Here is a 1153433-nt window from a genome sequence, read left to right on the forward strand (position 1 = left end):
TCTGAACCATCAGGGCACATAGTCAATGCAATGAGAAGGCAAATAATGTTTTACACTATTATGAAAATATTTTTACCCCATAGACTCTCTGAAAGGATCTCAGGTTACTTTAGGTTTGTGGATCATATTTCAAGTTTAGAATGTACACCAACAAGTGATGTTTTTTTCCTAGATGAGTGTTTCATTCTGACATTGTTTAGAATTTCCAGTCCATGGTAATAAAGTACAAACCCACTTTTAGTTAGTTTTATTATTGCTTTTATATTCTTCACAGACAATACAATGTTCTCTTTCTACACCCAGGGCATACTTTCCTACGGCCCTGTCCTTAGTACACCAATGGATGTATATATATACATATTTTTTTAGAATTGAATTATTTATTAATGTGTTTATTACAAATACTTTCTCCCAGTCAGTGGTTTGTCTTAAGGGTGTCTTTTGATGAACACAAATCCTTTTTTTTTTAACTTTGATTTTAGAATTGCTTTATCTTTACAAAAAAGTTGCAAAGATAGTACAGAGAATTCCTGTCTATCACCCAGCTTCCCCTAAGGTTAATTAATACCTTATGTTACCATGTACATTTGTCCCAACTAGCAACCCGACATTGGTACATTGCAAAACTAAACTCCAGATTTTCTTTGAATTTCACCCATTTTTCTCACATATACTTAACATATAATATCTAACATTAATGTCCTTTTTCAGTTTTAGAAGTCAATTCGGATACCACACTGAATTTAGTTATTCTAAATACTGTCTTCTAGTATTTCATGTTCGGTGACAATTTCTTAGTCTTACAATGTTCTGGATGACTTTGACGGTTTTGAAGAGTACTATTCTGATATTTTGTAGAATGCCCCTCAATTTGGGATTGTCTGATGTTTTTGTCATGGTTAGATGGGAATTTCAGGTTTAGTGGGGAAGGCCAGTTTCTCATTAGCATACTAGAAGTACCTGACATCAACATGACTTATCACTGGTGATGTTAACCTTTATCACTGGGCAAGGCAGTGTTTGCCAGGTTAAAACTGGTCAACATAATGGTGTATTTATGCTTTTGTAGTACAGTCATTCTGGCTTTGTATATTTTATGTCAGATACATTCGGTATTAAGATTGATATCTTCTCAATTAATCGAAACTTTTGTTATCACACAGCAACTATTTCTAGCAATCTTTTAAAATTTAAAATATATGTGTTTGCTATTAAGGAAGTTACACTGGTTTTCATTAGGTTTATTTTTTAACCCCCTTGTACATATTTTCATTCTTTTCTTTTTTTAAAGTTTGTTTAAAAACTGAAGTATACTTGACATATATAGCATTATATTAATTCCATGTGTACAACATAATGATTTGCTATTTGTATATCTTGTGAAATGACTACCGCAATACGTCTAGATAACATTCATTATCACATGTAGTTGTAATTTTTTTTCTTGTGATGAGAATGTTTAAGATTTACTCTCAGCAACTTTCAAATATGCAATACAATAGTATTAAGTATAGTCACCATTCTGTCCCATAATTAGAATTTTGTGCCTTTGGACCTCTACACCCATTTCACCCTCCCCTAGTGCCCCTACTCTAGCAACCTTCAGGTTGTTCTCTGAATTCATGAGCTTGCTTTTTTTTTTTAATTTATTTTTTAAAATTTAAATTTCACATTTAATGAGATCATATGGTATTTGTCTTTCTCTGTCTCTATTTCACTTAGCAGAATGCTATCAAATTCCATCCATGTTAAAAAAAAAAAGTTCCATCCATGTTGTCACAGATGGCAAGATTTCATTCTTTTTTATGGCTGAATAACATTCACTTGAATATGTAATGATAAGTTCTTTATCCATTCATCCATTGATGGATACCTACATCATTTCCACATCTTGGCTATTGTAAATAATGCTACAATGAACATGGAGGATGCAATATCTTTTTGAGTTAATGTTTTCATTTTCTTCAGATAAATCCCCGGAACTGGGATTGCTAGTTCATATGGTAGGTCAATTTTTAATTTTTTGAGGAATTTCATACTGTTTTCCATAGTGGCTGCACTGCACCTACAGTGCACAAGTGTTCCCTTTTCTTTCTATCCTCACCAACATTTGTTATATCTTGTCTTTTGGATTCAGAAATACTTAATTTTTTGACATGAAGTCTAATTGACAATATTTTATAATATGTGCCTTTATAACTGTTCTGAGATTCCATTGCTGGCATAAATTCCACTTGGTCATAATATAGTTATTATCTTTTTTATATAAAGGAGAAAATTCATATTATCTCAATAGATACAGAAAAAAAATTGATAAAATTAAACAATTCTTTGTGAACTTTTAGTAATCTAGAAATAGGGGCAGCCCCGGTGGCTCAGTGGTGTCGCAGCGCCTTCAGCCCAGGGCGTGATCCTGGAGACCAGGAATCGAGTCCCACGTCGTGCTCCCTGCATGGAGCCTGCTTCTCCCTCTGCCTGTGTCTCTGCCTCTCTCTCTCTCATAAATAAATAAGTAAATAAATCTAAAAAATAGGTTAAAAAAGTAATCTAGAAATAGAAGGAAATTGAGGTTATACTGATCTTATAAAATGTATTAAATCTATTCTCTCCTCTTTTCTACTCTGTGGGAGAGGTTTTCTTTCTTTCATTTTTTAAAACTGGGTTTTCCTTCTTTCCTTAAGTGTTCAGAATATTAACTACTGAAACTATTTTGACTTAAAGCTTTCTTTGTGGGATAGTTTTTAATTAAGAATGCAATGTCACTGATACTTAATTTCATTCAGATTTTTAAATTTCTCCTTGTATTAGCTTTGGTGAGTTGTGTTTTTCAAAGCATTTGTCTATTTCAACCACATTTTTCACAGCTTTATTGAGATATAACGAATATGCCATAAACTCTCTCATTTACAATGTAAAATTAAATTTTTTTAGTATATTCTCAAAGTCATGCAACTATCACCACAACCTAATTTTAGGACACTTCCATCCTCCAAACGGAAACTTCATGCCTGTTTGTGATCACTCCCATTTCCAACCCCAGGCCTAGGCAACCACTAATTTACCTCTGTCTCCATTTCATATATATGGAATAATATATGACCTGGTATTTTATATTGACTTCTTTCATTTAGTATATATTTTTATAAAACTTAATTTTTTTTTTTATTTATTTATGATAGCCACAGAGAGAGAGAGAGAGAGAGAGGCAGAGACACAGGCAGAGGGAGAAGCAGGCTCCATGCACCGGGAGCCCGATGTGGGATTCGATCCCGGTCTCCAGAATCGCGCCCTGGGCCAAAGGCAGGCGCCAAACCGCTGCGCCACCCAGGGATCCCAAAACTTAATTTTTTAAGTTCATGTCTATAGTAGCATGTGTCAGTACTTTCTTTTTTCTTTTTAAAATAATTTTTATTGAAATGTATAACCTATGTACAGAAAATGCACATATTTTAACAATGTATAATTTTTATACACTTCATGAAACCACCAGACACGTCAAGAAATAGAACACTGCTGGACCATAGCAGCCTCTTCATGTTCCATTCTCAACTTTGCCCCTTCCTTATAAGAAACCAATATCCTTGGTAATACCATAGATTAGCCAGTTTTTGAACATAATAAAAATGGAATCATGTAGAATGTATTATTCTGTATCTGCTCTTAATCAACTATATGTGTTTTTTAAAACCTTTTTTTAAAGGATTTTATTCATTTATTTGAGAGAGAGAGAATGCACAGGGTAAGGGCAGAGGGACAAGCAGGTTCACTGCTGAAAGGGGCAAGAGGCAGGGCTCAATCCCAGGACCCTGAGATCATGATCTGAGCAGAAATCAAGAGTCAGCTGCTTAACCAACTGAGCCACCCAGGAACCCCTGTATTTTTAAAAACTTTTAAGAGCAGGTTCACCACACAGTTGAGAGGAATAGAGATTTCCCATGTATTTCCTGACCCTACACATAAATAACCTCCTTCATTAACAACGTCATTCATCAGAGTGGTGCACTTTTTTCCCCCAAGGATAAACCTACAATGACACATAATCAATCACCTAAAGTCCATGGTTTACCTTAGGGTTCATTTTTGGTGTAGTATATTCTACGGGTTTGAATAAATGTATAATGATATATCTCCATCATTATAATATCATCCATTGTATTTTCATTGGTGTAAAAATCTACTTGGGTTTTTTAAATTGCTAAATGTTATTATACTATATAGATATATACTACATTTTGTTTATCCATTCACCAGTTGATGGATATTTGGGTAGTTTCCACTTTTGGGCTACTATGAATAATGCCGCTAGGAACAAATTTAAGTATAAGTCTCTGTACAGATATTCATTTCTCTAGTGTTGATACCTAGGGATGGAATTGCTGAGTCACATGGAAACTCTGTGTTTAACAATTCTGAAAGACTTTTCAACAGTAGCTTGTATCATTTTATATTACCATATATATGAAGGTGGGAATATATGAGGGTTCTAGTTTTTCAACATTTTTGCCCAGACTTATTTTCTGTTTTTTCCCCCCCAATTATAGCCATCTTAGTGTTGTAAAGTATTATCTTGTGATTTGGATTTGAATTTCCCCAATGACCAATGATGTTGAGCATCTTTTTCAATTTATTAACTAATTTGCTTATCTTCTTTGGAGAAATGTTTGTTGAAATCTGTTGCCTGTTTTCTTTTTTTAAATTTTCCAAAGTGTATTTATTATATCCCTTTTGGCTACATGTGACAGAAACCACCTCCACCTATCATAGATGAAAGAACAGAATGTACTTTGAGGATGGTGTTGGGGAGAGATATTCATGATATGCAAGAGCAACACCGCAATGAAACACAGGAAAAACTGGACACAGACTCTGGAGACTGTAGGATACCCAGGCAATCCTCTATCCATTGTTTATCTCTCCTTCTCAGCTGCTTCATTCCCATCTCTTATAGGATCTGTCTTTCCATTCTCAGGCCACTTGGCAGGACACAGTTACTGCGAATTATTCTTAGGTTCCCCTCCTTTTATTTTAAAAGACCAATCAGATATCTCTTAGTCATATTCTAATTTCCTAGGGAAGAGATTCTGATTGTCCCAACTTGGTTCATTCAGCCAGCCACAGATGAAACAGCTGTGGCCAAGAGGGTAGTAACTCATGAAACCATGTAGATCCCAGGCAGATATTGGCAACTATGGCCCTCTAGCATCTGACTTTTTTGTGCACTTACTGAGCAAAGAATGGTTTTTGTATTTTTAAAAAGTTGGGGGTGTGTGGGAGGATACTAGCAAGGAAAAATATGAAACAAGGATGTATATGGTCAGAAAAGTATAAGTATTGGGGCACCTGGGTGGCTCAATTAAGCGCTCAACTCTTGGTTTTGGCTCAGGTTTGTTAGATTGAGCCCTGCATTGAGCTCCACACTAGACATAGAATATGTTTAAGATTCTCTCTCCTTCCCTCTCCTTCTGCCCCTCCCTCCACTCTCTCTCTCTGTCTCTCAAAATAAATAAATAAATAAATAAATTATCTGACCCATTGCAGAAAAAATTTGCTGATCCCAATGTAGGGGGAAGGGAACAGCTTCTCCAAAAAAGGGTGAGATAGACTGATCTGCCATTCTAAAAAAAAATCTGTAGGCTATTTATTCCATAGGGTGTGAACACATGATCCCGTGTTCAATCTGCTTGGGAAACCAGGTAGCAAATTTAAAAAGACTTATTGCAAGACTTCTCATAGTATTTGAAATGGTAGAAAACATTGTGAATCTTCAAAAATCTTTTTTTTTTTTTTTTAAAGTAGGCTCCACACCAGGAAGCCCAATGTAGGGCTTGAACTCACAAGCCTCAGATCAAGACCTGAGCTGAGATCAAGAGTCAGATGCTTAACCACTGAGCCATCCAGTGGTTTCAATAATCTTTAAGAGGAAGATATAATATGTTTTCTTCCCATATTTATTTGACTTTAGAACCTAATAGGACATATGAGGCTAGAGTTCAAAAGAAAGATCTGGACTGGAGATGCAAATGAAAAAGTACCATACAGATGATAGTTAAAATTGTTTGCCTTTTAAAATTAGGTTGTGTTCTTAGTATTGAGTTGTAAGATTTCTTTACATATTCTGGATACAAATTCTTCATCAGATATAGTTCTGCAAATATTTTCTCCCAGGCCGTGGGCTCTCTTACTTTCTTGATGGTATTGTTTAAAGTCCAAAGCCATATTTCTATAGTTTTCTATGAGTCTAGCTAATGCTGTTTTTAATTATTTACTGGATAATTCCATATAACTTTCAAACTTAAGGAGGCTTAGTTTCTTTACTGGCAAAACGTGGGCTGCCGCCTCCTATACCCTTGGTAAGGGCTCCTTCTCTGTTTTGTTTTGTGAACAGAACTTATAGGAACTAATTGTATAATTCCTATAGTTTTTTAAAAGATTATTTATTTATTTGTTCATGAGAGACACAGAGAGAGAGAGAGAGGCAGAGACACAGGCAGAGGGAGAAGCAGGCTCCATGCAGGGTGTCTGATACTGGGACTAGATCCCTGGTCTCCAGGATCACACCCTGGACTCCAAAACCACACCCTGGGCTGAAGGTAGCTGCTAAACCACTGAGCCACCGGGCTGCCCAATAATTCCTATATTTATCTGAAGTTGAGAACTACCGTGGTAGAGTCCCCGGCTGGACATCATTTCATTCATTCATTAATTCAGCAAATACTCATTGAAGGTTGGCTGTGTTCTAGACACACTGTTAGGTGCTGCGTATTTGATGGTCAATAAGACAAAAATAGTCTCTGCTTAAAATGTAGCTGGGAAAGACAGATGCTAAATAAAACATTATATGAATAATCATTTAACTGCAGCTGTGAACTAAGTATTTGGTAGATATGGAGATTCAGATTTCCTCAAGTTCACTGCGTCAAAAACTGAACTCTTAATCACTGTCTTCAAGTCATTTCGTCCTTGAATAGTTTCTTATCTGGTAACGTCCATTTTAGTCATCCAAGCCTTGATATTTACCTCTCTCCTTTATGATTTTCATTCAATCAGTGCCCCGTTTCTGCCTCCATCATGTCATGTAACTGATCCTTCCTCTCAGTCCCCCTTGCTGTTATCTATCTTAGGACAGGTCCTCACATCTCATGCTTAGAACATTGCAGTTATCTATACCTCGTTGGTATCCCTAATTCTAGATTGGTTCCCTTCCAATCCAGTCTCCATAATATCATTGGAATTATTATTCTAGAAGGCAGGTATTTAGTGGATCCTTAAAAGTTATAAGATAAAACCCAAAACTTACAAGACAAAATGCAAGCTTTTTACCTCCAGGATCTGCCAATGTGTGTAGCCTTATCTTCAACATGAAAACCACTCACCTCTTATGCCAACTGTTTTGGTTATGTTAGTTTGGTTATGTATTGCTACATAACAAGTTATCTCAAAACTTAGTGGCGTAAAACAACAACTGTTTATGATCTAGGAATCCCAGAATATCATTTCTACAGCATTTTATTGATTAGGCAATTAACTAAGGTCAATTCAGGGTAGAGGAACTGGATCCCACATCTCACTAAGTATGCAAAGAATTTGTGGATGTCTCTAATCTCCCATACCAAGAGTACCACATCTACTGAACGATAGGTCTATTTTTTTTCCTTTTTGTTTTTTTTTTCTTGCTGTATTTTTTCTAATACTGTTCAATTTGCACCTTCCCCGGTTTCTCACCCTAGCAGACTTATGCTCTTCAAGACTTAACTTCAGTGTCACAAAATCTTTCTTGAGTGACAGAGCAACAGCATGATGTTTTTTCAATGACTTAGCATTTACTGAGTACAAGGCAACATTCCCCCAAAGAATAAACCAAGCCCTAGACAATGGACTAGGAACCATCCAAGCACAGTTGATCCTTCTCCCCTTTCTGCCAAGACTATATATTGTATTTATGCCTACATCACAATTGTTTCACAGTTATACATATGATTGATCTGCTCCTAAAGTGAGCTCCTCAAATTCTTTGATTTCATCTAAATTCAGTTGCAGGTAACTGAAATCATTGGAAGAAAAAAGAAAAAGTATGCATGGGAAGAAGGCAATATTTATTATCTCAGAATTATGAAACTGACTTTTTAAAAGGGAGAGGTGGTGCTGGTATCTGGCATGACTGGATCTAGCAGTATCTGGCATAACTGGATCTAGGCAGAAAACAATATTAAGTGGTCTTCCTCTTACTGTCCTTACTCTCTTCCTGTCCTCCCTCCTCTCTCCTCTCCCTACTTCTCTCTCTTCTTCTCTTCCTTCACCCCTCACTCTGTTTCACTCAGTGTAGTGGCTTCCTTCACTCCTACTGCAGACACTATCCCTCCACATGATGAATTGTTTGGCCATGATGGTACTAGGTTTTCAGAATGGTGCCCCCAAAGGCAAATGGCAGTCTTTGCTATTAGTCCCAGATGAAAATTCCTGAAAGGAAAGATGCTAAGGCTCGGAGAATGGAGCACTGTGGTTGGCCAACCCTGTTGTGCTGGGGAACGGCTGGTCTATTATCAGAAAGATGGTGGAGAATTGGCCCAGGTCAAAAACCACTGGCTACATTGTATTTGCTTCTGCCCCGCCCCCCACCTCTGTGGAGTTATTGATACATAGCAGGAGCTTCCTAAATGTTTATTGAAAGGAATGAATGAATGAATGAGTGAATGAATGAATGAGTTGATGAATGAATGAATCCTTGACTTGAAATGTTTTCCTTTCTGCAGAGAAGTCATGATTCTATAAAATTCTCTCAGACATTTCTCACTAACTACAGAAGTAGTCAGGAATTTTGCTGTTTTACCACTTTATGGTCACTTTGTGAACCTACCTCACAGGTACCGACACTTGAAAGAACCTGACTAAAATATCAAATCCCTAGGCTTTATTTGGTTTCATCTTTACTCTAGGTTTTTTAGGTCAGTAAAGATTTAGTAAGTGTGGTATGTTTCTGTGAAAGTTCCTTCAGGTAATTAAAGAGCTTCCAGGTGAGTCAGTGTTGGGGCTCAAACGCAGCTTTGAGTGTTAGCAGTGTCTCGTTACCAGCAACATGAGCTCACCTGGAAAGCTGCGGCAGTTTCTAAGACCTCATTGCAGGCAGCAGTCAATCCAGAGCTTCTGCCAAAGGTTGGTGACTGAACAGCAAGCTTTTGAAAATTCTTCCTGAGATCTTTCATTCATACTCACTGTATTCAGAGAGATGAAGGAATGTGGAAGACTCTTCATGATTTCATTCTTACCAGAGGTTATTTCTTTGGCCGCTAGTATTATGCGCTGCTGAAGTGAGTACCTCTTTGGCCACTAGTAAGAAGAAATAACCAGAATCTATGGAGAAAGAGAAAAAAAGGCTAAATGATTTCTGCAGCTCTCAAACCTTCCCAGAATAAGTCTAAACCCATCTGCCAGGGCCTGGTTCATTCTCTTTTAGGACATGCTGCCTGTACTCAGGAAGTGCTAAGTCATAGGAAAAACAACATGTAATATCCTCGACATGTAATACTCAAAGAAACTGTGCCACTTGTATTGCCATTGGGTTCTCACCTCAAGAGCCCAGATTTCCTGATTCATCAAGACACTAGGATGGTAATAAACCAAGTTCTTGCATTTAGTGGCCTTTTTTTTTTTTTTTTTTTTCTGATGGAGGACACAATCTAAACTAGAAACAAATACATGGAAATAAATACACATGTGAGATTGTCTCAGTTTATGATAAATGCTACAAACATGATTTATAATGTGTTGAATAGAATAGGACTTAGGACAGACTTTAGGGATGAAAGTTCTCTGAAGAAGTAACTTTCTGAGCAGAGACCTGAATAAGAAGTCAATTGTATGATGATCCAGTGACGAAGAAAGAATAAATGCCAGAGAGAGTGAATTTGGTATGTTCAAGAGATATGAAGAAGGTCCTTAGGGCTGGAGTGTACTGAGCTAGGGGAAGAAAACAGGTATTGACCAGACCATGAGGGACCTTGAGGGCGAGGCAGGAACTTTGTCTTTTATTTTAATTGCAGTGGAGGATTTTAAACAGGCAAATTACATAATCAGACCGATATACTTTATCTTTTTTTTTTTTTTTTTAAGATTTTATCTATTTATCCATGAGAGACACACAGAGAGAGGCAGAGACACAGGCAGAGGGAGAAGCAGAACTTGATCTCAGGACCCTGGGATCATGACCTGAGCCAAAGGCAGACACTCAACCACTGAGCCACCCAGGTGCCCCTGATGTCCTTTATCTGTGTTGTCCAATATGGCAGCCACTAGCCTCGTGTGGCTATTCAAATTTAAATCAATTAAAATTAACTAAAATTTAGTTCCCAAGTTACACCAGACACATTTCAAATAGCTACATGTGATTAGTGGCAGCTGTATTGCAAGTGTAGGCCTCGAACATGTCCATCATTGCAAAAAGTTCTGTCAGACAGTGTTGTTCTAGAGAGCGTGGAAGCAGTGAGACCAGTTAGAGGTTACCGCTACTTCAAGTTAAAGACATTGATATCTTAGAGTAGAGGGCTGTAACCATAGAGATGGTGAGGGGTGGTTCTACTTGGGGTAGAGTTTGAAGGTAAGGTCCACAGGACTTCCTGATGAATTGTTTATGAGGGAATGAAGGGAAGAGATGAATTAGTTATATTGCAGGTCTACTTTGGCAGAGGTAGAAAAATTAGAAATATTTACATGCGGGGGGATCCCTGGGTGGCTCAGTGGTTTAGTACCTGCCTTCAGCCCAGGACATGATCCTGGAGTCCCGGGATTGAGTCCCACGTCGGGCTCCCTGCATGGAGCCTGCTTCTCCCTCTGCCTGTGTCTCTGCCTCTCTATCTCTCTCTGTGTTTCTCATGAATAAATAAATAAAAATTAAAAAAAAAGAAACATTTGCATGCGGAAGAAATAGACATCTGTTGGCCCAATGGAATAGAACTCATCCTTCACCCGGAAGAGAGCAAGAATCTTTGAAAATCATGTAGATCCATACATGATCAAAAATATGTTGGCAGGAATTGGAACTAATGGATTTTAGAACTTGTTATTGGCAGGTCAGTAGAGTCTATCACTAAAGTGGTAGAACTTATTCTCAGGGAATTTTGATCACTGTCGATGGTTACACTGCAAATCTCATTTCTGATTTCAAAGAGATCATCTTTTTCAAGTCTTCTTACAAAAAAAAACCAATTTCTTTGACATTTAAAAAAATTACGTTTCTCTAAAGTTCAAACTGATGCTGTAGGCACTAAAGGTCATGAACAAGAAATACTTGAGCACTGGGAGTCTGCTTATGCACTTTGATGGGAAATTAGTATTAAAAACTGTAGTAGCAGATATTTCTGCTCTGTGGTTCCTATTCCTATGCAGAAAAGGATTTATTTGTGGAGAACAGGCCTTCACTGGAGAAGGACTTACAAGGTCAAGTCTTAAATGCTTAGTTGACTCCTTAAGGACTCTGTGATATCAAACTATTTACTACCTCCGAGCCTTTATTTCCTCATCGATGAAATAAGATTAGAAATCTCTTCTGCCTTCTATAAATATTATGAGCTTTAAATTAGATGAAGATAGTGATAACACCACTTGACATGTATTAAGTACATATTATGTGCCAGGCACTGTATTAAGCAGGGTGTTGAAGCTATGACACTGTGCTAAACTTAGTAGCTTAAAACAACAACCATTTTATTTACTCATGATTCTGTGAGTCACCAATTTGGGCTGGACTCAGCTGAATGGTTTTTCTGCTTTTCTTGCCTGTGGTTATGCATGTGGTTGCGAATTATCTGGCAGCTCTGATAGCCTAACTTGTCCCCTCTCATAGGTCTGGCAGTTGGTGGTAGGGGTAGCTCTTAATTGGTTGGTGTAAGGGGCCTCCACTGGGACAGCTTGTCTCTCCTTCCCTGACCTCTTACACTCCAGTAGGCTAGGCCAGGCTTCTTTACATGGGGGTTCAGGGCAGAATTTCAAGAGGTAAGAGTAGAAGCTGCAAAGCTCATTGAATTCTAGGCTTAGAAATTCTGCATATCACTTCCATGACATTCTATTGATCAAAGCAAATTACAGGTACAACCCAGATCCAAGGGTAAGGTGATGAACTGTACACTTTTATGGCGGGAGAGGAAAAATCGCAGTGCAAATGGGCAGGCATACAAGGATAGGAGGAGTTTTATTAGTCATCTCTGTGAACCATCTACTGTGCCTGTCAGCATACAGCCTCACCAACGTGCACGACAATATTGTTTTCCTCATTGGACAGATGAGGAAATAGGCACAACGAGGTCAGATAACTTGCTCAAAGTCATATGGTCCGTAAGTGCCTAGGCTGGGATACAAACCCAGGCAGCCTGACTGCGGAGGCTGTGCTCTTTTTTTTTAAGTTCTTCAGATGGAAATCACATTATGACAGAGATTACTTGTGTTTTCCGATGTCCAGTTCTTTCCTGGTGGGGTACATGGTAGGCTACACTTCCCATCCCTTATAGTTTAAGCGGGGTCATGTGACTGGTTCTGGGCCAGTGGAAGCATTTACTAGCAGGTGTAAATTCTTCATTCTCCTTTATCCCTTACCTCTATGACCCTAGAGATCAAGGGTTGAAGTGGTGGAGCTGTAAGATAGACATGGATCCAATTGCCAAGTTATGATTCAGAAGGAAACTGCCAGATCTCCAGCAAGAAAGAAACTTGCACGTGTCAAGCCACTGAGATTTTGAGATGTATCGTTGTAGTGAAGCCAGTTCTCTCCTGATTAATGCAGCCCTCACTGTATGTTTCTACTTGCAAAGTGAAGCCAGGGTCTTATCAGAATTTTAATTCAATGGGAAAGAATAAAGAAAAATTTAAAGATCATTCCAAATTCTGCTACCCAGGGTCAACAATTCTCAATCTCCTGGTGGGTATCATGACGATAATTCTCTGTCTGTAAGAATATACACACAATTTTTAATAAAGATTTTATTTATTTATTCATGAGAGACAGAGAGAGAGAGGCAGAGGCACAGGCAGAGGGAGAGGCAGGCTCCCTGCAGGGAGCCCGGCGTGGGACTAGATCCCAGGACTCTGGGATCACAACCTAGTGGAAGGCAGGTGTCCCGAATATATACACAATTTATATAAATAATTTCTTTTGTCAGAAAACAATATAATTTCAAAATTGTCCTTGGTCGAGTAATAGAGGTCTATCTAGGAAGCTCTTTGAAATATATACCATACAACAGGAAGGTCTTTGTGAACACATAGTCTAAGGGTTAAGAGTGTGGGTTCTACATCGTGAGTGCTGGAGTCCAAATTCTCACCCCATCACTGATTTTGAGAAAGTCACTTAATCTTTCTGTGCCTCAATTTCTTCAACTGTTAAAGGGTGCAGGTAATAATACTTACTATACAGTGATTTATACATTCCACCTCAGTGTACAAAGAAAATGTAGCTTCTTTACTACCTGTAAGAGATCTTTCTCATAACCCACTGCTAGATAGCAGAGGGCTGCTTTTGGGGGTGAGAGAAACCATGTTACCTTCTCTGGGTTTTAAAAGATTTCCAAGGAAATGTTTAGCCAGTCAAAAATCTGTCTCCATAATGGAGCTATCGCCCCCTTCCCTTATCATATTTTCCCCAAAGATGGCATAAAGAAAAACTTTCTTCCTTCTGTGCTTCTCTTTTCCTCTCACAGCACTGCCTCACTTTCAACACTTCTGACAGAGCTCTGGGGGAGTTTCCCTTGACCAAGCAGTTCCCTGCAACACCACCTGGAGGTCCTGTAATTTAAACAGATTCAGACACTATCCACCTGGAGGTAGATCTTAAGGGCTCAACCCCACAACTGTCCCGACTCAATTTCACATGCTGCTTGCAAGCTCGGGTTGTCACCTATACTTCTGACCCATTAGCTATAAACCAGAAGTTCTTGCAGCCCCCTCCTTGGGTTCAATTAATTTGCTAGAGTGGCTCATAGAACTCAGGAAAACAGTTTACTTAGTGTTTCCCACTTTATTATAAAAGGGTATGATAAAGGGTGCAGATGGACATCCAGGTGAAGGAGATGTATGTGTAGGACAAAGTATGTGGGGAGGAGCATGGAGTCTCTGTCCCTCTCTGGACAGCCACTCTGCCAGTACCTCCATGTGCTTATCGACTTGGAAGCTCTCCAAAACCCATGCTTTGGGGATTTTTATGGAGATTTCCTCAGGTAGGTGTGATTGATCATAAACTCCATTTTCATTCCTTCTGTCCTCTCTGGGGAAAGGGAGTTGGGACTGAAAATTCTAAGCTTCTTATGGCTTGATCTTTCTGGTGACCAGCTACCCGTTCAAGAGCCCATAAAGAGTCACCTCATTAGAACAAAAGACATTGCTATCACCCAGAAAATTCCAAGGGATTTAGGAGCCCTGTGTTAGGTATAAGGTCAAAGACCAAACATTAGAGCAAAAGATACTCCTAGGAAATTACACTTAGGAGATTAAAAGGATTTTAGGAGCTCTGTGCCAGGAATTGAGGGCAGAGGCCAATATATATATTTTTTTCTATTATCTCATAGATGGTTTCTCTGTGTACAGAAAAAGCTTATGAGGTCTCCTGGTGACAGAGGAAGTTTTCACGTTATCTTTTTTCACTATAGTTGGGATGAGATGGGTGGTTTAGTCTGAACTGACATCCATTACGGAGAGACTAATTCCATTTGATCTTCTGGTGTATAGTGGTACCCACTGCTGTCTGTTGGTGACTTGACACTGCCTCCAATTATTGGAAGTCTGGAGGCCTTCTTGCAGGCCTCCTTTTACCAACTCCAGGCCTCTGTAAGTCTAGTGGTCCTCACAGCCTTTCCTCAGACTCTCACCAGGACACAGAGGATCTTTCTGGACTCTTTGCACACCATGCACAGACTGTAGGGGCAAAAAGCAAGGTCTTTTCTTCTACTTTTCCTCAGCTCATCCACCCTAACATCTTGCCAGAGGTTGGCAGGCTCCTTTGCATGGAGTTCTCATTCCAATATTCTAAATGGGGAGTAGGTAAAAAAACTCCTTTGATTTTGCTTCCCAGGCCAGTCAGTTCACATGTCAAATAGCTTACTTCCCCTCCCCACTCTTACCCACGATTTTTAGGTACTGATCAGGACAGCCTTTCTCCTTCAGCTTCTTGTCTACAGGGACTGCATGTATGCCACTAAACCTCTTTGCTCAACTTGAAGGACAGAGAGGCAAAATCTTTACATGATAAAGACATTTACATGGCTTTTTCTAAAAAATATTTTTTAAAGATTTTATTTATTTATTCATGAGAGACACATACAGAGAGAGGCAGAGACACAGGCAGAGGGAGAAGCAGGCCCCATGCAGGGAGCCTGACATGGGATTTGATCCTGGGTCTCCAGGATCACGCTCTGGGCTGAAGGCAGTGCTAAACCGCTGAGCCACCCGGGCTGCCCTGGCCTTTTTTTTTTTTTTTTTTTTTTAATTTTATTTATTTGTTCATGACCGAGAGGGAGAGGCAGAGACATAGGCAGAGGGAGAAGCAGGCGCCACATGAAGAGCCCAATGTGGTACTCAATCCTGAGACTCCAGGATCACGCCCTGAGCCAAAGGCAGACACTGAACTGCTGAGCCACCCAGGAGTCCCCTTTACATGGCTCTGGATATGCAGTCATAAGTCAGTTAGGAACTAGGGTTAACTATTAATAGAAATGCATTAATAATCTCAAATATTGTATCATGAGAGTATTATCATCACCACATCATCGTCATATAAGAGGTGCTTATTTCTCCTTCAGTGCCCTTGCACTCTTCTCATGGATTTACACTGCCCACCAAATTTTGGAATTTGTATAGTGGTTTTGCCTGTTAGGAGATCGGAAGGCAGTCCACCTGCTGTTTGCCTAGAATGCAGGAAATGAGCATCATACCATATGGGCTCTTTAACACCCACCCACATGGCCCAAGACACAAGCAGCAGTTCCTCTGGCAACTATAAGCCAGGCACCGCTGGGGTAACTGCTGTGCTTGGGCATCACATATTTTTAAAAAGTCTTCTTAATTACACTTTAATCCCACAGATATAAATTGATTTCTGGTCCTTTTCTTGTCCACAAGCCAACTCAGGTTCTATAATAGCCTACAAATGATCAAGAAATGTTTATGTCAGTTGCAGCTGCATAATCAACTCTCTTGACCAGCAGTGCCAACCTCATACAGAAGTCAACCTGTCTAGGTGAGGTCAGGAGCTGTCACTAGGACCTTTCCCACTAAGATCTACAGCCCCAAATATCATACTTTGGCATTTATTTCTTTGAATGAAGACATGGTTTTTGTACCTTTATACCAATGGATTTGCCAGACTATATAGAACCTGAGGCTTCAGGATAAATCTTACTTTTAACAAGCCCTCCAAGTAATTAATGGGATTAAATAGAACTGCAGTTCCTTCTTGGTGACTGTATATTATTTCAAACAAAAACTAAACCTGTTATTCATTTGTTTTCTCTTTAAGGTTAAATTATCCCACGTGATTCCAATTAAGGAGACCTCATGTGTATCTCTTTAAGCTGTAGCCAGAAAGATCCAACAAGAGTTTATGGCATCTTTGAGTTCTTTTCTATGACTTCATTTTATCTGAATTTTGCCAAAATAAAAAATTAGGACCTGTGCCTTGGGACAGAGTTACAGAACTACAACATGACTCTTGGTTTTCATTTAAGACAAGAAGACCATCTGGTCAACAATGTATGCCTGCCCTCACTCATTAATTAAGCACACAGGTGGGAGTGTGTGTGAGTCAAAGCCTGGAAGTTGCCCTCCTCCTCACCCTCTTAGCCTGGTGAGATGTATGCGGTTGGTGTGATCCCCATGGCTGGGCTTCCTGAACCTTTTCCAAGAGACTTGCAGGAATCAGCCTTCCGGTACAAGTTCCCAGATGGGGTTTATATAATTTCTTTTGAAATGGTGAGGACTGCCCTGAAAATTAGAGTTAGATTACTTCTAACCTCAGGAGAATTGATTCCACTCTGAGTTGGTAGTGAATGGATAGAGACTTTCAGTGGAGAGTGTGAATGGCAGCAGTCTACACAAGTGCCTCATGAATGCTGACTATCCTCTCCTACTCCTAAGTTTTTCTCTCTCAGTTTAAAGTCAAATACTCTTTCTCCCAAATGCTCTTTGTTCAGTGGGTTGTTTTGGTTAACGCGCTATGAGAGATTAACATGATGATAAAAAAAAAAGTCAAGCTAGTTCCATAACCATATATCATTTGGGGCTGCTAGGAGTGCCTATTGCCTGCAGTTTCTTTAAAGTAGGGTTTTCTAGTCTCACTGAGCTAAGTCTTGGGGTCATCAGAAAAGGGGACTGCATATGTGTGACCATGTACCGTGTATACATGTGGAATGGGGGCTTTGCAGCAGCTGTAGACTGGTAGAGGCTAGAGGAAGAAGGAAGGACTAGCATAGATCTTGGAAATGATAGATGCTGTAAAGTGCAAAAAGCCATCTCATTTAGGATCCTCCCACCACCTCAACTTTGTCATCCTCCATTTCAGTTCCTTATGTGATCTTTGGGGACTTAACCTAATTTTCTGTTACATAAATTATATTTATTCGTTTAATTAATTATCAGGATATATTTATTTGTCTGCCCTCTCTTGTTCCAGCTCTGAAAATGTATGTTCCCAATTCATCACTGAATTTCTAATGTTCAATAGGTACTCAGCAAAAATTTGTTGAATGAATGAAGGGTTGAATGCACCAAGCACCTTACATATATTACCTTCTATACTCTTGTAGAGTAATTGTAAAATAATTTGGGTCAGAAATTGTCTTTTTTAACTTGCTTTTTTTTTTTTTTTCTGTGACATATACTTAACAACAAAAGCCTATGGGTGAACTGTATAAATCCAAGAGTTTAGAGTATGGCATTTGGGATATAATCATTATATAACTAGCTATGTGCTTTTATGATGACTACATACATTTCTTTGATAAACAAGCAAGGAGTTGGAAACAGTCTGCCAAGTTTGCATGCAGTCTGTGTCAGGACTGCTAGTCTCTGGTGCCTGACCACAGCTGTTTAAATGTTCAGTCATTTTGGTCTTCATTGTTTCAAGTCTAGCCCAGAGCTGCTCCTCATTCTTGGCAGAATTCCAGAATTAAAGATGGTTCCAGAGTCTTTAGCAAGGGCTCCATAGCCCACCTCAGCCTGTCACAGCTTCCTTCCTAAGGAAGGCACCCCGGAGATTTGCAGCTTGGATACCTGTCTCCAAGAAAGACTCAGACCTTGGAACAGGGAAGGTAGATGCATTATGTGTCGGAAAAGCATGGAAGATTTTTGAATGGCATTGGTTCATAAATATTTACTTCTCTTCTTTGTGACTCTGTAAAACCTCTCAAATCTCTAGGTTTTGCCTTCTCTGACTCCTATCTTCTGTTCCTTCCAGGTTTGTCTTTCACAAGGTATACCCATTTTTTGGTGGAGTATAAAAAGACAGATTTGCATCTTTGTTTTAATGCTCTGTGAAACCAGAGTCCTTGCTGGTAGAAGAGCATGCCCATACAAGATTACATTCTTCTCTGTAAGCTGCAGTGTCTAAAATAGGGAAAAGAATTATAAATAGTATATGTTAATAATGCTAACTTTCAAAAGATTTAGAAATAGGAAAATTGCATACTTGCAAGCTTTCATTTGTGTCTCCTTTCTTAAGTCTTAATTATTCTTTCGGAAATTCAGGTTTCAATTTATATGATGTCCCCTAAGGTAACATGTAATGCATATTATACAAGAAAAAGAAAAATAAGAAGATAATACTGAAGATGGGATCTCTTGTATAATAAGTGAAACATTCATACACATACACCCACACTTGGCTAGTGGAGTGACTTGAAATAATTCTTTTGAAAATGGATTTTACATAATACAGAGCAAGAGCTATTCATAGATTTTTGACCAATAATCCTATTTTATTGGGAAAAAATTAAAGTGTCTAGTGACTAGATAATATGAATTATGAATATCATGTAAATTATATGTCTATTGGAAGAGATAGAATTATCACATCATATTTCTGTTTATAGTTACATTATATTACATATATAGCTATTAAATTATATTTATGAAGATCAGCCATGGAGAAAAGCATTTACTTTTTAATATAAGTGAAAAGGCAAACAGACTTTTACATTACTGGGATTTCACATGTGGAAACATGGAAATACAGCAGATGCAGCTTTTCTTCCTCAGCAGGGCTGTGGCCAGAGGAGCTGTGGTGCTGGTCTCTCTGAGCCATCCAGCTCCATCCTTGTCACTGCAGGGACACCCGCTCTTGCTGCTGCCATGACTGAGCCTCTCAAGATAAGACTTTCATCATGTAGAAGCTGACCAGAGATGAGAATAATTAGGGCATCCACAGTATGCTCCTCGGGTCATTCCCACTTTGTTAGTGACGTGTTCATCTCCTCAGATGGCCAGTTTGCCCTCTCAGACTCCTGTGATGGAACCCTTTGGTTTTGGGATCTCACAATTGGTATGTAGATTTGTAGGCCATACCAAAGATGTGTTGAGTGGGGACTTCTCCTCTGACAACCATACAAATTGTCTCTGGCTCCATCACCAAGTAGTAGAATGTACTGTCCAGCTTAAAAGCCATTCTGAGTGGGTGTCTTGTGTCTGCTTCTCATCCAGTAGCAGCAATCCCATCATTATCTCCTGTGGGTGGGACAAACTGGTCAAAGTATGGAACCAGCCAAACTGCAAGCAGAAGACCAATCACATTGGTCACACAGACTACCTGAACACTGTGACTGTCTGTTCAGATGGATCCCTCTGTGCTTCTGGAGGCAAGGATGGCCAGGCCATGCTGTGGGACCTCAACAAAGGCAAGTGGTTTTCTACTCCAGATGGTGGGGACATCATCAGTGCCCTGTACTTCAGTCCGGATACCGGCTCTATGCTGCCACAGGCCCCGGCACCAAGGTCTGGACTTAGAAGGCAAGACAACTGTAGATGAACTGAAGCAGGAAGTTATCAGTACCAGCAGCAGGGTGGAGCCATCCTGGTATACCCCCCCTGGCCCGGTCTGCTGATGGCCAGACTGTTTGCCCGCTACATGGACAACCTGGTATGCATGTGGCCGGTGACCATCAGCACCCACTAGAAATCTATGGTAGAGCTTTAGAAATAAAAAAAATTGGTTTTCTAACCTTTAAAATAAAAAAAGAAATACATTACATGCAAACTGGAAGGAAATACTTATTTTAGAAAAGTAGAATTAAATATAGTCTCTCTCCCTCTCTCTCTTTTTTAAGTTTTTTTCCTCTTGTAGTAAAATGTAAAAAAAAAAAATCTAAAAAGATCAGAGAAGGTCATGTAATTTCTGGAAAATGGCTACACAAACTACAATGAAATAAAATTAGCTAAAACCTGAAATGAAATAAATGCCCATTGGTTATGCATAGTATTCCACTGTTCAACTGCACTTATTCTATAGTGCAATTATTTGTACCCCAGCTTTGATGACTCTCACAGTGTATCTCCACTGTTTTCAAAAGCTGTTGAGAGAAAAAAAACAAAAAATAAAAAACTCCACAATAGCTATCAAGAGATATTTGGAATTCTAGTTAGTACTCTTCAAGGTGTATCCAACACCTTGAGGAAATGAGGAAAATGAGGGCCCAGATCACATTCTTTTTTTTTTTTTTAAGAATTTATTTATTTATTAGTGGGAGACAGAGAGAGAGGCAGAGACAAGGGCAGAGGACGAAACAGGCTCCATGCAGGGAGCCCCACGCGGGACTCGATCCCAGGACTCCAGGATCACACCCTGGGCTGAAGGCAGGTGCTAATCCACTGAGCCACCCAGGAATCCCCCTGGATCACATTCTTAGGAAGAGATGCTGCACCTCACAGTATAGCATTTGCCCCTTATAGGCCAGCTCCAGGGAGAGAAGGTGACCTGGGGCACTAGCCAGTATTGCTTCTGCTGCTGCCCTTAGGACACTAGGCCCTGAGGCAGAGAGGTCACTTCTCTGGGAAACCAGGCAAGCACCTGCTGAGTGGTTAGGCAGGAGACCAGCCAGGAAGTAAAATAGTGGGTCTGCAAATGAACCTGTTCTAGGGCTTCTGTTTATAAGGGACAAGAAACACGATTCAGAGTATATTAGGTACATGAAGACTATGTTGGCTTTTGTAACTAGGAAGTGCATCATTTCTAGGAGTTTGGTGACTTCAGCAGGATTTTTAACCCCTCTTTCTCTTTCTCTGTGTCTGTTTCCTTAATGTGTTTTTCAGATCAGCTTCTTTTTGGCTCAGTGTTGGCCTCTCTGACTTCAATTGGCCTTCCTCCAGGGGGTGGACTTTGCTGAGACTGTCTCAGGTCTATGTCATCCATTTTAGAGACCCTCAAAAATAAAAGCTTCAGGGGGCTCCTTTCCTGTTGTATGTACAAACAGTAGTTGGGTTTCCTGTATGTGGTGGCTGTGGCATATACTTACCAGGGCATGTCCCTTGCTCAGGATGCTGAGCCTATGGTGCTGACTACCTATTGTTGTAGGTGATGTCAGGGCAGTCTTTCTATCTCATTAAAAATACTGACTTAATCTTATTTATTTATTTATTTATTTATTTATTTATTTATTTATTTATTTAAATACTGACTTTAAAAAAAAACCTGCCATTGGAACACCTGGGTGGCTCAGTGGTTGAGCCTTTGGCTCAGGACATGAACCTAGTCTGGGGATGGAGTACCACATCAGGCTTCCTGTGAGGAGCCTGCTTCTCCCTCTGTCTACCTCTCTGACACTCTCTCTCTGTGTCTTTCATAAATAAATAAATAAACAAACAAATAATTCTTAAAAAAAAAAAAACCAACAAGCCCCCCCGACATTAAAAATCTCTCATATCATTAGTGAAAAATTGGCCCAGAAGTACTAGAGTACTGCAAAAACTCCCATTAAAAGTAGTTGTCTTTTTTAAAAAGAACTGTTTGCTAACCATGGCTCTCTATAAATATAGAATTTCAGGCAGTAAAACAAAGTTAAATGAATAAATTTACAATATGGGTGGGAAAACAAGCTATTCTTGTCTCAAATTTTCCCTCTTATTTTGAGCCCCCTTGATTTTTTTTAAAGATTTTATTTATTTATTCATGACAGACACACACACACACACAGAGAGGCAGAGACATAGGCAGAGGGAGAAGCAGGCTCCTCCATGCAGGGAGCCCGATGTGGAACTCGATCCCAGGACCCTGGGATCACACCCTGGGCTGAAGGTGGCGCTAAACTGCTGAGCCACTGGGGCTGCCCGAGCCCCCTTGATTTTATAAAATCTTCATTTTTTTCCCCCCTTTCATGCACCCATTGGTTCCCATGATAACAGCAGCTTCCTGGGTTGGGGCTGAGGCAGGGCAGTAATGTGTATCTGGGTGGTTTGTAAGTCAAGTGTTTCTAAGGTGGGAACTGTCTGTACTGCATTAGTCATTCGGATCTCAGTTTTTAAGTAGGTCCATTGTCTTTTCTCTAATGAGGAAGTACTTGTTCTCTTAACATTCTGGCAAGGTTGTTTGCTTATTTTCTTCCATGTCCAAGTCATACTGAGGAATATGTCTATCTTCTGATCCTCCATCAGTGTCAGTAGCAGAAGGAGACCTTGTGGATAGAAAGGAGGAACAGGTGGCAGTGACAAGAGCAGAAAAGAACCAGACAACAAGCCAAAGTCTGACAAGAATGTTAATAATTCTGAAGTGTTTCAATGATAGGGAGTACAGTCTCGTGACAATGAGCATTATCCACCCCTTGATCAGCTTCTGTAGGAAAAAATGATGAGTGGTAGTCCTCCATTCTAAAAGTTCTTCCCAGCAGACTGTTAGAGGGGTCTTGGCAGCCTCATTAGGTAGTATTCCTTGCGGTTAAGACATGGAGGATTTCTTTTTTAAAAGGCAGAAGTCCAAGTGTAGAGGTCACATTTTACTCATTTTTGTACCGCCTGCACCACTTCATTGCCCAATAAATATGGAGTAAATGATGTAGCCAACATTATCAGCTAAGAATAGTTTATATTCAGTATTTTTAACCTATTAATTCTAGCCATTCATTTAATCATTCATTCGGCACACATTCTTTAATGATAAAGATTATAAACATAGCTCTTATTGTGCATGTTTCCATAAGTTAGGCAATGAGCTAAGTGTTTTATGTCCATTATCTCAATCCTCACAACTCTATGAGATAGTTGCTATCAGTATGACCGTTTTATGGGTGAAGAAGCCTAAGCTTAAAGAGGTTAAATTAACTTCTCCATGCAAATGGCTAATAAATGGCAGAGGTAGTACTTGTCTCTAAGACACTCTAATGCTTTAAAGTCTGTACTTTAAACCTCAGTGCTATTGAGTATTAGGAGATAATCACTCATGGATCTTGCATTTTTTCTCATGTGTTAAAGAACCTGGGTTATTTGTTCTGTAAACTTCCCAGACTCTGGGTTTTTCTGATTGCATCCTTAGAGTATCATTTAATATTTTCACCTTTCCTCTGTATTTTCTGTGAACTGGTAGTCAGATATAGAGGCTTGATCAAATTTCAGCTCAACTTTTTTGGGTGAACCTACTAAATAAGTGGCGTTGTGTTCTTTCATATGCCAGAGACATGTAATATGATGTCTCTCTGTAATATTAGCCATTTTTAAAAAAGATTTTTTTAAAAAAAAGTTATTCATGAGAGAGACAGAGAGGGGCAGAGACATAGGCAGAGGAAGAAGCAGGTCCCCTGCGGGGAGCCTGATACAGGTATCCATCTGGGTCTCCATCCCGGGACCCTGGGATCACAGCCTGAGCCAAAGGCAGACACTCAACTACTGAGCCACCCAGGCACCCCAGCCTTTGTTATTGAATATCTGGTTCAACTAGTTTTTTGAGGTTGCAGAATAGTGATTTTCTAATATATATATATATGTTGTGTGTGTGTGCACCTAAGGACCTCTTTACTTAATAGCTAGAATACTTCTGTAAAGAGAAACTTTCCCTTATCCATTATTGGTTACATAACAGTGTACTTTGTTCAGGGGATGCTTGACTCTTTCCCGTTACTTATATATTTTCAAAATAATGAGCTAGTTCCCAAGCATCTTCCCTGGATATCAATTAATTATTTGTATTATGCTTATGAACTCACAGATTTAAATATATTTGGTGTATTTAAATATTTTTAATGTATTGCAGTTCTTGTTGATGATAAAACAATCTCGCGTTTTATACATCTGAGCCTCTGCAAGTTGGCTCCTGAGTCATTTGGCACAACCCAAAGTTAAGAAGTTGGTAACTTCTTTACTATCTCGTTGGACAAGTTGTCCCAGGTCATCTTTTACAATTTCCTGCCCAAACTTGGAAATATCATATGTCCAAAGAATCTTGGTTCTCCTCAGTGGAAAATGGTATCTGGAGATTGCCAGTTTTTTTGTTTTTGTTTTTGTCTTGTTTTGTTTTTTTTTTTTTTTTTAAGGATTTTATTTATTTATTCACGAGAGACACACAGAGAGAGGCAGAGACACGGCAGAGGGAGAAGCAGGCTCCATGCAGGGAACCCGATGTGGGACTCTATCCCGGGTCTCCAGGATCACTCCCTGAGCCAAAGGCAGATGCCCAACCAGTAAGCCACCCAGGTGTCCCTAAACTCCCAGTTTTTATATTAGCAACAAATTAAAGAAAAAAAAAACTGTCTCTGGCCTGGATTCAGCCTGTGGCTAGTCTGTTGATGACCTCTGGCCGGACAAAGGCAATAGTAGGGAGGATTAATGATGGATTAATGATTAGTACTATTAGTGATGGATGATAAATATATTTTTTCCAAGTTTTTTTATTGTGGTAAAATAGACATGATAAAATTTACCATCCTAACCATTTTAATTGTACAGATCAGTGGTATTAAACACATTCATAATGCTGTGCAACCATCACCACCATCTGTCTTTAATCTTGTATCCCTGAAACTGTATCCATTAAACAATAGCCCCCCTTTTCCCTGACAACCACCATTATACATCCTGTCTCTATGGTTTTGACTAACCTAAGTACCTCATATAAGTGGAATCGATCAGTATTTGTCTTTTTGGGATTGTTTTCTGTTACTTAGCATAATGTCCTCAAGGTTTACCTATGTTACATTTATCAGAAAATTCTTCATTTTTAAGGCTGAATAATATTCCATTGTATGAATTATATCACATTTTGTTTATCTGTTTGTACTTCAATGGACCCTTGGATTGTTTCCACGTTTCAGGGGTTGTGAATCACGCTGCTATGAACATGAGTTACCATATATTTTTGAGATCCTGCTTTCAATTCTTTATGGTGTATATCTACAGAGGATTTGTGTATATCTGGTGTACATCTATAGAGGATTTTCTGGGTCTATTGTTAATTTTTTGAGGCCCCTCTATTCTGTTTTCCATAGCATTTGTACCATTTCTTATTCCTATCAAAAATGCAGAATGGGGGACCCTTGGGTGGCTCAGCGGTTTAGCATCTGCCTTCAGCCCAGGGCCTGGTCCTGGAGTCCCAGGATCGAGTTCCGCATGGGGCTCCCTGCATGGAGCCTGCTTCTCCCTCTGCCTGTGCCTCTGCCTCTCTCTCTCTCTCTCTCTCTGTGTGTGTGTCTCTCATGAATGAATAAATAAAATCTTAAAACTAATTAATTAATTAATTAATTAATTAATTAATTAAAAAAAAAGAATGGTTTCAATTTCTCCACAGTCTTACCAACACTTATTATTTTCTGTTTTTTTTTTTTTCTTGATAGTATCCAAAATGTAGTAATTGGTGTGAGGTGGTATCTCATTAGAGTTTTTTTTATTTTAATTTTAATTCCAGTATACTTGACATACAATATTATATTAGTTTTGGGTGTACAATACAGTGATTCAACAATTCTATGCAGTTCTCTATAGTTGAGAGTCTTTTTTTAAAAAATGACTTTTTAAAAAGATTTTATTTAGAGAAAAAGAGAGCAAAGAAGGGGAGGGAAGGGGTAACGGGAGAGGGAGAGGAGGACTTCCCATTGATCAGGGAGCATCACATGGGGCTCAATCCCAGGACCCAGAGATCACAACTCGAGCCCAAGGCAGACATTTAACAGACTGAACCACCCAGTGCCCCTGAATTAGTGTTTTCATATCTTTGGGTAGATACTCAGTAATGGAATTACTGGATTATATGATAATACTATGTTTAATTTTTTGAGAAACCTCTATACTGTCTTCCACAGTGGCTACACCAGTTTACATTCCCACCAACAGTGTAAGAGGGTTCCTTTCTCTCCACATCCTTGTCAACACTTGTTTCTTGTGTTTTTTATTTTAACCATTCTGACAGGTGTGAGGCGATATCTCATTGTGGTTTTGATTTGATGTAGTCAAAATAGTTTATTTTTGCTTTTGCCTCAGGGGACCTATCTAGATAAAATTGCTACTGCTGATGTCAGAGAAATTACTGCTTGTGACCTCTTCTCTTCTATGATTTTTTATTTGTTTGTTTCAGATCTCACATTTAGCTTCCAACCCATTTGGAATTTATTTTTGTGTGTGGTGTAAGAAAGTGGTCCAATTTCATTCTTCTGCATGTTGCTGTCCAGTTTTCCCAGCACCATTTGTTGAAGAGACTGTCTTTTTCCCATTGGATATTCTTTCCTGTTTTGTCAGAGATTAATTGACCATATAATTGTGGATTTATTCAGCTCTATTGATCTGTCTACTTTTGTGGCAGTACTATATTGTTTTGATTACTACGGCTTTGTAATATAACCCAAAAGTCTGGAATTGTGATATCTCCACCTTTGCTTTTCTTTTTCAAGATTGCTTTAGTTATTTGGGGTCTTTTGTGGTTCCATACAAATGTTAGGATTGTTTGTTTTAGTTCTGTGAAAAATGCTGTTGGTATTTTGATAGGGATTGCATTAAATGTGTAGAGTGCAAGAGGCAAAGAAGGAGTGAATAAGGATCTTGGGCCTGCTGCCTTTCCCAACACCAGAACTTTCAGGGGCCAGAGCTAGAGGGAGCCGGGGAATGGCAGGACCTGAGGTGGTGTTACGGAATCTTCTATGGCGGTCACTACCTCTGTGGCAGCACACTCTATGAGTGGCCTATGAGTGGCCCTGAGCACACTCTATGAGGTGTGCTCAGGCTCCTCCATCCGTATTTCTAACCTGTGCCCTCCTCTACAGAGCACGTTCTTCAGTGTCCTGGCTGCCAGGGCCATGAGCGTCCGGGTAGTAGCCTGGCTGCTTCTCTGGGAGCTACCAGCCATCCTTTCACTGCCACCCCGCCAACCCCGGCACAAGAGCCACTTGTTCTGAAATTATTTTGAGGCAGGAAGTTTTAAAAGATGGTTCCCACAGAGACCTTTTAATAAAAGTGGAATTTGGAGAAAACATTGAGGATTTATGGAACAGCTGACTCTTAATTAAACAGTACATCCTGACAGGACTTTTTGTGAGTCCATAGGAGTTGGCTTCATTACAAGAGGGAAACATAACAGAGGCAGTGATGGTTTGAGAAAATTTCCATGTAGAAGTTCCCAATTATTTGTCCAAGGGATCTAAAGTTCTAATCTATGCCAGACAAGATTCACAGTGCATTGTTTCCAAGATTTTTTGCTTGTGCTCAACAGCTGTCGTCGGCTACATGGTAAGGATGGAAACCTTTATTGTGGTCAAGAACTCTGATTTACTGATGCATTGTGACCAAGAGTTTCAAATTCTGGAATGCTGGGCTCAATCAGAAGTGGCAATTCCTTGTGCTTTGAGGAATAAGAATATCTGCCAATGGAATAATATGAAATATAAATCAGTCTATGAGAATGTGACTCTACAGGTTCCAGTGAGATTGACTATAACATACCTCTTTAGTATGTTCCATGACTCTGCTCATTACCCTCCTGTGTTCTGCTTTGATCCCTGTAGCTGTTTTCAAATATTGCCATTTTCCCCTATAAGTCTTATAGAGTAAAAGCTTTCTATGAAACTAAGTAAGACTTATTTACTTCTCCTCATTTAAGTTAGGAAAACGAGCACTTTATGTATCAGAGACAAATTATTCTCATTTTGTGAATAAAAACATTTTAATTTCATTTAAAAATTGAGAAAATCATTATAAATAAAAAAAATAATTTGGTTGAAAAAATCTGTAGATTGCTTTGAATAGTATAGACATTTTAACAATAGTTTTTCTTTTAATCTATGGGCATGGAATGTCTTTCCGTTTCTTTGTGTAGTCTTCAATTTCTTTCATCAGTGTTTTATAGTTTTCAGAGTACAGGTCTTTTACCTTTTTAGTGAGGTTTATGTCTAGATATCTTATTTTTTTCTTGCAATATAAATGGGATTTTTTTTCTTAATTTCTCCTTCTGCTTCATTATTGTTGTATAGAAATGCAATAGATTTTCATTTTTATTTTTATTTTTTAAAGATTTTTATTTAGGGATCCCTGGGTGGCGCAGCGGTTTGGCGCCTGCCTTTGGCCCAGGGCGCGATCCTGGACGACCCGGGATCGAATCCCACGTCAGGCTCCCGGTGCATGGAGCCTGCTTCTCCCTCTGCCTGTGTCTCTGCCTCTCTCTCTCTGACTATCATGAATAAATAAATAAAATCTTTAAAAAAAAAATTTTTTTTATTTATTTATTCATGAGAGACAGAGACAGAGAGAGAGAGAGAGAGAGGCAGAGACACATGCAGGGAGCCAGACGTGGGACTCAATCCCGGGTCTCCAGGATCACACCCTGGGCCAAAGGCAGGTGCTAAACTGCTGAGCCACCCACGGATCCCCGCAATCGATTTTTATATGCTGATTTTGTTTCCTGTGACTTTAGTGAATTTGTTTATCAGTTCTAGTCGTGTTTTGGTGGTGTCTTTCAGGTTTTCTATAAATAGTTCCATGTCATCTGCAAAGAGTGAACGTTTTACTTATTTCTTACTGATTTGAATGTCTTTTATTTCTTTTTGTCATCTTATTGCTGTGGCTAAGACTTCCAGTACTATGCTGAGTAAAAGTGGTGAGAATGGACATCCTTGTCTTGTTCCTGACCATAGGGGAAAGGTTCTCAGTTTTTCCCCATTGAGGATGATGTTAGCTCTCAGTTTTTCGTTATTGGCCTTTATCATGTTGACGACATATGTTCCCTCTAACCCTACTTTCTCATGAGTGGATGTGTACTTTTTCAAATGCTTTTTCTGTCTATTGAAATAATATTCCTGTTACTTCTTACTCTGTTATCTTTCTAAAATCTTCTAATTAAGATATTTCGAACTTAGAAATGTGGGAAGGAAAGAACATCTGATAGAAGACTGTAACTTTTTAAAAGCTAACATAACCTGAAAACTTAGGATGTCTACTTAATACATTACATATATTATTTAATGTAATCCTCCCAATAGCACTGAAAGTGCTTTTTATAGATGAAGAGATTGAGCACAGAGGTGTGTGTGTGTGTGTGTGTGTGTGTGTGTGTGTGTGTGTGTGTGAGACTTCTGGGGAGGTCTTGTGCTTTCCTTTCTCTTCTTGCCCATACTACTTAGCATGTTGGTCTGACCGCTTTACAGAGTCAAAGAGTCAAAATAACAGCAACTCAGTCAGAATTAAAGTTTATTTCTCTCTCACAGTGATATGATGGTAGGTGGATGGTCTTGGATTTATTTTTTTAAAGATTTTATTTATTTATTAATGAGAAACAGAGAGAGAGAGAGAGAGAGAGAGAGAGAAACAGGCAGAGGGAGAAGGAGGCTCCATGCAGGAGCCCGACGTGGGACTCGATCCCAGGTCTCCAGGATCACACCCTGGGCTGAAGGCGGCGCTAAACCACTGAGCCACCTGGGCTGCCCGGTCTTGGATTTATAGGAAGTTTTAGTCCTTTTATTTCTTGAGGACATCCAGGGACCTGGGTTCCTTATGCTTTGATGTTTCACCATTCCCTGGGTTTTATCCTCATCCACATATTTGAAACTGGCTTACCAGTACTATGGAAGGGAAAAGGGAGGGGAGGCCAGACATCTCACTTTTAAGACATGGAGTTTTAAGAAGTTGCATGCATCACTCCTGCTTATGTCCTATTGGTCAGTACTTTGGTCAGTCGTATGGTCAAGCTTGGTGGAAGGGATGCTGTGGTATGTAATTTCTAGCTGGCAGGGCAATTATATTGCAAAAACATAGAAAGGATGAATGGATTTTGGGGAGATATTTAGCAATATATCTTCTCTCAGTTTATACCTCTCCCCTCTCAAAAACAATCCCCCTGTATTCTCTCGACTTAAGGGAGAAAAGTGAGCCTTTGTTGTACAAAAAGAGAGCCACATCCGGCTTTGCAGGGAGACAATGTTAACAATCATGGGTGGGTCTAATGGTGAACATCCTTGGAACAGTATGTAAGTCCTAGGAACACACCTGGAGGCAGGGGAGGTAAGTAGGCTAGAGAGGTGCTGACAACAACATTTGGCTGCTACGCAGGGAACTGCCAAGAGCAAGTTCTTTGTCTAAGCCCTGGTTTATCTAGCTCAAAGCCTAAAACCATTGTGCCAAAAACATTGTGTTTTCTCTCTAAGATTATAAACACTTCTAGTCAGAGCAAATGTCCTTATTATGCAGGGATGAGTTCATTTTTTACAAATGACATTTTGCTTTGGAAAGCAAGTTCTTCTTCGATGTTTGCCAAGGTAAATAGTTCATTTATTAGACATAAAGATCCAGTATATTTCATCCTTAGCTGAATTTAAGTGAGGTAAGCTGAAATTCCTTTGTTCTTGACAGGACATTGATGTGTATTTTCATCTCCTTTTTTGTGCTATTGATATTTTGAGTGTGTATGATCTTCAAACTTGTTTGCTCTTGCCAGTGAAGTTTGAAGCAATTATACACATTATTCTTCTATATTAATCTTTCACATACAGGGAGAACAGGAAATCTAGAGAACATTCTTATTTCTTGGGAGCTTTATTTCTAGGTTTCTTATTTTCTGTCTGGAAGAATGGTCTTTGATGTTGTCTAAGTCAAAAAGAACCAAAGTAGGAAGTTTTGTACAGGATTTAAGTGCTGCTGAAGCTGTGATATAGGCTTGCAAACAGGCATCGGGAAAGAAAACTGACTGATCTGGTTTTAACTCTGTATTGGCTGTTTTTTATTAATTGTGTGAATTTGGGTTAGTCACTTGACCTGTTTGAGGCTCGTGATCCTTGTCCAAAAAATAGGAAAAATTATCTGTATCCTGTCAGGTTGTTATTAGAGTTAAATCATGGTTACACTGCTTATTAACTGTGTGGCCTTAGTTAAAAGTTAAAGCTTCTCATGTCTCAATGTCCTCATCCATAAAATGGGTAATGATAGTACCTACTGTGTAAGAGTTTTTGAAAAGTGCTTGGAACAGCTCCTAGGACTCAGTAAGCCCTGTGTATATGTTAGCTGTTGGTGCTGTTCTATGAATATGCAATAGCTACCTGTGTGTACTGGGTTTGGTTGGGACTTTGACAAGACAGCAAAGGGAGCCGATCTCCAGCCTGGTTGTTCAGTGCAGGCTGGAATTCTTATGGGCTTCTATATTTGTGGGAAGCAGTGTGGAAGCTTCTCAGAGGCCAGAACTATCCTAACCTTTCAAGGTAACTGCTGATGATGCATCTGAGAGAGCACAGTGCCACAGAATTTTGCTGAAAAATGAAAAAAAAATTCAATTAAAATATATTCTTAGGGGCAAAATGCTGCAAATGTGTAAATAGGAATAATCCCAGAAATAGATTCTAGTGAAATCCATCCAATGATGTTTTACTTCTTTATAAACATTCTTTAATTATTTTGTTTATTATTATAGTTTTTCATTTTATTCCACATAGCCCTTTGCAATGTCAGCCCCGTCCTCTTCATTTGTGTGATTTCTTTTCCTTCATCTATGAAGAACCCTTTCTGGGGTGAGAGACTCAAAAACAACGCAGAGATGCAGCTCTGCATATTAACCGGAAATAGCAGATAAAATGTTTCACAGGTGATCCTTATCAGACTCTATCTCAGGGAGATTTCATTCAATAGGCTGCCCAGATACGTACAATTCTTCTACACTCTCCCCTCCCCCACTCCATTTTTCCCTATTTTTCAAATTCAACATCTTCAAAGGCATTTAGCTCAAGAAATCAGGGCAGCCTCCGGTTTTGGAAGGCATGCATTTTTAGCTCACAAAACTGTGTGCCATTTTTCTTTTAGCTTTCCTTAAGTTCTTTTCTTGATCCTGGAAGAAGGTGGAGATTTATAATCACATTTTATTGGTACTTTTCTCCATCATATGGATGATAAATTATTGAGAAGCCATTTGGTCTATAAAAATGAAATACAAGGCCATCCCCTTCCAGCACGTGGCCTGGACTGCTCCAGCTGCCATGAACTACTAGGAACCTGTGGTTGGAAAAACAAAGCGAATCCCATTTGCATTTTGGGTTTGGTCCTTTGTAGGGGGGATAGAGCAGTACAATAGCCTGACGGACTGTTGGCTCTCTGGAAGCTATTCATGGCCACAGAGTCAGCTCTATTATGTCTCAGAGGGTCTTTCTTCTGACTTAGGCATTCAGAGATTTTGTACCTGTATTTTAGCTAGTTCTTATTTTAGGCTCCACTCAGCAACAGTCACAGCTTCCAATAATTGACAAGGTTTAAAATTTTTCTCAGGCTTCAGGGGATGCCTGGGTGGCTCAATGGTTGAGGGTCTGCCTTTAGCTCAGGTCCTGATCCCAGGATCCTAGGATTGAGTCCTGCATCAGGTTCCCTACAGGGAGCCTGCTTCTACCTCTGCCTATGTCTCTGTGTCTCTCATGAATGATTGAATAAAATCTTTAAAAAAATTTTTTTTTTCTCAGACTTTACCACCATCAATCTTAATCATTGTGTGGGTTACATCTGCCTCTGAGAATCATGTGATGAGCTTCCCTCTCACCAACTGCACTTATACACAAATACTTCAGAGTGTTCACGCGTCCCCTGTCCACCCAACCCCTCAACTCTTCACAAGTCCACAAATCTAACATATTAGATGCTATTTTCCCTATGGCTTTTATTTTATTTTTATTTTTTTTATTTATTTATGATAGTCACAGAGAGAGAGAGAGAGAGGCAGAGACACAGGCAGAGGGAGAAGCAGGCTCCATGCACCAGGAGCCCGACGTGGGATTCGATCCCGGGTCTCCAGGATCGCGCCCTGGGCCAAAGGCAGGCGCCAAACCGCTGCGCCACCCAGGGATCCCCCTATGGCTTTTAAAAGCATTTGTTTGATGATAATTTATTTCTCTCTCTTTCAAAAACAGAAGATTTATTATTTCGGTGTGACCTTGTCTTTTATGTGATGGTCAAGTCAGCTGAGGTTTTTTAAAAATAAGATTTAATTGTAATTTTATTTTAGGATACCTGTCTTTTTGGAAACTTAGTATTTTAAAACTCAAATTTAGAATCAGACACATGGGTTTTGTATTCCAAAAGCTGTATGAATTTTTTAAAACTAAAATCCAGGGAATTCCAGGATTAGTCTCATTTTTCTCCAACTGAAATTTGAATGCACTTTCACAAATCTGCTTGTCATGTAATATAATGCCAATTTTTCTGTCCACCTAATTATCTTCTAGCAGTATATTAAAAGTTTTATAAGAACTGTAACTATTCAGATATTTTGGTGAATTGCTGCTAACTTGTTTGAACTGGAGGTATAAAGGATTCCTTACTACCCTTTATCTTCTACAGATGTCTGATGACATTGATAGGATTATCAGGATGGTTTCCAGAAGGTGTTTTGTCATTGGCAGGCACTTGTGACTGTCTAAATCTTGCTTCTTATTAGAAGCAAGGTGTTTCACTCTTCAAATTAATGTTTTACGTCTGAATATTGTCTACCTGGATGCCTTCAAACAATGGATCCTGTCACGAAAATTGGCATCTGCTTTACTATTGCCCTGTTGTTCTGTTACAGACCATCGCTTCCTTCTCTGTCCTTGCTGTGAAGAGTATTCTGGTTTATTGACCAAGCTGATGAAGCCTAATCCCTTAGCGCATGATCATTATAAATCTAATGATCAGCACTCTCTTGGCACAATCGGGGTCTCTAAATCAGTCACTGTAGTAACTGTGCTTTGTGTGCTAGCAAGTTGATGACATTCCAGTTTTTGGGAGCTAAGGACACCTGTCTTTTCTGTGCTTGAACCCATCTAGTGAGTAAATCCATGGCCTTAGATCCTGATCTTTGGGCCTACTAAGTGGATGTGAGTTTAAGTCTTAGCTGTGACACCAAATAATCCTGTACGGGGCTCATCATACCTCTTTTGCTGGGTTATTCTAAGATTAGAGATAATATCTGTAAAGCACATCATAGGTGCTTAATAAATGGTAGGTTCTCACTATGATTTCCTAGTCATCATCCCTACCTTTGAAATACTGAAGGGAATCAAAAGACTTTTGTTTGATTTGTACAAATGTAAACCAGCAGCATCTTTGATGCTGGGCTGGGAGAGCCCATCGTGGTAAGTGTGAGAGAAGGCAAGGGCCTCTGTCGATTGTGAATGCAGTTCTTGTTTTGGAACAGTGCCTCTTTGGAAACACACAGTACAGACTTTTAAGGGCCAGATCATCCAAGGTGAATGTTTCTGTTACTTAGAAAAATGCAGGTGAGGTAAGGAGATCATTAGCTGTGAGCAGAAGTTCTCACTGGTAGAAGAAAAATAAAAAAGCTCCAATCAAATTGTACCCATGAGTACAAATAAATTGCCTATGAAGGCTACAGTTAGGGAGTAAATGATTTCTTAATATGCAGTTTCACAGAAGAAATAAGAAAAATCAATTTTCAGTCTGAGTGGGGAAGAAACAGTGCTCTTCTGGGAATGGGGCTGTCATTGAGGCTTATGGGCAATTACTGGGTCTTTGAGACCCTCTCTGTTTCGGGAAGTGAGAGATAATCTCTCCTGACTTCCCACATGGAATGTTGGTGAGCAAAGACATGCCTCTAGGCCTCAGTGGACACACTATTCATATCATGAAAGGTGGACTCGGTATCAGGCTTGCAAAGGTTTGGGGTGACCCATTCTGAACTTTCACTGTGTCCTGTGTCTGGAAGGGAAAGGCTGGCCGTGGAATCCAAAGGGTTTAAGTAAGGCCCCAAACTCAGACTCTGCCCCACACTTAGATCGCCTGGTCTTTATTTCTTATAAAAGGACTCAGTAGCACTATTGCCAAAAATCCAGGTGACTTCTTGAGGAGCAGCCGTTTTATTCAGTGTTTGCTCAGCTGAATCCCCTTGGGAAAGAGAACATACAGGGGTTCAGATGAGGGTTGACTGTTCAGTTAACCTTGGCTGTGAACCCTGCCCCGCACTCAGCTGCGAGGATGGGATGAGGTGATTTCACACGGACAACCCAGCAGCTCATTTCTGAAGATCTGAAATGCTAAAGGTTCTCGAAGCTGTGGCAAACAGCTTCTTTCTTCTCACCCTGAGCTGCAGGGGTGCAGGGGCCTTTTTGTACTGCAGGGTCAGGGATGCTAATGTCAGGTAGCTAGTCAGTGAGTATCTGCCAGGATCAGCACAGAGGGCTGTGCAGGGTGAACAGGGCATAACTCCAGGGGGTGCTGTTCACACAGCTACAGTGTGTTTGCAGCCCCAGGGATACACACTGCATTTCTGCACCAAGTAGGCCTGATACCTGCTTTAAATGCCGAGTGGCAGGCGTTTGGGATTCTCTTTCTTACAATGATTGCATTTCAGATGTGGGCTGACGTTGGTAGAAAAGGCCAGTCTGATCCTTAACTTCTACAGAATAGCAGCCGTCTGGGGTCCTTGTTCTAAAAATCCTTGGTATCGTACCATATCTCTGTTTTTCACAGCTGGTTCCCAGGAACCTTGATCCATCAGCAACAGGATGGCCCAGGCTCAGGGCCAAGCTGCTGAGATCCTGCAAGCTTCCTCACATGTTCTTTTGTCTCAGTCCCCTGGAGGAGTTGGAAGTCCTAAGGCCCCTAAACTCCTGGTTGCCTGGAGGGGGTGAGGGGGTGAGGGGGGGTGGCAGGTGGAGATATGCGATCAGAGCTGGCAGCTGGCCAGGCTGCAAGAACTGGTTTACCTCTAACACCTCTCCGCCTGCTGTTTCAGACCGGGCTTTTAGGATAGAAGAGACCAAAAACCACTTTAAATGGCTAAATATAATAAATAAATAAAGAGGATCTACCGGCCCATTTTATTGAAAAGTGTATGAGTGTGGCTGGCTTCAGGTGCACGAGTGATGCCAGGACAACCTCGTCTCTTTCCCCGTCTCTCCTCCTCCACCTTCCTCTCCATCTCTCCGCCGCTTTCCTCTGGGCTGGCCTTGTTCCGAGGCTAGGCTTCTGCAGCTGGTGGCCTCCAGCGTCTCCAGGGCTGTTTCCTACAAGCTTAGTGATTCCAGAGGGAAAAAACCAAAAGCTCTAAAGAAACCAAAACAAAACCAAAAACAAAGCTCCACAATCTGCCCCTCCCCAACAACAAAACCCTGAAAGCCAGCTCACACTAAACCAAACCAAACTAAACCAACCCAAACCAAATATATGAAAAACAAACAGAGGATTGTGTGTTCATGGTCTGGTTCGGGTTATGGGCTCATCATTGAAGCCATTGTTGTGGCCAAGGGAATGGAATCCTCTGACCAAGCCTGGGTCTTGTGTCTATATGGTGGTCACATCCTCAACCAAGTCAAATCTGGGGGATGGAAGATTAGTTCCCTAAAGGGAAATCAAGATGCCGTCTCTAGAAGGAGGGGGAATGTATATCTGGGTGTAAAACAGGAGTTATCAGGTTACTTCTTGCCTCTCCCTTTCTGTGTCTACCATGTGGGGCCAGTGGTCCTCTTCATCGTGGCCTCTATTAACCTGCCCTCTTCTGAGATACATTTCTCTGTTTTAGGGTAACCATTCATTAAATTTGCTTCTATTATTTTTACCAAAACGTCTGAAAGCCTTACAAATGGCACACAGACATGTTTCTGCCTCTAAGTTAACTTGACTCTTCCATTAACATTTCACACTGGGGACATTCACGGCAATTTATTTTATTTATGATAGTCACACACACACACACACACACAGAGAGAGAGAGAGAGAGGCAGAGACACAGGGAGAAGCAGGCTCCATGCACTGGGAGCCCGACGTGGGATTCGATCCTGGGTCTCCAGGATCACGCCCTGGGCCAAAGGCAGGCGCTAAACCGCTGCACCACCCCGGGATCCCTTCACAGCAATTTAAAATGGTCTCCTTTGTTGACTTTCATGACACTGTGGTTTCCTTGTTGTGTTTCTACCTCCCTGATCCTACAGATCTCTTTCAGTGGCAAAGCATTTAACACTAGGTAACTCACAGATTTTTTTCTTAAAGATTTATTTATTTATTTATTGTGAATGAGAGGGAGAGAGAGAGAAGGGTTGAGAGAGAAAGAGAGAGAGCGAGAGAGAGATGTGTGAGCAGGGGAAGGGACAGAGGGAGAAAGAGAAAATCTCAAGCCAGAAGGAGAAAGAGAGAAAATCTCAAGCAGACTTCCTGCTGACACAGAGCCTGACCTGGGGCTCGATCTCATGGCCCTGAGGTAATGACCTGAGCTGAAACCAAGAATCAGATGCTTAACTGACCAGGCTACCCAGGTGCCCCAGCTCATAGATTTACTAAATCACTAAATTTTCTCCACCTTACTTCCTTGGTTGTCCTTAGAAAGAGTGTCTATCTCTGTGGCCACTTCACTTAGGGCCTCATCATCTGTCACCTGTGATGCAACCATCCCTTGTAGCCACTTTCTTCACTTGCAGTTTTATGCTTCTCAAATCTATCTACCCAACTGCTTCCAGATCCTCTCAGTTCCCTGTTTGGAATCATCAGCTGTTCCCCATTTGCCTAGAAGTGGTCATAATAGGGGTCCCACTCATTGTCCTAGACCCTCTCTCTAGTCCCGTTTCTTCCTTGCTTCTCTCTGGGTTTCCATTGCTCTGAACATCTTGTAGATCCCACCATACACTGCAAGTTTCAATCCTACAACCTTTGCCCAGGATGCTCACTTTCCCTTAGCTGTCCTCCCACTCATCTGCCTGGGAGTCTTCTTTTGGTCTTGCAAACCCTCTCTAGGGAACATGTTCTCTTGGAAACATTAACACCCTGGCACCCCACGCTGAACAAATTTCATTCTTTTCTGTATTAATTTGTACATTATTACATTCAATATTCTGTATTTTATTTTATTTTTTAAGATTTTATTTATTTATTCATGAGAGACACAGAGAGAGAGGCAGAGACACAGGTGGAGGGAGAAGGAGGGTCCATGCAGGGAGCCCAATGTGGGACCTGAACCCTGGGACCCCAGGATCACACCCTGAGCCAAAGGCGGATGCTCAACCGGTGAGCCACCCAGGTGTCCCAGTATTATGTATTTTAAATACTTATTTACACATATGCCCTTTTTTTAAAATTTATTTTTAAAATATTTTTATCTCTTTAAGAGAGAGACAGATAATGAGCAGGGAGAGAAGGAGAGGGAGAGGGACAAACAGACTCTCCACTTAGCACAGAGCCCAACGTGGGACTTGATCCCAGGACCCCAGGACCATGACCTGAGCCAAAATCATATGCTTAAACAACGAGCCACTCAGGCATCCCTCTTGTTTTTGTTTTTGTTTTTTTTTAAACAGACTTAATGTCTTTGGGTAGGACTTGCATAGGGTGTCTTCCCCACTCAATACTGACACAAAAACAGCTGCTTCATGCTTTGTCTGTTCGGGTCACTGAAGGCATTTGAGTTTCTATCCAAACCTTAAATAACCTATAAATATGTCAGCTTCTTGAGGGTAGAAACCTTGTGTCTTATTCACTAGGCTTATCATGAAGTAAGTGCTCAATGAATAAATAAATAAATGAGTGGATGGATGAATACGGCATCTCAACTTTCTTTTTTTTTTTTAAGATTTTATTTATTTATTCACAAGAGGCAGAGAGAGTGAGAGAGGCAGAGACACAGGCAGAGGGAGAAGCAGGCTCCATGCAGGGAGCCCAACATGGGACTCAATTCTGGGTCTCCAGGATCACGCTCTGGGCGGAAGGCAGCACTGAGCCATCGGGCTGCCCTGGGAATATCTTTTTATACCTTTTCAAAACTACAGGGAATGAAAGAAAATTCATTGAGGGAGGGAGAGAGAAAAACACAGCAAGAAGAATGTGAGGGAAAAATGTGACAGAAATAATAGGATACATTTTTTTTCTTACTTCTTCTAGCATCCCCCTGCCCCAATCTGCTAAGGGTTTTCTAGCATTGTTCCAGGGTTTCTAAATACCTTTCCTTTATTTTCATATATCCACGGAATCTGTACCTTTAACTGTTAGCCTCTTTAAGTCTTCTCTGAAGGTAGGAAGAGTATATAAACCATAAAGGCAAAATGACATTTTCTGTGGGAAAACTTTGTACTTTTGTGAGGGCTGCCCAACATTTAAGTCTCCTTCTGTTTGATGAGTCTGGTAGGAGGTAGGGGTTCCTATCTGCAACTGTGGAAGTTGAAAAGGCTGCATCCTCTTGGCCTCTGGCCACTAGGACACAGCCCAGCTTGGCCCATAAGACCATCCCACCCGGAATTTTGCGTCTAGAGTGAGTGTTGCAACAAAGTGAGCACAGTGGTGGCATTGAGTGTTGCTGGCATTTGCAAGGTCTCCGTAGCCAAGCTTCTCTTGTGACATAACTCTGGCTCCAATTCCAGCCTCCCAGTTTGTCTTGCTTTGTGCCTGTTTTTCAAAACTTTAACCTTTTCCATGATTCTGTGAGCTGCTTGACATTCTTTCAGTAAATTTTTTTTTTTTTTTTTTTTGGTCAAGTTAGTCAGGTGGATTCCTTTGTTTCCAACCAAGGACCCTGACTGATTATCAACATTGCAAAAGCACAGAGAAGAAATATGCAGTCTTATCTGTGGCACTTCTTACTCAAGTCCCCCTCACCTGCTGGTTTTATTCTTATCTTTCTTCTCCTCCTCCTCCTTCTGGAGCTCCATTCTGGAGCTAACCATGCGTCCTTTAAACTCCATTTCAGCTCAAGTTCATGGATTAATCATGCTGAATGCTTCAGATATCATATATCATATGTGAATCCTGGATCATCAGCTTTCTTCTAGATGGGATTGGCAAATGTGACAAATACTAGAAATCTCTTTACACGGAATACAAACACCCCTCATATATGATGCTCGGGGAATGCATTTCCATGACAACAGGATGTTTAGGACTTAAGACAAATAAAGGGATACAAATATACTTAAAGCCATTTTTCCCCCTACAGTACAGGCAATAGGCATACTTCTGATTTAATGCCGGCCCACGGAGCTCATTTTTGGAAGTCAAGACAACGTACTTAATAATAAGTTATCTTAAGCCTTATGTATTTTCTAAGACAAAAGCAAGTTTCTTTTTTCTTCCTTTTGGGGGAGGATGTAATGGTAGACATTTTTAGTTTCATTTGTCAAGAATGAAAAGACCTTTCTCTCTCTCTCTTTTAAAAACATTTTTAATTTATCTCAAACAATGTGAAATATATGTCTTTAGTACAAAGAGTTTTCAGAATAGTTCTAATAGGGCATATCTAAAGATAAAGAAGGTTTTTGACTTGCAATCCACTTGTTCCCAGCCTCTCACATATTCCTTCCATTTGTTACTATCCAGCCATGCTGCATTTCTGACTCAGCAAAAGGAACCTTTAAAATGATTCATTTGCTGTCTGCACGGTGTCCAAACTGACACCATCAGGGCCATGATCATTTAATTCCTGGTCAAATTCTGTCTGTGATTAAAATAATACCATTACTGGACAAGAACTTTTACACATGTTATCTTGAATCCCCAAATATCCTTGCAGGGTAGGGTTAGTATTCCGTGTACATATGGAAAGATAATATGCCCAGGATCACAGAGTCAGGAACCCAAATATGTCGTGCTGAGAAGCCTAGGACTATTCTATTTCTCCATATTGACTTTACTTGCTTGATGTATTCAGATTTTTAAAAATTGAGATATAGTTGACATATAACATAATAGCTTCAGATGTACAACAGATATTTGTATTTATTGCAAAATGATCACAGTAAGTCCAGTTAACCTCTACCACCACATTTCTTGCAATGAGAACTTCTAAGACCTACTCTCTTAGCAACTTCCAAATATACAATTCAGTATTATTAAGTATAGTTACCATGCTGTACTTTATAATTGGAATTATTTATTTTATAACTGGAAGTTGGAACATTTTGACCGTCTTCACCCATTTTGCCCATCCCCTACCTTTGGCAACCACCAATATGTTCTCTGTGAGTTTGGTTTTTGGTCACATTCCACATAGATCTCCAAGTGAGATCATATGGAAGTTGTCTCTGTCTGACTTATTTCATTTAGTGTAATGCCTTTAAGCATTACATTCATGGTGTTGCAAAAGGCAAGATTTCCCTTTATTTTTATGAAAAATATTCCATTTTATATGTATGCCACATTTTCTTTTTCCATTCTCCACCAATGGATACTTAGGTTAATGTCACATCTTGGCTATCGTGAATGCTGCTGTGATGAACATGGGAATGCACGTACCTTTTTGAGTTAGCATTTTCCTTTCCTTCAGATAAAAACCCAAGACTGTAATTGCTGGATCACATGGCAATTCTATCTCTAATTTTTTGAGGAACATCCATATCATTTTCTATAGTGGTTGCAACCAATTTACATTCCTACCAATAGTATACGAGGGTTCCCTTTTCTCTACATCTTGCTAACATTTGTTACTTCTTGTCTTTTCTATAATAGGCATCGCAAGAGATGTGAGGTGATACCGCATTGGCTTATATTTGCATTTCCCTTATGATGAGTGATGTTAAGCACCTTTTCACATACTTGTTTGCCCATCTTCTTTGGATAATTGTCTACTCAGATTCTTTTTTTTTTAAAGATTTTATTTATTCATGAGAGACACAGAGAGAGAGAGAGGCAGAGATACAGGTTCCCCATGCAGGGAGCCTGACGTGGGACTCGATCCTGGGTCTCCAGGATCACACCCCAGGCAGAAGGCGGCGTTAAACCGCTGGGCCACCAGGGCTGCCCTCTACTCAGATTCTTTGCCCATTTTTAAATTGTATTATTTGGGGAGGGTTTTTTTTTTTTCTTTTTTGCCTTTGAGTAGCATAAGTTCTTTATATATTTTGGAGATTAACTCCTTATCAGATATATGATTTACAAATATTTTCTTCCATTTGGTAGGTTGCTTTTTTTTAAGCTTATATTTATTTATTTTAAGAGAGAGAGTATACATAATCAGGAGGAGGGGCAGAGGCAGAAAGAGGGAGAGAGGGAGAGAGAGAATCTTAAGCAGGGTCCACACTCAGCACAGAGCCTGAGGCCCTGAGATCTTGACCTGAGCCAAAATCAAGAGTTGGGCGCTTAACTGACTAAGCCACTCAGGTGCTCTTGTAGATTGCTTTTCCATTTTGTTGATGGTTTCCTTCCCTGTGCGGGAGACTTTTATGGCAACAGGACAAGTTCCCTTTAACCAGTATTTTTATTTTCTCACTCTGTTGTTTTTAAACAGACTTATCCCCCCAAAATAAGGAAAAATTGCAGCACTTGGAAAGTTAGAGAAATCAGGAGAAAATAAGTCATTGGAGCCTAATGTTCCTTCCTGTTCCCATTGATGACATAATAGCAAAGAAATAAAAGCAACAAAGCACAGAAATTGAGTGCCTAGTCTTTTAGCCAAAATAATAGACACCTGTGAAAAGCAAATCATTTCTGATGAATCAGAGCCACCGTTCACTATTAATAGCAGAACCATTAAAACCCACCTTTGTTGTTGAGGTGCTTTGTGAAGGAGTGGTGTCTGAGGCAAGTGGTGCTTTCTGATGTCCCTGGAATGAAAGCTGCCACATTTGAAGGTGGTAAAATAGAAATAGGCGCAAGCAACAGGGAAAGCATTTGATAGCAATCCTGAATCCCATTGCCTGACTCACTTCCTATCCCCACTGCCTGGTTGCCAAACTCATCTTTGCCTCTGGATGACTGCTTTCAAAAGCTTCCCTGCGTCCTCATGAGAAACCCCTCGCCAGTCCCGACTGCGGCCCTGGCTGTGCTGCTGGCATCACCAATCTTGGATGCCGCACAGTCTTTCCTGTAGCTCAGTAGTTCCTCATTTGGACCACTGCCCAGCCTGTACACGGAACAGACAGCTCGCCCTTCCAATATCCTATTTGATTTTTTTCAGGGCATTCACTTTCATTTATGACTTGGTAAGCTTTGAATTTTAGTATTATTTTGGATGATGGAGAGGTCAATAAATCCAAGAATCAAAATCTTTTAATTTTAATCTGTTAGTGTAACTGTGGGCCTGAGTCATAAAAAAACAAAAAACAGGTTCTGGACACAAGTTTTTCATAACTTGACCTCTACTCCTCAGCCCAGAAACACATTTTATGCTTCTGTGAACAACATAAAAAAGTACTTCTCTTTTCTCGTGGAGCAGAGGAAGTGGATTTAGAGAAACAAGAATGAAATTAGAGACAACTGTGTCAAGAGGGGACCTTCCCCCCTTGGAGAGGGAGTTAGTGATTGAGCAGAGGGGCGGGGCAGCAGGTGGAGACAGAGGGGAGAGATTTCCTGGCAGGAGGCTCACTTTCTGTCTCTGGGTTGGGGATGGAGGCCTAACTGTCCAGGGGCAGGGTTGGGGAGAGAGGGGGCTGCTGGAGCCTTGGAGGGTGATGGGGGTGGGCCTGCAGAGTCCCAGAGTGGGTGTCCATCCCCTGGTCTCTGGAGCATAGGCATGGCACACTTACACCACGACTCACAAACCACAGAGGCCCGAGCAAAGCACTTTTCTCTCTTTATCCTCTCAGCATAATATACCCTCACAAATAATAAAAAGTTAGTAATGTTTATGGAGGGCTTTCCTCTCTGTCAGGTGTTTTTTGAAGTGCTTCACTTGGATGATCTCCTTTCCACTCTTTGTGGCTGATAAAACTATCAGCCCCATTTTCCAGATGAAGAAATATAAAGATTAAGTAACTTGCCCGAGGCCATATAACTAGTACAACATGATATCATTTATATGAAAGCATGCAAGCCCATGAATCCATTCTCCATATCCTAAAAATATCTAAAATTTGGGGCTCCTCTTGGGAACTAGTCTCTATTGGCTGAGTTGTCATTTACGCTGCCCAGCAGGCTTCACAGTGACTTTCAGAGCCTGTTGTGATCCACAGGGAGTCTGCGGGGCTCTCCTGGTGAGTAGCACCTTCTGCCCTCAACTCCTATTCTTTCTCCTGAAGTTCTGACCCACAGAAACTTTGCTCATGCTTCGGGGATATGCTTATCCTTCTAGCCTCTGTGTTCCTTTCTTGACATGTTGAAATTCTCATTTCTCAAGTCCCAGCTCCTTTGCTAAGCAGTCCTTCATTCAGCTGGTGTTATTTTTCTTTTTAATATTTTATTTATTTGACAGGGGGAGAGAGTACAAGCCAGGGGAGTGGGAGAGGGAGAAACAGACTCTCTGCTGATCAGGGAACCTGATGTGGGGCTCGAGCCCATGACCCTAAGATCATGACCTGTGCCAAAGACTGCTGCTCAACCAACTGAGCCACTCAGGTGCTCCCATTCAGCTGGTGTTTACTGAGCACCTGACACATTTAAGAGTCTCTGCCCAGCTTCTCAGTCCACTTTATCAAGGGTAATCCTGCAATCGTGGTTGTCAGGATAATGTAATGATACCATTAGCACTCATAACAATCATTATCAGAGCCAACGCACACAGCGTTTACTCTGTGTCAGGACCAGAAATATGCTTTATACACATTTACTTAGTTAATACATAGCACTCCCTACATTGTCTTCTGTTCTAGTTAAAAACATATCTTGCTTTTCTGAGAAGGTTAAAGCTTTTTGAGTCTGTGGATTTCAGTTTTTGTTCTTTATTTTTGATAAATAGCTATATTGAGCTTATATAAAGATATCTAGGACAGTGACTTGGACATAGCATGGGCTAGATAAATAGCATTTGAGTTGAATCCGATGGACACTTATACTCCTATAAATGCATATCCCACTTCCATCTTCTCGTTTAGATTTCCAGCTTCTCTTGGAAAAACCAGAAGAGCTGACAGTTCTGGGCCTGCATTCCTGTGTTGTAATATTTTGTTAGAACTCACTCTCAGGGTTTTAGCTGGGGCCTGTGCTCTTGGGTTTTCTATAGGCCCTATCACTTCTAATGGCTTGCATCAGACTGTGTAGCATCTGACTTTTTTAACCTTGTGAAGCCAAAAGAAAGTTTAGATTCCAGTTATAGGTCGGCCCCACCAGGAGAGGGAGAGTGTAGCCATTATACAATGTAGTCCCTCAGGCTGTCTGAGCAGTTCTTTTCTGTCATTGTCCTGCCAGCAAGACTTTTGTTTCATCCAGGAAGATGGCTCATTTGTCTAGTACCAGTTTAACAGGGGCTGTGCTGTGCTTGGGTAATTCAAAGAGTCATTTGAAGATCTGGTGCTGTGACACATACCAGATGTCTTTAACAACATCCCATCACGTGTCCGCAGCACATGATGGAAAAACACCATGCTGGTACCTGGCAGTCTGTAACAAAGGTCTCATAAAATGTTGTGGAAGGCGAGCGGAGTTATAAAACTCTTCTCGGCAAGTCTTCACTGGGTGTGGAAGCACAGCAACCCTCAAAGGCAAGCCAAAGTCTTTCTGATCTTTCACAACGAGTCACAGCAGGGGTTACTATGTTTCCTTGTCACATACAGGTATTTATGGAATGTGTCCTAAGCCACTCTTGTTTGTGCTTCCCTCTGTCACTCGTCAAATCCCTCGTTTACCTATTCAACAAACATTTGAGTGCAAGCTAGTGGGAGGCTCGCACTGGATGCTTTGGAGATGGCAATGGACAAGGACAAGGAACAAGTATACAAATGAAAGGGTGATTAGAGTGGCAATCCTATGGAGAGAATATATATGATGGTGTAAAGAGTAACAGGGCGTCAGAGCGGGGTGCCGGGAAGGCCTGAGAAGGGGACATTTGGGTATTGAAATGAGACGTTCCCTGGCACAGGACAAATGAGATGTGAAGGAGATGAGGAGGAACTTGGCACTTTTGAAGAACAGAAAAGCAAGCTGGTGTTGCCAGAGCTGTGCTACGCAGAGCATCAATCTGCAACAAGGAACTTACACCAGATTGTAAATCTGTGCACCACTTCCTTCTCAAAAAAGCCTCACTAGATGTTTTTTTTTTTTTTTTTTAAAGTCAACTGAAGTAAAGCTTAGTAACACAGTTGGTTTACATTCTGGATCTGGTTTCTTATCTCACTGGGCAGGCCACAGAGAATTCTCCGATGAAGACTGTACTTTCTCACTGGTCGGCAGGGTCCTGAGAGAAAAGGCTGAGATGGATGGGGTGTGGCTGTGGAGGGAGGCAGGAGCCATCTCAGGCCCAGGAAAGATCAAGTCTTCACTAATAAGTGATAAAAACGAAAGGTAAAATGCCAAGTCAGTCCTATAGACCCTTCATGAGAGTGTTAGCATTTGAACGGGTCCTTACAGCACACCTGAGCTGCAGGGAGGCGAGGTGTTAGGGAGTCCTTCAGACTGACTCAGGAATTAAACTATTTGCTATGTACAGAAACTCTATAGTATGTAATTAAAAATCACGCATCAGTAAATTTATATATGCGGTCCAGGTACGTGTGTGCTCTACAGATGCCGACAGCCAGTGGTAGAGGTTGAAGGCTGGGGGCTCACGGATATGTTTGGTTTGACCTACACAGTATTATTAGGAAAAAATAAAATTAATTGCCAACATTTAAAAAACTTAGAAGGGGAATATGCTTACCCAGTACCCAACACCCCTTAATGTCTTCTCCCTGCTTCGTGTATTAATCACAGGTTATGCTGTAGTAACAGATGACTGACAAATCTCAGCCGCTTACTAGAAAGGTTTATTCTTGCTCACACTGCATGTTCACTGTGGGGTGACCTTGTCTCTGCTTCGCATCACCTTCTCTCCAGCACCAGGGCAGGAAGTGGTCTCTTTGGGCAGCATCTCTGGTATTGGAGCAGGAGGAGGGAGCATGAAGAAAAATGCACTAGCTCTCAGAGCATCTGCTCTCCTTTCATTGGCCAAAGCAAGTTGCATGGCAGACAATAACTTATGTATAACAGTCTACTGCAACCTCTTGGCCTAATTTAGATGACCTGCCCAGTGCCAATAGATTTGAGAGTATGAGCACTTTGGCCTATGGAACTTGAGTATTCAAAGTTTTATCATAGCCAGAAGAAGGACAGTTATTCTAAAGCTTGCCATGGTTCAACTATCACCACTCCATCCATCCATCCGTCCGTCCATCCATCCATCATCTACCTTACAACCTACATGGCCTTGACCATTCAAGGTTAACGTTCAACAGGCTTTTTCTTAGATACCCTTTATTTATTTCTTCCTTTAGGGTTTATGCAGATAAGACACACTGACCATTCTACGGTGTTAGTGAGCGGAGCTGTGAGGTAGCTCTACCTCTGCTCTTTACTGTACCCAAGCACTGACTCCCAGCGGGTGAGGTGTGCACCCATACTGAGCCATCAGTACGTACTGCAGCAGAGCTGGAGTCTGGCGAGAGAGAGAATGAGCAAATAATTTGACATGCAAAACTGAGTATTCCATGCTTTCTGCATGCCCAGTTCTGCTCTTGGGACTGTAGAAAACACAGTCTTTGTTCTTGAAGAGCAAGACATTCAGAGAGACTGTCAAGGTTGGAGACTTGAATACTGAATCATGGGACCCCATGTAGTTTACCCAAGTTGGCATCAGCAGGGGAGGCTTTGTGAAGAGGTCTGAACTATGAAGAACTTCATATATGGAAGTTGAAAAACATTGGGCATGAATTTGAAGTTTCAACTGGTTTCACCTAAATCTAGAGTCTTAGGAAGTGAGATGGGCTTGTAGTCTCTTGTAGATCTGATCAAACAACTTAGAGATGTTTTTGAAGTTTTCTATTGAATTGCTACTTTAATCAGCCCTTGAGTCTCATTTGATTATGACTAGCAGGTATGATACGGCAGCACCATGGCCACGCTCAGCGGCCACAGGGCTGCTTCTCTTCCTCTGCGTGGCCTTCCCTTGTTCTCCAGCCCATGCTACTACAGCAACATGCACCTGTTTTGTTTCCACAAGCCATTATAGGGCTTTTTTTTCCTGAGGGGACCTATATTTAGATTTCATACAGAGGCTGTCTGTGTGCTCCTCACTTTGAAAGCAGGGACAGGGAAGACAGGGAACTGCTGTGTCCTGCACCCAGGAGAGCCCCTGTAAAGTGGCAGGCCCAGGACCTGTTGCCAAATGAGGGGGGGATGGGGGATGGGAAGAAGTTGGGGGGTGGGGGGAAGGTAAGGGAGCAAGAGGGTGGGTTTAGAGAACATGATCCATATTTCCCTTCTCAGTTCCTCACTCCCTTATTCCATTTTCCTACTAGATCTAGAGGATGAAAATGAGGTAGATGTTTGGTTTGCCAAAAAAAAAAAAAAAAAAAAAAGTTGGGGGGGGGGAGAATTTCAGCAGGATCACATCAATTTGCCTTCTCCAGTCAGACCAGAGACAATAGACAAGAATAAAGTAGTTTGGGTTTAGAGGCAGGAGGACATGGAAGGGCCATGGTGAGCGTGTGTAAAACACATGCTTGTCCAAAGGTAGCACATACAATTTTGCTCTAGGTGGTTAAGGAATTTCAGAAATAGCACTGTCACTTCTTCAGATTTTAAAGAGAACTCACAACCCATTTTTTCATTTAAAATCCCCTGATTTAAAAAAAAATATATTTATTTTGAGAGGGAGAGGGCAAGTGTATGAGCATGGGGGAGGGGCAGGGAGAGAATCCCAAGCAGACTTCAGCAGAGCATGGAGCCCGACATGGGGCTTGATCCCATGACCTAGAGATTACGACCTGAGCTGACATCAAGAGTCAGATGCTTACCCAATTGAGCCACCTAGGTGCCCCTGAACTTCCCTGATTTTTAAGAAATGTTGGTCATCTTTTTTTTTTTTTTCTTCTTAAACTTCATATGATCCAAACAAAATCTCTCTGCAGGATGGATATGGCTCCAGGATTTCTAGGGTATAATTTCTGGACCTTCTAGTCCTTTACCAACCCAGCAAATGCAACAACGGGGAGGTGGGAATCTTGAGGTAGCTAGACTTTTTCAAAACATCTATCATGTCTGAAAGAGAGGAGACCAAGCTGACTTTCACAGAGATGAAGGCTCATGATGGGTTGTCCGCACACTCTTGCCAGGTTTTTCCGTGGCCTGTTCATGATAAGGACACTTCTAGCTGCGGCCATGGGAAGAATGCATCGGTCAGCACTGTGACTAGTGTGCTATTTATGCATGAGGCAGTGGTATACTCAAATCTAATTACTTAAGACTTTGTGGCTGACAAGGGCTTTGTGCAACTGGAGAGAGCGGGTTAGTCCTTGGTGAATGAAATCATTAGAATCGAAAGCTGTACTTTCCTTTGATTTCCAACTTGGTTGAAACTGTATAGAAAAGAGTGTGAAGACAGTGCATGGAATAACAGTCCCTGTTTACTGTCCTGTGACCTCTATGTTTAATTGATTGATTCATCCGGGCACTCAACAAATATGTGCACCTCCTTATGAGGTGTCAAGCAGTATTCTAGGTGCTGTGGACACAGCAGAGAACAAAACAAGGCCCCTGCTTTCAGCAGGTGCACAGTCTAGCATGAGGACCTGGTGGTGTGCCTCACATGCAAGGACTCTTTTAAAAATCTGGTAAATCACTATTCTTTCCCAGCTCCCAGAGTTATGCTGCTGCTTGACTTAGGTGTCAGAAGAGAAGTGGCAATTAAGGACATCAGGGGAAAAGAGGCAGAGAGAGCACTTTTTTCCTGGGATATCCACAAGAAGTTCTGAGGGGGTCTTGGACGAAAAGTTCTGGCAGATTTTGCTTCCTGGGTGCCTCCTGTAGCCTCATGGTTCCCATTGCCTTTAGAATCCTCTGAGCATGTCCCTCACTATTTTGCTTTGGGGCTACTTTGGAACTGATGAGGACACCCTGGATGTCCTGTTGAAAACATAACCCTTGGGGTAATTATTCCTTAACTTAGGAAGCTCTGTGGGATACAGAATAAAATTTCTTCACCGGGGGTTCACATCATTGTAACTACTACTCACAGCTTTAAGTAACCGAGTGTAGCAGATAGAGTGGAAAATCTCACTTTGCCCTATTTTGAAGTGTCTGCATTTAATTCTACTAAAGAAGTAAAAACGATTGGACTGATTACTAAGGGTGCTCCTCTGAGTTTGTTCTGTCCTTTATTTGGTGTTGGTACACTGTTAGCCAAGTGACCACATCAGTAAATCGCACCATTTCTTCTTGTCTCCATTACTAAAAGAACTCTTGAGAAGTTTGGCTCCTAGTTCAATGTTAGAAATATTTGCTTATGGATTATTTGGTCATGACTTCGTGAAAGAGAAGCAGTGCCATACACACCTTTTATTATGTTAGGGCCGCCTTAACAAACTAAAACCAGTAAGACTTACCCAGATAGGAAGTTAGCTTTTGGATGCTGGTTTCTTCAGATACTCAAGGAATGAATTTTCATTCCTATGATTTCTATTTCTGGGCTTACCACATAGTCCTGCTGCACAGCCAAATATGACCTGATGCTCATAATAGTAAAGGAAACAAACAATTTTTTATTTGCCCTGGAGAAACACATGCTTATGTGTTCAGTGAAGTGGATCCCTCATAGAAATGGTGACATAACCCTGCATGGTATATTGCCATAATTTGGCAATACAATAGTGATGATACATTTCAATTTAACAAACTCAGGAATTGCTAAAAATATAAAATGAAAAACAGAGCAAACATCAGAAATCTATCAATTACAGTTTTTTTTTTAACAGCAATTTCAATCAAGGAAAAGCTTAAATACATTTTTATAAGCCAGCAGGCGAAAGACTATTAGGAATATATAATGTATGCCCTATTCAATCTATGCACACATATATAAATATGTACATACACACATATAAATGCAAGTAAAATGTTTTCCCATTTTGAATACTTCTGAGTAAATTTATGAATTTATTCTTGAACTGCAAATTTTTATCTATATAAGCGTAATATAACAATTATTTAATACCCAGGTAAATATAAGGAGTTTCTAATTCAGGATAAACACCTGTCAAGGACTGCAAGTGAGAAATCCTTAACTCTCAGACAGGAAGTTAGAATAGCTGAATTCTGACCCCAAATTTTACAAAGAGAAGCTTTTGGGGAACTTTTTAAAAAAATCTTTCAGGGGTCTGAGTTTGCTCATCAAGATGATTTTGGTGTAGGTATAGAGGCACTTTCCATTTGTTTGGGATCTCATGCAAATATAGTCTAGCCCCATTATTCCAGCAGAATAGTCTCTGTATATGTGTTCTGCACTGATACTGAATCCTTTCTGGGAACAACTCAGCTGATTCAGCGACCTTCTTTTTTTTTTTTAAAGTCAAGTCTACCCCCAATGGGGGCTCGAACTCACAATCCTGAGATCAATAGTCACATACTCCACTGACTGAACCAGCTCGGCGTCCCATTCATCTTTAATGAACTGGAATTATGGGACGCTGTCCAATGGCTCGAAGCATCCGTGTGATATTGATATGGGGCCAACTACTACCAAAGACAGCACCTACCTCATAAAGTGGTTATGAGGACTGAGTTGCTCCATGCAATGCACTTACACAGCCGGAACGTAGGGAGGGTTCCAATTTTTGCAGCAACAATTGCTAGTATCACCATTACTATGTGCCAGGCTCTGGGCTAGAATGAACATGAAAATAGCCACGGTCTCTGCCCCTGTTGAATTTATCATGTAGTTGCTGATGGCAAATTCTAGTGCCTACCAGGCTCATGAGGGCTCGCAGGTGGAAGAGGTATGGCTGGCTTCCATGGTGCCTGGACCCCACGCACCCTGTTGGAGGGCAGGGACCACGTGGCCCCAGCAGGTTGTTGCTGGCTGGAAATGGGGGCTACTGTTGCCAAATCTTGTTTTTAGGGGAAGTTGGAAATCTGGGTTATCAGGTGAAATCTCCAACTTATAAGCAGTGACAGTGAACACCAACTGCAAACGAATGAGAGCTGTAGGGGCAAAAGCACTTCAGGCTGGATGCTTGCTGGAAGTGGCTGTGTCCAACCTCTGGATGTGTGGTTGCAATAGCCTCAATTCCTCACTTTTCTTGGGGCAGCACTAACCACATGAGGGCAAAGATCCCTTGTCAGTTCATCTTTAATTCTTGGCTCCTCCATGAAATGCACAGAATTCCCGTAAGCTGGGAGTCTGCCGGGCAGAACTGAATATTGGGGATGCTAGTGACCCCAGAAGCAGAGGCTGGAACAGGACTGGGGAGGGAAAAGGGGAGGCCAGATGCCCAGGAGTCTGTCTATAGACAGGTACCCTTTGCCAGCGAACACAAGGACACTGTTGAGCACAGACAGGTGAAGAGTTTAACACAATTTATTTTATGCTTAAATAATCGACTAGGTCATCCAGTGTATGGGTTTTTCATACATATGTCATTAGAGCTATGTGTCAATGAATGCTGATTTTATGTGAATATAATCAACAAATTAAAGGATTTCACCAAAACCCAAATAAAAATGCCCTTTAAAACACAGCAGCCTTATTAACCTAATATGACACTGCTAGAATGGTTACAAATGATTGGCTTATTCAAAGGTGTCTACATCTTATAGCCAGTACACGATACAGTAATAATTGTACAGCGTGCTGCCATTCTACTAGCTAAGAATTTCGGTTCAGTCCATTTTAAATACCCCCGACTGGGGCCTCTTATGAGCACCATCCACCTCTAAAGCGGCAAGCATTACCCCCTTTTAAGCACTAACAGCACCCCCCACCCCCTAAAGCAACTACTGTATAGGTTATTTTTTTTTTTTCATTTTTAGGTCATTTCATTGAAAAATTGGCAATAGCAACAAATATTAGATGAAGGGCTTTGTGTTTACAGATAAAATCTTCTGTGTTGCAGTATACTGTAGTGTTTGCAAAATTGGAAAAGATTTAATCAAAATAAGGTGATACACATGCATCAAAATATTAGTATTCTGAAGAAAAAATTTTTCACAGAACTACAGAATTCCTCATTTTGGGAATTATTTAAATTTGCAGCAGATTTTAAAGATTTGTTTTCCTTTTTTTTTTTTTAAAATCAAGCTAGCAGTTTTGCATATACAAACATTATAATTGCTAATATACAAGAATCAGTGAAGATCCCCCCTCCCCAGAACCCCTCCCTCCTCTTCTAGGGTGAAGTCACTTGAGACCCCTTGTATGTTAAATGCATTTGCAATATTCTGTTTGTGTTCTAAGAGGCAGTGCCTTATCAACATTTATTCTATTTTTCTGTTAGAATTTATACAGTGTTATTATTTACAGCAAAACTATAGATGTTTTAAAAAAGAAACAAATAGTGTTTATACCCTGACAGTTTGGGTCCAAGAAAAATAAGGCGAGCTGTTGTGGAGTTAGTAATTTTAGTGTTTCTCTGTGATTTCATCATCCCATCTTCTGTCCCTTCTGGCGGCAGGAATTTCTTCCTTTTGTAAATGACACCAAATTACTTAAGATAAACTGTTAACAGCATGGCTTCTTGTATATACACTGCATTGCTAATTGCACACGCGCCAATCCTGGGAATGAAAGTGAATTTCCATGCTCTGTAAATTGGCTCATGCTAAATTAAAATGTGGGTAGTTTTCTTTTTTTTTTCTTTTTGCATAAAAAAAAATCATGCCATTAATGTGTGGAAGCAGCAAACGCACACACCCTTCTCCGTAAATTTTCACTTCCTGCTGACATATCTTCCATGAATTTCTCAATACTGGCAGTAAAAACACATGATCCTGTGGAAAGAGAGACAATAGGCAGTGAGTTTAGCTTTTCTATTTTTTGTTTTTTTTGTTTTTTAAAGAATTTGCTTAAGGCTTTCTTGCCATTCAACAGAAAAGCCTGAGAGAACAGGGCCTCTACTTTCTAGTGGGTCGTTTAACATGATACTTCTGTCCAATGCAGTCGGCTAGGACAAAGCCCCAAGGTGTACCCGAAAGCTCTTTGAGGGCAGTGACTTTTTCTAGGTGACCCTGTGATCTCCCCAGCACACTGCTCACTGTAATTGTGGTTTTCGAGATTGTGTTGGCAAAGACCTAGAAGGGTTCCATCTCTAACGATCAGGTCACTCAGGTACTTGGGAAAGTCACTTTCAGCCCTCTTGGGCGGGGGGTGGGTGGAGGGGTGGGCTGTATAGTCTTATCTATACAATGAGAAGGCTGACAGAGGTGCTCTCTGGGATTTCGATCAATAGCAAAATATGAGGGGCCTGGGGTTCTCGGGGGGCATAGAGAGCCAGGGATATGGAGTCAGGACAGAGCATTTCAGTAATGCCCCTATGTTTTATAATAAGTGCTCACTCCCCAAAGTGCAACTAATCTTTCAAAAAGGGAGAACAGCATCATTACTTCATTACTCTGAAACTCCTTTTCCATGCACAAATTAAAGTTAAAGGCTGTCTTCCACCACTGCAAAGAATATTTCCCTCCTCCTGCCCTACATCAGTCATCACAAGATTGATTCATTATGTTTGAGCTTCTTGTTTTTTTTTTTTTTTAGATTTTATGTATTTATTCATGAGAGACACACAGAGAGAGAAGCAGGCCCCATGCAGGGAGCCCTATGCGGGACTCAATCCCGGGACTCCAGGATCACGCCCTGGGCTGAAGGCAGGTGCTTAACCTCTGACCCACCCAGGCGTCCCATGTTTGAGCTTCTTTATGGAAGCTGAGAACATCTTGTCTTACTGGATAGCACTTGCATAAAGTATCAGTGTTTTATAACCAGTCAAAAGAGTCAATATCAATCGACAATTTTTGCTATGAACTCTTTTCTCACAAAACAAAGTTTTCCTACGTACAGTCCATCCTCCTCTTTCAGTGTGAAAAGGTGACACACTTGAATGCTAGCCTGAGAACAATTCTTAGCCCCTAAAGCAAACCTGAGTAAGGCAAGATGGATTTTAGGAACAACCGTGCTCACTGGGTGGTAAGCAGGCCCATCTCTACAGGTCAGGGGCACCTTCAGAAGTGTGCTTCTGGTGGGCCCGTGCGTCCTCAGTGACCTTGAGGTGGTTTACTTACCCAGACAAGTTTCTTTCTCCTTAAGATGGATCACCTAGGCTACTCTGGCTTATGTAAACATGTTAGTCCAGCACTTCCTCTTTTGGCTCTACTAGGTTCTTGCTTCCTTTCTCATATGAAAAGTGCTACTAACTCCCATGCTCCAGGTCACTAATGCCTGGAGCCAAGAACATCAGTGTGTCAATTCCTTCTGGGGTGATTTCAGTATTGGCCCCCTTCCCATGACTCTGCAGAGGCTATAGGGAAGGAAAGTGACTCATGGGTCATGTCCCAGAAAGTGGGCAAATCTGAGTAAGATCTGGATTTTCTCACCTCTGTTATTATCACTTACTCCTTATCTTCTGGGCACCAGGGTTCTTAGATAGCCCCATGATAACATTACCCTGATGTTCGCCCTCTGTCTTCCTAGGGAGGGTCCTCAGCAATTTTCCCTAGTTGAAACCACCCTTACTTTGTGCAGCTTATTGGTATATGATTTACATGCCATGCAATATATGTATTTTGAATATAGTTTGGTAATTGTTAGGAAATTTATATAGACATGCAATCATCACCGCAAGCCATTTGAACTTTTTTTTTGTTTTGCATCCTGTCTTCCAAAAACCAATCCAACTTTCCAGGTTCATCTTGCAAGAAGAAGCAAGTTTTCTTATCACCTTAGTGCAAGCAAATGTTATTTTTTATAGAAATACTGAGTATGTTTCTATAATTTTTAAAAATACTATTCATTATGCCAATTTATATTCAGGTAGGATTTGGGTGATAGTTAAAAAAAAAAAAAATTGGGAGTGAGTTTCCCTTGTAAATCTCTCTTGTTCTTGGTCATCCAATCAGACTGTGTTGGCCCTAACCACTCAGGGGCAGGAAGGTCATTCATTGGACAAAAGACTATACCAAGTAGGCCATTCTACAAAAAGCATCAGCGCCTTGGGCAAAGGGACTGTATGCCTATTGTAAGATATTGACATCTTACAAACCGTAATGAGAGCGCCATCTGATGGAAAAGCGTGAGGACAGGAGCCATCAAGATGGCATTTCAGAAAGAGAATCTGAGTCCTTTTAGGTAATACATCTGAGATAGAAGCCTCTGCGTTTAGAAATATATCTTTGGGTTTCATATGCTTTTCAAAGACAAAGGTAGTAGAAACCAACTCAGAAAAAACAAACATTCCTTTTAGTCATTTCACTAATTTTCTTTTTTTTAAGGAACGTTTTTCAGGTATTAGGAAAACAGCTATTCAGTAGATTTTCCTGGCAGTTTATATTTCATAGATGAATGTGTTTTTCCATATCCATTTTCAAGTCAGGGGTTTTCTTGAGTTTGGAACTATTGTTTCCTTTATAGGTCCACATACCAGTGGTTTTTAGTTCGTGTGCCCACCTTAAAAACCAAAAATCACCCATCTGTAGCTGGATACATGAAGCTCTCTGCAGTTCAGCCCAATTAGGCTTAATGCCTGTGACTCTTGAGTGAACAGCTTCGTTTCACAATTTCCAATGGTTCTCAAACTTGGATGCATATTAGAATTATCTGAGGAGGATTTAAAAAACCCCAGTATCTAGGCCACATACCATGCCAATTTATTTAGAATTTCTTAGGATGGAGCCAAACATCAAAAAACATTGAAAAAACTCTCTAGATTTGAATGTTCAACCAGGTTTAAGAGCAGTGATCTATTCTAAAACACTGCTTTTCAAAATTTAATGTCCTCATGTATCACCTCAGGGACCTTCAAATGTGGATTCCGATTCAGAAGGTCAGGGTAAAGCCAGAGTTGCTGATTGTCTAACAAGACTTCCAGGTGATGGCGATGCTCCACAGACCACACTAGAAGGAGCTAGACTGTGTGCCAGTCATCAACACATTGGTTTCCAACTTCCTTTTCTTTGCTGGTGATTTTGTATCCATCTATACATGTCTGCCAAATCTTCACCCATATCTCTCCCCTCTATCCTTCAAGTTTGTGTCAAATGTCATCTCCATGAAAATGTAGACTGTGCTCTCCCTAAGGAGATCTGCCTCAGCAGGTTAACTCTTACTCATCTTTAAAGACTTCGCTTTGTTCCAGTTTTAGGAAAGAAAGCCTTACCTGACGTGCCTTCCTTATAGCTAATGGAGAATGTAGATTTGTTACTCTATTCCTTTCTCTTCCTTCCCATCTCTCTTCCCTTCCCATTGTTTCTCTAGTTACGGAAGTCATGGGGCTAAGAATATTTTTTTCAGGAGGCCTGGGGGGCTCAGGGGTTGAGCATCTGCCTTGGGCTCAGGGCGTGATCCCACAGTCCCCGGATCGAGTCCCACATCCCACATCGGGCTCCCTGCATGGAGCCTGCTTCTCCCTCTGCCTATGTCTCTGTCTGCCCCTCTCTCTCTCTCTCTCTCTCTCTCTCATGAATAAATAAATAAAACCCTTAAATTTAAAAAAAACATTTTTTTTCTAAGCATTAATTCTGGTTATTTCATATAATAAACTACAGGGCAACTTAAAAATAATTCCCAGGTCATGTTGATTTGTTCAACCACTACCAATAAGTGGGACTTTTTTGAGTTTTGTTTTTTTCTAGTGACTTGTGATTTTAAAAATACTTGAGGTCATAGGGCCAGTTAAAAAAATGGGAAAAATATTGATTTAAATTTTGGTAGTAAAAAACATAGCTCTCATAAAATACAATAGTACAGCTATTATTATTATCTGCCAGGCACTGTAGCAAAGCGGCTTAGTTCATTTACCAATAATAACAATAACATTACTATTATATCTTCCATTTTTTATGGCTAAGGAAACAGAGTTTTGAGCTATAAAAGAAGCATGAGTTTGCACACTTAGTACATATTAGGGCCAGAAACAGAAGTCAAACTACTTGACTCTAGAACCCTTGCTCTTTACCTCAAAGCCAAGGCTTTTGGTTAATTGGGGATTTTTTTTCCAACGGTAAGAAAAATAAAACTAAACTACATAAAAACCTATTTACTTCGAAAAAATTTAAGGAAAATATTTAGGAGTGAAGTAATTCAGGCTGCATCTTGAACTTCTGGGAAGCAGGATCAGGAGACCCTGCTGGGTGAGATCCAGATGTATCCTTAACTATGACCACTGGGATTTTGCTGTCCACCTCTCTTCCTTCTTTAGTAAAGAGGAATGAGAATGCCTCTCTTACTCATTTCCCCTGGAATTCCTCTGCATGTATGCTGGTTTATACTTCAGAATATCCCTTGTTTCTCAGAGAATTTTGGTGAGGCGGCTGTTCCAACTCTCCCACTGTTCCATCCCGGCATCCTCACATCTTCGTCTACCTGCCACTGATCCAGGCTTTTCAAGGTGCTCTTCCCAGCTGTTTAGCACTACTAACAGCTGAACCTGCCCAGTGCTTACTATGGGTTTGCCTGCCGCTATTAAAAGTGATTTACTTGTACTAACTCAGTTAATTCTCCCAACAACTCTACAAGGTATGTTATTCTGGTCCCAGTTAATGTGAAGCAATTAAGGCCCAGAACCTGGCAAAGTTCACAGAGGTAGTAAGCTCCCTGGCAGTTCTGGCCATTCAGGCCACTTCACTTCTCCCCCACATACCAAAAATGACTGTGATCTCCAGCCCAGAGATCTCTCTCTCTAACCATCTACAAAAGTCCAGGGCCCTACGTGTTGACCATCTACGAAGCTTTGTCGTCACCTAGGCTACGTCAATCCCTAATTTTGTTTTTGTGGTCTTAGGGTCTATGATTTTGTTAAATGATCACCTATATACAAGCAACCCTGATGTCTTAAACTCTCCTCCTTCCCTCCCGACACAGAACTCCTCTGGTTCCTCAAATCTGTTCTCTCCTTTTCATTCTGTCCCACTTCAGGCCCTCACCAGTGTATCAGAACAGAGGTCCTTGTGTTCAAGTTTTGTCCACCCTCTAGTATTGCTAGGGTTACCGAAACCTTATCTAATCCTATTATTCTCCTACACGAAGCTTCCAGTGGTACCGCACCGTATCCAGGGTAAGGGCCGATCTCCCGTGCACAGCACACATGATCTTCCATACTGCCCCATCTCAAATGCTACTCTTTCTTCAAAAACTGGATCAAATATGCACTTCCAAGAAACTTTAAAAGATCTCTCCTGTTGGACGTATATATTATCTTCCACTGGATGCCCTGAGCATTCTGTTTGATTCTTTTATTACATTTATATATTTTGATTTGTGTGACTTATGATCACGTGTGCCCCTTGGACTAGACTGTAAAGTTCTCTCAGATAACAATGTCACACTTAAGGATAATGTCTTACAATGCTGTACCCTCCCTACCACTTAAGCAGTGTCACAGTGTGTGTCACAGACCTTTGCACACGGTAGCTAAGAAGTAAAGGAGGTTTAAATGCACATGGTCGCCTACTCATAAAAGCATGTTAGCTAATATACATTATAGGAAAGTTTCTCTTGTCCACGGCTATGAAACTGTAAGGACTGAGATATCTTGAGGTAAAACCAAACCAGTATTCTGGAGGGCTGAGGCTGAACATGTAGGCGATCTTAGATGAGAGGATATAGAATAGCTTGGAGATTTCTACAAAGGAAGAGGTCAGGGGCAACCTTTTAAGCTCTATTCCTCTTCAAAATCTTACTCTTTGGGACTCAATGCTGAGCTCCTTCTTTGTTCACATTAACTCCCTCCCTAGATGATCACATCTATTCTCTAGTATTCAACTCTTATCTCTTTAGTGAGAACTCTCACGTTTTTATAGGTGCAGCCCCAACCTTTCTGCAGAGCTCCAGATGTGTGTCTAACGCAGTACTTAAAGGTCTCAAAAGCACCCTCAAGCCCAAGTCCAAGCCTGAATGCTTGATGTTCTTTTTAAAACCCATTCTGTTTCTGTTTCTTTCTCTACTACCCAGCTGTGTAAGCCAGAAACCTAGGGGTCATTCTTTACTCAACCCTTCTTCTCATCCTTCCCTCAAGCTAATCCACCTGTTGACTTTCCTAAGACCACTGCCCAGGTACCGGCCTTGCCATCATTATGGCTTAGGCAGACTGCTCAGTAATCTAACCAGTCACCTTCGGTTTATGCGTTTCCCCTCCAACCCATTCTTTACATTGCCTATATGCTTATAAAAACAATCGGGTCAGGCTCTTGATGGAAATCCTTCAGGAGCTTCAAAATCTTTTAGAATGAAATTGAAAACCTGTTCTCTGGTCTGTGATGATGCATCCCTCACTTACATCATCATGTGCCCTTCCCCAGCCACCACCATCTCACCAGGAGATGGGACACCTCTCTTCTTTTGTTTCCTCGACTATGTTAGGTCTTTCCCCCCTCAAGGGCCCAGCCCATATTGTATGCTTTGCTTGGATCCTCTTCTCTTCCCCATTCTTTTCATGGATGGCACCATCTGGGAGGTTCTAGTTTAAATGTCATAACTTCTTTATTTCTTAAGATTTATTTTTAAGTAATCTCTATACCCAATGTGGAGCTCAAATTTACAACCCTGAGATCAAGAGTTACATGCTCCATGGGGACACCTGGGTGGCTCAGTGGTTGAGTGTCTGCCTTTGGCTCAGGTTGTGATCCCAGAGTCCTAGGATTAAGTCCCACTTCAGGCTCCCTGTGGGAGTCCGCTTCTCCCTCTGCCTATGTCTCTGCCTCTCTCTGTGTGTCTCTCATGAATAAATAAAATATTAAAAAAAGAATTACATGCTCCATAGACAGAGCCAGCCAGATACCCCTAAACATCATGACTTCTGAGTGACCTTCCCCAGCTCCCAGAATTCTAAATATGTTTCCATATTATTCTTTTATTGGATTTTGACTTTATATATTCAGCCCTCTAACATCGGTCCCATCTTGTTCCCCTTTGCTGGCTGAGACATTAGGAAGGGCAGGGCCCATGGAAGATTTTTTACCATTAGACATCTAGCCTTTCCATTTTCAGCCAGGTGGAAGCTCAAATATTGTTTATAAGGAATGAAAAAAATGTGTCAACTTTCTGGCTCAGAAAAAGTGTTGCCCCTGAGTGTTGTCACTCTCAGCTTCCATATGGCTGTGAGATCCTGAGCATTTCCCCCAAAAGAAGTTTGGGATACAGCTGTTTCACAGTCATTTACAGTTTATATCTGGGGCCTTCCCTTGATACAACCTCACTAGTCAGCCCTCTAATGGTATTTATGAAGTAAACATTTGGGGATTATGGCTAACTTAAAAATGAAGTTCTGCTTTATTTTAAAAAAGAACAAAAACCTGATTATTTTCACTGTGTAAAATATGAAGACATTTACTACAGGTTGTTACATACATCCATTTGATTCAAATTTGCTTTTAGGTCTCTCATCATCATCAAATACTATTTAACTATGGATGTGAATAATAGTAAGAACTCAGGTTCTGGATAAGTTCAAATTTCAATCTTTTGCTCATCAGCTATCTAGGACCTTGAGTAAATCATTTAATTTTTCTAAACATTAGTCTCCTTGCTAATGAGAAAGAGATAGTAGTATTTACCTTATAGCATTGTTTTGGGAATTATATGTGGTGACGTATGTAATGGTCTTATCTGGTACCTGGCATAAGTAATCATTTGCCAGAACATGGATATTATTATTCATAAGTAATTTTAGAAATACAGCTAAGTAATAGAAAGGTGGAGTATCAATAATCTTGAGTTCAAGTCCTAGTTCTAACAATCACAAGCTGTGTGACAGTAGAAATGTCATTGATCTCTCTGAGCCTTGACATATTCATCTGTAAAAGGTAGCAAACAAAATTGGCCTGATTTAGTGCTCACTCAGGCAGCACATATACAAAATTGAACTGACCTCTCTAGGGGCTTTTTTGAAGGATTAAATAAGACAGAAGTGTAAAAGCACTGTGTAAGTTATAAATCACTATATACTATGTACAAATCTTTATAGCTACTGTAAGCCACTGGCTTTTCCCTTACATTAAAAACAGGATGGCTGTGATGCGGTATTATAGAAAAGTGGGTACAAGGGTTCAGGTAGCTCAAAATACAACTGGTTCTAAAATGGAAAATAAAAATTTTGCTGTCACCATCTGAGACTCTGAAATTTGGCAGCATTCCACTTCTTTGTTGTTTTGTTATTTATTTGTTTATTTTAAAAAGGCAGTCAGCAGGGCTATAAAGACTCTCAATATATTTGCAAATTGATTTTTCCAGAGCACACATTCAGTGTCCTGGAATTCCAGGTGGTATTCTTGGACTCATTTTCTAAGTTCACTTATGGAAGGTAAATAACCACCCTGGAGAGTAACGTGAGGCCCACAGTCAGATCACTGTTCTTTCCATCTAACGTATTAAGTTTGCTTTCGGCTGGAGTTATTTTCACATTCATATGACTTCTACCTGAGTTTCCCTCTCCTTTGAGCAGTGGAGCAAGTGAGGCAAGGCTCTCACCACCTATTTACTGGGTGGGTTATTTGTAATTTGAAGGCTCTTGTACATTTAGTGACCATGTCCCATCTTATTCATTTACTCTGAAGGACCAAGCAGTATAGCACAGTTGTATTTTTGCGACATCAGTTACTCATAGATACTGTATATATGTGTTCTAGAAAAATGGCTCAGTTGGTATGGGTGACCTCCTTGTTTTTTTCCCCACCCAGAGTCTGAGTCTGAGTGAACTTTTAGGCACCTACTAAAGCTGACTGAACTCTCGTCTAGATTCATTTCACATTTCACTGACAACTGCTTAACAGACAAACTCAAGACTGCAAACTCATGCTTTGTGTTTTACTTATCTACTGTGTATACATGTGTGTCCTGCATCAGGATTGGCTGTAAGACATGCAAAGTGGGTTCATTTTAGATACTATGGCCCCTATATTATTGGTCATTTTCTCCTCTCTCATGTAAGTCATGTTGAGGTCTCCTGATTCAGCCCACCTCTTATCACCCTCATGGCCCAAGCCAGTGTCTACAAGAGTTTCGTATTGGGTTTTCTGTTCATCCACTATTGTCATCTCTAGTTCATTCTTTGCCACTACAGTGAGTGATGCAGAACGTACAATCATACCCCACCCCTGCCTAAGACACGGCACAGCTTTCCTTCTGTTTTTAGGGTACAGACCAGAATCTCTACAGAGAGGCTCATGAGGCCCCAAAACTCCCACGTTTCCTCCTGCAGACCCAAGGGCCAAACTCCCTGCTAGCTGCACTGACCTGTTCTCACAGCTCCTCCTTTCTTGCCCCCCTCCTGGCCTTTGTAGAGTGCTGATGTCTGTGCTTAGAAGGCCACCCCAGTCTCCGTCTAACTCCTTCCTTCACTCAGTCGTGTCCTGTGCAGTCTTTAAAACTGAGTTCAAACAACACTTTCTCCAGGAAACCCTCCCTGTCACCTCAGATCCGGCTCAGGTTTCTAGTCCACAAGGTTGAGAGTGTTGAGAATATCTCCAGTCCACAAGGATGGCAGGTTTGTATCCTATTTCTGCCACTTTTAATTCATGTGGCATTGGGCAATTTTGGGCCCCATTCCCTCCCCTCTTACATGGGGATGTAAAGGGCATCTATCCAAAGGGGTTGGCTGTGAGAATTAAATGAATAATGGAGTGGAACACTTGTGGTAAATATTATTTCCAGAATGTTCTGCAGTTCCTGGTAGTTGTCTCAGTGCCAGGAAATACTGATGTGATCAGTTAGGACTGGGTAACATGAAATCTCCACCACATAAGCTCAGTGAGGACAAGTACCATACTAATGTCCTTTATGAAGAGTTTCTCAGTTCCTATGCAGAAAGCCTCATGAAAGGAAGTGAACTAAATCTTGGAGTGAGTAAATACATGGTAAGTTTTTTTGAGAGGGAGAGATTAGGGATTTATCTGTGCTTGAGGTAAGGCACACACCCTGACTCTAATCCTAGACCTGAGGGGGAGAAAAAAAAAGATGTTATATATACAGAACAGAATATTACTCAGCCATAAAGGAGAACGAAATCTCGTCATCTGCAATGACATGGGTGGAGCTAAAGCATATTATGCGAAGCAAAATAAGTCAGAGGAAAGACAGATACTGTATGATTTGACTCATATGTGGAATCTAAGAAACAAAATAAATGAGCAAATGGAAAAAAAAAAAAGGAAGAGAGAGCAAACCAAGAAACAGACTCTAAACTATAGTGAGCAAACTGATGGTTACTAGAGAGGAAGTGGGTGAGGGATGGGGGAGCACACTTGACATGATGAACACCAAGTGTGGAACTTTTGAATCACTATATTGTACCCCTGAAACTAATATTACACTATATGCTAACTAACTGGAATTAAAATAAAAAAACTTAAACTCCTTTTTTTTTAATCTGGGTCTTAGGTACCTCATATAAAATTCAGGGCAACAAGACTAGATTTTTTGGTTCCTCACCTCCACACTCCACTACCAGGATTCTGGTAATGGGGAACAGAAGATCTATGCAAGTGAAAACTGGAATCTATTTGCACTTTGTCATTTGGACCAGTAGGGTTAAGACAATTGCTTGTATGCAGCCCTCAAGGAATCATGAGGCTTCACCTCACAGACTTAGGGAGTGCTTTTCAAATTTCTTTTCAAAGTTCCATCTGCCTTTTCACCCCAAGTGACCTTCCATAATTATAGCCATGCAGAAAATAATAGGACAATGTAAAATTTAGAAAAGAACATTAAGGAAAATCGTCTCATCTAGGAAGAAAAGTTCAGAAAGAATTACACAAAGCTCACCAAACATTTAACTTAAAGAATTAGTAGTCCCTTAACCTCCTATTCCATTTGCTTTGGTTTATATAAGATACGCCAAAAGGTACATAGGGGCCTCAGTCACTTAATTTAAACTTGGCAACCACTGTATTTCAACTGAAATTAAATGGTCAGACGCCGTTCTGCTAAAATGGTGAGAGGCTGGATCTACACACATCTCAAAGCACATCTGTAAGAATTATTTGTTGCCAGATAGTTTTCCTGTTAGGTTGTATAATGTGACCCCAGTACACACTGAGCCGCAGCTCTTAGAGGAGACTCAAATATCACTATTTACATTTGCTTCTGCAAACACCATTTACACTGAAATTCCTGACTAATTTGTGAGGAGAAAGTTTATGGACTGTGAACTGAGTTTCTGTGTGTGTATGGATGCGTATTCAAACATAAAAATGACTCCAGCAACTTCATACTGGGTATTCACTGGAATTGGGTGAAAAAGAGAGGAAGGGGGCAGGGAGTCAGGATCACTTATCCAGGGAAATGAGAAGTTTCCCAGGAAGTGCTGATAGGAGCACACCTCTCGCCTTGACTAACCGTTTACTGTTATGAATGGCTCTTCTTTTCCACATGCCGGATTTCCTTCTTCGTTGTCTTCACCTTATAACCTTCTCCCTGCTGTAAAAAGGAATGTACATGTTAAGATTTCATAGTCAAAGAGTTTTAGTTGTAGAGCGGTTCCCATTCTGGTCCCTTGAGGCTGGATTAGGGTAAGTGAAACACAGTTGAAAGCACTTTGTCACTTCACGTCCAAAAATACACACAAATCTATTTGGCTGAACCACACAGCCTAGCGTCATGGAGGCAAGCTAGAGAGCGCTGTCAGAATGAATACAGTAACATAACTATGCTTCACAAGACCTCAGTAGGTTAGTGAGAAATAAAAGGTTAGTGATAATAAAAATAATAAATAAATAGTAATAAATAAAAATTTTAAAAAGCTTAGTGGTCAATAAAAAGACAAAGAGTAGCCTGTTCATTTCCTGTTGTCAGCTAAAAAGAAATCATCACCAAAGCCCTCAAAGGCACCCAAACCCCAATTCTAAAAAAATGTTAGTAAATTCTTCTTAAGCCAACAGGATTTGAGGCTGTCTGTTGTGTCGAGACTAAAATTTCTTAGGAAAGCACTGATCGTGAACAGAACACCAGGGAAATGTTGTTGATCTGAGGGACCTTTTTTTTTTTTTTTTAATTTGTGTATTTACCAAGCCCTCCTCTTACGCCAGATCAAGCTGGCATCCACTTTCCATAAAACGAGACCTCTCTGCACTGAGCACCAGGGCAAGTTTTCTCTGAGAGCAAAGCTGCACAAATCTGCCACTTTTACCCGCTGTATAACAAAAACGCAGTAGCCTTTCCAATTTCCTGAGTTCATCTTGAGAATTTTTTTTCACTTTTTCTTATGTAAACACAGGCTATTGGAGTTTCTATTTTCAAAATGAAAGGGGTAAAGTTCTGAGAAAAGGAAAGAAATGACAACCAGAGGTGTTTTGTCTGGGAGATGGAGACTCATGTGCTGAGTTTACACTGTGCAGTGCTGAGTTGAGCTCCTTAACTGGCATGTTGGAAACGGGCTCTTATAAACCCAAAGAGGAGAATCCTCCTCAGGTTAGATGAGGGGATTCAGATTTCCCAGTAGAACATACTGAAAAGGGAGTTAATGTAGGATCTGGAACTGAGCTTTTTGCCATTCTAACAACATTTAAACCCTGTACATTTGCTGGAAGTAGGTGCCTTTCATCCTGGTCCCAGGCAGGTACCAAGCTGTAGGGAAAGCATAGGAAGAGGCAGAGGTGGTGGTGGGGGTGGGCACTGCTAAGAAGGCCAGTGATGATAGAGGGTTTTTATTTTATTTTTCCCTACATGCTCAAACCGCACATTCTTCCCTCCATAAATGAACTTATCTCTGTGAAAACTCTGAAGATAGTAGAAAAAAATATATATAATGTTACAGAGTGTTAAGAGGAAAAGTCTTTTTCTTTGACCCTGATCAAAGGCACAGGGTGTCAAAAGCAGCACACGCTTCAAGCTGCCACACTGCAGATGCCAGCCTGTTAGCAGCATGTTCTAGAAAGTTCACAAGCGTTTATCCTCTACTTTTTCTTTGGCAGTCCCTCTCCATTACCATGTCATCATGTTTTCTCTCTTGTGGGATAGCAATGCGTCTTATTACTTTCCGAGTGATCTGTAGGAAGCAATAGTGAAAAGTAGAGATTTTCCTGTTTTCTATTTTAAAAGGTGACACTACAGCAAACCATAGAAAATCTGAATTCCAAGGGAAGCATAAAATCCCAATTATGATTACTTTTCTGGTGATGAGGTTGCCTTCTTCATCAGTAAATTGCTCTTCTGTGACAGATTCACCAGGAATGCTTTTTGCTTCCTCTCCCTAAAGGATGTGGCATAGAGATTAGCAACATATTAGATGGACAGATTGCCACACCACTCCATACACCACACACATGCTCTGTGGATTTTTAGAAAAAGAAAGTATAAATTCTACTTGCTATTCCAGGTCAAGGGGAAAAAGCGGACTCCTCTGATGGTTACTTAGCAGCCAACAACATTCAAAGCACTAAACCTTAGGTATGTACAAGAATGATGGTTAGCAGCTAACTCCAAGAAGGAAGAATGATATAACACAGTTACACATTGATATATAAACCAAAAAATGTCATTCATTGAAAAAAAAAAAAAAAAAGCCAATGATTAGAGCTCTGATTAGATCACCTCATTTTGAGCAGTGTTTCTTGATTAGTCCTACGAAATCTCTCAAATAATTTTTGGGTTGCCTTGTGCTTAATCTAAATTAAGATGGTACCTTAGGGCATTATATTTATTGCCCTTGTCAGTTTTTTTCATTTAAAAATTCAATTACAAAGGATAACATAGACATTTTTTATAAGCAAAGTTCATGGTATACAGAAAATCTTACTTATTTTTCCTTAAAACAGAGCTTTTCATAGATCTTAAAATGAAATGATTCTAATGAAGCACATACTTTCTGGCTACTATCTTCCAGTGAAAGGGTCTTACGTGATGATAGATCATCTAATCTCCATGGCTACAGACAAAGGAAAGATCAGTATTAAAGGAATTTAAAGTGATGCTATCTTTCCCAAAGTGACTGTTAACTGATTTAGAAAGAGGAAGCTGTTAAAGATCTTCCTCTGGTGAGTTTTAAAAAATGGAATAAAGCCTTAACTCCCCTTGGTGGGCTCTTATTTTCCAGCTTGGTAGATTTGGATGGCTCCTTAGTATCTGCCTATTGGCTCCATGATTGTCTAAGAAAAACCACTCAGAGTGCAAAACTAGGACTAGGCAAAACTAGGCAAAACTAGGATTGTTTTTGCAATATAGTCCCTTCTTCTCTGATATTCCACTTTCATTTAGTGCCACGCACAGTTTGGGGAAACAGACCTACCGTAGAGACTTCATGACCCCCTAGCCAGACTTCTTATTGGAAAGGTGGCCTGGATATTGCTATGGAACAGTGGACTGCAGTTGTTATTCACCTGTGCTTGTTTTAGGAAAAATGGCAGATCACAAAGACAACAGCGACATTTCTGGGAGAGGCAGGATTCTAACTCCTTCAGTGTTGTTGGTCTGAAAAAGGTAGTAGTTCTGATAATTTTGTCAGTGCCAGCTCATGGTAAGAAAGTTCTAGGATTGCTTTATGTCACAGCTAGAAGAAAGGCAGTGCTGGTGTAAAATGATAAAGACTAAAACATTATCTTGTTTTGCTAACAAAATTGTTTTCATTCTTTTCTTTTTACAACGTGACTTTGTATTTTTATAGATTGTGGGCTCATAGGTTATGACTGGGTAAGACATGGACTCATTTTCCTCATTGTGGTATAGAAAGATAAGATGTTTCTTGCTGCTCATGTTTAGCTCCCTTTGGAACTTGCTTATGATCAATTGCCATAGTTAAAGAAGGGGATTGGAAAAATATCGCAGTCTCATGCTTAAATGCACTAAAATTTGCAACACGTTTTTATAGGATGTTATTTATATTTCCTGTGGTTAGGAAAAAAAGAACATAAGTTTCATTTCATTTTAAAAGTAAAGGCTCAGGGGTGCCTGCTGGCCCAGTCAGTTAAGCATCCAAGTCTTGATCTCTTGATCTCAGCTCTTAATCTCATGGTCATGAGTTCAAGCCCTGTGTTGAGCTCCACATTGATTGTGGAGCCCACGTAAAAAAAAAAAAAAAAAAAAAAAAAAAAAAAGGAAAGACATAAAGATATCAGAGAAGCCAATAAGAGGTCATGAAATATTTTTGAGCTAATACTGGGAAATGTCCAGCTCTTTGCATGTTAGATAATTTGAGGATTCCAGGAAAATACAGTAAAGTAGAATCCTATTGGATAAGTTATGAATGGACTCTTGTGGGAGCGATGCCTGTTAACTGTTTGGACAGTCGCTGAGAGGAATGTAAAATGAGGTATATTTATAAACATAATGAATAGTTAGAAGAATACTGATTTATATTGACAGCCTTAGGAAAAAAGCAAAGCTCTATCTATAAATAACAAGATATAAGTTGTTGAGATCTACCCTGGCATATGGGTATTTTCATGTTTCCTACTGAAAATTCATACTGTTTATGTATAGCTAAGGATACCTCTCTTAATCTTAAGTGTCCATTAAGTATAATCCATTTGTGCTTTAATAAGGCCAAAGTAAGTTGTGTGGTGATGTGGAAACTCACTCAACTGGGGGAGTGGATTAGTTAGGAGTTGTAGAGAAGAAAGACAGTAAGGAGTAGGGAAACATGTTTTTTAAAAAATCATCCATCTCTAATTCTATCAAATATATTAAGAGACCAAGTATTACCAAGGAGAGGTCTTTTTAGAGCCTTCCTTTAATGACAGAGAATAATCTCTAATTAGTTCCTAAAGTTCTAGAAAACAGTTTGTACTTCCAACTAAGCAAAACTTTCCCCCAGGTCTTGTTGATGGCATTATTTTTGGCAACACTTCCCCCTACTTTTTTCTTTCCTATTTCAAAGGAAAATTACAGCACATATGGTGTCGCAGTATCATCCCTGGTGGCCACCTTAATGCACAGAGGCTGTTTTTTCCCTTTGAACCTCTGCTGTAAGCATTGCATTTCGTAATTTTTATTCCTCTGTCCTTGAATAAAAGGAAGGAATAACAGTATGATGTACCAATTTGCTTTGACTTAAACTTTCTCCCCAAACGGAATGGATATCACATTTGGGACATATATAACTTAGCAAGTTACTAAGCAGTATGTGATAGCATAACCCATTTTTATATTCTGAGAAACCTATTTGCTGGGAATGTGTGTAAGCATGTACTTAACGTACATGTACATTTTATGTATTGGGAATGTGTATATACGTATACATAATGTATATGTACATTTTATATACATTTCAATATATTTACATAAAAATATTATGTACATAATTAATTTGAAACTCATGAGCTGTGGTTACCTCAGGGAAATGGAATGAGTAGATCAAACTTTAAATACTTTTCATTGCTTGATTTGGGGGAAAACATATGTAAACTCATAATTCCTAAGTCAGTAAAAAAGTTCAAAAGTAGAAATAAAAATACAGTTGAATTATAAATAAAAATTCAGTTATTTGGACCTTACCAAACTTTATAATAGCTTGCGGTGTGAGCGTAAGTTTTTACCTTTTAATCACTGACTTTGCTAAACAAATACTCTAAACAAGCTCGTAGGACTGGTTAATTTACTTAAGCTGCTTCTAAGCATTGAAATCACAGTAATATTATCAAATTATATAGAAATAAATGGATGTGCTTATAAAATCTAAAAATCCCCACACAAGTAGAAAGAAGAGTTTGTTCACTTGACTCATTCTTTAGGGACTTGAAAATAGTAAATGTAAAAAAAACAAAAATAAGAAAATTAACTTCATAAACAATGGATGAACTTGCATAGGAAATTGATGAGGAAAATCATAAAATACTTTCACTCCATCAGTTGTACAACACTGAATGGCGAATAAGACAGATTAGCCTAGACTTGCAGTTGAGAAGCCCTGAGTACACCTCTTATCGGCACGGACACTGTGCAACCAAGCTCCCTCTGCAAGGGACAGAACCACCCCAAAATAGCTTTCAGCTCTGAGATCCTAAGCTCTAGAGGGATTAGTATGGCAAACAGTGTAAATATCTGGTCCACCCAAGGCTGGACAGCTTCCATGAGGAAGGCCAAATTCTCAGCATTCCAGTCCCAGCAGATAATTTCCAGGAGAGACAGCTCATGGCTGCCCTGCTCCCTGCCACTGGAAATGTTGAATGGCCAAGTGCCTTATTTGGTCTAGGCAAAGTTATTCCTTTATAATTTGTTCTAGGAGAGAAAGAACTTAGCATTGAGGGAAAAGCAGGTAGAAGGCAGTGCACTGGACAGCTAGAGGTCAGGATCCTTTCTGAACAGAAAGAGAGTAACCAGAAAGATTCTTAAATATGTAATTTATAATGATTTTTATTATACTTATAGCTTTCAATTATAATTATAGCTACTTTTTCTAGCTTTCTTTGTTTGAGTGATTCTATTGTTTATACAATGCTCTCTCTACTTATAAAAACCATGCTCTGGGGCCAGCCTGGATGGCTCAGCGGTTTAGCGCCACCTTCAGCCCAGGGCGTGATCCTGGAGACACGGGATCGAGTCCCGTGTCGGCTTCCTGCGTGGAGCCTGCTTCTCCCTCTGCCTGTGTCTCTGCCTCTCTCTCTCTCTCTGTGTATCTCATGAATGAATAAATAAAATCTTTAAAATTTTTTCATATATTACACATAATTATATATTAAGTTCAAATATATAAATAACACATTCTGACAAAATTACTTAAAAGCTAACTTGCTAATGCATGTCTAGAATTCTAGAAAACCAAGAGAAATAACCCTCATTGATTTGATGGGGTTTGTGTTTTTATTCTTCAGAGTAAAACTTCTTTATCGACTTCCTCTCAATTTTTGGCAGGATTGTTTATTTTCTTCTGCCCTATATAGAGGAGAGTCAACTTATATAATGAGCAGCTTTTATAAGGAGTGAGGTGGATTTGGATGCAACATCAGTATGTCGTATGTTAAGCATAAAAAGCAAGTTACAAGACAATATGTCTGGTGTGCTTTTTCTGGATGTTTCACTTTAAAATATCATTTTGTGAAGACATTGATTCTGGAAAGGGCAAAGCCTGCCTGAGCAAGGAGTATATCTTTAACTCCTTCAGAAAACCTGTATTAAGTATTTCCTTCCCCTAATCCCAGGGAATGTGTGGGAAGTGACTGATTATGAGGATTTTATAAGCAGAAGGAATACTTGCAAATATGCTGGATACCAGTAAGTAATCTGGCTTGCCTATATGGAATTGTCAAAGAAGTGATTCTTTTTTTTTTTTTTTTGATAGCTGTCTATTGAGTTCAAGATTGATTTGGGGATAGTTTACGATTTAGACAAGGACTGGCTTTCTTCTCTAATGCTTCCAGAGTCTTGGAGAATCTATACTAGGGCAGATTTGGCAGATTTTCTTCTCTTCTTTCATCTGATCTATGTGAAAAGTACAAGCAGCAAGATTAAAAAGTTTTAGAGACCTAAGCCAACTTCTCTACTCTCCAGTGGGTCTCCTGACACATTGGAAAGGGATGATAAATTTGATAAATGGTTTTCAGTAGATATTTCCCTTTCTTTCTTTCTCTCCAGAGCTGTCAACCAAGGAGCCTCAAGTTATTTGGATCACATTCAAAGGACCGTGTGTTGAAAATGGCTTCCTAGTTTCTGCAGTCAATTATTGTAACATCAAGAAATCTCTCTCTAAAGACAGAGTAGAGCAATGAAGACAAGCAGCAGACTGTGGGAAGCGTTCTGCTGGACCTCACCAGACATAAAGTCAGTGCTTCAAAAGGCCTTTGTGGGGGAAATGAAGGTTTATTCATAGTGTTCAACTGTGCTGCAACAGGGGCGAATAATATTTTTCATTTCCAGTAAAAACTGCTTCCTATACTTAAAAAGCCTAATTTTCTGTATGCTAGTCAAGTAAAAAGCCTTTTTCAGAGGATTTTGCCTGATTTTGTTTATGTCACATACATCCATGCCAGGCTATAACTCCAAATTCTCAGCCACTGATTGGTAATAAAGAACTGGCTTTTACTCAAGATCTGTTCAGGCAGTAAGTATTTGAGATGGAGGAGTAAGGCTTTTCATTATTTCATTGTCCTTCTCCATTTGACCTTATACCTCACTGTGGCCTCTGAGGTTTCAACTGAACATTTCATTTGATAGGAACAATTCTCTCACCAAGATACAAATCTTAGTTCACACAGGATACTTCTTCAGAGAAAGCAGGATACAAATACCAAGAATTCTCAGACAAAATTACAGCTGCCACATGTCAAACACAGGCCTTGACAGACTACTCACTACATGCAACATGACCTTCTCCTCTTGTGGTTGCTCTTACAAGCTTTCAAATGTACTAAAACAACAACAACAAAAAAAAAACATAGAGCCGCCTAGCTGTCAAGCATGCTGAATTTTCAAGACCACAGGGAAGGACTTTCTGACACAGCAATGCCCCATCGCGATCCAGCGACAGGATACCTTTATAATCAAACGCCGGCGAATAACTCGGGTAGTGACTCTCCGTTCTTCCTCTGAGCTTGAATCACTCTCACTGTCTTTCAAGTCCTGATAAATGCATTTTTTAGTATAATTTTACCATCACATTTAAAATAAAAGACATTCTGAGAAGGGAAATCAAAAAAGAATTACTTTCACTTGCTGATTTTCCCTGCTAAGGAAAGTCATAATATGTATTTGTGAGAATCTTAAAAAAAAAAATTGAAGTGGAAGGAAATTCTGAGCAGGATTCTAAATGAAATTAGTCTGTATATGTATGTATATATGTGTGTGTATTAATACATGTACTTAATTACATTGATCTTTATATGCATATATGTGGTAAAGATCAATGTAATTAAATAATAAATCAAAGTAATTATAAGAGACATTTTGGTATCTGAAACTACTCGCTACTAGTTGTTTGAAGAAACACTTTAAATGAAGATATTCATTTAAAACTTGTTTTTAATCTCCATCCATGTGACCTGAATGCATAACCTTAGAGTTTAGGCCATGCCTCACTTGATCTACAGAAAGAGGCATAGTATTTCTGATTTTTAGGAAACTTTGGTCCAATTTGACAACTTTACCAAACCTACTTTGAACTTTAGAAAAAAGTAAAAAATTTACCTCAGTAGAGTTTGCTGCATATATTTACATCAGGAGATTTTTAGCAGCATAATTGGCACCTAACACACAATTGGTGCTCAGTAAGAGTTTATGCAAATTAATGAAGGAATAATGTAAGACATGTGAAAGCTTAGTCTTATTTTAAAGAACTGATATGAAATTAGGACAGAAAAAACATCTGACAGACAAGAATATGGTATAGACAAGAATACAGGAATCACACAAAATATTAATTTTTAGGCAATAAGGATGAGAAAAGGAGAAACTACCACATAGTTCAATATCTCCAGTTTTACTTAAGTGCCATGATGAAGACTACTTACTAAATGATTTTATCTCTCAATTTTAATGGGGGAATTCTGAAAATTATTCTGGTATTTTATTCTAAATTTGCTAGTTGCCCCAAATCTGATATATTCTAGAAACTACAGTTACTATTCATTGGCAAAATAAGTGGAAGTGTTGGTAAAAATAGGAGGGGAGATCAAATTGTTACAGGAGGTACAAGTGTTAGCTAAAGTGATTTTTGAAATGTCTGTTAAATAGATAATAATGTAGGACATTTTTCACCCAAGGTACACTGAACAAATACATTTAAATATTATAGTAATATCTACCTTAACTGTGTAAGAAGTTTTGTCTGAACAAAGTGCCCTGCTGAATAATATGGTGTCAAAAGGAAAGAGTTTTCAAGTGTCTTGTTCCTTGCAAAGATATTGGCTGCTAAGTTCCCTATTAATTTTAAAATGCTTTAGAAAAGGCTGTAATTCAGAAAACATACAATGATGCCAGTATTGTGAAAGGAGGCACTGAAGTAGCTCAAAAAGTCAGAAAAAGTAAGAGGAATTCATACTGTGAAAAAAAAAAAGAAATGCCAATCAGCATTCAGGGATCAATAGGTGAGGCAAAAGAGAAAATTCAATCTGAATTATTCATACACAGATTCATAAACTGGGGAAAGGTTTTCACTTGGGTAACATATGTTAATGCAAACACTATCAGACCAAGAAGTTAGTTATAATCCTATCAAGAATCATCTGAGATTAGTCCCTTATATAAAGAAGAAGTGGGCATTTGGCCAATGGTTTAGTTGCCACTTTCTGCCTCAAGTCTCTGCTAATCCGAAGGTGAAGGGTAGAGAGAAGGTGGTAGTAGAATCTCGATTAGGATTCCTGTTAGAGAATTTTCTAGAATTGACAAAGAGGGTAACGAGGAGACCAAAAGGGATTTTTTTTTTTTTTCAGTGCTTCTTGCCATGGGTCACTGCAAGGAAAGAGGTGGAAGATAGCAGAAGTTTACCTTGTAACAGCAGGCAGTCATCCTTGTAAGAGCCGTACCCGGACTTTTGACCTGATTTTTTAGGGAACAAAAAGGGGGCTGTTTTTTGAGCTCATACATCAGATGACCTAGTTGGTTGCTACTCCTGTCCTATGGTCTCGCTACAAAAGACACATCCTAAAGATTTTTGGATTTCTTGAGAGGTCAGGTTCATAGCTCTCAGGAACTTTAACTCCATTAAGAACTTTGATGCTCATGAAAACTTTAGGCAGTAGAGGAGGACCAGTAACCAATACCAAAAGCATAATCTCGTAAGGCATTTGAAAACATTTTCTAATAGTGATTATGTCCTAGTACTGATGAACTCAGCTGAGTCTCCATTCAGGGTTAAAACTTTCATTTCAAACCTTCTTTTGCCTTCTCCCTGGTTCCCCAGTGGCCAATGTGTCTGCACCTATATACACACACACACAAGTGCCTATTTATATTCAGATGGTCATTTAATTTCAGAACTTCTCTACGGATTTTTAAAAGGCTTTTACAGAATAAACTTTCATAGTTAAGCCATCACTATGTTACTGCTTCCTTCAGTATTTTGTGGACTCATTTTAAAAGGGAACATCGAAGGTCATATTGCTTAAATATACTAGGAATTAACCAGAAGAAATCGACATTCAAAACCCATTTGTTGGGGAGTGAAAGGAAGGCCTGAAAAATTTACTTCCTCTCACTTTCCCTCCTAACACACAGGAAAATGGTCAAAAGATAGCCTGTAGAAGGGAAAAGGAAAGGATATGATGAGTTGATAAGCTGATCATTAGGTCTTGAGTGACTGAGAGTTTACTATTAAAGTTTTTGTAAACCACAACTTAATCATGGACTCACTATTTTTCAAAAGACTTGTATTTTTTTCTATCCCAAGCACTGCAGTAGATCTGAAGCACACTGGATGTTTTAGGGAAAACTCTAAGTGCTACTATTCTAAAAATGTCCACATCTCAGAATCTATGCTTACTGCATGGTCCAGGAAAATACATAACTGAGAGAGCAAAAAGCAGTAAAAAGCTGCAGGAAATGGAACTTCTATTTTCTTGTATCCAATTATGAGTTATAATTTCAGTTCCAAATTTTTTAATAGCTAAAAGCAGTAAACCTCAAAGAAGGGGGAAAAGTCTATTAGATGGTACCACAAAAACATGTTTTAAGTACAAAGTCCAAGCAAATAATTCTATGATAGTAAAGTTTTAAAATGATTAAGAGCAAATATTCAGATAATTATTAACTTAGATATAAAAATTATTAAAATGATACCCCTCACTTCAAATTTCTAAATGTTGTCAACCAACAGTAATAACATACCCACCTCATTTCAGGCTTGGGCATTGGGTTTCTTTAAGTTTTAAAACACACTTTCAGGCAACAGATCTTATAGGGCAGAAATCTTAGATGGGTCACATGCTATAAACGCTTTAAATTATGCAGAAGACCTAGAAAAGGTCAGAATAATTATCCTATTTCCATAAGAAGGAAGACTGGGTTGGGAGTTAGAAAACCCAAATCCTAGACAAAATTAACACTGGATCTTAAGCATCTGGACAAGAACACCTCTTTGGTTCTTTTTTTTTCCCCTGAAAAATGGCTGAAGAGATGCTTATTCCTTTTTCCTACTCAGTGAATGAAAATATGATCAAATAGCATGTGTTTTACCTAATCCTTTCTTCACCCCCACTATTAGTGTTGGCACTGATAATCTGGAAACAGTAAAGAGCCTTGGGCCCAGTGTTAACAAGATTAATCAAAGGAAGTGAAGCATCAGTACTCTTGGTTGAAACGACAAGTGTATCAGGTAACTGGAGTGCATACCTTTTGCTCAGACCCACTGGACCCCTCTTCTTCATGAAGGTTAAGCTTTGGTTTGCCATCTGCAGGAGGAGTCCTACTCATCTTTTTCATACTGACAGGCACACAGGGTTTAGGCTCTTCTATTACGAACTTGCTGGTTTCTTCTAGAGCTTTCTGATAGACTGCTAATGATGATGCTGGTTCTTCCACACGACCAGATGCATGTATTTTTGGTTTCAGAGTTTCCTTAGCACTCTGTTTCCCTACATCATTTTGGGATTCTGGAAAGTAGGATTTTGTCTTTGTTTCTGGAGTGACTTCTGGATGGCTTCCGTTTGCTTCAAATTTTCCAGGTTCTCCTTTAAGATATGAGGTAATAGAATCTCGACACTGATCAGGGCTGCAAAAGATAAAATGTGGAAATTTACAGTGGTAATATATGGCTAAAAATGGGCTTCAGAAGCTCTAAATTTTTAACAACCATGTTTTGAATCAATTTTGAAGGCATGAAATAGAAAGGTATGAAAAATACGATGTGTGAGGGGCTATCATAGGTTTGGTTTTGGGGGTGAGGAGGTGCTACCCAAGGCTTCAGGCTTCCCTCACATTCCAATTCCCAAACTGCCTAGCTATGCTGTCCCTGTTTCTAATTTTGTTTTGTATATTTTATTTAATTTTGTTTAATTGCACTGCTATAGCAACTTGGATTCGAGATTTTAAAAAGTCATCCTGAGAGGTTCATGGACATACGCGGAGTTCTAGACCCACCAATCTAAAAAAAAGAGGGGGATGTTGCAAAAGGCTTTAACATTGCCAGTGAAAAAACTGCTGGCAGAGAAAAAAATGCATTCCTGTGATGAGAGCTCTGGCATCCCCCAAAACCCGACATTCCACTCTTTGGATGGGTTTCCAGTTGTGAATCCTGCCACCCTGATTTTGCAACCGAAACACCCTAAAGTTTCATCTTTCCCCACTGCTGACCCCTGCTGACTTCTGCTGAGTGGGTGTTAGTGCTCACCCATTGCGTCTATGTCCTGGGAGGACCATTTTCAAGTAACTGTTAACAATCTCTCTCTTCCAACACTTTCTTTTAAATTGATTTCTGATTTTTACTGGTATCAGTATAGACTTTTATTTTCTAGCTTGTGCATTGTTTTTAGTGTCTTTGCTTATTACCTGTAGAATTCCGAAGGCAATAACTGGCACAAGGTTCTATATGATATATGTGTTTATATGTATACATATATATATATCATGTATGTATGTCTGTGAGTATGTGTTTATTCTTATACATCAAATTCTGATTGTACATAAAAAGTCCCCATCAACAGCACACCCTATTCCATATGTGTCGGAACAAATGGCACACTGTGATGATGCCATGACCTAAATGTATCTATTTCCCACTATGCAACTATAGACTATGTGACTGTATTAGAACCCAAACATCAAAATTAGTACAATAGACAACAGAACAAAATAGAAAATATTTGTTGTTTTTGCAACAGCCTGTTTGACAGGCTGAACACAGAATTCTTTGGTCTTATCATTCTTCAAAAGGAATTTTGTAGAGTCCTTTTTGCAAAATGTTATAAATTCCCTCTTTGGGATTTTTTATTGAGCAAGCAGCTTATCTACAATATGAAAATATTAAATATGGTTATGGAAGAAACTTAAGTTGCATGCAAAAAAACCTGAGGTTATCACCAGTTGCCACAGAAATAAAATATATTTCAGTTTGATATATGCATTAATAAAAATAATGCCAGCTATTACTGAGAGACTATTTGTACCAGTCATTTGGTAGTCATTGTATAGGCTTTCTTTTTCAATCTGTAAACCTGTTTGAGGAAAGTAGTAGTACTCTGATTTTTAAAGCTGATTAGAGTGACATTTTTAGAGCTTAGAAATTCATCCAAAGTCACAGAGTGCAAAGCTAATACTGGTGGGATTTGAACTAATGTCTGAAGGATGCTAGGTTCTCACTTTCCTAGAGTAAGTCCAGCGTAAAAAAGAACCAGATTCATGATTATAGAATTATTTTGGTTTTCATCAAATTTCCATCATGGCAATATTATTTGTGGTGAGGAATTACATTATGCAACGTTGCACATTACATAAAGTGTTCATGTAGGAAGAAAGGATATACAATGTTAAGTATTTTCTTAGTATGGAAGGAGGTCTGATGACTCTGCTTCTCTGAATTTTCTACATAAAGACATTTAGAAAAACATCATGTAAAAGAAATCCACTGAAATTTTAGTGGTGGTTATTGCCAGATGATGGGGTTTTGACTTTTTAAATCTGTGTTTTAAAGTTTTTGCATAATAAGCATATTATGCTTGAAGTCAGAAAATAATAGAAATGCTCATATTTCTAAAAGGCGTGGAGTTTTATGTATTACATTATGTTGAAAGCACATTACTTACTGGCTTTGTGAAAAGAATAATACAAGTAATAAGCTAGAAAGAGCAGCCTTCCAAAGTAAACATATACATCTCTGGCCTGCACGTAAAACTGTTTGCATTTTACTTCAGGCTACCGGCAGTTGTTTTGTTTTGTTTTGTTTTGTTTTGAAGTAGGCCTCACACCCAATGTGGAGCCCAACACAGGGCTTGAACTCACAGTCATGATGTCAAGACTTGAGCTGAACTTAACTGACTGAACCACCCAGGTTCCCCTGCCTCTGCCCCCGCCCCCCCAGCCCGCTGTCAGTAGTTTTAAGAATTGGATTTGAGTTTCATGTAACCTTCTCTCCTCCAGATTAGCAGGCAATGTACCAACCTTTAAGGCAGGTATTATCCCCAAGCTGGAATGGTGATTTAGAAAAAGAGTAATTGCTAAAAAGCAGGTATTTAAAGCAAACATGTAACCTGTGTTTCACTTTTTTTTTTTTTTTCTGAAACGGAGCCATACCTGTCATCCAGCCGTTCTAGTAACCCACCAGTTATTCTTCGAGCCTGAGCAGGGGACTCTAGGTTTCCACTTGATGTCTCGTTCTGCCAACCTGAAAGTGAAGACATTTCCAGTTCTGCTTGCTGAACACGTTTAAGAATAGCCTGTACTTTTTCTTCTGTCATCTCCTCAGACTCTACTCCTTCTTCAAGCTGAATGTCCTCAAATAGAGATTTGAGTTTTTCTTCCGTCATCTCCTCATCAGGACCAGATTTTCCTTTCTCTTGCTGCTCAGAGCTTACTCCTACTTTCCTAGTCTGTTTCAATGGCTCTGCTGGTTTAACATCCTTTGGGACCCCAGCCATACTTCCGAGGTATTGAGGATACTCACTCAGACACACATTCTCCAACTGGCTCTCATCTACATCCACTGCGTCAGGCATTTCTGTTAAAGGCATTGAGTCTTCGAGTTTGCTGTCTTCTAAGGAAGTGTCTTCTGCAGTTACAACTGGAGGTCCATCTGCTGAATGCTCTACGTTCCCCTGGGAAGGCACTAGCCCATCACTCAGTCTACTGGGGGTTCTAAGGGGAGACTCTATGCTAGAGATATCGCTAAAATAATCATCTTGCTGGCAAGGGGTGGGTGGTGTGTAGTGCAACCCTGTGGGAGTTTCCAGTTCCACTTGAAGGGAAGGATAACCTATGGAAGACAGTACATTCGGACTGACTGGAATGAATTAGAGTACATAAAAAAAAAAAATAAACCACATGGAATGAATTAAATTATAGCAGGTATGAAAATGTATGATGAGTTACAGAATAATGTTCATATATTTATTGGTTTAGTTCAATTAAATGTAATACAGTGAAATAAAAGACTAGTGCAAACTATAATAAAACAGAATACTGATTAAGATATAAATGATTTCTATCAATTTTGATAATTTTAATACAGTAACTTAAATATACAGACGAATTCAATCCAATACAACGTTAGCTGTCGTTATACAAGATACACTTATTCCACAGCCAAATTTATTATCTTTCTACTTTTAGCATGCAAAATCTGTATTGTGGTGGACTGCATACAGCAAGCCACAAGAAACCAATTTTTATAATTAAGTCACTTATAACTTATTTGAAGAGCTTTCCAATTCTAATTGTTACTTTTTCTCACATGAAATTTACAGTGAAGAAAAATAAATTTAATCTTTGGAAGGAAATTATTATTAAATTTTAGAGCAGTAGCACTGGGGGAAAGAAATCTAAAAAAGATGTTAAAGATAGGATCTGAAAAGCAGGTAAAGTAGAAAAGACTCCAGGGAAAGTTTTCAGGTGTCATAACGTGACAGCGATGAGAGGGTTGTGGTGTATATGGAGGTCTTAGTGAACCTGGTGATAGGGGTCCACTCAGAACCACAAATCAAATAAGGAGAAAGAAGGAATGATACACAACAGAGACAGGAAGAAAGCCATTTGCAAAGAGCTCTCTGAATATTCACGACAATGCTGTGAAACACGGAGGTTTATTTACCAGCCTACTCAGAGGGGAAGGAGGGAACAATGCCCTGGGTTTAACCTTCTTGCTGTGTGGACCAAGGGAACATTTTTCTCCTTCAGCAGAGAGAGAAGCCAACAATGGTCTGGTCATGGTGAGGAAAGGAGGTTTCATAAAAGTTCAACGAAGAGGAGAGACAGGAAAAAAAGGCAGCCAAGCACATTTTCTGAATTATTGGTCTACAAAACTAAAGCCTAATTTTCCCATCAGTCCATGACAAAAACCAACTTAGCTTTCGTTGTAAATTAAAATTGCTATAGGTAAGTAGAGTCACCTATAAACCAGAATCTTGTTGAAAGGTTGACTGAGAATAGCTGAGGTTTATAATGTGCACAAGTGAAATTTACTTCATATACACATTCCTAAATTTCTCTATGAATTTTTAAGATAAGAAATGTAAAGTATTAAGATGTAGCCACGAAAAGTTCTTGTGAATTTATTTAATGATATTCTGATTTTAAAATGTGAAAAATAAATCAAGCTTTCAATTCTATTGACTATTTCCATTATTTTCTGGTTATCTTGCTCACTCCTTCCTTCCTTCTTCCCTTCCTTCCTTCTTTTGCTTGTTAGATATTTTCTTAATTTTTCCCCCAAAAAGATTCCATAAACTATAACTTGACAATAATTCAGAATTTAATATAACAGTGGTCTACCTTTAGTGCAAAAAGAGACTGGCTACCATCATATGGTCTCATATATAAGAGGAAGCCTTGAAGACAGCTTTTTCCCAAGGTTCTGTGGTATTTATAAGCTTAAAAGGAAACCCTTTTGAACATTATTGTCCGTCGTATTTATGTTATGTGGATAATAAGCTAAGCTTTAAATTTTCTGTCGACTTTAACTTTAGTAAGCAGATACTCTTTTAAGAATTTGACAACTTTGCTACACAACATATGTAGAACTAGAAGTTATTGATTTTTGTTAGCCCATCTTTGCCAGTTTAAAAATGAGAAAAAAGCACATTTTTCAAAACTTAGGATAGTAGAAAAATATCCCTAGCTCTTCTCTCTATCTCCATACCATCACTATTTTTTACTCGAAATTCTTTACAGGAATAAATTTCCATTTGTAAAAAAAGACAAGCACCTTGAAAAACATAGTAAGATATTTGTTATACTACTTTACTTAATGCTTTGATTTTTAAAAAGCCCCAATTTACACAATGAAGGGAAGATTATAATATCACTATATAAATTAAACTAATGCAAAAAAGGAATTACTAGGTTATTAGTCACACCTATGCTCACTGAATTAGAAATGACACTGACTTTTATATATGATATATCAGGCAGGGTTTTTCCAAACAATAAATGTAAGCAAATGAAGTTAAAATAATGCTAAATAAGTATAACACGTTTTTGAATGATGCATTAGATTTTTCTTAGTATGCGCTTAAATACTTGGCCCCCAAACAGGAATTGACCATTTTATTTGACAACTTGACCCAGAACCTTGATTATCTGGTAAAAAAATAGCTTATGATTTGGTCTTATGAATATATCAACGAAAAAGAGTTCACTAGTTGTTTAGGTTAATGTGAAAATGACAAAAACAATGCACTCTCTAGATAATAAATTTTCTTCTACTTGGTCGTGTCAAATATTTGAAATACCAACTCTTTCAGTTAATTTATGCTTTTATACCTCATTATTTGTATTTTATATAACAGACATTTATCAAATTTGTTCTATCAGAGTGTTTATTTGCAGACTCTAGTAGAGAAAATGCTGTGAAAATGAGAAATTAAGTCAAGCAAATCACAATTTAGTTGGTTTTAAATGACTGCCTCATCCTACACACTTTCAAATTTTATCAAATGATTAAATAAATATGAACACTAAATTCAATTACCATCAACAGGGTCATGGAAAACATTGTTCTCATCTGCAAAACTTCTGGTGCCTGAAATATTTCCATAATCAAATATTGGTCCTTCTAGCAGAGTCACTATATCTATTCGATTAATTTTTGTCAAGACCGAAGTTAAGGCATCAGCTGAAAAAGGAGAAAAGAGGGTTGAAAAACCCGATTAAATTATTTTCTTCCAAAAAAAAAAAAAAAAAATTATTTTCTTCCAGTCATCACAATATTCACACAAAAGCATGGCTTTCTTCACCTTCCTAGCACTTTTAGCTCCTCCTGCCTGCGGCTCAGCCAAGACACCATCCAGGGGTTTCAGAAAGCTCGCTGTTACAGGGAAGTCATGTTAGGGTCTTAAGTATCACTTTCTGAGGCTGTGTGTGATGACAGCAACACTGATTCCACTGTAAGATGCTGAGCAGATGGGCCTCAAAATAGCTAGACTCCTTTTAGTTACAAGGGGATCTATTAACATTTTAAACATGTTCCTCTCCTTTTAGACTGTCAAAATCGATCACCCTCATATCTGATGCTTAGCATTTTAATGACTCACTAAGGTCAGGCTGACCCAGGCAAACCCGCAATAACTCGCTCCGCATTGTCGTGGGTTGGCACTTGTCATAGTATAGCACCACACCCCTCCCCTAGCCCAACAGAGCTAAACAAAACAAACCCTAAAAATATTAGAGGATTCTCTGCAGCACAGATGAAGTGGAATAAAATGATTTCATCCTATCCTTTCTTTCCCTGTGCACCTAGCTCTGGCCACAGAGGTAGCCTCAGAGTGTTTCTGACTACCACCCCCCAGAATTAGATTTTCATTTTAGATGGTCACGGACAAAACACAAAAAATTCACTACTACTTGCTTTCTTAAGAATCTTCCTAGAGACAGATGTTTAGAATATTAGCGCTAAATTAAACAAGGGTAACTTCAAAAGCCTTGCTATTACTTTAATGAAACTCTGGTTTATCAACAGTAGGCTTATCTGAAATACTGAATCTATGCAGTTTTGAAAGTTAAAGTAATATAATGTCAGCATACTTGTAGCATTTTTTCCGTCTCTGGTAACCCATTTTTTTAATAACATGAAGCTTTGAGAAATTAAAGAATTTGGATTTTCCACACGTATTTGATTGATTTCATCCACTGAAAAATTCAGTTCCCTTGCCAGTTCTGTAGGAAAGAAAAAGAGTTACTAAGATTTCACATTCTACTTTTATCACATATATTTCATAAAAGTAGTGCTCAACTGTCACACACATACATTCAAAGGAATGTTATAGTAAAACCCAGTCCAGCCTTGAGCACTAATCTTTATATGCTTGATTTTACAGGGAGGTGGTGATCACACGCAGACTGTAACTTAACTCTCCTGAGATAAACGCTTGGTTACAATTAGATTCCCTCTTGAGAGATTCTTCTATAAAGATTCTTGATCTGTACAAAGAGGATGTTGCTGGATTCTTTTAATTCAGCCAAATCATTCTTTGCAGTTTGCACAGACCTCATATAAGATGGGCAGGGATACACACTCAAAAATATGGCACATGAGATGCTGGTAGTATGCCTTCAGGAATTCCACTTGGGAGGTTAAATGAAGAACACAGCCCAGATCGTTGTCTATGCTATGCTGCTACTTGTACAACAAGTAAAAAGGAGATGTGTGTCCCTTGTGTCCATGTAAATGTACCCAAATACTTGACCTTGTTCATCAGAGTGTCTTTGGGGAGATACGTATGAGCATCAGTGGCTGCCTTGGCAGAGGGAACCCAGGAGTCAAAGATGAGAAGGAGCCCGACTTTTCACTATTTCTTGTGTAGTTGAAAAACTTCCTCAGGTATGTATTACTTTAAGTGATTACAGGAATAAAAGGGAAAAAATTCTCCCATGGAAAAGGAGTTGGTCAAGATTCTACCCCGCTTAAATATTTCTAGGATTTAGCGAAATGCTATCGGAGGCTCAAAAAACTCCAGATGCCTTGATCAAGAGATTTCATGTCTAGAAATCTATCATGAAGATACATTGGGTTGGGCACAATGATTTACACACATGAATGTTTATCTCAGGCTGTACTACTAAAAAACTGAAAACAATCCAAGAGCTGAACAAAAGAAGAGTTAATTGAGTTAATGCAGTGGCTTGTGAACTGTTTTGATCATGGCCTACAGTTAGATATACATTGTATAGCGCGATGTTTATATAAATGAAACCAGATCTCCCAAGAAGCAAAACTCAGCATTAATACTCATATTACGCAGACATTTCCCCCCATTCTATTCTATTAAAAACAAAAACAAAGTATGTATTGACTTCATGACTCACGAGTGCATTATAACCCAAAGTTAGAAAAATACCATTATATAGTATGTGCGCTGGATGTTTTTTTCCATTAAAACCAAGATCACAGAATATGCAATTTTGTGGAAACTAGGTTATAACAAATAAAGCAAAAAATTACATTATGTATATAATGTTAAAGCTTTTTATACAAAAATCAAAATACATTAAGATGTTAACAGTGGTTCTTAGGGACAGAATGAAAATTTGCCCTACTAAATGATCATTTTAGGAGATCTTCACTGAGCATATAGTAATTCAAATTACAAAAGTTAAATTTCTTTTAGGTTCTTCATTCCTCTGTGCTTTAAGAGACAACACTCCTTACTATCCAACAAGCCCTTATGATCCAACTGTATCCTTTGTCTAGTGATCCAGTGAAGAGTAAAGACACACTGTCACTAAGAATTACAGTTTTATGGCTTTATGTCACATCTTCCCCCCAAATTTACTCTGACAGACTAAGGACTGGATTTGTCTAAGGCAAATAATCTAACAGTATGGGCATACAATACCTCAAATCAACATATGCTCCAGTATATTTTCAGATCACAATATCCAATGTTAAAATATAATTATTATTAATTTTATGTTAACAGATATTTATACATAACAAATTGTTATTAACTCTCAACAAGCTGCTAAGGATTACTCAAACCACCTGTCTATTCAGGGTGCCACCAGGCTCCTGGTCATTAGCAGTGTGCCTGAGAGCAGGGGCTTGGTGGAAGGAGGTAGGAAAGTTTAATAATTTGGGGGTTAGGGCAAGAACATAGGATATTTAAAGGAAGAAAATGTAGCTGACCTTGTTTGCCATTATCTGGTTTCATATTCTTCCTTTTAATAGCAGAGATAATCACTTCCCTGAGTATAGAATATTGCTGAGGGTATACAAGATGACTTAGATATGATAATGGTTAACATTTATATTTTAAGCTATTGTGGCTTTTTTTTTTGGTTGTGTGTTAAAAATACGCACTCAAACTATAAAACTTAAATTTCTCTGATTCATGTGGGGTAGGATTTTGGAGGCCCAGTTAACATCAGATCTACAAGTAGAACTTTCCAACGGATACAGAACCTTATCTTCATCTGTACTGAGGTGAAATCAAACTAAATATTCCTTTTCTACACACAGATCATAAACGGTTTCATTCCTCTCACTGAACACAATGACTTTTATAAACTGAATAGATTTATATACGTGCATCCTACTTAAAAAATTGTAATTCAAATGTTCAACTTCTCATTTTCTTGTTTATGTAATTATTGAAAATGATCCTTGCTTTCCTTTAGCAAAGTGATATAAGATCTGTTTTTCAATAAATCTCTGGACATAGAAGTGAGTCCACTTAAAGAAAAGTACCAGGTAAGTAAAGTACAGGTCATCTGTGTGTATCATAAAAACTATGAAGATGACTTAGGAATGATTAAAAGTTGTGAAACAGAGGCATGGCTTAATTGAACTGATGCCTAGGAGAGCTGCCTCAAGGGCATACACCATGTTTAAAATTCATAAAATTTTGGATTATTTAAAAGTCATAAGCCTTAACTATGTTTTCCTTTACCCCAGATAAATAAGTTTGTTACTAGGTAAAATGTTATCTATTATTACCAGAAATGGCAGTGTGAAGAAAGTGTCTATATTTAAGATTTAAATTTCTCTTGTTTAATGTATATGCCCTGACAAAGCTTTGAAAAAGGCAGTATGTGAGTAAGGTATTATCGATAATTATCTCTGGGTAGATAGAACTGTGGGGGTGATAAAAAGTGTTTTGTTTTGTTTTCCACTTGTTGCTTGTTTCTGTTTTTTTTTTTTTTTAAATATAATGAACCCCTTGTGAGTAAGAGAAAGAAATTAAGAAATTGTATTTGTTTCACTCAGGATTGTATACACTTACCTGTCCAACTAAGTCCCAGGTGATCGGCTACTATTGCCATCCTGATATCTGTCCGTTCACATGGACTCTGTGGACCTACGATTTACAATTTCTTAATTAAAATAATCATCAAAAAAGACACGATACTGGAAAATTGTTTTTTTTTTTTAGCAGTACTCAGATTTTACAGAGAGACTAATGCTAACACTGTACACTTAAATGTGTCCTAGTCACCTACATGAACACTTCTCTTTTCACACGGCTCACTTGATTGTCACCTGCGCCAGCCAAATGTGAGACTACATGGATGCTCGATGTGATGGAATCAAACATGCTGACGAGCTATAGCTACTGGACAACGGTTACAGAATCATTGTGTCGGTGAAAACACCAGGATGGGATTCCAACATCTGCGCTTCTACTTTGACAGAATCATTAGTACATCAAAAAAATAAAAATAAAACCACGAGCTGCTCATCTTGAAAGACACCAATATCTTCGGCATGCTTCCCTAGCTGCCTACCGTGTCGTTTGGTTAAAAGGGAGAAAGAAGAGTGTAGAGACAGCACACACGGATGACAATGACAGAATGAGAAACTACGGTTAGGTCACTGGACAGGCAATCACGACAGTTCATGCACTAGGGTCTACGCGCCGGAAGGTGTTTACGAACTACGCTCGTTCTCCAGGAGGTGAGCAAAGAGTGCTCGAGAGACCTGACTGCCTTCATCCTCACCAGTCCTCCTACTGCTCCTCCTCTCACTGCCGGCCTTTTCACTCTTTGATTTTAAAGGTGCTGCCTCTGTTTTCTTATCTCTAGCAGACTTCGTTGTAACTGAAGGCTGGCCACCCCGGGAAGTCTCGGACAACGACGTGTTTCTTGAGGTACTGTCTTCCTCATCGGACAACTCGGACTGCATTTTTCTGTCTTCTTCCGAGAGGCGGTCCACAAGCTTTAGGGTCTCACCACTAATTCCCTTAAAATATTCAATGGAATGTTTACATACTTCCTTAAGCTGACTCTTCCTAACTGTTACTGTGGCGGTGGTGGTGGTGCTAGTGGTGGTGGCGGTGGTGGCGGTGGTGGTGGTGGTGGTGGTGGTGGTGACACAGGTGGATCTTACCTTTACTGGCAATTTGGATGGAAGCTGTTTGGCCTTGCCTTTGTCTGGTTGCCCTGGCTTTTGTGTGGCACATGCCTTTCTAACTACGTTATCCCTGTGTGTGTCTTTTACTGGAATTCTGGACTTTACGTCTACACATGAAGAAGCAACAAGGGTTTTGGTTTTCTCAGATTGACTGACCTGCTTCGTTTTACTCACTTTCATGTTTGGCATATGACTTGGTGGGTAGATATCTTTTGGTGAGGTGGCCTTTATGGGAAGTTTGGATTTTCGCCTAATCCCTATCGATTCCTTGGTCTTTTGCTGTTCTCCAAGAACTTTCTGCTTATCTCTTACACAGTGTCCTTGCAGTACCCCTGTCTTTTTTCCTGACGAGATTTTCACTGGATTAGCTTTCTCTGTGGTACAAGTGGGTGCAGAATGTTCTGTCACAACTACATTACTTGTAATGTTATCTGTCTGTATGGTGGAAGAATCCAAATTGTTGTTGTTATTAAAGTTATCTTTCTGGAAATCATGTTTTTCTTGGGGCCTAGTGCCTGTGTGGCTATTGGCTGTATTTGAAATCATTGTTATGGTTTCATGCTCTAGCCCCTGACAACTGGTCATCACAGCTTCTATCTTATCTGTCACTTCTCCAGAGCCTTCTTTCTTCATGGTCATGGTGGATGCAGAAATTCCCATTTTTATAGGCGTGCGCAACTTGGGGTCAACTTTAGAGGCGCTAGTGGCTGCTGCCGATTTCTCCAGGGAGCCACTACTGGATGTGCCTTCCTGACACTCTCCGCTGGTCGGGATGCTGGGGTTAGGTTCGACTGGAGGTGCCTCTACATTTCTCTCTAGATTGGTTTCTACAGTGGTGTCCCCTGACTGTGGCTGTGGTGTGGCAGTGACCATACTTTTATCCCCTTCCCCCTGGTCCCCTGACTTCCCTTCAGAAGTATGCTCACCAATCTGGAAAAATTGGAGCCTCTCTTCAACAAAATCCCTCTTGCTCATGTCAATTGCACCACTGCGAGTCATCTCAAACATTTTCCCTTCATGAAATGGGAAGGGGTTAGGCTCACTAGTTGGGGTACTTTCATCAGTTGGCGTTCTGGCTGGCGTTGTATCAGGGGTTGTTGCTGGAGAGCGGTCTTCCACAGCCAGACCAAATGGCTTAGTTTCATCTTCCCGTGATTTACCATCAAAAACTTCATCATCCCCTCGGTTATTAGACCAAGGATCGAAATCTAGACCTTTGGTAGCTACGGTTTTGAAAGGAGTGGCAAATTCTTCATCTACTTTGTAACTGAAGTATGTATCTGGAAACACTGATCTGTCAGGATGTCTGCCTTCTAGTGTGAAAAACTGGGCCCCCGATTTCTGATCAGTCTTATCAGGAGTCTTTTCAGATGAGGAAATTTTAGAGGGTGGCTTGTCTTCGTCTGGTCCCATCCTTCCCTCCTCCTCGATAACTTCAAGTTTACTTTGGCTAAAGGAGCGATCGGCTGGCTTCAGGATGCCCTCCGTGTTCCAGACATCTTTCTTAATCTCCATGGTTTGACTTGGGAGCTTAGAATCACTCTCTGTCAAGCCATCATCCTCATCCTGCAGGTCGTAGCCATCCAGAGAGTCGATCTCTGTGGCATCCGTGTCATGAGAAAACTCGGCCGTGGTGGCGATGGAACACTCAGTGATGGACTGGTCATTGTTCCCATTCTGGGCAGTTTCGTTCTGAGGTGAATCGAGGCCAAGGCCAAATTCATTATCTTTTCCAGATTCGTTACTGTCCAAGTCTTTCTGGTTGGAAGGCTTGTCAGCAGGAGCTTTGGATTTTGTCATTTCCTTTTGCTCATCATCTACTTCCTTTAACTTGAAGGTATATTTTTTAACTGGGACAGGCTGATAGATCGATTCATCATCACTCGAATCACTGACGTCGGCCCCGGGAGGAACTGGGGAAGGCGGCTGCACTCTGATGACCGGTTCGGCCAGCTGGTACTTGTCATGCTCGTCTTGCAGACTGACTTCAATCATGTCAACCTCTCTTTCAGGGAGATAATGATGTTTCTTATCTGGCTCCATCTGGTCTGCATCCAGTGGTGGAGGAGGGGGAAATTCGATGTAGGCAACTCTATTACTTTTGGGTCTTTGGCTAGAGTCTTTGCTCACATCGGTAGGCGTTTCCCGCTCAACGGCTGCTTCCTCCACGGTAGTCTGCTTCAAGGAGGCTGACTTGGCCTGGTCCTCCTCCTCAGATTCCTCAGAAACCTCGGGAATTGGGCTGGGTTTGCCTGGTATAAAAGCTATGAGCGAGTCTGGTGTCTTAGACGTAAATTCGTAACTCACTTCCTCTGAACTGGGTGTTTCTGGGGTCAAGGGGCTTTTCCCAGAGCTGTCTAGAAAGGAAACTTGCTCTAGAGTGTCATCTTCTGGGCTACCTTGGGGAGAAGGCGGCTGCTTTTGCTGTCTAGTTGTATAAAAGGTGCCCCTGGTCTCTTGCACTGTCTTACACTCCTGACTTATGATCTTTTTTACACTTCCTTGTTGTATCTCCTTTTCATATTGCTTCCCCACCTGTACAAAGCTGACATACACGGGTAAAGTTTTTATGTCTTTCCCTCCCTCTGTCTGGGCTAGTGGAGCTACTCTTTCCAAGCCGTCAAGGGGACTGTGTTCGAACACATCACTAGAGGGGGATTCCTTTCCTGGGCTAAACTCTAAGGAATCAGGAGATTTGGTGGGAGAGGTTTCGGTGTCATCGAGAGGAGGGCATAAGCCTACGTAACTCTGACGTTTGGAAACTTTGCTGATTTCTGAATAAGTAACTTTTTCATCTTCTATAGAATTAAAGTGCTGCATCTCGACTGTCTCTTTACTCATACTCGGCTGGGGTAACTTTTGTGATAGTTCATGCGGGGGGAAGGTCGACTGTTCGCAGAGGCCGTCGGGAACGTCAGAAGGCAGCATTCTCCTTCCCTCCGCAGCTCTGACCGGGATGTGCGACACCGCAGAGCTCTCGCTTCTCCTGGGAGGTTGTTCAAGAGATCCACCCGGCCGTTCCCCTTCTTTCACGACATATTCCCTATATAAGACCTTTTTGGAGGGAGATTTTACAGTCATTTCCTTAATCTCTGAGAGAGAGCCATTTGTTAACAACTTGTGTTCTCTCTCAGTCACAGACATAAACTCATTCCTCTGATCAACAATCTTACTCTCAGGGTGACCAATGTGATTCTCTCTTACATCATGAACAAGTACATGTGAAAGTTTTTCTTTCTGCGACTTATTGTTAGTGGCTCCGGCACTTTCCCATGTTCTAAAGACCTTTTTGTCCCATGGTCCCTTAGTAGCTAACTCTGAGGTTACATGACACGCCAAGTCTTTAGCCTGTTGCTCAGAAAAATAGTCAGGCACTGCTTTACTTGACATTTCAGTCCTCTGTGCTTTCACATCCTCAGGACCAGAATCATTTACAAGAATCTCGTTGCTCTGGGCAGGCTCGTCCTTAGCCTTTAGCACCATCACATCGTTTTGCACAGATGCGCTTTCGTCTGAGAGGTCTACGGCCTTCTGCTGCTTTTCTCTAGCAAAAACCTGGTACACAGGCAGCTTGCTCTCCTGGATTTTCTTAATTGGGATTCTTGACTGGCCCTCCAGCTTTCTGTCTTCTTGAGACACGTCCTTACTTTTTGCCTGTGCGCCTTGTTCAAATTTTAATCTAATGGAACTGAGCTTAGATTGTTTGAGCTGAAACCCGGACTGGGGCCCTTCTGGTGCCTTGCTCTGCGAGATGCTTTCTCTGGCTTCTTCTGGGGACTTGCTGTCCTCGGGCTGAGGGGAGAGCATCTTCTTCTCGGGGCTGCTGGGCAGACTGGATGCTTTCTCATCGGCTTTGGGGAAGCCTTGTCCGTCATGGCCGTGTTGCCTCGCCTTAACCCACTCATCATTGGATGCCAACAGTTCTGTCAGCAGGACCTTCTCGGGGCTGCTAGTGGTAGAGCTCTGAGAAGAGTATTCTTTGCCATTTCGAGGGCGTGGCTTTTTCTCTGGGGACTGCAGTTCGTCATTTAGCTTTTCGGTTTTGTCACGAAAAAACTGTGACACTTGAGTCAGTTTCTCTTCAGCTTCCTTCACAGTCCTGTCCACCCTATCTTCATATATCAACTTCTCTCTACCTCTGTCTAATCTGTCCTCAGCAAAGCGCATCCACATGGCATGCTTTGGACTACTAACATCGCCAGAATAGTGCAACACTGTCACTTTATCAAAATGCTCATCTTTAGACACTTTACCTACACCATTTTCAGACACATCTTTATAGATTTTGGAGAGAATTTCTTTTTTGGGGGCAGTGACTACTTTTTCTCTGGGCCGCTTATCAGACCCCTGTAACTCTGAGCTAGGGGGTCCTGCATGGTCTGTAACTGATTCCTCGGTATCAGAGTGAGACACATCTAGCTTTTCTGACAGAAGCATTTTCTCAGCAAACCTGTAAGACTCCCCTCTTAGTTCTGACAACTCATCGTCATGGTATTCTATTGAGTGCTGACTTAAAAGCTTCAACGTTTTATAAGAGTCATCAGATATGAGTTGAGCAGAACTAGGGCGACTGTCTTCTTCTTGGGACACAGGAGTGTTTACTCTGGAAGACTCCAGGTAAGAAGGCAGTGACTCTTCAGCAGTAAGTTCCTCTTCTTCTTGCTGACCCTGTTCCTCTGGACAAGGAAAAGCATCGTGTTTTTCTGGCAGAAAATCTTTTAGGTTAATATCTCCCCGGGATAAGTCTTTCTGATATACATACATTTCCTTTTCTGGATGCTTTTTGGTTTCTCTAATAATGACTTCAGTGGGCTCAGCTTGGTTACCTTTTTCGATGTGGACTTCTATTACACGCTCCAGTTTGGGTTTCATTTGGTTGTCCTTCTCTGCATGTTGGGCTGCAGTTTCAGCAGCAGACTTGTGAACGTCTGGAGGCACTGCCGACTTATGCTCAAACAGCCCCGCCAGTTCTTTGGAAGGGTCCCGCCCGGACTGAAAGGCCTTCATGATGTCATGGACTGACATGGTTTCCTCGATTCTCTCAGAGGCGCCTTCGCTGCCCGGTGGAGAATGATAGACCATTCTGGTGGTTGTGGTGATGTGCGTCTCTTCTTTAACACGCATGCCTTTGCTCAAGACTCGGCTGTGGTCGTCGTCTTCACCATTGGCTTTCATCTGAAATGCTTTAACTTTATCCTTAATACTAGAGGCAGTGGGCTTGGGTTCCAATTCTGTAAAAGTAGGTGAAGGTTTGGGTGACACAGGCTCCTCCGGCTGGCCCGGGGGAGCGTCTCCAGCTGAGGGCTCATAGCTCCTGATAACATGCACCACTTCAGTTCTCGTTTCTGTGATGACGGGAGGGATGGGGACTTCGTGAAAGAGTGGCTTAGGACCAGTGCTTTCAGCGCTCTGTGGGGCTGAAGGTGTCTTCTCACTTCTTGTTTCAAAGCCACTGTCAGACAAGGGGCTTTTGTCTTGGTCATGTTGAGAAAAGTCATCCGGAGACTCCAAAATTGTGTCTGTTCCAAAAAAGGAATCAGCCATCTTACACAGCTCTTTCTCAGAGGTCGAAGGCCTCATGGAGGCTGGAGGCATTTTGAGTTTGTGTTCCTGCAAGGCGATCGCGGGCTTTAAAATCCTTTTCTGTCTCTCTTCACCATCTTTCTTTGCATCCTCAAACTTATACTTTAGATTTGTCAGTGAACTACTTCCAATATCGTTTGTTAAGTAATCAATGACTTTGGTCAAGTTATAATCCTTCTCGGAGGCGGCTTTTGCTTTCACTTGCACTCTCTCGGGCAGAGATGGAGAATGGCTCACGGTGGCTTGTTGTCTGGCTTCTCTTATTTCTTCTGAACTGAATTCTATCCAGTCGTCTTCGGGAGAGAGTCCTTTGTCACTCTTTGGTGATTTGAGTGGTCCTTTGTTATCTACACACACATCTTTCTTAAGGATTTCACTCACTTTCACTAAGTCTTCCTTTACTTTCTCAACAATTTTGAAAGGTTCTTCATCGTCTATCCTCCCCTCTTTTGGGAGTTCAGGCTGGAATGGCTTCTCCTCAGGCACGTCTGTTTGTAGTATTGCAGTCATCCGCATTAGGTCCTCCTTCATTTCAGCCACGTCTTTTAATATCTCCTGACTGGAAGATAAAGAAGATGGTGTAGACAGCTTAAGGGCAGAGGGTGCAAGGAACAAAGACGACTTAAGTGGAGATGAAGTTCGACTGACATGGGACTGAGGGCGTGTCTCCGTAGTCAATGTTTTAACGGGTGACAGCAAGGCTGCTGCTGATTTTGTAAGTGAACTAGAGTCTGGAAGTTTCTTTAATGCTGGTTCGGGCAAAACATTGACTACAGAGTATACTGGCACTGTTATTATCGATGACGTTACAGATGAGGTAGTTGCAGATATTGACGACCCAAGGGATGTATAGAGTGCACTTGCGGGAGGAGTTCTTAGGGACTGAAAAGCTGATGGTGTCGGAGAAACATATGACCTGAGTGGGGAAAATGGCATTGCTGTCGTGGTAGAAAGCACTTTCTCAACTGTGTCAGTGGCTGCGTTAACCACAGAGCTCACAGAGTTTGTAGCGGTAGAAATTTTTTCCTGTAACGTGGCAGTGGCTTTGCATCCGTTAATTAAAGTTGAAGATGACGGATATTTCAGGGGGGAAATTGATCCGTTGACTAATGCTACCTCTGCGTGTCCAGGTATCTGTTTCACTGGTGATGAGAGAGAAGAGGCCATGGTGACTTTCGCCGATGAAATGACATCAACTGCTGATTTGGCTGGAGACAGCACTGACTTTAGAGGTGAAGATATGAGCGGTGCTGCTGATGTAATAATCGACTTAAATGGCAAACTGGAGGAATACATATGAATGTTTGACTTGGGGGAGGCAGGGGGTGTCATAGTAATGGACGACCTCTCCAAAAGAGAACCTGCCGTAGTCACTGGAGAGGTGCGGGAGGAAAATGTAGAATTGGATGCCAGCCCTTTTAAAGGCGAGGCCTCTGGGACGGTGGGAGCTCTAACCAGGGTACCAGAGGAAACTTGGATATTGTATGGAGATTGTGACACCACTGTTTTTATCGGTGAAGAAATTGTCCGAAAGGATCTAATTGGAGATGCCACATCACTAATGGATTTAACTGAAGATGTAGTTGACGCGCCTAACGTGGATTTGATTGGAGAAGGAGTCGAAACAGACCATATGGACTTTAACGGAGAAGCTGATGGTGTATTAGAGGAAGAGCTTGATAAGGAAGTGAAGCCTGACTTGGCTGGCCCAGGCACTGTAATCGGAGCTGTTGTCCAGGACTGGTATGGTCTTGTAGAAAAGAATGGCTTGTATGAGTAAGTGGTGGGGAGGGATCTTGTTGCTCCTGCACTCCGTTCAACTGTTTCTTAAATTTGAAAATGAAATCAAACACAAAAATCAACAAAAATGGTTGAGAAACAGAGAGACCAGAGAAAAAAATTGGTCAGTAAACTTTGAAATATTACAAAAGCAAGTACAATTGTTTGCATGATTTAGAATGGAAGAGGCCAAAGGAACAATTAAGTAAAAGAGGAAAAAAAATCCACAGACATAACTAATCCAAAGTTAAAAATAAACAAACAAAAAACAGAGCAATGTGAAATGAAAGACAGAAAAAGCACATCGCAACCAAATAGGCCAACAATGAGAAACAGAAAACATGAGGAAAGAATTAATGATGAGAAAAATAACCACAATGGAAAACCGTTCCCTTACTTCCTATTGACTTTCTTATGTGCTGGTTTTGAAATATCAGCAGCCATTCTGCTTTGCCTGTATAGGTACAAGTTCATTTTGTGCAACCATATAACTTTCATTTTAGCAATTTCTAACGTTTCCTATCCTTGAGCCTTTCGGTGATACAGATTGCACCTACTTAGAACCATATCGATGTGTGTCACTATACATTAAATATCTAGAACTCTTTTTTTAGAAAACTACTCAAGCCTTTTTCATGCAGAATCCAAGATAACTTTTATATGACAGGCAACTGATGTGCAAACTGTGAAGCCACTGGATTTTAAATCTGTACCTTCCATGCACAATTCGGTTATGCTTCACACCCATAAAAAGCCAATAAGAGCAAGAAATTTTCTGAGTCAGAACTTTAAAAGAAAAAAACAAAGAAAAGGAATGTTTGCATTTATTTTTTCCATGCAGCATATTCCTTTTGGTGAGGAAAAAGAAAATGTAATATGAAATGATTTAAAAATGCATGTGTACATACACACAAAGGGGGAAAAAAGCAGAAAATATGGGTCATGGTTACCATAAGCAAGCAAAGCAACTGAAAACATCTTATCATGCGCAATATATCATGGCAAACAAGCCAATGAAGTAATACAATTTTTATGCTGTTTATGCACAATATATAAACTTTTAAAAATACTTTCACAAGAGCATTTAGAAAGAAGAGTACACTTTTTCCATGAGATGCAAAATCTTGGTACCTTTTGAGATTTTAGGAAAATATTTAATACTGCATATTAAAAACACATTCTGCAACTCAATATGTCCACATCTGGAGTCATCTTCATTATGGATAGAAGCACAAGGTTTATTTTGGATATGTTTTCACAATTATCATACTTTTAATTCTCAAAAGGTATCATGGGGAAATCTAAAAAAGCACAGTCATATTTTTAACACCCGTATTTAAGTATCTACAGTGGGATACAGTATATATCTGTATACGTTTTTATCCAGGGAAAGGTGCCAATTCTGGTGCCTCCTCAGAATGTTCATGGGACTCATAGATAGCCCAAACACTGGAGCAGCCATGAGGCAGATCTACCACTAGGAAAGATGGATTTAATACCAGCATTTATCTGGCAATCGGACAAGAAACACACAAATGAGGTAAGCACACTCGCCAGGGGAGACACACTTGGTCCTCTCTACTTTTCCAGCTCTACCAAACAAACCGAGTTGGTCACAGAGATTTGGAATGCCTGTCAAGGGCTAATGGTCTATGTCAAAGTTGAGTACAGTTTCGCTCCCAGAAAGCACTGGTGCAGAATAATAGTGACACGCGAAGAGGAAATGAGAATCTGCTTCATCTTTTATGCTCCTCTTCATGCTGTGCCCGGGCCATTGCTATAATCCAGTCCTTGGATTAGCAGCTACTCCCACAAGGGTGAAGATTTTCATTCCTAGTGTACATTTAAATTCAAACATTCAGAACATGTCCTCTTCTAAGCTTACATATTATTCTAAGGAAATATGGAAGAACTGAGGAAAAACTCACCCATTAGTTACCCCTCCTAGTCATAATTCTCAATATTACATTGCTTAACTCTTGGAAACACCACACTGCAAATGGAAGGTTTGGGGATTCCTTCAATTTAGTGACTTGGGCTCAGTCCAATGTCTCAAGAGAATTTATTTTTATAACTACCAGAAACTGGCAAAGAGTCTCTCCTTCACCACTGAAGGCTGGCTCTATCAAGCAAAGAAGTTCTTCTGAACCACATTGTATGGTTTTATACTTCTCATGAAGCAGCCAATTTACTGATCGGTTACACATGGTGTGCTTTAATGACACATACTTTGAGATGCCCTTTATAACAAAGAAAATTTCTGGGAGGTTCTGGATGTCAGGCTCTATACCAGACTCTTTCTTTATTTTGGGGGTGGGGGTGGGGAGGAGGTCTTATTTGAAAGGACAGGGTACTGAGGGAAAAGCTGCATTACTTGGAGTTCTAAGACCAATTCAGGTGCCACGGCCTTTCCTTAGTTTTCTTAACAGTCCCATCTTAGTCCTTTCCATTCCTCTATTTACCACCATTATGCTTCCTTTCATAAAATAGAGAAAAGTACCCTCTTCCTTCTATCAAAAGTCAAGGAGGATAAGCCACCTATTATACCATAACAGAAGCTAACTAAAAAATAACAATACTTTCACAAGTGGGAGAAATTTACTTGACTTAGCACAGACCTCATCTCATATAACCCTCAAATACTTTAGGGACCAGAATCATATGGGAGTTCACCTGCCAGGGGTACTTGGACCTAACAGAGCTGGCCACGGAGCCTGTCCAACTCTTAAGAATATTATTTAGGAGTCCCAACCTTGGGACACCTGATTGACTCAACAGTTGAGCATCTGCCTTTGGCCCAGGGCATGATCCTGGAGTCCTGGGATCGAGTCCCACATCAAGCTTCCTGCGTGGAGCCTGTTTCTCCCTCTGCCTATGTCTCTGCCTCTCTCTCTCTCTCTCTCTCTCTCTCTCTGTCTTTCATGAATAAATAAAATCTTAAAAAAAAAAAAAAAAAGGAGTCCCAATGACCTACCCCCTGAGAGTCTTAGCTCTGGGCCAAAATCAGTATTCCAAAGAAAACTTCTGCCCAGGAAATTTAGTTGTATTGAAAAACTACCTAGTTATATACATATACTGTCCCTGCTTTGTAACATAATAGGAGTTAATCTTAGCCCTTCTGGTTTTGGAAGGATTTAGACATTTATGCTAGAGGCAAAAACTGAGATCCAGAAGAACATTCATGACTATGGTAGCATTTCATTTCCCTCATGCTCTCCATTTTGTGTCTGAATATAAAAGCTTCCCTAGTAGTCAAGGAGCTAGACTCCAGAAGATTATGCTGAGACCATCTAAGCTAAGTAGTGGAGTCTTCCTGCTGCACATTTAATATGCTATCTCAGCCCACAGAAACAAGAATTCAGGAAAGGTGGCTCTTTCTGATTAGAGCCAAAGTTGTGGCTCTTACTGGTAAATTTCCAATCTTCCCTGAACGCAAGTTAACTGAGTAGAGGAAAACAGCTAGAAATTGTTTGCTAACTTAACAATAATTTTTGTAAAAAAATCCTCTTCCAATGGGCCAAACACAGTGCTGCTCTCAGCATTCTTAGCTCCTGTTGGTGGAGGGATTCTCTGGAGGGCTGAAGGAATGGGAAAGGATGATGTGGGGAGGGAGACAGATGAATGAACATGACTGAGTGGATTTATACCTTGATACTTGCAAGCCAGCTAACAATGAACCAAAACAATCACTGAGAGAAGGAAAGGACATAGCCAGTCTAGTGAAGACTAGCCTTGGAACTGGTGTTAAATATAGGGCCGGGGTGGGGGTGGGGGTGGGGGTGAGGGTGGGGAGAGAGGAAGGAGGAAATAAGGAATCAGTATAGAAGTGCTACCTCAAGATGGTAGGAAAATCTAATTCTTGCAAACTGGGAAGAAGAAGAATCAGGACTAAGATATAATGATCTGCCTATATTAAGAAAAAATGAGATGACAATCAAAGTTACTTTATCATTCTACCATCCTACATATATAAAAATAAATATTTTCTCTTTTGAGCATAGATTTAAAGCAACATTGGTATGTTATCTCCTAGCATAGTTAACAGTCACAGTGATAACAGGGTTTTTAAAGACAAGTAATGAGTAGATGTTTCTAATTTAAAAAAGAGGTAATTAAAAAAAACGGTTTTGAAGTTATGATCTAAGGGTGTTTGTACTTCATATCGTCAACTATGTACAAAGTATCATTTAGATTTCATTGCAGGCAATTTTTTTTTTTGCCATTGGGTTTTCAAATGACCCCCAAATTCAGTTTGTATAGAAAAAATGCCTCTTCTTATAAAAGTCCACATAGATTAGTAAATGTGTTAGAAAACTCACTCATTCCAGGCTCAGTCAAGTAGCTGTAGCGCTTACGTAAAGCTAAAGATGCAAAGCTCTGTCGTCTATCTGCTTTCTCGGCCTGAAAAGGAAAAGAAAAAAGAGACTATGTACAACTTTCTTGTGATATTTTCATGGTTTTGAAACATTTTGTAGGATGGCATGTGGATACTTCATTTATTTTTCTTCTGGTGGATTTTCCTCATGAAAATGTTAACTTCCTATTGTGAGTCTACAACCCCACCCCAACGTCTCAACCAAATCACCATCATTTAGCCAATGTAAGAGCACCAACACAGCAGACTACAGGGAACTACAAATACAAGACGAGCGATACAGAGACTACTGATGCTGAGCAATAAATCTCCCCAAATTCATTCGTATTGAAAGCACATATATCACAATGTACAGTCACTCTATGTGAGTACATTCAAGGAGAAAGGGCACAGGGTGTATCATTCCAATTACTGCTGTTGTTTCTATGTGTTAAAAGGAATAAAGTATAGGTGTAGTTAAAAAAAGGGTTAATGGTTTTATTAGAAATAAGGATTCTATTTATTCGTACTGAGGTGTGAGTTTTAAAAATCCAATTATCCTATAACTTGGAGAAATACTAGGAGATGCCTTTGTAAGGAAAAATTCATTCAAAGCCACACAGAACCACAATACCCTTAAAAATGGCCAAGATGATTTTCTTTACATAGAACACTAAATACCTAACAGTAGCCATGGAACACATATTTTTTAGACATAAAACAACCTGATTTATACAATAAAATTTCATGTTACTCATGATCTTGATTTAAATGTCACACAGAGTGGATACTAGGTGAAAGTATGAACAAATGTATATTTATACATGCCAAGCTACACACTTTAAAATGTCGAAAGAACATTAGTTCCTCTTTTTAAATCATTAGCTGGATTATATTACTGAATGCCCTGAAGTATTCTTATATATACATGGAGGAAGAGTAAACCATTCTTTAAGAAAAATGTATACCCTTTACCTCACTTAGGCTACGATCTGCAAATATATAATACGTTTCCCACATGTTAGCCCTCTGCAACTTCTTTTCTACAGATTTAATTTCTGTTCTACCTTTGATAGAGTAAAAGCAGAAGTGTTCATATTACCTCATCATCTTGATCTGACTCTGTCTCCTTTTGGTTCCAAGATGCATTGCAGAGACAAGGAATATTATAATGGACAGCAGGGAAAAGAATATCAGGATATGAAAAGGACTGAGTAGGGAGCACAAAATGCAAGCTGAATCAAGAAAGCAAAGCAAATCAAAAGAAGCCAACACAAAATATCAAGAACTGTACATCCATGGCAAATCAATGTGTGACGTTATTCGAAAGCATAAAAATCTATGAGCTACCAGCAGAAGCAGAAGCAATATACAGAGGACTCCATCATACAAACCATAAGAATGTGACACCACAGTAACAAGACTTAATCTACACAAAGAGACTAATAAAACTTGAGTATCAAGAACTTTAATCATGTTACAAAGCATTCCTTAATTGCATACCAAGGGCCCACTTCTTCAAGACCAGGGGAAGAAAGTTACAATAAAACAGTATTAAAAGATACCTTTTTATGCGCTGGCAGAGTGATATTTAAGTTGCAAACGGCTGTTTGAGGCAGTCCTTTTGTTGTCTTTGGTTCTTTCAGAAAAGACAGACGACCACAGGGCTCTTGGCTGGTGTCTCTAATCTAGAAGAATTTAGGTGGTTGACAGTTATAGAAACTTTTCTGAGGATTCCAGTCTGTACAAGAGTTAAACATGTTTATGTTACGGAGCCCTTCAAGAGGCAGGCAAAGTAAAGGGAAAAGATGACGGTAACTATTATAGATCAACCATGGTGGACACCTGTGAACTCAGTAGGATGTAGAGTGCCTGATTCCTAGATGAGACCCAACACTGCTATGTCTGCTTGCTTTACCCTGGCAATATGCTATAAAGTCTGGGTTATATGCATTTTCTTCCTGTCCAACAATTTCTTTTTCCTAAGGCCTTACTTTTAGCAATAATAGTAACAGCAAATAATAATAACACTAAACAGCCGTCCCATGCTCTTCTGTTCTCTGAGGAAGAAGCCGGTCTCTCCAGAATGCCCTTGGGCTCCATCAGAAATGAAGATGGAACTTAAATAGTGACTTTGGATTTCATCCATTATTTGATTACTGAGCATTAATCAGATATGATGCATTTTATCATTATTCTAGATTGTTTGGTCCTATGAACCTTTGCTTGAACATAAATGATCATTTAAATGTTTCAAAGGTAAAGACTCTTTTTTACTAATTATAAAGCTTTCCCAGCTCAAAAGTACACTCGGGGAGACGTAGAACAAAATCTGACCTTATTCCTCTGAATTCAAGCTTGGTGGGATATTTCAAACGCAATAAATCATTAGACTTTCCCTTTTATTCTCTAAGAGCATTTAAAAAAAAAATTCAGTGTCTCTGTTGATGATTTACCTTGATGGAAAATGGCAGTCTATTTTCTTTGAAAGCATAAAAGTTAAAAACAAGTTGCTGTCCTCCTTTGGTAAGTGGGGCCAGATTTCCATAACAATCAACATAAATAGGTTTTCCTTCCAGAACCTTTTAGAGTAAAAGAAATACATAATTTAATGTTAATTTAGGTTGAAAGAATTTTGAGATTTTTTTTTTTTTTTTTTTTTTTGTAAAGGGATAGAAGTTTATTAAGTAAAGATACAGAGAAAGCTCTCAGGAGTGAGAGGAGTCCCCACAGGTTGCCCAGAATTTTGAGATTTTTAAGTCACATAATATTAAAAGATTGACATATTTCTATGTCACATTTGTCTCCTTATTAGGAAATTCTATGGTGTTATTCGCCACAAAAATAATTCTGTTGGCTCATAATTCAACGACTGTGATTGGAAAACGAATCATGCACATGTACGAGACAGAATTATGCATCCAGTTCTATTATAGCAACTTCAGACATGTTTGAGAAAGTGCTGACATCACTTCATACAGACTTTGAAAGGGTTTTTTTTTTTTTTAAACTCAGATACTTTCACTGGGTTTGAAAAAGGAAAATCATGATAATGTGTTAAAGAGAGTGACCATAAAAATAAGACAACTCAAGTCACCACAGAGAATGCAGACCATGATGGAGATTCATTAGTACTATATTTTAATCAAGATAGCCTTGAAGACACATAAGATAATTTGAGAATAAATCTATATTAAAAATCTAAATCAAAACCTGAAATCAAGAATGTGCTCGATACTTCCAGTGAGTGCTATTACCACCTCAAAATAAAACCCCATATCTGGGGAATGTAATGGGACGGACTTGTCATCAACAAGGTACCTCAATATCTTTGCTTCTTGCAACTTCCTCAAAGTTCTCTTGCTGTTCTAAAGTTTTGTCCACTTTGTCATCTGTCATGCAGAAACAGCGCAGGGAGGATTCTACAGGATCATTCATTTTGGCAAAAACAACAAACTTGGCCATATATGGAACACATATTAATTCTCTGTACAGTTGTGTGGCTAACCCCACAGTTTCTAAAACTTGATGGCAGTCTGCAAGCCAAAATCTGAGAAAAACAAAAACAAAACAGAATTATGAAAGTGAGGTGATTTAAAAGCCAAATCTTAAAAAATCAGAGCATATAAGGGAACTACACCCAAACATTGCCTCTTTCATTTAAAGAAACAGCAAAGAAGTTTACAGAAGGCCTACGTTTATTATTTGTTATAATTTTGCTCAGGATATGCTAAGGATTTTTTTCTCTCTTCTCCTTCCCATAAGATTCTGTCCCCTTGCCCTTATACTTAGCCATGATTAGCTTTCCTTTCTAGTCCTGCTTAAGAGTTTAATCTCTCACTTTACATTGGACAGGAGCAAGCATTTTATGGAAGAAAAAAGGAGAGAAATGGGAATTCTATCAGTATTTTTTCTTTGAAAGCATAACAGTTAAAGACAAATGGCTGTCCTCCTTTAGTAAATGGGGCCAGATCTCCTTAACAATCAACATTAATAGGTTGCTAAGAACTAGAAGAAGCAGATCTAGCACCATATAGCCCCTTGCTCAAGAGAACTGGATGACTTGTGCCACTCCATTTTAAATTTCTGAGTTCAGCCCAACTGCGCCATAAAAAAAAAAAAAAAAATCATACTAGTATTGAGCACAAAAACTTTCACTTTCCAAAAGATAATAAAACTAATTCCTTAGGGCTTTTTGGAATCCTTTCTTTCCATACCTGGCTGAAACATTGGTTGTAAAAGAGACACAATCCTTGATGAATGTCAGGGGAGTAGTTCCAGTGATGTCTTCCCACTGAGCAGGCGAGGTGCCCCCTGAGAAAACAAGGGCAGATACGTTGACGTTATCATGAGAGATGCTCCTTGCAAAATCTTCATCATCAACTCGCTCTTCCTTTGCAGCTGGGAACTAGAAACTTGAGCATGTTCAATTAATGGCAGGCACTAAAGGTGGTTTTCCTCTCTCCTCTCCTTCTGTGCCTTTACTGCCTTACAGAGATCTCCTTGTAAGATATTATATTTTTTTAAAAATTACTTTTTGGTTTATCTGGCTACTAATGAATGGTTTAAATGTGGGGCAACCACAGGCTCTGAAGTGCATTTTGTGAGTACAATTTATAAGTGCAGAGATTTGTTGTTCAGAGACAATAAACTTCCTATGTTATACATATTTTTTTTAAAAGACAAGAACTATCAAGAAAGTTAAGAAGCAGCTGATTTTGTAATTTAATTTAATTAATTTTGTCATTTAATTTTCCAGGGTAAAAAAAGGAATCCTCCATTAAAACTACTCATAAAAACAAATAACCTATGTTAACCTAGGACTTTCTGTGAAAAATACTATTAGGTTGCAAATGAACTGCACTCTGGATTCCAGGTGCTTATCACAAAATGCATTCTCCTAACCCTGCAGATTTAACCTAGTGGATTATACTTAGGAACTGAGTCCCCACTCAGCCCTCTACTCTGTGGGGGCTCTGTTTTCTCCAAAGTCGTCCAATTTTCTGTAGTCTAAGGGTGTTGCTAGGTCCACCATCTCTGTCTAGGTCCCCGAGAAATTACCTAGATGCTCTAATAGATTCAATACTATCTCAATAATCTTAAAAGAGCATTATTATTAATACCACACTAATAGCAGGGAAAATGATAACAGTGAATTTTAAATGAGTCATGATCTCAGCATCTTAAAGAAAGGTGCAGGGATAATACAGATGAGCTGATGGACAAGGGACAAGTAAAATGCTTGTTTGTTTGATTTCTACTCTTATGAAGTTAGCATGGCTGTTTCAAAGGCTTCATATCTTCATACAGAATCACTGCAAGTGCTAGTAGCACCAATAGCAAGTACAGCAACGAGTTAACCACACCTGTAATGCTGCAGAGCAGGCGCAGATTGGGCGTGCTGTCCCCCTGGTACCCGTTGACTCCCCCTTCACCGGAGGGCGGGGGCACCGGAATGCTCATTGTGATAGGTTTATGGAACTTCCTTCTTCTCGGTTCCACAGTGACGATTGGGCTAAAGGTGGCTTTGTTTCCAAGGATCTTTTTCACAATTTCATCTGGAACAGGCTGAGCCTAAAGACAGGGAGAGGACCTTAGATGGACATTAACGTTTTTCTCTCATTGGGAAATGACTTTTTACGTGAGGCGGGAAAACCCCAAAACAGACACCCCCCCCCCCACCCCGCCAAAGTTTTTCTTCTTAATCCTTTTTCACTATTTCAGGAAAATGCAAAAAAGGAAACAAAACAACCTAACACTGTAGCAGAAACTAGTTGGTTTATTTCTTCAACAGAATATGGACGATGTGAGCCTCTGACAGGGAATCAGATCTCACAGTGGAGAAGTCTTTCAGTCTAATCCAAAGTAAAGGTCAGCAAATATTGAGTGTAGTATATTTATATATTTAAAGGTATTATTTATGTATTTGAGAGAGAGCCCACTCAAGCAGGGGGAGCTGTTGAGGGAGAGTGAGAGACAGGCTCCCTACTGAGCACGGTGCCCAAGGACGTGGAGCTGGATCCCAGCGCCCTGGGATCATGACCTGAGCTGAAGGCAGATGCTTAACTGACTGAGCCACCCAGAAGTCCCATGTCTAGTATATTTTAAACCTATGCAGAACATCCAGTAAATTGCATAGGCAATTTGTGCCCAGGTAAAAATCGAGGTTTTCAGAGTTAAGTAACAAGATTTCTATTCTAGACTACCAAACCTAAGGTCTTCTTTTTGGCTTCTTTGCTATTTGGCAAAATACTCAATATGGGAGGCAACTGAAGGGAATTTCATGTCGCTGAAATATAAGGCCATCTCCTTAGCTCAAGTGGTTACTGAAGGCCTTCCCAGCACTTAGAGCAGTTGACTCTAAAAAAACCTCATGAGAAGAACATGAAACTGCCATTAAATTATTAATTACTATATTAATTGACACAAATTAAATTACTGCCCTTATTATTTTCCTTTTTCAATAGGTCTAACTGAAACAAATAAATATAAGAAAGATGACTCTTGCCAAGATTTTCAGTTAGCCTTCCAAATAAAACAAATTCCAACTGGTTTGGATAAAACCTGGTATTTATGATCTACTTAAATCAAAATCTGAAAGCTTGCATGTTTCCCTATTACAGATTTTTATGAAATGGTACATTATAAACCAAGTCAAATATGGTTTGTTTCTTTAATGGTGTATTTGCTCTCTGCTGCTCTTGTCACTCCACATACCAAGACCAGTAACCTATGGTTAACAAAACCATCTTTCATCAGAAACCAAGAAATACTTTTAAAAGAAAAACCCTAAAATACATATCTTATTTAATAAGCCACCAAGTTCACTTTATACTTCATGCTTTTCATTTGAAATAGGTTGATGATTCCCTAAAATGGCCTAGTGCTTTGATTAGCATTGTCATTAGGATGAATTACATCGACTGTTTTCTAAGTGAAGCATCCTCACACACTCTGTACATGTACCAAAGAAACAACATTTTGCAAACATTACCTGGAGGCCAACTCGAATTCTTTTGGTTAAAGCACCCTCTGGGAAAGAAGCCTGGACGAGGGGTACAGTGGTGCTGCTCAGAATTCCACCTTCAGGACCAATCTGGTTGCTTTCCTGCTTAATCCTTGAAACCACTGCAAAATACTGGGGGAAGTCCTTTGTGATAATCCTGCAGATGCGCTTTTTCCCTAGCTCTTCTGGGCTGTCAAGTTCTGAAAAGACAAATGAATGAAAAAACCATAAGAATAAGCCTATTGACATAATACTTTAAGATAAACTGATGTGTAATTTTGATAGGTAAAATTACTTCTATCAGGTAGTCTAAAGAGAATTTCTATGATGGAGAGAAAGGGATAGTGACTTTAAAAATAATGTAAAGATATTATAAAGCTATTCATATACAAAGCATTTATAGAAAAATATTTCTACTGAAGAGGGACATTTTCAAAAACTAAAATTTTACCTCATATGCACAGAGCTCTACTCTTTAAGAAGAGATATTTCATTCTGTGTTTACAATAATCTGCCCTCAAACTGCCAAAGTAGGAATGAATCAGAAAAAAACAGGGCCTCACAGGAAAGTGTGTATGTCTCAAAGGCTCTAGAACTTTATTTGAAAAAACCTCTTTAATATATTTTTAAATATCCCAAACAATTAATATTGTCATCACCAATTTCTGTTACCCACCAATAGTTCTCATGCATCAAACTCAACCTGTCCACAACTGGACACATCTTCCCTTCTGTCCATTTCCAAACTTACTTCTCTCTCCTTGTCCTAACTCTGGTAAAAGGTTTATAGTTTGTCTAGTCCTCCTAATAGTTTGACTCATTTTCGTTGTTACTTCACCTCTAAAGGTCGAAGTCCAACTGATTCCACTGTGGCAATGGCTTGTCCTCCTGCCACCCCCTGTTCAAGCCCTCATTTGGCTTGCCTGGATCACTGAGTCACCTTCTACCCATCTCCCTGTCACTCGCCTCTTCCTTCTCCAACTCATCCCCTACAGTGCAGCCAGATGGGTCTTCTTTCAAAAGCCAGATTTTATGCATAATACTGGTAGGTTTAGCTGAAATAGATGATATTTGAAATCATATGAAGTAATAAATATTTGAGACGAGCCCAGCATATTTTGGAAAAATAGGTTTGTGAAAGAGAATGTATTTTATAAGATTTTAAAACTTATCTAGAAGTATCATAATAAAAGTTATATGGAGAGACATAAAATATAAGATATATATGTACATATACATATATAATTAGAAAAATAGGTCAGGGGGATAAGAACAGAGAACAAGAAATAGATTTAAATTTATATATGTATATACATATATATGCTATATATGTGACATCTACTTTTATATATTACATATAATGTATTTAAATGAAAGTCATATATTTAAACTTCAAATCAGTGGGGGAAAGAGGGCATATTTAGAATGGCATTGACATAACTGAAAATCTGTTTGGCAGAACAGAGCTAAATCACTACATTTTATTATATATAAATACAAATTACTGCTGGACAAGAGACTTAACTACTTAAAAAAATTAAAATGTTGCCATAAAACAATCAAGAGAATGGGGGCAGGGCAGCCCAGGTGGCTCAGTGGTTTAGCTCCGCCTTCAGCCCAGGGCCTGATCCTGGAGATCCGGAATCGAGTCCCTCTCTGTCTCTCTGTCTCTCATGAATAAATAAAATCATAAAAAAAAAAAAAAAAAAGAGAGAGAGAGAATGGGGGTGGAGGGGTTGGGGAGAGACAGTAGGTGAGAGATGCAAGGGAAGGAGGGAGCCAAGCTGGTAGTGATGGATTGATATAAAGCATATAAAGTGATCCTTTTTAGGAAAAAATGTAATCTGCATGTTTGTATACTTTTATAAGAGAAGTTTGTGGAAGAAACATCCTAGCCATTAACAACTGGTCACTTCAAAAAAAAAAAAAAAACACAACAACAACTGGTCACTTCGGAGATGGGGTTGGAGGTGAGAAGGTTAGAAGACAGTGGGCAGTAAGTACTACCTTTGGGTTTACATAGTTGGGGTGGTTTTGTTACAAATTAAAGGGAAAGTTCCCAGAATTCAGGGAGGGGTGTTGGTTTTGTTTTTGTTTTTACTCACATAGCCCTCTTTATACCTCTGATACATACATACAAGAACTTTATACCTTAAGTTCTCCTTTTTTTTTTTTTTTTTTTTGATGGGGAAATCAGGACAGTTTTATTTAGGATGGCAACATACAATACTCCACACTTAGGTGTGCGGGCGAGACAAGGACCGAGCCCAGGCCTTCTGCTTCTCCTCGGTATTCCTGGGGGCAAACTTCTCCTGCAGTTTCTGCCACATTCCTTTATTCATTTCCTTAAACTCTTCCAAAGTGTCTGTGGACAGGATCAGCTTGTACTCTTCCACAGACAGGCCACTGAAGCTCGTGTCTCTGGGGCGAGGGTACTTGTGTTTGTAATAGTTTGAATGGAGTCACATGTCCTCCTATTTTCATGTCCTCCTATTTTCCACCTATGAACATGCTGCCCCCTTCATCACAGGAATGAGATCATGGCTTATTCCGAATAGAAATTTATAGAACAGTAAGATGGATGGTTAGATAATTGGATCAATGACACCTTCTCATTTTCTAGATTAACCATCAAACTCTGAAGTGGGAACATGAAATTAATAGACAAATAGGAGAAACAAGGTTCCACTCAAGCCAAAATCGAACTGGAATTTGGTTCGTTTTGCTTCCTGACCATCTGCTTCTCCTCTGCTCTGTCTAAAACCAAATATTGAGTTTCTTTTTAATTTTTTTTATTTTTATTTATTTATGATAGTCACAGAGAGAGAGAGAGGCAGAGACATAGGCAGAGGGAGAAGCAGGCTCCATGCACTGGGAGCCCGATGTGGGACTCGATCCCGGGTCTCCAGGATCACGCCCTGGGCCAAAGGCAGGCGCCATACCGCTGCGCCACCTAGGGATCCCCAAATATTGAGTTTCTAATGAAAGAATATAAAAGAAAATAAAGGCAAATAACTTCTTTTTAAAAGGGTTAATAAAAAAAAGACAGGAAGGAGCCAAAGAGTTTGCTCAGGAAAATTTTCTGGGGGAAGTTTTCACCTATTCAGCAACTGATGAAATACAAGTTTTCCATACAGACCAGATATATTTCCCTTCCCATAGTTTGACTTATTTTAAAAAGTTTGAGTTCCCAGGGTTCATAATTCATGTTGCAACTGAGAGAATTCTGATCATTTGTTTCAGGTGCCATACAGCCCATCAGCTGTGGCAAAACATTTTTTTTTTTAACCTCAGCCTCAAACTTGTGATTATGTTCTCCTTTAGAAATAGCTTAGGATGCCACATAGTGCAAGCAATTTAAGAAGACTGCCATGAAATTACATCCTTCAGACAAGACAGATTTCCTGACTCTGCATGTAACAAGCTGTGTATCCTGTGAGTACAGAGTTTACTTAAGATTGGTCTGGACCTACCAGGGGCAGTGAGGCACCTTTTGGGGGACTTGGGGCAATACCCACTTCTTAGCTGTTTGTGTGTGTTGCAGATATGTGCATGTACATTTGTGAGGAGTTAAGAGGGAGACAGCCATATCACTCCTGGAAACTGTAATAGTGGTGGACTAGGAAGAGCGAGGCCACACCTCTGCTATATTGCCTTTGACAAACCATTAAAGCCACCCCAGATATAAAGAGAGCATGTCCATCTCAGATGCAGCAGATGAGTGGTAAATGGAGAAGCTCAGGGTTCTAACTCAACACTTGGCTTCTAACGTCTTTTTGGATTTGCCAGTGGTTCTGGGACACCATGTCATTCCCATTCTGTTTTAAAGCTTCTAGCAATTTCTCTGTCACCATTAAAACCTGCATAATATTTGGCCTTCAATGTTGTATTTTAACAGGTATGTTTTTAAAGATTTATTTATTTATTTGAGTGAGAGAGAGGGAGAAAGAGCACATAAGCAGGAGGAGGGATGGAGGGAGAGGGAGAGAATCTTAAGCAGACTCCCCGATAAGCACGGAGCCTGCCGAGGGGCTCCATGCAGGGCTCGATCCCACAAACAAGGTGATCACAATCTGAGCCAAAATCAAGAGTCAGACACTCAATTGACTGAGCCACCCAGGTGCCCTTTTTACCAGGTATTTTATTAACAGATATTTTAAAGATAATCCTCAACCCAAAGAAACAACTATTGTGTACATTTCAGACATTGCAACCCCCATGCACCATTCTTTAAACAGGATCATACACATATACACTTCTTGAATTACTCAGATTCCCAGGCCCCCTGCATGATGAAATGGGGAAGAGAGATCTTCCCTCAACCAGGTTATATTCTGTTTCTATGTGTACTTAAAATATTTCCAGATTTTTTTTTCTGAGAATAAAAGTCAATACAAATGTAAAAACTACAAAAAATACTTAAGTATTGGTTTATAAGAAGCAGCATAATTTAAGAGGTGTAGTTGAAAGCTAGGCTCTTACACATTGGGATGGCTGTATAAGTAAGATAGCAAATGGTGTAGATGGAAGGTAAACATAAGGAGGCAAGAGCATGAAGTGTAAGCCAGTCAGTAAAATTACTATGGAATTCTTATGACCTGAAAATCTATCACAAGATCTTACTGGTCATTATATAGGACAAAGGCTAAATAAATTATGATATATTCATACTATGGAATACTATGCAGTAAAAAGAATGGAATAGAAGTACAAATTTTAATATGTAACTCTCCAAGCTGTATGAAATGGAAACATTGCAAAAATGTGATGACAATCAATTAATCACATCTTTATATGCATATGTATAGATTCATATAATCTACATAAAATTTAGGGGAGGGGGAAAGAAGAGGAAAATTATAATATATATTATAATGACTGTGTGCTTGCATATTATTACATGGGTACTAATACTACTATTTAATAATATATACATAAAAATAGTAATATAGCAGGTTATTAATATTTTAATGTAGATTAAAGTCAAGCACTTTTTTAAAGATTTTATTTAATTATTCAAGAGAGACACAGAGAGAGGCAGAGACACAGGTAGAGGGAGAAGCAGGGTCCCCACAATGAGCCCGATGTGGGACTCGATCCCAGAATCACGCCCTGAGCCAAAGGCAGACGCTCAACTGCTGAGCCACCCAGGCATCCCAAGCATGTTTTTTCCCCCCTCTTTATTGCTTTAAAAATAGGAAACTGAAATACAGTAATGAAATGATCTGAGCCAACTGTTTGAAAACAGGTAACTGAAGCCCCAGCTGATTAGGGGAGTCTCTAGGGGAGAGGAAGGCTGTCCACACTTGGTACAGTGAGCCCTAACTTGTGGCCACATTGACCATTTTGAGTACCTTATCATAAGGCTTTTTATTCTACTTATAATTTGAATAAACTTTTAATGTGTATTAAAATTAGATTTTTCTTTTCATAAATTGTGAAGTAATCACAGTGAAATTACACTAAATTAAATGATGTTTGATATTGAGACCTGGCACACTGCAGGTATTCAACTAGTATCCACTGAACAAAAACATCATTGGGAAGTGAGACTCACACTTTTTGTACCAAATAACTATATAATTCTTTAAATCTTGCTTTAAAATATATGTAGTAGTAGAGACTGGTTATTGTTGTTCTTTTAATAGTATTTCCTAATTGTATGTAGAAAAGTGGCTCTTATCTTTCTTCTTTTCGATCCACAGTAAACCTTTTGATGTCCATGTGTTTGTAAGAGAAATTCCTGGGATGCCTGGGTGGCTCAGTGGCCTTTGGCTCAGGGTGTGGTCCCAGAATCCTGGAATCGAGTCCCATATCGAGGTCCCCTCAAAGAGCCTGCTTCTCCCTCTGCCTATGTCTTTACCCCTCTCTCTGTGTCTCTCATGAATAAATAAACAAAATCTTTTTAAAAAGAGAGAGAAATACTTAATGGATGTTTACGCAAAGAGAGTCAAAAACTTAAGAGAATATAAAACTCTTCTGAAATTTCTGTGTTGCAAACTATGAAGGCCTGCCAGAAAAGTCAGATTTCCAGGCAAATAGTGATAAAGTCTGTTAATGCAAAAATGAATAATGTCAATATTCTTTCCAGGACTGAATTTATTTGTCTTTAGATTTTAAAATGGTCTATTACTTAGGTCAGAGAAGTTGGAATATATTACCAAGAATCTTTGCTTTGTTCCCACCCTTTACACAGATAAACCCAACAAAATAATCTACAAATATGACGCCCGTGTCCTAGTCATACCACAGAGAACCCAGCTTGTGTGTGCCCCAAACTAGCTAGATCATAAGCACACCAGTAACATCTATTAAAGGCACAGATTCCTAGGCTTGCCTTGTGGAGATTCCGAGTTGGCAGGCCAGAGGTGGCACCTGAAAAGCTACTTTTCACACTCAATTCAGGCGACTTTATGACTTGATATATGTGGGAAGCAAAGTCTTAACAGACTCTCACCCAGTGTCTGTCCTTAAAAACTCAGAACCCACATTATTAAAACATGACAATCAGATCCTATGAAAAACATCTCAAGGATGGCTCAGTATGAGGAGAGAAGCTTACGAGGCAATAATATATATTAGTTTTAAATGGCTTTGCTTTTTAAAAGAATTTACTAAACCACTCTCTAGCTATAGAATTACAGGAGAAAATGACATAAAATAGAGAGCTGCTTACATTTAGGGGTGATTGATAATACTGTAGACCAATGAGAGGACCCTGAATCCCCCTCTTTCTCTGTGTTTAATGTTACTAATCAAGTTTTCACAAAAAAATAAGACTAAAGGGAAAAGAAAGGTATATCCTGAAACAGTTTTGGTGAGGAAGAATGTTAAAATTTATACTTCTTGAATGTCTACTTTGTGTCAGGTGAGCTACTGTAATTGGGAAATGAGACTCACACTTTTTGTACCAAATAACTACATAATTCTTTAAATCTTGCTTTATAATATATGTAGTAGTGGAGACTGGTTATTCTTGTTCTTTTAATAGTATTTCCTAATTGTATGTAGAAAAGTGGCTCTTATCTTTCTTCTTTTCAATCCACAGTAAACCTTATGATGTCCATGTGTTTATAAGAGAAATTCCTGGGATGCCTGGGTGGCCCACATAGCATTTGGTAAAGAGGGTGTCTAAAGTTCAGGGAAGTGACTTGGCCAAAGTGACTTGTCTGCTTTAGAGCTTATAACCTAGGTCTAGGGACAAAGGGGAGTGGGGACAGAAGGGGGCATCACACAGACACGAACTCCAACCACAATTTAGCACAGTGTCCTTGCAGGCTACCTGGCACAGGGGTGGTGACTGATAAGCGGATGAGTATTGGATACATATGTAGATACCCTGGTCCAGAAGGTGACATGGCTTCTTACTGGCCCACTCTATGAACAGAGAGCCCAGATTATAGTGGTACTTTCTGCTGCGCAAGAAATGGAAGCTAACATTCTACAGCTTTCTTACCTCACTGATTAATGATAAATTTCTTAAGCACCTTGTAACTCATTTGGTTTCTTTATTTGTAAAAAGTGGGACAGCTCTGTCTGTAACTGAGACTTTGCAACAGAGCAATGAGAATAAAAAACACGCTTTGCAAATATAAATGGCTATGGAGATCATAATACAGTGAAGCATAAATAACAAGATTGAAATCATGTTCCCACTAAATGAGTTAATCTCAAAGCTTTCAAATGATCATCCTTGATTAGTTTTGCCTCACTCTAACCTACACATGATTAAATGTCTCAGTAACTTGGTCAGGTGGGACCATGATTCTTTTTCCTATTGCAGATTTGTTTTCTGAAGGCTATAAGTGTGAAGGTCAGGTTTGAGCGTGAATAGTCTACAGAAAGAAGATAACCTCAAGTTTTCACAAAGGACGATTCCTATAACGACAGTTTAATTTCTAGTCAGGTGAATATTCTGCTCAGCTTGCCCCTCTAAAATGGAATATTTGATATGAAGGTAGGGGGGAGTGGAGTCCTAGAATGTTAGAATTCAAAAGGGCAAGCTAGTTAGTCTGGGTCTGTGGGAAGTCAGTGGAGTCAGGTGCCTTAGGTTCAAATCCAACTTTCAACCACGGAGCTTAGACTTTGGACAAGTTCCTGACCTCTGAACCTTATGTTCCCTGTCTATAAGATTAAGATAAGAAAAGCTTCGGGATCCCTGGGTGGCGCAGCGGTTTGGCGCCTGCCTTTGGCCCAGGGCGCGATCCTGGAGACCCGGGATCGAATCCCACATCGGGCTCCCGGTGCATGGAGCCTGCTTCTCCCTCTGCCTGTGTCTCTGCCTCTCTCTCTCTCTGTGTGTGTGTGACTATCATAAAAAAAAAAAAAAAAAAAAATTAAAAAAAAAAAAAAGATAAGAAAAGCTTCCTCAGGGGTGGATAAGTGATAGAAAACCATCTGCATAGTTCTTTTCATATAATAATTTAGGTTACATATTCTTTTCAAGGTCACACAGCATTGGAGGGAGGAAGAGAGAACCAGGAAATCAAACAGTGGCAGATCTAGGGTTGGATTTAAAAAAACAAAACAACCCCACATTACATTATCTCTGTATCTTTACAGTGTGTAAATCTTAATTGCTATTATTTTAATTTCACCCCATTTTTCTTTTTTCAAAAAATATTTATTTATTTATTTATTCATGTATACATAGCGAGAGAGAGAGAGAGAAAGAGAGAGAGAGAGAGAGAGAGGCAGAGACACAGGCAGAGGTAGAAGCAGGCTCCATGCAGGGAGCCCAATGTGGGACTCGATCCCAGGACTCCAGGATCTCGCCCTGGGCCAAAGGCAGGCGCTAAACCGCTGAGCCACCCAGGGATCCCCTCACCCCATTTTTCAAAGAAAGTTTTACCAATTACAGAAAATTAAATACAGGAATTTATAGCTAAATTGGGAGAAATGAAGGAAATAAAAGATATCTATATCATTCAACTCTAGCTATAGACTATATGGAACAATAAACCATGTGTAATATATTCACTCAAATATTTCAGAAAATTGTAGACATTCATCCTCTTGGAATTCAAGTTCAGCTTCATCTGAATATGCAACTTTTGTAACAAGCCTATCCAAGATGTTGTAGGGAAAAAAACAAATAAATGATACAACTTGACGCTTCTTCCTCAATGTAAAACATAATAGAAAACTTTTGAATTTTGTTCAATTTTTATTTTGAAATAATTCTGGATTCATGAGTTGCAGAGTGCAGAGAGGTCTCGTGCACATCTACAATTTTGGTAATTTTTAAAAACTATTTTATTTTATTTATTTATTTGAGAGGGAGAGAGAGAGCAGGGGGAGAGGTGGGGGAGGTAGAGAGAATCCCAAGCAGACTGAATGCAGCTGAGTGCAGAGCCCCACACAGGGCTCAATCCCAGGACCCTGAAATTACGACCTGAGCCAAAACCAAGGGTTGGTTACTCAACCAACTGAGCCATCCAGGTGCCCCTACAATTTTAGTAATTTAACTCGTAATCTTATTCATTTCTGGCTTCTGCTTTATGTCTGTTGGATGAGCATGATTTTTCATTTTTATGCAAGTTAAGGATCTTCTCTGTTATTCAGATTTGTATAATGCATTGAGTGCTAATGATGAAGGATGTCTAGAAACAATGATGTATCTACTTGTTTTCCCTTCCAGTTAAAAAAAAATCCATTTAAAATTAATTTTTAAATGGATTTCTAATCATTATTTGCTCTTTCTCTTGCCAGCCAGATCTCATCTCCTCATCTGGTTGTTGTTTTCTGGGGCACCTGGGTGGCTCAGTCAGTTAAGCATCTACCTTCAGCTCAGATCATGATCCTGGAGTCCTGGAATTGAGCCCCACATCAGGCTTCTTGTTCAGCGGGGAGCCTGCTTCTCCCTCTGCCCTTCCCCCTGCTCGTGCTCTCTCTTTTTCAAATAAGTAAATACATTTTTTTTTAAAGTGGGGACATATGCCTGGGTACAAAGCATTCATGTTTCCATTCATTCAGCGTTTTGAGATGACAGTACTGTGCCAAGTGCTGTTACATGCATTAGGCATATGGCTGTCAGTGAGTCGGAGCTGGGCCCTGTCCACAGGGACAGTACATCAAGGAAGACAGCGAAGTTCAGAGTTGCTTGTTACAGAAGAAGATAGGTCAGGTGCTGTGGACATATTTACCAGGTGGATCTCACTTAGTCTGGGGTTTAGGGAAGACTTTCTGGAAGAAAAGTTAGGGAGCGGATGTCTGGTCATGTCAGAACCATCATTCTAAGGTTTTTCTCGAGGACTGCATAAACCTTATATTCTTTGCATCTGTTTCTCTATGTATTTTTTTTTCAGGAAAATGTTCTTCCATATTTGCTTACTTTTCCACTTATGTAAATAAAAAAGCATAGTTTTCAGGCATTTAGCTCCATTATTTCACTTTCTTCAACGCTTTGTTTAAGTCATTAGTACTACACCCAGGCAAAAACAAATAATATAATCCTGTGCTCAAAATTAGGATCATATATAATGTTTTAAAGCTGAACACCGTAAATCAGTAACACAGCATGTCCAGCAGAGACAGAAAGGTACTGAACTCCAGGAGGCCTAGACTTCGTGTCTGGCACACTGTCCTCAGTTCACATCCACACTGAAGGTAATAAAGGCTTACACCCAAACTCCCAGACTTGCTTCCCTGTCCCCAGAGGGCTGAGTCCCATTGGGTCTGACATGTGGGTCAGGGTGTCTGACGTCATTGTTTTGGCCCACTAATGTTTCTTTTCTTTTTTTTTTTTTTAAGATTTTATTTATTTATTCATGAGTGACACAGAGAGAGGCAGAGACATAGGCAGTGGCAGGAGAAGCAGGATCCAAGGAGCCAAATGTGGCACTCAATCCAGATTCGGGATCACACCCTGAGCCAAAGGCAGATGCTCAACCACTGAGCCACCTAGGCGTCCCCCAACTAATGTTTCATAAAGACACGTAAATGCTGGCAAATCCATATACACAGACATCTATAAAACTCAGCATCATCAGTGTGCATTTGCTTTGGTCCCATTCTCATTTGCTGGCTAGTACGGTTTCCTTTCCTTTTGCAAATGTTGTGAGCGTATGCAACTGATTTAAAACGAGTTTTAGGGTCACAGACCAAAAGTCAGTATTTTGTTATGGTTTGCCTGACAGTATTTGGTATGCACCCCCCCCTTGCCCCTCACCATAACACAATCTTGATTTGGTTAACTTCAATTTTTACTTTTTCCTCCAGAATTTTTCAAATTTGTTAACAGATTTGTCCAACAGATGGTGCTGTGTACAACATAAAGCTACGCATTTCACTTCTCAGGGCTCAGCTGTGGCTGCAATCTAAACCTGACTCTTTAAGGTGACTCTTTGTCTCATGGCTGATAAAAACAAGTTCATCTGAAATGAACCAAAGTAGCAATTTATTTTTTATTTCTTTATGTTTAAAGATTTTATTTATTTATTCATGAGAGACATATAGAGAAAGAGAGGCAGAGACACAGGCGGAGGGAGAAGCAGGCTCCATGCAGGGAGCCCAACATGGGGCTCGATCCCGGGGCCTCCAGGATCAGGCCCTGGGCTGAAGGCGGCGCTAAACCGCTGAGCCACCAGGGCTGCCCCAAAGTAGCAATTTTTAACTGAAAAGTCTGTTTCTGTAGTTACTGTTGATATAGTTAGATAATAAATTACAGAAAATTTGTTTTTTATTGTATAACATTATAGGTATCAGTTTCTCTTTCCTGCTTCAATTTCCAAAAAAAAAAAAATAGCATAATTATTTCATCTAAGATGTATTATTTTAAACTTTCACTTAGTCTCATGGCAATGACACAGCAAAGAAACATTTTCCTGGCAGTGTAGCATTGTTTGGGGAGCTTCAGTGATACTTTGCTCCACTATAGTGATTGGGATTTTAAAATAATAGCATAATTCCCATATCCTCAAAGCATTCTTGTTATTACTTAGGTAGCAATGATTTTGATTGTAAAATCTAATAAATATGGCTACACAAGTCTACACACTGTCCAGAGAAGCACTGACTAAAAGAAATATAATGTAAGCCACATTTGTAATTTTAAATTTCCTTATAGCAACACTGGAAAGATAAAAGGGAACAGGTAAAATTAATTTTAATATTTTTTACTTAGCTGAGTGTATCTAAAATATTACCATTTCAACACGTAAATGATATAAAAATTATTAATGAGATATAGATTTGGAGGGAGGGGTTTGCTTCGTATATCTGGTGTTTTTTACACTCATAGCACATCTCAATGCATACTAGCCTCATTTCAAGTGTTCTGTAACCACATGTGGCTAGTGGCAACTGTAGTGAAAGTGCAAGACTAGAGCATTTCTCAAACTCTTCAATTTTAAGACCTCCAAGGAGGATTCTCAAGGATTCTTTTTTTTTTTTTTAAGATTTTATTTATTTATTCATGAAAAAGAGAGAGAGAGAGAGAGAAGCAGAGACACAGGTAGAGGGAAAAGCAGGCTCCATGCAGGGAGCCTGCCGTGGGACTCGATCCGGGGTCTCTAGGATCAGGCCCTGGGCTGAAGGCAGTGCTAAACCGCTGAGCCACTGGGGCTGCCCAGGAAGGATTCTTCTACTAGTAAATACTCCTAGTTCGAGCAAAACCATAAACTGCAAAACATCCCTTGGAGTCTGACTTTGGAAGCACAATTTTAAACATGCTTAATGGAACTCCATGAATTTAACTAAAGGTTTTTTTTTTTTAAGATTTTATTTATTTGACAGAGAAAGAGACAGCTCAAGCATGGGCAGGGGAGAGGAGCAGAGGGAGAGAGAGAAGCAGACTCCTTACTGAACAGGGAACCCGATGTGGGGCTTCATCCCAGGACCCTGAGACCATGACCCAACCCAGAGGCAGACGCTTAACCTACAGAACCACCCATGCACCCCTTAACTAAAGGTTTTAAACAAACTTATGAAGTGAATTCAACTTGTTGCACTTTAAAGATGACTTTTTTGGGGGGGAGTAGAATGAATATTTTGTGTTTTATGGTATCTTTTTCTTAGCAGAGAATTGACAAGTGCTATAACAAGATCCCTGTCTGCTGCCAAAGAGAAAGGTTGCTCCTGTCACATGACATCCTGGTGGTAACAGCAGGTTTTTCACACCCAGACCACCTGTCCTCTGTCATTCTAGCCTCTTACTTCAATAAAGCTTTGCTAACACACCTGCTTCATTAGCGTAACCATCTATGGATGCTTTTGTCTCCGCTCACTAGTGGTAGAAATAAATCTTAATACCACCATATTTTATTTTTCCTGAATACATATTATATCCTTTTGAGTCATATAAGAACTAAGATGGTACCTTTATGAGTAATGGAAAATTAAAATAGCAGTTAACATTTATGTAACATTTTTATTCCACACAAAACACTTTCATAGGCATCCTTCATTTGAGAACATAGAAAGGCCAAAGCGTATTATGGAAAAACAACTAAATCTGGAGTCAGAAGTCTAGAATTTAGAAGCCTAAATCTAGATCTTTTTACAATCTCCTGACTTGGTGGTGGTAATGGGGAGGTATCAACCATGACCAGGGCTTCAACTAGCCTTGTGTGATTTGGAAAAGGGTGCCAGTGGAGTGGACACCACTCTACAGGTAAATGATTTGAGAACATTAGATAGAATGCCCCTTTGTTCTGCAGCCAGTGTCAGAGCAGATGGCTTGGTAAGTGGAAGAGTCAAGATTTTAGCTCCGACCCGCTCTCCTGCACAACTGTATATGGCACCAGTGACAAATAGTAACGTTGATTGATTCTTTTTTTTAAAAGATTTTATTTATTTATTCATGAGTGACACAGAATGAGAGGCAGAGACACAGGCAGAGGGAGAGGCAGGCTCCATACAGGGAGCCCGACGTGGGACTTGGTCCCAGGACTCTGGGGTCACGCCCTGAGCTGAAGGCAGACGCTCAATTGCTGAGCCACCCAGTGTCCCTGATTGAGTCTCATGTTTCAGATGCTAAGAACTTTACACATATTAGCTTGTCAGTTTCCCCTTAGTTCTCTATGAGGTATCCTTACTTTATAGATTGAAACGAAAGTTTAAAGAGATTGAGTGCTTGGTTAGGGTTGCACAGCTAGTAAGTGGTGGGGCACGTTGGGAATTCCAGTCTATGCAGTGTCTACAGATCCTGATTCTAACCCCCAAGTTACACTGGGAAAATTATCCTCCTCCTTAAACTTGTCTTTTTATGAATTTATTTTATTAAAATAGTCTATTAAATTCTAACTACTAAACTGCATTTGGAAAGGCTTTACAAGTTTTGAAATACTACAGAACCATAATCTAATCTTTATGATTTTGTTGTTTAGTAAAAATCAGTTATCAAAATACTAGCTAGGGTGATTTTTAAATATTTGGGTTTTAAGATTTTTCAGAGAATAAAGTACAATAGCACTGGTTATACAAAGAGCATACACGTTAGTTACAAAGGATTCATTTATGGAAGAGGTTTAAAAAGGAGACATTTATGGGGCACCTGGGTGGTTCAGTGGGTTAAGCATCTGCCTTTGGCTTAGGTCATGATCCCTGGGTTCTGGGATCAAGCCTTGTGTCAGGCACCCTCCTTAGCGGGGAGTCTGCTTCTCCCTCTCCCTTTCCCCCTCCCACCACTCGTGCTCTCTCCCTCTCAAATAAATAAAATCTTTAAAAAAAATAAAAATGTAGCAAAGAAACTCTTTCTACTATTACCAAGATAGCATACAGAATCCAGGACAGAGGGCTACATCATCATTTCTTAAAACATCTGACAGATGTCCTGAGTATGGCAGCACTGGGGGCATCATTTGTGTAAGCAAGGACAGGACTAATTCCTATTGGAAACTGTTTTGTTTTGCTTTTAAAAAGAAACACAAGTCTGCATGAAATCATGGAAGTCCACTGTATAACAAACCTTAAAAATTAAAAAAAAAATTCCACCTGTGACTGTTGGGACATACTAAAATATATACTCAAAATCAAAGGAGAACATATTAGAGTACTCAATGTTTTTGCTAAACTACAAAATGTCTGATGAGGTAGCAAGTGGCCATATGTGGCTATCTGAAATTACTTAAACAAAATTAAAAATTACCTTCCCTCAGCTGCACTAGTCACATTTCAAGTACTCCAGAATCACAGGGGACTAGTTATTACTGTTGGACAGCATACACAGAGTATTCCCATTATTGTATAAAGTTCTGTTGGGCAGCACTATTTTAGAATGTTTGGTATTCTTGTTATTCTGGATTATTGTTACTTTCTCAGAGTTTTCCTCAAAGTAAATGCTCCTCTTTAATTTTTGTCTCCTGGAGATTAACATTAATGACGTTTGGAGTAAAGGAAATAGACTGATGAGAACTCTTCCTCCAGATAGCTACATAATTTTCTTAAATTTATTTACTTATTTATTGTTAAATATTTTATTTATTTATTCATGAGACAGACAGAGAGAGAGAGAGAGAGAGAGAGAGAGGCAGAGACACAGGCAGAGGGAGAAGGTGCAGGGAGCCCCATGTGGGACTCGATCCTGGGTCTCCAGGATCAGGCCCTGGGCTGAAGGCAGTGCTAAACTACTGAGCCACCCGGGCTGCCCATAGCTACATAATTTTAAAGAGGTTCCTCCTTCTGCCCCTCATCAGCAATGAGGGGGAGCCGAAATCAATGTTGCATCTGACACAGGAGTTCAAAGGTGATTAAGACATGTATTCTGGGGATGCTTGGATGGCTCGGCAGTTGAGTGTCTGCCTTTGGCTCAGGGCATGATCTCGGGGTTCTGGGATTGAGTCCCATATTGGGCTCCCTGCAGGGAGCTTGCTTCTCCCTTTGCCTATGTCTCTGCCTCTCTCTCTCTCTGTGTCTCATGAATAAATAAGCAAAAAATCTTATAAAAATAAATAAGACATGTACTCAGCCCTCAGGAGGTTACAGTACCAAGGTAGCTTGATTAAAAAGAAAAAAAAGAGGGTGCCTGTGTGTCTCAGTCACGTAAGCATCTGCCTTCAGCTTAGATCATGATCCCAGGGTTCTGGGATCGAGTCCCACATCGGGCTCCCTGCTTGGCAGGGAATTTGCTTCTCTTTCTCCCTATGCCCTTCCCCCTCTGCTCGTGATCTCTCTCTCTCTCTTGCTTTCTTTCTCTCAAATAATTAAATAAAATCTTTATTTTTTTTAGAGTCCTGGGACTCCAGGATCATGCCCTAAGCCAAAGGCAGATGCTCAATCACTGAGCCACCCAGATGCCCTAAATAAAATAAAAGACAAGAAAAAGAAAAAAAGAAAATCTGTGTGTAATAGAGGCTACATTTCAGTAACTAGTAATCTGCTATATTGGCATTTAAGAAACACTAGAAACATGGGGGCACCTGGGTGGCTCAGTTGATTGAGCAACTGACTCTTTTTTTTTTTTAAAGATTTATTTATTCATGAGAGACAGAGACAGAGACAGAGAAAGAAAGGCAGAGACACAGGCAGAGGGAGAAGCAGGACTCTCGCAGGAGTCTGATGCGGGAATCGATCCTGGATCCCGGGATCACGACCTGAACTGAAGGCAGCCACCCAACCGCTGAGCTACCCAGGTGTCCTGAGCAACCAACTCTTGATTTTAGCTCAGGTCATGATCTCAGGGCCATGGAATAGAGCCCCACATCAGGCTCTACACTCAGGGGGGCATCTGCTTGAGATTCTCTCTCTTCTTCTCCGACACTCTCCCTGCTCATTTTCTCTCTCTCTCTTTCTATCTCAAACAAACAAACAAATAAAATCTTAAAAAAAGAAACACTAGAAACATGAAAATATTTATATACTTTATTTTTCTTAAATCAAAATAACCTCTCTGGAAAACCCATTTCTCTTCTCTCCATTTTTAAATCCTGAAACACCTACAGTACTTTATTATTTTAAAAATGTAAAAAAAAAAAAAAATTAAAAAAAAATAAAAATGCTAATTCAATTCATTTTCTTAGGATGTATTCTTTTTAAAACTCTTTTTTAAAAGCTTCTATATATTTATTCATGAGAGACACACAGAGAGAGGCAGAGACATAGGCAGAGGGAGGAGAAGGCTCCTCACGTTGGAAGCCCGATGCAGGACTCGACCCCAGGACTCCAGGATCACGTCCTGAGCTGAAGGCAGACACTCAACCACTGAGCCACTCAGGTATCCCTCTTTTTAAAACTTTTAATTGTGTTTTCTTATCAATTTCCTTTTAAGAGTATGACTACTTTTCATGCTTTAAAATAAGGTAATAAAAATTAGAAATCTTAATTACTATTGCATGTTCTTATTAGAAATCATTTGAAATTATAGATATAAATATCAGTATCACATATGATACATTTAATGATACTCATTTAAGATGACTATTCTTCTGGACCTTAAAGAGTTTGTGGGAATTTACCTACCTCTAGAGGTTTGTAGGAATTTACCTTTTTAAATTAATTTTCTTGGGACGCCTGGGTGACTCAGTGTTTAATTAAGCATCTGCATTTGGCTAAGGGTGTGATCCCAGGGTCTTGGAATCGAGTCCCACATTGGGCTCCCTGCAGGGAGCCTGCTTCTCCTTCTGCCTATGTCTCTGTCTCTCTCTCTCTCTGTGTCTCTCATGAATAAGTAAATAAAATCTTTAAAAAAAATATTTTCTTCTCCATCAGACACACATTTCTAAAGTAAGTGGAATACAGTTAAGTCTTTGGAAGCAAGATACAACAAGATTTCAACCCTAGTGCTGCTACTTAGTTTCGGTAACCTTAGGTAAGTAAGTTGATTGGTCTGAACTTCAGTTCTCTAAAGTGTGATTAAAACTATCTACTTCGCAGGACTATATGTTTGTTTTAAATTTTCATACAGAAAGGAGTTTATCACTGCCTCATGAATGGTAGAAACTCAACAATTATTAGTCCTTCCACCCTGCTGTAAGAACATCTTTAAATTCTTGGTTGGCTGCTATTGTGTCTTATACAGAAACTTTGGCAGACAATTTTTTCTCTAGAATAAATAGTGACAACAGCTGATATTTATTGAGGGCTTACTGTGTGACAGAGGCTGTATTTCACAAGTGCTTCACAGAACTATTTTTCCCAATAACAACCCTATGAAGTAAGGAAGGTGATCTCCATTTTACAGAAGTAAGAATCTCACAGGGACCAAAGAACTTGCCCATGCTCATCCCTCAAACATCCAAGTCGGTCTAGCTCCTTTGTGCTCACTTTGAAACCAGGAGACTATGCTGGATGCATTCCAAAAGCCAGTGAATTAAATGCCAGGACAGTGAATTTTATGATATGTGAATTATATCTCTAATAAAGTTCTTTTTTAGAACAAGTGCTGGATTTGTAGTGATGAGGAAGTCAGTCTAAAGATTCATTCTGTGGTGAACTTGGTCTATGTTTTTTATCTTTTCGAAGGAAAACTCTGCACCAAGTACCTACTCTCAAAACAAGTCTATTCTCAAAGTCTAGTAAGAAACCCTGCTTCATTCTGAGGGTTAGTTGAGGGAAGAGTGTATGATAAGTGACATGCTCAGCCATGTGGCCTTAGTAGGTCACAGAATATGACACAGACTCCAGTAACTAGCCTGCAATTTATTCTTTTCCGTGATCATTGCCCAAGAGAAATTAAAAATTCATGAAGAATGTTGGAATAATCGAGGAGAAAACAGAGACACAGGAAAGGATCCAGAAAGAATTATTCCAAAAATAAAATGTGAACGTATTTCCTTAAAAATATTCTGCATGCTTTGCATACCTTCCATTATTATTCACCTCCTCCTTACACATCTTGCTCTTGGAAAACTCTATTGGGTTTGGGAAAGCTGAATACATTTGACTAAAGGCCGGAAGAATCATCATCGTAATATTTGTCCATTAGTATTGTGAGAAAAAAAGCTGTGGGATTAAAAGGAACTTCATGCCTGAGATTCAGAAAGCAGCAATAAATGCCAGGGAGCTGGACTCCCAGCTCAAGATACAAATAAGTAGTGTTCAAGCAACATTAACTTCACCACAGCCAGTCCTTTGATTCCTACCTGCAGACATTTATAGAGACAAGGAGTCATCATAATTACCTTCATCCATGCCATTAAGTAGTTCGGTTAAATCTTCATTTTTACTGTCAAACTGATGTTCCTTCCACGTCTCACCATTTTCACTTCGAAGAACAATGAGTTCTCTCTCTTTTCCTCGCATAGACCCAAAGTGAGGGATTTCCACTATGACAGGGCTGGAAAAAAAATCCACATTATTTTGCTATCAAATGAAATATATTTATAGTATCATACTTTCAAGACAGTTTCATTAACAGTATTCATTTGAAAATCAGAGGTGCCACTAAGGTTGGGAATGACTTCAAAGCTGCAGAATCATTTGCTAATTAAATAATATGTTAGAAGCCTGAAAACATGCCATCATTCATTCATTCACGAACAATTCATAAGGGCCTACCATATGTTAGGCATTTGATTTAGTAAAGGGAAAATATTCAGCATATCTAAACAGGATTTTTGAATCAAGGAATTGAAAGCTATTAAAATAGACCATAAGCAAGTTGGTCCATTTTTAAAAACATGATAGCTCTATTATATTATACAAAAAGCTAATGATTTAAAAGGACACAGTCAGTTCTTTGAAAAAGAAATTCTGTATATTTCCTACTTTGAAAGATCACAAGTGTTTGACCCCTAAGCAAGCAAATGATCGACCTAATTCACTCCCTCCAACAGTGACTTTCTATGACTTTGATGGCCTGTTTAGTTAAGGCGGTTTCACTCATTTCTAATTTGTGAAATGGTAGTGGGCAGCTTAATTTCCTAACTCTAGTATAACCTGCACAGGAATATTTAAACTTTCTGAAAAAGCACTTGTTGGTCTGAAATTGTAATATAGAGATATATTAATTTTTGACAGTGTCCTTTTGCAAAAGAATGTAAAAGGATGGCTGCAAATTGAGGATAGCCAATCGAGCACAGGAATAATTTTATTAACTTTTAAAATAGGATAAATGCTATAAAAAAGATGGATGGAAGTAAGCAGACCACAATCACACACAGTTTATGTAGTTGGATTGTGCAGCTTTATTTTATGACATTTAAGTAGACAGTATCATTATTCTCCTACAGAGGTTGTATGTAACCTCACCTCTTAACCTATATGTTTATGCACATGTGATAATAGAAGACAAAGCTTCAATAGGTAAGAGCATAAAAAGGGAGAGTCATTGTAACGATCCAATAATGTAAGTAGATATGAACGTATCATTTATTACAAAATCATTTACTTAAAATGGGATAATAGATGTGGGAATTTTCCTTTTGGCAAAATAATTATAATTAATTCAAATGAAGGCTTTTAAAATTTTTTATAATGTCTTTATTTTTTGATAGGTAGAAACAAAATCAACTATTCCTAAGAGGGTTAATAATTTTAAGAGTTATGATATTTACTATAGGTTTTAATCACATCTGATTTGACATTAAAAAATTTTTTTTTGAGAACAAGATACAATCTTTGCAGGTTAATGTATCAGATACTGTCTCTGTAAATATTTAAGGAATGTGGCTTTGTGTAGGACATTCAACAATACTGGAGAGAAGGTATGAACCAGGGCCTTTGACCAAGGTGAAAGCCAAGCATAACTTTTCATAACAGGTCTCTTCATGCAGACTGCCAAGGCAAATCCACCAATCAGACAGACGAGCAAACAAACAACAAATACCAACACATTTCAGCTTAAACGAAACAAAACAAGACACTTTAATTAATTTAGTAGAATATTCTCTCTGCTGCCTATTTGGCTTTCTTTAAGTATCTTCTATTCCCAGCATTTATCAAAAATCAGTTGACTTATTGAGGACTTTTCTTTCTCAAAGTCCATAAAGATTACTCAGTATGTGGAAGTACATACTTTTAAAAACCTGGAAGTCCAGACACGTAATATATATATATATATATATAAAATATATACACATATCTATATTCACACATGTACCTATTCATTTATAGCAAGTGTCACTTCAAAGCCTGCAAATACCTTCTCTTATACTGGGTTACAATGAGGTCGTCAGTCTGTCTTAACAACTATCAGAAGCAGTTGAAACATTTCAAATTAAAGGAAGGTTTACAAAAGCACAACGTCATGAAGCAGAATGCTTGCGGTGGATTCCACATGCTCGGGAAGCACGAGAGAGGGAGCAGGGCTACAGTAAGTCAAGCCACTATGGTTTCTGTTTCTTTCAGTGACACGTATCAACTGAAAGCATTAAAAACTGAAAAGATAAAAATAAAATTAAGACGAGAAGACCATGGGTGTGACAGAAAAAAAAAAAAACTGAAAATGGAAAGAGAGTTGTAGACATTCTGTATCTTGTCTATAAAGGTCCTACCCAATAAATTTTGTTCCTTGCGGCCCAAGCTGCAGGATTCGGCTAACCAAGCTCTCACCCTCATTTACAGGGGGAGGATTGGTAGGAAGGTGCAGTTTACTGAATAACATCCATGCAGCAGGAAGAGAAACGAGAAGGGGAAACTGTGAACAAACTGTCCGTCACGACAGAGCCAGCCTGATCAGCACCCAAGTGCCACCTCAGAAAACGAATTCATTTTTCCTTTTTGCAAAACACCGCATCACAATGGATTACCACCCTGAAAATCATCTTTAAAGAAGACGTGTACCCAGAGTAGCCATTGATTCAATGTTGGTGAGAGAGTTTCGGCATCTACGTTTTCCCCTAAGAAAGGTGCCTTGACTTCTCTGGGGGCTGCGGGGTTCCGTGCACTCACTGAGCAGAGAGCATGCTTCTCGGTTAGTAAAAGCTTTGACCAGCAAACTCAGTTAAGGAAGTATCAGCCTATTAGCTTTCCAGAGAGTCACACAGCTCTGTGACCTCTGACACTACTCGAAAGGTGTACTCGATCAAAATGGTCCAACTGAGTAGTTTTAGTGGTTAACTCCTTGAGTTAAAAGAGGGTGAAGAAAACCAAATATATCACACAAGGGCCAAGATAAAGATTGACAAAATCACTTACCCTAAAAATTGTGCCCCTGCAGGACCCATTTCTACCAGCCTACTGGCTAATCCCTCTCCTTCCACCATGGGGGGTGGGTTGGCCAGTTTATGTCTCTTTACCAGTCGGCAGGTGATTCGGGTGGGGGCCGTACACTTGCGTGGCGGGATGATGATTCTCATCCCGTGGTGACGGCTCCCTCTCATGGAGCCGCCTCTTGCATCCACCATGAAGCTAACCAGAAACCTGCAGGGAGAAGATCAGAACCCAAATCAAGGACAGAAAGAAACTGTCTTCACAGTAGGTCTTGAGAGTCAATGTTAAGGTTTAAAACCACAGACAATGTAGCTATCATTTCCTCTCTTTAAAAATAAACTGGAAGTGGATACAGTGGAGTCACATCAAACATGCCCTTCAGCCTGTGAACCAGGGAATAAGTGGGACATGACAAACTGCTTTTGGTGGGATGGGGCCCCGTAACAAGACACCAAACCCTTTGTCAGATGCTCAAATTGAGGAATGTTTCAAAGCTGGAATAAAAACTGGCTCTCACAGGACTGTCATGCACGTAAAACCCAAACCCAGACCATCTTATGTGGAGTCAGTGGATGACTTCAGCTATATTCAAGCATCATTTTTTTTTTCAAGCATCATTTTTAACTATAAGTGGTTTTAGCCATATGCTGACTATGGAATCTCTATCTCTGACAAGTCAGATGAAACTCCACAGTATGTCTTAACATGTACAACTCATAAAATAAAAATATGCTTAATCATACCAAACACTCTAATTTTTACTACCACAAAGCAGAATTTAAGGATAAAAGCAGATGGCTAGTTTTGCTAAGGCAATTTTGATGGAAAGGAATTTAATCTTTTCAGTATAAGTTTGGCTTTAAAACTGTTTAAAATAACTGACACTGGAGTATCTGTATAGCCATACAAAACGGAATATTTAGACTTTTAGAAAATGTCTCTAAATTATATACTCTAATTCCACCATTGGCCTTTCTATTAAAGCTAATGAAGAAAAATTATTTTTCTTCATGTAGATATGAAAATGTAAAGAAATGACTAGTATCTTATCTTTGTTATTGCAATTCCTGATTCCTATCACATGCTTATGGAGAGTCCTCCTCGAATCTTTGGTATTATAAAGCACTCTGGTGAACATAAGCTAGTAAGTCCGACATATGGAAGAGTGCAAGTCAAACAGGAGAACACACGTCCTTTTGCATCCCAATGTTCACATGTGAAAATGTGCTTATTACTGAAACAGCAGCAAATGTTGATAATTAGAAAATTATCTGAATATCTATAGTATTGGGCAGGGGTATAATCCTATCCATCAAAATCCTCTACTGAATATAGTTCATCTAAAAACAGTTCTAATATCCTGCAACAGATTTTAGGACCGTGCACGGAGGTCGTAGCTGGAGACCCTTTCCTCAAGAGTAATGCTTCTCGACCTCAGAAGAGTAACCTCTTCAACAAAGCAAACTGACCTGCCTCCCCATAGAGAAAGGCAATAGCACAGGGCTCGGTTTTTCAGCCAATCAGATGTTCAGAACCAACTCTGGTCATCAATGTGGTGTAATCAACTCCACACCCTTCTGGTTATTTTAGATTTAGCTATTTTCCTCTGGATTATGCATTTTTGTAATATTAGACATACTCTGAGAGGCTAGAACCAGTGTAGTAGTCAAAGTAAGAGGGGGAAGAGACTGATCTCATCAAAAACAAAACAAAACACACACCTCCCAAGTCAAAGACAAAGATACTTGTTCACTCGTGCAAGTGTTCACATGAATTGCTTCCAGTGCTAAATGATAACAAGGCTCACTTGAAACTGCTGTGGTGAGCCCACATTGTCTTAGACGTATTTAACAACTACCTTTACTCAGTAATGAAGGTAATAGGGCAACTTTTATAAAAGAAGCTAAAGACAAAACCTGATCCTTTCCAGCATTCAGTGGTGAAAATCAACTCATGATTGGATATAATAGCAACAGAATGGATTAAAATGATTCAAGATAAACTCTGAGGGGTGCCTGGCTGGCTCAGTTGGTGGAGCATCTGACGCTTGATCTCGGGCTCGTGAGTTCGAGCCCCACACTGGGTGTAGAGATCACTTAAATAAAATTTCAAAAACTAAAGATAAACTCTAGGTTTGAAAGTTTGGCTGTGTTAGTACAAATAAACACTGGAGTGTTTACAGTGGGAGGGCAATGTTTGTCCTAGCAACAAACAGCTGATCTCAACAATATAGATGGTAATTCAGATCAGGCCTGTCTTATTCACTGCTTGACCTGCAAAGCTGAGCATAGTTCCCAAACACAGTAAGTACATAATAAATGTTTACTGAGTGATCCACTGAACAAAAACTATTCTGTTAAGTGTGCTTCAGAATTGCACAGGTCAGAGAAGGTTACTAATACTAAAAACATATCTACATGAAAAAGATGTATATATATATATATGTGTGTGTGTGTGTATACACACATATATATAAAACACTTGTACTTGAGCAGTCTGAAGGCAGGTAGTATAAGAAGGTTATCTGTGTCAATATAAAAATATCCAAACTACAAAGAGTATCAGAACCAAATGGAAAAAATAGACCTTAGAATTCTGATTTTAACTATAAATTTGGAGAAGTTTTTCTCTGGGTTCCACATAGCACCCTCCAGTGCCTAGTTGGTACTCATTAGCAATCATTTATTGTTCTAAGGTTTTCAACTTCATAGAGCCAGTAGCCTGAGGAAAGGTGAGAATATAGGTTAAGCAGGACAAGGGTCCTATCATTAATAACATCATGAAATACAGTGATTTGTTTTCCAAACTCATTCCTTATATATTCTGTGCAAAATAAAATTTCATGCAATATAACTTATTAAAAACAAATCAAAAGTTGATGTTTAATCATATTTGTTGTACCTTATTAATATTTAAACTAAATCAGGAATTCTACGAATGATCCTAAAACTAACACATGAACGTTTCTAGTTTTAAGAACAGCGGGATGACGAATGCTGATACACTACAGACATTGACACATCTAACTGTGGGAAAACTTCACATAAATTAAAAATACAAAAAAGGGTGGTTCACATAAAGGACACAATTATCACCTTGAATCATACTGAGGAAGTGGAGAAGAATAGCTGCAAAATAATTTAGAAAGCAAATGGGAAAAATTAATGTAAGATAATTAGAAGCAAGCAACAGAAAATGTCAATGATAAGCAAAGGAAAAATAAAAACCATCAGGAAATGAAATCAAGGCATTTGGCATTTGTGGGACAACCTGGAAAAATATTCTCCTTTAGTGGCTACAGAAGCTACTCCATAGACCTGGTACTAGTGAATCATTTCCAAGTGTATACCAAGTTTATATTTTCCTTTTCAAATAAGCCCACACTAGCTGCCATTACTTTTGCTCTCCTGGACATGTCTATTGTTTCAATAAATTCAAGAGGAAGGAGAGGGAATTTGTGCATTCAAATATTTCATTTTCTCTGGTGTATGAGAAAGTTTACTTCTGATTTTATTATCCTATGCTCTCTCAACCTCTCATTTGAAGTTCAATCATTTGAAGCAAAGCAAAAGAGTTGACTAAATTAAACCCTGGTGCTTTTCTTTCCAATGTAGAGAATACAAGATGCTGGTTCTAGGTCTTTGTTACATGGTGACAATCCAACAAGCTTAATACAGAGAACTCTTGAATATGCTGTTTCCCAAGTAATCTACATTTTTCTTCTTAACTAATCTTTTCTCTCTTTTTTTTTTTTTTGCTTTTGCAATGTTAGATCCATAAACATCTAGTATCAATGGTATAAATATTTTAAGCAATTAAAACATTAATATTACTATAATTAAAGGTTTTTCTGATTGAGTTAAAGAAATGCAATGTTAATGAGTCAAAGGCCACCAGGTAGTTTATAAAGTCCTTTCATGGCAATTATTTCTTAAATGCTATTGCAACTCTTTGTGCTACAAGCCATAATTCTGTAAGAATACTTTAAATAACCTGCAGCCTTACTATGAGTCTGACTTTTCATCTATAAAATGGGGATAATGAGTAAAACCTAACTCAGAGTGTCATTTTAAGGTTCAAATAATTAAGATAATACATGTAAGACATTTAAGACAATGCCAGGCACATAAAAAGGTAAACATTAGTTATTACAATTTATTTTAATTAAAAGCAGCAGGAAATACTTCATATAATACATACAGCATTCATAAATGTTAATTATTGTTAATTTCTTTAATTGCAAACTAATCCCCTCTTGTCCTGGATCACAACTAATTTATGGCCTAAATGCCAGTTTCAGAGGTGAAAACACCTGGATGTTTTTATCATCTCAATTATTTCCATTCCATTTGTGTGGATTCAATTATCCCAAGTTTTAATTACCTACAGGTGAAGAATCCCACATCTAAATATACGCTGATTATCAATTCAGCAATTGCAGCAGGTCACCTCCCCCAGCCTACCCCAATTCTGTCACATGATGGGGTAGTAGAAAGGAGCCTGTCTGATGTGGTTTTTACCTCTGCACCTCTGGGTCCACCCATTGGTACACTCACTTTTTAAAAGTGAATTCCTTTCTTTCCTTTTTAAAATTAATTTATCTTCTAATTTAATAAATAATTATATAATAATAATTAAATAATTATAGAAAATAAATAAAATACTAATTTACTAAACTTAATCATAATTTTATTTCAGGAATGCAGAAGGTACCAAACTTGACCTGAAAACTTCGGGTTCAAAGCAAAGCACAAAGGCAGTCAGCAAGGTAAATGAACAGAAATACCTACATATTTTTTATTAGGAAAATGAGATATTCAGAAATAAAACATCATTTGAATAAGTAAAATTAAGGGACATGACTAGATTTATTTTTTTTAATTGAAAAGGAAAATTAAAGACCTGGAAGTAGTACCGAAACAGGCAAGACATTTTTTGCACCAATACTTTAATTCTTTTCCTTTCTAACACTGTGCAGTTTTCAACAAAAAACAGATATACAAATTTGCTCAGAAAAAAAATTTACTGATGACTTACAAATACACATCACATATACTCAGAAAGGAAGTCTTAGAAGACCAATATTTCATACATATGAAGCTTGTCAATATGAATTTATAATTACAAATAATAAACATAATGTTCATTTAATAGGATAAAGAAAAGTGACTTTTAGATTACTTACCCAGAATGAACTGGACTTGAGACAAGATTGACATTGTCCAAAGTATCTGCAGCCCAGCTATAATGTCTTAGAGAATCTGAATCAAATTCTCTTGTGAATGTTAGATGCTGCAAAATAAAATGATATATGGCATTAACAACCCACACAAGACACTGGCTTCTCTGTACCTACAAAATACACTTCTATGTCTCTAGAGGTCAAGATGGTCAAAATAAACAATTTGTACTTACTCTTTCATAGGTCTACATAGAAATTTCAAGAATAGCAATGAGAGTTTACTGATATATTATTTCAGTCTTTTAAGAAAACATCTTGAGTAACTGGCATGGTAAAAGGAATATCACAGTTTCAAATGGGAAGTAGACATAAATCACATCTGCTGATTACTAAAAGTGTGATCATTAGCTTCAAGAAAGGCATTTAGATGTAACCTGAAAGCGACTTTTCCATGAAACACGGTATACAACTGACACAAAACTATGATTATTTTGACTTGGGTTTTGACATTATTTCTTGAAGATGAACAATGTGAGTCTGTCAGTTCAAGGACGGTAACTGGTGGCATTAGTTGCTATCAATGCCAGTTGATAAAATTTTAGTTTTCAAGAAAAAATCAGAATTTTGTAAACTTTACATCTGTGATGAGCTTGGGGGAGATGTTAACTAATGTAATCCATTAGTTTTGGATAAGAAACGTATCAACAATATAAAGATTTGCATAAATTGGTAAAACAGTATTTTCCAAATCACCAATGAACTGCTAACCATGATTTCAACTACTTGAACATATAATTAACTCCAAATTAATCTTACAATTATAAAATTCCTTCCCATATCTGAAAAAAGAATCAATCTTGATAACTTTTGTTTCCAAGTGGAGCAGAGTAGCTAGTGGAAGGCTACCACTGGTGCCATACCATATAGTTATGGGCTCTGAGTGCAGCAGAGCACTGGGGAGACCCTGGAAGCTAGAGGAGCTGTACTCTTGGGGAGGGGAGGGTCTTGAAGAGTTGAGTGGACTTTTTGTTGCCATTTTTAACTTGGGTGCATTCGTGAATTATCAGTGTAGACAGAATTGGGGCTTTGTACATCCAGGGGGCACAACTGGGGAACAGAAAAACCAAGGCAATTTTAGTGGAGATTTGGGTGGCCTTCAGCATGCTACAGATTTCTGAGAAGAACATTTGCTGATTCTGGGGCTGTGTAGAACAGGAAGCTAGAAACCTAACCAGAAATTTGCTAAAAGGAATAGTGTTGCTTCTTGGCAGTTTCATGAGGAAAAGATTGAGTCTGGGACTTGTCAGGAGAGAGGATCACACAAGATTCTCACAGAAGGGTCCTCACAGAGGCCAGGGCAAACTAGAGGTAGTCTGAGTTTACCAGGGCTGCAAACAATTTTGCCTCATTTCAGCAAAACCTTGACTGGATTGAAATAATCTGCCACCACTCTATTTGCCTAGCAGAGGCAGGGTGCACCCTTTGTGCAGAATTACATCATCGTCGGGTGTGTCATGTCTACAAGTTTTTATATATCGTGTCCAGCATGCAGTGAGAAACTGCCAAGCATGGCCAGAGCACATGAACCAAAAACAAAATAAAACAGATACTGTAAACAGACCCCCAGGTCATCCTACAGTTTGAAGTAAGCAAATAAGAACTTCACAACAGCTATCTATGATTAGTATGTTAAAGAAAAGAGAGGGAAAAACAGGAAAGAAATTAAAAGACGGATAATTTAACAGAGCACTGGAATATATGCAAGAATCAAATGGGCATTTGTTCACTTCTAAATACGTCAGTTCTTGACAAGACACAATAGAAAACAGGGTTAGAAAATTGGAAGTGTAAATGGAAAAATGTACAAAGGAAAGGATTTAAAAAAAAGAATGGAAAATACAGAAAATTGTATGAGACCTGTGGAACACGGTGAGAGGTCTTCCCATGTGAAACTGGACTCTCAGAAGAGGACCGTAAGGCACTACATTGGAGGAGAAAACAACCTCCCTTTACTGGTCCCCAGACAGACAGGGACAGAGCCTCCAGGCAGAAAATGGGAAGGTTTTTTTTTTTTTCCTTAAGATTTTATTTGAGAGAGAACAAAAGAGGGAGAGAGAGAGAGTACAGAAAGAGAGGGAGAAGGAGGTTCCCTGCTGAGCAGGGACTCAATCCCAGGACACTGAGATCATGACCTGAGCCAAAGGCAGATGCTTAATCAACTGAGCCATCCAGGTGCCCCAGAAAAAGGGAACTCTTCTCTGGGATTTCCCAGTGACTTAGTATTCACTGGGAATTGGGATTTCCTAGTGAAATGTCCCCAGCTTCTTACTTGAGTAGAAATCATGGATGGCCAACTCTCCACCATGCAGCAAGAAAGCTTCCAACGAGCTTAGTGGTGCCCAAACAGTCACGAGTCACTGCACAGTTAAGAAGTATCTAACATGAGGAATAAAATAAATAAGCAAACAGTACAAAAGCAAATGGGAAGAAACAGAGGAATTTTAGGGAGAAGAAAGCTTAAAATTTTTCATTGAGGCAGCCCTGGTGGCGCTGTGGTTTAGCGGCGCCTGCAGCCCAGGGTGTGATCCTGGAGACCTGGGATTGAGTCCCACATCGGGCTCCCTGCATGGAGCCTGCTTCTCCCTTTGCCTATGTCTCTGCCTCTCTCGATCTCTCTCTCAATGAATAAATAAAATCTTAAAAAATTTTTTTTCATTGATATCCAGAGAGAGATGAGGTCTTTTGATGCTCATAAAGCAATAAAATACTTGAAATAAAACAAACAAAAAACCTAGAGAAAAAAAGAACTCATAGAAAGTAACAAATATAACAGCAATGAAATTGAAAAAATATCTAGAAGTTAGGGGGAGATTCTCAAATATAGAAAATAGGAGAACATACAAGAAAGCAGAGGATCACGTCAGAAATGTCAGAAATTTCAAATCCATTTCCTTCCTCAAAAAAAAAAAAAAAAAAAAAAAAGGTCCAGGAAGAGAAAATAGTGAAATAGAGGAGAAGAAATCAAAGAAACTTCCCAAGAGCAGAAGACCTAAGTTCAGAGTAAAAGGACTCACTTGGTGAGCAGCAATATAAATATAAAATCACTATAGCACATCATCATGAAATTTCAGAACTTGGAGACAAAGAAAGTGCCTAAAAATTTAGAGGAAAAATTATCACAGATGGCAGACTTCCATCAGACTTTTAACAGCAACACCTGAAGTTCAAGGCAATGGAGCGATTCCATTGTTCTGAGAGGAACAATGTTCTGAGAGGAAATGATTTTCAATCCAAAATTCTAAAACTAGCCAAAAAAAAAAAAAAGGTGTGAAAACAGAACAAATATATTTTCAGAAAAATAAGCCCTCCCTCCTTCAAATATATTTCTCATGAACTCTGTCAGGAAACTACTGGAAGATGTACTCATCAAAATGAAGGATTAAACCAAGAAGGGGAAGACACAGGAGCTGATCCTAAATTCTACATGGGCTAACCAGAGATTATGTGTTCATGTTAGTCTGGCTTTACTTACCAATTATATTGACTTTTGGAGACCCCAAACAACTAACCTTCAGAATAGGGCAAATATTAATATAAAATGGGTTCTGATGCTCACTTTAATTTTTCAGCAGACTATAATTTCTACATTTGGAGCCTTGAGGTTACTTTTTCACACCGGACCCTTTATTTAAAAAAAAAGTTTTAATAAATAAGTAATACCACTCCTTTTTGGTAATTACAGTAAATTATTTACCTTTGGTACTCTTAGAAACATGCACTGGCAACATTAATTATTGAAGCAATGAATTATACCATGCAAGGAGGTATCACCACCATCATGTACTATTTATGTATGTGGGAATGTGCCAGCTTCTAGATCCCAAGTCCCTGCCAGTCCTGCATGACTCTTTTACTCTCCAAAGTCTTTGCCACTCATTGAAACTTTGTCACCATACAAATGAACAAATGTACAATGAACAAATGTATTGGGTCAGAATGATGACCTCTATGTCCCAATATCTGCCCCAGTATTTTTTCCAGAGGAGTTTGTTTATGAGCAGACATACCAATTTTAATAAGCTAAACACAGACAAACAGCTTGCTCTTCCTACACTGCATCCATCTAAACACAAAACAAGGTAATTTAACTGAACCTATATTTTGTATAGAAAGAGACTAATTTGTAGCTTCGTTTCTGAGCTCCTGGTCTCCAAATTCTTATTTCTACAGGTTAGCATTTACTTAAAACTGAAATGTCAAATTTCACCTGTTAATTTATTTTAATAAACAATATGAATTCCAAAATGTTCTGACATGTTATTGTGAACGGCACCATGGTACCAACGAAAAGCTTTTCCTCTATTTGGTTAGTGAACAAATAGACATTTGAAATGATAAACAGGATATCACATTATGGAGATGGTTAAAAAAGATGAACTACATTGGCTCTGAAGCTTCCCACAGTAAGTAGGGTGTTCCCAGGACTTAATGGAAAAAGTTGGCAGACTTAGATTTAAAAATTGCCTTTGCGACTTGTTAATGGAGAACACTTCATCCCCACTCTAGAGTTTTCCATTTTGGAAAGGCAACTCAGTTGTGTAACCGTAGGCCTCTTCCTATCCTTTTATATTCACTTTGGCCCTGGAGATGTGGAGTGATTTATTTGGCTAGAAGATTGGGAAAGGTAGCTGGAAGGCTCTGTTTACTTCTCACGCCTGAGCTTGGTCCCAGACAGCGAACATGCATGTCCCTCTGGCTCCCCAAAGCCTACTTCCATGAGGGGTATGCCTGCCCCGGGGTTGGCAATGCAGGCCACCGGGGAGGGGATGTGCCTATTTCAGGGGTTCAGTTAACAGGCCTATTTGACTCAGACACTAAGCTAGCTCCCTACTTGGCCTCCATCAGGAATAAAGGAAATATTTTGCCTTTGACCTTTCCTTATCTTTCTTTACTGAAAGCCCTTTTGAAGATGCCCCAACATGGTTTCCTGGTTTCATGATCCTTAGTGCATTTCTTAGGTGTTCTCAGTCTTAGTTTCCTCATTTGCAAACTGAGGGTTGGTTGCTGTGGAAACTAAATAAAAATGTACATCAAAAATCTGGCACCAAGGCCAGTGTTGGCATGGAGTCATATTAATGTTTCTTTATATGTATAGTCATTTCTCCTTTTCAAAGGACTTTCATTCATATTAGTTCATTAGTTAAAATATGATAACTTTGGGAAAACAGAGCAAAAACAAAAATGTTCCAGTATCAGCACTGGTCCTTTACAGTTATGCCCACAGCATGCTTCTATCAAATCAACTGAGCCCATTTGATTAGAAGAATGCATCTTGTAAATGTGTAGGACTTACCTATTGACTCAAAAATGCTGAAATTTCTATGTTAACAATAGTAATGCCAAAACTCGTGTGCTTGACATTGAGCAGTGTTCTAGATTTTTAAATTCATTTATTCTATGAATCCTCAGAACCTAGTAGCACTGGGAGTCATATCATACCCATTTCACAGATGAGGAAACTGAAGTTCAGAGAGAAACTGCAAAAATTTGACAAACACAAAATCAACACCCTCCACCAGGCAGCTTTAGTAGGACACTGTGTTGAGGAAAAATTCACAATGATTTAATAAGACCTTTTACTCCCACATCAAAAATGACAATAAGCACACAAGAGTTTTCATCTTGGAAGTGATGTCAAGGACCCTATTAAAATCAAAATGCACATTATTCAATAGAGTCCAAAGCCTGACTAACGATGATATCACTGTCTCCATGAGCTTAATACTTTCCCAAAATAGTTTCTCACTAGCCCTATTCATCAGAGGAAAGAGAAGAGCAAGTACACACTGGCTTTACAAGAGGACACACCCAAATGCCCGGGTCTGGAAATAAACGTCTGGGCATGGAAGAAGAGAGGCAGGGGGCAAGAAAGTATATGCAAGGAAAATAAAGAACAACCTAATTAACTCCAATATTAGATAATGCTCCAGGCTGCCAACTGTCAAGCTCCAGTATTGGATGACACAAGGGAAAGTCCTTCTCTGTCAGCTCTGCTGCCCCTGGGAGCTAGCAGAAAGTAGTCCTGAAGATTTACTGATGGCCTGGACATGCTATTGTTAACAGCACCAGGTAGATGTCACAATATCGGGTCACATAAAAATCCAGTGCATCTAATCTGAAAAACTGTAAGTGCAGTTTAATTGAGAAACAGCTGGATAATGTCATGAGACTAGGAACCCATGAAAGGAGAGGCTTGCAAGGATAGCTTTACTGCATGGTCACAAACTGGACAGGACCAAGACAGGGGAACCCATGTGGGTGTCAGTTCCCTTAGACCAAGAAAACATGACGTGGGTTTGACTTTGGCTGTATCACTGCACTGTCCAGTGAGTGACAAGTCAGACACCTCACCGAACCTCCATTTCTGCATTAGGGTAACTGGTAGATAAGATTAACTGTCCCAATTCACTGTGAGCCTGGAATGACCCAAGCATTGTGAAAGTCATTTGAAAATTCTAAATTGCTGTAAACAGAAACACAAATTTTAATAACCCTAAACTTCCCAGAGTTTTTATAAGTGAAGATAAATAAGTTCTTAAACAGAGCATTACAGCCTTCTATGTAGCTTTTAGGAGAGCATATGTCTTATCAGACTACAGGAAGCAGCCTGCTGGATTAACAAACAATTGGGTATCTGGGCTGTGACAAATACTTGTGCGAATATCAACCTTTTCCATGGTGAGCATGCTTTGTCAGGTGTGTATTAGAGTGGCAGGCTAGTAGTCAGCAGCAGAATCGGGTAAGCAGACATTGGACCTAAATTCTAGTCTCAGCTCTATCACCTATTGTCACCTGATGTGAAGTGACACTGGGCAAGTGATATACTCCTCTCAGCCCCAGCTTCTTTGTCTGTAAGTGGTAATGATAGTACCTAGTCCATAAGGAACCTGAAAGCATGACATGAGATGATCCATTAATAAGATGTTGCGGCAGGTACTACAATAAGTATTGTTAAGTATTGAGATCTATAGCAGATACTGAGTGAAATGGCAAACTGCTACGGGACTGTTTGGACATCTAGTGTAACGAGCTGGAAATATTCTTTTAAGAAATGGATTCCATTAAAAAAAAGTCTAATACATAGTAACTGACAATAGAATGGTGGTAACCAGTGGCTGGGGGTAGGGGAAGAAGGGGCATATTGATCTAAAGGTACAAACTTGCAGTTATAAGATTAGTAAATTCTGGAAACCTAACGTACAGCATGGGGACTGTAGTTAATAATAATGTATTATATTCTTGAAATTAGCTGAGAGAGATCTCAACTGTTCTTACTATACACACAAAAATGATAAGTATAGGAGGTGATGGATATGTTAATGAGCTTGATTACAGAAAAATGTATACATATATCAAAACATCGCCTTGTACACCTTAAAAAATGGATTCCACAAGAGAAAGCCTGATTTAAGCAGAAAATAAAATATAAAGGCTTACTAAAGCAAGTCCTTTTTTCCCTAAAGTATTTCTTTTCTTGATGTCAACTATTAGCACCCCCAAGATTTATTTGAGACTAAAAAGCAAACCACGGAAGCTGACTTCTCTGGGATTTCAAATCTGATTGATTTCAAAATAATTTAGCTACCAATTTCCATTAAAAAAGGTGAATCAAGGGATCCCTGGGTGGCGCAGTTGTTTAGCGCCTGCCTTTGGCCCAGGGCACGATCTTGGAGACCCGGGATCGAATACCACGTCGGGCTCCTGGTGCATGGAGCCTGCTTCTCCCTCTGCCTATGTCTCTGCCTCTCTCTCTGTGACTATCATAAATAAATTAAAAAAAAAAAAAGGTGAATCAAGGTCAGCATGGAAGCTGTTAACATAACATCCAGCTCAAGTCATCTAAATTAACTGTTCTACCTTAAGAAAGTCACAACACCCACCTGTCTGCCTTGAAAAAAAAAAAAAAAAACATAATCTTGCTGACCAATCTGAGAGAGGTGTTGAATGGATCACCTGAGTAATGCTGGCAAAGCACTCTAGAGAGAAAAAGCAGCATATTAAATGTCACTAGTCAAAGGTGTTTATCTTCCAGGGGACTATCTCTAGCAAATCTTTAATCCCAGGCTGACTACCTTCTGCCACCATGCACATTTCTGAGAGCCCCTTAGAATTACCTTCAACACAAGAAACAGCAAGGCTAACCTGCTGATGTTGGGGGAGGGGAGGTGCAGGAGGAGAAGAGAGGGAGAGAAGTCTCAAATTTGAGTCTCATTAGACTGGCTTAGGTTTTACATTCTAACCTAAAGTGTTCACTGTCATCTAGGAAAAGGAATGCTCTGGATGGCCAGGTTTGGGGCCCATCCTTGGAGGGAGGAAGGGATTTCTGACCCTTCTAAATGACACTGAGAAATGGATGAGGGTGCAGGTTTGGCCATCAGATCCTGTCTGCTACCTGAGAAAGTGGAATGGGTGTACACAGGCAAAACCAACCCATGTTCCTAAGTGATTTCCGCTCTTCTCCTATTTTTGGATAACTACCAGAAGTCTTACTGAATTAAATGTTTCTGTTTGCTGCACAAACACATCCCTTGGTCTTAACAGATACTTCCAGGGTCATTCAAAGGAAGTGTAATTAATTGGTTAGCTTGCAAAACATTTTTAGACCCACTATCGTGCCTTCTACCTCATATTTATGCAAAGATCAAGTATTTCCATTCCTTTCATGATGCCTTACATGTGATACTTTTTAGCATAATCATTTTCTCCATAATTTTCATAACCTGTTGCTGAATATAAGTTGTCGGTTCCTTTTAAGTCTCATCAAATAGGATATTTATTATTAGAATCTAGCGTAAGCATAATAGAGAACACACTTAAATATAACATTTTATGCTAAAAAAATATAAAAATGATGGTACCAACATCCATAATAAAAATGCTAACAAGGGATGCCTGGGTGGCTCAGCAATTGAGCAACTGCCTTCAGCTCAGGGCGTGATCCCAGGGTCCTGGAATCAAGTCCTGCATTGGGCTCCCTGTGAGGAGCTTGCTTCTCCATCTGCCTGTGGCTCTGCCTCTCTCTCTCTGTGTCTCTCATGAGTAAATAAATAAAATCTTTTAAAAAAATAAAAAGATTTTTAAAATTTATTCATGGGAGACAGAGAGGCAGAGACACAGGCAGAGGGAGAAGCAGGCTCCATGCAGGGAGCCCAACATGGGACTCGATCCCAGGTCTCCAGGATCACACCCTGGGCTGAAGGTGGCGCCAAACCACTGAGCCACTTGGGCTGCCCCAATAAAATCTTTTTTTTTTTTTTAAATTTTTTTTACTTATTTATGATAGTCACAGAGAGAGAGAGAGGCAGAGACACAGGCAGAGGGAGAAGCAGGCTCCATGCACCAGGAGCCTGACGTGGGATTCGATCCCGGGTCTCCAGGATCGCGCCCTGGGCCAAAGGCAGGCGCCAAACCACTGCACCACCCAGGGATCCCCCCTTTTTTTTTTTTTTAATTAACTTTTATTGGTGTTCAATTTACCAACATACAGAAAAACACCCAGTGCTCATCCCGTCAAGTGTCCCCCTCAGTGCCCGTCACCCATTCCCCTCCAACACCCGCCCTCCTCCCCTTCCACCACCCCTAGTTCATTTCCCCGAGTTAGGAGTCTTTATGTTCTGTCTCCCTTCCTGATATTTCCCAACATTTCTTCTCCCTTCCTTTATATTCCCTTTCACTATTATTCATATTCCCCAAATGAATGAGAACATACACTGTTTGTCCTTCTCCGATTGACTTATTTCACTCAGCATAATACCCTCCAGTTCCATCCACGTTGAAGCAAATGGTGGGTATTTGTCGTTTCTAATTGCTGAGTAATATTCCATTGTATACATAGACCACATCTTCTTTATCCATTCATCTTTCGATGGACACCGAGGCTCCTTCCACAGTTTGGCTATTGTCCAATAAAATCTTTTTAAAAAATGCTAACAAGTATGTGAGATCTTGGAAGACAGAGCTCAAAGTCTGAGGGCTCTCTGATGGCTTCTTTCTCACACAGAGCAATGCAGATGTACAGCCTCTAAGGAAACAGCCTGGAGCCACATGGCCAGTGACTCTGCCATTTACCTGTGTCCTCTGAGGTGAGTTACTTAAGCTGACTGTGCCCCAGTTTCTTCATCTTTTTAATGGAGCCAAGAAACTATCTCAAAGGGTTTTTGTGAAATGTAAATCAGTTTGTACTGGTAAAACACTTAGGATAGTGTCTTGCACATAGTAGGAGCTCAAAATGTTTTCACCACTATCACCATAAGCATTATCACACCTCCTGACACTTACAGTGTCTACTGAATATTATTCCATTTATGTAATGAGGATTGGCTGGCGTGGATCATACACAGCAATTATACAAGCCATACCAGACAAGTGCTTTCAATAATTATGTCAGAAGAAATGAAAGAACCATTCTATTCTATTCATCCTAGACAACTTGGCTTCAGTTTGGAATCATCCCTTGTCTCTGTTACTTTCTATTTGGAAAAGAATGTTTTCAAGCACAGATGATGTTCTAAGACAATCTGACACCCATATATCTGAGCTTATGAAACAAAAACATTAGATGTTGAATGATCAATATACAAAAATTTCCCAGCCAGAGTTGCTTTAAATCAATGGTTCCTAGCCAGAGATGCATCCCAGAATCACCTGTGGAGCTTTAAAAAAACACATGTGCTCAGGAACCCAGCCAGGGAGATTCTGATTCTGCAGGCATCTTGGTTTTCAAACGACCACTGGTGATTCCAATGTGTGCCCCAATTAAGAATTTGAGGAATCTCTACACCCAAGGTGGGGCTCAAACTCATGGCCCAGAGATCAAGAGTCACATGCTCTTCCAACTGAGCCAGTCAGACACCCCTTCTCCCAATTAACAAGTCTGACTAGGAATCAGGGGTTTTCAATTCTGAGTGTATTAAAAAATCCTGTGCCTAGCCCTTCCTAGCCACTGAGCAATTGCACTTATTTGTTTGCTTTTAAGTTTTTATCCTAATTCCAGTTAATTAAAATACTGCCTTATGTTAGTTTCAGGTGTGATATAGCCATTCAGTACTACTATACGTCACCCAGTGCTCATCACCTGACAGCGCACTCCTTAACCCCTACCTAACCCATCACATACTTAGCCTTCCACCTCACCTCCCCTTTGATAACCATCAGTTCTCTATAATTAAGAGTCTGTGTCTTGGTTTGTGTCCATCTCTCTTTTCTCTTGTCTTGTTTTTTAAATTCTACATGTGAGTGAAATCATATGATGAGCAATCATGTTTTAAAAATTCTTTAAGATGATTCTCATGTGCAGTCAGAGCTGAGAGTCACTGCTTTAAATGATAACATGATAACATCCAACAATGGGAAGGCATGATATATCTACATACATATTTTCAGAGGTCTATCTACAGGTGACTTGATTACAAGGTAAAGGGAAGGTAAAAGAATAGGGAGTTCATGGATAACCCAATATCACAGTAAAAAAAGAGTCCACTCTTGATTTTCCAGTGTGTGTGTGGGAGGTGTCTGACTGATTATGATTACAGCTCAGCAGGGCATGAGGATGGGCTTATTTCTCCCAAATCCCTTCCCAGCTCTGGCCTCCAATCCTACTTTCACAGCATAGGGTCTTAGGAACATGGGAGTCGGGAGCAGCAGGCCTGTGCCAATTATCCTGAGTCTCAACTGTCCTTTAACTATGGTTAATGTGCAAACTGATTAATCAGCAGTATGATAATGAAGAGGCAACTATGCTTTGTATCGGTGTGGTCTACTCTTGTTGAAAACAAGCAGCACATGGAGAGTTATTAATTTTTATTCATTTTCCACCTTTATGTGTCAAAGCAACTTTAACTGGACAATGACAGGGCAGTTTTAAATCTGACAGTGAGTCATGTGTCATTGCCTTAAGAATTCTAAATATTTAAGGCTTCTTGCATGCTTTCAGACAATATAAATACTGTGGAGAAACTCTGTTTTGAAGTTTATAAATGCAGATTTAGAGGCATGATGGATATAAACTAATAATGTTTGCCACTTAATTCTAATATGAAGTCTGTGCTTTATGTTAAGCATACTTCCAAAATAAATGCTTCTCATCAGTCTTGCATAGTGTAACTAGACCCTTCCCTTGTGAGGCCTCTCTCTGGAGGAATCAGCCTCTTCCCTCTTCCGTAATAAATGAGATACTAGAGACTACATAAGTCAACATGCCTCTTTTGGAATTTGTTTTCCCCCTTCCTCCAAGTTTTTATTTTGAAGGAGTTCAAACAAATAAAGAAATTTAAAAAAAACTGTATAAGAAATACAGTGTACACTTCAACATTGACATTTTGCCATATTCACATTCGCACAAGCTCTCTCTCTCTCCATACACACATACTTCTTTTGGTTGAACCATTTGAAAATAAATAGCTGACTTAATGATTACTCCATTGCTGGAAACCACAGCTTGCACACCCCTGGAATGGAGATATTCACCCCTGGAATGGAGATATTCCCCCATATAGCTTCAATAATGTTGTCACTATTAACAGAACAATAATTCTCTAACAATATAGCCGGTTCATTTTCAAGTGTCCTCAATTGTCCCTAAAATGTCTTTATGTCATTCATACATTTTTTTCCAAATCTCTGGTGAATTTATCATGAAGTTGTATGTGTTCATTAAACATGCCAGTTCCACAAGGAACACCTGTCAGATCATGGGATCCTCTGCCGTCGTTGAAGAAAGCAACTTCCTACTTCCACAGTTATCAACTTGAGATTTATTTGTAAAGGTTTCAAGATGTCCTAAGCTCTTCTTTCCCCTGACTGCTCTACAGAGATGTTTGAGACAGCCACAGAGGTACTTTTCAAATTTAAGCAGCAATCAGGTTTACTTTAAAGTTCTCTTTCTTTCTTTTCATAAATCCTTTATTCTGATTAAAGCTGTCCCTTCCAGCCTACGTGAGTAAGTGGGTCTTGGCAGTAGCTAACAGGTAATGGTGTGAGAACCCTTGGAAGCCTGTCTGCAGCATTGGAGCATGGCAAACACTTATATTTAAGGTTGACATGCAGAAATTGAAATGTAGTTTAACTATGGCAGTGGGAGTGATGGTGATGGTGGCAGTGATGGTGAGGTCATGGTGCTGATGGTCCCAATATCAACCCTTGTCCCAAAGTAAATATATATTGAGAAACATAGGCCACAATTAGATTCAATCAAGTATTTGAGATTCCATTATAGAACTGGGCACGTGTTTTATGTATGACCAAAGTGTGACTGATACCCAAGGAATCTCCTATCACCTGAGATTTTGTAGGTTTTGTAGGGTTTCCTTAGGCCTGGAGAATAACAGGCATGTCTACACTTGTGTCACCAATATATCTACTAACATCTCATTTTAATTGGGAACATGAAGAGATCACGATTATCCAACCAGGATAATGACCACAGCCAACCGAGAGAGAGCTCCTCAGAAAATCTCAGCCAATACCTGGGCAATACCTTACACCCAAGAGCTTAGCTTCATTAGTTGAGACAAGTGCTTTCTCTAGTGCTAACACCCATTTAAACCATGACACGGTATCGCATCTATAATTATTCTACAAAGAGTGTTTATGTCTGGCCAAACACTGAATAGCCACTGTATTCACCTCTGTAAAATCTGCTTGATAAGAATGTTCTAGAGTGTTAAGTAGTAAAATATTTATTATTGGTTCTTGTGAAGTACAAGGTACATCTGTGTGTCTGGAAGTCAGCACACAGTCTGAACACAGGAGACTCCCAAAAATCTGAGTACCTGCTGCTTAGACCTCTAACTTAGTGATACTATTACGATCACTTATTCATCTTGAAAATACCTTCATTGTTCAGTGAATAAATAGGTCCACTATAATTTCACTATTTACATTGGTTAGATATGACAAGCCACCTTCAAAATTAGTTTTATGGCTAGTTTCATCCATCATTAGTGCACGAATGTGCAAATTTAAAACCAGGTATTGTATATATCTAGAATAATGAACCACCCTGAGCCCATATGTAGCAGAACTATGTTGCTAGAACTTCTTGCCTTAAACCAGTATCTACTCAACCACAATTACTGAAGAGAAGAAATTGCATGAACACTAGTAGAGATTCTGGTAGAAAACAAAATACTATCACATCTTGAGAAGGCCCATCACAAGCAGCTTTGATGCTAAGGGATCAAAAACCTGACCAATCTCATCTTTAACTACAACATGCTAAAAACAATTCTAGTAAATTCCAACATGCACTCACAGTTTATTTAGGAAAATCAAATACCTATGTGGATCATGCCAGCACTTTTAGCTACTGATTATTATTAATTCTTTATTTTTTATTAAAGATTTTATTTATTTATTCATGACAGACAGAGAGAGGCACAGGCAGAGGGAGAAGCAGGCTCCATGCAGGGAGCCTGATGTGGGACTTGATCCCGGGTCTCCAGGATCAGGCCCTGGGCCAAAGGTGGCATTAAACTGCTTGGCCACCCGGGCTGTCCCCATTTTTAAGTCTTTAAAAAAACATTGAAATAGATTTGACCTAGAAGGGAGAAAGGTAGCCATGTCTTTCCTAGGACTTTCTGAGTTCCTCTATGTGGGCTGTTAAGGATTCATCTGCAGAAGAGCAGCCTATTTCTGTATATGGCACAATTGTTTTTTTTTTCTTTTTTTTTCCCCCACAAATGATTTTTTCCTTTTTCCCTGGCAGTACAGGAAGTTTTACAAATGCTAAATCAAATATGTAGAAATACAGTTTTTTGTCATGGGACAAAAAGCTCAATTCAATCACAGCAGTGAAAGTTCAACAATCCAAGAATATTTGAAGGAGAATGCATACCTGTTCTTTGGATGGCACAAGGAGTTCTTCAATCATCATGCTGTCCCGCGCATAGGAACTTCTGTTCAAGGTGTACGACCTATCCGAACTGAAGGAGCGGAGGCTGTTGTATTTACAGTTAACCATTCAAGAGTGGTGGATGATGATGAGATGAATAAAATAAAATTAATGCATGCAACTTTGAAAACAGGCAAGATGGCTAAAAATATCAACAGAAGTTGTTCTTGAAAAGACATCGTCAAATATAAAATCCCATATATTTGAGGAAATCTCTTAAGCTTGGACAATTTCATGATCAGATTTTTGTTTCAAATCAGGTCACATGGTGTTAAATCTGTGAGAATATGAAATGCATGAAAACTTTGGATGTTTCACTATGACAGTTGAACCAACATGGCAATGGAGAAGAACCAGATGACTCTTGATAATTTGATAATTTGAGAGATTTTTCTACGGTAAGGCTTATGTTAGAGTCTCCTTTATTGCTGGTTCGTATCTGTTTACCTCTTACTACTGAATAGAATGATGTCTGCTGCAAATGGGACTGTTTGTAAGTCTTTGGAAACCACATATGGGTTTAAACTAGTGAGAGCTCTGGGTTATAGCTAATGGAAAACATCAAAAAGGTAGTATGACAAATATATCTTGTGTGATTTTTGCCATCTTTCTGGCCTTGAAAATTTCAAATTTTCAGGTATCTGAAGGTACTTTATCTTTGCTTGCTCTACTTCTTTTCTTCCTTGGGCCTTATATTGTTCTCCTCTCTGGTCCCTCTTAAATCCTCTACACAGTTCCTGAGGTTCCCAGAGTGCAAGACCCTTGATGCCCTGAGTGCCTCTCATACACTGACCTCTAAACTAAAAACTAAGAGGGGGTTGGGGGAGAGGGTGGCAGGTGGAAGAAGTTGGGCAAATATGGTCAAAAGGTATAAATTTCCAGTTATAAAATAAGTAAGTCCTGGAGATGCAGTATATTATCATGGGGACTTAGTCAATAATATTGTATTGTGTATTTAAAAGCTGCTAAGAGAGTAGATCTCAAAAATTCTCATCACAAGAAAAAAATATTTGTAACTGTGTGGAGATGGACGTTAACTTACTGTGGTGATCATTATTTTGTGTATGTGAAACTAACATGTTATATGTCAATTACATCTCAACTTAAAAACAATACAGTAAGGGATGCTGGGAAGCTGGCACATATGCACATAGGATAAGCAGGATGGTTAGGATTGCAGATAATCTGAGCCTTGGCATAACACCTTGTGATTAATCCTCCAGAAAGAGAGGACAAGCTCGTGACGTATTTCTCTCAGGTCACCTCTGTCTTGCCTCCCATCCTACCTATCATGACAGACTGGCATAAGGTAACTTAGCATTGTCTCTTGTTTTGAATGAGGTCTGACACTTCCTGCCCGCCCTTCTTACAATAGAGCTGCAGAACAAGAAACCTCTTAGCTGCAGTCCCAGCAATGCAGCACCCTACAACTGCCATGGTAGGTAGGTATACAGCCCCTTTTGTCTTGATGCCATCCTTACTTTGTGGAGGACAAAGATGGTGGGAAGTTGCCACCTCTCACTGCCCACGTAAGTAATAAACTGTCTGGATCTAAATGTGGCTACTTGAGTCTTTACTAAAAGGATCAATCAGATGTTGGCCTTGGCCTTGCCTTGTGTTTGTATGACAGGGAAAAGAGCAAAGAGGTATATAAGAAATGGTTCTCTGCTTTGATAAAAGGACTTCTTTTCCCCATTGCTCACTATGCTAAAGATAACCCAAGGGGGGTATTTTTATATCAAGATACAGAAGCCTCTGGATGACAGGAATCATTCTAAGGGTCTACACAAATGAATAGATATATTCTTCTAGGATTAGAGCCTTGCCCTCCACCAGGATCTTGAGGAAGATCTTCAACCTCAAAATAAACATCATTCTACAGAGTCATTATCTAGTGCATTCAACAAATAAACACTGACTCTTAGGAGCAAGGCACAATATTAGAGACTGGATATAGAAGCAAAGACAAAAACAGAAAGAACTAAGCCTTATTTCTGCACAGAGGGGATTACCTAGTTAGCCATGTGCCTGGCCACCTGCATGGGCAGCCTTCTGCACCCAGTCACATGACACACACTCTTCATTTTTTTTTTCCTGCTTCAGTTGCAAACATTTTTTTTCCCCTTGTTTCTCCTGTTTCTAGCCTCTTACCTGCTCTCATACAGTATAAACTTCCTAAAAGCAGATATTGTCTTTCTACTCTCTAACTAAACACTGTCCAATAGGACTTTCTGCAACGATGGTCATGTTTTAATCAGACTGTCCAATACAGTGGCCACAGGCCACATGTGGATGCTGAACACCTGAGGCATGGTTAGTGTGACTAAAGAGTTGAATTGAATTTTATTTAATTTTTTACTAATTGTAATTTAAATAGTCTTATATGGCTGAAGGCTACATCATGAGCATAACTTCTTAGGTACTCATAGCAAGGTTCTATTTGCCCCAGTGATGTGGGGTGGGAAGCACCAGAAGGTTCCATTCTCTGCATTGCACATTCATTTATGAAAATTCTGGCTCCCACTGCATATGTTGACATTGGTGACATGTAAGAATAGCTTTAGAGTATATGTGAACAATCACTTAAGTGTTTAAAAAATTGTTATATATTTTAACTTCAGTTTTTAAATATATCTAAAATTCATTAATATTTTAAAAATATCCTTTCTTTTAACTTTTGTATGACTGCCAAGTGAAGAACAGAGCCTAGAACCGGGTGCTGTCCATGGAAAAACCTAAAGAGGTCTTCATTTTACAGGATGTTTAACTTGCTCCTCTCTCTTCCCAACCAAGTTACATTAGACAGATGGAGCTCATTATGACCATCAAGCTTCACTCTGAATCCTTAATACATTGAAATCCTTTCAGCTACCAAAACTAGATATTATTGGCATGGGGGTCTGGAAGGCATGAAATTGTTTTGAACTAAGGTCAACTATATTATTTGTAGCCATCAGTATACCCTAAGTGTTAAATACAGGAAGTATTAGAAAAACACATGCCTCAAAAGTCTAAAATTATACCAATGTACCTAGCACAAGTCAAATAAAACAGCCACCAGCAAACAAACTGCTTTTCAAATCAAAATTTTTTCTTCAAACCCAGTTTGGAGAGTTCTGCAGTTACTTCATGCACTATACAAACTTTGTTAAAGGAAAGAGATTCTTTAAGTATTCAATTTTACATTAGTAACATTTCTTGTCAAACATTTAGTTACTTGCTAATTTTCTCAGAATTACAAAATTGATTTTCTAACTGAGCAGGAAAAAAAAAAGCACATTGCAGCACAGCACAGCACAGCACAATGCTGAAGAAAATAAAAATGAGAATATGAGTCAGGGAAGGGCAGAAAAACACTGTAAAAGGGACATATCTTCTTACCTGATCTTGGGACTAATTAAGGTATTTTTAGAAAAACACAGGAGAAGTAGAAAGCAAAAAATCAGACAGGGAAAAAAGAAAAAAATGTTATGGTGAATGAGTTACACACTTAATGTATTCCTTTTAAATGTTACACTCAGAATACTGCATTTGGTAATATTCCAACAATACTTTAAAAAATATATTGGCTTTACAGATTTTTTTTCAGATTTGCCTCTGAGCATAACATGAGTTGCCAATGTAAAAAAAAAATGAGTTACATATAATAGCAACAAATAATAACAGTGCAATCAAAACCAGAAGTGTGAAAGCCTTAGAACTGCCTTGAGAAAAGTTATGAGAGACAACATGCTGGTTTCATCTCTCACTAGATGTCAGCCTCTACAATTTTCTATATACAAATGATTGATTCACAAAATGTATCTTTTACATATGATTTGAGGAAGAGAATCAGTTATTGGATTGCAAAAGCTATTAAGCCTCTAAAGGAATTTTCTCCTGAGATTCTGCATCCTTTCCATTGTAACTTGTGGCTCTTGTGTGACTACCTGAAACATGTGGTGTTTTTAAAACGTTATGTCCCCCTTCTTATTAACGATACCTGCTACAATAAAATTTTAAGGATTTTTATAAATAAATTTAAAAGGCAAAAATTCTGTGGAGTTACATGAGGGTCCAAATTCCACCAATCAAAAGACTAACTGCAAGAAAAATCAATTCAGTATCTAAACTGGCCACCTCACCCTGAGAGTCGATTCCCAGGCTAACTTTGCGGGAAGTGCCATTAGACAATGAAACGTTTTACAACAGATCCTTAAACTATAGGAAAATGTCCCCAGGGCTCTGGCTTAGAAAAGTTTAATTATTAGCTTTAAAATAACTTGACTGTCAGCAAACATGCTGTTCAACCAACCAGGAGAAAAGAAGTCCCCAAATTCTGGACAAGGTCCTGTTTCACTTAAGCAGTGTCAGGTAAGTTGGAGCCAAGGTTTTTCCCAGGCAAAAATTTTACACTTTGGTTTTCAGGACTGAATTTGGGGCCATTCCTGTCTGTGACTTTGGGGAAGTCATGTAACACTCCTGACATGTCCCTTGTAAACAAAGTAATGGCATAGTTTTAGAGGAGACACCCAAATATTTGGTAGACAATTGTAATAAACTATATGCAATTTTTTTTTCAAGAATGCTCCCTTTTAAGTCTCAATCACGAATTACTATTTCAGTGACGAAGAGAGAATAGTGAACCATCAATACAACTGTATTGTCCTTATTGGAAAATTAGATTTCTCTTTCAACACGGCACACAATTTAATTTGGAAACGTGGAGGCCACCCGGGCTCTGAGCTCTTCCACTATCATGCGTGAAGCATGACGGCAGCGTGGGAACAAACACTCCACATGTTCAATCACGGACAATCGAGGACTGAAAAAGCCACGAAAGAAAACGGTGGAACACGTGCACCAGGGTTGAGAACATTCTACCAACTTCGCACCTTCATCCAAAGAGCACACTGGGGGATAATGTGAAAAATGAAAATGATTTTGGTTTATGACAGATCATGGTTGTATTCAATTATCTGCGAAGAAGAGCAGCAATAAAATACCTGGCGGACCGGGCCCCGAGACTGAAGCCCATGTAGCCCTCGGCGGGGAGAGAGTCATCGCCCAGCTCTTTCAGGTCCTGTGGCCCCAGATACTTGTCCGTGTCCCCTGTCATGGCATCTTCACCTGCCGAGGGACAAAGCAAGCCAGAATCAGAAGCTTCCCTTTGGAGAACGGTTCGTTGTAGAGAGAGCCACTCCTTTGGTCATCAGCAAATCACCCATTCCTCACATTCGCTTTCCCACGCCCGCTGGACAATACTCATTACTGCCGTTTACAAGGAAAAAGCAGACGTGAGGTTAGTTCAGGATCTCAAGAGTGAACGTCAGTAGCGAAAGAGCACCTGGGGTGAAGCACCAACTTTAAGACATTTCCCCCATCGGATTTCCCCCCTCAAACCTCGGCTGACTCGAAAGGTGGATCTTTTTTGTCCCTTTGCTTTCCTGGCCTCGCCACGCCGCCACGCCGAGGGCAGCTATTTGAATGGATGTGGATTGCAAAATAAGAGCCACCTCTCTATTACTATTCTGGAAATTGGATATGGGAAGGGAGTGGATTTTTTTTTTTTTTAAATGTTCTCACACGCAGGATTTCAGTTCAGGACATCTGTAAGAAACTAGCAAGTCATTTTAATCTGAGCTGTTTCTGCTTAACTGGAGAACTTTGAAACACATCAAAAAAATTTTTTTTTTAAGATTTTATTTATTTACTCATGAGAGACACACAGAGAGAGGCAGAGACATAGGCGGAGGGAGAAGCAGGCTCCCTGCGGGGAGCCCAGTGTGGGACTCGATCCCAGGACCCCGGGATCACGACCTGACCCGAAGGCAGACAATCAACCCGCTGAGCCACCCAGGTGGCCCTAGAAACACATCCATTTCGAACTGTTCCTGCACCCATCACAGGAGCAGCTGAGCCCAGCTGCCCCAGGGCTGGGACTCTTCTTGGAAAGGAGCTCTACTTCCTCAGAGACCGAGGGGAGCCACCAGCAGTTGGAAGGAGGACTACATAAACTGCTCTTGGCCCGTCAATACAAAGAGTTAATTCCGTAAAACTTTTACCGGCTACATGTGCATAGCATGACCTCACGGAAAAACCACATTCCAAGAGTGACAGAGCAGGTTTTTCAAATGCCTTTTGCCCTCTGGGACGTTTCCCATCCCTTTTCAAAATGTAGCACATTCTGTGGAAAAGTTCGTTCCGCAAACAGGCGAGCCTGTCTCCTTTTTATGACTCTCCTCCCCTTTCTGGACACCAGCTTGGCTGGCCGAGAGAGAGATTTCAAAAGCGTGTACGTTATGTTTTCTCAAAGGTAAGTGATTCATCTGTTCCAGCTATATTTTCCAATTCCTTCATTGAGTACCGTTTATAATTTCCATTCATTTAAACCCAGGAAACCACAAGAGCTTAGCTTTTAAACTACCAATCAAGTCTAAAAATACCCTGTCAACTACTGTTTTTGCAAATATAAAAAAATAAACAGATCTGCTTTCTACTACTCCCCAGCACCGAGAGATTATTTTAAGTAACTCTTCACAGCTGTGCTATTTGCACATTTCACTGCCTATGAAACAAAAACACACACACACCAAGTAGGACTTAAAGAAAGAGCTTACTCCGCGGTAAAGCCATTTCCACCAGGCGGGGCTGATCAAATGTTTTCCTGATGTTTCCAGGAATTCCTTAAGCCGTGATTTTAGAATGCACCTCGGAATCAGCCCAAACACACCGATTCCTGGGTTGTCTCCACCGTCTTCACCGCCGCCCGGCTCCGCTCAGCATCTCCGTCTCCTTGTGGGTCGTCGAAGAAGTACACATCTTTTTCTACTCATCGGAGTTCAAAGATTTTCGATACATCAAACCAGAAAAAAATAAAATAAAAAAGAGCAAAACCTGGCTACCCTTAATTGAGAAGACCCTCTTGGTCACTCTGCAGACATCCTTTTAAAGCTCCTCCTGATTGGACCAAGAACTCCGCTGGCAGGCCTCTAGCAGGACCGAACGGTGACATAAATGCGAGCCCTTGAGTTATTTGTATGTAAATATGAGGACTGCTCCAGTGTAGACTTTCGGTAATTTGATACCAATGCCCGGTGCCTAACCGGGTAACCGAGACAGCCTGAAATCTAGGGAGAGCCCGCGAGCGAGCGGGGTGCTGCGTCCCCTTAGGAGGTGACTCTTCCCAACAGGAGTGAGGACGCGGCCGACCAGGTGGAGGGAAAACAGAAGAAAACAAAGAAGTGGCCCCGGCGGGGAGTGGCAGGGAGCTGCAGGCAAACTTTCAACTTTGTTCTCGGCTGGGAACACCGGGAGCCGCGGTTATTTATGGTCCCTGTCAGGTGCAAGGAGGGAGGAGGGCCTGCCCGGAGCCGGAGCCGGAGCCGGAGCCCAGCCCGAGCCCAGCCGGAGCCGAGGGGCTGGGGCTGGGGCTGGGGCTGGGGCTGGGGCTGGCGCTGGGGCTGGCGCTGGGGGCGCGCCCGGAACCACGGACCCCCCGCCTGTACCAGGACTTGGAAGAAAGGAGCAGAGGTGAGACGAGCTGGAAGAAAGCGAGTGGATGTCTGCTTTACTTTTGGCGCAAATTCTTTCAACTCTTCAACACACTCAGACGCACTCCCTGGTCCTGCCTCCTTGCGAGTCCCCGGAGAGCGCGGGGCGAGCGCCAGGCCGAGGGGAGAGGTCTTGGCTGCAAAGGGCCTGAGGCCGCCCAGGGGAGGCGCTTCTGTCACTTTGCTGCTACACGGTTTCCCTCTCTCTGGGGCTCCTGGCCTCCCTTTCCAGCCACTCCACCCTGTTTACGTTGGCAGAGGGGAAAAAAGCGAGCAGGACTTCGGCATCCTCCATCTGGGTACGCCAGAGAGGCGATTTCTGTGGGTTTTTTTTTTTTTTTCCTTCTTCTCAGAATAGCTGGACATTTAGGCTAGAAACTAAGTATAGGGTTTTGAACGGTCTTCCTGAATTAAGTGGTTCCCGGCACTTTTCTGTGAGTGTATCTCTCCCGTGGATTGTTAACTGAAGTTACAGAAATTTGAATCTGTAGAATCGATGAAGTGGGGGAAGAGATTTGGTTTTCCTGGATCAATGCGTGTATCAATGAATGCACGACTCATCTGAGATTAAGAGGATAGGAGACCTGGGGCTTTAACTGGAGCAGCCTGACTGTAATTTACGTTGTAAATACGCAGGAACAGAAGGGAAGCCATTTATAAAGCCTGGTACATATTGAAAAATATTCCCAAGCAAAAGAATAATTTCCAACGTTGTAAAGAATGGAAGGGGAAGTCACGGTTAAAATGGATAAAATGACTAAACCTTGATCTGTTTTCCACATCTGCACTTAAAATCCAAACTGCTTAGCAAAACCTCATTCAATGAACGTCGCTCAGTGAAGCTTCCTAACAAGGACTGGGATGAAAAAGTTCCTTCCTCTTGACTTCTCAGCCGGCCTTTCTCTGGCCACTGCTGCACACCTGTTGCCCTTCTGTGATACAGAATTATTTCAGTCCCTAGAAATCCGGAACCACTTTAGACTTTGAACCATTATATAGGGTGCACTCTTGACGGAACCTTTATCCCTCTTCTTCACCTGAGTAATCTCTCCAATCTTCGACTTTCAAATTCCTCCCATCCTGTACTCTTCACCTAACATTAGTTGTTCTTCATGTGAGTTTCCCTTATCAAAGCACGTTGCCAGTGAAAACATCTGTTTAGTCTCTCCCACTGGACGGTAAGATCTGACCTAGATTAGGGACTGAATTTTTCGTGAGCTTGGCATATTGCAAGTGCCCTGTAAATATTTCTGGATTTCATCATTGCTTTTATGGCAAAAACAAACAAAACAAAACAAAACAACAATAAAAAAAAACAAAACAAAACCAGACTCTTAAATACAGAGAACAGACTGGAGGTTGCCAGAGGGGAGGTGAGTAGGGGGATGGGTGAGAAAAAAAGTCCAGAGGCAGGTGGTTGTGCTTTTCTCTCCAACTTAGTCTCTGGGATGTCAAGCTTGATGACTGGTATATAGTAAACTGATAATAAAGTTAGGTTTCTATTCTTCTTTGCTAATCCTTCTTAGACTTCTGAAATGGTCACTATGAAACCAAAAGATGCCCAGAGTTGAAATGGAGGCGAGAGCTGCCAATATATTTAGCCAAAGATTAATTAAAATAGCCTTGTGACATTTCTTACAAGGCATGGAAAGTGAAAGCCCAGGCAATGGTATTATTTTAAGGCAGTTTTGCATGGTTGGTGCTCTGGATTCAAATCCTGACTTTATCATCAACTAATTAGGTGACCTTTGGAACACTGTTTACTCTGAGTCACAGTTTCCACCTCTACAAAACTGGGATAATAACTCTGCCTCTGACCTCAGCCTTCTTGAGGGATTCAAAGAAATAATGTACAGAATAAGGGCTTAGTCAGCACTGTTAGTGTTATTCTATAGCACAGCTTTCTCTGGTGCCCAAGCATCTGAATGCATGAATTCATATAGTTCACATTTCAATTGCTACTATTGATACTGGTTAAGGCAAAATCCAACCACAGTGGCAAACATTTCTCTCTCCACTGCCTAATCCAAGGCCTGGGTCAGAAGTACTCAATAAATATTTGTTGATTGACTGATTGATTGAATGAATGAATAACAATAGACCACACTCACTGTCCTTTCAATAAACAAGATATTCTATAATTTTGTTTAGCACAACACACTATTATACCAAAAACTAGAAAGGAATGACATGAATCGTGTTGAGTGGCTTATTAACTGTCTCTAATTCATTCTATAACCCAAAAATAGTTTGTTAGTAATAGCTTCTGACCAACAGGCACAAATGTAGATAAGCCAACAAAGCTAACTCTATGATACAATATCAGATATACTTAGTTAAGATGCATATATCTTGCATATATATGCAAGAACCACACACTTTCACCTACTAAGAAGCACTTGTGTAGGTTTATGTTTCCTAGAAGTGTTTGGTGCAGTGGTATAATAGTTGTATTATGGATAAATTTGAGTATTTCGTGGTGAGAAGGGTGTGGTAGCTAGTATTTAAAGAAGCTTTCTTCTCCACCCGCACCCCGAACCATATCTCTTTACTTGAATCTAGGTTGGTTCAGTTTTTGAACAATAAAATGCAGGGGAGGCTATTTTGCCTGACTTTTCAGTTTTAGCTCAAAGAAACTTTGCAGTTTCTCCGTGGCTCTCTTTTGAACACTAGGTTGGGGGAAGTCGATCCCAATGTAAGAAATTTGACTCCCATGAGACCACCATGCTGTAAAGAAAGTCAAGGAAGCCATATGGAGAGGCAGCAAGGACAGAAAGAGAGGGAGAGATGCCCAGCTAGCCCTCAGCTGTTCCAGGGTCATCCTTGTGGGGCTGACAAATCTGTGACTGAAGATAGCACACTGAACGATCTGCCATATTATTACTCCCACCCCTGCTGCTACCTGACTGTAATCTCAGCAAAGAGCTCAAGAATCCAGCTGAACCCAGTTAACTCATACAACCATGGGAGATAATTATGACAATACATTAAACCACTGAGTTTAGAGATATGTCGTCACAGTGCAGTAAGTAATGGAAACACACAGGAATGAGAAATGACAAGGTCCAAAGGTAGGCCAAAGAGGTCACACGCTGATTGTTTAATGCATCCTTAGTGAATTAAGAGGTAGCTCTATAGCGTGCTACTTGATTAGCGCAGACCAAGTCCAGGAGGAATACCCGGGTTAATGCCACCTGAGGAAGCCTCATCTATTTAGTATTGACCTTATGCCTCTTAAAATTATGAGCACTGATGTCCTCATTATGAATCCATTTCTGATAAGAAAATACCAGAGGCTAGAAAATGTTCAAAGAAGAACACAAAGCACCCCAGTCTACCTCAATCCCACCATTCACCAAATAATAAAAGTTGTTCAGAGCCGTTTCGCTTCCATTTCCCAGCTATCCCCTCTTCCTAGTTGTCCTATCATGACTAGGTTAAGAAGAAAGAGGTTTCTTCTATCTTAATCAACGTCTCAAAGATCCACACTCTTTGATGCAAAATAGAATCAAGAACAAAGGAGAGAAAGAAAGAGAATATATGAAATGATTATCAAGCAACTAGCTGGTCACAGAGGTCCTCATTCCTTTGTATTTAATTATTTTTAGATTTTTAAGTAATCTTGACACTCAATGTGGGGCTTGAACTCAAAACCCTGAGATCAAGAATTGCCTGCTCTACTGACTGAGCCATCCAGGCGCCCCAGTCCTCCTTCCTTCTTAGATTCCATGTTGATGGTCCAGTGTCACCCTGTGGTGGGATATACCTAATCCACCTTCCCTGTGATCCTTCATTGTGCCTACTAATAAGGCTTTTTATGCTGAATAGAGGGAACACTTCTTGGTTAATACTGAAAAGTGTTTTCACATCCTACAAGTTCTTTTTTTCTTTTTTTTTTTTTCCATGTAATTTTTTTCCTAATGTTTTTCATCTTAAGATCATCACCCAGGGATACTTTTGTTGCTTTCCTAGGGGTTGAAAGTTGTTTTTCCACTGTCTGGAGACAAGAATCATAAAGAAAGGTCCTTAAGGTAACTATACCAAGTTATAATGTCTGCAACTTTACTCAGAAGTACGTCATTCCTCTGCTATGAAATCCAGAATCTTCTTCCCAAGGTATATACTTTGTAACATTATAGAATTGTAGTTAATAATACATAACACCATTGAATGAATTAATGTAGAAAATCTTCAAATTACGTGGTATTAAAAAAAGATAGATTAGAAAGAAAACAGAGGAACATAGCATCTATCCTCTAGTGATTCATTAGGAGTTGCTTTCTTAATAGAAATCAGCAAATAGTCTTGTAAACAAATGGTTAATGATCAAAACGTAGACTTCTATTTAGTGTGCTTGTTCTGAAAAAAGTGATTTTTTAAACACCCCATAGCAAATAGAAGAAATTAAAACTATTGGGAAAATAAATCCTTTAAGCATTTCTAGTCTACATTATAGAATAGTAGAGTGAGAGCACACCATTATAATCACCACTAGTATCTACTGAGGATTTACTATGTTCAAGGCACTGTATGGTGCTTTATAAGTATTATCTTGTGCGATTCCTGGAACAACCTTATGAAACAGAATTGTTGTCTCCATTTTAATATAAAGAAGACCCAGTTCACAGTGGTAAATAACCCATGATCACTTAGAAATCAGGGAAAACTGGATTTAAAATCCATTGGTTTGACTACAGAGCCCCACTTTTAACTACTGTGATAATCTATGTTATTGAACAAGTACTATAAGAAATTGGTAACCAAGAGTAAGCTCCACAAGGGCAGAGGTTTTTGCCTGTTTTGTTCCATATTCAGTGCCCAGAACAGTGCCTGGCACATAGTAGGTACTCAATAAATGTGTGCAATGAAAATTCAGTGATTGCCTTGGGAGGCAGCAACTATATTACTAAAGTGAGGAGGAGGAAGACTTACTTTTCACCGTAAACTCTTGTACCTTGGGAATTTTATACCATGTGCATCTATCACCTATTCAAAAAATGAATAAAATTAACAAAACAAAACGAAACAAAATACAGGGACTGCAGATAAGTCATACAGGCTGTGTTTCAAACACCAGTGCTGGTATTTTGACATACACAGGTAGATATTAAGATGTATATGTGTGCCAGCAGATATTTGGTAAATGTGGAGAGGAACTCAATTCTTTATGACATTTGACCTTACTATTTAAGAGAAGGCAAAGAAGGAATAAAATCACAAAGCAGGAAGAAGGGGATGCACATTATTAATATGGTGCTTCTAATAGCTTCCCATTGTTCTAATGTGGCAGTTCTCAACCCATAGGATGCATTAGAATCACCTGAAAACTTGTTTTTCTACAAATTTCCAAGTGACTCTGATGCTTCTTGTTCAAGAACCGCAAGGTGATATGCACTGGCTTAAAGGATCCTTACAAATAAATGACACTTATCTAATGGCAGGATTGATTCTAGACAAGTATCTATTTTCCTGGTGGGAATTACAAGAGTAATTCAATGAATTGACTGTGGTATTTCTAAATTTCCATGTATACATTCGCCATCATTGGAGAACCATGTTAAGCCATAGACACTGAGTCCACAAGTCTGAGGCAGGCCCTGAGATTCTGCACGTGTGACAAACTCCCAGGTGACTGCAAGCCACACTTTGAGCACTGAGGCAATAGAGCACCGGCCTAGGCTCTGTTATGAGTAAAGCCAACTATTGCCTTTGAGGCATTTTATCTCCAAGAAGGAAGTTAAGACCAGTCACAAATAATAATAGAAATAGCACACCACGACTCCTTCTGGTTAGGATTTACTTAGGTGAGACACTGTGGTAACTGAGCACTTTCTATGCATGTCTCATTCACTCTTCAATCCCATGAAGCAGGCACTCTCATGTCCCCTTTCTAGATGAAGACAGACTCAGAGAGGTTCAGTTATTTTTCGTTGCTCACATGTCTAGTCAGTGGCAGAGTCTGGGTTAGAAGCCACACAGGTGGCAGAGCCCAAGTTCTTCAGCAGCACATGTGTGTCAGAGGATGTGCAAGAGAAATGACAAGTGTCCAAGGGGATGCACAGGAAGAGAGCATCACCTTTGATTGAGGAGAAGGGGCAGATGTTGAATGGAGGTGTGTGAGTGAAGACAGGCAGAGAGGAGTGGAAGTGGGAAGTTGGCCATCCCCAGCCACAGGACATTACATGAGAGGGAAAGAATGGGAATGTCCTGAGAATAGTGAGCAGTCAGCTTTACTAAAATGATAGGCAATGGACCTGTGGGAAATGAGGGCCATGTTGGGCCATGTTTTTAGGGTCTCTGAAGTTGGATCATTTTGTTTGACCCATACATATGTATGCACAGGTATGTATGTATGCACGTGTATGCTTGCACGTGTGTGCGCACACACACACACACACACACACACAAACTGAAGACTTAAACCCTCAAAACTCTCCCTCCTCCTCTCATGTTCCCCCACCCTACTTCTAATCTACAGCAGGAAGCAGGATTCACTGATAGTTACCTCCGAACAAAAAAAAAAAGAAAGAAAGAAAGAAAGAAAGAAAGAAAGAAAGAAAGAAAGAAAGAAAGAAAGAAAGACTCCTGTTTATCGAGCATCTACTATATGCTGGTCACTGTTCAACAAACTTTGGTATGTTATAGCTTTTCATCTTCTCGGCAGCATCATGTGGTATAATTAACCCATTTAGAGATGAGACAAATAAGACTCAGCATATTTTATTTTTTTGAAGGTTCAAAGAAGGGACAAAAATACAGATAACTTTGAAGAGAAAACATTTCCATCAATTGAAAGCATTAGTCAAAAGATGTATATCTCCCCTAGTGTTTGGACAATACATTCTCAGCCTGGGGAATCCACATGATGTTATTTGCTCATGAGTCTTTTCCCTCCATCCGATATTTTATTCTCAGAAAAGCGAGGGAGCAGGAGCGATGGAAGAAGAGCATGGTAATATTAGGAGCCTGATGCTCTCAGACTTTTGTTCTAAGGGTCTGATTCTACCCCAGAGTTACACAATAAACAATGGGAGGTTACTTAGATGCCAGATCTGCACGTATTGCCGTTTGGAGCAAGCACTTGGATTAAGCAAGGTTTCCTGTGAATGTCGGAGAAACTGATAAAGGGGGAGGTGATGTGCAGCTGATGGAATTGCACCACCTGGTTCAAGAGTTCATGCGTGTAGCACAGGCGCTTCTGTGTCAGGCTGGAGGCCCAGTGAGGTGCTCACGGCTCCGCGGCCTCCTGCGGGGGGTGGAGGCTCAGGGCGAGGCTGCCCGTCCCAGGCCGGGTAAAGAATGAAGGGAGTTCCCTCAGCCACGCGGGGCCTTCACTTGAACCTTTGGTTTTCCAGCACCTCCTGGCAGTGGTGGTGGTTCTTTCAAAACAGTTTGCTAAGTATATTCTGGAATACAACATTTTCTTGCTTTCCTTCTCAAAACATGTGAGAACAATGGGGTAAGTTGAGAAAAACAGATGAGCAATGGGTGAGCTAAGTGGTCTTAAGAAGGCTAAGGAAGTACGTGTCATTAAGGGAGGCATGTACCTCTTGGGGGAGGCCATGTCCACACTCTGCCTCACCTTTCCTTTGTTCTAGGTGCTCCTAAGAGCAGCCGTCCTAGGTAGCCAGAAAGGAATCAGGCTTGACTGGCAAAGTTTGCATATCTCATAACCAACGCGAACAAGTTGCTGTTCTCCCACAGAACAAATGACTGTTTCTGCTCAGGCTAGGTTTTTTTTTTTTTTTTTTTTTTTTTTTTAAAGAGTAAACAAAGTCCATTTGATTCTTTACTCTCAAACATTTATTCTAGTCTTTGTGGCTAGATGTGCTTCTTTTTTAAAAACTGGATTGCAGTTTTTAAACTGCTCCTTAATCCGGGCTAGATATAGTTTCTAAATAAGCATGCATGACTCAGTCTTGGAACTCTTCCAGATGTAGCAATGAAAAATGTCCCCTGTGATCTCGGTTGGGTTAATAAACAAACTCATCCCAGAAAGGAAAACGATTTCAGTGTCCTTCCTGTGAAGAGGTAGAAAAAGACAATGTTGGGACAGATGCTATAACTTTTTCATAGTCTTATCATTCTTATCAATACACCTTAACCCTAATCCAGAAATTGCCCTCGGTCATCCCAGTAAGATTACACTGACTTGGTCACATGGACACCTGAGACTAGAGATGGAACGCAGGTAGAAAGAAGCACAAGGTTACCTACACTGTTCTCATTATCTAGAATCTATGCCACTGGTAAAGAAGACTAGATGATGAATAAATTACTAGCCATGGACTAGCCCTGTGAAATCAGGCATGAAAATGTTGGTTCTTAAAGAGAAACTGGGTAGCTTAATTCAAAGTGGTAGTGTCATGCCAATTAATTCTTTCTTCTGTTTATTCTTTGTTACCTATTTGTCTAGCTTCAACCCCAAATCCAGACCTCGTTAGCCTTGGCTCGTCCTTACTTAGGTACATAAAGAGTGCTCACTGTCCCTAGTGTACAGGAATATCAGGATCTCACAAGCTTTTGTGGGCAAGCATTTGGCCTCTTCCCAATATCATACCCCAGCTGCCTTTCATTGCACAGGGCAATGAACACATGCTCTTGGTTTATTTTGTATTTCCTACCTCTACCTATGTGATGTGTGCTTACAAGGTAAAGACAGGTGGGGCCTGCCAGCACTCAGCCTCTTTGCAGTTGTGGCCCAGGAGGTCAGACAGCCCCTTCCCACTGCAGCATCTTCCCTTGCTTCTCCGACCCCTCCCAGTCCTGGCTCTCGGCACTGCCAGGCCACCCCCTGCCCTATTCATTCCCAACTGCTGATGCTCTGCTTTCTTCTCTCTGTAGCAAGGATCCCCACATGAAGGGACAGGGTTGGGGGGGTCAGATGAGGACCCATTTCCACATGAAGCAGGTCAGACTTTCCAGGTAGACAGGCAGGAACTAAAATAATTGGGGGGTGAGGGGGAGAAACCATATTCAAAATTATAACTTGTTTTGGGCAAATGAAAAAAAAGCCACTTATTGTCCCTGATCAATAAGCATGCTTCATTCCCTGCCATCCCCTAAGACAATCCCTGTGTCCATTTATTCACCGGCCACTCCAGTTACTCATCCTGTCACAGCACACAGGATGGGGAAACATGCACACACCACATTGGGAACACTCTATTCCATGTCTCTATATCCACTGTGTCATGGATGTGGTGGCTTCCTCAGATCACCGGGGATCCACAGGTTGCCTGTGCTCAGCTGGTTAGACCCCATCAGGGAATCCCCCGTGGCTTCTGCTGGAACCCCCTCTTCTTCCTAGTTTTCCTCCTCTGTTGCTCACCACTCTCCCTCCATATCCTCTGACCCCCCTCCTCCTCTGTACATGTCAATGTGCCTGGAGTTTTCTAGAACTGTTTTTCGTCTTCCCTGTGTCCTTTTTTGGGTCCTCATTCAGGCCAGGGCTCAGTCTCCCCAGCCCCTGTGAGCTGAGTTCTTCTGTGGAGTACTCTGCTTTCCTGTCTTTCTTTCTTTTTGAAGTTTTATTTGTTTATGTAATCTCTATACCCCACCAGGGGTGGGGCTTGAACTTATGACTGTGAGATCAAGAGTCGCAGGCTTTTGCCGACTGAGTCAACCAGGGGACCCATCTCTGACACTTTCTGAATGTGGAACACTTCTTTCCTCTTTCCCCCAAATTTCTGCTTGTATGCATTCTATCTATTCCTTGAAATACTTCCTTTCTGAGGCCTTCATTAATCTCCCCTCCTTTTGAATTTCTTTGTCACTTTGATCTATTCTTCTCTATTGCATCTCGTTCAAGCAGAAAGTCAGAGCGAGAAAACTAAATTCAAATTCCAGTTTCCTTGACTATGAGAACCTGGATAAATATCTTAAACCCATTGAACCTCAGAACTAATAGCACTTTAAGTTAGGGCTCCAGATGAAGGGTAAATGTAGATTGGAGTAAAAACAGTGCCAATAAGTCTCTCAACTACTTGGAGAAAATTCAGCAAGATAGGGAACCTTGTAAATAACATTCACTGAGATCTCTGACAGGATCTCATCTAAAATTTGCAATAATCTATGAGTTGTGGGACTTTAAGTTACCAGGCACTATGGATGTCAGAGCAGAGGTTAAGGGCAGGGATTTGAGGATAATCCCTTGCACTGATTTGTGTAAGCTTGATCAAGGCCCTTAACCTTGTTGGAACCAATTATCCACATCTATAAAATGGGCTTACTGATGGCTCTAACTCAGGGGTCACTGTGAAGGTTACAATACATAATGCATGAGATGTATACAGATTCACGTCTGGCACATAGAAAGGGCTCAGTAAATGGTAAGTATCTCTTTTATGATGTTTTGAATGTTCATTTCTATGGAATCCTGTCAGGAGACAGACACAGTGAATGTATGGATTTAAGCCCGTGGGATACACTCATCCGTGGAAGAGGGCCTATCTGTATACATCCTAAGTGCCGTGACCGGAATAAAGGCAGGTCTGCTCTTAGGGAGCTGTCTACTTTAAAAGAAAATGAAAAAAATTAATCACAAATTGGCAAATTGCAGTCTGTGGGCTGAGTACACTTCCCATCTACTTTTTAATCAAGTTTTAATTGTCACACAGCTGTGCCCATTCATTGAGGTCTTATCTCGTGCTGCCGTTGTGCCATAAAGGCAGGGTTGAGTAGTTGGGCTGGAGACCACATGGCATGAAACTTTGAAAATATTTACCATTGGCCTGTAACAGAAAAAAATTTACTGCCCTCTGAAATTAATGACTAGTACCTCAAGATGAGTCTTAGGACGACATTAAAAAGTGTGATTAAGAGGACGGTGGAAAATAGGTAACTGGGGCCACATCACACAGAACCTACTGACCTTGGAAGGGCCCGAGTTTTATGTCAAGTGCGATGTAAAGCCTCAGGAGATTTTTATTTTAGTTTTGAATGTATACTATACATTATTTAGAGAGGGTGGCTGCTTTTATTATGAAATACAGCAACCATGCAGATGAGTACAGAAAATATAAAAGTACATTTTCACAGGCTGTTACAAAATAAATAGCATCCAGGTCAAGAGCTAGAACATCAGCACCTTAGAAGCCTCCCACATCCCATCCCAATCACAGCCTCTTTTAACCTCCCTCATGGTAATCACTTTGACATTACATTCTTCCCCTTCCCCCCCCCCCCTTTTTATAGCCTTATTATCTAATTTTACAATCCTAGTTTAGTGTTACCTGGGTTGGATGAGTTCTGTTGTCTCTGCATAATCTACAACCCAGAGCCTGCAGTCCTAGGTGTGTATCCTGTAGAAATACATGCATATGTGTATCTGGGGCAGATAGAAGCAGGCTTGTAGCAGCTTTGTTTGCAACAGCCCCAAATTGGAAACAAGCCACATTTCTATTTCCAACTGGCGTGGATAACATACTTCTGGAATAGGCATACAATGGAATATCACAGAGAAACAGAAATGAATGAACATGGCCACACCATGAAAGAATTTTAAAGACATAACTATAAGCTTGGGAGGGTTTTAACTGGATAATGGAATGATATCAGCCAATTTATTTTTTTAAAAGACCACTGAGGATGCTGTGTAGAAATCCATGCCTGTGGGGAGAGAAATGGAGCCATGTGTAGAGGCTCCAGCACTGGAGAAGCAGAGAAGAGGGACGTGAGATGGGTTCTGGAAGAAGTGCTAGGACTTGCTGAGGGACTGGGCATGAGTGTAAGAAAAGGGCAGGGCGATTACGCATAACTTCAGGCCTGGCTTGTATGATGGAGCCACTTATTAGGATGGAGGAGGCTGGAAGGAGACACTGTTGGGAGCAGGTGTCCAGGGCATGATGAATTAAGTGTCTGTGAGAATCTAGATGGAAACACCAGGTATGTGCTGGGTAGGTGGACAGTGTGGATCAAAATCACTTTATTCCAGAATCAAAGATGGAATACCAAAGATAGGATGGATTGTATTTTAGAATAAAGTCTCGGTTCACAGATTCTTTTAAATTTGTTAATTATTCTCAAGATGCAGATACACCTTAGGACAGTCATAAAGCTGTTTTTTGAGGCAATTCATAGTCTAGGACTGTCTCAGTGTGAAAGCTTTTATTGGAAGGAAGAGGGACATGGCAGGTAAATTTTCTCTATCCTGTCTGCCTGTTCTCAGAAACCTATAAAACTGTTTTTTCCTGGAGTCTCCCTCCACTTTAATGTAACCACCCAAACACATAGTGAAGATCTCCTATATATCAGGCACTGTGTTAGATTCTGGGTCTCTGCTTCTGGTATTTCATTTTGACGTTATCACTAGCAGAAGGATGCAATTAGGTAATGTCTATTTGAAAGGTCAATTGTAAGCAGAGAAATATTGGGCAAAAGGCTAGATTTTATGACTGAATGGGTATTTGTAAAATGATAACATTTCAGGTGAAGAACAATTTCTGCATAACAATCACCACTTCCTTGGACCACCTGGTGCAGGCTCAACTCTAAGGCTTCTTTACAGAGCTATAAAGCTAAAAAGTCAATAGCCTGATTTATTTATTAGCATGCCCAGGAGATTAGGATAGCAGGACAGTCCTAGGCATTTGTGAGAGGGGCTCCTAAAAGGACATCTTCCGGGTGGTTTTCTTGATATCCATCTTCATGTCTCCCAAAGTACCTTCTACTTTTTTGAGTTTTAGATTGTGCCATTCAAATTCTACTTATCCTCTCCTAATTGAGAAGACTCTGATATGCTTGCTAAACTACTTGCTTTGAATTCTTAAGATCTATTCTAAATTATGTTTATATTTATTTTGCTGGAATTTACATCTTGGTCTGCACATATTTTTTACCAATATGGTCAGAAGAAAGTATACTATTTCTATTATAGTCTTATCAAGGTCATTGACATAATTATTATTAGCTTGTGATAATTTCCAAGAGCACGATCTGCTCCTTTTCCTAAGCTTTTCCTTTTTTAAAGCTTAAAAAAACAATACATTCTTGGGTTCTGTATATAAGAAAATAGATCATATTAGAGTAGCAAAGAAAGAGAAGATCTAGATCCGGACCGTCCGTCCAATCTGCCTTCCTGTTCAGCTCTGCTACTAACCTGTCTGGGCAAGCTACTCAATGTTTATTTGGGCTTTGCTGCCTCATCAGTACAGTGGACAGCATGGGCTACATGATGTCAATTCAACTCACTGGGCACTGAATTATGGCAAAAGGTGACTGAGCACAACTTTCCTCACCCTTCATGTCACTCTAACATCTGATGAAATTTTAATGCCTTAATATATCTCAAACGTCTACGTATCTGATAATTATTTCTACCACATGTGTACTTAGCCTCTACTTTTTTTCGTTTTAATATTGTGTCTGCATTTGATCCTGAGTAAGATATGGTAGCCCTATCAAAATTGGGAGTAGCTGAGAATTAAATAATTCCCAGTCTCACCCAATTGTCTCCCAAACCTGTTCAGTGGAGTCCCATTTCATAGAGCTACCTTGGTTTTTACTTCCCATGGTGTAATTCCTTTTTTATAAGATTTTATCCATTTATGAGAGAGAGAGAGAGAGAGAGGCAGAGACATAGGCAGAGGGAGAAGCAGGCTCTATGCAGGGAGCCTGGTGTGGGACTTGATCCCAGGACTCCAGGATCACACCCTGAGCCTAAGGCAGATGCTCAACCAGTGAGCCACCCAGGTGTCCCACCATGGTGTAATTCCATTTCTCATTATGTACCATTTATAGTTCTTTAAATCTGTTACTATAACCCAATCTCCTAGAATTACACAAGCTAAAATAACATTTTATATGTTATTTAAAAATTTACAAAATATACTTTATAGGAATTTATAAAGTCAGCGTTGAACCAAAGCCAACTCTAAAATGTCTTGGGAGGGGGACCCAAAATAGAAGACAGATTGAAACTTATTCTCAATTTTCTTCTTTCTTCCTTCCCTACCTTCCTCTTCTCTCTCCCTCTTTCATTTTTTCTTTTCTTTCTTCTAAATTGCAAAACCTAAAAATACAACAAGCACTAGAACCAACATTAATTTTGTGTATATATATTAATTTTACATGTATGTGACATATTTCCTGGGAAAGAAGACAGTGGGGCATTAAGATATTTGTGGATCAGTCTGGCCCTCTAGGAGCTCTGCTTACCCCCTACCTAGGTAATGTGTGGGTTAGATAAAGCTGCTTTATCGCCTTTCCTTCTGTTGCTCTGCTTTGCTGATACTTCAGCCTTAGTTCTATTCTGTAACTTGGCTCCATTGTTCCCCTAGGTCATTAATTGATAACATTGTCTAGATTTATTTTCTTGATTTTTTACTGTGTGAAATTAATGCAAATACTCTTTTACCTATACTAATTTCTCATAGCAGATAGAAGAAAGGAAAAAGAGAAGGAGAAAGCAAAGAAGAAAACGGAAAATGAGAAAGACAAGAAAAACTACTCTCGGTACCATTCCCTTAACATTTACTCTATTTTTATAATATAGGATTAAAATTTTATTTTTCCATATTACGTACTCATTCTTCTTTTCTTTTTCGAGAAAAAACTGGCAATGTATGTTGTTTTTCATTTTTATTTGCTTTTAAAGGCTACTGACATCCTTGGTACCCTAGGATACTAGTGTGATGATCTTTTATGGGTTCTTTAGAGGAAGATATTCACAATATCCTTATGGCTACCTGGAAAGAAACATTTGTCCCAGTCTGTAAGGGCTTCCTAAGGCAAGCAGCTCTGGACCGAACTAAAGCAGCCAAGTGCTGGCAAGACCATAAGGCAAATGAGTCAGAAGTAAAAGCTATCATTAAAGTTGTAGGGGTCCCTTTAGAATGAAAATTCTAGGGGGGATTTGGAGTAATACAGAAATGCTAATTTATGCAGCACAGAATGATGTAAATTCATGACAGGGCAGAAGTGGCTTACTAGAACTCATGTAAGCAAAGTTTAGGACCATTAGCTGACAGTAATATTAATAGGAGTACAATTAAGTGGATATTATAACCTCAAAAATGTCTTAATCTCCCATAATAGATTTGTAATATTGTCCATGGACAAAGCAATGGCCCTGCATTACTCTGCTTTGATCAGACCACACCTGGAATGTTGTATTCAGTTCTGGTCACCTCAATCTGAGATAGACATTGACTCCCTGAAATGTGAATAGGAGGTTGGCCACAATGGTGAGGGGGCAGTGCAGGTGGTGGTACCTGGAGGAAAACAGACTAACAAGAAATAGAAAGAAGGACTGTCACACAGATGAGACAGATTTTGTTTTAAATAATGCCAAATACATCAGAGCCTGAATCAATGAGTAGTAGCTTGAATCAATGAGAAGGACACTTAGTAAAATAAAGAATTTTTAAAGTCAGGGTAGTTTAAAATGGAATAGGCAGGCTAGGAATTAGGGAATTTCTGTCATAAAGGCATTTGGGCAAATGACCTCCTCAGACAGGATTTTATAGAGGTGACTCCAGCATAGATGGTTGTTGTTCAGATCAAGTGACCTTTTAGGAACCCCTTCCAACACTAAATTCTCAACATTATGAAATCAAAAGCCACTTGATTCTCACAGCCCATGGACACACCCATAATGCAAGGGCCAAAGAGTTTAAAGAAAGATGAATAAAATGAGAATTAAAATTTGTTTCTTAATTTCAAATTCCCAAGCTGAGATAAATCCATAAGAAATCACTGTCATTTCCAGTAAAATGGCTGGATGAATTATCTTCAAATTAAAAGATTCACATTCAAACTTGGCCTCTTATCAATGCAACTATTTTTTCAGATAGTTTGTCAGAAACTAGCACATTTTGGGGTCTGTGTTTGTCATATTTCATAAAATTTCACTTGAAAATATACTTTTAACATATTTCTCACATACACACCTATGTGAGAACATAATTTTCCTTTTGTCTTCTACACATAAGAAATTGCTCTGAACACTTTACATACGAAGGCATTAAAATATAATATGACAGCAAGGCATATTATTCTTAAAGTCCTAAAGATGATACAAATATCCAATCCTGGATGGCACAGAAGTAAATATATAGTTGATGATTTAGACAAAAGGAAGGAGAAAGAGTAAAAGCCTTTCACATTTATGAAAACAACAATTACGAACAATGAGACAGTTTCTAAATGACCACTAAGGCATTGGCTGTTCTAGATATGCAGATGCAGTCCTCTGGCCACAGCACACTTATGGTAGGCAGTCACTGGATGCCAAAAGAGTTAAAGTACTTTTAGTTATGTAGGTTTCCCACTATTTAGATTTTCTATTGAATTTGTACAACTCAAAGGGGAGAATCAATAATTAAAATAGGGAAAATTACCTAAATTTAGAGAAAGACTAATAGCATTGAGTCTGATCTCTGAGAAAAATACATGAGAGATAGGAAATACAGGGAGTGAAAAGATAGACGTTTGGGAGAGTCAGATGGTGGAAGAAAAAAACCAAAAATATAATAGATATTCTATTACAAGTACACATTTCATTATTCCAGCACAACTCCAATATTCACTATCTTTATAATATTTAAAAATGCTAATTTTCCAATGAACCTTTTAAAGATATCATTCATTAGTATATCTACACATCATGAGCTGGGCAAATATATTGATTTTTTTTAAAGGCAGAAAAAAGTAGTTTCTTTTAAGCAAATGAAGTATCGCTATAAGCATTTGGTTTTTGATCCCTTTCATAAAATCAATATTGAAAATTTATGCTCTGAAAGCAATTTTGTTCAGGTTGAGTTTTCATTATGGGTCCAATAATGGACCAAACTTGAGTAAACCTAACAATGAGCATTTAGCTTCTTACCTATAAGATCTTTCTCTTATTTATTTAAAAAATATTTTAGCTGTAAACATTAATCAGGTTTCCTCTTCTAGATTTTCAAATGTAAACAATAAAAATCAATTTTCTGTTTAATAGAAACAGAGAAAAAGAAAGCAACCCACATCATTAGTGATACTCATATTTTCAAGTTGGAAAATGGATTCAAGGAGAGGAGCTTCAAAGAGGCCACTAATACCAAATATCCATCTTTTAGATGGTTACATAGGTTAATAATCGGAAGTTAGGTGAAGAGTTAGTAACTCAAGGAAGTGTTACATTTTGAGGATAAGAAATGGAAGATAAAGCTGTAGTTAAGTTCCATCACAGTAAAAAGTTACAAATACCTTCTTCAACATCTGAGATATAGTCACCATCACTGAGCATTTCAGGGGCGTTGGCTTTACGAACTGCATGATTTAAGTGAACAACGTAAGTTGTGTGGAAAATGTATAGTCTTTATGCGACAACAAAACACATTAAGACTTCAAAAAACATTTTTACAATAAACATTCTTTAGGAAACAGGTACACAGTCACTCTTAATTATGAACACAAAGGTGGTTTTCATACCTTCATCGTCAGACATATCAAGAACTTCATTCATCGTTTCTGGAACATTCATTTTGTGCTTCTCTATGATAGTCTAATAACAACAACAAAAAGAGCAGTCACCTTAGTGTAAGCAGACTGAACATTTTAATGAGACTATTCATTTCTTTCTAAATTAATCATTTGATATATTATGGGACTGATGTGCTGAGTATCTTGAGGCTCCTCCATATAAAATGACATCAAAATTGTCCCTTAGCATTAAGGGACTTCACCATATATACTGCTAAGAACAAATATAAGTTAAAAGAATTCTAGTGGCAAAGCAAATCAGCTTAAAAGATTTAAGTCCCTAATAAGACTTTTCAAAGGAAAAGACAAGAGAGATATTGCCTCTCCTAGTCTATTGTCATACTTTTTCATCGTCTGATGAACCTGCTACCTCATTCCACTAAAAGTCTTGGCTGAAGATCACCAAGCATTGTGTCTCTATTGCTTGCACAAGCTAGCCATGGATTTTGTCTTCCCCTTCTATGTATACATTTTAATTCCTAGGAGAAATATAAAATATTAAGATTGAATAAATCATATAATTTTTACAAATATGCCATGCAGAAAATATTTTAGAGATCATGCATTTGCAAGATCATTTTCACCTCCACACAATTTTAAAGAACTGTGTATTATAGAGCCAAGGATTTAGTGAATTTTTTATTTGCTCTGGGATGACTTTTTTACCTATATAGATTGTATCCATCCAAAGGACACTGAGAGCTTGTTAAAAATATTAATGACTTAATGTTTTAGACTTAAAACAAGTCCTCTTATTCTAAGCATATGAAAGGCTAATGCTACAAGGGAGGATAGATACTTAAGTAAGGCAACTAAAAAAAGCTAGGTTGTTGAAACTATGGTACATTTGCCATAATTAACGAACCAATACTCACATATTACTATTAAATAAGCCTGTATTCTATTCAGATTTCCTTAATTTTTACCAAATGTCCCTTTTCTGTTCCAGGAACCCATCCAGGACACCACAGTCTCTTTACCTGTCATGCCCCCGTAGGCTCCTATGGCTGTGACAGTTTCTTAGACTTTCCTTCCTTCTAATGACCTTCATGATTTAAAAGTGAACTGGTCAGGTATTTTGCAGAATGTCCCTCAGTGGGATTTGTCTCATGTGTTTCTCAGGATTAGGGTTGCAAGTTTTGGGGAGGAAGACCACAGAGGTCAAGTGCTGTTAGCATCATACAGTATTTTTTTAAGATTTTATTTATTTATTTATGCATGAGAGACACACACACACAGAGAGAGGCACAGACACAGGCAGAGAGAGAGAAGCAGGTGTCATGCAGGGAGCCTGACGGGGGACTCGATCCCAGGACTCCAGGATCACACCCTGGGCTGAAGGTGGCACTAAACTGCTGAGTCACCCAGGCTGCCCTCATCATACAGTATTAAGGGTACACACTATCAACATGATTTACTCGTGTTGATGTTGGCCTTATTCTCCTTGCCAAGCCAGTGTTTATCAGGTATCTCCATGGTACCTATGGCCCTTGTGCCCCTTTCCATACTTTATTCTTTGCAGGGAAGTCATACTCAACCCACACTTAAGCAGTAGGGAATTATGTTCTATACCTCCTTGAGGGTGAAGTGTTTTCATATATTGTTTGGGATTTTTTTTGCCTGGTTTGCCTCTTCTTTCCTATTTATTCAGTCATTTATCTATATTAGTATGGACTCATGGATATTTATTTTATGCGTTGCATTATACTCAATTCTTTCTATCATCTATCTATCTATCTATCTATCTATCTATCTATCTATCTATCTATCTAAAATTGTTCCACCTTTGGCCACTGGGAACTCTTTCAGTTGACTGTTGTGTCCCTTTAAACAGCTCCATAATTGCGTATATGCATGTTTATTTACTTACTTGGGGAGGGAGACACCTTCTTACTTTTTGGCACTTGATGATGCTCATCTCGTATATTTCCTTCCCTAGATCTAGATTCAGCTATTCTCGAAGTAGCCCTGATTCCCTCTCTTTTAGAAGACAGTACCTGAGAGATAGATGTCCTCTGTTCTTTGCCATTGAGGAAACGGAATATTTTACATGAGGCAATTCAAATGCCTGATTCTTTGTCTGAGTGTCAACTTCTAGCTCCTTGGTTCCCCACTTGGCCAGATTGGTAAGGTCATCAACTCAAGCATCTTTCTCAGAGTTGCCAGGTCATAGATTGTACTCATAGGGAAGATGAATCGTCTATTTAAAGTTGTTGAAAAACTGACATCTGCTGATGGAGTCAAAGGCTGCTGGGGTTCCAGCAGGTGGCCATGCAAAGACCTGCCTGTGGTGGAGGCTGCACCATATTTAGTGAGCTTAAGATCACCACCCTAAACTCTGTGGGTTCTCATCTGTCCCAGGTTACATTTCACTTACATTTCACTGCAAAAGCAGACCTGACACAATGGTGTCTCAGCTTGGAATACAGTCTCAAATACCACAATGCTGGACTAAGTCTTCGGGACTTCAATGGGCTCTTTCCTAACCTATGTGAGCTCTTCATTTGGTGGAAGTCTCATTTACTTCCTTAGGCAAACTAGATCTTTCCTGTTAGCATGGGTCCTGTCTTCTCTCTCTTGCAGGAATCACCTGCCAACTCAGCGGATGGCACTGAGGAATATGGCCTGACTCCCATACACTGTCTGTCTTTCACTTGAACCAGAGCCTTGAAACCATTCTCAGGCTGTAACTTTACTTTCTCTGTCTTTATTTTTCTCCTCAAGCTTTTTTTTAAGATTTAATTTTTAAGTAATCTCTACATCCCATGTGGATTCTGAATCCACAACCCTGAGATCAAGAGTCACATCCTCTACCTACTGAGCCAGCCAGGTCCCCTTCCTCAAGCACTTTTGATTTTTGATTTTCTTTTCTTTTCTTTTTTTTTTTGCACTTTTGATTTTCAAGAAATATTTTGAGCTTTCTCAATGGGTGAGCAAGTCATTTACATTCAATAAGAAAGATTTCGATTTTGAACGATTACATCGGTTTCAATTCTCTAACACTGAAAAAGAAGTTTTATATATTTATTGCAGTGATTTCAAATCTGCATTGTGACACTTGATCATTGTTTAATACCTTATCCTTCTCCCTCTTTTTTCCTAGAGAGAGCTAAATGGAATATCTATAACATTAAGGTTAATAAACACTATTTGTTTAAACTCTTTTCTCAAGAATTTAATAACAGATTTTAAAATCATGAAATACTCAGGAAGTATATAAAAGCATTATGTAGTAATTAACATGTCCTGGTTGATAACCATTGCTCTAGCTCATTAAAGCTACTGCTTTCTTTTTTTGCAAATTGAATAATTTCTCTCTTGTGATCAGCAGGCTCTTTTTTTTTTTTTTTTTTTTTTTTTTAGTTTTTAAAGCCTGTGCATTGCCAAATTATTCAACCAGCAGGTTGCTACAGAATTCCTCAACCCATTTTTTTTTTTTTGTATGAAGCACTGTGTATACAAACTGTTTGCAGATGCTAACCCTGCCTCCCTTCACATTGGAAGGTGGTAGATGAGAAAAGGAGGCAGAGCCGATAATTCCTAGTGTTCCAGAGTCCTAAATTTACATTGTACGGAGCCAATCTCAGGCATGTGTGTTGAGTCATGGAGTCAGGAATAACTCCAATAAGCCTCTGATATGGTGCAATATCTGCTCTCAAGTCCAAAGTTACCAAATCCTGATGCAGTTCAAAGGCTCCAGATGGTGCTAATAAGAAATGACTTATCCTAGAGGTTGCAGCTTGTAAAAGTGTATCTGACGCAACAAGGCCTTCTGCTGAAGATTTATTTATAATTTTAACAAAACATTTTTTGTTTTTCCTGTGAAAACTCCAATAGCCGAATGGAAGAGCAGTGAGAATGGTGGCAAAAGTCAATTTTGATCCTCTAATGTTTTATTTTTACAACAATGTAAAAAAAAATGCTTTTCACCATAACAACAACAATGTATCCATTGCCATTTGTGAGTTACAACATTTTAAAGAACCAACTTATCTTCAATTTCCTCACTCTGCCAAAGGAGGATGTGAAAATATTCCTGTCTTCATTTCATTAAAAATATTTTTATATCAGGGGGCCTGGCTGGCTCAGTTGGTTAAGCATCTGCCTTGGGCTCAGGTCATGATTCTGGGTACCCGGATTGAGCCCCACATAGGGGAGTCTGCTTCTCCCCCTTCCTCTGCCTCTCCCCTTACTTGTGCTTTCTCGCACTCTCTCTCTCTCTCTAATAAATAAAGCCTTTAAAAATGTTTTTATAGTAAAACAAATATATAAATTTAGCTTTATATGGGAGCAAAACACTCTATAGCTACTAATACAACTTTTCAAAAGATATTTTTAGCATTTAGTTTCTCAGTATCAGAAATGAGAGTTCTATGATGCTGGTTGCCAGCAATGAAGGGACAGCATTTGGAAGCATGGCACTTAGTCTATGAGTGGGGGGGAGTAGGTTCACTTCCCCAGAGCCCTGGAAAATCTACAGCCTGAGAGCTGGCTCTCAGGCTAATGGGGTCTGCATTCAATACTTACAGTCGTGGTCATGGTTTCCTCAGTCACTACCTTCAGGGTGTCGACCACAGAGATGTAGCCAAGCCTCCGGGCAATGGCTAGGGCAGTGTTCCCATTCTGGCAAGAGGGAAACGAGGACAAGGAATTAGTAATCACTCCCCGGGTCTCAGTGTCTGTGTGCTTCCACAAGTTTCGCCCTACTGAACAGAAGGCGAGTGGTTCACTGGTCCCACCCACTATCATACACCAAACATTTTTCATTAGAGACATACCTTGCTCAAAACCCACCTAACCTGTTCCCACTCACGCAGCAGAGAGTTGGCTGCTACACATGGAATCCAAGAGGCTTTTTAACATTCTAAGTAATCAAGGGAACAAACACGTTTTTCTTGTTATATATGGATTTCCTACTAGGTGGCAATGGATTTGTAGTTTTTAAGTGTGAAACACTAATCACATCTCTCTCTCTGGATGGCACACAGCATAGCTATCGTGCTTTGGCCTGAATTCTACTAAATGTGTGGCAACACTGGTGCACAACGAAAAATATAAGAAGATTCCAGCATCCAGGTCCATCCCCCCCTCTTCTCTTAGCCTCCTCCCTCCCTCCCTTCACTCTTACCACAGTGAGTTCATTGGGGGAAGCATTGTTCTGAAGCAAGACGTTTATTATATGCGTGTGTCCCTGTTGAGCTGCTTGATGTAACGGCGTATACCCATTCTGCAGAAGGAGAATGGAAGAAATGACTCTTACTTCCTTGGGCACAAAATCAGTGACTTTGGTGGTGGATATGAAGGAGAAAAGAGTTTACCTTTGTTCTGGCATTAACTTTTGCAGAATGCTGGAGCAGGAAATTAACAATCTTGATGTTTCCATAGTGGCAGCCTACATGTAAAGGTGTGTATCCCATCTGTAATGATATTTTTTCAGAAAAGAAACCTCATAAGTATACTTTCAGTAACAGCTATCCTAAATAGAAGCAAAAAGAATTATTTAACCTGACTTTTTGAGCTGGCATCATTCTCCCCCTCTTATGTATATATAAGATGCCCTTGATATTTCTCAGAGCTAGTGTTAGATATAAAAAATACCATGTCACATGTAAATAGTTATTGAACTCCCCAAAGTGCTTTCTTGCATCAGCTTATTTTATTCTCACACCAACTTTTCAAGAAAGGAAAGAAACATGGCACAGTCAATAGCCTGGACGGACTGATTCAGTGGCTTCCTGATAAGGGACAGAAAGAATGTCCTGGGGACAGATGTGCTCTAAAAGTATAAAATTGAGGTAGAAAACAACCACGAAGTGGCTAAACGATAATTCCAGGCAGTAAATGATTATCAGAATGCATGACAGAGACGGGAAGCCCAGAAACACTAAAGCAGTAGAGAGTGGTGGGAGTTCAGGAGGTCTGAGAAATGTGACCTTGATCCACGTATATACACTGTAGTTAGTCTCCTGCTTCCTCGCTAGAGTCCCATCATTTGACAAGAACTGATTTAGACAAAGCAGTAAGTTGTTTCCCAAATTAATATCCACTGACCCCTGAGGAACTGTAGGTTCTATCTGTCAAGAAAAATACCTTACATATATATAATTATATATGTGTGTGTATAATTATTTTTTAAAATAAGGATATCCCAGATACTTTTCCATATGGCCACATTGTAACAGACATTACCATGCAATTTCAACATCTGCAATTAATTCTGTTTACGAGGATACTGGCAGCACCAGGTTGGCAAAAGGGAGAGGACTGAGTTTTAAAAACATTCTCAGCGTGCCTGGTGGGGAGGGGTCCATGTTGTCAAGGGTCTGTATCTCATGTATTTTGCACTATTGTATCTTTATGGTGACTCTATACTATAGACAGAGTGTTTGTCCCCCCAAATTTACATGCTGAGCCCCAACCCTCAGTGTGATGACATTTGGAGATGGGGCCTTTGGGAGGTGATTAGGTCATTAAGTGGAACCCTCATGAATGGGATTCTTGCCCTTATAGGAAGAGACAGGAGTCTGCCTGCCTCTCCTCTCTGCCCTCTACTGTGTAAAGATATAACCAGAAGCTATGTGATAGCCATCTGCAAACCAGCACAAGATCCCTCACCAGACGAGGGATCCACTGGCACTTTAACCTTGGACTTCCCAACCTTTGGAACTGTAAGAAATGACAGTTTGTCCACTCCATGGTATTCTTGTGATAGCAGCCCAAACTAAGACATGCTAGCAAATAGGTACATCTGAATTTGAATGCCCAGACCACAGCTGAGTGTGGAAGGCGAAAATGTCTCACCAGGGAGGTGCTGCCCAAGAGCTTACTCTGGTCAGATTCCCTTCCACAAACTGAACTGTCAGCGTGCCCATGTGGCCCAGACTCCCACCGATAAAGTTCATCGTGACCATGTATATGAGTCTGATTTATAACGCTTGAAGCTGCTCCATGCATGACGAAGGAGATCCTGTTTTGGTAACCTGAACTGACTTGCCTACTTTGCAGGCTTCTTTCTTGATGCTGAGGAACTCAGGATACTGCATTAGGACTCAGAATGTTGCTCAGTGTGGGAGGCATGAAAATAGCTTTCGCCAATCAGTTCTTAGTACAATTAGCTTAACTGAAGTGACATTATTCCCAACTTTAGTGGTAGAGGTTTAATTTTTAGAGAGCTAAAAGCAATCAGAAAATAATTTAAAAATATAACTATTAAGAAGCTTTTCAGGTTTTTTTTGGTCAATGTGCCTAAGCAATGATGCAACAGATTCCAAAGACTGTTGTGCTAAGTCTACTAAGTAGATTTTCTAAAGAAATTGAATCATTCTAAGTATTTTAATACACAGTTTCTATTCATCCTCACAGTTTTCCATCTCACTCCTAGTAAAACCCTAAGTGATTATAATGGGCTATTAGGATCTGTCTGATATACCTTCACTATACACCCTGTGCACTAAATCTCTGAGCTCATTCCTACTAATCTCTTCCTTGTTTGTTGTACCAGGGACATTGATCTTCTTGCTGTTCCACAAGCATTAAAGTACTTTATTAAAGGGGCACTTAGGTGGCTCAATTGGATAAGCATCTGCCTTTAGCTCAGGTCATGATCTTGGGGTCCTGGGATCGAGCCCCACATCATGCTCCCTGCTCAGTGAGGAGTCTACTTCTCTCTCTCCCCTTGACCGTTCTCCCTACTCATGCTCCTTTTCTCAAATAAATAAATAAAATCTTTAAAAAATAAAGTATCTTATTAAAAAAAAAAACACGTGCATGGATGAGAAGATTTAGTTTGCTCTTAGAGAAATCAGATCGGGGCTCTTCCATTCATTGAGGGCCATAAAATTCTTATATTAAATGGTACCTTGCACAAATATGCTCAGAGAGATGTGATTTGAGAAATTCTTTCCAATTAGCAGCAATCAATTTTGGAAAGACAAACTATTCTTTCTGGAATAGCTAAGAAATAATCACAGTTCAGCTAACTTGGCAGTGTCTGCCTCTTTTTCCACTGTTGCATAGTTATACCATCAAGATGAGCAGAAGTTGTCTTCTCCTCTAGGCAATACTGAAAGGTTGTATTTGTGAAGGAAGAGCTAATAGGTGCTGACGGAGTATTCAGGCTGATGTTTCTGATCTCTGGAGCCATAGCACCATACCTTACTGGGTAGTAGTCAAGTGCCCCACACAGAACCCTTGGTCTTCTCCCTCAGCCAGCTTCCTCTAATCTCATTGAATGGTGCTTGTGATCACCCAGTCACAGGGGTCACATCCTGAGATTCTTCCTGAATTTCTCACTTTTCCTCATATCTTATTGTTCACACTCCTTTAAGTATTTCTCAAGTTTCTCTCTTGTTCATCAATTTCCCATCTGCTCCTAAGTGAAAGCCTTCTTTCTTCTCCATCCGGACCTTAGCTGTAGCCTTCAACTGCCCCTGCTCCAAACTCCTTTGACCAACTCGGTCTCTGCACTTTCTCCTAAGATCTGTCTGAGCTGGATGCCTGATCTTATCATTCTTCCGTTTAAAACCTTCGAAGGCTTTCCAATGCAAACAGGATAAAAAGCTAAACTTGCTTAGCCTGGTCCATAAAGGCCCTCTGAAATCTTAAATTTCTAGCAGCATATTGGGACATGCCCATCATTTTTCCCCTCTTGTTTCTATGATACTGAACCAGCTACAGCTCCCTTCTACACATTTCACCTTTGTAAAATAATTCAGTGAATGCCATTGATTCTAAAATTATATATTTATATGTGAGGTCAAAGTCAGGCTTTGTACTAATTAGCTATGTGACCTTGTACAAGTGACTACTTTCTGTTCTTCAGTTTCCTCATCTGTAATACAGGGACACCAATTTTACCCACCTTCTAGGGTAGTTGTAAGGATTAAACCAACTAATAAAGGTAAAGCACTTAATACCTGACACAGAGAAGATGGCTAATACATTTTGGTATTATTATACTATTCTATTATTTTTACCATCATATATCTTCTTTTCTAGATTATAACTACTATGAGGGCAAGGAATATATCACCCTGTTTAGAATGTGGCAACTAGTAGGAGCTCTAAGAATGAATATGAAATGAATATCAAATAAATTTTTTCATTATTTTATACACATTTAAAGAAATATAATTTAACTATTAAGTTGCTAATCAGTACTGTTGAGAATCAGTGTATTTTGGATGGTTTAAATAAAATACTTCAGGAGATTATCCTTTTAAAAAGGAAAAAGAATGACTTTATTTCAGCTAAACCACACTGAATATTAAACTGTGTGGCCAGCAGCACAATTTAGTCTGAACTGATTCAGTGAACTTCAAATACAGAGTTGGATGTGTAGAAGGTCAGCAAGCCAATAGGAAGGCTGCAAAAGCTGTTACCAGGATATTCTAGTCTTTTCCCCATAAGAGAAAAGAGCTCTCAATGTTTTCATGATTACTATTTTTAAATTCAAGCCAATGAATTAAATGGTACTACACTTTACACCTGCAGGCTGCTTAGGGCTGTCATCCTTACCTGTAAGAATTTGGCAATTCATAGAATATAATAAACTTTTTATTCACAAGTTTAGGAAGCAAGTCCTACAACCCATCTCTCTGCATTTCTGCTTTTTTCAGCTATGGGACAATCATAGCCTCAGCTTTTTTGGGTGCTATGATTTTGCTGAGAAGAAAAAGAAAGGGAAAGAATTTGTAAGAGGCAAAGGTGCTTTCTGAAGTGCATCACTTGTCAAAGGCAGGAAAGGAGACATGCTTCATAAATATTACACCAAGTACAAAACTGATTACTGACCATGATCTGAGTTGGGCTGGGTTAGGAAGAAACCCTGGTAGAGGCTGGAGACCCTTAAGCTCAGGGGCGCTTCTGTGTAAGAAGGCTCCTAGCACCATGCCCTGCCTCTCAACCTGCCTTGGACAATCAGTGCCACACTTCATGACTGAATTACGGTGTCTGCCTTGGATGCACAGGGGCAAAAACATATTGAGAAACTTGACCCTGTCCATGCCTCCTAGAATTTTTAATCTGTAAAGGAAGCAGCAACCAAAAAAAGTGTTTAAGTCTGTTTGTGTGTATAAATGAAACAACACAAGATGAATATATTTGCCATTAATAAAATAAAGACTACAAGCTAAATTCAGTCTGATTCTTTTTTTTTTTTTTTTTTTGAGAGAGAGAGAGCATGAGCATGATCGAGGGGCAGAGAAAGAGGAAGAGAGATAATCTTAAGCAGGCTCCAGCATGGAGCCTGACTTAGGACTCGATCCCATGACCCTGAGATCATGACCTGAGCTGAAATCAAGAGTCAGATGCTCAACCAACTGAGCCACCCAGGTACCCCTAATCTGCTTCTTTTATCAGAATTAAAAATGCTTTTATTTTCAAAATGGAAAGTAACAAGAAACCACTCAGCTGCTACCAGTGCCTTTACTGTTAAATAATTAGCTACTAGGAAAGCACTGAAGGCTAAGGATGATGAGATTTTTTATAATGGGAAGGAAATAGAGTGAAGGGATTGCTAGGTAAGCTGGCTACCGATGAGGCCATGGAGACTGCGCAGAAATTCCAGAAAGGGAATTGAGTGGGAATGTGCCTACTCTTCAGTTCCACCTAGGGCAGCCCTGGCCAGGGACAATGATACTTGCTTAACTAATTTGACACAGAGTTTAAAACACAGATAGGATCTTGCCTGGTCAGAGCTCTTTCAGGCAGCTCCTTTTTAATAGAACACAGACAGCATGGATGGAGCAGCTAACCATAGAGCCAGACAATGTCCAAAGCGTATAGTCTCCTTGGGGCTGTTCCTTCTGTGCGTATCTGGTAAATCCAGTCTGATTTTGATGTCTGCATACCTTTTTACTTGGCTACTTCCTGGTGATACTTCTATATATTTTAGTAACTTCAGTAGGTTATCAATGCACCTCAGAATCTCTATTATACATGAGATGTTTGTATTCACAATATTTAATAAGCATTCATTTTTGCATCAAAGTATGACACACAGAAAGAAACAAGAATTATATTTTAGAGTAGATAAAACAAGTTTGCTATGAAGAAGTAACAAAATTAAGTGCCGAAAGAAAATGTTTCGAGAAATGAGATTCATACAAAGTCCTATCTCTGATGAATACACAAAACAGCCGTTTTTCTTATCTGAGTTTGAAATTGCAGCATTATAGGATGTTAATCAGTATTTTTTTTTCTTTTTGAAGAGAACTATTTGTCTGAGAGAGCGAGAGCAAGAGAGAGAAAAAGATGCTAGCAACCACACATGCCATAAGGAATTTAACAAGGGAAAAATAATTGAATAAAACTTACTTTATCCTTTTTTATAGACTACATCTGAACAAAGTTAAAGGTCACAAATCACTGATAAATTTTTCTGTATGTGTTGTCAGTCACAAAAGCTAAGGAACACGATTTTACACTCTGCCCCTGCAAGACAGATCTGTCATAACGGGGATCAATAGCGTTACCACAGGTGGGTACTTGTAGGCAGCTGGGATAAAGTGCCTAGGCCACTAAGGATAAAAGCATCTGGGACACTACAACTGGAGACTTTGGTGTCCCTGGCACAGATATGTTTGAAATACTATGTATAAGAGAAATGATATAAAATTTGTTCGTCCTCTCCTATCAAATTGTTTTTGTTTCCATGCAGGAGTCACTAAATGACACTTTATATGGGCACACTGTTTCTGTATACCTTTGTCTGGGCATCCACATTTGCCCCTTGGTTTACGAGGACTTCGGCCACATTCACTCTGTCTTCTTGAGCAGCCAAATGGAGCGGGGTCAGGCCACTCTGCAAAAGATTCAAAGTACAGTCATCTTAGAGAAGGGAATGTAGCGCACATAGGCATGTTTGAGCAACAGTTATGAATTCTAGGACAGGAAGCCTAGAATTCTTGTTTAAAACTATAGGGAAAGTTTAAGTATTAGCACCATCACAACATTGCTATGTGTAGGCTTAATTAAAAATTTCAAACATATTCAGAAGTGGAGGGAATGGACTGAACCTTGTGTACTCATCACAAACTCAGCAATTAGGAAGGTTTTCCTTATTTGCTTCATCCAGCCCTACTTCCTGTTCATTCTTTTCTTTGTGGAAGTATTTTAAGGCAAATCCTAGACATTATATCATTTTATGTCACTTCTTTAAAGTCTCTAGTTTTAAAAAATGAACACTGAAATATGTAGTAGGAAAATGATATAATGTCTGGGATTTGCCTTAAAATATCTCCACAAAGAAAAAAATAACTAAATGAAGAAACAAACAAAAAGCAGTAACAGGCCTGTAAAAACAGAAAACCAACGGATGGCTGCTAGAAGGAAGGGGGACGGAGGGACAGGCAAGATGGGTGAAGGGGAGTGGGAGGTACAGGCTTCCAGTTGAGGAATGAACAAGTCACAGGAATAAATGGCCCAGCACAGGCAATAGAGTCAATGATATCATAATAGTCATGTGACAGGACAGAGATGGGAGCTACACTTGGGGTGAGCAGAGCATAATGTATAAACCTGTCACATCACTAAGTTGTACATGTGAAACTAATGTAACATTCTGTGTCAACTCAAAAAAATAAGTAAATAAATATTTACCAAAAAAAAAAAAAAAAACCCTAGAGACTTTTTTTTTTTTTTTTGTAAAACTTGAAGGAATTTCAATATGTTACCATTGGCACTGGCATTAGCAGAAATTAATAGAAAAAGTAGTTATGAATTAAATATGATGATAAATTAACATGTGATGATAATATTTTCTCCATCACATATTAATACCCAAGGCTGATCAATATATCTGCATGTTGCTTCTGGGGAAGAAAGATGGGCTGGGAAATTCAAAAGGAATCCAATCTCATGAGAATTTCCAGGTCATTTAGATGGTATTATGTATTTAATGAGACTGAATATTTGAAGCTGAGTCTACCCCAGAATACGCAGGCTACCTGCTTGTTTCAATGGTCAAGAAAAATCATCAAGACTGTACTCTGCTTTAAAACTCCTCTGTAGCTGTTAAAGTGTCTTTTCATGAACAATATTTGAGAGAAAGTAACTTGGTGTTAGTGCTTTCAGATTGTTCTCTTTCCCTTAATATGAGCACAGAAGTTAATCTCTGTGCTCTGGAAGTCTTTGGTCTCTTCCTCTAGCATCCATGCAATGAGAACCTCAGCTGTCCTATAGGTCAGAGGAGAGGAGCGAATCAGAAGCAGTAGTAGCAAGAGCACAGAGCCCTCTAGACGCTGAACATTATTTAATCAGAGGTTGCCATTCCCTCAAACAGATGATAGGACTCAGGAAGAGTCATTTGTTCTTGACTTTTAAATACTGTTTACAGGATTTTGGAGGAAGCCTACTCAAACTGAGGAAAGAGGAAACATGGCTAGGAGGGCGGATATATTCGGTTGAAATCCAAGAAAAATAAGCTAGGGTCCAAAGTGGCATCCTCCAAACGCTAACACAATCTGAGAACAAGGTCCCATGTTCTACTTTATTGATTTACTAAGTTTTTACCTTCCTTCCTGTTAGTTAACATACAGCACTCTATTAGTTTCAGGTGTACGTGATGGTGATTCAACATTTCCACACATCGCCTGGTCCTAATCATGACAAGTGCCCTCCTCAGTCCCCTGTCCCCCTACCCCCTCCATGTTCTACTTCAGAGGAAACAAATCTTTTTAGTCCTAATATTTTATAAAAATGTCATGGTCACCTATCCTAAGTTAAAGACTTTTCAAGACTTATGAAGATTTTTTTACTGAGCAGTTCTCAGCAAAGTTCGGGAAATGTCTTCTGGCAGGTACCTTACCCTCTTGCATTCCTCTGTCTCTGTTCACGCTGCCCCCATGGGATACCAACTCTACCGGTGACATGGAGTCACTTGCAGCTCCCCTGAGCTTCACTGGCCCTCTTGTCTCTCAGAGTGCTCACTGTTACATTTATGTGCACACCTTCCATGTGCTCACCTCTATTAAGAGCATCATGATCCTGCCTTGAAATTGTTTTCTGGTCTGTCTTCCTCAAACCACTGTGAGCTTGCTGAGGCAAATACTGTATCTTTATTCTTAATACAACCAGTGTCTAGCACCTAGCACTTAATCATCTACTGAATGATTAAATCAGGAGAAAAAGCAAACACCTCTAGGTAAAATAGGATAAAGAAAAACTTATGTTTATGTTCACAATTTTCATTAAAAATTTTTTTAAAATAGCGTGATGGTTAAAACAGCCCCCTTTGACTTCAGAAGACACCTGTTAATCCTTTATAACGTTTGAACCATGGCTCATTTTAAAAACGGCCTTAACTTGAAACAAGAGAACACCACCAGTTCAGAACATCAACAGGCCTGCTTAATATTCTATTAGCGGTACAGAGGAATGGAGCTACTCATGATCTGCAGAATCTGTGCAGGAAGGCGGGAACATTGAAAGCAAAAGGTGACTCAAATCAAATGCTAGCACTTCATAGTCATATGGGGGTTTAAGGTCTCATTTCCTTAAGTGACCAGGAACTGCTGGTGATGAGTAAAAAAAGGAAGAAGCAAAAGCAATGAAGTGTTTTAGTTCACCATCAGTTTTCACAAAAGCTAAATCTTTCTTTTTAATATTTATATTTTTAGCAAGGAAATAAAATCTAGTGTTAAGTGGGGAGTTGGGACAGGGAGGTGTTAGAAACTCGGGCCGTCCAAGTCAAACTGGCAGAGAAGTGTCTGGACTCCTCATGAACAATGAAGTTCTGCTCCTGTTCTGTTTCCACATCAGGGCTTATTTAATGCATTATACAGAACACAGGCACTGAGAAAGGAAGCAATGATTTACAAATGCTTTCATATTAGACCATTTCTAGGTGTTGTGAAATTCTTGCAACTTAATCAAGCATGCTGTGCTAACGGGAAGCCAGCTGATCTGCTTTTTAAAATTTCCCTGGAAGTATCTCTGCTCATGTCAAGTTTTTTCAGGAAGGTGGCTGACAACGTCCAGGTGCCCTTGGTTTACTGTGTCACATGTCCTTAGAATTCCCTTGCTCATGTCCAGTCTACCAAAGCAAACACTGAGGAATTCTGAAGTATTCTCAGTCTAAAAATTTCTATGACTTTAAGGTGAATGTAAGGCTGGATATACATAGCAACTAGTTGAATGGAGGATTTTATTTTTTTATTTTTGATTTTTTAAAAGAAATATTTATTCATGAGAGACACACAGCAAGAGGCAGAGACACAGGCAGAGGGAGAAGTAGGCTCCCCGCAGGGAGCCCGACGTGGGACTCCACCTCTGGACACGAGATGACACTCTGAGCCAAAGGCAGACAGACACCTCAACCACTGAGCCACCCAGGCGTCTCTTGACCAGAGGATTTTAAAGGAAAAAAAAAAAAAAAAAGGTCACATTGTACTTTGGTATCGAATCTACCGAAAACATTCACCTATTAACCATTGTTAAGGCCCCTATTGTGTCTGAGAGAATAGTGAGCTGTAGTATTCTGGGCTCTTAAAATAGACTCAGTGAATGCCAGAATGTACATCAATTTGAGAAGACCAGGTCTTCTACCTCATTAAGATAAGTTGAATTTTATAGCAAATTATCATAAGCCTGGTCTCTATATTATAGTCTTTGAACCCTCCAAACTCAAAAGCTCAAAAAAAAAAAAAAAAAAAAAAAAGAATCCTGATTATAATGGCTATTCAAAATTGCTCTGTGATTCCTATGAATGCAGAGACATGCATTCCTAAAAGGAATGTTTAAAAAGAAAGATATGAGAAAATCAAACTGTTACATGAGGAAAATATGAAAATATGAAAAATCTGCAGTTATCACAAAGGATTTTCAAAATACTAAAACTGAAAAGAAAGTTTCCCTGTTCTCTTACATATGATTTCCATCCACACGATTTATTAAATTACAATCTTGGGAATTCAGATTCGTGCAGAATAACTTTTTCCCTAAATTGTGAGAAGTTCAAAATTAAGACAACTATTCCTTTTCTACCTAAGAAGAAAGTATTGAATGTTATCTTAGTTCATCTTGATGACATCTCTGTGAAGTAAATATTTTGTCTTTGTTTACTAGCGGACAAAATTGAAGCTCAGTGAGGTCACATAACTTGTCCAATAAAGTTATACATCAAGTAAGAGTCAGGCTTAGGATTCATACCCAGGAGATCCAAAGCCTTGGTTATTCCAAAACATAGGCCACATACATGAAAAAAAATACATTACTTGTTATTTGTCATCATAAAACTATTGCTATCTTGAAATTCTACTCCTATAGCTGAGCTATGGCTGTGTTATCACCAACTGGTAAAGAAGAATCCAGGGAGTGTGGATTATCAGGAATTTGGGGGCACTCTTGCAGGCTTTTGTATTATCTGAAGGGAAGACTTAGAAACATCTGTGTTTTGAGTCAATCTCAAACTTAGGTATTAATAAACAGTTTGGCAAACAGTTCAGCAAACCCATATGCAATGAGAGGTAGTAACTTCATTAAGATGTCTCAGGCCAGTTGTGGGCTGGATTTTTACCTTGCTTCACAAAATTCTTTAAAAAGAGTGAGGATGCCAAGTATGAAGGCAGAGGAGTTTGAAAAATTTGGGGAACAGAGGCCTCAGAGTTCCTTGAAACTGCCAATTTACATACAAAGACTAACAACCTTTCCAACCTATTTGAATAAAATAGTTACTTTAGATTTATGTTAATAAAATGAAGTCTCTGAAGGCAGTACTATTTCCAGTATCTGTAACCTCGCACTTAAAACAGGGATGGGCAAGGAGGACGTGCCCCCAAAATGTTTGCGGACTAAATCAATGGGCTACAATTTACAACTTACTATTTGGTAGGTTCAGGTGAGGTAACAGGGTTGCTCTTTGAATTAACACAATTTCGTATTATTTTGAAAAACTTTGTGGACTTCATTTCTCCAGCTAGATGTCATTCAGTTGTAAGACTTTACAATGATTGATTTACCATTCTCTTACTGTTTAAACATGTTTTCTCAAAGTTTTTGCTATGATAAACAACATTTTGGCAAACATCTTTATGCAATGTTATATTTTACAAATTCGATTCGACCTGGATTTTTCATGCTTTTTAAGCAACCTTTGTGAGAGGGAAGCTTTTGCCGTACGTTTTGTAGAGAAAAAGAAACGTTACCTTATTGCTCAGGTTCACATTAGCGTTTCTGCCAAGGAGCAGTGACACCATGTCCACGTGTCCTTCCTGAGCTGCGAGATGGACGGAAGCAATTCCTTGCCGGGTAACCGCATTTGCATCAGCACCATATTCCAGCAGAGTCGTCGCTATGTCCATCTGGTTCTTTTTGGCAGCAATGTGCAGCGGAGTATAACCATTCTGTCAACACGAATCACTTGGTCACATGCCCAGGAACGAGATAAAAATGTGTGCAGCGCACTTTCAAATAGTATGCATCCCTTTCTAGTGATTTTCTTCGACGGTTTAAAAATTCCAAATCACATAAGCAAACTGATAAATCAGGCTATGTCATTACTGCATTGCTCTCATGGTTCCCACATTCCGAAGCTGGGGAAACAGACTATGGACAGATTAACGCATGAGAATTGGAGTACTGCTGGTTTTGAAAGGAATATGGAGTTCTTTCCTACAGGTAGTTATGTTAGTAGGTGCTCCATAACTACTTGCTTTATTTAAATTGGTAATGAGAGGAAGCCCAAGTAGGAAACACAAACAATATGGGTATGTCCAGAGCTATTATTCTACCTTTAAGGTACCTTTAATGGTTCTTTGTTGCTAACAAGTTGAAAAATTTAATGTTCGTGGTAGTCAAGATGCTATAGTCTATTCTCATAGCCCTTTTGTTCTATTGTCATTATTTCTTTTTAAGTAGGCTCCCCGTACAGGGCTTGAACTCACAACCCTGAGATCAAAGCCTGAGCTGAGATCGAGAGTTGGATGCTTAACTGACTGGACCACCCAGGTGTCCTCCTCTCACAGCCCCTTTGCCTCTTTTACAAAACCCTAGTATCTATGTTATGCTTCAGCCGAACTGGTTTCCCAAATAAGATACAGCTCATGTTTCTGTTTTGCCTCCCTCTATCAAGAATGTTTTTCCCCACCATGTCCTTGGGGTCAGCATCTTCCAGCTGAAGTTTCAGTTCAAGGGTCATATTCTCATGAAATATTTCACCTCCTCCTTCTCCTATACCTACCGAGACCTGACTGATTAATCAAAGTCCTGGGGATATTTAGTGGTGCTCTTTCCTTTCCACACTGATTTTCTCCTACTAAAATACAAATTAGTTGAGAGCAGGTATTGTGTCCTATCTGTCCTTGTATCTCTACTAGTGCCTCATGGTGACTGGAGAATCTTTGGAATTTGAGTCAGGCTTACTAGAACTTTCAGAACATTCTGGGATTGTCATCTTGGTTGACCCTTGGCGCTCAAGGTAGAGGTGACCCAAATTTCTCTGGTGAGTTGTTAATTTAGCTGTGCCTCAGGATCCTTCAGAGTCCTTTGCCCTGAGAAAGAAAGGTCTCTTGTGCTAGGTAGGGGACCTTGTCCTGTCTTACAGTCATTTAAAAGAAACACAAGACTATACTTTGACTTGGGCATGAATCTGACTATATAAAATATGCCAATGAAAAATTGGAATGATTTTTGATGGAAAAGAAGACGTAGAGAAAAAAATAGAATTCATGGATTTATATTTGGGAAAATGATCCAAATCTAGACAACTACCAGACACAATATTTCCAAGCAGTACAGATGGGTCAGAATCAACACAGAGAACAGTGGGGACTGTTGCACCACTGCTAGGCCAGCCTACTGCAATCAACCCTCATATTTTAAGTCATCGGCATGTCCTAGTAGGACAGTGTGTCTCACCTGACAGACACTCTTCCTATAATCAATTGTAGAGGATTTAAGCTGTTGGATATCACCCCACACAAGTGGAAATGCTGCTTCCAGACTCTTCTGAAACCACCCTCTGCCTAATGGGATGGACCAGGGTAGATTTTACATCTCTATTTTTAGTTTTGACCTATTGCCATCTGGAAACCCCAGCTGACCTGGGAAGCATTTGTCCCTCTGCAAAGACACACCCTAAAGAGACTGCCTTCAGGGCCAAATGTAGAGCTTTGGACTGAGCCCAACTCTACAGCAAGTGACAGGAGGAGGAGGTCTGTTTTGCTCCCATCCCCACCCTGCATAAAAGACAAAATTCACAAAACAGTGCTAAAATAGGACATCTGATTAGTCAATATGTCTAACACTGGCTAATCAGAGTGGTAACAGAATGATAGTCTGAGTTTAGCTTCTTACCATGCATCTTATTTCTTTTTGCTTTTGCTATAGACATAACCTTCACATTAGTCACCTTCCAACTACCGAAGGCAGGTCAATGTCCTCTCCGAGGTGACAATCCTCTTGATCACTTTTCATTCTACCCAAAAATCCTAGGCCCTAAAGAACACTAATCAGGAGAAGCTCTGGTATCTCTGTAAAGCATGCTGATTTCAGACAAGTTACTCATTATTACTGAGGGTTTTATTCTGAGCTCCTTACCTAAGCTATGAAGGAAAATATAAAGCAAGGGAAAAACAATTCATGGTATTATTTTAGAATGGGAAGCTCATCTCAGAAACACTTAAAACATATTTCAAATAGCAAACAAATAGTTCAACTTGAGACCTATAAGAAATTTTCTAAATTCCCTAAGTGCTTTTTAATTTCTGGAAAGTAAAAATGATTCTTACTGGTTACCCTCATTTATCAGAAGAGAAACAAAACAGTGAGAGATTCAGCTACAGAATCATCTTAAATACTTTTTTCCTCTTGATGTAGAAGCCATGTGTGCTTTTGCATTTCAAGAGGAAAACAAAAGGAAATGCAATTTTAAATGACTCAAAGTAATATATTTATATCATTCTTTATATTTTTCTAAGAAATTTCACAATCTCAGTATCAATAGATACATTGCATATTTTGTGGAAGAGATATCTGATAAGTAACAAGTTAAGGCTCATTATCCCTTCTATGAGTGCCCAGGTTATGCCTGAATTCATGCCAATCCTCCTTTTAGTGCTGGGCCCTGCCTCAGGAAATAGATCTGGCTAAAATGGATTACAGAAGCCCATCTACTTTTTCAGCACCTTCCCTCCTCCTCCCCCATTACAAAGTCACACCGTGTTTCTAAGACATGTATGAGTAAGAAGATATGTTCACAATTCTACAAAAGAGAAGAAAAGGCAAGAAAGCATCACATACCCTAAGAAAGGAGCACAAGAATAGAGGAAGAGTTCACTGAAGCCACTGCCATCATAGTCACATGCTCAAATCGTGCCTTACTGAGGCTCTGTCACTCATTTTCAGAAATGCCAAAGCTTCCCTGGGACCCAGGAGGCTATTTGCCTATGCTATATCCATTTTCCCTCCTTCCTTAATAAAAGAGCCTTGGCATTGGGCCCCACTGAAAACTACACTTCCTAGCTTCCCTTGCAGGAAGGAGTGGCCGTTGAGATGTAAGGAGAAATGGGTAGGTGGAGCTTCTGGAAATGCCCTATTGTCTGACTTTCTTTCCTGCTGGTTGCTTAAAAAGAGGGCCTGGCAGTCTGAGCAACAGCAATCTCTCAAAGGAAGGTTAAAAAAAAATACACATAGAACTTCCCTTAACACTCTGGAAACACTGACCTAACGCCAGCAACTGTCCACCTCCAGACTGTTTATAACATGAGAAAAATGGAGCCTCATCAGCTTAAACTGTAGCTAGGTGTTTTCTAGTAGATGAAGCCAATCTCTAATTGATGAAATGGCTTTGCTTAGGATCAAAGTCTAGAAGAAGCTCCTGATAAGGTTCACTGCCCCAGAAAGTGGGGATGATTGGACATGTGGCACAGATGGCATGACTGAGGCTCCTACTAAGCAAGGATGCTGCGGCAGCAAGAATTAACAGCAGCAAGAATTAACATTTCGTTAGAAAAGCCTGTGTCCGATTGGCTGTAAAAGCTATGCCTGAGACTAAAGGGCTGCTTCTCTACTCTTTGTTAAAGATGTCTTGCAGACATGGAAACATGAGGTCTTGTTTGACAAATATAAAGCAGGAATACATCAACTACTGGCCTATTTCAGTTATTCGTGGACTGAAAGACAGAATGGATGGATGGAAGGGTGGACTGCACTCATTTTGCTTCACTTACTACTTTATGACTCTTTCAATCCTAAACCGCTTGGCACTAGTTGTCTCAAAGTTATTACTCTCATGTAAGGAATGAAGAGTTTGCTTGTTATTTAGTGGTTGCCTACCAAGAACCTGGGTTTACTGTTAGTGGCCCAGGCTCAGAAGGATATTAAAATACACTGAAATGAAATAGACAATCATTAAATTTCACTGTAATTTTTTTCCATTTTTTAAATTGTGGTAAAATATACATTAGATAAAACTTACCACTGTCACCATTTTTAAGTGCATGGTCAATGGCATTAAGTACATTTCACATTGTTCTCCAGCCTTACCACCAACCAGCTTCAAACTGAAACCCTATCCATTAAACATGAAATCCCAATCCTCCTACCCTTGGGCCCCTGGCAACCAGCATTCTACTTTCTGTCTCTATATGACTGAAATACAATATTTGTCCTTTTGTGTAATTGGTTTAGTTACTCGGCATGGTGTCTTCAATGCTCATTCATGTGATAGCATGTGCCAGAATTTCCTTCCTTCTGCAGGCTGAATAATATGCCATTGTATGTATACACCACATTTTATTTATCCATTCATTCTTCAGAGGACACTTGGGTTGCTTCCACCTTTTGGCTCTTGGGAATAATGCTGCTATTCAAATTTTTGTTGTTGTTGTTGTTTAAATATAAAGCTTTACCAAAAGTCACGTATGGCTTTATAATAGAAAAAAATGTTCACCAGGACCAGAAACTATGAGGAGAGAGCCACATTTAAATGAAAAGCAAATTTAGGGGTATGATTCTGAATTACAGATTTCACTGGCATAATTCTGGAGAGGATGAGGCAGGAGATAATTAAGACATATAGGAAAAGAGGCTCTGAGGAGAAATACTTGTCAAAGATAACCTACTCTCTAAAAGAAGATTCCTAAAAACTTTCTCTCTTAAGGTCTCCAAATAATCTAGAACTGCCTGCTCAGATTTGATTACAACAGATTTAATGTAAACTCTAATGTTAAGTGCTATAGCTGCTTCCAAATGGGAGAGTAAAAAACCCCCAAAGATGTAGAAAGCTCAAAAGTGCTAAAAGTTCCTTCAACAACAACAGTATTCAGTAAAAGCACTGGACAGCATTAAGTTGTAGTTTGTATCATTCCAGTTTTCTTAGATCATAGCCACCTGCCCAACAACAGCAAGTGTACTAAAAGTAAGCTCGTCTTTATGGACTGCCTCACAAATCAGAATACCAGGATAATTAGGAAGCTGTATACTCTATGTATCTCTTTTCTCAGAAATAAATGTGGGTTGTCTACTGTTCAAAAATGCCCCAACAAGAGGAATAAAGATTCCCCTTAGGAATAATAAAATCATATAAATAAAACCTCCCAACCTATTTTATTGAGCAGAAATAAACGACTTGAAGGCAATGTTTTATGGCCAGGAAAATATAACACATGTTTTATAACTGTGACAAATCCGACTTCCTTACTACCTCAGGCTGTGCTTATGTTTTTAATCGGGCTGAATAGGACATCAACTTCTTTTCCTCCATGGGCCCCAGGAAGTCCTGGATTTTTAAGGAGAATCAACTGGCAAGTGAGGATTTATTGAGCATCTACTACACCACTTGACCGAATAGCTGAGGGCACAGATTCCCGAGGAGCTTAGATTTCTGTGACTGGTGGTGTAAGGTGCAACGTGAGCAGCCAAGTGGGTGCACACAGAGATCGGTGGACACTGCCTGTCAGCCTCCCCAGGCTGGCCAATCCCAGGTACCTTTGCGGCCGCGTGAGGTGAGGCTCCTTGGTCCAAAAGCAGGAGGGCCACTTTCTGATTATCGTAATGTGCAGCTACATGCAGTGGAGTTAGCCCGCTCTGAAAACACGTGCAGAAACAACAACCAGAGTCAAAAGTGTCTTAACACCAGAGGCCTAGATTTAGGAAATGGGATTAGTTTGGGTTCAACACAGAGTATAATCTATATTCCAGTTTCCACAATGCTTGGACCCCAGCATTCACTTCCTATCTCCCAAGTGATCTTCATCCTATGAGACTTAATTCTGGACTAGTGATAATTTAGATGGCTGCTGGTGAAGCAGCAAGTGCTTGTTTTGTTACCGTGGAAGTGGCCTCCTATAGGGTGGTCAGCTCCATACCTTCCCAGCAGCATCTGGAGAGGCACTTTTCTGTAGCAGGAGATTAGCTACTTCTAGCTTCCCGTATTTTGCTGCCACGTGAAGGGGAGTAAATCCTTTCTGAATAAAGAAACATAAAAATAATGAACAACAAATGATACAAAGGCATCACTTTCCTGAAACTGATGAATTATTCTAATGATGAAGAACAGTTAAGCCTGCATTTAAGGATAAACACTGGAAGAGAACAGCTCGAGTCTCCTTATCAACAAGGAGGAGCAGAATATTTACTCTCTCTCTGTTGACTGAGCCACAACATGCCACAAATTCTGGGGCTACTCAGGCCAGGATGAAGGTGGAGAGCTGAATCTGGGGTTTATCCTAGAGCTATTTTGGGATTTCACATTTTAGGAAGAATAGGCTACTAGGTCTCAGGCCCAATTTGGATTTGGAGAACTTGGGAAAATCCAGAAAAGTCTGGACCCTCCATAATCTTGTATCACCAGACTGGAGCCTTTCTCACCCTCTTCTCCAATTTTTGCGTATATATACATATCTTTATGCATGTTCCCATCCTCAGGGGTGGAAGTCAAAGAGTCTCTCATCTTAGCTACCACAGGTGAACTGAATAAACATGATCCTAGCCCAATAAATATGCAAGAGTTGGGCATTCAGAGTTGAGTAGCTGCTCTCGCGTGCTACCTACTCCCACAAGGGTCCGGGCATGCACTATATACTATTATGGAGGGTCCTAAGCATGAGTCAGCAGTGGAAGCGTCATCAGTACATTTGGCCTCATGAGACTAAAGCCAATTAGAGCCAATGGGCAGCTGGTATGGTGGAAGGGCTAGGACACTCAAAACCTCATCAGCTATTACTCTGTTTCACATATTAAATGAGAGACTGTGCATCTCAACTCTACTGAAGAGCCTAGAGAATTTCAGGGCAGTGGGTGGGAGTTGAGGCAGTCATGATCATTTATTCAGATAGTTTCCCAAGTATTTCCAACTATTGTAATTGCCTTGTGCATTGATCACACTTCTCTACACCCAAATAAGAGAGTGAAACACCCATTTCTACTTTCTAAGACATGTCATAGGACAATTCACCTTTCTATCACATTTGCTAGGTGTACATAGTAACACCAAAAGGTGAGCTCTAAATTTTGCAATCTGCACCTACAGAGCAACTGAGTGGTTGGTCATGGCTCTAAGGCATCAGAGTTGAGATTTTAAAGATTATACAAGACAACAGAAACATAGGAATAACAACAAACAAAAATAACCCAAGAAAAATTCACCTCCTGATTTGAAAGTAATTTGTATACTTGGACTCAGCAAGAGAGATCTATGGCTATGTTTTTAAACCACCATTTAAATCTATCATATAATGTGCAGGAAACATCTGACTCTAGATGTCAATGATGCTTCATTAGAAGATAATGGACTGAGAAACTCGAGACAAACACACATACCCCAAGTTATACTGTTCCCCACCCCCACCAAGGCTTTGTTGACCATGTTCATGACTACCCTGGGATCTCAAGTATCGATGGTGTTATATAGCTTTGTACCTATTGCTGTGCTGGGAGTTATAAGGAGGATGGAATTTAGGGAAACACAGAAGAATTCCAAGAATCACTTCCATACCTTTGTTGTTATAGATAGAGATGCGCCATGATCCAAAAGGAATGCAGCTACATCCTCATGTCCCTCTCGGGCCGAAAGGTGGAGTGGGGTGTACCCAGAAGTCGTGGCTGCATTTGGAGATGCTCCTTGCTGCAACAGCTGTTGTACTATATCTGCCTTCCCCAGTCGGGCAGAAATGTGGAGTGGGGTTTGGTCATCCTAAATGGCAAGGTAGAAATACAAGGCTGACTAGATGAGAAAATAATGGTGACAGTGTGAAATATTCAGCAAAATTGGCCTGGTATCAGAGGCTACATTCAACTCTTGGAGTCAAGCCATCTCATTTATCTTTAATGTTCAGAAATATGGAGATGGTGGATCAGAGCACTGTAAATACCTTTGAGTTACCTATTAGTATGAAAAGTATGGAAGGCAGCTCTGTCCATAAATTTTCCTCACTACCACCTGCCATACTTTACCAAAAATTTAATTTCTACTGGTTCCTTTATTGGGAGAAAGGGGATACATCCTAGTAAAACTCAAATAACTGGAAAAGGTATTATACCTCTACCAGGTATAGACTTGCATGAAGGCTCCCAGACAAGAGGACTGAAAGCTAGCCTACCCTCTGCTTGTAAAGCTGTACATCCTGGCATGGGCTGCATCTGCAGAAGGGCACCTTATCACAATTCACCCCCATCCATGAGGCACTAAATCTTGTATCCTGAGGGTCTTATCCCCAAGGGGGGAGAAGCATCTTTTCCTAGTTTTCCCAAAGATGCCCTTTGGTGGCCATCCAAAGGGAAATCCCACACTTGAGTGTGAAGAAATTCAGATAAGTACTTTATATAGAGAAGGTACAGAGAAGAGGCTGGAGTACAGAAGTCAGCTTTGAAAAGCTAAGTAGGATGAGGGTCAAGGCCAAAGTAAGAGGATCTATGTAGGAACTATAAGAGGAATTGGAGGAGCCCCAGGAAGAAGAATACCAGAAATATATAATTGCCACAGAAAGATCTCTAATTCTACTACTGTCACCACCACCACTAACCATTTGCTGAGCACCTACATGTCCTAGGCTTTGTGCTAAGTACTCCATCTACATTAATTCATTAATCAGCTCACCAGTCTTATCATTTGCAACTATCAGTATTCTCAGTTTTTGTATGAAGAAACTAGAAAAAGAAATGTGCCCATAGATATGTTAAATAATTTGCCCAATATTACACAGTAAATGGTGGACCAAGATTCAAACCCAGGCAGTCTGGCTGAGGAAGTCAGGTTCTTAATCATGATACTTACTGCTTCCTTGATGAAATAAGGACCATAAATTCTGTCCTCCATTTCAGCTTATGGGTGAAACCATTCCTTTGATACAATGCTTGATGTATAACTAACAACACTCAGAAAATGTGAGGTTTCCTGTAATCCATGGTTAAGTACAGCCTTTCTAATCCATTCTACTCTACTGATTAAGTAGATTGAACCAAGATCTTTAGATCAGAAATGAGAAAACTGCAATCCAGGGGCCAAATCCTGTTGCTGCTGGAGTTTGTAAATAAAGATTTATTGGAACACAGACGTGCCCACTTGCTTATGTAGTATTGTCTATGGCTGCTTTTGCTCCAGAACATCAGAGCTGAGCAGCTGTGACAGAGATGGTGTGTCTGGCAAAGCCTAAAAATATTTACTCTCAGGCTCTATTCAGAGAAAGTTTGCTGACCTTGGTGTCCAAAATTCTCTGTAAAATCCACCAACTGGCCCCACAGTACAGTGGACACTCCAAGTGTGTGTCTGCTGCTCAGAATGGTACAACCTTTGTGCTCATCCGCAGATTTTATGCTCACTATGATCTAGTTGTGTTTGTTTCCACATTAGTATGTTTGTACTAGTTACATTACTACTTTGTGCTATATTCACACTCATTACTTTAATTATACAATCACACAATATGTTAGCAGGTAAAATATGAGTATTAAAGGGAAGGCTTAATTTTCCCCTAAGAATACTAAGTTGAAAGCTTTGGAGAGCTTTGATAAAAGTTGATAAAAAAATAAAACAATTGTGCTCAAATTAGATCTGGGTGAGACAGCTAAATATGTTGGGGGAATATTATAAAAGTCCAGAAATGATTTGCATGCAAATTGTTTCATACATGTCTTGTTTTCTCTTTACCTGAAGCTAGAAATTGCAGTCCATGTAAATAGATGGCAAATAAATGTATATTTATATGTGAAGGTTAGATTACATGGTTAAGGCATTTACATATTTATTTACGATTCCTGACCTGAATTGCCATTTTGATAAGCAGACCACCAACTACCCGTCTCAATAGTGACAGATAAGTGGGTTTCTTCCAGAAGCTAAATACCAGGCAGAGGATGAAGCACTCCAACTCTAAGTGAAGGCAAATCCCTGAAACCATTCCAGTTCAACTCTCAGGGTTTATGGCTTCACAACTTGTGAAGAAAAAGGAGAGCTCCTTTTTCCTTTTATGGCTGTGACAAATGACACGTAAGTCAACCAAAAGAGTTGAATCATGCATCTGAATTATGCTATTTCTAGAAGCTTTGTGTCTAAGACCTTCTGTATGGAGTGTGAAGAACTCTGGACCAAGGCTAGGTTTGGTTCCAATTCTGTTAGGGGGCTAGCAACATGCCAAGGACACAGAGTTCTTCCTGGAACTAAGTTCTTGTTCCATTTAATTTTGTAAAATAATTGAATGGACAAATGTGTAGGTATTTTTTTTTTTTTTTTACAATATCACATGGATAGAGACTTTTGTCATTACTTTATAAAAGTATCCCTGGAAGAGAGCATGCATGTGTTTAAAGGTTCTAATAAAACCAAGCGTTTTTCCCTCAACAGCACATGCTTTCATGTGTTGCACATACCTTGGCTTTCGCTTCTACCTGAGCTCCGTCTTGTACCAGGTACCTCACGACTTCGGCTTGGCCAGATCGAGCTGCCATGTGCAGTGCTGTTTCTCCTCTCTGGGGAACAGGAGCCAAAGGTAATTAACGGCAGTTCTAAAGAAGGGTGGCATGTTTTATTTGCATAAAGCTTGTGATGGAGGGCTTTTTTTTTTTAAGTAAAAAATAGTCCTAAGCATTTCCTTGTTGAAAATGAGGAAAGATAGGAAATTCAAAACACAAGAAGCTCACATCCACCAGATTCATGATGGAAGAACTGGTTTAACACTGGGGAGTCCAGTCTCTGGCAACATCAGAAGTGTTGCTCCATGTGGCAGGGTTCCCAGGGCTTGAAAGGTGAATCCCCCGAGAGCCAAGCAGGAGAGGAAATGAGCGGAGAAGGGCAGCTGGGGAGTGCTCCACGAGAGAGCCCCACACCTTGCTCAAGGGAGGCCACAGCCACCTGACACTGAAGACTGCTTCGGTAGCTGGGCAGGATGCCAGCCAGGTCTTGGCACACCTTTGTAGTTTTCAAAAGCAGTGTCAGTTTGGATATTTGTGTATACTTCTTATACCTGGACCACACAATACAAATTGCAACGAGAACAAAATATAAAAACCCAAATCTGCAAGGGCAATGTAGATACCCCTGAGGTCCAGACTTGGCTGGTGGATGCTGGTTTGCACTCTCTGCTTTACTTCAGCAGACTAGTATCCTGGTCTTTGGACAATCTCCCATGGAGCCATTTCCTTTGTCACTGGACTCCTCCACCCTGACCATGCCTTCATTTTCACCAGAGAATTTAATTCAGATTTCCATTCATTGATTTAATAAAAAATGGAAACAACATAGAAAACATGGGGAGATGGAAACAAAAAGTCATAGAAATCAAATATATTCTCTCACACCAGTGATACCCACCTAAAAATTCCTTTAATGAATAAAACCTTGCTTTACAGGATATCTGCCTCCATGGAAGGATATACAAAGACACATTTCACATGTAACTTGTTAACTATGTTTACTGGAAAGGCATTGGGGTATAGTTTACCATATTATCCAGGGTTCTCTTTATGAAGGGAGATATTCTCTCTCTGGCATTAGTAACAGAAAAGGTTATGTGTCAGTTGAGAAGCTGGCCTGTTCCTCTCTTGTGGTTGTGTTGATTGGGGCTCCCAGAAGAAGAGAGCCTTACTGAGGCCCACTCACAGGGTGAATGTGCAGGACCTTATGGCTTGCTCTTTCTGTGCCAGGATATGGTTCATTTGATTTTTACTGCTTTGGTGGTCCTGAGTCCCAGGCCTACCTGCTTGTTTTTCTGCTTGTGATCTGTTATGCTAATATTACTACGATGTCAAACTTAAAGTCCTATAAAATAATGTCAAATGCCATGTGTAGATCTAGGGTGATAAGTCGCTTCTTCAATACTTACTCTGAAATGAGTCTCATGGTTCTGTAGAGCAATGATTAGAGTGGGAAAATAATACCATCCAATAATCTATGAATAGGGATTTGCTATGAACATGGTTAAGCATATTAAAGAGAAAAATTACTTTGAATTTACTTGAAGTTACAGTAATGATAGTTTTGAGCCTCAATGTGAAATATTTCTTAAATGCTTCTATTGTAAAAAAAAAAAAAAAGAAAGAAAAAAGAACAAGAAAGAAAAAAGAAAAAAAGAAAAAACTTCCCCTCCACAAAGGTGATTTTTTAAGAGCATAATACCCAAAAGTAACATATCTGTGAGGTCAATGCACACAACCCTAATTCCTAACAATTTGTGACCAGCTAGTGATTAAATGGATCTTGCCTTTGAAGTAAAGGAAACCACTGTTATTGTAAAATTTTATCCTTTTAAGCAGTCACAGTAAATAGTAATTAATTTAATTATAATAAAAAATAAGTAAATAAGAGTAATCTTCATCAGTGTCTTAAATTATTTCTTACTCATAATTGGACCTACTTTCTTAAAAGGGTACTTACCACATTGGTGGTGTTTGGTGAGGCTCCATGATGCATTAGTTGTGATACGATATTTACATGCCCCATGAAGGCAGCAACATGGATTGGGGTAAGGCCCGACTAGGAAGAAAAGAGCAACGTGTTAGATTGTGATTTTATCATAAAAAGGTTTTGTCCACCAGCCTCCCTGCCTGTGTTCCATCCATCCACCCACCCATCCATTTATCTACCCACCCACACACCTTAATAACATAACCAATGGAGTGATCAGATCAGAAGCTATCAGGCCATTGCCTACTATGGCCACAGATTCTATAAGATAAATGTATCAGTACATAATCATCATTTCCTTAAAGCAGGTTCAGTGATTATGTCATATCCACTAAGGAAGAAAGATTTCATATATTTTATAAAGATCAATGAGAAAAAATTAGAGAAAAATGACTTGAAGCTTTCTTCCCCTTTGCTACCAAAGCTTCTTTATCCATATAACTGTGTGTGTGTGTGTGTTTGGGAGGGGGGGTGCATGTGATTACATACACATGCACAAAAGTTGACTTTATTTCAGATCCTAATTTGGTCTTTAAAGATGATTCCCATGCACTAAGAATCAACTGATTACATTATACATGAAAGAGCATGGTACTTAACACAAGGCCAACCTTCTAATAAATGAGCAAATCAGCATTAATAGCTTTAATCATTTAATTTTTAACTTGATGAATATTATAAATTAAAGTGACATGATTATGGCAAATAATACTAGATCTTAAATGCTAAACTAGATTTTAAATGTTCTGTTTGTCTCAAATCCTACATACACACACACCCATATACTTGTGATTTTTATGTGAAATGATGCCATTTATAATTTTTTAGAATTTCATTCCACTTGCAGCATGAACATCATAATTTGGTAAAAATACTTAATATGGCTAGAAAAAGCCAATATGGGTGTGTGTGTGTGTTTAAGAGAGTGAGAAGGAGATACCAATCTCAACAGAAATTTGAGAAATGTCCAAAAAAAAAAAAAAATACGTGAAAGGAGTTCGGCCTAATAGAAGTGAGGTAAAAGGCAGAAAAGAAAGAATTCTGGTTGACCCGCTTTCAAATAGTGGGAATTGAGGAAAATTGGAGAAAAGAACTGTATTGTAATTTGGCACTTTTTTTCCCATCAGCAGGGGGAGTCATTAGAACGTGTGCAGGGCCAAGCCCTCGTCTTGATCCACGGGCCTCTGAAAGCTCTGAGGGAGCACAGGGCTGGCAGTAGGCTCTTCTCAGTGGCTGACATCTTGGGATATTTAGTCAAACATCAGTCAAAAAAAAAATTATTTCAGAGCCCATTCTGACCTTTAAAAACGGTTGCCATGCACCGAGAATAAGGTTTTAAAATAATAGGTCCCATAATAAAGCCGTAAGAGTGACTAAAGAGCAAATCAGTATGAATATTTTCAACCATTTAATATTTTTAAAACCGTATTACAAATCAAGGCAAATATTTCATTTGCAGATAAACTGGGGCACAACAATAGTCACTGGGCTAGATCTCACATTTTATATTTACTTCAAATGCTTTATTGATGCATTCAACAAGCCTTTACTGAATGGCCTACACTGTGTTGCTGGCATCTACAGACCAGTAAGACTCAGGCCTGCCCTAACAGGGCCTGTCCTTTCTGGGGGCAGGTGAGGCCTTATGACTCTCGGTCATAAGTAAACCAGCTGGATAAGTGGTTTGATGGAAATTGGCACAGAAAGAGGTACTCTGAGGAGGAGCTCCTAGACCAGGCCAGGTGGTAAAGGATTTCTGGGAGAAGATAGCCCCATATCCCATCCTGAAGGATGTGTAGGATTAGCTGAGCCAAGAGGGGGTGATGTATGGACAGTACAGAGATTGGGAGGTGAATGAAAGGATGTCCAGTCTAGGGAAGTGCTGTGCCTGGAATTTATGGAGAACAGAGTGCTGGGGTGGGGTAGAGTTAGAGAGTCTGGAGTGGCTGATGCCAAGCTTGGTTTGCTGTGTTGCAGGCCCAGCACTGATCCTGGAGGAACATTTCTCTGAGTTCCATGCCAGTTTGTACAAAAGAAGCCCAGAGCTACTCCTTTTTCAACTTTAGGAACTCTGTGTTTCATTAATTCTGAATTTTTAGAACGAGAAATGTTCAGTTTACAAACACCCAGGAGGTGGTGTTATACAGAGTTTCTCAACCTTGGCACATCTGACATTTTGAGCCAGATAATTCTTTGTTGTAGAGGGCTGGCCTATATGCTGTAAAATATTCAGTAGCATCTGACCTCTAGCCACTAGGTACCAGTAGTACTGTCCAGTTGTCACAACTAAAAATACCTCCAGACATTGTGAGATGTCCCCTGGGGGGCAAAATTGCCCCCACTTGAGAAGCACTGCATTATAGGATTTCATGTAAATGACACTTTCAGCTATGGCACCATTTGCCCCTGCGTATGGAGCGGGTGTTTTGGATGATGTGTTTGCACTCATCCCCCTCTACCACCTGTCTGTTCTCTGGACTTGCAGCCCATTGGGTGAGGGTTCAGTGGCACCCACACACATGGCAAAACTAGCTGCTCATTAAGGATGGCTCTGGGACTGTACCCTCATATGGCCTTAGGAACCCTTAAACTCCTACTCCCCTCACCTCGGTTACGGCTTGGATGGATGCACCGTGTTTCAGAAGGAGTTCCATTACTTTAATTCGATTCTTCTTGCAGGCAATATGAAGAGGGGTAAAGCCATTCTGGAGAGGACAAGGACACAGAAGTACGTGACTGCAAGCCACTGAAATCCAATTCCTCTGAGTGAGGGAAAATGTTTGCAACATGATGTTCTTTAAGGATTTGGACAATGAGAGGTTAAACAGAATGCAAATTGTTTTCTGGAAGCGTAGGTAGTCTCACTGCTCCTAGAAATCCACAGTACTCTGGTGATCATGAACAGGAAGTGAATTTTTGTCACAGCCTCCTGCTAGCATTTTTTTTTTTTAGATTATTTTATTTTGGAATTCACTCTTCCAGATAATCTGTCCCTCCCTCCTCCAATCTCATTTCAAATACAAACTAAAAACAACTGGGCCCAAACATTTGTCCTCAAGCCAAAACTTTGCCGATGCCATTCAGTATTCTCTGCTGCATTTTAGGGCACCTACGAGACCAGTTTCTAGAACGTTTTCATCCTTTACAGTTTTAAGTTTCAAATAACTGCTAACTCCAAGGAAGCAGGAAACAACCCAATGTTATCTGGATCATTTGCTTTAGTATTTAATCTAATAAAGGAATCTGCTTTTTAACAAATGACCTCCCAATGGTACTGCCTGTAATTGAGACCACGGAGCATTTTTCAGTGGCCACAAAGGACTCTAGAGTATAAAAGCTCGCATCAATGTCACTACAGGTGCTTCCATAGCCATCCCGAGACCATTCACCTGGCTATAGTCCATCTCAGGATGACTGGCTATAACCTTCACATGTTGTGAAATCTTTAGAGGCAGAGGAAAATGAGAGTGAATGTCCACACCCTGTCTTAAGGCTTTTTTTTTTCTTGCATGGAAAAATGAGTCATGATGGCTAATTTCTTTTCCTCCCTTCTCAGAATTCAAAGATATGTCTGATACACTGGGCAGGTCAACAGCTCTTGAAATGCTGCTGTGGTAAAAGCTTTTAGAGTGACAATGACAGGCTGGGGTCAGAGTGTTCCTCAGTCCTCATGTCTCCTGCCCACAGAGCTGCAGAGGAGCTGGGGATCCATTTAGACAGGGAGACAGCACCAGTTGGAAAGGAACAGTGACCCTTCCTAAATCGTTGGTCGGATGACAGCCTTTACCTCAAAATTCCTAGTAAACTCACATGTTTTCCCTAACATTCAGTGACTGATTTTTTCCTAAACACGAGTACCTATTCTGAACTAAATTTAAACAGCTTACCAAATTGGGGTAATTTATTTTTCCAAAGACAAAAACACCATCTTGCTAAGAAAATCAAGTTACAGTACAGCTAAGGGTTAAAATAACATTATTTTAGGAGTGAAGACAAAAATCAGACCCAAATTTTCATTTTTATCAGAAGGAAAAAGAGTTGAAAGGCCATATATTAACTTACATGGTACACATTATACAAAATTTCAGCTCACAATTTCCTAGACTGTTGATGTTTAAGAGAATGTTTTTTTAACTATTTTGCCTCATGTTTTTAGAGTTTAGAAGAAAATTTTAAGTCACATAATTATAACTTTACCCTCAGTAAGATAAGTGGGACCACCTGAGTCTTTTTTATACTTACACAGTCTTTGGGTCTTATTTCTGTAAGAGATTCACCAGTGTGACCATAAAGAGATTAACGAGTTAGCCACATCAGTCTTGTTCATGTCAGAAATAGGTTGTTTCTTTAAAGGATATTTGACAAATTTGATAAGAAGTATATTCTACTTAATTAGACCTTTTATTTTTATCTCCTCAAAGTAATCCCTTCACATGTGGAGGCAGCATGTTGTCAGCAAGACAACATGGGCTGGACCTGTTGGCTGAGCCACTCACCAGGGCTTTGGCATTGGGGTTAGCTTTCTTGTCCAGGAGAACCTTGGCAACTTTGTAATGGCCACAGTGGGCAGCCACGTGCAGGGCGGTTAGGTAGTCATTGGTGACATCATCCACGGGCACGTTATGCTGGAGGAGAAGCTGGACGCAGTTTAAATGATCCCCTTGTGTGGCCATGTGCAGTGGAGATAATCCATTCTGGAACACATAAGAAACTCAGAATTCATTCTTTTACTTTTTAAATGCAAATGTGCCAAATACAAAATATAGTACAAATATGAAAAGATGAAAACCTAGTTTTTCACACAAAAATGCCTTCTCTTTTCAAAAGGTTCTTTTTTAAAGTTTTATTACTTAAATTCCAATTAGTTAACCTACAGTGTAATACTTTTAATTTTAAGCAAACTCTATACTATACACAGGGCTTGAACTCACAGTCTCAAGATCAAAGTCACATGCTCCCTACTGAACCAGCCAGGCATCCTCTTTTTAAATGGTTTTCATGATTGTTTTGAACTGCAGCTACTTTTAAAACCAGTCCTCTCACTTCTTTTATCAGTTTCTGATAAACTGATAAACTGACTTCTTTTCTGATTTAAAATTAGTGTGAACTGAGGCACCTGGGTGGCTCAGTCAGTTGAGCATCCGACTCTTGATCTCAGTTCAGGTCTTGATCTTGGGGTTGTGAGTTCAAGCCCCACATTGGGCTCCACACTGGACATGGAATCTACTTTAAAAAAAGAAGTATAGGGATCCCTGGGTGGCGCAGCGGTTTGGCGCCTGCCTTTGGCCCAGGGCGTGATCCTGGAGACCCGGGATCGAATCCCACATCAGGCTCCCGGTGCATGGAGCCTGCTTCTCCCTCCGCCTGTGTCTCTGCCTCTCTCTCTCTCTGTGACTATCATAAATAAATAAAAATTAAAAAAAAATAAATAAAAAAAGAAGTATAAATTGCAATAGTGTCCATTATTTACCATATTCCCAGTGAACTGGAATTCCTTTTGTTTGCTTGTTTTTAATTAAAGATTTTTAAGCAATCTCCATACCCAGTGTGGGGCTTGAACCTACAACCACAAGGTCAAGAGTTGCAAGCTTCATCGACTGAGCAAGCCGGGCACCCCCAGAATTCTTGATATTAAAGAGTGAAAAGGATTAAAAAAAAAAAAGCAGAGGTAGTTTGGTATTCATTGCACTAGTTTTTATTTTGTCTTTATAACTTACTAACACTTAATACTGATACTATATTAATTTGCTTAATAAAGATCCGACTGAAACAACACATTTCATTTCATACCTATGTAGAAATGAAAATTTCCCCCTTCCATCAATCTGGTGCCCCCCAGTGTCTATAAGGAGGAAAGGCAAGGCACTAATTGCTTGCCTCAGTTTACATCAACTGGGTCTAGGCACACAGTTAATCATGTGTGGGAAAATAAGTCAAAAATTCTTTAAAGAGTTGCAAGAAGAAATGAATAGGCTCAAAGGCAAATGAAGCCTTAAATACAGGTTAGAGGGACAGTTAACATCCAGTACTTGTTCCCAGGGAAGGTAAAAATAAGATATTAAGACGTTAGTCTTTTCAAGCACACTTCCTTTAAATATGGAGGCAAAGTAGAGGAGCCTGGGAAATTTCTAGAGAATCTAATTATCAAGAGAGGCTCTATTAATCACTGTAATATAGTTTAACATATCTGGGGGTAGGTGGGAAGTGAGTGTAAATTCAGTTTCCAAAAAACTTGTTACCGGTGAGCTTTGAAAATAATGATGTATTAAACAGGCACTGATGACACAGGTATTTCTGAATCCTCTGAGTCAAGTTATTTCCCCTAATTTATCTATAAATGATATAAGATGGGAGATCAGGATAGGAAGAAGAAGTGCAAGCCTTCCTCTAGCCTCTTAATAGTACCATTCACTCACTGTGATATATTTCAACTATTTGTATTCCTTGAAAGCAAGAGGTTCATGGATTATAATTTCCCCAGATTGCCTGGCAGAGAGCCTTGGATTTATAGAGAAATAAATATTCATGTAAATGTAAAGACTTCATATATGGTCAATCAGAATATTTCTGCCTAAAAAATTCCACTTTAACATTTTGAATCAAAGTAGACACTAATGTGAAACAAAGGATGGGAACATTTCTCGTTTGAGATACTGCCACCCACAAGCATATGCACTCATGCACTCCTTTACTTCCTGCCAAGGCATTCCTTTGCTTTATATTTTGATACAGTCCTAGGGGCCAACAGTGAAGTAAACAAAGAAACAACATCTCAGAGAACAAATACTTCATGGAGAATAGCAATGGAAGGCAGTGCCGACCAAAGAAGGAAATTCTCTAATGACACACAAATAACAATATATGAGTAGGTAACTTACAGGTCGTTGGAGAAGGAGAAGAAAGGAAAAGAGCATCTGTCCTAGGGGCAAGGGTCTTATTACATACTGCACCCTCATAAAGCTGAAAATATAGATCCAACTTGGTGGGTTTTCTTAAAAAGATGAAAGCCTTGAGGAATTAGACAGATGGCCTTAAAGACAGAAACACATTCATTCACTTAATGTTCATTCAGGAAATGTTTTCTGGAGGTCTACTATGTGCCAGACATTAATTTAGATGCTTGGGGTACTGCACCGACGGAGGTAAAGCTCTTGCTTTCATTTTACAAAAGAGAGATAACAGACAAGAGGATAAGCTAACAAGAAGGCCTCTGTGAGAAGAAAACGTTTGAGTTGAGAAATGGGTGGAGATTGCAGAGATCTGGGCCAAGCTGAGGAACTCAATCAGATGAGGACAAACCTGGTGTATTCTAGGAAGCAGAAGCAGGCCAGCTGGCTGGAAGATGGTAGGGAGCAGAACAGGAGATAAGGTAGAGAGGTCGTCAGATGCTGGTAAGGGATTTATTAGTGCAGGAGGACACTTCTGGAGAAATATGGTGGGTATGACCTATGCATACCCATCCTTTTCTAAACTCTAAAGTAATTTAAAAGATAAATTTTGCAAGGGCATGCCCACCCACATCCACTCCCAAATCACACAGGAAAGGAAACAAAAACAGATGTGTGATGTCTATAAATTTTAGAATGTGAAAAGAAGGTTTAGAGTGTTAACACATCCAGCAGAAGAGAGAAGGCAGAGCGCTAAGTGTCTGTGGATGGGCATCATCAGTGGTGTACTGGTAAACGTTTAGCAACAACAGCTCTTTGAAAATGAAAAACCCCGATATGTAGCATTTGCCAATCCCCATGGTGTAAAGAACCCTGTGATGACTGATTTCAAGCCATCAACATGTCACTGAATATAAAATTGGAAAAAGATGTACATAATAGGCTCAATGATCTGGATCCAACATACCGCTAATGAAATAAAGACCAGTGATTTGTCTCTCAAATGTCCAAAAGGCAGGAACACAGGACACGTTGGAAGATAAAGATGAGGCTTAGAGTCAAAAGAAGGATTGGTTTACCTGTGTATGGAGCCGTCAGGTTTCCAGGTCTTTTGGACCCAGTAAAGCCAGACGATCTCCCTATGTCTCTTACAGGAAATCAAGAGTTTAGTGTCTGACGAAACTGAAGCAGAGAGATTCTGGATGCAGGAGCCTGGACAGAGCATTGGACAGTGGTGAGGCTCTGGACTAAGACCAGGTACTCACAGAAAAAAGGGAGGATGGTATGGTCATCAAGAGTTAGACTGCCTGGGTTCAAATCCTTGTTCTACCATGAGATAAGATATCTTGAGAAAGTCATTTTATCTCTTTGGATCTCAGTTGTCTCATCCATAAAAAGGGAATAAAAGTAACATTAGGACCTCATTGTGAGGATTAAATGGATTGAAATATGTAAAGTGTTAGAGCCTGCTATGTAGTAGATAGCATGTAAATATTCATTCTCACTATCATGATTGAAGTGTGCAGAGGACCGGGAGAATGACAGCCCCTTCTTTTTCTTACTCTGCATGTATTGACACAGCTGTACACTGCAAAAGATTGGAAGATTCATCTCTCAAAAAAATTGAACTTCCTAGAAAACAGGGCAGCTGATTGGGACCTGGGGGGCCACCACCACCTGATATACTGGAGTGGAGCCCTGCCTACACTCACATAGAGTTTCTATTCAATTGCTAGTGTCTGACACTGATGGTCAGGTACAGACATTTGTGGGAAACACCCAACATAAAGAGAGAGCCAAAGCCAACAAAGAGAAAAACAAAAAATGTGAGGAATTAGGGACAAAAGAGAGACAGAAAAAAAGTAAAGAAAAGTTATCTTGAGTGTTCTCAGAAAGGTAATAAACTATATTGCATCCATTAGACAAGAACTGGATGCTTAAGGAAAAGAAACTATCAGAGAGCAAGAAAATGTTCTTGCATGTTACAAACACAGAAGAAAAGACATCAAGGAAATCTCTTGGAAAGAAAGAAAAGACAGAGATGAGCAAAAGGGAGAAAAAACTGAGACAGCAATTTTATTTTTAGCTATGCCTTACTGTTCTGATAAAATGAAAATTAACTTTTAAGAGAGTAAAGGTTTCTAGGCAGGAGGTGACATGAGTTGGTTGACAGTTTATTTGGCCACTGTGACCGCATAGGGAGTGGGACCGGAAAGAGCAAGGTGGGACACAGGGAATAGGAAGCTATTGCAGGCTTTAGTCTGTGGTGAGGTGGCTTGAAAGCAGTAGAGGTGGAAAAAAAAAAAAAAGATACAGACTTCTTGAAAGGAAAAAAGCAGAAACAGAATGGCTTAGATGAGAAGTACTCAAAAGGCCAAGGTGTCATCACATACCATGAAACCTTGTGGCTGTTTAACCCTGTGGGTGATTCCTCCCTGCCTCACTAATATAAATCCTGCATTACAAGTAAGTGAGGGGATTATTCAGACCACTTCCACCCTGGTCCATCTTCACTGGGGTTGTTGAGGAAACACTGACCAGAGAGCAAACAGGAGTAATTATTTTTTGTTGTTTTGATGATGTTTAGAAATAAGGCTTTTTATAAAGCTTAGTGCAGCTTCCAAAAATCACTGATTAGATTAATGTAAGCAGTAGGGATTCAGGTAGTTTATGTGCCAAAATTTATTTACAAATATCCTCTCTTTTTAAATAGTGTCAAAAAGCTTTGCCATAAAAATCTAGAAGACATTTTGTAAAACATTAGTTTTTGGGCAATCATCATGCATTCCTTTTGCATAAGTCAATTTCCCCAAGGCCCAAGCAAGATGCAATCTTTGCAATGTTTCCAGCCTTTATCAGTTCAACGATATCCTCTTTAATAATCTGTAAGCCTCAAGAAAAGAACCAAGGGGATGGAGAAAGAGAGCCAGCACCCATGCATTAGAGACTATAGATCTGGTATTTTCTTTCTTCAACAAGCAGTCATTGCTGAGCTACGGAAATATCATAGAATGATATCAAGCAGTCAGTGTTCCTGAAACAAAGTAAAAACAAAGGCAACGCATACAAAAATGACTTTGTGGTGGAGTGGATTCTATCAAAAGGCTTCATAAACCCAAACAAATTGTGAAGTTCTCCAAAGATTCAAACTAGCTTACTCTTAATTGCTAAGTTGGAATGATATCATTTTTCTAGGATTCAAAAGGCAGTTAAATAAGTTAAATAAGCAGTAAAGGGATGTAAAGCTAAATAATGTCCAAAAATTTGGGAAGAAATTACCTTGGTTTTTGAAAGAATGGGGGCAGCTCGATCGAGCAGCATTTCCACCACCTGCTCATGGCCACTCCTCGCTCCACAGTGCAGGGGCGTTAGACCGTCCTGTTGAACAAAGGCAACATCTTCTGTTAGATCCGATGGGAAATTCTGTAAATGCAGTGTATTTCTTCAGGATTTGGTGTAGCATCCAACAGGCTGTGGACCTGTGACTTTCAAACACTTAGTCAAATATATCAAAATAATTTCCTATTTTTAACTAGAGAACTAAATTTTTTTGTAAGTTTAAGTAGTTATAAATGGTTAGTTTCCCACATATTAGAATACTCACTGTTAAAAATAGAATTGTTTCACTACTCTTTCCATATCCGATGGAATCGAAATGCCGTAAGTAATTTGGTATTTTCCATTTAAAAAAATAGAAAATAATTCCTTTTAAAATAGGAATTTGTAATAGGAACTTAACATTGGTCCTTTCCTTCTTGCATTTCTGTTTCCATTTCACTTCCCCTATAAGGGGAAGTAAAGAATCTCAAGCAGACTCGCAACATGGGTCTAGATATCATGACCCTGGGATCATGATCCTGAGAAGAAACCAAGAGTTAGATGCTTAAATGACTGAGCTACCCAGGTGCACCTATACTTGAATATTTTTAATTAATTACCATATCATATCTCTTTGCTATGAAAATATATGTTAAATTTTAAAAAGTTTAAAGATTTCCTGAGAACATAAGTCTTTAAAGCATCAAAAATAAATCTCTAAAACAGTTACTATAATTATTCAGATACAATTGGTCAAAATAGTGAAAACATATTACAAACTTTATGATTATTAAAAGCACCAACTTATTAAAAAGTTCCTCTCTTAAAGAGATGTATGTGTCATAAGTACTTCATGTATCTATTAATGAATATTAATTATTGCTGAATGATACAGGGTCAGCATCAACATTATCCCATTTTTAAAAAGTCAAATGCAGTTTTAAAATTTTTTTTCTGGGACACCAGTGGTTGAGTGTCTGCCGTTGGCTCGGGTTGTGATCCTGGGGTTCTGGAATCGAGTCCCACATCAGGCTCCGTTAGGGAACCTGCTTCTCCCTCTACCTCTGTCTCTGCCTCTCTCTCTCTGTGTCTCTCATGAATAAATAAAAATCTTTAAAAAAATAAAATAATTTTTTCTATATTTTACAAATAACAGTATAATTAACATTTAGTGTTTCCGGTGTACAATATAGTGATTTGACAATTCCATGCATTATTCTGTGCTCATCCTGATAATTGTATTATTAATCTCCACTATCTATTTCACCCTTTCCCTCTGCCCCCTTGCCAACCTCCCCTCTGGTAACTATCAGTTCGTTCTCTATAGTTCAGAGTCCGTCTTTTTGTTTATCTCTTTTTTCTTTTGTTCCTTTGTTTCATTTCTTAAATTCCAAAAATCAGGGGAATTAATGACTTATTTCACTTAGCATTTTACCCTCTAGATCCATCCATGTTGTTGCAAATAGCATTTTTTTATCACTGAATAATATTTTGTTGTATATATATACTATATATTTTTTAAAAAATATTTTATTATTCATTTGAGAAAGAGGCAGAGCATGAGCAGAAGGAGGGGTAGAAAGGGAGGGACAAGTAGACTCCCCACTGAACAGGGAACCCAATGCCGGGCTCAATCCCAGGACCCTGAGATCATGACTTGAGCAGATGTCAGATACTTAAACGACTGAGTCAGTCAGGAGCCCCTATACCACATCTTTATCCATTTATCTATCAATAGACACTTGGGCGGTTTCCATAATTTGGCTACTGTAAATAATGCTACAATAAGCATAGGGGTGCATATGTCTTTTCCAATTAGTGTTTTCATAATTTGGGGGTAAATATTCAGTAGTGGAATGAGTGGATCATATGGTGATTCTATTTTTTAATTTTTTGAGGAACCTCCATACTGTCTTCCACAGTGTCTGCACCAGTTTGCATTCCCACCAACAGTGCACAAGGGTTTCTCTCCCCCCACATCCTCACCACTTGCTGTTTCATGTGTTTTTAATTCTAGCCATTTGACAGGTATGAGGGGATATGTCATTGTAGTTTTGATTTGCATTTCCCTGATGATGAGTTATGTTGAGCATCTTTTCTTGTGTTTTTTGTCCATCTGGATGTCTTTGGAGAAATGTCTGTTCATGTCTTCTGCCCATTTTTACCCAGACCATTTGTTTTTTGGTGTTGAGATAAGTTCTTTATATATTTTAGATACTAACCCTTTACCAGATAAGTCATTTGCAAACATTTCCCATTCAGTAGGCTGACTTTTAGTTCTGTTGTTTACTTTTCTATGCAGAAACTTGTTATTTTGATGTAGTCCTAATAGTTTATTTTTGCTTTTATTTCCCTTGCCTCAGGTGATATATCTAGAAAAATGTTGCTAAGGCCAATGTCAGAGAAATTGCTGCCTGTGTTGCTCTCTCCCATGATTTTTATGGCTCAGGTTTCACATTTATGTCCTTAATTTTTTAGTTTATTTTCATATATGGTGTAGGAAAGTGGTCTGATTTCATTCTGTTGCATGTCACTGTCCCCACACCATTTGTTGAAGGGACTTTTTTCCCATTGTATATTCTTGTCTCCTTTGTCAAAGATTAATTGGCTATATATATAATCATGGGTTTATTTCTGGGCTCTCCATTCTGTTCTGTTGATATATGTGTCCATTTTGGTGCCAATACCATACTGTTTTGATTACTACAGCTTTGTAGGATATCTTGAAATCTGGGATTATGATACCGTCAGTTTTTTTTTTTTTTCTTTTCAAGATTGGTTTGGCTATTTGAGGACTTTTGTGGTTTCATATTGTTAGGATTGTTTATTCTAGTTCTGTGAAAAATACTGTTGGTATTTTATTAGGGATTGCATTAAATCTGTAGATTGCTTTATTTGTTCTTCCAATCTGTGAGCATGGAATATCTTTCCATTAGTTTGTGTTGTCTTCAATTTCTTTCATCAACGTTTTATAGTTTTTGGAGTATAGATCTTTCACCTTCTTGATTAAGTTTATTCCTGGGTATTTCATTACTTTTGGTATAAACACTATCCTAATATTTGCTTTTATAAATGATACTGCTGAGACATCTTGTCTGCATAAATAAGTAGATGGACTTTTGTTAAAGCAGTGTCACTAATTCTTTGAACTGAATTACATGCCGAAATCACCTAATAACCTTTCACCAAAGATTTTTTTCAATGATACATCATAAGACAACTCCATTAGGTCCTTCATTTCTGTTAGCAGCAGTGGGGTTTCTAACCATCCAATGAGCAGAAGAATTCGTTATTCAATCATTAGAGTCAGACCACTGTTAATATGACACTGGTATTCTGAACTGTCCTCCTTTCTCCACTGGGGAGAGTTAGGCGTTTCTTTAGTGCTAGTGAGGAAGGACTATTGTACTACAGGTTAGATGGGAAAGGAGAATTAGCAGGGAATTAAGGAATGTAAAGATATTCATGTAGAACTATCTAAGTGGCCCCAAACTCTATGGAGAAGCTTTTACATACCCCAGCTAATGTGTTCCCCAACTTGAAGATTCCTGTGGTTGACAACTGCTACTCTAAAGATAGTCACATTTTAAGATACATCAGAATGTAATTCACTGTATTCAAATCACGGTCTAGATTGTGTGAATGGATCTTGAAAATAACCCTACTTATCCTAATGTTTAATCGGTGAGGTACAATTCTATTCCTTGACTTTCAAATTGCAACAGCATTTTGCTAATAAAATAGGATAAAATAAAATCTGAGAACAGATTAAAAAAAACACCATGACATCCAAATGTCTTCCCAATAATGTAAAACCTGAAAATATCTGAAGGAGAAATAATAATTACATCTACCCTCCACCACACACACACACACACACACACACACACACACACACACACAAACATCCCACACAGACCCTGTCATATGGTGATTTTATTTTACGAAATGAAAGGTCAAATTTGTTTCATTTTCTCATAAGTAGACTCTCAGACACAAGAGGTAACAGAGTATGTGCAGACATGTTCAAACTATGGTCACACAGAAAAAAATAATTATTTTATCCTAATTCATTTATTCTTGAAAATTATCTTCCCCAAAGCAACTGCTACATACTGAGTGAAAAGTGTTTGACTAGCTAAGAGCAGAATCTGTCTTGACTCCTCAGTCCTTTGAAACACACTGTTCCTTACAGACGTACATTTCTGCCGATTTCATTTTTTTAAAAAAAGTTTTAATTATGGAAAATTTCAAACCTATTTCAGACTAAAGCAGACTGAATAGTGTAATGAGTCTCTTGATGTCTGGTGTTCAGCATCAACTGTCACCTCCTGATCAAGCTTGATTCATCCATATCCCTGACCTTTTCTCCTTTCTTATATTATTTTGAAGCCAATCTAAGCTATTATATCATTTTTATCCTCACAACTACCCTGACACAAAAGGTATAATCTTCATGTGATAAATGAAGACTCTAAGGCTTCAAACAGGTTAAACGCCTCGTCCAAGGCTGCACAGGCTGACTGCAGAACTTGGCCAGGAGGTGGGGACAGTCCGGGCATATCTTGGGAGGAGTTAGAATGACAAAGCCCCTCTGCTCAAACTTTCAGCCATCCTGAGCCTTCCTTTATCTACATTCTGCAGCTGCTGCCTCTGTCTGGTCTCTGGTGTTTGTTTATTAAAAACTCCCAGACTCTAGAGACTCAGCTGGGGAAGGTAATTTTTTCATCAGCTCAAGAGCTGAGAAGCACCATTGTTCACTATAGCCATTGTTCCTTTTATCACCTGGCTTCAATGATAAAGCCAGCTGGTTCCCCAGGGTAGGATCTTCAGTTCCTAGCGAATGGCAAAGAGCTACCTGAAGCCTGGCTCTTTCAACTGTACTTTTACTTGCAGTATTTTTAACATTGATGGCAAGTGGCTGACTCCTTTGGATCTTTGGCAGATTTTCTCTGAAACTTTTTGAAAGTGCGTGACTTCAAATAGCCAGCATCCCGGCAGGAGCGATGCCTCATCAGGAAGCTGTACAAGATGTCACGACTGCCTGGTCGTACAGGCAGTGCCGGCCTGGCTGAAGGAACATTCACAGGTCAGTGGAAAACTGGTGCCTAGAGTTAATGTAAGGTCTTTAATTAGCTTCTCGGCTTTTACAGTGACAAAGAAGACAGCTCACCAGCTGACCCACAGCAAGACTGAAAGGTCTCTGCCATGTACTCATTCACACTTAGTTCAGTTAAAAAAAAAAAAAAAGAAAAGAAGAAAATCAGCTGGCACTGACTTGACTTAATTAATATCTATATTTTGGGCACAAAATCAAATATTTACATTCTGAACTGATTTCTTTTGCTTTGAAATGGGTGAGGCTTATTAATCACGTTCCTGAAGCATATGAAGCCCTGTGCTCAAGGAGACTTTCAACAACTGTGGCTTGTTCCTTTGCCAGCCTCAGTTCCCCAGGTGAGCATGGGCAGCCTTCCCGGGTGCCCGCCCCAGCCCACAAACTCTCGGCAGCTCTCTGTTCTCTTGCTTCTCTGCACTGCCCGCACCAGGTACCCGCAAAGGGCTCCCTTTCCACTTTCTCCAAGACCCAGATTTGTACTGTTTTAAAGTAACTGTGATCTTAGAAGGCTTTTCCAAAACTGGACATATCCATTCTACTCGCAGGATGTCTGCCTTGTTTTCTATATTTCTCTAGGGGGAACCTCTAACTTTTTACCAACTATCTCAGTTAGTTGTGAGTAGTCATCATCCTTCCAACTAGTCTGATTCTGAGGACAAGGCTACTAGTTTAAGGGGTACCTGAATCTCAGAGAGGAGGTGACTCGGTCCTAGGTCCATGAAAGTTGCTTAATAAAAATGAGTTAAATGAAGGAATGAGTGAGCAAATGAATTGGTTGCAGTGCTGGTCTTTCAAAAACAAAAAAAGATTTTCTGGTTAGTTGGTCAAAAATTCCTTTCCTTGTCATCCTTTTTGTTTAAGACTAGACTCCTTTTGTACTTCAGATGTGCTATAGTTTGTCTTTCTTTCCAGAAAAATAAAATTCTCAATAGATAAGTGACTTAAGAAATGTGACTAAAGACTGTGGCTAGTCTTTTCAGCTCTCAGAACAAGAAAATATCAGAGGAATTGTTCTAAATAAGCTATTTTCTCTTATTTGGAATACGATAAGCTTAACAAAGAGCTCTCATGGCTACCGTACTTTAGCACAGAGCAGTAAACTGGTGTGCTCCTCTCCCTAAAACTACAGCAGTGCTTTTTTCCAATACAAAAATGAGGATTCTAACCTGCTCCCAACCCCTAGAAATTTACAGTTAATATACAGGATCACTTAGGATGGGTCCAGGACCAAAAAGCAGTTCTTCAACTGCATACCAGTGTCGACCTCCAGTTGGCAAATGCTTGACAAAGGCAATTCCCAGGGTGCCGGGGAGGCCGTCTCTTGAATGGTGGCATGTGCATTTGGACAGGAGAGAAGGAGAGAGGGATGCTGAGTTGCCATAGTAACATTATGGGGGGGAAGTGAAATTGCATGGGGTTAGTAGTTGGTTTTTTTTTTCCCCAATTCCCCTGATTTTTAAAGTGCTAACATAATGAACAAGTATTCCCTTGGGGAGAATTCTGAAGCAAAGCCAACTGGCTGGTCCAGATCTCATATTTCATCGCAGTGACAGTAATCTTATTACTGAGGTGGGAAACTGTACTTTACTGGCTGGACAAAATGCTCTGTTGCGTTAGCCTAAGAGCAAAACCTTGCAATTCGAAGGTCAAAAAGGCTTTCTTTCAGCTCCTGTTTTGCTGAAAAGCTTGGAACAGGACATTAAGGTATCACACCTAAGAATACTGCACCCAGATTACATTATTAACAAGCTGAAATTTGCTCAAAGCCAATACTGAAATGATACAAATTCATGGCTTGGGAAATACTTTCAAAAACAGACATTTATTTTGACTTATATTCTGTAGGCTTTCTTTCCTTCCCTCTAAGCAAAAATAAATAAGTAAAATCTCACTCTAGAGAAGGAAATCAAGCAGCTCTTTTCCTATATCATGGATATAAAACAGGATGTGATACTTAATTGAAAACTGAAAACAATGAAACAAAAAGCAGGTACTACTCAGGGAGGGGAAAGTTATAATACAGTAAAAGTAAAAGGGCAGCAATTACAGTCCAACAGTAAAGCTATTCTCATGTCTGTATTTTTTTTTTACCAGAAATTCTGACTGTATCCTCATTTTGCATGTGGCTGGCAGTTGTAGATTTGGCCTAGGAGGGAGTACATTTTTCGAAACCCCCCTGTTGTTATAGGCACATTATATTTGTGATCTTACTGAATCCTTAAAACTCATGAGAAAGGCATTGGAAGTTCCATTTATAGATGAGAAAGCTGCTCCAGAGGATGAATGTACCTACTCTAGGTCACATGCAACCAAACGGCTGGAATCAGTATCTATACTTAGGCTTTCCTCTACCTGTGGGATTGGATTCCTTCTACTATGAAACAATCTCCTTTTAAGATCTAGAATTCATTTCTACCATTTATGCATAGGAAAGAGAAATATCTCTTTCTAATTCCCTTCCTTCCTGTCCCTGTCATACATCCTGTATATTTAAAATTAAACGAAAACAGGGCAAAATCCTTCTGTTGTTCTCTCTGCTTAGAAAGCCACAGCCTTCTGAGCCTAGAACACACCCTCATACTATTTGTTGTGTTCTTTGGGTTTTTCTTGTCCCTCTTGTTTTGTCTTCTTGGGGTTGAGAATGATTTAGGATTCTAATCACTGAATCATCACATATATCCTTGGCTAGCTCCTCCTTTGGCTTTTTAACTACATCTTTTCTCTTTTTTTCTTCTCTTAGTGGTTGCCCTAGGCATTACAATATGTATCCTTAATTTAAGTCTAAATAGCATTGTGTTATTAATCATGTATCATATACTGATATTATATATGATATATAGTATTAATATTATATAACTTCACATATAAAATGAAATTCTGCAATATTACAATTCCATTTATGCTATTAGCTTTCCCTTTTGTGCTATAAATGTTGGATTTTTAAAAAAATGTTTTATTTATTTATTCACGAAAGACACAGAGAAGCAAAGACAAAATCAGAGGGAGCCAGAGGCTCCCTTGTGGGGAGCCCGATGCAGAACTTGATCCAGGACCCCGGGATCATGATCAGAGCTGAAGGCAGATGTTCAACCACTGAGCCACCCAGGTGCCCCTAAAAATCAGATATTACAAACCTCAGAATAGATTGATAGTTTTCTTTAATCAAATTTTAAAGAATTACTAAAAAGAAAAAAATGTTCTGTATATTGATCTGCTTATGTATTGTCTGTAACTTTTCTCTCCTTTTTTAGATCCACATTTCTATTTTTTACAAAATTTTTAAAAAAGATTTTATTTATTCATGAGAGACACAGAGAGAAGCAGAGGCATAGACAGAGGGAGAAACAGGCTCCTTGCAGGGAGCCTGATGTGGGACTTGATCCCGAGACGGGATCATACCTTGAGCCAAAGGCAGAAGCTCAACCACTGAGCCACCCAGGCATCCCTAGATCCCCATTTGCATATGGTATCACTTCCCTTCAGAATTAAGAACTTCCTTTAATATTTCTTTTAGTGTGAGTTTGAGGATAACATGTTATCTCAATTTTTGCTTATCTGAAACTGAATTTTGCTCTTATTATGAATTTATGTTCATTGGATATAAATTCTAGATTAACAGATATTTTTCATTTAGCACCTGAAAAATGTTCCATTGCCTTCTGGCCTCCAGTGTTTGTTTGTTTCTTCTTCCTCATCTTTTTTTTTTTTTTTTAAAGATTTTATTTATTTGAGAGAGAGAGAGAGAGAGCAAGAGACCAAGAGCAAGGAGAGGGGTTGAGGGAGAAGCACACTCCCTACTGAGCAGGGAGCCCAAAATGGGGCTCAATCCCAGGACCTGGGGATCATGACCTGAACAGCAGGCAGATGCTTAACCGATTGAGCCACCCAGGTGCCCCTGGCCTTCAGTGTTTCTGGATAAGAAGTTAAATCACAGTCTCATCATTGTTTTTCCATTTATAATGCATCTTCTTCTCTGTTTGCCTATACATTTTTTTCTCTATCTTTGACATTTAGCAGCTTCACTATCATGTGTTGACATGGTGTGAACTTGATTTTTAATCCTTTTTGTTTTCTGTCCTTCATTTTTGATGATTTTTATAACTTGTGCTCAAGTTCACCAATTCTTTCTCTTTTTGTATTCAATCTGTTCTTTATTCCATCCGGTGAATTTTTAAAAAAAAATTAGATATTATGTTTTTTAGTTCTAAGATTTCTATATTTTTAGAATATTTTTCCTGAAATTCATTTTTTCTTTTTTGCCTTACTCATTATATCTGTCTTTTCCTTCAGATATTGAACATATTTATCATAGTTATTTTAAATTCTATTAATTCCAACATCTGAGTCACCTATGGGTCTGTTTTTATTACCTAACATTTCCTTTGACTGCAAGTTGGATTTTTTTCTTCTCATGTATATTACTAATTTTAAGTTATATGTTAAATTTAAGTTAAGTATTGGATATTGTGAATAATATGCTATAAAGACTCTGATCTTATAGGGACTTGATTTTAGGGTTTCAATGGCAGTTCAGTTTTGGCCTTATTCCAAGAGTAATCCCTTTAGTCCTGGGACACAGTCATAACTTCTAAGATATAGTCCTTGTAGAGTTAATAAAGAGCCAAAGATGTTTACCAAGCTTCCCTGATATGGTGATTATCTTCCTTGCAGCAGGCACTGCTGAACTTTCCCCTTAGCTTTCAATTTTTTAACTGTTATTTCCCTCTGGTTTCCTTGATGTTTCAATCCCCCCAAAATATATAGTTCAGGGCTCAGCCAAGGACTGTGGGGAGTTTATATGTTTATTTCAGCACTCCCTTTGTGGTTCCCTCCTTTCAGTGATTCCTCCCTGAATATCCAGCCACTCTTACAGCCCTAAACTTGATCCTCTGACCTCAAGACAATAAAATTGCGACTTACTCCATGAATTGTATCACAGTACCTGGCATATAAACATAGATCTCATCTTGTATTGTTTAGTTCTTTCAAAAGTTGAATTCACTCCAATTTATGCCAAGTTTTGATTATTGAGCTACCTAGGCATCCCCCTTCAAAGTGATTTTCATGTTTTGAAAACTAAGGGCATTTCATGATTAGTTTTATTTTTTTAATATTAAGATTTAATATTTTTAGAGAAGCTTAAGGCTCATAGCAAAATTTGGGGAAAGGTGCCATTACCCTTCTTTGAATCCAAATAGATACTTTTAACTAGCTTTTAATATTTGTGACATAAAAATAAAAAAAATTAATCTATTTTTGAATGCCATAAATATTTTAAAATTTGTCTTGACTGATGTAGAAACACAGAGTATTTTGCATAATTTCAAATGCTTTTGTCAACATGTCTACGTTAGGACTCTAGGGAGGAAGTATTGTATTAGAATTTTCTCTTTTATAGAAACTATTTTATGACCATAAAATATTTAATATTTTCTTTAAGGATTTATTTTTAGGCAGAGCAAGACACTTCTGGAAATAAAATAGAAAGCAAACATCAGGGATGCTTGAGTGACTCAGTGGTTAGGCATCTGCCTTTGGCTTAGGGTATCATCCTGGAGTCCCGGGATCGAGTCCCACATCGGGCTCCCTGCATGGAGCCTGCTTCTCCCTCTGCCTATGTCTCTGCCTCTCTCTCTCTCTTTCTCTGTCTCTTATGAATAAATAAATAAAATCTATAACAACAACAAAAAAAGAAAGCAAAAGTCAATACCAATATTTCTTTCTTCTTTGTATTTAACCTGTGAAATAGAACCGGTTGCATTTCTGGGAAAGGACAGGCTAAAATTACAGGGCATCCAAGTGTCTCCTGACACCTTCCCAGAATAGTAAGAATTTAACAACTGACAGATTCAAGGTATTCTGAAACCTTTTATCTACTTGCACACAAATATCTCTTCATGGTCATAAATCAATTGGAAGCCATTAACTTCAGGGAACAAACTTATATTACCAAAGTATCAGTATAAAGTCAAGAAAATTAAGACCTTTTGGCAAATTAATACTAAGGAGAGTATCTTTTATTTCTATATATTCAGCAAAAGATGCCAGGATGTGTGCTAAGTGCTACAGTTACCAAGATGAATGTGTGCATCTGAGTGCCTACGTGGAGCCTTGGATGTGATGTGGTAGTAATGGGACTGTATGAGGATCCGGGCAGTGGCACCTGTCAGGAAAACAGGAAGCTGGGAGAGGCATGATTAGAGCAGCATTCTGGGAATCAGAGCACTACTATTACTGACTCTACCTGGAACTCCTCCATCTTTTATGAGGCACTAAATACAAGCACAGCTGCCTTTACTATTGGGTAGAGAAGGTTGGTGAAAAGAGAGAACTCAGAAGATGCTACAAAGCCTTAAAATGGTTCTGATTTGGGTCCATATTGAGCCTTGGATTTGGCTGTGAATTGATGCAAAGGAAAAGGAAAATGATGAGATACCATCCATTGCAAAGTATCTTCTTGCAAGAAGAATACATGCTAGCTTTACAGAAAGCTAGAGTTAAATGGAAAGACATACAAACCAGCAGGCTACCACAAGTAGCTATTCTTTGCAAAGCATTTTAGTTTATAAATAAAGCCATTAAAATCTGTTGTAAAAGAATGAACAAATTTCAAAAATTATTTTAAAATTAGGATCTGCATATAGACCAGCCTGGAAAAATTTGTCTTGATATATGTTTATAACTCAGCACATTTGCCACCATTATTACAGAGATACTTAACATACTTACTCTTGTCTATTTTGCAGGAGAATAAGATAACAAGCCAGTTGGCATTAGTGAGCATTGAGAGGCTGAGAAAATACAAAAAGCTTTCTTTAAATGAACTAAATAGAAAAAGGAACACAGGCTGTGTGGTTCATCAGATCCTTGCTAAAAGCTTTCAGGAACATTCATGTATAAGTTTCTTCCCCAGGATTCCCCAACTTTACTGAAATAAAATTGACATGCAACATTGTGTAGGTTTAGGTTATTCCCTCTCATGATCTGGTGTGTGTGTGTGTGTGTATGTGTGTGTGTATAGTGAAATATTTACCATGATAAGGTTACTTAACACATTCTTCACCTCACATCAATTCTGAATATACAATACAGGACTGTTAGCTATAGTCACTGAGATGAACCTTAGATACCTGAATAAATACACTTTATAACTGGCAGTCTGTACCTCTGACAAACATATCCCCATTTCCCCCACATCTCAGTGCCTGGTAGCCCCATTTCTATTGTTTCTATGGGTGAGATGTTTTTAGATTCCTCATATAAGTGATAACATGCGTATTTGTCTTTCTCCATCTGACTTATTTTACCTCTTATAACACAATCAGGATCCACTTATGTTGTTGCAAGTGGCAGGATTTCCTTTTATGTTTATGGCTAAATAATATTCCATACACTGGAAATGCAGTTTAAATGCTATATTAAAGCTTTATCAATTAATCAACAAAACTCTAATGACTTTTTTGGTATAAAACCATTGGGTGCTTTTTCTATAATATTTTTTCATTAAAAACTCCAATCTCTGTTCTCTAGGGGCCCCTGCTTTTTTGTCTAGTTTTTCCCCCCTCCTGACCCTTACAACTCTCCAGATTTGGGGGCAGGGTCATGAAGTCAATTTACTAAGTCCTAATAAGTTTCTCTTCTCCTTCTGGGACTCAGCGATGATAGGCTGCTTTGATGGAATGGTGCCTTTTTAGTCCTGCAAGTTTTCTTCATTCCTTTTCATTCTTTTGTCTTTTGCTTCTCTGACTGGATAATTCCAAAGGCTCTTGCTTCTGCTTGGTCTGGTCTGCTGCTAGAGCTCTCTACTGAGGTCTTTGTTCCCATCCCTGTCTTCTTTAGCTCCAAATATCTGCTTGGTTCTCTTTTTATATTTTCTTCTCTTTGCTGAACTTTTCATTTTGTTCTTGTATATTGTTTCCTAACTTCATTAAATTGTTTCACTATGTTTTCTCGTAGCCCTCTGAGCATCATTAGGACAATTATTTTGAATCCTCTGTCAGGCAATTCCTACATCTCCATTTCTTTGAGGTCAGTTACTGTAAGTTTACTGGGTTCCTCTGCCGGTGTCATGTTGCCCTGATTCTTCAGGATCCCTGTAGCCATGCATATAGATGTCTGCACATTTAAAGAAGCAATCACCTCTTCCAGACTTTATGAGTTGACTTCGATATGGAAATACCATGAGCTGTGTGTGGGGGTGTGCTAGAGTGTGCTGTCCTGCCAGGTCCAGTGGTATAGTGTACCAAATCAAGGGTGTGTGGTCATTCTGATTCCAGGGGTATATGATGTCTCATTGGCTCAGGCCACTGGGGTCCACAACATTGATAACTGTGTGGTTCTTGGTGAGCACCGTGGAGAGTCCACAGTGGCTATAGGGGTTGTTGGAGTCCTCAGCAGCACCCCCAGGGCCATTGGCTAGAGACTTAGGCAGGCAGTGGTGGTGGCTGGAGCTAGTGATGCACACACAGCCATAGGGGCCTTTTGCAGGTCTGTGTAGTGGTGGGGGCTGGTTTCAAGCATGCACATAGTAGTGGGGTCAGGGGCAGTTGTCAAGGCCTGGCCAATTGCAGGAGTACTGGCCGCTATGGGGACCACAGCTGTCTATGCATTGTACTGTGGCTACGAGGCCTCACCATGATGACACACTGCAGCAGAGGTTGGTGTGAGGAGTCAGGTGAGGGGCAAGCAGGTTCAGAGCTTGAAGGACCAGCCGCAGGTGAGCCGAGTATTGTAGGCCAGTGATAGGAGACAGGGCCAGCTCTGGCCCTCAGATAACTGGGGGCCCTGCTATTAGTGAGGGCTCCTGTGGCTGTGGGGTCTCCCTGGGGGTGTGTGCCTACCCTTGGAGGCTGGTAATGAGGGTCTGGTTGGGGCATATAGGTGCACAGCTAGAAGGTTATCTGCCCATGTGCCACAGTGGTGAAGGCCAGTGGCTGGAGCAGAGCCAAACCCAGACCCAGAGACCCCGGGGAAGGCCTGGATAGCTGGCATGCACTTCTGTGGCTGTGGGATCTGCACTAGGTGCATGGGCAGCAGTGAAGGCCAGTGATGAGGGTCGGGCCAGAGGTGTGCCAGTGCATGCTGGGAGGGGGTAGCCCCAAGTGTGAAAATGGCAATGGGAGTCAGCACAAGGGTCTTGTACTTGTGTAGCCACAGAGGCCTGGGCTGGCTGCTGCTGTGGATCCTTGGCTCTAGAAGCAGAGGGTAGAGGTAGGTGAGGGTGGGGTATGGGCAGGGAGCAGGGAAGGAAGGACTCAGGAGTCTGGGGTCTGGGAATGTGAATATCCGTGAGGCAAAACCCTGTGAAATCTGCAGGTGGCCCACAGTGGCTGTGCCGGCCGTGGCCATCGGTGGTAGTTACTTCTTGGTGGCAAGAAAGATGCTCCGGTCTTCCTGGAAGCAGGTCACTGGGAGCCACAGTCATTCCTGCTGCGTGGCTGATACTGGTAGCACCGACTTTCCTTTGTTCCTTCCTATCTCTATTCATCTCATCCTTGCCAGTCTCTGGGTGGTGTAAAACTGAAGTATGTCCTCTATGCGGTATCCTAAGGCTAGGGAGGCCAGCCACTCACCCTGTCCCTTCCCTGGTGAGGGACACTCTTTCAGGCTACAGAGTTGCCAGGCTGGCATCAGATGATGCAGGCAGAATGAAGCTGGCCTTCCTTTCCTTCACACACAACTACTCTCAGGTTTGGTTGTTGTTGTTTTTTTTTTTTTCCCCTCACTGAGTCACTGAAGATTCATAAGTGGACTCCTAAGCTCTCTGCTTTTCTTTGTGGATAGCTGCCTAACAGTTGATCTCTGTGGGGGGATGGAGGCTCAGGTCTCTTTCTTTACCCTCTTGGTAATGTCAACCTGACTTATATAACCACCTTGAGTTTTACAGTAACTAGTTTTTTTAAAGTTACAATATCCAGTGCTTCTTCTAAATGGGAAGGCCCAGTAAAATCATCTGCAACAATTCCCCATCCGTGCTGGTACACAAACTAAGACTCAGGAGGGTGAGTTGCCTAAGGTCACAATTTTATTTGCAAGTTGCTCTTAAGACTCAAGATCAGATCACTGAAGTAAAATAATATTCACTCTCATTTGCTTTTCCAGCTGGTAAGATCTTGCTCAGGTCCTGCTGACCTACTCGGATCATAATTCAAATTCACTTGCCTGTATAAAAGGCCTCTAAGAGTCTGCTTTGAACCTGAGTCCTTTATTAGGTCAGCCACACATGGGCAGGAGCAGAGCAAGCAAACCAGGTCCCTTGGAGTGCTGGCCCCTGATGGGAAATCCAGAGATGTTTTCCTGTCTCTACACATGGAGGATTAGATTCAACAGGGCAGACTTGATGCAATAAGGTGACCACAGCAGTAATCAGTACCTGCCAGGAGGTGAATGGGTAGATGACAATGTGTATTTCCCCATAAGCTACTGGACTGAGTAGTAAAACTTGTATTTATGAACAATTTTGTTTTCTGTTTTTAGGCTTGTCCCCAGGCGCTCTGACATTTCAGCTGCTCCCTCCCTCTCACCCACCCACCCGATCACTATTCGGTCATTTCAGCCAGAGAGAAGGGAAGCTTTGATGAGAAGGACACAACATAGTTTACATATTTGGGGTATGTACTGTACTTTCTCTGCTATAGTCTGCCAGGAATTCAGTCTGTGACCCACTAATATCCCACCCTCACCCCACTCCATACAGGGCACTAACGGAAGCAGGACAGGCTTCTCTGTTCTCTGTTTCTGTCTCCATCATGTTCACACGCCATTTACACGGCACAGGAGAAAAGAAAATCTCTGTGAAAATGGAATGGACGGGGGCAGTCTGGGTGGCTCAGCAGTTTAGCGACGCCCTCAGACCGGGGTGTGATCTTGGAGACCCAGGATCGAGTCCCATGTCGGGCTTCCTGCATGGAGCCTGCTTCTCCCTCTATGGAGCCTGCTTCTCCCTCTGCCTGTGTCTCTGCTTCTCTCTCTCTTTCTCTGTGTCTCTCATGAATGAATGAATGAATGAATGAATGAATAAATAAATAAAAATATTTTAAAAAATTGAATGGACAGTAAAAAGGAGTCTGCATCTTATTCAAAATTAGTTAGCCTTACAGAACAGGGAGGCAAAGTGGCCGAGAAACCAAGTTTCATCCTGCAGGACACAAAGTTGCAGACTACATTGTTTCGTATCTCTGATACTTTTATCCAGAAGAGGTTTTTTTTTTTTTTTAATTTTTTATTTAATTATTTGAGAGAGAGAGAGAGCGAGCAAGAGCATACAAGTTGGGGGAGGGGCAGAGGGAGAAGCAGACTCCCTGTTGAGCAGGGAGTCAGATGTGGGGCTTGACAAAGGCGCCCCTCCAGAAGAGTTTTTATGTTTTAATTCTGGTGCCACTATATGCCCCATAAACATGGACCTGAGTTCCCATAAACATGGACCTGAGTTCCTCATATACCCTTTCCTCCTCTCACTGTATCAAATACAGCAAGTAAGTGTTTTTGTTACTTGATGCAAGATGATCAAAAAGGAATTTTTGATTGATGATTTTATCGAGAGAGGGAGAAATAAGGTAGTTCCTAATCCACATACCCACTAAAACCCCAGCTGGATATCCAGGTATATCCCTTCCAGCTCCTCTTTCCTACTGGGCTCCAGTATTTCTCATTTTTCTTCATAAAAATTCTCCCTACCACAAATGATCCTTTTGCTCTACATGATAATCAAATGGCATAAGCATAGATTCTGCTTTATTCCTTACAATCTCTTTAAATAGCCTACATTAGTGGAAGACCTCTGCCATTTAAAGTGATAGCCCTACCATACTGGTTATGGCTTCATACTAAATAATGCAAAGCCAATTTGAAAAGAGCTGTATTCAATTTACTTGTCCAAGCAGACAGTCCCCTAGATGTCAAACTATGTCTTTCTTCCCTTCTTTTCTCTAGAAAGCTTATTTCTTTTAAGGTACAGACACAGATTTTAGATTTAGTAGTTATCAGGAAAAGGCAGCCTGGATCTCCTGCTAAGTGCCGACAGCTGGGCTGTCTTCAGGCCCAAGTATAGATGACAAACTGTCCATTGACTTCATGAAGGTAGGGATGGTGTCATGCCCTCTTGCTCCATCATCTCACTGTCTGCCCCACAATAGGCATACTCAATAATCATTTATTGATTGGGTCAATAAATGCAGTGAGCAATAAATGAAGTAGTAAACCAAGGAACTATAGGAATCAAATTCAGGTTACTAGGCCAGTTTTAGGAGTACGGAGATCAGGATTCCTGCAGAGGAATTCCTGCAGAGGAAGCACAGGACCGTGGGGACTACAATAATAAGACAGGGAAAATGACCCAAAACCCCGAGATAGGGGGTTGTGTATAGGGAGGTCACCTTTTCATTAGCCTCACTCTTGCTCACACCTTATAACAAACACATGAAATATTGAAAAAGATAATTCCTTGGTTAGAAGTTTAATGCTAATTGGACCTCTGAGTTATACCAGCAATGGCTGGGACTTCTGGCCGACTCTATGTCAACACAGTTCACAAACATTAGCTTGATTAAGGGGGCTGTTAATTTTATTTTTCAGATAGAGAAATTACATGCAGATGATTTGATAGCATATCGGAGTCAACTGGCTAAGGTCAGCATCTGGGATTCGAACTTGCTTCTTAGACTGCTCTTTCCTCTACCCACAATGCATCTCACTGAATCAAGCAACATGCTAAATGCCTTAGCCAAACAGATTTGGCTACACAATATAAAATTTACTTCCTCAACCATTTTTAAGTATACATTTCAGTAGCATTAACTGTATTCACATGGTTATGCAACATCTCTAGAAATTTTTCATCTTGTAAAATTGAAACTCTATACCTGTTAACCAACACTCTCCATTTCTCTGTTCCCAAAGCCCCCAGCAAGAACCATTCTACTTCTGTTACTGTGACTCTGACTACTCTAGATACCTCATAGGAGTGGAATCATTTAGTACTGTATTTTTTGACTGGCATTCACTCAGGATAACGTCCTTAAGATTCATTTATGCTGTAGAATTGACAGGATTTTCTTCCTTTTTAAGGCTGAATAATATTCCATTGTATGTATATGTTACATTTTCTTTATCCATCCATTGATGGACATTTGGGTTGCTTCCACCTCTTGGGTATTGCGAATAATCCTGCAATTGAACACGAGTGGGCAAATATTGCTTCAAGATACCGTTTTCAATACTTTTGGGCAAATATCCGGTAGTGGAACCGCTGGATGGTTTTATCTTTTGCTTTTTGAAGAACCTCCATATGGTTTTCCATAGTAATTGCACCATTTTACATTTCTACCAGCAGTGTGCAAAAGTAGATAGACTTGTTTTTAAATAGAATAACTGTCAGTTTTAATATCAAACTGACCAAACAGCCTAGCCTGTAGTGTCAAGCAGTGATTAAATTCTTAAAAATGTCACTCAACTAAAACTCTAAACCGTAGGCCTTAGTTTTTATGATTAAAGCCATACACCATTTAAACACGCATGACAGAATTATAAATATGGATCAGCATCCCATTTTAGGACAAATAAATTTAGCAGTCATTTTCACAGAGACGACGACAAATGAAATAAAAGCAAAGGCAGTGAGCGTTGAGCCAGCGTGAAGGTCTCGGGGGAAGAATTGTTACTTGCTGAAAATAAGTATAAGCATGTACACGGATTGCACTCTTACCCTCGTTTTGGCATCGATTTTAGCTCCTCGGTCAAGCAATAGTTTTACCATGTTGGCATTTCCTCTTTTTGATGCAACATGTAAAGGTGTGATGTCATTCTGTGGAGGAACAGGAAAAAGAAGAGTTTGGTATCTTCAGTTCAACCCAAACATCACTTCCTCAACTTCCCCCAACTTTTCTCCCTTTTAAAAAATTATCATTGTGTAGGGCAGCCCTGGTGGCGCAGCGGTTTAGTGCCGCCTGCAGCCCAGGGCATGATCCTGGAGACCCGGGATAGAGTCCCACGTCAGGCTCTCTGCATGGAGCCTGTTTCTCCCTCTGCCTGTGTCTCTGCCTCTCTCTCTCTCTCTGCATCTCTATGAATAAATAAATAAAATCTTTAAAAAAAAATTATCACTGTGAGCAGAATGCTTCCCAACGTTTCTGACAGTAACTTTACTCAGGGGATCCCCCCTAAAAAGGGATAAATTTTAAGGAACATACTCTGTGGGGTTGGGCCTAACTTTATTTCATTTGACTGAGGTGACTGATAGGTGAGATGGCATTTTTTCCCCCTCTAAAATCCTGCACCATTAAGTCAATGTATTGTCCCATAAACTCTGATGCACATCAGCTGGTGAGTGGTTGACTGAGTGGCTGATGACGGCTAGGACTCAGTGAGAGGAGTATCATGTTACGCAGAGCCATCTCTGGGTTCATTTGAGCACAAGATATACAGGGAAGACAACAGCAACTCATGGTGGGAAATTGGTCAGGAACAAAGTCACAGGACTTCCATGCATCTGGGGCTTTTAGAATGTGTTCACAGGCATTTATTAACAATGTTACAGTTCTCTGTGAAAACAGAGAACTGTTTTTTAAATTCCTGTTGAGGAATATACATATTGTTAGAACAATCTAAAATTCCAGTTGTGACCTTTCAATACCACAGGTCTTTCCTCCATGCATCTTATAGGTGCTAAGGTTGTTTCCAGACTGTCAGGGCAATGTGTGCATATAGTGAGAACATTATCTATTTTGGCTCCTCACTCCTATGTAGTGGCAATATGGACTTACAGTCCATTGTTCCCATAAGCCAATTATATGATGCATGACCTAGGCTCATACTGGGTTATGTTCTTGTCATTTGGTAGCAGCTACAATATCATGGCTCCCAGGGACTGACTCTGCTCAGGTGTTAGGCTCTGTGCTCAACTCTTTACTATCTCATTTAATTCTCACAATCCTCACAATGCCACAAACAATCTGACCTATAATATCCATTTTACTGATGCACAAAGAGCTGGCAAAACCAGGATTCAAATTAAAATAAAACTCAAACTTAGGTTTTGAGAGAAAGGCACGAGCTTCATGTACTCCTCACTCTGGTTCAATACTTATCAACCTTTTGGTGATATTATTTCTTCTATGCTCCCTGCTATTTTGCCTTTGTTTTTGTATGCAGAAGTTTAAGAGGAGGAAGAGAAAAACCCAGGCATCATAGTATTTCACCCACAAATACTGCAATTTACTTTAACAAATAAGGATTTTTTTAAACAAGTAATTACAATACCATTATCATATTTAACAAACTAAAAATAATTCCTTCATAACACCAAGACTTAGTGTTCAAATGCTCCCATTATGTCCAGTTAGCTCAGGAGTATTGTTCAAATTAGAAGAGCCACACGTGCATTAGTTGGAAATGTCTCTTAAGTCTCTGAATCTTCAAAGGTGCCTGGCTCTGTTTTATTTTTTCCCTATTTATTTATTTATTGAAAAAAGCTGAGTAGTGTGTAGACTATTCTCACTTTCAGATTTAGTTGCTTTCATCCTCATGGAGTGTTGTTGAACATGTTCTTTTGCCTTGTATTTTCTATAAACTTTCCCAAATATTATAAACTACAATGCTCCTAGCAGTACATTCTCCTAACTGAAAAACTCTTATCCTCTTTATTCTTAGGTGCCAAAGTATCAACTGATACATAAAATGAAGGATGAAGAAAGAGATCTCAAGAAACCAAATTTGCTTCAGGAATGCTGGTGGGGAGTACACAGGATGAGTATCATTGCTCTAGACCAGGGTAGACAAACTTTTTCTGCATAGGGCTAAATAGCAAATATTTTCAGTTTGCAATCCATACAAGGTCAATGGCAACTATTCAGTTCTGCCATTGTAGTGCTAAAACAGTCATATAAAATACGTAAAGAAATGGGAGTGTTTGCATTCCAAAATTTTATTTACAAAAACAGATGGTGGGCCAGATTTGACCTAGAAACAGTAGTTTGCTGACCCTGCTCTAGATCTACCAGCTATAGCTGAAGGTTTCAACTATGGGTAACAGTTCATGAAAGAGGGAATAGAGCTATATGCTGTGCATTACATATGCTGTGGTCTCCTTTAGTGTGGACTATTTTTGGCATGAATGAAAGCTGGCAAAAGAAAACAAAACTCCTGGTGACTCTAATTGTATAGTTTGTGCCCATTGTCCAAGTGCAAGTGTGAGTCACTCCAGTGACCAAGCAGAACACTGGATGAATACTAGACCTGAGATGGCAGGTAGAAGAGCAGGTTAGGTCTATAGGAAACATGGTCTAACAGGAAGCTTACTGAGCCCAGAGCAGGAGATGGCACAAAGGTCTCATCTCTTCCCAGCAGGAGTCAGGGCTTCCATGCGATTTCCCTTTAAAACTGTGCCCTTGCCTGGTTGAGAAGGACTTAATTAACCTCCATTACAAGTAGGCTAATTTTAGTGAGAGGAAGACTCTACTTCTAATTTTGCTCTCTTCCATATTCATGGACTCTTTCATACGGTGATGCATAGATGTCAAAAGGGTGCCTTGGAGTTCTAACCTGCACATTTTTCTACACCTCTCTGACCCTGGAGGAATACTTTATATTTCTGTAGCACTTAAAAAATGTTGTAAAGGGCTTACATTTACATAATTTCATTTTATCTTCACCACACTCTTTTGAAATAAATCATTCATTCTATTTGACAGATAAACTATGGAATGGAACTGGTCAGTAATTTGTATGTTAAAAGACAGCGAATTAGGGATCCCTGGGTGGCGCAGCGGTTTAGCGCCTGCCTTTGGCCCAGGGCGCGATCCTGGAGACCCGGGATCGAATCCCACGTCAGGCTCCCGGTGCATGGAGCCTGCTTCTCCCTCTGCCTGTGTCTCTGCCTCTCTCTCTCTCTCTGTGACTATCATAAATAAAAATAAATAAATAAATAAAAAAAATAAAAGACAGCGAATTAGAAGCAGAATCAGGATGAGAATTCGGTTTTCTAGACCCTCGGCAGTGGTATTTTTCAGTAACGGAAACAACTATTGCTATTCCTGTCAAATGGAGCTTGGGAATGAAATATATACCTCTGCATTCCTGAATCTGCTAGTGACTGCTTCTGTCAATTAGGAACAAATCAAAATGAAAGTGGTACCTCTAGACCACTCAATGTGGTTCATCAGTTAACCAATACAAATGTTTTATGTCCTTCTGTGCATAAGACCTGCTGTATTAAGTGACCAACAAAATTATGGAATCCCAACAGATCAAAAGAGCCCAGTGATATTAGAGATGAAAATGCATGTTTAAGAGAACCCTCTTTTGCTGCTCACAGAATGTATTCTAGGATGCGATTTGGCGGTATATATGAAAAGCCTGCAAAGCTAAAACCACAGACATAAGGCAGAGATTGACAGCCATAGTGACAGGGTGGGAATGATAAGAAAGAATGTAAACTCAGCTAACTCTTGGCTACACTGGCTTAATCTTCCACATTTATAGCCTGGTAGGCAAGGGATGTCCATTTTCAGACCTAGATACTATTTACCTGGAATCTCTCCAGTGGAACAGTGAGCTACAGGCATCAAAAGTCAGGGAATTTCACCAAAGATATGGGATTTCAGTCAAACAGAAACCCTTGGTAAGAAAAACCACAATCTAGGAAACAAAAACTTCCTTTGATGGGCTCATCACTAGACTTCACACAACTGAGAAAGGCATCAGTGAACTTAGAGATACATCAGTATAAGTGATACAAACGCAACGGGGGAAAAAGGAGTAGAAAAGAAAGAACAGAGTCTCATGGCTGGGGGACAGTACAAAGCAAATGACTAGGAGTTGCATAAGGAGAAGAGAGAAGATGGGGCAGGAGAAATACCTGGAGAGACAATGTTCAAGAATTATCTCAAGATAATGAAATGTACGAGACCATATATCCCGGAAGCTCGGAGAACACCAAGCAAGATAAACTATAAACAGACAGACACGTTAGTCCAATTGCTGAAAATGAAAGATAAAGAAAAAATCATAACAGTCACCAGAGGAGAGAAGGACAAATTTCATATAGAGAACAAGGACAATAATTACAGCCTCAGATATTATGCAATGCTGAAAACAAAGTGGCATCTTCTAATACTGAAAACTAAACACCTGTCACCTGAGACTTCTATACCCAGTAAAAGTATCTTTAAAAAATTGAGGAGAAATAAAGACTTTTTAAGATTAACAAAAGCTGAGAGACTCCATTACCATCAGACCCATAATATAAGAAAATATTAAAGGAGGTTCTTCAGGGAGTGGGAATATGATACCAGACAGAAGCTTAGACCCACATAGAAACACAGAAATGACAAAAATGAAGGCAAATGTAAAAGATAACTGATTGTCTAAAGCTGAAACAGTGAGAGTGAATTGAGGGCTTTACAACATATGCAAAAGTAAAATGCACACCACCCACACATAGATCGAAAAGTTAGAATGATCCTCATGTTAGGTTCTCACACAATGTGTAAAGTGACATAAATTTGAAGGTAGACTGTGATAAACAACATACAAACTAGGATATATTATTAAGTAAAAATATGCTCTTACATTTGTGCATAAGTATATGTATACATACGTTCTAAAAAAGCTATAGAGATATGGACTCTAATGCTAATAATCTCTCAGTACTGAGATTATAGATAATTTTTTGCTCCTTTATGCTTTCCTAAATAATTTCTGCTATGTGCATTTGCAAAACGTACAGTGAAAAATGGTTGCATTTCTTTTTTATCATTACCTAATTTGTAGCCCATCATTGCCATCTCTGTCTTGGCTCGTACTATTTGTGTTTCCCACTTTGATAGCCATGGAGAGGTTTTAGCTACCCGTCAATTTTCCTTATATTTGAACTTTGAGGGAACCTCTTAAGCCTGGAGGTATCCTGAAGGTACATATTTTTTATTAATGTTTCCCCATTGACATAGAAAATTAAGTACGGCTAGAGTTAAAGCTCTATATATTCCTTCCAAGAAGAAACCTGAATTAAAACTTGGATAAAAACAAATTCAACCTAGAGTTTTGAAGCTGACCTGAATTTAGTGCAAACAAGACTAAATACTACTCTAATTTTGTATAAAGTAGCTTATTAGTGGAATTTTTTTCTTGTACCAAAGATACAGCATTCAATATAATAGAATACATTAGCGTTTTGGAAAATTTTGTTCTGTAACTGATGAGGATGTCTGACTCAGTCTAATCACCTATTTTATAGATAAGGAGGAGGTCAGGGAGGTTAAGTGGTTGCTGGGACTCACAGAGCTAGAGGATCTGCCGTGACCCCTGGGATTCCTGATCCCCAGACACTGCCCTTTCTATCTCACTGAGCTCTTTGGGCTTATTTAAAATCACTATTTTCAGGGCACCTGAGTGGCTCAGTCAGTTAAACATCTGCCTTCGGTTCAGGTCATGATCTCAGGGGTCCTGGGATGGAGCTCCAGGGCCTTGGGCTCTGTGCTCAGCAGGGAGTCTGCCCCTCTACTCCTCCCCTCCCTCCTCTGTCCATGCTGTATCTCAAATAAATAAATAAATAAACTTTTTAAAAAAATCTTTATTTTCATCTCTAGCACAATAGCATCTTATTTCACTGAACTTTTCCATTAAACTATTCAATGTAATAATTATTCACTCTAAAAAAAAATGTGTAAGTCTGATTAGCCAGTGCCTTCCTTTCTCTGGCATTTACTTTCCCTCAAGGCCTTATGAAAGATGGTGCATAGAGACAAAAAACAATCCCATCACATATGTTTTATAAAGAAAAACAAAGGAAATTTGCTGTAAAATACTTAATGAAAACATGAACAGGATTTGGGTAAATATTCCAAATTTTGACTGAAGAAAATGATAGTACTCAGCAGGTTTAATTCTCTCAGATTTCTCAGCCAATAACCTAATGGATCGCTACTGTATCCCCTCCGTGTTCCCCTATGGTGTGACTGCTAGCCTTTTCTTTCCAGTCATTCATGTTCTTCTATGCTCCTTTTATCTTGATTTTTCAGTAAGACGTCTCACCTACAGCCTACTCTTTTTGAAGATAGCAACCACTAGTTAAGGAGTAGAAATCTCAATTCCGAAGAACAGGTTTTGCCTTCCACTTTTCAGGGAAAGGAAAGCAAAATCAGCCAGAATAGGTCAGTTGTCCCAGGACTCCTGCAAATTCCATGTAATCCACATCCTCACAGGTATTCCATATCATCTATCTCATTTAGCCCACACTCCAAGTCTAGAAACAGGTACTAATTTTTCCCTCTATTTTACCAATGAGGAAACTAGAACAACGACAAAAAATCAATATTTTGCCCAAAGTCACAAAGGTGCCATAATTTGTCTGCCCCAAAGTTTATGCTTTTTTCAGTAGCCTAGATCATGCTGTTCCTGAACTTCTAAATTTTTTTTTTAATTTATTTATGATAGTCACAGAGAGAGAGAGAGAGAGAGGCAGAGACACAGGCAGAGGAAGAAGCAGGCTCCATGCACCGGGAGCCCGACGTGGGATTCAATCCCGGGTCTCCAGGATCGCGCCCTGGGCCAAAGGCAGGCGCCAAACCGCTGCGCCACCCAGGGATCCCTGTTCCTGAACTTCTAAACAGCACAAATATACCACCAATCCTTACTATTAGAGCATTCCTGTGCAAGCAGATCCAGAGAACAGTGTGGTCATATTCTATAGCAATGAAGAGCTAATACTCTACAGCCAAGACCGTTCAGTTTCAAATCCCAGGTTGCCTCAAACTAGCTGCCTAACCTTAGATGAGTTTATTTACTTTCTCTGGACCACAGTTCTTATCTGTAAAATGAGGCAAATAATAGTATTCATGTTACAGACCTGTCATGAGGATTAAATGAGCCAATAAGGGTAGTCTTAAGAATGTTTCCTGGCATATAGTAAACACTATACAGTATTAACTATTACTATTCTTTTTATTATTTCTCATGTGGACATTTAAAAATGGATGATGTGACCACATCTCACAAAGACGTTATTATAAGAGAGTTTGGTTAGAAAAGACCCGAAGTAATGTGTTAACTCTAAGAAGGTACAAAGGGGGTAGTTCTTAGGATGGAAACAATGTTCTAGAAGTATCTACTCAGCACAGCTCAGCCCATGAATACCTCAGATGGAGTCTGGGGTAAGTTGTGGTGGAGAGACAAAGAAGAAGGGGCAGAGTGGTGGCTTGTAGAACATGATACACATGACAAAATGTAATATAAACATGGAAAGCCATACCTTTTTTTTTTTTTTTAATTGACTTCCAGGGATGTGGAAGAAACAACTACCTGTCTTGGGAAATGGTGGAATTGCTGGCTTATTTCTTTCGTCTCAGCTGTTTCTGAAAAAGCTGGGCCAATTCCCTTTGAAACTGTCACCAAAGCCAGATTTGTTCTGTAAATTCCTAAAGTGAAATCAGGGCCACTTCCTACCTTACTTGTGATAAATGGAAGACTTTTCATTCCATTTAAATATATAAAGGGCAGTTGACTTCTGATCCCCTGTACCCACCTCTTCCTCTGTCTCCCTTTCTTTAAAAACATCTAGGAGGTTATCACTAAGTAGAAGAGTAGATGTGATAGCAAGCAAATCTTTCAGGTAGTGAAAAATTAAACAATATCACGATTTCACTTTAGTTCCTTGATATGGTCCCAATTGAATACAAATTCTAAAGTAATTAAATGTTAAATTGAAAGGGAAATGGGTATCTTCTGGTAGTTCTTATACTTATTCCTACTATGGTTTTAAAAGTTTGTCAAAGTGGCAAAACAAGATATCTGAAAATGAAGTTTTCAATGTGTTAATGACTTGCATTTAAAACACACACTTTTCAAGATCTGTATGTGTTTTCTTTCTAGTCCCTTTTCACTATCCCTAGTATAAGAAGAAAAATGGTTAGTAAAATAAATTCAGAGTGGGCACTGTGAAGATATTTAAGCAAGGCCTACTGGCATCCTTGTCCACCTCATAGATATTTATCTTTTGAAAAGTCTTATAGCCTCTGAGAGGAGGACTGAAGGAGGTCAGAGTATGCCACCCCACAATATGCCACTTAGGCATACAGACTGTTTGGAGCTTTCTGTCTGAGAGCAAAGCACAGATTTCCCTTTGAGAAGGTATTTCCCTCTCTCAAGCCAAGAATAAGACACCTCTTAATCTCTCATTGGTGGAGAAAGCACAACTGGGATCCGCAGAACTGAACAACCCTTACCTTCCATTAGTTTCCCTACCCATACATTTACCTTTCCCAAACTGACCACGTCTAGACACCCAAATTCCCAGCATTTGACTTCACACCCTCGGCAAATACATTACCCTTTGTTAAAAAGGCTATATAAGCCCCTCGGCTCTAAGTAACTGCCTCCTTGGGCCCTCACTTCTTTCCTATGAATGTCTTTGTATGCATCATAAGCCTTTTTCCTGCTTATTCATCTTTTTTAAATTTGCAACACCCAGGAATTAAACCTAAGAGGTAGAGGAACAAGTTTTTTCTTCTACCACAAAGTCATATCTGCCAATCTCCAAACAATAAATATCTGGTAACTAATATTTTACAGTTATATAGATTTTGATACAACGTAGAGAAAACATGGAATTGAATTCCTGTTCACTTTCATTTCTTCAAGAGTATAAGAACGTGTTCTTTTTCTGCCAATTCTTATTGTTTTCCATTGCGAGTCTTCTCTGATTGTTTATTTTTATAACAGGCTTATTGAGATATAATTTACATATGATAAAATTGGCCATTCTAAAGTGTACGATTCAGTGGTTTTTAGTATATTCACAAAATTGTGCAACCATCATCAGTATCTATTTAGAGCAGCTCATCATCCCCCAAAGAAACCCCATCCCATTAAGCAGTTACTTCCCATTCTTCTGTCCATCTCTCAACCCCTGGCAATCACTAGTCTACTTTCTGTCTCTATACATTTGCCCATTCTAGATAGTTCATAGACACAGAACCATATGATATATGGCCTTTTGTGTCCGTCTTTTTTTTACTTAGCATAATGTTTTCAAGGTTCATCCCTGTTGAATTATGTACCAATCCCTCATCTCTTTTCTTGAGGATGCCTGATTTTTTAATATCTTAAGAAACCCATAAATATATGCAAACAAATAATGCTTTCGGTGATAAGGATTTGAGATTTCAAGGATATATCAGGAAAATTTCAAACAATGGAATATAAGATAATTCTCCAGCTTTCACAGTCTGACACATGGTAGGATTTTTCTAAAAAAAAAAAATCAAACTTAGATGGTCTATGATTAATAATAAAAATATAAAATAAGCTCAAACTTTCTTTATACTAGAGCAACCATTATTAAGATGACTGCCATTGTTAGTAAAAGTCCATTTTCTTCATGGAGCTTTAATGAAATGAAATAGGTCTTTTTGGGCAAAGTCTTTTCCTCTTCTCCAGTTTTACTAACTCCTGGCTTATTCTACAACAACTTTTCTCTCCCTATGCTTCCTGGATAAGGAGATTACGTCCCTGCAGAGCCTGACACTGAAAATACGGATGTCCCTGGCATTCCCACCTCACTCCTTTCCCGCAGAGACTAACCAGACCCCACTGGAGTAGACACCAGTGGTGTCGAGCTCCCCGAGAGCAGCAGCAGATGCTTGGGAGTTTGATGTCTGCTGTGAAACCAGGCTCCGACTATTTGGATCTGTTCTGCTCTAAAAACCTCAAGCATTTATTTATTTTAAGGATAAAATGAGGCTATTTATTGTTAATACTGTTAGTTTTCACTTGGATTTATAGCAGATCTCTCATCAACAATTTAGATAAGTCTCTACCAGGTCTCTCACTGGTTCCCTATCTCCTTTCCTTTAGCATTTTGATTATTCGTTCATCTTTTACTGGACACTTGGGTTGCTTCCACCATGTGGCTATTGAGAATAATGCCACTATGAACGTGGGTGTATCAATGTATCTTCAAGACCCTACTTTCAATTCTTTACTATATGTACCCAGGAGTGAAAAGTAGAATTGTAGCTGGATCAGTAGCTGGATCAGATGGTAACTCCATACTTAATACTTTGAGTAACCTCCAAACTCTCTTCCTTGGTGGCTATAACACTTTAACATTCATCCCACAAACAGAGCACAAGGGTTCCAGTTTTTCTAAATCCTCACCAATACTTGTTCTTTGTCTCTCTCTCTCTCTCTCTCTCTCTCCCTCTCTCTCTCTCTTTTTTTGATCATAGTCACCCTAATGGGTATTCAAGGTATACTTTAAAAAAAAGATTTATCCATTTATTTTTAGAGTGTGAGAGGGAGGAGGGGGGCAGAGGGAGAGAATCTCTAGCAGACTCCCCACTGAGCACAGAACCTGACTCAGAGCTTAATCCCACCACCCTGAGACCATGAGCTGAGTGGAAATTGAGAGTTGGTCACTCTGGTGACTAAGCCACCCAGGCGCCCCCAATATCTGCTTTTAAAATATATCTTTCAGGATCCATTTCAGGGTTTCCATTATTCCATATATGATGAGCAATTTTTGACCACTGAATGCCTTCTCATCCTATAAGAATTTGTAAGAAAAAAGAATTCTGTTAAAAAAATTGACACTTCTTGATTTAGATCAAGCAACTCTTTGTTTTGCAGAATATAATTAAAATGAACAAAAAAAGCTATGAATTATTAGGCTCTTGTTTTTGTTGGTTCTATAAGATCCATCTCATTTAATCACCATAACAATCCATAATATAGATGCTGTTAGCTCAAATTCACAGGTGAGCAAGGTGAAGCTAGAAGGGTAACGTGGCTAGAAAATGCCAAAGCCAGGATTAACCTCAATTGTCTGATTCTAAAAGCTGTGCTGGCCCTTTCCAGATAGTCTCTTCTTAACTTGGGCAAACATCAGCTCTAGCTCTGAATCCATATAGCATAGTCTGCATCCTGAAAATGCTACTGGCATACAGCTTTCAACCAAAAGGAAACAGCATATCTCAAAGCGAATAAAAATATGCAGAGTCTAAAAGAGTAGCTAGTCCAGTTCTGTCATTTTAAATGAGAAGAACTCAAAAAGGTGTTACTACTAGTGCTCATTCAAAAGTAGCCTACTCTGTATTATAGTAAGAAAGCCTCTCCTAGCTTGAAATATCTGAGTAGACAGACATACAGTAATTGAACTGAACAGGGCTTCAAAAATTCAATTACAAAGTAATCAACTGCTTTCTATACATTGAGGAAAGTTTTGTTGAAGTTTTCTAGTTCTTTAAAATGAATTAATCTAAGATATTAGATTTCCTATTATGTTTCTAATGAATGCTATCACTTTAATTTAAAAAAAGTCCACCCGGGGATCCCTGGGTGGCGCAGCGGTTTGGCACCTGCCTTTGGCCCAGGGCACGATCCTGGAGACCCGGGATTGAATCCCACATCGGGCTCCTGGTGCATGGAGCCTGCTTCTCCCTCTGCCTGTGTCTCTGCCTCTCTTTCTCTCTCTCTGTGACTATCATAAATAAATAAAAATTAAAAAAAATTTAAAAAATAAAAAAATAAAAAAGTCCACCCCTTTATCTAATGTTCCATCATCCAAAATCTTAAAAACAAAAATATTAAGGGGCTTTATGATGATATATTTTTCCACACTCCTCTATAATTTCCCATAAATCTGGAATGAAATTAATTTCTGCATTAAATAATTTTCTTTCCCATCCAAAAAGTTAAGCATGCTTATAGGCTTCTAAGATGGCAGTTAATTTGAAATTGCTAGTTTCTCAAGTATCCTGTCATCATTTGGTCTTTGTACAAATCAGATCCTTGCTTGGATAAAATAGATCATTGCTGAAGTTTCAAACATGTTAAGAAATGAAAATGAGGTCTTTGAAGTTTTATTTTATTTTTATTTTTTATTTTTTTTAGGTCTTTGAAGTTTTAAAGAAAAATGATTCAGAAGAAAAAGTAGTCTGGTGGAAATGGCTTTATCTGTGTCCAGTGCACTTGTCCTAAGGAGATGGTACCAGGGACCATGTAGACCTCAGCTACTCATAGGCCAATACCACACACACTCAGCTGCCATCTGGGCACAGCAGGTGGCTGGCTGATGGTCATGCATGAGGCATAATAAAATGGCGTAGAAGGTCTGGATCTAGATCCCTGTTATTCTACTTTACTCTCAGCAGGATCTGGGATAAGTGACTTCTTGGGATCTCAGTTCGCTCATCTGTAAAAATGTCCATTCTTGTGGTCTCAAATGATGCACTGTACATAAAACTATTTTGTAAACTGCACATATGATATAAATCAAGGATATAAATTCATTAAGGAGTTATAAAGATAATTGTTACAAGCCAATGAGGTTTTTAAAAAGATGTTATTTATTTATTTATTTATTTATTTATTATTTATTTATTTACTTACTTACTTACTTACTTATTTATTTATTAGAGACACACAGAGAGGCAGAGACATAGGCAGAGGGAGAAGCAGTATCCCTGCAGGGAGCCTGATGCAGGACTTGATCCCACATCATGACCTGAGCCGAAGGCAGACGCTCAACCACTGAGCCACCCAGGTGACCCTAAAAGCCAATGAGTTATTAAGACTTCTGTGACATGGGGCTCCCAGGTGGCACTGTTGGTTAAGTGTCTGACTCTTGATTTCAGCTCAGGTCATGAGACTGAGCCCTGCATTGGTCTCCATGCTGAGTGCAGAGTCTGCTTGAGTGTCTCCCTCTCCCTCTCCTCTGCCCCTCCTCACTTTCTCTCTCTTCAATAAATAATAAATAAATCTTTTTTTTTTAAAGACCTCTATGGCTCAACTTTAGAAATTCATATAAAGATTTTCATAGAATGGCCTGAGAGTATTTTCTAATTGTGTCTGATCAGAAGAATCACCCGAGGATCTTGTTAAAAATACAGATTGCAAAGTCCCTCCCCAAAGGTACTGAATCCGAATTAAGGGAATGGGGGTGCTGCTGGCCAGCTGGGGAAACTGGCTTCGAGGCTCTAACTTGGAGGTTATGAAAAAGTGGCTTTTCATTTTCAAACTCAGAGGAACTTGGTCCTTGTAGAGATAAGCCTGCCTTGTATTTCTTCTTACCAGAAAATGGATGTTATATCTTTTTGTCATAGAGCCATTAGGTTTCTAAATATAAGAGTTCCTTTCAAAACATGATCTTTAAGGATCCAAAAATGCAGAAGTGATAGAGATAAATAAAATGTGGGGGCAATGTGAATGCATTATATTTTAGCAAGAACTTGATCATTTATTAGTTTTCAGGTTTGCTAATCTTTCAGCTTAACTGTTCTTAAATGTATAATGGAATTTCCTAGCAATTTGTTTTTAAAAAATATTTTAAAATCCTCTTCAAAAAGGTATTTAATTCACTTTGCAACTCTGGCACAGGCATAAGGAACTGTCAGCTGGTGCAAGGAGGGTGCTGTTAGCTCTGGTTTTCCTGTGATGATCCTGCATTCAGCATGAAGCCCAGGACACGCTGCCTCCACTGTTAGAAGATTATGAACTACTCAGTCTGAGTGTAGTTTACTTTTTTGTATAATTTTACTTTATTTAGTTGACTGTTTCTTAGCCCAATCTCCCCCAGCGTAAAGCTGTGTGGTTTTGCACAAGTGATACAACTTCTCCCATCCTAGTGTAAAATGGGAATCCTACCCACACCTCACAGGATTCCCGAGAGGAGTAAATGAAATAATGGAGATGAAACTTATCATAGAACCTCATATCTGGGAATAAATGAAAGCTGTTACCTAAGTTAGTTTGAACTTTGTGTAAGTTTTGTTCACTTTATATTTGAAAGTCACAATAATAAGAGGTGAAGAGAACCTGAGGGTCTCCTGGCCCACCCACCCACAGGGGTACAATCCCTGGGGGAAACTCAATGCTCTTACTGAGCATGAACTTCAGGGCCCTTCCTCTCCATCCTGGGATATCCCACCTGTCCACCTTAGCTATGAAGAGATCTTTGATCCAGCATGTCTCAGAGGCCATTGCTGGCATCTTGAGTGGGATACAGTGATTTGCCTGGGTCTGTCCCACACATAGAAGGAGGGCTAGCCATCCTGGTCCTGTCCCATTACATGCCAGCCATGATGACAACCAAAACTGCCCCTGCAGATTTCCAAATCTCCTCTGAAGAATGAGGATCCTCCTTCTGCTAATAAGAAACTGTGGATGTAATAGGACTCCAGAGAAGTCACCTCTGAGGAGAGGAGCATATACCAGGGGTTGGACAAGCTTCTTCTTGAGCACAGTTCTTTTCCCTGTATGACCAGAGCCCACCACAGCTCACAGCCAAGTATCCTCATTTCCCCTTCATTATGCACGTCATAGTACCTCTTCACCACCACTGCCACCATCCTACTTCTCCATCTAAAGACATGCAATGACTGGTAGACACAGAGATCGGAAAGGTGCTTACCAGCGCTGGCTGGCAGGTTGGGGGTTGGGGAGATGTTGTTTAAGGGCACAAACTTGCAACCAGTTGATAAATGAGTTCTGGAGAGCTAATGCGCAGCCTGGTGAGTCTAGTCAACAATATTTGTCTGTTTCTGGTCTTATTTCACATTGGCAAGTGGGCTTCAGCCTCTGTTTCTTGGACTTGATTCTAATCCCTATGTTTCCAGCACAACTTACTCTTCAATTTCTTTCCCAACTATGCAAGCGCATGCCAATTTCCTACCTGAACTTGTCTTCTTGAACCTCCCGTACTGACTAGGGGGAGAGCCAGGAAATGACTGTTCATGTTTCTCAAGTTCACCCTTTGCAAACTTCTGGTTCTGCCCAGTCCTAATCTCTTCCTGCTAGGTGCCCGGGCACCTTTCCTGCACGTCCTTTAAGCCGCCAGAGGAAAAAGGGAAAGGTTCTGTCATGGGAAAACCTGCAGTCCTCAGGAGCAGACCAAGGTGTGCACCCCCGGAGGACAGTGCAGACAGAGCAGACAGACGCTGCTGGGAAGCTCAGCAGGGGGCAGAGTGGCCCTTTGCCGCTACTTGCACTCACTAGAGGAAATGGAAATGCTACAGCTGATGAATAATTCTCTTTCAAAGTGCAGATGAATAAAGTGAGCTCTGCCAACTTTCACCTTAATAGAACTTTATTTCCCGGAATTTCAAAATAGGATTGATTTGGGTCATTTAAAACTGTTCTCAGTGCGACAATTCTAGAGCAGCACTGCAGGGCACGTGTCCAACGAGGAAAAGCGAAACAAAGAGAAGCATGTACCTTCCAATTTCTGTGACTTAGGTAGAATTCTTATGGTCTCAAACAATGTCATAGTAATTGTTTCTCAAAGGCCAACCTTCTCATGCTGACCAGTAGCACTGCAAACCGTGGAAATCCCACATTCTGGGAAGCAACAGTTCTGACCACCTCTAGAAGTCCTCTCGGGAGCTGCCACAATGCCACTTGCTTGACTGACATAGGTCATGCTTTACGGGCAGATGTGTCTTACGGTGACGGGCCTCCTCCCGGATGAAAGCAGCAGTAACAACCTCTGTCACAAGCCTGGCTGGGGCCCGTGCCCATGTGCTGTGAGTCATGCGCTGTACTGAGCAACTTATGTGGACTATCTCATCAGTCGTGAAGACATTACGCGTTAGGTACTATTACTGGACCCATTTTATGGATGATAAAGCTGAGGCATAACTGACTTGCCCAAGAGCACACAAAGTAAGCCATGGTGCCAGTGTGGGGCTCTGGCAGTGTGACTGAGATGCTGTTTATCGAGACACTGTCTCTTACCCATAGTGAAAGGGGAAGGGAAGGTGAAGGTGGCCTCTGTCACTGTCAGACAAGGTGGTCAGGCAGAGGGGAAAGGCTTGATTGACTCTCTCTCTCATCTGGCTCTTAGAAAAACCATAGGCCCAGTGATGAGGACACTTGCCCTGGACCATATCAATAACTGATGATGCCGCAGAATGAGAGCCAGGGGTCTGGCACAAACCTGAAGACTCCTCCTCTATGCTGCTACAACTTAGAAATGTCACCTCTCCAGAAAAAAACAACACGGGTCCTATATGGCACAGTGAGACGTTAGTAAGTTCCAGCGTACTGATGATTTCAGATAAAAATGTTCCTTTAAGAAGTCCTATAGGAGGGGCGCCTGGCTGGCTCAGTCGGAAGAGCATGCAACTCTCAATCTTGGGGTTGCAAGTTCAAGCCCCATGCTGTGTGTAGAGATTACTTAAAAATAAAGTCTTAAAAATTTTAAAAAAATATTATATAGGAGACTCTCCTTTGATGTGGCATTCAGGAAGTGAAATGAAAAAGGCAGGAAGGAGATTGTATAGCATGCTAAGAGCAATTCTCTATAAAAGGTGTATCTCTCACCACTCTGCCCTTGGCTTACTGCTTTTGTTTGTCCTGATGTTACCATGGCAACAGTATTCTGGTTGATGCAGGAGCTGCATGGCTACTTTCCCACAGCTCCTTTGCTAATGCTCCCACATGTCTATTTTCATTCCAAAGGTGGTTTATGCAAACCCACTTTAAAAAAAGTCTTGGTCTTTAATGCTGCTGAGCCTGTACTTGGAAATAAATCTAATTTACTCTATCTTTGAAATATGTTATCAGTAGAAATGGAATGTGTTTGTGTGCGTGTGTTTGGTCTTTGTGAAGAAAGATATTTAATGCGAAAAAAATTAACAGGACTTTTATGGATAGTTTTTCTTTTCTTTCATTTATTTCTTAGTATTTTAAAAACAAATTGTATAATGCAGGAAAAATATATTAAAAAAATATATTTCCATTGGTACTTCCACTCAAACCAAAGTAGAGTCCCCAGAAGGGCTGTACCTTAAAAAACCATTGCAAAAGCCACACTCTTCCTGGCACGATGCTCACCCTTCTCTGTGTAGGAGGAGTACAAGTCTTTTCTTGTAGCATCTGATAGTGGCCTGGATTGGGACTTCATGGTCCAGTACCTGAGGCCCTGTTTAAAATACACTTAATTGAACAAAGCTTTGGTGGCAGCCTTGGGTGACTGGCCTTTCGTTCTAGGCTTGTCTTCCAAGGCTATTTACCCCACTGAATAACGAGTCTTCCGGATGCTCAAAAAAACCTGCCCCTCAGCATGTGACATTCAGTCTGTGGATTTGGTGCACTGGCTTAAAATCCCACTATTAGAATCCTATGGATTTCCATCATCCTTAGGGCACTGATGTCAGTTCGGGAAGCAGTTCCGTACCACCAGGTGAGGCTCTGTTTGAAATTCTGAGACCAGGGAGAGGACTATGGCTTAGGAGAGTGGGTTTAAATAGAGGCTGGCTGCCCAGGAGTGGTGGACATGGATGCCTCAAGTTATTTGTTCATTTACTCTCGAATTCAATAAATAGATACTAAACCCTTCGCAGTGCTAAATGTGGGCCTATTTCCAAAATGGGTACTAATACACGGGTCTGACTTTGAGGAATTGAAAGTCTTGCAAGTACAAGGATGTGGGAGTTGCATTTCATTACACATCATTCTTTGGCCTGCATAGGATTCCTGAGATAGGACATGCTGAATGCTTAGCAAGAAACTGAAACTTAGTAAATACTCAATAAATCATAACTAATTTAAAAATCATTATTACTATAAATTTCACCTACAGAAGGAAGAAAATGGACATCCACTGAGCCCCTGTTCTGCAACAAGAAGGGTCCCACATGTTTTCCAATTGTAGCCCTCTGGCTGAATGGAATGTAGTTGGATGCCAAAGCACCGTTTCATCAAAGGCAGATAAAGGGCTGTCAGGCAGGGAAAAAATAGAGAGAGAGAGAGAGAGGGAGGAAAAAAACCATCCTGCCTTCTTATAGTACAACAACAGAGGAATGGTTCTCTGAAATCAAATGCCTACCTCGCCTAAAAAAATCTACATGGCAAATATGTTGCTGAGTCTTCACTGGAAGACAGGGAAGATGAACTGCCTGTGAGAGTGATCATCACAGGGTTCAAAACCTGGTGAATACTGGGGATGAGGATGTTCGCCAGGTGAGAAGAATATGTTCCAGGTGAGGAGCTCAGCAGCGAGGGCAAATGAGGCATCTTAGCACAGAGTGTGCCAGACACGCAACACCATATACACGAAAGAACCTGCAATGTCTACTGTTGGAGATGAAACTGGAGTGTGATGAGTACACCTGGTGATGTGACAGGGGTAGCAGCTTATGTTAGGGGTCAGGGAAAGCATGTGTGAGGAACAGCATGCAAAAACCCTTCATATGGATTAAAAAACTGAGGCTTTCGGAAGTCAAGTAACTATGCAGTAAAATCTCTGACAATTGGAGACCTCTCTGGAGATTTATCTCATTTCTAATGCTTCTGAACTACACAGAGCATGCGTTGGGGAGAAAAGGCTACTTAAATGCTTCTAGTAATTTTTATTTCTCTTTTGCAAAAACATTTCAGTTTTATTTTTGGTGGTGGTGGTGGTTTCTAGTTACATAATAAGAAAGGCAAAATACTCCTTTGGAGCAAGAAAGGGCAAGTCCATCAGGAGTAAAATTGCTCTGCAAAACTATTTAAGGGATCATTTTCCTTGGAGGAGGGAGTTACATTTAGAGATAATTATTATGTTGATGGGAAGAAAGACCTGAGACTAATGGTATCTCAGCTTTCTTCTAAAGAACTTTCTGTGCTGATGGAAATGTTATGTATTTTGTGTTAAGATGTAGCCACTAGCTATAGGTAGCTCTTGAGCACCCGAAACATGGTTATTGAGAATGAGAAACAGAATTGAATTTAGTTGAATTTAATTTAATCTAAATTAAAGTTACTTCCAACTAGATGGTGGCTACTGATTAAGATGGCCAGGTGTAGAGAAAACACGGTTAACCCCCTCATTGGGCCCAGAGACTAAGTTAAGGTCTTAGAATCTGGCTAGGAGAGACATAATAAAAGGGGTTTTCACTGGTAGGAAGGAAGATAGACTCTGTTTCTGGGTGTTCAGGAGGATGGTACCCAGACTTACCTTGGGGAATGGGTCATAGTCTATGGACTTTAGGGGCAGTGTTGTCCAGAACCAGTCTCTCTGCTTTGCTTCTCTGATCTGAACCTCTTACATCAGTCTCTATGTTTTTAGGAAAGTCACATTTGGTATTATAGCCTAGAATTAGTCATGCTTTGGGGAATTAAGAGGAGACTGTGTTGTATGGTTTAGCATTTCGGGGCCTAAACAAATTACTAGAGTAAGGGCAGTAGTTTACTCAAGTCTGAATCTCCAGATTAGCCCATAATAGAAGCTCTTTAATGTTTGTGAGGCTTAATTTAATTGAGAAAGGAAATCTCCAGATAATGTTTATCCATGAGCATTGCTTTGTTCATGCACATTCTGAGTCATGTTGACCTCTTATGTGGGCAGATTCTAACTCTGACATGTTTGTTTTTTTCACCATCAGGTTTAGCGGTTCACCTATTTAAAATAAAGTGACCTTGGGGCACCTGGGTGGCTCAGTCAGTTAAGCATCTGCCTTTCAGCTCAGGTCATGATCTCCCGGTCCTTGGATTCAGCCCCAATTCGGGCTTCCTGCTAAGCAGGGAGTCAGCTTCTCCCTTCCTTTGTCCATCTCTATTGATCATTCTCTCTTTCTCTCTCAAATAAATAAATAATAATCTTAAAAAAAAAGTTACCTTTTGTATGACTTAACTGAGTTCGAATATGGCCCTGCACCTGCCAAAATCTTGTTCAAAACATCTGATAACCTTAAGAAATGCAGTCCAATGGACAAGTTAACCAGTCAGTGATCTGAGACACGCATGCCAAGTTCTATCACACACAATTAGAATCTCATTAAGCTAAGTACCTGGGCCACAGTCCCTCAGCCTCTCTGGGCCAGGTGCCTTCACAGCCAGATTTAGTGTCAAGAGGCAGGATGGGGCAGTTGGAATTGAGCCTTTTGAAATATAGTCATTAAAGGTATTGTCAACCATAAAACTCACTATTCTTTTTTTTAATGCCCTTTTTTTTTTAAAGGATCTTATTTATTTATTCATGAGAGACACATAGAGAGAGAGACAGAGGAAGAAGCAGGCTCCATGCAGGGAGCCTGACATGGGACTCAATCCTGGGTCTCCAGGATCACACCCTGGGCTGAAGGCGGTGATAAACCCCTGAGCCACCCGGGCTGCCCAAACTCACTGTTCTTAATAGAAGAATTCACACAATAAAAATCATATTAGAGTTCCTTCACATATACAAAATTTGTCTCTATAGAGAACTATAAGATTTCCTTTGACAAGAAAATGAAAACTAATAATCCATGCTTCCCCTTCCACTACATATATCAAAGCCTGTAAGGCCTAAATTTGCTGTCTAGTTGTATTCACTGGTTCATTCCAGCTGCTTGGTAACATTTGCTTTTTCTGTTTCATCCTTAGATATCTTAATTTGTATACATTTAATCTGCAAGCCACCTGAAATCCTTTTGGAAACAAATGCAGTACAACACTCAAACACAGAAATCCCTAATTCCTGTCAGAGATCAAAACCAAAAAGTACTAAATAGTAGGGCCAATATAAGGATGTTTTATTCAATTATCTTCTCCAAATGGGGAGTTGAATAATCATTTACAGGAGAAAAGCCAATGACACGAGAGAAGATTAAGTTGGGTGGTCCATTATATTTGATGAGAAAACTCTTAGCCAGCAAAGTATTAATCTATCTCAATCAATAAAGGAACTTTGCAGGCATCCACACAATAATTTGGCCTTTAGTTACTCCAGTGCAAAATGTTCCTTACAGGAATGATAATCAGTAGCAGCTCTGGTGTGTCTTAGTTACATTCTCTCCCCCAAGAGAGAGGAATGATTTGCTAAGAGAGCAGGGGTCAGGCATAAATTCTGAGGGTGTAGGTGCCATGTCAGCAGACTCAATTCACAGGATGAAGAATGCAAAGGCTGCAATGAAGCGTGCAACAGCCACACCACTAATTCCCTGCAGAGGACACATGAGTCTCACTCATGGATAATCCAAAAGGAAATATTAAAGATGTCACATGGGATATCTTACATATACACCACAAAATTATAATACAAAAATCAAAACTGACATCACAATAAAATAATCAAGGAAAGGTGTAGTACACAGGCAAGCATGCTATAAATCGGTTATCAGAATTGCCAAGACAGAGGTACACGCTCGCCATTGGCGAGGATCTGTTTTATTGATGCATATGTTAGCTACCCCTGCAGAGAAGCACAGAAAGCAATCTGTTTTGCTGTGTACTCCCTTTAGCCACACCACGTTTGATTCTCCATATCTGCTTTGGAAACGCACATCTACCGCGTGTGGGAAAGGATTCCAGAAGAGCTGTCCTTGTTCCTATCCCCCAGCTCTCCCTGCTAACAGGTAGCCATTGTCTAGGTCATGTCCTCAGCCCACAGGGAACTACGAGGCTCTGTCTGCCTTTCTCCTCACTCTGTCCCAGCCAGTGAGCAGAAATCACAGCCCCCAAAGACAAGGGCCACGGTTGCTTTTTCATTTACCTCTAACCATGTCATCAACAGCTCGTTCAGACCCGGTTCCTGAGACATATGATTTATGGTTATGATTTGCAGCTAGTTCTTAGCAAGCAGTGCTTAATGATCCTTTAATGTTCTGACCAGGTAAAAGCTGCTCCCATCTGTGTTCCGGGGCATCTTATTTTCAGCTGCTGTTTCTGCCACACCCCCAAGGGACCCGTGACACAGAAAGAGCCCACTGAAACCGGCTGGGAGAGGCCCCAGCACCAAAGTGCAGATATGCTGGGTTCCTGGGTAATAGAATTGCTAGAGATTCGGAAGCTAAAATGGATTTCTTTATGCTGTCTATGAAGACTAGTTCTTCTCAGACGTCCTAAAGCCAGTCATCACCAACCGCGGAGGGAAGCCTAGAGTATCGGGGTGTAAGTGACTGCACAGGCCTCCGACGAAGTACAATCGAATTAAACCACAGCCTTCAGCTCAGAGTGTAGGTAGGCTTCATTAATTAGGGATGACTGGAGAAAATGCTTTTGTAAATCAGTAAAAAGGCTGAATTTTAGCATGTTTTAAACAAAAGCACAGTGCGATTATTTTAAACCACAGGCAATGGTAACAACACAGGTCTGCAATCTCCACTGATCTTTAATCGATGAATTAGCATTTGTTTGTAATTAGCACATTCATTGTCTTAATGTAAACGGATGCTTTGGAATTGCTTGAAGGAGTCTGGAAATACTGTAATTTGTCCTCTTAAATCCTTACACATTGCCCCCATCTTCTTATTTTCAGCAGCATCAGGAAGTTTCTGAACAATGGCAGGAGGACAAACTTCAAACGACACCCTGACATAAATTTTCCAAATGTCCTAATTAGAAGATGTGACTTAATGAGGTTTTCATTATACTGTGAATTACAGAAATAAAACCAGAAGAATGCATCGTTGAGACAAGAACTTCAGTTTTAGCAGTGATATGCCCCTGTGAAAGACGGATGCTTAACTTCATCCTTCAAAATGTCAAATTGGGCTGCAGGTCAGCCATGTCACTGACTCCCCTGGACACACATCACGCAGTAAGAACACAGCTCTGCAGTGACATGAGCTGATGGGCACTCCTGAGTCACTGAAACCGATACAGGGTTTCTGCAACCGATGACAAGAGGGCAGGAAATAGCTTTAATATTAGTACAATAGGAGTTCTTATTAATTTTTATAGAACTAATGAGTTAGAAGAGAAAAGGGAGAAAGAACACCTAAGGTCACGTGAGGGAGACAGGACTGGAGCAGCTTGGAGCTTTGGGGCAGAAATCCTGCCCTTCCTAATCTGCTGGGCCTGGGATCCTGGACCAGCCACTTCTTATTGCCAAGCTTTGGTTTCCTCTTCTCTAAAACAGGGGTAAATAACACTTTTTTTGATATTCAAGTAAATGAGATAAATATGCTTAGCCTGGCATCTGCCATGCAGGAGTAGCTTCAAAGACGGTATTACTTCTACTGCTCTGGCAAATGCTGGTACTAGGATGTGGTCTCTCTCCAGTCTCCTCCTGCTCCATTCGAAATCCCAGTGCTGATGCCACTGTTGTCGATGATGTGTCATGCACTGTGCTCAGTGCTTTACATGCACTCTCTTAATTCCCAGTGACCCAGTGAGGGAGTGGTGATATTATTTTATCTTTATTATTTAATTTCATAATTCACACTGTTTCATCTTATCAATGAGGAAACAGATGGGCACCAAGAAAATGTAAGGCCAAAATTGGAACACAAGGAATCTGAATCCTGAGCCCACACTTTTGGGCTGCTCCCTATCCTGCTTCATTTCATTTCTTCTTCTGATGAGTTTTCTCATGATCAGGCCTAGCATCAGACAGGTGTTTACACTCAGAGTGGTCCTACTCTGGATGGCTGAGCTGCTACCCAGTGGTCCACAGGGTACAGAGAACATATCCAGGGTCCATAATCTTGTTACTTGTTAGGAAAGAACATAGAGGGTAGACAATGAAAGCAGAAGACGGTCTCTATTTTGGCAGTTGTGAGGTTTGCGTCTCATCCAGATGTTCCACCCTATTCCCATCTCTGAGGTCGAGTGCTAGCTGAAGCACTATTAGTGCCATTTGACCTATTTCTAACAGTCTCAGAAATTTCTACTTGGGGAAGGGTTTGTACTTCCCAGTCATGGTTCCTTGAGTCACATCTTCTACATACCACTTGTATATGTTCCCTCTGCCCCCACTGCTCCCCACCCTATGACTATGGCTTATTTTTCCTGTTAGGAAACAGGCACACCTGTATAAAAGCCAGAAAATGCAGTAGGAGACTTAGAAAAATCACAGCTTTCACTGACTAGTAGGTAGGACCCTCAGAGGTCAGCTGTCTCAACCCCTTCCTCATGCTGGGCAAGGAGAGAGAATTGTTTCACATGCTTTCAGGGCAGATCATACTGCCTTGCTCTTACCCTCGCAGTGAAGTCCACAGCAGCCGCTCGGTTTAACAGCAACGTGGCTACATTGATATTTCCATAGTGAGCAGCTATGTGGAGCGGAGTGAAGCCACTCTGCAAAGAAAACATAGCAGACATTCAATTGACTCCTGCCAGCCCCTCGTCTGACACGTTAATACCATAACCCTGCCCAAATAAAAGTGAGGAAGCAAAATATGCTGAGGTCCACATTCCATTCTGTACTAGGTTTCTTTCAATTAGTGCCAATTGTTCATAGGGTTTCAAATAAACGCCACACTCACAGGCAGAGGAATAGCCAGGAAGGAACCAAGGGTGCAGACTGAATAATTTTAGTAATCCAGTAGCAGAACTATACAGAAGCCAACATTTCAAAAACTCAAAATAGGGATGACAAAAAAAATCCAGAGCTTATAGAAAGTTTGATTAGTACCACTGTTTCATTATCGGTGATGGAATTGTCCATTAGGAACTCTTGGTCAAAATTCAATTTGCTTAATATATTCAATGTAGAGTAAATGCCAATTTTAATGATACAAGGAATTTTGGGGGAGATAACTATAATTGGTCTTGTATCCTGGGTGACTGCATTTTATAAAGAATGCACAGGCTAGTCTCTTTATTAGCAAATGCCTATTCCATAACACAGTTTTCTACCTTAGGCATACCACGGTCATTTTACTTCCTTGAAAAATGCTAAAACATGCAGCGATTCACTTAGTCCCCAAAGATTGAAACCTTATAGGAACTAGATGCATTTCTAAATTGTTAGCAAGCTTCTTAGCCATGCTAGCTATCTCACTGAGTCTTGTGGGAGGGGTGGGAATATTGGTACCATTCAGAGGTAATTTTGATTTTGCTGACACCACTGAGGGTAAGTGTCATGCAGAACTCCAAAGAATCAGTCCTGGATGAGTAGAATGACAGGGTTGTCTGCAGCTTTAGGTAGAGCTGATAAGCATCTAAAGCGCCCAAACTCTTCATCTCACACAACTCTATTGGCGATATCCTTCATTCTCAAGGATTCCTCATTCTTCCTGTCCAACACCAGGTTCAGCTGCAGAAAGCCCTGGTAATCAAACTACTATCTTCTCTGGCACATGCTACTTTTGGGGGCAGGGAGTAAAGCAGGTATCTAGCCTACAGAGGCGATGCAAAGAAGGAGGGAGAGAAATGAGACAGCAGCACTAGGTAATGGGAGAATGATGATGCAGGTATAGATTATATGCACATGTTTATATATATATGTATATATACCTCTGTTGTTCTATTCACCACCATCTAGGTTAACACATTTGGAAGCAAAGAGGAGGAAAAAATGAACGGTTAGTTTGCACTTGGTGACATGGAGGGCAGCAAGCTCATGGCAGCTAAGTGATGAGGATGGAAGCTAGGACAGGAGTACAATAGGCACAGAAAGAAAGCTAGACTGAATGAAGGGCTACACAATGGCCTTTCCAAATGCCACATTTCCTTCACAGAGACTTTCAAGGAACACACGTCAAGGCCAATGAGAATGTTCGGCTGGGACTCTGGCTGCCGGCATGCTCTCCACAACTGGTTGATACTCAGTGCATTGCCTCTCATCTTAGATACCAACCGAAGGTTTATTTGTGCACACTGTTGTTAGCGCTTCGTGATTTTCCACCCTGGTGTGTGAGCTGAAGTGTCAGAGACATTCCAAATGTCTGTGAAAAGGGAGGAAACTAGCAGGTGCCTGTCAATCGACCTTGGGGGTGGCCTCCCTGCTGGCCTGCACTCGGGGGCATCTGCAGTCACCTCCTAGCTTGAAATGCTCAGGGGGCTGTGCCTTCAGTTGGCTGGCTTGGACACGCATTTTTATTCCTCCCCAAAAGTGAGGGTTTGGCGTAGCCAGGAGGGAGGCCGGGCATTCTTACGGTGTGGGCGCCTAACAGGAGAGTGGCATGAGCAGCCCACCTCCTCGTGCCTCACCTTTGACTCTATGTCCGCATTGTTGTCATTCTGCAGCAGCAGGGCCGCGGCCTTCGTGTCGTCTTTCCGGGCAGCAATGTGAAGAGCTGGAAGACGCACTTTCCCTTTAGTGTCATTTTCTAGCAGGAGGGAAACTACTTGATCATGACCTTGTTGCAAAGCTACTGCCAATGGTGTGAAGCCATCCTGCAAATAAACAGATGAATCAAGACTGGCCCGAGTGGACGTGTTCTTTTTAATTAACAAATAAGCATGTGACCAAGTGACCAATTCTTGTTTAGGGTTGTTAAAGCTAGCATATGCAGGTACACAGGTATCCGAAAAGACACACACACACACACACATATATATATATATGTATATAAATACTTCTATTTATATTTATATATTTACCAAAGCAGAAAATAATAAAAAATTCGTAGTAAGTTTATGGTTTTTTTCTGTTAAAACGTGATATAGATTACTTGGGTAAATTCTGAAATTACATAAAAGTACTGCATAGAGAAGAAAAAGTTACCATAATTTCAATACCCAGAAAATAACTGTACTGAAAACAATAATATTTCAGGTTAAATCTAGGCAAATTTTTCAAAGGCTCTTAATAAAGTAAGCTATAAAAATTTCACCTGATGTTTTAAAACTTCCTCACTCTGCCTCGTTGCCTCGCACACACCTGGTGGCCAATCTGCACATGTTAACTAATGAACAGGGTGACTGTTGTTTTAAGAAAGGTCTTTGGCTTCTCTGACCAGTGAAGGGGGTAGACACGGGGATTGTGCAAACTATGACGAGAACAAATTGAAATACACACTCAGATCTGTATGTTTTGAGTCGTCCCATTGTACTGCCCTGGGACTTCACAAAGAGAAGACAGCTACGGATTTCACTGTGGTTAGGTAATTTGTGGAGGATCCAGTGTTGCTGACAGTAGAATAAACAGCACAGAGGAAAAAATCCTACGACTGGCTCAAATTTGAATTCTCCCATGCTTTTATTGTCATGTACTCAGAAGAACATTTATAAATTATTTTTATTAGAGAACTGGCAAGTAAGTTACTTATTTTCTTTGGGTCCTGATATTTGATACTGGTAGCCCCGGTGCCACATGTAGAGGACTACTCCAGTGGAAGGGTGTTGGTACAGGAGAAAGAGAAAAGCTAATTACTTTCTTACTAATGTCTTGTCCTTCTTCCTAAAAGACCACCTTCATCATTCTTTTCCTTGCTGGACAACCAGACGAGGGCTCCTATCACTTATTTGAGTGCATGCACATCAGTGTATTTACATTGAAGGATGTGCAAAATGTTGGCCCCAAACACTTACAGGACAGTATTGCCCAGGCTCTTATATAAATCTGTTCCTGCTGTGTCCTTACCAATTGCGGTGTGCAAACTACTTCTACCCTGGCTTCTATGCTTGTGCTACATCCCGCACCCTGAAAGGTCCTCCTTCTCACTGTACATATATAAATTCTGTCTACTTTTCATGCTTCGAGATCCGGCTGAATTTCCATCTGCCCCCTTTCAACTTTTCCAAGAAAACCCCAAAGAGGAAAAGGATGATCATTAATATAGCTAGAAGGACTTTCTCTGCAGCCTTAAGAAAGATGTAAGAAAGGCTGAATACAACCAAGACATGACCAAAAAGACATCATGGGTTTACACTTAAGGGGATAAAGTTTAGAAATGCAATTTAATGTTATAAGAAAGATGCTTTCCATAACTGTGCAAATATATGACCTCATTTTCATAAAGATAAATATGTGTGTTGTATACACATACCAAAAGGTCTTAATGAATAAAAAAAATGTTACCTCTAGGGAAAGTTACTAGTGGCTTTTCCTTCTTTTTGCTTTTTACCGTACTTTCTCATTGATGTAATCTATTACTTTTGCAAAAGAAAAGGAAAGGACATTTCTTAAAGGATAGAATGGTAGAAGGAAAATTGTGTATCAAAAGTGAATGTGGCAACTCACTTGTAAAACCTGGACAAAATCTAAGGGGTAAAAAGGATAGCCGGCTTCTGGTTCTGAATCAAAACTAAATGGCTGTATTTTCTGCTAATATGAAATTTTAAACCTGTAGGGCCTATACATAAAGGAAACTCCTTTGCACCAGAAAATAAACTGCAGCAGAGACCATCAGCACCCATAAGAATGTGCTTCCTGCAATAAGCCAATTAAAGACACTAAGATACCAGCTCTAAGGTGTCAATAGCTAAAATTAGCAACTCCAGATTTTGGTTCCAAACCTAGTTTAAATGGTTTGGTTCACTCTGTGCAGTTATTCTAAAACAACAACAACAACAAGAACAACAAAATACATGGGGCACCTGGGTGGCTCAAGTTGGTTAAGCAGCCAACTCTTGATTTTGGCTCAGGCATGATCTCAGGATTGTGAGATGGAGCCTCCCATCAGGCACTGTGCTCTGTGATGAGACTGCTTGAGATTCTCTCCCTCTCCCTCTGCCCCCATCCCCGCTTGTGTGCTCTCTTAAAAATACATATTTTTTTTTAAAGAAGAAAAATACAAGCCAAAAGGAAACATGATAGAAGCTCCATGAAAACCTTCTCTGCCTTGTGAAGTATCTGGCACATAATGGGTGCCTAATAATTACTTGTGGGGGTCAATGAACAAATATATTTACCTCATGATTCAGAATCTTAACTAGTAAAAAAAGGAATCTATCTATCTATCTATCTATCTATCTATCTATCTATCTATCTATCTATCATCTATCTAGAAAAAATTGGATATCCAGTACACTGTTAATACAGAAGAGGTTTTAAAAACCAGAATCATGCCAAACACTTAGCAGTAAGTTCAACTTACATTTGCTTCTAAAGTAGAGATACTTAGTGATCTATTCATCACAGTCTAAAAGAATACTACCTGTCCTTCATAGGCAAAGAAAGTACTATGAAATAACTTTCATTAGGATATTTATATTATTTAGTATTTCCATCCAAAAATGGGAATTGATTTGTCTCTTATCCAACAAGTAGGCATTGCTCTGTGCCTACCAAATGTATGGTCTTTTCTTAGCAGCCAGAAGTTATTTTTTTACCTACCTTTAAGAATATCATTATAAAAACAATACATTCCCATGATAAAAATCTTCAACAGTATGGAAGGGTATAAAGTGAAAAGTGAATCTGCCTCCCACGGCTCAGAATAAACCTCTGAGAATACTACGGACATTTTTTTCTATTGGTAAGTATAGGCTTGCCTCATTTTTGATAATGCTGAATAGCATTTTATTATGTATTATTGTGTATTATAATATTATTAAACAGGTTTCCTACTGGTACATATTTAGGTTCATTCCAGTTTTTAAAAAATGTTCATACTAATTCTGCTGATGAACTTCTCACATATTGTTTTTGTATTCCCCTCTAATACATCTATGATGTAAATTCCTAGAAGCAGAATTGTTAAGTAAAAAGTTATATGAATTCTAAATTAGACAGTTACTGCTAAATGTTCTGCAAAAAGGGTTGCAACCAATGATCAACTTTACCAACAGTGTAGGAAAGTTCCAATTTCTTCTACTCTTCAAATTATTTTCCTCATCCCCTTGGTGAAAGACTGGATCTCATTTTTGAACTGATTAATAAATTAATATTTCTTTGACTATGAGTGAGGATGTGATATTTTCATACATTTATGGTCATTTGTATTTCTTTTTGTGTGAACTGCCTCTTCATTTATTTAGTGGTTTCCCCAAAAGGCACGATCTCAAATCAGGGTGAGGTTATATGCAATTCCTCTATTGTGATCTTTCTTTGCCATTTGGAAAACATGTCAGAATATAAGAGAAGCAGTATTATGACAGGAATAATCCTGCATCTGTTTTCATTGTTTTGTTAAGAATAGAGAATATTTAAATGTTGATCTTTTAATATTAGCAATAGATTTCTAGTGGTATACTTCACAAAGAGCACAATCTTCCACTAAGTTTAGTTTAAAAAATAAACTGTATTGCTTAAAACAGCCCCAATGACTTAAGTAAGTTTTTATTTTAAAATAACTCCTCTGAGATTCAAGGATACAAAATTTTCTTCACTACCATGTTTACATAACACTTAAAAACATATAATAGCTTTGCTGAAAAGTGCATTAAATCTAGTTAACTTAAGAAATACATAAATTCAGTGATTATAATTATACTAACTTGTATTTAGAAAAAACAGATTTCAAACTTATCTTACTACAAACATATTTCAAAGAAGTGGTTGCTTTTGAGGCAAAATTATAAGAAACAGAAAAATGTTCTAAAACAAATATGTAGATATTAAACAAATAGTTCAATTATAAGGTAGAGCTAGGCATTTAAGAGCAGAAAGGGTATCTATGCAATGGAAGATTCTTTAAAGATTGATAACAGACTTTCTAGTGTATTTCATAAACATTGAAGAATCCTCACATTTGTACATGACTAACTAAAACTCTAGTGGGACAGATTCTCCATGTTACAAGTCCAGGCTTACAAAATGCCCTGTAAACATGTAAACTCACCCACAGAAAGAACCAACATATCTTACCTCTGTGGCTAGGCTCTGGCTTGCACCATTGTCAAGAAGAAACTTGACAACTTCCAGGTGGTTTTCCTGGGCTGCCATATACAATGGCGTGAAACCATTCTGCAAAAGAAGAAGTAAAATGTTTGTCTGTGGCTTTATTATAGGGCCATTGTAGTTTTCCACTTTACTGATATGATATGTTCCAGAAAATGTTCATGCATAATAATTTTAATAATGTTTTAATATAGATATTCATATTTATTAGAGAGCCTAAGCATGACAGATTAAGAATAGTGTAATTCAAAATTAGAGTTCATAATTTATAACTTGAGTGCAGTTCATAGTTAATAGTGTATAATTCACACCAACAGATACACTTTAGATAAATAAGTACATTTGTTTAATCATCAGCCTCTTATTGAGTGCCTACCATGAGTAAAGGATTTTCTTAGATGATATAAGGATATGAAGAAAAACACATTTGGTCATTTTCCCAATGAGTTTTTTTCCCACTCAAAGATTATCTCTTTTAAATAAAAGGTCCAATACTTTCACATAAAATTAAGCGTCTAAAATAGTTCCCAATTTGGAAGGATTTCTATTAATTTCAAATAGCTTCAAACTTGCCACAGGTGAGGCAACTTGAAACAAAGGAAAGAACACCAGTATGCAAAAGGATATATACTTCAATTTCAAAACAAAATTTAACTAGTAGTTTATTTTTTGTAAGTTTCCTGCCTTGCATTCCTTTTTGCAAAGACATGGATTTTCATGTTCAGAATACACACACGCACACACACATTCATACATGTACATATACATGTGCACACATCCTCTATGTGTGTATATTTATGTTTGTCTGAAATGTGGCCAACTGCCAAAGAACCTGGATTCAAGTACATGAATGTATACACTGCATCTTAAGCTTTTTATTAAAATATGTTGTATATGCATGGTTGCCCTCTAGAATGGTTGCCCTCTAGAATAATTTATTTCACATCTATGAAATATTTTCATATGCTGTCAGTGTAATATTTTAAAATCTTATTGCAAAATGTATGCATCAAAACAGATATTTTTCAAACTATAACAAATTTTCTTTGAATAAATTTTTCAGAATACAGTTCTATTTAACTGAATATTTAAAAATGTTTATTGTGTACATTATGCAATTGCAAAGAATAAAAGTAATATATTCTAAATAAAATGTACCAAATATGGGATCCCTGGGTGGCGCAGCAGTTTGGCGCCTGCCTTTGGCCCAGGGCGCGATCCTGGAGACCCGGGATCGAATCCCACATCAGGCTCCACGTGCATGGAGCCTGCTTCTCCCTCTGCCTGTATCTCTGCCTCTCTCTCTCTCTGTGTGACTATCATAAATAAATAAAAAAAAAATTTTAAAAAAATTAAAAAAAAAAAATAAAATGTACCAAATATTATTCAAACTTTTGTGATTCAAAAGGTTTAGGTCATCATTATAAATATCACTTACTATATGATTACCTTACTTATCTATAATTCAGCCTCTGGTGACATCACTTTTTTGGCTTTTAGCTGAGAATTTAAAAGTAAGTTAAAAAGATTCTTGTGCTGATAAAAGTGATGTCATGTAACAAACCTACCATAGTGTATATACTTTATTCATCAGAGAGTTCCTCTATTCTACTTACTCTATTTTACACATAGTTGTAACAAGCTAGGTTATCTAGTTGCCAAGCTCAAAATTAGAGACACAAATTTAGAGGCAGTAGAATATGACACAGCATTCGAGCTTCTTTTCTTTAAATTATCTAGCTACTAACATCATTGTTACTCCGTTCTATCATGAATGGTTTTATCAACATTAATTACGAAACATAGAAAACCTGCAACACAATGTGTGTGTACACATGTGTGTGTGCCCGTTCGTGTGTATGTGCCTGGTGTGTTTTATCTTTATCACTCTTCCCAGAGCTATGAGGGAAACTGAAAGGTAGTTTAGGATTACCTTTATGTTGCTATTTTTTTGTTATCCTATTTGACTAACATGAAAGAGCATTTTATCCTTGGTTGAGTTAAATATCCTTTAAAAACCAAAACAAAAGAAAAAAAAAACTACTGAAAATATTAAGAAAGAAGAGAAAGATAAAAACCAGGGTGGATTTTTGTGATAGCTCCGTGAACTACTGGGTATTTGTCTTTCTTCTTCAGCTGAAATTTCTAGATGGAAGGTTCAGATTTTAGGAGTAAAGTTCTTAAGAAAAATTTTGAAAAGAGATATTATTCTCTCAACTTCAGGGCAGAGTTTTGCTGTAGTTCAAGATTACATAAGGAGCACTGGTCTATCTACAAATACGTGGCTTCTGGCCCAATGTATGCAGGCTGTTCTTAAATTTATCTTCCAGATCCAAACATTTCATGACCCAGGAAGATAATCTAAAGCCATGTACTGATGTTTAAAGGATACTGTTCTTACAGACCTGGAGCTTCCAAATTATTCCACATGCCCTTTCCACAACAGTAAGGAGTAAACTGTGTGGAACTGCAATTACTCAAAAATAATATGTAGGTAAGGATCACAGCAAGACTGAGCCCTGTAATTAATTGTTTTCCACAATTACTACTACTACTACTACTACTACTACTACTACTACTTTTCTTTCTTCTTCCTCTTCCTTCTCCTCCTCCTCCTCTTCTCCTCCTCCTCCTCCTGCTGCTGCTGCTGCTGCTGCTGCTGCTGCTTCTTCTTCTTCTTCTTCTTCTTCTTCTTCTTCTTCTTCTTCTTCTTCTTCTTCTACTTGAGTGCTTTCCATTCTATTGCATTACTTGAATGCTGGTCTTTTTCAGAATGGTCACATTCTTTCAAATATTTTCATTTTTATAAGTTTTTATTAATATATAATTCACATATCATAAAACTCACCTATCTAAAGTATACAATTTAGTGGGTATTAGTATGTTCATAAACTTGGGCAACCATTCCCACTATCTAATTCCAGAACATTTCATCACTGCAAAAAGGAACTCTATACCATTGGTATTCACTCCCATTCATCCTTCCCCAGCCCCCTCTGGCAACCACTCATCTGCCTTCTCTCTATGGATTTGCCTGTTCTGAACATTTCATACAAATATATGGTGCGATATATTGATATATATTGAATGGTCTCATTTTACTTCTGCTGTTCATAGTGATAAAATGTTTTTGGTGTTTTCCTCCATAATGGAAATTTCCACTTTATTGGGAGTGTTTGAGTGCTTGTGTGACTTGTGTGTTTATTTTGTTTTGCTTTAGTTTTGGTCACCAAGCATCTGTTTCCCCTTCTGGCAATATCACTCCTATTTTCTTTGGGGGACCTACCTATTCCCTGAAATGTGGGTAGCACTTGTCTTGTCTGTCTTTGAGACAAATTAGCCTGCCCTTTTTCAACTACAGGCTAGGCATATGTGCAGAACATCTTCTGTTTGCTCTTCCAGGGCTACTCTCTATCTTTCTCAGTTCTGCTTTCTGCCAAATCCCTGCCTCTCCAACTTCAAATGATCTGGAGAGACCACACTGAAGGGCAACTTTACCACTTAGCTTCTAGTTACTCTTAGTCCGACTATCTAATTTCCAAAGCTTTCCAAAAAGCATCTTTCACTCCCTATTCTATGTGTTCTCCATGTAATTACAATAAATTTCCTTTTTCACTCAAGTTAGTTTCTATTGTTTTAATCCCAATAACACCAATTAATACAAATCTCACCTATCAAGAAACAATCAACAGGGGCATGAGAACACATGTACACTATTTAGTTATGTTTCTAGGGAGTAATTATAAGCATTCTTTGGAAAGACTGAATAAAAATATTACTATTACTCTCCGGTACAATGAAGCTTAAGGCACAAATAATTCAATGTGTTGTCACTGGACAACCTACAGCTGAAATGATTTTTTTGTAAAATAGTACCTGGATTAGAAGAATGGTCAGATTTCAGAAAGAATGTTATTTTTCTAAGGAAAAAAAAAAGTACACCACTGCTTTTTTTTTTTTTTTTAATTAATTTCCTAACTTAGGAAATTTCCAAAACAAAGAGCTGGCCAAAATGGAACATATGGGTGACCAATTTACATTTTTTCCCCTCTATCAACAATGGACTCAATTTTCAAAAGGCAGAACTGCTCAAGATTGAGAAAGTATGTTCTTTGATACCTGATTTTTTTTTTTTTCCATTATCTTCAACACTTTCTGCTCGGGACATTTATTGTGGTGCAAACGAAAGCATGAGAATATGCAGACCTACAGTTTTATAGATCAGACTGAAGCATGCTGTCCAATATCCACCAAAATAAAGTCCTTCTATTATTCCATTTAAGTAAGGGCTTACATTTCATCCATGAACTTTTCTTATCCATCCTATGTTCCTACAGTCAGCCTGTGTACATCATGAAATACTCCTCTGAATTATGAGGAGCAAGTAAGGGCAAGGTGGTAGATTTGGCAAGGGCACTGATTTATATCTGATACTGATTTTTGTGAACATTGGTTAGATTACAGGTGTGCTATAAGGTCAAGGTCAGGGAGACTCTATCATACCTATTTTCTGACTTCATCAAGACCTGACCTCCCCACCATAGAAAACATTTAAAAATACAGAAAGACCAAGGAGGCACGGGTTTAATCAAAGGATCTTTCTCTTTCTGAAAAGGATCCACAGAAACCCAGTATCAGAAGTTACCTGTTTCACCCCTGGGTGGAGATGGGTGGGGACTGGGCAGATGGGGGTCAAGAGTGGGAGGAAGACCTTCATTTTGTCTTTCCATGCATTTTTATGGTAGAACCATGTGAATGTATTCAGAACTTAAATAAATATGATATAAAAATTTAAGAAAACAACCCCCAAAGGTCTCCTATTTGTTAATACTGCTATGAAAATTTGTCCACTTAAAATAGTTTGATAGTTATGGTAAAATATTATCTAAAACATATTTTGCTATTTTATAAACACAGTTTGTACCTTATATGACAGAATAAAGACAGAGAAGTAGAAAAGACCGAGGTATGTTGTTCAATGTGGCACTTTGAGATTTACCAATTGCAAACACTAGTAATCCTTGTTGCTGTATTTAGTACAAAGTATGAAGGACTTAATCATGGCAGAGTTCTTTATAATCACAATTTAATTATCCAACCCAATTTCTTTCTCAGGGTAGGCCTAAATCATTTCTGGAATGTTAAGTAATATAAGAAAGAGTTAACTAACTTATTAAGACATAAGATCAAGGCAATGACAAAAATTAATTTAAAGTAATATCTAAAAATTCTTAGCTTACAGACCTTCAGTTTATAAGATCAGAACTTGATATTATCCAATTTAATTTTTATTTTCAATAGAAGGAGAGTTTTTTTGTATAAGGAAGGTAAAGGATTCTCTTCACACTATTTCTTGTTGGCTATTAAATATTACCTACTTGATAAAAATGTCATTTATTCAGGGATGCTGTCTTTCTTGAATATTTATATTCCTGTGATGTTTTATGTGCTGACAGCTAAATGGAATTTAATCTATTCCATGGCATTATTGCTTGTTGTTTTTTGTAAGAGTTCCCATTTGAAAACCTATTACTAGGAATTATCATGGAAACCCCATTCTGCTGCGTGGCCATCTTATTACTTTTTCTGTCCACAAAATGATGCAGTTCAGACGGCCCATGGGGGCAGGTGTCCAGATGAAGGGGGCATGCTCCACTGCGAACTATGGGGCAGAGCTTGCCAAATACAGCTGCAAGGGGCAGGGAATTCCACAGCCCATATTTTCCTCCATCACTTCCTCATCACCAGGGAATGTGTCTAAATTGAAATCAAATCTGGTCAGGATTTGATTTCAATTGCAGAATCTCTCTGACACTGTCAAAGAGGTTTAAAACTATGGCTGCTCTAAACATCAGTCAGGAATGTGTGAAATGTTTAAAAAAAATGAGGTTTTATTTCTTCTCCCTTGGGGAGATAAAGGAAATGAAAATAGGTTAAAGAGTTCTTCCACTCTCTCAGAGCTTACCACTAGTTATTTTCCAGTATAAAGTTATAGGGACATTTGAAAAAATGTTTTAAAAGCCTGATCCTTTGCTTATGGTCAGTTGGTCAGTATCCCTCTCAAGGTACTATACCTGTCAATATTCCATTTTGTAGCCTTTCCTTCTGGAAAAGCATTATTACTCTAAGTAAATCCTCATAGGGAATCAGCATAAGTGGCACAGACCATATATTAAAGGTCCAACCACAAGGAAGTAGAAAAGAATCAGACCAGATACACAAGAGATCAGACTTTTGGAAGTGCTGTGCATTTGCCTCTCCAGGACACTGATATTTAACAGCATCAGAGCCAAGCTGCTATGGCTGGAGTAGCCATGGAGGAATCATTGCAATTCTATGGACCCATAAAATATAGGAGACCCCTGTTATCCACAGATAATCAGTACTGAAGATGGCTGAGGATATCGGGTACACTTAAAATGGAAGCCAAAAAAAGCCATAGTAGGGCAGCCCGGGTGGCTCAGCGGTTTAGCGCCTCGTTCAGCCCAGGGCATGATCCTGAAGACCCGAGATTGAGTCCCATGTCAGGCTCCCTGCATGGAGCCTGCTTCTCCCTCTGCCTGTGTCTCTGCCTCTCTCTCTGTATTTCTCATGAAAAAAAAAAAAAAAAAGCCATAGTAAATAACAAAAAAAATTAGATTGAGACTCTATTCCAAAAGACAAAACTAGAAACTGTAAAACCAAGTTTATGAGTTAACAAAACATTGGTTATAACCGAAAATCATGTACGAGTTCTCACAATGAACAAAGACTAAACCAAATAGTATTTCTGTGGAAGAAAAACATAATTTTTCCAGAAAATTATATGATGGCTTGATGTCCTTCATTTTTTTTTCACAGCATAAGTAAGAAAATAGCCTTTTTGCAAATGTATTTGCAAACCAAAGACCTCACCTAATTTTTCTTGGTTATTTAATCATTTGATTTTCAAATCGTTCTCACTTGAAACACTTAATCAGAAAATCATCCTAATTCTTCACACATTGCTAGAAAACCACAACCCACAGCATACTTGTGCACCCAGGGTTCTCCACCCCCATCTCCCTAACTTCAAGTGATCCTGTGTCTTTTGCAAAACGTGCAGTTTTGCTCTGTAATCAATTTGTCCAGTACCTGCCCACCTGGGGTGCAGACTGACAAACAGGAACAGATGAAAGCATTCAGCTAGAAGGAATGTTTGAGCAAGGACCAGTTTAAAAATGGTCAGGTTATTAGTGGATACTTATGTGTTATGATGATGTTTTCTTTCCAATACAATCTCATTTCTGTGGGGACTGAAATAATAAAAGATTCAGATTATGAGGGCCTATTTTTAAACCTATTTTAAAGTAAATTCTTTTAGACTAAAAGTCTACCAAGCGATGATCTATTGGTGTTCTATTTATTTATTTATTTAAAGATTTTATTTATTTATTCATGAGAGAGAGAGAGAGAGAGAGAGAGAGAGAGAGAGAAGCAGGCTCCATACAGGGAGCCCGATGTGGGACTCGATCTCGGGACTCCAGGATCATGCCCTGGGTGGAAGGCAGGCGCTCAACCGCTGAGCCACCCAGGCATCCCTATTGGTGTTCTTTTTATAACTTCATGCAAGACTCAGAGCACACAGGAGGTCCTCCTGGATGAATAATTAGCATATATGCAAAACAAAGAATCTGGAAATTTTAGTTTGGGGAATTTTAAAGTTTATTCTATTTTTTTTCTTTTTCTTTTAATATGTTTCAGGGAACAACAATGAGACCTTAGTAATGGAACAGAAATTAAGCAGTGTTTTCCCTTTTTCAACCTGATAAAGCCCTGAAACATTATGAACTTTTAAGAGCATTTCCTCATTTATAGGCATTCTCATTTCCTTTATAAGTTAATAGGTACTGAGACTAGACCTGAGTTAGCATCATAAAAGAGTAAAAGACTTTGCATTACAGCTATTCCATAAACATTTGTGTCTAGAACTACCAGTGATCCAGTTTCATAGACAGGTGACTTTTAAAAAATCTCTCTCACATATAAAAGGACATATAAACCAAGTAAGGACTTGACCCAAAGAACATTTATAAATTATAACAACATTTATTTGCAACAGAATTGTAGGTTTACCTGAGATTGTGCATTGACATTGGCTCCATTTGTAACCAAGACCTTTACTACCTCTGCTTGCCCGGCCAAAGATGCTATATGCAAGGCTGTGTTTCCTTTCTGTAAAATGAAAAGATATGTCAACTCACCCCCTTTATTTCTTTTTCAACATTTTATAAAATATGGAATCCTTCTATGTTTATAAGTTTCCGAAAGAGAACATGGCTGACAAGTATCTCATGAGAAGCTTGCCTTGATTCTTATTGAGGGCTGAAACCTCATTGAATTTGTCAAGTGACATAAAAAGCATTAAATGTGGGATACTGACCTTCGTAGCTGCATCCACATTGGCTTCTCTCTGTAGTAGTTCAGAAACAACTTCCACATGGCCTTCTTTGGAAGCAAGATGAAGAGCGTTCAACCCGTTCTGATTAAGAGTGAAGAGAAAGCTTTACTCAGCAGGTGGAGAATAAAGCAGCTAACAGTCTACTCAGAACTATGAAGATCATATCCTACCAACAATCACTTGTATGTGTGCAGTGTAGAAACTTGAATTAGGAATAAAGGTACTTGAAAATTAGGTGGGTTGTTCTGGTATCATTATATTATTTACTAAATTCTAGGGATTATTAAAGGATGCCTACCTACATTTCTAAATGCTCCTTTAACAAAGCAGAGTCATTTGAAAATCTGAGCTGATGATACCAAAAAAAAAAAAAAAAAAAAAACCTCTAGCAAAAAAGAGAGTCTTAGTAATAACCAGTGAAAGATTCAAGGAGTTTATAGTCCCGATTTTTAAAATTTTAAGTAAAAATTTAAATGGCAACAATAACTACAACTAACCTGATTGCAAATATTGATGTCAACCCCATTTTTTATGTAGTCGAGAGCCTTTTCCAGGTGTCCAGCTCGAGCTGCTCTTAAGTAACTTGCATTGGCATCAGACTAAAATAAAAAAAAGAAAGATATTTTGATGAAAAATTAAAATTATATATGTTAGAACTATTCAGCTTATACTTCAAACTAGAAAGAAAGATATTTTAAATGGAACTATTATATTTCTAACATGAAAATACCATCAAAGGTCTTTGTAAAGTCATCAGGAAAAGGACAAATTCTTGAAAAGTGAGTTTGAAGTATACAAAGTTACCATGATGTCATAACTCATCCTTAACTGAAAGAGAAAATGTCCCCTATGATGTAGGTACCTTAAATCAACATACAATTCCCGGAGAATAAAGAGAAATCCCATAACTTCCTGGTGGTCTCATTATGAAAATCTCACTATTCTATTTGTCAGAAACTTAACATCTATTCCATAGTCAACTATTATAACCAGTTTTTCAACTCATAGCTTCACAAATATATGTAATGTTGTTATACTAGTTTAACAGAATTCGGAAGATGTTCTCTTGGATTTTTCTACAGCACATAGCCACCAGTTGGAACATAGAATGTATTTGAAAAGCATCTAGAAAGGTCTACACAGATTGTGAAGCATACTTTCCACAGGTTTTCGAGCAAGCTACAGCCACTACCTGAGAAAACTCTATTAGGAGCATCAGCAAGAGCAAATAAATGAACACATACAAATTTAAAAACAACAAAAACCAAATCTGTAATTCATTCACCAGGAGCTTACAACTCTGTCTTTCGGCTAAACTTTAGTATCTATGATGGTGGAGGTCAAACCATCAACTAAGGAAATCTTTAACAGAAAGAAGACAGTGAGAGAAAAGACTTCAAAGTTAGATGGGCACAATTTGTAAAGGAGTCCTGCTCCTTGGAGAACAACACAGAAGCAGGTTTTCCTGAAAGGGGAGCCAAAAACATTTCCTCCACTGGTTATCACTGCTATCATACCGGCTTAAATAAGAGAGGAAATTATCTTCTTTTACCCATTTGGTGAAAACCTTCAAAGCCCCTGTTCACAGGCTGGAAAGCCTTCCTAAACCTCCTGGGCAGCGATCAATTGCTCAGTGCTCCCAAAGCGTTAAATTCATCGAGCCCTCTTGGTATTTCTCACACAGCCTTGTGGGTTTGGCTATACCTGTCCTTCTTTCCCCCTAAACTGTAAGCCCCTTAAGAACAAGCAGAGGCAGATCAAGGGGCAGGCAGCTGGATAGTAGACAAGGTGCCAATCTTTGAGGAATGCTAATTCATCCCTGGAAATGTAATTGAGCTGAAGGAAATCCCATCTCTCAGAAGGATCTTTGGTTCCCGTGTGGGTCAATTTAGTTAAGATTTTACTTGCTCAGGTCCTCGAAGGAGAGACCACCGTTTCTATGATGTCAACCCTTCTCACCGATAGCAGTACACCTCTCAATGGAGGAGTATCCTTTTTTCTTTGAATCAGGCCTTTCTAATCTCAATACTACTGGCATTTTTTAAAAAGGACTTTATTTTATTTTAGGCAATCTCTACATCCAACATGGGGCTCAAACTCACAACCCAGAGATCAACAGTGACATGCTCCACCAACTGAGCCAGCCAGCCACCCCTACTAGCATTTTGATCCAGATAATTCTTTGATGGGGAGATGGTCCTGTTTGGGGTCGATGTTTGCTAGCATCCCTGGCCTTCACCAGCTATCCCCTATTTGTGACTACTAAAAATGTATCCTGAATTGCCAAATTTCCGTTGGCAGCAGAGGAGGGAGGGATTTCCCCTGCTGAGAACCACTGCTTTAAATAAAGAGCAAACCAATTTATTTACAGATTATAGGCGTCATTAGGCTTACATCTTTGGCCTGCCTGAGTTACCACACGCCTTGACCTACCACAAGTGGGCGACTATATGCATAACATTCTTTTTTTTTGTTTTGTTTCCCCTGCAATTAGAAGCATCCTGGCACAGAGCAGATGCCTATAGATGTTTTGTGAATGAATGAATCAATCAATAAGCAAATTGTATGGAAGTAACTGTATTAATTAAAATATTGCCTGCAACAATACAGGAAGTTTGCTTTGCAACAATAGCAGCTATTTAAATGGAGAACCTACTAGATAGAATACCAAGCCGACTGCCAGAGATGATAAAGGAAGCCATTGAGTTGGGTATCTGGGAACACATGCAGCTATGCTAAAATAAAATTGGGATTTGAGTCAAGCATGCAAATCATTTAATCAGAGCAGAAGGCTAAGTAAGAAGAGGACAAGAGATACAGCTTCAAATAAGACAAAGGACAAACCAAAGTTTCCAGGAATTTCAAGAAAAATAAAATACTATTTTAAGGAGGCTTGCTACTTTGAGATGGTTGGTTTGTTGTTTTGTTTTTGTTCTTGTTTTTGTTTTTTTTTCGGTCTGGTTTAAAGTTCAGTTACAAATTAGCTCTGCAAGGATGGCTCATTGTACTGTAGAACATCATCTTTTTGTGCCTGCTCGATGACTTATCAGTGAATTTGCCCAGAAGGGCTCTGATGCCGATCTGGGAACAAATGACATCAGTTTGCCGGGATATTTCAACTTCCAGAGATAACAACCGTGAGTAAAGCATCCCCCATTCTGACTCGCAGTGCATAAAAACAGCTGCTAAACAGCTCAAAAAGAGGTATCATGATTCAAGGAAAGCCTCGTCATTATTCTACATCTGAAAAGTCTGGCAATTCATACCATCGATTTTCCTCTCAGAATTTTTCCACCAGACTCTCTAAAGTAGAGCAAAACACAAACAATAAAACCCAAATTTTCTCATTCAGTGGTTCTTGACCTATTTGGAGTCAGATTATTTTGAGATTAACAAAAGTTATGAATAAGTTCTTTTCCTTCAACAATTGCACATGTATGAAATGCACAGGCCAAATCTGCATTTACACACATATATCTGCCACTAATTTCATGTGGTTCAGGACTGCCAAGCCTACTTTTGGATTCATGTTTAAGAACACCTACTCCAATGATAAAGGGTTTTCTGGCGGATACCTTCATAATATCTATTCTACCCCGTGACCTTGGCAGCAGATAATTCTGAGGTAGCTAATTTATCATCTGAGAACTTTAAGAACAGGAGAAAAAACAAAAATAATTTTCTTCACTTTCCTCAGCCCTCTGTTACATACAGACATCCTTAACGCACTAATACATAACAATCAGCCACTTTATACTCTAAGGAAAATGTATGGGGGGAAAAGAGGGAGGAAAATACAAAGTGAAAGCAAGGGGAAGAAAATGACATTTGCCTTGAAGAAGAATGACAATTTAGGAGGTGAAGTTATTCATGCCTACAGAAAAAGAATCTAAGAAGATCCTCCTTTTATTCTCAGCCACTTGCAAGAACACAGCTACCTCTTCCTTCCACAAATATTTGTTGGATACCAGTGGTGCGCTGGTTGTGCCGACACCTGGCTGCAGGGCAGTGAAAGAAACAGAACGGCACAAATGAAGACTTGCTTGCTCTCACCTCACTCTTAAACTTTCCAGAATCATGTTGCTTAAGTGACAGGGTAAATAATGGATTCTTCACTATTTTTTTTTTTCAAATTCTATCTGTAGTATGTATACAGTGCCATTTCTTTAATGCTAAAAAATATAAGATTTTGTATTTGGCTCAATATCAATGCATATATTGCAATTCTTAGCTGTCATTTCATTAGAAACATAGGAGTTACTCTTAACCAAGGCTACAGCCTGTTTTTTAATCTTAAACGTTCTATCAAAACAATGCCTCTTAAAGCCAGTTGTAGACACAGCACTATGCAAGGAAATCAGGTCTCACGAGAAGCTGAGCTCTGCCACATGGAAAGTCCTACAGAGGAGGTCACAGCCTAAGGAGTCTGTTGGCACAAAATGATTATAAGCAGATTGGTCTGCATTTTTTCCCCTAGATGATCAAAATCTGAAGGAAGAATCTAGAAAATAATAATAATATCTTTCATCACCCTTTCATGTCTTGTCTACTTAATCATTTTACTAGAAAGGAAAGAAATATGAACCATGTATGCTTTTCAAGGAAATAGCTTCAAGGATAGAGTCAAACATTATTAGGAATTCATATAATAACTCAGCATTTCCACTGACACTGGAATATTGATATTATTAATCAGAAAGCAGTGATTAAAATGAATAAGCATTTCCCAAGTGCCAATCTCAGTAATCAACTAATACTTCATACCTCTGACTATATACTAGACACTATTATAAGTGTCTTATAATAACTTCATTATATTCATTTAATGTAGTATTAATTCCATGTGTCCTCAGGTTAACTTAGTCCTTATAATATTTCCATGAAGAAGTATAGTGAGTTGAATAGTGTCTTCCTAAAATTCATGTCCACTTGGTACCTCAGAACATGACATTATTTGGACATAGGATCTTTGCAGATATAATTAGCTAAATGATTGGATTAAAATGGGCCCTAAATACAATGACTGGTGTCTTTGGAAAAAGAAAAGATACATAAATATCAAGTCATGATGTTGTACACCTCAAACTAATATAATGTTATATGACAACTATATCTCAAAAAAAAAAGAAGAAGTAGAGATTGGAGTTAAGTTGACACAAGATAATGCCATGAGCCACTGGAAGCTGGAAGACGCAAGGAAGAATAATCCACTACAGCCTTTATAGGGAGTATGTCTCTGTGGACACCTTGGTTTTGGGGTCTCCAAAACTATGATGAATAAGTTCCTATGGTTGTTAGTTACCAAGTCTGTGGTGGTTGGTTTTGGTGGCCCTAGGCGACTAACACAAGTAAGTACTATTATTAGCTCCATTTTATAGATGAGGAAAGTGACCTATAGAAAGGATGCATGACTTTCCCAAAGACACACAGCTTATGAATGGCAGAAATACAAACTCAGACAAATTGACTCCAGAGTCAGTTAATCAACTATTTTAAGAAAGTGCTTGGGGTGCCTAGATGGCTCAGTTGGTTGGATGTTTGACTCTTGATTTTGGCTCAGGTCACGATCTCAGGGTCATAAGACGGAGACCCACATTGTACTCTGCACTGAGTGTGGAGCCTGCTTAAGATTTTCTCTCCCTCTCTCTCTGTCCCCCCACCCCCCACTCAAGTGCATACCTGCATACTCTCTCTCTCTCAAAAAAGGAGGCTTAATAAATGGGGCAGCCTGGGGCAGCAGTTTAGTGCTGCTTTCAGCCCAGGGCATGATCTTGGAGACCCAGGATCGAGTCTCACGTCCGGCTCCCTGTATGGAGCCTGCTTCTTCCTCTGCCTGTGTCTCTGCCTTTTTCTCTCTCTCTCTCTTTCTCTGTGTCTCTCCTGAATAAATAAATAAAATATTAAAAAAAAAAATAAATGTCTGCCCCATAGTTTATGCTTGGCAATTCTTGGTTCATTCATTCATCTTCCATCCATCCATCAGTCCATCCAACCACTAAATTAACTATGTAAGTACTTTCAGGTATAACAAACGTTACTAAGAATATATAATGCATCTGTCACTGCAACTAGGTACTAATTTGAGACATGTGATCTTCTTATTTTGATTTAAAGGTCCCAAAACTTCCTAGCCACTCAGGTACACAACTTCTGTGTGAATCTTTTAATTGCGGTATAATTGACATATAATATTAGTTTCACATTGCATATTGTATATATTTGTGTATATTGTAAAGTGAATTACCACAATATTTGTCACCATACATAGCTACAAATTGCGTATGTGAGAGATCTGAATTTTTGGTTACTTGCTTCTTCTTTATTCTTTCCCTCAAACTCTCTTCCAGAAAATTATGTGTATGTTTCCTATCAAATATTCTGTCTCTAGGGGCCTTTTTAGTTTAGTTTTTGTTTTTTTTTAAGATTTTATTTATTTATTCATGAGAGACACAGAGAGAGAGAGAGAGAGAGAGAGAGGCAGAGACACAGGCGGAGGGAGAAGCAGGCTCCATGCAGGTAGCCCAGTGTGGGACTCGATCCCGGGTCTCCAGGATCACGCCCTGGACCAAAGGCAGGCGCTAAACCGCTGAGTCACCCGGGCTGCCCTGCCTTTTTAGTTTTTATCTTCCCTTCAAAAAGTACTTATCAGGGCACATAGCTTAGTTGGTTAAGCATCTGACTCTTGTTTTCAGTTTAGTTCATGATCTCAGGGTTGTGAGACAGACCTGAGCGGGGTCCATGCTCAGCAGGTAGTCTGCTTGAGATTTTCTCTCTCCCTCTGCCCCTCCCACTGCTCGCTCTATTTCTCTCTCTAAAAATAGATTTTTGTTTTAAAAGTGCTTATCATAATGTATCTCATACATACAAAAGAAAGCAGGAAACATATTTGAACAGTTTAAAGAAAAATCCTGAAAGAAATGCCGGCATGCCCAGTAAGCTCAAGAATGAAAGTTACAAGTAGCTCCATAGACTTCCAATGAGCCCTTCCTTGACCAGCTCTCCAAAAGCATCATCTGTTCTAGTTTATTATTCTTATATCTTTCTTCATAGTTTTAATATCAATATAAACCTCTCTAACCTAAGTATTACGTAGTTGACTGTCTTTGCACTTTCTATAAGAGAAATCATACATTATGGATCCTTCGGTCCACATGCTTCCTTTGTCTACTGTTGTATTTCTTAGATTCATCCAGGCTGACATGTGTAACTGTAGTCGATTTATCATGGTGGCTGCAGAAGATTTCATTATGTGATTGTAACACAATCTATTTATCCACTGTGGAGTTGATGAATGTTTGAGTTGTTTCCAGTTTGGGTCCACTATGAACAGTGCTGCCATGAACATTCTGGCACTAGTCCCGGTGCACACAGGCACCTAGTATCATAAATGCTGTGTCACTTGGTATGTGCTAATTCAACTTTACTAGTTAATGGTAAATTGTCTTTCAAAGTGATTATACCAATTTATACTTTCTGTGGTTTGTGATTATTGATCATGATTTCATATTCCTTAGAAATTAATCTTTGGGAATTCTTTTAGGCCTGGATTAATGGTGCCATATTCCAAAGAAGAATTTAAGATTGCTACTTCCAGTTGCCTAGAGGCAGTATCAACCCAAGATTATTTTTAAAATAAACGCTTGCCTTCAGGGTTTTTTTGTTTTTGTTTTAAAAGACTACACAGATAAATTTAGATCTCAAACTGGTATGGATATGAGGGATTCCTTGTGGTTACACATTCTCAGAGAAGATTTTTTTTTTCTTCCTTCCAGTTGGTGACAAATTGAGACAAGCAAGTTTTGCTACACTTTACATGTGATAGGTTTACTTCCTGTCAATCTTTATATTGGGAGCTGCACCCTTTGGGGCCCAGTTTATTAGAGGATCTCTTATTAGACTGTCTACTTTGGGGATGTTCTAGGCTTTGCCTCCAGTGCCCTGTTTCTGCAGACAAGTAAAACTGGTTTTTATTTTCATGTCATTTTTACCTCCATAGAACCCTTACTTTTGTGCCAGTTTACAGTACACTTCAAAGGACTTACTTTTCTTACCACCCTAACATCATAGCTTTGCTTGCAGCTGGATATATGCTTAATCCTCCCCCCGCCCACCCCCACCCCCCCGCCAATTCCTCCTGCTCTAATTGCCCAGTTCAGGTCCATAGCCATGTATTTAGGCCCAGATCATTCTAAAAAACCTCTAAGAGGTTGTAGTTAGTACAACTAGCCCTAGTTGAATATTCCAGTGTCACTGAATACTGCCTAGGAGCTTACCAAGGAACCACTGGGGGTTCTGAGAAAATCATGACAAACAGCTGCAATTTAGTGAACTCCTACTATGGGTCAGAGACTTCACTAAGCACCTTATGTATATTATTTTTATACACATAGTTAGTTTTTATTTCTTAAAAATTCAGTCAAGACAGGAATCTTCATTACAGATGCAAAAAACTGAGTTTCATAAAAGGTAAGTGACTTGTCCAAGGTCACAGAGCCAGTAAGTAAACAGCAAGGATGGAGAGTCATAGCTGCTTGATAAAAGCCCAGGCTTCTTCCTCTTATACTAGTGGTCCTGTGCAGCCCTGGTGGCCAAAAATACTGAGATCAAGAGTAGGCTGAGCAAGCAGATTTCCTTACGCCAATCTGCAGTTTCACCCCAAGGAGATACACTGTTATCTGCTTTATATGTTGATGTTTGATGGCATGCTTCATTTGTATAAATGTTTCTGCTTTTAAACCACAGTAGTTGATTGCTGTGGGATGGCCTCCAAGGCCTTAACTTTAAGACCTGACCCAAACAAACACTTCCAGCCTGAACTAAAAACATGAGTACTTATCTTGAAGACAAACTGGACAGCTTTTTATTCCTCAAACGCTTATTATTTCTAGACAGGACCCATAATTTCCTGGCACTGTGACATCATCCAGCACATCATTTTGCCAGTAATGCTGACAACCAGCCCTTGCTCCCTCTCCCCCAACAACAGATTCATCAACTAAACCCTAGGCACAGCTCAAATGTCACTTCACCTCTGCAATTTCCCTCCATAAACACTAGATATGACTCCCCACTCTTGACTCCTAGAGTACTTGGTCTATTCTGCTCAGGTGCCAGGTGTCCATCAAGATGAGATGTAATCTCTTTTAGGGCAATCCTTGTCTTGTTCATGGCTGAGTTCTATATAACAGAATCCCAGTAGTGCTGAATGAAGAAATGCTGGTCCCTTGGATGGTCTAATGCTCCAGAAGCAAAAACCCACACCAAATTAATTGGGAACCAAAAAGTCTGCTATTTCTTGCTGTCTCTCCATTTCACCAAAGAAAGGTTAAGAGTCTAGTGACAGACTAAGGGGTTCTTCGACACTTGAAGAGAAGATAAAGGGGATAGTTCCCAGTGGGTTTGAGATTACCTTGGTCTCTGATCTGTAGAGTAGATGACAGACTTCATGTATCTGTGAGAATGAATTTGCGGCAATCTATGGAAAATGCCCTACATATTGTAAGTGTCCATTTTTAGTTATGGTACCATGTTATTAGATATCTGAGCACTTAAATGCCTTCTGATTCATTAAAGTATAACAAACTGTAGGTCTCACATACATGAACTGACAGTTACTACTAAAACAAATACCTTATTCCACAGGTGATGCCAGCAGGTGCTTTGCCCAAGGTGAACTAGGGAACCAGGCCAGACAATTGCTACCTACATTTCAGGGAATAGGTAGGTCCCCTCAAGAAAATAAGAGTGATATTGCCAGAAGGGGAAACAGATGTTTGGTGACCCAAACTAAAGCAAAACAAAATAAACACACAAGCCACACATACCACCAATAAGATGGAAATTTCCATTATGGAGGAAAAAAACAAAAATACCAAAAACATTTTATCACTATGAACAACAAAAGTAAAATGAGACCATTCGGGATCCCTGGGTGGCTCAGCACTTAAGTGCCTGTCTTCGGCCCAGGGCCCAGGTCCTGGAGACCCGGGATCAAATCCCACGTCGGGCTCCCTGCATGGAGTCTGCTTCTCCCTCTGCCTGTCTCTCTCTCTCTCTCTCTCTCTCTCTCTTTCTCTCATGAATAAATAAATAAAATCTTTTTTAAAAAAATGAGGCCATTCAACATCATTCAATATATAACAATACATCATGCCATATATTGTGCAATTCCATGTCTATGCAGACATTTCAGAAAATAAATAAATCTGTTTGCTTAAACCATATTCTTAACTTCACTGTGGGTTTGTGCTGAAAGTGAAATCACAAGTCTGGGTCTTCAAGGAATAAACATTATATCTCTCCTAACTAGGAAAACAAATCTTCATAGTGGATGTTTCACTTATTCTATCACCAGAATTAAGGATTCATATTCAACACAGCCTTCAACATCTGGCAGTTAAGCAGTGAAATCGATTCGGCCTCCAACTTGAGCATACAGTTGTTGCTTTCAGTGATCTTACAATCTAGCCATGCACATTGGAGGTAGCATGTGGAATGAGAATTTATGGTAGCAGAACCTGCAAAAGATGATGGAGTCCATAGATCCTAGGGGAAAAAGCCATTTCTGCATACTGAATATGGCTAGGGAAACAGCTAAAAGGAGGAGAGGCAGGAATTCTAGAGGGGCCCCAGTCAGCAGTGAACAGAAGGAAGGAAAAGCAGAAATACAGAAATGGCAATGTTTCAGGAATGGCAAATAAACAATTTCTCCTTAAAAGAGGAGGCCCCTGAAGACAATGGTGAAGGAGAGGTTCAGAGAAGGTTTGAAATGCCATTTAAATCTGACTTAAGCTCATTATAAAGATATCAGGAGCCAGAGAAGGGCTTTGAGGAGTGGGAAGAAATCATTAGATTTATATTTTAGCCCAATTAATCGATAGCAGATTCATATTGGAGAAAATGGAGCTTTCAAAAAGAGCTGTAGACCAATGGTTGTCAATCTGTTATGCTTCACGGATCTCCAGGGGGACGACTTAAACAAATAATCAAACGAACAAATCAGCTGCTAGCCCCAGAGGTTCAACTGGTCTGAGATGGGACATTTTAATAAACACAGCTCACATGACTCTAATGTGCGACCAGACGTGAGTACCACTGAATTAGTTTACAATAAAAATATGGCTCTGTATGACAAATACTTATATTCACTTATATGTAGTACCTAAAAACCAAATGAACAAAAAACAAAAACCAGACTCTTAAATACAGAGAACAAATTGCTGGTTGCCAGAGGGGAGGTGGGTGTGGGTGATGGCTGAAACAGATAAAGGAGATAAAGAGGTATAGACTTCCAGTTAAGGAATAAATAAGTCACAGAGATGAAAAGGACAGCATAGGAAATATTGTCAATACTATTGTAATAATATTGTATAGTGACAGATGATGACTATACTTATCCTGGTGAGCATAGCATAATGGATAGAATTGCTGAATCAATATATTTGTATACCTGAAGCTAATACAACACTGTATGTTAACTACAATAAAAAAAAAGAAAAAAAATATGGGCCTATGTGATACAGATATTTGGGGGCAATAGCAGGTGGAATGGAAGAGAAAGGAATGATGAGAGGCATTCTGAAGATCTGCTGACAGATTTTTAATTTCACCCAAGAGAATGTTTAAGATCTACATGCCAGAGTTTTAAATTTTGGCTTTCATGTTAGTCTCTCCCTGCTTTTTCTTACTCTTTTATATCCCCCATTTAAAGCAAACCTTTATACCCAGAAACTAAAGATGTCAGAGTTAGTACTGGACAGTAATTTTTGGTGAATAAAGTAATACAGATTTATAAATTATTCTCAGTCAGGAAGGGGATTTACACAGTATGGGGGTGCTTATCAAAATCCCAAAGTGCTCCATGCAACTGCTCCTTAATTAGTGATTTAATGTCACTTGTAGTTTTGAAGAGAGTGGACATGGAGCCACAGGGCTGCTCAAGCATGTGAGGGGAGCCAGTAACAAAGGGGGGTGTTTATTTATTTATTTTTTACCCACTAGACTAGATTAGAATCGCAGTTCATACCCAGAGACATGGCTATTCAGATAGTGCCCACTCAAAGTTTCCAGATATTTTAGAGTAAGATATTATGTGTTGGTATTTTATAGATATCTTGCACAGTGATCTAATTTCTGACCAATTTCAAAAGAATGTGACCAATTGCGCAACCCACAACAACTGTGACATTCATGCAACAATCTGCCTCCTGTCAATAACAACTGCAAATCTTTAGGAGACTGGTTTTTTCCCCCACCCTGACCTCCACCAAGGGGTATTAGGTCTGTATCTTAGCAAGTAAGTCCTTTTTAGGTGTGTGTGGGGGGGGTAGGGTACAGAGATCTTAAAAGGGATTTGTGTGTGTGTGTGTGTGTGTGTGTGTGTTTATATGGCAAATGCTTGAAAAAATTTGAACCATTTTAGTTAGGGAAGATTTTAAGTTATTAAGATTTCATTCTTTTTTTATTTAATTGCTGCCTAGTTCCTGGAAATCAGCGTTTTTCATCTATAAATCAGCACTGGGAGGGGCAGAGAGGGGCTGGTGAGGGCTTAACCAGTAGGGAAAATGCTTTTAGAGGCTATCTATATGTGTAATCATCTCTAGCAAAACCACTCGAAGGAGAAGGGGCTGCCTCCACAGATTCCTTCCGATTGCTACAAGGCTGCCTTTGTTTGTAAGGACTCTGCTTGGAACTAACCTTAGTTCATCCCTGAAAATGAGGTCACTGTCCCCTAACACATGTTAGACATGGTTAGCATCTTTCCACTGGACCTTTGCCAGAAAGGCCCCTGCTGGTGCACATTTCAAATCTGTCAGGGCGTTTGTGCACAGTGGCCCCTCTAATGCTGAAAGGCAAAACAACATTTCCATCTTTATCTTCAAGTAGAGGGGACTGGGAACCAGTTAAAAAAATAAATACAGTGCTGGCAGGCTTTTGTTTTTATAAAAACAGTATTTTTAAGAGATTTACTTTGCCATGCTGACAAACCCCACTCTCATCGAGTCTGTCTACTATGATCTGGTTTACATCCAAAGGAAGACCCAGAATCCAGGCCCCTTGCAGTGTCTTTTCTCGCCCAGAATTCAGAGACCTAAAAATTCTCCTGGAAACTGATTAGAAATAAAAATAAATACTGAGGAGAAAGAGGTTTCCCACGGGGGGGAAAATATTGGGTGTTAGTGGTGGGTGGGAATTTCTAATACTCCTCAAAGTGAAATTGATTCTTTTCAGCTGCAAAACAGGATTTATTTGAATTTGTCTGAATTTTTGGGGGAACATAAATAAAGTAAGATTTTAAAGAGCAAATTTCACCTACCTCTCAAGGAACATAAGACCATTTGTATCAGGGGAGGAGAGTATTGTATGTCTTAATATTATGCGGTCAATATAATAATCTTAGGTTCTGATTTGCAGTAGCCTGGGACAGAATCTTGAACCACTTGACTTACAATTTTCAATTAAAAAAAAACTTCCCTTACACTATGGAATTTTAAAGTATCTTAGTGGGCTGTGGACATAGATTATGTCCTAAGACTATCGTACAGTAGGTACAATGCTATAAATGATATTTGGAATGGATAGATTAGAAAGGTTTAATTAAATGCCAGGTGAGTTCCCCCCTTCCCTAAAAGCTTCCGGATAATTGTGCAATGTGAAAGTACTCTTAGAGATAATGACAGGTAGCTTATTCCCAAATGAACAAAAATGGAGAAGTGTTAATAAAAGTTCCATTTTAGCCAGGGTAGCAAACACAAGACATAGAAAGAGGTGTAGCTCCTTATTCAAAATATTCCTGAAGTTTAAAATGAAAACAAAATGAACTCTTCACTTTATTCCATTCAAGAACATTTCAGTATGGGGTAAGTTTGTCTTTACTTGCAGAAGAATAAAGTTATACAGCAGGGACCTATTAACCTTAAAATTAATAAAACATTAATCTTTTGTTATTCTGAAATACAAAGACCCAAACAAATAAGTAGCCTGGAAGAAAGCCAGAGATGGAGAAATTATTTCTGAAATGTATGTTTTCCAGGTGGATTCATTACCAGACATGTTTGAAACCTCTGTCGTGTTTGGACATGTTTCTGGTTATCTCTTGGGATGAGGAAGCACAAGAGAAATGGTAATATGTTGCTTTGGAACAAACAAGCCTATCTACAGCTCTCTCAGTGCTCAGCAACTCAGAACATGTAACAGCTCTGGAGAATTTCCTTTTTTTTTTTTTTCCACCTTAATCCACGAGGATGGAATATTAGCATGAAGAAGATTTAACTTTTGATAATTTTAATCATTTTTATTTCAGAGAATTATTTTCCCTATTTAGGTAAAACAAGAATGTAACTGAAGTTTGCATAAAGTTAGTTAGCAGCTAGTGTTGGTTTGTAATGTGTAAATTTTGTGGATGCCAGGCTCTCCAAAACATATGACTGAGAGCCTTTTCCATTCATTAGGCAAGAGGAGAGTGCAGGACAAAAATACAGAGAGCCACTAGGGCCTTAAACTTTCTCATTATCAGTCAACCCTTCTCTTTTCTTGCTATGCTTCATCTAGCTCATCCGTCTCAATTATTTCCCACATGAACATGTTTTTTAAGAAATTCTCTTTTAAAAAAAAAAAGGAAATTCTCTTTTGCTCTCCCATGAGCGAGGCTGCCTATAAAATACTTGATGCGAAATCCGTACTCCATTGTTCACCCGAGGAGGTGGCTGTCTTCAGTGATCAGGCTCTCCCGCCCCTGGAAAGATCACTTGACATGTACCCCTTCATTTATAATTGTTAGAGCAGGAGAGTAATTTATGGAAGTGCCCTTGACTCACCTCAACAATACATACTAAATAATCTCAGGAGACATAGCCCTGACCTAGTCAACTGGTAAGTAAAGATTCAATATAGTAAAGATTAAATCTTAGTCTTAATATATAGCTTTGCTTTGTATTACCAAAGAAAAAATGTGCATTTTATTTTTTCTAACACATTTTGTTTTTTGAGGGAGGTTGAGGTTACCGCATCATCTCTATTGTATAAATAGAAAGCTAAAGCAAAGCCAGATATGATTTGCTTAACTAGTTAGGAAATTGCTGAAACTTGAAATCAGGATTCCTGGATTTTATGTTCTTCTCCCTATCTCATGGTACAAGAACAAGAATGAATTGATCAATAATTTTATGGTCTGAGCTAGGATAAGGACTTGGCTGCAGATTTTCCTGCCAGACTCCAATAAAGAATGGGGTCTCCAAGGTGTACTTGCTCACCCTTCCTTTCTTTGAACTGTCATCCGTGTTCTAACTCCTCACACAGTTATCCCAAGCATCCTGGGCACGGTGATGCCTCTAAACATTGTGACGCATGCCCCACAGATGAGGAGGGCTAAAGGAGCTAGCTCTGTCTGTCTATATACCAAATGAAGCTGTTCTGAGCCCCAGTGGGTAGTGCTATGCAGTTGAAATTTGGGAGTCTGGGTGCACCTGTGTTTATAAAACAAATAGCAGGCTGTTGTACAGCCTAGTTAAACCACAAGAAGCAACTGCGGAGTCCCTTAGAAATGTACCTTCTAATACGAAGATACTGCTACTTATCACTTAGGAAATACACAGCAGTTACTTCTGGAATCACACATGGCAGATTATATAAGACACATTAACTGTTTGGGATTTTTCCATTTATTTGGTATGTTATGAATCAGAACAGGGCTTCATGCCTAAGGATCCTTATTATGTAGGAGGTATTGGCGTGAGTCCTAAAATATTTAATCCAGCGAACTATTCACATCTTAAATATAGCAACTGAAAACAGTGATAAGCTAAAATTGGTCTAGGTATCAGGAGAAAAGAGAAAGTATTTACTTGAATAGATGAACATTTTCCCAACATTTTTTTTTCTTCTTTTTCTTTCTGAGATTAGAAAATAAATAGCTTGGTTTTTAGTGTAGATAGGCTTAATACTGTGAACATATGTAGTTTCTCCCAAGGCATAAATATACTTTATATGGTTGGGATCAGCCAGGCGATCACAATACATTGGACTTAGCTTCCTGGTCAGATAATTAAGAGGTCTGGGATTAAAAGCTCAGAGGAATTGAAGGGTGAGGCCCATGGAACCAGAGGGAGAGGAGGCATTAGCTAGTAAGATGAAGAGCTCTTGTATTTATCATCCTAAAATGTTGTGTGCCAGCTGGTGTAGCTGGAGCCTTGCTGGTATAAGAAACTATTTGTCTTTTTTTTGGGGGGGGGGGAGTTGTGGGCAACATGGTTTCATACTGATTCTTAGTAACATCAATATACCAAAATGCTATTGCTCTTTCAATTTTAATTTTTCATTGCTACTTAAGTCTATCATCAACAAAGAGATTTTAGAAATCCTTGGTAAAAATATAGCTAAATAAGTTCTTATTTGAATGAATAAAAAATATATTTTGAAATAAGTTCAGCTCACTAGTGAAGTCAGAGATAGATAGGTAGGTTTATAGATAGAATGATTTTGGAATATTAAATAATCTCCATGTGGTATCTACATTTTCCTGGACAACACCTGTAATTAGAAGGTTTAAAATTTTATGTTGAATGCAATAAAATGGAAGAGAAAAAAAAAAAAAAAGCAAGTAATGCCCAAAAGTGCAAGAGGTCTCTTAAAAAGTACAATGAAAACACGTGCTAAAGAAGGATGTTACTTAAAGTTTAACATATGAGTAGACTTGATCTCAAAGTTAGGGTACCCACTGGAATGTGCAATCATAAATAGTTACAGCATGGTGGCTGACTTTGAAATGTCTAGCTAGATTCTAATCAAACAGGTGAAACGTACTGCAAGGATCATGGGGATAAAGACTCATATCTAAGAAGCTGTCCTGCATGTACCAAGATGAAGGTGCTAACTCAGGGGTAAGATATCATATGTATTTTTTAAGTTTTTGGAGATAGAGCTAATCTATTATTTTCTATGAGCAAGTCAATATAGTTTGAAGATTTCAGAGTTCTGACTCCAAAGCCAAAATGTCTCCTGTCTCCATTCACAACAAGTTTCTACAATTTACAAACTGTTGTGTCCTTGGACAAGAGACTTAAACATACTGTAGCTCAGTTTACTCATCTGGAAAATGAAAATAGAAGTAAAATTTAGTGTGTATGGCTTTTTGTGTGTGTGTGTGTATGGCTTTTGATAAGACTAAGGGAGATAATATATGTGAAGCAGTTAGAAATGACCTGGCATACAGTTGGCCTTTAATTAATACTATTATTATCACCTTAAAAGTTTGAGTTAATTTTTTCAGCTTGCTTGGCTATGGCTACTACAGTAAGAGTCAAGAGCACATAACTGATCACACAGGGATTGAACATATGAATTTGACCTTATTTGACCAATGCTTTCAGCAACTAAGCTAGGCATACAAACTAGGCCAGAGAAGCTTCACACTGCATCTGTCTAGAATAATGGTTTACAAACTTGTTTTTCAGTACTCTTAAATATTATCAAGGATCCCCAAAGAGCTTTTGAATAAGAGGGTTATAACAATTGCTATTTATCACATAGGAACATAAAACTGAGAATTAAATAATAAATTTATTTTAAAATAATAATACATTATGTAACATAAAGCATTTATCTTATGGAAAATAATGATATTTTCCAAACCAAACAAAAAACGTGAAACAATTAGTATTGTTTTAGAGTTTTACAGTAATGCCTGAAAATAGAAGATATTTAGATTCTCATATTTTCTTCTGCATTCACTCTTTGGCCATATATTATTTTGGTTGAAACATGTGAAGGAAATCCAGTCTCAGAAAGATAACGTAGTTAGAAAAGGAAGGATCTCCTAGGTACTCTGAAAGAGTCTCAGGGATACCCAGGGGTTCTTAGACCACATTTTGAGAGTAGCTAGTCTATAGTAAAAGACTGACTTCTTAGTCTATTGTCAAAGACTGACTTCATGGTACTAAAACCTATTACCTCCTAACAGAATTAACTAGGCAATAGGATTGAGTAAGAAGACAAGGTGTTAATAAATTCAGTGCTGCCATTTTTGCAAAGTACAGACCAGGATTACTCTAATTGCTACCTATTTACTGCTTTTACTGCCAATAAAATGATGGATTCTCCTAACAGTTAAATATATATTTATTGTCTATTCACTACCTTGCTTAAGCCCTCCTTCTAGATAGGCTCTTTCCAAGTGTCCATGTCCGCATACTCCAAATAATCTGACACTGTTACACTTCTCCAGTGGATAATGCTGTCCTCAAAACATCAACTTAATGTTCTTGGAAATGACATGTGAGAAATAAACAACCCATCTCATTGGAAGTGGTGCCACCATATCAGAAAAGATAACATGAAAATTCTTTATAAATAATTTGTCATTATTTTGTAAACACAATTGTAGATATGAATCCTATATTCTGGGAAACTTCTAGCATGGAAATAATAGTCTAATTTTGGTTACTAAAATGAAAAGTTAGCTAGTACCTTTTCCTGTTTAAACTATTTAAATATTTGGAAATATTGTGCTTTATTATAAGACTAATCAGTGACCAGATGGCCAAACATTATTTTAAATCTAGTTTACTAAATATTTTTGACATCTTTTCAGCTATATAATAACATTTTACTTTCAATTTAATTCAAGTAGTCTGAGGATGAGATGCTGAAAATACTCTTTTGAGCAATTACTCTTGATGAGAGGCTACACTCTTCAGAGATAAGGATTTGTTTAAAAATTTTTAACAAATATTTATTGAATGCTCAATATGTGCCAGATTCCGAGGATCACAGATGAGTAAGACAGTTTGTGTTTAAAAAGCTATAGTATTCAAAGTATAATTTATCTTACTGACATAAGGGTTTTCAAAATACAACAGAATAACCACTGAATTATCAAAACATATAAATCAGTCATATAGCAGAGTGATACTGAATTAGAACACAATATAATCAAGAATCCAGGACTAAAATCTGACACATATCCAGATTTTACAAAGCAATTTTTAACATTATCGACTTCTACAATTTTAATGTACTTTTACATTAGTTGCATCATTCACTTGTCACTTGACCAAAGAAAAATGCATTCATTTCCCAACCTTATTATCTGGAAATGAGTATCTATCTTGAATGTCTACATAAATCTGTATTTCACATGAGAGCAAAAAAAAATCCTAAAATCAAATAACTTCTTTACAGATTTTTATGCTTAATAAGTTGTTAATTAGTAACTGTAGATATTTGCCTAATATGCTATGAAATTTGTGTTGGGTAGTCTAATATTTATCAGTAGTCTATGATTTAATTTTTTTCTATGATTTAATTTTTAATAGTAGCCTTTGCAATATATTTTGGGAACATAGTAAAAAATATAAGACATAGATATTTGCATTAGAATAGAGAATTGGCAAAAACACATTTTACTTTGTGACTAAAAATGCCTTAGTATTATAAAGAGAGTGACTGTTAGACAAGACACTTAGATTTTAAATTCTCTTTTGTCTTATAAATGTTGCTTAGGGTTGATTATCTCCCAAATTTATAACTGAGAGGAGGTAGTATCTTCACGCTGTAACAGAGAAGCACACTTACTTGGTAAGTAAATGCCATACTTACTACACAACTAAAAGTTTCCATTTTAAAACAAGAAACTACACAGATAGTCTCAGCAGCAAAAAGATAGGTTTTGCGACTCCTTTCTTCAGTCTGACTATATGAATTTTCCCACTTGCCCTAAGCTTCCTAAAGTGAAAATCATCAACTATAATATTGTAGATTCTCATAACAAATATGTACTTATTAATGAATTATTGAAAATCAGACATATAAAATAGAACCAATCTGAGTTGAAGATGGAGCAAGAAATGATACCAAGAACTTCTATTTGGTATGATAGAGTAACTTTAAAGGATTTAAAAAGAATTCATAGCTATAAAAGATCTTATTAACTGCTTATGAAATGCACACTAAAATTGTATTATATTTGTGCTTTGCTCAATATTGGAATCTAGCTTTTTTAAAAAAAAATCTTGATCATTGTTTAAAAGTTCAAGTTTAAGAGTTAATTTTTCATCCATCATTTATGGCAATACTAGTTCTTTCATAAAGACTTGATTAGCAACCCAGGAGAATTTCTAAAACTGGCAGAGGTATACACACACTCTACCTTTCTAGAAGGTCTGGGCTACAAATTTTCAAAATTACGAGTTTGTAAAATCACTGGAAGTTTCTCCCAAAACACAGACTAAACAATCTTATAGAAAATCTCTAAACAATACTACAGAAATTACAAGCCAAACAGAAGCAGCAGGAGGTATTAATAATCATTTGTGAAAATGTAATTATCTACTATACCCTCTTTGCAAGGATTTTATCCATAGTTCAGCTCATGCAGACAAACTGTTCAGTCTTCCATTCAAGTCAGAGATGAACCAGGAGATGAATAATTCTTATTCATTGTCCAACTAAACCCAGGACAGCAATAGTATATGCTACACTCTATTGTGATGGGACTTCTGTGTAATCTGTGTCGGGTCAGTACCCTTCCAGAGTCACTGCTTAGGGCAGGATAATTTCAAATTCAGTCTGTCATTTTATTACACATTTTTTAAACAGCATGCCCACCAAAACAGAAAATGCTGCACATATGGGCTGAGATCAAATGCTCTCACCATTTAGTTGATATATTCTGACACGAGGCAGAAACAAGATGGTCTGCTTTTATCTGAGCTTTCCTTTTGGATCTTGGATCTTTTTTTGTTGTCGTTTAAGTTAACTCATTAATTCATAAGAGGCCAAAGCTTTTCAAGTACATTCTTTAAGATTTGTTATATTTGCACTTAGTTTGAATCGTCTTAGCAATTAGTATTTTTCAAAGCCAAGTCGCCCTAAGTCATCAGCAAATGTCATTCTGATTATATGTAAAGTGCTCAGTTCCATAACTAATGGAACAGAATGGACATCTGAAATTCAACCTTCAATACATTTCATAATGTTTGATGGGTAAATTGATCATTTTTAGGGTGACATATATGATTTTTAAGACTCACCTGTTAGCATGCTTATATTACTCGTAAATTATCCTTAATGTCTGGAATTCGAGAATATTTACATTTTTATGATGAATCTCAAGTTTAATTTGAAAAGGCCTTTCTCTGAAGCACACAGAATGTTTGCAAAGTCTCACTGAGATTAAAATTTCATAAATGTCTACTGTAGAATACAGCAATATTCAGTAAAGTTAATGAAAGAATATTCTTCAAGAGTTTTCTGAATTGCCTTCTGTAGCAGTATAAAATGACAGATCTTTTCTCAAAACCATTAGAATGTCTTCCTACCTGATATTAGAACTAGCACCAATATCCTCATCTTTATGATGTCTTCTTCTAGGCATTATGACTAACGTATACAAAATGTTCACCTGGTACTCAGGACTTAATCTACTGCATTAATAGCAAAGTACATTTGTGAGTACATGTGTGTTCTCATTAGTAAATAAATTGGTGCTAACTGAAAAGACATAGGTAGAAAGAAGGGATCACATGAAATCTTAGCCTATGCCATAATCAAAATAGCATTTTATGATTCTCCTGGAATCAGATATTTAAAATTTTATACACATAAAGCAAGTATTTACCTCCTTTCTCCATATAGTATCCCTTAAAGGGACAGTGGCTTACTACGTTAAGTCTTTAACATTATTAAATGAGATGATATATTTATATCTATGTGCGATTCTGTTGAAACAAAAATAAAATTACATTCTCCAACTTCCAGATACATCCCATCCCCCATCTACCATTTATGTGAGTTTTGAAAACAAACTTTAACTCCACACTGTCTTCTCCCCACAACTATAAAATTCCATACTCCCCTTGTAATCAAACCAGACAAAGCTGAGTTTTAAAGTTCTCACATTTCTCTTGCAAAAAGTGTGAACATTTAATTAAACCTCACATTCTTGGGTCTACTAGGCCCTTTCTAGAGCCCAAACTGCCCTAAGTCTTTTTGCATTTCACTAAGCATCTTCTTCAGACACGCCTGAGCCCAGCACACTCCAAATTACATCAAAGGCAAAACATACCTAGCTTCCAGATGCGAGCAAAACAGAAAGAAAGGACAGTCCATTGTCCTACACATACTGGACTCGGGCAAGCCGCGGTGCACATAGGCTAGCTTCCTTCCCATCTGGCACCACGCATTTTGTAAAAGACCCCACTATTCAGGCCCGAGCCGCAGTCCTATAAGGAAAATGCATTTCATTCGGAAACTGTAAATGCTTACTTGTTCTGGGAAGCTCTCTCCCTCTTCCACTGCCATTCTCTGTGGCCAAGTATGAAACCTGATAACTCAATTAGTTAACACTTTGGACTGAGCATCGAGTCTAAAAATATCTGCCTTGGGAAACGTCAAGGTTTCCCCTGCCTCCTGGTAAGGAGGTAGGAGCCGGTCAGAAATCTTCTTAACTACTGAACCAGGGAGTGGGGAGGGACAGAGGAGAGCATCGAAGGTGCCGTGGTCCTTACAAATGCTAGAGTAGCTCCCACAATTCCCCACTGACTTACCATATTTGTGGCCTCCAGTCAAGCTCTGTGTATTTAGTCATGATATGTGGAATACCGAAAATAGCAGGGCAATCAGCTGGGAGTGTACCCTAGCTGCTGGGAATCACTCATGAAACCGGCTTTTGTCATTCTGCTTATCAGCACTTTCCTCTGTATGCGGACTACTCTCACATTCCTCCTAAAAACAATACCACCATTTTCTCCTCTGTCTCTGGAATCTAGTCTGGCCTGCCCTTTATGATTTTAATTTCTTTTGCTGCATTAGCTTTACTACTGAATATATGTATGCATGTACAAGCACGCGTGCGTGCACACACACACACACCCCCACCCAAAGTAAAAGCATACTATACTGCCAACGAGAGTTATCTTACAAACTGAATTTCATTTCATCCAAGTGCAAATGCAATGCATCTTTTAAAAAAATATAACACCATATAAAGCCCATGTGTTTGACCAGAAACACAAAGCAAAACAAAATGAAACAAAGCAAAACAAAATGAAACAAAGCAAAACAAAATGAAACAAAACCTCATTGAATGTTTTTAATATTTTTTTTTCAATCTAGGTATTTTCATTCCTACTAATTGAATTCAGATTTTCAGATTTGAGACAGGTAATATTCATGCAACTTTTCACTAGTCTTACATTACACTTGAGTTCAAGAATCAAAGCCCTAAAAAAACCCATCATCATATGTTTTATTTGGAATAGTTCTAATTAATAGCTTCCTCAAACTTGTAAGGGCTGAAGAAGAGTGTCTGTGGGGAACAGAATTCAACTTTTAGAAGGCCAATGTGGAAGTCTATTCATTCAAAATATATTTATAGAGAGCCTACTACATCATTCTAGGTGCTGGGTGAGGTGGGTAAAGAAAGACAATGAACAAAATACAGAAAATACCTGCCTTAGATGAAGCTTATATACCAGCAGAGCTGGATTAGACTATAAGCCATAAATATAATAAATTATTGAGTATGATCAACAGGAGAAGCACTGTGGGAAAAACAGAATAGGGGAGGGGGGATTGTAAGTATGTGTTTAATAAGTACAAAGGTCAACTTAATAATAATGGTAAAAGAATAATAATGTATACAGGGTAGGATTTTATATTAATATGTTGAATCACATGAAATTGTCATTCTTATTATTTTTTTAAAGATTTATTTAAGAGAGAGAGCAGGGGGAGGGGCAGAGGGAGAGGGAGAAAGAGAGAATCTCTAGCAGACTCCCCACTGAGTGCGGCTCCTGACATGAAGTTTGATCCCATGACCCTGAGATTATGACCTGAGCAGAAATCAAGAGTTGGATGCCCAACTGACTGAGCCACCCAGAAACCCTGAGACTGCTATTTTTATAGGTCAAAATCCATGTGTATTTCAGGAATTTCATATGGTTCAATCTAATAATAACATAATCATGGCCATCATTATTATTTAATAATTATTAAGTATTCCAAGTGCAAGGTACTACATTAATTTCTTACATATGTTCTTTTAGTCCTTATGCTATGAAGCAATTTTTCTTCATTTGTGAGGGAGAAACTAGAATTCAGAAAGGTCACTTGCCAAGGCCACCAGTGACTAAATAGTTAACATTCAAACCTAATTCCATATTATTCTAAAGGAAAGGTCACACTGGCAGCAAGTAACAAATACATGTTATCTTGGCTCTCACTGTGTTTTAAACAATATTTTTAGATGCTAACATTTCAAAATTGATTAATTTCACATCAAAATCTAGAGTTCTTGTTTTTAAAAAAAAAATAATGCAAGGATCTGGCAACTCTGGGCTCATGCTAGCACTGGGCCAAGTTTCAGGTGTTGAGAGATGGCTTTTCACCTCAGACCCCAGCGTTTCCTACTTTCTGACCTTGGTTTGCTTCCCTCTGTGGGTGCCAAGCTACCCAGAGATCTGAATTTGGATCTTTGCCCTAAAACCTGTGCTTCCGATCACAGCACTGGTGATTCCCAAGGGATTGTGACATCCTGGGGTCGGGGGGTGGAGGGCAACATGACACCCAAGGGAGGTTAATGGTCTGGGAAGGGATCATGGCTCTGAAATGCCTGGGGGAATTCATTCACTGCTCACTATACATCTCTTCCTCCCACCCATGATCATTCATGTATATAGTCAGCCACACACAGGGTGGGCACCTGACATGCTGGAAAATATGCACCTGTGAGAAAAACCAGGAAAACCATCACCTTCTCACTCTGTGCCTATTTCTGGATGGACACACAGTGATGTGGAGCAAAGGTCATCTCTGGAACGTAGCAAGGCTGATCTGCCTGTGACACACAAGATGGGTGCAGGACAGAGTTGGAAGAAGAAAGGTCTCACCTGCTGATGCTGATGGTGAGGTTGGCAAAAAGAAATCCTCACCATTCCCAAACCAAGCATTGTTCAGATGAGGGCAAACTCCATCAAATTCCAGGCCACATCCCCAAGCACAGCTCTTTCCTCTGGAGCTGCAGACATATTATGATAATACTTGTATTTCTTGTTCTCTTCCAGGCTGTCCTTTACATCTGCATTAACACATCTGATTCATCAGAATGCTGGGGGCCTACAAGTCCATGCTTGTGAGGCTGTCCCCTGGATGCTACAAGCAGCCCTAGTGTCTGCAATAGAAATCACAGAGCAAGGCATCTGGCTTCAGGCAAGGCATCCAAGGTCCCAGTCCCCCCAGACTTGTCCAGAAGGAACTCATGTTGGTGTTTAATCATGCCAACTGGCAAAGCACTATTCCTCACATGTAATTTAGACCTCTCCCACCAATTTCTTCATTTTCTATCTTCATTGAGAAGACAGCCTTCCAAAAATTCCAAACTGTTACTGAGGTATCCTCTCTCCTCTGATTTTGTCTTCCCTAGGATAAATAATCCCAACTGGTTGAACCTTTCTGTGGAGCTCTTCAGAGAAAAAGCGCTCTATAATTATACTAAGTAAGAAAAGTAAAAATTCTCATAATCGTGTCTTTCAAGCTACCCCCTGGCCAAGACGTTTTGTTTCCCAAACTACTGCTGCTCATTTCACAGATACTGCAGCTGCAAAAAGAGAAGCGAGGATGGAGCTCACATCCCCAAATGGTGAGTGCAGGCTGATATGGGAAGCTGGTAGAGCCTGAATTGGGATCTGGTGGGTCTGCTGAAAATACTAAATGCTCCACAGGGGGTTATGAGCCATATCTTTGACCACATCTTATAAGAACAATTGTGCCCTACCTTAAGGAAACTCAATATTTAAAAATATATTTTGACACAAAAGATAAACAGTAAATTGCAAAATCTCTGAGATCATTTAATCAAACCTCATCATTTTAAAGGTAGAGAAATGGAAGGCCAAGAGAAGTTCTGTGACGGCACGCTGTGAATCAAAGATGTTCCAGTGCCTAGAATTCACGATGGGATTCCTATAACAAGCATAAAGACTTAGGGTGTTTCCATGGGGATTCAATTCGCAAAATGAGATTTAACTTCTGATCTCCAGGTGCAGTTATACTGCTCTACAAAGGCAATGCATGGGAAGAATGATGATAGGAGCTTCACTTCTAGTATTTCCATTTAGGGGCTCAGAGCAGAGCCTGGTAATACTTTTCTGGATGGATCTTTAAAGTACAGAACAGCTGAAAAGTTATGGTCTTTTCCACTAATCCAGGCTCCCGACTAGGAATGGAGGGGTGAACCCTCCATGAAGCCACCCTGAGTCATGAGTCACCCGGCTGGGACTGCCTCTCAAAGTTCTCTCTGTGAGCAGAGGATGAAGTCTGGGTGAGCAGCATGGAGGAGGCTGCTCACTCTGGGTGAGATCCTCCACGCAGCTCTCTGAGTACACTGGTCCATGAATGCTCATTTGCTGCTTGCATCTTTGTGTCCCCAACCTTTAACCAAGAGCTCCACTCAGAATGTACATGACAGATGTTTCAGGAAAGTGGGGGAGAGGCAGAGAGGAATGGAGGAGAGATTGGTGGCATCTGCATATCCCGTGGATTTCAGAGATCATCTCTAGTGTCAGAACCATTTCGAGCAAGGGGAAGAAGGTTTTTGTGGCTGTGCTGGAAGTTCCTGGGACTCTGCGGCTTCACAGATCCTTTCAAGATACAGCAAATGTCTGGAGAGTGGCCTTTTCCCACATGTCCATCCTGAAAGTGGGCCTCCCACCTACCAGCTTCTTCATTGTGAAGCTGGGTTTGTCTTGAGGTAAGGGTTCCTCAAGCTGCAACCTGAAGACCCAGACTGGCCTGCTATTTGTTTTTGTATGACTTTTGAATTAAAACTGACTTTTAAATTTTGGTTGAAGTAAATTAAAAGGATAATAGTATTCCATGACATGTGGAGATCATAGGCAATTCAAATGTTACTGTTCACAAATAAAGTTTTATTAGGATATGTGGGAGACTGTATGGCCATAAAGCCTAAAATACTCACTATCTGTCCATTTTCAGAAAAAAAAAAAAAAAAACATTTTTTTGCTTACCCCTGAACTAGAGCCAGGGGTTTGGAAGTTATATCCTTATGATGCATTTTTCTTAAGTAGGCTCCATGCCCAATATGGGGCTTGAACTCACAACCTTGAGATCAAGAAAGAGTTGGATGTTCAACTGACTGAGCCACCAAGGTGCCCTCCTATGATGCAATTTTGAAAGTTAGGGGAGAATCCGAAGTACCAACCATGCTGTCTGATCTTTGAGACTGGAAAATAGCAGAAACTCCCTAAAACCCAGTAGGATGCATTCACCCATTAGCTTTATGTAACAAAAAAAAAGCAGTATCAAAAAAAAAAATAGCAATATCCTTTTGAGCAATAATTTAAAATATTAATATTATTCTCTATCCTCTATGTGTATCACAAAATATTAAGCACTGCAACCTAGGTCCTGTAATAATTTTCTCTGTTCAATACTGAACAAAAACATACAATGTTTTAGAAAAGAAAATAAACAGGATAACAGCATTTACATCATTGATATGACTCCTGCTAACTTGTAGTAACAAAGTACGCTCTCTCTTTTCCTTGTTTTCTCCTTCTTTCAAGCTGAGACCATGACATAGGCATTGTTCACAGGGAACACATGGAAAAAGTAACTCATTGAGCCTGTAAGAGGGCAAATGATCTAATCTACAAGGGAGCTTTTAAACAGCAAAGTAATCTGGATTGGCTGTATTCAACATTTTCCATATCTTCATCAGGGCACATTCTACCCTCCTTTATGGGCAGAGAAACAGACAAGATAAAGGACAAAAGAAAAGCTGAAAGTCCCAGATTAGACAGGAGACCCTTGACTTTGGAGGGAGCCTGGTTTTGGATGGCTCCTGTGGGGCCCTGGGGTCATGAACGCAACATGGGTGGAGAGGCGGCAGAGCAGTCAAAGAAGTGGTTCCACCTCCCTTTCTCTCCATGGGTTCCCAGGGCCTCAAACCTCCACCATCCAAAATCCAGGGGTATGTGATTTGGCCAGAGCACACAACAGCCACCTCGGGGTTACTTTTACTAAAATAGGGATTCTGTGGTGGGGATGATCAATTCAGCAACCCTTCAGGAGACTTGCTTTATCCCTAATAAAAAGGATACAAATTCCTACAAATTCTTCTTGTACTTGATGTCTGGGGGAACTTCTACCTCCCACTCAACTCACAGCTTCCTACCCTTATCCACCCATCCCTCACTGCTCAACCCTGCTCCTGCCCTCCCTCAAAACCTCGGGTTCCAGGAGAAATGATATGGATGGACTCAACATACCTTCCCCTCCTTCCTTTGGCAAATGATTCTATATGCAAATGAAGCCAGTAGAATAAAAAAGGGGTCCCCCAAGCAAAGATACATGAGAACAAATAATGTATGGTAACACATTGCCACCAGTCCTTCACGTACATGCCTTCCCAATGCCTGCATACTTCACAGTGAACAGATTCTAAGAAGTGCTGTTCATTAACAAAGGCACCCTAGTTTTATGAGTCCAAGTTGCATTAGGAAAGCCAGGTTATTTCTGGACTTCCAAGGCTGTGTTCAGTGTAGTCTGAAGAAACAGAACAGCAAGATATTTCTGCATTGTGTCATATGCTGTTTAATACATAAACATGAAGCTTGCAAAATTCAAAACTGATTATGAAATGATCACTTTTTTTCCTCCCTTTTTCTGAAAGGCTCCAGGGAGTGTAAATATCCTTAGTTAAATGAAATTGACTGTGTTTCTGCTGTCGTGCATAGTCAAGGCTTCAGATTTGGAAAACATAATGAACTCTGGGGGCTTTGACTAGCCTGAGAACAACACCTTTGAAGATGATGAACTTACAGCTGTGCATTCTCAATATTGACACACCACTCCAGTCGCACATCCATAAATTGTATCATCTATACACGTTTCCAAAAATGAGTTTGAAGGTCGGAATAACTTGCATAGGTAGTTTCCTTTGCCTTTTGAACACTAACACACTCTGTTTGATGCTTAAAAGGAAAGGGAAAACAGAAATAGACCAACTCTTTAAAATATTCTCTATTTGAACCATTAGCAAAGAAAGTAAGGAAGAGAGGAATTGGACTTAGGTCTGCAAAATCAATCACCTGACAGGCCAGCCCTTAGCTGTTGTTTAAATTGTGTTTTATCAGGCAGAAATCAGTGTGCCCAACTTCTTTAAAAATGTTTGAGTCTAGAGTCAAAATGCACGTGCGCACACATACAGATGCACACAATGATTTAAGTTTCTAGGAATCTTCCAGTGGTTATTCAACTCTAATTGCAATGCTCTCATTCTGGGTCTGATTTATGGATGCCAGATTAATATTCACAAGTGAAAGGAAGGAGCTAAGATGCTTTTTCCAGGAACGGCTTTTGCAATAAACCAGCACACATGCGCATGAGTGCACACACACACATATATTATAGGAGACATGTTAAATGTGGATAATCCTTTAAAGAAAATTGGGAGAAACACTAACTGTATTCCAGAAAATTGTTCCTTGGAAGAAATTATGCATGATTTGGATATATTGGGGAGAAGAGTAAATAATAGTTTAATGCATTCATCAATGAAAGTGCAGTAGACAGAGCGCTATTTAGTAAATCACTATGACAAGTTATTAAGAAGAAATCGTGCAGAGGACCAGAAAAGAAAGAGGGGAAACTGGATTAAAAAATCAGAGAGAGAGACAAACCATGTGAGAGTCTTAACTCTGGGAAACAAACTAAGGGTCTCTGAAGGTGAGGTGGGTGGATGGATGGGGTAACTGGATGATGGGCATTAAGGAGGCCACATGATGGGATAAGCACTGGGTATTACACAAAACTGACTAATTATTGAAAACTACATCTGAAACTAATGATGTACTATATGTTGGCTAATTTAATTTAAATTTTATTTTATTTTATTTTTTAATTTTTTTAATTTTTTATTTTTATTTATTTTTTTTTTTATTTATGATAGTCACAGAGAGAGAGAGAGAGGCAGAGACACAGGCGGAGGGAGAAGCAGGCTCCATGCACCGGGAGCCTGATGTGGGATTCGATCCCGGGTCTCCAGGATCGCGCCCTGGGCCAAAGGCAGGCGCCAAACCGCTGCGCCACCCAGGGATCCCCAAATTTTAAAACCCCCAAAACAAAAACAAACGAAAAGAAGCAACTGTAGACTCAGGCTCCCCAGTGCCTACCCCAGACAGACTTGGAGCCTCATTGCTTTCACGGAGTGGAGTCCCAGATCCCGACACAAGTAATACCCAATGTCTGAAACGTGTGTAAGTGATAGAATTATTGAAGCTAACTCCTTTCTGCTGAAAGTATTCTTCCCCTAGGAATCCAAAAAGGAGGTAGGGCTACATATCTTCTCACATCATTCTCTCTGCAGTATCGTTTTCTTCAACTCCAGACCTCAAAAGATCAAGTGGAGAGAGTTACATGATGGTCCACTGCTCTGTAGAGACGACTGGCATATGTCATGTGCTTTGTTCTGAGGGGTGAGAACACTTCATGACTCCAGCCCGCATTCCAACCACCTTTAATCTCTCAGGCAGCTGAGGTTGAAGGGGGCTGGGAAGCAACAGTTATCAGAGATGGGAATAAGCATGCCTCCTCTCATCAAAGTGCCAGACTTGGTGGAGAAAGGCCATCTTGTGGTGGTGGTGGTTTAATTACAAAGACTTGCGGAAACATCCCTGCTTCTTTATCTCCTAAGCCAGATGGAGGTCTGTTGGCTACTGGCTCAGAAGCAACATGCAGTCAAAACAGCACATGGGTGAACTGGGAAGAAAGGGAAGATCATTCGTCCTCACATGTGCACAGTTCAAGAAGCATCTGGACAAGAACGCACCCCTTCAAACCTCCTAGGCTATGAGACACGCCTCTTCTGAATATTCCTAAATCAAATCACATTAATTGTAACTCTAATTTGCCACATCATTTAACTAAAATATCAACTAAGCAACTGGGTGATCCAGAAGACAAAAAGGAGACCAGTCCAATTCCCTTTAAGTAAATGATACTCTAGTTGGGGGAAAAGAAAACTTATGTGTATAAAATAATTTTTAAAAATCTATACCTAAACAAATTCTCTCATATCACCTATTACCTCTCTCTGCTCCTCCCAGTTTATGCTCCAGCCATACAGGTATCCTTTATACTCCTCCCAATGCTAATTTTATTCCTGCCCAAGGGCCTTTCCACTTTGTTTCCTCTGTCTGAATGCTCCTTTCTGCCAGGCTTTCCATGGCTAGTTCCTTCTTGTCAATGAGGCCAAAAAATAAATAGCATCTGCTCAGATGGGGCCTTTTCTGGGCACTCAATCTAACATAGGTCCCAAATAACCCCAATGTCACCATTATTTTTGATGTCACACTATTTGACAAATTTCTGATTTGCTAGCTCCTGGTTTGTTTCTTCCTTCCCTCAACTCCCACATAATTTTACCTTGGTAAAAGCACCGCTGTGTCTTTCTTGTTTACTGATAGAATAAGACCAGGAATGCAGTAGATGCTCAATAAATATTTTCAAATGAACAAGAGTAAGCACATTGCAGAGTCTGTAGGCAGAAATGAAAAAGGGCAGGCTTAAACTGGCTTTTGAGGGTATTTAAAATTGCTAAAGGAAGATGAGCATATCCTGGGCTGAGGGAAATAGTCAAGTAAATAAAATTCTGGAAGCATCCTCCATGGGGACAGCCTCAGGGAAGCTGGAGAGGAAAGCTAACAATTACAGAGCTGTTATTCTAAGCCCAGTATTGGGTTAAGTGCCCTGCATTTCAGAGTTGGAAAGAATAAATCTCTTTAGCCATATAAAGAACCTTAAACGATGGTGCCTGGCACAGGGCTTGGCACAGAGAAAGCCCTCAAGAAAGGTTGTTGAATGTTGAGAGTGTCTACTCTCTATTAGTATATTTACTAATAGTCCAGAAAGGCAGGAGTGTTGGGTGCTCTGCTTCGGCACCGAATGGACCAACGTGGGAAAAGTGGGCAGGCACCATACCCTCCTGACCTTGTCAAATCTCAGCAATGCAGCTGTGGTCTCCATGTGGCAAACAAGGACTCTAAGGGCTGGAAGGGGTCTCAGACAAGGGGATCCAATTTTCTTGAGGAAACAAACTCCTACCAGAAAAATGACTTGTCCAAAGTCACAAAGCTTATTAGCGATTTCTACATCTTCCTTCATTAAAGCCCTCACGCGGGCTTAAAAACAATTTTTAAATATTCTGATTGCCAACATTCCTAAATAAAGAGATTTCACGCAGAAAGCCATATTTCTGCCTCTTCTTAAAAAAAAAAATCAGATGCTTTGGCAAAACTAGCCCCTCATTTCCATGTGGCAACAACTGGTTGCCACTGAGCCAAAGCTGTGACCTTTCACTGGATCCCTCCCTTTCAGTTTGCTCCAGTTCCTGAGCTTGGCCACATGAGACAGTCAACTTTGCAGCTTCACAATGGGGTGCCATCGACAAGGCCCCACTAAAAACATATGGGTCCTTCCCACAACAGACATGGTGGGGCTTTTGCAGGGAAGACCAGTCTTGTAGTGGTTAATCTCCAAAGACAGGTGGCCTATTCCCCAGTGCCCCTTTTGCTTAGCACAACATCTGAGACCTCTTGGGTTGAACTGACCAGAAGAGAAGGGAGTCTATCCACTGTGAACATAGCACTCACTCCCAAGGGCCGCAGGGACGACATGGGCTGTGGCTTTGTTGGGGTTAGCATTACTGTGAGAGAAATATTCTCAAGAGATTTTGCAGTCTCGAGGTTACAGGAAACGAGTGACTTTTAAGTAATATGTGAGTCATAGGAAAAGAAATAAGTATATTTTGCTATAACAACCATATGAATATAGTAATACTCTAAAAGGGAGTCAGAATTGAAAAAAATTGAGCCTCTCTTGACTCATGGGGTTCACATTTTATGCGCAGTTGGAAAAAGTGCTGACTTTCGTTTATCATTAGTTTCTTTACCACAGGAAAGGGTAAGCTGGGATATTTTGGTTCTCTCAGTCCATCCAATGCTTATCTCTTCGCCTGCCCTCTGGGGGCCATTCATTTCCTCTTAAACTTCTTTCACCATCAATCACTTCTTTTTCTTGAATCTCGGGCTGGTCTTTCTTTGACCTTGGCTCTTCCTCTGCAACTCAGCACCTCTATAAAATATCTCTTCCTCTACTTTCAAACCATGTTCATTAAACTCAGCTATCATAACATGTTCCATGTTTACAGAAATGTTTCTGCAAAAAGGAAGTCTCAAATAAACACAAGAATAAATAATTCAACAGATGACATTGAATAAAGTTTATAAATCACCTCTAATTGATCAGAGCATGCCAGATTCACAGTTTCTTGGAAATGTCTATCTTAAACATTTTGGCTAAAATAGCACTTCTAGCCCACCTCACCCATTACTCTAGTCTGTGATTTTTTTTCTTTTTTAATAAGTGATCTTTACACCCAAAGCAGGGCTCAAGAGTAGCATTCGCTACTGATTGAGCCAGCCAGGCACTCTCAGTTTCCTTTCCTTACTGGCTCTTATTTCTAAGTGAATTAATATGTATCTCAATCCATTTATCATTTATCTTCCTGCTAAAGTGCAAAATCCTCCAGGAGAAGGATCTGCCTGTTGGTTAATATAGCTCCCCTCATATTTAGAACAGTGCCTAATAGTCAGTAAATAATTTTTGAACTATTGCATAAATAATAATTACTTTTGTGGAGATTCCAGTAGGGGGATACTTTGAGAAAACCAAGTTAAAGAGTTAAAATTATCAAAATTTCCAGATTAGATAATTTTCCTCAGATTTTATCCAGTTAACGTGTTCAATATAGGCAGACATATTTAATGCTAGTGATTTAATTGAACACTTATGATATCCTCCAGGCAACGCACGAAGCATTGTGCATTCATTTTCCCAATTATTTTTCACAACATCATTGGAAGTCACTGTTGTTCTGTAAGTGAATGGTGCAAGGTGTCTTTATTACTGGGTTATTTTGGAGAGAGACAATCTGCAAAGCACGGCATCCAATAGGAGTTAACCAAATTAACCCTTAAAATAGCAATTTTTCAATTGTGTTATGTAAATAGAGCCAGGTCTGAACCAGACAAGTCTTGGAAATATGTGTCATATGAGTAATATGTGACTCACCCAAAAAGGAATAAGTATATTCCTGTGAAACAGTCACATGAATATAAAACTGTAAAAGCATAATCAGGACTGAAATGTTACTGGGTGAGTTACATTCTATGCAGGAAGTGTAGGCCTCCTTGACTGAAGGTACAGGCTGCATATGGATGGGGCAGGCCCACCCTGCTCAAACTGATAGGTGGCTCTTCTAGACCATCAGGGAGCCACAATATAGGTGTGTCTTCTAATATTTCAAGAAAGGATGTGAACCTGGATGTTTCTGAGTGTGATTCACTTTTTTTTTTTTTTTTTTTACATTGGCGGCTAATTTAAAAGTTGGAAATACATGATGAAGGACTGATCTGAAAAGAAAGCACTTGCATTCCAGATGAAGGCCATGTAAAAAAAGCTACATGATTTTACTTTAAAGGTAAAGCTCTTCTTCTAGCTTTGACTTCTGATACCACACAATTACAGAAATGTAGAGGAAATGATGATATGACTAACTTATTAAGGGTAACAAATTAATGCAGAATTTTCTAGTTTATAAAGCCCATTATCCATCCTATTCTTGCACGCTTGCATGGCCTAACACTGTATAAGCTGCTGGAGGTTGGGGGTGGGTGCAGAAGAATTTCAAACAGTCACAACCACTGAAGCCAGAGGAAAAGGGGAGAGAAGATATTGGTGCAAGAAAAAGTTAAGTAATTACTATGAGTTCTTTGTCTGAAAAACAGACAAAGAAAACAAATGAACTCCTACTATGTGACATTGGCTTTTTATATGCTTTTTATTTATTTTTTTTAAAGATTTTATTTATTTATTCATGAGAAACACAGAGAGGAGAGAGAAAGAGGCAGAGACACAGGCAGAGGGAGAAGCAGGCTCCATGCAGGGAGCCTGACATGCCACTCGATTCGGGGTCTCCAGGATCACACCCTGGGCTGAAGGCGGCGCTAAACCGCTGAGCCACGTGGGCTGCCCGACATTGGCTTTTTAAATATTTCCCAGGATATTAGCTTTTTATTTAAATCTGTCATGAAAGTGTTTGTATATCATGGTATTTTAAAATTTATTGTTTCACTAGGGTATGCAAATAAAATACACAAGATGATTGCTTGTTTGACCCAATAAATCTGAGGACCTTCCAAGAACCCAAAAATTCTGGCCCTGAACCCCAGCTGGAGTCCACTTAAGGTTGCAATAATTCTAATACATATCAATGAAAATGTAAAAACAGGTTCCAGAATCGCTGTGATTTTTGCCAACATCACTGTTAGAAATGAGTCATTTGTGAAAACACTAGTAATGAAAATGGACACAAAGGAAGTTGTCTAATCTCTCCACCTGTCACTGTGGAAAGAATGTTTGGTACAATTTAATTTGGAGATTTCGTTTCACTGGTTTAAATTTGTTCCATGGAATTTGGGAAAGTTCTAAAATAAAAATAATAGTGTTACCTCCCCCTAGCTTCCCTTCTAAGCTGAGCAATCCATAGCAGTTTTACTGAGCTAGGCGTGAGCTGGCTCCATTTACCAACCATTCTCTCCCTAACTAGCACATTAAGGATTATTTTAGGTGTTTCAGCAAGGTTTTACCAATGGATAATATGAGCAAGAAGGTGATAAATCAGAATATTCCAATGGTAATACTTCAGAAGTGCTGGAACTCTCCCCAGCCTTCACTCTACAGGCTGAAGGAGGCTGATTCTGGTGGAAATGTGAAGAAAAGCTTTTGATTTTCTAATTTACTCAATTCAGCACAGTAGACAGGATTTCCAGAGACTGAGGGTTCCCTTGGCATCAAAAGCTAGCCAAAATCAAGATCCCCAGCCACAGCCCCTGTGGAGCTCTAGGACTGGAGAATTCTCCTCACTTGGTGGGCTGCAAGACCACATGTCTGAGTATTTGGATTCTTCTAAGTTGCCATTAAGGCAGGTTCTGGGCAGCTGGGACTTTGCCCAGTGAAAACTGTTAACTGTGAGAAAGGAGGAACAGAACAAGAAAAGCTATGTAAATTTATGATTTCTTAACTAGATGTCTTCATTAAAAATGTTTTGGCAGCGAGTGTCATGGTTCAGTGAGCAGATTCAAAGGGACGACTACCTGGGTTTAAAATTTGCTCTGCTCCTTCCTACTTTTTAGTCTTGAGCAAGTTACTCAGCCTCTTATTTCCTAATATTTTTTAATCTTTAAAATGAGGATGATAATAGTTTTACTTCATAGGGTTTTTACAAGAAATAACTTGGTGTATGTAAATGCATATAACATATACAAAGAGGTTAGTTAATATATTTACAGTAGGTATTCAACAAATATTAGTTATAATTACCATTATTAATGTTTGCAAAAAGGAAGAGAGAATCCTTTTATAATTATCTGATCAAAAACAACAGAGCCCTGTCTCATTCACATTCATGTCATAATACAGCTTAGCTGTCCATCCATCCATCTCCGTGTACTATAGGGATTTTCACATGGCAGGGGCAAATCTCATCCACACATGACATGTCCATGTCCACCTTTACTGAACACCTAACATGTACCAAGTGTTTTACCTACTGAAAACAGTCCTATCTAGACAATCTTCTTTAACCAACCACATGCCCAGCACCCTCCATCCTCCTTAGCCTGCTTATTCTTTTTCCATAGCATCTGTCATCTTCTTCCATATTACATAACTTATTTTTATGTGTGTACTCAAAAGATCAGTCACTGAATAAGGTTTGACTTAATACTCACAGCATTCAAACAAAGTAGGTATTATTGTCCCTATCTGATAAATGAGTTAATTGAGGTTAAAAAGGTTGCCTCAAGGGGCCCCTGGTTGGCTCAGTCAGTGGAGCATGCAACTCATGATCTCAAGGTTATAAGTTTAAGCCCCATGTTAGATGTAGAGATTACTTAAAAATAAAATCTTAAAAAAAAAAAAAAGGTTTCTTGTTATAGTATCATCAGCTACATACTGTGCTATAGTTATGGCCCCAAACATCAACTCATAAAAGAATTCTGATATATTCATAAGGTCATAAAAACACACAAAATCTTTAAAGAAATATCATTTGCCATGTGAAGTTTACACAAATAATTTACCTTTATCTGGATTACCTGAACTTACTTCATGTTTTTTTAAATTTAGAGATCTTATTGGTTTTATTCAATGATTCATGCATCATCCAATCTAGTAGATAGAAAGAACTCAGAAGAGCTACATAAAGTAAAAGAGAGTTGTACAGGCAGAAGGGAACTGGAACAAGGAAGTCATACGAGGCAAAAAAAAAAAAAAAAATCAGATTGGTTATTGCAAGGTTACTTTCCCTGGAGGGAACAGCAGGGGTTTATCAGGCAGAGGACCTAACTAGTGCTGATCAAGAGTTTCCTGATTGGCTTAAGACTCCATTTCTGGGAGAGCTGAAACCATAAATAAGTCTTGGTGACATGGGGCTTAGGATAAGCGACTCCATTCTGGGCCTGTTGTTTTGCTGTTTTTGTTATTTTTGTCTTACTATTTTTTTTTAATTTAAATTCAACTAATTAACATATAGTATATTATTAGTTTCAGAGACTATTTTATATTTAAAATCCTATCTACAGAAATCCTATCTACAGAATATTCAATTTTATAAATATCTTTCTAAAGTAACTTCTTTATAGTTTACATTACATTATACCCATAGAAAAATTTAACAGCCTAAAATTTAAATTTCTAAGTTCCGACTCTCAAATCAATGACAAGAGATAATGGGATCAACTTTATCTCACAAGTTTAAGCCAACGCACTCCTGAGTTACTGTACATCCTTTACAACAACATGTGAATTGTCTCAAAGAGGAACTCTTTGGTAATATACCAGACCAGGGTTGTAGTGACTCTCTGAATGCTGAGAAACAGAATGGAAATTCTGTTTTTGCATATGGATATTGGAGAGGGCTTCATAACTCAAAAAACTAAGAACCGCCACTTCAGAATGTCAGGAAGAAGAAAAGGTTGTCCCCCTCCCTGTCCCTTACCCCTTCAAATTGCTGATACATAATATTTGGTTTAGAAAAATCACCAAATACTGTGATAACTTATGGAAGAAAACTATCCTCTGCCTAAAAACACTGACAATTATCCCACGTTCCCACGGCATTTAAGATCAGTGTGCTCCTAAGTAGGAAGCCATTTAATGCCACCAAGTTCTGAAGAACACTTGAGTAATTGGCAACACAACCTCGCAGAGCTTAAGTCCTTGGTCATCAAGGCTTGCACTCTAATTCATCCATACAGAAAGGCGGCAAGCTGGTATTCTTAATACAGATGACTACCAACTCCTTTGAAATACTACCAGACTTCATAGTACATTCCTGCTTTTGAAAAAAAAAAAAAAGCACTCTATGTAGGCTGTTACACATTTGCAGAGGGCTGTTTATAGTTTCCAAGGCTTTGTGACATTTATTATTTCATTTATCATCACTAGTCCATGAGATAGGAGGTCCTCTGTGCAGGTGCCACAATCTTTCTTTAATAAACAAGGAAACCAACCCTAAGAGAAATTAATAACCTTTCCTCCAAGTCAAGTGGCTGGACTGGATGTGAGTGGACTAGGCTAGGTCTTTTAATTTCTAACATCTAGTATTAACATAGTCTCCCATCATTACAGCAGAGACAAAACAATGCAACAAATGTCAGGTTGGGAAAAAACAACTGGATGGAGATGTAGAATTTATTATAATGAAATATGTCTTCTCCATTCTGTTCCTAGTATTTAGTATATTAATATATATTTTGCTTAAGCTTCCAGCTTGCTCTAACATGTATTCCTTTATTGATTCAACAAATATGTAACAATCATTTACGAGGTGTCAGGCATGGTGCTCAGTGCTGGGCTGCGCAGTGGGTGGAGTCTCGCTTCCAAAGAGCTTACTCAGGGGATATATTCCATCCACGGTTAAGTGGTAAGTCTTTGGAGATGTAGCTACTATAAAGAAACCTTTCTCTCCTTGACTACAAAAAGCTATGGTCTTCAGATTTCCTAGATTTACAGTATATTGAATAGCTCAAAAGTTCTACCTCTCTGCTGTCTATAAATCATTACTATGGTTTATGTCTATTCATTACTTATGGTGATTAGTCGTAATGTAAAGACTCCTCTATATTCTTTTCCTCCTTCACTCCAACTCCCTTTACTACTCTGGACCAGTGTTTCTCAAACTGGTGCTCTAGAGGAATTTCTAGAGAAAATCGACATCATTTTCCTTCAACATTTGATGCTACCTCTGCATATTGATTATGCCTACTGAAGGCTCTCTTTCTTTAAATGCCTTAAAGTGAGTTTCTCCCCAGTTTGGCCACTTTCTTTCCTGGGCTAGCAAAGGAGCCAGCCCCTGTGCCTACCTTGATGGCAGCGGCCCTACCACCAGCTACAATTTCCCTTCGGAGTGGCCTGTAATCATCTGTGTGATTTCATCGTGACTCTGCCCCTCATATCATCCACTCTGGACACCCTTAGGCAGAGAAACACAAGACTGGATGAAGAACAGAAGTACACACTGCAGCCCTCCTGCGCTTGTATTCAAAGCATCAACTTGTTGGGAGTCCACTGTGTACAGAAAGCACTGGAGAGCCTCAGTGATTTCAAAGATCTGAAGGGAAGAGACAGGATGTGGCAAAACCTACAGAAGTGACATTCCCTGTCTTGTGAGTGGAGAGGAAAGGCTTATCTGTTGCACACACTATGAACTGCCACAGAACGAGGTGTACTCCATCAGTGGGACACAATCCCTCCCCACCCCATTTGTAAGAGTGGTTTCATGTGGCTGTAATTCAGAATCTCTAGTGGGCATGTACAGAATGTCAAAAATCCTCCCAGCATGCTCTTCTGCGATGTCCCCAGCCTTCCTCTAATATACTACTGTAGAAAAATCTTCTGTGCTTCCTTCCTAAGATCTGAATAATACATACGCTTCTGCTAACAGAGGTATTATTTTGAACACTAAATGTGGAAGCATTTAAAAAATGGAGAAAGCATCATACAAATGTAATAATGATGCTATGAAAAGGCACAGTTTGGGATGCCTCGGTGGCTCAGTGGTTGAGCTTCTGCCTTCAGCTCAGGGTGTGATCTCAGAGTCTCGGGTTCGAGTCCCATATCAGCTCCTTGCATGGAGCCTGCTTCTCCTGTCTCTGCCTCTCTGTCTCTCATGAATAAATAAATAAAATCTTAAAAAAAAAAAAAAAGAAAAGGCACAGTTTATGTCTTGGAAGCTATAGTATAGTCTGGGACATTAAATAGGTGAGTATATAAGCCAACCAGAGCAGGCTATTTCACACTGACTAGGGTTTACTCCATGCCAGCCACTCCGCTCTGTGTTCTGCACATATTAGCCCACTTAATCCTCACAATGACCTCATTAGATAGGCACTGCTATTTTGCAAGTGCAGAAGGTGACATTAAAGAGGTCACGGGACGCTGCCTGTGGTTGTGCCACTGGGGAGCTGCAGAGCTGGCACTGAATTCAGCAGGCTGGATTCCGAGCCCGGGCCCTGACCTCTATTCCACCTTTCCTTCTCGGTTGCCCCTTGTTGATCACTAGCGTCAGGATGCCAGTTCATTTACTGACCCTGAGAGTAATTTTACTTATTCAAAGTGGTCCTGGCAATTGCAAATTTATTCTCAATATACCTACAAGAACAGGTGTGTTCCTGTAAAGCCGAATATGTACAACCATTGGGTTGACAGAGGTAGAAAGAGGAAGACTTATTAAAAAGGATTCATTAGAATTTCTCTCCATCTTTGTAATATAGCATCCTACTGTGGTAAGCTCCTGTAGTGTCAACCATGGGTATTTGAAATCCCCAGGGGGCTTTTTTCTAATTGCACAAATAGATATTTGTGATATTCAAATCACAAAAATTCTTGGTTTGGAAAACAACTGCAATCATCATCTTCAAGAATTCCATGTAGTGCCCTTGCACACCTTTACCCGTGAAGCCTTTTCTCATGAACGATTTTTTTTTTTTCCCATCTATGCGACTTGTTTGGCTAATATTTTTTGAAGGTTGACCATATTTTCAGACTCTCTTCTAAGCACTGAGGGTACAAGAGCAAACAAAACAAATGAACATTTCTTTCCTTGTAGAAGTACATCTAACTGTCTGAAGAAAAATAATTTTAAGATGTTGAATATTATACTATGCCAGAGAGTGCAATCCTATGAACAAAAGCCAAGTGGCTGAATTTTTTTTAATTTATTTATTCATGAGAGACACACACACACACAGAGGAAGAAACATAGGCAGAAGGAGAAGCAGGCTCCATGCAGAGAGCCGATGTGGGACTCGATCCTGGGACTCTGAGATCGCGCCCTGAGCCAAAGGCAGGACCTACACCGCTGAGCCACCCAGGAGTCCCCAAGTGGCTGAATTTTGATGGTAGATCTGCTGACTGATTGGGTATGTGGTGTAAGAAAAAGAAATGTGTCAAGGTTTTTGATCACCAGTAACAGTTGTATTACTTGTTTACAAAGGCAGGCAAGAGCAAGTAAAGATCTAAGATAGAGATCTTGAGCATGGTTTGGGACATGTTAGAGTTGAGATACCTATTTGGCATCTGCCTTAGTTTGGGTTTCCCCACAAGCAGACCCTGAGATAAGTATTTGAGTTCAAGTAGTTCATTTGAGAGACAATCCCAGAAAACACTTTAGGGGATTGGAGAAATGTGACAAGTGTAGGAAGGGCTCCATGGAGATTATACTACCAAGTCTGTTGGTGCCATGGGTAAATGGAGCTCAACCTCTGGGGAACCCTGGGAAACAGAACATAACTCTATTTAGGGGCACAGAGGTCCCCAAGATGAGGGAGCAAAGCATTTATCTATCAACTTCCATTAGTCACTGGTTGAAGGGCTCCAAGAGAGAGTTAACTGAGCTTGATACATGGGCCAAGTAGGCCACGGAAACTCTAGCTGATGAGAAAGTCTTCCGGCAAAGTCATAGATGTTTGTAATGTTAACTAACTTAAATTTAAATAAAATCTTGGATTAAAAAAAAAAAGAAGAAGAAGAAGAAGTCAGGCCAAAATGCACAGTTCTAAGCAAACAGAGAGGGAGTCAACAGCACTGTCTATCCCAACGTGCAAATGGAGATTTTGAGAAGGCTATTGGACATATATGTCTGCCTTTTCAGAGAGATGTCTGAACATAAATTTGGGAGTTATCAATATATTGATAGATTTTTTTAAGCCGTGAGACTGGATGGGATGATGAAGGAAGAAATGTAAATGGAAAAGCAATGTCATCTAAGGACTGAGCTTGGAGGTATGCCAACACTTACAAGTTAGAGAGAGGAGGAAGGATCAGCCAAGAGAATGAGAAAAGGTAGCCAGCTAGGTAGGATAAAAACCAGCAGAGAGGTTTCCTAGAAGTGAAGAAAGTGCCTCAAAGAGAAGGAAGTGATCAGATGTGTCAAATGCCAGGTCAAACAAGAGAACTGCGGACCAACTCTAGGATTTCACGATGGAAAAGGTGTGTGTGTCCTTGCATTAGCAGTGCTGCTCCAGTGGTAAGGCAGATGCCTGCCAGAAGAGGGCTCATGAGGGAGGGAAGGGAGGCTTTGGGAGCTCTTCAGGAGAGCTTAGCAGTGGGGGGGGGGGGCGGCAGAGAAATGAAGTAGAGGCTGGAAGACAACAGGAGAGAAAGAGTGTTTCTTTCTTTCCTTTCTTTCTTTCTTTCTTTTTTTTTTTTTTTTTGAGAGTGTTTCTTTATGAAAGAGAAATTACACATGGGAGCGCTAATGGGATGTATACCCACGAAGGAGAAGAAGACAAATAGAGAAGGGGGAAATGCTGGATTGAGGACCTATAGCTGGTAAGAGCAGAAGGATCTGGTGCACACATCAAGAGGATAGCCTTAAATAGGAATACGGACACTTCCGGCCAGGATGGAAGATAAAGCAGAAGCAGTAGGCAAGTAGATGTTGTGGAGGGACTCCTAACATGGTCATAAACTTACAGTGTTCACCTGGTTCTCCAGTTTAGAATTCTACTCCAGGTAAACTCTGGAGTCCTTGCTTGCCAGGAAGAAGTGTCTCCTTCCTGATGATAATGTTGCCCTAATTCTCTCATTCCATGTCTGTTTTCTAGTGGCAACTCTCCCTTATGGGGCTCTCATTAAGTCACTGAACTTTTGAGCTGGAAGAGTCCTAAGCAAAGGGTGACTTCCATCTCCTTCTCCTCACATAATCTACGCAAGCACTCTACAACGTTTACAATAAGTGGCCAGTCAGCTTCAGTTTGCAATCTTCTGGAATGTGGAACAAAAAGGCCCTTAGGTCTTCTAAAACTTTTTTCTTTTCTTTGCAGAGATCTCACTTTGTTGTCCCACCCATATAATCTTTTCCTATCCCCACAATGCCAGAATATTCTCCATGCTGCCAATCTATCAACTATGATTATCTGATCACCAAAAATGTAAGCTCAGTGAGAAGGAAGACTGTCTATTGTACCCACTGTTAGATCCATAGTTCTTAGAAGTGCACATGGTAGGAGCTTCATAAATATTTGGTGAAACCAAAATGAGAGGCTTCCCAGTCACCTCTTAATTGGGGTAGGTATTTCTGCTGTCCAATGAACACCTCATATGCATACCATAGGCTCCTTCCTGGCATCTTGATTCTTGGTTTAGCTTCCACCCATTGCTATTGCCCAGTGTGTCCTGCTTACCCAGGTAGAATGGTAAGCACTTGAACCAAGCTGAGACCAATTAGATGTTTTCTTCTAGATATATTAAAGACAGTGACAGAGAATCTTAAGTATTGTTCAGCTTTATCCATTCCAGCAAAAGCACCTGAAGAAGAGCATCTAATACAAAGGTTCCTACAGTCCTGATACCTGGGCCCTCCTTTCTGCCCATCACAGAGGCAAGGAACGCATGCCCGTATCTGGTTTTCCTCTCTGTGCTTGTAAGAGGAAATTATCTCCGTAGATTGTGGGTGGAAATTGCGTATCATTTTCTGGCTGGAGTACTTAATCATCAGTATAAGACCTTGCAGCTTTCTTTCCCTCCTGCCACAAACCATAATTGTTGGTAAGATGGTTTGAGATAACTGAGGGGCAGGTTTTCAGACTCCCCATCCCTGACATGTAGCACAGACGACAGACTTTGGATTTTCTGTGGTTTTCCAGTCTTCTCCTAGAAGAGAGCTCCAATATCTTCCAGTAAGTTATCTATTGCTTCAGAAACCCAAAGCTGGTGTCAGTTGGTTGCATTATAAAAGCTTCCATGTGTCATTTCCATTAAGATCAAGGGTAAAGTTCTGATTCTTGCCTTGAAAAATTTCTACCAGGAGCCTGTACTTTACCTACCTACTTTTATTTCCAGGTCTTTCTCTATCCTAATGTGGGAATCTACCTTTGCTTTTTCCCTCCTTGCCATGTCTGAGTATTTGGACTTAAGAAAGCATTTTTCCCCATCTAGTTTCTAATATCACACTCTTCCTTTCAGTCAGACAGAGCTCCTCAGAAGCTTTCCTACCACCACCACCTGTGATGTAAGGGTTGGTCAAATCATAGTACCACCTCCCCTCTCCCTGACCCTCCTGCCGATGCCATTCAGTGGTTGGTGAACCAGCCTTCTCACTGTTCTAAATTTACACACTAATATGTATTGTATCTAACCACTTAGAAAAACAAAAAACAGAACTTGCTGTCCTACCTAAGAGAAAATTATTTGCCTCCTCCCTAGAGCTCTTACGAGAGAGAACAATCCCCCTAAATATTTATTTGCTAAACCCATTGCATGCACTGCATATGAGTACCACAAGCGCCTATCCAAGAATGGACACAGAAGTGAGGGAGGGCATGACTTGACATCTCACATTCCATTAGCCCTGTAGTTAAGTCACTTGATGTGGCTACTCCTTTCTCCCTCCCAATCCATGAATATTTATATGAAAGGTACATGCTCAGAAAAAAAATATTCAGTCTCTGCCCTGGTTAAAGTTACTTTTTAATATGGAAGTGAAGACAATGAGACCATCCATATCTACCTGTTTATTCATGGATTGGGAGGGAGAAAGGAGTAGCCACATCAAGTGACTTAACTACAGGGCTAATGGAATGTGAGATGTCAAGTCATGCCCTCCCTCACTTCTGTGTCCATTCTTGGATAGGCGCTTGTGGTACTCATATGCAGTGCATGCAATGGGTTTAGCAAATAAATATTTAGGGGGATTGTTCTCTCTCGTAAGAGCTCTAGGGAGGAGGCAAATAATTTTCTCTTAGGTAGGACAGCAAGTTCTGTTTTTTGTTTTTCTAAGTGGTTAGATACAATACATATTAGTGTGTAAATTTAGAACAGTGAGAAGGTTGGTAAATACTGCCTAATACAAAATGTTTTTTTTTGTACTGACTCCCACATTCTACAGATCTTTCTTTTTCCATATAGTGAAGCAAAACAGTCCATGACTACAAAATCTTCTAGATCCAGAGTCCCTCATTGTCTCCTTTAAAGATCCAGAAAAGAACAGAGGTGAGGATACAGGAAAATGCCATGGGACTTCTTAGAAGCCAAAGAGAAGCTCAAAGGCTATGCTGCCTTAATTCAGGGGGTCTCCTGGCTCTTCCATGCATCCTTCCTCTTGTCTGATGTCTTTTTACATCTAAAGAGCATCACAAGATAAAGGCTAAAAGATATCCCTGGCTCTACTGCTCTCTATTCCAGCTGAGCATCAAAATCAACTGGTCAGATTTAAAAAAATACCAATTATCCAGGACCACCTCTTGGGTAGTCTGAGTCAGTGGGCCTAGTAAATGGTATTGTTAAAGCATCTTTCAGGGAACCTATGCCCTCAGTCAGGTTTGCAAACAACCAGAGTCTAATGATTTATTTTCAGAAAGGTGTGTTTGTACACTGCAGTGTGATGAATTTGGTTATATTTTAAACACATTTTAACCACAATTAAATGAGCTCTCTAGCAAATCCTCTATTTTTAAAAAATATTCTATTTATTTATTCATGAGACACACAGGGAGAGAGGCAGAGACACAGCAAAGGGAGAAGTAGACTCCCTGCAAGGAGCCCGATGTGGGACTTGATCCTGGATCCCAGGATCATGCCCTGAACCAAAGGCAGATGCTCAACTGCTGAGCCACTCAGGCGTCCTGAATTCTCTCTTTAAAAAGACTTCTTTCTAAAAGGTTGCAGTAAAGCGGAGTGGCTTCCAGTTATGGAATAAATAAGTCACAGGTATAGAAGCACAGCATAGGGAGTATAGTTGATGGTATTTTAACAGCATTGTATGGGGACATGGTGGCCACACTCATGATGAGCATAGGGTAATATACAGAGTTGTCAAATCACTATGTTGTACACCTGAAACTAATGTAACATTGCCTCAACTACACTTCAAGTGGAAATAAATAAAAGGTGTGCAGTCATCTTTAAATCTGTTTTATTTATTTGAATTTAGGCTTAATTCATTTAAAGTAGGTATTTCCAAGATAAGAAACTTGAGTCCATGCAGCTATGATACTTCTAAGAGACAGCAATTGATGAAACGGTGTAAGTGAATACAAGAAATAAAAGTCTCAGTGACATTTTTAATCCCATATACCTCTTCTATAGTTTTATGTAGGCTTATTAAATTAATCATAAGGTGGTATCAATTTTAGATCATGAGACAAAGATGGAGTTAAAAGAACTATTGCTAAATAAATAATATTAAATGTGAACAAAGATTTGCCAATAAATATTCATTGTGACATTATTCTCAGTAAGGAACAATTAGAAGCAATCTCTAACAATAGAGTAGGGATTAAATAAAAGAACTATATCCCTGTGATGGAATATGTTGCAGGTGTTAAATCAATTATTTCCAAAAATGAGAATAATTAGTTCGATAAGTTTTGTAACAGTTAAAATGTCAATAGAAGAAAATCTTATTGTAAAGTTAAACCAGCCTCATAAAAAAAAAAAAAAAAAAAAAAAAAGAGGTCAGCTACCCACCATGTAGGGTCATTTACCAGTCTTTGTCTGTGATCCAGAATCTGTTTTCTGCTTCCAATCTCTTCCACTGTAAACCTACATATGTCATTCCTTTTGATATACACATTAGCCTGTCTTTGAGTTAGCAAGGGCTAATAAATAAACCAGATTTATTTTTTCAGGAGATTTATTTTTTCAGGAGATTTTAAATAAACTGAAATATACTGTTTTAAATAAACTGAAATATACTTTTAAATAAACTGAAATATACTGTTTTATCATAACCAACAATCAAAACTCAAAAGTCACCTGATTTCATTCAGATATGAATGTTATTAAATGCACCTTCTGCAAAGAAACCATTTGAAAGACAGTAGATCAAAAAGAAAGAAATTGACTCATCTCCGCCTTCATCGCAGATAGGGTCACTACCTTCGTTCTTTGTAAACTACATATTCAGTCTCTTAATAACTCTTTGGAACAATTCACGGCATCAGGAAATGTATCCATGTAGGTAACTCAATTTCTTTTTGTTGTAGCCTAGGCTCATTTTCTATTGTGCTAAACTCAGCATAAAAAACGGACATCATCTAGTTACCATTCCTCTCATGATTAAAACTAATTAAGACACTCCTCCATCTCTGCCATCATAAGCACATGCAAATGGGCCTGTTTCCTTAATGCTCTGCTCCTAAATTGAAAAAAAAGTATAAAGAAGCAATTTGGGGCTTTATTCAGAATGACTAGGGATTTCCTGCTGTAGCCATATGCAACTTAATTATATGCAAAATGCTCTAATACAATGTGGAGAGAAAACATTGCAATGCTTTTCCTTTAGAAATGTACCTTAAATCAGATACATATTCTTTGACTTCAAGCACGAATTTCCCAAAGGCTGCCTCTGCAGATGTTGGCTCTGCCGCTCTGATACAGGCATCCAGGATATATAGTGTGTGTTCTTTTCTAACTTCTAGAATGATATTTACCCATTTCTGCCACCTTTGCAGTCACCTCCTAGTTGGCCCAGCTAAAGGGACACATGGAGGGGAAACAGAAGGGAAGGGCACAAGGCTGCTTAACGTGGCAACTGTCAGTATTGCCACATTTGCTTGGCAGCAGCTACTAAGAGGGGAAAAAAGGAACACAGGCAAACACCCAGGAAAGACCCAGCATGGATAGATAAATACGAGCCGTCTTTTCTAAATTCTGAACCATATTAAAGAGAGGCATCGTTCTGTTTTGATAATTGCCTTCTGCAACGAGGCATCTGAGGCTGCTGGCTGTTTGCTGCCTCTGGGGTGTCTGCAAATGCCGTTTAATTTCGACCCTTCCGAGAATCAGAGCTTTAAGATAGTATCAGAGGAATCACTGAACTGTGAAAAGTGATTACAACACAAAGAGAATGGAGCTGTTGGGAGAATAAAGAGAAATAAGAATAAACCGTACCATTCCAGTGTTATAACTCTGAGCAAATTTTAGGCCTATTTGGGCAGGGTCTATTTAAAGGATGTGCACACACATGTACCCCTTTGCAGGATTTGAAGCATAAAAAATCAGACCTAGAGATCTTTCTTAAAGGCCTTTTTAATCTTCTAATTCTGATAAAGAACTCTAAAATGGGTCATGTGGATATGCATCTGCAGTCCCCAAATCTCCATAGGGCATTTAAAGTAAATTTTCTTTTCTTTTGTACAGAAAAGGCCAAACAAGACACAGATGTTCGGCTATTCTGAATCTTGGATACTATTTAATTTCTAATTATATTACTCTTTTTCTTTATTTCCATCCGTTGTCCACTAATGATGTATAATACATATTGTTTAGCCGTGTTTTGTTTCATTTCCTTAGCTCAGTGCTCACTGGAATTTCAAAAGAGAGCAGGAATTAACATTAACCTATAAAAGGTTAAAAAACCAGGTGACAGCAATTAGGTTAATTTCTATTCGCATTCATAGCTCTTACACAATGTTTGCAGTCTTGGGAATGTTGGGTACCAATTACCTTGTACTTTGTCACCTAATAAAGATTTTACCAACACTCGACACAATTTACATGGCTTCACATATTTAGTTTGGCCACATTAATAATTTTTATAGATTGTTTAATTTTAAAGTGAAAAAGATTTTGCCTGATAAAAAAGATCCTCATAAAATAACATCCCAAAGTCATTAGAATTCTTCCCTCGCCTACTTCACATGATATGTACTTATGTAGTTCAAGTGTTCATTCTTAGTAATCCTGCGTCCCCTGGCTTCATGAGAGATATTCCAGCTAGAGGAGCAAAATGCAGTGGCCAGTTCAGAGCAGGTGGTGGGCTGGAAAGACGGATTCTTTCCTTGGGTAGTTCTCTAACATTCTGTACGTTGCTGGGCAGGGGCCTTCCTGGCACCAGGAGGTTCAAAGGCAAATCATGACCTCACATAACTTTGCCACAAGTTCTTAATGTTGGATGATGGATTTCAGAAGTCTTTGGTGATTTTTCTTATCCAATTTAATGAGGGAAAGTGAGAAATGCTTTATCTTAAAAATGCAAACAGGGCCAAGGACTGTGTCACCTTCTGGTGATAAAGACATGGACAATTTAGCATTTTATGAGTGTAGAAATAATCATCTAAACTCAAGGTTTTTTATTTTTTTAACTTGGACTCCATGAGCCAAGGTCAGGAGATTACTGAACCCCCCGCCCCCAAAGTTTGTGTCTATTAGGTATAGATATGGGGATGGAAGGCAAAGTCTATCACTTTCATCAGATTCTCAGAGATCTGAAATACTGGCCTTAAATTTCCACGATTAATGTCACTTTCAAGGAGACACTTAGATTTTTATTAAAGCTAAAGTTCTGGAGACTTTATGCCATTTTGAGGTGTGTGTTTGTGGGTTGTTAAAGAAAAAGAGCACATTTCATGGTATGAGATATTTCCCAAGTCGGCAGTAGAGGTCCCTGGACACCCGGGATCAGGCATGAGGTTGTGGGTATCAGAGGAAGTGAGAGCTACAAATACGAGTCTTAAAGACACACTTGTCTACTTTATATCCAAACTCTAAGCAGCTCAAAAAAATTTGTTTTCTCAAAGGAATAATGCTACTGTAGGATATAATACACACACATAGAAATGAACAACCAATTTCTGCACAGGGGTAATTTAAAAAAAATTTTTTTTTCACAGGGGGGTAATTTTTTGATAGGAGCTCCAAAAATACATTGTGATAGCTCAAAAAAAGGAGTTTTTGTTTTTTCTTTTTTATTATTATTTGTTTGTTTCACATTTTAAAAAGAGGTTTTGTTATCTCAAAGGCATCTAAATATATTTGTAAACATATATATATATACATACACACAAAAATTATACAATTACACACATTCACTCTATAGAACAAATCATTTCTGCATAGGGGAGGGTGTTTGTTTTTTTGTTTGTTTGTTTGTTTGTTTGTGGCAGTGCTTACCCTGAAACCTATTCTCTTCCAGGTTCTATCCTCTGCCAATGAGAAAAGTCAGACCTGGACCATTTCTCTTTGGCAGAGAGAATGAAGAAGGTCAGCTTATCTAAATTCTAGCCTTTAAAAACAGCTGGAGGATAGCAAATAAGGGCAGAATCAAAACGATATAACAGAGGCAATGAAGACAGCTCTCAGAAATTTGACTTTAAAGCAATTGTGGATGAAGTTATCAGAATTTTAATGAATCCACCAGTCTTGATTTCAATTTTAACAGGTATTGAAAGACATCATCCACATGATTGTTATCATTTATTTCTTGAAGCACTATTCTAAGTAATTTGTAAGTTTTCGTTCATTCAATCCTAATAAAAATCCTATGCAGTAGGTTCTATTATCCTTAATTTATAAGTGAGGCAAACAAAGCATAGAGAGGTTGAGACATTTACCCCAAGTTGCACAGCTACCTCTAGGTGGCACAGATGTAATGTAAACTCAGGCTTGGTCATGGTCACAGAGGCCAAGAAGACTAGAATTTTAAGGAGCAATAATCCTAAATGCCAAATGCAGCAGAAAAGCCCAGTCAGAAAAGGACCAGAAAATGTTTTTTGGATTTTGAAGTTTGATGATCACTGGTGCATTACTGAGAATATTTTCAATCCAGTTTAGGGAGGCCGGGAAACCTGGGGACAGAGACCAGGCAAAAGTCACATTCAACAGGTTGGGAAGCCAGGCTGTTTCTAGAGTGAGGTTGAAAACAAGTAAGGTTAAAAAGGGAGGGAGAAGCACTGGGCAGGGTGTCCTGGCGTGACCAAGTTTGAATTTAGATTGGGAGAGAACTGGCCATATTTGCAGGGGGATGTGAAAGAATTTAGGAGAAAATTTTAAAACGCAAGCATGAGAGGGAACCCTTGAAAAACAGGGATCTCACTTCCTCATAACGTATCCCTTGATTCAATGATTACGGTAACTAATAACTCACAATGGACAACAGGAAGTATAAGACCAATGTACTACCCCACCAGTGCATTTTCCTGAAGGAATGCATTTTACTTCTGCTAGGACACACACACACAGACATACAAGAATGCACAATGCCAAGATGGTGACAGTTATTTGTGGTTTGGTGAGACTTAGAGAAATTTTCATGTTCTATTCTTTAATTAATTAATTGATTTTGGGGTGGGTGCAGAGGAAGAGGGAGAGAGAATTTTCAGCAGACTCCCTGCTAAGTGAGAAGCCTGAGGCAGGTTTCAATCCCACACCCCGAGATCATGACCTGGGCTGATATCAAGAGTCAGGTGTTCAACTGACTGAGCCACCCAGGACTCCTTCCCATTTTTATGTTCTTGCTTATTTGCATTTTCTAAAATGAACTGCATTTTAAGGAAAAAAGTAATATCTGATTATTCAAAAAGAAATTTAAAAATGCATTTTGTTTGAGACAGTTGTAAAAGAATAACTTGCATATCTTTTGATACATGCTGATGCTTCAGACCCCACAGCTCTGGCCCAGCAGCAGCCCTGGGAATTGGCAGAGAGCACCTCCAAAGTGCAAATCGTGTATTCAGGGAGAAAAGTGCTCAGCACTGAGACAAGGAGAAGGAATCCTTCCTTGGCCCAGTTTGTTTATCCATCAGCTAGATGGCGAGAGCTCCTAAGGAAAGCCCTGATCCTGAAGACCACTGGTCCTTCCCTCTCGGTTTCCAGGAACACACTTCACAGGACTGAAGAAAGGGATTGTGCTCAGCGGCTCGACATCAAGAGCAAGACTCTAAAACCAAGGGAAGAGAAACAATTTATCTTGCCAAAGATGAAAACATCCAGCGGGGGCTCTCAGGGAAGATGGTCAGGTCGTGGTGGGGACACCAATAAATGGCTTTATTGTGTGAGTTGGACTTTGATGATGAAGCAATAAGACAACAATGAACTTTTAAGTCCTTAAGTCTGGCTGACCAAATGAAATATAACATTCTCACTCCCACCCCTTCCCCATGCTTTCTATATTCTCTCCCACTGCCCATGGTATTTCCTATCTTCCATCCAGTCTTTTCTTGGCTGCCCACATCTTGCTTCATCCTGTTTTCTGAGTGCTCTGTTCTTGTCTAACACTATAATCTGATTTCTCTTCATACACAACACTTTCTAATTTCCTTCAAACAGTGCATTTTCCCACCATTCCCTTTCCTTTTTCAAATCCAGATTCATACTTCCAATCACAGGATATTCTCTTACTGGCTCCCACTGAATATCTTCCCCATTAAGTTCCATGCTTCTCCTCTGACCCCACAATCTCTTAAGCTTTTTCCTAGTTTGGGTTCCTTGTCTGTTTTCCCTCCACTTAATAATGTCATATTTGGCAAGCATGCAACTCCCCCTAAGTCAGAAGTGCTTGCCTCAGTTCAACAGATAGCCACCGAGTATGAACATAACTTTGGAGATACAGTAGGTTCCATTCAAGACCACCACAATGAACGATTTCACAATAAAGTGAGTCAAATGAATTTTTGGTTTTCCAGTGCATGTAAAAGTTATGTTTACACTACCCTGTAGTCTATCAAGTGTGCAATATCATATCTTTAAAAACCAACATGTACTTCTTAATTAAAGAATTGCAAAAAAAAAAAAAAATGCCAACCATCAGCTGAACTTTCAGTGAGTCATAATCATTCTGCTGGTGGAGGGTCTTCCCCTGAATGGTGATGGCTGCTGTCTGATTGGGGTGTTGGTTGCTGAAGGTTGTGGTGGCTGTGGCAATTTCTTAAAATAAGACAACAGTGAAGTTCGTTGCATAAATGGACTCTTCCTTTCATGAATGATTTCTCTGTAGTAGTAATGCTGTTTGATAGCATTTTATCTAAAAAAGAACTTGAATTTCTTTCAGAATTAGAGTCCATTGTCTCAAATCCTGCTGCTGCCTTATCAACTAAGTTTATGTAATATTCTGTTGTTGTTTTTTTTAATATTTTACTGATTCATTCATGAGAGACACAGAGAGAGAGAGGCACGGACACAGGCAGAGGGAGAAGCAGGCTCAATCAAGGAGCCCATCATGGGACTCGATCCCGGGTCTCCAGGATCACGCCCCGGGTGGAAGGCAGGCACTAAACCGCTGAGCCACCCAGGGATCCCTTATGTGATATTCTGAATCCTGTGTTGTCATCTCAACAGTCTTCATAGCATCTTCATCTTCACAATAGATTCCATCTCAAGAAACCACTTTCTTTGTTCATCCATAAGCAGCAACTCCTCATCCTTTCAAGTTTTATCATGAAATTGCAGCAGTTCAGTCCCATCTCCAGGCCCCATTTCTTATTCTAGTCCTCTTACTATTTCTACCACATCTGCAGTTACTTTCTCCTCTGAAGCCTTGAACCCCTGAAAGTCATTCATGAGGATCAGCTATTGACTTCTTCCAAACTCCTATTAATGTTGATATTTTGACCTTTTCCAATGAATCACAAATATTCTTTTTTAAAAAAATGTTTTAAATAAACCTCACATGGGGCTCGAACTCATGACCCCGAGATCAAGAATAGCATGCTCTCCCAACTGAGTCAGCCAGGCACCCCTAAATCATGAATATTCTTAATCACATCTAGAATGGTGAATCCTTTCCAGCAGGTTGTCTGTTGACTTTGCCCAGATCCATCAGAGGAATCACTATTTAGGGCAGCTATTGCCTTATGAAATATATTTCTTTAAATATTAAGACTTGCAAGCCTAAATGACTCTTGGATCCAGGGCTGCAGAATGGATGTTGTATGAGCTGGCATGAAAACACTAATCTTGTACATTTCTTTTTTTTTTTTTTTTCTTTTTAATCTTGTACATTTCTATCAGAGCTCTTGGATGACCAGGTGCATTGTCAACGAGCAGTAATATTTTAAAAGAAATCTTTTTTTCTGAGCAGTAAGCCTCAACAGTGGGCTTAAAATACTCAGTAAACATGCTGTCAACAGATGTGCTGTCATCCAGGCTTTCTTGTTCCATTTATAAAGTATAGGCATAGACGACAGCATAATTCTTAAGAGACCTAGGGCCTTTGGAACAATCAGTGAGCACTGCCTCTGCCTTCAAGTCACCATCTTTGTTAGCCCCTAACAAGAGAATCAGCTGGGTCTTTGAAGCTTTGAGGCCAGGCATTGACTTTTCCTATCCAGCTATGAAAGTCCTAGCATCTTCCTCCAACAGAAAACTGTTTCATGTACATTGAAAATCTGTTGGTTAGTGAGTCACTTTCATTAATTATCTTAGCTAGATCTCTGAATAACCTGTTGCAGCTTCTACCTCAGCACTTGTGTTTTTGTGTTGTGGACACGGTTTCTTTCCTTAATTGTTACAAACCAACCTCTGCTAGGTTCAAACTTTTCTTCTGCAGCTTCTTTACCTTTCTCAGCCTTCAGAGGATTGAAGAGAGTCAGGGCTTTACTGTGGAGTAGACTCTGGCTTAAGGGAATGTTCAGCTCATTTGATTTTCTACCTGGACCATAGAAACTTTCTATGTAACAGCAAGAAGACTGTTTGCTGTCTTATAATTTGTATGTTGACTGGGGTAACACTTTTAATTTCTTTCATGATCTCTCTTCCTTTGCATTCACAGCTTGGCTAACTAGCATAAGAGACCTGACTTTTGGTACATCTCACTTTTCGACATGCCTTCCTCACTAAGGTCAATCATTTCTAGTGTTTCATTTAAAATGAGAGACATGATTCTTCCTTTCACTTGAACACTTTGATTAATCGTCCTAATCTCAGTATTGTTCTGTCACAAAGAATAGGGAGGCCTGAGGAGAGTGAGAGGGATGGGGGAATGGCTGGTCGGTGGGGCAGTCAGAACACACACAACATTTATCGATTAAGTTTGCCATCTTAAATATATGCTCTCAATGATGCCCCCCAAACAATCACAGTAGCAGCAACGATCACTGACCACAGATCACCATAACAAATAGAATAATGAGAAAGGCTGAAATACTACCAGAATTACCAAATTGTGAATAGAGCCATAAGTGAGCAAGTGCTGTTGAAGAAATGGTGCTAGTAGACTTGCTCGATGCAGGCTTACCACATACCTTCAGTTTGTAAAATGCAGTATCTGTGAAACGCAATAAAGCAAAGGACAATAAAACAAGGTGCACCTGTACCTAATATATGCCAGGCATATACGAAGGGATACCAAAAACGAATAACACATGGTCGTCTCTGTTTTTGCGAATTATGGACATACATTAACAAGTTATTCCCAAGCATCCTGGTAAAAGCTATTACAGACATGTATTCTTAAAGTGGTATAGTAGCTAAAAGCAGATTGCACATAACTGTCAATAAAGTAGCACTGAATTTAGCCCCTTACCTGCTTTTATATTGGACTTTCTGTCTGATATTTTGTCTAGCCCCATTTTTCAACCTCAGTCCTACAGTTCAAAAATGCTGTGAAATGGTAGGAGGTTACTGATGCTTGACCTCTTTTACCATCATACTGAGGTCTGTGCACCTGCTCACTAGTTTCTCCCTCCATCTCTGACTTTTCCCTGAATCTTGGGTTCCACTTCTCTGTGCACAGACTGACTAAGCACAATCAAACATAGTTAATTAGTATGCCGAAGGGGCACCAGGCTGTATGATAAACCTTCACTTGCCAGGGAGGCATACAGACAGTATACTCAGATTAGCTCAGTACTTAGCCAACATTAGACCAGTGGTTCTCAAATGTTTGTCTGCATCAGAATCTCCCAGAAAGTTTTTAGAAAACAAATTCCTGGGCACCTGTCTCAGGTTCTGATTTAGTAAGTTTGGATTAGGGATTAAGAATGTGCATTTCTGGGGCACTTGGGTGATACAGTCAGTTAAGCATCTGATTCTTGATTTCAACTCTGGTCATGATCTCAGGGTTGTGAGATAGAGCCCCATGTCAGGCTCCGTGCTGGGTGTGGGAGCCTGCTTAAGATTCTCTCTCACTCCCTCTCCCTATGCCCTTCCACTAAAAAGAACGTGCATTTCTAACAAGTTCCCAGGTAATGCCAATGCTGCTAGTCCAGGGAACACACTTAGAGAATTGATATTGAAAGAAAAATATGCATTAAACTCACCTCTCCAATTGAATAGCATGTTGAATCTTTTTGCTATTGTTGTCATGTAATGTCAATGGCATCAGGGCACATCTATGTACGCACATGTGGTACGCCACATGTGCCAAGCCATGGGAATACAATGGTGTTTTCCCAACTCTGGTGGGGTCCACTCCACACTGAGTTTCATGTTCTACTATAGTGAAGTTGTAAGGTAGAGGAGACTGGGCCCCAAAATTTCCCTATCCTTTGGTAAGATCTTTATGTTCTTTTGTAAATAAGTCCCTGATATAGTCTTGCTCTCTAATTCTTCCTAGAAATAATTTCCCCATACAGGATTAATGCAGAAAAATTCAAAGGTTTTGTTTGTTTGGTGTTTGTCTCCAAATAAGTGGTGGTTGTATTTAAGTTTGAAGCCACCGAATCTGGGAGATTTGAAGCTTCACAGATGTTTGGTGAATTTCCAAAGAGAAAATCAGTATATACTCCAAGAGCAGAGTGAAGCAGAATTGTTGCTTGTTTCTTTCTTTGTTAGTACAAAAATAGATTTTTGTTTATTTGCTAGAAAAAAATTTCTAGCATGATTAAAAGGTTCAGACATTAAGTGGTACATTTTGAAAGTGCGCATAGCTATATGGCTTCCATTAAAATCTGTGGGAGTGAAATCCTCCGCATTGCTATGAAAATGTAATCTACTTAGAGGCCAAGATTATTTCTAGGCTGCAGAATAAAATGAAAACCCATCAGGGAGCTAAAACACCAGTGAGCCTTCTCTGAATCCTACAGTCCCTTTTGGGGAAGGAGAGATAACCTTATGACCTCAACCTGCACAAGTGAATGGGAATTTCTTAGCAGCCACACGCTGGTTATAAATGTGTCACCATTTCACATCCATATACTTATTTGACCACAATCCTCTCACATGGTATCTGAGTCACTTCTCCCTGTCACTTTAAGCAAAGATGGACATTTCATCTGAGCAGACGGTATGGGTATGTGTTAATGAAAAAAAAAATTAAGCAGACCCAGGCTTACATTTCAGTTTTATTATTCAAGGTCCACAAGCTTTTCAGCGAGAAGCAGAACATTCTCTTCTATGAGATGCATACTACAATGTTTATTCTACACAGTTTTTGACAATATTAAATAAAATAATAAGACCAGAGAAGCTGTTCTGACTTGTCCGGACAACTTTCTCTTTCCGGGGTGGGTGGAGGTGTTTGGGAGCAGGTAATAGGGGCAGTAAAATAGAAGGGGTCTTAGTGGTGGTGTGAGCGCTAGCAATACTGGCTGGAATTTCACATGTTCTCGTTGGGGAGCTCAGTGCTAACAAACACGATGACTGTGCTTATTAGGAGGATTTGCTCCTTCCTCAAGAAAATGTACTAGTTACTGTACATATCTCTGATAATGATGAGGGAATGGACTTCCTCGGGAGTTGTGCGATGCATATATCATACGACGGTAAGCTGAGCCCCAGAAAGCATTTTGCACACTTATCTCATTTAATTCTCACCAAAAAAAGCACATGTAGAGGTACTGTTCCTACCCTTTTTCACAGGTCAGGGTGGTGGTAAAAATGAAAGCAGCACTGAGCCAGCAGTATCAACGAAGCATATAGTGCAGGCAAAGCCTGTGCTGCACACTTCATGTGCAATATTTCAACTTACTCTCACGACAACCCTATAGATCTTGTATTCTATTGTTATTTCCATCTTCCTGATAAGAAAACTGAGGTTTAGGAGATTACAAAACTGGCCCAAGACTTCAAAATGAGCAAAGTCGTAGACTGGGACTCAAATTCAGGATTATTTAGAACAGAAACTCGAAATCACTTTTCTATTCTATTCTGTCTCCCTCTTACCACTTCTAGCATCTGCTCAAGACCACTCAAAACCTCACTACTTTCTCAGTCATGAACTCTGTTCCTAAGGATTTTGGCCTTCCTTCTCTCTGCAGCCTTGACATGGGCTGCTCAGCTCTATACGTTTAGTATTTTTATTCTTAAGTGTCTGAGACATTCTGATTTCTTGAGAAAGTGTAAAAGACCAATGGAACCCAGTAGGGAGAGTTTTTGAAATGCAAATCTATTCATCTGGTGATTAATCACGTTCTGCTCTATGACAGCTCATATATCTTTTGGCTTACATTGGCTACCTCTTCTATTATTACCCCAATTTTTGCATTCATGGCTTGTCTCCTGATCAAGTGTTTCACACCAGGTTTTATGTTTCTTTATATTCTACCCATCTACCAGTGAGGATGCAACATTAATGCACTGGAGAATATCAAAGGTTCCAGTAAAATAACCTGAATATGATTATTATTTGTATTCAGAGAACTCCTCATCCCCAGCAGGACTGCATTCTGTTGCATGGCATGCCTCTGCTTTGCATTTTATGTACCTATGTGTATGGCTGATGTTCCCAATTAAAGAGCATGCATCTTAGGGTAAGGATAATGCCTTGCTCATCTTTGTGTTCTGCTCCTTGCTTGGCCCAGTACTTTAAACAAACTAGGCACTGAGTGACTGGTTTTTTGAATGAATGGTTACACAGAATACTCAATTTAGTCAAAGGAAACAGGAAGTGCTAATTTTAGGTTAAAAATATCTAGATGGGTTTTTAAGTATTTCATGACCGAGTTAATCCACAGGAGACAAAGGTCTCATTTGAGAATGTCAGGTTCTAGGGTAGCATGGTCAGTTTTACAAAACATAGTGTCTCAAAGGTGGTTCAGCTGGGACAACTTCCAGAAAGATAAATATAAACCTGTTTTCTTTTGAGTGAAAAATTGCACATTCATGAGAAGGGGGGAGGAATTGAATTTGTAGGAACAAAGAAAGGGGGCTTTCATTTATTCAAAATTAGTAAATATTTTTCTTAGACATCTACTCCATGTCCATTTACTGTGCTTGCCTAGAATCTGCAATGTGACAAGGTCTTTGTCCTGAAGAATGGTATAATTTATTCTTAAAGCATGAATCAGACTGAAATGAAATGTTCTGCTACATTGCCATATTCCAAAACACTCCTTTTCAAAATAAAGGACCTTTTTATTTAAGTAGATAAGAATTCAGATATTGAATCATGAAATCTTGAGTCAATTTGTCTTATTGTTAGGTGACTCTGCTTTTTAGCAAGAAGTATCTTCTGAGTAGGTTGCTTCAGGTCACTATCTCTAGGCTAAGTTGGGAAAAAAAAAAAGAAAGGAAACCAAGCATTTAGGAAGCATGCAAATCACAATCATCATATCTCATAAAAGAAAATCAGTGAACGAGCACTCTGGCAGGCAAAATGGTGCTGGCAGGACCTGACTATAGCATAGAGCATACGCACGTAGCTTGTAGAAACTAGTATGGCAGCTAAGGGGAAAAGAACATTCTTGGATCGAGCAAGTCAGGATGAGAATCTTGGTGAACAAGTATTCACTAAGTTTGAGAATCAAAGCAGACAAAATAGGGAATAGGCAAGATGCAGAATCTAGGCAGAAAGGAGGTCTTCTGGAGCAGGACACTTACAGACCCTACAGGGTAACAGTTTCCACAGTATGTTCTACATTAGGGTAATTTCTCGAGATGCTTTATGAAAAAGGAGTTCCATCTGAAAAATGCTTTTCACCAGAAATCAAGGGCTTTGAATAGTTCTGTGGTAGTATGTTTAACTTTACCTGAGTGCTTCCCAAACTTACTTTGCCACATTTTTTATTACCATCTACAGAAAACACTGGGAAATGTTGTCATGAGATGATGTAAGGCTGTGAATTAAACCTGGGTTAGCGATCAAGGACAGGACACACATGGGTGTGCAAGGCATTAAGTTAAAGACCAATCATGCTTCTTCATTATGCAATGAAAAATGTTTTTATATTACCATGTTATTAAAAACACTATTCTTAATTTTCAAAAGCAATGTATAAACAAATTAATAATGTAATAATAATGTAGCATGGTAAAATAGAAATGTGGACAATCTAAAACGACCTTAAAGAGGAAGAAAGAAGGAGGTGGGGAAGTATATCTCAATCTCCTTACTTTACATACTACTAAATTCAGTGAGTGAAGACATAAGAATTGAGATATGTCACTTAAAATTAGGAAGGTAATCTCTGGATGAACCAAATTAAAAAAGAAAAATTTTGGAGGAGGCAGGGGAAAGGGAAGGGAGTTTAAATCCTCATCTCTCAAAGAAGGTAGCCACAAATACTTCTTACAGCTGATACATAAAGAAGAATGTATTTTAGACTAGGAGAAGCACTACATATATATCTAAACAGGAAATGATCAAAAATGGTTCCTCTGAGAAGTGGGAGTGGAGGTAGATCTATGGTACTTTCCTCTAAAGTATGAAATTGGGTTTTAGGTATTATGCAGTCATAACTACAGACAGGAGCTAGCAGTAAGAATGTGGTCATGGGCTGTTTCTGTCTTGTAACAGTCATGGCTGTGAAACTTTGGCATAAACTTGGGCTTCATAATCACTGCGTGAGCTGGTGGAAGCAGACCACTGCACCCACCGGGGGGCCCTGGTACAGTCCGTCTGGTGTGGGGCCTGAGAATTGGCATTTCTCACAAGCCCCCATGTGCCGTTGATGCTGCTGGTCCAAGGGACTACACTGTGAGAACCACTGCAAGTGCCAGTTCTGAAACTTGGAGTGGTTGCTCCAAGCTAAAAGCAAAAAGGGGCTGAGGTGGAGGCAGATACCTAGTAACCACCTCATTCTAAACCAGCTCCATAAAGGCTGACACTGCCTGCCCTTGCCTGCCATTGCCACCTCAATTGCCGGCTTTCAACATCCCAAATCCAACAGATGGCATTTGTACAGACGGAAAGAAAGCATTCAAAGCAGTTGGTAAACTGACTTCAGGTCTCTAATATCACATCCACAGCTTTATATTCCACATGGAAGCCAAGACAAATATCACTCAGAAAGGTTTTCCTGTGGGTGTAGAAACAGAAGAATAAAACTGAAATATAGCTAATATAGCTATTAAGCCGGCTTGTCCTGGTGCCAAAGATGCTAATGTGCAACCCTCGGTTTGATGGGAGAAAAGAGGAATAGAGATAACAGCTCAACAGTTACAGTCTGAGAAACACTACAAAAACACACAGAAGACAGAGCAGAACATCTGTATCCCATAGTAATCTCAACGACACAGCCTATTACAACGAATATTCCTCTCAAAAATGTCATCACTCCCTCAGTCTCAAATTTATCTTTCACATTTGCTATTGGCACTCAACACAGAACTTAAAAACTCTTCAAAAAATTTTAGATAACAAATACATAGCTACGATATTTGACTGAGAATAAGATCTTACAAAGTCATACAACTCTGAGAACAGTGAAGACATGGATAATCAGTGGAAGGTAGTTCATTCCTTCTTATTCCACAGCCAAGAAGATCCACAGGTAACTGCAAAAATCTAATCTAAATTTATAAATTTAAATTAAATGTTGGGTTCTAAAAGATGAAAGACACTGAAATAAATAGGTTGAGTCTGTACACATAGAATAGAAAGTAGACATTAATTACTTTGGGACCTTTTTACTCTCAAAAGGCTAGAAGGACTTGGACATTTGTATCGGTGAGGCTTATACCCTGTTTATAGATGTCATTTAGTCTTACCCATTCCTCATTGCATAAAGCCCCAAATGCTGAATCAGCAGCCAGTATTGTGGAACAATCTCTATATGTGTGCCTATGCCTTAATCCAGCATTAAGTTACATTTTTTGTGCTATTTATTTCTATACAAGCAAAATGCTAACATTATAAACGTTTGAAAAATAGGTGAGAGGAGTGCATATCACTCCCAGCACAACCAATCGCTTTGATGTTGCTCATTCTAGTCTTTTACCATAAACACATATGTGTATTTTTTTCTATAGTTGGTATGCTATATCCAGATTTTGCTTTTAAATTATTTTTGTCAGTAACTTATCGTTATTTTGGTTACTTGCTATCAGTATTTTCTGATATAAAGTGTTACCTTGAGAACATTTATGCATGTAATTTTCTACTTCCTTTTTGATTTCTTTCCTTTGGTTAGATTCTTAGAGGTTAAAGATTATGTAAAGTTTTATGGGTTTTGACATGTTATACTAAATCCAAAATATCTGAATCATGTCCATTTAGGTGTATTACTTTTTTATCTGGATGAAATGTTAATCTTTTAGACAGTGAAGAACAGAGATAGTATGACAATACCAAAGCACCAATTCATCCATTCAACACATTTATTGAGAATCTATTCCTTTTCTAAACACTGCTCTAGACCCTCCTAGATCTTACACCCTCGGAGAACTTATTAAAAATCATGAATCTCATATTCTTGATGAAAATACCCTTTCATAATCTTTACATCTCACTCTTTTTCTGTAAAACACTGGAGGCCATATTCATAGAAAACTGTTTAACAAGTGTGGTCCCTTATTAACTAGCAAGTCCTTTCGGAGCATACACTAATCTGGAGAAGATGTCAGAAAGTCTAAAAAGTGGTTCAAAAGTGGGGTACCTGGGTGGCTCAGTGGTTGACCTCTGCCTTCAGCTCAGGTTGTGATCCTGGGGTCCTGGGTTCAAGTCCTGCATCAGGTTCCCTGTAAGGGGGAGCCTCTGCCTATGTCTCTGCCTCTCTCTCTGTGTTTCTCATTAATAAATAAATTCTTTTTAAAAAAGTGTTTCAAAAGCAATGAAACCACTCAAGTAAATTTAGAAGATTAATATATAATAGAGGTGGCATCTGAAGTCAGTGGATTATTTACAATGATTGTCTAGAGTACTTGGTTGTCCACTAAAAGAAAAAAGTGAAGCTAGGTTCCTTCCTCAGTCTTTATACCAAATAAAATTTAAACTTGCCAAAAATATATGTGTACAAAATAAACCTATGAAACCACTAGTTGAAAATATGGACAAATATTTTAATAGTTTTGAAGCAAGTAATTCTAAGTAGAGAACAAAATCAAAAAGTCATAGAGAACAGAGTTTATACATTTGTGTGTATAAAAATGTAACACTTCTATATGGCACACAAAAGAAGATTTAAAAAAAGGACAAACAGCAAGAAATATATGCAATTCATACAACAAAGGGCTGCCATCTGTATAGTACAATGAATTCTTACAAATACGAAAAGCCTCCCCTGAATGATAATAGACAAAGGACATAAAGACCAAATAAACATATGAAAAATTACTCAAACTTACACATCTTTCAATAAGTATAGACAAAATAATAAAATATTATATTGCCCACTAAATTGGTAGAGATTAAGAATATTGATAATAAATACCCAGTGTCAGGGAAGGCAAGGAGCAAGAGAGATCAGCAGACACTGTTAGAGAATGTGTAAGCAGACACATCTATTTAGAGAGCAATCCAGCAATTATTGTGGAGATTTTACATGCACATAACTACACTTGCTAAGTGGAAATACATATGCAAGGATAGATATATATTCTCTCTCTCTCACACACACACACATACACACTCACTCCTCTTTCTCACATACTCAGAGTAAGCTATGCCTCTTTGCCCTTGGCCCAGGGTAACAGACTTCGATTTGCTGATCATACAGACTTACTCTCCTGGAAAACACTGGTGGGTTGAATGACTTAGAGAGAATGGACATTCTTACCCTCACTGATCTCACCCTGTACTGAACCACTGTTACATCACATCACTGAGGCCCTGATATTCTTTTATTGTTTTCTAATGATTTCGTACAAAGAACCCTTTACATGACTTGAGACCGTCTATTATTCTTTTTTTTTGTTTCTGCCAGTACCTCATGCAGTGTTGTATGGACTAGACACAGGTTTTCGAATGAATTTGTATGCTAACTGGTGTTCAAAAGCCTCACAGGTTTAAAATATAGCCATTTACATAGTGTTCCATGATTATAAAATGTAGACAAAGACTGCACGTCCAATCTCCTTACCTTATCCCTTGTTGAGAAGGATTTATGTGGATTTTTTTTTAAGAGAGCAAGGGAACATTAGTTTGATTAACTCTCTGTCTGTTGAAAAGATTAATTTTAGTATTATGAATATAAGTATATAGAGACAGTAGGGTTTTCCAATTTTTGCTGTGAATCTGTCTTCCTGCTTGACCGTGAGCCCCTTGGGCTGCTATATCTTGTCTAATTCTCGAGCATGTGTCCAGAAACTTGGGTTAAATACCAAGACAGGTAGGTATATCTATGTAGTGTGGGACAAGTCACCTAATATCTCTGAACCTCTGTTGCCTAGTCTGTAAAACAGGGGCAGGAACATCCCACAGGATTAGTAGAAGGATGAAACAGAGTGACATCTGTCCAAGTGCTTGACAATAAATGGTGAATGAATAAACAGTCAAGTACCAGATAGGTGAGTTGATACCATTATAAATCAGTTCCTTCTGCTTGCTTCAATTAGATCAACTTGCAACGGTGAACAAAGGTATACCTTAATTCAGGGGCTGTCATACCCTACTGCGCATCAGAATTTCTTTATAAAAACACAGACTGCTGGGACTTATCCCCTGAACTTCTGATTTAGTGGATGTGGGATGCAGCCTGAGGATTTGTACTTTTCTCACCTTCCCAGATAATGCTGATCCTGCTGGCCTAGGTACCAAGCTTTGAGAATCACTGCCCTGCAACATTTAAAAATATGGGACTACTTTGAAACAGTTTCTTTTTAGCCTAAGTGAAAAATGGGCTCTACGGTTTGAGATGTGACCTTGAACCTCTAAGTTCTGCTCCGTCAGCCCTGTCACCACCACCATGCTTTACTTTGCTTGTTTCCCTTACACTGGAGGTGTTGGCCAAGAAATGGCTTTGTTTCCTACGCTGATTTAGGGTTCTATATTCTTTTTAGCATTATTAGCAACAGAGCAAGGATGAACTACAAATCCTGTAAAGGACGAAAGGGACTCCTGCATCTTACTTTCTGCTATTCCCTAAGCGAACTCCTGAGTATTAAGTCTTTGTCACCCCAGCCAGCCCAGTCCAAGTCTGGGTGGTATTGAAATCTGGATCTGTCACCATCTAGACCCTTCCCCCTGGCCTTCACTGCCCACCTGCTTGTGGTCACTAACCTTTGTCTTACATTGTCCCTAAAGATCTTCTTTCTGGCTTTCCTCTTGACTCAGGGCAACTGAAACCTGAAACCAGCCCCCAGGTGATGATAACTGCTGTGACAAGACTTCCCCATGGCCCAGACCACCCAGACTGTTGAAGCTAAACCTGACTCACACTTATGTAGATGGACCATGGAGTGACTCCTGGAATAACCTATCATTACCTTTACCTTATTATAATACTAAAATCTCCACCCAGGGAGGATCCTGAGCCTCATTTACATAGCATACAATATATATACAGGAGCATGCCAGACCTTATGGCTGCCTCTACATAGGATGACAAGGCTTCCCTATCTAAAGAGTCATCCTAACCCTAAAGAAAAGGAACCCATTTGCCGTCTCTCTAGGAGTCATGGCTTTGGAAGCCATTCCCTGTGATCTCCTTATTTGCTGCAAATAAATAGAAGTTTTCTTTCTGCAACAACCAACCTGGTGCAGTTTCTGACTCAGCAAGGAGTGAACTCACATCAGTTCGGTTACAGATCCTTGGGTTTTAATTATTCATGCACCTGCCTTATCTGTTGTACGAAAGAAAACCTCTGAAGAGCCAAAAATGTTTCAGGAAGTATTAGCATTCAACAATCTCCAGAAAAAGTAGGAGGTAGTGACTAAAGACACAGACTTAGTGGTAAAACAGAACTGGGTTTGAACTCTGCTCTGAAAGAGCTGGGTAACTCAGGACAAGTAATCTAACCACCTCAGGCTTCCTAGTTGTTAAAGAGAAGAGATACAGTAGCCATTTCAGAGGGCTAAAAAGTCTAAATGGGATATAAGAGAGGCATCTGGGTGGCTCAGTGGCTGAGCCTTTGGCTCAGGTCATGATTCCAGGGTCCTGGAATCCAGCCTGCTTCTCCCTCTGCGGATGTCTCTCGCTCTGCCCATGTCTCTTCCCTCTGTCTCTCTCATGAATAAATAGAATTTAAAAATAAATAAATAAGTGGGATATTAGATTTTAAGCATTTATAATAGTACCTGACATATATAAAGTCTCTGTATCTGATAAGTGCCAGTAGTAGTAGTAGTAGCAGTAGCAGTAGCAGCAGTAGTGTTTTTAGCACTCATGATATTATATTTCTACTTTATAGAAGGGACATCTCTAAAAGAAAATAAGCTGATTTCATAAGCCATACAAAAAATGAACTCAAAGTTTCAATAGATTGTATAGGCTTACAGTGCCTGGAACAGTCTAACATGCACGTGATTGGCTCTTAGTAACTATCTGGTGAGTGAAAAGGAAGACAGAAAAAGCAGAAAGATTTACTAAAAGACCCAAGACTCTACGTTCTAAAGACAGAAGGTATGCCAAAGCCATGTGCACATCTTCCATTTCAGTTTTCTGTTTTCCCAGCACAAACTAGTTTCTGAAGAAGGCTTGCTCAGGGCCAAGTGGTGACAATACAGGCTCGTGACAGAAACACAGGAAAGGACAAAACACCATCACAACTTAGTAGAGCAACAGTTGCTTTAATGAGAGGAATACGGAACATTTTTGGTGCAAACTGTTTGGTGTTACACTTGGCCTTTTATTTGCTACTTGAACTTCAACCCTACATTTAACTTGTGATCTCATGAATTCCACCAGAGAAATCAAAAAAAGATCTTTCTGCAAGATGGCTACGCAGTCTGAATGCTGGATTTCATCAGCTCCTGGCGGAAGAAGTACAAAGCCCTCATGTGTTGCAGCTTTGACAGGCAATTCAAAACTGAAGGAACTATATCCTTCAGCTTTCATAAAAACAGTGAGCAGAGACTAGTTAGGGAGAACTGTGTGATGCTGAGGAAGATAAATGCTGAACAAACATATCTGAGAAATATTCAGTGCATCTAAAATCCACCCCCCACACCATTTTTGACACACCAAAAGAACTCCAAAATACATGAAAAATCTTAATCCTTTCTCTTTGCTTACAACTAGTGCTTCACATAAAAAGGGACTCAGAATTACACAGGTTCTTTGGATAAAATTAACTCACTTTATCTGCTAAAAAACCATGTGAAAACTAATTCTTTCTAAATACAAAGGAAAAGAAAGTATAAAAACAATAGCAATCATTGGAATAGGAGCTAGAATGAGGGTAGAGAGAACCTCCCCTCTCTGTTCTCCCTTTGATTAGGTACAAATATTCATGTAAAATTAAGATGCTTCCAAGTAACAAGGGTCTCTGGACAAATCACATCGCCCCAGAGGTAAATGGAGACGTAGAAGGAACAGGTGATAAGACAAGAATATAGCAGGAGAAAAAAAACAAAGAGCCATTTTCAGTTAATAAACATTTTTCTGGAGACTAATGGAATAGGACACAAGGGTGCTGAGCCTACATGTCTAGTAACTAATGTATCTATTATTTACATTGTTTTCAAATCGATTGAAAATCACAGTGCTGGCCACATTTAGTCAGCACTCACTATGAGCAAGGCACTATCCTAGGGCACTATCTCCTAGGGAGAGCCAAAGAAGGAAAATGCCTTGTCTTTGACTTTATGGGGGATAAGACAATGTACACAAATATCCATAATACAATATGCATACTAGGGTACATAGTAAACATCCAGCAAATGTACACTAATTAATTATGGAGTGGAGATGGCAGCCAAAGGTTCTGGCTTTAAGAAGAGACTGAATAGTCATGAGGGAAGGCAACAAAGTCGGCAGGGAGAGGGAGCTGCCTAAAGGAACAGAAGATAAGAGAGCTATCAGAGCTTTAAGTGAACAGGTCAAAAAACTTTGTAGACTGTGAACAGCTCTTCGCTATACCATGAGCAAGGAATATGGCATCTTCTCACTCTTGGCATGTTAACAAATGAGGGGGGACAGGAAGATATTAAATCATTTGTAGAAGTTATTACACTTTTGTCTCTGAGTAGATGAAGTGGGCTCCTTGGGTTGCTCAGGCCAATCCTCTCAATCCTGCTTCTCTAGGAAAGAGACTAACACCAAGAGTCTCTTAAGCCCCAGCTCATATCTCTAAAGGATAAACAACTGTGGAAAGCTACAACCATAACTGGTACCAAGATAAAAGGGAGAGATGGTTGGAGGAAGAGGGAGAGGAGAAACTTCACAGTGGGAGCACAGTTTCCAGTGTGTGGTGAGGAAGAGAATCCTGGATAGAAGTGCTGGAAAAGCCGAGGTTGTTCCTTCAGGATCTTGAGGGTTGCAGCAGGCTCCTCACTCACCAGCTGGGGGGAGGATGAGAAGGCCACTACCCCACCTGTGATTCCATGGGCCCTTCCATTCTTCCCAGGCCATTCACCTGGCTGCCTTCCAGGGAGAATAATTTAGCTCTAATTACTTAAACTGCCTTATTGGTTTCACATAGAAAATCCCTTAAATCTACTTTCAAAAGCAGACAATGCCACTCGCAGGGCACAAACGCACTTCCTCAAATGCTTTTCTCTTAGAAACAATTAGAATTTAAACAATGAAAGAGGCCAGGCTTACTTCTCTCAATTCCACGTGGAAAACCTTCAATCCAAAGGCTTCTCCCACAGTCAACAGGGCCACAAACATTTAAATGTAAAAGGTTCATTTGAGGATTCAGACTCTGAAGGTTTTTCTTTGGGGACAATCAGAAAATAAAACAATGAGGGGGAAAGTCCTGGATACCCCCTCTCTCTACCCCATCCCCGAGTCTGCCAATAACCACTAAATGACTCCCCAGATGCATGCTAATGGCAGTCTCCCAGAACGTACATCTGCTGTGTTTGAGACTTGCTTTGACATACAACTGCCAAATATAGAATTATTCACTTCAGTGCTATCACAGACTGCTCCATCCAAGGGCAGGGGCATTTGGGAGGTTCCCTACTTGATGAGAGGAAAGTAAAGACCACTCATTTACATTTTTTAGACCATGTGCTCTTACTAACACATGCAATATCTACAGACCATGTTAATTTTTATTTTGAAATTAATTGCCTTGAGACTTTAAGGGAAAAACTGCATGGCAGGATAAGATAAAGAGAAAGCAACTACAATTCAGGCCGTAGAAAGATCTGGGTGAGCCACAGAGAACTTACAGGGGAACAGGCAGACAGAGATGGGCAGGGGACAGCTGCTCAGGCTGGCAGGGCCCCACAGAACATCTCAGCAAGCATCCCGAATGAAAAGGTACATCCCTATTACTTTAAAAATTGCTTTCTAACAAGGATTATAAAACAAAAAGCTCAGATGCCAATGCATTCAGGGCATCTAGAAATGCCTTTAAAATGAAAAAATCTACTACTATTTTATACTTAAAGTCTAGGTGCAACAGTGGCAACTTCTCCTGTTGAGTTGAATCATGAATTCAAGTACACAGCAAATGGAAAAAAAGAGTCCAAGCAATAAACTCCCACACCTGATAATAAAGCCCTCACTGAAGGTTTGCCTTTGTACTTCATTCACACACCTACACAAACACAGATGCTAGTGAACTGGCTGAAGGAAGAGCCCACATTTACACACATGCTGAGATTTAAGTTCATGGTAACTGCCAGACCTAGAGTCAAACGAGTGAGCAGCTGTGCAAATGTGGCACCAGAGCCCAGGACACTTCATTGCCAGCATTTGCGGGTAAGAATCATGGACTGAGAGCCTGGGTGAGAAACTTATTCCTACAAGGTTCTTATGGAATGACACCCCCATGCACACACACCTTTGAACTGCTCCTTCAAGTCTTTCAACACTGGTTTCTCCCCTCCTTCCTTCTCTTTCCAAAAGAAAGGAGGACACCCCCATGCACACCCCCATGCACACACACCTTTGAACTGCTCCTTCAAGTCTTTCAACACTGGTTTCTCCCCTCCTTCCTTCTCTTTCCAAAAGAAAGGAGGGTGGGATTGGCAGCAACACTGGTTTTCCAAACATTTGTTCTTTTTTTTTTTTTAAGATTTTATTTATTTATTCATGAGAGAAGAGAGGCAGAGAGAGAAGTAGGCTCCTTGAGAGGAGCCCAATGTGGGACTTGATCCTGGGACTCCAGGACCATGCCCTGAGCTAAAGGCAGAGTTCCACGTCTGAGCCACCCAGGCATCCCAAACATTTGCTCTTTTTTATCTTCTTGCAAATTGCACTCCTTCCCTTTGAAGTCCAGATCTTTGCCCCCTTCTTCTTAGTTTGGAATGACTCATATACCTCCTTCACCTCTTTAGAATTTCCATGTCTGTGTGGGTAGATTCCCCATACATACAAAATTAAATTTGATTTTCTCCTGTTAATCTGTCTCATGTCCGTTTGATTCTTAGTCCAGCCAGAAGGACCGTGAAAGGCAGAGGAAATTCTTCTTCCCTGGCAAAGCTTATGAACGGCTTACCTTTCCATTCCACGAATGTTTCTAAGACTCAGGGATCTTAAGTGCTGTGTTGTAAGTATGCACACACGGTGCAGCTGAACGAGGCTCATATTTAGCTTAAGTAAATCAAATGGGACTCTTGGTACAGGGAGGAAAGAAGAGGAAAAAAAGGATGAAGAGAGAAAAAGAAAATATGAATGAATAGCTGAAAATAGAAACTGAATCTTAGATCCTTAAATTCATTTAGTCCATGAGTTCCTCATAACTATTATCATATGCACTGTAGTAACCCAGGATCGTAGCATTGTCTGACTTAACCTCTATTTTCATTTATTTCAATATAAACTTCTCTGTAATGATTTCCTTGATTATCCTTGCCCAACACATCTCCTTGGATTCTCATACTACTTACTTTCTATAGGATTTCTTGCCACACAAGTTCCATTTTTATCATTGATTTTGTTGATTGATGAGCACAAACTGAGACTCCTCTTGTATGAAGGAGTTTTCTGGTTTGAAGATGCTCTGTGTCACTGAGACCTTTGGCCCATGGCCCCTATGAGCAAAGGAGGCAGAACTTGAGCATCCCTTGTTCTGCTTTGTATACATGCCCCTGCTTGATCTGGGGGAAAAGGAGGGTCAGGAACATCCCACAAACACTGACAGTAAAAAGGTCACAGGGGTAATTTTTAGAATGATGACCATTGCTAAAAAATAAACATTGCCTCAGAAACCTACTGTTTCACCCCATGAACCTTTGCACTTGTTCATTGTCTCAGGATTTTCCAGGGAGATCCCAGCCTGTTAATTTTTCCCAGTTGGAGTCAGCAGGCAGGCCCAGAGAGCCACGTGCATTGTTGTCATCATGGGCTTGGCCTGTGACCAGGCACCAAGTGGTTGTGCTTGGCTGGGGCATCTCCATGCCCACGTGCAATCCATGATGTCATGGACACTATTGTCTCTCGCGGAGTACTGTATCCTGTCGATCAGAATCCAATAAACAGTTGTGTTTTCATCTCCATCCCACCTTCTACAATCAGCTAGGCTTGACCACTGAATACTTTGTGAATTGTTCAACGATTGTGAAAATGGATCATCAGAATTTAAGCCATTCTTCTCCTCCCCCACAATGGATGACATATTCCTTAGAAGAGATGCAAGGAGATTTGAGAGACCCTTGAGGTGATGGTGAGTCAAACCTCAGATCACTAAGTGGTTCTCCCAGAGGTATAGTCATCTTCAGTGACAAGAGATGGAGCACATCTTTACTTACTTAAAAAAAACTATTCGCGCTAGTAAACTGCTGTCATTGCCACAAAAAAGTCAGATATTATCTTCAAACTCAGTGAAAGACTGAATTTGACATTGTTTGCTAAATCCTAAATGAAAAATAACTAGGACCAACATTATTTTTTAATAACATTTTCCAAATAAGCTGGAGTTAAGAACAGCTGTCAGGAAGTTCTTTGCCACCTTTTCTCCTGCAAACCCCAGAGATAAAGAACATATAACACAAAAATAGCTCCTTGCCCCAGTTCTTCTTGGCTCTTGCCCGGATACTGATTGAAAGAAGGGACGGTGATGCAAGTCGGGGGTTTAATGTCAATTCTTTGCTTTTTTCCTCTCTTAAAGGAGTTATCCTCTAAAATGTGGTTGTATAAAAATTGTAAACTTTTATTGTAAGACAAGTTTATCTTATGTTTATGGAGTTTTAAATAAAAAAATCTTTCCTTTAATATTAAGTTTTAGATATTAATGGTTTTGTGTTCTCTAAAGAGAGAATTCCGCATTTTATATTTCTGCTAGAGAAATAGCCCTGAATCAGATCATCTTCATAATTAATTTTAGAAGTGTAAGATCTTGTATTTTGTAGTTTAATCTAAGAACAGACTTCAAATTTATTTTTATCAAGACTGTTTAGAGAATATAACTCAGCTCCCTAAAAAATTGGGACATAGAAAAAAAAAAGTAAAAGAAAAAAATGCAACATTATTAATAATGGTGAATCCTGGGTGTTAAGACTTTTCATGATTGCTGTTTTTGTCTTTTTATAATCTGTTTTTTTTCCTAATTTCAAGAATTGTAATTTTCAAAATTTTGCAAATAGATTAAAAAAAAATAACAAACCACAACTACTCTTGTCAAAAAGCTTAACTGAAAATAAACCTTATCAAGAAGTCAACATCTTTGCTTCCCCCTCAAGGCATGAAAGGAGAGGAAATCAATGATTCTTTTTTTTTTTTTCCCTTTCCAAATTCAAGGTTGGCACCACTGTCTTGAATAGCATGTTTTCTCCAGCCTTTACTGGCATTACTAGTTCTTATGTGGATTACCATTGCCCGTGCTCTCAGGGAACAAGACTTTATTAAATGGGGCCTAGATACTGGCAAAGCATGCTCCTACGACTTCATCACATTTAGTCTCTGTGAGGAATCTGAGGTTGAAGATAGATCAGAAAACATTGCTCTAATTGAGAGAAAGGACAAGCTGGCCGGACAACTCCCTAAAGGCTCATCTTCCACGTGCTCACAAAAGACCAGAAAGCGGGGCAGCCCGGGTGGCTCAGTGGTTTAGTGCCACCTTCAGCCCAGGGCCTGATCCTGGAGACCTGGGGTCGAGTCCCACGTCAGGCTCCCTGCATGGAGCCTGCTTCTCCCTCTGCCTGTGTCTCTGCCTCTCTCTGTGTCTCTCATGAATAAATAAATAAAATCTTAAAAGAAAAAAAAAAGACCAGAAAGCACCCTTCACCTCCATAATAGTACAATATTTCTTTCTTCAACAGATTAGAGATTTTAAGGCCGTTTCCAACACCTCCTTCCGGCCCCTTTCTTCACATGGCTAAATTTAGTCAGTATCATCTTGCCCTCTGATAACTTTAAAGTTCTACATTTCAGACAGAAGTGGGAAAATGAGACCTAGAAAGTCTTCCTTCTTTTGTTTCTGCTTCCTATCTCCTCCCAGAAAGGACAAAGGAGGAGCAGAAAAGAGACATTTCAGAGTGCTCGTCCGGTACTGTAACATGGAGATCACACGTTTTAGGCATAGCCCTGCCTTCAAAGATCTTTCGGTCTAGTAACAGCAACACATACGTAAAAAAAATGTCCTAACAGAGAGTGAAATACATGCTGGGCTGCTGATGTGAGAGCACAGAGAAGCAGCCGTGCGGAGAACGCACTCTCCCAATAGAAATGGTCTCAGGGATGGTGAGCACAGTAGTCTCCTCAGAACTCTGGTTTATCCATCTTGTGTATGAAACATCTTCACGGACTCCCCTGGGAATTTAATGCCCTCCTCTGTTACAATTTTCATGGGATATTATTCTGAGTATTCTCTGAATCGTGGGAGTTGAGTATTTATGCTTTTCAGCATGTATTTATATACTAGATCCAGTCTACATATACAGTCAGTGGTTCTCCTGCTGCCATGAGAAAGATCAGATGCCCAGGGAGTTCCTTTGGCTGCACGTTCCCAGTAGACGTCTGCCGGCATCTACAGTTCCTCTCTCGGGTGCTCCCAGCTCAAGAAGCTGCCTAATAGAGTGGTGAAGCCCCTGTTCAACTCCTACACCCAGTGGCTGGAGGACAGAACATCCATGCAGTGGCCCCAGCCAAATACTCTGCACTCTAGTGGATTAACAACCTTCCTCTGAGAGAAATCCAGATGCAGTCCATGTCACCTTGGTCACTATCTGAAGTTCAAGTGTCCCCGACACTCCCTATACTTTCTGATTGCCTTATTATTCCAACAGAAATAGGCTGTCTCCCTTAGATCCTTGTGTAACCCTTTCATGTGAAGTCTGTTTTACTTCCACGCCTCATGCCATTCAGGGCCTGGCAACTGGAGGTGTCCTTCCTGTTCTCTTTTGCAGCTTTCAAATCATTTCTCCTACTTCCTTTTTCCAAAGCCCAGATCCTCTGAAGCACAGACTATCACTTATCAATCTTTCTTTTGTATTCATCCGTTTCTCCACTGAAATCCTTACACCCCCTTCATTGATAACAGCATCCTATGCCCCAACATCTTTCTATCACTGCTCCAAGCAGATTTCTTAGCAGTTTCAACATTCATGTAGCTATTTCCAAGACTTCGGCCTCTCAAGTCCTTGACCTCCTTCACACCAATCCATTTCAGCCACATACACACATGGCTATATGCTATCCCTTATGACCAATTGGCTGCATCACCTCCAAAATACACAGTGTAAGCCTCTCCCTCATTCACTCCCTCACTACCCATTCCTCCCATCTTGTCTTCAGTTTCCTCCCAATTAGCTTATATTTCATGTCCTGGCATTACAACCACTCCTTTTATATACTACGGCCTTGGCATTTCAAACACACCTTTCTGGAAAGCCCCCAAACATGTTTAAGCAAATCCAGTTGCACCTGGATATGATTAGTTAAAGAATTCTGGAGAAAACTACCTGACCCTGCAGACTAGACTCACTTGAAATCTGTTGTCCATCCTGAATGGACACTCCATGGTGCCAGGCAGTCTTATGAAACTTGGCAGGCAAATTCACTTTCCCATCTAAACAAAAAACTTGACTTTCAGTCTTTCCTCTTTCTTCTCCCAAACCTCCTTCCATCCTTCACTTTCAGCTGCCTCACCCTCTATGGAGAAGACAGATGCAAGGGTTTAAAACCATTCAATCCACTCAGAGATGACTGTCTCATGTCTCAGATCTGGAGCCCTGACTTTCACCATACTTGCACAGCTGACTGTCCTGTTGATGTAGCTACAGTTGGCTGTAGAGCAGGCATTTTAGGGTTCAGTTTAGCTCTATTTTCCACCACTTCTCTCTTGCTGATTTTACTCTTAGAATTTTGGTCACCTTGGGCAGCCTGGGTAGCTCAGCGGTTTAGCACCGCCTTTGGCCCAGAGCATGATCCTGGAGACCCGGGATCGAGTCCCGCGTCGGGTTCCCTGCATGGAGCCTGCTTCCGCCTCTGCCTGTGGCTCTGCCTTTCTCTCCTCTGTATATTCTCATGAATAAACCAATAGCATCTTTAAAAAAAAAGAATTTTGGTCAACTTTTGAAGCCCAGCTGAGACCCATTCCCAGGGGCTTTGCACCTGCTGTTCCTTCCGCTTGATAAACTCCTCTTAGAAAAAAAAAACAAAAACTTTCTCCTTTTAAGAATTCAGATTCCAGCTCAGATGTCCTCTCCCTGAGTGATCTTCTCCCATCACCCTATATAATGCAGCATCCCAGGTCACTATCTGCACATCTTGGCCACATTTACCTTCTTCATATCATTTATTTGGAAGTGAAATTGTCCTATTGGCCTATTTGTTTGTGTATTTATTATTTGACTCCCTTCACTAGGTGTAAAGCTCTATCCTCTGAGGGTCTCAGGCTGTCTCGTTCACTACTGTGTCCCTGATACTTAGAAAGGTGTCTTGCACAAGGGAACTGCTCAGGGAATATCTGATATTTGACTACTTACCAGATCTACCTAAATGGTAATGAGGATTAATATCAGTTCATAAAATGTTTTGACTATATGCCCTTTTATAAGTACCTGCTACCCTTTTTGCTTTGCAATTTAGTTGACAATCAGTGATACCCGTGGCCTCCACGGCACTCTTCTCTAGCTGGAACAGATGTACCACCTTGACTGGAAGTGCTGGTCACAATAGTTCCCTTTGAAAAATCTCTCTCTGCAAATATAACCAAGGCTCAGTGTGGTGAAGAGTTGATAGCACCTCTTCAAATCATACCTAAACTACTACTTTTTATTCATGTACTGTATCATAGATTGATCAGTTTGAGGCTCTTAACTCACATGTATTCTTAACCCCTGAGTTTGTTAGTGTGATTTATGCTTTCCTTAAACTGATCTTTTTAAGATACCTTTAAACACAAAGCATGTTTAAATCATATGCTGGTCTGAATCAGCCATTCCACCTCAAGTTTTAAAATTCCTGATGATAATGCCAAGAAACCTAATTTGACCAAATTTAGAAGGTTAAGCACAACTCTACCATTCATTTCTAAAATCTGTCTTTTATTCATATTAGTAAGATTCTATTACTATTGGTAAATGCTATTAGAGTAGTCATTCTGTCTTTCTGAGCTATAACAAAGAGACAATAAATTAGCTGAAAAAAGTCCAAACCACCTTGTTTTTTCAGAATTAAAAAACAGCTTTGATAGAGTTTTTCCCAGGTTTTTATCTCAGTGTGTCTGGCATTATGTGAGTACACATCCATGTGTGCTAGTGTGTGGCAGGACAGGAGACAAATGCATCTTTAGGCTTATTGTACTCACCTATTTTGACCAAGACCCTAAAGAATTAAACTAATTCTAATTTTACTAGATCTAATTTTACTAGAAATAATCATTCCAGGGAGCTGACTGAACATGAGCATTCAGCTAAAAGGTCAAGAAACCTGGAGTGTGATATTGGTTTCATCTTGTTTTAATAAAGTAGATGTGAAATGTGTCTTACCACATAAGGAGCAAATTAAGCACACTATCTAAAGTATTCTTTTCCTTTTCAGTGACAGGAGACCCAAGGAGATAGGCAACTGATTTACTGAAGCTAAGAGAAATCTTTTGAATGAAAAATCAATTTTAACTTTCTAATCTAATATTACAAAACCTTTATCTAAAAAGAGAAAGTTCGAATTATTTTTCTTAGTATCTACCTATAATCTATCCATAAAAGAAAAAGGAAGTTGACATTTACACAGAGAGATTCTTTCTAAGTGGTTCTTCTAGAAAGATGGATGAAAATATCATACCTGCTAGAAATATTAGTTAAAAAGAAAAGTCCAGGGGCAGACTGGGTGGCGCAGTGGTTTAGCTCCGTCTGCAGCCCAGGGTGTGATCCTGGAGACCAGGGATTGAGTCCCATGTCAGGCTCCCTGCATGGAGCCTGCTTCTCCCTCTACCCGTGTCTCTGCCTCTGTCTCTCATGAATAAATAAATAAAATCTTTAAAAAAATTAAAAAAGAAAAATAAAAGTCCAGGTAGGTCTATTTTATGAAGGTGATACAATTTAAATATCTTTAGTCTTTAGCCTGAAAACTCACATGAAGGCTTTTACAACAAGAAAATAAGTGATATTGAACATATTCTAAAACCAAAATGTTAGATCAATTCTGCTTTTTAAAATCTTTCTTCTGGGTCCATCTTTCTTTCTCAAGTATCTAAGGAAGTTATTCAATATTCTGCAAAACTGATGTGTGCCCATATCTTGTCTAGTACCTTTCACTTGAGGTGGAATTTTGTCACTAATAATTATACTACTTAGAAAAAGAAAACAGGACAGTAGAATAACGTAAATGAACCACTCTTGGAAATTTTCACCTATACTTGTGGTCTTTAGTAATAGCAATTTGAGATATTGGAACTTCAAAGAGTAATTTTTAAATCACTTCCTCAAAGTTTCTATGGTAAATGCCTTCCTTGTCAACTGGAGTGTTCAGATAATGGAATATGAATTTAATTTTTGATTTAACTCCAGACTTTGTGGCAAATGCTTTTTGTTTAGCCCTTGATGTTGAAAATACTTCATAAATATATTATCTCACTTATGTTTCACATTGTTCAGCCACTTGTTCAGTAAGAAAGGAACTAGCAGGAGTTCATAGTGATGGATAATATTCATTGTAGTAGAAAAAGGTATTAAAAAATGGAGGAGATATATTCTAAGACGTATTTTTGAAAACTATTATTTATAGTATGTTCCTGGTTATAGCTTATTTTGTCCTGATTTCCCACTGTTATGAACATAAAGAAAAAAGGTCCATTAATTTAGGTTTTACTGTTAGTTTAGTTCCACTAAGTGGAGTTTCTATCTATTCTTACATAAACCAAAAGTGTATTTTTATGAAAATTACATTTTCTTAATGTAAAACAAACATACACATTGTTTAATTTTATAAAAACTTAAAACTTAAGAAAAACTTAAGCACTGTCTACCATTTTGGTGAAAAAGACATTCATTCATACATTAAGCACACCTTTGTAAACTGAGAGGGGCTTATGCCTCATAACCACATAGCCTACTTCATCTACCAAGCAACGTTTCAATGCTATTCGGATATCCTATGTGATCATTTTTAATGCTTCCATAGTATTCCATTATCTATTTAACCCAACCCTAGCGATGAGTTGGAATGTTTCCAAATGTTACGGTAAAACACTGCTACAAACTCCCCTCCCCTCCAAAAAAAAATTGCACATATATATCTTTCACACTTGTTTAACCATTCTCTCAGGATAAATTCCAGAAAGTATAAACTATATTTTAAATTGTATGCCTACTCCAGCACAACCAAGAATATTTCCTATGAATAGATACTTTGTAGACTTTCTCAATTCAGAGAGCTATACTGACTGTTATGCTAAGATTTATAACATCAAGAGACCAAATGACTATAACTATTTAAAACTGTGTATAAAAATCCTAGGAAGGCGGGAAGTCTAGTGTCCCAAACTAGAATATTTCCATCGCGTATAAGCCAGCAGGACTTTGGCAAAAAGCTCCCCATAGTACCTTAATGAATACAAGTGGTCAGGGTTGTGGTTTCACATTTCATCAAGGGAATGCCCAGGGACAAGGATGGAATGTCAGGTGGAAGTGAGATTTCCTCATTCAGCACTCTGGGTTTACCTCCAGCAGCTGGCTTTAGGCAACATTCAGGGGATCCACACACCCCACACATTCATTCATTCTTTCAGCAAACCTCCCTGGACACCGTCTCTCAGGTACTATGTATGGTCATGTGGTCCTTGCCCAGGGAACACGCTTAGTCTAACTGATGACAACTTCAGGACCAGCTGGATTCACAGAGAAAAACTGCCTGAGCAATTCAGGACCGTCTTCACACAGGAGCATTAGATGGGGGCAGACTTGTTCTGTGGTCAGCCAGTGAATGACCCTAGCCCCTCCTACTGTTGTTACCTCTGGAGTAGAAGGGCTAGCTACTCCTTTTTCCAGCCTCTCTTGTAGCTGGAGGGAACCAGAAGAGGCCAGTGAGACAGAAGTCAGTGAGGGGCTCCTGGAAAGGCATCTTGTTTCTCTGATAAAGGCACTGCAGTAGCTGGCCCTACCCTTCACTTCTTTTTGTCTTAACTGAGTATCTGAGGCATGAAGCAGGAGCGAAGGTCAACATCCCTAACCCTCTGAACTATCATAGAACCAGCAGGTCTTTACCTTCACACAGCTCCTTTTGTGGGGAAAAGGAACCTCTCTCTGTGTTTCCACCACTCTTAGTAAGACATACTGCTATTAGCAGCTGAAGGCATTCCCAATCAATATACTATTCCACCAACTAAGATTGTATCTGTATAGAGGTAAGAAGAAGGGGCCAAGATGGGGCAAAACAGGGAGGTTTCAGAATAAGCACCTTCAACAGCTTTCTGATGCTCTCAAAACATGGCCCTTTCAAGCTCAGGAGGCATAACTAAGTTTAGATACAGGGTGACATTTCTCCAAAGCGTCAAAACCTGAAAATGTGCATTTATTAGAAAAATATGATGATGCTATCTGATAATGAATTTGAAACATGGTTTCTTTGAGATGCAATAACTTCAAAAGTACCAAAAAGCAAAACAAAGCCACCATGAATTACAGAACCTAAGAGTACATATAATGTACGAATCAAAAACAGGAATACAAAAGGCAGTACGATCAAGCAAAGGGTATGTATGCACATAATGTCCTTTCCGTATCCATTTTCTTCTGATAGAAACTTAAGGAACTTATATGAAAACATAGGCAAATTTTTAAAAAGGCTAACAAGCCAAAATATTACCAGCATAGTGGAGTTAAAAGGAAGAAAGTTGTTGTTATTGTTGTTGTGTGTGTGTGTGTGTGTGTGTGTGTGTGTGTTTAAGAGAAAACAACAGCATCTAAACAATCATGAATCTTGGCCAACTGAACAGTCTAAGAGATTATTCAAACTTGCTCAAGATCACAGACATTGTGTAAAGAGATGTCTATGAGAAGAAAGATCTAATGATAAAAAGGTGTATAATTAGTTAGAAAATTAAGACAAGGAATATGCAGAGTGTTGTCCTCAAACCCAATAGCCTACCAAATTGCTCCCTGAGGTCTGAGAAAATAAGCCAATCATTTTGAACATGGACAACTTACAAAATCATAAATAAATGGGGAGGAACTAGGACTCGCAGGTGGCTCAGTGGTTGAGCGTCTGCCTTTGGCTCAGGGCATGATCCCGGGGTCCTGGCATCAAATCCCACATAAGGTTCCCCGCAGGGAACCTGCCTCTCCCTCTGCCTATATGTCTCCGTCTCTCTCTGTGTCTCTCATGAATAAATAAAATCCTTAAAAAAATAAAAAATAAAAATAAATGGGGAGGAATCATGTGTTTTAAAGGAAAGGACAATAAACACAAGGAAATCTAAATAGGGAGACATTTTCTGTATCCCCAAAGGCTGAGGGACACTATCCTAAGTGGCGCTATTTTGTGGATCTCTTTTTCTGAAAGCAAAACCAAAAATTACTGCATATTTGAGTGTGAAATAAAAAATGTGTAATAAATTCCAAGATATGAAAGACATTCCCCCATCCTTCTCCCTCTCCTCAGGCCTCTCTATTTCCTGAGACAGACAATATTAAAACCAGGGCAGTGAATAACCCTACAATGGCCTCTAAGTGTTCAAGTGAAAGGAAGACTTCCATGTGGCAAACTTCAGTGTTGTCCTACATTAAGAAATTGCCATAGCTACCCCAACTGTTAGGAACCATCACCCAAATTACCCATCAACATCAAGACAAGACTCTCCGCAACAGAAAGACTATTGCTTACTGAAAGTTCAGATGATGGTTAAGCACTTTTTAGCAATAATGTATTTTTAATTAAGGTACGTACCTTTTTTTTTTTTTTTTAAAGACAATGCCATTGCATACCGAATAGACTACGGTATAGTGTAAACATAATAACTCTTGCATGCCCTGGGAAACCAAAAAAGTTCATTAAACTCTCTTTCTTGCAATATTTGTTTTACTGCAGTGGTTTGCAACTGAAACCACAATATCTCTGATGTATGCCTGTAATAAACTGCCATACACACACTTACTGAGACAGTATCACACATATTCAATCTTTGTAAGATATACTAAACCTCAGCTATCACTTTCCTGACAAGAGCAAATATACTTATTTTTTAGAACCAAAGTATTAAATCACTGTACTTGGAAATTCTTAATCAAAAAACAACTGTTACCTCAGTGCTCATGACCCTGCCAGGAGAGGAAACATTTTTAGTATCTCCTCTAGCTTCTGGGATACTATCTAGACAGGGCTAGACCTTTCCTCACTGCTTTCATTCTGGTTTTATGTCTGAAATTGTTCCGTGTCAGCAGTTGTTACTCTGGCCATAGTAGGTATTACTTTTTTTCAGTTTGATGCCAGAGAGAAAATGAATAGTTACTTCAACCATATTCTGAGTGTATACTTAAGAGATATTATCTTAACTTTCTAATATAAATTATATGAACACAACAAAATAGATGTCTTCATTCACTTGGCTTACACAAATTCTGGGAGCTGTTATCCACAGCAGCTTATGCTGCAGTCCAAACTTTGTCTTGTTTGTCCTATTTGAAATGTTAAAAATCAGTAATTCTCGGTTTCTAATTCTAGGTCATCAATTAGGGATTTGGTTACTTAAAAATAGATCTTAACTTTAACATTTTATGTTGGTACAAACTCAAACTCTACATGTTTATGGCATGTTACAGGAAAATTAGAACCACATGACTGGCCTTCCCAATTACTTCCAAATTGAAAGATATCCTATATTAAAAATAAAGGACAGCTACAGGATACATGTGAGTTAAATGAGCAGGCAATCCAGAAATGATAAATGCTAATTGTCACCAAACACATGAAAAAAAATGCTCACTTGCACTAATAATAAAATATTGCAAGTTGAAACAATATTGACATGAACATTGTTCAACTGTGAAATTGGTGAAGAAAAGAAAAAGTTAACATTTAATGCTGGAAAGGGTATAATGAGGTCAACACATTGGAGAGGTGTAAACTGGTTTGACTGGTATACAAAGCAACCTGATAGCATGCTTTATCATCAAGGCATGAAAATTTCTTGTATTCTCCAGTTTTTGTCTCATAGAGGACACACACACACACACACACACACACACACACACACGCACACATACACGATTTATATTTTAAATCTGGGGCCAAATCCTACTCCTCTGTTTCAAGGCTTGAACTGTTCTCTAGAGAAACAATGGAATGTAAGGAGACCAGTTAGCCCGACCCCAGACCGCCCACGTTCATATGAGGACATTCTATGCTCTAACATGTTTAGGAAGGAAGAAAGGAAGGAAGGGAAAGAGGGAGACTATCACCCAGGATTCAAAGTAACTTGGTAGCTACCTGACCTTGAACAAGTAATATAACTTCTTGAAAATGAGAGTATCCTTTCCACAGAATTACAAGGATCAAATGTGATAATGTACACGAACGTTCTTTGTAAGTAACAAATCAATACACATCTTTTGAGATTTCAAAATTTTTATTTTTTCCATTTTTCTCTTCAGTGTCCTTAGGTGTCCTTTCAAAGCACTGTAGTATCCTGTCACTTCCTCCAGTGGATACACCTGCTCTAACATCATTTTTACTCTTACTCAATTATACCACTGTATGGTCACTGTATTGTGCCCTTCGGGGTAAGGACACCCTACCCCTACCCTGGCCAATCTTGTTCTAAAAGAGTAACATTATTAAAATTTTCTGTTACGCTTAGGTTAATTGAGGCAGAAATGCCATAAAGATAAAGTCTTCAGAGAAAGACAAGAAAGCATTGGAGCCCCATATTCACAATGGACGTCTATTCCTCAGATGGATGGCACGTCCAGCCTTACATAACCGTTCCTACCGAAGAGAAGCTTGGTGAGACATCTGATAGAAACTTGCTCCTAAAAGAGTCTGCTTAAATATTTTATCAGACTGCCTTTATAAAAAATTGAAACAGAGTATTCTCCAAATGGGGCAACAGTTTGGTAAAAAGATTAGAATTTTCAATCACCCTTTAAACCATCTTTTTAGAACCCTATGCTTTCTATGCCTAAAATGCCAACCAAGCAAGTGTTTGGCTTTGAAACTAGGGAAAGAGTGAATTCTCCCTCAAGCCCGAGGAAGCCTTTCACTCTGACATGGCCTGGTGGCAGTTTCCCATTATTAAAAGCCTTTGTCCTTCAGGCGATGGAGAAAAATGTGCTAGAACAACAATGGGTGCCTCACTTCTGGACTGATTATCGGCACACCGTGTAAAAATGCCTTTTGCTTTCCTTCTCAAGGTGATTAGGCTGGTGAGGTGATGAAAGCAGAACGACAGCAGAATTACCAAGCCGGGAGCCCATGTATTTCTCCCTGCTGCACTGCAGATTCTTTCCAACCCAACTCCCCTGTCCTGTGACATTTAAGTACGGAAGGGGCGCTTTCCCTTTAAAACAGATGCAGTAATCCAAAAGAACAGATGAGGAGATCCATCGCTTTTAGAAATTAAATATTATGTTTCTGTCAGTCTCAAATACTGAAATGTTTCAGGCCTGAGTGTTTTAGAAAGAAGGGGTGGAGGGGGATCTGTATTTTGGATGGTGGGAGCCTGCTGTGAATACAGATGGAAATTTTATGGCTTGTTTAATGCTTGTCTATTTTAATAAAAAGAATAAATTCCAACAGCAGCACAATTTCATTCTCTTCTCCATGTGTTGCAATATTAAAATAAAAGTAGCTCTCTTCCCTGGAATCTTTATCTCTCTGTAGTGGTTCAGTTTATTTCAACCCTGCCTCCGAAATTTATTTATGAAGAAGAGCACATTAGCTAAAAGGAGGAGAAAGAAAAATCTCTAGGGGGAATATAGAATGCTCAACTAATTCTCACTCTCTCTTTCTCTCTCTCTCTCCAAGGGAGAGAACAGAAGTACTCTTTGTCTGGTTACTCTGAGAACCAAATGATAGAGCCTCACCTTGGAGGCAATGGTATATAGTCAAGGAGGAAAAAGAGATGTGAAGTCTATTTGATTTGGTTTATCACCCTACAGAGCTTGAGAGGATACTGAACGAAGCAAATCCTGTTTACATTTAGGGGATTATGCTGAACTTTTCAGCTTCACCCATGGCATTTATTGTTCATTCTTACTAAATTTCCATTAATTGGTTATTTGGTCCACCCTATAGAAGGGTGAACATACTCTGCAAAGTTAAGGTATAATCACAAAGCATTGCTGATTATTTTTACCAGAAGTGGAAATCAACATAGAGACAAATTAAAATACAACAAGAAGTGAAATTACTTGAATTCTTTTTTGACAGGCTAGAAAGAGACCTGCTCCTCTTTCAGTAACAAGATACACTCATATTTTAGAAGCACTACATTGAAATTCTGCAGGGCCAAGTTTTAGATCCTCACTCTTGGCCTATGCATGTATTCCTGAATTACCACCCTCCCTTCCCTGCCGTCTCCCCCACCCCTTATTAGTGGGGGTGGGGGGAAGCTCTTTAAAAGGGAATCATAGTCTTAAAGATCCTTCTTTGACAGAGAAGCCTCTAAGAATTAACTTTAAGGTTCAACAATGGTGCTGGAAATCCTAACATGGGCTGCTTCCAGTGGAGGAGAGGCACTAACTGGCAAATGGCAGAAAGGAACTCCCAGAGGCAATGAAATGCAATCCATCTTGTTGGGGAGAATAGGATAAATAACTGTGCATTTGTCAAAACTGATTAAATATACACTCAGGATCACTGCATTTGACTCATGTAAATTATAACAAGAGTTTTAAAAACTCTTCCTGGAAACATTAAACAACAATAAGATTCTTCTAAGAACAGAGTTTTAGAATTTTCTGGACATAGAATTGTAAGGCAAATAAACAGAACGCCTTTTGCTGAACGTTTACGCAAAAGCCAAGGGACTACTGGTGCCACATGTTTCTGCTTCAGTGTCATGCTTTACTGAGATATTACCATGAAGATTTTATTGTTATGAGATGAAAGCAAATATCACTGAGAATGCAATTAAAAGCTCTACGTTAAATTGCAAGTGCAAGCTAAAATTCTGGGCTGGGCATTCCGGCTACATTCCCCATGATGACACAAGGGACCTTGGGACTTCCCAGCCACAATTGAAGCAAATGTCCCAGCTGTGATCCACAGCACAGAACTGAGTATAGGAAGGCCTCTCTTGAAAGAATATGTGCTGCCCCATTTTATGATAGTTGGATAGTGGACTACAAAGAGATACATCAAGATGCAATTATTCTAATATAAAATAGAACTTTCTATGTCAAGTGCCACTCTGCATTTTATACCATTCTATCCAGGGAACTTCCTGTTTAATATAACTACCAACTGTACTGAGCAGTAGATATATGTTTTATCTTTAATGTGCCAACAAGCTATTTTCTCTCATCTGCTTTGACTCTCCACTAAGTCCAAGTCTTTCATGAGATTAGATGTCTGTTTATTTCTGCTAGAATTAATAGCTGCAAAGCAAATAGTGATATATAGTTGTTAGGCTATTGAGATTAAAAATACAGAAAGATGCACAAACACACATGAACACAAACATACAAGAATTAGAAAAAAGTCATCTCACGAATTTTGGGGTGATGACATTCCTTACTGGTAATTTGGGCTTTAATATTAAAGCAATATTTTTGATCAAAATACTATGTGTGCTTCCCCAAATGTGTTTTACAAAAGGTCAGCTGAGTGCATTTTAATATTTTTTAGAAGTCTTTAAAGTGCAACTTCAAACTTGAAAATTTTTTTTTTCAGTAAAAGTAGTACATTTTGGAAAGGTTAAATCTAGTGCATGTTCTCAGAATCCATTTCAGAGCATTCTTTTATCTCAAGTGTAATCAAGCTTCGTTTTATCAATGAACATATTTGTAAGAAAAACCATTTTATTGTTTTTCAAGATATATTCCTTTTTCATTTCTCTAAACTTCTGAAAATTAAACACTTGAAGATGTTATGTGGAAGAAATGGGTTAAATTGATCATGCAGTTTATTGCAGATGATTTTTTTCTTTTTTTTCCACTTCCCTCCTTTTAAAATCACTATAAATATGTGGTTCACAAAATGGAAGAACACATTAAAACATGTCACTGTTTTAAAGGGTTTACTGTGAATATGACAAATACTTATAGTAGAAAGAGAGCCAGAAGGTAACATCACAGTTCTTATCATAAGGATTGTCATAATCTGAGTCTGAGATGCCTTTCAACTAGCGTATCTACCTTCATCATGCCTAATGAATGACAGCCTACACAGAAAGCAATGGCTTCCACATTTCTCAAAATAATTCAGTAATTATTCTCTGGGCTTTTCATGTATCAGCTCAGTCGGTTTCTGTTCTTTCAGGTGTCCCGAATGCAGAACTTCATATTGAAAAGCCAAGTTAAAAGTCAACATAAGATCATATTTTTGCAAAGTAAAAATTAAGTGTTGCCAAGAACCAGGGAAAGCAGGAAGAGAAGGGGCACATCTAATACAAATGTAGGCCAATCCCTTCAGATTCCTATCTTAGTGCAAGGTATAGCTTGTCTCTCACATGCTCACATTTGATGCCCCTCCACATCCTTCTTGGCTCCTTCCTTACTCTTGTACCTACCCCACATTAAGCACCCTGTCTGGCCAGTCATACTTCTTTTCTGCAAGTTTTCTAAGTATGCTCCTGATACCATCTGCTTCCACTTCTTGGTCTAGAGAGAAAGCCAGCTTCAACATCCACCTCTGCTCCCCTCTGCCTGAGAGCTATGCCTCCATCTCCCTTTATACACTTTCTGTATCAACTGTTCAGAACACCTTATTTCTTCCCAATTGTCTATCTCCCTTACTAAACCACCAGTTTCCAAAGGACTAAAAGTATATCTTATTTTTTCTTTGTATCCCTAAAGCATATAAATATTTGTTGAACTGTTACTGAATCAAAACAATATGTGGGTTTCATATTCACTGCACTACACAAATATTTCAGAATTGTGTTACTTTTATGTCCAAATTAATTTGGCTAATTCTCCTGTCAAAATAGATCCACGCAACTTTCATGTCTAAGGATTCAGCCCATAAAAGTCTCCAAGAAGCCAACATTTTGCCTGTTAAATTGGTTGACCTGAAATATGAAAAATCAACCTCTGATAAAGCTTGATGCCTTGCATTATTTGTTCCTCTCGTGTCCAACGGGTACTGAACTCTTTCCATCTGTTCTAAGTGAATTCTGGTGAATACTTTTATGTTTAAAGAAGAAACCAGAAAGAAGAACAGGAGGGCAGACACCAGTAAAAATGAAAGGACAATGCAAGATGAATGGTTGGTACTTAGTAATTACTTAGGGAATAATTTCTGCATCTGAGGAATAGAGTAATGGGAGACAGGACAATGGAAAATACAGAAGATAAAGTATTGGCGGGGAGAGAGCTTTTGTATCTTTATAAATCTGTACTTAGTGCTGTTTATAAATGTTCCAATGTATTCACACATCAGTCGGATGTATATATCTCCATGCCAACAAAGAGACACAGCTAAAAGTGAAAGAGGAAGGAGAAAATCCACGTGCAAAACAGAAACAATGTTCCTGTGACAAGGGAATCTGCAGACGCTCACTCATCTTCTCCCTAAAATGACAGTGACCTTGGCCTCTTTTACACACGTGGCAACGGCTGAGCTGAGCTGTATCAATGCAGAGTAGGAGCTGGAAAGTCCACAGCCAGAAAACTGTCAGTCTGGGGTGGCACATGCTGGCTAACAGGGGAAGTACGGGGTCTTGCAATCACGTCTTATGAGAACTGGCTGAAGAAACAGGGAGCATCCCACTGGGAGAGAAGACGTAGCACCAATACATCATTATCTTCATCTGTATAAATAACTGGCATATGGGTGGACATAGCAGGGTGCTAGAATTAGTCTCAAAAACAAGAGAGCATATTCTAACAATTAGAACTGTCCAGAAACAGGGTGGACTATGTTTAGAGGGAGGATGTTTCCAGTCACAGGTGATTCACAAGCAGAGACCGACAAGCAATTCATAGAGCCGTCCTCAAGGACAAGGCAGGCTCTGCAGAGGCCCTGGCTCCGTGACCTCGAAGGTCCCTTCCACCTCTAAGATTCCATGACTCTGGACACTCTGTGGAAATTTTCCACACAACGTTGTCTTTCACAACTCACGTCTCTGTCCTTTACGTAAGTCCTAGAAGTTTGAACTCAGATTTTCACAGTAGTTCTTCTTTTCATTGAATGAAATAATTCATTTACTCACCCCAATAAAGTAACTCGATAACGTTTTAATCTGAGCCCATAAAAGTCACTACTAATATGCTCAATACAATTTGATTGACTGCTGTGAAAATGGGGGCATGATAAATGGATTTTTTTTCTTACTTTGTAAAACATTTTGAAATCATGCTTGTTACCTCAATCATGTAAATTTAAGTAAAATGTGATTCTCTTGCATATATAACATTTTAGTTATGTAGCTTTGCACAGGCCTACATCAAAACATTTTCTAATAAAACAATGGGAGATTCCCTAGAACTAGGACATGAGAAACTAAATAAGAATTAAATTGGAAAGAAGTAAAGTTCTTTATTGTGTCCAATCTCCCATTGCCAGGTGGAAGGGGTCACCCAGGCTAGGAGCTTCTCCAGGGGAGAAGGGGTGAAGGCTGAAGTGTCCTTCCCTTGGTTCAGGTGGCATGGGTGGAGGGGGACACAGATTTGGTAAGTATAAGTTGGCAATGATAAAAATAAGGTGATAGTGCTAGGGCTTTTTATCACCTTGCCTATATTTTAACTCTTTCCTTTGCCCTGAGCCATTTTCTGAGAAACGAAAGAGTATATAGAACTAACAACAACAAAACATCCTGTATGTACTGTATAATCTAAATTTGAGTGGTGGTAAAGAGAAATGTAAGCAAAAGATACCAAAAAAAAAAAAAAAAAAAAAAGTTAAGAAGTAAATAAAACATATGATCTAGGGAGTTGAAAAGTCCGTGAAATAAAAGTAAAGCAAAAGCAACTAGGTCCTAGATGAGATCCTATAAAATGAAAGCAGGAGATGCCCAAAACTAGATTTTAAGTACTTCCCAACACGTGCCACGACACAGCATGCAGAAGGGTCCACTGTGCTTGGATGCTTGGGAGATAACAGAAAACTTAGGAGGAAGTAACGCCCACTGACGGCACAGGAAATTTAACAAATGGGTACCAGACTCTGGGAGGAGGAGGCATGACATCATAATCACAGATGGAACGTGAGCCCCTCAAAGTTAGCAAGGCCAAGAGAGTTTTATTTTTTATTTTTATTTTTTTTAACTTTTTATTTTATTTATTTATGATAGGCACACAGTGAGAGAGAGAGAGAGGCAGAGACACAGGCAGAGGGAGAAGCAGGCTCCATGCACTGGGAGCCCGACGTGGGATTCGATCCTGGGTCTCCAGGATCGCGCCCTGGGCCAAAGGCAGGCGCTAAACCACTGCGCCACCCAGGGATCCCGGCCAAGAGAGTTTTAGAAGCAGGTAGTACAGAGGACTTCTTCCTCTCTCTACAATTTGCCCCAATCCCACCGCATTTTACCATTTCTAATACACCCTTGAGGTGGTCCTGATTTTATCACTGGAAGTGTCCTAACCTGGGAGATCCCCAGCCCTGGGCAGTGAAGCCTGGTTGATCTCACTAAACTCCCGACATAGATGGCAGAGCTTCTTCTCTCACCATTTGAGAGCCCCAGGCCTCAAATAATCTGGAGAAAAGGCATAGAACCCTGGGCAGATAGCTGTGTGGCCACTGCCCTTTATTCACTCAATAGGACAGAGCCAAGAGAGCCTAGAAGGGGACACACCAAGAATTGGCAATAAGCCTGCTCCGAGGAATCTGTAGCCTAGAATGGGCATGAAGGCACTACTGGAGCCTCTCCACAACACTGGGTAGGGTCCTCGACAGGAAACAGACAAGAGTAGCTGAACTTGCAAAATTAGGGCCATGCTGAGATTCAAAATCAAGACTTGGGGCTTTTTCATCTAGAGACCTTCATACACAAGAGACTATTAGCTACACATAGAGTTCCCAAGAGGTACAAAGAGCTGGAACAGGTAAGAGGAAAGAAATTACTTCCAGCTGGAGAATGGGGGAGGGGGTGTTGCTGGGGGCATGACACAAAGCCCGCGGTGGGAGAGCTGGGGTACGTATGCTCTGGGAAAGGGAGAGGTAGTCCCTCCAATGAGAACTAAAGTCAACTAGTGTATTTGTGGAAAATGAGGCTCTGGCTTCAGAGCGAAGGTCCAAGAATGCTAAGCTATGGGTCGCCAGAAATAAGCAGAGCAGAGAGTGAGAATCCTTTGGCTGTGGAACAAGGTGAAGCCCTGGTGTCCTTTGTGCCATTTTTCACAATAGCAAAAAATGAAATGAACCCAATATAGAAAAATAAGATATGAGTTGGATACATTTTGGTACATCCATAAAGCAGAATACCATAGATGCATTAAAAACCTTATGAATGGGAAGCCCCAGTGGCTCAGCGGTTTAGCGCTGCCTTTGGCCCAGGGCCTGATCTTGGAGACCCAGGATCAAGTCTCATGTCAGGCTCCCTACATGGAGCCTGCTTCTCCCTCTGCCTGTGTCTCTGCCTCATTCTCTCTCCCTCTCTCTCTCATGAATAAATAAATAATTTTTAAAAATGAAATAATAAAAATAAAAACCTTATGAAAATATATTTACTGAGATGATGTTCATATTACATTGTTTGGTGGGAAAAAGTGAGGTTACAAAAGAGGAGGTGCCACCATTATCTCCATTAATTTGGGGGAAAAAAGAAAAGGGAAGAGAAGGAAAGAAAGAAAACAGAAGGAGAGGGAAGAATAATTAAGTTTATACATGCATAGAAAAATATTGGAAAAACCTATTTCAAAATGGTAACCGTAATGCTTTCTCTGGGTGACCTTAACCTCCCTGTGTGGAATGCGGCATCTACAATGTACATCAATTATTCACATGGTGAGAAAGACGAAGGGAATAAACTATCAGAATGCCCTAGGATATTACAAGTAATCAAGAAGGGAGTAAAGGTGGCAAACAGGTATTAAATGCCATTGAAAGCTCTGAAGGAAGTCTTCTTTGGTTGGACGGTAATATTTAGCAAGGATACCTATCTGACCGTGGTTTGTCTACTTCTCTGCAATTGTCCTGAGGAAACACATAACACAGTCTCAGAAGCCCTCTTAGGAGAGTCACCTAAGCCGAACTTTTGCTGACTAGCTTCCTCCAAATAGAGTTCACTCTGGGAGTCAAGGAGCAGCTGCCAGAGGGAGACCTTTAATGCAAAGGTAAATCCATTAAGGCCTACCCAGGGGAAAAAGGACTGGCTTCTCGGTCAGTTTAGAAAATCTACCGAGAAAAAAAAAAAAAAAGAAAATCTACCGAGAAAAGAAAATCTACCGAGACACCTGCACTGGAGATGGGGTGCTGGGGCTGCATTGAGTGATCCTGGGAAAGCCACCGCACCTGCACAGAACCCAAGTGCTCCTACACCCCACCCTACGTTCAGTGCTCTCTCCAGAAACCATGTTTCTTTCTAATAGAAATTAATAGAAATTTGGTTCTGGATTGAACTGCCTTATGTAGAATATACACAAATAATATATATTTGGAATATATCAAATATATATATACATACACATATATATACACGTATACATAATTATTAATATTACATTTTATATCAATATTTTTTTTCTCTACATACACATATGCATATAATTTTTATTTACTATTTACCCTGCTTGGAATTACCTTCAGGGAATTTACTTTCCTCATTTAAACTGATGACTCTCACTAAATAAACTCATTTCTTCCAAGTGGACGAGGGGAAGTGGAAAGAAGTAGGGAAGTGGGAGGAATTAACACTGGTTGAATCACTGCCCTGTGCCAGGCACTTCATGTTCAATTTAATTTTGTCTTCATAACATCACTTTGCAATAGGTGTTATTGTGGATGAGGGCACAAAGGCTCCGAGAGGTTAAGTAACCAACTGGAGACCACGCAGCAAGGAAATGACAGTGAGGAGACTCAAACCCAAGCCTACATGGCTCTACGGCTCACACCCAGGCCCATTCCTCACTCCACACACTCTCCAAAAATCAATTTCCCTATTATTTCAGAGATCTCCAGCAGCACTTAAAAAAAAAAAAAAAGGCTGGATTAAGCTCTATGTGCAGATACAGCACAGATCGCATTAATAATTTAGGTTCTGCTAAAGCTGCAAAGCAGCTCTAGGAAAGCAGGTCAAAGCTGAGAATGCCAAATGCACCTAAGAACACTCTCCCTTCCTGACACTGCAAACAAAACCCTAACTAATCCACCAGAAAACAAAAAGATAATGCCTATCAGATGCCAAATGGATGGCTATGTAATTATTTTAATCTGGTCCCATAGAAAATCCACTGAAACATGTTATGTAAAATCAAGTTACAACCAGCCAGTGGAGACAAGCTTTCCAGTGGAGAGCTCGGACAAAGCCCAGGAACTGGATCCACACACAGTGGAGTGGGAGGAAATGAGGCTGCCGGAAGCACACTGAGCATCTGTGGAGGACCAGGGCTCATGTTAGCCAGGTCACAGCACAGTCAACAGGGAAAAACACCTATTTTAATGTATTCATGGTCCCCCCCCCACACACACACACACCTAATTTCAGCTAAGATGAGGCACAATCAAAACCTTTTGAAATGAATCACAGACTGGAATTGGGGAGGATTACCAGGATCATTAATTCCACACTAATGAAGATGAGTGAATATGTGAGTTTCATATGCCTTGATCACCAGTATGAATATATTAATTCCACTGGGAATAAATGTGGTTAGAATAAATGTGCACAACAAAACCATTTATTTTTAGATGGCAAAGAAAGACTCCAGCTGAAGAGGCATAGTAAAGCAGGGATCCTTAACAATGGCCATTCTTGAAAGGAAAAAAATTAATTGCCTTCAGCATTTTTCAACATCAATATGATTATCTTATTTCGAGGTAGGCAAATGTATTTTGAGTGTTGACAGAGCTAAGTAAATACACTCATTATGTTACTGAATCAGGTTGCAGCAGCCAAACCATTGCACAGATGGACAGAAGGTCCTTACAGGAGAGGGAGGAGCAGAGGACAGTGTGGGGATTTGGTGACTCAGAACTTTCCAGTACATCCTCTCTCATTCACCCCTAACCAGCCAGGTAGTAGGAATGGGGCTGGGAATTATGAGATTGGGCATTTTAGGACTAATAGAAAACAAAATACATTGTTCGAGATTATGGCTTTGACAAATGTTGCTTCCCTAGACAATGGTAAATCCGCAGTGCCAAGGTCAATTACGATTTTTTTGGTACCTGCTTCAAAATTGCTCTGTGCTTGCAGTAATACTTAATGTCCCCATGTAACATCTGGAGATAAAAACATAGGGTTTAAGTCATGCATCATTATTTAAAAAGTACTTATCTAGTATTTGTCACATAAAACAAATGAACAATAACACTGATAATGGGGAAGTGTAAAAATGATTAAATAACTAATTAGAAAATAATGAAAAATAATAGTAAAAGCTTTCTCCAAATGCAAGAATCTTACACGAGTGGTGAATAATCTATAAGCACAATAGTGGAAGGGGGAAAGAGGTTTAAATTCTGCCTCTGTCTGTTGTTCACTGTTACTGTTAAATTTGACGTCAGAGTCTCAATCTGCTCATCAACAAAAAGAGAATAAAACCATCTAACTCAGAGGCTCACATAAGTGTTAATGGAGAGAACAGCCTTTCACACCTGCCAATTATTTTCTTGTACATGGAGCCTAACTTTGCTAGCAGGGTCCCCATTGATTCAAACTCAGGTGTGCAAGTAAAGCCTAAAAACATCTTTTCCAAATAATCAATCAATATTTTTGAGATTCCAATTTTTGCCTACTCCCTTCACCAAATTTGAGCTTTTTACTCATTGTTCTTACCGTCAAGGAAATAAAAAAAGAGAGTATCACTCCATAAGGCATATGAGGTCTTTTCTATCCTGGCATAGAACCTAGCAGCGCCTACAGGGACTCACTGCTAACATTTGTCAGTGTCATCAGCTAAAGGAGTCTTTTTTTTTTTTTAATGTTAGTGCTAATTTCTTCCCATCCTACAAATTGTTTTCTAATTTAGCCTCTGAAAATAAGTCTGTTTTGAGCCCCTGAGTGAGTTCCTTAAAACCTGCTTCTTCAACAGCTTTCACATAAAAATGGTAGGCATGAAACACAAGACATCGGGAAGATACTTATTTCAAAAACCAAGAAATCAGCCAACGCAAAATGACTTCACTACTTATCCTCAAAATTACAAACCTTTTGGGAATTAACTGTATTTGCATTTATTTTACCATTAATATAATTATGATCCTGTTGAGGTAGGATACATTTCAAGTAAGTGTGTGATGTGAAAGTTAAATTATTTATTACATTCAGTATTATTACCCTCCTGCCATCCATGTACCACTGTGTACTCTTCTTTTGGAGGGAAGAGATACATCACAAGGATTTTATTAGGAATGTTCTAGGGGTGGAAACCCTAGCATCATACCTCACATTCTGGGAAAGAGTTATCTCATGGATCCCAGTATTCTGTGAGAATGGTGCTCCCAGTGGTGTCTTGGAAGTGACCCACATGTGAGAAGTGATGGCGTAAGCACGGGGCAGGGAATCAGACCCACTTCGGTATGAATTCCAGCTTTACACTTACTAACTGTGCAATCTCAGGATTGCTGAAATGTTCAGGAGCGCGCCTTCCCTGATCCAGAGAGGTAGGGTAATACCAGGCATGCATGAGAATGAACTACAATAATAATCTACTTAAAGCACTCAACAGAGTGCCTGGCCCACTCTAGTTCCTCAGTGATTTATTTATAGCCCAATCAAAGAAAGAAATGGTAAATTCTTCTCCATATTTATTTTGCTGTTAGGTATCACTCTGTACTGCCCTTCTTTGAAAAGAGAAAAATCCCTTAGAGTTTATAACAAAAATGTCTAATGAGGAAAGTCCTGGTTTCGGATTCTGTTTGGTTTCGGGTGAGTAGGGGTGTCTGAACACACTGGTAATTCTAAGTGGCGTTTACTGACATAGGCCAATTTGGTCTAGGACAGGGCAACATGTAGTGTTTGAAAACTGCCAAGGCCTACAGAAATGGCAGTCTGAGAGGGAGAGAGAGAGAGAGTGAGTGAGAGAGAGAGAAGGGGATGTGCTGGTAAAGACGGTCCATAGGACACTCAGGATTCTGAAACCAGGTAGGTATAGATGGTGACAACTCCATATTGGCCATATCATTCACTCTTCTCTAAGTCCCCAACTATCCAGAAACTGTGCCATACCTCTTTGGTGACCACAGTATCTAGAAGGGGTGGAAAACCGGTTGGTAATGAAGTATATATATCTTATAGACATATTGCATAGCTAATGTTTTTGTTTCAGTAAATATATAAAGTATCTAGTGAAGACTTTTCATTCAGCCCTTGTTAAATACTTTTCCTCCCTCTAAATATCTCAACATTTATGACCATGTCTACAAAATAAAGTTTGTCAAAAGAATTATCTGACACTTCGTTCTATGTGTACATATGATTCTTAAGCTTTCTTTAATATCTACCTAGGCTAGCATTTAACTACTGAGAGAAGCTAATTAATAATAGTGTTAATGAATGGAAAATGTATTTAACATGTGAGTCTTTGGAAGTATTTCTCAAAATGACAGATTTAATTCCCTGAGGGCTGTAAAAAAGTTTGCAAAGAGCTGAAATGCAGGACTCAAATGAGTTTTTGAGGATGCCAGTTTATTAGTAAAATTTCATTCATCAAGTAATTTTCTGAGTGCTTGTGAGGTACAAAAGTTCTTGAAAGCATCCACTCGTTTACTCAGCTCCTCCATTTGCTTCTTGGCTATGGTCACCTGGTTACATCTGAAGGCCCACACTACAAGGAAGGGAAGCTGGAAGCCGTCACTGATTTCTCCCTTTATGCCAGGAACCTGGCAAAATGACTTTACAGTATTTCTACTCTTTACAGTATGTATGCAAGTAAAGGATTAATAACATCCTGGTTTGAACAATGTGGTAACTGAAACCCAAAGAAATTTAGTTCAAGGCCACAGCTAATTAGTGGCAGCTCCAATATGAATTCTTATCGAGGCCCAAAGCCCATTCTTTCCATTTCCGCGGTTTACAATACTTACCCTCCCCATGACTTTCTCCTTATTGCTTACATACTTTATTAATATTTTTAATCCTCTAGTAAACAAAATTTACTATATTTTCATACACGCTTCAATTGTATAGACATCTTAGAAAATTGTACTTCATTGGGATAAAATAATGCTGCTCATAGTATTAAAATTACAAAGTTCTTCGGGCTACCTACATGTAGGTTATAGATGCTATAGTGTCACTGGCTTCCAGTCACTAGAAAATCTTGGACCTACTTCCAACCCTCTCTGGCCAAGTTCTCTGTTGCCACTCTTTTCCACAAAGTCTATACATCTTTCCTCTCCAATGGTGGTGATTTTTGTTGGCTTTTGTTTTGCCGAAGGGCAAGCTACGAACCTGGTAGATATGAACGTTAGTCTCTATCCATTCTAATGGACTTCATATAAATTCAAACAGAACTGATGATATGATCTTAATTAGTAGAAGGTCACCTATAACTGAGAAATCATTTACTGGAATCAACTAAATCTAAATTGAAATCTATACATTTTATAGGCAGCTCCTATATTTGATGAGGATAGGCCATTCTTTTTTAAAGCCACTTTGGGTGCAGGACAGCATAATCTTGAATCAAGGGGATAAGCACTAGAAAAATCTGAACTATATGTTAAAGGTCCAGACTTCTTTTCCATTAAGTTGCTTTCAATTCTTCTACTTTTAACTTATACAAACTAGAAACATCAGTCTAGGTAAGACTATAGCAGATTCCTTGTTTTCAAATGTTATCTTTCTATGCAAATATTTTCTTCAGAATACTATTTGGATTATATAACTGACAGTGTAACAATGTATTTAGACATCATCCTTCAACATTTAACCTCTTCATCAATCAACAGATAGAAGCTAATAATTCAACTTCGTTTCAGCCACTGAATTCCTCTTAAAAGTTATTTTAAATGTGCACTAATTTAAATGTACATTAATTTAAATGTAATGATTTAGACAATATTTAGATTTGGCAGTGAAAGATAATTTATAAAATTTCAGTTACTAAATAATTTAACTATAACATTGCAACAGTTGATCATTCTTCTCTTCACATAAGAATTCACCATAAATGTCTATTAATAAGGACCTCTCTTAAAAAACCTATCCTACAGAAGTTCTGATGGCTCAAGCAAGGGGCTTAGAGCCACACAGAGCTTGATTCCAAGGCCAGTTATTTCTGTGACTGAGGCAAGTTACATAACAAACTTAAGCTTAGGCTAAAGCCTCTGTACATGTGGATAACACTCTGGCACAGTGTTAACGTACCCAGTGCTAACCCAACACTAAAAAATACCTATTTTTTCCTCTAGTTCTTCACCCCTACCTGTGCCGAGTAATACAAGAAGAATATAAAGAAGCAGGTAGGGGCGCCTGGGTGGCTTAGTCAGTTAAGTGTCTGCCTTTGGCTCAGGTTATGATCTCAGAGTCCTGGGGTGGACTCCCTGCTCAGTGGGGAGTCTGTTTCTCTCTCTCTTCCTCTGCCTTTCCCTCCCTTTCATGCATGCTCTCTCCCTCAAATAAATAAATAAAATCTTAAAAGATTACATTACCAGTCCTCACCACAGTAACAGTCACAGTGTAGGTGCACAGTGCATTTTTATTAAGTGAATAGATACTGGTAAAATGTGACACGATTAATGTATTTTTTCTAATAACATAACTACAATTATAAAGCAATGCCAAATCCTCTTTGTCCTCAAGCATACCTACTGAAAGCAAACATCTTGAGATTCAATAAAACACACATATACACAATAATATATCATCTTGCCAAAGGCAAATCAAGAGACAGAAAAGACCATGAGCTTGAAGAGTAATGAAGAAACAGTTCAGTAGCTGTAGAATGTTGGTGACAAAACTAACAAAATTTTAAATAACACATTCAGATATTAATAAATATATAATTTATACTAAGATGATCTTGCACTGATTATAATGGTAATTGATCAAGACCAAGAAAGTATGAAGTTTTTTTTTTAAATGAACATATAACTTTGAGAATAAAAAAAATGTATCATGATAGGAACAGAGAGCACAGAGAACCCATCAGCAGACAAGTTTTATTTAATTGCTTCCCAATTCCTAAATATCATAGAATGTTAAAAGATAAAGATTCATAACTTTTCTACGAGTGAGTTAAGCCTTCTTCCATCCATCCTCTTCCAAATGGAGGAAGAGTAGAGATGGGGGAGCAGCCACTTGTGCTCCTAGAGAGGTTATCTGCCTGGCTGCCTGGCACAGCCCCTAAAGGCTCAGGTTCCATTCATTCTTGTGTTGCTTATGAATATCAATAACAACAGCAACAACTACCACTATATGGCTTTTGCTTTGTGCCAAATGCCATTTTAACCCTAATTCATTGAAATCTCATTGCAACCCTATGTATGTACTTTTATTATATTCATTTTTCAGGTAAAAAGACTAGGGCCCTGAGAGTTTAAATAACTTCCCCAAGGTCACACCAGCTACAAGGGCTAGCACCTGAATGCAGACAATCTTACACTATAGTCCATGCTCTTAACCACTGTAGGATACTGCCTGCCTCTCATCCATCCACCACCCTTCCCTTTCTCCCTCCCATCCTTCACCTACTCTGCAAGGCCCAGTTTGGTAGTAGGTGATTATGATACCACTTCCGCCCTCAAGGAGCTCATAGTCTCCTGGGTGAGGTACATGGGAACTCATAATTACAGTACAGAAAATCAAGGGTGCTGATAGAGAAACTAGACTCAACAGACATCTGGAGTCTACACACTCAGCAGAGCAGGAAACAGAAGTAGGTTCCTTTTATCTAATAATACAGGTCAACGTAATCTTCTTCAAAAGCCCAGTCATTGTAGTATACAACCTCCTCCTGCATGGCATCTTAAATCATGGGTGCCATAGGGCATAAGAAAACAGGCATGGAAAAGGCCTGTAAATGTCAGAAAGCACCAAACTTATATAGCAAGAGATAATCCTCAACAGTTTATGTGTCCTGAAATTTATTCTCAAATCCTTACATTGCTTTAATCCTAAAGGATACTGCCAGATTTTTATTTCAGTAAACCCAGTGGTTAAATACAGATTCCAAATGGGTCCTGTGACCCAAGTTTAAGTGTAGACCCAATACTTATGAGCTATGTGACCACAGGCAAATTATTTATTCTCTTTAAGTCTTTGTTTAGCTATAAAAACTGGGGATGAAAATAATGCCTGCCTCATAAAGAAGTTGTGAGAAAAACAGTAGAATAATCCGTGGGAATCACTCTGCACATCGTCAGGTATACAGCAAGCACCTAAGACACTGTTATGTCATTATAGCGACGTGTCTTTGAGGATTTGAAGTCCTGGTGTTGGTAGTCTTCCTCTATTTTCAAAAATTTAAAAAGAAATTCTTCGGGTAAAACACTAAACTATTGTGGTGGTGGGGGCCACGTGGGTGGCTCAGTCAGTTAAACATCTGACTCCTGATTTCGGCTCAGGTCATGATCTCAAGGTTGTGGGATCAAGCCCCACATTGGACTCCACGCTCAGTGGGGAGTCTGCTGGAGATTCTCTCTTTCCTTCTCCCTGTGCCCCTTCCCCTGCTTGTGTTCTCTCTCCCCCCCTAATAAATATTTTTAAAAATAATCTATTGCAGAAGGGAAGAAAGACACACTGCTCAGACTGCACTGAGTTAGAGATATAAAGCTTGTTATTTAAGGCTCTCAGTGTCTAGGAAGTAGCTGATCACTTAGAAGATTCTCTGAATCAAATCCATTTTGATATATAGCTGTGAAAATACTAATTACATATGCTGTTTCATGTTATAGGTAAAAATATGAGCTAGAATTAGACTTTCCATGCTGGAATCTTAGATCTATCACTAAACAGTACGGGAACAGCTTATTGGGCTCAGTTTCCTCATTTATAAAATGGGGATAATAAAAATATTTTCTTTGTAGGGTTTCTGTCAAGATTAAGTAAGCCTCTACCTACAAAGCAATTTAAAAACCCTACCTGGTATATTTTAAGTGGTCAATAAATGTCCTGGGAGAAAAGACATGAATCCAGGAAATTTAATTATTCATTTTCCGCTTCAAGCCAGGAACTTGGCAGTTACCCTAGAATCCGATCTCTCCCTCTCACATCCTACATCCAGTCCATTGCCAAGTTCTGTTGAGTCTTCCCCTAAATATCTCTTGGTTGCAACACCCCCTCTCCTCTGTCAGAGTCTCTGGCCTGGTTCAGACCCTCAGCATCTCTGATTCCTGAATCATCACCAGCACTTCCGGATGGCTCTCCGGCTGCTGTCTGCAACACGGACACCCAAGTGACGGTTCTAAGCCATACAGCTGTTCAGTTTCTCCTCCTCCCGCCTGCATTCAAGGTGGTTTGAGTCCCTCTCCTTTGAGAGGGTCATTTCCAACCTTGTGAGATGGCATACAGAGGTCTTCATGACCTGGCTTCTGACTACTTTTCTGGCCATTTTTCCTGCCATACACTCTTGTGCCCTTTGCTCCTTACTTATGTTTTTCACACACCTGAACATTGCCTCTTACTTCCACCACTTTGGGCATAGGATTCCTGTCCTTCTGCCTGCCTGTCTTGCTCCCTTCTCCCACCTCTAGGGCTCAGCTTCACCAAAAACCATCTCTGAGCCCATTCGAGTTCAACTGGGAGTCTTCCTAAGGACTCCCATGCTCTCTACCACATGTTATGCAGGGTGATTACTGGTGCTCATCTCTTTCTCTCGTCTCTGCAGGGAGTTACTGCACTGCTGCCATTCTGCTTCTGTTAGTTTTGTCCCCACCACTCAATGCCATGCCTGATCCACAGAAGTCACTCAGTAAATGTTTGCTGAATGAATGCATGAATGCATGAATGCAAATATAAAAGAATGAATATTCACTCCTGCTCTACCACTGAAAAGTTGTAGGAGTCTGACATCAATAATTAGAAAAGATATTAATCATAAAATTTACTGCCACTTTATCCCAGTATATATTATCCTCTGTCAGGGATATATACACACACACACACACACACACACACACACACACACACACATAAATATGTGTTTCTTTTTTCCTTAGATCACTTCAAAGCGTTTTTTTTTTTTTTTTGGTAGGATGTAATAAATATATACAAGGATACTTGTGAACATTAAAACAAATTATTGAATAGGTTAAGGTCAAGTCTCCTAATACCCCTCATTATTGAAATGTATTTTATAGTTTACCCAGAGAGAAGGCAAAATATGTTGGTAACTCAGCACCAGAGGCCAGAGGCAAGAAGGGAAGTGTGGGCCTGAGAGCCTTTGTGACTTCCAGCCCTCATGAATCTATGGTAGTTTGGGTCATCTACTGACACCGCCCGTGGGCCAGGACATTGCTCAGTGCAGCGAATATAAAGAGTTCCTCTCTGCAACTTGCTCAGTCAGGGCATGGATCCAATGTTAAGCCACTCAAAGGCACTCTGTCTACCTTTGGCATGCCACCCACTCACAGCCAGCCTCAGCAGCCTGTCAGGATAGGAAGAGTGAAGGGGAATATCTAGCAGGGAAGAGCAATGGGAAAGGGTGCATAAGGGAGATTTGTAAATGCAGTGGAAAGAAACTTTTAAACAAAATACTCATGAAAAGGTTTTTGGATTTCTTTCTTTCTTTTTTTTGCTCCAAGTCAGAAAAACTGGTGATGAAAAGATTAAGGGTTCATTCATCTAGCTGTATGTCCTTTAACAAATAGAAAGATCTTTTTCTGGACCCTAAGGTTGCTATAGTAAGAATAAGACACATTGTTATTGAAATTCAAGTCATTAAAAATTCCTAGAAGTCTCCTATTTTTTGATTGGTAATCACCTATTCATGGTTATCAATACTCATAAAAGATCAAATGTGGATTTTCAAAAAAAATGATGAAATGTGAATGCAGTGTTAATTTTACATATGTATTATGATTTGATTTACAAATTAGATACTCTTTATGTTTTTCTTAAGCTTTTCTATTTTGTGATTTTGTGAGACTACTCAGTATTACTTTTATGTAATTAAAAGATCCTAGAGGATATTTCTACATGTGAGCAAGAGCAGCGAACCCCACAGTAACCCATAAAGTATATAAAAGCAGCTTTTCTGATTGACACGCGACATACAATATGGAGCAAAGTAACCCACAAGCCTTCATTAGGATCTTAGGGAAAAGGGAGGAAAAAGAAACCTCAAGTCAAAATAATCCACTTTGTACAGAGTAAGTGGTATATATGCTTTGTGACCAAAAAAGAATCTAGATTATGTCTTCAAAGTAATCTAATCTTGCCTTTACACTTTGAAAGTAGACCCTGAAATCTCTGGACTTTGAATATTTAAATCTCCTGAAATACACTAGTACAACAGCAGCAAAAGCATTATTCCCAAGCCACTTTCTGGATCAACTCTGTGACCGTCCCGAGAATAAAACATTTAAATCTGCTTGCACACTGACATAGCGATATTGATATTTCTCCATGTTCCCTTCTGGTTGCTAAGAGATTTACATTGGACGGACTCTGTTGTACTCATAACAAAGCAGTTTGGTCCACAAAGCATTTGCTTCAGCTCAGTGAGTCCAGAAGCTCCCTTTGCCTCACCCCTTCCCTATTTTGCGTCCAAGTCAAACAGGGGCCCAGGCCCCAAGGCAGTGGGCCTGTCATCACTACAGGAAACTGCGGTGCATAAGCCTGGCTCAGCTAACAACTGTTACACAGAGTATGAACAGCAATGATGACTTTGTATCCTTATGCAAATATATGTACCTTCCCCCATGGTTTCTTAGAAGCCAGTTTATGGTGGTGGGAGTGGGTAAAGATGGGTGGAGAGGGGGCACTCAATAATGACCTACCCAGAGACAGCCTAATACAGTACAATTAGACCAGAACCTAGCAAAATATGGCAATTCCATAACTCTGCTGTGCAGGGCTTTGAAATACGCTTGCACAGAATTTCCTAACCTGAGTTTGTACTTTTGTGAAAATACATTCAAAAAAGTTAATTTACAGGAATATTGAAGGGGGAAGGGTCTATATTTAACATCTTTCAGCAAAGCAACTGTAGCCCTCCAGACTCAACTTCATCAAGCCTGCCATGTAACAAAAGGCAGAGAGTCTTCTTTTGCAGACCCTAACTCTGGAGAAGATGACAAAGGCACCAAAAATATTCATGATCAACCCTGAAAAGAGGTACATGTGGTGGATGAAATCTGCATGTCATTTGGAAGGCACATGCATCAGTGCTCAGAGCAAATTAAGATTATCTTTCCCTTGGGAATTCTCACAAAGAGACATAAAAATGCTTTATGACCTGACTTTCATATTCAGATCACAGAGTTTTAGTCAATTTTTATTAATTGCCGTGGAGGAAAAGTGCTTTGGGCCCTCGCTACCCACCGGGTACCTAGGAGTCATATTTAAGGGCACAGCCACTAAACACTCAGTAAGTACTCTCAGGCTGTAATAAAACACCACTGACCTAGAATATTCCTCCTCCCCCCACTTCCCAACACCTTAGAATATCAGTTGGGGATGATCAATGCTCATGCTTTAATCAGAAGCAATCAGTGTTGAAGCCTGCAGGTCCCTGCCGGGCCATGGGAATTCCTGCATTCAGGATAATCTCTCTCCCCTAGCAGAGAAAAACAAACCTCTGTGATTTTAGCTTCATTTAACAAAAGAAAGTTATTTCTGGCAGCTTATTTCCATTGCACAAGCTAACTCAAAGCACCTCGTACAAATAAGAGGCAAAAGAAAAGAAAGAAGGGGGAGGAAAGCGAAGCAGGAAATGACTTTTTTGCTACGTCTTTAAGGTCACAGATCTGCCTGAGAAACGCACACATGTGACAGTAGTTCTAGCACAAAAGCTCCTTTTCCACGAGACAGACATCCAAGAAGTACAAAGACTGGCTCTCCGGCCTCTCCCTTGAACCTGAGTCCCTGTAGTCCATTTAACCTTGACGGGGCTGAGAAGAAACTACTTTTAACTCCCTTGCAACACCTTTCTGTGTCCTGGCAACATGCCCCTGCCCATGTGAAGTGCAAGCACACCTTCCGCATCAGCACTGCAATCTCCCCCACACAAGATCAAATCTTCCCTCGCCTGTAGCCCATCCTGGGCCGTGGTCTAACACTGGGTTTCAGCATCTGTTCCCAATTTATACCCTAGACAGCATGTAAAAATAGCCCTTCATGCCTCTAAACAGGCGCCGGGAGGAGATTAAAACAAAAAGAACCCAGGCAAGATATATGCTCTGGCAGAGACAACTACCTTTTTCTTCCGATCCCGGGACCGTTTGCGGTGTTTCCTTTTTTTCTCAGTCTCTTCTTCAGCATTGATTTCTAAATCCCTGTTTTTCTTTAATTGTGAGGCTGCATGAGCCATAATGCATTTAAAAAGATCTTCTCAAGCACGCAGGGCTTCCTCGTCTGAGGTGATCTCCTCGGGCACCTTTAGCCAGGCTTACGGCAGCATTCCAATCACTGGAGAGAGCCCTTTGACCAGAAGCAGGAAGACATGCAAAAGGCAAAGATGCTGTAGCAGTTGCAGCATTTAAAAACCCAAAAGCCGGTCTCCAGACTTCATCTTCCACCTTCCTCCACCTGAACCTTTACACGAGAGTGCAGCCATCGTAATGCATTTAGCGTAGTGAAAAAGACAGCTGGGGCACAGGAAGCTGTATTATGGCCGTATCCCCTGCCACCAGCTGGAAGTGTCTAAGTGATGCCTCGGAAGGGGGAATGCTGCAAAGGATGCTTCTCCGAAGGGAGAAAATCCAGAGTCACCACACATGCAGGAGCGAAAATCCAGTACTAATTCTGAAAACCTATTTTAGAATCCTTCGAAAAAAAGACAGGGCTGCAATTTATACATCACCACTAGTTCTGCACAGAGCATAATTTAACCCATAAGAGAATGGAGCTGCTCCTACTTTAGTTTAACTGCTGATGGTGACAAAATATATAAAGTAAGATTTCACAAAGTGCACTAAATTTTGCTACGGAGACCCTGATTGCATTACAGGGAAAACAATGCATGCATTGCTGGTCTCAACACTGTGTCCTTTATGCTGAACTGTCAGCCCAAATGCATCTTGTGGGAGAGGACTACAGAAGGGCCTGTTGTCTTTTAAAAACAACATGCTGATTACAACACATCATACAGAAAGGCGTGAGCATGTTGGTGTATGGAACAGATGCCCGATTCAGAGGAGTTCCCCAGGACTCTCCTCTCATGTGGTCCACGGGTCGGAGAATGGGCAATCTGTGCAGCAATCAGGGTTTCGGAGACACTGAAATGGAGACGGCTTTCGTGTTAGGGTTTGCTTCAATCACCTTACTATTTTTGCCACCTGAGTCCTCACGGACTGCAGCCTCTGAATATTCATGATGTGAAGTGAAGCAGCAGTAGTTCTCAAGGCCTGCTGGCGTGGCTTCTGCCAGGATGCACACACTGGAAGAAATGCGCCAAGTCAGAAATCCTGTGTACACACACGGTATTCACACAGCCTGAGCAAGAAACGGCCGAATGTTAGATGGGACCTAAGACATTTGAGCCCTGGTAAGAAACCCTAAATCCACCAGGAAAATAAGATGATGCTCCACTGAAAAGCTTTAGACGTGTACTTCCAATACCATAAGTCCAAGTGCTTCTTCCAGTACAAAACGTCCGTAATGTTAGAGATTGGTCCTTTTGGCTTTGCAGAACTGATGGCTAAAGCGTGTGAAAGCTGAAGCAGGAAGTCCAGAGGCACCATGTGAGGAGTTGGCTGAAGTTCTCTGGAGCTGTTGTTCACCTACTTCATAAAGCACCTGCATTGTGAGCTCCTGCAAACAACATCCACCCGGTACATTTCGGGCTTGGAGATCAAAAGGCTTCTTCCCCATCCCCCTGTAGGGGGATTTACCCTCTGCTGGGGCAGTGATAGGCAACAGGACAGGAAAGACACCCAGGGCTTTCCAGTCCTGCTGCAAGTGGATGGCACACACCTCTCGGGCCCTACTATGAGTCACTTGAAAACCATATGGGTCAACCATTCCCAGGGGCCTACTGCGTGTGCTGATGCTCATGAGCTGCTTCCCCAAAGAAATAGTCTTCAGGATGAAAGAGGTCTGGAAAGGGTCTCCATTGCCTACCAAACCATCATCTGACAAAATAGAGGAGAAAATGAAGTAGGGGAATTAAATGCGACCCAGATCCAAAAGTGATAAATCATATTTGGATCTTAGTAATAAAAATTTTTTTACCAAAATATATATTTTTTAGTGTAATAGGAATAGGTGGGATGGAGAAAAAAATACAAATTAGAACTTTTGTACAGTCTCTCCTTATATAAATTATTCTGTACTTTTGAGGAAAATTCATATAATTTCCTTTCCTTATTTTCAGCAAGTTGTAGAGAATAGCCAGCTTAAAAACTGGCTGGTTTCCCACTGGCTCCTGGACCTTTTTTTCTTTCTTTATAGACACTAATGATATTTTAAAATATATTTATAAGTATCCTTGATCAGAGTAACCTCTTTATCTGAGGCTGGCGAAACTATACTTTCCCATTGATCTCTATCAGCCAAAGCATAGCAGGAAATTAGGAGAACAGGCCCCAAGTGCTTTTCAAAACATTTCTCTCTAGAATAATTGTTTCTCCAAAATTACTCAGAAATTGAGAATCCATCACAACTATTATGTTGCCATAATATAAATTTTTTGCTATGTTGGATTTTGTAGTATCTCAGCAAGTGGTTAACCCATCAAAAATAAATTCTAAGGCTTGGCTTATTTAGGTTTTATTTCTTTCAGAAAATGTGGGCTTTTGCCCTCCATTTCTAAACCAGCAGAACTTTTAACAGCAATGCTGCTAGGGAAGGCAGCCCTGTGGATCTGAGACTTTGATTATTATACCACTGAAGTCTTAGTTCCCTTCTTTCTGCCCAGCGTTCATCCTGACAGGTAACTCTCCAACTCTCCAGCTGCTTGTGTACTCATTCTCAACACAAAGGGAGACCCATAGCCACAAACATGAGGTTTTCTCCTCCCAAACTGAATTGACAGTTCTTTCAATAATTGTAGGAAGCAAGCTATTAATAGCTGAAAATTAAACATGAAAAGAAAAAGAACTTTTAAACACTTTATTGTGTTGAAGATTCAAACAACTGTCTCACTGAAGTCTCCAGAGCTTGCTCTTTTCTGCAAGGTTAGAGAATTAGGATGGATCTGCAGAATAAAACGGTCAGCACAGTTGTACAAGAGAGTGTCTCTGAGCAGGGTGGTGGGTCTCCACAGCAGGAAGGACATGCAAGGTTCAGTTGCATCAATTATCACCTGCATACAGGGTAACTTGTCCAGTCCCACTCCCTGACATTGGCCAAGAGGGGGTACTGGACAGGACTCACACAGGATGGGGATGGCCTAGGCATGGAATGTCAAAGCTGTTAAAAGTTAAAGACTATTCTTAAGCCACTTCTCTCCAGAGAAGGGGGGCGGGGGGGGGGGGGGGGGGGGGACCTGTTCTGGTTTTATAAAAGTTCCAGGTACAAGAATTCCTAAAGCATCCTTTCAAAAATAAAGTAAAAGAGTGATCTTTCAAATTTTAGCAATAGAAATCCTTCTTTGAATATGTCCTATAGGAAAGGCAATTATAATCAGCATAACAGTGGAGCCATTGGGCTGAACTGAAGGAATGGTATCCTGAAGCCCAGCTTTATGTCCCCCTACCCTTTCTGCAGAAGGCAGCTTGACTGAGCAATTTGAAAGCCAGCATCCTGCAGCACGGAGGAGTCCTGGTCTTTTTCTTGCTTGGACCTCAATTACCAGAACTTATTTCAAAAAGTGATGCCTGTTAAAACTTTCCTTACGATTTTGCCCAAAATTATTCCTGGTTCCTTACCAGAAATGACAAATTTCACTTAGAGGACCTCCTATTTGTGCATTACAACATAAGACTAGTACCAAAAAATAAAAATCACTTTCTAGTTTGGTAGCTGGAATAATGTGTATTCCCCAAATAATTTCTAATGCAGGAATCAAAAGTTTGTGACTAAATATCTCACTGAAAATAAAACCAAGTCAACTCATTAGGATGTTTTATAGACTTCAGAAACTAGCAAGGGAAACTTCTCTTCACAGCTTAAGCTTACATCTTGCCAGGATTTTGAGACAAACTTTGACTATTGCCTCAGCCAATTATTAACTTGACTGCTCTCGGGTGTTATTTTGTATTGTGTCTCCCCATTCTTGAGCTGGGTGGACACACAAAATGTATGTGATTTTTATGAAGGGAATACTGTCTCTTGGTCATTTTGAAGTTATAATAAATGTGCACTTTGAAAAAAATATTACATAATGATGTAGAGAAGGGGAGGATGGGGAATGTATAGACAAATGGAGGATAGGAAGCAGAAAGAAAAAAAAGTTCCCATCTGCCAGGGAGGCTGTACCTTCCCAAACCTACCCTCTGCTCTCGGTAATGAGCAAAGTGTGTGTTTTGATGGAATGAAAACTATTCGTGCTGCACCCACTGCAGTTTTCTCAGAAGCAGAGCAGCCTCACTGTAAGAGTCAAAATACTTTTCCCTTCACAAAGAAAAATGGATTCATCGTCATTTCATTAATTTTGGCATCCTAGATAAAGATGATGTCAAGAGACCTTGAGCAGGTTCCGAACAATGTGAGGAAGAAGAAAGAAAACAAGCACTAAACCTGTCAATGGTTACAAATGACAAAAAAGCATCCTGGGAAATTCTCAACTCAAAGTCACATATTCTTCTTCATTTGCAGATGAGACACATAAGTGATAAAAAAAAAAAAAGACTATCTGGACAACACTGAAAGATTGCGGGTCCTTCCCACACTCTCATAGGGGTACCACCTCTGGGTAAATGAGCACTAGCTTTGGGCCCATCTGCCTTAGTGCTCAGTCTGCCCTCCATCCCTGGACTAGACGGTCTGTACAACTAACTGGCTCGACCTCCGTGTTGGAGAGCCAGCTGGACCCAGGCTGCCAGCTGCTTCCGCCACCTGACATGGGCACCTCACAACAGGCACACAGAGGCAGCTTTCCTGAGGTCCCTACACCACAGCCACACTGGCCACCTAGGGAGGAGGGGATCCCTCGTTCTGCATGGAAGACTCCCCCAGTCACATCCCTGGGCTCCATCTGACCCAAAGAGTAGACTGGCCATGCCTGGCAGAGCACTGAGTGTGAAGCTAGCACCAAGAATGGTGGGCAAGCCAAAAGTACTGAACAAGACACGTTCTCTCTGCTCCCCTGTTTTTATAGAAGGAGTGGCTAGACCAAAGGACTTCAAACCCACCCTCTCATGAACCTAAAATGCCGTGACTTGAAGTGATAGAAGGTTGTGGGTGTTTGGAAATAAAGGGAGATGTATAGGAAAGGTATATTTAGGAAGAGTTGTGATCTATGCTGGCCATTATGGTAGCCACCAGCCATATTTGGCTATTGGGTACTGAAATGTGACTAATATGTCTGGAGAACCAAGTTTTAAATTTAAAACCATTCTCAATTCAGATAGTGGGACACATTTCAGTGTGTCTTGAAAATCTGGATATGGGAATACACTTTTCCAAATTTAAATTTTACTTGAAAAATATGGATCAAGTATTTCCAATAATTTAGTATCCAAATTAAGACATGAAGTAACACTGGCTTGCTAGACTTCATATGAGAAAAAGCAACGTAAAATTCCTCAGTAATAATCGCATATATTGAGTCATGTCAAAACGAAACTATTTCAGATATGTTCAGTTAAATAAAATATATTAAAATAAATCTTACTTTTTAAAAAGATCTTTAAATGTAGCTATTGGAAATTTGAAATTATACGCGTGGCTCACACTACAGTGATTGTCTATATAAAGAGCCTATATGAACAAAAAGAGCCTAATTTGCCAGACATGATCTTTCCAAAGGCAGCTATTTCTGCAAACAAGCATTAGAAGACACCCAGCAGGGCAGCCCGGGTGGCTCAGCAGTTTAGCGCCGCCTTCAGCCCAGGGCGTGATCCTGGAGACCCGGGATCGAGTCCCACATCGGGCTCCCTGCATGGAGCCTGCTTCTCCCTCTGCCTATGTCTCTGCCTCTCTCTCTCTATCTCTATCTCTCATTAATAAATAAAATCTTAAAAAAAAAAAGAAGAAGAAGAAGACACCCAGCAGTCAGTCATTACGTTTTCTGTTTGAAAGACGAAGCCCAAAAAGGTAGTGTGTTCTCAGGCTCTTGCACAGAAAGAACCATTCATGTACTCATGGACTCACCGATTCACCCTGCTGGTCACTGTGTCCAGCACCTGGAACATACAGGTGAATGGGACTTGGTTCCTGTCCTCAAGTAATCAAATGGGAGAGAGAGAGAGAGAAGTCAACTAGCAATCACAGCACAGATGCCCTGGAAGCAGAGCTGGGCATATAAAATAGAGCACAGAGATCAGCACTCAGAAGAGTGCTATCTTGGTCAGGTATGAAGTCTCTCTTCACTATTCGCAGAACTTAGAGTTTTGCAATTTGATCCCTCACACTCTAGTCACATAGCCAACTGCTCATGCACTGAACAGATCATGTGGAATTCTCTTTATGGTCCAGGTACTGTTACAGGCACTGGTGATACCAACGGTGAGTAAAACAGAAGAAGCCTCATGCTCTGCAGCTTCTGTTCCTGTGAGTATGGGACAGGGGAGTAAACAAGCAAGCAAATCCATGAAGGAGATAATTTCAGATAGTAGCAAGTATTGTGAGGAAAATAAAGCAGTATAACCAAACTGGAAGTGACTAGAAGGGGAATAATGGCTCATGGACTCTGCTTCTTTCCATCTTTGACTTTCAAGGAAAAATAAATCAAGATGGTGAAGAGGCAATCGAGTTAAGTCTTTCACTCTATAAGGGTAGTGATTCCCCAAAATAGCCCCCTTAACTAAGACATTGATCGTGGTGGCTGATGGTAAATATGAATGTTTTCTCAAGTAATGTGAGTATAAATAATAATAATAATAATAATAATAATAATTTGAGAAAAAGTAATTTCTCAAGTAATTCAAATTTTCTCAAATTTGAATTGAGCAATTCAAAATTTTTTATTACTAAAGATATACAATATATATGCTTTTGTATCACTTATCACCTAAACTATCTGGATAATCATAGGTTCTATCACATTTTATTAACTTATGGTTTAATAAGGATTCCAATAGGATTAACAGAGTAAGTCCACTATGTAACAGAATAAACTTTTCTATGCATCTTCTGGAGATAAATTTCATTGTTCCATGGCTAAACATAACATATTATATGAAAGGATATTCTTTAGATATTTTACTAAGCCCTTATTATTTAATGCTTTTACATAATCATATTTGAAGAGGCCCAAAGGAAAGATAACGCAAGCAAGCAAGGAAGGCAAAACAGCTCTTACCCCAACTTAGCTACATATAGTTGGAAGACCTTAGGGAAGTCCCTTATCCTTCCTCGGGAGTCCCATATCTGTAAAAGGAAAGGAATTCTAAAGTCTTTCTGCCAGTATTCACACTTTGTGATGCCAAAATACAATTACAATTAGGACGCAATGATTGATTTGTGTGTGCCTCTTCTGTTGGTGTGTTCTGGTCAAGATATAAGGGAATTAAGTCTGCTTTCAAAACATTTCTTTTAATTTTTTAAAAAACATTTTATTTATTTATTTATTCATGAAACACAGATTGAGCAGAGACATAGAGAGAGGAGCAGACTCCCTGCAGTGAGTCTGATGTGGGACTCAATCCCAGGACCCTGGGATCACGACCTGACACAAAGGCAGATGCTCATTCAGTCACCCAGGCGCCCTCAAAACATTTCTTTCAAGAAGAAACTAAAGGTCAAAGGTATGAAGGAGACAGGATTTGAAAATTCAGGACTTGGGGGATCCCTGGGTGGCTTAGCGGTTTGGCGCCTGCCTTCAGCCCAGGTCATGATCCTGGAGTCCTGGGATCAAGTCCCGCATCAGGCTGTCTGCATGTGAGCCTGCTTCTCCCTCTGCCTGTGTCTCTGCCTCTCTCTCCGTGTCTATCATGAATAAATAAATAAAATCTTAAAAAAAAAAAAGAAAATTCAGGACTCTGCTGGTCTACTCAGTGACCATTTGCTAACACTATATATGAAGGATAGAGTGGCACACACATGAGAAAGCAAAGGTTCTAATTTTTAGAAAAATTTTAGCTGACTCACGAGGTCACATACAATGGCCAAGGGTAGGATAATAACGACTTAGCACTCTGCCAGATGTTGTCAAGGAAATCAGATAGTCACACTACGGTTCAGGTCAGAATTTATCAAACTGTGGACCATATTCAATCATGCAGAGTTTCTATCTGCCAAAACAGAAAAAAAAAAAAAAAAAACTACTTTCCTGGCACTGATTTACTGCCATTGAAAGAGCTACATGCAAAGTTTATAGCTTTTTCCTCTTGCAAATGGAAATAACAGTATCTGCTTCTTACTACCATGTTTCTTTTTCTTTTTTTTAGAGAGATTTTATTCATGAGAGACACAGAGAGACAGAGAGAGAGAGAGATAGAGAGAGAGAGAGAGAGAGGCAGAGACACAGGCAGAGGGAGAAGCAGGCTCCATGCAGGGAGCCCAATGTGGGACTTGATCCTGGGACCCAGGACCAACCCTGGGCCGAAGGCGGCGCTAAACCACTGAGCCACCTGGGCTGCCCCACTAGCATGTTTCGATAGCTAAACATCAATTGTTTATGAAACAATACAATCACACAGAAGACAAAAAGAGTATCTGTAAACACAAGGCATTACTGAGAAGGAACTATCACACAGGGTCTCCAAGGGCATTTAGGATTTGTCCTCTTCCTACATGTCCTACACCTTGGTAAGTCTTGGCAGTTTTTCCTTCTCATGTTGCTTCAGAAAGCCAATTATAAATCAGACTAATTAAACTTTCTGTTGTGTGTTCCACAACTTTGTACCTTATTACCTGCCCTTCCATTATATCATGTTAGGATATAATCACAAATGTTACTAAAGTTTGAAACAACAGAAATAGATGCATAAACACAGAGAACTGGTGGTTGCCATGGGGCAGAAGGAGGGCAGATGGATAAAATAGGTGAAGGGAGGTAAGAGGTACAAACTTCCAGTTATAAAATAAGTATATTGTGGGGATGAAAAATGCAGCATAGGAAATATAATCAATAATGTAATAACTGTGTATGGTGACAGATGGTAACTAGACTTAAGGTGAGCACTTTGTAATGTATACACAGTTGACCCTTGAGTGGGAGTTAGGGCTGCCAAGCCTCTGCACAGTTGAAAATCCACCTGTAACTTTTGACTAACAGTCTACTATTGACTGGCAGCCCTACCAATAACATAAACAGTTGATTAGCACATATTTGGTATATGTATTATATACTGTACCTGACAATGAAATTAGCTACAGAAAAGAAAGTGTTAAGAAAATCATTAGGAAGAAAAAAAATACATTTACAGTACTGAACTGTATTTATCAAAAAAAGTGTGTGAGTGAACCCATGCAGTTCAAACTCATGTTGTTCAAGGGTCAACTGCAACGATCGAATCACTATGTTGCATATCTGAAACTAATATGATATTGTCGTGCCAACCATACTTCAATTTTTAAAAAGTAAAACTTGAGTATTCAAAATACTCTGTTTAGGATATAAGGTTATATTTGGAAGAAATAAGTTATGAGGCCCTTGTTAAAAAGATAGACGTTGAAAACAATTTTCTTATTATTTTCCATTTTTGTCTTCTGAAAAACAGGGCAGAGTAGAGGATAGATATTTTCAAATACTATGAGGTGTGTGTGTGGCTTTATTCAGGCAGACTTCACCCTACTCATTTTTTGTAATTTCTATGGTAGGGGGTCAGCAAATATTTTTGTAAAAGACCAGATAGTGAATATTTTGGGTTCTGCAGGCCGGATGGTCTCTGTTGTAGTTACTCAACTTTGTTGTTATAATGCAAAAGCAGCCAGAGACCACACATAAACAAGTGAATATGGTAGGATCCAATAAAACTTTACTTATGGATACTGTTATTGGAATTTCACATAATTTTTATGTGTCATCAAGTATTATGCTACTTTGATTTGTTTTCAACCATTTAAAAATGTAAATACCATCCTTAGCTTGTAGGTGATTCAAACACAAGGTTGGATTTGGCCCAAGGTCCATAGTTTACTGACCCCTCTACTGAGGCATCCACATTGCTGGTGACATACTGTTCTGAAGGTTTCTGAAAAAAGGAGTGAATGGACACTATTGTCCAAACCTGATGCTTGGAATATTTACATGTACACACAAGTCCATGCATATATGTGTGACTATGTGTATATTTGCAAAAAAACAAACAAACATGAGAATCTACCCTTTGTGTTTGAACATAGTAACCATCATTTGCATAATGGAAAGACATACTATTGACTTTTCTATCCCATGTAGAGACAAGTGAAATTTCTTTATTAATTCATTCACTGACAAATATTTCTTTGATACTTCCTTATCGAAGTAGCATAATCCTACACAGGTATTTATGACACCCAATCTCAACAAGTGCTCAGTAGTATGAGAGAGAGAACAATTTTAAATTGAATAACTGATCTCATACATAGTACCATTTGAGGAGCATTTGCCCTGCAGTGAGTCTTCAACAGAACCAAATCTATGATATTCTCTCTGCAATGCATAGGCCAGGTGGTTCACTATCTGCATTCTATTTCTGCACCTGAATGGGGGCAGAGCAGAGGAAGCTTGGTGTTTTATGTGTGATTTACTAATATATTCTATGTATTTCCTACTAACTTCAATTTCTTTGTAGAGCAAGGCATAGGAATAAACAAATATTTAGAGTGTCTCCCATGTTTCTAATGCTCTAAGACATAATAGAAAATTAAAGAAAAATGCATAACTTTTAGTTTTTAATATCAGAATCATGACTGCAGACTTACGTACTTATTTTTGGCATTATTTCATTAAAAGAACTAAACTTGGACATTTGTCAGTAGTTAATGAATGGTATGATTTTCAAACAATTAGCTGGCAAAGATGTGGATGCTATGAAAGAACAAGCTTAGAGCTATGATCTCCAAGGACTTTTATCTGCTCTGAGAGAGAGTGAACTGTCCTTTAAGAAACATGATAGGTCAGTTCTTCTTCTTTCACCCCCGACCTCCTCCTTCACCCCAACACATACACTCAACTGCTATTCAGAGAAAGGGAAAGGCCAGATGGTTTTGGGGATTAGCAATGAGGAAAGGCCCAAGTTTCACCTCATGGTTGTTATTAAATTCTAGTGCAGATTGGCAGGGATACAAAATTCAGGCCATCTGAGAGCTCTTGGGGAGTCTTGGTCCGTTTCCTAATGAGCAGGTGTTGACATGGAAAAAGCTGCCTATACAACAGGCCTGCAGGCAAGGAGCTGCTGCAGTTCCCGAGGTGTGCAGAATCTTCCCCACTACTTCCTCCCACCTTAGAAACCATGCACTCAACTCTGCACACTGAGATGTGTTTTGTGCCTTTCCCGCAGCATACCAAATAAAACATATCAATAAAATTTTTCCAACTGTAGTCTATCCTGCAGAAGTAGTGATTTCACAACACTTTGCCTTACGTTAAAAATTCTCTCCAGCATGTATTTAATTTAAATCTAATTCAATTTGGGGCCCACAAAACTTCAGTACCCCCTTGCAGCCATGCTTATGCATTACAGATTGCTCACTGCATTAACTATTTTCTATATGGAAACAGGACTATTGGTGTCTCAATAGTCTAGTCAAAATAAAATATACTTTAAAATCTTTAATATAGAGTTTGTTTTGTAGCCATGGTACTAAAATCTAGTAAAGTTTAGCCAATCAGTGGTAATAATGGGAAGTATTAAATAGAAATACCACTTTACTACACATGTGTAATGTGTTTTACCCTGTCAGGGAGCTGAGCAGTTAGACTGGAAAGAAAAGCACAGAATTATAGCTAGCAGTTTAACACAGATACAGTACCTGTCTCTATTTTTAACTATGACTTTCCAGCCAACTGAAATTTTTAAAAAGACTTAGGAAGCCATGAATATTGACTTTTTAAAAAAAAAGATTTTATTTATTTATTCATGAGAGACATGGGGGGGGGGGTGGGGGCGGGAGGGAGAAGCAGGCTCCATGCAGGGAGCCTGACGTGGGACTCAATCCCGGGTCTCTAGGATCATGCCCTGGGCTGAAGGCAGCGCTAAACCGCTGAGCCACCAAAGCTGCCCTGAATATTGACTTATAAGAAAGGAACATGACTGATTCTGCTTCCAACCAAAATGTTTAGAAACCATTTTCATAATGGTGATGTTTTAAAATAAAAATATGATGCTTATAAAAAAAGAATTTCCCCAATCTTTGTACTTGTGAATGTTAACAGCAAAAACAAAAATATAAAGTAACTGCTACATTTCATGATGTTATGTTCTACTACAGCAGTGATAAAACCAGTCTTTTGCGTAAGTAGATCATCTTGAGTTTTAGGTAACTCTATAAATTTTGTAAAGTTCAATAGATCTTATTTCATAGAGAGTAGCAATTTAAAAATACAAATAATTCTGTAAATTGTGGCTGTGTAGGGCCTTTCAAAAAAAGATTTATTTATTTGATATATATTATATGTTTTATATATAAATATATACTAGATATTATAGATATATATCTATAGATATAGATATAGATAGAGATATAGATAGAGATAGAGAGATAGAGAGATAGAGAGATAGATAGAGAGAGAGAGAGAGAGAGAGAGCACGTGCAAACAAGCCGGGGGAGCATCAGGCAGAGAGAGAGGGAGAAACAGGCTCTCCACCGAGGGCAGAGCCCTATGTGAGGCTCAATCCCAGGACCCTGGAATCATGACCTAAGCCAAAGGCAGACATCTACCCTACTAAACCACCCAGGTGCCTCTCTGTAGGGCCTTTTAAAAGTCATTTTTATTTATTTTTCATATCTTCAACATATATTCTAAAAATTTCAAATCACAGATTAAAAACAGGAAAATAATCATACCATATTACCTCATTCCTGTTAGAATGGCTATTATCAAAAATAAAAAATAACAAGTATTGGCAAGGATGTGGAGAAAAAGGAACTCTTGTGCACTATTGCGGGAATGTAAATTGGTACAGACACTGTGGAAAACAATATGGAGGTTCCTCAAAAAATTAAAAATAGAATTACCATATGATCCAAGGACTCTACTATTGGGTGTTCACCCAAAAAAACCAAAAACACTAATTCAGAAAGATACATGCAGTCCTATATTTACTACCACTGTTTATAATAGCTTAAATAAGGAAGCAACCTATGTATCCATTGATAGATGAATGGATAAAAAGATGTGGTATATACACACACACACACACACACACACACACACACAAATGGAATACTACTGTCATCAACAAGAATGAGATCTTTGCATTTGTGACAACATTAATCGGTCTAGAGGGTATTATGCTAAGTGAAATAAATCAAAGACAAATGCCATATAATTTTATTTACACATGGAATCTAAAAGGAAAAAAAAACCCAAGCACATGAACAAACAAATAAAAGCCAAAATGGGGGATTCCTGGGTGGCTCAGCGGTTTAGTGCCTGCCTTTGGCCCAGGGTGTGATCCTGGAGCTCTGGGATCGAGTCCCACGTCGGGCTCCTGGCATGGAGCCTGCTTCTCCTTCCACCTATGTCTCTGCCCCCCCGCCTCTCTTTCTATGTCTGTCATGAATAAATAAATAAAATCTTAAAAAAAATAAAAGCCAAAACAGACTCATAAATACAGAGAACTAGTGGCTGTCAGAGGGGGGAGGGGTGGGAAGTGAGGGATAAAATAGATAAAGGGGATTAAGAGTACACTTAATGGAAACACACACACACACACACACACACACACACACACTGAAAACAACTACCAAAGTATTCAGCAATTCCCTTTCTGGGTATGTATCTTTAGTAAAAAAAATCACTATCTTAAAAAGATGTCTACACCCCCTGTTTTCTTTACAATAGTCAAGACAGAAACGACCCAAATGTCTATAGACAAATAAATTTAAAAATGTTACATAAACACACACACACACACACACACACACACACACAGAAGAATATTATTCAGCCACAAAAAGGAAGATAATTATGATAATTTGAGACAACATGGATGGACCTTGAGGCATTATGCTAAGTGAAATAAGTCAGAGAGAGAAAGATAAATACTGTCTGATCTCACTTACATGCAGAATCTAAAAAACCAAACTCATAGATACAAACAGGGGGGTGGGTAGAATGGGTGAAGATGGTCAAAAGATAACGACGTCCAGTTATAAGATAAATAAGTTCTGGAGATATAATGTATAGCATGGTGACTAAAGTTAACAATAGTATATCATATATTTAAAACTTGCTACGAGAGTAGATCTCAAAAGTTCTCAACACAAGAAAAGAGTTTGTAGGTGTTTAAACTTTTTGTAGTAATCATTTTGTTATACATACATATATACAATCATCATTTTGTATACCTAAAACTACTAAATGCTATATGTCAATTAGATTTCAATAAAATGTAAAAAATCATATTGCTATCATTTGGAAATAACCACCATTAACATTTTTATTATATATTCTTCTAAGCCTTTTCTTATGCCTACAAGTATTTACATGTAAGTATCTTATAAAAAATAGAATCCCACAAGTAACTTCATTATCTATATTTAAATATATGTTAAACATCAACTATAAATGAACATCCATACAGGTCACTAAATACTCTTCTATAACTTTTAAATGGTTGTATAGTATTTCATGTGATTAATCCATATTATTTATTTATTTATTTAATATTTATTCATTTATTAATGATAGACACACACAGAGAGGCAGAGACATAGGCAGAGGGAGAAGCAGGCTCCATGCAGGAAGCCTGATGTGGGACTCCATCTGGGAACTCCGGGATCATGCTCTGAGCCAAAGGGAGACAGACGCTCAACCGCTGAGCCACCCAGGCATCCTGAATCCATCATCTTTTTTTTTTTTTAATCGATCATATTTTTAAAAATCAACCTCTTTCCATTAGACATTTAGATCACCTCCAGTTTTTCCATGAGAGAAACAATGCTATCAATGACTATTCTTTTTGTCAGATAAGCTCACACACACATAAGTAATGTAGGCTAAATTTCCAGAGGTAGGTTTCCGGAAAGGTGAAATGAATGTGATTTAACAGCAAGATGTAAATATGTACTTACGTATTGATAGTGTTAAACCGCACTTCCATTATCAACTACCCAACTCTACTTACATTTTCTGTGTTCAAGAATTGCTCTATTGACAGAATAGATGGGAAACCTAGAGAAATATATTACCAATGCTATGGTAAATTGCTTACCTTTAATATTGCCTACAGTTTATCCACAGCTCAACCTGTTTTTAAGCCCCAAATCAGTATAGCCAGGATAATTTTCAAGAGTGCCATATTTTGAATTCTTAAAGTATTATGGATATTATGGACCAAAAAAAATATAGTTTGAAATGTCACTGGTTTGGGGTTGTGCAGATACCCAAAATATATAATCATGTATAAAACAAAAATATAAACAATCACAATCTTCCTAAGTATTAATGGGAGAAAAGACATTGCTTTTGATCAGACACCAAAGAACTCAATGTTCTGTAAATTCCATAAAGATGCACAAAGACTGTAGTATCACAATACTGATTAGATGACTATTTACACAAAATTGCCAAATTCATGACAATTTGTCCATAATAGTATATCATAATAAGTGACAGATTGCAAAAATGGTGCTAATTTTCTCCTGCCCCACATCCACAGTCATTTGGAATTAGTGGTGAAGTCTATTTTTCAACCCTGTAAATCTGGGTTGTTCTTGTGATTTACTTTAATAAAAAAAAAAAAATGTGAGAAAAAAAAGCAATTCTGTCATATCCCAAGATTAGGTCTCGAGAGAATGTGCATATTTCTATTCTGTCTAGGAACACTGCTGAGCCACTATGTGAACAAGCCTGGCTTAGCCTGGTAGGTGAGGAGAAACATGCAGCCCATCACCCCCATTGCCCAGCCAGTAGCCACCCAAATCCCAGAAGCAGAGCCACCTAAGAGACTGGCAGCTACCCAAAGACCTGTGAACCTGCCTAGACTGTAAGAATTTCTCAGATGATCTCCAATGGCCCACTCATTGATAAATAAATGGTTATTATTTAATGGTTAAATAATGGTTATCATTTAATTTACTAATTTGGGGGTGACTTGCTATTTGTTACAAGTAATTGATACCAAAAAAGTCAGAGAATACAATTTACAAATACTATGACTAGATACTTGGGACTAGAGGTTAAAAAGATAAATGAATATTATGAATAACTTTATGTCAATAAATTGAAAATTTAGATGAAGTGGACAACTTTCTCAAAAAAAATCTTTAGAAGCTTTTTTTGAAGAAGCTGAAATCATAAAATCATTCTACAATAGAAACTCTACACCCATATGGTTTCACTGATGAGTTGTATCAAATTTTTGGAAAGAAATATCAATATTACACCAACTCTGGAAAATCTGAATAGAACAAATAGCTAGTAACAAAATTGAATCAGAAGTCAAAAAACTTAATGAACAAAAGCCCAGGACCAAATGGATTCATGAGTGAATTCTACCAAGTATTTAAAGAAGAATTAATACCTATTCTCCTCAAACTATTCCAAGAAACAGAAGAGCAAGAAAAGCTTTCAAGTACATTTTACAAGGCCAGCATTACCCTGATAAAAACAAAGACACCACAAAAGAGAAAACTACAGGCCAATATCTTCGATGAGCATAGATGTAAAAATCTTCAACAAAATATAAACAAACTGTATTCAACAATACATTAAAAAGATCATTCATTATGATCAAGTAGGATTTATTCTAGAGATGCAAGGATGGTGCAATATTCACAAATCAACATGATACACCACATCAACAAAATGAAGGTTAAAAATCATATGATCATCTCAATAGATGCAGTATAAATATTTGACAAAATCCAACAACCATTCATGACAGAAATTCTCAATAAAGTGGGTTCAGACGGAACATACCTCAACATAATAAAGGTCATATATTAAAAACTCAACAGCTGACATCATACTCAGTGGGGGAAAACTGAAAGCTTTTCCCTCTAAGATCAGGAGCAAGACAAAGAGGTCCACTTTCACACTTTTATTCAACATAGTACTGGAATTTGTAGCCCAGTAACCAGACAAGAAAAATAAATACAAGTCATCCAAATTGGTAAGGAAGAAATTAAACTGTCACTATTTTCAGGGGACATGATACTACTATACATAGCAAGCCCTAAAGACTTCACCAAAGAACAATTAGAAGTAATAAACAAATTCAATAAAGTTGCAGGATACAAAATACATGGAGATTGGTTGCATTTCTATATGCTAATAATGAAGTGGCAGAAAAGAAATTTTAAAAATATTCCATTTATAACTGCACCAAAAAGAATAAACTATCTAGGAATAAACTTAACCAAGGCACTGAAAGACCTATACTCTGAAAACTATAAAACACTGATAAAAGACATTGAAGATGTCACAAACAAATGGAAAGATATTCCATGATTATGCAATGGAAGAATTAATATTGTTAAAATGTCCATATGACTCAAAGCAATCTGCAAATCGAATGCAATCTCTATTAAAATACCAACAGCATTTTTCAAAGAACTAGAACAAATAACTCTAAAATTTACATGGAACCACAAAAAACCTTCAATAGCCAGAGCAATCTTGAAAAAGAACAAAGCTGGAAATATCACAATTCCACATTTCAAGATATACTACAAAGCTGTAGTAGTCAAAACAGCATGGTACCAGCATAGAAATAGACATGTTGATCAGTGGGACAGACAGCCCAGAAATAAATCCAATTAATCTATGACAAAGGAAGCAAGAACATTCATGGGGAAGATAGTCTCTTCAATAAATGGTACTGGCAAAACTAGATCACCTTCTTACATCACACGTGAAAATAAACTAAGATGGATTAGAGATCTAAAACCATACAACTCCTAGAAGAGAACATAGACATTAAGTAATCTCTTTGACACTGGCCTTAGCAACATTCTTCTAGATAGGTCTCCTCTGGCAAGGGAAACAAAAGCAAAAACAAATTACTGGGACTAAACCAAAATGAAAAAATTTTGCACAGTGAAGGAAACCATCAACAAAATGAAAAGGCAACCTAGTGAATGAAAGTCTGATATTCACAAATAATATGTCCGATAAGGAGTTATATATCCAAAATGTATAAACTTACATAACTCAACACCAAAAAATCCAATTAAAAAATGGGCAGACAACCTGAATAGACATTTTTTCCAAACAAGACATCTAGAATAGCCAACAAACACATGAAAAGATGTTCAACATCTCTCAATCAGGGAAATGCACATCAAAAATACTATGACATATCACCCTACACATGTCTGAAAAACTAGAATCAAAAAGACAAAGATATAACAGGTACTGGTGATCAAGGGGAGAAAAAGGAATCCTTGGGCACTGCTGGTGGGAATGTAAGTTGGTGCAGCCACTGGGGAAGACAATATGAGGTTCCTCAAAAAATTAAAAATAGAACTACCATATGATCCAGTATTTCCACTACCAGGTATTCATTCAAATAATATAAAAACATTAATTCAGAAAAATATATGCACCCCTAGGTTTACTGCAGCATTATTTACAATAGCTAGGATATGGAAGCAATTCAAATGTCCATCAATAGATGAATGAATAAAGAAGATGTAAGGTATACATACATATATAAATATACACACCTACCTCTAGGGTATTATACTAAGTGAAGTAAGTTAGACAGAAAGACAAATACCATATGACTTCACTTTTATGTGGAATCAACAAATCAAATAAGTAAACAAATAAACAAAAAGCAGAAACAGACCCATAAAACAGAGAACTGATGATTGCCAGAGCGTGGGGCAGGGGGAGTTGGGATGGGTAAATGGGTAAAGGGGAGTGGGAGATACAGACTTTCAGTTATAGAATGAATAAGTCACAGGTATAAAGGTACAGCCTATGTTATATAGCCTATGGTATTATAATCGTGTTGTGTGGTAACAGGTGGTAGCCACACATGTGGTGAACATAGCATAATGTACCGTATGAACTTGTTCAGTCATTGTATTATACTCTTGAAACTAATGTTAACACTGCACGTCAACTGTATTTCAATAAATATACATATATGTTACACCAACATGACCTTAATAACAAAGCCTAACAGGGAAATTAACAACAATAATACAAAATGATCTCTCTCATCAAGATATATGCAAAAATGCTTTAGAAAATGCTACTAAAATCAAATTTAGTAATAGAATGGATTTATTCCAAGAATGCAAACCTGATTTATTTAACTTCATAAAAGTCAATGAAAAACATTGCATCACAATAGCCAGTGAAGAAAAAAATCAAATGATTATTTCAACAAATGCAAAATACTCATTTGGCAAAATTAAACCCTGTTATGATATTTTTAAAAAACCCTCACCAGGGGAATCCCTGGGTGGTTCAGCGGTTTAACACTGCCTTCGGCCCAGGGCATGATCCTGGAGTCCCGGGATCGAGTCCCACGTCAGGCTCCCTGCATGGAGCCTGCTTCTCCCTCTGCCTGTGTCTCTGCCTTTCTCTCTCTCTGTGTCTTTCATGAATAAATAAATAAAATCTTTAAAAAAAAAAAAAACAACCCTCACCACATTTGGAATTAGAAGAAGATTTCCTCAATCTGATAAAAAAAAGTCTATGAAAGACTTACAAAAACTATTATACATAATGGCAAAATACTGAATGCTTTCCTACTAAGAGTAAGAACAAAATAGGCATGTTCATTCTCACCACTTTTATTCAACATTTTATAGGAGATCTTAGCCAGAGTAAAGAGTCAAAGAAATAAAGTCATAAAGATTAGAAAGGAAGAGTAAAACAGACTCAATTCACAGATGTCATGATTATTTGCATAGAAAGATCCTCAGGAATTTAAAAACAACTCCTAGAACTAATAAGTGACATTAACTTGGCTTCAGGATATAAGATCTACATACAAAAATCAACTGTATTTTATATGCTGGCCACAAACAATTGGAAAATAAAATTCAAGGAATAAAAAGAAAGAAAAAAGAAAAATCCTACTTTTGAAAGCACCAAAAGTCACTAAATACTTCGGAATATGTGTGTGTGTGTGTGTGTGTGTGTGTGTGTGTGTATATATATATATATATTTTTTTTTTTTTTTTAAGTAATCTCTACACTCAACATGGGGCATGAACTCACAACCCCGTGAAGAGCTGCACATTCCACGGAATGAGCCAGCCAGGAGCCCCTACTTAGGAATAAATTTAAGGAAAATATGCAAGACCTCCACATTTAAACTACATTGAAATCATTGCTGAAGGAAATTAAAGGTCCAGGTAAATATAGAAATATACCACATTCATGGGTTGGAGGTCCCAACATTGTTAAAATGTCCGTTTTCCTCAGATCTACAGATTCAATGAACTTCACAATTTTTAATAGACAAGCTTATTTTGAAAATTTTTAATAGAATAAAAAGGACCTAGAATATCCAAAGCAATCTTGAAAAATAAAAACAAGTTGGAAGACTTACACTGCTACCTTAATTTAAGATTATAAAATCACAACAATTAAGAAAGTATGTTACTAGTGTTAAAGTAGACAGATAGATCAATGCAACAGAAATAGGCCTACACTTACCCCTTTGACTTATTTATAATAAAGGTACAAAGCAATTTAATTGAGAGAAGAAAGTCTTCTGAACAAATTGTTCAGAACAACTGCATACACATATGGATCATAATGAACCTCTATTCCCACTTCACACTATATGCTAGAAGTAACTCAACTTTACTGGATATGACTGACACATAAAAGAATACTTTTTATTAGTTATCAGAGCAATAAAAATTAAATCCACCATGAGATCCTAATATCATCTAAATAGAAAGGGCGGAGTTAAAAAGATGGACACACACCCAATGCTGGCAAGGATGTGAAACCATCAGAACTCTAATACGTTGTTGGGGAATGCAGCAAAGGGGGTGAAATTGTACAAATACTTTGGCAGTTTCTTATAAAACCACCATATGACTCAACAATTTCACACTCAGAAGTTTACAAAAGAGATAAGAAAGCATATGGTTACAAAAGACTTCTACAAGAATGTTCACAGATTTATTCATAATAACTAAAAACCAGGGACAGCCTAGGTGTGGATCAACAGATGAATGGATAAACAAACTGGTGCCTTCATACAATTCATATTACTTAGCAACAAAAAGCAACCAACCACTGTTATACACAACAACACAGAATCTCAAACACATTGTGCTAAGTGAGAAAGATCAGAACAGTGGTTGCCTGTTGGGAGTGGGGTGAGATGGGAAATGAGAAGGGGCATGAGGGAATTTTCTAGGGTGATCGTAATGTTTTATATCTCAACAAGAGTCACTTGTAAAAATTCATCAAAGAGTACACTCAAGTTTGTGCATTCCACAGTATGTACATTTTTACCTAAAAAAAAAAAAAAAAGAGTAAACACATACTGATTGCCAGTTAAGCTGGTATGCACACCTTACTTTGAAATCCATAAAAAATAAGATGGAATAATAGGTGGGTAGAGGGACTGGTAGATAGACACATAGGTAATAAAACAAATACAGAAAATGTTAATTGTAGACTCTAGGTGGTGGAAATATGGACGTTCATTGTAGAGTTCTTTCAACTTTTTTTGTATATTTGAAAATTTTCTTAATAGCCTGCTAGGAGAAAAAAAACTAAAACTTATACTACGAGGCAGACCACTTTTGCTTCTGTATAATTTTCATATATAAGAGGTTACTTGCTTACTTCTGTAAATATAGACAAGGCTGGCATCAACTGTGCTTTACTGCTGAAGATACTGTCTCATAAGGGACCTTGCCCAAAGTGTCAGGATAGTAAATAGTAAACTAGTAGTTCCAGGGGACATTAGACTTTTTCATAAAGGGCCAGGTAGCAAGCATCTTAGGCCATACAGTCACTGCTACAACTATTGTACCCTGCTTTTTGTTGTATGAGAGCAGTCACAGACAATTTGTAAATAAATGGACATGTCTTTGTTCCAATAAAACTCTATTTATGAAAAAAGGCAGGGGCCAGGTTTGGCCCATGAGTGATAGTTTGCTGATACCTAGATGATAATCCAGGTTTTTTCACTATAGAAGGTATTTTAGAGCCAGACTGACCTATGTTTTATATACCCCATGGGGTTATTAAGATACTTCAATAGGTAATTCTTATAAAGGAACTAGCATCGAACCTGTTCTAAAGCAGATATTTAATAATTTTTTTCCATTACCTTGTCTTTTTCTCATTTGCGATTTTTGCCACTCATGGCCTGGATGAATTACAGGAAAAAAAAAAACAAGCTGCAGAATATTGTTTGGCCAAATTAACTATAGTAGACTTTTTGTTCAGTAAATTGCTAAATGGTTACACTGTAAATGGAAACACATGATGGTTCCTGCATTTTCTAGGCTAACTTTCAGACAGAAATTCGCTGAGGGCATTCCAGGTTACTACTCTGTTATATCACATGGAAGTCCCAGTAACTCTCCCCCATTCCACATTTGAATATACAGATTAGTTAAACTCATGCTTTCTCTCAGATCACTTCTCCAATGCGTGTGATTTCATTAACTCCCCGATGCCAAGCTGTGTGTCCCTCACATCCAAAATCCTACTGAAAACTGAACTTTTCCTTAAGTGTGTGGTGCCTCTGCACTCTTATCTTTGGCTTCTCTCCAAACACCTTGAAGCAACTGAGGCAGTAAAATGCTAATAATTCAAATTTATTCGTTTCCACAGAATTGTGAGGATGCAAATTATCCAACCATCCTTAATATGTCACTGAGCAAAGTTACAAGGGTATAGCCAAACATTAGGTTACCAGCTGAGCAGGGAACCTGATGCGGGGCTCAATCAGGTGGGACCACGACGTGAGCCAAAGGCAGATGCTTAACTGACTGAGCCACCTAGGCATTCCAAGAAGAGATTTCTTCCACTTTCTCTAAATAATACCACAATAAGTATAGATCGATCAAGAGAACATTTATTACATGCTAAACACTATTAACCCTTCTATTCCTTCATTCACATATTCATCAATGTGCATGAAATACTCATCATCTGCCAGGATTTACATAAATTATCTAATGAATCTATACCCGAATCATGTAAGGTAGGTGCTATAATTCCTGTTGTACAAACTGAGTAAATTGATGCTAAAGAGTAATTACTTTCCTAGCGTTCCTTGGCTGGGAAGTGGCCAAGCTACTACCTAGCAGAGATCTCGTCTTCTGGAGACTGAATAAATATTGGGAGTGCATATTTGAAGTCACTTGTTTCATGTGTTTCTGTATTGCTTTGCCCTTTCCCAGCATTTTGTCCTGTCTCTACCATTTAGCTGTTCTCTCTGTAGAGGACTGGTTCAGGAGGCTCACTCCCTATGACCGCCCCCATCCCTCCCACACCACAGTGGAAGATCGATAACTTTGGTTGCTTACCCGCAGCCCCCACCACCATCTGTTCAGGCAACTCATTTCCCAGCACACCCCCTGCAGGATGCTTTTTTTCACTTTATTCCCAGCCTCTCTAGAATTAATCTGCAGAAGGCAATAGAACCAGGGACTCCCCCTCTTATGAAACACTCCCTCAACTTTGAACTTTGTCATTATACTTTAGTAATTAGCTGTGCGGCTCGCACAAGGAAGGGCTCTGGAGGAGTGGCCAAAAAGGAATGAAGGCATCAGCCTATAAGCTCCTTTAGAAAATAAAGTGCAATCTGGTGAGACACCTCCTCCCAGTGTACAAGTAGAACACACGTCAGTCGCTGGGGTTCATGTTGACACATTCTCCTATAGCTGGGGCTGCTTCTTTCTTTCTTTCTTTCTTTCTTTCTTTCTTTCTTTCTTTCTTTCTTTCTTCTTTCCTTCCTTCCTTCCTTCCTTCTTCTTTCTCTCTCTCTCCCTCTTTCTCTCTCCCTATCTCTCTCCCTCTCTCTCTCTCTCTCTCCCTCTCTCTCCCCACCCCCCTCCCTCTCTCACTCTCTCTCTCTCTCTCTCTGTCTCTCTCTCTCTTCCCTTTTCCCCACAGCCAGACTTTTGCACTAACTCAGATCCTTCTGGGCAGACTCCACCTTCTCAGATGTGCTTCTGAGATCAGCTAATAACACTGGGTACATTAACTAATTAGCAACAGTAAGGAGTTCAGAAAACAAACAAGCATGGAGCAATGCTATTATTATGTGGCTTTTGCTTGACACTGTTGTCCTCATTAGGCAGGCATCGATGTCAATATATCCACGAAGGAAGGCAAAGTAAAATCCTTACTGCAAGTTGCCAACTGATTCCTTTTTCCTGAAATTAGACATAGCTACAGCTACAGCTGTATGGGAGCACTGAAGCTCATTTTTACTCCCCGTTTTTCCCATTTTTTTTAAGACTCTCTTCATTCCTGTAGCCATGTAGCCTCAATTTGCATTGCATGAGAGTTTAGTTTATGAACCTTCCCAAAACACAACTTGTCCAGTTCTAGAAAGACCAAGAGAAAATCACAATATTCTTTCAACCTTTCTTATCAATTGGGATTCACAGCTCCTTTTTGAAATGAACTTAGAGCATACATCCCCCACATTTCACATTGTAGGTAATATTGGCCAATTTGTGTGCTACTTGTTAAAAACAACTGAGTGTTTTTTTTTCTCTCTCTCTCTTTTTTTTTTAAGATTTATTTATTTATCTCAGAGAGACAGCATCAGTGGAGGAAGGGGCAGAGGGAGAAGAATAAGCAGATTCCCCACTGAGTGGGGAGCCCAACGTGGGGTTTGATCCCAGGATCACGACCTGAGCTGAAGGCAAACATATAACTGGCTGAGCCACCCAGGTGCACCTGAGTTTTCTGATTAAGTAAAAGATGAATACAGGAAGGCCTTGTCTGATTTACTTGCCATTGGTCCTTTCCCTCTGTCCTGTCCTTCCGTTCTCTCTCTATCTGACATCTTCCCTTGGATGTCTTCAACTCAACAACATCCAAAAGTGAACACATGATGTGTCCCCCTCCCTAGGTCTACCACTGTTTCTTAGTGAAGCGAATGGCACCAGCATCACAAAATGAAAGCTTCTCTAACCGACCTTTCATCATGGGCCACGTGGTTGATCCCCACCTCCCTGTCAGCCTCACTTTGCACGTGTTCCAGCCACTGTGGTCTCCTGCCAGGTCTCTCTGTACCCCTCCTACCTCCACTCGTCACCTTGATGATGCCTCCTCATCCCTCAGGGGTTAGGATTTATGAAGATACCCTAGAGTTCCACAGTCCTCACATCCTGATGAAGTGAGCTCCTTCTACTGTAGTTTTCAGAGCATCACACATCTCCTTTCAGAGGACTAGCCACAGCTGCCACTTCCATTTCGTGCACGTGATTATGTGATCAACCCAAACTTTCTTACACTGGGTTGTAAACCTCAACAGGAGCAGGGGCTAGGTGTGTTTTTTCACAACTTTAGTCCATGGCTTAGAATGCTTGACACCTAATAGGCACCTCTCACTAAATACTTGTTGGAAGGAAGGCAGGGAAAGAGGATAGAAAGGGAAAAACAAACAATTTTTTGAATATCAAACTTTGGTTTGTAGAGCAGACATGGCCCAGTAATTCTCCACACGATGTCCATTCTCCTCTGGGCCACATCATTTCCTTTCCCAGCCTCCCTGCAGCCAGGTGAGGCAATGTCACTGACATCAGAGAGGGATGCAGACGGATGTGACGCATGGCACTTCAAAGCTGGCCCTTAGAAACGTCCATGCACCCTTTGTCCCTCTCCCCCCACCCCTCTCTTCTAATGGCTGCTGACTACTTACCAGGATCTGCTAAAGGACCCCAAGGTCCTGGGAGGGAGGCAGAGCTCCAAGCCAGAGGGGACCTAGATTCCATATGACCGCACAGTCCCACCCCCAAGCCACACTAGACATGATGTGAACTGGAAATAAACCTTTACTGGGGCAAATTTAGCCATTAGACTACACTGACTTGCAGAGTTTGGGAAGAGAAAGATAAAGCAGTTATCACCCTCTGTGAATTTTCTAACAGAGTATTTTGTTTTTCTAGCCTGGAGAGGAGAAATGGTTATGTTTAGGGCTCAAGGGTAAATGTGCTTCAATCTGAAAAATACAACTGCTGAGCAGTAACTGTCCTTTCCAGTCATGGATCCTAAACAGAGAAATGCTAAGCTTCTCTCGCCAGAAAAAGTCATTGGCCTGTTAAGGTTGCACTCTGCCTTCTTGCTGGTTCTCCCATGTGTATGGAACAGTAAGAACAACCACAGTGACAAAAGCAGCCCTTCTGATAGAGCAGTGTCGGGGAGAAAGGGCCAGTTTGGAGGTGGTCTGCCTCCAGTGCCCAGGAAGGGTGGGCATGGGGGGACCCTGAAAGTCATCCAGATCCCAGTTGGGGGAGGGGGCACCTGAGTGCCAACCTTTCCCACCTTGGTGAGTCTGAACACAAATGAATTCAGAAGTGGAAGGTGCTAAGAGAATAGGTCTAACAGTTCTCAGCACGAGAAAGAAGATTTTTTTTTTTTTAACTATACAAGGTGATGGATGTTAACTGAACTTCTCACAGGCAAACATTTCCTAACGCATTCATATATCAAATCGTTATGTTGTATGCCTTAAATACAAAGTTATGTGTCAATTATATCTCAATAAAACTGAAGAGGAAAAGAAAAAAAAGAGATGCCATAAGGTACTAGAGATGAGCCCAGACTCCAGATCCAAACTGCCTGGTCTTGATTCCCAGAACAACCGCTTGCCAGAAGAATGGCCTCAGAGAAGTGGCCTGACCTCTCTGTGCCTCAGTTTTCACACATCTTAAATGTAGAAATGAGGGCATAAAAGAAACTACCTGTGAGGATTTTATGGAGATGAGTTAATATTTGGAAAGCATTTATTTCAGTAAGTACTAAATAAGTGCCTATTAAAAAAAAAAAAAAAAAAAAAGGACTAAGAGAGCCAGGTAATTATCTCTGTTGTGTATTGTCTACTTTTGTGTGTGTGTGTGTGGGGGGGGGGGTCCTATAATTTTTCTTAAAGAGAAACTACTTTTGAATCTCTAAAAGGTTTCAAAGTGCCACAGAAGATCCAAGAAAGAAAAGAACCCGAAAATGACACCAGTGAGAAGGCATGTGAAGAGGGCGACTCCTCTTGGCTACAAGATAAGAAGCATTTGGAGAGATTATTTCAGCCACCAGTTTGATAAACTGTGCAAGTGTTAAAAATCTCACTGCCTTTTACTACCCAGCAATTGGGGAGGTTCAGCCAGAACAGCTCCCCAAGCCCGTCCATCATTCTCACCATGGTAGTCCCATTGCTGATGACTGCACCCAGCACCGAGCAAATGTGCAACAAATGTGCAACTGTTTCACTGTACCTTTCTAATGACAACCAAGATTTTCTATTTAGGATTCTGATTATTTTAATGTGTATATATTATTTCTCTATAAAGTCACTTGAGGACAGATTCCATACCTCATTTATCTTTTATTCCCATTCGGCACAGTATCTTGTAAATAATAGAGACTCAATAGAAAATTGAAAGAATTAATGAATCAATAAAAGTATGGGTCATCCACTAAGTGTACTCATTAATCATCTTTCTCCCCAATCTGTAGAATACTAAAATTTAAGTTTATAAAACTGAAATGTGAAGCACAAAATAATGATCACCTTTTGATGGTACTAATCTTAAACCCTTTCATAAGAGGGTATTGTATCAATTCCAGCCACTGCTTTCTCACTAAAATTTCATGAGCTTGAATTGAAGACTTTATTTTGGCCAATTTAGTAGAAAGGATATTGAGTTCACAAAAGAAGAGTATTGCCTCTTGTGATGTTGTGCCACATGGTACACAGGTGAAGAACCCATGACATGTGAAACTGGTGTCTGCCATGTTGCTTTATCTCAGGACCTGTTACACTTCCACGCCAAGTGTGTCAGGTAAGTCTCTATAGAACAAGTTTTGAAAAGATACTCAAAAGATCTTTATGACACTGACAAATTTCTCATCTAGTTCCCACTACAGTCACTAAGTAATATCTGTTCTCTATGGAGACAATATAAAAATCTATAAGACCCATCTTTTGAATTCCAAACCAGTATCATTCACCATGAACTATCTCATTAACTTTTGGGAAATCTAGAAATGAAATGAAATAAGTATATAATCCTGCAAAAGTATAAAAGCAAAGCCAGTATATTTCAGATAAAAAGGAGCTGGAAATGTTTTATTTGGTATGATGCAAGAGTACTTTAGGAGTATTTAATAAATAAACTACAATATACTCTCAGGTGCTATATAATTCATAATAAAATCAAACACAAAAGGAAATACTGATATCAATACAGGCACTATTATTTTGCTTCAATTTTGAAAACATTTGCAATTTGAAAAAGATGGTTTCTATTATTGTTACAGCCCAAGAAAAAAAAATGGAATTTTAGCTTAGCAACATGTATGTTCATCATGTAAAAATATGCCTACGAGAGACCTGTTCTGCTAAAGAGATTCAATCTTATTCTCAGCAAATTCCCAAACCTACCCCTGCTGGGCCTGGAGGTACTGTCCTGTAACCTCCTTGAGTTCAGCTGTTGAATGTACTCCCCATTCTCAAGTAGTGTAGACTCCAGCACATAACGGGAATACACAAATCCTGAGTATTTTCAGAAGTGCACAAGGTTATTTATATAATGATCGATCTTTAGTGCAATTCAACAAACACAAGACATACCCACAAATAACTACAGTAAAAGATCTTATAAGTAATCACAGACAGAAAAGGTGGTACAAACAATGAGCTTTGATTTCTGGAGGAGATGACCTTTTGAGATCAAGGAAGGAAGCCACTGTGAAGGAATGGGTTTGGGAAGGTGGGTAGGGTTGAAATGAATACGCCTTCTCTTCTGTATAGGATGGACTGCAAGAGAAAGGTCAATGGTGTAATGCTGTCAAAATCATATGCAAGTTTAACAGGATGTTAAAATGAGGCTGCTTCAATCTCCCTTTTGGCTGAGGGCATAAAAAGCCGGTGGCAAGTGCATCCACCTTGCAAAGCGAGGTATCAGATGCCTCCGTAGCATTTGCAAAGGCAGCGTCTGAGAGCCAGTTCTGTGACCTCAGTTTACTGCTCCCCTCAGACTATGAGAGGTTAGAAAAGCTGACAGGAGACAGTTGCAGACTAGACAGGAATCACTCCAGATGTCAGTGTGCTCCGAGTAACCCCCCTCTTTCCGAAAGAGAGGAATTTCCTCGGAGGTCTGGGGTTCCGGAAGCCACGTGCGTCTCCACCCAAGTGACAGGAGGCAGCAGGCAGGAGAGAGAAGGAACCAGACTGCCCTGGCAGCTGCCTACAATTCCCCAGGGCACCTGCGGCAAGGGCTAAAGTGCCCAGGTGTTGCTTGTGATCAGCTCTGGGCCCCAGGAGTGAAAACAGTCTGTCTGGTGCTACCGAACATCCAGTCCAGAGTGCCTCCAATATTCCCAGAGGCTGAGTGAAGAAAAATGAGAAGCCAACCTGTGTTGGGGAAAGTACAGCTGAATGTCTGCAGAAAGGGACCCCCAAAAACTGCACACAGAAGCAGCTTTAAGTATTGTGCAAAGTGCAAAGAGGAGAACTTTTCAATTCCTGAGCAGCCAGAGGGGACCATCTCCACATGAGGTCAGCGGATCAGTCCAGCCTCTGCTCCCTCCTCCTGCTTCAACCTCAGAATGGCCAGAGGCTGCGTTAGCTAGTGGGGGAGGGACAAGAAATGCCCTGTGAGAAAGTGGAGCCCAGACTCCACTGTCTGTCACCAGCCATAAGCTTCCAGTCAGGCTCAAGCTGCAGGGAGAGAAAAGGCTTTAACTATCTATGAAGTTAAAAAAAAAAAAAATATATATATATATATATATATATGAAGTTCTAAGAGCTTTTGTTGTTGTTGTTTTAAAGTTTTTATTTATTCATTTGACAGAGAGAGAGAGAGAACAGCAGGCAGAGGGAGAGGGAGAAGCAGGCTCCCCACTGAACAAAGAGCCCCATGCGGGGCTCAAACCCAGGACCCTGGGATCATGACCTGAGCCAAAGGCAGATGCTTAACTGACTGAGCCACCCAGGCACCCTGAAGTTCTAAGTTTATTATTATTATTATTATTATTATTATTATTAAATGAACCTGCTAATTTCCTAAATGAGGGTCTTCATGTGACTGAGAGACCAGAGGTCTTTTGTTATCATGAGAGTGACAGAAACAGGTTGTGGGGCAAGCCCTAACACTATAGCAGGGCAGCAAAGAAAACCGAACCTCAGAAAAGATGGGATTCCGAAATCCTGCTCACTCAAATACTAGACACACATATTATGTGGGCTACAGTAATAGCAATTTACATTTAGGTTTCTACTAAGATGGAAAATACATAAAAATGAACTACGATTACATGCAATTACATATGGATGAATTTTAAAACATTATGTTGAGTAAAAGAAGCCAGACCCACACATATCCACGAGTATAGTAAAAAACCATTGAACTGTACATTTTCAATATGCATATTGTGTGGCATCTGAATTATATGTCAAAGAAACTGTTTTAAAAAGCCAGATATAAAAGAGGACAAGCAATAGGACTTGATCTTTAAAAAGTTCCAAATAAGAAAATTCGACATCAGTGGTGCCTGATGAGTAGGGCTGGGAGGGGATGCCCTGGGAAGAGGACTTAGGGAAGTTTGAGGGTGATGGAACCGTCTTATATCTGAGCTGTGCAGTGTAGTATAGTCTCCAATTATGGCTATTTAAATACACTAACATTTTAAAAATTAACAAAAACTAAAGGTTTGTTTTCTCAGCCTCACCATCCACATTTCAAATATTCCACAGCACACTTGACGGGATGAGCACTGGGTGTTTTTCTGTATGTTGGTAAATTGAACACCAATAAAAATTAATTAAAAAAAATATTCCACAGCACCATGTGGCTACTATATTGGACAGTACAGAATAGAACACTTTTTGCTGTTGTCAAAAGTCTTATTAGTCAGTAATATTCTGTATCCATATCTTGATTTCCCCAGTGTTTATGTGGGTCTTGCTTGTTACAACTCCCCAAAACCAATACTTAAAATCAGGTATTTTGGGGACACCTGGATGGCTCACAGTGGTTGAGTGCCTGCCTTCAACTCAGGTCATGATCCTGGGGTCCTGGGATTGAGTCCTGCATCAGGTTCCCCGTGGGGAGTCTGCTTCTCTCTCTGCCTATGTCTCTGCCTCTGTGTCCCTCTCATGAATAAATAAATAAAATCTTAAAAAAAACAGGTATTTTGTGTACACACACACACACACACACACACACACACACTATCATGCATGTGTGCTAAAATACCATAATAAAATTGACTTAAAAATCGTTTTTGAAAAAAAAACAGCCTGACAATAGACTGCTGTCTGAAATTCGGAGCAAAGTATGAAGGGAAGTGGATGGTGGCAAAGAGGACATTTGTGACAAACAGGCAGGGCAGGTCTCTAGAGAAGGCAGGAAGATTTTATGTAGGAATTTTGCAGCATATAGCAGAGTCAAAAGAACTGCATTAACTGAACAGAGATGAGTGGGCAAGAAAAAATTTTAGATCTGAAAGAAACCTCTAGAGAAGATGCACGTCTGGGGAAATGTAGGTCCTAGAAGAGAGGTATTTGACATAAAGGTTCAGGAAGGTTATCTCAGAGCAAAATGAATCCCTGGGCCAAGATTCAGGTGGTTTGAGAATGCACAACTTCACTGGGGCCACAGAGAAAACCAAATGCCCCAAGGGTTAGACACAAAGTCATAAACCTGGCCAAGATCTGAAACCTGGTATAAAAACACAGGTAGGAGCTGACCTGTTTGTCAAGCTGGTCTAATAGCACAGGCCTGTTTCCTGGGAACATGGGGATTCTGTGCAAAGTTGGTGTTTCATGCAATAGTTTTGAACTTAAAAATAGATGTCTGAGCATGCATTGTTTTGAGGAGGTTGTGGCTAAACAATGGATCCAGAAAAAGATCTAAGTGAAAGATTGATGTGCCACCTATGAAGTAGTCAGCATCCTGCAGAAAGAGTAGATGAAAACCTACATGAACTTCCGTGGTTTTCATGGACTGCTTGTTGGGGAACAAAACGGCAGGTGGATGAGGCCACAAGGACCAACAGAAATAAATTAGACCCTACTCCCTATAGAGAATTTTGAGGAAGGAACATTAAGAACATTAAGAAAATGGGTACCACCGTCTTTTTCTTAGACCATTCTTTCCCACCTGGTAAACAGGTGTGTGTCTGTGTGTGTGTGTGTGTGTGTGTGTGTGTGTGTGTGTGTGTGTATATATCACCAAGATAATTACCCAAAAGAAAACGAATACATCTACTAATTACCATGGGAAGGGGCTTTTAACAACTGTATGAACTTTATCCACATACACAATACTGTTGTCCTGAAGTGAATATACCCATGTAGTTATCACCTGCTATTTGTGACATCCACATCTAATCAGCAAGCAAGGACTGGTGATTTTGATCTCTGGAACATTCGGTATGGTTGTTTCTTCTCCTTCAATCATCGTAACTCTGGTTCTGACTCATCATGTCTGAGGTGGACTACTGCAGTAGTCTCCATGCCGACCTTACCACCAATCCCGTCCTCCTGTAATGCTCCCTCCAGGTCACCCCAGCATGGTCTATAACTCTGACCATGCTTAATGTTCTCTCTGCTCTGACTCTCACTAGGCCCTCAATGTACACACACCATACTGATTCACACCTCTTAGCTTTCACTATTGCCACTGCATCTGCCTGGAACACCTTCTCTAGGTCTCATCACCCGGTTAACTTTCTCTCACTTGTTAAACTTGAGCCCAGGAATCATTTCCCGTGGAAGCCTCCCCTGGACCACTGGGCTGGCTATACACCCTTCATTTTTGCCCTCATAGCTGCACTTAGCACAACAGTAACATTATCTGTTTGGGTCTGTTCTCAACTCCTTGAGGGAAAAATGAGTTTTATTCATTTTGTGATACCTAGTACCTAAACTGGGGATAATCTAAATAGAATATGAAAATCTTTAAAAATAAAAATAAAAAATAATATTTTCAAAAACTATAAATATAACAGAAATAAGGTTGCCAGATGTAGCAAATAGTTAAATTTGAATATCAGAAAAACAAATTTTAGTACAAGCCCCAAATATTAGACATACTTATACTAGAAAAAATTATTTATTGTTTATCTGAAATTCAAATTTAACAGAGCAGTCTGTATTATCCTGTCAACTTTACACAGAAATTTCCAGAGAACTTAAAAAAAATTTCATGTCTCTTTATTTAGAGTGACACTTTCAGAGATGTATCCTGAGTTTCATAAAGTTCCATATTTTTAAACTGATCCCAACCCAGGCTCTAAGCCCACATTTTTTAAATTAAGTCTTTTAAAGGTAAAAATGCTAGAGTTATATTTATAATCTATTTCAGGAGAAAATAATCTCTCCTATGCATTTTTAATCTAAACAAAGTTTTAGATGAAAATAAAAATTCTTGGGGATCCCTGGGTGGCGCAGTGGTTTGGCGCCTGCCTTTGGCCCAGGGCGCGATCCTGGAGACCCGGGATCGAATCCCACATCAGGCTCCCGGTGCATGGAGCCTGCTTCTCCCTCTGCCTGTGTCTCTGCCTCTCTCTCTCTCTCTCTCTCTCTCTGACTATCATAAATAAATAAAATAAATAAATAAATAAAATAAAATAAAATAAAAATTCTTAATTTGATTATTTCAAAGTACTAATTGTGAATTTAATCTTCTATGGGATATGAACACCTATATTCTTAAATGAAATTTAAAGTTTTGAAAACATCTATAAACGTCTCATGAGTCTAAAACACATTCTTTGAAAACAGACGAATTTAATTTTAAAAAGTACTGGACCAGGAGTTTGGAGACCATTTCAGCCCCATCTCAGTCATTGGCTGGAAATATGAATTTGGGCATGGAACATAACTCATCTTTCTCATCTGTGAAAGGAAGAGGGATTTTTACATGATCTCAGTGGCTCTCTTCTCCAACTCTGACAGTCTAAGACTGCAGGAAGCCAAAGCCAGGGGACCTAGTGGGAAGGAAGGAGCAGAGGCTGTGAATCAGTGGCCTAGGCTTCTGGGCAACTTTTGTATCTAAAGTGAGCCTGCCTTCCAGTACAGTTACTGATGAATTTGTTGTATGAATACAGTTAAGTTCCACCAAGAACAGAAAAAGTGTATGTTCCATAAACTAAACAAATATGGAGAAAATGTTTCTAGGACAATACTGTATTTTGTTTTAGTCTGGATCTAAATGAATGTTAGCCAGATATGACACTTTTTCATCCCACCCAGAGGAGCAATGCTTACACATAAGACACAGATCTGGAGGTGTAAATAAAATCATAGCAAGCTTTAATAATGCATCTGGTCATCTCCAGACACAAGGAGAGGAGATGATGCCTTTCCCAAAAGGAAATAAATAAAAGGTTATAGTTTGGTGGTTCCTCAAAAACTTAAATATAGAATTACCATGTGGTCCAGTGATTCCACTGCTTGGTATATACCTGAGAGAAGTGAAAATGGGTTCAAACAAATCTTTGCATGTACATTGTTCACTGTAGCATCGTTTACAGGAGCCAAGGGTAGAAAAGAACCCGTGTCCATCAATAGATGAACAGATGAACAAAATATGATAGAGACGTACCATGGAATACTGTTCGGTGGTACCAAGGAATAAAGTTCTCATTCATACTACATGAAATATCTAAACTAGGCACTTCATAAAGACACAAAACAAAACAAACAAAACAAAAGACACAAAACAGATCAGAGGTTACGGTTACCAAGGGCTGGAGGGGGAGGGGATTGGGGAGTAACTGACTTGCTTCATGGGTACAGAGTATATTTCGGGTTGATATAAGGGTGTTGGTAATAGAATAGAGATCGTCATAAACATTGTGAATATAATTAATGTCACTTAAAAGTAGTTACAATGGCAAATTTTATGTTACATATACTTTACCACAGTTAAAAAAAAAATAGATGGGGAGAAAGGTGAAAGCCCTCTTCAGTAAGTGCAGGTTAGGGGAGAAGACAGCCTCTCAGCACTCCAGGCGAACACTACAAGGACACAGAGGGAGTGAGGAGGGGCTACTTGCGCCACCTACCGACTTGTGCGATTGGAGCAATTGGGTATTGATGCCTCAGGAGGAAATCCAGTAAGGAGCAAAGAAGGGAGGAAAGGATTTCCAACGCAGTTTCCACAGGGACAACAGTGGCATGGTTCTGTGACCTCTCCTTTCTCCCCTCATTGTTCCCCTGCAGCCCTCCCTCTGAGGGGCTAGCTGAGGGAAACCCTCGCCCTTCTGTTGGGCAGATAAGCACTCAAGGAAACCAGGCACTGCTAACCAGGCACAAACAATCTCAATAGACCTTTTAAAATCTTTTGTTAAAATCCAGCTGTCTTCTGACATTGTAAACATAGCATTTGTGCTATAATTCAAACTTGGTCATTGTAATCAAATTGCATCAGTCAGGTCTCTGTTTAAAACCCACAGGCTTCGATTATTTTAGGGGACACTCTGGTGACCAGAGGAGAATGCTTGTTGAAATGTGGCTTTTGTTGGAGGCCTTAGACCCCAAAATGGATTGTTAGAACTAGGTAGTATAAAAAGATAGAAGAGCTTAGACACAAGTTCAGCACTGACATTATGTAGCAGGGCTGTGGAAATTAGTTGGGTTTGAGGGATGAAGAAATCACCTATTTTCAGACTCTAATCTATGCTTGGAGAATTTTTAAAATGTTGACTTTGTCTTGCCTTATAATTTTAAATAATTTCCACCAAAGTCTTCCCCAAAACAATTCTATCTTTAATTACTCTTGGCTGTGGCTTACAGCCATGGACCCTGACTACCAAAAGCCACAAGAAACATTTGTTCATTCACTTATTCATTCATACAACTCTTAACAAATATTGGTTGAGTATCTCCTACCTATAAGATTCTTCACTTTCTTTTTTCTTTTCTTTCTTTTTTTTTTAGATTCTTTACTTCCATATGTGATTAGCAGTGTAAATATTAATTGAGAAAGACTGCTCTAAACTTTGGGTGACTTGCCAAGAGACCCAGACCCGATACTGCTACCTGAATTGAAATAATCATAAAAATCTGCCTAAAATCTAAGCACCTAGGGGCAAGAGGTAGGATATATTTTTATCTGTCATACTGCAGTTCAATTTGGATTCTGCAACACGTTATTTCATTCATTTCTGGGCACAAAGCTTGAGCAAAACATTTTCCTTTGCCTTTCATTAATTTGGTTCACAAATATGTTCTCCTTTTTTTCCTTCTAATCTGTAATGGCCTTTGTACAGCTGCTGACATAAGGGAAACTTAAAAATGCAAATAGACAGTAGGTAGATTGAAAAAGGTAATAGAGTTAGTTCTGCCAAACATTTTTTTTTTAAGTTGTCAAATAATCATATCAACTAACAGAATAAAAGGGTCAATGAGGAGTAATTTTCAATGACTTTGAAACCTAAGACTTTGTTTCACCATTCATACATATGAAGAAAACAGAATATATGCTATCCAAACTCTCCAAGCATTGCACAAAGGAGCACTACTGACATTTGGGAAATGCAGTGCAGAATAAGTCTTTGTAGTGCATTGAAGGGTGAAGGGCTAGTACTCTCTCTGACTTCCACCAACTAATGTCATTGGTGTCCCTCTAGCCACTGTGGCAACCAGCACACCTACAAAAAAATTCCCAAAGACCTCTGTGGAGGTCATATTAGTTCAGATGAAAACCAATCTAGTGAAATTCTCCAAAGGTATGTGTCCTAAATATATCTGTAGATAGGGACAAGAGGAGAACCAAAGAAGATAACTGAATTGGAAAACTTGTTTGTGGTCTATATCCATCTAAGTATCTGCACAGGGCCTTTATTTTATTGACAAAATTGGTTAAAAAAAAAGAAAGGAAAAAAAATATTCACAGCTGCCTCTGAGGAAGGATAATAATCTCTATACTAGGTAGAATAGAGCAGTATGGAATTCTGGTTCTGCAGTAGTGTTTCTCAATCCTTTTGTTTTCATAGCACACTCTAGTCTAGCTCCCAGAGCTACTAGCAATCAAACAACATCAGAGACACTGACTCACAGTGTCTATGATAGCATCTGTAGTTGTCCCAGTCTTCATGTGGATATACTTCTGGCCAGAGTGACTATTGAGGACAAATGCCTTGACCATATCTCTTACATACCAACAAGGCAAACCTCTTGTGTGTTCCAGGAAAAACACTATCTTTGCCAATGCCTTTGTGTTGCCAAACATTTTATCTTTTAACTAAGCGTCAGTTGGTCCCTATTCTCAATTGCATTTCATGACCCATTATGTCAGACAGGATGTCAACAGACAGGCATTCTAGAGATGGCATGAAGACCCAGAATACACATTTTACGCGATGATCCAAATTTGGCAGTATTCCCATGAGAGGCTTACAGCACACTAGAGGTCTGTAGCTCTGGTTGCAAACAACTCTGTCTCCATCATTTCATAAAAATTACCTCTAATGGTGGTTTTATAGAAAAAATAAACTTGGAGGTAGGTGCAAGCATATTAGTAAGATATTAGTAAGATATTAGTAAGAACATATTAATTCCTTGGTAATTCCAGATTTCTTCCAGGAATTTTACATTTTGAGAAGGTAAGTTAGACTGCCAGAGCCTTTCTACAATATGGGAAACTCAGAAGATAATACATGTCTGATTCAAGGGCTTGGTCCAGAGCCCTGGATGAAGTCTCTCCTATGTGTGATTCATCATAATCATGATGACCACACAAGTTGGTTTGCCCAGGACAGTTCCAGTTCTATCTCCTCTCCTGACATATTTACTAACAACATTCTTCTTTTTTCTCGAAAGTATGATCAATTATGTGACCACTCTCAATATACCTAGAGTCACTGGAGAGAGATAACAAAGTCACCAAGAAGATGATCTAGAAAGATAATTTTAGGGGGGGAAACCAATCAATCAAGTCTTCCTGAGTGCCTGTAAGCTCTAAAATAGTTTATAGTGTCTCTTTAATATATATTCTAGGGTAGAGATGGGCCCTATAATAAAAAATAATCAAAAGGGGGTAGAAGGAGAAAATTCAGGTCAATCTCATTGAACATTATTGAACACCTACTATATTAATATGCTAGGCTTTAGGGAATGAGAACAGAAGGGTATAATTCCTGTACTTGGCCTTAAATTCTGTCCTTACAATTTGACAGAACACACAGAAATTAAAGAAGCTTTGGTATACATCGTGGTACAGCAGTTCCTTCCCTCATTTTCTAGCTGTGAGCCTTACTAAGGTTAGTGAATCAGTTTGAAAATGAGTTTTACCATAGGAGAAATCTAGATAATACCTCTTACAGGTTCATTGATTCTATTCAACAATGCTTCCCTGCTTGCTTCCTACACGCCAAGTACACAGTGGTTCACAGAGATTAAAGAGAAATTAACAGTGATGATGTACAGTAAACAATGACGTTTGAAGACATTTATTATTATTTCATTGTATTCAGTGTGCCATGTCAATGAGAGAACAGTACATGCAAAGGGATATATGATCCTCAAAGAGGGGCTAAGGCCAGCTAGAGACAGGAAAGAGGCATAGTTCAGGGCTACTTCTTAGACCAGATGGCGCCTCAGCTAAATCTTGAAGGATGAGTAATAGCTGGTCATGAGAGATAACAGCTATCCCAGCAGAAAGAACAGAAGGAGATATGAAAAGGTGACATTTCATAGGGGACTGGGGGAAATGCAAGTGAGATGATAGCGCATTTCCAAGTAGGTGAGTGGCAAGAAGGGAAGCTGGAGGGCTGGGTGGAGGCCAAGGGCCTGGTCTTCATATATCCAGCCAAAAACTTTGGGTTGTTCCTTTAGGCAAATGGGGAACTACTGAAGAGTTTTAGTAGGTAAGTGACATGGCCAGACTCATGTTTTAGACAAATGTCTGGAAGTAGTGGAAAGATGGATATGCGTTCAAAGGACAACAACAGAGGGAGGGAAAGAGTCTGTAGGCTACTACATTGATAACACTACACAGTAAGTATTGGGAAGTAATATGAGAATATGTAGTGATTCTGTTTCCCCTTCCACTTCTATTTTCAAGTCCTGTGTGTTTAAGGTTGGATTCCTTGAAGCAGTTAGTCATTGGTAAATAGGAGAGGTTCTACCTTTCATTTTGCCTTGGGAGCCAGGTTCGTTCGCCACTGTTCTTCATACCTGCTGCCTTCAATCCTGGCCAAAGCCCTAGCTTAAGTAACCAACCCTAACAACAGAGGCATAGTCTGTGAATGCAATATTTTTCTTTCTGAGACAGACTGTTGCCTTTGTGAGAAAACACCTAGCCCAGCAGATCATGAAAGATGAAGGAGGTTAGGGTGGTATGCAAGGGCATGGCTGAGGTAAATCAGCAAAACCCAAATAAGAATTGGGTCTTGGAGTTCAGTTCAAATAAGCTTAGAAATATCAAAAAGGGTAGAATAATGAGTGCGAGTTACCAGAGGACCAACAGATATTGGGTGTGTATAGTCTTCACACTACTACTTACCATGGGACCTCAAGAAAGTCCTACTTTCCCCATCTGTTAAAATGGGTACAATCCTAGCCATCTGAAGAAGAAAAAAGGGAAAGGGAAGGACAACGACAAAAAGAGTAGACTTCTTTGTTGGACTAAGGAAAAAACCTTTCAGGTTATACAGGGAAGTAAATTACCTTGAAAAAGCCTGAAGTAGTATGCAAATGTAGATCAATTTCAAACTAATTTTATTCCTCTTAAGTGGATTTGTATTTTAACCTTTGCAACTCACCATATTCTCTAAACTTCTCCCTTGGTCTCCCCTTGCTTTCTGCTTCCAGTGCAGCAAAAAAACACCTACCACTATTATCACTGATGCTTTACTATCTAACTAAACCTTGTGCTCACTCCATCCCCTTGACCCAGTTAGAAGTCTGTGTTCCATCCAACCTGCTCCCATAGCTGGCACGTCCCTATATTTAACTCCAGTTGTGACATCACCATCTTCTACTTTCCCTAATTTCATGACCAAACAAGCTTCCTGATATTCTCTGTCTTGTCTCATGACACTATATCCTATTATGACAACTAGTCAAAGCCAGGATCTTGTCCTATTATTTCCTTAAATCCTACCAACTTTGATTTAGCTTATGGGAGGACTGCACAGGTCATTTGACATAGCCTTGTTCAAAGTTCTGTTGAATCATCCAAATGATCAAGTCTGACCCCGTAGTTCCACAAGGATATTGAAGATAAATGTGCTAATATGTAGGAGGTGCTTTTAGCTCTTGTAGGAAAGAAACTATCAATCCAAGAGATTATTATTTCATTTGAAAGGCCATCAAGCATCTTCCCACAATTACTTATTTATAGCTTTAGAAGCTTTTAGCAAAGGAAAAATCAGCATCTTCAATTAGGTCACCCAAGTTCTACATTTATGAAGTAAGGAAGACGGTATGTAAAGAACAGCTGATGAGAATTGCGGCTATGAAAACTGTAGGTGTTGTGTTACCATAGTAAGGGAGAGGCGCTGTAGTTTAAGCAAAATCATCATAACTGATTCCCAGAGAGTTTCATTGGGCATGAACTTGGAGCCCCCGTTTACTCATCTGCAAAAACTAGAGGGCTGAATCTGATGCTCTGGGTTCCTGTCCAGCTCTAACATTCTATGCAACCAGATCAGCAAAGTAAGTGGTTAAGAATACATTACCACACGGAAAACTAACAGAACGTTTGACGAAGGTCATTTCTGAGAATCGTCTGTAGACTCAGAGCAACATTTATACTCCACATTCCAAAACAGGTAACCACGTTGACAAAACACTACATTTAAATCAAGAAAGTGATTAGAGATTATCAAAGAAGATAGCAGTCAAATTTCTTTCTGGTAAAAATTACAGAAATGTATCGAGAGAGGCACACAGACACATCCTGACACTGGCCTATACAGGTGTTGGCATCTTAGAGGAAAGTCCAGGGCAGTTTATACCCAGAAAAAAAGTAAAGAATAAACTGAGATTCCTTGACATCTTTGTTGATGAACCATGAAGACAGGGGAAAAAAAAAAAAAAAACCCACAAGGTGATTGTTTTAAAAGCGATTTTGTATCAGTAAGTCGTATGACATATTTCTGAGGGTTTTAGAGCCCTCAGAAACCTCTGGAGTTCAAACTTGGGAAGTGAAAGTAATGGTGTATCAGAATGGAATCTGTTAAGTATCTTTCAAAAATAACATATTCAATATGTTACTGTTTTGATTGTACTCACCATGGGCATTTTGTGATTTAAAAAAATAAACACAAGGGCATGAAATTTTAATGTTTTTAAGAGGTTTCATGGCTTAATAAAAGAAAAAGAGCAGGAAAATACTGATGGTGTCTCATCTTCATCTCCAGAGCAGCAACATGACTTTCCCAAGGTCACCAGGTTAGTCAGTGGTTTAGCTGTAGAGCCAGACTGGAGCCCAGATTCTTTGTAAGTGCGTGAAATAGGTGAGCATCACCCCCATTCCTTCTGAGAAGCATATATTTACATAAGCAGTTAGACCATACAGTTACTACTGAGCATCTTAGGCCTCCGCACTCGCAGGCCCCCTTGTCTTTCTTCCTTGAGGAGGTAGCCAGCATGGATTCAGAAGTGCAGTCAGCCCTGCCGTGCCCTCTCCGGAGCCAGAGCCCTGAAAACAGTAACCAGCTACATCTCTTTTCCCAACTGCTTCGATTCCTTCAGTACCCAATTCTGAATGGCTAATTGAATTGCATTTTCATGCAGGGAGTTTAGGCAATGAACTCTTCAAAGCTGTTTATAAAGTCCCTCGGAAGCCTGTTTGGACCATCACTGAATTAAGCAAGCATATCAAAAAAATGAAGCTCAAACAATGAAGCTGTCCAAAACACAACCAAGCATGAGTACAGTTCTATCAAATCCTGAGTGTGGAGCCACTCCTAGAGTCAAAGGTCAGCATTCCTTTGGAATATGGTTAGCTTCTATAAACCCAACTCTTCATTTTTCAGGGTGCTCTGACTTGCTTTAGTGGCTCAGTACCAAGACAGACAAGGCTTAGGAAGACAGTTATCTAAAATATTCCCCAAACAAGCTGCTCTCCACTGTTTTCCTGTTCCTCACAGCTTTTAGGTGTCTTGACTGCTTCATCAGTATACCATGACATTATTCCCCGTGTGGGGCCAGAATTGTAAAAATGACACCACAGCCCTGAGAGCATGGATTTACTGGCAACATCAGGTGACACTTGTTTCCAGAAACTCCATCAGCACTGAAATCACTTCCTAAGACTTAAGAAAGGGCTGGATAGGAGACATGCTGCGCTTCTCTGAGAAAATCAATACTAAACTCTCCCCATAAGTTCAATAGAAAGAGTTGGATGGTTTCCAATCTTGTTTCCATGGGAACCGAATGGACTATGACATTTTGGAAACTGAATCTACTTGCACTACATAAGCAACGGAGAAAATCTACCAGTGAGGTTTTCCCTGTTTAGGAGGAGGAAGACATGCCTTAAGTTGCCCTCGATGTTGTGAGAAAGAATTCAATATCATTTCCAATCCAATACCCAGCAATAAGCACTGCTCTTTATATTGAGACCTCTATGTGCTCCACTGGGTAATATTAACAACTAATGCATTGGCAGCCCCAAAGTCCAGTACTGAAATCTGGCTGTAATTCTACTGCCAAAATTTAATGTAATTACAGGCCCTGGGGTCCCTATCTTTGGATATGAAGTCATGTGGTTTTGAAGTTATGATCCTGAATCTCTGTATTCTATCAGATTCAACTAATTGACAACCATTAGTCACTCGTGAACATGACTTGAGGTGCTTTTTTTCTTCTTCCAAGCAGCCCATATTCCTACCTGCTTCTCTAAAATGTTAGGAGAAAATAAGGGAGGAGGTAAAAGAGATGTTGAATAGAAGGGAGATACAAGGTCTAGGGGGGTGGGGTGGAGGGGGATGGGAAAAAGATGTAACCATTCCAAATAGAAAAGAGTACCTTCACTCCAGATAGAATGAATATCATTTTCTCCAGGAAATTCTTTATAGATTAGTACTTTATTTTTTGTAGGAAAAGAAAAAAACAGTAATGAGTATAATCCAAGAAAGTGTGATATTTAAACTTTTGGGTCAATTTGCCAATGAAATGGAAATGAACAGTCAGCAATTTCTTTGGTTTGGGGGAAATGATCTGGGAGGACAGTTTCCAGTTTGGGCCTTGACTTTACTTCCAACTAGTAGAAAGTCACTTAGACTCCCCCCCAGCACAGGTGTTTTCTCTATTAAAAACATAAAATTTCCTACCCAACTTTAATCACAGAAGTGTTGGAGGATCAAATAAGGTAATAGATGCAAAACTTCTTTGAAAAACCAGAGCACCATATGCGAATATGTTATTAATAGTATGCATTATTTAATATTTCATCACTTTTTAGTTAAAAAATAGGATAAAGTGAAACTAAAAAACCCCCCACTACTTTGATCTTCATACTCTTTTTCCCAAAGGCAAAGCAAAAGTTTAGAAACTGCTAGTCCTACTTGATTGTGATGACAAATAGAAGTATCTCTTTATCCAGTGTGGTTCCAGAACTGCTCATGTACAAGTCCTACGCAACTGTATGAAGTTGTACAAAATCATAGGAATTTTTTGGAAATTGAGTATGTCATCTGGTCCAGAAGAATATAATGCCATTAGGAAGGGCATTACTTAAAGTTTTTCTGACCAATGAACTTGTCTAACACCTTTGGTTGTATGTGGAGTGGCTAATGTCTCATGGGCTTGGAAGTCTGGACAGAAAGTTTTGACACTGTCTGAAGGACAATTGCCCAGAAAATGAGGAAAGGAGAACTGTGGTGTGTAGATACAGGAGTGCAAGGGAATACCAACTCAGAACTCACTGATCTGCAGCGCATAACATCTAGACTTAAGACAGTTCAATGACCAAAAGTTGTCATTTCTCTGAAGATGACTGCTGTGGTGTGGAATAGGTGGTCCACGGGAAAGCAAGAGAAATGGCCACCCATCTGCTTTTGGACTCCGAACTGACAGGTCATTTCTCTTCTCAGATTTTCTCTGGCAGAAATGAGGTTATACATAGAATGATCATGTAATCTGTTGCCCAAATTGGGGCACTACTAAGAGTGGAAGGGGGTGCTTACCAATCATTGTATCAGGACAGCAGATGTGAACAGAGTTCGCCCCCAGCAACCCATGCATAGTCCTCCTAATTACATGTGTTGTCATTATGGGACTGAATGTCTGTGTCCTTGCTAATTTCATATGTTAAATCCTACCCCCGTAACTTGATGGTAATTGGAGGTAGGACCTTAGGGAGGTAACTAGGTCATGGGGGTGGAGCCCTCATGAATGAGAATAGAGCCCTTATAAGAAGAGGCCAGAGAATTAACTAACTCCTGCTCTGCCAGTGAGAACACAACAAGAAGGTGGCAGTCTGGAACCTAGAAGAGAGTTCGTACCAAAATGTGACCACCCTGGCACCCTACTCTCAGGCTTCCAGCCCCCAGAAGTGTGAGAAATCACTTTTTGTTGTTTATAAGTCACACAGTCTAAGATATTTCATTATGACAGCCTGAATTAAGACGTTTTTCCCCCTCAAGAGTTTATTAGGATAGAATACAGTCAATCAACTTGAGGAAAGTGAGAGAAAAATAATGAACTCATTCCCCCATTTCCTAAAAGAATCAATTTTCTAGAGTTTCAAAAACATCTTTCATAATTCAAAATCATAAGTTTGGAATCAAAGATTTGGATTTAAATTCTAACTCTTCCACATCTAGCTGTGTGATTCAGGCTGAAGAATATAACCTCTCTGAGCCTTAGTCCCCTCATGTGTGAACACAGTGGGGAAAAAGTGTGCCTTACAAGTCTGTTTTGAGGATTACATGAGTTTATGTGGAATAACAAATGTTGACTTGTAATATTATTATCATTCAAGTGTAAATTCTGGAACAATATTTGGTCCAAAAATGCCCTTGTCCAACCATATACTTCTCATTGATGCTTCATGTGTCTCTACCTTTCTGATCCACTCTACCCACTGCCTGTCAGCCTGTTTTCCAAGCCACCTGGACATAAGCTGTCTCCATGCCATCCTCTATCCTACCTATCTCATGGATTGCAGTAAACATCTGGAACATTCAAAGCAGCCTGCATTATGTCAAAAGAGGTCACCAATAAGCATTGTTCTGATGGCTACTTGCAAAGTGTATATTGATAACTTCACAGCAAGTAGGCTCGATGTTCACTAAAGCAAAACCACTCTTCCTCAAGGCAGGGCTCCGAGGCTGCCATATTCGCAAATGGGGAGATGGTATAACAATTGCTATGACCACATGGATGCTGATTTTCCTTAAAACCAGCTTTTCTCCTGCTTTATATGAAGGCCGTAAGTGGTTAAGTGCCCTAAGTACCCAGGAGAAAGCTGGTCTATAAGATATTTAGTATTTCCTTTCCAAAGGTCTCCTCTGGAGGGCACCAGGCTGACAAGCCCTAGTACTCTGTAATCGACACCTCCTTGGCCCTCCTCTGATTCAGGCTGCCAGAAAACCTGCCAACACTCATGAAGTTAACCATCTTCACCGCGCTCTTCATTCCAAGACATTTCTTTTATTCCTTTTTAACTATAGGAATTGACTAGACATGGAGGAATATGGAAATATAGTATTTTCCTTATCATATAATAATTGAAATGGATGATTTTTTAAAAACATCTGAACAAGCTGAACCAGAAAAGGCTGAACAAGCATGAGATCAAGTATTATAATTCTTGTATATTAAGGCTGAGGTCCAGGAGGAGGCCCTGCATGGGCTCAGGAATAAATGTTATCAGCATTATTTTAAGATCTTACAATAATGAAGAGAGCACGGCAAGTTCTTGCCAAGTGAAATCATCCCAGTGTGACTCCTCCACCATTCTGAGAAAGTCATTTACAGGATGAACTATTACAGCCTATGAACAAGTTGCAAATTTGCCCCAGGCCTTTCTTCCTATGTCAGGCCAAACTCACCATCAAAAATCTCCTTCTGTTCCCAGCTTCTACCAACGGTTGACCATGGAGATGAAGTTTCCTTTGAGACAATGTGATAAAGACAACAAAACTAACATCAACGCTTTTTTAAAAATCACTCACCAGAAGGCTGTGTGTTTATGAAGACAGAGAACGTGTAAAAAATCTTTGTACATCTCAAAAAAAAAATCTCTGTACATTATGCTCAACTTTGCTGTGAACCTAAAACTGCTCTAAAAAATAAGGTCTAGCCATAAATCTTAAAAAGTTTTAATACCTCATTTCTGCTGATCACAGCCTAAATGACCAGAAATTGTAGGTAAAAAGGAAATATTTTTAAAAGACAAGTGAAGAACATCGAAAATGGAAATATAATTAGTGGAAATGAATCCTTAAGCCACCTGGTGTTGGTGAGGTGGATGGAGAGTAGGGAATGAGGTGAGAGGTGAGGTGGGGGGGTGAGGTAGGAGGTGAGATACGTAGAGGGTGAAGAGGAGTCGAATGGGGGGGAGGTAAGTAGAGAGGTGAAGTGGATGGAGGGGACAGGAGGTGGTGGATGGGAGATGAGGTGAGGTAGGTGGAGGGTGAGAGGGGAGGTGGGGGACAGAGTGGATGGAGGGAGGGGGTGGTGCATGGGGAATGAGGTGGGTGGAGGGTAGGGGATGAGGTGGGTGGAGGTGGGAGATGAGGTGGGTGGAGGGTATGGGTGGGGATTGAGGTGGGTAGGGTGTGAGGAGTGAAGTGGGTGGAGGGTGGGGGTTGAGGTGGGTGGGTGTCCGGAGGTGGTGGGTGGAGAATGAGGTGGAAGGTGACAAGTGGAGAAGTGAGGTTGGTCGGGGTGGGAGGTGAGTTGGAGCAGGAGGTGTTGGATGGAGGGTGAGGTGGGAGGTGAGGTAGGTGGAGGGTGGGAGGTGAGGTGGGTGGAAGGTAGGAAGTGAGGTGATAGGGGTGGGGGATGAGGTGGATGGGGGTGGGAAGTGGCGGATGGAGGGTGAGGTGGGTGGAGGGTGGGTGGTGGGAAGTAGAGGGCAAGAAAGGAACCAGGAATAAGGTTTGGGATTATTTGATAACGTTTACAGACTGTTTTAGAAAAACATTTTTACTACATCACTGACAGAATCTCCCAGAGCGCATTCAAGTTTTTGATCTGTTTCCAGATCCGAGTACACTTCAGACATCACTCAGAGGAGTACTGCTATATCCCTATGCAATCATGCCAGCAGCACAGGAATGGGCTCCAGAATAATCCTAAATCTTTCTCACTGCACATTGTCCCAGCTGATAAAACTTTCTAGACTTGACATTATCAACTGGATTTTGAAATTCACAGCAAGTATCAGTTACATGTATTGCTCATTAACTTAAAAACAAAGTCAAATGTTTCATAAAAGTGAGGCAAATAGGAGTCTGCAAGCAAAGCTCTGCACAATAAGGAACATCTTGGTTAAACATTCAAAATCTCTGTGGAATATTAACAAACACTTCGGTGCTTACTCAGATTTTATGATTAAGTAATATACTTTTACTTTTCCCTGTGAATATTCATTACTAATTTCAACACAATATATGAATACTTGTAAGAGCCCATGACTTTGGTTTTCAAAATTTATTTTCTTTTATGTGACTCTTCACAGCCCACGTTGGTAATATTAAGAAGCAATACAGTCTATTTATTGTGCAATGGTGTTACTGGGAGGTGGCCTGTAAATCATATCACACGTTGTGGGCTAAAACAAGACAAATGAAGACAAAAGAAATATCTGATGTGATTTCATCTTGTGTTTTATTTTTAAAATCTAATCCAGTGTCATATCAACTCCTAGTCCAGAAAATAGTCTTTTGTAGGTAGGAAGCCTTAAATTCTTCAGCAGGGCCACTTTGTGGACCTGAACGCTCACTCCAAACAGAATTTCTAACAGCATGTGGCTGTCCTGTACTGCCACCTCGTGGAATATTCAGAGAAGACAATGAGACCTAAAGCATAGCTTGATAGGAACACCAGCACCCGCCCCCCTCGCCCCGGGGGTACTCGACTTTTCATTATTTATTACTGTGCATGCATTTTCATAGAAGCTCATATCAAATGGCTTCAGAATTTACATATCTGCGATGACTCCACACCTCAGAATTTTTCACAGAACACTCTGAATTACTGACAACTGATGTTCCATTCTTGATTAATGGAAAAAAAAATCAGCTTCATGAAAACATGGGCTCCTTTTCAACATGTTCACTGTTTTTTCAAATCAAAACTTATGCAAAGCTTTGTACAAACGTAAGAAGTAGCTGAGGGAGTGCAGGAGACCGTGAGCTAGATACAAGTAAACCTCATCTGAAAGGAGGCTGAGGTCAGAGGTCACCCACTCACTCACCTGTTCCTCTGGTCCAACCTCAATCCTGAGAACTAGGATTATTTTTATATAAATGACAACTGAAAAGCACAAGAAACAAGGGGTTTTTCACAAAAAGTCATAATACTTTGCTCAAGATCTTTTTAAATATATAGTGTTTTCCAATATTTTAAGACATTATAGGATTACGGGTTGAATTTATTTTGTGTTGGTTGTTGGAATGTTTACTTTTGAGAATAAATTTTATTTTCCTGGTGGTTTGATATAAATGATGTTTTACACTGGAAATAATGAGCTGCCTATAAAAACACGCATCATTGGTGCTTTGAGAAATAAGTGTAGTTCTGTCTCCCTATTCATAGCTCTTATTTCAAGTACATCTCCTTCCCTTATAAAATCTTTTCTCTAGATGAGCTCTAGTCACCAAAAATCTTTGCCTTTCTCAAAAATCTTTCTTAGGTAAAAATTCTAAAATATGTGGAAAAAAAAAAACCTCCTTACAATTCAATAATAAAAAGATAGATAACTCAATCGAAAAAGAGCAAAAGATCTAAATGGACAGTTCTCCGAAGAATGTATATGAAGAGCCAACAGGTACACGAAAGATGGTCAACATCATTAGCTACCAGGGAAAACCACAACGAGCTACCACTTCACACCCACTAGGATAGCTATAATCAAAAAGATATACAACAAAACACATGTTGAAAAGGATATGAAGAAACCGTAGCCCTCACACAATTGCTGGTGGAAATATAAAATGGTGGAGCCATTTCGGAAAGCAATTTTTCCTCAAAAACTGTGACGCTTACCATGTGACCCAGCAATGCCATTCCTGCATCTATTCCCAAGATAATTAAAAACCTATTTCCACATAAAAACTTGTACACAAATGTTTACAACAGCATTAGTCTCGAAAGCCAAAAATTGTAACAATCCACTAAACTGGTAAGTGGAGAAACAGAATGTGGTTTGTCCGTATGATGAAATCTTACTAGGCCCTTGAAAGGAACACAGTGCTGAGACATGCTATAGCGTGGATGTGCCTTGGAACATTATGCTCAGTGAAAGAAGCCAGATCCAGAAGGACAAATGTTGTATGGTTTCCCTTATAGCAAATGTCTAGGATAGGCCAATCCTGAGATGGAAACTGGATTAGTGGTTGACAAGGGGTGGCAGTGGGGAAAATGGCCACTGCCAGTAGGCATGGTATGTTTCTTCGGAATGATGGAAATGTTCTGGAATGGGGTGATGGTGGTAATTACACAGCTTTGTAAATATATACTATTGACTCTTGTTAAGTGATTTGCAAATATGTTTCCCCTTCTGTGGACTGTTTTTTTCACTTTCTTGACGATGTCTCTTGAGGCACAAAGTTAATTTTGATAAGTCCAATCTATCTAGTTTTACTTTGGTTACTTGCATCTTTAGTGACATATCAATACAATCTATCCATCTTAAACCACAAATGTGGTTATGGTCTTAGACGTAGAACAAGAGACATAACCACAGTATTGCAGAGAATCTGTATCACAGTATCTAGTCTGTCTCCAGTCAGAAGTAGACTGGGATCAGAGTGCACAATCCTCATCACCACCCTATGCTCAGAGGCTCCTTTCTTAGCCTATGCTGGTCCTTCCTTGCACCTGGAATAGTGCTCCTTCTCACAGAGTGTTCCACAGAGCTACAATTGATTCCCTAGTGTGTTGAGACATTTGTTTAGGCATCAAAAATTCACAATTACCATCTAAAAGCAGCTGAAAGCAAATGCAGCCTTCAAATGCATCATGCCAGGCAGATAGCCCTAATCAGTGGAAGTAAAGGACTTAGCATTAGCCAAACAGCAGGTGGGGGAGGACATCTAGGTGCCATATTTGAAGGAAAATTAAAAATAGAAATGTAACCAGATGCTGCTGGTGGCCAGGACAGTGAGGATCCTAGAGACCAAAGAGGACACTTTTTTGAAGAAAAGAGGCATGGAAAACACAAGGATTGTCCTTACCCAGCCAAAGGGTGGAAACATGCATTGTTGCAGGGATGAGAAGGGGGGTCTCAGCGCAGGAATATCGACTCTGAGTTGGATATAAAGAGCCGTACCAAGCTCTAGGAGAGGCTCAATAAACCATTAGCAAATGCAAGAATGAACAAACACATGCAAGCTCCCAAACTAGCAAATGCTGTCCAGAGAATGAATGAGTTCCTCGTTGCTGGAAATCACTCAAGCAGAAGATGGTGGAAAGAACTCATAGAGAAGGCATAAAGGCAGGGGGGACAGAAATGTGAATGCATTTATCTCTTGACCCAGAATAAGTACTCATAACAAGCTTATGTGGGGGAGAAATCTTCATCCTAACTGTTCTGTCAGATGAAGAAACAGACTTAAAAGGATTATGTGTCTTATCTGAGACTACACAGAAAGTAAGATTTGATTTGAAGTCGGCCTCCAGAATGCGTATCTTTCCATTTCATCACACTGTCGTGAATTAGCTCTAAAGTCCTCAGGAACTCCAAGATTCTGTGCCTCTATGACATTTCTGACAAATAGTAACTAACAAAGCACCATTTGCTACTTTTTTCAAAATGGAAAACTGGAGCTGTCTACCAAACCTGAGAGGAGACAGAAACATCTTCTCCAGAATTTCACAATGACCCCTACGTGTGGTTACTGCACAGACTTCTCCACTCTAATTCCCATATTAACTAGTGCTTTATTGTCACATCGAATTAAAAATTACTTTTGAGGTACCCGGCTTTTCTCCTCCAAAGACACATACAGGCACATGTGATCTGAGAAGGTGAGGTGGCGGTGAGGTTGCGATGGGCTGACATGAAAAAAAACCAACCAAACAAAAAAAACCCAAACTCTACTTTCTGAAAAAATGTGGTCCCCCCTCTGCCATTTAAAGGAGAAGATATGAGGCTCCTACTGCAATTTATCCAACATCCTCTTCCTCTCCTGTATCCCTTTAAGCACCTACCCTAGTTCCTGGCATTCCCACATCTGGTGCTCTATTTCTTCCATTAAAGCAATAAAAGCTTAGGCTAAAATGCAACATAGGGGGAGGAAGATGGCAGATGTGAACGCATGAGCCATTTGCAGCTATTAATGACCTCACAGGGATCAGTCTATTAGATTAAGGGTGTGTGTGTATGTGTGTGTGTGTGTGTGTGTGTGTGGCAGGGGCAGGGGTACATTTTAACAGAGGAAGACCCAATAAGCCCCTAGAACAGCACTTCCAGTCTTGAGCAGCCAGCAATTGTTACTCAGGGAAGGAATTGGCAAAGAATAATGATGTGTTCTCTATAATCCGCCATGAGGAAAACTGTAGCAGAGCTGTAGAGATCTTTCCCTCATAACACTTTGCTTCTCATTCCCCTCAACAGCCAATGACGTGGTCCCCTGCTGCTGGAAATGAGTGAGCGAGACACAAGCATAAAAGCGAGGAACATTCCTTTGGCCAGGCCAGAGAATGAGCATGCTTCCCAAGTCCCCCAAAAATCAAGTGAGCAGAGTCTGTCATGCCCTCAGAAAATCTCAGAATCTCCAGGATGGGGGAACCCCTGTGATTCTAGTGTTAAAAACAGTATTTTTTTCTTATAACACCTTCCTCAAACACAAACCGACTAATTCAATAGAAGAAACAAAGATCTATTCCAAAGCTGGAGGGAAAAATCGCTGTTGTTGAAACTGAGAGATAATGGGTTACCTAAGCGCTTTTCAAGATTCATTTTGATATGCCTTGGCTTTTAGATCTTAGCCACTGAGTAGGCTAAGAATGTGACACAAAGGTAAATAGGATTCGATGTGGTGGCTTAGTATAGCTTTACTATGAACTGCTAGGGAGGGGGAAATCTTATTTATCAAATATGCTACAATAAACAATACGCTACAGATTGGTATAAAAAATATGACCTAAATACAGGGGTTTGGGGGGATGGGTAAGGTGAGTGAAGGGGAGTGGGAGCCAGGCTTCCAGTTACCGAGTAATTCATGGCAACAAAAGCCCCAGCATAGGGAGCAGGGTCGGTGGAATTGTAATAACGCTGTAGGGTAACAGATGGCAGCCTAAGGTATGGAGTCCAGTCAAGTGTCCAATAGCTGTACACCTGAAACTCATACTACATTGTGTGTCAACTATACTTCAATAAAAATAAAATTCCAAACTCCCCTTAAAAAATTAAAAAGAGCATGTAATAGAGCTGGTTTGAGAACTTATTGTTGGGGCTGTGAAACACCAACCAGGTCCCCTGGGAGTTGAATGTTAAACCCTATGTGCCTCAGGGACTCCATCTAATCTGAGGTAAGAACAAACGCTAGGCAGAGGTGCTCTGGGGTGAAGAGTTAAGTTCTAGACCTCACTCTGACCATAACTTGCTGAGTAGCCTGGACTAGATACTACACCTCTCTGGGCTTTAGTTCCCTTCTCCATGAAATACAGACACTGGGTCCAGTGATCTCTGAAACTCTCCGAGCTCTGACACCTCATGATTATACTTCAATTTTGTTGTAAATTCCCACCTGAGCTGGAGAGCCCTCCCTCCAGCAGCTCTCACACAGAATAAACCGTGTGAAAACCTAAACAAATTTCACTTAGCAGGGAAAAATTCAGTTAAATAACACATTCCATACATCAGAGTTTTTCAATCTGTACAAAATCCATTTCTGTATGTCCTTCCCTGCTGAGAGTCCCCAGGAACCTTCCATGTTACAAAGAACTGTCAAGCTGTCCCTGGGTATTCACAAGCTTGGTTGCTCCAACAATTTAGGGCAAAAACAAAATAAAAACAAAATTCAGGGTGAGTGGGAGGAAGATAAAGACAGTTACAATTTAAATGCTACCCACCTGTTTGTCCTTGACTGTGTGGAGTTTCACCAACTCAGAGCTTGGGACCAGGTGTACCAATGAGGTGGGCTGGGAAACAATGCAGATTCCTGAGCTGCTCACCCAAAGATCCGCTAACTCAGGATCCCCAGAAGTGGGGAACAGGAATCTGTGGTTCATCATGCTCCCTGGGGGATTCCTTTGCACAGTCGGAAAAGTCCCAATGTTTGAGAGACTATGTGGTAAAGGCTACCTGAATTTATTCCAGTAGCCTAAATTTTTTTTTTAAAGATTTTATTTTTATTTATTTATTCATAGAGACAGAGACAGAGAGAGAGAGAGGCAGAGGCACAGGCAGAGGGAGAAGCAGGCTCCATGCTGGGAACCCGACGTGGGACTCAATCCCAGGTCTCCAGGATCAGGCCCTGGGCTGCAGGCGGCGCTAAACCGCTGCGCCACCAGGGCTGCCCCCAGTAGCCTAAATTAATGTAGGACATACATTGTAGGAGTCTGGCAGATTGCCTGAACAATTGGAACTAATATTAGAGACCGTGTATATGCAAAAATTAAAAAGAAGTGATTCCCTATAAACGGATTTTAAAATAGTATTGAGCTTTAGGAGCTTGTGGGAAAATGGAGTGGCACTCAGGAGACAGATTTGAGCTGGTAATGTCAATTTAGGATTTATTGCCTATAGGCAGGAGGGTGGGAAGAAGGATAGGGACGCAACGGAAAACAGCAAAAAATTTAGAAAGATATTCACCGAAACATTAATAGTAGTCATGTCTGGGTAATAACAGGGTTTGCGGATGATTATTACTCTTTATAATATCATTCCTTTTGCATTGTTGAATTTGCTTTTCAATAAGCATTACTATTTTTACAGTCATTAATCAAAATATTATCCCATACCTGATATTACAGAGGTCAAAAGAATTGCTACAAATAGCCTGAAAACAATTTCCTGAGAATTTAAAATCCAGGATGGCAATATGAATATACTTAAAAAAAAAAAAAAAAAAAAAACTAAGTCAAAGCATTAATTTTATTAAGTTATCATGAATTCATACACAGTGAAACCTCCAATTTCTGTTATCAAAAGATTTATTTTTCTCTGTATCTTTTGCTATAAGTGAAGTTTCTACAGCTTCATCTCTACTTCCGAAAGTGAGCATTTTTCTTTCAGAAATGCTATATGTAGGTCCATCACACATTCAGCAACAATTATGAGCAGAATTCCTGTAAAAATCTGTTTAGGAACTAAACAACTTACTCAGGTTTAGAAAATGGTTACATCTGACATAAGTAAATAAAATAATTTATAAGTACCATAAAATCTCCATTATAAATTCTTGTGTTCAGTTGCTATTTGCAACACTCCCCCCTAGTGTCCAACTGGAGGAAATGCACAGAGGTGGGGAAACGACGCAGGTTAGGCTAAAACATTTTTCATGTGCGCTTGTCCAACTGGACTGGAGGGGGAGCAGGGTGGAGGTGGATCATTGCTGTCTGATGGTCTAGATGAAATGTTTAGCTTTTTTTCTGCCTTGATTAATTGTTCTGCTTAATTGTTCACTAGGGCCCTGAGACAATGATGAAAGTGAAAAAAAGATTTTGCACAAGCCTTCCACAAATTTTCAAAATTGCCCAATCACATCGTTCAATGCTCATGTCCAACCTAAACTCCTTCATTTCAGCATCCCAACGTTATCCATTACATTTCGCTCAATTTACTTCAAGTTAAAACATCATCCCTTCTGGGAAAATTGCACTGAAGGGAAGAATAAAAATAAAAGCCTTTGAAATCTCAAGGAGAGTGACCCAATGTGATACTTCTAGACGCTGGGGGAAATCAGGAAAGAGAGGTCTGTCTTGGGTTAGTATATCACAAAAGCCCTAATCTGCAAAACTCTGACTTAATAGTAGGTCTGCCTCATTCATTCTGCAAACATTCACTGACCCCTGATGGGTGTCAGGCAAGACGGTAGACATTGCTCGCTGGAGGCCCACATCCATCTCAGCTGCACATACATCAGAGTAAGTTCAACCTGACATTTTACCAACACATCTTAAGCCCTTGAACTCACCTTCATCAACTAGGGAGACACCCCAATGCTGCTCCTGGGCTGATATTTGGCATGAAAATGGCAGTATTTTTCATGAAAAAAAAAGATAAAAGATACATCTATATGTCAAATATTAACACTAATTTCTGAATTAGTGTGGGATTATAAGTGTTTATTTTCTTTGGGTGTACTTTTTTCTACTTTTACCTCATATCCATTTCTTGTGCATCCCTAGTACCGAAATTCCTGCAAGTGATTGATTATAGCACAGGAACTAAAATATTTAATCCTAACATAAGAGTAAAATGAAGTATTGCTGGAATTGAAAGTGGTGAAATAACTCCAACATCAATCAGCAAGCCTGTACATTTGAACCCGTAAACATGATATAATACTTCCAAACAAACAAAAAACCACCAAAAAAAAACAAAAACAAAAAGAAGGTAAAATTGAAATAACAGGAGAGGGCAGCCCTGGTGGCTCAGCAGTTTAGCACCACCTTCAGCCCAGGGCCTGACCCTGGAGACCCGGGATCGAGTCCCACATCAGGTTCCCTGCATGGAGCCTGCTTCTCCCTCTACCTGTGTCTGCCTCTCTCTCTCAATCTCTCTCTCTCTCTCTCTCTCTCTCTCTCTCTCTCTCTCTCTCTCTCTCGTCTATCATGAATAAATAAATAAAATCTTAAAAAAAAAAGAAATAACAGGAGAGACAAACTGGACTATCAACACTTAAAAACACAAGTGTTTTCTACTCTTTTTTTTCCCTTCATATATTAATCTACTAATTTGAGTCATAAGTCATGTTTCCTCTGCAACACAGGGCTTTCCTCCCACAGGGTTTGGAATATTAACCAAATTGCATTTCGTTGCTAATTTATGATCTGTCACTAGAGGGCGCGGTAGTTCTTTTTTCCTTTTTAAATGTTTTTATGTTACTAAGAAAAACCTTATATTTTCTTAAATGTGTTTAACATATATTTAAGTTTCAAAATGTGAATGTGTTATAAAGATCATGGATGGTCATGTAGTATCTGGAGAACCTTCTAATTTTCTGTGTTGTTTTGGTTGCAATTTTGTAGGTACTCCAACTGAACCTAGCACAATGCTGATAAATTAAATCTCACCATAAATAAGGTTTTCTAGCATTTACACGGTTTTGAAAATGAATCCCTCCTGTGAGCAGCACAATGATATAGTGCTCTTTCAAGCTATATCATTGTGAGAACAAGGTAAGAGAAAGTCTGTTTTGAGAGCTGGTTTTATCTTTTAATAAACTTGATTTTAAAGTAATTTTGAAGTAAAATCCAATGGTCCAGATTATAAGAAAAAAATTCATTTGAAATTCTGTGTTTAGGAAAAAGATAACACTTGGTGCTTGGCACAAACTTAGATCACAATAAGTAAATTAATAATTCGGCCAAAATCACTGATCTAAAGAAAATTCAGTGGTCTGGCTCCCCCACCTTATTATAAAGTGAGAATTGAAATTCCAATGTAACCATCGTGCATGCTTTTACAAGTCTCACTATCAAATAGCAGGTTTCACACATCATCAAACACAGTTTCATACGTATCTGCAAAAAGAGCTTCAAACAAGAATTTCTGGATACCTTCCAATCGGAACAGTAGCCTAAACAACGCACCACAGATCTCAAGCTTCTGGCCCACCAGGTTATCAGGGAAATATGTAAAGGGCTGATGCAAGGTTAGCTACATCTTGTTTACCAGGCTTGCTGGCAATAGATTAATCAGTGACAAAAACACAGACACTGGGAAGGGGAACACAAATCCAGAAAGCTAAGGTGTTTTCTAACAGCCCGAAGCAAATATGACGTTTATAATCAACATTTTTCTCTATTGGTGCTGCTCTTGAAATAACAACCTGTTTGTTCAGGGGAACAAGAGGGAAAGGAAGGCTGAGGCAATCAAGACCTGCTATAAATATGCAACTTGAGAGCACAGCAAGACTGGTGCCTGGATGCTTTAATGTCTTGGTACTTTGACAATGGCTGGCCGCTTGGAATTTTAAACCATGGAGTCTTTTGTATTTCTCAAGCACGAAGAGGTATATTTTAAGGAGCGATTTTTCTTGCCTGCAGTGAAGGAAAACACTCCCAGGAAGCAAATATCTCATCCATCAGAATGGAATGCATCCATCCAGGGCCAACTGAATTTGAGAAAATTGAATCTCATGGTGTGCTCCATTACACCCCGGGAACTCATTCATCTTCAAGGCTTCAGCAGCTTGAGTGGGGATTAATTAGCATTAATTCTGGGTAGCACCTGATATTCTCTTCGTGCTCCTCTATCCTCTCCAACTCTCCATTCCTACCGACTGGCATGAATTAATGGGAGTTCTCAGTTTGTAGATGAATTCAATGTTTAGAGACTTTTGGGGGATGTCTTCAGGTTGGGAGTGACATTTGGTGACAGAGATTTATCAAACAAAATATTTTATTCTCTTTTATCTCTCTCATTTGTTCTTTTGAGCTCTTCTGTACAGCCAAGGTAACATGTACAGGTGATTAAGTTTGATACTGCTTTTCCAAATAGCAATGGCAAGGTTGTTTTAAAAGCATCTTTAGGGATCCCTGGGTGGCGCAGCGGTTTGGCGCCTGCCTTTGGCCCAGGGCGCGATCCTGGAGACCCGGGATTGAATCCCACGTCGGGCTTCCAGTGCATGGAGCCTGCTTCTCCCTCTGCCTGTGTCTCTGCCTCTCTCTCTCTCTCTCTCTCTCTCTCTCTGTGTGACTATCATAAATAAAAAAATAAAAATAAAAAAAATTTAAAAGCATCTTCAGCTTCAAAGGTTAATTTGGGGGCTTCTCTTTGGGAAAGCGACTAGGATACAGTTTGGTATTTTTGTATTAATTAAAAGAAATGAAGCCTTGCTCAAAATAACCATAATCAATGAAAACACCTTTGAAAAAAGTCATAAGATAGCAAACCCAAGAGGTGTCTGGAGGTAAAGTGCCACTTGAGATTAACTGATTTAGCGATTTAGTCATTCTGTTTGATCCTCGGGTTACTCTGGGTCTTGTACATGAGAAGTGCTGCGGAAGCAGGAAGTCTGCTTAAAATACAAACCCAGGGTTAGCAACAGTGATAGGAAACAAATTCCACAAGTGACAGGAAATGCCGGCAGAGTGTGAGACCGGGCACGCTCCCAGTGGCCCCCCGCACTGCCAAATGCCACACAGCCGCATCGCAGGTGGCTGCGTGCACTTCTTCCTACTGGAGGGAAGAGGGAGATGAGGGTGTTCAAAGACTGGAGGGCTTCCCCAGGGTAGAACACACCGGGAGGAAAATGAGGCATTTTACTTTAAAGCATTCTAAAAATGCCCCAGCCTGTGACACAGGGGTACCAGGACAAAGAGAGGAGAAATGAAGCAGCAGCACGAGGGTGGGGGGAGAGGGCATGGTGCCCACTCAGGAAAGGCAAAAATAGAAGCGCATCTATCACTGCTAGCTAGAGAAGCTAATTCTCCCTAGGAAACATAGTTTTTTGAAGGATACTCAAGTTCACTTTTTTCCCCCTCCCCATTTAACAAACTAAAGAAAAGCCTGCATTTCTCCAGGAGCAGCAGCTCAGGTCCCATCATCTGCATGAACAGAAACAAATGAGGTCTGCCCATGGAACCGACGCAGCTGGGAATTCCAAAGTCACTGTGAGACTAGGTGTTCCCTGGGCCAAATACATCAGGCACACATTTTCACATTTTATGCCAAAAAGTGGCAGTCGATTATTTCCGACCTTGCTTTAAAAGTGGGATCTTGCCATCCAGCTTATTCCTGTGACTGCAATGAGGACTTCCTGGCACTGTAGGGAGGGGGCTAGGCATCAACATCGACCCAGGCGATCCTGCTTGAGGACTTAATCTTGCTGCCTCCTTCTCTTTAAAAAAGCAGGGAGCGGCGAGATGACTTTATGAATCTTTACCATCTCTAAAGCTGTTTGGTTCTGTTTTCCTTAGAGGAGTGGTACTGGCAGATGGGGAGACTCTTGAAATTCATACCGGTTATAGAGACCCTTGAAATTCACACCAGCTCTGTAAATGAAGCAGGGGGAGATGAGTCCCTGCCCTGCCAGAGGAAATCCTCCCTGACATCCTTCACAAAGCCTGTTCATTCACAGCATAGGAGTGTAGACAGAACTCGGTTCCATGCACCAGGGGAATCTGGAGAAGACACGAGGGAAACGCCTTGCAGCATTCTGCAACCACTAGTCAGAGACAGCCATCAGCATTACAGCTTGGGTGCAAATGGCCAGGCTCTGTGCCTGCAAAATCTGTGAGATTCATGATGTTTCCGGGGGTTGACAGAGAAACTTAGAACACCAAAGAAAACCCAAGTAATTACATGAAACTACAGCACTCCGGAGAAACATAAAATGTCATCATAACATTTCGGAATTTATTTCTTCATTAGAAAGGCAGGAAAATTAGGGCTCCCACATCTCTTTCCTCTGACTCAGACTGGAGCGTGTGAGAACTCCCCTGGCAGAGAAACAGAAACGCAGGGAGGCCAGTGGATTCGTGTTACTGACATCTACTGGTGTTTCATTTTCTGTTTTCCAAAGGATTTGACCTATTTACATATATCATACATCTTCCTTCCTTACTATCTGCCTCCTGTGATAACCTGGCAAGTAAAGAATGGCTTAAGTCTTAGTTACCTACTTTGTATAATTTCTCTTCTCATCTGTTTGGAAGTGACTGCCCATCCACATGACCTCAACCTGCTAGGTGGGGAGAGCTGTGGGACTCTAGCATGGCTTATTTTGTGTTTACTGGAAGCAGCTTCCTGCCCTCTAAAGGAAGAGAGGAATTGATTACTAATTCCTTTGAAATATCTTATTTGAATTCTGGCTCTCCTCCAACTGAGCAGACACAAGATTTATTGTAACTGATATTCACAGATTATTTGGAGATAATACTTTGGCCAACAGCTCCAACCTTGTTCCCTGACTCTCTGGATGCCTGACCTTTCCACAAGATGCCAATTTGACTGAAGCACTGACCTTTATCCCTAGTAAATGCCTAGTCTCAAAGGGTCAGTGACCAAAAGCAAATTCTGGAGGAAGTTAAAGACATGTGGAATAGTCTCTGAATTAACTATCAGGTCTTAGCCCTACATACAGATAGATCTCTGGGTATTCAAACGCTGTAGAGCAATGCAGCAGAGAAAGTAGAGTTCCCAGGTCCTGTAGAAATATCTACTACAGAAATGAAGCCACATGTGTTATTAACATTTTCTAATAGCCACATTAAAGATGTAAAAAAAGTATTTTATTTGACCCCATATACCTTACTATGAAATATTACTATTTAACATTTCAGGTCGTGATCCTGGGGTTCTGGAATTAAGCCCCGCACTGGGCTCCCTGCCCAGCAGGAATCTGCTTCTCCCTCTGTCCCTCCTCCTACTCTCTCAGATGAATAAAAATCTTAAAAGAATTAGGCTATACAATCAGACTCTAGACAAACTACTCATTTTTCTAAGCCTCAGTTATGATCTATAAAATGGGTCTAATAATAGTACTTGCTTTAGAGTTGCTGGCACAGAAGGAGGGCTCAATAAACATTGATTGTCCTTACTCTATTTGTTCCTTTATCCTACTCAATTTAACAAATGTTTATTGAGCATATTTTTTAAAGATTTTACTTATTTATTTTAAAGATTTTATTTATCCATTCATGCAAGACACACAGAGACAGTCAGAGACACAGAAAGAGGGAGAAGCAGGTTCCTCGCAGGGAGCCTGATGAGGGACTCAATCCCCAGACCAGGATCACTTCTTGAGCCAAAAGCACTCAACTGCTGAGCTACTCATGTGTCCTTATTGAGCATCTTCTATGTATTAAGTGCTGCTATTAGTCTGCTCATGCTGCTTTAACAACATACCACATACTGAGTGGTTCAAACAACAGGCTTCTGTTTCTCAAAGTTCTGAAGGCAGAAAAGTCCAAGATCAAAGTATCAGCCAACTAGGGTTCTTGTGGGAGCTCTCTTCCTGGCTTATAGATGGCCACCTTCTCAGTGTGTCCTCTAGAACATAGAGAAAGAACAAGCTCACTTTCTAGTGTCTCTTCTTATAAGGACATTAATATTATTGGATCAAGGCCCCATCCATAGGATCGTATTTAATCTTAATTATCTCATCGTAGGCCCTGTCTCCTCCAAATACAGTCACATTAGAGGTTAAGGCTTCAACATATTACTTCTGGGAAACACCAGTCCATAGCAGGTGCTGTGAGAGAAGACAAGTCTACAGAATATAGAATATTTTTTTGGTCTCAAAGAACTCAAAGTCTAGCAAAAGTCATGGCTATTTACATAATTAAGTGTATAAAGATGATGTTTAAGATGCTAAAAGGAGATAAAAACAATGTGCTATGGAGGTGCAGAGAAGGGGAAGATTTAGTGGTGTGCGAGCAAGGATAAAGAAAATGCTCTCCTTTGTGGCCCTTGCCAATTTCCATGATGCAAACACTCCTACCATGGCAGATCTCAAGCTGCCAAAGCATTACTGAATATTTAACCATCAGTATCCAGCTCTCTCTCTAGGCAGTGTGAGCTAGCTTCAGTACATTCCTGGAGAAATTTCAACTTTGGGGGAAGAACAGTTAGCCAAAGAAGTGGGACATCAGCCCAGCCTTGAAAGATAAGTAGGAGAGAAAAAGTGAGTGCAAAGTGAGGGGGCAGGCTAAGTGGGGGAAATTAAGAGGAATGAAGTGCATGAGGATTCAAAAAATAAGTAATCTTTTAGGGCCATGATGCTGTAGGCAACATGATAGGAGACAAATCTCTAGAAAGATAGCTCAGGATCAAATCATAATGGAAACGGAATACAAGAACAGGAGAGCGGCTTCCAGAAATGAGGGCATTTACAGAGGCCTCTGAGCTGGACAGCGACAAGATTAAATTCAGCACTTGACCTCTCATAAAACACTCACATGCAGGTTATCTCACTTTTTCCTAACACAAACCTGTGCATCAGGCAGAGCAGATATTACTACCCCTGAAGTAGATTGAATTAAAAAAAAAAAAGGTATGTCTACACGGACCTTCAGAATGGGATCTAATTTGGAATAAGGGTCTCTGAAAATGTTAATTAAGGTAAGGATCTTGAGATGAGATTGTCCTGGATTACTGGATTAGGCTGGGCTCTGAATCCAGTGAATAGTGTCCTTCAAAGGACAGAGAAGAGACATGCAGACACACAGAGGGAAAGGCCACAAAAAGGTGGAGGCAGAGATGGGAAGGATGTGACGATCAACCATGGAAGGCTGAGGACACCAACGACCACTCAGGAGAAGGGCGTGGACCAGATTCTCCACATGAACTTCCATAAGGAGTCGACCTTGCCAATGCCATTAGCTCAAACTTCTTGCCTCCAGAACTGTGAGAAAATAAATCTGTGTTGTTTAAGCCACTTGCTTTGTGGTAATTTGTTATGGCAGCCCTAGGAAACGCCTAAAACCTCTACAAAGAGATGAGTGTTAAGTTAAAGGCTGCAGAGAGGTGAAGTTATTTGTTCAAAACCATTGGTCTCAAACTTGGTGAAGCCAAAACTGGGACCCATGTATCTTGGCTGCTGGTCTAGCACTCAATTATTCCACATGGCCTTGCCTTTCAGAGAATACATGGGGATCCAGGAAGAGTACAAAAGCTGCACGGGGTGTGTGGGGGGGAGTGGGGAGAGCATTCACCCTCTGCCCAGAATACAGAATTATGGCCTCAATTGCCTGTACCCACGACTGTGTTTCTAAGCACCCAGACCTGGGCAGTCTGCAGATTCCAAGGCAGAATGAGTTGGCCGTATGGTATAACTAGGTCTTTGGGGAGCTCCACATGCAGCTGTCTCTAGGCTGTTGTGCTGATGACTCACACTCTGCTGGTGTGCACAGAACTAACCGCTGGCCTTGCCTGAGAGACAGAAGTCACTTAAGGAAGGGAGTGATTTTTGCCATTACTGAAGGATTTGACACACATATCCCAAGGGTTTCTGCCATCTTCTAGGACACTGAACACTCGCCAGAAGCCCTGTGGCAAAGTCACATCTAAAAGCAGAGTGGAGTCTCACCAGCACATAGGTGTCAGGCACACCCTCTCTGTTTTGCTTCATACACTCTGCTCAAGGACTTTGTCTTCTAGGGAGGAAAACCAAAACAGCATGACACTTTCCTGCGAATTCACTGAACATGGTGTCTTTAAACCCGAAAGCTTGATAATCATGGGGTAGGAGGCCAGAGGTGACATCCATCCCCTAACAGAGCACACTGCAAACCCGCAGAGTGGATTGATCCATCTCTGGAACACTTTCAGCTACCTTCTTCCAGGGACAAACTTCAAGGAACGATTTCCCTGCCAGTCACACTGCCAGAAATGTGCCCTCATCGATCTCCGTGTAACTGCCACGGCTACAGCACCACCAGCTCTGTGTGGTTTCCTCAGAGCAACCAGTGCTGTCCCTTTGGGATGAAGGTCTGGCAGGATGCAGGACAGGCCGCTCACCGTCCCGAGCAATGGTGATCTTGTTCCTCCAAGGAGATCTCTGGTAGGCACTGAAGGTCACGTCGGGCAGCCCAGAATTCCCTCTCGTAGTGGACAAGCCTCTGCTACAGACACCAACATTCTGCTAGAAGTGCCCACGAGAAGGGCAGCCTAGAGCGGGCAGAGACGAATCAGGAATGGCAGAGCCACTCCAAAGGAAAAGCAATGGCAAAAGAAACAAAAGCAGGGACGCCTGGGTGGCTCAGTGGTTGAGCGGCTGCCTTTGGCCCAGGGTGTGATCCTGGAGACCCAGGTTCGAACCCCACGTCAGGCTCCAGGCATGGAGCCTGCTTCTCCCTCTGCCTGTGTCTCTGCCTCTCTCTCTCTCTCTCTCTCTCTCTGTCTCTCATGAATAAATAAATAAAATCTTTAAAAAGAGAGAGAGAACAAAAGCAGCAAAAGCAACCATCACTGAAAAATCACCCATTATTCTCTTGTAGTGTTCTTGATACCCTGTGGCCAGTGAAATGAAGAGGGACCTTAGGGAATAGTCATTCTGTCTGCTGTGTCTTGAAAGTCTTCAGAGGAGGGAGAGCCCTTGTAATGAGCCTGCCTAACATCACCGAAGAGTGATAGATGCCAAACACAATTCACAGAGTGAATTTCCTCCTCCTAAGTTCTTCAGAATTTTATGAAGATACCTAGAAACTCCACCTCAATTTCAGTATATGAGGTTTTTTTTTTTTTAAGGAGGTTTTCAAAGATGATACTTTTGATCTAAATTATATACAGGTTGCCCATAGAATTTGGTTCACTCTTTTCATTTAACTTGTCCTGTTACAGGTTTTGTTGGGAAAGGCTGTTTCTTATAGGACTAGTGGAAAAGAAAGTTTAATATAAGCTGAATTCAAGAAATTCACATGTTCACAGCCTTGGGGGAAAGGATGCCATCACACATCCCCGGACACAGACCATCCCGGACACCTTTCCTGGTGGCGGCCAGGGAAGTGCTGAGCATGTCAGTGAGAGGTCTGTTCTGTGGCACAGAGCAGGAGGGATCAAAAGAAATTCGGCAAGTCAAATTTGTAGTTTTCCTCAAAGCAAACTAATGAATATGATCTCTAGGGGAAGTGGCACAGGGGAGCACTTTTAGAAACCCAAAAATTTGAATTTTAATCTTGGCTTCAGCGTTTGCTAGTTGTGAAAACCTGGGGACACTGCCCAACCTCGGGGTCTCTTACTCCTACATCAAGTTCAATAGTAACATGGAAGCAACGATGTGTTTGTGGAATCGAATGACACATGCCTGACCAAATGCCAACGTGTTGACGGGCACTCCTTCTCCTTCTCCTGCACCCCCCACTGCTCTGCAGATACTTTCTGGAGAATAAAATCCTCTGACCCACTTCCATAATCCATTCCAGCTCCTTCAAGTTAAGAATTTTCTCCTTAATTTGAATACATTTTCCAGCCATTTAAATTGTTCTCATGACGTTCTGTTCTCAAAGGAAATTCAAATATATCTCCAGTTATTTCTCTGTATACTGCTACCAAATTCCCCATGTCTTAGAGACTTCAAAGACAAACAGTGAAAGGCCTTGGGATTTGGATTGGATCTAGAAGACATCAAGAAAAAATGGCAATAAATGTCTGAGAAAGTTGAACTTCCCGCCACATTTTTCCTTGTTTTCCCCTTTATTCTGGTGGAAGATGGACCTTTGGCAACACTAGATTCAACCAACAGGAAACAGAAAAAGAAAATACAATTAAATAGGAATTTCCCAGTTTTTGTTTGATTCTGAAGTAGTTATAACATAATTTTGAAGTTTTATGCCTAAATATTAGCAATTACCTGGGATATTCCCATTAGCAGGGATTTTTAAGAATCTAGTTACTACTGGTAACAGACATTGAGAACAAATGAAATGTAAATTTACGGCCATGACTGGTTTATGGGTTTCTCATCATTTGTGTCTAACAATGAATCAAACAGCTGGCATGTTTTCTTTCTAATATGCAAACTCAGTATTTTTAAAGCCGTTTTTTTTATCCACTGCTCTCTTCCCTTCTATTTTGGAAGTGTGGATTTAAATTCACAAGAAACTGCATGCTTCTTTTGTATTTCTGTTCCATCTACAAAATCATAATAGCACAGTTGGAATTATAACTACTGAATTGTCATGTTGATTCAGAGTCCGAAATCTCTCAAGGACTGTATCTTTTGATAACCTCATTCTTGGTCCTCTCTGAAATTAAAACGTTCTGTTTTATATATGCTGCAAAATGAGAGGGGGAGAAAAAGCACAATCCACAGAAAGCCAGCAGAAGCACAATCTAGAATGACACTTTTTTCCTTCTCTTTTCCTATGCACAGAATGCCTCTGGGCTCTTTCCTTCAGTTTCTATTAATGCCAGCCCGGCCTCTTAGGATCTCTCACGTGTCTCATGGCTTCAGAGCCCCCTTGAAATTGTAACCCCAACACTGATAAGGACAGGAAGGGCACTTCCTTTTTAACAGGGAAGAAGGCCAAGGAGGTTGGTTTACAGGATGCCCCCTGTCAAAGAGAAGCCCCATTCAATGCCCTGGGATGAAAATAGGCCATCTTCTGGCTCTGCCTAAAGTAGGACATCCTGGGGTGATGTTTTTATTGGATACACAAAAAGGTTCCTCTGTTCTGTTTGACTCTACCTGAAAATCAAATATAAAGTAATCTCCCTCCAAACTTGGTTGTTGGAATTCACAAATAAGCTTGCTGAGCCTGACACACAAATGGAAGGCATTTTTACTAAAAAAAAAAAAAAAAAAAAAAAAAAAAAAAATTAGCCACAAAAGGATCTCATGTTAAGACAGTAAAACTTTATACAGCACTGTGGCCACGTTCACAGATAATGTTTTAATTGCTCAAAATATATGAATACATGGAAAGAGAAAACCACATTCTTAATTTGGAAAAGTTGTAAACAATTGTGAAAACTACATTTCTGTGTCATAATATGCAGCAGTAAGTAGCATGCTTTGGTGTGTGTGTCTAAACATCTGTTGTGAAAGCGTTTTGAAAATAGACTAACCATTTTCAAACAAAATCTTCATAAGAAGCCCTCAATGCAGAGAACAAAGGTATTTAATTATTAAAAATATTTTATTGAATCTAACTTTCTACCAAATTTGCTCACTCTAAGTTGATTAATGAGAATAATGAGGTTACTAGATATATCCCCAAATTTCAAACTAAGCATTATAGGTCATATCTGTTTCAGCATTCAAATTAGGTCCGTACCTTCTTTTGGGGTACATAGCCCTGAAAAATACCCAATTAATACAGACAAGTAGTTTCAAACAATACTATTTAATTTTTTACTTTGGGTCAAGATATTCTTAATTAAACATAGAGGATGATACAAGCTTTATTCTAAGTATGTACAAACTAACTCAACCAGGCAACAAAAGTTAATGCACTGAGAGGCTTCAATGTGCTAACATTTTGTATTTCCTTATAGTTTTAAGTAGCCTATAATTGGTTACTCTAAAACTATTATGTCTATTGTTTAAACAGGATTTAAAAGTTACTCCATTTACTTTGCCTATAAATGTAAACTATTTGTCTACATCACACTCCAAATTACTTTAATAAAATAGTTAACTCTAATTTTAGTTATATGCCAGTCTCATAATATGTCCTTCTAATTTCCTACATTTGAGGCACTGTGACTCCATCAACAGGTTAACCCTGTTGCAGGTTCATTCTTGGCCCTTATCAGGCAATGTCTGTACTCAGTCTTGGCTGCTGGTCTAAGAGCAAATCCTTTCTAGGTCTTAATGGTGAACATCCTCTTTTCACTCTAAGATTCATTTCTCTTGGGAGACATGATGATATATGGTGAGAGCATCTGCAAAAAGATTTTTAAATAGTTCCCTCCTTGAGGCACCTGGCTGGCTCAGCTGGAAGAGCAAGCAACTCTTGATCTTGGGGTTGTGAGTTCAAGCCCCATGTTCAAGCCCCATGTGTAGAGATTAGTAATGAAACAAATAAATAAACTTTAAAAAAATAAGTAAATAGAATAAATAAATAATTCCCTCCTTAATCAATCTAACCTTTTGGTTAAAGGTGCATCTGTCTTAGAGCCTCCTAGGCATGGAATGCCAGGACTTCACAGCTGGTTTGGCTCAGCATGTCACCTTTTTAAAATGTCATGCATGCAACATAATTTGGAGATCCATCTATATTCAAAGCCTGAATCACTAATCCAATTAGTGGAGGACACCTGCCAGGGGTTCCTTCTGAGAGCAAACCCTCCTTTCCTGTGACTAACCAAGGAGTAAATGCCTGTGAGGAGTTGTCAAAAAATTCCAGTTAAGAGCCAAACCACCAGTGCCCCTTTGAATAAACAAAATTAGCTCACCTTCCCCAGGAGATTCTGATTCACTTCCTTGGAGTGAATCACTGTATTCCCTACCACTAGCCAAGAAGATCCCATGGAGCTTTAGTTTCCATACTGTCTATTATAAAAACAACAGGGTTGTTTTCTGCCATGAGCAAAACAGTTAAAACAATGATCAATATTTTTTTTTCAAATACCTACCCCCTACACTGATCCCACAGAGAGAGGAAACCTACCCTTTCCAGCACATTCCCCATCTTCCTGGTGCTTCCCACTGTGACTCCCCTAACTGAAGTCCCAGTGATCAAACTATAACACGATAAGCAGTAGGACTGAAACTGAGCTATGTCATCTTGACTACACGTCTGTCTCCTTACCATGTATCCTACCCTTCCGATTCCTTACATTCGAGGCACCATGATCATCAACAGATGACCCGGCTGCAGGCTCTGGCACCACCCTTGGTCCTCATTAGCTAACATCAACTCAGTCTTAGCTTCAGGCCTTGCTTTTGTCCTCTCCCCAAGTTCCTCCCAAACTCAAGTTTTGCCTCATGAGAGTTAACTCTGGCCTTGCTGTGTAACTCCAAAAGCCCTACCTGCAAGTCTAGGTCTCTGCTTCCCGCTCAGGTTCCTGATGCTAACCAGCCTTAGCCTATTGCCTTGTTGCTCTCTACCACTAAGCAGGATTCACTGACTCACTATGCTAATGTATACGGGATAATAGATTTGAAGGAAACGGGCAGAAAGTTAAGTCAGATAAAACAGAAGCCTAGAATTTACAGACTGGCTTTGCTAAGAGGTTTGAAAATTGTGTTTTTATCAATTTTGTTCTCCCATGGCATTGAGCAAGCTCCGGTGGTCTCTGCTCTGTTGATGGAAACAAAGGAGGGCATCATGTTACATCATCCCTTAAGTCACAGGATAAAAAGATCGTCAATGTCTCCCTGAGGCCAGGAGGTGGCTGAAAAACAGGAAGGGAAGGGGCCTCATGGGGAAGGTAAAATTGGGAGCAAAAGAGTAAGGGCTTCAGGGTATCCTTCAAGAGAATCTCCTTGAAGGTTCTGGTTTTTGTCTTATTATTTTAAAATGAACCTTTTCCTTCACATCTGCCAAATCTCTGGTTCCTCCCTCTTCCTACTCTGGTGAATCCTCCCAGCATCCAGTAGAGTCTGAGAGAGAATCAGTGGTGGAGTGTGGTGGGAGGCAGTATAACATAGATGGCAGGATGTGATCTGGGTCAGAAACAGGCTCAATCATGGGTCTGTTGTGCTATTTCTAAGGTGGTCTTAGGTAAATAACCTCTCTATATATTCTCACATACAGAAGAATATATAATCTTCTTCACTGAGTTATTGTAAGGATTAAAAGAGATAAAGGATGGGAAGTACCTTTGAAAATATCTAGTACATGGCATGAACAAAATCACTGGTTGCTATTATTTCGTATATGCAAAAAATTTCCAGGCAAGTTTTGCTATCCTTACCCTATTGCTAAGGAAGGAAATGTCTCGGAAATGGGAAGTATACTCTCTTCTGTACAGGTTCTTCCATTTGAAATTAGCTTCTTCCAGGATCTCATATTGCTATCAAAGCAATTTGAGAAAATGAAATTTACTAGCAGCCTGGGTGTTCCATATTCCATAATTTTGTCCTATAATTCCCCTCAAAGGAAGATACAATTCAACATTTCTTAGGGTACTACCATGTGCTTGGTACAGCTTAGGCCACTGTGAGGAATAATAAGATACTCACCCCCACAAAAAAAGAGTTTATAGTCTAGAGAAAGAAGGAGACAGATGCCAGCTGATTATGACATCACATAGAACAGTTGTACTGAGAAAGTTCAACGAGAACCCAAGGGAGAAGGAAATTGGTTCTATCCTTTGGGAGCAGAGGTGACTAAAGCAGAAAGGTTACTTTTCCTTAGGAACTTGTAATATTATTTTGGATGAGTAAATGAAAGGGAAACAGAAAAATAAGCTTACCTAAAAATATATCTGCCGTATAACAATGGGCAGTGTAAGGGGTAATAATAGAAAGCTATTAACCTTAGTCAGAGTTACAAGAAACTCCCAATTATTTCAGAGGAGTTTTACCTGCATGAAGAAGGAAAACTGGTCTCATGGTTCAGGGTCTATGAATAACGTGGACAAAGTAAGGACAGGTAGTTTATTCATATCCCCCAAAACAGAAATTGTGGATAAGCATCTCCTTTATCAAAGGGGATTGGATTGGCCTTACTGCTACTGGCAAAAAAAAAAAAAAAAAAAAAAAGATGACATATTTATTTTACTTAAAATATGGGTAAATTTTTTCATACGAAATAAAAGGCAACTAAAAAGTACCACAAAATACAGTATGTCAAAATGAGTGATGGTGCCTATATCATAAAGAGTCTAAGCTGAAAAATCTTCAACATTACCTTGGGACAACTGGTTTACAAGAAACAAATCTATTCATTTTTCAAAGGAAAGATGTGCTATATAAACAGAATGAGATTCTGTCCCTGTGACATTTAATAGACTTTTAAGTCAGTTGGTCTGAGAGTCAAAAGTTTTTGCCAATATTTGCAGTGTTTCCTTTTCCTAAAAGCTGTCCTCATCTGCAATAAACAGTACATGTGCCTTTCTCCTGCCAAATACCTTACTTTCAGACCCTGTACGACCTGGCAGGGTGGAGAAACCAGCACTGGATATCCTGTACTAATGGGAAGCCTTTACACGACAGTCACATCCTGAATAAGAGTGAGGTACTGTGGACTTGTCCAGATCCTGCAGCTTTAGCTTTTTTTACGTTTGCCTGGGACCCTTGTATGCCTTATTATAATCTGCTTTCAGTATTAAAGCTCTGTTCTAGGACTTTTCTCTGTCTGACTGATTGCTGCTTTTATCAGCTCTAATTAATGATGCATGATGGTGTTTCAAACTGTTTCCATAAAGCTTTCCCAGTCTTTAGCACCCAGAAAGTAAAATGCAGCCACTTTATGGAATATGACTTTAATTAACCCAAGTGATCTCACATCAATCACCCTGATTTTCTTCAGATTGTCCGGGTGAGGACATCTCTAGTAATTTACTGCTTTTGGAAACCTACACTCTCTTAGACATGTTTCTAGTTGGTCTTTATAAAACCCCCTGTACCTGTGTCTTGGGAATATACAACACACCTGCTGGCAGGAGCTTCAAAAGTAGAGTCAAGTGTATGAGACACAAGCCTGGGACAAGAATCACCTCAGCTCCGAAGAGCAGATGACAGAATGGTTTCATCACCAATACCCTCTGACATCTGAAACAAGGTCTAAAGATAAAATCCAGGGAAGAACATGTTGCCAATTCCTTTGGGCCCATCCACCATTAAATCCGCTATTCCTGAGCTTAGCTGTACACTTGCTCTGCCACAACTGTGATTTATCAAGAAAGAAGCAAAACAGCAGAAACACCTAAGCTGCTAATATGTAGGCAATCACTTCTCATCAGGAGTGAATCCTCTGGGAAATAACTACACGTCTCCCAGAGGCACAGGCAATGATTCAGCAAACTAAAGAAGCCAGAAAAGCAATATTAAGAAAGCAAAAAATCATTAGAAACTCAGGGAGAAAATATAACTTTGCATGGTACTTACCTAAGCAATTTAAAGGCACAAAAAGATAATTGGCATGAAGTACTGAGATAGAACAAAGAAACAAACACATCCAATCCAGAAAAGGTATGGTTTTTGAGAATTACTTTTAAACAACAGCAATAACAACCACCATTACCACCAAAACAAACAAACAAAGGCTATCTGGATTATTTTGTCAATTGTCCTAGTTGGAAATGATCAGTGCAAATTCTTAATTTTCACAGAATTAAAATTGGCATCCATCTGGGGCATAGGGGCCTGTTGTTCAAAATACGATAGGAATCGTGCAGTTTCAACAGATACATCATTTCATTTTCCCATATCCTCGAATATTTCTTTTTTGTTTTTTAAAGATTTTATTTATTAATTCATGAGAAACACAGACGGAAGCAGAGGCATGGGCAGAGGGAGAGGGAGAAGCAGGCGTCCTGCATGGAGCCCAACATGGGACTGGATCTCCAACCTCGGGATCACTCCTGAGCCGAAGGCAGACGCTCAACCCCTGAGCTACCCAGGCATCCCTCCTTGAATATTTCTTGAAAAAATGACCAATTGTCTCCTTTGGCATTCAAGTTAAACTCATTGGTGTTTTTAGGGCTTTTTGAAGGGCATTATTCAGATTTTTATTCCATTGAGTTATCTATTTGTATTATTTTATACCTGTATGTTGGATTCATATTCTAATATTTTGAAGTGTCTAAGTCATTACGGGTGGACATGAAAGGGCAGATGTTTTAGTTCTCCTGATTCTGAAAGTATTACAACTCCCCCCAAAAAACATACCTGAGAGTTATTGTCCCAAATCCTAAGAATTTGTTTTCCATGTAAAGATGCCAACAAGACAATGCAAGAATAACAGCAAGTTTATATAAGTATAGATGAACAAATTACTTCTATGTCTTATTAAAATATAACCATGGCATAACACTAATAATAAATGGGATATGGCTTCATAATACCACAGAGATTTTTGAGTGACAAGAGATTGTAGACTTATTCTGGTCAAATATTCTCATTCTGCAAACACACTAATGTTCAGAAAAACTGTGACTTCTAGTCAGTGACTAGTCAGAAGTAGGGATATGATCTGAGCATGGGTCACAGAACTCTCAACGCATGTCCATTTTTAACTGTGCACAAACCTACCCTGAATGGTCTTACTGGTTTTTCATGTATGGCCCCTCCCTAGCATCACATCTTATCACAGCTTGCTAACATTTCATTAGAATGAAGGCTCTGATTTCTGGCCTATGCCCTCATGGAGCAAGCATTCTTTCTCTGACACTAAACCTAAAGAAACTCTTTTCTCAAACCTGAACAACAATCAATGAATCCTACTTCTTTACCCTGACAATTAAAATAACACATGTTTTTAAAATAGTCACCATAAAAATAACTGGATCAAAATGATAACTTCAGTGGATAGATTCATTGCTAATGGATAGGAATGTCTAAACATCTGTTATAGAGAATTTCACGTGCTGATGTTGTAGACACATTTATTGTAAGTACAATAAAGACTGTTGGCCCATATGGGCCAATACATTTCTTTTCTTTTTTTTTTTTAAGATTTTATTTATTTATTCATGAGAGACACACACACACACAGAGAGAGAGAGAGAGAGAGAGAGAGAGAGAGAGAGAAAAGCATAGACACAGGCAGAGGGAGAAACAGGCTCCATGCAGGGAGGCTGACATGGGACTCGATCCCAGGTCTCCAGGATCACACCCTGGGATAAAAGCGGCGCTAAACTGGTGAGCCACCTGGGCTGCCCCCAATACATTTCTTAAAGGTGATTTCTATGTATGTAAGACATACTTGGGTAGGCTCCTTAGTCTAGGTGTATGCCTGACCTCCAACACCCCATCAAAAATCACAGCAAAAATGTTCTCAGGGAAAGGCTGTTGGTGACTTGAGGACAAGTTAATAACAGGGCAAATGGAACTGTTATCCAAGTGGCTCAATAGCAACACAAGTGTTTTTAAGGACTCCCTTGCAAGCTCAGATTGGGCAAGGTCAAGAATCATACAATCAAATATCAATTCGCACATTTCAATCCTGACAGAGTAAAGAGATTGAAGCGAAAATAACCTCTTCTCACATTCTTCCCCCTCTGTCCTCACCATACCAGTCCCAGCTGCCTACCTCAAGATGGAAGAGAAAGGGGGAGGTTCTTTAGAACTCTGCTCAGACATGAAAGAAGCACTCAGTGGTTTGGGTGCCCAAGGGAACCAAAGAAAGGATAGTGGAAGTGCAGGTTTAGAGATATGCAATCTGATTGTACTTCAAGAAAGAAACTAAAAGAAACAAGTGATTTACATTATTTAACAAGGAAAGACAAAATGGGAAGATTTGGTCAAGGACTGGCAGGAATCAGTGGTTTTCCATGATTGAAAGGCAAGGTTTCTAAATTCTCAACCAGTCTCTTGACCACCAATAGCAAAACCCCTATGAGGGTTGATACACATGCACTTACTCCAACTGTTGAAAGGAGAAGACTCATTTCAATAAAGCCCAATAAGGGCTTGCAAAAAAGTCTCCATAATATCCTGACTCTCTAAAGGCAATTCTGGGGTGTTTTGTAACATCCCCAGGATAGTAACTCCAGGTTAACAGTAAGTCACCTGGAGTATAAAAGTATGCATGCGGAAAGCTCTTCCTTAAAAATGTTTACAATCTATAGATGTTAACCATCTAAGTATTTCCAACTGCTTAGCAAGTTCTCAGGTAAGACCTGCATCATTTCATCTTGTTCTTTTCATCTTGTTCTTCCCTTTTTTTCCTGTAATACTCTAAATGTGGTCTTACCAAGCAAGAAAAATTTAGCTTTTTAAAAGCGGTGGATGGTCACATCTGTTACTTCCTAATCGGCTTTATAATCTGCCTACATGATAAACTCAGTCATTCTCTACCTTGGATGCACAACAAAATCACCAGGGGAGGTTTCTAAACACACCAATACCTGGACCTCACCACCAGAGATTCTGCCTTAATTGGCTGGAGTGATGCCCAGGTATTGGCTTTTTTTTATTTTTTAATTTTATTTATTTATTCATTTATTTTGTTAAAGCTTCCCAGATACCCACACTGTGATTCGAATGTGTAACTGGCACTGAGAACTTCTGCCCTACTTTTTCCCTGTGGTTCCATAGCTAAGAAATGTCTCTTTTCTTTTGGACTTGTTCCACAGATTTTCTTGAACCTTACATTTATCCCTGTGATGATTCATCTCTTTGATCCACTTTTCCAGATCTTGTTACGATATATTTTGTCAAGAAGAGTTCTGTCTGCATTTTATCCTGGCCACTGACAAAAATGGTGACTAGGTCAAGACCCAAGACAGAGCCTTGTGGCACCCTGTCCTCTTTAGGTAGGATCACTCCACTATTTGCCATTCTTTGTCTTCCTAAAATTTCTCCATCTTTCCCTTAAGAATATCAAGGGGGATCTTCTCAAACACAGACTGAAATTTCCTGATTTACTAGGCTAGTATCCCTGTCAAAGGAGAAGCTAAGGAAATTCTGGCATGACCTAACTATTCTATTTCACTCTGAGCTGTAGTAGTTTTATAATATTGCTTTAAAAAAAAAAAAACAAAAAACTCAAATACCCAAGAACTTTCCAGATTTGAGACAGCTGATTGAAAAGTATTTGCAAAGAAAGTCTTTTTTTTTTCTGAACCTAAATTTAATGAACATGATAAAACAGACTCAATTCTTCCTCCTTTTGAAAGATTTTTATATTTGTTCAGAGGGAGAGGAGTTCACTATGTATATAATGCTCCCTGGGGAGTGATGGCTTCATTCCATCAAGAAGACATTTTAATTCTCTGCTGAGGAACTGAAGATTCCTTCTTCTTTGCCAAGAAATGCACTCCACTATAACTTTAAAATGATCCAGAAACACAAGAGAAGATTAGCATTGCTTAACATGGAGAATTTATGTCCAGACTCTGTTAAACTTTGCACCTCCCAGGTGGGGACTCTAGGTACTCACATTAAGGAAGAAACAGCTAAAAGTCTCCTGGGAAATGATGCTAGAAGTTAAGTGTGCTAATTGGTGCTTTTGTCACCATTCATTAGAACAACTTGCACGATGGAACTACTCAAGAGATGTGCACAATATGAATTACCTATTCAGAAAAGAAAAATTCTATGAAGTTACGGAGGGTTTTTTCCTTCAGCTTTTACATTTTTAACTATAAAAACTCTTGTTCAGTTTTTGCTTTAAAATGTGGCGCCACTGGGAGGCCTGGGTCACTCAGCAGTTGAGCATCAGCCTTAGGCTCAGGGCATGACCCCAGGTAGGGGGATCAAGTCCCATATCGGGCTCCCTGTGAGGAGCCTGCTTCTCCTCTCTTCTGTGTCTCGAATGAATGAATGAATGAGTAAGTGAATAAATAAATCTTTAAAAACTAAAATGTGGTGCTGCAAATAAATAATTTTTCTTTAAATATTTTTTCTGGAGCCAGACAATAGTGGACAAAGAAACAACTTAATTATTCCAATATTTCAGCCATAATTTATCAGATTTGTAAAGTTTTGTTTTGTGAGGGCAGGAAGCTAGGCAGTCTTCTCTGACTAAAACTTCTGAGGGGCACCTGGGTGGCTCAGTGGTTGAGCATCGGCCTTTGGCTCAGGGCATGATCCTGGGATCATGCATCAGGCTCCCCACAGGGAGCCTCCTTCTCCCTCTGCCTCTGTGTGTCTGTCATGAATAAAGAAAGAAAATCTTAAAAAAAAAATATTGAACATTAACTAAAAGTGATCCCATGCACACATCACAATGTACTGAGGAATTACTGTTTGCCAATGTTTTTGTTTTTTTCCTTTAACATATGAAGATGGAACATTTCTGCTCTATTTCTTATCTTCAAAAACTAAGTAAATTATGCCTAACTCTACTTGTTCTTTCCCAATGTCAATTGCCTCACGGCAAATATTCAAAGTTGTAACACACATGTCACTTATAATTTGGTTGCAATGTGTAGAACTAATTTTATACTCATAATACTTAAAAATGCAAACTCTCTACCCTAAAACATAAAAAAATATATATAATGCTTATAGGAACATTTCCTTCACCTGCTGCAGTTTATTCTCTATCTAGAAATCAATGTGCCACAAACTACATCTTTCAAGTTCTTCAGAGCAAATGGTACAGAGCTCTGTTTTCTTACTATGTTTCTGTGGTAAACTAGATTATCATGAGAAGTTTTTAATTTACTACTGAGACCAGTACAGTAGTTTTACTAGTGAGTTACAAAATTCCAGGAAGCATTTGAAGGATTTTTTCCCTTGAGAATAGGGAAGGCACTCAGAATTTCTGGAGTCTATGTGGACCATGAGAATTCCTATAGACCTGCAGAAAATTGCAGAGCAATTTTTATGGTTTCCAAGTTACCTGGGAAACATAAGTCTACGTCTACCTAGTCAATGTCCACCGAAATGTATTCCTGATTAGTTATCAATCATTGTATCCAGAGGGCAGAAAACTGTTGAGTGCAGAGGAAAAGACATGGCTCTAGAAGAACTTTGGGATATAATTAAACCAAACTCAGATGAGAAAAGGAGTAAGATTAGAAAGAGAGAAACTAGGTTGCTTCTGCCTCTAGGCTAAATATTCCAGGATTCCTCTAGTAGAATGCAGGAATCTCTCCTCTCAAATGAACTCTGGACTTCTGGAATTCAATAGTAAAACTTGACAAAATGCTCTACAACAATGGAAAGGTATTTCATTCAGAACAGTCCAAACATGTATATTTAAGGTATTTTTATGGCTATATTAAAATGCAAATGTCAAGTAGAGTTGAAAGTGACCCTAAAGACCACCTCATCTGTGTCCTTGTCTTACAGAGACATTGAATCACTAGTCAGGACTGATAGTGATAGATGGAAGTGGATTCTAGTCAACAGCTCTCACCTTTTCATCACAATGAGGGTCAGGTCATTAACTTTTTGGTCCTCTTGAATGCTTTTATAATTATCTAAGAATATATATGTCTATTTATGAACGAGGAAAAGCTAACAGAGGAAGACTGAATTTGTTCAAGTAAGGTCTTCAGTCAAGAGGTTTTCCAGTATCCAAAGGGCTGTTGTTGGTGGAGGCAGTAGATTCACGGTTTTCCTCAGCTGAATTATCCTGGCTCAAGATAAGAAAAGTCTTTCTAATGATGACAAGCCAAAGAAGGAAACATTTATTGAGTCCTCATACTGTGTGCCAAAACCACCCTAACCACTTCACATATGCCGCCTTATTTAATCTTCATGACATTAGTGGAATAGGCTCAATTATTCCATGGTAAGGAATCCACTGTCGATAGGAATGTAAAATGGTGCATTTGCTTTAGAAAAATCTGGGAGTTTCTCAAAAGATTCAATATAGATTTATTACATGACCTAGTCATTCTACCCCAAGGCACATACCCAAAATAATTGAAAACTTGTCCACACAACACTTGTGCATGAAAGCTCACAGCAGTATTATTTTCAAGAAGTGATGTCCATCACTTGATAAATGGATAAACAAAATGTAGTATGGCTCTACAGTGAAATATTTGGCCACTTAAAGAATGAAGTACCAATACATGCTGTAACATGGATGAAACTGGAAAGCACTGTGCTAATTAAAATAAATCAGTCACAAAAAGCCACAGAATGTATGCTTCCACTATGTGAAATGTCCAATACAGAAAAATCTTCAGAGTCAGAAATTAGATCCGTGGTTGTCTAAGGTAATCATCATTAGATATGTAGCGAAATATGGCTCCACTACTTTCAAAATTCACTGCCAAGCAAGTTTGTGTTTGTTACATTTATTTATTTATTAAGATTTCATTTATTTATTTGAGAGAGAGAGTATGAGCCAGAGGGAGTGGGCATCAAAGGGAGAAACAGGTCCCCTGCTGAGCCAGGAGCCCATAAAGGGCTCTATCCCAGGATTCTGGTTTCACCACCTGAACCAAAGGCAAATGCTTAAACAACTAAGCCACCCAGGCACCCCTGTTTAAGCATCTCACAGTAAATGTAAAATATCTACTTGTATTGCTTCCTCATAGCAGAGAACGGGTAAAGGAAAAGGAAAACAATTTAGAAACAAAAACCAGTAATTATATTTGTTGAAATTTGTATAGGCTATTTATTAATAAGTAAGTTGGGGGAAACTACAGCTGCAAATTAGTGAGATAAACTGAATTTCCATATTATATGACATTGAAATTAGTAATACAAAATTAAAGCAATTACAGATAAAATGGGAAATACATAAAATTTTTGTATATATATAATCCAACACCATATGTACTTAAAATGGATAATGCCCATAAGGTTGTAGAGAAACTCATTAGTGAATTAAGCAAAACAAATTTTTATATATCCTACTTCTGAAAGAAAAAGGAATAACAACAATTTGGTTGTACCTATTTAAGTATGGGTATCTGATATTCCACAAATGCTCATTTCAAGTAAAACAGCAAAACCTTATCAGAAAGATCAGACTGTCTCTCTTCCTAATCTAATTCCCAGTGGTCCCCTAACCAATTTCTTGCTTACCATGATCATCAATTCATCAGCAAGGGTATTCTAGCCCGGTTTCAAATCCTAGACCCATCACTTACTAGTTGGGTGAATTTTGGCAGATTGATTTTCCTTTTAAAATGGAGCTAATGATAAAGCTAGCATTGAGGTGAGAATAGATGGGACAGGACAGTTCAACTAAAGCACTCCAACATGACATCTTTCATGGTTCAGTAAACACTGGTTAGTATTATTTGTTATTATGTGCCATGCAATCATTAACGATAATGCTACAAAGAAGTTCTAAGACAGTCTTTTCTCAATCAATATTGTTTTTAATATTTCTCCGTGGTCATCATCCTATATATCACTTCTAACTCACGCTGAATGTGAGCCAATCATTGTATTTCTTTTACACTTGTGTACCTTTATTACATTTAAAACTGGCTAAATTTAAAAACTGGCTATAAACACATTATCAATGAGTCACATCCTTTTATTTACCAGATTGGAAAAAAATCCGTGCCAATGTAACCAATTCTTTCACCTTATCAGTGGGGACACCTATATGGAACTGGGACATCTTAGGCATGGAGCTTTATAAGCTAGATTGAATAGTCACAGATAAATTTCTATGATAACCTATTTATTCATGTGAAATTTCTTTCCTTAAGCTCTTAAGTTTAGACTTAGTGACACAGAAAAACCAATGGGTACCAGAACCAGAGTTGAATACTGTTTTCCTTGTGTAGATAAGGCTATATTTATAATAATCCCCCATATTAGTATGCAAAGTACTTTGGATTTACTTTGGTTTACCAGTCAAGTAAAAAAAAAACAATTCACAGAAATGGTGGGATATTAAGCATTTGAGCATCAAGAAATGTACAATATCAAAGCACAAATGTGCATTTCATAGCTCATTGTTGTTTAATTGGATAGGGATTAGTCAGTTTGGGTAACCGTAGGCCTCAGCTGTTCATTTATACAACTGCATAGTAGGAGAGCTATGTTTGGTAAGTTAAATAATCATAACAATAAGTAAATGATTTCTTGCAAGTCAGTAATTTCTTCTACCATGCAGTATTTCACATTTTCCAATAACATTAATGAAGTATCATGATTATGCAATTTCATAGCCATTAAAAAGAAAATAAAGAGAAAAGGAAAGAATCCAGCACCTCACTGTCTCCTAATAAAAGGCTAGCTACCATCAGAATTTGTTGATTTAATACGGACTAGTTCAGGGGCGCCTGGGTGGCACAGTCCATTAAGTGCCCAACTACCCAACTCTCGGTTTCAGCTCAGGTTGTGATCTCAGGGTCATGAGACTTAAGCCTCCAGTATGGCTCTGCACTAGCACAGAGTCTCCTTAAGTTTCTTTCTCCCTCTTCCTCCACCTCTACCCCTCGTTCTTGCTCTATCTAAAATAAATATTTTTTTTAACTACAAAAAAATAAGGATAAGTACACATTTTAGGAAGTTTCCAAGTTAGGCTGCTGGAGGGCATCACCATGTGGCCAGCCAGTGGCAAGCACTTGATGGAAACTGACGCCCCCCTGGTATCAGTCATTACCCTGATCCCTGCTCCTCACTGCAGTCTGGACCTGAAGTGAGAACAGCAAAGAGATACATCGACCAAGGACTCCAAGTGGGAGAAAATGGATAAGCACAGAATAGGGACAGAATCCAATAATAATAACACCAAAGTATAAGTTAGAAACACAGCTACAAACAAACATATAAGATTTGCAGAGAGAATAAAACTTAAAAGTGAAGAAACTGTAGCTGGTTGAGTTTTTTTCTTTAAAAAAAAAAAAAAAGTCAGCTTTCCCCCGCACTCCCCACCGCCAACAAAGAAAGAACAAATCTTTCTTCTCAAATCTTCTCCCTGATTTCCACTCCTGATTTTCCATGGCATATTCTCTTTCATCACCTCTGTCCCTTATTATTTCTGAATAACACTGATTTTTAAAAATTTTATTGAAATTATCAATGTAATACTGCTCTAGGCTTACTTACATGTGTTATCTCATTTAATACTTAGCAAAAAAGACCCCAAACCACTCCATACAGAAAACTCCCATGGACAAAACAAAACAAAAAAGTAATAAATATGATGAGTTAGGAATTTCAAATAAAAAATATGTAATAAACAAAACACAAAACACCTATCCCCTATCCCCAAAAGAAACATAGGCAACAATTTCAACATATAATTCTTAAAAAAAAAAAAAAAAAAAAACAAGAAACAAACAAAACCACAAAGCCTATACACACACACACACACACACACACACACACGGATGTGTTGTGTATATCTGTGTGCATGTACGTATAACTTTTTTGTGTTATTACTTTTAAATAAAAGGTAGCATTCCGCATAAGCCACTCAGCATCTTGCTTTTATCCACATAATATTATATGCTAGAAATTTTCCCATGAAGATATATTTATACTTCTCAATGGCTGCCTGGTATTCAGTTGCATGGATATAATGACATTCATTCATTCATTCATTCATTTATTGACATTTAATACCTTATAGGAAGACAGAGCTGAAATGACTATCCTTGTACATTATCTTAGGGGTTTCTTTCTATAAGGATGTTTAGTGGAGAAATTTCTGACAGTTTAATTGTTCGATCAAAAACTATACATTTTAACTATTGAAAAAATTGCCTTCCTGTCCTCCAAGGATATTAGAATAACTTAAAACTCCCATCAATAGTATAAGAGACTACCAATTTCCTTACACTTTGTTTCAGATACCTCAAAATACATTTTTTACTTATGGCCTGATAACAGGTTAGATTTCTGAAATACTGCACAAGAAAAACATATCTGAAGAAGCCAACTGAGAAGGAAATTTGGCTTATAGATACTTATCAATGTTGCTTTCATTGAACGGTGCCATTCCCGGGTAATGGAGCTTGCCTGCACCATTGTTAAATGCTCTCAAGAGTTACAAAAAGAAGCCAAAAGTAGATTAATAATAATATTAATATTTGATAAGAAGTCATTATCAGTGATAGCCCTTGTACTCTCAGAATTTATTTCAGAGACACTTAAGTAGAAAAAGTTTTAGAGAAGACGATTTTATCAGAGCAAGTGGTTTCCAATTTAGCATTTAAGTCACACTTATGACAAATGCCAAAGAAACTTAGAAAGAGGTCTTCAGAGGTTCCAGGCAGAACTAACTGAACTATCTTCAAGCAAACACATGTAAGGTAAGCACCTCTGCAGTCTTCTGTTATCATCAAGCAGTGCTAAAGTCTCAGGATAGCACTATGGTATTGATGGTCTTTATGCTATTATTTGGGACTAACTCAAGACAAGGAAAAATGTTCACTGGTAATTTGTACCACCACGTTGATTTTTCCACTAACCTAACCTCCAATCCAGACCTGAAACAAATAAATTATTTCATAAATAAATAGAAACAATCACAAAAAATATTGTGGCACAAAATAATTTGCCATACTCATTAAGAGAATTCAAGAAAACCCTAGTGTGTTGGGATGAAGATTCCTGTGGGCACATTCATTGAGTAATGCTTGACTTAATGACGCTAAATACCAGCGTGTTTTCCCCTGCAAGACTTTCTTAAAGACTTCATCAGCTCTTTGAGCCTACAAAAGGAAGATATAGTTAGAACATTTTGCAAACTTATCAGACCAATGAATTTTCTCACCTTAAAATGCTTATGCGCTATTACTTTCAACAGTGACTGAGTTGTGCAACTGCAAACTTCCTGAGGATGGTACTGTGTCTTACTCTTGCTCTACTGCTCACACATTCCTTGGCACGTGGTTGATACTCAAGAAGTAATTTGGTGAATGAATAACTCATCATTATAAAGAAAACTGAAGTTTTAAATTTACCCCACATCTGTAAAATCATCACATTCATTGCTGGTGAGGGCATTCTCTCTTCTTTCCTTGTGGGCACAGAAAGCTTTTGGAAGCAACTTGAAAATGTTGGAAAGGACAAGAGCCATTTCCCAAGCCTGCAACACCCCTTCCATGAGTGTCCTACCCTCTCCCCACACACAGTGGTAAGTTAGGTATTACTTAATGCTTAGGTAATAGGGTCCACAACTGAGAATATTTCCAGTATAACTGAGGAACAGTTAATGATACCAATGAACATTCACAATATACCAAATAAGCAGCACAATACAAAACTGAACATAAAACATGATTACCATTTGCAATACTAACAAACATGTCTATACATACCCACAGACATTCACACTCCTATTTGAATGGAAAAAAAATCTGGAAGGAAATGCCAAAAAAAAAGTGATTTTTATTTTGTTTCTGTGATGGGTTTGACACCAATTTTCTCTTTATATACCTATTTTCTACATTTTTACAAATAATTACATTAGAAGCCTACATTTATTCATTTATAAAGGAAAACTAGGATACAAATCTACTTGCCAATGCTTCAAAATCTCCAGATGCCTAGGTATTCTTTGTCCACATATCAACTCCATATTCAAATACAAAAATGTAACTTCAGGGTTTTGTATTTACTAACATGGCTCAAAAATATATTTTTTTAAAAGATTTTATTTATTTATCCATGAGAGACACAGAGAGAGAGAGGCAGAGACAAAGGCAGAGGAAGAAGCAAGTTCCATGCAGGAAGCCCGATGTGGGACTCGATCTCGGGACCCAGGTTCATATGCCCTGGGCTGAAGGTGGAGCCAAACCGCTGAGCCACCAGGGCTGCCCGGCTCAAAAAATATTGAGGCAATAGTGCTCTTGTCTCAAATGTGATCCTACCTTCAGAATAACAAAAAGGGTAAGAGTACGAAGGTCCTCTTAAGAAAGGGCGTCATTTGAAGGTCCTCTTAAGAAAGGGAGTCACTTCCCCACTGTGTTCACACAGGAACACCCACTGATGGACTTGAATAAATGAATGGTTTTCACGGCTTCTTAACCTCATGCTGGAGGTGAGGAGATTGGAATATAGAACCCACAGAGAAAAGTGGACATCTTCCTGGAGTGCCTGTTTAATCCAGGGAGGAGTGGGTGGTGATGCCACAGCATATTCTCTATCAAAACAAATTCTGACTTATGATAGAATGCCAAGCTTATACAAACTTCTAACATAAAAGAAAAATTTCCAAAACTTCCCAATGAATTTCAAGCTTGCTGCAGTTTGGGACAGATATGAATTCAGTGCCCTCTAACAATTTTTCAAAAAAAAGTCTGGGAAGCACAGGAAGAAGAAATGAATATAAATCCAGAAAGGATGGTAAGAAGCTTCTGTATGGAGACCATTCTCTCCATTCTCCCATCCCTCTCAGTGTGAGAGATCTTTCAGGTGCTCTAGTGCCAGCAAGGAAGGCCAAAATCTCCCCAGATTGCTTATGTCACTCCAGAGAGAAGGCAGCCAGGGAAAATGTGCTCAAGATGGCTTTGCTTCTCCCCACAAGCAGGAGGGTCAGTGACAGGAGTAGCAGGGTCATCAAATGAAACACCATTTCCCAGCTTTACATGAAAACCTCAGGAATGTGCAAAAGAACAGTAAGACTGGATGATTTCAGGATCTGTGAGTTCACACTTTGGCCTCCAGCAATCATGATCTTGCAAAGAACTCAGACCCGAATTTTGCTTTTGGTTAAAAAAAATACATGACTTCATGGGGATCAAAAGTACAGAATAGGGAATATAGTCAATAATATTGTAATCATGTGGTGACAGAGGGAACTAGATTTATTATGGTGAGCATACTGTAGTCTACATAATTGTCAGATCACTGTGTTGTACACCTGAAACAAATATAGGTTGTAAATAAATGAATGAATGAGTAAGACCTGATGAGAAGCTCCGTAGGATTTAGGAGATTTTCCAGCATAAAAAACTCTTATGTATGCAATTATACTGTTTTTAAAATAGTCCATGCTTATTTTGAAAGAAATACATGTATGACTGTGTGTGTGTGTATACTTCTTGAGCACATACACTACTATGTGATTAGTCATTTCAAAATGAGAGGTTAGGGAAGATTTTTATTTTCTTTATATTTTTCTTTTTTTTTTTCTTAAAGATTTTATTTATTTATTCATGAGAGACACACAGAGAGAGAGAGAGAGAGAGAGAGGCAGAGACACAGGCAGAGGGAGAAGCAGGCTCCATGCAGGGAGCCCGATGTGGGATTCGATCCCAGGTCTCCAGGATCACACCCTGGGCTGAAGGTGGCGCTAAACCGCTGAGCCACCTGGGCTGCCCTCTTTATATTTTTCTACACTTAAATTCTTTTCTATAAGGTTTTGATATCTAAAACATGAAAAAGAGGGATCCTTGGGTGGTGCAGCGATTTAGCGCCTGCCTTTGGCCCAGGGCGTGATCCTGGAGACCCGGGATCGAATCCCACATCGGGCTCCTGGTGCATGGAGCCTGCTTCTCTCTCTGCCTGTGTCTCTGCCTGCCTCTCTCTTTCTCTGTGACTATCATAAATAAATATTAAAAAATAAAAATAAAAAATAAAACATGAAAAAGAGGGCTATTATATATACATGTACATATGACCTAAATATTATTTTGTTAAATAACCTCCATACTGTTATTGCCTTATGTCCTGAAATGTGCCTTTCAGGAACTACCATACAAATCGAGTCAGAAACTAAAATAAAAGATTCATAAAACTTGTCAACAGCAATGACTCCTCTGGAGGCACTGAGGTACATATACCACCATATACTAGTGCTGCTGGATGAAAATCAAACCTTGAACACAAATTTTAACCTCTTTTTCATAAAAGCAAATGGACCCACTGATAACCATATCTACTGATCATAATCTTTATCTGAAAGACACACAATGGGATACACCATGACAAGACAAGCTTTCCCACCTCTCCATGTTATAGAAATCCACATTGAAAACAATAACCACATCGCACCTATGGTTACCAAGTGAGATAAGACTTGCATTTCCTGGTTACTGGTGTTAGCCGTGTCCATAAATCTTGGCTTCAGTTTGTCACATCAGCCGTACAGACATGGTTTATTCCTATTTCAGAAATAACAACATAACTCATCTTATTTAAGAGAGAAAGTGTGCACATTTTTCCTAGTCTAAATGTGTCCAGAAACTGTTTTGAAAAAGGAGGCCATATAGTTTAATTCTGAAATAGTGTATCAGCTCTGTAAGCAAAACCCGATTTGTGAAGTTTAAGATGATCTTTTTCGTCTCTAAAAAGAGCAAGATATTAGCAAGAGATCATCACTCCCAATTACACATTGGTGCATTTCCCCAAGTCAGAGAGCCTGTCTCAAAGCCTCTGGCCATGTCCCCACAAGTGCATCTGTCCCTCTTGCCGCCATAGTTACCCTGGCCTCATGACATGCAATTGCTTTTTAAAAAACTCTTAGTTCTATAGTAGCCAAGAAGCACTGAAGACCCATAGAGCAGGCCAACAGATATTCTAGCTCAACCGAAAAGCAGGAGCTTTAAAAGTAAGCATTTATAATCCCAAACATAACCTCTCCAACCAAAGTGCAGAGAAAAAAAAAAAAAAAACAGGTGAATTCTCCGTGAATTCAAAGCAATAGGACTTAACTGAGATCACACCTTCATGATTTGTTGTTGTGTTAATATTCTACCTTCAGCTGTGAGGCCAAAAGTTGAGAAACAACATGATACCCAGAGGTTGGTTATAAATTTGGATCTCAGAGTGAAAGATAAATAAAACATCTGAAAAGGAGACTTGAGAAAGAACAAGAGAACAGTGGAGTTTTAAGTGAGCTCTCCAGAACAGTTTTCATAATGAAGAGGGAGGGAGGGGGGACAGTTGACAGAACAAAAGGAATAATCTTAAGAGCCATCAACATTCAAAATACAGGACAGCCCACATGTGATTGGGTACTGTGAACTGTATATTTAGGGCATAAACAGTACTGCAATTTCTCCAGGCACCAATGATTATGACCTCCCTCTTTAAATGATTTAATTTGCTCAAGAAACAATTAAAAGGAGGCAGAAACAGTCTTGTTCCAATTAACAAAGGACTTCATACAAAACTATAAGCTCATAAGGGTAGTTACTCTGCTATTTTAGACTATCTTATGCAATGCCAAAAATTATATAGAGAGACTCACCATATGCTAAGTTTAAGGGGGCAATTTTCAATTTTCTCATGGTGAGAACAGTAGGTTTATACTCAAAAATCTAGATTTGAATTCTGGCTCTGTTATTTATAGGCTACATCAACCTGAATCAGTCAATGAACTTCTGGAGATTCCATTCTTTAATCTATAAAATAAGATCTTCACTTAAAAGTTTAATTATATGATAGATACAAAATGAGAAACAATTATCCAGCTCTAACTAGATACTCAAGATTACCATGAATGAGACATTTGTTTTTCCTCCTAAGTTAACACGGAAGGTGGTTTGTGAGCATTTTTTAGCTTCAAGATTGCTAGAGGTAACACACAAAAGGAAACTGGACCTGCAAATATTCTTCCAGAACATTCACCAAAAAAAGGTCACTTCTATTCAAGTGAATCCCTTTTATAAAGCATATGCAATTCCACAATTTTACATGCCACAGAAAATTATTGCTTAAAATATACATTTTAATTTAAAGAATGGGGAGGGTGCAGGAGGATGTAAACGGATAACAGAGGGCCTTTGATGTTCCCATCTTTTTTTTTTTTTTTTTTTTTTTTATGATAGTCACAGAGAGAGAGCGAAAGAGAGGGGCAGATACATAGGCAGAGAGAAGCAGGCTCCATGCACCGGGAGCCCGATGTGGGATTTGATCCCGGGTCTCCAGGTTCACGCCCTGGGCCAAAGGCAGGCACCAAACCGCTGCGCCACCCAGGGATCCCCTGATGTTCCCATCTTTGAAAATAAACTTTTCCCTCTGGAGACTTCATAATTATGGGATTTATTTTGCAGCAAATAAATATGGCATCAAATGAGAAGCATAAAGGAATGACCAGTTTCTGTTTCAAAAAAGGAAAGATCATAATGCTCAACTGAAATTGGAGTGAGACTTTGCAAGGCCAATACTCAGGCTGAACAGAATAAACAACAAAATGCAAGGAGGAAAATACATGAAAGAATTACGGAAACCATTCTCCTGTACCTGGATCCTGAATGATGTTCTAACTTCTAAGGAAAAGATCTCAGGGACACAAAGTACAGGTGAATGCAAAGCAACAAGTATATGTATGCACACACACACCCCAGGTAGTAGGAAGAACAGCAGAAAATATGAAGTGTTACAGGGCTTCTATACCTACAAGAACAGTAAGATATTGGATGCTGGTTCCACTATGGTCACTTCAAGCTAAAAGAAAAAAATGCATAAATAGAAATATCTTAGAATTCCATTAAACTCACATGTAAAAATTATCAAGTTGAGAAAAGAGACAAGCAAAAAATGATGGATTCTGAAAATCATTTAGAGAAGTCTAAGTATACACTCTCATTTTTTCCATAGTACAAGAACAAGATTAAAAGGTTGAAAATGGACAATCTGAATGGACATTTTCATGCAATCTATAATTATCCCATAGAAAGGACATCCCAGAATAATACAAAGGCAAGTTGTATAATTTAAAATTCATACTTGATAATTACGTAAGGTTTTCATTTACTGAAGAAAGCAATACCTGCCTTCATTTGGGGAAAGAGATTGGGGATGAACAATGAATTCATTCTCCCCTTCAAGGGAGGAGGTTCTCTCCTGTGGTATAACATTTAGGGCAGGAAATTATCCAAAGACTCTATCTGTAGAACAGCCAACACTCAATATTTTTAGCAAATGAACCTGGGCAGGTCATTATGCTAAACCAATGGGGTCCTTTTCATGGTCCTATTAAAAATTCAAAATTCAGGGACGCTTGGGTAGCTCAGTGGTTGAGTGTCTGCCTTTGACTTAGGGTGTGATCCCAAGATCCTGGGATTGAGTCCCACACATCAGGCTCCCTGCAGGGAGCCTCTTCTCCCTCTGCCTATATCTCTGTCTCTTCTCTCTGTGGCTCTCATGAATAAATGAAATCTTTAAAAAAAAGTTCAAAATTCAGAATGTTAAAAAATTGCCAGTTCTCATATTTTCTGATTCTGTTGATAAGAGTCACACATTATCAGCAATGCTAAAAAATATTCTATAGCTGTTAGGTTATATGGCAGAGGATTTTATTCAGTGGTAAAAATGAAAATTGAACAGGATGAAAAGTGACTAATGGCACTTCATGAAATTACCATTATAACTCCACATTTTTGATCTGACATCAACATTTAAAATAATTGATGATGGAATAAAAGGTATTTTCTCAGGTATATACAGATCATCTTTAATATAAGCAAAGAAATATTGAAAACAAAGAAAAACTGTGCAAGAAGGATATAAGTTTCGGATAATATAACCCACCTTGACAGTAATGGTTAGGATAAGTATAAGGATGGTAAGAGGAGAATATTCTGTTTTAGAGCTACTACTCATTGTCATTGATGGAATCACTCTTACTAAAAGAAGCAAAACTTAATAGATACATTTCATTTATATAAATCATGGAAAACCAAATAACAGCCCATTAGTGGTTAAGAGCACAAATGTTAAGGTCAAAAGACCTGATTACAACTGATCAGAAAATTTCTCATTTATAATATAAGGATATTATATATTAATATAAAATAAGGATTATAAAACCTACCTTACAGGGTTGTTATAAAGTCTCAACAGGGTAGCACATGAAAAGTATGTAATACTATTATTGGCACATGAAAATGGTTTTTATTATCAATATTGTTTACTTTTAAAGAAAATACAGCTATTCCTAAACCAGCATCTTACCTATACTAATCAAGTATCTCTAGATATATGCAACTAAGGCCACTTCCAGGATTTACATTATTTATTCATCAATTTTTAACAAGTTAAACTAAAATTGTGATTGGTTGTACTAGGAATTGGTTGAAATTCAAGTAATAACATATCATGGCAATTAAATGATTTTTCCTCTTATAAAAACACAAGTGTATAGAGAAAGGATATGCTGACTACCTCATTTCTGGGTTTTGACGGTTTTAGAAAACATAAGATCAAATTACAGAACTGTATATCAGCTAAATATTTTCTCAAAGTCATTAAGTAAAATATGTCCTGACTACAAGGCAACAATTCATTAACTACTTAGTACATTTGGAGGTTAGTCAGAAATACAAAAAGATGATAGGCACAACCTGGGTGAAATAAAACTCTTGTTTAGGAAATGTAGCTACTTTTGAACACTGACACACCAGGATTAATTAGATGTGCAGACAGAAAGATTAAGAATTACTCCTGGGTTCCAACATGAGCACCTGAATCATTCCTAAAGAAGAAGAATTTTGGAGAAGGGCATATTTGGGCAACTCATGCATTCAGTGTGGTCATGTTCAGTTTGAAAAGGCCATGAGAGCTCAAGACCTATTAGAAGTAGAAATCATCAACATTTAAAGGTACTCAAAAGCCATGGGAACAGAAGAATTTATGTAGAGAGAATGTTTGGAAGAAAAGAGAATGAAACTTGAAATAATTCCCACCTAATGGACAAGATAACAAAATAACCTAATTTGTGGCCCAGAAACATGGGAACATTGAACTCCAATCAAAAGAGGTAAAAGAAAAAGTGATGTGAAAGCTAAAACAAAACAGATTGTTACTCAATTTCACAAAATTCAAATCATATATTTGAGCGCCTACCAATTCATTCAATAATTCAGCAAATATGTCACAAGCAGTTTACTAAAACCTGGAAGTACAATGATAAGACAAAGTTCATACAAGATGATGAACACAGAAATAAGGCAGGGGAAAAGTAATCACAGGCAGTTCCCGGGTCAGCCAGCTCAGATATCTAGAGCTTTGTGTGGATCTGTCCTTGAATTACAAATAATTAAAACTTCATGATACTGGTCAAGAATGTCATTCAACTATTTCTCCAAACTCTATGCAAATGCTGATAATAACGGCCTTTCCAGGTAAATTTTCATTTGGACAGAAAACAGTTAACAAAACTTTTGGATCTATTCATATGTTTCATTGTAAATTATCATGTTGGTTTATACATTAGCATCTTTCAGACTTTGTTTGTTAGGAGCAGTTTCCCTGATTTAAACTGTCAATGAATGCACTGGTAAATGATGCTTCTGGACTCCCAGACTAAGTACCCGATTTTAAAAGCAAGTCAACTCATTTAAGATACTGTTGTTTTGTGAAGCTCTGCCTGTAACCGTCTATTCTCCTTGGTTATTCATCTTTAACTATGAAGCTTTCCTTTAAAGTTTGCTGAAAGTGACCTTAGAACGGCTGAACAGAGATTATTTGCAAAAAGAGATTATTTACTGCTAAAATACTGATCCTTCTACTTGCCTATGTCCAATCCCAAATTGTCACAAGGAGAATTTTTGGAAATTCTACAAAAGATTGGCACCAGGCAACATAAGTGACATGTTTTAAGGCGATTTTGTCATATCTGCCAGCATGACTAATATCAAGGCCTCTAGCGAAAGCCATGTCTTATGTTCTGCTGCCCGGCTACTGAGTAAAATCCCATGGTTCCTACTGGGTAGCAAAACAAGCCACACATTTGAAGCTCTGATTACAGCTGGGAGCAAAAGCCTATACTTATAGCAAGAACACTATACCTCTGTTTGCATACGAGCACACACTCCAAAGCCTTTGTCTCCAATGAGTTATAAAGACCTGGAGTTTCCCCAGAACTTGGCTTTATAGTATACATACTAAATATTGCATTAAAACACCAAGACCGGGCAGCCCAGGTGGCTCAGCGGTTTAGCGCTGCCTTCAGCCCAGGGTGTGATCTTGGAGACCTGGGATCAAGTCCCACGTCAGGCTTCCTGCATGGAGCCTGTTTCTCCCTCTGCCTGTGTGTCTGCCTCTATGTGTGTGTGTGTGTGTGTGTGTGTGTGTGTGTGTGTGTGTCTCATGAATAAATAAATAAAATCTTTAAAAAATATTAAAAAAATAAAAAACCAAGACCAAAACCAAAAACGAAACAGGTACCAGAAACAATAGCGGACATTGCTATAAAATTCCTGGCACTGCTCTCCTTTTCTGTTCTTTAATTCTCTTATTTCCTCCCACTCCCCATATTGCTCCCTTCATTCTGAAAAGTAATGCCTTCTGTCATCTCCTGTTATTCTTTCATTCCTGACTCCTACCCATAAGCCTTGCTCAAGGGTTGCTCTTTCTGGTTCAAATGATGAAGCTCTACCTTCCCAGTGACAATCACAGGATGTTGAAACTGAAAGCATCTGTACCATCACCTATTCCAAACCTCTCCTTCATAACAGAGGACAGTGGTATCCAGAGAGATTAAGTAAATTGCCTGAAATCACCAAATTGGTTCCTGGCAGAGCCCATAATTTCCAACTCTCAAACCAAAGGCATTTCCCAGTCTTTGTTTCATCTAACCCCCAACCATTCTAAAATAAAACCTCCTTCAGCAAATTTGCAAGTGTTCTCAGAAATGCAACCAAAACAATCACAACTACACTCTACCAATATCTAGAAGGTCTCATTTATTAAAGTAAAATAAAAATATAATTTACCTAAGATTAGAGACTCTGGTCACAAGGAAAACAATAACAAAAAACACGGTACAACCAATATGTAACAGAACCATGTTCACTGAGAAAAGTTTAAGAATGAATCACAAGATTATCCTTAAGTTTGGTTATTAAGGAAGGACACGTGATAGCCATGTCTTTTCGGTGTTTCCTGTGGATGTGTCAGCACTAGTTTCTATTAGGTAAATCTTTTGTTTAGTTCTTTTAACAATTTATAGTATTTTCTCTATATATTGTACATGAATAAACTGAAACTTGGCAAAGTTGCATATTTTCTCAGTCCTGAGAAATGTTTGAAGTCCCAGCTCTACCACTTGTTGGACTCCAGGACCCAGTCTTTTAATCACCCTAAAATGACATTCTTCCTGGTAAAAGAATATGGAAAATCATGTTCACAGCAAGCAAAAGGACTTCTGCCTGTAATATCTCTATCAAAAAACATTAATTCTGAAAATGAAAATACCTAAAGAACATTTCCAAAATATTTTTACATGTAGTATCCCATATGATCTTCAAATTTATAGCTATGCATTGCACGTTTATAAACAATATGTTTTCTCCCCACTTTCTGCCCATTTTCTCCCTTTTTCATGCTCATGTTTCTTCAAAGATAATTTTCAGCATGGTGAGAAATAGAATGAAACATGACTTTAAATGGACTGCATTCAGCTCCTTTTTTTGTGTTTTCACAGAGCTTAGGTGGAAAATGGCTTGGAACATATACACTTGGAACATATAGTAGGACAAGAACAATGTCCAATGACTGTCCATATTTCACAGCTAGAGGCTCAAAGTGACTAAGACACTTGCCCAAATTACCACTGTTAGGGTACAGCTAAGGTGAAGACCCTAGACTTTTACCTCCTGACACTACATACATACTTCTAGAGATATCTTTTTTCTTCATTAAACAGATATCCTAAATAAGCAATAAAGTATAGCTAGCACTCACTACCAGTGGTAGTAAAGAGGAAGGTATTAAAAATGTATAAGATATTCAATACAGATATAAGATGGGTAAATTGAGGAGAGAGACAGAAAGATTACAAGGGAAACAAAGTCAGTGAGGAGAAGACAGAATGAGAATACTGCAGGTGATGTCTGTGATAGCCAGGCTAGGGATGCATCAAGAGTGTAGCTTTATCAAGTTAATCAATAAAAGAAGGAAGCCAGTCTAAGTGATTCACTATTTAAATCTTCACATCCAATCTTAGAAATTTGAGTAGATGGATATTAGAGGATATCAAAGAATTACTTTTTTATACAAAATGTTTAAAAACTACTTTAAGTCCTTACCTATTATATATGTAATATTTATGGATGAAATAATATGATGCTTAAGGGTTGTTTTAAAGTACTCCTTGATCAATAAATGTATGATATGAGAGAGACAAATGAACTAAGAATGGCAATGAATTGACAACTGACAAGCTGGATGAAGGGTAAGAGGGAAGTTCACAGCAACACAGGCCTACCTCAAAAAACAAGAGAAATCTCAATTTAAGTTTATAATTACAGGAACTGAAAGAACAAACAGAACCTAGAGTAAGTAGAAGGATGGAAATAATAAAGATCAGAGTGGAAATGAAATAGACTAAAAAGACAATAGAAAAGATGAAACCAAGAGCTGGTGAGTTTCTTTTTTTTTTAAGATTTTATTTATTTATTCATGAGAGACACAGAGACAGAGACAGACAGCGACAGAGAGAGAGGCAGAAACACAGGCAGAGGGAGAAGCAGGCTCCATGCAGGGAGCCCGACATGGGATTCGATCCCGGGACTCCAGGATCAACCCTGGGTGGAAGGCAGGTGCTAAACTGCTGAGCCACCCAGGGATCCCCTAGTTTTTAAACAAAATTAACAAACCTTTAGCCAGACTCATCTAGAAAAATAGGGCTAGTCCAAATAAAATCAGATATGAAAGAGGACAAGTTGCAACTGATACCATAGAAACACAAATCATAAGGAACTATGAACAACTGTGCACCAACAATTTGCACAACCAATAAAAATAAAGTCCAAGAAACATATTTTTCCAGACTAAATTATGAATAAAAAATCTGTATAGATTGATTACTAGTAAGGGAGATAGCATCAGTAATCAAAAATCTCCCAATAAACAAAAGTCAAGGATCAGACAGTTTCACTGGTGAATTGTACCAAACATTTAAAGGTTTAATACTTACCCTCTCACATTCTTCCAAAAAAATTAAGAGAAGGAAACACTCCAAACTCATTTTACAAGGCCAGTATTACCCTGATACCAAAGACAGGAACTTCTCTCTCTCCCTCTCCCTCTCTCTCTCTCTCTCTCTCTCTCTCACACACACACACACACACACACACACACACACACACACACACACACACTACAGGCCATTACTACTGATGAACAGAGATGCAAAAATCCTCTCAACAAAATATTAGCAAATTAAATTCAACAATACATTAAAAGATCACACCTCATCATCGAGTGGGATTTATGCCAGGGATTTAAGGATGATTCAGCATTCAAAAATCAATCAAAGCAAAAATTACATCAAAAAATGGAAGATAGGGGATCCCTGGGTGGCTCAGCGGTTTAGTGCCTGCCTTCAGCCCAGGGCCTGATCCTGGAGTCCCAGGATTGAGTCCCACATCAGGCTCCCAGCATGGAGCCTGCTTCTCCCTCTGCCTGTGTCTCTGCCTCTCTCTCTCTCTCTCTCTCTCTCTCTCTCTCTCTTTGTCTTTTCTCTCTCTTTCTATGTCTCTCATGAATAAATAAATAAAATCTTTAAAAATAAAAAATGGAAGTTAAAAATCATATATTCATCTCAATTTATATAGAAAAAAGCATATGACAAAACTCATTATCCATTTATAGCATTTTCCACTGAACTAGAACATACAATACTAAAATTTGTATGGAAACACAAAAGACCTCCAATATTCAAAGCAATCTTGAAAAAGAAAAACAATCCTGGAGGTATCCTGTACCATGAATTCAAACTATACACAAGGTATAGTAATCAAAACAATATGCTATTGGCATAAAAAGACACACAATCAATAGAACAGAACAGAGAGGCTAGAAGTAAACCCATGCATATATGGTCAAAAGTGGTAAGAATAAACAATGGTGGAAGGAAAGTCTCTTCAATAAGTGATGTTAGGAAAACTGAACACCTACATGCAAAAGAATGAAACTGAACCACTACCTTACACCATACACAAAAATTAACCCAAAATGGATTAAATTTGAATATAAGATCTGAAACCATGAAACTCTCAGAAGAAAACTGACAGTAAGCTTTTTGACATTGGTCTTAGCAGTATCTTTCTGGATTGGACTTCAAAGGCAAGGAAGGGCAACAAAAACGAAAATCTACAAATGGGACTATATCAAACTAAAAAAAATTCTGCAGAGCAAAAGAAACCATCAGCAAAATTAAAAGGCAACCCACTGAACAGGAGAGGATATCTGCAAATTATATATCTGATGAGGGGTTAACATATGAAGAACCCCTACAACTCAACACCAAAAAAAAAAATCTGATTTTAAAAATGAGCAGAGGATCTGAGCAGACATATTTTTAAAAGACAGATGGCCAAATGAACATGAAAAGATATGTAACATCACTTATCATTAGGGAAATGCAAATCAAAACTACAATGAGCTATCACCCTATACCCATTAGGATGGCCGCTATCAAAAAAAAGAAGAAGAAGAAAGAAGAAAGAAGAAGAAGAAGAAAAACAACAACAACAACAACAACAACAACAACAACAACAACTGGGGTGAAAATGTGGAGGAATCAGAATGCTTGTGATATTTGATGGAAATGTAAAATGGGGCAGCCATTACAGAAAAGAGTGTGGAGGTTCCTTCAAAAAATTTGAAAATAGGGGAACCTGGGTGGTTGAGCATCCAACACTTGATTTCATCTCAGGTTACGATCTTAGGGTTATGAGATCATGCCCCACGATGGGTTCTCTGCTGGGCATGGAACCTGCTTGAGATTCTCTCTCTCTCTCTTTGCGCCTCCATGCCCCCCAATGTGTCCTCACTTGTTCGCTCGCTCTCTCTCAAAAAAAAATTAAAAATAGAACTATCATATGATCCATCAATTGCAGTATTGAGTATCCACTTGAAGAAAATGAAAACACTAATTTGAAAAGATATGTGTGCCCCTATGTTTCCTGCAGCATTATTTATTACAGCTAAAATATGAAAACTACCTGAATGTCCATAGGTAGATGAATGGATAAAGAGGATATGGCATATATGCACAATGGAATACTACTCAACCATTAAAAAAAAGAATGAAATCTTTCCATTTGCATAGACATAGATGTCTATGCATTTATAAAAATGGCATTGAAGGTATTATGCTAAGTGAAATTAGAGAAATAAATACTGCCTGACTTCACTTATAAGTAGAATCTAGAGATGCCTGGGTGGCTCAGCGGTTGAGTGCCTGCCTTCGGCCCAGAGCATGATCCTGGAGTCCCAGGATTGAGTCTCACATCGGGCTCCCTGCATGGAGCCTGCTTCTCTCTCTGCCTATGTCTCTGCCTCTCTCTTTCTGTGTCTCTCATGAGTAAATAAAATCTTTAAAAATATATGTGTAAGTAGAATCTAGAACAAAACAAAACCCAGGCTTAAAGACACAAAGAACAAATTGGTAGTTTCCAGAAGTGAAGAAAGTGGGGTGGAGGGACAAAAGGAGTATAAGGGATCAAGAGGTACAAACTTATTGTTATAAAATAAATAAGTCATGAGGATATAACGTACAACACGGGGAATACAATCAGTAATGTGGTATTAAGACTGAATGGTGACAAGTGGTAATTTGACTTGGGTAGGGATCATTTCACAATGTATACGAAGGTCATATCACTCGGTTGTACACCTGAAACTAAGATAATATTGTAGGTCAATTATACCTCAATTAAAAAATGAAAATTTCCATTTCTAACTCTGAGTTAAACTTAAAACATTTTTTACCTTAAATTCAATTAGCCAACATATAGTACATTAGTTTTAGATGTAGTTTTCAATAATTCATCAGTTGTGTATAACACCCAGTGCTCATTCCATCACATGCCGTTGTTAATGCTCATCACCGAGTTACCCCATCCTCCCACCTACCTCCCCTTCAGCAACCCTCAGTTTGTTTCCCAGATTCTCTCATGATTCGTCTCCCTCTCTGATTTTTCCCATTCAGTTTTCCTGCCCTTCCCTTATGGTCCACTGCACTATTTCTTATATTCCACATATGAGTGAAACCATATAATTGTCTTTCTCCAACTGATTTAGTCAATGAGTTAAACTTTCTTAGGAAAAAAAACTAATTCAAAGGGATACATGCACCCCGATATTTATAACAGCATCATCTACAATAGGCAAATTATGGAAATAGCTCAACTGCCCATCAACTGATGAATGGATAAAGAAGAGGTAGTACAACAGAATATTATTCAGCCATAAAAGAAGAATGAAATCTTGCCATTTGCAATGACATGGATGGAGCTAGAGAGTATTATGGTAAGTGAAATCAGTCAGAGAAAGACAAATACTATATACTTTCACTCAGTTGTGGAATTTAAGAAACAAAGCAAATGAGCAAGGGTGGGAATAGAGAGAGAGAAAGAGAGAGAGAGAGAGAGAGAGAGAGAGAGAGAGAGGCAAACCAAGAAAAAGACTCAACTATGGAGAATAAACTGATAATAATGAGAGGAGACGTGTTGGGGGGATGGGTGAAATAGGTGATGGGGATTAAGGAATGTACTTTGTCATGCACACCTGCACACATGCAGGTTATGTATGGAAGTGTTGAGTCACTACACTGTACACCTGAAATTAATACTAATTAATATTACACCTGAATTAACTGTATGTTAACTAGCTGGAATTTAAATAAAAACTTAAAATATATATAAGAAGTTATGACATGATTAGATCTAACAATTAATTTAAAGTGATTCCAATGTTACCCTGCCTTTTATATCAAGTAAAATAATGATTTTTGAAACTATACATACACATGTGTATTTTGCATTTATAAAAATGGCATTTAAGCATATAACACCAAAATAGTTAAATCTGGGGGTATAATCCATGAGGCTCACCAAAGAAAAATAATAAAGGGCCACTGATTTCAGAAAAGTTGTCTGGTCAGAAAGAAGAGCACTGGAGTAAACAAAGAATTAAAAGCCTTAAGTCCTATGCTGAAAGTAACTCTTAGTATGTAAATCCAGGGAGTCATTCAGCTCATGAGTCCCAGCTTCATCATCTGCACTGTAACCAGGTTCTATTACGTGCCATGGAAGGTTCCCTTGGTCCTAACATCCTACAGGCTGCAATCTGTTTCTCCCTCTGTCTACACCTGTTCAGGAACCCAGTGCTCACCACAGATTATGACACCTCCAATTTTAGGAAGGCTCCAGGTCACAACAAGTCTGACTGTTAAAACAGCAAAGAGAAGTCTATTTCACCGGAAGTGAATGAAGCCATGCACATGGGCAGGGAATCTTAGAGTCCCAGTCACATGGAAGGGATTATCCTCAGGGAAGAATAGAATCCTTTGCTCAGTTCTGTGACGGAGGTTTGTATAAAGGAGTACTAGAAAGACTAACAAGGCACCCAAGACTTCTGGGGGAGAAGCAGGGAGGCAGGCAGGTATGGAAGGTGCTGCTGATAAAGCTCTCCCAGGGTGGATTAGGTGTCCCTCACCTAGTGTTCCCAGGGTCTCATGAACAAATCTAAGCAGCTGTCATACAGATTTATAATTAGCTGTGTGAGCTGTTGGGGCAGGGCCTGGGGTTTTCGGATTCATAGTGTATCTCCGGCATTCAGAAGTTTCTAACATTCTTCACTTGTGTTTGCTGGGAGAGTAAGGATGACCTAAGATGGCATGGGAAATATGAATATGATAATCAGGTTGGGAACATTCTATCTAAAGTAGCTGTAAATTTTAAGTAGTACATTTAAAAACGGGCTTTTGGATACTAAAAAGGGAGGGGATCAGGAAAGGTACAATTTAAGAGAACATAGAAGAATGAATTCACAAAACAAAGGGGGAAATAAAAGAAAGGGACAATGAAGCAGGAAGGTGGTTCTTGAAGAAATACTGGAAAGGAAACGTAACTCAAACAGAATGGAATCTATCCCATAGGTGAATGTGCTAGATGCCAGTAGTCCTGCAAATTGGCAAGCACTTCTTCCATACACTAGCACCAAGCCCTCTGAAGAGAAATTCCCAGCAGTGTTATAAATACATGCAATGGGAAGAATTAATTAGAATAAGTGAGAAGTCAAAGAATAGGAACAGTTGCTTATGAGTTTTAATGAAAATATTAAGCCTCCATCAAAATGTCTGGTTATATAAAAATATGACCAAGTTTTATAAGCATACTTGAATTCTGAGCTTTGATTTTGTTTTGTAACCTATCTATAGTAGGTCTTTTTAAAATACTCCAAGCCATAGAAAGTTAAGGAAAAAAAATTTAACAATATATATTAGACTACAGTAAACTAATAACTTCTCTTATTGATCGATTCACACAAACACAAAAAAATGGTCTCTCCAACTTTTGTAGCACATGTAATAATATGACTTTTAAAAGATGATTTTCAGGATGCCTGGGTTGCTCAGTGGCTGGGCATCTGCCTTTGGCTCAGGGTGATCCTGGAGTCCAGGGATCAAGTCCCTTACTGGACTCCCTGCATGGAGCCTGTTTCTCCCTCTGCCTGTGTCTCTGCCTCTCTGTGTGTCTCTCATGAATAAATAAATAAAATCTTTAAAAAAATAAAAGATGCTTTTCAGGATAGACTAATTCCTAAAAGTTATGTGGTAAATGCTAATATGTATTCTAGTCTTATAAACAAAATTAAATATTTTTTATTAAATTTCCATGTTTAAAGCTCAATTTTTAAAGCTGAGAAGCCACATATTTTTTTCCCAAATTTAATAATGCAAATATATTAGTTCTAAAAGTTACAGCTATCAGCAGTTATGTGGCAGGGTGGGGTGATTTAAAAAACAAAAAAGACAATTCTTTTAGAGGGGAAATAAACAGTAGTCGTGAGAAATCTATACCGTAAGCCCCTGAAGACATCACCTAAATTTTATTCATCCTGAGATACTCCGAATATCCAGTATTTAGCACATGTCACCTAGAATCACCCAATACATGTATGAAAGAAAAAGGGAGAGGTATAAAGGAAATAAAGGGGGAAAAGTAGAAGCAATTTTCAAGAGAAAGATCAATTCTATCTCAGATAAACCTTTGCCGCAACTCTTCATTAAGGAAAGACTAAAGCAAAGGAGTTTCCTAATACCTAGGAAGAATAAAACAAGTGAGAAAGAAAAGACATGAACGGTACTTGGGCATGATCAATGGACAGCATTTTTAATAAGTTAACAGTGATTTTCAAGTTTGGTGCACATAAGGATCACTGTGGGGGCGGGGGGCAGAGGAAGGACTACGCCGTAAAATGCATATCTCCAGTCCAGCTGATCAATTCTGATTTGGAGCGTATATTTGGTGACCCCTAAGGATCTCTGGATATTGGACTGAGGATCTTCATTTTTAAATTCCCCAGATAATTCTGATGCTCTTGGTTTATGGGGTTATCCTTTGAAACCCTGGGCATCTAATCAAAATTTATCATAAGAAAAAAAATATACGTAGGGATAGACTTCAGGTTGAGAGTTTTTCTTACACAAAAAGAAAGTAAAGTAAATGGAAAACAAAATGTGTGGGAGAGAGTAGAGAATTTGAAAGAAGTTTTAAAGTGTTTAATTACAGGCGATAGATACCATCTGGATTTTCTCTGCTTATCAGCTAATTAAAATGTTTGCCAAAAGTTAACTCAGTTTAAGAAACTCCCTTAGGCCAAGTTCTCTTTCACTTCAAAGTACAAATGCTCAGATCAGTTTACACATGCTGTAGAAGGAGTGGGAAGGTGAGCGGGAAAGGATGCTTGAGTGAAAGTCTTTGGCAGTGCCATAAATCGGTCATCCAAGAAAGATAAAGATGCACCACACTTTAAAGGAAGAGCTCCTAAAGAGGTTGAGAAATGTTTAACAATTTCTGTGACAGTTTTTATTAAATCTAATTCACATACCATATAATTCACCAATTGGAAATGTACAATTTAACAGTTTCAGCACATTCAGAGCTGTGCGATTTTAGAACAATTTTTTACCTCAGAAAGAAACCTCCATCCATTAGTGAACACCCCCAAATAGCCCCCTCCACTCTCAGCCCTAGGGAACCATGAATCTACTTTGTCTTGATTGATTTCACTACTCTGGATATTTCATATAAATGGAATAATATGTTAGCCTTTTGTGTCTAGTTTCTTTCATTTAGCATAATTTTCAAGGTTCATCTACATTGTAGAATGTAGCATGCACTTCATTTCTTTTTACTGCCAAAAAATGTATTTTTAAACTGAATGTTTACAAAAGAAGAACACTTATAAGAGCCCTTACTTATTCATGCATCAGACTAATATGCCATAATCCCAGCGGCTAATTTGTTTAAATCAAAGAGTTGATCTTATTTGATATAATTTGACATTACCAAACATATTCTTGGCAGCTTTGATTATATTTATGAATAGACTCCCACCAGAAATGGATGTTATATATTTTTATACTAAATCAATGAATTTCATAATTTATTCTAGGCAAAAATCACAGCACTTTCATTCTCATCATGGTTTCTTTGCGAATAAATGAAAATTTCTCCAGTGGCCATAGCTCAATCTTATAAAAAAATTTATAATCCACAGGGGGACAAACAAATGTGAATAACAATATATCGAACAAAAATATAAATGTGCAGCTAGCTTATGCTGAAATATCCACTAGGAACAATAGCTTTACTGAGATGCAGGGAGCTTAATCATTGATGCCTGAATGTATAACCTCTGAAAGGACAGGGACATTTTACTTGTTCATAGATAATATTCCAAGTACCCAAGCATCCCAAACCAGCGCACTAAAAAAATTTTAATCAGTTTTTTAGTTATTATGTTACACGTTATAGGTTATTGTATAACCGGGACTCAATCACAGGACCCTGAGATCATGACCTGAGCTGAAGGCAGACACTTAACCAACTGAGCCACCCAGGCACCTCCCATCAATAAACTTCCTAAAATAATCTTTCTCTATAGGTAGAAAGCAAAACAAAGCACTTCTAAGATCTGAAGTTATGCTCATGTATACAGAACAGGGCAAAACCATTTTTTTTGCCTGCATTTATTCATCAAGGCACAGTAAACCAAGGTGACCTTAGCAAGATTTGCTTTGGCAATCCCAGCTTCTCCTTTCTCTGCGTCATCTCTCCTGGTACCCACCCCTACTTTACCTGTGGCACCCTCTGTTTTCCACTACTCTCCCTACTAAAACCAGAGAGGGTGGTACTGAGTTGGAGGCAGTGGCCTGCCCTACTTACTTGTCACGGTTCTAGTGCCATAGATGAACTAGTTTATAATTGAAGGCATGATTGTCTCAGCAATAAAAGTGAGACCTCTACACCAGTGATTCTCAAGACCACAGTCTTGTCCAGATCCCTCTAAAAACTTTTTGGCACTTTCCCAGAGTACTCCCCAACCCTACTGAACCAGAAACTCTGGGGCAGGACCAGCAAATTTGTTTTAATGCACATCATGCTTCTGATAAAAATCTGACAACACTGCTCTATACCCCCTCTAATTTCCTGCATCTCCTCCACTACCCCCACTATGAACTGTTGTCCTGGCGTTCTACTTCTAAGAAAAATCACACAGTCATGTAGACTCAGAACAACACAACTAAGCAACCCCCAATATTTGCAGCTACAGATCGCACCTCATCTGTGGCCTTTCTAAAGCTAGTCCCTCACCTGTACACTCATCCTACCCTCTGTCCTATTCAAGTACATCACTTCACAAGTATTCATCAGCACTTTTCCCTTTAACTTTGTCATATATTTTTTTAAAGATTTTATTTATTCATCAGAGAGACACAGGGAGAGGCAGAGACACAGGCAGAGGGAGAAGCAGGCCCTCCGCAGAGAGCCTGATGGGACTGGATCCCGGAACTCCAGGATCATGACCTGAGCCAAAGGCAGACGCTCTACCACTGAGCCACTCAGGCATCCCTAACTTTGTCATATTTATTAGCATATAAACTTGCTATTATTACCCCCCCAAAAAATAAATCATTTTGATCTCCATTTCCCTTGTTAGCTACTTCCACCATCTTTTATTTTTATTTGTTTATTTGAGAGAGGGCATCAGAGAGCATGAGCTGGGGGGAGGAGCAGAGGAACTGGGACTAAGTGAGGGAGCAGCGGACTCTTTACTGAACAGGGAGCCTTATGAGGGGCTCGATCCTCATATAAGCCAAAGACAGATATCCAACCAAATGAGCCACCCAAGAGCCTCTACTTCCACCATCTTATTAAATTGAAGTATGATTAACATAATAAAATGTAGATTCTAAGGGTTCGGGTTACTAAGTTTTACTAAGTTTTGATAACTGTCTATACCATGTAAATACCACCAAAAACAAATTGTAAAGTACCTCCATCACCCAAAAAAGTTCCTTCCTGCCCCTTTACAATTAATTCTACTTTACCCACTCGGGGCCATCACTGATCTGATTTATAGAACTAGGAATAATCTGTCCTATTCTATAGCTTCATAGAAATGGACTCAGAGTATATACTCTTGTATCTGACTTCTTTTGCTCAATATAATGCATTTGGCATTCATCCATGTTGTTGCATATAAGCTGTTCATCATGTTTTATTCTTTACTGTCAAGTAATATTTCATTATGTGAATACACTATATTCTGTTTACTCATTCACCTGTTGGTAGATATATGGACTAGGGCTACAGGGAACAGTCCTGTGTAAGTCTTTGAGACAGATTTGTGTTTGATAAACATATACAGTGAGGGAATCTGGGTTGTGTGTCCTGAATAAGTCCTCTGTTTTAAAGTTTCAGAGTCAGCAAGAATGCAGAATACCTTCACCCTAAAGACTTCAAACTGTTCAATCAAAAGCCCTGCCACTATGAATGTAAAGCTATTCACCATTCTAAAGTGTTTGGGGGGGTGGGGTAAAAACACAGAACTCCTTTCTTGATCCATAAATACTACAGCAAACAAACATTCTTTCCATTCTTTCCTATCTCCATCCTAATAATACTTTGTGCCTACTCTGTTTGGGACTGGGTGTGAATAAGAATTGCTCAGGAAACTTCTAGCATACAAGTAGAAATTAGGAAAGACAGTGCAGTGTAATAATATTTTTAGTGCAGGAATAAAAATATGTCCCAGGTAAAATACTGCCCAAGAAAAAAGTTGACCAAATGATTGAGACACAGGAAGCAATGGTGACTAAGAGCAGAGACCCAAGGGCCACGCGAAGACCAAATCTCAAGGTCACTGCTTACAGCTCTTGGGCAGGTGACTCCATCTCTGTGGCTCAGTCTCCTCTAGGAAATAGAAAGAGGAGTGTCTACTCATAGTGTCTTTGTATGGATTCATACATGTAAAAGCATTCAGAACAATGTTTATACCATACATACAACTTATATGCATGCTTTATTCTATGCGCCAAGATATTCATAGTCATGGTTAACCATCATTACCACCATCCTCTCCTTCTCTGTTCTCCTGGGGCTATAAACGGAGTAGAAGAATTCGGAGGTCTTTAAAAAGGGGACAGTGATGTGTGAGACCTAAAAGTAAATGAAACAGCAGGAATGCAGGCTCTATCAAGAATAGCAAGCACTACAAGTTTGTGGGGAAAGTAAGAAATGCTAACTGAAATCCAAGGCATGAGATAAGGCTAGGATATGGAAGATGCAGACAGTCACGGACAGGAATTTCACTTGACAAGGGGGAGTGTCTGACTGTAAGTCAGAAATTATCAGATGCATTTTTTGGGAAGCTGAGTAGAGGTGAAATTGCAAGGGGCCATAGCATGGATAGGGACAGAGAGAGAGGACCAGCAATGGTAAGAGCCCAAAGGCAGGGCAGCAGAAACACAGAAAGGAGAAGGAGGAGGGAGATCAGATTAACAGAAAATAAAGAAGAATCAACAGATTTTGGTTACTGATTAACTGAGTGGTCAAACAGGACTCCTGGGGTTTTAAGTTAAAGGACTTGCCAAGTAGAGAAGTTGGAATTTTTAGGTAATGACAATCAGTTCAATTTTAGACCATAATGGATTTGAGACTTTGTTGGAAGTTTCAAGTTGAGCATTCCAGGAAGAAACTAGATGGATAGATATGAACATCTAAAACTATTTTTAGTTGAGTGTATAGATGTGGGAACTATTTTCACACATCAAGGTGGTAGTTAAGCCATGGGGGTGGATAAGATTACACACACGGAATATACAGTGAGATTAGATTCTCAAACACAAAGCTTGGGAATATAGCATTTTAAAGTTGGCAGAGAAAGAGGATAGCGGACACTGATCACCCAATATCTGTCCTATGTTACCTAAATGATCAGTACATGTCAGTCAAAATTTCACGTCCCCTGCTAGTAAAGATATTCATGGACCCAACTGGGGCCAAAGAGAAGGACAATAGGAGACTTTCAAGAAATTTTTCCTTGTTTGAGGAGAGGAAAGAACCTGACCTTTAATGAAATTGCTGAACTAATCAAACCAAATCTGATGTCTGTGTAGCTTCTAGACTTCAAGCTATGTGAGAAAATAGCCATCTTTAATATGTGAGCCAGACTGAGTCAGCTTCTGTTACTTGAAGTAGAAAATACCCAGACTGATAAAAGGTATCACTGGAGATGGAAGGTAATCATTAGAATGGAAATAGGAAGAGTATGCTGTCTTTAAAATCAAGAGAAAAAAAAAAAAAAACCTCAATATGGAAAGACAAGCACAAAATATAGCATCTATCTATGAATTCTTTGTACATATTATTTTATTGATATATATTTCTATATACATCAACATAGGCAACTCTTCCTCTTTTGATCATTGTATTTTATCAAAACAATACTAAGAATAATAAAAATGCTAATACTTTCTCTCCCTAAGGTCTAACTTGATGCCTGTCATTACATAAGTTGGAAGTAGACTAGATAAAAACTGGTGTCAATAAAGTGTGTAATTTTAGGCTTCCTTCAAAAACAGAAAACAAAACACTTTGATCAGGGGACACCTGGGTGGCACAGCAGTTGAGCGTCTGCCTTCACACCCAGAGCGTGATCCTGGAGTGTGGGGATCGGATCGAGTCCCACATCGGGCTCCCTGCATGGAGCCTGCTTCTCCCTCTGCCTGTGTCTCTGCCTCTCTCTATGTCTCTCATGAATAACCAAAATCTTTAAAAAAACAAAAAGACTTTGATCAGTTTTATTTTTAACTAGCTACTATGGGAGATGGTTTCTCAATTACCTTCAATAAATACACTCTTTAAAATGTAAGAATCTTGGGGTGACTGAGTGGCTCAGTTGATTAAGCATCCAACTTTGTTTTGGTTCAGGTGTGATCTCAGGGTGGTGAGATTCTCTGTGAAGACTCTTGCCCTCTCCCCCATGCTCTCTAAGTAAATAAACAAATCTTTAAAAAAATTATAAAATGTAGGAATCTTGATGCTTGTGTCATGATTTCATATTTTCAAGTATTCCTAAAGTTAATATACATAACAGATTTGATGTCATAAATATATAGATATAGCCTATTGCAAACATACAGGTATAGCCTAATGTAAACAATGACCTTACTATTCTAAAACATCACCATAGAGGCACTGGGGTGCCTCAGCTTGTTAAACGTCTGCCTTCAGCTCAGGTCCTAAGGTCCTGGGATGGAGCTCCGCACAAGGCTCCCTGCTCAGTGGGGAGTCTTCTTCTCCCTGTCCCTCTGCTGCTCCCCCTACTTGTGCTCTCTATCAAATAAATAAAATCTTAAAAAAAAAAAGTCACCACAAAATAAGATTAATTCTACTGAGATTAGCAAAGGTATTTATAAATCTAGATATTTCTGGCTTTAAAAGAACTGAGAAATCTAGCAGTGCTTTCTCCAAAGAATCAGAAATAGAAGAAAGCAGAAAGAAATCTGTTCCTCATTGTTTTGTAGGAGAGAGAAACCACTATTTCCTATATGAAATATCCAGAGTGGCAAAAAGTTCAGACCAACAGCAAATTGCAGTGGTCTTGTAGTACAGACTGATGAGACAATTTTAAGAAGTTCCATCTAAAGCTTTACAAACTGGGCAGCCCGGTGGCTCAGCGGTTTAGCACTGCCTTCAGCCCAGGGTGTGATCCTGGAGACCCGGGATTGAATCCCACGTCAGGCTCCCTGCATGGAGCCTGCTTCTCCCTCTGTGCCTCTCTCTCTCTCTCTCTCTGTCTCATAAATAAATAAAACCTTAAAAAAAATAATAAAGCTTTGCAAACCAAAACTAACAGTTTGAAGTCAATTCCTATAAAACTATATTAAAACCTCTAAGGCTAAGATTTAGGCCATGGTTGTAGAATCTTACTATTCAGTGTGGTCCATGGACCAGCACTATTGACACTGCCTCAAAGCGTATTGAAAACATATTCATGGGCTCCACTCAGACTTACTGAATCAGAATCTGCATATTGACCAGATCTTTAAATGCTGGTAGACACATGGCAGTTTGAAAAGAATTTGGAATATTCTCCATCCGACCTCTTGCTTAAGTTCTTATTGAAATGATACAGAGCCCATAACTCAAGATAGCTCTTCTAAAATTCTAGTGCAGTGTTCTATTGTTCATTGTGCATGTAGGGTTCCGGCAAAAAGCAAAAATCCAACAGTCTGATTTAAAAAACCATAAGATGACGCTTTTTTTTTCTAAGATTTTATTTATTTATTCATGAGAGACACAAAGAGAGAGAGACAGAGACATAGGCAGAGGGAGAAGCAAGCTCCATGCAGGGAGACCAATGTGGGACTCGATCCCAGGACTCCAGGATCACACCCTTAGCCAAAGGCTCAACTGCTGAGCCACCCAGGCATCCCTGATGGCTAACTTCTTATGAAGTACTGTGAAAAACACTAGGTGTGATTTTTAATGCTTAGATTAAAAAGAAAATCCTATAATCTTATAGCAAATTCCAATATGGTAGAGGCAGGAGAAGGAAAAATAAGTTTGCAATGATGTAATTATAACATGGAGTGGGGGAGTATTAAAAGACATGGAGACTCAATCAAAGAAGCAACTGTTAGTTATGATTCTTTAGAAGACTCCAGAGGCTTTTCTTTAATAATTAACTTATCTTTCCAAATCCCTGTTCCAAAAGGCATGTAATAGGTGTTCTTATAGCTGATGTATTCTAAATTAAGGACAGATCCCCAGTGTACGCATGTTTCATTTTTTTCTTTCCTTCTTCGCCACCTTCTAGCCCCATGATTCCAATAGCAAAACTGCCTGCTCTTATTTAAAAAAAAAAAATTAAGTTAACTACCCCCAACTCAAAACAAATCATCTTTCAAAACAAGCAAGGCAAAATTAAATGTGTTCTACTTTTCATTTCTTTATAATTATTATTTCTTCATAATTAGAAACCTGCATTGTATTCTATCTCTGGAGAAATCTAATCTGCTCACTTTTCTCCAAAATGACTTTAAGAAGGAAATCTTTCATATGAACATTAGCTTTCCTTTTTATTGTAGCCCAATTTATTCAATTTTAATTACTTTAAAGGCAAGACAATTTTCCTTTCAACATAAGAGATATGTTGGTGCTCCTATTTGGGATCTCTTATATAATATCTTGAGACCAAAACAAAAACAGAAAAAAAAAATCATCCTAATTTACAAAGGAGAGAAATGCAAGCCATGGCAAGGTTGAACTGTTTGGCTAGAGGATAGCTCTGAAGTAGATAGAGTAATAGGGCCAGGGTCTCCTATTTCTCATCCATTCACATCTTTCCTCATAATTTACAAACATTTAGATAGACTACCACTAATGTTCTCTTCTGAGAAAGAACTTCACACAGGAAGGTTTTTCTTTTAGAATACAACATAGGCTTTGGGAAAAAAAAAAAAAGAATGGTCCAAGCGATTTGTAATAAATGTGAGTCTGATATCATTGCTCTCAGGGTCATACTCAAATAATGGGGCAACCAAGATCATTCTATATATATTTTAAAATGCTCAGTCCTAAAAGCCAACAATAGAGAGCATACAAAATGAAGTCCTAGGAAGCCACGTGTACAGATTTTGCTTTTCTGAGTTTGTGATATAAATGAACATAACAATGCATAAAACAAATTCCTAGAGGGGAACTCAACACATGCATGATCCAGCTTTTAAACTTTGTTTTTGTTTTTGTTTTTAATTTTGCTTTGGTATGCCCACACACAGCTCTTGAGGTTCTTATAAAGAACAATGAGAAGGCTCCTTTGCTTGGGAGTTTGAGTAATAATATTCACCTACTAAAAACATTCAGTTGATTAGCTTTACCACTATCTATTTTAAGTCAGCAGTTCAGGTCCCTTCACAGCTTGAACAAACTACACAGGTAATTCTGATGCATGACTTTGGAAATGTGCCACCCTAAATCACAATACAGGGATTAAGATGTACCAGGCAAAGCACAACAAATTCAACAAGACAAAATATGGTTGCTATAAGTCAGCAGTAAGATTTCATCCTCGTAGCACAGACAACAGAACCTGCCGCATCTCTCAATAAAACAAAATGTTTTTAGAGCTTTTATCTGCAGTTGTGTCTTTTTCTTGGGGGACCACCCATTATCATCCCCGACTGCTGACAATCCACCCACAATCCCTACCTCTAAACTGTCTCCCAGGCCTCTTTCATCTCTCCACTTCTCTACTCCCTGACCTTCACCTCCTTTATCCTTGAACTACCGGGCCTATCTCAGCTCTGTGTGGGATTGGAACAGTTGCTCTTCACATACTCCTGAGTTATTGTATTGTAGCTCAAGGAGGATTTCATAAGAAAATAAGCTCCCATTTACAAAGCACTGTCTGTGATGTGCAGCTCTTTAAATATGTTGAACCTGGGCATATTACTGCTTCGCACAGAGACTTTGAGAATGAAACTGCAATCTGAGGTTAGCTTATTTTTATATTTAATGATAAATTTTGTAATGCACACATAAACTCTTGTTCAACATTCTATCCTATTACAGTTTCTTTAACTGACTTGCCTGGTTTTGCCGAGTAACCTGCCACACAAAAATTAGTTATCACTGTATGCAATTAAAATACCAAATTTCAAAGTGGCCAATAAAATATATTTGTAAAGAGATCAATACAGCCATGTTAAAGATTAAGATTAGAAGCATTTCACACTAACCCAATGAAAATGATTGATTCCAATGAATATATGCTTGTCACATCAAGTGATTTAAACAATCTAGTCACATTATCTTCTTAGTCACAGTACAGTAGAGTGGCAGTTCTTTTAACTACTGTTCATTTATTCATGATTATAATTAAAGTCCCTATTATACAGTCCTCCAGGATGTGCAAAGATGACAGATGAAGACATGTTCCTACCCTTATAGGGTCCAGTGGCCTAAATACGTTTATAAAAATTAGTCAGTATCGTAGTTACCTGACAAAAATACTCTCCTTCAAAAAGGTCATGGATAGGGGGATCCCTGGGTGGCTCAGTGGGTTAGCGCCTGCCTTTGGCCCAGGGCACGATTCTGGAGTCCCGGGATTGAGTCCCGCATCGGGCTCCCAGTATGGGGCCTGCTTCTCCCTCCGCCTGTGTCTCTGCCTCTCTCTCTCTCTCTCTCTCTATGTCTACCATGAATAAATAAATAAATAAATAAATAAATATTTAAAAACAAAACAAAAAAAAAAAACAAAAAGATCATGAATAAAGCCATACAAATTATTTCTGGAAAGTCCTAGGAATCTTTTACCATGCAAAAAGAAATTTTGTTAGTTCATATCCAGCAGCATTTGGGCACCTGTGAGTAGAATTTATCAGTCTTCTAAAAAGAATATCATATGACATAGTTCTAATTACATACACGTTTCTGTACACACGTTTTATAAATAGAAAGGAAAAGAAACTAAAAAGCTCAGCTCTTAAAAACTATGCAATTCATGAGACATTAGAAATGTTCTAATCAAGGGGTCAAACAAATATTCAAATAGTATCAATTTAGTTTGACCTTTTCTGTTCAGATTAAAAGGAGAGACCCTGGAGGAAAAACACCAGTTTAATAAAAGCTCTTAAGACAAAATGTTCCCCTTGAACATAGGAGTCTTCGTCTCCTATGTTCAAGTTGCAGTGTGCAAGCATGGTCTGTACAGAAGCCAGACTCAGAGCATCTGAATGCTACAGTTCTGAGGGACTAGTTCAAAGACAGTAGAACAGAGAATTGGCCCAGTTTAGTAGAATGTTTTAAACTCAACTTATTGCCTGAAAAAAAAAAAAAAAAAACCTCAAATAGACATAACATATAGACAGTTGCATACTTTATCAGTGAAGCTACGCGATGGGTGCCCAGTGGCTATCAACATAAAAACACTCTTGTTTTGGCCAGACTGCTCACAATCCCTCCTACATAGACACCCACTGAATTATTTTAAAGAATTCAGAAGCATCTTTCAGAAGCATCTAGGTTAACTAAATGCCACCTGTTATAAAACAGAGAACTATAGCACTTATCAAAATCAAGAGAGCTTGACTAAATTACCTGAGTTGCTGCTGCATCCCTGGTGAACCAGAAAAAAAAAAGCTACAATGCTGTTCAATTGGCTCACTGATTAACACACCATTACAGATAGAGAAGGACGATCAAGCCTTGCATTGTGCGATTGGAACAGTCTCAGGAAGAATGATCCCTGACTCCCAACATTCTGCTCCCATGCCTGTCCCCCAAATCCATCTTATTAACTAAATTTTCACCATGAGTGTTATTCATCTGGGTTTTGTAAACTGAACTTAGGGAGGCAGTAACATATCAAGCAGCTGCCAATCATATGTATATCCAAACTTGAATGAATCTTTTAGCTTTTTTTTTGGAGACAGCTAAGCATGATAAAGAAGCAAGAGTTTTGATTTGTGAGAAGGAATTGGGAATATATTTGAAACATAGATAAACTAAGGATACCAGATACCTTATGCACAGAAAAAGTATGTGGGGGTAGGGGGAGGGTGGAAATATAGAAACGGTAGGGGAGTTTCAAAAGCTATTCAATTGTTCACCATCCCCCAGGTCCCACTAGCACAGTAAGTGCAGGGACTGGGAACTCAAACCTGAAAAGAGAGCAAGGCTTTGAAACAACACAGCAAGCAAGCCTAGAGCAGTGGTTCTCACAGATGGTAAGGGGATCCCCAGCACTGACGCCACTGGGATAGTTTTCAAGATAGATTCCCAGGCCCTTTCCCATACCCACTCAATCAGAATCTCTACCAGTGAGATAGAGGAATCTGCATTTTATAACAAGTGCCCCACGTGATTCCTACAGTGCCAAAGTTTGAAAAACACTGCTCTAGAAGGTTTTAGCACCTTTTCTTGAAGGACTAACAGTCATCTTGAAGGCTCTCTGCACACCTATGTAACATAGCACTTCTCAATTAGATAATTGACTGCAGCTATTTCATCCCTTTATTAAACAAATATTACTATATAAAAACCCCATCTACTTTGTGAGATGCAAAAACCACATAAATATTCTGCCTTCCAGGACTTTACATTCTCAATTTAATTATGTAATCATTTGGGGTCACTAAGAAGAGGCAATGAAGAACATCATCCAAAAAAACATTCAAAATTATTCTTTACTAATGCATGAATTCCCTGCAAGTCCAAATCAATACATTTCTGAGAGCTCTGATTTTAAGGTAAGCCAAGGAGGAAGGGGGTGGGGAGGGCAGGGCGCTGAGAGTAGACAGGAGGTAGGCGGAGAGGACAGAGCTTAGAGATCAGCACTGAACACTCATTCTAATCTACGTAGAATGTGAACTATATCACAGAGAAGTCCCCTTCTCAAGGGGTGTGCATTGTTCTTTCCAGATCATAAACCTTAGTGCTGTCAAAGGAGAACACATCTCTTCATCTAAGGGGCAGCACTTCAAAATGAAGAGTAGTCCTTTGAGAACATGTTTCAGATGTTGTCCTGGAACACTAGAAAGATCTTAATTCAACCAAAATAATAAACAGAAAATGCTTTATCAAGACCTTTTGGAAAAATCTTCATTCAAGTGACAAAGACTCAAGGATGAGCTGACAGTAACCAAAGTATCAGAGCTGCTGTAACAATTCAGGTGATCATAGCCATAATCAAAATGCTTGGACCACAAGATGCAAACACTTACCCTTCCTTCATAAGAGCACATCACATTAGCAAAAAGAAGGCAATAAGAACTCTAAATTCACAATAGGTTCTGAAAAGTAGAGAGTTCATATAGTAGATAACACACAGCTCCAAAGTTACACAGACCTGAATTATATCCTGAATCTTCCATGTTTTAGTGATATGACCTTGGCCCTCAGTTTCTTCATCTGTGAAATGGGATAATAACGGCACATACTAACAATTGTTATAAAGACTACATGAAATATCCATATAAAATATTTGGCAAAGGGATGCCTGGGTGGCTCAGTGGTTGAGCATCTGCCTTCAGCCCAGGGCATGATCCTGAAGACCTCGGATCGAGTCCCACATCAGGCTCCCTGCAGGGAGCCTGCTTCTCCCTCTGCCTGTGTCTCTGTCTCTCTGTGTGTCTCTCATGAATAAATAAATAAAATCTTTTTAAAAATAATGAAATAAAATAAAATATTTGGCAGAGTATTTGGCACTAGAGAAGGCTGGTTAATTCATCTAACTACAACCTTTTTGGTATATCATATTTATTTGTTAGAAATTACATATGCATGCTTAAGTAGGTAGCCTTATATATGTAACTTTATATATTTGAAAGTTCATATCCATTTTTATTAATGTATATAGACAATCAGCAAACACATTGAGCTTCTGTTAACATGTTGCTCTTTCAGCTTATTAAATTTGGTTTTTATCATTAGAGGTCTCTGATATACAAAGAGCAAATTCTTTGAATAAATATCATTAGTCAAAGAAACCTAAAAACTAAGGGAGTTCAACTTACAAATACAGATCTGAGAGACTTCACTATGAGGTTCTTAAAGAGAACAATCATCCGTTACCATCAGTAGTAAAACAGCAGTGAGGACATTCTTTGATCACTTCCTACATGTAAGAATTATGAAATCACTTAAGTGGACTGTCTCACTAAATCCCCATAACAATTTTGTAAGGCCAAGGTCTATTATCACATTTTACAGATCAAAAAACCAGGGCTTCTCAGAATAATCAAGCAAATTTTCTGAGATCACATATGTAAGAACGGCAATTTTTGTCTACCCAATGTGGACCTGAAGCCTGTGTTCTTTTTTTCATTTTTTAAAAATATTTTATTTATTTATTCATGAGAGACACAGAGAGAAAGAGGCGGAGACATAGGCAAGGGGAGAAGCAGGCTCCATGCAGGGAGCCCGATGTGGGACTCAATCCAGAGACCGCTGGATTGGTGGCTCAATCGCTGAGCCACCCAGGCATCCCATGAAACCTGTGTTCTTGGCCAGCAAGCTGTAATGCTTAAAATCCAGAACCAGAACTCAGTATCTCCAAATCCATTGTTCATTCCATGTGCTATAGAGCCTGAGATAGGCACTATCAATATCAATTCAGCCTATTAGACACCAGAGTCAAAAAAACATTAGACTCCCCATTCTCCTTTCAAATTATCCCCACTTCTACTAGGCTATAATAAGGGCCTAATTGCATTTCCCTTGTTCCCCAAGTGTCCAGTGCCTGAGGCAATGTTTCTAGATGAGATGCCCAACCCTCTGACGGTACCCACTGAAACTATCATTTGGTTGGATAACAGTGAGTCTTAGATTATCTTTCCCAGATAATTGGATACCTTGATTCCATTCTGTTACACATTTTGAAAAGCCCACAAAGAATGGTCCTGATAGTGAGAATTTCACACATTATGACTAGAAGTAGAAGAGATACGTAATTAAAATATCAAAATATAATGGTAACATAATGGATCTACCAGGGTTTGTAAGCAAACCAAACACTCATCATGTTTTCTTGTGATCTATTTTATTCCTAAGTGGTATGTATTATATGTTCATCCTAAACCTAGATACATTAACTTTTAATATAGCAATGGTAGAAAAACCTTGATGGACCAAGACCTAAGTGGCAGGTCAATGTAACTACAAGCTCTCTAAAGTGTGAAGATATCTGCTCACAGTGGGGCAATGTGTGGGCAGACGTTCCATCTGACTGGTCATTTACAGTTTATGACAAATCCGGAGAGTACAGATTTCTTTATGCACAAATTCAGAGACATTAAGGGTCTGCTCTGCTTTCCATATTTCATGCATCAATTAATTGAAGTTTACTATTCATTCTAAAGGATTTAATTACAATAAAGTCTTAATGAGCATGAAGAGTCCTTTTTTTCTGAAAAGAAGTTGCTTTCAAATATATATAGTAAGTTAGAGAACAAATTGATGGTTACCAGAGGGGAGGTGAGTAGGGGGGATGGGTAAAATAGATGATGGGGATTAAGGAGTACACTTGTCATGATGAGCACTAGGTAATGTATGGAATTGCTGAATCACTATATTGTGCACCAGAAATTAACATTGTGTGCTACTTTTTTAAAAGATTTTATTTATTTATTCATGAGAGACAGAGAAAGAGAGAGAGAGACTGGCAGAGACACAGGCAGAGGGAGAAGCAGGCTCCTTGCAGGGAGCCCGATGTGGGACTTGATCCCAGGACTCCAGGATCATACCCTGGACCGCAGGCAGGCGCTAAACCACTGAGCCACCCAGGGATTCCCAACATTGTGTGTTATTGATACTGGAATTAAAATAAAAGCTTTAAAAATTACAGTAAGATGTCCATTTGAAGAATGGAATGAAATGATGTCACTAAACAAATGTGATTGAGATACTGAAAGGTTCTATTGAAGCCTCATTTGTGAAATATTCTTATTGAAAACATTAAAACTGAATGTAGTCAATCCTTTAGATCCTACTTCCAGTTTACAAGTATGGGGGAATAGAGGAACAAATTAAAGGATACCAGCAAAAGGAAACCAGAAAAATGCAGTGTAGAATATTCTATAGGACGCCTAACCAAGTTTCATCAAGAAGTCAATGGCAAGAAAAGGAAAGAGGAAGGAAGAGGGAAAATTATTTTGAATTTTATAAACCTTGTATGACACAATCAAATGCGAAAAGTGGAAACTAGTTTGAACCCATATTCAAATAAACTCGCTACAGAAAGTCCTTCTGAGACATATGAGAAATCTGGATAAAGACTAAGGTACTAGAGTCTATGAAGGAATGATTATGATGTTTCCAGGTGTGATATTATAGTTATATAAGCAAAGGTCCCCTTTCCTTGACGTGCATGTTGAAGTATTTGAGAGCAAATGAAAGGTCTAAGATTTGTTTTAAAATAGGTAGGTCGGGGATCCCTGGGTGGCGCAGCGGTTTGGCGCCTGCCTTTGGCCCAGGGCACGATCCTGGAGACCCGGGATCGAATCCCACCTCGGGCTCCCGGTGCATGGAGCCTGCTTCTCCCTCTGCCTGTGTCTCTGCCTCTCTCTCTCTCTCTGTGACTATCATAAATAAAAATTAAAAAAAAAGTTAAAATAGGTAGGTCATCAAACCTCTCCCAAAACAGTACAGTTATTACATAAAAATGCTGACAATTGATAAATCTCTGAAGATGATATTTAGATAATTTTCTTTTGTGTATGATGAAATTCATAGTGATAAGTTTTACTTAAAGAGATTCTAAGAATGCTAGATGTATAGAACTATTGTATACTGCTTTGAATCCATACGAATTATAAAATGCGTAATTGTTGAAAACTTTAACATGAAAGATATAAAATTATGCTTTTGAAAGAACTGACATTTTACTCAAATTCATTTCATCATTTGACTAAAAGTTTGTTAGATGTTAATTACTTGTTTTGCTCACCAAGATAGATTTTCCTTTATTTTAATACGAGGCCTAATTATTGTTCAAATTATCAGCTCTTCTTCTTAGAAAATTACAAAAGAAATGCAATTAAAAGTTATTGTCACAATTGTGAATTTTATATTTACTGACACTTCCAAACCTAATGATAGTTATTTACTATGCCATATACATATGATATATATTACTTAGGATGCATAATAATATATGCATATATATGCATAATAATATATATAAGTAATGGTAGTTACTATTGTTATAAGTAATAGTAGTTATTTACTATGCCATATATATACATATGATACTTAGGATGCATAATAATATATCTATATATGCATAATAATATTTAAATAGGATGCAAAGTCTGTCACAGATAGAGGCAGGGTCCAGAGGTACGGTAAGTATCCTAATCTTTGTGTTTTCTAACCACAGCTAAAAAACTTTTCTAATTTCAAACAGACTAAGTAAACTATTTTGATTTACACAGTGAAAAAAGTAAAGATCACTTGGGATAGGTTCAAACTTGTCCAGTCAGCCCTCAAAAATAACCTGCTTCTATAGCCACCTTCATCAAGTCTCTTCATCCAATTAAGCAACAACATATTTGTAGTAGACCCTAAAATCAATTCCTCAGAGGAGCACAACAGAGCAAAAAGTAACTGGGTGATTATCTCATGTTTTCAAATGTAAACACTAAAATTGATTGGAACGCTCACAGAAATAACAAAAATTCAAATATAATAATTTCCTTCTCAGTGGCATTATTTTAATGATAAAGAATTCATTGTCCCACTATAAAGGCCACCAAAATGATTGAGCTCTTACAAGGAAAAGTAGCTTGGTCACCATCAGTGCCATTTAAAGGAGTATGCAACACACTGCAGACAAAAGTCCCTCAAGAAAATCTCAGTGGCTCTGGAAAGCTTCCCCAACATCAACAACTTTGGCTATTTCTGAATTGCTATTAAAGAAAAAGACATAGCCAGGGCACTGCTAGGACACACGATGATATAGTCTGAGCCACATACTCTAAACAAACAATTTAATGACATTTTAAGTTATCTTCAAGTTATTTTCAAGAACCCTTGATTTTCCCAAAGACCAAAGTCTCTGGATTTCTGCAGCTCACTGATGGAGGCATGACTTTGTTTCTCATCAGAATTGAAAACCTCTGACCAGGAATGTCCCAGTGAAATCCACGATAGCAGGAACGGATAATAGGGCATTTATTGGGGCCATGTTGACTGAGATTGATTTCTGATGAATAAACGATTCATAACATTTACAAAATTTAATAAGATGAACTAAAGGTTTCAGAGGTCTGAGGTTCATGACCAATTCTCTCAAGGCCTCATCCGTGAAAAGTTCTGTTCTTATGTCCTATTTTTTTTTCAAGAATATTTCTCATTAGTAGAACAAGTTACACTGTAAATGGTTAAGATAATATTCTACCTATTTATAAATCAGAGTTCCCCTCTTTGTGATATGTAAGAGATAATATTTCATTGAGAAAATAACCACCATTATGAGATTTATTCACACTTCCATCTAGCATTTAGAAATTGGCTGTTTGAAAGCGTCATATATATAAAGCTTTGTACTTTCAGAGGGGATCTGTTTTCTACTAAAGTAATCATCCTCAAAGATTAATGTCACAGCAGCATAACACTAAAGAATTAAATCATTTTCAAATAGCTATCATCTAAAACCCTCCCAGAAAAAAATTGATCAGCATTTACAATACATTTAACACTGAGCCCCTCTGGAGTAAAATTTCTAAAAAGTAATGATAATATTTCTATTCTTTTATCCCAGATGAAGCTATAAGACGACCAATAAATTCAGGTACTTTCTAAGTATGTCAATGTAAAAATATACTTATGCATATTTCAAAAGAAAGCTTGTATGGAATATTTGCTTTCTGGAAATGAATAACTACAACAACCCACCAAGAATTTATATTTAAATAACTTTTCTGGTCTAATTTTGAGTCATTCAGAGTGAAAAAATAATAGTTCTCAACAACAACAACGGCCAGCTAGTAAACCGAACTCCGAATTTCAAAAAGCAGAGTGGTCATTAGATTTTTAAATCTTAGAAATTAAAAATGGAAATAGTTAAAGGATTTAGCTATAACAGTCCTATAATATTAAAAAGCTACTTAATACTATAAAAGTCTTTAATGACAGTATATCTTTTCAATAGTGAATTGAATAGAAATTCATATTCCTATTTAGCTTAAGATGCCTTTAGATTCCCTTCTAAATATAGATCTAATATTGTAATGTCTACCTAGTAAATACAGTCTTCAAATATTTAAAAAGAAAACTCCAATTATACTTCTTTGATTTAGAACTCTGAATTCCAAAAAAGGAATCTAATAATAGTCTAGTCCTCAGGCAACTATTAATTTAGTGTTTTGCTTTGGCTGGGACTTTAGACCCTTCTGTCAGCGTAGAGTTTCTTTTTTTGAGCTACAAAGACCACCTAGTGACAATTATCACATCACTGTAGTATCATAATATTCTAGATTTCATTCCAAACTGGCCATATATGAAACAACGCACAGTGATACAGATTGATTTAAAATACCAACGACACCAAATTATTTCAGGCTTTTTAAGTTGTCTTCCAGAAAGCACATCCAAAAAGCCTACAAAATAAATCTCATTTTTCATTGTTTTAGCTGTGCCAGCTAGAGATGCTTACTAAACCAACACAGCCACTTTTGCTAGGACAGGGAAAGGAAGCAGGTCCCCAGCATAGTATGAGGTAAGGTTAAAATGAACATCACACACTTACCATCTCTCTCAGAACATATACTCCAATAGTATCCACAGTACCTGCATCTCAGTATTTTTTTTAACTGCCTTGTTGAGCTTTAGTCCATAAAATGACAATACGAGGAAGAGCCAGACAGAAAACATAATGAGCATCGCCCAATGCCATGTTCACTTACCTACAAAAGAAAGAGCAAAGGTTTAAAACACTCTAATCACAATTATCTCCCCACATGTCTACTAATTAGCTTTGACTTAAAGCAGATTATGTGATAAAGAAAAAGACAAATATAACCTTGAGGCCTTTAATAACATCATTTGAAAACAGAAGGTCCCTCCTCCCATAGACAAACTAGGACTTCTTTCACAGGCACAAGTTAATTGGCTACAGAAGTGGAGGCATTATTTTCTGTCTGATGAGTTGATGAGCCAATTTCTCTACAGTGCAGGGACGAGTAGGTATGGCAATGGAACAGTGAGAGAAACAGAAATCGGTGAGGATTTGGAGGGGGTCTTCCCAGGCAAGCTCTCTAATAATTATTACTAGATCAGTTGCAGTTCTCTCTTTATAGGATAAAATGGTGCTAGTTATTGCTGGGATTTTGCCAATGATCTCCTAGGCAACTGACAGCTTAAAAAGCCATAAATAGAGCAGCAAACACCATCATTTTGCCCTTATCTACTTCAGGGTACACTTTCACAGGGGTACGTTTTAGCATGAGCACTCCTCTTGTCTCAAAGCATAGGGAATGTCTAAAATACTGATGCACTAAGGGGAATGAACTAGGAAAAAAAATCTAAATAAATGAACTAGCTCTATATATCTGAAACCATAATAACAGCTAATATCTGAGTTAGTCTCACATGCCAACTACCAAAGCATTTCTACATATGCAAACTGATTTTGTTTTTAAAACAAGTCTTTGAGGCAAGAACTAGTATTATTTTCATTTTCTGTCAATCAGAAAGTTAAGAAACAGGAAATTCAGAAAACTTGCTCAAATCTACATGGCCAGGAGTGATAAAGCTAGAATAAAGAGATGTATTTTCTATTATTATCAACTCAGATTTCACAGATTCCTGAGTCAAACCATCAACTTCTTTCCCTCATGGTTTTCATTTTGACATGTTACTGAAAAAATGAGGAAGTCTGTAATTGTGCACGTCAAAAAACATCAAAATGACAATATGGTTTTACAGCTGTTTTCTGTAAGACAAAGGACATCATTTCCTTGGACTATAGGATTCACAATATGAGCTTGATAGAAATAAAATGCTTCAATGGATCAAAGTTTGTAAGTATCAAATTGTTATCTGTCCTTGGACTGGTTCTATAAAACTGGCCTCATGAAAGATTCATTCAGGGATTGTTCATAGGGTTGATACATGGTATACTAAATGGCATATAATATATATATCACAGGACTTTTCTGGTCACAGTGTCTCACCTCCTTTTAAAACATCCCTACATGGGAGCTATGTGCCTATTCCATCGCAGGAGCTATTCCTCTATTTTTAGAACCCTTTTTGGAAGCTATATTCAGACATAGGCGTTCTATAAGACAATGGTCTCATTTATGGTAACATTTTATTTTTGACTAAAAACCACATTACTCAATGGGAGTAGTCCTTTACCTAATGCCAAATAACATTTTCAAAAATCAAATCCACCATTATAAAGTATGTCCATTCATTAAAGTTATCACCTAGATAAATGGGCAATAATTAGATATTAGACGATAATTAGATATTAGATATAGCTATACACATGCATCTATATAGCAAGGCAAGATAGCTCTTGGACCTGCATAATACTTTCTAGAGTTAAGATTATGAAGGCAAAAGAATTCTTTGAATGTTCTAGCATGCATGTGTTTTTTTTTTCCCCCTCCACTAACGTCCTTCTTATTGAGGCCAATCACAGAAAGGATCTAATTCAATTAATAGTCATTGATTACCTACCATGTGCTAAGCTCGAAGCTAAGCGGTACATCGGCTGAATTTACATAAGTAAAAATCCTAATTTAAAACAATGATCTTGCAATGAAACGCCGGGACTCCTGCACCCCGATGTTTCTAGCAGCAATGTCCACAACAGCCAAACTGTGGAAGGAGCCTCGGTGTCCATCGAAAGATGAATGGATAAAGAAGATGTGGTTTATGTATACAATGGAATATTCCTCAGCCTTTAGAAATGACAAATACCCACCATTTGCTTCAACGTGGATGGAACTGGAGGGTATGATGCTGAGTGAAGTCAGTCGGAGAAGGACAAACATTATATGGTCTCATTCATTTGGGGAATATAAAAAATAGTGAAAGGGAATAAAGGGGAAAGGAGAAAAATGAGTGGGAAATATCAGAAAGGGAGACAGAACATGAACGACTCCTAACTCTGGGAAACGCGAACTAGGTGGGGTGGAAGGGGAGGAGGGCGGGGGGTGGGGGTGACTGGATGATGGGCACTGAGGTGGGCACTTGACGGGATGAGCACTGGGTGTTATTCTGTATGTTGGCACATTGAACACCAATAAAAAATTTAAAAAAAAATAAATAAATAATAAATAAATAATCGATCTTATTTTAGAGCTAAAGAAACAGAGACTTAGAAATGTAACATGAAAGGCCAAAAGTTAATATGGCCATTCACTGGGATTCCAGCCCGGGTGTCTAGACCATTAGATATTCTCTGGACCACCTGCCTGCATCTAGCTGCATGACTGACCATCTTTATGAAGGATAGTGTGAGACAAAGGTCTCTGAGAGGGAACACTGTTCATTAAAAGGGAGAAAATAACATTCATCAGAACTAGTTCCTTCTTTCTTAGGATTTGTATTTTAGATCTCTATCCTGTTTGTAATGGCCGTTCTGGATACCACCTGAATGCTATGGAGAGAAATTACACATGTATGCTAACAAGCCAATTTTAGTTCAGACAGAAATGATCAAAATTGTCCCAACTTTGTCTCGTCTCTTTCTGCCTAAGTCTATTAGCAAGAGCATGTTAGGCACTGACAGATATCTGGGATGGGTATTTTCTTACTTGGCTTTAACTTCCGTTATGGGGAATTAGAGAGGGAATCGGACAGGAAAAGGAATAAGACTGAGGAATAAAAAAAAGCAGCTCCAGAAATTGTGTTTTTTATGAATTCCACAAGACGCTAAGGTAATTGTTATGGTAGAAGAATAGCACTAATACACCTGTGCCTCGCTATACTAAAAAAAGTTCCATTCCAGAATTGCATAATAAAAGCTATTAGCAGCTAGAAATGCATCTAACAGAAGAGATTATCTTTATTACAGGAGTTGTTTTATGCAAATTATTATTCCTGTATCTCGGAACATTATTTTCAAAGCATTTGCAGACAAAGACACATGGCTTCAGCTTCTTATGCACATTTGGAAGACCTCAACTCTACAGAATATTAGAATGATAAACCTAGTTCACCCTAGTACCAGACTGCTTCCACATTCTTTACCTACCACTTCCCTTACCTTTCATACAACCATCAGCAGCACAGCAGTGAAGAATATATACATTTGTTTTTAATAGCAGGAGACCATGCAAATTAAGTAGTGTACAGAATACTTTCCATTCTAAGCAAGGATTCAAATGTTTCTGGTAGGGACAGAATTTCTGAGATAATTAAAGGTCTTGACCCTCAGTATACACAAATCTCAGGCCTAGCCCTACTGAGTCAAGACTGAAATAGCCAACCTGGAATGATCCATGCTCTGGAAACATTAGCAACACTCCCCATAGAGTATAGGGTGTCCAACCTTCAGTATGGCTGACACCCAGGGAGTTCACCCTTCATGGGTAGAGATACAAGTCCCTGGTTTCAGAAAACTGTCACCCTTGCCATCACTTACATTAAGTACAACAATGCAAATACCACTGTGAGTCTTCTCCTGTGTAGAAAAAGGTCATCTTCACCTCCCCAGAGACATAAATAAAGACAAAAACCAGAAAATGAGAATTGAATAGGGTTGTTTTGCATCAGTTGTCTTCGTGCAGTGATCGAAAACCAACACTCACTCATATCTTGACCTCTTTTTGTCCTCTAGAGCGAGCAATGCAACAGTCTCTGGAAGTTTTTGTTTTGTTTTGTTTTGTTTAACTAAAGAATAAAAAAATTCTGAAAGGAAATATTCATCCAATTAGTGAAAAACCCTACTGGTTTTAAATGTTAAAGTTACCACCAAGTGGGAAAGTGTCATGGTGTATATGCCAAGGGTTATTTTCACACTGAGGAAATAGCAAAAAAATCTTTCCATGGGAAAAGAAAATTCTTCAGCAAAATCAATTATTCATGGCAACACAAGGAAAACAATTTTGCTGCTGGCCTAGGATGATATCAATAATTTCCTAGCTGTAGACATTCTTAGTCTCCTAATTTAATGGCAGGATGATTCCTTCAAAGATTTCTAACACTCTGGAAAAACGTTTCTTTACGGAATTAAATTTCATATAACTGTATTATTGACTAACTACAGTTTTGATGCAGACGAGAGAAATATTAGGTTGTTATTTGGATTTCATATATATGTTAATGACCAAGTAGGGTTAAGTACTGTGGGCATAGCTGGGAAACTGCAGTCATGGTGGGCTGTTTGGGATGAAATATGGGCAATTCAGTTGAGGTAAACTAAAAATAAAAATAAGGAAGAACAATTATTTCTTGAATTTAAATAATGTATACTTACTTTAAAATTTTTATTTATTTGAGAAGGAGAGAGGGAACAAGCAGGGGGGAGGGGCAGAGAGTAAGGGAGAAACAGACTTCCTGATAATCAGGGAGCCCAACATGGGGCTCGATCCCAGGATGCTGAGATCATGACCTGAGCTGAAAGCAGACACTTAACTGTCTGAGCCACCCAGGTGCTCACTTACCACTTTTCATTGAAAACATACACTGAAGAATTTTCTCATAATGAACTTTAGTGTTAAAAACAGTAGCTGCGTCTCAATTCACGGCATAAGCCCTCAAACATCAGACAAAGAAATCTGAATTTATTTCAAGAGGTACATACATACCTCTATTGATGTCTGGCTAAGCTCAAGGTCAGCCTCCCTCACAATATTGTGAATAATTGCTGGAGAGCAACTTTGTTTACCTTTGTATTTGTGGTGTCTAAAACCACACTTGATGCCAGTGTGTGTGTTCAATAAGTGAACAAAGACACAACTAGGTGTGAGGTCCTGTGGTGGGTACAAAGATTAGAAGGCATGGCTATATATTCTCAAGACCCTAAAAACTATTTGGGGGATGCCTGGCTGGCTCAGTTGGTGGAGCATGCCATTCTAGATTTCGGGGTTGTGAGCTCAAGCCCCATGTTGCAGGTAGAGTTTACTTGATTAAACAACAACAACAACAACAAAAAACCTAGTTGGGGATATTAAATCATAAAAAGCCAAAATACCAGTCAGGATTCTACTTTGTAAGTGATTAACTATTTATTCTAATGGTAAGTGCTATCATCTGTGAATGTTCAGACTTAGCAAGAGACCACACTCCATTGGCAGAAGGAACCTGGGAGATTTCCGAGAAAGTGAAATTCAAAGGAGGTGAAAACTGAAGAGGGACAAATCTTTGGAACCTAAAGGATGTTTGGCTAGAATGGAGGTTAATGTTGGGAAGGGGGAGGAGGAGGTTGAAAATGAAAAATAAGCCCAAATGTTAAAGTCAAATGACTTCAAACTGGTAACATACCAACCTCTCTCTAAATATGCTTTCCTGCTTGCCTTCTACATACTGTAAAAATTAGAAACTCCATCTGTATAATATTTTTAAAGTAGTGCATAGCATTCATGGAAGGGGAAACATTTGTTTTTTTTAACAGATGATCTTATGTATAGCACCAACTCAAGTAGTAGTAAGAAATAAGTAGTTATTACAGAATTAGAACAGCCTAAAAAAGTGTATCTAGACTAGTCAGCAGGTTAATATAATAAAAATCCACCCCTCTTTAAAAAATGCTAATCAGGGATGATATTCAAAATTTAATTAGCTGTAAGGTTCGAACATGAAGCAATCAAAATGGCTCCCAGAGCATCAGAATGCAGCCTGGGTTTTACTGGTTGGTTATCAGTCCCCAGTTCTAGCACTACTTTGCTCAAAATTACCTACTATCAGATGCAAGATCAGTTCAAAAAACATTCAACACCCCCCCCCAAAAAAGGATATGTAGTGGTCTGTCTGGCAGGGGCATGTATATGAACACAGACATCTGTGGAGCTGTACAAGGACCAGGGACCTTGAAGTCCATGTCTGCCAGGTATAGTGGTCTGGCCTGACAGAGTCACCTTATACATCTAAACCTACTTCCTCACCTACCAGATCAGGATGGGGATATGCACTCACAGCAATGTTCTGAGGATTAACCAAGATACTCTGTAGGAACATCCTGTGTAATTTGTAGCACCCTATTCAAACATAAATTTTCAAAGACTAAAAATTACTAATGTTATCAAGGACATTCTACTTTAGAAGAGAAAACTTAATTAGTAATGCTGATCTCTGCCTCTCTATTCTCATTTCAGAGAGGCCTCCTGGAGAGGTGGGCCTAAGCAGCCTTATTAGTGCTAGATGCTCCCAAACCCACTCAGAGTTGATGGAGCCAACAGGATACCTGATCAATGCTAGCCCAGTGTGAGCTAAAAATGTTGAGACCAAGTCAGTCCACCATTGGAGGAGGAGGTGACATTCTGGAAGGCTATATGGGGCAATGTGGAAGTGAGTGAGAAAAGTCTGTCTAAATAATAATAATAACACAACCACAAAGCAGATGAACAGAAGAAAGTTGAGACAGAGATCATAAAACTCAGACAAAAGAAGAGACAATACAGCACCTGTATTCCCTATTCCTCAGTACCATTTTCTTGATGTTCAATTCCCCAGTATCCATTCCTTTAGTGCTTTAAAAATAAGTTTCTTCCTATCTGAGCTTTCTTGAGTGGGTTTCTCCTTCTTGAAACCCAAAATGAACAGAGAAAACACAGAGCAAATTGAGGTCATCTGTACTCTCCCTCCCTATCCATTAACTTCACTCTGTGATGGCCCTTTCTTCTCTAGGATCACCCCCTAACAAGCTCTCTGAATAAAGAAAAGAGCCACTAGAGGGTTAAGTATGTCACTAGGTTTCTACATTGCTTATAACTATGTCAACCTAACTGAATCAGAGATTTGACACCCACCCCCAAAAAAATAACAGCCAAAAAATGAAAGGTACATCTAAATGAGCTACTTCTCTCAGATATTTTATCTAAAATGTCAAAATTTCCTGTAAAGAATTGTATACTTGGTCGAAGACTCTGAGTCTTTAAATAGGCTCGAAAATAATAAGATTGCTAAATTTTTTTTTTTTAAAGAGAAAAAGACTTCTCTCAAATAAATGTAAGTATGTTGGGCTTCAGGCTAAACAGAATAGAACTTAATATTCTAATAATAATTGAGGATACTAGACCAACACTATTTATTCATTCAAAACATTTGGACCAAGAGCCTACAACAGGTAACATCTCGTGCTAAGACATTCTGGAGTGATACAGATATGAACGTTTCCAGAAAGCAGCTGACATCATAGGCCAAACAAGGGCGAAAATGATTAAACTACTTCCAGCTTTCTTATGACTTAGGGAATAAAATGCAACTGCAGGAAGCATTGGCCATAAATGCTCCCAGCGGTTCCAGTTTTTGCACATTACACAGGCTCTAGTCTGACCTGGCTTGAAATGAAGATGAAATGAAGATTGTACCAGAAAGCAGTATGTCCACAAAGAGGATCATCAAGCTCACATAGGACCTTTCTTGGCCCACTAGAAGGATAGAAATAATTTTCAAAATAAATGAGTGCTAGATTTTCTAGAATAATGCTTAATTAGTTCAGTAGTAGAGCACTTTGATATGTGTAAATCATTATTAAAATAATAGCGCCTTAGATTTATATGAGGCTGGGTGCATCCAGGGGTTCACAACCAGCAAGGTGTTTCAGAACTACCACTGTACTGTCCCTTAGCAATGCCAAGTTCTATTCTCAAAGGAAACTGCTACATGATTCACGACTGTAACAGTGAGACAGAAGAAATTCTTTTTTCCTCCTATGCCGTTTTGCTTGGAGCTAGAAGTCACAGAAAGCAGCTAAACAGAAAACAAGAAGCAAACCAATTGGCAAACACTGAAAGCTAATGCTGTCATTATATCGGTAAAGATGATTGTGCCGGATGCTGTGGTCGTGCTGGATGAACACGGGTGAATAAAGTAACTATGTCCTCAGCCTTCAGGGAGCTTGCAACCTAAATGGGAAAGAGGAGCATCAAGCAAAGGAGCCAATGTACATGCCAGTCAGTACCAACTATGGTCAGTGCACATAGTGAGGCTCCCTAGGGCAGGGATGATGTAATAAATAGGGAACCAGAATTGAGAAGAATGGGGAACTTGGGAGCAACCTACTTAAGGCAGCCAAGGAGGAGGTGAAATGTGCCAACACCATCTTAATCCAACAGTCAAGGGACTTAATTCCGTAACGCTGATGACGACACTTCCATAGAAGTGTAGAGAGCACTGCTTTATCTTAAGCCAAATGTCTGTAAGGGTGGATTTGGAAAGGAGGGAAAAAATATCAAGCACATTTTGCCCAAGAAGAAAAAGCTACTCCTAACTGAGAGGATAGGTATTGATTGAGAGCCAGGATCTGTTCTAGGAAATCTCACTTCATCTTCACAATCCTACCAGCTTCACAAATGAAGAAACTGAGGGTCAGAGTAGATCAGATAGCTTGCCCAAGATTACACACAGCTGGTGGACTCAAAGCCTGGAGATGCTCTAGTCCAACGCTCTTTCCATGGACCACATTTTCCCAAGGTCTGCAATTATTATAGAGGTCTAAGAATATCATTCCCCTCTCGCCTTTTTTTCCCTCAAAGATAGAAAATTCCCCATTGTGATGAACTTCAGTGACTGCTAAATCGACAGGTTGGCGTGTTGGTGCTTGATGGCAGTGGGTAGAGATGGTGAGAAAAGACTTGGCAAAGCAACAAGAACCACATTATTTTATCTATAGGAATACATTGCTACAGTCTTTCAAACTGTAGGCAGTCAACTAACCAACTTTGCAATGACAAGTCCAGACAGGAGACTCCTGAAAGCTCCAACAGCGGGGCCGGGTGTGGGTATGGGGGTGTGTGTATGTGTGTAAAGACTGGGGTCAGTAGGGATGGAAAGCAGCCCTGGATTTGCCTCTGGGAAAGGAAACATGGTGTTGGGGATGCATACAGATAAAAAGGCTGGTAGCTTTTACACATACTCCTTGTACTGTTTGATTTTTGTGCCACATGTATGTATTAGCTACACCAAAGCTTAACGGAGTTTTGTTTTTTTTTTAAGTGACCCTAGACAAGTTTTTTTTTTTTTTTTAAGTCACCCTAGATAAGTCACTACCATTTTAAGACTCTGCTTTCTCTTACACAGCTGGCCTCTCAGGATTGTTGAGGGAGGGGTCACACAAAATTTTACATTTGAAAGCACTTTGTAAGTTGTAAAATATATGCCAATACATAACACAGTTTTTAACAAGGAATGAAGAGAAGTGCATTTTGTGTTAAGAACAATTAAGATGACTCCCAAGGGACACAAAGACCAACCACTGGAGATTCCCTCTTGAGCATGCAGTAGAGGGTACGGGTTAAGAGGAAGGCTTAAGAGCCAGAGAACCACTACATTACTAGCCGTGGAACCTCAAGCTAGTTGCTCAACCTCTCTGAGCCCCCATTCCCATCTCAGCATAAGGACACTTATTATGTCTCAGTGAGGTCATGAAGCCTAAGTAGCATGATTCACTTGCTTAGCAAAGTCCTAGAACATAGTAAAACTGATAAGTATTTGTTATTAATTAGAATAGCCAAAATACCTTACTTAGCCCCACACCACCCTAGAGGTCACTTGAGTCAAATCTAAAGACCAAGAAAGAAATCATGGAAGAACTTATTTCACTGTTGCCAGAAGTTTCTAGTATAGTCATCAAATAATTTATGTAAAATTCACTTACTTTCCTATCTGCAAATAACATGGTGCATACCAGCAAATGTCAAAAGGGAAAAAATAGCAAGTTCCTATTCCCTAAAAAAAATGAGACACACAGAACGACTCGTAAAAGGACCATACTGTGGCTGTTCCAGACTCCACGCCAGCCACAAACTCTGGCATTAGTAAGACAAACTTTAAAGACCTAGGCATAGGCACTCAGCAGGCTTCCATACATTTACCCCTTTATAAGAATCACTTGGGCCTCTTGTTAAAACTCTAGATTCCCATCCCTACCACAGAATCCCTGAATGTGAGCCTCCAGAAGAGAGGCCTGAGAATGTGTGCCCCAAAGGAGGCTTATTTGGTTTCCACTTTCCCCTTCCTTCCAAACCCCAGTCTCATTGTGTATGAAGCCATTCTCTTCAGCTTCCTAGATAAATATACACACTAATTAACCCTAATGACAGGAAGACTATTTTTACCTGAAGACTACCAATGGTTTGACTACAAATTTGTGGATTGGAAACAGCTTTTAATTATCCAAGTCAATGTGTGCAAATCTGGTTTACGATGCCTGTAGGCATTTTGATAATTCACAACTGATCCAAAAGGATAAAAGTACCCAGCCCCAGTTTTGCTGGGCAGCACTGGATGGCTTCCCCATCTCATCCTTGGCTCACTTCCCAGCCTCCTTCTGACCAGGTTCCCTCCTGCCTCAGGGATAGGAAATTAAATTTCTTTCCCCCTCCCACCTTCACCATAAAAGACTTTCCTGTAGATGCTAGAGAATACAGTAAGAGAACCATACCTTTGCCTCCCTCGTTGCTGTTGGCATAGAAGAATAAAGAAAAATAAGGTTGCCATATCTAAGGAGTCAAGAGGTGCCCTTGGCCCAGACCCAATGCTTTGGGTGAGACATTAAAGAGTGACAAGCTCCCACAAAGAGACTGACAAAATTGCTTGTGTGTCTCGGGGCACTTCTGGCAGTACAGATGAGGTCTATCCAGAAACTCACTTAAAATCTCTAAGTGTCTTATATATTTAAGGCTCCAGGCAGGTGCCATAGGGAATGCCATCCATGTTCACACAAAGTGCCTGCAGTACAGAACCCTATGGTCCAACCATGGCTGAACAATTAGTAAAAGGGAAGAATAAATGAAAATCTGTTACAGAGGTTTAGAGGAGGGAGAAATCACCTCCCACTAATTGAACTGCAAAACACCTTGGAGAAACTTATTTTGCTCTGGCCCCTCATTTAACCAATAGGAAAGGTGCCTCTGGTATCTTTAAATGGATTCTCAGGATGAGACTTGACAATTAGCTAAGAACAAGGCTGGGCATCCATCCCAGGTATTCATTCTACTTCTACATAAGCCAACAGATGTATATGCACCTCCTACTGTGTCTAGCTAGGCACTGGGATCCAGGACAAAAAGGACTGAATCATTGCCTTCAAGAGCTTATATTCTTGTTAATTTTATTACACCCCACCATGGTCAGAACAAAGGCACGCAACCAGAAAGACAACATTGGGAAATATGAATGCCATCAAAGCCTCAGGTGTGTATGCAGGATCAGGATGATGGTTCAAGGGGTAATCAGGTGGAGTTTGTCATGAAGTGATACGGTGTTGTGTTCTGACTGCGGGCCTCCATTTCAGCCCTGTTAGCCCAAGCACTCAAACACGATCACAGAACTCGACAACAGAAAATGGTGGGCCTAGTTTCAAGCTCAGGCCTACTGACTTCAGATCCCATTCTCATTCTGACCTACACAGGGATAAAAAGAAATGATGAAATTAACAGGAGTTTCAAGGAGTAAAACAAAGAGGAGAAAATTTTCAACTAAGACATCTTTGAAGAAGCCTGCCCAATTTGTATACAGTTTCCAGTATGCTAACAATCTTTTAATACTTTATCCTCTGAATTTTTGTCCATTGTTTCCTGCCTTGCCATCAAGGTCATAAACTACTCCAGTAAAAACATAGGCTTTTCTATTTTTTGTATTACTTCCCGAGTACTTAGTGTTTCTGCCCACTGCTGTCACTTAAATCATACTGATTGGCAAACAGAAAACTTGTCCTCTTCAAAACTTTATGACCCCTTGGCAAAGGTAAAAATCAAAAACAGTTTTTAGATATTAATAGACCAATTACACAGAATGACATGTTCCAAATTCTAACTTTGTTCCTGACCCAAAAGTTCTGATTTTTCTACAAATTTGTCTCCAATTTCTTCTGTTCTTCAAAATTTGATTCACAAACCAACTAAATGCTGTGTCAAGAGCATTTAATGCTGTGTTCAGCAGCAAGCCAGCCATTATGTTCCACAAAATGTATTATATAAAAAGTAAAGGTATAAAAAGTAGTAAGGGGCACCTGCGTGACTCCACTTGGTTAAGCGTCTGACTCTTGATTATAGGTCTGGTAGTGATCTCAGGATGGTGAGATCAAACCTAGCGTGGGGCTCTGCACTCAGCCCAGTCAGGGAATCTGCTTCTCCCTTTACCTCTCCCTCTGCCTCTCCCCCTGCTTCCTGCTTGCACTCTCACGCTTTCTTTCTCTCTCATTCTCTTTTTCTCTCTAAAAAATAAAAATAAATACAATTTTAAAAAATAAAGTATTAAAAGTGATAGCCCTTTGGGGAGTACAGCCAAGTTTTATCTATTTGGGGGAAATAGAAATCATGCCAGTCAATAATGGACTTATCACTGTTTTCGTATATCAGCTGTAAAAGAATTTTTTTTCTTTGTAAGAGACTGCCAGTATGTTTATGTCTCCTGAGTTCTAATGAATCTGCTTCATGAGTTAAGTCACAGTATACTATCTCTTAAGAATGAATTATATCTTACAACAGATAACTTTTAAAAATATTTTGTCCAGACACTTGCATCATTTGTATTATACATTATGTAATGTGAAAAGCTAATGTGTCTAATTAAGTTCCTGATTAGAGTAGACTGGGGGAAAATCATATTTGTATTAAGTATCTTAGAGTTTAAATAAAGCCTGGAGTTCTGAGCAGAGGTTAAGATCTGATCAAAAAAATAATTAGTAAATTCATGATAGGTCTGATTAAAGTTCATTTGTAATAATGATGAGTTACCTTTGCAAGATCTCACAGTTAAAATTAGAGATTAATGCAGAACAGTGGCTGTGCCACTGGATAATGGTATGGAATAAAGCACCCCAATCACTTTAACACCTTGCATTACACCAAACAGTTTCTTCCAAACCAGACTGGGCCTACTCTGGAATCCTTTTTTTTCCCTTTGAATATAATTGATCAAAGCTGTGAGAAGGACTGCCTTAATCTGAAGATGGTCTGACCCAAAAATTACTAAATCTCCGCATTTCCCAATTACTTCCAAAACATCATCAGTTCCTGCGTCTTTGTGGCAGATAATGAAAGCTGCCAAAATACCAAACTTCCTTCCACATTAGCATAGCAGCAAATATCACTTCAGGAATAAGTTCAAGTGGGAAAACAAAAACCAAAAAAATAAAGACCAAGTTATGTTGCTACCATCAAGAGGCTAGAATATTTTGGCCAGAAAAGTTTTTTTCACTCTGAACACCGTTTGATTAATCAGAGTGGCAAGAAAATGTCAGCTCCGTGGGGATTTGGGGAATGTGTGCAGTTTTCTGAAAGAAACCACATGGCTAAAAATCAATGCAATTCCTTGCAGCTGAGCCCAGCTGAAGGCCATTGTCTCCACCTCCTTTGCAGGAGTCACTGCCGGCCTCTAGCTCCTAGCTCCTTCTTTGGGCCAGGTGCTTCCAATTTTATGCTTAGTTTAAATGCCCAGGCTGGGGTGGTTTCCTGCTGATACAGGACCACAGAAGGACTCTAACACAAAGGGAATGCTAAGGCTCTGTATCAAGATGTGTTTTTTTGTAAGCAATGTGTGCTCTTTTGGCCAGGTTTCTGCTTGGATCATGGGCTCCTTACTGTCTAGCCCCCTCCCTAGATTCAAAATTTTCAGCTCCTCTGCCCTGTATTCTATAATGGTCGTTTGTTTAAATCTTTGACACTTGACTTTCCATCCCTGACCCAGGTTTTGGATTTTAGCCTCCTGATTGTAGCGGGAGCCTCCACTCTAAACTGCTTAACTCCAGGCCCTGTGATCCATCAAAACCAGAAGCTCCTAAATACTCATCCAGATCATCTGGATGATTAGGGCGTTCCTAAACCCATCCACTGGCTAAATTTTTCCCATCTGTTAAGTGGAGATAATAACATCCATTTTATTTATCCTCATAAGGCTTTGCAAGAATAATAGGAGTTAAAGGATAATCTTTTTAGAGGTTAAAATGATGATTCTTACCCGAATATAAAAAGAACATGTTTTAAAGATTTTATGGAAGCCATTAAATGAATGAAGGAATCAGTAGGATGTTATACCCAAGTTAAAGAGCAAACACATAAGCAATCTGGAATGCTAAAATGAATTAATAGATACTAAATGGGCTTCTTTCACCAAGAAGATGGGTAGTGTCAATTGTGTCTCCATGAGACAAAAATTATTTGTCTTACTGTGAGGTTTCTGCAACTGAGGTAAAAGATAATGAAAGAAAGAAACAGATCTCTGGAGAATTACCGAACATGGAAGAACACAGTAGATATCACCTAATGTTCCCCTGAAAAGAGATCTTATAATCTTTATTTCTTTTTTTTCCCTATTTCAAAGTTCTTTACAACTTTGCCTGGTGTTCACACAAGTCGATTTGTGCAAAACAGCTTTGCGTATTAAAACATTTTTTTTTTTTACCAAAACTAATCTGTCAGAGACTACTTTGTCTAGACAAATGATCTAGTACATGACTTTTCAATGTACTCTTTTGGTCACTGCCACAAGAAAAAGCTGTTGTAGCATTAAATGAAAATGTGTATAGGACCTACTGGGTGCTTACCAAATGGCAGCTATTTAAAAACAAACACAAACATATACATCTACAAACATATGTATAAGCCCATACTGGACTATTCAAAAGGTATAAGGTTTTGGGCAGGACTTTTCTTGGATTAAATTAAAGAGATGCTACAGAATTCCTATGTTCACAGGGGACTGAAAAATCTAGTTCCTTCTGGCCTCCCCTTTCTTTCTCTCACCCACATCTTGGTTATTTCTAGGTCTACCAACTGCCTGCCCTGGTACATGGTGGTACACCCTGAGGACAACAATCTCCTAGGCTAACTAAATTCTTGTCTCTGAGAAAAGGTCTTGGGAATTTTATTCAGGCACCCCAGGTAATTTGAATGACCAGGCAGGTTGATTAGGCACTATCCTGGAGCCTGGCAATGAAGAGAATAGTCAAGAGCAGAAACCATAAAAGCTCTGGCTGAATAAAGCCACACAAACAAAACAGAGTTTGGGTCAAATGAAATTCTATTTGTCTCAGACTCTTGTGACAGCACAGTTGCAAGGCTGAAGGACAGAATCACCCCAAAAGTAATGAGAGTCCACGATCATATAGTTGATGTGATGAACAAAACCCATAAAGTTTGATGTTTTATAATGTAGTTGAAGCTGAATCAATAGAGCGAACATTGTCCTTTGTAGTTTTTACTCATTTAAAGCACTGTGATATTCAACACCAAAACATATATAATTAAATACCTATTTACCCACTAATAATTTCAACTGATATGAATTTTTTGTAGACACCCCACCTCCAAAGAACAATATATTTAAGTTTGTTTGTTTGTTTGTTTGTTTGTTTATGAGAAAGAGAGAGCATGAGTGGGGAGGATAAGGAGAAGCAGGTTCCCTGCAAGTAGAGAGCCCGATGCGGGACTCAATCGGTGCCCTTCAAATAACAATACTTTAATGGGAAGTTGTAGGAGGAATTGGTTAAGTATAAAATTACAGCACAGGTTACTCACGTAAACAGAAGCTTTTCATATGAGCAAAATGTCAGAAGATTCTATTATAAACATCTTGAGAAGAGGATTTTATCATTGTCACTCCCAGAAACAATGTAAAAATTTTAAATCAGATTCCACTATTAACAATCACAGCTTACCCTTCAGCAACTCAGGAAATCTATGTAAATACTGTTTATTGAGATAAATGCAAGGTGCACTAGGGAAAATCACTGCGCACACTGTTTCAACAACGGAGAGAAGCTGAGAAGGGTTAAAGAAAACTCTTAGTACCTTTTTAAAGAAAGAGAACATGATGTTCAAAGAGCTCAACGTTAGACATTTTTGGAAAAAGATACCACACTAAATACTTTCTGAAAGCCTACTGTATACCCTAAACTGCAATGCTTACCAAAATTAGAGACATAGGTTTTATCCTTTGTAGTTGCAATATTTTTTTGGACGGAGACATAGTAGTGTTAACTGCCAAAGCCAAAGCCAAAAAAAAAAAAAGGGAGGGGGATTTTTCCCCCCTCTACTATGTGTTTTGGTTCTAGCTGCATAAACCGTGTGTATCTGGATAACAATTTAACTTCCTGGAGCCCCATATGCAACAAGGAAAGAACAGAATGCCTACATCAGGGGGATCTCTGGGTGGGCTCAGTGGTTTGGTGCCGGCCTTTGGCTCAGGGTGTGATCCTGGAGTACCGGATGGAGTCCCAAAACGGGCTCCCTACGTGGAGCCTGCTTCTCCCTCTGCCTGTGTCTCTGCCTCTCTCTCTCTCTATGTCTATCATAAATAAATAAATCTTAAAAAAAAAAAAAAGAATGCCTACATCATTAGTGTTGTTGGGGAGAGCAAACGTGATAATGCATTTTGTAAATAATCAAGCATCTCACAAGGAGTAGTTACTGTCCATTCAATTACTCTACACAGCTGTGAAATTTACAACATTATTTGTATAAAAAGGAACTGGGTGGGGTACCTGGTGGCTCAGGTCAGGATCCCAGAGTTCTGGGATCAAGCCCCCTATTGGGCTCCCTGCTCAGTGGAGAGCCTGCTTCTCCCTCCTCTGCCTGCCGCTCCCCCTGCTTGTGTGTACGCATGTGCTCACTTGCTCTCTCGCGCGCGCACTGTCAAATAAATAAATAAAATCTTTTAAAAGGCAGGGGAGGGGGGAACTGGGTCAGACTGCCTGAGGCTGGGGATCAAGAAAGACCAGGCCAAACTGGTCAAGCTATTCCAGAGACTGCAAAGAAATGATATTTGAATCTCAAAGAGCAAAGAGGTAAAACATGATGGGAGCCAGCCAGTTAGGATAGATGGAATTTGTCAGAAGCTCTGACTCTTCATGACAATGTGAAACAACTCAGCCATGAGAAAACTTCCCATCCTAATGGTATTTTTTTCACTGGTAAACCTTTCTTAATGAAATCAAATATACTCACCATTCTATGCAGAATGACAGAAAAATGAGAAGGGCTTTCTGAAATCTTAGTTTTTTGACTATACAATACAGGTATTTAATTGGCTGTTCTCAGAATACTGTAAAATGAGTTCCCTAGAATGATTTCATCACTGTTATTGGAACAGTGAAATCAGTAGCAACTTTAAAGACAGTATCCATCTCAGCTGAGGCAACTGTAATATATAACATTATTCTTGATACCCTGATTCTCACACTGGAGTCCCTTTTATTGTGTATTCCATCAGAGAGACATTCTTTGAATTTTGCAGTGACTCATAAAAATGTCAGTAGTGATTATTCCATACCATTGTGATAAATAACAGCTCTTTGATATAACATGCTTACCCATAAAGAATTTGAAACAAAAAAGGCATTGTGATAGGAATACATCAGAATCTTTCCAAAGAGGCTGTTAGGAGACGATAATCAGCTTTTTCCCCAATGCCAAATTAATATTTTCTTGAATAGATTTCCAAAGAAATTATGTCAGTGCAGTGGCAAAGGAATGAGAGACATACAACGGAGTCCTTAGAAAAAGACTAAAAATGAAGAAACAAAAAAAATACAGATTGGTAGGAATGCTATTTGTCATTTTTTCTCTTGCCTTAAAAAAATGCTCATGGAAAAAAAAATGCTCATGGGAGAAAATGCAAACTGGATAATCAACGAGACTCCTTTCGACATACACTCATGTATATACATATATATCCGTATTGGGGTTTTTTTTCACTTAATATATAGATATTGACAACCTTTTACATAAAGTGCTAAATAGGCATTTATATTAAAGAAAAGATTGCAAGGGACAAATGGTCTTTAACTTCTAAACCAGTACTTCTTGGCTCTAACTAAAAGCTGGAATCACCTACGGACCATTTAAAACATACTGATGTGAGAGACCTACGCCAAATCTGGTATCATCTTCATTTTTTTAAGTTCCCTGTGGAATTCTAATGTTGATCCATTGCTGATGTGTTAAGATGGTATGTACCTAATCTCTCCAACACATTTTATAGGATCAATGCACACCATGTGGCCATACGCAGACGTCTCTTGTTTTTACTAATCCATATTCATTGCAGAAAAGTTAGGAATACAAAGAGAAGGAGTTCAGAAACACCCACACCCACATGAGTTCTTAATAAATACCACCTGATAAAACAACAAAGAAAAAATAACATATAAACCTCCCTAAAGAACATTGGGAAAATTAGATTTTTTGAAAAAGATGATATTAAGGAGAAAAAACTCCCCTCTGTTCAAAGTACTTCACTATTCAAGCAGAATGTCTGGTGGAATCCATGCAAAAGAGCGTTTATTGAGTGGCTACTGTGTGCTATGTACTGAGGATAGAGAGGAAGGAGGTAGTCCCTGCACTTCAGAAGGTCACTGTCCAGTGCAGTGGTTTACAGAGTGTAATCCTGCCTACTAAAATATCTCTTCAAATGCAATTTAAATGGAAGCTCAAGATCTAAGCCATTGTTAAGGAGAGCTGCTCTGCTTGAGGGGGCAAACAAGATCAGAGCCCAGATTCCTGCAGCTGTGCCCTACAAGGAGCAGCCAGTCACCCCAGACACCACCAAAGAACCCCTAATTATACCAAAGAGCATCATATAATACACTTTAGCCTAATAAATCAATGGCAGTCACATCAAATTCCAGATTAAACTAAAGTCTAGAGCAGCATTCTCCAAGGTAGAGAATATACAAAATGATCCACAGGAACATAAGAAGAAAATATTAAAATTCTCTATTTTATTTAAGGTTTTTTAAAAAGATTTAATTTATTTGAGAGAGCAAGCACAAATGAGGAGTGCAGGTGGGGGGTGGGGGGTGGAAGGTGGGGTGGGAGCAAAGGGGAGATGGAGAAGCAGACTCCCCACTGAGCAGGGAGCTAGAGGTGGGACCAATTGCAGGACCCGGGGATCACAACCTGAACCGAAGGCAGATGATTAACTAACTGAGCCACCCAGGTGCCCCAAAACTCTCTATTTTAATAGCCTTTCAAAAGATGCTATTTTGTGAATTTTATTATGTAAATAATTTATTGGTAGTTCATTTATCCAATACCTAATATGTTGATGTATGAAACTAGCATTTCTAAGTACAAATGAATAGAATGTTAGCAGTTTCATTTCAGCAGTGTCAACCTGTTTATCAGCATCATTCTATCAAGGCTCTTGGCATTTTAGGCCAGATAATCTTTCTTTTGGGATGATGTCCTATGTATTTAATATGTTTGGCAGCATCCTTGGCCTCTCTACCCACTAAATGTCAGCATATACCCTCTCCCCAGCTGTAACAAACAAAATGCCTCCAGGCATATCAATTGTTCCCCCAGGGAGACAAAACTATCCCTTGTTGAGAACCACTCCTTCATGAGTGCACGTGCTGATTTTTTACTAATGAAATAAATGATCGAAATAGTGTGGGCGCCACTGGCCTAGAGAAAAGAGACAGTTGCCATTAACGTTTATAATAATGCCAAGGTGCTAACCCTAGGTAGACATTTTCATGAGTTTCATATGTGAACCATCTGTTAAAGGTAAGACAGGTTCACCATTGCCATGAATGTTATGATCTATCAACCCACTGAAGATACTCATGATAGCACCATGCTATGTACAGAAGGCATGTGCAAAGACCCATTCACAAGTGAATGGTGATGCAGCTGCTCTCCCAAGCTTAGAAACTAGAGCTAGGCTTTCTCCCACCCTGATTGTCTATCTGTGAAGCACCAAAAAACAATGGTCACAGATACACCACCCTAGCATGCAGTTATCAGGCCTGGGTACACTTTTCCCAAGCAGAGGCTTTCAGAAGGCTCTGAACACCAGATCACAAAATGTTCTCAACTGCCTAGTCATAAACACAATGAGAGTCGCAATCAGGTGCCAAAGGACTGTCTTCCCAGATGCACACAATGGAAAAGGCTGTTAGTCACAAACTGATCTTTCGTGCCACCCCCACACAGAGATGGAGGTCTAACCAATACAATATATTTTTGAAATTAAGATTGATGAAATACAAGTTCATGCACACACTCCGGGATATGTATCCAGAAAATACAGTGCTAACTGAGCTCACTTTTCTCCTCTTCAAAAAAGTGGTAAAGTTCAAATGTTCGCTTACTCATGTAGTCTGAAGGCACATTCATCCTTGGAGAAAAAAACATGCCTTAAAAATATCGGTTGAACAGTTTTTATCACGAAGCAATTCACCTTAGTTCCCAGTGGCATATATAAGATAATACAGCAATTAGATATCATCACCATCTACACACAAATACAAGCCTTGTTCTTTTTAAAAAAATTTACAAATATACGAAGACACATGACAAACATTTTTCAAATACTTACTTAAGAGCCTTATAATTCACTTTCTTTCTCAGGCATTAATATTTTTGGGTATTGAGTGGGAGGAAGTGTGGGAAGGAGGGAATTCTCAAAAAGAACCAAATGAAAGCTGGCATTAAATCAGAGTTGGGATTCCCCCATCCCACTTCCTGCCTCTAAAGGGGAAAAGAGAACTTGAGTCACAAGAAAGCTGGCCCCTGGCTCGACCCCTTGGGCATGCCAGTCTTTCCTGGAGTCCTGCCATCCTGCCCTGCATCCCTGACATGGAAGCCAACTCGGTGCCCGGACGGTGGGCTGTTGGATGCTCTCTCTGTTCTGCAAACTTTTCTGATCCAATCCTCATTTCACCCCGTGTTCTCTGTAGCCCTGCCCCCCTTTTCTAGAACCAAATCCAGTCATGATTGCCTCCTTTTTACAGAAGGCTGAGCCACCCTCAGTCCCCTGGGCACATCTCTCTGCCCACAGGTGCTCTTCTGTCTGCTACACCTGCCCCAGAGTTCAGGAGTGCTTATTCCTTCTCTCCTTCCTTGTCTTTCTCTGGTCCTCTCTCCCTTCCCCTGGTCGCAGGAGGAAGGACCCAAAAACAAACCCATAACAATTATGTTGGCAAAATACCTGTATATAGCCCCTTCTTCTTTTTGCAGTTATGTTCTCTCCTTAATGTGGAATTGTCCAGCAAAATGTTTAACTCAGGTGTGAATTTTGAAGATATCTCTGTAATATTTTATCTTTTTAAAAAAAAGAAAAAGGGGGATCCCTGGGTGGCGCAGCGGTTTGGTGCCTGCCTTTGGCCCAGGGCGCGATCCTGGAGACCCAGGATCGAATCCCACGTCGGGCTCCCGGTGCATGGAGCCTGCTTCTCCCTCTGCCTGTGTCTCTGCCTCTCTCTCTCTCTCTGTGACTATCATAAATAAAAAAAAAATTAAAAAAAAAAAAAGATTTAAAAAAAAGAAAAAGGAAAAGAATGCCAAAGTGTGAAATACTGTGCTAGCTTCCACAAGAGAGTTCCCCCATAGGCTGGGAATCTTGGTTGATTTCTCCGGAACCTTCTCTCTAGTCTCCTTCTTTGTGGGCCAAAGATGTAACATGAAGCCATTCCAGAAATGGTAACTTTTTTTAAAAAAAAAAAGATTGTATATCCAAGAAAATGTTGAGATTCAAAGGAATCTCTCTGTTCCTAAATAAATTTGTATAGTTATGATATAAATGATTCCAGGGATCCCTGGGTGGCGCAGCGGTTTGGCGCCTGCCTTTGGCCCAGGGCGCGATCCTGGAGACCCGGGATCGAATCCCACATCAGGCTATTGATAAGAAGAGGTTTAAAAAAAAAAGGAGATGATGACTTTAAAGGAGACGTCAGGATGTTCCTCTTTAAGTTAGGTCATGAAAGAAAGCTCATAAAAACCTATAAAAATATTCCTTTGTTCTTTTAAAAAACAGTTTTTAGCTTCCAAAGTCCCACTTACTGAAGCAGGATTATGACTGTTCTATATAAGTGAATAATCAAGAAACTGAATTTTAATGATAAGTAACTTGAACCTACTATAGGCCAGGCACTGTTTTAAGTACTTTATGTGTGTAAATCCTATTAACCATCATTTAAAAAAAAACAAAAAACAAAACAAAAAAAAAACTCTGTGAGGTAGGAATCATTTTTATCCCTGTCTTGTAGATAAGGAAAACTAAGGCACAAGGTCTGACACACATAGGACATCCTCACATGCCTCCAAGAGTGAGCTTACCCTTCAGTGTTGTATGCCCAGGGCTTTGTTCACCCAACTGCAAACCTTAATTTGTCTGAGGTACATACTACTTCTGTGAAAAATACATGATCATACCTATTGAAGTGTTATCTTCTAATGACTGAGTTTGAAAATATGTCAGTGAAAAAGCCTGGCCCCAAAGGTATACACAATAAATATTACTCTCTACTCTTCATTACCAGTAAAAGTTTTCATTTAATATTTTAACAGCAATTTTTAAAAATTTTATTTTATGCTGATTAGGGGCACCTGGGTGGCTCAGTTGGTTAAGCTGCTCGCTCTTGGGCTCAGGTCCTGATCTCAAGGCTCTGCGCTCAGTGGGAGTCTGAGATTCTCTCTCTTCCTCTCCCTCAGGCCCTCCCCACCCCCTTTCTCTAAAAATAAATAAATCTTTTTTAAAAATGAACTTTGTTCTTATTTACCTAGAATCATTGGGAATACAATTACTGGACAACGCCATAAAGCAATCTCTTTCTAATGGAGAGTATAAGGCAATTTGCTCAAAGTGGGGGTTTTTGGACTTTGGGTAACTGCTCTTTGGTTTATTTGTGGACTGCATGACTAGAAACCCAGTTATGCCCATCAGTAGGAGGCCATTTAAATAGATTACGGACAGCCACACAACAAGTATTACACAGCTGCACCAAAGAACCAGGGAGTCCTCCATGTACTGAAAGGAAAGATACACCTTGAGAAAAGCAAGCTACAGAACAATGAATGCTAGTACTTTAATTAAAAAGGACATTCAGGGGATCCCTGGGTCCTGCGCCTGCCTTTGGCCCAGGGCATGATCCTGGGGTCCCAGGATCGTGTCGGGCATCGGGCTCCCGGCATGGAGCCTGCTTCTCCCTCCTCCTGTGTCTCTGCCTCTCTATGTCTGTCATAAATAAATAAATCTTAAAAAAAAAAAGATTCAGTCTGTATACGTTTATATACGTATGCACATATAAACACAAATATCGCTGGAAAGATACATAATTTAATAATGATATTAGGGGGTCACTGGGTGGCTCAGCAGTTTGGCGCCTGCCTTCAGCCCAGGACATGATCCTGGAGTCCCAGGATCGAGTCCCACGTCAGGCTCCATGCAGGGAGCCTGCTTCTCCATCTGCCTGTCTCTGCTTCTATCTCTGTCTCTCATTAATAAATAAATCTTTTTTTAAAAAAGCTTGAAAAAAAATAATGATATTAGTTGCTCTGGAGAGGAAATATCAGTGGCTGTGGACCCATAAGGGGGACACTTCACTAGATAGCCTTTTGTACTTAAAAATTACTTTATGTGAATATACTTCTATTTCAAAAATTGAAAAAAAAAAAACAAAATCAATAGAATACTTGGAGGGGATTGCTGCAACGTACAGCGAGCTCATCTAAGTAAAGTATGATACCTATTTGGGATCTGGACATCTATCTGTATTACAGCATTCTAGATTGGAGGTGAGGGCCAAGAACCAGCATCACCTGAATATCTGTCAGAAAAGCAAATCCTTGGTCCCATCCCAGATCTACTAAAGAGGAATCTCTGGGAGTGGGGCTAGGGATCTGGGCAAAGAAGCCTTCCAGGTGATTCTAAAGCCCACTCAGAAGCAGGGGCCCAGAGCAGTAATTTACACAATCACTTTGCAGACCGGCTATTTGTTGAAAACAGGCTCCTAGGCCCCAGCCTAGACTAAATTACAATATCCTGGATGAAACACAAGAATGTGTACTGTTTAATAGCCTGAATCTGACACACAGCCAGAGTTTGAGAATCACTTCCTAAACCAAAGTCTGCTGTGATCAATCCAAATGCTTTACTGAGATTAATTTGCACATGGCAGACTAAAGAGACCCAGTCCCATGCCTACTTCTCACAGTTAAGTGTATGTATGGAAATATTTCTTGTCTACCTTCGGTTCAGGTCATGACCTCAAGGTCCTGGGATTGAGCCCTGTATCCAGCTCCCGGCTCTGAGGGAAGTCTGCTTCTCCCTCCAACCCTCCCCTGTTCGTGATCTCTCCCTCTCAAATAAATAAATAAAATCCTTAAAACACACACACATATTGCATTATCCCAACTGCAGAAGCTTTCGTTTAGCAGAACAGAGATGGATAATTTGTATTTCTAATAAGTTCCAGGTGATATTGCTACTGATGTTGTTGGTCTGAGCACCCTGGGAACCACTTCTCTCTCTAGTCCATGGATTCTCAGCCAGAACGCCACATGCCCTTTCTAAGCATGCTCCCAAATATGATGACAATGCACAATAGTTTTTGCACTAATTGAAGATGCAAAATTTTATGGGAATAAGTGTGAGACAGAACTTTGAGCTGAGCAGGTTGTACTGTGCAGTGTTGGGTAGGGAACACTTGATGAAGATAATTAATAAGAAGCATAGCCAAGTATTTATCAGGAAACCTAATGAGTATCTAAGAAAGCCTGGTAAGGGCTACAGACAGTTCTTATCCAGCAGAAAAATCATAAAATAGAGTGTAACATGTAGGAATGCAATGAAACCTTTTAAGATGTTTCTCCAACATTTTCTGTATGTGAAACCAATCCTTGAACGTTGAAAGCTGAGAATCACTGCTCCCATCAGCACTCTGTCCTGACAAATTTGCTGCCCAAATGGAACAGGGCTATGCAACCAAATGCAGATAGCACCAGGCCTGGGTCATACAGTGGCTCCCTGGCTGCATTAAATGATGGAGTGACTGAATCAACAGAATTTACTGAGACTCACAATGGTAGAGCTGGACTACCTGTGCGATCCAGGAAAATCTCACCAAGGTCCAGTTGAGGAATCTATGAAGCACACCAGATGAGGTGCTTGGCCACCCCTCAGTGGTCAGTGAGAACTCATTTCCCCTCCAGAGTGGGGGCCCCATGCTCCCTACGCTAGGCTCTTCTGCATGGGGTTTTCCATTCTCCCATCCACAAAAACCCTCTCAGACATATCAATAAGTGCTTCTCAGGAACAAAAGGTAAAGTTAGAGCATTTTGTGGCTTAGCAGCATCCCAGAAGGTGGAGTTAAGAAGACATTTCTGTGGGTGTGGAGGAAGTGTCTGTGACATTGGAAAGAGCAACATTATTGGGGAAAGACCCCATTATTGGTAATGCATATTATTTTCATCATGAGCTGGCTAAATTATGCTTAGAAAAATGCTTGTTTTATGTTCCCAAGGCAAATTTAAAATGTAAAAAGATTAGCTGGTGGAGGAGAAAATTAGAGAGGAGGGGAGCTTGCTCTTGAGCCCATTTACACTATTCTTTCTCTAATTGCAAGGACCGAACTACTTAAAAAGTCATTCTACCATCTAAATATCTTATGATATGTTAACACTGGATATATGAAAATATTTACTAAGAAATTAAGTTCAATTTCTATTATTATATCTCAGGCCTCACTCAAGTCGGTTTCTTTCCTGCCCTGACACACCTGAGGTTTTGCCACAACCCTATCACTATGGATATGATTCTCACAGGGCCACACTGGGCTCTCCAGCTGGTGGTAAGAATCACTCCTCCACTATTACCAAAGAGTAATCATTACAAGAGAGGGCTGATGCAGATCATTAGAAGAATAAGAGTCATCTGTCACTCACCAAATTCATGGATCCTCCTGCATATAATTTTCTCCACACGTGTAAGCAACAAAGAATACAGGACTATGTAGGTATAATGGGCAGTAGACCCTGAGCAGATGGATGAATTTGCTAAGTCACTTGCTTCTGCACTCCAGACTTCTAGAACTTTGCATACATCCATGTCTCAGCAGAACTACAGATTACTCTGGATCACTTGGGAAATACTGGGAGTGTGCTGTTAAATTTGCAAAGGTCAAAGGTCAGCTACACAATAACCAAAGATAAATGAGTGTTCTAAATTGCAGTAACAAGTCAAAGAAGTCTTTTATATATTTTTTACTACTTGAAATTGGTTCCGAGTCCTATGTATAAATTATAGAAGCACTCAAGAAAAATAATACATCTCATTATAGTACATTAGGGCATTAAATTTACAACAACCTAAATTTCCTCTAGGGCATATACAAAGTTTCCATTTCTCAGAACCTTATCAGTTCTATCTGAGAGTATGATTATTAAAAAAATTCCAAATTAGAGCTATTAGTATATGTGAGAAAACTGTAATTAGCCTGAAATCATAGCCATTAGCCAGCTATAACAGTTAAAATGACAACTCCCTATCTTCAAGTCTGGGGAAAATGCATGTGTCTTATTACTGTGACTGGTGAACTCCTGGCTTGTGACAAAAATCCCAAGGCTGTAGGATGGAAAAATACTTCCCCAGCCTTTCAGCAAGGAACAAACTCAAGAAAAGAACCACAGCAGGATCCACCAGTGTCAATCAGCCTCCACTGTTAAGCCTCACAGACCCTCAAAACCAAACCCCACTTCATCACAGCTGGGAAAATCACCACCCAAATGCTGGAGGCTGGTTGTGCACACCGTAGCTAGGACTATAGAGCCGCAACCTTCAGACACATTTTCCTTTTTGTTAAATCAGTGAGCATTACCACTAGGAATACAGGCTGGTGACCTTACACCATGGCATCTGTAGTTTTAAAAACAACAAAACCTTTATTGGGCTCTGATGTTTGCAGGTATGTCATCATTATCAGTGGGCTTTTAGATTTAGCCCAGATATTAAATTAATATACCATGTGAGCCAAATCCAGACTGGGAAATTCCTTACTTTTCATCTCTCTAGTTTCTTAGCAGTAGAAGAAAAGAGGTCATCTGAAATTTCTGATTCAGTGATATACAGCCAAATTAGTCCTCTCTGGGTATAGAAGCCCCTTACTTCAAAGACCCTTTATCTGAGGAGACTGTCATTATCTCCTCCTTTAAATCATAAGTTGCAAATATTAATTAGCTCTATGTAGTGAAATAGTATGACAAGGATGCCTACTGTTATAAGAAAATTATGTATCTTCCACATTACTTAGCAATAAAGACAAGGGGCCATGATTTCTTGACTTAATATTGATCTTTCGTCAAGACTGAGTGGGGCCTACTGTGGACTACACATTTTCAATGGAGTGATACTGCACCCCCCTTCCCCATCCCACCACGAAAACACTGGTTCTTGTGAAGGGAAGGCAGAGGGGAGGAGGAGGCAAAAACAACCTAAGGCATTACACATTATTTATATATATTAAGCACAAATAGACATATGGTATATAAAGAGTAAAGAGTATATGGAGATAAGAAGTATATCTATCATATTAAAATTTCATTGAAGGGACTTAAAAAATAGTCTAAAGAGGGCTTAGGGAGGAAATAATGCTTGAGAAACAATGCTCTAGATATCGGCAGAGCAACTGCTTAAAACTTCCAACAAAACAATCACAATTATTATTCTGGAAATAACAATTTGTTGTTTAAATCAAGCTTTCAATAACAATCAAATAATTTTCTTTTTGAGGATAGTCACTGCAATTGCAATAAAGCAAGAAAGAATTCCATATGATTACAAATATTTTACAAAATGCTGTGATCTCATTAGGAATGACTAAAAACTACTTCTAACAAGTCGATCATATCATTTCAGGAGTTCATATCTCTCTTAGTAGTAATATAATATAGGTATAATAGTAAATAGATATTATAGTATAATAGATATAATACCTTCTGTCAAAATCCTAATCACAGATAATTTTATAATTGCTGATGAAAAATTAACAATTTTTTGAAAAATCTTATTTTAAAAATATAGCAATCCACATCCCTTTTGTTAAACTCCAGGAAGTTTGTTTTGCAGAATAATATGCAAATTTCAAAAGCATGCATAAAAAATTAACAAGCCCTGTACTGTTACAATGGTGTAATAGCAAAAAATGAGGCAAATGCCACCTGCAACTCAACGACTTTTCCCCAAAAAAATTCGAATAGAATTCTATGAGCTTAACATAAAAATATTTCCCTCGTTTAAAAAGGACTAGTAATAGGGTAATTTCTAAAATATTTCATGTTTCAAAGAGAGGCACATTCTTTTCGTTCATAAAATAAGTTTATGAACAAAATTCTTTTTTCTGGGATCTTCTCGTGTCACTCCAAAAAAGATGAATTTTATAAGTATTTAAAAATGGTCACTTCTGCCATTAAAAGGAAGAGGCAAGCAAGAATCTGCCAACCAGTAAACTGAGGACCAGTTGGTGACAAAGATTTCCATAACTGAAATCTGTCTCATCTCTAATGATAAGTCATGTTTCCTTTCTTCCAGTTCCTTCTTCTTGAAGTAATAGTGCATCCAAGAATTCAAGAGCCAAGAAGATGGGTTTGCTGGCCATAAAAACTTTTAATTTGATTTATGCAAGAATAAATCATGCTCACAAAAGGGACTGGCACTTTTCTAAATTAAAGTTAATTCCAGTAATTACAATCAGAGTTCTTCAGTTGACTGAAACAAAGCCAGAAGCAGCATTAACCTAAGTATCTGCTTCAGCAAGGGCCAGAAAGTGCTAAGTTGACATTCAGCTTCAAAAAATTATATGGGAAAAAAAATGGCACACACTAAAAATCAAGTATCGGTGAAAGAACTTATAATTAATGAAAATCTGGGGAAAAGATTGTACATTCCAATAACCAACTAAATAAGAATTTTTTCAGTAGAGGACAAATTTTTAGAATGAAAACTGTTATCTTATTTTCTGAAATGACATTATTATAGCTATTTAGCTTTTTAATGGTTGATAAAAGATTTTTTATTTATTTTTATTTATTTTATTTTTTATTTATTTTTATTTTATTTTTTATTTTTTTAATTTTTAATTTTTTTATTGTTTTATTGTTTTTTATTGATAAAAGATTTGAAGAAAAAAATTGAAAAGTGATGAGGTGAACATTTCAGCCATTTAGTGTAATGTAAATCTAGTTTTAGATTCTCCGCGTATCTTCTGAACATACTAATTAATTTAAGATTAAGATGTAAAAATGCTTTTAAAGAGAACAATGGATATTCTCAGTTGAGAACCTCAAAGGGCCACATGACTCTCTCATGCATAGAAAACATAAGAAGTGATGGCACAGAGTAGCACTTCTACCATAGAAACCACCCAATTCATCAGTCACTTTTAATATACATCACTGTATTATATTCATTTTACATCACTGTATTATATTCATAATATCCCAAGCCACTGAAAAGTGTGCTTTTGAAATTTACAAAAGAAAATGGAAATTAGTAGATGTTATGGAAACATAGTGTACTTACAACTTTTTGTATTACGAAAGTAAAGTACTATTCAAATGGAATAAATATTAAGCAGCCTTATTTCACAAGAATAAAATATTTTATATTTGATTTTCAAAAATATGATGAAGTGTCATCGTATTAGCCATATGATATAATCTCAAAATCTGAATTGTAAGTCATACTTACCAACATGGAACCAACAAGGTGACATCTCATTGTCTTTTGTGTCACCATTTCATTTGTGTACAATGACTAAGATGCTCCTATAGTGTGTGATTCATGATGACTCATTCTTATACGGGAATAAAGCGAAAATGTATTAGCGCAATGAATAAATTCTAAACTCTTTTTTAAAATAACAGGAATCCGAGCACATCCAAAATACTTTCAGTTAAACATCATTTCACTTTGAGCAGAGTAAGTGTGGTTATACTTAATTTTATGTTATTCTTTAACCATGAAGCCATGGTTCACCAGTCATGGTCTCATATTTGGGTTAGGTCACATGTCCTTGGATGGTTGTTTTTAGAAGTAAGGTAGATATTTCAGAATGATGATTGAAACTGAATAAGGCGAAGAAAAGGAACCAGTAGTGAACAAGAATAGCAGATTGGGGAAGTTTATTCCATAGAATTCCAAATTAAAACAACCTACTATATGCTGCTTAAAAAAGTCTTGTACACCAGGCTTATCCCATAGTCTATCATAGTCTAGTATATAAAATTCCTAACGGCCAGCAGCTAACACTTATTTGTCTGTCAGCAGGTTTTAGGTCAGAGTACATTATCTTTTGTTTTCTTGGAGGAGGAAATCATTACTCATGTTAACTTTTCATGCCTAGAAAACACCCATTCTGGCCCCTGGATTGCCAATGAAAAGCTGACATCTTCATCAGCCTTTTCCTTTAATCACTCTCATTGGAAGTGTTCAATTATCCAGTTTTCATTTATTTAGTTATTTAACAAACATCTACATGGTCTGTTCTACATGCTATGAAATCCACTAGATACTTCACCAAATACAAAGAAGGAATGTTCATATACATATAACATACAGTGTAACTCTGCAGTTAGTTTTTTTTTTAATTTTTTTTTAAGATTTATTTATTCATGAGAGACACAGAAAGAGAAGGGCAGAGACACTGGCAGAGGGAGAAGCAGACTCCCCGCAGGGAGCCCAATGCAGGACTTGATCCCAGGACCCCAGGATCATGCCCTGAGCCAAAGGCAGATGCTCAACCATGGAGCCACCCAAGCGTCCCTAAACATCTTTGTTAACTCCACATAATTAATTCTAAAAGCTAGGAATTACTGAGATTAATGCTAGTATAGGAATCAGGAGCCCTGGGCTCTAAAATAAGATCCATTATCTACCAGGTGTTTGGTTTTGAACAAGTGTGCAATCTTCCAGCATCTCAATTAATGCTTCTACCAAACAAAATGATACCTGACTTTCTCATTCAGACTGGGAAACCATCTAGCAAACCCTATTTAAAACAAGAGGTAGTGAAATAGGTCTTCAAATAGGAAAAGTACTCAAAACACATATAGGAGAAAACAGCTCTCAGAGAAACTGAAACTGTACAGATTCACTATCCATTAAAAATCCCCAAGGTACAGCTTCTGCAAGATAGAGGTACATCTTCTAGGTCTGTCCATCTGTGTCTTCATTCTTCATGTATTTATTGAGCGCACTCTGTGTACCAGGCACTCTTCTAGGCCTGGGACTACAGCAATGAACATAATAGGTCCCTTATGCTGCAAAGCTAATATTCTAATGGGAGAAAAAGACAAAAAAAAAAAAAAAAAACTAGCTCAAGATTAAGTGCCATAGAATAATAATGCATAATCATGAGAGGGAAAGTCAAAGGCAACAAGCACATTTTGGGTGGGTGGCAAAGCATTAAAATAGTAACATCCAAGAAGGTGGAAGTGAACAACAAGAAGAAACCTTCGGGTGTGTTGACGCTTCTTTACCTAATTCCCTATCCCAGGGACAGACACATCACTAAGCCAATCAATACAACATTCTGTCCTAGGAATTTGGAATCAGGAATTCAAGACTATTATCTTTGAAAAGCCTTGAACCAGGCAGTGATGCAAAAATGGCCAGGGCTGTCTTATTTCTACTTGATGCACAGGACATTGATCATCCAAAAAAGGGAGATGGGCACAAAGGAACAGAGATAAGAAACCACATGGTCCTAAGGAGATGGAGGGACTTTTGCTCTGTATGGCTTTCCAGATCCTGGTCCTAGTCTCTTTTTGAGCTATAGCTGTGTTTTAAGCCCATGAGTTCTCTGAGATCCAACTGGATCCTTCAGGTGATTTCCCAAATGGGCTTAGCCTTCTAAAACATAGTTATTACAACAGATTACATTATTATCCTAGCTTCATTTGAAAGCACATTATATACAAATCAATTTATCAAATTAATACTAAACACTGTCAACTAAGAGAGAGAATGGTATGGTGGGAGAGGTAATGGGATAAAGATGTGACAACAGTGGGCCAAAGGGCACCATGGTGAGAGCTCTCCAGAGATATATAAAGAACAGCTTAGAATGTCTTTAAAACTCAGGAGAGATTCCTGCATCATGGCACTTTGAATGGAGAGCTGACTGGAACTACCATCAATGTGGCTAATGATTTTAGGCTCTAAAATAATCCTACTTTGAAAAACCTGGCATGACAGTGTCAACTTGCTCCTTTTAAAGTCTTAAGTTTTTTTAATGTAAATATCAAAATTCCACTGCAAACATATCAGAGAAATATTCGCATGAGTACACCTTCCTACGTATACAAGGATATTTATTGCAGCAGCCTCTAACAGTGAAAAATTGGGAATAACATAAATCTTTCAAACAGCAACTAAGTCTACTAAAAGCACAATCCTAACAAAACTCATATACTTAAGTAATTAGGCTATTCTACATGTACCGGCATGCACTGATTGTCAAAATATACTGGCATATGAAAAAAGCAATGGTTCAGGCAAGAACATATATTATTGCCTGAGGTTCAAAAGTAAGCATATTTGTGTGTATGCAATGAGAATATGAAAAGAAAAGTTTGTCAGCTCTCCTCCAAACTCTTCACTGAAGAGATTTGGTCAGATCAGGACTGGAGGTACATTTTCATTTTCACATCTGCTGTTTTCTGTGTTGTTAACATTGTTCACAAGCATGCACACACCACTGTTCTAATCAGTGAGCGGATGGAGATGTGCCACTCAATCCATTCCTGTGCAGAGAATGAAAAAAAAAAAAAAACCCAAAACGTTCAACTATATGAAAACTGTCAGCAAGCCCACAGATTTAGAAATGTGAGGGAAGAGAAACTTTCTTTCTCTCTCTTTTTTTAACAGCACTACAGACCTGTAAAGGAAGAAATCTAGTGATTTTACATCTTGCTCACAGAAGCCGGCGGTTTTAAAAAGGCGCAAAGTGCTGCAAGTACTAAAAATACCCCCTATGCCACCACAGCACCCAGCTTCCATTTAACTCTCTTTGCTATAAATAGCGAAAGAATAACACCCATACTCCCTAGAGTACTCCCAAAAGTGTGGCTAGAGAGGAAGTCGCACTACTTTCTAGGCTAGAATATGGCTTTGGCAAAGGAGGGAGCTCCTTTGGGTGAGGAAAAATAGGGTTGTCATGGCACCCTGACAGGCTTTCCCCAAAAGGCTAAATTGGGAGATACTTGGGTTAAAAATAAAGCAGAGACTTTTCCTCAGAAACAGGTGACTGGAGTTTTGCCTTATTTGTGAGGATTCTTTTCTCTGGCACAGCAGGCAAAGCTCCTTGTGGGAACCTTCCATTTGTGAGCAGGCAACCACTTCCTTGGGACTGAGGCGCCATAGACTACTGTGCTCCTAATTTGTAAACACATGTGTAGCTTATTTAGGAATATGGCAGCCGTGCCAAGAAACGTCCTCTCACTTCCCCTCACACTTGTGAACACCACACACCAATTACCAACTGTCTGGCTGTAATTTTTTTTTAATGTCTTTTCTCCTCTTCCTGCGAATTTTGGACTCATTTGATGTTGTTAGAGAAAAATACAAAAATCCCCACCCCCAGTGATTGTCTGCTTACTTCATTGTGTCTGAGGTCCACGTCACAGTTACAACAGAAATTTACCTAAAATTCCCCCCGTTAATACGCACTTACCTGGGGGGGGGGGGGGCACATTCCCTTCAAACACCAGTCCGCAATGTGGAAAAAAATGCTATGTTTGGATTCGCTATATTCTTCCTTGAATGTGATTTCTTTTTTGTTTTTTAACTAAAAAGATAAATCCTAGAGCTATATTAAGTTCCAAAATGCCTCACAACAGGTGTGAATATAAAGGAGCAAGGGAGTAGGGGTAATCACACAGAGAGACCAGACCCAAAGCAGCCCTTTTTTTTTTTTTTTCCCCCGGAGCCATTTTATCTATAAAGTACTTTTATGATTTCTGGATGCCAAAGGTAATAAATGCATGCTCCTTCATTTGGTCCTTGACTGGCATTTGGGTGGAGAGAACTAAAATAATTAGATGGCCAGAGAAGAAAACTAGAACAGGAGGTTTGTCTTCTCAACCTCTGAAATCCCAACTGTCTAAAAGTTAGGATTCCAATGCATTCACTGGGTCATTTATTCAAGCAGTTGAACCCACTCAGGGTCAGGCTGAGGTTTGAAACGCTACATTTCCTTTTACTGGTTTTAATGGGGTTTAAAACTGTGGAAGCCAGAAAAATGTAGAGGTAATTTGCTGCCCACATGCCTAACATGATTCAACTTGCCCTTAGCTTGACTTTTTTAGCTTTTACTGAGACTTTATCCAATGAGTAATCCTTCTAGTAAAAAATTTACAGCAAATCTTTTTCAAATGTCCTGTTTTAAATAGTCCATGAGGAAACATGTTATTTATATTACTTAAAATCTTATGAAACTAAGAAATGCAAATTTAACTCCAATGACACACATTTTCACCTTTCATATTGAAAAGTATCAAAAAATCTCGACAATGTTCTGTGAAGACAGGCCTGCCAGGAAACCCAAATCCCATCACCACTGACAGGAAAACATGGGATAAAATGGGAGATGCTCTGTGGGAAATCTGGCAATACCTACAAATTGACAATGTATATGTCTTCTCCCAGAATTGCATTTCTAAGAAAGTACCCACAGACACACTGACACATATGTGCAGAGATAAACAGGCAAGATATTCACAGCAGCAGCATTTGGAAAAGTTAAAGATCAAAATAAGTCCAATGCCCATAAGCAAGTCAGGGTTTCAAGTACCTCAGGTACAGACTTCAAAATAATGGGATGGGCTGTAGTCAAAAGTAAGGTAACTATGCGGAAAAAGATCCAGGAAAAATACACAGCTCAATAGATGGATCAAGAGAAACAAACACATTGGAGTATTACGCAGACTGTCTCTGGGAGGAAACTGCTAGCAGTGATCCTATCTTGCAGAGGGGCTGCCTTGTCACCGTGTGTACCCACTCTTTTTTTTAAATTTTATTTATTTATTCATGGGAGACACAGAGGCAGAGACACAGGCAGAGGGAGAAGCAGGCTCCCTGCAGGGAGCCTGATGTGGGACTCGATCCCATGACCCCAGGATCACGCCCTGGGCCAAAGGCAGGCGCTCAACCACTGAGCTACCCGGGCGCTCCTGTACCCACTTTTCATACATTTTGATTTTCATACCATGTACATGTAGCACTGATGCTGAAGGAAATAACTATATTTTTTAAAATCTCACAAAATCTTATCTAAAATTTTCAGTTGCTAATTCAACAATGTTCAGATCATTGTTACTATGAATCCCATCCTTTTCATAATGCTTACTTTCTCCCACCAACTTACTTAAAACTGTCAAATCCTTGAAGGTGCAGTTCAAAGGCTTTTCTCTAGCTTCTCTATCCAGATGAAACCCTCATCTCTGGGAAACAAGTATGGGACATGGTCTAGCCTCCATTTTGCTGTCTGTGCACCTGAGTTCTAGCTGTCTACGCTCTATCCTTCTCACTAAGGTAAATTCCTTGAGGAGTAGGGTGGAGAGAAGGCTTTGTCTATATCTCCCTCTGTGTCTTGCAAAACACACAGCAGGCTTTAGATATGTGTAAGCCATATGCTTAGAAATTTACAGAAAGCAACAATAGGTAAAAGGCAGTATCTGGAAAAAACAAAACAAAACACAAACAAACAAACAAAAACAAAACCTAGAGAATAGAACAGGCATCATTAAATACTGTATACACTTTATTCTAAGAGCCCATTCAACGTGTCCTAGCACAGAAGAATACTGGGCTTGTTATATTTCAAAAGTGTTGAAATATTTAACTTTAACTCAATAGACTATCTGATTCTGATGTTGTTACATCAGAATTTAACTTTGGAATAACATTATGATCTCTGAGAGGTAAAGAAGAGTATGAAAAAGATGATTACAATATCTTAAATGTAAAAATTAAGAATATAACATTCTCGTTTGCTGCACTTGTCCATTTCTACTTTCCTCAGGACAGCAACTGAAATACTGCTTTCCATTTTCTCTCATATTTAATCAACATTAATAATCTTTAACTCTGACAGGTTAACAAATTCTCCCCTTAAAAAGTAATGACTTTGCACTAAACTTTAAGTTATATCTAAATGGTAGTTACAAATATAAAAATATTATCTGATGACTCACTTCAAAATGACAGACTAAGATTTTAATCTAAAATGACACATGCAGGGCAGCCCGGGTGGCCCAGCGGTTTAGCGCCGCCTTCAGCCCAGGGCCTGATCCTGGAGATCCGGGATCAAGTTCTGCTTCGGCCTCCCTGCATGGAGCCTGCTTTTCCCTCTGCCTCTCTTTCTCTCTCTCTTTCTCTGTATCTCTCATAAATAAATAAATAAAACCTTTTTTAAAAAAATAAAATAACACATGTAAATACCAAAACAATGTAAAATAAATACATTTTTTTTAATTTTTATTTATTTATGATAGCCATACAGAGAGAGAGAGAGGCAGAGACACAGGCAGAGGGAGAAGCAGGCTCCATTCACCGGGAGCCTGATGTGGGATTCGATCCCGGGTCTCCAGGATCGTGCCCTGGGCCAAAGGCAGGCGCCAAACCGCTGCGCCACCCAGGGATCCCAATAAATACATTTTTAACCATTTTCTCCCTCATTTATAAGGCTGTCTTGATCATTTTCTTTGTGTTAATCTATAACACTGCTTAACATATGACATTTAAAGAAATTTAAATATTCATCATGGATGCTTACAAATTTCCATATGGCTTGGTATCAGCAAATAATATTCTAATGTAAGTCATTTAAAATTCTTTCTTTTTTTTTAGAGATCTCAACATAGGACTCAAACTTACAATCCTGAGATCAAGGGTCACCTGCTCCACCAACTGAGCCAGCCAGGTGCCCCTATTTAAAATACTTAAGGAATGCAGTGGCAGATACAGTTATCTGATTTTCTAGTGAATTCAGCACTATGGGGAGTAGATAATGTTTTTATTATTCTTTTTTTAATGGAAGAAGTGCCACATTATTTTGGCTGAGACTGGTCCTTTTTTATTCTTCCCTGGAAGGTTCTCTTCATTTACCTGCAAAGATCTATGCTCTTTAAAAAAACTAAGCTTGGGATGCTTGGGTGGCTCAGCAGTTAAGCGTCTGTCTTTGGCTCAGGGTGTGATCCTGGGGTCCTGAGATTAAGTCCCACATCGAGCTCCCTTCATGGAGCCTGTTTCTCCCTCTGCCTATGTCTCTGCCTCTCTCTCTCTCTCTCTCTCTCTCTCTCTCTGTGTCTCTCATGAATAAATAAATAAAATCTTTTAAAAAAATTAAGCTACCATAATAAGTATGAAAGATACATAAAATAGGAACATCACTCTTGTGATGAATAGTAATGGTATTAGGATGGGAAAAGGAACAATCAGAGTGCGAGAAGAATGACCAGCAAGGTCAAATGAACAAGACAAAAGGTGGAAACTCAGTGATATAAGGAAGGGATGTCATAGGAAAGAAGAGAAACGTGAGATTAAAGAACTAGCAGCCTCAGAAATTCTGTCGGGGGACAGCAATTCTATCTGTGGTCCAGCCAATAGTCTCCAGGGAGACTACTGGTGTCTCTTATTGAATTAAATTTTTTTTCTAGGTACTTCCAAACTGAAGTTCTATGGTTCTGAGTCAGGTGAAGAAAAAAAAATAGTTCTAGGTTACTAGGGTTTTCGCTCAGTTCTGTGCTAGTAGGTGTTATAGACCTTGGTTCAAAACCCAAAAAACAAATATTCAAGAAGCCTTTATGCCTGCCAAGTATGATGGCAAGAGATGTTCTCACAATTCTCATGAATGTGTAAGATTTTCAAGGGATTGAAAGAAACACTATATTTAGCTTAAAACATTCTCAAGTCAAAGCAAAAGATCTGTGTGTCAAGAGAGAATAGATCTATTCTCTTAGCATCATTCAAATATATAATACAGCATTGGTAACTACAGTCACCATGCTGTATATATGATATCCCGAAGGACCTACTTATAACTAGAAATCTGTACCTTTTGACCCCCTTCATCCATATGTTCCCTTTTCTCTATCATCTTCTTTATTAGGTCTGTCCATAAGATTTATGAATATTTGTAGGTAACCAGAAAAAATATATGTTTACAGGAAAAAGAAGAGGGGAATAGCTTTTATTAATCAGAATAACAATATGTTTAAGGACAGGACAGAAGGGGGCACCTGGCTGATTCAGTCAGTAAAGCATGTAACTCTAGATATCCAGGTTGTGAGTTCAAGCCCTATGTTGGGTTTATTTAAGATTACTTAAATAAAAAAACCCTTAAAAAAAAAACTGTAAAAACAGTACAGAGCAAAAGGAAGGCTGTCTTCTACTTAAACTTGAAAAAAAGATTATAAAGATTCAAAGATTTTAGGAACCAGAAGAAATAAGAAGAGTGAGGCCATCTCAACATCACAGCCCTAGGTTTAATGTTGAGATGGTCTCCTTATTTTCTAAGGAGAAAGAAAACAGTATAAATTGGAAATTTTTAAATGTCTTTTTAAGTGAACTCTACCCTCAACATGGGGCTCGAACTCATGACCCCAAGACCAAGAGTCACATACTCTACTGACTGAGACAGCCAGATGCCCATAAAAAGGAAATTATAAAATTACAAGGTACCACAAAAAACATAAACAAGTCTGAAATGGCACACTGAGCACCAACTGCCCCGTGGTCAGGTTCTAATTATTCTCTCCCAAAGAAGAAAACTTCCCAAAGTAAGTATTTAAGAACAGTCACAGAGGACATTCACAATAACCAATAATAATGCATAGTTTCAGAAAATATCAAACCATCTGTTTTATAGCCATCAAAGTGAGGGCTAGGCCTTGATTATTATCACCTTTACTTATATACTGAAGTAGTTAAACATACTAGTTCCCCATTGAGTGTGGTATTTTATTACTCCATTTCTCATAAACAGGTACTTCTTAAAATACTATAATATAGGATTATTATGGTAAATTTCATTCATTCATTCATTCATTCATTCATTTCTAAAAATTTTGTTTGTAAGTAATCTCTATATCCAACATGGAGCTCGAACTCACAACCTGGAGCCAGCCACGCACCCCTGGTAACCTGCATTTATACTATTGTTCTTTCTACATTATAAACCAGAGAACACATTCACTTTTACAATCTCATCTCTTTCTTAAAACACACACAAGGCAGACAAGACATCGTCTCATCCCTATTTTTACGGATCAGGAAACTGAAGGTGAGAGACTCCAGGCTTTCTACAATCAGATTTTGTAATGTCTGCTCACTTGATCTACAGCTTAGAATCTACTAAAGTCAAATCACACACCTAACAGGAAGTATCATTGTCAAATTCACTAATTGCAATTTCATAGGTATTCTAATTCCAAAAGAAATAAGAAACTAAGTCTTTATTACAAGACCTCCTAAATAATACAATTCTCTAGGAAACCAAGCTAATCAGACACCATCACACATATGACCAAAAGAGAGAGAATGGCCTGTTCCAAATACACACACACACATACACACCTATGGTGACTGGCATGTACAAAGAAACACCACGGTTTTCCAAGAGATGTTATACATCACAAGTCCAAAATATTTAACTGCTTTGAAATGGGTTTCAAAAATGACAGTTTAAAACATTAATAATAACAGCTTATGATTCATTAACATTATCCTCACTTGGAATATTATTAAAAGAGTGTTTTTACTACAAATTTACTATGGTTTAATATTTGGTTCTTGTATAATAATACATTTCTCTTACAACTAATGTAAGTAATGTTCAAACACTCTGACCCTTATTTCTTCTTCTAGGAAAAGACTTAATACTCCCTAAAGTTTGTTACTAGTTGAACTAGTCCTGACAAAGTATTCTAAATTCATTTAAACTTTATCCCATGCACAAAGTAGATTAATCTGCCCATAATTTTAGACAGTTTGGCCATGAAACTTAGATTTTATTGAGGATTATTACATTTCTTATTAGGTAGGGTACAAGGAAATTTTATGTTGATATTTCTTCTATATTAAATCCAAATATTCTTATCATAATTGAAATTTAAGAATACAAATAAAAGAGAAGATCCAAAACAACATGTATATAGGTGTCACTCAAAAGCATTTTGATAAAGACCTATAATCTGAAATGGCTTTAATGCATGCTGGATTGTTGCCTGAAAATTGTGAATTCTTCATGGGGTCACTAGGTGGCATATCAATCTGGGTTGTCTGAACAGGTACCTATAAGGAGCATATTATCAAAGAGAGTAGTAGAGGACAAAAAAATAAGAGTAATTACTATGCTTTCATAAAAAACCTCTGTGTTGACATGAACTAGAATCATTCGAACTAAAACAACTCTTCAGTAATCTGCTATTCCTTGTAAAAAAGGAAATTACTGAAACTAAAAATCACAACAGTAAAATCACAGGTGAATTGTACCACAATTTTTTCTTAATATTTATAGAGCCTTGAAACATTATACATATATATACAATATTTTATGTAACATTTATATGTTATATATAAATATACCTTATATACTTACATATTACACATTTATATTTTACATTATAAAAACATTCTTGTGTGCTAGAGATAGATAGGTTTGATTGAGGTAAGATATACGAGCAGCTTTTATTATCTTACGTAGCTTTTAATTGTATCATTAACAGATTTCCTTTGTTGTAAGTAACAGAATTAAGAAGCATTTACTTGGTATAAATGTATTCTAAAAAATTTCAGGCTGGTGTACCATTTTATAAAAAGAAAGGGAAAAATACATGTGTTTAGAGTTTTCTAAACAGTCCAAAAAAGATGAGAATTTCTACGAAGTCTAAAATATGGAACAGAATTTTCAAAATGTTTACATAGTTTTCTTCTATTTTTTGCTGTTTTGTATTTTCTGGTACTTCTAGAACAAATGGTATACTTAAAAGACAACAAAATACATTATCTACAAGATAAACATAAAACAAAATGGCAGACTGAAAAACAAGAATATAAAAATTTAAAGGTAAATGATTTTTAACTCCACCATTATTCATTCACCTTTTATGTGGAGCAGAAAAGCAGGAACACAGAATGTTGCGGCAGCTGATCTATCTTTGAACAAGGCGTTGCTATCATGAGGTGAATTTTTCTTTAAAGCTCTCTGACATTTTCATAAACTAAAAAGGTTTTTTGTTTATGCTTTTATATTTACCACTGCATTAAATATTATGCCTTTTTGTACTTCTGATTAATACACCAACCACATCACTGCAAATACTGTTCAGTGTCTCTTCAGAAGTGGTTACATCACTTCAGTACATCCACAGTTTGAGATAAGATTCAGTAGTATTCTTATCGAGAATTTTCTGCACATAAAGTTAAGTTAAACATTTCTATTTCTTTAATCACATATATTACCAATACCATGATACTCGTTCTCTTTTCAATAGATCACACAACAAAATGCCGGTTTGGATTTTTGGTTTTCTCGAGCTTTCAACTTAATAATATCTAATATACAAATCTAGAAACTGAGTATTCAAGGACATCTAGCACTGTTACACTTTAAAAGTGCACCTTGAACTGGGTATTATATGTAAGTGATAAATCACTAAATTCTATTCCTGTGAACATTACAGTATACGTTAACTAACTAGAATTAAAAATTTGGAAAAAAATAAATCACAACCACAATTTATTTCTCCATTCACCTGTTGATGGACTTTGGACTATTTCCAGTTTGAGGCAATTATAAATAAAGGGCTATAAACATAAAAGAATAGTGCTCTTTGAAAATGAAAATGTATAGTCAATCCATACAACAGATTAAAATACAACTATATTTTTAAAAATAAGGATGAGATTAAAAGGAAAATAAAGGGCTATTATTAGTGAAATATAAATATATTCACTAATATAGATATTGGTGAAATATATTGGTGAAATGAAGGAATTAAAGTGAGAGCCAACTAATTTCCAGGGTGTTCAATTATGTTTTCACACTTAAGTTGGTCTTATTTACAAGGCTGAGTTGGTGCACACTGAAGATCCCTGAGCTGCCATTTACAAAGGAAAGTGAAAGAACCTGAAAAGAAGACATGTATCATCCATATATTTATCTTGACTTTGATTTAACCTTGAAGAAAAATGTTATCTTCTATCACTAAATAGCATTTAAAAAAATAATCTAGCATCACAGTACTATGATAGCATCTAGCAGACACTTAACACGATTGAGTCTCATTATAGTCCTACAAACACAAACGATTCCTGAGCTGTGACTTTTCATTTGGAAAGTCAATTTTTCACTATTGTATTTCATTATTTAGGATGCCATTGATTATGAGATATGCCACTTTTAATGTAACATAAAGAAAGCAAAATACTGCCAATGAAATTGTGACATGAAGCATTATCACGTGAACTTTCAAATTTGTTCTTTTTGAAAATAATTATTTAGGCTCACTTAGACACAGGCTCGTGTCATAGACGACCTTTATATATACTAAAATAAGAAGATAAAAGAGGAATAGACTGGATAAGGCATTCTTAAAACTGCACGCATTTAGATCTCTTTTTTCTCATGAGTGCCTTCAGGTTGGGGCATCGATGAGTCTTCACATACACAATACACTTCCATGACATCAGGATGGTAATTGACACAACATTTCTTAAAGTGCTCCATAACTACCTCCAGGATATTCTCAGAACCCATTGTCACCCCTCTACAAATTCCTCCCTCACAGAATCCTTAAGTACTTTATTGACTGAAAATGTGAGGCATTGCAGTCATGAACCCCGGAATAACAACCAAGTTTGCACATTCAGTCCACGATGATTACATCATAGCTGCTGTCTGGACAGCAGCAGAGATAAGACTCCACAGACTGTAAATTCACCTCGATTTCAGGCATATGTAAATGTGTAAGGTACTTTGCCATTTAGAACTGAGGAAATACGATATTCATATTCATTTCTTGTTAATCTGCCATTAGAAATAGGAGTCTTCATACATGTATCCTATAATCATAAAATCTAAGCTAATTTTTGTGCTCTCAACTAAGTATTTAATAAGGTGGAATACACAAACACTCCTTAAACATCCATATCTGAGCTTTCACAACCAACTAAAATACACATATGTTAGGTTTCAACAAAATGTTTTTTATTACAACAATAAGTATAAACATCACTGGCATTAAAGTTTCATGGTATAATGACATAGTACAAACATGTTTTTATTAAAAATCTTGCATACTTTGTGAATTTGGTACAGCAGTTTAGTGAAAATAGGTTTCTTTGCTACGACTGTACAATGCACCACTCCTGAACTCTAAATATGTGAGATTTGATCTATTTCATAAATTTAGATTGCTATAGGATCCTAGAAGTTTGTTGCATGTAGTAATAAAGCATAAAGAACTAAGTTACTTTGTTAAATCTATTAAGGTAGGTATTTCTACTTTCTTTCCTTCACATTAGTACCAACTGATAATTTGCAAGGACTAGAAAAATCCATAATACTGCCTGAACAGCAAATTTCCTTGAAGCAGGGAAGTGTGAAAAGGCAAGAGACAAGAAATCAGACTTTGGATTCAGAATGGCTGCACTCCTGGGTTTACCAGATGCCCCCTGGGTGAGCTGGATCAATATCCTGTCATTGGTTTGCTGGAGGACTTAAGAAAATTAGGTAGGTTAGATAAATCTCACAGACTATACCTGGTACATAGCAGGGATTCAGAAATCATTAATTCCATCTTCCATTTTTCTCAAAGAGTTTGATTCACAGTACATTTTCAATAAAATAAATTCCTGTCTGGCATATACTAATTGAGAAATCTATAATTTCAATCGCCATCTAAAGTTCCTAAACTCCTAAAACACCATCCACATTTTCCAGCCATGGCCTCTCTATTATTTCCACCACTTGAAATCATGAGGAACATGATGTATATATTGCTTGCTCATTTAAACCATTTTTCCGATGGGCCTTGATGGGGGTGGAGGTGGGGCAAAATCTGATATCAATATTTGAACAATCAAAAGAGTAAAACAAAATTTTTTTAACCAAGAAAGTAAAGGATGATAGATTTACATTAGGTAAATGTTTACCACAGAAAATCTTTACCTAGGAACTCAGTTCTAAAATTCTACTCAGAGAACTGTCTCTACTGGAGACAATAGCCAACACAGCTAAAAACAAAGGTGCAAACATGGGGCCCAGAAGACTGTCCTGGTCGGGTGTCTGTTTACTTGGTTGTTTTGGCCACACAATGAGTTTTTTCAAAAAAATTTAATCTGTTTCAATATTTCAATATCAAGAGATTTACATAGAAATCTAGACTTCTGGCTTTTCTTACAAAATTATGAAACCATCTACACTGCCCCCAATTTATTCATTTATATTACTTCTCTGGCTTTTTAATCATGAGCTTGCTGCCCTGGTTCAAAACAAGTTCTCTCCAGAAAACCTTTCCAGAAAGAGACCTGACATGCTTAACGCTAAGCCTTTCTTTCATGGACCATCTTTCTACAAATGATATCTGCTGACTGCTGACCAGCTTTAAGAAGATGAAGCCAGAAACTGCAATGACATGAAGTTTCATAGTTCAGTCAAAGGGAGTCAATGACATTTTAAAGTATATGACAAGACAAGAACCACTGTGACCATCATTTAAAAATCCAAAACCTAATCAAAGACACCGACATCTTCAACAATAGGTGTCAAAATGTATTTCCAGATGGATTTTCTCTTACATCTCTGTGTTAGCAAGCTTATTTTCCTGATAAGATGACTTCTAATTGAGTCTCTCAGCAGGAATATTTCCAATATTTTAGTTTTGTATTTCTTCCATTTTAAAATAATACCTATGTCCAAAATTCTTACAGAAAAGGGTAGGCAATAAAGAGAAGAAAACAAAAATAGAAATTGTTAATATTCCCAGTTACAAAAAATTTAAAGCAAGAAATTTTTAAGAAAATATTTAGATAAAGAGGCTACATTTTATTGGAATATATCCTCTTCAAATTAAAGTTTACAAAAATTTTCCAGATATAAATGTATTTAGAGAAAGAAAACTTTTTTAAAGCATTCAATTATGAAGGCTACATTGTATTTTGTATATCTGAAGACCACAAACAGACTCTGAATGGCTTTCCTGAATAGTTAATTTTAAATCTTTAGCATGTAACACATGTCAGGACCAGAAAGTACTCTATGGGGTAACACCAGTTTTGCTCAGCAGACTATGCAATAACTTGACTAACTGCATATTTTCATGAGGTTGGGTATCACCAAAAAAGAAAGAAAAACAACAAAACTACCCCACCTAGAAAAAAGCTAAGAAGCTCATATTTTAGGAATCTTCCTGCGTCTTCTGTAAATATCATGTAACCCATAAGCAAATGCCTTTCCGATACTTTTCTGTAGTGTTTCTACTACACAGCAAAGTAGTTAATACTTGTTTATGGTGACGTGTGATTACAATCACATAGTCAGAAGCTCTTGATGAAAGTCCCAGTGGTACAGCTCACCTAGTTTTACCCACAAAACGAGAACCAAAGTAGAGGCTACAGTTGTCAGTCACAGCCTACCTGGTTCAGAAACCTCTCTGTGACACTGCCCGAGAGCATTTTCTCACTCCAAATATTAAAATAGAAACAAATGAGAATGATTGACACTATACTATGAAATGAGATTTAAATACTCCTTGCTTCACAGTAAAGTTAACCACAAACATGTGCAACAAAGAGGGCATCTGATATTTTCAGCCTCTCACTGACTTCTCTCTGGAGAAACCTTATACCAGGTGTGGCTAAATTCACCAACTCTTTTTCTGGCCGAGTGTAAAGAACAGCAAGCATTTCATGCACTTTGTTCTGGAAGAGTCAACAACTTCTGCTATGGGAAAGAACAAATACCATCTTCTCAGTTCTGCCACGTTCAAAGTTCCTATTTCAAGTAAAAGTCCTAATTGGAAACATTACCAGCAGAGTTTTTACTTTTCTGCTCTAGGATATACCTGCTGCCATCCACTCAGAGCTCATGAGTGGCTTTATCTCTATTTGTCTCAGTGCTGCTGTCTCTCCACAAAGTCCTTACTGCCATCTCCAACCCTCTATGAGGAACAGACACAAAATTTTGCTATATTTTACCCACCAAAAAAAACCCAGGAGTAGCAAGTGACTACATAAATAATAAGATATAGAAATATGAATTCAACAAAAATCAAACTATAAAAACTTGTTAGAAAAAAACATCCTTATAAGTGCTTCAATAAGTTTTAGTTTCTAGAATTATTACATGACCAAAGAATTCCACTCCCAGGTAAATATCCCAAAACTGGAAATAGGTGTTCAGATAAAAGCTTGTAAGTTTCTTGCAGCACTATTCACAATAGTCAAAAGTTAAAAAAAAAAATGTCCCCTAACAGATGAGTAAATAGACAGAATGGAGACTATCCATACAATGGAATATTACTCAGCTAAAAAAAATGGATAAAGTACTGATACAAGTTACAACGTGGATAAACACTAAAAATATGCCAAGTGAAGGGAGCTAGACACAAAGGGATACATATTGTATACACCAGAAAGCATTAATATGAAATATTTATGGGCAAATCCATAGAGAGAGAAAGCAGGTCAGTGGCTGTCAGTGACTGGGCGGAAGAGGGAAGAATATAGAGTGACTTCTCAATGGGTACAGGGTTTCCACTTATGGAGGTAAAAAGTTCTGGAACTAGATAGTGATGATAGTTGCACACCATTGTGAATGTACTTAATGCCACTGAATTGCATTTTTAAATGATTACAATGCTAAATTTTATGTTATGAGTATTTTACCATAGTAAAAACAAAGAAACAAACAAAAAGAATGACAAATCATCTATGTTCTAGATGTGAGCAACATACAAATTGTCCCCGAGGGGACATCTATTAAAAGCTGAGGAATGAAAAAGCCCAAGGACTTGCTTTGCCATTAAATAGGGCATCCTCTATAAAACTACTTCAGATCCCATACATAAATTTAGAATGTTTCATGCAGTGGTGGTGTTAAATATAATCATGAAAGGGCAGTTGGGATTCTATGTGAAACGTGAAAAGATTAATACCCATTCCTTGTTTTCTTTACACTTCAGTTATAAAAATACAAAAAACTCGAATGCAAATTAATAGATGAGGTGGCTACATTGTTAGGGACAAAACAGCACCAGAGGTACTATTCTTCTTTGAACAGAAGGTGACAACTACACAGAGGAGGCCTCTGTCCCCTTCAGCAAACACACAGCATGCCCCAGATCTCACCCAATACACTACCGCTTTCAAAGTATGGATTCAATATTGTTGCTCGAAAGTAGTGTCTTAAAACCCATAAGCATCATAGGTGTAACTGTTTCAACTACATTTCAGAAATTAGAAAACGAGAGGTTTCAGTTCAATGTCACAGTGGCAAATGCAATGAACATTTTTATATTTTCATATATATTGTCTTAAATGTCTGTGACATAATTGTCAGCTGATTTGAATCTTCCACTCCTTCCACTACACTTCCTCTTGCTCCTGTTCTACCAGAGTCAAGAAGAAAACCCATGTGCTGTTCTTTCTTACATACTACCCTGTTCTCTCATTCTAAGTGGTTAAATAAAATGCAAAGTGCAAGGATTTTTAGAGCACAAATACTAGAGCCAAATATCTGCTACTATGCTAATATACTAATGCTAATAATATAAATCCTATCTAACATGTACCGTTAGGAGTTAACATTACACAAATATATAATGAACTATCTCTACCAATTTATATTATTACAATGTAGTATATTCCATAAATCCATTCCTAAATCGAAATTTCATTAGGGGTAAATATTGAATTTTCTAAAACAACTCAAAAGATAATTTTTATACAGATTGTTACATATGGATGACAAATTTCTAATTTTTTAAATAAATGTTTAATAAACATTACAAGTAAATTTTACCATCAGAGAACAAACTATTCTGATTTGTAAAGAAAGGAGATCAAGTCATATTAAAATGATACACAAAAATTCTGATTCAGGGAGAAAATGAACTTATATCTCTTAAATTCTGCTTTTCTACATAGGCAGTAAGTAGTACCAAATCTATTCTTATACTAGCAATGCTTTTTAACACTAAGGACAATGGCCACTCTATGATGCATGCATGCATGATGTTGGCCAAGAGCTGTGCCAGCCACTTGACATATAATGTTTCTATCCTTGCATTAAGCAATATAGCCTCATTTTAAAGACTAGGATTTAGGTAACCTGGTGAACTTTGCATAAATATTAAGCAGCAGAACAAGGACTTGGTATATGTGATTTCATTCTTGCTCTTGCAAAGTTATCTTCCTTGGCTAAAGCCCATAATCATATTTTTTGGAGAACCTCCACTTCAAAGATTATAGAAAACCTTTAAAAGCAGAAGATAAAATGCACATATTGACATGTTGGTTTAATGTAGCTACATTAGTACATCTACTTTCTAAAGACAAACCTAGAATTGGCATGTTGATAATTTACATGAAGTACTATAGCAAAATGCCTAAAATTTACCTCCTAAAACACCTTTGTACAGAGATGAAAGTTTATCATCAAAAGCATTTTTAGCAGGTGGACTAAGGAGAGAAAATGTGTCATTAAATCTAAGCATTTAAAATTACTGTTTTGTAGGCTTTACTCTTTGATAATACAGAGGACCATCCATTTTTAGTTTTGTTCCAGAGATCCCCTAAAATAGCAAAAATCAGTGAAAGACTGAAAACTTCGCAAGCACCCATGTGTTGCTGCAAGTTCCTAGCACTTCTCTGGAGCACATTCACATAACTAAATTCATCAAAAGTCATATCTAACAAATTCTTAAAAAGAAAGGCTGGAATCCTGGGACCTATTATTGCTATTATAACTTCATAAATATCCTGCGTATTTTTTCTAATTTTAAGATATAAAGAACAATTGAGGAGAATGAGTTCTGCTTAATGGATCAGAAAGCCAATTTCAAATATCTGAAACCAAGCTGTTTCTTGTGCTTCTCGATTTGTCCAAAACAACAGACTGTGTGAAATAACTCCACATATGTGGTAGGAGGCAGTCCATTAAATTTCTGATAAACATCTCTGTGGAGAAAGTGGAGTGGGAATCCATAAAATCATAACTGGGGTTCCTTTTGTTTTGAAAAAGAAACTTTGAAGTTATTCATAAATATTTACTTGAACATATGATTCACTTAATTACCTGTAATTACACAGAAAATCTTTTCATTAATATTCAAACAACTGTGATTCAACTTCTGTATGTAGTTTTGATGTTCCCTCTATGTGAAAATGAATTAGATTTAAAAATGGTGGGAACAATAGTTAAGGTAACATGATAATGTTCCAAAGAGACTTTCCAATTTTGTAAAATGCCGAGGTACATTACCTGGCGGTGAAATCACTGCAAGTAAAGACTAAGTAAGCCAGCATCGTGAAATAACAAAGGGAAATTACACAACGTTCCCAGGAAAATTATCTAGAGGTTCAGCTTCATGTCAAGGAATTAGCTTGATTTGCTATAATTAGCGTTTAATTTTTTCATTAAGTGCTCACAAAAATTGACATTAAACACCAATGCTCAGGATTATGAAACCTATAAGACAAGGCATATTTCATAGGCTACAGATGTCCTATTGGCAAAAGTTACTGAGCACAAACTTCACATCATGGTTTCTCAAATTTAGTTTCTAATGTGTGTCTTTATTTTTATTTCTAATTTATTGAATAGACTGTGTACGAAGTAGGGGGTGGTGGTGGCAGTAGTTGTTCATTAGAGGCTTAAGAGATATGGGTTTCTGTAAGTCTCTGACTTCCTCACTGTACTTAAGTCACAATGGTTAACAATGAGAGCAGCACTGAAGGGAAAGTGAAAAGTAGAATAAAAGTTCATTATTCTCACAATTTCACTTACCCTGTGCAGGTACTTGGTATACTCAGCTGACTCCCTCAAATATTGTTCTTTACCCTTAAAACTCACAAAACATTGATTGAATTCCAGGAGGAAAAAGACATTTGAGAGCAGTGTATAGAAGTCTGTACAGTTCATGCCAACTGGGAGAGTCCATTAAAGTGTTCCTTCCTTGGAACCCAAACGCTACAGGGCTTTCCACGGCCCCCCGCCAGCAGTTCCTTCTACCTAAAATGTCCTCTCCAGAGCTGACCAAGTCCCCAGTATGACTGAGCCACTGCTCAATGGTCCCCATCACGAGAGCCTCCCGCTACCTCCTTGGCATGAGATCTGCTTTTCCTCTAGAGTAGAGGCTTCTTGTGGAATTTCTGTATTGACGTATTACTAGTACCCACTTTGTATGTTTATTGCCTATCATGTTCCCGGATGAACCCCTTGCACTTCGAATAGTGAGTGCTCAAAAAATGTTTTCTGAAAGGATAAATGATAAGGTACTGAGACAGAATCAAAATAGCTTTGCACAATTATAGTTTGTTTTAACACACACACACACACACACACACACACACACACACACACCCCACAGTAGAAATGCCAGACCAACATATCTCATATGCTGTGAAACATGTAAAAGACTAGTGAGTTGGGAGTCAAAGTGAGCCGGCCTTCTGCATTTAGTAAACTGTTTAACCAGGTTTTGAGTTTCACAAGCATTAAAACTTCAGAAATTATTTAGAACTTTGGTTTTCTTAAGGACACAATTGAAGCCAGTATATCAATTGGTATCTCCAATAATACTAATGAGATGTCTTATGACAGCACATTTCTTTTACTTCCCTGGTAGTGGGAGAACCAATGGATTTCCATGACTAAAGTTATACAACTAATAGAAGAGTAAGAAGTTGAGAGGAACTTCTAGACTTTAAGCTGTTAACATAGCCATGTAATAAATTACTTTATACTTACATTTATGTGTAATTGTGAGGAAAAACTGGAATGAAAAGGTTTTAAAATTAAGTTGTATAATATATACATAATTAAGTTGTATAATATACCCCGAGGTGAAATTTTTTATTTAAGATGTATGACAGAGAGTCATTTTATGTGCTAACTGTGGGAAATTAATTATCCCTCATATAATTATCATTATTTTCTCTGCAAGTAGGCACAATGATTCAATCAAACAATAATTTACCCCAAATCTATTATTTTTTCTTTTAGAAAACATATATATACCAGTTATTTTTCATGACCTCATCAAATGGTCATGAACAACAAAAAACCCCAAGAATTTTCTAAGAATTACTTTTTTCTTCTTATTGATAAGCCACAATTCACTACTTAAAACAACAACAAAAAAGGCTTCGTAAATATCATCTTCAAAACCACCCTGTCAAAATGTTCAGATTTATTGCCAAACAAGCTAAAATCTGTTAGATTGCACCTGGAAATAATTTTTCCTGCAACACTGAACACTGTATTAGGGACCGTTGATATGGTGCCCAGCATTACAAGATTCCACTTTATCTGGAATTTATTAAGGACAGCAACAAGTCCCTTCCTCCTCACAGCAAGCTAACCTTTAGTCATGCTGGCTCACCAGTCCCAGCTCAGGATTCAGTGAAGATTCACAATCCATCGTCTGAAGTCCCTGAAGCTAGAAAAGCTTTGGAATTCAGAACTTTTCAAATTTTAGAAAGGCATATACCAATATTATAGGCTTAGCTCCACAGCATGTTGGGACATGCCACACTCCGTAAGCAAAGAATTTTTACTTCTGCAGCAAAATGTATGAATATTCACACTAAGTTGGATAAATAAAGACTATAAATAGCTTCCCATAAGGTCAGAACAGGTTTTGCTGCCGAATGAGTTCAGGTCGGGTCAGATTTTGCCGCCAAAGAAGTTAGAAAATATTTTCGGTTTTCATTTTGAATTTTGGAATTATGGAGAAGGGACTGTGAACCTATTGAAAGAATATCACAGCTTCCATTTAAGGGTCATGTTCAGAGTCCATGCCCTAAAGGCTGCTATATATAAAATAAATTTATGTCAAGTTTTTGCTGGCCTTTTTCTAACAAAAATTGAATAAAATCTCCAAGTAAATGTACCTCACTAAATTTGATTTTTAAAAGATGATACTGATAATCTTTCATGAAGTTCTGATGTCATGAAGTAACCTCCCAGGTTCTCTTAATTCTTTAATCTCTCCCTGCAAATAGAAAGTTTCGAAAGCACAAAAACCTTGGGCGAAGATAACAAAGAAATCTGCATACTGATATGAGCAAACTCCAATACTAAGTTTGAGAAAATACCAGTACAAATTCATTACTGGAGGAGTCAAAATTTCTCTTTCGTGGATATGGATGCACAAGATATTTAAACACTTTAGGTGCCTTTTAACTATAAAGTTGGTAGTATTTGTGAAAGTAAGAGTAACAGCAAAAAGAAAAATGATTAAGAAAATAAAAAGTACTAAAAAATTTCTACTTATATTAGACTAAGAGAAGAAATATCAATAGTAACCCATATAGTGAAATGGAAAAGGATATAAAAGCCACTCAATATGGAGTGTATATTAGCCCCCAGAAGTTACAAAGCACTGGATATGTGATCATGTTCAGTGAATAATAACTCAATTCATCTCATTCATCAACAAAAGACTTCAAGAGTTCTGTGCTTCTAGAGCAGTAGTGAGCAATGTCCAAAAACACAAATGAAAATTACAAGTCAACACAGATGCCATGTGTTCAATGTGCCCACACACCATTACCTCAGTTTAGAGGGAACTTGGTATTCAAGGCATCCTGATCCAAGGCCCTAGAACCAAAAACCAAACCAACCAACCAAAATTCCAACAATGAAAACTCCAGGAGCATTAGGAATAGTGAATGAAATTCAGACATGGACGTTCCCTTGACTCTTCCTCAAAAAAAAAAAATGTATATGCATTTGGGTAATTTAAATGTCATGAGAAAAGAAACAAGTAGCGTTCTGACACATAAGACAAGCACATGGGAGAGAAGAGTAGAAAAGAAAGTAAGTTATGAAGTCCACCCTTAGAAGAAATACAAACCATTAAAATTAACTTAAAGTAAGTTATTTTGGAGTCTTAAGATGGAAAAGACAACTGAACTAAAATGGTGAAAATCCTTTACTGAAGTTCCTTAGAAAATAAGCAAACCCATTGCAATGGAACTCATTACCCAGTGGGGTCTAAATATTTGAGTATTTTTTTCCAATTTGTCACTAGAAAAGAAATAAATAAATAAAAAGAGGGGGGGAGGGAGGATGGAGGGAAGAGAAAAAATAAAAGAAAAAAGAAAAGGAAAAGAAAAGAAAACAGAAAAGAAAAGTCATTGAATGAAACACTCAAGAAACTAAGTTTTTGGTAATCATCAGCAGTGAAATATATGACCTATAGTCCCACCAGATGGAATGACAGTGTAAAATAAAGTCCCAGCTCTTCTACCAAATAAGGATGTTTTTCTAAAAAGCAAATGCGATGTCAATACTCATCTGCTCAAAGCCAAAAGGCTTTTTTTATTGGTTACAAAACCTAAGCCCATATACAAAATTAGGAACACATTTAGATGCCTCTTTTGAAAGAACGTTTTAGTCTTTTTTAACTGAGTTTAAAAAAAATAAAAACAATGCAATTTTTCAACACTGTTCTGAAAACTTAAAAGTGCAGCAATATACTTAGTTTCCTTTGTCTACGAAATGGTGCAATTCCAATTCCAAACTGATAAGGTCACAACAAATTGAATCAAGCAAATGCACACATATGTCTGCACTACTTGATGCTAATGTTCACTTATGTTGTTAGTTCGCACTTAAAACACAAGAGGAAATAGGAATCGGCACAGTAGAGGCCCAATTTAATCTCAATGTGTGCAAAATTTAAAAGGTAACTGTAAGGAGTATGGAGAGTCCAGAAGAAACTAACCTGGAAGGGGTACAATTCACAATATCAAGAAGATTTGGACTTTAAGGGTTTCACCGAAGTTTGTGACCTTAATTAGCTTTGACTTTGTTATTCCTACTTTTAGTGAACACCACACAGTTTCAAAAATTTCGACTACAGTGTCTGAACAGGATGCAGTTACCATATGAAGCTTTAACTCAAAATTTGGATAAAGAAAAAAAGGCACAATGAACTTCAACTCAATTTTATGTGCACAAGAGTTGAAAAATCTGAGCCACCTTAAAGAGAAATTGAGTTGAAGGATAAAATGAGATCTATAATTCAAACTTCTTGAGTTGGCCCTTCTCTTTTTTGACATCTTTATATCTTTCAATGACATGTCCCTGTCCATTGCACTCCAACCATGCAAAACAACGTTTAAGAATCCTAAGCAGGAATCAGACTACTTCAAATGTTTCTCTCTTTCATCCCATACTCTATCAGGAAGGCTCTGACCCTCTTGGGGAGCACCTGGAGAACACAAATCTTCTTAACATCAATTCAAGCATGTCTTCCTCTATCTCTCCTCTCCTAACATCATCCTCCGATGGAATTTCTCACTCCTTCATTCTGCCACCAGTAGAACCTGAATTCACCTTTATTTGGAATCCTCACTTTGGGCACAGATTGGTTTACCATAGCTGGCTCTGGCCCAGTAATTGAAGGTTCTCTATTACACAAGCATCTGCTAAATAACTAAATTAATTGAAAGGACTTCAATCACTATCCTATGTTTTATTAAGCATATTTAAGTTGGGAATTTGGATAACATACTCTTTTCTGGAGGCTTCTATGGACTGAATTGTGCCCCCCCCCCACAATGCATATATTGAAGCTCTAATTCCCAATGTAACTATTTGCAAACAGGGATTTTAGGAGATAATCAGGGTTAAATGAGGTCATAAGGGTGCAGTACTTATCCAACAGGATTGATGGTCATATTAGAAGAAGGAGAGAGAGAAACCAATCTCCCCCTTCCCACCTCCACTTTCACTTGTACACACCAAGAAAAGGCTATGTGAACATACAGTGAGAAGGCGGCCCTTTTAGAGTCAGGAAGAGCCCTCTTTACCAGACCCCACCACATGGGCACTCCGATCTCGGACTTGCATTCTCCAGAACACTGAGAAAATAAATTTCAGTTATTTAAACCATGCAGGCTATGGTATTTTGTTATGGCAGCTTAGGCTGATAAAATGCAGATGCTAAATAAATAAAATCAAAGAATGACACTTTTCACACTTATTCTTTGGTGGCTGACTACTAAGCTAAGTGCCCTGGCAGTCGGTATCATATTATTTGGGTAATATGGCCTCATCTGGCATTTCTTCTTGAGAATCAGTCAATCTATAGCAAGTTCAAAATTCTACCATGACAACCATTATGACTTAGGTGTTATCATTTTAATATCTCTTTTGAAAATATGGCCCTAATGATTATTTTTATTTTACTCTCATAATATCCCTGATGGTTGTGTCAGGCACATGAGCCCCATTTTATAGCTAAAGAGTTTGAATGTTCTATCCAAGACATCCAGCTAGAAGCAGGGCTTTATATGAACTCAGGTCTCCTGACTTTCAGTAAATCCTTCTCTTATAACCAGCATAAGGAGAGAGAAATAGCTGTGAGATATGGATATATGCACACACACACATTCCCTCTTCACATTCAGAACAAAATATAGAAATTATTAGAAAAAACATTTCCTAACATCAGTCTGAATCCTTATATTTCTGAACGAAACAGAAAATACTTGCTATGTGCTAACAAAGGAGTAATATAATGATACCATTACATTTATCTTGCTGACTCCAATATTAAATGTGTCTCATGAGACACTACACCCAAATGCCCTAAGCATGTGATCTGTTCTGAAAACACCCAACAACAACATATCATTTTAAAGGCCATTTTGAGACATATTCCTATGCAAAAAAGATTCCACACTAAATTTTATATTAAAATAATTCCATAAGTAACTAGGAAATGTTTCAAACATTTGAGGAGCTTGTTGCAACAAAATTTTAGAAGGTTGCATATATTTCCCACCTGAAATGCTTTCCTTTGACCACACCCACCAATGCTGCAGTGTAGGTCACCTAGAACACCCAGAAAGCTTCTAGAATATTTGGTTCAGAAGGAAAAGGAATACACATACACACACACACACACACACACACACACACACACACGTATGTTTATAGATATATATTCTTTTTAAGAAGACAAAAACTATTATATTTTTTATCCAGAAAATGTTGGGAGAAAGGCCTGAATATCTATTTAAAAGATATCTCCACTTGATATTTATCTGCTCTAATACTGAACATTCTTAGTGAACTCTGGTCAGTAAATGAGAGAGGTATTTCAATGGGACATTTATTTAGTGTCAGCTGTACATAAGGAACATTCTGAGTCCTCCTGAGGTAAATACCAGTAGGTTCAATGTGGACAAGAAAACAGAGCAGGTACATAATAACTTGAAACAGAAGCAGAATGTGTTAAGTATCCAGACATTATAAGGTACTGTGTCAATCCAGAAGACTGACTGACTTCAAAGTAGGGTGAATTGACAAATTTCAGGAAGAAGGCAAGATCCGGTTGTACCCTGAAGGATGGGTAGGATTTCATAAAGTGGCCTGGCACAGAAATGCTTTCTCCATGGATAAAGGACAATCATTAGAAGAAGTGGATTAATTCAGGGGCTGGTGAGATCTCCAGTTTGGCTGGAGTCAAATATGAATGAAGTAAATGGTGAGGAGGAAAAAAAAGCCTGAGATGTGGGCACAGGTCAGAATGGGAAGGGCCTCAAGCTCTGTAGTCAGGAATCTGGACTTCACTGAACAGGCTGGAGGGAGTTTGGAAGGTCCTGGGGCAGAGTGTGATGATGAAGGCTTCATAAAGAGTACCCTGACAGGCCCTGGGAGACTGTAGCATGTACAGGAGAAGGAATCAAAGCAACTGACTTCATACTGTCTGAGAAGGATAACCTCATATGAGGAGAAGTGGAACACAACTGGAAAAATTTCAAGAGAGAAAAAAAAATGTCCATGTTAAAGGATTCCACATAAAAGCTCAATGATTTACAACTGACCCAGCCACTGCTCACTTTAATCTGGATTGCACTGTCGTGGCTCATGATGTCTGTCCGGGCTCTCCGTGACACTCTGTGTTCAGAATCATGGTGGAGCCTGTCAGCCACTTAAGGCCATATCTCATAAACATGAAGCAAGCTGACAGCTTTCCTTGAGACCAGCACCACTACGCCAGGCATTAAACAAATCATTTGTGCTGTGCAGCTGCGACCTGCTCCCTTGGGAAATCAGAATAGCACCTTTGCAACATCATCAGCCCCTGCTGACACAACGTACCAGAACTCAAGGCTGTCTTAAAGCCAGTCTGCACAGCTTCCCTGTCTATAGGATGTTGAACCACTGCCCTAGAATATGGCACATTCATAAACGTGTCCTCAGAGGAGTCTGCTGATAGTAGCTCCTTTAAGAACACCAAATCCGAATGAATCTTTTCATAAATAATATATAGATTGTGAAAAAAAAATTACATGCTGACAATTCAATGAGGAGTTGAAATCTTTATCTTCTCTGCTATAGTCATCCATTCTCCATGCTTCCATTGGCTGAGCATACATTACATTGGATCGAGAAAGCATTTTAAAGAGTCACTATCATATGTAACAGTCCTAATAATTAAAATAAAGTGTCTGAAGATTTTGATTGTAGATTAGAAAAATATAATGCACATTTTCCTTAAACAGCTATGTACTATAATCCTATTTTAGAGATTTGTTTTTCTTTGTTACAGATATACAAATGTCTTTTCCAATGGTGGCACACCCTATAGAAGCCAGTTTATTAACCACAATGGATCAAAAGCAAATAAATGCCAGACCTTGGGAATTACCTCCCCCACCCCCCAACCCCCGTTTCAAAATGTACCAAAAAGTTAGGAGCACATTTTAAGGTATGCACATTTGAGACATCCAAAATGAATCTACAGGTTTATAATAATCATCTATTGCTATTCAGAAGATTCTTCACTTTACATGGAAAACAAAATTAATTTTATAAATTATAGTGGACGAATGAGGCACTCTGTACAACTGCAGAGTCTGTTGCAAATTGAGATTTGTCAGCCATAAGCTGATCAATAATTAAAATGGAGTTCACCTCCATGCTGTAATTTTAAAGTGTAACTACAGGTTTCCCCAAGTTTGCCTGAAATATGTGCTAAAGCTAAACATCTATACCATAATAAATTCATTAGTAATTGTACCCTGTTGATTAACAAGCATTCTGGAAAATTTAAGGGGGAAAAAAAACACACACACACCCACATAATTAGGACATGTGTTTACTTAATAATCCTGAATATCACTATGAAAAACACACCACTTCAGTGAAATCTAAATGACTATATTTAACCGTTTAAATATTTTAGCAATGCATCCGAGTTGTGATGTTTTTCTCCAACACAGAACACACCCATTATTAATAGACCAGAAAAACAAAAGCAATCTGATTCTAGCAGCTTCTTAAAATCCGATCTCTGAAAAAAATCCAGCCTGAAGATCGCTGCCTCCCCAGAGCCAGAGAACAATACAGAGAACATGTTGCTTATTCATTTCTTACCTTTTTCCCTTTCCTTTTCCTATGAGCAGGTTTTGCATTTTTCTCCTTTGGTTCTTCGCTCATCTTTCCTTTAAATCAGGTGAGTTTATAAAAGACAAGAGATCACCGCCCGTATTCCAACATCCAAAACCGCGACAAAGAGTCAAAGCATTGGGAGCAAAGTCCATTTACGGGCGCTCCCCAGCTCCCCAGCTCCCCAGCTCCCCAGGCGGGCAGCGGCTGCTTCAACCCAGCCCTGGCTGCTGCCGAGCCGGGCTGCGACTGTGCACTGCTCAGCTCTCCCCGGGAGGCAACTGGGTGTTCTCTACATCAAACGGCCAATTATTCTTACAATGAAAATCAATATTTCAGCCTTTCATTTTTGACTAATCATAACCCTGAGATAAGATCTTGACAACACTTTGTTGCTCTTCCTCCACAGTGATTCCAGCCTGGTAAATGGTGAGCGAGAGGAAGAGAGAGGGAGACACACACACACACACACACACACACACGCACACACACACCCTCACACATACAGAAATAAGCTACAGACTGCTGACAAGTCTCCCGAAGCCTTCCCTGAGGCTGATTCGCTGCTTCTCGAAGGCTGGGAGGCTGAATGTAAATCGCTCCGAGGGCTGCCGGTTTCCCATTCGAACACATGTGTTGAATGCATCAGGGCAGAGCGGCGGGGCAGGCGGTCCAGGGAGTGATAAAAGATCAGGTTACCGGTTCGCAAAAAACACTCAATGATTCAGACCATAAAAGAGGTCTACTACTACCACCGGAGACACCAAAGGTTACACTTTCTCCATGATTACTTTTTCTTTATGTGATAACCAAACAGATGGGCGAATTGCCAATCTCCAGCTAAAGATTTCTAATGAAGGGCTAATTACAGAAGGCCCCATGCCTAATTTGCCATCATTTGTATTTAATCGTTTTCCTGCCATGAATATACCCACCAACCAACACTAGAAGCCCTCCAGAATATTCAAGAAATACGAAGAGCAAAGCTGCTGTCTACCACACTCAGGGCAGCATTGCTCTCTCAGACCACATCACACACTCCATGCTGCACACCATCCTAAGCCAAGGCCACAGGGTGTTTTCTGGGTACCTGGAGGGGCTTCACACGGGAGGGGAAACTCCTGTTCCCTGCTTCCGTCCCTTTAGATATAGCTGAATTACCAACAGAAACTGTCATGTAAGCAAGCATCTCTTTGCAGTAACAAAGTTCTGAGCCACCATGGGCTACCACGAAGTTGGAAACAGGTCTCTCAAAGCAGATAACTTATACAGGGGTAGGGAAGAGTGGAGAGGAGAGGAGGAGGTGGACAGCAGGGTCAGATCCATCCTTAGGGGTCCAGAAGCCAGGAATCAATCATTTCCTTGCTCACTCTAACATTTGTATTCAGGGGAAATTGGATTAACATTAACATCTTCATTCACAAGAAATCGGGTTAAAATGATACAACACACAGCATTACAGGGCAAAACGTCATAAGAGTCTAATTTTCAGTGCTGTGTAGGGGAAGATTTAGCCCTGGTTTGAGGAAATGATGCTAAAATAATGAACCAAAAGGGCAGATATTTATACTAAAATATTCCCCATTATTTCCCTAACATAGAAAGGGGGTTTGTGTTTATGTGCAACCAACATTCCTTCTGCCACACCTCAAACCACCAGTGCCCCAGAAAACCAAAGTGTGAGGGATGCTTGAGATGGCCCCCCCATGGCCAACTGGGCCAGGGCCAGGGCTGCAAATGACCCTTCCAAGAGCTTCATGGGTTTTATAAACTGTGGGTTAGCTACTGGAGCTACTCTTCCATTGAGAGGTTTCACATTATTTAATTACAATAATATACATCTTTGAAAGTCTGGTGTGGCCAGAATTCTGAATGGTGTCAGGCATGTAACCCCACATAGCAAGTTTCTTCTCTGACTCTGAACCACTACCTATTCATAGTCCCCACTTTCCGCTGCTATTCCTCAACATCCTTCTTATCACACAATAAGAGGGAAAAAATCATATTATGACAGAATAAACCTTTCGACTTCTTCCCTGATTCAACTCTTGCTCATTTTCAGAACACAGGGAAATCCAGGGACCTGGCAGTTCCTTCCTGGCTCTACCGTTCCTATACTTTAATTGGATAAGCCTGGTTTATTACTTGCAGACCTTTGGAGGGATAAGGGTGAGGTAGGGGCTTTATACAAATTCTGAACAAACTAAATGAGGTAAGCAGGTGGACTGAAGTCAGACTATCTAAATCTTTGCATTTTTCACTACTTAAGCAATAAAGATAATGCATCCATTTATAGCAGAATCCTAACAGTTTTGATTCCTAGTGTCTAAAGAACTACTGAGTTAAATACCCTTCCAGAAAAGTCTTTGTCACCAATTATTTACCAATATCCAGTGTAAAGACTCTTTAAAAAAAAATCCAAGGTGTAGAGATATTGAGACTAAATTTAGTCCATTTGCGGAAAAATTAACAAATCAATTAGGACTATCAAATATACAAAATAAAACTAACATGACTGTTTCTAGCCAAGTAAATAGCACAACAATGTATTTAGAGAAAATGTCATTACAATAACTTTTTTAAACTATAAAAGTGTGTTTAAATAGATGAAAACTTTAAGAAATTGATGAAATTAACGGGAACTGACAGGAGACAAGGAGTTTGTGAGTGATGATAATTGCCCATTTCTTTGATAAAGCATGATCTGGACTCTTGTATATTCGATGCTCATGTTACAAGCTAAAGTGCTCTCTGCTGGTTAGTTGGAAAAAAACAGGACTTTCTTTTAAAGATAAAATTAAATAGCAAAATTCTACAAAAGATCATTTTAGGAAGGAATTATCCTTACAGATAAGGAATTCATAAATCTTATTGAATAATATTTCCAGATGTCACATTGTATAATCAAATCTGATAAAAAGCCCAGTTTCAAAAATTAACTTTAAAATATGTCAAATTGTACTTAAGTAACAAAATATAATGGTCTGTGATGTATAGTATGTTTTATGTTTGTTTTCTGGAACTTGATAGGTTCTAGACCTTTTAGAAGGAACAAATCTCTAAAAAGTCTGTAAGGCAAAAAGAGTTTCCATGTTAGAATTAAGGCCTTAAAATATCACAAAATCAATAGTAATTTAATTCCTCACAACGTAAAACATATTTCACTTTGTAAAATCAGACAACGTAAAGGTTGAGAAATTAAAACAACTTAGATGTAATAAATCGAAAAATTATTCCCTATAATTGTTTAATGGTCTTTCCTACACTTGCACTCTAGAAATATGCATTTGCAGAAATACTGATTGTTTTTAATATGCCCAAAGTGTACCAATGCACATTAAGTTAAAATTGCTCTGGGTAAGAGTCATTTGATTGATCTAAAAAACAGTCTAGGTGTGATTACTTGTTCCAAAAATGTTAAATGTTAACTACTTTCAAATGGTAATCTCTTTTTCATCCAAATTATAAAATTCCCCCAACCCTTAAGGAAATTAAATTTAGCCTAGGAAAAAATAATAAGCTAAATACACTGAAATTATCAACTTGGAAACAAACCTCTCTGTCAGATTACCAAAGAGGAAAACACAACTGGATTGCAATGCTTCCAAACGTGACCCCACAGAACTGCCTACCTAATTAGAGTTTACTCCACACAGAAACCATCCCAAAGTAGTTGATACAGATCTACTGAGACAGTTCTATTTTTAAATTAAATAACTCGCATAAGAGGACAACAACCAGGGCCAAGTTAAGTCTCGTAGAACAGATCTATTTTTAAAATGAAAGTGGCTTACCATAGGAGAAATGGTGGGGCTGGGGTTATTAGGAAGCAAATGTTTTATGCTATATTCTGCATAAAAGTCACTGGAAAACAGTGACACTGATATAATTTCTTGACTAAAGTTAAAGTGCATCAAATTAAAAGTAAAAAATAAAATTTTCCATTTAAATTCAGCAGAAATACCTATATGAATAGACTAATTTTATTTTTAAGGCTGGGACGTCACGTACTTACTGTAAGTTACACTGCTGGTTGGCAAGCTACAGTCATTGCTAAATCTTACTAACAGCATTCCCTTGATACTGTTCCTGAGTCCTCAATGTTTAAAACGCTCGTAAAGCTAAAGACAAAACTACAGGCAAATAAACTATTTACTGAAAACCCTAAGATCTTTAGAGCTGAGTGAAACAGGCAGAGGTTCTCTCTTCACACCCACCTGTAGCCCTGACACATCTTCCCTGAGGTGAACTCAGCCAGTTAAGGGCAGAACTGGGACCAGAGGTGGTTTTACTGACTCTGCCACTGACGAAGGGCTTTCTTTCCACTTCACCAGTAGTATCTCCCAGAGAGGGAGTGAACCCACGGTGAGATCAGAAATCATCTTCGGTGATAAGTAAACGTGTTTTTAATAATTATGCATGTACTTCAAATTAAAAAAAAAAACACATCACTAGGAAACCTCACTGTGAGATGTTGGTACTTACCTTGCCCTATTTGGGGTGAATGCCAGGAGAGCAGAAACAGAACAAAGAGTATGACAGGAATAGGTGGTCACTTCATAAGCCAAACTGATCACTCTCCTTCCCACAGATTTGGGGTTGCCTCAGGCTAATTTTGGTCTGAAGCTGCTCCCACCATGACCACCACTACTGCTTCATCTTCCCACTTGCCAACTATCTCAGGTGACATGCTGGAACCCCTAAACTTCTGGGCTATCCCTAGTGAGGATTTATAAATATGAGAAGTATCATAGCACAATTTTAACCAAAACCATTATGTTTTGGGACGCCTGGGTGGCTCAGCAGTTGAGCGTCTCTGCCTTTGGCTCAGGGTGTGATCCTGGAGACCCAGGATCGAGTCCCATATCGGGCTCCCTGCAGGGAGCCTGCTTCTCCCTCTGCCGGTCTCTCTCCCTTTCTCTCTGTGTGTCTCTCATGAATAAATAAATAAAATCTTTTAAAAAATAGCATTATGTTTTACACAATATCTTGATATTTCTAATGTGAGTGAAAGCATCTGAAGGAACACACTCTGCATTTAAGCTGCTAGTCTTCACTGAGTCTTCATATCAAACACAATGACACACAGTGACATCTGTACATTGGCTTAGAACAGTGGAACATTCAGGCAGGTGTGGGCAGGAGATGAAGGAGAATGAGAGTGTGAACTGAGTCTCAATTTTCAGCCCCTTCTCAATTACCACCATGATTTTTGTCATATCCAACAGCCATCTGTATTACCCATTAGTACTTTTTTTTTCAAATAAAGTTTTTTAAACCTAGCTTTGCTCTAAGCAATATTATCTGTGAAATTATAGTTTTGATACACTAGTTCCATTTTTGACAATACATCAGAACTCTTCAGGCAGGTCCAGAGCAGGAATAGCCTGTTTTGTTCTGGGTGTTCTTTCTTTCCTGATTATTTAGTCATGTCCCCATTAAAATATAATGATATAATCAAAGTGGATTAGTAAAATGGGGAGAGACAGAATGTTCCAAAGAGATAGAGCCTATAAATGAGTGGTTTGGTTTTTGTTTGTTTTCTTCCCTGAACCTCTGCATTTTTATTGGTGTGATTTTCTGAGCAGGGCAATCTTCTTACACTAGGCTAACAATTCTCTTTGGAGGCTGGATAGTATTTACACGCTAGTTATCCAACCTTTTGGGGGTGAGGACTGATGAGTCATTCCTGTGATCATCCCTAAATCCATGTGTTTGATTTAATAACAATAGAGATCCTAAATGACCTTAAAAGAACCATAAAAGAACACAGTCTAAAGAAATTCCCTTGCTTTGTGAAAGATAATCCCTAGCAATACTAATATTAAAATGATTAAGAATTATGGATGCTTATGTTTGGGTCCACACCCAAATGGGATCAGAGGTTCTGCAGGGTTTTCTTTCATTGTTGGAAAAAAGCTATAGGAAAACAATCAGATAGAGCTCTAGGGGCACCCTTCTCCATCAAATGTCCACCCAAGACTGCTTCTTCACTCTTCATATTCCAAACAACATAGTAACATGGACACACTTATTCTTTCAATGACCGAAATAAAAGGGATTAGAAAAAAATTGATTATTAAAAACTTTGACTTAAGCTATATCTCATAATATCTTTTTTTAAGATTATTTATTTATTTATTTATTTATTTATTTAGACAGAGAGAGAGAGAGCGAAAGAGAGAGAGCACAAGCAGGGGGAACAGCAGGCAGAGGGAGAGGGAGAAGCAGACTCCCCACTAAGCAGAAAGCCTGACATGGAGCTCCATCCCAGGACCCTGCGATCATAACCTGAGCTGAAGGCAGATGCTTAACCGACTGAGCCACCCAGATACCCCTATCTCATAGTATCTTAAATGTTTTTTACTAACATTAATGCTGCCTTGACTAAGACTATCATGATATAGTGACAACTATGTTTACACCTGCTGCTTGGTATTTCATTTTCCTTAATAACTATTGGCACAAATGCTTAAAATCATTTTTTATGCAACAAGAGAAGGAATGTATTTGAGAGATTTTCCTAGCAGCAGAAATTTTTAAAAAATATATTAAAGGAACTATATAATAAAAGAGGGATTCGTTATTAAAGCAGAGAGTTTATGAAATGAAGATCATGATTGCTGCTCTAGGGTCCTCTTGCTCACCTCTACCCACACATGTGAAACCAGGACATCACCTCATTTAGCCACATGGTCCAAAATGATGTTGGAACTAAAGCCAGGCTGAGGCTCCAGCCAAAGACGTTTTCATCATGCCATACATGGCTAATCCTCAGATTAGTTACAAGAACTATAAAGTTAAGGCAATATCTTTAATTTTACAATAAGTGTACATCGAATGCTACATAGTAATCTGAATCTGTCGTGGTCCTTGGCCCGTATTCCTCCAATCAAATAACTGCAAACACAAACTCCTCTTGAAGTGAAGGATTCCAGGGCAATGCCAATCCTTTTATAAACATCCTTAAGATATTTTTATTGATGCTTTTGATGCAAAATTATGAAATAATGCCTCCAATTTTAAATGATTTATGAATTTAAGACATTGCAAGATGGCTCAGAAAATCACCTCGGGATAAGCAGTGAGGAAAACACTCCGCCATTATTTCTCATTCACTCCCAATCGAAATATTCCTCAATGATGTATAAACACGCATGTTACTTACACCTTCACCAATGTAACCTAGCATCGGTCTTTTATAATATTTGTCAGATTGACAACAGAAAAATATTATCATGCTGGGTTGTAATTTACATTTCTTTGGCAGAAAAGTAGAATCTCTTTATATTTACTAATTGCTGTCATTTCTTATCCTATAAATTTTATTTTTGTGACAACTCAAGTCTATTAGGATAATCAGTGAAGATGAACTTATTTCTAGGCCTGAGAATCCGAGGACTAGGAGACACAGAGCCTCTACTCTAAGCAAAATGAGAAATGAGGACATGGCAAGAGAACCACAACTGCTATCTAAACCAGTTCCTTAGAAGTCCTGTTTGATAACACCCAGGACATACACACCATTTCCTGGTGTGCCATCTTTAGTTAACTAAAAGCCAGTATTGTAATAATAAACATGTCCAAATTCTGCTCCTGCCTTGCCCTCGCTACAAAAGGCTCTTTAAAGAACAAGAATTTTTCCATGTAAATTAAGGTCAGCTTGATACAATGAATCTTTATAGTATGATTCTGTATTAAAATGAATTTATTCTCTAGGACTATTCACTACAGCTAACAAACAGCTTATAAAGTTATTAAGAATGTGCTCCAATTAACCCGAATATGTAGGCAATCTTCATTACTCAACTCTTGCAACAGTATAAAAATTTTTCACAAAAGAAAATTCAACATTTACACTGAGATGTAAATACTAAAGATATATTCCTCCAGAAACTGAAAACACCCCCAAATAAATGCACAGAACACTTTCATGGGGAATCTGGTCTCCACCATCTGATCAGGCCTTTTTCAGGCTTAAAGGATAGAAAAAAAAAGCCCAATGAAATGAACTCCAGGCTTCCCTTCTCTACCTACACAGGCAGGCCTCATTTTATTGCCCACCACTTTTCAGAACTTTGCAAACACTGTGTTTCTTACAGATTGAAGATTTGTGGCAACCATGCCTTGAGCAAGTCTGTTGAAGCTACTTTTCCAACAGCATTTGTTCATTGCATGTCTGTGGGTCACATTTTGGCAATTCTCACAATATTTCTAACTTTCTCATTATAATTATATTTGTTACGGTGATCTGCAATCACTGACCTATGATGTGACTGTTGTAATTATTTTGGGGCACCACAAATCACACTCAAGTAACATGGCAACCTTAACTGATAAATGTGTGTTGTCTGACTGCTCCACTGATTGGCCATGCTCCCATCCTACTCCCTTTCCTTGAGCTTACTCTCCCTGAGACACAACAATATTGATATCAGGCCAGCCTTAAACCCTAAAATAGCCCCTACGTGTTCAAATGAAGAGTCACACATCTCTCACTGGTTTTAAATCAAAAGCTAGAAATGACTAAGCTTAGTGAGAAGACACATCAAAAGCCAACATAGGCCAAAAGCTAGGCTTCTTATGCCAAACAGAGATGTTGTAAATGCAAAGGAAAAGTTCTTGAAGGAAATTTAAAGTACTACTCCAGTAAACACATGAATGTTATGAAAGAGAAACAGCCTTATACCTGATATGGAGAAAGTCTGAGTGGTCTGGATAAAAGATCAAACCAGTCAAAACATCCCCTTAAACAAAAGCCTAATCCAGAGCAAGGCCCTCACTCTCCTTAACTCTATGAAGGCCAAGAGAGGGGAGGAAGCTGCAGAAGAAAAATCTGAAGTTAGCAGAGATTGGTCCATGAGGTTGAAGCAAAGAAGCTATCTCTATGACATCAAAGTACAAGGGGAAGCAGCAGCTGCTGACATGGAAGCCATAGCAAGTTCTCCAGATCTTGATAAGATAATTCATGAAGGTGGTTACACTAAACAACAGGTTTTTGTTGTAGACAAACAGCCTTCTAGAGGAAGAAGATGCCATTTAGGACCTCCATAGCTACACAGAAGGCAATGCTTGGCTTCAAAGCTTCCGAGAACAGGCGGACTCTCTAGTTAGAGGCTGACACTTGAAGTTAAAATCAGTACTCATGACCATTCTGAAAATCCCAGGGCCCCCCAAAATTATGCTAAATCTTCCTGGCCTGTGCTCTGTTAGTAGAACAACAAAGCCTGGATGACGGCCTATTTGTTTACATGATTTACTGAATAGTTTGAGCCCATTGCCGAGATCTACTCCTCAGAAAAAAAAGATTTCTTCCAAATATTACTGCTCATTGACAATGTACCTGGTCACCCAAGAGCTCAGATGGCGGTGTATAATGAGACTAATGTTGTTTTCAAGCCCCCCTAATACAACAACCATTCTGCAGTCCATGGATTAAGGAGTGATTCTGATTTTCAAGTCTTATTATTTAAGAAATACATTTCATAAGGCTATAGTTGCCATAGATGAGGATACCTCTAATGGAACTGGGCAAAATAAGTGCAATACCTTCTAGAAAAGATCCACCATTCTAGGTACCATTCAGAACATTCATGACTCATGGGAAGAGGTCAAAATATCAACGTCCACAGGAGTTTAGTAAAAGTAGATTCTAACCCTCACGGATGACTTTGAGGGGTTCGAGACTTCAGTGGAAAAATAAATGCAGGTGTGGTCGAAATAGCAGAGAACTAGAATTGGAAGTGGAGCCTGGAGATGGGACAGCATGGCTGCAATCTCATGACCAAACCTGAGTAGATGAGAAGTTGCTTCTTACAGATAAGCAAAGAAAGTAGTATCTTGAGATGGAATCTACTCCTGGTGAAGATGCTATGAAGACTGCTGAAATGACAACACAGGATTGAGAATACCGTACAAACTTAGTTGATAAAGTCAGTCAGAGATTACTGAATCCAATTTTGAAATAAGTTCTACTCTGGAGAATGCTATCAAACCGCATCACACACTACAGAAAAATCGTTCATGAAAGGAAGAGTCAATCAATGCAGCAAACTTCATTGTTGTCTTATTTTAAGAACTCATTCCAGCCTTCAGCAACCATCGCCCTGATCAGTCAGCAGCCACTGACATCAAGGCAGGACTCCCCCTCCCCCTCCCCCCAGGCCAAAAGATTAGGACTGGCTGAAATACTGGGTGATTATTGCATTGTTAGCATTTGAAGCAACAATGTATTTTTAGTTAAGGTATAGACGTTGTTTCTTTAGACATAATGCTATTGCATACTTAACAGACTACAATATAGGATAAACATAACTTTTATATGTATTAGGAAAGGAAAACATTCATTTGACCGGCTTTGCTGCAGTATTTGCTTTACTAGGGTGGTGTAGACCCAAACCCGTAGTATTTCCAACTTGGGACTGCATTCAAGAGGATCACACATATGTCCCTGCAAACTCTAATCACCTTGAAAAATGTTATGCCCAAAATTATGGTCCAGTAGAATATTCTGAAACTTAATAAATTATGTCGCCTGTAAACTCCTGGTGCAACACTTGTGTCACATTGTGTGTGTATCCTAGGTGCAGTACAGGGTCTGGGACAGAACAGGTGCTTCATAAATACCACCTGAATTAATGAATGACAGAATTACAGAGCCCTGTGGTATGCCCAGACAGTGTCCTACATTAGAAGTGTTATGCTATCTAAACTTTGCAGTCCTATCTTTACGGTTTGATGTGGTGTAGGAGAGGACAGTGACAGAAATCTCAGCAGGCTACTTCCCACACAGCACCAAAATAAAAGGTGGTGGTTTTTACCTCCTCAAACCATCCCTCTCCTTAACATGGCCTGTCTCATCCCAAGCATGACCCACCCCCACTCGTGCCTCACTGGGAGTGCAAAGATGGTGAGATGGAGACAGGGAATCAGGGATATGGGGTCAATTATCTGGTAGCAGTTTTTAGCTAAATAATAAGTGGCTTACTGTTAAGAGTATACTAAAACAGCTATCTCACAAGTATGTCATCGCAATGTCCTTAGCATTTTGAATAAGATTTAAAGCATGAGGGACACCTGGGTGGCCCAGTGGTTGAGTGTCTACCTTTGATTCAGGTCATGATCCAGGGGTCCTGAAATTGAGTCCCACGTTAGGCTCCTTGCAGTGAGCCTGCTTCTCCCTCTTCCAGTGTCTCTGCCTCTCTCTATGTGTCTCTCATGAATAAATAAATATCTTTAAAAAAAAGATTGAAAGCATGAAAATGTACCAAAGATAATATCAAAGTCATATAGGGCTTTGAATCTGTGCCTTTCTCTTGAGGCATTTTAACTGAAGTTCCAATTGTTGCCTGAATTTTCCTTCTTTCCCTTCTCTTTGTTTGAGCCACAGTGATGCCCTAGTAGAAGCAGACTTACACGTTCCCAATTCAGTTTGAGATATTCATTAAGTGTCTTAGATGTTCCAGGCTGAGCCATGGGCTGAAGGGCAAAAATTGCCAAGGCCTTGTCACACCAGCAACCAGACGGCCTCCAGGTCCCTGTGTGGCTCTGAGCCAGCTGCAATGGTTTCCTGTCCTAGTTCCTGATTCCTAAAACGAAGAGGAGTTGTATATACAACAATCTCTAAAGTCCTTTTTTAGTTCCAAAATTCTCTAATTCTGTGACAGCCTTTACTACTCTCATTAGCATCACCCTGATGAATATAGAAATTAGTACCTTCAAGTGAGGTGTTGCCATAACAAATACCTAAACTTGGCCTAGTAGTCAGGCAGCATGGCAGAAAGGAAACTGATGCTGGAAGATGGAAACCTAGAGATCCGTGGTGTATTTGGTGGTGAAACAACCAGTAAGGGAGTCCAGAAAAGTGAGAACTTGCAAGGATGGAAAAGGTGAGTGCCCCAAACAAAGAGACAGAAAACTGAGAAAGACCTCCTAATGGACAAAAGCCCATTGCGACTCAACTTTGGGGCAAAGATCAGATTGAGAAGATGGCCTTCTTTCTATTTTAAGGGGCTCCTCAACAGCCACTCCTAAATGAGAGATAGAGCCAAAGGAGTGAGAAAGGAAACAAAAAATTTGAGTTATACTTTGACAGACCTTTGGATGACATTACTGGCACATGGAACTACCAAGGTTTTAAAAGAATTGTACTGCTAAAGAAATGAGAATCTCTTCTAAAAGGATGAAAAGAGTTTGAGCTTTAAAAAAAATTTTTTTAAGCTATGAATTCCCAAAATTACCCTCCAACTTGCAAGAATAGAATGCAGCCTACAAAAAACGTATAGCTCCCAAGGATGGCATAGTCTATAACCACCTCAAACGTGGGCAGGTATGAACATGAACATGAACAAACCTGCCAGAGTGGAGGCAAGAGCCATCAAGAGCAATGGACAGAGAATGGTTTACAGTGACTGGAAGTAGAATTCAAGTCTAACTGAGGAATTGCATCCAATACCAGAGCAGGAAGAATGCCCAACAGCATTCCAACATTTCCATGACATCAGTGAACTGTGCCCTACCTCCTTTTCTTGACATGGGAGTGATTATTGTGGTCATCCTGTGCTCCCCCATTATACATTGATTTAAGATAAGGGAAGATGCTGTCCTTCATGCTGGATTCGGTGACTGAGACTTTGGAGTGTCCCTTTGGAGGAAGTAGGGGACAGCATATGATTTGGGATGGCAAAAGGCTGGCCTCTGGCAGAGACAGCCTAACCTTCAACAAAGATGTGTGCTCTTTTTATGTTGGCAAATTGAACACCAATAAAAAATAAATTTATTAAAAAATATTAAAAATAAATTTTAAACATTTATTAAAAATGCTCTGCTGATGTCGGTTTCCTCACCAGGGCCTCCCTTTGCCACCTTTACTATGTTGCGTTGAGGCAGGGCTACATGATCAGTTCTCACTAAGAGAATGAGAGTAAAAATGATGTGTATCACTTCCAGGCCAAAGTGGTTAAAAAGTAGGTGCCTTTCCATTTTTTCTGTTTTCATCTCTCAGCTGAAAGAAGAGGATCCTAAGGCCCTGCTGGTTACTGCTGCTACAAGATAAACGGATTCCGGGTTCCTAAATCACTGCATGGAGGACTGTCTGCTGAGGTAATAGGTAGAAATAAACTTGGGTTGCCTTAAGCCGCTGAGATCGGGACTAAGTTCACTAGAGTTTTCCTAATACAGACTCCAGACTGAAAATTCCTGAAGGTTAAGATCCAGGGTGCCCATATGTGTTCTCTAAATAACCTTTGTTCCCTTACAAAAACCAGGACCCCTTGGAGAAATGGCTGATTTGAGATCTGGGACAGCGAAACGTAAGCTGAGCCTGGAACATCTTGGCATCCCAGAAAGCAAAGAAGCTAATCAAGTTCACTGGGGTTATACTAAAAAGGACACAGAAACAATTTAAAGAGCCTTCCACTGGCCAGAAGTGGAGCATCAAAAAGAATAATAAATAGAATGGATTGAAACACATCAAATATGATTAAATCCACAAATTATGACACTGGAAAAAAGATAAATAAAGGAAAAGAATCAAACATTAATCCTGTCTTTACTGTATAAACTGTATCTCAAATTGATGAAGTAGTTGAAAAAGGAACATTTATCTATGTAGAAATATGCCAGCTAATGAATTAAGAAGGAATGACAGAATTTGAAGATCATTATTTTGCAATTCCTAATGAAATAATGGATCAAAGCAATGGCTGCTAAAACTATTTCCTGAAAAGTGGATGAAGAACTTTATAATGGTTGGTAGGTCCAAATTGGCGACACACAAACATGTTCATCACTGTTGACATTGCAGTAAGAAAGATAGCCAGATATTATGTGCTTCCACATAAAAGTACACAACAGCACCTAGGAAATAGTTTTACAAGATAAAATAAAATAAACCTGAATCTAGTTAGACTTTCCATCTAATCACCATTTTACTAAGATATAGAGGACAGAGGTACATAATAACATGATAACCAGCATCACAGGGATGCAGCCAGCAAAATCTAGACTGTAAGAAATTCCACAGAACAAAGTACCTAGATTCTCAACAAATATATTACAAGGGGGGAAAAGGAGAAGAGTGAGCTTATGGATGGAGCTCATAAACCAAATGTAATATGTAAATTGACTATATCTTGATTAAAGCAAGATTCCTATTTTAAAAAGCCAATTGTGAAAATATGAATATTGACTATGTGATGATATTAAAGTTATTAAATTTTGGAGCTGATGTATTATTTTACTGAAGACACTAAAATTAAGAATGTACTGTCAAGGATTCTAGAATTATGTCTTGAGGTAACTGAGGGTAGAGCTATAGATGAAAAAGAAATTATCCATTAGTTAATAATTGTTGAGGCTGGGCTAGAAGGTTCGATGGAGGTTCATCATCCTATTCTAATTCTGCATATATATGAAAATTTTCATAATAAAAAAGTTTAAGCAAAGTAAAAAATGATATTACTCTCACATGAATCCTTAATGATTCTGATACAAAAATAAATTTCCTATTAAATTAAATGTTTATGCTTCTTCTCTATGTAATGACATCACATAAGCAGGGTCTGTGTGACTGTTCTCATGAATTATTAAGAAATTAGGGAGCTTTCTTTTTTTAAGTTTCAGGTGGCACATTAACTTGGCTCATCCACCACGTGGATGACAACTGAAGTCCCAGATGACTGTGGCATAAAGTATGACAGAAATCTGGCAACAGATGGCATGAAAGAAGAGAGTGCCTTAATCTCCACATAACTGACTGCATTTCATAGTAAATCATATAACCAGTTTAAAGAAAAAATGACATTGGTACTCCCAATTGGAAAGAAAGAAGTTCTGTAATTTCTCCCTTTTAACAGAGATCAGGCTCTGACTAAAAGGTCTCAGATGAAGAAAAAAAAATTATTATGGGAAATTTATCAAATTCATTTTTAAACATTTACAATTTCAACCAGCTTCCTTTTGGCATCACTAACTAGCTGTTGATTTTCTTCCCAATCAATAATAACTAAAGACGGAACCTTCCTTTAAGTTTCCCCAATTTAGTTCTTTCCTAACAATGGTTAACTGCTATTTGGATTTCTGAAAATAGCCAATATGGTCTTAGATTCACACACTCCTTTTCTATCTATGTTTACTCTGGATGAGCTATATAAAAAGCACATATTGAAAACTCAACTTCAATTCATTCTTTCTTTTTCTGTTTTTCTCCTTCCAGGTGAGGATCTGGAAATAATCCAAAATTGTTTAATGAAGAATTCACGGTTACCTCCTGGAACATGGTAACATAATTTAGCCCTGCTCTGTCCACTATGGTAGCAACCAGCCACATGCGGTGACTGAGCACTTGAAATGTGGCATGTGTGAACAGAGATGTGTTATAAATGTAAAGTACACACTGGACTCCAGACTTGATGAGGAGAGAAATGTAAAATATCTTATTAATAATTATTTAGATTACATTTTAAAATCCTGTTATTCTAGATATGTTAGATTAGATGAAATAATTAAAATTAATCTCATCTCATTCACTTTACTTATCTATGAAGCTACTAGAAAATTTGAAATTACAAATGTGGCTTGGTTTACATTACATTTCTATTGAACAATACTGATTTAGCACTTAAAGATTTTATATAGGTTAAATTTTAATGCAATGAAGAAGTCAGGATACGAAGGAACTCAGAACAAAAAAAAGGAACTTTTATGTGCCTAGCATCTTACGACAAGCTTTTCACTATCCATGTCCTCTAACAATGACCAATAGCAAGCTCAGGTTAAGATGAACATGTCATGTAAAAACTAGCATGATGCTTTGCTCATAGTAGATATTTCAGAAATATGAGCTGTGAGGCACCTGGGTGGCTCAGGTGGTTAAGCGTCTGCCTCCAGCTCAGGTCATGATCCTGGGGTCCTGGGATCAAGCCTGAATCAGGCTCTCTACTCAGCAGGGAGTCTGCTTCCCCTTCTCACCCTGCCCCTCCTCCCTACTTGTGTTCTCTCTCTCTCCCCTTCAAGTAAATAAATAAAATCTTCACAAAAAAAAATATAAGCTGAATAAATGAACTCAAGAACATCAGCAACACAGATAATCCAATATGGAAATTAAAAGTATTCATATTTTGTATTACTTCTTGTTTCTATGATTTAAAATTTTATAAGCTTTTAGAAACATATAAGCTAATATTATTAAATGTTTGCTCTGTGTTACAAATTTTTTTATCTGATTATGTCCATGTAACAAGCCTTTAAGATATGCACTATTTCCTCCATTTTATAGGTGAAGAAACTGAGTCAGAGACATTAAATGACTTGTCTGAGGTCACATAGCCAGTAGGCAGCAGAACTGGGATTCAAGGCCAGGCATCCCAGCCTCGTTCTTAGTCATGTGCAATATGCCTCCCAAACCTAAGGCCTGATTATGCTGATGATAAGTGAGTCAAGAGAAATAATAAATCAACATTGTCCAGATTCAGCTCAAAGGAATGAACCATAGAGCAGAATGGCAGTTGTCTATCTCCTTTCTTCCTAATTTTTTATTCATTTGCCAGGAATAGAAAGCACCACCTCCCTAAGAGATAACAGCCACCAACCTATTTGGAAGAAAAAAAGAAGAATTAAGTATAAAATTACCAACTTCTTCTAGGCTAGAGTGAAAGTAGATCTCACCTTAAAATTACTTGGCGGAGGATGGGTGGGGGCAGCTGAGGGGAGAGAACTACTTAAAAAAATTTACCAAGAGAAATGGAAACGCCAGTCAATGCACACAATCAGGAACAGAGCCTTTCAGATTTAATGGTTCTATTTTACTGTTTTTAAGATCAACTTCAAACCAATAAACAATGCAAACAAAAGTTTTATATATTTTTTAATAACATCATAAATATAGTTATAAATCTTCTGTCTAGCTTTCCTCAAAGGACTTTGTGGCCAGTTAGAGACTTGGACCTTGCAGGAAGAAAAATGCCCAGGCCTCTTAGGAATTACTGGGCACTGGCTCTGAGCCAAAACTAATTCTGCACATGACACTGCAGTCTGACAGCCAGTGTGGGGGCTGCTGGGGGGGGGGGGGTCAGGTTACAAGTTGGAGTTTTGACTGGGTCTAGCTCACACTGAGCCCAGGGGCACCTCAAACCAGGCTGTGGTTACTCTCCCTGTTTTCAAGTGCAGACTTCATAGAGATATTCCTAAGAAGAAAACGCACTGACCTATGAGGTAGAGGTTATTTTGGTGGGAATAGCCAAGCACCCTTTAAGCTGCTTTTCCTCATAATCAAAATCATAATCAAAGTAATAAGACATCCCCGAAGAAATGGCAGAGGTCAATGACACCATGGAAGACCAGACAGATGCAGAGGATGATGATTTCTACTCTGTGCGCATTACCACCTTTAACCAGGTGGTGAGTGGATCTCTACTTGCCATTCCGAACATGGTCTGCTTACCAGAACAAGCGGATTCGGCCCCTGAAACCCTCTAGGCTACCAATGACTATACAAATGCTGGACCCTCAAAAGCAGAAACACCAGAAGCAACCTGCTTACCCACAAGGATGGATGGAATACCTCCAGGGTCTTGCCTTACAACCACACATACTCTCTGACTGTATCCCACCTGTTCATCTACCAACATTGATCATCTTGCCAAGCTACAGGGTCACAACAGTTACCAAAACTGAAGATACCATCCTGTGCATTCCTGAAGACCCAGCAATCCTCCTCGATGTCTCATAGGACACACATGTGCAGAAAGCAAGAGATACAAAGCATCTGTGCAGGAGCCAGTTATTCATAGAAGTGGTAGTTGGACTTAGTGTCTGGCAGTGACCAGGGCATGTTCCATCAGTAACGTCCTGACTAGAATATTTTCTGTAGCATGACTCTATTGCTTCTGTTGACTAATACTGGCTATATTACTTAGCTTGTCCACATTCCCCTGCTTCTGCCATAAATCCAAGCCTTGTTTTCCAGGCTTCCATTCAATTCTGCAAGTGTCTGATATTCTTCAACAGATTCTTTTTCTGCTTAGGTCAGCCAGAATCAATTTGCTGCTTGCAACTAAGAACAATATATTAAGTGATTTAGACTTAATAGATAAATAGAATCTATGGAGCTATGAACTAGAAGGTAACTACAAAGACTGCTGGGCACTATAGTGCCTGAGTGTATGTTCAGTCAACATGTGAAGTAAGGCCCAGAAAGATCGGAGAGGAGTCAGGAGAATAACTGAGGATCTGAACTATTCAAAAGTTTCACTGAACTATTTCAAGACAGACAGGGATCTGAGAGTGAAACTCTCACATGTTCTTTGTAACAGTTCTGATAGGCTGTTGATTCGCTAAATGTTATGAGAAGCTACCCCTGAAGATAACATTCCACAACTAACCCAAAGAACGTGCTCTCCACCCTTCTTTCCAAAGGGGCATATCCTGGTGGGGAGAATAAGTAGAAAGAAAAGTGATACTTCTCCCTTTGCTTCCCTGTCTTTGGAACCTCCTTAGCATTTCTGTTAGCCAAGCAGCATGAATGACCCCTATGTCTTTGCTGAGCTCACAACCACACAGAAATCTTTAGAGTTGCCAAGGGCTACAGCAGTACTTAGAAAGATAACTGATACTTAAGTAAACACAACAATTAATCTTAAGGAGTTTGATGCACCTATTAATTAACTCTCATCATTATAGGTACACTCAAATCTAAGGAATTGATGACAGTTTTTTTCCTACCCCTTTAAAACATTTTGTGCCTGTCTTGCAGCCAGGAAATGAAGAAATGTGTTTTAATGAAAAACAATCATTGTCTTATATAAAATGTTATTCCTGGATTTCTTTCGCAGGACATCTTGCCTTGATCTCTACAAACTCGCTATTAGGAGAATCAAGTACTTGGGCGTGCTAGAGAAGTGTATGACACAAGCTGTAGGGCAAACAGCTCCAAATCTTTCTCATGTATTAAATGCAGTTCTTTACCCTATAACCGGGAAAAGAAAAATAATACCAAAATCGTGATTTTCTTAGATTCTTACTGCTTTCTGGGCATTCTCAGTATTTCCACAGTTATGAACAATGTTTATTAAATAGTTTCCTTTCAGACTTTTGAGGTTGGTTGGCCAAATCTGAGTTTTACTACAAGAAAATGAAATATGTACTAAAAGTGATTCTGATGAAAGTATTCTAAGAAAAATACTCTTGTTCCAAGGGACTGTGGTGAACTGCAGATTTTCCTCACTCAGGTTTCAATCTCTTTTATTTTTTTGCTGACATAAAATCTGGATACTGAAACAAAAATGAAAATGTCTGTCTGCAAGGTGTCTGTGAGTAAAAAGCCTGTGAGCTTTGCCTCAAAAGCTCTTACAGTGGAAGCACTTACTTAGTGCTTTACATTATGCATTAAAGATAGAGGACCTGAAAGTAGTATCTATTTTCCACGTGCTTTAAAATACAAATTTGATAAGTCACTTGTTGATATAATCCCACTGAGGCTTGCTTCCCTACACTCTGGCTGGCATTGGTTAAATGACCACTATCCATTGAGGAAATGTGTATAACTCCAATTTATCAAGGAATTGCCTATCTTAATTTTAATATGGAACCAACAATAATCTAACAATCAGCTTGTCCTCCATGCCTCTCTTCCCTGTCCATCTGCCCATATAAATTTTCCTCCCTCCCTGTCTGTTTCTTTCCATATAATCCCCTCCATCTTTCCATCGAAAAACAGTTAAAGCAGTTATTGCCTTGGAAGGACTCACACAGTCCAAGGCTCGTCCTTGGACTACAGCTTTCACTTCTATTAGACTAGGCAACATTTAATGATTGAATGTATGCTGCTTGGTCTTTCTGATGCTTTCTTTAAAAATAAATCCATTTTTCAGTTAAAGACTTCATTAACTTCTTCTAAGAGAACGGATCACCACATGCACCTGGCTTTCCATCTCATTCTTTCAAAAATATGTCAAGTCATTCATTATCACACACTTTGCAAAACAATGTCACCCATTTACTGTACCATTTTTGGCCTTTTACCTACAAGAAGCATATACATTTGTCTGTCTGACACAGATATGCTTCTATAAAAGTAAAATGCAAACAGAGAATTTGTTTACAGATCTTTGCCATTTTGTGGCCTGTATTTTATCTGCAGATTCATATTTACGGCAAGCTGATTTTTATTCGAGGTATACTTGTGTTTGGACTAGGATGAGACAGCAACAGCCTCACTATGATGAGGTCTTTGAAGCTTACAGGGTTAGGCCTTGATTCTGCCTGAGAAATAGATGCCATCTGGTCTCTGCATATCACCTTACAGGGAACAGTAATTGCTCCTTTCAGGTAATCCTCGGCAATCAATTGCAGGCTGATTTCGGCTTAATGGCAGCCTTTAGATTGTTACTGCTTCCAGCACGGTAAGGACCCACTGACACCTCTGGTGTCTAAGGGACTAGAATATTCTAGAGGAAGAAATAAAATCTCCAGATCTTCCTGTTAAGCATAGGGCCTGTCAACTCAGGCAAATCCTTGGAAGATCTTTTTTTTTTCTTTTTAAAGGCAGGTAAAAGAGCTCTGCATTTGCCCCAAGATATTGCCAACAAGAAAGTCAAAAACCTAAAAGGCAAGAGAGGACAGATTGACAGTTCATGCTGAATCCTTTCTTTCTACATAATTCTTCAGCATGAGGTTCTTAGCCTTTTTAATATTCCTAACATCATGCCTGCAATATCATGTACAGCATCCCTGCTAAGAGGCTCAGTGAGAAAAAGGGGAGAAATTTGAGAAAAATATATGGATTTTACCCGACATGAATAAGACCGCAATGCAAATAAGAATATAACACTTCTGGGATTGTCAGTTTTGCACATGTGAATTTGTTCTGCATACTGTGTGTTCCCTTAATAATTAGATACCGGGAAAGTGTTCAGAAGAAGAAACAAATGCTTGAAATAGATCTTTAATAAGCTGTGAAATGGCTGAACACTCAACATAATGAAACAGCAACAATGAAATTAAAATCTACTCCCCCAAATCTATTATGATCATTAATAACAGCAATATTTTATATGTCAGAAACACTTGTTCTAATCAAACATGGAAACAGACCTATTCTCTTTCACAGCCGTTGGCTTATTGTGGACTCCAGTTGAACAAACTCATTTTTATATTGTGTCAAAAATAATTTTCCATATTATCTATTTTTCAAACCTGATAGAATTTTAGAACAAATAATGAGAGGTACCCGTAGATTTTTCCACTGGATGCTCTAATGGTCTCAACATAAAGTCAATAGGATACTGAACATGTTCCACTTTAAGCATTTAAGCAAATCCAATATACAAAAGTACATTTTTGAAACCAGTAAATTATATAAAAACTATGTAAATTAAAAAATACATACTATATGAAAGAATTCACTCTGAATATGGAATTCTTTTGATTAAAAAAATAAAGCTATTAAATGTCTTCTTTAAAATGCATTTTATTAGGGTTCTTTCCTAAATTGAGTCCCCAGATGTAAGAAAATAAAGTGTTAGATCAGCTGCTCATATACAGACTCCTAGTGGACCAGGAGACTAGACACCCAAAGCTTAAATCAGATGGATAAGAAACCAAGTTTTTTAAATCAATAAATTATTAAAAAGCCTATTCACACTTTAAAAATTGGACTGCATATCATATAAAAGATTCACCCAGAATGTGGAATTTTCCTGAATAAAAAAATATAGTTGATTAAACGTACTCATTTAAAATTCATAGCATTCCCCTCCATTAAAAGTGAGCACCCAAAGGCTGGGAAACAGAAACATTAAAACAATTGTCCTTTTGCAGACTTCGAATACCAGGAGACTAGAAACCAAAAACTTATCTCAGAAATGTCTATCCACATTTAGACCAAGAAATCCTTTATGAACCAAAGATGTTCTTTCTCCATCTGATTTGTAGCAATTGAATTGGGAAATTGCAAGTGAGATATGAAGCGAACAAAACAGATTGCCAAGTTCTCATAATGTGAACACACTTTATGTGATTATGCTACCTTGTTTAACTGATTTAAATACACATTAGTAATCTGTGTACTGTCAGTGAACAAGCAGACTGCCCATCCATGTGATTCATCTGTTTAGCAGCCTCTCTGTGCAGGGCACTTTGCAAGCCATCCAGTGACCAGTGAAGCAACAGGCACCATCCCTGGCTAAAGCAGAAGAGCCAGAAAAGGTGCTATCATTTCTACCTCCAGCACTTTCCTCATGGCTTCTGTTCCCTATCATTCCCATCTGTTTAAATTCTACACCTCCTTCAAGAATCAGTTCAGATGCCAAATTCCATGTCACTCTCACAGCTGGACTTACTCTGCTCTTGTGCATGTTCTCCTCACATGTTATATGCACTTCTCTGGCTGTGCGCAGAAAGATGCCAAGCTGGAACACGAGCCAAGCAGAGCTCTCATGCCCAACTAGGTTTAAATACTTTAGGAAAGGATTGTTTCATTGACATCTTTATATCATGTCACTTTTTTCAGAACTTTCCTTCTTGCTCAGTAAATTTAATCAAAGGATCAACGTAATTCATAACAGCAACTTTTGGTTTGGTTTTGGGTTTTGCTCTATGCTGCCCTGGGAATAGAATCTCCTGGGGCTAGGAGAACCACAATTCTTTACTAAGAATAACCAGATGAAATATCAATACATTCTTTTCTTATAAGGTTTGAAGTACTTTTGATAATATAGCTTATTTATTTGTTTAATCATTCAAAGTGTGTTTTAAAGTAGCTAGCAAAACTTGGTTCCTGGAATTCATTCACAAAAATACTCCTAAACCTTTAGTGAGATGATACTAACAAATATTCAACACAGTTAATTATATTCCAAATAACAAACTTGGGTAGAATCCTGTGCTTGAAACTAACTTATATTCTGATAGGCAAACCCATTTCAACTTACAGTGTCTCAGTCTTAAGAAAATAATAAAATAAATAAAATAAAATAAAATAAAATAAAATAAAATAAAATAAAATAAAATAAAATAAATACAGCTATACCTGCCTTAATAAACAGACAAAAACTATAGACAATTAACATATCAACACCCCTTTGGTTAATTTTGGTGATATCCATCTACTTATACAGTGCTTTGTAAAAAATATTTTATTTACTTGGAGAGGGGGGTGGGCAGAGGAAGAGGGAAGGAGAATCTTAAGCAGATTCCATGTTGAGTGGGGAGCCGAATGTGAGGTTTGATCTCATGACCCTGCAATCACGACCTGAGCTGAAACCAAGAGTCGGACGCTTAACCGACTGTGCCACCTAGGGGTCCCATGCTCACGTAGTGCTTTTTAATAGTTTATTAAAGAGGTAAATATTTCCCTTTTCTTTACCTCATCAGCTCCTTAGCAAATCTTACTTCTAGACCTATCTTGCCTTCCTTACCCAAAAGTATTAAATTGAGCCCAACTAATGAGGTGGTTTCATTGAACAATGTCTCTTCATACAGCAAAAGAAAATATTTCCTTGAAAATTTAAAACAAACCAATTGTTATAACATTACATTCCAAGTTCTCATAAAATGAATTGCTATTTTTGATGTACGAGTTAAGGCTGATGATATTTAGGTATCCATGCCAAAGAAAGCTTTGTAAAACTCTTTACCAAAAAGGCATTTTGCATGCAAGTAACAGCTACAAAAATGAAATGTTTTCTCAGTGATTTCAAAGTTAAACATCAATATATGATTAAAACATGCTCTGCTGAATATTAAAATCATTATGGGATAAAAGCAATTCACAGTGACCATTACATCAGAAATATTATTATTAAGATGAGAATTACCTGAGGAGTAATAATTAAATGAGTGGGATGCTTAACTACTCCAGTTTATTATTAACCCCTAAAGACAAATTCTTACTGTTGTGGGCTTGGTAGTTATGGCAGACTTAGTAGATAATAAAAATTAAGAGCTCAGGATGCCTGGATGGCTCAGTGGTTGAGTGTCTGCCTTCGACTCCAGGGTATGATCCTGAGGTCTGGGGATTGAGTCCCACATTAGCTTCCCTGTGAGAAGCCTGCTTCTCTCTTTGCCTATATGTCTGCCTCTCTCTCTCTCTCTGTCTCTCATGAATAAATAAATAAAATATTTTTAAAAAAATTAAGAGCTCATTAACTTGGTAAGCAAGTTTCTTCTTCCCTTATGATGTGTGAATTCAGTTAGGGTGGACATGGCTCCCTAATGCCTTCCAAGTGTGTTAATGTGGTTATTTTTTTTTTTTATTTTTTTTTAATGTGGTTATTTAATACCACTTGTCTTCTTCGGTTTTGTTTTAATTTTTTTATTTGAGTCTAGTTGACACACAATGTTGCATTAGTCTCAGGTGTACAACACAATAATTCAACATCTCTATATGTCATGCTGTGCTCACCACAGGTGCAACTCCCATCTGTCACTATACAGCACTGTAACAGTATCACTGACTGTATTCCCTATACTGGGCCTTCTTTCCCATGATTTGTTCAATTCATATTGGAACTCTGGATCTCCGTCTCCCCGTCATTCCTGCTGCCCATCTCTCTACCTCTCTTCCATCAGTTTGTTCTCTATCTTTATAGGTCTGATTCTGCTTTTTGTTTCTGATTTCACTTGTTTATTTTTGGATTATTTTTTGATTCCACACATGAAAGAAATCATATGGTATTTGTGTTTCTTAGTCTTGTTTCATTTAGCATAATACCCTCTAGGTCCCTCTGTATTGTTGCAATGGCACACTCTCATCCTTTTTATGGCTATGTAATATTCCTTTGTATACATATATGTGTATGTTCACATATACACATACACACACACATCTTCCTTATCCATTCATTTATCAATGATACCACTCTTCTCTTAAAACCTTAATTGAAAATATAATGCTGATGACTCTTTTCTTATGCCTTGTTTTTCTAACATTAAACTCCAGAGCAATACAATCTATTTGGAGGCACTTTATATGGCATCACCACCTGAACTACCTTCTTCTGTCCATCTCCCTGACAGTTCAAATCACCATCCATCTCTCATATGGAATCTTACAATGGCCTCCTGACCGGTATTCTTTGTTTCCTCTTATCTCCCCTACAATCGCTTTTCTACGTAGCAACTAGAAGGTGCTTTTAAAATGCATGTATCAGATCATGTCACTCCCTGCTCAGAACCATCCAAAGCCTTCCCATAGTGGGTAACTCTGCCAGTGAAGCCCTGCAGGGCAGGCCTGCCTTCCTCACGGCCTTTTCCCACTCTTCTGCCCTCACTTATACCATCCCGGCTTCTATATTCCTGGAAGCTGCCAATCCCCTCTCAACTCCAGATTCTGCTGGAGAGCTCTTCTCCCAGACTTTCAGATGTCTGGTCTTCCTGCATCCTCAGGCTTCCATTCAACTGCTCTCTTGAGGACTACTGGGGCCACAAAGCTGAGAGCAGCCCTGATGCAGCCACCATGGCCAAGGAAACCACTAGCACTTCGTTCTCCTTATTTTCCTCAACACACTTATCAGTCTCTGAGATGATCTTCTTTATTAATTTTTAATGTGTTTATTGTGTGTGTCTTGCACTAGAAACAGGATCTGCCTCAGGTCAGGCATCTGATTTGTCTTACACCAAACCATGGCAAAACACAGCAGTTCAATAAATAAATACCTGTTAACTAAATAAAGAGCCTCGAAATATGTAAGTACACAGTGGAGTTTAATGTTACAAAGTCAAATGTGACATTTGATAAGACAGAAGCATCTCTAGATATTGATTACAAAACCACAGTTCTATGAAAACTGCTTATGTAGTTACCTGGGGCAAATAATTTATTGTCAGGTAAGTAGCTTAGAAATTATCATCTATGAATATCAATGAAGCCATTATTAAAGTACCACATTGTTTATTTTGAATTTAACTCTATGTACAAGCATGATTAAAATAACTGGAAAATTATAAATAAACAAAAAGAGCTTCTCTGAGTACCTAAAGAGAAGTATCTCAAAAAATATATATGTGAAGGGAGAAGATATATTTGGGAAAGTATCTCTCAAAACCCTAGATCTTTGTTTCATTTTAGAAAAATGAATAAAGTCAAAAACAGACTTTGAGGCACCTGGGTGACCAGTTCAGCGACCGACTCTTGATTTTAGCTCAGGTCATGATCTCAGGGTTGTGGGATCAAGCTCCGAGTTAGGCCCAGCATGGAGCCTGCATAAAATTCTCTCTCCTCGGCAGCCTGGGTGGCTCAGCAGTTTAGAGCTGCCTTCAGCCCAGGGTGTGAAACTGGAGACCTGGGATCGAGTCCCACTTCAGGCTCCCTGCATGGAGCCTGCTTCTCCCTCTGCCTGTGTCTCTGCCTCTCTCTCTCTCTCTCTCTGTCTCTCATGAATTAATAAATAAAATTTTTTAAAAAATTCTCCCTCTCCCTCTGCCCTTCCCTTCCCACACACATATTTTCTTTCTCTCTAAAAACAAAGAAAAAATAGACTTTCTTTCACATGTCATGTATAGTCCAGTGGAGTATTAAAAAGTCATACACACACACAAGACACACACACACACACACACACACACACACACACATCATCTTTCTCCCAAGGAAGTGGAACTTCAGTCCATTTGACTGTGGGCCCCATTTAGTGAGCTGTTTCCAAAAAGCAGAGTATGGAAAGGGAAGGAAAGTTACTTTACAGAGTAAAATCTGGCAAACACTACCTCATTCAAGTGACCAAGGTCATCATCATCAGTGATAAACCGCGTTGACAGCTCGTGCTCTTGACACTGGTGATAAAAAGCATACTTCACCTCATATTCCCAAACCTATATAAACCCAGACTGGCTACGAGAAAACACCATTCAAACTCAAATGGGAGGACCTTCCACAATACCTAGCCAGCATTCCTCAAAACTGTCAAAGTTGTCAAAAACAAGGAAAATTTAAACAACTATCACAGACTAGAGGAGACTATCAGGGACATAAGGACTAAATGTAACATGGATCCTAGAACAGAAATAAAGAACATTAGGGCAGAACTAGGGAGACCTGAATAGAATGTGGACATTAGTTAATTATAGTACAATACTGGCTCCTTAGTTTTGACAGCTATGCTACCATAATGTAAGGTGTTTACTATAGAGGATCCAGTGGGTAATATACGGGAATTCTATCATCTTTGCAACCTTTCAGCAAGTCTAAAATTATTCTAAATCAAAAGTTTGTTTAAATAAACATGGCAGGGACGCCTGGGTGGCTCATTGGTTGAGCGTCTGCCTTCAGCTCAGGGTGTGATCCTGGGTCCGGGGATCGAGTCCCACATTAGGCTCCCCATGAAGAGCCCGCTTCTCCCTCTGCCTATGTCTCTGCCTCTTTCTCTGTGTCTCTCATGAATAAATAAATAAAATCTTTAAAAACAAACAAAACAAAACACAAGGCAACTGTATATGGAATGATCTCTACAATGTATTTACTAATATACTCTGGATAAAGTACAGTATATAGCATACAATCATTTCTGCATTAAAAAGACTATATGTGAGGGTGCCTGGCTGGCTCTGTTGATACAGCAAGTGACTCTTGATCTCTTGGTTGTCATGATTTCAAGCCCCATGTTGGGTGTTGAACTTACTTTAAGAAAAAAAAAAGACTATATGTTACAAACTTGCATATGTTACAAACATATGCATAAAATCTCCCTTTAAAAATAAATCTAGGGACACTTGGGTGGCCTTCTGCCTACAGCTCAGGTCATCATCTCAGGGTCCTGGAATTGAGCCCCGCATCAGGATCCCTGTCCAGTGGGGAGACTGCTTCTCCCTCTCCTTTTCCCTCTGCTGCTCCCCTTGCTCATACTCTCTCTCTCTTCTCAAAACAATAAACAAAATCTTTAAAAGAGCAAAATATAAATCTATTACTTTTACATAGAATACATTGCCTCTAGGAAGGAGAACTGAGTGACTGGGATAAAAAGAAGCAAAAATGATTTACTTTTCACTATATATACACTTTCATAGCTTTAAGATTTTATATAATGTTCATGTATTATCTAGTCAAAAAATAAGTTAAATACATCTCTAATGTCATCCCACAGTGGCCTGGTAAGCCCTAAATTATCACTGCTATATATGTAAATATGGTTCTTTGAAATAAGAAAGCTTTGTGCCCTCCACAACAAATCTGCGGAACTTATTAGTAGTAACTTATGGTGGAATAGCAATAACAGCGTTAACATAGGGTTTCCTATGTGTCAGGCTGACTCTACATGTGATGTGTTTATTAACCCACAAATACCTATGAAATCAGTGCTGTTATTTGCACAAAAGATTTTCCATATGACGACCTGCATTATTCACTAATGAGCTGGGCATTCTCCCTTGGCCTCTTACAGGTTGTTTAGATGAAATTTCTCCACTTAAACTATGGCTTTATTCCTTATGCTCCTTCAAAAATATAATGGAAGACTGGCAAAGGGCCCAGCCATTTGGCATCTTCTGCAAAGATTTATCATTCTATTCTATTGAGGGCTAGGTCACATGGACAATATACATGCTTGAAACTCATTTGTCTCTGCTACTACACATGCTTAATAAATAGTTTAAACTATATACCCTACATGGAATATTTACAAGGATTTTAATCCCAGAGACTTTATCATCTGGAAAGAATGTATCATTGTCTTATATTAATACTATATTTTACTTTTTTGTTTTTAAGAAAATTACTTTTGTGAAAATTACAATTATACTGGTGGATACATAAACAGATTTACTTTAATTGAGGTATATGGACATCCCCCACGTGGGTCTGTGGACAGACTCCTGGGGAGAGCAAGTATATCTTTATTTTAATTAACATCTAACCGAAAACTCCTTGCACTATAAATATAGGCATGATAAAAGCCATGGAGTATTAACAGGACCTATGACTTTGTCACCAATAGAAATGATTACTTTTCTATCACTCTATAACCAGGCAGACATGATTAAGTGGATCATGATTACAAAAGAACAGCTGATATTCAACCCTCTGCTAGATCTTATTACCTAATGCATCAAAAAGTGTATCTATTACTTTATCACAATTTTTAATCTTGAATAACTATTTTAATATAATTAATTCCTCCTATCTTATGTATTTAAAATATTCTTTCTGAGAAGGGGTCTGTCAGTTAGCCAACGGGTCTTAAAAAAAGGCCAGTGTGAGATTTTCACATGTGACAGAATGTATCTGCCCCACAGGTCTTCAAATCATCAAAGACACTCCTTAGCAAACACTTGTGGATTGAAGAAATGAACAAAACCAGCATTCCTCAGTACTGCTTTATGGTTTGATTTAAAACAGTTCACTCTCCACTCTTGTACAAAGAACTCAAAGGGAGTGTGGAAACTAAGATGAGGTATCAGGCCTTTTTCCAACAGTCATTGACACATTGACACTTCAAATGCAAAACCCCAGTGGTGACAAAGGCCCAAACTGGAACCCCACTCACTTTGGGAGGGCCCAGACGCTAAAGATAAGCTCATCCTGAATGAGCTCTGTTCTAAACAGTGAGCAGAGCCTCATGCAACAAAATGCTAAATATTTACTTTAAAAGATAAAAAGCAAAACTTTTTCTCAGAGAAAGCCCAAGTATGAGGGGAAAATGCAAATGGTAATATCTATATAAAAATGTTATGTCCCCGAACTGGAAAAAATATATTTAATGTTCTCTCATTTCTTCAAATAACTCACACAGAAAGCAGGAAAAAAATTGTTAAGTGCTATTTTAAAGCATAAAAGTTAGAGACTGCAGTAATGAAATGTTGATTATCATTAAGAAATTTCATCAAATATGTTACCAAAATCCATATCCAGTGGCTACAGAATAACATGAGTCAGCAGCATAGTAAAATCATTAGGAAGAAAAAAGGTTTAATTTTACATGAGTTTTTCCTTGTGAAAACAGGTTGGCTCCTAATTATCACCACTTCTTAGTCATCACAAGCTATTAGTTCAGTAACCCAGACTGCGGTGTTGCCAGATATCAATTCACTGATACTCAGTTTCTATAATCCATCTTTTTCTCCTTTGGGACACTGGTAGAAGATCTGTATTATTATAATCTTCCTATCTCCCCTTTCTACCTGCACGAGTATTACGAACAGTCCTGAGGAACATCCCTCGGCCTCCTCGCTCAATAAACACCAATGGATAATTGAAAATATAAACATTGGCTATAAGCATTTACCCAAACATTTGTTTAAAAGCTGGTTCGTTAGTATTTGAAAGACAAAATCTGTAAAGGTCAAGAAAGATTTACATAAAAGATGGCTCCAGAAAATTTGGTCAGGATAAATCCTGATTACAAAGGTTTAAATGGTCTTTTATTTAGAGATGACTCTCAGAGGCAAGAGAGAGGAACGAACTACAGATTCAAAGCCACTGATTTAGGTTAAAGAAGTACATAGTGTATGAAGACCAGAAGAAGAAGAATACAAAGCTACATCGATGTTTTCTTACTAAAAGAGTGGCTAAAGCTGTATTTGATTCCACCGTGTTTTTATTAAGAACTATTTTATCTACTTCAAGGCCTAATTTCAACACCTACTGCCTGTGAGGAGGAGCTCACCTTTTTATCTAGGAAGATCAAACCAAAATGTCTTCGACAAATAAAGTTTCTCTGGAAAAGACATTTCTACAAATAAAAACTCCCCAAAGGATGTAAATACACAATCCCAAAAACCAGAGCTGACAGAAATAAATAAGTAAATAAATAAATAAAATACATAATCGAAAGAAAATATTGTCTCTCTTTTGATTGCTGGCTTGTGACAAAGCTTGTGAACTCCTCTCCTGGTTGCATAGCAACAGTGGAGGCAGCCGTTCCAGCCTGTAAGAAATTTCCATGCCAGAACTGTGGAAACAAGAGCTAACTACTCAGTCTATTTTTCAAGGTTACCTGTATTCGCAAAAGAAAAAAAAAAGAAGGTAAAATAATGTTCCTGGGGTGTCTAGAACCAAAGATCTGAAGGAAGTTGTCTAATGCTTTGAACCCTCTACAATAATTCCTCACCACCTACGCTCTACATAGACAACTCCCGTATGGGAAAGAAAGGCTCCAAACCTAGAGGAAGTGTGTCTTATCACTGACACAAAATAACCAAGCTCCACAAAACTAAATCCCTAAGTTCCAGAGTTGGAAGGTAGACAGCTGGATTTCATGAGCATCACCATTCAGAGTCTTCTGTGCTGGTCCCATGATCGCTACTGAACAACAGAAGAAGATTTATTTTTGGTTTTGCTATGTTAGTGTTCCAATAAACACATTATTATAACTTGAATTCTTTTTCTGTCTTCTTCCATTCTTGAATGTGGCTGATCACAGCACTGGACAAGTCCCTAAAATGAGCAAGTCACTGCCATAGAGAATCATCTTAAAAGCTTGAGCCTGGTGAACATCATCAGCAAACCTGCACTGGCATCAGCACAACGGATAGGCTCAGACCAGTGTTCCGCTTGTCTCCATCTAGGTTTCACACAGGAAAAAATAAACAACCTACATTACCAAGTGTGACAAGTCCAGATAAAAACGTTCTTATGGGGAACATGGAGACATACATGGAATGATTCATATGCACTGGTGAACCGCTGTTATTTTCTCTATACATACTTACAGATTCTATCCTTTAATGTTCAATGTCCAGCCCACCAAGGACCAGGGCTTGACTGCTTCTCACAGGGAAATTACTTGAATGGGCACACATGGTCCTTCACATGAGTGACTCGGATAATGGGACAGTGAGAAAAGCACTGAACCAAGGGCCAGGCTCTCATCACAAGTAGGTCAGTTTGGGGACTTTGTGCAAGTCAGGTCAATGAGCTCCCATTTTTATGTCTATACAGTTATATTAAGAGCTTCTCTGCCCACTTCATAGGATGATCTAAAATTTAAAAATGTTGGGCAGCCCAGGTGGCTCAGCGGTTTAGTGCTGCCTTCAGCCCAGGGCCTGATTCTGGAGACCCAGGACCCAGTCCCACATCAGGCTCCCTGCATGGAGCCTACTTCTCCCTCTGCCTGTGTCTCTGCCTCTCTCTCTCTCTCTCTCTCTCTCTCTCTCTCTCTCTCTCTTTCTCTCTCTGAGTCTCTCACAAATGAATAAATAAAATCTTTAAAAAATAAAAGAAAAATTTAAAATATCAAATGAAGTAACAAAACATATACAAACTTCTGAATGTTCTTTCTGATTTTATGTAACACTTTCTGTTTCCTCAAGTCATGTTACAAGGGCATCATACTGGTGCTGATTGTCTATAAAGAAGTGCTTAGGGAAATTCAGATGCAGCTTTATCATCAGAAACCAGCAGAAAATTTGGTGCTAGCTATTGATGGGCAGCAATACTGACAACTAGAAAGGGAACATAAAAAGTGACAGGTAGTCATTTCCTTATATTTCCTGACTTTAAAAATGATGCATTTCCTAGATTTTTGAGGACTGAATTAGGACAAAAATAAACACAATTGTAAACTGAGGAACATTTTCTTTTGGAACACTGACAAGAGTACCACAGTAAAAGTAATTTTAAAGCTTTTGATTAATCAAATTAATTGGTCTCGAGGTGTTTTAGAGAAAGTATGCATCGTCTATTCTAAAACATCTATTTCTGTAGAGAGAAAGTTCTCTCATTTGGTGATTTTTTTAAAGATTTTTTTATTTATTCATGAGTCACAGAAAGAGAGAGAGAGAGACAGAGAGAGAAAGACAGAGACAGAGACACAGGCAGAGGGAGAAGCAGGCTCCATGCAGGGAGCCCGACATGGGACTCAATTCCAGGTCCCCAGGATCATGCCCTGGGCTGAAGGTGGCGCTAAACCACTGACCCACCCAGGCTGCCCTCATTTGGTGATTTAAAATACTTACTTTTTCTTTTTTTTTTAAATACTTACTTTTTCATTAAAAAGTATACCTGTATATAAAATTATTCATGTGTTGACTTAAAAGTAAAAGAACAGTAATTAATTCTAATTTTCGATACTGGAGAATATCTAATAGCTGATTAATTTACAGTGAAACCTTACTAGGCTTGTACTTACTAACTGTTAACCTTTGGGCACATTTAAAATTATTTGGGAAAACTGTTGAGTTTACTTAATAAGGCAGATGGGATAGGCAAGTTTTTGTCAGGAGCACAGAATTCACAGAAGAAGAGGAATATAAGGTAAAACATAATCCCTCCCAGCCAAGAAGTGTTTTCTCCTATGGCTCTAAGCCTTGACCTACCACATTGGTCATTTCTGCTTCCTGCACAACTTAAAAAGCATCACCTGTGTCTTATAAATGTGCTGGAATCATCAATAACTAAGTCTAGCAAAATGTGACTCTCAACTCACTGCACCCCAGATCCGGCAGGAAGAACACTTGCACATAACAGATGTATGGAATACACCCAACTAGCTGTTGTATATTGAGTTCAAGTCTTATCTCATGCAGAGGTATCAGGGAAATGAGAGAGTTTAAACCTTTATTTAAAATAGAACAGATACAGAACTATAAAGGGAAGACAGTCTTTATGTGAGGAAAGGCTTATTTAATCAGTCTTTCCTCCATATACATGCATTCTTTAAAGGCAAGAATTAAAAAAAAAAAAAAAAGGCAAAAGAGCATTACCTTCCAGGTCAAGATGCAGAGAACTAATATTTACTCAGTGATGCTCTATGCTAGGCACTGCACTGAGAGTATTATAAACAATGGTAAGTATAACACCTGTTTTACAGATGGATAACCAGAGCTGCAAGGAGTAAAATGACTTGCTGGGGACAAGTGAGAGATGGGACTACAATTTAAGATTGCACCAATCAGACACTCAAGCTTACCCACTTTTCCTCATACCACACACTTCCTCCCTTTCTAATATAAAAAAAAAGAAAAAAATCTTACTAAGAAAGGCTAAATCCAACCCAGAATACCCCAATCATTGCAAAAGGCTGCCTATTGAATCCTGGAAACTTTCTGTTAAAGAGCAACATATTTACACACCAGAAGGTTTTAGCATATGCTCTATCTATATCGTCTCCAAGTACCTATCAGCGTAGTGCTTAGGAATCCTGACAAGGCTGACATCTTAATTGCCGACTCTTTTCTCAAGAGGTTATACATGCCTCAAATTATAGCTGGATATTCAAAACACTGGATTAAAGTTGAAATAAATAAGTGAAGTAAATAACTGTCACCAATATGGCTTTACTAGTTACAAAGCAAATCTAGCTCATGTTAAAAATTTTAGTGGCAAGTGAGAGGCACGTTGGATGTCAGAAAGCCAAGGTCAACAGCAAAGAGCAAGGCAGTACCCTCAAGCCAGAGGACAGAGGGAGGAACTGACAGCTGAGAAGGAAACTTGCCTTACATGGTTGCTATTACCTGCAGCAGCTACCCGCTGCCCTCGCTGGGTGTGGACAGCCAGGGCCAACATGTGAAATGGGGAAAACTTTGAACAATTGTTCTGGTCTCCCTTATTCATATTGCATGTATCAGCATTGGGGAAAAGGCACAATTTGGGGGGACCAACTGCACCTGGGTTCAAATCAGAGCCCTGCTATTTACCAACTACTTTGAGCCTCACTTCCCCATCTATAAATTGGAGGTAATCAAAACCAGCCTCACAGAGTCTTTGGAGAATCAAATGAGTTAAAATCATAGAGTGCATAACAGCCATGCAATAAATGGTGTTAATGTATGTTTCCTTCTACTGCACTGTTTGAAGTAATTATCAGCAGACTGGGTTATAGGCTCAAAAGACAAACCACAGTCAGCTCCATCAGGAAGTCTTTTTCTCTTTCATGAACCTAAGAAAGAATACATATGTATCCTATTTTCTTTCTGGCCTGAGACAGAGTCACTTTCTATTCCAATAACCTCCTGAGTTGGAAGCTACAGACTGAGCAGTGGGGGATACCCATTAAACTCCATCGTGAAGAAAGAAACCCATCATTGTAGCTTAGAGTAAACAGTATTTATCACACTGAAGCTCCTCCCCAGGTCTTCCCCCTGGGAGGAACTAGCAGACTAACTCCTATGGAGAGGCTCAGCAGGGGTCTGGAATTATGGAGACTTTTTTAGAGCTCTAACACATCATTTTATATATATTACACAAATTGTGTGTGCACACACATGTACACTTGTCTACACATTCATGTCACATGTAGTAACATCTATATACATTTATTTAGTGATAACACACAGATTAGATAGATAAACATACACCATTAAAGGCCAAAACAAGACTAACATTCTCAAATCCTGTCCATCTATTTCGATCCAATTTCTACAATATCACAAATGGATATGAGAGGGTGTGACATGTGAGCCAAGGAAGTATTCATCAGAATAAACTTTGACCATTTTGCAATGGGATTTTAAAGCATCATTCCCCAGCTCCATTACCAATTTCTTGCCTACTGTTTTATTACCATACTATTAGAATGTTTAAATCCTCATAATTTTCTGGGTTTTAGCCTCATTCTCCCAAAACCTACTACGGGAAAGATGGGCTTAGAGCATCACCAGCTGAGAAAAAGAAAGGAAAGGGCATCTGCATCCTGCTAGTGGTGACATTAACATGTATTTATAGCAGGAACTTTTGGGGAATGGAGCATTTTCATTTCATTTTCATAAAAACTCTATGAGGTGTATACTTGTTATTACTGACCTTTAGAAATGAGAAAGTTGAGGAATACAGTGGTCAAGCAACTTTTTCACAATTCCTAACTAGCAAGCAGTCTGTCAGACGCCAACCACTAGGTATCCTGCCCTCCAGAAAGAGATGGCTTGTGAGCAAGAACTATAACGTTAACCAAGTTAAGGTCACATCTTTCATCATAAAGATGAGAACTGCAGAGCAAGAATTTACCTTAGAATTCCAGGGTACTAATTTGAGTTTTAGAGATTCATTAAAGACATGTTCACATATGAAATCTTTTAGATGTAATCATGGATTTAGATGTGATATGTATAAATCCATTTAAAAAAATCACACAGGGGAATTCTATGAAAGTTAAAAAAAAAACCCACAGTGAAATAATATGACAGTGTCCCACAGCTTAGCATCTCCTCCACTACTTCAAAGGAGATTAATATATACTGATTGATCCCTTATCATATTCTGATCCACAGTTGTATACAATTTAAATATGAAGCACATCTATACTAGGACTGACCTCCTTAGCTGAAAATTCAAAGGCCCCAACATGACTCTTGCCTATCTTTTCAGCCATATTTACCACCTTTTGATTTTTGGTTTTCAGATCAAAAATATAACCTGAAACTGTGTCCAAATATGTTTTCTAAAAATTACCACATATGAAAATAATTAACAGTCTTACCATAGAAAATAAGCATGCGCTAAATTTTTACTTAAACTATACAAACTAAACATAATATAAAGAGCAGTAAAGGTCAAATATTTGCCCCCAAAATGGAGCTAAAGGACTAATAATATTAACACATAAGAAGCTTGTATAAATTGTTGAGAAAAATATGAATACTTTCATAAAATAATGCCCAAAGACGTGTAGAGACAATTTCCGAAAGAAGATGTTAAATAATAAACAAACAGATCACAATCATATGCCTAGGAGGAAATACCATGATATCAGACTTATTTTCTGAAATTCTAAACAGCTTTGTAGTTATTCTAGAAAACAGAAGCTCAATTGAAAAATTATATTTTCTCATGGACAGTAGCATTTTGTGAGAGCGTGGCATTGATAATATTTGGTTATGAATCATTTGGTCTGCTAAGCCAGGATTCTAAGCTCGTGGGTTCAAACTTGGTGTTAATGTATGTGACAACTATACATTAGTGAACAAATAGCTTGTCATTGTAAGATGATTTCTAATATATGGAAACTGCATACTTTTATAAATATTCTGAGTAAGTGATATTTTTCAATCTTCCCCATCACCCCTCCCCGCCCCCCTGAAGTCTCTGGCTCTCGTACATACTCTTACTTGCATTCCTACCACATTTTTTAAAGGGCCTACAATAACATTATTCTCCAGAACAGAAATCAAAGCAAACATGTCTTCCTTGAATATCAAGAAAAAGTGCTAAGGACTGATATTCCCAAATGAAAAATGGGAGTCTTTTCTTCCCACTGACCACACACCTTTAGGAAGGGGCTCATTTGAAGGAGCCGCGAGGAAAGCCCGTCTGAGCCGTCAGCTCTGGGGCTAAGTGAAATGACAGAGGATGAGCAGCACAGTGACATCTGAACCTGATGTAAGCCAGTCTCTCCACGTAAAGACCTTCGGGGCAGCATCGTGCCTGCACTGTGGCAGCTCTGATTTGTTCTGATCGTAGAATGAAAACAAACTTTGGCAAGCAACAGCCAACATCCAAGTATTTTTAGTCAGCCTCTTCGTAACCCATACCCTTAAATTGGGCAGGAGTCAGTTCTGACAGTTCTTAGAATTGTGTCATCGGGATTCAGACTCTGCTTGACACGATGCAGCGTTGTTCCTGATTACTCATATTCCAGGGTTCAAAAACAAAAGAATTCTATCAGAGAGGCTCATGCTCTCCTTCATCTCTTCTATTAAGTAAATCGAATGTTCTGGCAGCACACCTATCTGTAGATGTCAAGTCACATTTACAAACATCTAAATCAAAGGCTTGCCTAGACAGGAATTTGGTGTTCAAGGTTTAAAAAGTGACCTTGGTTTCTTTCAATGCTGCCATTCGATTCACATTCTATAAGAACACAAATTCAAATGGTAGGTAAAAACAACAAAACAGAGATATCAGACATAATAAATGGGTTTCCTTTTATTTTTATTGATGATCTTTTTAAACTCTGAACTCATCCAAGCTACCCCTTTAATTTATGTGCTATAAAGTCCTATCTCCTCAATCTCTAATATCTTGAATATTTTATTTGGGTGAAAGGATTCAATCTCAAAAATTCAGAAGGATTCTGTGTTGCCCCCTGAGGCCTCAGCCATCCCCTTGCTGACAAAGTGGTTTGGACCATTAAGTGACTGGAAGTGGAGGAGCTGGAGTGGGTACCAAGCAACGAGGGACCTCTTTAGAGTTCAGATCTCTGACTTCTGGTATGTTCTTTAAAACTGTGACAAGAAAGAAAGGAGGCAAACTGAGCTGATGGGCCAGTGAGTGTTCCAAAGCACCAAGGCGGTTGAGTTTACACCCAAACTGGATAGAGGCCAGAAGGGGCACTCCCAAGATCCCAAAACTATAAAGCAGAAGAAAACTTTCATTTTGAGTTTTAAAAAAAAAAGCACCAACTCCTCTTTTCACCCCCCATTTTATTCCCTCACCTAACTGAACTCCTAGTGGTGTTGAGGCCTTTGAGAAATCATTTCAATCTGGCAAAGCCAATGATTCATGTTTTCTGACATCATGGTACAAAGCCAAAACTTCAGTAAAGACAGTATTTAGACTACATATAAAACATTGATGCAGGGGCAGCCCGGGTGGTTTAGCGGTTTGGCGCCGCCTTCAGTGCAGGGCATGATCCTGGATACCCGAGATCGAGTCCCACATCGGGCTCCCTGCATGGAGCCTGCTTCTTCCCCTGCCCGTGTCTCTGCCACCCCCCCTCTCTCTGTGTGTGTGTCTCATGAATAAATAAATGAAATCTTAAAAAATAATAAAACATTGATACAGAAGGTAGTATAAGCACATTCTAGAAGCTGTTTAAATGGCTAGAGGCTGGGTAAAGGAAGTTGGTCTGTGCACAAATAGATAAGTAGAAGAGAACAATAAAGTCCTAAATCCACACATGAATGGTTTGTTTCATTTTTATGTAAGGTTCAAGAAAAACTAAAATATTTCAATGTTGAAATATGACAACATGTAGTTTTGTTCTTCATCAGAGTACTGATGAAATTCATGTTTCATTCATTCTAAAAATGGCATCAATTATTAACTATCTCAGAGTTAAAATTCTAAAACATGGTCAGATAATGCTTTTGAGCAAATACAGAATCCTAGGAATATAGTAGGAAGGGGAAAAATTTAAAGATACCCATTTTTGTTTTGATTCTGCCATTATTATTTCAGATAGCCTCTTAAGATTTTTATTTACCCAACATACAAAATGAGAGTTTTGGGTGAGACCTCAGGAAGTCCACCTTAGCTTTGAAATTATGAAGGCCTCTGTTCAACTAACTGGATTACTAACTAAATCTATGCTCTTGGTCCAATGATTCAACACATGATTCTATTTTTAATTTAGAAAATGAAGATAGTTATACTTCTGCCCCTCAAAATTATTGGAAAAGAAAACATACCTGAAAAATACAAAAGTTCTTTAAGAGGTAAGACATAATATACACGGGCAAGAAGGAATTAACAGTAGGATTCCAATGAACTTTGTTTTGGTTTATTACCAGTGACACAAATAATACTAACCAGAAACATTACAACACCCTGCAGAGTTGGTGATATGAGAAAAGCCTACCGAACCAATGTCAAAATCTCAAAAGACTACACTATCATTCTTGTGAGCAGTTCATAACAAAAAAAATCAGCATTACTCTATCATTTCACGAAACAAGAAAAAAATATCATTTAAGGGAGATGATCTGAGTATACCTATATTTCAAAGGATAAGGGTAACAATGTGTTAAAGAGGTAAAATAACTAAAAGTTCCATAGATAGGAGAAAGAATTATAAGTCAATTGTTATTGGTTTTAGCCATATGAAGTAGCTGGTGTTAGACAATTTTTGACATACCAAAATGGCAATTCTGCATAATTCACTCTAATAAAATCTTTACATATGAGTGCAAAAGTCACCTTAGAGAAAACAATAAGCCATAATAACATGAATGATATCATTTGACTTTTTTGGAATTCTTATTTCATCACTGAGCTAAAAAGCTTATCTCATAACAAACCTATGAGAGAAGTGCCATTTCTAACCTTTTTTTTTTTTAAAGATTTTATTTATTTAGTTGAGAAAGAAAAAGCACAAGCAGGGGGAGCAGCAGGCAGAGGGAGAGAAAGAAACAGGCTTCCTGCAGAGTAGAGAGCCAATGCAGGGTTTGATCCCAGGACCCTGGGATTATGAGCTGAGCTAAAAGTAGACACTTAACCTACTGAACCAACCAGGTGCCCAGATGCCATTACTAATCCATTTTCACATGAGGAAATTGAAGCATAGGGTGACACAGCATGGTATCCAAGAGCATGGAGCCGGGGCACCTGAGTGGCTTAGTGGTTGAGCGTCTGCCTTTGGCTCAGGTCGTGATTCCAGGGTCCTAGGATCGAGTTCCACGTTGGGCTCCCTGCAAGGAGTCTGCTTCTCCCTCTGCCTATGTCTCTCCCTCTCTCTCTCTGTGTCTCTTGTAAATGAATAGATAAAGCTTTAAAAAAAGAAAAAAGAGAGAGCATGGAGCCAACTAGGGTTGACATTCAAATGCAGCCTGTCTTAACCCTTTCTTTAGTCTGGCTGTTGCAAAGAACAAATACTTCCCAGACTCAGAGCTGAAAGACAGTGGCTGTTAAGCATATGCAAAATGAGGCCTGGGAACTCCAGGGAGATGGGAAGGTAAGAGGGAGAGAGTTATAGCATTTATGCATTGCTGTATAGAGGAAAGAGAAAAGGCAGCCTTCGAGGCCCACTAAAAAGAACACCCCTCAAGATCAGATGGAGGCATTAGGTTATCACAGCTAGAAGATTTTCACTATTACAATCATCAAAATGGCTCTCCTAATTCCAGATTGAGAAGCATTTGATCATAATTAAACTTCCATTTGGGCTTTTCAAACAGAGAATGGACTAAAGAACCAAGCCAAGCATTTGGTTTTCATGGCATTGTAAATGGAGAATATGATGCCACATCAGTCTCTAGGGGCAGGGTCACTCTTGGATGCCATAAACTCAAACCTCCAACTGCATAGCTAAGGACCAGATGTGGAACACAGCTAATACCCCAAGGTACCATTCTACCATGAGCACGTGTCCAGGCTACCAGGTGACCCCACGAGGCAAAAACCAATAAAGCTTTCAAAATGTTCTCTAATTTAAATTTTAAAAGGTTAAAAAATAGCATCTTATATAAATAATTCATTAAAGTTCATGTTTATAATTATAACAAAGAAGGGAAGCCAAAATATATACATATATATATATATTGAGTTTGGTGTTAATCTTCTTTACCTTTCTGGAGCTTCCAGAATAGCAGGATCCATAGTCACTCTAGAAACAAAGAAACAAATTTTAGCAGACTTGAAAGAATTTCATCTTTACCATGACAACAGTTTATAAATGACGATTATTAATGGACTTAAAAACACAAGAAGTGCCCTAAAAGGGCCACAAAGTAAAACAAAGGAAATGTGATGGGGCATAGAGAAAAAAAGAGCATGTGGGAAATGTTCATATAAGCAATGCCATAAAGAAAAGCACAAGTCAAAGGCATCAAAAATCTGAATGGAGTTTTTAAAAACAAAGTCGTGTCAAATATAAAAAAAAGTGTGAACCTGAACCTGAAAGGAATATGCCCATGAGATACAATTTCAATGGGGTAACAAAAATGCTGCAAAACCAGTCTTTTCTGTGTGAAAACGTTGGCACAGTAAAACACTTTCTCATACCATTTACCTTCACAGCAATTATGAGAAACCAATTTTGTCTCTGAAACTTCATTATCCCAAAAATTGTTTACCAAGGACCAGAATAACAAGATAAGTAAAAGCCAAAAGCCAGATTATGCGAGATGACCTGGTTCCTATGAGACTATTCCCGCCTCAAAGGAGAAAACTATGGAGTCTGAGTGCAGGCACTCTAAGACGAAGGACAGGCTGACTTTCTGCTTTTACAAAATGCTAACTTTATTCTGTCAGGAAAAAATGCATTTAGCTCATTTCCTGTTAGGATATAGTAACATGTGCAAGATGCAAATTATTCCAACCAGTATCAAAGATTAAATATAGAGAATGTGAAGAAAGGAACATTGCACTTTATACTGTTAGCTGCAGTGATGCTTGCATTACTTAACTCTTCCAAAAACTACACAAAATGGATGTCACAAGAGTTATTTAGTCTTAACCAATTTTTTTAAAATCCCCATCAAATCATAAAGGATTAAATCTGAATTCTGATGTTCCTATCTGAGTTTCCCATAAAGGAAAAGAGGAAATTCACATTTCTAAAACCTAACTTTACTCCCAGCCATATTTTCTTATTTAATCTGTACAATAACTTCCAAAAGAGTAACTTAAGTAACTTTTTTTTGTCATAAAAGCAATTATGCGTTTATTGTAGAAAATTTGCAAAACATAGGAAATAAGAATCAACCATGATCACACCACTTAGAACAGAATTTATATCAATCTGTAGTTCCCTTTCACACAGACACACACATACAGAGCCTTTTAAACAAGATTAAGATTATACCACAAATAGAGTATATCTTGCCTTTTTCCCTTAAAAATGAATCATTTTTACATATAACAGTCTTCAAAAATTCAGTTTTAATGGTTACATCTTAATCTTCATATTCACATGACACTTTTTGTTCAAGCATTTCCTAATATTTCTTATTTAAGTTGTGCTCTTTTTTCTATTTATCTAGTACATCTAACATTGCAATAATATCCTTGTACAAAAATCGTGACATTGTATCTGTTAATTTCCTTAAGTGAAATTCATCAAAATGGAATTTCTGAAGAAAAGGCATTAACTTCTTCCGTGGCACTTGTCTACAGTTTGCCCACCAAAAGAGCAAAACTCTATACTGGCGCACTTCACTTTATTGCACCTTGCAGATACTGCAGGTTTTTTACAAATTCAAGATTTGTGGCAACCTGCCTTGAGCAAGTATTGGCACCATTTTCCAAAAGCGTTTGGCCATTGTGTAACACAATATCACATTTTATAATTCTCACAATGTTTCAAACTTTTTCATTATGATTATATTTGTCATACTGATCTATGATCAGTAATTCTGGGGCACTACGGACCCTGCCCAATATAACACAGTAACTTAATCAAGAAATGTTGTGTGTGTTGTGACTGCTCCATGAACCAGCCTCCCCTGCTCTCCTAAGGCCTCCATCTCTCTCCCTCTCCTCAAGCCTCCTTATCCCCTAAATTACAACAATATTGATATTAGGCCAAATAATAACCTTAAAAAGGTCCCTAGTGTTCAAATGAAAGGAAGAGTCACACATCTCTCACTGTAAATGAGAAATGACAGAGCTTAGTGAGGGAGGCATGTCAAAAGCTGGAACAGACCAAAAACTAGGCCTCCTGTACCAGTTAGCCACGTTGTGAACACAAAGGAAAAGCTTTTTTTTTAATTTTAAAAAATATATCTTTTAAAGACTTTATTTATTCATGAGAGACACACAGAGAGAGAAAGGCAGAGACACCAGCAGAGAGAAGCAGGCTCCACACAGGGAGCCCAATGTGGGACTCAATCCCCAGACTCCAGGATCATGCCGGGAGTCAAGGGCAGATGCTCAACCACTGAGCCACCCAGGGTTCCCAGGAAACATTCTTGAACAAAATTTAAAGTAGTGCTCCAGTGAACACATGAATGATAAGAAACTGGAACAGCCCTACACCTGATTTGGAGAAAGTCTGAGTGGTCTGGATAGAAGATCAAACCAGTCAAAACATCCCCTTAAGACAAACCCTAATCCTGACTCTCTTTAATTCTAGGAAGGCCAAGAGAGCGGAGGAAGCTGCAGAATAAAAGTCTGAAACTAGCAGAGATTGGCCCATGAGGTTAAAACAAAGAAGTCGTCTCTATGGGGACGCCTGGGTGTTTCAGTGGTTGAGCGTCTCCCTTTGGCTCAGGATCAAGTCCCACATTGGGCTACCTGCATGGAGCCTGCTTCTCCTCCCTCTGCCTATGTCTCTGCCTCCCTCTCAGTGTCTCTCATGAATAAATAAATAAAATATAAAAGAAAGAAGAAAGAAGAAAGAAGAAAGAGGAAAGAGGAAAGAGGAAAGAAGAAAGAAGAAGAAAGAAGAAGAAGAAGAAGAAGAAGAAGAAGAAGAAGAAGAAGAAGAAGAAGAAGAAGAAGTCTTTTCTACAACATCAAAATACAGGGGGAAGCAGCAGGTGCTGACATGGAAGCCACAGCAAGTTCTCCAGATCTTGATAAGATAATTCATGAGGTGTTTACACTAAACAACAGGTTTTTGTTGTAGACAAACAGCCTTCTAGAGGAAGAAGATGCCATTTAGGACATCCATAGCTACACAGAAGGCAACACTTGGCTTCAAAGCTTCCGAGAACAGGCTGACTCTCTAGACACATCTGGTGACTTTAAGTTGAAACCAGTGCTCAGGCCATTCTGAAAATCCCAGGACCCTGAAGAATTATGCTAAATCTTCCCTGCCTGTGCTCTTTTAGTGGAACAACAAAGCCTAGATGACAGCATATTTGTTTACAACATGATTTACTGAATAGTTTAAGCCCATTGCCGAGATCTACTGCTCTGAAAAAAAGATTCCTTCCAAATATTACTGCTCATTGACAATGTACCTGGTCACCCAAGAGCTCAGATGGCGGTGTATAATGAGATTAATGTTGTTTTCAAGCCCCACTAATACAACATCCACTCTGCAGTCCATGGATCAAGGAGTGATTCTGATTTTCTTTTTTAAGATTTTATTTATTTGAAAGAGAGAGAGTACATGCAAGCATGAGCAGGGAGAAGGGGGCATGGCGGAGGGAGTGCAAAGGGACAAGCAGGCTCCCCACTGAGCAGGGAACCCAATGAGGAACTTGATCCCAGGACCCTGAGATCATGACCTGAGCCAAAGTTAGATATTTGACCAACTGAACAACCCCAGTAATTCTGATTTTCAAGTCTTATTATTTAAGAAATATATATTTTTTAAGGCTATAGCTGTCACAGATAGGGATTCCTCTGATGGTTCTGGGCAAAATCAGTGCAAAACCTTCTGGAAAGCATTCACCACTCCCAATGCCATTCAGAGTATTCATAATCCATGGGAAGAGATCAAAAGCTAAGTAAACATCCACAGGAGTTTGGCAGAAGTAGATTCCAACTCTCATGGATGACTCTGAAGGGTTCAAAGCTTCTTCTTCTTCCTACTTCTGAGGAAGTAACTGCAGGTGTGGTGGAAATAGCAAGAGAATTAGAATTAGAAGTGGAGCCTGGAGATGGGACTGCATGGCTGCAACCTTGTGACAAAACTTGAATAGATGAGGAGTTGCCTCTTATGGATGAGCAAAGAAAAGTGGTTTCTTGAGATAGAGCCTACTCCTGGAGATGCTATGAAGATGGATGAAATGACAACACAGGACTTAGAATATCACATGAATCTAATTGATATAGCAGGGGCAGCATCTGAGAGGACTGACCCCAATTCTGAAAGAAGGTCTACTATGGGTAAAATGCTATCAAACAGCATCACTGCTACAGAGAAATCGTTCATGAAAGGAAGAGTCAATCGATGCAGCAAACTTCATTGTTGTCTTATTTTAAGAAATCACCACACCCACCTCAACCTTCAGCTACCACCATCCCGATCAGCAGCTACAACAATGAGGCAGGGCCCTCCAAAAGCAAAAATGTTCATGACTCACTGAGAGCTCAGGTGATGGTTAGCATTTTTTAGCAATAAAGTAATTTTCAATTAAACTATGTATATTTTTTTTATTTTTTATTTTTTTTTAATGATAATCACAGAGAGAGAGAGAGGCAGAGATACAGTCAGAGGGAGAAGCAGGCTCCATGCACCGGGAGCCCCACGTGGGATTCGATCCCGGGTCTCCAGGATTGCGTCCTGGGCCAAAGGCAGGCGCCAAACCACTGCGCCACCCAGGGATCCCAAACTATGTATATTTTTTAAAGATAATGCTACTGTGCTGCACCTAACAGACTACAGTATAGGGTACACTTAACTTTTATACGCCCTGGGAAAGCAAAAAATTCATAAATTTGTTTTATGGCAATATTCACTTTATTGTGGCGACCTGAAACCAAACCTACAGTATTTCTGAGATGCGCCTTAGGTTGCCCACCAAAAAGACAATTAGCAGTGCATCTCAGTTCCTATTTCTCAAATCTCTCACAAATGTATCTTAACAATTTCATTAAATACTCTTTTACTTCACAGTGAAAGTGGTGTCTACTTTTAGTTATTTTTTTCTTGTCAGTACTTCTGAGCAATTTTAAAAATTTATGGTAATTCTCCTATTTATTGCCTTTGACCGTTTTTACTTAGGAAATCTGTGGGTTTTTATTGATTTGTAAGAGCTCTTTGTACAATAAAGATATTAATCATTTGTGTATCTTAGTTGTATATTTTCAGTTGCCTTCATCTTATTTGCATTCAGGTTTGGTTCTGGATGCACAGAAGCTTAAATTTTATGCAAACTTATCAATCATTTCTTCTGTGGTTTCTTCCATGGTTCGTATACTTAGAAAGTTCTTCCCTAGTCCAGCTGCAATTAAATAGCTATTTCTATTTCTTTTACTTGCCCTCCAACTGCTGCTACCAACTTTTACCCTTGGCCCTTTTTATCGACCTGTGTAGAATTTCTTAGGTATGGTGTGAAGTAAGTACTTAATGTTATTTCTGACAATCCCCTACCTCAGCTTTGCCTCCAACATCATTGGTAAAATCACTCATTCATCATCTGTGTAAAATTCACTTTGAGAGCAATTGCTTTGAGGTACAATCTTTGCCCTAGTGTCAGCTTTGGCACTCAGGTAAGTTTTGTTTTGTTTTGTTTTTTAATTTCTCTAAACCTTAGTTTCCTTATTCATAAAACAGGCATCATAACACCCATGTTACAGTTTTGTGGTAAGAATCAAACTAGATAATTTACAGGAAGTACTTAGTTCAGTGCCTACCATAGCACATATGCTCAGCAAATCAGCGGCTGGACACCAGATTCAGGGCTATTTGTCTTCCTCTTACCATCTGTCAGCTCTTGTGCTCACAGGATAAATTTGATAGTACACATAATACTTGGTAGGAAAAGTATCTCTAACTACTTTATCAAAATCGCCTTGATTGTTCCCACCTGTTTGTTTTTACATAGGCCCAATTCACTTTTCATTTCAGTTATTCTTAGAATGGTCTTTTCTTTCCAAACTCATCTCTCTCTTACTTGCTTTTTGGCACATGCTATTACATAGGCCAGAACTTCCAAAATGATGTTTAAAAGTAATGGTGAACAGGGGCATCTGGGTGGCTCAGTGGCTGAACATCTGCCTTTGGCTCAGGTCTTGGTCCTTGGGCCCTGGGATCAAGTCCCATGCCAGGCTCCCCAGGGGGAGCCTCCTCTGCCTATGTCTCTGCCTCTCTCTCTGTGTCTCTCATGAATAAATAAATAAAATCTTTTTTAAAAAATAAAAGTAATGATGAACATAGATATCCTTGCCTTTAACTGCTTAAAATATTAAATATTCTAGAGTCTCGACATTGAGTTTGATGTTGGCTATAGGTTTAAATGAGGTAGTCTTTATAATACTGAAATCTTGATAATACTGTTCTTTGACATTATTTTTATTTCCATCCCATTGAGGAAAAGGAATTTTAAAGAGGTAACATGAGCTACCCAAAGTCATATAGCCAGTACATGGGGCCTGAATGCATGCCCGAGTTGTCTGGTTACATTTTCCTTTTCCATTGCAACAATGCTACCACTCTATAATATAGTCAGTCTTCAGCCATTTGTTTTTTGTGGGTTTTTTTTTAAGATTTTATTTATGTGAAAGAGAGAGAGAGCAGTAGCTGGGGGGAGGGACATACAGAGAGGGAGAAGCAGGCTCCCCACAGGGCAGAGAGCCCAATGTGGGACTCAATCCCAGGACCCTGGGATCATGACCTGGGCTGAAGGCAGACGCTTAACCAACTGAGCCACCAAGGCACACCCCAATCATTTGTTTTGTTCCAAGTTTAGCCATAAAAATTCATTTAGATCTTATAAAACATCTTCTTACAAAAGCAAAGTAAGAAAGAAAGAATAGCTAATTTCTCAGCTGATCTGAAGAAATGTACATCATCAATTATTACTGTAGAAATACTTCAATATTCATCAGTGTTTGTCTGAGAAAGAGAATTTAGTAGGAGATACCAGAGACATGGTTGTGACTCCTCCCCAGTTATGCCCTATGTGGAGAGAACAAAGAACTTCCATTGCTTTCAGTCACTGAGGGTAGAAAAGGGCAGGACTTTGAAGTAAAATAGAAACTCTTGAAGAAAGAAGATTGGGAGTTAGCAGATCAGATGGTGGTGGTGATAGAAAGCAGGGCAAAAGGACAGAGCCGGAGTAGAAGGTTTAAGTGGTACCTCCTGACCTCTTCCTCTTCCTTATATCCATGAGGGCTGAATGAGCCTGTCAGAGCAAATGCCAAATAGAAAGGAGATTCGACTCACCTGCTTTTCTTTTCAGCCAGACTCTGAAGTTTTCCCTCCCTCTGACCCATGGCATTTCAGAAAGGCAAGTCTTCCATTGGCCTGATGCCAAATAAATATATGTCTTTCTGCTCTAGGATAGTTTAACTTTGGCAATTGCTGGAAAATTGACAGGAAATTTTAAAGTGAAGATAAGGAGAAAGTTGCAGTTTCAAAAAATCTCAAAGTTGACCTTAGTTTTTCCTAGAAGGCAATGATCCAGACCACACTCTATCTCTGCAGTAGTTCTACCCTCTTCTATGAGAGCTCCTTCATGGGCCATATTTCTCCTTTTCCTAACAGGAATCCCAGATGCTCTCTGTACTTGGAAACCTCTCTGTACTTGGAAACATACTGATCATCTTTCCCTATTACCACCCCACAAGAGGTCTGAGAATCTTGCTAAGGCCTCATCTGCCAAACAAAGGCTTAACAAAACCTATCCACACCTTTTGGCACATAGTAACAATTGTATAAGGATTAACTCTTATTATTTTAAGTAGGCTCCACATTCAGCATGGAGCCAATTGCAGGGCTTGAACTCATGACCTGTATGCTTCACAAGAACCTCTGCTCACCTTTAATCCAGCCCCCAACCCAAGCTTCTCCCCTCTGTTCTCATTCTACCAACCAGGTCAAAATCATACACTGTGAGGAAAAGTGATAAAATTAGAATAACTTACATTAAATTAAATTAAATTAAATTAAATTAAATTAATAATGGTTTAAATGTAATAGATCTAAATTTGTAGAATAGAGAATAAATAGAAAATATCCCTTCTGCTTTTCTCTTCACATAGCCCAAGGCATGTATCCACAGTTCCATACAGAAATAAAAACATTTAGTTCTTGACATTGTCTTGTCTTGACATTAACAAAAATAGCACGATCATATACATGTCCAGAAATTTTACCCAGTCTATTACTGAGCCTACAAAACAATCCTGTGAGAACATCAGGGTAGAGATTATCATTCTTGTTTTGTAAAAGAGGAACCTAATGAGCAAAGAAACAAGTGAATTACCCCGAGTTATATTTTCATAAGTGGCAGCAACAAGACTCAAACCCAGGACTTCTGTTGTCAAATCCAAAATTCCCCTTCTTCCTGAAACTGACTCCTACAGTCTCTAGAACCATTGGTTACTAACTTTTATCATTTCTATTAAGGCCACAGAGGCCATCATGATTCATTTCCCAGCAACCGTTCTCCGACAGACTATTCTGAAGTTCATGGTAAACACTTTGAGACTGTCCTACACAACTTTTATTTGTTCCTTGACTCAATAACCAGGAAAATATACATCAAATCATATCTGAGTTTATAAAGGCAGGATTGGAGGTTATTACATTGCTACAAATGCTAAAAAAATTATTTACAATAACTATATATAATCTTATACATAGTTTTTTAAAAAAATAATGACTCTTTTTCCAAGGAGATCTTGAATTTCTGACTTTTCCATGTCTAACATATTTCTTATGTATACAACCAATTAGTCAGTATCTGCAATAATTAGTCCATCCATCATTTAAACTACATATCCAGGGATACTGGGATGACTCAGATAAATGTCTGAGTTTTGATCTCAGCTCAGGTCTTGATCTCAGGGTGGTAAGTTCAAGCCACATATTGGGCTCCATACTGGTGTGGAGACTACTTAAAAAAAAATAAACAAACAAAAATAAACAAATAAATAAAAAAATAAAATGCACACCCATCATTATGGTTGTGTGCAAATCAAGTTTTGCTATGCTAGTACCATTAATACAAAATAATAAGAGCTAATCCTTACATAATTCTTACTATGTGCCAGGTATGGTTCTAAACGCTTTACAAGTATCATCTCATTTTGCCCTCACCTGTGAGATAGGTGCTTTTACTATCTTCATTTTACTAAGGAAACTGAGTAAGAGACAAAGTAAGAAATTAAGTAAGTAAATAACAGAGCTTACATTTGACCCCAGATTGTGTGGCTCTATAATCCACAGAATTTCAGTAACTTGTAGTTTCCAAAAGATTTTCATTTGATGCCAAGAATTCAATTTGAATTCAAAACTCATGTATGTGGACTGCTAGAATTAAGTTCAACATCTTGAAAACAAGCCTGTTCAGAGACCACTGTGTTGTTGTATTTAGTTCCTCCTGGCAGTAGCCCTTTTGTATTTAGCAACAATGCTAATCACCCAGATCACTTATTGTCTTAAAGTGATGATTTTTAAAAATGAGTACAAAGAAAGAAAATGGATACTTTCTCCAATAAATATAAATAAAACAGTCATTAACCTTTTAGAGCTAGAGGGCATCTAATACATACACCCAAACATAAAACACATTTAATCCACTAAACATGAGGTAGGAGGATTTATTATCACTCTCATTTTCCTGATGAAGAATCTGACACTCAGATTAAATTACCCAATGTTCTACAGCTTATAAAGTAGCAAAGATAACATTCAAACCCAATTCTGTCTTCAGAGCCCAACACTTAGCCATTCTATCAAACTTCCCTCCATCTAGTCTACTGTAATAATACAGCTTGATTTAGAAAAAAAGCAATTTGAGCAAATATTTCTCCACTTCAACTATGCAAGGCAACACAATGCAGTGTGTTCACTTACATTCACAAATGCACCTGCCAATATATTCAAAAGAAGTGCCTACTGGATTGTAGTACTTTAAAGACCTTTAGGGGAGAGGGGTTAGAAGAGTAAGACATTTCTTTTAAATAATACTATTTCCCTTACTCATTAAGATAATTAAAATTCTAGATTGTTTTGTCCCGAATCAGACATTTCCTGCAAGAAATAAGTATAGGTCTCCAAATACATTATTTCAAATAAACTTGAATAAATAAACTTAAGTGCTCATCATTCATCAGACTCTTGCATTAGAGAACAGTGCAACAATTTACCACTGACAAACCAGCATTCCAGACCTTCCTGGGAGTCGTGTGATTCAGGGAAGGTTTGAGAAGCCTAATGTCAACCAACTTGCTAGAAAAATCTTAATTCACTTGTTGAACTTAGACCAACTAATGTGTTTATCCTAAACTACTGGAAAATTCCAAGTGGCACAATTATCCTTAGCAACCTGTAGCAATTTAAAAAATATTTTTTAGTATCATCTATTCCTTCTTTTTCCACAATGATATTCAAGCAATATATGACTCTGTAAGGAGCAAAGATAAGTATTACTGCTATGGAGTTAATGAATTTGATCCATTCACTCAGCTGATCATATAGTAACAATTCAAAGTGAGATTTTTAAAAATTTTATTTAAATTCAATTTGCCAACATATAGTGTAACACTCAGTGCTCATCTCTCATCATGTGCCCTCCTTAATGCCCATCACCCAGTTACCCCATCCCCCTACCACCTCCCCTTCTGCAACCCTTTGTTTCCCAGAGTTAGGAATCTCTCATGGTTTGTGTTCCTCTCTAATTTTTCACCACTCATTTCCCCCCTCCCTTATAGTTCTTTTCACTGTTTCTTATATTCCACATATGAGTGAAACAATATGATAATTATCTTTCTCTAGTGGATTCCAGTTCCATCCATATCAATGTAAATGGTATTCATTCAAAGTGAGATTTTTAACACAGACAAGAGCTATGTTTGATCACTGGGCTAGAATAACAATGCAAGATCACAGTGAACTGCAGCTAAAGGTGGCAATGCCTATCCTACTAATAGTAATCCATTAAACAGTGGTAAAAAGTGCAAGTTCTAAAGGAGGCAAGCCTGAAACATAGCCTCAGCTTCCTCATCTATAATGTAACAATAATTAGGTTGCTACCCAAACATTGTAAGAATTGGGGTAATATACAGAGAGAGTACTTAGCACATAGTAAGTGCTCAATTAATTTTAGCTACTGCAGACAGATACCATTTAGGTCTTCTGTTTCACAGACCTGTTAGGGAAATTAGTGAGTTGAAAGTTAGTTTTTTAAGTCCCTTCTGAGGGAGAAAATGAGAACAAGGAGTATTCCTGTATTGTTCACCACTATATCTGCAACACCTGACATAGTATCTAATAAGTACATGTTTATGGAGTGTACTCTGAATCATTATATATATTCATTATAAGAATGAATCTATTAAAAGAGCTCTCTCAGTATAAGGGATGTCAAGGGAAAAGAGAGGGTTAAAGATGGAAAAGAGAAGTTAAATGAATCCTATATAGTTATTCTTCACCCTGGGAAAAAGACCCAATCAGATACTTTAGGTTAGATTCCCCAAATCACTGATTTATCCATAGTGCCAAGTGCTGCACACCGACCACAGAACTCAGTGTTAGTGTTTATGTACTCATGTGAATTCAGCTCTTTAAAAACACAACTAAATCCTCAAAAGGAGCTCCCTAACCAGCCATCCAAGATGGACCCCAGGGGGCATATTATCTATAACATTCATTTGGCACCTAAGCAAGTGGAGAAGCCGCCATTTTAAGGAGTTTGTTCTTATGACATTAAATGTTTGTTGGATCTTCTCCAAAAGACAGGAATTAAATTCTGCACAACTAAATTCTGCACATATTCTGTACCTTCCAGGTTTTCAGGCATTAACTTGGCCTCTACAGGGAACATGAAGAGGCACAATCCTTACTCTGAAGGAGCTTCCTATCTAATAAAGAGAATAAGACAGGTACAAAAATAACTTCAATGCAAGGCAGATCATAGCAAGTGTCATGGAGATATACAAGGAAAGAGATCCAAAGAGGAATCAAATAAATCTATTTTAAGCAATTAAGGCTTTATGATAGTGGGGCACACGAATGAGACCACAAAGATTTTGAATGGGCAAGGGCACTGCAGGTTGAGAAGACAGCAGGGGTAAAGACCAGTTAGGAAAACGTGGGGTGATTATATAATCTGGGACCACTTTGATATTTTACTGGTTTATGGGACTGAAAAAAAAAGAGTATTTATAATCAAGATGACCTGTAAACTCTGAACATAGGAACAAATAAAACACAGAGGCTGTGGAGAAGAAAATGACATGGCTAAGACTGTTCATTAGATTTACCTGGCAAGCGAATGTTAGGTGGAACGGAGAGGGAAAGAGAAAAAGGAGCTCTGCAGTAAAGGGTTAACCTTACTTAGAAAGTGGTCTAGGGGATTCCTGGGTGGCTCAGCGGTTTAGCGCCTGCCTTTGGCCCAGGGTGCAATCCTGGAGTCCCGGGATCGAGACCCACGTTGGGCTCCCGGCATGGAGCCTGCTTCTCCCTCTGCCTGTGTGTCTGCCTCTCTCTCTCTCTCTATCACAAATAAATAAATAAATCTTTAAAAAAAGAGAAAGCGGTCTAGCCTTTGCCCTTGATCCTGGGAACTGGCCTTGAAACCCTTGGAACAGTCTGCCCCCTAAGTGTCTTTGTTGACATTGGGATCAACACATGCTATACGAATGATGCCATCTGTGGTGGATACTTGTGGTCATGCACTATCTGCTCCATCTAGGGAGAGACTGGAGACAATGGTAAAGCCCAGAAGCAGTCAGCAACGTCTGTGTGACCAATCAAGTTTATGACTGAGTCTCAGCGCAAACTCCAGACACCAACACTCAGTGAGTTCTCTGGCTGGCAGTGCTGTGTGTGTTCTCGCACACTGCTCCTGGGAGAAGTACCTGTGGCCCCATGATGGGGCTGGGGGAGGACAGCAGAGCCCAGCCCCTGGAATTCTCCCAGGCCCTGGGCTGAGCATGTCTTCCCTCGGCTGATTTGAATCTGCATCCCATCACAGTAACAATTACAACTGTGCATGCAACAGCTTTCAGGGTCCTGGGAGTCTCTCAAATGGCTTATCAAACCTGAGGGTGACCTTGGGAACCCATACTTGCAGTTGTGCCTCAGAAATGAAGGTTGTCTTGAGACATCCAAATCAAAAACAACCGATAAGAAAACCCTCTGTGACAGTGCAGGGGGAATTTAGGAAAGCCTAAGAAACAGCGGTAGAATTGAAAAGGCACTGATGCTACAGCTCTACAGAGAAAAAAATAAATACAGATGTGATTACATATAAGAAACTAAAGAGAGTTAGCCTGGGAGAAAGGAATTAATTAACTTATTAAGAAATACAAATTGAGAAATGAGAAGCAAGAGCTGGTTTGAGGAGGAAAGCAGGGTACAGCAGGGGAAATGAGGAGTTTGGGTACCTCCAGCTCTCTCCTTCCCTGAGCACACATGCCAATGTCCCCATTGACCAGTGGGTCTGTTCCTTTACCCCTGGGAATCTTTCCTTGCCAACAGAACACACCATAAACGATGCTGTGCACAGGGTGATTCTGGCCCTTAAGAGGACCCCTCAGGGCCATGAGAGGTAAAAACACAGTTTCATTCAGCCAGTAGGCTTTGGGGTGGTTAGTTATGACATAATAAGATAACTGAATTTAAGACAGTAAATAGAGCATAACTAAATCATTTTCTCTAGCTAATTTCTTTATTTAGAAAGTATACGATTCTCCAAGACAATGGAGGTCAAAAGTAAGACGTCTAACTAATTACAATCTTTAAATGACCCAGAGAGTTTGAGAACATTTTGCTACGTGGCTACAGATTGTCAAAATCAGTTCTTTTCCCAAGTACCTAATTGACTTGGAAGGAGGCACGAAGGAACATGCTCAACGAGGTCTGATAATACCTGGCTCATCCTCCCCCTCACCTCCTAGCTCCATTTTTCCAGTTTATTAATATCTTCAGTCTAATCCTGGTTGATAAATTGCTGGCAAGCTTGCTCAGGTCCGTGTTATCTGCAATCACACTAGAAGGCAATGCAAACGTGCAAAGATTAAACTTTTTCCTAATCTTTATCTCTCTATATTAAAATAATCGAAGGGGCACCTGGGTGGCTCAGTGGTTGAGCATCGGCCTTTGGCTCAGGTCGTGATCCTGGAAGCCTGAGATCGAGTCCCACATCGGGCTCACGATGTAAAGAAGCCTGCTTCTCCCTCTGCCTCCATCTCTGTCTCTGTGTGTTTGACTCTCATGAATGAATAAATAAATTCTTTATAAATAAATAAATAAATAAATAAATAAATAAATAAATAAATATTGAAAAGAATCCGGGGTTCTTGTCAAATTACAGCATTTTTGTTCTAAACACTGAGATAAAGTACTGGCTAAAATAATACCTGGGGCATATATAAATATTTTTAAATGCTCAAGGAAAAATATAATCCACAAGAAAACAGGCTGGGTGGCTCTGACCTGGTACTTCACTCCCAGGTGCTGCCGGAGAGAGCGCCCGAAGGTTTAACCACTAACATTTCAGTCAGTGTTAAAAATTTTTGAGTGTTAAAAGTTCTTAAATAAAAGCCATGTTTTCACACTTTAAAATAAGCAAAAAAGTAAGCAGTACCATTCAAATCTTATTATGGCTATCAAATTTTATATGATATTTGATATCATACAAACATGAAAACAGGGGTTCTGAACACAAATGGTTAATCTTATAGACCATGGACCCCTTTGGCAAAATGGTGAAGCCTCTAAAGCCCTTTTCAAAATAGTACTTGTAAAGCATAAAATAAAATAGAAATGCAAAAAAACCCAAACCCAGCAAATCAGTTATCAAAAAGACTTTTAACAATTTTTTTTTTACTGAGCTTATTCAATACTGAACCTGATGTGGAGGTACAACAGCAATCAGGATACACATAGAACTTCTCCTGATAGAACTTATGTTATTTTTAGTAACAGCTCTTTTTTAAAAATCAAGTATAATTAGCATACAATGTTGTACCAGTTTCAGGTACGCAATGACCCAACAATTCTATGTATTACTCAGTGCACATCACGATAAGTATATTCTTAATTCTGTTCATCTATTTCACTCATCCCCCCACTCACTTTTTATTTGATAAAAATATCAAAATATTTTAAAACAATTTTATGATAAAATTAGTGCTTTTTTATTAAAGCATTAAATTGTATGATCTAGTATCTGATCTAATAACTAATTTTGAAGTAGATAAGAGTATAAATGGTATTTCAAGATATCTCAACAACTGTAATATAATATAAAAATATTCATAATTACTATTGATAACAGAATCACAGGTATTAGTAGCACTACTGTGATTTCTGACCTAAATTCATAATTAAATGAAAAGCTAAATTTTGGCCTAGAGATTACTGAAATGAAGTATTTTTTTCTATCCAAGTTCAAGGGCCTTATAAATTCTACTCCCAGCCATTTAGTTATAATCCCCTACCTTCAATAAAGCATTGGGCATGCCTCTTGTTAATTATACTGAATTCACAGAACTTCCGAAACACTGAGTCTTGGTGCCAGGGAGAGGCTGGGACCCAGACGGAATTTCTTTCTTTCTTCTTTCTTGCTTTCTTTCTTTCTTTCTTTCTTTCTTTCTTTCTTTCTTTGTCTTTCTTTCTTTCCTTTTCTTTCTTTCTTTCTTTCTTTCTTTCTTTCTTTCTTTCTTTCTTTCTTTCTTTCTTTCTTTTCGTATATTATTTGTTGGAGTTCGATTTGCCAACATATAGCATAACACCCAGTGCTCATCCCTCAAGTGTCCCCCTCAGTGCCCGTCACCCAGTCACCCCAACCCTCCGCCCGCCTCCCTTTCCACCACCCCTTGTTCATTTCCCAGAGTTAGCTGCCAGACAGAATTTCAAAAGTAAGAGGAGCCACGGGTTCTAAAAGACAGCAGGAACAGGATTGCATGGTAGAAGTGGGCCTGGTTAAAGGTACAGAGGTTTGGGGGTCATGCACCTGTTTGAAGTTACAGCAGGGTACTGACTGCAAACACTGGTGTACAGTCACACTGAGGCCCGGCTAGCAAGAGACCGAGATGATGGCAGGATAGCTTTCCAAGCCCACATAGGGTTAGAAGTGGGGATTGGATGGGGATTGAATGAGATGGGCTGGGGGGAGTTATAAATCCAGAAAAGACAACACAGAGGAGATCAGAGCCTTGCCTTGAGATTTACCAAATTTAGGTGCAAAGGCAAAGGCCTAAAGGCAGAAAAGCATGAAAGCAGTGAGTGAGAAATAGTAAATAGTTCATTCAGTCCAGGATCACCAGACCAGAAACAACTGAGTTTGAATCAGGGCTGTGGATTAACTCTGATATCTGATTTAAATAGACAACCTCAATCCATTACAATAAAAGGAATTTAACCTGGGCAGCCCAGGTGGCTCAGCGGTTTAGCGCCGCCTTCGGCTCAAACTGCAACCTCTGGTAAGAACTATATTTGTCTCCTGTTTAGTTTTTCTGTTAAGTATTGAGTCAAAATCCATCAAAGAGAAAGAAAAAGGCAGGTAAGGGAAGATAATATATCATGACAAATTCTATCTGACCTCATTATCTTCTGCCATTAAAAAAAAAGAAATTGTAACTTCTGCGCCGAAAGCTTCTGTACAGGGACTGAGGAGCATAAAGATCAAGGTTAATAAATCCTTATTGCATTTGAGTGGACTTGCTAGCAAATGGAACCTTGGTAAACAGTGTAAAAGGCTACCGATGTTATGCCAATGTCCTGCATGTAATTTTAAATCTGAAAAAACTGAAACAAGTGCACTATTTATGATACTGTTTATCTGACTTCTTCAACATGAATTAATCTTTGATTCCATCTGGAACTGACCCTCTGGTCAACCGTCATCAGCTGGGTAACTCTGAACCCCAACCTTCCTACTTCTTTCCACTTTAATTAACACATCTAAATCGCACTTTCTGTGTTCCTATCCCAAGCACTTAACAAACATAACAAACATAAATCCCTTTAATCATCATAACAACCTAGAACATAGTGACTCTTATTATCCCCATTATACAATGAGGGAAAGGAGATCCCAAGAGGTTAAGTTGTCCAATATCACAGAACCTAGTAAATGATCAAACCAGGAATCATAGACAGGAAGCCTGACTCCAAAGTCTGTGCTTTTAACTACAGCATTGTTTTTCTGCCTCAAATAGCCATGTTTGAGGCAGAGAAGCATTCTCTGCTTTTAACTACAGCACTGCTCTGAGATACCCTATGCCAGAGAAAATGAATATATACAAAACATTATGAATGCCTCATCAACAATAAACCCTAAATTCACTAAATGCCAAGTTTTTAATGTTATTCTTATCCTAAACTCAATACTCCCATCCTAGATTGATATTACCCATTAAGTTACTAATTCCCTTATCTGTTAAACCAGAAGGACTATATCAAATCCCATTTGTAGGTAAGCATCATTGTTTGAGAACTCTGTAGCTTGGCAATTCAGAGTATTTTACTCTCAATTTTCTTGAAGCTACTCCTTGCAAGACAGTTACTTGATACATTAACATCATGGATTAGAGATCAATTTTTAAAATATCTTCTAGCCAACTCTACACACTGCCTCTATGTAAAAACACAGTTTGGTTTTATATTTTTCTCTTGGATGCCCCATGGTCACCCAGAAGCAGTACTCACTCCTCATGGCTATCCAGAAGCAGTTCATGTACTCACCAATGCTCTCAATTACTCAGTTATGACCATATGATTCTGTGCTGAGCCTGGAGAAAAGGCTATCTTCATATGTCCCAAAAGAAACAGCTTTAGAAGACTGTTGGAGAGCTCTAGCACTACGTGGCTTCAATAAAACAAAGCAAGGAGTACTAACATCATGTCTTCCACAACTTTAGAGAAAGGCTTGGTAAATGTCTTAGTTCATGCAAACTGGGTGGCTTATAAACAGCCAACATTTATCTCCTACAGTTGTGCAGGCTGGAAAGTCAAGATCATGGTGCTAGCAAATTTGGTGTCTAGTGAAGACCCAATTCCTGATTCAAAGATGGCTGTCTTCTAACTGTGTCCTCACAAGTAGAAGGACACCAATGACACTAATCCCATTCTTTTAAGAGACCCAATCACCTCCCAAAGGTCTAACCTTCTAATGCCATTATATTGGACATTAGGTGTCAACACATGACTTTGGAGGGAACACAAGTGCTCAGAGCACAGGAGCAACTAAAAAAAAAAAAAAAAAAAAAAAAAATGAAGCCAGATCATAAAACTAAAATTGTAAAACCTAAAGTTCACACATCTTTTTAAAATCCCTAATACACATAGATCTAATTTGCTGAACTGTTATAACATTTTTTCTACTTGCCCTTGTGACAAAATAATGGTGTGTCACTCTATCAAGATAAAAATAACAAAGGTTATTTGTAGGTAACTGACATAATATGCCTAACAAATAGGTTAGGAATTTCAAAATGATTGCTACAGGGTTAGATATATCAAAATGTTTTCGAATAGTATGTTTAAAACTTCTCTTCAACCAAAGGATTTGCCATTTTACTGAAAATAGTTTCTCTGATTTTTTTTCTTTTGAAAAGCCATTTTGAGCCATGAGTCACTGGGTGATTTCCTTTCTTTATTTCTGAGTTGCATTTCAAAGACAAAAACTACTCTTCCTCCTCCTTGTCTTCTCACAGGTACCTGAGCTGCTATTATCCAAGGTCGGAAAGAAGCCAAGCTGGTTAAAACAAAAACTTATGCTTATTTGACAAGGAGCTTTATTCCATGGGAGTTTATATGCATGCCAAACATTTATGGCAATTTGAATTTTTAGTGTCTCCAGAGATGAACCTAAATGGCTGCTAAAAATTAGCTTTTACAGCAGCTTTCATTTCTATTTAATTTATTTGAATAACAAGCATCATATTTAAAGTATCTGTGGGAGATAACCAGGATATTAAAATATTGTTTGTCTTATCTTTCAATATTGGACTCCTAAAACAAATATTCAGATTCACTATCATCTCCAGCTAGCTGATATTGAAAGACACATAATGGCGGACTGTTGCCATGACAACTCCTCTACAACTACACATTTTCTATGGCAACCCAGGCTCCATGGAATACTAATGAAAACCCATAGCAACAGAGAGTTAAAGAGGTGATGTCTGGAAACCAAAAAGCTCATGTAACATCTATTACAAATGTCATAGATGCTTTTGTATGTTTAACAAACAATAATACAGTTTAAAGACATATTAGCTGGAAAATTAAAAGGTATATTTCAAGTATTTTCTGAAAAAAAAACACTAATATGGGACTTGAGGAATTCACATCAATATACTATTAAGTGTGAAAATATGTTCCTCATATTTTAAAATAGAGAACCCTAATTTTTAATAAAAATGGATATATTTTCCCAGTTGCAGAAGACTTACATGCTATCATGCAAAGTGACCAGTAGAAACGACTCAGGAGCACTCTGTTTAAATCTCATTCTTTTCCTGGTTCCTCTTCTTTTCAAGAGTTCCAGCTGCGTAACTTTGATCACTTAACCTCTAAAAGCTTAGGTTCTCTTTCACAAAAAGATGTTATATTTAAAGGCCACTAAAGCCTCTATGATTCCTATTCTGTCATTTACCAGCCAGTGAACGTGCACACGCCATTTAATCTGAGTGTCAGTTTCTTATCTGTCAAAGGGCATGATACCTGCCTCTTCCTCATTACCAGTTTGCTGCAAAATGTGCTAGACATACATAAGCACGCAGGGAAAACATTAAATTAATTGTCTTGGCTTTAAAAAAAAGCATTAAAATGTTCCTCTTTATATTTTTATTTTAAAATATTGAAGTTAATGCTAAAGATCAACATAAAACTCCATGCCCGTTATGAACCATTCCGATGTACAATCATTTATTGAGCACTTAATACACTGCCAGTTGTTGGTGTTACAGCAAAGAACAAGGTAGATATGTTCTAGCATATTATGTTCTAGCAGATAGTGTCAAAAAATAAATATGCAAACAAAGGTGATGAAAGAATGTGGCACAGAGGAAATCGGCAGAGTAAAGTGAACAGAAAGGATTTGTGAGAAGAAATGGGCTAGTTAGCTCAGGATGTACATAGTCAGTCCTCCTGAAGGAAGGGACTATGAAATGAGCCTTGCGAGGAGCCAGCCATGGGGAGACAGGGACAGCCAAGTAGAGGGGACCGCCATTCTAAGACCTCAAATAGCAGGGGAGCCTGGCTGACTCAGTGGGTAGGGCCTGCAACTCTTGATCTCAAGCTCATGAGTTCAAGCTCCATGTTAGGGGCAGAGTTTATTCAGAGAAAAAGAGAGAGAGACAGACAGACAGACCTTTATGTAGCAAAGCCTTTAATGTGTTGACAAAATAGCACAGATGTCAGTGGGATTGAATAGCAGAGAATGGGAACAGAATAAATGATAAAGATAGGAAAACCAAAAGGGAGGCAGGACTGAAGTAAGGCCTTGGTAAGAATATAAATGCAATGACTAGTACGATGGGTTTTACCAAGAGAGGCACATGTTTTATGACTGTGTGGAGAGTGGACTGGACAGGGGGACCAGAAAGGAGACTGCAACACTGTCCAGTTTAGAGATAATGATGTGACTTCTACTTTGGTGACAGCAAGAAACAGATATCCCTGAGATATTTCAGATTTTCTAATAGCGATAGGTATAGGAGATAGGATGGGACTCCCAAGTTCCTGACACAAACAACTGGGTGGCTGATAATACAGTCATCTACTACAGGGAATGTGAAGCAATGAACAGGTTTGGGGTGACAAGAAGAGATGGACAAGATTCAGGGCTCTATTTTGTACTGATTTCACTATTAAATGTTTTCCCAGGTCATAGTCACAAATTTCCTGAAAAATACTTAATAATTTGGGGGCCCCTGGCTGGCTCAGTCAGTGGAGCATATGAGTTTTGATCTCAGGGTTGTGGGTTCAAGCCCTGCATTGGGTATAGAGATTACTTAAAAATAAAATCTTAAAAATAATTATATTTGATTAATTGGTGCCTGTTATTACAAAACTTATAAAAATCCAAACACAAGCTCTTCTTTCAAAACATGCATCAAAATTATACACAAAAATTGTATAAATTTTTATCAAAATTGTTAAACTAAATTTTAGATTAGACAAATAATACCTATGTGATAATGAAAGAACACAAGGATGAATATATACCTAAATATATACATTTTGAAGTAACTACCTTTCTATGACAAAATACAGATTCATTGCAGAAATTTTAGAAAATAAGGAAAAGTTTAGAGAAATTAACAATTACTTCTAATCCCATCCTCTAGCAATAAATCCTATTAATATTCTGGTAACTATAAGACTAATTTGTTTATCTTTGCATATTTAATTAGTTTTGGTAAAGCTGGAGAAATCTAAAATTCACATTTCAAAACTGAATGAATAAAAGGATAACATCCCCATGCCTATTATTAAGCTTCAGAGTTTAGTCTTGGCCATCAGTCTAATTTCAGACATAAAGATGGAACACATCCTAAAAGAGCTAGGTAGAGCCAACCGCTTCTGATGCAGATCTTCCCCACAAACAGCTCCCTATCACCACCTGTCACCTTTAAACCCTGTATCTACAAATTAGACATTCAGTTAAAATAAGGTAAGCTTTCTTTTTTAACCACCTTTTTTTCTTTTTTCTTTTCTTTTCCTTCTTTTCTTTTTTTTTTTTTTTTTTTTTTTTTTTTTTTTTTTTTGAGAAAGAGCAGGCTGGGAGGGCACCGAGGTAGAGGGAAAGAGAAAATCTTAAGCAGGCTCCACGCCCAGTGCAGAGCCCCACACAGGGTTTGATCTCACAACTCTGAGATCATGAACGGAGTGGAAGTCAAGAGACTTACCTGATTGAGCCACCCAGATATCCCCTCAACCGCCATTTAAACTTGGGTTTATATTGCTTTGTAATTCATACGCCTCATATTCATTTATATGAAAGCAAAATTGTTCCTACACCAGCAGGACATTGACCCTTCCATTATGTTTTTAATCCTTTCTTATTTATTTGTCATACTTATGTATAGTATTTAAAATTCTACATCACAATTCCACAGAGTTCAAAATAATTGCTTTTTAAAAATCTTGACTATAAACAGGAAAAAATAAAAGTCTTAGAAAAGCATAAAGTTTAAGTATGTATTTTAGTTCAAAACTACCTAATGTTGCATGATAGTCAATTTTTATTTTAAAAAAGTAAAGCTTTGGGAATTTTTAATAGTTTACTTTGGGGTTATCATCTCTATTATTTCCAGACAGAGTAGTATATATAGATTCTATACTAAGCCCAAATTTAATAAATTCAAATAAAATCATGTTTAAAAGTTTCATATTATTCACATAGAGTTTAATAAAAACAAAAAACCAAATGGAGTTTCTACATAGATGAAATCCAGTTTTAGTAGTATGTAATACAGTATAGTCATCACAATATCCTTTAAAAATAATCATTAGCCAAAAAACAAAAAAGGAGAGGGGGGAAGGCACGTGGTTGGCTCACTCAAGTCCAACTCTTGATTTCAGCTCCAGTCACGATCTCAGGGTTGTGAGATGGAGCCCCCATGTCAAGCTCTGCACTCAGCACGGAGTCTGCTTGAGATTTATCCCTCCCCCTCTCCCTCTGCCTTTCCCCCACCACTCCCTCTTTAAAAAAAAAAAAATCATGATCATTAGCATGATTAGTGATGCTAGTCAGCTTAAGATATTTATTTCATGCAATAACTGCACATTTAAATATGAACTGAAAATATACTACCCAGACCAAAAAAAAAAAAAATTAAGTCATAGAGACTCCTTCAAGGTGATTTGTAAGTGCCATCCTATGGCTAGGAATAATTTATTTTTAAAAACAGATTGCTGGAGTTGTCGGGTTTTTTTTAAGCAAACAATGAATCACTTTATTTTTTTAAATATTTTATTTATTTATTTATGAGAGACAGAGAGAGAGAGAGAGAGAGAGAGGCAAAGACACAGGCAGAGAGAGAAGCAGGCCCCATCCAGGGAGCCCAATGTGGGACCCGATCCCGGGACTCCAGGATCATGCCCTGGACCGAAGACAGGTGCTAAATCGCCTAGCCACCCAGGGATCCCCAATGAATCACTTTAATCACAATTAAAAAACACTTACTAATTCAAAGAAAACAGTAGTGACTAGAGAATTTGAAAGTGCATAAATTTATGCAATAGACATACACATTTAAGCAAATCTAGAAAAAAGTATAAATTCAGATATAATCCAAAACATGGTCATGACCTTGCTTTAAATTAAATTGCCAATCCAATGAAATGGAACAAAGAGAAAGGACTTGAGCTGGGGTGGGGATGGGTGATGATGCTCTAGCTCTTTGATATTCTGGGTAACACTAGGTGAGATTTACAAATGTACAACAGGGTAAAAGCATCATTAGGAGACCAATGTCCTAAAAGTCTCTACCACCAAAGCATTCAGTTCTGATTCTCTCTAGCTTTTTCTAATTTTTAAATGTTCACTTACTCTTTAATTGAAATGCCCATGCTTTCCACTAAACATTGGCTGTTTTTACCTAACAAATTTTGCAAATGTTTCCTGTCTTGGGGTCAAATACAAAGAACATAACTTAACATAGCATGAGCAAAGAAATAGAATAGGAGTCTCATGGAACTTGAACAAACTCTAGTGACTGTATCTAAATAAGAGTTATCTATCTCAATGATCATATAATCTGCATTGAGTTCAATTGTAACTACTTGAATGGGGAGTGGTGGGCTGCAATTTATTCACTTATTCTGCATAATAACCTATAATAAGCCTTACTGCTTCAGAATAATATAGAATCTTTGAAATTACTTTGGAGGGTTTTTTTGTTTGTTTGTTTTTTGTTTTTTTTGTTTTTGTTTTTGTTTTTTTTTTGCCTGCTATTTCTGTTTGGGTTTTGTTTGGTTGGGTTGAAATTTCTGAAGGCACAGGATAATTCAACAAGTAGAGGGAAATAGACTAAGACTGTCAAGTATTCCCAAATTCTCCCACAAACCAACTTTAATTTATGATTTGCACCCTGAGTAGATAAATCATCTAGTAAGGAATCTGATTATTCGAATATTAAACAGTTTTGTTATCATTTCGACAGCTCAGGCATTTCTAAAACCTTAGTAACCCAGGGTTCATAGTGCAGTGGGCATATTTTAGTTTCCCCAACACTCCACTCTACTCCATGCCTCCAGAGATAGACTCAGTAGAAATACTTCTCATCACTCAAAATGGTGGTTACACCTAAATTCTGTTCACCTATCTATAGAGGGTGGTCTTTCTGAGACTTCCTCAGATTCTACCTCTGATTTCCCTGTAATTTATTTTTTAAAAGATTTTATTTATTTATTCAAGAGACAACAGAGAGAGGCAGAGACACAGGCAGAGGGAGAAGCAGGCTCCATGTAAGGAGCCCGATGTGGGACTCAATCCCGGGACTCCAGGATCATGCCCTGGGCCAAAGGAAGGTGTTAAACCGCTGAGCCACCAGGCATCCCTTTCCCTGTAATTTAAATAAAACTTCAATAACTGGAGTCCCAGCGCAAATTATATCGGAAGCAGTCCATAAAAATATGAAGGCAGCAAACATACCTAAGACAAAAATCTGCACAATTAGATGAAACAGCTAGAAGAATAACAATTTAGGGCCACTCCTCATAAGGACTGGTAGACCTAAACCGCCTCAATAACTTCTGAATACCACATCAGTTTATTACCAATTTCATTGCCAGTGGCTCCAAATCATTTGTAGGATGTTCAGATATGCTCTCTGTACAAGCAGTCTCCATGTTATGAAGGAGAATTTGCCCCAAACTCAAGCACAAGTCTGTTATTTAGAACTGAAAAAAGGTTTCTAGTCATTAAAAAAAAATGTTACAGTTTATGCCCAAAATAGTACACAAAAAGCCTATTCAAGACCAAAATAACTAAAGTATCAGATTAAGAGTACTTTAAACAAAAATTATAATACACAACCTCAAAGAACCTTCTCTCTCATCTCACGATGCAAGACAAGCAAAACCTCAGAATTATGGCAGAAGTGGAAATGGAAAGAAGCCATAGATGCCCACAACCAGGACAGCTATTCTGAGTTTAACTCTGGTAATTTGAAGTCTCTTAAAAAAGAACTGAATACTCATTTAAGCACTTTATTTTAACTATAGTCCTAGTGAAACATCTCAAGTGTAAATATCTGCTATGCATCAAAGATAAATGAAGAGTAACCCAATATGTTGGTTAGATATCCCTCAGATATGAAACTGACACATCACGGTTAGAAGATAATTCATTAAAAAATTAGAATTCTGGGGGTGCCTGCATGGCTCAGTGGGTTAAGCATCTGACTCTTGATTTTGGCTCAGGTCATGATCTCAGTGTTGTGAGAGCGAGCCCTGCATTGGGCACCACACTGAGCTGGGTGGAGCCTGCTTAGGATTCTCTCTCCCTCTCCCTCTGCCCCTACCCACCTCCTTCTCTTAAAAAAAAAAAATGTATTTATTAAAGGCCTTTGGTAATTGGGAAACAGAATATGGCTAAATGTTGCCTTTAATATAAAACAAAAATCTAATTTCTATATCCACAATGTATCTGAGTACAATGATAGGTTATCCTTTTAAACTTTTTTTTTTTAATCCCTGCTTATACACTCAAAGTTTAGAACTAGTAGAGAATGTAAAAGTCATTTCATTAATCACGAAGCAGAGACCAAAGAGCTAAGTGACTTGACCAAGATCATTCAATTCAGTCACTCAGCCAACTGGAAACTAGGTCTGTCTCTGAAGTCCCTGATCAATTCTCTTCTTAACATTTTCCCACTTCTTCATTTTTGTGTGATGGCTGAACTTTGCTTCAAGTATCTTGGTTTTATAGGAGTGTATACTTGTGGTTGCCTTTGTTCTAATGCGGCAAAAAGCCAAGATGAGACCTTCACCCTGAGGGAGCCTAAATTAGTAAAAGCCAGCTCCAGAGAGGATACTCACCCAGGATAAAGAACAGATCATATGTTCAGCTCAAAGAAGACTGCTCCGAGCAAGGCTGTGTCTGCACAGAGAGCAATGTATGCTGTTTATAAGACAAGAAAGAATCAAACCCATTGAATTTACAAGAACAGACAAGGCCTTAACCTGTTCACTTAAGAAACAAACAACAGAAGGTTGCTGTGGTATTTAGATGCTGGGTGTTAATCCTCAGGTGAAATAGGACTCATGGTTATGAAAAGACTTTAGAAACCATTCTAAGAAAAGTTGTGTAGGAAAAACAAAGCCAATGGTAAGAAATTGAATTTTACAACATGTAAGGTTTCAGTACATCCATGAAATGTAGGAGATTGGGTGCGTGTTTCACTTACTCAGAACCATACAAAGCCCTTCACTATCAGCTTTCCACCTCTAAATCCTTCATTATTTCCTTCTACTTTCTCACTCCAAACCCATACTTTAGTCACCTTAAATGTCTTATCAACCCTTCTTATGTTTTTTTTCCCTCAATGCAACCTTGTTACAAACTGCCTATCCTCAAATATTTAATGAAAACTTCACCTTTGTGGGGTTTCCCTAGGCAAAAGTTGATCACTCCTTCCAAAATTCATCACATGGTGGTGATTAGTTTACTGTTTCTCTCACTCGCCTATGAGCACTCTAGGGAAAGAGACTGCACTTGATTCTTCCTGGCAACGGACCTCACACTGTAATGCATTCAATATGTGTTCATACAAAGAATAAAATAAGCAGTGCTGTTAAGGGTATAGCAAAATGAAAACTCTCATACAATGCCAATGGGAAATTGGCACAATCTTTCCAGAAAATATTTAGTGATACATTTGTAGGGTGTTAATACTCTCAAATCCTTCAACCCAATAGTTCCACTTCAAGAAATGTATCACAAAGACAAAATGAATGTAAAAAAATAAAGATTCATATCCGAGGATGTTTAAGAGAGCCTTCAATGTAGCTAAGGATGTTTAGGATAGCACCTTCAAATAATGGAAAACTAGAAACAAGTGTAATATCATAAAATAGGGAGAGTTAAATAAATTATGGATCATCCTCAGGATGGTATGACAGGACTTTATAATCACATGGGGAAAATTTTATGACATAATATTAAATAAAATATGCATTTATAACATGAATGCAATTATATAATATTTTGCTATTCCTACTTCCACTCTTAAAAGATTAACTGCTATAGTAATTTCCTTTCTGCTGTTATGTGGACAAAACACATGAAGCAATGTTTTTCAGATATCAAAAAATAAGCAGTGCTGAAATATGATATCTGAGTGAAGAAGGAAAAGGGAGTTCAGCCCTATAATGGCGCCAACTCACTCCCTGGGAACAGTTTTAAGCCACAGCACAGAAAGAGAAAATGCAAACACATCACAGAAGACTTACTAAGTGGAGGAAACACACAGCTAGAATTTTTTTTTTAATTTTTATTTATTTATGATAGGCACACAATGAGAGAGAGAGAGAGGAAGAGACACAGGCAGAGGGAGAAGCAGGCTCCATGCACCGGGAGCCCGACTTGGGATTCGATCTCGGGTCACCAGGATCGCGCCCTGGGCCAAAGGCAGGCGCTAAACCACTGCGCCACCCAGGAAACCCCCACAGCTAGAATTTTTGAGGCTGAGTACAAGAGAGAAAGGAGCTGCACAGAAGCTTCTGTAGATATGCAGCAAGGTTCAATGCATCATTAACAAGTACAGATCTATACAGTCACAGGGTGGGACTCCATGAAATGGAGGAATGAACAAACAGGGTACAAGATTCCTAGTATGTATGTAGGCCTGGGAATAGTTCATGATTCTACCAGCCAGAGTGGAAACAACTTGTAATCTATGGGGCACTGAGTAAGTTCCCCAGGGGGTTTCTGCCTTGGTAAGTGGGGCTTAGCCCAAGAATAAAGGTTAACTCTGGACCCATCCAAACAAAGCTAACCAACAGCCTCAAAGAGTTACACTGATTTCTAAGTTACTTAACTACATGACACAACAAAAATTAAAGGAATACAACAAAATCCAGCACTTGATAATGAGAAAATCTTGATGTCCAGTATCTAATCAAAAATCACCAGGCATGCAAAAAAGCAGAAAAATATGACCCACTACCAGGGGAGGAAAAAATCAATCAATAGAAACAGCGCCAGATATGACAGATCTGATGGAATTAGCAGACAAAAATGTTAACAAAGCTATTGTGCAAATATTCATATGCTCAATGACATAAGGAAAAATGTAACCATAGTAAAGAGAGAAATGGAAAAATATATAAAGGCCAGAGGGAATGTATACAGATGAAAATAGGCTGGATGGTTTCTAGAGTCAAAAATATATGACATAAGATTAACAGCAAAGATCAGTGAACCTGGAAGCCATCCAAAAAGGCACAGAGAGAAAAAAGATTGACAAAGTGAATAGAACATCAGTAGCTGGTACAACTGTAGTAAGTAGTCTCTCATGTGTATAACTGGAGTCTTAGGGAAAAGATGAAAAGTACAGAATTATTGAAGAAATAATGGTTGAAGATTTCCCAAATTTGTTGAAAACTATAACCCTAGAGATTTTAGAAGTTCAAGGGGCACCTGGGTGGTTCAGTGGTTGAGCATCTGCCTTTGGCTCAGGTCATGATCCTGGGGTCCTGGGATCGAGTCCCACATCAGGCTCCCTGCAGGGAGTCTGCTTCTTCCTCTGCCTCTCTCTCTCTCTCTGTGTGTCTCTTATGAATAATTAGATAAAATCTTCAAAAAAAAAAAAAAGTTCAAGGACTATCAAATAGAATAAAGACAAAAACCCCACAAAGATACATCATAGTCAAATTGCCGATAAAGAGTGATAAATCAATAAAGAGAAAATTCTAAAAGCAACTTGAGGTTAAAAAAACATACTAAGTTCAGAGCCACAAGAATATGAATGACAGTAGGCTTCTCAGAAACTAAGCAAACAGAAGACAGTACAGTGCTGGCTTCAAAGTTATGACAGAAGAGAACTGCCATCAAAACTCTATATCCAAAAAAAATTTTTAAATCTTTCAAATTTGAAGGTCAAATAAAGATGTTTTTAGACCCATCCTCCCAAAAAAGTACAGCTGAGAATTTATCACACTGAATCTTCTCTAAAATATGAAAATTTGGGGGTGGGGGTGTGTGGGGCCTGGGTGGCTCAGACAGCTAAGCAGCTGCCTTTGGCTCAAGTCACAATTTCAGGGTCCTGGGATGCTCAGCAGGAAGCCTGCTTCTCCCTCTCCTCACTGCTGTGCTCTTGCTTGCTTGGCTCACTTTCTCTCAAATAAATAAAATCTTTTTAATTTAAAAAAAAAATGGAAATTTGAATCTAACCAAAGGAATGAAGTACACCCACAATGGTAAATGTGTGTGTGTATGTGTGTGTGTGTGGGGGGGTTGTTTCTAAAATATTTTCATCTGTGACTGTTAAAAATAAAAGTGACCATTTAATAAAAATAATAAAAGTATAGAGTTTATAACATATGTAAAATTAAAATGTATGATAATAGCACAAAAAACTGGAAGAAATATACAGAAGTAGACTGTTACAAGTTTTTTACACTGGTAATATATTATATTTGAAGACTTACTATGATATAATAAACATGCATATTATAATCACTAAATTAATAAAATAAGGTAAAACAAAATAAAGAGGTATTTCTTTTTTTTTAAAGATTTATTTATTTACTTATTTACTTATTTACTTATTTATTTATTTATTTATTTATTTATTTATTTATTTATTTATGATAGACACAGAGAGAAAGAGAGAGGCAGAGGCACAGGCAGAGGGAGAAGCAGGCTCCATACTGGGAGCCTGATGCAGAACTCGATCCTGGGACTCCAGGATCGCGCCCTAGGCCAAAGGCAGGCACCAAACTGCTGAGCCACCCAGGGATCCCCCTAAAGAGGTATTTCTTATAAGCTATTAAATGAGATAAAATCAAATCTTAAAAAATACTCAATTATTCTCCCAAAAAAAGGAACAAAAGAAAGAAAAAGAATGTATGTGTCAAATAACAAACACATAGCAAAATAATAAAAGCAAACCAAATCATATCATTATATATATATATAACATAGGTCATGTAACATTCCAGTTAAAAAGCAGGGATTACAAGTTGGACAAAAATAGAAGACTCAAGTATATGCTGTTTGTGAGAGATCCACTTGAAACTTATGGGCACAGGTTAAAAGTAGTTTTACTTTTAAAAGTAAAAGAAAGATGTATCATAGAAACGCTAACCAAGGGAGGGAAAAAAAAAGCTGGAGGTGCTATATTCATAACTGTAAGTAGACTTCAGAACAAGGAATATTATCATGGGTAAAGACAGACCTTATTATAAAGTAATAAGGAGTTAGTGCATTGAAGAGATACAGCAGTCCACAATGACTATGTATCCAATAACAGAGCTTTGAAATACATGATGGCAAAACTTGACAGAATTGAACAGAAACATAGAAAATTCAACTACATAATTAACACACATGCATAATATTTTTCTCTAAAATGTGAGCTTAGAGGCCAGATGTTTTCCTTCTTTCTTAGACGTTTCTGTATTTCCAGAATCTTCTTCAACAAGCACATACTAAAAAAACAAAAAAACAAGCACGTACTAAGGGTTAACAAAAATGGTATCCTGGCTCCATCCTGCTTTTGTCTCTCAATCCTTCCTTGATCTGGTTTCCTTTGGGATCTAATCCTTCTTACACAGTAGAGCTCTCAATATGAAGGCCTGCAACTCTGCCAGATAAACAGTATAACCCCATCCCCATAGACCTGGTGATGAATCCACAAATGGAAAATAAGCCAACAGCGTTCATCAGGCTCCTTGTTCAGGAATGTGTATGTATGCTGGAAGATACTTTTCGCTATCTGAGGGTCCCATGAGCCTGGACCAAAATGAGCATCTTTGCCCTTTATGGAGAATACCTTCTGAGGACAAGAGCCTATCAAGAAGAAAGTCGTGCTGAGTATCAAAGAGACAGAAGCAAGTGTGACAGTAATATTATTTGAGCCCCTGTCTGCAGCTGTGCCTAGACCCATACCCACCTGGACCTTTTAGTTATAAAGCCAATTCTTTTCCATTTTTTACTTAAGGTGATTTGAGTGTAGTTTCTATCAGAGGAAACCAAAAGAACCGTTGTACAAAATAATGTAAAAGAGTTACTTCAACTAATTCCTGGTTTGCTTATATTTTTCTTTTGAGAGAAGAGTGGTGAGTTAAAAGATCACTTTTCTTGGTTTTGTTCATGCCCATCATGCTGGCATGGGATTATCTGGCATGGCCATTCTCTTGAAAGAAGGTCCCAGAGAAAACAAACTACCTCTAGGACTTATAATATGGCATTTAACATAACGACATGGTATCTACCAAAATCAATAAACATACAAGGTAGATTCTTCTCAATGTTATTTCAGCCTCTGGGGTGCCTGGGTGGCTAAATCATTTAAACGTATGACTCTTGATTTCAAGTCAGGTTATGATCTCAGGATCATGAGATCAAGCCCTGTGTCAGCTCTCTCCTTGGCATGGAGCCTGCTTGAGATTCTCTCTCTCTCTCTCTAAAAAAAAAAAAAAAAAGTCTTCAAAAAAATAAAATATATTTCTACTCATTTGTTAAAAAGCTTTCATAGAGCACAAAACAAGATTTTTTAAAAAATTTCCATTATGGAGCCACAAAGATTTTTGCCCTGTGTTATACAGATTTCTAAGTAAATACATATGCCACTAAATAAAAACCAGAAGGTTCGAAATTACTCTGAACCAAATGAAGGAATAATTATCTTTAAAACTACCACATTTCTCTACTGGAAAAAAAATGTAGCAAATTAATTTATGAGTCAATTCATCAGAACAGGGATCTGAAACATTGCAGCTTAGTTTATAAGATTCGTTTACACACTTCTTGGTAATTCTCCTACAGGCACATAGATCCTTTCTACCCATCCTCTCCCTCTTCTCCTAGATGAGATCATGGAATAGATTATGCATCTTATAAAAATGTGTAATTGTGAGTTGTGTAGCAGGGAGGTATTCAATACCTATTTATTCCAACAATTTTAAAATCAATAAGAGAAGCTCTACAAGGAACTTAATTTAGACAAAAAAAAAAAATTCTTTCAGATTGAGACCTGAATTACTGCTGGTTTTACTTAAAAAAAAAATAATGATGATGAGTCATTGCTGTTCCTCCTTGGTGTTCAAATTTAGACAAAAACTCAGGTGTATTTTTAGAAGTAATTGTGGCCTACAAGGTTGATTAGGACTAAAATTTTATTTACTTTAAAAATGATGGGGCTTTTATACAAATAAATGCTCTTCATTTAATTTTAGAATACATCTGGAAGTGGGGGGCTAGGATAAATATAATTCTTACATATCTTAAATAAAACAAAACAAAAATACACTTTACCTAATAAAGGTTGTTTTTTTTTTTTTTTTTTTTTGATGCCCAGGATTTGAAATCCTCTTTTATCACCCTATTTATATTATCCACAGTTACAGACAATTGCCACACACACGCACACACACAACACAAGAGAAAAATCTGGTACGTGTTCTATAAAAAGAGAGGGAGAAAGAGATTTAATCCCAAAACAGGTCAAACTAGTAAAGTCACTTCTTAAAAGTACACTTGGTGTTCTTAAAAGTTCAGTTTAATGTGAATAATTTTCAACAAATTTCTAGTAACAATTTTCTTACCAAAGTTACTGATCTAATAAACTGATATATAATCTATAACAGTGAAAAGCTAAGTTTTAGAAATTGAGTATGGAATGTTTCAGAGGTTCCCAAGGTATTTATTAAATGCTGTTTATTGTGTTTATACCAGCCTGGCCTGTTCTGGGAATTTTGTTATGAATCGGAATACAACAAAGTACCCGGTAATAACAGCTTACAGTCTAGGAGAGAACACGTTATTACATAAAATTTCATTTACAGAGTTGTCATAAAGGCTCTGAAATAAATGCAACATGAAATGAGAACTTTTCACAGGAAGAAGACCCAATAGAGTCTTCGGGGACAGGGAGGAATTTCCTGGGTAAGAGACAATGAAATTACGCTGGGCTGGGGACCCTGAGAAAGAGAACCAGGCAGAGAGAGCCACCTGCACTCTTGAGCAGACGTCTGCATGCAGGTAGAAATGGGAAATTCCTGTGGCTGGATTGCAGTAAGTGAAGGAGAATGGCTCAAGATCATGTCGAAAATGTAGTAGGCCTAGCTGGAGTAGAAAGTGCAGTGATAAGAATTGAAGACTTAACCTTCAGAGAGATGAAGAGCTTAGGGCACGTTCTCACTAAGAGAAGTGGGATTGCTTTTGGAAAGCTCTTTCTGGAGAAAGGTGGAGAAGGGATTGGTGGCAATGACTCTGGACAAAAGAAAACCAGTTAAGAACTGCCTGGGTGATGCAGGTGCAAAGGCCTCATGGCTTGGCCTAGGGTGAAATTTAATGAATACTAAGCAGTTCCTGCTGGGAAAAAAAAAAAAAAAAGGGGAAACTAGTACCTTGTAAGTCCAGGGAGGTCAGGGTGGGAAGCTGCTGAGAGCAAGGACGTGTCCCTTGGCTTTAGCAACATGGAGATCCCGAGTAACCTGAGCACCAGCAGTACTGGTGGCGGGACGAGGGCAACCAAACTGAAGCAGACAACACAGTCAATGGTAGGTGAGAAATGTGCACAACGGCTGGCAAAGCAGCACTTCTCTTAAGTTCAGCTAAAAGCAGAAGAGAGGATAGAAGCAGAACACAGATGACTCACATATTAAAGTTTCCAATATAAAATTAGATTATGCAGCATGGTCACTAAGGTATATTTGTGTGTGCTGCATGTATGCATGTGTCTTCAAAGACAATATAGGACTTTTTAGGACTGTATTTTGAATAGAACGTATAATAACAGCAAAATATTTTAATCATTTTTGAACTAAAACATTCCTGATAAAGAAATTGAGCAATTAAAAAAAAAAAGAAATTGAGCAATTATATGCTGAGCTCTGTGCTGAACATTGTGGAAAGAATAGATAAAAATTACAGCACATTATTCCTGACCTCGGGATGATTGCTATCTGATAGGCAAAACTAATACTGAAGAGCTGAAATCATATAATGCAGGTTATAAGCAAGGAAGGAATTGTTTGCTTATAACTCACTTAAAAGCCATTCAGTCGATTAAAAATGAAGTTTTCCAAATGAAATACAGAGAAATCTTTTTGCCTTAATAATGCTAAATTGCAGCTGCAATACAGGGCTTCTGCGGAGCTTCACTTCAAGTACAAAGTCATACTGCCATCTACTGATTATTTTTTAGACTGTCTTTGACAGTTTTAGTCATCACTGGACAACTCTACTGACTATTAATTGGGGTTAAGATATCTAACAAATGCCATATAACAAAATTTTCAATGAAATCTTGCCATTTGCAAAGACATAGATGGATCTAGAATATAATGCTAAGTGAAATAAGTCAGTAAGAGAAACAAATACCATATGATTTCACTCATGTATGGAATTAAGAAACAAATGAGCAAAGAACAAAAAAGACAAACCAAAAAACAAACCTTTAACTATAAAGAATAAACTGATGGATATCAGAAGGAAAGTCAGTGGGAGGATGGGGGAAGTAGGTAAAGGAGATTAAGAGTACACTTATATTGATGAGTGCTGAGTAATGTATAGAATTATTGCATCACTATATTGTACACCTGAAGTGAATAATATAACACTGTATATTAACTATAGTGGAATTTTAAAAATAAGTAAAATAATACATTAAAAATTGTTTTACAAAGTTAAACTCATAGATACAAAGGACAGATTGCTGGGTGGTTGCTGGAGGTGGCATGGGGGTTGGATAAAATGCATTAAGGAAGTTAAAAGATATGGACTTTATATAGTTATAAAATAAGTCATGAAAGAAAAAATAAAAAATAAAAAAATAAAATAAGTCATGGGCATGTAATGTACAGCATGGTGACTACAGTTTATAATACTGCCCTGCATATTTAAGAGTTGCTGAGAGAACAGATCTTAAAAGTTCTCATCACAAGAAAAAAACTCTAACTACATATGGTGACGGATGTTGTTTGGACTTACTGTAGTGATCATTTTTCAATATATACAGATGTTAAATCCTCTTGTACATCTGAAACAAATATAATGTATGTCAATTATACTTCAATAAAAAATAAAATACTAATGGTTCTTTTAGAAATGGAGGAAAAATGGAGGAAAGGGACACCTGGGTGGCTCAGCGGTTGAGCAACTTCATCCCACTGTTATTCATGATCAGTCATGATCCCAGGTCATGATCCCGGGGTCCCGAGATAAAGTCTCACATCGGGCCCCCTGCATGGAACCTGCTTCTCCCTCTGCCTGAGTCTCTGCCTCTCTCTCTATGTCTGTCATGAATAAATAAATAAAATCTTAAAAAAATAAATAAATAATTTTAAAAGTGCACCATCTCTATAATTCTTTTAATAATATAATTATTTTACCATAGAAATCATTTAACCTATTAAAGCATAGATAATATCAATATTTTTATAGTAATAGTATTTCCCATAACATCCTTGGTAAGTCTCTTAAGATAAAGCACCAAGGGTAAGAATTAATATAAAAGTTCAACAAAGTAGGGCCCCTGGGTGGCTCAGTCAGTTAAGCTTCCAACTCTTGATTTCAGGTCAGGTTATGATCTCAGGGTCATGAGATTAAGCCCTGCTTTGGGTTCCATGCTCAGTGGCAATTCTGCTTGATTCTGTCCCTCCACCCCTCCCCCTGTTCACATGTGAGCATGTTTCCTCTCTCTTTAAAATAAATCTTAAAAAAAAATCTTCAACAAAGTTCATTAACTGCTCCAAAAAGGACAATGTCTAATGTGAAATCAGTTCAGCTCAATACACTTTGGGTGCACACCTTTGAAACCTAGAACTACCTCTCCCAACTGTGAGGCTGGTAGCCTTAAAATAGTCTTCCCAACTATAGTCTATGGAGCTCTAGGAGGGCTCCCCTCCCCCACATCCTGAGTGCCTCAGGGTTCTAACTACCTCATCCCAGCTTCAGTCTGAGTGACTTTCATTTATATGTTTTCACCCTGTTTTACATTTTATCTGTTATCTTCCAGGAAAGATTTCTTGGGCTGTTCACAAATGGTCTATTTCTCTTCCCTCTAGGTTCATAATAGGATTGCACCTCCATTTCTTTTGAAGTTGGGTATGGCCATAGGACTTGTTTCAGGCGATGAAACATGTTACCTGCAGGTAGAAGCTTTAAGGAACAGTTCATGATCTGACATCTTCCCTTTCCTTTGCTACATGGGAACACAAGTCTTGATGAAGCAAGGCCCCATCAACCTGCGGACCTGAGTGTCTAAAATAAGCGGAGAGTTCCTGCTAATTCCCACTGGATAGAAAGTATGAGCAGAAAATAAACTTTGGTGGATAAAGCCACAGAGGTATTGGGGTTCTTTGTTACCCCTTATCCTTCTAACTGTTACAACTGCTAAATGATTTATTGAACCTCTGCTCCAAGGCAGGGATTGGAAAACGATGGCACAGGAGCCAAATCTTGCCGGCTACCTGCTTTCATAAGCAAAATTCTGCTGAAACATTGCCATGCCCACTCACTCACATGTTGCCTATGGCTACTTTCCAGCAACAAAGGCAGAGCTGAAGCTTTAACAGACATTAATATGGCCCACAAACTCTAAAATATTTACGATCTGGCCCTTTACAGGACAAGTTTGCCAACCACTGCAGCAAAGCCCCATGCTAGCCAGTACAGCAAAGAAAAGATGAGTAAGATCTATCTATTCTCTGAGAGCAGGTGCTAGGTCTGCAGAAATAAACATGGCAAAATATGTTCACAGTAGACCAGAGGCATCTGTAGTCTTAATATTCACAGTTATGACTATTGTCTGGCATCTGCTATGGACACTGTAAAGAAATGGAATTTTGTAGAGGCAGAACCTTGGGTTATACTGTGGAGAAGCTGCTGTGTGGGAGAGAACAAAGCTATGAAGTGACCCTCCTTAGAAGATTGCTCATCAATCCTATCTCCTCACAACTTGATTTTCCTCTGCTCAGTGCAGAGATTTTCTTTCTTTTTTTAAAAAAAAAAAAGATTTTATTTATTTGAGAGAGAGTGAAAGAGAGAGAGTGCAAGCAGAGGGAAGGGCAGCGAGAGAGGAAGAAGCAGACTCTTTGCTGAGCAGGGAGCCTGACACAGGACTTGATCCCAGGACCCTGAGATCACGACCTAAGCTGAAGGTAGACACTTAACCAACTGAACCACCCAGGTGCCCCATGGGAGCCAAAACATAAAGACATTTAATTTGGCAGATTAAGGGCATACACAAGAAACACATTTAATTTTTGAGTAAAATGCAAAGCAACTTCTTATCCTATTGCACTTTAGCACTAACACTGAATGAACACGGCTGTACTGCTGTATAATACAGCACAGGTTAGCAACTTAGGGAGAACGTGGAGCCACACTCTGGCTTCAAATGCCAACTCTACTATTGATTAGCTTTCTGACCTTGGCACATTTCCTAACTGCTCTCTGCCTCAGTTTCCTCAGTGGTAAAATGGGCACCTATATTATTGGGTTTTCGTGAAGGCTAAATTATTTCTATTTGTAACAGTGCCAGCTTGGTGCCTGGCAGAGAAGGTACCACAAAGTATTTGCTAATTAACTGCCCCAGCAGTCCTTTCTGATGGAAGCATTTTAGCCTCACACATGAGTAAATAGACACTCAAAACATGCTCGGTTAAAAGCCCACTATTCTGAAAACTTATAATAAAATCTTATAAAATAGAACACTCGTGGGCAGCCCGGGTGGCTCAGCGGTTTAGCACCTGCCTTCAGCCCAGGGCGTGATCCTGGAGTCCTGGGATTGAGTCCCACGTCGGGCTCCCTGCATGGAGCCTGCTTCTCCCTCTGCCTGTGTCTCTGCCTCTCTCTCTCTCTCTCTCTCTCTCTCAAGAATAAATAAATAAAACCTTTAAAAAAAAATATATATATATATATATAAAACACTTGTTAAGAAAAAATGACTAGGGATGTCTGAGTGCTCAGTGGTTGAGCATCTGCCTCTGGCTCAGGTCATGATCCCAGGGTCCTGGGATCAAGTCCTGCATTGGACTCCCCGTGGGGAGCCTGCTTCTCCCTCTGCCTATATCTCTGTCTCTCTCTGTGTCTCTCATGAAAAAATAAATAGAATCTTTTAAAAAATAAAATAAAAAGGGATGCCTGAGTGACTCAGCGATTGTTTGCCTTTGGCTCAGGGAGTGATCGTGGAATCCTGGGATCGAGTCCCATATCGGGCTCCCTGCATGGAGCCTGCTTCTCCCTCTGCCTGTGTCTCTGCCTCTCTCTGTGTGTCTCTCATGAATAAATAAAATCCTTAAAATAAAATAAAATAAAATAAAATAAATTTAAAAAACTTAAGAAAAGTTCTTAAGAAAAGAACTTCAGAAAAGGCCAGATTTGGCATCCTTCTATAAAAAAGTCAAGGGAGAAAAGAAAACACAGGCAGAGCCATAAGTGAGCGTATGATGGTATATACAGCATTAGAAGAGAATTAGAAGTATATTAGCCTAGCACTGAAATTCTTTATGAAAACAGAAAGTACCAGTTTGTTTCCATATTTTTGCCTGAGGGATTTATTCTCGTCCGGGAAAAACATACAAAACTCTAAGCTGTTCAAAGAAACAGGTCCTGACAGGTCCTAGTCTCAGGGCTTTGAGCCAGGAAGTATTCAGAAGTCAAAGCAAGGACAGTATCAAAAATCCAAGATATCAAAAACTACAGAACAGAAAGATAGGGCCGGGCTCCAGAGAACAGATAGGAGGTAGAGCCTGGGTAAGTTCCACAAATGAAGACCTCCACATGCTTCCACTTTCCCAAATCACTCACGTTGAGCATCTTTTCATATCCTATTGACCATTCGTTTATTTTGACTTGTGAAGTACCTGTTCCAATTTTTTTGCCACTTTTATTATTCATCTTGCTATTACTGACTTCCAGGAATTCTTTATATATTCTAGCTACAAGTCCTTAGTCAAACATATATATTGTAATATTTCTCCTTTTCTATAATTTATCTTTTAGTATATTTCAAAGAGCAAAAGTTTTTATTTTGATAATAGTCTCTTAATGAATTATATTCTCTTATGATCATGATTTTTTTGTGTCCTAAGAAATCTTTGCCTTTCCCAAGGTCACAAAGATATTCTACATTCTTCTTCTTAAAGTTTTATAGCTTTAGCTTTGATGTGTAAGGCCGCGATTCGTTTTGAGTTAATTTTTTAGTATAGTATGAGGTAGGGGCTGATCTAACTTTTTTCCATGCAGATTTGCACTTGTTCCAGCAGTATTTCTTGAAAAGACTTGTCTTTTCCCATTAAATTACCTTACCATTCTTGTTGAAAATTGATACTATATATATTGATAATTAAATGTACAATAAAAATTTTTCTGGATTTTGCTACTAGTCCACTGATCCATACATCATCCTTTCTCCAGTACCACCACGTCTTGATTACATGGTTTTATAGTAATCAGGTAATAGAACTCCTTCAATATTGCTCTTCTATTTAAAACTGCTTTGGCTATTATTGGTTGGAACTTTTGCAGAGACTGTGCCAAAACTATAGATCAATTTAAGGATTAAATTCAGTCTTCCAATCCATGGACACAATGCACTTCTACACTTATTTAAGTGTTCTTCAATTTCTTTCAGCAATGTTTTTGTACTTTTCATTGACAGGTCTTTTGCACAGTTTGGTATTTCATGGTTTTGAATAATATTATAAACAGAATTGTACTTTTATTTCATTTCCAGTAGTTTATTGTTTATATACAGAAATACCCTTAATTTTATACATTGTTCTTGTATCCTGCAGCTCATTTCTTAGTTCTAGTAGCTTTTTAACAGATTCTTTTTTTTTTTTAAGATTTAATTTATTTATTCATGAGAGACAAAGAGAGCGAGAGGCAGAGACACAGGCAGAGGGAGAAACAGGTTATCTGCAAGGAGCCTGATGCAGGACCTGATCCCAGATCCCAAGATCACACCCTGAGCCAAAGGTAGGCACCCAACCACTGAGCCACCCAGGTATCCCAGATTCTCTCTTTTTAATTAGTCTAGGTAGAAGTATACCAATGTTACTCAGGTTTTCAGAGAATCTGCCTTTGATTTCACTGATTTTCCTTTGTCTTTTTTTTTTTAGCTAATTTCTTTGTATTTAATTTTTTTTCTTCCTTTTATAGTTTACTAAAGTGCAAAGATGTGAGCTTTGGTCAATTATTTAGACTTTTTTTGTCTTGTAACACAAACATTTATAGCTATAAATATCCTTACTATAGCTGCACTCTACATATTTTATATTTTCTAATTTTGATATGTTGTGTTTTATCATTCAATTCAAAATTACTCTAATTCTCTTTTTGATTTCTTGACTCATGAATGTTTAGCAGCAAGATATTTAGTACATAAGTATTTCGGGCTTTCCTGGGTGTTTCATGGTGGTTGATTTTTAATTTGATTCCGTTGTCATCAGAAAGCATATTCCATAAGTTTTCAATCTTTTGGAACCTATTGAAATTTGTTTGATGGCCCAGTATACAGTCTATCTGGTTGAAGATTCTATATGCACTTGAAAAATTATAAGTATACTGTAGTCGTCTTATATTGTGTTCTATAAATATCAATTAGATTAAGATAGCTAAGTACTATTCTGATCCTCCATATTTTTACTGGTAGTTAATTGTCTCTCATTTCTCATTTCTAAGGGACCATTTTAACCTGGCTTCCTGCAATCTCCCTGACAGGTGTGTCCTATATGTGTACATATATATACTTTCAATAGTTCTGTTGCTGCCACAAATTCCTCTTTGAATGTCCACATGCTTTTCAAGGCCTTATCTCTGATCCCTGCTACCTTTAGTCAGTAAGGCTGCAGTATGCCATTGAAAGTTAACGTCAAGAAAAAGGGCTATTGGGCCAGAAAGTTACAAATTCACAATTCCAATCAGTTTTTTGAGAGTAAATTTCCTTCTAGTTTTTGTCTGTACTGTGATACTTTCCAGCATCGTTAAATAACTAGTTTCTAATTTTTAATTATCATTTTACTCTGCTCTTATCATTGTTATCTGCAAGAGAGTTTCTGTGACCAGATCACTCCTCTCTCTATTAGAAGCTGTTGGTAGTTGTACAAGGTTAAAACTCAAAGGTCACCTGGGTGGCTCAGTTGGTTAAGCGGCTGACTCTTGGTTTGGGCTGAGGTCATAATCTCGGGGTCCTGGGATCGAACTCTGCATCAGGTTCCATGATCAGCAGGAAGTCTGCTTCAGGATCCTCAATCTCTGTGCCCCTCCCCCACCCTGAAATAAATAAATCTTTAAAAATAAATAAATAAAACTCAAAAGTACACAATGGCTATTTGTCCCTTATAAAATGCCTGTACATATAAAATGGCTTAAATACCTTTAACAAAAAGAGTATACCCTTGGCATACCATAAATATAAAAGGATATGATAATCATTTAAGAGAATGGGGACTACTTTCAGGTACATTGTCATAAATATAAAATTAGTGGGGGGAAAATTAAGAGCAGAAAAAAACTAGATGTACACAAAGTCAAATTAACCTTTATAAGGAAAGCTTATAAATGGGGTGTAGGGGAAGCACCTGGGAGGCACAGTTAAGCATCAGATTCTTGGTTTTGGCTCAGGTCATGATCTTAGGGTCATGCACTCAGTGCCGAGCCTGCTTGAAATTCTCTCTCTCCTTCTTTCTTTCTGCTCCTCCTTCTTGTGCTCTCTCCTTAAAATAAATAAATAAGGCTTTAAAACAAAATCAAAGGGGGCTGAAGGTACAAAAAAAAACTGATAATGGGTACCTTACATGTCCAGGAGACTTTGCAACAAATAAAATATCCCCAAATCTTCTCTCTGTTAAAATGTTAGGATTTGTTCCTACTTTTAAAATCTAATCAGTGATCTGCCTGTTCTTAAAACTTAGTCATACTGAAGGTTACTTTTGTTATATAGATTGAAAAGAAGGTAGATGGATATATAAGTTGGTAAATTTCACCTTCTGGACTCCTTGAACTCCTGGCTTATCCCTCTCCCATGACATCTATTTTTCTGACTAGATGATTAGTTGTTTGCATATTACGCTTTGAGCTGCTTCAGAACAGGGATCCTCATTTGTTTTCTTACGGACTGAAGTTCATACCATATGCAGGCACTAAAACATTTCCTGAATACACATATCTCTGTATATCAAATGTTTACTGTAAAACCAATATGTATATGGCACGGTTTTGGGATGCAAAGATATATCAACTAACAGCATCTCCCCCCTCAGTCTGGTGAATGATACAGTCATAATAAACTAACTAAAATACCTATCTAGTCATGATTAGTATTATAACAGTAATCATATTTGTGTTTAGCCACATATTTGACACTTCTGGTGTTCTTAACTCTTTCCTATGAATTCAAACTACCTCTTGTGTCATTCCCTTTCTGCATGAGTATAGGTCATATGTTCTCCCTTCTTTGTATATCAACTGGGTTGATACATTGTAGCAACTCCAGATTCAGTTATGTTCTTCTGAAGATTATGGCAGAAATGCTATGAAGAAGGGAACATTTTATTAATTCTCATCCTGGAGTAGAACCAGGGAGGTTTCACAGCAGAGGTGACATTTAAGCTAGGCCTTAAAGCAGAAGTAAGATTCTTCTAGACAAAAAGGTAGAGAGCATTAGAGGCCAAGAAAATGGTATGAGCTGAGCAGTGTGAGCATTTAAGTGTTATTTCAGGAATCAGGACCTGGTCTTACCTTAAAATCTTTTGAGAATAGGGGCAAAAACCTTAGAGTATTATAACACTACACACATACACACACATACACACTCACACACATAAACACACCACAGCCAACTGAGAAACTATACCAAGGAGTTCAGGCTTAGTTCTGCAGAAAATAGGAAACCACAGAAAGGTTTCTGAAGAAGAAAGTAAAATAATCAGAAAAATGACTGGTGGTAAGGTGAAGGATGCACTATGAAGAGAGAAGTAGGGGGGGTGGGGGTGGATGTGGGGCAGAGAAGTTGTTTTTTTCTGGAAGGCAACTATTGCAATGGAACTATAACCATTATCTAGGTTACAGTTTTATTTTCACCTGTCAAAATCACATACAAATACATAAGAAAATAGTACTGAAATAGTGTACCTACACTTCTAAGATCTTAATCATAAAACTAGAGTTTCCTAGAACATGATAGAACAAGGGCCAGAAATAAAACTACCATAATTTCTAGACATTCCTGTTTCCTTCTACCAAAATAATGCTTTCAAGGGAGCCTCTCTAGTCTACAAAAGACACTGTACACAAAGACACTGTTTATGAGGACCTAATCATTTGCTCTTCTAATTGCTTTCTTTTTTCTTGCCCTATAAAAACTTCATTGTTTTCACCTGTCTATTCTACACCTTTGCTTATGGATATGAGTTGATACCAGGGAGATTTCCCTAGTTTTTATCTTATTTTATCTGTTCCCATTGTCTCTTAACTTTGGATTTTGAACTCCCAGCAGAGTAATGACTTGCTCATTATATGCAACCTTGCAAACTTAAAAGAAGCATTTCCCAGATGAATGGCAATTTCCAGGTATAGCTATAAGAAAAGGCATCCCAGACAACATCTACAGGAATAATGCCCTGCTACCTGCGGGGAGCCCCTTGGCACCCTCGCCTTCCATCTGGCTCATCTGGGTTACAAATGCATTATTACTTCTTCAGTTTTTTTGAGCTAACTCAAAAAAACACCTGTACACACTTTAATCCCCAAATAAAGCCAGACTAAGAATTGAATCAGGTCATTTGGTCCTCGTCTTAGCCCTAAACCGCTATACAGGCTGTCAAGAGTAGGAACCAAAGCTGAACAGATAATCCTAAATCAATCCAGTGAAATTTTTGGATAAAATCAGTTATACCATCTCCTAAAAGAATATGAGTTATAAACAAATCAGAAAAATTGTGAACATAATTTTCACTTCCTTTTTTATTGATTGGCCTTTTATTTTGAGAAAAATTGTTAAAAGTAAAAGATTAAGAAAATTGATGACACAGTAGCCAAATTTAATTGTGGGATTGCCCTGAAAAGAAAAGGAATGCAAAAGAATTTCAACTGTCCCATTCATATATTGAGAAATAAAGCTCAATTACATTGTGCTTCATTCATACTTCATGAGTGTATTTGTTACACACTAAAAGATTAATGAATAACCTGGGGATTATAGAAGAATACAATGATTCCTTTTTAGTCTTTCTGCCACAAAACTCTGCAGAAAGTTGAAAAAGTAAAAGCTGCATGCTCTCCAGAATCAAGTCCTAACCACTGAATTTACTAGTAAACACATATATGTATATTTAGATACACATTCATTATTGTCATTCCTTCATAACATGTACTCCAGGTAATTAAGGTAAATATATAAAGTATACTGACAATTTCCTCAAGCAAGCTGTAATCAGAGTAAACACCTTTACCAATTAATTCCTTCCAAATGTTTATATCTATGTTTTCTAAACTGAGAGCAAGTTCTAAGAGAATAGGAACCTGTTTTGTTCATGACATAATTCTGAGTCTCTAGAGCAGTGTCTAGCATATAGTTGGTGCTCAACAAATATTTGTTGAATGGATAAACATATCTAGAGTACAATCCACTTCTAAATTAGCCCTTAAGATAAACTATTAAACTATGCCAGGACTTTCCTCAATGTTTTATTCATTTAGTCATTCGGATATTTACAGAACACTTGTGTAAGACCTCGTGACAGATACAAATAAGCCTTACATAAGGTTCTCAAAAAGTCCTTTAGAACAACCTACCTGGGGAAATGAGGCAAGTCAAATAATGTAAGAGTTCATGGTAGTACCAAGTCTTCCTGTATCCTCTTCCTTCCAGTAATGCCCCTCAGCAAGTTCCCCCAAATAAATGAACAATCCATGTAAAAATAATGTGTTTGCTATGCAAATAGCATATATCCCCTTGCCACCATCAGACTGCTGCCATTAAGCCCTTCCTATACATACATACTTGGCTACCAGGAACTTTTAAATTGTGATTCAAGAAGTTACTGTAAGCAGGATATGGGGAAAGAGCACTGATTTTCCTAGAAAGACCAAAGGGAGAGGATAGAGACAGATTCCACTGAAATGGCCCCATGTTTGAAGATACTGGTCCCTGGGCCCCTCATCTAGTGCTTTATCCCAAACAGCTCCACCTTTACCAATGTTACAGGGCTAACAGAAAGAAGATGACATGGAACCACCAAGCCACGACTTTCTTGTATGTATTCAGGACCCTTAAGGGAAAGTGGGCTGGGACAGTGGTCCAAAGCCAGGGAGAAGCTCTGGGGTCTTAACCCTGCATCTCCTGGCCTGGGACTGCAGCCTAGGTACCAAACCCCTCAGGCCCCTTCTTACCAGAGTAGAGCTGATAATACTAGCATCTCTTCCTACTTCGCAGCGGTGTGAAAATGTTCAAATGTGACCTACATGTAAAAACACTTTGAAATTGTAAAGATACTTTTTAACATAAATTACTTTAATTTTTTCATCTTAACTAGGTGACAAGTTTAACTCATTTCTCCAAATTAATACATAACAATAATTTTCGTATTGGGGTTTAAATTTACAAAGCCTTCACAAACCATGTCTTATTTATTCTTGCAACAGTAAGCAGTGAGGTAGTTAGAACAGGGTAGATGCTACTATTAGGAAGGAAGAAGGAAGGAAGGAAGGAAATAAAGTGAGATTAAAGAGCTCACTCGGAAGCAAATTCATCTCAGGTCATCTGCCTTTTAAAGGCAGCAGTCTTCCCCCACCTTGCAAGGCCAAGCGGCAGTGCTGGGAACGTAGTGCAGCCTGACGCTTACCCACCCACGCAGCCTCCCACAGGCACCGTCAAGGAGGAAAGCAGAATAGGGCACATAAGGCAGCACAAACCCTGACATAACTCAGCCTAAAATCCAATCCAGCGCTTCCAAGAACTTCTAAACTAAATGTTTGAGATTAATAAACAAGAAGAGTTTATGTCAAATTTCATATACTAATGCTAGCAAGTTAGGGCAAAGTACCAAAGAGGTTTTATTATGGCATGATTCTATAATTGTACTTGAAATGACAGTTGTCATCACAGTCTGTGAAAAAAAGGAGCCAAAAACTAAGAAGCAATGGCCTCGTCTTAAATCTAAAATATGATCCGAGATATCCAGATTAAGGTATTTATATATGTACATTTATAGAAGAGAACATTCGAGAAAGAAACGTTTAATCAAATGAGTTGAGAATCGGTCACCTTGATACACCAGATGGTCCTAGTGTAAGCTTGTTTCATGCAAAGTTAGCCATTTAAAGTCTCAGAGCACAGAGAGAAACCAGAATAAATTAGCTTAAAAGAAAACGCTGCAAGCCAAAATAGTTAGCAGAATGCTCATGAATTCAGACAGACCTAAAATCTAAAAAATCACTGACTTCAGGATCCATTTAAAAGCATAAAATTCAAAATTCCAACAATGACCTTTGTTGAATAAGGTACCTATGAAATATTTTCAAAAGGCATTGCAGAGATATTTGCTTCATGACATAATGATAATGCGCAATTTCATCACAACGTAATAATTTTGATATAAAGTTGAAATATTTTCAAGTCCACAGAAGCCAAATGTTGATTAAAAATAAGTAAGAGGAGTAAAATATGAGGAATTTAAATTGCTTTTCTATCCAGTATGCAATTCACTCAAAAAAGAATAAGCCTTAAAACAACCACAGAATCAATGATAAATTTTTATGGGACCATGTTATAAAATAGAAACATGAAAAGTGTTTCCCATCCAGAAGGAAAGAGTAGGAATGCTAATCAGAATGACTCAGGAGGCAACTAGAATGACTCCCAGTCAGGTGCTCAGATTAACTCTGTGCAAGGTACCTAAGAGCTCCAAGCCTCTGTCTTCTCATCAGTAAACTGAAAAGAAAACTGCTCTGAGTACTGCTGGAAACTATAAAACACTGTCGTAATTTATTTTTATGTTTATTGTTACCTAATGAAATAGGGGTAGTATTGTTTTCTTTTTTTTAATTACCAGAACAGCACAAAACAACAAAAATACCAAAATGCAATTCTACTCAAAAAGCATCCTCTGAGAACCTAAAACATGCTCATCATTATGACTGAGGAACCCTGAACAGCATCAAAATTTGCTGATCCTTCTTTTGTGTCCTCAATAGCAACATGGTGCCCAACACTGCAGATGCTTGTGAAATACCAAATTCTTCGAGACATGATTCCCCTCCTTGACACTAACACATTGCCACAGCAGAAAGGACAGTATTTCAGACAAAACACCCATTCATGCTCAATTGTGGACTGCATCTTTAGTATCTGTTTTTATATAAACACAGTTGAAGTTCTGGCAATTTATCAAAAACAAAATAAAAAAGCCATTCTATTAAGAGTATCTTGAAAGATTCTGAAAAAGCCATCAGACTTCTCCATCCTAATCCCAGGATAAATTTCTGCTGCCAACCAGTAAACCACAGAAGAGGATAGCAGTTGTCAACTACCAGGTAACAACACACTAGTGCACTTGTATCAAATAATTCATTACATGGGCAGCCTGGGTGGCTCAGCGGTTTAGCGCCGCCTTCAGCCTAGGGCCTGATGTTGGAGACCCAGGATCGAGCCCCACGTCAGGCTCCCTGCATGGAGCCTGCTTCTCCCTCTGCCTGTTTCTCTGCCTCTCTCTCTCTCTCTCTGTGTGTGTGTGTGTGTGTGTCTCATGAATAAAATAAAATCTTTAAAAAAATTCATTACCAAAAATAAAAGACTAAATTATTTAGTGACTTTTTTTTTTAAATAAGGGATGTCACCTCACACCCATTAGGATGGCTACTATCAAAACAACCCAATAACTGACAAATGTTGTTGAGAATATGGAGAAATTGGAACACTTGAGCACTGCTGGTGAGAATGTGAAATGTTGCAGCTGCTATGGGGAACAGTATAGTAGAGCCTCTTAAAAAAAGTAAACACAATTACCGTATGATCCAGCAATCTCCCTTCTGGGTATACACCAAGAAGAATTGAAAAATCTTAAAGAGATAGACATGAGTACATCCATGTTCACAGGATTATTCACAATGGCCAAAAGGTGGAAGCCACCCATGCTCCTAGTCAATTAAAGACAGAAGGTAAAATGATGGAAGCCACAGTCTGGAGAGAGAGCAGGATGGGGAATTACTACTCAATGGATATAGAGTGTCAGTTTTGCAAGAGGAGAAAGTTCTGGAAATGGGTGATGGTGATGGTTGCCCACTAATGTAAATGTATTCAATACCACCGAACTGTACACTTAATTTAGTTAAGTGGTAAATTTTAGTTATGTGTGTTTCATTATAATTTTTAAAAATACACCAATAGGTCACTTATTATAAACTTAGAAAACCTGAAAGAGAAAAAAAGAGGTATTACCTATTCAAGAGTTGTATTATAAAAGATATAGAGAACGTCTTCAAGATTATCCCTAGAAGTATCTCACACATATTTACTGCCTTCTAATGTGATTCCTTGAGGAGTGAGTGAGGCTTCCTCTAGGAAAGTGTACATAGCCCACAGCCAATCTTAGCTAAAGCTGTAACTATTTCAAAAACTTTTAGTTTATAGCTGGGGGGCAATTTTGAATGACTGTAGTGCTTAGACATTATAATTTAGTTACTATGAATTTAGGAGTGTCAGATAAAATACAGGACACCCTGTTAAACTGAAATTTCAGATAAACAATGAATAAATATGTCCCAAATTTTGCATAGGACAAACCTATACTTAAAAAACAAAACTATTATGTATCTTATCTGAATTCAAATTTAACTAGGCACCCCATATCTTTATTTGCTAAAACTCTCAAATATACCCCAATTTCTTCTTAATTTTACCCTGGTATAAAAATTTTAAGATGAAAAAGAAATTAAATCAACCATGTGCATGAAGTGATGCACATGCTCTTAAGGGGGCCACACTCAGCAAATCAAAGGCAGCACAGAGATGATGCAACACAACACTCCACTGATAGGGAAATACAGGAATCCATTCTTGTAGAATAAAATAAATCTACTTATGCATATTTCTTTTTTTAATAATAAATTTATTTTTTATTGGTGTTCAATTTGCCAACATACAGAATAACACCCAGTGCTCATCCCATCAATTGTCCCCCTCAGTTCCAGTCACCCATTCACCCCCACCCCCGCCCTCCTCCCCTTCCACCACCCCTAGTTCATTTCCCAGAGTTAGGAGTCTTCATGTTCTGTCTCCCTTTCTGATATTTCCTACCCATTTCTTCTCCCTTCCCTTCTATTCCCTTTCACTATTATTTATATTCCCCAAATGAATGAGACCATATAATGTTTGTCCTTCTCCGATTGACTTACTTCACTCAGCATAATAACCCTCCAGTTCCATCCACGTTGAAGCAAATGGTGGGTATTTGTCGTTTCTAATGGCTGAGGAATATTCCATTGTATACATAAACCACATCTTCTTTATCCATTCATCTTTCGATGGACACCAACGCTCCTTCCACAGCTTGGCTATTGTGGACATTGCTGCTACTTATGCATATTTCTTTAAGGCCTACTCTTCACTTAGGTTATTGGCCATGAATTGGATTTCTGGGCGTGAAAATAATCTATATTTTTAAAATTTACATTGCCAAAGGTATTTTCTTTGACAAGTTACTGAGATCTTTAAAGATCTAATTTCACCACCTATGCACTTTGAAAATACTGTTAGGTGATCCAACCCTTCCCCTCCTCCCTGCTTAAAATAAACAAACAAGTAATAAATATAAATAAATAAATAAATAAATAAATAAATAAATAAATAAATAAAAAGTTGCTGCACCAGTTGTTATAAGTCCCTACATAATTGGTGTGGGATGTGGGGTCCAAATCTGGTCACATCCATGGAACTAGGACATGCATGTGGTTATCACCCATTTTAGATGAGTGGAGGGAGTAGAATCAGCCCACTCCAGGGAGAAGCCAGATGTGGGAGACAAGAGAATTCACCTTCCCTACTAACAGGATGTAGGCAGGCCTCACCTAAGAGTCCTCCTGGTCAAAAAGAATGTTCTTAACTACAAATAAAATAAAAATGTGTTGCAGATGTTGTTGCATTAAATAAAACAAAACATCAACATGTATGAAACACTTTTGGCTGAACAGAATGGTTCTTACCATTTTTTGAGTAATGGAAAAGAAAACCAAAATGGTGAGATACAAAATTGTATAAAAATTAAAGCCCCCAAAAATAAAAATAATAATAAAATAAAATTTAAAAAAATAAAGCCCTCAGGATGCTTGGTTGGCTCAGTGGTTGAGTGTCTGCCTTTGGCTCAGGTCATGATCCTGTGGTCCTGGGATCAAGTCCAGCATCAGGCTCCTCTCAGGGAGCCTGCTTCTCTCCCTCTGCCTATTCTATCTCTCATGAATAAATAAATGAAACCTTAAAAAAAATTAAAGCCCTCAATGAAGGCTGAAGACACATTGAAGTCTTAGATATGGAAAGGTAGATCATCTTTTGGAAATGTCCTTAATTCACATTTCTATCCTCCAGGAGCCTGTCATTTTTCTGTAACCCTTCTCAAGCTGTCTGCTTCTCTGTCCCTCCCATTCACCTTCCCAGCATGCCTCCCCTCCTCCCTCTCCCCTTCCTGAGGACCAGGGTATAGGGGGGACATGGCCAGGGCCTCAAAGGAGCAAGTTCAGAGATTGTAGGTCTGTATTACTATGTAAGAATACACCCTGGGCCCAGTTCTATATCCAGTCATTTGCACCCATTCTCCCTATTCCGAGAGGGTCCCCAGATCACTCTCCCGGGTTACAGCAGTCCTTCTCAATCTTTGCCTGGCCACAGAATCACCTGGAGAGCTTGTTAAAACCAATTGCTAGAAATCACTTCCCAGCGTGAATACAATAGGTCTTGGTTGGAAGGAGGAAAAAAAAAAAAAAAAAGGCATTTCTAGTGAATTCCCAGCTAGCTATGATGCTGTCCTCTAGGGATCATACTGTGAAGACTCCTGCTTTAGGGAATGTGCACAAATCCTGCTCCTTCACCTCTCCAAGTAACTCTATTTCTCTTTCTAAAAAGAGGGTGAAAAAGGAAGCTCAGAGAACATGAATTCTCACCCTCTCTTCCGCAAGAGGGACCATCCGAGGAACAGAAATAACTCATCAGATAAAGGGTGTAACTTGGAAGTCTGGAGCGTCTTCTAGTCCAATTACTCATGAGAAAGTGCCCCCAAGATGTAAGCGGGGAAGTAACTATTCATAGAACCAGGGACCACTTCAGCATGGCACTGATTATAGTACTTAAGGGACACTGCAATCCACGCAGGCCCACCAACTCACGGATATAAATACCCGCCTTACGAGAGAAAGATCCGCTGGACCATTTTCACATCATTGACACCGGGGAGGAGGACTTCTTGCTGCCAGGTGCCAGGAATTTCTTAATCACAGGGATATTACTCATTCCTGCTGGAAAGAACTGTGGAGAGAACACTGAGGACCTTCTCTTTCACAGCAAAAAAAAAAAAAAAGATTTCTAGCAGGTGCACCTCAGTCAGGCTCAGTTTGTCCGAGATTGTCTTCAACAACTCTTCAAACACAAGAAACGTGATGCTGCTGTGGCTTCAGGGACCAGCGGTCCTGTGTTTCTGATCTCCTGGCTTTGAGAACAGGCCTCAGTGACCAGACTCGTGTTGGTGGCACAAATACGTCGAACAGGTTTTTCTCCTTCGAGCCATTGTGTAAATGGCCTGTACTTGTGGGCTACGTGCACAGAAAGGGGAACGGTTTGCTCACAATCAAGTCCACTCCTGACAACCGTCACCACCCGCGAGTGTTCAATAACTTGATGAACCATTATTTTGTTTCGAAATCTACATTCCAGCAGGCAGCAGCTTATGCCCATTTCATGGGCTCCATCCTGCCTCTTCCAGGGGTCTACGGAGGATTTTCATTTTCCTGTTGTGACAAACTCTAAGTTTCTCAGAGGCCTGTGCTCTCTATACAGCAGTTGGTACTGCCGGGCCCCACTCACACTTGAACACATTCCCATCTGGTTCCCAAGCCGCCACGCCCCCACTGCCCTGAGATGCCCTTATCAAGGGCACCCATGCCCTCCACATTCCCGGGTCTGACAGACGCCTCCTGGCCAGACCTTCACCAGCCCCTCACTGGTGAAACACCCCACCTTGCAGCCCTGACTCTCCGGGTTTCCAAGACACCACACCCCAGATTTCAACGGCTACAAATACAGTGAATACACTCTGACTTCCTTTTTGAACTCCTGAAATGTTTAGTTAACTGCTTACTCGACACCTCCCACAGACATCCCAACCCTAACATACTCAAAACCAACCTCCTAATTTTCCCTGCACGCTGGCTCCCTGCCTGGTCTTCCTCATCTCTGTGATCGTACCACTGCTCCCAGAGTTGCTCTAACAGAAAACCTGGATTTCATTCTTGAATCTTCCCCTTTCCCTTGTACCTCCCTTATGTACACCCCAGATCTCAGCTCTGATATACAGCCTGGACCTACCCACTGCCATCACCCCTGCCACCCACCTCGTCCCAGCCCATTATCCAGCCTCTGAACCCCTGTCCTGAGCTCCCCACCCCCACTCCTTCCCTCTATAAGCTATTCTCCACCATGAGCCAGAGGAATCTCTTTAAAGCATTATGTAGCTCTGGGTTTCTTGTTTTTTTGTGTGCGGGTTTTTTTTTTTTTAAGGATTTATTTATTTTTATTTATGATAGAGAGAGAGAGAGAGAGAGGCAGAGACACAGGAGGAGGGAGAAGCAGGCTCCATGCCGGAAGCCCTAGGGGGGACTTGATCCCGGGACTCCAGGATCACACCTTGGGCCAAAGGCAGGCCCTAAACCACTGAGCCACCCAGGGATGCCCCTAGCTCCGGGTTTTAAACCCTCCAGTGTCTGTGTCAAAGGCTGCTGGGCTGCCTACCCCAATATCCATTTTCCTTCCCCCTAAGTAACGGGGACATGACAGTTTAGTTGGGTGTTCCTCACCCAAAATAGAAGTTTACATTCTCCCTTACAACTGAAGAAGCCATGTAAGGCCTGGCCAACTGATTCTAAGTGGGAGCATCATGAGGGACTTCTAGGAAGCCCATCTGAAGGAACTGAGCTGGGAAGAGGCCCTCATTTTGCCTTTTGGACTTTCCTTCTTCTGATCTACAGCTAGGATGTACAGACTAGAGGTGTAACTAATATTAGGCTGTGAGGCCACCTTCGTGATGGAAGCAAGCCAGAAACAGCTAAATGAATAAATGAATCAGTAGGAGTCCAGGTCCCTGGATTTCTGCCATAAGATTCCTTTCATAGGAGAGAAAAAGGATAAACTTATATGGTTATAAACCAGTCTCTTTTTTTTTTTGATAGGGATTGGGGGGTCAGCTATATGCAGCTGAACCTAAATGCAGATATACCATGACATTGATATTAAAATCCAACTTCTTAGGATCTACCTGCATGATTCAGCACCAAGCTACCTCTTCAGTTGTGCATCACCATTCCTGCAACAGGCCAAATGCCCTCCTTCTCTAGGGTCATACTTACACAGGCTCTTCTGTTTCCCCTCCCAGCCTTTCCTGTGATTGGCTCTTACTCATCCATCTGGTCTTGATTTACAGATCGCTGCATCTCAGGGGTCTTCTCTGGCATCCCCATCTAAGTGGGTCCCTCAGCTACAGTCCAACTCAGTACCCTGTTTGTCTCTGTAGCAGCACTTTCTGCCATTGAAAATATTCTTTTTTGTCACTGGACTGATAGAGGTGTGTGCGTATGTGTTCCCCTGGCTGGGCCATAAGCTGGTAGAATGGGAATATGTGTATGTGTACCTCTTGCTCACTATTATACCCCAGTATGGAGTCCAGCCCAAGAGACAGTGAAAATAAAGGAATATGCCTTACAAAGACAAGTCTGAAGACACTGCAATCTCCATCTTACCCTGTCTTGGATCACTCACCAAGTGAGGGAAGTCAGCTCCATGTTACAAGGATACTTAAGCAGCCCAATGGGGAGATCCACATTGTGAGGACACTCAATCCTACATGGTGGGAACTACAGCCACTTGCCAACAACTGGAACTAAGTTGCAAGGCATGCAAGCAACCTACTCCCAGTCAAGTCTGCACACAACCACAGTCCCAGTTGATATCCAGGCAGAACCTCGTGAGGGATTGAAACCAGAACCACTTCTCTAAGGTGCTCCTAGATTCCTAACCCCAAGAACTTACATGAGATCATAAATAGTGTTTTAAATTGCTAAAATCTGGTGTGATCAGTTACTCAACAATAGACAACTAAGATCCACTTCTATCATTTAAATTTGGTAACAATCATTTTACATGCAATGACCACCTATCTAAAATGTGTAACATTTCAAAGAGTTCACGTGACAGGATTATAAAATAATTGTTGAATCTTTTAAAAACGTATGCTGCAAGCATTTTTTGCTTAAAAATGTCTTTAATAGGCAAAGAACAGAACAGGCACTCAGAAAAGACTACATGGCCCCATCCTTTATCCTCAACAAAACCATGAGAGTAAGAAATAACTCAGAGAACAGGGATCTAATTTTAATTTTGACCTCTCCTTAGAAAATATCTTAAAAAAAAAAAAAAAAGAAAGAAAATGTCTTCAAATAGAAAACCAAAAGACTCCACCACAAGACTGCTAGAACTCATACAGCAGTTCGGCAGTGTGGCAGGATACAAAATCAATGCCCAAAAATCAGTGGCATTTCTATACACTAACAATGAGACTGAAGAAAGAGAAATTAAGGAGTCAATCCCATTTACAATTCCACCCACAAGCATAAGATACCTAGAAATAAATCTAACCAAAGAGGTAAAGGATCTATACCCTAAAAACTACAGAACACTTCTGAAAGAAATTGAGGAAAACACAAAGAGATGGAAAAATATTCCATGCTCATGGATTGGAAGAATTAATATAGTGAAGATGTCAATTCTACCCAGGGCAATTTACACATTTAATGCAATCCCTATCAAAATACCATGGACTTTCTTCAGAGAGTTGGAACAAATAATCTTAAGATTTCTGTGGAAACAGAAAAGACCCCGAATAGCCAGGGGAATATTGAAAAAGAAAACCAGAGCCGGGGGCATCACAATGCCGGATTTCAAGTTGTACTACAAAACTGTGATCATCAAGACAGTGTGGTACTGGCACAAAAACAGACACATAGATCAATGGAACAGAATAGAGAACCCAGAAATGGGCCCTCAGCTCTATGGTCAACTAATATTTGACAAAGCAGGAAAGATTGGAAAAAGGACAATCTCTTCAATAAATGGTGCTGGGAAAATTGGACAGCCACGTACAGAAGAATGAAATTAGATCATTCTCTTATACCATACACAAAGATAAACTCAAAATGGATGAAAGATCTAAATATAAGACAAGAATCCATCAAAATCCTAGAGAAGAACACAGGCAACACCCTTTTTGAACTTGGCCACAGCAACTTCTTGCAAGATACACCTATGAAGGCAAGGGAAACAAAAGCAAAAATGAACTTTTGGGACTTAATCAAGATAAAAAGCTTCTGCACAGCAAAAACAAACAAACAAACAAACATACAAAACAACAGTCAACAAAACTAACAGACAACCTACAGAATGGGAGAAGATATTTGCAAATGACATATCAGATAAAGGGCTAGTATCCAAGATCTATAAAGAACTTATTAAACTCAACAGCAAAGAAACAAATAATCCAATCACGAAATGGGCAAAAGACATGAACAGAAATTTCACCAAAGAAGACACAGACATGGCCAACAAGCACATGAGAAAATGCTCCGCATCACTTGCCATCAGGGAAATACAAATCAAAACCACAATGAGATACCACCTGACACCAGGGAGAATGGGGAAAATTAACGAGACAGGAAACAACAAATGTTGGAGAGGATGTGGAGAAAGCACTTGCTTTGCACTGTTGTGGGAATGTGAACTGGTACAGCCATTCTGGAAAACTGTGTGGAGGTTCCTCAAAGAGTTAAAAATAGACCTGCCCTACGACCCAGCAATTGCACTGCTGGGGATTTACCCCAAAGATACAGATGCAGTGAAACGGCAGGACACCTGCACCCCAATGTTTACAACAGCAATGTCCACAGTAGCCAAACTGTGGAAGGAGCCTTGGTGTCCATCGAAAGATGAATGGAGGAGATCCCTGGGTGGCACAGCGGTTTGGTGCCTGCCTTCGGCCCAGGGCGTGATCCTGGAGTCCCAGGATCGAGTCCCACGTCAGCTCCTTGAGTGGAGCCTGCTTCTCCCTCTGCCTGTGTCTCTGCCAATCTGTGTGTGTGTGTGTGTGTGTGTGTGTGTGTGTGTCTCACATTAATAAATAAATAAAATCTTAAAAAAAAAACAAAAACAAAAAGAAAGATGAATGGATAAAGAAGCTGTGGTTTATGTATACAATGGAATATTCCTCAGCCATTAGACACGACAAATACCCACCATTTCTTTCAACGTGGATGGAACTGGAGGGTATTATGCTGAGTGAAGTAAGTCGGTCAGAGAAGGACAAACATTATATGGTCTCATTGATTCAGGGAATATAAAAAATAGTGAAAGGGAATAAAAGGGAAAGGGGAGAAAATGAGTGGAAAATATCAGAGAGGGAGACAGAACATGAAAGACTCCTAACTCTGGGAACGAACAAGGGGTGGTGGAAAGGGAGGTGGGCAGGGGGTTGGGGTGACGGGCACTGAGGGGGCCACTTGACGAGATGAGCACAGGGTGTTATGCTGTATGTTGGCAAATCGAACTCCAATTAAAAATATACCAAAAAAAGAAAAGAAAAGGTCTTCATTTTTGCCCTGTGCCACAAGCATTCTTTGTAAAGTTACAGATTTTTGAGGAAAAAGGCAACTGAAAACCTCAATCTTCATTGATTGCTGTTCCCTTGAATCCTTTTTTCTGTGCATTGTTCAGGTTACTCTCCTCTGTATCTTCCATGTGGCTACTGTGACTACTCTCTTCTCCCATGTGGCTACTCAAGGGGAAGGATGGGTATTAGATAATGAGAAGGCTGAGTTGGAATCAAGATGGCACGAGAGACTTAGGCTGTCTCTCCTCTTGGCACAGAGTTTTCCCTGCTTGTGCGTGGTCAAGTTCAGTTCACCTAAGTAGGAAACAGCATATGGGTTTGGGCCAAAGCCCCATGTAGTCATAAATGTTGTTCAGTGGCCTGGATTATCCTCTTTGATTGTGGGTCCCAAGCTATGGTAAATGGACCTATTCTGAGAATATGAAAATTCCTGTAAAAAACTTTTAACTAGGGACTAGGGGCACCTGGGTGGCTCAATTGGTTAAATGTCTGCCTTCAGCTCAGGTCATGATCTCAGGGTCCTGGGAATCAAGCTCCACTTTGGGGGGGGGGGGGGTGTCCCTGCTCAGCAGGGAGTCTATTTCTTCCTCTGCCTCAACCACACTTGTGCACAGGCAACTTCTCTCTCTCAAAAAATAAATAAAATCTTAACAAAAAAAAAACATTTTAACTATTGTGCCTTTATTCCTATCGTTATCTTTATTAATATAAAATTTACATATAATAAATTCAAGTGTATAATTTGATGAGTTCTGATAAATTCATGCACCCATAAAAGTAATACCTCAATCAAGACATAAAAAGTTTCTATCACCCTAGAAATTTCTCTTGTACCCTTTTCCAAGTAATTTCCCCCTTAAAGGCAACTACTATTTTGATTTATATCGCCATACCAATTATAATCTTTTAAAAATTAATACCAGTATCTTCTGAATCTTCTCCATAACTAACTACTGTGCCAACTTATATGCACAATCAAATTGACATCAGATAGCAATATATAAAATTGTGAGCTGATTAATACAAAAAAGAACAAAAGCATAAACAACACATTTGGGCCCTGGTAGGGAGGGCATGTTGGAATCAAAAGAACCTATGACATAATGGCCAGTATCATATTTGAGTCAGAAATGGCAATTTATTTGCTGCAACATATCATTATCATTGCTTGTGTCATTTTGTTTATATGAGATGTGTAATCAGTTTTGGGTTTTACACTTGCACAAGAGTTATAAAGTAGTCAGGCCAAGTTTTGTGTTTTATAATATTTGTGTTTTATATATGTGTTTATATATTGTGTTTTATATATTTATATTTGTTTTTATATATGTGTTTATATATTATGTTTTATATATTTATATTTAAAATATAAATATAATTTATAATATAATATGTGTTTCTAATATTTAAGAAATGTTAAATAAAAATTTTATATATGTGTTTTATATATGTGTTTTATATATGTGTTTATATATTGTGTTTTATATATTTATATTTGTATTTATATATGTGTTTATATATTGTGTTTTATATATTTATATTTAAAATATAAATATAATTTATAATATAATATGTGTTTCTAATATTTAAGAAATGTTAAATAAAAATTAAGTCAATACTGACAGACCACAATAATTATTTTTTCTTTTAAAAACCATCATGACAGGCAGTGGCTGAGCGTCTACCTTAGGTTCAGGATGTGCTCCCAGAGTTGCGGGATGGAGTTCCACTCTGGGCTCTCCTTAGGGAGCCTGCTTCTCCCTCTGCCTATGTCTCTGTCTTTGTGTGTCTCTCATGAATAAATAAATAAAATCTTTAAAAAATAAACAAATAACATAAAATAAAAACCATCATGATGTTACTCAAGTTTGAAAAACATTATTTTAGTCTACACATGCATCCTGATGGAATCTATCAAGGATTTTTTTTTAATATTTTATTAGTTTGAAAGAGAGAGCATGGGCAGGGGAAGGGACAGAGGGAGAGAGACAAGCAGACTCCCCACAGAGCAAGGAGCCCAATGGGAGACTCAATCCCAGGACCCTGGGATCATGATCTGAGTTGAAAGCAGATACTTAACTGACTGAGCCACCCAGGCCCCACTATTGAGGATTTGAGGTCATCACTAAATCTTTGCAGCCAGGCTAACACCACCCATTTCCTCCAGCTATCTTCCTAATCTTCTCAAGCCTAATTCAACCCAATGTACCCAAGAACATTCCAGCCCACACAATTTGTCTCTCTCTGGGTGCAGCAGACAATATCAATTTGTGTTTCACTGAGAATTCCTGGCTTCATCATAACACCTAAATTCTATAACCTGTGCAAAATTGCTAATAAATATTTTTTGAGTGGATACACAGTAGTTCTACAGAAATGGAAAAATAACATACTAAATCTGGGTATTTAATCTCTGAAATTAAACAAATAGTGTCTGGCACAGGGCAGGGCTCCTTAAACTGGAGTTCATAAAATGCCCAGAAATGTATAATAAATTTTGTGTTTATAAACTTTGCATTATAATATATTTTGTATTTTGTTTTTTTTTTCTCAAGAGAGGGTCCATGGCTTGCTGTCTTCTGATCTCAAATGGAACTCTAGTCTTAAAAGAGAGTACGAAATTCTAAGAACATGCAAAGGTGAATTTGTTATCACATTTCTCTATACATTTGGGGCCACCACCTCCCATGAACATAGCCAACAAAGTGATTAAAATATTGAGATAATTGGGGAGAAAAAAATAATAACAACAGGGAACAATAACTTACAGTTAAATTGCACCATTTATATATCTAAACACAGGTTCAACTCAAAAACTAGAATATTCTACTTTTTCCTATCTTATGTGTACACTAGAAATTATTTAAAAAATGACTACCTCAAAAGGTAAGGCTTACTTAATTTTGACATAGAACCATCATGAGGGATGCCTGGGTGGCTTAGCTGGTTAAGTGTCTGAATCTTGGCTTTGGCTAAAGTCATGATCTCAGGGTAATTGGATCGAGGCTCAAGTCTGGCTCACACTCAGCATGGAGTCTGCTTGAGATTCTCTCTTCCTCTCCTTCTGCCCCTCCTCCCCTCCTGCTCATGCTCTCTCTCCCTCTCTCTCTCTCTCTCTCTAAAATAAATAAATAAATCTTAAAAAAAAAAAAAAGAACCATCATGGAAGAGTCAATAAAATCAGTGAAAATGCTACATCAGAGCAAAATACTTGATGTTGCAATTTTAAAATGAAAAAATTTACTTGTCCACTAAACTAACAATAATTCTTGCAAGTAATTTGAAAATATTTTAATCGGGGATCCCTGGGTGGCTCAGTGGTTTAGCACCTGCCTTTGGCCCCGGGTGCGATCCTGGAGTCCCGGGATCAAGTCCCACATCGGGCTCCCAGCATGGAGCCTGCTTCTCCTTCCTCCTGTGTCTCTGCCTCTCTCTCTCTCTCTCTCTCTCTCTCTGCCTATCATAAATAAATAAATCTTTAAAAAAATAAAAAATAATAAAAATATTTTTAAAAAAGAAAATATTTTAATCAATAAAATGGAATGAACAAATAAAAATTGGTTTAAAAGTGTATGTGTGTTCATATGCTCACTAAGATGATCACTTGTACATATAAGCTCATTATTCCACATTTTCTTTTGATTTAAAGAAAAAACTGCTAATAGCATTGTATATAGCATATGCTAACAGAATCATAAATTAACTTCTATTATACACATTTTCAGTAGCCTGTTTTCATGATACATAGCAGTAAGCCATTACATTTGTTAATGACTCCATCTCTGCATCTCTTTAATAAAAATCATATTCATTAATTATAAAATACTGACATAAGTTCCAAATCTCAGGCTACATTGCACTTACAGAATCATTAAGGATGACAAATGGTGATGAGTCACTCAGTGTCATAACTAAACAGGAAATGAGAGAGGGTACAAAATGTTAAGAACTATAAAGCCACAATACGGAAGCAAACTAAGTGCCCATCAATCAATGAATGGATAAAGATGTATTATGGATATAGATATAGATATAGATATACAGACGTATAATGGAATATGACACAGCCATAAAAAGGGATTAGATCTTGCAGTTTACAATAACGTGGATGGACCTAGAAGGTATTATGCTAAGTGAAATAAGTCAGACTGAGAAAGACAAATGCCACTCACATATGGAGTCTTAAGAAAAAAAGAATAAACAAAAAGCAGAAAGAGACCTATAAATACAGAAAACAAACTCATGGTTGGTTGTCAGAAAGAGAGATGGAGGGATGAGCTAAATAGGTGAAGGGGAGTGAGAGATGCAGCTTTCCAGTAACAGAATGAGTAAGTGATGGCAGTAAAAGGCACAACATAGAGAATATAGTCAGTGATAGTGTAATAGCAAGGTGTGGGGACAGATGGTAGCTACACCTGTGGAAAGGACAGCATAACGTATAGAGATGCTGAATCGCTGCAGGGCACCTGAAATGAACGTAACATTGTGTGTCAACTACACTTAAATTAAAAAAAAAAATTTTAAAGAACAACAGGACCCTAACTGTGTTGAAAAAATAAAAGTACAGTGATCTTCTTTACTCAAAAGGTTAAGTGGTGGGACACCTGGGTGGCTCGTGGTTGAGTGTCTGCCTTTGGTTCAGGGCATGATCCTGGGGTCCTGGGATCGAGGTCTGCATTGGGCTCACTGCAGGGAGCCTGCTTCTCCCTCTGCCTGTGTCTCTGCTTTTCTCTCTGTGTCTCTCACGAATAGATGAATAAAATCTTGAAAAGAAAAAAAAAAGTTTAAGTGGTGTCATTGTAATGCTTGCTCATGGCTGAGGCAGATTCCCAGTGCAGGAGCTGGCTGTGACCATTTCCCAAGAGGATAATGGCAAAGTTATAGTCCAGAGAAAAGAGATCAGCAATGTTCTTCAACAAATTAGATGGAAGAAGCAGTAACATTCCATTTTGTTCTTTCAAAGAACTGATCCAATAAAATGAGACACACCAACAAGGAGGCACTGAAGTGAAAGAGGAGGTCGGAGGAGAACACAAGAGAGTCTACATGTATGTCGGTATATGGCCATAACCATGCAGCACATTTTTTCCAGATTTAAATCAGTGCTTGTTACTATTCAAAGATATTAGTATACATTGTATCCTTTAAATGTTTAAAATCTACCAAAGAATGAAAATCTTGGGTTGGAGGCTGTGATGTAATTTCTTAAAACTGATTTTAAATATTTCACTTAGTTTTTCTACTCAAATAAGCAGCTTACAAAGTTGCAGCTTATCACTCCAGCTTTCAAAGAAGGGTGTTTGGAATATCTGAATGCCTCAGGTTTAGAAATGGTTATAGAGGATTTAACATTATTTATGAAGGATAAAAGCACCAGCCTTTGCAACCAAGCATTAAGTTTGATCTCCAGAGACTCTCAAATGCCAAACTGTCACAACCTCATCTGGAGACTGAATCCCAAACAGATCCCTTCCCAGCTACAAAAAGAAAAAAAAAAAAAAAAAAAAAAAAGACGATATCAAACACTACTAGCTTTTCCTTAACACGATGAAGCACAATACTCCTCCCAAAAGCCAGACTCTGCTAGGCTTCTACTGGTTCTTTGTCACAGGGGCTAAATGCCAACCCAGACATCCAAATCCACTCTGACTGCCCTACTTACAGACAGTAATCTGCCACACAACGTGAGGGAAGAAATGGAAACCAATCGGCTATCTGTGAGCAGGTGGTTTTGTCCTCATTAGTGGAGAATGAACGATGTCAAACTCAGGCTGAGGAAAAGGCAGAGTAACTTTAGAATAACTTTCTTACTCTCCATGAACACAAAAGCAACAATAAGAGCTCTAAGAGTTAGTTTTTAATATTTCAAAAGCTCTACAGAAATTGTATTGTAAAGTACATGAAGGTTGCAGAATCCAACAAGAAAATAAATTGATAAGGCTTTTGTGAGAATTACATTGTCAGCTTAGTAGTAAAATAGCTCATGCTGACAGTTATATATTGGCTTTAACATGGGGAAAAATGGAAAAATGAATGACTACTTAATTTAGTGGGTGAAATTTCAAAACATTGGGTCAGAAAATTAAAAAAAGAAAGTCAGGAATAGCCTTAAAAACTCAACTCATGAAAGTATGTATTTAAGCAAAGCACAAGACTTGCCTTATTATCTAATTAAACACTAAATAGGAATTTCTTCTTCTTGGAATTAAAAATGCATTTTTAAAAAATATTTAATTTATAGGGGCACCTGGATGACTCAGTCGGCTAAGCGACTACCTTTGGCTCAGGTTGTGATCCTGGGGTCCTGAGATCACAGGGGGTTTGCTTCTCACTCTCCCTCTGCCCCTCTCTCACTCTCTCAAATAAATAAAATATTTTAAAAAATAAAAATAAATAAAATATTTATTTTATAAAATGCCTATATACTAGAATATATATCTGTTATCATTCATATATGAAATCTATAAAATCTATCATGGATGATGCTATCAGGCCACTTGCAAATAATTATTACTTTATCTGTTTTTATTCAATATTTATGTAAACTATTCAGTTATGGATTATTAAGACACAATTAGGACTTCAAAGGTTCAAAAATATAAAACAGTTTTTGGAAGTGGAATCAATGCAGTGCTGTGATTTTTCTTCCCATACCATTCTGAGGCGTAGAAAAAGAAAAGAGGGACACTCACCTGCCTTTGGCTCAGGGAGTGATCCCAGAGTTCTGGAATCCAGTCCCACATCAGGCTCCCCACAGACAGCCTGCTTCTCCCTCTGCCTATGCCTCTGCCTCTCTCTTTGTACCTCTCATGAATAAAAATAAGAAAAAGAGAAAGAAAGAAAGAAAGAAAGAAAGAAAGAAAGAAAGAAAGAAAGAAAGAAAGAAAGAAAGAAGAAAGAAAAAAGAAAAGAAAGAAAAGAAAAGAAAAGAAAAGAAAAAAAAGAAAAGAAAAGAAAAGAAAAGAAAAGAAAGGAGGAGAAGGAAGGAAGGAAGGAAGGAAGGAAGGAAGGAAGAAAGAAAGAAAGAAAGAAAAAGAAAGAAAGAAAGAAAGAAAGAAAGAAAGAAAGAAAGAAAGAAAAAAAGAAAGAAAGAAAAAAAGAAAGAAAGAAAGAAAGAAAGAAAAGGAACAAGCCAATCATAGGCCTAATCCAACACTGGGACTTGGCCATGGAAGTGGGTTAATGAGAAGAGCCCAAGAATGGGTTTTAATGGGTTGTTGCATGGCACATCACAGAAAACAGGCTGAACTGAAAAGCAAGAACAGAAATCACAGAGCAAAAGGTTTAGGGGAATAGGAGAGATGGTGGGTAAGGGGAGTATTCAGGGTAGGGAACTGTGAGGTTCCCAATTTGATACAGTTAAAACCCAGGTCTTTGGATTATATGACCAGGGCAGGTGATTAACTGAGTAAGTGCCATGGACTGCATACATGCAGAAATAACAAAATGATGCATGAGACAGGGCAAAGAACTTGGCCTAAGAGATGAAATAATCCAGTGATGTACAGAAGAGACACACCAAAATAGAAGATGGGGCTGCCCCAAGGGCCAGGAAGAAGGCAATGAACACTAGGCTAGGCTAGTGATTTCAAGTCATGAGGGGGGTGGGGTGGGACTGAGTCCTTTAAAGCCAGTTATCCCATAAAAATGTCACTGAGTAACTATCTCACAACAGTCTTCTGGTTTCCTTCCCAAATGCAGCCTTGCCTAATCTCAGTCTTCTGGGAACAACTCTAGAATACCAGTGGTCCCAATAGATGTTCTCCTCCTCTTTGATTCCACCTCTTCTTCCTCTTACAGTTTAATTATCATGCACCAGCATATAGTTCCCAAATCTACGTGTACAACCTAAATGTTTTGCTAAACTCCAAACCACTAGGCTTCTTCAATTTAGATGTCTTGATGGTGCCTCAAACTCAACATGACCAAGACTGAACTCCTCTTCCTCATCGATTCTGGGACCAGACCACCAGGTCTTCTGGCCTTGTGTTCTGGGGCAGATTGTGGGTCTCTCCACACCTTCACCTTTGTTTCCTCATCTGAAAAATGGGAATCAGGGCACCTGGGTGGCTCAGTTCAGATGGGCATCTGTCTTTGGCTTGGGTCATGATCTCCGAGTCTCGGGATCAGGCCCTACATCAGGCTCCCTGCTGCGTAGGGAGTCTGCTTCTCTCTCTGCTCCTTTCCACAGCTCATGTTCTCTCTCTCTCTCACCTACTCTCTCAAATATTTTTTTTAAATGGGAATCGATTCTAGTTCCTACCTCACAGAGCCATGGTGACAATTTGAAGGTATAGTGCATGTCTAGAGCACACAGGGCACGTTTTAACCTGGGAAGTAAGTAGTAATTTTATTTCTCCCCTCCTGACATTCTCGGTCTCAGGGAAAGGCACCACCTACTCAGCAGATGACCAAACCACAAATCTGGACAACACTCTCCCTCTCCTCCAGTTTCTGTATCCAAGCTGTCACCCCACAATCTAGATATCTGCTGAAGATATTTACTACTTCTTCTTTCTACTACCACTGTTCTAGTTTGGGCCCCCTATCATTTCTTGTCTCCAAACTGGCCTCCATTCTTGACCTCCTGATCACCTGTTTGTCAGACAACACCGAGTACAAATCTTATCATTTGTCAACGTCCTTAAATTACTTCAGTGGCCTCCCACTGCCCTCAGAACCAAGTCCAAAGCCCTTTCCATGACTGGCCAGGGCTTGCAGGGGGTATCTCTGATACCATTCCCACCTAAGTTCTTACCATCTCCTACAAGTATACAGCTTGAACTTCTCTCATTTGCTGGAAAACACCATGATGTCTCACACCTCCGGCTGTCCACAAATACTGTTTTCTCTCCCTAGAACATTCTACTCCCTCCCCTTCATTTGGCTAAATGTTAAGCATCCTTCCATCTCAGAAGTCCAGGAAACCTTCCCCACCTACCCAGCCCCAGCAGCCTCATGTGCCCTTTCTATGCCTTCTAGTAGTAATACCCTCTGCATTTACCCTCATTGTTCTCACTACCATATAAAAGCATCCCCAGTAAAATGGAAATTTTGTGAATGCAGGGAGAAGGGCTATCTTGTTCAGCAATGTGTCCTCAGTGCAGAGCAAACTAGTTACACATATTAACTCCTCAGTAATGATGACGGTAGATGGAAGGAGAGGAGGAAATAGGAGGACAGGAATCTAGAAACTGCCTTTAAAGAAAAGGATTATCATCTCCATGTTCTTCCTGAGAAAATAGAGATTTAGAAAAGTTAAATAATGTGCCCAAGGTCAAGGTCATGGAGCCAGATTCTACGAAACATATTATTAAGGTCAATGTCTTTTGGTGGAAAGTCCATGCAATTCTACATCAAATATCCTGAATTCTAACCTGATAACCTGATTCTGCCACTTAATACATGTTGGTCTCAAGTAAACAACACCTTTGTTGGCCTCTCTCTTTCTCTTTTTTACATCAGTTAAATGATGACCATAATATCTACTTAGGAAGGTCACTGTTAACATTGAAAAAGTGACAAAGAGAATTCTTGGCCTTCAGAAAGTACTCATAACTGTGGAAACTATCCAACAATATCTGGGACAGTTATCAATTTTGAGCAAGCACAGTCCTTTCTGGCAGGGTTATAGTGAGAGAAGCCAAACCAACCATATCAAACTTGCTAACTAGTGGGGGGCTAACAGCAGCTTATCATCCTTCCCATCTGACATAGTATAGTGCCCTAGCCTCGTCTCTGAAAGGGGAGATGAACTAAAAACATGGTCTTGATTTTCACTCTGAAGACATTTCACAAGTGGGCTTTCCTTTTAGAAACAGAAAGTTTGCCTTTTCCCAATTTCACCTTAAAATCCAGAAAGCTATGAAAAGTCTGTTCTGAATTTATAAAGGGCAAAATCCAGAATGCTCTCTGCTTTTATACTTTTCTAAACTCCTTTACACCCATCTCTTCATTTAGTTCCCATAAGCATCAGCCTCATTTTCCACATTAACAGACTGAGGCGCAGATCATAAAAGTGGCTAAGACAGAATTACACACCACATGTCAGTTTGCATATCAGTATTCCTTCCTGCACACTGCAATCACACTCTGTGATTCTTAATTTAAAAAAAAAAAAGGATATACTTACTTCAGATAAACTTACTCTTTAAAATTCATGGAAATACCCTAATTCTCTAAGAATATTTTTAAGTTATGTGTCATCAATGACTTCTGCCTATGGTTTGGCCAATGCTAACCGGCAGAACTATCTATCAAGTCATTACATGGCATTCAAATAAATGTGCACTCATTGATGTAGCAAGAAAAGTATTCACACATTAAATAAAGAGAGAACTAGCAATTACTCTCTCAGAAGGGTGGAGGAAACAGTTGAACAAATATGAAAACCCTTAACATTGGCTAATACTCATCCTCATTATACTGTCATTCTCTTGGACAGAGTGTTGCCAGAACAAAAAACTCAAGAAGCTAAAACACATGGCATGTCTTTTAATGCCCTTCCTTCAATTATTAGAAAATGCTTATTAATGGTCTAGACTGAGAGTATGTTTTAAATCATTTAGATTTTTCTTGTCAAGACTGCTCAAAGACCTTATGGAGAAATGCAGCTGCTCCATCCACTTAGATAAGCAACAGCTGCTTTAAAAAGAGCACAAAAATGTTCTATCACCTTGAGGAGTGGACACACAAATCATGGCCTTAAGTATATTGCTTGTATTCTTCCTCAGTGCAGAAATTACAGAGATAGGTCTGAAAGTCTAATCTGTTTATGATACACCATAACCAAACACCCTTTCTAAAACCAATGAAAAGGCAGAGCCAACAACATCTGATGTCCAATTGCTTTCACTTCTCTTGCTAAAAGACCTTGTACTTATACCAACTGTAGTCTAAGAGGCTTTGAAGTATACAATCTTAAGTTAATAGCATTTGCTAAACATCTACTACATGTTTATTATATAAAATGATCCACACTAATGAAGAGAAACCTGGCAAAACTTCAGCTTATCTAAAAAGTACCGATCAGATATTTTAGAATGAGTAATGTTATTTGTAATCAAACATGGGACTGGAAATTCGGGGCCTAGAATTATGACCTGAGAAGAACAGCAGAAGCTCTGAAGAGAGACTAAAGTTTCACTTACAGAGAATGACAGCTGGAACCATGACAGCTAATGAAATCTGTGAAATAGAAAATGTAAAAAAAGAAACGGCCTTCAAATGAAGACACAAACCCACCAATTAAATGAAGATACAAACCCACCAATTAGCCACACTACTCCAAACATATAAACATGACAAGCAATATATAAATAGAATTTGTAAGATGCAGAAGAAAGAAAATTATAATATAAATAGAGCCCAAAAATGACCTAAGTAAAAATTTTCTCATGGATGAGAAAATCTAATAGCATTATCAATTTTCCCCAAAATTGGTCTATAAATTCAAAATAATTCCAATCAAAATGAAAATAAAATTTTCATCAAAATTGACAAGCTGATATCAAATTTTATAGAAGATCATCAAGAGCTAAGATAATTTTAAATAAGAGGAGAAAGTTTGCCCTGGGTATCAAGAAGATTTATGAAGTCATAGTATTTAGTATTGAAACAGGAATACAAAGCAGGCTACTAAAACCAGACAGCCCAGAAACAGAGACAAATATAGGTACATAGAAACTCAATATGTGACCAAAGCAGAATTAAAACAAACAAGGGAAGAACAAACATGAATACCCAATAGAAATATATATATAGATAATTGAGGGGCACCTGGGTGGCTCAGTCAGTTTAGCGTCGGACTCTCAGGTCATACCTCAGGGTTAAGAGATCAGTTGGGAGTCTACTTGAGATTCTTTCCATCTCCCTCTGCCCCCACCCAGTGCACTCACACATGCACTCTCTCTCTTTCTCAAATAAATAAATCATTAAAAAAATAAAGAAAAATATATATAATTGAATCCTAACTCTACTCCATAAATAAAATCAATTCCTGGTGGATTAAAGACTAAAATATCAAAATAAAAAACTTAATACCTTTAAAAAGAAACAGAGAATGTATTTATAACTTTTGATTAAGAAAGGATTTCCTAAGCTAGATTTTAAAAAGCACAAAACATAAAAAATTAAATCAACCATATTAAATGTTAAAATTCTACTCATCTAAAAAATGCTATAAAAAAATCTTTAACTGAATGCCACACTTGAAAATACTTATGTGCAAGTCAAACAGAGAAAGGATGCAGATCCTGAATGTACAGATGTCCAACAAGTCAATGAGAAAAATACAAAGAACCTTGCAGGAAAAAACGAGTCAAGAATATAATTTGGCAATTTTAAAAGACCAAACTAAAATGGCCTATTAAACATATAAAAGTAGTTCAACTTCATTTGAAATCAGGGAAATTCAGCAAATTAAAACCACAGTGAGATTCATTTCACAACCAAAAACTGACAAACTTAAGAACCTCACAATGTAGAGTGGTAAAAGAATCTGAAGAAATATTATCTCTTATACACATTTGGGTGATAGGGCTTGTAAATGTAGTTAGCACCAATACTTTGGAAAGCAATATGGCAATATCTGATAAAGCTGAAGATGCACATACCCATCAAAACATCACACTGTGTACCTTAAATTTTTGTAAACTATGACTCATAAGTTAGGGGGGGGCACCCTTAAAGGCTTTAACAAAACAAAAGAAACAAACAAAAAAAAAACACATGCATTCCTAGTTATAGATCTAGAAAAAACTGAATCTCGAGGACTCAAGGGGAGATTTTTCAAGAACTTTTATTGTTGTGTATTATTTTATATTTTTATATGACAAATATCTATGTATGTATCTTACTGTGTGCCAGGCAGGCATTATTCTAAGTTCTTTTTACAAATATTAACTTATTTAATTCTCTACAATTCCATGACTTAAGTACTCTTATTATTACCTATTTACTTTTATTTCATATTTGAATCTCATGTCTATAACATTGGATTAATCAGTATCCCTTGTTCACCATACCATCTCCTCATATATTCATGCATGGCCTACTTCACCTTTTACTTGGTTTGGTAATTATGTTATTGTGTGACAAGAACCAGAAAAAACTTTTCCTGAGTCCCTGCTTTAAGCCCCTACACCATGCTGTCAGTTTCTGAAGTGACAGGTAGAAAAAGGGAAACAAATAGTGTTTATCAACAGAGAATGGATGCCTGTATAAAACTGTATTTACAAAGTGAAGTCATTCGGGCAGCCCGGGTGGCACAGCGGTTTAGTGCCGCCTGCAGCCCAGGGCGTGATCCTGGAGACCCTGGATCGAGTCCCACGTCAGGCTCTCTGTGTGGTGCCTGCTTCTCCCTCTGCCTGTGTCTCTGCCTCTCTCTCTCTCTGTCTCTCATGAATAAATAAATAAAATCTTTAAAGAAAAAATGAAATCACTCATAACAGCTAAAAATGAATGAACTATAGCCATATATATATAAATAAAATTAAAAATTATGATACTGAGCCAAAAAATTGCATAACTATATGTAGAGAATGAAGCCATTTTAATAAAATTTGAAACAATACTATACTATAAAAACACACTTAAAAATATCAAATACCAACTTTAAGAAATACTTATTCTGTGCATGCAATGAGAAAAAAGATTCAGATTAGAAAGGAGTAAAAAACAAATAACATTTGTATATTTTTTTAACTACCAGAAGCAAACATGGCAAAAAAAAAAAAAAGTAAGATTTCATAAAGATGATTAGAAGATTCACAGGTATCATTATAATATTCACTATGATTTCATATATTTAAAAAAAAATTTAAAGGAAAGTTAGTTTGATATACTAAATATTCCCAACCTATCATAATCATTAAGGTAAATACATTATACAGACTTGAATTATAGAGTGATTTCATAGGTTGAATATTCTTTTCTAGAAACCACCTCTCAAAGGAATCATTTTCTCCAATGCAAGATTAATTATATTCTTCCTCTCAAGATATGCAATTCATATTAAAAATAATACTGAGATATTAGTATAAAGAAATCCAAAGTAGTTCTGATTGTACTAGTAATAATAACAGGAAATAATACAACTTTATGAGGATTTACTTACATGACAAGCAATTGTTTTCTAAAACTACTTTCATATTTTTTTATGACATATGAAATAAACTTTTTCCAAATAATTTTTCAGAAAAAGCAAAAGGGAATGAGAACATTGTTGTCATTCAAGGGCTAACTAACTGGTGCCAAAGCACATTTTAGTCTGCCTATTGGATAAGCCCAGTGCTGTCGCCCCACCCCCACCAAAACTCTGGTGAAAATAACCAAAAGATAATTAATTCAACCTACCAACATGGATGACCTACCACCTCCTTTGAGTGATTTCACCAAGAGCCAGCTGCCTACTCAAATGTCTTTGGAAGCCAGGCACATAACAGTAGGCAGTTTCTAGGTCCACAGCAGCAGTACGGACTATTCATGGGAATACTCCCAACCCATGCAAAGGCACACAAATTCTATTTGTGTTTAAGTATTGTGTGGGGCTATAACATAAGTTTGTTTATAGAGATTTCCAGGTTAAATCTGCCCTTAAGAACATCTTTTAATAACTCCTGAATTAAATAAATACACACAGATCTACTTCACAGACTAACTACATTAACAATTTCATTCAACAGGTCAATTTCTTTCATGTATATTTAGTTCTTTTTGGTGGGTATGTAGTGATTTTATGGCATCTGCTCACAGATCCTTTAGATCAAAGTCAGCCCTCCTACACTCTTTGACAAAACCTCCCAATCTTTTCCATTTCTTGACACAGACAGAAGTAGTATTTAAACTAGCACTCTGGATAAGAAGAAAAGGCTGTGCCCTGAGATGGGCAAATTGGCTTTGGAGCTCCTGCCAACACTGAGGCTAAGAGGATCAGTTAGTTTATCTGACCCCCATTCATCATGGTGTGGCACACAGATTCAGAAGCTCTGCTCTGTGCGGTTTTATTCAAATACCCAAAAGCAGTGTAATACAATGGTTAAGAGCAGAGACTCAGGAGTTGACAGTCTGTCTATGTTGAATCCTTGCCTCACCACTAATTACAGCGTGACCCTGGGCAAACTAATCACACCATGTTCCAGTTTCCCTATCTATAAAATGGAGAGAATAAAACAGTATGAACTCTGTAGAGTTACAAGCACTCAATGAAAGGACCAATATATTTAGAATTGTACCTGACATGCAGAGAATGTGCCCCTTTTTCTTATTTAAATTACCAGCAGATCAAAAGCAAATTCTTAAGGAACATTTTGCCCTACCCAGGGGTGTAGTGAAAGATGTTCTCAAAAGGTGAAGTGATATAGCTCATGCTCAGCAGCCAAAATATAGGTCAGGTTCTCTGACTTTTCAATATACAATGTCAATGATGATGTCTCTTGAATGTGTAGCACAGATGACTTTGCTAACACAACAGCAAATACCATGCTGCATTTCAGTCCCTAACCCTAGGCCTTCACCCGCTATCTTCTTTCTCTTAAGAGCTCAACTGAGGTTTTTAAGAATGAATAATTTAAGGCAGTGGTTCTGAAATACCTTCTGCCAAAAGATACACATTCTGCACTCAATGTACCTGCACGACAAACTCATTCCAGCAGGAAAAGGGCTCAACCGTTTATCAGGAATAGAGGGCCTCAGCTCTAAAAAATAGGCCAATGAATCCTCTATACTTAAAAATTAGCTAAATTCAAGTAGTCTTCAAGCAGACTGCCAAAAGTTAAGTGAACTTCATTATTTAAGGTCCACGTTATGCAACAGAATTTAAAATCAACATATTGCTTATTTCAAGTTTTAATTATTAGAGCAGTTTTAGGTTTAGTGTCAGAGCAAAATGAGGAAGAAGGTACAGAGATTTTCCAATACCTCCTGTCTCAACACATGCAGGAGGCCTACATTCATACCTCCCACCATTTGTTATAATTGATGAACCTACATGGACACATGTTAATCACCCAAAGTTTATACTTTACCTTAGAGTTCACCCTTGGTTTCATAAATCCTATGGGTTGAAATGATACATAATGGCACACATCCATCATTATGGTATCACACAGAGTATTTGCACTGCCCTAAAAAGTCTTTGTGCCCTGTTCATCTGGCACTGTTTTGCCTCCATTGTTTTGCCTTTTCCAGAACGTCATATAGTTGGAAACATGCAGTATGTTGCCTTTCCACACTGGCTTCTTTTACTTACTTATATGCATTTAAGCTTCCTCCATGCCTTTAGAAAGCTCATTTCTTCTTAGCACTGCATAATATTTTGTTCTGGATGTACTACAGTTTACTTATCCACTCACCTACTGAAAACATCTTGATTGCTTACAAGTTTGGGCAATTATGAATAAAATTGCTATAAACATCCATGTGCAGGGTTTTGTGTAGGTTTTTAACTCCTTTAGGTAAATATCAAAGAGCACAATCAATGGATTATGTGTTAAAGTATATTTGATCTTTTTTTTTTTTTTTTTTTTTTTTTTTAGTATATTTGATCTTGTAGGAAACCACCAAATTGTCTTCCAAAGTTATTCTGGTAATAATGCCATTCTGCATTCCCACTAGTACTATACAAAAGTTCCCACTCTCCACGTCTTTGTCAGCCCTTGGTGTTGTCAGTGTTCTAGATTTTGACCATTCTAGTAGGTATATAATGACATCTCAGTGTTGTTTTATTTTTCATTGTTGTTTTAATTTGCATTTCCCTGATGATTTATGAAGTAGAGCATCTTTTCACATGCTTACTTGCCATCTGCATGTCTTCTTTGGTGAGTGCGTGTTCAGGTTAAACATTTTTGTTTTGTTTTGTTTTGATTGACCACGTCTAAAACATCTTGTAGGGACAATATGGCTACACCAGGCAGTGCTCCTATGTAAGCAATACTGATATGTATAAGTTTTCCGGAGCATAGCAGCACCATTCCTGCTAACCTCTGGCTGCTGTCTTTCTTTCTGTTAGACCAATGTAACCCCAGGTATTTTCCCTTTTTTCATTGGCTGCCTAGAATGGGGGTCTTCAAACTGGGGCTATATGTACCAACAAGGTTCAGAATAGCAAACTGGATTGTGGATATTTTTTATATATCAATGTCCAGATTGTCAAATTCCATTTTTGTTCTTTCCTAAAATTGATCTGCTGAAGAGGACCAGTTCACTTCCTTTACCCCCTCTCTTTTCATAAAGTCTCTCCCCTCCCAATTTACAAAAAACAGGGGGGCCAACCATTTTCATACTCTGCATCTTTCTAGGGTACATGATGTCAGGCTATAAGAATCACCGGGGTTCCAGGGGTAAGGTAAGCACAGTTCAAATTTTACTGCTGTCAATTCAAGAAAGTAAATGACCTTATTGTCTGATTAACAAATTCTTTGGCAATTGAGGTGATTTCCAATTCTTTACTTTAAACAAAATCTAAGAAAGGCATGATCCAGTTGTCAACTGCTCCTTAAAAGCAATTTTTTATAACAAATTGCTATGCACTTTTGGTATGTGACATGAAAGTCAAAGAACTGAATCACCTGTTATAATAAAACCTCTTTTATTACCATTTATTATTCACATGAACCAGGTTTCTCAGGATTATAGCTATAAAAACAAAAGCAGAAGTGGAATTGTTGCTGAACCCTGTTTTATTCTGGTAATAAGTATTATTCACACAAGAAGAACTAAAATAAGTCTCATTCATCTCTCCAAGAAATGGCATTTCCAATAAAATTTTGTTTTTTAAATAAATATAATGTTTCTCAAATACTTTAATATGTTCATGCTATTTTGGTAAATTTTATACTGCTCATAGGTAATGGTAACAAGCTCCTTAAAGCTTTACAGTCACAGAAAATTTTTAAATAATTATTTTCAATTTATAGGAATTTTTATTTTTTTTTTAATTTTTTAAAAAGATTTTATTTATTTATTCATGAGAGACACAGAGACAGAAAGAGAGACAGAGACACAGGCAGATGGAGAAGCAGGCCCCATGCAGGGAGCCCGAGACGTGGGACTCAATCCTGGGTCTTCAGGATCACACCCTGGGCTAAAGGCAGCGCTAAACCACAGAGCCACCGGGGCTGCCCTATATGCATTTTTATTGCCAAGAAGTATGATACAGTGGTCAAAAACAACAAATTAGCACAAAAATGCATTTCAATACAATGTAATTCTAAGCAGGAAGGGGAAAGAAATGCATATTTAGGGAGAAAAATAAGGTCAAATTTAGCTATCAAAGATCATGTTTATATTTCTATAATGCATGACCAGAGGTCTTAAAAATTCTGTTATTCCCATTTCATTGGCTACATTTAAAAGAATGATATAATGGTATCATTTTTAAGTGACACTGTTGACCTTAAACAGGAAATCACATTATTTGCAACAGTTTAAGTTTATTGTAAAAATGTTAGATGTCAACTAAAAAATATGCAAGGAGGCAAATAGTTTCAAAATTCTTTTAGGAGATACAAAGACCTTAGGCTTAGGAGTTGATATAAATGTTAAATGTAACTGTAGACACCGCCCACAGCCATGGCTTCTGTACAACTCTCTCCTTCCCATACCCATGACCTCTGCCAGTCAACCTTTGTTTTGTGTTTTTTGTTTTTGTTCTTCTTTTACTGGATCAAGGTGTAGAACTCTCTATTTCCTAAAGACAGGTGCATTATAAATGACCTGAAGTAAAGAAGCTAATTACAGATACAAATGATCTACTACTTCAGATACAATCAGTCGTATCAATAATTCCAATATATGGAAACAAAAGTCATTATAGCAATAATCCTCAATATTTCTGCTTACTGTAGTCAGTTTTTTGAAATTTCTTATGACTTAAAGTCTTTGCATAATTTAAAATGTCCAAAACATGGGGTTCCGGGGTGGCTCAGTCAATTTATTCAATGGACTCTTGGTTTTGGCTTAGGTCATGATCTCATGGGTTGTGAGATCAAGACTGAGTTCCAGGTTGGGCCCCACAGTGGGGGGGGGGGGGGATCTGCTTGAAGATTCCCCTCCCCCCGTGTGTGTGCATGGGCTCACACTCTGTGTCTCTAAAATAGGTAGATAAATCTTTTTTAAAAAATAAAATAAATAATGTCCAAAACTTAAGTAAGGAAATAATACAGACACACTTGAAAGTCATGAAAGCAAACTTGAACTAGAAATGGAAAACATGCCTTGGTTAGGAAGATTCAACACCACAAAGATGTTCAGTTCCAAGTTAATGTATTAATTTAAAACAATCCAAATAAAAATACCAATTCAGGTTTTTTTTTTTCCTGGAATTAGACAAGTCAGTTCTGAAGTTCATCTTAAAGAGCAAACATTCAACAAAGGCAGGAAAATCCTGCAAAAGAACATGAAATTGGGGTGACTAGCTGGAACACATTATATAGTCACTAATATTAAAACATGAATTGTTGGCGGGCATCTGGGTGGCTCAGTTGATTCAGTCAGCATCTGACTCTTAGTTTCAGCTCAGGTCATGATCTCAGGATTATGAGATGGAGCTGCCTATTGGACTCGGTGCTCAGCATGGAGTCTGCTTGTCCCTCTCCTTTCCCTGCCGCCCCTCCTCCCCTGCCCCTTCCCCTCCTCACATTCTCTCTCAAATAAATGAATAAATAAAATCTTAAAAAAAAAAAACATGAATTGTTTGCATTAACATATGAAGAGGCAGACCAATCAGGCAAAATGAAATCCAGAATTACTTCCAATTACAAATACAAATGTAATATTTCATAAAGAAACCCTTACTTGGGGGGAGCATTTAATAACTGAATTAAAAATATGTAAAATTGGATTCATTCCTCACATCACACACTAAGATAAATTCCAAATGGATCAGAAATTTAAATGTAAAAATATGAAATCATGTAAGCACCAGAAGAAAACCTAAGTGACTTCCTGTATAGTCAACAGAGAAAACTTTTCTAATTATGACCAAACCCTAAAAGTAGTGAAACAGAGATAAATTTGATTGCTAGAAACAAAAAAACCCAAACAGCAAGAAAAATCACAAGTAAAATGACAAAATCATTTACAATTTTTACCACAAATAATAGGGATGACAGTTATCTATATAAAAATTTCTAAAAATAGAGAAGAAAGGACCAATGATAATATAGAAAAATGAACTACAGAAAGAAACAGCTGACTGAAAAGTAAATAAAATGTCTCTTAATCATATGGAAAAAAAGCTCAACATTCCTAATAAGCAAAATGAAATTAAAACCTTGTTAGATATGTGATTTTTTTACTCATTACATTGGTAAAAATATGTTTCATGACAAACTCTGTAGGAGAGGCTGTGAGAATATCATCATTCTCATATGTTGGCGAAAATGCAAAACACAGCAGCCTCTATGAAAAGCAATTTGGCAACATTCAATAAAATTACATATTCATTTGTAATTTGAGCCTCACCTTTGACTCATCTACCTGCTTTGAGATGTTTACTTCAAGGATATACTAGCAAAAACATGAAAAGACAAACATTGGTGAAAAAACAAAATCAAACAAAAGCCATGAGAACACAAGGTAATTCATGGCAAAAAAACTGGGAACAATCCAAATGTTCATCAAGAAGGAGCAAACTAAATAAAATTATGGTACATTCACACAGTGGCGTTTCCTGCAGCTCTGAAGAAATCTCATTATACCTTGCTAAGTAAAAAAATCAAGATGGGGGAAGTGTGCATAGTTTGCTCCAATTTATCTAATAAAAGGGTGTGTAAATGTATATATAAATATATATCAAAAATGGCCTATAATGTTAAAATCAATAAAAAGATTAAACTATAAACTTAAAAATGGTTAATTAAAGGGGAAGAGAAGGTACAGATAGAAAGAAGATAAATAATTTGCATAATTATAAAATTAAATTAAATTTTAATGCAGGAATTCCTAAAAAATAATGTGTGGTTAGTTGGAGACCTAACTATACAGACAGAAACTATGGTAAATGATTTAAAACAAGTAATTTACACATCCCATGTGAGATACACACAAAGACAAAAAGAACTGGGGAAGGAAATATACTTGACAGTAATCATGTTGTTGGTCATAGTACTGGTATTATCTTGAGACTCAGTACATACCGGGGAATAAATCAAAGGACTAATTACTTGATATTCTAGTCCTATCCCTATCCCCCTATTCCTGGGGGGGTCTAGAAAACTGAATCTTGGAGTAAAAAAAAAAGAGATACAGATGTGAGACAAAAGGAGACAAGTGGAGACACCTGCGTAGTTCAGTGGTTGGGCGTCTGCCTTTGGCTCAGATGATGACCCTGGGGTCCTGGGATCAGGTCCCACATCAGGCTGCCCATGGGGAGCCTGCTTCTCCCTCTGCCTATATGTCTCTGTGTCTCTCATGAATAGATAAATAAATTCTTTTAAAAAAAAAGGAGACAAGTGAACTAACTCATTATTTTGAGAAATTCCTATGTGAACAGTACCAAAAGATGAGTAAGTAGGGGATTTAAGGATTCTTCTCTTTATAGCAGTATTTCCACCAATAAAAGAAAATGAATTATAAATTTAGAAAAAGAGAATGAATTCTAGAATCGGAATATCACCATTTTGCACTTCCTAAGAATTAGTGAATATGTGCACTTTTCTTCAATAAAGAGACAAACAAGCAATCATTATTTTGCAACCGCATGGAAGAACATACCCACAATCTATAAAGTTCTATCCAAAGAAAAATCTGAATCTGATAGAACTGCTAAATTTAACTGTCAATTTATAGGATATAATATTCAATGATACTACTGAATGTAATGCAATCAGGGCATGCAGTCAGCAAACAAGGACTTGGTTTCTTTAACAAATAAATTGAAAAAGACAAACAAAACAAAGAAGAAACCAATAATAAGTTAAAAGAGATTCAAGAAACTTATCGACCAACCAATTACAATGTGTAGATCTTTATAGGATCTTGGTCTAAAAAAACAAAAAAATTATGATATTAATAGACCATTAGAAATCTGAACTTCCTGATTATTTTATTATATTTAAGGGACTATACTATTGAACTTTCAGGTATGTTTGAAGTTTTAGGTATTATGTAAGATTTAGATATTATGGTTAGGCTAGGATTAATCTTTTTAATTCTTCTCTCTCAGAGATAAAAGTAAAATACGTAGAGCTGAAATGTTATGGTCTCTGGGGTGCAGATGAAATCAGATTAGCCATGAGTCCATGTTTGTTAAGGCTGAGTGACGGGTAAATAAGAGTCCATTCTACTATTCTTTCTAATTTTGTTTATGTTTAGAATTTCCCACTGTAAAGAGCAAACCAAAGCTTTCGGTTTCTACCTCAAATAGCAAATTTATTTTTGGTGAACATTTTTTAGTTATGAGCTCTTCCTCAACACTAAAACTTATATATATTTATATATAAATATATAAATAATAAATATATATAAATATATAAATGATAAATATATAAATATATAAATAAGTAATAAATATATAAATATATATAAATATAATTCTATTATGAAATATTTTTAAAGCACCAAAATTTAAAAATAAAAACACAAAAAAGCTATGTATGGCCATATACTGCAAAATATATATGTCAGAAATATAATTTTCTCCAATTATATTTCCCCCTCTGTCCACTTCTCCCTACCCTCTCCAAATAGAACCAGTATCTTGAATTCAGTGATGAATAGTGCCCCATATGGTAGCTAGTCTTCAAAGCGAGCTCTCCAGTGAATGAACCCCCTCAGCGGTCATGCCCTCTGTAGGCGGCTGAATTTGGGTTAGCCCTAAACACTTTCCTTTTCATCAATAGAATGCAGTGAAAGCGATATTGTGTGATTTGTTAGAACAGGTTATAAGAAGCCTCACCACCTCTACCTGAGCCACTTTGGTCACTCCATCTGGAGCCCAGTGGCTACACTGTGAGAAGCCCAGACCACAGGGATCAGAGTTCCTCATGGAAAGCCAGCACCAACATCAACTGTCAGACACATAAGCCAGTCATCCTGGAAATCCTGCACATGTTAGCCTTCCAGTGACTCCAGCCCACCACCAGCCCCTGTCTAAGTAAAAAAGCTGAAAACCAGTACCAAGAGAAATATGAGAGATAAGAAAAAACTGATGTTTTAAGCCACAAAGTTAGTAAATGACCTTTTACACAGCAATACATAATCAGAATACCACACGTCTTATACTTTTATTACTTATTAATAAAATAAAGTACTTCAAAAGAACAAAAGTTCAGAGTAAAAATAACCCCTAGCATTTATGGATACTTTTTACCACCACATTTGTCATATAGATAAATACCAGACCAGAAGTCCACAAGAAACAATGCAGGCAGCAAATGTGCCTGCTTTTGCACAACCCACCAAACTTAGAATAATTCTATTTTTTTAATTGATTGGAAAAAAATTTAAAAGAAGACAATTTTATGACACACAAAAATCATTTGAAATTGAAATTTCAGTATCCATAATAAAACTTTATTGGGGAGTTGGTGTTAAAAAAAACCTTCATTAGAACATTGGCATACTCATTCCTTTATATATTACCTGGGTGTATTGTCTTTGGCTGTGTTCAAGCTACAACAGAGTTGAGTAATTGTGATAAAGACCCTTCAGGCTACAAAGCCTAAATATTTACTACCTGGCCCTTTTACTTAAAGTTCAGCAACCCTTGTCATAAACTTCCTTATCAAATGCTTCCCATGCAAAAGAAAAACTCATTAAAGAAAATGAAGGACAATAAGTGGGCAAACCTGAAATGGACTCACAAGAACAAAGCGGAGACTAACCTCTAAAATACCATCTAAAACAAAGTCTGGTAAGGAAAAACAATCATTACCCTACCACCAAATAAATTTATCAACTGATTAAAAGAAAGGTGGAAAAAGGGAAAATGGTTTCAAGATCACTTGAACTCCCTATTCATAGGAAAATAATAGTTAGCATAGGTCTTACAGAGTATGTTAATAGGGTTTCCTCCCAGAGCAGAATGACTTCAAGTGAAAAGTAAGAGGTAAGGATGGTGGGAGGTAAGCAAACAGGGGGCGGTGGGGGGAGCCGGTAGGAGGTTTGGGGGTGGGGGGTAATAAGGATGGGGGGTAGGTACACTGGAAATCAAATCCATCTTAAACATGCCTCCTAAGTTACACAAAATGACTATGCATGAAGCATTCTGCAGCTTAATAATAAGAAACTCTTAAGTATCAAAACAATTATCCAAATATTTATATCCATTATCTGCATATAATTGTAGGACAGGCATTACCTTTAATACCTGATTATTTCTTCACTATTAAAGGTTGACATTTCGCACATGAGCTCTTGTGAGGTTCAGGCAAAGCTCTAAACAATGTTGGTTTCTGAATTTAATCTGAATATCAGTGAGCCCCAAGAAAATGAAGTTGTTGTAAAAGTTTAAAATTACAACAATGGTAAAAACCAAAATACTATTATTTCCAGTGTATTTTAAAAGTTTAAAATAACAACAACAAAAAGCCAAAATACTATTATTTCCAGTGTATTGAAGATCAGCAAAATAAACTACTCAAAGTCATAGAACAAACACATGGTAGAGCCTGCCTTCCATCTCACACAGGCTGATTCCAGGGTTGTGCTCTCAACTCCTACAATTTATTGCCTCTCCAAAAGTTAACTGTGAACAGCCTCACTATGAGCCTAATCATATGGAGGTGGAATCAAAGTCAAACAATATGCCATTAGCATACACTAGCATACCAAGAAGTTTTAAAGTCACTATAGGTAAATGTCAAGTACAGTATTTTTATCACTTCATTTCACTTCAATATTAGTTTTGTTTCTCTTTCTACACTACCTCAATTAAATACCAGTTGAAATAAAAAAACCTCAGCTCTATAATGCATTTTAATCAAGGCTGACTGACTACTTAGCCTGCATAAGTAGTAGCAATCATTATATGCCTAAACTCTGAAAGAAGTTTAGTGCAATTATACAAAAAAGTATCCAAAAAAGCAGAGCTTTTATTAGAGTAAAAGGCCTTTATCCTAGAACTCAAAAGAAAAGATAATCTCAAAAAAAGCAATAGATTATAGTGGTAAAGTGAGAGAGATAGAAAGAATTTTAATAATGCTGTCCTCCTGACCTTCTCCAACAAAGAAACTCTACAAAGAGGAAGTACAAAGGTCATTTGAGGAAATGAGGGTGAATGAAAGAAGGAACACAGATGTATCCAATGCTTGTTGTTCCACTTAGATTTCAAACTTATTTTAATTTGGGGGATGTAGCTACCAGCCAAACATGCATTTTCCCCACAAAGTAGGGAAGTACGAGGAACACAAGTGCATCCCTTAGGGCAAGCACTAGGTCACAATGACAAGCCATCACCAGTGTCATCATGGGGCATGATGGTTTGTAAGCTCTGGTATACGGCATCTTCCCAGTTTTGTTTTCTAACAGAGCTTCTTCCTTCCTGACTCTACAAGAGTCTGAACACTGCTTTACACTGCCTTATATGGTATGTGTAGGATGGATATAATTGGATTAATGAAACGTTAGGTGTTTGTGAATAGTAAACGAATTTTTTTGTATGGACTTCTTTGTTCTCAAAATTGCCACAATTGCTGCCATTGTCAAGTTTAAGACTTAATTAACAAAATTAAGTCAAACAACTTGTAGAACATATTACAAATACTTAAAGCAAATAAACTCAGGCCTGTAAACTAGTTTATACTTGATACTCATGGAAATATTTTTAACATAATTTGACTATATATATATTTTTTAAGGTTTATTTATTTATTCATGAGAGACACAGAGAGAGAGAGACACATAAGCAGGCTCCATGCAGGGAGCCTGACATGGGACCCAATCCCGGGTCTCCAGGATCACACCCTGGGCCAGGGGTGGCACTAAACTGCTGAGCCACCCGAGCTGCCCAATTTGACTATATATTTGAAACCAAAGCAAATAAAAATTGTTGTGAGACTGGGGAAACAAACAAATGCAGTATTCATAGTAATAAATATTCTTAAGTATGAATACACACAAGTGTGTGTTCATATACACATACATGTTTCATACCTGATAATATGCAAATGTGTTCAAATATGTAAGCAGTCCTTCACTGTAAATTTTAGGAGTTCACAATCGCTATTTTTTTAAGATTTATTTATTTATTTGAGAGAGAGAATGAGAGTTGCACACACATGCATGAGCAGAGGGAGGGGCAGAGAGTAAGGGTGAGAGAGAATCTTCAAGCAGACTTCCTGCTGAGCATGGAGCCCAAGACCTGAGCCAAAATCAAGGGTCAGTCACTTAACCAACTGAACCACCCAGGTGCCCCATAATTAATATTTAATATAATGCCACTTTTGCCAAAGCAAAAAAACAAACAGTAACTGCTAATCTTCCAGTCATAATCACTATCATACAATAATTAGTCAGATTCACTATTACGAATAATTTGGAACATGCAAAATCTGATTTTAGACTACAGGAATTCTAATGTGAAATTTTTAGGAGACTACTTTGAATTATTTCACTTTGTTTTTTTTTTTTAAGATTTTATTTATTTATTCACAAGAGGTAGAGAGAGAGGCAGAGACATAGGCAGAGAGAGAAGCAGGCTCCTGGTAGGGGGCCCCGTGTGTGGGACTTGATCCCAGAACCTGAGGATCACTCCCTGAGCCAAAGGCAGATACTCAACCGCTGAGCCACTTAGGCATCTCAAATTATTTCACTTTCAAAATCTAAATTCTCAACAGTCATTATGCAACCCTCCATTTAAAAAACGATGTTTTAACCATTCGCCTGAAAATCCAGGTTTTCACATTTCAATTGATATAAGATCTTGTTTACCTAGAGTTAAACATAAACAAGTATGGAGCAGGAATACCAAAGGAAAGTATTCTCAACTTGCTAAAGTGATAATTAAGTCTAAAATCATCAAACAATGGACGCCTGGGTGGCTCAGGGGTTGAGCTTCTGCGCAGGGCGTGATCCTGGAGACCCGGGATCGGATCAAGTCCCACATGGGGCTCCCTGCGTGGAGCCTGCTTCTTTCTCTGACTATATCTCTGCCCCTCTCTCTCTCTCTCTCTGTGTCTCTCATAAATAAATAAATAAAATATTTTTTAAAAAATCATCAAACAAAAATGTTACAAAAATTATTAGAATGTGGCAGAATTGCGCATATCCTGATGGGCCAGCCTAGAACATTTTCCTGAAACTTAACAAAACACAATTCTGATAAAGCTAAACATAACTGGGCATGATTATAGAGTTTAAAATGCCAATTAAACAATATTCAAAGTGAGTACGTAATAATGTCTATGCATTTTTTTTCAAAGCTAGCAACCTGTACATTTTCCTGTGTTTCCTTTCCCAGTCATAAGCTCATCCCAGAAATTACATCATCTCTAAGTCTAACCCTGCCAATATGCCCAAGCTTTGGTCATGCCTAGAAGTCCAATAACTAACTAGAGTTTAGTTTTCCATCTGCCTTTACTGCTATTACACTTCAAAATCTAGCCTACCTACATAGGAATCCCCTCTTTAAGTAAAAACACAAAAAAGGACTGTAATTCAACACATTTCAGGTTTTTAGAATGCCAGCATTATTTACAATACCAAAGGTGACAAAAACATTTATAGAAATTATGGTCAAAACAGAAATCACAGGGAGAATGAATGCATTTGAGATAACCTTGAAGAATGAGTTGAATTTCAAAAGGCAGAGATGGAGCAGAAGCTGTACTTTGTAGTTAGAGATAATGACATAAACTAGGGCCATGGGGCAGACATCCCATCTTTCTTGAGAGGAGCACAATTACAGTGATTTAGAGCTTACTGTCTCAGACGCTATGCTTAATGCTTTCTATGTATCCAATTATGTAATGCTCACAATGACACTACGAGGTAAATTGTTATCCCAGTTGTATAGATGAGGAAGCCACAGCATGGAGACATTAGTAATTTCTTCACAGTGGTGTGGCTACATGCGGGAGAGAGCCTAGAGGGGTGAAGTGGTTGAGTGAGTGAATCATGAAAGAGTGGGAAAAGCAGGTGTATACTTCTCCAAGAAAGCCTGTGGTTACTTTAACCATAATCACTTTTGAGTCACAAGATTACTTTCTTTCTTTTTTAAAAGATGTTATTTATTTATCTGAGAGAGAGAGAGAAAGCACACACCTAAGTAGGGGCAAGGGGCAGAGAGAGAAGAGGAAGACACCCCGCTGAGGAGGGAGCCTGATTCAGGACTCGATCCCATGACCGTGAGATCATGACCTGAGCTGAAGGCAGACATTTAATCGACTAAAGCACCCGGCACCCCAGGATTACTTTCATTTTGCCTATAATTTATATATTTTCCACAATGAAATATGTTAGTCTACTTATCGAAACACAATAGGAAGAAAGGAAGGAAGGAAGGAAGGAAGGAAGGAAGGAAGGAAGGAAGGAAGGAAGGAAGGAAGGAAGGAGAGAAAGAAAGAAAGAAGAAAGAAAGAAAGAAAGAAAGAAAGAAAGAAAGAAAGAAAGAAAGAAAGAAAGAAAGAAAGAAAGAAATTTTTTAACAGTTGTGACTTGAAGTAGAGTCCTACAGTACAGAAAACATGAGCACTATTGAGTCTTACCTACGGCATAAATGAGTCCACATCTTCTACATCCCTTTCCCCCTTTGTCCTGTTAATTCCAGATGGTGCTATATAGGCAGTGAAGAGAAGTGCTAAATAATTTACGAACATGCAAATTTTTAAAAAATAACTAAGGGCATTTAAGGTCTGTTGTTGGTTTTTTTCTTGTATGGATTAGTAGAAATACTTGTTGTATATGTGGAAAAAGAATGTGGCATCCAAAAAAGAAAAACTAAGGGTTTCCAGGCTAGGTTAATCTAAAAATTATAAATCCTAACAAATGTATTTTTATGATTCAGTCCCTATATGTAATTAGATGCCTGGATTTAATAAATAATCTTTGTTTATATACGTGCCACTCACATGTACTTTTTCTGTGTGATGAATCAGTACTTCATTTTAAGAACTAAATTAACAGGTGTATAGTTTCTCCAAAGAGAGTCAAACGGAAGGAAGGAGACATAAAAACTGAACTAAAAACTGAACCACTTGTCAATATTCTCTGATTCCTTATTACATCAAGAAATTTAGTTTCATTTGCAGACTTTAACACTTCGACAAGTGCTAGTTTTGCCTTTCAAAAAAGAAAAAAGCAGTTCTTAGATCAAAGCTTTGAGCAAGCTACAGTATATCCATCTAGAATTTTGCAGCATTGTTTTATTTTCATGAAGATTTTTTTTTACTTTCTGGGGATCCCTGGGTGGCTCAGCGGTTTAGCACCTGCCTTCGGCCCAAGGTGTGATCCTGGAGTCCCAGGATCGAGTCCCATGTCAGGCTCCTTGCATGGGGCCTGCCTTCTCCTTGTGTCTCTGCCACTCCCTCTCTCTCTCTCTCTCTCTGTGTCTCTCATGAATGAATGAATAAATAAAATCTTAAAAAAAAATATTTTTGTTTACTTTCTATTTCAGTAAAACCATAGTGATTTTTAATTTACAATACTGATGTCAAATTTCCTTTCAAAAAGAATTTATAGGGTAGCCCGGGTGGCTCAGTGGTTTAGCGCTGCCTTCAGCCCAGGGTCTGATCCTGGAGACCCGGGATCAAGTCCCAAGTCAGGCTCCCTGCATGGAGCCTGCTTCTCCCTCTGCCTGTGTCTTTGCCTCTCTCTCTTTCTCTCCCTCAGTCTCTCATGAATAAATAAATAAAATCTTAAGAAAAAAAAGAATTTATATTTCTAAAACAGGAGTTGATAAAGAATAATATTTAAGTAAAGTGGTTATGTGGATACAGGGGAAAAAAAAATCATAAACCCTGGGATCTGAGCCAGACTGCCTAGGATTGAAGTTGAGCTCTATCTCTTAATGGGTGACCTTAATCCATTGCTTTAATCTCTCTAATCTTCAATTCCCTCATCCATAAAATGGGCTCAGTAATTATACCTACCTCATAGCAGTGTTGTAAGAATCAAATGAGTTAATACAACTAATGATTTTAAAACCACAGTTGGCACATAGAGTTTCAGCAAATGTGAACTCTTATTCAAAAAAAGGGAGGGAAATGAGGTAAATTTCAATGAGCTATTTTTTAAAATTATTTTTCTCAAAAAAATCATTTTTCTCAATTGGAGGAATTTAAATATCTAGGTAATTATTTTCTTTCCTTGGAAAGCATACAAGACAGGAAATGCTACATTCAAGGAACACAAGAGAGGCCAGGAAAACAATGCACAAAATATAGTTACTTGGTGGATCTTGCACTAAAACAGTCCCTTAGCAAAGTAGTAGCCCAAATTTTGTACTGAGAGAAAGAATGGGGCAAAATGAGATAACCACAAACCTGAGAATCTTATCAAATTGCTTCACATTAGATGCTTACTTTTATCTTCTAGTATTCCTAATCTAGGCAAGTAATAGTCATAGTCACACCTCAGTAAGGGTTTAAAATTTGAACAGTCCCAGCTTCAATAGAGCCCCAATCTCTTCATGAGTTTCACCTCCAGGAACACCACCAGGTTCTCAGGGTAAAGACTGCAGAAAAATCCCCTTCCATTTCTGGCAGGGAGAAGGGAGAGGTAAACATTTTAAAACACACCCAGAGCTCTGTTTTCCTTAACATAAGTATACCCTTGAGGGAAACTAATTTGTGAGAAAGCCTAATTGACTCTTGGGTTTTACCAGAGCCTAATCTACCTGGGTGAGAGAAAATGCCCAATGTCAGCATCCCTGAGGCTTCCCTTCTCACGCAAAGTGGAAAAGAAAGGATGAGAAGTACTTTGAGGGTCACAGTCCAGGGGCCTCACTAAAAGACTCAGACCTAAGCAGTCTGGCTTCTGTATGGTAACAAGAGATTCTAGCTACTGAACTGCAGACAACAAACCACAGATCCAGGAAGCTCAGAGAATACCATGCAAGGTAAATACTAAAAAATCTACACCTTGACATACCGTATCCAAAACTGCAGAAAATCAGGGGATCCCTGGGTGGCTCAGTGGTTTAGCGCCTGCCTTTGGTCCAGGGCACGATCCTGGAGTCCCAGTATTAAGTCCCATGTCGGGCTCCCTGCATAGAGCCTGCTTCTCCCTCCTCCTGTGTCTCTGCCTCTCTCTCTCTCTCTCTCTCTCTCTCTCTCTATCATAAATAAATAAATAAATAAATAAATCTAAAAAAAAAAAACTGCAGAAAATCAAACACAAAGAGAAAAATCTTGAAAGAAGCTGGAGGAAATAAACACCTTACCTAAAGAAGCACAAAAATAAGAATTATATCCAATTTCTCTTCAGAAACCACACAAACAAAAGAGTGGCATGAAATATTTAAAGTTCTAAAAGAAAGAAAAACTACCTAAAATTCTGTATCCAATGAGATTATTTAACAATAGTAATGAGAAATACTTTCTCAGACCAAAAAATAATAATAAAAATAATAAAGGAACTTATTGCCAATAGATTTATCTTGAAAGAAGTGTTAAAAAAAAAAGTTCGTCAAAGAGAAGGAAAACAATATAAGTCAGAAGCTCAGACCTACATTAGTAAAAGATGAATGTTAGAGAAGGAATAAATTAAGGTAAAATAAAATATTTTACTTTTCTTATTCTTAACTTACCTAAGAGATAAGTTTGTTCAATAACAAGTCTTTTTCAATAGCCATAACAACAATGTATTCAGTGATTATAGCATACAGATAAGTGAAATGAATGACAACAATGTTATAAAAAAGGGAGGAAATGAAAATACCTGTATTATAAATTATTTGCATGACTTGTATATTTGATGATGTTTTTTGAAAGTGGGCATGGATTAGCTGTAAATTAATATAACCAACTCTACAGCAAACACTAAAAAAATTGTTTTAAAAAGCATAATTTATACCTTAAGAGAGGAGAGAAAATGGAATCATCATATAAAATGCTAAATTAAAACCAGAGAAGAAAAAAAAATAGAAAAAGTAACAAAGAACAGAACACCAAATTAAAAAATAATTCAGCCAGGGTACCTGGGTGGCTCAGCAATTGAGTGGCTGCCTTGCCTTTGACTCAGGGCATGATCCTGGGGTTTTGGGATTGAGTCTCCAATGGGCTCCCCACAGGGAGCCTGCTTCTCCTCTGTCTATGTCTCTGCCTCCCTCTGTGTCTCTCATGAATAAATAAAATCTTTTAAAATAAATAAATTTTAAAAATCAAAATATGGTAGATATTAATCCACCTATACAAATAACCACTTCAAATATGAATGGTCTAAATACACAAATTAGAAGACAGAGACTATTAGAATGCACTTAAAAAAAAAATACCCAACTAAATGTTACCTACCAGAATACCACTTTAAATATACAGACACACATAGATTAAAAGTAAAGGATGAAGGATTATATATTATGCTAACATGAATCAGAAGAAAGTTAGTATAGAAACTAATTTCAGAAAAAGTTGATTTCAGGGGTTCTTGGGTGGCTCAGTCAGTTATCTGCCTTCAGCTCAGGTCATGATCCCAAGGTTCTAGGATTGAGCCCTGCATCAGGCTCCCTGCTCAGTGGGGAGTCTGCTTCTCCCTCTACCTCTGCCTTTTCCCCTGCTTGTGATCTCTCCCTCTCTTGCAAATAAAATCTTTAAAAAAAGGGAAAAAAAGAAAAAGCTGACTTCATAGCAAGGAAAAAGATCAAGGATAAAAAGGAGCATTACATAATGGCTTAAAAGATCAATGTTTTAAAAAGACACAAGAATCATTAATGTATATCTAACAACAGAATGTCAAAATATGTGAAGCAGAAAGTGCTAGAACTACAAGAAAAAACATTTAAAACAATAGAATCAACTATTATTTTGGAGACTTCAATACCCTTATCAGTAATTGACAGATCCAGCATGCAAAAAATCTAATTGCCATTTATAGAATACTGCATCCAACAAGAGCAGAATACACATTGTTCTTGAGGTTACATGGAACATTTACCAAGACAGATCATTCTGATAAGCCATAAAACACTCCTTAATAAATTTAGACAAAAGAAATGATACAATGTATGCTCTCAGATCACAATGGAATTAAACTGGAAATTGATAACAAAGATAGCTGAAAAACCTAAAATTAGAAATTAAACAACACACTTCTAAATAATATATCAAATCAAAGAAATCTCAAGAGAAATTTAAAATATATTGAACAAAATGAAAATACAGCATATTGAAATATATGTGGCATACTAAAAAAAATGCTTCTTGAAAAATTTATAACATTAAATGCATAATTATAAAAGATCTAAAATCAATAATCGAAGATTCAATCTTAGAAAACTAGAGAACTAAGAACTATATAAGTCTAAAGCATAAGAAAAGAAATAATAAAAGAGCAGAAATCAATGAAATTAAAAACAAGAAATCAACATTTGGGAAATTAAAGGAAATCAGCAAAACCAAAAGCTCATCTTTGAAAATACCAACAGAGTTGGTCTTGGTTAGGCTTTAGCCAGGCTAACCAAGAAAAAAGAAAACACAAGTCACTAATATCATAATGAAAGAAGAGTCATCACTACAGATTCATAGACACCAAAAGGATAATAAAAAAATACATGAACAATTCTACGCCTACAGATTTGAGAACCTAAATGAAATGCACTGATTTCTTAAAAGATAGTTTTATATCTATCAAAACTCATCCAGGGAAAAATAACTACTCTGAATAAGCCTGTATCTATCAAATAAATTGAATATAATTAATAACATTCATAAACAGAAATAATAACTTTCCAGAATTGCTCACTGATGATGTCTATAAAATATTTGAGAAAAGAATTGTACCAATTTTCTACAGTCAATTCTAGGAAATATAAGCAGAGGGAATTTTTTTTTACTTTTTATATATTTTTTAAAGATTTTGTTTATTTGAGAGAGACAGCACAAGCACAGAGGAGGGGGGAGAGAGAGAGAGAGGGAGAAGCAGACTCCCTGCCAAGCAGGGAGCCTGATGCAGGGCTCATCCCAGGACCCTGAGATCATTACCCAAGCTGAAGGCAGGCACCTAACCAACTGAGCTACCCACATGCCCCAGAGGGAATATTTCTTTTTTTTTTTTAAGATTTTATTTATTTATTCATGAGAGTCACAGAGAGAGGCAGAGACACTCGCAGAGGGAGAAGCAGGCTCCATGCAAGGAGCCGACATGGGACTCGATCCCGAGTCTCCAGGATCCCACCCTGGGCCGAAGGTGGCACTAAACTGCTGAGCCACCAGGGCTGCCTAGAATATTTCATTATTCATCAAATGAAGTCAGCATTCCCTCAATACAAGAACTAAAGGCATTATGAAAAAGGAAAACTACAAATCAATACCTCTTATGAACATAGATACAAAACCCTTAACAAATTATTAGCAAATCAAGTACAACAATGTATAAAAATAATTATACATCTTAATCAAGTAAGATTTATTCCAAGTAGCAAGACTGGTCTAAAATTTGAAAATCATTTGCCAGGATACATCACAGCAACAAGCTAGGAAAAAAAACAAACAAAAAGAAAAAAAAAAGAAAAAAAAACATGATTTTATCAACAGATACAGACAAAGCATTTAACAATAGCCAAAATTCAGTTATGATAAAAAAAAAAAAACCTCTCAGAAATTAGAAATAGAGAGGAAGCTCCTAAACTTGATTTTAAAAGCATCTACAAGGGATCCCTGGGTGGCGCAGTGGTTTAGCGCCTGCCTTCAGCTCGCAGCGTGATCCTGGAGTCCCCGGATCAAGTCCCATATTGGGCTCCCTGAATGGAGCCTGCTTCTCCCTCTGCCTGTGTCTCTGCCTCTGTGTGTCTCTCATGAATAAATAAAGAAAATCTTTAAAATAAATAAATAAATAAATAAATAAATAAATAAATAAATAAAGCCATCTACAAAACACCTACAACTAACACCCCCCCCTTTTTTTTAAGGATTTATTATCTCTTTTAGAGAGAAAGCATTCACATGAGAAAGCAACTGGGGGAGATGGGGAGGGGCAGAAGGAAGAGAGAGAATCTCAAGCAGACTTCCAATTGAGTGCGGAGCCCAACATAGGGCTTGATTTCATAACCCTGACACCTCAATCTGAGCTGAAACCAAGAGTCAGACACTTAAACAACTGTACCCCCCAACACCCCTAACATCATTCTTTTTTTTTTTAAGATTTGTTTGAGAGGAGGAGAAGCAGAGTAAGAGGGAGAATCTCATGTAGACTCCCCACTGATCATGGGGCCCAACAGAGGGCTCAATCTCATGACCCTGAGATTATGACCTGAGCCAAAATCGAGATGGACATTTAACTGAGTGACACAGGTTTCCCCTACCCCAAACATTATTATTAATTGAGAAATCAGATCCTTTCTCTCTAAGATCAGAAACAAAGCAAAGATCATCACTCCTATTCAACATTGTACTAGAACTCTTAGCTACTGTCTTTGTACTCAGATTATATAAATTGTTATGCAGAACATACTAAAAAACAGAGAACTGACCAAAAAACAAACAACACATAAAAAGCCTCCAGGTGGGATGCCTGGGTGGCTCAGCAGTTGAGCGGCTGCCTTAGGCTCAGGGCATGATCCCAGGATCCAGAATTGAGTCCCACATCCTGTCCCTGCATGGAGCCTGCTTCTCCCTCTGCCTATGTCTCTGCCTCTGTGTGTGTGTGTGTCTCTCATGAACAAATAAATAAATAAAATCTTAAAAAAAAAAAACACCTCTGGAATAAGCAAATATAGCAAGGTTGCAGGATACAAGATAATTATACAAAAGCTACTTGCTCCAATATTCCAGCAATGAACAACTGGAATTTTAAATTAAAAATACAATGCCACTTACATTAGCACCAGAAAGAAAGATTAAGAGGGAGGGAGGAGAACAGGATGAGTTAGGTATAAACCGAAAAAAACATGCACAAGATACATATCAGTAAAAAGCAAAACTCTAATAAAAGAAATCAAAGAAGACCTAAATAAATGGATAGTTCATATTCATAGAACAAAAGTGTATTTGTTATTGTTGTTGTTGTTTTAGAGAGAGAGAACACAAGCAGAGGTGGAGAGGAGGGGCAGAAGGAGAGGGAGAGAGAGAGAGAATCCCAAACAGGCTCCATGCCCCACGCAGAGCCCAACATGGGACTTGACCCCACAACCCTGAGATCATGACCTAAGCCAAAATCAAGAGTCAGACACATAACTGACTGAGCCACCTAGGCACCCCCATGGACCAGAAGATTTAATATTATTAGGATGTCAAGTCTTCCAATCTAATCTAGAGATCTGACACATTCTCAATCAAAATCCCAGTAAGTTACACCAAAAAAACAAATATTCCAATTTAAAAATGAGTAGAGGAACTAAACAGCCATTTTTCCAGAGAACACATACAGATAGCCAACAGACACATTAAAGGATGTTCAACATCACTAATCATTAGGGAAATGTAAACCAAAACCACAGTGAGATATCACCTTACACCTGTCAGAATGTCTAGTATAAAAAAGACAAAAAAATAAGAAGTGTTGGTCAAGATGTAGAGATAAAGGAGCCCTCATGCACTGTGGAGAAAAAAGAGCCCTCATGTACTGTGGCTGAAAATGTAAATCTGTTTAGCCACTGTAAAAAACAGTATAGGGTTAAAAAATTAGAAATACCACACAATCCAGTAATTCCACTACTGGTTATTTATCCAAAGAAAACAAAACGACTAATTTGAAAAGATATATGCACCCCTATGCTTATTGCAGCATTATTTATTATAGCTGAGATATGAAAACAACCCAAGTGTCCACTATCAGATGAATGGATAAAAAAGATATTGTACACACATTTACATACACATAGGCACAGGAATATTATTCAGCCATTAAAAAGAATGAGATCTCGCCATCCATTTGCAACAACATGGATAGCCCTAGTATGGTATCATGCAAAGCGAAATAGGTCAGATACCATATGATTTCACTTATATGTGGAATCTAAAAAACAAAACATACACATACAAGCAGAAACAAACCCATAAATACAGAGAACTACGTGTTGGCAGAGGAGAAGGTGAGAGGGATGGCAAAATGAAGGGGAGTGGCATAGGCTTCCAGTTCTGGAATGAGTAAGTCACAGGGATGAATACAAGGAATAGAGTCAATGGTATATAGCATTATAATAGCAATGTATGGTGACAGATGGTAACTACTTGTGGTGAGTTTAGTCTAAGGCATAGAGTTGTCAAATCACTATGTTGTCCTAAAACTAATACTTCAATTGAAAAATAAAGTCCCAGCAAGCTATTTTGTGAATTTCAAAAAATTGGTTCTAAAGTTTATATGGAGAGGCAAAAGATCCAGAAATAAGCAGCACAGTATCAAAGGAGTGACCTTACCAACTTAAAGACTTACTATAGTACAGTTACAGTAATCAAGACAAGGTGTTATTTGTATATGAATAGACAAATAGATCACAGGCTCATGGAACAAAACAGAGAACCCAGAAACAGATCCAAACAAATATCTTCAAGTGTTCTTTAACAAAAGAGCGAAACTGATTTAATGGAGAAAGGATAGTCTTTTCAACAAATGGTGTTAGAAAACTGGACATCCATATGCAAAAACATGCATCTAGACACAGACCTTACACCATGCCCCAAAATTAACTCAAAATAGATCACAACTCTAGAAGTGTAAATTCACAAAACACAAATGGATAAAACTTCTAGAAGATTGCATATGAAAAACTCTAGGCCTTATAGGGCATGGTGTTGAGTTTTACATACAATACCAAAGGCATTGTCCATGAAAGAAAAATTTAAGTTGGACTCCATTAAAATAAAATAAAAAAATTTCTGCTCTATGAAAGACACTATTACAAGAATGAGAGAAAAATTTTGCAAAGTACATATCTGATAAAGGGCTTGTATCCAAATTATACAAAGAATTCTTTAAACAATAAGTAAACATCTAATTTAAAAGTAGGGGGGAAATTAAATAAATAAAATAAAAATGGGCAAATGATCTGAACAGGAACTTCACCAAATAAGATATACAGACCCCAAATAAGCATATAAAAAGATGATCAGCATCATATGTCATCAAGGAATTGCAAATTAAAACAATAAGAAACTAGCAAATAGGAATACCTGGGTGGCTCAGTGGTTGGGTGCCTGCCTTCGGCTCAGGTTGTGATACCAGGATCCAGGATTGAGTCCCTCATCAGGCTCCCTGTGAGGAGCCTGTTTCTCCCTCTGCCTATGTCTCTGCCTCTCTCTCTCTCAGTCTGTGTCTCTCATGAATAAATAAATAAATCTTAAAAAAAAAAAGAGGAAACTACCAAATACCTAGTAAAATGGGTAAGAATCCCAAACACTGACAATATTAAATGCTGACAAAGATGTGGTGCAACAGGAGCTCTCATACTGCTGATAGGAATGTAAAATGGTACAATGACTTTAGAAGACAATTAGTTTCTTACAAAGCTAACTATAGTCTTACCATATGATTTAGCAATTATGCTCCATAATACCTATTCAAATAAATTAAAAACTATGTCTACTCCAAAAAAGCACACATGAAGATTTATAGTAGATTCACTTATAATTGCCAAAACTTAGAAGCCATCAAGATGTACTTCAGTAGGTGAATGGATAAATAAACTGATGGGTGGCCCCGGTGGCGCAGTGGTTTAGCGCCGCCTGCAGCCCAGGGTGTGATTCTGGAGACCCAGGATCGAGTCCCACATCAGGCTCCTTGCATGGAGCCTGCTTCTCCCTCTGCCTGTGTATCTGCCTCTCTCTCTCTCTCTCTCTCTCTCTCTCTCTCTCTCTGTGTGTGTGTGTGTGTGTGTGTGTGTCTCATGAATAAATAAATAAAATCTTTAAAAAATAAAATAAAATAAACTGGTACATCCAGACAACAGAATATTATTCAGCACTATAAACAAATAAGCTATCAAGCTACAAAAAAAAAAAAAAAAAATAGAGGTCATTAAATGCATATTACTAAGTAAAAGAAGCCAGTCTGAAAGGCTACATACTGCATAATTCCAACTATATGACATTTGGGAAAAGGCAAAACTATAGACAATAGAACAATCAGTGGTTGCCAGGGCATGGGGGAGGGAAAAGGGATCAATAAGTGGAGCACCAGGGGTGTGTACTATGATATGCAGTAGAGGACACAGATACTATACATCTGTCAAATCCCACAGAACTATACAACACAAAACCTGAATGCTAATATAATCTATGGGTTTTAGTTAATACTGCTCTAGAAAATAAAGTCTATTAATTAAAAATATATAATGATCCTTAGAGCAAAGACAGTGTTTTATTTGCCATTGTAAATCCAGTCTCAGCAGAGTCCCCTGGCATGAAGAAGTGTGTCAGTATCAGATACATTAAAGGTAGGATGCATAAAGGCAATTCAAGCCCTGAAAACACAGACGCACACACATTTGGTGGTGGGAGAGACGGAGGTACAGTTCAAAAAGCCTTTACAAAAGGGGTGATATTCAAAGGATGGGCATAAATTACAAGAGACCTTTCCAGGGTAGTTCCAGGTGGGGGAATACACAAAGAGAGAAGGATCTGAACAAAAGCATAGAAACAGGGAGAGGCTGTGTATTTGGATAATAGCAAAAGGGTACATTCTGGGGAGTTTTTTGTTTGGATTTCCTTCTAAGGCAGAATAAAAGTTACTTTAGATACTAAAATTAAAGAGTGGGCAGCCTGGGTAGCTCAGCAGTTTAGTGCCGCCTCCAGCCCAGGGCGTGATTCTGGAGACCTGGGATCGAGTCCCACATCGGGCTCCCTGCATGGAGCCTGCTTCTCCCTCTGCCTGTGTCTCTGCCTGTCTCTCTCTCTGTGTTTCTCATGAATAAATAAATAAAATATTTTAAAAATAAATAAATAATAAATTAAATTAAAGAGCTATACTGAAAATACAAAATTGATAAAAGAATATAAAAAAAGAGAAATCTCACTAAAGTGGAGTCCATAGGCTAGCAGAGGGAACCTGTACCACACAATGTCAATTACAGGAAGAACTCTCCATTACAGACCCCAACAGAAGAATAGTCAACAAAAAACGAATAAATAATTATAAGCCCCAAAGGGGAAAGATGCACATTGCATCTCCTACAGGAAACCAACTATAGCAATTCAGCCAATGAGAAACCATCACCCGAACTCCTGCTTTTCTCTTCCTTTCCTTTGTTTATTAGACTTGTCTATAGTTTGACCATAGCTTGCATGTCCCGAATTACAATTCTGTTATTCTTAAGTAAAATCATTTTTGCTGTAACATAACTGACAGTTTTACTTTTAAAGATTTTTACTTATTTATTTGAGAGAAAGAGAGCACATGCAGAGGGAGAGAAAGAGAATCTCAAGCAGACTCCCCACTGAGTGCAGAGCCTGATGTGGAGCCTTATCTCACAACCCGGCAACCATGACCTGAGCTGAAATCAGGAGACAGATGCTCAACCGACTGAACCACCCAGGCACCCTGCCTGTTTTACTCTTTAAGATTAACAACACTTTATGAAATGTATTCTTAAATTGTAGTTTTTATTTTTATATATTTGCAACTCTGTTTGAACATGTATGTTATTTGTTTTCACTAGTTTTTTCTTTCTTTTTCTTTTTTAATTCAAGCTTTGCAATGGCTTTCAGCCAGAAGATATTAAGGCTCTGATCTGAAGTACAGAGATTTGAAATTTGAGGACAATGTTGATCACATTAGCATGTCTCTATCCCTTAACAAACAACTGTCTCTAGTACAAGAAAAACCAGGAAAATCTATGTACAAATTAAACGAAATCTAGATCAACATTAGGAAATTTACTTCAGATGGTTAGTGAAGAATGTCATGTTTTCCTCTGAAGAAACACACACCATTGCTACATATAATACACGTACTCAAATTTTTTGACACCCATTATAAGACATGAATATGACATGAAAATAGCAATCTTTATCAAGAATCATTAATACCATACCCTACAAAAATTTTAACACCAAAATCCAAGAAAGCTAGAAAATTTCATTCTAAGTATTGAGTTCACTGGGATGCCTAGGTGGCTCGGTTCGGCTCAGGTCGTGATCCCAGGGTCCTGGGATCAAGTTCTACATCGGGCTCCCCGCAGGGAGGGAACCTGCTTCTCCCTCTGTTTATGTCTCTGTCTTTCTGTGTCTGTCATAAATAAATAAACAAATAAACAAACAAATAAATAAATAAAATGTTTTTTAAAAAAGTATTGAGTTCACATTTTGACTAATTTTCTTGCCATCTTTCAAGGAAAATAAAAAAGCATGAAAAAAGTGAACACGGCAATCTAAGTATAGCTTCTCATAAATAAAACAAGTATTTGGAGAAACAAACCGCATGGCCAAAGTAAACTATGAGATTAAATATCACTAAGAAACAAAATGTCAAACATAGTATGGACAATTCCTTGGATCTCTAACCAGGAAAATAAGTCTCAATCTTCCACTCAAGTTAGGGATAGTCCTCTACAGTCTCCTGCAAGTTCACACTCATCAATCAATATTAAAGAAGAAAAATTTCAGAATGGAGATTTTTATGTTGAATCTCAATTTAGTAACAGATCACACAACTATCATCAGAACCACAAAGTATAGCAGTGTAATGTGAGGCACTGAGCTCCCAGGACAAGTGTAAATAAAGAGCAGAGCCCAACAGTAGTGCCTCGCCCAGCTGGTGATTTACAAGGCTGTCAGGTATTAGTGCCCCTGCACTTCAGCCCCTCAGGATCTCTTCTGAAAGTTAGTACTCCATATTTCACTTTTATGTTGATCAACAATGTATAACCACAAAGTAAAACAATGTGGAGTCACTTTTCACCAATCATGTTCATGAAGGTAAAGAAAAAATAATGCTGCACTTGGAGAGAGTTTGGGACGTAGGCACTCATGTACTCCTTCGTGGGATATAAATTGGTATAATCTGTCATCTGAAAGTAGATTTGGCTGTATTCAAAAAGTAAAGGGGACATAAAAATGTCCACATTGTGTGTATGCTCCACTTCCGATAACATATTGTAAGCCCAACATAGGTCAGAAGTAGAGGATTATTGATCTCTCCATCTTTAAGGCAATGAAAAAGGGCCGACTGTGGCCACAGCCCCCTAGTGCCACCTGCATCAGGGAGCAGCCTGGTCCTTTGACCCCAGCGTGTCATCATTAAAAAAAAGAGGTTCAGAACAGCGTAATTGATATCTCTATATTGAACATGTATTACCTGCTCAGTAAAAACAATACTACATATGATACCTTTAAACACAGGTATGATACCTTTTTACTTATTATAAAAAGAACTTACTATGAATCAAGTACTGACCTTTACAATTCAGCGCTAGCAACAACCCTACAGTGTGTTAATAGTATTTATTAGTATTTATTAGCATTTTCCAGATAAGAAAATTAATATATAAATCAACCAGCTCTAGAGATGAGTATTCAGATTTGTCTGTGCATTGCAAATGTTTTTAAATTTTCTATTTACCTAATGCATCAACATCCCCACCAACAGGCCATGAAGACCTGTCCCAGACAACCAGACACGAGTTCCCTTTCCTATCTATCCTTGACTGTGAACTAGTGATATTCAAATGCACCAGTGAAATCCCCTCCTGTCTCTGGCTTGTGTACTCCACCCTGATCTGTTGAAGCTCCTGTCATACATGCCACAGCAGGTTTTGCTCTGCCCCAGAGGCCCATGGAGGTAATATATCTTTCATTTTCATGGGCCTCTCTGTGGTATTACTCCATACCCATCCTCAACAGATCATCAAAAAAAAAAAAAAAAAAACATTTTTAAGTAACATAATTATTCCATACAACACAATCTGACCTTCATTATCACTCTACAGAAAATATGAGCAATGAACAGTTTGAAAGAAAGTCACCAAGGGATTGAGATTAATATCAAATGAGTGGGATTTACACAACTCTTTGCTTTGGAGGCGAGGAGTTGGGCTTGGTATTTACTTGACTGCATCTCTGATTTTCAGGAATGAACAACATTTGTTCTCATAATTTAAAACACAGTTAAAGAATTTAAACTTTAACTGAAAGCAAAGCAAGAATTAAAAATGAAAGGACCCAATGAGGCAAGGACTCTACTTACCTCGAAATAAAAAGGATGAAGCTAGGACTATCTCAATTTAGGGCATGAAAAGAAAATAAGCATTCTTAATCCTACCATCTAAAAACATGATTATGATATCAACATCCAAACAAAAATTCTATATAGCTCCAGCTCAGGCCCAAATATAATTTCTAAACAGTAGGCCTGTGCAAAGAAACCACAAATCTTAATTAGCACTAAGAAAACTTCCACAAGCACAGATACCAACCATTTTAGAGAACTGAGTTCTGTGACTGTGAATAAACACTCCTAAGATCAAATGTACAATAAACGATAGTATAAAAATGCATGCAAATAAAAGATGTCCAAGAGAACAAGGGTTTCTGCTTTTCCTTTAACCTAAATTTTTCTTTCCTTGGTTTTGTTTTTGCTTTTTGGATTTTTTTAATTATATAGTATATGCTCATTTTAACATATTGAGTGAACAGAAAATTTAATAAATCCCCCTTCCCTCAAAATCCCATCTCCAAGGTAACCAAATCAATCAACAACCTCTGCTCAAATATTATGACTGTCCTCTCCCTTTCTCTTTGTTTTCAAAATTGGATCATGCCACACTCTTAATAAATAATGCACATCCTTCCAGTTTACTATCTGTAGCTCTTATTGTTAAATTACCTTAATGATATTCCATATAATAGAGAAACCATAATACATTCAACCAGTCAGTCCCATTAAGTTTTAAATTTTGTTTCCAGTGTTGTTGCTTTACAGACATTGCTGTAATAAGTATCCTTGTAAATATGTCCTTACATACTTTTTTGTTGTTCTTGTTTTGCTTTTGAGGTTTTAACTTCTATAGCAGAAGTTCCTAAAACTGGGTTGCTAGAGCAAAGGGTAAGAATGTTTTTATTTTATTTGAATAGATAAATAGTGTACCTAAGTTCTCCTCCTCCTCCCACCAAAAAAGTTGTACAATTGACACTCGAATCAGCACTAGTTAGAAAAGTCATATCCTCAACACTGTAAAGAGGATTTTCTTTTGGCCAATCTAGTAGATAAAATGCTATCAAATAGAAAGTAGTCTTTCTAATCTCTTAAGACTTGTGAATTTAACATCTTTTTACATGTTTATTGGCCAGTAGCTTTTCCTACTTTTTTTTTTTTTTTTGTAGAGAAGGTGACAGAGAAGCATTGAGAATTTTTTTTTTACTTTTGCTGTTTCTTATTGTTCAAAAAAACTTCATGTTTTTATTTAGCTTTCTGAATCTGTGCTTGTGCCTTCAACATTTTCACAACAATTTTCTGCTCAACAAAAAAAGCACACTTGACTCTGTCACGAACACACTTAGCACATCTGGAACCATCATAGGCCTGTTGATGTGTTTTCTCGTTTCAGACAATCTCATGAGGACTTTAGGTCTTCCAGCACGAACTCCTCAAAGTTGGCCTGGGCATATGCCACATGCAGATTTTGGTGTTTTCCCAACCTTCTTGGTATAAAGGTAAATGATTCTATTACCAGGGGTTTGAGACCCCCTATTTTTGTTAAGAGGATATATTGTCGGACAGCCTACAATGGTATGTCAAATGCTGGACCATTCTGAATGTCTATGGACACAGTCCCCAGAAGCCAGAGAGAGAGAATCAGACGTGGGGCTTGATCTCATGACCCTGAGATCATGACCTGAGCCAAAATCAGGGATTTCAGCTGCTACCTATCATAGCAAGAAAGATAGATTACCTTTATCTTATCATCAATTGACTATCAATAATATCTAGTTTTAAAAATCACTTTTTAAAAAAGGGTGAACATATGTGGGCCAGAACTGAGACTATTTGTACCTCATTACATGACAAAGGGAGAAAGGTCTCATTAATGACTCAGATTTCTAACTTAAGCAATGATCACAAACAGATAAAAGGCTTCTTCAGGAATCTGTGTACATTAGGTATTTACTCATCCCTCCAGAGTCTTCATCAATTTCTAGGCAAACCTACAGCTTGGAATTAGCACACCAGGAGGTTCTGCAAAATAACATGTACTAGTCTTCACTGAAAGCCTTACCACAGTCTGGATTTTAGAACATGGAAACTCTTTAAGCAGGTAGAAATCCTAACAATTAAGAGGACACTGTAGAAGCTAAGTGATTTGGCCAACCACATACACATTGAATAAGAGACTAAACCCAAATTTCCCAATTTAGAGAACAATTCATTACACAACACCTGGAGAATTTCAGGCTAAGTACCATATTTTGAGGGACTCAATGGAGACTTAAGTAGATATTCAAACCAATCAAAGCCATGCCATTTCATAGTCAGTAAACAGCTCTGCAATCTAACCAGACTTTGCAAAATGCAGCACAGAGCTCCAGAATTTTAATTATCATGTATGTACCTGTTCCGCTGGACCAACAAACAAAAATAGCAGTTTCCTGGAATTAATTAAAATTGCCGAAAATGTTTTAATGTTTTAATTGAATTTTAATGTTTTAATCAAAAAATTGCCAAAAACTCAGAGACACTAAAAATCTCAACTTCTTAAGAAACCAACTTTAAAGTAGCAAGTCATCACTGCAATATTACTGGCTATCAGTTATCGCATTTACCAAGATGCTAGGTTTGTTCAATGGAATGCTATCATAATGAAAAGCAGCACACAGAAAAAAACACACCAATATGATCATAGGGCACAAAGCAATTTGAATTAAATAAATTACCTAATCATACAATTTGATCCTTACAACTCTGCGGTGGACAAAGTAAGCATTATCATTAACCCCATTTTGTAGATGAGGAAACTGAATTGCAAGAGAGCTCAAAATTACATTTGTGAATCTCATTTTGACATATCCTAACACTGAGCTTGTTTCCCTTCTATTAGCTAGCAATGCCTCCCTCTTCTTACTATTTTATTTATGTTGTTGAGAGAGACAAAACAGCATTAAAATCAATTCTTGGGGGATCCCTGGGTGGCGCAGCGGTTTGGCGCCTGCCTTTGGCCCAGGGCACGATCCTGGAGACCCAGGATCGAATCCCACATCAGGCTCCCGGTTCATGGAGCCTGCTTCTCCCTCTGCCTATGTCTCTGCCTCTCTCTCTCTCTCTGTGACTATCATAAATAATAAAATAAAATTAAAAAATTAAAAAAAAAAAACACTTTAAAAAAAAATCAATTCTTGGTTGTCAACATTTTACGGTACTGCAGACGAAACTCTTACACAAGAACCAGGCCTTCCTCTGCATATCACCGGTAAACCTGAAACTCTTGTCTGCACACCATTCACAAGCAGGGGGACACTAGGAGCAGCAAGGATGTCATCCATTTCTCTCCAGCTTCTACACCTATCATTAAAATAATTGGGTGTCCTTCCTGTCTTAGCAGAGTTTGCCTACTGAATACCAGCAACGCCCTCAGCGTAGTGACAGATGAACACTTTGAAAGGCTGATAATTTTGAGTCGAATGTTTAACCATTATGACTTTTTTAAACAGGACAGTTGCTAGAAAATTGTACAACATGTGCAAAACATAATTATAATCATTTTACATAACTACCTTTCAGAAGCATCACAAATAGTGAATAGAAAAGCAAGGTAAACTAAAAAGCAACCCATTCAAAATGATGATCAAAGTGGAGGTCAACATGATGCATAGCCAAAAGCCTCAGGCAGGCTCTAGAAGATAGAAAAAGTAAAGGATTCTCCTCTGGAGACTCCAGAAGGAACGAAATCCTCCCAACCCATTTTGGGCTTCTGGACTCCAGAACTACAATATAATAAATCTGCTCTGTTTTAAGCCACCCTACCCCCACCAGAAAAGAGACTATCATACTTCAAATTTAACTCGAACAACAAATATAACAATAGGAGATATATCTGTCAAGAAAATCACATTTCAACCCTTTAAAAATAATATACATGCAATCTTTTGAATCCATGAAGAATGATAAGGACAGTTTATCATTTTAGAATTAAACATTTAGTATATGATATTCTAATTCTGTTAAAAACTGTACCATATTACACATCGGTCTCTATTATCTAAAATACAAAATTTAAAAGGAACTTATTTTTTAAATCCTACCAAGACTAGCACATTACAAATCTTTATTACAAAAAAAAAAAAAAAAAAAAAAAAGAAGTTGCTCTCTGTGAGAAATTTTACTTGAAACTTCAGAAATCAATCCAAATTTTATTTCATTTGGAATATCTGTCCCACACAGTGTAATGATAGCAGGGTCTCTCTGGTTAAGCCTAGTGGTGACAGAGATCACATAAAAGATATTCAAACTATATCAACATCCTGTTTTCTTTCGTTTTTAACTTCACCATTCAGCAGGTTGAGTGAGCCAAACGTAATGGTTCATGGCACATTATCATTATTCTCTTTACCTATTGATTGATTCCTTTTTATCTCCACAGCCTACCCCCCCCCCATAAGCTTGGTCCCACAGGCAGTCATTCTAATGTGCTTAATGAGTACTTTATGTAAGTGTTCTTACAAGATGTGTACTGTGCTATGCTTATGAATTTTTAATTCATATAAACAATATACCTTTCACTCTTACATTTTTCACCAAGCACTCTATTCTTAAGATCCATTCATGTTGCTTTTTGTTTATCTAATCTGTTGCTTCTAATGGCTGCAGACAACCCCATGCTGTGCACTCACAGCTTTCCCTCACCCTCTCCCAAGGGTGATCACCAAGTTACCTCTCATTCCCCCTCCCTACCACTAACACAGCAGTGAAAAACCTGGGACACATTCTCTTGGGGACCTATGGAAACACATTCCAGTGTCCACCTGTAGGAATGAAATGCTGGGCATAAGTAGCTAATTTGTTCAAGTAATGCCAGATGCTTTCCAGAACAGCTGCCCCAGTCTCAGCTCCCACCAGCAATACACAAGGCTTCTGATTTATTGCCCCCTTCTCTCATTTGCTTTGCCACTCAGGAACAAGTCCACCTCAGAACGTTGTCTTTCTTTTCCCTAAAATGAGACTATTTACTCCCAACTGCCGGATATGGTTGCTGAGATACAAATATTTTTTTAAAGATTTTATTTATTTATTAATGAGAGACACGGAGAGAGAGAGAGGCAGAGACACAGGCAGAGGGAGAAGCAGACTCCCTGCAAGAAGACCAACATGGGACCCGATCCCGGGTCTCCAGGATCAGGCCCTGGGCCGAAGGCAGCACTAAACTGCTGAGACACCCAGGCTGCTTGCTGAGATACAAATTTGAAGAAATAAAATGAAAATCCTTTTAAAAATATAAACAGCTATTTATGGATGTCAGCAATTATTGTTGTGATTTTTGTTCATGACAATTTCTAATCATCCTGCTCCCCACCCCCAATCCTGTCCTGCCAAATAGGAAGTGGTAATAAGTGAATAAACTTGAAGGGTGGAAAATGAAACTTTGTCTTAGATACCTAAACATTGAGGGAGACTAAAACAGCATACGTAAAATGCTTTTTCTTCTTTATTAACTCATCTATGTATCCATTTAACCAAACATTTTATTCAGGACTATGTATCTAGCACCCCACTAGTACTAAAATACAAAAATTTATATAGCAAATATGCACATCATACATGAGCAAATTTTCCATCTATGCCTTGAATTCTGTAATGTTATTCCTAGATGTGAATACTTCAAAGATGGTAGCTGCTGATATCACAGAATAACACTGCCTATTTATTGAGCACCTACTATATCAATATGTCATGGATATTTCCTCAACCACTGACAACAATCCTGAAAGATGAATGTTACTCTAGTTCCTCATATAAGGAAACAGAGTTAAGTGATTTGCCCAATAGAGCATTAAATGAAAGAGCCAGAAAAGCTCAGCACTTTACTCAAAGTGGACTTTTACTCTTTCCACTCCACCTCATTTCCTCTTAAAAGATGTGTCCACGGGGCAGCCCAGGTGGCTCAGCGGTTTAGTGCCCCCTTCGGCCCAGGGCGTGATCCTGGGGACCTGGGATCAAGTCCCACATCAGGCTCCCTGCATGGAGCCTGCTTCTCCCTCTGCCTCTGTCTGTGCCTCTTTCTCTCTCTGTGTTTCTCATGAATAAGTAAGTAAAAATCTTAAAAAAAAAAAAAAATGTGTCCAAATATATCCTTAGTAGAGGGCAGACTACTGAAGCAGTTTTAAAGATATGAACAAAATACCACAGAAATCACAAAAATGCAGACACAGTTCAACTATAAACACTGCCATTTGTTTAATATTCATTACAGACCAAGTGCTTTGTGGGCATTACTTACAATCCTTGTAAAAAAAAAAAAAAACTGTAAAGGAAGTATCTTCATCTCTCGTCAAGGTATAGAAATTGAGATTTGGCTTACCAAGGTCATGCAATTGCTAACTAGTAAAACTCAGACTAAAACACAGGTTTTCCTTAACTCCACAAGTATGGTTTTTTACCATAAGTGAGCACTAGTTGGAGGGTAATAGAAATATTCTAAAAATTAGATTGCGGCAATGATTTTCTGACTCTGTAAACATGCTAAAATTTATTGAATTGTATATATTAGGTGGGTGAACTTTATGTATATAAATTATATCTCAACAGTTATTAAATTTATAGTTTTATCTTTATAACTATACTTTCTTTCACAACCTTGTAAAGTTTTACTTACCATCAATTTTTTTTTCTCAATATGCACCTAGTTAAAATCATATTTTCAAAAATTCTCATTTTAAGCACCTGTCAAAGGAAAAATTTCTCCCTGGACTTTCCCCTTCCTCCCATTCGGATCTGAGATCATTCATTCTTTAGGATATGAAGAAAGACATGGGTGGTTTCTTGTACAATTATATACACCTTCAATTATACACTACCTTCCCAATATACTACCTACCTTATATACTACCTTCAATTATACACTACTCTACAGTCCTACTCCCAGGTATTCAACCTCATTCACACATACACAAAAGGGGGGGAGAATATATGTCAACAAAGAGACATATACAAAAATGTTTATAGCAGCTTTATCCACAGTAACCAAAGCTAAAAACAATTCAAATATCTGATGAATGGATGAACAATCTGTAGTACATTCCATACAATGAAATAATACTCAGTAATAACAAGGAATAATCTTCTAATACAGATAACAGCATGGATATCAAAGACCATTCTACAAAGGGAAAGAAACCAAGTACAAAAGAAAACAAAATGAATCCATGGTGAAAGAAATCTGGAAAGTACTTGCCTGGAGGATTGGAGGGAGTTTAATTGGGAAGGGACACAAGTGAACATAGGATGATAAATATTTTGTCATGATAGGGTATAATAATTGCACACTTAGTTGTACACTTAAATATGGTGAATTTTATATATCAAATTATAAATTGTAAATGTCAAATTATAAATTATATCTCAGTAAATGTACCTAATAAGCATGCATGCATACCAACACATATACAAGGGGAAGAAAAATCTAGTAGGCTTGATTTCCAAAGAAACAAAGTGTTAAAAACCTTGTTTCACCATTTTAACATCTAATAATCCAGTTACAGGCCTCAGTTCTCTCGCTTCCAATTCAGATATCTAAGGATCTACTTGATATTTACTTTGTTCTCAGTGGAAAACAGAGAGCTAATCAATCATTCTGTTACAAGAGCCCTTTCTTTACTTAAAAATTCATTTAAATAACTAGCTAAACTGTGACATCCCAGAAAATAAAAACTAGTTATATATCCATGTATCTGCATGTATGCCTGATACCTGATAAGTGCCAAATATATTACGGACAAATCATTTAATCAACTCAAAAAATTCAGTGAATTTCACTGTATGTAAGTGGTGTGCTGCAACTAGCTGATACTAGCTTGTATAAGAGCCACTTTGGGATGCCTGGGTGGCTCAGCAGTTGAGCTTCTGCCTTTGGCTCAGGGAGTGATCCTGGGGTCCTGGGATCCAGTCCCACGTGGGGCTCCCCGCAGGGAGCCTGCTTCTCCCGCTGCCTGTGTCTCTGCCCTTGTGTGTCTCTCATGAATAAATAAATAAAATATTAAAAAAAAAAAAGATCCACTTCTGCACATGTCTTCCCAACTCCATGTTCAACTCCCACTGGCAGCTTGAAATCAGTCATTGATGTAAGTACTCTGTGATATCGTAATTTGTAAGAAATATATATATTTGATCTTTGACCCTGTTTCTGGCATGAAGATCCTAAAACCCTTAGAATTTCCTAAGTGATGAGAGGAGTAAAGGTGTCTTGTTATGTTAATGAGATGATTTTTTGAAAGCTCCTAAGGATGGGGACTGGCTGCCTGTGGAGTCAACTATGGGATTAGAGGGTTGGAACTTTCCATCCTACACCCCTAATTTCCAGAGAGGGGAAAAGTACTGGAAGTGGAATCAATCACCATTGACCATTGACTTAATCAACCATGCCTGTGGAATGAGGCCTCCATTCAAACCCAAAAGGAGAAAGCTTCCAGATTGTTGAATAATAGAGATGCAGTAAGAGTGGCATTCAGAGAGAGAGACAGCATGGAAGTTCTGAGCCCTCTCCCCATACCTTGCCCTATGCATCTCTTACATCTGGCTATTCCTGAGTTTTATCTTTATATATTAAACCAGTAATCTAGTAAGTAAAATGTTTCTCTTAATTCTGAGAGCTACTCTAGCAAATTAACTGCACCAAAAGAGAGGGTTTTGGGACCCTCCAATTTTTAGCCAGTTTGTCAGAAGCACAAGTGATTACCTGGGCTTGCAATGGGCATGTAAAGTGGTAGGGCAGTATGTGATTGAGCCTTTAACCTGTGAGATCTGATGCTATCTCTGGGTAGACAATGTCAGAACTTAGTTGAATGGTAGGACATCCTGCTGCTATCAGAGCACTGCTTATTCTACAGGGGAACCATTGGAACTGGAGATCAGAATTCTTCTATTTACTTCACAGAAATGGGCAAATGCTATAAATCAGGGCTTTTTTTTTTAAGAGGCAGTTTACCAGCATACCATTAATCACATCTCAAATTTAAAAAAGAAGGAGAAGAAGAGGGAGGAGAAGCAGAAGCAGAAGCAGAAGCAGAAGAAGAAGAAGAAGAAGAAGAAGAAGAAGAAGGAGAAGAAGGAGGAGGAGGAGGAGGAGAAGAAGAAGAAGAAGAAGAAGAAGAAGAAGAAGAAGAAGCAGCAGCAGCAGCAGCAGCAAGCCTAAAGGCTCCACAGAGTCCAAGCAGTTATCCCAACTGTTCTCCACCTACCATGTGAAGTATCCTTCTTCTTTTATACTCCATTCAAACCCATTGTCTTTGGTGAGTGCTCAGTTACCAACCCAAACTCACTGAGATGTCCTCTTGCTATTTCCACCCTGGAACTACTAAATGTCTTATACTCTAAGATGTCGTCAGTTACAAAAAGCACAATTTCTATAAAATCAGATTTTCAGAGAAAAATAAATCATTTAAATTAAACAATATAAAATAAACTCAAAAGCTTCTAACATTTGGAAAATTATCTTAATATCAGGAATGCCAAAATATGAGGGGGAAATGCTTCTGAAAAACAAGAGACTATATCACTTCATTATTAATTATCTATAGCTTTCTCTAAGCACTTAATTTTTAAAATCATAGACTAATTGAGCGAGAATGAACCTTACAATTTATTCCAACTCTCTCTTTCAAGAGAAACTCCAACTTTCTCTTACCAAGCCCAAGAGATGTTAAGATTTTGAGGTTACAGCATAGTATGGGGATTAGAATGGGGACTTCATTCTTGGCCTCCTGATTTTATCATCATTGCCTTCTCACTGCTCAAGCAGACAGGAGTTCCAATCCAGCTGCAGCCCTTACCAAATTACAACCTGCCTAGCCTTTCTATGAAAGCTCAGTTTCTTTGTGTATAAAATAGGGTGTAGTAATAATAATACCTACCCTGTGGTTTGTTTTGAAGTAGACAATATCCTCCATGAAAAGCACAAGAGATCATGGCTGCTACTACTAAAGATGTGTACATCTTCTCTATCCAATTGGATAATGAAATTTTTTTAAGTAGGCTCCTCCCTTAACATGGAGTCCAACTCTGGATTGAGCTCACAATCCTGAGATCAAGACCTGAGCTGAGATCAAGAGTCAGATACTTAACCAACTGAGCCACCCAGCCACTGCAGATTATGAACTTTTTATTTATTTGCAGCATTGTCTATAGAGGTCAAAAAACTGGAAGCAAGATAAGTGTTTATTAATCTGGAAAACAGTAAATAAATTATGGTCAATCCACACTGTGAATATTAAGCAGCCATTAACAAGAATAAATTAGAGCACTTTTCCAGACAGTTCTCTACGCCTTTTCACACATTTCTATTCTGTGTCATTTTTCAGTGCAGAAACAAGGAAGTATAAACTCTCCATTCCTGATACCCCTCTCCTAAAATTCTTAGGTTCCTTCGTCTACATTTTCCCATCTTTATTATATACTATAGCCCAAACTAAATTGAGGCACACGATTAAATGAAAATCTAGGCATGGAAAAATATCTGTTACTGGCTCTGTGTGATCCTTGTACTATGCAAACTCTGAGTAACTTGGATTATGAACTTATTGAGAGTGAAAGCCAAGACGTGCAAAAGAATAACTTTCACTTGATAGGAACTCAAACGTATTGTTCAAATGGTTAAAGCTGCCCCTAAATCTGAATGCCAGATCCTTTTTATCATTTATTTGATCATTTATTCAACAAACATTAGTTGAAGGCCTACTGTGTGTCAAGCCCTGTATTTGACTCTAAAGAGCAGAGCTGCAGTCACAGAGCTCTTTGCCAGGTTCCATATAAAGTGTCATGACATGAACAAAAGGGAAAAACAGTAGCCCCACACTTGTATGGCAGACTCTTGGCATCAAGCCTTAACATTACCCAGAAGAGCTGCATAAAGCAGAAATGCAATTCCATGCTAGAAGAACAAAATAGCTACTAATGAACACGGTGTTATCTTTAAAACACTTTGGGAAACCGCCTTTCCAATTTGGCAACATACAGTTCTTTATTCCAGGGCAACTCTGAATATTCATCAGAAAACAAAATTAATGTTAGGGCCAATTTTCTAATATTTTCCTTTCCTTAATAGTTTCTGGAAATGGCAGTAACTAAGCATCATCTGATGAAACATCAAATAATTTCTCTTACAGTTTAAAGCTCTAAGTCCAAACACTAGTTCACTTAATCTGTTTACTAATACACAGTATAAAGTACTAAAGATAGTTTATTCCAAAAAATTACTACCATCTATTCAGATCTGAAAACATGCAACTTTCCTGTGACTGCTTTCTTCCTGGCCAACATAAGATATTTGCTATTTAATCCATACAGGACCTTCCCAAGAAAGGAAATTCAGGAATTAATTTCCATAGAATTGATTCTACTTGGGTGCCATTTCACTCCAGTGAAACAGGAACCTCACTGGTTCCTGGAAAAATCATTGTCCTTTTGAATATAAACCCATTTGTTCATTTTCAAACATACTGAAACAAGTGTCTAGCAGTACTTAAACTATGACTATAGATTTTGAAGATGTTACCATATCCATTTAGGGTCCAGTCAGAAAAAAGATACTCAGAGACTGCACGTAACTTTGACAGAACTTTCAAGCTATAACTAATCACAGTTGGGCTTCTAGTACTCAAAAAACACATTTAATAGATAAAAATAATAATAAGTAAAAACTCTATTAAAAATAAATATCTTTAAATGTCTAATAGAAAGTAGATAATATCAAATTAACCTTAAAAATTATATCATGGATAGAAATAAAAATTCAAGCCGTTTTCACAAATTTAGGTTGTTGACTCAGGATGAAAATGAAAAACAGAAATTAAATGTCCCTATTCCAGATACTTTTATTGTTCCAGCATTAATCCAATATCAATCCAGCATTCACATTGGGAGATCCAAGAGTAGAGTTTCGTTATCAACGGTCCAGTCAATACATACCGGGACAGGTTAATTCAGATCTGATTAGATTATTAGTAACCTTGATCTCAGAAGGGTAGCCTTTACTAAGTTTGGAGGTATTGTGGCAAGGCTAAACATTTCATTTCTTTTTTTTTCAGAGATTTTATTTATTTATTCATGAGAGATACAGAGAGAGGCAGAGACACAGGCAGAGAGAAGCAGGCTCCTCACAGGGAGCCTGTTGCAGGACTCGATCCTGGGACCAGTATCATGCCCTGAGCCAAAGGCAGGCAGGCGCTCAACCGCTGAGCCACCCAGGTGTCCCAAGGCTAAACATTTCAATTAGAAAGTGTTAACTCATAAATGTTCTTACATAAAAGTGTCAGGTAGCTCACTGGTCTCATCAATTTCAAATATTTAGTTTATTCAAAAGTGTAAAAATGCCACTTATATGGGCTAGAATTTCACAGGATCTCCCATTGGGATTATACTGATCTAGAGTTTCAGTAACATAGTCTACAAAAATATACAAACATAAGTTACTTATTGGAAATCAAGCTAAGAACAACCACTGAGAGTCCAGAACAATTATATTCTTTTCAATTACCAAAATACTATTCTAGAATTAGGCAGGCTCACTTGTTTCATAAACACTGTAAAAGGGAGGAAAAATTTGAAATACTGAATAAAGGAAAACCACAGTCCTAATGTAACCACTGCCACAAAAAAGCAAACAAATTCAGAATCCACAGTGTTTCCTTGGATTCCAAAACATACCACTGGTCTTTATATTGTCTGAAGGACATTGAGCCACATTCTCTGCTGTGGAACCTAACACATCGCTGCGCAGGTTACGAAACAGATATTTATTTATGCTTTAACAGAAAGAATTCTGAGAACCATCATAAACGGTTCATCATAAATAAACATTTATTTAACTACAGTCCAGATTCCCAGCTCACTTATTCATCCTCCACTGATTTGAGAACTTAGAGGAAATCAGCCCTGGAGATATTAGTAGCTGGGGAGAAGATACTCAGTAGATTCCTTCAGTTTTTGTTTCAGAGTGGTGATTTTAATTTTACATACACTTTCAATAGTGAAAATCTGCTTCCGTAAAGATGTACCTGATTGAGCCCAGGTCAGCAGATTATAAGGATGCCAGAACTGCTAAGGCAGCAATCCATGTCTACTCAGACTGTCCCCCTCTAGTTTTCCTGCTGTAGCCTTACCAGAGGTGGTCTACCCTCTTGGAATAAGGCCGGGTTATAACCCTAGCGTGACTCCCAACCGTCCTTTTAATAGAAAGTGGTCTCTTCCTAAATCAGACAAGCCACACTCATTCTCAACAAGCAAAATCAAAAGGCAGAATCAAGGTAGCCATAAAAACCACCAATTAACTTTGCCAAGAGGTAAGAGTTCTCTTTTGAAGACTTCTCTTGGACTCCCTGAGGATTCTGACAACCAAAGAAAGACATGATAAGGGCTAGATTTGTATGTTTCCAGCGCAATCCTAGTAATTTGAAATTTAAGTAAACTATTGCTTTTAAGGCTACTCGAACATATCTCATTTTTTTATAGGTAGTATTTCTTATTTTTCAAGAATAGATCATTCACACATGTTGTTTTTTTTTTTTAAAGGTCCCAAAAGGTACATGAAAGCAAGTCTCCCTTTCACCCGTCCCCCCCACCCCCACCCCCGCAGGTGCCTCCCAAAGAACTACTGTGTCTTGAGGCCCTTCCCGTCCACCTTCTATGAACGTACAAACATACGCAAGTATTTTAAACCAATTATCCCCTATTATACACTCAGTGGCAGCTGCAAAATTGCTGCTGAACGCCTCTGGGCGTGAAGGTGGCAATCAGCTCGGGCGTGCGGGGTGGAAGGGAAGAAGATTCATCTTGAAGCTGCGGTTTCGCACACGCGCGCCCCGTTTTCACTTGGTGGCGGGCTCTGGGGGGGGGGGGGGGGACCCAGCACAAGCCACCCCAGGTGCCGCCTGTGTCTGTCCTGGCCTGCCCTGCACCCACGTCCCAATCTTTACGCAGATTTTGTATTCTTCCTGGAACAAGTGAAGTACCTCGACTCACCTCTAAAAAAAAAAAAAAGCCTGATTCTGAAGGTAACTTTCAGCGCCAGGTGACCTCGTCCCCGCCAACCTGCATCCTGCTTCCGCCGCGTCCCGGGAAGGGTGCAGCGGGCGCGGCGCTGGGCGCGAGCCGGGAGCCGGGAGCCGGGAGCCGGGAGCCGGGAGCCGGGGATGGAAGCCCCGAGAGGCGACGGCGCCCCGAGCCCAGCCCCGCGCTTTCCTACACACGAACGTTTCCGCGCAGAAGCGCCAAGTCCTCGGGCGCCCCTCGCTCCTCCCGCGGATGCTCGAGCGGCTCCCGCCCCAGCCCCGGGCCGCAACCCCAGCCCCGCGCGGCCGGACCCCCACGACCCGCAGAGATCGGGCCCCCCCGCTCGCCCTCCCGGTGCCGCCGGCGCCCCGCGGCCCCCGCCCTGCAGCCGCCGGGGAGCCACAGGTAGGGGGGCGGGGCGGCGCTCACCTGCGCACGAGGGGCGCCCTGGGCGCCCGCGGGAGACCCGGTGGCGGAGGAGGCCATGTTGCTGAGCTGCCGCCGCCGCCGCTCCTTCCAGGAACTCCGGCCTCCCCTCCCCGCCCGCTCCTCCTGCCCCCAAATGTGGGACTTCTGGGGGAAAAGTTCGGCTGCGGCTCAGCCTGGCCCGGCGCGGCCCCGCGGCGCCCGCCCCGCGGCTGTCTCCTCCCCCTGCTGGGGCGGCCGCGGCCGCCAGGTGCCCGCCCGGGCCGGGGCGCGGGGGAGGGGGGGTCCGGCCAGGTGGGGAGGCGCGGCCCGGCGGGCGCAGGAGGGCGGCCTCACCTGGGCGGCAGGGGCGCGGGGGCCGGGGGGGGGCTCGGGCCAGGTGGGGAGGCCCGGCCGGCGCCGGAAGACCGCCTCACCTGGGCAGCAGGGGCGCGGGGGCCGGGGGGGGGCTCGGGCCAGGTGGGGAGGCCCGGCCGGCGCCGGAGGACCGCCTCACCTGGGCAGCAGGGGCGCGGGGGCCGGGGGGGGGCTCGGGCCAGGTGGGGAGGCCCGGCGGGCGCGGGAGGACCGCCTCACCTGGGCGGCAGGGGCGCGGGGGCGGGGGGGGGGCTCGGGCCAGGTGGGGAGGCCCGGCGGGCGCCGGAGGACCGCCTCACCTGGGCGGCAGGGGCGCGGGGGCCGGTGGGGGGCTCGGGCCAGGTGGGGAGGCCCGGCCGGCGCCGGAGGACCGCCTCACCTGGGCGGCAGGGGCGCGGGGGCCGGGGGGGGGGCTCGGGCCAGGTGGGGAGGCCCGGCGGGCGCGGGAGGACCGCCTCACCTGGGCGGCAGGGGCGCGGGGGCGGGGGGGGGGCTCGGGCCAGGTGGGGAGGCCCGGCGGGCGCCGGAGGACCGCCTCACCTGGGCGGCAGGGGCGCGGGGGCCGGTGGGGGGCTCGGGCCAGGTGGGGAGGCCCGGCCGGCGCCGGAGGACCGCCTCACCTGGGCGGCAGGGGCGCGGGGGCCGGGGGGGGGGCTCGGGCCAGGTGGGGAGGCCCGGCGGGCGCGGGAGGACCGCCTCACCTGGGCGGCAGGGGCGCGGGGGCGGGGGGGGGGCTCGGGCCAGGTGGGGAGGCCCGGCGGGCGCCGGAGGACCGCCTCACCTGGGCGGCAGGGGCGCGGGGGCCGGTGGGGGGCTCGGGCCAGGTGGGGAGGCCCGGCCGGCGCCGGAGGACCGCCTCACCTGGGCGGCAGGGGCGCGGGGGCCGGGGGGGGGGGGCTCGGGCCAGGTGGGGAGGCCCGGCGGGCGCGGGAGGACCGCCTCACCTGGGCGGCAGGGGCGCGGGGGCCGGGGGGGGGCTCGGGCCAGGTGGGGAGGCCCGGCCGGCGCCGGAGGACCGCCTCACCTGGGCGGCAGGGGCGCGGGGGCCGGGGGGGGGGGGGGCTCGGGCCAGGTGGGGAGGCCCGGCGGGCGCGGGAGGGCGGCCTCACCTGGGCAGCAGGGGCGCGGGGGCCGGGGGGGGGGGGGACTGGGGCCAGGTGGGGAGGCCCGGCGGGCGCGGGAGGACCGCCTCACCTGGGCAGCAGGGGCGCGGGGGCGGGGGTGTGCCCGGGCCAGGTGAGGAGGCGCGGCGGAGGCCCGGCGAGCGTGCCCAGGCGGGCGCGGGAGGGAGGCCTCACCTGGGCAGCAGGGGCGCGGGGGCAGCCCTGGGGAGAGACCGAGGGCGAGTCCCGGGTCCCGCGGGCGTCCGAACACAGTGCCCGTAGTCGCCTCCATCATGAGAACAAAATAAGAATATTCTCCGTTTGTTTGGCTAATTGAACTATTCAAGTTCAAGTGGATAAAGTCATCGAGCACTATGGCTTTGGCCTTTGTGCTAGTACGAACCCACGGCTTACAACCCCACCGAAGCAGTGTCTGCCAGGCGGAGAGCCTCACATCGCGGTCCCTAGCCTCCCTCCCTCCCCACCGAGGTCCCAGCAGCCCGCACACCGCCTCGGCTACTTGTCCAATTAAGAAACAAAACCCCAGGGCCGTCCGGGATGTGAGGCAGGCGCTGAGCGTGATCTAGCCGGGAAATAGGGGACAGGACCTCTGAGCGTCCTTGTTCCTAGGAGCTTAAAGAGCAAGGCTTGCGGAGCTCCTGTCCTGGACCGGGCTGAGGGACAGAAGGATTCAGGACCCGACCCCATCCGACCCCACCACGCCCCCGGAGCATTTATTATTCGGATCAGAAGTGAAGCAGGACAACCACCACCCCTCCTAAAAGTCTCCCAAAGGGAGAGCCTCTCCCTGGAGTCGGGGGAGACTCCTTCAGTCTGCATCAGCAGGGCCAGAGCTTTGAAGGACAGCGAGTCACATCGGCCAGAAAGTTACTTCCTTTTCAGTTCTCTTTTGGGTTCTTCTGACTACTGCAGGAAGAAAGTATTCTGATAAACTCTCTGTTTATCAAAGAGCGGGCCCCTGGCTCAAAGCCCTAGGTAAGCACTGGTACCTAACTAGAATTTGCAGCATTGTTGTATTGTCATTGTTCAGTTTCATTGTTTATTGTTACTGTTACTTTCTATTTATGGCAAGTGAAAGTGTTTTCTATTTATGGTAGAGTTTCCTTTTTAAGCAAGTATATGTAAGGGTTTTTTTGTTTGTTTTGTTTTGTTTTTAGATTTTATTTATTTATTCAGGAGAGACACAGAGAGAGGCAGAGACATAGGTAGAGGGAGAAGCAGGCTCCTGGCAGGGAGCCCGATGTGGGACTCCATCCTGGGACTTCAGGATCATGCCCTGGGCTGAAGGCAGGCACTAAACCACTTGAGCCACCCAGGGGTCCCTATATGTAACTCTTTAGAAATTATATAAATATAGAAATAATTCAGATGGGACTGAGATAAAGCAAAATTCTAGAGGTAGATAAGGAATAACTGAAATATACAACAGTATTTTCATCAATGAATGACAACAAAATGCAGGAATGAGTAACAGAAAGTAGTGACTTAGGTGTGCCTCTGATTTAACACCTAACTCACTTCCTCTGTAACACACATAAAGTTGAAATAACATTTACTGGCATCAGCTCTGTGTTGGGCTCTGTGCTAAGCATCTTCATATGATCACGTTTAGTCCTCCTAAAATCTTTGCAAGACAGGCACTACAATCAGTAAGTTGAATCTCAGAAACATTATTTTGGACAAGGTCACAAACCAATAGAACATGAATGACTATTTGAAGTTTGAGCATCCCCAACTTGAGTTTTGAAAACCACTTCAGTATTTAACATATACACACACACATAAAATTTGAAATTTTATATCAAATTCAACATCTCCAAGAGATCCACACGTCCTCCAAAAAGTTTAAGAGCCACTGTTATCATTACTTACAAGACAAGACACTCCCATATCTTGGGTTATAAGGTCCGTGGAGGCAAATGCTCTGTCTTCTTATGTCTTTACTATACCCAGCCTGGTGCTTTATCCCCTCAGGAATTGGTTGAGCTCAATCAAATTTGGGAAGCACACGATTCAGACTACAAGAATGGGGTGAAGGTGGCTTGGGAAGAGCATTGCTTTAGTCAGTCCTGAACACGCATGGAAATTTTACAAGCCAGCTCCCTGGCACCCATATAGCCATAAAAGTCATCTTAAACAAATGGCAAGCATCCAACCAGATAGCCAAAGGAGGCAGGAAGGTGCAAAAGCCTGGCTGGAAGTTCGCACAAGAAGCAGTACCTGGGGGATGATTCCAGAAAGTGGTGCTTTCCCACAGAGCTATTCCAGGGCCGTCTACTTCTGAGAAGCACTTGTATTCAGGTTGAAGACATTTCTCCTCCAGATGCAGCTTACAGCACACTGAAAAAGCTGACTACAAGAAGTGACTGGGAGTCTGGCAGCACTCTCCTACCTTTAAAAACTAAAATTAAACCCAAATCTTTCCGTACCACCCATTACCTCCTCTAACTTTGGCCTTCTGCTCTCTGTCCCTCCCTTCACAGCCGAGTGTCTTAAAAGGATGGTGGTCCCCTGCACACTCCTCTGTTCAGTCACTCTCTGCCCCTCCTCAGCTACTGAAACTGCTCTTCTCAAATCACAGTTAACATCTCATTGGCCATGGCCATTGTGGAGTTGTCCAGACCTTATCTCAGTTGACCTTCCTAGGGCACTTAATGTGGTCCCTGGTTTCCTTTCCTTCCCCTTAAGTAGTTTCTTGAATTCTGACTCCAGGCTTCCTTACTTCTGAAACCAGGCAACTGTCTGTAATCTCATCCACAGTGAGGCTTCAGCTATCACCTAACAACTCCCAAATCCAACTAAGATCATTTCCCTGAGCCCCAAACTCATACTTTGTCAGGTCTAAAAGGGAATGCCAAGCAACAAAGACCCGGAAGCCAGGAGAGGGGGCTGGGAGGTTCTGGAGGCAGGGATGCTCTGGACCTCCTCTCTCCCAGTCCAATCAGATATCAGAAATGGGGTCCTAACTAATTCCTTAAAATCACTCTAAATCGTCTCCTCTTATCCATCCCTGCTACATCCCTGCCTTTGCCCCTCTACTTGCTACAAGTTATTGAGCAACTTGAGCAACTATGTGCCAACCATGCCAACTTGCATTTTCTCATCATCTCACTAGACAACGACAGTCGCCTGAATTTTGTGTAGGGCATCAGTTCTGCCATCCAATATTATGATTTTTCTATAATTTCAAATCTGTTCACATGACTACACACTGTTAAAATCTTGTAAGAGCGTTCTTCATGCTTCAGAGTAAAGGTTAGATGTAGCGAGGTCCCTGACCACTGCCTCTACCTGAACTCAGCTGTTCTCCACCAGCACCTCCATCCCCTTGCCCTTCTCCGTCTCTGTCTCAGGCAAACTATACACATGGCCATCCTGAATTATCTGCAGTTGCCCCCAAACACCAAGTCCATTGTCTTTCTACAGGCTGTCCCCACTGCCTAGAAAACCCTTGCCACCATCTGGTAGGGGTTTACCACCAGTCCTCTGCCTCCTCTATGGGGTTAATTCTTATTCATCCAGCAAGACTCCATTCAGATAACACATCTTTAAGGAACGCTTCCCTGATAACTTTTTTCTTTTTTTTTTTTTAAGATTTTATTTATTTATTCATGAGAGACACAGAGAGGCAGAGACAGGCAGAGGGAAAAGCAGTCTCCCTGTGGGGATCCCGACGTGGGACTTTATCCCAGAACCCCAGGAACATGGCCTGAGCTGAAGGCAGATGCTCAACCACTGAGCCACACAGGCGCCCCGCCCCTGACAACTTTTCAATTAAAATGTGGTTCAGGGTCTCCTGGCTGGCTCAGTTGGTAGAGCTCACAACTCCTGATCGTGGGCGTCTTGTGTTTGAGCCCCCACGCTGGGCATAGAGATTACTTTAAAAAACATAAGATGAAATAAAATTATTAAGAATGTAGGGGATCCCTGAGTGGCTCAGAGGTTTCACGCCTGCCTTTGGCCCAGGGCGCGATCCTGGAGTCCTGGGATTGAGTCCCGCGTCGGGCTCCCAGCATGGAGCCTGCTTCTCCCTCTCCTCTGCCTGTGTCTCTGCCTCTCTCTCTCTCTCTCTCTTTATGTCTATCATAAATAAATTAAAAAAAAAAAGAATGTAGTTCATCACCCTTTCTTTGTTTTTCCAAAAGACCTTGCAGTGTAACTGTAGTTATTTTGAAGACTATTTATAGTCTTCATTCCATTTAGTGTGAATAGTCACATGTTTTATTTTTTTTAAACAATGGTTTATTTTTATTTATTTATGATAGAGAGAGAGAGAGAGGCAGAGACACAGGCAGAGAGAGAAGCAGGCTCCATGCACCTGGAGCCCGACGTGGGACTCGATCCCAGGTCTCCAGGATCGTGCCCTGGGCCAAAGGCAGGCGCCAAACCGCTGCACCACCAGGGATCCCTAGTCACATGTTTTAATTGCGGGGTACTACCCCAGACCCTTTTATGGGTGTTATGCAGTATATAGTATGTGCGCCATATTAACATTGTAAAACTTCAGAATTGTGAAACACATATACCTTCAAATGTTTCAGATAAGATGTATAGATCAGTATAACCATTGCTTTCCTTGTCTGTCTTCCCTTATAACGAAAAGCTTCTTGAAGCATCCAACTCTTTTTCAAGTCTAAATCTCCAGTGTCTAACAGAATGCCAGACTCAACAAAGGCTCGCTGAATAAATTCAGAATGTATTTGTGAACTTGGACAGTATTTCATAGGACAGGTTCCCAAGGTCGAAACCCGATACCTTTCCTTGCTTCCCTCCAGCTTTCCCCCCTCTGGGCTACACTATACCTTGCATGCACATAAGATTTCTCACTGTATAATCATTGTTTGCATAACTGTGTCTGCAGTGAGACAGAGCTGGTTGAAAGCAAAGATGATGATGTATTAATCTCTGTATTTCTGTGTTCACAGTAACCAGCACAACGTCAGACCCTTTATATCCTGGCTCTGTACACTCCATTGAATGATAGAGGGTAGAAAAAAATCAAAGAAAGAGAGAGAAAAGAAGGAAAGATAAAAAGAAGTTGGAAGAAGTCTGGGTGAAGATGATTTAATCTCTCTCTTTAAAAAAAAAAAAAAAGTCACTCTACTGGGGGGCAGGAGCCAGAGCCTTTATATTTTCTCCCAGAGGATAGCATTTTGATATATATTTTAAGATTTTATTTATTTATTCATGAGAGATACAGAGAGAGAAGCAGAGACACAGGCAGAGGGAGAAGCAGGCTCCCCATGGGGAACCCCATGCGGAACTCGATCCTGGGACCCCAGAATCATGCCCTGGGCCGAAGGCAGGCGCTCAACCACTGAGCCACCCAGGTGTCCCTAATTTAATCTCTATGAAGAGAACTCTAATAGAATATTCTGAACTCCTCACCTCACAATATTTGTCATGTTTGTGCATCACCTTTACTGCTTAATATTTTTATTTAAGTTAACTTACTTTTTAATCTTACAAACTTATGTTTAAAAGAAACAGTACTGGGATGCCCAGGTGGCTCAGCTGTAGAGCATCAGCCATCGGCCCAGGGCGTGATCCTGGAGTCCTGGGATCAAGTCCCACGTTGGGTTCCCTGCATGGAGCCTTCTGCCTGTGTCTCTGTCTCTCTCTTTCTGTGTCTCTCATGGATAAATAAATAAAACCTTGAAAGAGAAAGAAAGAAAGAAAGAAAGAAAGAAAGAAAGAAAGAAAGAAAGAAAGAAAGAAAGAAAGAAAGAAAGAAAAGAAACACTACCTTATTATGTTAATGGAAAATCACTTTCACTTGCATTCAAAACAAAATATTGTAAATTCTTTGATTTATTCTGTATTGTGCCTGAGGCCCTCTTCTTCAATTAAAAAAAAAATGTAACAAGGGTTAAGAGGACACAAACACTAGCACTAGGTGTAAACTTTCTCCTCAGTGTTAACAGAAGGAGTGAAAAAGAACTGAAAAGGGAATATCTTATACAATATTAATATTTATTTAATACCATGTCCATAAATATTTATTTAATACCATGTTTAATACCAAACTTAGGTTTAAGCCACCTAAAGTTACTTCAAGAACCACCACTACAAGGACTATAGGAACTTTCTTCTCTTACCCTCACTCTGCTTATACATTTATATATACATTTATATATTTCTCCACAACTTCAGTTAGACACCTGGGTGGCTCATTTGATTAAGCTCAGGTCATGATCCCAGGGTCCTGAGATCAAGCCCCACATGGAGCTCCCTGCTCAGCAGGGAGCCTGCTTCTCCCTCTCCCTTTGCCCTTTGCCACCACTCATTCTCTCTCTCTCTCTCTCTCTCTCTCTCTCTCTGTGTGTCTCTCAAATAAATAAAATCTTTATTTTCCTTCCAGAGTAATTTCTACTAAATGAGACTTTAACTCACAATTGTGTTTACACAGTAGGAATTTCCCACTGGACATTAGCAAAAAAGAAAAGTCGATTTTTTACATGCAATAAAGAGGAAAATAAGAGTACTACAGAAAATTTGTGCCTGTGAGAAAACTTTTTTTTAAGTTTAGGAGATTATGGTTAGTGAATATGTGTTTGTTTCCTAAGATCAGCAAGTAATAGAAAAGCATTTTTCAAATAAAAGAAACATATTTGGTTACCACTATCCATGGGGTCTGTGACTATACATGGGAATATGTCCCATAATTTGTCAATTTTGTGAAAGAAAACAGCTCACCAAGCACAAAGTTGAACCAAAATGTTTTCTCTCTTGTGGCTTAGGGCCTTTCTCCCCATTTATGGTCTCAACTGGGTAGAAACTCATACTTCTAAATATACGATAAAGATCATGGCTTGGCAATACTTTATCAAGGTCAATTGGAATGAGAAGACAATGTTTATTCATTAAGTTTTGCAATCCTGTGTAGAATATGGTTAAATAACTTATTTTAGTCTTCACTTCCATTACTTAATTCCTTAATCATAAACACTTGAAAGGAAATAGAGATTATTCAAGTATCTCCTATGGAATGAGAAACACTGTCTGACTCAACATATTTGAGATAACTATTGATTTTAAAAACCCAATCACATGGGGTGCCTGGCTGGCTCAGTCAGTAGAGCATGTGACTCTTGATCTCAAGGTTGTGAGTTCAAGCCCTATGTTGGGTGTAAAGATTGCTTAAAAATAAAACCTTAAAAAAATCACAAAGTAGTTTACAAAATGGGATAATAAACTTCATAGTGATGGGACATCTGAGTGGCTCAGTGGTTGAGCGTCTCCCTTGGGGTCCGGGTGTGATCTTGGGGTCCTGGGATTGAGTCCCACATCCGGCTCCCCTCAGGGAACCTGCATCTCCCTCTGCCTTTCTGTGTCTCTCATGAGTAGATAAATAAAATCTTAAAAAAAAAAAACTTCATAGTGGCAATAAGCTTCACAATCATAATGAACTTCATAGTATAGTTACAGAAAAGATCACTTTCTCTCCACATGCTGAGTATGATAATTTTTCATCAATTCTTCTACTTTGGTCCAGGATTTCAAAAACACAGAAAGTGATGATAATATGAACAACAATAATACCAATCCTCAAAAGGACATATAAAAAGTTTCCATAAAGCAAAACGAATTAGCAGTGGGAGGTAAATTGGTAACTTTCAGCCCCAAATTAAGAAAGAAAAGCAAACTTTTCTTATTACCCTTGCCTGACTTCCCACTGAAATGAGCTGTGTTGGTCTAGTTGTGGACCTGAGGAAAAGAGGAAAGGAAAGGAAAGGAAAGGAGGAAAGAAAAGAAAGAAGAAAGAAAGAAAGAAGAAAGAAAGAAAGAAAGAAAGAAAGAAAGAAAGAAAGAAAGAAAGAAGAAAGAAAGAAGAAAAGGAAAGGAAAGGAAAGGAAAGGAAAGAAAGAAAGAAAGAAAGAAAGAAAGAAAGAAAGAAAGAAAGAAAAGGAAGGAAAGGAAAGGAGGAAAGAAAAGAAAGAAAGAAAGAAAGAAAGAAAGAAAGAAAGAAGAAAGAAAGAAAGAAAGAAAGAAAGAAAGAAAGAAAGAAAGAAAGAAAAGGAAGGAAAGGAAGGAAAGGAAAGGAAAGGAAAGGAAAGGAAAGGAAGAAAAGAAGAAAGAAAGAAAGAAAGAAAGAAAGAAAGAAAGAAAGAAAGAAGAAAGGAAGGAAAGGAAAGGAGGAAAGAAAAGAAAAGAAAAGAAAAGAAAAGAAAGAAAGAAAGAAAGAAAGAAAGAAAGAAAGAAAGAAAGAAAGAAAGAAAGAAAGAAAAGGAAGGAAAGGAAAGGAAAGGAAAGGAAAGGAAAGGAAAGGAAAGGAAAGGAAGACTTGGAGTTGTTCACTGACATGGTACAAGAAGAAATGAATAAAAAAATTACACATGAGAACAAGATTTGGGAGAATAAAAAGGGACAGACTTTCCTTTAAAATGTTTTCTTGTCCCCACATCTTCTATTTTAGTTTCCTCTTGCTCCCTTTGCCCTCCTCCATCCTGTTTCAGCTAAGCCAGGACCAAGCTCTCTTAATTCAGGCATTTTCATCTTTGTCTGAAGTCAAGGGAAAAAATAACCATGAAGCTCCTTGACCTACTCCACGTACACTTTGCTCAGTGCCCAGAGAATGGCCTGTTTCAGTCTTGTGTTTTATAAAGCTATGTCTAGTGGCCTTCTGTGGGACTCCTGCATCGAGGAGTTCTAATTGTACACCATTTGGACTTCAAATCTGAGTTTTGAAACACAAACCAGAAAAGAAGGAAATAAATAAATTCGATTCTATGAAAATGGAAACACACAGCACAACTCCTCAAAACAGCCCCCAAACCAGCTGCAACCTCCCAGAGCATCGAGAATATCTGTTCACTAAGACAGTCCTATAACCGACCATTTAATTTTGCCCCCTCTTCCCCTTGTCCACTCTTTCAAGAACAGTGTGTGTGTGTGTGTGTGTGTGTGTGTGTGTGTGTGTGTGTGTGGCTTGCTTAAATTTTAAAATGAAAGTTTTAGAGAGCCGTATTAAAATCCTTGTGGACACTCAGTATCCTGATACAACCAGACTTGGGGAATCACTGACTTAGTTAAAACTGTTAACTACAGAAACTGTCTTCACAATCTTCAGCTCAGGCCTGTCCCTTCTTTTTAATATAATCATCACTTTCCTCTTCTGAAGACTGGTGCTTCCACGTGAAATTGAGCAAGTTTCTCCACTACAAAAGGGTTCCACACCCAGGTGCCATTCCCATCACAGTTACGCTAGAGTTGAGTATTCATGTTACATGGTTTTGGCAGACAGCCTTAAGAAAACCACTATATTTAAAACATATTTCCTGCAAATGGAGATACAGTGTCTTAAAGAAGACACACAGAGGTAGTCACCCGCTGTCCCAGAGGTCTTCCCCAAAAGGGAACATCAAACTCAAAGTCCTGGGAAAGCAGGAAATGGTGTTATATCCACCACCATAGATCCCAGCACCTAGCACTGGACCCATGCTAAATTAATGCTTGTTGACTGTCTGACTGACCATCACTTTTATCTTCTCTTACACTAAATTTATAAATCCATAGTGAACAATTTTAACAAAACTTTTTTTTCAACTTCAATGCTTCTGCAGTTATATTTTAAAACAGAACAGGATGATCGATATCAGGTTTCATGGCTTTTGTGTTTCACAACATTCAACCGAAGTCTGCCTTTTGAATTTTATTTTGTAAAATGACATTTACATGATGTAGAATGAAGCAATCAATTCTTAAGAAGTAATGACAAGAAACACAAAGAACAAAGGCTAGTGCGCATAGATTTTCACTTTGTAGACTTGTCATCACACTCCCTCTGTTTGTTGTAGTAATAGAAAATTTGTCTTTTCTCTGGAGTTTCTTCACATAGCCTGTCTCTGGCCAGCGATCTACCATAGAAACTTGTTTCACTTGTTTATACTCAATTTCATTCCTGTATCCTGCTTGCTGAAATCTGTACATTTTCTCTCTTCTGACCAGTTTTTGGCACGACTTACTGATTTTGGTTTCATGTCAGAACTAGCCATGGCTATGGAAGTCTTATTGCCAATTCTTTCTCCTGGCTGTTCCTGGCCCACCTTCCACATTGAGGCCTTGGTTGGGGCTGCTGCCCTCTGCCTGTCATAGTCTTGCTCCATTTATCCCCACCGCTAACATCTTCATCTTGGTCTTTTATTAATGTCAACAAAACTATTGATAGAATGGAAAGATATATAAAGATATATGAATGCTACATGATGTTATTTGTTGATTTATATGACAATGACATAAGAAATTTATTTCAAGGGATCCCTGGGTGGCACAGCGGTTTGGCGCCTGCCTTTGGCCCAGGGCCTGATCCTGGAGACCTGGGATCGAATCCCACATCGGGCTCCCAGTGCATGGAGCCTGCTTCTCCCTCTGCCTATGTCTCTCTCTCTCTCTCTCTCTCTCTCTCTCTCTCTCTCTTTCTGTGTCTGTCATGAGTAAATAAATAAAATCTTTAAAAAAAATTCCTTATCCCCCTTGCAAAGCCTGGCCCCTGCCTGCCTCTCTGACCTCACCTCCTGCCCTATTACTCTTCCTCTGCAAGCTCCAGCCCACCAGCCTAAATTCAGTTTCTGAAATGTGCCCAGACCCTTCTAGTATCGTGACTTCCCTACCTGATGCTCCTTCTACCAGGATCATCTTCCCTGCCCTTCCTCCAGGTCTTCTTGCTACCTCTTTCTTAATATTTAGGTCTTGGGCAGTCTGGATGGCTCAGTAGTTTGGTGTGGCCTTCAGTCCAGGGCCTGATCTTGGAGACCAGGAACTGAGTCCCGCATTGGGCTCCCTGCATGGAGCCTGCTTCTCTCTCTGTCTGTGTCTCTGTCTATGTCTCTCATGAATGAATAGATAAAATCCTTTAAAAAATAATTAATATTTAGGTCTTAACATCAAGGTCATTTTTCCCCAGAAGCCTTCCAGGATCTTCCAGTCTTGCTTCATCATCAATCGTGTTTTTCTTTGCACAACATTCATTACTATGTGAACTCTCTAGTCTTGTTCATTGCCTGTCTGTCTCACTAGAATATATGCTCTATAATCTTTTTCCCATTTCTTAACTGCTATATCATCAGAGCATTCAATAGTGCATGCTCAAGAAATATTTATAAACATCTACTTAATGAAAGTTTATTAACAAAACTCCCATGCTCTTCACCACAATTTACTGCTTCCCAGGACTGGCTGAGCCTATTTCTCATGAGTCACATTACAACCAGGGCACCTGGGTGGCTCAGCTGGTTAATCATCTGCCTTCATCTCAGGTCATGATCTCAGGGTCCTGGGATCAAGCCCCTCATCAGGCTCTCTGCTCAGGGAATCTGTCTCTGTGCTCTCCCTTCCTCTCTCAAATAAATGAATAAAATATTTTTTAAAAAGTCACATCACAACAGTTGGTTGGGAAACCATTTTATTTGTGTTGTTCTATCCATATTCCTTAACTTACATTATCACCCCAGAAGCATAAGCAGACAAAAACAAACTAGACCAACTGTGCTGGCCAGTTAGTTCAATGCAAAGATGATGCTATGCTCCATTTAAAGAACAATACTGTTGAAAATGACAGCCTCACCTTAATAGGGCTAAAATTCTGTTGCTTAGATAAGCAACCTTGCCAAGTGGTTTACCTCTGAGAATGCTATTCTTCAAAGATCTCATTAACAATGAAAAAGTGGGGGGCACTGGGCACTGTTGAGTGCCTGCCTTTGGCTCAGGGCGTGATCCCAGCATACTGGGATCAAGTCCCACATTGGGGTCCCCACAGGGAGCCTGCTTCTCCCTCTGCCTATGTCTCTACCTCTCTCTCTCTCATGAGTAGATAAATAAAATATTTTTTAAAAAATGAAAAAGTTGTGGTCTATAAGGGAAAAAACTTTCATTTCACACCAAGTTCAGGGGAAATCAACAGAATTTTTTTTCCATAATTACGTCTTGCCATGAATATAGTCATAGGTATTTCTATTCATGACTAGATTATAAATTCTTTACGAGTAAGGACTATGATTTTTGCATTCCCATGATGTTCAACATAGAGGTATTTAATAAATACTCAATGTCTAAATAAAGTATAAGAAAGGGGAAGAAACAGTGGAAGTGATTGATTTCAAAGCAGCCGAAAGCCTTCTGAATCTGGGGCCCCTCTGTGGCTCAGTCAGGTAAGCATCTGACTTTGGCGCAGGTCATGATCCTAGGGTCCTGGGTTGGAGCCCGACATTGGGCTCCCTTCTCAGCAGGAAGCCTGCTTCTTCCTCTCCCTCTGCTTCTGTGCACATTCTCTTTCTCTCTTTTTCTCTCTGATAAATAAATAAATAAATAAATAAATAAATAAATAAATAAATAAATAAATCTTTTAAAAAAAAGAGAGAAAAGAAAGCCTTCTAAATCCCTAGCCTGTTAAAAGGAAGTAATAAGCATTTGATTTGCAATACTGAAGAGCACAGTTGTGGTAAAAAGTCAGGATCAGGATTCAGAGAGCCAGAATCTCTGCCCCCTTACAGGTCCTCTGGCTGGACTAAGAATCACATTGACAGGAGATACACTAACAAGAGGAAAATAAAATGTAATAGGCATACATACGGGGAATCCACACAGACATGGAATGCCAGAGACAGGCAGGCAGGGATATATATATCATTCTGAAGTAAGCAGAACGAGGTAGAGATTTGGGACCTCAGAGGAAAGGAATGCATTTCACAGAGTGAGAGGAAGAGCAGATGTTTGGTAATTAGATGTTTGCCCTGCCATACAGATGGGTCACTCAGATAAAATTTATCTCTGTTAATAACCCTTATCTGGGAAAGACCTCCAGTGTGGATTCTTCTGTGTAGTTAGATGTGAGACAAAGTTTCTCTTGAATCCACAGGGTCTCAAGTGCCTTTAGTTCAAAATAATCCACATGTCAAAGTTCCACATTCAGAGGGTGAGGGGGTCTGAGCCCCTTAGCCCCCTCATCTGGAACTTCTGTGGGAGTTTCACATATTATAAGTTGAGCTGGTAGGTTGTCTTGTCTCATTGATCCACTCACTTAGTCTTGACAATAGATGAGTTAGGTCAAACTCGTTTCAGGATGCATGATATAGGTATATTCTCAAAGTTAGACCGATGATTCAAGTAATCAGGTATTAAATAAGAGGCATTTCTGTGGAAACAAAAGAAAAACAATGATAAATGATTGGATCAAATATTAAGACAGTTTCTGAGTTCTGAGGGCAGCCAGCTGTGAGGATATCTAGATGTCAGACTTCAAGTATCTTGAGTGAGGATAGGTAGTGCAATCTTTTTTTTTTTTTTTTTAAGATTTTATTTATTTATCCATGAGAGACACACAGAGAGAGAATGGCAGAGACAGGCAGAGGGAGAAGCAGGCTCCATGCAGGGAGCCCGATGCAGGACTTGATCCAGGATCACGCCCTGGGCCAAAGGCAGCCACTAAACCGCTGAGCCACCCAGGGATCCCCCTCTAGTGATATTTTTGAGTGGCCCATAAAGCAAGAGCACAAAGATTGTCTGTGCCTGAGCTGTTATGGTGATTTCTTTGCATCAAGTCATTTAGCTTGTGGAGCTTCAGAAAAAAGGGCAGTTTTAATTCTCAAATGATTCCAAGATAGAAAGATAGGAGAAAAATCAAAATGTTAGGTGGAAAGCTATAACTAAGCATTGAAGAACATTAGAAGAAATGAGGATTTAGTTCACTTTATAATGAATAGTATTAAAATATAAAATATCTACAAAAACATGCTATTCAAACATTTTCTCTATATTACCACCTTAATTTTTACCAAAGATAGCCAAATTAACATTAATTTGTTTGCAAAGTAAGTCTAGTTGCAAAAAACCCTCAGCCTAATTACTTATGTAAATGCAGCAAGAATAGTGATTGACCAGGGACGCCTGGGTGGCTCAGTGGTTGAGCACCTGCCTTCGGCTCAGGGTGTGATCCTGGGACCCCTGGGGTCCCAGGATCAGGTCCCACATCATGCTCCCTGCATGAAGGCTGCTTCTCCCTCTACCTATGTCTCTGCCTCTCTCTCTGTCTCTCATGAATAGATAAATGAAATCTTAAAAAAAAAAAAAAAAAAGGAATAGTGATTTACCATATAGACTCTTTAAAACTTGCTTTGGGAACACCTGGGTGGCTCAGTGGTTGAGCATTTGCCTTTGGTTCAGCGTGTGATCCCGGGGTCCTGGGATCGAGTCTCGCATCAGGCTCCCCATGGGGGAGCTTCTCCCTCTGCCTCTGTCTCTGCCTCTCTCTCTCTGTGTCTCTCATGAGTAAATAAATAAATAAAGGGAAAAGGGGGAGGAATAAAACTTGCATTGTTGGAACTTTTCATAAGGAATCTCTAGATTGAGCTTTTAATAGCCTCTCAAGGTCAGAAATCAAGCCAAATAATTGCCATCAGATTTCACCTGCAATATCTATAGATTTGGGTGAATTCTTCCCTTCTTGAGTTCCCCAAAATATCCTGAGGTTCCTGCACCTGCCAGTAGCTGACCTTCACTTTCTTTGTAAGGCTGCTAGGAAATCTATAAGCAAGGTATCAATCTGACATTTCTAAGGGGGTTTTATTGGCTCCATAAAGCCAAACTTAGTTCCTTAAAGCTGTCTAGTCACATCTGAGCCTATGCAGGTCCTTCACAGATATGACATTCCAATCAAACCCTTAGTGATATAACCAACATTTTCATTTGTGTCTTCTCATAAGGATAATGGATCCTTATTGAACTTATGCAAATAAAGATATTGCCATAAAAATATAAGAATACTCACTGAGAGTTTCTGAATTCTGGAAGGATCTGGTAGGGAGAAAAGATAAATGTTTTAATTTGTTCACAAAAGTATGTTTGATTAAATTGCTGTAAGTCAGTTATCTTAAGAGAAAGTTTTCTTAACTCTGGGAAATTTTTTTTTTAAAGTCAGCAATGTTTCAAACAAAAAGTCATTCAAAGTATAATTATCTTCCTCAATTCAATTAGTCTCATATTATTAATTCTTGTTCTATGTAAATCTAATTTTTCCACTACTTCTGGAAATTTTTACCCAGTTCGGTTTTATGATCTTAATCTTATCAGAAACCTGTAATCAGAGTTTTTTTCCATGAGTCTCACTGAAGATGAAGCACATTTGCAGGAAACTTTTATAAAGGAATCTGAGTAAAAGTATAAATGTCTATAAGTGATAAAAGACTTAAAAATAGCCATGGTTAAAGATAACAAACACTATTATGTTAACTATACCAGAATTAAAGTTTTAAAAAGGTTAATAACAAAAAAATACATATACTACACACACTACACACACAATTTGCACATATACCATGCATACTTCATACACAGAACACAAATACAAAGACACACACACAGAGCCCTCTGATTTGAGTTCATTATAATGCAACTGACAAGGAAATTTGTAATTTTTGTGAATACAACACTTCAAAATAATAACATACCAGCCAGGAGTGCCTGGCTGGCTCAGTCGGTTCAGCCTCCAACTCTTGATTTTGACTAAGGTCATGCTCTTAGAGTCAAGAGATCGAGCCCCCATGTAGGGCTCTGCATTGGGCATTAAGATTCTCCATCTCTCTCTGCCCTTCACCCCCCAACCTGGCATGTGCAACTCTCTCTCTAAAAAATAAAACTTTAGGGATGCCTGGGTGGCTCAGCAGTTGAGCATCTGCCTTCACCTCAGGGTGTGATCCTGGAGTCTTGGGATAGAGTTCCACATCAGGCTTCCTGCATGGAGCCTGCTTCTCTGCCTATGTCTCTGCCTCTCTCTCTCTCTCTCTCTCTCTCTCTCTCTCTCTCTTTCTCTCTCTCTGTCTCTCATGAGCAAAGAAATAAAATATTAAAAAAATAAAAATATAATAGTAATAATAACAATAATATTAATAGCATACTAGGACATTAGATTTCTAGGAGTTTCATGTAATTTTAGAACACCCGTTTTTATAATATCTCTATGTAAATATAATCTAACAGTGTTTAATACCACGTATTTGACAATACTTCCAAGTAATTTAACGTACCAAGTAAGCCTCATTAGTTTAATTTCTCACAATTTTTTTTTCTCTTGAAAATGTTCTAGGGGCCCTCTGGAAAATTTCAGTTAGATTATGGTGAAAAGACTTCTTTTTAGAATTTGATGTTGGAAACTATGTCCAAAAAAAAAAAAAAAATCAAAAGATTTGAACATTTGGTTAAGTAGAATCACAATCATTAGGAAACAATATTTAATTATCCATTTCATCAAAGTGACAATAAGAAATCTCAAAGGCAAATGCAGAAGGCCACATAGTTGTGAATAAAATTTAGCTTTTAATAATCGTAAGACTTAGTTTTATTAAGTAATCAAAGACCTGATAAATATGGGAAATTATTTCGGTAAACATTGAGCCATTGTTTTTTAAGCAGATAAAAGGTAAAGAAAACTTTTCTTTACAATTTCTTATGAAGAGCAGACCAATAGTTTAAGAAACTTTCTATTTCTAACAAAGAGAAAAGCTGAATCTCACTCTTAAACCAGCATATTTGTAAAACTCTTCCAATTCCAATCTTAGTTAGTCCTGATCATGCATAAAATTATTTTTCAAAGATTTCCCTTCACAAACCTTCCACAACTTTCATATTTTGTCCTAAGCCTTCTCTGAAAAAACCAGTCTCATTTTAGGGCAAAATTACTTTATTTTCCCTCAACAAAAATGTATTCCCATTCCTCATACCTTTCTTATCAAAAACACATCTTATTTTCCTTGCATACAGAGTTGCTTACTTTATCATTCATTACATTTGTAAGAATATTAATTTTAGGAGTGCCTGGGTGTATCAGCCAGTTAAGCATCTGCCTTCAGCTCAGGTCATGATCCTAGGATCCTGGTATTAAGCCCCTCAGGAGGCTCCCTGCTAGCAGGGAGTCTGCTTCTCTTCTCCTTCTCCCTCTGCCTCACTCTTCTGCCTCCCTCTACCTCTCATTCTCTCTCTGTCAAATAAATAAATAAAATATTTAAAAATAAAAGAATATTACTTTTAGAAACTTTGGTCTCCAGTGAAAACTAAATAACCAATTTGTGAACTGTTTCTTACACTAGAATTCTCTAAGATGCACAGATTTATTGATATGTTTCATTTCATAATTTTTAGAAACATGAATTTTTTTCATAGTGAGATCTTCCAGTAAAGTATAAAACATTGTTTATTAACAGACCCAAATTTATCCATAGTTTTTCTATAATAAGACAAAAGTAGATAAATAGATAGTAGATCATGATCAGTACTCAATGTTTCACTATTTTGTCTTATTCAGAAATTATTTAAATTGTCAATGAAATTTACTTATCATTTAACTTAGCAAAACTCTAAAATATTAGGTCACCAAAGATTTTGGAAGCTATTTAGAAGCTTGGCTACAAACCTTTTTATTTCTTTGTATCTATTTAATTTACTTGTTCTTAACAATTATGCTTAAACTACCCACAATAACTTCATAAGGCATTAGACATAGTCAACCATTATTCTAAAGTTTTTTCCTAACAAATTTTGCAACAAAAATACCATGAACTTATTTGACTTCTAGTAAACAAAAGTAGAATAAAAGTTTGTACTCAATGCTGATAACTCTAAAGACATGTCTATTTTAATTAAACCAACAACATTAAATTAGCTTTAATAACAAATATTTTGCCAAGTCATGTGAGCTCGAAAAACATTTGGGTTAGTTTCTACCTTTCTGAGCTTTAGAATGCCCAATCCTTAGAAGCACACGTCTTCAAACCAACTAAATAGAGCTCTTTTACATATTAATTTTAGCAGTACCATCTGGAGGTAGAGAAAATATCTCACATTTACTACATACATAGACACATATGACAGGAACACAGACACACAAACTAAGACAAGATGTAAACAAAATCTTAATTTTGTTTCTACTAATATTTGTGGAAAGGACAGTATAGGCCCCAATTTTTTAAATCTTCCCTCTATTCACTTATTTATTTTTATGGAAAACTTTTCCTTAAAGTTTGCATGTCAAAGATTGGCTCTTAGATCCTAAAGAAGGTATTTGTATCAAAATTTATATTGAAGGCAGAGAGAATATCTAAGTTTTTTGCAAGGTGCATGTTTGTAGCATATCTGCCTGTTATCAGAGGTGCTGGAATCTGGGGATAAAAGCCCTTTCAGTAGTTTGTATTTTTAAAAGGCCTCCTTCCCTCTTTTTTTTTTTCCTTCAGTCTCAGGAGATTGTGGGTTATGTTTACATTTCAAAGACATGATAAGATTTATAATTTCAAGGAGTAGAGAAAGAAAGTAAAGAAAAAAATCTTTCAGAGTTCCGGGTAATTGCTATTTAAAATTTACCCTTCTTTTTAAAGTACAGAACAATTTTGACCCAGTATCCTGATTATTTTTTAATAATATCCACAAACTTCTTGAGAGAAACAGGCAAAGTTTGGAGATTAGTAAAGATGGGTAGGCTTTAACTTGTTTTTAGGGTTGTAGTTCTGGTTTTGCAGAGATTTATAAGGACAGTTGTTCCTAATTCCCCAAAGAGCTAGATTAGGCCTTGAATATCAAAGAATTAGCCCATCTTTTTTAATTAAATTCACTTTTTTATATCAGGGAGAATTTTAACTAAACTGGGAGCCAAAAGATTTATGCCTTTGTAAAGTCTGTATAAAGCATTTTAACAAAAGCCTTATTTCTAGATGCACAGTTTCACCTTGGTTTCTTTTAGTCCCTGACTACTGGCCTTGTGCAAATCAGTTGTAGGAGGGTCTAGGAGAAATGTTGGTCATCTATTTCCTCAGAAGGAAGGTTGTGAATATGGCCAAATAATCTTTCTAATTACTCTCTAAATTTAGTAGGATCTTTTGAGAGGTAAAAGGGCTTTAAAATTTAAAGCTCTCCTATTGTCCAAAGGACATAAATTTTTTGTGGTGGGGGTCTAGGACACTCCTACAAAGAATATTGTATAGGAATGCCTGAGGGTAGACAGAGCCTGATTATAGAACTCCAGAAGATAGGAGCAAAATGAGCCAATCTCAAGTGCTTTTGTTAAATTCATTTTCTGGCTTTTTGTATTTACGTGAACAATCTCTACACTTTGAACCTAGAGTTTAGGCCAGAGCAATCTCTATAAATCTTGTAGGCAAACAAGCTAAAACAGACAGATGCAATCAGATTTTAATAAGCGGAATTTATATTGGATGTGGACATTTCTTTTTGTCTGATGTCTAATTTCTGTTTTTTAATCCTGTCAAGGGAGTCCCTGAGGCTAGCCATTATACTAATAAAACAATTGAGAACTCTTTGTAATATATATATACCCAATTTAAAGGATCCATTATCTGGCCAATAGTGACTCAAACCAATAAACCTTTTAATGGCTTAATCAAGATGTAAGCGGTGTCCAGGCATAGATGATGCAGCCTCATGATCCAAAAGTTTACCCCTAATATGAATCTAAGAAAGCAAAGACCTTCATTGCGCAGGTGGTAAGGATGGTGCAGTGAAAACACTGTATCCGGTCCCCCACAAAAATGTGAGATGCCTCCAGTCACAGAATCATTAATCTGCAACACCAGACAGGTGCTCTTGGACCTTTCTAGCACTAACAAGCAACACAATTTCCCATGGGCTGGAAACTCTCATGACAAATGCCCCGAGAACTGGCACAGCTAAACCCAGAGAGAAACTAGAATCCCCAGTTTATTTGTTTGATCACCAAGGTATACCCCATAAGTACACTCTCCAAATGGTGGAGAACAAAAAGAATAACCTCACTGGGGATGCCTGGGTGGCTCAGTGGTTTAGCACCTGCCTTCTGCCCAGGGCGTGATCCTGGAGACCCGGGATCAAGTCCCATGTCGGGTTCCCTGCATGGAGCCTGCTTCTCCCTCAGCCTGTGTCTCTGCCTCTCTCTCTCTGTCTCTCTCTGTCTCTCTCTGTCTCTCTCTCTGTCTCTCTCTCTGTCTCTCTCTCTCTCTCTCTCTGTGTGTCTGTCATGAATAAATAAGTAAAATCGTAAAAAAAAAAAAAAAAAGAATCTCATTGTTCACAAAGCCAAGCTCTTAGGACATAGAAGAAGACAAAAGGAAAAGTCTAACTCTTTCTTTGGGTCTCTCAGAGTCACACTAATACCCAAAGAAATGTGCTGTGGGGTGGGAGGCTGTGTTTTATTATTATTATTATTATTATTATTATTATTATTATTATTAAAGATTTTGTTTATTTGAGAGAGAAAGAAAGAGAGCACACAAGCAGAAGGGAAGGGCAGAGGGAGAAGGCGAAGCAGACTTTCCCCTGAGTAGGGAGCCTGACTCGGGACTCAATCCCAGGACCCTGAGATCATGATCTGAGCCAAAGGCAGGCTGAGCCACCCAGGTACCCTGAGACTGTGTGCTGTTTTACAGTGGACCTCACTGCACAGAAGTTTTCTTAAAGTTAGCAAGTGACCTAGTGTTAATCTAACCCATTCTGTGACCAATTTACCTATCACAGGAGTCTTCTTGAGGTGATAAACCCTCTAACACCTTTGAAGTAGTCAACTTGTGCCCCAAAATTTTGTGGCTTTAGCTTCCAAGATGTCTCTTAGCAACAAACAGATGACAAACCACATAAAAGACACTAAGGAAACAGAGACCATCTCTGGGAGGAAATAGATTAGTAACCAAAGAGTACTCTGCCAAATTTAACCAAAGAGTCGCCAGACTAGTTCCACAAATATTTTCTCCTGCTAATCTAAATTTAGAAAGAGAGAAAATATTCTTAACCACACTCACTTCAATGGAGTCTGCAAAGAGAAATTTCAGGAGACTGACATGGTAAGAAATCTCACCTTCTATTGGCTGTATGTCACATGTCCCAGGATCTTTCAGCTGCAACAAGGTCTGTGCAAGCCATGTCCAGTGAGCTAAGTATCCTACCAACCATGACCACTGTCGGCAGCAAGAATTCCTGTCCCCTCACAGATCCTTCTGGCTGGACTAAGAATCAAATTGACACAAAATACATTAACAGAAGAAAAATCAAATGTAATAGGCATACATACGGGGAATCCACAGACATGGAAATGCCAGAGACAGGCGGGCAGAATGGGGTATATATGTCATTCTGAACTAAGCAGAACGAGGTAGAGATCTGGGACCTCAGAGGAAAGGAATGCATTTCATAGGGTGAGAAGAAGAGCAGATGCTTGGTAATTAGATGTTTGCCCTGCCATACAGATGGGTCACTCAGATAAAATTTATCTCTGTTAATAACCCTTATTCTGGGAAAGACTTCCAATTTAGACTCTTCTGTGTGATTAAGGAAGGGACAAAAGATTCCCTTGAGCCTGCAGGATCTCAAGTGCCTTTAGCTCAAAATAATCCACCTGTCAAAGTGGCACATTTCAGGGACTAGGGCAGGGGTGGGGGTGAGGGGAGGTCTGTCCTAAACCCCTTCACTACTCTGAAACCCGAACGTCCACTTTTTCAGCCTTCATTCCTTCCATTAAATATGTAATCTAGGGCAGTCTGGGTAGCCCAGCAGTTTAGCGCCACCTTCAGCCCAGGGCCTGATCCTGGAGACCCAGGATAGAGTCCCACGCCAGGCTCTCTGCATGGAGCCTGCTTCTCCCTCTGCCTGTGTCTCTGCTTCTCTCTCTCTCTCTTTCTGTGTCTTTCATGAATAAATAAATAAAAATCTTTAAAATAAATAAATAAAGTAATAAATTAATCTTTAGGGTCCTTTCCAACTTAACATTCTGTGATTTCACCAAGACTTTCAACTCAGCAGCTGAAAAGATAAGCCTGAGATTCAGCTAAATAAGACACACTGCAATTCACACATTTGTACAAAAAATATAGAAAAAAAAAGAGCAACCAGAATATTTGAAGATACTTGGACCTACATTCTTCATTCACTCATTTGTACATTCATTCATTCAAAAATACATTTTTAATACTCACCGATATTTTACTAGATGTAGAGAGAGGAATGAATCCTACAGATATTTTTTTAAATACCCAATACATTCTAAGCTCTCTAAACAAGCAGAAGAGAAAGCACACAGCTTGGAGCATATATCCCTGGCTGTAGTGCATAAAGCTCAGAAAGGAACATTCCTAACTTGGTGCTCCATAGAATCTGCCCAGTTTCCCTTGCCAGGACATGATGGGTCAGCCACAACCCTTGATATTTAGATGCATCCTTCCTAGAAATAAAATTTAATGCTATGAGGACAATGGGGACAATTTGGTCAATGAATGTCATCAATTATAAGATATTAGACACTGCACAGGAAGCTTGAAATGCCCTGAAATCTGAGAGGTCATATATGAAAGAAAATTGATAGCAGTTTTCCCAAAGTGGGGAACACCCCGAAAATTTATAGGACATCACCAATAATTAGTATGGAACCAACATAAACTTTTCTAAACAATTTCAGATCAACCTAAAAGAAAAACTGAATTTTTTCCATTTTCCCTATAGAAAATTTTACAAAGCTGCTGTCAGGGTTCAATCTTTACAAAATCCAGACTCTCCTCAGGATTTATCAGTAGGAGAAGAATTAGGGAAGACAAACATCAATATAATTCGAGAAGGCTTCCCAGAGTGGGTAGGATGGGACATGGGCTTTAAAGGATGAATAGGATTCAGAAATTGTTAAAGGGTGAATTCAGAATTCAGAAACTGTTTACGTTAATTCACAACTCAGGAAGAGTCCACAGAGCACTCCATCTTCAAAGCCATGCTATATTCCAGGCATGCCAAATGATTGTCTTGCAAGGTGCCCATCTCCAGTTGATTGGTGTCGGTCAATGGAGAAGAGTGCTGTGATCAGCTGGTGATGAGATCAGAGCCAGGGGAAAGGGGCCATGTGTGCCACATGCTTGCCTTACCTGCTCACATCTCTCAGGGACCTGTTTTTCACATCACAATGAGAATATTTTGTCCCAATTCAAATTTTATGTATCTTCTCCTCAAGTTATGCCAATGCTGACTTCTTCAAAGTTAACTTCTCCTTAAGTTATGCCAATGCTGAGGTGTTCTAGTAGCAAGATGAGAGAAGAAAATAAGAAGAAATGTTTGTTTTCAGGAAAGAGTTTTATCACTTTCTCCCCAAATTTCACTGCCCTTCACATTCTCTGTTTCCCAGACAGCAGGATGTGTGTAGCTGAAGGTGAGAATGTGGAAGTTTCGATATTGTGCATGTAACACAGGCATAGAGGTCTATAGGATGGCCACTAAAAGGAGGGCCTCTCTGTGTATACATTGTTTTCCCCACTTATTCCCCTTTGGGATGTAGCTCCTTTGTTTTCTCACTTGTAGAAAACAGTGGGATTTATGAAAGAGGGGCATGAAGAAGCAGAAGAGCATCCGTATGGCTTTGATGCCCTCTGGGGACATGAGTATGGAAAGGCCAGAAAAGTCCTCTCATCTCCTGGGTCTTAAGCCACCATGTCTCTGGGGCTGCTGTGCCCCATGTACATGCCAGCCGGCCCTTTACTATATGCCAAACACTGTACTAAGTACTTGGGGGTAGGTTTTCTTGTGGTCAGAAACAATATAACCAAATGGAAAGACTCTGGCCTCAGGCAGACCTTGGTTTGAATCTGACCTCCATCAGTGATCATCTGTAGGATTTGGGTTAAAATTAATCATTTCTCAGAGTCTCAGTTAACCTACATGTAAGAAGGTATTACAATAATATCTATCTCACATTATTGCTGTAGTTATTAGAGAAACTGTCCCCTAGTAGTCCCTCCATAAACAGGTATTAGCACTCTCATGATTATTATTTTCATCAATAGCTTCTGGTGAGAGAGCCTGTGGGAAAGGATTGTCAGCTGCCAGGGACAGCAAGGCCTAAGAAGGTCCAAAAACAGTATGGACATGGGCCGTATTTGGAAGTGTCGGAGGATTACTGTGGGAGTGAGAAGAATGGTAGAGTCAGGCATGAATGGTTGGGCAGCTTCCCCAGCAACAGCAACACAAAATGTCCTTCCGGGGCCTTGACGAGAGTAACTGGTCCTAGGGTGGCCTTGACAGGAATTCAGAGAATGCAGGAAGTAAGCTTGGACAAACATTCTACTTCCTTCCAGACAATTCCCTCTCCCTCCCCCCAGCTCTAGGTCCTGTTTTCATGGAGGACATGACTGCGCTTGGCTGGCAGTCAACTCTAATAATATGCAGCAAGTACCCACAATATGCCAAGTCTTGGGCTAACCTTATTAGTGACCAAAGCAGAGTGCCTGTCAGAGGCACTGCAATTTGAATACAGAATCACGAAACTGTATTAACTAAAGAAAGCCAGCTCTACTGTCAAAAGGCAGGTAAGCCTGCAATTTACCACTTGTGACCAGCAATGTCTGTCAAAACCTTCCAACTGGGAACTAGCTGAGCAACATACTGGCCTACATCCAGTGTATTAGTCTCCTATGTGCTCTGTAACAAATAACAAATAATCACAGACTTGATGGTTTAAAGAGCATAAACTTATTTTCTTACAGTTTTATTTTTTTAAATTTTTATTTATTTATGATAGTCACAGAGAGAGAGAGAGGCAGAGACACAGGCAGAGGGAGAAGCAGGCTCCATGCACCGGGAGCCCAACGTGGGATTCGATCCTGGGTCTCCAGGATTGCGCCCTGGGCCAAAGGCAGGCGCCAAACCGCTGCGCCACCCAGGGATCCCTTCTTACAGTTTTAAAGAACAGATTTTTGAAATGAGTTTTATGGGGCTGAAATCAAGGTGTCAGCAGGCAGGTTCCTTCCAGATGCTCTAGGGGAGAACATGTCCCTTACCTCTTTCAGCTTCTAGAGGCTGCTGGCATTCCTTGGCCTTGAGTCGCATCGCCTTTTCTCCCCCCACTCTGGCCTCCTCTGTTGTCATCAGATCTCTCCTTGCCTCTCTTTTATAAGGACACTTGTAATTACATTTGGGGCCCACATGGATAATCCAGGACAATCTCTCCATCTCAAAATCGTTTAACTTACTCACATCTGCAAAGTGCCTGTTGTAAGATAATGATCACAGGTTCTAGGAATTAGGATCTAGATATCTTTGTGGTTTTTTTCTTTAAGGATTTTATTTATTCATTAGAGACACACAGAGAGAGAGAGAGAGAGAGAGAGAGAGAGAGAGGCAGAGACACAGGCAGAGGGAGAAGTAGGCTCCATGCAGGGAGCCCAACGTGGGACTCGATCCCGGATCTCCAGAATCAGGCCCTGGGTTGAAGGCAGCGCTAAACCACTGAGCCACCCGGGCTGCCCAGGATCTAGATATCTTTGAGACCATTTCTCAGCCTACCAGAGTTGTTATGTTTAAAAAATGGCATGTGCTGCCTCATTTTTAGGTGTGATACAATAGAGACATTTGAGCCAGCAAGGGAGACAAGACAGATTCCTTGGCACATTGAGTTAGATGTGTTTCAACCCTAGGGCCAGGATCTTAAAAGTTCCTGTGTAAAGAAGTGTCTCAGGAATCATAGCAGTGCAAAGGCCTTCTGAGAAGAGAAGGAGTTCCCCCATCTTAGAAATGAGAAGACTATTTGCAAAATGCCGTGAGGTAACTTGCCCAGATAATTCAACCAGACTAGAGCCCACATGTTTACACTCTAAGCCTCATGCTCTCTCTTCTATTTCTTGAGAGACCTCTGAACACAAATCGTTTACTTAATAAATGTCCAAAAGTTTGCAAGCTAGCAAGTGTTGTTTCTTTCATGGAAAGAGTCTGGCAAAACAGCCCTCTGAAAGCCCATGCAGGTAGAAATTCACTTGTCTGAGCACCTGAAATGCATATGAATTGTAGTGCTGTGTTTTGTTGTTTTTTGTTTTTTGTTTTTTTTTTTGAGCCCACCTTTGTTCCCTAAGGTCTGGAAACTTTCTCATAGGCCTTTTCAAGTTCAGCTGGTTTTGCTCGTGGGATGGAACTTGTCAAGAAATACTGATCTTTGCAGGGCGAGGGGAAATAAACCAGTGGCTCTGTGCAAAGTGGACACCCTACCCCTACCAGATTCACTTGGAGGGCTTTATCTTCTGTCATCATACCTTATGCTTCTCAAGGAATGTAGGGTCCGGTACAGAAGCATCAGCATCACTTGGGATTTGTTAGAAATCAAATCATTGGGCCCCACCCCAGATCAATTCTGAAACCTGGAGTTGGGGTTCAGAAATCTATGTTTCGGGGCACCTGGGTAGCTCAGTCAGTTAAGTTAATCTGACTCTTGATTTGGGCTCAGGTCACCATCTCAGAGTCCCTGGATTGAGCCCCACCCCATGCTCCCTGCTCAGCAGGGAGTCTGCTTGCCCACTTCTCTCTCTGCCCCCCCACCCTGCCCCAAACAAATAAATCTTTCTTTTTTTAAAGAAATCTATGTTCCAACAGGCCCTCCAGGGGATTCTGATATAAGCTAAAGTAAGAACCATGTCCTTAACATAAAGCCAGGCTTTTGTGGGTGAAGGGGATAGTGGGCAGGAGAAAAGAGTAAGAGCAGAGTTTGCTTCTCAAGTTGAGAAAGACCATGGAAATTATGACGGTTAAGGATGTGTTTTCCTAATAGGTGTGTTGGGGTAGAGACCTCTCTTCACGGTGATCGACAGGACAAAAGGAATTGACAAAGGATAATGCCGTGGGAAAGATTCTAGAACATCCAGGAGTGTAATTCGGGGTGACAGCAAGAACAATTTCAATTTCAATCAGTATGATAGGGAAACTTGGAATACATAGAAAAAATGTCTTGCTTTCCAATAGCCCAGAGACCTGAACTTTTTTTTTGTTTTTTAAGTTCTGTCTTTGAGCAAAAGAGTAAGGAAAGAAAGATGGATTCCCAGCAGCAAAATCATTACCAGACAAACTGACAATTTACCGGATGACAGGAGCAGAAATTTGTTTCACTAAGAAATAATTTTGGAGCCTCCTATGGGAGGCAGCTTCGGTCCAGATTAGTCATAGTGGGGTGTGAAGTGAGGTGGAGAAGGATTCTTTTCTCCACTTAGGTCAGGGTGTGAAATATGAGGATATATGATACTCTTCAAACTGACAAGGAGCAGAACTTCCTCCTAACACCTGAAGGGATATGGATCTAGGGCAGTGGTTCTCAGCTGGGGGCTGTTTGTTTCCCAGGGCACATTTGACAACGTGGAGACATCTTTAATTGTCACAGCAGGTGGGGCTGCCACTGGGGCCTAATGAGTCAAGGCCAGGGGCCCTGCTGAATACCCGACAGAGCACAGGATGGCCCCCCACAGAATTATTCTGTTCCAAAGGTCAAAAGTGCCAAGGTCAGGAAACACTCCTCCAGGGTAAGGTGCCCCGCAGACCCCGTCTCAGTCACACATTGGGTATCAGGCTTCCTAGTGAAAAACCTTATGTTTGCAGGCAGCAAAAGTTGTACCTTTGAGTATTTAGATGGAGTCAAAGTGAGAATAATGTTAAGTGATTGCGAGATCTGAGGGTAGGGACAGAGAAAGCGGTAGAGACTGATGGCTGGACTCACAGAGGAGAAAATCAAGTGAACAGATCAAGGAGACACCCCCATCTTCTCCATCGAGAAGCCACCTTCTCCTAGCCCTTTCCCATGTGTGGGTAGCGGCTGCCTTCACATCAGCAACTCCAGCCTTGCAAGGGGGCGGGAGTGGAGGATACATATAACTTTGGGATGGGAACTGTGCTATTTATCTACTCTGAACACCAAATACAAATTACACCCATCCTGAATCACCAGCACTGTTTCATCATTTAACTAGTGAAAGTAAAACCTATTCATTATAAAAGGAACCCTATAATGAACTTCTCCATGACCTTGTGTGATGAAAGATCCAAGAGGCTACTATTTCGCACTCAATGTGTGCCAAGAACGCACTGTGTATCAAACATGAAGATCTGTCTGCTTCCCATCCAGAATCACCCAAGGCGACCAGATGTACGATTAAGAGAGATTTGAATACAATTCACTAAAAGTAAAGAAGAAATAGAAATCTGATTTTCTACCCACCTCTGGCATCTTTCCTCCAAACTACTTGTACTTAAATATCCGCCCTCCTTTTTTCTGGTCTACTTAATTAGATAGTGATAATGTAAAAATTTGCAGGTAAAATATAAGTTTGTTGAATTCCTTTGTTGATTTTTACTGCTCTTCTAATTAGAGTTGTGTAACATTTCTAAGTTTCTCTTAATTATTTTTTAACCCCCTAATTAAAATTGCCTGCAATTTAATTAACTTCTAATTAATTCATCCACTTCACAAAGTGGTCAAGATAAAGAAATTTGGGGTATAGTTTTCAATATGTAAATTATAATTACAGCAGTTGTAGGTTTTGTTTTGTTTTTTTAATTGGGTGATTTGGCTAGAAGACTAGATTTGACAGTCTTCTTTCAGGACATTTTGCCCTGGTTCCCCACCTATCAGAGCACTTGGTGGAAATTTTGCTTTGGCCTCAGGACCTCTGGAAACCATGAAGGATGAGACCACTAACTTCCCTGGTTCTTAAAGAAATTTTTAAGGGCACCTGGGTGGCTCAGTTGGTTAAGCATCTGCCTTTGGCTCAGGTCATGGTCCCAGGGTTCCCGGATTGAGTTCCACCTCTGGCTCCCTGCTCAGTGGGAAGTCTGCTTCTCCCTCTGACCCTTCCCTCTCTCATGCTCTCACTCTCTCTCTCTCAAATAAATAAATAAAATCTTTTCTAAAAAAAGTTTTTAGAATTGGAAAGAAGAAATGTCATGAATATACTTGGTTATGTATTCATTCAGTCTGATAAAATCACAAGAGCTAAAATTCTTGCTGGATAGAAAATAGATATACTTTGAAGCTTGTTAATTTTTTTCCTGGTCACTGAGTAATAAAGAATAATGAGGAAATTAGTCTGGCTCTGCACAAGGGCTACCAGAGTCAGGGAGAGGAATTCATGTGCCTAAGCCAGAACGGAGGGGACCAGCCTCATCACAATTAATGCAATTATTGTTAAGAATGTCAGAAAACAAAGACATGATCTGAAATAAGATTTAGTTTTCTACTAAATGGAACCATTCCTTTTTTCTCTGATCTCAAACTGTAATAGGCTTGTCTGTATGCACATACGCATACACTTCCTACACATAATTTGTTTTCTTTTCTTTTCTTTTTTTTTTTTTAAGAGCTTGCTCGGGTAGGGTTGGGCTCCTTACAATTGTGCAGCCAGTGCCTGGGACAGATCCTGCTACATGCTGGGTACCAATACATGTTTTATAAATTTTTCTTGACAGGCCTAGTGATAGAATGAAAATCATTGCTCAGCTCTACAGTACAGGAATGCATGACTACCGAAAGCATGGAATTCACAACAGCAACATCGAAGAGAACCAATTAACATGATTAGAAACTGCCACACTCGATAAAATTCAGGGAGTTGCTACAATTGAACAACTTACTCAGCTTAAAATAAATTCATTCATTCATCCAATAAACATTTGATGAATGTTGAAAGCCAGGGGCTGAGCTCCTTTGCAGGGAACCAAAGACTAAAGAGAGTGTAAAGGGTGCCAAGACTGTACAGTTATAACAAAGTGAGATAAGACTCAATAAAGGTGCGTGTGAGATGATGGCAGTGATAAGGTCAGAGGCTCCAGACTCAGAGTGTCCAGATTCTAGACCCTCATCACTGGTAGTTACAATTCAGGCGGCCTGGAAGGGTATTTACTCTACTAAGCCTCCTGATCCTTACCTGTAGAATGGAAACATAGTAACTCCTGCCTTATATTGGGATTCTTCTTCTTATTATTATTTTTGGGGGGAGGATTCTGATTATTAACCAATCCTTCTAAGGTACTTACAACAATGCCTGGGACATAATAATAAATAAATGTTGGCACTTCTGCTACTGCCACTACTTCAATAGTATAAAATATGGAAGGAGGGGGATCCCTGGGTGGCTCAGCAGTTTAGCGACTGCCTTGGCCTAGGGCCTCATCCTGGAGTCCCTGGATTGAGTCCTGCATCGGGCTCCCGGCATGAAGCCTGCTTCTCCCTCTGTCTGTATCTCTGCCTCTCTCTCTCTCTCTGTGTCTATCATAAATAAATAAATCTTAAAAAAAAAAAAAAGAAAATATGGAAGGACATGCTACTTAATGAGAGAGGAGACAATGAGAGGTGATTTTTAAAAAACTTTTATTTAATATACAAAAACCCCTTCATTACTTCACCACATTAGAACAAAAAGTTTAAACTAAAATCATCTGTATTCTTAAGTGAACTTTTTTTAAAAGACTTATTTATTTGTTCATGAGAGACACAGAGAGGGAGGCAGAGACACAAGCAGAGGGAGAAGCAGGCTTTCTGTGGGGAATTCAATGTGGGACTCCGGACTCTACCCCGGATCCCAGGATCAAGCCCTGAGTGGAAGGCAGATGCTCAACCACTGAGCCACCCAGGGGTCCCTCAAATGAACATTTTGATGCGTATTGTTCTACAATGTTTTATTTCCATACGTAGAGATACTACTATACATACTATTTTGTGTCATATTTTCCCACTATCACTGTCCATAAATATATATTTACATCATAACCATTAACAGTTCCATGTGTTCATTGTATAATTGCATACTATTGTATTCAGATACTTGTCTGAGTTATTTTTCTTTGTTCTATTAGAAACAACACTGTAATGAGTATTTCCCTCTCCATCTCTCTCTCCCTGAGTTGTCTGATAATTTCTTTCTGATATATTTCTAGAAGGTAGCAAATATACAGCAACAACTAAACTTATTTTATTTTTTCAATAGATAAAACATTAGCATTTCCAAATACAAAAAAATATGAAAACCATAATTAAGATATCTTACTAACACTCTGAATCCATTCATTTTCTCCCATTTCCTTCCATCATAGAAAACCATTATAATTAGGATGTTATGCAAATGTTTAGTATTGTTATGCAAATATTAGCAAATTCTCTATATATATTTGTATTTTTCCCATTTCTTAAACAAAAGCTAGCATAATATACTCAATGTTCTGCATTTTCCCCCCATTGGAGATGATACCACTTTTGTACATAAAAAACTTTTTCTTTCCTTCCCTCCAGCTTTCTTTTTTAAATAGCAGTATAGATTACATTTTGGGGAGATATCATTTAAACAAGTTTCTTATACATTGACTTCCTGCTGTAATCCCCAGGTTTGGATAAATTTGACCCTGTCCTCTTCTCCCCACCATCCCCTCATCACTAAATAATGGAAGGATGGGAAAAGCACGTCAGTGAGCAAAATGCCTGGATTGTTCCAAACCCATGCTGGACAGTGTCTACCATTTCCCCATCTAGGTTCTTGGTTTCTGGGGTTTCCTTTCAAACAGAAACTTGCAATTAGACCATGAGAGACATTTGCAACCATATGCTTTATGAGTTTACACTGACTCTGACCAAAAATAGTGTGGAAAACACAGGTGTATGACACCAGAAACCTCTCCCAGGCACAGGATCAAGTTAATTCTGTATTTATATAAACCATTTTCTTACCCTCCGTGACTTCATTCTTTGTTTCCAGCACAGAGCCCTCCCAAAATCACCCCCTGACACATTTCCAAGGAATGGTAAGAAGTTCAAGATCCCTAATTGCTGTTTATTTTGTTTGCATGTATATTTTCTAATTATGGTACAATTACCATCAGATGATGATCCCATGGCCAGGTCAACAAGAACTGGAGAAAAAACAATGAAACTTGAACTAATAACTATTTCCTCTCTTTGCCTCACACCCTCAAAGTTTCCTCTCTTTCTTTCTCTCCCGCCCCCCACCCCGTTCTGGTTGACCTTCAGTTTCTCTTGAAATTATTGAATATATTGCTTCCATTTCTACCAGCCAAACTTGAGACCTTTCTGCTCTTCTTAGCTAGCACCTTGGCTGATCCTTATCACTGAACGAAATGTCAACAAAGCAGGGGGAGGTTTCAGATAGAATGTAATTTGGTGTGTTTTGAAGAATCACAATTTCTTTGCACTTCCAGGACCACCGAGTACAGCATGGGGGTTGTCAGGAGATGTGATGATTGGATAGCTTGGGATGGTATTGTGACAAAAGTGGGGTAGTTTGCTAAAAGGCTAACTAAGGCTTCATTATCTCTATGATGGAATGCTCCTGAATAATTTTAAGGAAAGCCATCATATGGCTGTGGAGATTGACGAGACACCGGAGGGAGGACAACCAGCTAGGCATTTATTGAAATGGAAGACTTAACAACTGATGAGAGCCCAAACTAAAAAAAAATCACAGTGACAATGGAAATAGAGGAAAAGGTAGAGTGGACTTGTTGAGTTAGGTGTGGTTGGAGAAGAAAGTGTCAGGATTAACACTGAAACTTCGGACTGGGTAGAAATGGAGAGATGATACTTGATTGGGGAAGATAGCTGAGGTTAAGACATCAGGAGGAAGACAGGGTGGAGCTCTTCAGTAGACAGAATGCGGCTCAAAGGACAGGTGGGGATTGGCAACGTGCACCATTATAGAGGTGGTAGCCATGATCTTGGGATTCCAGAAGGCCACACAGGAAAGATAATGGAGTGAGAAGAGAGTGCTCAGGATAAAATCCTGGGAACCATGAGAGAGAGAAAGACATCAGTCAATGAAAGACATGAGGAAGCAGAAGCCATGGATAAGACGAAAACCACTTACCACAAGGAGGCTGATGTTAGGAAGGATGTATCTTTTAAGACAGTTTCAAAAGAAAAAGTTTTGCCAACAGTATTGAGTGCCTCATAAAGATTATGTAAAATTATACTAAATAAGTACTTTTTTTAAATAAGTACTTTTTGTCTGATTTTTCTGCATGCGTGAATAACAAAATAATTTGTTTCTGTTAAATAACCTAATGAACCTAATTTTTTTTTCAAAATCCCTGTATAGCCTTCCCTTCTATCTTCCCTCTTTGTTAGAGAATCAATATGTATTTGTAATCAGTATGTAAATACCATCCTTGTGCCACCCCCACCACTATTTATCACTATTTCACTACAAATACTATTTCTTGGCCCCTTACCATGTGCTGACCCTGTCCTGTCCCTGTGGCTTCAGAGAGAAACAGTCTCGGCCTCAAGGCTCACACAGTCTGTATTCTTGTCATCCATTCTTGTCACCTTACACTAAACAAGTAGAAATCACAAGCAGGCTGTGGGGGTTTGCTGGACCAGAGGGCAGCACACAAGCGCTGGGCAGGTGGAGAGCAGAGAAAACAGTGGGATCCAACCTGTCTGGGATATTTGCTTCCCCACTGCTTCCCCTTGACACTCCCCAGACTCAACTACCCAGGCTAAGGGGTACTTCCCTTGAAAGCCCATTCATCCTGCCTATCATGGAAAGAGAAATAATTAATTGTGATGTTCTGGTACCGGGGCTCTCTACCCTGGGTCTTACCCCACTTTCCAGCACCCACCCAGTCAGGGACTGGGTGGACTTTGGCATTTTCCAGCACATAAGGCAGGCAATCCTTCCAGGAGAGGAGGAGTTCACAGGCTAAAATAAGCAGATACCTATTTAGAAAGAAAAATAACTTAATGATTACAGATTTCCTTAGAAGCACATGTTAGAACAAAAGACAAAGAATTTAGGGATTCCTGGGTGACTCAGCGGTTGAGCCTTTGGCTTAGGTCAGGATACTGGGGTCCTGGGATCAAGTCCCGCATCCGGCTCCCTGCATGGAGCCTGCTTCTCCCTCTGCCTGTGTGTCTGCCTCTCTGTATCTCTCGGGAATAAATACATAAAATCTTAAAAAAGAAAAAAAGACAAAAAATTTAAAGTCAGTCTAAAATATATACATAAAAAAGATGAAAAAAGTAACAGTGTAAAAACAGAAATGATTTTAAAACGAAAAACAAGTGCAAAAAATGTTATGGGAAATAAAATAGATTGGATAAATATTAAGAGAATCCAACTGAGGAAATTAGCATATTGGAAGATGATATTGAGGAATTCTCGACAAAGGAAGGAGGAGAAGAAAAAAGCAAAAGAAAATATAAAAATAAAGCCAGATGATATGAAAGAATATAATTGTGGGGTACCTACCTGGCTCAGTTGGTGGAGCACATAACTCTTGATCTCACTATTGTGAGTTTGAGTCCTACATTGGATATAGAGATTACTTTAAAAAAAATTTTTTTAATAAAAATCTAGAAAAAAGAAAAATATAATTGCTAACATATGAGTACAAATAGTCATCAAATTAGAGAAAAATAGAAAGAGGGAGGAGTAAATATTTGAACAAATAATGGAGACAAATTCTTCAAATAAAACAAGGATAAAAGACCTAGAGTCAAAAAGCCCATAAAGCCCCAAAATAAGAAATTAAAAAAAAAAAGACTTTTCCCTGGATCTATTTGAAATTTTAAAATGTCACATGAAAAAGAAATTCTAAATCTTGCAGAACAGCAATATATATGTTTTAAAAAGGAAAAAGGATTAAGGACCTAGAATTTTTTAGCAACTGAAATATAAGGACTTGGTAAAAAGATTCTCCGATGTTTAAGGCCTCAGAATGTTTACAACACAAAAACCCACCCTGAAAACGGTTTTAGATAACATACATATAAAAGAAAACAAGTGTAAAAAGTATGAGATATATGAAGATCTTCAAATGTTTGGTAATGTTTGTGTTTACCTTAAAATATCTGTATTAGTTTTCTCTTGCTACTGTAACAAATTAGCACAAATATAGTGGCTTACAATAACATAAATTATTTACAGAATTTACAGAATCTTACAGTTCTGTAGGTTAATAGGACAATACCTGTTTCACTGGAATGAAATCAAGGTGTGAGCAAGGCTGCATTTCTTTCTGGAGGCTCTAGAAGAAAATCCATTTCCTTATCTTTTCCAGCTTCTAGAAGCTGCTACTGCATTCCTGGGTTTGTAGACCATCTCCAAAGCCAGCAACCTTGTTTCTCTCTAACCATCCTTCCAGCAAGTCATATTTTCCTCTGACTCCTTCTTCCACTTTTAAGAACATTTGTTAAGGACTGTTGATTAGATTGAGCAAACCTGGACAATCCAGGATAATCTCCCCATCTCAAAGTCCTTAAACTTAATCACATTTGCAAAGTCCCTCTTGCCACACAAGGGCAAAACATATTCACAGGTTTCAAGGATTAGGATGTGGACATTGTTGGGCGGTCATTATTCTGCCCACTATAATATTTATATACTAGGGAGGTCAAGAGAAAGCATATCCATAAATACCCCAAACTTAATAGTTTAGACATTAAAGGCATGTGAGAGCATGCCAAAATGGCAAGATATATAATAATAGGGTTAAAAGAAACACAGAGAAAGGTAGTAGATTTTGAAATAATTAGTTGCAATTATAGAAACAGATCATTTTAATAATTAATAATTATAATAAATGTAAGTGAACAGAACTTGGCAGTTAAAAGAGGTCATCATATTGTAAAGAAGCAAAACTGAAATCTAGAAACCTTGTTTAATCAAATGTAACATTCCATAAAATCTAAAATGTCTATTATATTTTGTAAATCTAAGTGAAAAAGAAGAAATGCAATCCATTAGATTATAACAAAAGCTTTCTGATCACTTAGACTTTATGCTAATTTAAAGAGCTCTTTTAGATTTAGACACGTAATTTATCATACATAACTATTATGTGCATATAAAAAGTAAAATAGAAGCAAACTAAATTGATTAAAGTGTTTCTAAAATTTGATCACATTAAAAAAAATTTTTTTAATCACATTCACTCAACCCTTATGAATCACCTTTCCATTTGACAATATCCGTACAATACTATGGTTTGTGCCATCAGGAGCATTGGTGATTCAGCACTTCCTAAAATAATCTAAAAAGGAACTGAAAGCGTGGTCTGGGCTCTTAGGATAGCTTCACAATTATGTAGAGCTGATCTGTTTTGTTTACTTTGATTTTGTGAATAATGCCAAACATGTTTGACTCATACTTTCTCTACTCCTTTCTCACAAACATTTGGTTCTTAGGGGCTAAGAGAGAGTCCACTGTAATCTCGTGGAATTTTTTTTTTAAGATTTTATTTTTTATTTATTCATGAGAGACACAGAGCGACAGAGAGGGAGGCAGAGGGAGAAGCAGGCCCCATGCAGGGAGCCCGATGTGGGACTCCATCCCGGGTCTCCAGGATCACACCCTGGGCTGCAGGCGGCGCTAAACCGCTGGGCCACCGGGGCTGCCCAAGTCTCCTGGAATTTGATTCTGAGCCAGTGAGCCAGTGACATTCATTCTTCAAGTTTTGATACAGATACTTTCTTCCTTTTTTTTTCTTTTTTTAAGTAAACTCTAGGCCCAATGTGTGGCTTGAACTCACAATCCCAGGATCAAGAGTTGCATGCTCCACCAACTGAGCCAAACCAGTGCCACAATACAGGTAGTTTTGATGCTTACGCATGTTCAGACAATGATATTCAGACCACTTGTCTGACAGATTGTTAAGGTTCTATTGATTGTAAGTCAAATTCTGATTTCAAAGTAATTTAAATGCCAGATTTTATATATATCTTAACCTCTATAAAACATTGCATATGGCTTTTACAAGGACACAGGGCTTATGACTACAAAGTGTTTCAAAGTAAAAGATGAAAAAAGAAGCTACAAACAAATATCAACCAAATGTAAGCAGGTACTCTGATGTAGACCTGCATGTCCAGTATGGTAGGCACTAGCCACATAGGGCTACTGAGCGCTTGAAAAGTGATTAGTCTGAATTGAGATGTACCATAAGTGTTTTATATACACCAGATTTCAAAGACTTACCACAAAAAATAAGGAATGTATGACACCTTATTGATATTTTTTTAAGATGTTATTTCTTTATTTTGAGAAGAGAAAGGGAGAGGGCATGAGCAGGGGAGGGGGGCAGAAGAAGAGGGAGAAGCGGACTCCCCTCTAAGCAGGTAGCCTAATGATCCCAGGACCCTGGGGTCACAACCTGAGCCAAAGGCAGGCACTTAACCAACTGAGCCACTCAGGTCCCTCACTGATAATTATTTCTATTATAGTTTAATTGATAAATTTTTAATATATTGAGTTAAATAAATGTATTATTAAAATTCGTGACAAAAAATAAAATAAAATTGATGTCACCTATTTCTTTTTACTTTTTTTTATTGTATTTGTTTTTATCTTTGTTTTTTTTTCTTTTTTTCTATCTATCCTTTCAGTGTGACCACTAGAAAATTTGAAAGTACATGTATTTGCCACATAAAACTTCCATCAGACGGTTCTGATAATAGACTTTGAGAATAAAAGCATTGTTAGGAAAAAAGTATTGTTACTGTATAATGGTGAAAGTTTCAACTAACCAAGAACATATAACAAATATGTAAGTATATAATAAAATATCCCCAAATAAGATGAAGCAAAATTTGATACAATTGCAAGTAGAAGGTGTTAAATCCAACTATTGTATTGAAAGATTTCAACACATTCATCTCAACTATGGATACATGTGGCTATCAAAAATTCAAGTGATTAAAAAGTCAGATAAAAAACACCATTAATGAGCCTGAATTTAATGAATGTATATATAAATCTACATCTAAGATTAGAGAATATCCAGCTTCCTTTAATTCTCATAATACATTTACAAAAATTGATCGTGTACCAAGCCAATAAAGCAAACATCAACAAATTTCAAAGACCAAATATCATTTTAAAATAGCTTTTCTGTTTTGTTAAAAAATTTACTTTGAAAATGATAAACGAAAAATCCTTACATATTTAAGATTTTAAAAACACACTTTTAAATAACTTCGGGTTAAAGAGAAAAATCACACAGGAAATTTCAAAATAAAACCTAGAACATTGTAGAGGCTTCTTCATGGCAGCTTGAAGTAATAGGTACTGAATTTGTTCTCCCACCTAAAACATCAAGAAATAATGAAATATTTTCTCCTCTCACCAAAACATATGAGACGACAGTTTTCAAAACCCTGGCCATCAAGCAACTTAGAACGATGATTCATGAGAGATTGGAATCAAATGGGATGAACCCAATGATTGTTCCAGTTTGCTGCCTTGAGAGTTTCTAGTCTGTGGTGCAGGGAAGAGAGGAACAGATGGAGGCTGTTAGACTCCCTGAATTGAAGAGGCAAAGCTGAGAGCTCCCAGAGTCAAAGTAACACAGCTAGCATTCACAGGGCTGAAGCCTTGGGCGGAGGACATGCACAGAAAACCCTGGAAATCTGCCCATGGTCTCCCTCAAGGATTGAGGAGAGTATTGATAGCATATGCAGGTGTGGAAACCATAAAAGGACAGGACAAGAACCACTGTGATGGTTAACTTTACGTGTTAACTCTATAGGGCCACAAGCTGCTCAGTATTGGGTCAAACCTTATTCTGAGTGTGTCCACGAGGGTGTTTCTGGGTGAGGTTAACATTTGAATTAGTGAACAGAATATGGCAGATTGCTCTCCCCAATGTGGGTGGGCCTTACATAATCAGTTGAAGGCTTGAATAGAACAAAAGGCTGACCCTCCCCCAAAGGGGAATTCCTTTCCTCTGACTGCCTTCAAGCTAGGACTTTGGTCTTCTCCTACCTTCAGACTCAAATTGAAACACTGGCTCTCCTTGCATCTTGAGTTTGCCAGCTTTCAACTGGACTTTACACCATTGGATCTCTGGGGTTTGTAGCTTATGGACTACAAATCTTGAGGTTTCTCAGTTTCCATAATCATGTGAGTCAGTTCCTTATATTAATAATATAATTACATAATATAAAAATGTAATTACATAATATAATTATAATTCCTGACAATAATTATATAACAGTACATATAAACATCCTATTGGTTCTATTATTGTATTATTACTCTTTATTATATAATTGTATTATTATTGTGTGCAATAACACATATATACAACCTATTGGTTCTGTCTCTCTGGAGAACCCTAACACTGCCATCCAAAAGGATCAAAGGGTTAAAGGTGCTCACCCAGGCCCTGCCAGACTAGAAAATCTCATAATTTCTGGGACAACAGGAAAAGTAGTCAGAGGGACCTTGCCACAGTAGTGGAGAATAATTAGCCCCAGACTAAACACTGCTCTGGTCTTGCCTAACAAACCATAAAACCTCTCCAGCCCTGGAGAGGATCAAACTGTTTCCAAGGAACTTATCTGCACCCTAGAGCAAAACTCAGGAATATTTATAGAAATACAAAAGTATTGAGCCCCCAGCAATGTAAAATTCAAAATGTCTGACACAGTAAAAAAATTACCAAGTTTGCCAAGAAACAGGAAATTACAACAAATATGGAAGAAAAAAATAAACTGACAACAAAGTAGGACACAGATATTAGAATTAGCAGATGACATTCAAAGTTATTTTTACTGTATTCAATATTTTCAAAAAGTTGAAACACTATATATCAAAGCTTGTAGGATACAGAAATGATATTATGAGGCATGTTTTTTTAATTCTAGTATAATTAATCTACTGTGTTATATTAGTTTCAGGTGTATATATGAGGGACATTTTATTATTTATTTATTTTTAAATATTTTATTTATTTATTCATGAGAGACACACAAAGAGAGAGGCAGGCTCCATGCAGGGAGCCCCATGTGGGACCCAATCCTGGGACTCCAGGATCACGCCCTGGGCTGAAGGCAGACACTCAACTGCTGAGCCACCCAGGCATCCCTTTTATTTATTTTTCAGAAGATGTTATTTATTTATTTATTTGAGAGAGAGTACACAAGTGAAGGGAGGGACAGAGAGAGAGGGAGAAGACTCCCCACTAAGTGGTGAGCAGGATGTAGGGCTTGATCCCAGGACCCCAATATCAGGACCTGAGCCAAAGTCAGACACTTAATCAACTGAGCCAGCCAGGTACCCCTGAGGGACATTTAGGTATTAATACTTGTATTAGAAAGACCAGGTGCTAAAAGTTAACGAGTTAGGAAGAAAGAAGTAATCTAAATAAGGGCAGAAATCAAAATATAATAAAAAAGATTAATAAAGAGCTGCCTGGCTGGGTCAGTTGGTAGAGCATGCCACTCTTGATCTCAGGGTGCTGAATTCCAGCCCCAATGTGGGCTGGAATGTGGGCCCAATGTGTAGGGATTACTCTAAAAAACAGAGAAACAAAAAAACCAGAACGTTAAAGCCAAACATCAATTCTTCAAAACACAAATTAAATAGGTAAGCCTCTGAGATTATACCAGAAAAAAGAGAAAAATCACAACTAGTACTGTGAATTAGAATAATCTATAGAAATATTGGCTATATAAAGTATCATAATAGAACACTATTATCACCTATGCCAACAGTTTAGAAAATTGGACCCAGTGAACAAATTCCTTGAAAAATGTAACTTAATAACCAAATCCTTTTCTTTTCTTTTCTTTTTCTTTTTTTTTTTTTAAGAATTTATTTATTTGGGGATCCCTGGGTGGCTCAGCGGTTTAGCGCTGCCTTCAGCCCAGGACATGACCCTGGAGACCCAGGATCAAGACCCACGTCGGGCTCCCTGCATGGAGCCTGCTTCTCCCTCCGCCTGTGTCTCTGCCTCTGTGTGTGTGTGTGTGTGTGTGTGTGTGTGTGTGTGTGTGTGTCTCTCATGAATAAATAAATAAAATCTTTTTTCTAAAAAAAGATTTTATTTATTTGGCAGAGAGTGAGCGAGTGCTCAATCAGGGGGAGTGGTAGGCAGAGGGAGAGGGAGAAGCAGGCTCCCTGAGGAGCAGGGAACATGAGCAGAAGGCAGACATTTAACCGACTGAGCCACTCAGGAGCACTTAGTAACCAAATCCTGACAGAGGATCCACTTCCAAGCTCACTTACTAGCAGCACTTCAGTGCTGGCTCTTAGGCAGAGACATAGTTCTATCCATGGCCTGAGTGTCCCCATGCCATGTCAGCTAGAGATGGGGAATTAAGATCTACCTCATGAGCAGAAGACTATCCAAGAATTTGTGGACATATATTTAAAATGGAAAGGACTAGAAGTTATCAAAGAAATGAAGTAAGCCACCTGTATCATGACCCTCTTGATATGATGCAATGTGAAGTACACAACTTCATTATGAAGTATCCTTGCCAAAAATGTTTAGCCTGAATTTAATCAAGCTTCTAGATCTAACTGCCAATTACAGAAGATACTTTATCTAATACAGGGAATACTGGAACAAGGTAAATGACACCATGAAGAAACAGATGTATTATGTGGACACTGTCTCAGGACAGCTGGCTTACAAATAATATCATCAAAACCAAAATAAAACAATATGGAAAGAGCCCAGGTGTCCATCGACAGATGAATGGATAAAGAATATGTGGCACAGGGGTGCCTCAGTGGCTCAGTCTGTTGAGCATCTGTCTTCAACTCAGGTCATGATCCTGGGGTACTGAAATAAACCCCACATCCAGCTCCCTGTTCCATTGGTGGCCTGCTTCTCTTTCTCCCTCTTCTGCTGCTTCCCCTGCTTGTGCACTCTCTATTTCTCGCTCTGTCAAATAAACAAACAAACTAGTATTTAAAAAAGATGCAGTATATATACATACAATGGAATATCACTCCATCATCAAAAAGAATGAAATCTTGCCATTTGCAATAACATGGATGGAACTAGAGGGTATTATGTGGAATTTAAGAAATGAAACAGAGGATCATAGGGGAAGGGGAGGAAAAGTCAAAAAAGATGAAAACAGAGAGGGAGACAAACCATAAGACACTCTTAACTATAGGAAACAAACTGAAGGTTATTGGAGCAGAGATAAGTGGGAAGATGGAGTAACTGGGTGTTGGGCATTAAGGAGGGAATTTAAAGTAATTAGCACTAGGTGCTGTTGGAACTGATGATTCACTGAACTCTACCTCTGAAACTAATAATACAATATATGTTAATTAAATTGAATTTAAATAAAAAACAAAATGAAACAAGAATAGTGTTAAAGAGACAAATATAATTCCTACATCTTCATTGTATTTCAGATTTTTTTTAGATCTTCAAAAGACATTTTGGGGAAAATGATAGATATTTGAAAGCATATAGCATATTAGAAAATATTGTGAAATTAGTGTTACTTTTGTGCTGGCTTTGGCAGCACATATACTGAAATTAGTGTTACTTTCTTTAGATGTCACAATGGTGTTTTGGTTATATAGGAAAACATCATTCTTAAGAGTTGCATGGTGATGCATTTGGGGTAAAGTCATGATATGTGTGTAATTTACTTGAGAATGAATAATTCAGTAAGGGGGGAGAGAGAGAGGGAAGGGTGAAGGGAGAGAAAAGAAGATAAAGCAAATTTGGCAAAATGATAATTGATGAATCTAGGAGAAGGGTATATGGGTTTTATTATTATTCTCAACTTTTTTGTAGGTTTAAAATTTTTAAATAAAAAGCTGAGGGGAAACACATAAATACACTTTTTTGACACTGTATAGATAAGATAAAACCAAATAAAAATACCAGCAACGGAATGATGATTGAGGATGGCAGTTACCTGGGGCTGAAGTGGTGGCAGAAAAAGAGATGGTGCAAAGAGGATCACATATGTGCAGAGTTTCAAGTTTTAATGGGTTATGGTTTCATGGATGCTTAACACATTATTACTATAAATTACTAATTACATAAATAAAGAGGGTAATAAATGCACCAATGATGAGACTGTGTCATGAACGAAGCATTACATTATTTCACTTCTTTATTCATAAGTCACCACCAGCCTGCTCCTCTAGAAACACCCAAAATAGCCATGTATCTTGAGTGGAAAATTCTAGTGATGGGAGAAAAGCTGGACCTACAGCTGTTTGAGAATGAGCTCTGAATTTTTCATCCCTTTCATCTGAAGCTAATAATTGTGGTGTTCCAAGAATAATGAACAACTATTTTAAATACTCCACCATTAACCAATGATTCAACCTTGCTTAATCACATTCTTATTTAAAGAAAATGATACACTTCTACTGTTCTTTAAGGAGACATTACTGAGGATGAAATTATCATGAAGATGCGCAGTATAAGAAGACTAAATATATAACATCTATTTTACAAAGTTAGTGTTAATAATATTTCCAATAATTTGTCATCTTAGAGTGTTTGTTTGTTTTATTGCTTCTAAGTGGAAGATTGCATGGTGGTAGAGAAACTGTGCTTTGGTGTCAAAAAGCCTTGGGTTCAAGTCTCCATTCTTCCTCTTATTAGTTGTCTAACACTGGGCAAATATTAGACCTCTCTAGAACTCAGTTTCCTCATCTGAAGCAAAATATTTACCAGTAAGATTGTTCCATCTTTATAGATAGTCCATTTAAGGTTCTTAGCACAGCTCATGGCATGGCTGAATGTTATAAAAGATAGCTATTATTGCCATATGAAACTTTTAAATTGATTTACTTTATTTATTTTTTTAATTGATTTATTTTATTTTATTTTTTTTTTAAGATTTTATTTATTTATTCATGATAGTCACACACACACAGAGAGAGAGAGAGAGAGAGAGAGGCAGAGACATAGGCAGAGGGAGAAGCAGGCTCCATGCAGGGAGCCTGACGTGGGATTCGATCCCGGGTCTCCAGGATCACGCCCTGGGCCAAAGGCAGGTGCTAAACCGCTGTGCCACCCAGGGATCCCTAATTGATTTATTTTAAATATTGATCTATACACTCAGATATTTTAATATATACATATGTGTATTGCCTACATACTGGCAAAGTTACACTGTTTATTATCAGAAACTTAATTAAAATAAGTATGTGAAACTCTGAACATTGGATAAATGTGAACACTTAATCTCCTTAACACTCTGTTCATTTCTCATTAGATGATCTCTAAGTCTCCATCAACTCTAACATTTTACCATTTATAAATTCTATGATTATTGCCTTTACAAGTAACTAGAAACCATTAAGATGAAGATGGGTTTATTTTTAGTTTGGGAGTTTATGTTTTTAAAAATGGAAGAGGATGTTCAACTTAGATATTTTCTGACTGAGCAAGTCTTCAAAGCTTCTGCTCCTATACCAGGACTTGTCTATTTGATACTGATAAATTCCATTTTATTTATTTATTTTTATTTAAATTCAATTTAGTTAACTTACAGTGCATTATTAGTTTCAGGGGTAGAATTTAGTGATTCGTCAGTTGTGCACAACACCCAGTGCTAATTACTGTAAGTGCCCTCCTTAATGCCCAACCCCCAGTTACCTCAAGCCCCACTGACCTGCCCTCCAGCAACCCTTTCTTTCCTATAGTCAAGAGTCTCTTATGGTTTGTCTTCCTCTCTGTTTTTATCTTATTTTTCCTCCCCTTCCCCTATGCTCCTCTGTTTTGTTTATTTTTTTTTTTTTTGAGATTTTATTTATTTATTCATGAGAGACACACAGAGAGAGAGAGGCAGGGACACAGGCAGAAGGAGAAGCGGGCTCCATGCAGGGAGCCTGACGTGGGACTCGATCCCAGGTCTCCAGGATCGCGGGGATATCTTGGGCTGAAATCCACACTAAACCGCTAAGCCACTCAGGCTGCCCATGTTTTGTTTCTTAAATTCCACATATGAGTGAAATAATATGGTACTAGACAAATTCCATTTTAAATTTGTTTGCTCTGCTATTACGTAAGCTATTGAGGAAGGTATTCATAAATCTTTTAAAATGCTATATTTTACTCCAGAAATATTTTGTTTGTAGATACAATAGCAGGTATATTCTAGAAGTCTCATTTTAGTTTGTTCTTTCCTCCTTCTTTCCTTCCTTCTTTATTTTTTTTAAGGTGATTGAGAGTTATTCTGATTAAAGTTTTACTATATAGTGATCTTTACACTGTGAAGCTTTGAAAAGTGTTAATTAAATGGCAATACGTTAAAATTATAAGTAAAATGATAATGGCAGCATATTCTTCCCTTTTGGTGTGTGGTCATTGTAAAAAAAAAAAACATAAAACTAGTTGAATGGCAATGTTTTTAAATGACCCTGGATTTCATTACCCTAAGAGAACAGTCTGTGTCTATTTCCTTCTTATGCAAGTTCATGCTCTTATAAACTTGCAATCACAGTGTGTGTTGTTAAAATAAATTTAGCTATTTAACCATTTTCCAATTAGACTTCTAGGTTGCCGCTAAATTTTTATTATAGAAAATGTTATTACAGCATAATAATACAGCATAATAAGTTTTTTTCCAGTATATGACTTATTTATATTTATATTATTTATATTGAATTATTTCCTTATAACAAAATAATGTTAGAAGAGTATTAAGTTAAAAAAAAATAAAACAGTATGGGCATTATGGCTCTTCATTGCTGTACTACTTTCCAAAAGGAAATGTGTCTATTTGTGAGTATAAAATATAGCAGTATGGGGCAGGCCCGGTGGCGCAGCGGTTTAGCACCGCCTGCGGCCCGGGGTGTGGTCCTGGAGACACAGGATCGAGTCCCACTTCGGGCTTCCTGCATGGAGCCTGCTTCTCCCTCTGCCTGTGTTTCTGCCTCTCTCTTCGCTCTCTCTGAATGAATAAATAAAATAAATCTATAAAATAAAATATAGCAGCATGTATTTTAGGATTTTATCTGAAAATGAGTATAACCAAAGATACGCTTTTTTCAACTTAAATTATCTAACCAAGAGTACATATCGAATTTAACTATACCAATCATACTTTTGTCTTCTTCATCATTGTCATCTTTTTTTTTAGCATAATCAATTAACAGACTTGTTTGTACTGTTCAGGGTTCACTTTAAAAGAAGAGTTTCCATTCAAGGCCATAATGAGATATTGGTTATTGTAAAAAGGCTAAATGCCAATTGGTTTTCTGGTTTGGCCATTTCAGCTTTATTGCCTTCTGAGAATAGACATATTGAATTTATTAACTTGTCTAGAGCTACAACCCACTAAATGTACTTGTCATATTTTTCTCAGTCGTGGGATAACTGAATTAAGCTGCAACCATTACAAAATATAGACAAGAAGAAAAATACTAGGTTCGTAGCAAGTAGGGATTAGACAGCTTCACCTATTTTACCAATTTGTCTCTACTACCCTCTAGTGGAATCATTGTCATAATATCCTTAATAGCATTGCCTCTAGATTACTAATACACCACGTATATAGAGATTTATAAATTTCAGCTTTATAGAGTTGATCCCAGCAGTAGATATGATAAACTCCGGGGAAGGGGGGTGTTGGGGATTAACTTTCTGCTGGCATTCTTGCACCTCTTTCTTCCCATATTCATCCTCTCTCTATAGTACTGCCGGATTAATCTGTTTAAATAGAAAATGCGATCTATCATGCCCCTGCTCAAATAAAAAAAACTTTAGTCCTTCCTTTTGGATTGTTTGAAGTACTGTAGGTAAACTGCCCCACAGTGACTTCTAAAACTCTTCACAATAGGAATCTAACTCTTCTTTCTCCTCTTCTCTTTACTTCCTATCCCACTTTACATTCCTGCCAAATCCCACTGCCAGATGTTCTCCAAACCTGCCCCGTTTTTCGTCTTTCTGCCTAGAATGTCTCCCGCTTAATAATTCCCACAAACATTCTTTTTCCATTTCTCTTTGCCAAAGTTGGGCTTATATTTCAAGAATTAGTTCAAATGCTCTCTTTGTTCAGCTTTACCAGGCTCCCTTCATCAACCTTGCATGCCTCTTTGCCACTGTGCTGTCTGTTGCATATGCTGTTTCCTTCCCAATGTTCTGGCCTTCTGGCCGGGCTCCTCTCCTTCAATTCCCATTTAAATGGATAACATCAGGTTTCCTTCCCGACCCAACACAAGGGTCATAGCATTAATGAAGTCTTTCTTATCTGCCTCCTCCAGAGTTTCCCCCGCTTCGCCCCGGCTCCTGTGACCCACAGCAGTGTATTCAAGTTTCTGTCCCACTATTCACCACCAGAGCAATTTTTGTGATAGAGAGTGATCGATATGATTAGGAAAAATCACATGTGTGAAGTGCTTAGTGTGGGTTATGCACTGATCTAAGGAAATGTTAGATGTATTACCTCATTTTATATTCAAAACGACACAACCAGGTACTATTAATATCTTCATTTGAGTTAAATGAAGCACAAAGAAATAAAGTGATTAGCTCAAAGCCACAGATAAATTTACAGGGAGAACCAGAATTTGAAAGGACTTGAGGTCACATAGTCTCAATCCTGAACTTTTTTTTTTTTTTTTTTGAGAGACAGAGAGAGAGAGAGAGAGAGAGAACACACAAGCAAGGGAGGGCCAGAGGAGAGTGAGAATCTCAAATAGGCTCTGACTCCCATTGAGCAGGGAGCCTGATGTGGGGCTCAGTCTCAGCACTCTGAGATCATGACCTGAGCTGAAGTCAAGAGCTGGCTGCTTTACCAACTGAGCCACTCAGTGCCCCAATGATCCTGAACTTTTAACTACTGTGATGGTATAGCTATAGCTATTACTGGAGGGCTTTTTGTTGGGACAACAGAGCTTCAATGGTTCTCTTCCTACCTTGTATTTTTTTTTTTTTTGGCCACCATTTTTAAAATTTTAAATTCAATTAACATATAGTGTATTATTATTTCAGAGGTAGAGTTCAGTGATTCATCAATCTTATATAACACACAGTACTCATTACATCACGTGGCCTCCTTAATGCCCATCACCCAGTTATCCCCTTCCCTACCCCTCTCCACTCCAGCAACCCTCAGATTGTTTCCTATGATTAAGAGTCTCTTAAAAAAAAAAAAAAAGAAAGAAAGAGTCTCTTATGGTTTGTCTATCTCTCTGATTTCCTCTTGTTTTATTTTTCCCTCCCTTCCCCTATGCTCCTTTGTTTTGTTTCTTAAATTCCACATACGGGTGAAATTATATGATAATTGTCTTTCTCTACTGTATGTATATACCACATCTTTATCCATTCATCTGTCTGATGGACATCTGGGCTCTTTCCACAGTTTGGGGGTATTGTGAACATTGCTGCTATAAACAGTGAAGTGCAGATGCCCCTTCAGATTAAACATTTGTATCTTTGGGGTAAATACCTAGTAGTGCAATTACTGGGTCATAGGGTAGCTCCATTTTCAATTTCTTGAGGAAGCTCCATACTGTTTTCCAGAGTGGCTGCACCAGCTTGCTTTCTCACCAACAGTGTACGAGGGTTCCCCTTTCTCTGCATCCTAGCCAATATCTGTCATTTTCTGATTTGTTAATTCTGACCAATGTGACATTCTATCTCATTGTGATTTTGTTTTTTTTTTTTTGTTTTTTTTTTTTTTTTTAATTTTTTTTTATTTATGTATTATAGTCACAGAGAGAGAGAGAGGCAGAGACACAGGCAGAGGGAGAAGCAGGCTCCATGCACCGGGAACCCGACGTGGGACTCGATCCCGAGTCTCCAGGATCGCGCCCTGGGCCAAAGGCAGGCGCCAAACCGCTGCGCCACCCAGGGATCCCTCATTGTGATTTTGATTTGCATTTCCCCAATGCCAAGTGATGCTGAGCATTTTTTCATGTGTCTATTTGCCATTTGTATATCTTCTTTGGAGAAATGTCTATTCATGTCTTCTGCCCACTTCCTGATTGAATTATTTGTTCTTTGTGTGTTGAGTTTGATAAGTTCCTTATAGGTTTTGGATACTAGCCCTTTATCTGGTAAGGCATTTGCAAATATCTTCTCTCATTCTGTTAGTTGTCCTTTGGTTTTTGTCAATGGTTTCCTTTGCTGTGCAAAAGTTTTTTATCTTGATGAGGCCCCAACAGTTCATTTTTGCTTTTGTTTCCGTTGCCTTTGGAAACATGTCTTAGCAAGAAGTTGCTCTGGTCGAGGTCACAGAAGTTGCTGCCTGTATTCTTCTCTAGGATTTTGATGGATTCCTGTCTCACATTAAGGTCTTTCATCCATTTTGAGTCTATTTTTGTATATGGTATGAGGAAATGGTCCAGTTTTATCCCTCTGCATGCAGCTCTCCAATTTTCCCAACACCACTTGTTGAAGAGACTGTCTTTTTTCCATTGAATATTCTTTTCTGCTTTGTCGAAGATTAGTTGACCAGAGAGTTGAGGGTCCTGCCTCACATCTTGAGTTTGTGGTTTGGGATTGGCTGTGGAAAGACTCCAATATGATCGCTGGAGTAGAAGAAAGTTTTTGTCTTTGTCCTGTTGAATAAAACAATCTACTTTCCTCTTTGAATTTTTTTTTACATGTTTCCCCATTTGGCACTGAAGCTTTGAAGGGCAGGTTTGGGTCCGATTCCTGTTTGTTTATGCCCATTATTTAAACCAGCACTTGGGACATTATAAAGGCTCCATATAGTTACCAAATGTTGTTGAAACAGCAGGTATCTTTGCCTTTTTGTCTTATCTGGCTGTGACATCATTTCACTTTGTATTCCTTCAGGACTTGGTTCTAAGTATCAGCTGGGAAGATATTTAACTAGTTAGCCTAAAGGAAGTAGAGTCATTTGATGAGTTTTTCTTATCTTGGCCTCTCCTTTCAAGCTCAAGGAGGACAGACAGGCTAATTCATCTTTGTATCTTTAGTAGCCCCCAAATAATGCCAGGTATTTGGTGAATGGAGCTGAAAGAGTTTAATTTCCTGTTGTACCTGAAAGTGCCTATCTCATTTTTGAAGAAAGAGTAAATTATGTTTCATCTGTATCATTTTAACAGTAGGAGCATGTCCTTTGGAATCTCTCAATTATAGCAAACATTTAAAATGAAGCAGAATATTCCATGTGAAACCTCAGGCCTGTATCATCTAGGTGATGGTTTATTGAGTTAAATTAGAACTTCATTGGGATGCCTGGGTGGTTCAGTGGTCGAATGAGGCTGAGGGCGTTATCCTGGAGTCTTGGGATCCAGTCCCACATCTGGCTCTCTGCAGTGAGTCTGTTTCTCCCTCTGCCTATGTCTCTGCCTCTCTATCCGTATCTCTCATGAATAAATAGACGAAATTTTTTTTTTAAATTTTTGTTTCTTTAACATCATTAGAAAATGAACTTTTATATTCATTCCTTAACTTACTAAGGATCCAGCCATAATCCATTGCCCTGGTTCCCTGAGGCAACTTTACAAATATAAAAGTCTTAAAGAATTACTTCTTGCTGTAAATTTTCAGTTCTGGCAGAAGGGCCTATCTTAAGCATCAGCAGAATGTGATAAAATTTAAGGAATCCATTAAAAAAATTATCAAAAACACCTCAGAGATTCAACTAAAACAATACCCGTGATCATCTCAACAGTCCCTATCACTCCTTCTGGCTCCAATTATGTTTAAAATTGCGGTTTATCAGACTCACTGTGAATCTAATGAAGCTTAAATACCAGGATCCTGCCTTAGCACAGGCCCCTTCCCAGGCTCTGAAGAGGGGTGTTCATATAATCACCTGTTTTTGAAAAATACCTAAAACAAGGTCGCTTAGCCACAGGTCTTTAAGACTGTTATTTCTTTCCAGTTCAACTCCTCACCAGTCACATTTCCCTACCTGCCCAGCGACAGTGATGGAACCAGAGCACTGTGGGGATTCAGCTCAGGGGAAGTTGAGCTGAGGACACATTTAGTTGAGGATTAGTGGTATCTAGTTATTCATCCCCAGCACTTCCAAGTCATTACCAGCAGTCCTAATATAGCATCAGCTCCTGGAAATACTCTTTCTACCCATTCTCTGAATTCTCTCAGTATGTGGAAAAGAAGGTATAGGGTCAGCGATCTCATCTGACCTGGAAGTAAGTAGGTAGTGGGTAACAGAGAAGAAGCTAACCTGTGGGAAATTCTTCCAATTAGCAGATGTGTAAAATTATATCATTACCTCATCCGAACTAAACTCCTGTGTCAGGAATATGCTTATTAACACAGCATGAACAATTATAAATGCATCACAGAATTTTTGGAATCTGGAATTTAGGATCATACAAATTAGAATTTAGCATAATACTGTGTAGAGCATAAGCTTAGAGCAGTTGTACAAACAGCTCATATATGAAAAAACTTGATTAAATGTTTTCTCAAATTTGATGGAAATTCTAAAAATCTAACCATGATGTTATCAATAATGAGGTAGGAAGTCATAAAAACTTTTTTGACATAATCATAACAAGCCAATTCAGATTAACCATGTTAAAGGAATGACTGAATTATCTTTTTTTCTCTTCATAGTAAATATTACAAAATTGTGATTCATATAGAGACAAAGATAAAGAATTTGCCAGCTGAAAGAACCAATAAGAATTTAAAATGTGGATTCCAGGGATGCCTGGGTGGCTCAGTGGTTGAGCATCTGCCTTCTGCTCAGGGCATGATCCGGGAATCCCGGGATCGAATCCCACATGGGGCTCCCTGCATGGAGCCTGCTTCTCCCTCTGCCTATGTCTCTGCCTCTCTCTGTGTCTCTCATGAATAAATAAATAAAATCTTTAAAAAATGTGGATTCCAAAAATTATTGCCTCCCCAAAATATAGGATACATTGTAAGGATATGTCAGGCAACCAGGCAATTAATAAAAATATAATTTTCTATGAATTTTGTGATTTTATGGTACATTTCAACTTTAACAATTTTGTAATTTGGGCAGCCTGGGTGGCTCAGTGGTTTAGCACTGACTTCGGCCCAGTGCGTAATCCTGGAGTCCCAGGATCGAGTCCTGTGTCGGGCTCCCTGCATGGAGCCTGCTTCTCCCTCTGCCTGTGTCTCTGCCTCTCTCTCTCTCTCTCTCTCTCTCCCTCTGTCTGTCTCTCATGAATAAATAAATAAAATCTTTAAAAAAATTTTTTGTAATTTTATGACTTCTTATTCTCGAACTATATTCCCTATCACACTTAATCTAGCATTCTCTTTCTTTCTTTCTTTTTTTTATGATTTTATTTATTTATTCATGAGAGACACAGAGAGAGAGGCAGAGACTCAATCCTGGGACATTGGGATCATGCCCTGAGCCGAAGGCACATGCTCAACTGCTGAGCCATCCAGGCATCCCTGGAGGTCTCTTTTTATTATTTTTTTATTTTATGTATTATTTTTTATTATTATTTTAAAGTGTTTTTTAAAAATTATTTACTCATGCGAGACAGAGAGAGAGAGAGAGAGAGAGAGAGAGAGACATAGGCAGAGGAAGAAGCAGGCTTCATGCAGGAAGACTGATGTGGGACTCAATCCCGGGACCCCAGGGTCATGCCCTGAACCAAAGGCAGATGCTCAACAGCTGAGCCACCCAGGGGTCCCTTTTTTTCTTTAAAAGGGCCCCAAATGACATATCCTTCAAGTTTTATGGAACCTACATCTGTCTTTGGCCATCTGTGGCCACATGGATGTTATATTGGTACCTCACAATCAACATTCTCAAACCAGCACCACCCCCTGCCCTGCCATAGTGCCTCTTAGCCTCTCTCCAGAACTGTAGTGGCACCAGCCCATTGTCAAACATGTATCCTAGTCATCTCTGATGACCCTTTCTCCCTTAGTCAATACATCCAATCCTGGGCTTACAGTTCGAGTTCCTCAAAATATTTTATCATCATTTACTCCTCTTCAAACTGACTACCATTCCCCTAGTTCAGCCCCTGTTGGGATAGTTGCAGAGCCCTCTGCTGGTCTACTGGCTTGGATGCTACCTCATTGTCCCTCCTCAGATCTCCTATGCAGTGACTTTTCACTCCTAATCCCACATCTGACTATGTCACCCTCTCACTCACATTTTTTTTTTTTTTTACACATTCCATCCTTCATCCAAATCCTTTAGTGGGATCTGAAAGGTCCTATGGATATTGCTTAACTCCACAGTATCATTTCTCTGATCCTTTCTCCAGCCCGCAAAACCCATTTATGTTCCAAGAATACTGAATTAATTTTATTCATCAAACATGACTTATTATTTCTTCTCAGTGGACCTTGTCTGCTTGGCAAACTCTTTATTCCTCAAGACTCAGTTTAGAACCTACCTCTGCCACAAAGCCTTGCCTGACCCCTCTGCCCTCCACTACACTCACAACTACTCCTAGTAACCACCATGCTCTTTATTTATTACACCATAAGCATCTGCAGCCTTTACCTATTACACTGTAAGCATCTGCTCCCCACCTACACTGGGAGACACATACCTGTTCACCTGTTGTCTTTGATCCTCATTGGTTGATGAATGAATTTCTCCTCCATACCCTATCCCCAGTTCCTGAGTTTCCAATAAAGATTAAGATAAGTTGACACATGTGCATTTAAAGTATGGATGCCAAAAGCTTAACCATGATTTCTCTTTCTGTCTCTTTTGTTGGAAGAATGAGGGTGGGGGCATGGAAGGTATATATGACAAATTTTTATTATAAAATTGTTTGAACATTTTACAAAAAAACACCTTCATAATTTGAAAAAATGCCTAACTCAGGAACAGCCATAATAGTTCCATGTTTTCAGGTGTAATTGAAAGATCTTAAAACTTCATGTCTTGCTTTTTTTCAACCACTTTACTTTCTGAATTATGCAAAGGGAGATCAGTACTCTCCTTTTGAGTAAAATTTTCAGCAATTTCTATGAATTTTATCCAGTAGCAAAAGAGGCCTTGGCCTCTTTCATCCATCCATCCATCCATCCATCCATCCATCCATTTTTGGGCTAGGTAATATACTCACATGGTTCAAACTTCAAAAGATACGAAAGTCTCCCTTTCTACCTCTGTGCCCCAGGTAGTCCTCCTCCAGGCACATTGCTATTTGTTCCATCTTCCTCCAGGCTATTTTATGTATTTACAAGCAAATGATTCTTTCTTTTCTTTTTTTCTTTTATTATTATTATTTTTTTATTTTTATTTTTTTAAAGATTTTATTTATTCATGGGAGACAGAGAGAGAGGCAGACACAGGCAGAAGGAGAACCAGGCTCCATGCAGGGAGACCCATGTGGGACTTGATCCTGGGTCCCCAGGGTCAGGCCCCGGTCTGAAGGCGGCGCTAAACTGCTGGGCCACCGGGGCTGCCCTCTTTTCTTTTTTTAAAGATTTATTTATTTATTTATTTATTTATTTATTTATTTATTTATGAGAGAGAGAGAGAGAGAGGCTGAGACACAGGAGGAGGGAGAAGCAGGCTCCATGCCGGGAGCCCGACGTGGGACTTGATCCCGGGACTCCAGGATCATGCCCTGGGCCAAAGGCAGGTGCTAAACCGCTGAGCCACCCAGGGATCCCTACAAGAAAATGTTTCTTAACTTTTTTAGCTGAAAAAATACTGTATAGTCAGCTTGGGCTGTCATAACAAAATAGCATAAACTGGATGGCTTACACAACAGAAATTTATTTCCTCACAGATCTGGAGGCTAGAAGTCTAAGATTAAGGTGGGGGCATGATGGGTTGTGGTGAGGCTTCTTGGCTTATAGATGGTACCTTCCTACCGTGTCCTAACAAGGTGGAGAGAGAGTGACCCAGCTCTCTAGTTTCTAATAGGAAACTAATAAGAGTACTAATCCCATAGTGAGGCCTTCACCCTCATGATCTCATTTATGAGATAACCAAATTATTGGGGTGCCTGGGTGACTCGGCCAGTTAAGCAGCTACCTTTGACTCAGGTCATGATCCCAAGGTCCTGCTATCCAGCCCCTAGTTGGGCTTCCTTGCTCAGTGGACAGCCTGTTTTTCCCTCTCCTTCTGCTGCTCCCCTGCTTGCATTCTCTCTCTCTGTCAAATAAATAAATAAAATCTTTAAAAAATAAATAAATAAACCAAATTACCTCCCAAATGCCTTATCTCCAAATACAATCACATTGAGGGGTGGGGCTTCAATATAGGAATTTAGGATGGAGGGAGACATAATTCAGTCCACAGCAATATTTCTTTCTTTTTTTTTTTTTAAGATTTTATTTATTCATGAGAGACACACAGAGAGAAGCAGAGACATAGGCAGAGAGAGAAGCAGGCTCCCTGTGAGAAGCACGATGCAGAACTCTATCCCAGGACCTCAAGACCATGGCCTGAGCCAAAGGCGGATGCTCAACCACTAGCCACCCAGGTATCCTGCAATATTTATACCAAAAAAAAAAAAAAAAAAAAAAGCTTATATGCAGTGCCAACTGATCTTTTCCTTTTTTTCTAAATGGAATTCTCTGAAATATAAATATGCCATTTTTTGTAGCACATGCCCTTTCCATCCTCTCTTCTTCTCTTCTTTCATTGTTTTTTCACAACTCCTGGAGAATAGTTCTAAAATAGTTCTGGGGCACTTGGGTGGCTCAGTCAGTTAAGCATGTGCCTTAGACTCAGGTCATGACCCCAGGGTGGAGGATCTCCCCCTATTGCCTGCTTCCTGCTCCACAGGAAGTCTGCCCCTTCTCCCAACTCACGCTTTCTCTATCTTCCCCTCTTTCGGTCTCAAATAAATAAATAAAATCTAAAGAAAAAAAAAATACTTCTCTTGTGCAGCCCCTTAGGACATTATTCAGGGCTCTTCAAGATTCTCATTCCAAACTCCCTTCCCTGCTTCACATCGCAGAGGCTCTGCAGCCTCCAATGGTCGCCTGCCTGTGGACTCCCTGTACCCTACAATTGGAGGCACCCTGAATTATTCAGATAGATTTTCAATGCTTACTGTTTGGAAGCCCCACTCCACAGTTCTTTCTCCAGTGTCTGTTTGAATTTGGTGATTTACCTCTCTCTGTTCTCATGTCACTTTATAGCGTAAGTTACAACGTAAGTACCATCATAAAATTCTAATCCTGTGTTCTCCCACCCCCAAGTCTAAGCAAGAATTGTATCTGATTAATTTTCTGTCCATAAAGTACTTTAGAGACCCTAAATTCAAGCTGGCCCAAAGAATTAATAAACTGAATTTGCTAAGATGCTAGGATGAATTTACAATAATCCCTTAAAGTTTAAAAACAAAGATAATTGAGTTAAAATGAAAAATCTAGCATCACAGCTATAGAAGCTTGTGATCTTCATGTTGAATGTAAAATGGATATAATGAATTATAAGCTGTTATTATGTGCTATAAAATGAATGCCTTGTTGAGGCCTCCCAGAGAGAAATATCTACATGCACTCATTAAATCAGTACCCTGAACTGGCAGAGAACAGTCATCTTCCCTAGAGTACTTCTCTGGGGTAGTCAATTTTCATTTAAAATGTGAACTTGGGTGTTGAAAAGTAAGTTTTACAAGTTCTTAGGTTCAGGCAGAGATTTCACAACTACCTACCTCCAATGTGAACCCCAAGTGCTCTGTCACCTAGGAGCACAAAATTGTTAAGACCATGTGTTGGTACCACAAATGGTGCCAGATGACAGATGCTTCTCACTGTGTAAAAAGGTACTAAACACTTACATGCATGTGATATATTAGCTCATTGTTTATCCTAATCTGGGTCTTTTTTTTTTTTTTTTTTTTTGGTATATGGAACAGTTCAAGAATTTGTGCATCATCTTTGCGCAGGGACCAGCTTAATCTGTTTTGTTCCAATTTTAGCACATTGCTGTCCAAGCCAGCACCTAATCTGGCTCTTCTGACAGGTCTTTGTAGCGTTCATGGTAATCCATCCTTGTTCTACATTCCATTAAGAGCAGCCCTTATTAGGTGACTCTTATCGCCAGTTCTATTTTATTTTTTAAAGACTGAAAGAATGATGTTCAAGTGCAGACATCTCTCTGAAGGTTATTGTGGAGGGCAGTGATTGAGAGAGAGAGAGAGAGAGTTTTTGATACTGGGTTATTTAAAGTATAATTTAGGTCTTCCCTTTACCGCCCCCCCCGCCAAAGACTTGTGAATTTTTGTGTTCTAAAAAACTAAAATTGTTGTGAAAATACTTAAAAATCTAAAAATGTAAAATTTTGTCTTTAATTTTTAAATACATGGAATTTTAAGTAAATGGAAACTTTAAAATTCTAAAAATAAAGTAAAAACAAAGCATATATGCGTGTGTGAAATGGACTCCTCTGGCCCAGCCGGAAAATCACCCACTTAGAAAAACAGCATTTACAGTAGCTTTAAGTATTAGAAGTGAAAGTGATGGAATCTGAATGTAAATGTAGTATCGCTGTTGTGATGAGAGAGCTGAGTGCAGTAAGTTTTAAAAGCCCGACCCAGGGCCAACAGTAGATTTCCGACGACCAGAAACAGTAGGACGACGCTCTCCAGCGATGAAAGAGAGCGCCTGCGCTCGGACTCAGTTGGCGCCCGCCCTCCTGCTTTTTCGCCAGCCGCCGTTTCCACCCTCTTTCGCGCTTCAGCCTCCCGGGAAGCCCAGCCCCGAGCGTCGCTGAGCTCCGATTGGCTCCTTTGAAAGTCTACGGGCTCCCTGATTGGCGGGCCCCCGGCCCTTTAGCGCGGTGAGTTTGAAACAGCTCGCGCTCCGCTTCAAAGCTGGCTCTGGGAAGTTGAGGCGAGAGCGACGCGGACGTGGAGGCGGCCGCTGCTTTCGCCGCGGGACGGTAAGCCGGGTGGCCTCGCTGAGGTCAGGGTCGTTCCTGCGGGGCGTCTGCGCCGCGGGCCCGGCTCGGAGGCCGCGGCTGGTGCTGGGAGGCCGCGGGGGCCCGCGCGGGGCCGGGCCCGGCCGGGCCTCCGGATCCTAGGCCGCGCCCTCGCCGGGGCCCCGGGGCCCGGCCCTCCGGGGAGGCTGGCGGGAGCCCCGGCGCGGCGGGCGCGCTCCCGGGCGGGCTGGGGCTGCGGCCCGTCGGAGGCCGCCCGGCCGGCTGAGGAGGCCGTCGGGTCGTGGCGCTGGCTGGACGACGCCGATTGCCGGGCTCCGGCCTGGGCCCCGCGCGCGCGCCGCCCTGCTCCCTGGCGTGGACGGCCGGAGCCCACCTGGGCCAGGTGCCCGCGTGGGAACGCCGGCGGGCCCCGCTAGCCTGTGGGCCTTCTCGGGGTTCCCTGCGCCCGCTGTTGTATGCGCTGTGCAATCGGCCCAAAGGGAAGGCTCAGAAACGCCTAGAGGAAGAACATACGTGTGTGCGTTTCGTATTCAACACTAGAGTTCCCAGTGTCCGCGCCTTGCTTCCCTCAAAGACCCGGAGGCCTCTGGGTAGGAGACGAGGCTGTGGTGTCGCGGTGCCGGGCCCCAGGGGCAGGGCCTCCAGAGGCTTTGTGAAGCTGCGTCCTCTGTTCAATCGTCCCAGCAGGGAAAGGGAGAGCCGGCTCTGAAGTGACTGCTCAGAGCGAGCTCCACAGCTGGATTGTTCGTCGGGCACATTCATTCAATCTGGGTATCGTAGAAGAGATGACTGCCGTTCTGTAGAGTTAAAAATGTGTAAGATTGGAACTCGCAGCCAGTGAGGTGCAACTTCGTTCATTTAAAAAGATTTTTCTCGCTTCTACTTCTGGAATGATCCCGGAGACGAATGCGAGCGTCGATTACCCAGTGACCTTTGTACGTAACCTTATCAGGGATGAGTGTGTTAGAAAAATCAAGGTAATTATATACTTTGGTGGGCTTCTGAAGTGATGATTTCTTTGGCAAACTTCTCAGCGGAGGACGTCTTGAATGTCTTGTCAGCATTTCAACGGACATTTAAGCAGTCTTGCTGATGGTTGATTATTACGGCCACAGTAGCTCTGTCTGTGTCATTAAAATTTTGTCCTTTTGAATTTTCTTAGAAAAGGGGTACAAATTCAGTCAAATAACATTATTTGACTTATTTAACACAAATAACATTTGTGGAAATGGCTGGGTATAACTATAACTGGTAGAAATTGATGCTCCTTAGACGTGTTACATAAAGAAACATACTTCTGTTTTTTGTTTGGGGGAGGGATAGATAAGTTTGATAGCTGAATTTGAGGGTTGATCTGATTGCAAGAAGCAAAGTACTACACTGGCTAAGATATACAAATCCAATGTTTTAAGAGCTAAAAAAGGTGGAAAAATCTTATGGCAAAGGTCCCTTCCCTTGTAAATGTTTTAACATAATTAGTATTTATGGGAAATTAATACTGCAGTAGACACTGGAAAATGCTTTATACTATCATTAAAAACTTAAAACCATCTTTTGAGTTAGTGGCATATGATCAAATTAATTTTTTCTCTCATTTTAGGATCTACCGTATCTGTTGATTAACTATGGAAGATTATACCAAAATAGAGAAAATTGGAGAAGGTGAGTGGTTTTAATAATAAAAGAGTTAAAAAATGATTTGGTAATGCTCTAATATCTGGGACATGAAAACCTGTAAATATTTATTGAAATCCAATCTTTAAGGTGTCCTTCAGTGCTAATGTGCCTTAATTATATGTTCTTTACATGGTAACATATGCACAAAATGTTCAGATTTCAAGAAAATTGAAATTATTCTGATAGGATTCCCTGCCAACCCTCTCCATCCCCCTAAAAATCTTATATTTTTTAAGTACTAAACACTTAAAGCAATATTTGTATTTTGAAAACACTATTGAGATCTTGTGTTATGTTTTGGTGGGGAGAGGTTAGGGCAGTAGAAATTTTTTTTTTTTTTTTTTTTAAGATTTTTATTTATTTACTTGAGAGAGCACAAGCAGGGGGAGCTTCAGAGGGAGAGGGAAAAACTGGCTCCTTGCTGAACAGGGAGTCCATGGGGGTCTGTATCCCAGAACTCTGGGATCAGGACCTGAGCTGAAGGCAGACGCTTAACCGACTGAGCCACCCAGATATGCCTAGGGCAGTAGAATTCTATTGAGTTTAATAGTGTACTTTTAATCATGTACAGTTCTTTTTAAGTACTTTTACCTAAACTTTCTAAACTAGTATAATAGACTATTAAACCAATTTAAATAAATTTTTAAATTTCCCTTGATTTAAATGACATGTCATGTGTACCTGCTTAAGCAATTCTAAAACAACTTTTTTTAAAAGATTTTATTTATCCTTTAGAGAGAGAGAGAGCAGGGGGAGGCTCAGAGGAAGAAGCAGGCTCTCCACAGAGCAGGAACTTGATGCAGGGCTTGAACCCAGGACCCTGTGATTATGACTTGAGCTGAAGGCGGGCACTTAAACAACTGAGCTACCCAGGTGTCCCTAAAACCAGTAACTCTTGTATATGAACATTCCCCTCTGTAGTACTTTCATTGAAGTTTTTAAAGAATGTTTATATGGCACAAGTGGAAGGGTAAAAATCCCTTTACCTTTTTTTCCCCCCAAAAGAATATATAAGTTTCTGTATAAGAGTTGGTATTAACGTTCTAAACTCTATAGGAACAAATGGTACACCTTTATACAAAGCAATTTGCTATTAGAGTAATTTATGTAGGTCTGTTTGAGGGATATTTCCAATCAGTATATTTTTAGTGTGTTTCAAAACTGTATTTGTACAAGGAATACTACTAAAAGTCTAGGGGCGGAGTACTGGAAAGAATTTATTTAGTAAGATAGTAATGAATAACTTTAGGTAGTGCATGGGTTAGAGATACATTCTTTTTCTTACAAATACTGTATTTTTTTAATCGCTTAAATACTTTCTTAAATCCTCTCAACTAAATTTTGTTTGAGTTGAGAATAAGTTTTGAATAACATATCTAATGTCTTCTACTTTGAGTTTTTCTTAATCCCCAGAGAATCAAATGAGTGGTGATTTTGTTTGTAACAAAAAGTTATTCTTAAAGTGTAAATGTGTTTTCCTTTAAAACTCTGGAACTCCTAACATGCAGGAGACTACGTATTTTTTAGTTGAAATAGAAGCAGTAAAGAATATAATTTCAAATGTTGCCTTATTTCCTTGAGTTAAATGATTCCCATTCTACCATATGATGTCCTCTCAAATTCCCTGTAGAATTTTGGCCTCTGAGCTTCTGACAATGGCTGTTCTTTCACCTTGGAAAGCCACTCTGCTGCCTTCACTTACTTTCATCTCATTGTTCTAGTCCAAGTGTATTTTGTAGTTCCCTATTTGTTATCCTTAACATCCTTTTTCTTTACTACACTGCAAGTAAGCTTTCTGAAGTTTGGGATTTTGTCTTGTTCACAACTGTTTGAACAGTGCTTGATAGTAGTGTCTAGCACTATTGGAGATATTCAAATATTTGATAATAACAGTATCTATTTTTCTATGTGTGTTTTTCTTTGTTTCTTTCTCTGGCTTGTATTGTCTGGACTACTCCAGTGCCTGGCTGTTTTGGATTATGTGTGGTGGGCATTGTTTTTGAAAAAGAAAATTGTATGATACTTTCCCATGGTATTTTCTTTTGCTTTTTGCCAGATACTTAATCAAATTCTAGCACTAAAGTTTTGATGTAAAAAGTTAAATTTCTTTCTCTCGACTTTTATTATTTCCAAACATACAGAGAAATTGAAAGATAAATTCAGTGAACTTGTAATACCTTTTGCCAAGATGTTAATTTTGTCACATTTACTTTATTATGTGTGTGTGTTTAGCATTTTTTCTTTTGAGTCATGTAAAGTAAGCTGTAGAGATATGCTTTATTTCTAAATACTTCTGAAGAGTTAGCTAATGTTACGCATTCATAGTTTTAAAGATTTTATTTATTTATTCATGAGAGCAGAGAGAGAGAGGCAGAGACACAGGCAGAGGGAGAAACAGGCTCCATGCAGGAGGCCCGACATGGGACTCGATTGCAGGACCCCAGAATCACGCCCTGGGCCAAAGCCTGGCGCCAAACCAGCCACCTTAGTCTTTTTAAATTTAGAGTAATCCTCTTGACTTTTCCACCTTGACACTTGAACTTTTTGACAACTTGATTCATGTCTTAAATACATCTAGACTTTTCTTGTTATCTATCTAAAATTTTCAGTTATTACAAAGATGTTCTCTGGTTTCTTCTGAATTACAAAGATCTGGGTATTGTCACATTCTGTCATAAGAAAATGTTTTTTGGATCATAGAGAGTAGCTATCTATATCCGTGATGTGGGACCTAACTTGGCCTTCATTCACTCGTAAACATTAAAGTTTTTATGCTTATCATTTAGTCTCCATAACTTGATCATGACTAACATTTTTAAATTTAATAATGTGTAGTTCATTTCAGAGTATATACTATGCATTTCATAAATAATTTTTATTGCTTAACCATTAGAATCATTCTGCTTCGTTTAGAGCTCTGTATATGTAGTTATAAGAGTAATGGTTCAAAGAGTCCGAAAGAAGAGACAGAGCATTTGTGATGTCTAAATTGAATAAATACTAAGTGTTATCTATAAGTTAATTCTTCTGAGTAAATTTTAGGCCCAGATGAGATTGTACATTTGAAGGAGAGAGGAATACTAGGAGGAAGAATTAGTTCTGAATTTACCATTAACTGCTTATTAGATGACATCATGATGTATTTGCATGCAAATTACAAATCTTTTTGAGTTTGCTTTAACAATGTGCCAGATAATTATGCTACTGACTTACCTACTTTTGTGTTTTTTGATGCAAGTATAATTGATGTCCAAAAAATGGACAGACTTTATTTATTTATTTTTTTTTTAAATGGACAGACTTTAAATGAACAGAAGGTTACTTACTTTTAAGAATGGTTGTGAAGATCAATAAAATAGAGTTTTTAAAAAATCTGGTATAATTTTGGTTATCCAAAAGTCAAACTAAGGGGCACCTGGATGGTTCAGGTGGTTAAGTGCCTACCTTTGCATCAGGTTCCCTGCTCGGTGGGGAGCCTGTTTCTCCCTCTCTCTCTTTGTCAAATAAAGTTTTTTTAAAGAACAAAATAAAACAAAAGTCCTACTTAATCCAAATTTAATCAAAATAATGTAAAATGGCTTTTAGGTCAAATTAGGTCTTTAAAATCGCACCAATATTTAGGAAGACAGACTATTGTATAGAATTTCTCTATTTAAAACAAAATTAGAATAAAATTTATATAACATCACCAAACTATCCTTAATATTCTAATTAAGCCAGTAGATAATATTTATTTATTTATTTATTTATTTATTTATTTATTTATTTATTTATTTTTAATAAATTTATTTTTTATTGGTGTTGAATTTGCCAACATACAGAATAGCACCCAGTGCTCATCCCATCAAGTGCCCCCCTCAGTGCCCGCCACACAGTCACCCCCACCCCCCGCCCTCCTCCCCTCCCACCACCCCTAGTTCATTTCCCAGAGTTAGGAGACTTCCATGTTCTTTCTCCCTTTGTGATATTTCCTTCCCATTTCTTCTCCCTTCTCCTCTATTCCCTTTCACTATTATATTCCCCAAATGAATGAGACCATATGTTTGTCCTTCTCCGATTGACTTACTTCACTCAGCATAATACCCTCCAGTTCCATCCACATCGAAGCAAATGGTGGGTATTTGTCATTTCTAATGGCTGGGTAATATTCCGTTGTTTACATAAACCACATCTTCTTTATCCATTCATTTTTCGATGGACACCGAGGCTCCTTCCACAGTTTGGGCCAGTAGATAATTTGATAGTAGTCTTAGCCTTTTTCTAAATATTGCTACCTTTGCGGAAACTGATAAAAGCTACAGAATAGATTTCCTTAGAAAAGTGCACTCTAATCACTTTTGAAGTTATACTGATGTTATAGAAAAATAGGGCATTCAAAATTTTATGTAAAGTCAAAGGGTTCAAGATCTATTTTCTAACCTCAGTTTAAAGATTCTGTTTATTTGTTTAAGATTTTTTTATTTTTTAAGTAAGCTCCATGCCCAACATGGGGTTTAACCTCATGACCCTGCAAGGTCATGCTCTACCTATAGAGTCAGCTAGGCATCCTTCCAACTTCAGTTTAAAAAGCATTTACCTGGGAACTGAATGTATTCTGTATATGAACTTTTTAAGCTAACTAGTCCATCTCCCTTAATGTTGGCACTTCTGTTCTCGGTATCCACCGGCTTCCTGCCCAAGATCCCTTATATTGACATTGTTGCTCATTATCTGAAGCTTATATATCAGAATCTCTGTTCTTGTTAACTTCCAAATGGGTGTGAGGCTTTTGTACTGTATAGTCGATATTTTGAACTTTAATAGATTTAATAAATATTTAGTAAAATGTTTTAGCCCCACTCTTTTCTAGATGAGGATTATTGACTATTTGAAATGCATAAAGCACTCTACACAGTTTTCTGAAAGTCACAGTGACTCTGGTTAATAATTTCTCAGCCCAAATCTTTATTCTCTATTTGACGCTGCTTTATTGTTGGATGGGGTACTTGAGAATAATTCGAATCTGCAAAGGATTCATTTTCTTCTCTACAATGTGCTGGGAAATTATTGGTTATTTAAATATAAGGGAAAATTGTAATAACTACATGAATTTTATTTCTAAACTATAGACACAGTAGGTTGTAGTTGCCCTCAATTTCCTTTTGGAAGTGATGAGGGTATAATTATGACTAAGATATTTCCTATCTGGTCACAGAGACATTTCTATAATATGACACTTTATGGGATTCAGTCATTTTTTAAAATCTTAGTTTGTGGAGGGTGTCATATAGTAGACATTTACTTTGTCTATTTCAGGTACCTATGGAGTTGTGTATAAGGGTAGACACAAAACTACAGGTCAAGTGGTAGCCATGAAGAAAATCAGACTAGAAAGTGAAGAGGAAGGGGTTCCTAGTACTGCAATTCGGGAAATTTCTCTATTAAAAGAACTTCGTCATCCAAATATAGTCAGGTATGGTATATCTGAATTTAAACCATTTTCCGCATACCAGTTCAAATGTGAATGTCAATGTGGAAATTTTTACATTTGCTTAATATCTGGTCTAACTTTGCTGAGCGGAATAGAACCCTACTATTTTTGTTAATTGAAAAGGTCAGGCATAGGAAGATGAGGGTTAAAGCAGGAGCAGGGTCAGAGGAGTGTGATGATAAGAGATTAGTATTGGGGGCTGGAAAATCAAGGTAAACTGGCCAAGGGAGAAAAGGAAATACTTAATACTTTCTTGTAGGCCTATATCACCTGCACCCATCTGAGCTCTCTGGTCCTTGAAGACCCCCTAATCAGATTCCTAAGACAGGTAGCTAGGTCAGATGAAAAAGAACAGTGTTGGCCTGGTGTTTGGGGGTTTGTTTCCTAGTAGTCCAAGTTAAGGTTTAATTACATTTTTGTGGGACTGGAGATAGCTACTATTAAGGGTTCCTAGTAAGTTTTAAATTTTAAAATTTTTATAATTCACTGAAAAGCTCTGAGCAACAAGTAATTACCCTAGAAATTTTTGTTTTTTAAGAAATTTTCTTTTGAAATATAAGTGGTTTGGTAGCACCTTCAGCATAATAAACTAAATTTTCAGGTGCTGCCCTGAGTATCCTTTCTCAAATTCTAGTTTAGTACTAAGGTTTTCACTACTAGGAAAGCTACCCATCTTTTCTTTGCCAAAACAGTATGTATTTTTTGTTACAGAAAATTTCTTACAGCCCTACTTTTTGTGATAGCCACTGCTAAATTTATGGATGTTTTATTTTGTAAGAGGTCAAAAGTATTTGGTAGATTTTTTTTTTCACATAATTATTTTATTCTCCAGTCTTCAGGATGTGCTTATGCAAGATTCCAGGTTATATCTCATCTTTGAATTCCTTTCCATGGATCTCAAGAAATACTTAGATTCCATCCCTCCTGGTCAGTTCATGGATTCTTCACTTGTTAAGGTAATAAGCTTACTTAATTTTATTAGTATTTATCCACTGTGAGTGTCTACTGTATAGAAGTTCTGTATTTTGGGGACATGCTTGGAAAGAGTGTAACTTCAGTTAAATTGTAAATGTAATTTTTTAACAAGCATTGAACTCTAAAAGTAGAAGTCTTAACTGCCAAACCACTCCTCAGATAGGTAGGCATTATTAGTTTTTTAGTAGTCTTACAGATACTTGTGTGTCCTTTGCATATACACACACAGTTTTACAAAACAGCCCTTTTTTTGTGAGACATTCACCATAGAGGTTTTGCCTGTCTATCAGTGTTTGGTCTATTTATTTATTTTTAAAGATTTTATTTATTTGAGAGTGAGCATGGGGGGGGGGGGGGGGCGCAGAGGGAAAGGGGGAAAGCAGACTCCCCACTGAGCAGGGAGCCCAAGGTGGCCTGATCCCAGGACCCTGAAAGCACATGACCTGAGCCCTTTGCCAAAGGCAGATGCTTAACTGAGTGAGCCACCCAGGCACCCCTGGATCTGATTATTTAAACCAATTCCATACTGATAGACATTGAAGTTGTTTTCCAGCTGGTGATTCATGCTGTCATGAATCATGCTGCAGCAAATCCTTACGTTTATTTATCTTTTGCAACTTTATAGAATAAATTTTTTTAAAGTATTTACTTATTTATTTTTTTGAGACAGAGTACCAGGGAATGTGCAAAAGTGGTGGGAAGGAGCAGAGGGAAAGGGGAAGCAGACTCCATTTTGCAGAAGGAGCCAGATTTGGGGCTCCTCCCTGAGATCAGGATCTGAGCTGTCACCAAGAGCAGAATGCTTAACTGACTAAGCCATTCAGGCGCCTCTAGAATACATTCTTATAACTTGAATCAGTGGGTTGGAGATGTATTTAAGTAATCTCTACACACCCAGTGTGGGACTCAAACTCAAAACCCCAAGATCAAGAGTTGTACTCTCTTCTAACTGAGCCAGCCAGGTGCCCCAGCCTATATGTGGTCTTCACTGACATTTCTATTAGGGTATTTTTTCACTGGTCTCTAAGGTCCTTTCTGCTAACACATTGATAATATTCCCTTTATTCCTTTATATATGCCATTAATAATTTTTATAATATATTTAATCTTGTACATGACTTTTGGACTTTAAGCTTATATGTCTTAAGTCTCGCTCAAAGATCATGTATATTAGAACATATCTTTCTAGTAAGTTGCCACACCTCCTTTTTTGTTTTTTTGTTTTTTTTTTGTGTGTGGATGGATCAAAGGTTTATTTATTTTTTATTTTTTAAAGATTTATTTATTTGAGAAAGAGAGAGTGTGTGGGGAGCAGGGGGCAGAGGGAGAGGGCCAGAGAAGTACACTAAGGATACTCCCCACTGAGTGTAGAGTCCAATGTGGGGCTTGATCTCATGACCCTGAGGTCTTGACCGGCCAAAATGAAAAGTTGGATACTTAACCAACTGAGCCACCTAGGTGCCCCTCAAAGGTTTATTTTGGTATAGGAATTAGGGCTCTTGATTTTTTTTCCCCCCATAGGGCTAGCCATTTGTTTTAACTTTGTAAGTCAATACGGTTACTATGTATACTTCATATTTCTGTAATACCAGGTTGCTTCAAATGATAATTACATTGTTTTGGCAACACTTGTACAATATTTTTTCTCTGAGCTAATTGCATATTATGATAATTGTCTCTATTTAAATATATAATCATAATATTCTGTTTGTCTTTTTTTTTTTTTTTTTTTTTTTTTTTGGAATCTGTGACCAGTACTACCAAAGAGAAAATTAATATGTAACGATAAGGAATAGAAATGGACCAACCTTATTCACAATAAAAATAGAGTTGCTATAAGCATATATACAAAAGTTTAAAAAATATCTGTGCAGACCTTGTGAGTTAAGAATTGGGGACAAAAAAAATAGTAGAAGACTAAATGAGTTCAGATGGATGTGTCCATAAGGAAAATATCTTTGTCTCAAGTGTACAAACAGGATGCTGTATATCAATTCGCTTCCCACTCCCAAATGCTGCTTGTCAGTCTCAAAAACCTGAAAACTTTTGTGTTAAATTATTTCCCTGCATTATAACTTCTTAGATCTTTGAAATAAACTCACCAAGATTATTTAGAAAATCACTGTGTGGGACATTTAAGTTTCTAACTTACTTTCTTCTTCCAGAGTTATTTGTACCAAATCCTACAAGGGATTGTGTTTTGCCACTCCAGAAGAGTTCTGCACAGAGACTTAAAACCTCAAAATCTATTGATTGATGACAAAGGGACAATTAAATTGGCTGATTTTGGCCTTGCCAGAGCTTTTGGAATACCTATTAGAGTATACACACATGAGGTATGTAGAATAGTGTTTTGTGATGGCTGGTTTGTTTTCTGTATTTGTTCATTAAGTCAAGCAAGAATCAATGAGAAAGATTTCCATTCTGCCAGCATGAATTTATTGCCTTTCAGCTCCGAACTCACCCTTCATTGCATGGAATGTGAACATCTTACTGGGACCTTTAAATATTCTTTGCCAGCAGGTGTGATGGCAGTAGAAGGTGCTAGAGAGGCACTTGCAGGAAGGAAAGGATTTTCCTTGCTACAGTTCTAAGAGTTATTTCTTATTAGTGTCTTTTTCTAACCCTCTGTTACTTAATAATTCTTTTTAGTAAACTTTCCCCATGCAAATCATTGCCTGTGGTTTCTGTCTTCTGACTGAATCCTTTCTGGTATACAATCAAATTGGTTAAAGAAAGGTTTTGTTGCTTAAGGGTTACTGTTTCAGATACGTCTAGAAGCTACTAAATATAATCAAGTTTTGTCAGTGTTCTACAGAGGACTTGGCATTTCATTTGTTACTTCCAGAGCCAAAGGGAGTGTTGACTTATATAGTAAGGGACTGCTGGAAGATGGTTTTCTGTGTCATTGTCTATCCCTGGGCCCAAAGACTGTCTCCAGTCAGAACTTAGAACAGTGTTCATTTGGTTAGATGTCTTGGCTTCTTTTTATCATTTTTTTCCCATGGCTATATAAAAAAAGTAAAGATTATTTGGTTCCCATTGGCTTAAGCAGATGCTACTGATCTCATTAAGTTAGAGATATTTTTTCCAGCCTGATAAATTATGGATACTAAAATAGTAGATCAGCTCTAGACCACTAATAAACTATTATTTGACTTAACTCATGTTTTTAGCATGTAAGCAGTATACATACATGCATTGCAGTGTCATGCCCAAATCAATCATCAGTGACTTTTTTTCTAAGTGAATGCTTATTTGACTATTTTGATTCTTGCACTATAATGATTTGAAAAGCTAGAAAAGGGCTGGTATGCTTTTATGTTTTTTTAATTCCCTTGTGACCAGGACTTACAAATGAAATATTTGTCTTCCATTTATTTTGTGTATAGTTAATTGACTTTCAAACAATATTATCAGAGGCAATCATGGAACTTTTTAAAGGACAGCCATACTGAAATATAAATATTAATATTTATATTTAGTAGTTCAATGCACTGCATTTATTCATTGTAAAAATTTGCTTTGTAACAGGTAGTAACACTGTGGTATAGATCTCCAGAAGTATTGTTGGGGTCAGCTCGCTACTCAACTCCAGTTGACATTTGGAGTATAGGTACCATATTTGCAGAGTTAGCAACTAAGAAACCACTTTTCCATGGGGATTCAGAAATCGATCAACTCTTCAGAATTTTCAGGTATTTTTGTCTTATAATTAAGCTTTTAAGAACTTTCAAATGAAATAATGAAGGGAATGTGTATGTAATACTAAGATTATATTTATGCTTTAGCTAATATTTTTTTGTTTTGCTATGGCCTTTTAGAGCTTTGGGCACCCCCAATAATGAAGTGTGGCCAGAAGTGGAATCTTTACAGGACTATAAGAATACATTTCCCAAGTGGAAACCAGGAAGCCTGGCATCCCATGTTAAAAACTTGGATGAAAATGGCTTGGATCTGCTCTCGGTAAGGAGACCCTTTATACTGACTTCAACAGTATTGATTCTGAATGTACCTGGGAAATAGAAAACTAATATTCACTGAGCTAGGCACATAACTATTATGCCTCTTATGTTTAGTGTATTACTGGCTCCATTTTAGATACCAAGAAACACTAGTGGTTTTGAGAGGTTTTAGCATTAGTTGTTGTTTCATTTTTTTTTTAATCTTTTAGGTAGCTATAGATATTCTGAAGGAGAGGCCAGGGTTAATACACCTTTACTTTTAAGTAGCTGGTTTGTAGTAGCCTTCCTTTATAACTATTTGTCTCAGTGTTTACTACTTTATAGTTTATCTGAGACAGGTGTTTTCATTATTGCTTGATATTTTTATTTCTTTTTTTAAGATTTTATCTGTTTATTCATGAGAGATCCAGAGAGAGACAGAGACATAGGCCAAGGGAGAAGCAGGCTACATGCAGGGAGCCCGATGTGGGACTAGATCCTGGGACTCTAGGCTCATGCCCATGCCCTGGGCCGGAGGCAGGTGCTAAACCACTAAGCCACCCAGGCATCCCTATTGCTTGATATTTTTAGTTATTAAACCCTTTTACTGCATGAACTCTCATTTCCCACTTTGTGCCTCATTTCTACATCAGAAAGGTTAGAAGTATTAATGTAATTCTTAAAAAAAAAAATCTTTCCCCTTTACTAACTTGTCGTTCCCAACTAATAGTTGTTTTCTTTAAAAACAAGACAAAAAAATCTATTAGGATAAAAAATTGTCCTAGGCCTGCTTTAAGAAAATTGTTTTAGAACAATGTTTAAATATTGAGCTTTTTAGACAGAACTAATTTTTATGAATCTCAGTGAATATAATTACAGGGAAAAAATAAGGTTTGGGTAGGTTTCTAAACAAAAAATAATTTCTGTATTATCATGTAAATCTTCTTTGGGCTCCTTTCAGCATTTATAAATCATTATGCCACCAAATTCAGCTTGGATTTTCCAAATGGCTTGCAGTGAAGTCTGACGTCCTTTATCTGTCATTCAGATGTTTATATATTGATATTGTTGATTTGACTTAGAGGGTCTTCCATATCCTGAGCTGAATCTGTCTTTTTCACATCTGTAATTCTTGAACACAGAGAATTTCACTTCAGTCAATGAAACAAAAACCAAATACTGTGAATCATGGTTCCTTAGTCTAGCTAATCTTGACCTCTTTGACTGGATCATGATTTGATACTAGGGGCTGTCCTGTACATTGTAAGGTATTTTAACAGCATCCCAGTCCTTTGCCCCATAGATAACAGGAACATATTCCTCTCCATTGTATCAACCCAAAATGTCTCCAGACACTGCCAGATGTTTGTTCCCTGGTAGGCAAAAACCCACCCAGATGAACCACTGCTGTAAATCATCAGACTTGGTTTCAGAGTTAAACTCCTTAACTATATAAGAACTTGAGCAAGTTATTTAACATCTGAGCCTCAGTGTCCTCGTTGTAAAATGGGACCAGTACATAGCTTTTGTTGTGAGGATTAAGGAACATAGTATGTCTACCAAGCACTTAATATAGTGCTTGATACATGATAAGAGTTCAAAAGGTTACTATAGGGTAAAAGTATATCTAGTCTGCTTATTGATTTGGTTTTCTTTAAGATAAAATGTAAAATCAATATTAAGCTTTATGTAGTCTTTTCTGGTGATGTGTAAATTAAAACTTTAATACTAGATTGTCTGACCATAATTTAGTGACTCATTTTAATTGTGTTTATAACACATTGTGCTCTTGTCTGTTTTTATTTGGAACTTGCTGGAAGCTACATTAGAAACCACTATAGTTAATTGCCACCATTTCAAGAATGTTATAAATAACTCTGATGGCCATTTAATTCTCAAAGTAAATATAATTAACTAGATATCTTTCTAAAATTTATGTCCTGGTTTTAAAGCTATTTCTGAATGCTTGTGTCTTAAAGCATAATTTGTAACAAAAAGAGGTTATTGAGATATCTATATTTTTAAAAAAAGGTTATTCTGGAGCTAGAGGGTGAAGTATGGCGAATGAGGCATTTATGTGGTTGGTATTGAACTAATGGAAATGTTTCTGTAGTAGTTTTTTATTAAAAGTATTATGGGTTATTGGTAGAAAAATTAAGGATTTATGGAGTTTTTTTTTAATGATTCATTTCTTAAATAAATAACTTTTTTTTCTTTTTATCTTTCCCCTTCAGAAAATGTTAGTCTATGATCCTGCCAAACGAATTTCTGGCAAAATGGCATTGAATCATCCATATTTTAATGATTTGGACAATCAGATTAAGAAGATGTAGCTTTCTGACAGTTTCCATGTATCAAGAACAGATAGTTACATTTTTACTGTTAACTTTGTCTATTTTTGTTTGTGTATTTTTCTTTGTTGTAAACTTAAGCTATACTTCATCTTCTGATTTCAAAAGTGTAACTTAAAAATGTAAATATTGTTCTATATGAATTTAAATATAATAATTCTGTATATGTTTATAGATCTCACTGTAACAACTGTTTGTTACCATAATAAAACTATAAATCTAGTATTGATGTCAGGAATTTTAAAAATTTTGAGTTAACTTAAATCATATCAAATCTTAGAGATTGGTTTTCCTGTAGTTAGAACCACTAAGATTTAGGAAAATGTGCTAATTTCAAAAGTTCATAAAGCTTTGAAGTCTTTTGATGCTCTGTGTTTAAATTTTGTCAGTTGCTTGCTTTGGAGTGGTAACTGTACACCTGCCTAAAGATAAGTATTTTTCTGCTGGTATTTCAATTTGTGACCTAATGTTTAAGCATTCAGAATGAGAAAACTATCCAGATTTGAGAAATGATGCTAAATTTATAGAGGTTTTCAGTAACTTATAAAACTAACATTAGAGCATGCCAAAGTTTGCGAAGTTTTACAGTCAGAGATCAAGGGCTGCTCACAGCAGGGAAGAACATTTAGAAAATTTATGATCTAGCCTATTTTTAGGTAGGTTTTGAAAGCTATTTGTCTAAGTGAATTCTTTTGCCTTGGCCAGAGGTAATAACTAGAAAAAAGTTATTGGCCAGAGGTAATAACTAGAAAAAAGTTGCTCATCTTGGCTTCCAAGTCTAACTTGAAATCTGTTTGTAAATTATGACATAATTTTTGCCTTTTATCAGCCTTAGAAGATTCTAATTTACAAGTATTTAGCTAAAATCACTAGCCTTAAAATTGTTAAATTAATAGTCCTGCTTATTGTGATTCCTATCTATAAGGAGCCTAATTTAAATTACTTGTTATAGCCAAGAGAAATGTCTAGGAAGTTTTATCCTTCCTAGTGTACATCTATCTGTTATCTAACCATAACCCTCTTTTTATCCTGGTTACCTATGGCTGGAATGGGCATTCCTGTGTTGTTGGTTGCATAGGTGATGTGTGATCAACCTAATCTACATTGTCTTGGAATTTTTGCATCTAGGAGAAAGGGTGGGTTATTTTCTTTGGTAATGGGATTTGTAAGATGAGAAGTTTGTTGGCCTTGTTCTAGGTCCTTTGGTAGAAGCCAGCCTGCTATTAAGAGAATGCAGAACCTAGAAATGGAAGTTGTTTGGGGTCACAATGTAAAGAGTTCAGATTTCATGGTGGGAATTTGGTAAATGAAAGGTCACACAGAAGATTTCATTGAGATGGTGAAATGACATATCTACAGACTTGAATATTCTTACCTATAAAGCGGAATGTTGGATTGGTTCTGTTTTTCAAATTGTGGATTGCAGTGGCTCAGGACCCTCCTCATCCTCTCCCTTCCCCGTCTCCAAAGAAGACTGGAAACTCCATGTATCCTCTAGAATTATTTCTTGGTACTTCGGTTTCAGTAATGTATAGATACATGAGAGTTACAAATGTTTAAGGCTTTCTGGATTTGGTAGAAATTGTATGCAGCCTCACGGTGATTGCTCCATGGAGTCTAATTTGAAAAGTCAGAAAGGCATCAATTTAGAGCCTACCTTGTGGACCAGGGAAATGAGATGGTAGAGCTGATCAACTGCTGTAATGAGTGTCCTACTTATTTGTGGAGTCCTTATCTCAGCTTCAGTGGCTGGGTGAAAAGTTACTGAATTCGGTCCCCCCTCATCTTGTGCATATTTTTAAATTGGCTTGTGCTATGGTGCTTGGGAGTGATTTTAAAATGGAACGTGTCTCTGGGCCAGTAGCTCTTAGATATTTTGTACGCTCAAAACACCTGAGACTAATTCTAACATTTCTGAGCAATTCTGAAGTTGAAAATTGGGAAATGTATCCCAGGAAACTATTTTTTCAGAAGTTCGACAAGCTGATGCTGATGTATCCAGTTATCTGTTGGTGATGTTTAACAACTTTGGACCTACGTCTAATATTGTCTTAAAATTTCATGGCATCAGGTAGTATCTTTTACTTATTATATTTCTGTTTCAGTCTGTACCCTTTAGTGAGGGGAGGTGGCTATATATTTTGTCACCAATGTAAGACTTTCATATATACTTGAGTATAGCACTGTGACAATTGTCCTATGTTAGCATTGTCCCTAGTCTGTACAGGAGGTTTTTTTTTTTAAGTTTAAATATAAAAGCAGTAATGATACAGAGTTTAACACATAATGTATAATCTTGACTATATAGCATATGTAGATGTAATGTTCTGAAAAAAATAGTATTTTAGAATTGAGTTAATAAAATGGCCTAATAAAAGGATTTTTGGGGACTTAGGTTAACAGGCTTAAATAATTTCTAATCAGCAAAATAGCTCTTAACTGGAAAACTGTTGGATGAAACAAACTTTTTTTACATCGGTGTGTTTAGCAGACTGTGCTTTATAATCGGGTCAACTGCAGTCCCATCTAAGTAATCGGTACATTCACAGGAGTCAGTGGGGCTCCATAGGACCATAGAGTCATTTTGCATGTGGATGGAACAGAGACACTTAGGAATGAGTGTGAAGAGTCATTTAAATAAGTTTGGGACAAAATGGGTAGAGTATTGAATGACTAAGAGAAAGGAATGGATGGAGGGATAAAAAGTAAAAGACCTTGAAGGGGAGGTATTTCTGACTTAAAAGTAGCATCTAATAGAAGGTAGAGGTGGGGTAGCAATTGTATTGGCAAGCATTGTCGTTTTAGTTCGTTCAGTGAAGTTTAACGAAGTGTTTGAAAACAAAGGTAGATATTTTCAGTTCTGTGCCTTAGTGTAAATTTCAAGTTTCTAAGATACCTCAAAAACTCCAGAAGAGGAGGGGGAGCCTGGGTAACTCAGTTGTTTAAGCATCTGCCTTCGGCTCAGGTTGTGATCTCAGGGTCCTGGGATCCAGCCCAGCGTCGGGCTCCCTGCTCAGTGGGCAGTCTGCTTCCTCCCTCCATTTGCCCCTGTCCCTGCTCATGTTCTCCCTCAAATAAAATCTTTTGAAAAAACTTCAGAAGAGATGTATTGTGAGTTATGCACTTGGTTGTTGAAGAGGAGAAAAGGTCTCACAATATGCTGAATGTCTGTTTTTCCAATTTGCATTAGGAACTCCTGGAGAGCTAGTTAAAACATTTTTGGTCTATGCCCAGCTTCCGGTAGGTTCTATGTGGCAGGGAATATGCTTTCTTAAGTTCCCAGGTGATGATGCTGATGGTCCAGGGACCAGAGTTTGAGAATCACTAATGAGTAGTTCTCAGAATTGCAGAGAACTGAAGAGAAGCTCAGCTGTTTGGCCAACATGTTGGGTTTGTTAGGGGGAAGTACAGGACGTGCAGGAGAAATGGGCCTAAAGTCAGAGATACACTTAAAGGTCAAACTGGAATTTCAACCTAAACCTTCCATTGTTATTGTTGAGGAAAGTGAAGGTGTGATGTAAAGGTTCAAGACTTTAGAACCAGAGAGGTTAGGGCTTGGCTCCAGTTCTGTCATTTCTGTCTGTGACCTTGTATAAGTTACTCAATATATGTGAGTTGGTTTCCTCATTTATACAGTGGAAGTAATAGAACTTAATGTTTATATAAATACATGTAATGTTTATATAAATAGAGAAAGAGGATTGTAGGATTGTTGTCAGAGTTAGTTTTGCCAGGCATCCTGCATATATAGGACATGTCCATTTTTGCCAGGATTCCCTAAATGTCCCTTTTTTCAATATATTACAAAAAATTGAGCAGTTAGTGCTATTTTTCTGCTATAGTAATTGGTGCTTAAATCCATTAAATAGCAACACTAGATGGGGGAAAGAGTATAGATGAGGTTCCTAGAACAAGGTAATTTCATTGCACACTTAGTTTTTCTTGTTGTCTCTTAAAGCACTTCTTTTACTTTGTCCTTCACTAAAGTGTAAGTCCAGTGAGGGCAGGGACCATGTCTTGTTATTTCATCCTCCCAGCCCTTGGTCTAGTACCTCAAGCATTTAAGTTTGCCCTGTGGTAGTGGCACCTCACTTTCAGTAACAATTGAATCTGAGTTGTGAGCAGCCACTTGGTTTATGTGTCTATCCTCTGTTTTCACAGCAACTTTATAAGGGAACAGGCATTCGTTTTACAGATGATGAAACTAAGATTTGTAGGACCCGCCAAGATAACCTCCCAAGGATCCCAAGGCTAGTAAATGCCAGAGCAAGGAAGGATCTGGGCTTTTGCTTCTAACTCTGGTCTTTCCATGGCATCATGTTGGTTCCTAAGATAAATTCATAAAGTTTCTAGTAGTTAAAGCTTAAGTGTATCAAGTTTCAAAAACTTAAGAAAGAACTGAAGAATGCAGGCAAAGAACTGAAGCCAAGGCAGTTCAGATGCCAAGGAACACCAAGCTCAGTGTTGTCAAAACCAACATGACAGGCCTGCAGGTCTTAGCACCAAAGCTCCTGACACATAAGAAACCTCCACCTCAAGGTTGAAAGGACCAAGGTCACCAAAGTAAGAACAGTTTTTAGACTAGTCCATTTTCTATCCCATTTTAGGTAGCAATATCCCTTTCTCCTGGGGGAAGCCCGCTACTGCATGCAGTCCTTTTGGGCTTCTTAATTCTGGCTCTCCACTCCTCATTGCTAAGGATGACTGAGATTGGATCAGTCACAGTATACCACAACCCAGCAGCAGTGATTGGTTCAAGAGGACCTAAACAAGACCCATCAGGGTTCTTTTTGTTACAGAAATCTTGAGAGAATGAAGTCCTCTTTCTACTGATATTATTAACCTGAGAACATGACTACCACCCTAACTGGAGCTGCCTGAGCTGAGAAAGTAATAGATTCCTGGAGCCGTATAATGTCCCTGGTTCTGGTCCTGAGGCCCTGGTTCCTGCAGTGCTGCTTTAAAATTGTATAAGCTACTCCGTATTCCTTGTAGGTGTAGGGATTGTGGGTTTTGTTTTGTTTTAGCTTAATCTAGTTTGAGTTGGGGTTCTGTTTAAACCTCAAGAGTCCTAATTCAGCTGTCAGTATTAAGACAATTGGATGAATAATTTTAAGTGAGCCCTCAATTTAAGCACCCTTGTAGTTATAAATTCTTACACCAGTATCTTCCTTCTTTGAAAGCTCTTTCTCATAATCCTAGTTTTCACTGTAGCTTCTAGTACTGGTTGTGTAGAATGGTACTGATAAAAATGTATGCCCATTGACCTTTCAAAGAACCTAAAAACTTTGGGGGAAATGTTTGTATTATGGATACTTATTCTATCAGGAGTAGAAATCTGTAAAATCCACTTTTCTGCAGGCAATTTCTTTTCCTCGAGATAGGATTTCACAACCATGCTCTACTTCTCTGTTAAGAAAACAGTGCAATAACAAGAGTAGAATGTATTTGGAAAATTTATTTGCTAATGAGTATTAGTAGTTCTTTTTATTTGCAAAGAACTTTATCGTAATTAAGTAGCATATGCTATTTCGATAGACAGAAGCTTCCTATACTATAAAAGTGTCTTGAACTATAAAACCACAAGAATAATTATACCATAACACATTCTTTATAATACAGAAAGAAAAGATACACTTCCCAGCTGAACATAGCCATTTGTCTCAATGGTTCTGGTATTATGACAAACATATTTATGTGCAAGAAAATATAAATGTGTTCTTCATGAAGTGTGTTCACTGCTTCAAGGATCCAAATGGGAAGCAGAGCATTTGCTCCATCTTAAATCTTGCTAGAATTTGAACATAGTTTTAGAAGTGCTTTTTGGCTTATTTGAAATACTTCTCATGCACAAGCACTAATGGAAAACGGCTCAGAACATAAAAAGATTGCAAATTCCCAGGTGAACACAGAATGTTTTTTTTGACCCATCAACATCAATTTGAAGCCCCATGAACTGGATGACAAATGTAATGTGAATTATATGTTGGGAACTCTTAATTAGCCATGCTTCTAGAAGGTCATAGCAGGTTGGATAACCCTAAAGAACAAACAAATCTCACCTTTCTTGCCCCAGATTTTGGCATTTGCTGTGTGACCCACCCACTTTTAGCAATAAATTAATTAGTGAAATTGTAGAATTGAGTGGAATCTCCCAGACATCAATTTAATTCTTATTTTCCCAGGAGGAACCTATGGATTTCAGCAACAGAAATTAGAACCTAGATTTTCTGATTTCCAGTTTAAAGAGATTTCTACTCTGCTTTAGATTAGCTCTGACAGTGAACTGGGGTCAATACGAAGTCAAGAAAGGAATGTATTTTAAGGATGAAATATTCAGGCAGAAAACTCTAGTGAGGAGAAAAAAATAGTAGATCAGAGAAAGTTATATACATTTTTAGTTCCTAGAAATAAGGGAAATAGCCAACAATGCAAGTAGCACATTCAAGCCAGTCATGGTACAGGATAGGAACTGGGTGTCTTGTTTGCAAAAGCAGTAGCAGTTTTCATTCTCTACTCCCCTTCAGAGGATGATCTGGGACTTAAGTCCCAGATGCTACAGGTATTTTTAAATAGACACTTTCTAAAAACAAAAAACGTTATCTCACTGCAATTTAAGTATATATCAGATAATCAACATTGTGCTGGTTAATATTACCTATTCATGAAAGTCTCTGGCACTGGAATAGCTAACATTAGCTGACATGTATAATACAAGGAAAAGGCAAAGAGCTCAACTTCATCTCTATCATTTTTCAAGAGAAATATCTGTGTGTTAACCATGTTTGTAATATTTCCTAACATGGCCCAGAAGTGAGGAATAAACAAGTCAATGTGCCTAATGGCAAAAAATAAAAGAATTATTTGCAAACAGAAAACTGGACTTTTGAGCAGATGTTTATTTAAATCCAAACAGCAACTCCTACTTTTCCTGTTATCTCCAATTATGTGATGCAACATATTTACCAGAAGAAGCACTTTTTAAAAACAGCCTTCCGGGGAGTGAATAAACAATACTATATTTGGCTAACAGCTGCTTTTGGAAAATGAGATGTCAGCAAAGCTGAGTGTTGTTTAAAGAAAACTAATTATCCAACTACCTTTGACTTGGAGCAGAGTAAATAAAGCACTTCCCTATTTGCACTGAAATGTTTTGTCTAGGATTTAAATATTAGGTATTAGCTAGATATTTTACTTCCTCCTTCTTTTGCCATGTGGAGCAAATGAATTTTAAGAAGTATTCCTGTGTTTGATTTTGCTGCCAAAACCACTTTAGGTCATCTGGTGCTGTACAAAGCTATTGCTTCTTTGCTTATTCACTGTCCACTATTTATGGTGTTCAGTTTAAAGCAGTGTTTATGGATACATTAAAACCCAGATAACCTAGTGACATGCACTATGGTTGCATTTGTGTGAATTTAATTATGCAGATGTCAAATAATATTAAGTTATGTTTAAACTCGTGTGGAATTTGAAATAATGCAAATATCCCCAATTTTTGAAAATTGGTTTTAAGGTTGGCAAGCTTAGCAAAATATAAAACTGGTTTATGCTATTGCTGCACTGCACTTTGGCTGGTAGTACAAAAATACGCGCAACCCTTTGTTAGTGTTGCGTGAGCCAGACTGTGGTCTCCCTGAATTAGAACTCCTGCAGGTGGTGGTGGTGGTGATGATGCTGTACTTATTTTAGCATTTACTCTTTATAATTTGAAATATTTTTACATTCTGAAGCAATCTCATCCGAGCACTCATTAAATGGGAGTCCATTGCTGGCGCTGAAAAATAGGCCTGAAAATTAGGCATTTTGGAATGAACTTGAGACCCGCTAATGTCACAAAGAAGGCCAAACAACTCCCATGGTACATTTTCGAGCAAGTATCCCATAAATTGTTAGTGATACTATCGAGAAAATACAAAGCATTAAAGCAAAAATACATGTTCATTGTAGATTTTAAGAAACCGTCTTCTTATTTTACACTTATTTCTGTGGAAAAATCAGTGTTGTGTTATGGAAGTTCTTCAAGAATATATCCTGTGTATAAAATCTGGCCTATGATTTTCACATAAAGTTATTAGGTGTAATATTTTATTTATTTTTAAAGATTTTCTTTATTTGAGAGAGGGAGCATGAGCAGGGGGGAGGCGCAGAGGGCAAGAGAGAAACAGACTCCCTGCTGAGCAAGGAACCCTATGCGGAGCTCCACCCCAGGACCTGAGTCAAAGCTAGATGCTTAACCAACTGAGCCACTCAGGTGCCCCTAGGTGTAATATTTTATAAATGTTCATCCAACAAGTATTTGTTGAACATACAGTATAAGCCCGATACTGAGGGAGGGACATGAGGACACAGTATTCAATTTAGTGGTCTTTACATTTCCTTGTAGGAAAGATCAATTATAAGCTGGTAGATAGTGTAATGGAACACGAGAATGGGATTTTTCCTTCCTGGTTTGACTTAGGGCAGTAAGATAGCTATCAGCTATCGAGTGGTTGTCAGAACTCCTTCTCTGATATGCAGATTTACAAGAAAATGGCTCTAGGAACCTGTCCCACAGCTCTCAGGCCCAGGATAAGCTATACAATTTCTGGGGCCCAGTGCAAAAGGAGAATGCGGGGTCTCTTGCTCAAAAATTATTAAGAAATTCCACCCAGCAAGAGCAGAGCATTAAACCGAACACAGGACCCTTTGAAGTGTGGGGCTCTGTGTGACTGCCCAGGTCACAGACCCGTGAAGCTGGCCCTGTTTAGATCTAGCCAAAGAAAGAGTACAAAGGCTTAGAGTGGAGAAGAGAGATTTGGGGATGATGATTTTGGAGAGCTGTGCCATGCTTTGGGATTGCTACCATCCAATCCAGGCCTAATGGAGGAGGAATGCAAAGAGACCTCTTGAAGAGCTCTGGAACATGTTTCTTGGCATCATGAGGCAGAGTCCCTGCCTGAATGAGGCCTGAGAAAACTGAAGTAAACCAACTGGGGGCTTAACTTCTACCTGGAATATCTGCAGTATAGTCAGGAGAATACTACTGATGACCTGCATGTCTAGAGCTTGCCCGTGGGAGGGTTGATTGTCTGCCTCACTGGATCCGGTTCAAGCAGGAGATAGAGCCGGAAGGGGGTTTCTTGGGCCAATGTTGAGAACGGCATCCAGCCCTGGCTCCGAAATAAACAGAATGGAGTGTCCTTCTTCAGCGTAGAATAGCCAGCTCTATATTGCTCATACTCCAAACTCCTTTGTAAGACTAAGATTTAATGTATTGTGAAATATATATATATATATATATATATATTAAAGATTTTATTTATTTATTCATAGAGACACAGAGAGAGAGAGGCAGAGATACAGGCAGAGGGAGAAGCAGGCACACAGAGAGCCTGACGTGGGACTCGATCCAGGGTCTCCAGGATCACGCCCTGGGCTGCAGGCGGCGCTAAACCGCTGTGCCACCAGGGCTGCCCTGTGAAATATTTTTTTATGTAAACGATAAGCAGCAATAGGCATTGCCCCATGTATCCATCACCCAGTGTCATTACTATTACATTTGAAACCTTCAGAGTATCTCTTCCTATTCACATTTTCCTTTCTCTCCACAAAAGATACATTTCTTTATACTTTTTCAACTTTTCTTCATGCCTGTACAACACATCTATCTATCATCATCATATTGCATGCTTTTATGCTTTATATAAATATTAAAGATTCAAAAATTTATTTTGTTTGGCTTTGTGAGATTTATCCATGTTGATAAATGTCACTATTGTTCATTTGCTTTCACTTCTTCGGAGTATTCTGTTGTGTGACTCTACTACAATTTATTCCTCTCTTCTCTTAATAGGCAATTATTTCTCATGTTTTGCTTTTATGAACTATGTCACTCTAAGTTTTATTATATGTGTCTCCATTTGCTTGTGTGCAAGGGTTTTTGTTTTTTGTTTTGTTTTTGGCAGATCCATTCTTTGTCCTTTCCCTGTTCTGCTCTGTATCTCAGGGACCTGATCCACATAGGTTGACCTTGCTCAGCCTCCTGTGTCACTTGCCTGCTTTCTGGGTGTAGCCAGTGGGAGACATGAATGAGAGAGTAGGAAGGAAGGGAAGAGAGAAGTCAGAATGCTCTTGCTCAGAGGGGCTCCCTTCTGCTTCTCAACTTCCATTGCACATGTGGCCAGAGTTCTCGCTTCTGCCCAAAGACTCACTAACTCCTGCTCTTTGGTAGCTCCTCCTGTTCACCTCTGTATCCTGGGGTGGTAGTGGGTTCCTGAAGTGGCTTGTCCCTAAGTTCCTCACTGCTTTTTGACTTCTCAGGACTTTAATCCCCAGGTAACCAATTCCTTAGATAAAATTCCTTCTGTTTCAGTACTTGGAATAGTTTTTGTTTTCCTCTTACATCCTAATACGTAGGTTGTGCATATCTTCAAATTGCTCTCCAAAGTGGGTGCACCAATGTATACTTCTAACAACAGTGTATGTGTTTCCATTATTATAATCATTTTTTAAAAAAGATTTTATTTATTTATTTGACAGAGAGAGAGAGAGAGAGAGAGAGAGCGTGAGCACAAACACAGGGAGCAGCAGGCAGAGGGAGAAGGAGAAGCAGGCTCCCCACTGAGCAAGGAGCCCAACATGGGGCTCAATCCCAGGACCCCAGAATCATGACCTTAGCCAAAGGCATACACTTAACCAGTGAGCCACCCATTGTTAAATCTTAACCAATATTAAGTATTGCCAAGCTTTTTAAAAATTTTCCAATCTAATTTGTTTGAAATATTTCCCTGAAGTTTTAGTTTCCTTTCCTTGAGACTGAGGGTCTTTCTACATAGACCATTCAGCTTTTCCTTTTGGTGAATTGTTTACCTATTTTTAGATTTTTCAGTTCTTATTGATTTATAGAAGTTGCTTATGTTGGCCTACTAATTCTTTGTTGGTTATGAGTGCACCAAATATCTTTCTCCCATTCTTTGTCCCATCTTCCCATTTTTCAGTGGATGGGTTTTTTTCATGGACAGAATTTTCTAATTGTAATGTAGAAAGTTGAAATACTTCTCTGAGCTGCTTGGAATAGTAGACAAGACCCACCTTAGAAAAGGAAAGAAAGAAAGAAGAAAGAAAGAAAGAAAGAAAGAAAGAAAGAAAGAAAGAAAGAAAGAAAGAAAGAAAGAAAGAAAGAAAGAAAGAAAGAGAAAGAAAGAAAAGAAAGAAAGAAAGAAAGAAAGAAAGAAAGAAGAAAGAAAGAAAGAAAGAAAGAAAGAAAGAAAGAAAGAAAGAAAGAAAGAAAGAAAGGCAAGATCCACCAATCATGAACTAAGTTGTACTACCAGATGACCTGTAGTGACAAATTTGTACAACCCAAATCCCTCAGTCAGGGCATGTGCAGAGCAGTGGCTTGTAGTTGGCTAGTCCAAAACCACACCCAGTGTTTCCCTTTAGACCAAATGGATGGACTCAGGAGAGTAGGTGTGAGGGTATATTTGCTGCAGACTCTAGCTAGAGCATGGAGAATGTGGGGCTTCGTTGGGGGCACCTTCCAGGCTTTTCTAGCCCAACTGTACTTCTGACTCAATTGAACACAGACCTAGTCTCTTTCAGTGTATACTGAGCCTGGCTTCGAAAGTCTATTGGACAGGGCAAGTCCCTGAAATGTAACCAGCTATGTTCAACATCGCCAACTCGGAACCAAGAGCCATGCTGGGTTGGAACAGAGAACACACAAACAGTGTGGAGCTAGAGTCTCATACTGCCTCAGGAAGCAGATAAATCCAAGCACGACTACTCAGCAGGCTGAGGAAAATGAGCTCACGATCAGCCTGGCACTTCCTTGGCCACACAGGCCTGCACATTTATCTCTCCACTGGCAATGGCAGCCTCTAGCACAAACCCACTGTGAGGACTCCCCAAGCAAAGGTCAGGAGCTCATATAATACTTGTATTTTAGAATAGTTATTACTTGCATGTGGTATTTTAAAAATTCAAACAATATAGCAAAAAGTACATAAAGTCTTGCTTCTTATCCTCATATTGGGGTTCCTGCATCTTACACACCTTACCACCCCCTCCCCAAACATTTCAAGCAAAAATGAATATATGTTGTTACACTTCCATTTTTACACAAAGATAGAATATCTGTAGTCTTTTTTTAAACAACAGATCTTAACAGATTCTGATCAAGAATTTTTATTTTATGTATTTATATATATTTTAAATATTTTATTTATTTGACAGAGAGAGAGAGCATGAGCATGGGAGAAGGGGAGAGGGAGAATCAGGCTTCCTGCTGAATGTGGAGCCCAAGTGGGACTCGATCCCAGGACCCTGAGATCACAACCAAAGGCAGACGCTTAACTGGCTGAGTCACCCAGTCACCCCTTAATCAAGAATTTTTAAATCAAATTTTAATTTAATTAGAATTTTCCTACAAATTGACTATGTCATTTTCATAATTTTTTCCTTACTTTATACTCTTACCATAATTTTTTTTTCTCCTACCACAATTTTAAAGTCTGTGGTCAACCACCACAGATGTTTTTTTTTCTTTTTTAACATTTCAGAATCAGAAAAAAAAGGGGGTTGTATGTTGTGTTTATTGAAGAAAATTTGGAGAACAGAGAAACATACGAAGAAGAAAATAAAATTTAAGAGTAATTCTACTACCCAGTAGCGTTTCAATGACAATTGTAGTGTTTGAGATCCAATAATTTTATAATAGATTATCACATATCCCAATAAAACACAAATACAATTAATATATACTTTAAACTATAAAAAGGAAAAGCATTCTTCAATACATGTTTATCTACCTTAATATCATAAAGTTCAAAATTTTCAAGTTCATTACTGATAATAATGTATTGTTGTTTTGTGTATTAACTTGATCTCTATTTTAAAATTTTCTCTCTCTATAGATGGTATTTTTAAAAGAAGTCTTAAACAGAGGCACATATTGATTCTGTAAAGAATGATTTCTCCTCTCTATTCGAAGCATTCCAACAGGTATTTATTCACTACTTGAGTTATGATTGTAATTCCTTACCTTTATATACACTATCACAGTTTGCAAGTCTTGTCTGTTCTTCTGAACATCCCTGTGAGGCAAGTAGTGCTATTCTCATTGGCTGGCTGAAGAAACCAGGCATCATGGAGGTGAATGCCTTGTCCAAGGCCATCTAGCTAGTTAGGTAGGAGAGTTGGAAGTTTGGACACTAAGTCTAGTTTGTATTCCATCAGACCATTGTGGGGACAGAAGAAGAAACACCCTACATTCCCAGACCTCTTTGGGTTCATAATGTAGCTGATGAGACATGTTGCAAAACCATTAGACACCCACAGAAGAAAACACTTGGCCTAACAGGTACACATGGTCACCCTCATTTGACCTTCTATATGTTCCATTTAGCCAGTTTCCACTGCTTCTCACTGTTGCTTTGGCTGCTCTTCGGGGGCATCTGTGGTACCTGCCTAGGCCTTGAAGTCCTTTGAAGAGAGCTCTTGATTAGAAGTTAGAAAGAACTTTAACTGTGTTAAAGGCAGGGCAGAAGATGCTCATTCCTCCAGTAATGGACATAGTTCACTGACAAGTGAGAAGTATACCTTAATTGTACTTGTCCTGTGGCTTAAAAATGTTTTTCCTGCACCCATTTGATTTGTTCAGTCATTTACTCATTCATGGTTGAGTTCAACAGGCACCACTGGGTACCCAGCATGTCCTCAGTGTAAGACACCCTGCAAGCCCTAGAGGAGGACGGATAAATAAAACATGACTTACCCCCTTAGGGAGCTCTGTTTCCACACGATTCTTCTGGTTACTCAGGCAACAGACTTCGGTAGATAGCACGGAATCCACACTTTGAACGTAGACACAACTAGGTTGTAGCTCTGTAAAGCTATCTCTTAGCTCAAGCACAGGCCAGGAGGCTTTTGTCTCTTTTTGATACCACAGTCACTCTTGTGAAGAGAAGGTCTCTTTTCTGGGCCCAGCATTAAAGGTAACAGTATCCAACATGGGAATGTAAAAGACAACCCATTTGGGACACAGAAAATAAACATTTTGATGTATACTTACAACATTTCTTTTACTGGGTATGTGTTTTATATGCTCTAAGATGTGTTAGTATCATACACAGTGGCTCACATACATGCTTTGTGAATCAATAAATACACATATGTGCCTGGCAGGATTTTATGGATGGGGCACGTGATCAAGAATTTGGGGTTCGGGACTCTAAAGCCACAGCTACACTGCTTCTCCTTTCTGTGGAAAGGCTCATTTGGGAAGCTTTCCAAAGTCATTGAGTTTGATTTTGCCCTGATGGCTGAGAAGAGAATTCTACAAGGTTTCTAGAGTATAAAGTTCAAGTGAGTTCCTACAGATTGTGCCAGACTGTGTCTCTAACACAAACAGAGGAGAGATAGATTTCTTCTTCCCTGAATAAGCCCTTCCTTCCTGTCAGGATGCTGAGCTTGAAGAGCTGGCTTTTTCCCCCCTCACACTTGGAGGATCCGCTTTGTTTGTTGTTGGGGCCCTTCCGTAGTTGCTTTTCACCTATTTTCCCAGATAAACGCCTCCACTCCTTGTTCCTCACCAAGCTGGAGTTGGAGGAGAATCACTGGAGTCCTGAGTTCTCAGGATTCTTCTATTGCCAGGCACTTACATTTGGTAACAGATGTCCAGCATGGTCCCCCATGTGTCAATTCCAGAGCACTCTACCAGCTTCACTGACAAGTGTAAATTCTCATTAATCCAGTGTCTGTACACAGAACACTCTGCCTGCTTTCTGGCCCAGGAGTCCTTTCTGGAATGTAGATTATTTTTCACTTTTATCTAAGCGTTCTATTTTTTCTTTCTCCATCCCACCTCTGCTTGCATCTTGGGTATCATTGAAGTCATTGACAGCTTATGCAAAATATAGATTGCTTTTCACTAAAAGGATTATGAGTCTGTGATAATTCAAAAAGTACTTAAGGAATGTGGGTTGAGATTGTTTGAATTGCAGAAAGATCTTTAAAGACAGATTTTTTTTTATATCCTTGACATATGATCAGTCTGATAAAAATTTCAATTTTGTTTGTTCCAGAAACCCATCTGTAGCATAATATGAATTTTACTCAAAGTATCCTTTTCCTCCTGTTCTGGTGTTTACTAAAGTCCTTGCATAGAATGTCTGTGTTTTGAGATGGAATTTGGAAAAATTGCTCATCTACATCAGAGATAAACCAGATGATTCTTGCAAACATCCACACCTGGCTTCAGATAAGAATTCTGAGCTTGTCAATTACTAGGGCCTCCTGAGGGCAAAGGCAGGCTGGCAAAATAGTTTTTGGATAAGTAGGCCATTCTGGAGGATCTTTTCTTCCAAAGCAAATGAGAGATTTCTGTCCTTGATGCTAGTATCATGACACACGATGACATCTATGCCTAGGTAGGGAAGCCTAGCTGCTGTAAGAGACACACCTTATGGTATATAATGGCTCAGACACGATAGAAGTTTATTTTTTGCTCTGATGGCAGCACTGGGTAATGGGAAGGATGACAGGACCACTATCATGAAGACAATCATACAGGGATCCAGGCTCACAATGCTCTCGTATTTTCAACTCGTGATTTCCAGAATTGCCCTAAGAGGCGACTCCATTCAGCCATTCAGAGGGCACATTCAAACATGGAGAAATGTGTGTGGCTGGGCCTGGACGTGGCACATCTGACTTCTCATACCCTGTTGGCTGCAACACAGTCATACAGCCATGCCTAACTGTAAGAACAACAGGGAAGTGAGGGCTAGTTGTGCATCAGAGAGGAAAAGGAGAATATAGCTTCAGTCTCTGCCACCACATACTTACCCTTTGTCTCATAGAAAGATTTATTTCAGAGGCCCCCTTTACCAAGCTGTGAGAATCAGTTGTATATTCTGGGGTAGCTCTGGGATCCCTCTCTCAGGCAAGGGGTAGCTCTGGGATCCCTCTCTCTTGGAGCCCTGTCATTTTAGAGAAGGCGATGAATTCCTCCTAATAGAGTTAAATGGCACAGAGTGGATTTGGGTGTTCTGCAAAAGGTTTTTGGATGATCAGCAAATCTCAGCTGGAGGAACCAGCAAGGGTGACCTCTCTGGAACTGGACACACAAGTCTGCATATCTAAGTCCTCTTTGGCGCTCGCGACCCAGTGTTTCCAAGTGTCTGAAAAGCTGATACACACTCCCTTTTCACTTGATAAGGGGAAATTCTGGCCATATCTTTGCAAATAAAAATAATTCTTCCGCTGAAATTGCCTACTTGTTATCCGCAAAGACAGCAGGGGTTTTTTTAGCAAGAAAGGCCCCAGTAACCTGCCTGGTACACGGGCCAATTGATGGTCTGGGCAAAGGCTGGGAGGCTTTCATCTTTTGAAGGAATTAATACATAGGGCATCAGCTGAGTTTCCATTTCAGTGCAACTTAAGCCTGAGTGATAAAGGCAGCCGTGTTCTGTGAATCTTGTATTACATAACCCTCATGTGATCGAGGGCTGCTATTTATAGTTTTCCATTGTGTGGGGCTCTGGACTGGGTTACAGGATGCAGCTTCCTTCTTCTCCAGCCTCCCAGAGGAGGTCAAAATGACTCTGCATTTATCTTGAACTTCCATCTAGCTGAGGTCTTTTAAAACTGCTCTTGTTTTATTGTCAAAAATAATTTTGGCTTCTACCTTAGCCTGAAGTTCACTCGTTTGTTCATCTTTCATCCATCTATCCATTCATTCATTCATGTAACGTTGAGTGAATGCCTTTCAGGCACCAGGGATACACAGTTGAGTGAAAAACATGTCTGGAATGGGGGTAAGAGGTTGAAAATTTTGATTCTTAGACTCCATCCTAGACCAATTAAAATGCAGCCTTTGGGGGGTGAATTCTGGGCATAGGTATGTTTTATAATCTTCCCAAGAGTCCAATATGCAGCTAGGCTTGATAACCACTAGAATTTGTAGGCACTGCAGCCAAAGTAATGTATAAGGTTTAATATGCCAAGAAAGGGACCAGAGAGAGAACCAAATAAAGACAGAATCCTAAGTGGGTAGTGAGAACAGTGTAGAGAGAATTGGAAGTTGTTAGATATAGAGAATGAGAAATAACGATCCATCTGTGGTAGATTTTCAACCTTTTTACATTTTAGCTTGTGTTGTTGGACAACATTTAACCACTCTGAGCCTCTTCTTCCTCATTTTAAAAGTGAGGATAGTAATAATCTTTACATCCTAGGATTGCTGTGGCCATTTAGTCAAAGTGCCTGGTTTGCAACAAATTGGTTATTTTTGTTATTATTTGGAATTCAGGAGGAAATATCAAGCATAAAAATGTGGGTAGTTAAAGACTTGAGTATGTTGGTGAATTATACTGAACATTCAAAGAAAATTTAATACGTCCATCTCAAACTCTTTCAAAAAATTGAAGAAGAGAGAACACTTCCAAACTCATTTTATGAGACCAGCATTACCTTGATGCCCAAAACGTACAAGGATACCACAAAAAGAAAGAAAGAAAATTATAGGTCAATATCCCTGATGAATATAGATACAAAAATTCTCAACAAAATATTGACAAACCAAAGTCAACAATACATTAAAAGGATCATCCACCACGATCCAGTGGGATCTATTTCAGGGAAGCCAGGATGATTCAACATTTGTAAATCAATCAATGAGATACACTGTATTAACAGAGTGGAAGATAAACACCATGTGATCATCTCAATTGATGCAGAAAAAATCATTTGAAAAAATTCAACAGTCATTTATGATAAAAACTCTCAACAAAGTGGGTGTAGGGGAAATGTACCTAAACATCATAAAAGCTATATATGACAGACCCCACAGCTAATATTCTCAGTGGTAAAAAGCTGAAATCTTTTTCTCTAACAGCTGGAACAAGACAAGGATGCCAACTCTTGCTACTGTTATTCAACATAGTGTTAGAACTTCTGACCACAGCAATTAGGCAAGTAAAAGAAATAAAAAGCATCCAAATCAGAAAGGAAAAAGTAAAACTGTCACTCTTTGCAGATGATGTGATACTAAAACTTTAAACTCTATCAAAAAGCTGCTGGAGCTAATATGTGAATTCAGTGAAGGTTTAGGATGCAAAGTTAATCTACAAAAATCTGTTTCCAACACAAATAACAAACTATCAGAAAGAGAAGTTTTTAAAAATTCCATTTACAGTCGCATCAAAAGGAATATAATACCTAGGAATAAATTTAACCAAGGAGGTGAAAGACCAGTACACTGAAAACTATAAGACATTTACAAAAGAAATCGAGGAAGATACAAATAAATGGAAAAATATTCTGTGTTTATGGAGCAATTAACTTTTTAAAATGTTTGTTCTACTCATGGCAGATTCAATGCAATTCCTATCAAAATTCCAGAGGCATTTTTCACAGAGCTAGAACAAATCTAAAATGTATATAGAATCTCAAGAGACCCCAAATAGCCAAAGAAATCTTGAGAAAGAAGAACAAAGCCAGAGGTTTCACAATCCCTGATTCCAAACTATACTACAAGCTATAGTAATCAACACAGTATGGCATTCACGTAAAAACAGACACATAGATCAGTGGAACAGAACAGAACATCCAGAAATAAACCATGCATATATTGTCAGGTTACAACAAAGGAAGTAAGAATATACAATGGGAAAAGAACAATCTCTTAAATAAATGGTGATGGGAAAACTGGACAGGTACAAGCAAAAGAATGAAAATGGATCACTATCTCACATCATACACAAAAACTCAAAATAGATTAAAGACCTGAAACCATGAAACACGTAGAAGAAAATATAGATGATAAGCTCCTTGACATTGGTCTTAGTGATGTTTTTTTGGATATGACTCCAAAGGCAAAGCAACAAAAGCAAAAATTGGAACAAATGGGAATACATCAGACTAAAAAGCTTCTGTCCAGGGAAGGAAATCATCAACCAAACAAAAAGGCAACCTAATGAATGGGAGATGATATTTGCAAATCATCTATTCAATAAGGGGCTAATATCCAAAATATATAAAAAGGTCATCAACTCAACAACAACAAGAAATCTGATCAAAAAATGGTCAGAGGATCTGCATAGATGTTTTTCCAAGGAAGACATACAGATGGACAATATACATGAAAAGATGCTCATTAGTCTGTAGCAAAATGCAAATCAAAAGCAGATGAGATATCACTTTGCACCTGTCAGAATGACTAGTATCAAAAAAACAAGAAATAACAAGTGTTGACTACGATGTGGAGGAAAGGGAACCCTTGCACCTTGTTGGCAGGAATGTAAATTGATGCGGCCACTGTGGAAAATAGTATGGCAGTTCCTCAAAAAATTAAAAATAGAACTATCATGTGATCCAGTAATTTCACTTCTGGGTATCTATCCAAAGTCATACCTGGGTATCTGGTATGAGGAGAAAATGAAAACACTAATTTGAAAACATATATACACTCCTAAGTTCATTGCAGCATTATATACAATAGCCAAGATACGAAAACCACCTAAGTGTCCATTGATAGATGAATGGATAAAATTCATCATCTGATGTGTGTGTGTGTATTATATATATATATATATATATATATATATATATATATATATAGTGAAATATTACTCAGCCACGACAAATAATGCAATACTGCCATTTGCCACAACATGGATGGGACTTGAGGTTATCATACTAAGTGAAATAAGTCAGAGAAAGACATACCACATGATTTCACTTGTAAGTGGAATCAAAAAAACAAAACAAAACAAAACTCAGACTCATCCATACAGAGAACCGGGTGGGGGGGTAAGTGATGAAGGAAATCAAGAGATACACGCTTCCTATTATGAAATAAATAAATCACGGGGATGTAAGGTACAGCATTGGGAATATAATCAGTAATAGTGTATTCACTTTGTATGATGACATATGGTAACTGGACTTCCCGTGGTGACCATTTCACAGTGCATGCAAGTGTCAAATCACTATGTTGTACACACAAAATTAATATAATGTTGAATGTCAATTATACTTCAATAAAAATTCATTATCAAAAAATATGTGAAAGAACAATTAGATGCTCAAAAAAATAAAGATCTGAGGACAAACCTTAAGTGATTCTCTGATGCTGCCAAAACTGGGAGAAGGCTCAGATATCAGTTTATCTGGGACCTCAGCTCCATATGCTACATCTTCCTTGAGGAAAAAGGAATAATTATATTCATCTTAAAAGTAATGCAAATATGTTGTTGGCTAGAATGGCAAATTTTGTCAATTAATTAAGATTAAAATAAAAGTTCATATATTTTGAAAAGCACCCCCTTATTTGGAGGACACCTTAGGGAGTGCTCAGGCCTCCCTGTGGGTACCATTCACATCTCTGCTACTAGTGTCTCCTGATCGTTGGGTGGAAAGCACAGCTTTGAGCATCATGAAAATCTCATCATTCTGAGTGAGATGGGACACTCAGGAGGTCATTTTTTCTGGATATTTATGTAACCACCGTCAGCGATTTTTCCAATGATAGACTATATAAACATGAGTAGATTTATATATTCAGTATATTCCTTTTTTGATTTGTAGCAAAGAAGATAGCACATTCCACACACCATTTTAAGCCCTGAATTTTACCTTAACAATATATCTTAAAGATTATTGATATCAGCCTATAAAGAGTTTCATTTTAAAAATTTTTAATTTAAAATTTTTTTTAAAAAGATGTTATTTATTTGAGAGAGCGCGCATAAGCAGGGAAAGTGACAGAGAGAGAAGGAAAAGGAGAAGCAGGCTCTCTACTGAGCATGGAAGTGGATGCGAGGCTCAATCCCAGGACCCTGAGATCATGACCTGAGCTGAAGGCAGATACTTAACTTTTTTTTGGAAATAGTTGTGCAAGTGGTCTGATGTAGTGTGATTTATTTAACCAATATTCTGTTGGTATTTTCAGCCTTTTGCTATTTAAACATTGCTGCAACGAATGATGTGCCCATAAGTCATTTTGCATATGTGACCATATTTTGTTCTAGAAATTCTTTTTTTTTTTTTTAAGATTTTTATTTATTCATGAGAGATAGAGAGGCAGAGACGCAGGCAGAGGGAGAAGCAGGCTCCATGCAGGGAGCCCGATGTGGCACTTGATCCCGGCGGGATCATGCCCTGAGCCAAAGACAGACGCTTAACTGCTGAGCCATCCGGGTGTCCCATGTTCTAGAAATTCTTGAAGTGCAATGACTGGTTTAAAGAATCTGTGTATTTGCAGATTGCCCTTCACAGGAGTTGCTCTAATTCCCACTTCCACCAGCAATATAGGGGAATGCCTGCTTCCCCATACTTTTACCAACTGAAGCTGGATTTCTGCCAATGGACTAGGAGCATTCCAATAGTTGTAAGGTGTATCTCTCCCACTGTGAGTGACATTGAACCCATTTTCATATGTTTTTAAGACTCATTTGGCTTTTCTTTGCTGGGGATAGTTGGTTCTTTTCATTTGCCTATTTTTCATTTGGGTCATTGATTTTTTTCATTTTTGGTTTCTGGGAATTCTTTATATATTTAGGTAAACCAGCATGGTGCCTTTTGCAAATATCTTTTCCTTCTAGTTCTGTCATTTGTCTTTTTTTTCCCCATGGTGCATTGTGATTTCTGTGTTTTATGCATGTCATAAATACAAAGGCATTCTGCACTCTGAGATTTTTAAATAATTCTTCCATGGTTTCTTATGTCAATTGTAATACGTTGCTTTTTTAAACTTCCACATTTTTGTAACACTGGGAATTTTTAGATGGCCATCTAAAACCTAAAATTGAATAATCTATCAATCGACCTAAAGCCTTTAACTGAATAACCTATCTTTTCTCCCTTGATTTGAAATATTATTTTTAAAAATATATTAAATTTATTACATACTCAATTTCCAGATGTTATTAGGTCTACTTCTGAACTATTTTCTTTCATTGATCTCTCTATTCATATATCAGTACTATACATTTTTTAATCACCATAGCTTTATAATAGGCTTTAATTTTTGATTTGGAAAAAAATCTGGTGATTATTCTTTTTCAGAATTTTCCTGACCACTTTTGCTTGCTTATTTTTCCATCTAAACTTCAGAATCAACTAACTTAAATTTAAACTTAAGTTTAAAAAGATAATATATTATGGGCTTTGTATAAAACACTGATTAACATAGAGAGGACAAAACCATAGAGGGGACTAATGGCTTTATGTGTGTTACCTTTGTAGTACAGTGGTCCTGCCCCTTGGTTAGTATGATCCAATGGATGTCAGACTCACAGATATCACCAATCAGGTATAACAGTACTCTGCCTATGGAGTTGACTAAGTGATGAGGAAGAGAAGCAACCAGAAGTACTTACCATTCTTTCCTGGGAAGTAGAGCAGGAAACCTCTCCTTCCATGGAAAGATGAGAAACAAGTGGATAATGATGTTTGCCATTAACAGTGGGATTTGAGGGACACCTGCTAGGGATTCCTCTTGGGATATCTCAGTAGCTCTATTTTTTTTTTAAAGGTTCTATTTATTTATTTATGAGAGACACACAGAGAGAGGCAGAGGCAGGTAGAGGAAGAAGCAGGCTCCTCATGGGGAAACCAATGTGGGGCTCCATCCTAGGATCCCAGGATCACACCCTAAGCTGAAGGCAGATGCTCAACCGCTGAGCCACTCAGGTGTCCCTATCTAAGTGGCTCTTAAAGGAGTTTGGTCTTGTGATTCTGGAGATCAGAGACACTAAAAGTTTATGTGGAGTTATTTCATCTGCTGAAAAAGATGATGAGAGGCAAGTGTAGGATAAAGAACATGGGCTTTAGAGCCCAAAGAGACTGAGTATAAACCCCAGCCTGCCAGTTGTATAATCTGGAGCACTGAATTTCTCCAGCTCTCATTTTTCTCACTTTTATACCTTACAGAATTGTCAGTATTAGAGTAATATATGTCAAGATTCTAACACAGCACCTGGCATACAGTATATAGTGAATAAATAGTCTGATGCACATTTTGAACAAAAGACAAACTTCGGTTTCTCTGATGGTCTTGGCAAACTTCTCCTGCAGCAAGTGGCCCCAGACACCAGAGAGGGACCATGTTCCCTTGGCTCCACGGAAAAGGCACCTTTAAGACTGTTTCTGGAATTCTAAGCATTTCAATTCTTGCTCTTGGTTTGTGACCCACTGACTCAGGTTCTCTTATCTCAGTGCATTGCTATGCATCTCACTTCACAGGAATTTTTTTTCATGCTTCCAGGTCATCCTCAAATGGAGATATTTCACATATAAACAAATAGAAACTTGATCTTTACAAAGAAGGGCTGATTATGATTTTAATATATGTTTATTTAAGAAAAAATGGAAAATGGGGAAAACATAAATATTATTTATAATGCCATAAAACTGAAAATGCTTATTTGTATATATATTTCCTTCTGGGCTTATTTCTATGTCTACGCCCTCCTCCATGGACTTGATATTGTATAGACATGTATGTCCATGCTTGTGTAGACATGTACACCCATACTCACACTCATATGTAATTGGATCATACTTCATATATAATCTGGTGTCTTTTTAAACATATTACATCTTTCTTTTGTGTTTTAGGAAGTTTGTGGTAAGTATAAGTTTTTACTGCTGCATAATGTTTGGTACTTTTTTCTTTTAAAAGTCAAAAATTATGCAAGCAAATTTTATCTCCATTGACACTATTTAGGGAGAGGACACAAGGATTGGAGAGTTACCATTTATACATTTTCATTTAAATACTAAACAAGTGAAGTGAACAAACCATCAGTTGGTTTCTGAAAGCTTAGAATAATAAATAAAAGCCCATTTAAAATCATTGTTCCTACATTGTTTTTTGTCCCTTTTTTAGGAAAAAGGTTTGAATATTTTTCAGGCTCATTACTGAGTAGCTTGCGCAACACTATTTTTACAAGGGGCCCAACAGAAAGCCAGGGTTACGGCCTCCCTTCCCTTTCCAGAACACAGAGTGTTTATCTTTTTCTTTGGGGGCAAAGTTGATATTTTCCGTAAAGCAAAACAACCTGGAAATCTAAGATGATTTACTTGAGCCAAATGGTAAATAAAAAGCAAATAAAGTAAATTAAGAAATATTTGTGGGAGAATGAACTAGATCGGGTCTGTCATTCTACCATGACCCCTTTTTGCTGTGTCTCTGGTGGTTGACCACAAGATGTCACTATGGCTTTTTTAATCCTAGTAATCACGTAACCGGCTGGGGGTGGGGAAAGAGCAGGGAAAGGGAAAATCTTACAGTTCTATGCAAAATGGAATAGTATTTTTTTTTTCCTGGCAGCCAGCCAGGCTAATAAAAAAAAATGTTTTTAAAACCAACACTAGGAATTCAAAAGGCTTTCAAGAAACATCTGCACAGTGAAACTGTTAACTCCAAAGAAGTCCAACATTGTATTTATACTGTATAAATTAAAATGGAAAATAAAAACCCATTTGGGCCAGTGTGCAAAATCTCCAAAGCAAGAGAAAACTACTTCTGAAGTTGATCCATTTGTAAAATGATGGCATTCAATACGGAGGAGGTAATAGCTGAAAACAACTGAAATCCTGCCCAGTGAAGCTTCAAATAACCAGTTTCCAAAAACAAATATTGTTAATTAACCAAATTTCCCTTCATGGACTCAAGTTTTAGGGGAAAGAAACAATTTTTTTTTTTAATGCAAGCTGCTCTGATGTTACTTGGGTAAAATGGTTTGCACATAGAACTAACACAGTCTGTAGTGCCCCTCAGTACAGCACATCTGTAGGTAGGCAGAGGGGACCCGGTGTTCCGGATGGGGTTCTGAAGAACTGAGAGCTCCTGAGTCACCAAAAAATTACATTTCTTTATTTACATAGAAGGCAAGAAAGTGCTTTAGGAATAATAAATAAATAAATAAATCCAATAAATCCTTGGATGTGAACAGCCATCTATTGGCTGGTCTTCTGGGCCCCCCACTTAGATGCAGGTGTCCACATGCATCCCTTCAGCCACATGGTCATAGTGTAGCCAGCAGCCTGACCTAGATCCCTAATCAGTAATTTGGGATTGAGTCAGTTGAGTCTCTTTGCAGATGACCAGACAGTAGCATGCACACTCTGGAACTGTTGGTCACCATAGTTTCCATCTTGTCAATGGAGAAGTGAAAACATAAGTGTATGGGGAGAGAGAAGTGTGAAGGGGGCACTAAAGAGCATTGACAGATAGGGAGCTTTGATGGCATCCAGTTCCAACTTGTCCTTGAGGTCCAGAGTTAACTGTTCTTTAGTTTCCAGAGAAAGCCCTGTATCCTCGAGGCAAATAATCATTTTGTTCAACCAAACCACTCTGGTGGTTGTAATTCATTTCAATGCAAAGTGTCTTAATATACAACTTTTCAGGATGATTTGGAGCTCAAGTCATAGTAATTTTTTTTCTCTTTGCACTTGAAACCTTCTCTGCTCCTCAGTTGTCTTCTGTCCCCCATCATTTATCAGATATTTAGGTTCTGGGCTATTTTATTTGTTCTTTTGAACTAACTCTCCTAGCTTGCTGAAGGATAGTGTGCATCACCTAGAAAGGCCTTAAGGAATGGTTTGAAAGATGGCTTTGGTCTCTGTAATCTTTGGCTGAAATGGGCCTGTACATTAGTTTTCTACAATAGCATTTCTTCAAATTTGTTCTTTAGAACATTAACCCTGAAATTGTTAAGGAAACAAAGGAAGTATTCCAAAGTAAAATGAGTTTGAAAAAAAAAATGCAGAGTAAAATAAGTTTGGGGGAAAATGCAAAAAAAAAAAAAAAGTCTCTTGAAGGCTTACAGTTCACATTAATATATTACAGGCTCTGACAAGTCCTGCAATAGAAAAGGAATCTAAATTTGTTCAGCTCAAGATTTTTTCTAAACTTAGGAGATAATAGATTTCTTTTGCATGTATGTGGGGGGGGGGGGCCGTGGTTAATCCTTACTGACAACATTTTAGAATGTTAAGATGCTTTATAGCCAAACTGAGTTTGAGATGGGCTCACTTTGGGAATTTTTATAGAAAGGCCCTGGAAAGGGGCACCTGAGTGGCTCAGTTGGTATAGGGCTGCTTTTAGCTCACTGCATGATCTTGGGTTCCTGGGATTCAGCCATGAGCCCCATGTTGGGCTCCCTGCTCAGCAAGGAGTCTGCTTTTCCCTTTGTCTCTGCTCCTCCCCTTGCTCACTCTCTCTCTCTCAAATAAATAGATAGATAGATAGATAAAATCTTTAAAAGAAAATCTAAAAAAAGAGAAAAAAAGGGCCCTGGAAATATCTCAATCCCTCAACCTCCTACCTCCTAGCCCTTAATTTTTTTGTATTTTTTTATTGGAGTTTGATTTGCCAACATATAGCATAACACCCAGTGCTCATCCCCTCAAGTGCCCCCCTCAGTGCCTGTCACCCAGTCACCCTATCCCCCTGCCCACCTCCCCTTCCACTACCCCTTGTTCGTTTCCCAGTTAGGAGTCTCATGTTCTGTCATCCTCACTGATATTTCCCACTCATTTTTTTCTCCTTTCCCCTTTATTCCCTTTCACTATTTTTTATATTCCCCAAATGAATGAGACCATATAATGTTTGTCCTTCTCTGATTGACTTACTTCACTCAGCATAATACCCTCCAGGTCCCTCCATGTAGAAGCAAATGGGGGGTATCTGTCGTTTCTAATGGCTGAGTAATATTCCATTGTATACATAGACCACAGCTTCTTTATGCATTCATCTGTCGTTGGACACCGAGGCTCCTCCCACAGTTTGGCAGTTGTGGACATTGCCGCTCTAGCCCTTAATCAATCAGGCAATTAGTCTGAAGGCTAGGGAATGGCCCAGACCTCCAAGTACTGTAGGAGAGATTGCCTTATGGCCTTTCTTGCAGCCCCTACATTTACCAGAGTCCTGATTTAATGCCTTCTTTTTATGCTTTTCACAATATAATATACACAAAGTACATAAATCACAAGTGTATAGTGATGGATTTTTGCAAAGTGTTTCATACACTACTGTAATTAGCACTAAATTAAGAAATGGCATCACCAGCTTCCAGAGAAGCCCCTTCATGGTCTTTCAGGTACTTTTCCAAACAAGAGTAACCGTTGTGTGACTTTATGCTTTCTCTTGCCAAATAAATGGTGACATTCTGGAGGATAGGGAGGATCCTTGATCTCCTTGTATCCCTGCCCCATCTCGAACAGGATTTAGTGGATGCTAATTCATTGGACAAACCATTAAAGCACAAGTGCCCACTAGCCTCCTGTAGGGGGTGGTGGAAGGGCCCTGCAGTCAGCGTGGCTGGGTTCAAACCCCGCATCTGGCTGGCCTTGTATGAGAGACAGGTAGAGGGAGATCTGATGTCCACCTACAGAGGAAGAGGTAAGGTGAGAATGGACAGAGAGATTTGAAAATGTTGGCCTTGAAGGTTGGAGTGAAACAGCCCCAAGCTACAGAATGCTGGCAGCCACCAGACTCTATAAGAGACACAGAGCTGATTCTCTAGAGCTGGGGAGGGAGTGTGGCCCTGCCAACACCTGGATTCTGGCTCAGTAAACTGATTTCAGACTTCTGGCTTCCAGAAGTCTAACTAAGAGAATACATTTCTGTTGTTTTAACCCATCAGGTTCGTGGCACTTTGTTAGGGCAGCCATGGGATCTCATACGCTTGCCACGTGACAGGTGTTGGGCAATAGCAGTGAAGAAATCCCAGCCTCTTATATTCTAAGGTGGAAGACAGACAACGAACCGACACACAGATGCAGAATCTAATGCCGGGCAGTGATGCTTGCTGTGTAGGAACAGAAGAGCAGGGTGGGGGGAGCCCAAGGAGCCTCTCTAGAGGGGAGAGAGAGGTAAGACAGGAGCTGGGCGGTACGCAGGACCCCGCCCGTGGTGCGCAGTAAGGGGCCACCGCCGGTGCTTTCTTCCAGGTATGGCTTTGGGATTTTTCACTGTGTTTGGGAAGACCACGGGCTCCTCTTCAAGGTGTCCTAAAGGGGCCCCGGACTGGGGCCAAGTTGACTGCTGTACCTGTGCCCTCAAGAGGTTTCTTTAACCTCTCTAGATTGGGATGTCCTCCACGCAGGTCAGAGTGGCTAATTCGTAAGACTCTTGCTCTCAACACAAGAAAACACCGCGCACAAGCCCGTCCTGCAGGAGGCAGGTCACCGGCACGGGGCTCCCGGGCCGGGCCGATGCCCCGGGGCCGCTGCGGGGAGGCGGCAAGGCCACCTTCGCAGCTCGCAGCTCGCAGCTGTCCAGGGAGGACTGCAGGCGCGCGGTGCTCAAAGAAAGGGCCCTTCCATCCCTCCCAGGATCCGCTTCCAATTATACGAAGGGCTAGACTCTTAGGCACACACGTTCCGGCCAATCCTAGATGGCCGGGGCTGCTTCCCCACCCGCAGAGCCACGGGCGACGCTCCGCAGACCAGGGAAGTGGAACAAAGAGTCACGGATACGGGGTCCCACCCCGCCCTGTGCTCGGGAGCCTCCCGGGACCCGCAAGCCCCTCCCGTTCAGCACCCTCCGCCCCCGCCCCGCCCCCTGGCCCCGCCCCGCCCCCGCGCCCAGGCCCCGCCCCCGTCCAGGCCCCGCGCCGCGCCCAGGCCCCGCCCCCGTCCAGGCCCCGCCCCGTGCCCAGGCCCCGCCCCCGTCCAGGCCCGGCCCCGCCCCCTCGGCTGTCCTAACCCCCCACGGCTCAGCCCCAGAGTGGACGCAAGTGTCTTTCTAATTTCTTCCCAGAGTGGTTTGACAATCACTCTTTTCTCCTCACGGTCCTAGTCTGAGGCTGGAGAGCCGTCCTCCCCCCAACCGCGTTAGAGTAGAAATAGACCTCTCAATTTCAGGGGTCTAAAGACCCTTTCAAGGGATATTACAAAGGAAGGGGAATTTTGGAGACATTCTGGATGCATATTCTTGAAACAATAAAAGGATGTGACAATAACCATTAAGAGACTTTGCTTTCTCCTGTTTAAGCCTTCTAGCCTCTAAAGCAGAAGCTGAAGAAGGTGGAGTATTAGGAAAAGATTAACTTATGTATTCAATAAACTCTTTTCCCTTTAATTCCTTTTTTTTTTTTAATTTTAAAGATTTTGTTTGTTTGTTTAGAGCACAAGCAGGAGAGGGGCAGGGAGAGAGACAATCCCAAGCAGACTACCGGAGCAGGAGCCCAACACAGAACTCAGTCCCATCAGCCTGAGGTCATGACCTGAGCTGAAACCAAGAGTGGGACACTCACTCAACCACTGAGCCACCCAGGCACTCCCCCTCCTTAACTCCTTATTTTGACTTAATTTCTGACTAGAAGAAAAGTTGTACAAATAATGCAAAGAATTGCCAAGTTTCCTTTTCCCAGATTCCAAATATTAGTATTTTACCATGTTTGCTTTTTTTCTCTTTTCTTCTCTCATACTGTTTCCTGAACCATTGAGGGTCAATAGAAATGGTACCTTTCCCCTCTTCACTGCTCATTTCCTTACAACAAGAATGCTTTCTTACATAACTGCTGTGTGACCAAAATAATCAAAATACTTTGTTTTGATAATATTATTTTTTTAATTTACAGACTTTATTCAGTTTTTTCCAATTGCCTTTTTTTATATAGGAAACAAAACCTCCCAGATGATATGTGGCATTCACTTGTCATGTCTCTATAGTTTCCTTTAAGCTGAAATGTTTTCTTGGTTTTGCTTTGTCTGCCTTGATATTGACATTTTTGAAAAGTAAAAACAAAATATTTGGTCGAGTGTCAGTGTTTGGGTTTGTTTGATATTACTTTATGATTAGATTCAGGATGTACGTCTTTGTTAGGAATACCGTAGCAATGATGTTGTGGCTTTCTCAGTACACTACATGGGGAAGCACATGATGTTGATTTGTTGTATCACTGATGTTATTAACTTTGATCGCCTGTCAGGGTGGCAGTAAGCATGTTATGAAAGCTATAATATATAGGTCATATATATCATATGTAAGCTAAATATAATATAATAATATTATATGTGCTAGGCTAGTGGTTCTTAAACTTCTGGTCTTGGGAATACTTTTCACTCTTGAAATTCATTGAGAGTTTCAAGGAGCTTTTGTTTATTTTAGTTGTAGCTAACAGTATTTACCATATTGAAAAGAAAAATGAGAAATTTAAAAATATTGACTTAATGTATTTAAAAATAATAAACCTGTTATGTAGTAACATGAATAAAACATATTTAAAATAACTGTACTGGGACACCTGGGTGGCTTAGTGGTTGAGCACCTGCCTTTGGCCCAGGGTGTGATCCTGGAGTCCTGGGATCGAGTCCCACGTCGGGCTCCCTGCATAGAGCCTGCCTCTCCCTCTGCCTGTGTCTCTGCCTCTCTCTCTCTCTGTGTTAAGTGAATAAAATCTTTAAAAATGAATAAATAAATAAAATAAAATAACAGTATTTTCTCCAAACAAAAAATTAGTGAATTGAATGTCATTGTTATACATTTTTGCAAACTTCTTTAACGTCTGCCTTAATAGAAAGCAGCTAGAATCTCATACCTGCTTCTCGAGTCAATCTGTGGCAATATGTTTTTGGTTGAAGTATATGAAGAAAAGAAATGCACATGTAATAGGAAAAAGAAGGTATATTTTAGTAGCTTTTTCACATGATAGTGGATAATCTTTGATACTATACCAAAACTCAATAAGTGAGTTTATTAAGGAATAAGGGATATTCCTTAAGGAATATAAGGAATATATATTTATTTATATATATTTTCAATAAGGAAACCTTTAGTTTCCTAAAGGTTAGCTGCAGTGTGAAATCTAAAACCATTATCAATAAAAATTTTGTTCTCCATTTTGGTAAAATCCACTGGTTCATCATGTGCTCTGAATGGATCTTTTACTCATGCATGCTTTTGTTAATATTATACACTAGTCACTTGAAAAGTATTGGCTCCCAGAAATACATATATCTTCTAAACGTTGCCATTTCTTTATAGAGTAACAACAACAAAATCCCACATGTGAATACTGATCACTTGAAATGTGACTAGATCTAATTAAGATCTTTTGTAAATGTAAAATACATACCAAATCTTGAAGGCTTCACATAGAAAAAAAAATGAATGTAACTATCTGGTTAATAATGTTTATATTTGGGGCAGCCCGGGTGGCTCAGCGGTTTAGCGCCGCCTTCAGCCCAGGACATGGTCCTGGAGACCCAGAATCGAGTCCCACATTGGGCTCCCTGCATGGAGCCTGCTTCTCCGCCTCTCTCTCTCTCCTTCTCTGTGTATTCTCATGAATAAATAAAAATAAAATCTTAAAAAAAATAATGTTTATATTTATTATGTGCTGAAGTGATAATCTTTTGGATATATTAGGTTAAATAAAATACATTATTAAGACCACTGACCTCTTCAGAAAACTGTATAGATACTGAGATGCTGTGAAATTCTCAGTGGTGGATACAAATTTCCCAAAATTTGGGTCCCCCTCCCTTTCACTGTCAACCCATACCCAACACTTATTTCCTGGGACTAGTTACTAAACAGAGTAACAAAGCCTCCTGGGGCTCCTGGTGGTTCTCTCAGGGCAGAAGGAGGAAAGAATTACCACCCCCAGGGAGTACGAGAGAGAAGGCACAAGTTTTTGGGGGGGGAATGAAGGGTGCAACTCTTAACCTCGCGATAATCAAAGAGGCAATCAATTTACAAATGTGTGCAAACATATTCCAATGTTTACTATAGAAGGAAGAAAGAGCATGGCTTCTTTAGAGGAAGACTATGCTAGAAGGCAGCTGGTTAGGGTTTGGGTGGTGGGGATGGAGGATTCTTAAAGCACACAGAGTGTCTTTTGGAGGTGATAAAAGTGTTCCAAAATTGATTGTGGTGATGGCCGCATATACCTGAGAATATGCTAAAACCATGCATTGTACACTTCACATGGATGAATTGTATGCTACAGGACTTATATCTCAATAAAGCTTAAAAAAAAAAAACAAATTTCCCCAAATTTGAGTTTTCACTTGAATACTCACATTTTTATTATTGACAACAAATACCATCAGTTGTTTTCTTTGAAGTGACAGGTGTACTTTGTTTATTTTGAGAAAATGCCCACTAAATCTCCAATTCTGAATAACCACAGTTTGTCTGTCAGTTGTTCTTTCAAGGAAAAGTGGTGTTCCATGAAAAAAGCCACTGCTTCAGCTCACAATTCAGACACGGGTGCTTTTCTGGGAAAACAAGTAACAACATCTGTACTGGAGTGTGCAGCAGGGTGCTTTATGCATGCTTCCCTTTAATCGTGGAGAATGTTAAACGGGGAAGCATTCAGGGATCGGGGGTTAATAAAATTAATACATTGTACTGTTTAATCAAGGACATTTTATTTTATTTTTTTTAAGATTTTATTTATTTACTCATGAGAGACACACAGAGAGAGAGGCAGAGACACAGGCAGAGGGAGAAGCAGGCTCCCTGCAGGGAGCCTGGATACGGGACTCAATCCCAGGACTCCCGGGATCTTGCCCCAAGCCGAGGGCAGACGCTCAACTACTGAGCCACCCAGGTGTCCCCATCAAGGACATTTTATTTTTTTTATTTTATTTATTTTTATTTATTTATAATAGTCACAAAGAGAGAGAGAGAGAGGCAGAGACACAGGCAGAGGGAGAAGCAGGCTCCATGCACCGGGAGCCCGACGTGGGATTCGATACCGGGTCTCCAGGATCGCGCTCTGGGCCAAAGGCAGGCGCCAAACCGCTGCGCCACCCAGGGATCCCCGTCAAGGACATTTTAAAGTAAAACTTGCACTTCTTTTAAACAGAAAGTGGGTGGCACTGAAGATTGTTGTGATTATTGTCAAATATGGGGCTACCACCTTGGTTTGTGCTAAGGTGTCAACAGTTTTACACACTGTTGCTTTTGTAATTTGTGCAAATGTCAACATAACAAAAAGGCAAATAGTGTCTTAATATTAGTACAAAAATATTCTGAGTTTAAAGTGTCTCAGGGATTCCCAGAGTCTGCAGACCACACCTTGAGACGACAATAAAACACAAACGTCTATAGGGGCACCTGGTGGATTAGTCAGTTAAGGGGCTGCCTTTGGCTCAGGTCATGCTCCCAGGGTTCCCGGATCGAGTCCCGCTTTGAGCCCCACATCAGGCTCTCTGCTCAGTGAGGAGGAGCCTGCTTCTCCCTCTCCCTCTGCTGCTCCCCCTTGCTTATGCTCTCTTGTTCTCTCTGTCAAAGAAATCAATAAAATCTTAAAAACAAACAAACCCACAAGCATCTACATAATATACATATTCTGTCCTCCATGAACTTAACATCTAATTGCACCAGCCGACCAGCTGACAAGAAGCAGTACTAGGGAAGAGTTTATAGGCATATAGAAGTTATTGGTAATATTTTAGTTCTTGTTTTGGTCATGCGTGTGTGGAGGCTGGTTAAATGATAAATCTGTGCTGTCTACTGGCCACATGTGAATACTGATCAGTTGAAATGTGACTAAATCTAATTAAGATATTTTGTAAATGTAAAATACATACCAAATCTTGAAGGCTTCACATAGAAAAAATGAATGTAACTATCTGATTAATAATGTTTATATTTATTATACATTGAAGTGATAATCTTTTGGATATATTAGGTTAAATAAAATACATATTAAGATTAATTTTATCTGTTAGTTTATACTTTTTAAAATGGAGCTGCTAGAAAATTTAAAGCTATATAGGTGGTTTCCATTATATTTCCACTGGGCAGTTATAGGTAAATATATATACACAGATAAAATTAAAGACTGATTATAAAACAAGGTCAAGCATAGACCAGTGATGATAATGCATTGCAAACCAAGAATTGTTTTTCAACGGATTCTGTGCATATGAGGTCAAGGGCAGAAGAGAACTTTATTTAAACAGGGTAATGAAGATTATCAAAATCATTTGATAAAGATTCAGGCTGCTAAGAGAGCGCAAAGGAGGGGCAGGCAGCCAACCCAGCCTTGGGAAGATCACAGAAAGACCTCTTCCCAGAGAAAGAGATGTCTCAGCTGCAGCTAAAGGAATATTAGAAAATTCTCAACCAGCACTCTGAGAGCTCCAAAATTGATAGGGGCTATTGTAATGCTGTTACATCACCACCTGCTGCTATTTACATAAAACTCCATTTTCCCTGAGGCACTTCTATTTAAAGGGGAGGTTTATTTTACTTTCCTGCATTTCTCCAAAGAATCATGAATTTAAAATTATATATTTTAAAATCTGGGAAACATCTCGGCTTATACTAAGAGATGCTTTGGAATTACTATTTAGTTTTATAGACACACATGGGGTTTTGCTTATCCACATCTTGCCAAAAATGTGACCTTTCATATCCAGGATAGTAAAAACCTGACTCCAGGATACATAGAGCCACACATGGCTCTCGGCAAGAGGAAAAGTAAAAAAATACACGTCTGCAAAGACATAAAAATGATATTATGGTTCATCCTGCAATGACATTATATTGACATTATGGTTAATGCCAAACCGAGCAGTGGAATCCCAGTGTCAGGACCTTGATAATTAGCACTCTTCCAGCCAAATTGCTATCATATTGATTGAGAGAACAGGCTTTGGTGAATAGTGGAGACAGGATTTAAACTGTGTTTAGGGGGAGCCTGGGTGGCTCAGTAGGTTAAGCGCCTGCCTTCGGCTCAGGTCATGATGATAAGGTCCTGGGATTGAGCCCCACATGGAGCCCCATATCAGGCTCCCTGCTCAGTGGGGAGTCTGGTTCTTCTTCTCCCTCTGCGGCTCCCCCTGCTTGTGTGCTATGTCTCTCTCTCAAATAAATAAATAAAATATTAAAAAATAAATAAAGCAACTGGTGTTTGGATCTCTAACTTGACCTCTCCCCTCCTTTTCCTTAGATGGGAAACATGTCTGAAGTCCTCAAGCCTCTGGCTCAGGCAGGTCCTGGCAACATGGTCCTCACTGCCTCTGCTCATTTGTTGATGGTCCACTGGAGTGTAGGTGCTTCGAAAACTGGGGCCAAAAAAAAAAAAAGAAAACTGGGGCCTCATCTGCTTTGTTGGTACCTGTTGCTTCCATGCCAGGGACTCGGGCAGAGCGGGAGCTAGGAGGAAGAGCCCAACCATCACTCTCCCAAACTTTCCTGCCTTTCACCTCAAGGTCACTTTCATGGACACAGTGCCTTTTCTGTGCTGTGCTGGCCACTTCACAAACATCATTCCCAGTCCTTACAACAACCCTACAAGATGATGGTTATTAACATTGTCATCATCTCTATCTTGCAAACCAGAAAACTGAGGCTGCTTGCACAATTACATGCTGTTAGGAATAATGAGCTTAGCTGGAATCTGAACCCTCCTGCTATTTCACCCCAAAGTCTGGCCTTCCTCTTCCATCCATAGGGAGTCCGGTCTTAGGGTCTGGAAAGCCAGCAGCTCGAGGGGAGAATGAGTGCCTCTGGGGCACCTGGAAGAAAGTGCGAGTGAACAGCAAGTACTACCTGTGGCTTTTGATATTTCCCAACCATTTGTCACGGTGAGACCTACACCAAACACGTTCCTGGTGTATCCCAATTATCTGTGGGTAAGATTTTTATAGAAAAAGGAATCTCAGGCTTGAAGAAGTCAGAAATTTGTGCTAGGTCTTAGAGCTAGTGAGTGGCAGAGCCAGAGTACAGACCTTTCTGAGCCTTAGGTCCATACTCTCTTTTTTTAAAAAGTAACTTTTTGGAGCAAAAGGAACCCTCCTGCATTGTTGGTAGGAATGCAAATTGGGGCAGTCACTGTGGAAAGCAGTGTGGAGGTTCCTCAAAAAGTTAAAAATAGAGCTACCCTACAATTCAGCAATAGCACTGCTGTTTACCCAAGAATACAAAAACACTAACTCAAAGGGTATGTGCGCCCCTATATTTATAACCACTTTATCTACAATAGCCAAATTATGGAAGTGGTACAAGTGTGCACCGACTGGTGAATGGATAAAAGAAGGTGTGGAAATATTACTCAGCCATTAAAAAGAATGAAATCTTGCCATTGGCAATGACACGGATGGAGCAAGAGTATTATGTTAAGTGAAGTAAGTCAGTTGGAGAAATACAAATACAGTAAGGTTTCTCTCATATATGGAGTTTAAGAAATGTGGGATATCTGGGTGGCTCAGTGGTTGAGGGTCTGCCTTCAACTCAAGGCATGGTCCTGGGGTCCCTGGATCGATTCCCACATCAGGCTCCCTGCACAGAGACTGCTTCTGCCTCTGCCTCTGTCTCTGCCTCTCTCTGTGTGTCTCTCATGAATAAATACATAAAATCTTAAAAAAAAAAGTTTCACTCATATGTGGAATTTAAGAAACATAACAATGAGCATGGAGAAAAAAGAGAGAGACACACTGAGGAACAGACTCTCAACTATAGAGAACAAACTGATAGTTACCAGAGAGGGAGTGGGTAGGAGGATGGAGGAGTACACTTGCTGTGATGAGCACCGGGTGTTGTATATAAGTGTTGAATCAGTATATGGTACACCTGAATACACTGTATGCTAACTGGAATTTAAATAAAAACTTAAAAAAAATTAAAAAGTAAAAAAAGTAACTTTTATTTGAGTAGGCGTTAAATCCATGTGGTTCAAAAACATCAAAAGGCTATTCGAAGGTATGCAATTAAAAAGTTTGCTTCTGTGTCCAGCACCATGCCCTCTCTTCCTGTAGGTAACCACTCTCACTAGATTCTCATATATCTTCCCAAAGCTGCCCTCTAAGAAGAAAAGCAAATGCAAATATAAGTTCTTATTTTCTGCCATTTCATACGCAAAAGGTAGCATATTATGCATCCCCAAATGTTGCTCTTTTCATTTAATGGAATATAAAAGTAACTAGGGAGCTTCTCTGCTGTGTGCCAGACCCAGTTCTAAGCATTTGATGAATATGAACCCATTTAATGCTCTCATCAACCCTACGAGGTAAGAACTATAATTATCTGCATTTTATAGATGATTATATTGAGACACAGAGATGTTAAGGACTTGCCTAAGATCACACTGCTAGGAAGAGTGGAGCCAGGCTTCAGACCTGGGTAGTATGGCTCCAGACGGTATGTTTTTAACCTCTACTCTGGGCTGCCTTTCTCATATTACATATGAAGAAGATGCATCATGAATATATAACATAGATCACATATTATAACGAATCTATTCTCTTTCACGTAATATGAATTGTGTATCCTCTGTGTGTAGTGTTAAATTCTGCTATAGCAGTACGTACGTAGAGGGATCTCCCACTTTTTAAACATCTGCATAGTATTCTTTTATGCCAACGTATTGTAATTCATTTCACCAGTCTCCTACTGGTGGATATTTTGGTTATTTTAAATCTTTTGCTGTAATATATATAGTGTATATAGGATATATACTTATATATAACATACAATTATAATACATAATTCAAATGTAAATTAATACATAGTTAAAATAATATAAATGTACTATAAATATCAAGCTCATGTTCATTTCCTATGTGGCAATCTATCTGTGGGATAAATCCCCAAAGTGGGATTACTGAATTGAAGGCTATTTGCATTTGTAATTTTGATAGATAGTGCCAAACTACCATTGAAGGAACTTGTACCCTTTTTCATCCCATCAGCCATGGACCAAAGTGCCTGTCTGACGATGGCTGCACTCACTCTGTGCTTTGTCATGAGGCTGGTGTCCTCAGGCCCGGCACTATACTGTCTCCTGAGAGCACGGTAGTTTGATTGGCTGTGTGAATCTAAGGAAAACTAAGTTGCGTAAGAAAAGGTCAAAAACCTGACCTCAGTCAAATGTCTGGCCAAAAGTACTACAAACCAGAAGCCAAATGGAAGGTGCTTAGTAACTTTCCTCAAGGGAAACAGTATAAAGACACGTATGCCAATAACTGAGTTCCCATTCTGAAGGCCCTGGGTTTCTAAACTGTCCCTTCCTCTGTAGAGAGAGGAAAGTAGTTGAATTCCTGGAAATGCCACTGGATTCTGAACACAGACAGGAAGTGTGCTATCTTCTAAGTGAGGACGAAGAGGAGGAACTAACTGCTGGTCTGGGCTTCCCAAAGCCTTTGAGCTTACATGGGATAAGATCATCTTTTCTGGTTCCAGTTCTGGTGACCTGATTGAATACAAATTTCTGGGAGCTGATCAAAAAGGAAAAGGCAGGCCCCAGCTGCTCCCCAGGAGCTCAAGATGAGGGGATGGGGTCCTCAGAAGCCTTCAACCAAACGCGTGGAGTTGGTGATGCAATCCTGTGGTGATTTTGTTTTTTTCTTAATGCTTTTAGAGGTAATATTTACCAGAGTTTTAATAGGGAGCATATATTACTTTTACAATCAGGAAAATAAACAAAAGTCATTAAAACGAAAACAATTCTATATCTCTCCTTTTTTTCCTCCTCCAAAACAATTCTTTCAAAACAAGCCAGCAGCCTTCTATGTGGGGAGATTCAAGAGCCCCGGGAAGTTCCTGGCTGCACCCAGGCCTTTCATCAGCTTTATAGCTCCTAGGAATATTGCAGATGCAAATCCTCTCGAAAATGAGCTCACCTCCCCTTTTAGCCATTCCTTCCTAAATCTGGCTCCAGCAATTAGCGGCTTACTGGAGTGTGCAGGTCCCGTCGGGGTTCGGGGTTCTGGTGGAGAAAGCGGATGCACTGCAAACCCTGAAGGGGAAGTGGGTACAGGGAGGCAGGTGAGAGAGGGGTAGAGGTGACTGCATGGACAGGAGTGAACAGCGAGGGATGTGGCACCATGGACATACTTCTTTAGCTTCTCCAGATCATCTACAGCCAGTCCTGTATATCACAATTGAAAATAATCTGGAAGAGAAAATCTTAATTGAAAATAGATCGGTGGGGGAGCATGGCTGGCTCTGTCGGTTAAGGGTCTGCTTTCAGCTCAGGTCGTGATCTCAGGGTCCTGGGATGGAGAGCCATGGCTCCCTGCTCCATGGGAGGCCTGCTTCTCACTTTCCCTCTGCCTGCCACTCCACCTGCTTGTGCTGTCTCTCTCTCTTTCTCCCTGTCAAATAAATAAATAAATAAATAAATAAATAAATAAATAAATCTTTAAAAAAAAGAAAAAAAGAAAATGGATTGATAACCCCCCATTGCTGGTAGGAGTAGCAATCAATCCAACCTGTAGAGAAGTTTGGAAATACAGAGAAAGATTGTAACAATATACTCCTATTCTCAGGAATTTACCTTGAGGACATAACTTAAAATATGCAAAGAGTTGTTTACTGAAAGATACTTACAGCATTATTAATAAATCTGAAAAAATAAGACATAACTTAAATGCCCAATAATAGGGAACTAATTATATAAATTAGGGTACGTACACACAATGCAATATTATGCAGCCATTAAAGAATTTAAGTTATAATTTTAAATGGGAAGCAATGTGCAAAAGTGATTTACTTTATGATTAAAATTATGCAAAAATATGCATAAAAAAGAAGACTATAAGGAAAGGCACTAAAATGTTAAATGTTAGTCTTTGTGTAGTTGGGAATATGAAATGTTTGTTTTTTCTTTCTAATTTTCCATGAGTATAAATATTTAAAAATTAAAACAATATACTTATCTAAAAATATAAGTAGATTACAGGTTTAGCTAAGGTGAATGTACGATGTGTGCATGATTAATTGTACTTCGATGTATGTACATGATTAATATAACTGTGTGTATAAAAGTGGGTTAATTTTCTGCACCTCCAGTGAACTAGCTAGAGATTGACTCTGAGTTCAGTATATAGTCCCTAAAGTCAGTACCAGGTGCCAATAAAATGCATCATGGGGGCTTATTGGAAGTATTTGAAGTAATTGAAGATTTGCTTTAATCAGTATAATTTACATATGAACAATAACAGATTCAATAAAACCCTTAATTTTTTCTTTCCGGCTAAGTAGGTTGTATAAACTCCCACAAATTCCATTTAGGCTGTTACTTTGCTTGGCAAAATATACACTTATAGAAGACTTATAGGTCAGTTACACACTGGACCAGACCAGCTGTGGTTAAATAATCTAGTAGGATTTTATTATCTATATACTTGTGCTTTTTCTAAAACTTTCTAAAATTGTTCTTGCTGTAGTGACAGGGCATCCAATCCTATAATCCGTACACCTTACATTTTGTTAACTATGTTTGGTACCATTTGCCAATGGCTTTGTAAGTGAGATCTTACCTCCCTTGACTTCCCTGGAAGGCCAGGATTTGATGCTATTTGAACTGATTTAACCAACAGCCCAGTGCAAGGCTGTACTTGGGATTTGTTAGTTAGTAAAATGAAAAAAAAAAAAAAAAAAAAAGAGTCGGGAACATGCTCCAGAACACGGCTCATTTATAAAGTCAGAAAAGCAACAGTTCAGTATTATTCATTGAATGCCCTTGCTGCTTATCAGCGCTGTCTAGGTGTTACAGGGATGCAAACACAAATCAGACGTGGCTCTTGCCCAAGGTTGGTTGTTGCTTACAAATTCTCTTATGCTCCCTTGTGCATGTGGCATTGGGTAGTAGTGGCAAGTTGGAAAGGGCTCCCCAGGTTGAAAAGCTTTGGTTGAATCTTTTTTTTCTTAAGGATTTACTTTTATTTACGAGAGAGGGAGAGAGAGAGAGAGAGAGAGAGAGAGAGAGAGAGAGAGAGAGAGAGAACAACACTGCACCAGTGGGGGGTGTGGTGGGGGAGAAGGAGGGAGAGAATCTTGAGCAGACTTCCTGCTGAGCATGGAGCCTGAGCCGAAATCAAGAGCCAGAAGCTCAACCGACTGAGCCCCTCAGGCACCCCATGGTTGAGTCTTATCGTTAGGCCCTCTCAATTCAAAACAGGTTATCAAAATGGACTTTCACATAAAATGGATTTTAAAAGTGTTGTCAACTAAAGTTTTTAAAAATGTTGTCACTTTCTTGTGATGAGCACTGGGTATTGTATGTAATCACCGAGTTCTACTCCTGAAAACAATACTGAACTCTATGTTAACGAAATAGAATTTAAATAAAAATTAAAGAAGGGGATCCCTGGGTGGCGCAGCGGTTTGGCGCCTGCCTTTGGCCCAGGGCGCGATCCTGGAGACCCGGAATCGAATCCCACGTCAGGCTCCCTGCATGGAGCCTGCTTCTCCCTCTGCCTGTGTCTCTGCCTCTCTCTCTCTCTCTCTGTGACTATCATGAATGAATAAATAAAATCTTTAAAAAAAAAAATAAATAAATAAATAAAAATTAAAGGAATGCCTAGGTGGCTCAGCACCTTGGAAGTCTGTCTTCAGCTCCAGACATAATCCTGGGATCCGGGATGGAGTCCCACATCGGGCTCCCTGCATGGAGCCTGCTTCTCCCTCTGCCTATGTCTCTGCCTCTCTCTCTGTGTGTCTCTCATGAATAAATAAATAAAGCTTCAAAAATAAATAAATATTAAAAAAATTAAAGCATTGTGACTTTGAAGCAACCAAACAAATTCCACTGGACCACATTACGTATGTGGGTCCTGTAGTATAACTTTGTCTGTGAAACAGTCCTGTTGGATGACAAAACACTTCAAAATGTGCCTAGTTGCAAAGTGATATGCTGATAATACTTATCTCACAGGCTTACTGAAATATTTAAAAAGATACTGAGTATGAAGTACTTGGTCAATGACCACTCTTAATTGTGATAAATTGATGATAAAATTCATGTGTCAGGGATAGAGGTAATGAGAAGGTGGGATGACAGAGCTAGGGAAAGTCAGACAGTTTCCCAGAGGGGCTGATGCATAAGCATTGCTTTTTGTAACAGCTTTATTGAGAGATAATTCATATGCCACACAATTCACTCCTTTAAAGTACACTGTTGAATGGTTTTCAGAATTTTCATAATTGTGCAGCCACCACCACAATCAATTTTATTACCTTCAAAAAGTAATTCCATACTGGTTAGCAGTCACTTCCCCCTACCCCATTACCTCCAAAAAGTAATTCCATACTGGTTAGCAGTCACTTCCCCCTACCCCAACCCTTCCAGACCTAGGCAAACACTCATATACTCTGTCTCTATAGATTTACCTATTCCAACCATTTAATGTAAATGGAGGGGTGCCTGGCTGGCTCCGTTGGTAGAGCATGCGACTCTAGGTCTCAGGGTCATGAGTTTGAGCCCTGCACTATCTTTTGGAGATTGCCAAAAAAAGAAAGAAAATTAAATGGAATCTTGTATAATGTGGTCTTTTGTGACTGACTTCTTCCATTTTCATGTTTTCAGGATTCATTTATTTTTTTTTAAGATTTTATTTATTTATTCATAGATAAGATAGAGAAGGAGAGGCAGAGACACAGGCAGAGGGAGAAGCAGGCTCCAAGCAAGGAGCCCGATGTGGGACTCGATCCCAGGTCTCCAGGATCAGGTCCCGGGCCCAAGGCAGCGTTAAACCGCTGAGCCACCCAGGCTGCCCAGGGTTCATTTATGTTGTAGTATGTATCAGTACTATATTCTTTTTAGGTGCCTAATAATATTCCACTGTGTGGATATACCACATTTTAATTTATTTATCAGTCGAGGGACAGTTGGGTTTTCAGTTTGGGCTATTATGAATAAAGCTGCTATGAACATTCACGCACAGGTTTTTATATGGACATGTTTTCATTTCTCTTGGATATATATCTAGGAATGGAATTGCTTGGCTAAGCGCTGCTTTGACTGATAGATAGGGTTTTAGGATGAAGAGGCAGAGAGAGTCAGAAAAGGGAGAAGAGATGGCTGAAAATTAGGGAGGGTGTTTTTCATTTTGAGCCAAACCATTTATAAAATAAAAAGGTGTATGCAGGAAACTTGAAGTGATTCTGTATAGAGAAAATGGTGGGAAATAAGACTACAGAAGGAGGAAGAGTTTAGGGTATGGGGGAGCTTGTTGGTCTAGACTTTCTTATGAAGGTACTAGAGTACCACTGAATGGCCAAAAGCAAGTCAGGGGCAAGATCATTCCAGAGGCCTGGTGGAGGGCAGATTTGGTTTCACAACTGGACTCCTACCTGGCAGGCAGCTCTGATCAACATCTTGCTACCTGCAGAGAGAATTTTGCTCCTCAGAGCTATCCACATCAAATATTTGGACTGGCTTCTTAAAACCAAAATAATGTAATATGGATTTGTGATATGTGATATATTTATAATGGAGTTTTAAGATAAGCTCTTTTATTGTCTTAAATGACATTGCAAAATTGGGTGAGGCTTATTTATGTTGGTACCAAAATGTGTTTGGATTAGGTTTTTGAAAGTGTATGTGCCCATTTGCTTAGATTATTCTTTTTTCCTGCTGTAAAAAAATATTCATTTTAACTAATCAGAAGTATACCAGGATCGTGATTGACATGGAGAAGATGAGTCATGATTTGAACTTGAATCTTCTGAAATTAAAATTCCTTCTGCACTGGTAGCTTTGAACACGAGGACATTCAGAGGGTGCTCCTTGATTACCCAGGTTGGAGGACAGGAACCTGAATTAAGATGTTGTCATTCAGAATTAATGTTATTTGTGTCCCTACGCCATGGGAATTACGAGGCATTATTAAGAATGCTGTTATGCATTTCCTCTTTCAAAGATACTAATTCTCTTCTAAGTTTTATTTAACACATTTTCCAGTCCTTTTCGGTCAAGGGCCTTTGGAAATAAGATTTCTCTGTGCTGATTCCAAATTGAATTTAAGTCTGATTATTAAAACAGCTTGTCGTTGCTTTTTAAATTTCCTTCCTCCCTTGGTAAACAGTAGAAGAGGAACAATATAAAAGGACTTGGAGAAGTTATATATAGTCTTCTAGTTTCCATTTACTAGTGTTTCATTTATTGGATTTGCTTCCTCCCCTTTGAAATTAAATGCAAGTTGGGAAAGTTTAAAACACTACCTGTATATATTCAGGCCATGAGTATGTAATTACCTATTGTTGTCAGACTGGATGGAAGGTTTGGGGGGTAACATGATCAAGATAAAGATCCCTGCTGCAGGAGATAAACACACAAATGGCTCTGCCAGGAGCCTGAAGGGAACAGGGCTTGGGAGTGACGTATCTGAAGAGCATAGGGTGAAGCCTACTTTTATGGGTGGTGATTTAATAAGTGTTGTGCAGAAAGGGGGCCTGTGATCAAATATGTTGGGAAGCCCTGATATAAGCAAAATCAAAAGGGCAGTGTCGTGCAGTGGCTAAGAATATCTGTGTTCAAAGCCTGGATCTTTCATTTACTTTTCATGTGATTCCAGTCAAATTAATTAAACCTAGAGTTTCCTTATCTATAAAATCAATGGATTCTGTAGAGTTAGTGGTGAGGGTTAACTAAGATCTGGAAAGCATTTAGAGGAGCCTTATCTAAACTCTCAGTAATGATCTTTCTTCCAGTACAGGACTTCTCAGAACCCTAAGTGCTAATACACATTCTGAATTGGAGAGAGAAAGCAAGGCAGGGGAGGGAGAGAAAACTCAGCATCTTCTCCCAAAACCAGAACTTTTTATTATTATTATTTTTCATTTTGATAGCACATCTCAAGGAGTTAGTGTTGTCAGGAACAGACTTTGAAAGCCCAGGGACAGGGAAACGAGAGGCAAAAAAGATAAGCTGGGCTGGGCCTCGTGAGATGGGAATGCCTTGGTCAAATAATGTTGGGGTACAGGATATTCTAGGCAGAGCAGAGCAAAGGCAGAACCCAAAGTTATTAAAATTGAGGCAGCAAAATAAAATAAAATAAAATTGAGGCAGCAAAAATCTTTTCTAGAAGATATATTTATTCATAGGGGAAAAATGGAGTCGATGGAAAGGCTAAAAGCCAGATGATTATAATAGACAGCTACAGTTTTGACCTGCCAGCATCCATTCCCCCTTCTTCAGGAAACTGCATCGGAATCCCCCTTGGGTCCCACCAGGGGGGTACACCTTGTAGCTCCTGAAATTTCAGCCTCCAAGCCTGTCATTTGCAAAGGCCCCTCCCAAGGCTCTGTGAGGGGCCTCAGAGACTTGCCACCAAGTCACACATGTTGTAAAATATGTAAAAATGAGATATTTAACCTGCAATTGGTTCAGACGACAGTCTCTTTTCCTTTTGCCCTTCCTCATTTACACTTCCCCTTGTGTTCAAGGTATTAGAAGAGATGTAGCCATATTTTTGCATCCAGTTAAGGGGAAGTTGAATTGGAAGGAAATACATTTAGTTTGTGTTTCAATGGGTGTATTTTGTGGTTCATAGTCAGTCATGATTCTGTGTTTGCTGGCATCCTAATGTGATCTCTGACTTCCAGGGCTACTCCTCCTGCCCCCTGTGGTGATTGATGCCCGGGCAAGAGGACAGTAACATGTCCATTGATTGATGAAAGCATAAAGATGTGGTATATGTATACAATGGAATATTATTCCGCCATAAAAAGAATGAAATCTTGCCATTTGCAACGATAATGGATGGAGCTAGAGAGTATTATGCTAAACAAAATAAGTCAGTCAGAGAAAGACAAATACAACATGATTTCACTCTTACATCGAATTTAAGAAACAAAACAAATGAGCAAAGGGAAAAAACAGAGACAAACCAAGGAACAAGCTCTTATGTGTAGAGAACACACTGATGGTAAATAGAGGAGAGGCAGGTGGGGGGGGGGGAGTTAGGTGATGGGAATTAAGGAGAGCACTTGTGATGAGCGCCAGATGATGAATGGAAGTGTTGAGTCACTATATTGGTACATCTGAACCTAATATAATACTGTTTGTTAACCAACTGGAATTAAAAACTTTTAAATAAAGGACGTTGACAGCAACTGGTAGTGAGTGTCAAAATTCAGAGTATTTTAGATGAGTTATATTTGGATAAGAAAAGTTGAAATGTCTTGAAACCATCTAGCTGATATGTTCAAGAAATTTGAGAGAAGTCCCAAATCTGGCAAAAATCATAAAAATACACAGAGAATCACTAATAACACACTATGAAGCTAAAGAACATTTTAAAGCTATTGGTAATGAAAACAACTCCAAGTATTGATCAACCGTGGTAGAAGCAGGACTGAATTATCTATTTTCCTTAAAAAACAGTATTTTGAAGTCATTATTGTATGAAGAAGTGATCAAAGGGTATTCAGCCAAAAAGCAGAGGGGAAAAAAACAATTACAAAGATATGTCAGGAAGGATTTTGTGATGATTGTGGTATCTCTTAACTCTTTGGGGTTTGGGATTTATTCTTTTCTCATTTGAAATATTTTTTTCACTATCTAATTTTGAATTCGTATTTTGTCTATAGAATTAAGATTATATGAATTTTAAGAAATTAGCAGTTTGTATATTTTCAAAAAGTTATTTTGCTCTTAAGATTTTAAACACCTATTAAAAGAAAACCAAAAATACATAGTCTAGTTAATATCAAATATTGTATCAAGGATATGTAAATATTACTTAAATTTAAAATTAATTTTGGAATATTAATTAAATCTGATTAAAATTTTAAAAGCCTATTCACAATTCTAGTGTTCAGTGTTCTAGCTGTACTGTGTTAAATTAGGATCCTATTTTATGCATGTAACTATCTAGACCCATGTGTAAAAACTTGAGTAATATGAATTCTTCAGCATTGTAAAATGTTTTTTAGCTGCCGTGGCAAACATTGCAAATACCTCTCTAATTGTTGGCTTTCTTTGTAACTATAAATTGGGACATGAAGAAATGCAAGAAGAAAGAATGCTTGCGGTGTCTGGGAATTAATACTTCGTTTGCAAAATTTATTGCATTCATACCAATTGAAAGAAAGTATTTGACAAATTGATTAACTTGTCTTTTCTCTCACCTAAACTCTTCCCTCCTCTTCCATCCTCCCCACACTACTGCACTCAGAGTGTCCCTGTCTGACATTGTCAGTAGGACAACCCGCAGAATTTCATGGCATTCAGACTCAGTTAATTTGAAGAAACAGAACAAGGTGGGCGGGGGTGGGGGGGGTGGGGGGGGGTGGGGGGGTGGGGGGGGGGAGATGGGGACATGTCTTTCCTTGGGTCCTAAAAGTTGTGATGCACAGAGAGGACACTTAGAATGTTCTTTACTGAATATAGATGACCACCCTTGCTACCCAGAATCCCTGGGCCCGTGTCTCCTATGTTCACTTGCCACCAGGGCCTGGAGGGGGAAATGGGGAGAGTTGTTAAGTGATCTTCCCCTCACTCCCCCTACTCTCAAATGCTGGTTTCCCCTCTCTCCCTTTCTCAGGAATAATTCATATCTCTTTAACAATTTCAGTATTTATTTTATTTTATTTTATTTTAAGATTTTATTTATTTTTTCATGAGAGACAGAGAGAGAGAGTCAGAGACATAGGCAGAGGGAGAAGCAGGCTCCCCATGGGGAGTCCCATGTGGAACTCGAAACCAGGACCCCCTCATTATGGCCTGAGCTAAAGGCAGAAGCTCAACCACTGAGCCACCCAGGCACCCTCAGTATTTATTTTAATTAATTAATTAATTTATTTATTTTTATAAATTTATTTTGTATTGGTGTTCAATTTGCCAACATATAGAATAACACCCAGTGCTCATCCCGTCAAGTGTCCGCCTCAGTGCCCTCACCCAGACACCACCCCCCTGCCCACCTCCGCTTCCACCCCACCTAGTTCGCGTTTCCCAGAGTTAGGAGTCTTTCATGTTCTGTCTCCCTTTCTGATATTTCCCACTCATTTTTCTCCTTTCCCCTTTATTCCCTTTCACTATTTTTTATATTTCCCAAATGAATGAGACCATATAATGTTTGTCCTTCTCTGACTGACTTACTTCACTCAGCATCATACCCTCCAGTTCCATCCATGTTGAAGCAAATGGTGGGTATTTGTCGTTTCTAATGGCTGAGGAATATTCCATTGTATACATAGACCACATCTTCTTTATCCATTCATCTTTCGATGGACACCGAGGCTCCTTCCACAGTTTGGCTTTTGTGGACATTGTTGCTATAAACATCGGGGTGCCGGTGCCCCGGCATTTCATTGCATCTGAATCTTTGGGGTAAATCCCCAACAGTGCAATTGCTGGGTCGTAGGGCAGGTCTATTTTTAACTCTTTGAGGAACCTCCACACAGTTTTCCAGAGTGGCTGCACCAGTTCACATTCCCACCAACAGTGCAGGAGGGTTCCCCTTTCTCCATCAGTATTTATTTTAGACAGACTTTGACTTCAGCTGGCTTGCTGTTTCAGGGGGGTGGGGGGTGGTGAGGAGACAATCTCCAAGACAAGGAACTGTGAAGAGTGTGGCTATCTGCTTAAAATAATAAGAGGGATGGTTACAGTTAAACAAATTAACGTCTCAGTAAATTATCCTGCTGCCACAGTGGCCTGGCTACTGGCCTCCCCCATGGTGGGAAGACTAGTTTCGATGTTACCATCAGCCCATGAATGACAATGGGGGCCCTTCTGGAAATCACCTTTGAAAAGCAGAAACGGATATTTGAGGTATGACCTGCACGTCCCCATCACTTGATAGTGGACAGCTGACAGGCCTCAAGGTGGGCCCAGATGGAGATGGGGAGGTCCTCGGTTTCCCCCCACCCCCAGGGACTCTCCCTGGAGTGCCCAGTGACAGTTTGGCTCTGGGAACAGGTATTAATAGGCCAGTGACCACCTTAGCCAGGTGGTTTTTTACCAAGCCCAGTGTGAACAGAGGGGACGCTTCCCATCAGATTGGGCAGGCATAATTACAATATGGGTTAGAAGAGAGGTTAAAAAAAAAAATTAGGCCCAGAGGAAAAAATATCAAAAGTAAATTGTAATTTTATGTTGTGAGCTAATTGGAAGCTTTAAATGGCAATTGAAATTCTTTCTGGGCCTCGGGGAGATGAGGCGGCCTTCTGCAGGATGTTTGAACTTCATTACCAGGTGCAGCAAGAGCCGAATGGATTTTGTAAAATTACTTAAAATAATCATGTTGGGCACCAGAAGTGGTTATATTTATCTAAAGGCCTCAGCATACCTTTCAAGTTGAAAGATAATTTATATCATTGGAAATTTAGTAGAATTTTAATGAGATTACAGATGAGTGAGAGAATATTTGAAAACTGTGGTCTGTACCCTGTCAGAACTTCATTTGGGTTTAAAAATGCATATGGATACTCTTTGCTGGTATACTGGCAGCAAACTGCTTTTGTATTCTTAAAAATATTTTTAAAAGGTAAAAGTAATATAATAATATTACAAAGTTTTAGGAAAACAACAACAAAAATTCATCTATAATCTTACCAAGAACTCATCTTTTTATAATCCTTTGTGGGCATATGGTTTTCATATTGTTATGCAATTTTTATTATACTCTTTTTTCCCCTTATTATAAAATAAGTTTTTTCTTATGTTGCTACATATCCCACATTTTAATTTAAAATTTTAGTGGTTACATGGTATTCCTTCTAGGAGATGTGCCAAAATTTACTTAACTCTAGTCTGTAGGCTAAACATTTAGATTTTTCCCAATTTTTGCCATTAAAAATAAAAATGCAATAAACATATTCATGTGGCAAGTACCCCTCCTTCATCTCTTGTCCTGGTTCCAAGCTTTGAATTACTTCTAAGAAGTGGGATTAATGGGTAAAAGGGTAGAGGACATTTTCTTGGCTCTGGATATATATTGTTAAATTACTTTACAAAAGCATCCTTCCAATGGAATAAAGTGCTACGATGTAGCAGACTGGCACATCCATTGTACTCGTCAGCATTTTGTCTTTCTTTCTTTTCTGTCTCTAATTTAATAATAGCTGTCTTTTCACTTATGTTTATTTAATTGTGAGCAGAGCTAAATGCTTTTTTCTTATGTTTGTTTTTTCTTCTATTAGGTATTTTGGACTTAAAGATTAACCCATCTCATGTGAACTTAAATTCAACTGATGACAAATTCATGACAAGTTTTTGAAAATTAGTTGGAAGAAAGTAATTATACTCTTAACCTAAGTGAACAAAAATTTTAGCTATATTTGAATTAAAAATGGAATGTTTCTGATGTAGGGTATTTACTACTTTTTTTCTGGTACATGCTTTTTCTGGTTACTTCAATCTTAACCAAATTTCCTTCAAAATGTTAATAAGAACTCTTAGAAAGGAGTTCCATGATCAAATGAGCTGAGACAGCACTCCAGGAGGTGGTGGGTAAAAAGAAGAGCCCTTCCTCTGATCAGTGCTAAAAGAGTCTTAGAAAAATTGAATCCTAGGATCCCATATTCCCAGTTTGTATGATTCCCGATCTCTATTCAAAGGGAACAGGACTCCAGTCTCCTCTGGGCGCTTTACAAAGCACATATCAACAGGTCTGTGAGGTCCTCTGGTAAAGAAATCTATTGATCAAACCACTTAATCATACTATTAAATTTTTTCGTGGGTGTGATCATGAGAGATACCAAGGACCTTCTTCCTTTTTTTTTTTTTTTTTCGTTTTGAAAAGAGACATTTTTCCTCGTTGTCTCTGTTTTTTCCTACCAAAGCCAACTGAAGGAGCAAAGCGGGTGTGGGAGCAGGGATTGTTTACCTGGGTCTTAGAGAGAAGGCTTCATTGCCTTGGGTCCATGTAGTCTTGCTCTTATCATTAAATAGTAAGACCTACAGTGGGGTACTGGTTGAGAATGCTTGGGGGTACGTAAGAACGTCTGCTGGAGCTTTAGAAGAGTGTACCAGAACCTCCAATTATGTTTATTTTTCATCTTATCCTTTGGATATATCTATTTCTATGGATGTTTTATAAGTACAGTTACTTATGTCTTATGTTACTATTTATTTGTTGTGTCTACAACAAATAAATATGTATTGGGATACATGCTCAAGTTTGATCTAAAATAGCTAAGAATAGGTTGTGAGCTTTAAAGGAAATAAGAAGGTGTATATTCATTAAAAAAAAAACACCTTCTTGGGGCGCCTGGGTGGCTCAGCCCATTAAGCATTGGCCTTCAGCTCAGGTCATGATCCCGGAGTCCTGGGATGGAGCCCTGTGTCTTGCTCCCTGCTCAGTCCTGCTCCTCCCTCTTCCTCTCCCTCTGCTGCTCCCCCTGCTTGTGCTCTCTCTCTTCCTCAATTAAATAAATAAAAATCTTAAAAAAATACTTCTTGAGCAAATACTGAGTGTCAAACCTCTTTGGCATTGAGGATATTATAATAAACAAAGATCTTTACCTTTGAAAGAGGACTCCAGCTACCTCCATTTGACCTCAAACTTACTAATTAAGTTCTTCCTTCCAGCTTATTTCTTAACTCAGGCAAAAGACCCTGCAGGCAAAGCATCCCCTAATGGGAACCTCTACCCCCTCAAGCAATAAGGACTGCCCTGAGCCAGCAACACCCCACCAATGACAGTGATCACTGGACCTTCACTGCCCACTTGCTTGTACCCACTAACCTTGGTCCTACATTTTCCTTATATAAACCAAGAAGTATTTTCAGGACTTTGGAGACAGTCTTTTTAAAAAAGATTTTATTTATTTATTCATGAGAGACACAGAGAGAGAGAGAGGTAGAGACATAAGGAGAAGGAGAAGCAAGCTCCCTGCTGGGAGCCACATGCAGGACTAGATCCCAGGACCCTGGGATCATGACCTGAGCCAAAGGCAGAAGCTCAACCACTGAGCCACCCAGGCGTCCACTTTGGAGACAGTCTTGAGAAAAGAGCCTCCTGTCTTCCTGGTGGGGGCCTCACTGAAATAAGTACTTTCTTGTTTCACCACTGCTTGTCTCTCTGCCTTTAAATTTTGTCAGTGGTGAGTGGCCAAACTCAATCTGTGTCCCCTGGAGCCACATGTTCTTGCACCCCTGCACCCCAGCTACACCTTCATAGAGATTTTTCTGATCAAAAAAAACAAATCCCGGTACCTCACATGTAATGAATATAGCTCATCAGACAACAGTGGGATTTGGAGTGAAGGAGAGAAGTATTTGCCACCCCGAATGTGCCTCTTAGATATAAGGGTTCCTTTAGGCTGATGACGTTTAAGAAACTGCAGACCTAGGAAAAGCTCTGAAAACCAAGTAGAAGTTAACCTTTTGCAAGAGACATTTACATTTATAAGGGAAATCTCCATCCCTAAGGGCATCTCCCTGCCTGTACCAGGAAGAGGAGGATGACCAAATGTCTCCAAACTGATTAATGGTGAAGGCAACTGACATAAATTTGCATAAAACCATCTCCTAGTTTACCTCCCTTTTCCTGGTAACTTCTATAACTGGACCTTCTTGCCCCTTTTCAACCATCTTTCTTTTTCCTTTAGCTGGAGATGGTGTTTAAGGTGGTGGCTTGGCCCATTTTGGGGAGTTTTGCAATTTTCCTGGGTGTCTCTCATATATACAGGAGGTTTACATGTTATTAAACTTCTGTTTGTTTTTCTACTGTTAATCTATCTTTTTATTACAGAGGGGGCTCACCCAAGAACCTAGAAGGATAAAGGGAAAATTATTTTTCCTCCCCCATGGTTGCAGACTTTTACCTGGATTATTTGTCTCTGCATATATTCATCTCCAAACTGCCGACAGCCAATGCCTCATGAAGAATTTGAGACTGCTATTTCCCATTCATCTCTTTCTGTATCATTTCTTATTGAGGATATGATGATTCTGATATCTGCTTTTCTAAACGGGGTGCACTTTGGAATTAGTCTAGCTAACGGGTTCATCGTTAGATGAATCATCCAGTTGGTTGATAGCAACTTGGGGTCACGTGATACTGTGTTGATTTCCTAGGGCTGCTGTAACAAAGTGCACCAAGGAAGTGCCCTGAAGCATCAGTGGATTTGGTTTTCTTTTGAAGGCTCTGAGGTAGAATATGTACCATCCCTCTTTCCTAGCCTCTTGTGGCATTCGTTGGCTTATAGACTTATTCTGATTTCTGCCTTCGTGTTCACATGGCACGCTTTCTGTATGTGTCTGTCTCTGTGTCCAGGTTTCCTCTTTTCATAAGGACGTCAGTCATTTTGGATTAAGGCCCATCCTTAATGACCTCACCTTACCTTGATCATCTGCAGACACCCTACTTCTGAAAAAGGTCTCCATAGGTATTGAGGGGTTAGGATGTCAACATCTTTTAGAAGGACATGATTCAACTTATAATAGATGGTTAAGATGAACTGGGAGATGAAGGATGGCTTGACAAATGCCACCATGAGATACAATGATTTTAGAGTACAGTATTTCATATGTTACGTTTAATCAACCTATCCTCTTGTCCAGGACCATTTTGTTAAATATATAATTCCAATATACTTAGAAACTAGGTGTTAACATGATTCCAGTTAAGACTATGCAAAACTTTGGGATTATACCTATTTGGTGCCCATAGTAAGACAAAAAGCTGCGTTGAGGCAGAGCTCATGGCTTCTACACAATTCACATTCATGCAGAATGGAGTCTGGTCATAATGTGGGGCCACATTACTTACCTGACACTGTCACTTCAGACTTCACTGGCCCTCTCTACATCCAGGCAACTAGTTCTGTTAGCCTTACAACTTAATCTTTGAGTTTTATCTACCTGTTGGAGGAATTCATAATTGCTTCCTCTACCCCAACCTTTATATCATCCCCAAATTTTTTGAGACTTCACAATATGCTTCAAAGAGATGCTTGAAGAGATATAGATACACAGAATAGCAAGCCGTCTGATAATATGGTTCCTAAGTCCTGCTGTGTGGATTGGGTGCAACAGAATCAATGAAAGGAATGAAAGTACAGATTCCTGGCCCCACCACTAGAGGTTCTGATTCAGAATGCCTGGGGTTGGGCAGAGCAACATATGGTGCAGGAACCAGTCCTCTAGGAGATCCAGCTTGCTTACTTTCTGCTTCCTGCTTAGCTCCTCTTCGTGTCCTACTCCATCTGGAGGTTCTGTCATGCATACTGGGATTCCTAGAAGTTCAGATTCTAGACGCCAAGTTGTAGAAACAGCTGAGAATCCCCAGGGTGGCAGGGTGGTGCACTGCTTCAGAGCCCTAGTGGTGAGTTCTGCTACTAGCTGGGTGACCTTGGGCTTGACTTCTCTGGGTCTTGGTTTCTTCATCTATGAAAGTAGTGAGTGCTACCTCACAAATTTGTGAGCTGTAAATGAGTACATGTATAGTACTTAGTATAGTGATTGGTATGTAGCAATCTCTCAATTAGTTTTGCTAGTTACACAAATATGACAATGATTATTTTCCTTCCCATCTAAGTTTCAATGTCTAACTTCTAGTTTCCTGTCTGAGAAGCCACCTCTTTCTGGGAGTCTGACAATGGGAATGACTCACTTGAGTTCAAATATCAGTCCTTGCCACTGGACAAGTTAAATTATCTCTCTACTCTCTATCCAGGAGTAGCTAGAGAGTGCTTATCCCAGAGTAGCGACAAGGAAACCATATCAAAATATATAATCCCATGCTGGATCTGGAGTCCTACTCTGAACTCAGGCCATATGGCTGGAACTCATGTCACTTAAGAAGTCCTCATGATCTTGCTCTTCGGGATGATGGATCTTATCTTGGACCCGGTCCTGAACCTACTGGAAAAAATGCACTAAGACTAGGAAACTTGGGGAGCGACGGGAACTGCAGAGGATTGTTGGTGCCTTCTCAAGAGATTTGGGAAGTTATGTATTATTATCAAAAATGTGATAGATACGGAAAATGCCACAAAAATATATTGCCACCATGAACATAGAGGTGGCATAAAATAAGACATATATGTAAGTGATGATGATTTTTATCTTATAGGGAATGTGTTACTCAGTACCTTCTGAAATTGTCACTACACTAAGGATTCTCTGGGGAATCCTGATATTCATGACCAAGGATTTTTTTTTTAAAGATTCTATCATCTATCTATCTATCTATCTATCTATCTATCTATCTATCTATCATCTATCTATCTATCTATCTATCTATCTATCTATCATCTATCTATCATCTGAAAGAAAGAGAGAGAGAGTATGAGCTGGTTGTGGGGAGGCAGAGGGAGAAGCAGACTCCCCACTGAACAGGGAGTCTGACTTGGGGCTTGATCTTGGGATTCCAGGATCATGACCTGAACTGAAGGCAGATGCTTAACCGGCAGATGCTTAACCGGCAGATGCTTAACCGACAGTCCTATGACTGAGAATTCTTTTTTTCATATGCCGTACATCCCGTTATTGCAGGCCTTACTTCACTGTGCATTTGTTTACCTACCTGTCCCTTTCAAGACTGTGAGGCCCTCAACGATTATGTTCTTACCACCTGATCGAGTACCTGGCATTTAGTAGGTGCTCAATGAATGTATGCTAAATAAATGAAAGATTTAAGTAACTTTTTATTAAATGACATGATAAGGGTATCAAAAATTAAAAATAGCAGGGACACCTGGGTGGCTCCGTCAGTAGAGTATGTGACTCTTGATCTTGGGGTCATGAGTTCAAGCCCCACATTGGGCATGGAGCCTACCTTAAAGAAAAAGGCAAAAAAAGAAACAAACCCAAAAGAAATAGTCAAAGTCAGAGAGTATATATGTTAGACTTACAGGACTAAGACAGGAAAGACACAGATCCACATATGATCTGTGATATCTGTTTAGTAAACTAGTTTTTATTTGCTTTGACAAAAGTATCTGTATTTATATTACAAATGTCTGTATGTATTGTTATGTTCTGGGAGAAATTGATAGACTGCATTAAAAACTAAAATGCAAACAAAGACATCCTGGTCAAGAGTCGTGAAGGCTGTTCTTATGGGGAATGAGAAGGGGACAGGATCATTCATCACCCAGGGTGAAGTTAGAAGTATATCTCCAGGCCCTTTGGGCCATAAAAGGAACCCTCCTCTGGCTCACCTGTCACATCGCCTCCTGGGAAGAAGCCCACCCGCCCTGGGATGACCCTGTCAGCTCGAGGCTCACAAGGAATAGCAGCCGCTTACAATTTTGTTGTGTTCTCCCTGTCACAGTCCGAAGCGCTGCCAGGACAAGAGCTCTACACAGAACCGTCCCCCCAGTGATGGCCTCCCATGTAGTCCCCCCGAAACTGACACCCCCAGTGTGTGGGCAATCTCCAGGGCAGGAGTAGAAGACCTGACAGAGCTGGGCCTACGCACAGCAGCTTGTCTGAACACAATTTAAAACTTCAGGCTAATGATTTCTTGTTTAGAAAGAAAAAAATTATTAGATTCCTAAATAAAGGCTACTGACATATTTTGGGCTAGCTTAAGGGAGGGGGGTGTTGCAGAATTGGCCCCAACAGGAAGATGAGGACTGGACTGGAAGCTTCTGAACAGAGAGGTAACCAAGGAGAGTCAGAGCCGAGGCTAAATTTACACTCATATCTAGGTCACACTGACCCGCTTGGGAGAGGGAAGTTGAGATGGGGGCTGAGCGTGAATGGAGAGGCAAACACAGAAATAGAAGTGGCTTAGGTCAGTGCTTCTCAGACCCTCTTGTGCCTGCGCACTGCCGGGGGCCTCTGGTTGCACTTAGAGGTCTGGGGGGGCCTGGGGTCTGCATTTCTAAGGAGCTGCCAGTGATAACGATCTGCAGGTCCACTGACCAACCACACTTCAGATGGAGGGGATGCAACCAGGGCCGTGTGGGGCCCGGAGGAGTGCGGTTGGCCTCCTCGTCAGAGCACAAAAGGCCAGCGGGGACTTCCTACTGGTAGAAGGGGTTTGATTAAGTGGGAGCCCACCTGTCCCAGCCGGCAGTGTTCGGGAAGCCTTGGTGGTGTGGTTGAAAGGAGATCAGGGCTCTGAGTTGTGTCGACATGGGTGTGAATCCCAAGGAGCTCGGTGTTGATTCTGTTCGGGATGCAGAGGCTTTGAAGGGTTTAAGTGTCTACTGGTCAACTCCTTCCTTCGCCTCCTGGCTACATCCCTCATTCGTGCTTGAGACATGGCCAGCCTTCAGTGGAAATGGCCCATTGCCACCTCCTGGCCAGGCTGAGCAGTTCCTCCTGCCCAAAGCTGCTTGTCCAGAAAGAGAGAAGGGCTTGAGAGTCCAGACCTCCTGCTGTGGTCAGGGTACACGGTGGGTCCTCAGGCCCTTTCCCATAATGAGATTTCTGCTGTGTCATCTACACTCTCCCTACTCAGTGTCTGGTCCACGGACCGCAAGCATCTGTACCTCCTCAGCAACACACAATCTTTGACTCCATGTCATACCTTCTGAGTTAGAGTCTCCATTTTAACAAGATCCCCAGGTGATGTATGTGCGTATTAAAGTTTGAGAAGCTCTGCTTTATATAACTCTTCCTCCAGCAGCCTTCTGTCCAGGGAAAGACACTCAATAAATTAAACACATGCTCACACAGTCTTACTCTTGGCCAGGCAACATTCTGAGCAGCTTTCAAATATTAACTTCTAATAACCCATCAGCCACATCACTGCCCTCCTCTGGCCTGACGCCTGTGTCAGGGCCACCCTGCAGTGTCCAGGAGCGGGGCAGGCGCCCTATTACATGGAGTCCCCACACCAGCCTGGCCACTTGGAGATGACTGGGACCTCTTTCTGGGGCTCAGTCAAAAGCAAAGCCTGGGGGTGGGATTCGGATGTTAGGGAGCACTCTATCTCGAATAGTCCTTTCTGAGGATCTTGGAAAGCTTTCTGGGCTCTGACAGTGATTGCATTTCAGAAATGAGGTTGGTAGGTTGGCTTCCACCCTCTTTCCAACTGCTCTTCAACTTCCAGAGGGAGGGAGAAATTTGCTGTTTTAAATTTCAAGTCATCCAATGGGGTGAGTCTCTGGAGGGGAAAACCTGAGATGGCCCTGCCCACAGTTCCTTGTCAGAGTGTGGAACTTGCACCGTGCAGAGCAATAGTTTAAAGCTTAGATTCTGGAATAAGGCTTCCTGGGTTGAAATCTGCATCCTGATTCTTGCTAATGGTATGGACTTCAGGTAAATTACTTACCATCTCTGTGCCTCAGTTTCCTATCTGTGAAAAGGGCATATGAAGTACCTACCTTATAGGTATGTGGTGAGGATTGAGCAAATGAATACATTTAGTGTACTTAGGCACTCGATGTTACCTGTTGTGGCTCTGTCCCAGATCAGACTTCTGTTCTCCATCCTGACAAGGTTGAGTGGCTCTGCTATTCAACAGGGCCAGAGCCAAGCTGGGAGATCACAGGGCTCCCCCAGAATTTGAGGAAGACATTGGTGTGTCTTTCAGGGTGAGGAGGGATTAAGGGCTCTACAGTTTCCTGTTGCTACTGAACAAATTTAGTGGCTTAAAACAACTAAGACAAATTTACTGTGTTACAATTCTGGAGGTCAAATATCTGAAATGGGTTTCACCAGGCTAAAATCAAGGCGTCAGCATGGTTAAGTTCCTTCTAGAGGCTCAAGGAAAGAATTAATTTCTGTGCCTTTTTCATTTTCCAGAGGGTTACCTGTATTTCTTTCTTCATGACCCCTTCCTCAGGCCTCAAAGCTGGCAGCCTGTCATCAGCCAGTCTGCTTGCATGACTCCAATCTCTGCGTCAGTCATAGCTTCTCCTTTTCTGACTCTTACCTCCCTGCTTCTCACCTCTAAGGACCCTGGTGATTACAGTGGGCTCACCTGGATAATCTGGAATAGCCTGTTCCTCCTCACAGTCCTTAACTTCATCACTTCTGCAAACATGCTACATGAGGTAACATGTATAGGTTCTGGGGAATTGGACATAGATATTTTTGGGAGAGGGGCCTCTCATTATTCTGCTACCACAAGGCCCAGAGGTTCAGCAGCAATTTCCTTTGCTGGGTCAATGGAGTAAGTCCTAGTTAATGCCCAGAGGAGGTTGGTAAGAAGTCCTTGGCAATCCGAGGGCACTACCTACCGGTACTGGGGGCAATCGTACGGGCCGAGTCCCACTGCAGGTACTCCCATGGTTTTACCATTTAATTTGTACACAGCCTGTTTTGTAAATGAGAAACAGAGGTTGAGAGAGACAGGGACACTTCTGTGGTGGGGCAGGGCTGGTATTTGAACTCAAGTGTTTAACTCTAGTTGCAAAGCCCATTTTCTACCCCCCATACTGTCTTTTATTCAGAGGAAGTTGAGCCTATTCGAAGGCTTAGCCTCCTCAAAGGAATCCATTTATACAAATATTGTTTGAATATTTCTACAGCTGAAAGCTGGCCAGAGTCGAATTTGGCAGTAGCCTTTGGAGGCTCATTACCCAGTGCAGGCAAGGGCACTGAGAACCCCTTGGGGAGGAAGCTTCAGCTTGCTATGCCTTCTACTCCCCCTGTCCTTGGCCTCATCTCAAAGCTCCATGGTTTTCAAGACAATGTGGCTCAGAAACCCAATGCCCCGCACTGCCTAGCCCAGCTTGACACCTAGCCCAGGGTAGGATCCTCTCAGATAAACAAATGAGTATCTTACAGCTTGCAGAGCACTCTGCAAAATCAATTCTGCACCTTTTGGCATTAAGAATATTGGAAGGGTCAGGAATAATGGAGATCACACTAAATGGCAGGGGAGAGAGAAACATGGTTTGGCGAAATATGGTTTTGTCATCACAGCCTTGGAAGTGGAATATTCAAGAGCACAGGCAAACTTGGGCGAGGACCCTCCCCATTGGGATTATGGGCAAGGGGAGAAGGTCCTCTTGTTCTAGCAGGGGCTGATGCTCTCTCCATAGGAAATGCGGAGCCTCCCTATATGGCACTCCTGGGAACAGCACTGGGAGAGCCCAGTGAGCAAACAGGCTGGAAGGAGAAATGGTAGAGAAGCAAACTTCTCCTCAAATGAGAGGAAGAAAAAAAAACAAAAAGAAAAAAAAATGTGAGGAAGAGCTTCCAGCAGTGTGAGCTGCCCAAGAATGGGATGGATCAACATCCAGAGCAGTGAGCTCCCTGTCTTAAGCATTATTTAAGGAGAGGCCAATGGAAACCACTTAGGAAGCATAGAGAGGGACTATCTACCTTGAACCCTCACTGTGGGTTCAAAGGAGACCCCCTTATATTTGAGCTTCACATTTGATAGGTGAACCTATAGAAGTTTCCCAGCTTATTCCCAGGAATAAGTCCCTATGTGTTGCACATATACTCAAATCTGTCATTCTTAGGTCTTTTGAATCACCTTGCTTGTCGATGTCACCTGCCTGCTAGTTGTTCGAGGACACACCTGATACCCGTCACTCGGAGTACTCCACAATGATAAGACTGACGGACTTGTGTTCTATGTGCCAGATGTGCTGAATTCCCAAAGAATGGGGAGAAGTCAGCAGGGTGCTGGTAAATGTGTAATCACGTGCTCTACACACACACACACACACACACACACACACACACACACACGGCACTGATTTGTAAAGCCTCTGATCTGTTTTCTAATTTCCGTGGCATACATACTCCCATACTCATTCAAGCTATCAACTTCTCAAATGGCTTGCAAAATTCCTGAAAATTGAACAGCTGATTCTCCTACACTGGTGTGGGTCAGCTCCGGCACCACTGGCACACAGTTTCCATTTCTGGTTGTCATTCAGAGTCCCTGCTGCTTGTGACCAGAATGTATGATGAAAGCAGCTGCTTGGTTTCTGCTTCCTCTTCCATGGGGGCCCTAAGTTCTTAGGGCAGGCTAGGGGGTTAAATGCTCTCGTGTTTACTTCCTCCTCAGCCGCATCTCCTGCTCCCTATGCCTGTGCCGTATGCAAGGAAGCCCTCCTGGCTGCGCTCTGTGGGCTCTGTCTGTATTTCTGCCTTGTGATCCCGAGGAGCTTGACTGATGGCTTGCAACTTCACCTTCAGTTTTAACTCTTCCCAAAGTCAGGATGGCAAACACTATACACCAGATTTCCCAGTATCACAGCTGGAGCTGGAGAACTCTGCAGTGGTTCAGAGTCTTCACCCAAAGTGACAACCCAGACCACAGGGCCTGCTGGGAGCAGAGAAGCCTGGAGCTGCCAGGCTGTCTACTGCTGTATGGGGGTGTCTACTGCATCTGGAAGGGGTGTTCGGGCAGGGGATGGGGACAAACTGTGAATGGCACGTGGGCAGGACTCTGACTAGCTGTCTGCCTCGGCGACATGGGGCCAGGTCACTGTGCTACTGGTCCTCCCCTCTCTGAGCCCCATCGATGACCTAGCATCTCCTACCGGGTTCACACCGATGCCTCCTGAAAGACTAGTGGTTGGGTTGGCGCAAACGTGCCTTCCATCTTCCTAATTTCCCTATCTGCTGCCAAGACAGGGAGGGCAGGGAACAGGTTTTCTGTGTCATCGTTCTCTCTCCCGACGAGGTGTTTTAAAGTAGGGGAGGGGAGCCTGGATGGCTTAGCGGTTTGGGGCTGCCTTTGGCCCAGGGTGTGACCCTGGAGACCCGGATGGAGTGAGTCCCACCTCAGGCTCCCTGCATGGAGCCTGCTTCTCCCTCTGCCTGTGTCTCTGCCTCTCTCTCTCTCTCTCTCTCTGTGTCTCTAATAAATAAATAAAAAACCTTAAAAAAATAAAGCAGGGTGCCCAGAGAAATACAGCACCCCGCTCGCCTCCTTGCCTCTCCAGAGAGCAAGGCCGTGGCCCATGTCTGCCAGACTCGGGGCTCATCTGGTACCTGCACCTGCAGATTAGAACACTGGTGAGCTGTGGACGACTTCAGAATCCCATCACAGGTTACGCTTTAGCCAACCAGCCGGGTAGAAACGAGACGCACATCTCATTCAAAGGCCCCTGGAACCTAACACCTGGCTGTCTGCACACAGTGAGAAGAGGGCTTTGTGGGTGTGAGGATAGTCTGCAGATGCAAGCCCGAGGAGAGAACAGGAGGGTTATCAGGAGGGCGAGAGGTCACCGGGCCATTGCACGTTCTCTGGCCCTCAGGGGCCTCACGAATACATTTCTCAGTTTACATAATTGAAACTGTCCGTTGTTTCTTTGGTTTCCTGAAGACTGGAATCAGCCATAAACGTTATCCCCCTCTCCAGAGAGTCACCCACAGTTTTGTATTAGCTCTATGGTTAAATTTGTTTTACCCAGACCCGTGAAGGTAAAAATGATGTGGAAGTACAGATGTATTTTATTTTTTTCTTTGCAAACGGCTGCCCATTGTCTCAACACTGTATATTAAAAATTCCATCCCTACCCCACCCATGTGAAGCAAAAACTTTAATCATGGGGCAAACATACTCTGCATGTGTTTATTTCTGTCCTTTCTATTCTGGGCCACCTTTTTGTCTGTTCTTGGGCTGGCATTAACTGCCTGAATTGTAAAGGCCCCTTAGATATTTTAATATCCAATAAGTCTATTCATCTCTTATTTTTTTTTTCTCCTGTTTTTAGAGCTTTCATGGTATTTTAGTCCGTTTGGGCTGCTTTAACAAAAATACCACAGACAGGATGGCTTATAAACAGCAATTCATTTCTCATGGTTGTGGAGGCTGGTCTGAGATCAAGGTACCAGCAGATTGTGTGTCTGGTGAACCCCTTCCTGGCTCATAGACCCCTGTCTTTGTTCTGCATTCCTCATGTGGCAAGAGGGCTGAGGGAGCTCTCTGGGGTCTCTGCTAACAGAGCACTGATCTCATTCACAGGGCTCCACGCTCATGACCTCATCACCTCCCAAAGGCATCACCTCCCAATGCCATCCCATTGGGGGGAGCAGATTTCAACTTATAAATTTAGGGGAGACACGAGCATTTGGTCTATAGCACAAGGCCATTACTATCTTTAAGAACTTTAGAATAAATTTGTCTAAATCCAGTAAACGAACCAACCAATGGAAGGCACCCATGGAAAAAGTGAAGGAGTACTGAGGTGAGTTAGAATCCCTGCTCTGGCACTGAGTATAGAAGCTCAGGAAGCTCTTTAGCCTCTCCGGGTCTGTATTCTTATTTGTAAAACAAATGGGAATCTGATTGGCAGAGCCCTGCAGAATGGATTTCGGAATCAGACAGACTGGGGTCCTATTCTTGCCAAAGAATAGGCACAAAGTCCTTACTGACTTTGTGATCTTGGGTAAGTGACTTCTCCTCCCTGAGCCCTACCCTCCTCACCTTGAAACACGGTTGGCAGGAGGTGGGGCAGAACTGTCATGAGTGGTGCCATGTTCTCAGCAAGTGGAAAGAAGAAAAGGTAGTAGTTGTGTGCTTGGGGAGGTCATATAGTCATCTCTCCCTGCTTCCAGGCTCTAACCAGTGAAGAAAAGGTATAAGCAGCCATAAGGTGATTGAAGTCTCAGCTCTATTAGTGGGGTCAGCTCTCTAATAATCCTGAATTTCAGGATTTCCTGGTGAAGCTGGATTGGACCCTTGTCTCAGGCCTTGGGCGGTGTGAGGGCCTCTTGGTCCTTCTCAGGTCCATGCCTTAGCCACTGTCAGTGGAAGCCCAGGGCCTGCTCACATATCCACTGCTGGCAGAGAAAGGAAAGGCCCTGAGAATATGGTGGCCTGCAGACTGCCTCTCAAAGTCTTGACCCAGAAGTTCTCTCTGTTGAGCAGGGAGTATAAGAGTCCTGGCCCTTCCTGCCCTTCCTCGAGACAAGGGTGAGCCAGGCTGAGCAACCCTGTCCAATGAGTGTCACACTCCCACCAACCATGTGGCCACTGCTGGAGGGGAGGTGCCAACAGAGGGTAGAGAGGAGCTCAGGAAGTGTTGCCCCAAGACTCTACCATCATGGAGAGTGATGTGAAAGTGCTGCCCAAACATGGACAGGAGCTGAGGGTTCCCTTCTAAAATGGTTGTGCCTATGGTAACGAAAGACCATTAAACCATTGCGAAGAGCTTGGACTCCAGGTGTTTGTAAGTCTGGCAACTGGATAGTTCCAGGAAACCTGTTGGGTGAGTATCCTTTCCAACCCTTAGCTCAGACACAGTCTGCCTTGCTTCCATTCCCCTTGGATGGTCTGAATATCAGTTCCTATTGAAAGTTTGTGAAAGCAAGTGCAAAACATCTGGAACTTTCGAGTGCCAGATGCCCCAAAATACATATGAGTTGGTGACTTTGATGAAAAGAAACAGGATGCCTATTTTTGGAAAGGTTACTCTGGGGGAAGGGAGCCCTTTGTTCTCACTGGCATTCCCTGCCTCTGGCTCCCATCACTGCACTGGGCCTTCTAACTGGTAGCCCCACTGGCTGCTGCTTCCCACTGGGCCTTCTAACTGGTATCCCCACTGGCTGCTGCTTCCCACTCCACTCCTGACATGCATATGGTCTCCTTCAAATCAGAGAGAAGGAGCAGTACAAGGTGACTGGGGTTGGGGTTACAGCCAGGCCAGAGGGTTTGGTCGAAGGTACACCAGTGAGTTCACCTAGAAACCATCAAGGGGCTGTTTACAGAGAAGGAGACAAATAGGGGCGGAGTAGTCACTGCTTCTTTGATGATAAAACAGACAAGTGAGCAATGGTGTGTATAATTACAGGACTTCAAGGCTGACTTCTTTTCCAACTATAAGCTGAGATGGCTGCTTTTACTTCCCTGAAGATGGATATCCACATAGATAGAAACTCAAGGAAGCCACTGTGGTGGGGCATCTGAGCAGAAAGAGTGCTGCTTCTTGAAGCTTTGTGGTCCTGGTACAGGTCCTGGAATGGTGGAGTGACTCAAGCAGGTACCTGGGGAAAGAACAGGCTAAGGAACAAGCATGTGCAAAGCTCACAGTGCAGGAACATATTTGGCCTATGAAAGGCACATCAAGAAGACCAGTGGGTCTGGAAGGCAGTAGGCAAGGGGAGGAGCAGCAGAAGTGGCCAGGAAGGGAGTCAGGACAGAGCACATTACAGTCACCCAGTGTGGTTTAAAAACTCAAGATGTCCTGGCACCACCCCATTGGTATTTCATGTTGACCTTTGGGCTCTCTGGTTTCTTCACTGAAAAAGAAGATTGTTGTTGCTGCCGTTGTTGTTTATGAAGAAAGATTTGCTTTTTGAACTTGTACCGAACAAAAGGCCATTAGCGCAAGAAGTTCAGACTCTCCCTGGAGAGTTTGTGTGAGTATAATGAGAGGGCATGCCTTTAAAGAGGTTGTTTCTTATCTTGGGGGATCTAACAGGAAAATAGCTGGGCCTCCCAGGGCTCAGTAATCTTTGGACGGTTGAAGCTGTTGAAATACGGTGGCTGTCCCACTTGGAGAGGTAATCATTATGATGAGCTTGGGTGAGGTGGAGGCAGTTCCTGTTGGTTCCATGAGCATGGGTTCCTGTAGAAGTCAGGCAGGAAAGGTCAGAGAATAGCCCTCGTGGTAGTTTTGATTGTGAAAGATGTCAAATAATAAAGTAAGTGGTGGCAGAACTTTTCCTCCTTGCTCTGAGCCCTGACCCTTTCTTTTCCCACTTTGGGGCATAAGGTACGCTTCATCTTTTTGTCTCCTCTTTCTCACTCCAGTCAAATGGCAGCTGTGGTAAGCCATCAACTCTTTCACTTTTGGATATTGTGTCAGATGGCAGCAACAGTCTCTCTGATTCCACAGGTTGCTCTGACAAGTTGACCATGGCAGTCCTCCCATTGGGGGGTGGAGTGTGTGCTTTATCCCCTGGATCTTGGGTAGACCTCTTGACTGCCTCAGACAATAGAGTATAGTGAAGAGATGCAACATGACTCCTGAGGTAAATGAAAAACATTCCATGTACTTCTACCTTCTTCTTTGGGGACACTCACTCTTGGAACTCAGCTGCCACTCTCTAAGAAAGCCCAAACAAGCCCAGGCAAAGAGACGCCATGGAGAAACCCTATATAGGTGTCCTAGTGAACAGCCCTGCTGGGGTCTTAGTCAAGTGCCAGCATTAACCACAAATATGTGAGTGTATCTACCTCCAGATGGCTCCAGCCCCTTGCCATTTATTTACCCCTTGCTTCCAGGTCTTAGCTGATGCTCCAAACATTGTGAAGCCATGTTCTATCCAAATTTCAGAGTCACGTAGTTCAGGCCTCTACTTAAATAATACCTCCTTGGAGAGCACTTCCCTGACTACTTTTATCTAAAATGGTATTTTTTAAAAATTGAGAAATAATTGACATATATAACATTATATTAGTTTTAGGTGTATAGCATAATGATTCAATATTAGTATTTATTGCTAAAGGATCACCTCAATAAATCTAATTAACATCCATAGTTACAATTTTTTTTCTTGTGTTGAAAACTTTTAAGATCTGCTATCTTAGCAACTTTAAAATATAGAACACAGTATTATTATTCATTTTTCCCTTTTTAAAATTTATTTAAATTTAAAATCCCATACAGTTAACTAACCTACAGTATTATATTAGTTTTGGGTGTGCAACACAGTGATTCAACACTTCCATACAACACCTGGTGCTCATCACAACGGGTGCCCTCCTTAATCCCCATCACCTGTTTCCCCCATCCCCCCCCATCCACCTCCCCTCTGCTAACCATCAGATTGTTCTCTATAGTTAAGAATCTGTTCTGTGATACCTGGGTGGCTCAGTGGTTGAGCATTTGCCTTTGGCTCAGGGTGTGATCCTGGCGTCCTGGGGTTGAGTCCTGATCAGGCTCCCTGCGGGGCGGTGGGGGGGCTGCTTCTCCCACTGCCTATGTCTCTGTGTCTCTCATGAATAAAAAAGTAAAATCTTTTTTTTTTTAAGATTTTATTTATTTATTCATGAGACACACACACACACACACACACACAGACAGAGACACAGGCAGAGGGAGAAGCAGGCTCCATGCAGGGAGCATGACATGGGACTCCATCCATGATCTCCAGAATCAGGCCCTGGGCTGAAGGCGGCCCTAAACCGTTGAGCCACCCGGGCTGCCCAAAATAAGTAAAATCTTAAAAATAAAGATAGAGTTTGTTCCTGGTTTCTCCTTTACTTGTTTTATTTTTTCCCCTTAAATTCCTCATCTGGTATTTGTCTTTCTTTGACTGACTTATCTCACTTGCCATAACACTCTCTAGCTCCATCCATGTCATTGCACGTGGCAAGATTTCATTCTTTTTGATGGCTGAGTAATATTCAATTGTGTGCAATGAAGTATTTTTAAGTCTAGTCACCATGCTATACCCAGCATCTCCAGGACTGGCTTATTTATATTTTATAGCTGGAAGTTTGTATCTGTTGGCCACCTTCATCCATTTTGCCCTAAGACATTATTATTAATTTCTAACTTCTTCTTTTTTCCCTTCATAGTACTCATCTGATAAAAATATGTATTTGTTGATTTCCACTGCAGGCCTCCCAAAGTGGAATGTTAGGGACATTGGTACTTAGATGTGCCTACATGCATTGGATGGGTATCTGTGCAATAAATGTTTGTGGAATAAGTAAAATGTGATGATTACTACTATTTCATTCTCCCAGAGTTTTGTCAGATACTGTTAGGCAGCCCCAGCACTCTCTGCCCTAGAGCCTGGATTGTGCCTAAGAATAAGTCACAAAACAGTTATACATTACTGATTGGAATTAACAGATGAGATTAATGCCTGTTTTCTATACCTGATCTACAGCATTAATTTTGACATGTTCATTTATTATCTTATTGTTGTTATTTGGGTGTGTCCAACCAGACACTGGATACTCACTGGGACCGTACATTGAGTCATGTACTATTTTTAGCACATACTGGAAGTTCAAAAAGTCCTAGCTTATTGGAATAATTTGTAATAATCATCAGATCCAGCCCTTTACGAGGGTAGGAGGAGGACTTAATCAGAATGTGATCACGAAGCTTCCCAAGGTAAGAGGTAAATACTTTGCACCACAGCAGTCCAAGAAATTTTGAAGACTGAATGAAAGGAAGCGACTCTCTGGCAAGTATGGTAGATGAAAAAGTCAGTTCTGATGCCAGAGATTTGGGGCTACAAAGTGTTCAGAATGAACCTCTGGAGGATTTGAAAAGTGGACCTTTTTCACCTAACCCACCACAAAGCATCCAAACCTTCATTTGCATCATCTGGTTGCTTTTGGTCTGAGGCGGGGCAAATGGAATTTCTACATGGCCAAACCTAGAAACATGGGTCAGGCTTGGGGTGAAGGAGGAGGTGGGGTGGAAAAGTGGGAGCTGTAATACATTCCTCCAGACTCAGAGATCAAAGGGACCCTGTTGACAGATTTTGCTGGGAATGGGTGATCTGTTTCAGGAGAAATGAAATCTGGAATAATCCTCAACCTGGATGGCCCTGAATTCCTGGGTGGATTTTGGGTCAAGACATTCTTAATCAAAGCATGTTTTTGTGGCTGTCATCTGAGGGCCTCACTCATGCCAAGTGTTTTTAAGACAGGAGAACTATGTCCTAATCCATAGCTTATAGATGTGATCATTTTTGCTTCAGGACACACATAATAGAGAAGAACATGCTCACTGCAACTGAGGACAAATACCAGTTTTGGAAAGAGCTAGTATCAGCAAAAATTACCATCATGCATAGAGATATCATCTACCCCTGTGACCAATACATCTGTCCATCAGAAACAACCCAAACTATGAAAAGAAAACAAAAAGATATGCCATGGGAATGAGCTCAGGTATTTATCCCTTCCATACCCCCAGTCTGGTAAGTTGCAGGAAGGTATATGGATCAATAAAACTGTTTTCTTTTCTTTTTTTTTTTATAAACTTTTATTTTTTTTTAAAATATTTATTTATTTATCATAGACAGAGAGAGAGAGAGGCAGAGACACAGGAGGAAGGAGAAGCAGGCTCCATGCCGGGAGCCTGACGTGGGACTCAATCCCGGGACTCCAGGATCGCGCCCTCGGCCAAAGGCAGGCACCAAACCGCTGAGCCACCCAGGGATCCCCTAAATGGGGTGCGGGTAGCTCAGTCGGTTAAGCATCTGACTCTTCTTCTTCTTCTTCTTTTTTTTTTTTAAAGATTTATTTATTTATTCATTCAGAGAGAGCGAGAGAGAGGCAGAGACACAGGCAGAGGGAGAAGCAGGCTCCATGCAGGGAGCCCGATGTGGGACTCAATCTCGGGACGCCAGGATCACACCCCAGGCTGCAGGCGGCGCCAAACTGCTGCGCCACCGGGGCTGCCCGGTGTGCACTTGTCTTAAGAAGAATGAGGAAAAGCCCACATTGTTGGATTTCTTACATTGATAGTCAACACACTTAGTCACGGGTTCAGATACTGAGTGCTTACTATATGCCAGGCGCTGTGCTGAGGATAAATCCTCTCATTTAATCTGCACCAAAAACTCAGGGCAAGCTATTCCGGTGTTTTAGATAATTAAAGCTTAGAAAGGTTGTGTATCTTTTCACATAGAAGATCAGCTTAACATCCCCTGGGTAAATACCCACTCTGATCTGAACTACCATGAATCATGAAATGACAAGGTTGTTTCTTTTTTATTAGATTGGGAAGGAATTTTCAAAATTGCCCAAACTTTGGTTGTGTCACCCTTAAAAATAAAATAGCTAGCTATTTTATTAGCAAAATGAGTTTGGGAATAACAGAGGAGTCGCAGTTCAGAACATGCAAGTTCTTTTTTTTTTTTTTAAGATTTTATTTATGTATTCATGAGAAACAGAGAGAGAGAGAGTAGAGACACAGGCAGAGAGAGAAGTAGCCCTATGTGGGACTCAATCCCAGGACTCCAGGATCATGCCCTGAGCCTAGGCAGATGCTATACCACTGAGCCACCCAAGGATCCCCAAGAATATCCAAGTTCTGATGGATCACAGGCAAGCCGGAAGAGATAAAGAAGGTCAGCCTTTACTAGGTTCGGAGGAAATTGAAGTGTTTTATTTATTTACTTATTCATTTAAAGACTTATTTGTTTTTAGAGAGAGCACAACTGGGAGGGACAGAAATCAAAGGAGAGAGAATCTCAAGCAGACTCCACACTAAGCACGAAGCCCAAAGCAGGGCTTGACCTCTCGAGCCTGAGATCGGGACTTGAGCTGAAACCAAGAGTGAGTCGCTTAACCCACTTTGCCACCCTGGAGCCCCCAGGGAGCCTTGGTTTAAAACAACAATTCCTCAGGGAAGAGCAGGATTTAACGTTGTGGCGGTTTCTCACTGGCTGCAAGTGGGAGGTTACTGCGCTTGTTGCTGGGGCAGAGAGGGATCTTCCTTGCTTTTCTTAAAAGTGGGAGAGGAAATTCCCATGTGAAAAGTGTCCTCTCTTACCAAGATAATTCTATTGTTTGTGTAGGCTGCAGATTGGCACTTGCGTGAGAGCGCCCCCTTCAGGGCTTCCCCTACTCCATTTCAAACGGTTTCCTTTATTTTCACAGTGGGTATCCAAACAGAGAGATGTGAATCAAGTTCTCTCCTCACTGATTGCTGCAAAATCTAACCATTCTGGTCTCTGAGACTGAGAATGTATTCAGACTCGAAGAATTCAAATACTCTTTCCATGGGACCACATTTGGGCACCACCCATTACATCTGCATTCCACTGGCTATCGTGTCACCAAGATGTTGTGTCACTAGAAATTTCAGTGAGAAACAGGAGAGATTGCTGACAAGTCGCATCATGTCTCCTACCGTTGTTTCTACCACTTTCATGTCTGTGAATGTACAACTACATGATTGATTGGTTTTCACCCAAGAGTTACTGCTCCTACGTTATTTCCATATTTTGTAGACTATGGTCTGATGGTATCTAACTGATGAGGTGCCTGCACAGGAACCCAGTGAAAAACCATGCACCAAATTGCTTAAGTAAAAACACCCTGATTTAAAGACACTATCAGCACGAGAGAATTTTCTAATCTAGCCAGCTTTTCCAGAAGTGCTGCTTTTACAGGTCACCAGTGCCTTTTCTTGTTGCATACATACATCACCTGCTTTTTTTTTTTTTTTTAAGTAGGCTCCATGCTGGCAGCCCAACACAGGGCTTGAACTCAAGGCCCTGAGATCAAGACTTGGGCCAAAATCAAGAGTCGGATGCTTGGCCAACTGAGCTACCCTGGGGCCCCTACATTGCCAGTTTAAGATTTTATTTATTTATTTGATCGGGGGAATGGCAGAGGGAGAAGGAGAAGCAGGCTCCCCACTGAGCAAGAGGCTCGACAGACAACGATGATGTGGGATGATGGAATCATGACCAGAGCCCAAGGTAGATGCTTAACCAACTGAGCCACTCAGGTGCTTCCATTGCCTGCTTTCTAATCGGAAATTCAAGAGAGTAAAGTCTTCATCTGAAAATAAATTAAGTCATGAGAGATGGAGTAATCTCAGAATTTAGCATTTTGGAAGAAAGAGAGTACTCTGTATCTCAGAGTGCTTAATGAAACTTCTATGGCTTTGGTCAGTCGCCTTTCTTACTTTTCTTTCTGTTTTTAAATTATCCTTAGCTTTTTCTTTTCTTTGTTGTGCTGCTTCTTCCTTACTTATACATATAACACAAACACATTCTCCTTGGATAACTTTTAACTCTATGTTTTTTATGCAATGGTCATATTCTTTTAGAAAAGAGGACTTATTGATACTTGTCTAGTAGTGTCCAATTAGGACATTTGATTAAAGAAATACCCAATTAAGAGAAAGCCCGGTAAATCTTTAGCTTGCAGAAAAGCATTCAATTCAGAAACGCTGCACTCATAAAATACTTCCCAAACTTAGGATTCATTTCATTTTATCCTCTGACTAGTAAAAGTGAATGTCACAGTGATGAAATTCAACCATACAGTGAAAGCAAGTGTGAAAAAAAATTCTTAGAAACATTGGATTCTTGCTTATGAATCTCCATAAAGAAAATACTTGAGTTACCTTGAAACCATAGGATTTATGCTTTTTTATCCTTTGTATAATGCCAGTGTAGGCTCTTGAAATCTTTGATGATTTGCCAGGCATTGCCGTGGGAGAAACTTAGACCAGTGCTTTCTTTAGGTAAGACTCCACTCGTACGCATTATGTAACCTGTGCCATGATCTGGACCACTCATTTCTGAAAGGCGTGGGGAGTTGTTGGAAATCTCACTGTCTTTTCTCAATTATTTTCTATAGTTGTCAACCCCCTTCCATGGAGTTACAGGGAATATGCCTTTCAGAAGAGTGCCCCTATGACATCTCATCAGATGTCAATCTTGGTCCAGAGATTGTTCACAGATTTTCCCAAAGGCTTTCTTAGACCTGCTTCTAAAGAAAAGATTGATCTACATGATCTTCATGAATTACAATGCAATCTTTCACTAAATTTCTGACAGAATTGTCCAAAACCAAGATTATAATAAGCCCGTCAGGCTTTGGACACCATTTGTATTTTTTTCCAGTGCTCTACTGTATCTAGTGATATAACTGTATTATCCAAGAGGAAAGAGCCAGATCCCACATCTACATGGTGGCATTGGAAACTCTGCTGACAGTATAGAAAACAGAGAGGACAGTCATTCAAGGTGCCTTGTTATGGAAGCACATGGATCCCCCATGACCAGCACCTTTAAAGTTTTGATAGCTTTCAGAAAAAGCTATGAAAATCACACACACGACATTTTGGTAGTCCTTAAAAAAAAGGAGGCATTTTATAGCTAAACAATTTTATTGGCTTTTTGTGAAATAAAAAACACGAAACAAACCACCATAGTTAAAGGCCATAATCAGCATCAACCAAATGAACCAGCCACTTGGTTACAGTAGCTGATAACAAACACTAGTGGATATTATTGCTTATACCCCAGGTTCATTTATGTGTCCATTATGTTTTGGCAAGATTACAATCACGTGGGAACTTTGGTTGTATAAATTCAACTCTGACCACTCACTAAAAACTCAACTTCTATCATTTTAGGATGGGATATATGTCAATTCTTCCTGAGTCTTGACATTTATCCTCTCATTCTGTCTCCTTTCTCCTCCTGTTAATGATTTACAACACTATGGACCAAAACTTAAGGTAGATGCATTTACAACCATCCATTTCTACTCTACTGCCCTCTCCTTTGCCATGAGGCTGTGAATGCATTTCTGAGCCTCTCCAAAATCTTGGATCTGGTGTATATCCACTGCCAGTAATAAATGTCCATCTGTAATCTGGATAGATTTTCAAATGCGTATGGTTGTCAATAGTGGGGTTTGGACTCAACTGTCTCTTTTCCAACTTTCGAAAGCTAGAAAAAAAAATCAACAGCCTTTAGCATCCCCTGTTGACCTCCCAACAAAATCAGCCCCAGCCCCCGCCACACCACATCCCACAGCAGGTATGGAGCTGTGGCCTTAAAATGCCCCGTATGAGTGCTGTAGCATTTTAATGTGTAGAGAAGCAACGGCTGCCTGCCTCTCTGAAGCTCCCCTGCTCAATACTTTCCGTTTTAACACTGAAAACTCAGAACAACAAAGGGTCAAGACTAACAATAGCACCATTTCCTAGACTCTTGGAATAAGGTTCCTGTCTGCGTTGGAGAATGCAGGGACCCCAGACGACCCAGCCTCCAGCATTACGCCTTCACAGGCCCCGCTGACCTTCGGCAGGGGTGGGTGGTCTGCCTCAGCCTGCTTCTACAGTGGCATGAATTTTCCCTGGGAAGAGTTAAAAATGCGTGTCTTACAAAGTGAAGTTGGCTGCAGGTAAGAGACCTGAGAAGCCTGTTTCCGTGGGTGAGATGTGACAAGCCTGCCGATGATTGGGACAAAGTCTGGGGATCCCTTCCCTTGCCCATCTCAGTTCAAGTCATTGAAGAATCTGCACGCAGAAGCATGGCAAGACCCAGGGACACCGGGAGACGCAAAGCCTCACACAGCCACTCAGACACTGGTGCTCTGAGGGCGTCTCGTGTGTTCGGGTCCCCCGGTGGGTTTGCCCTGGATACTGCTGGGATTTAATAAGCCCTTCTAATGATTATAAAGATTATCCTTTTGAATCTGGACATTTTAAACAACAGAAGACTTGATATCACTATATTTTACATGGCACATATAACCATATAATTACTAGCACTTACACGGCAAATGTTGTAAATACACAGTCTTGGAGCTGACTTGGTAATTACACCAGGGTTATTCGGCAGAACAAAGATTAAACACTCTCTAACTTGCGCTTGGGGGAATTTCATTCCAACCCTGCACTTCACAACGAGAGGATAACCCTCTCATTATGTAATAATGCCTGGTGGTCATGTGGGCAAAGAGAATCACAGGGCGACTTCATGGTTAATTTGTGGCCTGTAAAATAAAGTAATACACAGTATTTTCATTTCAACAAAATACAAGAGACCATATAAAAATATTTTCCAATTTGGAATTTGAAACATGAAAGCTGGATTTTTTTTGTCTTCCTTTGTATAAAAAGAAACGAAGTGACGGACTAAAGTTTATTAAGCCTTCTAACAAAAAACATACATATAAGTTTAAGGAATGCTGTGAGTGTCAGCTTCCCTTTTTTGTCCAGGCTCATAGATGGGGAGCTTGTGCTTTGATCCCAACAAGGAGAAATGCACGGAAGTGGAGGAAGATCAGTGCCTGAAACCTGAACTACAACTTATCTCTAATAATAAGACTAATTTTACAGTAGTGCTTTTAACAAGTGGTGCGTCAGATTACTCATTTTTATCTCTTCCTCCTCAGGCGACTGCTGGAGACGAATTCCAGAAGCACCACTTTCGTCTCGAGTGATGTTTGTTTAGTGCAATGTCTTCCTTCTCCCGTTCTCTTTTCACTCGCTGGTAGTGGTCTTCTTCCTTCAGGTACCACACGGGGGGCCAGCGGTGCCGCTCAAAGTACTCCTGGTTGTCTGGTGAAGGAAAGATGCAGATGGTAACACCCGTCATTCGTGGATTGCTTCTACATTCTAGGTTCTGTGCCCAGCTGCTTCTCGTATCTGCTCTTGGACACCCTGTCCCGACAACCCAGCGTGGAGGGATTAGGGTAGGGGTAGGACCATTTGCAGATTGCAACGCTCCACTTTCGAGAGTTAGAATCACTTGCTAGAAGTAGCTGTGCACAGAGTACCTGAGCCCACGACCACTCGATTTCAGAGTGTGAGCTTGCCTTCGGCATGCCTCCTCGGATAAGGGTGAGCCCAGTGTGCCCTGTGGCAGGGAACCCTGAACCCCACTCCACCCAATCCTCCAGCTATGAAGCTCTTCAAAAAGAGAACCCCAAACCCACAATTCTTTGGGTCATGCCTAGGCGTGTGACCACAAGCCTATTTTCCCTGAGCTGCCTGCTGCCCACAGACCTGCTCAAGGGCACAGAGGGTCAATGCTTCGTTCAGAGGCCATGAGAACAGGCCACCTGGGAACCCACAGTCTCACCTGCGGACTTCGATTTGATCTCCTTGCGGAACTTGGAACAAACACTGTTGTAGTTGGTGCAGATGTGGTGCAAACACCAGGCGGCCAACTGGTGGGCGTTGTGGAACTACAGGGAAGTGACCAAAAGGGAGTCAGACTCCTGCTTTCTAAAGGGGGGCCACCGAGAAACAGTAAGCCACCGTTGGGGTGACAGAGATAAAGGGCCCGCGTGACTGATTCCATCAACCTCTTGTTTTGACTACACTGTTTTGACTTTGGCTGTGGCCCCGACCCCAGCCAAATATAGCGTTTGGCACACCTCTTCCTTACCCCTGTGACAGGTGCACCCAAAATACTCACTGTATCAAATCAGGAGCTGAAAACACTCCTTGCCTCCCAGCCTCCCCCCGCACTGGCCCACTAGTGATAAATGACCGTGGCCTTTGGAAGGTGCCAGCCGGCAGCAGAGCAGCGACACTGACTCTGGTTAAGGGAGCCTCGGCCACAGAGCACTCCGTGTCGCATGTCAGAGCTCGGCTTGCGGAGGCCAAGGATCTGAAAGAGGAGACTGCAGACCGTATGACCGTCCGCGTACCTGTCCTTCGGTTACATAAGAGCGGGTGGTGTGGGCAGGGTGGCAGGGACCCGATGCTCCACAACATCTCCTTTCTGAGCAGATGCTCGGGGAGGTGGCAGCTGAGGCAGCCGTGACCAAAACAGACTTGGTGCTCAAAATTCAACAGTCACGTCCCATTCCTCCCCAAATTTGGCAAGTCTTCCCCCACCCCACACTCTGTCCTTTCCTTCTCAGACATCCATTCAGTGTGTTGGTCCTGAGGTTTCTTTGATCAGGTGGAACCCTGATACCTCACAGGCTGCTTCCTTTGGGGCCCACATCTCTGCTGAACAAAGGCCCATATAAAAGCTGAAGTCCTCAGAAAAAAACTCAAGAAGTTCTGAGAATTGCAACCTCGACATTATAGACAATTTTTACTGATCCTTTCAATCTCTCTCTTTCTCTCTCCTTTAAAGAGTTTATTTACTCATGAGAAGTGTTTCTTCAGAGAGAGGCAGAGACACAGGCAGAGGGAGAAGCAGCCTCCCCATGAGGAGCTCAATGTGGGACTTGATACCAGGACCCCAGGATCATGACCTGAGCCAAAGGCAGCCGCTCAACCACTGAGCCACCCAGGTGCCCCACTTCCAATTTCTCTTGATATCAGATTTCTTTCTGAAAGTAAGATTAGGGCATTGGTGTCCTGGAGTTGGCTTGTACCTGCCCAAGAGAGTCAACTGTGCACATATCTTCCCTACTCTGAGGTCAGCAATTTTATGATGTTAAAACTGGTCAGACAGGGGTATTTATACCATGAAACTGGAAAATGCAACAGATCAGGGTGCCACTGTCCCCAACCTGATTGTTAACTAAGCCCAGCATGCCACTAGGCTAAGGTCTAATGAATGAGCTAAGACATGGGAGGCTCCATCTTAAACTCTTCCTGCCAAGGCTTGTCAGGGCAGGGACCCAGAGCAAACAGACACAACTGCAAATCATTGCCTCAAGTAGACTGGCCATATATGCAATTCTGGGTCATTTGCTTTTCTCCAGGAGGAATACTTATGGAGAGAGCACAAGTCATGAACTGGGCCCCAGACCTGTTTTGAAAGACCTCAAATTCCAAATGTGGACAACCAACTTTGATGGGGCCTTTTGCTGATCTTACTGCAATAGGTGTTCTTTGTTGTTGGTTTTCACTGTAACCTCTGTTAAGGTGTTTTTCACACTAGATTTTAATAATGTTTGTTTCTATTTCTCTCACTGTCTATGATTGCCCCAAGGGCAGAGAATCTGCCATTTATAACCATGTGTCCTTTTGTCTAGCACAGTGCTGGATGTGTGGGGAGAAAACCACAAATACTTGTTGCACAGTAAGTCAAAAAGAGCAGGTTGCTATAAAGTCCTCTTCAGCCTTTTCCCCTTTTGAATCCGAGCCATTCCTATGGCCATGGGTGGAATGGCAACAGGGCCTACTACTTGCCTCCCTCCTCTCTCTGGAACTGAGAAAGATCCATTTAAATCACCGGATCTAAGACTTAGTAAACCACAGCCCTAAGACTTAGTAAACCACAGCCCTCGCAGAGAGAGAGAACAAAGACAAACCCAGTGGGCTGGAGAGAGAACTGAAGAATTTTTTCTTCATTCCTCCCCTCCATTCACCCAATGAGGGTGTCACCTCATTGTCATGGAGTCTATGTCAGGGACGAAGTAAGCATCCTGCACCCATGAGAGGGCTTCTACTCTTCCCTGCTCTTTCTTGAACATTCTCTCCCACTTGATTCTCAAAATAACCTGTAAGGTTGTCAGGACCTGGGTTATCATCTCCATTCTCTACAGCTAAGGAAGCTGCGGCAGAGCTTAGCTTTGTGCCTTGAGTAAAGTTATTTGTGACAACGCTGAGGCTGGATCTTGGGGCCTCTCTGGAACAGTGCAAGGGTGTGCCGCGATTATGGAATCACAATATTGATATTAACAAATACTGATTTTGGAAAAGCCCAAGAGAGCTGCAGTGAGATGGAGGGTATTACAGAGCTTCGTGGAGTTCTAGAAACTGTCTGATCTTGGCCAATATGTGTCCAAGAATTCAAACAAGGAGAGACAAAACCTTCCCCTATCATGCCCCACGTTGTTCTCCCACATGTGAAGCTGGTGCCTCGGGGGACAATGGGGCTGGCGTGGGGTAGGGTCCTTGTTGTTTTCTCAAACGAAGCCCAGCAGGGTGAATGGTGCATGAAACGTGAAACTCTCAGATCTTCTCAGTGTACACAGGGCCCTCTGTGACTCAGTGGTGACATCTTTATTTAGACAGATGCAACAGCGGAATGTTTTATCAGCATTAAATGAACTGGTTGAACACATTTAAAAGGTGAAAGGCAAATTGTTACAGACCTGGGCCAGTTCCAAATACGAGAGCACTTCCCCATCAATGCCCACACCACTCATCGCAGCCTTGGTCAGCTCCTGAACAGCATACTGCTCTAGGGAAGAGAGAGAGAACAGGAGAAAGTTGAACCATATCCTTGTAAGCCAGACCTCTCACCTAGAGAGACTGGTCTGGAACCACCTAAGAGGGGAGGAATATGGGAGCCAGCTCTGGCCGCCATCTGAACTGAACTCAGAGCCCATTGTGATGGGTGGCCTTTCAGCATGGAAAGTTCTGGTCACTGGCCATTGAACCAATGACTCTGGGACACTTGCTCACACTTTTGAAATAGCCAGAGCCCTCTAGATCCTTACTGTCTAGTACAGGAGCTATAGGCCACATGAGCTGATTGAAACTTCACTTAAAATTAAATAAAATTAAAAATTCATGCCCTCAGCCACATTAGTCACACTGAAGTGCTCAACAGTCTCATGTGTATTGGGCAACACAGACACAGAACATTTCCATCATTGCAGAAAGTTCTATTGGATGGTGCTGCTCCAGACCGTCCAGTGCCTTCCTAGAGTCCTCGAAATTCCTTAGTCTCTTCTTGTTTGACAGTTTGCCCACTCATCACTCCAATTCTCAATAATCTCTGACAGTGGAAGGACTGAGTAACAGATGAATGAATCCATATGGGGAATTACAAATGTGAATACAGATGTCTTTCTCAACAGCTGCAGATGGGTAACATATTGTTCAGCCTCTTAGATTCTAGAAACTGGGGGAACTTCAACCAGAAGTAACAAAAATCTAGTTGGGAGGGCCACTTCTGCCTGGGAGCTGTGTCCAAGGCTCCTAAGCTGAACTTAAATTGTGGTTCTGAGACTGAGTGGTCTCTTGCCTCTGTGTGGGCTGTCCCCGCTTCTAGGATTGACATCTGTGGGGACAGGCTAGGCCCACATTCCTACCTCCTTGAGATCAAGGCACTCTTTTCACCTCTAGCATTGAATCTGTTGTTCTAATCCAGTACATTGTCCCAGTCCTGCTGACCTTCTTCTGGTCTACGCACCTGCTAGTCAGCACGCCTCTATCTGGTCAATACGATATCTAGATTTAATGGTTTCTTTGGCACAGCTTTCATCAGCTGGATTGACAAAGAACTATTTGGAACCACATTTTCCAAAGAAGTCATTGGGCTTCTTAATTTTAGGTAACAACTTTTCTTGTTATTCATTTAACACTTTGGCTTGCAAAAATCACCCCAGAAACTGATTTTTAAAAACTATGTTCTGGGCAGCCCCGGTGGCGCAGCGGTTTAGTGCTGCCTGCAGCCCGGGGTGTGATCCTGGAGACCCCAGATCGAGTCCCGCATCGGGCTCCCTGCATGGTGCCTGCCTCTCTCTCTGCCTGTGTCTCTGCCTCTCTCTCTCTAGCTGTGTCTCTATGAATAAATAAATAAAATCTTAAAAAAAAAAAACTATGTTCTGATTAAAAACTATGTTCTGAATACTCTATACTTACCAAACACTATAAATAATTAAAGGGATCAGCTTAGGCAGCTGCATATTAATCACAGTAGTAACAATAGCACTTAATAACAAAAGGAAACATACATAGAGGTCTGTAGGTGACAAAAGGACCTCTCCTTGGTTCAGTTCCTTTCATGAAGTCAGTCTCATGTTTTTATCACCATATTTAATATTTAAACAAAAATGGCACTGAGTTCAATCACAAACCTTGTTCAACAGATTTGGCTCCAAATTGTTTCTATTAAAAAAAAATCAAATTCATCCTCTCAAAGGATAAATACTTGTACAAGCTGGATAGACCAATGGATCAGAACCCATACTTCTGAAAAAAGGAACTGCCCATCATGGCCTCTTAGAGTTAACATTTAAAAAGCTGTTTACTCTTCTGGATCTGTGACTTCGGGTGTTTTGGTTAGTAGCATTTTTAAAAAAGTCCATAGCAATGCTTCAATGATCTCTTTCTATCCAATGGGGGAAGAGGTAAGGCAAGAAGAGGACTTTGAGCTCCAGTTGGATGAGTGTAGTAGAAACCTGGAGTCCAGAGAAATACCTTTTTTTCTAAAGACACTGCCAAAAGGTCAAGTGCAGATATGACCAGTTGGTTTGTTCAAACATTCATTTTCATTTACTTAATGATTCAACAGTTACTTATTGGGAAGCTAATATGCTCAGACACTTTTCCGTGTGCTGGGGACAGGTAGGCCAATGCACAAAACTGGCACTACTTCTGCTTTCACGGTTAACAGGGGTCAGATAATGCAGTGACAAACACGCAGACTGCTAACTGACCCCTCTGGTAAATGAAGGTGAAGTTTTATATTTAAGAAAAAAGTATGTGAATACACATATCCTATTTAGACCTGTTTCAGCTTAACCACTGAACAAATCCAGAAATGATGCATAAGATTTTGGGAAGTGAAGCCAAGTCCCCCTTTTTTTTCTGTCTCCCAAAATGCTCTTGACAATGTCAGAACATTTTCTAAAATAGCTTTAAAAAAACCACTTACATAATGCTTACTAGGTGCCAGACACTGTTCTGAGAACTTTATATATATCTTAACTCCTTAATCTTTGTAACAACTCTACGGTAGAATAACATGATCCCCATTCTAAAGAGAGAGAGAGAGCAGAGACAGAGTGGTTAAGTGTGAAGTCATCCAGCCAGTAAATGGTGGAGTTGGGATGTGAACCTGAACAATCTGGTTCTGTAGCCTATATTCTTAACCACTGCCTCCTACTGTGTCTTTCTTGAAGACTGGGCCCGAGCACACATTATGGGGATAATATGGACATAATAGTTTTATTTTAAATTCCATGGCCCACAAATGAGGCAGAGTGCATAGACAGAGCATGGGTCTCAAGGGCAGGGGTCATGCATTACTCATCTTGATAACTGCATCCTCCTACAGGGCCTACCACAAAGTAGGTGCTTAAGAAATATTTGTGGAACTGAATTGGGTTGTCTGATACATTTGATCAATTCATATCACCCTGCACAAGACATCCTCTATTGGGTGATAAAAAATTATTTTTTATTTCCTGGAAATGTTATTTTTGTTTAAATGTGATTTTGATAAATTTGACAGTCAGGCAGTGCATGGTCCTGAGTCGTCAGACTTACCTGCAAGGGCAACCAAGTGTGGCAGGCAAAATCTGTTTGCCAAGGCAATTAATTCCAGTGGGTCCAGGTCCAAGTTAGGTGACAACTGCTTGGTATAAAGATAATCCAATACTGCTTGCATTGACATCTTGTTTATGTTCGGGAGATATACCTGAAATGTTATTTGAAAAGCTAAGTTCTGCAGAAGAAAGCAGTGGGTACATTTTCAAGCTATACTGCTTATAAATATCCCAACCATACGATTTGATATTGGCGAGTCTGGGACACCTGCTCTGAGGCTGTACGTAGAAGTCATTCGCTATTTACTGCTTTAAACATAACCGTTTGATTTGTAGATGACAAAAGAGTGGGGCTGCCTGACAAAGCCTGATTTGGAATTTTTAAATGGCTATTTGGACTTATAAATCAGACAAATGGGCTGTAAATGTATGATGACATTATGGGCTCTCCTTGCCAAGTACCTTCTAATACTCTATTGTGGGGAAAGAAATCTCCTGGGCAATATGACAGGTGTTGGGGGGAGCTGCAAACCCCACTGTTGCTGACACACGATAGAGCCCTGCTCTCTAAGATGTCAAAACAGAGGATGAGCAACCACCTCAGTTGCCACACTGACTGGCTTGATTCCAACGTTCTACCAATATATGCAAACACAAGATACACACTTCATTATTTTTCCTATTTTTTTTTTTTTTTTATTTCTAAGGTTTTTTTTTTTTGTTTTAATTTTTAAAGATGGATAGAATACCAGCATGTTTGTTGTGAAATAGGGAATTTCTTTTTCTGTAACCTATCCTGAATTCAGCAGGAGAAAGTCAGCCAAGAGAAGTGCACAGAGATAATCCAGCAATTGGTGCAGGGACCCCCTTGTGAGATAGGATGGGGTCGGGCAAGACTAGAGTGGGTTGCTCTGAAGGAGAAGGGCGTGCAAGCAGGGGGGGGTGGGGGAGGGAAAGGCAGAACCACAGGGCAGGTGCAGGGGGGTGGGGAAGGTCTCTCCTTGGAAGGAATTAATAAGGAAGCCAGCAAGGGAGGGGGTGGTGGTGTGGGTGGGAGTTGCAGAAAGAAGGTAGATACTGCCATTGAGAACAGTGGGTTTTGGTTTTCAGTATGATTGCAGAAGTGTGTCATGAGGAATGTCAAAGGAGACCGGGGTGGTTTTGTTTCTTCGCCAACTGTGGTCTGTCGGTTGGTTGGTCGGTGCTTCAGTCGGTTGATTGATTGGCTGCCACTTCAGGTACAGCTGCTGAGTCAGGAGGGAGCTGAGTCCAGGGTGACACTCAGGTGAAAACCGAAGGGACCTTTCGCAGGACCATAGATTCCAAATTTTTGGAATATTATCAGGTTATCAGTAGATTCTGAGAAGCCAAAGAAATCTTTACCTGTGGGGGAACAGTTGGTTGGGTATGATAAACTCTCCTTTATAGGATTTACCTAATCTTGAGACCTCCTGAGCACTTGTAGATCTTGCCAATATTGATACATGCTGGAGTTCCCTAGAGCCAGGGATGGATCAATGAGGATGTGCACAGATTAGCAGCACACGGACTCAAACTAACCCCACAAGATGGGCCCTTGTATAGTACAGAACAGTATCGTTGCCATTGACTACTGGGATGATGATGGTGATACGGTAACCTGAATGGAAGGCCTATATACAAGGTACTGTGCTAAGCTTCCCACACACATTATCTAATCTGATCCTTACATTCTCCCTAAGAGGAAAAACTATTATATTTGCCATTTTACACATAAGGAAATTGAGATTCATGGAGGGTAAGTCCCATGTTCAAGGTCATAGAGCCAGTAAGTGGCTGGGATTTGGACCTAAGGAGTATAATTCTAAGGTCTATGCTCAGAATCGCTGTGCAATACAAGAAACCCTTCATGGCAAGGAAGCAGAGGTTTGGGTCACAGTACAATAAAGTACCATATTTCACTAACAGTTTTTAAGAATTAGATTTCTAAGCACAAAAGAATGAACAGTTATTAACTTCCTATTTCTGGTACTTAATAAACCTCCATACACCATATAAAGATAATTATGTATTATATTTGATTAATTCTGTATCACACATGATTATATCTATATTATATATCTAATCTTTCTCATTACATATATATTATTACCTCCACAATCTACATGGGGTTCATGGCCAAGGCATTCTAGTGTCATGGTTCCAGAATCATTTAAGCTATAACAATCTATATCATCCTCCTGCACAGCCACCAGCCACCTCAGAAAGAATATCCTTTCTTTTTTTAAAAAAAGATTTTATTTATTTATTCATGAGAGAGAGAGAGAGAGAGAGAGAGAGAGGGAGGGAGGGAGACATAGGCAGAAGGAGAAGCAGGCTCTTTGCAGGGAGCCCGATATGGGACTCAATTCCGGGACTCCGGCATCATGACCTGAACCAAAGGCAGACCCTCAACTGCTAAGCCACCCAGGTGACCCAGAATATCATTTCAGATAGAGATTTCTATTAATGTATCAAAGGGAAGGCCTCCAAACCATCCTAGAAATAGTAAGAAAATCACATACCCACCTCCTTTCAGACATAGTCAATGAAAACAATTATGATTTGGTAAATAAGCTGCATGGGTTATTACCATCAAGGATTTAACAACTGTCATCATTTCAAGTTTCTAGCATGACCTTGACAATAGACAGAACTTGGCAAGTAGAAACTCTTACTGATATTATTTTAAAATAAAGAAGCCATAGTAGTATAATTAATTGCTAATCCAGTGAATCTAATATCAGTTATACTTGCGTATATGCTTACATATGTATATGCTTACATACACATAGATTTATCTTATACAGATCATGATTGAGTTAGTAAAATTTTCCAGATAATTGGAGGTTAAGTTCTGAAACTTCAAAATTTGGAACATTTTGATAGTGAAAGCATATATATTTTACAAAGTTGTAAGTGCTAGTGATCATAAATATAAAATATCCCAGAGCTTTCTGTGAACACCTGCTCTCTCAGCTATGGGGATATCTGCTGTTTTGGAAAATAATGGCTTGGCTGACAAGGCCAGAGGCTGGTGCAGGCCCAGGGGCTTGTCACTAAAATGAGTGTGACCTTTGGCAAATCATTTACCCTCCCTGACCCTCAGTGTCTTCATCTGTTAAATGGTGTGTGCGGTGGGGGATTTGGAAGAGGTGATACCTACAGCTTTTTCTTCTTCACTAAGACTCTGGAGTTTGAAGATATTAGCATTTTTTTTGGTAAGAGTATGTTCTAAGTCATGGTAAAATGAACATCCTAAGTGAAAAGAAATTATTTCTGGCAGCAAAATGACAGACTCCTGTAAGCAGCCTTGCCCCAATACTTCTAATGTCTTTGGAGTGTTCTGATGTTTGTAATCCTTCATGACTTACTCTTTCCATCTTGTGTAACATGATGCTAACAGTTTTTTGAAGGACAGCTTTCCTGGGTAAATAATGCTAGGGGACCTTTACAGTGAATGAGAATAAATGAATACCACATTCAGAACCTGCACCTTTTCTCTCATTTTCTTTTTAAAGTCTGTTTCTGTGATTTCAATGTTATGTGTAACAATGGAGAGACGTTTCATAGAACTTTGAAAAATAATATAAATAAAGCTACATAAGAGATAGAATTAAGAATTGGCATCCTACCTGCTGGATTGAGCTTAAAAGAAAAGTCAGCAAAGAGAATATAATGCTATCCTAAACAACGTTCCATATTCCAGTTTCGTTGGTTTAAAATTTTAATTGTGAAGATCAGCTCAGACTATTAGGCTTATAATTAGAGACGGTCTCATAGAGAATGAGAAAGTATTTCAGATCCAGAGCATTGCTTACTACAACCCAGGCATGCATTTTTAATGAACCACTTGCTGAGTACCTCTGGGGAGAGAATTATGCTTACTGCTACATTAAAAGTAATGAGAAAAATATAAGTAAGATACAATGGCTTCTTAAATGACAAAAAAATGTTAAAGTAACATCAATGTATATTTTATTCCTTTTTTAGATATGCATGAGAATTCTATTAATGCAAAAAAAAAAAGGGCTGAATTTTGAGGGGAAGTCAGATTTTCACAGGATAGTAAAGAGTTAACAGATGCCCTAGAAAGGACAGATCCCAAGTGCTAATACAAGCCGTTTCAGTCATGGAATATTTACTGAGCATTTAACTGATGTTCCTCCCCACCCCCCATGACCCCTCTAACCACACTTTGCTAGTTTAGGAAGGGAACTGGGGGCTTTTTAACTTAGGGTTTTCAGAGGACAAAGATTTTTAATCCCTCATGGAAAGAATTTAACAAGAATTCTTCAGGACAACAGTCACCAATATTTCTTGAGCTTTGTATGTTCCAAGCAGCAAATTCTATGTTTACACATGTACCCTCATGACTTATCTGCCCTTTGAAGAAGGTTCTCTCATTATCCCCATGTTACAGAGGAGGAGACAAGGTTGGAGAGGATCAGTTGCTTGCTCAAGGTCAAGCCAAGACTAGGGTTCATAACAACATAACCCTTAAGTCTACATGGGAAATCCAGAGAAGGGGCAGGCAGGGGCACACATGTCAACAGCTCATGGCATTCTTGATACATTGGCTAAAGGAATTTGGCATAGACCTTTGGTTGCTTGGGTTCCCTGGTCTCTGTCTTCTAAGCTGGGTAGAACCTCTCCATACCCATGAAGCCTTAGCTACAGCTCTAATGCCCTAGCCTTTCTAGGGGGAGTGCTAAACAGGTGGCCTCTCCAGGAGAGGCTGTTAACCATATATGTGTGCATTCACATTCGCTGCCAAGTTTTTGTTTTGGTCACCTCTCCTGCACATTTTAATCTGGAGACGATTACGGTCCATTCTGGGAAGGGATAAAGGGGATTAGCATTTGTGAGGTCAGCTCTGACAGTGTCCCTTTGTGCCTGGGTTCCTGACCTTGATCAACTTCTCTGCTGGTTAACGGCAAAGCACTTGCTGCACAATGAGCACACATTTCAGTGAGCTGGAAAAATAAGGGAAGCAAGCTTCCAGGCCCTTTATCTCTGGAGATTACTCAAGTAAGTGAAATGCCATTTGGATGAAGTTTTATTAGTCAGTGGCTTCCCCAAAATTTCTCGGAAGTAAGAGTGAAAGAGTAATAACACTACTAACATCAAAATAAGACGAATGGAGGCTACATTTACTTAATGCTCACGGGGTGATTTGCAAGTATTGACCTTTACACCTCACTACCACACTGTGGGTTATTATCATGCTTTCCAGATAGGCAGACTGGAGCTCAGAAATGTGGTTGCTTGCCCAAGACCACACAGCTTGGAAGTGGAGGACTTGGGACTTGAGCCCCACATCCTTCACTGGGCAGCTTCCACTGTGTAGGCAGCTGTAGTCTCAGTGACACGGCGGCGCTGAAACCCGTCTGATGGCACAGGAACGAATTCGTTAGTTACAGCAGAGAACCTCCTGATTCATAAAGGCTGGTAGACACCAAGAGAGGTCATCGGAATAATTCTAACACTTTTTGCCTCACACAGCAGCCAGCCTTTTGCTGGGGGTTGGTTTAGGAGCAGCTGCAGTTTGTTCTGGAAGCAGGAGGTGGCCTAGTGACCTGCTCTGCCCCAGCCTTCCCTGCTTGTGACTCTGCTTCCCTACTTGGGGATGCAAATGCAGGCTCCTGGGTCACAATGGGAGTGCTCAGATTTCTGGTGTGAGTGCCCCTTTCGAAAAGTTAGCTATTGTTTTCTTTATTTCTTTTAAAAGTGTGGAGAGATGCTGAGATATGCAAAACAAAGCTCTTAGGACAATAAACTTGATGGGGTGTCCCCGCGGTTTTTTTAAAAAAAGATGGTTAAAAAATACTTTCGAAACTCAACAAAAATGCTTGCTCTTCTAGACTAAAGTTAGAAGTGCTTGATTGGAATTTATCTTTCTTTTCCAACCGAGTTTGTAAAAAAGATGAACATGTAGGGTCTTCAAGATACTGCTCACTCTGCTCTAAGAATATCCTTCCTCTGGAGACAGGGCCAGTGTCGGAGAAGTGGCTCAGTGGCTTCCACTAGACTTAAGAGAGGAGTGTTCAGAGGAGTGATCATTTGCTCCATTACTGTTTCCTTCCAGGTAACAAACCCTTGGAGGAGGCAAGTCAGGGCAGAGCCTCAGCGAGTGTTATAGCTCAAGGAGACCATCAGCGCGTCCCTGTCCCTGACCGGGCAGGGCAGAGGGGAAGACTGCGGCCAAGGATGTGGCTTCTTAAGGTCGTTGTCTGGGCAGGGGCTCAGCTGAGCCCAGGACTTCCATGATTGAAGAAGCTTCTGGAAGTTTCTGGAAGACAGATTCTGCCCCTATTGTATATGATTTTGATAGTATCTCCCTTGGTGACATTTGTTAAAAGGTAGAGCTGATCCTGTTTTACAAATGAAAACAGTGAGCAACAGTCAACAGCTCCTTGTAACTGCAAAATTAAGAGGCACTTGATGGGATGAGCACGGGGTGATATGCTATATGTTGGCAAATTGAACTCCAATAAAAAAAAAAAAAAGAGGCTAACTGACACTTTAGCACTGCCTAAGGAACTCGTTCATGGAAACAGTTGAAGAACTGAAGTCATCTAATTAAACACACACACGTTCATGAAGATACCACTTAGGCTTTTCAGAAGGCACATACCTCGCTGTTGGCGCTTTCCACAAATGAGCCCCCAAACATGGCAGCCATCCACCTGCAGCTACAGATCAGCAACGGTTTGTGGGCGCTGATGGCTCCATCATCCAACCTAAATGTCACATCTGCCCAAGGATTGAGGAAACATAACCGTGAGCCAGCTCGGCTGAGTCTGCCTTGTTCATCAACCTACATCTCACGCTCCTCTCTTCCGTATCTTTCCTTCGTGATTTTGTATCAACCTCCACCTCTGGAACTGCCAATTCCTTCTATGCCATCCAAGGATCAAGGGGTAAACATTTAAAATTGCACCTAAGATCCCAGCACAAATTCTCTGAACCATACAGTAACACAAAGGAAAGGAATATTTTTCTTTCTCCATACTCTGAAAAATTTCAAACATAATAAAAACAGTGGAAGAAATAGTACATTGTTAGTATTTTGCCTCATTTGCTTTAGCTTTATGTGTATGTGTGCATTTGTGTGTAGTGAATACGTGTGCATATGTATATATACATGTATATTTGGATATATATATATTTGTGTAGACATTTTTAAACAGCATTACACTTCAAACTATCAAGAGTTTTCTAAAAATAAGAGCACTCTTCTAGATAATCATTATCACGTCTAAGAAAATTAGCAATGATTCCCTAATATCATCCAATATCTAGTTCATATTCAAAATTTTCCAGTTATCTCTAAATTGTATTTAGTTTTTTTTTTTTTAATAGACAATCCACTTGAAGCTCCACACTGTATTTGGTCATTATGCCTCTGCATTAAGGGGAAGGTGATTCAATTCATTTCCTTTAAGGTCCATTGTTTAATTTACTGCAGGTTTGTAACACTGCTTTTCATTAGCTTTCAGGATGGCTTCTGTTTCATGATGGTCAACGTTTCAAGTAAGTATTATTTATAAACTTTAAAATTATTGAACAGACTCAGTAACTGATGACTAAATGTATAGTACTAAATGTGTATTATCATGACAGGCATTATGAAAGATAAAGGATGAAAGAGAAGTGTCCACATAAGTGTCCACAAAGTCAGAAAGTTAAATTTTTACAATGAAATACACACACACACACACACACACACACACACACACACAAAGGCAATTTCAGAAGTTAGTAAAAGTCTGTAAAGCAATTATGTGAAGATGCTGTGGGCAGCGGACAACATCGTTATCAAGGACAAAGAAGAGGAGAGGAAAATATAGAAGAGCAGGGTAAGGGAGTGTGGGAAAGAAAAGGAGGGGAGGTGGACAAATGAGGCACTCCTGATAGCAGGAGAGTTGCCAAAATCACCTCAAGGATTTCCAGGCCAAAGCGTCAGTGGAGAGAGTAGACTTGGTCAGGGAAAGGACCCTGAAAGGGAATTGTGAGCATCAAGCCAACTGGCTCTGGTGCTGGCTCTGGCTCAGGGGTCGTGTGGCCTAGCTATGAGAAGCACTGGTGCTTTAGAGGGGAGCTTGCGTGCAAATCCTGGCTCTACCGTTTACTACCTATATAACCCGGGGCAAGTTACCTAACCTCTCTGTCCTTCAGTTTCCCCATCTGCAAAACGGAAAAACATCTAGCTCTTAAATCTGATGAGAATTAAATAGGTGGATATGTGCAAGCTAGAGGGGTACATGAAAAAAATAAGCATTTATACATGTTAGTGATGGTTATTCTCTCCCCTACTCGTGTATGGCTAATGTTTGATGAAACAAGACCAAAGGGATCGATGCCTTTACCATTGGACCCACTTACCTGAGAATGTCCCTTTGCTGAGACACTCTTTTATCCGATTGGCCTTCCTGACGTGAAATGCTTTGGTAATCTCCTGGTTCATGAAGGCTTCCTTGTTCATGATGTTTTCCACCATCATCCTCAGATCAAACATCTCTAGAAGCTCTGCAATCTGAGCCAGGCCCACCAAATCCTTCTCCTTCTCATCCAGTTGTCCCGTATAAAGGAACTGGAGCAGGGTCCGGAAAGGGCCTGGCTGGACGGATGAGTCCATTCTGACCACGGTGATGGGGCTCAGCCGCTTCGAGACGGGATTGACTTGCATCTCCTTGTGCATGTCAAGGAACCCCTTGCTCCAGCCTGACAAAGTCTGCGTCTCTGGAATTGAGCTCTCAGCTTCCAGCCCCAGACTCTCCTGTTGGGACAGGCTCTGGCTCGAGGACTTCCACTGACTGGTCTGAAGTGTCCTTGGGGCACCTTCCTCCCTTTCCTCGTCCGGGTTAAGGCTCAATGCCTGCCCCTGGAAATCCCGGCTCTGCTTCTCTTTCTCACCAGCTCCTTCACTCGAATTTGGGGTTTCTTCACATTCCATTAAAAAAAGATCATAAAATTTGGAAGAGGAGGTAGCGAGGTAAATTCGATGTGCAAAGATGTGCTCCTGGTCCTGAAGGATGAACAGGACATCGGCACACAGAGGATTGTCCAGTAAACAGGCAGCTTCGCTCGTCCCCGTGGAGGGACATTCTGGAACTTTGATGACTGGTGGAGGGGCTTTTGGAGGTAGGAATGGTGCCTGAAGTAAAGGTTTCTGAACTTTCTTTAGGTGAGATTTCCAGAACTGCAGGTGTCGGCGAGAAATCAGCGCTGCTCGGATTGCATTGTCAAACACATCCTTGATGCCGAACTGGTCAAATACGCTTGTCTCATAGTACGGTATGCCAAGTTCCTTGGCAACCTCTCGGCCTTTTTCTGGGGGCAGAATATCCCCTCTCTTTATGGGCCTAGAATAGAGGATTTAAAAAATTATAATCAGCCTTATTTTATTTTATTTTATTTTATTTTATTTTATTTTATTTTTTTTGTGGGTGGGGGTGCACCGTTCCGGGAAGTACTGCAATACCAGGTCGATGCGCGGAGTGGATGGAGCAAGCTCCTATTCCATCTCCCTGCTCCAAAAATCCATTTAATATGTTGTCCTCGGATAGAGGATGTATCCGATACTAAACTGATAAGAACAGATACTACACTTGATCTTAGCCAAAAGGCCGGGAATCAATAATCAGCCTCATCTTAGGGAAAAAATGGCAATGAGGGCCTATCAAAGTACCTGACTGAACTGTACCTTTAAAGTCCTAAGCATAGTTTAAAAAATTTTTATTTGAAGATTTTTATTTATTTATTTATTTGAGAGAGAGAGATGGAGTACGAGCTGGGTGGGGAGGAGCAGGGGGAGAAGCACACCCCCCATGAGAGGGGAGGCTCCATCCCAGGACCCCGGGATCATGACCTGAGTTGAAGGCAGGTGTTTTACCAACTAAGCCACCAGGTGCCCCTCTATGCAGGCTTATAAAAAGGCTCTTGCAAAACCTATCAACCTTAAGTCTTCCAAATCTAAAGGATTTCGGCCTGCAGGAAAAGAATGCTTTCAGCAGTAATTACAATATCTGAAGTATCAGCCATTTACTAGCTATATGGTCCTGGGCACATTACTTAAACTCTTTAAGCCTCAGTTTTCCTATCTGCAAAATAGGAATAATAATAAATATCCACATTTTAAAGGGCTCCTGGGTAGTTGAAACGAGACAATATGCTTAGCATGGGACCTGGCCCACAGTAAGCAGCTAACAAATATCAGCCGTTCCCACAATTACCACCATCACCACCTTCATCTTTGTCACCAACACCTTATGCTTACATTTTGCTTTATAACTTTGTGACGAATCCATATTTGAGCCTCACAATAACTCTACAGGTGTGATTTTTCATTCCACCTTTGGAAGAACTGAGGGGGTTTAAAAGGCTTGCCTGCGGTTACATTTGCAAGTTGCCGAGAGGCCTGTCAAACAATTAGGGTCTAGAATCCCCTAGTTCTAGACTGGTTAAATGGTCCACATCCAACAGCTCATTAGGTCCCTTCCATCACATCTGTGAGCCTCCTTTCACATCTAACTGCTTCTCTTCTCTTCCATGTCTGCAGTCTTACCCTCATCCTCTTTTGCTTGGACTAGTGCATTAGCCTATCTGTCTTTAGACTCTGCACATTTTAGCTCACAGAGCTCACTGCTGCATGGAAAATCCTTACATAACACGAGTATGACTTTAGGCTGGGATTCTTTTTAAAGATTTCCTCTGGATCCACGAAGCCCATGGAACAGTCTATGGCCTTTAGGCTGGCACACAAGGCCCATTACAATCTAATCAAACCCAAGGAGGCCAAACCTTTGGACGCAGTGTAAGCAGAAGAGTGCCATGACTATAGCGTAACATGGTAAAAGACAGATTCTGGAATATAAACAAGATGTGATTTGTTGTTCTCCTCCTCACAGACACACTCTGGATTCTGGAAGACGCAGAGGTGACAATCCCTTCTGTAGATTAGCTCTGAGATTTCATGAAGGAGGCGGTATTTGAGCTAAGCCTTGAAGAGTTTCACCACTTAGTGATTTTCAAGTCAGTCCCAGGAACCAGGAGCACAAAATGCCTGGAAGAGCCAACCTGGAAGTTCAGCCTTTCTCTCTGTACACCCTTCTGCTTTTTTCCTTGCCTTCCCTCCAGGTCTCCAAGTACAAATTCTAACCAGTCTTATATTTCTCCTAAGACCAGTCTTCCAGAGCCCTAACTCTCCTCCAGCCTTCCACATGCCTGTGGTTGTGAGGCCCCACTATCTTAGCCTATTCTTTCCCACAGAAAGTTCTGGATGCCAGGGGCAGTCTCTCTTTCACCATGAGCCTCCCTGTGTGGCTTCTAATATGCAATGCCTAGTCTACACATTTAATAGGACTGTGAAAATTCAGTTTTCAGAAAATTTATCTGAAATGCATCAAGAACATCAGAAATTGTCAAAAGAAAGTATCATTTGCTTTTGCTGTGAGTGTAAAAAGTTGTCTCTACAAAATTTTTGTGATAAGCCTATTAGGCAAACATCAAAGGAAGGTATTAATATCAATATTTTTGGGAAACCCATGCTCTTCAGCAAAAAATTTAGTAAAACATAAAATATATATAAAACTATTTTTTATGAAGGGAATATGGAGGGGGCATGAGATTTTTTTTTTAAAAGATTTTATTTATTTATTCATGAGAAACAGAGAGAGAGAGGCAGAGACATAGCAGAGGGAGAAGTAAGCTCCGTGTGGGGACCCTGATGTGGGACTCAATCCCTGAATTCCAAGATCACAACGTAAGCCAAAGGCAGACGCTCAACCACTGAGCCACCCAGGCATGCTGGGGGCACAGGTTTTTAAAAACTCTTATTTCCCCCTCAAATTGATACCCACATTTTCTACAGAGTCAAACAAATCCTTAAAGGTGATTTTTAAACTTGTGACCCTTTAAAAACATAACTAATAGAGACATTTATAAAACAGTGTTGCTGTTTTGCAACTATGGGTCCATAGGATTTTTAAAAACTAGACACTGGCGTTTTGGGAATGAAATATTCTCAGAGGTTGGACTGAGGAAAATGAGAAGACTAGGATGTGTTTATTTGTATGAACCTGATATTGCTGGGGCCAGGAACTGTGGCTAACCCATCCCAAATGTTCATTAACTTTATTATAATAATCATAATTTCAAGAATGACATTATAAGGAGTAACCAATATTTTGCTCAGTGTTTTACTAATTTCAAGGCACTTCTATTCATACCATGTCACAGTGGAGGAATTCGCTTCCAGCACTGGCCAACCATTTTACAAAAATGGGTTCCTTACCTAAGAGGGGATGGGACAGCTACCATGAAAAGGGTCAGGATTAACAAGCTAACTTAAAGCACATGGCTGATTGATGGGATCCCAGAACCACTGAAGAGCACAACCTGAGGCTACAGAGACATCTGTTACCTCTGAATTTGAATTTGGCCAGCACAGCAAAATACTGAGTCCCTTGGCTTACCTCGCTAAAGGGCGTCTGGCTCGATTAACAGCTTCAAGATCAGCATAGCGGAGATCTAGCTGGCAGCCAACTAGAACAACAGGTGTGCGAGGGCAAAAGTGCTTGATTTCTTGATACCACATGGTTTTCACATGATTTAGGGAATTGGGATTAGCGATCGAAAAACAGAGGACCACAACGTCAGACCTAAAAGGAAATCACAAAAGAAGCTGGATTGCCTTAAAACTTTTTTTTCTTTTATCATTATGGTTCCTCCCCTCCCCCATCCATCTAAGGCTATACCATGTCACAATAAAAAAACAAAACAAAACAAAACAAAACACGGGTATTAAAATACATCTCGGAGTCATGCAAACAGCGTGAGAAGCCCCCACATTCCAGCACCAACACAGCCTGAATTTGTTTTCAAACTGCACTGCAGAACACCTATGTATTGAAGTTTCCAATGATGTTATTTTACAAGATAGATGATTACCCAAACTTGATTCAGTCCTGAAGCCACAACATGCTGAACTATTTCTGTTTGTCACAAGAAATAGTTTCAAGATAAAGTAAAACAATAAAACTACCTTTTATCAGTTTAAACGTAAAGGCAATGATGACTCAAACCCAATGAGATAAAGCAAACAGTTTAAACATTACTGAAAACATAACAAGTATTTGCTGTACAGGGTCAGCAAATACACAGAAGGATTTCTGCCCTTCTTCCCACTTCAGTATACGTGTAGAGAGCACAACCACTTATCTGTTTCTGAAAAGAAAATGTCCTGAATTTGCAGGGATTTTGACTCTCTACTAGGTAGATGGCAAGAAGGTCGTATTTAACAGAAAGCCAGCAAGAGTCAGGTGGATGACTAATAAGAGAATGTTGGAAGCAGATTTCTCAAATGTTACATATGACACACAGCAGGTAAGTGGAGAAAAGAAAAAAGTACTTTATAGTCAATTTTGACATAAGGATCTTCTATTTTTATACAATAACTTACCATTCTAGAAGCCAAAGAACCGTTTTACAAAACAGTTGTTCAATTATGGTGTTTGACAGCTGCTAAATGGTATCTTTAATAAGAATTACAAGCCAATCATTCTAGGTCAAAATATGCTGAATGGTGACTTTGAAAACATTGAGGCAGAAGAACATAAAGAATAGGAAAAATTATGCCCAAGGATTCAAGACTATCTTGCAGCTAAATTCAGAAATAAGCTCTTACAATATTATTAGATGTTAATTTATTGCCTTTATTGTTTATGTAATGAGAAGAATCAAGTCGATGAATCAAAACACCTTCTTTTTAAATCATTAATGAGCTTTCCCCCCTACATATCAATGAAGACAAACAAATATATCCAGGCAACCATAAAATTTCTAAAAATAATCATTTGCAATGCAGAAAACTGCAGGGTGCTTACATTAAATGTAATTCACAAGTTGAGTCCTTAAATTTATATCCCAGAAAAACTGCACCAGACCACAGCAAATAGAGGGGAAAATCCTGAGATTAAAATATTTACAAATTATAAAAGAGGACCTAGGACTCAGAGTAGATGAATGTATTAATCTGCATGTTTAGAATGTCCTTGAAATAGATATTATCAGAGATTCGTAGACACTGGAAAATAGATTATGTGTAAAAATATGCATAAATATATAAATGAAAGGGAAGCATGCCTTGTCTTCGGGATTCTGATTTAGTTAGTGGAATATTCTGTGCACAGCCTTACTTCTAATCAGCATAAATAACGGTGCCCAGGAAAGCCAAGAATGCTTTGAATTTTACATTTTTTAGGAGCTGAGTTTTCTATTATTCATAATCCTATTTATATAGGATATCTGATGCAGCTCCGCTCTAAGCTTCATCCTGATCATAAAACAAAGCCACCATGAATTTTGGCACAGTGAGATTAACATGGCAATCTGTGAGGTTCAATATTATAGAGGAAGAATTGAGGAAATGTATCCAGCACGTAAATGTGGGATAGCATGTATATGCATAAAATTGTTCTAATTGGTGCCTATTTCCATATTGAAGCACATGGCTATAAAGGAAATATTCTCAGAGCTTAATTTATATGACAGACATGTAGCTAAATGTCAATTCTGTTATCTAATTTTATGATACAGCATGTGAGGTTTTGAAATCAGAGCTGGCTCGGTTGCCAAGGTTACCGTGATAACACTCATGCCACTGAACACATACTAGTTACTATTCAGCTGACCTGTAAACAAGTACAGACAGGACCTTGGGGGTTGGAAAAAATGGAATCTCTTGATGGTAGTAGCATAATGCCATCACACAATACAGGTCCGGAGGGCCCAACCTCTAACTGTGTCGCATCAATATCTCAATGCATGAAATGCTGTTGGAAAACTAGAAAAATAATTCAGTGTTCTGTAAATATTTTGCCTCAAAAGGATGACAGTTAAAGAAAGAGAAGAGGCTGTATTGAGAGCAATACTACCTCTGAGGCTAGAATAACGTATTGAGTCAAAATTCTATTTGTATTTTCCTTTTATTAATGCTCATTTAGGGGCTCTGAGAGTGCCTCTCCATTGGTTTACACTGAAAGCAGCTAAAAATTAAGATAACATTTGACCTCCCAACTTGCTTCACTGTCTTCGGTTTAACCTTGTTGTTCTAAATACAAATGCAAGTGAAGGAAACATGATATACAAATTATGGAGAATCCCATTTTTCGGTCCTACCCTAAAAATAGTACTCTAACCCTGATTCTAACCAAAAGGCTGGGAATCAATGGATGTAGTGACGGATGCTGTTTTGATACATTTCTCCTTTTCCCAATATTCCTTTCTAATCCCTAATTCTCCACACAGCAGGATCCTCTGCAATATAAACACCTTTACAATCAAGTGACTATTCTGAGAACGCCCTGTATTCCCTCTCGGATTTTGAGCTGCTTTTTTTTTTTTTTTTTTCCTATCTAGTCAAGGAAGGCACAAGACCTGCAGCTAAGAATATCTCCGGCTCTAGGCAGAATTCCAAGGAACTAGAGATATTAAATAACTTTTAATCAAAACATTCATTCCTGTGTGGAGACTGTTCAGTGTCTGACACAAGCTCGTGTTTAAAAATGCCATTCCTATGAAAGATAAAAAGGAAAAGGCAGGTTCTTGCATTTCCACTTCTGTGGCTCTGTTACATTTTTTTTTTTTTAACTCCGAAGAGTTGAGTTTAAAAATAATTGGGAGGGGGAGGTGTGATGAGGTCGTTCTCACATACTATGCAGCAGAGTTAGCCTAGAAATGACCTCAGGGTTCCTATTTCAGCTGTAAAAAGAATCTGGTAGGGTTTAAATGGCGTCCTACAGCTATTTGGAGTAGAAAGAACAAGAATTTGAGAATGCAGAAGCAAATCACAGAGTGGTCAAAACTCTGAACGCCAGAACTTCGAATATTGAGAAGGGGTAGGAAGAGGTTTAGATTTTTTTTTTTTTTTTGGACCCGGAGAAGTGGCTTTTTAAAAGAAAGCCAGTATTACAAAGGATTTATGAGTGCAAGGTCTCAGTTGCTTGCCTATGGAATGTTTATTTTGGGGAGAAAAATGTAATTTCTTTTCCTTAAGGGGAAGATATTAATATAAACATTTCTCTAGGGTACAAACACATCAAATAATGCCAGTGGAGTAATATTTTGAGTAGTTGAGTCAAAAAGAATCCACGGTCAATCTCTGTGTTGAAACAATTGGGAATCTCACTTCACAGAGAGGTGGGAGGTGGGGAGGGGATCAGAGAGAGCCCAAGTCCTCCCAAAATGCTGGAGTTGATAAAGCCAACCTCAGCTGTATTAGTTTTTCTTTAGATATTAAACAAATGACAGCATGTTTTTTTCAGTTATCTTTCAAGGAGACCACGGGCCAAAGATAGCATGTAAAAAATTTCAAAGGTATTTGGATAGTATAAGGAGTGTGTGCAAAGTTGGGGCCAATCTTTGTTGAAGGATGAAGGAAAAAATGATCTGAAAACAGTGCATCTTACCCACATATCTTAGCTCAAGCAAGACTTGAAACAGCAAAAGTCATACAAGTTCCCAAGGCCTCTGTAATGTCTACAGTGAAACAGAGCCAACGTGGTGGGGAATGGTCAGACGAGCAACCAGAAGGTAGACTGCTTTTCTGACGTGAAATACCAAATTCATCCTTTGAAGAAGTGGTTGAAAAGGGTAGAGGGCAATTGTGACACTGTGTTGTTAAGAATGGACTTCCCAAGTTCTTTCCTGTCACAGAAGTGCCCTCATCCTTCTTGGTTTATCTTGCCTTTTCTGGTGCCATTCATCCTGCCACCACCGTCCAGCTAAGGAGCTGCGTGAGGGTCTTGCATTTCCTTTACCTGAGAGCCCAACACTAGGCAAATCTCATGGACCCTAGTTAAGGTTCGTGGTTCCAGCTGGTCCTCCAGATAGCTGTGAGTGGGACTGCTGAATGCCCTTCTGCCATGGGCCAATTCTTGCTTTGTCTCTTGCTGACTAACACTTGGTGACCCATAGTAAACCAACGGTTTCATTGTCTTAAGTTTCACTTGGAAGTATCTCCTTATTAACATACCCTTTAAAGCCTTTTGTTCTATGGTAGGATCCTATCTCTTTACACATCAGTACTGCCTACCACTTCATTTTTTTGTAGTAGAGACTCCTATATCCTTCATACTGGTAGAGATCATGATCACATTTTTTAAAGATTTTATTTATTTATTCATGAGAAACACACACAGAGAGAAAGAGAGAGGCAGAGACACAGGCAGAGGGAGAAGCAGGCTCCATGCAGGGAGCCCTATGTGGGACTCAATCCCGGGTCTCCAGGATCACACCCTGGGTTGAATGCGGCGCTAAACCGCTGAGCCACCTGGGCTGCCCTCATGATCACATTTTAATGGGCTTCTTTCCTTTGTCAGTGTACACAGGTTCCCTTCTGGCAAAGACTCAAGTAGGAGACTCTGACCTCCCCCTTTGAGGCTTCAAGCTTCCTTCTCCCATTATAACCTATGTAGGTTCTTTACAGAAACATTTTCAAAACCATTCATGTCAACAACACACCTTTCATGCATATAGTCTGACAGCGCTATGCAAACAGATCAAAACAGCACAAAACAGCTGGGAGCATGGCAGAAAAAGGGAATGTGTAACATGTGGCTTTGGAAAATTTTAGTAGGGAAGCAGCCCGGTGTGTATGAGATGCAGAGGGAGTTGTCAGTGATCGGTGAACATAACCATTGGGAGATGAATGGCTCTGTAAGCTCATACTCATGGAAGATGGAGAGGTCTGTAGGGGAGCGCCTGGCAGGGGGTCTGGGGCGAGCAGGGCAGTACCATGCAGTGCCCTGGATGTGAGCAGAGAAATCAAGTCAATACTTTACCAATAGCAGTGAGGCTTCTTAAGTACAGATGTTATGTGGGGAAAACTGTCAAAACACCCTGCAATATATCCAGATTTGGGAGTGATTAGCATGCGCAACTATTTCTTCCAAGCCCGTAACTGCATGTTTAGTAGGAAGCAACATTTTAAACCAGTCTTCCCCCACCCTCCAAAACTGAGGCCAAAGCAGTGCTCACTCTTATGTGCAGGAAAGCCGTATCAACATCCCACCAATGGCACCAAACCCTGAGATAGATAAAACTTGAGTCTTAAAAAATGGTTGGTTCTTCTATCACGATACAAATATCATGGAGGACCTTGGTCCTGCCATAGAAGGTTGTGGGTTATCATCCAATAGGAACTGGCTGTTTTTCATTCAACTCACCCCATTTTCTATACTTAGCACTCTATGGTCCCTGTAATATACTCTTCCATCTCTCACAATCATCAGAAAAAGTTGAATGCATGTGAAATCGGGTGAAGCACAAGTAATTTATTAGAAGAAATAGCTTAAGCAACCTTATTTAACTCCTGGTCAATGACAGCAGGAAGCATTGACATAAAGAAGGCTTGCTGAACAGGAGGAGGAGAAATTGTGGTAATAAATTCCCTCCTAACACCATCTCTCATCCTCATTCCTCTTTGGCTTTCCCTGAAGCTAAATGACAGAGGAACTTCCTGCACTGTTCACTTTTTCTTCTGAGAGCAACACTAGCTGTAGATAGAAGAAAGCCTCCCTATCAGCTTGAATGCCAGATGGAAGGTCTCTGGGATTAACCTCCCTGACTCTTCTGAAACAAATGTAATTAGCAAGATCATTCCACCCCAACAGGAAAAGGAGTTTACCCAGACCGCTTGGCAATCCTCTTTGAATCTACAAAGGTACAAGGACTTGTCAAGTCACTTATCCAATAGTAATAAGCGATCATTCAATCATTTCTTCCAGCAATATTAACTGATAATGTACTATGTATTGGGTACTCTCCTAGACATTGAGATATAGCAATTAATTAAAGATACAAATCACTGTCCTTGTGCCTGTTTTGTATTCTAGTGGAGAACAGAGACAATAAGCAAGAATATGTAAACTATGTAGTGGGTTAGGTACTGACAAGTGCCAAACAAGGAATATAGCTGGAAAGGGGGACAGAAATATTAGGGACAGAAGATGCTTTTGGAATTAGGTGACCAGGGAGAAGGGAAGTGAGGGAGCTAACATGCTATGTGGGGGGAGAAGGGAAGTGAGGGAGCTAAGATGCTGCTATCTGGGGGTGACATGGGGGTGGGGAACACTGTGGAAAAGGAAACAGCTGGTGCAAAGGCCCTGAGGCAGGAAGTTTCCCTGAGGGGTAGGCGATGGGTGAAAAAGCAGGAGCTGAGCTCAGGGAGGCAAAAGTGGACCAAGGTAGGAGGGCCTCATGGGATCTGGTTCTTACTCTGAACAAACATTAGGGGGTTTTGAGCAGAATGACAAGATATAAACCTTGTTTAAACAGGATTGCCTCACTGCTATAATGAGAAATGACTAAATGGTGTGTGTGTGTGGGGGAAATGTCAGGGGGAAGATGCAGAAGGATGGGACCAATGAAAAGGTAATCCCAGGAGAGATGATATGACTTTAACCTAGGAGCAGCGCAGGTGGTGAGAAGTGGCCACATTCCATATATATATATGTATGGGGTGGGGTGGGGGGAGCCAGCAGGATTTGCTCATGGACCGAGTGTGGGACATGACCAAGAGGTATCAAGAATGATGTCAGAGTGTTTGCCCTGAGCAAGTCTGTCTTCCCTGCTCCTGGTGCTGATGTGTGGAGTTGAGCATTTCTAACACCGAATTGTAATTATTTATATTGTTGACTTCCCCACTGTACCAGAAGTTTCATTTATCAGGGCTTCTGTCCCCTTCCTATTGTGTGCCACACAGTGCTTGTGACAAAAGAAGCCCCTGATGACTGTGTATAAAAAAAAAAAAAAGGCCTTATAGATACTGAAGGATAAAGGGCATAGATGTACATGTGTCTGTAGTCCTAAAGTCTAAAAGAAATGAGTTTAGGCCTAAATTAAGTCAGTTCAGGAATATGTTAGGGTTTTAATAAGGAGTGAAAACAGTATGTGAGCTATTATATTTCTTCAGACAATTACTGCTGAAAGGCATATAATATCTCTGGTATACAGCAGAGAATAACCAGTTAATATACATTTTTTAATTATTGGAATTTATCTAAAAAATCCATTTACCCCATCTAATTGGATACTTTCATAACACCAAGATAATAATGGATTAATGATCTCTTCATGGAACCAGATTATCTCTAGGAGCAAAGGAAGTGGAGAGAAACAGGCAGGTTACTTTCTCGGGAAGTAACACAGAATTAAGGCTGAAGGGAGTAAGTACCCTCCATATCACAGGTCATCTTATTTTTTATTTTTTGTTTTTTAAAGATTTTATTTATTCATTTGAAAGAGAGAGAGCATGCATGAGCAGGGGGAGGGGCAGAGGGAGAGGGAGAAGCAGAGTGCCTGCTGAGCAGGAGGCCTGACGCAGGGCTGGTTGATCCCAGGACCTCAGGATCATGACCTGAGCTGAAGTCAGACACATAACCATCAGAGCCACCCAGGCACCCTGACCATCATGTTTTTTTTAAAAAACATGGCAAAAACTAAAAAAATTTAAAAAACCCCAAACCCCCCAAAACAAAACAACCCCCCCCCAAGTAAAGTAGAAAGATAGCCAAGGTGATAAGTTGAAAAGACTATTTGCTAATTTTCTTTATCTTTCTATAATTCAGCACTCTGTCCTTCTGACTATATTCTCTAGCCTGGGGGCATAGGGGGGTTTCCAGGGAGAGAAGAAAGTGGTGGAATGGTTTTGGACACCTAATGAAAGGCCAAAATTCAAATTGTTGATAAGATTCACTAAGAAAAAAATCTGTGTAAATGTCCTGTGAACCTTGCGTACCAATTATTGTCAAACACGACTGTGGGTTCCAAAGTCACCAAGGATGTATCTTGCACGTTGCAGCTAATAAGAATGGCGGAACATTCTCATCAAGGGAGGTTTTCCTTTTGGCTTCCCAGCTTGTGTCCTTTATTGAAACGTTAACTGCTGAAAGCTAGCGATAGAATTATCCCCTGAAGACACTGCAGAATTACTCCACAGTCTCTTTCTTCTTACCACTTAATTTAAAAGGGAAAACTGCACTGGCTGAAATATATTTCTTCATCACAACGTTCCAGTATAAAAACACCACAAACTGATGAAAAGTCAATGCACTTAGCTATTACTTGACCCAACTTGTCAAGCTTGCAGCTATTAAGCAGTAATAGAAAAAAAAAAAAAAAGGTAAAAAGAAGGCACAATGCAAGACATCAATAGATTGAACAATGCATATGTCCCTTACTCTCTCTACCCATGTCAGTGGCCTCATTATTTATGTTTCTATGGCACCTTGTGGGACATCAATGCTTTTCTGGCCTGAATCACGAGGGACTGTCTTTCCTAGCCATGTGACCAGTGTTTGGGCAGCAGCCAGCCTCCTTCCAGGTCCTGGAGCATGAGTGACCCCAGCCATCAATCCAAGACCTGTTGCTATCTCATTTGGCACTGCTGTTTCACAAGGACAAATTCATCCTGGGGACAGGGCTGGGTTGGATAAAGAAATCCCAGTTTTCTGGCGTTTTGTCTTCTGGTCACAATACAAGATGGACCAGTTCAGAGCAGGAAGGACAGTGTGGGACAGCAGGCCGAGGGTGGCACAGAGCATGGCTTATTTTCTGTGTGCCCGATGATATCACTGCAATCCTATGCTGATTGTTTTGGTGCAGAATCTATACATTTCCACCACATTTAAGTGTTTGAATCATTTGTATGCATTTAGTCTAATGCATTTTTGTTCATCTGTTTTGAGTAAGCCCAAAGCAGTAATAATGCACCTTCAATTTTTCTACTTAATGCCCTCGTCTTTGGGCAAATGGACTTAAAGTGAGCAAATATGTATATAGATATATATCTATATACATATTTTATAAAATATATTTATAATATAAATAAATAATTATGTATATTACAAAATGATTCATGTAAAGATCTTGAAATGACACCCAGAAAAGAAACAACCTACAATGGGAAAACTGTTAGTATGAATACAAGTTATCTTCTGTTTAAGAATACTCATTCAACCAAGGCTTTTTGAAAAGAACTTACAAATCTAAAAATCTGAGGGGAAGAGGTTGTATTGGGGATGTGATTCAGAGTACCTCCTTTTTTTTCTGGCTTTTTCTCCTTTTTCTCCTGGCTTTACAGTACATCTTTTCATATGCTAATTAATTAAGGAGAGCCTAGGTACCAGTGTTTTCCATCCTTATCCACCCTCATGGTGGTACTTGATTTATGATTCTTACTATAAAAAAGTGCAAATATAAAATTCAATCTAGTAGAATAGTTTGGAGTTTCGTTACAGTGATATTTCCTTGTAAATGCCTTAGAAGATCCTGCCATGTATAAGACTGATTGATTATATACATTATAATTGTTAGTCAGCTAACATTTATTAAGCTCTTCTCATGTTCCAGGACCTTGGCATTGGAGAGTAAACATAAAATTCCTGTTCTACAGATACTAGGAATAACAGCATATGGGCAACAGAAGAAGATGATGAAGGAGCCCATTTTCAAACAGTGTGAGCATGGCTACAGTAGAGATTTGCCAAGGTGCCTGTGGAACATAAAGGAGAGACATTTCACCTGGATTCTAAAAGTGACAGGGAGGGGGAGAGAGTATGGAGGGAACTTCTGGGAGTTTGTGACTCTTGTTCTAAATTCTTAGAATAGTCATGGTAATTAACTAGGTAAAGAATAGGTGGGTGGGGGTGTAATTTCTATGTGGATGTAGTGTGTGTTTGTGGGCCTACAGGCTACAGAGAATGCAGAACTGAAAAGAGTCTGTTGTGTCTGGAGCAAGACCTGAGGCTGGACAGGCAGGCTGGGACTCAGTCCAGGGAAACCAAGCGGGGTGGAACCTCGAACCTAACAGGCAGCGACCTAAACCAGGGAAAGGACACCCCTAGCCCACCTCTGCACCCAATTCTCAGCCAGGGTGACTGCTTACAAAATGGACAAGGTCATTTGTATACTCCCACAGGTTATCACTGTACTCTCCAGTTCCAGAAGGAACCAAATACAAAAGCCCACATTGTTACTATTTGAGGGAGAAACAGGGAAACAGAAAACTTTCAGGGAACATGGTGTCCTCTATTCAGCTGTCACAGGGCACCTGGTCCAATGTATCTTCCCTGAAAAAGATACAAACACAACCACAGCCAAAGACACAGGCCTCTTGGTCAGACTGATGCACACAGCTGAGGGAAGGGGAGTCAGCATGATTTGGGGAAAATCTGATAGTGTTCCATCACTGAGCTTTGAGATTCTAGAGCCATTCCATTTCTCACAGTCATCTCTTCAGGAACTGGTCCCAATTTTTTCCTCCTAAGTTCACACAAATGATTTGTATTTTCAATAGGAATTAATTAAATAATTAAAACATATGTTGTCTACCATGCACATTTCATAAATTACTTTGCCCATAAAATACCTTCATTAAAAAAAATACTTGAGGTATACCATTTAAATCCAATAAACCTTGTAGACTTAAAGGGTCCAGTCTGATTAGTTCTAACATCCATGTGCACCCCAATACTATCATACTATCATCCCAATCAAAGCAACAAACATTTCCATCACCTCCAAAGTTTCCTTGTGTCCCTTGGTAATCCATTTGTCCCCCTCCCTCTTCTTTCCCAGGCAACCAGTGATCTACTTTCTGTCACCATGGATTGCATTTTCCAGAATTTTATAAATGGAATCACACAGTCTGTGCACCTTCCCTCTGCTTTCATTCACTCAAGAGCTCTGTCTCTAATCTTAAAGAGATTCTTCCCTTTTGGCTGAGGTTCAGTAAACAGCATCATAATCATGATGATTCCATGACAGTGTGTAACAAAGCATGGCTTGTGGACCACCTGCTTTATAATTATCCAGGGACTGGCTAAAATTTCCTGCTTTACCTCTCCCTAAAACTCTGACATCAGAATAACCACCATGGGCAGGCATTCTCAAACCTGTAGTTTAGTCTAACCTCTTGGGGAACAGCTATTCCTGATCCTTGGTCTAGCTAGCTCTTCTCTCCTTCCAAGTCTTTCTACCTGTTTTTTTTCTTTCTTTCTTTTCTTTCTTTTATCTTTAAGTGGGATGTTTGGGTTACTTTTCCATGTATTATGTGCATTGTAAACTTTTGTCCTTATGCTGCTTTGCTACCTACTTCTCAAGTCCACCACTGGGGCCAGGACTTAGGTGAAGAGAATACTGAGAGTGAGTGGGACTCTTTTATCTCTGATGCAAAATTCAGCGAGGTGCCAAAGAATTGCAAACCAGATGCCTACTTTATTTTTCAAAGAATGAATAAGGCAAAAAAAAAAAAAAATCTGTGAACAAAATGTCAAAATTTTAAATAAACTCAGGACCAGTCACAGTGCCATGCTGAGCCTTACTGAACTTGAAAGAAAAAATCAGTGATCCTATCTTTTAAGAGTTATTACTATTTTTATTTTATGTCCAAGGTGAGAGCTCGTTGCCTTAGCCTAGTCTTGGCCCAGGCTCACCTCTGCTTGATAGATTTCCCCGTCCAACAGGCTTTTTGCTGTCCTGAAATCATCATTAGAATGTTACTTCTGGCCCAGCGTTTATAACGTGCTGTGGACAAGAAGAGCTAATTCAAAGCACTCTATGTAGACCCATTAGATGCTTCCTACTTTTCCCCTTTCCATTAACCACAAGTACAGACAATCCTAGACAAAGACAAAACACTGGTCGCTCACAGTCGTGAATTTTTAAAAGAGCCTCAACCGACCACTCAAAATGGAATGTATTCGTGGTAAATCTGATTACATGTGCCTTCAACGTGAAACTAGACCTATCTCACCTAAACAGACACACAGAAACCATAGCTCTGATTAATGTTATCATTTAAAACATGTACTGTACCTCCCATAGGAGCTAACAACATTTGAGAAAAATCAATGTGGAAGAATAATCTGTATTAATAAATGAGTTCCAACTGAACAGAAAATATGTCTAGAAACGGTGGGGTATGAGGGTAAGGTTCCGGAGACTTTAGTTAAATGTTTAGGGGAAAGCATGCCATGGAGAGTACTCATGGCTCCCACTCACTTTGAAAAAGTTCACTTGGATGTATTGTGTTTACTGAAAGTCAAGCACTTGTGTTTAGCTAAAGAATGAAGCCATTTGTTATGTATTAAAGAACTTAAGGGCCACAATGGCACACGAGAGCTGGTGACAGATGGGGAATGCTGGTCTTCACTGTCCACATAGAACAGCGTAAGAATCAGACTGGACCAGGAATAAATTCAAGGTAAGTTTGTCATCAGTCATCATTTCCAGCCATAACAGCATGGTAGAAAGGGAAGTTATGGGCTCTGGAGTCAGAGAACTAAAGGAAAAGTTCACTTCTAGTCTTTCCTAGCTGCCTGACCTTGGCCCCTTTCTGCGCCTGTTTGCTCAAATGTGAATGAGCCTACTTTGCAGGGTCACCACGAGAATGAAATGGTAGAGCATCGGGCACAGGCCTGGCTCATAGGAAGCCTTGATCAAACTGTAGCTGTTATCACCACCTCCAGCACTGTAGGCTGTATGACGTATTTGAAGGTTATCTGATCCGGAGACAGATCAACGGTGGAGGTTTTCAAGGAATCAACGAAATTTGTAGTTATTTATGTGTGGTGTGACTATAGGAGAGGGGCAGAGGGCCCAGATGTCCTGTGGGAAGCAGAGCCCATCCTCTCTGTCTGCATTCTTCGTGCCAGGTATGTAGCCTCGAACATTTCATTCTTATAATGGCCCTGGGGAAAAATATCTGGAGCCATAGCCCTTTAAAAAGAGGCAGTCTTCTTGCCAAAAAAGAGCAGTTAATCACAGTCACGGTTACTAGGTACAGTTTTGTTCTTGATATTTTAAAAGACCCAGAAAAGAGCTTCAAAGAGTTCATCCAAAGTGGACAGAAAGTAGGTGGTGGGAAGAAAGGCTAGAAGGAATTGGAGTCATTCACTCCAGGCAAGAGAGGGTTTGACAGATGCCAGATGTGTTAAGTGTTAGGATGCTCACACTGCTCTGCTACCTCTTCTCTCCACTGAATAATAGAAGGACTCCTATGCTCAATGTTTTTCCTTGGATGGATGATTTCCCTTCCTGAAGCAAAGGGGTCAACCAGGTGACCTTGTGAGATCTCTTTTAAGCCTTTGCACAAATACGGAAGAGCAAAGAGACACCCGGCTCATCGATGCGGGGGTGGGTTCCAGCTGCCTCTGTGTAAAGTGAGGTTGAGAGAGCTTGGCACAAAGAACGGGTGGGAGCCAGGAGTCAGGCAGAGGTGGGTTTGACTCTGCCTCTGAAACTCACTCTTGGAGAAGTTATGGTAGTAAAAGAACTCAACTCTGTCCTCAGCTGTAGCTGGAGATAATCTCTGCCTTCTAGGGTTCCTGAAAGGATTAACTGAAATAATGTTGGCAAAGCACCTAATATTTTGACTGGCACATGTAAGCCTTTGATAAATTGGAGCTGTTATTCTGGTTGGCTAAAAAAATGGGTTGAAAAAAATAATGCCCTTCGGCTTATAGTTATATCATGCTAGGATAGTTACAAATTCAGGTAGGCAGACCAACACCATGTTGGCCCACAGGATCCATGCTGCCAAGTAGAGCCTGTCCATTCCAGAGGATGTTTGAGGGGACACCTTAGTAACTACCCTGGTGCTAAGAAGCAGAGGACGCTGAAGACAAGGTCTTAGGCATCTTCCTAGGACTCTGGTTTCGATCACTCTCATCGCAAGAATCAAAGGAATTATTTTAAAGAGATTCCAAATACATTTCCTACATTTCCAGGTCTAAGTAATATACCATGTCCTACTGACTTGTCATTCACATCAAACGCAGTAAAAACATTCATCAAAAAGCAGGTTTGCAAACCAAACTGATTGTCAAAAATGTAATTAGGATTTTTTTCCTTCACGAATGGTACAAAGCTAAAAATGGAAGTCACAAAGAAGTTAACCAGCACTTGCAAAGCAGTGAAATACAGTGGCCAGCACGCTATACCAAGTAAAAGGAACTCCTTTTATGATCAGACTCTTCTACAAAATGTAATTTCTTGGTGCTACATCAGTGTGTAATTACATATTTAGTGTTACAGAAAGATGCTGGAGGCTTAGAGAGAACGGCTCTGGTTTCTGTTCTTGACCCGTGGTGGGGTCTGTGGCAGGACGCCTGCAGGCTGTGGAGAACCAGAGAAGACAGAGGAAACACAAGGTACAAACAAGCACAGAAACTGAGGGCCATGGAGAGCTCAACCAGAAACACAGGAGTGTTTCCTGAAGCCCCTCTGTGTCACAAGGAGAATCGAACTTGGCTTGAAAAACGCATCCTGTTTCCATCAAAAGGGGAACAGGTTAGAGCTGATAGAACCAAACACCACAGACAGGAGAGTAGAACAATGCAAGTTGAACTGATGGAGTCGCATGAACGAGCAGCTTATTTTTGTTGGGAGTGAACAAACACAGGCATGCCACGTTGTAAAATGACTCCAGATACATCAGGGAGCTGGCTGGACGAGGCCTAGTGGAGGTGCCTGTCAACGTGAGATCTATGCAGGCCATCGTGCCATGAAATCAGTCCCAAGCAGGAATCTCAAACAATGGAGCAGCCCTTATATAACCAAAAGATAAGAGTTACATTATGGGGCCAAGTGAAAACTCGTTCTCTTAACTGCATAAAATTCAAGTGGCAACAAGCCTCTGAGCTGGTTACACAGTCCGCAGCTGTTAAACCCAAACACCTAAGTAAGTTCACCACCAGGTCCATTGTTTTCAGAGAGCTTTTTAAAAGTGAGGATACAAAATGTCCACAGAAATCTATTGCATCCATCCTTACTTTGCTTGAAGTCATCATTTTATGACGCTTTCTTACAACCGTAGATGTTACAAATCCGACTGCATGGTACTTACATACATGGTACTTTATCACAATTTTGGGTAAATGTGGAATAATAGGGTAAAAGAAAAAAATAAAAATGGCATCAAACAGAAGAATCAAGGACACCACAGAAAGAAAAGAAATGATAAAACAGGAAGTTCGAGGAGAAGAAAGATATCTACAACGCTGTATATTAATTAGCCTCAAAATCCTCATTACCAAGGGGACATTAAAAGCAATGTTTACTTGTCATATGCCTCTCTCTGAGTCCCCATGAACAAACTGGTCTAAATGGCAGATTCTTTCAGTGAATAACTTCTCAGGAATGGGACAAACCCTTTCCTCAAGTTTATGCAGTATTTTAGACCATGTGGACAAATGCCAAATAAAAGTCCATTCAGAGCCCTCAGAGAGCTACCACCTTGAAGAAAGAGAGGTACCTTTAGAAATGCTTATCTCAGTATGGAGGAGGAACTCATGGGATGGGAGTATCTAATCCAATCCTGTGAGGCAGCATGACATTCGATGTTAACAGGGGGCAACTTATCCACGACATCTAAATCTAAACTTAAGATGAAATGTGTTCATTTACAATTAAGGGGTAAGAACATCTCCTCCTTATCTGGATTTTGATAGCTTATAATACATTCACCAAAAGAGATCTTAAGTTACGGTGACAAAAAGAAGTTGCTAAATATTTTAAGGCACTTTGACATGTTCCTAATCATATCCTTCTAGATTTACTACAGGGATTTCACCGGATTTTTCCTTCTTCTGGGTTTTTAGTTGACTTTTCATGTAAAATAGACATTAGCACTTTGGTTCATTTTGGAAATGTGCCTCATGAAGGATTTCAGAGATATTTTTCTTTCTTTTTAAAAACGAACTTCAAATAAAAATAATAGACTTTTCAGATAACAAAGCCCAAAGCAAATAACATCATACTCTGCTAATATGGTCATGAAAAGACCAAAGAGACCTTCTGAAGTGGAGTGGGCAAGTGCTAAAATAACTTAAAACATTCTAGCAAAACGTAAATAAAGTACCATTCAGGAAAACAGCAATCAAAGCAGCCCAGGGCTAGAGAGCACACCAGAATTCTCCAAAATCTTCCCAAGTTAACTAACAGTCATTGTTTTAAAGGAGGGACTTCCTGGGAGGGACCTAGTGTCAAGGCAGACTGCTTTTTTTGACATCAGAAAATACCATTATTTCCCCTTTTTTTCTTAAACGCAGCTGCAGAAACCAACACGTTTCAAGGCCATATGATGGGACTTTCTTTCGTTGATTATGAAGCAGCTGCCGGTTTTGGAAAGGAAATTGTACTCAAGCTTAACTGCACTGAACTGGTCTTGGTTTACCTGCCATATGCAAAACGCCTGTCTTTGTGATGATCTCCAAAAGTGTCCCAAAGCCTGAGAGAGACGCTCACTTCATCAACAACATCCCGGGAACGCTCCAGGACCTGCAGGAGAGACAGGGCATTCCTGCTCAGTGACATTCAGAGGCTCCTCAGGAAAAAGACACTCAGCACCTTCAACCCCACTTGTTCCACATGCATTTAGTTTTCTCCTTCCCTCTAACAGGACTTGAGCTAAGTCCTAATTCTCTTCCCGGAATCACATGACTCAAACCCTCCTCATTCAGGACACTGCACCCCTCCTCCCAAGTGTGCATTTTGCTTTTGTTTTCTCTTGTGGCAGTGAAAACACCAGCTTCATTTTGTGTGCACAAATCACCCCTACCCCCTTTTGAAATCAGACTGGCAATAGCAGTGATGTGCCCTTGGAAGTGAAACTCAGCCCATCTTACCTCCTGGCACACTCGGTACTGGTCAATCGCCCACACGGTAGGCACATGGGTAGCCAGCAGCTGATACTGCGTTAGCGTCGTATTACACGCTCTGGCACAGATCAAGCGTGTCTTCCCCACGGCGTTGTCTCCCACGACCACACACTTGATGGTTTCAACGTTCGGTCTTTCGTAGTCCATGTCAGTGTCCATTTATAAAACTCTGTAAGAAGAGAGCGACAGAGCAATCAAGGACGGGAGGGGTCCAGGCTCTTCTTTGCAGGTACCCAAGCATAAGCAAGAAGTTTGGAAGTTCATACGAAACCTAATTCAAAGTCAAGTTTTCTATTTATGCCTCACACAAGTACAAAAACATCGCCGGACTGTTATTTTGACCCCAAACGGTTTATTCCGGTTAACATGTTATTTTCTCCTTGGTTTTCTCTAAACACAACCTGCCTACTGAAAATCCATCCAGGCAAGTCAGGACTGCTGGCACACATTTAGAGCTCACTAGCTACTCGTGTTGACCCACTAAAGAGACTGGTCAACTGCAGGTTTAACTTAGACATTGGGGCGTAAGCAATATTAGCGTCCCTGACAATATTAGCATCCACACCATCACAGTCTTCCACTGACTCAGTATCTCCCATTGAAAAGCAGTTTACTGTAGGTTCTACGCTATCATGGTGACTTAGAGGAGGATCCAAAGTGCAAGCAGAAAGGATTACTTGGCTTTAAAGAAGAGTAAACTGTAAAACTGAATTTTGATACATTCATAAAATTTATATTTCTTCATCTATTTTTATTAAACAAATTCATAAAAACAGTATCCTCAAGTGGGGCACCATAAAGCAATATATTTTTGAATTCCCTTTCTCTCTGTGTTTTCATCAAGAAGTCTGGAGCATATGGCAAAGAATGATTTTACTGGGATGGGAAAGCTAGTTTGGAATCCTCCTGAAACCATCAAAAAAGGTTTAAGAGGGTTTGAATGAAGGGTCAAAAGGAAGAGAGAAAGCTGCTGCCAGTACGGTCTGCCCCCCCTTCCCTGACCCCACCCAACGGCAGTGACCTCCAGAAATGCAAAGCAGAGTGCTTCCCCGCAGCAGCTGGATGGGTGACCAACCATGTAAGACTTTTAAGATTTTAATGAATTATAATTGCTATTTCAAGGAAGTATATTGTTAAACGAAGAAAACGGGTTAGATGGTCAGTTTTCTAAGAGATTTATTTATTATTTTAGAGAGAAACAAAGAGCTTGTGTGTGAGCAGGGGAGGGGCAGAGGGAGAGAAGCAGACTCCCTGCTGAGTGTGGAGCCCAATGGGGGACTTGATTTCAGGACCCTGAGATCATGACCTGAGCTGACATCAAGAGTCAGAAGCTTAACTGACTGAGCTACCCAGGCACCCCTGGATGGTCACTTTTAACAAGTTGATAGTGATTTTAATGGCCATAATGGTCAAGAAACTGTCCAGAGTAGGGCTTAATACATAACTGGGATTCAGAAAGTGTTTAAATCACCTGATTTGAGAAAACTGATAGTTTGGATAATATGAGATTAAAGAGTATATAGAGAGAGACAGAAAGAAGATTATTAAATAGAATGAGTGCCTTTTCCCAGTTAGGACCACCTGAACATGAGATTGTCTCCTGTAACACCATCACAGGAGGTGTTAAACCTGAGGCTAGAGACTATTTGGCAAGAATTGAGTGAAATGATTCAAAGAACAGATGTGTGGTGAGGTTAGGATCTGGTCTGTGGTTCGAATGCTGCAGAGAGGCTTAAAATAGATACCTGTTCCCCACCTAGCAAATGCAGACTCTGAAGGTGCTGGGTGGAGAAAGAGGCTTAAGAAAAAAACCTTCAATTCTGATGATCATCCAGGTGAAGTGAGATGATTCCTCAAATTGATCTCTTCAAAATCTGGCCTGTGGTTTACTAGTTCCTGATTTCATCATATAATGTGGAATTAAGCCTGACTTTGGCATTAGATCAGTGGTCCTTAAATATCTGCCAGAGAACATTTAGCAAAGTCTGGTTGTCACAATGGGGTTGGAGGAGTGCTACTGGCTTCTAGTGGGCAGAGGCCAGAGATGCTTTGAAACACACTACAGTACAAGGGACAGCCTCCATGACAAAGAATAATCTGGCCCCAAATGTCATAGCGCTGAGGTTGAGAAATCCCTGCCTTACAGGGGATGTGGGTTTGAATCCTGGTCTCCCCATTTTCCAGCCCTTTGCCATTGGGCAAGATATTTGCATATTTAGCCTCAGCTTCCTCATCTGTTAAATGGGAACTCTAGTACCAGTCTCCTCAAGTAGTGAGGGCTAGGTGAACTGATGTACCTGACATAAGGATGACCCCAAAGATGCTAATCATGAGGGTGAAGGCCAACACTTTGAATTGACAACAAAAATGAGTTCAGGTGAAAGACCAGAATTAGATTCAAAATCATAAACCTAATAACCACAGACATCTATTAAGAAAGGATACATTTTTAGTAGAGCAATTAAAGAGTAATTCATTGAAAAACAAAGAATGTTTAGTACAAGATGGAGCATAGCTGATATTATGCAAAGAAGGCATTAAAAGTTCTAGGTGGGAGTTGGACGTTGTTAGCTAAATGACAATGCAGTTGGGAAGGTAGGTTAAAAATATTTTTTCTAGGGTATTTCTCGGTTCTAGAATAAACATGGTAACACTTGTTATTGATAAGAAACTTGATATGTTTTTGGTGATACTACTATGGGGTACCCTGTGTCAGAAAAACAGGATCTGTTTACAGCCCCACAACTCTGGAGGTGGAGTATTTTGATTGTCCTAAGTGGTGGAAAACCCTTCTCTTTTTTTTTATTTGTTTTTTTTTTTTTAAGATTTTATTTGTTTATTCACAAGAGACACACACAGAGAGAGAGGCAGAGACACAGGCAGAGGGAGAAGCAGGCTCCATACAGGGAGCCTGATGTGGGACTCGATCCCGGGACTCCAGGATCATGCCCTGGCCCGAAGGCAGGCTCTAAACCGCTGAGCCACCCAGGGATCCCCTGAAAACCCTTCTCTTTTGGAAGCAAATTTTATCTTTTTAGGTAGATAAAAGTCATAGGGAGCCAGTCCTTAAAACTTGAGGGCATGTTTGGAAAAAGACACACAAAAAAATGTATGGTTGGTTTTCTTGTTGGCTTGCAACCTACCTTGGAAAGCAGCCTCCCAAAAGGAATCCCCCAAATAATTTAAATCATGGCAGCAACGGTGGCATAGCTGTGTAGCTTTCACAGAAGACTACTTTGAAGGGGATAAAAGCCTTCGGTTTGATATGAAGACTATGATTACAAAAATATCATTACTTATTTATAGACACATCTCATGAGTAGTCCTAAAAAGAATTTGTGTGTCAAAGATGAGAATAACATCCGTGGATCCTCTAATCTTTAGCAATCGGCTCAAAACCGAAGTGGCTGCCAAAGGTGCTGAGCCTTGCAGAAAAAGGACGACAAGTAAGGGAAATAAAAGGCAGGGCTGAATTCAACACTCGTAGCCCAGTTCACCCACTTGAGAGATGGAAGTTCCAGGAAGGGTTTTCTGGATTTCCAAAAGCTGAAAAATCTCAACTTTGGGGTAGAGATTTTATTCTGTGGTAATCTAAAAATACATCTACACGTATATTGTGAACTGATTATCTGCTACACATAAACAAACATGAAATTACGATAATTATAAAAGTATGCAATTTTGTCCTTCTTTACTTGTTATGGGCTCTAATTTATTCATATCTAGCACTCTTATGGTTGAATGAGCTCTGAGGACCATCTGCTTAATGATTATTTGGTTTCTGATTTTTATTTACCTAGAATGAGAGCAATAAATATTATTCATTTAACACTGTTACTAAATTTCACCACTATGGTGGATACGCATTTGTCTTTAGGTATCTATCTGAGGAGACAAAGAAAATAATAAAAGAAAAAGTCAGAAAGGACTGACATTGGTAACCTGTTACTATGGCAACTTGTAATCTTACTCAAAACTGACATGAACATCATTTCATACATTCACTGAATCCTCAGGACATGGATGCTGACCATTAAGTGCTGAAGAATGTATCAGCACATTCTGGACGTCAGAAGTGGGACATTTATTTAAGACTGGCAAAGTGAACAGGACAATGTGGGGGTGTGGTTGGGAAGTGAGGACTTGGTGAGTGGCGTAGGGTGGCTGACCCCTGGGGGCTGGGGCCACCATCCAACGGCTGCTTAGAGACTGTGGTTGTCCAATCACCCCACATGCCCATGCCACGATTACTGTCATCTTCTGGACTTCAGGTCCCTGCTCCCTGTCACCACCAAGTCAGCCTTCCTGCTGTGTCCACAGGGTGATGGATGCATCTGACACTTTAGCCTCACAGACCCTCCACCTCTTTGGCACCAATGACCTTCCCCACACACTACTTGAGCCCTGCATACTTTTGGTCACGTGCTGGATTCTGTCAGCCAGAAACATTTTACCTTGGAAATCGTGTGTTTCAAAATCCTTCTCTCAAAGTAAAAACTCCTGTATCTTCACAGCCTGTCACGACAGCAACTCTCATCAGGAGATGGAATCTATTTCCCTTCATCTTGAATTTGAGCTAGCCTTGTGACTGTGTGGCCCAATCCCAAAGAATGTGGTGGTGATGTTGTGTGAGTTCCAGAGTCGGGGCTTCCAGAAGCCCTGCAGCTCCACCCTCACGCTATTGGAATGCTATCCTGAGGCTGTCATGTAAGGAAGCTGGCCCAGCCTAGCAGAGGAATGGAATTCACAGTGAGAATAATTGAGGTCGCCTTGCCTATGGCTTCACCACATGCCATATAGTGGGCTACTTGAATCCTCTAGCCCAGACAACTCTCCAGCTGAATGAAGCTTTTTGAGTGAGCCCAGGTGAGGAATCCCCTAGCCAATCTCCAAATTTATGATTATTGTTTTAAACCACCAAGTTTTGGGATGATTTGTTATGCATCAGTAATTAACGGAAACACATCCACTATAGGGGAAAAATGGGAAAAATGGGAAAAATCACCAAACCTTGACTCCTCCTATTTTTTAAAAAATATCAGATTATAGGTCCCTTTTGGGTGGATGATCTTTCCTACCTAGGGTTGATGGATCATGCCAACTTTCTCCTCACCATCATCTTCCACACCTTTATTGTGTGTGTGGTAGGCAAAATAATGTCCCTCAAAGATGTTCATGTCCTAGTCTTTGGGATCTGCAAATATGTTCTGTTACATGACATGGAGGAAATAGAGTAGCAGATGAAATTAAGCTGCTAATTGGCTGACTTTTGTATAAGGAGGTCATTCTGGATTGTGTGGGTAGGTCCAATGCAATCACTCGGGTTCTTTCACGTGGAAGAAAGAGGTAAAGATCAGAGTGTGAGAAATATATGAAGATGCTACACTGCTGGCTTTTGAAGGTGAAGGCAAGGGCCATGAACCAAGGAATGCAAGTGACCTCTAGGCATTGGAAAAGGAAAGAAGACATATTTTCTCCTAGAGCCTCCAGAAGGAATGCAGCCTACCAATCTCTTCATTTTAGTCCAATGAAGCTCATTTTAGACTTTTAACCAACAGAACTATAAGATTATTTGCTTTAAGCTACAAAATTTTTGGTAATTTTTAAGAAAGGTTTTATTTATTTATTTTACAGAGAGAAAGAGAGAGAGAGAGAGTGCGGGCGCATGGGCACAATCAGGGGGAGGAGGGAAGGGAAGGAAAAGAATCCCAAGCAGACTGCTCGCTGAGAGCAGAGCCCGACTCAGGCTGGAAGTGGGGCTTGATCTCATAACCCTGAGATTGTGACCTGAGCCGAAATGAAGAGTCAGATGCTTAAGACTGAGCCATTCAGGCACCCCAAATTTTCGGTAACTTTTTACAACAGCAACAGCATGCTTTTGCCACACAAAAAGGCCTCCTAAATTCTAAATGTTGTTTGCTACCTCAGTGCCTTTACACAGACTATTCCCCAGCCAAGTCTCTACCATTCCTTGTCTGCCTGGCAAATTCTGTTCATTGCTTAAAACCTTATTCAGATCTTACCTCCTCCAAAAAAGTCTTCCTATTTGCCCTGCCTCCACAAAGACTATTTACTTACTTCCTCCTTTGTTTCATAAATGGTTCTAGTAGGATCAATCACAATCAGAAATACCCATATAGACTCAATTTTTTTCTATATTAGCAAACTATAGAATGGTGGTTTGTGAAATTTTTGTTTTTCCTGTGGCTATACCTTCAAAGTGGCCATCTCATGCCCTTAATGAATCATCACGTATTTCTGAGGTACTACTATGTGCCAAAGTGCTTGGAATATAAACACATACCATGCCCTGCTTCTGTAAAGCTTTTTTTGACTATTCACTCAGGTCCACAGGTCCCCAATTTATTTGTGACTCTCTTCTAGGGACAGTCATAAGCCAAATAGTGACATAGCCAAATGTGAGCCTAGCTGCCCTGGTCTCCTGTTCAAATCATTTCTCTTCCCAGGGTGGTACTCTCTTCCCACCTTCAGTCCTTGAGATGATGGCCTTCCTGATGTCCTGTTCCTCTCTGAAGATACAGGCTCTTAGGAAGTGTCAGGCACAGCCACTATGGCTCAATCACACTATGGCTAGATGACCATCAGAGTCTTGTCTCCATAATTCAGTAATTGTGAGGCACTGTGGCTGAGGAAGTGCATGATATTCTTGTTTCCCCTGGATAGGTGCACTTTAGTACAGAGATTCTTTGAGTCCAAGTGAGTGTGTAAGTCTCCTCTACTATGGGAAATTCAGATATCAGGAAGGGTGGGCAGGGAAGGCTTATCACTTGTCTATGACATCTTACTAGGCATCTTCTTCTTTTTTTTTTTTTTTTAACTAGGCATCTTCTAATTCAAATCGCCCCACCACTGGAATATGCCATCTCTAACCATCCCCTGCGTTGTGTTTCTTGTTACGTTTGCTATTTGAATCAAAGCATGTGAACAGTCTGCTTAAAGACAAAACTCTAAGGCCCAAAGAGAGGTCTTGGTACTTTCAGTTCCGTTCAATTGTTCATAGATGGTTTGAACAATGCATTGCACTGCCGCTAAATTTTCCGGTCCTTTAGAAAAGCATGTAATCTGAACTTTAAGAAATAATTTAACCTGGTCGTTAAAAAATACTAGTGGAACAAATTTTAGTGTATTTGAAGAGTGAGCTCAGAAAGAAAAACTGGGAATTTTATATTGACAGAAACAGGAGAGAAATGTTAAGAGTTGCATAATAACCATAGCCAACAGCCAAGTTTCGACTGTGCAGATTTCATTATCCTGAGCTCTTAATCACCAGTCCTAGGCAGGCAGGAGCTGCTCTGTGCATAATATAAACATCTCAGCTGGAATGGAGAGTGGGTCCAGATCTGGGAAGAGACCATCAGGGTTGGGCTGCACTTCCCTAAATCAGAAGTTTACAGAAATGTATCTCCAGGATAAAATTGCCTTTCATTGTTCAATCAACAATATTTTTTTTCACCTCAGAGTTTTGATTAAAACAGAGAGGAAAAGTGTCTGAGTGACAGAAAGGACAGTGAATATAAGCCCAGGAATACAGATCATACAGAGGTACTTTTTAAAACATCCACTCATTATTCTCACCAGAGCCCTGTGATAATGGAGACCTATGCAAGATCACACTTTTCAATTTTTTAAAAAAAAGCTCAATGTCAGTGGGGGAGGTGAGCCAGGATTAGAAATAAACTTGCTATATATCCATTGTTCTTAATAAATGCTGCCCCAGTTGAAAAAGAACAGATAAAAAAATCTTAGCTTAAAAGATGCATAAAAATTCAAGATAGTTTTAAAAACCACCATAAGTAAACTATGTGCTACATTCTAGACATACTGGTTGACTTTTATCTACAAATTTCCAGGTGATGTCTCCTTTGGTGGCTTGACTCATCACTCTGCTCAGATGTCCTTTCTCATGCCCCCTGATCTTCCACTGAAATTGTTCTGCATCTTTAGGACTCAGACAATTTTAATTAAAGAAATAATAGTCTCAGCACCTAGTGCCAGGCCTACTGTACTGGTGTACAGTGGTAAGCAAGCCAGGTGTGGTTCTTGCTCACTTGGACCTCGCAGTCAGGTGGGGAGAAACAGGTAGATGTAGTCATAAACTTGATTGAATTTCCTTGAAGAAAAGCAAAAGGGTTATGAGAGAAAATAATGGGTGGGAGGTCTGCAGGAAAGACAAGGAAGGGAGACCTCTTTGAGGACGCCCAAGTTTCTTGATATCTGAAGAAGGAACAGGGTCCAGTCACGTGCTGGGAAAGAAGCAGGCCTGAAAAAGCTGGTGCCAGAGGAGCTGGAGACAGGAAGGTTAGAAAGGAGGCAGGGGTCACATCACACACAGTCTTGTAGGCCAAACAGGGAACTGGGGTTTTATTCTAAATGCAATGAGAAGCCACTGTGACATTGCAGGCAGAGGAGTAACAAGTTCTGATTTGCTTTTTAGAAGCATCACTGATACCACTGAGACTGCTGTGTGGGGAGCAGAAGCATCCTAATCGATGCACCCAGGTTCTCGGCGGGGGTGTGGGGGGTGTTGGGGAGGGGAGGATGCTTGGACCAGGAATCAGCAGAGATGGAGCAAAGTAGACAGACACAAGTTATGTTTTGGAAAAAGATGCACTTAAAACATCATTCCTTTATACCACCTCCTAGGGTATTTACCAAATTTTGATTTGTAGTATTGACAATTATGCTTAAATGCATCTATTTTCTTCTACCTCACTAAGATTATACATTTTTGACAACAGAGACTGTTAATTCACCTTTAAACCCTCAAGTCTTTTCAATGCCTTGGCCATATGTGGTTTTCAATTAATATTTATTCAACAGGATATAAAAGTACAGCCATTCCACCTTCCTCAGGAAACCTTCCACCTGGATCTGGCAGTGAACTTGCACTCAGCTATCTCTGGTGACTGATCACTAAGCCTGTGGCCTCGAGAGCAGCAGCATGTGGCTAAGCCCGCAGTCAGTGAGAGGAACACCTTGAGGGACATCTGTGTGGCCCATCATGAGAGCGGTATTTGACAGATGGCATCACACCAGCCGTGGCTCCCCATCAGGAAGAGCATCAGTAACCATGGGAACCACCAGGGACCAAGGTCCAGGCCCCTCCACCAAATGATAAGGCAGGGGGCAGGAGGGAGTCCCAATATAGGCAGGCAGGAGCTTACAGCTGAAATTGATTCAGGAAAAAAAAAAAAAAAAGGGAATATGATTATTTATTGTGCACTAGTGCCTAGAGCCAATTTATGAATCTTTATAATATTTACATTATAAGAGTCTCATAAAATTCCCACCAACTTTTGGACTTTAACATCCTCATTCAAGGGATTTCTAACTCTTTTGGTGAGGTCACTAATTGGCTGGGAAAGAAGGGAAAAATGGAGGCACACGTACCCACTCCCTATGGAGAAGGATTTATCATCAAAATGAAAGTGAATCTGGAATGAGGGAATTCAATCTCTGCTAAAAGACATCACAAGAGCCAATTAGTTGGACTTGAAGGAAGGACAGCATTGGAAGATTACATGCCTTGGATTCCCTGCTACATGGTCTCGCTGAAATTAACCTTATTCTCCACGAATTAGCAGACCCCATGACAGTACCAGAATATGGATAAAGAGTAACCATATATTAGAACTGGAAAGATTTCTGCCACATTCACTTCCATGGAGCCAACTGAGAAAGTCACTGAAGCCCAGCAGACTGCCCATGTTCACAGGGAAAAGAGCTGGGCTGGGAGGTAAGCAGGATGTCTATGGTCTGGAGTAATGGGAGCTGGCTTGACTTGGGACCGAGATGGGAGAAGCGGGCTGTGGAGCCCCTGGAAAGCCATAAGGCACCTGGTGTGCTGTCCTCAGAAAGGAGTGATCCCAGGGACTGACCCCTTACTGAAGACAAGCCAAGTAGACAGCACTGAGCAGGGGAAAGACTCATTTTGTTTTTCTTCCGCTAGCCTGCCTAACTAGATGGTTTCAATTTCAATGCTGCTACAGAAGTGATGGATCTTGTGAATGTGCGAGGGATGGGGCAGGAGTACAATCGCTAAGGCTGACCACTGGTACATCTTGGCGGTGATACCCCTCACTATTGTTCTTATGTCAAAGCTCCACAGTTCCCTGGGCCTGTACACTACTGAAGAGTGTGGCCTATCCACTCTGGAACTGGGTGGGTTCATTACAGAGCCCCAATCTGGTCTCCAACAGAGCCCTGGAGATGCAAGCATCAGATATAATTCAGCCCTCGGCCACCAGAAATCTGTCTCTAGATGGATGAAGTAAACAGAGGACCATTTAACATATGATCTATTAAAAACCCTGACATGTAGAAAAGGACAAGCTGTTTAGCTAAAGACTTAGAAGAAAGGTCTTCTAGTTAAGTAGATGTGCTATAAGAAATAGCAAAAGAAAAAAGTTTTTAAAAAATATCTGAACCATGTAGTTGATCCTGCAAAAGAAGATAACGCAGTTGTGTAAACTTACAGCAGATGAAGCTCTAAGTAGGCAATAAGACCAGATAAGTAAAGGCCACGTATACATGAGAAACAAGATCGCCAAAGTAAAAGTCATACTGGCAACAGTAAATAGCCTTGAAGATGTAGTAAATTGGAGTAGTGAGGCACAGGCAAAACATGAGGAACTCTAAGGACAGAAGGAAGGCCATCTGAAAATGATGTCATGGAAGATGATGAGGAGGCTGACAGTAGATACGCAATCCCCTGGATGCTATGGCTTCTGGGGGGAACTCAGGGAGTAAAGTACGGCTGAATAGACCAAATTGTCCCAATACAAAAAGGAGGATGGGGCGGGGAGAAGGAGAAAGTAAGAAGATGACTATACATGTCTCTATTTTTCAGTAAAATGTTTAAATATCGATGCCAGAGAAACTGTATAATAATCCTGCAAACACCTAAGCAAAACATCCTCTCTAAGACTAATGGCCAAAAAACATTTTTTTATAAAGAAATAATAATATGAATGACCACACACTTCACCAATACACTACTTTAAGACAAGAGAAAAACACGTAGCCTTCACAGAAAAAGGACATAATAACAAGTTTCTGAATTTGGTCAAATTGTTATTTATGTAAAAGGATCATAAAGCTATTTTTAGATATCAAAGACTCAGGGAGCAAAAACTCAGATTTCTTTAAGGAATTAAACTGCTCAAAGATACTTGACAAAACACCCAGAGATAATTCAAAATTTAAAAAAAAAAAAAAAAAGAGGGTATTTCAGTTTAAAAGGACTATGGAAACCAAAGCCAACTGAAAATATAAAACTAGCCTTCAATGTTATTTTGATTTTGGTTTCAAAATGGCATAGAAAAATTATCTGTAAATGATAATTTGGAAGGTAAAAAAGAGGGCAATTCATAAAATCATTACAGTAATAACGAACCTTCACAAACCAAATGCATACCTCTATAAGGAGAAACTAATGAAAATAACTGACATGTATGAGATAAAAAATCAGAATCAACATCAGATTAAGAAAGCAAAAACGGGTGGGGATCCCTGGGTGGCTCAGTGGTTTAACGCCTGCCTTTGGCTCAGGGCGTGATCCTGGAGACCCGGGACGAGTCCCACGTCCGGTTCCCTGCATGGAGCCTACTTCTCCCTCTGCCTATGTCTCTGCCTCTCTCTCTCTGTCTCTCATGAATAAATAAATAATCTTAGAAAAAAAAAAGAAAGCAAAAATGGAAAACAACACGTGGAGGCCTTGGATAGCATAAAAAGTAGTGATAAATGAACAGATCCCACATAAAAAAAAAAAAAAAAAAAACCTGAGAAGAGAGTGCACTTTCTTTTCAAGTGTTCTTGGCACACTTACAGAGGTTGACTAACCCACCAGAAGGACAAAAATCCCCCAAAGCAGAAGTTGTATCAACTAAATTCCCTAACCACAAAAAGATAAATGAAAAAGTTAAAAGGAAAGGTTTTATTAACAACAATAGCAACAAAAAACCTCAACCACTCGGAAATTTTTAAAAATATTTTCTGATATATCCACCTAAAGAAATGACTTCATAAACAGAAAATGTTTTAAAAGCAAATATATTTATCACATCTTTATTAAGAGTAAGAAAAAAAATGAAAACCACTCAAATCTATGACAAGTGAGGGAATAATTAAGGCCTTGCTAACTGATCTTGGGCCAATTACTTAATCTCTCTAAACTTCTATTTCCTTATCTGTAAACTGGGGATAATTGCCTCCCTGGATGTGTTGTTGTAAAGATTAAATTAGATAATGCTTGTAAAGTATTTTAATCACTATACCTCCCATCAAGAGAATGTCCAACAAGTCTTCTCTATTAAGATTGTAATTATTTAAAGTCATGTTTATGTTGAGTTTGCAATCATATGGAGAAGTGCTAATGTTACACTATCATGGGGAAAGTGCAGGATAGCAATCTAAAAAACAGTTGATGGGGATCCCTGGGTGGCGCAGCGGTTTGGCGCCTGCCTTTGGCCCAGGGCGCGATCCTGGAGACCCGGGATCGAATCCCACGTCGGGCTCCCGGTGCATGGAGCCTGCTTCTCCCTCTGCCTGTGTCTCTGCCTCTCTCTCTGTCTCTCTGTGACTATCATAAATAAACAAAAATTAAAAAAAAAATTAAAAAAAAATAAAAAACAGTTGATGAAAACTATATAAAATAAGCAAATACATGCAAGTCAAATAGAATTGGGCCTCCTTGTTCTTTCACTCTAAGTACCATCTAAGCACAGTGACACAGCTAAAAGAAACATGAATGTGACTTTTAGAAAGCCAAGAAAAAACGTGGGTACTTAAGATTAACAGAGGGATGTGATTACCATGACCTTTCAGGCATCTTGCAGCAAAACTCCTGACAGGGCTGGCTATGGCTCTCTGCTTCTTTCACTTCTATCTCCATCATTATTCCCCTCCATCATCTAAGTGGATCTCCCGTGGACCCACCCTTTTTTACTTTCAAGGGGAGGGGCAGAATGGATGGATATTAATATGTGAATACTTAAGATTTAATAGTTGTGTCTCCGTTATCAAAAGGGAAGCTGTTCTTCCTGCAACAGCAATATATGAAAGGCAAACTGGAAGGATGGACACTCAACAGATAACAGTGACTGTTGTTGGTAACAGGGCTATAACTTGTCATTTTTCCACTTTCCTTTAGTTTCCAAATTTTCAATGATGAAAATATATTACCTTTTAAAAAAATGAGATAAAAGTCATTGTCAGAAAACACACCCTTTTAAAGTATACAATTCCAGGATTTTTGTTATGCCTACAAAACTATACTACCCTGTCCACCATCTAATTCTGAAACACTTTCATCATCCCAGAAAGAAAACATTGTGCCCATTAGCAGCCGACCTGTTCTCTCCCTTCAGCTCTAGAAACCACTAATTCACTGTCTCTATGAATTTGCTTAATCTGGACTTTTTTTTTTTTTTTTTAAGATTTTATTCATCCATTTTGAGAGAGAAAGAGAGAGAGAGAGAGAGAGGGCATGAGTGTGTGTGTGTGTGTGTGTGTGTGCGGGGGGGGGGGACAGAAGGAGAGGGAGAAAAGCAGGCTTCCCACTGAGCAGGGAGCCCGATATGGGGCTCGATTTCACACCCCAGGATCACGACCTGCGCTGAAGGCAGACTCTTAAACCAATGAACCACCCAGGCACCCCCGGATATTTTTTATAAGGGAAATCATACAATATGCAGCCTTTTGCGTCTGTCTTCTTCTATTGAGCACAATGCTTTCAAGTTCATTCATGTTACAGCATGTATTCGTGCTTCATTACTTTTTATGGATGAATAATATTCTTAAGCATATTCTTTAATTGGAGAGATATTTTGGCCTTTTAAAAAACTAATGAGTACATAAGTATAACCATTGATTGTGAATTCTAGTAAGACTACAGATACAAGCCAATAATAATAAATGATTTTTTATGATGTATGAACTGTTCTTTAAAATCATATGTTTATAAAGCTTGTGATGCTGTTAAACTTGTTTTTTTTTTTTCTGACCCAAGGCCTCAACTAAAAACAAAACAAAACAAAACAAAACAAAACCCCATAGGAATCTAAATGATAATCTAGCTGAATATCAGACAAAGAAATTTAACCATATAGAGACAGTGGTAGACACCCAAGACACCTATATATTTCAAACAGAAGATGAAAAATTCTTGGCTTTTAAATTTTGGGTGTTCAGAGGAAATACTTATAGTAACAAAAATGAGCAATTTTAAGAAATTCTTTGGAACCAAATCATACGAAATATTCTATGATAATCAATTGTAGTTATGATACTTTAAGCTTGGGTCAATATAGTATAATTTAGCTTTACATTCATTAAAAGAAAAAAAAAGTTCCAAATCTGTTTTTATGCATGCGGTATGTGTATTTGTATACCTGCAAATCACAAACATATAAATATTGATGCATGTTCAGTGCAAAAATTTAATGTTATAATCTTTACTTGGAGAGGCAGATTCTACATATTTTGTTACAAGGGAAATAGCTTGATCAAAATCACTGCAGCTAGCTCTTACAAAGTTAAGGGTTCAGTGAAAAATTAAATTCTGTAAATGAATGACTTACCCAGGACATAAATTTGGAGCATTTCAAAGGCACAGAGGGTGCAGTGAGGTGGTAACCATAAATGGGATGCTTCTGATATCCACTTCTTGATCTAAGTGCTGGTTATATAAGTATGTTCGGTTTTCACAAACTCATCAAACTGTATACTTGTGATCTGTATACAATTCTCCCTTATGTTATACTTAAATATATTTTTCTAAGATTAAAAGAATTGAAACAACAGAAGATACTATGCATTGATTTTGGAGGGCCCATGTGTGAACCTCAGCTAAGGGCTGGATCAGGAAGCTTTGTCAAAAATTAATAATTAAATACTGGTTAAATCCTCAGAGACATGTCAAAGTTGTAAGTGCTCATTTGAGAAAGCTAATATCAAGTCTGCAGACTAGATATGCTTAAAAATCCATCCTAATGAAGAAAAGTCTCTGTAGTGTTCTGTAGTCACTTGTTCATTGAAAGCATTCTCTAAAGATGTCACTGGGTCAGCTTCTGTAGTACCAGAGAGACCACTAGCTGTGAAACCTTCACATAGGATGACAATGAAGCAATTGCATTTAATCATTTAGGAGACTATAATATGCCAGTTAGGATTAGGTTATGCTCTGATTCAGACAAATGAAGAAAATTGTCTCCCCTACTCCCCCAGGATTTCTTAGTAAAATTAGACCATAAATACTACAAAAGAGTTGGTGGACAAAAAAAACACTCTTTAAAAATCTTATATTTTATTGGAGGTTTCTGGCTGACATTAATGCATAGATCCCAGCTAATAATTTCAGGACATGTTCCTATAGCCTCCAACTCTAGGTAAGAGTTATTACATGAAGGATTGTACATTTTTAAAAAGCAGAATGAGAAACTGTTTGTGGGAGTGGAAAGTAATACCATTATTCAGTAGTGCACCTGACACTCAAAGACTTTAAAATGTCCATAACTTTCATCCAATTATAAGACTTTATTCCTAGATAAATAATTAGGGTATACAAAAAGATTCCATTAAAGTAATGTTATCATATCACTATTTGTGGAAACAAGATATTGGAAATAATTTTCAAAATCCAGCCACACAGTGGTTCAAAATCCAGCCACACAGCCCCACAACACTAAATGTCCACAAAATAGGACAGTATACAGCCAACAAAAAATGTGTTAAAAGTACATTTTTTGTCATATGTTCATGATAAACATTTAAATGAAAAAGATCACAAAATAATATACAGAATAACATCATTCCTTAAAAATTATTTACCTAAACACATACTGCAACATCTGGGATAAAGAAACATTAAAATATTAATGCCAATTAGGATTATAAATTGATTTAAATTTTTCTCCTTTTTTCCTATCTTATATATTTCATCTTTTCTATAATAACGAAGGAATTTTATAACAAAAAAATTTACAAAAAAGTGAGGATGGGGGGGGGGATAGGAAAACCAGGGACTAGAATATTTGTGTGCAAATACATTCTTCCTTCATTATGTGGAATTAATACCTCCTCTCTGCATACCTTGAGAGCTTTATGTGAAGTGCCTTTCAGTGCCTGCTGCTCCTGGAACCTTTCTTTAAATACTGAGCAGCCATCTCACTCATCAACAATATCATCCTGCAGCTCCTGGTCATTCAGCTCCCTTGACTGAAATCAAAGGAACTAACATCTCAATAGACCCAAATGTACACACACACAGAACTATGCAGCCACTCAGCCTAGAACAATGTAGCAAGAATACACCTGCTGATCCCCAGGTATAGGAACAAGCCAAAGGGAAAACCTTCTCTAATCTTTCCAGATCAAGTCATCAGACTTTGAGAGATTTCAGTTCTCTTTCAGATGAGAGTTGCTGGTCTACTTCAAATAAATGGATTTTTAAAAATATTAGAATCTGAAATATTCAAAGGGTTCACTGTTGATTTTTGTTTGATATACACAAAAGGAAACAATTCCCCTTCTTTGAAGCCTCTTTCCAGGAGCCTTAATGATCAGCTGCCAAATTTAGCCTTGGCTGCATCTCCACTGTATCTATTATTCCTCTGTGCTATTGATGTGAGGCCAAATCTCATCCCTATTTAGAGTGCACAAGAGCCGGTGTCTTGATGAAAGGGGGAGTTGGTGAACGTAAATTGAAAAGAGCCCGGAGAACATACTGTAATGAATGGAAACACACAGCTTCATGGCTTATGGTCCTAAAATTACGTTCACACAAAAGAATCAATAGCCTTGGTCATATTATATGAGAAATAAGAGAGGAGGGGGAGTTGTAGAGAAGGCAATCAAGAGATCAGATGCTTATTAAAATTATTGGGGGGATTTGTTTAGTTTTGCTTTAGGTACTGCTGCCTGTAAAATAATATTCTTTTTTTTAAAAAAAAGGTTTAATTATTTTTTTTAGTAATCTCCACACCCAACGTGGGGCTCAAACCCATGATCCCGAGATCAAGAGTCACACACTCTTCCGACTGAGCCAGCCAGGTGTCTCAAGAATATTCCTGACAGCACTATTCATAATAGCGAACAGCTGGAAACAACCCTCCAGCAGTAGGACGGATAAATAAATAATAAATTGAGCTCCAGGATACTACACAGACTATAACAAAATGGATGAACTCCTGCTACATACATTATGAATAAACCCTGCAAACATAATATTGAGGAGAAGAAGCCAGACACTAAAGAGATTTTGTTTACGTAAACGTTCAAAAGCAGGCACAGTGAGTCCATCGTATTAGAAGCCAAGCTAGTGGTTACCTGGGTTGGGAAATGACTGGATAGGGATTTAAAAAGAGTATCCGGGCGCTGGTGATCTTCTGTTTCTGTGTGCAGGTGCTGCTTATGTGTGTCTGTTCAGTTTGTGAAAATTCTTTTAAGTTATATACTTCTGATTTTTGTATTTTTCTTTAATAAGACACATGTCAATAAAAATGTTTTAAATTCAGATTCCTAGGCCCTAACAAAAATTTACTGACTGTAGATTATGGTTTTCCTGGGGGTATTCTGATGCAAAGGTTGAGAATCACTCAACTGGATGATCTATATCTAGCGGTGTGCTGGAGCCAGCCCCCACTAGCTCATGAGAACTAGTTGTTCAATTTTCAGGATTTTTGCAAGCCTGTTAAAGCATAATGTATGGAGCTGTCAAGTCACTATGTTGTACACCTAAAATTAATGTAACATTTTGTGTCACTGTACTTCAATAAAAAATAAATAAACATAAATAAAATAGGGTCAGTATTAAAAACTAAATTATATAAAGTTTCAATTACATAAATTATACTAAAGACAAAGGTACTACTGAATACTCAATCTCATCTTTTTCTAATTATTTTATTGCATTTCACTGTTACCTACATTTTGAGGTTATTGATCCCAATTTTATTTGTATGGTGGAAATAGTATGCAGCAGTGGGCTACTGGGCCATCTCTCCCCAGCTTCACAATCAGTCACAACAATAGACTGAAATTGGCCATGGTGGGAGTCTTTATACCACAGAAACTGGCAAGCAGTACAATTTAGGGCTTGCTTTGTTGCTTGTCTTGATTTAAGAAAATGATTAAAAAATGTTAACAATGCAGATTAATCTTAAAAGTGTATTACATGTGGAGCTGTTACGTTGTCAATAGAAACTTTAAGGAACTATCTTTACACTATTTAGAAGCTATTATCTCGTGCAGCAGGGAAGAGCCTATCTTTGATAAATGAGTAGAGTTCCGACATGTCTTTGTTGTTAAACTTTTTTATCTTGCTCATTAACATAAGGCAAAATATCAACCAACATTTACATGGGAATTACATCCCTTCATCAATTGTACTGCAGATAGGTTATGGATAAAACAGTTCAGCAAAACCCAACAAGCATTCTGTAAAACCCAACTGGCTTTATGGAATTTACAATAAAGAGTATTGTGTATTTTTTTATTATTTGCAAAGTGTGTGCTACATGCATTCTTTATGTCACTAAAATTTATAATCGACTTATGTATGCACATAAATGCATTTTTCCCCCCAGAGAACAGGTTGATTTACTGGCACACTGCCGTGTACATCCCCTCCATGTTTAAGATTCCATGACTGTCTATTATGATTTAAGAAACAAGCAAACAAAATAAGGTGGGAGTCTAACAGTCTGTAAGGCATGAGTTCCAGCATAGGCTATAGTAACACCTATACTTTAGACCTTCACTACTCAAAATATGGTCCTCAGACCAGCAGTTTTGGCATTGATGGGTAGCTTGTGAGAAGCGCATTGTCTCAGGTCCCACCTGAATCAGAATCTGCATTTTATCAAGATGCCCCAGTGATCTGTATGCACACCGAAGTCTGAGAAGCACTGCCTTAATAATAAGCTCCTCGATATGAACTGAAATTTATATAACCAATCTAAGACTAGCAGTCAGGTTAGGGGCAATCTAGCAACTGGTCATCTCGAAGCAGCTAGCACCAGCTTGGCCACTTCACAGCACAGGAGACAACACATAACTGCCAGCCCTAAACCCAAAGAGAAGGATATACATCTTGCAATTTACCCTCGTCAAACACTCAGAGGGAAAGACTATGTCACTAGGAAAATAAAGGCCATCCTGGGCCACTTGGGATTATAAGTTTTTTAAAAAGGGGGAGAAAGTACAAGTAAGAAAAAACCACCACAGTGGCTTTCCTCCATGTATGTGACGAATAGGATGTGCTGCCAAAGACTTGGTTCCAAAAATCTGAAGCAGGGCAGCGAGTGCCACATGACACAGCGTGGCAGCTGGGGAGAGGAGTGTGATGAAACACTTCCCAGAGATGTAATTTAGGCCAGGGTAGTTATCAAGCGCTGAGGGTGAAAGGGGAAATTGTAGTGCTTATGTTTTTCCTATCGAAAGATCCGTCAGCAGCACACGACGAAAAGACAGGGCCAGAGCACAGACAGTACTTAATGCTTGAGTTAATTGAAATGACGGTAGGCAAGTCTCACGTATTTTGAAATTAAAAGCAAGAATGTTCTACTGGCAATAATATTCTCTGGAAGTATTTCTTCGTTACTTGGCTGAAAATATAGTAGTTGCTCTGAGATGCAAGGGTCTACCTGGAGAGCATGTCCGATACTTCAACAGCGTCTGGAAGGAAATGGGAGCCACAAATCTCCAAGAGGAGCCTGGTGTTACTTTTGTGGCAGATACCGAGGCAATTAAAATTATTCAAGTACATTGTGGCAACCCTAGAGTGCAAGGGAAAAAAAAAATGTCATTGTGACTGGGCCACTGGTACCCCAAGAGACCACTGGGCATGTTTTTTACCCAGGAAAAAAAGGTTACTCTAACAACCCCTTACAATATCAGAATTCAAACAGCTCTAGTTCATTTAAGGGGAAAAAAATGATAACATTTTCCTTTGAAATACTAGGAAGGCTAAGAGGAGAACTATCCCTTACTGAGTACCTACTATATGCGGTACATGTATGATTTCATAACATCTGTCTGCACAATTCTCTAAAAGACGTGATATGGTCCTTACTTTATAGGTTAGAAAAAAAATGAGGTCCAAGAAGTATTTCCCTGTCACAGAGTTAGTGAGAAACCAGAGCTCCACAGACAAATGGAAAAGCTCCATACTTAATTAAGACAGATGGTTCACGGAGACAGGGTGGAAGGGATGGGAGTGGGGCTGCTTTAAGTCAGCAGGAAGACTGCTCTGCATCCACGTCAACGCAGAGAAGTGAGCTTTTTCTCGGTGCTCACTGTATCTTTACACTGTTGGAATCCTCTTATCTCCCATTTCTGGATGTATCTTAGGTTTCTGATGGATTTCATACTTGATAGTTGTAATTTTGGCTACGTGGGAGGGTTTGGAAGACTTGGCACTTTTCAGGCAATGCTTTATATTAGAACCAAGTCCTGCGCTGGGACTTGGGAACCTGGGTTCACTTCCAGCTGTGTCAGTTACTAACTAGGAGAGTGGGTAAACTAGATCACTTCTCTGGGAGGCAGTTTTTTTCACTTACATGAGGTCGTCTTACGTATCTCTGAGGACCTTTCTGGATCCGTGATTCCACACTCTATGACTCAACTGCTTAAGATTTGACTTCAGTCAAAATATATTAGAAATGACCTGGAGAGTTAACAAATTTGTCCAGACAAGCCTGCTACGTGGTTCAAGTTAGATTAAAAATAAACAAATAAACAAACAAAAAACAAAACGAAAAACCCTCAGTAAGAATAATTATTTGACTCCTGCACTCTACCATCTGCAAAAGTAACCTGGAATGAAATGGTTTAAAGTGTTTCTCTCCCCTGCCTCCCCAGGAGTTCATTTAAAGCAAATATGTATTCAAGTTCTTGGGCAGACCTGGGTGCGAATCTCTTTCTAACTCCTGTTACCTCTTTGACCTTAACATATCTGAGTTCCAGTTTTTGCTTCCATAGAATTGGAATGGATAATGATAATTAGTTGAAATGCAGTAAAATGCCTGGCATCTAGTAGGAGCATAATAATCGCTGGTTATTATTCTTCCAGCGCTCACTGGGGGCTTGGACTATGGTTGAGTAACAATTCAAAGGAACCTTATTCACAGAGGGATGGAGCCTGAGATGGTAACCTCATTAGCACTGGGAACTTGGCATTAACCTGTGTCTATGCAATGAATAAACACAGGTGCAGAGTGGAGAAATGTAATTGTTTCTTCTGGACCTACTGGCATCTCTTTCTTTATAAAACTTCCTAATTCACCCCTTAGTGGATAAAACCTTACCAGAGATATGATAATGTGCTTGATGGGACAGCTGGAGGGAACATTTGGAGATAGAAGTGTCCTAGGACATCTGGAAACAGTGGCTGCTATACCCAGTTCATTTCAGTTTTTTTATTTGCCTATTTCCCAATTTCTGCCATGTGCACAGGGAACACAGGATTTCAGGAAGAGTGGTGATGACTTTGTTTATAAACTAAAAAAAAAACAACAACACTTCTGATGCTGACATATAATTAAACAGTGTATACACATCCCGTCCATTGAGTGACTGCCTCTTGGCCTCCCCTGCCCACGTGGCTCTAACACAACAAAAGCCACTTCTTCTGACTTCATTTTCTTTCCTTCTTCCAGTTTTGTTTTGGTGTTGTGCGGTTTGTGGGGAGCCTGAGTGGAGTAAAGAAGATGAACACGAAAACCAAATTCAGATTACCTGTACTCTTTAAACCCTATTACATGAAGCCAGAGTGAGGCCTGCAAATAATGAGACTCAACTGCCTGTTTTCTAAAAGAACAGCAATAGAAAAGATTTTTAAAAATTCTGCTGTTTTCTATAGGCAAACTTCCTGAGCGAAAAACAATGAAATTTCAAGTGTTTCCACCCATGTTTCGAGATAGGTCAAGCACATTAATTAACCAAAGCCTTCTGAAGTTCAATACAGCAAACGGATGATTGCTAATTAAATTATTATTAGGGATAACATGCTAATTATAAGGTCTTGTTAACATATGACTCACAGTATAATTTTACTTTTTATTTATTTATTTTTAGATTTTTTTTTTTTTTAAAGTAAATTCTATGCCCAACATGGGGCTCGATTTCAGGGCCCCAAGATCAATAGTCATATGCTCTACTGACTGGGCCAGCCAGGTGCCCCTAATTTTACTTTTTCAATAATTACAGGTTTCGAGGTGCTATACTGATATTTTTATGACATAGCACTGGCACAGCTAACCAAATATCAGTTGACGGTGAGGTCTTAACCTGCAATGGGATCTTCTCAGTGTTCTTAAGCTCTATTCTGTAATGATACACTGTGTAACAACTTGTACAGGACAAACCTGTTGTAGGACAGCTTATAACAACCCCTTAAATGCTTAAAAGTATCTCTTAGCTAAGTAACCTTTTAGGGCTATTAGCGTGAGTTGGGGATATCAGCACATTTTTTTTTTTAAGGATGATATATTAAGGTTTTCTTTACTAATTTGTTCCCCATTTCATTTTCATATTACTCCTTTATATAATACCCCCTACGAAGGATTGACAAACGTTAGAAATTATTCTACAAAAGGTAGGCGAGATGGGAAGAGAAGGCCGTCAAGGTGGGTCAAAACTGAAAATGTCCTGCTTAATCTTTACTGGCCATTTTCAGGACTTTGGTTGGGATTTATCTATTATGCATCTAAATCTATCTACATGGCACATTTTAGACAAATTAAAATTCCAAAAGGAATTGAGTACTTTAAAGTATCATGCTAAGTAGTAATGTTCTCAAAGATGCTGTCCAGATTCAAACAGCTCACAATTTTGTTACAATGCTTTTTGAAGCAATAACACCTTTGAGCTTTGAGATACTGTAATTTAGCAGTTCTAGATGACTGCATAATCTCTCCCTGTTGGGTTGAAATTCTACCTTCTGTCTTTTCCTAAACTCTCACTCATCTGTCATCTATCCAGACAAAATATGTGCTTGAAATTTCTTCTATGCATACACGGAGTTGCAAAGTAATCCCATGGAGTGGAAAATGCAGAACTTCTTGTAAACCGTACCACTGACCTTCCAATTCAGCCTTTCGACATGTATGATCTTGATTTATCCTTTAATTTTTCATACATGAATGTTTAATATCTTGCCTTTTAAGTCTTTTTGTAAGATCTTAGGATGGGAGATCCCCTCATAAAAACTTTCTTAAATCTTAGACAGTGTTATGCCAGAAAGTACACATGAAAGCTTATTATCACACCACTTTATTTAAGAGAAGGATATTTATTCTTTGCACTAGTTGGGCCATTTCATGTTATTATATGAGCTGTAATTACCAAGTTATCTTATGCAAGTCACTTAACCTTTCCTGGCCTCAATTTCCCTACTAGAGAAGAATTTTTCAACTAGAAAGTCTAGGTTTTAGTGTAAGACAGAATTTTTTTTTTAAATCCTATTTCTTCCATTTCCTAAAAGTAGGAATTGAATATATTATCTAACCTTTCTGAATTTCTAACTCTTCACAAGTCTTTTGGGGATCAAGAGAGTAGTTAAACTCCACAGGGGGTTTTTTTTTTTCTTTCTTTTCCAGATGCACAATGAGAACATAAATGTAAAGAATGCAACACATTTTCCCAACTTTGATTCATGCTAAAATATATGCGCTATTATTATATCAAGTTTCTTCCAGCTCTAGAGTGCCAAGACTAGGATAGAAGTAAAATCTTAATTATCAAGCACCCAGATCCTCAGCATCCTCAGTGATTCTGGCATCCCTTTGATCCCCACACCCCTCAAAAAGTCATAGAGTACAAACTGATTCAAGGTCCATTTTAGTACCATTTTACTCACAGAGTAAAGAAAATAATTTTATTAATCATTGAACTTGTGATGTTCATAACTGAGTCCATGAAAAGACGGTAAAGACAAATTGTTTTAAGACAAATGACTGGGAAATCTGTTCTGAAATCCATGTTCAGAATTAGATACAAGGTGTCATCAATCGGTCATAGGTTTGCACAGAGACACTGACCTGGCTTTCTGGAAGTGAAGAACAGAACACCCTGCTCACAGCTGGACTTACCTACATAAAAAAAAGAGAAACACCTGTTAAGTCCTACCGCTGCCCAAGAAGGAACACGTAGAGAGCCACTAAAATTTTCACCGCACATTTTTTCCCCCTCCACCCCCAAAGGGCAAGAGTTTGCTTCGCTTTTGCTAAATACCAGTGTTAAAGTGGCATTTCTTTGGGTCAAATACATCCCGAAATAGCTAGGTTAACATTTTGTAGCATTTGTGAAAATATATTTCTGAACATTTGGGGATGATACAAAAAAAGCACTTGGCCCAGACCCACGGAAGGGAAAAAGGAAAAACTTCCAGGCATTTTACCATACAGAAGTCAGAGAAGTGGACACACTAACCCTCCAAAATAACATTTGGGGGCAATATTGGCTTAAGTGAAAGGTCAAACGGTTCTAGTTTTTCCTATTAAATTCTATGTGTATAGTTTACAAATTGTGTTATTGGGCCAACAGCATCAGATTACCTGTGCTTCTATTTTCACCTCTGTGATCACATTCAGCCTTACGTACTTAAATTTACACTACCTTCAGAATTTGGGAAAACAACCACCAATGGGCACATTTAGAAGAACGTTGACCATGATTTTATTGCTTCCCAATGATTTTTTTCAGTGTTCCCCACCAAGAGGAACTGGTTAAACCCCTCTCCCACTAGTATGCCTAAATAGGATCCAGGAATCTCAGAGGCAACCTAATATAATAATTTACTGCCTACTCCACCTGCAGAGCAGTAGGCAGACCTTATTTTCACTGAAAAGAACTTGTGTTTATTTTCTAGCAACCAGCGACTCTTAGGAATCTACAGTTATTGGAAAGTTAATGTAATCCCAAATTTCTAAAGAGTGTTTGTAAACAAACTTACGAATGTATGTTTAGAAAAGCCTAGAGCTTGCCGAGGTCACACAAACACAGCCTATTGGCTATTCATATCTGCTGATAGTGAGAGGACTTTATACAAAGATGAAAACTACTGATAAGGATATTCTCTTCGGTTTAGAGAGGATCCACAGTACGGTGGAGAGTGTGCAGCACAGCCCTGGTCGGGGATGGGGGAGCCCCAACCGGAGAAACCTCAAGTTGAGCATCTGGCCGGGGTCCAGCAGAACTGCATGAGCAGCACAAGCTGGGGCGAGTTCAAAGTCAAAAAGACTCTTCGTGTCTTAACTTCCTAGAGTTTCCTGGGTCTGGGTGCCTTTGTATATATATCAACCTTCATGCATTTTCTTCTCCCCCCCGGCAAATGTGTACAGTCAGCTCGAAAGGCACAGCTTGTGTGCTGACGTGCAAAGCCAAGTCAAAACCCTGCGCTTGGCGCTCCCTTCTAACTTTCTGGCTTGTCCAAGTCTAAATATTGACATTGCTCCTCAGTTGAGATGTTTGATACTGCTGAGGATAGAAGAGGCGCAGCTAAAAGTAGGATCTAATGATATATTTTTGCATGGTTGTGCCTTCCTTCCACTTCCACTTCCTTTTCTTTTTCTTTTTTCTTTTCTTTTTTTTTTTTTTTGGAGAGGGCGTTGGATTCCCTAGTCTGCAGCATCTCCCCTCTCCACCCCTCACCCCATTGTTCTCCCCGAGCACACAGACACGCAAGGTAAGGTGTTCTGCAAGCCCCTCGTGGCAGCTCCTACTGTTGTCACGGCAACTCACAACAGACTCCACGGACACGGGGCTGGGGGTGGGGAGCGCCCGGCTGCTCCCGAGGGCGGGTGCCGGCGCCCCGGGGTCCGCTCCGCGCCACTGTTCTCGGCCCCGCGGCACCTCCCCCGCCCGCGCAGCCCCGCGCGCTGAGGGCGCCCGCGGGGCGTTTTCTCGGCTCCGAGGAGGGGCGCGGCTGTGCGGGCGCTGCTGGGGACCCCGCGGCCCGCCCGGGTGCGAGCGCCCCGGAGCCGCTGCTCGCCGCCTCGGGGCGCCGCCCCTGGGGCCCGGGGCCGGGGGCTGCGCGGCCGCCGCTCCGGGAAGAAGTTTCATAGCACAGCGCACTCACGACACAGAACCTACCCTGGAGCCGGGCGAGACGCGAGCTCTCTCCGCCTTCGAGGGCTGGGGGCGCGGGGGGTCCCCGCCACTCAGCAGCAGCCGCGACTGCGCGCGGCCGCGGGCGAGCGGGACCCCTGCGCGCCGCGTGCCGCCCGCCGCCCAACTTTGCACAAAGGCTGCATGGCACGGCCCGGCTCCCGCGCGCTCCCCGCCCGCTCCCCGCGCGCTCCCCGCCCGCTCCCGCCCGCTCCCGCCCGCGAGGGGCGCGCCCCGGCCCCCGCCCTCCCGGCCGCTCTCGCCCCCGCCGCGCTCCCGGGCGGGCCCGCCGGGCGGAACCGAGCGCCCGGCCCCAGCTCCGCCGCCGCCGTGGCGGCCGCCGCTCGGCTGTGACGTTAGCAGCCTCCGCGGCTATTTATAGCCACACGACTGGGTTTCATTCATGAAACCGGGGCCTGGCGCGCCGTGCGCCGGGGCGCGGGCGGCGAGGGGGCCCCGGGTTCGCGCAGCCCCGGGGACGCGCGGCCCGGGCGGGGGCGGACCACGCGGGACCGCGGCGGGGCCCGACCCTCCCCCCGGGGATCGCCGCCGCGCCCCGGCCCCCAGCGCCCCGCCCGCACCCCTGCAGCCGCCGGCCCGTGGCCCCAGGCTCGGGAGAAGTGAGTTGGGCCACTAACCGGCTGGGCGGCAGGGCTCGTTCCCCCCAGGAGCTGGCCGGCCGCGGACTCCGAGGGAGGACATTGGCTTTTGTTTCAAAAGCGAGCCCAGTGCTGACTCAGGGCTGCGTTAGCCCAGCCTCCTCCTCTCCTGGGAGGCTGCACGTGCCGGCGGGCTCCCCCCTCTGGGTTACCTTCCTCGGTGACTCGGGGTCCCCGCAGCGGGCAGGGGGCAGGGGGCGTCAGCACCACCTGGCCGCACCCCCCCCACCCCCACCCCCCCGTGCCGAGAGGGGATTGACAACCTTCTGCAAATGGCCGAGTGAGGGAGTGAAATTGGCTTCGGGCGCTCACGGCTTGAGAGCCCAGGACGGTCCATCCCTCCTGGTGAACTTTTCTCCCTCTTCTAGGCCGACAGTGACCTCTGAGGACAGGCCCCGGGGTCGTTCGCACGTTGGCATGCATCCACACAACAAATACTCATTGCCTGCCCGCCTGTCAGGTACCCTGCTGAGCCCTAAGAAGGTGACCCTGCACCCAAGCAACCCTTGTCCTGGCCCTCAAAGGGTTTCAGACAGCCTGCCGACATTACTGTGCCTTAAACCTCCTAACCCCCAGCCTGTACAGAGAGGCACCTGGGCCATAAAGGTATGGATGTGCCCAGCTACCTCAAGGAATTCATTTAGTAAACCTGTGTACAGGCGGCTGTGTACCAAGGGGTTACACAGATGGCAACAATGGGTCCTCAGTCCCCGAGGAATTCTCAAGGACTGTGTTCCTGAGGTGTTGGAGGGCTGGAGAAAAGGGAGCCTTTAAAGGGCCCCCTGGTTGGGTTGTCATCCCCCACTGAGCCGTCTTTGGAAATGGCAGTTATGGGTCCACCCTCTGGGATGCCCAGAAGACGGTAGTGAAGAGGCAATCAGAAAGGTCTACTCTAAGAACTTCAAGACACAGACATGAGGGGGCAATCATTTCCTTGGTGCAAAACAAACTTCTCTTGGTTTATTTAAAAGGTGACCCCGTTTAAAGAGGTTTAATCAATATAGATTCTTTTCAGGAACACATTTCTTCAGAAAAGTTAATTAACCCTGCTCATTCCTAGCAATCACTCCTTTTAATTGCAAGCTATTTCTCTTCAAAGTGCCCTGGGGCTAAGAAATAGGGTAGAAATCCAGAAGAAATGGGAATTATTGGGACGCCTGGGTGGTTCAGTGGTTGAGTGTCTGCCTTCCGCTCAGGGCGTGATCCCCGGTCCTGGGATCAAGTCCCACATCGGGCTCCCTGCATGGATCCTGCTTCTCCCTCTGCCTCTCTCTCTGTGTGTCTCTCATGAATAAATAAATAAAGTCTTAAAAAAAAAAAACGGGAATTATCATGTATTACGGCACTCACATGTGGCAGGCAACAGTCTAGGAGGTTTAAAACAATCTTCCCAATTAATACAGCAACTGATGAGGTTCCTGCCTTTCTTCACTTTCTTTCATTTCCTCAGTTATAAATTTAAAGAGTTAAGTGGCATGCCTAAGCAGCAAGCAGGTGCTAGGATCAAAAAGACACTTATACAAATACCCATAACTGGAAGGCTATCCTATGCCATCCACTCCCACGGAGCACCGAGAGGCTCACTTCTTTCAGACGATGCTTCTTCTGTAGGGCCCAAAGAACAAACAGTCATCACGGAACTACCCAGGTTGATGCCTATATCTGAGGGACACTGACAGGGTGAACTTTTAGGAGAATAAAGTGGTGTAAACGGTGATCCACATAAAGCAGAGGAAAAGTCACTGTTCTACAAAGTCCTTCCAAACAACAGTAGTGGTCTGAGGAATAGATTGTCTCAATGGTGCTTTGTAGCCCCCAAATATTACACATAAAACCCCTGATTCTGGAATAGTGGAAGAAAATGAGCATAAAGCACAGACTCTATTAATGCCTACTGGAAAGGAGAGAAAAGGAATAATACAAAGAATCCCCTGAGTCACTGCCACAAATGTATCCTTGTTCTCGTTATTACCGTAAAATAATCCACATTTGCATACTCAAATTGTTGCAAGCTAATAAAATCAATACCATTAGCTTTTAATAAATATTCAAAATTGGTACTTAAGCTTAATTAAACCAACACTGTGTATTTAAACACTTTTGGGATTGTGATGCACAAAAGCAGTGTAGAAACTTTTGACTAGCTTTAATGGTAAATATTTAGCAAAGTCATAGTACTAAAAAAAATTTCCCACAATCAAGACACAGGACTGTTCCATTATCACAAATGAACTTCCATATGCAATCCTCTTTGTATTTGCAGCCCCTCAGAACCTTAATCTGTTCTCAGTCTCCAGAGTTTTGCCATTTTGAGACTGTTACATGAGTGGGGAGCACACAGTTGACTTTTTTTTTTTTTTAAACTAAGCATAATGCCCTTGAAGTTCACCGATGGTGTGCTTGTATCACTAGCTCATTCCTTTTTATTATTGAGTAAATTTCTATTATATGGATGTAGCAGAATTTGTTCATCCATTTATCCATCGAAGAATGTGTGTTTCCAGTATTTTGCTATTACCAGTAACATTTCTGTAAACATTTGTATATAGATATTTGTATGAACATAAGTTTTTATTTCTTTAGGATGAACACCAAAGAATACATTGTTGGGTCATAGGCTAAGAAATTGTCAAGCTATGTTCCAGAGTACCATAAACATCAGTGGTGGCACTAATGTGTGAGTGGTCTAGTTTCTGCATATTCTCACCAGCTTTTGTTATTATCACTATTTTTTTAAATTCACTTGCTCAGTAATTTTGCAGGGACAACTCATTGTTTTAATTTTCATTTCCCTAATGGCTAATGATTTTGAACATCTTTTCTTGTTCTTTTTTGCTTTCCACATCTCTTTTTGCTGAAATATCTGTTCATGTCTTTGGCCTATTTAATAATTGGATTATTACCTGGGTGGGTTTTTTTTTTTGTTTTTGTTTTTACTATTAGGTTTTGAGAGTCTTAAAAAAATATATCCTAGGATCAAAGAATTTTCAAAATGCAAATTAAATAAGACCTCGAGATAACTCTATTTTCAATACTTGTTCAACATTTCTGTTGCCTTCAGTTTTATCGAGAATGTTCTCAGACACATAAATCATCCTCAAGTACTTACCTATAAGTCCAATAGACCGTTTTCAGGATTATTTTATACACCTGCACTTCAGGGGTGGGTAACAGACACCCACCGAACCGCCGGCCCGTGGCTGCAGCCCCCGCCCCCGGGGGGGGGGGGGCGAGGTCCTGCCTCCGCGCAGGCGCAAACGCTCCTCCAGGGCACCTAGGCCGCTGGCTTGTTCCACAGGCCCCACGGAATAAGGCCACCTCGGAACTGGGTCTCTTCCGCTTAGGATGCAGAATTTGGTGTAGTCGTTGGCTGTTTAGAGGACAGTGTCCTGGGTGGCGAGGTCCACGGGCAAGCACGACCAAGGCTTGAGCACGTGGAAGAAAAGTTCAACCATGTGCCCGTTTTGAAGTATAGATGCATTTGCTAGAAATATGTTAAAACACAGCTGTTGGAGCAGATTCCTGAAGTTACCAAGGTGGCTTCTGTACAGATGCAGTGGGTGGAGGCAGAATTGGTCTGCTGGCCCACCCTTTTTTGGGGTTTTCTGGCTTTTACAGAACCCCTCCTGGACTCTAGAGCAGAATGAGGGCTCTGGGCCCTGGACTCAAGCAGTGGGTTGGTGGCCGCTTGCTTGTGCAGACCACCTCGCGGGCCAGCTCCAGAACTGCGGCTCCAGCTCCTACCGCCGGGCAGCGGGGCAGGTGTAAAGCGCAGTCCCAGCTAATGGTGACAGGTAAGTGAACTGACTCTGTTCCCAGCTAATGGTGACAGGTAAGTGAACTGACTCTGTTCTGGGGCTCTTCATTCATGCTAAGCATTGAAGGTTCAAAAAAGAAATGACCTGACCCTCCTGGGACCTCTGTGTCTCCCGAGACATGTCCTTGTATTTGGGTATTCTGGTGCTGGGGTAGCTGCTTCTCCTCTTGGAGGAGTCCAAGACTACTCTGGGGCCAGATGTTTTCCAGCATTCCATATGCAGAGGGAGATAGGGCCCTTCCCCAGCTTCCATGTCGTTGATATATCAATAGCATGGAAACACCTGCCATTATGAACGCTTTCTGTCCCAAATATGACAGGCAGGCAGGCTTTGTGTGAATCTGTGTGTTTATAGCTTTTTCACCTGGGTAAGACTGAAAACCCTTAAGTCCAACTGATGAAACTGTGTGGGTTTTTGACTACTTGGGAATTTACCTTGGGTGTTACTCAGACCAGTTCTTGAGATCTCTGAAACTTCTCTTTTCTGTTCACTACTGTTTTGGGGACTCCTGAGCTAGTCTTGGTTGTGGGAATCAACTGAAAAAGATGTCCTTTACCTGAAAACAATAAGTGGATAGGAACTCTTAGTTTTGAGTTTGTAGTTATCACTGTCAGTCCTAATTTAGTCTATATGAGAACCTTTTTCTAAGGCACCATTTAAGTATAGATAGATTTAGAAAATATGGATAGATGGATGGACAGATGAATACATGGATACTCAAGATAATCTAGTGGATCCAATCTTGGGATTCTTGTGATTAGCCTTTTTTTTAAAATAAATTTATTTTTTATTGGTGTTCGATTTGCCAACATATAGAATAACACAGTGCTCATCCCATCAAGTTCCCCCCCTCAGTGCCCGTCACCCAGTTGTGATTAGCCTTTTAAAGGCAAAAACACTAAATGGTGTGTGCATTTTAGTTGTTCTATGATGGCAAAAAGATTTTTCAAATTGGAGTTCCTATTTTACCAGGCACTAATGGATATAGGTTCTGTGCTGGAAATTTACACAAAGGCATTCTTTTCTTCTAGTAAATGTATTTGTCCAGGTTTCCATAAAAATCTTTTCTGTATGGGGGCGCCTGGGTGGCTCAAGGGATTAAGCATCCTGCTCTTGATTTTGGCTCAGGTCATGATCTCAAGGTCCTGAGATCAAACCTCGAGTAGGGCTCCACGCTCAGCGGGGAGTCTGCTTTTCTCCTTCTGCCTCTCCTTCTGCTTCTCCTTCCACCTGCTTAAGCATTCTCTGTCTAAAATAAATAAATAAATCTTTAAAAAAATCCTTTCTGAATAGATCCACTTCATTATGTTTTCTGTTGGATTAGGGTGAGTTTGGTAAAAATGTAATTTTGCAAGCTTCACAAATCTAGCTACATTCTTCTTCCTATCAAAATTTCTCTTAACAAGATGGTATTCCACTGGGCTAGCTCAGCATGTGTAAGGGGAGGTAGTAAACAGCTTTTATGGTTACCCACATGTTTTTGTTTAGTATGGGGTTACTAATTGGAAAACATGTGTCACACCTTTAGAAAGAAGAAAAACACAACAAACTAATGCACAATGTTTATCTTTGATTTTTAAAAGTAAAATATGATTTTTAAAGAGAAGTATAATTCTTTCATAAAAATATGAAAACATATATCATATCTCTAGAAAGAAGGAAAACACAGCAGTCTAATGCACAATGTATATCTTTGATTCTTTTAAAAAGGAAAAATATGATAAAGAAATCTGCATGCGAATGGGACATTTGTTTCAGGAATAAGCTCTATTCCTGATATTAAAAATGTGTTAATTTTACCTAATTAAAAATAAGTGACAAGATTTATGTATCATAGCATATTTAAGGCTATCTTGCCTGACCAACTGTTTCTTACAAAAAATACCAAACTGTGTTTCTCTTTGTGAAAAAGGTGAAAAAAAAAAAAAAACTCCTCAAAAATAAAAAAACCAAACACATTAGGTAGTGGAAACGGTAGGAAAATAGAATTGTATTTTGGTTACCCCACTAACTATATAATTTTATAAACCATGTAATTCTGTGCTAGTCCCTTAATCCATTGCATCTCAACGTTCCATATATAAAATGAGGCTAAGAATCATAACTTTCTAAAATGTTGTTAAGAGGACTAAATGAAAAAATGTTTGTGAAAAATGTAAACTATGAAGCTGTACACATGCTGGTAAATGTGAAAATGGAGTCATTATGAGGCCGTTTAAAAATACAGTGCCCCATGGGGTACCCCTTGATTTGCAAGTATCAAAGATCAATCATAGAGGAACTATATCATTCCCGTAACTCATCTCCCAAGTGCTGACTCTAAGTATTATACATAATAGCCTCCACCAAATTCTGTCTATAAGATAGAAAGTTTAATATTTGAGGTTTGACTTTTTTGCTCTGCCAGTGACTTGCAATTGCTGCATTTTCTCCCATCTGTAGAAGTGAGCTAAACTACATGCAGAAACTAGAAAAATAAATGGAGTAAACACACACACACACAGCCCATTTCAGAAGAATAATTCCACCTATGTGCATATCACATTTTTCTGCTTACCCAACATCTCTAATCTACGTGTCACCTAATCTTCATGACAAGCTTGGGAATTATCATCTCAAGTATGGGAGAAGGAAAATGAAGTTTCCTAGAGAGTGACTTGCTATCTGTGAGTAGAGGGAGAGCAAGAATTCTTTCTAACCCAGACTTCTAACCCTGATTGTCAGACCATATGAAAGTAACTATTCTGAGGTAATTTAGTGCACGGTACACTAACTTATGTATAGATACCCACTTTAAAAGGAATATGATTATTTTAGAAACACCAGTGACTGGAAGTCAACTCACCAGTCAGCTTCTAGGAAAAAGCTGGTATTTTTTTTTCTTAGTTGGTATCAGCTGCCTTTTCATAATGGTTCCTTATCTGAAACACCGAGGGGCTGACTTTTTGCCCTGGAGACGAGAACATCTGTCCTCATGCGCACAACCAAGTCTCTCCTGAGTTCTGTAAATATTTAGTCCAATGATCTTTAATTTACCACATGGTAAACCTTTATGGACAAATAGTTAGCTGCATCACATGTGAGTGAAATAAGCAGTAAAACAGGTTAAGATCAATATTGAAGGAGCGCAAGCCCTGAGTTTATAAACATACCCTGAGGACTCCTGGGGTCAGACACAAAATCTCACTTCTATCCTTGTGTCAGTCTTAAAAAAAAACAAAAAAAACAAAACTGAGTTGGTGCAGATAGGCATAGAAGTGTCATTGTGTTTCCATCCCCACAGAACGTGAACAGCAGTGTGGGCAAGAAAGTCCACAGTGGAGGGTTTTTAGTGATGATAAATGATAAAACTTGTACAAGACACCTTAGTTCTTACTTCTAACTACTTATATATACAGGCCATCTAAGTTACAAAATAGCTGCAATTTTAAGGGAAAACTCTTCTTCACAGTTTCATTTGTTCTACTGTAATCACTGCCAACATTCATGAAAAGGCGCTTTGACATCATGAAAATGTTTTGCAAAGATTAAAGTGTAATAATAAACAAGGAGGGTACTAGCATGCACAAATAATAGTAATGAAAATGTTTTGCAAAGATTAAAGTGTAATAATAAACAAGGAGGGTACTAGCATGCACAAATAACAATAATAAACACCAAGATCGCCACCAGATCTTTTAATCCATAATTGTATTAGTGAGTAGTGAGTAAGCACCCACTATGTGTGGGGCATGGTGCTAAATGCTTTCACTCTCACATTAACTCCCTACAATGACTTTATGAGGGAGACATCACTATCAGCTCCATTTTATAGAAAAGGAAACTGAGGACCCAGAAAGGTCAGGTCTTTTGGCAGAGGTCAAACTCTTATTTAAGTATTACTCATTTTAAAATAGAAACTCCTGATAGAGAAAGATTCTACTTTCATATAATTAGCACATCACACTTAGGACTCCTTATTCATTCAAAGTAATGCTGATTACAATGTAAGACATTGCATTGTGTAATTGGAACACTGATAGATTACAGCTTCTCTAAACTTTGACATCAAACTCAGGTAAACTACCTCAATACTTTGTATTTTAGAAACCCCTCGTAGGTTAAAGGTTGAGTAGAACTGAAGAAAGCTCATCTTTATGAGATGACAACTTTGGAATTCACGCGGTCCTTGGCCAACACCTGGGGGTCAGGTGTCTATGAGAGATATGACCTCACCACCACAATGTCACAGAAAGCACATAATTTATGGAAAAATACACAGTGCAATCTCTAGTTCATTTCTTGATATTTCTTGAAAGTAAATTATTGCTCTACTTCCTAATGGAACGTGCCATAATGGTTTCACCCTGGGCCAGCAATGTCATGTTGGTGAGATAAGAAGGGAAGTTTATATAGAAGAAAATTCAGCCCATTTTAACAGACGATGTGATTATGAAGGATGATTTAAATATATGGGTAATACAGATAAGGCAGAGACTTAGGCTCCTAGTAAGCATATCATTCTCAATTACCAAGTGATATTGATGTTTGAATATCCACATCTATCTAGTGTGGATATCTATCTCTATCCACATCTATCCATAAGAATTCATTAGTTTGAAAGTAATACTTCTTTCTTCCTAATTCCTAAATCTAGAATCCCTGTTGAAGACCCTATGTCCCTCACTTGTTTCTCTAAGTTACATGACGCCTGAAGGGACAGTGGTATTTGTGTGGGGTCCAATCCAAACATCTCCTTTTACTAGTAAAGGTGATATATCATCTACTGTGAATATAGGTAGTTCTGCTTTCTATAATACAAAAGTATTGCTCTTATGAGCACTACTGCTTGTACCATTAGATTATTGCTGGGCTTGAAGCTTTTTCCCAACAACGCACTTGAGGTGGCTTATGGATGAAAACAGGCATATGTATCCTGCACAATAGTTTATAAATAGAAACACTAGGCACACAAAAGACACTCTGGTATTCTTTTTAAATTTGCACCCTTGCATACTATACAGTAATGGGAGACTGAGACCCTGGGAGATATTGAAGTGTCTTCTGAATGATAAAGGAAACATTAACTTCTATCTAGTATAGTTGAAGCTTTAAATTTATTCTAATGTATTCCATTATATTATGATTTTATTAAACTTCATTACTAAAATGTAGCTAACTTAATTAGGTAAACTTAGTTAACTATAAATCAGAACATTTGATTAACCAGTTTATCATTTTTTTTTTTTAGCACTGCCAAATATAGTGAAGAACAGTAAAGATGGCCTTGTTGTGAGTCCAGTCCATTGGTTTTGGAGTCAAGTAACAAGAATTCCAGACTATAGTTAATCAACTCTTTGTGGGAGGATTTCCTTGGGCAAGGCAAGTAACCTCTGTCAGGGCTCAGTTTCCTCATCTGTAAAATCAAAAGTCTCAAACTGGGTGAAAGTTTATTTTAGTCTTGAGTTCTATAGTGATGCCACTATTCATGTTGAAATTATTATGAAAAGACCATAGTTATATTTCAAGAAACAAATTTGGCAAGCATTGCATGACTTCCTTGCATGTATTTATTATTAAATTGAGTTTTTTAAATTGCTAATAGCCCTCATTTGGCTCAGAGTTAGGGTTGCCAGATAAAATACAGGACACACATTCCAGTGTGTTGTGCAATATTTGGGACTTACTTATATTAAAAAATATTCATTGTCTAAAATTCAAATGTAACTGGGTGTCTTGTTTTTATTTTAATTAATTAATTAGCTAAATCTGGCAATGTAATGGGTTGGAAAGGGTGAGGAACAGGGAGAAAAATTAGATGGGAGGAAAGTAGACAAAAGCATTTTTGTAATTATAGAATAGTGAATTTAATAGTAAATAGGAGATAAATTAATCAAGCAGCATTTCCCAAAGTATATATATTCCTATTGGACCAGCCCTGAGTGAAACTCTGTTAATAAAGGGGACTAGTCATTTATTTAGTTATAAATGATCAAGTAAGTTTGGGAAATACTTTGTATTTTATCCTCTTCTTTAAATTATGGTTCTTATTGCAAGACTTCTCAAGATGTTTATGTGTGACAGTAAATAATGTATTGATAGGAGGGAAGAAGTCTGTGTTGAGCTGTCCATACTTATTTGATAAGGGAACCCTTCTTTTGATACTAGAATATCAACAATCCACAGTGTTCCACTGAATACAGTTTGTGAACATCACAGTAAATAATAGAAAACAGTGGGTAGGGTCGTTCATTCCAAAGAACTTAACTTGGAATCTTCCTTCTGATTAGGCAGACATGTGGGTCACTGTGGTCAATTATTCAAGGAGTAGCTGTCCTGGGTTACCCCAAACCACAGATAATTGCCAGCTACCATTACATAGCACAAATAAATTCATTGAAACTGCCAGTCCAGCGTATGCCAGCAGTGCTGATTATAAAACATTGTAATTATTTAGGGAAGCATAGAAGCAGTGACCCACTATTAGAAAGCATTCTTAGTCTAAATTTGTGGTCGATAACTTGTGGTCAGGGATAGATACTCAGAAGGGTCTAGTTTTTGATTTCAAAGGAGATAGGAACCCATATCTGCACCAAGTTTGTCTGTTGTTTGAAAAAGAATGTTGCTATTTTAAACATTTAAGTGCATGCTATCATGATTGATGCAGTATTTTTCATTTAAACATGTTTTTAAATTCATAACAGTTTTTAGCCATTAGTTTTCTCAATGGACACACTGAACGACTCTCATGTGGGATTCTACAAAAGTTTTATAGTTGGAACTCATTTGTTTATAGGCTGGCAGTTCTCCTTTGAGTGACTTCAGTTGTTCCCAAACAATTTGGTGCTGTGGTGTAACCGCTGCATGTCTTAGGAGTCAGCTCAAATTCTGTCCTCCTTGCATCTTCAGAGCCAACTGGAATCAAATGCTAATTGATATTGAGAATGCTAAAATGGAGGTCCAAGTGAGTAAGCAGGTAGAAAGGAAAAAAAAAAACACCACAAAGTTTTTGGATTGTCACAAATTTAGTAGTCTAGTTCTGAGTAACGGAAAGAGTATTCTTAATTTGTCCAATGGTAATAACACAACAGTATTTATTGAACGTTTACTCCACGGCTACATACTGTTCAGTAAACATGCTTTGTCTTATGTAACCCTCACAGCAATCCTAGGAGGTACTATTCTTCACTTATACAGGTGGGAAAGCTGCAGTATAGAGAGGTTCAGTCACTTGTATAATCATGTCCCTAGGAAGAGGAGTTGGAAGATTGACACTCTAAGTCTAAATTCAATCCCAAATTTAAAACCGTAGTACAGTATTGCTGCAAAGTAGGACTTACTGTGAGCAGACACCACTTGTGAGTGTATTTTCTGTGCTTTGCCAGACCAGACACAGATTTCACTGTTAATCGGATTAAAAAGTCGGTAATTGGATGCTCAGAACATGTGGTTAAAAGACTCAGTACAGGGAACAAAAAGGCTAATGCCAAATTAAAGGAAGTGGAAAAGTCAAGAACCTCTGAGGAAGAAATTATAAGGAACTTGACTTGATTCCATTTTTATATGCATAAAGCTGAAGTCTGAAAACATTTAGTTTCAAGCACAGTGTATTACATATTATAAAGAATGCTAATGCAATCCTAAATTTTCTGAAAAATGTTAAACTCTCATTTCTTTTAAAAACCAACATTTCTGAACTGGCCATCTTGCAAAGGAAACTCAATAGCTCTTAGTTTTAAAAGCATTTGGGGCTTTGATATTACACAGGTCAGAGGAGCTACATTATTTTTATTTGATGAGTAAGCATAACTAGATCTTTAAGGCAAAACTTGGAATTAAATATTGTCTAGATATGGATTTCTAAAATACTTTTTTTTTTCAGAAAAATCTCACAAAATATCAACCAGTGACCATATCTTCAACAGAGAAGGGTGGGAGTGCCTACTGAAATGGCAGCACACAGAAGGGACCACTCCTGCCTCTGAGTGGGGGAGGGCATCAGAATCTTCCAAGAAATGTCCTAGAAGAAGCATCATTTATGTTAAGTCTTGAAGGATGAAAGGAATTCTTGCCAGAGCAAGAGAGTCATTAAGCAGGAGAGTCATTCTGTGCAGAAGGAAGAGCATTCGGAAAGTTCTGACAATATGAAAGAATACAATAGTTTTAAGTAATTAATTAAAAGTAGTTGGCCATGGTGCAAGGTGAAGTAACAAAAGATTGCTCAGCTATCCAAGCAAACAGAAGCCTTGGCTATCACTCTAAGAATTTTGCTTAAGGACACAGAAGCCATATAAATGATTTTTTAATTGTACTTAAATGAGGTATAATTTACATACAGTAGACGGTCTACAACTTATGTTCAATTACTTTCTCAGAAAAGATTTATTTATCTGAGAGAGAGTTGGGGGAGGGGTGAGGAGAGAAGGAGAGAGAATCTCAAGCAGACTTCTCACTGAGCATGGGGCCCAACTCGGGGCTCGATCTTATAACCCTGAGATCATGACCTGAGTAGAAATCAAGTCATTGCCTAGCTGACTGAGCCCCACAGGCACCCCTACTTTTATTATATGTAAATACCCTTGTGACCACTACCTGAATCAAGATGAGGCCAGCACTAATCCTCATGACAAAACCTGATAGGACATCCTGAGCACAGACCCACATATCCTGAACCAAATATTAGCAAATAAAAAATATTAGCAAATCTAGCAATTTAACAAAGGACAATAATACATCAAGACCGAGTGGACAGGAATGCAAGGTTAGTTTCACATTCAAAAACCAATAAAGTAAATGACCATAATAGTAGAATTGAAAACCATAAGATCATCTCAATAAATACAAAGTAACTGATAAAATTCAATACCTATTCATGATGAAACTTTTTATCTGAGTATTTAAAGTAAGGGAAAAGCATGGCCAGATCAGTGTTGTTAGAAGACTTTTTATGAAGCAATCACAGTTCTTGGCCTCAGAATAGGGAGAATGACATTTTCTAGGAGAAGTTTCTAGAGATATGGGAGAAGCAAAATCTGCAGACATTCAACTTCACCATTTGAGGAACTGTGCCAAATGCTGACTGCCAAGTGAGCAATAGATTTACTCCAGACCTCTTTCAGAGCTATGTAGACCAGCATAGGACTCAGACAGAGTCCATTGAAAATGTGATTGCTCTACACATCACAGGCAGCAGTGCTAATGGATAATGCTTACATGTCTCTGAGCTTGGTTGCTGCATGCTGAAACAGAAATGAGACAGAATAAAAAGCTGAAGAGCTCAGGTCTATAGTGATGGCTCACAGCAATAAAGACTCAGTGCAAACCTGAGTCCTGGTTTTGTCCTCCACTCTTTAGCTATGTGCCCTGTAGAAAGACAGGTTCCTCCTCTAGGTCTGTTTCTGTGTCTGTGAAATACATGGATTAATCTACGTAGGGCCACAGAATACATTAGATCTAGGTGTCAGTCCTGACTCTAGCCTTTACCATCTCTGTGACTAGTGCCTCAGTTTCTACATCTGTATCATGAAAAGAAACCTCAAAGTGTTTCTCTGGAGATTAAATATGCTCATGTAAGTGGAGCTCTTAACACATTCACTGAACATATTGAGCTCTCAATAAAAGTAGGTGTTATTAATGTTTTTAAGAATTAGCTATTAGGCTTTAAAATGCCATAATGATAAACAGGAGACTGGAAATACTAATTTGTTCTGACATGGAGATTGGTAGGTGTTGTGGAAAGCTTTGAAATTCTGTGTAGCCTGCCTGTCATGACAGGTGGTACGGTAAGAAGCTTGATAATTTTAGCAGGAAGGAAAACAGAAGGGTAGATATTCTTTCATGATTTAATCTTGGTAATGTACCAATGATTTCATTACCATGTGCAAAAAACTATGATGGCATTTCTTATACTCTGATAAGTACTAAGTGAAAAATCTAATTAAATGATGCATCCATAGCATTTCCATAGAATGTAATTAATGTGACAACCAGAGCCCCCTATTGATTATGGTGGTGAATTTAATCAAATAGTATGTTTACCTAAGTAATCTAACAAAGTTTGACATCCATGGACAGACATGTGGTTTTTGCCCAGTTGTAAGTAAGCTGCTCACAAGAACTAGTTCTCTAAGGGGAACTAGAAACTTAATGATCTGCATTTGCAACTTTACATACTATATCAAATAAATGACTGCTTTTTCTGAGAGTCATTTTCATAGTGTCCATCTGAGAGTTTGAACTGCTTGGTTGGACCATCTATTCAAACTGAAAATATTCACAAGAGAGATTTAAATAATATTACTTTTGGATCATGCCCCTATCATACATTGGATTCTTTCTTATTTATAGGCAGTCGTAGCCCAAGTCATGAAAAACTTGTGATGACTACAGTTGGATGGCATTTTCTGTGGTCTTTTGGGCAGTACTGGAGGCTTGGCGATTTCCACAGGCCCGTACCTTGGGTGCTGTTGGCTCCTACTCCCTTGCTTGTCACTTGCACTAACCATGAACTTGCCATTTCAGGAAGACACCCTGTCACCATCGTGTCCCGGCTCTGAGAGCAGGATTGTGGAGTCTTTTTCAGGCTTCTTTCTGTAGCCCTTCCTCATTTTTTTATTGACTTGGGATCGGGTTTATGGGTAAGGGAGTCATAACTCTGTTCTGTACTCAGAGAGTCGAGTGTGCTTTACTCAGGCCCTCTTTTTCTTATAACCCTTCAGTCAACCCAAGAATGGGGAGACGCAGCTGCCTTTCTTAGAAAGCCCTGGGGCTTCCTAGTAATCCAGGAAGCCCCAGGGCCTTCTACTCCTAGACTTTCATACAGTTCACTGTTGCCACGTGATGGATGCCAGAAGAACCTGTTACTATGTGGTATACACAAGCAAGGTACAACTGGAATCATGAAATTTCAACAGTGAGCCTTTGGGATCCGTGGGTGGCTCAGTGGTTTAGCACCTGCCTTTGGCCCAGGGCATGATCCTGAACTCCCAGGATCAGTCCCACATCGGGCTCCCTGCATGGAGCCTGCTTCTACCTCTTCCTGTGTCTCTGCCTCTCTCTCTCTCTGTGTCTCTCATGAATAAATAAATAAAATCTTTAAAAAAAAAAACCTAGAGGACTTCAGTTATCCTCTGTCAATGCTCAAGGGGCACTGTGCCATGCCATGCAAATTACACTCAAAACAGCACACACCAACATCATTTGGGGCATGTAGGAAAATTTATATTCAATGAAAATATGAAACCGTGAGGCAAAAAAAGTCAGCATGGAACTGCCTGTTAGAGTTTTAAAGTAGAACAATTAGGGAGTGAAAAGCCCAGATTAGAATAGTAGTAGCACTGGAAAGAAAAGTGCTTTTCTGGCAGCAGTGTGACTTTGGAGCTGGGCACACCTGGATCAGAACCCTGACTCCACCGCTCACTAGCTGTGTGATTCTAGATGTGTTGTTTGGCCTTGCTGGGGCTCTGCTTCCTCCTCCCTAAAAAGGAGACCCATGCGTTGCCTGCACAGAGTACTAGCACTGCTGTGTGTGTGTGTTACATCAACATACAGGCTACCTTGTGAGAAAATGAATGCAACCATTAAATGTAGTGATCATTTATAATGTTTTTAAAAGAACTGGCCATTTTTCTGCACCCGAGATCCAACGGTAGGACTACTGTGAATAGAAACTTTTAAAATAGCCATGTGGTAGAAAAAGTCTGCTGATTATATGCAGTTAGTAGTCTAATTCTTGTTGAAGCCAACATGAAAATCATTCAGTTATCTCTGGCATCCAATATAACTCTTCCCAATAGAAAAAGGAGACAATTTCCTACAACAGATAACATATCAAAATATACACAATGGTTATACATTCCTTTTAAACACAAGCACACAGAAAGAGCGGAGGAGAGAGAAATGATTAATGTTTACCAGTAGCCATTTTATAGACTCCTCTCAAACTGCAAATGCAAAATAAAGTTAGAAGTCTAAATTGGCTCTTATACCTACTCTTTCTACAAACAATTTTTTTTCCTTTTATGGGAAATTTCCACACCCTTGGGAAGAAGCAAATTACATAGTGCTCTTTCTCCTCCTCGTAAAATGTCTACTGTAAATGTCTAGATCTTTTTCAAACAGTTAAAATTTTCTGTTTTCTTCTAAAGAAGTTTTCCACTTGACAAGTATTTAGAAGCTTATCTGTCCTTTGATAAGGTCTTAAGATGATTTACTATAGCTCTGGAAATAACAGTTTGCTTAGTCAGTTCTGGGCAAATAGGAATAGTTTTAAATATGTTATGGTTTCTGGTCCAATTCTAACAGTTTTACTCCCTTCCTGGGTTGGTCATGGCTTCATCATCCTACCTGACAGTACTATGATCCCGCTACTTTACCTCTTCAAAACAATGTCACTTAAATATCCACCAGTTTCAGCGTACTTAAACAAATTGTCCTTCCTAATCTAGAGTCAGAACATCATAAATGATTATCACACATTGTTAGGACTAAAAGTCCATTTTCTGACATCTCAATAAAGTCTTGGTTGTAATGCAGACCACAGATACAGATATGATGGCAGGATTCTCCCAGGAAATATTGCAAATATGTGTAATTTCCAGCCAAAGTGATCTGCATGAACAAGCAATCACGTAAACCACACCATTTGTCTCCCTAAAGTTACGGCAGGAATGTTCTCAGGGCCACTCACTGCTGTATAGGTAGACAATTTGCATTACCCTCTGTTCCATACAGAAAACCCAAATGGCTCAGCAAATATTGACTGAATTATAATTCTGACATCATTAATCTTTTTCTTCACATACCTGAGGTGCATGTTGCTTCCAATTTCACAAGATGAAAGTGAATAAATAAGTTTAATCAGCAAATAATCTGAATACAATAAAAGAGATCCCAGAAGATAGATTCACAGGTATTATAAGAGGCTTTTAGGGAACCTTGCAAAAAAAGTCTCTTTTGAAAGTTGCACCCTTTGCATAAAAATGTCTCTGAGCAGAATAAAATATTTAAACAGCAACATTAACTAAAAAAGAAAACTCAGCATCAGAAAAGTGCACACTCAGGCTCTCCCTCCCTCCTTGTTTAGGAAGCTTCCTGTGGTTCGTCATCACCTTTTAAACAAAAAGTTATGTGTTCTGTTGGAACAGGACAAGGATTTCTTCAGACCTGTGGGCCTCCAAAAGAAATCCAGAACATTTGTAAAAGGAGCAAAGATTTTTATGTTACACCACGGCCAGGGTTCGTAGCTAGTTGGGTACATTCCTGTGTCATCCTTCCCTGTATCACGTAATTTAGTATCCCTTTCTTAATTATAAGTTCCCTGCAGTAGTTTCTCTGTTCCACACATTATTAAATGCAGCATCTGATACATGGTTCTTACACAGTTGGTAACTCCTGAGTGCATAAATGAATGAATGAATGAATAGGCATTCAGCAATACTGTGGTTTATTTCAAACCAACTAAAGGAAAAAAAATTTTGACTTCTTATCTTTGACACATCTTATAATTTTATCCCAACTGTCTCAAGCCATCGTCCACTCCAAAATGCATGAAAGATGCATGAAAGGACAGTTAGGATGAGTATGTGTGTTAAGGGACATGCACATTCTTTTCTTTCAGTTTGTGCAAAAATATTACTTCATGCAACATTCTTTCCTAATATGTAATGATTTTGCTAGTTAGGTACTCAGAAATAAACACTCAGAAATACCACTGCCAACTGGCTGACAGAAAACAGGTCTGTGAGAAATGGTAAAGGTAGTGGAGTTCAGGCTGGCGCCAGAGGGGATACGGGACTGATGGAAAAATCCTTTCCTGTTTGGGCCACCGCTGCCCTCTAGGGGTCACATGGAACATGAGCAAAGTCTCCACAGCTGCCGGAGATTTGAGAGGACCTTGGAAAATCATCTCATCCATCCACTTTTTATTAAGGAAGACATAATTAAAAACTAATTAAAGTCACGTCAAGGATAGCTTTATAATCCTAAAAAGATGTTTGCGCTGCATGCTTTTCTAGAATTACCTGAGTTAGAGTTACTTTCAGCAGATAAGAAATTCTTTTGTCTCTCCTAATTCTCCTGCAGCATTTTAAACATGTTATTTCTTGTCCTATTAAGAAACAGCTGCTTACTATGACTAACATGTTAGTCACTGTTTATACTTGCAGCTTTTGGGTTTCAATGCCACAGAAACCAGAAACCCCAGCTCCTTCAGCCCTTTTTTATAAAGTTAGTTTGCTTGGAGGAGAATGTGCAAACATTTCCAAAGTTGTGAAATGGTTACTTATTTCTGGACAAAGAAGCTTCACTAATTCGAAGTGAAGAGCAAAGACCAACTTGTGATTTTTTTCATGGCAGGTCCAACTTAAAATTCTCTCAGGTCATTCAAGCTTCTTTATTTAAAACTTGAAACATTGGGGATAATATCTATTATAATCCTACTTTATAGGCAGAAATTAATCTGTTCTTTCATTTCTCAAACTTAAAGGAGAATTTACATGATTAAAGCTAAAATGAAATTTCTGGAAGTAAGTATTCTGCTTTAAGAGAGAATTTCATCATTTTAGGGCAATATTCTGGAAGAATTACTTGTAAAACATCTATTTGTTATGTAGTTGACATTTGTTGAGTGCTCCATTACTCATAAGATACTGCAGTAGGGATTATAGGTGTACAAAGAAGCGTACCATTTAGTTGAGAGTGTAGTTAGAACTACACTTAATGTTATTCAACAAGTACTGTGAAATGCCTACATAAAGTATATTTTGTACTAGACATCAGGTATCTTGAGAATAGGGAATTTTGCTCATCTTTGGATTATAGTACCTTGGATGATTTAATTTCTTTTTTTTATGATTTAATTTCTTAAGTCTAATAGTAGTCCTTTAAGTCTGTGTTATTATTCTCAGTTTATAGATGAAGTAAATTATTCAGCAATTTCTAAGCTGGCACATAGTAGAGATTTAAAGCCAAGTGTGTCTTGTATCTGTGACATTATGATTCTTTTCTGCTTATGTGACTAGCATAGCACCTGGCACCTAGTAGGTGTTCGGTAACAATCCGCAAAATAATTAATTTGTGTGTTTTACCTCAGTAGTGTACAATTGACAACACAAGTTTGAACTGCATGGATCTACTTAAACATGGCTTTTCTTTTCAATAAGTATAGTACTGTAAATGTGTTTTCTCTGCCATATGATATTTTTAAATGATTTCATTTATTAGAGAGAGAGATAGAGATAGAGAGAAAGAGAGAGAGAGAGAGAGAGAGAGAGAGAGAGAGAACAAGCAGGGCAGAGAGGGGCAGAGGGAGAGAGAGAAGCAGGCTCCCCGATGATCAGGGAGCCCAGTGCCAGGCTCAGTCCCTGGACCCGAGATCATGACCTGAACCGAAGGCAGATGCTTAACTGACTGAGCCATCCAGGTAACCCTCTGTATGATTTTCTTAATAACATTTCCTTCTCCTTAGCTTACTTTATTGTAAGAATAAGGTATATAATAGCTGTAATATACAAAATATGTATTACCTGATGATGTTAATTGGTAAGGCTACCAGTCAGCAGTAGGCTATATGTGGTTAAGTTTTTGGGGAGTCAGAAGTTATATGTGGATTTTTGATTCTGTGGGGTGTTGGTGCCACTAACTCCTGTGTTGTTCAAGTGTTAACTGTATCCTTTGCCTTCACTTTGGTATTTCAAGTGCTTCAAACAGTATTTGGCACATAATGGTTCTTCAGTAATTAATTGCCGAATGGATGAGTAAATGAAGATTTCTTAGGCAGTCTTTTTTGAGCATTTTCCCACTACCTTAATTGTTATGGTATATCCATAACGGTATAACAGTCCTAAGACCAAAGGACAAAGTTATTTTGTGAGATACTATATTGATGGTAGTCTTTCACCAGCTATCCTGGAATTCATTTTCAGGTAAACTCAGGGCATCTGATAGGTTATTGACCTGCTTTGTTGGCAATTTTATTGTTTAAAAAAATTGAGCAAATGAATGAAGGAACTGATATTTCAAAAAAGTCTAATTCATAAGGGGGACACGTGCTGGCCATGCAGAAGTAACAGGAATTTTATAGAACAATAAAAATGTAGTTTTAAAAACTGTGATGGGGATAGAAAGCCTGAAAAGTATCAGACAAATATGTCAAATTTATGAGAACAGATTTTTAAAAGTTCAGAGAACAGATTAGAAGAATTCTACAGCATAACAATTTGAAAGTGAAAATGTTTTGAAAAGATTAAGGAGCTTGCAGAAATTCTAAACATACCCCAAACTCTCAAGACCAGTTTTCTCTAGTATTAGGATTATGAGTAATTTCTTTTAAATTTTACCTCTCTATATTTTTAATTTGTCTATAGAGTAATTTTCAGATGATCAAAGCAATTCTGATTATATTATAATCTATGAAATAAGGTTTATTTTAAAACATGCCATTTCTATCCTGTAGAAATGAGTTGTACATAATTGCACAACTAAAGATGAAAGAAAGTTGGAGAATACGAAGAAGAAACCACTCTGGTGATTTTTAGGTGGCCTTTTTTCCAATGTCTGTATTTCTGTCACTTCATTCACTGGGCATATATTTATTGAGAACCTTCTATGTAGCAGCACAGTTCTGGGCACACTGATGTGACCAAGGGCAAGTCCTTGCTCTCAGAGGGCTTATATTCTAGTGAGATAGAAGGACAAATAAACAAATTCCAGGCAGTAGTGGTGCTTTTAAGACAAATACGGCTGAGCAGGAGAGAAAGAGCAACGCAGTGTGGTTTCTTCAGGGAGGTCAGGCAGGCCCTCTTTGAGAAAATGGCCAGTCTTGATCAGAGGCTCAAGTGCTATGAATTGGCCTTGGGAAAAATCAGGTGAAGAGTTGTCCAGAGGAGGATAGCAAATATGAAGGGAAACCCGCAGATAACCTGAGACCTACTGAGAAGAATGTCAGGAAACACATGGTTTCTGTTTGTTTGCTTTCTTGTTGTTGTTATTGTTGTTTTGTTTTTGTTTGTTTGCTTGCTTTTTAAGCTCAAGGAGCATATTGTTCCAATAAAAAATGGATCCACAACTTAGAGGTGATGGTAACACTGATGTATCAGAAAGAGAACAGAATAGTAAGACTTCTATTTTCTTTGTGTCAAGGAGAGACTGGAAATGATAGACTACTGTTGCTGAGAGGGAAGAGAAGATGAATAAGGAGAGGATAAGAGGTTGCTGACATTCTAGATGTTTTCAAGGATTCTCAGGGGTAGGAGCCGAGTCCCTGCGCATCACCTTTTTTCAATCCCTTAGAAATGACTGCAACCTTGGGGTAAAGAGATAGTGTTGGTGTTTTTATAATTTTTTTTAAGATTTTATTTATTTATTCATGAGAGACACACACACACACAGAGAGAGAGAGAGAGAGGCAGAGACACAGGCAGAGGGAGAAGCAGGCGTCTCGCAGGGAGCCCGATGTGGGACTTGATCTCAGGAGTCCGGGATCATGCCCTGAGCCAAAGTCAGATGCTCAACCGCTGAGCCACCCAGGAGTCCTATAATTCTTTTGAGTAATCTCAATTAATTACCAGGATTTTATTGAAATGTGAGATTTGGTCATCATCACCTACTTAATAAGCTTGTTCCACCTGAAATTCTCCTTTCCTTGTGGCTTAAATTTCGTTAAGGAGTCTGATAAAAGGAGAGGTGTAGGTTATATTATGCTAGTAGAGGAGGGACCAGGTCCTAAGAGAATTGGCCCTGGCGGAAAAACAGGAGCAGAGGAACAGAAAAAGGGAGCAGTGCTAAGGGAGCAGAGGTATGAGGCCTCAAGGAACCTACTTGAAAACATCCCTCCCATCCCCAAAGCCCTGCTTCACCTTCCTCTTATAATTTTTAATGTCTCCACCCGTTTCTCTCTCCCCACCCCCAAACAATTCAACTATGGTTTTCTCTGAGCCTCAGCAGGAATACTCATGCCCAGATGTATCCAGGTGAAATCCAAAGGGTCCTTCTGGAAACCTGGGGCATTTCATTTAAAATCACAGGAATAAAATTTGGAGGGGTGTTCAGTAAGTGTGGCATGTGAGTCAAAATTCTGATGTAATGTATAAATGAATATGGTCTTGAGACATATGTGATTCTTATTTCAGAGTTTTATTTTTTCCTCTTTTTAAAATATTTTATTTGAGAGAGAGAGAGAGAGAGAGAGAAGTGAGTGTGTGTGTGGGGTGGGGGAGAAGAGGGAGAGGGACAAGCAGACTCCACGCTGAGTGCAGAGCATGAAGTAGGGCTTGATCTCATAACCCTGAGATCATGACCTGAGCTGAAACCAAGAGTTGGACGCTTAACTGACTGAGCCACCAGGCAACCCCCATTTCAGAATTTTAAAACATGAATATAACCACCAAAATACCAAGTTTTGAGTGCTTTGATTCTTGAAAATAGTAGGATTCCTCTTATGTTCTAGACACTGTGCTAGGTTCTAGGGACAATGAATAAGCTGAGGTCCCTGTAGCAAATTAATCCTGCAAAACCACTGTTGACCATTTTTGAGGTACTGCAGAAAATAGGAAAAGTGTAAGTTGGCAAATTGGCAGAAACAGAGGATTGGCAAATGTGGATCTGATTTTCAAAAGGGGGAGGGGGCAGTTTCTTAAAACCTACATTTCAGTGAGAACCTCAAATAACTGTGGTAAGGCTCACAGCCAGATTCCAAATGATTTACCATGGAACAGAAACAAGATCGTATAGATAATGAACATCATTTCCTTCTCTGAAGGGTTAATGGACAAACCGATGGGGGTAACTAGGATATCTGCTGAGGCATTGCAGAGCATCCTTGTCGCTAAGATGGAGATATATGTGCTAGAAATCCAGGGTGTTGGCAATTTGTTGAATAGCCATACCTATAAGGTACAAATGAATGATCAATGGGTGTCTGGAAGGACATTTCTAATGGTGATGCCTCAGTCCTTTTATTGTCAACACTTAAAAGGATAGGTATTAAAATAGAGAATATGCTAGTCAGGTTTACTGATGACACAAGTTAGGATTTTACATAGTGAGATGACAGGATTAGAATACATTCTCCATTCCAAAAGAACAAAAAAAATCAAAGTTGATGGGATGGAACAAATTTGGTGGCGTAACATTAAAGGAAATAGATGTCAACTATGATGGTCAAAAACAAAGAGACAAAAGCCCAGCTACACAGGTAGAGGATGGGGTGCATGTGATTTTGCTTAGATATTTGAGAAGCACTTAGGAATTTTAAGTATCATTCTGATAGAGTTGCCACAAAAGCAAATTCAGTATTAACAGCAAGACAGTGCTTGGAATAAGGCTATTTATTGCTAATTGTATTTTATTCTGTGCGAGTCCAGTCATACCTTGAATTTGAAAAATATTAAAAAAATTGGACCATGTTCTGAGGAAAGTGACTAGGGCATTTAGGGAGGAAACCAAAGGGAATGAGGAAGCATCGGAAAGGAGCTTCTTGGGGTATCAGAGGACATAAACATTTTGTTAGTCTCAAAGGTTACATCTAGGGCCAGTAAGGGAGATTTACAGCCACAGTAGAGTAAATGTAAGGACTTTCCATCAACCAAGGCCATTTGAAGTTGGGAGGCCAAGAGATTCATTCCTATCATCAATGGTGTTTCAACATCACTTAAGTCATCAGTGATCAGTGGAGTATAGGGTCATTATGTATGACCTTTAAGGTTCCTCTCAACCTTGGGAGTCTTTAGTTCTAGAGCTGCTTGCTAACTAGGAATTGTACAATGACATTGACTTAGCTTTTTTGGCCACTTTCAGGCTGTGCCTTTAGAAGCTGGGGAATCGGAGTAATTGAGACTTTATAATCCCTTCCTGTATCCCAAGGTGAAAGCCCCAGAGAGCAGATTACAGGACTTCCAACATTTTAAAGATCTTAGATCTGATATCATCGAGGAAAGAATTGGAAAACTAGGGTAACTGCTTGATTGATATACATAAGGCCAACTGGGTAAAACCATCGCCCAGAAACTGCATTTCCAGTGTGGTCTCCAGTGGTATTTGGCACAGGGATTATTCAGTGCAATGGATGAAGCTTGTTGATTACTATTTAGCAGAATGGCATGGTGATCTACCTTTGTTTGCCTGATACAGTAAATACCAACCGTTCTTTCATTGCTATTATCAAAAAGCCCCAGAGGTTGTGGTTATTGGCAGTTCTATTCCAGTTATGCACATTGCATGAAAAATGCTTTCCACGTTTGAATAAAGTGAGGCTTAGGTGATATGAGTGGTGGTCATGGTTTATATTTGGCACAACCAAATGCTACCCTCTTTAGGTATATAATCCCACTACTCGATGCATGAGATGTATATTTATTTAAGACAAGAAATATGATGATGATAATATAGGGCTTAGGGCTTTTCCTTTTTAGCACCTTATATCAAATATTTGCTGATCAATACAATTCAGGTACATACTGAATATTTATTCTATATTTCTTGCTTCTTAATTGTAATTGTATAAAGTTCAGTACTGCCCATTTACTGGAGGAACCAATGAATTTTTGTAAAAATAGTTCACTATGAAACTTGAGGTTTATTTTGGAGTCTAGACTAGTTCTTTTTGCACTTGTACACATAATAGAAAAACTACCAAACAAGAGTTAAATATTTCCTAACAATACTAAGCTCAGAAAAGAGCTTACATAGCACTTTTTCTGCTTGCTTTACATTTATATTTGTGTCACAATACAAATAGGGCTTTTACAGTCTAAGATTAATGCTATGGTTTTCTGTGTTCATTCTCTATCATCCAAACTGCAGTTGGACCAAACAACAACAAAAAATAATCAACCAAATGCTGAACAACTCATTGTGAAAATATTCATGGATGCTCCCAGTCAATACCAGAAAAAAAAAGAAAGTCCCAGAATATACGCATAAGTCACCATTTTTATTTTGGTAAAACTTCAGGGAACTGTTGTGATGATTCTCTATAAATAATCTATGGACAGCTCTGTCAGAGATTAGCTCCAGGCAGCTAGTTTTTATGGAACATTTTTATCATCATCATTAGTAGTAGTGGTAATGTAATTAATAATATTAGCACCTAAATCTAGAGTCAAGGAGATCATCCATTTGATATGGGAGAGGGCTGTTTTTCAGTTTACATCTAAAGTTTTCCACCGGTTCTGAAACAGCTGATTAAAATGTAATGAAAACTAATAACCTAATTGCTCTGCCTCCAAGTATCATCATTGGCTTAGCACACACAACCAGTTGTGGGAGATTAAATGGCAGGCTCAAGGTCTGTTTAATCTAACTACTGCTAATCTTTACTTGTCAGATGTAATTTGCTCTATGGCAACTCTGCTCAGAAAACCACCTCTTTTGGAAGTAAAATGTCTACTGGTGTTAACACCTGTGTTAAATAGGAACAATTGTGGTACAGAAAACAAGAATGATTTTAGGTTTAAGAAAGTAGAGTTCATGAATCCTTTAACCATGTCGATAAGAGTAAATGTTTCCAATGCAGAGCAATAAAGGCAAAAGTCAAGAAATAAATTGCATATCGTTATATAATATGTCTGCTAATTTTTCTTTTATGATTTTCTTTGGATTTAATGATTCAATATAGGCTGCCTTGAATATAAATGTAAGCAATTGTTAAGAAAATTACTTCCAAGAAAACAAGCAGAATCTTTCCTCCATTAAAAGGTTTTCATCTGTTAAACACTCTCATATCTTAAGGCAGATTAGATTTTAGTGTTTCAAGAAAATGAGATGCCAGAAGCTAAGATTATCACAAAATGACAGGGCTGGGGGATCATCAAGAGGTCATTTAGTTCATCTTTCTGCCTCCATTCAAAATAGCATCCAAGAGAGAAAAGTGTTCATCCTTTTGTTGAAAATTTTCAGCATAAATTGCATTTGAGTCTTGTCTGACCTAGCCCTCTTTTGTTTGCCCTTTGTTTTTAGTAAGTACTTCATTTCTGGAGGAATTTTGAAAAAATTATTTAAGGGTTATATCCTAGAAACATCGGAATAGTGAGGAGGACAACACCCTTTGGGTTTTATACCTAAAAGAAACAACCCTGACATTTGCAAATACAGGGAAACATAAAGAAAGGAGGCCTGGGTGAATGGGAGAGAATGTGGCTTCAAACCAGCATTAAAGGGATGAAAAACCAAAAGTAGGGAGAATGACTTGCAGAGGAGAAAGTATGGGTTGTTTTGGGAGAGACTTTACTTAAATATTAGGAAGAGTTTATTCAAATTGAGGAGGTGTCCTAAACACTGAAATGAATTCCTGTTTGTGTTTTATAGTGTCAGTCTTCAGTGATGGTCTTTTCTTAAAGAAAGGTTTTCATGTTGGAACTAGTTTAGGCAAAATAGTTTACTGGAAAATGGAGGATAGCCTCATTAAATGAAATCAAACTGACCTAATAAATACCATTTGATATTTCTGATTCTTTAAGATGAAAAAAACATCTCTAGCATTTTATATCCATTTTCATAACAGGAAATAGGATACTCCTGATACCTAACATGCATGGTCAAAATCCAAAATATTTCATCTGTGTATCACTAAGCTCCTAATTAGTTAGGAGTGCCTTCACCTCTAACCCTACTAGCTTCAATTAAATGGGTTTAAGACCTTTTTTCAGATGAGTTCTAGGTAAGTAATATAAATGCATACTTGGAAACAATTAAAACTGTATTTCAATTAACAAAATATAATAATGGGAACTGGGCTCATAACATAGTTATGAGCCAGACCAAATAAAGAGGTATGAATAGACAATGAAAGACAGCTATGAAACTGCTTGGTAAACTAATTATCATTTCTCTTTGCTTTTCCAGGTCCCTGGTAGGAAGTATACAATGAATTTTTAAGTTTACTATGAACAAATGTCTTTGTGTTACATTAATTAAAAAATCTGTTTCCAAAATATATGTACAGCTAAATTATCAGATGAGGTTTCTCCACATGTCCACGAAGATAAAAGTGCCAGTTACAGAACGCTAACTTCTTGGGCGTGAGATTTGAGTTTAGGCCTATTTAGAGGGAATAGCCAATAGGATCAGTGTTTATTCTCAAGCAGCCAGTGGACATTTATCTGCTTCTAGTTAGGCCTGTGTTGCTATTAGTGGATTCTAAGTAAAGACCTAAGTTTAGAGGATCCCTGGGTGGCTCGGTGGTTTAGCACCTGCCTTTGGCTGGTGGGGCGGGGGAGGTGATCCTGGAGACCCAGGATCAAGTCCCATATTGGGCTCCCTGCATGGAGCCTGCTTCTCCCTCTGCCTGTGTCTCTGCCTCTCTTGCTCTGTGTCTCTCATGAATAAGTAAATGGAATTAAAAAAAAAAAAAAAGACCTAAGTTTAGTTAAGGGGCATTTGTCAGACCTGAGTTTTATCTCTATTAGTTACTGGCTGGATAAACCTGCACAAGTAACTTTATTTCTCTGAGGATAGTGTGTAAGACTAACATTTCTCACAAGCATTAGTTCCGTTTCCTACGGGGTGGGGAAGGCATTGTGATAGCATGTATGGGAGTGGCTATATTTCAAAAGCAAATATGGATAAGAGATGACTCTCTTTAGTCTCATGTTCCAGAAATGGAATTTTTCTACCTTGTTATGTGTGGCTGAGAGTTTTGTGATTTTAAAATGATCTCACTGACAATATTTACATTAATTAAAAAGCTTCTTTATTGCAAAATGCCAGTATATTAACTTATAGTAAGAAATACATTCATGAAACTAATGAGTTATATTGACTCACTGCTGTATTTTCTCCCTGTAGCTCTAGATAGATAGATAGAAATACCTGGCAGAAAGGATTCTAATCAGTGAACTGATTACCAAGTGAATTTATGTTCATAACTTGGAACATGTAACTGGCTGATGTTTCAAAGCCATGACAACCTAATGGATTTTTCTGTCTTCAGGGATACATTTGCTGCATGGTCTAGAGATCTGTGTTCTTAGGCCAGGATCCTCACCCACTTAGGGCTGGAAAGGCACCTCCCATATTTGTCCTTCTGATTTTTTTTTTTTTCTGTACCAACTTCTGATGGGCAAGAATGCTTACTTGTAAGAGTTTTTACTTGTAAAGTATAGACTGAAAGCTGAAATTTTAAGCTGACATACTTTTTATTAGTTTTCATGGAAATGCTAGATAATGATTGTATAAATGCTGTGTTGATTTTATCTAGAAGCAAGATGGAGTTTTAGCAACTTATCCATATATACAATTCTGGAAAATCATGATATTTGGTGAAAAGTTCTCTCTTTAAAAAAGAATAAGTATTTTTACTTAGCATGAGCATTATTTTTCAGTTTTTTACACATAAGAATTCCTCCTCGAAATGTTTCTTTTTGGCAAACGCTAACAGAATTACATAAAAAGATGACAATCGATGAAAACAGAAACACCATAATAATGGATTCTGGGATTACAAGACTGAGAACTGGGAATCAAGCCCAGTTCAACATTTACAATAATGGGACGTTCACTTGTATTTCATGTCCTGTGAGGGGTGGTGGAAAAACGAGGGGGTGTGAGAGAGTCTTCTCTGGTCTTATGCTCATTTAGTTCATTGTTGCATCAGAAAGTGATATAAATTCACAGTTCTCCTGTAAGGCTATGTGAGGACACTGAATTCTCAGGGGAAAAGGATATATCCAAATTAGAAGCTGCAATATGGGGCAAATAAATGTAAATGGGAATAATAAATGCCATCGGAAAAGTCTTGGACTGGGAAAAGCCATGGGGTGTTAGATATTGGAACTGCAGCATGTAAGGAAAGCTATAATAGCATTTCATTTGGATATTTTATTAGTTGGAAGGATTTTTAAAAGGATGGAATTTCTATACTTCATACATTTAACTTATATTCTAGTATTTGGAATGTTTCTTTTGATTACACATTTTTTTTCTATTTTTATAGCAGAGAAGATGGCTAAAGTCTCTCAATTTATATGTATGTATATACATCAAGTTTTCATTATATGAAAATAATCCACTCTGCTCATTTAAGGGCCAAGTGCATCTAACTCTGAATTAGGAAGCAGCACACTGGAGTGTGAATTCCTTTTCTAACTGGTCTATAAGCAGGAAGCCTGAGGACAGTATTTCAATATCTATTTCAATATAGATATTCCTCTATACAAATGCTCTTTGTTTTATTTATTTATTTAATTTTCTTTAAAAAAGATTTTTTTCCATTTATTTGAGAGAGAGAGAGGGAGTGAGAGAAGGACAGTACAAGTGGGGTGAGGGGGGAGGCAGAGGGGAAAGGAGACTCCCCACTGAGCAGGGAGCCCAACATGGGATTCGATCCCAAGACCCTCGAATCATGACCTGAGCCAAAGGCAGAGCTCAACCTACTGAGCTTCTTGTTTTAAAAAATTTATTTTTAAAATCTCTGCCCTGATAAGTAGACACTGTTTAATAGACTGAATAACAAATCACACAAATTAAAAAATATTACCTCATAACATATTATCTTACTGGTAGATCTGATGTGATGGAGTTTATATTTAAATACGTACAAAATTTTTAATAATAAAAATATTTTCACAAAATTGGTATCACTTCCTGGATCTTTAAGTACCTTTTAATTTTGAAAGAGATTCTGGAAGCATTTAAGTACCCAACATACACAGTGTGTTTTAAATCATCTGCCTTTGACAGCTAACATGCCAATATTTAGACTTTATCAGAAACTTTTGCATGTGAAATTAGGGCTGGAATCTTTGCCATGAATTTTAAAAATTCCTAGCTTTATTGGCTACGTTTAAGAGTCTTGAGATCAATCAATAAGGGTAAATTATATGCTATAAATTATCATGAAAAGAAAGTCTATTTCTAATTAGTTAAAAAATTTGACTTATGAATGAGTGAACCTTCCAGTGCTTTGTCCTCTATGGGATTGAAGGATGAAATGATATTAGAGGGGCACTCCTGAGTCGGTGCTGAGGGAGTGTTTTGAGAACCTTGGACTTCACAGACCAACAATCACTGAGAAGCAGTTTTGCTGACATCTCAGTAGCGTGCAGTTTGAAGAGTTAATGCAAATGATAGAGTTGTAGAGACATTATCCTTTTTATTCAATCTTAACACATACCTCATACGCGGTTATACTTCTCCATACTAGCAGCCACAATCACCATTTTAGTGACGCAAAAACTGATGAAATGATGGGCATTAAGGAGGCCATGTGATGTGATGAGCACTGAGTGTTATATTCTATGCTGAAAAATTGAGTTTAAATTAAAAAAGAAAATGAAAGGAAGAAACGAAGGCAGATAAGAGGGGAAGGAGGAAACAGGCAAGACAGCAAGGCCACCACTGCAAGCTTGTTCGTTCCACAGGCAGATAGAAATAATCGGATTGGTTTACTCTGCCACTTTTGCCAAATGTAATTATAAACCTTTGGGTTCTTTATTTTACAGTTAAGATTTTAAGCTCTGAAAAATCTCAACACATCTTTTCCATGTCGCTGGACGAGTGCCACGTGATCATTTTTAGAAGGGCCAGTGCTTACCCACATGGATGAGAGCAGGAGGGAAAGGGGCTGGTTGATTTAAATACCCTCACTCAGAATTTACTGTGGATTTAAAATCTCTGACTTAATGTTGCATTAACTACCGGTGGCTGCTTTACTGCCTTTAAAACATGCATATATAATTGGATACTGTAATGCTTTGCGGGTAAAATAAATACCAACTCACACTAAAATAAATACTCTGCATGATGAAGTTCATGCAGACATAAATTAATCATTTACCAGTTAACCAATATGCACAAGAAAGAAATAGATCACTTATTAAAGGTTGCTTCATCTATAAAATGGGAAAAATAAAATGCTGATATATTTTACAGTGGTGCTGTGAGGGGAAATATATAAAATTATTGCTAAGCAGTTTATAAACCATAAAATGCAGTATGAACATTAAATTAATAATATTTGTACTAATTCAGATTCAACACCCTCTGCATTAAATATATCTTTTTGCCTATTGAAGCATACACAAAACCAAGCTGAGGCTCTTTATTTAATTTTTAATGTCTCTTCGGAATTCTGCAAAGCATTGCAGAAGTTATTGGTTATGTTAAAAACTTTGTGGTGGCTCCCACAATTTCTAAGATAAAGTTCTTGGCCATTCATATCCACAATTCCATTTTAAAGCCCCTTCCCAAAGAGCTTTATGTCTTTCACTTGCATGGACATAATAGTGATGAAGAGAACACAGGCTTGAATTTTATAATCAGGCGAAAGTTGTTAACATGCTCTTTGCTTTGGTTTCTTCTAAATTATAGGTTGAAATAGGGAAGCATTGTTAAACTGGGTGGAGGACGAGTCCATTGGGTCTCTGCATATTGCTAACCACAGTGTGATCCTTTGCTGGGAGAATGGTGTGGCCTCAAGTAGCAGGGTCTCAAGGCCATCATTTTGCTCAAAATGTTACAGGTTCTAGAGATAAATCAAGTTTCTGTTTCTCAGTTCAAGTCCAGAAATATCATTCAGGGACACCAGGGAGAACTAAGCAACATAGAACATAGTTCCTTTCTTCTTCTACTGCTTTTTTTTTTTTAAAGGAGTCTTATTGTTTAGAAGACCAACTTGTACAATACCTGTAATCTACTCAGCACATTTTTAACATTGTCAATGTTCCTTTGACTCTCAATGATAAAACACATCAGATGTTTCTTCACTCACTTCCTTTTATAGGGGCTGTTAATATAGAAATACCTCCTCATCTTCCACTATGAAATGATAAATGGCTGCCTAGAGATGTCTGAAATATTGCCAAATCTCCCCAATGTATCATGTGTCACCAGCAATAATAAACAGTGACTAATCTTTGGTCATGAACTATATTTATGACTTTCTTGTCATCAGGAAGTACGTATTTTCTTGAATCAGGTTTAAGGATCTAATATTTATGCTAGGAACATGTGTGCTAAGAAAAGTAGACCTAGGTCCAAAGGAAAATAATTCTCCACATTTTCTTTCAAATAGCTATTTATAAAGCTTAGCATTTCCATCTGTATCTCTCTCTCTCCTTTTCCCTCCACTCTTTATATTGGATCAGGATTCACCCAAGAGTGCTCTGATCAGGAATCTAGTTTATCCCACTCAGTTCACTATTTTAGTGATAAAAGTCTCCTCATCTAATAGGAAAGGAATACGGCTAAAATGCAAACTTATCCCAGTTACAGTTTATCGGTGATTAAAGGGAAACACAGTAAAAATGTTTCTTCTACTTCCAAAATCTAGGTGGGATCAAAGTTTTCCTGAAGGAGCTATAATGGCAGAACAACAGAAGATAAAGGCTAATAGAAGGAGAATTAGGCTTTGCAGGAAATGCAATAAGGTCAATAAGTGTGTAATTCTACTTCAACTCATTTAATTAATGTATATCAAGTGCCTGCCAGATACCAGGCATTGGAGTAGGTGCCTTGAGATACACCCGTCAAAACTAACAAAAATTGCTTCCCTCATGACACTCGCATTCTCTTGGAGGGAGACAGAAAATAAATGAATAAATAAATAAATAAATAAATAAATAAATAAATAAATAAATAAATAAAAGTATTAGAAGATTACAAGTGTTATGGAGAAAAATAAATTAGGGAAGAATGGTAAGTGTGGGAAGGGACTGAATTTTTAGAAGGCTGGTCAGTTATGGAGAAGTTGACATTTGAGCAAAGACTTGAAGCAAATCATGTGGATTACTGGGGAAGACAGTCTCAGACAGGAAATAGCAAGTGTGAAGGCCCTGAGGCAGGGATACGTCTGTGTATTGGCAGAACTGTAAGGAAATCAGAGTGATGGGAGTGTAGTGAATGCGAGAGTCTGGGCAGGAAATGGTGGCCACGGTGGGCTAAAATATATATGGCTTTGAGGACAATTGTTAGGCTCTAGCTTTTAATCTGATTGAAATGGATCTACTGGAGAGTGTTGAGTCAAGGAACAAAATGATCTGACTCATACTTTATTGAAAATTGACTGCAGGAGGAAACGGTGAAAGCAAGGAGATCAGTTAATTAAAATGAAAAGTTCACCTCTTCTCTCTGCATACGTTTAATGGATATGAGCCAGAAATTAATGAGAGACAATAGTGTACAATTATATGCAAGCACACTGAAGTTATAACTACACGAAGTTAAAGCCAGTTGCAACAGAGAATTCAATAAAGCAATCAATTTCATTTCTATAGCACCAGTTGCTGAGTTTGAAAACATTTTAAATTAAGGTCATGAGCAACTAATGATAAAAAGTAACCATTAGGGTTTCGGAAATTCAAACATCTGTTGCTAAGGAATAGACTAAAAAATCTCCCTTCTTAGCATGATCTTGGTTGTGGAATTAAGCAAGTGTGGATTATGACATTGAGATGGTCTCCTCTCATGCCTTTCAGTCCCTTGCTTCTTAGGAGTTGGAAGTAAGGGAACCTGGAATTAAGAAGAAGGCAAACCACTAAGAAAATGAAGGCAACCATAGTTTGGATTATATGTAAACGTTTTCATTTTCACATTGAAAGCATTTGAATGATGGGAAGATTAAAAAAAAAAGAGTGGGTCTTCTCCAGGGAACAAAGAAAAGAGATAAATAAAAATACTAATAAAAGGTGAATTTAGCCTTATAATCAACCTTCCTGGCAGTCAGAATTATTAGGTTATGAAACAGAGCTCTCCCCATCTCTCCTGGGCCAGTTAGGCTTAGAACAAATTGAACCTGAAAAAGTGTCAAAATTCACAGTAGGAGCACCCACTCAGAGCTCCATTTCTCTCTCTGAAGTAGGTTACTACATTCACCTAGGGAAATTTCTATTGAATTGTAATTAGGTGGCTAATTAAAAAGTAGATTACCAACTATATTAAAATATGCCAGAAAGATGTGTACATCATTCATTCTTTAATTTAGGAAATCCACCTTTTCCTTAAAAAAAATTCTCACTGGGAAATTCCAGATATAATATGTACCTTTTCTTTTTTCTTCTTACATCACTTTTATTGAAGTAAGTCTAAGATTTTTTTTTTTGTTGTTCATTGAGGCAATGGATGTATTTGGAGCTTTCTTCATTAATAAAAAGTACCTACACATAGTTATGATTCTTACAAGAACCAACAGCTATGATAAGAACCCCAAGGCAATGCAGGGTCTCTAGAAGAAGTAATAACTACCATTTATTCACTGCTAATATATGTCAAATGCTTTATCACTTAATTCTCTCAATAACTCTATGATGTAATTGTCTGCCTATTAGACAGATGAGGAAACTGAGGTCAGAGAAGGCAAATTATTCAAGGTCACACAGCATGAATGTTATAAAGCTGAAATTCAAACTCAGGTCTGTTTGACTCTGCATTAAGCAAGAGTTTTCACTCTAAACTGTTTTAACATGAAGCTAAAACCATTTTGTTGCATTCAGTTGATTTGAAATTGATAATATTTGTGTATGATATTGTCAAGATCTTCTGTTAATCTTCCTTTAACCAGAAGACCATATTTCCTAACCATTTGTCCATATATCAGTTTATTTTCTAAAGTAAATTATCATCAGGAAACTCTTGAGTCATTTCTAACAGTAGGAGTTAAAAAGTAATAGTCACCTGTTACTTGTAGGTTACTTTTTATTCAACTCTTCCTATTTTGTTCCTAATTTCTAAGAAAGTACATGAACTTTTGTACAATCTTGTCCATTAGTTTGGTAGACCAGTCAAGTATTAAGTGGGTCAGTCCATTCCTGAAGGCACCTAACAATTTGACCAGTCCATCTAGATGACCAAGCAGATAGGCATGACTGACTATCCTTGCAGTGGGCTTACTGAATTGCTTACAGGACTCAGGCCTGATACCATGAGGGTGATTCAGAGTTCCTTGTCAAACAAATGACAGCAATAACAATGTAATTATACAAATATTTTCTGAGGGCCTCCTGTGTATCAGACATTATGCTATTACAGACATGATGTCAACATACTCCAGGGTTTCTTAGCCTTGGTACTATTCACTTTTTGGACTAGAGGACTGTGTTGTGGGGGTCTGTCCTATGCATCTTGAATTGCAGCATCCCTGGATCCTACTCCTCCGACGCCCATATCACACCCACTGCCTCCAGTTGTGACAGCCAAAACTATCTCCAGACATTACCTAATGTCTCCTGGTGGTGGTGGTGGTGGGGGGGGGGGGGGGATCACCTCTACTTGCTACAGATCTTTCTTTTACCTCCTTAACAACTCCAGGAGGTTGAAACTATTAGACTAATAGCATTATTGGTGAGGAAACTGTGGCTCTACGAATTTCAAGTAAAATGCCTAAGGTCTCACAGGAAGGAAATTACAGAGCTGGAATGCACAGAGACTGCCTGCCTCTTTGAAGGCTGTTACGGTGTGATTGGAACTCACAAATGTGAGATTGGAACTCTCCCACCCTCCTCACTTCTAGATCTCATCGTGGGGGTGCAGCCCAGGGAAGGAGGAAGGCATGCACATGACATAGTACATGGAACTTTTATTGTACCATGGCCTTTTATTTGGCAGAATAATTCTATTTTAATTGGAATTCTGGAAACTAATGAAAAAAAATTACCAGTGTTAGATGGTCTTTTCTCAGGGTTTTTGAATCTGTCTGATTTAATTCTAACCAATTAGCATGCTATTATGGAGGAGTATTATGTTGAGAATCAATATTACACTAAACACTAATATTTTATTCAGTATTAAAAATTTATACAAGTGGTAATACAAGTGCTTTATTCCTATTTTGTCTAAATGAGAAAAAATGCTTCCTTAGGGCGATTCTAGCTACAAAGAAAATGTTATCTTTTTAGGATACTATTGGCATTATACTTTACATAGATCATTGGTTAAGTGAATTAATAAGATTTAATTGAATGAAATTTGTTTATTTTATTATAAATATATGAGGTTTTCAGTGTATCAAAACGTTTTCCATTTTATACTCGTATCACATGTTAAGAGGTCAACAAAAGTGCCTTATTGTTTAATACTGCCAAAAAAGGTCAAAATAATTCATACTCTTCCTGGTTTTCAGATACCCTTCTTCTTTCTCTCCCTTTCTTGCTTCCTCTTCTTTTTTCTCTACTTGGATACTATATCCTTTGTTGATTCAGATATAATCTTAGGCTGGAATTAGAACCTAAATGTATCCAGACTCGGCATTCTGTATTTTTTTTTTTTTTTTTTGCACAGAGGAACTAATAAGCCTAGATAAATTGTAAACTAGATTAACATCTAATAATCACTAGAGATAGCTCAGTTAGGCATGATTTCAAAACTGGATTTCAAGTCAGCTTTCCAGATGGTGCCTCTGGGTGCCTTTCCCGGCATCTGGCCTTGCCCCGCGCTTTCGTTTTAGACTCTGGCCCACTGTGTGGATCCCGTGGCTCTCCCTGGCATCTCTTCTGTATACTTATACTCTCCTAAATTCAGGAGGTTTTTCAAGCTTCCAAGCCAGGGCAGCACTGGAAGATTTCTACAGTCTGGATTTAGTGGAGATACTTAGTTTTTATCACTTATGTACTTTAATTCACAACTTCTCAAGTATTTGAAAGCTATGGGAAAAATGATACTTTTAAAAATATCCCTCACTTTGTGAATTAGTATACTCTTGTTCTCCAGTATTAGATTTAGCAAAGTTTTGTTTTGTGTTTTAGGGATCTACCCACTGGGTTGGCAAGATCAATCAGTTAATATGCACATACCTTGAAAAAGTTAGTACTCTTTGGGAAAAGGTTGCTTGTAATTCTAAAGGCATATTAGAAGTTAAAAAACTGCCATGCAAAATCAAAGCAAAAAAAAAAAAAAATCATTGAATAAATTAAGCTAACCGAAAAATTAGAAACTGGAAGTATGTTCAGCATAGTAATCACCATTACAAATAGGAAAATTTAAACTAAAAAAAAAAACATTAAATGGGTTGACTTTTCTAAAATATTGATTGGATTTCATTAATAAGCATTTTATGCATATGGCTATTCTGAAAGTTCCTTTAAAAATGAAAGACTAATGCCTTAATGAGAGGTATTATTACATGAACATATTTGAATCTGGCTTATGAAAAATAGGACTTGAGAATTTAAAATGTGTGCATAAAATGCAAATGGATTTAATTAACTGAAAACCCATAAGACAGAACTTCTTCAAATAAGCAATTACTTTGGGGACTAATAGAGTAAATAGGATCCTGATTCATTAGCACAAATATCCATATGAGAGAAGGATCAGCAAATTTTATTCTTTAAGTTATTTATGCACACATGGTAATATCTCATTAATTTACAGCTTCAGTAAATTTAAAATCTTTTGATAATTTTTTCATGAGCTGGGCCGACTTTTACCTTTGCTTTGCAAACACTTTATTTATAGGTAGATAATATATGGTGTTTTAAACATTTATTTTCAATCTTGCGTACACTTTTCAGACACAGAATAAAGTATTTTCAGTGAACCTCAGGCACTTTACAAGCTCCTACATACATCCAATCTATATGCTAATAACGAAATGTTCATATGATTTATTATTACAGGGTCTCCTTAAGGATTTCTACTTTGTAATGTTTTGTTGGAGTTACTATATGTAGTTTAAAGAATAAAGCCCACATTTGTTTGAAAGTTATCTATAATTCAGTCTGCCCACAAATTCAGATATGCCTACTTTCCTAATTTGTTGGAATAAATGAAATTTATTAATGAATATTCACAGCTATACATACAGAATTTTTCTTTTCAACATGCATTAGAACATATATATAAAGAAAAGTAAAATACAGTGAAGAGTGAAAAAACAAATGATCTTGGGGGAGAACAAAGGAGTGAACTGTCTCAAATCATTTTAAGTCCTTCAGGCATAATATCCTGGTGAAAGAACTTAATAACATCGCCTTTTCTTTAAAAGTGGATTTTGCTCACGTGGGGTGACTCAGTTCTAATCATTTGCAAAGTGATATGTTTTTCTAGTTAAAGACAGTTGGTGCCCAGGCCAAAAGGGGTGGATGCTCCAAACTAGGGCTTCTGGAATGAAGAGAAATGCCACTACACAGCAATCTGGCATTTCTAAATCTTCCTTTTATGTGTCCATGACTTTTCAGAGTCCACATGTCAATTTGCACCAAAGAATTAAAAGGGTGTATAAAATGAGTAGAAGAGTTATGTTATCAAACTCATATGTAGTTCAAAATGACTCCAATCCCAAGCCAGATAAAACCTATTAAACTGGAGTTTATGAAAATCACAATTGCACTAAAAAATGGAATATTCCCCTTTTCAAGGAAATATTCCAAAGACAGATCTGGATATTATTTATAAATTATGGTACCTTCACACCAGAAACATTTCTTTTGTGAATATTGTGAGGAGATTAAAAGGAAATTAAAAGGCAAATCTGTTACCCAAGTTAGTAGTTACTTACCATACGAAGGAAGAGAACAGGCTTCAATTCCATTTTCATAACTTAATCAAGAATACTTGATGAGAGAGGCCTCTTTCATGTGCTTCTTGAATGTTATAAAATCTGGGGAGGAGATAGAAGCATGGACTGTTTCATCGTCAAGAAGAAAACTGCTCAAAACAATACTAGTTTCTAATGTCAGTGGTTAGTTCTCATCTGGACAAGAGCTATGACAGCCAACCATATGCCATCTAACCATCAGCCTGCTGCCAACAAAAGTTTGAGCCAGATAGGCTGAAATGACCACTGCCCCTAGAGAAAGAAGACCCAAAGGTTGACTGCCACTCAGTACTTGTCTGAGTGAACTTTATGTCCTTAACTTCACTGAGGCTCTGCTGCCTCATGGCTCCTGTGGGAGTAATAATACTAGATAGTCAGTGGCTTGTTCTAGCCATCATAGGAGATGAAGTCTGGAAAGACTTTTAGTTAAGAGTGAAAGTATTTAATTTATTTATGCCCTGGCTCTTCATCTTAAAGATTCGGGGTGGCTTCCAAATAGAAAAATAATGAAATATGAATAAAAAGAACAGGGCTGAGAGTAAAAAAAACGGAGGAAGTTCTCATGCTGCCTATATTGGTTGACAGTTGAAATAACTGAAGTTACCATTTGGGTTGGAATTTTTGGTAATTTAGGTAAAAGGAGAATACAATTTCTTCTATAACTTAGAAAGGAGAAAATGCATTACTTCCCCCAAAGAAATCTTCCTGATACAAAGTTAATAGGGAAATTTTTCATGGACAACATAATATACGGACAGTGAAATAAAATGAACTATTTCACAAAAGTGGAACTGACTGCCTACCTGAAGCTAAAGGGCAAAACAGTGTTTATTTTTGGAGGTAGTTATTATCATCATAAAATTCTATTACTCCTAGAGACAAACATGAAATTTGAATTAGGGAAATACTATATATAAACCCACTGACTCCCAATTAACAAATCATCCAGCACTTCTCTCTGATTGTGCACATGCGCACATGCACACACATGCAGTTTCTTTCCTTAAATCATGTTCAGTAGTGGGGAGGAGCTTCCGAGGGAAGTCACTGATGGTGACTGTAGGCTGGCCACCGCTCATTCATAAGTAGAGGATAGAGCTGCAGGGATGAAGTGTGAACCTAGATATGATACAGAACTGACAGCTGCACCCCTTCCATGGGGCCTATTCAAAAGGAAAAGGAAGGGAAAAGAAGATACAACCAAATGATTATATAGCTGACCCTTGAACAAAGCAGGGGTGAGGGGTGCTGACGCCTCAACAGTTGGAAATCTGCATATAACTTCTGACTCCCCTCAAAACATAACTATTAATAGCCTGTTGCTGACTGGATGCCCTACTGATAGCATAAGCAGTTGACTGACACATATTTTGTATGTCCCATGGATTAGATACTGTATCCTTACAAAAATGTGAGCCAGATAAAATGTTATTAAGAAAATCATAAGGCAGAGAAAATACATTTATAGACTGTACTATATTTATAAAAAAATCTGCTTATAAGTGGACTCCTGCGCTTCAAGCCCATGTTGTTCAAGGATCACCTACATAAGTGAAACAAATCACAGTCCTCATCCTTGAAATCCACATCTTTTTTCATGACTTTTTTGAAACTTCACTTCCAATCTTGCAGGAAATTCCTCTCAACTTTCCTCTTCTCCCTCTTCTTCTCCCTTCCTTGAATGTGGGCCTTCATCAAGGTTCTTCACTTTGCAGCAATTTCATTTACACCAATGGCTTAAATGTCTTAAATTAACACTTTTTTTCATGCTTTCTGGGCTAGATCCCTATCCCCATCATGTCCTGAATTTGCTTTTCCATACCTAAAATCAGTGGCATTGTCACTCTCCCTGGTTTGATAATATGGCATCCCCTTCATTCTCCCCCATCACTGCACCTTCCAAACACGCACAAATAACTGACTATGACCCTTTGTGCACAAGAAGCTCCACTTCCCTTTGACATGTCCAAGGCCATCATGATGGCAGAAACTCATCCACCGTCCACCATCTCCCATCCAGGCAGTGGCCTCCCATCTCATGTACTCCCTGCTTCCAGTCCCTATCACCTCCCAGCTCTCCTGATGATCCCGGTTTTCTTCCTAAACCTCATGCTTCTCCACTTGCTTGAAAACTTCTGATACTTCCAGTCAGTGTAGGATCGAGTCTAGGGACTCTTTGGCAGAGCTTCCCAAGATCCCAGGTGGGTGCATTTACTACTTTCCATATAATCTCTTTAAATATTCCAAACCATTTCTCTTCATTCTTCCTCTTCTCCAAGTGATTTCATGTCTCTGTGATTTTGCTTGCTAGCTTCCTCTTGTCTGAAATGCTCATTTTTTAATACACAGTTCAAATACTACCTCTTTTAGGGATTTTCCTGAATTCTTGTCTAAGAATTTAGTGTACCTTTCTCTTCAAACCCAAGGATCACTGCAACCTTACTACAAGAATCCCATTTATAGTAAACTCTTTCTTTTCTTTTTTAAAAAAAATATTTCATTTATTTATTTGAGAGAGAGTGTGCAAGCAAGAACACAGGGAGGGGGAGAGGGAAAGGGAGAAACAGATTCCCTGCTTGGGGATGTGGGGCTCAATCCCAGGACCCTGAGGTCATGACCTGAACTGAAGGCAGAGGCTCAACCAACTGAGCCACCAGGCTCCCTTGACTTTATTTTCCAAAGCTCTAAACACAGCAGTGCCAAAAGCCCTCATAAAGCTTACAGTCTAGCTAGGGAAGCCCTGATTTATTCACATTTCTAACTTCCTTGGGGTAATATTCCATATTTCATTATGTAGGTGCTCTATAAATTATAGATTAGATGATTTTGAAACATCAATTAGCACTATGAGAGGCTAGTGCCATTAAGAACAAAGGATTAAGAACACCATTCTAGAAAATACTTTCTGAATAAGTGACAATAGCAAGACTGTCCAAATTTGGGACACTGAACAAAGGATTAAGAACACCATTCTAGAAAATACTTTCTGAATAAGTGACAATAGCAAGGATTAAGGATTAAAAACACCATTCTAGAAAATACTTTCTGAATAAGTGACAATAGCAAGACTGTCCAAATTTGGGACACTAAAGGAATGAAAGGAAAGAGGATGAGAAAAATAAAAGTAGACGTGGACATGTTATTTACCTCTCTTTTATTTTAACACAGATTTGATTATTTTATAAAGCAAGTAAGGTTTGTATCAGAAGGAAGATGTTGCATTTGTTTCAGTGAATCAGATCGCAAAATATTTAGTCACTATGCGCTTGAGATTATCACATGAAATCTATCTTATAGCAGATCGCCCATGAGGGCGGGAAAATATCTTCCTGGTACCTCTCTTAGTACCTGGCATATATATTTTAGTATTTGTTGATTGAATAAGTGTTTTTCTCCAGCTGCCCTCCAATCTCTTGCTTCCCTTTTTTGTAGCCAAACTACTGCAAATAATTACCAATAGTCATCTTTCTTTTCTTACCTCCCATTGGCAGCTCACGCCTCTGCAGCCTGACCTTTGCCTCGTCACAGAGCTCGCTGGCTAAGGTATTAACTTCTACTCTGCCCTTCCCCTTCAGACGTCTGTGTCGTGGCAGGTTCTAGGAGGGAAGTTGAGGCTGCAGTTCACCTCAGAGGGGTTGCTGAGAATGTGCTGTGCAATGCGTCAGCCCACAGCCTCCTCCTCTTTCACGGGATGCCAGCAAGTGGGTGAGGCGGGTTAATACTGTTTCATGAACATCTGGTTTATTTACCCTGGTCACACAAGCACCACTGGGTGGAGGAACACGCAGTGCTGTGCTTATAAAATTCCTTGCTGTCAGGTTCACATTTTCTCTCCAGTTCAGGCCGCAGGGCCTCTCTGCTCAAAACCCACCCCAGTTCTACTCTATACTGGTCACAGACATGCCAAAATGGCTTTCTTGTCTATCATGCCAGCTCCCCAAGTATCTTTGTTAAGAGAGATGTAAAATACGAAATGTGAAATATTCTCAAACAGGCACGGCCCCAGATAGAAGCAGTTAGAACTCTAGTTCCCATACATAACACTTAGCAATCTCTCTTTATTTTCATTCAAAACAATTCTCTCCTGATTGGTGCTCTCCACTCTTGCTAAATAAAATAAACAGCTCTCAATCTTCCACATCCAAGCCAACTGACCACTCCCACCCTCTTGAAATGAAATCCTTGCTCCCTTGCTCCCTGTGATCTGGCAACTTCCTGAGTTTCCTTCTATTTCATTCCTCCTTTCATCCTTTCCAAGCTCATCCTTCACTGCTTGGCTGTTATGGATTTGAATTCCTTAAGACTTTGGTCTTAGCATTCTGTTCCACCACTCACTTTATAATCTTCCTGTAGATAGTCTCATCTATGGGTCATATCCATCATAACCAGAACTATGGATTAAAGATGAGTCACAAGTTTACATACAAACCCTAGAGTTTTCTGACAAGCTCCACACCCATAGTCCAATGTCTTTTGGGTCTGTCCTCTAATGTTTTCTACAGAACTCACAAACTCTATATGTCCATCTGAACTTAGCATCTTCCTCCTTCCGTGTTCCCTTATACTTCCGTATGGGCTCTCCATAAATACTGCAGAAGACGGCCTGTCAGCTTATCTCCTCTATGCCTCTTGAATCTATTCTCTTGTTAGCAATCACCAGCATCTCATCCTTCCTCCCCTAGGCCATACTATCAGGATCTCGGTACTGTTAATGTTCAACTGGGCTGTGTAACTTTCTCCCTTGGCCAATGCATACTTTACATTGTAGCCAGAAATATTTCTTTGAATTATTGAATTGATGATGTGACTAATTATGATCCTTCCATTCGCCTCTCCCAACCTCCTCATTGGTTCTGGGATAAAGACATATTTTTTTTGCTATGGCTAAAAAGCCTTTCGTGGTGACAGCCACTGATCATGTCTCCAGACTCGTTCTGTTCGCCCTTGCTCTCTGTACTCCAGCCACTTAATCTCCCTTCAATCCCTCACGTTGCTTCCATTCTCTTCTTGCCATACATCGCGAAGCTTTCCATACCTTCCACGACATGCCTGCTGCCTGTATTCCTTGTCTAGTTGACTCCTGTCTGTCATTTAGATATCACTTTCCAGAACCTTGTAGCTCTTCTCTGTGGCATATTTAGAACAATTTCAGTTTCATACCTATTTGTGTAATTTCTTCACTGTCTTTTCCCCACCCACCAGCCTGTGGGCCAAACAAGGGCAGGGATATGGAAGCAGTTCATTGTATCCTAACAATGTTTGATACTTAGTGGGTACTCAGTAAAGTTGACTTTATTGAACACGTGTATAAAATGAGCATGGAAATAAACACATATAAATTCAGTGTGAAAAATGTACCCATTGCGTAGCATTTAAAAATTCTAAAGATAAGCACAGCATTGAGATCAGTAACGGGAGCACTGGGAGGTTTTGGAGGATTTAAGAAATTAAAGTAGGAGGGCTTCTTTTCTCACACAGATTTAGTAGTGGGTTGATGGGAGTGATGGGGATTTTTTTTAATGGAAAATTTTACCTGGGCTAAAGCAACTGGTTTTAGCATATAAGAAATATGCTAAGGTATGAATGTAGTGCTTTCCAACCCTACTGCATATATTGAACAAGAGCCACTGCAAGGAGAGGAAGATGATTGAGACCAGGGATGTGCTAGGGAGGCAAAGGAGAGAAGAGGTTTCAAAAATGTTTTAGTCTCTGGATTGTGGGTATTCTGCTGGGTATGCCTTTTTATATCCTTGCTTCTAAAATCCATGTCATTACATGCAATATAATTGTCTCTGCTTCCATATGGCAACAGAATTCTAGCAACTATATCGGGATCTCAATAAATAGGCAAAACGAAAATGTTGCATAAGTTGTTTTCCCTCAGTTACTTTCCAAATAGAACCCCCCCAATAATAAAACACAAATTTTGTAAATTAGAATAGTATCAGTTATGAATGCAATTTTGCAATTATGAGAGTAAAAACATTCCACATTGAAATAAGAAATGCCATCTGATTTTGATTTAACTCAAAGGGGGAAAAACACACTCCATTTAAGAATGACAAATAAAGCTGTCAATGTGATCCATTTATATAGACCCTCCGAGAATGCCACAAATCCACAGAATGAAAAAAAAAAAAAAATCCACAGAATGTTCCGAGAAGCTAGTTATTGTATTTGCTCTCTCAAAGAGAGAAGGCGTAGAAGTTCCTGACAGCCTGTTATCCAAGGAATCTAAGGTGAAGGGGAATAACAATGTTAGTCAACATCCTAGGTGCAGACGCCTTGAAGGGAAGAAGGAGAGCTTCGGGCATCTCTTTTTAAATAGCATGCAGTGGCAGAAAGGGTGGAATGGTGAGGGAGCTGATGGGTGTAAGACAATGGAGAAGGACCATTTGTTTTCCTCATCTGTCCCTGACCCCTCCTCCTCTGAATTCTATGAGGGTCTTACTGACCCACTGAGGCCTTGTTCTGCAAGGCCTGTTGACAGAAATTACGGAAAACTGTAACATCTTCATTATAAACATCCCCGTGCCAGTTATTTTTGAACATTTGTTATAGGTTATTTCAGGCTCCGGTACAAGGACACTTTCCACAAATGAACATTGGAAATATAATCTCCATTCTTTATTATGACACTGAAATGTTCTTCTTTTAAGAAGCAGTTTGCTATTAAATACACATCCATGTATTCATATATAAGTATATATAAAACATGACCCTCTGCAGGACATCACTGATTATATTTTTCTCTGCATTGGCTACTAAAAAACTGAGAACAAAATTTGTTACTATCTTCTAGCAAGAGTGTTGCATTTCATGGCATAAATTTTGAGTATGAATCTCTCTCCTGACCCCATCTTATGTTCTTAGCCTTATTTTTTTCCTTTGGCTCATTTTTTCTTACCTATTTGAAATATATTTTATACTGCTGTACAGTATGTATTTTTATTAGCCTTTCTCTATAAGCCTTAAATCCTTTCCAGCATATAAATAAAACATTCAACATTTGTAGATGCCTTTTTTCCCTTTGGAGGGTTGCAGAATTTTCCCAAGGCAGCATATAATTTATTACTATAGATGCATGAATATTAACACATTGGTATTTGTAGTAATTAAAGTTTTTGTGATATTTAGTTTAATATTTCAGTTAGATTTTCTTAATATTTATATATATTTTTAGAACTGGGATTCCTAGCGGAGGTCCATGGACTCAAATTATGTGAAAAATTCTGAGCATGTAAAATTTTATTAATGAGGTATTTCATGATTTTATCCAATTCTGAAAGATGACTTTGACCCAAAAGATTAAAAAAAAAATATTACTGCTTTGCAGTGGAATAATCAGAGCTTGGTCTTCTAACATTCAACTAATTGACAGACTATTTATTGACAACCCACTAAGTGCCTGGCACTGTAATAGATGCTAGGTAGCTATTAGAGCAGTAAATAGTGATAAATGTGTAGGCTTGACCTCTAACCTCAGGGTACTTCTGGTCCAGTGGGGGAGGGTGAAGGTAGACAATAAAAAAATGAACATAAAACAAACAAGCAATTATCTGAGGGGAGAATATTTGAGATCGAGGGACCAGCTTAATGCAAAGCCTCTAAGGGACATGTTATAATCCACAGATCTTCTAGGAAATAGGAATGATATTCACTTCAGTACTTCAGTCTAGAAATATCAGACTAATGATCTTATGCATAGAAGTTTGTTCCTTGTTTTCATTTTTTTTTTAAAGTTAGATTTCCTAAAGTGAGGGAAACTTATCCTCAGAAAAAGAATGCTATGTATTTTATTATACATTAACTTCATTCAAGAAGTACTTGAATCTACCATCTTCAAGGCAATATGAGAGATGCCCTCAAGGTGCTCAGCACAGACCAAATAAAATATAACTGCCATACATGTAACTATAATGTACCGTAAACCAATCCTGAATTGTTCCGTACCATAGGTTTATGAGCCAAGTAAATTCTATGGCCCAGACGCTTTAATATACAGTTTGAAACCCAAAGCTCTTTAGAAAGGCACCAATCACCCTGTAAAAGTTGAAGATGGATGAGCTGGGGAAAGTGACACATAATGAAAGCTAGGATTAAAAATTCTTGAAAATAAGAACACTGTATTCTGTGGTTTGGAAAATGCTCTAAATAGCTCTGGCTGTGTAAATCAATAAATTAAGATGTGACTAAAGATCATAAATATCTCCCACATTATTAGTTGCTTTCCTGAATTAAATTCTTTATGCATATATTAAAGGACATACCGATAAGATGAAGATGACACTGAGGTCGTAGAATTCTATGGGACGCTTAGTGTGTACAGGAAACCACGTGAGAACTCTGTGCTCATGCCCTTGGAGGTAAGGGCTATTATTAGTTCTGTTTTACAGATACGGAGAAACTCAGGTTAGAGAAGCAAAGCCATTTGCCTGGTCACAGAGCTAGTCACAGGAGACAGCTAGGATTGGAACCTAAACAGTCTGACTCCAGAGCCCCTGTGATCCCATCTCCAGTATCATCAGCCAGCTCTGGGAAGGCAGGTTGTTGTGTGAATTATCTCTGATAAACTCATCTGCTTTGTGGTTTAAATGGCTTTGGGGAACAACTTTCTGAATGATTAGCCTGAGCTTATCATGTGCAAATTAATTTAAATATTAGCCTAAACGAAACAGTTAAGATGGCAAATCTTCTATTTAAGAGTAACACATGCAATTAAAGGTTCCTTGACTTTGGATCAGAGTGTATGATTTAGATTGTTCACAATATTCCCTCTCCTAGGAAAAATAACGAAGAGTCAAATGTATTTAACATCCTCCATTAAAAGTACAAACATTATTTTACTAACTTGCTTCCGTGCTTACTGTCTTTTGATTACAAAATTCTAACTTGGAAAAGGGAGATTTTAAAAGTTTATACAAATCCAGATTAAACAATCATTTTTTTTCTTTTTTTTTACTCCCTCAAACCATTTTTGGAGGCTGCTGGGCCACCCATTCGCCCTTACTGCCTAAGGGCGATAGTAGCAGTGGTAGCGTATCCTAGCACTAGATACCACTGATTGAATATTTATGCGGTATCTTCCACTGTGCCAAGCACTGTACAACTTCATTTTATCCTCACAACAACCCTGTTGATAGCTCCTATTATTATCCCAAATTCCCAGTTTAGGAGCTTGGGACCCAGAGAAACTGCATACACCCTGAAGGCTTCTTAGCTTGTTAATGAAGGAGCTTGCACCAGGCCTGTAGAGACTAGAACCCAGGCAGCCTACAGTTTCACTGTGCCATCTCCCATTGTCTGATCATCTTCTCATCTCTAATTGACACGTCACGAAGGACACACTGTTTCCCAATATAGGCAGTCTAAACTATTTAGAATTTAAGGTTGTCCATAATCTGGACTTTTAAAAAACCAGTCCAAGCTAATTTATCAATATTCCGTACTAAATACATCTAAGGGAACCTGCCTTCTGTCAAAGCTTTAAGAAGTCTCCTAAACCCACAATCCAGCTAAATTCCCCTGCTCTTAAAGGCCAACTTCACATTCCACTTTTCCAAGCTACCTTCTAGAGCCACCAGCCCAGAGGAAGTAGTTTGAAGAGCTGGCCTCTGCTGTCTACGTTGCAGATGAATCAGATGTCCCCAAGGGCTTCAGCAGCCTGGGATCCTTGGAGTAGTATGATGGTTCTGTTGGAAAGTGCCATTGGGTATTTTTTCCTCAGGATTGTGTTCAGAGCTTTTATCAATTTCTCAAAGCTTAACAACCACTCAGCATTACCAACCCCCAGCACCCTGCTTCCCCACCCCCCGCCTACCCCCAAGTTCTGGAAAGTAATGACATTAAATGTTAATGTTCACTGAGCAAGGTTGCCAGATTTAGCAAATAAAAATATTATATGGAACATGCCTATACTAAAACATGATTTGTTGTGTATTTGAAATTCAAATTTAAGCGAGCATGCTGTACAGGATCTGCAACCCTTTCTTTGAATGTTTTGTGGATATTAATCTTCTCTTTCTACTATACTGAATGTAATCACCTAGAGGGCAAGGGGCTTCATTATTGCTCCATAGAACTTAACACTGAACATTTATTGCTAATTGATTTACTCTTGTAATCCAACAGAAACATTTTGTAATATTCTTGATTTGGGGCTGATATCTAACTCAGTAGGTATACCATTATTTTGCTACAAGGAAACAGAGTCCCATCATACCTAGTGTGCTATTTGCTAGCTTCAAACACATCAAGCTTTTCTCCAATTATCTTTGTTTAAAAAAAATCCTCTTATAAGGAACCTGGAAAAGTTCAAAACATACTAAAATTATTATTGGATCTCAAAGTAATCTCAAAGTAAGGTCTTCAGACTATTTGAGAAAATCACGAAAGGTGTTAAAAATGCAGTTGTCTGGGTCCAATCTCAGACCTATTAATTCAGAAATGTGCAGAAAGGCTCTAAGCAATCTGGGTTTTTAAAAGCCTTCCAGATGATTTTTATGCCCTCTAAAGTTTAAGGACTGCTTTTTTATGGGATGTAATACTCTAGCAAGGATTGCACTTTAAGTTAGAGAAGAAAAGTTATTTTAGTCCTTAAAAACAAGCCATCATCATTTGGAGTTCAAAATATCAATCATCTTTTAAATGTATCTTGAATCTATCATGGTAGTGGTAAATGCTCAGCCCTGTAAATTTGCCATTTGGAGCTCCCCAGCCTTTAAACAGAACTGGTAAACTAATGATAGGTATTAAAAGGCTGCCTGCTGGATCATTAAAATAGTAAATGAGTCACTGAAATTTATACAGGCCATACGAAATTTTAAAATAAAATTATCTGAAGTAGAATATTCTTCTGTGTACTAATGCTACTATCTAGGATTGGTCTGGGAAACCTAAGCCTCTTTGGAGTTTCTGGAAAAAAATGTATCATTGCCTAAAGCTTCCTACCCCTATTGACTGGGTTGTCCCTGAGATTTTTGACTTCTTGGTGAGAGGTGTGCTAGTCCGGAAATCAGGACGCATAGGTTCTATACTTTATGTTCTGTGTGTCCTCATCAATAAAACAATGGTTTGGACCATCAGTTGGTCTCCAGTGTGTCTTCTGAACCCAAGTTCCTATTATAATTTTGAGGTTCAGTTTTCTCTGTTGTTAAATATGTGGCTTGGGCCATGTGTCTGTTTATCCAGTGTGTCCCAGGATAGTCAGGTTATCTCCGTTACTATGCCTAGATCCCCATTCATAATTTAGGCTCAACTGTAACAGTGTAAGATCGATGATACTTCATTGGGGTTTTTCCAGGGATAGGACAATATATGGGCCATTAGCACATGTCCTTTGTAGGAGATAATTATTCATTATACAGTTATAATCATATAATTCATAATTATTCAACACGCATATTGATCACAGCTATGTGCCATGTGTCACTGTGCTAGACCCTGGGAATGCAATAATGACAAAAGTCACACAAATGGAGATCTGGCCTCATGCAATGTACAGTCTGAAGATAAAAACAACGGCCACATATAAACTGGTGTGTAGGGAGATCCCTAGGTGGCTCAGCGGTCCAGCGCCTGCCTTTGGCCCAGGGCATGAGAGTCCCGGGATCGAGTCCCGCGTCAGGCTCCCCGCATGGAGCCTGCTTCTTCTTCTGCCTCTCTCTCTCTCTCTCTGTCTATCATGAATAAATAAATAAAATCCTTAAAAAACAATAAACTGGTTCCTTAAAAAACAATAAACGGGGGTGTAAATAAAATAAGTGGTTTGTTTGTAATAAGTGGTTTGTTTGTAACCAGTGTTTTAAAGGCATCACTGGGCCTGAGAGAGAAAATATCAGAAAAGTGTTTGGGAAAAGCCTCTTGGAGGAGGCAATATTTACTTGGACCTGCAGGAAGAAAAAAAGATAGACCAGGGAGGGGGTTGGAGGAAAGACCCAGGCAGGGAAGAGCATATTATGGAATTCCTTGGGAGGAGCAGTTTATGTGCTTGGCATCTAAACATCCATCTCTGAGAGATAATTTCATCCAAAACTAGAGAAAGGAAATCAGAGGCCCAGAGGGCTTAAGGGACTCATCTGAGGTCAAATGGCCAGTCAGTTGGTGGGAGAACTCTTCCACACCTCAGTCCAGAATGTGAGCCCTTCTGAGGGGTCAGGATCATAATGCAGCAGGAAGCACCACAATGCTTTGGTTCAAATCCTAGCTCTTTGACTCATAAACTGCTTGTCCATGGGCACCAGAGCTTCTTTGAGACTCAATTTTCTTTTGTGTGAGACACAGATGACATCGACCACATCAGATTGTTACAGGGATTTAGTGAGAAAATGTGGCTCGGTGCCTGGTTTATCACAGCTGCCCAATAGATGCAAACTCCTTTGATTCTTCACCTAGTGGTCTCTCACCCATACCACATTGTTGGAAAATATGTAGGGGCAGAGGTTAAGTTATTTGGATAAAGGAAGAGTGTAACAGAGAGGAAGTTCTGGAATACCGGGCCAGTGCCCAGCTGAGCAGCTATCCATCTGAGGGCTGAGTGGAGGAAATGAGGAAAGGCTGCTGACTGGGGAGAGACATCAAGGAAAAACATCCCCAAATTCGTGGTTCTGCTCACGACTTAGTCTGTTAGTGGGGTAATCTACAGTTGTCTTCATAAAACAGAAAAGACCATCCTTCGTAATATTTATACTTACAATTAGCGTATAAGAAACAGGTTTTACTCTAGGAGACCCGTAAGCAGAAAAGTGACACCCTTTATTATTAAATTCACATGAAGAGAAAAATGTGATGCTAACATGTCACTCAATCCACTGGGAACAAATTAATTTAATTATCTGCAGGATATTAAAATGATTGCTGGTATTAAGGATGCTTAAAAACCAAGCCCATGATATTGGAGGAATGAATAATTTATCTAAGTAACTATGAAGATTTTCTTCATTGTGAGCAAAACCACAGATTGAACTTCAGCCTTAAAATATGGAGAAGCATATTTCATGGATTAAAGCGGACAGCCAGCTCTAAGGCCATCCCACAAAACCTGTTTGCTTTCCCCTTAGACTTATGCAAAACGTAAGGGAATATTTATGGTTCTGGCACACTGAACTAGGGCTGAATATTTCTTAGTTTCAGGAGTTCACTGGGTCCCTTTTCCCCCAGCCATAAGGTAAGTGCCATTCCATATATAACTTTTGAAATGCTGCTTGCTTTATGATTCTCTGCCGATGGTGCCTTATGGGAAAAATTTTATTTCAAAGTTTCATAGGATGTGAATTGAACTCATTATTTTTCTCCAAACTCATTGTTTAATTGACAGGAAACATGCATTCTAAATCATCTTGTATGCACGGCAGAAGCAGCTACATAAATTTAACAATGGGTGGATTATTACTATTTTGCATATTTATGGAGTTTTATATTCAGGAAACATTTTACAAATCTTTTATTAGTTAATCCTTACACTTACGAGTGAGGCTGACAGGTGGTAAACAATGCTTTGGGTTTTAAATTGCCAATACGTGAAAACTTTAATGGGGAGAAAAATCTACAGCATTCCTCCTTGCTGCCTCCTTGCTAAGAGCACACCTTTGATACTTTTTTCCTCCCACCAGAGACCAAGGCTAGAGGCCGGCAAGTAGGTTGGTGCCCTCCTGAAACACAAGAAAGGAGAAGGGAGCCCATCCCAAGTCAGGTGGCCAACATCGGGGGAAACTTCACAAGACACCAAGGTGATATTGACAGCATTCCCAACAAAGACACATCCCAGGAGCAGAGCACATAAAAATACACATTAGGAAGCATTTTTTTTCCTGCAACTATACTGTAAATTTGGTTTTCAGTTCTAACGATGCCATACATACTGGACCCACAGTCTAATGATATCACCAATTCTCTTAAAATGAATGCATGTATGTGAAAGAAAATCAAACCTAACTCAAACTAAGAAAGTCTGTATTTTCTTTTCTCAAAAAGTCACAAATCAAAAACACTAAGCAACTTGGAACACTCACTACAAACTTTTTAGGATCCTCCAATGTGCCCCTCCTCCAGACACGAGAAGGTGTGGGAGAGCAGGGCCCAGAAAGCCTCGGCGGACGACCGTCTCATGGTTGACCCAGACCTCTTAGAGCCTGGGCTTTCAGAGCCCCCGCACCTAGGAAAGCCAATCACGCATCACCTGAGGGTTGGACGCGAGGAGCCGCAGACGCTGCATCTACTTTCTGAAGACTCCAGCAGGGACACGTCCTGCCCAGATCCTAATCTCTTCTGAGTGACAGTGTCTCTATCCCTCTAATCCCTCAGGCCTCCGCCTCCTCCTGCGTTGCGTGTGTGTGTGTGTGTGTGTGTGTGTGTGTGTGTGTGTGTGTTGGAGGACAGTTAGGTTGGAGGGTGCAGAAAACAAGCAAAGTACCTTGGCAGCTCGCACCCTCTGGGGCCCTGTGCTTTCTCAGTGCAGCTGGGCAGCTGTCAGGGGGTCAGCGTAAGGTAACCAGGTCACCCCCCTTCCGGGTGTCGAGGGATGCTCCAAGCCCTCGCGTGCCCTGAGAGGGCGGGTGACGGGCGGGGGCGCGCCCCTCGGGGCCCTCGGAGTGCCCGCCCCCGCCCCCGCCCCCGCCCCGGCGCGTCCCGGTCCCCCAGACCCCGCCCCGTCCCGCCCCGCCCGCGCCGGCTCTACCTGCGGACGCTGGAGGCTCGGCGGCCGCTGGAGGCTCGGCGGCCGCGGCTCGCGATCCCCCGGCGGCCGGGCTGGCGCTCCGGCTGGGTAGAGCACCCGCCCCCCCGTCTCCGTCCCCGGGCACCCCCGCCCCGCCCCGCTGGCCACCCGCTGCGGCTCTCCGCGGGGCGGGGGCTGCGGGGCCGTCCCACGCTCGCCGCCTGCTCGCACACCCCGGGCGGCGCCCCGCCCCCCCAGCTGGCACCCGCGGCGCCGCCCTCCCCGCCCTCCCCGCCCTCCGGGGCCCCCCAGCCCGGGTCGGCCCGAGTGGCCGTGACCCCGCCCTTGCCTGCGCAGGGAGGGCCGCAGGGGCCGCGCCCACGGTCGGCGTCCCCACGACCCACCTCTGGGACTCCCGGGGGGCGCCAGGAGGGGGGCGACTCCTTGTACCAGTGGAGGCCAAGTCTGGGGAAAGTTTCTGGCGGTGTCAGGGGTCAGCCTTTTCTGGTAGGGACGTTCTCTAGCCCAGAGATAGGAGCCCAAGCGATGCTATCTGCGGTTTCTGCTGACATCACGAACTACACATCCCTCGGTGTCGCGTGGGGGAGTTTACACAAAGCCTCCCTGTCACCGCAGCCGCCCGCACGTTCGCCTTCCCAAACCCTGGCCAGAGTGACATTTCCGTGGAAGGGTTAAAGGAACTTCATTTTTAAATAAAAAGTTAATGCTGGAAACCAATACATTGCGTGCTAGCTCTGCCCCAAGCTCCAAGGGTGGTCACTTCTGGTTAGTTGAGACCTTCTAGTGACCAGGATTACATAGGCCGCTCCTTACTTTGCACTTTCGAGTCTCCAGAACTTTCCCCTCTTTAAGTTGTCTTTTTTTTTTTTTTTTTAACTTTTATTTCATTTCCCTGGCTATATGGAGGAGGGGCGAAAATGAAATGCAACAAAAACAATTTGGAGAGCTTTTAACAGCTGGTATAAAAGTTTATGGGAGAGACAGTCTGCAATCATTGGCAATAAGATTTGAAAATTATCTGTAGACCTCATTCTTCAGTTTTACCATTTTGCTTGAGTTTGAATTATGGAAGGCTAGTGGTATCTATTATTTTTAGCAGCAATAACACTTTTCTAAGAATTATTAAGCAGATTAAATGTATAATATGGTTATCATGTCGGATCAGGGTAAAACTCTTCTTTACAGAAGAATGTGTTAACCAGCTGATAGGAGACACAACATCTTTTTTGGAGTAGTAACATTGGTTTTGTCTTGGAATTTAAATGATACAGAAAGATAAGAGAAAATATAGACTCTCTGTAGACCTACCTGCTACCTAATGAAAATATTGCCTTTTTAGCCTCCCCGTTTCTTCCAATTGCTCCTAAGAAGCTGTAATTTAAAGATTGCTCAAAGCTTTGTTTATTCATTTATTCTTTAAATTGTTTAATGGGGATGTCTGGGGGCACAGTAGGTCAAGCATCTGCCTTAAGCTTAGGTCATGGTCCCCAGGGCCCTGAGATGGAGTCCGCATCAGTCTCCTTGCTCATCGGGGAGCCTGCTTCTCCCTCTGCCCGCTGCTCTTCTTGCTTGTGCTCTCTCTCTGACAAATAAATAAATAAAAGCTTTTTAAAAATAAAGTATTTATCAAGGACTCAAAACTTGCCTGGCATTGAGCTTGGTGCAGGTGATATAAGGGTGCACTAGAGAGATAGATAAAAGTCCTACCTTCCAGGAGCTAACATTCTAATGGAAGTGGGAGATAGCCACTAAATAGGCAAGTGCAAACATAATTAATTGCACCTGTGAAAAGTATGTGGCAGTAAGGAGTGCCAGGAGAGGACACTCTCCAAGTGGTCTGACTTTTAGATTCCTGTTTTGTTTTGAACCCTAGAATTATTTAAATGCTGTAAAGATTTTTTTTTTTTTTTTTTTTGCTAGCCTTTCTTTCAGGTCACACATTCAGTCTATCAGGAAACCCTGATATTTTCCAAATCTAACCCTAACTACTACTCTCCCAAACCAGTATGGCCTATATGATTTCTGAAAAAGGCTCTGTACATGTCTTCCTGCTTTCAGTCTTGCTCGTATGGTCTATTATCCATGGAGAATTTAAGGTTACTCTTTAAGAGTGTATGTGTTAGCTCAGACCCGCAAATTCATATATTGAAGCTCTAACCTCCAACGTGATCAAATTTGGAAATAGGGTCTTAATGGAGGTAATTAAGATTAAATGAGGTCATAAGTGAAGGGCCCTGATCTGATAGGATGAGTGTCTTTATAAGATGAGATGCTGGGGAGTTAGTTCACTGTAGTACTGATGAAAGGGCGTGAGAGCACATGGAGAGATGGCAACTGTCTGCAAACCAGGAAGAGAGCTCATCAGGAACCAAGCCCACAGACCTCTTGATCTTGGACTCCCCAACTTTTAGAACAGTGAACAACAAATGTCTGTTGTTTAAGCCATCCCATCTATGATATTTTGTTATGGCAGCCTTAGCCAACTATGATAAATTACAAAGAATGTAAAAGAGTTAGATACAATCTACATCCATACATTATAGTCAATCATTTCAAGATTACTAATGTAAGAAATAGTGTGATGGTGTGACCTTTAGTCAATTAACAAACTTTGCGGCATCTCCTAGAATAATTGAGGCTTGAAGATTAATCTTATCTGGACCCAAGAATAGAGTAAGTATTTAATGTAAACAAAAGTCTTTTATAACTTTATTATTTGTGTCTGAGGTCATGAATGACTGAAGCTCAGAGGAGTAAAAATAGTCTGGTCACCAAGGTGAAAAATGTTGTCTCAAGAAAGCACAGCCTCTACACTCTATAAAAGTTTACTACTAGTCAAGTTGAAGGACTCTTATGCTAAATTATGCCATGAACGTAATCACGGCCCATTGATATTCAAGCAAAGTATTAGATACTTCAGATAATAGCTTTCCTTGCCTAGAAGCCCGCTTATACCCTTTATTTCCAAAATAGGCTGTAGGGAGTAAACTTTGAACTTCCATTTATTTTTTTTATTAAAAAAAAACAAAGCTTTTGCAAATGTATAATATACAGACTAGCACCCTCAGTTGCCCATAGATCAGTTGGCCTCCTGTTCTCCCTTGCAGAGATATTTTGAGGAAGTACTGGGAGATCTACAGCTAACATGTGATCCCTGCCCTTTTTTTATTTCCATTGTGTTGTGTCTTATTGATTTTATGTGTGTGCACTTAAGGAATTAAGGATTCTATTATTCAGTATTAACCAAACCAGCAGTCACAAAATGGAAAAGTGGCTTAAAAGGATTTCCGTAAAGAAGATAATGCTTATAATACAAGCATAAGCAAACAACAGGAAATTGGTGGAATTGAAGCTTTTCTGACTATAGTAAGAATTCTTTGCCATAATGGGAGGTTAACAATGTTGACCATTTACTTAATTCAGTCTTAGAAGAAGTCAGCCTCTGCCTCTCATTGAAATAATCAAGAAGACATATGAGATATGGATTTATATCTAATTTTATTAGCAATGAGCCTTACTTTGAGACATAAGCTAATGATAATATGAAGCACTGTGACTAGCAAGAAAATCACAAATACGATCTTAGTTCATTGTTGATTTTTAACTATTTTATTTGTATTTATGTCTTATAATGTATAATGACATATGTAACACATGGTCTGATTAATAAATTAATAAATGAATAATTTTTGGGTATATATACTGAACATTTCTAACTGAAGGACTGTATCAGAAATGTTTGGAAACACTGATTTACATAATCAAGAATAAAATAATACATTAGAACCCAAAACCCTGCTCCTGAAAGAAAAAAACAAACAAATAACAAATAGAAACCAACTTCTTAATCGGAGAATACCTATTCAGGGTATGGATTATCCAGCACCTCTCTTATATCTTTCTTCACTTTTCTGCCTTTTGATCATTCCACAATTTCAAGGTAAATAAGAGATCTTGTAAATTTACTATCGTATTTGGCAGAGGAGATTAAACTTGCCAAAAAGACTATTTTAGGGTCTACCTAGGGGTGTTGCTTACCCTGATATTCTAGTTTATAATTACTCGACCTCATAATAGTATGACTTTATATTTACCTGTCTTCTTTAAATTAGTTGACTTTTCTTTTAGAGTGGAATGTACCCGTAGAGCCTGGGATTTGAAATAATACTAGAACACAGACTCTTCTTACTGCTTACACATAAAGTTTTACCCTATTTTTTTCAACCGCTCAAAAACTTCCTTCTCTCTACTCTGACTTAACAAGTTTATCTGCAGGATAGATTTGTAAATTTTCAGTTATTCAGCCACAACATTGTGTAACAATTGATATCGGCATATCTTTAGTAGGACTATCTGTTCAGTTCCGTTCTTTTAGATGAGTACCGTTACACCATAACATTTGGAGAGTCAAGGGAGGCTTGACTGTAGTTCATTGTGTGACTAAAGAAGCTGAGGCTTGGAATACCAACAGGGCCTGCCTGTGGTCAAATCCCTGGATCCTGGCAAAGACTAGATTCTAAACCTTCTGACTTCTCATTTTGAGTACTTTTCACTGTGATATGCTACCGCAGAGTGAGCTGGGTGAGAATGTTGTTTTTCTTTGCAAGTATGAATTAGAGAAAGTAGGACACCTTGGACTATGCCTCATTGTGTCCATACACACATTTCTGGCAGTGCAGGGTGTTTTAATTCCGCAAAGACCCCTATCCCAAAGGGTGCCCATGGAGGAAAAGGGATCACTCTTTATTTTGCAGTTAATAAAGGGTGAGAGGAGATGTTAGAGATTATTTTATTTTTATATTTTTTATTTTATTTTTCTCCTTAGGGTCTCAGAATTTAAGTCCGCACTAAGCCGCTGCCAGTTCCTGTTTTCCTAATTAAAACTTTAACCTTCACAAAATAATATTATTTTGGTAATACAATTTTAATGAAAAATAGCAATAAAAATATCAGTGAGACACAGGCAGTCAGAGTCCTTTAAACCACTTGGTGGGGATTATTGGTTACTATTTAGCAATAATATCTAATAGTTTGGTAGAAAAATTTGGAGAGTGATGGAAACCTAATTTCCTGAGGTCCATAAAATAGGACCAAATAAAATAGTGAAGAGTGTATTGTGAAGATAATCTAGTTGCCCAGATGGCCTTTCCTTAGCTACAGCTTTTATGGTTTTCGAAATGTGTGTGTTCTTTATTCTTTTATGAGAAAATAAAGATTTTCTTTTTCCCAGGGGCCTGAAGTTACCCTGCATTTTAGTTGTTAAAATACGCTGAATATTTTTTCTTTGTTACTTCTAGGACACTCATATTTATTCTGGAACTCCCTTAGTTCTTGTATTTTCCCCCTACATTTGAATTTTTGGCTCTAGACTCCAGATTTTAAATTTGTTAGTTGTATTTCTCATGACATTCCTGATAAGCTCATTAATAGTAGATTTTATGGCATGGATTAAAGGAATGAAACACTAAAATTTGATTATAATCTTATCTAACTCGGATGTTTTCCCCCATCCCAAACTTGGGAAGTCGAAATAGGGTAGAATATTTCTGAAAGGAATTTGGAAATTTATCAGTAGTCCTATAATTGTGACTTGTAAATTCAATAACCAAATTCCATGGATTGCATAAAAATTTTATTTAATTTTCTTATTAATAAAGTCTAAGAATTTGTAAAGTTTATATTTTTACAGTACTGTGCCTTCTGGGCTTTATTGCAAAAGAAAACACCGAATGGTAAAATACATCTCTGTAATGTCTGTCCAGATGGATTTTGTACAAGTAGCACCATCTTTTTTCCTTCCATAAGAGAAGACAAGACCTTGATTGTAGGATTCTATATGTTTCTCTTTCTCAACATGCAGTGCTTAATAAAATTATTTTATGGTGGTAATATTATTCATTTTCCACCTATAACATGCTTTGTGAGTAGAGACAGTAGAGGCTGGAATTTACTGGGGGGCTATCTTGAATTTTGAAACTGTAATTTTAGCGTACCAATACAAGAGAGGACGTTTCACCTTGGGAGGACATCCCCCAACCTGAAGAGATGACACTCATAAATATAATTAAATATTAGTAAATTAAAATCTGATGCTACATTTCCTATGAATTCCATTATTTCCTGGGATAGAATTGATTGAGGAAGGTGCGGAAAATCCATTTGCTTTTCAGATTTTTGTGCCTTGGCATTTTGGAGTACCTTATGCATTCAATGTCTTTCTAGTCTCTCTCTCCATATTCATTGTTAAAAATGGTGCATTCTCTGTGCTTTAAAAAATTACGTTGTAATCATGTGCCTTCAAATGCGGTTCCCATAGCATATAGAATTGAGATCTCTTAGCTTGACAACTAAGCTCTGTAAGACTTGGCTCTGCATACCATTTTCATCTCTTATACATATCTTCCCCCCGGTCACTAAGCTCAATGACACCAGACGCCTTTCTGTTTCTTGAAGACAACACACTCATTCCTGATCCTGCACCTATGAATGGAATGTTCCTCAGTCTGGAATGTTCCTAGCCCAGATTTTCAAGTGACTGGTTCCTTCCCAATATTCCTTTCCTCTTCCTCATCTAATGTTGCCACCCTCCCCACCCCCTCTCCCCGGCCCCTGCCAGCCCTTCTCCAGCACTTTTACTTATTTTTTTTCTTCATAGCTGGATGCAGCAATAGTATAAACAGTAGTTAAAAGCATAGGATTGAGATCTGTGATTAAATCCTTGTCTCTTGCTATATAAACTTTCTCAAGTTCCGCATTTGCTTCAAATACAAGGTGATAAAAAATACTTATCAGTGAAGTCTGTTGTGGGTATTAGTTGAGGTGATGTATATAAACTGCCCATCATACTTTGAACACAACAGTTGCTCACTTATTAGTGGTTATAATAGTTTTTCCTTCAGATGAGAAAGGAACAGGACGAGCTAGACGCCAAGTACATTCTGAATCCCGGAGGGAAAGCCAGAAAGCAAATTCTTTGATTAAATTCACAAACAGAAATCTCTGAAGTTCAGAATTTGGGTAGAGCAGGTGAGAGCAAGAAGCCAGGAAGAAACAAAAAGTAGAAGGCTTAAGACAATTGCCACAGAAGGGATCAGTGGCATTTTTATTGGCAGGATTGCATGTGGATAACCCTATTTGGCTTAAAACCCCAGGAGCAAGGTTAGAAACAGATTGTCTTCATAGTTGGAACTTATATTACCTTGTTGATTAATATTTGAAACTATTTTGGGTATTATATGTATCCTGCTCTAATTGAAAAAAGCCCAGTTTGATTAGTCTGTAAACTATTTTCTTATATTTATTGTCTTTCTAATTTCATTCTGAAACTTGGAGGTCAGATTAGGTCAGACTAATTTAATCACTTGATAGTACTTGGTCCCAACTTAATATAGGCACTAGCTAATAATGGGCAAACAAAGCCCTATTGACAACAGTTTAATCTTTAATGTTTAAAAAATGAAAAAGAAAAAGAAGGAACAGTATAATTATCATGGGAAAGAAGTAAGAACTTTGTTAGAATTCCTTACACATATATAGGACTTTGCTTTGTCATATTGAATTACCTATGGGTGGAGGGGTCGGGGCAAACAAAATATCTCCAGGGTTTGGGCCTCCAAAGGTTTTAATCAGTCCTCTCTAGACATGTTTTAGAAAACACGATTGAGGGTTTTAGATTTACCTTAGATCCCAGTTCCAAATTTTTAGCCTCAAACCCCAAATAAACCTTTCCCTAAAACCAAACCAAATAACCAAAACCAAAACCGTATGACTGCAAAGCCAAATCTTTTGTGGAAGGAGTGTGTGTGGTAGTGGTAGCTGGGAGAATGTTATGAGTCATAAGACTCTTTTTCCAGGTGTGCAACATTATAATTCAGCATCTGTATGTACTCCAAAATGATCACTGCTAAATGTCTAGCTACCATCTATCACTGTACAATTGGCCCCTTTTACCCATTTCACCCATGTCCCAATCTGATTCCCTTGTGGTAGCCACCAGTCTGTTCTCTGCATCTATGGTTATTTTTGTTTTGCTTGATTTTTTTAGATTCTACCATATAGGTGACACCATATGGTAGTTGTCTTTCTCCACGTGACTTATTTCACTTAGCATGACACCTTCAGAGTTCATCTGTATTGTCACACATGGTGAGGTTTCATTATCTTTTATGACTAATATTCTACTGTTATATACACCCCATCTTCTTTCATCCATGAGTGGACATTTAGATTATTTACATTTCTTGGCTATTGGAAATAATACTTCAGTGAACATCCAGATGCATTTGTCTTTTTGAATCAATGTTTTTATATTCTTCAGATGAATACTCAGAAGTGGAATAGCTGGATCGTATGATAATTCTATTCTTAATATTTTGAGGAATTTCCATCCCATTTTCCATGGTGGCCGCACCAAATCTCAATCCCATCAGCAGTGCATGAGGGTTCTCTTTTCTCCGCAGCAACGACAACACTTGTGATATCTTGCATTTTTGATAATAGCTATTCTAACTGGTGTGAGGTGACATCTCGTGGTTTTGATTTGCATTTCTCTAATAGTGATCTTGAGTATCTTTTCATGTGCCTGTTGGCTATCTGTATGTCTTTGTAAAAATGATCAGTTCTGCCTATTTTTTAATTGGCTTGTATGCTTTATTGTTGTTGATTTGTGTGAATTCTTTATGTACTTTGGATATGAATCCCTTGTTGGGCATATGATTTTCAAGTGTCTTCTCCTGTTCAATAAATTTCCTTTTTGTTTCGATCATGGTTTCTTTTGCTGTGCAGAAGCTTTTTAGTTTGATATAGTCCCATTTATCTTTTGCTTTTATTTTCTTTGCTTTTAGAGTCACATCCACAAAAGTATTGCTAAGACTGATGTCGAGGAACTTACTGCCTATGTTTTCCTCTAGAAATCTTATGGTGTCAGGTCTTACATTCAAGCCTTTAATCCATTTTGAGTTAATTTTTGTGTATGGTGCAAGATAATTCTAGTTTCATTCTTTTGTAGGTGGCTGTCCAGTTTCTCAGCACCAATTTTAAAGAGACTATGTTTCTCCATGTATGCTCTTAGATCCTTTGTCACAAATCAATTGTCCATATGTGTGTGGCTTTAATTCTTGGCTTTCATTTCTCTTCCATTGATCCATGTGTCTGTTTTTCTGCCAATGCCATACTGTTTTGGTTACCGTAGCTTTGTATTATAAATTGAAATTAGAGAGCAAGATGCAAGCTTTGTTCTTTCTCAAGATTATTTTGGCTATTACGATTCTATAAAAATTTTAGAATTATTTCCTCTGGTTTTGTAAAAAAATACCATTGGAATTTTGATAGGTATTGCATTGAATCTGTGAATAGCTTTGGGTAGTATGGCTATCTTTTTTTTTTTTTAAGATTTTATGTTATTTATTCATGTGAGACACAGAGCGAGAGAGAGAAGCAGAGACACAGGCAGAGGAGAAGCAGGCTCCATGCAGGGAGCCCAATGTGGGACTCGATCCTGGGTCTCCAAGATCACGCCCTGGGCTGCAGGCTGCACTAAACCGCTGCACCACTGGGGCTGTCCAGTATGGCTATCTTGACAATATTAATCCCTCCAATCTGTGAGCATGGAATATTTTTCCATTTATTTGTGTTTTCTTCAGTTTCTTTCATCAATATCTTAAAGTTTTCATTGTACAGGTCTTTCATTTCTTCGGTTGAATTTATTCCTAAGTATTTTTATTCTTATTGATGCAATTGTAAATGGGATCTATAAAATTTTTTTCTGATAATTTGCTAATACAGCGTAGAAACACCACAGATTTCTATATACTGATTTTCTATACTGTTACTTTGCTAAATAGATTTATTACTGATGTAACAGGGCTTTTTTTTGTGTGTGTGAGTCTTTTGGGTTTTCTGTATGCAATATCATGTCATTTATAAATAGGGAGTTTTACTTCTTCCTTTCCAAATTGGATGCCCTTTCTTCATATTTTTTTCTTGCCTAACTGCCATGGTTTGGACTTCTAATGTTGTGTTGAATTAAAGTGTCAAGAGTGGGAATCCTTGTCTTATTCCTGCTCTTAGAGGATATACTTTTGGTATTTTACTATTGAGTATGATGTTAGCTGTGGGTTTAATATTTATGGCCTTTAATATGTTTATATGTTCCCTTTATACTCACTTTTTTGGGAGTTTTACCATGAACAGGTGTTAAATTTTGTCAGATGCCTTTTCTGTATCTATTGAGATCATCATATGATTTCTATCCTTCATTTTGTTAATGTATTAATTACTTAATATATTTTAAGTAATTTTTTAATAATGTTTCCTTATTGTTATTTTGTTAATTGTGTTCTGGCTGTTTTGTAGTTCCTCTCTGTTCCTTTTCCTTTTTTTTTTTTTTTCCTTTCCTTGTGGTTTGATGACTTTCTTTAGTGTTATGTTTAGGTTCCTTTGTCATTTACTGTTGTGTATTTACTATGTGCTTTTGCTTTGTGGTTATTGTGAGGTTCACATATAGCTTCCTATGTATATAATGGTCTGTTTTGAGTTGATAGCAACTTAAATTTGAACACATCCCCCATGTTATATGTGTATATATATATTATATAATATATATAATATAGATATATATACAATGATTTATTTATTTATTTGAGAGAGAGAGAGAGAATGAGTTGAGGGAAGGGCAGAGGGACAGAGAGAAGCAGACTCCCTACTGAACGTGGAGCCCAACACAGGGCTTGATCCCAGGACCCTGAGATCATGATCTGAGCCGAAATCAAAAGTCTGTCACTTAACCAAATGAGCCACCCAGGTGCTCCTCTATGTTTTATACTTTTGATGTGACGTTTTACATCTTTTTATTTTATGCATCCCTTAATTAATTATTATAGTTTTAGTTAATTTTACTATGTGCGTCTTTTGACCTTTATGCTACCTTTAAAAGTGATTGATCTACTACCTTAACTATTTGTTTACTTTTCCAGTGAGATTTTTACTTTTCTATGTTTTCTTGTTATTAATTAGTGCCATTTATTTTTAGTTTAGGAAAGTCTATTAGCATTTCTTATAAAGCTAGTTTCGTGGTAATGAACTCCTTTAGCTTTTGCTTCTCTGGAAAATGTTTAACCTCTCTTTCAATTCTGAATGCCATATAGAGAATTCTTGATTGGGCTTTTTTTTCCTTTCAGCATTTTGAGTAGGTTGTGTTACTCCCTTCTGGCCTTTAAAGTCTCTGCTTAAAAGTCTGCTGATAATTTTATGGGATTTTCTTGTACACAATAAACTGTTTTTCTCTTTTTGCTTTTAAGATTCTCTATCTATAACTTTTACCATTTTAATTATAATGTGTCTTGATATGGATGTCTGTTTGTGTTCATCTTTTTTGGAACTCTGGGCTTCTTGGGCCTGTGTGTGTTTCTTCTCCAGATTAGTGAAAATTTCAGATTATGTCTTCTAGTATGTTTTCTGGTCCTTTCTCCCTATCTTCTCCTAGGATCCCTATAATCTCTGTCATGTCTTCTAATATGTTTTCTGGTCCTTTCTCCATATCTTTTCCTAGGATCCTTATAATCTCTGTAATCTCAATTCAACAACTTCTTGATTATTTCAGTGTGGTAAGGAAAACCATATGGGACTTTGCCTTTGTTCAGCACTGAGAAGTGATAATTATTTTCTTGTTCACACTTCATTGGCCAAAACTATTCATGTGGTCCCACCTGACTGCAGGTGCATTGGGAAGTGAGGTTTTCTGTGTGCCCTGGAGGAGTAAGGCATCTGATGTTAGTATGGACTGGCTATGTGTGTTATTCTCTGAAATTTGAATTTTTTTAAACAAGGGATTGAGCTCAGAGCTCAAAATTATTCAAAAGAGGGCCCTGACACTTTTGTAAATTTATAATTGGAAAAATTTGATTATTGGCCTCTCAGGCATAGTTGGCAGCTTGAGGATTACTCAAAGACTGCAATAAAAAACATTTTTACGGCAAATGTGAAATAGCCAAGTCTACCTTCATAATGTCGCCTTACTTATATTCTTTAGCTCCCTTTAGAAAATTGGCTTTGTGTTTGCTATTTTGTCTAACCTCCCCACTTTGGCAGTGACTCTAAAATGAGTCAGAGGTTTAGGCTACTCCATATTCTGCTCTGGTAGACTTGCAAAACTACCCTGAACTTAGAATAATATGTCATAGAAAAAACCCTGGAAAATTAGGTTGAGCCTTATGAAATTATTGATATTTAATTGTTTTTTTTTTAACTTATGAAAGCAGTTTTGTGTGGTTCATTGTTAGAGTTAATCTTAAGTATAATGGTTAAGATATTTCCCCGTTCCAAACCTTGCCTTGCTGTAGCCCTAATTTAGATCTTGCAAAAGGATCTTTGAGGTCATTTCAAGTAAGGAATTTTGTACATAGAATTTCAAGTAAGGAATTTTGTACATAGAATTTTGAATTGTAAGCACCGTTGTTTTACACCATCTCTTCAGCTGTGACCAAGTGGTTAACAGCATGACAAGTGGTTCATTTTCATGAATTACTGAATAAGTTAATTATCCACAGTTTCCTCAGAGCATGTGGTTCTTCCTCAGGTCAAATACTTATTGCACATCTCCTAACTGCATGGCTGATGGTGATGAAAGATACTTGTACTTCCTTTAGTCCAACCCAAATTTAGTTATTTTACAGTCATACCAGGGAAGTATCAACTGCCATCTAATTTATATCTGTTATGATTTTGTTGTTGTTGTTGTTGCAACATCCATGAAAAATGACATATTGGCTTTACCTGTTTTTGCCTCTTTTCTAACTGTGAGGATAACTACCACTTACTGAATATATGCTTTGTTTCCAGCTGTGTGCTAAGTGCAGCTCTATTAGGGAAATAGCATAATTTTATGTCTATTTTATGGATGAGGAACACTGAGGTTTAATGAAATTAAATGTCTTCCTGAAGGCTATGTATCAGGTAGGTGGCAAAACCAGGATTGCAGTCTGGCTGCATCTCTTATAGACTGAATTCATACCACTTACTATGTTACCTGTTTCCCTTTTTTCAGTTTCTTTTGAAAGGCAGTATGCCTCTTAAACATGTACTCATGGAAAATCACCCTTGTTTGTAAGGATTGTTTCTATTTCAATTGAAGGGAAATTTTAGTAGATGGTTTGCAACCCAAAATGTAGTATTCCTCTAGGCCTCAGAAGGTCCGAGTATAAGGAATTCTAGATGAAAAATTAAATTGGTTCCAATATCTCCACCTGGATATTTATGTAATGAAAATAGGCCAAAAAAATACTAATCCTTTATTTAATCTAAGTATTGTGAAACAGGTGTCTGTTTTATTTTCACATTTAAAAACAGACAAAATAAACATAGTAGTCCCAAGAGATAGCTCTTTGAGGACATATCCCATAAAGTATTCTTTATCGGGTCTTGAATATGACAAACCCTCAATAAGCTTTTGATTCATCAATATGGCAGTAGTTTTGAAATGGATCACAATGTGTTGTTTGTTCTAAAGGCTAGTTGGGTGAATTATCATATTCTCAAAGTACTTATTTGCTTCCCAGTGTAAATATTTGAACTTTTTAGGTTTCATAGTATTAAGAAGTATATGACTCTTAAGTTTCAAATAGTTGTGGCTTTAGGTCATAAAGCCAGGAAATATTTCTGATTTGTAAGCTACCTTTAAGATAATGTGTTAGACATATTTTTTAAATGCTCATAGATTTTTTTTTAAACTTTCAGAGAGAATGTGGTTTAATATCTATTTTATGCACATAATCTTAATGAATGTGATACTAACTGGACTACAGCAAATGGAAAATAATAAAGGAAAGAATGGATATCAGATTTTACATATTTGCTTTTTTACAAATACCAATTCATAAATGGATGGAATATAATGCGGTGCTATCAAAACTTTTGTGGTTAAATTTACTTTTCATCATTTTTGCTTTCTTATCTTTTGGCAGCTAGAAAATCTTAAATCTTTGTGGAAAGAAATTAAACTTTAAACCTTACATGCTAAAAAGAAAAAACTTCTAAGGTACACAGTTAATAAGTTTACTAACTGTAAAATTAATCAGTCAACACTAGAAAATTCACAGAAAACTATGCTGATAATTATGTAATACTTATATTATTCTCTTACTTTGATATGCTGTATTTGCTAATTTCATAGTAATAATGTTCATTATATTTTTGATAGCCTATAATTCCTATTGCAAGTATTTCAACTTGCATTCTGTATATACGTTTGCTTTTAAGACAAAATTTGAAAATGATATGCAAACTTGAAGTTAGAGAAATAATGATATAAATAGAAAGTGTGGAATCTTCCAAAATGATCAAGTTCATCTTCTATCCAAAACAGTAATCTAGAATGAAATTGGGTTCCAGTTCTACCTCCATAATTTCTTATCTCTAAACATCTGAGTAGTTATTTAATCTGTATAACCCTTAGATTTCTTATTTGTAAAATGGAGCTAATAGAAACTTCTACCTCATAGGATCCTTGGGAGCACTGATGAAATGATCTGTTTTAACCCATTTAGTGCTGGCACAGTGACTGGCACATGGCAGGCATTCAGTAAATCTTAGCTATTATTTTCATTAGCATGATAGTAATTTTTTAGGAGTGAGAGATGATCTGGTTTCTTTGAAGTTTATACTGACATAAATATGTTCATGTGGATTATTTGGGACCTGATGAAACAAATAGTAAATCCATTAAGGGCATTTCTAACAATTATGGTTTATTGATAACATTTATAACAGTAATGTACTGTTTATAATAATGAAGATCCCCATGAACAAATCATATTTGTAATAATGAGCATCATTATAATGGATTAATAGCATAATTAGAATTGTGATGACTATTTAAAAGCTGAGTTAGAAGATATTAACTTTATGTATGTGTTAATATAGATTGTTTATGCCAAAATGAAATTGTGAATCTGCGAAAGTTACGAGATAGCAATCAAGAAACTTATGTTGCCTGAAAAAGAGAACCACATGTAGGGAAAGCCTCCTTCAACCTGAGAAGTGGACATGCCTGAGAACAAAAAGGCAGCTTCCTAAAGTATATAGCCTGTAATCCATATGATAATAAGTCAAAGGATGGTAGGACATCCCACCAGGAGTCAATATTCTGGTGCTATTCTGTGTCACTCTTAATTGTGGGCTCTTAACATTTGACACAGAATCCATTGAAGCAACATAGAGATGTTGACATGCAAGGTATGGGGAACACTTTCACCCTACCACTGGATTTCATATAAACTGAAACCATGCAAATACACCTCTGTGGTGACTTTGTTTGCAATTGCAACTCTTCATGCTTCTTCATGACATTTTACTAGATTACATTAGACCTAATTACGTTATGTTGATTAGGAACTGACCATATACAAAGCAAAATAAAGTCACTATGAATGAATGATTTTTTTATAGGGGGTGAAAATTTGAGATTAACAAATAGTAAAAGGACAAAAGAGTCAGAATTTTATCATCACAGATAACTCACTCCACACCTTTTCCCCTGAAAAGATTTTTACTTTGGTACAAAATGTGCCATTTATTTTATTTGGCTACTGTTGTACTAAAACTAATTTTTAAACTCACTTTAACTAGTTAAAATTGATGGAAGCCTCATAAATTTGATGAGTAGGTACAGAATGGTGGGATTTGAATTAGATACAAGTCTTTATCTCAAAAAGCTTATTGTCAAGAAGGGAGGTTAAGAGTATAAGATTAGGCAAGAAGAGATCAGGTTATAAGAGATATACTATGAAAATTATGCTGTAAACAGGTGAAATTACATATAAGTGTGAGCTCTTTTGATAAGGTTCAGGATAATGATCTCTGAGCTATATACAGAGATAATGTAAACTTATATTTAAGTTCTCCTTACTGGCATGCTGTGGCAATCATCCATCCATCCATCCATCCATCCATCCATCCATATATCAAACATTTATAGAATGTCAACTCTACCAGGCACTAAACCCATAAAAATGAATTAACCTTTTATGGAGTTCACAGCATAGCGAGGGAGACATCACATTTTATTGAAGTTTATTTACTTTTTTCAGTGGTGGGACCAAAATAGGCACCAGGTGCATAGAAGTAAGTGGGATAGAAGTTTAGGGTGTAGACATAATAACTATTGTGAAGGTCAGCTTGAAAACAATTAATTTAGAAATGCAGGGTTTTAGATCTTTGGGGTCATGAAAATGCCCTTGTACATTTTACACATGGAGAAAGGTTCAGGGGAAAAAATTTTAAAAAAGAGAAAGGTTCAGGGAAGATAAATGATTTGTCCAAGGCCACGTGGTTTATTGGCAACTCAACTGAGAGTTGAATCCCACCCCTGTTTCTTTCAGCTCCCTTCTGTTTCTCTTTTGATCAAGTCCGTTACCTCAGGAAGGTTAATAGTTAACATAAATGTTCTATGTAGTGCCTGAGCCAAAGAAAACATGCCCAAATTGTTTTTTAAAAGGGAATAAATTGTTATATGAGCAGCTTAATTGCAGGTACCAGATTAGAAGTAGATTTACTCTGCAAAGACCAACAAAGGAATTAATGCAGCTTTATGAAGAGATCACCTTACAATTTAGGGAGTCATCAGTATTCTACACAACTCTGATGTGAATACAGAGAGACATTTTATAAAACATTAAAACATGTAAAAACTGGGGGCAGATTCAAAAAAGCCAAAAGGAAAATATTCATTCCCAAGTAAGGATGAATATAAATGGAATCTGATTCCTTTGCAATCTGGAATTCCTTATGATACAGCTGAGGTAGACTTTTAATAAATTAAGGCTCTTCTTTGGGCATTTCTTTTTCTTTTTTGCCAGATAAGAATGCGTAGGCCTATGTTCAATGGCTACTACTGAAATAATATTTGGATTCTGGGATAGTCTACTGTAATAGGACATTTTAGAAGGATGACATCTACTTAGCCATTGACAAGCTGTTGACTTAGGACAAATTACTTAACCGTTCTGAGCCTCAGTTTCCTTGTTGAAACCATGAAATATGGAATATGAAACCACTTAGGATTCCTTCCAGCTTTAAGATTTCATGGTTTTCCAATAGGTAATACTTGTCTGCTCAGAGAGCATAACCACAAATGGTTAGCTGGGCTTTGTGTTCTACTTAATATGCACTGGTAAATAAAGTTGCTGATAACTAGGAATAGAAAGAAAAATGATAGCTCACTCATTTTAATGAGAATGCTGAAAGCATATGCAATGGTTTATTATTAAACTATTCCACTAGTGGAGAAATTGGAAATATCACAATAAAAATTTTCAATTTTCCATTCCAGTAACTTTATTGAATTGCCAAGGCATATAACAACAGCCAAAGTTGATACATTAAATGTAGATGTTTAAGAACAAAGTTAATATGTGATATTATTGTTTCTCATTTTAGTCCCTTTCTGCCAGCGCTCTCCAAAAGTTAAATAAATCTTCTTCCTTACTTATTGCCAAAAAGTGTCTTACGATTTCTGATAGTTTGAATATTTTTTCACTTAATTCTTTATTCTTTTGTAAAGGTAGTAAATCACTATATATTTCTATTTCTTCACTGCCAAGTGTAATACAATGTTAATATTCTTTTAGTTTCCACTGAGTCTGTCTTCTGGCTTCTATTTTCAGTTTATGATCCTTGTTTCTATATTTGGTAAAAGTCTGCTTATGTTTTTCAAATATGATGTAAGGCAATCTTTTAACAAAATGTTTCTGAGTGAAACCTAAAGCAATTTGAATTTTTGTAATTTTAGATATATGCTTCCCAAGAAAGCAATATAATGCTTTTTAAAGGACAGAGGTGCTATTTGGCTTCAAATATTGTTACATTTTATGTATTTATTCTATAGTTAATAATATTCTCATCCTTTTCTTTGATGCTAATGTTACTGTAGAAGCTGTCTGCCTTCTGACCCCGATTCCCTCTCTATGTTTCCTTGCCAACACAGATGAAATTTCTTCAGGGCTCTGTTTTTTGCATCAGCTGTGGACCTTTGTCTTGGCCACTAGGGGACTTTGGCTTTGATCATATTCCAAAGATCTGGCAATTAATTAGCATGAGCAGTATATTGTTAAGAAATTGTATAAAGAGCTCATAATGTTATAATCCATGTCCTTTTAGCTTAAAGTATTCTGAGTAGATGAGTATAATCCTTGAGGCGACATGGTCCATTAAGTCTAAGGATGATCGCTGATGACCTGGATATTTGCTAGTATTGGGGGAAGGGTCAGCCATATTGACAACATTCTTCAAGGAAGCCATGGTTTCCAGTGGGCCTCAGTGGTAGCTGGGTTAGAGATGGTTTTGCTATCATTGAATTCCACCTGTAGGGATGGGTTATGATTAATATGATCCTTGACTTAGAAGAGGAAAGCTTCCCACTTTTGGAGTGGAAGAAACACCCTTGAGAAGTAGAAGATATAGTCAAATAGCCTGAAATCAGGTTTTACATAAACAATTTGTGGATGGGATGGGTTATAAAGAAAATAAAATATTAAATATATCTCTCAGGTAGGGATGAAGCCCAAGGGAAATCACACAGCATGTATTCATTTACTTCTCTAATTTTTGGACAAATCTTTAGAAGAAAAAGAGGATCCAGTATATCATGTTGCAGAACCAGTCTAGAGATAACAGCCCCAACTTTTAATAAGATCAGCCAGGCTTTGCCTTAGGACCAAGGATGGGCAGGGCCTGGGACTCCCTCCAAGGGCTCATTTGCTTCAGCTTGTGCTGTGGAGGTCTGCTTCCCACAAACTTTTTGTATTGACTGATTTCTAATTAGCCTCCCAACCACATGGTTGGTATGAGTCCTGGAGCCAGGGTCTCATCTTCCAGTATTCCACTGTTATTTTACTCAAAACCCCTGCCAGAAGAACACATACCTTTCCTGACCAATGGCTACACCCATCCTGAGTCTGACAAGCATGATTTTCATACGTGTAAGAAATGTTTTTTGACTGGTAGAGACTGGTACAGTCTCTAGGAATTCAAATGTGAGCAGGAAAGAACTCCATATTTGAGATGCTTTCAGTTCATGGACCAAAAAAAAAAAAAAAAAAAAAAAAAAAAAAGCAAATAAGTAATTATAATAGTATGTCCAATAAGGGGGAAGCACAAACATGTTATAAGAACTCATTGGAGGAGCACTCATTTCAGTAAACAGTCTAAAGCAGAGAAACTTGCTTCATTTCTGTTTTTCAAGGTGACAGTCATCATGACCACTGTATTTGGCTTACCGAGTTCATCAGATTCCATAGAATTCCGATTCCATACTCCATAGAGGGCTTCTTCCGTGACCCCTAGGACAATGAGTAATGGTGTATGCAGTTGTCGCATCCCTGTGGAAGTGTCACAGCTCACAGAGTTCCTCCAGCTTTACTTACCCTTTTACCCTTTCTCCTTGCCACAGGTTCATTGCATCACAGGTTGAAACTCCTAGGCATTCTTTCTGGAGGATCTGCAAAAATGTGGAGTCATGTGGATACAGAAGCAAGCTGAAACCCTTAAAGGCAGCACCTTAAGGCCAGGGCTCCTTAGGCTTCTGCTGTTGAGATTCCCCACATCTCAGTCCTGCTCGGTCCTTTCCAAGACTTGTTGTTCCTCATCTTTAATTCTACAAGACACTCCCGGGTTCTTCTAATAACTCTTTTTAATGCTTAAATGATCCATGTTTTGTGCTTGCAACCCAAGAATATTTATGATGTGCTTGTATGATATTTTGCTCTATTTGTGTAATTTAGAAAAACATATTGTTTGTGTTCAGATAATACACCCCAATTGTGCTATTGTTAGCTATAAGTGCTGGGGAACACGTCTGACTTCCTACAGCTCTCTCTCTTTAGACAGAATAGCAGAATTGATAGCCTGGTTGCTAGGTCCAAGTTCAGCTGACGGCTGAAGTGGTGTTAGGACATCTTCTAGAGCTTCCTCTGCTACCTACTCCATTCAAGAGTAAAGGGTTTTGGGGAGAAGAGGACTTGGTCTTCATATTTTGCTTTTCTGGTATTTCTTGGCAAGCCAGGACTCCCACTCTTAGTTTCTGAAACTGATCTAGCTCTGATGTTTGCCTTGGCTGGGCCAGGAGCCCCACCCACACTGACTCCCTGTCCAGCCCTTCAGATGTCTGCTTCTTTACTGGGAAGCCTCCCATTTTCCTCTGAGCTTTCTGGTTTCTGTCTTGTGTCAATGTACATGGATTCTTCCTATGAAATGATGGCTGTCTGTGTGGATTTTAATATGGCTCCTTCCCAGGGTGATGCCTCTGAACTCACCCTTCTCACTATCTTGCACTATAGCCTGTGGGCGAGTGGCACTGTCCGCTAACTGTGGTCCAGCTCCTTGAACTGCCACTTGTTTAAGTATCTTAGTGTTTTTATATAAACCACTAAACTGGAAACCTTCTGACTATCCAAATTCTCTACATCTGGCAAGTCTTCAATCCTCTTCCACCAAGAAACTTGTGTTACCACACTTGGTCATAGTGAATACACTATGTGATTTTGAAATTCATCATATTTTAAAAATCATATTTAAAAATATTAGTTGTTTTGTAAAATATAAATTTGGGATCTTTTCTTGATATGAAGTTGTATGTGAAGATTCACTACACAAAGTAAAAGAAACAAAAACAGAAAACAAAAAACAAAAGAGTTACTGTGGTGGAGGTGGAAGCCAGGATGTGGGCCAGTGTGGAAGAGGGCTTGACTGAAGCCCTACTTGCTTGGAGCTTCTTTTCTGCTTCAGCCTTGAGAGATCCCCCCACCTGGGTACTTGGGGTATCTGGAGCACTGTTTCTACACCACTGGTCTTTTAAAACATTTTTTAAAAGATTTTATTCATTTATTTGAGAGAGAGAGAGAATTTGAGAGAGAGAGAGTGCGCGCACGAGCAGAGGCATGGGGCAGAGGGAGAGGGAGAAGCAGACTCCTCGTTGAGCAGGGAGCCCAAAGTCATGCTCCATGTGGGGCTTGATCCCAGGTCTCCGAGATCAGGACCTGAGCCATCCTGGTGCCCCCAAACCACTGATCTTAATATCATTCATTTAACACTTATTCAGTTACTGTCTTTGGAAATTTCTTGCACTTCAGCCACATTCTTACATTTTGCATCGTCATTTAATTTTCCAAGTATTTGTTTTGACTTCCCCCACATGATCTCCTCAAGAGTAGGAAAAATATCTCACAGAAGAGCCACATCAAAATCCACGTGGACAAAAATCAGTGCTATCTAGTGAAAAGCGCACTCTATCAATAATTACTGGTTGATTGCTAACTTGGTCTGGTCTCTAACATCCAAGAAAGCAAACCAGTCAGGAACCTGGACATAAACAGGTATCAGGTCTAAGTAGCACAGTCAGGTGGTAAGTTGGGCTTTTGTTCTTTAAGGTTAAGGTATTGACCCCTTACTGCTGACATTCTTCCAAAAGAATGCTATTAGGCACAGTGATTCAGAAAAGTGTGTACTTTTTAGTGATGACAGTGTTTACTTGATATATCTGGACATGCTCATAAAAGACTTAAGAGTACAGCTCCACCTATTATTTCAGGTGTAACTTTCATGTCAGCCAAGTTTCAAATCACAAACAGAATTGAAAACACATGCTGTTCTGCTCTCTCCATAGAACGCTGTTCAGTACACAAGAGACCAGAAAAGATATAGGAAACCAAACTCCCTTATCAAAGCTAGCAATGTGACTAATTGTATGAAGAATGAGTGGGCAATATTATGTGCAACACTTCAGTCAGTTTGGGGTGAAATTTTCATTCTGTTGTTCATTGGTGTTACTACTAATTAATATCCAGCATGACTAAAAAAATATATTTGTCTCCACAGTCATTGACTGACTCATATTATTGAGTGTTTTTTTATCCAACATACACTATCTGATGATGGTTGCATTTTTCAATATGCTTTATAATCAGAAACCACTTGTTTTTCTCAATGTGCACTGAATGCTCTATAAATGAAGAAAAAGCTTGGATAATATCTGCTGTAGAAAGAGAGTTTTAAAATTAATATCAGTTTTAAAGCTCCAACTGATTATTTAAATAAAGTTAAAGCTAATTTGAACAAGGCTTTTGAAAATATTTAGTAGTGAATGATTATGCAGTCACCTCCTGTTGCTTAAAAATATCCTCACATTTCCAAAGCCTAGCTGGTACAAAGGACTGGCATTATTACAGAGGAATTACCCTTGCCTTGCCTTTTGAAAAAGGTTTCTAAGCAGACTTATTGAATCCAATTTTTATTATTAATAATATAAGGTATGCATATGTTCTTCTCTTCTAAAGAATGCCTCCATGCATTTGATCTTATTCCTCTTTATGAGTTCCCTATGTAGGAGAAATGGACAGAGATAGCTCTGATCCTTTTAGAGCTGGAGCAGCTCAAGAACAAGGAAGTGAATGATTTGCCGTAGTCATAAATGGATTGAGTTGGAATTAAGATTTCTGGTCTCCTAGTCCAGCGTTCTGTCTACCAGCCATAGATTCCCAGTCTTGCTTTCCCACTGACATCAATTCTGTTGGATGAGACACAAATAGCATGGATCACAATACCAGTGACGTTCATGGGATGTGTGCATATGTGATTGTGGGAAGATGAGATTCTAAAGGGTGGTATTGGAATTTGGGTGTGGTTTTATTTTTTATTTATTTTTTTAAAATTTTTATTTACTTATGATAGTCAGAGAGAGAGAGAGAGAGAGAGAGAGAGGCAGAGACACAGGCAGAGGGAGAAGCAGGCTCCATGCACCGGGAGCCCGACGTGGGATTCGATCCCGGGTCTCCAGGATCGCTGCACCACCCAGGGATTCCGGGTGCGGTCTTAGAATTATGGTGTAGTTTTAATATGCTCTGAGAAGAACTCTGAGAAATCATGGGTAGTATTTTAATGTATTTTCTGAATGTATTTTCTATCTTTCCTTCTCTACTTTCTACATTTTCCTAGGAGTCCAGAAATCTTTCACTTTAGAAGTTAAAATGTAAATAAATAAATAAATAAATAAATATAAATAAAAAAAGAAGCTAAAATGCTTCCTTGCTAAACTTACTCTTTATATGATACACATTGGCTGCTTCATTTATACAGTGCCCTTTGCCATATTGATCATTTTGGTTCAGTTTAAGGCTAACCTACTTCCTGATGGAACTCAGCCTCTCTCTCCTGACAGATTAGATGTGACCTGGCTTTTGGCTGTACATTTCCCCACACCCTTGAAAGAGTTCAAGTCATCCTGTCTTGTCTTCTTTCCTCTCTGTTCATCCCTTGGATCCTGGAAGAATCAACCAGACACTTCCCATCTTAACAGTGGTAATGATTATAAAGTGAATCGGTCCTCCTGTGGAAGTGGGTTGAGGGTGAGGAAGGGATGGAGGGAATGTGACTCTATCTATTGCTAGGACAACACAGTGTCCTGCTTAAGACATGTCTTAGTGGGAGATAGAGACTGCAGGAATATGACCAGATCCAGAAGAGTTGTGGAGAGATGTAAGGAGAGCTTTGTTGTGTAGTGATCTGAGATGGAGGTGGGCAGTGGGGGTGTCCTATTCATTACCCCATACTACCCAACTTCCAACTTTTCCAAAGGGAAAAAAAATATTTGCAACTGTCAGAAACAGAATTGTCAAAAGCATGTGGAATTATATGTTCATTCAACAAATATTTGTTGAAGGTCTACAAAGTAGTAAAATTAATGGCTAATGCTGACAGTGTGCCAGGCAGTGTTAGAGAGCTTTGCATCCATTTTTAAATGTAATCCTCGCACTGACTTATCAACTATGTCACTATTCTGAAGTTGAGGAAATTGAGACTCAGAGAGGTTACACAGCTTGTAAGTGGAATTAGGTTTTGAGATGTTGTCTGACCTCAGAGCACCCCTGCATTTAACCACCGTACTCTGCCCCTAGGGGCTCAAACTGGAGATGCTCCAGAGTGTAAAGCAGACACATGCCTTTGTGGGACTTCTCTGCAATTAGAAGAATGGCCACCTGTCCTCGGTAGCTTGGGAATGTTCCAATTTTAGCATTGGAAGTCTTATATGCTGGGCCACTCCTCAGTCCCAGGGAAACCAGGACAGTTGGTCAGCAGTACTGCTAGTACAAATCTTGTGTTTCCTTTGGGCCCATCACAACAATGTCCAAGGGATCAGTGCTTCCCCTGACACGTGAGTTCTATGAAGCCCATACTGAAAAGGGGTCAGTGGTGTGGAGGAGCCCAAGACTATTTGGAGTGCACTTTTCAGCCTTTATGGCTGCCTGTGAGGATGTAGAAACAGCACAAAATTGCGGCTTCAGAGCAGAGAAGACTGAGCATAGCATGGGAGGAGAATTGTCTGATCTCTCCTAATTTTCTGCTCTCCCCCTTTCATGACTTATTGTCCACTTATTTCTCTATTTGTATCTTCCTTTTAGGGAAAGATTTCACTGCCTAATAGTTGACTTTTTTCGGTGAGATAGGTGAATCTTGGTATACCTACCTCGACATAGATACAAGTATATGAAAGAGCACTACCTCTAGACATGATTAATTTCTTGTGGATAACTTTTTACTGCAGAAAAGAATAAAGCGTCTTTGTTCTTGCCCAGCAGTAATTCCGATTGCCACCTATCATAAGCACAAGTTTAACTGATGGAAACTTTGAATTTTACATCTGTTTTACATCTGCTCTTTTTCTTCCTTTTATCCATCACGTGCATTCTAATTGTGCTTTATTTATAATATGAGGTCCTCCCTGCTAGACTGTAAACTCTTCGAGGGTAGAGACCACATGGTTTTATTTTTCATTATATTTTATTATCACTAAGTACAAAGCATGACATGTGGTATGCCCTCAATAAATGTTTCCTGAATAAATGAATCAATTATATGTCAGAGAAGTGATAGCGTTTAATTTAGGCTCAACTTTTTAGGTTTGCCTTGTGAAAAGCAAGAAGGGAAGAACTTACAAAGTAAAATATATGACCTTATGCTGTGATCTAGAGACTTTTCTATTTTGGACAAAACCACTAACATGAATGTATATTATGATCCAAGTGTGTATTATATATACAAAATATATACAAATTTATATAAATATAATATATAAATAATATGCACACAAACTCATTCATTTCTCACTTGATTTCATGAAAGATAAAACAAAGGCAGAAAGAGATTAAATAACATGTCAGATATTAAGTAATGAGTTATATGAGCATATTAGTGATCAGAACTTAAATTTGGGAAGCCTTATTCCAGTTTTGACCACTATGGAGAACTGTCCTATTTACATACTTGGTGGCTGACTTCATGAATGTGGTGGCCCAGCATTCTAGTCTGGGGCCATCCACCAGATTTCTTATGAGGCTGTTAATGGAAATGGATGGGCCAAGAGATGCCCTCTTCTATCCCCAAAGGACTCTTTAAATATGCTTATGTAATTCAATTTGTTATCCTCTCATTAATGAGAAGTATATTTTAGGCCCAAATAAAATTTGTCTTGGTGTTCATTTGGGAAATGAATGTTTATGCTCCTCTGTAAAGCATCCAAAAGCATAGACTTGTTGACAGTTGCAGAAAAAAGAAAGATTGGAACTCTTCAAAGATGTGAAGAAAGTGAGACTGTTTATATAGGATTATTATAAAGGACAGATTGATTAGGACTTCAGATTTGAGCTACATTAAATCTAAATACAAAAGTGTGATGGAGAGATCAAATAATACATTAGTTAAAAGTGCCCCCAGGTGGTCACTCCTGCTCAGGTCTTTCCTGGGCTCCAGTGTGCTAATGTCCCAGCTTTCTGTAGAGCTGATTACACATCCTAGTCTTGGAATCACAGATACCCCAATGATGTTGTAACTGATGCTACCCTAGGTCTCCAGTACCCTTGGAACAAATCTTGAACTTGCCTCTTCCAGCAATCATAAAGGGCCCAAGTAACACAGCTATGGACTAAGTGATGTTCAAATACTTTAAAAAATTCTACTTTTTGAAGGCCACAGCAGAAATGTTAATGATGGAACTGGATGCAAAAATACAAGGGGGCAATTCTTTGTGAGGAGTTGATCACGACCCTTTGCATCTTGGGGATTCTGTAATTTTTGTAGGAGTGAAGCAATAAGAAAAACTGTATCACATACTAATTTTGGCTATTTATTGCTATAATAACAAGGTAAGTGGCCTCTTCTACTTGATATTTTGGCAAAAGGCTCTCAAATAGGACAAACAATGGGCAAAGCAAATAATGAATAAGGTATATTAGAATCAGTATAACCTAAAACCCCATAGGAAACACTGATATTTTGATTATTGATATTTAAATAAACTTTTCTTAGTAGTTTATATGATCATAATTAATTGAAAGCACCTCACGACACTTTGCTTTTCACAGATTAAATATTCATTAAAATGGTGGCATAAAGAACAAAATGAAAATCAGTCCACCAAAACTTTCCCCAAATCTTCAAAAGTCTGTAAAATCTCATCTAGTACTAATTGCTCTAACCTTATAGTTAAGACAAAGAAATGATAAACTGATAAATTTGGTGAATTGACTCTTTGCTTAACTACTTTTTCAGCAAAACGATGTTTTGAAGATGAATCCAATTCCCCAAAGGCCTCCTTTTCCTAGCTGCCTTCTGAAACACATCATGTGTCCTATCAAATGGTCGAGTGGGAACTCTTAAAATTACCTGGTGTTATCCGCCCCAGGAAAGGCTTTGCCATGCTGGCAATCGTTCTCTCTTTATGTGCCCTAGGAAGAAGGAGTGTGGGCTTTCTTCTTTACTGAATCTTCTACACAATGTCCCTGTGTTTCCAGGTCTGTGCTTTATCCCTTGGATATTCTTTTTCTCCATTTGTTATATTCTCTCTTAATCTAATTCTTAATTTCTTCACATCTCCTCCTATTCTGAAGCTACGACTATGTTCACCTATTTTTGCAGACTAATTTTTTGGCACTTCATGTTCCATTGGCCACCCTTCGAGCTACTCACTGTCTTCTTTCTCTCTGTATCTTGAAAATATTGTCTGATGTTCACTATTCTGATTAACTATTACTTATTAAATTCTCATAGGAATTGTATTGTATTTGGCTTCCCACATTCCACTCTGCTCCACTGAAACTATTCTTAGGATTATCAATGATTTCTTACATTCTAAACTCTGTGTCCTTTCATTGGTGGACATCCTTCAAGGCTCCTGTGCAATATTTGAATTTCCTTTTTCCTTCTTTCTTTAACATTGTTCTCTAACAGTTCTCTTCACTTCTGTTTGGCTGTTAGTTGCTTTTGTTGGATTTTCTATCATAATTCTCTTCTTAATGCAGAGTTTTACACAAATATAAGTGGAATTATTAGGATTTACTCATTTAGTTTACTATTATTATTTTTTAAACTTCTGGTATAATTAACATACAGAGTTATATTAGTTTCAGGTGTACAACATAGTGATTCAACAGTTCTATACATTACTCCATCCTTATCGGGTAAGTGCACTACTTAATCCCTATCACCTACTTAACCTGTCCCCTCACAAATCTCCCCCCTGGTAACCACCAGTTTTTTATCTATATTTAAGATTCTGGGGATGCCTGGGTGGCTCAGTGGTTGAGCATCTGCGTTTGGCTCGCCCTGACGTGATCCTGGGGTCCTGGGATCAAGTCCCGCATCAGGCTACCCACAGGGAGCCTGCCTCTCCTTCTGGCTGTGTCTCTGCCTCTCTCTGTGTGTCTCTCGTGAATAAATAAATAATCTAAAAAAAAATCTGGTCTTTTTTGGTCTCATTTTCCTTTGTTTGTTCATTTGTGTTTTTTTAAATTCCACATATGAGTGGAATCATATGATATTTGTCTTTTTCTGATTGATTTACTTAACATTATGCCTTCTAGGCCTATCCATGTTGTTGCAAATGGCAATCTCTCATTCTTTTTTATGGCTGAGTAGTATATATATACACACACACACACACACACACACACACACACACACCACTTCTTCTTTATCCATTCATCTATCAGTGGATACTTAGGTTGCTTCCATAATTTGGATATTGTAAATAATGCTGCAATAAACATAGAGGTGCATGTATCCTTCCAAATTAGTGTTTTCATGTCCTTTGGGTAAATGGCTAGTGTGTGATGACTGAATCATAAGGTAGTTTTATTTTTAATTTTTAAAAAGATTTTATTTATTTATTCAGAGAGAGAGAGAGAGAGAGAGAGAGAGAGAGAGAGAAGCAGAGACACAGGCAGAGGGAGAAGCAGGTTCCATGCAGGGAGCCCGACGTGGGACTCGATCCTGAGTCTCTGGGATCACACCTTGGACTGAAGGCGGCGCTAAACCGTTGAGCTACCCGGGCTGCCCTATTTTTAATTTTTTGAGGGACCTCTGTACTATTTTCTAGACTGGCTGCACAAATTTGCATTCCTATCAACAGTGCACGAGGGTTCCTTTTTCTCCACATCCTCACCAACATTTGTTGTTTCTTGTGTTGTTGATTTTAGCTATTCTGACAGGTGCGAGGTGACATCTCATTGTAGTTTTTATTTGCATTTCCCTGATGATGAATGATGTTGAGCATCTTTTCATGTGTCTGTTGGCCATCTGGATGTCTTCTTTGTGGAAATATCTGTTCATTTCTTCAGCCCATTTTTTAATGGATTATTATTTTTTGTTGGTGTCGAGTTAGAAGTTCTTTATATATTTTGGATATTAACCCCTAATTGGATTTATCATTTGCAAATATCTTCTCCCATTCAGTAGGTTTGATTATGTCCTTTGCTGTGCTGAAGCTTCTTATTTTGATGAAGTTCCAAGAGTTTATTTTTGCTATTGTTTCCCTTGCCTAAGGAGACATATCTAGAAAAATGTAGCTACAGCCAGTATCAGAGAAATTGTGACTGATTCATTGATGCTTTAATTTAAACAAGGCACTGGAGATTTGTTTTCTATATCAAGAAGAACACACACACATACACACACCACAGAGACCAGCAGAATAAGCAAGTCATTCAGAATTCTCATAGAAATCTCTCTTTTGGCCCCTGGTTACTTTAGCAGTGGTAGAAAAGTAAGTAGAAGTAACTGTTTCATAGCTTCAGAGACACCATCGACCCTGAGATCAGAAAGAAGTCATTGATTCTAAACCTGATCCTGGGACAAGAGATTTTTCCCAGGTGGTCAGTGAAGACAAGGCTATGAGAAGGCAAACAGCCAGATTGCTGGATTTCAGGGTTATGGGCTGAATTGTGCCTCTCCCTTAAAATTACATGTTGAAGTGTCATCTCCCAGTTCCGCAGAATGTAATGGTATTTGGAGATATAGTATTTAAAAGAGGTGATTGAGGGGTGCCTACGTGGCTTAGTTGGTTAAGCATCTGTCTTCAGCTCAGGTCATGGTCCTGGGGTCCTGGGATTGAGCCTCATGTCAGGTTTTATGCAGGGAACCTGCTTCTTCCTCTTTTCCCCAACTCATGCTCTCTTGCACTATTTCTGTCCTGCTCTCAAATAAATAAAAAAAAAAATTAAAAATAAAAGAAGTGATTTGCTAAAATAAGGCTGTTTTATGGTGGCCACCAGTCCAATAGGATTGATGTCCTCAAAGAAGTGGAAGAGACACGGGTCTGTGTGCAGAAGGACAGCCATGTGAAGAGGCTGCAAGAAGATGGCCATCTGCAAGCCACAGAGGGGCCTCAGGGGAGACCAAATCTGCTGACACCTTGTCTTGGGCTTAGAGGCTCTAGAACTGGCAGAAAATAAATTTCTGTTGTTTAATCCACCCAGTCTGTGGTATTGTGTTAAAGCAGTCCTAGCAAACTAATTAGTACATAGAGGAAGCTAAATTCCTGGATAATCAGTTTGGCACCTCAAAGCTGAGAGGCTTATTGGTAAAGGGGATTGTACCATAATAAGGTTTTCCTGCTTGGAGTAAGAGAAATCCTTTCTCAGGAATATTTCCCCCTGAATCAGGAGGTTGGAATTTCCTAGTATTTCCAAAAGAAGAGTGAAGTAACTCTTCTCAATATCTTATTAGCTTCTTTATTTGGAGCCACTACCTACGTACAGCCTTCACATAAAGAGAATCCCTTATGACAATGATGTAGCAAATTTCAAAATTTGTCTCAGCAAAGAGCTACAAAGCAAAGCAAAGCAAAACAAAACAAAATGCCTAATGTTTGAAGAGCTCACATCCCTTACTTCAGAAAAAAATTTATGCAATTCAGACAAGTTTCCCACATCAGGATTTGTGCTAGCTTCAACAGAAGACATACTAAAATTGGAATAGGGTTTTAAATTGGTTTCATGACAAAGGCTATAAATTATACTAGGTGACTCAAATTATTCATGAGAGAGAGGAGATCTTGATTTATGCACTAGTTTTGTGTAAATTTCATTTTTGTAAAGTAAATCACTTTTCCCATTGACTCACATTACAATTTGAGATATGCTTTATCTTCTTTTCTGAGTAATCTTCAATTGACAGAGGCTTTTTGCCCTTCCATGCAAGCATTTAATGACCTAAATGCAAACACTTAAATGAAGCATAGTTATTTACAGAAGTGGCAAGAGAACCGTATATTCATCCAACACGCACACCAAACACTTACCAAAGGCAGGGGCTGTGGATTCAAGGATATGGAACCCCTGGCCTCAGGATGCTTACTGTCTTCAGTAGATTGGAAAATTCTTTTTGAGAAGCAAATAAGCAGCCTCCAAATGCGAATGTCCTGTAAGATCCATATAATGGATGTCCTTCAAAGGTGAATTATGTAACATTGCAAAGAATTTTGTCATCATTTGCTTCATAATTGCTCACGAATATTTCCATGACTATTCTGTCATTTTGGAAGGTCAGGAATCCCTAACTTGGGATCCATCATGCTTTAAGAGGTTTATGGAACCACATCAAATTGTATGTAAAATCAAATATGTGTGTGTGTAAATTTTTCTGGAGAAAGAGTTCATTATTTTCATCATTTTTCTCAAAAGGATCTGTGATCTTAATTAAAAATGATTAGAAAAATAAGCAATGAGTTGATTGTCTCAGTTCACTGTCTGCAAATAGTATTCTTATGAATTCAACTTTACCACAAGCAAGCAATTTTGGGAAAATAGGCTGTGGTTATTAAAGAGGATTCATTCCTATGCATGAAGCATTTATTGAGCACCTAACATGTTCATCGTGTGGTAATCAGCGTGGCAGGGTTAATCGGCAATGCTTAGATAGAGCAGAAGAAGCCATAGCATTTTTTTTTTTAAATTGGCTACTATCCTTGTGGTGTGGGGATGGGTAAGACTAGCTTAGTGGAATAGGATCAAGATAGACAGTTGCCATGAACAGCTAATAGCTCCTTCAGGGACTGTGTAATATTTGTGCAGAAAATCCCATTAAACATAGATGGCCAGTTATGTAAGGGATTTTTTTTTAATATTGTGCTGGCCTGTAAGTAGTAAGCAAGTTATTGACTTGGAATGCTTTATTGCATGGAAAGCATTACTAATAGAGTATTTTCCACTTTCAATTCATGTTTTTCCTCATTATTTCTCTTGGGCTAATACTGTTTGGACACAATGAGGACATTAACCATACCCACCCTTGAATGCTCTTTAGAAAAACACAAAGTATTTATTGATTCTTTATGGGTTTTTATACCTAATGAAAGCTAGTTAGAATCAACAACCTTAACAACAATGTGTTGTGTTCTCCCTGCTGCTCAAAAGCAGCAGGAAAACATTTTTTAAGCAACAGAGTCATGCTGCAAGTTAGAAGTAAATGAGCACTTTCCAACAATAAGATCTGCTAAATTACTGCATTTATATCCTTTCCTTAATCCCTATTATGAGGATCAGACAATGAAGAATATCTCTGTATAATGAAGACTGTTGCTAACTCGAACACGATAGCACAAAGCGGGATGCCATCTGTTCGAATAATGTTGGAACCTCTAATTTTACAATGGTTGGGAGCCCATCATTACTTTTCTATTTGTTTAAAATATATATTCAAAAACCTAATGCTTCAAGCTTTGTAATAAGGCTTTGGTGATATGTTCTATAAAAACATGTCACTGTACTTTTCTCCGTGCTTGTCAGGCAATGTCTTTTCCAAGGGAACAAAGGAAGCCTTTAATATTGAATCCAAGACAATCAGAACTTTAAGAAAACAGAGTGTCAAAAATAGTCTATCAACTGTATTTATTGTGAGTTCTGGTACATGGAGTAGATGCTTGGACTCCGTTACAGCGGTGGAGGATTTTTGGATTGCTGAGAATTCTTGCATGTTAGAGCATCTTGTCTTGATTTTTTTAGGAAGTGTGAGCACTTTCACCCTGGGCCCCTTTCAGGCAACTTGTGGCCCCAAAGTTATGATAGACAGGAACTCAGTTATCTCAGAGAACTTAGCAAAATGAAAAATACTGGTTGAGATCCAGGGGTTTATGCTGCTGAGTACAGCTTCTGGGAAACAGAAACCACAGGAAGCCGTTTTGTCAGCTGTGTGAAGGCAAACTCTTTCTAAGAGCTTAATTTTGCTTAGCCATTCAGTTTAAATATATTTCAGTTATGCACGGAGCTTGAGGGGTCAGAGATAGAAGGGGGAAGAAACTTCCATTCTTTGGCAGACAGCCTCAGATCCAGGAGGTGCTTCAGTGATTTGCTCATGGTCACGCAGACTTCAAGGGCTGCAGAATTGGGGGTAGAATTTGGGCCCACCGGACTTTCAGTCCAATATCCTTGCCTTTGTGTTATAACGCCTAACCTCAGTAGAGGTCATCCTATCTCTTCGCTCCCGAGCAGATCTGAACCACTTCCCCAGAGCTCCACAGCATAGACTTGGGGCTGTGTCACTGCCAGTTTGGCCACTTTCCTCATATGCCAGCTCTCTCTTCCTCTTCTCCTCCAGACTTGTTTTATAATTCCTCTTACACTTTCCTTCCCTGGTCTTTCCTTCTCAGGATAGGCAGTTGCAATGAGTAAAGTGAGATCGGAGAAGAGCTCGAGGTACCATTTCTACTTCCTTCATCCCCCTTCTTAGTTCCAGAGGTAAAGGCTTCGGAAGGAATGAAAATGTACAGATTGTTTCTCTTTCTGGAGGCAGCAGTGACTCCCCTCAGCTCAGCTGGCTGGTCACGCTGCTGAAACCTCTTTGTTTTGGTTTCTTCATTTCTGAGATAGAGATAATACTTTATATCTCAGTAGAATGGCAAGGAATTTAACTGATAATTGTCAACAATGTTTTCCCCCTTGCCTAGGTGTTATAATTCCCCTGTATATTAGGGGCAGGTTACAGCTTGAACAACATCCCATGGCAATGCCTGAAAGAAATATATTCTGCACAAAAAGCATTCCTTATACTCCGAGGCCTTCTTCTCACATAGGCTGTTATCTTTCACAGCCCTGGGGCTTGTGCAATTGAATTTTCCTAACATGACAACTCAGGGGTCTGATAGACAGATGTCCCAGGAGCCAGCATGGTGGCAAAATGAGGGGAGCAGGGTCCAAAGGACTTATGGGGATCATCATTGTGCTTCCCAGGTGCTGGGATGCCTTGGGTGCTGGGCAGTCCGTCACCACCCCAGGCAGAGCTGCCTCCAAGTTGGGAGTGCTCTCGATAGTTCTTCGTTGCTAATTTGAGGTGATCATAGTATACGTGTGTATTTTAATTTTTCTAATATTCCTTGTTTCTCTGCTGGTGTATGTGTCTTCCCTTCCACACTTAGCCACATTGGTTCCTGTTGCTCATTTGGCATCACTGGCTTCATGAATATGAATTTTATGGTTTACTTCCTTGACTCTATCTTAACTGCTTCCCACTCTGTCAGTTTCCCATGCATTTTTGAGCTGTAGCCAGTTTTCTTTAACAAGCTGTAAGTTCCTTCACAGTCTGTTAAGAACCGTTATTTCTTTACTGCCGTCCTATAGACGCTTATCAATATTTCAAATCTTGTGATCACCAAGTTGCCCAAGAATAGCATCTGCAGTGAAATTAACAGGGGTAAAATTACAAGATCTATCAATCTTCACGCTTCACAATGTAAGGAGGTCATTAACTGAGGTCAGAAGAAACTTTCCCCTGACAGCGAGCTCCTTCAGAGTTAGTGCATTATGGGAACATTTACAAATTAGTCTCATTATATTTAGGAGCATCTGGTATGAACCCCTTGTCACAATCATGATTCTGGGAAGGCAATTAATAGGTTCTTGTGAATTCTCAGTAACCTCCAGCCTCATTTAAAAAAAGAAATTTGGATGAATTTCAGCTATTTTATCCAAAAAGGCCCCCTCCCCCCTCACCGGTTGTTAATCCAGTGACCAAGGACTTCATATTGAATCGTGGGTATTGCTGTAACTGCAAGTAATGTTGGTTAACACAAGGTGACAGAGCCATTACTTGGCTTTTAGACGCATATGTCCTGTGCCTTCCCAGTCTTACTGGTCAGAGTGGTGGAATGTTAGAGCTGGAAGAGACAACAGAAGCCATCTTTTCCAGCATTTTTCAAAGTCTGTATTGTGAGGAACTACTTCTGTTTAATGCTATAAGGTGCAACAGGGGGGCGGGGGTGGGGGGCATTTTTGAGGTCATATTGTTTGGTCACATGACTGACTTCTCAGAAACTTTGGGTCCCAGTTGGGTTGGATCAGTGGTTGGTATGAGTGGGAGAGGGTTGAGGTATTTGAACAAATACCTGTCTGCAACCCTCCTGGTCAGTTGGCATACTCCATATACCCACTTCCATAGCTAGTTGTTCTGGAATCTGATCTGGGAACTGCTGGCTGCTCTTGCCATTTTATGTCTAGGGGTGCTAATAGCACCCACTATTGCTGGTCCTAGAGTACTGCAGTATACTTTTTTGTGTGTGTGTGGTTTCTTTAGTCCCTGACCTTAATTTTATAAACAATTCCTTTACTAAGTTCTCTTCTGATTACTCAGTTTGAATGTCCCATCTGTTTCCTGCCATAACTGTGACTGATGATATAGTTACGGTTACTCAGTGCTGTTTTGGGGTTAGACTGACTTTTGCCCAGGCAAAGGGACAGTATGGCTTTGTAGGATGCTGTGAGAGCACGCAGATCCTGTAGTTAAAAACTTCTCTTCCTCAGAGTGCTGGAATGAAGACCAGGGAAAGGGACCTCTGATCTCAGGCCAGGCCTGTAACACTGGTAATTAGTAGTAGTAATTTCTGCCCACCGTAACTCTGGATTGGTGGCTATTCAATTTGAAAGCTCAGATCAGATAATTATGTAATAATACTTTGAATAGTGAGACTTTTTGTTTTCCCATAATTCCGAGGTTGACAGGAATGATTGGGGACTTAATTGCCTTTATAGCATCACATTTTTAGATAGGCTTTATATAACAGTTAGACTCGAAGACAAAAACATACATCTGTAAACTGTCCAAGAGGACAGGAGCCACAGATTGGCTCCCTTCCATCCCAGCTTCTTGCTTCTAGATTTGAATTCACCAGTTGCCTGGTGCGTGTCCAGACAGTCTTTGGCCGCTGATGCCAAGTGTGGTGCTACAACATGACCCTTACCTTCTGCAGGAATCAGATGCCCCAAAAGTCTTGAGATTGGACCCATATTCATGGAACATGCAAGAGGCTTTCTAAATAATCCTGACCCAGAACCTCTTTTCCTAAAGCTCCACCTGGACATAGCTTCAAGAGTTGTCCCCATTAAGTGATGAGTTCAGACTATGTAGAGAGTTTTTAAATATTCATTTATTCAGCAAATATCTATTGATTTTTGACTACGAGGAAGTTATAGTGCTTAGTTCTGGGGAAACTACATCAAGAGAGACAGTGCTTTCAAGGAGAGGATGTTCTAGCGGGGCAGTCCAACGGAAACAGGAAAGAAAATAATTACACATGGTGACGAATGCTGGAGAGACATAAATAGGGAACAGTAAGAGAGGTTGATGGAGAAGAGACACTTAACTGTAGAAGGAGTGTGGGGAGGACCTCCTAAGCACACAGCTTTGAGGCTTCCAGGGCACTAAGAGAAAGGTGCTGGGGGGTTGTATTCTGTGGGCAGAGAACATGCACAAAAGCCCTGAGGTGGTGAGAGCCTTTGAGGGACTGGACAATAACAGGTGTCTGTAGTCCGGGCAGCAAATGGTGTGGCCTGAGTGGCAGTGATGAAGAACATGACCGAATTGTCTGGGTGTGAATCTCGGTTCTAGTACCTCCTAACTCTGTGACTTAGGGGAAGTCCCTTAACCTCTCTGTGCTTAGTTTCCTCATCTGCATGATAAGCACATGAATCATATCTACTGTTCTTAATAGCAATTAAGATTATTAAGTTGACTTTTGTAAAATATTTAGGACTTTGTACATAGGAAGTGTTTTCGTAAGTACTATTAATATGAGGTTGCATATCTGCACAGGCCCAGAAGGCACATGTGAATTTCACACAGAGGAAAGAACCACAGCTAAGATATTTTTTAAAATAAAACACAACAGAACACTTTCCCCCCCCTCAATGCACATCATAAAGGTATTCCTGATGATGGGTTGTGCGGGGTACAGGTTACTGGATTTATTTTTAAAGACAAAGTCTTCTTACCATCTTTTGAATTCATCATGGATAAATAGGTCCTTCTTTTATCCTCCCCCAGCCAATAATCCACTGTGGTATATATAGATCATTCTTCTCAAGGAGATTTGAAAGTACAGATGTATGAGGTACTATTGATTATTTTACTAAGTGTACCATGCCTGTCATTTTATCTTGCTTTTATACCTCATCAGAATTTAAAACTATTTTTAGCTCCATGTGGGCATAATTGTATGTGATCTAAAAGGATCGTGGAAAGAATAATGCTGGAAGAAATCTCAGGGGCTTGCTGTGCATTGTATGTCAATAGAGTTCATTGCAAGGTTTTTATAGAAGTCCTCTGGGAAACGAACTAGGGGTGGTGGAAGGGGAGGTGGATGGGGGGTGGGGGTGACCGGGTGGCGGGCACTGAGGTGGGCACTTGATGGGATGAGCACTGGGTGTTATTCTGTATGTTGACAAATTGAACACCAATAAAAAATAAATTTATTAAAAAAATAAGTCCTTTAAGAGTTCCACTTGTTAGTATATTTTATTTTCCCCATATTTTGAAGGAAAAAAAACCCACATATCATTTTCATATACATCTCTACTTGCAAAACTGGAATACAAGATGGTGAGGGAGAAAGAGAAGATAGAGAATATGTCCCAAAGCCATATGTTCAAAAATCTGCTCTAGAGAGGTGGAAGAACCAGAATAAATATTTTGGTGAAACCTCTGAATGTGGTTGCACAGCAGAGGTTTTCCAAAGCCTTTCATTTATCTTGGTATCTTTCTGCACACAGTCCTAAAGAAGTTATTCTTCCTACCGCAAAGTTACCTTTTTAGAATAGGTTTCAAAATTGGTGTATATTCAGGCAGACTGCTTGATCCTAATTCAGGACTGAGGATGAATAGTTTGGAATATTGAATATGACATTCTTTCCAGGCTTGGCCAAGAGAATGCATACCCTAAAGAGCCTTGACCAAAAAAACCATTTGGAATAAATAGAGTTGAAACAATGCCTTTTACTGTCTTGCATTTAAAACTGTACTCTTAAACAATAGATACCAATATTAGAGATAGCCTATGCTGTCAAGAGCCAGTGACTGCATTTCTCTGGAGTTTGTAGAAAAATGCGAGCAAATGTAAGATAAAAATAACATATTGGATACTAAGCTTTGACAAGCTTCTTTCTTTAAAACATTTCTTTCAAAATTTCTTTTTAAATCAATGTATACTTGACATATAACATTATGCTAGCTTTGGGTGTACAGCACAATGATTCTGTATTTCTATACGTTGCAAAATGATCACCACAATAAATCTTGTTACCCTCCGTCACCATACAGAGTTATAAATCTTTTTTCTTATGACAAGAACTTTCAAGATCTACTCTTAGCAACCTTCAAATATGTGATACACTGTTAGTTACTATAGTCAACATGTTGTATGTTAAATCCTCAAGACTTACGTATTTTATAACTGGAAGATTGTACCTCAATCTCCTTCAGCCATTTCATCCACCTTTTGAATTCCCTCCTGTCTGGCAACCACCAACCTGTTCTCTGTGTCTATGAGTTTTATCTTGTTTTGATGTTTAGTTCTACATATAAGAGAAATCATACAGTGCTTGTCTTTTTCTGTATGACTTATTTCAAATGGCAAGATTTCATTTTTTATAGCCGAGTGCTATTCCATTACACACACACACACACACATATCACATCACATCACATTTTCTTTTTTTTTTAATTTTTATTTATTTATGATAGTCACAGAGAGAGAGAGAGAGAGAGAGAGAGAGAGAGAGAGGCAGAGACACAGGCAGAGGGAGAAGCAGGCTCCATGCACCGGGAGCCTGACGTGGGATTCGATCCCGGGTCTCCAGGATCGCGCCCTGGGCCAAAGGCAGGCGCCAAACTGCTGCGCCACCCAGGGATCCCTCACATCACATTTTCTTTATTCATTCATCCATTGATGGACATTTAGCTTATTTCTATATCTTGGCTATTATAAATAATGCTTCAGTGAACATAAAGGTGCATAGATCTTTTCAAATTAGTGTTTTTGTTTTCTTTGGATAAGTTTCTAGAAGTGGATTTGCTGGAATATGTGGTAGTTCTACTTTTAATTTTTTGAGGAACCTCCATATTGTTTTCTATATTGGACATCAGATTACATTCCCACCAATAGTGCATGAGTGTTCCCCTTTCCCCACATCCAATAAGGATGTCTTATTTCTTGTCTTTTTGATAATAGTTGCCCTAACTGGTGTGAAGTGATATCTCATTGTGGTTTTGATTTGTGGTTCTTGATGATGAGTGATGTTGAGCATCTTTTCATGTGCATGTTGGCCATTTGTATGTCGTTTTTGGGAGAACATCTATTCAGATCCTCTGCCCATTTTAAAATCATATTGTCTTTTTGTTACTCATTTGTCTGAGTTTTTGATATATTTTGAATATATGATATATATGATTTGCAAATACCTTCTCCCATTCAGTAGGTAGTCTTTTCATTTTCTCAATGCTTTCCTTCACTGGGCAAAAGCTTTTATATGTTATATAATGTTATATATGTTATATAATCCCATATTTGTGTTTTTGTTGCCCTTTTCTTTAGAATTAGGTTCAAGAAATCATACCAAGGCTGATATTAAGTAGCTTATCACCTAAATTTTATGGTTTTAGGTCTTACATTCAAGTCTTTAGTCCATTTGGAGTAAACTTTTATATGTGGTGTAAGTTACATTCCTTTGCATGTAGCTGTCAACTTTCCCCAGAACTGTTTGTTGAAGAGACTGCCCTTTACCCATTTGTATATTCTTGCCTCCTTTGTCATAAATTAATTGGCTATATACATGTAGGTTTATTTCTGGCCTTTGTTCATTTATCTGTGTGTCTGTTTTTATGCCAATACCATACTGTTTTGATTAGTATAACTTAATATGGATATTTTAACAGTATTAATTCTTCCCAATCTATGAGCATGGACTTTCTTTCCATTTATTTCTGTCTTCTCCAGTTTCTATCATAAATGTCTTAGAGTTTTTAGCATACAGGTCTTTCACTTCCTTGATTAAATTATTTTACTAGGTATTTTATTCCTTTTGATGGATTGTAAATAGGATGTTTTCTTACTGTCTCTTCCTGATAGCTCATTTGTACATTGTTTTTGTACCTTGTAACTTTACTGAATTTATTTGTTAGTTCTAATAGTTTCTTGGTCAAGTCTTTAGAGTTTTCTATATTTAAAGTCATGTTGCTGGGTGGCTCAGTGATTAAGTGTCTGACTTCAGCTCAGATCATGATCTTGGGGTCCTAGGATCGAGCCCTATGTCAGGCTTCCCCTTCAGTGGGAAGTCTGCTTGTCCCTCTCCCTCTTCCCCAACTCATGCTCTTTCTCTCTCTCCCAAATAATAAAAAAAAATCTTAAATAAAAAAAATCATGTTGCCCACAAATAGGGAGAGTATTACTTCTTCCTTTTTAATTTGGATGCCTTTTCTTTTTTTTCCTGCCTAATTACTCTGGCTAGAACTTCCAATACCATCTTGAGTGAAAGGAACAAGAGTGGGTATACTTGTTTTGTTCCATCTTAAAGGAGATGCTTTCAGCTTTTTCACTATTAGCTGTGGGCCTGGCATATCTGGCTGCTATTTAATTAAGGTATATTCCATTTATACCCACTTTATGGAGATTTTTTTTTATTATAAATGGATGTTGAATTTTGTTAAATGCTTTTTCTACATCTTTTGGGATGTTTGCATGATTTTTAAAATTTTTTTTAAATTTTTTATTTATTTATGATAGTCACAGAGAGAGAGAGAGAGGCAGAGACACAGGCGGAAGGAGAAGCAGGCTCCATGCACCGGGAGCCTGACGTGGGATTCGATCCCAGGTCTCCAGGATCGCGCCCTGGGCCAAAGGCAGGCGCCAAACCTCTGCGCCACCCAGGGATCCCATGTTTGCATGATTTTTATTCTTCATTTTGTTAAGATTATTATTACGTTGATTTGCAAATGCTGAATCATCCTTGCATCCTTGAAGTAAATGTCCTTTATCATGGTATATGATTCTTTTAACGAATTGTTGAATTTTATTTGCTAATATTGTGTTGAGGTTTTTTGCATCCATGTTCATCAGGGATATTGGCCTATAATTTTGTGTGTGCATGTGGTGTTCTTATATGGTTTTGGTATCAAGGTATGCTGGCCTCATACAATTAGTTTGGAAGTGTTTCCTATTATTTAGTTTTTAAAGATTTTATTTATTTATTTAGTATTGAGAGAGAGGGGGGGTGGGGGGCAGAGACACAGGCAGAGGGAGGAGCAGGCTCCCTGCTTGGAGCCTGACATGGGACTCGATCCCAGGTCTCCAGGATCACACCCTGGGCTGAAGGCAGGCGCTAAACCGCTGAGCCACCTGGGCTGCTCCTATTTAGTTTTTAGAAGAGTTTGAGGATAGATATTAAACTTTGAATGTTTGGTAGACTTCACCAGTGAAGTTGTTTGGTCTTGCAGTTTTGTTTGTTGGGAGTTTTTGACTATTGATTCAGTCTCTTACTAGGAATTGTTCTACTTAGATTTTCTGTTTCTTAGTGAGTTAGTCTTAAGATCATATTTCAAGAATTTATCTATTTTCCTAAGTTGTGCAATTTGTTGGACAGTTGTTTGTAGTGGTCTCTTATAGTCCTTTGTATTTCTTTGATGTCTGTTGTAACTTTTTTCATTTCTATTTTTGTTTATTTGAGTTCTCTCTCTTTTCTAATCAGTGAGTTTGGCTAAGAGTTTATGAATTTTGTTTTCAAAGAATCAGCTCTTGGTTTCACTAAGTTTTCTCTATTGTCTTTTAAGCCTCTTTTTAAATTTATTTTCACCTTAATCTTTATAACTTTTTCCTTCTACTAACTTTGTGCTTCAGTTGTTCCCCTTTTTCTAGTTCCTTTAGGTATAAAGTTAGATTTTTTCTTTGAGATTTTTTTCTTGTTTCTTTAGGTAGACCTTTATTACCATAAACTTCTCCGTGAGAACTGCTTTTGGTGTATCCCAAGATTTCAGTATTTTGTGTTTCAATTTTAACTTGTCTCAAGGCATTTTTTTACTTCTCTTTTGATTTCTTTGTTACCCCATTGATTGTTCTGTAGTACATTGTTTAATCTTTGTATGTTTGTGCTTTTTCCAATTTTCTTCTTGTTGTAATTGATTCGTAGTTTCATACCATTGTAGCTAGAAAAGATGCATGATATGATTTCAATATTTTATTTTTTAAAAGATTTTATTTATTTATTCATGAGAGACACACAGAGAGAGGCACAGACACAGACAGAGGGAGAGGGAGAAGCAGGCTCAATGCAGGGAGCCCAATGTGGGACTCTTCTGGGTCTCCAGGATCATACCTTGGGCTGAAGGTGGCGCTAAACCTCTGAGCCACCCAGGCTGCCCTGATTTCAATATTTTAAAATTTATTTGAGACTTGTTTTATTGCCTAACATATGATCTATCCTGGAGAATATTCCCTGTGCACTTGGGAACAATGTGTTCTGCCTTCAGATGGAATGTTCTGTACATTATCTATCTATCCACATATGGTCTAATGTGTTGTTTAAGGCTGATGTTTTCTTATTGATTTTCTGACTGGATGATTATCTATTCATTAATGTAAGTAAGGTGTAAAAGCCCTCTCTCATTATTGTATTGCTGTCAGTTCCTCCTTTCAGATCTGTTAATATTTGCTTTATATACTTAGGTGAGTGTATGCTGTGTACATAAATATTTATCAATGTTATGTCTTCTTTTGGATTGATTGCTTTAGCATTATATAATGTTCATCTTTGTCTCTTATTAGAGTCTTTGTTTTAAAGCTAATTTTATCTGAGATCAGTATCAGCATCTTCAGGTTTCCATTTGCATGGAACATCTTTTTCCATCCCTTCAATCTATGTGTCCTTATATCTAAAGTGAGTCTCTCATGTGCAGCATATAGATGGGTCTTGTTTTCCATTCATTCATTTTTTTTATCCTTTTGATTGGAGAATTTAGTCCATTTACACTTACAGTGATTGTTGATAAGTATGTACTTATTGCCATTTTGCTAATTTTTTTAATGACTATTTTGTAGTTCCTCTCTGTCCCTTTCTTCTCTTACATTTTTCCTTTGTGGTTTCATGACTTTTTAGTGCTATGTTTAGATTTCCTTCTCATTTTCTTTTGTACATTTACTGTAAGTTTTGGGGTTTTTTTTTTGTTTACATTTATGAAGTTCTCATTTATCATCCGTGTACATAACAATCTATTTTACACTGATAGCATTCTAAGTTTGGGTGCATTCTAAAATTCTACATTTTTACTACTTCCTCCATTTTATGTTTTTATTTTTTCAGGATGATTTGAAAGTTATCTAGGTAATTTGGTGGGGACAGATGACTTGGGGACCCTACTCTTCCACCATCTTGCCCCCTCCCCCTGTTTTTAATTTTTTAATTTCATGTTTTTGATGTCACATTTTACATCTTTTTATTTTATGTATACTGTAACTCATTATTGTAATTTTAGTTACTTTTGCTGCTTTTTTCTTTTAACCTTGAGAGTAGCTTTATAATTAATTCACTACCTTTAGTATATATTTACCTTTTCCGGTGAGATTTTTGCTATTGTATGTCTTTCTTGTTACTAAATGATTCCCTCTTTATTTCAGTTTAAAGAAGTTCCTTTAACATTTCTCGTAGGGCTGGTTTCATGGTGATTAACTCCTTCAGCTTTTGTTTGTTTGGAAAACTCTTTATCTCTCCTTTAATTCTTCATCTTGCCTGGAAGAGTATTCTTAGTTAGAAGTTTTTCCATTTCAGGATTTTGGATATATCTTGCCACTCCCTTCTTGTATGTTACAGGTTGTGTTTCTCTTGATGCTTTCAAGATTCTCTTTTTAACTTTTGATATTTTAATTATAATGTTCTTGATGTGGGTCTCTTTGGGTTCATCTTGTTTGGAACTTTTTGTGCTTCTTGGATTTGGAGGTATATTTCCTTCCCCAGATTAGCAGCATTTTCAACCATTATTTCCCCAACTAATTTTGTGCCCCCTTCTCAATTTTTTCTCCTTCTGGGACCCCTGTGTTGCAAGTGTTATTCCACCTGATGTCTTATAGATCCTTTAAACTATCTTTACTTTTTTGCAAAAAATTCTTTTTTTTTTCTTTTTTGCTGTTCTGTTTGGAGGAATTGCCCTGTCTTGTCTTCTAGATTACTGATTCTTTCTTCTGCTCCTTTTATTCTGCTATTGAACCCCTTTACTATATTTTTCAGTTCATTTGTAGTCTTCAGTTCTGTGACTTTCACTTGTACTTTCTCTCTTTGTTCTTACTGTGGTCATCCATTCTTAAGCTCAGTGAGTACTTTTATGATCATTACTTTGAACTCTTTTTCAGGTAAATCACTTATCTCTATTTCATTTAAGTTAGTCCTTCAGGTAGCAGCTTTTAAGGTATGCAAATATATAGGTAGTCCTATGGGACCACAGTCATAAACTCTGCTGGGTTCTGGGCCACATGATCTGGGTGTACCCTTGGTGACATTGCAAAAATCATGATTCCTGGTGAGTGTATGAGCTCCTTTCTGGGCAGTGCCAGTGAGCTCTGGTGAAGCCGAGGGAGAGCATAAAAATAGTGTCCCCTAGCCTATGTTCCCTGAGAGCACTTCCATAATCTCTAGATGCATGTTAAACTGAAGACTGCTACCAGGCTGAAGCTCTAGGATAAGTCAGTAGGTCTTTTTCATAGGAAGACTGAGGGTGTGTTTTCATTTGTTGTCTGTGAAGTGCCCTGGGGCGGGGGGACTCTGCCAAGAACTGCCTCTCTGATTGTTTTAGATGCATGGGACACAGGAAGGTAGCCCCCACTGGCCATCAGAGCCAGGAGCTCAAGGGTATCTCTGTGGGCTTTGCATGCCCACTGATTTTGGCAGCCCAGTAGGAGCAGTGCAAGGGTGGGGCACTTGCTGGGTGACTTTGATGGGCCTATGGGGGTGGTATGGGGTTGAGAATGTGCACCAGTACTAACAGGTTAGAGGAAGAGTCAAAATGGTAGCTCCAGTGCTAGCACTAGCGAGGTAGGGGAATTCAAAGTAGTGCCAGCCAGCACCTCTCTCCCCAGTGAGAATCCTAGCAGATTCTTGTCTCCTGGCAGATGCTTTAAATTAGCAAATGAATCTCCTTTACATATGTTGTAGGTGTTTTTCAAACTGCTGATTTTATGATGGGTCCTGGGCTGAGTGAGTTTGCACGTGGGCCCTGTAAGAGAGTAATCTCTGGTTGTACAGCATTATGATATCTCCTGGATGTAAGACCTATTGGTTCTCAAAGCCAGATGTTTTGGAGGCTTGTCTCTGGGGTAAGGTCCCAGGGGTTGGGGTACCTATTGTGGAGCACAAACCCCTTGCTCCTCAGGGAGAAGGTCTGTATTTGTGAGATTCCTCCTGATTGTGGGTGGCTATGCTGGGGGGTAAGGTTTTTGGTGAGGTTGAATCTCAGTCTCTCCTGCCTTTTGATTTGGCCCTTTTGCCTTTAGTTGTGAAGCAGCTGTTCAGCTAGTTCTCAGGTTTTTTTCATAGGGAATTGTTTCATATGTCACTATAGGTTTTTTTTTGTGTCTCTGGGAGGAGGTGAGTTCAGGATCTTCCTATATCACCATCTTGAACCATCTATTTGACAAGCTTCTTAACTTTTCCACACAGACAGGGAGGATGCAAGGTACCAGTTGGCTGGATAGAGCAGGAGAATTATAAAATTATATTTTTTGACTTTTTCTAGTCTTCTTACCTTGCCTCTTTACTTATCCATTTACCTTGCTGTTGTTTTTCTGCTGTGTACAATGTTCTATACTAAGCCATTGGCCATTAGAGATAGAACAATATATTTTTTCAGCCTTTACCTAGGTTTACCTCTTTGGATCTCAGGGAAGAGGGGTAATGTAAAGTTCACAGTTGGCTACTGAAAAATTTTAACTGAAACATTTTACATTTCCTATAAATGAATATAATGTAATTCACATTTTAGGTTTAAAAAAATGTACTGTATTTTAGAGTGACCAACTATCCCAGTTTGCCTGAGACTGATGGGTTCCCAGGACATGGGACTTTCCATGTTAAAATCATGACAACCAACACAGTTGGTCACTTATAATACATATTACAGGATTTTTTCCCCTCTTTCTTTTCCTTCCTGGTTTTTCTCCCATTCCAGAACTATTGGGAAGAGGTTTTGCTTTAGTTCCAGATCTATTAGGATGTGGGGACTTTTTGGCAGGTGTTGTATCTGTTCCACTCAGGCATTCAGTGCTCTGTTAGGTCAGTTGAATTGGAGAATCATTACACTTAACACTTTTCACAGCAATCTCACATTCCCTGTATCCTTTGATTTTTGTGCAATTCAGACAGACACGAAAGGCAGATATTATCCCCACTTGACCAATGAGGGGCTCAGAGAGATTGCTATTAATTTCCCAGAAAGTTCCCCGCAGATGGACCTTACCCCAAATCTGACATCAAAGGTCCTTTCAGTTCACAATGCTGAGCCTTCCAAATTTTTGCTATGGACAGCTGGAGGATAGTCTTAGGATAAGAGTCAGAGCTATTCCTGGGGTTGGTAAATTAGATAGCGGAAAAGAACATTAGCCTGGAAGTCACGAGATGTGGGGTGTGTTCCTAAGCTCTGGCCTTATAAACACAGTGTCATTGGACAAATCATCATCAATCTGTGCCTCATATTCTTCCTGGTAAAATGATGATGAAGTCGGACAAGATGATTCTTTCTGTTTCTAAATTATATCCTTTTTCCTCTTCACTGTCTCCTGCCCCCTTTTGGCTTTCCCAAAAATCATTTGAAGGTATTTAACCTGTATATAAAATTGGAGGATGGTGAGAAACCCATAGCTGGTTGGCAGCCAGACTATCAGGGTTAATGGTCTACACCAGTCTATTGAATACTTCCTATGTGTCACATATCTCAGCCTTTCTGGGGATAACTCTGATAAGACATGTTAGGAATATGACTTCTTTTTTTTAATTTTTTTTTTAATTTTTTTTTATTTATTATTTATGTATTATAGTCACAGAGAGAGAGAGAGAGGCAGAGACACAGGCAGAGGGAGAAGCAGGCTCCATGCACCAGGAACCCGATGTGGGATTCGATCCCGAGTCTCCAGGATCGCGCCCTGGGCCAAAGGCAGGCGCCAAACTGCTGCGCCACCCAGGGATCCCAGGAATATGACTTCTTAATCATGCCTCTCTGCTTGGGGACCCGATCATACTGAGGCATGAGAAGAATGGGAAACAAAGAAGGTAGGCATAAAAACTGGAAGAACAACAGCCTCCAGAAAGAAATGGGAGGTCCATATCCTTTGGTATCATAGATTAAAAACTGCAAGTTCAGGTTAGATGTTGTACCTAGAATATGAGGTCAAATTCTCTGCGAACTGGGTTTTTATATGGTCCTTAGCGTGAAACAGATCTCTGCTGAGAAACCGATGGGTCTTCTAAAACACTCCAGAAATCTCTGTCACCCCGTGAGAAGTTTATACTAAGGATATCTTGGTCCATCCTGATGTTAAAGGACTTTCCCACTCCATTTCACTGCAAATAAATAAAATCCATCTTAATCCCTCCCAAACCCCATATCCAATTCAATGCTTGCAGAAAAGTTTGGAATTGTTATGGAAAGCCATCTGTGAGTAATTGACATACTGTAACTTAGGTTTGAAAATAAATAAGGAAAGTGCTTTGGTAGATGGGGAGAAGGTTGTGTCAGGCATTTTGGATGGAGTGGGTGTCTCTGGGACTGAACGAGTTCAACATTTCCCTAACAGAAAAATCTGCTCATTGGGACAACTCAAACAACTAGACAAGAGAGAAAACATCCTGTCTTTCACCCTGAACCCATTTGAATTTTGTTGGTTATCACTGCAGCCAGGACAAATTCCCAGAAACAGAATCAGTACCAAGCAGGGAATACAGGATGTACGTATCAAATTGTTTGAAGTCCTATCTCTGTGCCCTTTGCTGCCCAGCCTCGCTCCCAATAATTTCATGGTTCACAAACCTCTCTTCTCATTGCTTGGGTTGTGATCCTTGTGAAGCAGGGAGCCAGGCTTTGCGTCATAACTCAAAGGGGACGTCACAGGAGACCTTCAAGCTGTGTGCTCTTTTTGGAAAAAGTTGCAGTAGAAAGGCTTGAAGCTACTGCTATTTGAAAGTGTTAGGGCATTTCCTTCAGAATCTCAAATAAATCTCTCAGAAGCTGCTTTAGTTCATGATTATATATACTTGGGGGTGTGTCAGTTCCTAAAGGGAGTTATTCTTTAGTCACAGGAAAAGGGTTCAGTGACTAACAAATGCTTTCTAATTTTGCCATTGCCCCATTGATGCTTGATGGATAATAGATTTGGTTGGGGCCCAGGATGAGGCGATTCTAGTTTCTAGAAACATATCAGTTCAATTGAAGAATAAAGGATAAAGGGTCATCTTCATTTAACCCCTGGATGCCTGAGGACTTTAGTAGGTTCAAACTCCCCATGCCTCAGCTTTCCAGGACAAGAGTACAAGGGAGCCTCTTATAAAGTGTGGTCACACTTGTAAGTGTATAGCATTCTGTGAGAGTCTGTCCTTAGCTCCTGGAATGGGTATTCACCCCACATCCCCTCATTTAACCTTTGCAACTCCATCAGCAGGTACTTTAATGTCATTTTTTCCTATGAAGAAAATAAGACTTAGAGAATGTTGAGGTTGCATAGTTCAAGATCATGTGGCCTCTAAGTGGCAAGTGGAGGTGATTCAAACCCAAGTCTCTGACTCCTGGATCTGCACTATTCCACTCTCTGAGGTCATCTGAACCACAGACAAAAATGCTTGCTAAGCAACTAATACATGTAATGAGTAGAACAAATGCCAGTAATTAAGAGGAAGAGAGAAAAAGGGGAAAAGGATTAAACATTTCTTCCTTCCTTTCTAAAGATGAACAATGTTGTTTAGTAACTGTGCTGCCTGAAGGCAGACTTGATGTTTGTCAAACACTTATGGTGGTGATTGCATTTCTCCAAACTCGCTCCTCCTTCTGTGAGCCACAGAGTAATAAAGACCAGCTAGAGCAGAGTGGCAGAGACGTTACACATCTGCTGGAATCTTTTTTGCATGTGCTCTATACTTGGGATGAAGATGACAGAGGACACTTAAAGAAAGAGCTCTGGATTTGAGGTGTGAAGATGGGAGCTTCAGTCCCCATTCTGTCTTTCATACTGGAAGTTCTTGGGCAGGCCCCTAACACTCTCAGCTTTAGTTTCTTCGTCTGTGCCAGTGACACTCTGTTGCAGTGTCTTTTATATAGAGAGAACCATCGAGAAGATGAAATGGAGTATGTTTCTGATAGTTCCTAAAACAACACTTGGTGCTAGATAAATCCATTATGGAGCCGGAATGATATTTCAGGGACGCCTGAATGGCTCAAACTGTTAAACGTCTGATTCTTAGTTTTGGCTTAGGTCCTAGTCTTAGGGTCCTGGGATTAAGCCCTGTGTCTGGCTCCATACTCAGCAGGGAGTCTGCTTGAGATTCTTTCTTCCCCTCCCTTTGCTTCTGTCTACTGCTCTCTCTTTCTTTCTTTCTCTCAAATAAATAAATATATCTTTAAAAAATAAATGTAAGTATTTCAATGTCAAGTAAAAACACACTTCCCAAGCCTGCTTCACTTCAGGATTTGGGAGCTTGCTGTTCCCTCTTCCTGGACCATTTTTCTCACAGGTCTGTGTCATGTTCCCATGTCTTACCACTTAGGTCTCAGATTAAATGTCCCCTTAGTTTAAAGATCTCTCCTGACCACCCTATATAAAGAAAAATATTTAGCACAGTTTTCTGTTTGATTATCTTCACAGCACTATTATCCAAAATGAATTATGCTTGTTTATTATTTCCTGCCTCCATTAGAGTGCAAGTTCCTTAAGCCTGGGGACTTGTCTGTTTTGCTTACTGCTAAGTTGCCAGGACCTAGCCAGTGCTGTCCACCAACAGAATGCAAGCCACATAAGCAACCTAAAGTTTTCTTGTAGCCTCATCAAAAACAAGAAAAAGAGGGAGATCCCTGGGTGGCTCAGCAGTTTGGCCCCTGCCTTTGGCCCAGGGTGTGATCCTGGGGTCTTGGGATCGGGCTCCCTGCATGGAGCCTGCTTCTTCTCCCTCTGCCTGTACCTCTGCTTCTCTCTCTCTCTCTCTCTCTGTCTCTCATGAATAAATAAATAAAATCTTAAAAAAAAACAAGAAAAAGAGATGAGCAAAATTAATTTTGATAATGTATTTTATTAAACTCAATATGTCCCAAATATCATATCCATACATAAATAATATAAAATTATTGATGTATTTTGCATTCTTTTTTTTTTCATACTAAGTCTTTCTAATCTGATGTGTGTTGGACACTTACAGCACACCTCAGGTACTCCCTAGTCACACATGCCTCACAGCTGCAGTACTGGACAGCACTGGCCAAGAGAATGAGCATGCCCGGGGAGTCAACATCTGTTGAATATGTGTGGTTTTCCATCTTTGTGTGAATTGCTCCAAGCCTCTTGCTTTTAAATCAAGGAACTTTAGACTTAGACCTTTAGAGATTCCTTCCTTCCTTCCTCTTAACTATAAATGATTCCAACTCTCATTCCAAGAGGTCGAATGTTAGTTTCCACATTGTCCTACTCAACAGGAGAAGAGGTGGTGGAGCCAGGCCTGGACTCCTGTTATTCTAAAGTGAATGCTCTTTTTTTTTTTTTTTTTTTTAATACATGTGAATTCAGAGATTAAAAACTCTCTCTATTATATAGACTGTATCATTTTCTTTCTGGACATACCAAATGACTGTATGTAATACTCCTTGACATAAATGGGTGTAATTTCCAGAGTTTGAACTTCAAACAAGTGATCAAATTTTAGGTACTGTTGTAACAAAAAATCTTCATTCGTACCTTGTTTAATTAAATCATTTAATCTAAATCACTTTAAAATCTTAAGAACTTCAGCTTTAGCTTAAGAAACAAAGCTATTCATTTTCTTTCCAGGGTTTTACATTCCAAGATGTTAAAAATTCAAATGTCACCCACACACCTGCAGAGCTTGTGGCCACCTTATTCACATTCCTTCCTCTCTCGAATCACTGGGAAGAAGGCTAGCAGCTGCTTGCAGGATGGCATAATATTGATTAATGGTGTCTACAGGAAATCAGCTCAAGACAATTAATTTTTACAGCGCCAGTTCTGTACTTTCGAGCATTCTATTAAAATTATGCATTGTTAATTGATACTGCTGGGAATTAGGAGCCAAGACCAGTTTGCCAAAAAAAGAAAGAAGGACACAACTCTGTTGCATATTCATATTGACTTTCTCCTTAATAATTCAGTGGGGAGGGGAAATCAGAACTGTGGTCTATCAAACCCATTATAGATGAAAAATTATTACCCTTTCCTTTTATTTTTAAGTCATGAACATTAGGGATTGTGTTCTAAGATAATGAGTTGTTGCTTTTGCCTACTGAGGTATGGTGCATACTTTGTCAGCCTCCCACTTTTGAACCTCGGGGGGCAGATAATATAAAATCCCTGTGCGGCAGTGTGTTTGCTGATTTAATTCTCTTCTAGTATCCATTTGCATCTCTCGAGCACTGGTGAACATGGCATCACTGCATCTTTCCTGTGTAGTGTCTGGGGAATGAGACCAAAGAGAGGCTTCCGTAACGACTGTGCACATCTCCAAGGCACTAACCAAAATATGTTATAGAAAAGGTCAGATTGAATGTGGATCTGAGGATCGCTAATTTCCTTGGCTTAGGAAAGAATCATTATTCTTTGGTGTTCAAGTCTTTATTTTAATAGCTCCACAAATCAGGAAGAAATATATCTCTTAAAAATGGTGGCTGTGGATTAAAATCCTGAATGTTACTGCTGAAATAAAAATGTCTTTATTTTGAATTGGGCATTTCAGTTAGTTACTTTAGATTTCAAGCTTTGTTTTTACATTTCAAAATTGTTAACTGCTCACTATTCATTGATTCTTTTCTTTTATTGATGTATGAATGACTCACACTATTCTATTAGTTTCAGGTATATATCATAGTGATTTGATATTTTTATACATTATGAAGTGATCCCCATGGTAAGTCTAGCTACCATCTGTAACCATACAAAGCTATTACAGTATTATTGACTGTATTCCCTATGTTGTACATTACTTCTCCATGACTTATTTATTTTATAACTGGAAGCTTGTACCTCTTAATGCCCTTCACCATTTTCTTCTGCCCTCTAACCCCTCCTCTTTCTGATAACCAACAGCTTGTTTCCTGTATCTGTGAATCTGTTTCTGTCTTGTTTTGTTTGTTCATTCGTATTTTTTTTTTTAGATTTCACATGTAAGTGAAATCATGTGGTATTTTTCTTTCTCTGTCTGACTTATTTCACTTGGCATAATACTCTCTGGGTCCATCCATGTTGTCAAACGTGGCAAGATTTCATTCTTTTTATGGTTGGATAATATCCCATTGCATACATATTCCACATCTTTATCCATTCATCTACCAATGGACACTTGGGTTGCTTTTACATCTTGGTTATTGTAAATAATGCTGCAATGAACATTGATTCTTTATTGAAAGGAGCCCTCTGGTCTCAGTGAGATTGGAAATAGGGGCTAGAGTTGGATAAGAAATGTAACTGAAGGAGTTAGCTTTGGATATCTGGCAGTTTAGAGTGTGTGCATGCAGAGGTTTTGCAGGGTGGAGTTAAGGCTTCATGCCATGGAGTCTCACGGGCAGGGGCCCCCATCCCTTGCTAGCTCTGTGATTGCAGCCAAGGCACTTACTCTCCTTGACCTTAATTTCTTCACTTGTACAATTGGGATCATGCTGGACTCCATCTTAAATGGTCATGGGGAGGTTTAAGGAGAAAATACATGTAAAACTTCTGGTTTGTTCTGAATTTCCAATAACCATTAATGACTATCAGCATTATTGCAGTTCTCATTGAGTAAAAGTGCCTTTATCCCAGTACTAAGCAATTGATATTCGTATGCTGAAATAACTGTATATTTTTGATATGCCACTATGCAGTGGAGACTTTTACCATTTTTTTCATTGTTTTAATTGAATTTACTTTTAGTACTTATGGATGTGAGTTTTGAATGTGTACAATATTTGAAAATAATAAAACCATCTTTTAAAATGATTAAAAATATGGCCTTCCACTGACTCACTGGCTTTCCCACCCCAAATTTCTGAGGTTTTTAAGAGACTGGATTGTGATTCTATGTCATCTGAGAATGATATGAGAATATAATTGCAATATAAGGGTCAAGGAAGAATGTCACAAATTCGTTGATGTCTGCAGGCTCAGTCTAAGATTCTATCTGTACAATACCATGACAACCAGTTAGAAAGAGAAAAATTTAGTTAATCGTGCAGTTGTTTTAGCTACATGAAGCCAAACAACTGGTTTCAATCTTATTTTCTTCTGCTTCATTGATTGATGAGATTCAACCCGTAGTTCTGACATCATGTGTGTGACCTAAATCACATTCTTGTACATTCTGGAAATGGCTTTAATTGAGTATTTAATGGATTATTCGCTCCATTCTAAAGACCTTTTTTGCACATGTGTATGTGAGGAGAATTGTAATCCAGTGATTATGTGTGCTTGGAGGGGCTCTGCTTGTGTGGGAGCTTTATTTTTCTTATGGTTGGATAAGGGTGGGTGATTTTAGGTCAGGCTCCCCAGAGTAGTTTCATGGCAAATGAAAGCCTATTTTGATGATGGCTGTTCATGCATATTTATTTCTTGTTTATAGTTCTACCCAGATCCACCCATGACTATTTGCTATATATTGTTAGGTAGGAATGAGTGTTCTGAAGTTAAATAGACTCTTGTAAGTTTAAGAGGAGAGACTCTTAGGAAGACACTTCATTTCCCTAAACTTCTGCCTCCTCATCAGTAAAGTGGATTTCTGGTTTGGCGAGTAGGCCATGCAGTAGCTGTTTTTATGTTTTCTATGTTCATGCCAATGGTCTCAGCATGCAGGACACATACACAAACCTTATTTTCCTATTTATGTCTCCTACTAATGAAAATCTTAAAAAAAAAAAACAAAAACAAAAACCTCTCCACTTTCAAGGAGAAAGGAAAGCTGCTAGTAGTGTCTGACATATAATTTTCATTAAAAAAAAAATGCTCATCTACTCTTCTTGTGCTGGAGATCTGTGTTCCAAGAGGAATTGTGCCTGGACCTTCTGAGCTAGTGTGAAAGAACAAGTGAGAAAGGCTCCTGGAGATGTGAGCTGAGGTGTGACACCCCAGTATCTTCTCCCTGCATCTCCAGGGCATGGTGGCAATGACAAACGGTGGTAATGGCAAACTCAAAGCGGTTTTCCAAAGACTTCCTTAAAACAAGTCAAAGAGTTCCTGTTTGATTTTGCTGTTTACCATCATTCTAACATGAAAAGAAAGGTTTGGCAAGAGCAGATTTCCGGATACTGCCGAAGGGAGCTTTTAAGAGTCAGTGTGTCACTGGGCAGTCGTTCAATCTGTCAGGGGACATCATTGAAACACAGCTTGAATAGTCCCCATTTTTCTGAAGACTGCATCTCTGAGAACAGCTATGTAGATTCACACATGGGTTGCAAGTGCATTCACTTCCTCATAACTGTTTTAGCTTTTATTTTGAAATAATTTCAGACTTACAGGAAAGTTATAAAAATAGCATAGAGAGTTTTCCCCACAATAGCATTGTATATAACCAAGGAGAATTGCATTCTTAATAATTCATATTACAAAACTAGAAATATTATTGATAATAATATTCTTCATTCTCTTCAAAATCCTATGACTAGTAGAATGAATATTTTCTTCGTATTTACAGATGAGGAAATTGAGACACAGATCATAGAGCCAGCTGGGACTGAGGCAGAACTGAACTCAGTGTACTTGACTCCTGACCCTGAGGTTTAATCAAAGTTCATTATTTTTTTTTATTAAGAAGTAGATATGAATAAGCATTCAGAGTGAAAGAAATCATTTTATGTGCATGCTGTGTGAATCATCACTTTGGTTGTTGGTAGACTAATAAGATGCTGACTGTATCCACATACCCTTCCCTCATATTTAGTCCATCCCCCTCCTCTAAATATCTCTAGAACCTATGTCCTCCAAATACTGCAACTGCTACATGGAGTACACTATCTTCTTCCTTTACCTATACTTTCACAAAAATTCTTTATTCTTCTCCCTGACTCCACACTGTTGCCAGGGAAATCTTTCTAAACCACAGATCTGATCATGTCATTCTTCTGCTTGAACTCCTTCAGTGGGCTCTTTTGTTCTGTCCAAACATATCACACAGGTTATTAAACATTCATCATCACCTTAAATCCACACAACTGTATGGAGTAGGCATTTTGTGATTATCCAGATATGATAGGTTCGTGCATTGAGATCATGTAGTAGCCAAATGGCCAAGCCAAGATTTGACCTTCGGACTCTAGAAAGCATCCGATCACCCGGTCTCCCTATTGCCTGTAGGATAGATTCTGGTGTCCTGAGCCAGTCAGGTGATTCTGGCTTGACGTTAGATCATCTTTATATCAGCCTGGTTCTTTGTACCCTGTGCTTAGCTATATCAAACTTCTTGTCCTGCTTGTTTCTTCATAGCACCATGCTTGTTCAAATATAGGACTGTCTCTGTCTGAAATGACCTTCCCTGTCTTCTCCGTTCAGCAAGCCAGGCTCAAATTCACAGTGGCATGCCAGGATGGGGAGGGTGGTGGTGGTGGGAACATTTCACCCAAGTGTAGGCGGAAGCCAATGCATTGGTTGTAGACAGTTTCCAGAAAACAAAATGGACTAAAAGTCATCTGCTTTTTATTAGTACCACATGACAGCAATTGCAGAGGGTCAGTGACAGAAGACTTCTTTCTGTGGCATACTCCCTGGCAAATTCATCACTTCTTTGCTTTTTCCCTAGCTTTTAATTATGTATAATATATATATTTACTTAGGCTTCATGCCCAGCGTGTAGCCTAATATAAGGCCTGAACTCACAATCCTGAGATTAAGACCTGAGCTGAGATTAAGAGACAGATGTTTAACCAACTGAGCCATCCATGCACCCCTGTAATTGATATTTCAATAAACATTTTGTATCTCATGTGTAATTTAAAGGTGTACAGCACGTTGACTTATATATTACAATATAGATTATCACCATAGTGTTAACTACCATCCCTATTACATCACATAATTACCATTTCTTTCTTTGTGGTGAAAATATTTAAAATCTACTCTCTCAATAGCTTTCAAGTATATAGTAGGGTATTCTTATTTACAATTGCAATGTTATACATTAGATTGCCAGGACGTATTTATCTTATAACTGGAAGTTTATATTCTTTGACCAACATCTCCCCATCCCCACCTCCCCAAGCCTCTAGTAACCACCATTTTTCTTTGTACCTATGGGTTAGGCTTTTTCAGATTCCACATATAAGTGATATTGTACAGTAGTTATCTTTCTCTGTCTGACTTATTTCACTCAGCACAATGCCCTCAAGATCTACCTATGTGGTTGCAAATGGCAGGATTTATTCTCTGTAAGCTGAATAATATTTCATTGTATATAGGTATATATACCATATCTCCTTTAACCTAAGGTTAAAGGTTGGTTAAAGGCGGACAGGTTGTTTTCATGAAATCTTGGCCATTGTGAATAATGCTGTGATAAACATGGAATGCAGATATTTCTTCGATATCTTGTTTTCATTTCCTTTGGATATATATCTGGAAGTGGGATTGCTGGAGCATATGGTAATTCTATTTTTAATTTTTTTGAGGAACCTCCATGATTTTTCTATAGCTGTACCAATTTACCATATAGTACTGTCTTTCTCTATCTACTTCTTTCACTTAGCATTATACTCTAGATTCCTCAATGTTGTAAATGGCAGGATCTCATTCTTTTTTTTATGGCTGAGTAATATTCTTTAACCATTTATCAGTCCATAGACACTTGGACTTCCATATCTTGGCTATTGTAAATAATACTGAAATAAACATCAGGGTGTATATCTTTTCAACGTAATGTTTTTGCTTTCTTTGGGAAAATACCTAGTGGTGGAATTACTGAATAATATAATATTTCTATTTTTAAAAAGATTTTATTTATTTATTTCAGAGAGATAGAGAGAAAGAATGCACAAGCAGGTGTGGGGAGGGGTAGAGGGAGGGAAGAGGGAGAAACAGACTCCCTGCTGAGCTGGGAGCCTGATTCTGTGCTCAAACCCAGGACTCCAGGATCATGACCTGAGCCATAGGCAGACTGTTAATGGACTAAGCCACCCAGGTGTCGCTCTATTTTTTAATTTTTTGAAGAACCTCCATATTGTCTTCCACAGTGGTTGTACTAGCTTGCATTCCCACCAACATTGCATGATGGTTCCTTTTTCTTCATATCCTCACCAATACTTGTTATTTCTTGTTTTTAATGCTAGTTATTTTGACAGGTGTAATGTGATATCATGTGGCTCTGATTTGCATTTCCTTCATGATTAATGATGTTGAACATCTATTTATGTGTTTGTTGGCCATCTGTATGTCTTCCTTGGAAAAATGTCTATTTAGGTTCTCTGCCCATTTTTAATCAGATTATTATTATTATTATTATTACTTGGTGTCAAGTTGTATAAGTTCTTTATATATTTTGGATATTAAGCTCTTATTGGAGATGTCATTTGCAAGTATCTTCTTCCACTCAGTAGGTTGCCTTGGCATTTTGTTGATGGCTTCCTTCACTGTGCAAAAAGCTTTTTATTTTTGTGTTGTCCCAAGTTTATTTTTGCTTTTGTTTCCCTTGCTTGAGGAGACATATCTAGAAAAATGTTTCTGCGGCCAATATCAAAGGAATTACTGCCTGTGTTTTCTTTAGGAGTTTTATATTTTCAGGTCTCACATTTTAGGTCCTTAATCCATTTTGATCTTATTTTTGTGATTAGTGTAAGAAAGTGGTCCAATTTCATTCTTTTGCATGTAGCTGTCCAATTTTCCCAGCACCATTTGTTGATGAGACTTTTTCCCCTTGCATATTCTTGCCTCCTTTGTCGTAGATTAATTGACCATTAAGTGTGGGTTTATTTCTGGGCTCTCTATTCTGTTCCATTGATCTATATGTCTATTTTTGTGCCGGATGGCTTTTATTTCTTTATCTTGCTTGATTGTTTTAGTAAGGACTTCCAGTACTCTGTTGAATAAGAGTGATGAGAGTGGGCGAACTTGTCCTGTTCCTGATCTTAGAGGAAAAGCTTTTAGCCTTTTGCTTTTGTGTATGATGTTAGTTGTGGGCTTGTCATACATAACCTTTATAGTATTGAGATATGTTCCTTCTATACCCAGTTTGTTGAGGGTTTTCATGACCTCTAGCTTCTGCAGTTGAGGGTGGATCTCTATTTGAACTGCTAGGATATCATGTTACAAAAGCTTAATTATCTCTTCCTCACCCAGATCATGGGCTCCCTAAGGACAATCATAGTGTCTTAGGCATCTTTGTACTCTCAGTGCTGAGTATAACCCCAGAGTAGGTATTTGTATGAATGAGTTAAAAATCCCAGAATTAGGAGCACCTGGGTGGCTCAGTGGTTGAGCATCTGCCTTGGGCTCACATGATCGTGGGATCCCAGGATCACTTCTCCCTCTGCCTATGTTTCTGCCTCTCTCCATGTCTGTCATGAATAAAAAAGTAAATCTTTAAAAAAAGTCACAGAATTATTTTTTTTATGTCCTTCCTCTGAAGTACTTTCTTATTAGTAATATATATGTATACTTTTCTGTTCCAGGGAAATTTTATGCAAGACCATCTAGTACTTTTAAATTATATAATTTCATGTTACAACTAGTGACTTAAAAATTGCATTGAACCATTAAAAAAATAAAATATAAGTATTCTAAAGATTCTGGGAGCCTTTGGTTAAGTAGTGTCAAAGTAACATATTCTGGGGGCTCTTGGTAGTGTTGTGTCGATGAGTACCAGCTAGGGAGTTCAAGAGACCAGAAGCCAAATCCTGGCTATTGCCCTTCACCTTACGTGACTGCTGACTACTTATTTATTATCTCTGGCACTTAATTTTTTTCAGGTATATATTTCTGTGAAAAATGTGTAAAATTAGATGGTGTATCTACATTTTATTAATATGGTCTGGCACATAAAATTACTAATGATTATTACTTCTCAAAATTTTGGCCTAATTGTGAATATTTCATAGATTTAAAGACAGAATTCATTTTAGATAATGTAAAGTGATTTGATAATTTTATTTATCTTAATTATGAAACAAACATATACATTTTTATGAGATCAAGGAGAAAAAAGCAACTTCATAGCAGACAGTTTCCATATAGGTATTACCCTGATTTGGGTTCACTGAAATGTTAACTTTGCAATTAATTGTCATGCTAGGATGTTAGGCTGAGGAGATAATTTCTATCTTGACAGTAGTTTAAAACCCAAAGGCTACAAACAACATACATTTTGGTCAAAGTGTTTCCTGTTTATTTTGAACATAGAGTTTACTCGGAATGACCATAGTAGAATCCCTATTATCTGATGTGATTGGCATTGACCAATAAATTGAAAAGAGGTTCATTATTAGTGATTAATCAACATCACAAATTATCAAGGAAATGCAAATAAAAACCACAGTGAGGTATCACCTTACATCTGGAAAAACAACTAGAATCACAAAGACCTAAGTGTTCTCGAGGATGTGGAGAAAAAGGACCACTCATGCACTGTTGGTGGGAGTGTAAATTGGTGTAGCCACTGTGGAAAACAGTATGGAGCTTCCTACCAAAAATTAAAAATAGAAACACTATATGATCTAGTAATTCCACTACTGGGTATTTACCCAAAGAAACAAAAACACAAATGCAAAATGATATACGCCCTCCTATGTTTATTTCAGCATTATTTACAAAAGCCAAGATCTAGAAGCTACTTCAGTGTCCACAGATAGATGAATGGATAAGGAGGATACAGTATGCTTGTTCACAAGCATGCGCATGCACACACAAACTAGAATATTACACAACCTTAAAAAGGATGAGATCAGGCCATTTGAGACAACATGGTTGGATATAGTGTGCAATGCTAAATGAAATAAGTCAGACTGAGAAAGACAGAAACTGTATGATTTCAGTCATATGTGGAATCTAAAAATGCAAATGAATGAACAACAAAACACAAAGCAGAATCAGACCCGTGAACACAGAGAACAAACTGATGGTGGCTGGGGAGGATGGGCAAAACGAGTGAAGGGGAGTGGGAGACACAGGCTTCAGTTATGGAGTAAGTCATGGGAATAACAGAGACAGCAAAGGGGTGAAGGGAATGTAGCCAATGGTATTATAACGTTGTGTGGTGACAGATGGTAGCTACACGTGTGGGGAGCATAGCACAATGTACAGAATTGTTGAATCACTGTGTTGTACACCTGAAACTAATGTAACATTGTGTGTCAACTATACTCAAATAGATAAAGGAAAAAAGAAAAGGGACTCATGAAAATAATATGTATGTGTTTTAAATACATTCATGTTGTTCACTAATATTTTGATGAGTCAAGGCCTCTCGTTTGAGTGTAAGTGAGCAGAAGGGAGCGCAGTCAGCTCCCTTGCATCCAGCCTGTCCACAATACATTGTCTACTATGTTCAGTTTACTAAAAGCAGAGAACTAGGAGCTAGAGTTGTGAGGCAGTCGGAAAGCAGAATCTGTCTGGATTTTTATGAATATTTCACACTCTTTCACAAATATGTTACCCACAATTTTCTTGCCTTTGTCAACTCTTTGTATTCAACTAGGTTTTTGTAGAAACTCCAAACTCTCCCCACTCTTATTTCATCAGTTTGTGTGACATTTAATTAAATTATGTAATTGTAAGAGTAGGAAAACTGGTGTACGCTGACTTGAGAAAAATGTAACAGACCTCAAAGTGAACATAAAACGAGTGTGTGGGCATTCTAGAAAATAACCTACTAGTCGTAATTGTCCAATGTAAAATCAGTCAGATGTTTTACAGAGGAAAGGAGCCCTGGCTCAGTTAGGAGGACTGGTTAAGTGGAAGTGGTCAGAAGCATCAGCTGGATTTAATCTTGAGAGCTTCTCCTCCTTTTATTAGCTGAACTTTGCTAATTAGAAATACTGTAGGATTCTGAGCTTCTGACACTTAAAATGTTTTTAGACTTTCATAACCTTGTTGTTAGATTATTTCAAAACAATTCAATTTAAGATGTTACTTGGTATTTGAATTTTATCTCTTGCCAACCCATTTCTTTTCTTCATGGATCTCCTCTAACCCATGTGCCCCAATAAAAACACTAGTTTAATTTTTGAATTTGAGATAAATGAAGGAGAGACTGGACAATCCTATCCTGTGGAAACAGTCTGCCAAACACTGACTGAGGACAAATGCCAGTAACGTCCTGATACTCAGCTGCACACTCATATCCCTAAATCCTTCCTGAGCAGTCAGACTTTTAAGAATATCTTCTGACACTTTTACCTAATTTGCTGTCAAAAGTTTTAATGCCAGACACAGAAAACTGATCTTTTGTCAATTTACCTAAAAGCCTCTTTTGGCCTCTTATTAGTACAAATATTTTCTTAAATAGAAAAATTCAGGATTCTTTGTTTAGGCTGGCATCCATATTTTCCCAAGGATTATGAAATAAATATTTGATCCATGAGAGATAAAAAGAAGGCCTTCATTTGAAAATCTTGATATAATTGATCTGATAAATTCTTAACTCCTGCTGACGTTGACGAGAGCGAAGCGCATGACAGAGGTCACGTTTGAGGTATTTGAAATTTGGAGCTGTCCCCCGGAGGGCTATGTAAACCTTCCCAATACTGCCCTCTTCTTGGCAGACAAAGATAAAAATTTGCATGACTCCCTATAATGTGATAGATTTGGTAGTTTAAGTTTACAGATTTTTCTTTTTCCTTTCTAGTGTTTGAAAGACATTTTACTGTTCAAGAACAAAACATAGGGTGGCAATAGTCACATGGTGTTGCATGATAGTAGTTGGTTGAAGCAAAGTAGGTGCTGCCACTCGGATGGGACCTCCTTGCTCCAATTGTTTGCTATAGTTGCCCTCTTTCCTGTGCCTGCCTATGGCCAGTCATTGATGGTAACTTCTGACTCCTCCAGGCAGGTGAATTTGCAATCCTTGGTGTGGAACTTTAACTGTTTCTTCATGTAAGCTTTGTGTACAGAGATATATGGATCTAGAAGAATTAGGTGTTTCCAGTGTAACAAATTGTACCCTCTGCTATCTGCACAAACGCTTTCTGGCTATTGAGCTGTGTCTTAATCTGCAAACTGTAAAAACTATAAAAACTCAGGGTAGAAGGTGCCTCCCCAAACATTTAGAATCCCAGTTCAGCCCGATTTAAAAACACATAGCTTTAGGGGCACCTGGGTCTGCCTTCAGCTCAGGTCATGATCTCAGAATTTTGGGATAGAGCCCTAAGTCTCTCCCTGCTAGGGGTGGGGGTCTGCTTCTCCCTCTCCCTTTGCCCCTCCTCCATTCATGTTCTCTCTCTCTTTCTCTCAGATAAATACATAAATTATTTGAGATAAATATATATTTGAGATAAATATATATATATATATATATATATATATATATATATATATATGCAGTCTTAATGTGAATGCAACCTCTTGCAAACTTTTAGATGAATATTTCCAAGGCCAAGTCACATGTGGTCATTCATTTACCTCTTGACTGCTCTCTACTCCTGGGTTATCTGATCTCTCAGATCTTTTGTGATGTTATGGAGATGATTCTGAATAAAGTCAGAGGGGAAGCTCAGAATTGACTCTCAGCTTTTGTCCTGATTTCCTGAAACAGCTGAGCAGGTTTCAGCAGGTTTCAATGTGTTTCCTTGGCCATCATCCTTGCCCCAAGATGTCTTGATGATGCTTCCCTGGTGGTTTAGCTTAAGGAATGGTGTGGGGATGTAAATCATCCTGGAAGGAGAAGATATCTGAGGACAGAGGCCCACCAAAGATGATAGGGAGGTTGGAGAAAGTGTGGCAGGTAGGATCAAGTGAGAGGGACCATGGGGAAGATATAGTCAAGGATAATGGCTAGAGGGGCAGTGAAACTAGAAACCAGGAAAAAAATGAAAAGTTTCTTGGTCTCTTGTTTTTATGTTCATCCTGTAGGTTGGAAAATCACTTCTACTGAACAAGCATGATCCCTAGGATTGTATGTATGGAGGCCAAAGAGAAAAAGAAAGATTTCATAGGAAATAATCATTCATTCTTAGGTATATAGAACACTTCACATATATTTAAGGTTTTATTTTTGGTCATTAGCAACTGCAAAGATAAGTTGGCTAATGTGAGTGCTATGCTTAAGTGGCTTTTTAATCTTTAAATTCTCTTAGTTTGCAGACCAGTGGCCTGTCTGTGAAAGGTGCCAATATTTGCAAGGTATTTCTTGTCACCTGTTCCCAGCTCCTTCTCTGGGAGCCGTGGTTAGGAGTCTGGGCCTGAAAGAGAGTAGAGAGGTGGATTGTGGTTTGACTGGAGGAAGCACAGCTTATTTGGCTAAATTGCCAACTTTTAAAATCCTGATATAAATAAATGTTTTTCTAAATATTATTGTTTGGCTCATTTCCCAGGTAAGTGCATGAACCATACATCATTGACCTTGGCTCTAAAATATAGATTTTCATCTTAAAAGAATTTGGGTCATAGGTTAGAGATCATAGGTTGTTTGAGTTGGAAAGGATTTACAGATCTGCTAGTCTACTCCATTATTTTATGGATGAAAATATTACTCCCAAACTGTCATATCCAGATCTCTTTTTTCTTGTCTTTGAAAAACTTTAAAAAAACTGTTCAGAATTTTATTGAACATATATAATTGACATACCATTATATAATTTTAAAGTATATAATGTATTGTTTTAATACACATAAATTACAAAATGATTATATCATAGCATCAGCTAACACCTTCATCATATCACATAATCACCATTTCTTTTTATGCAGTGAGAACTTTTAAGATTTACTCTCTTAACAACTTCCTTTTTCTTTAAAAGATTTATTTATTTGAGGAAGAGGGCGAGAGTGCACACACGCATGCATGTGCATGTGGCAGGGGGAGGGGCCGAGGGAGAGAGAATCTCAAGCAGGCTCCCTGTTGAGTGTGGATCCCAGGATCCTGAGATCATGACCTGAGCCAAAATCTAGATTTGCACGCTTAACTGCCACCCAGGCACCCCCCCTTAGCAACTTTCAAGTACACAATACAGTATTATTATCTATCCTATCTAAAATCTTAATACATTGAAACATATTAAGTAATATGTCAGTTCTAATTATTTTTTTGTTTTGGAGAGGAAAATTCTGGGGAGTCTTCTTTGCCTCTGCTCCAGTTTGGATTAGACACAAACTGGGCTTGGACTCAACAGTCACTCTGGACTTCACTCTTTTATTATGCTAAGACACATTCTGTCTTGCTTTTTTAATGGGATCTGAGTTTCCTTATTTCCATGTCTTTCCTGGTTTATACCTTCATTCTGGTGGATAACCTATTTTATCCTGTACTTTCTAGAGTAGGGGGCCACAGCAGGTAAATTTCATGAGGACTTGTGTACTTAAAAAGTCTTTATGATCACATTTAATTGATAATTTGTTTAGGTATAGAATTTTTGAAATCATTCCTCCCCCTGAGTCTTTTTTTTTTTTTAAGATTTTATTTACTTATTCATGAGAGACACAGAGGGAAAGGCACAGACACAGGCAGAGGGAGAGGGAGAAGCAGGCTCCATGCAGGGAGCCCAATGTGGGACTCAATCTTGGGACTCCAGGATCGCGCTCTGAGCCGAAGGCAGGCACTCAGCTGCTGAGCCACCCAGGCATCCCTCTCTAAATATTTCTTCTTTTCATGGCACCCTGTACTTTGATGGATGCCATCTTCAGTCTTATCGCTGATGCTATCATAATAGTTTTGTGAGTTACCTTCTCATAATATTTTTGTAACTTTTCATCTTTGTCATTTTTAATGTGTTTTTCTACTTTCTTTGACATTAGAAAACTTCTTTATGATTCTGGTTACCTTGGTTTTTCTCTTCCTAGCAAGGATGGAGGAACAAAAACTGGTTTTAAAGCTTGTATGAGTGAAACTCGTGAACTGCTGGGCTTGCATGTTTATGATTTGTTAGTGCATGAGTAGATTTTGAGAAGGAATGAATGTAAGTGAGTAGGTTCAGTGCACAATATTTAACTGGCTATTCCGGTTGCTAACACTGTTCTACTAGGTGCAACGTTGCTAGGACGCGATAAAGCCTTGCTGCTTATCTCAACTTTTTTCCCCCTTAGCCTCTATCTCTCTATTTCCTTGTGCATCCCTTCTGCCATATACATACCATGTCTGGGGACACGTGTTAGGTAGATCTGTTCTCCTTTATCATCCTGAGCAATTTGGAAAAAGTCATTATGGAATACACTCCAAAACATAGTAAGATCCATAACTGTCTGATTTTGTCTAAGGCCAGGAGGGCTTTAGGTTAAGATGATATCAACAAATAACCAGGTATCTTCTATTTAATTCAAGACATACTGATTGAGCTCCAATTATGTGCATGGTGTATAATTGTCACTGAAAGAGAAGTCAACGAACAAAAAGCAAAATAGTACATTCTATTCCAAAAGGCTTATATGCTAATACTTTCTGCCTGAGCCATGATGTTAGACCTGCCATCGCTCATTACATGATTTTAATAGGAACTCTGAATTGGTTCATATAAATGTCAAATTAATTAAGGCCCTCAAAAGCTTGAAATTGGAATTTTAAGCTTTTTTTCTTTGATCATTAGAAGATTCTTGAAGGTGCCAACCTTACCTTCAACTTTTTTGTATTTTCTTAAACTGTCCTGTATCATGCTTTACCTGGCACATACGCCATATGTTTGTGGCTGATAATGCTGACCTTAGAACTCTGGTCACTGTGAGTACAACCTGTTAGATTTTAATAGAAAAATCAATGGCTTGCTTAAACTTGGGAGCTAGGGAGCAGACACAAAGATTGCCACCATAATTGCTACCTGTGGTGAGCAGATTCTAAGGTTATATCCAGGTTCAGGGAGAGGGAGCATGGTAGTAGTTAGTACTTGTACCTTGTTTTATTGTTTCTCAGGTAAGCAGTTTCCATGGTTCCTCCATGAATAACATTACCGGGACTCATCAGGGAAGCAGCAATGAAGTGATCAAAGTCAGCTCTTTCATCTCCTGTGTCCACAGCCAGATTGTCCTGCACTAGGTATTTATCACCTCCCTATCTGCTGGAACTGGATGGGAAAAGGCCCTGAATGTTCTCACCACAGCTCTGTCTCTGGACCAGCAATTTGAATACAGAAAGGGTAATATAGCCCTTTCCCTAAAAAATGGCTATTTGAATGAAGGTCTCTCTGTATACAATGTCAATTAAAGGTATTTGGGCATATGCAGCATATATATATATATATATATATATATATGTATATGTGTGTGTGTACATACTGTATATATATACACACACACATATACATACTGTATACGTATATATATCTATATGTATATATACATATTGTATCTGTTTGTACAGTCAAGTCTCATTATTTGTATTAGTTATGTTTTGTGAAGTCACCAAAAATTCTGGGAGAAATACAGGGTTAGATTCCTATGAGGCTCTGGTCACACAACATTATCATTAACCGATCAATACATAATCTTGCTTTATGTGACAATTTAATGTATATTCTTGATTCATTAACAGTGAATTCACAGCCAACCACACTACAACTTATATTTGACAAAGCTCACAACACACATTTCTCCATAAGGTACATGTCAGCCTTTTGTATTTGGGAACACTGGAGGACACTTCAGCATTATCCTTGGGGGCCATTTTAAACAGTGAAATCATCAAACAATAATGTGAAAAAGGTGGCATTACATAGACCATGAAAAGGATTTGTTTATAGTATGACAGCTGCAATAAGAGGGCAGGGTGTCGCCTTGTTCATCTCTGTTGGGGCCATGTGTGGCTAACATTTTTTTGTCTACTCTGTGCATATCTGCACATGTTCACCAAGCACCACTGATATTGACTTTGGGGCAACAAATGAATTTTTACAAGTAGACGAATTTGCAAATACGAAATCTGCAAATAATGAAGATTGACTCTGTGTGTGTTTGTATTATGGACAAATGGAAAACAAAACAAAATGAATCCTGAAGCTCGGTGACCTTTTTAACTTCACATGTGTATTGAGCGGCTTGACCTTGATCTTTTACCCAGTAGAGGGACAGATCCTATTCCCGTCAGCTACAGCAGCTACTACCCAACACTTCACATGAGCCCTCCAGGTTTATTTTCCTCTCTTCTCATTTTGTTAAGTTCTGTTTGTTAAGTTCAGTTTTATAGAAGAAGCCAGGTGAGCACACAGTGACCAATATTCTGGGCTGATAATAGGTAGGCATTACTGAGACAGCTGAAGCGAACATCCTCCTGCCTAGGGCTGAGATCTTAAACTCTAACTACTGAGAGCTGCCTGAATTTCCAGAACCATATGCTGTTGAATTATTTAGTCAGGCCACATAGACAGATTTTGATCTGTTTTATGTCTTTGTCCTAGTTCATGACATTTAACAAATGTATTCTGCTTGAGTAGTTTCTATTCTTCTCACATGACATAGTGACTCACCTGAATCTGAAAGGGAAGACCAAACCAATTTGTTACCATGAGGGGAAGAAAACTGTATGGGGAAAAATGGGTGATTATACTCACCCATACTGTGGATAAGTAAAATTGTGAAAGCTGTCAATATTTGGTAAATTTATTTCAACTGTGTAAAATAAATTTGTAGCAACAATATACTTAAAAAACCCATCATTGACTAACTTGTTTTGAAAGTTGTTTTCTGACTTTCCCCAAGTGTTGCTGTAGGAAGGTTGGTGTTTTATGATACTGCGTTGAGGAGGAATAATGTTACAGGGAGCATGGCATTATAGGGAGAGCTAGCATGGTCCCCATAACCTTCCCTAGCTTAACTTCCATGAGTGAAAGATGGGTCATATAAAACCTTAACCCTCAGTGATATTAATTTTTGGGTAAACAGAACCTTTCCTTTTTGAAATGGCAAAAAATCTCCTCAAATAGCTTTTTTTTTCACCTCTAGCTTTATTGAACTATTATTGACATATAAAAATTTTATGTATTTGTATGATGTGCAAACTTTATGTATTTTACGATGTCATTTTAAGAGGTACAATGTGATGATTTAAGATACATATGCATTGTGAAGTGCTTACAGTAGTCATGTTAATTAACACATCAATCACATCACATAGTCATCATTTGTTTCTGCATGTATGATAAGAACGTTTGAGATCTACTTAGCAAATTTGAAGTATGGTATTATTAACTATCATCACCATGTGTACATTAGATTTCCCAGAACTGACTTCTACCTGAAAGTTTGTATCCTTTGACCAACATTCCCCTTTCCCCCACCCCCTGGTTCCTGTCAACCACCATTCTGCTATGAGTTCTACTTTTTTAGATTTTGCCTGTAAGTGAGATTACATAGTATTTGTCTTTCTGTGTCTGGTGTATTTCTCTTAGCATAATGCATTCCAGATTCATCCATGTTGTCATAAATGGCAGGTCTCCTTTTCTTATGGCTGAATAATATTCGTGTGTGTGTGTGTGTGTGTGTGTGTGTGTGTATTTATCTTCTTTATTCATTCATTCATTCATAGATGGACACTTTGCTTGTTTCCATTTCTTAGCTATTGTTAATAATGATGTGATGAACATGAGAGTGCAGATATCTCTTTGATATTCTGTTTTTGTTTCCTTTGGGTATATACTCAGAGTGGGATTGTTGGATCATTTTTTAACTTTTGGAGGAGTCTCCATATTGTTTTCCATAACGATTGTACCAATTTACATCCCCACCAATAGTGTACAAGGATTTCTTTTTCTCCACACTCTTGCCAACATTTGTTATCTTTTGTATTTTTGATAATAGCCATTTTAACAGGTATGAGGTGGTATCTCTTTGTGATTTTGATTTGCATTTCCATGTCGATTGTTGATGTTGAACATATTTTCATGTACCTGTCAGCCATTTGTATGTCTTCATTAGAAAAATGTCTATTCAGGTCCTTTGCCCATTTTTTAATTTTTAATTTTTATTTATTTATGATAGTCACAGAGAGAGAAAGAGAGAGAGGCAGAGACATAGGCAGAGGGAGAAGCAGGCTCCATGCACCGGAAGCCCGACGTGGGATTCGATCCCGGGTCTCCAGGATCGCGCCCTGGGCCAAAGGCAGGCGCCAAACTGCTGCGCCACCCAGGGATCCCCCTTTGCCCATTTTTTAATTGAGTTATTTTAATTATTGATTGATTGCTGTTGAGTTATAGTTCTTAGAACATTTTGAGTATCAATCCCTTATCTTATGTTACATATAGTTTGCAAATAATTTTTTCCAATCTGTGATTACCTTTTGTTGATTGTTTTGCTGTACAAAAGGCTTTTTTATTGGTTCACTTACCAAAAATATTCTATGTAGGCTTTAGGTATGACTAGATCCAGAAGTTCAAATGATGTCATTAAGTGTCATTTTTCTCCCTTCTTTCTCACAGTTCTGGTGTCCTCCCTGTTGGTTCTTCCCTTGTAATGCTAAGTTAATTTACATCTTAATGTCATAACAGCTTCATTAAAAATAGTTATTCAATACAGGAAACAACAAATGTTGGTGAGGATGTGGAGAAAGGGGAACACTCTTACACTGTTGGTGGGAGTGCAAGCTGGTGCAGCCACTCTGGAAAACTGTATGGAGGTTCCTCAAGAACTTATAAATAGAGCTATCCTCTGACTCAGTAATTGCACTACTGGGTATTTACCCCAAAGATACAGATGTAGTGAAATGAGGGGACACTTGTGGCCCGAAGTTCATAGCAGCAATGTCCATAAAAGCCAAACTGTGGAAGGAACCATGATGTCTTTTGACAAATGAATGGATAAAGAAGATGTGGTCTATATACGCAATGGAATATTACTCAGCCATCAGAAAGGATGAACAGCTACCATTTACATCAATGTGGATGGAACTAGAGAATATTATGCTGAGTGAAATAAGTCAATCAGAGAAGGACAATCATCATATTGTTTCATTTTTATGTGCAATATAAGAAATAGTGAAAGGGGCCATAAAGGAAGTGGGAGAAATGAAATGAGGAAAAATTAGAGAGGGAGACAAACCATGAGAGACTCCTAACTCTGGGAAACAAAGTGTTGCAGAAGGGGAGGTGGGTGGAGAGATGGGGTAACTGAGTGATGGGCATTAAGGAGAACACAGGATGTAATTAGCACTGGGTATTGTACTATATGTTGGCAAATTGAATTTAAATAAAACAAAAGAAAGGAGTTATTTTGTTTTCCTAACAGTTTCACAGAAGTCCCAGAATTCAGTTCTTTCCTTCCTTCCTTCCTTCCTTCCTTCCTTCCTTCCTTCCTTCCTTCCTTCCTTCTTTTTGCCACATGCTCATCCCTGAATCAATCACCAGAGTCTGGGGAGTATTGTGCCCTGTTAGGCCACACATCTATCACATGACCATCTGTGGAGTCAGGGCTGGAGGTAGTACCACCTGTACCACTTGGAATAAAAGAAGTGTAGGAATCCTTCCCCAGGAAAAATCAGAGTGCTGGTATCAGAATAAAAGTAAATGAATGCCAGGTAGGTTAAATAATAAATGACCATTTTGGACTCATTTAAACCATTGGCTTGTTATATGTTTAAATTAAGAACATGGATATAGAAGTGCTTTGGAAAACAACACATATAAATATAGTATATTCTCCTTCCTTGTGTACAAATAACATCAATTTAATTAAATATACATTATATGTATATGTATATAGAGTTAATGCCCACTGTTCACTAGGCATTATGAAGATATCAGGGGGAATAGGAAATAATCTTTGTCCTCAGTCAATTTAGAATTTGTGGGATTATGGGCAAGTAAAAAATAATTAACTATACCATGAAGCAGGAGGAAATAAATGAAGAGCAATATGAGTGGGAAAGCATAGAAGTTGGGAGATATTATTTTTTAAGATTTATTTATTTGAGAGAGAGATTATGCTAGTGCACAAGTAGGGGAAGGCACAGGGGCGAGAGAGTCAGAGAGAGAGAGAGAGAGAGCGAGTGAGCAGACTCCCTGTTGAGCATTGAGCTTGGCCATGGGCTTGATCTCATGGCCCTGAGGTTGTGACCTGAGCTGAAACCAAGAGTTGAACACTTAACCTACTGAGCCACCCAGGTGTCCTGGGAGATATTACTTGTGAGCAAAGTAAGTCTGGAAGTTATATTAGTGCCTTAGAAAAACCAGAAGACTTCACAGTAGTTTAAGAGAGCACTGCCCCTCTGCTAAGCCCAAGGGGCAGGAGAGAGAAGAGAAATAGAGGAAGAAGAGGACAAGAGCTGGTAATGAAGAGGAGAGAAGGAGGAGGAGTAATAATATAAAAGGGAGAGGATTCCTGCAGTGGGTAATAACCTGGAGGGGCTAGTCCTTGTGGTTTTCAACACTTGTTCACCATTAACTAAGGGAGTTTAAAAACAGTGAGGTATTGCTCCTCCCTTGACTTTCAGAAGCAGAATCCTTAGCTGGGGCCCCAGGCGTGCTTGAACAAGCCAGCAAGGTAAACGTGGGACTTTGAAGTGCGTGACTAGTATAATTCTTTCAAGATTCATTAGAAGAGTGTTCGTTAATATGCTGCCTTTTACTTCTCTCCCCAAACATTTGTGATCCCAAATTAATACTTTGCTCTTTAAGCGTTAAATTAAGCTTTATACTCAGTAATATTTTATTTACATTGCACATCAAGGTTGCATAATTTGAGGATGGAAATAAGACAGTCTTGAAACTTGAAATGTTTTCTTAATCTTCAATTGAAAAGAATTTATATAATATCATGCTTCATTAATACCTTGTTTATCAGGATGTCACCTAACCAGCCACATCAACTCCTGGGAGCTTAGCTAAGAACCAGCGAAAGAGAATTCTGAGAAGTCAAAGATGTGGCTGTAGTTTTCCAGTAACTTAAAGTTCTGCACTGTGGTCTTGGAATAGTCTTTAAAGACTGGTTTACAATCATAAAACACACACACACACACACACACACACACACACTCTTCTAAAAATCTAGTCTATTTGTCCACAGCAAATTAGAAATAAGGAATTAATATAAGAGGTATTTCGGGTAGCTGAGAAAGACTATTATCCTGAAATGATACCAAACAGCTGAAATTGAAAAGGAGACTGAAAAATTTCAAAAAGTCAAATCAAAACGCATGGCAGTGTTAGGATACTGTGATTACCATATACACACATGTTCCAGATTAGGGAACTGTGTTATCACATGTTCAATGCCTTATGTTTTAGAAGGCAAAAAGGCGACTCATATAATTAATTCATACAATATTATAATTTATATATCATACTGCACAATGATAATTTATACACATTTGTATTACATGTAATTTATATATTTACCTAGTAACCTTTTAAGGAATTGATGTTTAATGGGATAAATTTCAAGTTATTTGGAAAATTCATTCACCTGTAACTTAGTACTCTCTGACTGTATCTGTTAAATGAGTCATTACAGCATTTTGTGATTTAATTTCCTTCTGAGATCTGATATTTCATAAGGAGTACAGCTAGGGAGGAAACAGTGGTGCACTTATTTTTTAAAAATATCACTTTGTATTGTCAGGTAAGATCATTTTCTAGCAAACCAGCAAATCAGGAACTGGCTTAATCACCTTCTTATCACCAGAGTCATTACTGTTAATAAAGTATACCTAACATTTTATCACAAATGCTGCCTCCTGAGGATAGAAATGTGTCTTTGTGAGGTGAGGTTGGAGTGGTGGTGTTTGGACCTCCGTGGAGACCTGAACTGAGGCCCACAGGTTTCTTGGATATCTAAAGTCAGAACCTGGCAGAGATCGCAGGGTCATATCCCAGGTAGCTCCTGATTATTTTTTGTCTGCTGGAGTCCCTTATTTCTCAATTTACTAAAAATGAAACAAACACCTAGCAACAAGCCTGTGGTTACTCAAACGGAGTTATAATTTAAAGCTCTTTGTGAATCTCTGTAGTGATGGATACAGGCAGACATTTCATATTCAATGTACAATGTTAAGGGGGCTGTAGAATGACATTACCGTGGAATGAAAGGGTCGAATTCCCTCCAGATCTCGTGTAGCTCCTTTTACATGTACCTTTAATCTTAGTTCCCAATCAGGTATGTTAACATTCAGTATTCTTGTTGGAGAATGACAGTTCATCGCTGAATTAACTCACCAGTGTTTCCTTGTGTCCAGCTGAGACTTGTAGAATGGCGAATTGGGTAAATGTATCTATTCTATGTTATTATTATGTATTCAGTTCTATTCATTATCATTCTACTTATTATTATTATTATTATTATTAAGGATTAAAATAACTTGGTTAAAGTTTGGGTAATATTGACTGCAGTTAAAGCTTGGCTGGACTTCTAATTTGAGACAGTGTTTGAAATTCACGATTTGGAATATTTCTGCTGAGAAATATGTTATCTTGATAAACAAGAGGCAGTGGCATAGTTGATAACTTTTCCTCCTGCCTCATACCAGCCTGATCCTGTAGAGAAAAGGTAGGACATTCTTTATTAGCTCAGAATTTTTGTTCAGTTTCAGGTTTAATCTCCTGCCCTCAAGTGGTAAATTGGAAAAGCTCATTTAGGTCTCACGAGAAAAGACTTTATTCTGTCAAATATATCAGCTTGCCAGGGATTAGGCTCAAAGATACTAATGGTTCAAGTCAAAAGCTTTCAAAAAATTAAGGGTAAAAGAAAACCTTCTGCTTCTTAACCGTCTTCCAGAAGCATCCACTTTTATCAAAAACATTTCCCCTGGGGTTTAGCAAATGCCAAGGACCTCAGATTTTCAAGACTCTGGAGATGACGATCTTTTTTGTGGCCTCACTTAGTCGTCCTTTCTCCCCGTGAGTTATTCCAAGGCACATGGAAGGGTGAAGAAGACTCAGGTGCCAGCAGGTGCTCAAAGCCGGTGAGCATTGCTTTCATCCAAAGTGTGAAATACCATCATGTCCTGTTTGCTTCTTCAAAAATAGTTTTTCAGGGCCCCCAAATGAACACCATCTAATAATCAATTCTGTAAGCCAGGCAATTTCATAATTGGAGATGAATAATTTTAATGTTCAGACCAGATCCTTCATAACATCCCTCAGCCTCATGGCTTGTGTTTGGGCTTGGGATAATGATGTGGTGTCAAAGAATGCAGAAAAATCCCCCCTCCCCCATGGATATTTCTAATTTAGAAAAAAAAAAAAAGGTTTTCTGGAGAAATGAGGAAGTTTTGATTTTTCTAGCTTTTATCCTTTGCCACAGACATACTGCCGAGGCAGATGAAATGTCTGGTTCCTCAGGCACCAACTCACCCTTTAATGACAAGCCATTAACTTGAGTTAAAAGAGGACACTCTGGTGAGGGTGCAGGAGGGTGCAGGAGATGCAGTGAGCGTTGCCTGTAATCTCTTATAAAGAACCCAGGAATCAGACCTTCAGAAGCAGGCACAAGAGAGGGAGAAATTCAGAGTAGATCTTTTAGAATAGGGAATCAGGAACTTTGACTCCTATGGGGATGCCTAAATGGTAGAGGAGAGGAATGTCGCTGGTCAGGAGAGGTGCCCTAGAAGGTCTGTGCTGGTGCACAATGGGAGCCGCGAGGGACACATCATGTCTAACAGCATCAGCAGCTGCTCCACTCCAGCCAAGTCAGGCCTCACAGAAATGTGGGATGCAGTGATGCTTGAACTATGGAATATTTTCAAAGGAAGATAAAGATTCAGATTTTGTGTAAAATCTGCTGTATATAAGTGTTTGTCCTGCCTGAGGCTGGAAAGAGGCACCTGGGCTCCCCATTTGCACTTTAGGTTTAGAATGTCAATGTTCTTACACCACACTTAGTATGAAGTCATTGTCTTATGTTGCTCAACTAAGAAGGTTGTGGGCCCAAAGAACAAAAACTCATGTAGATATGTATTTTATTATATATATGTATATATAATATATATACATATAATATACATCATATTTATAATATACATTATATAATACATTATATAAATACATTAATATATAATATATAAATACATATAATATATTATATATATTTATTCTTTTTCCTTTTTTTCTTGGTAAAAATACAACTGGTTATCTCATAAATAGCATACATGATGGAAAAGAAATTGCCCCAGGATTCGTGGGGACAGGACCAAGATCCAAAAATGAGTGATTGTGTTACCTCTGTGTGTGTCTTTCTGAGGACATACAGTCTTGTGTTTCTGCCTTTCCAGGAACAAACCTCCATTTCTTCCTGCAAATTGGCTTCCTGGGCCTACTTCTGGGTATTTGTGTCCCACATCTGAGGCCTGTACAAAGCTTTGGTCAACTTGATGGAATATTACTCAGCCATTAGAAATGACAAATACACACTATTTGCTTTGACATGGAGGGACCTGGAGGGTATTATGCTGAGTGAAATAAGTCAGTTGGAAAAGGACAAACATTATATGGTCTCATTCATTTGGGGAATATAAAAATTAGTGAAAGGGAATAGAGGGAAAGGAGAGAAAATGAGTGAAAATATCAGTGAGGGTGACAAAACATGAGAGACACCTAACTCTGGGAAATGAACAAGGGGTAGTGGAAGGGGAGGTGTGCGGGGGGTTGGGGTGACTGGGTGATGGGCAATGAGAGGGGTACTTGGCAGGATGAACACTGGGTGTTATGCTATATGTTGGCAAATTGAACTCCAATAAAAAAAAAAAAAACAGAGGGTTAGCTGAGGACAAAGCATAAGCTGATATCTCACAAATGATCCCCACCCCGAGTGGGATATGTGTGACATTCTTTAGGAAGTTTCCAGTTGTCTTAGTGTGAATGCCTTGCTAGAGGGAAAAGCAACCTTTAACTTGACAATGGCAAGGCCTCTAGTATCTTCTAGGTCCTCCTTAGCATCCGAAAATCCTTTTGAAATCTCCCTTTTGCTTACTTTCCCCAGCTCCTGGGTATATAATCAGCCACCCCTTCACAGGCCCGGGGCAGCAGCTCTTCCTGCCCATGGGTCCTGTACGTGATTTAATAAAACCACCATTTTGCACCAAAGACATCTCAAGAATTCTTTCTTGGTCATCGGCTATGGACCTCACCTGTATTCCAAAACTTCATCGAGCTGAGGAGTTACTCTGGCTCTTATGCTATAGGATCTGTGCTATATGATTTTTTTTTAAAATTGAGATATAACTGACATATATTAGTTTCAGGTGTACAGCATAATGATTCAATATTTGTAGATATTATGAAATGTTACCACACTAAGTCCAACTAGCATCTGTCACTGTACCTAGTTACAGAATTTTTTTTTCCTGTGATGACAACTTTTAAGATTTACTCCCTTAGCAACTTTCAAATATATGCAATACAGTGTTAGTCACTATGGTGTACACTATGTCCCCATGATTTATTTATTTTTTAGCTGGAAGCTTATGCTTTTTGGCTCTTTCACACATTTTGTCCCTATTCCCCTTCTTCTGGCAACCACCAATCTGTTCTTGAAATATTAGGTTTTTAAAAATATATATTTTTTATATACAAGTTAGATCATATAATATTTGTCTTTCCCTGTGTGACTTATTTCACTTGACATTATGCCTTTTCTATAGGACTTTTCAGCTCTAGAACCTACCAATTACTAATGGCAGTCTCTATATCTCAGTTAGAAAATCTGACTGACAGAGCCAGTTCTATGGATTTGGCTCCATTGGATGAGGAGCCTTCCATTTCTTCAACTGAGAATTGAAATTCTCAATTTCAGAGAACTGAAAGTAATTCTCTCAAAGGTCCATGAGCAGTTTAGATAAAGACAAAAGGAGAAGTTGGATATGGAAACAGGTTGACACTATATAAACTATACACATGAATGCTGACGTTTTAGATTTTAAATGTTGACAAATTTATTATTTTTTAGATTTAAATTCAACTAATTAATATATACTATATTATAAGTTTCAGAGGTAGAGGTCGGTGATTCTTCAGTCTTAAATAATACCCAGTGCTCATTCCATCACCCAGTTACCTCATCCCCTACCCCCTCCCCTCCAGCAACCCTCAGCTTGTTTCCTATGATTAAGAGTCTCTTATGGTTTGTCACCCTCTCTTATTTCATCTTGTTTTATTTTCCCCTCCTTTCCCTTATTTCATCTGTTTTGTTTCTTAAATTCCACATATGAGTGAGATCATATGATAATTGTCTTTCTCTGATTGACTTATTTTGTTTAGCATAATACCCTTTAGTTCCATCCACATCCTTGCAAATGGTAAGATTACATTTTTTTTGATGGGTGAGTAGTATTCCATTGTATATATGTACCACATCTTCTTTATCCATTCATCTGTTGACGGACATCTGGGCTCTTTCTGGGCTCTTTCCATAGTTTGGCTATTGCAGACATCGCTACTATAAACATTGGGGTTCAGGTGCCCCTTTGGATTATCTTTGGGGTAGATACCCAGTAGTGCCATTGCTGGGTGATAGGTTAGCTCTATTTTCAACTTTTTGAGGAATCTCCGTATTTTTTTCTTTTTTTAAATTTTTATTTATTTATGATAGAGAGAGAGAGAGAGAGAGAGAGAGAGAGAGAGAGGCAGAGACATAGGCAGAGGGAGAAGCAGGCTCCATGCACCGGGAGCCCGACGTGGGATTCGATCCTGGGTCTCCAGAATCGCGCTAGGGTCAAAGGCAGGCGCTAAACCGCTGCGCCACCCAGGGATCCCGAATCTCCGTTTTATTTTCCATAGTAGCAACACCACTTTGTATTCCCATCAACAGTGGAAGAGGATTCCCCTTTCTCCACAACCTGACCAATAAATGTTGGCAAATTTAAATTAAAGAAGTAATATGTGATCATAGAGAAAGTTTGAGAAATTCTGTAAAGGGTAAAAAGCAAAATCATCCATAATCCATTACTCAGACTCAAATAAAGACATTTTGGTATATTTACTTCCAGTATATTTGATGAATTATTTCTGGTCTTTTTTTCTACATATCAATCTCAAAATGATGTATTGAAAAGGGTGTATCCTGAAGGGATGAGATGATGTGGATTAAAAGAAAGATGTGGATTAAAATGAATTTAATGAATTAAAAGATTTTAAGTAATAGATTTTATGGAAGACTTTAAAATATGGTCTTTCAAATAGTTTAACCTCTAAAAAACTTGTTTTCTTCTTTTGCAATAGCCCCTGCCTCCAGTGGTTATTGTAAGGATTAGATTATATAATTCATGTAATATATTAAGCATAGTTCCTGGCACATGTTCAGTTCTTGATAAGTAACAGCATTTTCTGTTTCTGATATGTGATCCTGGAGAATCATTCTTGGTCTGAAATTCCCTTCATATAGGTTGATTTATAAATCCTAGTAATAGCTACAATAAGATAAAACTTTGGAGATTTTTTGAGTTTGTGCAAAGCAGATTGTGTTGCCAAGAATAGTTCTCAAATCACCCTTAATATACCCTAAATTGTTTCCAACGAACTGGACTAGATGTATACTATAAAAAATAATAATGAAAATGCTTATAAAATGAAAAAAGTATGGCCTTTGATCTAGTAATTTCATATTATCTGAAGTAAGTCTCAGAGATGTGTGCAAAAATGTATGTATAAAGATATTCACCAATGCATTATTGAGCATAGTCAGAAACTGGAAACACTCGAAATATCCAACAATAAAAGATTAAGACAAGTATAAGACAGGCATCAGATGGGATATTTTGTGACAAGTAAACAATTTGGGGAGAAATATATTTACCGAAGTAAGAATGTTCACAGTAAGTTGCCAAGCAGATTGCAAAATTAAATGTGCTTTTCAGTATTTTCTAATATTTCTGCATGGAGCATGGATTACCTTTATAATGTGTAAACAAATAAACCCAATACACACAATGAATTTAAAAGATGAATTTAGTGACATAGAACAGCATGAAAATGAGAAGGAAAATTATGGTAAGAGAGATTTTAGCAGTTTACAAGCTCAGTGAAGGGGAAGGTTGACACAGGGCTCGACCAGAACTTCTTTTAGGAAGCTGTACCACCATGTAAGTAAAAATCGAAACCCTCCACCTCCTTCCTTGCTCATTAGTGCATCATTTGGAATTGAAATGTATTGAAATGTATTTCTCTTTATCTGATAATTGAGGTCTCTCAAGCTTTCATTCCTAGCTCTCCACCAACTCCCTGAGAGCTTTTGTTTTCTTTTTATCTACTGAAAGTAATATATCTGCATTTTGCAAAAACGGGAAATATTAAAAGGTACAAAGAAGAAGGAAAAAAAAGCCTCTTAGTTCTACACATTACCTTTCTGAACCTCGGTGAGTCCAAGGAAATTGATATGAATCTATACTGGGCATGCTTGGGAACTTAGTTTTTCCACTAGATCAGGGCTGGAGTGAGATGTGAACACACGTGTGTTTCCTTTCTCCTCTTGGGTAAAATGCAGCAAAGTAGTGATTCTGGTTAAGAATTCTAAATAATCAAGGGTTTACCTCATTTGTAATGAACTCAGCATATTTTTGAAGGCTAAATATCAACATCCTTTGTGAGCATATCTGACTCTACAGGTCAGATGAGATTATTGCTGCTCATTTCTGTCTACTACTAGTTTTTAGTTTGGAGATAGATCACACTATCACACAGGTAAATATACCCTTATCATAACAAGCATGGCTGAAGAATGACCCCCATGATGCTGGGAATGTTGAGCATCCACCAAAGAAATACAAAAGGTCAGAGGCAGCCTCTTAAATGTTTTGAGATTGAGGTACATGGAAGATGTTTAGTTTTCTAACAGTGCATTAAAATTAATGTGTGTATTGTATTTAATGCTCATGGTTTAAAATGTCAAGTAGGTATAGAAACACTTAGAATGAAAAGCAATAATTCTTGGCTTCTGGTAAGTTCCTTACTCCAGTCCCATTTGTCAGAGGCAACTACTTATCATTGTCTTTGCTTTGGTCTATTCATGTATTTTTCTCCATTTCTTCATATAAAATTGCTCATATTGCTGTTTCTTAATTTATTTTTCTTATTTATCAGTGTTCTAGTACAATATACAAAGAATTAGTTTAATAATACTGGCCTCTATATCTTTTTCCCCACTTCTATCCAAAATCACACTTGGTTTCTTGGCAGGTCAGTTTTTCAACTCCTGACAGTAAATCACCATCTCTTGTTGCATCATCATGGACAGTGATGATGAGACACCAGTGTTCCCATACTTTCCTCCACTTCCCTTCATCCCATTCCATTTTTGGTCAGTTACCACTTTCCTTTTACACCGACAGGGCTGAGAATATACACATTCTGACTGATAGCGCAAGGTAGTTCACAGTTTGTCTGCAGGTTGATTCTAAAAATTGGAGATAAGTGAAAATGTTTGTTATTTAGTCAAGGTGTAATGATGTCTTCTATCTCATTCTCTGTGTCCTATGCTCTGAGAGATTTGCTTGATTTAATATTACAGTGTGTTGTTGATTTTTTAAAATGTGACAATTTTTGGATTTCTGAAGGTTTTGTTTTGGTCTTTCTCTGTTTTCATAGCATCTTCTTCTTGGTTTATGTTGCATTATCTTCTAGATCTTCTGCAGGAACACCAACTAGAAGTAGTTTTGTTCTCTCTTTCCCTTTCTCTCTCTTTTCCTCCATCCCTGAATTATCCTGGTTCATCTTCAGTCATTTTTGCCCATTGTCTTTATGTTGCATGTTTCGGCTATTCTTAAATGCCATCATTGATGAGATGGAAAAACAGACTGTGAGCTTAATGTATGTGGATGGAACTTGGTGAAGAGGAAAGAATCAATTATGGTAAGTGGGGGTAGAAAAGCAGAGATGATGCATGGGGACTCCTGAATACCAGAATAAAGAGATCTTTGCTCAGGGGTGCTAGTTCCTGGACTGACTGCCTTCCTTCTTCCCAGATAATTTATTCAGCAGATCCAGAGGATGCCCTTTTCCCCCTGGGAGATAAATATCTCACTTTAGAACGTTCTTCATGGGAGTGGGTAAGAGGAAGAATGTTGACTGTTCCATCTGTAGACTCACAGTTAATCCTCTCCTCAAGCCTATGCTTTAAATCTGTCCTCCACCATACCTGGTATTTTTTAGTATTCCAGGGCAAATCTATTTTCTCTCATTGATTGCAGTCTACTTCATTAGTATTCTGGTTGCAGTTTTCTCCATCTTTCTCCATTAGTCTTTAGACTCATCCATCTGTTTTTTGTCTTACAGAAATTTTGAGATCTCTTGCTCACTGGTGATCAGATTGTCATTCTCTTTATCGTTGTGGGTTTATCTGTTTTGTTTTCAGTATCAGTATGATGGTGTCTCAGAAGGGTAGGTAAATGCAGATGCCATATGGAAATGTAAGCCACCACTATACTTCTAAGATATTTTCTGGGCTCTAAGTTCAGAAGGACCACAAGCTATCAATATTCTAGCAAGATGAATACAAAACAAGATTTAATAGATACATAGATTTCATATGGCATTAAGCCTCCACGTATTGCCCTAGAAGAGGAGGATATAATTTTTGATTAAGTGAGACAAGAGATTTATTGAATGTGAAAGGTGAAGCATTGTAATTTAGAAATTTGCAGCCATGAGTTCTATCTAGTTGATGCAGCCAGAAAAGCAATAGCTGACAATTGTGGTGTATGCTGTATAGCAAAAATAGAGTCATAGGTGAAACAGTGTGTTTTTTTAAAAAAGATTTTATTTATTTATTCATGAGACACACACACACACACAGAGGCAGAGACACAGGCAGAGGGAGAAGCAGGCTTCATGCAGAAAGCCTTACATGGGACTCGATCCCGGGTCTCCAGGATCACAACCTGGACTGAAGGCAGCGCTAAACCGCTGAGCCACCCGGGCTGCTGAACAATGTGTTTAGTAACAGAATAATAGATTCAGGTGCTTTTAATAGATTGGTGAAACCAACCAAAGAGAATACACTAGTATATAATGACTGAAATATTAAAAAAATAAAATCACAGTTGCCTAAAAAGAAAATTAGATACTCAATAATATCCACAGTTGACATAGTGGATCTTCTAACAACCATTTAAAAGTTAAATATGCCAATGTTGAAATAAAATGATTTCTTCTAGAATGTAGGGTGCTACAGTTTACAAAAAGCAGACTGTTTTGGCTTGATTTTGGCAAGATGTGTTCCAAAAGAACACACTGGTACTTTGCCAGTTTATTTTAACTCTACTCTTATTTTCTACAGGATATTTACTAAGGCCAGCTATCATTTTCTGAGTGTTTGCTTTATGACAACAATGTAGTAGATACAATACATATATTACCAACTACCTAGTATAATGTATGCCTTTCCAATATATCTTAATAATTATTAATAAAATATTAACGCCTTATATTGATTTACTCATATAATTCATTGTAAATCCAAGTAACAATCTCATTCTTTCATATGCAACTCTTAAATCCAATAATCACAATCTTTTTAAAAAATATTTTATTTATTTATTCATGAGACACAGAGAGAGAGAGAGAGAGAGAGGCAGAGACATAGCCAGAGAACTAAGCAGGCTCCTTGCAGGGAGCCCGATGTGGGACTCGATCCCAAGACTCCAGGATCATGCCCTGGGCCAAAGGCAGACACTCAACGGCTGAGCCACCCAGGCATTCTGACAATAATCAAACCCTTAAGAGAGCAATATCCAGTTGTCTCCATGAAATGAAGGTTTGCTAGGTACAAGCATATTTTGGCAAATGTGTGTTCCTATGAGGCCTTGATGTGCATAGGATTTTTACACAGATTTTTATGCACTTTACCATTTTCAAAATAGGGGATAGCATTTTAGCATCACAGCTGTAGGAATTATAAGATTGGATTTTAAAAAGTAAGAAATAAATGCCAAGAAAAACAAATTATTCTGAAAGCAGTCCCTCCTATTCATCTTTCAGTGCCAATATTAGAGTTGATGGGTACAGTTTTTGCTTAACGTGTGTTCATTGGCAGGTTTGGTCATGTGATCCCCAGTTAAACCTTCTGGAAACAATGAAAACTGAACCTAGATATGTTTAGGTTTAGAATCTCCCAACCCCCCACAAAAATAGATACAACTTCACTTATTTTGCAGAGGGGGAAGGAGAAGCTTAGAGAGGTCAGGCAGTTTGTCTAGGATGTCAATTCTAGTTCAGCGATGGGATCAGGATTCACATTAATGCTAGTGAAGTGGTGGCCTCAGACACAGATCTGGAACTATCTTGTTTTGCTCTTTTCCCTGGAGTCTACAGACAAGTGGCTGTCAGAAGTCATCTGCTTCCTTGAGAGGCCCCTCCCTTTTTATTTAACAAAAGAAAAGTAAGAAAAAAATCTTATTTTTACAATTGACTGACCAAAGGTATTCTTTACATGGCTATTTGGTCAAATAATGTACTTCAACATTAGCTTCCCTTCCCTTAGAATCCACACCACCTAAGAAAAATGAGACAGCAAAGCTCTAGTGAAGTACAGAAGAAATTCTTCATCAAAATATTCAATTATGATTGCCATGAAACCTGTCTGTCACCATACTATTTTAAAATTCATCTAATTTGAGGAGAAATGTAGACAGGACGTAATTATTCACCATCAGCTCAGCTGAAAAGGATGGCCATACCTTTTGAAACTTGAGTCTGCAAACCCAAAGTCTGAGCTATCGGGGCACATTGCTCTGCAGCAGAGATGTCCTTCCATTTCCATTTTTCTGAGTATCAGTCTATTTCTCTGATCTCTGGTTTTCTTTTTTTCTACATGTGCTTGACAATGTGATGGTCTGTGCATGCCGGTCCAGGCATAATACTCCAGTTCTGTCTCAGCAACGCTCAGGTCTCCTACTGACACTATTAATAGCCACATAATAGGGTCTGTCACTGTATTGTTCATGTGGCCCTCAGTCTCTTTGGCCACAGTACACGTTTGCAAGGCATTCTCAAGCTGGGATGCCAGATACGGACTCCCATTAAGGTGCAGTAGTCTCTTGGCTCCACTGCCTTAAGCTGTACCTTAACGTAGAACTATTTAATTTCAAAATACTTTAATTTCATCAGTGTTCCTCTTTTCATTAAATATTTGCCCCTTGGAAGGTTATCTCTTGGTCTTGAAAGAAAATTTCCTAGACTTGGGTTAAACAAATAATGCTTTTGTGAAATGAATAATTTAAATGAGAGTGAAGGTCCTAAAGTTGTTTTTTTTTTCCTTCTTCTAAAGTTGTTCTTGACACAGAATTCAACTCCCCACAAATGTTACTTTGCTTGTTTCCTACCAGATTCAGACACTGTGCTGAGGGTGTTATGTGTGTTGTTGTTGTTGTTGTTTTAGTTCTTATTTAAACTCCAGTTAGATGACATAGTGTAATATTAGTTTCAGCTGTACAATATAGCGATTCAACACTTCCATACATCACCCAGTGCTCATCCCAACAAGTGCACTCCTTCATCCCCATTGCCTGTTTACCCCACCGCCCCCTCCCACCTCCTCTCTGATAACCATTGGTTTGTTCGCTATAGTTAAGAGTCTGTTTTCTGGTTTGCCTCCCTCTCTTTTTTCCCCTTTGCTCATTGGTTTTGTTTCTTAAATTCTACCTATGAGTGAGATTATACAGTATTTGTCTTTCTCTGACTGACATTTCACTTAGCATAATACTCGCTGGCTCCATTTGTGTTGTTGCAAATGGCAAGATTTCATTCTGTTTTATGGTTGAGTGCTGCTAAATGTGGGGGGGGGCATGTATCCCTCTGAATTAGTATTTTTGTATTCTTTGGGTAAATACCTAGTAGTATAATCGCTGGATCATAGGGTAGTTCTATTTTTAACTTTCTGTGTGGTTATTTTTTAAAAATCATGTTCAAAACTCAGATTGAATTCTGTAAGGATGTACTGTTTACCTTACGTGTGTGTGTGTATGCATGTGTATATGTTGTCTGTAGAAACTGAACTTATCTTTATATATGATAGGCTCTTGAATGAGTGCTCTTCAGTGGGGTGACTTGAGTCTCAGATTCCTTTTCACAAAGTTGTTGGTGATAATCTTTAATAAGCATAATTAAGCCGAGAGCCCCTGTGCTGGTCCAGGGCATGTCCTCTTTAGAGGTGCATTGCTTCTCTCGGAGCATGGATGATGGTGTGACTTGGGATTTGTTTCATACTTCAGGGCTCTTACAACTAATTGCTGAATGCGGTTAAATGTTTCTTACATATCTGACCAATTTGGTCGGAGTAGTGTATTTTTTGTATAAATGTCCACAGCCTTGTACTTGATTTATAATGGTAACTATGTAGTAGGGCGCTGTCGGTATTAAGTTACCATATGGGGCAGCCCCGGTGGCGCAGGGGTTTAGCGCCACCTGCAGCCCGGGGCGTGATCCTGGAGACCCTGGATCGAGTCCCACGACAGGCTCTCTGTATGATGCCTGCTTCTCCCTCTGCCTGTCTTTGCCTTTCTCTCTGTCTCTATGAATAAATAAAAAATCTTAAAAAAAAAGTTACCATATGTAAGATGCCTCAAGGAATGCCCGGTTTCTCTTAAGGGCCAAGGCATGCCTGGACTCTGAAAACAGACCTCCCATATTTGGATTCCCCCTCTCCTGCTTCTCAGCTGTGTCTTCTTGGTGGGTTCTGAGGCCTCAGTTTCTGCATGTATAAGATGGAGACCACAACAGACTGCCTCATGGGGTCCTGTGAGAGTAAATACTTAAGTATGCAAAATGCTTCAATTCAAAATATTAAAAAAATATTAGCTATATTTTATCAGTCATTCCAGAATTACTATTATTACCAAAAGGTTTACATTTCTCCGTGGAGCCCACAGAGCACTCCCCTCAGTGCTCTCTGCTCTCCATGCTCTCTGGACCCTCCTATTAAAGGTGCCCTCACCTTCCTCAGGTTGGCTCTGGAGCATTTCTTAGTTCTGTATTCTTGGCCTAGCCTGGCTGTGCATATCTCATGTTATAGACCATCTCTTTGCCTTCTCTTCTTTCTTCTTCTTCTTCTTCTTCTTCTTCTTCTTCTTCTTCTTCTTCTTCTTCTTTCTTCTTCTTCTTCTTCTTCTTCTTCTTCTTCTTCTTCTTCTTCTTCTTCTTCCTTCTTCTTCTTCTTCTTTCTTCTTCTTCTTCTTCTTCTTCTTCTTCTTCTTCTTCTTCTTCTTCTTCTTCTTCTTCTTCTTCTTCTTCTTCTTCTTCTTCTTCTTCTTCTTCTTCTTCTTCTTCTTCTTCTTCTTCTTCTTCTTCTTCTTCTTCTTCTTCTTCTTCTTCTTCTTCTTCTTCTTCTTCTTCTTCTTCTTCTTCTTCTTCTTTTCTTCTTCTTCTTCTTTCTTCTTCTTCTTTCTTCTTCTTCTTCCTTCTTCTTCTTCTTCTTCTTCTTCTTCTTTCTTCTTCTTCTTTCTTCTTCTTCTTCTTTCTTCTTCTTCTTCTTCTTCTTCTTCTTCTTCTTCTTCTTCTTCTCCTTCTTCTCCTTCTTTCTTCTTCTTCTTCTTCTTCTTCTTCTTCTTCTTCTTCTTCTTCTTCTTTTCTTTTCTTCTTCAGTTTTGCCTTCACTTCTCCTCTGCCAACTCCAGGGGTTTCCCTTTTGGGATTTTTCCTTGCTTCCTAAACCTGTCTTTACACAGAAGTTTCCTTTTGCCTCACGTATGACAACATCAGATCAGCTCACATACTTCCATGTGGGACATAGGCTCCCAGGCTCAGGCCTGGCCTGGGGGTGCCTCTGGGCCTGGGGATGCCTCTGGGCCCTTTGGCTCTGGTGAGAGGTAGGGAAGAAGTCAGGGAGCAAATGAATAATATGCTTTGCAAAATGCTGGATGCCAGCTTTTTTTGGTGAACTGTGGAGATAACTGGAGTGGTCTCTGTCTTCTGTCTTTATCTTGCTTTTTTTCCCCCCCTGCTCTGATTAGCATTCTTTGTAAGTTGTTGCTCTTTATGAAGGAATGTTTTATCTTTTTAAAAGATTTTATTTATTTATTCATGAGAGACACACAGAGAGAGGCAGAGACACAGGCAGAGGGAGAAGCAGGCTCCATGCAGGGAACCCGACGTGGACTTGACCCCGGGTCTCCAGGATCACATCCTGAGCTGAAGGCGGCACTAAACCCCTGAGCTACCCGGCCTGCCTTGAGGGAATGTTTTAAACTCTGTTTTGCAAGGAGACTTACTGACTGGTTAGAGTGCACTCTGGAGGTGGCCCCCTCATCGTACAGCATGAGAAATTTCTTGTGTAATACCTTTCAATAGCCTGGGCATGGCTCTTAGGCCAGCTGTTGCACAATATGATGTGAATTATACTTTCAAATGTCATCCCATTTAATTCTCAGAACATCTAATAATAACAAATATTATTGCTACTTAGTGGATGAAGAAATGGAGGACCAGACTAGGAAGTCTGTGTGGTCACCTAGCTGTTTGAGAGCACCAGTGTCTGAAGTATCTCCTTTCCAAGACCCCTTCTATACCAAATAGTTGGCCAAAATGCTCACTTTCAGCTTCTGGGAGAATGACCCTGGAATCAATAGCTTGGGAAGAGGCCCCAAGCAGAGTCATTTAAAAAGTTTCACTTATAGGAGTTGCTAAAGCAAGTGGTATCAGTATTTGTCTTGTTCTCACGATTACAGGGAAAGTCAGAAAATAAATGAGAAGTGTTTTTCTCTTTTATACCTTCCAGAAAGCAAGCAAGCTTAGAATCCCAGAAGTTGGACATCTGTTGCCCTCAGGAGGAGATTACCAATTCTTCGTTTTTTTAATATCTAGACTCACAAAGGGAATGGCTTTTTAGAAAAGAAGTGGCCTCCAAGGACTGGAGGAAGGAGATACAGTTTGACCTTGGAGGGATGCAGATGGATTTCCTCACTCCCATCCCAAGATGGATGTACCTCAGGTGAGAATGACAGCATCAATGCCTGAAAAATCTACAAACTAGGTTCCAGCCATAGCAAATGATCCTGTGGCTGAGCTTGGCAAAAGCCAGGGGAAACACTTGACTTCAGATGACCTGTGTGTGTGTGTGTGTGTGTGTGTGTGTTTATATGTGTGTATCTTGGATAATGAGTATCTCAAAGATAGTCATGATGGTCTGAAGATAAGAGGCCTCTTTCTCCAATTTTAAGGATTGGAAACACTCTTTGGGACTATTAAATAATCCTCTAGAGACAGGAAAGGCCTCCCTAAATATGTCCAAGATTCAGATTATCAACACTGTGATTAGTGGGGGGTTTAGTACCAGAGCAACTTGTTTTAGAACAAATAAAATAAGGTGACATTTCTTGCTTCTAAGTGTCAAGCATATTGATACCCGATAGGCATCTTTCTATAAAACTTGGCCACCACTAAGACTTATTCTGTACAGATTTAAACTTCATTATGGAATTTAGTGCTCAAGGACTAGGAAATGTAAGAAGGATTGAGGATATTATAAAGGAAAGTAAGTGGAAAAAAAGAAGAGAGGGAGAAGAAAATACACATAAGAAAGACAAGTAAGGGAGTAAGAACAGACTGGTTATGGAAGTGAGTTTTCAGTAGACCCTTGCTGTGGGGTGAGTGTGTGTGGTATGTGTGTGGGAGTGACTAGAGGCATTTATAAAGTGTGAAAGAAGAAACAGGAAAGGCAATAAGCTGGCACCATTTTCTAATTCTGGAAGTGGTTGAGAATTTTGATGGTTTCTCAGGGCCTGAGTTCACAGGCCATGTCTAGGTTGCTCAAATCCTAGTTTTTGAGAGACATGACAGCTACAGATGCCCACTGGCCAATAGCACTGGTCTGCAATCTCACTGATGCCTCCAGCCTTTTGATAAATATGAAGCAGGTAACATCTTATTGAGGTGATTGAGTAGATTTGCTCTGGGGTGCCAGCCTTGTACATTCTTCTTTTAGAGCTGTCTCCAGTTACAGTGTTTGCTGGAAGGATGGGCCCTGGCCTTCATGGGGAAGTTGTTTCCCCAGTTTCGTATTCCTGCCACAACCTCTTGTACCAAAGATAAACACAATTTGCCAGAGACAAACCATATTTCCTGTTGTGAGAGTCTGTTGTCAAAGACAGTGTGTATTCATTGGGTGGTGCGTGCTTGAATGCAGACGTCGTGTAGCAGCAGGCCCGGGACAGGGTGCATTTTGAGCCATGTGCCTTAATAGGCAGAGAAAGCTTGCCAACTCAAAGAGAAGCGGGTGAGGGAAGGCAGCAAGAGGAGAGAAGCAAGAAGAGGCCACTATGCTTCCAAGAGAGACTGAGGAGAAGCAGACTAGCTGCCTTGGTCACTGACAACTTCTCGAGCTTTCCCCACATCCTTCAATTGTCCTCCTGTATTTGAGCTGTTTTGAATGGGCATCTGTTGCTTGTAATCTGCAATCTCTATTGAGGAAGAAAAGCTATTATTTAATGAGTGGCCTTTATAAATGGGAGATTTGCTAAAATGCCTGGCTCTGCCCCAGGCCTCTGCAGACAAACAGAAATCACATTACAAGGAGACGCTCTAATCCTAGGGAAAATAAGTGTTTACTAAGACATATTTTGGTGTTGGTCACGGTGCTACATGCTTTAGAAATCTCTTTCATTTAATTCTAACCATAACCCTGCAAGATGTATAGTTTTCCCCATTTTACAGACGAAGACCCAGAGACATAGAAAAATGAAATGATCATTCACTTTATGTGAAAGACCCAGGAATCAAAACCACATTCTTCTTCTTCTTTTTTTTTTTTTTTCCATTTTACCATGCTCTCTCATCTGACTTCATTTAAACTGGAATATTGAACATTTTCTCTCTTCATGGTATTGCTTTAAAATTTCACTCAATTTGCTTGCCTTGTTAGGTAAGTAGGGGCTATTTTTGAACTTAGAAATATTATTCATGATTCTCTGCGAACATATGAAGAATTTTTATCTGTACTTCTAATCTGGGCCCCTCAGACTGAAGACTTCTGACACTATCGAGAAAGTCTTGTTGAAACCAAGGAGATTCAGAGGACACTAAGGGAATCTGGGTGAATTCAAGAAGAATGCAAAGTAATTATTCTGAAGAGCCCAATAATTTTTACCGGTGGATCATTAGCTGAGTAACTCTCAGGAGCCACTTGGTTGGCCGTGATTATATAATTTAAGAAATTACTGGAAGAATGTAAGACATTACTTATGACACTTAAAATTTAAAGGGGAAAAAACATCTTGGAATCTGCCCCGAGGACATTCTGAATGGATTCCAGGCATACCATACTGTTCTTTACTGATTGATGTTCTGTTTAGTTAAATCCTGCTGTTATGCAGTTTCAGTGCCATCCTATAACTTCGTAGAAATTCCCAGAGGCAAAATTAGCATCTGTACTGTATTCTCCATCACCTTAAAGAATTATGGTTGAAGACAGTGAGAGAATGTTTTAGGAAATTATGAGCTGCTCAGATCTGTCCATCCACCAGAACTTTTTCTAAATCTTAAGGATATTGTAGGATATTTTAAAGGAAATTTCCGACGGATCTTAAACTGGTTTTGGGGTAAAACTACAGTAAAACTACAGATTTTAAATCTATGTTGAACATGCTCTTAATTTTGAAGAGTGCTAACTATCTGTGGATTTAGAAAACCTATTTTCTAAGGAGAGAATTTTGATGTGAGCTTCTTTGCTTTGATGTAAACCCCTGTGATTTCTAATCACTCAGCAAGAGTGGGGAGACCTTCTCAGTATATATATAGTTGTAAGTGACCCTATTAAGGCATGCTCAGGAAATGTAGGTTTCAGTTCATTATAAATTGTCCCCCACTTTTTCAGTCATAATCTTCCTGAGAGACATACATTTTCCCATTGGATTTTCATTAGGATCTCTTTGCCTAAAACTCCGTCTGTTCCTCTGCTTTTGGAAGGTCTTGAGAATCAATCATTCCATTTTATTTGCCTGAATGTCATGCAAATATAAAAACACATGGCTGAAGGCTTGTGATCAGTTAACCATAAAAAGCACTCTTTACATTTGTTTTCGTATAGATGTGGCTTTCTGTTAGTGAAGCAGAACACTCAGTGGGAAATGTGAGGACTACAAGTTGGCTTTTTAAAACTGCAGTCTCTGTCATAAAATGATTATTTTTCACAAATGTCTTCTCAGGGCTGAATCACTTCCATGACGTGCTCAGTACTAACCTGTCCAAGTTAATGCCATCCAAGTGCAACTACAGACTGATAACTAAATGCACTAGTCTCTCCTTCCTCACATTTCTCTGACTTTCTTTGCTGGGGTATAATTAAGCATATATGGGGACTCTGAAGAAGATTCTAACATTCACATGAAATATTTGAAAATTGTGGCTTGCTTTCTTTTGCAAAATTCCTAATGCCCTTTGGCTTCTGAGACTGAAGGTCAAATATTTTATCCATTTTCCTTTTCCTGCTTTTTATAACTTAAGTCAGTTCAAGCATTTGCCAAGTGTAATTCAGACTTTTTGGTTACAGGCCAAGTTTTCACACTAAGCATAATTTGCAATGAATTCGTAACATTTAGTATTCATGGTAATGACACTGATCATTATGAAAAGATTTAATATTCATGAGGGTTACACTGCTATTTTCTCAGGTGCCACAATAATTTTTAATAATAATTCAGCATTTCTTCATGGGCAGTTGGCATAATAGAGTGTGATCCTGGAGTTTTGGTTATAGGATATTAGAGGAATGAAAGCAGGGCATTAATACAAATTTTAAAACTTGATCTTCCATGAGAGCGTTTGATCAGTATTATTCTGTATTATTAAAACAAGCTGTCTCCGTTAAACAGCTCTAAAAAGTCAAGCAGATCTCTCCAGTGAGCATGCATGCTGATGACTGGTGTAGTTCACAGTTTAAAAGGACAGGAAAAACAAAAAATATCCACAAGTCCATTTTTCTGAGGAAGAAGTACTTTTAGTATTTGTGTCATCCTTGGCCTTTGTGTCCTTAAATTTGCTTTTTACCAGCACATACACTTCAGATTTTTTTTTCCAGTACGCCATCTGTTTCTTTGCAATTGGGGATGGTTGAATAATTTCCTGAGGAATTGCTGACAAGATGTGGTCCAGGAACAGTAATCCAGCAGGACCAGATTTCTCATTAAAATTGCTAAGCTCAGCTGTGTTACAGCAAGCGATTGATTTAAGGTGGTCACCCTGGGCTGGCGAAGGTCAGTGGCCAGCAGCGACCTATTTTTTTCTATATATAAGACAGTGAAATCTGTGTATACACAGTGTAAATGCTCCTACCTATGTGACTGTTTGGGTGGGAAAGTGTCACTTGTCCCAGAGAGATTTTTTTTTGGGGGGGGGAGGGTTACTTTGGTTGTAGTGACCATTCTTGTTTATCTTCACATCATACAGTCTTTCACCCTTGAGTTGACTGGGGAGTGGGCGTCTCATATCGCACCTATTTTACCTCAGACGACTGCCTTTTTCTTCCCCAAGACACACAGATGGACTGGAATTTTGTGAGATTCTTTTAGCAGAGGCTGACCCTTTGGCCTGGTTGCCCTGGAAGGAGGAAGAGGCATCTGGAGTCAGCGAGAGTCCCAGACAGGGTAGCATGAGATCTGGACTTCACCTGTATCACCTCACTCAATGTCCACAACAACCCTGTGACTCCAGTATTATTATTGTTCTCATTTTACAGATGAGGAAACTGAGTTGCAGAGCATTTAATCACTTGCCCCAAATCACACAGCTAGTGAGTAATGGACAGGGGCTTTTGCGTTTGCACTCTATTGCCTGTCTTCTTTACCGTCTATACAACACGCTGTGTCCTAAAATCCTGTATCCCTAGGGTAGCACATCCCAAAACATAGCCAACCGATCACCCAGATCAGATGCAGCAGGGCTGTTAAAAATGAGATTCCTGCTCCCCACACCTCAGACTTATTGAATCAGAATCTCTGGGTTGGTGGGCGCTTGGAGTTTTTAACAAGCTCCCTTGGTAATTCTGATGCATACTAAAATACATGAACCACCGTCCTACAGCATAATAAATGTTATTTAATTAATTGGTTCATTAAATATTGAACAGTTAAAGTCATTATAAAGCTAAGAGTAAAGTTGGGTGAAATTAAAAGTAAAACTTTAAAGCTCTGGTTGAGGTGGGGGTGGGGTTGAAGCCTAATAAAAAGGAACCAAGGCAGGGACCCTCTTATATGGAGTAAATCCCAGCAAGGTTTTGGTAACAAATTTTGGTACAATAGCAATCAGTGATGTCCTTAAATGGGATGAGTCCCATCTGACTCCCTTCTTTCCCTTTGGGGCTGACCCAGTTGAAGGGGGGCCCAAACATTCTACCTGCCCTTCTGCTGTAGCCTCCTCACTTCTCTGGAAAAACCAAGAGACACAGCAGCTTTGCATGTGCATGCACAGTGTTCTCAATACAAGGACTTGAAATAAATAAGGAGGCCCCTGTTTCAATAAAATATTTGGCATGTTGTATTTCTGCTCACTTTGCCCATAAAAATTTGACTGAATTTGGGATGAAGCTTCTTAAGGTATCCCATCCATTTCATTTTCCAATTAGCCACCTTTGAATTGAAAAGAGGGCTATGTAGTTTTCATATTGTGTAATATCCCTGTTGGTAAAGTTGGCAAGGTAAAGCTACTGTTGACTTCATCAGGCCCTAAGAACAGATATGAGCTGGCTTGAAAACAGAAGCAGAGGAAGGAGTCTTTTTTATGAGAGTACAGAGGTGTCTCAAAGAGCCCCAAGGCAGGAGAGCTGGCAGTCCTTCGGATGCAATTAGAAACATGAGCTATGGTTCCTGGAACTTTCTCCCTGCCTCCAGGTTTTGCTCCATGCCTATGCATCACCCTTCTGGTGTTGAGGCCATGTCATCTGACAGTCCTCTCCTTAGATATCCTCTTACATCGCCTCTATTAAGAAGAACTCAGATTGTTTCTTAGATCCTGCTCTCAATGACCACAAGCTGATCAGCTTAGCTTAGGGCAAGTCCCACTGCCATTGTAGGGGTAAAGGGATGGAGGATGTGGAGGAGGGTCAGGCATCCAGTAGGAAAGGAGGAGCTTCCTAGCTTCCTGGTGAATATGACCTGGGGAGAGCTTCCACAAGTTAATTCTTCAAGATATGAATAGAAAGCACATTCTCAGTCTGTCAAATCTTGCTTTTCTTTTGGAGTGGAAGAGGTGTTGAGGGACAGCAATGGGACAAAGAGCACAGGAAACAAAAAACCAGCATTTAATGTATCCTCCAAATTTTGGTAGCAGTTTTCTTTCCCCAATTAAGATATCATCTCCTAAGATGAAACCATTCTGGATAAAAAAAAAAAACAAAAAAACAAAAAAAAAACCAAAACAAAAAACAAAATAAAAAAAAAAAAACAAAGGAAACAGACAGAACCATGGCTAGCTGTGAGAGGTATGGATTTCAATGTAACATATCCTGTAATTAAGTCTTAGTGACACAATATTGCATGTATAACTTTTTATGCATGACTTAATGTCATCATCTTGAAATAATATTCATCAAGAGTATGGAAAGAATGGGACTGTTTTCAATTTGATATTGGATGCAGCAGTGAAAGTCCATGCCATCTGAAGTCCAGTCCATCTGTAATGACATCTGGACTAGGGTCCTTTATGAAGTATTCATTTAACAGAGAAGAGATATTTGATGGTAACTTCTCTCAAACATATCTATAAATTTTAGTGGTCACTTCTCTTAATAGAGCAAAGATAAAAAATTAATGCTGTACCATTCTGACAATCCCAGATGCTGGTCTCCAATACCAGGACTTCTCTTGTATCTATCCCTCAATTGGAGGGAAAGAAATAGTTTTGATGTCTTCATTCAATAAATATTTATTGCATATGTTGCAGGTTAAGAACTGGTGGCCTCTGGGCTGGACTTACCCTACAAGTGTGTATACATATGTATGTGTAAGTGTGTGTATGTGTGGAGATGGAGGAGTATATTTGCATCTATATAGAGAGGATTTAAAAATGTTTAGTTAGTTGCCAACATTTAAAAGTTAGGAGATTTTACATAAAAACCCAGATTTCCAGTTTTACTTGAAAAGTGAGGAGATGTGCCAGCACTCAGTTTCCATATCTACGAGGTAATATTTGCTAGAATTCTAGAGAAGGGGCCTGTGTTCCCCAGTTTGTCACAATTCCCACCACTCCCTGTCATTTAAACTTGGCTAATTTTACCCACTTGCATTTGCCATGCTGGCTCTTGGGAGCATTTGCATCTTCAACCCTGTATTTATTTATATCACATTGAGTTAGTTTGTACTAGATAGTCTCCTGAACCTTAAAACAAGCAAATAAACAAGCAAACAATCTTAAAATTAAACTCTTGGTTATTTTACCCTCAAAAGTGGGTTATTTGGAAACAGCAGAAAGTTACCACTTGGGATAAGCAGCTACAGCAAAACTGTGGGCCCATCCAGACAACAAAGGAGAGGAACGCTCTTTTATAGAGGAAAGAGAGAGGTTGGGAAGGATGTTATAAACTGGAAGTCCACTGGAGTAAACTGGGAGTTTGAAGTGTGTAGTAGCTTTTCATTGGCTGAGTTGTGACAACCTCATTAACCTGGCTGTTGGCGAGGGAAGGAGAAAAACCTTCCTTCCTCTGGTGGGGGCAGTAAAACATCTAAAGTAGTATACTTGCCTAGCCCAGCAAATTGCTCATACTTCTGAAATTTGACAGGAGTGTCAGCTTAAAATGGACTATTTTATAGATCCCTTAAGTAACTTTCTAAATTCACCCTGCATCCCAGACTAACTTAAGTCTTGCCTCTTCAGTAAAGTATTTCCTATTTCTATCAACATAGCCTGAACTCACCTTGCTACACTCCCTATTTTACCAGTAATTCCCAAACTGTCATAGACTGAATTATGTCCTCCCCAAAATTCCTGTGTTGAGGCAACTTCCAGTATGGTTGCATTCTGAGAGGGAGCTTTAGAGGTAAGTAACGTTAAATGAAGTCATAAAGGTGATGCTCCAATCTGATAGGAATGGTAGCCTTATAAGAGGAGGAGGAGAAACCCCCCTTCTCTCTCTTTCTGCCATGTGAAGACACAGTGAGAAGGCAGCCATCTTCAAGCCAGGAGGACAGTCCTTACCAGAAACTGACCATTGCTGGCACCCAAGATATCAGTCTTCTAGCTTCCAGAAGCATGAGAAAATAAACTGTTGGTTAAGCCACCCAGTCTATACTCTTTTGTTATGGCAGCTCAAGTCAAGACACAAACCATGTCCTGAGAGAACACTGAATAAAAAACACTGGATATCAATAGGTATTCCAGTAGGGGGAAGAGTGGATGGTCAATTAATTTCAGGGAGTACTAAAATTAAATAGAGTTCTTTATCACATGACTTCTCAGAGCCTTTAATTGTTGATGAGCGTTATGGATCTCCAAATGGAAGTATTTTATGCAAGATTTTCTAAACTTATTTAACTGTGGAGCAGTTTTCTCCAGAAATACATTTTAATATCTTAAGAAAAACTAATGTATTACATGGTATAGTTTAGAAAAATACATGTCTATTCATCTGACGATTATTTTAAAATTGCTTTATGATAGCACTTACCAGCTGGATTGTGTAATTTGCTAACATTCATTCATTCATTCATTCATTCATCCATTTAAATTTTCAGTCTACAAAAATCTAATCAGAACCTACTGTGTATCAAGCAACAAACGAGCCCCAAACTGCAGTGGCTGACTACAAGAGATATTTTACTTATTGCTTGTGTTACACGAGAGCCACAGTTTGCCTGTGGCTCTGCTGGGCTTGGCTGAGTTTGGCTGGGTTTGGTTTAATTTGAGTTGTTTCAGTTTGACTCAGGTCCATCTGTTTCTCATCCTTGGCCCCAAGCCAAAGGAAGAGCCACTGTATGGGATATGTTGTTCTCATGGTAGGGACTTAAGGGTAAGGGTGCAAGCAATGCCTCTTAAACTCGCTTTTCAGAACTGGCACACTGTCTCTTCTGCCCATATGCCATTGGCCAAAACAAGTCACATAGCCAGGTTGAAAGAAGAGTTATGTATATTTTGTGTATTTTACTTGGTGGCATTGCAGAACCACATGGTGACAATCACATGGTGACAGAATCACATAGTGACAAGATAACCTTTTTATAGGAAAACAGTGAAAAATTGGGACACTAATTTATTTTATCATTCTTTGTAGTTTTCAGAATTAAGCCTTAACCTTAAATCTTAACTCTGTGGCTGGTAGACAATGGTTGATACATTTATTGAGAAGCAGCAATTTCTTATTGGAATGGAGAAGTGAGTGTAAGTTGTGTGTGACATAGAGGGTCATGTTGTAGAGATAAATTGCCTCCCACTCAGATTATAGTGGGTAGGCAAAACTTTTGTGGCAAGATGGGACTCTCTCTTTATTACCTTGGTTTCTCTCCATTCTCATATAATGTGAAGGGTTGTTTAAGCATCACAATCCATCAAGGTTCTGTCGAGACATGCTCTCTATTATTAGTGAGAGAGGAATTGGGTTATCTTATCCAATCCAAAGAATGTACATGCCTAGCCTCACCTTACCAAGAAGAGTGGGACAGGAATGTATTGCTCTGGCTTTGGACAGAATGGTAGCCACAGAATGAACCAGGACTTTAAAGTTGAGAGGCTGAAAAAGAGGGAAAGAGACCAAGGAGAGGAGACTTCTGGATATCCATTGACATGGACATAATAAGAACAGAAAGTAAATGTTTTGCATCATCCTATGGATTCTGAATTTGTAAAGTCAGCCAAGGGTAGGATGATTTCTTCAGTGTTGCATGCTCTTTAAGATATCATGCTTCAAAATGCCAGGATTATAGTATCTAGATTTTTGACCATGAGCTGCAGGGATAAAAAAAAAGAGGCAAAGGGGAAGAAACTGAAGAGCTCTGTTTCAGAGAACACAAGGTGGTGAAAGTTGGCAGGTCAGTCGGGACCAGTGAATAGGAATGTCTGGAAACAAGCAGTCTCCTAGGGAAGGGGCTGCTTGGCTGCCAGATTCTTAGTCTTTTGGTGCTGATCCATTCCAGACTCCTCCACACATTCCCACAGAGATTGGAGGAAGTAAGGTTTAAGCAGACTTTTGTGTCTTAGTGTTTTCTATTGCCTGGGTCACTGGGGACTCTTTACCATTGTTAGTTAAAAGCTTGATAACTGTGTGTTCTGTTATGATATAATTAAATATTTGATTAATTGCTTCAGCCTTATTCCATAGAGTATGCAGTTTTCCTGAATCAAAGAGTTTGTCTCAGCACGGTGTCAAAAAACATGAAGATTTAAGGCTCATCCAAGCATCAACTCAGAGCTAACGTAGGCGCCCTGACTCGAGGCTGCTGAATGGTAGGATTAAACAAACATTTTAAGAAGGGGGATCTGCTGATGCTCCTGAACTGGAGTCATAATAAAATGTGTTACATATAGAAAAATTCCAGGCTTACATTTTTACATCTGTAACATGTGTTCTGGCTTCTGTTTTTGGTCTTCCCTATTAATGGAGGAAAATGAGGTTTAATCCAAGAGAGGTCAGCAGTTGGATAAACCCAGCTTTGGAGAAAGTCTTTCCTCAGTCACCAAGCACTTCTTAATCACTTTTGTGTATCAGGCACACAAAGGAGTAAGATGGCTTTCAAGGTGTTCATGTTCTGTCAAGAGATATAGACCTTGATAAAGCACATTCCAATGTAGGTGAATGCTAATTAATGCAAAAATAGAGGGAGCATGGTTGATGGAGTGGGACAAGAGTGGGAAAGGAAGGAGGTCTGAAAAAAAAAACTAAGATAATTGAGGTTTTTAAGAGTCTCAGAAAAATCTGAATAAGTGAGTTGAGGAGACACATACAGATACCTTTACATGCATGTCATTGTGACTGCCTTTAGCATTAGCACCGGGGGGAAAGCACCACCTAAAAGCCCGAACACCTGGGTTGGGGTGACTGATCTGTTGCAGTTCCTGCTCTGTGTGATTTTTCAGGGTCTTCACCCCTAAAACTTTGGCAAGGGTGGCTACCTGAATGCCTTCAGTCCTTGCTTTCTTCCATAGTGTGGATTTGCTTCTGGGAAGCTGATGCCAGCCAAGGACTGCCTTTCTCTCTTCCTTAGCTTTTGAGCCAAAGCCATGTGACTAGTTCTGGCCAGTGAATTGTGAGTGGAACTGATACGTGTGTCACTTCTGAAAAAGTGGCCAGCTGGTGTACTTTCCCATACTCATCCTCCCCTTGCTGTGTTGGTGTTGATGATAGTGACATCACAAGGGCATCTCTGAAGGCTGCTTGGTTTGTGTTAGACTCACTATTAGCAAAAAATAAACTTTGATTGTTATGAATCACTGAGCTTTTAGGGTTGTGAATTGCAGCCATTAACCCAACATGAATAGTACAAAAGTGCAAACAATATCCACTCTATCTTCCACATGGTTATTGAGAGTCTCAAACATGATTACATGTGAAAGGCATTGTAAAATTTTAAGTACTAGAAAAATATTAGTGTTTGTTATTGGAGAGAAAATAAAAACCTACCTATTGAAAATTAGGTAGTGAATTTTATAAGAAATGCAATTAACTCAGTTTAGAGCATGTTTTAAAAGATTACTATTGTAGTGCTACATGCTGTATGACAACATCTTTAAATATCAACTGAAGGCCTTTTGTTTTGAGTGATATCCAGTGCTACAGAATAGCAATTTAATCAAATACTCTGAACATAAACTTGAGGTTCATCATTTTGACATCTGATCAGTATTCTTTGTGTGCTTTTCAACAAAATGTGAATTGACTCTCTCAGTGGAGATACAGCTTGAGTTGGCAATAATTAAGAGCAAAAAAGGAATAGATGAGAGGATTTATAGGAAAAAGATGATGAATTGGTCAGAAGTATTTCAGGCTCCGAGTGATAGAAATTTAACCTGAAGTAGCTTGAACCAAAAGAGGATATTATTGATAGGATATAACTCTGCAAGAATGGCAGGGGCCCAGTGAGGGACTGAAATGTCCTTAGGTTCTTTCTGCTGCCCTACTTCTGCTTTTCTCTGCATACTACTGCTTCTATCAGGCACTGCTTTGCCTTTTCATGACTGCTAACATCTCCTTGGTTCCCATCCTCAACGGTCAGCCACCAAGGCAGACACTACCTACAAACTCTTTTCTTCCAAGTCCTAACACAGCAGCTTCTGTGTTAGTCAAGTGCATGATGCAAGAATTTACTATAAAAGAATCCTAGATGAAAATTTAGCAGCTAAGAGAATTTTTAATGCACAGTTGTTGATCAAAACAATTACTGTAAAAAAAAACAATTACTGTTAAGATACAATTCTAGACTCTTGAGGAAATATACAAATGAGCAGACATATCTATTGTCTAATCCATTTATCTAATAGGCAGATAAGACTAACACGTTTAAAAATTTTTATTTTTATTAGTGTTAGTGTGGAAAGAGCCCAGATGTCCATTAACAGATGAATGGATAAAGAAGATGTGGTACATATACACAGTGGAATACTAATACTCAGCCATCAAAAAGAATGAAATCTTGCCATTTGCAACCACATGGGTGGAACTAGATGGTATTATGCTAAGTGAAATAAATCAGTCCGAGAAAGACAAATACAGTATGATTTCACTCATGTAGGAATTTAAGAAACAAAACACATGAACATAGGGAAAAGGAAGGAAAAATAAAATAAGATGAAAATTGAGAAGGAGCCAAACCATAAGAGATGCTGAACTCTCAGAAACAGACTGAGGGGTGTTGGATGGGAGGTAGGAGGGAGGGATAGGGTGAGTGATGGGCAATTAAGGAGGGCAAATGATGGAATGAGCAATGGGTGTTATAGGAAACTGATGAATCACTAAATTCTACCTCTGAAACTAATTTAAAAAAAGCCTTTATTTTTAATGTGACTGTGGAGTCGTGCAAGGTAGATTTTTATTGGCCTTCATACATGATTTCTCTTATAATTGAAAAGTCTTGAGTCTTGGACAGTATAGGAACTTGTGTTTTGTATATTTTGGGAATATCACCAACTTTAAGATTCTAAAAACTTTCCCAGTTTAGTAATCTCATATTACTAATTTCAGCCACACTTTGTAAAAATCTATATTTGAAGTTTCTGTTTTTTCCTTTCTTCATCTTTTTTTTAATCTCCACTCCTGAGATCACAAAAAAAGGAACCTGTGTCATGGCAACAGAAACTTAGCATAAAAGATAATAATGTTTGACTTAGATAATCTGCACCAGGATGTTGATGTAGATTTAACTGAATTTTCCTGGAAGGACATGGAAGTTCATGCCTGCTTGGTCAGAATTTATGTACATTTGCCTGTGTTCTGAGATATCTGATGAAGGAATCTTTTTCTTTTCTTTTTTTTTAATTTATGATAGTCACAAAGAGAGAGAGAGAGAGAGAGAGGGGCAGAGACACAGGCAGAGGGAGAAGCAGGCTCCATATAGGGAGCCTGACGTGGGATTCGATCCCGGGTCTCCAGGATCGCACCCTGGGCCAAAGGCAGGCGCCAAACCACTGCGCCACCCAGGGATCCCCTGATGAAGGAATCTTAAATCTTGTACTTTGTTGTCTCACTCTCATTCATTATTACTCTTGTCAGAGTTCAAGGCCACCTAGACCTGGGGTGAGGTGGAGAGGGATTATATTTAAGGAAAAGACTCAGAAGGAACTGCTTTCAAGGAATACTGAAGAGAGCATCTCAGGTGATGCCTGTGGGTAGCCATGGAGTCAATCTGTTTAGGGCATAAACACAGACAATGCTTCGAAACTCTTCTCAAGGATTCTTTGCATAAATTGACAATGGTATGGAATTGCAGGCTGACCTCTTAATCATTCCAAATCTGAGCACTGTTTCTTTTTCCACTAAAGTTACTGATGGAAAGGAAATGTAGGATATAAGACAGGGACCTACTAGACTCCTCCTCTTCTCTCTCTGCACACCAAACCTTCATACTTTGAGGCTTCCCCAATATGTAAATGGATGTGATTTGAAAGTTATCAGAGCTTTCCTGTTCTCAATATGTCATCTGCTTAGTGCACCCAAAACCTTCACCACTGAACTTACTCAAGTTGGTTACATCACTGTCCAGTTAAGACTCTTGCATTCAGCGTGGGAGTTCAGAGGGGTTGAGGAAATCTGGAGAGACACATAAATTGAGTCCAATACAGCATATTTAAAATTTGTGCTGTCCCATAAAAGGTGATGTATGTCCTATAAAAATCTAGAGAAATGGAATAATATTATGCTTACCTGATTGTATTTTTAATTACAAAATATTATAATTACAGTATATTTTACTATTTTAATAACTCTCTTATTGTTGAATATATATATTGTTTCTAAATTTTTACTCATATAAATTATTTTGTAATAAACTTCTTTATAGCTAAATCTTCATAATCTTTTTTGATTATTGACTAAGGATTCGTAGAAGTGTAACTACTGGGCCAAAACATGTCCTAATTTTTTAAAAAACCTGTGCTGCTTGGTTGCCCTCCAGAAAGGTTGTACAAATGTACACTCCTAAACTGCCTTCCAGAAGTACAAGGAGCCTAATTGTCAGCATATTTTTGGAAAAACTCAATATTAAAATTTTAAAAATATATCGACCATTTTATAGTTGAAAGTTTCTGTGATATTTTTGTTTAATTTGTATTTTTATTACTAATGAAGTTAAATATGTTTAAGTTAAACATTTATATTTATTTGTGAATTGTGTATATATCCTTTGCTCATTTTAATCTCAGATGATCATATATTTTTCACTGATTTGTAAAGACAATCTATTAAGGACAACACCTCTATATATTATATACAGGAAATATATTTTTCTTCAGTTTGAAAATATCTTTTACATTTTTATAGCATTCCTTTTTATATACAAATTTATAAACATACTTTTTATATGGTCAGATCTATTCCTCTTTTCTGTCTTTCTTGGTTTTCCTCTTCGGTGTTACGTATGCTAAAAAAGTGTGGTGTTTTTTTTGTTTGTTTGTTTTGTTTTTTAGGGAGGCTCTATGCCCAGCATTAGAGCCCAACACAAGGCTTGAACTCATGTTCTGAGATCAATGTTCTGATCTGAGCTGAGATCAAGAGCTGGACACAACCGACAGAGCCACTGAGGTGCTCTTTTGCTAAAAGTTTTTAAGCTGCCAGATTTATGTATGTATGTATGTATATATATATATATATATATATAAACCTAGTACATTTATAGTTTCAATTTATTATATCATTCAAAAGATATTTTATTTTCTTCTGCCTTTCATTATTATTGTTGAGAAATTAGCTGTAATCATATTAGGATTTCTTTGAAGGTAATGTGCATTTTCTCTGGCTTCTTTGAAGATTTTCTCTTTGTCGTCAGGTTCCAGTAATTTTACTATATGTTCAGTAGTTTTATTATTACCTGTTTTTTATTTATTCTTCTTATGAATCTTTGTCTTAATATTTTTGATGATAGGAACAATGGATAAGGCAATTACCACCTGACTCTCTTCTAGTCAAGCTCTTGTTTTGTGCAATAATGTGGGTTAATCCATCTTGGTCTATCTGTCATGGGGTTGTACAACTTCTGAGAATGAGAGTGAGCTGGCTTGTGATTCTGTGTCTATGAATGTGAGTACTGAATTCATGGAAATAATGTCCTGTGTTTGTGCTGGGAATGGGAACAGTTTGAGACAGAGAAAGGAAGAAAGTATCTGTTGTGTAGATGGGAACGTGTTTCACATGGAATACTTTGGGTTACCAAAGACCCACACTAAACTTATAAAAAGGGAATTTGTTGGCTCTCGTAGCTTAAAATTCAGTTGCAGATTAAAATTTAGTTTTAGGCTTGGCTCAGTATGGGTAGGAACCCAGAGAATATAATCAGGGCCTGGATTCTCTTTCAGAGTCTCTCAGCTAGTTTTTTCTATTGGATTTATTCTCCAATAAATGTTTTCTTTTGTTGGAAATATTGGCTTTACCAACTCCAACCTTTATTTTTTCAGATTCAAGTCTCATGAGAAAAAGCACTTTCCTGAGTTTCAGAGTTGTAGAAAAGTTGTGTCATCTTTGCTCAAACTTGGTCCAAGAATAACTATTATGGCCAGAGAAAGGAAACAGCAGGTGTCTAGACCAGCGTCAGATGACCACTCCATCCTAGGTCTGGGCAGTGCTGTTAAGTGAAGTCAAAGTATCTTAGATGATAGTGGGGGGGGGGGGGGGGGTTGGGTTATTCACTAGATGATAATTGGGGTTTTGTGTTGATTTTAAATCTTATTTTTTATGACTGAGAATATTCTAAGTTTTCTCAAGTGGCTATTTAGAAGTGTTTCATAATCCTGAAATGCCTGTATGTACTCATGCCCTACATCAGTGTTTGCAGTTCCTTATTCAAATAACCTGTAGTCATCTTTCAACTAGAGGCTGCTTCAGTGGTTTGAATGCTGGATGCACATTAGAAATACATGGAGAGCATTTAAGACAAGATTCCTGGCTTTACCCCAGAGATTCTGATGTGGTTCATCTGAAGTGAGACTTAGGCATAGAAGTTTCTAATGTAGAACTAGGATGAGAATAATAGGTTAGAAAATTCTGGAGCAAATCAACTATAGATTTTCTTAGGAGGCAAGTTTTAGATTCTCATGTATTTGAGAGTTAGTTTCCTTTAGCCACCAAGTATTGTTATTTTTTATTTATTTGGGGGTGGGGAGAGAGAGAGAGAGAGAGAGAGAGAGAGAGAGAGAGACCATGAGTGGGGGAAGAGGACAAGAGAGGGGGAGAGGCAGAGGGAGAGAGAGAGAGGTAGAGTATAGGTCCCTGCCTGAGCAGAGAGCCCAACCCAGGGCTTGATCCCAGGACCCTGGCATCATGACTTGAGATGAAGGCAGATGCTTAGCTGACTGAGCTACCCAGGTGCCCTGAGTGTTGACATTTTTAATTTCAAGTTTATTTGATTTTGCATTAAAACTCATTGTGGAGGGAGTGATGACAGTGACAGTGGGAATGTCAGAGTAGTGGATACGGCTACAAGTGAGGTGCTTTTCCTTAAAGATCTTTGTTGGGTGGTGTCTAAGCAGAGGGCGTGTAGGGGTCATTTCCCTTTGACACCCAGCTGCCTGCTTCTGTTTCTATCCAGCTGGGGGAATTCAAAAGATTATAATAGCACTGGTGCATTATCTAGCTGCCCCATGCTATGGACTTCAGTTTTAAATGGGTTTCTTTCAAGGCCTATTCTCAGTTCTCTACAAGTGACTGAGAGAAGAGGTGTTTTACATTGAGCATTTCAAGTTAACAGACCAACTCAGGAAAATGGTGACCTATCCTGCGCCTGGCTAGTGTCTACTTTGCCACATTAGGCATTTGGACATAAGCAAAGTGGGTTCTAAATGTTTCCAAAGGTTTGGACATTGCTTTCAAATGATAATAGATGAAGATCATAAATTTTAAACATCAAGTTGTATATTATTTTTTCCCTCTGCCTTAAATTCATAGCACTAACAGGACAATGGTGAGTCTTTCCGTGGCTGGCCACAATAAATTCTTTTCTACTTAATTTTTATTTATGTGTAACTTTTGCCTGAGAATAAAGAGTAGTCTACCTTCAACCTGCCCACCTTCATATCTGGGGAGAAGGGCTGACTGAAGTTTTTCTTCAGTTTTCTCAGCCTTCAACCAGTTCTTCTATTTTCAGCCCTGTTTCTCAGTCCTCTCCATACTCTTCCTCCTATCCCGGAGCCTCCCTAGTTGTGTACTGCATTTTCAGTGATTGGCAGTATGCCTCCACACAGTAGATTCTGGACTGTGTGTTATCCCACTGTTTCATCCATCTTTGTGCTTCCAAAAATATGAGGAACTTCTCTTCTCCCAGTGTATGTGTTCATATGGTTGTATTCCTTTGTACTGATACATAGTCTTTTTGGGTGGGATTTTGGGTGGGGGGGGGGTGGTGAATCCCTGGTCTGTGATTTTGTACCTGAAACTCTTCTGCTTTGATTTTATTACTATGCAGTATCATGTGCCATCTGATTGCTCTCTTACCATTCAGTGAAACATACCATAATAGCTGATTTGGGAAGAAAATTGACTCAAATCCGTTAGGTTTATACGCAGGGATATGGATGAGCAGAGTTACTGTTCTTGAGGAGAAAAGAAATGAATCTTATGTTGCTTCTATACCCGCAATCACCTAAGAGACTTCAGAAAATAATTTAAAAACCAAATAGGTGAAAGGTTTTACAGTGTATTTTATAATATTTTATTAGAATGACAAATGACTATAGAATTAAAAGAATGAAGCTTTTGGCAGACTATAGGACATTCACCTAAGAATAAATTACCTTGCAACTTTTGTTACTTTCTTAATATCTGTTACTAGTTTTTGCCTGAGGCATGATGCCAAGCAGTTCCAAAGTATGAAATATTACCCACAGCTCATACCGTTTTATCTTTTTTTGTTGTTTAATTAAATATGTCTCTCATCTCTTTATCAAGAGGAATAAAACTCAATTGCTATGTGTTTCGTCCATCCGAGCTTATTTTCCTGGTACTTTTAAAAAGGCAACTTTATGCCATATGCTATGTACCAGAATGGCTGTAAATAATCATAAAATTAAATGCCAGAATTTACCACTACATGTGGTTTCTCATTAAGGTTTGATGTGGCTTCTCTAAACTGAAAATGGTTGAAGGGTTGATTTCTTGTATTATCAAGCTGTTTTCTGAGCTTTCTTGCTGGCCCACCTACCTGGATATATAATTAACTTCAGCTCTCAAAGGCTTTTGGTAGATTTAGGCTATATCTTTGGGAAAATAAGAGGTTATTCTCTGAAACACATATGTGCTATAGGAATAGCAACTCCAAAGTATCTCATGGTTGCTCCCTAATATGATGGTGACCATATGTTCTGGATATTCCCTAGCAATCCTATGTCATGTACTCTGATTCGGGGTTTGGAAAATATAGCTGATACCATATGTAACACTTACTAAGTAGGGAGAATAGATCAGGCTGCTATTACTAATGAGCTAAATGTTATTTTAGGATGAATCCCATACTAACCTAGACTGTATCAATCATTATTTTAGATTCATGCCTTTAATTTTCTTCTTTAAATATTATCATATTCAAGAGAATTGGAAATTTCCATGTAGTAAACCCATGATCCTATGGCAACAAATCCAGTTAGAGGAGAGATTATATATATTAAAATTAATATATATTAGATCATACCTACTTCTTATAGCTCTTGTTTTGATAGTCTTCTTTAGATATTGCTGGTTAAAAGAATTAGGAATTTCCATTTACAGGACAATGATCCCATGTTTACAAATCCATTTAGAGAAGAGATGATATGAATTAAAGTTAAGCTTTTCTGTGTGTGTTTTAGCTTTGTCATCATAGTAGCTAGTAAAGCTCAGTTCCACTGAACAGCATATTGATATTTCCACACCTTCCAATGATTCAGTTTCAATTTTACCACCAATAATAATAGGGATAGTTATTTCAATAACAAATATTTTCGTATGACATCTGCTGTATAAAATACTGTGCTGTTGATGAGGGCACTCAAAAATAAACATCTTGGCTTTTGCTCTAAAGCAGATCGGATTCTAGTAGTTTGCAAGAGTACAATGTGTGGATAAGTACTAGAAGTCAGGCAGATGTGGGCTTGTCACTTGTTAGCTTTGTGACTTGAGCAAGTTAAATAACTTGCCGTGAGCCTCAGTTTTCTCATTGGTAAACTGGAGAAAATAATCCCTACACTGCATGCAGTTGTACAGGTTAATGAGGCTATAGTTGTTGATATGAAATTCTCCATGGAGCCCACAAGTATGAGACAGAGAATAACTAATCTGTGTGGGGATGAACAGGGAGACCTGGAACCTGTCAGCTTGGTTTCCCATCTCCCCTACTTCCATTATTGTCTTTGCTTTCACCATGTGTTCATTAGGGATTTCCTGAGGTTTTAAACACTATAAACTATAATGAGCATATTGAACCCTTTCTTTATATACATGAAGAAAGGGTTCAGTGGTTGAGCATCTGTCTTAGGCTCAGGTCATTATCTTGGGGTCCTGGGATCGAATTCCACATCAGGCTCCCCAGAGGGGGCCTACTTCTCCCTCTGCCTAGGTCTCTGCCTCTCTCTTTCTGTGTCTCTCATGAATGAATAAATAACATCTTAAAATATATATATGAAGAAACTGAGACCTAGAAAAAGAAAATTATAGATTTAAAATCATGAGCTAATAAATGTCAGAGTAGGTCATAGAACCTAGGGCTCCAGGGATCCCTGGGTGGCTCAGAAGTTTAGCGCCTGCCTTCAACCCAAGATGTGATCCTGGAGTCCTGGGATCGAGTCTCACATCGGGCTCCCTGTGAGGAGCCTGCTTCTCCCTCTGCCTCTCTCTCTCTCTTTCTCTGTGTATCTCTCCATGAATAGGTAAATAAAAATCATATATATATATATATATGGAACCCAGGGCTCCTACTATCCATGCCACTGTCTTCCCATGAGGTATGCTGGCTGCCTCCTCATTAAGCTTAAGTCCCTTTCCTCCAGGAGTCTCAGGAGAGAGATTGTGCTCAGCTGAGCACAATCTCCTATAAAGGATATTACTACTACTACTACAATTTTTACAGAAGGGAAAATGAACACACCACGATCAGAATCTTAATAAAATCCATATGTATAACTGGATCCTATGTGTTTGTCTCTTCACAAACATATTTTTTAGATTGACCAAATTCTGATTGTATTTGAAGAGATACCATATATATAAGAAAGAAACTTCTTTAGTTAATTAAAATGGATTAGCTGCATACATCCCTTTCAATAGAATATTGATTTTGAGTACCTCATTATAAAGGAACCATTCCATGATTTCCTCTGAAATTGATTATGTGATCCATTGGAGAGGATGACAGAGAAGAAATGAAAACAGTACTCTAGGCACTTCTGCCAAATGCCAAATGTTATAATTGAAGAAAGGAAATACCATGACAAATACCATGTTTAACCTTTGCTTTTGCCTTCACCAAGATAAAGTAATGCCATTTATTGCAGGGTCATTTAACAGATTCTGTTGACTGACTTTTACATGCATTTGTCAGCTATTAGTTTTCTATTGCTACATAACAAATCACCAAAAATTTAGTGGCTTGTAGCAACACTAATTTATTATCTTATAGTTTTCATGAGTTAAGAGTCTGGATACAAATCTGATATGTCCTCTGCTTAGGCAGTCACCAGGCTGAAATCAAGGTGTTGGCTGAGACTTGTAGTGCCCTTACAACCTCACTGGTTATATGACTGAGATCTCTGTCTTCCTGCTAGCTATTGGCTGGGACAGCTCTCAACACCTAGAGACCACCCTCCTCTCCCAACATGGAAGTTTTCTTTCTTCCAGGCCAGCAGGAGAGTGTCCTTCACAGTTTTTGTTCTTCCCACACTTAAAGGGAAAGATGGGGTTAGTCAGGGCCTGTACCCAAGATCTAGAATCATGGGGAACAGTTCAGAACCCTTCTACCATTGTTCAGATTTTCTAGTTATTGACAGGGTAAAATGAACATTAGGCAAAATGATCAATTAAAGCAAGTTTATATTCTCTTTACCCTTATGAGTATCTTGATAATCCAAAGGAATAGATTGCCAAAAGGATTTTTTTTGGGTGGGGGGAGAGGTTTGTAGTGAAGAAGGGAAAAGAGAAATGGCTCTTATCTAATTATGAAAGACCTACTTAGAACACTAAGTTTATCCCCCAGTATGTTTCTCAAAAACAGGAATTCAATACTTTGGTAGCAACTATTGTGTTAATGTGGAAACTGTTTTCCTACCAGTTATAAATGTTATTGTCACTAGTGTCTTTGAAAACAAACAAATAGAAAAAAAATCCTCCTGAGTGAAGTTCCAGGACTTTACCATATCTATTAACACAATTCAAATCTAGTGGCCAACTTACAGGGATACAACCCAAAAGACTCAATAATAATTTTATGACTAAACATTCTGAGTTAAAAAAAAAAGACAGGAGGGAACTATTTTGGCAGGAGTGAATCATCAGTTGAGCAAAAATAATTCATTGTGTTGAAAGATAAACCAAGGCTTATTTAAAATTTTAAAAGTTTATTTGGACAAAAATTGATTTGTGTTTGGCAACATCTAACCAGGTGATAAAAAGGAGCTCTGAGGAATTGTACAAAATGACTTTTATAGGCAGAAGGGAGCAGGAATAAAGCAGTTGCACTGGGTTAGAAAGCAGGTCGATTATTACAAGGTAACTTTCCTTTAGGGGGTGAGAGGGATCTGTCAGGCAGAGTGCCAAACTAATGCTGATCAGGTGATTCATAGCTGACTGGTTTGAGATTCCATTTCTGGGAGAGCTGGGACATAATTAAGTGTTGGTTTGGTGACATGGGTCTGAGCACAAGCGACTCTATTTGTAGCCTATTGTTTTGTTTTTAACAATTGTCAAAAGAGTTTGACTCCATCTTATAAAAAGAAGTCATAAGATTTCTGGCAGTTTTCTTTTTGATTTGGTTCACTAAGAATTACTTCTACTCATTTCTAATTTCCTTTAGAGTTCTAGGTTGAATCCTTTATAGACTCTTTCATGTTCACTTTATATCAAATACCTCAGTGGAACTTTGGGATCTGGCTCTACTTCAGCAGAAAACATTCATGAGTTTCTGTGGAGTGAAATAAAGATCAGATAGGTTAAAGGTTCTGAATCTGTGGTTTTGGCTCTGATTTCAGACTGGAGTGTCAGCATTTGGTTGAATTGTTGTACAAATGCTTCTGGATTCAAGGTCACTGGAACTGGTCTAGTATTTCAGTGGGACACATGATCCCACACACCAGGACTTTGTGGCTCTCACCGTAGTACTTAGAACTTCTAGTACATAGTGTATAAGCTCAGTTGCTGAATGTGGTCCCATATTCCAGTGCTTTTAGCACTCAAAGTCCCCTAGCTAGGTGAAAAAATGGAAAACCTGGGTATGAATGAGAATTATGCCTCTGTATTCATATTATTGTCCTTCTATACATTCTTCCTTGCTTTCTTCTCTCTCTCTCCTCTGAGGAAAAAAAGAATCTAGACAAAAAACAAAGGAAAGGACTTGCTCAGTGTCAAGAATAGAGGGTTGGGCTGAGCCACAGATATAATTTGTAGTCCCAAAAGCCCTAGACTTTTGCTAAGATACATGTGAGTGACAACAGCTGAGCTGTGGCTTCCCAGGAGATTCTAAGGCCGGTTACATCATTAGGGATTCAGATTTTCTAATCAAGACTTTTGAAGGTTCTTGAAATCAAGGGGGTTATGACATCTTTCTGAAGATATTTTACCTCCCTCTCTTTTCCCTTCCTTCCATCCTCCCTCGCTTTATCGATGGCAAATATTTTATAATTGTGATCATTACTTAGGTGATGAGTGATCCTGAGAGGGAAACTCACTGACTCTTAAAATGATCTAGCTAGACTTAGTTGTTTTAATGATTATGTCCCATGATTAATTTGTTTCAATGATTTTTTGCATTGTTTTCCACAGACAAAATACCTATTTATAATCCATAATATGTCTGGAGCGAATTAGTTCTAATTGTATTGCTGTATGGTACTAGTGAACTAGCTTTTAAACTGGCAACACATGGTCACCCAGGATAGTTATCCTTAAGGTGAGCAAGACGTTAAGTGACTGATAGTCAGAGGGACATATGTTTTCCAATTTGTCTTGGGCCTCACAAAGGCAGTGAGGGCATTTTCTGCAGCTGCTCTTATTTTTAAAATAATTCCACTTTTCCTCTGCCCTTTGAATAAAGTGACCCTTATTCAGAGGAAGCAGTATGAAAGGATTCTCACTGTTGGCCAAGTGTGAATTTGAGAAAAAAATACATGGCTCATTTTTCATTGCCATTTAAAAACTTACAGCCAAATCAGTGTAATGCTTATATCTCAAAAAGCTTTGCCACCAAAAAGATTATTTTCTTTCTTCTAAAGTAGACAAATTAGGCTCTTAAATTCAGACAGACTTTTCTACTATACCACTCAGTGCCTTCTGAAGAGCTTTATGATGTCAGTAGCATTGGGAAATTTAACTGAGCTAAGTGCTTAATACACAAGTTGAGTTATGAATTCCCATTGAAGTCATGCTTTTTCATGAAGTTCACATAGTAATTTCAGATCTGTGACACTACCAAAGAGTCATGGGATCATAGCAGAGAATAGATAAATCAATAAGACACTCCCGCCCAAGACAGTCTATTTTCTCTTAGTTGATTGTTTTATTCTAAACAAAACAAAACAAAACAAAAACCCAAGCCTACATTCCCCAAAGCATTACTTTCTGCTAAAACATTGCTTTTTAAGTTTAAAATGTCCTGTCCTGCTGCCTTTTAAACCCTACAGTTCATGTTAATATAGATTATTTATTTCAAATGATGCACATTTCTATTTTAGTGAACCCCTGAAAAACAACTCTGGATAGGAAGTTAGACTAAGTGTAGAAATAGCCAACAAGTGGCTAAACCTAGGACATGCACCGGGTCTCATAATTCTCATAATCCTATCCCACAAACTTAGCTCAGATGTAAGAGTCATGCAACAAAACTATGGACCTCTCCTCCCTTGGAGCCACCACTCATTCTTCCTAAGGCTTTCTACTCAAGAGGATGATCTTTTCAGATGAGAGTGTTCTTCAGCCACATGTACACACTTTATTACTGGAGCCTTCAAGCAAACACGTAATCCTTAAGCAAGAAAATTTATGCTCTTAATTAGAATAAAGTCATTCTGAATAAGAACAATGGATAGACACAACAGACAAAACATATTGTGCTGCTTTTCTGCTGTGCATTGTAAATCTGTGCATAAAAAAGACCTTTATGCTTATACAAAAAGATGCTCCTGATTTACTGTCAAGAGGACCTGTTTTTCAATGTCTTCTACACATTCTGAATCAGGTTGTCTTTATGCAACAAGCATTTACTCAAGAGCCTACTAAGAGCCTAGCACCATGATGAATACTTAATGGACAGTTCTTACTTTTAGAAACTCACATCCGGTAAAGCAACAGCTATTCTATATAGTTAGATAAAATATGATATTGTGAGAGCCATACAGGAGATCCAAGTGCAGATAATACAAAATACTGAAGGAGTTGAATGAGTCAAGACTGGGTTCACATGCAAATGAAGGAAAATACAAGTTTTTATCTTTCTCACATAAACAGTTTTTGGCAGTGGGCAGTCCACGCTGCCTGGTGACTTTACAATCACCAGGGAGGAGCTAGTCATTCTTGCCATCATGAACACTTGACTTCTACCTCATGGTCTAAAATGGCTGCTCAAGTATCAGCCATTAAATCCATATTCTAGCAAACAGAAAGAAGGAAGAAGTAAAGAATGGCATGCCCTGTTCTGTATGAGGACATATCCTAGAAGTAGGACACAATATTTCTGCTTATATCCTGTTCATCAAACTGTGGTCACAAGGATACAATCTTTAGTCTAGAAAGCCATGTGTTAGCTGCAGCCCTGAAATTTACTAACCATCTAGAAAGAGAGGATAGTTATTGGAGGAAAATGGGTGTTTTCTACCTCAGGCCTTCAGGTGAGGGGGAGAAAATTTTATCTGGAAAGGAAAAAAAACAGGTCTGGAAAGCTTCCTGGAGGGCTTCCTGGAGGAGGTAACATTTAAGCTAAGTCTTTGAGGGAGAGTAGGAATATGACAAATATATAGGCAGAGGGAACAGTATGAGAGTTTGCTTTTGGAAACAGCCAGCCTGAGTAAGGAATTCAGTAAATCACCATAGATCAGGAATGGCTTTTCTTCTGTTCAGCACTCACTGGGGATCTAAAGGAAACACACAATGTTCTCAGTGTCTGAACTCCTTTGGTCTGATCACATATGTCTAGCTGCTAAAGACTGAATTATCACATCATGCATGTAGAAGTGAAAAATAATTTAAAAATATATCTATTGAAATTTTTGCCCATGTGCACTAAAAGATAATCACTTATTAAATTAGGAAAGATTCGAATGTTGCTGAAATCTGGATTCTGATTATGATGTGTAGCAAGTGTGTCATAATCATCTCTTAGACCATTTACAAGCACACTTGTTTACTAATAGGCATCATAATAGCATAACATCTTGCTTTAAACAAATAAACAATTAGGCCTGAAATAGGAAAGCAGACAACACGGGATGGGCAGTATAGCGTAGACAGAGTAATAACTGCAAGAGGAGATATTGCGTGAGCACTTGCCATGTGTGCCAGGCATGCTTCTGAGCACATGGCATATACTCACTCACTGATTCTTCACAACAGTGCTGTGAGTTAGGTTTCTAGGACTATCCCCATTTTTAAAGACAATGAACTGAAGCTCAGAAAGGCTAAGCAACTTGTGGTGGTCCCATCGCTGATATACAGGGAATTGTAGACCTAAACAGATGCAGCCTGGCTCTTTAACCACTCTGCTAGGTGGTAAGAGAGAATTGGGTGTGCGATGGATCCCAGCTCCAGGACTCACTGGTGGAGAGACTCTAGGGAAAGTTATTTCATCCTTCTGGGTCTTAGTTTCTGTGATTGAATGGGAAGCTGTGTATAAAAGATTTAGCCTGAGGTCTGGCACAAGGTAAATGCCCAATAGTGAAAAGGTTGAACAAAGACTGAGTCATCAATTGTAAACGCTAGCCCATATTTGGTCCTTAACCATACAAACCAAAAGAGGGATCCTAAGGTATTTCTGACATGGTGTTAAATTCTCTTTAAAAAGAGTACAATTTCTCCTTCTTTCACCTGTTTATCCCAATCCCCTGAGGTCTGTCTCTCAGCTAGTTTGAGTTTGAGTTGCTTTTTATAGCCATCTGCTACAATGTTGTGTAACAACAAACAATATCCTCCTAAAAATGTTTACAAATGCTTCCCACATTAGTGCTGTATATTTTTTCATTAAGCTGTGACATCGCCATTGAAAAATTATTTTAATCATTGCAAACTGAATTACACAAGGAGAAAGCATAAAGAGGTAGCACTTAAAAGGCTGAATGTACATTAATTGCTTCGGCTAATGAAAGAAACATGAGTTAGCCAATGTACACAACATGAATCCTAAGATGCACGGACAATTGACTACGGTAATAAAACAAGTATTAGTGTGTTACATCTGAAATCCTCATTACGCTTCATGCAGCAAAACCTACTGGGTACCTGCTGTTCAGTTGTACTTCCTCCTCTTGACACCACAAGCTAATTATAGCATGGGGCACAGGGTAAAAGCACGTGACCTATGTTTCTACAGGTTGGGGACCTTTTCAAAAACCATACTAAGTTACGTATGGTGATTCTTCTTTTTCTTTTTTAAACTGATGAAAGTAGGTGTTGGTCAAAATGATTTTGAAATATCCTAGTGTTCCATAGGCAATTTTAATTAAAGTATGAATTATTTAAATATGCACACAGTTTATTTTACTTACACTGGGATCTTGCTTTATCTCCCTTGGCTCTCGAAACTAGTAAATTATTAACTCAGAATAATTTATGTCACAGTGTTCAAGATGCTGTCCATTGATTTTTTGGGGGTCTGTTTTTTTTTCATTTCATAGACGTTGAAGATCATGATAAAGGTATGGCATTTAAAAGGAAGAGAAATGAATATCTCATTTTTACTATTCATCCAGAATCACATAGCACAGAAGTAATTAGTAGCTTACAAAAAGGCTGTGTTAAGACACAACAGAGGTCCACAGACTAAAAATGTCACCCCATTAGGATCCTCAGTAAAACTGGATACTATGTCCTCTCACCCACTTTTTTACACTCCAAGGGCACTGCTAATGCTTTAAAGGGATAGGTGATTGTAACAGCTGGCTTAATCGAAAGTCATTGTTTTTCTAGATGAAAACCCTTCTTTTCTGGTAGGACTAGGACTAGAGAGCAAATATTTTTCTGTTTTTGTATTTTATTCCATATGCTGTCTTTTTGTTATTTTCTCTGCAAAATTTTGATTATGTTCAAATGTATTTCCTTTGCATTCTTTCCCAGATACATTAGATAAGTTGACTTCTTTAGCACCAACTAGCCTCAAATTTTGGATGGACACGAGGGCCTTGCAAAATTCTTTAACGTTGCTACTGAGAAGCAGACTAGGAGGCTGGATCCTCAAAGCAGACCAGGAGGCCAGATCTATTCCAAGAAGGAGGGTGTAAATTGAGTAGAAACTGCAGGATGTCAGCAAAATTTGTTTTGGAGAATTTAACACTAGAGGTGAATATGGAAAAGGGTGAAATGTAGGGGCAGGGATAGTGGAAAGTGATTTCATTCTGCTCTATCTATGGCTCTAAATATTGATATGCATTAGAATTGCCTGATAAATTGATAAATTTGATAAATTTGATATTCAGCCCTTATTCACCAGAAGATTCCTTACCTTCTAGCAAGTAAGTGATTCTGAAGCAGGTTATCTGAAATGGTACAGAAAATGGGATCAAGTGTTGACTTCCAAAAATTAGACCATTATTACTCATATAGTTATTTAATCAAGGATCTTGGGATGTGGTGACAGAGACAGACATGAAAATAGCCCATTTCAGTTCAGCATGCTAAGTGCTATGGTATAAGAATGGGGTGCTATGCGGAGTATGTACAAAGGTAGTCTAATCCAGCCTGGGGTATCACAAATGGCTGGTATCTAAACTGAAACACAAGGGGTAAAGAAGTAATAGGAGCAGTTCACCAGTTTTGTCCCATGTGTGTGTGTGTGTGTGTGTGTGTGTGTGTGTGTGTGTGTGTGTTTTGGCAAAGAGGCTATGGATCCGCGGGGGGGGGGGGGGGGGCGCGGGGAAGGTAAGGGTAGGGAAAGAGTGGGGAATGTGACCAAGGGGTCAGGAGGTTAAAGAACTTATAAAACACATTTTCAAGTCTCAAGAGGCTTACAGTGTAAGTGGAGAGATAAATGATAGCAGAAGATTTTGGTAATACACGAAGACAAGAGAAGTGACTTCCTCAGAACTCCTTTGATTAATTAATAACTGATGAATAATGCAGACTCACCATACTACAGGATTCCTCTGGAGAAAGTATTTAGATTCTTTCAGCAATGAAATTCTATGATTTATTATTTCATTCTGTAGTGGGAAGAGAAAGCTTCATGGAAGCTATAAGGATTCACTTGGGCTTTGAAAAATGGGTAGATTTTTGTAAATTTTCTTTTGATATAATTTTAAATTTATAGAAAAGTTGCAAGAATAGTACAAGATATCACCTTATACTTTATCCAGATTCACCTGTTTTCACATCTTGCTCCAGTTGCTCTTGTTCCTTTTCTTCTCTCGTATACACACGTTGCTTTGTTTTCTGAACGATTTCAAAGTAACTTGGAGACTGCTCCTTTACTTCTAAACACTTTAGTGTATATTTCTCAAGAAAAAGGATGTGCTCTTACAAAATCACAGTAAAATAATCAAACCCAAGACATTTCATGTTGATACAATACTGTTATTTAATCAACAGTACAAAATCAGATTTTGTCACTTGTCTCCCAGGATCCATTCCAGATTCATCCACTGCAGTTAGTTGTCTGTGTAATTGTCCTCTCATTTTAAATAGTTCTTTAACCTTTCTTTGTCTTTCATGTCTTAGCACTTTTGAAAGGTACAAGCCATTTATTTTGTGGAATGTCCTTCAACTTGAGCCAAGCTAATGTTTCTTTATGATTAGATGCAGATTATGGATTTTTAGAAAGAAAGAAGTTAGGTGTATCCTCCTTGGCGTTTTATAGGATGACACACTTAAAGTAGGTCTGTTCCAATATCAGTGATATTGACATTGATAACTCAGAATGATGTTCACTAGATTTCTTCGCTGCAACGTTAACTTCCCCCTTTTTAATCATCAAGAATTTTGTGTGAGATATTTTAGGCTACGTAAATATCATGTGCCTTATGAAACTTTAATCTGGTACTTTGAGCATCCATTGTTGATTTTTTTTTAATTTTTAAAATTTGGGGTTTTCCCCCCAAGTTTTGATTTGAATTCCAGCTAGTAAACATTCAGTGAAATATTGGTTTCAGGTGTAGAATTTAGTGATTCATCACATACAATACCCAGTGCTTATTACAACAAGCGCTCTTTTTAATACCCATCACTCATTTAATCCATCCCCTGCCCACCTCCCCTCTGGTAGCCATCAGTTTCTTCTCTTCATTTGCCTCTCTCTTTTCCTCCGGTGTGTTCATTTGTTTGTTTCTTAGGTTCCACATATGAGTGAAATCATATAGTATTTGTTTTTCTTTCTCTGACTGACTTATTGCACTTACCATCACACTCTCTAGCTCCATCCAGATCGTTGCAAATATTTCATTCTTTTTTATGGCTGAGTAATATTCCATTGTGTATATATACCACATTTTATTTATCCATTCATCAGTTCCTGGGCACTTGGACTTTTTCCATATTTTGGCTATTGTTGATAATGCTGCCATAAATACCAGGGGCATGTATCCCTTTGAATTAATATTTTTGTATCCTTTGGGTAAATACCTAGTAGTGCACTTGCTGCATTTTAGGGTAGTTCCATTTTTAATTTTTTAGGAGCCTCCATACTGTTTTCCAGAATGGCTGCCCCAGTTTGCATTCCTACTAACAGGGTAAGAGGGTTCCCCCTTCTCTGCATCCTTGCCAACACTTGTTGTTTCCTGTGTTGTTGATTTTAGCCATTCTGACAAGCGTGAGGTGATATCTCATTGTAGTCTTATTTGATTTGCATTTCCCTGATGGTAAGTGATGTTGAGCATTTTTCATATGTCTGTTAACCATCTGAATGTCTTCTTTGGAAAAATATCTGTTTATGTCTTCTGCCCATTTTTAACTGGATTATTTGGTTTTGGGGTGTGGAGTTATATAAGTTCTTTAAATATTTTGGATACTAACCCTTTATCAGATATGTCATTTACAAATATCTTCTCCCAATCTACAGGTTGCCTGTTAGTTTTGTTGATGTTTCCTTCACTGTGCAGAAGATTTTTATTTTGATGAAGTCTCAATAGTTTATTTTTGCTTTTGTTTCCCTATTATTGATTTTCCAACTCATAATTGCAAATGTATTCATATTACTATACCGATATGACTGTTAGGAAGAGCTTTTCTGATCCTCCCATCTATGTATTTATTTACTTAAATCAGTAAAGGTTCATGGATTTTCTTTTTAAATATAAGTTTATAATCTACTGCTGTCATATTTATTTTGATGCTCAAATTGTCCCTGATTTTACTTCTGAGAACACATTCAAATAGGTTTCTGTATGCTTTCAATAGTCTTTGCCATTCTTTGGATACTTTCTGACTTCTAGAGCAATATAGTACAAAAGGGATCATTTTGTACTTTTCCTGCCCCAGTCCTAGAATCCATATTTTGTCCGGAGAGCACCATTCCTAGTACCAAAATTTGGGTGTACTCATTACTATTGGAGTATTATTGTTTCTAATTTCTTTGCTAGACAGAGCTAGGAAATATGTATATATATTTATATTTGTACTTATTAATATTTATACATATTTGTATATTTTATATATTATGTATATCATATATATATTTCTCTATTTGTCTATCTGTATTTTAAAAAACCCTGAGTTCATGGATAATGGTGCAGTCTAGTCTTCCCTTTTTCATATTTGCAACTCCAGTCTCCAATACTGAGAAACTTAACCCAGAGCAAAGATGTTTTTAAAAGGCAGATAGAAATATAGTTTTTTGACTTTGAAAAATCTCTGAGACATCCAGGTGGAGAGAGGTCCAGATCTTAATTGTTTCTACCAAAGGAAAAATTGCCTTTAACTTGCTGTGGTTCAGACAGTAGTATAAATGTCAAGGAGGCCAAAGTTGTGGGATCTTCATGGGATTACGTATTATATATTTATGTATATGCCTACCAATTCCTTCACAAAGAAACTATTATTTCTACCTTCATTTTCCATGGCGGGTAGCTCCCCCAGCACAAGGTGCTTATATTGACATCAATAACACCTTGCCTTCAACATCAAGATATTTAAGACCAACCTCTGATTGAACTATTTGTAGTATCAAGTGTGTCTGTACTGAGTCCAGAGACCACGGACTTGGCAGTAAATCCTATAACACAAATCTTTCCTAAAAAACCCCTCATCTTTTCCAATAAATTTTGGTAAGGGGTTCATCTGTAAGGTTAAGTGTTAAAACCTCTTCAAAACCTAATTTCTAAGCCTTTGGTCAAGAATCAAGATTTCTTTTCATGATCTGTCTCCTTTTATAATCTTTATAATTATGGACAGACATTATGATGCTAGTCATTGTTGAGCAAGATGGTGATGATGATGTTTTCTTTTTTTGTGACATGTTGATGACTTGAGACTGCAAAATCAGGTGCTAGATTGATTTATTTTTCATCATGAAAGAAAAACCATTTCACATCTTCTTACTAAGGTGTTGGGGGCACAAAATGTTTCCCAGGTAAGCCAATACCTCTTTGCTTTTTAGTGCTGGAGAAGGAACACTGAATTCAGGCATACTTGGAGATATTGTGGGTTTGGTGCCAGACCACCACAATAAAATTGGTCAGATGAATTTTTTTTTTGATTTCCTAGTGCATGTGAAAGTGTATCTACCATATGTTATAGTCTTTTAGGTCTGTGATAGAATTATGTCTAAAAAAACCTATGTACATATTTTAAGAAAAATACTTTATTGATGAAAAATGCATACCAACATCTGGGCTTTCTTTTTTTTTAATAAATGAATTTTTTATTGGTGTTCAATTTACCAACATACAGAATAACACCCAGTACTCATCCCGTCAAGTGCCCCCCCTCAGTGCCCGTCACCCACTCACCCCCACCCCCTGCCCTCTTCCCCTTCCACCACTCCTAGTTCCTTTCCCAGAGTTAAGAGTCTCTATGTTCTGTCTCCCTTCCTGATATTTCCCACACATTTCTTCTCCCTTCCCTTATATTCCCTTTCACTATTATTTATATTCCCCAAATGAATGAGAACATACACTGTTTGTCCTTCTCTGATTGACTCACTTCACTCAGCATAATACCCTCCAGTTCCATCCACGTTGAAGCAAATGGTGGGTATTTGTCGTTTCTAATTGCTGAGTAATATTCCATTGTATACATAGACCACATCTTTATCCATTCATCTTTCGATGGACACCGAGGCTCTTTCCACAGTTTGGCTATTGTGAACATTGCTGCTAGAAACATCGGGGTGCAGGTGTCATCTGGGCTTTCAGTGAAGCACAACCTTTCTTTTGGTGGAGAGTCTTGCCTTGGTGTCTGCTGATTGATCAGGTTGGTGGTTCCTGAAGGTTGAGGTGACTGCAGTAATTTCTTAAAATAAGACACCAGTGAAGTTTGCTGCATTGATGGACTCTTCCTTTCATGAATGATTTCTCTATAGCATGCAATGCTGTTTGATATTATTTTACCCAGAAGAGAACATCTTTCCAAACTGGAGTCAGTCCTCAAACCCTTCCTCTGATTTATCAACTAAATTTATGTAATATTCTAAGTCATTTGTCGTCATTTTAACCATCTTCAGAAGATTTTCACCAGAAGTAGATTCCATCTCCAGAAACCACTTTCTTTGTTCATCCATAAAAAGCTATAACTCATCCATTCAAGTTTGATAATGATATTAGAGGCATTCAGTCCCATCTTCAGGCTCCACTTTCTATTCTAGTTATCTTGATATTTCCACCACACCTGCAATTACTTCCTCCACTTAAGGCCTTGAACCCCTCAAAGTCATCCATGAAGATCGAAATCATTTTGTTTCAAACTCCTATTAATGTTGATATTTTGATTTTAAACTATGAATCACATATTCTAGATGGCATCTAAATGGTGAATCCTTTCTAGATGGCTTCCCATTTACTTTTCCTGTATCCAGGGGCTGAGGAATCACTATAGCTATAGCTCTGACTATAGTCTTACAAAATGAATTTTTAAATAATAAGACCTGAAAATCAAAATTACTCTTGATCCATAAGTTGAAGAATGGATGTTGTGTTAGCAGGCATGAAAATGATGTGAATCCCACTGTTCATCTCCATCAGAGTTCTCGAGTGACCAGGTGTATTGTCAATGAGCAGTATAATTTTGAAAGGGATATTTTTCTGAAAAGTAGGTCTCAATAGTGGTCTTAAAATTTTCAGTAAACCATGTTATAAACAGATGTGCTGTCACCAAGGCTTTGTTGCTTTATTTATGGAACACAGGCAGAGTAGATTTAGCATAATTCTTAAGGGCTCTAGGTTTTTCAGAGGGTAAATGAGCACTGGTTTCAACTTCAAGGAACCAGCTGCATTAGCCTCTAAAAGAGAATCAGCCTGTTCTTGGAAGCTTTGAAGCCAGGCATTGACATCTCTTGAGCTGTGAAGGTCCCAGATGACATTTTCTTCCAGTAGACTATTCTTCCATTACATTGAAAATGTGTTGTTTAGTGTAGCCACCTTCATTAATTATCTTAGCTAGATCTTCTGGATAGCTTGCTGCTTCCTCTTATACTTTTATGTTATGGAGATGGCTTCTTTCCTTAAACCTCATGAAACAACCTCTGTTGGCTTCAGACTTTTCTTCCACAGCTTCCTCACCTCTCCCAGCCTTTATGCAACTGAAGAGAGGGCTTCGCTGTGAATTAGGCATTGGTTTAAGTGCATGTTGTGGTTGGTTTGATCTTTTATCCAGATCATTAACACTTTCACTATATCAGCAATAAGGCTGTTTCACTTTCTTATCATTCACGTGTTCAGTGGAGTAGCACTTTAAATTTCCTTCAAGAGCTTTTCCTTTGTATTCACAACTTAGCTAACTGGTACAGGAGGCCTAACTTCTGGCCTGTCTTAACTTTTGACATGTTTTCTAGTTAAGTTCTATCATTCCTAGCTTTTGACTTAAAGTGAGAAATGAGTAACATCTTTTCACTCGAACACTTAGAGGCCATGGTAGGATTATTATTTGGCCTAATTCCAATATTGCTGTGTCTCAGGGAATAGGGAGGCCCAAGGACAGAGAAATGGAGTATCAGCTCATTGGTGGAAGACTCAAAACACATACAACATTCATGGATTAAGTTCATTGTCTTATACAGGCATGGCACCCCAAAACAATTACAATAGTAGCATCAAAGATCACTGATCACAGATCACCATAACAAATATCAAAATAATGAAAAATTTAGACATATTGTGAGAATTACCAAAACATAACTCAGAGACCTAAAGTGAGCAAATGCTTTTGGAAAAATGATGCCTACAGACTTGCTCTACACAGGATTGCCACAAGCCTTCAATTTGTAAAAAACATGGTATCTCTGAAGTGCAAAAAATTGAAGCAAAGTACAACAGGGATACCTGTACTCCATGAACAAATTCTGTCTGAGTAGGGAAATGATACTGTACCAGTTGGAAAGAGAAATTTCCCTCTTTCAACTACATAGTAATTGAGTGATAAAATGCTTTCACTGAAGCCTTGGTGCAAAGACATAGGTTGTTGTTATTGTTTTTGTTTTTTGGGTTTTTTTGAAGTGACAAAACTTGGCAAAACTTAGCCTGTGCAAGAGGAAAGGCCACAAATTCTGAGCTAGGCTTAAAATTTATATCTGAAGCAAGGAGATAAAGCATTTACATCAGGATCAACTCTTTTTGACCTTTACAGGGAACAGCAAGACAGGCTGGTAGAGGGCAGGCTTCTGAAACAAATATCTTGTCTATCTAGTGAAGTATCTTCCTGAGCTAATTTTTCCTTTATATCAGAATTAGATTTGGAGGCCAAAGCCAGGGTAATCAGTAAGTGAAGTGGGTGCTGCTTTATGTCCTCTGTTAGTCATCTAAGATCTTTTTCACATACTCCCGAAAGACTGACACTCTGTTAACAAAGGATCCTTCCTTTTGTTTCATAATGATTTTGTAATACAGAAACCGAACCAATGAACATGGCATGTGTCACACAGAAAGTAGTCAATGTTCAGCAGTAATGATGATTATTTTGCAGTTGTGAAGGTTTCTTCACAAAACAGAATGTTAGAAATGTCACATCACTTCCTTTGGATAAAATTAAATTTAGTCTGAGGTCTCCTATTTGCTAGTTGGCAGGAAATCTATTCTCAGTCATTATTAGATCACTCCCATCTCAATCTTTGAGGCCTAACAGAGAAAAAGCTAATTGTCTAAGCACAAATGGCTACTTGATGTTAGGGGACTTTGGGTATATCTGCCCTGCTTGGTCCTGAGGACTCTAGAACATGCCCTGAGGTCAGAGGCTCAGACCCCTACAGGATCCTACTTAGTGCCTCTCCACTGAGGTCCTAGCCCGCAAATCTAATTCTGATCTAAAGGAAAAATTAGCTCAGGAAGACTCTTCACTAGACAGACAAGGTATTTGTTTCAGACCAGCCTGTCTTGCTGTTCCCTATAAAAGGCAAAAAGGGTTGATACTGATGTAAATGCTTAATTTCCTTGCTTCAGACATAAATGTTAGGCCTAGCTCAGAGCTTGCACCCTTTCCCTTGCACAGGCTAAGTTTTCCCAAGTTCTGTCACTCCAAAAAAAACGACCTGTATCTTTGCACCAAGGTTTCAGTGAAAGCATTATATTATGCAATTACTATTTATTTGAAAGAAGGAAAATTTTCTTTCCAACTGACACAGTATCATTTCTCTATGCAGACAGAATTTGTTCATGGGGTACAAGTATACCTTGTACTTTGCTTCAACCTTGGTGTGAGGGGTGGACTCAGGCCCAGTTCTGTGAGGGCTTCTCAGAGGCTGTCCTGGTGTTTGGGTTTCCCTCTCTCCTGCTGTTTTTTTCTTCCTTCTTTATCCCCAATGTCATTTTTGCAAAGGCTCTTTCCCTTTGCCCTCCAGTAGGATTGCCAGATTTAGTGAACAAGAACAAGAACAAGAACAACAACAACAACAACAACAACAACAACAACAAACGAACCAGGAAAAATCACCCAGTAAATTTGGATTTCAGCTAAACAATGAATAACTTTTTAACATAAGTATACCCCTAGCAATACTTGGGACATATTTACACTCTTACCTATCTGCAATTCATATTAAACCAGGCACCCTATATTTCTCTTTCAGCTCTACCCTAAGATCTCCTGCTTTTGAAGGACCCAGAAATAGAAGTTGTGTGTAGGATTGGGTCTTTCTCTTGCATATCTTCGGTGGGGTAGAGGGAAGAACAGTCTGGAAAGCCTTAAAAGGTACAGGGAAAAATTCAGCATGGACAAACACAAAATAGATCCCTAAGTCTAATGCTCATCATTATGTTCATCATTCTCATCATTGCCCATGGTGAGTTGCTACTTAAGAGTCAATCCCCCTGGGGAAGGCAATATTAATGGATCCTTTCCTGAGTCTAGTTTTAATTAAGATAAAGGAGAAGGAGAACCGAGCAGGCTTGGAAAGCCTGAAAGCTGGGAAAGTGGAAGAGCAAGCAAAGGGAAAAGGTACAGAGAGCTGAGGGCCAGAGAGGCAGCTTCATGCCTCACCCCTCACTGGTAGGCCTGATGCAGGGCATTATGGGCAGCGTACAATGGCAGAACTAACACTGACCTGATTCCATTCAACTTCCAGTGCTGCCACCACCACCACCATGCTATGTAGCCTGGCTCAGTCATTGGATTTCTCTCTGCAGCTCTGGCCTGTCTTGTGAGAGTCAAACCCAGATGTACTCTTGCATGTTTTACGGGTGCCTCAGTGTGGACGTTTGCAAATGTGAACTCATCCTTTTCCCCTCTAGACCTGCCCTTTCTGTGTTCTCTGTTTAGTCCCATGATACCACCACCTGCCCAGGCACAGAGGGTGGGACACCTACCCGTCATCCTCGAGCTAGTAGGGAAGAATTATCCCTGGTGGTTGCTGGACTGGGTCAGGTTCATCTGGCTGGCTAGGCATGTGTCCCTCGCCTTTTTCATTGCTATCAAAGGTGAGGACCTTCTCAGATAAGAGATATTTTTCCCAAGAGGACAAAGCCATTCTGAGGGGGGCAGAGAGAACAGGAAATGTTCTTCTGTACATTGGAGAGAAAATTGAATTAAATGTACTCCTGTACCTTTTATAATGACTTTGTGATAATTCACTCTACCTTTTTCTCTTTTTTTCCCCAAACATCAAGGACTTTTTTTAAAATTGAGAAATAATTGACGTATAACATTATATTAGCTTCAGGTGTACAAGGTAATGCTTTGATATTTATATATATTGTGAAATGAACATCACAATAAGTCTAGTTAATATTCAATCTCCCTTTTCTTGAAGTGACTTTAATGAGTCCCTGTTCCTATCTATCAAAATAGCTTAATAAACAGAAAATCACTTTACTTTCTTTTTCTCAATGGACATTTTTACCAAGAGATAAAACTAGGGAGGAGGGGCATGTACTAGGATCTACACCCTGGGAAACTTCTTGTGTTTTTTAGAATCAAAAATACATTTTAGAATATACCATAGTGGCAATTTCCTCAATAATACCCCGATGATCAAAGAGTTATTTTAAATGAATCCATTGAGATTAGAGTCTAACAGTGAAAGGTAAGAAGGCATCTGAAAATAATTAACTAATCTTCTCTACTCTTGAAATAGCTTCTCTTCCCCAGGAAAGAGGAAAGAAGCCAAATAATAGGGGGATGGATGAAAAAGCACAATACTATTTCACAGTTTCTGCTTGGAAAGATTAAAAAAAAAATCATTCATAATAATATGTTCTCTTCTAGTTATTTCATGGTAAGGATATGGCAAATGGATGGGAGAAAAAGCAGTCATTAGCCATGTTTGAAAAATGGTTAAATGTTGGGAAGGGGGTAAAGTCTCGTCTTAATAATCCCAGGGAAATACAACCTAAGTGAAATCATTTCATGGTGGTTTTGAATTATTCCAGCCCAGTCAATGAAGAGTTTCAAATAGCCTAAATCAATGAGGTTAATTTGTTACAAAATCACCATAGGGGGAAATACATAGTCTTCTCTGTCACACACACACACACACACACACACACACACACACACACATACCTTTATATTTTTTATATTTATTACATTTATGTATATGAGTTGATATCTGTTTAAAATACAAATTCCTGGCACTTAAAATCTAAAGTTTTGACACTCTTCAAACAAAAATCAGATTCGGAATTAAGTGTGGATCTTCAGCCAACTGTGCTAGGAGCCTGATAAATGTGATAGGATTTGAATGTAGAAGGCAGGTGTTTTCTGTCTTTTAAGTTCCACAAAAATCCAGTCTGTGTGTATATTTGTGTGTGTACATACTTATGATTCTTTCCTTTATAGCTTGCAATCATCCCATTCTGCTTGTGCCTCTTAGATCTTTAGCCAAGAAATAGTCTGGAGTTAATAGTTGCCATTCCAATACTGGGTCATAGCCAGAAATGGTTAGTGAGTTTAAAGAAGATGTACCTTAAGAAACTGTTCATTGAGTGTCTACTAAGTCCTAAGTACCTTCTTTATGACAATCTGCTAGTTGAGAATTTTATCTACTTTTTAGGCCAGGTATAAGGTTAAGTCACTTACTCAGGATCACACTTTTAATTTAAATTATTTTAATTCCAGTATAGTTAACATACACTGCTATATTAGTTTCAGAAATACAATATGGTGATCCAACAATTCTATATATTGCTCAGTGCTCATCATGATAAGTGCACTCTTTAATCCCTTTCACCTGTTTTACCCATCCGCCCCCACACCTACCCTTGGCAACTGTCAATTTATCTATGTAGTTAAGAGTCTGTTTTTTGGTTTTCCTCTTTTTTCTTTTGTTCATTTGTTTTATTTCTTAAATTCTACATAAGAATGAAATCATATGACATTTGTTTGTCTTTCTCTGACTGACTTATTTCACTTAGCATAATACACTCTAGTTCCATCAATGTTGGTCCAAATGGCAAGATTTCATTCTTTTTATGGTTTAGTAATATTCCATAGTGCATGTGGTGTGTGTGTGTGGTCATATTTGATCTCCAAGTATCTAAGCTAGAATTCCATTCCCTAGTGTTAAACTTGAAAGCCCATGATCTTTCCCGGCCAAGTAATGACCTATCTAAATGGTTAGGAGCAGGGACTCTGGAGTAGGGACTCTAGAGACTCAGTTTGAATTCTGCTTCTATTGCTTTCTAACTTGGGGAAATTATAAAACCTCTGTATTCAGTTGCCTCATCTGTAAAATGCAAATAATATTATTAAATTGCTTAATAAAGTTGTTGAGAAGATTAAATTATATATATGTGTATATATATACATATATATACACACATATGTGTGTGTGTGTGTGTGTATATATATATATATATATATATATATATATATATATATATATATAGTGTTTACTCCATACATTGTAAGACTCTATTCTCTGTTGGTTGCTGTCATTATTATTATTTATTATAATTATTATTATTATTCTGTATTTTCACAGGGGATTGAAACTTTGACTCTTTCATGCTCAGGGAAATGCTAGTTTACCACCAGTTGCTCCAGGGGCTGGTTGGTTCCTAATTAACCACAACTTTTCTACCCATCCTTTATTCTCTTGCTTCTAAATGGGGAATTTCCTGGGGTATATGGTTGCTCACCAAACTCGGTCATGATGTCTCCCAAATGCTTTTTTTGGGCTCCAGAGAACTGACAAGTCCATGTTTACTGTTTTCCAAATTATTTGGGAAAACCTGTAAACCTGGTGAGGGTAGGATGGCTTTTCACTTAAGAGTTACCTCATCCAAAGTCATAGATATATTTTCCTTCTGGGAAGTGTAACTTATCTGTTTCTAGTGTCCAAAATACAACTTTCTCTGAATGCCTCCCACCATGGTGGCTGAGAGAGGGGCTTTCCACCTCAGAATGAGGTCATAAAGATGCAATTATTCTTCTCCACAGAGTTGACTCTACCAGGTTCATTTACAAAGTTACTCAACTGTGACTTGGCCACTTAAATAACTCTGTTGCCTAAAGATATCCCTTGCTGCAGCCATTTACCTCCGAGAATCATGTTCATGTTACAGAGAAACACAAATAGAAGCACGTTCTGCACCAGCAGAGTAACAGACCCATATTTTGTCAGTTGTAAATTATATCTGGTCTTGGGTGGGAGGTAGTCAACAATTCTATATTCTCTGTTATGAGAAATATTAGACCCTCATAATTTGGAAGTCTCATATGCTAGCTGTATTTTGTTCTGGCAGATTTTAGAAGCAAACAATTCTCTGGATGCCTAAAAGTAATGCCTAGGATTCTGTTTTTACATATTTAAGCTATGCATTTAGATACAATTCAAGCATTCCAGAGTGTTAACGGTGTTTACAAAGGAAACTGCCAGAGGCAAATTCAGGCAGTTCCTTAAATTAATAATGCTTTTGTTCGCAGTCCAATTTTTCCTTCCAGTTCTGCTAGAGCCAATGTTCATCTTCTCCATTTATTCAGGGGATAATGATGACAATTTCCATTTACACATTGCATTTCATCTGGAAGTCTCTCTCTCTCTCTCTCTCTCTGTCTCTTTCTCTCTCTCTCTCTCACACACACATACACACACAAGATATCACTGTCTGCCACTTTCTGCATGGCAACAGAAAATGCAAACTGCATCATCACAATCATTGGTCAGTGAGGAGAAGAGAAGCCCCAAAGCAAATACGGAAAGGAAGGAGGCTGAAAGAAAGGCAGGATGGGCAGAAGGAAACTCAACACATTGCCATGTTTACTGAGAAGAGGGGCCTGCTTTGAGAAGCAGAGTGTTTTCTGGTAACCACCCCTGCACCTCTGTAGGAATTAATAGCATAGTTGAGTGAGTGGCTTGGAGCTAGACAGACCCACATTTAAGTCTTTGACCTATCACTTTCTTGTTGAGTGTCTTTGGGCAAATTATGTGGCCTCTTTGAGACTTGGTTTTTGCATCTGTTAAGGGGGTATATTAATTTCTACCTTCCAAGGTTGTATATGTTAAATATATGTAACTAAAATATGGTATAAAGGATTAGCAAATGATCACCAGTATTTACTATTTCTTTTTTTTTAAATAAGATTTTATTTATTTATTCATGAGAGACACAGAGAGAGAGGCAGAGACATAGGCAGAGGGAGAGGCAGGATCCTTGTGGGGAGCCCGATGCACCCTGGGATCATGACCCAAACCAAAGGCAGATGCTCAACCACTGAGCCGTCCAGGTACCCCGGTGGTATACTCTTTCAAGGGGCCACACATGCTCTGCCTAGCTCCAACTGCCTGAGACAATTTTGAGCTTTATAGAAGAGAGGGAGGGGTATTATCACCCAAAGGCCTAAAGTATAATGCCCTCTTGTAGGCTGAGGAAAATATGTGGTCTTCCATTAGCATGGGCTTTAACGTAACTTTAGATACAAATTTTATTGCGTGTAAAAGTTATCTGGAGGATCTTTGAAAATATAGATTACAGAGTCCTGTTCTAGAGTTTCTGATGCAGTAGGTTTAGAATTATTCAATCTAATAATTTGAATTTTTAAATAGTTCCCAGGTGGTGCTGATACTTCTGGTCTGGGGACCGCACTTTGAGAACCCCTGCAGGTCCAGTAGCTAATTATTATTTGGAAGCCATGGAGAGCCTAATCTCCAGAGAGTGTGTTATATTTGGGGGCTAGAGGGTCCACAAGAAGCTGGGGGCATTGAAGGAGAAGTCAGGGATTGGTTAAGCACCTGCAAAAGAGAAAGCTGAAAGCTAGGATGGGCTTTGAGACCCCATGGACCTAGTTCACAGCACAGGCTGGCACTCTTTTGGGTAGCAGTTTCTCCTTTCTCCTCTCTCTCTCCGCTTCCTCTTTTTAATGACTCTTACCCCTGTGGGTTTCCTCTTCCTCCTACCAAGTCACCTCCAGATCTGCCTGATGAAGAGACATGGATAGAGGGTTTCAGGTAGTGGAAAAAGCATGCATCGTGGCCGGGAAGTTGGATTTGAGGAGCTAAAAGCAATTCAAATGGTCTGGAGTCTAGGGTACAAAGAGATTCAAGCCAGGGAGAATGTTTGAGCAACACAGCAGAAGTCAGGTCACAAATTGGACCTGATCTTAAATATTATGGGAAGCTACTGCAGGGTATTAATCAAGAGGATGACACTAGTTGATTTGTAATTTCAAGGCTCACTCTGCCAACACTGTAGGAAATTGACTGGAGGAGCCTGAACCAGATGGGGAGATGAGAGCAGTGGTTCTTGTAGGTATCTGGGCATGCAACTGTGCTGGCTTGGACAGGGGTGAAGCCAGGCAGGAAGGGAGAGACTTCTGGTATCCCTATTTCACTGTAACAAAGTTCTTGAACCATTTCTGTCATTTATTCCAGGAGTTTCTTCAAGCATGCTTAGGTGTGCTTCAGAATCACCTGGTGGGCTTATAAAAACACAGCCATTTGAATTTCTGTGTCAGTGTGTAGGGGTGAGGCCCCCAAAATTTCCATTCCTAATGCACTTCCAGGGGGTACTGATGCTGCTGGTCCTGAGACCACACTTTGAGAACTACTGATTTATTCCTACCTTTTTATGGAGAGGATAACAGCCTTGGGCCTTTCTAGCTAATAGAGTTCTCAGCTTTTCATAACCAGTATCCTGGTGTGTAAGCAAAACATTGAATCTGCTTGCGAAGATCCTACTCTTCAGGACATGCATCAGCTCACCAAGCTCTCTCAGGTTCAACTAATTTGTCCTCATGAACTACCAACCTTGCCCTGACTTTTCCAATGACTGCTTTGTCTGAGCCTTTACTTAGCTTCTGTAGGAAGTGTAACCTGCTCAATCCCAAGTGACTTCAATTAACTCTCTTGGAGTCGACTCCCTGAGTGAATGACTTGAATAACTCAGCATGACTGTAATGTTTTATTTACTTAAAGATTCTGAACTCTTCCACCCTGCAATCCTACCGTAAACAAGGATAAACCAGAAAACAATCATGAGTTAAATAATGTTTCTTTATCCTAGGAGTTGCTCCTTTGTTCTCTGACTCTTTCCATATTCCTTTAACTCTCACAGATGGCCAACCTTTCATGATTTTATTTTGGCAAGGACCTTCCTGCTCCATGCAGGATCACATTAAACATGCTTTGATGATGGGAATAGCAAGAAAAAATTAACTGCAAGTTTGCCTTTCTGGTCTGTTATTAGCTGGTTGTTCTTCCTATGGAAGCATTAGCAAAGTATGCATCAGTCAGGGGCCTTGGTTGTCTGTTTCTTCTTTTCTTTTCCTTCTACATACAATCTAGGGTTTTTTGCCATTTGAAACTTCTTGTCACAGAGTTAGTGTGGTTACCACATCGACTACAGAGAACATACATGCTTCCCATGTGCCATCTAGAGACTTGAAGGCTCTCAGAGTCCCTGCTGTGCCTTCAGCTCCCTGTAGGGTCAAGCATCTTGGCCACACAGAGACTTTAGGACCTGAGAGTGGATTCCCCAAAGTGCTCCTCTGGCATTGATTAAAACGTGAGGGGAGAGAGCCACAGAAGAAAAGAAAATGTTAGTGCTCCCTCATGCTGCACGGCAGTCAAGGCTGGCTTCCAAGTCACTGAGGGGAGGAGACCAGGATTCTGGAAGGGAGAGATAATTGAGGAGAAGATGCAGGGGAAGGTGAGTTCAGAACTGAGCCTGAGAAAACCTCCCACCACCCATTAGAGTGTTGTCAAATAGTTAGGAAGGAGATGACTGAGAGATTAGGGAGGGATAATTATTTTATATCAGGGAGAAGCCTAGGTTTAAGACTTCCAATTTCAGGCATCATTCACTGTGCAGTATGTTGGTGTATTCCCTCAAGTGGGGTTTATACGCCGGGACACCTGCACCCTGATGTTTATAACAACAATGTCCACAATAGCCAAACTGTGGAAGGAGCCTCGGTGTCTATCGAAAGATGAATGGATAAAGAAGATGTGGTCTATGTATACAATGGAATATTCCTCAGCCATTAGAAATGACAAATACCCACCATTTGCTTTGACATGGATGGAACTGGAGGGTATTATGCTGAGTGAAATAAGTCAATCAGAGAAGGACAAACATTATATGGTCTCATTCATTTAGGAATATAAAAAATAGTGAAAGGGAATAAAGGGGAAAGGAGAAAAAAATAAGTGGGAAATATCAGAGAGGGAGACAGAACATGAGAGACTCCTAACTCTGGGAAACAAACAAGGGGTGGTGGAAGGGGAGGTGGAAGGGGGGTGTGGGTGACTGGGTGACGGGCACTGGGGGGGCACTTGATGGGAGGAGCACTGAGTGTTATGTTATATGTTAGCAAATTGAACTCCAATAAAAAAAGTGGGATTTATAAAACAAATTACTTAGACTGAACCCAGTTTTCGCATTGACTTCATTATTAAAATTATTTTACAATGTAATTTTATGTTGTAAATATATTTTCATATATTTATGTGACACATATGAAAATGTATATTTATATCACATATGTATATTTACCCTGTAATGTAAACAAATTTATAAATTATACCATGTTATAGAAATTATTATTTTTTTAAGATTTTTAAAATTTATTTATTCATGAGAGAGAGAAAGAGAGAGAGGCAGAGACACAGGCAGAGGGAGAAGCAGGCTCCATGCAGGGAGCCCAACGTGGGACTCGATCCCGGGACTCCAGGATCATGCCCTGAGTCGAAGGCAGATGCTTAAACTGTGAGCCACCCAGGTGTCCCTAGAAATTATTTCTGTAAGCAATATAAAATCATTCTAATGAAAAAAGTAAGAACTTTTGATGAGGGAAGGGATCAAGTTGATGGCTGGACAATTGGGTGAGATTTTACTTTTCATATTTCCCTAATCTTTGCTCCTACAGTTTGATCCCTCAATGAGAGGATCTATCCTTCCTATCTATAATTGATTGAGGTTATTTATTCCATACTTAGAAACTCCCTCTTTCCATATTCACATTGAACATTTATAATGCTCAAATGTACTCTCCTAATCGTTTGTCTAATTTGAGTATGGAATATATAGTTTGTTTTTTTTTATTAATTTGGATTCTACAAGCTTGGAATTTGTGAATTTTCAGGTAGATTTTAAAATAAATAACATTCACTGAAAAACTGATTTGAGATTGGGCTGTGATTTGTCCACTTAAGAGAACAAAGTGGCTCTAAGTACTTTGGGAACACCCATTTAAAAATATTTAATTGCAATTTTAAGGCAATATCACTACATTCAGGCTATTTGATGTGCTCATCAAAAATCTTCCTGTAAGGGTCAAGAATCAACTCACCTCACCTTTAGTCTAGGTGGAATTACCTAGACTATTTGAAGGTGATAAAAGCATATTAAAGTGATTTTTTTTTTCCTGCCATGGATTTAGTCTGGCCTTTTTTCTATTGTGTCTGAGTTAGAGACGCCTGTATTACAATATTCAGTAGTCCTAGTTTACAATACTGCACTTGACCAATAGGTGTCACTGTCTAACACATGATATATTCGAACAAAAAGAATCCCTATGTATGGATTTCGAGATTGTGTAATCTTAATTAATTCTGTACTTTATCAGAATGGAAGGGTAGAAACTTTGAGCCTTGTTTCCGTAAAGCAACGACTCCAGAGGCTGATGGGAGCAGGGGAAGGAAATGTTTTCGCTCTTTCAGTGAGAAGTTATGAGAAGACAGTTCTTGAGCTCTCCAGCAGAGATCTGTCACCGGGCTGACCAAGTGCCTTTTAATGATTGCTTGTCAAGACTTGCTTTATTTATTTTTTCTCACTCAGCCAAGGCCTTCAATTAATACTGGAGGGTCAATTAATTCCAAGTCTGTTCAGGGTTCAGAAAGGTTTTCATCCTGCTACACATAACTGAGTCAGGATACTCCCGAAGTAAAGTTTTCATCCTTGTCAAATACCAGTGGTGGGATAGACATATGTACCGTGATGATTATGGAGTTAGCCTTGAGTGCTTGACAATACAGGCAACATTTAGGGATTAGAGAGAGAGAAGGGAATCACAAATTCGCTGCCTGAAAACTTGAAGGCCTAAGTAGACTTCCTTCTCCCTGGTATAAGAGGAAAGTGGCATTATCACAGTTTCAGTGAAACTTCTGGACAGTTAATTTTTCTTCAGCTGCTTTTTTGAAAAATAAAATTATTATGGAAGTTTTGAGCATACATGAAATTAGAAAAAAATAGTATGATAAACCTCCATATGCCTGTTGCCCAGATCAGCGCATGGCATCGTGTTTCATCTATTATCAGCATGTGGCCAGTCTGTTTCATCTACACTGTCTCTCCTATGCCTTACCCCCACCTATTGGATAATTATAAAGTAAATACTAGACACAATATTACCTCACCCTTAAATATATCAGTATGTATCTCTGAGAGATAAGACAGTATTTTTTAAATCATTGTTAGAGCCCCCTCCTTACCAAAAAAAATCCTTAACACTATTTCTTCTTTAAAAAAAAAAAAAAGACCTAAAGAACATTTATTTGTTTTTCACTAAGACTTTTCTTGAAGATGCAACTAAACTGTCTCCACTCCCACCCCAACTTGAAGAAGGATTAGTGCAGTGAATATTATAAAGCAGATATGGAGAGTTTGAAGGATTGGAACCAAAATTAACTGAAAAAAACAACTTCCATCTAAATTATAAAAATGCTTACATTAAAGAAGAGCGGGGAAAGAGGGCCATGGGGGTTTCAGATTGACCAAGATCCTCACATTTCATCTACTCCATGCAATCCTGGCTGTGGTATACCACAATGGAAACAGGATTGCTGTAACACAAAACTTCCACTGTAGCACAGTGTATATGCCAGTGTTCAAGCCCACCCCCAAACCCCCATGCTTCCAGCTCAGCTATTTCCGGGCCTGTTGGGCCTCCCCACGAAGACACATGTAGATCTTTTCTTTAATCCAGACTTTGTTATAAGGCTGGTATGCCTGTATATCAGCTCCATAAACAAGGCAGCTGAGGTCTACCAAATCATGGGTAAAATCAACCAACTTACTGATATATGTGATAGAGGGGCTCTTCAGATGATCTTCATAATTTTACAAATGCAGTCAATGGATTCTTTCACAGAGTCATAGCATAAATCCTGCCTTCTGGCCTCTTGGGGGGCTGTTCAGCAAAATGGTGTGAAACTTGGCCCCAAATTCTCCTGCAGCCAATACTACCTACACCACCAGTGCAACACTATTTCTTTAATGTGATTAAATATGTTTTCAGTATTTACTAAATTTACCTTGTTGTTCCATTACATTTTTTATTAAATTGATTTATTTGAAGCAGGATTCAAATAAAGTCCACATATCACATTTGGTGTTTCCTAAAATTCTTTAAATCTGTAACCCTTTCCCTCTCTCTCTCTCTTTTTTTTAAATGCACTTATTTATTGAAGAAACTGGATCTTGTGCTCCATTGCATATTTTACACTCTGGGATTGGCCAGTTGCATCTCTGTGGTGACATTTGACATGTTCATCTGTGTATTTCCTATTAGCTGGTGGTTATATTGAGATGCTTGATGATGTTCAAGTCCAGTTTTTTGGTAGAACATTTCATAAGTGATGCTGTGGACTCATTATTATATCATATCAAGGGCATATGATGTTTGATGCACTATCTTTTCATTGTATTGTATTTTATCTTGTTTTATTTTTTGTAATGTGAAGATTCACCAGAGGTTTAAAATATTGTCGGCCTGATCTATGCATCATTCCACAGATGGCTTTAGCCACCCTGGATGACCATTGTCTGGAGCTATTAATTCATTAGGGGCTACAAAATATAGATACTCTGATTCAATCATCCCTTCTGTAATTACTAAGAGGAATTCTTCTATAAAGAAGAATTATTTTTTGTCAATTATTTGATTACACTGGCATATAGTTAATACAGGAAAGGTGGGATAATTTCCCCCGTTTGTCAAATTTTAGAATGAGAGGTTGGTGCCCTAAAAGACTTTCAAATGGAACCAGTGATTTTTTTTTAAATATGTCATTATGACCTCATAGATTTTTTAACCTGGTGTGACATGTATGTTTGTATATTTTTTGTATTTGAGTGTAATTGACACAGACTGTTCTTTTAGTTTCAGTGCACAAGACAAGAAATAATAAGTGTTGGGAAGGATGTGGAGAAAAAGGGTACATTGTCGGTGGGAATGTAAATTGTTAAAGCCACTGTGGAAAACAGTGTGACTTGATAGTTTTTTTTTTTAAAGATGTGTTTGATGTGTTTTTATCTATTAGAGTTATACTTTTTAATGCATGGACGATCTCATCTTTGGCCACTGGGAGTCCCTTATTTATTATCTCTTGACATGACCCAGTGAATGTGGAGAGCATTCTGGAATGATAGGATGGAATGATAGGATGTTCTAGGCTTATATAAACTTACTGCACCAGACCTGAAATCGGCCATCTTTCCAAGGATTTCAGGAGTGTTTTGTGGAAATGGTATTTAGAAACCACAATCTGTACACTAGGGGCACTCCTTGTCCCTGAGGTAGTTATTGCTTCTAAATCTTTTGTGTGAAGAGAGGTAATAATTTTTTAAAATTCATTACATCATGAGTATATTTGATTTTTCAAATGCAAGTCTATGAACCTCATTGCCCTGTATTTCCTTTAACCATATTTCAGGATTTTATAAGATTCAGCTTAGGAAAAATTGAGTTTATGATATTTAGTTTGAATTTAATGAGATATAGTTATGTGATTTTGCAGTCACTTTTGTGCAGTTAAGCCATTGCTAACCATCAGTGTATGAATTACTTCTATGGTTCCTGGAAGCAGAAACATGGATCCTAGCGTTAGAACTAGGAGTGCAATATATGGAATCGGAAGCTGATCTCTGGAAAATTCTTTCAGTCATCAGACGTATTTAATTGTTAGTGGAGAATTCAGTTCTCATCAACACCATTTTAAAAATGGAAATGCTCTGCTGTCAGAGAATATATTTGATAATATATACAAATGATATATACAAATGATGACACTAGCAAATTAAAAAGCAGCATATATTTAAAAGACTTATGGTAATCATGCAAAATAGAACTTATCAAAATTCCTGTGTTTGTAGGACACAAACTTACAATAGAACTACAGACAACAAAAACATATTTCTGTAACATTGCATAGTTCACACATTCCAGGTATCAATAATAACAATTTTTGATTCTAGAAAATATTAAATTGTCTTTCTATTCTCACTACAAAGGTTGATATTAGAAAGTGTTCTTATATAAAGAGATGATTAAAAAATTAATTTATAGTAATAAAGAAGGCAAATATTATAAAAGTATCTTAGGCAGTTAATAAGGATTTGCTTTTTTTTCAGGTTCTTATGGTTGAATATTTGTTAGCTATTTAAACTTTTTTGTGATTTCTCTTTTTGATATAAACAAATATGCACTTCTGTACCTAATTTTGTATTTTTAATGATATATTGTTATTTTTTAAATTAAGCCCTTCAAGTTGTAGAGACCTCAGACTCCATGAAATCTGGAGCTGCCAAGTGCTGGCTATTCTTTCTTTTTTTTTTTTTTTTTTTTAAATTTTTTTTTATTTATTTATGATAGTCACAGAGAGAGAGAGAGAGAGAGAGAGAGAGAGAGAGGCAGAGACACAGGCAAAGGGAGAAACAGGCTCCATGCACCGGGAGCCTGACGTGGGATTCGATCCTGGGTCTCCAGGATCGCGCCCTGGGTCAAAGGCAGGCGCCAAACCGCTGCGCCACCCAGGGATCCCTGGCTATTCTTTCTTTATCCTCTTTCCCTCTTAAAATTTTTTTAAAATTCAAATATAATTAACATATGGTGTTATATCAGCTTCAAGTGTACAATATAATGATTCAACAATTCTATAATTACTCAGAGCTCATAATAAGAAGTGTACTCTTAATTCCCTTCACTTATTCACTTATTTCACTTAGTCACCCCCTTCCCCCTGGGCAATCACCAGTTTGTTTTCTAAATTTAAAAGTCAGTTTTTTGTTTGTATTTTTTTGTTGCTATTCATTGTTTTGTTTCTTAAATTTCACATGAGTGAAATCAAATGGTATTTGTCTTTCTCTGGCTGACTTATTTCACTTAGCATTATACCCTCTGAATCCATTCATGTTGAAAATGGCAAAATTTCCTTCTTTTTATGGCTGAATAATATTCATATTATATGAATATATGAATATATGATATATATGAATATATGAGTATATATTATATACATTATACACACACACACACACACACCACATCTTCTTGATCTATTCATCAGTGGATGGGCGCTTAGTTTGCTTCCATATCTTGGCTATTGTAGATACTGCTGCACTAAACAGAAAGGTATCTGTATCTTTTTGAATTAGTAATCAGTATTTTAATTTTCTCTGAGTTGTTCTTTATTTAGCGTCTCCTAATTTTAGCCTTTCTCTGTTCTGTGCCCTGGGACCCATAGATTGCCCTACCTGGGCCTATGTGCTGTGCTTTTTAACTTCTAGATGGGTTGAAACAGAAAGGTACCACAGCTAGAGTTGAAAAGGAAAGAAAAGAGATAAGTTGGGATATTCATTTTTTTTCCGCTTTTTTCATGTCTCACTATTGTTGCAACAGTGAGAACACTTCCCTAAGGTGTCAGGACTACTTGGTGGAAGGCTTTTGTTCTGTGGTTTCAGCTCTTTTGGGGCTGCAATATCATCATCTTCTTCCTTTTTCCCTTCAGGCCTTGAGTGTAGTGACTTTCTCCAAGATGCCTCACCATCCTTGTTGATTTCCTTAATCCTATTGGAGATGTATTTTTTTTAATTAAAAAAATATTTTTATTTGTTTATTTATGAGAGAGATAGAGAGAGAAAGAGAGAGATTGAGAGCAAATGCAAGCAAGGGGAGAGCCAGAGGGAGAGAGAGAATCCCAAGCCGACTCCCTGCTGAGCATGGGGCCCCCTCCCTGGGGCTCAGTCCCACAATCCTGAGATCAAACCTGAACCAAAACCATAAGTTATTTCCCCACAAACTGAGCCATCCAGGCACCCCCCTGTTTAAGATTTAAGTAATAGTTCTCTTGTTGGTTCTTTAAAGTACACTTTTTTGAGTTTGCCATTTGATTTCTGCTGGTGCTGAGGTAGGTTTTGAGGTTAAATGCGAGTCGGGAAGGCTGGGATGGGAAGTTCGTCAAAGCTTATTGGCTCCCTTTGATTACATGGTACTTTAGCTTGCACTTCCCTTTTTGTCTGAAAGCTGTGCTGTATCCGGACCTTGCTTAGGGCATGGGACCCTTTGCCAAGGCAGGAATCTCCTGTACTTAGGTTTTAGGTTTCTTTCTTCCCTTTTTTTTAAAAAAAATATTTTATTTATTTATTCCTGAGAGACACAGAGAGAGAGGCGGAGACACAGGCAGAGGGAGAAGCAGGCTCCCTTTGGGGATCCCCATGCAGGACTCGATCCCAGGATGCCAGGATCATGACTTGAGCGAAAGGCAGACACTCAACCCCTGAGCCATTCAGGTGCTACAGGTTTTAGGTTTCATTGGGATACCACATACCGACTTTCTCTAAAGGGCATGCCTTATTCTAGGGGTGTCAACACTGAGCAGCATATGAGAGCTTGATTCCCTGAGACATCTGTATTCTATCCTCTCCAGTGGTTAGAATTCCTCCCCTTCTGTTGCTTGCTGCCCACATAGGTAAATCCCTCTCTTTTCTCCTCCTCTATTATCTTTAGTATAATATGTGCAGCACATTTCAGCATTTATTTTATATACAGAGAGCATATTATTTCAAGTAATTTATGTTTTACATCATAGAAAAATCTATGGGGCAAGATACTGAGGATCAGAATGAAATAGGTAAAAGGAAAAATTGTAAGAAGAATAATACAAATTAAAATTCTGTTATTATGCCCCCAGACCACCCAGAATTGTCACAGAGTGTTTACTAGTGTGGTACGAATGTTTCCTGGAGCCTACTTGGGGCAGATCTTGGCCTCCTTACTTTCAGATTCATTCTTTTATCTTTCCCTGCTCTGTTCTGTATGACAAGAAACTATTTCTCAGACCGCTAGCATCTTTGTAGGTTTGGCCAGTGGGGTACACTGGTATAAAGGAGACATAAAAAGGGAAGAAGGCTTCTCTCTTCTTTGCTTTAGGTGGCATCTCTGGCAGCATCTTTGTGCCTCCTGTGTGGATCCAGATCCTTCCAGGAAATGTCTCTATAGCCCCATTGGAAAGGCCCACTATGGTTCCACCTTATACCCAGTGACCTCAGCTTCTGGATTTGGGAGTACAGTCCCCTCCCTGTGTTTCTCTAGGCAGCAGCATCTTATTCCCATTACCAATCTTTGCCATGTCTCATCATCTTCTGTTCAGCCTCTTAGATTTTCCATCACTGGTTTAATCAGTTCCTTAGATTAAATTCTATCTGTTTGAAATACCTCAAGTGGTTTCTGCTTTCTGACTGAAATCCAAATGATAGGTCATGTTTCTGCCTAATGGGAGAATTCGTTTTTAGCTAAAACCCATCTTTGTCAGAGATTGTTTGCATGTAACAAAGAGCAACCTAATCAATCTAATTTAAGTAAAAGGGGATTTATTGCAAGTATTCACTGCTCATGAAATCCAAGATTTATTTCAAGAACACAGAAAATGAAATCTGTTCTAGTCTCAACTCTAGGCAGGCTTAACCCTTGGCTGATAGTTCATTTAAGTAGATCAAACTAAGGCATATTTGACTATTTTACTACAATCTCAGCTCAATTTTACAAGGCTCCTGGAGAAAACCCTTCCCTCTTCTCAGTCCATGGTTAGTTTCAAGCAGTGTTCTTGACAAGGGGAAAAACATAGTTATGTAACTACATTATTTATCATCAACTTTGACTTCAACAGAGACTATGGTAGAGAAAAAAGATCAATGGTACCCAGAAGACTCTCCATAATACAGGCTTCTGTTAACTCTCAAATTTCCAGTTCCTTTCCTTTGCTGACTTTGTTTTGTTCTATGTAATTAACTCCTGTCTTACATCTTCTCAGACTTCTTTTCAATTTTCTTTTTACCTTATTCTCATGAAATTTTTCTAGAACTCATGCAATTTTTCTTTAGTGTGGGGCAGAGTCCTGTGTCCAGAACAAAAAAAGGGGCAGGGGAGGGAAGTTATGCACAGACCTCCTAATCCGTTTGGTCAAACTGTGGCTATGATTGTGAGGTCATTCATGTAAACATTCTCCAGTTCCCCCTTTATTAGTTTGGCTGTTTCCATAATGTTTGAGGAACTTGAAAATTTCCTCAATTTCACTATCCATATTTTATATTTAATCATACCCTCTTCCAATGAAATAGCTTCCTTTTCTGATCTATACTGTTTTCTCAAATTATGTTGTAGAATGGGTCAGAAGCAGGCTGTCCTAGGGGACTTCAGCAAGAGGGGTCTGTGATTTTCATTGCAGTTGTCTACCATTAATGTGTCTGTGCTCCAGTCTTCCTCCAGTTCTGGCTCTTAGTTTATAGGATCTGATAGAGCAATAGTAGACAGCCTGGGATCAAAAGTATGGGAAAGAGGCTCTTCATTCATCACTCTGCTCTCGTCTCTTAATTGATACCTAGATGGTCATAGATTTGATCATGATATTTATATTTTGCCCATTCCTTCCCTCGACATCATGAGGACTGATTTTTTTCTCTATATACTTTAAGAAACAGATGAGATCGGGCGCGTTCAGGGTGGTATGGCCGTAGACTACTTTAAGAAACAAGAATAAATATTCCAACACCAGTCACTGCAACAAGAAGAGTATTGTTACTTTTAATAAAGATACCTCACAGAATGTATAATTTCATGTTGGCTAGCTGTCATAGTCTTGCTGAACGTCCATTCTCTTCTTTACCTTTTTGCACATGTATTGGTCCAGATATGCTTTCCAGAATGCTGCCAAGGAAGGGAATGTAGAACTGATTTACCTCGGGGTAGGGGAAGGGGGACTGACCTGTACAGTCCTTGAACCCATTATAACCACAGTTTGTTTGGATCTGTTTTTGAGGTTCTGCAGGAAGATAAAGCTGCTAATCAAAATTATTACTACTAATCATTTATTGGTCAGCCCATACATGTTAAATAATTGTGCAACTAATCATTAGTGACCAAGGTAAGGGCAGTGAGGTCTACTGATGGCTGAATCACAGGTAGCAGAAAGGTCTGGAAACAACTGCAATCCTTAAACTTTGATAAGGATCACATGTGGACCAGGGACCCAGCCAGTAGACATTACTGAAGAACAAGGAACTAGGTAAGGCGACCTTGGTGATTGTAGCTTTCACTGAGGGGCTGCCTTCATATGTCTTTGAATGGAGAAGTAGAGCCATTTTCCAGGTTATATAAGTCTACATGTATCATGGCAAAATGGCCAGGTAGGACTGCTATCATACATATTTGTAATGGCAAAGTTAAACTTGTTTGTGTATGTAAACAGTTAAACAGAATGGACTTCAGTGAGAGATTATGTGGTAATTAGGGTGATATGTGTGCACATATGATATGGTTTTCTAAAAAGTATTTGTAAGGGCAGGAAGAATAGAGGGCCTTCCTACTCCAAACAGGGTAAGGCCCCTTCCTTACCTACCATATCTAGCCTCAACATCAGAGCAGGACCAAATGTAAATGTAGATCATAGTGGAATTTGGGTGAAAGTCTATTTATAGATCAGTTTAGATGAGCTAGAGAAGAAATGGATTGGGAACCACATCCTACTTATGTGTAGAAATAAAGGGACAATTCCTATACAGCAAGATACTCAATAGACATATCTCTGCCAAGTATTTTGACTGAAAGCAAAGCCTCCCTAAAAATCAGCTGATGCACAACCCCACCTCCTTCATGAAAAGCCAGCAATTAGAGTGATTTCAGATAGGCCCTGAGAATTCTCTGTACTGAGTAACCAGGAATCTGGTACGTAATAAAATGGAAATTTAGAGCCTATGAAAATCTTCATGGAACATTAAAAAAAAAAGAAGAGCCAAAGAATATGGAAGCAAAAATCTGAATTGTATCAGAGCAGAGATATTTTACTTACGAGATGACGAAATGTTTCCACCAGCTTGTTATCAGGCTGAAGTTAGATGTTACCGTCAGATACCTGATGCATAATATTTATAGTTTGTGGTAGATCCTGATACATAATTTTACAATCTCTTTTAGCATTGTTTCCTATATGGGTTCAGACATTTGTGATTCATTAGTTTTACTGCCTTCATAAAATCCTGAGTTAAGAAACGCATCCAGTGTTGTTGAAGATAGAGATCAGTACCAGATGATCTTGGGACATGTCAGTGAAGAATTTGACTGTCAGTGTGCTAAGCCCGGATTGGGAGCACCCCACAGAAAATGCTATAGTGTGGCTTTTTTCAGATTGTGCGTTTCACAAGTCACATATAGGACTCTAAGGAGAAACAAGTTTCCATTGGAACTAGTGGCTAAAAAGAGCTGTAAGTTATAACAAAAGGATGCTGTTTAGTTTTAAAGAATGACTGCACATGGAGTTATTTGTGCATACTGCCTAAAAGAACCTAGCTCAATCACTTCACAGCTCTGTGACCTTAGACTGGGTATTTAGCCATTTGAGTCCTCAGTTTCCTTGTTTGTAAATGAAGGAGGAGTATAATAACTCTTTATGAGTTGTTATCAGGATTTGATGAGATGGTACGTGAAAAACACTTGGAAAGAACATTCGATAAATATTAGCTAATATAATTAACTTTTAATGTTGAAAATAAATAATTATATCAATAATCTTATTGGAATAAAGGCTGATATGAAGTTAAAACTAGTGGATATGAGTTTGAAGCATGGCTTTTAGTCACGACTCTGACAATTGTGCTTCAAGTGAGTTACAGAATTTTAGAGCTGGGATGTGGAAGTGATTTTGAGATTATCTTATTGAATTTCCTCAATTTATGTGAAGAAATCAAGGCCAGAGTATTCATGCTCAAGGCCACACAGCTAGTTGGTAGCAGCATGCATTCCATTCTACTGCTCCTCTTAAATGAACTTGGTCCTTAGTTTCTTTATGCAGAAATCAAGGTATTGAACTGTGTTTTAATGTCACCCCAAATTCAAATAAAGTATAGATTCTTTAAAGTTCATATTATTAATGGTTTAAAAATATTAATGTATATAAATCCAGAAACATGTTTATTCTACAATACAGCCATTTCACTTCTATGCATATATCCAACAGAAATGTATATGTTAAAAGATACGCACTGGAATGTACATAAGAGTGCTATTTGTATTAGCCCCAAACTGGAAACTACTTAAATGCTCATCAACAGTTGAATGAGTAAGGAAACTGGCACATTCACACAATGGGAGATGAGTAACCTACAGTTGCCTACAACACTAGGCAATCTCACCAGTGCAGTGTTGAATGAAAATTACACACAAAAGAGTTCCCATTATGCGGTTCTGTTTATAGAGTCTAAAAAGAAGCAGAGCACACTATGCTGTTAGAATTGGAGATGGTGATTATTCTTGTGGGGATAGTAACTGGGAAAGGATACAAAAGGATTTTTGAGGTGTTGGTAATGTTTTGTTTATTGCTCTGAGTTCTGGTTGCTCAGATGTGTGAAGATTGTGACAATTTGGTGCACTTTACACCCACGATATGTGTGCTTCTCTGTGGTATATTATCCTTCCATAAAAAATAAAATGAACACCGTGTGAGATGCACAAAAACATTTGAGCATCACCTGTTGTCAGCCACTCATTCAGGTGCTGGGGATGATATACGGAACAAAGGTGGCAGTATTTCTGCCCTCATGGAGGTAACTTTTAGTGTGGAGTAGAAGAGTCAGAAATGTGCAGCGAAGGAAAGCTAATGTCATTGCAAAAGAGTAATTGGTCAGGAATTACTGCAAATGCAGTAACTTGGTAGCTACTTGAGAGTTGCCATAATTGTCTTTCAATTTCTGGCTAAACATTTGATAGGGTATCATCTTTCATTCTGTCTCTGAGACTTTCTTTTAAAAATTAATTTTTTTAAATCTGTAATGTCTTCTCTTTACTTGTCTGCTGATTTCCAAGTGGTTTTAGACTCATTTTTCATCAGTATGTCAATGGGCATGTGCCCATTACCACAAAGTGTTCCCTTCTGATAAAGGAATAGAAATACAGCAAGCTACAGAGCTATATGGGACTTATTACAGCCATTTAAGTAAGCTAAGCAATGATCTGTTTACAAAGGAAAGACCATTTGCTTTCTAAGATCTATTGCCCATTTAGTGACCTCACTGACAAATGTAACATTATTCAATATTATTGTCGCATGTTTCCAAAGTTGTACTTTAATTGCCTTTCAGACAAAAAGGATGCTTTAATTATTATGCCTAATTGTGCAGAGAGAACAATCACAAAAACAAGGATCTGCATTGATGTTCCAATGTGCTTTTATGGAATAAATGAAGTCCAAGAATCAAAAGAAAAATGCTGAGAAACAGATGAAGAACTCTTTGGGAATGTGCATACTTTTATTGGAACCTCATATAAGCACCCTGAGAGAAGCAAAGAAAGATGCTAATTGGAGGAGAAAATACAGTGTGTTTTGCTTGATCACGTCTGATTGTGTCAAAATGTCCCTGTGGACTGAGGGGGTGCATAAAGCCTCTAGCTTGAGTTTTTAATGAGGTTTATGGCATTACTTAAAGTTTTATGAGTACTGTGTTACTTAATAATGATTCCTTTGATGGGACTTATGGTGGACATCTTTTCAGTGTTTATCTCAGTCCCGTGTTTTCTGGTAGTAGTCCCTCCCTCTCACCTCAGGCAGTAGTGGATGTGGAGCCCCCACTTTAGCCATTTTGCGTAGTGTGGCTCTGACCACAGGTTACAGCTGATTAGAGGAGGGAAGAGTACACATTTCAGTCCAAGCACCTTTCCTGGACTGTGGCCACAGTTGACTCATAAAGAGGTGGACATTTGACCCAAGACTGGCTAACTCTTTCCCCAGTAATTTCAAGTTGGGTCTTAGAGAGGAGTTGGTCCCTCTTTGGATGGTATATATGTGTGGTTGCTGTTTGTAGAAACCTCCTCTGTCATGGGCCACACTCTGTAATGGAAGTGAATGATGCAGGTATATGGTGGGGAGCAGAATTGGGAGGTCATTCCAATCTCTACTTTCCATTCATTCACAGGGCCAAGGAGGCATTCCTGTTCTGGGATTCCATGAGAGCATTCATTACCCTTAAGTGGCAGAGTGGGTTTCTGTACCTGCTATCGACAGCCCTACCTACTATAATCCCCTCGCTTTACACTGAGTTCAGCAGACCATATCATATGGGTTATTGCTGCGATATAATCTGGTAAGACAGCCATACTCCCTTTAGGAATAAAATAGTTCTAAATGAATATAATTAATGAAGGAGTAAACAAATACTTTATAATTCCTAAAATAAATTTATATTTCATTTTATTCTTGGAATTATGTTTCACTGAATGATGGACTAGTTATAGAAATAGTTCCATTTTATTTCTTATTTATTTATTTATTCTTAAAGATTTTATTTATTCATGAGAAACACAGAGAGAGAAAGACAGGCAGAGACACAGGCAGAGAGGGAGAAGCAGGCTCTATGCAGGGAGCCGGGTATAGGACTTGATCCTGGCACTCCAGGATCATACCCTGGGCCGAAGGCAGACACCAAACCACTGAGCCACCCAGGTGTGCCTTGTTCCATTTTAAAAGTTGAAGGGGCTCTCCACTCTGGATTTCTTTCTGGAAGAAGAAACTGGGACCTAGAAATAAACCTACCCAAACTCGACAGCTTATCAGTTCTAGTAGGGCTTTCCCATTTGGGGCAGTAAAAAGATTGTAGGTAGGCACTACAGAATCTGAGCCTAAAGGCAGAGTGCTAACTTCCTGAGAGAATGGAAGCGGGGGTTGCTGAGGCACTGGGCAGCATTTCTCTGGAGTGTTGGAAGAATGGAGTAACAAATTCAGTATCAGGTCCCCAAACACCAGATTCCATTGCACACCCCCTTTTGTTGTCCAATCCATCCTGCAACTGTGTCTTGGCGGAGACTTCAGAAATCTGCATTTTGCAGTTGCTATGTCCTTCCCTCTGTCTTCTAAACTCAGAACCCTTCCTTCTTCCCATCATTCACTAGTGTTCCACTTCCTTGGGGGAATCGTTAGGTTAGGACAGAGTGGACAACCTTCCGGGGAAGATATCTTTGTTATCAGCCATCAGAAAAAGGTGCAACTTGGTGAGACTGCCCATAGGGTGTGGACCACGATGCATGTTGAAAGACTATGTTCTCAAAAGGGAAATAACTCAAGAAATATTGTAATGATCTCAATCTAGTCAGAAGTGATGGAGAACTAACCTTTTTTTTCTGATACACTGACATAATAAATGTGGTTTATGATTTCTTTAAATTAACATAGTACTCCAACATATTAATACCCTGTGAACTGAAAAAAACACACATAAATTTACAGTAGTATTATTTACGCATTTTGCACATTTTTTGGGTGACAGAGGCTACCTCTCTGAATTTCTACCTCATTTCTTATGTGGGCAAATTATTGACTTCTCTACACCTCACTCAGTTCATCTTTTTAAAGGGGAAATGGGCTTGTATATACGCAGTTGTTTGGCTTAAATAAGAAACTGCCCACGCAGAATCTCGCACCATTAAGTATTTCACTATATGTTAGTTATTAAACCCGAGGAAGGATAATTTCCTTGAAAAGGTAAAATCAAAGATTTTATTTAACTCATTATTAAATGAGTACAACTGGTTCAAAGGGGGGAATCCAAAGCATCAGAGTCACTTATGCATTAGGGATATTGAAATTAGCTGCTCTAAGCGGTGCCTAGTTTTCCATTGGAGGAACCAAATAATCTTTTTAGCCTGTTCCAAATTTCCTGACATTGCTGTAATTATTATTAATTCATCCTAGCTGAATTTACCCACTCATGCCCACTTATCAGAAAGGACTCTACTTTTGATGTATAAATCTCATGTGCCCCAAGCCCACATTTACAATATAAACATTCCTGCCTATTCTAGGTAGATTTTGCAATAGAGTTCCACTATTACAACTCCTTATAATCAAGCCTTCAATTCTTGGTCATAATTTACCAGCTTGGATTAAAGTCAAAGGATAAAAAATATGTTGAGGCTTAAACAAGAGAGAAAAACGGAAGCGGTCATGCTGGCAGTTTACCCATTTAGAAAATGTCTGGGGCTATGAAAACCAAATCCACTGTTGGCAGTGCACGCTGAAGCAAGAAAGTCTATTTGGTGTGGGAAATAGTACTCAACATTTCATTTTCAGCAATTTAATCAAATCTCTCCTGCTCTCTCAAATATTTATTTAGTCTCCTATAATTTATGGTAACCATGGCACTTAGTATTACCCAGGTGTTAAATCTAATACAAAAAAAGGTAAAAAGAATAGCAAAGAAGTATCAAGTGATGCCCAGGGGAACTTATTAACTGTATTTCATTGAAATAATCCGATTCACTGAATTGAGGCAGAACTCTTAAAAAAAAAAAAAGTACAACTTGAAAGGACTTGGCTCAAATTGGAGCAGGCACCTCACCTGCAAGCTGCCCAGATCATTAATTTGAATAATTTCTATTGCACACTTCTGGGGTAGACTGCTTTATAGTCATTGGATTGGTTGTTACTTAGTCTTCTGCTGTGATATAATCAGGTTGACATTAGGATTTCTATTTGAAAGACGCACAAAGGAGCCAATGACTTGCACAGGGGCATAGGCAAGACCACAGACACACTGTTCTATGTCAGATAATTTTTATCTCTTTTCTGTGAAACCTGAGATTTTCCCTGCTTAGAAACAGATCATTTCAGGTAGTTGGCCATGTTATCCTGAAGTACCCCTCTCCTATAAGCTCTTATCCTCAGAAACTGCTGTATTTCATCCCTTATTCTCCACCAGTCACCACCAATTCCATGTTCCTTCCGGGTGCAAGTAGTCAGCTTGTGAATTTATTTAGTGAATGCTGTTTCACCATGTCTAAGAACCATTTTAGAAACCCACAGAGGCTGGTAGGCCACCTGATGAGCCTGGGTGCATGCTAAAGGCTGACTAAAGAAGTGGATAACGCACACATGAGGTCAGGAGACTGGGTTCTACATCTGACTTTGCCATCACATGGCACAACATTGACCTCCTAATTTAAAATCTCTTTTCAGAGCACTTTTACCACTGTGTGAACTGATTTAGGAGGATAAAAATGATTATAATGAGCTCTCTGATATTAATATGTTAACATCACAATGTAAAGAGAGCACGGGCTTTGCGGGTTCAGATCTTGGCTCTGGTCTTAAGTAGCTGCTATTTAGTAAATTAAAAAAATTACTAATGGCTCTGACTCTCTGTTTTCACACCTGTAAAATGATAGCATCACTATATCATGAGGCTGGTATAAAGATGATTCGTAATATGTTTAGATACCTGGAACAAAACACATGTACTCTCAATGATAGCTATTATTTTTACATATTACTTCAGGCCAACTCCCTTGCAAATTATGTATTCTTATTTTTCTTTCTAATTTAATATTCAAATATTAGGGGAAGGACTGTGTGAAGGTTCAAATATGGCATACTGCTTTTATTTAGTTTTATAACCACATGAGCTGGGTATTTATTCATTTGGGCAGTGTTCATCCATATAGTGGATAAACCTACTTTCTATCTCAGTGGAGGGTTTTTTTGTAATGTGTGAGCTACCCAGGTAAAATCTCCTCTAATTGTGTAGAGATTGCACAATCATTTTGTTGACATCTTTATCCAAGTGTGGACCATTCATTCAAATCAAATATTGCAGGAAATAGTATTATAAAGATAAATAAGAAGCAGTAGCGTGGATTGAAAGAGAGACTAGAAGGAAAGCAAAAAAGCCATAGTTTCTGGTTCACATTCAATGATAATTGTAAATGTGACCTGGAATCATCACTGAAGTTCTTTGGGGCCCTGTTTCATCTGTGGGGCAACTTGTTGAACCACATCACTTCTGAGGACAGTTGCATAGAGGCATCAGTGAGTCTATGCTACTTAGAAATCAATTACTAGAGTATAAAAAATAATTTCAGATTATTTGTGTTTTGGGTACTACTGTTTCCTTAATTAATAAGGAAATCAAGGATATTGACAGTTATTGCTAATAATGACAACCCAAGCATAGTGCTGGTGTACTGGCATTGGTGTGCTATAGGGCACTTTTAAAATTCATTGCGACATTTTGAAATACCTAAAAGGACACTTGAGATAGACGTTACTCCTCTCTCCTTTTGAGGAGCTAGGTGGTGTGTGTGTGTGTGTGTGTGTGTGTGTGTGTGAGAGAGAGAGAGAGAGAGAGAGACAGCAAGAGAGTGAGAGAGAGTGACAAAGACCATGAGCACACAACCACAACAGTCTGGGTCTTCTTCTAGCGTGTTTATACTCTTGCAGCTTTGCTGCTCCAGTGATCCTTACATCTACTTCTATTTAGCCCAAGCCTATTTATAGGAACATTAGGAACTCTTCCTGGATAAAGCCTATGAATATGTCTTGGTATTTTTTAAATAATTAATAATTAATTAATAATCCAAAGAATTATTGACTTTCAGCACATGGAAATAAACCCCATATCCTTGCAAAAGTTTCCATTGATCCCAAAGATGACTTTTTCTGATCAGGACACAAAGATGATAATTTAAGTACCTTCCCCTAAGTGTTGGGACAACTTAAGAAAAAATGGTCAAATCGATTTTTTCAGTTTTAAAAGAAATACTAAAAATAACTTTAATTTTACCACAAAAACAGAATATTTTACTATGGAAAATTAGAGAACAACTCCAATCACACCAGCCTCAGAGCATCTTTCTTGTTATTTAACACATACCAGGGATGACAACTGGTGTTTGGCCACCTGGGATCATGGCACAGTATTTATCTTTAATGATATTTTTTTCCTTCTTTTTTATTTATTTATTTTTTTTTTTATTTATTTATTTTTTAATTTTTTATTTATTTATGATAGTCACAGAGAGAGAGAGAGAGAGGCAGAGACACAGGCGGAGGGAGAAGCAGGCTCCATGCACCGGGAGCCCGACGTGGGATTCGATCCCGGGTCTCCAGGATCGCGCCCTGGGCCAAAGGCAGGCGCCAAACCACTGCGCCACCCAGGGATCCCTATTTTTTTCCTTCTTAACTTGAATTTGGCTTCCAAAGCTTTCTCAACACAGTGCCTATAGGATCCATAATACTTGATCAGAATTAGTGCGTGGATTGTTAAATATTTTCCATCACTTGTGCCTTTCCAAAGCCTTTACTCTAGACCCACCTACTCATATATTCACAAGAATAAACATATTTTTAAATACATCTTACAGATTTGATTGGCTTAAAAGCATTCAAATACTTTATTAATGTGATATCACCAATCTTGTTTTACATAAAAGGTACAATTCTTGCACACCAATTGGATAATTTTTTTCTTTAGCTTCAGGAAATGGTAGGATAAGGGTAGGAAGTTAAAAAGAACATATACAGATGATCATAGAAATCAATTCTGAAGACAAGCTTTAATTTGAACAGTTTAAGTGCAAAATTTTCAAAAGAAGACTTTTGTGATGAAAATACTTAATACTCAACATTTCTTGTTAAGCTTACATGCTTTCCAAATAAGGTGTCCCTCGTCCTTCTAAATTACTGAGTATAAAAGCTGTAATGTTATAGGTTCCCAAGGGGCAGAGAGTAATTCAGACATGAAGTAATTTTAATAGAAATCATTCCTCTTTTCTTGGCAAGAGAAGAATTTCAGTAGGAATTTTTCAAAATTACAAAATATCCTTCCCTGGGGTATTCGTGCCGCCACTTAGCAGATTTCTCATTTCATTTAACACAAATATTTTGATCCTCAAGGGGAAATCTGCTCAGTTACAGTTTCTGCATTACTGTCTCCCAAAGATAAACGAGGTGCTTTTCTCCAAAATGGACACAGGAGAGGTAAGGTGGGAGGAAAATGATATAAATCCCAGGAAGAAATTTCTAAAAACAAATCATTTACTAAAGTCCTTAAAAATGGAAATAACATCCAACTCCTATTTCATTTTCTTCTCAGAATTTTTTTTTTTCAAATAGGAAATGTACTATTTTTCTTAAGAAAGCCAGCCTGAAGGTCTGCAGGGAGGAAAAAGAAAAGATGATCTTGGAAGGCACTGGGGTTTTCCTCTCTTCCTAGTTGAGGTAGATGACAGTGGCTTCCTGGGTGGGTGAGAGGGGAGATAGTGTGGCTGGAAAGGGCTCTCTGACTAAGTGGCCATGACTTCAGAGAGTTGTGTGTGTGGATGCTTTCCCTTTGCTGACCTTGGATGAGTGATGTCTCTAGCAATGCCAGCATGCCCTTGAAGGATATGGAACCTGTCATCAGCGCCTGATCCCAAGTGTCTTATGTCCTCAAGATCTTCTGAGTATTTAAACTTACCCTTCCCAACCAGCATTAAAAAATTCAAGCTTGTCCCATTGGTAATTCCACTGAGATTCCACTCTTTGCCAAATTACAGGCAAACTAATGTCTCACTTGGATAATGAGTATAAATGGGTTGTATTGTGTCTGCCAATGGTCCTGTAGAAAAAATTTAGCTTGAAGGGAGTAACTCATTGGTGATAATGCCGGGCACCATGAGTTGCTAAGGAAAATGTTTGGAAGTATGCAGTTATTTCTGTCTTCATCAAAGTGGGCATCCTGTCTCTCTGAAAGATTCCCAGTGCTCTTAAGGTCAACTTCAGCACCATGTTTTTGTGATTAAACCATTCCTTTCTTAGAAGGTAAATGGTCATGAGGCTTTCAGCAAAGAAGCACTAAATGAGTTTTCAAATAAACTTTGATGTCTTCAAATAAATTCAGGCTTAAAGCCCCTTACATTGTGTCTCAAGATTCCAACCTTAAATGTTAGGTCTCAGAAAGATTATTTAGCTGTGTTTGCATTAAAAACTTGCACCTTAAAAGATATGGTTCTTATATACCTTTTCATCATTTTCCCCTAGGGTGATCACGTGGCTGGGTACATAGTGATCAATACATGTTTCTCCCTAGCAGTCTGGAAAGGTTAGTGACACCAAGGGAATTGCTTCAATGACTCATCAGAGCTCTGCTTCAGTCATGCAACCTGTCTATTATGGATTCATGATTGTTATAAAAATTCAGAGTCAAGAACAATCCTAACATACAAGCGGTCAGATGTCATTGTGATCTTCATGTCCTAATGGAATATTCGAAGTTTCATTGCCTGCAGGATTGACATCAGTGTCCAAGGTAATTGCCAGATGTTTTGACATTAGGCTGTAAGCTCTTTTGGGGGAAAGGATAAGCAGCTCTTTAAAACCACAAGCAGCTGTTAAAAAATACAATTATTTTTTGAAATGGAGTTTTTATGACCACTTAAGCTCTAAGAATTGTTTAAAGTGATATAAAAAGCCCCATAATATCACTATTTTAAATTAGTCTTCAAGTGGGCCTCTTTGTAAGGAAACAGACTTTATTAGGCCAATAACCTCTTCTCTCTTCTTTATCTTTGTTTTGACTATTTTAGGCCTAGAGGAAGTCACTCCTAAGTCAAGTACATCATTTAATCTCTGTACTAATGAGGCCAGGATGGGTGTTAAATTTCCTGTGGCCAATTTCAGGGTGACCAAGAGCTCACCTAATTCTGGTAATTTTTTGCAAATGTGTGCCAGGCAACACGTGTCCCCTGAGATGAAGGACAAGAGAATATAGCTAGATTAATGTAAACCCATCTCTACTACTAAAGAAGTAATACTAGTTATTAAAATTCATCTTTATAATAGAAAATAATATATTTTGAGTGCTCCTATGAAGCAAACTCTGTGATAAACATTTCACATAAAATCCTCATAATACTCTTATATGATAACACAAGCACCTCATGTTATAGAAGAGAAAAGTAAGACTCACAGAGGTTAAGTGACTTCCCCAAATCACATTGCTTTTAAATGACAGACATCAGCTTTGAAACTACATTTGTCCAAATCCAAGCCCAATCTCATTCCTTCATGCCAGGCTGCCTCCAGTAATACCATTTGTGTAGTAATTTATAATGATAGAAGCCTTTAATTTTTTTTTCCAGTTTCCTTGAGTGCTGAGGATTACTCATTAGGGATGTGGTCTTTGTACTGACTGGATTGGGAATGAAGGTGAAGACAGTTATGAGGCTCATTCCTTTCATGCAGCTGGGCGAAGACTGAGCTAGACTTGGGAACTAGATGTCCTGACTCTTTGTCCTGTGTTATTTCCATTATATCAAAGACACTCAGAGTTTTAGGGCCAGTGAAAATGAGTGTCGAGAGTTTGCCACCACTGTCCTTGGAGGTGCCAAATTCTCTGAGAACCAGAAGTGAGATTTTATCAGCTACATGAAGCATTCATTTCCACTATAATGTCTGCCTTTTAGGAGTTTGCATAAATGCAATACTTAAGCATACTTATGAAGCAAGCTTTTGGAAATTAGTAAGCGATTCATGTATGTTATCAATAAATGAATAAATACATGCATAATTACAAAAGATTGCTTAGGGACAAAAAGTACTCAAACTATAATTTGTGCCCCATGCCTTAGATGAAAACTCAGACCCATTTAAACTATAGTGAGTTCTAACATAGGTCCGCTGCTGTTTGTATTTACAAAAGAGAAAGACCTGGAAAAGTGTTGTATAGTTAGAAGGCTGAAAGTTGGCAGAATTAGAAAAAGCTGCAAGTATTGGGTGGGCCTGAAAAATATTATTGGCTCATTTATCTAGAACCTCTTGCTAAAATCAATTGTTCTGGGGCAGGGGCCATGTTTCATTTATAGTGCCTTCTTGCCCCTCTGCCTTCATTGCTTAACAGTGTCTAGAAAGAGTGCTCTTAGCCAAGCATTCATAGTTGGGCTTGAGGACGTCTGTGTGCCTCTTGATAATGAAAATAGAATAAAGATAGATGTACATTTTTCTGGGAGAGACAGTCCATAGATTTCATTGGGTCCTAGGGATGCATGACTCTGCAAAACCACTAATCTAAGGTGATTCTCCATCTGGCTACATGTTAAAATCATTTGTGAAAACTCTTGAAAAGTATGGATGGCTTCCCACTGGGACTATTATATTAGAATATCCCAGGAAAGGTCACTGGGAGGCGAAGGTTAACAAAATGTTCTTAAGTTTATTATAGTGCACTCACGGTGTTGAACACCATTGACCTAGAGCGTAGCATTGTCATGTTATTTGAATAAGGAAGGAAAAGAGAAGGTGGAAGATTGTGTGTATGTTTCTTGGGGGTGGACCCAGAGATGGAGGGAACAAACCAAAGTTATTTGCTTCTTCTCAAATTCATTGGGTTTTGTCTTTTGCTTTCTGTTAATGGCTTTGACCTCATTATGTTAATGCTTTTTTTGTCAGCTGCCTCAAATATTTTCTAAAAGTAGGTAGCAATATGACATTGAATTTTGTATTATTTACTGTCATTCCGGTGACAGGCAAGAGGCACAGATTTTGACTACTTAAGCCAAAGTGGGGGATTGGAATGATTAGGAATGTTTTTCATAACTAAAGAGAAAGCTAAAGATCCAGGCTTCTGGGAAGACCGGTCCATGGACATTTCCTGGAGCCTCTCAGCTCAGTTCCTAAGGCCTCCAGCCCCTGTGTTTCTCTAGTTAAGTTCCAAATGCCAGGAAAGGCTCAGATTGACTCAGTGGGCGTAGGGGTCTGTTGGTGATAGCTAAGAGGTGAGTACGGCCACTGGGAGCCTACCTCTGTGATTGGTAGTGATTCCAAGAAAAGGAAGACTTTCAGAAGCTTAGCAGTCATGTCAATTAATATCTACTCTATCCATCAGTAAGTTGTGGTTTAGTCTAATCTAAGACCAAGTTTCAGGAAATTAAAGTGCAAAGGAAATAGGAAAGTCACAACTCAGAAGAGGAAGTCCACAAGAGGATTACATTTAGAGGTTGGGTTAGTTGTGGCTCAAATGGGAACGAAACTTTGAGGGACTGTGGTTTTATGGTATTTTTCCTCACATAACTGGTAAAGGATCCGTTTAAGAACTACATAGCTAGCTAAACAAGGCTTAGCGTGTGGCTGGCAGGCCACAGAATGGATGGGGTCAGACCTAGAGCAGCTTTTCTCAACTTCAACACAATTGATATTTGGCTTTGGATAATTCTTTGCTGTGTGTGCAAGTGTATGTATGCTGAGGGTGCCCTGTGTGTTTGGGGATGTTTTACAGCATTGCTGGCTTCTGCCCAGTAGATGCCCACCATGACCAAAATGTCTCCAGACATTGCCAAATGTACCCTGCAGAGCAAAATTGCTCCTAGTTGAGAATCACTGACCTAGAGGATAATTGATGGGTGACTGGTTCAGTCATTGTATAATGACTATGCATTGTGATAGTTACTGGGGTTGCAGAGATGATTGAGACAACCTCTTCCCCTTCAAACAGTTCATACCTTAATGAGGAAAACCAGACACAACAGCACTGTTTTTTCTCTGTTGTATTATCAGCACCAAGGCTATTCCTTAAACATATTACCTGCTTAGATATACATTGAAAGAATAAGTGAAAATAGATCCTTTATTACCCATTTGAGCTAGGACAAGTACTATAATCTCAAAGAATCTCAGTGTCCGCATTTATAAGAGAGGTGTAATAAAGGACTAGAATGAGGTTTAGGCAGAATAACATATGCCTGGAAAATGATAGGCACTCAAAAAAGAATTATTATAAAATGGAAGTGTAAAAGTTAATTAGGATCTTTTCCTTTTTCCATGGAGTTGCTGATAATCACCCACATGGTGCCATACATTCTGAATTTGGAGTGGGCCTCACAGCCACCTCCTCACATCACAGCTCTTACACAGAGGGCTACTCCAGTAGCGCCTCACCACTTGACTATGTCAAGAAAGCTGGGGATGTGGAGAGGAGATTGTCATTTGGAGAAAGCTGAATTCTTTCCTCCTTTGGGTAGAATTCACCAAGTGCTAACTTGGTCAAGAATGCCAAAGAAATTCATCCCATCAAGTAAGGGATGAGAGATGCTAGCCCAGGGAAAGGTTGCTTTGTGTGATGATGTTGCAGGGATGAGGAGAAAGATGTAGAAGAGCGAGCGTGGACCTGACAGATGGAGAGTCCAGGAGAGGGGGGTGTCTGCAATACTCAGTGTGGCAAGAAGGCCTGGATGCTGGTAAGAGCAGTTAGGGTTAAAATCAGCTTCTTGGGGACCCCCAAAAGATTGTATGGAGGAGAAGGTGGCTGAGAAGGGGACTTGCACAGGGGCTGAGAGTTAAATCATATTTAGGGGCTATAGGGTAGACGAGGAGGCCAAGTGGTGCCAACATCTTCCACAGGGAGAGGCCCTCAGGGGTCTTCAGAAGGAATAACAAATGTACCCATTTGGAAACTGGGTTCACCAAAACACCTACGTGCTGCTCAATGGAACAAGCAACTGAAAGGAGACACAAAATTCATGACCATGGACATATCAATGGCCCAGTTCTATGAACAAGGCGTTCTAGCAACACCAGAACTAAATAAAGACTGATCTGATGCAAAGTAGCAGGGCTTCTGAAGGTGTAGGATCCACAAATTCCCTCTGACTAGGATCAGGATTAGTCTCCAAGGCTCAGCTTCAACTGGGTGGTGGGGCCTGGAGGACTGCCAGGCAGAGTGGGGGACAGGCCCTTTCCCTCAATACAGTTGCACAGATATTTTATGCTCGTCTTGCACACTTGCTGGGCTCGTACAGAAACCCTGGACTTCTATAAGAAAAAAGGTCTCACCTTGCATTCTATCAATAGCACCAGAGGGAGTCTTCATTTCCAAAGGTAATTGCTGCAAACATGTTACACAATATCATTCATTACTTGCTAGGATTGAGTGTTGAAAGTACATTTCACAAGATAATGAAGTTGTTTCCCAGGACTAAAATAACTGGTTATCTGACTCTTAGGTTCATCCCACATTAGATGTATTACACACACAACTGTCAAAATAAATAACTTACTTGGGATGTGTCAGAGCTCACAACAAGCTGATGAGAAATGTGTAGGGTTGTAGAAAGCAAATCAGAGAGGCAGTGTGAGTGAGGGGAAAATAATGGTCCGTGTCAGCAAAGGGACAGCCCAGCACGAGAGATGAAAGCCCGGTGAGATTCTAAAGTGCCCACATTCCCATTCCCGCAGGTTTCAGTGAACAAATAGGGCCACATGTGGTCACACCAAAAATATCAGTTTGAAATGAATTCCCAGCTGCAGTGGTGTCTCATGAAGCTGGCTCTGTAATTTACAAAGGTGACAGCCAAAGCCATAAAACTAAAATGTGGGTTTTCAATCAGGTAGCACAAGACAAGTAGGGGGAATCATATACTAGTTGGGAAAATACATTTTTATCAGGCAACAGGTGTCATTAAAAAAAAAAAAAGATTGTGACCAGGAAGATTTGCAGGCATGGATTTGGAACCTTACTTGTTGAATGGAAATTATTTTTAAGGAGGATTTCGAGAATATTTAGAGTAGCTTCCAAGTGGAAATGATGAGCTTAGGGAGGCATGGGAAAGCTAAATATTGATAATGATGATGATATGAATAATAATATAATAAAGAGAAAGAAGAGGAGGTGGAGGATGAAGAGAAAAGGGGAGGAGGAGGAGGAATAAATCTTGCCCGGGCCAGATACATAATGAAAAAGCAAAACATGACATATATGAAGTATGTACAAGCAAGAAAACTCATTAGAGGAGAGGATAAGGATGGAGAAGATGAGCACGAGTAAGCATCCCAGCATTGGCAATGTTCTTTTGGTGGAGGCAGGCATGTGTGTCATGTGCCATCTTTCCTGGATAATGCTGTGTAATAAAAAACCCTGAGCGGCACTAGCAGTTTGCAGGTGTCACTGGTGCGTACCTAAGAGCTCCAGTTGGATGGAGCATCATTCAAGCCAGTGGCCCCAAGGAGTGCCAAGTCCTCTCTGTCTTTGGGCTGAGATGGTCTGAGAATTCATCAAGTATGGGCAAACTGGTGTTAGCGGGCATTGGAGGCCTTGGGTCCCTCTCCTGAACTCTTCAGCTTTTCTATCTCTTAACAAGACCAATTCCAGTTCAGACCACTCTGGTTGTCATCAGAATCTTTGCTTTGCCAGAGACAGAGAAAGAGGAAGAGAATGAGCAGAGGATGGGGAGTCCTGGAAGAGAAAGCTATAGTGAGAGTTAATGAGCCTGTACTACAGTTTGTTTCTTCACCTCCAATAACATAGCTTTTATGAGCATTGCTTTTACAATAAAATGAATAAATAGAATTGTAGTGGTGAGGAAGAAGTCATGGACTTTGGGAGCAGAAAATCATGGATCAAAACCCTATTTATGGCAAATTGGTATATCTGTCTAAGCCGGTGTCCTATCAAGACACTATATATTTTGAGAAGTTCCAAAGATTAAATTAATGAGACTCACCTTTATAGAGTACTTTCTGCATGTTAGGGCTTGTGTGGATATATCTACAGCATCTCAGCTTTAAACCTCACCAATAACTCTTACGAGATGGGAACTATAATTCTCTCGTTTTATAAAGAGGGGAGCTAAGAGAGGGGAATTCCGTGTGTGAGATCACAGAGCTAAGTATGTGGTGGAACTGGGATTTGAACTAGGTGTGTTTGGCCACAGAATCTCTGCTCTTAACCTCCACATAAAAATGCTCAGCTCGGCCCCTGACACATAACGAGCACTTACTAAATGGCAGCTCCTATTATTATTACAGCTATGTAACTCCTATTATAATAACTCCTATTATTATTATATTTTGGAACAAGAAGGGATGTAAACAAAATAAAATAAGTATTATTGTTGTCGGTGTCTTTTTAATAATAGGAAGTATGAAATGCCCTGCCAGCTCTCATAGACATTTTGCCCAGGGAATTGTGAGCACTTTCACTTTACAGGGAAATGAATCAAGTGAACAAAAGCAAACAGCAGAGAAATTTCTCTTATCTAAAAAGGCTTAGAGAAATCTGTTGCTTTGGCTGCCACTAAAATATGAGGTTCCTTGAGGACACTGATGTTTCTTCTATGGTGTTATAGCATCTGTAAATGCAGGCTCTGTGGGAAAGGGGAGGGGTTGGTTAGATTTTCCAAGGACTGCCTTTAACAAACTCAACAATGCTCATTATAAAAATACAAAACGTCACAACATTTATTGTAGAAGTTCAAATAATATCAAATTTAATCCAAAATTAAAAGCTTTTATTTATGGGAAAAATTGAAATGTGCAAGATTTCAAAGGGAACTTTGAATTACCTGCTGCAGTATGAATTTTCTTCAGACTGGGTTTACTTACATATTTCATTTCCTTCTGCAATTGCACATTTTAGTATGAGAAATCATTAACATTTTTAAGGAGCCAGTTTATCAGAAAAAGCTCCTATTAAAAATCGTATATTTAATTTCTTAATTAAGGGAATAAGAGTTACTGAGATCTGGCCAAAAGAGTTTTTCTTCTTTTCTTTTCAAATAACTGTAGGAAAATAGGCCAGGTGATTAGTAATCTATTTTTAGGACTGGATGAGTCAGTTTATTCCGAAGAAGAAAAAGGGCTTAATCTATTTGTAGAACTTGATCGTAGCCCAGAGCCATTTGTCACTGCAGGTTAAAAACCTCTGTGCTAACTTGGTACTTTAGAGAGCCTAGACTAATCCCTCTGGAAATCCAATTTTTTTTTTTTACCTCATCACCAGATGGCACCAAATATCTTCAGGGGGGAGAAGAGAGGTGAATGGAAATGTTTACTTTCTTGTGTTTCATCTTAAAAATAAATCCATTTAGAATGCTAAGTGCTGAGGGAATGAAATGTACAGAGAAATCGAGCCAGTTTCCATGTTGAACAGTTCCAGAACATTCCTTTGTCCTTGGCCTGGATCAATTTCACATTTTCTGAAAGATTAAATCTGATAATTCCAGGAAAAGATAATCTTTCTAGAGCCATTTTAAAAAATTGTGGTAATATATATGTTACATTTGTGCATTTATATATATTTATATATAATATACATATAATCCCAGGAAAAGAGAGTCTTTCTAGATTCTAGATTTTTATTATGGTAACATATATATTATACATACATATAGAGAGCTATATATAAATTTATGTATATTTAATTTTATATAAATATAATATATTACATATAAGTATATAATACATAATAATATATTAAATATATATCATAGAAACATAAGTGACTATTATATGGTTTATATAATATACAGTTATATAAGAAAATATAAATACAAATAAAATATAAATATATTTTACATAATAAAAGGTTTATATATGTTATATTACAATTTATATATTTATATATAATACATATATATTTACCATTTTAACCACTTCGAGTATACAATTCAGTAGCTTAAGTGCATCCACAATGTCACATAACCATTACCACTATTTCCAGAATATTTTCATCCTCCCAACTAGAAATTTTATATCTATCTAATGTCATTTTAAAAATAACTTTTTATGTTGAAATAATAATAGATTGACAAAAAGTTGCAAAGTTAGTACAGAGGTCCTCTGTCTATCTCACCCAGTTCCCCCCAATGGTAATAACTTATGTAATTATAGTATAGTATCAAAACTAGGAAATTGACACTGACATAGATACAATGTGTATAAGTCTATTTTCTCCAGCTTTATTAAGATATGATTGACATATAACGTTGTATAAATTTAAGGTGTGCAATGTGACGATTTGATATATGTATATACTGTGAAATGATTACCACAAGTTAGTTAACACATCCATCATCTCACATATTTACCTTTGTGTCTGTGTGGGGTGTGTGTATGTGTGTGTTGAGAACATTCAAGATCTACTCTCTTAGCAGCTTTCAAGTGTACAATATAGTATTGCTAATTATAGTCACCATGCATTAGATCCCCAGAACTTATTTATCTTGTATGCAGAAACTTGTTCCTTTTGACTAACAGGAACTTCCCCCTCCTCGCAGTCCCTGGCAACACCAACCTATTCTGTTCCCAGAAGCTCAGCAAATCTAGATTCCATATAGTATGGACATCACATAGTATTCATCTTTCTCTGATTAATTTATTTTACTTAACATAATGCCCTCAGGTTTCATGAATGTTGTTTCAGATGGTAGGATTTCCTGTTTTATTATCATTCTCTTAATTCATTCATCCATCAGATGGTTGTTTCCATATCATGACTATTGTGAATAATGCTGCAATGAACATGATAGTATAAATATCTCTTCAAGATGGTGACTTAGTTTCCTTTGGATAAATACCCAGAAGTAGTTTTGCTGAATCATATGATAATCCTATTGAATTTTTTGAGGAACCTCCATGAAGTTTTCCATAGTGGCTGATTTACATTTTCACCAACAGTGCACAGTATTCCCTTTCACCCACATTTTTTGTATCATTTGTTATTTCTCGTCTTTTTGATGCATGTAAATAGTTCTATCCATTTTATCATATTAAATTTGATAAATAATTAAATTTATATAACCATGTGTAAATTTGTATAACCATCACCATTATCGAAATACAAATCAGTTTGAGTGATATGTACAAACTTCAACTCCCTTAAAAGCCCTTTTCCCTCCTGTGTTTATAATATAATTGCCTTACATATTTACATATGTTGAGAATCACATCTCACATGTTATATGTTAGGCTTTAACTGTCAAATGTAATTTAGAAAACACAAGAGGAGCAGAATGTATGGTATTTACCCATATCTTTGTTCTTTCTGTTGCTTTTTCCTTGCTGATGTTCCAAGATTCCTTGTTTAATCAGTTCCTTTCTGTTTCAAGAACTTCCTATATAGGAGGTTTACTCATGGCAAATTCTCCTACTTTTCCTTCATCTGAGAATGTCTTTATTTCCCCTTCATTTTTGAAAGATAATTTTACTGAATAGAGAGTTTGACAGTTCTTTGCTTTTTGCACATAAAAAATGTGTTGCTTCTCTCTGGCCTCCGTGGTTTCTAATGAGAATTCCTCAGTATTTGAATTGTTTTAACCCTGTCAGTAAGTCGTCTTTTTACTCCTGTTGATTTCAATATATTTTTTCTTTGTTTTTAGAAGGTTGATTATAATGCATCTTGGCATGGATTTCTTTGGGTTTATTCTTTTTGAGACACTCAGCTTCTTAAATCTGTATGATTTTGTCTATTGCCGAATTTGGGAATACTTAGCCTCACCCTCTCTCTCCTATCTTGGGATTCTAATGACATGAATGTTAAATCTTTCATTATACTTCCACAGGTCCTTCATTTTTATTTTTATTTTTATTATTTTTGGTCTGTATTCTCTCTGTTGTACAGATTGAGTCATTTTGGTTGTTCTATCTTCAAGACCACTGATTTTTTTTTCCTGTCTTCTCCATTCTGCTATTGAGTCCATCCATTGACTTTTCTGTTTTGGCTATTGTATAGTTCTAAAGTATTCATTTGGTTTCTCTGAATATTTTCTTTTCTCTCTTTTTTTCTGAGACTTTCTGTTTTTTAATATATTCAAATGTGATTGTAATTACTTCTAAAAATATTTTTCTTTTGAGAGAGAGAGAGAGAGAGAGAAAGAGAGAGAGAGAAAATCCTAACTAGGCTCCATACCCAGTACAGAGCCTGATGCAGGGCTCAGTCTCATAACCCTGAGATCACGACCTGAGCCGAAAACAAGAGTTGGACACTCTACTAACTGAGCCACTCAGTTAGTCCCTATGAGTCCCTATGAAAGCATTTTTATGATGATTGCTTTAAAATTCTGGTTGGATAATTTCCACTCTGGGCAGGGTTGGTCTTGTCATCTGTTAATTGTTTATTCTTGTCCAAGTTTAAACTTTCCTGGTTCTTGGTATGATGGTTGACTTTTTTTATTGTGTCCTGGACATCCTGAGTATTATGCTATGAAATCTAGGTAGTACTTAAATCTTCTATTTTAGCAGGCCTCCTTTATACCATACTGACAGGTGAAGGGGGATCTTGCCTGTTACGAACAGGTAGATGTCTGGGTTCTGCACTTGGCCTCCATGTCATTCCTTAGGTCCCAAGATTCCTAGCTGATCTACCTTCTTCTACCACCTTTCAACATCTAGTAATGTTTAGTTTCCACATAATGTGCTGAATCATATGATAATCCTAATGAATTTAGCTGTACGTAGTGAAGAATAAGGAGAAGTGCATTATGCTATCTTGGTCTTGGACCAGAAGTTTTAGTGTCGATTTATTTCATTTTTTTGTGTAGTTAGTGAAGCACAGGATCCAAGTAAAACAACAGCAATGATTATGTTTTTGGCTGGAGATTTACACCTCACCAGTTTATTAACTTCTTTCTAAATTATGTGCTTTGGGAGAAAGTAGGACCCACTGGTCTGTGACTGTTTCTACCATATAAAGTAATGGCAGACTTTTTGTTTTGTGAAAAAGAAAGGAAATTAATATTTTTTTCTTAGAAAATATTGAAATAATCTGTTTTTTGAGCACAACTGAAAAGTTGGCAACTATATCCTCATTCTAAGTTTTCTGTTCTTGAGGGGGAAGAGTCATGCTCTAATGTGACAATGTCATTGAAGTTTAAATAAAGGTGCCATGGAAGAGGATAGAATGCATAGTTTTCAACGTGTTTTATTCTTCCTCTTGACTAGAAGAAAGCTGCTGAGTTATAGGCCTTAACTATCATGTCATAGGGAAAGCAGTCAAGGTTGACTACACCTGTTAATTACAGACCAAGCTCAACAGGAAAAGTCAATTGCTACCAGTGATCCAGAGAAACCACAGCCTTTCCCTTAAAGTGGAAATATCCACACTGTAGCCCCAAAGTTAGAAATGGATTTAAGAGCCTTTAGTTTTCAGTTGCTGTGATTCCAAGCCTCAGTGATACCATGCAGGAGTTGGCAACATTTTTCTGTGAAGTCTTTTCGGGCCACACTGTCCTTTGCAACTACTCAACTCCTCCATGGTAGCAAGGCAGAAGCACACACAATGCATAAACAAAGGAGCATGGCTGTTTTCCAATAAAACTTTATTTACAAAACCAGGCAGCAGGAGAGAGATATATGACTAGTTTGTTCATGGTTTCCTCACCCCTGGTCTGAGTGGCAGAATATTTTATTGAAAGTAGACAGGTTCTTTCATGCTTCTTTGATTTGGGGATTTTGAAAGAGCAGAAGTCCAAAGTTGCCTGAAATCAGCTTTTCTTCCTACCTATTCTGAAATCCAAGACTGGTGCCTTGTTTACAAATGGGCGTCTGGAACCCCGAATATGGCCAGTGACAGATTTTGCTTGGCCCAAATGATGTTTCAAGGCATTTGAATTAGTAAGTAGCATTTAACAATCAGGATGGTTCACATAAAAATTGAGATTTCTGACTTTTCTAGAAAAACTGGCATGACTCACAAAACAGGGCCTGTCTCCCTCATGGCAACGGCTGGCTAACGCAGAATAGCAGCTGCCCCTTTTGGATAGATTGCCTCAGTTTGCACCAGTCCCTGTTGTCTTCAGAAATGAGTTCCTCTAGTGTTGGTTGCCATTTGTCATTTTTCTTTGGCTTTTTTATAGTAAAGGATTATTTCTTTATTCTAGTATCTGGGGCGGTGTCCCTGCTTACAGGTTTGGGCTCCTTTTTTCTTATCTGCTATCCTTGGCCCAAGGCGCTGTGGAAACAGCACTGGCTGCCCCTGATGAGGATGGCAGAAAAAGACACTAAGGGGAAAGGAGAAAGATGAGACTTGTCTAAACTGGCAAGTGTTAGGACAGCCGTGGGACTGAGAGGGACTGCATTATGTCCTGTGGGTCTGGTGGGTTTAAAAAACATTATAAGCCCTTTGACACTGTTCCCTTGAGATTGGGCTGGCTTTCGTGACTGCCTCAGCAACAGAATGTGATGGATGTGATACTGGGTGCCTTCTGAGGCAAGGAACCATGCCACTTGTGGTGGTTTCTCTTGGGGCAGCCCCTGCAGGAGCCTTCACCCCCACATAAGAGTTCTGAAGATGGTGAGGGTAGTGCCACATCACACAGAGAGACCATGGTGACAGAGATGCCTGAGGGGCTCCAGAGGTTCCAGCCCCCAGCTTTTTGAACATTTTCAGCCCAGATTCCAGATTTGTCAGTGAGAAGCCTGTAAGATGATGCCGACCACAGCCACCTTCTGACTGCAAGTTCATGGAAAGCTCTGAGGGGGAACGAGAGCAAGAGAAATAAATGACTGCTGTTGCTTTATGTCACCGTTCTTGAGCAGTTGTTTAGGTGACAGCAGGTGACCAGAACACTGGGAATGCCCCAGGGTATAAGAAAACTCTGGAAGCTTGAGGATTGGTTTCCTTGTTTGGCAGAGAACCCTGTAGACAGGAAGGAAGCAACTGGCCTTCAAGAGACCAGTGTGGGCTGGAACCGGGACAGAAGGCCAGAAGGAAAAGGAGAAGGGGAGATGATTTTCACTTTTGAGCTTGAACTTCTTGCTGGTCAGGGGATGGTATCTTGGAGTCCATATTTATTGGATTTAAAGACAACTTGGAAAGCAGTATTACTTTAACATTCTAATTTGAGAACTGTGATTCCAATTAGTATAAAAAAGAAATCCCTTGATTTGTCCAGTATCTGCAATGATGCCCCTTTTCCTCCCCCTCAGCCAGTTCCAAGTTTGTTAATACAATGGATGCATCACTCAAAACTGTGGTGAAATTCATAAACACATGGCATCTATCAACTCTAACAAACATAGTGAATAAAATATACATGAAGAAGAAACTTTGTGTGGGAAGAGGGCTTGGAGACAGAAGAGTAAGGCCATGAAATAACTGATAATTGGCTCTATCCTCGCACCCTTCCTCATATCTCCAAGAGTATTTAACCTGAACTTGGATATGGGGCAAATGCACAGCGATCTACGTCACAGACAGTATCAGTTTCCTTTGCAAAACCGGTTTGACAGTTTGACTAACATGTTTACAGATTATTTTGACTGACCTGATTGTTTTGGTAAAGGCTATTTTAGAAGCCACATTTCACTCATTTAGGTTGTCCGGGTTTCATGAAAAAGAATGTATGAAAAAGGTAGAAAAACCAGTTGTTTTCCTGTTTTGTATTATTGAAATTTCTTAAAAATGAGAAAAAGGAAAATATATAGATTGGTCGAACAATTCTAGTGTTTGTACATATTTTCTGTAGTGTGTGAATTGGAAAGTTAATTTGAAAATAAGCATTCACTTGCTGATGGGTGTTTCCAAGGATTATGATGAAATATTCAGACCTGTCTGTGTAGTATGTGTGTGTGTGTATCTGAGCGTATTTGTATGCATGGCGTGCATGTGTGCACGTGTGTGTAAACACTTCTGGCTTTGCTTTCTAGCCCAGTGGTATGGTTGAGGAGTCTGGAAGATCTCAGCAAGTTCCCTGAACTCCTATCTACTTGTGTAGCTGCAAATTAAGCAAACACATGCATACAACACAGAGGTATTTTTCTAAACGTCTCCCATCTTGTTTGTGCTTCTAACCACAATTTCTTGAAATCACAACAATTTGGATATAGAAATGGGTTTGTGATTGTTTTAGAAAAGGAAGGTGGTGTAAGTTCAGAGCCTTTCTGAAAGAGAAAGATTTTTTCAAAGCAATCAGGAAAAGAACCTGCAGGGAGACTTAAAAGTGAGAGAAGAGGGCTTTGATGAGGCCCCAGAAAGCTTTCCTGCAAATGAAGAACAGCTAAATGAGCCGTTTATAGGCAAATAACGGGAGAACCGAAGAAAAAAGAAGAGACTGTTGTATGTGTGGTTTTGTGTTTTTTTTTTTTTCATTCCCTCCAAATAATATGGGTAGTGCTAAGTTTGGCAATAGCAGAACTGAAAAACAGTGAGACTCTTAACTGCTATTTCTAAACCGTTTGGTGGGGAAAGCAAGAGGAGCCCAGGAAAGATGTCTGAGTGCTCACTCAGACGAATCAGAAGTCTTCCCAAAGTAGATTGTTCGATTCTTTTTTGTCTTCTCTCCCTGGGTAATGCAGTCATCCCTATGACTTCAGCTTTATCAAAGCTTTGGGGGGAAAAAAATCAGGATTGTAGGCTTTGTGTGAAGTAAATTCTCCTCAAATCAATGGCTCTTTATATTAAACAGTCAAATGTGTGTCTGCGCAGACTGCCATATGCAAAAATGCAGGAAGAAAATGTGCAGCCAAAACTAAGACGCAGTCTTCTGTGGAAAACTATATTTTCCATAGAGTTGACCTCCTCGTTTCACAGATTAAGATGATAAAGTGGCTTAAGCAGAGGAATACAATCAAATTTAGAAGGAGCAGAGGGAAATTGGAAGCAGACTGTCTTGGTAGTCTCTTAAAAAGTCATCGTCACTTCATCTGTGGTAATGAGGCCTGGGCCATCTGCACCTGAGGTATCCTGGACCCCCCTCAGATGCTTCTAATGACAGGGGATCGCCAGCCTTCTATTGGAGGTCAGAAGAGAGATGAAGGCATTCTGAGTCCCTCACCTGACTGTGGCAAGAAAGGAGCACTCTTGGTTCACGAAGTTCATTCTTGTCACAGAATGTGGAGAAAATTACCTCAGAATCAAGCCCTGGGCCTCCAAAGGGCCATAAATTCAGGATAGGAGATGGTTCCGGAAGGCAATGAATTCTTTCTCTATTAATTTGCATCTTTTAAGACAGCCCACAATAAAATGGTTGTTAGTGGCAAGATGAGTGGTTCCAGAAAGTAGCGTGGGTGGGAATAAAGGATTCCCTCTTTGGTTTCAGTCAACTATAAGCAGATGAGGAAGGAGTTGTCAGAAAAAAGTACACATAGGAAGATCTCTCAATCTCTCTCTCTCTCTCTCTCTCTCTCTCTCTCACACACACACACAGAGACACACACACACACAGAAGAGACCTGAACGTTATAGTAGATACCAAGCTTAAAAAAATAACCTCTAAGGACACATCCAGCCTAACCAAGATAAAATCAGAAGTCTTCTTCTTCATTGCTTTCAATGAAAATAGCAGCATTTATAATTACCGTACAGTGCAGCGACCCAATTTCCACACACAACCCCAATGTTGCTTTTAAAAGGCAACGGTGTCAGAGAGAAATGAATTCTGCACAAACCAGTCAAGATTTCTTGCACCATTTCTATAGCAACTAGAAGCAAAAAGAGTTACAAGGCTCGGTGACAGGAGATTCTGAGTAGGAAAAAGCAAAGCAAACCACTTCAGGTTGTTTATCCAGTTCTGTAAAATAATAAAAGCTGTTAATCTCACTGGACTTCCTAAATGGGATTTTTTAAAAAGTCCTTCGCAGTTTTTATCCACATCATCTAAGCGATGAGCTCCCAGCCCGGCCCCCCTGAACATCTCCGAGGGCTCAGGGGCAACGGCGGGCCCCCCAAGGCATACGCAGGATTTCAAAAAGCCTCATGCAAACTAGTGACTGGTCTGCGTAGCCCTGAGTTCCGAACCCAGGCAATCCAGTAAATGCACGCAAAAGCACAGGACGAAAATAATAATAATAATAATAATAATAATAATAATAATAAAAACAGGAGTTGCAGTCTCCTGAGGGTAACAAGGAGCACTCTGCTCAGAGGTGGAGATTTGTGCCAACAGGGATGGCCTGGCATCCTCTCATTATCAATCACTGGGGCACTTTACAGCAGCACCATCCTCTCCTCTCTCCCATGGAATTCTACTTGCTAACTCACTCAGGGCTGGGGAACTTAGCCCTTCCCGGTTGACATTCTCCTTAACCATTCTCCCCTCACAGGCGGCCCTGTGGTACCCTCAGGGACTCTCTACGGCTCCACCACACATAATTTTTAAGAAATTCTGCTGTAGCTGTTGCTTCCCTGGTCACTGGTTTGGCGCTGTCCCACTGGGCACCCTTTCAGGTGCGTGTGCCAAATTTTTCCAGCCAGGCTGTGTCCCCTTTGGAGACAGGAGACAAGGACTCAGGAGTCTTCCACAGCACCTTATGCGACCTGGGCGACCTGGGCGACCTGGGCGGTGAGCTGGCATTTTATAAATACCATTGCGTTAATGATACCAAAGATCATGGCACCTAATTTTTCTAGCAAATATGCTTTTCCTAGCAGAGGACGTTTCCTGAAGTGTATGCCACAGCAGCATTAGTTCTATAAAATATTCTGCAGTAAGAGTATTCTGCACAGATTATTGGGAAACACTAAAGCTATAGATACCCCCTTGGAGATTCATGATGCTGGTTGGCCCATAGTTTTGATTGTTTAACCCAGCATAGCTCAAACTTACCTGGTCACAAAACTCTCCTTCCTCTCTCAAACCTTCAATGTCTCCTGGTTGAACGTGGGTCTCCTTAGGATCCCTGGCCTAGAATCACATCAGAAGCCAAAAGATGAACCTCAGACAAAAATCCTTTTCTTGTGGCTTTTCTTTTTCCTACTTTATCTTTTCTTCTTAACAAAAATTAACTCTTTAATCAGGTATGAAGAGGAACAATGGAAGCACAAAGGATGAAAAAAGTACTACTTTAGAATTTTCCTTTTATACCATCTGCAGTGCGTTTAATCCTGGCAGCTTTTGTTTGGTCCATTTTCCCCTTGTGTAGGTCAGGCTTGGAGTGATACATGCTTTTTGTTTTCTCTGGACACCAATCAGAGAAAGTTTCTTTCAACATCTGGTACTGCTTAAAAGCTTAAAAAAAGGGGAAAAAATCAAAAAGCACTTCATGAAAAAGCTATTGTAGGCAGGGAAATGAGGGCTTGGTGTTCTCACAAAGGAAGGAACACTTAAGGAAAATTGAAAAAAAAAAACCAAACAAACTGGAAATTTGAATGCAGCTGATATTTCTTTCCATTAACAGTTTATTATCTGCGGTGTATATAAAATGACCCACAACAAAACTGTGTGCCTCCCTCAAAAGCTCTCAGACGTGCACATGAAAAGGACAGCCCTGGGGAAAAATATATGAATGCTGCATTGAATTATGTTAAATGGGTCATGGGCAGCCACTAAGAGGACATTTCCTAAGAAGGCAAATGATCGCTCTCATTCAAGAGTAGTCCCGCAAAGTAGGGAGAAAAGGGTGAGGAACTGACCCACAGCGATGATCACAGGCAAGTGTCCTGTTCCAAGAGACGCTTCCCCCCCCGGAGAAAGCTGCTGGGAGATACTGAACATTCCAGGGAAGGCCTAATATTTCACTGAGGCCATGAAAGAGCGATTAAAAAAACCCCCAAACAACATGATTTCATTCACTCCTCCAGGAAACATTTTTTAGCACTGATACATCAAGGAACAAATAGAAAGATTGAAAGTGCCCTGGTTTCAACCCTCTAGGAGTTTAAAGCTTAGGGAGAAATAAAGACATGTGCATGGGTAACTCTAATTAATCACGTGGGATGTGATGAATGCTATAAGAGAGTCACAAATTGTTGTAAAAGTCCAGTGCAGGATCCTTTTAAACAGAAATCTTTCTTTTACAATGAATTTTCTAGAATTTCTGCACAGGGCACTATTTGGGACAGAGGTAAATAAACTGCCCTCCATCGGCTCACAATTCTACTGATCTTCACCCCCTTGCCTTCAAAACTAAGTGTTCACACACTATGGCCTGCGGGGCATATCCGTCCCCTTGCTTGGTTTTGAAAATAAAGTCTTATTAGAACAGAGGCATCCATTTCTTTACATATTGTCTGTGGCTACTTCTGAACTATAACAGCAAGGTTGAGTAATTGCAAAAGAGGTAGTAGAGTATGCAAAAATCGAAACTATTTACAATCTAGCCTTTTACAGACAAAGTTTCCTGACTCTTGTGCTGGAAGACAATCAATCAGTAATATTAGTCATGTGATAGGAACCTTCCCTGTAGGATTCATGTACTAAATAATCTGGTCATAGACATAGGGTGATTTCTCATTTCAATATGACTTCAGGAAGTACACTTCTACCTATAGACTCTACCTATAGAGGTTGGAGACTTTTTTAGGACATCAGGATTTCCTTATCCAAATAATCAGTACTCCAGAATCTAAGTTACATGCCTGGTTTTTGTTCTTGTTTTCACCATCATATTCCTGGTGCCAAGTGCTAACTAAGTATTTCTGAGATTAGGCCCAGAGAGATCTGAGAATTAGTCCAGAGGAAATGCTGGTGCAAGAATCAGAATCACCCTTCCCCATTGGGTGCTCCTTCATCTATCCTAGCTGTTTCTCCCCTGGGCTGTTGCAAGCGGCCTTGTGTCTTGTCTCCCAGACTGCATTCCTGTTAGCAAGCATCCATGGCTACCAGAAAAATTTCTCTAGAGCACTGCTCAAAACTCTCAACTAGTTACCATTGTTGAAATCCTACCTACAATCAAGACTTAGCTCGACTATTCTCCCTCTATTCTTCTGAAATCTCTCACCTACCCTTGAAATGAAGTGTACCCTCCTATGTGCCCCCATAATTACTATCTATGTGTTGTAGAGAAAAATGTGCTACGGTAGACAACTGTGTACTCTGTGGAGTACTTTCTTCTCAGTTCTCAGATTTTGGCCTTCCATTACCTTTGAGCTACTTTATAACTCTGTAAGTTGTAGATAACTAAAAGCAATGCAAAATAATTCTTGTCTATGAATATACAAGAATTATGTCAGGTGAAGGTTCAGTTAAATTTCCTTTGCACTATGGAAGAAGCTAGTTTTGTCTCAATTTGCACATTCATTACAACACCCTGTATCTAGAAATAGATTCTGTATGTCTATTCTTTTTGTATTTCTTTGACTCTGTTTAACATCTACCTCGTTTGCTCATTAATGACTTAAAATTATTCACACGTTTTCATTTTATATGTGTATGAGAATCATGATTTGACCTTTCTTTAAGAAAAAATTACCCTTTCACACATTTCTTTAGTGTTTTGTTTATTATGCAACTACTATATGCCATGCTCTGTGCCAGCATGTGAGCACACAAGGATGATCAAAATAGTCATAGTCTCTGACTTCAAGGAGTTTATGTCTAGTAGGGGAGCCAGATTCTTTTTTCTGAATTCAGAGAAATGGTTCAGGGTCATAAAGGAAAATGATAAGTCTTTCTATGAGAGATTCATTCAGACTGGCAGTGGGCAGTGAGACAGTTAAGGAAGTCTCCCTCAGTAAGTAACATCACAGCTGAAGCCTGAGGAAGAATTGGTGAGAATTAAGTCAGCAAAGAAGGGGAGCGGGAACATCTCCATTGGAGGGAAGATACAGAGGCAAAGGCCTGTAGCAAAGGGGGAAGGAGTTCTCCAGTGAGAGAGGGACAGAGTGACAGCAAATGAGCTCTCTGGCTCAGGTGGGGCAGGGCCAAGGAGCCCAGAGTAAGTACTTTGGATTTCATTTTGAGTTCAACAGGAGGCCACTGAAAGGTTTTATAAAGATCCTCTACTCCTGCATAGAGACTGGGTTAGGATAAGATTCCAAATGGATGTAGAAGCTTTTCAGGTGTGACTTACAGTTTCTTAGATACTCACCTCAGTCTACCTTCTAAGAGACTGGTGAATACCAGGGTTACCCCCCCCTCCTAAACTGGGGCGATGTGTTATTTATCTTTGAATCCACCTAGTTTGTTTTCTGTACATAGAAGACCCTAAATAAGTGTGTTGAGTTAGATACCAATCAGGTTGCTAATAGGAACCGCAAACTCTGCGTTAGCTCTCCACAGTATCTGACAATTAGCCAACAATAGCTGACATTTATTGGGTGCTTCTTACGATGCAGTCTGTACCAAGAGCCATGCATGGATTATATAACTTCAAACTCCTAACCATTCTATCCAGCAGGTTCTACAATTACTTTCATTCAACAGATAAGGTAACTGAGGCTTAGAGAGGGATATCAACTTGCCTGAGGTCACATCATCCTATAAAGAGGACCCAGCTCTAGAACCTGAGCTCTCAATCAGAAATCCTATTAACTCCCTATTCAAGTATCTGAATAGCAAGTTTTACCAAAACAGATGCCAATTCATTTTACCTGTCTTTCTTTTAAACCCTTCAGATTTAACAATTCGATGCATCTTTTTTCCAGGTTGTTTTCAGGCTCTGGGTCACCATTTTGGAAACTACATCCTCCTTCAGATGTTGCCGTTTATGCTCTCTCTTATTCCTTTGCAGAAGTTTGCTGTGAAAATCCAGAATGCAGTCTGTCTCATGTTAGTGATTTATGTCATCTCCAAAATAATTTTATGCCTAACAACATCACCTATATTGTTTGACAGCAGAAGTCAATCTGTGAGAAAAATGGACCCATTCATTGCAGCTTCAATTGAAACACAGATAAAAGAATAAATATTTTCCAAATATAAAGGAGTCAAACTCAATTGGGAAAGGAACACTCTGTTCCAAATTCTGTGGGGACCTCAAACAATGTAGGAAGGGAAGAAAAAATAAAATCTAATTGAGTATTTGACTTCATTACATTAATACATCTTCAGTGTATTCATCTAATCAGACAATTACAAGTGACGAGATATAATAGCACCAAATTCCCTCCACATGAATAAAAAGCAATTTTGGATTATCTTGCTATATTGACTTCTCGTCACAAAGAGTTCAGTTTCTCTCTCTTGCATGTAGCTGGGGAAAATTGTAATTGCTTTAACTGGTTTTGATTGACCAACTGCTTTAACAGGACCATAAATATAGATGTCAGGACAGCAAACACTAAATGTTTATTTCTGTGATCCTTCTCTAGATATTGACAATCTGACCCATGAACCCGCCAGCAGGTAATCTCATAGATCATTTTCTCTACAGGAGATTCTTGCAGTTGGGCAGATTTGTCAATATCCCTCGCAGAGGGTTTTGATCAAGGACTGCTTTGTAATTGTCTGGAAGATACATTAAACACCTCGCTTTTCCCAGTGTTCTAAAGACAGAACAGTCACTTCAAGTGTAAATTGCTCACACTAAGATTTCTCTATCTGGCTATTTTAAAAAGCATGTTTCAGATCCTTGCTGCTTAGAAAATTTACAATGATATAAATATGACTTTCTCATACATTTCTCTGAAGCTATTCCCTTGCTCATCAAATC

The 1153433-nt window shown here is 39.0% G+C and overlaps 3 protein-coding genes, 1 non-coding gene and 6 pseudogenes across 61 annotated transcripts; 3 read left to right on the forward strand and 7 right to left on the reverse strand.

The window, feature by feature from the left end:
- Positions 1 to 19182: 19182 nt before the first annotated feature.
- On the forward strand, positions 19183 to 20140 carry LOC112931066 (small ribosomal subunit protein RACK1-like; annotated as a pseudogene).
- Positions 20141 to 27071: 6931 nt separating this feature from the next.
- On the forward strand, positions 27072 to 27964 carry LOC112931067 (phosphatidylinositol-glycan biosynthesis class X protein pseudogene; annotated as a pseudogene).
- Positions 27965 to 52537: 24573 nt separating this feature from the next.
- Positions 52538 to 714017, reverse strand: ANK3 (ankyrin 3). Of its 22 annotated transcripts, XM_072756058.1 has the most exons (50): positions 378406 to 380140; positions 273392 to 273493; positions 272877 to 272975; positions 272570 to 272668; positions 264443 to 264541; positions 259900 to 260085; positions 259204 to 259227; positions 257944 to 258042; positions 233774 to 233872; positions 214914 to 215012; positions 209244 to 209441; positions 207354 to 207452; positions 204718 to 204816; positions 202716 to 202814; positions 199846 to 200043; positions 198218 to 198316; positions 197838 to 197936; positions 192056 to 192253; positions 186616 to 186714; positions 180230 to 180328; positions 180040 to 180138; positions 179439 to 179534; positions 174861 to 174933; positions 174636 to 174698; positions 162378 to 162431; positions 154899 to 155022; positions 149857 to 149959; positions 134967 to 135073; positions 129767 to 129991; positions 126811 to 126965; positions 107741 to 107952; positions 106113 to 106320; positions 104964 to 105060; positions 104068 to 104296; positions 103203 to 103328; positions 102312 to 102434; positions 101849 to 101875; positions 100712 to 100793; positions 88619 to 96439; positions 87904 to 87978; positions 84707 to 84838; positions 83655 to 83798; positions 80264 to 80354; positions 77369 to 77747; positions 75527 to 75577; positions 73577 to 73663; positions 67281 to 67364; positions 67101 to 67160; positions 65513 to 65593; positions 52538 to 53964 (listed from the first exon to the last, which is right to left on the reverse strand). In XM_072756058.1, the coding sequence occupies exons 1-49, from the start codon at positions 378517 to 378519 to the stop codon at positions 65522 to 65524; spliced, it is 13506 nt and encodes a 4501-aa protein (XP_072612159.1). In that variant the 5' UTR covers positions 378520 to 380140; the 3' UTR covers positions 52538 to 53964; positions 65513 to 65521. The 22 variants fall into 22 exon arrangements, with proteins under 22 accessions (XP_072612159.1, XP_072612162.1, XP_072612165.1 ...); XM_072756061.1 differs by lacking the exons at positions 67101 to 67160; positions 67281 to 67364; positions 73577 to 73663 and adding an exon at positions 80634 to 80942 and having other exon boundaries at positions 89957 to 96439; XM_072756064.1 differs by lacking the exons at positions 67101 to 67160; positions 67281 to 67364; positions 73577 to 73663 and having other exon boundaries at positions 89957 to 96439.
- LOC112931088 (large ribosomal subunit protein eL34-like) lies at positions 700575 to 700925 on the reverse strand (annotated as a pseudogene).
- A 10993-nt stretch (positions 714018 to 725010) lies between the features above and the next one.
- LOC112931079 (meiosis expressed gene 1 protein homolog pseudogene) lies at positions 725011 to 725268 on the reverse strand (annotated as a pseudogene).
- A 46242-nt stretch (positions 725269 to 771510) lies between these two features.
- LOC112931092 (U6 spliceosomal RNA) lies at positions 771511 to 771610 on the reverse strand (annotated as a pseudogene).
- Positions 771611 to 771755: 145 nt separating this feature from the next.
- CDK1 (cyclin dependent kinase 1) lies at positions 771756 to 793845 on the forward strand. Of its 4 annotated transcripts, none has more exons than XM_026013591.2 (8): positions 771756 to 772448; positions 774151 to 774212; positions 779523 to 779679; positions 780530 to 780653; positions 782838 to 783008; positions 784207 to 784370; positions 784497 to 784638; positions 786851 to 790065. In XM_026013591.2, the coding sequence occupies exons 2-8, from the start codon at positions 774176 to 774178 to the stop codon at positions 786947 to 786949; spliced, it is 894 nt and encodes a 297-aa protein (XP_025869376.2). In that variant the 5' UTR covers positions 771756 to 772448; positions 774151 to 774175; the 3' UTR covers positions 786950 to 790065. The 4 variants fall into 4 exon arrangements, with proteins under 4 accessions (XP_025869376.2, XP_072612180.1, XP_072612181.1 ...); XM_072756079.1 differs by having other exon boundaries at positions 772292 to 772550; positions 786851 to 793845; XM_072756080.1 differs by lacking the exon at positions 771756 to 772448 and adding an exon at positions 773089 to 773527 and having other exon boundaries at positions 786851 to 793845.
- A 65440-nt stretch (positions 793846 to 859285) lies between these two features.
- On the reverse strand, positions 859286 to 978182 carry RHOBTB1 (Rho related BTB domain containing 1). Of its 34 annotated transcripts, none has more exons than XM_072756096.1 (14): positions 977032 to 977193; positions 962817 to 962918; positions 921870 to 921920; positions 919137 to 919329; positions 917475 to 917606; positions 897778 to 897979; positions 897327 to 897430; positions 880564 to 880749; positions 876473 to 877452; positions 874722 to 874840; positions 868068 to 868218; positions 864941 to 865029; positions 862015 to 862120; positions 859286 to 861491 (listed from the first exon to the last, which is right to left on the reverse strand). In XM_072756096.1, the coding sequence occupies exons 6-14, from the start codon at positions 897967 to 897969 to the stop codon at positions 861322 to 861324; spliced, it is 2097 nt and encodes a 698-aa protein (XP_072612197.1). In that variant the 5' UTR covers positions 897970 to 897979; positions 917475 to 917606; positions 919137 to 919329; positions 921870 to 921920; positions 962817 to 962918; positions 977032 to 977193; the 3' UTR covers positions 859286 to 861321. The 34 variants fall into 34 exon arrangements, with proteins under 34 accessions (XP_072612197.1, XP_072612194.1, XP_072612212.1 ...); XM_072756093.1 differs by having other exon boundaries at positions 976865 to 977162; XM_072756111.1 differs by lacking the exons at positions 917475 to 917606; positions 919137 to 919329; positions 977032 to 977193 and adding exons at positions 885931 to 885988; positions 977913 to 978065.
- LOC112931093 (U2 spliceosomal RNA) lies at positions 877538 to 877728 on the reverse strand. The gene has a single exon (XR_003237266.1). It is a non-coding gene; the product is annotated as a U2 spliceosomal RNA (small nuclear RNA).
- A 135028-nt stretch (positions 978183 to 1113210) lies between the features above and the next one.
- On the reverse strand, positions 1113211 to 1114779 carry LOC112931068 (enhancer of rudimentary homolog pseudogene; annotated as a pseudogene).
- Between the last annotated feature and the right edge of the window lie 38654 nt (positions 1114780 to 1153433).

This window comes from Vulpes vulpes, chromosome 4 (assembly GCF_048418805.1).
Source record: "Vulpes vulpes isolate BD-2025 chromosome 4, VulVul3, whole genome shotgun sequence".
NCBI classification, from domain to species: Eukaryota; Metazoa; Chordata; class Mammalia; order Carnivora; family Canidae; genus Vulpes; species Vulpes vulpes.

What these genes read in the sequence shown, in the direction of transcription:
- ANK3 (XM_072756058.1), bottom strand. Translation starts at nt 378,519, where the DNA reads ATGGCTCATGCAGCCTCACAATTAAAGAAAAACAGGGATTTAGAAATC. An exon ending in CACCAAACACCACCAATGTG is followed by an intron (nt 202,815 to 204,717) that starts GTAAGTACCCTT and finishes CCTGTTCCCCAG; the next exon opens with AGAGGAGAAACAGCACTGCA. An exon ending in CCTGCTCTGCAGCATTACAG is followed by an intron (nt 105,061 to 106,112) that starts GTGTGGTTAACT and finishes TTGTTTTCTCAG; the next exon opens with GGGGCACCTCGCCTGCTCAG.
- CDK1 (XM_026013591.2), top strand. Translation starts at nt 774,176, where the DNA reads ATGGAAGATTATACCAAAATAGAGAAAATTGGAGAAG. An exon ending in CAACTCTTCAGAATTTTCAG is followed by an intron (nt 784,371 to 784,496) that starts GTATTTTTGTCT and finishes ATGGCCTTTTAG; the next exon opens with AGCTTTGGGCACCCCCAATA. An exon ending in ATGGCTTGGATCTGCTCTCG is followed by an intron (nt 784,639 to 786,850) that starts GTAAGGAGACCC and finishes TTTCCCCTTCAG; the next exon opens with AAAATGTTAGTCTATGATCC.
- RHOBTB1 (XM_026013506.2), bottom strand. Translation starts at nt 897,969, where the DNA reads ATGGACACTGACATGGACTACGAAAGACCGAACGTTGAAACCATCAAG. An exon ending in TGGAAAGCGCCAACAGCGAG is followed by an intron (nt 868,219 to 874,721) that starts GTATGTGCCTTC and finishes ATAACATTTCAG; the next exon opens with GTATATCTCCCGAACATAAA. An exon ending in CGTATTTGGAACTGGCCCAG is followed by an intron (nt 862,121 to 864,940) that starts GTCTGTAACAAT and finishes ACTTCCCTGTAG; the next exon opens with TTCCACAACGCCCACCAGTT.